Genomic DNA, 1,153,433 nt, shown 5'->3' on the forward strand with positions numbered 1-1,153,433 from the left:
ATTGTATGGACCTACAGAGCTGAAATATTCTAAAAATCTTTGTGCTCAGATGAAAGAAAGTCATACACATCTGAGATGGCATGTAAACTAACTCTTACTACCTCAATTTATTTCCATACTATTAGGTTCCAAGTGTACCTACGTTATTATTAATCAAGTTATAGTTAATAAAGTTCAAGTGCCTGTGCTTGACCACAGCATATCTGTTACAGAGTTTCAAAGGTCAACACATCATGGACCGTGTAAGTTCATGATATACACACTAGATGGCGCAATCGGATAATTCAGACTAGTGGATGTTAACCTACTCAATCTCTCCAACCAAAACTGCACTGATGTTTCTGCAAGTATTGTTGCTTATTTCAATATGAACTAACTGAATAAAGTAATAACTGGATTTCTGCCACTGACACACATTTATATAGTCCCATTTCAATAGCAAATGCTCATTACTTTGATGTCATACTGTTTAAAGAGCCTTCAACAAATAACACTTTTTTTTTTCTTCTTCTTCTTTTTTTTTTTTTTTTTTTTTTTTACTGCCGATGCGTGTTTCGCAATTTATTAACTCCAGTTTGGCTTGATGCGGCTCGGGTCGACGAAAGCATCAAATTGTCAGACCAATCACGACAGAGTGGGAGCATTTGCGCGATCCGCGAGAAGAAATGATGCGCTCGTGCGCTCTGCGTGCCTCTCTCGCGCGCTGTCACTCCCAGCAGCATCAAAGCAGCAGCAGCGATCAGTGCGCGAACAAACTGGAAAAGGAGCGCGAGCTCAGCCACCTGCAGGTATGCATGCTTTCAGTGTTATTTCTTTATGTTTGCTAAAGCAATGCAGTCAGCTGTGCTATTCTGAAATATTGTGTTTCATAATTGTTTAATTGTTGCAATGAAATTTTTGTATGGAACAGTATGCTCCTTGAATGTTTCGAATGGATGCTGGTGCTGTTTTTAAACTGAATGCAAAGCAATTTCACGAGTAGTAGAGAGAAGAAAAACAGTCTGGACGCTTTTTTGTCAGTTAAAATATTTTAAAGTTCCATGCAGTACCAACAGTATGTGCAAAGCAATTTCTTCATCTCTATAGAGGGACACTGACAATGATCTCTACTCTGATGCGTTTTTATGAGTAGCTACTTATGCAGCAGTCTAAGAATATTCATTTTTTTCCCCTGTTCGTTCACATTATTAGTTATAATAAAAAGAAACAAAGCCCTATCTGATGTGGCTCAATATATTGCTTTAATTTTTATTCATTTTAACAATCCTCAGTACTACTTTGTAATATTGAGGTGTTCTATATTATTCTTATTCAACTGAAGGAATCAGCATATAAACATTTTATTTTGACATTCAAGTTGAACTTATTCTGTTGTGTTTGTTTTCTTTGCTGCATTACTGTTTCTTTTACTGTGCTGTATCGACTCCATTGATTCCAGTCAGCACTGAAAGAGGCGATCTATGCAAGTACATATGCATAAGAGGAAATTGTAAAGCAGCATGGAAGAAGGAAATAAAGAAGAAGAAGAAGAGTTGATTAGCAACATACTAAACTTGTTGTGCATGCATATTGTATGTGTGTGTGTGTGTGTGTGTGTGTATGTGTGTATGTATGTGTGTGTATCCCCACCTCTGCCCCGTGTCAAGAAATTACTTATTTCATAAAGCTATTCAAAACTGAAGTAAAATACAGACAAGTTTTAGATACATATACTGTATATACATACAGTATATATTGTATGTAGAGATTTATGCAGAAACTGCAGGCCTATGCATGTTTTAAATGTAGATTGTCAGGTGTGTTTTTAGCAAGTACACAACTGCAGTGATTGCTTGAAGTGAAAGCAACATTTTTCACACTAAGCGGTTCCCTGCTGTTCTATGCATATGTGTGTTCTGATAAATAATGTGCTTGTTCTTTGCTGATGAAGGCATATTCCTCTGCTGTTCTCTCACACAGGGTTCTAATGGGCTGTGACCTTGGTACTTCAGGAGCTAGCAACTATGTGATTGCCTCATACTCCCACATCTCTGTTTTTGCAGTCCCCTTTCTCATTTAGCCCCCCAAATTTTCGACATCTCCTAGCCCCAACCCTACAAATCCAATGTTCTCCTTGGTGGATTCCAAAATTTGGTGTACAGTTCCTCCAGCAAGGGGCACCGATGACCCTCTTGAGATATTGCAGCTTTTCCCAACTGGATTCCCATCACTGTAATTGTACCACAAACTGCTGCTTGTACATTTGGTTCCATCCATAGCTTTATGCCGCCATGGTGAAGGCCTTAGAATGGTATGGTTGTCTTCTTATGCTGACGTGGGTGATCAGCTCAGTCAGCCAGCGCACTGATCCATTGTTACCCCCTGCCCCCGAGTATGCCCATTCCATAAGACTGGACGGTGACATCATCCTAGGCGGTCTGTTCCCTGTGCATGCACGGGGAGAGCGTGGCGCCCCCTGTGGCGAACTTAAGAAAGAGAAAGGAATTCATCGATTAGAGGCCATGCTCTTCGCCATTGACCTCATCAATAAAGACCCCGACTTGCTGCCCAACGTAACATTGGGGGCGCGCATTTTGGACACCTGTTCGCGTGACACGTACGCCCTGGAACAGTCACTTACCTTTGTACAAGCACTCATTGAGCGTGATTCTACTGATGTACGATGCACCAGTGGTGAGCAGCCCATCTTTGCCAAGCCAGACAAGATTGTTGGTGTGATAGGTGCAGCAGCAAGCTCTGTCTCCATTATGGTGGCCAATATACTACGCCTGTTTAAGGTAATTGCTGTCTATATTACACTATAGACATTAATGCAGTGAATGCATGCTCATGGGAAAACTTTGCAATCTCATAGAGATATTGCACTTAACCCTCATGTTCTGTTTGCGGTCAAAAAGGCCCAGGGAACCATACTTAAAGAGACTATTTACCCTAAAATCCCAAAAAATGAAAACTGTATCATGTTGTTTTTCATGACTTTCATGACTTTCTTTCTTCTGTGGAACACTAAAGGAGATGTTAGGCAGAATATTAGGTACTGACAGTGCAGTCACCATTCACTTTCATTGAATATGTTTTTCCGTACAATGAAAGTGAATAGTGACTGAGGCTAACATTCTGCCTAACATCTCTTTTTGGGTTCCATGGAAGAGAGAAAGTAATACGTTTTTGAAACAACATGAGGGTGAAATGATGACAGAATTTTCATTGTTGTGTGAACTACCCCAGAAAAGTATTGGGTTGATATTTTGTGTCATTTTTTAATAATAATAATAATAATAATAATAAAAAGATTATAGACAAAAGCAAATGAACATTTTTACTTTACGTATATTTTGGGTGTCAGAGAACCCATGTATAAAACATGAATAAATGCAATCCATTTTTCATATGATAAGATTTTCAGACTGGTGTACACACAAGTTCAGTGTGCTTTTGTAGGGGTCAGTATGACCCAAAACAATATAAGATATTTGTCAAATTTCTGAAAAGTGCATGTTTACTTTGTTATACATCCTCATGTCATCCCAGATGTGTATGAATTTCTTTCTTCTGCAGAACACAAAGGAATTTTTTTTAGAAAGATATCTCAGTTCTGTAGGTCCATACAATGCAAGTGAATAGTGACCAGAATTTTGAAGCTCCAAAAAGCATATAAACGCAGCAAAGAAGTAATCCATATGACTCCAGTGGTTAAATCCATATCTTCAGAAGTGACGTTATAGGTGTGGGTGAGAAAGACATCAGTATTTAAGTCCTTTTTTACTATAAATTCTCCTCCCTGCCTAGTAGGTGGCGATATGCACGAAGAATGCGAATTGCCAAAAACAAAAGAAGAATGTGGAAGTGAAAGTGAAAGTGGAGATTTAGAATAAAAAAAGGACTTAAATATTGATGTCTTTCTCACTCACACCTATTATATTGCTTCTGAAGACATTGACTGAACTACTAGAGTCATATGGATTTTTTTATGATGCCTTTATGCGCTTTTTTGGAGCTTAAAAGTTCTGGTCACCATTCACTTACATTGTATGGACCAGCAGAGCTGAGATATTCTTCTAAACATTTTCATTTGTGTTCAGTAGAAGAAAGAAAGTCATTCAAATCTGGGATGGCATGAGGGTAAGTAAATAATTAGAGAATTTAAATTTTAGGGTGAACGAACCCTTTAAGCTTTAATAATACCAGCCTCATATTACATATTGAAACATATGAAGGAACTTTAGGGGAAAATAAATGTTAATTTTGAAATTGCTACAATTATTTTTACACATACTATATCATTGGGGTCTCTGGGATCACCAATTGACAATAAAATGATTCACAACTAGAGGTCGACCGATATTGGATTTTGCCGATATTGATAACTATGGTTGAAAAGGCCAATAACCAATCAATTGACTGATAGTTTTTTAAATTAATTTATTGAATGAAAAAAAATAAATAAATCACAGGCATAGACACAGTGGCTAAAAGAGTCCAAAATAAATGAGATCCCAGACAAAGTTTACTGTGCAACCAAGATCCAAATTATAACCAGAAAAAATGTAAGATCTTGTGCATAACACAAGACTTTTAACCATAAACGTCCCCGAAATACACCTGGGACTTTTATTTTGAAATGTGTGTGCTCCCAGCTCACACAAACACAAAAGGAAAACAAAATCTATTTGCTAACTTTCGTTATTGATTTTTACAGATAACAATAGCTCCAAGAGCAGCTGTCTGTGCCAATTAATCTGCAAAACCCCTAGTCACAATACAACATGAGGGTTAAGCTCTATTGACTTAAACGCATCATCACAGAAAAAATCACTTAAAAACCAATACTCACACTTGTTTTTTGGCAGCAGGGTCTTGACTTTAGTGGATGTAGTTTTAGCCTGTAATATAATCTGTTTTGAAGGCTAATCAATAATCATTTGAGTCTATGAGCAGTAAACAGGGACTACTTACGATTATAAATAAATTGAAATGTGTCCTACTTTTAAAAAGCATCTCAAATAGCATTGAATCACTGAATCTGAAGATGCATTTTTTTTTTTACGGATTCTCCTAAACTGATTAATTTGCTGTTATCTGCTGGTTAGGCTGTGCAAAAATTCTCTGTTTTTGGGTCTCCAAAATACTTCCACTGGGTTATCTTATGTTTCATGTCTCATTAATAATTGAGTGTCTGTTGCATTTACTAAATATAGCCGGCTTGTAATTGGATCAAAGAAAGGGTGTTGTATTTATCTGAAAAAGACATTCACGTTTTCAACTGCAAAGCAAATCAAACACACCATGACTTCATCTGTAGGAGAGATTTTGAAAATAGAACCTGTTTTTGAGAGAGAACGATATGCCTTTTTTTCACTATTCATGGATTTTAATTTACTGTTAATCAGATCAGCAGGTTGTGTTTATCAGATGGTAGAAGTTCTTTTAGAAAGAAAATGCTTAAAACATTTATCTATTCTGAAGTGTAATCTTCAGGGTTTGAGGCCATTGCATGTATCTTTGAAGCACTAGCCATGCGGCTGAAGAGACATTCCTCTGCATCTGTATTGTTCTTCACCTTCAAATCTATCATTTAATTCAGATATTGATTGTTTTTCACATAGTCACAAGTGTTCACAGATCAATTTAAGCTGAGGCTGTAGATGTTTGATTCACTTTGCTGCACATAATGCAGACATGGTTTGTTTCTGAAACTTTAGAGTGTACCTGATAGTGTAGAAAATGTGTAATTAGATGACTTTCCCCCAAAATTCTACCTTTGCATCTTCTCTGTTTTCTCTGCTCCTTGCTTTCATTGATCGGAGACTGCACGTTTGAAAGTGATACTCGACTGAAAGTCTCAAACTCTTGATGGGAGGAGTCATTGAGTTTGTTTCTGCTGTGGATTTATGTAGCTCAAGTTTGGTAAGAGCCTAATAAGAGAAAGTGGAGAAGAAATAACATGTATCATCATAAATACGACATTGCCAAAATGTGCAGGTTAATGGGGACACATTATGGAAAACAGAATATTCCTTGCTATTTTCTAATAAAATTCTACAATTATTTGTATTTGCCATAACAAAACAGACCTAGGGGTGGGGGGGCGTTGCCCCTCTGGCCGTGCCTTCCGGCAGGCTTTCCCCGCCTTTCGAGACCTAGGCAGGAGACAAGGGGAGGGAAAAAAGGAGAGGGAAAGGGCAAGGCGGAGCGACACTGAGAGAGAGAGAGGAGAGAGAGAAAAAAAATTGCTCGCCGGTTCCCAGACACGCCGTCGCCTGGACCTCGACCACTCCTTCACCCTCTGGTGGCGATATGCATGAAGAATGGGAATCACCAAAAAACAAAAAAGAAGAATGTGGAAGTGAAAGTGAAAGTGGAGATTTATAGAATTTTTTTTTTTTTTTGGATGAACTATCCCTTTCATATCACATTTAAATTAAATATAAAATTTTAGTCATATGTCATCAACAATTTAAAACAAATCCAAGTTAAGATGGACTTTTTAACAGTTGTCCAAACAGCAATTGAGTTCAGCAATGGAGCACTTTATCACAGACGGGTTAAGGGGAAGTCAAGTATAATTCAAGCTGTCACACTGACTGCATGTATATTTTAGCAGCTTATCTGCTCAGATGTGTGAAATATTTCATGAATATTTCATGAAGGGGAAGAATAAAAGAGACATCACAACCCCTTTCAGATAATGACTTTGCATTGGTCACCGTAGCGACAGACTGTGTCGGGCCAAAGGTAATACCTGGCTAATTCATCTAGCTTATAACTCAGTCAAGTGAGGCTAAAGACACTGCAACCGTTTCAGACATGAGATCACAGCCAGACCTTGAGTACTGACAAAAGGTGATGTTGAGGACAACAGGGACACGTGTTAAATAGAAATTGAACAACCTGGGGTTAAAGGGATAGTTCAGCCAAAAATGAAAATTCTGTCATCATTTACTCACTCTCATGTTGTACTAAATCCAACCTGGTCTCATAGTAAAAACTTTACTATAACTACATTTTTGCAAAATGACTTTTACATGCCTCGTTCTATGTATCTCTGCAGTTTTCTAGTTAAATAATTGGGGCGTAACGATCCATCGATCTGGATCGATGTATTGATCCAATAGCCAACGATCCAATGTTATTGATAGGCCTACAACACGTAAATATAAGATGCACCCTTATTTGGGGGGCCTGGGTAGCTCAGCAAGTAAAGACACTGACTACCACACCTGGAGTCACAAGTTTGAATCCAGGGTGTTCTGAGTGACTCCAGTTAGGTTTCCTAAGCAACCAATTGGCCCGGTTGCTAGGGCAGGTAGAGTCACGTTGGGGTAACCTCCTTGTGGTCACTATAATGTGGTTTTCGCTCTCGGTGGGGTATGTGGTGAGTTGTGCGTGGATGCCGCAGAGAACAGCGTGAGCCTCCACATGCACTACATCTCTGTGGTAATGCGCTCAACAAGCCACGTGATAAGATGCGCGGATTGACGGTCTCAGATGCGGAGGCGACTGAGATTCGTCCTCCGCCACCCGGATTGAGGCGAGTCACTACACCACCATGAGGACATAGAGTGCATTGGGAATTGGGCATTCCAAATTGGGGAGAAAAGGAAAAAAAAAAAGAAAAAAAAAAGATGCATCTTTATTTTAATACTCTCATGTCAGCCACGTCGATGAAGCAACCTCATTCATTTACTTTATGAGCACTAAATATGCTTTTCAGGTGGACAAGGATGTGCGCAGGGTCTGTGAAGCCAAATTGAATCTGCTATTCATGTGCGCGCGTCAACTGAGCTTCCCGTGAAAGGTCTGACTCCGGACCAGTGACAGGATCAGTGCACGCGCATCAACCGGGTGCTCCTTAAAATGCGAGCTCTCATGACAAACGCAGAGCGGCTCAGATGCGCGATTAATTCGGGCTTCCATCTATATATTGTTGCACACGTGACCCATTTGAATTTTACAAGAGAATCTGCTATTTAAAAGTACCATGGAGCAGTTCAACCATATAAATATATATATATATATATATATATATATATATATATATATATATATATATATATATATATTTTCTGTGGAAGGGACAGGACTAAAAAATGATCAACCAATCATTGCATTCGGTCCGAATGTAATGATAGGATGGCCTTCCTGTCTGTCAATCTATATTTGTATACCGCCGCGCAACTTGTTCGTGCAGACAATCACACGTCATCAGCGTGGGTTCCTTGACGCTGTGCAGAGCGAGCACGAGAATGGAAGGCGAACCGCAGCTACCTTATGTTCCTCCTGAACCACCAGTAAAAGGAAACCGTTGCGATCGATTCCACCAACACGTCTCTCCTCCTGGCGCTTAGACTCTGTTCTGTGTGTGTGTGTTCATGTGTGATAGAGAAGGCGTGGCTTTGGAGACACCTTTGAAGCGAGGGCGGGCTCTATGCTTTCAAAGCTAGCTTGCTAACTGCTAGCCTCTCTGGATTACACACCCTAGCTTTATACTTGCTTTTAGTGTTACAGTGAGGCACTTACAATGGAACTGAATGGGGCCAATCCGTAAACATTAAAGTACTAAAAAGTTTAAAAAGTATAGTCACAAAACATAAACAATATGCATTTTAACATGATATTAGTGTGATAAAATCACTTACTAAAGTTTTCTGTGTTTCGTTATATGCAGTTTTACAACTTAGTTGCCATGATGACAGAATGTCAGCAAACCCTAAAATGACTGTTAAAATGAAGGTTTAACCAACTTTACAATTTAAATAATACATGAGTTTTAATAGAAAAATGATTGTAAGTGCTTTTATAAAATTAGAATCTTCATATTTCTGCCTATAAACCCCCCAAAATCAGCCCCATTCACTTCCATTGTAAGTGCCTCACTGTAACCCAGATTTTTGCTTTTTTTTAAAGTAAAGAAGGGTCGAGTCTAAATAAATGTTTGTGGTAATCAACATTATGCCACAAATGCTGTCGATTGAGCTTAACTTGTATTGAACCCAAAATATTCCTTTAGTTGAGAGAAAACTCAAACACTTTTAAGTGTTGAGCTACGAAATACTAGCAACCGCTGACCAATAAAATTTTCAGATCATAAACAACATAACAGAATATAAAAACATATAGATATGCCTACTAGTGAGACAAAACAAATACACATTTTAAATATACTATTTTATATATGCTACCTACAGTAAGTTCTATATAATACTACAGTTGTGGTCCACAAATGAAACCCCAGTCAGTGTCATAATGATGTTCTGTTACACCTTTGAATGGCTCTGGGATTTTCACAGAAAGGCAACACAATTATTCATCTACATTATTTTGGTATGTCAGTTGTCTCACTGGCATATTAAAGTCATGCCAGATGTCAGATCATTGCAGCACATTATAAACAGTATATGCAAGAATAAATCTAATAAAAACAGTCTGCCCAGCCCAGTTTTCTTGTGTTGTTTAGAAATAACAAACACACAAGTAGTTGTTTCAAACCATAGAGATCTGAATGAATGCATAATGCAGTGAATACATCAACCACTTTCTCACAGATAAAATTAGCTGATAACAAACAAAAGTACATAACTAGGCATTTTTCACTCAGAAATTAAATTGATCTCAAAACAATCAAAACCTGAATAGACCTGTTGCATTCAAATGTAAACTGTGCACCTGTAAAATGAATCGCGAATAAAGTCTGAATGTGGATGTGCATGTGTGTAAATCAGCGTGATTTGTTTTGCATTCAAGCTATGATTGCCACCTCCAGGTCCCCATTATGACATTAGATTAGCTGAGGCGTTGCATTGCAGGCTTAATCAATAAACAGCCTCGGCTCATTGGAGAAACGGAGGAGGGCAGATATTCATTCTTTCCCATTGCCAAGGCTGTGAAAAAAGCATCTGTGTTTTCATGCCAGCCTCCTACTCCAACTCTCTTATACCGAGATAAAATGTGGTCAATGTACTGGTATGACTGTCACCATGTTTTGACTCAGTGGAGAGATATGAGAGAGGGGTCAGCCCACCTGAGGGTTGAGGGAGGAAATTAGGTTATTGAGGGTGAAGCTTTGAAAATTCTGTGCATGCTTCTTAAATATCCAGAAGAAAGAAAATTGTACTGGTTTGGAACAATATAAGGGGAAGTAAAATATGACCGAATTTTTGGTGAAATATTCCTTTTCAAGCTCAATTTCAAGTTCAATGCAAGTTAAACTCAATAGACAGCATTTGTGGCATAATGTTGATTGACCACAAAAAATAATTTCAATTTGTCCCGCCTTTTCTTTTAAAAAAAGGCAAAAGAAAATCTGGGTTTCACTGAGGCACTTACAGTGGAAGTGAATAGACCCAGTCTGTAAATGTTAAAATACTCACTGTTTCAGAAGTATAGCTACAAGACATAAACAATATATGTGTTAACATGATTTTACTTTGATAAATTAGATTACTAAGTTTTTCTGTGGAAAGTTATAGCCAATTTTACATCTTTGTTGCCATGACGACATAACACCGTAAACTCTAAAACAACTGTAAAAATTACGATTTAAACAACTTTACAGCTCAAATAATACATGCGTTTTAATAGAATTAATGTAAGTGCTTTTATAAAATTATAAGCTTCACATTTCTGCCTCTAAACCCTCCAAAAATTGGCCAGATACACTTCCATTGTAAGTGCCCCACTGTAACCTTGATTTTTGCTTTTTTAAAGAAAAAGTGGAACGAGTCTAAATAATTTTTTGTGTGGTAATCAATATTCTGCAACAAATGCAGTTAATTGAGCTTAACTTGTATTGAAACCTGAATATTCCTTTAAGAGCACTCCAAAATCAATAAAACAATTAAATGTTCGTGAGTTGTATGTTACTTGCAAATTAATTTAATTTAATCAGAATGCATAGCTACTTTTGAACAGCCGTCAAAGGAGAAAGATGCTCTTTATCCAAAGTGTAGGATATCTGTCACACCCACTCTAAGTAACACCCCTCTAGGATGATTCTATTGGCTGAAAGAACTTTTAAAATCTTCTGCAATTGCTGTATAATTAATGTTGTCTCAACTTTTAAATATGACAAAGAATAACTTCTAAATTATGTCACATATCATATTATTAAACAGAAGTTATAAATGTTAAAATTCATTTTCATCACATTTCTCCTCACTGTTGCCACCTAGTGATGGTTGTATTGAATAGAACTTTCAAGTTACTATCTTATTACATTGAAACACTTTTACTATAATGCATGATTTGAAACACAATACATTTTAATGCTTGTATTACATAACCAACTACATACAGTATATGTAAATATACAACTACAACCACGAAAATGTACACAAGCGCCACGAAATGATGTGGCTGCTTCAGCTATTGTGTTTTTCATCTCACATTTGATTTGATTACACTATCTGTAAGGTTTAGGTTTAGGGTGTGGACGTCGGTTTTGTTCATTAAAAAAAAAAAAAAAAAAAATCTCACATTTTCTTTCCTCACTATCGGTTGGGTTCCGGTTAAAGGTTTGAGTTAAGGAGGTACCTGTAGGTTTAAGTCATTTAAAAATACTTGTTCATACTTGTTTAAAATGGCAGTTTTTAACATTTTAAAATTCCACTCCTATTGCCCGTCATTCCACCCCTCTTCTGCCATTGTTCAGATAAGCAGGTAGTCCCGAACTCACTACATTTGTTGAGCCAATGCTTATGTATCAGACCACTCAAACAAACAGGGCAGTGATTTTGAAGTGCCACAGATCCACAGTGTTTACAGTAAGGCAACTGCTGTAGTTTTCTTTACACTATATATGGGATAGGTGGAATTATTATTATTTTTTTTTATTTTTATTTTTTTTGGCATTAAAACAATTACAGACTTCACTTTTAAAAGTTCACCCAAAAATGAAAATTCTCTCATCGTTTACTCATCCTCATGCCATCCCAGATATGTATGACTTTCTTTCTTCTGCAGAACACAAATTAAGATTTTTAATAGAATATTTCAGCTCTATAGGTCCATTCAATGCAAGTGAATGGTGACCAGAACTTTAAAGCTCCAAAACTTTAAAGCTCCATATGACTCCAGTGGTTTAATCCATGTCTGTGTGATATGATAGGTGTGGGTGAGAAACAATATTTAAGTCTGCACTAAGAATGTGAATCGCTAAAAACAAAAGATGAAGAATGTGAATGTAAAAAAAAAAAGGATATAAATATTGATCTGTTTCTCACCCAGACTTATCATATTACTTCTGAAGACATGGATTAAACCATTGGAGTCGTATGGATTATTTTACGCTGTTTTTATGTGCTTTTGGAGCTTCAAAATTCTGGCCACCATGCATTGAATGGACGAACAGAGCTGAGATATTCTTCAAAAAATCTTAATCATACACATCTGGGATGGCATGAGGGTGAGTAAGTGATGAGAGAATTTTCATTTTTGGGTGAACTAAGTAAAAGTTTCAGTATATTTGCTATCATGCTCATGCTTGATACATGACAGAATTAACTGTGTGTGAATAATTGCCACATAATGTAATGCTGCAAACTGGGGTACATTAAATATTTAGAAAACAGCAATAAAAGTGTCAATACAACAGCAAAAACTTCTGCAGTTGGACTTCTTCAGGTTGTTTACTTGTAGTACCAGCAATTTCACCTGTGGAATAGGCCGTGTTTCAGTTTGTGTACTGCAGTACTTGTCATACTTGCATCAATTGTTTTTTTCAATTGTCACAATTTCGTAGTATTATTGTTTAGATTTCATCATAGATGGATAGTGACTGTTGTCGTATACAAACTCAATCATTTATATATAATAACAGAGACAATGTTATAGAAATAACTTACAATTGGTCAACCAATATTGTTTCCTCAAGCGGACCTTGTTAGTTCAGGTCAGTATTAAAAATGTCTTGATAACTTAATAACAGTTCATTAGAGAAATAACAGTCTCAAGACTGTATACACTCTAGAGAATGAGTCATGCCATAAATCATGCCTTTTTGTCACCAAGTGATCCACAAACATTGTTTTCAGCCTCAGTGTTTCAGAGTTTTAACAAGAACCATTTCAAGGTTTTATTTGTATATATGTGTCATCTAATATTTAAGTTAGGTAGTTTTATCCTTGTGTGCTCTTTAGGCCAGTATTGCTACACCGCTACTTAGTAGCACTAATATACAGTATATAGTAGTATATAGACTTGGCAATGTGAAATAATATGAAGACAATGATTCAAGTCAACACAACTTTCTATTGCATTACTCATTGGACTGAGTCATAAACTGAATCAGTTAGACAAGACAAGCAAAGAACTGCTATGTGTTCTGTATGCTATTTGAAAGCTATATTAAAAAGTGTAAATGGTTGTGAATGTAAATGTTAGTGGAGTTTAAATCTGTCTAATTACTGACTAATTGTTCATATGACAATGTGTATTTAAATCGTCTCGGTTACTGTCCTAACCTCCGTTCCCTGATGGAGGGAATGAGACGTTGTGTCGATGAAGTGACACTAGGGGTCGCTCTTGAGAGCCCCGAACACCTCAGATCTTTGAAAAAAGGCCAATGAGAATTGGCGAGTGGAATTTGCATGCCACTCCCCCGGACATATGGGTATAAAAGGAGCTGGCTCGCAACCACTCATTCAGGTTTTGTGCTGAGGAGCCGAGACAGGGTCCCGGCCATTTCAGCGGGTAGTACAGCGTTGTGGCAGGGGGGACACAATGTCTCGTTCCCTCCATCAGGGAACGGAGGTTACGACAGTAACCGAGATGTTCCTCTTCTGTCACTCACTCGACGTTTTGCACATCAACAGGTTAATTGAACTTCTTTTCCTTTCATTTATTTGAACTTCCTTTCCTTTCCTTTACTTTCCTTTCCATGAATTTCCTTTCCTTTACCTTCCTTTCCATCTCTTTTCCTTTCCTTTCCTTTCATTGAACTTCCTTTCCCTTCCCACTCTTTATTTCCTTCCCCCTCTCATTTATCTTGTCTCAGTAATCTTAAACCCATCCATAAAGTGTTGTTACAATATAGATCTGATAATGCAATTTAGTGCTTCTGTAACCTGTCACCCCTCTTTAATGTAATATCTGGATTAGGATGCCAAATTAATTGCAATCCCACGGCGATCTCTCTCTGTCTGTACGGAATACATCCCCCGAGGCCCTGTTAATGAGAGCTCTTGCCTCAAATCGGTCAAGTGCACCCAAACATATGACAGCAGTTGAATAAAACTCAACCTTGATGACAGCGGCATGTGAGTCATCACCCCACCCCCCACCACATACACTCACAAACACACTAAAATCGATCATTCAGTTTGCAAAGCATGTGGTTGAGCATGCATATGTATGAAAAGGATCCCACAAGTGGATGCAGTCGATTGAACTTTTGTATCCTTGCAAGTGCTGCCATTTTTAGATAAGCCACTGCAGCCGGTACCAATATTTTTCAAGTTGTCAATAGAAATGTCAGTCCTTTAAAAAAAAAAAAAAAAAAAAAAAAAAAGCTTAAATAAGTTTATGCATTAGGTTAGCTTTACTGATAAATCGTTTTAATTTTAGCTGGGAAAGCAAAAACTGGTTGAATGAGTATTTCTTCACTTTTCTGTCACACATTGATTATGTGAAAAGAATGTCAAAAACGATGACCAAAACACTTTTTTTTTTTCACTAAAAAATCCACACACTTAATTCAGTTAGAATGATATTGCTACTTCAGTAAAAGGTGTGAATTAGCAATATGCTGTGTGGTCCAAATTTCTGAGACCACATTGGAAATCTGGTATGTAAAATCCTATTTAAACCTGAAAATAAACAGAAAGTTTTAGTATTTTGAAAAATAAATAAATAAAAATATAGCATCAAGCGGCAATTATCAGGGCCAAGCACTTATGGAAAAATGACAAAAATAATCAGATTTGACAAGAAAGATCCCGTGGAACCCTAACTCAAACTCAAACCCTAACCCTAAATCAAACTCTAACCCTAACTGCCTCAATCACAGTAGCAAAATTTTATTTTCTTAAGTTATAGTGCCCCCTAGCATAAAATATTTATGAAATTTTGCATGTGACCTCAGAATGTTCTCTTGTTTATGTTTTGTTAAGTTTGAATTTTTTGCTCTCAAGATACAGGCCAATAAGTAATTACAGGCCACACCCAAAAACATATTCTCTTATATCTTCCGAATGACTTAACGAATCAAAATTATTTTGATACATTTTTGTCAGGAGGGTCTGTAGATGATGTATGCTAAATTTTGTGTGAATAGAGGAAACTGCCTAGGACGAGTTCGAAAAAGTACGTTTTTTGAAAAATAAATAAAAGTGGTTGAAAAGTTTTCATGCGAAAATTGAAATCCATCTGCCATATGATTTGGGGCCACTGAAAGATTTGGAGAAGCTAAGAAAATTATTCTAGCCTATGCAGTTCCAGAGTTATAAGAAAAAACACAAATAATTATTGCTCATTATAGCACCACCATGTGGCTGATTCTCACAAAATTGTATATACTGCTTCACGTAGAGGCCCTTCTTGTGTATAATAATTTTCATGGCCATTCACAATTTAAGTTATAATGTGCTGAAATTTGATTGGCTGCTAGCAGCCATTTTGTTTATATTTTTCGAATCAATATGTTATGGATATGTTAGCACTTGAACCAAAGAAGGGCATATTTAATTTTTACTTTGTCAATCAAACGGCTGCAGAGTTATGATTTTTTTTTTTTGTAGTGCCCCCTATGGGCAGAATTCTACAAAAAGCAATTACAGGGCCAAGAAAACCGTCAGCATGTAAGGAAATATGATTGGACATTTCTGATAATTATTTTAAGAAAAGCTGTAAAAAATTAAATAAATAGAAATGGTCATAAAACAAAACATTTCATGATAACTTTTGACCAATAGTTGGCACTGTCACCGAATTTGCTGTCAGGGTTTGATGCTAATGAGCAGTAGCGGTTCTAGCTTGTATGGCGCCCTGGGCGAAACCCGCTTCAACACGGCCCCAAAGCTGTTGAAATGCTGTTCAAGAACCAATGCATAACAAAGATAACTCTTTGTTATGAATGTCCCTAGATGACACATGCCAAATTTCGAGCAAATTGGACTTTCAGCCTAGGAAGAGTTTGAAAAAGTAGGTTTTCAATGTAATTCAAAATGGCATACAGGAAGTATGGCTAGTTGTGGCAAATTGAGTATCAATGTACTTGGCATGACCCAAGGAATCTTAAGACAGCAGTCGCAGAAATATAGGCACAATTATTAAAAGATACCAATACCATGAACATTAGTTCGGAATTTAAGGAGAGGGTCTCTGATTAATGTGTTGCTTAAAGCGCAAGCAAAATGTATTAGAACAAATTAAAGCATGAAAAAATCAGTGCATCGTTTCTGTGCTCAACAGTCGCACAATAAAAATATTTTAAATTGTCTGTTTTGATAAATAGTCATGGATGTCAAATAAATAAAAAATAAGGGTAACAGATTATATCAAATAATGTTAATATTTATTGCACCAATAGATAAAAAATCAAGTGCAGGCTAAAAGATCCTTGATTAAATAGAGCAGAGTCATAGAATGACAAACAATCTTTTTGTAGCGTGTTAAGGCGGTATACGGAGGCACCTCTGCTAGTCATGCTCTTTCACGAGAACTGTTTTGTATCTATTGCGGAACACACTGCAAAAGTTAATTTAGTTATATTTTTGCGTGTGACTTTGGCTAAGTTCTGTTCATGGTTAAATGGTTTTATGGAGAAATAACACATTTTATGGGTATACTAAAGCAACATTAACATAATAAATTGTAATCGGGGAAGAAGTAACAACAATGAACTTACTGTGGTCAGATGGGTGCTAACAGTTTGGAATGACACTAAGCCAAACTCAGCAGCATCCGTCCGTATTTATCCATGGTTCATGGAGTGAACTCAGCAGCATTAAACAGTAAGCGTTATCTGAAGTTACATTTTCTATTGTTGACCAACATCGCTGACAGGTGCTGGTTTTACAGGCTTTTTTACCAGTGTGTCGGTTTCTTAAACACTATAACCAGGCTTTTGAACTAAAATTTCAAAACCATAATGCCATTTATCAAAAAGCACACCCATTTCCCTAAACTATAAACACTATTCCCCTGTTTTGACACATGAGTCAGATTTGTTGAACTGTCACTGCAAAACTCTACACACAAATCCCTTCAATTCTCATTGCCTACACCATGTGGTCATTTAGAAAGCACTAGCATTCAATATTGTTCACTCAAGTCAGCACAGCTTGAGCTCAATTAGCACACAATTACCCAGGTGGAAACACTAAGAGTCAAAATTTATCACATACCAATCAGAACCTTCAATAGATAGATAAAAGGGCCCGAGACAGTTAATTCAGTTTTGGAACAATGGATCCAGAGAGACATGAAGGAAGAGGCCAAGGACACCGGAGAGGAGGAGGAAGAGCAGTAGGGAGTGGAGGAAGAGGTGAAGGAAGAGGAAGAGTGGGAGGTGGAGGAGGAGTAGGGAGAGGAGGAGGAGGATGTGGAGGTGGTGGAGGAGGTGGAGGAAGAGAAGGAGGAAGAGGAGGATGATGAAGAGAAGGAAGAGGAAGGGGAAGGGTAAGGGCAAGGAGACAAGCAGTCTCGGATGAAATTCATGCCACTCTAGTTGACCATGTCCTTGTCCATGGTATGACTATGAGGGAGCCAGTGCAACCAGAGTAGCCTCGCTACGTTGTTGTTTGGGATAACGTCAGCTTCCATCGCGCTGCTCTGGTTTGTGACTGGTTTACCAATAACCCGAGGTTTTCCAACATCTTTCTGCCTGCATACTCTCCCTTTCTAAACCCGATTTTCGGCATGGCGGTGGAAAGTGTATGACCGAGAACCTCACATCTGTGTTCACCTCCTCCAGGCCATGGAAGAAGCCTGCCTAGACATTTCAGTTGATGCATGCCAGGGGTGGATCAGGTATGCAAGAGGATTTTACCCCCACTGACTGGCTAGGGCCAATATAGCCTGTGATGTTGACAAGATTCTCTGGCCTGTCCCAGACCAAAGACGTGATGCTGGGGCAGAATAATTTTTTTGTTGTTGTTTGGTGTATTGTACTGTACAGTACATTAAGGAATAAAAAATTTGCAAATGTATACATTTGTTGTGTTTTTTGTTGTGTTCATCATGTGAAAAGGTTTTTGAGGGGGAGAACCACAAGCAACATAAATTATTACCGATTTTTGTAGTATTGTTTTGAATTTATCTCACCAGTGTGTAAGACTATGTTGTTGTGTGTGTATTTTTGAGGGCTTATATATCATGTCTGAGGGCAAAGTTAGGTTTTTCAGCAAGATTTAATGGTTTTGAGTGGAGAGCTTCATTTTGACCTGAAAATAGGAAGTTTGGGGAATTGGGTGAGAAGTTATGGATTTGTGTTTAGAGTTTCGAGAAAAGGAGGCATAATTTCAAGAAATGTGTTTAAGCAATCGAGAAAAACTGTAATAGGTTAATTATTACAGGGCGGTTTATAGTAAGTAGATAAAACACTGCATTTTTTTGTAGATACTCTGCTTGTGTATAGTAATTTCTATAACCCTTGGTCATTCCCAATACGAGTTATAAGGTGCTGAAATTTGATTGGCCATTGCCAGACATTTTTGTTAATTGTCGAATCGATTTTTTAAGAATATGTTAGAATTTGAACCAAAGAAGATGCGTATTTAATTTGAACTTTGTCGCTCAAACCACTGCAAAGTTAACACAGATTTTTAGTTGTATGCCCCCTAGGGGTGGAATTGTACAAAACTTTGCTGACATCTTCTAAACGTCTTGTGGACTATGTGTTTAGTTTAGTTTAGTTATGTTTGGAGTTTGCGTTGAGTAGATATTGATCAATTACTCAAGTCGCATTAAACCAAAGGAATTGTATCGTTTATATCTTCACAACGATTTGACGTGTCAAAATTATTTGTATTACTTTTTGGCGGGGGGTCTGTAGATGATGTATACCAAATGTAGTGCCAGTCGGACGAACGGTCTAGGAGGAGTTAAAAAAAAATGTATTTTTTAAACATTCAAAATGGCTGAAAAAAATTGATGGAGATTTTGATTCTAGCACTTACGGTTGCAGAGATATGAGCCAAAACGTAAAAGTGTTTTGGGATTTGGGACCATCCTGCCAAGTTTAGTATCTCCATGGCTGACAGTCTCTGATGCCCAGACACTTTTAAGGCAGAAAAAAAAAGAATAAGAAAAAGAAGAAAATCACAAAATCCTGACAAACACAATAGGCTTTCAGCCCTTCAGGCTTGAACCCCTAATAAGAAAATCTTAACAAATACAATAGGGTTCCAGCACCTTCGGTGCTTGGCCCCCTAACTAAGTTGATGCAGAATTATTAAGGAATATTTAAGATATTGAAGACCAGCCAAGATTATCAATCAAATGTAAGAAAAATGGTGATGCTGACCATGGTAACTCCCTTGCACAAAAAATTTCAGATTTCCTTGCTTCCACTGATACACTTCAAGATGCTTTTTGGATTCCCAAATCATGCTGGGATAAAATCTGGTTTGGATCATCTGGTTTTGCACAAATATGTGGAGTTTATTTGCAGTGTTGTGATTCATCTCAAAGCAAGCTGGTTTGGTTCATGACATAGAATTAGCATATATAGAATAGAAAGTTTTTGAAATCCTATGGAGAAAGTGAATTGAAAAAATACATGGAACTAAGGCTACTGAACCTGTAATGTAATGGAGTCACAGAGAGCAAGGGTGTGGATCCAAAAGCAGTTTAATAAAGAAAGGTTATAATATAACACAAAGCAAAACTCAGATCAGACAAAAAACTAGAACTGAAAACTCATATTATGCACATCCATTGAAGGACAAGAACTGACAAAGACACAAGAAACATGAGGGCATTATATACACAAAACTTAACAAGGTTAACAAGACTAATTAACAAGACACATCTGGGAGCAATTATAGGAAACACAGAGACAAGAGCACTAATCAAGGATTTCAAAATAAGAGACATGCCAAAACAAAGTTAAAAATGAAAACTACAGAGTTTGTTACAGAGCCCCCCCCCCCCTTTAAAGAGTGGCTCCTGATGCTCCTGAACACATTCACACAAAAAATAGTCTCCACATAGTCTCCACAGAAGGAGAACAAGTGGAGCTGAAGACCATGGGGAAGCAGGACACCAAGGAGCTTAGATAAAATAGGGGATCCAGATGGATATGGAGACCATGGAGATTTAGGAGCGGACGCTGGAGACCACGGGGGACCAGGAGTGGATGCTGGAGACCACGGGGGATCAGGAGGACGACCAGGAGGCGAGGACCGACCAGGCGGATGGCCAAGAGATCAGGGCAGATGGCCAGGAGACCAGGGCAGACCAGACGGATGGCCAGGAGACCAGGGTGGACCAGGCGGACAGCCAGCAGACCAGGGTGGAGCAGGCGGATGGCCAGCAGACCAGGGCGGAGCAGGAGGAGGGCCAGTAGACCAGGGCGGATGGCCAGGAGACCAGGGCGGACTAGGCGGATGGCCAGTAGACCAGGGTGGACCAGGCGGATGGCCAGCAGGCCAGGGTGGACTAGGTAGATGGCCAGGAGACCAGGGCGGACCAGACGGATGGCCAAGAGAGGCTGGCAGGGCCCAGGCAACAGGAGATGTTGGCAGGGACCAGACAACAGGGGACTCAGAGGGCTCAGTGGTCAGGGCAGCTGGGGGCTCAGAGGTCAGGGCAGCTGGGGGCTCAGAGGTCAGGGCAGCTGGGGACTCAGAGGTAAGGGCAGCTGGGGACTCAGAAGTCAGGGCAGCTGGGGACTTAGAGCTCTGGCTCAGGCATGCACGGTGGCTTATTGTCCATGGCAGGCGTGGATGTTGGCTCGTGGTCTGTGGCAGGTGTGGTCAGCTGGACCCCCGAGGTGGGAACCACCGATGTTGAGTCCACCGAAGCTGGAATCACCTGAGACCATCGAGGTTGAAACCACCGGAACCACCGGAGCTGGGACCACGGAGGTTGAGACCACCGGAGCAGGGACCACTGGGGTTGAGACCACTGGGACCACCAGAGCTGGGACCACTCAGGTTGAGATCTCCGCTGTGACTGGGACCTCTGCCACCTCTGGGTGAGCAGCCACAAAGGGAGGAAAGGCCGCTTCTGGAAAATAGGGAGCTGCAGCAGCCTCTGGCGGCTCTAGGAAAAATACAACTTTTCTCCCTCTCTTCCTTCTTCTCTTCTTGGAGGTCGCAGGCAGAGGTAACTCAGGCATGGACTCAGGCATGGACTCAGGAATCTCACCAACTGTAAGATCCGATCCTTCTAAGTACGTGGCAACGCTAGTAAATTGTGCCAGAGATCGTCCCACTCTGCCATTTGGCATATCGGACTGGATGGGCTCTTCCAATCCATGCCTAAAAATGTCCTTCAATACTACCTCATCCCAGTTCAGCAGATTGGAGAGCTAACAAAAGTCAGACACATATTCCTCAATGGGGCGTGCTCCTTGATGGAGGCAAAGGCGCTCTACTGCTGGATCCATTGTTGGTCAGTTCTTCTATAATGTAATGGTGTCACAGAGAGCAAGGGTGTGGATCCAAACACAGTTTAATAAAAAATGTTATAAAATAACACAAAGCAAGACTCAGATCAGACAAAAAACTAGAACTGAAAACTCACACTACACACATCCATCGATATTTGTTCTTGGAATCTACTGTATGTTAACATGCATAATCATGTCCACGTATTCATGAAATGTTATGTTCATGTATTTAGTGTGAAAACACAAGCTCTATTAAAAACCTAGTGAACTGCCTACGTAGATAGCCTTTAAAGGCGTCATTTATTGCCAGCTTGTTTCGAATGTGAAGGCAGAAAATTATGCTGTCTTCTAATATACCTTGTTTTTGCCCACTTTAAAGGCAGCAACTCATGTATCTTTTTTGGAGAAAGCAGTCCAATATTGCATTGCAATAAGCTCAGTGAAATAATAAATCCAAGATGGCAAATGAGTTGATTGAAATACAGTATTGATTATAAATTTATTTCATTCAAAACCGAAAAATATATATACAAATTTCATCTAATTAAAAATGACATATTTAAGTGCTCAAACGGTCTTATTCATGAAGCACGAGCAACATTTTTTTTTGGTGTGAATTGTATGTAAAACTATTCAAACGTTATTTGTCGTGTTGAAGTGAATACAATAATTGACACAAATTCTGGAGAGATTTACAGAGAAATTAGTTCTGCTCATGTTTCATGAATAAGACCCAAAGTGTTTTTATGCTTATTAGGGTATCATGTCATTAGCTTAGCAACATGCTAACATCAAACACAATAAAAATCAATTGTAAGTCAAATCTCCTATGCGCCTCTAAGGAGCACTATTTGTGTGGTGCACAGATTTGCTGCCTATGTAGAATGTTAAACATCAGTCTCTTATTGGGTTCCTATTCAGTTAGCGTGCTACCTTAGGAGGAAGCTGCCTATGTTGGCAGCCAGTTACAACACGGAAGCTCACTTTGTTTTGCAATAGCTCATTCTGTCATATTTAACCTCATTAGCAATGTTTTATCATGATGCCATGCAAATAGAATCTTGTGATTTCCGCAGTGTGGAAAACACGGATGGAATCCAGATCATAAAGTGCGGAATATCATGGCAATATCAGTTTGACATTTAGGATTAAAATTCATGTTTGAATGCACAATTAGTTAAACTGAAATCACAATATGTCCTTGTCTGATTATTAAAACACAAAAGGCTGTGATTTAATTAAATATTTAGTGGGTATTTACACTTAGTCGGTGTGTTTTTGTTGATCGGATTGCCTTCCGATCATGAAAAGATCAAGTGTAAATGCAATCTAAGATGGATTCGAGACGGATATAAATTTGATCACTCAAACCACCTCCAGAGGTCTAGTGTAAATAAATGCATCTGGCTGTTCAAGACTCATATGGAAACTTTACTCCGCCAAAAGAGCGCTATGTCAGCAAAGGCATGTGAATAATAAAAGATGTTAATGATTACTTGCATATGCCTCATGTTGCACAATAAATGATAACAAAACGAAGTAAACAAAATAACAGGCAGAAATATCTCTAGCATATAAATATGTAATATTCACTGTAAAATAATAATAATAAATCAATAATATTATATTTAAGCAATATCTCACATTTTTAATGCTCTGTTGTGCAGCACTTTGTTACGACAATTTTTTAAGACAAAAATCACTCCAATGTTGTGTTTTGGATTGTGCTGTAAGGAGCTGTATAACGGCACTTCATTTGAAAAAAATAATGCAATGTTATGTTGAAAATGTATTTTTATTAATATATATATATATATATATATATATATATATATATATATATATATATATATATATATATATATATATATATCATTCATTTATACACCCTTTAGATGATAAAATGTAATTATAGAATTTAATATGAAAAAAAACACTCAAAGCATTGAAGTATTCGTCATTGTGCTTTTAAAACTGTGAGTCCAGTTTTTGTCTGCATTGGCAAAATCGTGACACTTTGTGAGGGATAGACCAGTTGTTCACTTTTTCTGTTTATGCAAATGTAAAGTTGTCCTTGCAGACTAATTTTGACTCAGGTGAATAGATCTGCATAATAAGTGTAATGAGGTAATAGGTCAGCATGTGTCTGAGACCTGTGGACCTACACATGACTACACATCTTAATTTTGTGAGGTTTATTTGTCATGCAAACATTCCTGCAAAATTAGGAGGTGAACCATAACACTGCTCTTTATCTAAGAATGAAACACTAATTTTAGTGGCTTACAGTATATTGGTATCCCTGTGCCTGCTTTAACGGAATAAAGGGTATGATGACAGAATTGAAAGTTTTGGGTGAACTATCCTTTTAACATTGTTTATGAGTGTGCATGCACAGAGGTCTTCGTTAGTTCAAAATATTGAATTCAAAGATGTTTCATCCCAATACTGTGACTTGCCCCCAAGACATATCACACTCAGCATGGAGCCTGCCATACCCACCACAAATTATACAGAAGAGTTATCAGAACTGTAGTGTGATTGTGTGTGCGTATGTGTGTTTTACACTGACCCTTTGAAAAATCCATGGGACACCTTTAGAATTTCATACATACCAAGATGGACATTGAGGTTTTTTTGGCTCTCTCCTCTCTTCTCTCTCTCCTTCATTTCGTGCTTTAAATGAGTAGATTGTTACTATGAAGAATAGTTTAAAGAATAGTTAAATGAAAATTCTATAATAATTTAGTTCATTTTGTTGAGAAAGAACCTGAAATGTAATTTCATTCTAAATCTCATCAGCCTCTCTTGACAATATGTCAGTTTAAAAAATAAAAAAAATTAGACTAAGTTTTAAGTTTTAAAGAATATGTGATATAATTTGAAAGAAAGCATATCAACTGAACTTTTAAGAAAATTCTGCATTTTTTATGATAGAACTTCTGATTTTTTATGATGAACTTTAATAATAAGAACTAAAATGTAGAAACAACGTATGAATGACGAATTCATGATGAATTTATGAATGAATACAAAATTTAATCTATACATAGAAACAAATTAAAAACAACAGAACAAAAAAATCTAATTAAGAAAACAATGCTTTTTCAGCTTTAAAAAAATTACAGGAGTACTATTAAGTATTCAAGTAAACATTCAGAATGAAATTTAATGTAACATAAAACTACTAGCTACTGGTCTTCACTGATTGGTTATATTCTATTAATACATTTAAATCTACTAAATTTATCGAGCCAAGAGCAGTGAGTGGTTTATTTGTTTTCTTGCTTAATTAATATTAACAACATACAGGTGCATCTCAATAAATTAGAATGTTGTGGAAAAGTTCATTTATTTCAGTAATTCAACTCAAATTGTGAAACTCGTGTATTAAATAAATTCAATGCACACAGACTGAAGTAGTTTAAGTCTCTGGTTCTTTTAATTGTGATGATTTTGGCTCACATTTTACAAAAACCCACCAATTCACTATCTCAAAAAATTAGAATATGGTGACATGCCAATCAGCTAATCAACTCAAAACACCTGCAAAGGTTTCCTGAGCCTTCAAAATGGTCTCTCAGTTTGGTTCACTAGGTTACACAATCATGGGGAAGACTGCTGATCTGACAGTTGTCCAGAAGACAATCATTGACACCCTTCACAAGGAGGGTAAGCCACAAACATTCATTGCCAAAGAAGCTGGCTGTTCACAGAGTGCTGTATCCAAGCATGTTAACAGAAAGTTGAGTGGAAGGAAAAAGTGTGGAAGAAAAAGATGCACAACCAACCGAGAGAACCGCAGCCTTATGAGAATTGTCAAGCAAAATCGTTACAAGAATTTGGGTGAACTTCACAAGGAATGGACTGAGGCTGGGGTCAAGGCATCAAGAGCCACCACACACAGACATGTCAAGGAATTTGGCTACAGTTGTTGTATTCCTCTTGTTAAGCCACTCCTGAACCACAGACAATGTCAGAGGCGTCTTACCTGGGCTAAGGAGAAGAAGAACTGGACTGTTGCCCAGTGGTCCAAAGTCCTCTTTTCAGATGAGAGCAAGTTTTGTATTTCATTTGGAAACCAAGGTCCTAGAGTCTGGAGGAAGGGTGGAGAAGCTCATAGCCCAAGTTGCTTGAAGTCCAGGGTTAAGTTTCCACAGTCAGTGATGATTTGGGGTGCAATGTCATCTGCTGGTGTTGGTCCATTGTATTTTTTGAAAACCAAAGTCACTGCACCCGTTTACCAAGAAATTTTGGAGCACTTCATGCTTCCTTCTGCTGACCAGCTTTTTAAAGATGCTGATTTCATTTTCCAGCAGGATTTGGCACCTGCCCACACTGCCAAAAGCACCAAAAGTTGGTTAAATGACCACGGTGTTGGTGTGCTTGACTGGCCAGCAAACTCACCAGACCTGAACCCCATAGAGAATCTATGGGGTATTGTCAAGAGGAAAATGAGAAACAAGAGACCAAAAAATGCAGATGAGCTGAAGGCCACTGTCAAAGAAACCTGGGCTTCCATACCACCTCAGCAGTGCCACAAACTGATCACCTCCAGGCCATGCCGAACTGAGGCAGTAATTAAAGCAAAAGGAGCCCCTACCAAGTATTGAGTACATACACAGTAAATGAACATACTTTCCAGAAGGCCAACAATTCACTAAAAATGTTTTTTTTTATTGGTCTTATGATGTATTCTAATTTTTTGAGATAGTGAATTGGTGGGTTTTTGTTAAATGTGAGCCAAAATTATCACAATTAAAAGAAACAAAGACTTAAACTACAGTCTGTGTGCATTGAATTTATTTAATACACGAGTTTCACAATTTGAGTTGAATTACTGAAATAAATGAACTTTTCCACGACATTCTAATTTATTGAGATGCACCTGTACTTATCAGTAGCAGGTCTATTAGGCTACATTTATACTTCAAGTCTGAAGTTTTGATACAAATCCGCTTTTTTGTCCCACTGTTAACGTTCACTTTAGACATTACTGACTGTATTTACATTAATACACCAAGACGGGCATTTTTGGCAGATTTCTTAAGTCTTTAAGTGCGTCTTAAGACCATTTAAGTGCGTATCTGCTTTACCATGAGCGCTCTCGGAGCACAAGCGCATGGAAACGAGGAAATAAACACCTTTTAGATAACGGGAAAAAAAGTCAATCTTTAATATTTTTGTTATTTGTTCTCTATCCACTTTCTCTTTTGACCTGTTATCAAGATCGACCAGTGGTCCTCTTGCGGTCAACGTAATGAGCACCCCTGATGTATACTATGACATAAGATTATTGTTGTCACACATGACTCTATGAAAGAAATCCCTTATGTCTGCCACCATCAGTTTTTTGGCTGAGGGTCAAAAAAGAGGGTCATTCAGTGTTTCAGTGAAAAAGACTAATAATAAAGAGAATTTAGTTATTTCTAAAAAGTGAGGGGGACATGTATATATAATGATATCAGATATAATGGTTCCTACGGCTCTGTTTGTGGATCTGTATTTACTGGGTAATCCATTATTTTGTAGAGGTGGGTTAAAATTAAAATTTTCTTATGTTTTGTTGGACAAGAAAAGCTAGCTTCAAATCATGAGACCCAAATTTGGTTTCCCAGCATTAAAAATGGTAAAATGTAACAATTTACAGATGTAGCCATGCAGGGCCATCTTTAGGGCGGTGCAACCAGTGCATTCGACCATGCCATGGGCCCCGCCCTTTGCTTGGGATGGCCCTAGAGCCACATCATGAGCCCCATATCTCTGTTATTTAATTGTATATAGGGTCTTGAAAATGAGGATATAAGTGTTTTCAGAATCTAAAAGTATATTAAGATATATTTAATATAAGGCTGTCAACTGATTAAAATTATTAATCGAATTAATTACATGGTATGCCGATTAATTAATCGAATTATTCACAGTTAATCACATATATAAATATTTGCTGAGAAAGCACCTCAAATAACCATCATTCAATATATAGTGATTAAATAATTATAAATAGTTATATTTAAATAATTATATACAGTACTATATATATATATATATATATATATATATATATATATATATACACTATATTGCCAAAAGTATTCGCTCACCCATCCAAACAATTGAATTCAGGTGTTCCAATCACTTCCATGGCCACAGGTGTATAAAATGAAGCACCTAGGCATGCAGACTGCTTCTACAAACATTTGTGAAAGAATGGGCCGCTCTCAGGAGCTCAGTGAATTCCAGCATGGTACTGTGATAGGATGCCACCTGTGCAACAAGTCCAGTCATGAAATTTCCTCGCTACTAAATATTCCACAGTCAACTGTCAGTGGTATTATAACAAAGTGGAAGCGATTGGGAATGACAGCAACTCAGCCACGAAGTGGTAGGCCACGTAAAATGACAGAGCGGGGTCAGCAGATGCTGAGGTGCATAGTGCACAGAGGTCGCCAACTTTCTGCAGAGTCAATCGCTACAGACCTCCAAAGTTCATGTGGCCTTCAGATTAGCTCAAGAACAGTGCGTAGAGAGCTTCATGGAATGGGTTTCCATTGCCGAGCAGCTGCATCCAAGCCATACATCACCAAGTGCAATGCAAAGCGTTGGATGCAGTGGTGTAATGCACGCCGCCACTGGACTCTAGAGCAGTGGAGACGCGTTCTCTGGAGTGACGAATCATGCTTCTCCATCTGGCAATCTGATGGACGAGTCTGGGTTTGGCGCTTGCCAGGAGAACGGTACTTGTCTGACTGCATTGTGCCAACTGTGAAGTTTGGTGGAGGGGGATTATGGTGTGGGGTTGTTTTTCAGGAGCTGGGCTTGGCCCCTTAGTTCCAGTGAAAGGAACTCTGAATGCTTCAGCATACCAAGAGATTTTGGACAATTCCATGCTCCCAACTTTGGGGGAACAGTTTGGGGATGACCCCTTCCTGTTCCAACATGACTGTGCACCAGTGCACAAAGCAAGGTCCATAAAGACATGGATGAGCGAGTTTGGTGTGGAAGAACTTGACTGGCCTGCACAGAGTCCTGACCTCAACCCGATAGAGCACCTTTGGGATGAATTAGAGCGAAGACTGCGAGCCAGGCCTTCTCGTCCAACATCAGTGTCTGACCTCACAAATGCGCTTCTGGAAGAATGGTCAAAAATTCCCATAAACACACTCCTAAACCTTGTGGAAAGCCTTCCCAGAAGAGTTGAAGCTGTTATAGCTGCAAAGGGTGGGCCGACGTCATATTAAACCCTATGGATTAAGAATGGGATGTCACTTAAGTTTATATGTGTCTAAAGGCAGATGAGCGAATACTTTTGGCAATATAGTGTATATATATATATACACTGGCAGCCAAAAGTTTGGAATAATGTACAGATTTAGCTTTTATGGAAAGAAATTGGTACTTTATTCAACAAAATGGCATTCAACTGATCACAATGCATAGTCAGAATATTAATAACGTGAAAAATTGCTATTACAATTTGAAAAAAAAAAAATGCAGAACTTCTTAAACTACTTCAAAGAGTTCTCATCAAAAAGTCCTCCACGTGCAGTAATGATAACTTTGCAGATCCTTGACATTCTAGCTGTGTTCATCCAGATACTCAGGTGACATTTCACCCCAAGCTTCCTGTAGCACTTGCCATAGATGTGGCTGTCTTGTTGGGCACTTCTCACGCACCTTACAGTCTAGCTGATCCCACAAAAGCTCAATGGGGTTAAGATCCATAAAACTCTTTTCCAATTATCTGTTGTCCAATGTCTGTGTTTCTTTGCCCACTCTAACCTTTTCTTTTTTCTTTTTCTTTTTCTGTTTCAAAAGTGGCTTTTTCTTTGCAGTTCTTCCCATAAGGCCTGCACCCCTGAGTCTTCTCTTTACTGTTGTACATGAAACTGGTGTTGAGCGGGTAGAATTCAATGAAGCTGTCAGTTGAGGACATGTGAGGCATCTATTTCTCAAACTAGAGACTCTGGTGTATTTATCCTCTTGTTTAGTTGTACATCTGGCCTTCCACATCTCTTTCTGTCATTGTTAGAGCCAGTTGTCCTTTGTCTTTGAAGACTGTAGTGTACACCTTTGTATGAAATCTTCAGTTTTTTTGACAATTTCAAGCATTGTATAGCCTTCATTCCTCAAAACAATGATTGTCTGATGAGTTTCTAGAGAAAGCTGTTTCTTTTTTTGCCATTTTTGACCTAATATTGACCTTAAGACATTCCAGTCTATTGCATACTGTGGCAACTCAAAAACAAATGCAAAGACAATGTTAAGCTTCATTTAACGAACCAAATAGCTTTCAACTGTGTTTGATATAATGGCAAGTGATTTTCTAGTAACAAATTAGCAATTTAGCATGATTACTGAAGGATAAGATGTTGGAGTGATGGCTGCTGGAAATGGGGCCTGTCTAGATTTGATCAAAAATGACTTTTTTCAAATATTGATGGTGCTGTTTTTTACATCAGTAATGTCCTGACTATACTTTGTGATCAGCTGAATGTCACTTTGGTGGATTAAAGTACCAATTTCCTTCCAAAACAGCAAAATCTGTACATTATTCCAAACCTTTGCCACCAGTATATATATATATATATATATATATATATATATATATATATATATATATATATATATATATACAGTATTTACACAGTGCATTCATAAAGCATTCAGACCCCTTCATTTTTTTCACATTTTGTTATGTTGCAGCCTTATGTTAAAATGCTTTAAATTATTTGTTTTTTTTTCACATCAATCTACACCATACCCCATAATGAAAAAGCAAAAAAAGATATTTGATAACTTTGCAAATTTATTAAAGGAGCAGTATGTAAGATTCAGAAACTCTTGTTATTAATGACACCTGTGGCCGTTAAGTGAACTGCAGTCTGTAGCTCGTGATCATGTGTACTCTATAGGGAACAAAACAAAGAGACTGAACGTGATTCACCGGCTTCATGGTGACAGATGAGGTAGCATAATTAAAATTACACAGTTATGATTGTTTTACTACAAATTTTGAGACTGCATATTATATTCGACTCTTCAGTGCTGGAACAGGGCTAAAACAAAGTGTGGATATAGGTCTGGCTATGCGAGACTGTAGTTTGAAGTAATCACTTTTCTTTGCATGATACATTGACTGCATTTATACGATAGCCTATGTTGGCATTAGTTAGCTAGCCAGCTTTATCAATAGCTGTTAGCTAAATTTGGTGGATGATGACAGTTGCTGTTTATAAAAGAGTATGTACATTATAAATATGTTGACACAATGCAGTATTGATGTGATTCCATCACAACTGTCATTTTGATATATCGATGCACTATTGTTTTATAATAATAGACTGTATATATTTTCTGTATAACCAAGTTACGTTACACTAATGAATGGAGCTTTTTGCATTATCTTGAACACTGTCTAGCATTCATTTCATGTATTATTGTAGTTTACCTTGCTGAATAATTACAGATTAACATTGTCAGTTACTGTGAATCAGCAAACCTGACTTTTAGTATAAAGAGAAGATTGTTGAAATTATTTGAAAGTTAGGAAGTTAGGTAGCTTGCAATTCGTCAGCGTTAGCAGGCAAGGTCAAGTTAGCTAAAATTACACAGATCAATCCTTATGGCACTATATTTCACATGCTTTGCAGTTATGTAAGCTTACCTGTCCAATAAGAAGAATGCCAATTCAGGGTCGGTTTTGATCCCCAAAACCGAACGAATGTCCCTCCAGGAATCAAATACCCTGCTGATGTTCACTCTAGTTTTCGCTCGACCACGATCACATTCCCGCTTAGCCAGATGGGAATGTTTTTTTATTTTGGCTTACTCAGAGTTTGTGTAGGAGTCGGTGTTGTGCTGGGAGCTGGACATTTGCTAGATTCCATCTCTAAGTTAACGTTACCTAGTGTTGCAGTTTGTTGTCGCTGTTGAATAGCGGAGCAAGCATAAACGTCACATCCTTTGGATTTTCCCGGCAAAAGCGATCCGCTCCCTTCACATGAAAATCAGTCTACAGGATTTAATAGGCAACCTAGGAAGTCCGGGAAGGGCTCATTTTTTAAGTTGCATTACAATCCGTTCACACATTGGCAAAAAAAAGGCGAATATTACATGAAAAAAGTTATATATTGCACCTTTAAACAGAAAAAACTGAAATATCACATTGACATAAGTATTCAGACCCTTTGCTTTGACACTTTAAATTTAACTCAGGTCCATCCCATTTCTCTGAATCATCTTTGAGATGTTTCTACACTTTGATTGGAGTCCACCTGTGGCAAATTCAATTGACTGCACATGATTTGGAAAGGCACACACCTGAAAATGCATATCAGAGCAAAAACCAAGCCATGAGGTCAAAGGAACTGCCTACATAGCTCAGAGACAGGATTGTGTTGAGGCACAGATCTGGGGAAGGCTACAAAAAAATTTCGTCTGCACTGAATGTTCCCAAGAGCAGAGTTGCCTCTATAATTCTTAAAGGTGTTGTAAGCGATTTTAGCATTCTAAAGCTTTGACTTGACTGAGCCGTTGAATTTGCCACGCCCCTCATTCCAAAACCCTGCCCTCCAAAGATAATTTTGAGACCAAAGCCTGGCATAAGAGCAGCACTGTTTGTTCCTGTGGCTGTTGAATATAACAGTGGCACAAAAGTGCCCTCAACTGACAAACATTAGGAATCATAGGCTCAATGATCTGCTTCAAATGAGAACGAGCATAATGACTGACAGGTGAAAAGCATCGATGTCCGCCATCCGCTGACACATATTTGTTTGCTGTTTACAAAGTAATACATTATATATATATATATATATATATATATATATATATATATATATATATATATATATATATATATATATATATATATATATATATATATATATAAATATAATATAAATATAAATGTATATATTATCTATCTATTTATCTATCTCTATATGTATATATATATATATATATATATATATATATATATATATATATACAGTTGTGCTCAAAAGTTTGCATACCCTGGCAGAAATTGTGAAATGTTTAAATCATAATGGTAACAGAAATCACCCAAATGGCCCTGATCAAATGTTTACATACCCACTGAATCAAAAATTGACATACCCATTACATTGAATGTTTGGCCTTGTTACAGACACACAAGGTGACACACACAGGTTTAAATGGCAATTAAAAGTTAATTTCCCCACACATTCAAAGGTATATAAACTTTTGATCAGGGCCATTTGGGGGATTTCTGTTACCATTATGATTCAAAAAGGAGCCAAACAACTATGTGATAATAAATGGCTTCATATGATCACTATCCTTAAATAAAAGACAGTTTTTTTGCATGATCAGTCCTATTTTCAAAATCAATGCCAAAATTTCACATTCCCCTTCTGTCACTCATTCGACGTTGTGTCGATGTAGTGACACTAGGGGTCGCTCTTGAGAGCCCCGAACACCTCTGATCTTTGAGAAAAGGCCAATGAGAATATATGGATATATGGCACATTTCCAGCTGCTTTCTCTCCTTCTGCGCGATGAGTGCAGATTTCGCCCCTGGGTGCTTCGACAGAGCTAAAAGAGTGTATATTCCTGCTAAAGAGTATATTTTCTCTATTAGAGCACACACATTGACATTGAATGTCTTTTTAAAGATGTGTCTTTATAAAGATGCCTTTCCGTCTTTGTGTGATTCCTGGATGCGGTCGCTATCTCTCTGCTTCCGATGGCCACGGGCACTGCCTCACGTGTCTGGGCATTGATCACACTGAGGCAGCGTTCGTGGATGGTTCATGTTCTCATTGCGAGAATATGACCATGGCAACGTTGTGGTCGTGGCTTTCCTTCTTCCAGGGGAAAGCCACTCTAGCCGCCCCCTATGCCTCGCCTTTTACCTCTGGGTATGAAGCCGGCCCGGCTGGTGCTGGAGGCGATTTGGGGGCTGATCCCGATGTGATGCAGGAGCTGCGCTCGGCGACCGACCTCGCCCTCCGGGTGACGAAGGTCACAGCACGAGCACTCGGGCAGGTGATGTCCACCCTCGTGGTCCAGGAACGCCACCTGTGGCTGAATCTGGTCAAGACGAGGGACGTGGACAAGGTTCACTTTCTCAATGCCCCCATCTCCCAGATCGGCCTATTCGGCGACACCATTGAGGACTTCGCCCAGCAGTTCTTGGCGGTGAGGAAGCAGACGGAGGCTATACAACACATCTTGCCCCGGCGCAGCTCAAGTTCCCGTATCCCGACTGCTCGCTGAGGGTGTCCCCCTGTGGCGGCAAAAGCCCAGGCGGATCCACCTAAGCCCAAGCCCAGTTCTCGGCCCCATCATAGAGCCCCCCACAGGAAGCTGACGCCCCCCGCCTCACGGGACCCGGAAGGCTCCTAAGTGCCCCGAGACGGACGACCCAGGGAGTGAGATGTCTGCTGCAAACCCGGAGCTGGTATCCAGACCACTCCATACCCCGGTGGAGGGCCAGGAGGTAAATCCTTTCCTTTTATATTATGTTCACCAAACCCCGAACGGGCTGTGGAACCCACATTCTCAAAAGAGCTGTTTCCTCACTCCCTGGGTCACATAGCCTTTGTTTACGACCGCCGTTATCACGGCAACCGGGCACTGAGCACCTGCGACTTATACATTGCAAACGCGGGCCCCCCGCCTTCACGCGTCCGGTCGCACCACACTCACACCCATGGCCAGGTGGTTGTGACAGACTACGAGGACGGTCAAAAAGTCCCTCCTCCCTGTCGCCGACCCCCCCTGGATGCCAGGTACATGGAGCAAGGTAAGTGCTTCGAGGGTCCCCTCAGCACAGCCACGAGTTCAAGACGAAGTGAGGCTCCTCGACGTGGCATCCCCTGCTCCCTCCCGCCGCGAGGCCCCACCCACAGGTACATTAAATGCGATCATCCCCTTAGTGCCCCTCGCCCGGAGCTTGGACATGTGGCTAGCGCTTTCCAACCTGTCGCGGTGGTTGGCCAGTACCATCCGACTTGGCTACGTGATTCAGTTCGCCAGGCGCCCGCCCCGGTTCAGTGGCGTCCGCTTCACTTTGGTGAGGGGCAAGAACGCTGCCACCTTGCGTGCGGAGATCGCGACCCTTCTGTGCAAGGGTGCGATAGAGCCTGTCCCTCCAGCCGAGATGAAGAAAGGGTTTTACAGCCCTTACTTCATTGTACCGAAGAAAGGCGGTGGGTTGCAGCCAATCTTGGACCTGCGAGTTCTGAACCTGGCCTTGCACAGACTCCCGTTCAAGATGCTGACATTTTGGCATGTGTCCGGCATCAAGATTAGTTTGCGGCGGTAGACCTGAAGGACACGTACTTTCACGTCTCGGTTCTACCTCGACACAGACCCTTCCTACGGTTTGCTTGCGATGGCTGGGCGTATGAGTACAAGGTCCTCCCCTTCGGCCTGTCCCTGTCCCCTCGCGTCTTCATGAAAGTCGCGGAGGCAGCTCTTGTCCCGTTACGGGAAGTGGGTGTCTGCATACTCAACTACCTCAATGACTGGCTGATTCTAGCTCACTCTCGAGAGTTGCTATGCACACACAGGGACCTCATGCTCAGGCACCTCAGCCGGCTAGGGCTTCAAGTCAACTGGGAAAAGAGTAAGCTCTCCCCAGTTCAGAGCATCTCTTTACTCGGCATGGAGTTAGACTCAGTCTCGATGATAGCGCGCATCACAAGTGAGTGTGCGTGCGTGGTGCTGAACTGCCTGAAGTCATTCAAGCAGAGAACAGCGGTTCCACTGAAACACTTTCAGAGGCATCCTCGACGCTGGACACGCCACTATGGTTGATGCATATGAGACCACTTCAGCACTGGCTTCAGACTCGAGTACCGAGATGGGCATGGAGCCGCGGCACACATCGCGTGGCCATCACGCCGATCTGCTGCCACTTGTTCTTGGACAGACCTTGCATTTCTACAGGCAGGAGTTCCCATACAGCAAAAGTCAAGGCGCGTCGTCATTATGACAGAGGCATCCAAGCAAGGCTGGGGCGCCATGTGCAACATGCACGCAGCCGCTGGCTCCTGGACAGGACCGCGACTGTGTTGGCACATCAACTGCCTCGAGTTGCTGGCAATATTGCTCGCCCTGCGGAGGCTTTTGCCATTGATCCGGGGCAAGCATGTGTTGATCCAGATGGACAACACAGCGACAGTAGCGTATATAAATCGCCAAGGCGGCTTACACTCACGTCGCATGTCGCAACTCGCCTGCCATCTCCTCCTATGGAGTCAGCGGCGACTGAGGTCGCTGCGGGCCATTCACATCCCGAGCAACCTCAATGCCACAGCGGACGTGCTGTCACAGCAGGTGACACTCAGGGGAGAGTGGAGACTCCACCCCTAGGTGTTCCAGCTGATTTGGAGTCGGTTTGGAAAAGCACAAGTAGACCTATTTGCCTCCTGAGAAACCTCCCACTTTCCGCATTGGTATTCTCCAACGGGGCCCCCCTTGGCCCAGACGCGCTGGCACACAGCTGGCCCCGGGGGCTGCGCAAGTATGCATTCCCCCCTGTGAGCCTACTTGCACAGACCCTGTGCAAGGTCAGGGAGGACGAGGAGCAGGTCACCCTTGTGGCCCCGTATTGGCCCACCAAGACTTGGTTCTCAGACCTCACGCTCCTCACGACAGCCCCTCCCTGGTGAATTCCCCTGAGGAAGGACCTTCTTTCTCAGGGACGGGACACCATCTGGCACCTGCGCCCAGACCTCTGGAACCTCCACGTCTGGCCCTTGGACGGGACGTGGAAGACCTAAGTGGCCTACCACCAGCAGTGGTAGACATGATCACTCAGGCCAGAGCTCCCTCCACGAGGCAGCTTTATACCCTGAAGTGGCGTCAGTTAACGAATTGGTGTTCTTCCCGAGCTGAAGATCCTCAGATATGCGCAGTCGGGTCAGTGCTTTCCTTCTTGCAGGAAAGGCTGGAGGAACGGCTGTCCCCCTCCACCTTGAAGGTGTATGTGACCGCCATAAAACCGCCATTATACTCTAATGATGATGCGTGAGAGCAGCACTGCAGTTTGTGCCTGACTGAGGAGAGGAAGAATTACACAGCTCACAGTCCAGATACACTCTAAACATTCCAAACAGCTTCAGGTGATGTAGATCGCAAAGTATGAGGGAATTATAATGCAAAAATACAAAATAAGTAAATACAGAAGCACTCTCATTGTGGAATAAGTGGAGCTGGAGCTGCCGCTCCACTGAAGCAAAACTTGCATGTCTAGCATCTTTAAAGGAAACACACTGGCGTTACATCTTTAATGTAGTTATATTAAATGCATTTAGATTTATTAAAGTTCAAATAATATGGAAGCAGATCATGTAAATAACTACAAACTCTGAAACTTTTTTCTGTGCAGTCAGCGCCTCTTCTATGAGTTGCGCGAAGTGGCGTGATCTAAAGGGGGAGAGACTGAAACTGCACCCGCTGAAGCACACTCTGTTGTGGGGACGCTCATCCCTCGAGCGCACACACTTAATGCAGCTAGATTATAATGTGATAGCTCACGACTTATTGAATCATAATATATGTGTCACTGTGCATTTCTTATCGTGAAGAAAATTGGCAGTATGCAGCTTTATTAATAAGAGTTTGTTTTTTTGTGAGTTAAAGATGGATTGAAGTGAACAGAAAGGTGAGAGAGGGTAGTCTTCGCACCATTATACACTGCAACAAAATAGGTTTTGATTTGTTCTTGTTTTGGCTTGTTTTCCTATATAAATATCTAAAACTCCTTTAAAACAATGTACATTTTCTTTAGCAGCTCTACTGCAGAAGAAAAAATTGTTATCTGAAAATGTTGAATATAATATTAAAAATACAAATATTTAAAAATATCTAAAAATCCTTTAAAAAAAGTTGCATTCACCTGAGAAGCAGCATATAAGATATATAGACTTGCTTTTAGAGAATAGATCTTGAATATAAGTATATTTTTCACAGACAAGGAGTATGAATGTCTGGGTCCTGACACAGACTGGAACCGAGCTAGACAGGAAGTCAGGAACCAGTCACCACACTCCAGACATAACCTGTCATTCGCAGAAGTATAACCAAGTGAAAAAATACACTTATATACAAAATACACTTATATTTAGATACATTCTCTTAAAGCAAGTCTAAATATCTTATATGTTGCTTCTCAAGTAAATGTATCTTGTTTTAAGGATTTTTAGACAATTTTAAATGGAAAACAAGACAAAAACACTTGATAACAATAGTGTTTTTTTTTTTGCAGTGAATTTTTTATTGAATTAAACTTAATAAAAAGTTTTTTTCCTTTAGTTCAGAGAATGTCATTTAGAGGTATTTTCTAAAAGATGATTTTGTCCTCTTTATTGTTAGCTAGCATGTTTAATACAACTTTTTATGTTGGGGCACAAGCCGAATAATCGGTTAAGAGCTAATGATTAATCATTGCAATAATCGCAGAATAGTCAAATAATCATTCTAATAATTGTTTGATTAATCGATTATCAAAATAATCATTAGTTGCAGCCCTAATATATTTATATATATATATATATATATATATATATATATATATATATATATATAATATTATAAATATAATAATTCAGATAATTAAAATGCATTACATTATTGTAGCAGACGAGTACAGCATTGATAAGATAATAAAAAAATTGGCTTTACATTTACATTTACATTTACATTTATTCATTTGGCAGACGCTTTTATCCAAAGCGACTTACAAGAGAGGAAAACATAAGCGAATCATCTTAGGAGACAGTGGTATAAAAAGTGCTGTATTACAAAGTATCACTAGCATCATAATAGTATTCAAAATAGAATAAAGTGCAACAGAAATTTTTTAGAATCCAATATAATGTTTATTCACATCATTTTGAACATAAGCCAAACATTAGCCTACAGTTCACAGCAATCCATTTTGCAATTGAATTAATCAATCTTTCAGGGAAATATTTATTATAATGGCTTGTCTAAGGACGCATCAGTGTACACCTGCATCAGACAGATAGTTTTGGAGCATCTCACTTTGGTTGCATTGCATCATAAACATGCCATTTTTAGGTCGCTGTGTCAAGTTTAACGAAGTTTGAAACTTAGAAAAACACACCTTGAGATACCTGCGTTTGGATTTGTGCTCCATCAAGCTGTGTTTTAACACTGAAACGAGAGTTATTTTTAACTGTCTGCTGTGGGTAAGTGTGGTTTGTTCTCTGTATAAGATGTTTATTGCCTAAACAGCTTGAGTTTCGCTTACTGAACCCTGGAGAAAACAGGTGGTACTTCAAACTTGAATTGATCCGATGGTAGGAATATTCCTTGTTACGGTCCGGGGACATGATTAATTGCATTAATTTCTTAACGTGTTATTTGTTATATAATTAATTGCATTGAATTAACACATTAAATCGACTGCCCTAATTGAATACTTCTGGAGTTACAGTAGATGCACTCCAATTTTAAAAAACAACAACACAAAAACTTGTTTTTCCCCATTTTTGGACTCGCACCATTGGCATACAATGCAACAGAGTGCTGAAGTCAAATTATTTTAGTAATAGACCCTCTGTATAAAAATAAAATAATGATGCTGCCATCTTTCTAAGGTTATTTTTTTGCTCCAAAATCATTGTCGAAAATGGTCATTTTGACCCCACTCTACAAAATCATGCATTACTCAATACATTTTGATCCATAGCATTTATTATTTTGGCTTTATAATCATGTATGTGTATCTTTTCAGAAAAAAGTTATGTGAAATAAAAGAATATATTATATAAAATAAAATAAACATTTCAGCTGGGGAAGTTTCTGAAATTTGGTTGATTTAACATGGAATAACTTAGTAGCAAAAACGTCTTGGTTACTGATGTAACCTCTGTTCCCTGATGGAGGGAACGAGACGTTCTGTCGATGTAGTGACACTAGGGGTTCGATCTTGAGAGCCTCAATCACCTTTGCTTAAAATAGAAAAGGTCAATGAAAATTGGTGAGTGGAATTTGCATGCCACTCTCCGTCCCGGACATACGGGTATAAAAGGAGATGGTGTGCATCACTCATTCAGATTTATGCTGAGGAGCCGATAGAGAGTCCTGGCCCTGTCAGCGGCCGGTTCAGCACCGCGACAAGAGGGACCCAATGTCTCGTTCCCTCCATCAGGGAACAGAGGTTACATTAGTAACCAAGATGTTCCCTGTCTGACACTCACTCGACGTTGTGTCGATGTAGTGAAACTAGGGGTTCCTATAGGAAATGCTGCAGGTGCTGAACCGTGTCACGAGGCACGGAAGAGTGGACACGGGCAAGCTTCTGCGTGCCTCGCAGCGAGCGCTCAACCATGTCGTGACCTTTATAGGGCTTTACTAGATCAGTGTTACTATCAGAAATAATTAATAATTATTTCTTTAGTTATTAATTAATATTTAAATTAAATAATAGAATCTAACTCATTAAAACCTCATATGGGGCTCCAGTAAATGTAGTGCGCTACGTTTAGGAGTGGGTTTGGTTATTAGCAATAATTAATAATTATCAAAGATAATTATTAATTATTAAAATCAATAGAACATTGATTTGAATCAATGTTAGCTTTTTTAATCAATTATCAAAGATAATCGTTAATTTTTAACATCGATGAAACATTAATTAAAATTAACACTAGCTTACTGATCCTTCAAATTCAACAATCATCAAAGATAATTATCAATTATCGAAAAAATCAATAGAATATTAATTAGGATTAAGATCGCCGGGGCACCACCCTGGAATCAGGGACTAATAACCAGATAGTATAACAGTCTCAATATTAGATTGTTCTCTTAGGAAAATCGACATCGATTTTCGAAAAAAAAACAATGAAGGCTTGAATCCGAGCACTGACATCCCATCAGCATTTGACACAGGTGTATGCAAAACAAACCAAAACACTTCTCTTTGAAATATAACAAAGTTTATTTATGCAGTAATATCAATTAATAATACAATGCAGTCAATAAACTTCCGACTTACAACTACAAAGTAAACAGTGATATGATTAGATATGGAAACCAAAATAATCCTATAACACATGAGGAATGTGTGTGCGTGTGTGAGAGAGAGAGTGTGTGTGTGTGTAAGGAGGGACGTGCACAAAATGGCGGATGTGACTCTCATGGAGAGTATGTCACACGAGATTTCCGGGCAGAGAATATGGCCGCAAATGTGGGCGGAGAGAAACCGGTCAATAGCGTCTACCAGTTTGCCGCGTGTCTCCGCTTGTACGATAATTTAGGGACAAAGCTGAGCTTTATCACGAAGTTATCTACTAGCCAAAAGTGTGTGCGAGAATGTTTGTGAGGGGTCGCGTGTGTGTGGTTAGTGTGAAAGAGAGAGAGAATAAAGTGACGGCCCCAAAGCCGGTTTCGCGATCGTGGGAGAGAAAGCAGCTGTTAGTTTATCACTTAGAGACACGGTGGACGGCTCGTAAACCATCCCGCGGTCTTTGATTCTTTAATGGATAAACTCAGTGTCGGCCTCACCCACAATGGCGGAAATACACAACAGTCCAATCTGGTTGGACTACAACACAGCAGATCTCATTCATGATAACCGTACATTAAAGTAATACCTTGAGTATTATAACAGCAATGAGAGGACTCGGCGGTCCATAAACTGCATAAGCAATAACCTTGATACACAAGAACAACACACTATAATATTCTATCTCTGCCCAGACGTAAACCTCTTACTTGAATCGCATGAGGATGCAGCTAGAATGTGTGTTCATCTGTCCTTTAACTCCGACTCAGTTCCTCGAGGCTCGGGTGATGATGGGAGGCCGTTTCCTCACTCTGTCAGTGGGCGGTACGGCTGCTAATTCTCGGTGGGCTGGCGGAGAAATCAGCGACGTCGACTTGATTGAAAATGGAAGAGAAATCTTTTCTCTTCACTTCTGCAGGCAAACAGATGAAGATGTGGATTGCTCAGCGGTCTCCTTCAGATCCATTAGAGTGTTCGGTGGAACACAGAGTAATCTCAACTCGTTCAGCGAGATGGAGATTGTATGGCCACAGTTTCAAGTCGGACATTACTTCCTTGTGCCACGAGGCTACACCTGAGAGCAGCGATAAGCTGCGTCTACGCACGGTGAGCAAAGTTGCTGGAAGCAAATCCTGGAAGCATTTCAGAGGTATTTCTACTCCTGATGATGTCATGGTTGAGGAGCGTTCTGTCGTGTGCCTCATCCAATAGGAGTTGAGAGTTCGATCCTTTAGTGAGCAAGGCTTCATGGGATTTGTAGTCTGTTTTGGACTCCCTGTTTGATTTTGGTGTGGTTTTTATCTGTAAGATTTATGACTGTGAGCCTCAGTCAGGTTTTATGACTGTTAGGCCTGCCTTTGTCTTCTATCTGAATACATGAGGCCCAACACCTTCCAGTGAGTTAGGTAAGGTGTCTCCCTAGTCCCGTTAAGGGGGGAGAAGGCACTTACCCGAGCAGGCTACCGGCGGTGCCTTTCTTAATTTGCTGTTAAGCAATCTGCTGCCGAGCACTTTCTAGAATAGCATTGGGAGCTCTTCCCACTCCAGGAAGGAGAGCACTACGGAGACCACATCCTGCCGGCGGGAGGTTAACATGTGGAGCATACCTCACATGGACTTACCAACGGGGAAGTACACATATGGAATGATACCACAGGAGGACCCTATCTACAGAGAGGGTATGCAGCACAGTGGCCAAGACAGAGAAAGCTCTGACGAGGGCAAACACAGGTTTCACCTAAGGGGGAAACTGAACAGTGGAAACTCATCATACGGGATTACCAAAGGGTAATCACCATGCATGGAGCCCTGAGCCCAAGCACATGGGCTCACCTAAAAAGGGGAATACCACGAGTACTGGGCCTGGTGGCGTTACTCCTCCGCCAAGTTCATCACCGGACAGTGATAAAGAATTAAAGAGGCATCCAGAGTTCACCGGTACGGGAACTGTTGTGGACAAAAAGCGCACATTATCACCTTTGAAAAAGGGGAAAGGCACAATGCAAGCGGTACACCCAGGCGGCCGCCTGGTCTACCTGCTGTTACCGCACTCGGGTCACACTCGGGTTGAAACCGGGTCTGTGTAGGTTATAAAACCTCGCAAAGGTATTGGGTGTAGCCCAACCCGCAGCTCTGCATATGTCTGCTAGAGAGGCCCCCCTTGCCAGTGCCCAGGAGGATGCAACATCTCTAGTGGGGTGCGCCCGGACCCCCAAGGGGCACAGCAAGTCCTGAGACTGGTATGCGAGAGAAACGGCACCCACAATCCAATGGGCCAACCTCTGCTTGGAGACAGCTTTCCCCTTCTGCTGTCCTCCAAAAGAGACAAGAGAGCTGCTTGGAGCATCTAAAGCTCTGAGTGCGGTCCAGATAGATGTGAAGGGTGCGAACTGGACACAGCAACGACAAGGCCAGGTCTTCCTCCTCTGAAGGGAGTGCTTGCAGGTTCACCACCTGGTCCCGAAAAGGAGTGGTGGGAACTTTGGGCACGTAACCGGGCTGGGGTCTTAAGATCATGTGACAGTGTGCCAGCCCGAACTCCAGGCATTCGCTGGTAACAGAGAGCGCTTGCAGGTCCCCCACCCTCTTGATGGAAGTGAGCGCCACCAGGAGGGCCATTTTCAGAGACAGAGTGCTGAGCTCGGCCTGCTCCAGGGGCTCAAACGGGGCTCTCTGTAAGGCAGGTAGGATCCCAAGTGGGGATCAGGCGCGGTATAGGAGGATTCAATCTCCTCGCGCTTTTGAGGAACCTGTTGATCAGGTTGCGCTATCGTGAGGGACTGCCGTCCAGTGTATCATGGTGAGCTGCTTTCCTTCCTGAAGAAAAGACAGCACAGACCCGACGGCGCATCTCTGTGGGTCTTCCCCACGGGAAGAACACCAGTTAGCGAAAAGATGCCACTTCAAGGCATACAGCCACCTCGAAGAGGGGGCCCTGGCCTGAGTGATCGTGTCTACCACTGCTGGGCCAGTGATACTGCCAGCAACTCTAAGCAGTTGATGTGCCATTGGAGTTGGGGCCCTGTCCAGAGCCCCGACACTGCCTGCCCGTTGCACACGGCGCACCAGCCCGAGTTCGAGGCATCCGTCGTGACCACAACGCGCCTTGAGACCTGCTCTAGGGGAACACCTGACTGTAGAAACGCCAGGTCTGACCAAGGGCTGAAAGTCTGACGGCACTGTGGCGTGATGGTCACACACCAGGTGCCGTGGCGCCATGCCCACCTTGGGACTCGAGTCTGTAACCAGTGCTGAAGCGGTCTCATATGCATCAACCCGAGGGGGAGAACCGCTGCACAGGATGCTATATGCCCCAGGAGCCTCTGAAATTGTTTCACTGGCACCGCTACCGCTGAAGGTCTTCAGGCAAGTCAGCACTGACTGAGCATGTTCAGTCATAAGTCGTGCCCTGAGAGTGACCGAGTCCAACTCCATACCAAGAAAAGAGGTGCTCTGCACAGGGGAGAGCTTGCTCTTCTCCCAGTTGACCTGAAGCTCGAGTCGGTCGAGGTGCTGAAGCACAAGATCCCTGTGTGCACACAATAGATCTCACGAGTGAGCTAGGATTAGCCAGTCGTCGAGGTAATTGAGAATGCGTATGCCCTTCTCACTTAGCAGGGCCAGGGCAGCCTCTGTGACCTTGGTAAAGACGCGAGGGGACAGGGACAGACCAAAGGGTAGGACCTTGTACTGGTATGCTCGTCCCTCAAAAGCAAACCGAAGAAAGGGTCTGTGTCGAGGAAGGATCGATACCTGAAAGTACGTGTCCTTCAGGTCGATTGCCGTGAACCAATCCTGATGTCGTACTAACGCCAGGATGCGCTTCTGTGTTAACATCCTGAACGGAAGCCTGTGTAAGGCCTTGTTCAGGGCACGCAGGTCCAAGATTGGGTGCAACCCTCCCCCTCTCTTGGACATGATAAAATAAGGGCTGTAGAAGCCCTTGCGCAACTCGCCTATGAGGACGGGCTCTATTGCTCCCTTCGCCAATGGTACTGGAGCCGGGGCCGGCACCGCAGGGGAACGGCTCTGGCGAGAAGCAGATGGGGTGCGGGACCTCGGTGGCCTGACCGTGGCAGGATGTGTTTAATTGCCTCGGTCTGCTTTCTCACCATTGAGAACTGATGGGCGAAATCCTCGACAGTGTCGCCAAAAAGCCCCCCTTGAGATATGGGTGCATCAAGAAAGCGGACTTTCTTGGCATCACGCATCTCCACAAGGTTGAGCCACAGGTGCCGCTCTTGGACCACAAGGGTGGAGGGCATGCGCCGTGACCTTCGTCGCGCATAAGGTGAGGTCGGTTGCAGTGCGCAGTTCCTGCATCAGCCCTGGGTCGGTCCTACCCTTGTGCAGGTCTTTTAGGGCCTTGGCCTGGTGGACCTGCAGGATGGCCATGGCATGCAGGGCGGAAGCGGCCTGACCCGCGGCCTTGTAAGCCTTCATCATTAAAGAGGAAGAGATCTTACAGGCCTTGGAAGGGAGCGCCAGGTGGCTGTGCCCTTTTTATACCCGTATGTCGGGGGGCGGAGAGTGGCATGCAAATTCCACTCGCCAATTTTCCTTGGCCTTTTCTATTTTAAGCAAAGGTGATTGGGGCTCTCAAGATCGAACCCCTAGTGTCACTACATCGACACAACGTCGAGTGAGTGACAGACAGGGAACAGCCATTTTAAGGGTGGAAAATAGGAAAACAGGCATATTAAATGTTTCATTGCATGAGCCCTTGACTAAGATTTTAAGTGGACTTTAGGGAGAGAGGAAAAATAAATAAAAGTGTAGAATGTGTTTCCTCTAAAGCACATTGTGTTCAAGTATCATATATAGTTTTTAAAGAGGTTTATTAACTGTCCTTGGGAGATCAAAATTCAAATGTGACTGAATACAGAGGATCAAATAAAAGATTCGAAAGTCTTTCATATCTCAATGCAGGCTTATTACAGACAACTTTTCACCACAAATTTCTAAAACTTTTGCTTTAAGTCGATAAGTAAGCCTTAAACTCTGCCTTTCACATCGGAGAACAGAAGCTGCTCTGTCCTATTTTATAGTGTTGGTCTGCTAAAAGAGAAATGCCCTGGCAAAGCAACGTCGCCAGCCACAAGTTAATATTTTTTGACCTATTGAGCAGTGTTTCAGCATGACTACATAGGTCACATGTCTATGAATCTCTCAGGATCATCCAAGCAAACACCTTTTTAAAAATGTGACAGCCAGAGCAACTCTAATTAATCAGTTTCTGACACAGAGTTTTAGTTACTCATTTACAGCACAGAGGCATCAGCATGGGTAATAATGCAGGTCATTGCTTGCAGCTCGCTCAGTATGGCATATATTCGGCTCGGCTTATGCGGTGGGATTCAGATCTTCGGGGAAGGAAAAACTCAGAGCCCCTTTCCTCATCATTAAGTTTTAAACAGTTCTGTGTTGTTCACCCAGCCTGTCCACTAGCTTAATCACTAGCTCAGGGTGAAACAAGGGATAGAGGGAGGACTTTCAGAAGAAAACAAAAGCACGTTTAACGAGTTTAACGAGTTAAAGAGGCCTTTTAAACTGTCACTACTACATACCCAACCACAAAGTGTTGGTTCCCAATCCAATTTCGCTTAATTTCCGGTTCCTCAAAGGTGCACTTAATATTTTTTTTTTCTCTTTTTTTTTTTTTTTTTTTTAAAACACTTAAATAATAATAATAATAATTTTCTCAAATATGTTTAAAATCATGTACACTCACATGAGATGAAGACTCCAGTTATATCAGTAGACTAACAAAAGCTGTTTTATTTTAGCTGGAGTGGGTTGCCGCATGGGGCTGCCATGTTGAGAATGCATGATTGAAAACTACTAATTTTATCTCTGTAACACTTTCGCTTATGGTTTAGTTTTTTTGTGAGATGCTGCAGCTGAGCCACTAGGTGTCCAAGATGACAGCTGCATTGACCAGCACAACATAAACAAAAAAATTCACCACTGAAAATTCCACAACATACTTTCATGACAACTTGAATTAATTTGTACGTGATGGTGAAATTGTAAGATATTTACAACTTGGCTCGTACAAAAAGCTACTTTTACACCAACCTATCAACAAACAGTACTTCAAATTGATACAATGAATACAGGCATAAAATTATCTATAGCCTCTTATCCAACACTTTTTTTTAAGAAAGGAAACTGTCATGGGTTTTGGGGAGAGATAAGGACCCAAACGCAGAGATCAAATACCAAAAATACATTACTAATAAAATAAACAAAATCCCACGAAGGGGAAAACATAAACTACCCCAAAGGGGACAAAGGAATCCAAACTGGGGCAGAGGGAAAGAGGACCAACTGGAACAGGAAGGTGACAGGATGACTGGATTGCAGAGGAACAATACACAGGACTGAACAGAGAACATTACAAGACGAACTGGCACTGGACAGCAAACACGAGGAGACTAAAATAGGGAGAGAAATTAAGAGGGTTAATCCGGGGCAGGTGTAAACAATGAAAAAATAATGAGCAAACAAGGAGGCGGGGTGTAACATCAGACCGAGAAGCACGCAACACTTTAGAAACAATAACAAAGCCCTCACAAGCTCTCACAAGCAGGCAAAACATCCGATTGGCATGAGCGCACATCGCCAAGACAATGAGGCTATATACACTCATGCCAATCGACAAACAAGATGAGAGCAACACTTGTGTGAGAGTTCGGCCACACGCACACCCGACACCTTACCGAAGCTCAGCACAAACAAGAAGACAGCTCGCGACCCAGGCACACGGTGCAAAGCAAGTGCAATGCGTGTCCGTGGATGCAAGAGACAGACAAGGAGTATGAATGTCACCATACTCCAGGCATGAAACACAACAGACAGAAGAGCATTCGGACGGAAATAAAACAGAGACCGTGTGCTCACACAAGACAGACAGAAGAGCGCATGGCCTGGGAATAAAACAGGAACCACCCGCTCACACGAAGACAGACATGTGCAGATAAGGCCACTGCCTATCAGACCAAAACCCAGACTGACAGAGAGACAGGACCGTGACAGGAAACATCAGTGAACAAATTTGGTTACTCATTCTATATTTATGTATGCAATACAAATAACAGATGTATGCCAAGAACCTGTCATTTTAATTTTTTTATTTGTATAGCGAATATATATATATATATATATATATATATATATATATATATATATATATATATATATATATATAAAATATAGGGAGGAAATTCTTCGCCACCGGAAGTCCATTGCGTGAAATTCACAATCACAATCTTATTGAGATGACTGTATTTCGCTTGTGGAATTTTTCCGTGTGAAAGTACAGTAAATGTGACCACGCCTTAAGGGGGTAGATTTATGGTTAGGTTTAGGTTTGGGTTAGGGATTAAACTTCGGAAAATGGTAACAAAATAATTTGTTGGTTCGTTTATTTTTCTATATGAGAGTAAAAGCAGTACGCTCATATGATTTCTCATACTATTACTAAGACTTGTCATTAGACTGGGTTGAAATTCCATTAACAATTATGATTTTAGTAATTTTTAGGAAACATCAAATAATCTATTAGGGCTACACGACATATCGCATTTATCGAAATTTCGCAAAAGTACATCTTGTAATATGCATATTGCAAGGGCCTGCGATAACAGAATAATTTTAATACTTAAAAAGTAACATTTATGGTGTTGCAGAAAGCAGAGTATAAACTGGGCACGTGATTGTCACTTGGTATTTGTTCGTGCAGTGTGCATACGCGCCAATCCTATGAGTGCTCTGGGGCTCGAGCTCAAATGGAAAGGTACTAAATATTCCACATTCATTTTCTTCAGTGTCATTTCAACATTAACGGATTGGGCAATTACATGAGAGATGACAAATTTCAGTAAATTCAGGGGCAGATCATCCAATGGGTTTTAGGGGTGTGTGCCCAGTGGGCCAGGCCACTAGAGGGCCCACGTGAGCAAAAAATAAAGTTGATGTAATGGTGCGCAACAGCGAAATGTGTCTGTATAACTCATGGTCATAGGGTAAGAACATAGGGCAAACATACTCAAAAGACTACTAATTTGGAAACATAGATCATTTTTAAAAGTAGCATTTATTGCAACAAAACTCTGCTCCAAATGTGTTTATATAACTACATGTTGTCTTCTGAACAAACAGTGAGTGATTCTCATGAACCAAGGGTAGTTCCTCCCAAAAATGAAAATTGTGTTATCATTTACTCATCCTCTTCTTTACACACATCTCCTTTTAGGAGGAAAGAATGTCAGGCAAGTTTGGAACAAGATAAGCATGTATAAATGGTGACAATTTATAAGTACTGTATACATCACAATAACAGTTTTTGGTTTATTTCAAGTCGGTAATGACCGAGTCATGACTCTTCTTCAGTGAGTTACTCAGATGTTAATTCAGTAACCATTCTGACTGATTCAGTGATTGAGTTAGCTGTTTTAGACTGATGCAGTTGATGACTAATTTGTGAGTTGTTTGGACTGATTCATTAAAAAGTATTTTATTGCTGAATCAGACTACAATGGTTGTACTGTATGTTGTTGCATCAAACGCAATAGAAATCTGTGTTGTCTATTTATTGTCTTGGTATTATTTTGCAGCACTGAGTCTTTCTGTCTTATTACATTCAATTTCAGACTGCAAGCTCACAACTCAGCTAAAACATAATTTATTTTGCTGTGGTGCTGTAGATTCAATAGTGCCACAGGTAAAACTGTCAGAGTATTTTAGGATGGTGTTCTGTTAGTCCATAACAAAGCAAGAACCGTTAGCTGAACCAATCATAATTCTTATTTTCTAAGTATTTTAAAGAATGCAACATAGCTGATTCTTGGTTCCCAACCCTAGTGCTGAGATTCTTTTTTGTCAAGTACATTACAGTATATTGCAATACATTTATTTTTGTACCAGAGGCCTTCTCACTAAAGCAACTTACAGTGAACAAATCACATTACTGGCAAAAACCAAGGCAGGCAGATGAGTAAATAGAAGGTAAAACAGACAGTGGCAGACAACTGCAGTGTGATGCCAGGGTTTTATGTATGGGGTTAAATCCATTAAATAAAGTGAAGAAAATGAATTTGGTTGAAACATTCTATAAAAGCCTATTTTTTAGTGCTTTCCCATTTTAAATGCATCACTGTGCTCTGACGTCTGTGAAGAAGACACAGTTATTAATAAGTACTTGACTAACACCTTCAGCAGTCTTTTGCTTTCTCATGCTGATATGTAGAAGAAATGTGTTTAAAAGGAAGTGCAGGTTTTGATTAAAGTGCATTGACTTTTCACGGCTGAGCTTTTTGATGTTAAAAATAACTGGTGAGATACAGAGGTGCAATATGCTGCCACGTGTGGTTTTTTTTTTGTTTTTTTTGTGACGCGTGTGAAGAGGAGCTGTTATTGCAAAGTGATAATTAATCGGATCTTCGAACTACCTGATTTAGAAATCCTAAGGCAAGACTACCCATAAAGCTAACACTTTCATTGATGAAACATTATCATATACATGATTTAAAGTGGAAGCTTTTTCATCTTGAATACAAGAGGTATACTATATGTACCCTTTGGTTAGGATTCATTGAAACATGTCAAGTAATGTAGTATGTAGTAATGTCTTTATTAATTGATGGATATTACAGAAATAGGTGTTTTGACCCTAGGCTAAGCAGAAAAGAAAAAAATTAATCAGGGAACTGCCTTGCCTTTTTTTTTAGCCAATCAGAAACGCTCTCTGCCTGTTAGTCAGTTTGTATGTTCGAGTTTGCCACCATCGGATTTACTGACAAGTCTTTGGAGGGTGACGGTTTTTTTGCACTGTTTATCTATTTAATCATTATTTCGTCATGTCATATTCATTAATTTTAGTCGATGGCATGTAATTTTAGTCAGAAAAATAATATTTTGGTTGACAGTAATATAAGAAGTTGTAACAGACAAATGTTAACCAGATATTTATACATTTTGACAACTTGATAAACATTTATTTATTGAAAGAGGACTCAAACATATCAAAGATTTATGAACATGAAATATACAACGTGAAAACTTTCCTTTTTTGAAAACCTTTTAATAAAAGCATATAATGAGTACTGTATACTGAAGTATTAGCTACAGTGTTGTTTGAAGTTACAGTGTTGTGAATTCTCCATGCTTTATTTCAATCATAATTTAAAACCAATCCTAAACGACCCTAAAGAGATCAAATAAGAATCAAATGAGGTTCTACTCATGAAACTGAAATTCCTACAGGGTTTTTGGATTCCTGTTTTATTCTCATTGTGTAATCTTTATCTGAACTCTACTTGTGTTATAATGGAATGGTATTTTAAACTGAACAGTCACTGGACAGCTATAGGAGCTTTTAAAATTCTAATTGATTTTATTTTATTTCCTTTTGATGATGTACTGGGACATTTTGTCCCATAGGTAATAATAGTCCTACTGGGAACTAAACTAGTGGTTCAACTGGTGGATTGTAACCCAAAAATAGGTTTCAGGTCTGTTCTGACCCTATATTGGCAAAAATGTATCTGTCACTTGGTAGTATGGCTAATACTAATACAATATTTGGACAAGTGTTTGTTCATGTGTTAGGCTGGTTGTTTTTTAAGCATTTACAAAACAGCCAATTCAGCCTGCCGAATTAATAATTTTGAATTTTGTTAATTGTATAATGCAGTTAATTTTTTTATATTTCAAAACAATATTTTTTATTTTATTTTAACTACATTTTTGTTTGCTTTAGTATGTTGATTTGGTACTGTGTTGGGCCGCCACTTGATGTCCAATGTAAAAAATGGGTCCTGTAGCAAAACCAGTTGAAAACCACTGTGTTGTGTTGTAATCTTCAGTAGAAGAAATTCCCATTAGCATCTGCTAGAAATGGTTTTAAAATATGGAAATCCAATAGCACTCCTCTACACATTACTCTAGGATTCCTTGATGCTACAAAAGTGTTGAACATGCCCCGTTTATAAAGGTTACGTTGTAGTAAAATAGGGTGTCACATTCAATTGCCATTAAATCATGGAAGTACAGTTGAGTAGTTTCCAAATTGAAGGCTGAATGGAAGTGGAAGTGGAAGTGGATGGCTGGCATTGTGCCTGCATGAGGGGAACCCTGAGTTTGGCACCTTGGCAGACCAGCTGTTTGCTGACTGGGCACAGGGCGTACTGTATTTTGGAAGCAAGTGAGAATTTACCACATATAACGTCACAGATTCTTTTGCGCAGGTTTAACCTTGCCTGGGGCCTTGTGGGTAATACCCTTACATTCATACGCACCGGTGCACTGTGGGTAGGGAACACTTACCCTGTCCTAAACCAGCAGTGTTGGCGAAGCAACATTGAAACTGTAGCTTGTCACACTGCAAGCTACTCATAATTTAAAGTGGTTCATCCAGTAGTTAAAGAAATAGTAGTTGTTCCAAAACCACATAACAGTTTATAGTAAAAGAAGTCTATACGGCTAGTGCATCATATTGAAAATGATCACATGGGAATCCTGAGTGTTTTCTGACTGTACTGTAAGAGTCAAACTTTTCCAACAGTTCTTAGTATTTACAATCCTCCATCTGTCACACATCATTTATTTCATAGAATAACATTGGTATTTTCTCATTTAATGGGATGAAAGCTTGACATACAGTTGACATTTTTGATGAAAGCACAGTAAATATCAGTGATTTAAAGTACTTTATGAATCCACTTTCTGGGTCTTCCATGTATGTGCTGACAATACACTGTCCACCACCAACTCCATTGTCAGAGCACAAGTAGTAACAAGCACTTCAATCGAAACAATAGCTGAGGCTAAGGTCCATGAAAAAATAAATATTGGTTTGAACGAGTGGAACAGTCACTTAGACAGAGTGGCCTACCTTATGTTGTTGAGTCATACAGCCTTAAGGTCATTTCCTTCTCTGTTTTCTTCAGGCAAGTGAAGTGTTACAAAGTATTTCTGATGGCTGTGCTAGAGCTGCCATTGCCCCTGGATGCTTTACAAGACCTATGAGAATTACTGTGAATGTGTCTTAGGATGCATAAAAATAATGCTAATTGGTGAAATGAAGACCTATAAGAGTTGAGATGTCACAATGCTTGTAGTACGATTACAGAATGGTGCCTACATGCTACAGTTGTTGCAATACCAACATTTCATTGGTCAATATCAATTTGATTTGATTTCCAAAGTAAAAAACTAATGGGTCATTCCAAGACAATTAAACCAGAGGTCCTCTGCTACAATTTTTACTGGTGAAGGAAATATATAAATGGTGATGAAAGCCAATTTATCAATATTTATTGAGTATTTCAATTTTTTCCCCAGTTAAACATTGGAAAAAACACTTTTTAAACATAGTTTTCCCCAAGTTTGAGTGCCTAAATCCAGAAGTATTAAAGATAGTTTAAAATCCTTTTAGACTCTGGTTCAGAACAAGCTTTTCTTTTTGTATCTTCCTTTTTAATGCCCTATGTGGTTACATTCAAGAGATACTGAGATCTCAATGTGGCTCAGTGTGTTATTATAAATTGTTAAATTTGAATTTAAATTTTCAATGGTCGAAAACCAAATGTGGGTCACATGGTATCAAGCTAGTTTTTCTTTTACAACAAAAACAATGTCTTAATGACAAACAATGTTAAAACTAGAAATGTATCTTTTATTTAATTTCACATAAAAACAATAATGTCCAAAATCAAGAGTTCAAAAGTACACTATTGTATAAAGGTGGTAGCTCCATATTACTGATACTTTAGAAAGATTGGTATTTTTTTATTTTTTATTGTAGTATGTGGTATTTTAATTAGTATGTTTTTTTTTTACATCCCTACTACATACAATTTATGCTGCTTTAAAGAATATAGCGAATCCATTGATTTTGATGGTGTGTCGCACGGGACCCAAAGTTGAGGACGTGTTCATTTTTAACTCTTATGTAGGTGTCCATTGAACAATGAGAATGGCAGAAAGGCATGTTCAGCTGTGCTTTCGGAAATTCAATTCACCGTACTATCACTTGATTTCAAAATGACTCTGCTCATTCCACACCCTCAAAATAAATCTTACTTATTTCATTCCAGCCTGATCTCATTAATATACGTAGCTATTTGTACGTTAATATTTGTAAAATTTAAACGTATGTTTGTATGTTTGGATGTTTCAAAGCATCTAAAACGTAAACATTTGTACGTATTTACAACTTTAGAAACGTAAAATATTGATGAATCCACATTACAAATATATTTGAATACATGAATCGATTATAAATATATTTGTACATTTTTACTGTTTAATAGATATTTTAGATCCCTTAACCCTACCCCAACCTCTAAATATGACCACATTTCAATAATATAAAAACATGTAAAAAGTAGATTAATGTACAGTAGCTATAAATTTTGATACAATATATTAATTTATATATGTTGTACAGCCACTAATCCCACACCTACTCCTAAACCTATCCATAACCATTTATTAAGAAAATAAAACACGTAAAAGGCAGATCAATTTAATCACAATAATTTGTTCTGATAAATGGCAAAATTCAGTACAAAAGTAGTCCAAAGGGCGATGTGGTGCATCCAGTGTGCTTCCTGATGGCATACAATGGCATTGTGTGAGGTGGAGAGTAGAATTTAAATTATTAATAGCAGTAAATCTTCTCCTGATGCACTCCATAACAGTGCTGTCATATCTCATTCAAACGTCATGGTTACTTGTGTAACCTCCATTCCCTGATGGAGGGAACGAGACGTTGTGTCGATGTAGTGACACTAGGGGTCACTCTTGGGAGCCTGAGACACCTCTGATCTTTGAAAAAAGGCCAATGAAAATTGGCGAGTGGTATTTGCATGCCATTCCCCTGGACATACGGGTATAAAAGGAGCTGGTATGCAACCACTCATTCAGGTTTTATGCTGAGGAGCCGATATAAGGTCCGGCCATTTCAGCGGGTAGTTCAGCGTTGTGGCAGGAGGGACAAAATGTCTCGTTCCCTCCATCAGGGAACGGAGGTTACACAAGTAACCATGACGTACCCTATCTGTCACTCACTCGACGTTGTGTTGATGTAGTGACACTAGGGGTCCCTATACGAAATGCCACAATTGGCTGAACTGTGTTACGTGAACTGGCGGTGTGTGGTGGGCAGACTACTGTGTGCCTCATAGCCAGCACACCAGGTCGACACGTAACCTCCCCCAACATAGTGATGAGTGTCGAACGGCCCTTTTTGGGGACAAGTCGACTACCCAAAGATAGAGACAGGCTTAACCCAGTCGTGGCCTCTTTTCCCCTTCTCTTTTTTCCACTCCCTAAAAAAGAAGGGAGATTATCCGGCTGGGCCTCCAGGTCTAGTCGGGGGGTGTCCCTCCCAAGGGGAAGACACAGCGGAGACCACACCTCGCTCAAAGTGAGGGGGGGGGATATTTAAGTGGAAGGATACGTCACATGGTCTTTCCAACCATGTGGAGAGTCTTCAAGGTAGATCCTGCCCAATGGGGAAGAAGCCCATTTTGGAGGCGTCTGTCGTGACCACGACACTCCTGGAGACCAGTTCTAGAGGAACACCTGCCCGTAGAAACGAGAGGTCGGTCCAAGGGCTGAAAAGACGGTGACAGACTGGCGTGATGACCACGCGATGTGTCCCGTGGTGCCATGCCCATCTTGGGACTCGAGTCTGAAGCCAGTGCTGAAGCGGCCTCATTTGCATCAACCCGAGCGGGATGGCCACCACCGAGGATGCCATATTCCCCAGGAGCCTCTGAAAAAGTTTCAGTGGAACCACTGTTTTCTGTTTGAACGCCTTCAAACAGGCCAGCACCGACTGGGCGTGCTCATTCGTAAGGCGCGCCGTCAAGGAGACTGAGTCCAACTCCAAACTGAGAAAAGAGATGCTCTGAACCGGGAGGAGCTTACTCTTTTCCCAGTTGACCCAAAGCCCTAGTTGGCTGAGGTGTGAGAGCACCAGGTCCCTTTGTGCGCACAACATGTCTCGAGAGTGAGCTAGGATTAGCCAGTCGTCGAGATAGTTGAGAATGTGAATGCCCACCTCCCTTAACGGGGCAAGGGGCAGCCTCTGCGACCTTCGTGAAGACGCGAGGAGACAGGGACAGGCCGAAAGGGAGGACTTTGTACTGATACGCCTGACCCTTGAATTCAAACCGCAGGAAGGGTCTGTGTCGAGAAAGGATTGAGAGGTGGAAGTACGCATCCTTCAGGTCTAACGCCGCGAACGAATCTTGATGCTGGACACTTGCCAGAATGCGTTTTTGCGCCAGCATCTTGAACGGGAGTCTGTGTAAGGCCCGGTTCAGAATCAAATCTGGGGCAGAACTACCCTCGTGCAGTTCTTTCAACGCCTTGGCTTGGTGGACCTGCAGGAGAGCCATGGCGTGCAAGGCAGAGGCGGCTTGTCCAGCAGCGCTGTAGGCTTTAGCCGTCAGGGACGACATGAGCCTACAGGGCTTGGACGGGAGCTTAGGGCATCCGTGCCAGGTGGCGGTGCTCTGCAAGCATAGGTGCACCGCGAGCGCCTTATCCACCGGGGAAATTGCTGTATAGCCCCTGGCCGCCCCGCCATCGAGGGTAGTGAGAGCGGGGGAACTTCGGAATCGGGGCCGGGTAGTAAAAGGTGCCTCCCACGATTTCGTCAGCTCCTTGTGCACTTCCGGGAAGAATGGCACTGGAGCGGGGCGTGGATGCTTTGAGCGGCACCGCAAGCCCAGGAACCAATCATCAAGCCGCGAGGGTTCAGGGGAGAGCGGAGGGTTCCACTTTAACCCGACGCTCGCGGCCGCCCGGGAAAGCATGTCCGTCATTTCGGCATCGGCCTGTGACTGGGCAATCGTCCCCAAAGGGGGAAGCCCAGCTAAGGCTTCTCCAATGCTGCGCTCGAGAGCGCATCATCTTCGTGGGCTCTGAACAAGAAGCCAGACTCACCGTGAGATGAGCCGGCGAACTCATCCGGAAGCCCGATTGGGGCAGACGAGCGTGCCTGGGAATGGGAGGTCTGCGGGGGGATACCTGGCGGATACGATCCCATTGGGGTCCCCAAATCGCCCCCAGTGCTAGCCGCGCTGGCCTCATACCTGTAGGTAGAAGGACCAAGGCGGGGATCCGCTGGGGATCGGTGCGCAAATGCAACGTTGCCATGGTCATGTTCTCGCAATGAGAACATGAACCATCCACAAACGCTGCCTCCATGTGGGTCGCGCCCAGACACGAAAGACAGCGATCGTGACCAGTTGAGAGATAACGACCGCAACCAGGATTAACACATAATCGGAAAGGCATCTTTAAAAGGACGCGTCTTTAAAAAGACGTTCCGTGTGTGCCGCTCTTTTAGAGAAATATATACTCTTTTAGAGGAAAAAAGCTCTTACAGGAAATATACTCTCTTGTTTTTCTGCCGAAGCGCCCAGGGGCGTTCTCTGCAGTGCACCAGTGCAGAGGAGGGAGAAGCCGCTGAAATGCGCCATCAGATCCAGCAGAGGTGAATGAACAATAGGATTCAGCTCAATGAGTATGACCGTTCGGCTCCGAAGAGAATTGCAAAGAGTGGTTGCATACCAGCTCCTTTTATACCCGTATGTCCGGGAGAGTGGCATGCAAATACCACTTTTTTGAAAGACCAGAGGTGTCTCGGGCTGCCAAGAGTGACCCCTAGTGTCACTACATCGACACAACGTCGAGTGAGTGACAGATAGGGAACATATACATCGCAGAATACGGCATGTCGCAAACGGTCACGAGACACTTGAGAGCCAATGAGCATTTGACATCACTTCCATAAAACTTGTCGTTATGCTTGAGGCAGCAATGTTTTAATTTTGAAAATGAAACCAACGCATGTTGACGGTTACAGCAGGTGCGACGACGCTGCGTGGGATGGAGCCGGATATCGTTGAATAAAAGGCTTGAATTTGGGTCTGTTCTTCACAGAAAGAAGTCTGAAGATTTGGATTATAGCTAACAAATTTCTGGATTAATTTTTATTATTGTTTTATGGTGCTTTTTGTGGTTTATTTTGTTTTTTGGCATATTCTGAAAACTCCTTTTGTGTGCCATGGCAAACAAAAATAAAATAAAATCTTAAATGATTAAATGATTACAGAGTTTTTATTCATTTTAACACTTTAACAATATGTCAATTTTGTATGTTTCAGTGTCTATGCAAACATAAGAGAATGCATGTTTGCTAGAACCAATAAAAAAAGAAAAGAATACATACATACTGTATGCACAGTGACTGTAGAAATGGACGTTATGTACAATTGATTATACATTGCATTCCTGTAGCTAGAGCTTGGCAGTAGAAATGCCAGAGTCATGGGTTCGATTCCCAGGGAATGTGTGAACTGATAAAATGTATGCCTTGAATGCATTGTAAGTCGCTTTGAATAAAGCATCTGCCAGTTGCATACATGTACAAGATTGCATATGGAAAGTACTGGGAAACTTGAAGTAAATAGTCCAGCTCTGTTCTGCTGTCTGAAAGCACTGTTGTCTTAAAGCACGGTTTGATAGTCTCAGCTGGGCACTAGTTGTGGCAGCTGCATTGGAGCGTTGGAGCACATGGCTTGGAAATTTGCGGCTAAAGTCCAGCAATTACCACACCAGGGGGCTCTATTACACCAGCAGCAGCCATGGCCAAAGATAATGAGCCGCAGCTACAACAAACAGAGCTTCTACTGTAGGACATTCAAACGTTCACGCAACTCTGCCAGCTGGGCCCATGGAAACTGTCTGATTAACTACAATAGTGCCAGAAAATCTGTAAAAGTTGAATGGGGAGAACTGTAAAAGCAATGAACATTGAGTCTGTTAGAGGCTTATAGGGCTTAAAAGATTATACAGTACCTCAATATTTTCAGCCTTCTGATTATATTCTATATTGTATCTTGATAGATATGTACAGTATTTGCTCTAAAATGATTTAGACTGTATTTGAAACAATGTAAAATTACATTTATGCTTTTGTCTAAAGCAACAGGACATTTTCAGTCAGAGGAACCATACAATTGTATCTAACTGCCATTGTTGCCAAGTAGATTCAGAATGTTTAATGTAAGAACTTAAACAGTAAAAATGTAAAAAATTATTAAGGCATGCTTTCCACTGTTTTTGTTTTGTTTTTTACTAAACACTTGGACCAATGTTTAATACTTTTCATTTGTATGCACCAATATGAGTACATAATAATAAACAAAAATATTTTCATTATTTTCTACAAAAACATTTTAATATTTGAAAAATGCCACATAGAGACTTCCATGAACATGTTTGAGTGAGGATGCAAATGAATAATTGAATCAGAGATTTTAATTGATTTCTTGAAATGGACAATAAGAACTGATTTATTCACATTTATTTTAATTTATTCTTTTATCCAAAGAAACTTACAAATGAGAAATGTTTCAGTCAGAGGAACAATACAATTTTACTAAACAGCCATTGTTGCCAAATAGATTCAAAATGGAAAAGAAGAACTTAAACAATAAAAATGTAGTATTTCTTTTTATATAAAGGCATGTATTCTACTCTGGTTTTTACTAAATGAACTCTTAGAAGAATATTTAATATTTTTTATTGACATTCACCAATATGAGCACATAAGTATAAACCACAATATGTACCTACATACTGTATATTTCTACTAAAACATTTTAAAATATAAAAAAATGCCACACAGAGACTTCCATGAACATGTTTGAGTGATGTCGCAATATGAATAGTTGAATCAGAGATTTGAATTAAATAATTAAAACTGACAATTGTAACTGATTCATGGAAATGAATAAAACTTAACAACTTTAATGCTGTTTTTGGTGCTGAAATTAGATGCAATTAAAACATCTTATACACCGATCAGCCACAACATTAAAACCACCTGCCTAATACTGTGTAGGTCCCACTTGTGCCACCAAAACAGCGACAACCCGCATTTCAGATTAGCATTCTGATATGATATTCTTCTCACCACAATTGTACAGAGCGGTTATCTTAGTTACCGTAGGCTTTGTCAGTTCGAACCTGTCTGGCCATTCTCTGTTGACCTCTCTCATTAACAAGGTATTTCCATCCATAGAACTGCCACTTACTGGATGTTTTTTTGTTTTTAGTACCATTTGGAGTAAATTCTAGAGACTGTTGTGTGTGAAAATCCCAGGAGATCAGCAGTTACAGAAATACTCAAACCAGCCCAACTGGCACTGGTGTAGTATACTCATAAGTCAAAGAAGGCTCGTGAAACTAGTCTAAAGTAGTCTAGTCTTTAGAAAACTTTATAGCCAAAAAAAAAGTTATATCACCAGCAAATGTATTGCAAATGTTCAATATATCGGCCAACCCTGGAGGGTTGTTCAACATCGTTTTTGGACCTGGACCAATTAAAGATCATTTGCACAGTCAGTTTTTAGTTTCAAGAGGGCTTTTATGCAACGTTTGGGTAGGTTAATGTAGCGAACCAGTTACTGAATGTTGTGGTATTTTTTTTGCAGTCAGCCCTTTTCCTTAAAAGACACTCTGCACGAGTATTTCAGGTGAACGTGTTGGAAGTTATGTCAAGCAACCACAAGACCCTCGGGTTTTGTGGTTTCTATATACATTAATATGTTGAGAGCACCTTCGAGGTTTTTAGATGGAGCTTTTAAGTAATGTGTTGAGGCAAAAATGCACTGCATCTGACTTGCGCTGCCTCGTTTTCCTCCTAACTTGGACATTCTCTTACTTCCTCTCTTGCTATGAGATGCTAAATCTGTGTATTTTTCTGTGGTTTTTATTGAACACAATTTGTTAAAGATGAGGCAATACACCCAGAAAGTCAATATCACTGACTCTCAGTGGCTGCTAATGATTATAGGACAAAATCTACTAGTGCCATATTATAAAATCACACAGTTGTTTATTCTAAGAAAGGTTAGTGTAATTTATTAAGCAGAATGTAACTATTAAAGCATTTTTGCACATATTTACAAAATATTTTTGAAAAAGGCTGGAGCATAACCAGGGTAAAAAATAACCAGGCACCAAGCACCACTTCATTCATACAGTTTCATACAGTTTCACCCTATTAATGACCAAATATGCAATTATTTATGGTCTGTCAATTTTCTCAATTCACTCGCCATTGTCCGGTGTGGCAAAAAGTTATTTTAGACCCACAGCATAATGCTTATAAATCAATGTCTGCTTTAGAAACATATCTAATTAAGAAGCATTATTAGCAGAATACAGCACAAAACATATAACAAGATTTTACAGACTGCTTGTGTGACATCTCTGCCTATCCCTTGAGGTGAACACATTTCACTCACACTTTAAAAATGCTGATTGGCTGTGGCAGTTTTCATCTTGTTCCTTTACTCCATCAATTTCATTACGGCAAACCGGTTGGAGCAACGTTCACATCCTTTGACAACTGCAGTTCTGATTGGCCCTGGATAAAATCTTAAATTCCTCCCAGGATGTTATATCTGGCCTCTGAGTATGTGTGTATGTGTGTTAGTGGTTCCATGCGCTTGTGCATTTGCAAGGGTGACGGATGCTCCCAAAGCCTGCGGGTGATTCATCTAAGGCCAACTGGAGGAAGATTGACAGGCTTCCTCTTGCCCATGACAGATGGGACTGGTTTAGCTATAGGAAATGAGGAGGCTCTGAATGCATATGGTGTTGAGCGAGCTAATTTTTTATTTTTATTTAACAGCTTTCATTTAACTATTTTTGTGTCAACCACCGTCAAGGTTCTTAAAAATATTTTTTTTCCGGATTTTATCTTAATTGGAAAGTATTGAGGGGTGAGAGGGGTGAGAGAAGAAGAATGGGATCAGGACATGACCAATTGGCTCCTGAGCATGTGCATGGCTTACATCACCAAAAATCTGACCTTATGATTTTTTGAAATCACTCTTCCTTGCTTCCCAATTTATTGACTTCAAAATTATATGTTTTTTCACCATTTGAGCATCAAGAGTACATCCACTGACTGCGTTTACATGCACAAGAACATTCCTATATTAATCAGAATTTGGTCATATTCCGATTATGAATGTGTCATGTAAACACATTAATCCTATTGCAAAAACCAGATAAAGCCCAAATTCCGGTTTATATATTATTTTATAAAACAGCTGGCAAATGCCTGTATTAACCAGAATTTTGGGTCATGTAAACACCATATTCGGATTATCCACTAAAATGGAATATTCCTTTACAGTATGCCTGTGTATGTAGTCATGTTTAAGAGATAATAGATACAGACAGTTGTGAAAAGTTAAGCTATAGAAGAAACTCATTTTTGGTGCAGCCGTGTTTTTTTTTTTTTTTTTTTTAAAGAAATGAACAATATACAGATGGCAAGAGCATTGTAACAGTCTCATGGACTACATTGCTACAAGCAATGTTTTGTTGAATTAAAGAGTTAATTAAATTAATGTGCATAATTACTAAAAATGCATTTTAATAAATGGCAAGAGGAAGCATCTCCAGTATATACAGAAAAGAATGGCTGGCAAAGAATATTCCAATAGCTATGAAGCATGTAATTCGTTTTTTTTTTTTTTTTTTTGTGAAGAATAAAGGCTTAGCCAGAATATGGGCTTTAATCAGAAAATGAAATGGAAAGTCATGTAAACATGGTCACTGTCTGTCCACATTAAAGCCTTTTTGATGGAATGTACTCGGATCACATTTAAACTCCAGACTTTATTCTCAAGTATTGTGTGAGGGATTTAACGTTGCTCATTTCAAGCACAGTCATAAAACATGGTGGTAATTTGCAGGTTGGTGATGGATGGGGCTGTCTCCCAACCTGTACCATTTACATAACCCAGTCTGTTTGGTATGGAGGCGGCAGAGTTGAGGCTTTCCTTTAATTACCACGTATTTCCTGCTTGCGCACACCAGCTTCTGTTTTTTGTACCTCAGCCAGAGGCTACATTTGTAAATGCCAGCCAAATACCACAGGTAGCTGTCTGACAGAGCTCGAACAACGTTCTGGCACATTTTGTGCGCTTGGCTAACAATAACGTATCTAGTTCATATCAGTCTCAGACTTGATTCCATGTTCTACAGAATCATCATCAGCTAGTTTCTCTGCCGAGCTCCAAAGGCCCGTGATCAAAGAGAACCAGGATGTTCTACACACTATTGCTAATCACATAGACAGTTTACCTCTCTCTGAGACTGGGGAATATGACTTTATTCAGTTACCTCTATCAGAGAGATCCAAGAGAATCTGAGGCATCCAAATTTGAGTCAGGGCTTCACATAAGAGGGTAATTGTATCTCTCTTTGCTGCCTCCATCTCATTCCAAGTCACAGTGGGCAACTTTGAATGCTGACCAGGGCCCTGTAGTCTTGCCTAGCTGGATCTTTGGCCATCTGACCGATACGTAAAGTGACCAACCACAGTGTGTCTATTTATATGCAGTTTAGGACCAGGGTTTCAGAATGGAAGCCAATTTCAGTCACCACTTCAAAGATAACGACTTTGAGTACTCGGGACTGCTTAATGATAACTTTTTCACTAATGTTATTTAAAAACATTACTTGTCTAGAGACAAAAAATTAAATGTTTTCAATTGTGGTGTAAATATAATTTATTCAGAAGCAATATTCTCATCAATATTCTCAATTAGTCACTCGTATCCCCAGAAGACATGAAACAATATTGTTGCTCTTGGCAAATACCTTTAACAAACACTAAAACAGGTAGTTAAAAGAATAGTTCACTCAAAAAATTTAATTCTGTCATGATTACCTGACCTCATGTTGTTCCAAGCCCATAGATGAGAGAAATTCAAATGGAACACAGTGTTAGGCAGAATGTTAGTCCCAGTCACCATTCACTTTCATTCATCTTTATCCCATACAATGAAAGTGAATGGTGACTGAGACTAACATTCTGCCTGATATCTCCTTTTGTGGAGACTGTTGTTCTATGAACATGCGCTTCACACACGCCTTTCGCTCTTGCACAACATCTCTGTGTTTACAACAGCTTCTCCCGCTTAAAGCATTCAAATGCGCTCCTCTCGCTAACGTCGACGGGAGAGATTGGGGTGAGAGGGTCCCCCTGGGAGTTGTGGGCCCCTGGGCCTCAGCCCGTGTAAGCCCATGCGTTAATGCGCCCCTGTATAGGAGGCTTTCTAAAATTTCATACCTGTACTGTATCGAGTTAAAATTATGTTTGTTGATTGTTTGGTTTATATGGGAATAAATGTCTGAACTTTTTGAACGAGCCATGTCGTAAGATATCTCACAATTTTGTAATCTTGTGCAAATTATTATCATGAGTCAACTTAGGTTGGATTTTGGTCATGCCGCCTACCCCAAGTACTCACTCTACCTTTTTCTCTGTGGTTTTCAGCCTAGCTACAGTACCTTGAGTCGCTAGTCTCTGAGGATCTGACGTCTGGGTTCATTAATGTGAAGGTAGCAGTTGAAGGCATGTCTTTTTAATAATTAGACAGCGAGGCAAGCCAGGAGAGGGGCATATTTCTTTCTAGTGTGCTGCCAGATACATTTCCAACAAAAAAAAAATGTGTTGTAGTTTTGGGCGCCATTGAGCAGCATGAAAAAATATTTGCACAGGACAAGAAGATGGCAGTAAATCTTCCTGTATTAGGTACCTAAAGTCCACACGGGGCATTAGATCACACTGAATAGGCCTCTAAGATGACAAAGAACATTTTTTATAATACTGTGAAAGTGTTGGGTAGACCTAATCCATGCAACTGCTAGAACCACATAAGAAATTGCTATAGACATGAGGGCCTAAGTGACTATACTCAAGTATTCATGAGTTTAAGTATGCTTTTTTTGTCTTCTATTGTTGTACTTTGATTGTAGGAATTATACAGCAGGCGCAGTAAAGATTAGAGCTCTTAGAGCAGAATCCGATGCCTTCAAATGCTCTGAGAATAGAACTAATGCAATGTAAATCTGTAGGTTGGAGTCAGAATAGGTGGTCATTACTAAAGATGCAATTAACACCTGAACCAAAGCAGTGATTCATCGCAGGTAGCTAATGCTACAATCATTATAAAGTACTTTGGTGTTCCATGGTTTATTTTACACTACATCAAAATATAGCTGTTTGTGAAGTCTAATTTGTCGTTGTTCAAATTCCTGGGTTACAGATCCAGTAGAATCTGTAAGGTTGAGGATGTGTCCTGTGTGATTCTCAGCAATAGTCTTTCTATCCATCAGAACTTTCTTTCTGGAATGACTGAGATGTTTGTCGTTCAGACATCATTGGGCTTTGCTGTGTGTGCTCACCAATTAAACCCAAATTCAAGCCTTTTATTCAACGGTCTCCGTCTCCATCTGCCGCAGCACCTACTCCTAAACCTAACCATAACCATTTATTAAGCATATGAAACATGTAAAAGTCAGATAAATGTAATCACAAAAATGTATTCAGAAAAATGGCAAAATTCAGTACAAAAGTAGTCCAAAGGGTGATTTCAATTTTCTGAAAAAAGCATTTCCTTATATGGTTCATTAGTTGAGACCTTTGCCAACAAAGATGTCCATTTCAAATTAATTTATTCATTAGTTTTTTTAAACTAAGATTTTGAATGTGTTTTGTCCCTTATCTCAACAATCAGTAATTTATTAAAATAAAAAATCATTTATTTTTTACAAAAAGAAGAAAAAATTAATACAAGTTAGTATATTAATATAAGCTGTAAATGAGCTATGCAACACGACCTAGGAAAGGGACGATGAGTTAAAAGTGCCACATCGCCACATCGTTCATTTCCAGTATAAACAGTTTTTTTGATTATAATAGAAATTATCCTGTTTCGTGCAATCTAGTTTTAGTTATTCTGTAGGTATAGTAAAGGCCAGTGTTGTAATACTCGAGGTCAGTCTCGAGACCACTTTTTGAAGGTCTCGGTCTCGTCTCGGAATCGACTGCATTTTTGCTCAGCCTTGTCTCAGACAAAGAGGACTCAGGATTTTATTTCAAGACTGGTCAAGTCCACAACTGTGGGGATATCACTAAATTGCCTGTGCATTGCCAGATTTATCTGTTAACATCACAATGTTTGTTTCCCAACTACTGTGCCCACTAGTGTGCTGTGAAAGATTGTCAGGTGTGCCATGGAAAATGATCAAATTCCTCAAAATAAATAAATACAGTATTTTGCCGGTATTTTAGTGAAGAGTTTTAAAGTTGCCAATTCAGTATATTTTCCATTACAAATTATTTTATGCAACCAGTTTAAATATTTTGTCCATCATAACATTATTGTTCTAACAAACTCTAGTCCGCTGTCAAACGCAACTCCTCACATGCCCACAAAATGATGCTTCATCATCACACTTGTAATAAAAACATTCAGTCAGTGAACCGAATGAATGAATAGAATACAACAGATGTATTGTTTTACTTAAAGACTAAAATCTGTTTATTTGTGCACAGCATAGAGTTACAGATGTTATGAACAGATGTGGCTTACTTGTCGCGTTTCTCTCATCAAACATAAAAAGAATATGAGAAACTGTTACATACGATTTATAAAAGCAAATTCTCCTGTTTTAAACAAGTCCTAAAACACAATGATTCAATGTGTAGATTCTGAGGTACTGTAATCTTCATGGAGCGCGTTTGACATCTGAACCAGTGAATGGAGGCTGGGCAGTTGCTCCCGGATCCTATAGTGCCTGCCAGATCCAACCTCTGTCAGCGCGACTTATGTGTTTTTTTTTCTTTCTATCAACAAAGCGATTTTGACCAAGTCAACAAAGCGACTTATAGTCAGGTGCAACTTTATTTCCGGAAAATACATAAAAGTAAATAAATAAATAATAACAAATATATTTGCTGTGCTGTTGCAAGAATTAATTTGCAAGAGCAAATCTACAATTTGGAAAAGACACAAATTTGTTGTTTTTCATTATCCAATTAGCACTCTTGGCATCTGTGACCTCATTATACAGCGTTACTTGTGTTTTTTGCATAGCCGAATTTCAAACATTACGAGTTCACGCTACTAAGACAGAAAACATGGAAATGTTCTTGAAAAGGAAAACTATCAACGATGGTTATGTTGGATAGTGGTGTGCCATGGGATTTTTAAATCGTAAAAAGTGTGCCGTGGCAGAAAAAAGGTTGGGAAACACTGAAAGAAACCACAAAGAGTTCATCTGCAAAAAAGCATCCAAAGAAAACACACAGCAGCATGTAAATTCTGCAATGCAATGCTTACCGAGACAGCTGGGACCACGTCAAACTTTTATCGGCACTTAGAAAGGAAGCATAAAGAAAGATAGGCTAAGTGTAAGGGATGCTAGCAAAGCTAGCTAGCTAACGTTAGCAATCTGCCTCTTGTTGCATTACATTCAACTCGGAAAGTTACTATATTGTTTAAGACAGAGAAAAGTGAAGACTTAAGTATTCAGTACTTAATGATGGTTTCTAGGGGAAGAGTCATCCAGAAAACCTGATGTGATGCTTGCACAAAAATGTTATTGTTTTAGGTGGATGGTAAAACTTGGAAAAGGAGTGTTGGATAAAGATGGTTAAGTTGATTTCAGCTCCGTAGTGTTTGTTTGTATTTGTTTGCTCATAGAATGCAAAGGAAAATTCACACACTTACAGCTCACCTCTACAATGACTTTTGATTATTTTATCAAGACATTTCTCATGGTATACTGATACGCACACACACACACATACATACAAACATACATACAAACATATATATATATATAAAAACAATTTTTTATTTTTTTTATTTTTTTTTTATACATTTGCAAAGATTTCAAACAAACTACTTTCACGTTGTCATTATGGGATATTGTTTTTAGAATTTTGAGGAAAATAATGAATTTAATCCATTTTGGAATAAGGCTGTAACATAACAAAATGTGGAAAAAGTGAAGCGCTGTGAATACTTTCCGGATGCACTGTATACTACCTGTCAAAAGTTTGAAACACTTGTTTGAAATGTTTCTCATGATCTTAAAAATCTTTTGATCTGAAGGGGTATGCTTAAATGTTTGAAATTAGCTTTGTAGACAAAAATATAATTGTGCCACCATATTAATTTATTTAATTATAAAACTAAAATTTAATAATAAAAAAAAAGTTTTTGAAATTGATGACTTGGACCAAATAACAAAGAAAAGCAGCCAATAAGTGCCCAACATAGATGGGAACTCCTTCAATACAGTTTAAAAAGCATCCCAGGGTGATACCTCAAGAAGTTGGTGGAGAAAATGTCAAGAGTACATGTCTGCAAATTCTAGGGCAAAGGGTGACTACTCTGAAGATGCTAAAATATAACACAGTGTTTATTTATTTTGGATTTTGTTTAGTCACAACATAATTCCCATAGTTCCATTTATGTTATTCCATAGTTTTGATGACTTTACTATTATTCTAAAATGTGATAAAAAAATTATAATAAAGAATGAGTAAGTGTTTTAAAACTTTTGACCGATAGTGTATATATATATATATATATATGGAAATAAAAGAGGTGAATGAAGAGGAATCTTCATTTGTTTTCTGTGGGTTTTTATTGGATGTGGATCTTTCAGTTCAATTTGAGGCGTGCCTATGGTTTGCATGTTCCACGTTTTATCGTAAGTGTGTCATGCAGTGTGGGACTCGCACTGGTCTAGTCTTGGTCTTGACTCGGTCTCGCCCTGCCTTGGTCTTGGTCTTGACTTGGTCTCGGTTTAGGTGGTCTTGACTACAACATTGGTAAAGGCACTGGAAATGATGGGGGAATGGAATTTGTGAAACAAACTTGATCTTGCGTCACACACAAGCTTTTGTGCTAATCGCAAAGTTATGGCTCTGATTTGAATAAAAATTTGCTAGAGTACAGTTCACTTAGCGCAGTTGATTACATTGTCTTACTTCTAAAGTGCCAGTAATAATTCAGCCTCACTCAAGTGTTTAAGATTACCAATTGAGAAGACTTTTCGAATGATTATAAAGCTATTCACATTACTGCCTTTAGCCAACCTGGCTGCATGCAATCTTTCCATCTCTCCTGAGGATGTTGCCATCCTGTGTATCTACATCTTTTACCATGGGCTAATTGCGGATATCTATTTCATTCAACCCAAAAAATAAAGTTTGACTATTGAAGCTCCAATCATATTTCTCTGTGTGCTCACCCAGAGGGTGACTTATGCTAATGTCATTGCTAAATTGACAGTGTTGCCTTTGAGAACGCAAATCCTGTTTGCTTCTTCATGCTGACAAAATCTGAGTATGATAAGCGCATCCTCAAGGCCTTTGGCTCATTATAATCCACTTAATGCAAATTCACTCATTTGGAGTATCAGAATTAGTATGAGCTCTGCTATCTTCATTAATTAAAGAATTGTATCATCATTTTTTGGTTGAGGTTATCTGCAGTGGCCCCATTTGATGCTGAAATCACATTTCAGGTGCACCAACATCTCCTCCTTTGGCAATACTGCGAAAATAACCATAATTATATAAGAGACTTAAAGGGTTAGTTTGAACAAAAATGAAAATTGTCATCATTAGGCTACTCATCCTCATGTTGTTCCAAAACCATATGACTGCCTTTCTTCCGTGGAAATCAAAAGGAGATGTTAGGCAGAATGACAGACAGAATTTAAAAGAACTTAAAGGATCAGTGTGAATATGGTGCCAAAACGTACACAATCCAGAAGGTGTGCTGGTCTCAGTGTCTGTTTCTGTTTGTTTCTGTCTCTTCTCTCTTTCTCTCTCTGTCATTGTCTCTTTTTTTGTCCTCTCTCGGGAATCCTGCTGGTCCTCACAGATGCCAGATACTTGAATGGTGGCACACCTGTGCTGTGCCAGAGGAGAGAACTACAAATTGAGAGGAGCATGGAGTCTCTGAGGAAAACATTGTGTGAACAAATTTACCAAATTTAACTCTGGTGTTATAACATTACCAATGGGGGGGAAACAAACATGCTGATAGTGGGACTGAACATTCGGTTCTCAGCCATCTCTTTGTTTCATCTTATCCTCCCCAAAGCAGGTTTTCACTTTCATTTACTTCAGATGTGTTCTGCCTAAGCAAACAGCATTTATCAGCTTGAAGGGCTGAGATATCTCTTCAAGCAGAACATTAGTGGATATATTTGTCCCATCTTATATACCAACATCTGTCACTTTCGGTCTCGCTGGTGTTAGCGTAACCGATTTAAAGATGACTGTAATACATCAATAGTGCCTAGTTACTCCGGGACAAATTCAATAAACAGTTCCACTCCACTTTTTAAAGCAGTATTTCTGCGCAAAACATTACATTTTGTTCACTAACCATCTGCAATCCAGTTTAAGCAGGCGTTAAATGTGCAGAAATAGTGCTGCAGGATGAGTATAAAAAAAAGTAATTATCATTCTTTTCAGCCCAAACATGCTTCCTTTCTATGTAAATTAGGCTCAGTATAGATTGAATTCATATTCAAATTTTAAAAACTCATCACTGTTTGCTTGGAGCAATTAACACTTGTGTTATCACTGCCCACAAAAAGTAGCTGTTAAACCGAATTTCATTTATAGTTCAATCAAGTTGTAGTTCACCCAAAAAGGAAAATTCTTTAAGAGTTTTCTCACCTTCATGGTGTTCCAAAAAGAAATGGAATATCCTGGTTCGTCTTCTCAATACAATAGCAGGGGGTAGTGATTCACTGTCAAGCTTAAAAAAGGAATCATGAAATTAATCAATGCAGCTCATGCATTCAAAGTCTTCTGAAAGCATATGAGAAACAACCTGAAATTGATGTCATTTTTCAGTAAAAATCTTGATGTCTGTCCATTGTGCATTATGCGGAAGCTCATTCACATTTTCTTGTGTTAAAAGCGGTACTGCTTAAAGCTGCATTTGTGCTAACAACAACACAAATTCTTGCACGAACAGTAAATTATGTCTGACTTTTTATTATTGGGTGAACTTTAAAAAAGATGTTGGTGTGCATTTTCTATTGATTATACCAGTAATAATGACAGCGGTGACAATAATGACAGTGATAATGACAGCGGTCATTATCACTGCTGTGTACATTCCCCCACAAGCCGACACAGACCGGGCACTCAAGGAACTGTATGGGAGTATAAGTGAGCAGGAAACCGCGCACCCTGAGGCCGCGTTCATTGTGACCGGGGACTTTAATAAAGCCAGTTTAAAATCAGTCGCACCAAAATATCACCAGCACATTAGTTTCAACACACGAGGGGACCGGGTTTTGGACCATTGCTACTCTCCGTTCCGGGATGGCTACAAATCCCTCCCCCGCCCACCATTTGGCAAATCGGACCACTCTTCCATTCTGCTTCTGCCCGCTTACAGGCAGAAACTGAAACAGGAAGCACCCACCCTCAGAACGATCCAGTGCTGGTCGGACCAATCAGACTCTACGCTACAAGACTGTTTTGATCGCACGGACTGGGAGATGTTCCGGTCCGCCTCTGATGACGACATCGAGCTTTACGCTGATAGCGTAATGTGTTTCATCAGAACGTGTGTAGAGGAAGTGATTCCGACCAGAACTGTGCGAATCTATCCGAATCAGAAGCCGTGGATCAACAGCGATGTTCGCGCGGCACTTAATGTGCGGACCTCCGCTTTTAATTCCGGGAACGCGGAGGAGCATAAACAAGCCAGTTATGCCCTCCGAAAAACTATCAAAACAGCAAAACGCCAGTACAGGAGTAAGATTGAAGGACAGTTTAACACCACCAACTCTAGAAGCATGTGGCAGGGAATTAACATCATCACGGACTTTAAAGGGAATAAAAACTCCGCCATGAACACCGCTGCCTCTCTACCGGATGAGCTAAATACTTTTTATGCTCGTTTCGAGGGAAATAACACCGCCCTCGCGGAGAGAGCTCTCACGGCCGAAGCTACAGAGGTTAGTTCACTCTCCGTCTCTGTGGCGGATGTAACCCGATCCTTCCGACGGGTGAATATCCGCAAAGCCGCGGGTCCAGACGGCATTCCGGGCCGCGTCATCAGAGCGTGCGCGAACCAGCTGGCTGGTGTTTTTACGGACATTTTCAACCTTTACCTCTCTTTGTCTGTAGTCCCCACATGCTTTAAAACATCCACCATTGTGCCTGTTCCAAAACAATCGAAAATAACTTGTTTAAATGACTGGCGTCCTGTTGCTCTGACCCCCATCATCAGCAAATGTTTTGAGAGACTAATCAGAGATTACATCTGCTCTGTATTACCACTCTATCTTGACCCGCTGCAGTTTGCTTACCGCAACAACCGCTCCACTGATGATGCCATTGCATCTACAATACACACTGCTCTCTCCCACCTGGAAAAAAAGAACACTTATGTGAGAATGCTGTTTGTAGACTACAGCTCAGCATTCAACACCATAGTGCCCTCCAAGCTAGATGAGAAACTCCGGGCTCTGGGCTTAAACAGCTCGCTGTGCAGCTGGATCCTGGACTTCCTGTCAAGCAGACGCCAGGTGGTTAGAATAGGCAGCAACATCTCCTCATCACTGACCCTCAACACTGGAGCCCCGCAGGGCTGTGTTCTCAGCCCACTCCTGTATTCCCTGTACACACATGACTGTGTGGCAACACAAAGCTCCAATGCCATCATTAAGTTTGCTGATGACACGACGGTGGTAGGTCTGATCACTGACAATGATGAAACAGCCTACAGAGAGGAGGTGCACACTCTGACACACTGGTGTCAGGAGCACAACCTCTCCCTCAATGTCAGTAAGACAAAGGAGCTTGTGGTGGACTTCAGGAGAAAAGACAGAGAACACAGTCCAATCACCATCAATGGAGCACCAGTGGAGAGAGTCAGCAGCTTCAAGTTCCTGGGTGTCCACATCACTGAGGAACTCACATGGTCCGTCCACACTGAAGTCGTTGTGAAGAAGGCTCATCGGCGCCTTTTCTTCCTGAGACGGCTGAGGAAGTTTGGAATGAACTGCCACATCCTCACACGGTTCTACACCTGCACTGTGGAGAGCATCCTGACTGGCTGTATCTCTGCCTGGTACGGCAATAGCACTGCCCACAACCGCAAAGCACTGCAAAGGGTGGTGCGAACTGCCAAACACATCATCGGAGGTGAGCTTCCCTCCCTCCAGGAAATATATACAAGGCGGTGTGTGAAAAAAGCTCGGAGGATCATCAGAGACTCCAGCCACCCGAGCCATGGGCTGTTCTCACTGCTACCATCAGACAGGCGGTATCGCAGCATCAGGACCCGCACCAGCCGACTCCATGATAGCTTCTTCCCCCAAGCAATCAGACTTCTGAACTCTTGATCTCCCACGATCAAAATACATCAGCCCTGCACTTTATTACTCTTTTATCTCACACCGGACTGTCATAAATTATATTACTGTCATTATATTATGTCTCTCTTAACAACTGATTATCAACCGACAGCCTGAATGTCAATACAGTACAATACTGTACATTCTATATATATACTTTTTTCATATATATTTTAATTTTTATTGAATAATGTGTATCTATATAGTATCTATATAGTAAAAAACAAAAAAACAGCATATTGTATACTGTACAGTGTATGTTATTATTTGTATATTGTTGAGTGTAATTGTGTATAACAGATGTTTAAATTGTGTTGTGTTAATTTGATGTTTTAAGTTGAGTGTAATTATGTATAACAGATGTTTAAATTGTGTTGTGTTAATTTGATGTTTTAAGTCGAGTTTAATTATGTATAACAGATGTTTAAATTGCGTTGTGTTAATTTGATGTTATTGTAAATTGGTATATGTCTCATCACTGTCACGACTGCTATGTTGATCGGAACTGCACCCAAGAATTTCACACACCATTGCACTTGTGTATATGGCTGTGTGACAATAAAGTGATTTGATTTTGATTTGATTTTGTAATGCATCAAAGATAAAGAAGAGCATTAAAACTAGGCTCATCTTGATGCACAGTGTTGACAAGCGCACTTTAAAGAGCCGATTTAGGTGTCTGGATTGCAGTGGTGGAGTGATGCTGTACAGTGAGTAAAGTATGCCAGATCGTAGTAGTCTACTGCATCCTCCACAACCAAGCTCTCAGAACTGTCCCAAAAAGATCCGAAATTGTGGCATGCAAATTGTGTTGTACTGATTTTTTTTTTTCTTTGTTTTTTTTGTGTTTTGCCATCATTTGAAAATTTCTTAGAGACAGTCAGGTGGTAAATTGGCACTAATTCAAATAAATAATGCTATCAGCCAGTGCAATGAATATATTTTAACATCTACATTCATTCACTGCATCAGCCTGGAGTCCTTTAAAAGATACAGTCATGTGTACAGCTGGTGCACACTTGCTTTTATGTGCTGAAGATGCGAGACGCAAGCAGTAGCGGAGCACGATTCCACACTTCCACTAAGACAGCAGTCTCTGGAGAGCGCTCTTTCAGGCAGAGGTGTGAGGCTGAAAATGGCACACAAATGGCAGTTCTCACATGATGCGTGTTTGAGTGCTGCAGAAGCAGGTTGTCTTTGCCTGAGTGAGAATTGCATTGCAAAAACCTGAGAAATAAGCAAAAATAGTTGTTGGTTTCTGGTGGATTCAGCCACACTGGAAGTGCTTGTGAGAACGATTTAACTTGTCCACAAAATCTGAGGCTCGCTCGGTTCAGGTTTATCTAAATCCATTGCGTTGTCTTCTTTAGAATGGACTAGAGATATGTTGTCATTATATTAACATAAATATGCTCTGCGTTAAGCAGCTAAACAGCGATAATTAAAGGGATAGTTCACCCAAAAATTTAAAATCTCTCATCATTTACTTACCCTCATGCCATCCCAGATGTGTATGACTTTCTTTATTCTACAGAACACAAACACAGATGTTTAGAAGCATATCTCAACTCTGTTGGTCCATACAATGCAAGTGAATGGTAACAAGACCTTTGAAGCTCCAAAAATCACATTAAGGCAGCATAAAAGTAATCCATAAGAAACTATATTTATAGGTGTGGGTGAGAAACAGATCAATAGTACATTTTTTACTATAAATCTCCACTTTCACTGTCACTTTTACATGCTTTCACATTCTGAAACGAAGGTGAAAGTGGAGATTTCGAGTAAAAATGACTTAAATCATGTTCTGTTTCTCACCCACACCTATTTATATAGTTTCAGAAGATATGGATTTAACCACTGGAGTTATATGGATTACTTTTATGCTTCCTTTATGTGATTTTTAGAGCTTCAAAGGTCTGGTCACCATTCACTTGCATTGTAAGGACCAACAGAGCTGAGATATTCTTCTAAAAATCTTTGTTTGTGTTCTGCAGAAGAAAGAAAGTCATACACATCTGTGATGGCATGAGGGTGAGTAAATGATGAGAGATTTTTCATTTTTGGCCGAACTAGCCCTTTACAGTAAGTACTATGTAATTTTTTTGCTCATACATGTAAAAGACAGAACAACTTCCTGACTTTCTCAAAAATGTATTTTCCAAGTCACAATTTTTTTTAATGCTTTTTATTTGTAGGCACAGTAGAGAATAGGGGTGATATATACGTTATAAAATTAATCATAGTATATTATATGATTGTTTTTATTCTGTGGTATTACAACAGTTTTATATTACTGTACAAGTGCATTTATATCATTGTACCAGTATGTACCACAATATAAAATTTTTTTGCTGGAAATTCTACACATTTTTTTTTTTATATTTGAATAACCATGTGGTAATACCTATTTTTAGATAATCCAGTGAATTAATAAATTTAATTAATGTATTAATGTTAATTCAATAATAATGTTTTTGTTAAGTTAATATGCAGTTTTTCTTTTTTAACCAAAATCACCTAAATGCACACATCACATTGTAATTACAACTTCTCAGGAATTCTCGTAAGTAGGAGCTTCCCAGGAGGACTGTAAAACAGCCAAACAAAACTTCTATGTCATAGCTTCAAGCTATAATGAATGGTTTGAATGTCACCTTGCAACCAATTAGGTACACTAAACATCAGAATGCAGAAATCTTTTGTACACATTTCGGACTTCATTATATCTTATTCACTTGGTCAGACTGTAGGAGAAAGTGAGAAGGTTGACATCTGTCTGTCAAAAAAATAACTCTGACATTTTCCCACCATCCTCTAGATACCCTAGATCAAACAGTAAACACAGTGCATGAAGCCAGCATGACAAAACATACTGATTGCTAAATAAATATCACCTCAGTAGACCAAACCTGCTCTCTAACACTCATGACATCTAGACCATGAACCTGATGCATATTTACATACAGCTTAGCAGCCACATCTGATCTAATTAATTATATCCTATTGGTTTGAATCAGCAGTGGCACAGGAAGTTCTGTCATGGGCTATCACAGGGAGGTCTATAATACCTCATCTCAATGGCAGTTGCTCTGCTGGCACATGCAACTCTGGAAGTATGCAACATGGATACAAGGTTATTATCCACCTGAACCCGGAAGTGTTCCATGCAAACTGCTAAATAGAAAATATGAGGTCCACACTGCTGATACATCACACAGTCATGACGACTGTCTTTTGACATTGCCTCACCGGTCAAAGTTTTAGTAGCTGGTAGATGATATGAAGTGATGGCCCATAGTTAGTTACGCTGACACAATTTATTACTTCAAGTTTTTAGCACAAGTTTTGCCTGAACTAATTTTTACTCTAACTGACACTTAAAATTGTTGTTGTTCTCTGTCTGGATCGCTAGCTCACATTGTTTCTTATGGAGGCCAGAACCAGAAAACAGCCTATCAGCAATCAGGATCATCATGGTGCTATCCAGTGCTTGGTCAGGAAAACTGTGGATTGGTTTTGAATTAGTCAAAACTATCATAGCAATTTAGTTTTCATTTGCCTTCCCTCTATGATTGTTGTTTTTTTTATATTGATTTTTATAAGATGGATCTTGAACTAAAATCAATATTAATCAATAGAGAGAGATGCTTTTTTCAAAATGGTGTCATTACAGTATGGCATCAACCAGTAGGTGCTAACTGCTGAAGCTAACTGGCTAAATCCTGACCCTTGTGACTATGGCAAATGGGACCATATTTTTTCTGTTCCTGGAAACATGTAGCTCTTCAGCATTATATGAAACTTCCTTTGAGGACTGCCACTGCATATTTATGGTGTGTGTGCACATTTGTATGTGTCGAATAAGGGCAAGGCATGAAAATGAAAGAGTGAGTGATTAAGCACAAGTATCTCTCACTCTGCAGCAATTTGTGTCCACTTCTCTTGGAGGGAGTGTTTTAAATAAAGGTCTTTGGAGAGGTTAATTAGTATTGTCTGAATGCAATCTATCAGCAGCCAAGCTTTTCTAGATTTGACAGCTCCATTATGGAGGCAAACACAGATAACTGTGTGCTTCGTTTCGATGAGATAAAAGAGATAACAACAGGTAAACAAAAGATTTAATTCTCAGATACAAGGCTTTAAAATTCTACAGTATTTTTTCTTTTTTTTCTTTTTTTCTCCCCTTTTTCTCCCCAATATGGAATGCCCAATTCCCAATGCATTCTAAGTCCTCGTGGTGGCATAGTAACTCACCTCAATCCGGGTGGCGGAGGACGAATCTCAGTTGCCTCCGCGTCTGAGACTGTCAACCTGTGCATCTTATCACGTGGCTTGTTGAGCGCGTTACCGCGGAGACATAGCGCGTGTGGAGGCTTCACGCCATCCACCGCTGCATCCACGCACAGCTCACCATGCGCCCCACAGAGAGGAAACCACATTATAGTGACCACGAGGAGGTTACCCCAGTGACTCTACCCTCCCTAGCAACTGGGCCAATTTGGTTGCTTAGGAGACCTGGCTGGAGTCACTCAGCACACCCTGGGATTCGAACTCGCGAACTCCAGGGGTGGTAGTCAGTGTCTTTACTCTACCCAGGCCCCCCAAAATTCTACAGTATTAATTTTTGTTGGTATGAAGATTGTAAAGTAATTCAAAGAACCAAGAACTTGATCACATGGTCTCTGCAGTGTGAGCTACTTTGAAACTGTAGCTTCCCAAGCTAAGTTAGTTAAGCTAGTTAAGCCACTGTACAGTCAAGCTACCTTTCTCTAGTAGTTAGCTATACCACAAGCTTTAACAAAGGCACAATATCTTTTTTAACTATAGAACTATCAGGTGAGATAATTTATTATTGAAATCAGAGCGTTATTAATCAAGGGCAAAAACAATGACGATTTTAGGATGATAGCTTTTAACCTGAACTGAATAAATTTTCACTAAAAAGAACTAATAACAAGGACAGCTCCAAATTTATATAGTTGAAATTATAGCAATGAACTTCAACATATGGAGCATTGAATGAACAAACTGAATCACTAAAATTAATTGGCCTTCCCAAAGATACTTGAGAGAGAGAAACGATGTTTATTTGTTGCCTCAGCTTGCTCGACTGTAAAGCTGTGTGGGTAAAACAATGTGATATAAAAAATATGCCAAACTGTTATAGATATCTGTAAGATAGTGTGACGTCTGTATGTTGTAGGCTATGTGATCAATTGGAGTGCCAGAGCAGTTTGTTGGCAATATGGAGTACAAACCACATGGTGCATCCCTTGAGAAATCATTGAAAATCAAGACTTTCTCGCTTTCAATTTCATTCCCTACCTCCTAGACAGAAGATGTCTGATGACCACAATAGCGTCTGGAATTAATGTATGATTTGTTCTTCATTCTCTTCTGTGGTCCTTGAAAAGCAAAATCACAGACAGTAAAATGATTCTGTCATCTGAAGCAGCCAGTTGAAGATGAGGCCACAATCATTTATTTCAACTGCTTAACCATATTTGCGTTCTTGAACTTTCTCAAAAATGTTGCTATACAGATAAGCCTGTTTTTTAGTTCCCATAGAGCTGATGCATGTCTTCTTTTTGATGATGAATTTATTTTTTCCATTAACATGCAAAATGAACCATATGTAAGCCATTTGTAGATTGATTTCACCTAAACGTGTAACACTGTTGCTCTGTGGTTCTATCAAAACATTCCTGTTTGTTTAAGCAGCCAATCCAGCCTGACATAGCACATTGGCTCAATTTAGGGTACAACTATCTGTTTGTACAAGCAATGGAAGATTTGGAGACTTTTATGGAATCTGTTTAAAAACATTGATTATTTTTGCAATTCCACTTGACGTTAGTCAAGCAGAAATTACTCTGTCCATCTTTGAGCTTTTCCTCATCAGGTGTCAAGTTTCTAGAACCGGAAATGGTCCCAATTTATATGTGTCCTTAACTACTATGGACTAACATACATACAAAACAATGTATTCATTGTGAAACTACATGTTGTTCTGCAAAATTCTCATAAGATTCACTTTTGCTACCTCTGAGGTTGAGGTACATGTAGATTTAAGAATAGGGGTAGGGTTAGTGTTAGGTTTAGGGGTAAGGTTAACAGTATAACTACAGATGTAATTAAATGCAGGAACTTTAAAGGTGAGTGCAATGCAACTACAAGCACATACAAATTATAAGTACATTGTATCAAATGCTTAATTACATAGAGTTAAATACATATAATATATAGTGGATCCCCGAAAATTATATGTACCGATACCACTTTTTCTCTTCCGATCTGATTCCGATATCGGAAATCTCAGTATCGGCCGATACTGATCCTGATCCGATACCAGTGTTGTTTTTTTTTTGCATAATCAGTTTAGAATATCTTTACATTACTGTGTGGAACTAATTGGGTGTACTCTTTAATATGTAAAGAAACAAAAACCTCTAACTACACATAGTATACTGGATAATATAGCAGTAAAATTAACAGTAATTCCAGTATAAGTCATCAGTAGAAAATAACCCATTATTTTTTTGTTTGTTTTTTTTTTTTTTGTGAAATTCTTTGTGACTTTTTTTCAACTTGTATCTGGACTTTAAAGGACTCAGATCTCTATTTTGTTCAATTTAGTTGTAAGATATCACTTAAATATTATTATAATTTGTAAACAAATGATAATAATAATAATATATTATAATAGTAATATATAGTAATATATCTCAATCGTGCACCTTTAACTTTTAAACCCTCACGCTTTTATCTTGACATTCTAAACTCTCCAGGATGTGTCTGTTTGTAGGCAAGTTCACAGTAGTTTAATTCGCTTCTTATTCAAATTCTGGTAAAAAAGCACCTCCAGTGCCATTCTAAATGCATATTATAAGTGAACCGAACTTTTGAGCATCTACATCTGAGATGTTGTTCGCGAGTAGTGCTCAAATGTTGCACAATGCGTGAAGGCTAAAAATAGCCGCGAGTGTGTGTGTAAACAGAGCAGCGCCATTCAATAGCGTGCTGGAGCTGCGCATGCATTTTATATATTTACTTATTAAACACAGCCTTTTGTGATTCACAGAGCATCTTCAAGTGGCTTTGAATAAAATGCACGAGTCATGTGAACTACTTTAATGGTGTTTTAATGGTTCTTTTTTGTCATTTCTGGAGCTTGACAGTAACGAACATGACTAACACACAGTATCGGATTTGGATTGGGCTCGGCGGGCCGATACCCGATCCATCTAAAAGCTTCAGTATCGGAGCCGATACCGATCCAGGTATCGGATTGGTGCATCCCTAGAAAATTATGAATCCAAAGAACTATAGGTTTTGAACTCAATGTAATTTGCAATAGAGACTGCAAATAAATTGTTTTGCATTTTTGAATAGTGTTATATAAAAAAATAATAATAAAAAAATGCATATTACAGTGCTGATGAAGGTAAATTTGCTTTTCCCCAATGGAAATATTATATTATTTTATGTAAAATCTGGAATTTGATTTCCTTTGTAGCTGCTTTGGGAACACTTTTTTTTGTCTGTTTTGCATCTCTTGTGGGTCTGTAATATTTTATAAATCTGAAAAACATGAGCGTTAAATTAAATTCTGCAGGCATTAATATGAGAGTCAAACCTTTAACATGCACCAAAATTCAAACACTGGGGGCAGTCAGAAAGTAGGCATTTGAAATGAGACACAGACATTTGAGCTCTTTAAAGTTTCTGTCATTCTCTTAAACGGCTGAATGAAGTGTTCCAGAGCCAGCTTTGAGGTTTTACACAGTCTGCATCATTTTAGTTAGGCCATGAACCATCTAAAATGCCTCAGATGAACAGAAAAACATGAATTTCACATGTTAATCTTATGTAATCACATGTAAATAGCATGATTAATAGCACATTGACATGTGAAATGTTCCAAAACCACACAAAAATCATGGGAAATTCATATGGTTTATCTGTAAGGGTGTGCCATACAGAAAATCGACATTTTATACAGAATGTTCTGGTACCCTAAAATCAACCCCATTCTTCCAATTTACTGACAAGTGCCATCTCCCATCAGATATATACTGTATTTACCTTTCCCTGTTGTGCAGCTTCAGAGACCCAGGTTCTCATCCCTTGGAAACCAGAAAATAATTGCGTTCACAATCAATGATGAGCACGATACTGAGGTTGCATTTTCCTTTTAAGATTTCATTTCTACTCTATTGATGGATAGATATCGGGTTGGGGTTTGGGTCAGAGTGTAGGTCTAAAAAATATTGATTCCTGTTGACTGTATTATATAATTTACAACTACTGTAAAAACAACTCTCTTTACAAATAGCTTTTGGTGCCTCTCTGTGGACATTTCAGCTGGAAACAGGAGCTCACACGTATACATTCAGCTGGGGGCAGTGGTTCTAATTTTGGCAACCACAGACTGATTTCAGCAGTAAAACTTTCAACCTGCTGTCAGTGAATTCACAGTGATATCAGTCTGGGGCATATGGATTGCTGATTACTGATTTGTAAATACAAACTTATTTGCAGTAATGCACTTACAATGGAAGATTGGGCGTTTTCACACCTAGTTCGTTTGAGCACTCCAAGCGCTCTCATAGTGTATAACTTGTATATGTGAACAACCCAAATGATCTTAATGTCCCCTAAAAGGACCCAAAAGCAAACTGTGCTCAGACATCTTCAAGAGGTGGTCTGAGTACGTTTCGTTTGTGGGTCCTTTTGTGGTTTGATTGATTTGTGCGATGTGAAAACGAAGAGGAATCAGTCTGCTTTGCATTTCGTTATGACATATGTACCTTGAGGCTTACTATACAAAGATGCATTACATAATCGCATGTCTGCAATTTATTTGATCTGTTATTGTGTTATTCATATTCCAATCACACACTGTCCAAATAAGATAATTTTAAGCGAATATAGAAATACCATGAATACCTTCCCAGCAAATACCCAACGTTCCCCTAACGTTAGCATATGGTTACCATTTGGTTATTTTTTTGGGAACCAATTCCTAACATTCTAAGAACGTTCTCTTTAGGTTCTTTATTTTATAACCATAAACTAACGTTCCCAGGACGTTCTGGGAACCAAAAATTGTTAGCTGAGATGACCGCGCTTTTATGTCTCATTTTCTGTTCTTGTAGTATAATGTGAGCATTCCAAATGAACTGTGGACCATCTTCACACATAGCAGAGCAGCGCGTAAAGAAGCCCTGATGCGCGCACTGTTTGAGGATGTTCACACCAAACTCCTGCAAAAATACAAGCGAGGATTCTGATAGAGGAGACGCTTGCTCCATTTCTGTGGAGATGATAGATGAAGAAAAATATTTTCGAATACACGCAGAATCTCAAATGTTTTCCTTCATGTGAAATAAGGGCTTGTGAGTTTTATCGGAGAGCCTTAACATAACGTGTGAAAGTGAAGAATGTAGGACAGAAATATATTGCTATTGCATAAAATAATATAATTGGCTGGGTTGTCTGAGTTTCATAGGCTAAATAACAGTGTAAATGTAAAGTTGACCAAAAAGAGACATATTTTAAGTATTTGGAAATGTTTTAACATTTAAAATAATACTTTTCATGTCATTCTATCCCCGTTCCATATTTCTATATAATAAAAAGTTCAATAATTATTTTTAAAACCTTAAAGAAATAATATAGCATAAATAATATTGAAATAATAATAAATTATTAAATGATTCCTAGTTAAATATGAATAAATTACTTCTTAATATGTATGTGTATTATGCATACATGCATACACCTTAAGAAGTATGACAATTTATCATCATAATCACAATTATAAGTTTACAAGTTATTGCTAGCCAAATTTCATAATCTTTACAGCAAGGAGGTCTGAGTTCTAAAGGAGTTGTGGTGTGAACAACAAGGGTTCTGAGACCACACAAATGCGAAATGGGCCATTTGTGAACACCAAAAGCACTGAGGTAATTTGCAGCCGGTTCCCTTTCTGGTTCACTTGAACTGAACTGAGTTTGGTTCATTTAAAATGTACTATATGTGAAACCACCCTATGGAACCAGGTATTCCTGAGGGTTTAAAAGAGATGAGAAGCTTGCATTTTTATACTAATTATTTTGTTAAATATGCTGTATTGATTGATCTATAAAGTTCTCTAAATTGTCCTTTTTGAGCTGGGACTACTTTTTTAGGGGGATGTTCTTTGTGGATAGTTACGACACATCCATTTCTTGCATCCATTCTGGTACACAAAATGAGAACATTTTATTTCAGCGTTTAAATGTTGCCTTATACACTAACAAAATGTTAACCTAAAAAATTTGCTTCATGTGCTATCATCTAAATTATCTGGTTTTATTCAAGAAATATTATTTAAAATATTATATTATCAATATAATATAAATATTTTTAAGCATCACTGAATCAACCTGAATACATTGGACTACACCAACATCACTAATTTTTACGGGTCAGATCAGGTAGAAAAACAGTAGCTTCTCAAGGTACAATGCAGATTACCATTTTTAATCAGAGTAGACTTGTGCATTATTGTACAGTATTTTTTTTTTTTTTATATTTTCTACAAGCGGTTTGAACTTGGCCTGTCACAGATGTTCCCCTTCTGTTACTCACTCGACATTGTGTCGATGTAGTGACACTAGGGGTCGCCCTTGGGAGCCCCAAACACCTCAGATCTTTGAGAAAAGGCCAATGAGAATTGGCGAGTGGAATTTGCATGCCACTCCCCCGGACATATGGGTATAAAAGTAGCTGGCTCGCAACCACTCATTCAGATTTTTTCTTCGGAGCCGAGCGGTTGTGTCAGCAAGCTGTCTTCCACTAACGGTCCATTCACCTCCCAAAAAGCGTTTGCTGTTGGATATACGCCGCATTCCAGCGGCTTTTCTCTCCTTCTGCACACATCTGTGCAGATTACGCCATTACTTCGACAGTGCTAAGAGAGTTTATATGCCTGCAAAGAGTATATTTTCTCTATTAGAGCAAACACATTGACGTCAACGTCTTTTTAAAGACGCGTCTTTTTCAAGATGCCTTTCCGTCTTTGTGTGATTCCTGGATGCGGTCGCTATCTCTCCGCTTCCGACGGCCACGGGCGCTGCCTCACATGTCTGGGTCATAATCACACTGAGGCAGCATTCGTGGATGGTTCATGTTCTCATTGCGAGAATATGACTATGGCAACGTTGCGGTCGCGGCTTTCGTCCCGTGTTCTGTCAGGTACGAACAGGTAAGTTTGGGAATACGGACAGCTGGCCGGGTGTATCACTTGCGTATAGCGCCTTTCCCCTCCAAATAGGCGAAGATATGCGCTTCTTTTCCCATGCGAGTTCATGAACCTGTGAACCCTGGATGTCCTTCCTCCCTAGCCCTGTGGCTCATGAATTCAGCAGAGGAATTCACAGCCGGAACCAGTATGTGTGCTAATATGCCCTTACTGAGGTAGGTGCTCCACAGGTGCCGGTTACTCCGGTAACCCCCTGTGATATATTTTCCGCAGTATAGTCTCCCTGTCGGCAGACCTGCATCTCCCTTCGACAGAGCCCTCTCTGTCCCGGTCGCCGTGTTTGTAGAGCTCCTCCCCTTTCAGGCAGGACCTACCTCCGCGCCTCTTCCATGTGCGGCTCTGAGCCCACATGACGTGCTTGCCACATGTTACCTCCCCTCCGGGCAGGATGTGGTCTCCGCTGGGCCTTTTCCCCCTGAAAGTATAGGATAGGAAAAGAACACCTTCCCCGGTGCTTATATTGAGCATTAAAATGGCCCCAGCCGAATAACTGAATACTCTGTGGAGAGAAAACATAGAGAGAAAAGGCAGCGGCTGGCATGGCCTGCTCCCATACTAGATACGTCTCCCCCCCCCCCAGGGATGTGGGGAACTATATGATGTGTTTTGGGGCATTTGGGGAGGCTACGTGCAGACCGATGCACCTGCTACTACGCACGCAGCAGTCCACGTAACATGGTTCAGCTAGTTGTGGCATTTCGTATAGGGACACCTAGTGTCACTACATCGACACAACGTCGAGTGAGTGACAGAAGGGGAATGTCTCGGTTACTGTCGTAACCTCCGTTCCCTGATGGAGGGAACGAGACATTGTGTCCCCCCTGCCACAGTGCTGTACTACCCACTGAAATGGCCGGGACCCTGTCTCGGCTCCTCAGCACAAAACCTGAATGAGTGGTTGCGAGCCAGCTCCTTTTATACCCGGATGTCCAGGGGAGTGGCATGCAAATTCCACTCGCCAATTCTCATCGGCCTTTTCTCAAAGATCTAAGGTGTTTGGGGCTCCCAAGGGCGACCCCTAGTGTCACTACATTGACACAACATCTTGTTCCCTCCATCAGGGAAAGGAGGTTACGACAGTAACCGAGACGTTGTTGATAGAGCTTAACTTGTATTGAACCTGGAACATTAATTTAACCAAATTTAGAAAATAATTTTATATGATCTTGCTATGTTTAACCTATTAATGAATCACATGAGACTAAATCAAACTAATTGCTTTATTTTTATGGTGCGAGTCAAGTCTAGTGTTGGCATATAGGATATAACGTGCTACATCTCCTATGTAACACACCATATAAATAACACATAACCCAACACCCTCTCTCACTCTCACACATGCACACACACACACATCTGTTTTTGCAGACATGTTCACTCATGTCAATACATCCATGACATTTGTATTTACAAGCCTGCAATCCAGGGTTGTGGATGAAAAAGTTCCGGTGCCTGATTCGCCTATGAGTGGCATTTGTATTGCGGTCTGGTTCTCTGCTGCACCATTGCGATGCATGCTGATGAGTCGAGCCTCTGGGGCTCTGGCTGACAGTCTGGCCTTTTGGCTGAGGAGAAATCAATCAGGCCGTCAATCGCCACCAGAAGCCATTACGCAACTTGCCTGCTGGCAGACTTCACCGCGGTTCTTTGTACCCCAACACAAGCTGATTTGTCTTTGTTACCTGGTCTTGTTTCACCTTTGCCTTCTCCTTGCAGGTTGGCAGTAGTTTGCATCAATAGCTTTGGACAAAAGATGTTTGGAAGCTGCATAGATATAGCTAAACCAGGGCTTGAATTGTTTGAAATGGTTCTTCATTATCCACTTAATGATTTTTAATTATTGCTTTATTTCTTCTTTTTTAACTCTAGCCTTTCCCTGGCTCTCAAGAGCAGATTACAGTCTTGGCTTTGGATAAGAGAAAATGGAATTTCTGAAATCTTTTCTGTGTTACAATTTACAATCTTCTCTCTTTCTCTCCTCCATAGATCCCTCAGATCAGCTATGCATCCACAGCACCGGAGCTGAGCGATAACACTCGGTACGACTTCTTTTCCCGAGTCGTGCCGCCTGACTCCTATCAGGCCCAGGCCATGTTGGACATCGTGACAGCTATGGGCTGGAACTACGTCTCCACACTGGCCTCTGAGGGGAATTATGGGGAGAGTGGTGTGGAAGCTTTCGTCCAGATCTCACGAGAAACCAGTAAGCTTCCAGAGAAGATTTTCAAATACAACAATGTTCTATATTATCTCTGAGTGTACTTCTCACTTCACTGATTTCAACTGATTGACTGACTGAGATACATTTTTTCAGGTGTGATGTTGCTTTGAGTAAAAGGGCCATATTTTACACTGTTGTAGCAAGTCCACTTACAATGTTAGGTCTCTGGCACAAAAAACAGTGTTAACTTAGGCTAGGTCTACGTTAATACTCTTTTTTCTTTTTTTTTTCTTTTTTTTTTTATAAACACATTGATTTCACTATGTTTACGCTTCTCATGCACACTGAAATGGTGTTGTCCTCCATGATCATGGAGACTTTCAAAAAAGTTTTTAGTACTGAAAATCTTTAGTACTGCATACTTTGGAAAACAATGTTGTTACGAAACAGAAAACTGATTACCCCTTTTTTACTCATAATAAAACAGGCTGTTTTTGGTACTGTACCTGTGTTCTATAGGCTTCTATATGTAAATTACCTCTGTTATGATTGGCTAAGATTGATATGCATATTTGATAAACGTGGGCATGATTATGTAAATATACTTATGATTGCGATTATCAGTGATATTATATTTTCTAAATAACCCCGTTTTTGCACCTTAGTTTGAATAAATAGCCAAAGTAGAGTGGGGAGGAAGTTTTCTGTTGTTTTTTAAAAAAATATTTTTATATAATATTATGTTTCATATATATATGAATATATATGAAACATAATATTATATAAAAATATTTAAAAAAAACAACACAAAACTTTCTATGTATACGTATGTATACGCATTTGGCAGGTCGCGACTCGCAGCAGGTGCTAATTTTAAACACTGGGCTACTATTTAATATTTTTGTCAACTTCCCAGCTCCTTGGTTTTGTCATTTCACGATATTGTTAAACATCATCTGTCAATGAACGTTATTATCAGCAGTGGGATATTTGTCAGATATCGTCGATATCCAATTACATCGTCCTGTCGCCCAGCCCTAATATATACATATACTGTATATATATATACATGTATATGTATATATTGAGCACTTTATAAGGAACACTATAGTAATACTGGTTAGGGCTTCCCTTTGCTCTCAAAACAGCCTCAATTCTTCGTGGCATGGATTCCACAAGATTTTAGAAACATTCCTTTGAGATTCTGGTCTATGTTGACATGATTGCATCACACAATTTCTGCAGATTTGTCAGCTGCACATTCATGCTGTGAATCTCCCATTCTACCACATCCCAAAGGTGTTCTATTGGATTCAGATCCGGTGACTGGGAAGGCCACTGAAGAACAGTGAACTCAATGTCTTGTTCATGAAACCAGTTTGAGATGACTTTTGCTTTGTGACTTTTGCTTTGTTGCCATTAGAAGATGGGTAAATTGTGGCCATGAAGGGATGCACATGGTCAGCAACAATACTCAAATAGGCTGTGGCATTCAAGTGATTATTTATTGGTTTTAATGGGCCCAGAGTGTGCCAAGAAATCATTCCCCACATCATTACACCACCACCACCAGCCTGGACTGTTGACACAAGGCAGGTTGGGTCCATGGATTCATGCTGTTGACGCCAAATTCTGACCCTACCATCTGTGTACCTCAGCAGAAATCAAGATTCATCAGAGCAGGCTACATTTTTCCAGTCTTCAACTGTCCAGTTTTGGTGAGCCTGTGCCCAATGCAGCCTCAGCTTTCAGTTCTTGGCTGACAGAAGTGGAACCTGATGTGGTCTTCTCAAACCAGCCCGTCTGGCACCAACAATCATGCCATGGTCAAAATCACTGAGATCAAATTTTTTCCCCATTCTGATGGTTGATTTGAACATTAACTGAAGCTCCTGACCCATATCTGCATGATTTTATGCATTACACTGCTGCCACATGTTGGCTGATTAGATAATCAAGTGCTCAGTGAGTATATATATATATATATATATATATATATATATATATATATATATATATACATACTTTTTCTGCATTTTTAGAGAAATAATATTATATAAAAATATATGTAAACGTACAGTATATATATATATGCATGTAACGATACACAAATTTCACAATACGATACAATGAAATAGCCTCACGATACAATACGATGCAATACGATACGAGCACCCACAAATGTTTCACTCAAACATTCAAGGATTCGACATAAATGTCTTTTAAATTATAAATGCCACAAAAGTGTCTGACATTGGCAAAAAAAGCAGAGCTCTAAGTAACTTAAACAGCAGCACTGCATTTATTTTGTTTGATTGTTGAGAAAAACTAATGTGAACTCACAATTGTCATGTTTATCTTGAGAAAATAAGTTTGTCTGCACTCTAGTCATTTATATTTGTATAGAACTTTTCACAATACACATAGTTTTATAGAAAAAAAGCAGCTTTATAGAAAATCATTCCTTGTTGTCTGAAAGCCCCCGTGAACAAGCTGAAGTGACTGTAGCAAGGAAAAAACTCTTTCAATGTTATTTAGTCGTGAAGAAAAAAAAAAACCTTGAGAAGAAGCTGACCTCTGGTTTATGATATATGTACATAGTCCAATATTATTTAGCGGCTTAAGCAAAAATCGATCAGTGCACGCAATTCTTTTTTCCTCCTTCCTCCTGTTTCACTTTGCATGTAAACTTTACCGCCGTTATTACCAGTGGATAACATGTGCACAAGTGTTGTTCTCAAAGCTGTTTACATTTCAAAGTCAAAAGTAGATAATTATAACTCTAATGTAATCGCGGGATTCTTATGTAGTCAGACTTTTGAATAAGCTGTTTTTTGATAGTTATTAATCATAACTTATTAGCGTCTTGCTGTGCATGTCACGCTCAGTGCTGGCTGGGAGTTGCAGCTGTTAAACTTACTGCTGCTGTTTCTCCTTCACAAATCCACCAGTTTGCACAGTGATGTCGGCGTAAATAAAAGGAAATGTATAATGTACTGTAGCACCGGGATATGAAATCATTGTTTGGCAAATTCTACAAGCTGTACCACTACAGTACAGTCTGCTTGGCGTTTGTCATCGATGTTCTCGCCTGTGTGTGTTGCTCTGTTTTCCCGTGAGCGTTCAGCACCGCCTCTTGTGGGAGGAGATTGTTCCGCAGCTCTCAATATTGAGCTGCTTGGTTTTAATTACACTATAATGTGTTTATTTATCGTATGATACATATGGTATTTTATAGTGAGCGTCGTATCGTACGATTCAGTACGATACAATATTTTTTTACACCCCTAATATATATGTATCATAAACCTTTTTTGCATATTTAGTAAATGTCTACATAGTATATCAAACTCTTTTATTTCAAATATGAAAGAAATTATAATTTTTTTTTTTTTTTTTTATCAGTGATACAGTATGTCCCCTTTAATATGTCTAGCTTTCAAAAAGAGGATTTTTTTGTAAAAAATTTTACAAAACCTCAAAAAGCACAAATTTAAAAATGAGGCAAGCATTAAATTTGTTATACTGATTTGTGGTGCAAAGCCTTTTTTGAGCTTGCTGACTGATGTTGCTGTACACAAAACATTCCAGACACTGAATTACATGCTATGACACAGAGATGGAGAATTCGCCATCTTGGAGAATTGAATTCTGGAGAATTTGCCGTCTCAACAGAAGAAAGGTCAGGCAGTTTTAAAAAATAAGGTTGTACAGCAAGGATACTTCTAAGAACTTCAGCCTCCATCTTGCATTCCTTCAGCTCGCATCCATCAAAGCAGAGCTGAGCTTACATTTTGCAGTGTTGACCATTATTCAGTGATTTTACAGAGAAATGAATAGCCAAGGTAAAGAAAGAGGTAAGAAAGTTGAGAAATAAAAGAAAATACAAAAAGTTTCAGCTTTTAGTATTCAGTTGTGACCTTGTGAAAGAAAAAAATGGAAAGAACTCACTCCAGAACTAAAAATCTGTATTCACACTCACTCCTCCACTCTTGAGTTCTTCTCTGCTTCAGATTCCTCCATTCACAGTAGTTATCCATAATTCACTTCACTTCACATCACATCACATGGATCTTAACAGCCCACAATTTCACTCCCACACAACCCTACAAGAACAAATACAAATACAGAGTATTAGCACTCATCCAGGGGTAGCCACAATTACAAAGAAAGAGTGTTAAAGGAAAAGAATGGACCTTAATGTAGCAGAGGGATGTACAGTAATTACAGGAACAGGTCCAGTAATGGACTCGCCGTGTCGTCCCAGAAGAGTATCGTAATGGCGTCATGGTTGTGCTGCATGATTGATTTATTATTGCAGCGTATCTTGCTTGTGCTCATGTAGACACAGACATGCTATATTAATTATGTTGTAATTATGGAAATACAATTAAAAGAAGGGACACGTGTGCGATTAACACACTCCATACCTCTGGGCTCATCAATTGTGTTTGTCCCTGTGTGCATGTGTGTGTGTGCATGTGTGTGTGTGCATGTGTGTGTGTGTGTGTGTGTTTGTGTACAGCTGTCTGAATTAGTGTTGATTCTTTCTTTCTTTCTGTATGTCTGTCTGTCTGTCTGTCTGTCTATCTATCTATAAGGACTAAAGATTTGTTTTTCTGGGGCATTTTTTTTACCTTTATGAGAGCATATATTTTCACTCTAACAAAAATCAACAAAATCTGTAACAAAATCAATTTGTTACAGTAATACACAATCTCAAACTGAGAATTTATTACATGACTTTTTACCCTGAAAAATTAAATAAACACAAACTCATAATTTATGCCATTATATGTATAACTAGAACTATATTGATAGAATAATAAAAAATAAAAATATAAAAACGAAAACATCAGAATTTATTACATCTGCATTTTTTTGCTCCCTCATTTCGAATTTCAAAAGTCATTTTTGGTGGCATTTTTGCCCTGAGCCCTCCTTAATTGTTGACCCTTTATTGTACCATGGTAATACCAGATCATAATACTGTATTATTTTGATATAACGTAGTGGTACAAAATAATTACCATATTCATAAACCATGGTATTTACATGGTACTCATGGGTACTTAAAAAAAAAAAAAACATTCCACAACCATCCACAATGTTCACTAAGCCTGTAGTGCCTAGTTGTTGATTTTGGCCAAAAGTGAATGACAGCATGAAGTCATAATAGCTTCATTGGAAGGCCACTGTTTAACCATATGTGGCGGAACAGCCTTTGTACTCCATATCAAAAAATCATATCAAATACAGCAGCAGTAACTAATAAAGTATTATGCAGACCCAGTTTGCAACTTATTTTCCTTCATAACAGCTAATAACAGAGGGGAAATAAAAACTAAGAATGTTTTTCCTCCTGATGGCACAACTTTATGCTGCAAAATTCATAATGAATGCCTCGCAAATGAGCCTTTGACACAATCCACTCCCTCTTGCTTTGAAATGTGCCCCTTATCTTGAGTTAAAAATCAAACAGTATCCAGAACGGTAATAACTGGCAGTTAATTATACTCTTGAATAAACAAGCAGTAACCAGATGCTATTAATTTTCATCTTTCTGGCTGATTGGCATGCAGTGGAGCCTTGCAGTGTGGCAAAGTGACCCACTCCATCATTTGAAAGCCCACTACATCATTACCGTAGTGTTTAGGAGGCTATACTCACTACCACTGCAATGCAATCTCTATGTAAATGGCACATAAGCAACAATAATCATGAAAAATTATGGCAATATACAATTTGCTGCTCCAGATAAAAAAGCAGTTTTATGGAAGGGGAAAACAAACAGTTGTTTTTCCTCGGGGAACAACCACGCACCCATTCATGTTCGGTTTGCCATTATGAGTTATTTAAAATGGTACAATCTGTCACTCCGAGATGTCTCATCAGCCTGAGTGATCTTGTTACATGATTGTAGAAATTGAAACTCTGTGTGTGACTCTTTCCTTCTGTTCATGTGTGATACAGTAAAATAAACATACTGCCTTTGTCCAGACTGACTTGCAGAATATTGCAATGGCACTGTTAAAAGTGTGAACCTGCAAATGGTACATAAAGGAGCTATTTCTACCTGATATAACCCTTAAAAGTTGTTTTATCGGTGTAACCTAATGTATTTAGGTTGGTTCAGTGACGTTAAAGGAATATTCCAGGTTCAATAAAAGTTAAGCTCAATCGACAGCATTTGTGGCATAATGTTGATTACCACAAAAATGTATTTCGACTCGTCCCTCCTTTTCTTTAAAAAAAAAAAAAAAAAAGCCAAAATGAATGTTACAATTTTGTCACACTAAAATCATATTAACATGCATAATGTTTACATCTTGTGGCTAAACTTTTGAAACAGTGAGTATTTTAACATAAAAAAAAATTGGCCCCATTCACTTCCATTGTAAGTGCCTCACTGTAACCCAGATTTTTGCTTTTTTTTTAAAGAAAAGGAGGGACGAGTCGAAATACATTTTTATGGTAATCAGTATTATGCTACAAATGCTGTCAATTAAGCTTAACTTGTATTGAACCCGGAACATTCCTTTAAATATTGTTTTTGACATGAAAAAAAAAACAGATAATTTAGATGCTACCCCATGAAGCACATTGTTTTCAGTGTTGGGACTGCAATAATGCAATAATGACCAGCTGACTGTAGATTAACCCATATTTATTCAAGCCAAGAATATTGTTTAATATAACAAAATCAGAATATTTAGTTAGACTTTGCATATTAAACTAAGATTGAATAAGTATTTTCTTCTCTAAAAATTTACTTAAATGGCATTTAAACCTACCCCATCAAAATTACATGGCAAAAGATTCATTGTTGGACCAAAAAAAGGTTGTTGACTTGGTTGTAACATGTCCTACTTGGATAAGTAACATTAAGCACTCTAAAATTGCTACAACACAGTTTCACTTTGAAATCTTAAAGTTAGGATGTAGCTCAGTCATCATTGCACAACCCAATTCACCTCAGACCAACAAAAGAATTTCAACATTTAAGAGACGGTTAAGTCTAAAAAAGTGGGATTTTAAGCCAGAAACTGAGAGAAATGTGCCCCGGGTTAAAGTCTTCTTCATAGCATTTCTCTCCCACTGCGCTGCTACACCTGAAGCAATGCACAATACTGTTCCCATTTAGCTTAGTCGGCTGTCCCATGATGATCTAAACAAAGCATAGCTGGATGTCCCGCTTCTTTTTTGCTGAGCTTGCTATTGTGAAAAGCCTGTCTCAGAATCAATTACCCACACTTGCAATTTTACCACAGATAATGTGACCGGAGTCTGTTATTCAACATCCTACCCTCACAGATTTTCCCTCATGTTAAAGATGCTTACTGAGCCCTAAATAACAGCAGGGAGCCCAAGTCCTGTTCAAGTAAATGCATAACCCCAATATAATGTTGACCATCTCTGCACGTCAGCTTTTATGACATAAATCTTCACCCAGGATGCAAAGTCACCTCATTGGCTGGGATAAGCCAATAATGTATTAAGAGGGACTTTGCATGATGTTAAAGTGAGATGAAATTCAGCCCTACCCAGAACCACCTCAGCTGAACCTTTCTCTCTAAATTTACAGAATTACTATGAGGCATTGAGGAAGGATCGGGTGATCTTATTAGTAGAGGTAGACCAAGTTATCAGTTTTACTGATTAATTGGTGCGGATAGTTACTTTTTGAAACTTTTCTGGAAAAAATAAATCTGTGCCGATAGTTGTGATTCTACAGTTAGAACGTTCTACAGTATAACAGTGGCCTCTAAAGGTGAAATAAAAACAATCACTGACATTTCGTAGGGATTTACTGAATCTTTAATCATTGACAATATTCACCCATATTTATCCTTACTTCAATGCATATTTTTTTATCTTAATTAGATAAATCGTCATGGTTACTTGCGTAACCTCTGTTCCCTGATGGAGGAAACGAGACGTTGTGTCGATGTAGTGACACTAGGGGTCACTCTTGGGAGCCCCAAACACCTCTGATCTTTTTTTAAAAGGCCAATGAGAATTGGCGAGTGGAATTTGCATGCCACTCCCCCGGACATACGGGTATAAAAGGAGCTGGTATGCAACCACTCATTCAGGTTTTGTGCTGAGGAGCCGAGATAAGTTCCCGGCCATTTCAGCAGGTAGTTCAGCGTTGTGGCAAGAGGGACACAACGTCTCGTTCCCTCTATCAGGGAACAGAGGTTACGAAAGTAACCATGAGGTTCCCTATCTGTCACTCACTCGACGTTGTGTCGTAACCCTGCAGGGGGTGGCACGTCCTGAGCCTGATATGCCATCGTGATGGTGTCAATGACTCAGTGGGTGATCCTCTGTTTGGAGACAGCGCTTCCTTTCCTCTGTCCACCAAAGCAGACAAAGAGCTGCTCGGAGCTTCTAAAGCTCTGCGTGCGATCCGAATAGATGTGTAAAGCTCGCACCGGACACAACAATGCCAAGGCTGAGTCTGCCTCCTCCTGGGGCAGCGCTTGCAGGTTCACCACCTGATCCCTAAAAGGGGTCGTGGGAACCTTGGGCACATAGCCCAGTCGGGGTCTCAGGATCATGTGAGAGTAACCCAGACCGAACTCCAGGCACGATTCGCTGACAGAGAACGCTTGTAGGTCCCCTACCCTCTTGATGGAAGTGAGCGCAGTCAGGAGGGCAGTCTTCAAAGAGAGTGCCTTAAGCTCAGCTGACTCCAAGGGCTCAAAGGCAGCTCCCCGTAGACCCTGAAGGACTACAGAGAGGTCCCATGGGGGGACGCGGCGTGGTCTAGAGGGGTTCAACCTCCTAGCGCCTCTCAGGAACCTGATGATCAAGTCGTGCTTCCCCAAGTACTTACCATCTACCGTATCGTGATTAGCCGAAATAGCGGCTACATACACCTTCAAGGTGGAGGGGGACAGCCGCCCCTCCAACCTCTCCTGCAGGAATGAAAGCACCGATCCAACTGCGCATCTCTGGGGGTCTTCGCATCGGGAAGAACGCCACTTAGTGAACAGACGCCACTTCAAGGCATACAGGCGCCTCATAGAGGGAGCCCTAGCCTGAGTGATCGTGTTTACCACTGCGGGTGGTAGGTCACTTAAGTCCTCCGCATCCCGTCCAAGGGCTAGACGTGGAGATTCCAGAGGTCTGGTTGCGGGTGCCAGATGGTGATAGAAGGTCCTTCCTCAGGGGAATTCGTCAGGGGGGGGGCTGTCACGAGGAGCGTGAGATCCAAGAACCATGTCTGGGTGGGCCAGTAGGGTGCTACTAGGATGACCTGCTCCCTGTCCTCCCTGACCTTGCACAGGGTCTGTGCAAGTAAGCTCACTGGGGGAAATGCATACTTGCGTAGTCCAGGGGGCCAGCTGTGTGCCAATGCGTCTATACCAAGAGGCGCCTTGGTCAGGGCGTACCAAAGCGGGCAGTGGGAGGATTCCCGGGAAGCAAACAGGTCTACCTGTGCTCGATCGAATCGACTCCAAATAAGCTGGACCACCTGAGGGTGGAGTCTCCACTCTCCCCTGAGGGTAACCTGACGTGACAGCGCGTCCGCTGCGGTGTTGAGGTCGCCCGGGATGTGAGTGGTTCTGGACTTGAGGTGCTGCTGACTCCAGAGGAGGAGACGGCGGGCGAGTTGTGACATGCAGTGGGAGTGTAGACCGCCTTGGCGGTTGATGTATGCTACCGTCTCTGTGTTGTCTGTCCGGACCAACACGTGCTTGCCCTGGATCAACAGCCAAAACCTCCGCAAGGCGAGCAATACTGCCAACAACTCTAGGCAGTTGATGTGCCAACGCAGCTGCGAGCCATTCCAGGAGCCGGCGGCTGTGTGCCCGTTGCATACGTGCCCCAGCCCGTCTTGGAGGCATCTGTTGTAACCACTATGCATCTGGAGACCTGCTCTAGGCGAACCCCTGCCCATAGAAATGCCAGGTCGGTCCAAGGGCTGAAGAGGCGGCGACAGACCGGCGTGATGGTCACGCGATGTGTCCCGCGGCGCCTTGCCCATCTCGGGACTTGAGTCCGAAGCCAGTGCTGAAGCGGTCTCATATGCATCAACCCGAGCTGTGTGGCCGCTGCTGAGGATGCCATATGCCCCAGGAGCCTCTGAAAGTGTTTCAGTGGAACCACTGTTCTCCGTCTGAATGCCTTCAGACAGTTCAGCACCGACTGTGCGCGCTCGTTCGTGAGGCGCACTGTCATCGAGACTAAGTCCAACTCCAAACCGAGAAAAGAGATGCTCTGAACCAGGCTCTTTTCCCAGTTGACCTGAAGCCCCAGTCAGCTGAGGTGCCGAAGCACGCAGTCCCTGTGTGCACACAGTAACTCTCGAGAATGAGCTAGGATCAGTCAGTCGTCGAGATATTTGAGGATGCGGATGCCCACTTCCCTTAGCAGGGCAAGGGCTGCCTCTGCGACCTTCGTGAAGACGCGAGGGGACAGGGACAGGCCTGAAGGGGAGGACCTTGTACTGGTATGCTTGGCCTTCGAAGGTGGTCCCATTGAGGTCCCCAAATTGCCCCCAGTGCTAACTGGCACAGCCTCATACCCATAGGTAGTAGGACCGAGGTGGGGAGCTGCTGGGGTGGCTTGCTTTCTTATGAATGCAAGCCGCGACCGCAATGTTGCCATGGTCATATTCTCGCAATGAGGACATGATCCATCCACGAACGATGTCTCCGTGTGGGCAGTGCCCAGACACGTATGACAGCAAACCATTTTACAAGAGGCATTAGCTGGACCAGCTTAAAATGTTGACTTTCCCATTCAAGTATATAGGAGCTGCCTACTAACTACATATAGAAAATAGCTACCTGGGTGGGTGACCAAGATGGCCATACAGTAAAATGACTTGTCTTAAAAGGACTTTAGTATTAAGAGAGTGGAAATGATACCACGTTAGCTGGATTGAAACCTGTATTTCCCAGATGAGCATCGGAAACACATACACTAACCACCTGGAGATGCTTAAGCTTTGCAAGTTTGCAATTCTGAATGCAAAATGATCTTGAATTGGTCTGTTTTAATAATACAGCTACACTTTTATATTCCTAATGGGCTAGATCTTCTTGGAATCCAATGATTTCTGAAAATGAATCAAGCCCTGGAACATTTTAACCATCGAGTATCCTGACCTTGGCTGTTGGATTAATTCAAATCAATTATATTGACTGTACGTTTTCTGTGCAAGACCGACAGATAGCACACTTCAGTGTAACAAATTTAAGATCTCAAAATTGCTACCCATGTCTGGGGAGCTTAAAGTAAAAGAGTTTCATGTTACATTCTTTTGAATGATTTATCTGTATTGATCAGTAAACTCAGGGGCAGAAATAATGAGATTTTGTGTCAGTACAGCTGTTTTTTGTCATTCATCTTGCTGCGTACTTGCAGTATGTGGAGACTTGTAGAAAACACTAAGGATCAAAAGTATAATATAAAAGTGCTGAGGTCAGTGAATATTTACTACTCAGTTTAGTTATTGTATATCTGAGGCAGTGTTTGGGAAGTTTCTTTGAAACAATAACTTTTCATGCATTATGCTTCAAGTAACTACTCAAGTAACTTAACTACTTAAGTAGTTAAACTACACTGAAGCTTAAGAAAGGACAATCTCTTTAAATTTAAATCTATCCGATTATATCATAACTTTTTATTTTAATCATAGCTGTATTTTTTGGGCACTAAACAAATTAAGGTTTTTGAATAAATTAACAATCTCTTTAGTAGATTGACATTATTCAAATTAAACAGATAAATATACACTTAATACAACTATTAAAACTACAAAACAGTAATACCATAATTTACATAACTGAGTCAAAAACAGTAATGAATTACATACTAAATATTTTGCTTAAAAATAAAGTCCTAAAATTCAGCAAACTTTTGCGCAGGAACTCGAATCAGTGATTTATTTATTTTTTTAATCAGTTCTTTTCACTTTATTCAGGGTTGCTGCAGAGTTTTTAAAATCAAATGTAAGACTTTTTAGGACCTTTTTCAAGACCTGAACAAACAAAATTAATACCGTATCCCCATACCAAAACAAATGGATTTGATTCGTAGCATGGATTTATTTTAACTTTAAAGGCACTTTAACTGAAATACACCGGGTACTCTTATTTTGAAATGTTTGTGCTTCACTGCTTCTAGCTGCTCATTCAAACAAATAAGGGATATAAAATGTGCCATTGTCATATTTCATCAACACTATGTCATCATCATCAACAGTTGATCATTAATGATCACTTATCATAAATTTCTGATATATCCTAATGATTGTGAACTGCTCTGCAACAGCTGAAAACAATCACAAGCCCCCACATGCTTGGAGAAAATACAACAGTGCTGCGTTTTCACTTTGAAGGATGCAGCGCATGCATTTATTTAATTAAATCAAATTATTTTTAAGTTTGATCATCACATTAGGTCATATCACGATTTCTGTCTTTCCGCCCCCAAATTTAAGACCTTTTTAAATGATAATTAAGACTTTTGTTGTATCATTTAAGATATTTAAGACTTTTTATGACCTTCAATTTTGGAAAGCTAAATTTAAGACATTTTAAGACTTTTTAAGGATCTGCGGGAACCCTGTTATTTAGATTGCATTTAGAAATAATGCCACATGTATGGAACAGCAAACACATTTTCTTCTTACTTTTGAGATTTGCAGATGGCATGCATGACTTCTTAGCAAAGTGATGTTTTGAAATCAGACACCAACAAAAAACTCCCATTAGCGTGTTTCCAGAAACAACTTGTTTGTCCCCCTGGATCCCAAAATTCATATTTAACAAACAAACTAAAAAGAAACACTACAAAACTCAAATTCACACTAAACAGACATTTGTCTGCACACAAGCATGAAGCAGATCCCCAGAGCTGCCGTTCCACTTCAGTGGCATTAGTTGTGCCAGACTGTAGAGGCCGAGAAGAAGTCTGAGAATGGGGTCAAAATGTCAAGGCTGAGGTAAATTGCAAAACAAAATGCAGGCTTTTCTGTGAGATAAGGGACTATGGTGAGTTTCACAGTTCTAGACTTCACTCACTCAAAGTTGAAGGAAATTAGTTCTTTATTCTCAAAAGAGAGAATCCATCTGTGTTTAGTCACTGTAGATTTCAAAGCACATTTTCATGGATAATGTTTTCAAATAACAAAACTGGTTGACTAGGAACCAGTGAACCTCCTTCATTTAGTGTTCTTCAGCTTTTAGTTAATTCCAGTTTTCATAAGTTTCAACAAATGTTTTTCTACTACAGGGCAATATTTCAAGGGCAACTTTTTACAATAAGGTTGTATTTGTTAACATTATTTATTAAACCGCTCTCTGGAATACTCAATTCTGATTGGTCAGTGTTGCCACCCAGTGGTCAGTTATTGCTCTGTTACAACCGCACATCCGGGGATTAAGGCGTATCAAATCACTCATCCGGGTTCTGCGAGCCATCTCTCCTGCTTCTTGGATCACTGTGCAATCTCCACAAGTAAACCGCTGCTCCCACGAGCACAGCTCTCACTGTAGTCACCAATAAACAGTGTTGGTGATGATTATGATCTGGCCGTTGGCACTCGTAAAGAAAAAAAAATTCTCATACTGTTGATGTGTTTTCGCCTTATTTAGCAGTGTAAATCTGGCAAACGTTTTTATGTTTTCAAATTTACAAACATGCAAAGTCAAGTTTTAGTCTAATAGTTTGGATATAGTTAATTCAATGTCAAGTTGATGGAGGAAAAGTGCATTAAGAAAGAGGGAGGGTAAGAAAGAGAAAAGGTATTGCAGTGGTATATAATGTAGTTCATAGTAGCCAGATTGTGTTTTTTATATAATGTGTTGTCAGATATTATTATTCACTCCTTTTTAGAAAGTTGGCACAACTGGGGGAAAGACACAACCACGGACACATTTTTGTTTGCTGTTTGCACAGTCTAGTGCTGTCACAGAGACTGATTAGGTATCTCAGGACACTTACTGTATTTCAGTGATATCTTTCAGGATGTAGGAATATTTTCTCCATGCCAGTCCATAAAAATAAAAATATTAATAATAAGGCTTACAGCACCTTTAAGAGAAAATCGATGTAAATGTGTGTCATTAAAGAGGGCCCCATTCCTGTACTTTGCCTAGGGCCCCCAAATCACTAAATCCAGCCCTGCATAAGAGCATCCTATGTGGAAGACTTTTTAGTCAAACCATCTGACACACATAAATTATCCACCCCCTTCACATCTGACACAACAGTTTTAATTCATGTTTCACCTTTGCGGTTTAAATAAACCATAATTGTCACATACTTCAACAGTGCATCTTGAATTATTAGGTTTATTATGAAAATATCAATCAATCAAGTTTCAACAACATAACGACAAGCGCTCTGATGTAATGCAGTTGGCAGAGACAGAGCTTTGAAGTCATGTTTGAGTGAGCAGGACATTTCATTTTACAAATCTGTCTTGTTTCGATTCCTCTGTCCTCGTTTTGTCCTTGTTTCCTTTCCTTCCATCCTTTCCTCGTTTTCTAAGAGGGTGGAGCAAGGAAATGAGGAAAGGAAGCAAGGAAACGAGGATGCACAATTTCAGAAATGAGAATCACCCCTAGATTTTCTGGGCCAATACTGATAACTATGGTTGTAACGTTGGGTAACAGGGAGAGGAAGAGAGGAGTCGCAGGAGTGACTTAAGATATTTAATAAATGACGCTGGAGTGGAAGATATCAAACAAGGAATCAATACAGCAAAACTACACAACTGCAATACAAGAACTGACAGGGAATGGACAAAACAGGAGGGTGTTTATACAAAGGCAGATGATGGAATGGAGGATAGGTGAGGATGATTGGAAACAGATGGAAGTGATGAGGGCATTGCACTATTGGAAATGAAGTCTGAGGGAAAACTTCAAAATAAGAGTCCTTGGGAAACATGAGGGAGACAGTCTGTGACAATGATGGCCCAGAGGTGCAGAACACAACACAATTTACAAAGCAAGCAAAAGTTCACTACAGAAAGAAATCAAGCCACAACACAGAAAAATCAAGCTACAACACACATAAATTAAGCAACATAATAAAAAAAATTCAGCCACAACACAATAAAAGTAAGCCACAACACAAATAATCCACAACACAAAGAAATTAAGTCACAACACAAAGACATTAAGCTACAACACAATGAAATTAAGCCACAACACAAAGATATTAAGCTACAACACATGAAATTAAGTCACAACACAAAGAAATTAAGCTACAACACAATGAAATTAAGTCACAACACAACAAAATTAAGCCACAACACAAAGCAAATAAGTCACAACACAAAGCAATTAAGCCACAACACAAAAAAATTAAGCCACAACACAACGGAAATGCACCCGACCACCAAGGGACAATGTTGAGAGTACAGGACACGATAAGACATTCCCACTGTGAGCAAAGGAAATTTAGATTTTAAGTTATTATTTTAATTTAACTAAATACATTTTGCTAAAGACATAAGTGCATTGTGAAGCTGAGGATTGTAAATAACACTCTATATTATGGCGTTCCCTCCAGGCAACATAAAAGAATGTGGCTTGCTGTGTCAAAATAAAACACCTGATTCATGAGTCCTTTCTTAATCTTTGTGTTGCAGCTTAATTTTGTTGTGTTGTGGTTTCATTTATTTGTGTTGTGGCTTGATTTATTTGTATTGTGGATTAATTTCATTGTGGTGTGGTTTAATTTATTTGTGTTGTGGCTTAATTCATTTGTGTTGTAATTTCTATGTGTTTTGGCTTAATTTATTTAGTAATTTATTTGTGTTGTGGCTTAATTTATTTGTGTTATGAACTTTTGTTTGCTTTATCAATTTCAATGTGTTGTGCACCTCTGGGCCACCATAGATTACCGATAATTCACTTGTCATTGTGGCCGATACGTTTATGTTTAAATTTTTTTATGTTTACATTTTTAATCTTTTAATAATATTTTAAGATGAAACAGCCAGCTAATGAAATAAAAGCTACTCGTTTAAAATTCAGGGTCATTTAAAAGGAGTACCGCTGCTCCCTATATGCATATTATGCAGTCTGCGTAGGGCACCAACTCCCTAGGGGGGCATCATCTTACCCTAGGGGGGCACAAGGAACTCTACTGGCTGCCCTTCCTCGCATGTATACTTAGGACCCAATAGCAGCCGTGGAACACAGAAGATGGTCTCACAGCTCGCACCATGACAAATTATCGCCTCCCTCCCCCCAAAACAATGTAACAAGGTTAAAATAGTCCTCACAGAGCGACATAAGCTTGTCTTGCAACACTAGCCTAGCTCTCACTGTCAGATATGATGTGTGTGCCGCTGTATGCTGCCCAAGACCCTGCCTGAAGTATAGAAGCTGCAGGCAGTCAGAGATTCTCAGCTGCAAGCAAATAAACCATAACAAATTGTCAGCAAATATATCTACGGTAATTCCACTATCTGCATGATAATATTATATTCTGTCATAAATTATATTCTCTTATCAACGCACTGGCAACTTACTATCAACCGACAGCCTGAATGTCAATACAGTACAATACAACCTACTGTATATTTTATATATACTATATATACTATTTTTATTGTATAATGTGTGTTCTATATTGTGTGTATTGTATACTGTACATTGTATGTTATTATTTGTATATTGTGTTGTGTGTAATTATGTGTATATTAGATTTTAAATTGTGTTGTGTAAATCTGATGTTTATTGTAAACTGGTATATGTCTCATCACTGTCACGACTACTATGTTGCTCGGAACTGCATTCAAGAATTTCACACACTATTGCACTTGTGTATATGGTTGTGTGACAATAAAAGTGATTTGATTTGATTTGATTTGATAATAATATATTTTTGTATCCGGTTATCAGCCAATAATATATCGGCTGCCGATATATCATGTATCCCTAATAGGTGGTCTGATGTGATCAAATGTGGTCTGATGTGATCTAATGTGGTCTGATTTTGTCTGCAGGAATCTGATGAGGTCTAATAGGGTCTGAAGAGGTATAATGGGGTATGATGTGGAGATGTGCGTAATGACTAATTTCACTGACGTTTAAACGAAAATTTTGGAGTCGACTAGTCTAAAAAGAAACCAACCTTCAGAAAACAGTCAAAGAAATTGTGTTTATGTGACCCATTTAAAATACTTAATCTATTCCAAATCTGAGGCCTTTATCTGTGATGTGCTCGCCTTGCATTATCATCATTATATAGGCTATAGAACATGACACGCATTCACCTTTAGCAAATACAGGTTTATTTATTGAAAACAATTGAATGAATAGTGCAGGACCAATAGTGCAACCCTAATTGCCTGTTCTAAATGGAATTCACCAAGTAAAAGTTACTTAACATATTAAAACAGTCAGGACATTGTTGAAAATAATTAACAGGTAAGCCAAATCTATAAGAGAGAAAAAATGTGCTGAATAGTTGCACGGATTTCATGACGTGCAGTCGTGCATTAGCCATTGATCTAATATGAGAGCTGTTCTGTAAAGAACATTAACCAATAACAGTTATGATGTAAAAAAATAAATAAAAAATAGCTATTGGATAGAAAAAATAGGCCTGTGATGTTGCCTACAATAAACCTAATGTATTCTAAACATGACATTATCACAGAATAAAAGATAGTTTAACCTGTTAATCAGTCGGCACCTCGTTGAAAATAGCCTCTTTAATCAACAGATGAAAAAAATGGCATTCCTTGCCTAAAACAGCCATTATCTAGGCCACTTACTCAAAAGCATAAATTTTTGACGAAAACAATTAACACGTCGACATGGTCCAGTTAAATATGGGACTTGATTCACCTGAGGTGGCTATCCTGCGCTGCGATGGGAAAATAACTAACAAGCACACACAGATTTGAAGAAGACTCAAATGTGAAAACATCCGACTTTCAAACCAACGTTTCGGAAATCTGCTTCCCGCGAGTTTTCTTGTCTTGAGAGAGGACTTTTTCCTGCGCGCTGCAAGTGAGATAGGGAAGAAGCACGCACAGCCTGCGGTGAAATGAAACTTGGTATCATGTATCTGCTCCAGATATCCTTTTTTTTAAATAATATTTGTATTATTAATTATATTTAAAATGTGTAACATTAATATGACAGTAATTTAAGTGTAGCCTCTGTAAAAATATAAAGCCAAACGTTAATGTGTAAAAATGTTGAACAGTTAAATGGCATAAAATATTAACCGACTAGTGATTCCAGTGTCGACTAGCAGCATCAGAATCAACTAGTTGACTAGTCTCACACATCCCTAGTCTGATGTTTTTTCTGTGGGTTTGCTGAGGTCTAGTGTGGTCTGATAAAGTTTCTATAAGGTCTGATGAGGGTCTAATGGGGTCTGATTTTGTCTCTAGGCAGAATGATGAGGTCTGGTGTGGCCTGATGAGGTATTATGATGTGATGTGATTAAGTAGCCTAACATTAACCAAGATTAATATGTGCTCTAAAAGTATTCTTTATTGTTAGTTTATGTTAACTAATGTAATTAAATAATGTTAATGAATACAGCCTTGTTGTAAAGTGTTTCCTTTTCAAGAGAATTATAGCTTCGTGATTAAAAGCAAGTGAATGCCCTATGTGCTCAGTGTGACCCCACTTTTTATATTGAAACAAGACCTAGATAAAGTAAGAATATTTGAATAGTTAAACATTTATTGTGATTTCTGTACCATTAGCAGTACCAAAAAGAATAGTAAAAACAGATAATAGCATCTTTCATTGGCAGGGAAATGCCTAAAATTCACACCATTTGTTGAGTCAATGTTGCTATGTTGGGCCACTCAAACAAAGCAGTGGTGGAATCAACCTACGAATGGCTTACTTATAGTTTCCTTTAAACAGGAATAGGAGAAAGTATTTTAACATCAAAAAATGTTATGCATTACCTTTTTAAATGGTCATTGAATTTATAGTACTCTAATTTTGTGTTTATAATCCCTTATAATCCCTACAAATAATATGTGAATATCTGCCACCTACCTTTCCTTCAAATGTGCAAATATGCAGATATACACTTAAATCAAGCCAGGCTTTCATTAGCTGAGTAGGCTGCCATACCATTGAGTACGTCAAAGGTGGTAATCCCTCCACAGACAGTAACTGTTTTAAGAAATTCAGAATTCTGAAGTCACAAGCTATATAGAAATGCATCTTAGTTAAAGAATTGAACTGTGATGATATAGTGTAGCAGCAAATACTGCTGGAGGTGACTAGGGATAAAATTGAATTCCATACTCCTACCTTTACCTTCTCTCTGCATTAAATCCCATGGATTGGGTGAGACAAAGTGACCAGATTTGCAGTCCTGCAGTTTTGTGGTTTTGATCCTACCAAATTTCAGACTTTGGATGAGGCTAAACCTGCAGTGCTTGTTATTGTGAGCCTTCAGGGCATTATTCGCAATTTTGCATTAGATACTCTATGAATCTGTGAGGCTCTTGGGTTTGTGGCAATTAATGCCAGCTGCTTGTTACAGTTTTTGGCTATGGCAAACATAATTGGATGTTTAGATCCAATCCACAGTATAGTTGCCTCTGTGGAACATTGTAGATGCATAATGCTGGGAAACAAGTAATTTTAAGGAAGCTGAGGAATACAGGGAAATTTGAAGTGGTTAGGAAGTGAGGGAAAGAGTGAAAGACCGAAAATGAAAAAGAGAGGAACAGGTTAAGAGACGAGAGAATCTGCCCTCATTAGCCCTCTCTAGCTCAACTGTATTCCAAAACGGATGCAGAGATTCTGAGCATCAGCACTGATTTTTCCGTTTGAAAGCCTCCCTTTCCTGCAGGATCTTGCTGTGTATTTTTAGCTTTTTTCAATACAGTACAAGGCGATGTTTAAATGATGCACCTCTGATACTTACAGTATCTTAATGGCCTCAGCAGACGTTGATTAAGCCCGTAAGCCTCTGCTCACTGTTCCCGGTACACCAAGGAATCTTATAATAAGCCACTCATGAGTTCTGTAGCCTCACAGTTCTGCTACAGCATTTCCCTAAGAAAACAAACAAACAAAAAATTCCCACATCAAATGAGCTGAGAGAGATTGCTCCTGTCCATTTAAAATATTAGAGGTTATTTCAAAAAACCCTCTCTTCGGGCTCTACATTCTCAACGTGGGTTTGCAATCGTTAAAAACTTTGAACCTTTTAAAAAACTTGTGTAAGTAGAGCAAAAACTTAGATGCCGTGACACATTATATTACTCATAACCTGGAGGAGTGGAACTTCTTATTTGCATGAAATAAAAAAAAAAAATAAAAAAAAAAAAACACTAAAAATGTTTGGTAGGTAACCTAGAAAATGTACTTCATGTGGAAACATCAAAATTAACTAGTTTTATTCAAGTCAAAGTTAACACAGGTGCTTCAGATGCATTGGTCCATAGTGTGGGAAACATGGGTTTGAATCCACTCCTGTTTTCACATCAATTTTTGTCATCTCACCACTTTCACTGTCAGTAAAAAAGGTAAGAAGCCTGAGAAAGAATAAATGGCTATATGAGTATGAGTAACTATATGAAGAATATTATACTAACTCAACAAAATGTCTTGGTTACTTTCGTAACCTCTGTTCCCTGATGGAGGGAACGAGATGTTGAAAGCTGTTGCGTTCCTTGTAGCCAGCACACCCAGCCGTCACGTAACCTCCCCCAATGTACCTACGAGTGTCGTACGGTCCCCCACACCCCGGGGACAAGTCGACTGCCCAAAAAAATGGGGACAGGCTGCCCCAGCCATGGCCTCTTCTCTTTTTTCTCCCCAAAAAAGAATGGAAATCTTGTTCAGCTAGGGGCCATAAGTGTCCGCATCAGGGAGGTGTCCCTTCCCAAGGGGAAGACACCGCGGAGACCACACCCTACCCGAAGGGAAGGTAATTGTGTGGAAATACATCACATGGTCTTACCGAGCTTGTTGGCAGTGTCGCACATGGAGAAGTCCCCGTGGTAGGTCCTACCCAGAGGGGAGGAGCTCTACAACACAGCAACCGGTGGCAGAGGGAAATCTGCCCAAGGAAGACTGGGTTTACCAACGGGGAAACCGTCTTGCAGAAGATACATCACACAGGGTTACATACAGGCAACCAGTGCATGTGGAGCACCTACCCCAGCACAGGGCCTATTAGCACACGTGCTGGGCCGGCATAGAGTTTCTCCACCAACTCGCCTGCCACAGGGCTAAGGAGGAAGGACATCCAGGGTCCACGACTTCATTGACAAGGCTGGGTCTGCCTCCTCCTGGGGCAGCGCTTGCAGGTTCACCACCTGATCCCTAAATGGGGTCGTGGGAACCTTGGGCACATAGCCCGGTCAGGGTCTCAGGACCACGTGTGAGTATTCTGGACCAAACTCCAGGCACGTGTCACTGACAGAGAATGCCTGCAAGTCCCCTACCCTCTTGATGGACGTGAGCGCAGTCAGGAGGGCTGTCTTTAAAGAGACTGCCTTTAGCTCAACTGACTCAAGGGCTCAAACGGTGCTCCCCGTAGGACCACGGAGAGATCCCATGAGGGAATGAGGTGTGGTCTGGGAGGATTCAACCTCCTTGTGCCTCTAAGGAACCTGATGATCAGGTTGTGCTTCCCTAAATACTTACCATCAACTGCATTGTGGTGCGCCGCCATAGCGGCCATGTACACCCTCAAGGTGGGGGGGACAGCCGCCCCACCAGCCTCTCCTGCAGGAAGGAAAGCACCAACCCGTCTGCGCATCTCTGGGGGTCTTCACGTCGGGAAGAACACCACTTAGCGAACAGACACCACTGCAAGGCATATAGGCGCCTCATAGAGGGAGCCCTAGCCTGAGTGATCGTGTCTACCTCCGCGGGTGGTAGGCCACTTAGGTCTTCTGCGTCCCATCCAAGGGCCAGACATGAACATTCAAGAGGTCTGGTCGTGGGTGCCAGATGGTGCCCCATCCCTGAGAGAGGAGAACCCTCCTCAGGGGAATTCACCAGGGAGGGGCTGTCATGAGGAGTGTGAGGTCCGAGACCCAAGTCTGGCTGGTCCAGTAGGGTGCCACTAGGATGACCAGCTCCTCGTCCTCCCTGACCTTGCACAGGGTCTGTGCAAGTAGGCTCACTGGGGGGAATGCATACTATTGCGGCCCCAGGGCCAGCTGTGTGCCAGCGCATCTGTTTCCCGAGGGAAGCTTCGGTCAGGGTGTACCAGAGGGGGTAGTGGGAGGATTCCCGGGAAGCGAACAGGCTTACCTGCGCTTGACCGAATCGACTCCTAACCAGCTGGACCACCTGGGGGTGGAGTCTTCATTCTCTCCTGAGTGTGACCAGCTGTCTGCCGCGCTGTCGAGGTCGTGCGGGATGTGATGGCTCGCAACGACTTGAGTCGCTGCTGACTCCAGAGGAGGCCACCTTGGTGGCTACTGTACGCTACCATCACACGTGCTTGCCATATTGCGAGCAACTCGAGGCAGTTGACATGCCAACGCAGTCGCGGCCCTGTCCCGGAGCCTGTGGCTGCGTACCCATTGCACACGGTGCCCCAGCCATGCTCGGAGGCGTCTGTCGTAACCACGACGCACCTGGGGTACTTGCACTAAGAGGACTTCTGCCCACAGGAATGCAAGGCCCGTCCAAGGGCTGAATAGGTAGCGGCAGATCGGCGTGATGACCACGCCATGTGTGCCATGGCTCCATGTCCACCTCACGACTCGAGTTTGATGCCAGTACTGAAGCAGTCTCATTTGCATCTACCCGAGCGACGTGACCACCATCGAGGACACCATATGCCCCAGGAGCCTCTGAAAATGCTTCAGTGGGACCGCCGTGCTCTGCCTGAACAACTTCAGGTAGTTCAGCACTGATTGCGTGCACTCGCTCGTGAGGCACGCCATCATAGAGACTGAGTCTAACTCCAACCCGAGAAAAGAGATGCTCTGTACTGGGGAGAGCTGCTCTTTCCCCAGTTGACCCGAAGCCAAAACCGGCTGAGATGCCTGAGCATCAGGTCCCTGTGCACACACAACAAGTCTCGAGAGTGAGCTAGAGCCAGTCAGTCGTCGAGACAGTTGAGGATGCAGACGCCCACTTCCCTTAGTGGGGCAAGGGCTGCCTCTGTGACTTCAGTGAAGATGCGAGGTGACAGGGACTGACCGAAGGGGAGGACCTTGTACTGGTGCGCCCGGCCCTCGAAGGCGAACCGAAGAAAGGGCCTGTGCCAAGGAGAAACCGAGACGTTGAGTATGCGTCCTTCAGGTCTACCGCCGCGAACCAATCTTGATGCTGGACGCTCGCTAAAATGCGTTTCTGCGTCAGCATATGAATGGGTGTCTGTGCAAGGCCCGGTTCAGAACTCGCAGGTCCAGGATTGGCCGTAACCTACCGCCTTTCCTGGATGGAAGTCTCGGGCGGTTGTGCCAGGATGCGGCGCCTTGCGGGCATAAGGGAAGAAAGGGAACTCTCCGTACCCAGGAACCAATCATCAAGCAGCGAGGGTTCAGGGCGGGGTGGAGGGGTCCACCATTAAGGCTGCAATAATGAGGTATGCCATGCAGCATGTAAAATTTAAAAGTCTTTGAGGTTGCTGCAATTTTCGGTCTTTACATTTGAGCAAAACGTGTTTACTTTGCAAAACAGGGTTCTGCAGTGTGAGCATTTCTCTCACATTTGAGAGGGCAAATATTTGTGGGTTCATTAAAAAGCCACGTTTTAATTCGTATGAGATGGCGAAATTGTAAGATATCGGACAACTTGGTTCATACAAAAAGGTACAACTTTTATAACCATACAAAAACCAACCAATCAACAAACAGAATTTCAAATCAATACAATACAGGCAATTTTACAGGTAATACAGTCATTTTTAGCTAGCCTCCTATCCAAAACTTTATTTTAAGTAGGAATGTCCCAGTACCGATACTGGTAATTGAATTGGGTCCGATACTGCACGCATGTACTTGTACCCATGTGCGTAAAAATGCTCAGACACCAATAACCACTAACATCTGATGTACGAATGTCATTGCGTAAATATTCAGCGCACAAATTAAATTTGTGATATGTCCTAGTGTGATTATTAAACCGCAAAGGCTGCAATTTAATGAAATAAATACAGTATACAGTCTGCACGTGCTGCATGCTTCAAAGTAATGTGTGAAGCTAGCTGCTCATACACTGAAAGCACTGTGTATTATTGGCTCTGTGTGACTGGTAGATGACAGAGAGCAGAGCACTCATTCATTCTACAGCATGCAGAACATACAGACTACAGTGGGTGTAAACATCTTATTATAGAGCACAAGCCCAAGCTGGTGTCTTGGATGAAATTCATCAAATGTATTACTGTGAGGTAGAGAGATTCCGCAATCCAATCTGTGTGAGTTATATACCTCCATGCCTCCCAGACACTAATAAGCCCATATCAAGAGGTAAATGGAGCATTTGGCTGGTCGCCCTCAGTCCAAATGTGTAATTTTGCTTCAGATTACAGCTCATCAGTGAGTGAGAATGACTCTCCCGACAAGTTTTACTGTGAACTCAGACCTTTTAAAATTCCCATTTTAAAGTGTCTACCTCAAGGCAAGACATGAGAGGGGAGCAAAACATCGCCTTACAAAAACTTCTGTGATGTGAGGCTGTATGGTCCAGAGACTATGTTAAATAAAACTAGTTCAAAGCGGTATGAACGTTGTAGCCAGCAGCAAACTCTCACTCTGACACGCGTCAGTTTATTTCCCGAAGAGTTTCTCAGTAACAAAAGCTTATCATACATTATATACAAGGCAAATTTCCAAAGACCCTGTGGATGGTGAATGCTCACCGAAATTACTCATGGACATTTTCTGTGCCAGGCAAGCAGCATCTTTTTTCCCTTCTTCAGGGAAGGCATGAATACTTGTGCAAGCCCCTGCATCTAAATGATAGATGGCCAGATATGGTATTAAATATTTATCACACAAAGGTGGTCAGATGGATTACTTTCTTCATCTCTCTTCCAGATAGAGGAAGTACCTCTGTTTTAAAAAAAAAAGGGGGTAGTTTGGTTGATTTAAGGGGAAAAAAATCTTTGGCATCAAGTATTGAAATCTACTTGATATAACCCTTAAACATGTGTAAGTTAGTTGTAACCGAATGTATTCAGGTTAAGTGAGGTTAAATAATATTTTTGATATGAATAAAACCAATTAATTTATATGTTAGCATATGAAGCACATTTTCAGGTTACCATAGTTCATATTAAAACTTTTTATTGCAGATTTGTACACACACACACACACACACACACACACACACACACACACACACACTAGTGAAAAATTATGAAGAAGTTGTGATAATTTTGTGACCAAAAATATCAAATTTCTTTGTACATTCATATTCATCTTCATTTATTTTTATATATTTCGCTTTTATCCAAAGTGACTTACAAAATGAGGAAGGATACAACATAATAATTTTAGCCTACAATCTTTCGGCAAAAAAACCCAAACAAACCCATTTACTGAGTCTACCATTGCCTGTACAGCTAGGACAGCTTTGAAAGTAGCTTTTATGTTAGTACATACATGTATCTCCTCAAATGTTTTCATGAAACCATCCTGTCTCAAAGTATTCCCATATGCCTCTGATTTCTTTTCATCTTCCGGTTTTCATTTGTTTAGTCAACATCAGAGAAAGGGAGGGAGACAGATAAGAAGAAGTTAGGAAAAGAGAGCAGACGAGAGAAAAATTCTCCATTGACGATGCCTGGTGTGATGAAAAACCAAGATGTTTCTCATAGTTTGATAATGTGTGCGGAGCTGGGCTGAAATTGACTTGCTCAGCGATCGGAACCTCCCACGCCTGCATTCTGTGTGACAGATTGCCTAGTGTTGATAAGACAGAGGCAGTGGTGGGATCCCTGCTCTGATTTTGGCAAAGCTTTCTCTGTAGCTATCACACGTAATATCTCTGAAGCTGCATGGGCACCAACACTGAGGGCTTGGAAGCTTTTATCTAAAGCTTTTTTAAAGGATTTTTAGCCATTTTATTCATGGGTCAATGATGTGACGCTCATTCTTTTCAATTCACACACACACACACACACACACACACACACACACACACACACACACACACACAAACACAAACAAAACAATTCACCAAATAAAATAAAACTCTCATTAAATGCTGAAATTCTAAATGTTGCAAAATGTTGGCTTAATTAGTTTGAAATAATATCTCGTTATTATTTCTTAATAAAAATAAGTAATGTAGCAATTTTGTTTTTTAAATATTATTAATATATTACCTTAACAACCCTTTGGTGTCACAGTCTGTCTCCCTCGTGTTTCCTATGACTCTTATTTTGAAGAGTTCCCCCAGACTATGTTATCCAGTATGCACTGCCCTCATCACTGCGATCTGTTCCTTATTGTTCTCACCTGTTTTCCATTCTCTCATTAGCTTTTGTTTGTATAAATACCCTTTAGTTCTTGCATTCATTGTTCAGTTCTTGTTTGTTGTTGTTTTGAGTTCCTGTTTGTTGTTTCACTGTCAGCAGTTTTATTAAAGCCTGCAAATAGATCCTACGTCTCCTGTCTCATCTCAGCAACGACTCATGACATTTGGATTAAAGCAGTGGCTAAATGAGAAAATGGTACTATTGATTTTCACTATTGATTAATATACTGCAGATTTTTTTTTTTTTAATTATATAAAAAATATTTAAATTATAAAAACAAGTTGTAGGTTTAACATTTGTAGTCAGTTCTCAATATTTGGACTAGAATTTGTAAAACAATTGCTCATGTTATAGAGACAACTGAAGGAAAATTAAGGAATAGTTCACCCAAAAATGAAAATTCACCTTTATGACTTTCCAAGCCTATATGACTTTCTTCCATGGAATATAAAAACAGGATTTTTAAAAAACTCTTCTTCAAAACTTAGAGAGCTGTTCTCTATACAATAACAGTTTATAGTAACCATGTATGTTAAGCTCCATAAAGGACCAAAAAAACAAAACAAAAAAAAAAACACCAGGAAAGCAGTGCATATGACATAAAATTACCTCCCCCCCCCACCTTTTTTAAGCCATACAATAGCTTTGTGTGATAAACAAACCTGAAACAGGACTGTTTTTACTATCCCGCTCCCACAAGTTTCTATCTTGCACATTAACACTCCAGCTGAATTGTACTCCATGTTCACCCGCTCTCTGCCCCCATTGATTTTCTTCCCGACTGCTCCCATTCCCACAACACTGGATTTGTTTTCCACATAGGGCAAAATCCATACAAATAGTATATAAAGAATGTTTTATTGTTCTGTTATTGCTATTATAAGATGACGAGTGATATGATGCCTGACTTGATGATCTGACTTGCCTGAAGTTGATTTCTTCAACCTTAATTAACAATTTTCCAGTCTGAGTTTCACATCCTTTGATAAATCACCCTCCGAAGGGCACTTTGAAGGGACAACAGTCATGATGGTCATGCTGTAAGATCGCTGTAAGAAATGACTTTTTATCTATCCTTAATTTTCTTTTTCATTTTTATGTAAAGCACTTTGAATTACCATTGTGTATGAAATGTCCTTTATAAATAAACTTGCCTTGCCTTGCTTCAAATTGAATTCCATTAAAAATTTCCATTAAAAGTGATTTCCGAATGACCCTTATTTTTGAGTCCCACACCTTTTAGCCCTCCTAAGCTCTCACAGTGGATTGTAAAGTCTTCTTAGGGAATAGGGCACCCAGTGTGCCAACACTTTGCTATACCATTCTTCTAAAGCCCCATTGACTACCTGCATAGCCTGCTTTAAATATTGGATAATTTGATGCACGTGCTGTGTGCACATGCATCCGTGGGAATGCAGACCTCTATTGGACGCCAATGACTTCAAACGTGTCTTGGGGTCAAACATCATTGACGTCGAACATGATGCGGCATATTTTACTTGTGAATACTTTTATGACGTTTTTATTGTGTTAAAAAAAGCTGTTTTAAGATTCTAACATTTTTCTTTTTGTTTTCCACTGAAAAATAATAACAGCATACAGGTTTGGAATGAAAAAAGGGTGAGTAAATAAAGACAAAATTGTCATTTTTGGGTGAATTTTTCCTTTAAAGCTTAATAAGGCTTTAAAGCGTTAATAGATCTGACATTTACAAAAAACAATTATCATTCCACATGGACACTATCCCGATTATTGGACATTTTCGTGTGTCTCACAATGTATATAATTATTCCACCTCAGTCAAGACATAAAAGCTTCTAGTAAATGCCAAAACATTGACTTTGCTGCAGTAATGTGCTTTAAAATGTTCCACTTGTTATGAATAGCATTTAATTCTCAAAATACACATGACATTAACATAAACAATTGCTATTAAATTATCCGTCACCCTCTTAACATCTTTTGCACAGTAGATATTATGTAGCCACTGGGAAATCCTGCTGATTTTGCCAACTTTATATGCTCGTCTCTTCTTCTATTGAACTGTAAGGCTTTAATTGGGAGACCATTGCAATTTAATCCTCTTCTCCACACTTCTCACCCTAAACCCCTTCATCCTGCTGCGCCTTTTCTCCCTGCTCAGTAGACTCTATGCTCCAGCTTTCTGTCAATAGAGTACAGTTTGATGGAGCGAGAGTTATCATGCAAAAGCGCTTCTTTTTTTTTAGTTGGTGGGGTGACAGCAGTGTTAGAGGACACCAGCGGTGACAGAATGGAAGAGAAGATCAGGCACATCATTGTGAGGCCAGCTGGCAGTGTTGGCTGGGGCAGAGATAAAGTATGGTAATTTAATATTACTGGTCTCTTGATATTATTTGGAACAGATATGGGGATATAGATATCAATTTCATGGAATACAGCTGTGGGAAGTAAGTAGAATGTGTTCCTGGATCAACATCCTTGTTGGTCTTGGAACAACATTCCAATTAATCAGTCAGATATTAGGGTTACAATAGAGGAAAACTGATAGTGGGATTTTGCTGATACCGATAACTAAGGTGGTGGAAAAGTCTGATAACCGATCAATTGACCGATAGTTTTTAAAATTGTTTTATAAAAAAATCTTAGTCTTTCCTTACTGTGACAGGCACAAATATTGAGGCTACAAAGAGTAAAAAATGAATACAACCTCAGATGCAGTTAATTGCCCTAGTGAAAAAGTAATATACCAAATTCGATTTAAAATACATTTATTTAATGATAAGTATGTTACTAATACGGTAACATATCTACGTATGTACTAATTTAAAGTAACATGTAATTGACTTATTTCATGCTTTCTTCAAATGCACACAGAGAAACTTTGATCTCAACAAATTAAGTGGAATAGTAGTATAGCTTTTACAAATGCAATTAGGGGAAGTATACATTAAGTTCAAATATAGTGTACTTTAAGAAAGTACACTTGTTAGGCACTTGTTTCCATCTTATGATTCTACAACTTGTTTGAACAGTGAAGCAATTGTCATAATGTTCTTCAAGCACACAATTTTTTTTAGTAATATGACTGAAATATTTTAATAATATATATACTCTATACTGTGTATTTTAAATTATGCCATGTCTGTTCTGAGAACTTTTAAAAGTGCATATATCATTTGCATTTCAACATACTGTACTGTTATCATACTAACAGAGAACAAACTCTTTATTTGTCTGTATTATAACTAGGATGTCTTATAACAAGAAGTTACTAACGCTATAAACTTATTAATTTAAAAATAATCATTAAAAAATTATTTTGAATATTTTTTTTTAATTGCACAATGCACATTCCTTAAAACACAAGAGTGATACTAATTTTACATGTGCAGCAGTCACCACACCAGAACCAGTTTTGAAGTGGTTGGCCCTCAAACAGCTGGTTGTGACATCATCACAACAACATTAAATAGTCAGTATGCAGAGTGTGTTGTACACCCAATTTATACCCACCAGCTTCCAAAATTGTCATAATCACTGTGATTAGTTATTTATCTACATAAATATTAGTCAAAAACTGTCCTCTTACACAATTCGAATGTTGACGCAATCAAACTAAAAAGATTCAAATCTGCTTCCGCAGAGAGCGACTGACTATGTGCTTGTCATTATCTTCAGTTTGCACAAATGCTGCTCAAATTTTTTTTCAACAACATGAAATGCTGTCTGTTAAACCATTGATGATGATACTACTGGAACACTGAATTGGTTCAACTGCGTGTTCTTGTGTATGGGTTTCTCCTCTTTATGTATCTATTAAAGTCTCAATCAGAGAGTTTTTGTTGTTTATGTATGCATTCAACAACATTACACAAGTACAGTATGCCCTGTGCTTTATTCCATTTTTAAAGCAGCATGTTGCATTCGACATTGTGTGACTTGAAGAGGTAAGGGTCAAAGTAATCTCCTCATCCCCAATAATAGGGTACAAAGCTATATTTGTTCATTAACAATCAAAGGGAATCTTGTCTTACATTGAATTAAGACATATTTCCCTCTTGAAAGAAGAAAAAACACAAAACCAACAGAGAATTTAAAACTGTAAATTTGCTTGTTAACATTGTGCAATCAGCATTCAGTTCTACAACTGTCACGCAAGTCATATCATATATGTTATAACTACCTACATAAACATCTTGACTGTGTATAATGGAGCATCTCCTTATGGTTCTACACGCGTCTACAAATAACACAGAATGGCAGTGACAGCTAGCCAGCGTGCCCTCATCCACTTTTATTTATTTCTAGCAACTAGTTGTAAGTTAGCCACTGTCAGCCAGGGGCCTTTGTAGATCAGTGATTAGATGGACCAATCACTTTTATTTGTGCAAAGGGCAAATTGGCACATTTACCTATTTAAATAAAATGTCAGGTGTTAAAACTACATAGAATTATAATCATTTCCAGGAATATACTGTAACATCTGTTGATGTTTCTGCTTGAGGACTTGCTATTGGCTGTTGTGTTTGCATAATTAATGAGGTATGTCTGTGTAGTTTTTAGGGACTGTTTGTGGGTTTTATTAACTAACATTGAAAAGTAATTGGGGTTATGTTTTGAGTTCAGCTTAATGTTAAATATGTTGTTTTATGTTATGAAAAGTGGTTGTTTTTTTAGTTACCCTGGGTGAGATAGGTGTGATCCTGTGAAAATCAGTGTTTTCATTGTTGTTTAACAATGGTTTAAGACTATGGGGGACTGGGTAGCTCAGTGGTAAAAGACGCTGGCTACCACCCCTGGAATTGCTAGTTCGAATACCAGGGCGTGCTGAATGACTCCAGCCAGGTCTCCTAAGGAACCAAATTGGCCCAGTTGTTAGGGAGGGTAGAGTCACATGGGGTAACCTCCTCGTGGTTGCTATAATGTGGTTCATTCTCGGTGGGGCACGTGGTGAGTTGAGCGTGGATGCCGCGGCGGATGGCGTGAAGCCTCCACATGTGCTATGTCTCCGTGGCAACGCGCTCAACAAGCTGCGTGATAAGATGTGTGGGTTGACGTTCTCAGACGCGGAGGCAGCTGGGATTCGTCCTCCGCCACCCAGATTGAGGCGAATCACAACATGACCACAACGACTTAAAAGCGCATTGGGAATTGGGCATACCAAATTGGGCATACATAATTGGGTGAAAAAGGGGAAAAAATCCACAAAAAAAAAAAAAAAAAAAAAAAAAAAAAAAAACAGTGGTTAAGACTCACAATGCTTGGTCCACCAACTTTCTTCCCAGTAATACCCATGCTATAATACTTCTAATACAAGTGTATGTCCAGCACTCTTACAGTGTAATGGATTTGCAATTTTAATGTCACCAAAGTAAATTATAGTCAGTTTTGTGTATTTCAGAAATTAAATGCAAGGGTAGATATTTAAAGTGTACACTTGTGTAAAGTGTAAAGTGTATACTTGAAATAGTTCAATTTTAGCACAACCAAGTATACTTAACACATCTTTAGTAGCACCACAGCACTGCTTTTGGCAAACTAAAGAGCATTAAGTACAAAATTAGTTGTTCCAATTTAGCAGACTTTAAGAATACCAATTTATAGCCTGCCAGCAATACGCTTTAGTATACTGAAGCACCCACAAATAAAGTGTGCTTAAGTATATTATTTTTTCACTAGGGTGTTCAACCAAAATCCCAACAATAACCAGAAAAAATGAAAACTTAGTGCATAATGCAGGACTTTTTACTATAAACAAGACCAGAACACGCAAGGGACTTTTATTTAGAAATGATGGAGACTTTACAAGCTCCATTACAATTACAAAATATGCACTGAAGTGAAGATAAAAATATGGATGAATATTGTCAATGATGAAAGATTTAAGTATAGCAAATCCCCACATGATTTTTATTTCACCTCTAGGCCGCTGTTAATTGGTAGAATCAAGCCGTTCTAACAGTAGAAGACAGTTAAAGACAAATAATGGCCTGTATGATCTCATTAAGGCTGCTTGGATTGTAGGTAGTCCAGAGGTAACAAATATGTCTCACCAAGTTCAGTTTAGCTCAGCAAAAAAAAAAAAAGGGTACGATATTTTTCCTTGGCACGACACCCTGGAAGAGAGAGCTTGTTCTTTTTAAATAATGTTACATTTTGCGTTTGCCTCTAATGAGGATGGGAACTGCTGATATGTCTGAAATACAATGACATTTCTCTGTTTTGGAATAGTCTGAGACATCAGTACTCTAAAAAGAGATCAAATATTCATTTATATGTATTTTATTCAGCAATGCTCTCTTAAGTGAGTGGGCTGAACTTGGTCACTAATGAGGGTGTGCAGAGGAAGTCAGTATGATATAATAGACTTGCCAAAAATGGCTATCCTGCAACAAGGCCTTTGATAATTAATAATCCACTTAAATGAAGAGATATTGTTATACTCAAAGCCTATTATGACTGCTAGGTGCTCATTGTTGCATTCTTTTCTTACTTAGTAGGTCCTCATGGTGGCGCGGTTACTCACCTCAATCCGGGTGGAGGTGGACAAGTCTCAGCTGCCTCCCCTTCTGAGACAGTCAATCCACGCATCTTATCACGTGGCTCGTTGTGCATGACACCGCGGAGACTCACAGCATGTGGAGGCTCATGCTACTCTCCGTGATCTATGCACAACTTACCACGCACCCCATTGAGAGCAAGAACCCCTAATTGTGACCGCGAGGAGGTTACCCCATATGACTGTACCCTCCATAGCAACCGGGCCAATTTGATTGCTTAGGAGACCTGGCTGGAGTCACTCAGCATGCCCTGGATTGAAACTTGTGACTCCAGGCGTGGTAGTCAACGTCAATACTCGCATGAATGCAGTCTTAACTTAAGCCACATTAGCATAAGTGCTCCTCACTATTTCTTAGACCAGTGATGTCTGTATTTTGGCTAACAACCCGCTAAAAAGAACAGCTTAAACCACCATGGCTGATTTGCTGGTTTTAGCTAGTTTAATCTGGTTTATCTGATCTCCCATCTTGGTGAAGCTTTTTTTAAGCTGCTTTTATGCTGGTCTAGCAGGTTGGCCAGCTGGTCTTCCAGCCAAACAGCTGACCAGTGCCCAAAATCACTTCTAAAATAACCAAAATGGACCAGCCTAATCAGCCCCACCAGGATTTTGCAGAAATTTTTCTTGATTATTGTGGCCCAAAATTACTGAATTTGCTGTGGCTTTTCAAAAAAATTGTGATGCCATTTGCAGCGTTTTTTTGTTTTGTTTTTTTGTGTGAAATGGCTAATGCGAGTTCAATTGAAGACCCCTAATTATTTTTGTGTCAGTAATTTCTGCCTCAGACAATGCAAGTAAACTTTGGTAAGGTTACTGTAGTAGACCTACAATAAAACTGTAAACTAAAAACACAAATGAGAATTTAAATTAGGCTTGTCGCAATCATTACATTGCCTGATCGCAATCATTTGATTTAACCACAATTATTTAAAATAACCATGATTATTGAGCACTTTAAATTCTAATCACATTATACTATGCACATAAGGGAATTTTAATAGATTAATAAAATGGCATGAATGATGCATTTTTGTGTCTCAATTTATAGTGCAACAGTGCATTATGTGAGCACTCCAAATTAACTCAGACTGTTACCCACATGCAACACGGACTGCACTCAGAGAAGCTACAAAAAAGAGCATATTAGTTACACGCACCATCTGTGGTCCCGCAAAAGTTAAAATAGGATTTTGATTGTGAATGCAAACCTCTTCAGTTTCACTTTAATTTAACCTTTGTGTAATGGCAAATGCTCTTGGATGTTGTGGGTTCAGACACACAGTTTTATTGACTGGCTCGTCTCATGGCGAGTTCGACCTCTTATTCGGAGCCCGCAAAAGTGATGAGCTTTCGAGCGCAGCATCGGAGAGCGGGCTCGTCCAGTCGGACGTGGAAGCCTCAGCTGGGCTCCTCCCTTCGGGGATGATTGCCCAGTCACAGGCTGATGCGGAGATGACGACATGCTTTCCCGGGCAGCCGCGAGCGTCGGCTAGAGTGGAACCCTCCGCTCTTCCCTGAACCCTCACGGCTTGATGATTGGTTCCTGAGCTCCTCTCGCCACTCAAAGCCACACCCCTCCCCCGTTCCTTTCTTCCCGGAAGTGCATGAAGAGCTGACAATGTCATGGGAGGCACTATTTTACTGACCGGTCCCGATCTTTTCAGCTTCCCCACCCTCACTACCCTCGATGGTAGGGCAGCCAAGGGCTATTCGGCAATCCCCCGGTGGATAAAGGTGCTCGCGGTGCATCTATGCCTGCAGAGTGCTGCCACCTGGCGCGGGTTCCCAAAGCCCCCATCCAAGGCCTGTAGGTTTACGTCATCTCTGACGGCCAAGGCCTACGGTGCTGCTGGACAAGTGGTCCAGGTGGTCCAGGAGCACCACCTTTGGCTCAACCTGGTCGAGTTGGGTGAGGCCGACAAGACACGGTTCCTTGCTGGCCTATTTGGCGACACCGTCAAGGACTTTGCCCAGCAGTTCTCGACGGTGGAGCAGTAGACGGAGGCTATCTGGCATATCCTGCCCCAGTGTGGCTCAAGATCCTGCACCCTGTCTGCTCGTCGCCAAGGGCGTCCCCCTGCGGTGACTGCACCGGCTCCGCTGCAGCCCGCCCCTTCGGCCCGACCCCGGCATGGAGCCCACCGCAGGAAGCAGACGCCACCCGTCTCGTGGCCGCCAAGAACCCGTGAAAGGCTTCAAAGAGCCCTTGAGACGGGCGACCCAGGGACGACGAAACCCGCTGCTCTGGATCTGGTAAGCAGACCTCTCGCAATAGCGGTTTCCTTGTTCCCTGGGTCACGTATCCGGTGTGCACAGTCGTCATCACAACCACTGTCCACCACTCTATTTGGCAGGTTTGGCGCTCCAGCGGCGGTCTCCCGCCCCTGAGTGCCCAGCTGTGGCACAAATCTGCCCCCGATGTGACAGTCTCCATGGGTCAGGAGGACAGGCCTCTTCCTCCCCCGTCCCAGGCTGTTCCGGGGGTGGTCACAAGGAGCCAGGTAAGTGCTTCAATGTCCCTAGACTCAGCACGGCCACGACATGGTGTGGCACCTCGAGCTCCGCCCCGCCACGAGGCCCCACCTGCCGGTACGTCCGACAACGTTGTCCCTTTGGTCCCCCTTGCACCGAACTTGGACGCGTGACTTGCGCTTTCCAATCCGTTGCGATGGCTGTCCGGACCGTCCGACTTGGCTACGCGATCCAGTTCGCCAGGTGTCCGCCCAGGTTCAGCGGTATCCACTTCACCTTGGTGAAGGACGAAAATGCTGCTACTTTGCGAGCGGAGATCGCTACCCTCCTACGGAAGGGCGCGATAGAACCTGTCCCTCTGGCCGAGATGAAGAAGGGGTTTTACAGCCCCTCCTTCATCGTACCTCTGGAATCTCCATGTCTGGCCCCTGGACGGGATGCGGAAGACCACCCGCAGTGGTAGACACGATCACTCAGGCTAGGGCCCCCTCTACGAGGTGCCTGTATGCCTTAAAGTGGCATCTGTTTGCCAAGTGGTGTTCTTCCCGACAGGAAGACCCCCAGAGATGCGCAGTCGGATCAGTGCTTTCCTTCCTGCAGGAGAGGTTGGAAGGGAGGCTGTCCCCTTCCACCTTGAAGGTGTACATTGCCGCCATAGCAGCACACCACGACGCAGTCGATGTTAAGTCCTTAGGGAAGCACGACCTGATCATCAAGTTCCTAAGAGCCTTTGCAGTCAGCCGAGCTTAAGGCACTCTCCTTGAAGACTGCCCTCCTGACTGCGCTCACTTCCATCAAGAGGGTAGGAGACCTACAAGTGTTCTCTGTCAGCGAAACGTGCCTGGAGTTCGGTCCGGGCTACTCTCACGTGATCCTGAGACCCCGACCGGGCTATGTGCACAAGGTTCCCACGACCCCTTTTAGGGACCAGGTGGTGAACCTACAATTGCTGCCCCAGGAGGAGGCAGACCCAGCCCTGTCATTGCTGTGTCCAGTGTGCTTTACGCATCTATTTGGATCGCACACAGAGCTTTAGGATCTCTGAGCAGCTCTTTGTCTACTTTGGTGCACAGCGGAAGGGAAGCGCTGTCTCCAAGCAGAGGATTGCCCACTGGCTCATTGATGCCATAACTATGGCATATCACGCCCAGGACATGCCGCCCCTGGTAGGGCTATGAGCCCATTCTACCAGGGGTGTAGCGGCCTCCTGGGCCCTGGCCAGGGGTGCCTCTCTAACAGACATTTGCAGAGCAGCAGGCTGGGCAACACCCAACACCTTTGCAAGGTTCTACAACCTCCAGGTGGAACCGGTTTCGTCCCAGGTAGTGGCACACAATACAAGCAGATAAGCCCGGGATAGCCGGCCGTGTGTATCGCTTGCACATAGCACCTTCCACCTCCTTTTGAGCTGAAGATGTACGCCATTAATTCCCATTAGTGTTCACTTTGTTCCCTGGTTGACTTCCTCCGAACCCTGTGGCAGTCGAGTTTTCGGAGAGACTCGCTGCCGGCCCAGTACACGTGCTAACTAAGAGTCCCGTTCTGGGGTAGGTGCTCCGCATGTGGCAGTTCCCTGTAAGGCTAACCCCATGTGATATATATCTTCCACTAATTCATTTCCCTGTTGGCAAACTGCGTCTTCCTTGGGCAAAGCCCCTCTGCCCCAGTCTCCATGTTTGTAGTAACTCCTCCCCCATTGGGTAGGATCTACCTTGAAGACTCTCCACATGGTCGGAAAGATCATGTGATGTATTTTTCCACTTAAATATCCCCCCCCTCTTTGGGCGAGGTGTGGTCTCCGCAGTGTCTTCCCCTTGGGAGGGACACCCCCTGACTAGACCTGGCAGCCCAGTCGGATAATCCCCCTTCTTTTTTAGGGAGTGGAAAAAGAGAAGGGGAAAAGAGGCCACGACTGGGTTAGCTTGTCTCAATCTTTTGGGTAGTCGACTTGTCCCCAAAGGGCCGTTTGACACTCATAACTATGTTGGGTGAGGTTACGTGACCATCGTCAAACCCCGAGATCATCATCTGTCGGCACAACCCTAATGTGCATTTCTCTCTATAAATTAGCAAAATGTTCAGACAGTCTCCTTGCTGGTTTTACCGACACATTCAGAATCATTACCACTTTTGCCGGTGTCGCTGCGGCTCGCTTCGTGCGTTCACTTGTAAAATGTATATTTTATATAATTATTAATTATTATTTTTACATTATTACAGTTTAATATTTCTCTGTAATGTACAGCAGTGTTAGCAATTTTACTTATAACATTCTTTCTCAGCCCTGGAACTCAAACCATTTTCTGATGCCCCCCAGTATATATATATATATATATATATATATATATATATATATATATATATATATATATATATATATTTAAGTAATTAAATTAATATCATAAACATGTGACAACTAGTCAACAAATGGCTTAAACTAACGCCCACTAGTTGACTAGGAAAATCTTTGGTTGGGAGCAGCCCTACAATTTAGTTTGTTTTTACAAACACAACCAAGAGGTGTACCAGCTCTGGGCATAAGAGAAGAAAAGATAAGCAAAAGAACTAATTGGGAGAGTACTGAAATAAACTGAATCCAAGGTGCACAGTACTCTTGCCTCATAGTGGTGTGGCTTCCTGAGAAAGGGAGATCTTTGATTTAGGTGTCTAGGTAACATGAAAACGGTGTTTGCAACCCATTTTACTCATGCAGTATGACATATTTTCAAGTGAAATAGAATTTTCAACAACAACAAAATTCTATGTAATATAATGTAATCTTTATAAGGAACTGCAACATAATATCTTACTTAAATAGCTCATGTCATGAGCTTTTCAAATCAAAGACATACAAACCTTTTAAAGTTACCAAGGCTAAGAACTTCATAATAAACTGCAACATAATACAGCAGTTGCTTTACGTCGAATTGTTACATTGAAATCTGTCGCTGATGACCCTGGCTTATGTAAGTGGCACAAGTGATTCAAATGAAAGACATTCAAACAGTCTAGATCATGGGTTTGACTTTACTTTGCTTAAATTAGTTCACATTTACTATATAGTCTAGTCAAAAAAGAGTTAATAATGCTGACAAATTATACAGATGTATAATTTGTCAACATTATGAACAATTTTGAACAGCACACTATATAGCAAATGTGAACTCATTTAAGCAAAGTAAAGTCAAACCCATGGGTGGGGTCAATGAGCATCAACAGTTTAAAGATCATGTTGTTAGTTGTAGGTCTTAAAACTTACCTCAGTGGAAAATGTATCATCGGAAGTTTATCTAGGTGCTAGGATGCTAGGATATCATCATTTAATTAATAAAAATAATGCAAAATACAGTAACATTTTATATGTGAAAATATTTTAAGACAGTGATCATTTGATTTGTAATTTTTATTTTCAAATATTTATGTATTTTTTATTTGTAATGTTCATTTAGTTTCTTAAATATTCAAGGTTCTTTTTAAAAGTTTTAAAAGTTAATTTCTTTATGATTTTTTTTTTTTAAAGGCCAATTTGGTGTATAAAAAGCAATACAACATGTTTATCTTTCAATCTGTTTGTAGACTAATGTGGGGGTTCACATTTTTTGGTCACACCCCTTTGAAACAAGAAAAATTTTCGCATCCCTCCACCCCATAATCTGATTGAAAACTATTTTATATATATATATATATATATATATATATATATATATAAATAAAAAAAGATAATGTTTCAAGTTTTTTATAAAAAAAAATGCTTTTCAAAGTCGATGTCACAAAAAAGTTACAAAGAAATACAATGAAATGCGTTTTTTTTTTGCTGAAAAATGAAGTTACACTCTTCATTGAAAAAAACGTTTGTCCCTAGGACTGCGTTGTTCTGTTTTCTTTCTTTATACTTTGTGTTACATAAATACATAAAACATTTTAATAATGCCAATACTGTATACTTGTAAAATGTCCAAAAATAGAATAATAAAAAGTAAGTGATACTACTGTAAGAGCAATGTTAATATAAAATAGCTCAGCCACAAATGTTAATTTCTGCCATCATTTACTCACCCTCCTCGTTCAAGATTTTTTAATCCGTGTAACACAAGATTGAGAGATGAGAGGATAATTATTGTGACTGTCAAGCTCCAAAAGCACAAACAAGCACCATCAAAGTTGTCCATATCACTCATGCAAAATATTTAAATTCTTCTGAAGCCATGCAATAGTGTTAAGTTGAAGTGTTAGTTCACCTCTTCACCTATTAGAATCTGGCTGCGCGAAAATGTCTTTGTTTACCTAAGTGCAGCCAGTTACGTCGAGAGGACATGTTGCAGTGCTTGGCAAAGTATAAACAAGGCTTAAGAAGAAAAGTGAATGAGATTTGAGAACAGGGCAGTCTTCTGCGCCCCTCCTTACAATACCTCACCCCACATTTTGAGAACCACTAGCCTAATGTATTACAATACCATGATAATACCGCTATTTATCCATCCAATTTATGATTGTATCCATTGGGGACTGATTGGAAAGTTGTCTCTGTATGACAGGCGGTTGGAAAGTGTTGAAATATAAGGCTTGGTGACTTCAGCCAGCAAGGGCAGTCGTTTCAGTGATTAAGCAAGATATTAAATTTTGATTAAAGAATACAAACAAAAACATAATTTTTCTTTGGGATAATGTGCACTTATGAATTGGGCACAGTAATGTTGGGCCTCATGTATTCAGATAGAAGACAAAGGCAGGCCTAACACAGTCATAAAAACCTAACTCAAGCCCCCACATTCCAAGTCGTAAATTATACTGATAAAAATCGCGCCAAAATCAAACAAAGGGAGTTCAAAAAAGACTACAAATCCCATGAAGACTTGCTCACTAAAGGATTAAACTCTCAACTCCTATTGGATGAGGCACACAACAGAACGCACCTCAAACCATGACATCATCAGGAGTTTAAATACCTCTGAAATGCTTTCGGGATTTGCTTCCAGCAACTTTGTTTGCAGCGTGTGGACGCAGCTCTTCGCTGCTCTCAGGTGCAACCTCGTGGCACAAGGAAGCAACGTCCGACTTGAAACTGCGGCCATACAATCTCCATCTCGCTGGACGAGTTGAGATTACTCTGTGTTCAACCGAACACTCTAACGGATCCGAAGGAGACCGCCGAGCAATTCGCATCTTCATCCGTTTGCCTACAGAAGTGAAGAGATTAAAGATTTCTCTTCCATCTTCAATCAAGTCGACATTTCTGAGTTCTCCGCCAGCCCGCCGAGAATCAACAGCTGTAGAGCCCGCCGACAGAGTGAGGAACCGGCCTCCTATCATCACCCGAGCCTCAAGGAAACGGGTCAGAGTTAAAGGACGGAGGAAAACACATTCTACCTGTGTCCTCATGCGATTCAAGTAAGAGGTTTACGTCTGGGCAGAGATAGAATATTATAGTATGCTATTCTTGAGTTTCAAGGTTTTTGCTTGTACAGTTTACGGACCGCCATGTCCGCTCATTATGAATACTCAGGGTATTAATTATCACGATTTTGTTTTGCTGTATTGTGGTCCAACCAAATTGGACTGTTGTGCAATTTCACCATTGCGGGTGAGACAGGTAAACTGAGTTCATCCATTAAATAGTCAAAGTACGCGGGACTGTTTACGAGCCGTCCACCACGTCTCTGAGCGATGAACTAACAGCTGCTTTCTCTCCCACGATCGCGAAATCGTCTTTAGGGCTGTCACTTCTCTCTCTCTCTCTCGTACTAACCACACACACACACATGCAGGCACACGACCCCTCACAAACATTCTGGCACACATTTTGGCTCGTAGAAAGCTTAAATGCTAAAGCCCAGCTTTGTCCCTAAGCTATCGTACAAGCGGATACACGCGGTAACTGGTAGACGCCAGTCACCATTGAATGGTTTCTCTCCGCCCCCATTCGTGGTCATATTCCCTGGCCGGAAGTCTCGCGTGACATACTCTCCATGAGAGTCACGTCCGCCATTTTGTGCACGTCCCTCCTTACACACACACACTGTCACACACACACCTTATGTGTTATAGTATTATTTTTATTTCCATATCTAATCATATCACTGTTTAGTTTGTAGTTGTAAGTCGGAAGTTTATTGACTGCATTGATTTAATTATTAATTGATATTACTGCATAAATAAACTTTGTTTATATTACAAAGAGAAGTGTTTTGGTTTGGTTTGCATACGCCTGTGTCATGCTGACAGGATGTCAGTGCTCGGATTCAAACCTTCATTCATTGTTTATTTTTCCGGAAAATCAATATTCTTCGGATGTCGATTTTCCTAAGAAAACAATCTAATATTGAGACTGTTTTACTATCTGGTTATTAGTCCCTGATTTCAGGGTGGTGCCCCGTCAATGTTAATCCTTATTAATATTCTGTTGATTTTTGATAATTGATAATTATCTTTGATGATTGTTGAATTTGAATGATCAATAAGCTAGTGTTAATTTTAATTAATGTTTCATCGATGTTAACAATTAATGATTATCTTTGATAATTGTTGATTTAAAGGATTAAAAAAGCTAACATTGATTCAAATCAATGTTCTATTGATTTTAATAATTAATAATTATCTTTGATAATTATTAATTATTGCTAATAACCAAACTTGCTCCTAAACGTAGCACACTACATTTACTGGAGCCCCATATGAGGTTTTAATGAGTTAGATTCAATTGATTAATTTAAATATGAATTAATAACTACAGAAATAATTATTAATTATTTCTGATAGTAACACTGATCTAAACAACCAGTAAAGCCCTACAGTAAGACAATTATTAAAATATTAAGAAATTAAATTAGGGCCAGTTTTGATTTCAAGTTGACTATAAGGTTGCTAATATGATTTTAGGGTGAGTGATATGGTTAATTCCCCTTAATTTGTGTTAGTGTAACATGTGCTGGTTGCTGGCAATAGCAATGATGAAGACGAAGATGTGAAGATGAGAACCAAGTGCAGCTTATTTACAAAAGTGAAATCCAAAACCCTAACTACACGTGAACTAAACATGACTTGACTAAAACTAGACAAAAACAAAACACATCCACATACATTCATTCAATACTTGACAAAAGACAATGGTGAACATGAGGGCTTAAATACAAGACATGGGAGAACAAACCAATGAACAGACAGAACTGATAACAAGCTAACAAGACAATTAACCAATAAACCAATGAAAACATGACACATGAACATGGAGGGAAAACATGAACAAGACAAGGGAACATGACAAGGGAACAGGAACTAAACTTTTCAAAATAAAAGACATGAATCAACAAAATACACATGACATATCCCCCCCACTAAAGGGTGGCTCCCGACGCCCCAACACATAAACAAAACATGTAAAACATGACATAAATTCAAAGTCCTGTAGGGAGCTGGGGGGGGGGGGCGGGGGGGTCTTGAGGCATGGGGCGTGGCGAGAAAGGGCAAGGGGCATGGGACCAGGGCAAAGTCCGTGGAGGGTGGAGCCATGAGAGGCTCGAGGGGCGGAGCCATGGAAGGCAGAGCCGTGAGTGGCTCGAGGGGCGGAGCCATGGAACTTGTTGCCTGGAGAGTAGCCGAAGACTCGAAGGGCCAGGGTGGAGCCGATGGCAGGGAGGACCAAGGCGGTGCTGGAGGCTCGGAGGAGCAAGGCGGAGCTGGAGGATCGGAAGACTGAGGTGGAGCCGGTGGGACTGAGAACCAAGGTGGAGCCACAGGGAAGGAGGTCCCCGGTGGAGCTGACAGATCGGAGGGACGAGGCGCAGCCAGAGGAGATCCAAAGCGGAGCCAGGTGACCGACAGACCAAGGAGGAGCCGGAGGGACGAGGGACCCCGGCAAAGCCGACAGGCTGAAGGACCGCAGTGGAGCCGAGGGAATGCAGAGCTGAGGCAATGTCAAGGGACTGACAGGCCAAGGCGAGGTCCAGGGCTTGGAGGGTCCAGGCGGGGTCAGAGGGCCGAAAGTTCCCCTTGCCTGCTCAGGAGAACTAAGGGTGGGTATAAGGGTGGGAACCATCTCCAGGACCAACCATATCGTGGAACTCTGGCTCGGTGGCGGCCATGTCGTGGAACTCTGGCTCGGCATCCGCCTCCCCCACAGTGAACGTGGAACCAATGATCTGCAGGGCAAGGTCGATATACTGAGCGAGGCTGAGGGAACTGCGACCGCCAGGCATCAAAATGGAGATTGGCTCACTCAGACCCGCCCGAAAAATGTCCTTGAGGGTGACCACATTAAAATCCACCTGGCTGGCCAGAGCGCAAAAGTCCTCTACGTAATCCTCCAGGGGACGATTCCCCTGACGTAGCCGTATGAGCTTAACTGCTGGGTTCAATATTCGGTCAAGTATTCTGTAGCGTGTGCTGGCTGCTGGCAATGGCAATGATGAAGACGAAGACGATGATGTGAAGATGAGAACCCAAGTGCAGTTTATTTACAAAAGTGAAATCCAAAACCCTAACTACACGTGAACTAAACTAAACTGAACATGACTTGACTTGACTTGACTTGACTTGACTTGACTTAAAACAAAACACATCCACATACATTCATTCAATACTTGACAAAAGACAATGGTGAACATGAGGGCTTAAATACAAGACATGGGAGAACATAAACCAATGAACAGACAGAACTGATAACAAGCTAACAAGACAATTAACCAATAAACCAATGAAAACATGACACATGAACATGGAGGGAAAACATGAAATCACATGACAAGGGAACAGGAACTAAACTTTTCAAAATAAAAGACACAAATCAACAAAATACACATGACAGTTAGGTTAGGTGTTAGGATTAAGGTTAAGGCTAGATGGTTTGATAAAAATGTTGTTCCTGACCAACAAAAAGACCACAAACTTGTTCTGCTTGGATAAATCAAGTCTTGTGACTTGCTGTTTCCTTAACGCTACATTTCAAAAGATGAATAACACTTTAATTTATTTCTACTGAAGGGTAGATACGTCTGGTTACAATGTCTTCCTGTCAAAAAGTAATTTAGAAGTTTTGAAACTTTTCTTATGTACTGGACATTAATTATTTAGAGGAAAAGTTTCAGTATTACTTTTTAAGGTAATGAATAGTAATTCAGATATGACAGACATGACAATCTTTCAAACTCTCTCCTTCTGTTTGTGGATTTGTGTTACTTTGAACGTGTACACAAGAATAAAAAAACAAACGGTTCCCCCAATATTCAGCAAAAGATACAATACCGCTCGACTCTAGAAGCAAACAAGTGCCTCATCTTTGTCACAAAACACAGCTCATGTTCCCTCCCTCTCTCATTGTAATAAAGCCTTTGCCAAGACTCCCAAGAATACTGCATTTCTGTCATTCCTCATGCATCCAAAATGAGATTGAGACAATGATGAGATTTATCATTAGCATTTTCATAAGGGGTAAAAGGTTGTACGTACCTCAGGGCTGTGCTGCACACGCAAAGGTACATCACCACCAACTCGACTGTGACAACCAGCATTTAAGGCTGTTGTTTCTATACATACACGTCACATGATCGCTCTGAGCAAAACTGCAGATAAATATGCAAATAAACCTGTTCTCTTTCAATCAGCTATGCCAAATTAGCATTTCTATCATATGTCCTCTGAAATATTTAGTGGCTCGAGAAGGTATAACAGGATTCAATGCATTCCCAAACTGAGTGGATATGATTTGTTTGCAGAGATGGTTTTCCATTACCAGAATCGTAGTACAAGGCACATGTAAGAGGGTTAATTAAGTCATTTTTTCCATACTAGTGAAGACTTCACTTATGCTAAGCAAAATTTGACAGGAAATTAGACTGGAATAACCAACTGGTGGTCTTGGCATTTTTTTTCAGCAGTACTTCTTTCAGGATTTCCCCAGTTATAGTACACCAGGAAATATAAGGACATTTGTGAATTGTGCCTTTAAAAGTCATGGAAATTTCTTTCTTTAGTGAATCTTTTTTTTATTATGCTCTGCTATAAAATAATTAATTGACCAAATTGCTCTTTGTGAGTGTGGTTTCTCACATACAGGATGATTTAAAAAAAAATATGTATCCACTAATCACGAACAACTGGACACCCCTTTTCTTTGTGAGAAAATTAAGGCTTAAAAAGAAACCAACATGATCACAGAAAATCACCAAATTAGTTCTAAATGTTTTGCCACCCATATTCGAGCCCGGACAAGCGCCACCATGCAGCAAATATTTATACCCCCGAAAATTGCTTACACTGTGCCGTTGACATCACATCCCACATAATACATTTGCAAAGAAGTTTTTGTCTCAGTGCTGTTATGGTTAGGGTTAGAGGACTGCTACTCGACTCAAGCCCGACCGGATGTGATAAAAAGTCGGGGCTGCATTAAGGTACCTTGGGGCCCTCACTGTTCTGACCCTCCCCCCCAATGGCAAGCCGTCTCCATGTTTATATCAGCGTCTCCAGTGAAAGCATTTAGTGTGCTGTGGGTCAGCCACACCCTGTTAAAACTGTGTATGTTAACTTTTATTATACTGTTCCGAATGTTGCCTACATTGCTTAAATGAAATGTAGCATATTACTACAACGATTTCAGGTCCGGGTGTAAAATTGGACGGTACTGGTCTGGTCTGGTCGGGTCACATGGTCTCAGGTACCAGTCCTGTTCGGGCTTTAACTTAAGGCCCTTGCAGACCTCTATTGTTAGGAGTATATTAATGTAATTACTACTAAAATCATTCTGAAACATCACATCCATTCAATATAAGTGCTCTATCTTCGGTCTCTGCTGCCAGTCTGTGCGTTGATCGGTGACACACAACAGCTGATCCAGCTTTGGCTTCATATGGGACTATTTTTATTAGTGGAGCAACAATAGACTAAATAACTGGCCGTATTGTGTATGAAATGTAATTTACTTTATATTGACTTCATGATTACAGTATAAAATTGTGATAGAACTAAACCAATATCACACTTGCAGTCTTGTTGTACTAAATATCAGCAGTCTACGGCCCAATCACAGATGTGTTATACTGCTTAGTTAATTATTAACTGCATCATGAAGGACTACAGAACTTTTTATGTACAACCAGATTAAGATCTACTTGAAATTTAGCTGTAAGGTTTATGCACTTAAAATGTTTAGGGCCACAATCAAATCATTTGTCATCAAGACTTTCCCGATTCCTAATCCGTGTTTGATTGCAGCTCTATTTGATTGGTAAGGTGGGCAAGGAGGAGGCGGGATCCGGCTGAACAGTCAACGTAACATACACATGCACACACGCACGCACGCACGCATGCACGCATGCACGCATGCACGCATGCACGCAATTTGAACAACTCCTTAACCCTAAGAATTAAACTTCAGCGTGTATCTTGTCCTGCACATTTTGTGCTCTGGAAGTAATTGGATAATTAACATTTTTGGGGCAAAAAAACAAGAACAAAAACCTTTAGTTCATTCCTCTGATTTTGGTTTGATTTGTTTTATAATCTAGAGAAAATCTGTAAAAAAAATAGAATAAATCCTGCTTGGATTATAATGTTCCATATGAAGGCTACAGTGAGTGTTTGTTCAAAACAACATTTAATAGACAGTTAAATTAGGCATTAAAGGAAACATTACTTGTTGTTTACACCCATGTAAACAATTGATTCTTCATGTTTATGTATTAACCGAGTATGTAATTAGAGAATTTGAAAGACATGCACAACTGTAATAGCCAGGTTCAGACTGACAAACAAGAGAATGCATTCCTATCAGGCAGCACATAAAATACTACCTCAGGTTACTGACATCCAGAGCTAATGTTCCCTGTCTGTATGAAATGTTCCACCATCCAGCTACACAAACCCCTTTCAGCAGCATATTACAGCTATTACAGTATGCATCATTGTTATTAAATGACAGTTTTAATCAAGGTGACAAGTCTTTGTGTGCTTTCATTAATGGCTGTCAGCCGCAGTGCTGTGGCAGATGAGGGAAAATGCATTGTGCTTCACGGGCTATTTCATCTACCCCAAAAGCAGAGCACCATCTGAGGATTACAACCTGTCACACAAAGACAATTACACTTCAAAAACACTTTATAAGCTCGACCGATAAAGACAAATGGAAAAACAGCACTTAAGGTGCTTGAAAACCACTGATACTGCCTGTGTGGTATAGCAGAGTGTTTAAGTTTTAGTGTTTGAAGTGTCTTTATAAGTGTTTGAAGGTGAAGTGTGTCATTTTTGTGCCTGTAGTAACATCAAACAGCTGAAAAAATAACTGTTTCAGACAGTTTCCCGATCACTTACAACTTGCCATTGCTTGGCAAACAGATAGACCTGCTCCAAAATCATGCAATTTCTTAAGCAAATGTTGTTGTCTTGGACTGATTCGGATGCTCAAACAAACCAACACGATCACAGGAAATCAAAATTTTGCTACCAAAATTTAATGAATCATGAAATCAACCCATTCGGCTGAATTAGTGACAAGCGCTATCCTCCATCAGATGTTTTTGTATCAATTCAAACATGAAGATTTGCCTCTAACACTACTGATAGCATGTTGTGTGAGCAACCTTTGAAACATGGGTTCTGATCATGCAGGAACCAGAAAGTAATCATTGTTCACATAAACAACCATGAGCATGATTCAAAGGTTGCATTTTCCCTTTAAAATAATATTTTTACTCCACTTCACCCTAGGTTTAGGGTTGGGGTTTGGGTTAGAGGCTAGAGTTAATAAAATATACATTATACACAAATTCACAAGTCGCTTTTGGCGCCACTCTGTGGACATTTCACACAAAAACTGGAGTTTAAACAAACTCATACATTCAAACAACACTTCCGGCTTCTGCCTCTAGGGGACAGTGGTTCAATTTTTGGTACACAGAGAGCAGTTTCAGCAGCAAAACCTTTGTCTGACTGTTGCCAAATTCCCAGATTTATCAATCTGAACAAACAGAACAATGTTTTGAATGTGTCACAATGTTTACACTTTTCATCTGAATCAGCCTACCAATGGCTTACTTATAGTTTTCTCTGCATGTTAAGTTTGGATAGGAAGTATTTTAACACAGGAAAAAAATGACTAACTTTACCTTTATGTTTAAAAGAAAAAAGTACATCTATAAGTCTACACCACAACTGGACCTCAGGGACAACCAGTGCACAGGTTGTATCAAGGTACAAGCTCAGCAAGGGGAGGGGAAGCTTAGCCTTGGAGGGCAAGGGTTGGTGATGTCAACCAAAAAGAAAACAAGGAGGCCTTTAATACCTGGAGAAAGTTATCCGTTAGCATTCCCATTTTGTTGTAGGGGTGCATTTTGCTGTAGTAATGGCATCTCCCTAACTAGCCCATGCTAACAAGCCAAACCTTAAAGTCATTTCAGACCTGGAACAAGTTATTACATTTTGATGAAAGATTATAAAGACAAAACATCCTTTGGAATAATGTGAATCACTCACAGAAGTGCTTCTCAATTAATTTTTTGGTCATACCCCTCTTTATAACTATAGAAAATGTTTTGCTCCCCCCATCCCATAATCTGTTTTTTATTAAAAAAAAAAAAAGCTTTAAAAACATTACCTACATTTTTTCAGCTTCATGCTACTATTTCTGATGAACAACAAAGCGTGTTATTTAAAAAAATACAAAGAAAACTGCATGCGTTCTTTCAGTTTTCACTGTTTTGCTAAATAATAAGAAAATGTGGATCTAAGCTGTTTGTCACTAGGATTCCATTGTTCAGTTATTATCCATATACATTCAATGTAACAATACGGAAGCTCTGAACAGCACGGTGGAAAAAAAAAATAATACGAGTTAAAAAAAAAAAAAAAAATCTAAATGAAGAAAATCTAAAAAAAAATCAAAATCTCTGTTCAAAATCTTTTCTTTTTTCTCTCTTAAAATGTTTTTATTTTTTCTCTCTTCAAAAAATTTTTTTTTCTCTCTTCAAAAAATTTGCTTTCTCCCAAAAAAAAAAATTTTCTCTCTTCAAATTTGTTTTCAGTAAACATGTATTTTTATGCTTTTAATGCTTTCTCTGTTGCTGTGGCATTCGTTGTCGTGTAACAACTGGAGTTATTTTTTTGTTTGAAATTGTTGGTCTTTCTAAACCATCTATGCCGTTTGCTCAGTGTTACATGGTGGAAGCGAAGGAATGTATTGAGGAAAACGGGAAACATGGGGAAATTATTATTATTATGTCTGTCCTTTTGAAGTGTTAGGGGTACATCTGGTAATGTTAATATTGTTGTAAGTAATCTAATTTCTAAACGAAAAGATCATTTATAAATTAAATCCTCGCGACTGTACGGGGAAATTTTGAAGAGAGAAAAAAAATTTTTTGGAAGAGAGAAAAAAAATATATTTCTGAAGAGAGAAACAAATATTTTTTGAAGAGAAAACAAATTTTTTTTTTAAAGAGAGAGAAAAAATTTTTTAAGAGAGAATTTTTTTTTTTTTTTTTAACAAAACAACATTTTGAAGCTCCAAAATCCACATAAAATAGGGTGACCATTTGTCCTCTTTTTCGGACCTTAAAAAAGCGTCCGGCCGGGATTTCTAGATTCAGCTTTAGTTGCATTATGATGTGCATCTGGTCTAATACTTCATTGTGTGTGCGCGCATATTTGCATTGCTTTAACCCCTCTTTGTAAGTCCCGCCTTCTCGCACACCAAATGGTCAATTATAAGAGGCTTGCAGCAACTATGGGCCAAATTCCTGCCTGTCAATCTCTCTGTGAACGCACGAAGCACCGTTGTGTTCGGCATCAAACCGTTGCTTGACAGTAGCAGCAAATGACAGCTGAGTGGAAACAATGCCCAAACGAAAGTGCAAATTTACAGAAGATTTACACAAAAAATTCCCATGCTTTTGTCCAGGTCGAGATCCGTGGAAAGCAGAATGAAAGACATGTAAAGCTGGCACTTACACTATATTGCCAAAAGTATTCGCTCATCTGCCTTTAGACGCATATGAATTTAAATGACATCCCATTCTTAATCCATAGGGTTTAATATGACGTCGGCCCACCCTTTGCAGCTATAACAGCTTCAACTCTTCTGGGAAGGCTTTCCACAAGGTTTAGGAGTGTGTTTATGGGAATTTTCGACCATTCTTCCAGAAGCGCATTTGTGAGGTCAGACACTGATGTTGGACGAGAAGGCCTGGCTCGCAGTCTTCGCTCTAATTCATCCCAAAGGTGCTCTATCGGGTTGAGGTCAGGACTCTGTGCAGGCCAGTCAAGTTCTTCCACACCAAACTCGCTCATCCATGTCTTTATGGACCTTGCTTTGTGCACTGGTGCGCAGTCATGTTGGAACAGGAAGGGGCCATCCCCAAACTGTTCCCACAAAGTTGGGAGCATGGAATTGTCCAAAATCTCTTGGTATGCTGAAGCATTCAGAGTTCCTTTCACTGGAACTAAGGGGCCAAGCCCAGCTCCTGAAAAACAACCCCACACCATAATCCCCCCTCCACCAAACTTCACAGCTGGCACAATGCAGTCAGACAAGTACCGTTCTCCTGGCAACCGCCAAACCCAGACTCATCCATCAGATTGCCAGATGGAGAAGCGTGATTCGTCACTCCAGAGAACGCGTCTCCACTGCTCTAGAGTCCAGTGGCGGCATGCTTTACACCACTGCATCCGACGCTTTGCATTGCACTTGGTGATGTATGGCTTGGATGCAGCTGCTCGGCCATGGAAACCCATTCCATGAAGCTCTCTACACACTGTTCTTGAGCTAATCTGAAGGCCACATGAACTTTGGAGGTCTGTAGCGATTGACTCTGCAGAAATTTGGCGACCTCTGCGCACTATGCACCTCAGCATCCGCTGACCCCACTCTGTCATTTTACATGGCCTTGGAGTTGCTGTCATTCCCAATCACTTCCACTTGGTTATAATACCACTGACAGTTGACTGTGGAATATTTAGTAGCGAGGACATTTCACGACTGGACTTGTTGCACAGGTGGCATCCTATCACAGTACCACGCTGGAATTCACTGAGCTCCTGAGAGCGGCCCATTCTTTCACAAATGTTTGTAGAAGCAGTCTGCATGCCTAGGTGCTTCATTTTATACACCTGTGGCCATGGAAGTGATTGGAACACCTGAATTCAATTATTTGGATGGGTGAGCGAATACTTTTGGCAATATAGTGTATGTGTCAGTTGCTAATAAAGGTGCAAGTGATTTAGAAGCAAAAGGTGGAAGTTCATCAGGTAAATTAACGGACTACTTTTTGCGACCAGGTAAAATTATCACATTGATTTTTTTTTCCATGGCCATTCAAAATAATAGTAATAGAAAATGAAGGTACACTTATGGCATCAAATATTTAATTTGAGTACATGGACATTCATACATTTATATTTATATATATTTATGTTATGCTAATGGAGTGTCTTTTTCACTGTATTAAAGTTTGCATTCATAGGAACACTCTTTTGAACCCTATTATTCCACCCTGACTATAAACGTGAACTAACAAAAACATGGACTTGACTTGTGACTTGTGACTTGTGACTTGTGACTTGTGACTTGTGACTTGTGACTTGTGACTTGTGACTTGTGACTTGACCAAAAACAACAGTTACATTCACAGTACCTCACAAGAGACAATGGCAAACATGAGGGCTTAAATACACAGACATGGGTAACAAGACAACCAATGAGCAGACAGAACTATAAACAAGATAACAAGACTAATAAACTAAAACCAATGACAAACTAGAACTGATGACAAAGTAATCAAACAATGAACCAATGAAAACAAGACACACGAACAAGGGATACACATGTCAAGATCACATGAGGGAACAGGAAATCACATGACAAGGAACAAACATGGCATGGAAACAGGAAATACTTTTCAAAATAAAAGACATGAACACAAAACTTGAACAAAAACACATCTAGATGTGACAGCTTCATTCATAGTGACTTTAACATGATTAATGTCACTAACGTTAACACGATTGTCATAAAATGTCATTATTAAAAAGTGGACCATGTTATTTGGTGGCTGGATGCTCCCTGGATGCCTGGAACTAACAGAAATTAAAGTGTTTAGATCTCTGAAAAAGCAACCACAAATGGACACGTGAACCGCTGCAGTGAAGCGAGGCAGTTGGATATGTGCAGTACTAACAGCTGTAGCACATCTTATCTCTGATACTGTAGATGAGTAAAATTTATGCCAACTAATTGTAAGTTTGAGGTAGAGCTTTAAAGAGCACCTATTATGGTTTTTCAAATATTATCTTTCATGTAGTGTGTTATATAGCTGTTTGTGAATGTAAAAAAGTCTGCAAAGTTTCAAAAATCAAAGTGCACGACAAATGGAGTTATTGACTCCCAAAAGAAAGAACCGATTCTGAACACCTGAAACTAGTCGTTAGTAATTCCAGACTTACTTCCTGTACTAACCTATGTAATTTGGTAACAAAAAACCCGCCTCTGGTCTTCATTGGTTGCTCGCAAACAGCTTTGACCTGTCCTCAAATACTACACTAAGTGGTAGACCAATCACAACAGACTGGGACATCTAACCAATCAGAGCAGAGTAGGCTCTCTGAAAGGAGGAGTTTAGAATGAATCCTTTAGAACGGATCATTGAACGAGTCATTTTTGACACTGGGAGAAAAAGGTAATGCTGCAATTTAAATTATGAGCAAATTAAAGTGTTTTGATCTTGGATGCATGTAAATCTATTGTATGAGACCTTTACAACAAAATTAGGCATGTTTAAAAACCATAATAGGTGCTCTTTAAAAGTGACAATAGATTGCTCCAATTATAATGAATGTAACTGCGCAAGTTATTTACTATCACATTTAGTCATTTAGCAGACGCTTTTATACAAAACGACATACAAATGAGGAATATAACAAGTGATTTATCAAACAAAAGTCAACAATATCTGCAGTATTGCACTGCTAAGTTCTCAGATTAGCTGGAGTAGCAGAAAGAGACAAGAAAAGTATTTTTATGATAAAAAAAAAAATCCTTACCTTGTCCGCAGGTCATGCACACAGCTTCATTAAACAGCTTCATTGATTATAATAGGAGTGATCCAATATTCTCAATCTTTCTGCTGAGGAAATAATTATAAGCATATAAGCTACAATACAGTTTCATAGCCTCTCTTGTCTAGATGCTCAGTATCAACAACACGTCTGGATAAGTCACTTAAGGTAAAAGTTTGATGTTCTTTGAGAAAATATGTTAACTCGGAGCCTTATTTAAAGGATCTGGAAATGCTTCAGGGACAGTAGCGTTCTAATTCCTTTATCATGTCAGGAACAGACTGAAATGTAAGTCTTAATTCACTGAAAATCTTCACCATTTAGAATCCAGCGCACAAACAAGAAAGTCTTTGTTTGCATCAGCGCAGCACAGTGAGCAGTCCTGACACCATATTATGAGAAGGTGTCAGAGAAGAAATTGTGCACAAACTTCATTGTTTTTTTTGTTTTGTTTTGTGTGTGTGTGTGTGTGTGTGTGTGTGTGTGTGTGTGTGTGTGTGTGTGTGTTTTGTCACCATGGCAAATTTAAATGTGTGAAAATGAACGAGATTTGAGAACTAATTCATCACATTATATTTTCATTAAGAAATTAACCTTTTAATTCTAAGCTTCACAGCACAATGCAATCAAACACAAATGATGCATACAAGGTTTATGGTCAAACTTTCCAGCGAATAGAGGAATATTTCTGATTTAGTTCAAGGCAGCCTCTCACTTCTGACCTTGGAGAAGCTGAATTTCTCATCAACACATGCCGTCCTTGCTTAAATGAAACTCAATGTCTCTTTTTTCTGTACTGTCAGAAAATGTTGTAGTTGTTATTTGAAAGAACCTCTACCACAGAACCGAAGATCTACAACAGTTTTTTTCTTCATTTTCTCTGCTGAAGCAGAGAAAGTTGAATGATTGAATGTTAAATTTATATAGCGCTTTTTCTCACACTACACTCAAAGCTCTTTACACAGTGAACAGGGGACTCTCCTCAACCACCACCAGTGTGCAGCATCCACCTGGATGATGCAACAGCAGCCATTGTGCACCAGTACGCTCACCACACATTGGTGGGGAGGAGAGAGTAGTTAAATAGCCAATTAATGGATGGGGACTATTAGTAGGCCATGATTTAGAAGGGCCAGTGGAGGGAATCTGACCAGGACACCAGGTTTTACACCCCTACTCTTTATGAGAAGTGTCCTGGGATTTTTAATGACCACAGAGTGTCAGGACCTCTGTTTAACATCTCATCCAAAGGACAGTGCTTTTTTACAGTATAGTGTCCCCGTCACTATACTGGGGCATTAGAACCCACACAGACCACAGGGTGAGCACCCACTGCTGGCCTCCCTAATACCTATTCCAGCAGCAAACTTAGTTCCCTATCTGTCACTCACTCTACGTTGTGTCGATGTAGTGACACTAGGGGTCACTCTTGGGAGCCCGAAACACCTCTGGTCTTTGATATAAGGCCAATGAAAATTGGCGAGTGGTATTTGCATGCCACTCCCCCGGACATACGGGTATAAAAGGAGCTGGTATGCAACCACTCATTCAGATATTCTCTTCGGAGCCGAATGGTCATGCTCATTGAGCTGAATTCTCACGACTGTTCATTCAACTCTGCTGGATCTGACGGTGTATTTCAGCAGCTACTCCCTCCTCTGCACTGGTGCACTGCAGAGAACGCCCCTGGGCGCTTCGGCAGAAAAAAGAGAGTATATTTTTCTGAAAGAGTATATTTCTCTAAAAGAGCGGCACACACGGAACATCTTTTTAAAGATGCATCTTTTTAAAGATGCCTTTCTGATTGTGTGTTATTCCTGGTTGCAGTCGTTCACTCTCAACTTCAGACGGTCACGATCGCTGTCTTTCGTGTCTGGGTGCGACCCACACGGAGGAAGCATTCATGGATGGTTCATGTTCTCACTGCGAGAACATGACCATGGTAATGTTGCGGTCGTGGCTTGCTTTCGTAAGAAAGCAAGCCACCCCAGCAGCTCCCTGCCTCGGTCCTTCTACCTACGGTTTGAGGCCAGCACGGCTAGCACTGGGGGCGATTTGGGGACTCCAATGGGATCGCCTCCGCCGGGTATCCCCCCGCGGACCTCCCATTCCCCAGCACGCTCGTCTGCCCCGATCGGGCTTCCGGATGAGTCTGCCGGCTCGTCTCATGGCGAGTTCGACTTCTTGTTCGGAGCCTGCGAAGCTGATGAGCTCTCAAGCGCAACATCGGAGAGCGGGATTGTCCAGTCGGATGTAGAAGCCTCAGCTGGTCTCCCCCCTTCAGGGTTGATTGCCCAGTCATAAGCTGATGCAGAGATGATGGACATGCTTTCCCGGGCGGCCACGAGTGTCGGGCTAGAGTGGAACCCTCTGCTCTCCCCTGAACCCTCATGGCTCGATGATTGGTTCCTGGGCACGCGGCGCTGCTCAAAGCAGCCACGCCCTGCTCCAGTGCCTTTCATCCCGGAAGTGCACGAGGAGCTGACAAAATCGTGGGAGGCACCATTTACTGCCCGGTCACGATTTCTCAGTCCCCCCGCCCTCACTACCCTCGATGGTGGGGCGGCCAGGGGCTATACGGCGATTCCCCCGGTGGATAAGGTGCTCGCAGTGCTCCTATGCCCGCAGAGCGCTGCCACCTGGCGTGGACGCCCAAAGCTCCCGTCCAAGCCCTGTAGGTTCACATCGTCCCTGACGTCCAAAGCCTACAGCGCTGCTGGACAAGCTGCCTCTGCCTTGCATGCCATGGCTCTCCTGCAGGTCCACCAAGCCAAGGCGCTAAAAGAACTGCACGAGGGTAGTTCCCCCCCAGATTTGATACAGGAACTGCACTTGGCGACTGACCTTGCTCTCCAAGCGACAAAGGTCACGGCGCGGTCTCTCGGGCGGACGATGTCCACATTAGTGGTCCAGGAGCTCCACCTTTGGCTCAACCTGGTCGAGATGGGTGAGGCCGACAAGACACGGTTCCTTGCTGCCCCCATCTCCCAGGCTGGCCTATTCGGCGACACCGTTGAGGACTTTGCCCAGCAGTTTTCGACGATGAAGCAGCAGATGGAGGCTCTCCGGCATATCCTGCCGGCTAGGTACGTCCTATCCTCCTATGGAAGGGTGCGATAGAACCTGTTCCTCCGGCCGAGATGAAGAAGGGGTTTCACAGCCCCTACTTCATCGTACCGAAAAAAGGCGGTGGGATGCGGCCAATCTTGGACCTGCGAGTACTGAACCGGGCTTTACACAGACTCCCGTTCAAGATGCTGACCCAAAAACGCATTCTGGCGAGCGTCCGGCATCAAGATTGGTTCATGGCGGTAGACCTGAAGGACGCATACTTTCATGTCTCGATTCTACCTCGACACAGACCCTTCCTGCGGTTTGCATTCGAGGGTCAGGCATATCAGTACAAGGTCCTCTCTTTCGGCCTGCAGTTGTCCCCTCGCATCTTCACGAAGGTCGCAGAGGCAGCCCTTGCCCCATTAAGGGAAGTGGGCATTCGCATTCTCAACTATCTCGACGATTGGCTAATCCTAGCTCACTCTCGGGACAAGTTGTGTGCACACAGGGACTTGGTGCTCTCTCACCTCAGCCGATTAGGGCTTCAGGTCAACTGGGAAAAGAGCAAGCTCCTCCCGGTTCAGAGCATCTCTTTCCTTGGCTTGGAGTTGGACTCAGTCTCTTTGACAGCGCGCCTCACGAACGAGCACGCACTGTCGGTGCTGAAAACAGCGGTTCTACTGAAACTCTTTCAGAGGCTCATGGGGCATATGGCATCCTCAGCAGTGGCCACACCGCTCGGATTGATGCATATGAGACCACTTCAGCACTGGCTTCAGACTCGAGTCCCGAGATGGGCATGGCGCCGCGGGACACATCGTGTGGTCATCATGCCGGTCTGTCACTGTCTTTTCAGCCCTTGGACCAACCTCTCGTTTCTACGGGTAGGTGTTCCCCTAGAGCAGGTCTCTAGGCACGTCGTGGTCATGACAGATGCCTCCAAAACGGGCTGGGGCGCTGTTTGCAATGGGCACGCAGCCGCCGGCTTATGGACAGGCCCGCGACTGCGTTGGCACATCAACTGCCTCGAATTGTTGGCAATTCTGCTCACCCTGCGGAGGTTCCAGCCATTGATCCAGGGCAAGCACGTGTTAGTTCAGACAGACAACACAGCAATGGTAGCATATGTCAACTGTGCTCTCGTTGTATGTCACAACTCGCCCGCTGTCTCCTCCTCTGGAGTCAGCAGCACTTCAAGTCGCTGCGAGCCACTCACATCCTGGGCGACCTCAACACTACAGTGGATGCGTTGTCACTGCAGGTTACCCTCAGGGGAGAGTGGAGACTCCACCCTCAGGTGGTCCAGCTGATTTGGAGTCGATTCGGACAGGCACAGGTAGACTTGTTCGCCTCCCAAGAATCCTCCCACTGCCCACTCTGGTACGCCCTGACCGAGACACTCCTCGGCATAGACATGCTGGCACACAGCTGGCCTCCTGGCCTATGCAAATATGCGTTTCCACCAGTGAGCCTACATGCACAGACTCTGTGCAAGGTCAGGGAGGATGAAGAGCAGGTCGTCCTAGGATATCTCGCCCAGGACATGCCGCCCCCGGTAGGGCTATGTGCCCATTCTACCAGGGGTGTAGCGGCTTCCTGGGCCCTGGTCAGAGGTGCCTCTATAACAGACATTTGCAGAGCAGTGGGCTGGGCAACACCCAACACCTTTGCAAGATTCTACAACCTCCAGGTTGAACCGGTTTCGTCCCAGGTAGTGGCACGCAACACAAGCGGATAAGCCCGGGATAGCCAGCCGGGTGTATTGCTTGCACAAAGTGCCTTCCATCTCCTTTTGAGCTGAAGACGTGTGCCATTAAATCCCAGTAGTGTTCACAAGTTTGTTCCCTGGTTGACTTCCTCCGAGCCCTGTGGCAGTCGAGTTTTCTGAGAGATTCGCTGCCAGCCCAGTACACGTGCTAACTAAGAGTCCTGTTCTGGGGTAGGTGCTCTGCATGTGGCAGTTCACTGTAAGGCTAAACCCATGTGATATATATCTTCCACTAATTCATTTCCCTGTTGGCAAACTGCGACTTCCTTGGGCAGAGCCCCTCTGCCCCAGTCTCCATGTTTGTAGTAACTCCTCCCCCATTGGGCAGGATCTACCTTGAAGACTCTCCACATGGTTGGAAAGACCATGTGACGTATCCTTCCACTTAAAAATCCCCCCCTCTCTTTGGGTGAGGTGTGGTCTCCGCTGTGTCTTCCCCTTGGGAGGGACACCCCCCGACTAGACCTGGTGGCCCAGTCGGATAATCCCCCTTCTTTTTTAGGGAGTGGAAAACAGAGAAGGGGAAAAGAGGCCACGACTGGGTTAAGCCTGTCTCTATCTCTTGGGTAGTTGACTTGTCCCCAAAAAGGGCCGTTCGACACTCATAACTATGTTGGGGGAGGTTACGTGTCGACCTGGTGTGCTGGCTATGAGGCACACAGTTGTCTGCCCACCACACACCACCAGTTCACGTAACACAGTTCAGCCAATTGTGGTGTTTCGTATAGGGACCCCTAGTGTCACTACATCGAAGCATCATCGAGGTTACTTGGTCCTGGTTACTTGTGTAACGTCCGTTCCCTGATGGAGGGAATGAGACGTTTTGTCCCTCCTGCCACAATGCTGAACTACCCGCTGAAATGGCCGGACCTTATATCGGCTCCTCAGCATAAAACCTGAATGAGTGGTTGCATACCAGCTCCTTTTATACCCATATGTCAGGGGGAGTGGCATGCATATACCACTCGCCAATTTTTATTGGCCTTTTATCAAAGACCAGAGGTGTCTCAGGCTCCCAAGAGTGACCCCTAGTGTCACTACATCGACACAACGTCTCGTTCCCTCCATCAAGGAATGGAGGTTACACAAGTAACCATGATGTTATTTACAGGGATTTAATTCTGTCTGCATTTAATCACCCTCATATCATTCAAAACCAGTATGACTTTGTTTGTTTTTTCTCTATGGAACATGAAAGCAGATGTTTGGCAGAATGACTGATTGTCCATTCCTAAACATTCTGCCTAACACCTTTTGTGTTTCACAGATGAAAGCAATTTGTATGGTTTTAGAACAACGTAAGGATGAGTAAATAATGACAACATTTCCATTTCTGGGTGCACTATCCCTTTAAAAATCTATCCATGGCATCTGTTTGAATTGTAACCATGAATTATATCAAATGCACTAGTTATGTATTCAAACTCTCAAAGCCTTCAAAAAAGACATTAACATGAGTCAAGAGCAGATCTCTGTGTATTATCCACATGAAAGCATTTTCTGTCATTCTAATGCTATGCAAACACCCTGTCCTGGGTGAAAATTGTCTCTGCGCCCACTCGTGTCCTTTGGGATGTAATGGGAATAAATTGTGTCCTCTTATTTTCTTTTCTGATGTAAAAAAAAAGTCATGCACGACTCTTAAAGGAGGGTGCCAAATGTGGTGAATGTGAAGACAAGCTGACATTAGGTGATTCTGAAGCTTTGATCCTCAGTATTAAGGTTTGTCTTCAGAACGCTGATACAAGCTGTATAATTCAGTAATACTTGCTTGTTAGAGGATGAATGTAAAACCTTGAAGACAGTACCGTTAATAAATTATTATCTGTGCAGTGTATGCATTACTGTAAAGTGCTATAAATATTAAACATATACCAATTTACATTTTACTATTTAATGTGTACTGTACGTAGTAGGGCTGCACTATTAATCAGAAAAGTAATCGAGAATACAATTACGGCTGCTACAATTAACTAATCGTGAAAAGGGTCAGTTACAGAATACAAATTAGATCTACTCCTGTTGAATTAAAGTTTTGCTTTTACATTCTTTTCCCCAGTGGTTGAGCATTGTAACCAATTGCAGACATGTTTGTTGAGTACATAGGCCTATCAGTAATTGTGCTGCAAAACTAGAACGCTCCCATAAGTGTTACAATATAATTGCAATAATTAAGGAACAAAGTTCTAAGCTTGTTTTTGGAGGTTTAGCTTACAGAAATAATTTGGCTTGTAATTTGCCACACACAAGAAAGGAATTTAATGTAAAATATTTTTATCTAAATTTAGATATTTTAAAATATCAATGAGTTGTTGCTAAAATTAAAAGTAAAGAAATACTATTCTTGATCAGTAATTCATAGAAATGTGATACATAAATGGTGATAAATCAACATTTTACTATATGATATATACTTTTGAAATGTAATCCACTACAGTTTACAGAATACATGCTGTAAAATGTAAAATGTAATTTGTAACGTATTTCATTAGATTACTCAATGTCAGTAATGTATTCTAAATACTTTGGATTACTTCTTCAGCACTGGTAGATTTTTTCACTTGTTTTGACTATAAATACTCTGCCAGTACAGTAAGACAAAATACACATGTTAAAAATACATTCTCTGAAAAACCTAAATATCTTATGCAGTGTTGTTTCTAAAACAAGATAAATCTAATTGATCTTGTTTTAAGGATTTTTATATATTTTTACAGGAAAACAATACAAAAATTATCATCAAGAATATGATTTTTGCCCTAATATCAAAGGTCTAGAAAAAATAAATTATGATCCAATGTGAATTTTCTTGATAAAATAATATGATCGTGCCTGGTAACATGTGCATGTAAAATGGCTAGAAATAGCATTTTAGCTTAGCGTAAAGCTCACAATTTATACAAGGATTATTTCTATTTCTTCTGCTCCAAACTTACTTCAAACTTACTTCTCTGTCTGCTCGTATGAATGTAACACATCATAAGAAAGTGTTTCACCGCTGTTCAAATGCACTTTGGATCGCATCATTTATATGTATAAATGTTTTCCATCTGAAAGGACTAAATATTAAATGAAACAATTTACAATAAAATGCAAAGTAATCTCTTCAGTAATCAAAATACTTTTTGAATGTAACTGTATTCTAATTACCAATTATTTAAATTGTAACTGTAGTGGAATACAGTTACTTATATTTTGTATTTTAAATACGTAATCACGTTACATGTATTCCGTTACTCCCCAACCCTGCATATATAGGTCCTTCCTCAGGGGAATATTTTAAAATCTCCATGAGTTGTCACTGATTTTAAAAGTACAGAAATACTTTTTTTAAATAGTAATTCACAGTAATATGCTGAATATTTTAATATTTAATAATGAGTATATATTTACAAATATTGTAACATGTAATTATGGAGGGCCAGATACACATTTAATAGTTAAATATGTATTTAAATAAATCATTAAATTAGGGCTGTCGATTTAACACGTTAATTCAGTCATTTAATTTTATAAAAAATTGCGTGTTGAGAAATTAACGCAATCAACCATGTCCCCGGACCGTAATAAGGAAGATTCCTGAGAAATTCAAGCTTGAAGTACCACCTGTTTTCTCCAGGGTTCAGTAAGTGAAACTTCAGCTGTATCAGCAATGCGCAACTTAAACAGAGAACAAAACAACCCTTCAGCAGACAGCATAACACAAAGATACGTTCTTGCTTTTAAACACAGCTTGATGGAGCACGAATCTCAAGATCTCAAGATGTGTTCTTATAAGTATTAAACTATGTTTAACTTGACACAGCGACCTAAAAATGATATGTTTATGAAGCGACGTAACCAAAGTGAGACACTCCAGAAGCATCTGTCTGACGCAGGTGTAAACTGATGGGTTCTTAAACAAGCCCTCATAATAAATCTTTGACTGATTGACAAATTCACTTGCAAAATGGATGCCAATGATTAACTTATGTTCAATAATATGCAAATAAACAATATATTGGATTCTAAAGTTGCTTTTTCCTCTGCCACAATAATGTAATGCATTTTAATTATCTGAATATTTTTAAATAATATTTTATGTATCGAATTAATTACATGATGTACTGATTAAATAATCGCAATTAATCGCATATTTAAATATTTGAATATTTAAAATAACAATAATTCAATATATAATAATAAAATAATTTATTTTATTTACGCACAACATTCAGCACACGCAGATTCGCGTCTATGCGAATGCCCCGCATGTATTCACAACAGTCCCAGGACAACCCACTGTGATGTTTGTGCAAGTCTTTCACGGCAATAATGACAGCATGGACTGGGATAAGGATACATTTTAGAGGTAATGACTTTTTAATTATTTCCAGAATTATTATTTTTACAAAGCAGGTTTGTATTTAAAGTACAAACAGTTTCTTTGCATTAATGTTCAGTTTTAGAAGGTTTATTTAAGCTAAAGATATCCAGCACAGAGCAGTGAGCATTTTTTTTCTTTTTCTGTCAATATTGTTGCTTGATTCTCTACTACTAATTGATGTAACCTCCAGTTTAATGAAATTAATAAATATTTTATGTTCTCAATTTTATATAACCCCAATAGTAATTAAAGCAGCATATAGTTTATTCTGGACTTACAGTGTTTCCTGCTCCGCTGATCTGCTTTGCTCCACCGCTTCACAACTAAAGAAATTAAGTTATGATTTTGCAGTCTAAATTGAATGAGGACATGAAATAACACCAAAACAGCATGCCTTTCTTTTGTGTTGTTTTTGCTGGCTGTGCTCAACAACAAACAGTGTGACTTGTGTAGTTTGATTCTCAATTTTAGTGCACAATAACTTTAGGCAGTTAGCAAAAAAACAAAAAAAAAACAAAAAAAAAAAACAATTACACACAAAAATACCATACATTTAGGTGAAACCTGTGGGTGTTGGAAGACCCTTCATTATTTTTGTGTTAAAATGTTCTGCCTCAGACAATGCAAGAAAACTTCTCTAAGTTTAAAATATACATGCAATAAATCTGTAAAAACACAAATGAGGATTCAATAATTGGGCCTGTTGCAATTATTACATCGTCTAATATTGAAATCTGATATACATATACAAACAAATACAATTAGAGTTCATATACTTGAGCATTTATGTACAAATTCTAATTCCACAAATGTTTCGGGGGAAAAAATATGAAAATGGCAATTTTTGTCATATTTTAAAATATATGTTGCATATATGTATATATGTGACCATTTTTATTTTAGTAAAAAACATTTATGAACATTTATTATCAGCATATAAGCATATTGCTCTTTTCAGATTCGTAGCCTACTATATTAAGCACTTCAAATTACATTTTACTACACAACTAATGGGGATTTGAAATGAATGTTTGGGATTCTTTGTATAAACGCGGGTTTTTGTGTCTCATTCGCAGCACGCAAGGTGACGATTAAATGCTAGCTGTGATGTATGTGTGCTATCTGTGATCCAGCAAAACATTTTGATAGTGAATGCACAATGTAGAGGAGTTACTATGGAGATGATTCAATAGCACTTGTGCATTTGGATATGTTGTGACTGGACTGCATCAAGCTATTCAAACATGTATTTTGCTGCTGTCAAACATTAAGGAATTTTTTTCTGTATACTGTATATATTAGGGGTGTAATGGTTAAAATTTCTCACAGTTCGGTTTGTATCACGGTTTTAGGGTCAGGGTTTCGGTACGGTTCTGTATTTGCAATGTTCAGAAAAAAGTACGAATACGCTATGTGGTAAACACTTCAATAGGTTTGCCCTTAATAAAAATTATGGTTTTACTACAGTAACCATAGTTTTTTCATGGTATTTGTAGTAAAATCATAGTGACCACAAAATCAACATGGTTACTGTCAGGGTTACTATATGGAAACAACAATATTACTGTAGTAAAGCCATGGTTAATTTTCATTAGGGACCTTAGCTAAAAAAAAACTTTTCTCTAATTACAAAATCAACATTTTAACATAATACCACTATTAAGCTACATGCATCAACATAAAGTGCATTTAAATCTCAACTTAACAAACTCAGCAAAAAAAAGGAATGTCCTCTAAATTTCAACTGCTTTTATTTTCAGCAAACTTAACATGTGTAAATATTTGTATGAACATAAAAAGATTCAACAACTAGGACATAAACTGAACAAGTTTCATAGACATGTGACTAACAGAAATGGAATAATGTGTCCCTGAAAGGGGGGGGGGGGTTGTCAAAAGTAACAGTCAGTATCAGTCAGTATATGGTGTGGCCACCAGCTGCATTAAGTACTGCAGTGCATCTCCTCCTCATGGACTGCACCACATTTGCAAGTTCTTGCTGTGAGATGTTAGCCCACTCTTCCACCAAGCCACTTGCAAGTTCCCAGACATTTCTGGGAGGAATGGCCCTAGCCCTCACCCTCACCCTCCGATCCAACAGGTCCCAGACGTGCTCAATGGGACTGAGATCCGGGCTCTTCGCTGGCCATGACAGAACACTGACATTCCTATCTTGCAGGAAATCAAGCACAGAACGAGCAGTATGGCTGGTGGCATTGTCATGCTGGAGGGTCATGTCTGGATGAGCCTGCAGGAAGGGTACCACATGAGGGAGGAGGATGTCTTCCCTGTAACACACAGTGTTGAGATTGCCTGCAATGACAACAAGCTCAGTCTGATGATGCTGTGACATACCACCCCAGACCATGACGGACCCTCCACCTCCAAATCGATCCTCCGTGTAATGCTCATTCCTTCGACAATAAATGCAAATCCGACCATCACCCCTGGTGAGACAAAACTGCGACTCATCAGTGAAGAGCACTTTTTGCCAGTCCTGTCTGGTGCAGCGAAGGTGGGTTTGTGCCCATAGACGACATTGTTGCCGGTGATGTCTGGTAATGACCTGCTAACAACAGGCCTATAAGCCCTCAGTCCAGCCTCTCTCAGCCTATAGCGGACAGTCTGAGCACTGATGGAGGGATTGTGCATTCCTGGTGTAACTCGGGCAGTTGTTGTTGCCATCCTGTACCTGTCCCGCAGGTGTGATATTCGGATGTACCGATCCTGTGCAGTTGTTGTTACTTGTGGTCTGCCACTGCGAGGATGATCAGCTGTCCTTCCTGTCTCCTTGTAGTGCTGTCTTAGGCATCTCACAGTACGGACATTGCAATTTATTGCCCAGGCCACATCTGCAGTCCTCATGTTTCCATGCAGCATGCCTAAGGCACGTTCACGCAGATGAGCAGGGACCCTGGGCATTTTCTTTTGGTGTTTTTCAAAGTCAGTAGAAAGGTCTCTTTAGTGTCCTACGTTTTTATAACTGTGACCTTAATTGCCTACCGTCTGTAAGCTGTAAGCTGAAAACACTGCATCTTTTTTGTTATTTTGACCAGTTGTCATTTTCTGCAAATAAATGTTCTGAATGACAATATTTGTATTTGGAATTTGGGAGAAATTTTGACAGTACTTCATAAAATAAAACAAGAATGTTCATTTTACTCAAACACATACCTATAAATAGTAAATCCAGAGAAACTAATTTTGCAGTGGTCTCTTAATTTTTTCCAGAGCTGTATATACAGTATATAGGCATGTATTAACAGTTCTGCCCGCATACAGTGCCTTTTAGTCCAATCCAGCCCTCAACCTAAAATGACTTTGACACCCCTGATTTAAAGCATTGAAGCCCCTCTCCTCCAGTCTGAATGTGTCTTTCTACAGCAATTACCTGTGAAAGGTTGATCTTAGACTAGAGCTGGCAGAGATATGTCTTTGTCTACGGTACTACCTTGCTGCTGTTACACTTCAAAGGCAGGAAACAGCCTCCCTCAGGCAACACTGCAAGTTAACGGTGGTATACTTTGTAACTTCCTACCTGCACCAGTGACTTTGATAGTTAGAAATGAGCTGCAGAAGACTCATTACCAAGCTTTCAATCCTAATGCCTGTAAAGACAGATTGAAAAGAGGAATCTTAAACCTTTTAGCATTCATTTTGAATTATTAAAGCACTGAATTTTGTTATCCTCAAAATGAATAAAAGAGTCATTAAGGAACCGGAATTGTTAAGTGGAATCAGAATCTGAACCACAGTTTTTTGCTTAGTCACAGATACTGCAATTTTCCATTGGCAGACATATTTAGTAATGTCTCTGTCACAGTGTCAATTTGGAAAACCTTGTTTCCTGACTTTGATATGCATTTAAAAAGAATGACTTTTTCTTCGTTTTGGATCTTGACTATGACTCTAGTGGTTTGGTGTAACGTACAGTGTTATGTAAAGATGGTAAGTGTATCTCAGCCCACAGATGCTTTTTGTTCTGGGTTTCAAACATTTTATTGCATTCACAGTGTAGTATGCATTTGTGTTACGCACACTGCACCGCTAATGGCTGCCACGGTTTGCATGAGAAACACAAAAGCCCCTGCTCCCACGCTTAGCACACTTTTGTGTGTAGATGGCTGCGCTTGTGTCGCAGGGAAATGGTGAGATTGTTCTACAATGTGTCTAGCAGAACATGGCTTACTTTTGCCAAAATATCGAAAGGCTGTGCAAAATGAACAGTAAAACAGTAGAAAGGAAATGTGGCTGGGACCACGGGGGGCTTCAATGTGGGATTTGTTTTTTTTTTTACATTTCCTTGGCTCTGATTGTATGAAGATTTTAAGGGCTGCCTAATGCTTCTTGAGTGCACACTGTGTAACACGAAAATTAATGGAAACTTTTACCCTTTAAAAAGTTTTCATTTGTGGCAGATTTGTCAATCTGAAAGTTGAACTGTATGAGAGTTTGCGTTTAGGGGATTCATTGTGCAAAACAAAAAAAATAATTGCATCAGTGTAGGAATTGAGATCATTAATGGCTTCAAGCAGTGAAAGAAATATCGTCCTGAGACCCGAGTGTGACTGCTGCCATGTCCATTTTCTATTCCCCTTTATGATTTGTAACTAGTTGCCCCTAACAAACATGCAAAATAATAATAATAATTTTTTAGAGCAAATAGTTTTCCTAAAAAATGATGTCCTCATATGGGGACAGCTGGACTAAGTTGTATTATAAATTTTAAATAATACCAGGCTATAGAAAGTCTTTTTTTTTTTTTATGTTTCCAAGAGTGTTGGTTATTCATGTTTTTAAAACATTACAGATACCACAGCTGATTTTCTGTAAAACTGCCTTTGAACAATGTATATTGGGAAAAGAACAAATAAAAACTATACAAATAAAAATTATTTGACTTAATTTGACTTTTATTTTACAATGTTTTGTATTCTACTCTGGCAACAAAATCTCAATGTTCTCTCTTTGCACTGTCAAACAAACAAGTGATCCCTAATGGAAAATCCAGCTTAAGATGGTAGCTGTGTTTTGGAACATAGTAGCTGATTTCTAGCTGGTCCAAGCTGGTCATAAGCTGGTCCAAGCTGGTCATTAGCTGGTCCAAGCTGGAAGACCAGCTTAGACCAACTACCAGCTTGTCATACCAGCTCAAGGTGTTCAAGCTTGCTTTTGGTAGTTAGTAACTGGTCGACCAACTTGGACCAGCTCATGACCAGCTTGGACCAGCTTAGGACCAGCTAAGGACCATCCTAAACCAGCTACCATGTTCCAAAACACAGCTACCAACTTAAGCTGGATTTTCCAGCAAGGATAGCCAGTGCTGAAGCATTTTACCAATCAGAAATTAACATAATTAATTTTGATGTAATGGCCAGCAACGTCCAATCAATGCCAACCATCTTAAAAAACAACTTTGCATTATAAATTCTGAATCTATGTACTGATTACCATTGTCCCATGTCTGCCAACCATGTTGAGTGGTGCAAACATTATCTGAAGCCTGAAACTGAACTTTTGGTCAGATGGTAGGAGTGAATGTACTTGGCTGCATAGGAAAGCTATAGAATGCTCTTTTGCTCCCTATTTAGTGAATGACTTAACCTCCAGTGTGCTGTCTGTCTGCACTGGTCTCAGAACAGTTTGAAATGCACCTTATTTCATCCCAACTCCATATAAAGCCTCTGAAAGCAAACAAATTTTCTCAATGTGAAAAAGCACAGTAAATAAAGATTTCTAAGGGAAAAAAGGACATCAACTGGGGTCATGGAGTTTAAAAGTTTGCTGTTTCATGATAAATCGCTCAAATTGTCAAAATAGCATATTGAATGAAACTAGAGACTCAAACAGTTTTTAATATAAAAACTTAATGAGGTTTCTTACCAGATGTAGTTTTGTCAGCGCTTTTCCCAAAGAAAACTCTGCTGTTATCGGCACCATATTGTTTTGTCACATGACTCGTTACATCAAAGTTTTAACCCTTTACTGACAGCCCAAAGTGTTCTGAACTGAAATCAGTCGATATAATCATTTTCATGCCTGGTTTGATGTCAATGGGTAGTGCACGTAAGCACTATCGTTTAAAGAAAACCTATCGACAGTCCTAGAATTTTAGCCAAATATGCCTATTTCAATCTGCATGCTAACCAACCTGGTCTCCTAGAATTTTGTTACTATATTTACATTTTGGCAAAATGATTTTAACGTGGCTCTTTGGTGAAACAACATCAGGTTATCACATATGAACTCATTAGTAGCACACTGCATTTTGTGTGTGCAAATGTACATTTGTACATTGTAACAACAAATGCTTACTTATGTATCCCTTAATGTACACATCTGTGATGAGGAGGAAGGCGGGGCTGGGCCGTGACTACGCATGCCCAGCCCCCAATCGGGCTAATCAGCCGAGGAGAGGGATAAGTGCAGCAGAATGCGGCACCCAGACAGCTGCTCCTCCCCGGACGGCCCGCCCCCACCCTCCTCCTCATCACAACATCCTTCCTTGCATATCCCTTCATACCTTCTGCACAAGGTATCTTGCTGTCTTAGTATTGAAGTACTTTTTGTAGTATGCACACTACAGCTGTTAAATTAGCTGTCAACACACAGTACACAGCTGGCACAATCTGAAAATGTATGATTTTTTTTTGTACGGTTGATGGGTAAATGATCCAACATTTTTAACATTAATCATTTGGAATGCTTCAGCTTCCCCCATTAAATGATGCACAATCATTTGCCTTCTTAATTACTGTGAACCATGGAACATTAAATCTACCATTAAGTTTCTGCATCTTTAAAGGGATAAGCTTAAAGGGATAGTTCATGCAAAAATAAAAAATTCTTGCATCATTTAGATCATGCACACTTATGTTGTTTCAAACCCACAAGACTTTCTTTCTTCTTTGGAACACAAAAGGAGATATTAGGCAGAATGTTAGCCTTAGTCACAATTCACTTTCATTGCATCTTTTTACCATACAATGAAAGTGAATGGTGACTGAGGCTAACATTCTCCCTAACACCTCCTTTTGTGTTTGGAACAACATAAGAGTCAGTGGTGACATATTTTTCATTTTCTGAAACACAGAAGTCATAGACCTGATACATTACCACTAGCATTACTGAATTGAGGGATTTGAGGTATCATGTTTCTACTCTGATCATTTTATTGGACAAGTGACATGCATACTTGCAAAGACAAGATGCCCCAGGCACTGATAAATAGTTTGAGATTGTCATGGCAGTACCTCTGTTGCACACGACAGTGTGACTAACACAACTGCAAACTTTTATTGCCTCTGGCAGATTTGACACCAAGAGCTCTAAATGAGCTTCCTCGCTATAGTCGAGGCCACCGACCCATTCAGAACACTCGGTTTTAGTCTCTGAATCTGATTTCGTGTCGTGCCCTGACTGAATATTTTATGAATGGCAGGAAGCCTGGACTGCAGTGGGTTTGATGGAGCTAAAGGATGAATGACATGCCAGTGAGAACGCAGGGTTTATAAACCTCAGATGCATCATACTCGATCGATTAACTACCGTCACAAAGTAATACGTTTCCTACTGCCTAAATAGGCTGCTACCTTCTAAAGCAGCGTTCTAATGTAGAATCGCATTAGTGACTTATTTTGAATGTGCTACATAGGTGACAACCACATTAATACTAACATGCATGCTATAAATACTTTAGCTCATCTATCGCAAGCCCATTCGACATTTAATCATATGCAACATTGCCACTAGTGAAAACCAAAGAGCAGATATAAAAAAATTAGCATTTTTACTATTTGAAATGTAATTATTGAAATCAGGAATAGACATTTGCACTAGCACTAATGTAATTATTGATATCGAAAATGATTATTTTTACTACTAAGTAGTACATTGCTGTTATTTGAAATAGGAATTTTAACTGGTAAGAAATTAATTATAGATATCTGTAATTGTGGTTTAAACAGGAAATTATACTAGTGAAAATGCAGCTCCAGATATAAAAAAAAAGTGTTCACTAGTTGATATTCCATTTTTTATATCAAGAATGAGTATTTCTGTGAGCATCAATGTTAATTTTTTATGTCAAGAATTTTCACTAGTGCAAACCTAATTGTACCCAATATACTGTATGTGATATCAAACATTTGCATTTTCGCTGGTACAGATCAGGACGTCGGCATGCTGTTTCCGAGAGTTCCGGTACCCTAGGATTGGCGACAGTATGCCGACTCACTGACATGAGGCATTTCCCACCAGACATTTTTGCATCGGTTTCAGTGTGTTTACCTTCTCACATGGCTCGACCGGCAGCGCGTTGCATCAGCAGCATAAGATACTCGTAACCACATTGAAACAAGGAAGTAATCCCGTTCGCTTAATCATTAACAAGCGTGATTTGGAGGTTGCACTTTTCCCCCCTAACATTTCATTGTTACTCCACTAATGGTTATGTTTAGGTTTGGGTTTGGTTTGGGGGATAGAGTCCATAAAATATGCATTCCTTTTCACTGTATTACATCTTGTACAGTTGAAAAGAACTTGCTTCACAAGTAGCTTTTGGCAACCTCTCCTGGACAAAAATGGAGCTCACACGTGTCTATACGCCCTACAGCACTCACTGCTTTGGCCACTGGGGGCAGTGTTTTAAATTTCGGTAAGCATATTCCGATTTTTGCTAAAGAAAAGTTGACCTACTCTTTCTGATTTCACTGAGATCAGGAGTAATTCCAAAGCTGATTTCAAGAATTAGCATTTTTGCTAGTAGAAGTTCAATTATAGATATCAAAAATTAGCATTTAAACTAGTGAAAACTGTAGTTTAGATATCTGTAATTTATATTCTTCATATAATTTATAATTAATTCATATAATTTATGATTAAATGTCGAAAGGTCTTGCGAAAGCTCCAGACGTGAAGTGTTCAAAAGACTCAAATGCTCACAGTTGACGATTTTGATGTTAGCATGTTGCTAAGCTAACAATGAAATTCTACTAATAAGCTCAAATAACACATAGGACACACCATTATTGGGTAAAAGTCAGTTTTTTTTATTTTTAATAAAGTAGCAATAATTGTAACATTTTTTCAAGCAGTGCCACATATTTGTGGCAAGCTTATCTATTCACATGCAAACAAGCCACATTTGCAACATACTGTATTAACAGCAAGTTTGTCTGAAATAAGCAGTTTTAGCTAGGGCAGAAGTGTTATTCCCTGCTGGAAATAAACCCCCATCTCAAATCTAAATCAAAGGTGGTTTGCTGGTCATATGTGGTTCGGGATGGTTTAGCTAGTCCTCCAGTCTGTCCAAGCTGGTCTCCCAGCCTGTCCAAGCTTGTGTTTAGCTGGCCTACTAGCCTGACAAGTGACAAAAACTCTCTAAAACCAAAACAAAAAACCCCCAGATTTACCAGGCTGGGAGACCAGTAAACAACCTCAGGCTTGTTTAAGCTGTTTTTTTTTCAACAGGGTTGTGGTTGTTTTTCATTTTCCCCTCACAAGTCGCACTCTCTCAAGCCAGACATGCCATTTTAAATGGTGCCCCATGAAGACACCCCACCAGCAGACATTATGACAGCACAGCTTCTCAATTACATAACGATGACTGAGGCGCCAACAAAGGAAAACAGCCACCATTAAGAAAAAACATGACGATGTGCAGATTGGCGCTTATCCTTGAAAGGACTTCCATTCAGCATAGTCACTGGGTGTCTTTGGGAGAATTGGGAATCCTGATGACTTTCTTGATGGAGAGGAAGCATTGAGCTGCTGTCAGGATGGGGCCCTCCACAGCTGTTCATTAAATGGACTGTAGTGGCAAGAGAGTGTATTTGGAGGGGTATTGGAGTGTTTAACTCAGGCCATGAAGAGCTAATGCTGTAATGGAGGGCTTTGAGTGAAGATGGAGGGTTATTAGAGCCACACTTTGAACACTGAGCAGAGGCCTGTTTCCATATCAAACGCTGCTTGCTCCAAATGACCTGTCAATGTGTCAGTGATGCGCCAAATCCTACCCATCTTCAGAATCCTACCCCCCTTGGACCCCAAAGTGAGAAAAGTACAAAATCACTTGTTTATATTTTACATATTGACAATAAAATTGTCACTTAATCTTTTAAATTACTGTATATATCACATATTACATTATATTACAGAAGTGACAATGGTCAAATTAATATTTTCTCATTATTTGTGTTCACAGTTAACTTGAAGTTAGCAAGCTAACCAATTACCCTGATGGCTTAGCATTAGTGCCTGACCGATATATCGGTGATATTAGCCTTTCACCGATATATCGGTATCAGCGTATATTTTACCGATATGCGGCGATATGAAAACTTTTTTTCAGAACATATAATGCAGAAAACAATGCATTAGAATTGGTGTCATTACGTAGTTTGTCCAGCAGAGCATGCTCTGACTCCATTGTTTACAGAGCTGAACTGACGGTGGCTCTGCAGACAGGGCGGAGTTCAGCGGTGTCATCATGGTAAGTTGTTAACTAGTCTGTTAAATACATACTGGAAACTTAATAAACAATGACCCCATCATTTTCCCTTTTCAGTATAACTAATATAACGTTAACCTTGTCCCTGACAACCATGTCACTCATGTCTGTTTGCTGTTAGCCAGCTATAGTTTGTCAGTGCAGTCAGTAATGCAGTAATCAGAGCATCTTTTTGCAGCCCAGCAGACAACGGTGCGGTGGTGGATTTTGTCTGTTGATTGTTCATTTCATGCTATGTTATTACCGATTTGGTGAGACACAATGCTGGAAAGTAAAATAAACAACGTCCGTCTTTTACTGTCAGTGACAACGAGCTTATAGCTAACTAGCTAATCATGTAGCTACTTTAATTGTTGTCAGCTGAGTGGAAGCTAATGTGTAAACATGTATTCACCAACTGTTTTGTTCAGGATTCACAGTTTGGTATCCCCTTCAACTGAACAATTCCAGTTGTTGCATTTATAAAATGTAATATTTAAAAGTCTTGTTTTCCACCATTGAATGTTTCCCCTGAACTTTCATAGCAGAATACGGTGTAACACCGCTGCTGCCGTTTATCTTGACTCAGCAGTATTAATATAGTCAGCATTTGACTGATACTAAACAGTAATACTGATGTTTATTTAGCTATTTATTTTATTTGTATTTATTCGTTATTTTAATGGTCAGCATTTGACTGATACTAAACAGTACTGATGTTTATTTAACTATTTGTTTTATTTTTATTTATTCTTTATTTTAATGGTCAGCATTTGAATGATACTAAACATACAGTACTGATGTTTATTTAGCTATTTATTTTATTTTTATTTATTCTTTATTTTAATGGTCAGCATTTGACTGATACTAAACATACAGTACTGATGTTTATTTAGCTATTTATTTTATTTGTATTTATTCTTTATTTAAATGGTCAGCATTTGACTGATACTAAACATACAGTACTGATGTTTATTTAGCTATTTATTGTATTTTTATTTATTCTTTATTTTCTCAGTGTTCATTTCTAGAATTTTTTGACAATGTATAATAATAATGTCAAAAATATTTGTTTAAGAAAGCAGCCTTTTGAGTACCTTTGCATAGTCATATCGGTGCGAAATCGGTGAAAAATACACATAGAAAAGGTCTGTTTTCATTCCAGCTCAAAAATTTTATATATCGGCCACCATATCGGTAATCGGTGAATTTTCCCTCTCTAAAATCGGCATCGGTCTTAAAGATCCCGTATCGGTCGGGCTCTACTTGGCATAGTGTTAACTGATTAGCTAGCTAATATATCAAACTCTATGCAATTTATATATGTACTGTAAGTTAATACATATTATACCTTTGTAGAGGGCTTTTTGAGCAGGCATTACAAAAGGCTATCCCTCATTTGGGGTCTTAACTCTTTTGGGGAGTCTGGTTCCCCAGTCCCCACTCAGTTTAAACAATGGGAAATATATAGACCTGAGAGTACTGTAGATAGTCTGTTTCTAGGTGAGAGAAAGCATGATTCCTTTATTTGTATGACTGTCATGTGAGTGCCTGAGCTGTACTGAAGACCTGATCTTGACAACATACTTCTCACAATTTTCTTTGCACATACTCTATATGTTCAAATATGGAAAAAACAGTATTGTTATTGTGTATGTTTTGGTGTATATGACACTATGGCCATAGGCTTTTATGTGTGGAGTCTTGCACAGTCTAAATTGCATTAGCCGAGTAAATAAGCAGAGGCGGGTTTGATATCACTTCGTGTTTCCACAGGCACCTTTGGCAAGGTGACACTATCAGATACCATTTCAATCTAAAAAGACTTTCCTCACTTCCCTGCGAAAAACACAGAATCTGTTTGTTGTTTTCTGGTCCCTGTGTATCTAATCTATGTGCGTCACTGTCCATTTTTTAATGACATACATTTCAGTTGCCGCCTGGTGTTTTCATTTGTTCTTCCATGCTTCCGACCTTCTCACTTCCCGTCTGTCTCTTTTCTCTCTCTCTCTCTCTCTCTCTCTCCTTGTCACTCTCTTATGTTTTTATCCTCAATTTCATTTTCAATACCATATTATCTTCTTTGCTGTTCTCCTACTTTTCCCTTTTCATCTTTCTTTTGTCTCTGTTGTCACATATTTGTATTACTTCATAATCATCTTTCAATTCTTTCTTTCTTTCTTTCTTTCCTCACTTACCATTGTTCCACCATCTTATTCATTCTTTATTCTCTCTCTTTCTCTCCTGTCACTCTTCTTCTTTCTCTCAGGTGGTGTGTGTATTGCTCAGTCACTGAAGATCCCCAGAGAGCCCAGACCTGGAGAGTTTGACAAGATCATCCTCCGCTTGCTGGAGACTCCCAATGCCAGAGCCATCGTCATGTTTGCAAATGAGGATGACATCAGGTGCCCTTATTAATTGCCATTTCCCCTATGCACTGATGTATTTATATACAAAAAAAATAATAATCTTTAGTGGAAATAAGTTGTAAAAAAAACCAAAAAAAACTATGGGCCTCATTAATAAAATGGGAGCAGAATAGTGGTGGTTTGTTTGTTGTAGCGGGGCGGCCAGGGGCTATACGGCGATTCCCCCGGGGCGATTCCCCAGGGGCTATACGGCGACTCAGCACGGCCACGATGTGGTGTGGCACCTCGAGCTCCGCCCTGCCACGAGGCCCCACCTGCCGGTACGTCCATCGACCTTGGTCCCCCTTGCATGGAACTTGGACGTGTGGCTTGCACTTTCCAATCCTTCATGATGGCTGATCCGGATCGTCCAACTCGGCTACGCAATTCAGTTCGCCAGGCGCCCGCTCAGGATCAGTGGTATTCACTTCACCTTGGTCAAGAACGAAGACGCTGCTACCTTGTGCACGGAGATCGCTACCCTCCTACGGAAGGGCGCGATAGAACCTGTCCCTCCAGCCGAGATGAAGAAGGGGTTTTACAGTCCCTACTTCATCGTACCAAAAAAAGGTGGTGGGTCGTTGCTGTGTCCGGTGCGCGCTTTAGGCATCTATTTGGATTGCACGCAGAGCTTTAGGATCTCTGAGCAGCTCTTTGTCTGCTTTGGTGCACAGCGGAAAGGAAGTGCTGTCTCCAAGCAGAGGATCACCCACTGGCTCGTTGATGCCATAACTATGGCATATCACGCCCAGGACACGCCGCCCCCAGTAGGGATACAAGCCCATTCTACCAGGGGTGTAGCGGCTTCCTAGGCCCTGGCCAGGGGTGCCTCTCTAACAGATATTTGCAGAGCAGCAGGCTGGGCAACACCCAACACCTTTGCAAGGTTCTACAACCTCTGGGTGGAACCGGTTTCATCCCAGGTAGTGGCATGCAATACAAGTGGATAAGCCCGGGATAGCCGGCCGAGTGTATCGCTTGCACATAGCACCTTCCACCTCCTTTTTGAGCTGAAGATGTGCGCCATTAATTCCCAGTGGTGTTCACAAGCTTTGTTCCCTGGTTGACTTCCTCCGAGCCCTGTGGCAGTCGAGTTTTCAGAGAGACTCGCTGCCGGCCCAGTACACGTGCTAACTAAGAGTCCTGTTCTGGGGTAGGTGCTCCGCATGTGGCAGTTCCCTCTAAGGCTAACCCAATGTGATGTATATCTTCCGCTAATTCGTTTCCCTGTTGGCAATCTGCATCTTCCTTGGGCAAAGCCCCTCTGCCCCAGTCTCCATGTTCATAGTAACTCCTCCCCGTTGGGTAGGATCTACCTTGAAGACTCTCCACATGGTTGGAAAGACCATGTGACGTATTCTTCCACTTAAATATCCCCCCCTCTCTTTGGGCGAGGTGTGGTCTCCGCAGTGTCTTCCCCTTGGGAGGGACACCCCCCAACTAGACCTGGTGGCCCAGTCGGATAATCCCCCTTCTTTTTTAGGGAGTGGAAAAAAGAGAAGGGGAAAAGACCCATGACTGGGTTTAGTCTGTCTCTATCTCTTGGGTAGTCGACTTGTCCCCAAAGGGCCGTTTGACACTCATAACTATGTTGGGAGAGGTTACGCGTCGACCTGGTGTGCTGGCTATGAGGCACACAGTAGTCTGCCTACCACACACCGCCAGTTCACATAACACAGTTCAGCCAATTGTGGCGTTTCGTATAGGGACCCCTAGTGTCACTACATCGACACAACGTTGAGTGAGTGACAGATAGGGAATGTCCTGGTTACTTGTGTAACCTCCGTTCCCTGATGGAGGGAACGAGATGTTGTGTCCCTCCTGCCACAACGCTGAACTACCCGCTGAAATGGCCGGACCTTATATCGGCTCCTCAGCATAAAACCTGAATGAGTGGTTGCATACCAGCTCCTTTTATACCCGTATGTCCGGGGGAGTGGCATGCAAATACCACTCGCCAATTTTCATTGGCCTTTTATCAAAGACCAGAGGTGTCTCGGGCTCCCAAGAGTGACCCCTAGTGTCACTACATCGACACAACGTCTCGTTCTCTCCATCAGGGAACGGAGGTTACACAAGTAACCATGACGATTTATGAAACACTCTGCTGAAGTCTCTTAGGTGACATGCAAATTTTAGTTGGTCTTGAACAACTCTGTGCTTTATCAATGGTTTAATGACTCACTTAAAACACATAAAAGACATTAATTTGTCACCAACTACTGCCATAAAGGTGTAATTTACAGAAATGGTGACTGAACGAATCAGTAAATGAGTCTGAGTGAATTATTGTGGTGAACGTATACAGAAGACTTCAGTCACTGGGATGAATAAAAATCCCCACTACTAGAACAGATGGTAAAATCATTCTTGTCATATTGAAAATAAAAATGGTTTTATGATTTACACATGGCATTTGTTCTTTTTAGTGGTTGAATGATTTAATTATTGGTTATTGGCCTTTAAAGACTACATGAAATGTGATGTGTGCTGTTTTATTCCCCTGTGTTTATGTATTTGGTATTGATGCAAAGATTGGGGAGGGCATATTGAAGGGCCCATCCCCTTTTGTTTAATAGCCAATGGGCTTAAGTTTATATTACAGACATGAACAACAATTTGATATTTGCTTTGCTAGTTGGTGGCATGGGGAGGGACATTTAAGTACAAGATGAGTTGTCAATATATTTGGTCCGTTTTCTGGTAAGAGAAACATTGTATTTTAAATTTACTACTTTTGTCAACTTTTAGGATATACCAGCATAAAGATTGTCTCACAGCTAATGGACAGGGACTAAAAGCCACAAAATCCTAATTTAAATTGTATGGGGTCTAGAAAGCAAATCTGTTTAAAAAATAAAGTTTTGGACAACCCACAGATATTTAACTGCATCTTTTACAGAGTTGGCTCCCTGATGATGCAGCCAAGCTGTAAGTATTGCTCTTGAAGGTAAAAAATCTCAAAAAATAGGGGAAGTCAGCTATTTTCTACAACATGCTGCCTAAGGCTAGGAAGAAACTCATTTTACCATATTCACTTTCCCATATTCCTGAAAGCCATTGCCCTTTAAAGCCTATTACATGATGTTCTTTGGGATCTAGTCCATTACACTGATGACTTAAGAGCCATTTCCAATTTTAAGTGTTGCTGAAAGAGAACATTGTTGACCTCAGAAAGCCAGAACGAATGAAGGCTCTTCTGTTTGAAGGACATATTAACTTACTTTGGTTTTATTATCACTGGCTTATACTGTATGAATGTGTTTTCTGTTTGCTGGTCCTTCAGGCGTGTCTTGCATGCTGCAAAACGAAACAACCAAACGGGTCACTTCCTTTGGGTGGGATCGGACAGCTGGGGTTCCAAGATATCTCCAGTGGTTCAACAGGAAAGTGTGGCAGAAGGTGCTATTACCATCCTTCCAAAAAGAGCATCCATTGAAGGTAACACCCCTTGAGACACAATTCTGATAAAATTGATAAAAATGTAAAATGTGCTCAGGGTTCCTACGGTCATGGAAAACTTTTTTCTTTTTCTTTGGGAATGTTATATTTGGGATTTCTAGGCCTAGAAAAGTCAAGGAAAACTTGGAAATGTCAGGAATTCTTTTAATTCTGATTTTCATACATGGAAATGTCTCAGATAGGCCTGGTATTATATTACCTAATCGCCTGATTGCAATTATTTCTGTTTGGTGAAAGTGAAGAATTTAGGACAGTAATATTTTGCTGTTGTGTAATATAAATTAATATAATTGCCTGGCTTGGCTGGCTTCCAAAAACAACAGTGTAAATGTAAAGTTGACCAAGAATGAAGTTGACCATTAAAAAAAGAGAGACCTATTTTAATATGTATGTGGGAAATTTGAATATTTAAAATACACCTTAAAGTAATATTCTGGGTTCAATACAAGTTAAGCTCACTTGACAGTATTAATGGCATACGTTGATTACCACATACATTTATTTTGTCTCGTCCCTCCTTTTCTTTTAAAAAAGCAAAAATTGAGGTTACAGTGAGGCACTTACAATGAAAGTGAATGTGGCCAATTTTTAAGGGGTTTAAAGGCAGAAATGTGAAGCTTATAATTTTATAAAAGTACTTTTTTTAGTTAATTAATTCTTCTGTTAAAACTCATATTATTTGAGCTGTAAAGTTGTTAAAATTTTAATTTTTACAGTCATTTTAGGGTTTTAGGGTTTGTTGACATTACATTGTCATGGCAACAAAGTTATAAAATTGGCAAAAACTTTGCACAGAAAAGGTTAGTAAGCGATTTTATCACACTAAAATCATGTTTACACACATATTGTTTGTCTTGTGGCTATCCTTTTGAAAAAGTGAGTATTTTAACATTCAAAAATTGTCCCCCATTCACTTCCATTGTAAGTGCCTCACTGCTACATCGTTTATTGCTTTTCTTTTTTTTTTAAAGAAAAGGAGGGACAAGTCAAAATGTTATTATTATAATTTTTTTTGGTAATCGATGTTATGCCACAAATGCTGTTGATTGATTGTATTGAACCTGAAATTGTACAGTAAATCATCATAATCACAATTATTTGAATGACAGTTAATGTAACAGTATCCAGCTGGTACGTGATAGCTGTGCAATGTGTAAACCTTTGAGTAGGAAGGCGACACTACCCACCCCACTAAACCTCACTCCCATCCGTGTCACGGCACCAGTGTCACCTGTCCTACTCGAACTGTCCCAAGCGGGATTCGAACTGGCGATTCCCGGCATGGGAGTTGGATGCGCTAGCAAGGAAGCAACAAAAGCCATGGCTCTATCCTCGGTCGCTAGAGCGTCTCTTAAGGCCAGGAGAGTGAGGTTTACACACTGCACAATTATCATGTACCAGCTGGCTCCCGTCAGCCAGATTTCAGAACTGTGACAGCCCTATAGTCTCAAAAAAATCTCAAAGGCATGGAAAAGTCTTAAAAAGTACTCCTAATCGAAATTTCTATAGTGAATTTCAATTTTTGTAGCTACAGTGCATCCGGAAAGTATTCACAGTGCTTCACTTTTTCCACATTTTGTTATGTTACAGCCTTATTCCAAAATGGATTAAATTCATTATTTTCCTCAAATGAATACTTATGTACATGTGATTTTCTTTTTTGTTTTTTATTTTTAATAAATTTGCAAAGATGTCAAACAAACTTCTTTCACGTTGTCATTATGGGGTATTGTTTGTAAAATTTTGAGGAAAATAATGAATTTAATCCATTTTGGAATAAGGCTGTAACATATCAAAATGTGGAAAAAGTGAAGCGCTGTGAATACTTTCCGGATGCACTTTATAAAATATTTTATCAGCTAGAAATTGGTCTTTGTGAGTGTAATGTCTATATAATCATTTAGTTATCACAAATCACTGGAAAATAAAAATATTTTAATGTACATTGGTTAAGATAGTTCAATATATTTAATATAATGTATTATATAATGATTTTTTAATGCTTTAGTACTGATTATAAATGTCTGTATAATCCTTTTGTAATCACAAACCACTGGAAAGGAAAATAAATTCTGCACCTAAAACAGTTGAAGTTTTTTTTAACTACTTAAAACCATGTACATTACAATGTTATTACCATATAATGACCTCTTTCCTTCTGTTAATAAGTGATCAATCAAGATAGTTAATGCAGTTTCAACAGCACTGCAAGGCACCAGTTACAGCTCACATGAATTTCCCAATGCTTTTTTCACTCCTTTTCAGCCTTTGACAGATACTTCAAAAGCCGCTCTTTGTCCAACAACCGACGCAACGTTTGGTTTGCAGAGTTCTGGGAGGAGAACTTTGGATGCAAGTTAGGGATGCACGGCAAACGCCCTGGCAGCCCCAAGAAATGCACTGGTACGATCAGGTTTTGCATTATTGTTTTCAAGCTGGCAGATAGCAGTGTGAGTTCCCTGCCTGGGTGGCAGGGCAGTCTATCATGTTGGCATCTGATTGGACCTCCTTGATGGTTTAGTGATTGAGAAGATCAGCGGGTAGATGAAGAACAAGTCTTTCTGTTTATACAGGAACTGATTAAACCTTAGAGTAACCAGGAGAGACTCAATTGCACACACATATGTACAAATACTAAAACACACAGACTGTTCCATCTTTACTATCTGAGTGTCCTTCTAAGCTCTGATTGATTTATCGAAAGGCTAGTTGGGTTGTTTAATCAGAAGCTTAGCCTTTATTTAATAAACTATATATTGTCAAGCTCTATGCTGGACATGCTCCATCCTTTACTGTGTAGCTTTGTTGAAAATCTTTAGCTTCTCTCCTCTCCTGTTTGTGCTTTAAGAGTACAGCTAGATAGAGCATATGGACTTTTGGGGTCCTTTAATGAAAGCACAGTTATTGTTCTGGCACGGTGATTTAACATAATGAGAATAATTACATAGCTGCGGATGCGAGACATCACTCTGTCCCTCTCTTTTTGAATGATCTGTAAGACGATGCTCAGTCTACACTTGACTGCAGAGGGATGCCTCTGTCAACAACACGCTGGCAGAAACGCTGATTATGATCATCTCTTTCTTAAGAAGTACGCAAGCAGAGAGCTATTAGGCCATGACAAAAAGAGGCTTATTTTGCACATAAAAAAAACAGATGCTGAGAGATCCCAGCTCTCAGGGGTTGTGCAGCGTTGGGGCCGAGAAAATTTTGATTTTAATAGATGCACTGAACAAACAAGGAAACGTGCCTGAAATCACATGCACATACAATTATAAGCACATAAATACACAATGATTTACCAAGTTTTCCAAATACCCACATTATGAATTTCAAATTGTAAGACAGCATGAAATAGTGTTAGCAGCGTATTTATTGTAACTTCTGAAATGTGAAGTATTTCTTAGTGAAACAGAATATTTATTGGGCCTGGACTTGATTTGTTTGGATTATGAAAAGTTTCAGGAGTGGTGTCTACAAAGAAAAGCATCACAATTACATATATTGCTTATTTTTTGGGGATTTCAGAATCAGAATCAGCTTTATTGCCAAGTATGCTTATACAAGGAATTTGTCTTGATGACAGGAGCTTCCAGTGTACAACAATACAAAAACAATACAAAATCAGCAGCAAGACATAGATAATAATAAAACATAAAAAATTGTTATACACATACGTACATACACACACAGAAACACACATACATACATACATACACATACGTAGTGCAATCTAATACAAATCTGTTATCTGTTATGTACAGGGCAAATACAAATCTGTTAAGTACAGTGCAAATGTTTATTTTTATTTTTTTTATTTTTTATTTTTTTTGTCCAGAGGAATGAAATGGCAGAAGAGGTTGGATGTGTTGGATAAATATAAAAAAAGACTAAACTGTGTATTGCACATAGTTATTGCTCAATGGGGAAAATTAACTGTTCATGAGATGGATAGCCTGAGGGAAAAAACTGTTCCTGTGCCTGACGGTTCTGGTGCTCAGAGCTCTGAAGCGTCGGCCAGAGGGCAACAGTTCAAAAAGGTAGTGGGCAGGGTGAGTGGGGTCCAGAGTGATTTTTCCAGCCTTTTTCCTCACTCTGGAAGTGTATAATTCTTGAAGCCCCCCTTCGTGAGAATGTGAGAACGATCAGGGGGGCAACCAATAATCCTCTCAGCAGTCAGAATTGACCTTTGTAGTCTTCTGATATCTGATTTCTTAGCTGAACCAAACCAGACAGTTATTGAAGTGCAGAGGACAGACTCAATGACGGCTGAGCTGGTGAAGGAAGTACAACCTCTGTTGGGCCTTTTTCACAATGGAGTCAATGTGTGTCTTTCACTTCAGGTCCTGTGAGATGGTAGTGCCCAGGAACCTGAATGACTCCACTGCTGCCACAGTGCTGTTTAGAATGGTGAGGGGGGTCAGTGTTGGGGTGTTTCTCCTAAAGTCCACAATTATCTCCACTGTTTTGTCTGCACCAGACAGCCAGCTGTTCAACCTCCCTTCTTTATGCAGACTCATCGTCATCTCGGATGAGGCTGATGACAGTGGTGTTGTCTGCAAACTTCAGGAGCTTGACAGAGGTGTCCTTGGCAATGCAGTCATTGGTGTAGAGGGAGAAGAGTAGTGGGGAGAGCACACATCCCTGGGGGGCACCAGTGCTGATTGTACAGGTGTTGGAAGTGAGTTTCCCCTGTCTCACAAGCTGCTGCCTGTCCGTCAAAAAGCTGGTAATCCACTGACAGATAGACATGGGAACAGAGAGTTGGTGTAATTTATTCTGGAGTATAGCTGGGATGATGGTGTTGAAAGCCGAACTGAAGTCCACAAAAAGGATCCTTGCATATGTCACTGGTCTGTCCAGATGTTGCAATCCCATGTTGACTGCATCATCCACAGACCTGTTTGCTCGATAAGCAAATTGAAGGGGATCTAGAAAGGGTCCAGTGATGTTCTTCAGGTGGGCCAACACCAGTTTCTCAAATGATTTCATGACCACTGACGTCAGGGCGACAGGTCTGTAGTCATTAAGTCCTGTGATTTTTGGTTTCTTTGGGACAGGAATAATGATTGAGCATTTGAAGCAGCATGGGACTTCACACTGCTCCAGTGATCTGTTGAAGATCTGTGTGAAGATGGGGGCCAGCTGGTTAGCACAGGATCGAAGACACGCTGGTGAGACGCCATCTGGGCCTGAAGCTTTCCTCGTCTTTTGTTTTCCGAAAGATGCGGCTCACATCATCTTCACAGATCTTAAGTGCAGGTTGAGTAGCAGGAGGGGCGAGGAGGGGGGTTGCAGGAGGTGCTGGTGTTTGTGTGAAGTGAAGGTCAGAGTGGGTGTGGGGTGTGAGATTGGGCCTTTCAAATCTGCAGTAGAACACATTCAGGTCGTCAGCCAGTTGTTGGTCCACCACAGGGTTGGGGATAGAAGTCCTGTGGGATTTGTGCGAAGGTCTAACACTAAGTTCCATTAAATAAATATTCCGGGTTCAATACAAGTTAAGCTCAATTGACAGCATTTGTTGTATAATGTTGTTTAGCCAGAGGGGAACTGGCCCCCACAGTGAGCCTGGTTTATCCCAAGGTTATTTTTCTCCATTAAACATCATCTTATGGAGTTTTGTGTTCCTTGCCACAGTCGCCTTCAGCTTGCTCACAGGGGTTCTAAATACAATTATTTTTAATTATATAATTTCTATACACATTTTACAATCATATTTAATAAAACTACACAATGATCACTGTTAGACATTATAGATATTACAGTTTCATTTTTTATTTATTTTTTGTTAATCCATGATTTCCAAGTAAAGCTGCTTTGAAACAATGTGTGTTGTGAAAAGCGCTATACAAATAAAAATGACTTGACTTGGCTTGTTTATCACAAAACTTTATCACAAAAAAATTTCGAATCGTCCTTGCTTTTCTTTAAAAAAAACAAAAAAAAAAAAGCAAAAATCGAGGTTACAGTAAGGCACTTGTTTCAAAAGTTGCCCCCAAAGCAGAGAAAATTATTACATTTTGATGAATGGTTATTAATTCTAGAATATCAGAGCATTTAGAGTAATTAAATTCAGTCATGTGAAAAAGAAAGTACACCCTCCTTGAATTCTATGGTTTTACGTATCAGGACATAATAAAAATCAAATGGTCCTTAGCAGGTCTTAAAATTAGATAAATACAACCTCAGATGAACAACAACACATGACATATTACACCATGTCATGATTTATTTAACAAAAATAAAGCCAAAATGGAGAAGCCATGTGTGAAAAGTACACCCTTACTGCTTCCATAGGAATTAAGAGGCTAAGTAGTAGCCAGGTGCTGCTAATCAAATGCCCTTGATTAACTGATCATCAGCAAGTGTGACCACCTCTATAAAAGCTGAAGTTTTAGCAGTTTGCTGGTCTGGAGCATTCGGGTGTGTGTTAACACAATGCCAAGGAGAAAAGACATCAGCAATGATCTTAGAGAAGCAATTGTTGCTGCCATCAATCTGGGAAGGGCTATAAGGCCATTTCCAAACAATTTAAAGTCCATCATTCTACAGTGAGAACGATTATTCACAAGTGGAAAACATTCAAGACAGTTGCCAATCTTCCCAGGAGTGGACGTCCCAGCAAATTCACCCCAAGGTCAGACCATGCAATGCTCAGAGAAATTGCAAGAAACCCAAGAGTTACATCTCAGACTCTACAGGCCTCAGTTAGCACGTTAAATGTTAAAGTTCATGACAGTACAATTAGAAAAAGACTGAACAAGTATGGTTTGTTTGGAAGGGTTGCCAGGAGAAAGCCTCTTCTCTCTAAAAAGAACATGGCAGCACGGTTTAGGTTTGCAAAGTTGCATCTGAACAAACCACAAGACTTCTGGAACACTGTCCTTTGGACAGACGAGACCAAAGTGGAGATGTTTGGCCATAATGCACAGTGCCACGTTTGGCGAAAACCAAACACAGCATATCAGCACAAAACCTCATACCAACTGTCAGCATGGTGGTGAAGGAGTGATGATTTGGGCTTGTTTTGGGAATGGTGACTAGAACTTTGAAGCTCCAAAAAGGAGATAAAGTCACCATAAAGGTAATCCATAAGACTCCAGTGGAGAAATCCATGTCTTCAGATGTGATCAAGTTGGTTTTGGGTGAGAACAGACCAAATATAACTCCTTTTTCACTGTACAGATTGCAAATTCAGTCTCCATGGCGGTCATGATTTCAAGCTCGATTACACTTCTAAGTGTTTGATGCATGCGCAGAACGCTTGATAGTGCTGTAGGAAGTGTAATTGAGCTTGAAGACATGACCGCCAAGGAGACTGCTATCAAGATTGTGACTCCTTTCTCACCCAAAACCAATTGGATCGCTTCAGAAGACATTGATTTAACCTCTGGAGTTGTATGGATTACTTTTTTGCTGCTTTTATGTGCTTTTTGGAGTGTGCAGTTCCAGTCTCATAATCTGTGATGGTCTGCTGGTTCTCTTCCAGTGCATCTCTAGGCAGTCTCATAGACAACCAATTGAGAATTGGAGCACTCAACACCACAGTGTTATATTTAGAAGAGCGGTGATGCTTCCCTGTCTGGGCTGTTAACAGAGGTAGCAAACCTTGAGAATGCATCACTTCACTTTGGGGGATCTCCGTCATGGCATTCACTTAAGCTATAGCCAGATTTAGACTTCATAGCCTCTCCATGCACTAAATTCAGATAGAAAATAGACTATGTTGAAAAAAGCTATCTGTTCTGGAAGCACAAGCATTAGAAGAAGTGTTAGACGCTGTATTGCACCAGAGGTGGCGCAAATGCAGAACATATGAAGATGTTTAACATAGCAGTTGTCACTTTTCATAAAATTTCAAAAAGGCAGGGCATTCTGCGCCAAGAGGGTTGCACGTATAATGTGGGACACGGCTAAATATTAAGTTTTTGGTAATTAAATAAAATTTCCAAAATAAGTTAATTTTATAGAACATGAGATTTGTGCCTTTATTGTTTTGTTTTTTGTTTGTTTGTTTGTTTGTTTGTTTTTTAAATAATGGGACATCAAATTGGGCTCAAGCATGATAAAATGAGCAAATAAATAAATAAAAATAATAATAATAACAATTAAAAAAATGACTTGGAATGAAGGAGGAACCCAAGCCATACAGTGCATCCGGAAAGTATTCACAGCGCTTCACTTTTTCCACATTTTGTTATGTTACAGCCTTATTCCAAAATGGATTAAATTCATTATTTTCCTCAAAATTCTACAAACAATACCCCATAATGACAACATGAAAGAAGTTTGTTTGAAATCTTTGCAAATTTATTAAAAAATAAAAATAAACGAAAAAAAAAATAAAATCACATGTACATAAGTATTCACAGCCTTTGCCATGACACTCAAAATTGAGCTCAGGTGCATCCTGTTTCCACTGATAATCCTTGAGATGTTTCTACAATTTGATTGGAGTCCACCTGTGGTAAATTCAGTTGATTGGACATGATTTGGAAAGGCACACACCTGTCTATATAAGGTCCCACAGTTAACAGTGCATGTCAGAGCACAAACCAAGCCATGAAGTCCAAGGAATTGTCTGTAGACCTCCGAGACAGGATTGTATCGAGGCACAGATCTGGGGAAGGGTACAGAAAAATTTCTGCAGAATTGAAGGTCCCAATGAGCACAGTGGCCTCCATCATCCGTAAATGGAAGAAGTTTGGAACCACCAGGAGTCTTCCTAGAGCTGGCCGCCCGGCCAAACTGAGCGATCGGGGGAGAAGGGCCTTAGTCAGGGAGGTGACCAAGAACCCGATGGTCACTCTGACAGAGCTCCAGCGTTTCTCTGTGGAGAGAGGAGAACATTCCAGAAAAACAACCATCTCTGCAGCACTCCACCAATCAGGCCTGTATGGTAGAGTGGCCAGACGGAAGCCACTCCTCAGTAAAAGGCACATGACTGCCCGCCTGGAGTTTGCCAAAAGGCACCTGAAGGACTCTCAGACCATGAGAAACAAAGATTGAACTCTTTGGCCTGAATGGCAAGCGTCATGTCTGGAGGAAACCAGGCACCGCTCATCACCTGGCCAATACCATCCCTACAGTTAAGCATGGTGGTGGCAGCATCATGCTGTGGGGATGTTTTTCAGCGGCAGGAACTGGGAGACTAGTCAGGATCGAGGGAAAGATGAATGCAGCATTGTACGGAGACATCCTTGATGAAAACCTGCTCCAAAGCACTCTGGACCTCAGACTGGGGCAAAGGTTCATCTTCCAACAGGACAACGACCCTAAGCACACAGCCAAGATAACAAAGGAGTAGCTACGGAACAACTCTGTGAATGTCCTTGAGTGGCCCAGCCAGAGCCCAGACTTGAACCCGATTGAACATCTCTGGAGAGATCTGAAAATGGCTGTGCACCGACGCTCCCCATCCAACCTGATGGAGCTTGAGAGGTTCTGCAAAGAAGAATGGGAGAAACTGCCCAAAAATAGGTGTGCCAAGTTTGTAGCATCATACTCAAAAAGACTTGAGGCTGTAATTGGTGCCAAAGGTGCTTCAACAAAGTATTGAGCAAAGGCTGTGAATACTTATGTACATGTGATTTTTGTTTTTTGTTTTTTATTTTTAATACATTTGCAAAGATGTCAAACAAACTTCTTTCATGTTGTCATTATGGGTTATTGTTTGTATAATTTTGAGGAAAATAATGAATTTAATCCATTTTGGAATAAGGCTGTAACATATCAAAATGTGAAAAAGTGAAGCGTTGTGAATACTTTCCGGATGCACTGTATCTAGGGACCAGAATATCATAGAGACCTCAGGGTGGTCTGTTTTAAATTGGGCCAGTTAGCACCCACAACCTAGCAACTACCTTGCAACACCGAAGCAGCCACCCAGAACACCCAAGCAACTGCATGGCAATGCATAAAAAAACAAATAAAACACCCAGAACACCCTAACAAATACATGGCAACCACTCAAAAGGCCCTAGCATTAATAAAAAAAAAAAAAAAAAATCAAGATTACAGTTACAGCTGATACAAATGACTAATCATGAAAGTGTCAAAAACAGCATTCCATTTAGGTCTATTCTCATAGTATCAAAATGTTCTACAATTGTTTGGAGTGATGTAGCATTAACGCAGGTTTTTTTTTTTTTTTTACTTTTTGATTTGGATTTTGAAACTACATAAGGAATATGGCATTCAGATGCCCTAAAAAAATAAGTGTTTTCATGTAAACTCCACTACTTACTAAATTCGATTACTTGCTAAATTAATCGCAATTACAATATCAAGGGAAATAATCGACAATTATGATTTTTGTCATAATCGTGCAGATTTAACATCATGACTGTTACTTTTGCATGCTGATGAGAATGAGAATACCCCTCCCCTTAAAAGTATTGGCAGCTGTAAAAAGGAAAGGGGTAGAGCCAAACCTATTGGTTCGATGTTGGATTCCAATTGAATGGCCCCTGAAGGTTACTGCATTGTTCTGTCTTTTCTGAGAGCTGAACCAAAAACACTTATTAATTTGCACTTTATCAACTGACTCCATTATTAATTTTATCTGACTCCAATTTTATATTAATCTGACTCCAATCTAAATTGAACCTCTAATTTAGATTTAAGCTCTAATTGATTTCTGATCATTCTTTTAGTGTAATCTTTTTAAGTTATTGATTACTCTGAATCGTCCTAACTTTCATTATCCTTTCATTCGGGTCCCGATTGTCGCTCAGAGTCATTTGCCGGCCGATTAATTGCATAGATCTCACGAACACAAAATCGCCAGTCCCGTTCATAGTCAGCGGTTGCAGGGTTTACTAATATCATCTGGTTCGGCCGCTTACTGCTTGCTCATAAACAGATGATAGTTTTATTTAGTCACGTTTCATTCAACTTGCTAAGACGGTGATAAGCAGTGACTGGCAGTCTTACGTGGTTTTCTCCTATTCATAAACTCCAGTAATGATCATTATCCTGGACATAAGTTTGCGGTAACAAAAGGCGTCCCTCGAATCTACCGGTGATAAATAATTTTGGAGGAATACAGAATAAATCAAAAAGTAACAATTTATTTGCCAGGTAGGATTTAAAACGTTAGGTACAAAATCAATCAAAGCCAATTTCACACATGATCAGAATAAACAAACATTCCTAAAAATAAAAGACAAGTCAAAGAAACATACATAGCAATGGAAAACTACACACAGCAACTGTGTGAATATCTGACTACAGACTCCTGGTAGAGAAAACTACACACAGCAATTGTGTGGGATATCTGACTACAGACTCCTGGTAGAGAAAACTACACACAGCAATTGTGTGGGATATCTGACTATAGACTCCTGGTAGAGAAAACTACACACAGCAGTTGTGTGGGATTTCTAACTACAGACTCCTCGAGCTCCTCTGCCATCTCTCCTTAAGTACCAAACAGAAAACATTGTGTACCAAATGGTCTTATCCTTTGAACAATGAGAACATGGGGGTGAATGGGTTCTTGATTTCCTGGGGCTTAACCTTATTAACATACAGGAGATCATTTCAGAGAGGGGGATAGACCTCCAGAAAGAGACCATTATACCAGTCGCACAGAGACCTCTTGAATGATACCAAACATGTATGATAAGAAAACCTTTTACATTACAGAACAGGATAAGTCATAACTTAGTTTTTGGTGGCCCAAAAGTGACCTGAGGTGAGAGAGGGGGAAGATGTGATTGAGATTTGTGTTTTATGGTCCTTGCTCAGTAGGGTGTGTTGTCTCAGGTGGAGTTGCTCTTCTGTGTGAGAGATTTATGACGTTGGTTCTCGCAGAGTTCTTTAACATTTACCGGAAATAGCGCCTTTTGGGTGTAGACATTCTGGTGCCAGCCTTACACAGCTGACTAGCAAGCAGCAAGAAATGGTTAATGGCTGTGACATAACTAAATGTTTTTTTTTTTTTTTTTTTTTTGAGTCAAGCCCTTCAATATGTCCTGGCCAAACCACCTGTTTCGATAGGAGATATATCAACAAAGGAAAGCTAACTGTGCTCAACAAGCCATTTCATGGGGTCTTTAAGGACAAAAACACACTTCTAGATACATTCCATCCCCTGATACCTGTTCCAATTGACTTGGACACTTCAATTAGCATTATACATCCAGCTTTTTCTCTTCTGAAATTTACATCTTGCTGACTGCAACATCTTTCACACGGAAAAGAGAAGTCAAGAACAGAACTATCTTCGCTTATTCTGTGGACTGCCCAGAAGACAAACGCTTTGGGGCTAAATCCCTGAGAGAGATGTCAGGCAAATAAAACTAGATTCGAACAAAATGTGCAGCGAAGGGTTTGCTAGAGGACAGTGAAAGCAAAAATATCTGGGAACATGGATTGCCTGCTGGAGAAGGCATAATTTGACTAGTAAGGAATGGGTTCTGAAAGCAGCATGTATGCATAAGACTTATCTAAGGTATTGAGGCAGGCAGCGGTGGTCTGAATTGATTTTTTTTGATCACGCTGAAATTGATGTTTGGTAGAGCTGGTAAGGCAGCCTTTATCAGAGCCTGTCTGTGAAGCAATCATACAATTTGACAAACCGCTGACTTAGCAACACCTGTGGTCAAAATTCACCTATGTGTGGTGTTGTGTGTTTGTGTGTGTGTGTGTGTGTGTGTGTGTGTGTGTGTGTGTGACAACCAAAAGAGTCCCATGAATATAAGATTAATCCTCTTAACACACTCTGCAAAAGTGCTGATATTGCAGTTTGCTTTTACATGTTGCAGCATGTCTGGAAGGCACGGGTGTCTCCATATATTGATGCCTGGGTTTGTGGGATGCACAGGATACACCTAATGTGTCCTACATTGTGCATCAGACTTGGCAGAAAAAGTAATGGAATTTTATTTTGTATTTTGTTATATGCACTGGACTTGCATTGATGTGCATGCAGTAAATCACACATTGTATGTGTTAACACAGCGAGAGCAATTGGATATTTCTGACTGGGATTCCTTCATAAGGACCAATCATATGGAATTGGCTCACTTTAAAGTTTTAAAAAGGATCCAAAAGTATCAAAAAAGTAAATAAATAAATGTTTCTGAAGGCATATGATTGAGTTGTTTGGTGAGAAACAACCCAAAGTTTAAGAGATTTTAAAGTGTAAATGTTGACGTCCGTTGCATGTTCATGATCGCTGAGAGAAGCTCATTCACACTAGCTCATGTGTTAATGTGAGAACTTGCATTTTTTTAGAACTAAAATCAACCCAAGTTCTCTTGTGAACATGAATGGACTACTTTTATGACACTTCTGGATCTTTTTTAAGCTTTAACCCTCTGGGGTCTGAGGGTGTTTTAGGCCCTGAAGAAGTTTTGACATGCCTTGACATTTGTGCTTTTTTCAGTTGCTTAAAAACATATTAATGGCTAAAGTCAGATAACACTGTATTCAGCACAAACTGGGCTACAATAATATGTGAACAACATGTATGTACATGTTTGTATTTTTGAGAAAATAACGTTTATGCATGGTTTTTGAAAAATACAAAAATTGTAAGTCACTGAAATAAGGCCAGATAACACATACTAAACATTTGTTCACAATACTTTTGAGAACTGGATCTTGTAGCCTAGAGTTTTGCTACAAAAATGATGTGAAACCATCCTGATCACTCATTCATACAAAACAATATAGTCATTTAACTTTTGTAAGACACTTTTAGTGTTAGAAAGGCCATATGCGAGGAGGCGTGGATGATCATGAATATTGATGTGATTCACACCTGAGGAGACAAAGACCCCTCCCCTCAGAGAGAATGAATGTTAGGAGACTTAATGATTGAATGTATTATCTGACTATACATTTTCTTTACATAAAGACTTTACTTAAAAACTTTAGACCTACACTACCGTTTAAAAGTTTATAGATCTGTAAGATTTTTTTAATGTTTTTAAAAGAAGTCTCTTCTGCTCATCAAAGCTGCATTTATTTGATCCAAAATACAGCAAAAACAGTGATATTGTGAAATATTTTTACAATTTAAAATAACTGTTTGTTCTATTTGAATATATTGTAAAATGCAATTTATTCCTGTGATCAAAGCTGAATTTTCAGCATCATTACTGCAGTCTTCAGTGTCACATGATCCTTCAGAAATCATTAATATGCTGATTTTCTAATATGGGGATATTTACAACACATTTACACCTGAACAGATATTTGCAAGCACAAGCTTCTTTGATGATAATGAGGCAGCATAAACACTAGTTAAAATATAATCTAAACATTCATATTATTTTTTATCATATTAAATATCATATTTATATCATACAGCATACAATTTAAATACCTGCTTTAGCCGAAACAACATTTAAATGTAACTAAAATGTGCCTATTGGGACATATTTCAAATGTCAATACCCTGAATACTGGCTGGCAAGTCTAGAAATAGTCCAGCTAGTAAAATATGTACATGTTTATATAAAATAGCATGTCAACTAATGTAAGTAAAACTAAATGACTTACTCATCCGGAATTGTATCCTTGGCTGGATCAATTCGCACTTCAAAATGTAAACATTCATCGTTGGAGTCCTGCTCTTCTTCTGAGCAAAATGTGAACTCTTCATCACTATCCAGGACCATCTGTAGAGCTTCCTCAACTGTGCAGCATGCCATCTTCCAAACGCGCAGGAAAGTGAATGAATCGGATGATGAACGATGTTTTTTTAAGGCACTGTTGGGGGCGTTTACCATTTGCATTGATCGTCTCAACACATTACCGTATGAATAGCGCGTTCTGCTGGTGGGTGTGATCTCATTAGGGATAATGAGCTGAGCCAGGAGAAACTGTACATTGCCTGTTTCATACAGATTAGATTGCAGGAGAATATTTGTTTTAAATTTGAATTGTTTTATTTAAAAGTAGACATTTTAAGCTTTCTTTAGACATGTGTTTCATGTTTGTCTGATAAGTATTCGCGGAGTTTCACTTCATTTTTGTGACATGTTTCAGAAAGATGCTCGCGGAGACAGAGACGGCTGAAAGTGCACCCTGTTTATTTTCTTTATTTTACAAAAGCACAAGGTTTTGTTGTTATTGTGAGTGTACACAAATAAAAGTAGATCCTTTATAGTTTCTAATGATGTCTTACACTAATCTGTATGCCAAAAAATTACGGAGTATTTTAAGTAGTTTCCGCTGTTATGCGGAAAAAGTCCAGCAGACCCCAGAGGGTTAAAGTGAGGCGCTCTTCACTGCCATGTATTGAAATGGAAGTCAACAATATGCATTAAAATGTCTCCTTTTGTTTTCCGCATACAAAAGAAAATAATTTGGGTTTGAAACAAAATGATGGTGAGTAAATTATGCCAGAAGTGTATTTATTTATTTTTTGGGGTGAACTATTACTTAAAGCTAAAAATAACCCAGAATATTAGTTTGATGGGGACTAAGGCACATTCGAAATTCAACTGCTACTCTCATCCTGAATTCAGCAAAGTCTGGTCAACTCTGCAAACTCTCTTGATTACTGTTTTCTCTATAGACCTACTGCAGCTTTTCCTGTATTGTATTTGGCAGGTGGGACTCCAAAGGGCATGTTGGTGCAAAGAGTTTGGATATTGGAGCATATACACCCACACTCTTTCCTTTTCAGGTACACCGATACTAAAAGCACAGCAGCTGTACAAGTAGCCTGAGGTTATCGGTAGAATAGATCCTTATAGGACCCTGAGTAGGCGCAGACTTATGTATGCGGGGCCCGAACTCGAAGTTAATAGCACTCAGGTCCTCTCACTGATACCCCTGCCAACTGAGAGCATGAAACAGGTGACTTGTTGTACGAACTTGGGCGGTAACATTGGAGTGATTATAAAGGAGGGTCGACAAAACATGTACAGTACATTCATTTTTGGATGAAGTGGGAACCTGCAGAAAAGGAACTTCTAAAAACAATTTGAAGGTCATCACAAGTTACAAACTTTGGGCAGAATGCTAATGTAAAAACTCCATGGGTGAAAAAGTCAATTGTCAGTCTTTTTATAGTGTTTAAAGGCTGGGCACATGGTGGGCAGTGGGTGGGTGTCCTTGATGCTAACATGGTCCTCCAATTCGGAATACCATGTAATTTGCCCACACTATCATTTAGGGTCATTGGCGAACTCGTTTTTGTATGTGTGTGTTCATATGTTGAGAGTACGCCATTGAGTTAAGAACTGCTCTGTGTCATAATTAGTGTTTAGTGCAAACTTCCACTTCAGCGAGGATAAGAGGAGACTGTGATCATTGTCAGACAATTCATTTCAGAGAATACTTTTGATAATGACTTTGAATTACATGTGTGCTCTCCTCATGAGTTGACTTTTGTGAAAATGGGGCCAAATTAAAATCAACTTAGACAAGTTTAGATCTATCTAACTGTCTATTGACACATCTACAGAGCGGTTATCTGAGTTACCGTACCGTACCGAGTAGCTGACATCAACTTGGGAGTTTCCATGTTTTCCTTAACGCACGGCTGACTTCCTATTCCTGTTGCTGCCGGCATGCTGCACAAGTGTTTGTAGCTTGCTAGCCTGCTTAGCATTGCTTATTCTTATACGTTCATTGTTTTATCCTTTGCCATTTTACCGCATGCCTCGGGTTTTTCCGCTTTTCTATTGTTTCAACTGCATGTATTTTACTGCGCGCACCCGTTTTCTCTTTTTTTTTTTCCGCTTGTCTACATCTCGCGAGTCGACTGTGTGCATTAGTTTTCTCCAGTGTTTTACATGGATTATTGCATCAGTTTTAAACATCTGCTGATTAGGAACCACATCAACCACATCGATCTCAAACCCTGCCATGCAAGAACAACCATAACAACAACAAACAATTGCGGTAAGTCATGGCATCCGCTCATGTTATTTCTTCCTGCACTGCATGCCACATGTTTACTGTAGCTTCTTCCGTCAGCACTGAGGGATTCACATGTGATAAATGTAAGCAATTAGTCAGGCTGATGGAGAAGGTTCATGAGTTAGAGGCACGCATTCTAATGCTAGTGGAGGTCAGTGAGAAAGAGAAGCCGGTAGATACTGTTTCGGATGTGGGTAGTACAGCGAGCAACACACACACTTTGGTTCTGGATGTCTCGGCGGCATACTCAGCAAAGCGACACCACTCTCCTGTTCCTGTTAGGGTTTCCAATCGATTCTCCCCACTCAGTGATGCACCCACTGAGAATCATGTTGAATGAGCCTTAATAATTGGTGATTCTATTGTAAGGAACGTGAAAATAGAGACTCCAGCCACCATTGTTAAATGCATTTCAGTGGCTCGAGCATCTGTCATCAGATCAAATTTACAAGTGCTGGCTAATGCTAAATGTAGATTTTCTAAAATTTTTATTCATGTCGCCACTAACAATGTCTGGCTTTGCGAGTCGGAGATCACTAAAGATAATGTTAAAGAGGTGTGTGAACTTGCAAAAATGATGTTAGACACTGTAATATGCTGTAGCCCCCTCCCTGCTCATCGTGGTGATGAGGTTTATAGTAGATTAGTGTCACTGAATGTCTGGATGTCTGAGTGGTGTCCAGAGAATAGCATAGGATTTATAGACAATTGGAAGAGTTTTTGGGGTAGACCTGACCTGCTAAAGAGAGACTGACTCAATCCCTGTGGGGAAGGTGCCGCTCTTCTCTCTAGTCATTTGGCTCATAGTCTTAATAGTGATAGTATTTGACTAACTGGGGCCCAGGTCAGGAAGCAGACAAACTGGTTAATCCTAACATCTGCTGAAAAAATTTGATCGGTCAAACTTGGAAAAAAAACTAAAAAAAATAAAAAAATAAATGTAAACATCATATAAAAGAAGGGCTACTAAACATTAGATCTCTTTCTTCCAAAACACTAATTGTAAATTAAATGAGTACAGATCATAGTTTGGATGTGCTCTGTTTGACTGAAACCTGACTTAAACCAGATTAATGTATTAGTTTAAATGAATCTACTCCCCCAGGTTATTGTAATAAACATGAGCCTCATCTGAAGGGTTGAGGAGGAGGTGTTGCTACAATTTACAGTGAAGTTTTTGGTGTTACTCTGAGGACAGGATATAAGTAAAAGTCTTTTGAACTAATAATGCTTAATGTGACACCGTCAGATGTAAATAAAAAATCTCTTGCCCTTGTTACAGTGTATAGATCACCTGGGCCATACTCTGGTTTCCTTGGTGAATTTGCAAATGTTCTATCAGATCTAGTAGTTAATGTAGACAGAGATTTAATTGTTGTTGACTTCAACATTCACATAGATAATAAAAATGACACATTGGGATTAATATTTATTGATATTCTAAACTCTCTTGGAATCAGACAAAATGTTACAGGACGATAATCATATGCTAGATTTAATTTTGTCATATGGAGTTGATGATACTATAGAAATTCTACTGCAATGACACCTCAGATCATTACCTCGTCTCTTGTTTGCTGCGATCAGCTAATGTCACTCAATCTACACCATGCTATTGTTCGGGTAGAACTATTCTTTCAACCACTAAAGATAGCTTCACTAATAATCTTCCAGAATTGTCTCACATACTCAGTAAGCCAAAAAGTCTAGAAGAACTTGATGTAATAACAGAAAATATAAATATAGTCTTCTCTAGCACTCTTGATAGTGTCACCCCCCTTTGATTAAAGAAAAAGCACGCACCATGGTACAATGATCACACTCATTCTCTCAAGAGAGCAGCTCGAAAAATGGAGCGCAAGTGGAAGAATACAAAATTAGAGGTATTTCGCAGTGCATGGAAGGATAGTGACTGTAGCTATAGACAGGCACTAAAAGCTGCCAGGTCAGCATATTTTAGCAAAGTCTTTGAAAATAACAACAACAATCCTAGGTGTTTATTCAGTACTGTAGTTAAATTGGTTAGGAATAAAGCATCGACTGAACCATAAATTCCATCGCAGTACAACAGTAATGACTTCATGAATACAGAGCATCCGGAAAGTATTCACAGCGCTTCACTTTTTCCACATTTTGTTATGTTACAGCCTTATTCCAAAATGGATTAAATTCATTATTTTCCTCAAAATTCTACAAACAATACCCCATAATGACAACATGAAAGAAGTTTGTTTGAAATCTTTGCAAATTTATTAAAAAATAAAAAAACAAAGAAAAAAAAATCACATGTACATAAGTATTCACAGCCTTTGCCATGACACTCAAAATTGAGCTCAGGTGCATCCTGTTTCCACTGATCATCCTTGAGATGTTTCTACAATTTGACTGGAGTCCACCTGTGGTAAATTCAGTTGATTGGACATGATTTGGAAAGGCACACACCTGTCTATATAAGGTCCCACAGTTAACAGTGCATGTCAGAGCACAAACCAAGCCATGAAGTCCAAGGAATTGTCTGTAGACCTCCGAGACAGGATTGTATCGAGGCACTGATCTGGGGAAGGGTACAGAAAAATTTCTGCAGCATTGAAGGTCCCAATGAGCACAGTGGCCTCCATCTTCCGTAAATGGAAGAAGTTTGGAACCACCAGGAGTCTTCCTAGAGCTGGCCGCCCGGCCAAACTGAGCGATCGGGGGAGAAGGGCCTTAGTCAAGGAGGTGACCAAGAACCCGATGGTCACTCTGACAGAGCTCCAGCGTTTCTCTGTGGAGAGAGGAGAACCTTCCAGAAGAACAACCATCTCTGCAGCACTCCACCAATCAGGCCTGTATGGTAGAGTGGCCAGACGGAAGCCACTCCTCAGTAAAAGGCACATGACAGCCTGCCTGGAGTTTGCCAAAAGGCACCTGAAGGACTCTCAGACCATGAGAAACAAAGATTGAACTCTTTGGCCTGAATGGCAAGCGTCATGTCTGGAGGAAACCAGGCACCGCTCATCACCTGGCCAATACCATCCCTACAGTTAAGCATGGTGGTGGCAGCATCATGCTGTGGAGATGTTTTTCAGTGGCAGGAACTGGGAGACTAGTCAGGATCGAGGGAAAGATGAATGTAGCAATGTATGGAGACATCTTTGATGAAAACCTGCTCCAGAGTACTCTGGACCTCAGACTGGGGCAAAGGTTCATCTTCCAACAGGACAACGACCCTAAGCACACAGCCAAGATAACAAAGGAGTGGCTACGGAACAACTCTGTGAATGTCCTTGAGTGGCCCAGCCAGAGCCCAGACTTGAACCCGATTGAACATCTCTGGAGAGATCTGAAAATGGCTGTGCATCGACGCTCCCCATCCAACCTGATGGAGCTTGAGAGGTTCTGCAAAGAAGAATGGGAGAAACTGCCCAAAAATAGGTGTGCCAAGTTTGTAGCATCATACTCAAAAAGACTTGAGGCTGTAATTGGTGCCAAAGGTGCTTCAACAAAGTATTGAGCAAAGGCTGTGAATACTTATGTACATGTGATTTTTATTTTTTTGTTTTTTTTTTTATTTTTATTTATTTATTTATTTTTTAATAAATTTGCAAAGATGTCAAACAAACTTCTTTCACGATGTCATTATGGGGTATTGTTTGTAGAATTTTGAGGAAAATAATGAATTTAATCCATTTTGGAATAAGGCTGTAACATATCAAAATGTGGAAAAAGTGAAGCGCTGTGAATACTTTCCGGATGCACTGTATCTTTACTGATAAAATTGAAATAATCAGAAGTAAAATTGGAACTATGCAATCAACTGTCACAGCACCTCAGAAAACAGTGTCTCATAATTTTCCTCACGAGCAACTTCAATCCTTCGCTGTCATAGGCCATGAAGAGCTAACCAAACTTATCAAAAAATCAAAAGCCACACCATGTATGTTAGATCCAGTACCAACTAAGCTCTTAAAAGAGGTATTCCCTGTAATCTCAGAACCTCTTATTTATATTATTATAATTATTATAATATTATTAACACCTCACTATCCTTAGGACATGCCCCAAGAAACTTTAAAATGGTAGTTATCAAACCGCTTATTAAGAAGCCATAGCTTTATCCTGGAGAACAGGCTAACTACAGACCGATTTCAAATCTACCATTTATGTCGAAAAATGGTATTTATACTAGAAAAGGTAGTGTCCTCCCAACTATGTTCATTTCTACAGAGAAATGGTGTATATATATAAACAATTTAAGTCAGGATTTAGGCCCCATCACAGTACAGAGACTGCACTTATCAAAGTTACAAATTGCTGCATTTCTCTACTAGTGCTTTTAGATCTTAGTGCAACCTTCAACATGATAGATCACGACATTCTTTTCAATAGGCCAGAGAATTATGTTGGCATTTGTGGACTTGAATTAGCATGGTTTAGGTCCTATTTATCAGACCACTACTACTTTGTATGTGTAAACGTGGAATTGTCAAATCAAACAAAAGTTAAGTATGGAGTGCCACAGGGATCAGTTTTAGGGCCTCTGCTTTTCTTCTTATAAATGCTTCCCCTGGGAGATATTATCAGGAATCATAGAATAAATTTCCACTGTTATGCTGTTGATACCCAACTTGATATTTCTTCTAAACCCAATGAAAATTCACAATTCCCCAAATTATCAGAGTGTATCAATGAAATCAAAGATTGGATGGCCAGAAATTTCCTTCTACTCAATTCCAGCAAAACAGAGGTACTAATTATTGGACCAAAATCCTCTAAAAATAAGCCACTAAAATATAATTTGACTCTCGATGGATGTACTGTTACATTGTCTTCTACAGCGAAGGACTTAGGTGTTACATTTTATACCAATCTGTCCTTTGAAAATCAAATTTCCAATGTTTGTAGAACAGCATTCTTCCACCTCAGAAATATTGCTAAGTTACAACACATGCTCACTGTTGCTGATGCCGAAAAACGTATTCATGCGTTCATGACCTCAAGACTAGATTATTGTAAAGCGTTACTGGGAGGATGTCCAGCAAATTCAATAAATAATCTTCAATTGGTTCAAAATGCAGCTGCCAGAGTGCTGATTAGAACCAAGAAATATGATCATAGTAGCCCCATTTTATCGTCGTTACATTGGCTACCTGTTAAATTTCATATTAATTTTTACAATTCTGTTAACTACATACAAAGCTTTGAATGGTCTAGCTCCACGATACTTAAGTGACCTTCTGACACACTATATTCCATCACATTCATTACATCACAAAATTCTGGCTTGTTAATAGTTCCTAGAATATCAAAATCCACAAAAGGAGGTAGGTCCTTTTCCTATTTGGCTCCTAAACTATGGAATAGTCTCCCTAACATTGTTCGGGATGCAGACACACTCACTCAGTTTAAGTCTAGACTAAAGACTCATCTATTTAGCCAGGCATACACCTAATTTATCCATCAACTCACAATTAGGCTGCTTAGTTAGGTCTGCCGGAACCAGAAACATCTATCATGATCTATAACTCTGCATAAAATTGAATGGCACCTACGCTAATATTATTCTATTTGTCTCATGGATTCATATCCCAAGATTACCAGAGCCGGCCATATTCAGCTCCATTCCTGCTTGGTGTCAGACTCCACTGCTATGTGTCGCTGAGTGATGACAACAAACTACAACCGGTGCTAGACAGACATCACTTCAGTCTTTTACGATGGACTTCAGAGGATGAACTGATGCCAACTCCAACTATAAGACATCGGATACTGCCTGATATATGCCACTGCCTGAACCTTGGACTTAAGATGGACCCCACCGAAACTCACCAAAATGACCTGCCGGTTGAAATGCGATGCACCTCATTGATCTCTGCCTGCATCACCTTTGTCTATTGACTATTTGACTTTATAGATATTACAGTTTCTTTTTTTTTGTTAATGCATGATTTTCTGTAAAGCTGCTTTGAAACGATGTGTTGTGAAAAGTGCTATACAAATAAAAATGACTATCTATCTGTCTGTCTGTCTGTCTGTTTCTTTTAAACATATTCAAGAATTTTCTTGGAGGTAGTTGCAAGTAAATGAGATATCCATCAAGATGGCACATTAAACAATGTCAGTCAGGCAACCCCTTTATATTGGAATTAACAATATGTTTGGAATTTCAGAATTTTGTACACTACAAACTTGATGCCGATTACCAAAGCTTTGGCTTTGATAAAAATCAGTAACAGGGTATTTTATTAGATTTGGTAACTTAATGCTTGAGTTTCATCTTTTTTGTAGTTTCAGAACTACAGGGAATCTAAACCCACAGAATGTAATGGTACATATTAAGAGTAGAAATAATAGCATTAAAAAACTCAAAGCCTGCATACATTGATACGTAAAGCACACATGAAGATTTTCTCTTAAATAATTGGTACAGGGATTAGAGGCAATTAAGGATAGCTATTAATTGTATGTACACAGGTGTAAATTAGAAGAACGATTTACAGATGATTCAGCACAGGACCATAAAACATGCATACTGCAATTTTTCTAATGATACTGTAGAGAAATTGCTTGTAAAAAGCAGAAACCATAGTCTTGTTCTGTGTCAACACCGTTTTTAAATAAGCATCAATGGAATAAAGGGGCCTTGCACTGAAAACATAATCATGTAATTTATTTTTACATTACATTTTCTATGCTCACTTTTTACCCTAAACTTAAACAGACTGTTTTCGTACTGTCCACATGTCTTGAAAAACTGGGCTGTAGGCAAGCAGTATGCTTGGCTTTAGTTTTACTAAATGGTTTGGGTGGATTAGGAAGGAGCTTTGAATGTTAGAATATTTCTACATAAACTCAGCAAAAAGAGAAACGTCCCTTTTTCAGGACACTGTATTTTGAAGATAATTTTGTAAAAATCCAAATAACTTTACAGATCTTTATTGTAAAGGGTTTAAACAAATTTTTCCATGCTTGTTCAGTGAACCATAAACAATTAATGAACATCCACCTGTGGAACGGTCGTTAAGACACTAACAGCTTACAGACGGTAGGCAATTAAGGTCACAGTTATAAAAACTTGAGACACTAAAGAGACCTTTCGACTGACTCTGAAAAACACCAAAAGAAAAATACCCAGGGTCCCTGCTCATCAGCGTGAATGTGCCTTAGGCATGCTGCATGGAGGCATGAGGACTGCAGATGTGGCCAGGGCAATAAATTGCAATGTCAGACACTTAAGACAGTGCTACAGGGAGACAGGAAGGACAGCTGATCATCCTCGCAGTGGCAGACCACATGTAACAACACCTGCACAGGATTGGTACATCCGAATATCACACCTGCGGGACAGGTACAGAATGGCAACAACAACTGCCCAAGTTACACCAGGAATGCACAATCCCTCCATCAGTGCTCAGACTGTCCGCAATAGGCTGAGAGAGGCTGGACTGAGGGCTTGTAGGCCTGTTGTAAGGCAGGTCCTTACCAGACATCACCAGCAACAACGTCACCTATGGGCACAAACCCACCTTTGCTGGACCAGACAGGACTGGCAAAAAGTGCTCTTCACTCGTGGTTCTGTCTCACCAGGGGTGATGGTCGGACTCGCGTTTATCATCGAAGGAATGAGCATTACACCAAGGCCTGTACTCTGGAACGGGATCGATTTGGAGGTGAAGGGTCCGTCATGGTCTGGGGTGGTGTGTCACAGCATCATCGGACTGAGTTTGTTGTCATTGCAGGCAATCTCAACACTGTGCGTTACAGGGAAGACATCCTCCTCCCTCATGTGGTACCCTTCCTGCAGGCTCATTCTGACATGACAATGCCACCAGCCGTACTGCTCATTCTGTGCATGATTTCCTGCAAGACAGGAATGTCAGTGTTTTGCCATGGCCAGCGAAGAGCCCGGATCTCAGTCCCATTGAGCACGTCTGGGACCTGTTGAATCGGAGGGTGAGGGCTAGGGCCATTCCCCCCAGAAATGTCCGGGAACTTGCAAGTACCTTGGTGGAAGAGTGGGGTGACATCTCACAGCAAGAACTGGCAAATTTGGTGCAGTCTATGAGGAGGAGATGCACTGAAGTACTTAATGCAGCTGGTGGCCACACCAGATACTGACTGTTACTTTTGATTTTGACCCCCCCTTTGTTCAGGGACACATTATTCCATTTCTATTAGTCACATACCTGTGAAACTTGTTCAGTTTATATCTTAGTTGTTGAATCTTTTTATGTTCATACAAATATTTACACATGTTAAGTTTGCTGAAAATAAAAGCAGTTGAAAGTGAGTGGACATTTCTTTTTTGCTGCATTTAGTAGCCTAAATCAACCCCATTTAAAGAACACAATTTGGATTGTGTGAAATTCAACCTCAACCTCTATTGCATTTAATTAGTTGGATCCACAAGGCTGAATTGTTTCTCAAATTTTCTATTTAAATCTTTTCCTATAATGAAAATCTATACTCTCCAGACCTCACTGAGGCTTCGTCAGCAGTACACGGCCTGATAATGTTTTTTCGTTTCAATGATTGCACCTCTGCCAAAATAATCATAGTGACTGTGCCTCATAAAACAATAAATTGTATCGACTATATCTAATTATTTCCAGAGGCCCGAGAAAGAATGCATTAATGGGGCATTCAGTAGTTCTCTAGCTAGCGTTAGCATTGCTCTTCTTCGTGTACTTTAAGTACTGATACAACAGTGGTGTTAGACTCTGTACTGCCATCTATTGATGTGGATAAGCATGATTGTCTCTGCTGCGCCCACCAGATTTGGAATATCATTTGCATCTGGAAAATGTCAAAGATTGAGGTCATTTCTAAAGTTATTTATTACTAGTATAATATAATTGCTTTGCCTAAAAACAAACGTAAGAATTCAAGCGAACAGACTTCAACAGTTAAGGACAGATTATTATTGTCCCTCATATCAATAATCTTTGGAGACTGTCTATGTTTCACGTTATTTCTAAAAACAGTTATTACCTTTATTAGAGAACTGCTTAGCATGAAATAAACCTCAGTTATCTAGCAATACAGAATGTCATGGTAAAGGATAGAGTAGAATTGTTTTTGATGATCAAATTTAGCATGTCCATGAATAATGTATTTGAAGAACATGTTGTGTTTCAAAGCAAACCAACATCATGGTTTACTCAAAATCCACAACATTTGCTGTGCCAAGCTACTAAACAAATGAAGACGTATGCCATTTGATAGAGGTGGAGGTAGGTGGGCCCCCCTTACTATAGCTGTGATAACAAAGAAATTAAAATTACACTTTGCTTTCCGGTTGCGTTTGTAAACACAGCTGAAAACTGTCCATTACTAACATATTGTAAGGGGGTTCAGTGGAAAGGAGGAGGCGAGAACCGGCTTGACAACTTAAATAATAATTTAATAAACAACTTAAAAAAACACACAACCAAAAATCACACAGTACAGCTGCCTGCAATTCTCTCTCTCTCGAACTGTCGTCCCCGGCCGCCTTTATCCCTCACGCACCCCATCAGGCTGACTGGGGACCGGGTGTGTCTCATTCCAGCCCAGCCCCGCCCTCCTCGGCTCTACACTCCTCCCGGCGTTGCCTCAGGCTGGGGAGCCCCCGGCATGACGTACATCCCCCACCCTTCCTCTCCGGGGGGGGGGGGGGGGGGGCGTGCCTTACGCCCCGACTTCCGGAGGGTCATCCCCGCCTTCCTCGACCTGGGAGGAGACAGGAGGGGAAAAACAACAAAACAAAATGGCGAGGGAAAGGCCACCACAGAGCGACAGAGAGAGAGAGAGAAGAGAGAGAAAAAGAAACTCACCGGTTCTCTGATGCGCCGTCGCGTGGTCCTTGATCACTACTCCACCCTCTCAGGTGGACTGCAGCCGCTCCTCCCCGGGTGGACCGGAGTCAGACCTCCGACCCCCAGTGGACAGAATGCCCCTCCGCGTTCCCGGCATCCCGTGGGGACACTCCTCCGCCCCTGGCAGCGGCCCTACCACTCCAGGCAGTTGGGGAGTCGCTTCCCTCCTCCCCCCGCGGACGGCGGTCTTCTCTTGACCCCTCCGTGTTCCCGGGGGATGGCAGGGCACTCCTCTGCTCCCGGCAGTGGCTCCCTCGCTCCAGGCGGACGGGGAGTCCGTCCCCACTCGCCTCATGGACGGCGGCCGTTCCCCGCGTCCGGGTGTTCGGGCTACTCCGTCCCCCATCGGATGGCAGCGGCGCTCCCCTGGGTGGACGGCAGTGTCGAGGACTCTGCGACAGGAATCCATCCTCCTTCCCGGGTTTCGGCACCAGTGTAAGGGGGTTCAGTGGAAAGGAGGAGGCGAGAACCGGCTTGACAACTTAAATAATAATTTAATAAACAACTTAAACACACAACCAAAAACCACACAGTACAGCTGGCTGCAATTCTCTCTCTCTCGAACTGTCGTCCCCGGCCGCCTTTATCCCTCGTGCGCCCCATCAGGCTGATTGGGGTCCGGGTGTGTCTCATTCCAGCCCGGCCCCGCCCTCCTCGGCTCTACACATATGTTGACTACACATGTCATTTAAAATGTTTTTTCTATTTTAGAGAGTGGTCTAAACAATTAAAAATATCTTACCTATCCAACAAAAAAGAAGCAACATCGGCATCACTACTCATGTTTTTCTCCATCATCAAATCTTTCCACGGTGTGTATGCCGTACCAATGTTTATTCTAGTTTTTGCCTTTGCCGGTCAGTACAACTACTGAATCTCCTGTTGTCTCTGCTTCTAAAGCATGATAATAAGTATGTTCCATTGTGTTCTTTTCGCTCTTCACGTCACCAAACAACACTGCGCTAAGCATAGCCAAGCGTATCTGCACAGGCGGCAGCCAGTGAGCGTGAGGATTTTCTTCTTTGACATTTAGTGAAACACAGTGGACCATGTCATTTCAACATGGCGAAACATATTGAAGGGGTGACCCGCACTATGTATAATAAAAACACTTTTTATAGAAATGAGTACAGTCTTCATCTCCTGTGAGTGTACACCTTTCAGATCACTCGTCACAAAAACACAATTCATTTGTTAATGTGTAAAACTTTTTAAATTAGCCCCAAATTACTGAATGCACCTTTAAGTTGGCCAATAACTCTACATTTTTTATTAAAGCCAGTGTTCCTTACTCCAAACCATTTGTCATTTCCTCTCCAAAAGCCATCAACATTCTCTTGTTTCACACTGAGTGTAATGGGTAAAAAAACTTGAGTAAATTCCCTGAAATGGTTGGGATTCAGTCGAAAGCATCTGTCATATGCAGCCTGTTTAATAGAGCGGTTTTTTTAGCCCTCTTGTGCACCTGCATCATGGCCTTTCAATATGAAAAAGCATCTAAACAAAACCCCGTCTGTGTTGGGTCTCGGCTCCACTCCTGGTACTTGTAACTTGCCTCGACTCTAATAGCTCCGCACCCTTTATGCTAGAGTGAATTGGGTGTCCGCGGAAAAACTGAAAGCAAGTCAAAGTTGTCAGTTAAGTGGAGGGCACTTGGAGACATTTCATAAAGTACACCTTTATCCTTTTTCTTGGAAGTATCAAAATTGCATGCTTTTTGCCAAATGTCTCTTGTGAGTCATCATGGGATTGAATGGCAAACTCATTCTTTGTTGCTCATGGTACAAGGGGAAGAAAAGTGAATCGTAATGTTGAAGTCAAAAGTAGTGAATTAGAAGAATGAAAGTACCAATTTCCTTCCGAAACAGCAAAATCTGTACATTATTCCAAACTTTTAGCCGCCAGTGTATATATATATATATACACTGATCTTATGCAGTCAAAGAGCCAATTAGATTCAGAATGTTTAATGCAAGTAAAATACATTACAGATGTTGTTAAAATTAATCAAGGCATGTTTTCTACACTGTTTTTCACTAAATGAACAAAAGGAAAAATTATATTTTATTATTTTAATTTACACTGCGTGCACAATTAATAGGCAAACTGATTTCCTCAGGATTAATTTTATTGTTGAACAAACACAATGCTCTCAGTCAATCCAAATGTTATTGAACCTCAAACTTGAATGTTTAACAAAGGAAAAGTGAGTTTTGTCTTTCTCAGGGGAATATATAAGTGTGCACAATTATTAGGCAACTAAATTACAAAAATAATTTCTCCCAACTCAATTGTTTATTCTCAATTTATAGAGTAAGCGCAACAAATAAGTAACACAAAATGACAATTAAATAACATTTTTGGCCTTTCAAAAATATTTAGTGACCAATATAGCCACCCTTCTTTCCAATAACTGCCATGAGCCTTCCATCCATGGAGTCTGTCAGTTTCTTGATCTGTTCACGATCAACTTTCACTGAAGCAGCAACCACAGCCTCCCAAATGCTGTTCAAAGAGGTGCATTGTCTTCCCTCAATGTAAATCTCAAGTTTGAGAAGGGCCCAAAGTTCTCAATAGGATTTAAGTCAGGTGAGGAAGGGGGCCAAGTCATTATTTGGGCATCTTTGAGGCCCTTACTGGCTAGCCAAGCAGTGGAGTACTTGGATGCATGTGATGGGGTATTGTCCTGCATAAAGATCATGGCCTTCTTGAATGCTGAGGACTTCTTCCTGTACCACTGCTTGAAGAAAGTAATTTCCAGAAACTGGCAGTAGGTTTGGGATTTGAGTTTCAGTCCATCTTCAACTAGAAAAGGTCCAACTACCTTATCCTTAATGATAGCAGCCCACACCAGTATCCCTCCTCCACCTTGCTGCCGCATGACTCAAAGTGGTGCCCTGTGTCCATTAGTGATCCAGCCACAGGCCCATCCATCAGGTCCATCAAGAGTCACTCTCATTTCATCTGTCCATTAAACCTTTGAAAAATCTGTCTTCAGGTATTTCTTTGCCCAATCTTGACGCTTCAGCTTGTGAATCTTATTCAGTAGTGGTCGTGTTTCAGCTTTCTTGACCTTGGCCATGTCTCTAAGCACTTGACACTTGTACTTCTGGACACTCCAGGTAGGTTGCAGTTCTGGAATATGGTGGCACTGGAGGATAATGGGTTCCTGGTAGCTTCACGTTTAATTCTTCTTAAGTCTTTTGTAGTTAATTTGCGCCTTTTCTTCTCCATGCATTTTCTGCGCCCCAGTTGACTATTCGCAACAAAACATTTGATTGTCCGGTGATCACGCATCAATAGTTTAGCTCTTTCAAGAGTGTTGCATCCGTCTGAAAGGCATTTTACAATTTTTATTTTTCAGTGCCAGTTAATTCTTTTTTTTGGTCCATTTTATTTTTGGTAATGAAGCTGCCTAATAATTATGCACACCTTTATATAAGGTGTTAGTCACTTTCGCTACACCCTCCCTCATTACACAAATATATATCACCTGAAAAGGATTGCATCCAATAACCATTCAAGTTAATATGGTTTGGAGTTGGAAAATTTGCATGGAAATAATGATAAGATCAGAATACTCACTTGACTAATAATTGTGAATGCAGTGTATATGCATTTTTTAACAAAAAACAGCAATTTTTACTGTACCTACTTGTAATGTATTCCTTGAATGTTTTTTAATAATGACAGAAACAAATAACTGAATCAGAGTTTTGAGTTGATTCTTTGAAACACAGTTTAAATTGATTCATGGAGATTATTTGAACTTAACTTACAATTGGTTTTACTGAAGTTTAAAGTTACTCTCAGTTATTTTTTGCTAATTGCTAAACTTAAAAAAGAAAGCAATATAAAGAGTAGAACAGTAATTAAAAACAAATTAAATTAAAATAAAAGTCAACCGATTAATCAGTTTTGCAGAATAATTGGCACTAACAGCTGTTTTTGCCATGAATGCATTTCCCCCATATATATCAGTTATCTGCAAAAACCAGTGTTGATAGTTCGACGATAGATTTTGTTACCCTTATGTGTTTATTTGAGCTGGGAGCACAGTCATTTCAAACTAAGAGTTCCCGGTGTATTTCTGTCTTGATTATAGTTAAAAGTTCTGCGTTATGTACCAAATCTTCTTTTTTTTTTTCTTCTGGTTATTATTGGAATTTTGGTTGCACAATAAATGCAACCAAAATCCCTGTGCAAAATATATGCCTATGCCCTTCACAGTAAGAAAACACTAAGATAAAAAATAAATAAATAAATAAATAAATTGTAAAACTACCATCTGTTGTAGGGCTTTACTGGTTGTTTAGATCAGTGTTACTATCAGAAATAATTAATAATTATTTCTTTAGATATTAATTAATATTTAAATTAATTAATTGAATCTAACTCATTAAATCCTCACACGGGGCTCCAGTAAATGTAGTGCGCTACGTTTAGGAGCGGGTTTGGTTATTAGCAATAATTAATAATTATCAAAGATAATTATTCATTATTAAAATCAATAGAACATTGATGAAAATCAATGTTAGCTTTTTTAATCCTTTAAATCAACAGTTATCACAGATAATCGTTAATTGTTAACATCGATGAAACATTAATTAAAATTAACACTAGCTTATTGATCATTCAAATTCAACAATCATCAAAGATAATTATCAATTATCAAAAATCAACAGAATATTAATAAGGATTAACATTGACAGGGCACCACACTGGAATCAGGGACTAATAACCAGATAGTAAAACAGTCTCAATATTAGATTGTTTTCTTAGGAAAATCGACATCCGAAGAATATCAATTTTCAGGAAAAAACAATGAATGAAGGCTTGAATCCGAGCACTGACATCCCGTCAGCATGACACAGGTGTATGCAAAACAAACCAAAACACTTCTCTTTGTAATATAAACAAAGTTTATTTATGCAGTAATATCAATTAATAATGAATACAATGCAGTCAATAAACTTCCGACTTACAACTACAAACTAAACAGTGATATGATTAGATATGGAAATCAAAATAATCCTATAACACATGAGGGTGTGTGTGTGTGTGTGTGTGTGTGAGTGAGAGCGAGTGTGTGTGTGTGTGTGTGTGTGTATGTGTGTGTGTGTAAGGAGGGACGAACACAAAATGGCAGACGTGAATCTCGTGGAGAGTATGTCACGCGAGACTTCCGGCCAGAGAATATGGCCGCGAATGTGGGTGGAGAGAAACCAGTCAATGGCGTCTACCAGTTACCGCGTGTATCCGTTTGTATGATAGCTTAGGGACAAAGCTGAGCTTTATCACGAAGCTATCTACGAGCCAAAAATGTTTGCCAGAATGTTTGTGAGGGGTTGCGTGTGTGTGTGTGTGTGTGTGTGTGGTTAGTACGAGAGAGAGAGAGAGAGAGAGAGAGAATTAAGTGATGGCCACAAATCCGATTTCACGATCGTGGGAGAGAAAGCAGCTGTTAGTTTATCACTCAGAGACGCGGTGGATGGCTCATAAACAGTCCCGCATTCTCTGATTCTTTAATGGATAAACTCAGTTTGCCGGTCTCACCTGCGATGGTGGAAATGCACAATAGTCCAATGAGGTTGGACCACAATACAGCAAATCAAATTCGTGATAATTAATACCCTGAGTATTAATAATGAGCGGACATGGCGGTCCGTAAACTGTACAAGCAAAAACCTTGAAACACAAGAATAACACACTATAATAACCTATCTCTGCCCAGACGTAAACCTCTTACTTGAATCGCATGAGGATGCAGGTGGAATGTGTGTTCATCCGTCCTTTAACTCAGACTCGGTTCCTCGAGGCTTGGGTGATGACGGGAGGCCATTTCCTCGCTCTGTTGGCGGGCGGTACGGCTGCTGATTCTCGGCGGGCTGGCAGAGAAATCAGAAACGTCGACTTGATTGAAGATGGAAGAGAAATCTTTAATCTCTTTACTTCTGCAGGCAAACGGATGAAGATGCAGATTGCTCGGCGGTTTCCTTCGGATCCGTTAGAGTGTTCAGTTGAACACAGAGTAATCTCAACTCGTCCAGCGAGATGGAGATTGTATAGCCACAGTTTCAAGTCGGACGTTACTTCCTTGTGCCACGAGACTGCACCTGAGAGCAGCGATGAGCTGCGTCTATACAGGGCGAGCAAAGTTGCTGGAAGCAAATCCCGGAAGCATTTCAGAGGTACACTATATTGCCAAAAGTATTCGCTCACCCATCCAAATAATTGAATTCAAGTGTTCCAATCACTTCCATGGCCACAGGTGTATAAAATGAAGCACCTAGGCATGCAGACTGCTTCTACAAACATTTGTGAAAGAATGGGCCACTCTCAGGAGCTCAGTGAATTCCAGCATGGTACTGTGATAGGATGCCACCTGTGTAACAAGTCCAGTCGTGAAATTTCCTCACTACTAAATATTCCACAGTCAACTGTCAGTGGTATTATAACAAAGTGGAAGCGATTGGGAATGACAGCAACTCGTAGACAGCCACGTAAAATGACAGAGCGGGGTCAGTGGATGCTGAGGTGCATAGTGCGCAGAGGTCGCCAACTTTCTGCAGAGTCAATTGCTACAGACCTCCAAAGTTCATGTGGCCTTCAGATTAGCTCAAGAACAGTGCGTAGAGAGCTTCATGGAATGGGTTTCCATGGCCGAGCAGCTGCATCCAAGCCATACATCACCAAGTGCAGTGCAAAGCGTCGGATGCAGTGGTGTAAAGCACGCCGCCACTGGACTCTAGAGCAGTGGAGACGCATTCTCTGGAGTGACGAATCACGCTTCTCCATCTGGCAATCTGATGGACGAGTCTGGGTTTGGGGGTTGCCAGGAGAGCGGTACTTGTCTGACTGCATTGTGCCAACTGTGAAGTTTGGTGGAGGGGGGATTATGGTGTGGGGTTGTTTTTCAGGAGCTGGGCTTGGCCCCTTAGTTCCAGTGAAAGGAACTCTGAATGCTTCAGCATACCAAGAGATTTTGGACAATTCCATGCTCCCAACTTTGTGGGAACAGTTTGGGGATGGCCCCTTCCTGTTCCAACATGACTGCGCACCAGTGCACAAAGCAAGGTCCATAAAGACATGGATGAGCGAGTTTGGTGTGGAAGAACTTGACTGGCCTGCACAGAGTCCTGACCTCAACCCGATAGAGCACCTTTGGGATGAATTAGAGCGAAGACTGCGAGCCAGGCCTTCTCGTCCAACATCAGTGTCTGACCTCACGAATGCGCTTCTGGAAGAATGGTCAAAAATTCCCATAAACACACTCCTAAACCTTGTGGAAAGCCTTCCCAGAAGAGTTGAAGCTGTTATAGCTGCAAAGGGTGGGCCGACGTCATATTAAACCCTATGGATTAAGAATGGGATGTCACTTAAGTTCATATGCGTCTAAAGGCAGATGAGCGAATACTTTTGGCAATATAGTGTATTTCTGCTCCTGATGATGTCATGGTTGAGGGACGTTCTGTTGGTGGGCAGTTCCAATAGCAGTTGAGAGTTCGATCCTTTAGTGAGCAAGGCTTCATGGGATTTGTAGTCTGTTTTGGACTCCCTTTGTTTGATTTTGCCGCGGTTTTTATAAGTAAGATTTACGACTTGGTATGTGGGGGCCTTAGTTAGGTTTTACAACTGTGTTAGGCCTGCCTTTGTCTTCTATCTGAATACATGAGGCCCAACACTGTTATCAGCCTTTTCCACTAACTTAGTTATGAGTTTGTTAAATTTTCATCGCCAACAAGATCATAGTAAAAACAGCATTAACATTTTATATATCACCCAGCCCTAGTAGAAACTGCAGGTATTTTGTCATAGAGACAACAAAATCAACAGTTGCACCATCTCATACAGTAGCACATGTTTTTTTGTTGTCATTTTTAACAAGGGAAATGAGAAGTAATTGATGGTAATGCAGTGGCTACAGGAAGCTATAGCTCCACTTCCTCATTAGCTACAGTGTGAATGTTTCATAGACATTGACAGGATAAAAAAAAAACACTGAAAGTGAATAGGATTGTAAATTAGACAATATCTATCACCCCATGCCCTCAGTGCAGTTAGGAGTTTCTTTTTCCTAATATCTTTGTCAGTTGTACAGATGCAGTGTCATCTATAATGACATTTTTGCTCATTCCTGTCCCTTCTCTTGCTCTAAAACTTTCTTATTCCTTCATTTCCTAAAGATTTATATTGCTCTGTTGACAACTGTTCGAATGAATTAGTGTTGACACCAGACAATTTAAAGTTGTATGACTGTATGTTTGATATAAAGATACTTTAATTAGCAGTTGATTTAATCACTGAACACTTGCCACATACATTGACTGACCAGAAAATTGGTTTTGCCTTCATAATGGATAATCATTCAAATGAAAAGAGACATATTATTATAAAGATGTCTGGAATGTAATACTAGCATACTGTTTGCTGCATACTGTGCACTATGTAGGCATACTGTACAATGTAAAAATGTTTTGGCAGGTAACATAATAAATATATTTCATGTGGTAACATCTAAATTAACTGGTCTAATTTAATCAAAATACTGTTTTATTTGACTAAATCAACTTGACTACATTTTATTACACCAATAAAAGTCATTTTTAAAGGTCAAATCAGGTAGAAACAGCTCCTTAAACAACTGCACATTTTCACTTTTTAGTTTATACAGTACTGCTGTAAAAAGTGGTAACATGCAATTTTACCTTAAAGATCTATTTCCAATTTATCTAACTCTTAAAAATTACTTTTGTTGGGTTGATTTAATCAGTTTAGATTTTAAGTAATATTTTTGACTTGAATTTGTTTTTATTAAACCAGGTCATTTAGATGTTAACACATGAAGCACACTTTACTACTTACCTAAAAAGTACATTTAAAGTGTACTGTTTTGTAAAATTATGCAACTTTTATAGTACCTGTAAACAACAAAAACATTCCAACCAGAAGTATGCTACAATTTACAGTTTTCATATGACCTCACTGAATTGAATGTTTAATTCAGCAAATGGCATTCAGATAACAGATTGCGAATAAATATGGTTATTTTGTATTTTTAATCAAATTTTGTGTTTTTTTAAAAAAACAAAAAATCTTAAATTTTGGCAGTCAAGAAGGATCCATAGTAGGTCATTCAGGTATTCTGTGGATACTGAAATATGCATACTGTGCACCACATATGCACTGCATCCTCCTTTAAAAAAATAAAAAATAAAAAATAGATAGTGTCCTCTTCTGAATACACCCAGTATAAAAGTCTCATGATTTCTGTGTTAGTCAAACATACAACTACTCTTAGGTAATATGTTGCATTCAGATCAATGGGACAATTTACGTACAAATGGATTAATCCACGATTTATACTTAAATTCGCCCAGCTTGTGTTTCATAAGTCATCACACTCGACAAAATCAGGCCAGGAGTTTCCGGTCAGTTTCTGCCATTGTATCACCATGGTAAGGAAAAAATGCACAAGCCTTTGAACTTATATGATAAACAGTTGCAGCATAGGAGTCCATTCTGTTAATGGAAATGTATTCAGGGCTGTCAGAGGCAAAATGTGCTCTGATGCTGTTCATGTTATTTTGCTTTATTAATCTCATCGTGAAAGAAAATCTACTTAATTAATTAGTCATTTATCTAATTATCTCATCTAATTGCGGCAGAGCGGCATTCATCTGCAGTAAAGCCAAAGTGAGACCGAGTAGGTTTGTGTTGGTCTCGTTGAGGGCAAATTGAATTAGCCCCTGTTAGTGATAGTTTAATTAAGATGCTGGTTTTAATGATTGGGCTCTATGTCCTCTGTATTGCCACTCATCACTCATATAGACAAAAGATCTCTTTCTCATGCCTCCAGACTTTCTCAGCCTTGAGAACTGGGGCTGTTTACTAAGACTAAGAATGTGTGTTTGGGATTGTGCTTTCTGCACAGAATGACTTGGCTTAACTTGATGCATCAAGATTTGACACTCTGCCCCTAAGCTTTAAGTTTCAGTGTTGAATGGGTTTTAAAAATGGAAAATTCAGCTAGATTTTTTACATTTCTGGAAGAAATCATGAGTGAGTTTTTTTCCCTTGCACAACGCGCTGCTACAATGCTAGGGCAATGGTACGTGGTTGCTATGGTTTTCTTATTGGTTTTTAGCATGTTGCTTTGTGGTTGCTACGGTGTTTTGGATTGTTGCTAGGGCATTGTTGAGTTGTTTTATGCAGTAATGCCATGTAGAAGCTCACAACTATAACTGTGTTCTCATGTCTTGGCTAAGCCTGGCTAGAGTGTTTTGGATGGTGGCTAGGCCATTGCTATGTGGTTGCTAGGTGTTGTAGCTGGTCAAAAGCACCCTGCCCTAAGTCTCCATGAAATTCTGGCTGCTAGATTTGACTTGGGTCCCTCCTTAAGTGCAAGCCTACTGTTTTTTGTTTTGTTTTTGTTTGTTTGTTTGTTTGTTTTTTGCACAATCTAATCTGCCAAGTTTATGTACATTTTGGAGATTTTATTCACAAGGTGTGCATAAAAATACATGGATGGAAACCCAGCATGTTACACTTTTAGTTAAAATTAACCTACAAATGGATTACTTATAGTTCATATTGAGCTGGGAAACCAGATAATAATTTTTACAGTAATTACAGAATTATCAGCATTGAACTTTAACATTCAGTGTTATCAGTATTACCCAATTATGTAATATGAAACCAACCCCTACGGTGACTCTTTGTAATATCTGAGGTTAATTGCAAAGTGTTGATACCTTAATTTCCCCATTTATGTTAAATTTAGCATGAAGCAAAAAAGGAGCGGTTTAAAAAATGGTCAGTAGCAATGACTAAATTAACAGGTCCAGCCAGAGTCATTAAACATGTCAGGCTAGAATTTATAGGGACTCATTTATAGTGAATGAAATACAATGCTTCTCTGTAGTGGATTGAAGTCTACAACTCAACTGAATGGGAAGTTTTTACCTTAGCAGGGGGAGCACTTACTCGTCTTGTTGGTGTAATGAATCACCCAGGTTCAGCCACATTAAGGTGCTCTCGGACATAGTACCTTGTGAGAACTCTGCGAACTAAGCTACTTAATTTCAAAGAAAGACTAGACTATGAGCTTGAAATAATGCTCCAAACTGTAGAAATTAAGCCAACATTGGCATGGGTTTTTAGACTTGAGGTTGTATAGTACCCTCAAATATTTCAGGATAGAAAAGCATTGAGACAAATATACTTATTTGTAACATTTGTGTACAAATAAGTACAAAAATGTGTCTTTAAATAATAAGTACAAATACCTGCAAATAATAATGAGATCCTGCTGGTTTAGACATGTACGTCACGGAAATCCACTACGTCATCACGCTACGGTCAGCAGCGGGGAGAGTTTCTAGAAAACTGCAGCCAAACATGATATACAGCACATAATTTTGATTTGCTAAAATATTGTCATGTTAACATAAATTTCATGAGACCAGGCACGCACTTCACTTCTACTGGTCGATTTTGATATTGAAAAATTAAATTCATTTATTGAAAAAATTAAACAAAGAATATTTCTAAATTCAAGTTACACTTCAAAATAAACAAAAATATAATACAAATAACAAGTGGTACATTTTTTTTTTTAAAACATTCTTAAAATCTAAACATATTACCCTCTCCACTTTCTTTCACCAGCACCTTTTGCAGTGACTCCATGACAACAGGTGGAAAAATACAGATACAAATGATATCATACATACAATTGTAAATATAAACATAATAATACAAATAATTTAAAAATAACCATGACCTATAGAGTTAAACACAAATCTCATACATTTTTGTTTCATAAAACGGCTACAACAGTTATTGTCAGGGACATAATATAGAGTTCCACTGTATTTTCTGATTTTGGACATGAACTTTATTACCACCTGCTGGTGGAATCTCCAAACTGCAAGCACAGGAACTGAATTTAAACTTTGCACTGAAACTTTGTGCCACTGTATTAATACACCCACAGTTTGTGCGCATACACCCACAGATAGCACAAACACTCCTACCCACGCCAGCGCTTTGCACTTGCACTTAGAATTAGTTTGCTCACAAAAATTGGTTAAGATGTTGCACACGGTGGTTGCGCTTAGCACTGCACTTTGGGCGCTCATGAAAATAAAGCCCAAGTTCTTTAGGAATTTTTGTCTGTTGTTCTAAACCGTGAGTATTTTATTAATAAAAGAGTCGCAATGGCTGTAATTTATCTGGAAGTGACGATTTTGTTTTTTTGAACACATGGGATGAAAACGCACTTTATTAACGCGCTTTATTCGCACATTGTTTTTGCGATGTTATGGTTTTTCGCAAAAACTAAATTCGTAACTTAGATGGAAACATAGCTTCTGTCGCTCTGTGGCACTATCAAAACTTTGCTCTGTTTGTTTGAGCGTCCCGTTCAACCCAACAAAGTAACACTGCCTTTAACCAACTGTGTGAGTTTGGGGGGGCGGGACTATTTTTCTGTACAACTAACAGAAGATGGCGGGAGTTTTCTGAAATTCCTTGGAAAACAGTAATCATTTTTTTAATTCCATCTGGTGAAGCTAGTGGTGCAAAACTAACACACTTCAGCTTAAAACAAGATTTAAAAAAAGTTAATTGAGCATTTTCGGATCAGGATTTTAGATCAAAGTTATAAAAGAGCTAGTGGAGTCACTTTGCAGTAGAGTCACACTTATATTGTTGTTGTTTGCTCATTGTTATTTTTTCTTAATAACCTCCATGGAAAGGTTAATCCAGTCAGCCCTAATAAACTAATTATCACAGCGCATGCCATGAATTCATCATTAGGCATTGAGGCATTGTGTGAATTAGTTTGGCATGCTTTTGAAAAAGAAAAACTGCATTACAAACCCTTGGAAATGCTTTCCAAAAAAATTAAGCTTGCATATATAAATTAATGCCTCCACGCAAAGCCAGTCAAAAGCTCAGGAGTCGCATGAGCTCTCAGCTCACCACCATGAAGGCAGTCACTTTATCTTGGTTCTTTCTTTTGTCTTTACACTGGTCAAACTTTTGGCATGTTTCAACGTTTCAAACAGTTCAAACATGCACAACACACACTGGTCACAAGATATGCTGGTCTTTTCATTTGTTGAGTGAAATGTATAAAAGCTTCAGATTTGATCCCTCATGTCATTGTCTTTGCAGGGTTGGAAAAGGTCGGCAGGGACTCCATCTATGAGCAAGAAGGGAAGGTGCAGTTTGTAATGGACGCTGTGTATGCTATGGCCCACGCCCTGCACCGTATGCATCGGGATCTCTGCTCAGGATATCTAGGCCTTTGTCCCCGCATGAGCAACATCGACGGCAAGGAGCTGCTGGGTTACATCAGAAATGTCAGCTTTAATGGTGAGAAAATTCTGCTACTGTAACACATTATTCTCCTCTTTAGTTTAAATCAGTTGTTGGAAAGTAAATTAAACCCTGATTGTTTCATTAACTTTTTTAAATATAAAAAAATGCCCCCTTAGTTTATCATCAGAAATGTTTGAACTTTAAATTGCACAACCACTTATTGTGTTGTCAAAAAGAATTGTTGGCCATTGGTCGGACAAATGAATAGTTCCGCCCAAAACACATTATTAATTGAGCAAGTGTTGCTGTGTCGCGCTGGTCGGGATGCTCAAACAAACAGAAAACTTATTTTTAAATGCGACACAAAGCCACAGTGTTACACCTTACAGGGAAATTTAACCTTGAAATGGTTAAATGTACTTATAGCTGTCTCTGAATATGAAGCTAAGACAGGAAGAAATATTTAAGCATCAAAAAAATGACACAACTTTCATGTTGCAAGTTCTTTGTACATTATTTTCATGACTACTGTTTAGGGTTATAAATCAAGAACAAATTCTTGTCTAAAAGAATAAAAACTATCAGAACCAACTGATTTTCATAACATCCAGCCCCATTAATGGTTCTGGAACAACTGCATTCTTTCTCTGATGTGGACAAATCAGTGTGATAAAATGTGCAATGTATTGTCATGACCAGTGTTGGATGTAATCTGATTGAAAAGTAATTATTACTGTAATCAAATTTCTTTTTAAGTAAAAAAAGTAGTGTAACATTTTAAATTCTTGTAATCAGAGTAGTTACTGACTTTCAATTAAGTTAATTACTTTTAAGTACATTACTTGGGTTACACAAATTTCTAAAATAATATTTTTTATATAGAATACATTTAAAATAGCAGGTATGCTCATATGTTCATCTGTTTGTATATTTTGTGACAGCTGAAGAGTCAGTAAGAGTCATTGTAAGGGAGGAACACGTGGTGCTGACTATATGACTCACGTGAGATAATGAACCAGAAGGAATACAGACATTATTTTGAATTCTTTGAGTGGGAAAAACAAAAACCTTTCTGTGAAAAGTGTTTTAGAAAGTAACTTAATTTAGAATTAATAAGTAATTACTTCCAGTAATTAGTAATTGGACCAATGATGTGACGTGCAATTTTGATGTCCAAACAACTTTATGGAGTAAAAATAAGGAAAATGTTTATAAAAACACATTTATTGAATCTATTAATCTCTGTTTATCAAATGATATGAACATGTTATGAGTGTTTTACAAAGTTTAAGAATTATTAGACATTATAGTCACACAATGTCATACCGGATAACTGTATGGACCTCATGGTGAAATGCAAAAAAGCTACAAAAAGTGTAAAAAAAAAACAACAACTAAAATCTCTGCCACAGGCATTATTGTATGAGTGTTGCCAACAATATATTGAAATATTTAAAAAAAAAATATGACATCCAGTTGATTGTTATGCTTTGGAGCATTCTGTCCCAAAACTGGCAGTCAGCCAATGTCATCCAGGATAACAAGCAATCTGGAGCAGTTTTATGGGGCATTTTATTTTGACACATTATCAGACAGGATGTTACACAATCAGGAAGACCCTGAAGGACCCCCAAACAATGGTGAAAGGTTAGTAAGACTCTCTTAAAATGTGTTTAATTTACCCTTTTCGCTCACTGGTACACTATGTAGTAAAATCCTGTGTCATTTGGGATAACGCTAAAAAACATATATCATGTTAATTTTATGCAAATGTTTTTATTTAATATGAATCTACATACTTGGAAGTTGAAGGTCAAGGTTTCAGATTTCTACAGGTAGCCAAAACAACTGCCTGATTAAGGTTCAAACTGAGTTTTGTCATTCCGGATAACAATTTTGTCATATAGGATTTTTTTCTGTAAGCCCATAATGTCATCCGTTATCCCGGATTTATATTTTTTATTATTTGTATAATTTCCATTCTTATTGTGATATACACATTAAAGAACATTGTTTAGTTAAATACTAACAAATAATATATTAATAATATTTAATTATTAAATTATAATTAAATTAAATGACTGTCCAACCTGTCATACTGGGGAATCTGCCCCTTTAAGAAAAGGCCATCCACTCTAGTGACATCACCATGCAGTTTTTTTCTCTCTTCAGTGGCAGGAAATTCAACTGGGTAGGGTTGCACCAGTTGTGCTTAAGTTCTTACGTAAGTTTGGACATAAAGTTCACACTAAGGGCTTAGTAACTACTAGTTAGTTTGTAACTAAATCAGAGCTTAATTTGGTTGCACCACCTGTTCTTAAGGCAAGACTTAACTAGTAGGTCGTAAACTCTCCGTAAAGTAATGCGTAGTCGCATAATATGATGTTTACCTGTACTGATCTAATAAACAGCCTTCAAATTTGTACACAGAAGTGTTAAAAAGCTGTGCATTTCAGTTTGATCTCATTACAGTTGATGTTCAAACCTTGTTTACTCACGTAACTGTCAGCTGCAATAAATTATATCCCCATTTTAAAAAAAAAAACGAGTTTTAATTAATGGTATATTTAGCCTATGTAAATAACAATATTTAATAACTGTATCTAAAATGACAAGGGGCAATAAATAAATAAATACTAATACAACAGATATTTATTCATTTTAATATCTATTTCGTGTATGTTGAAACTTGACACCAGGCGGCGTACACAGGAAAGTGCACCGTTAGATCGGTTTCATGCTGAAGTAGTAAGTTTTTTACATAATGTTTTCTCCTGTAAATATAAATGTGTAAATGTCAACATCATCATACAGGATATGTCGAAAGGACTGAAGCTTGTCAACCAAAACATGAGCTCATTGATGTCATTAAATAAGCCTGCTTTTTTATTCCATCAGTTGCTCCTGGTCTGAGGCTTCTGTAAATATTTAGTTTATACATAAGGTTACGTCCTACCTAAGTTTAATTTGAAATTTAAGTTGAAACTTACATATAGCTGGTGCAACCGGCCCCTGAGGTGAGTGAGTAGCTTACTCTCCTACTGACAAATGTTCCATAGGTTTGCTTACTTGCTTGCTCTGCCCAAGCTTAACATGTTGAACCTGTTGGCCAGAAGTGATTAGAATAAAATTTTTGCAAAATATGTAAGTTTAACTACACCAAATTCTCTTCAACAACCAGACTAGCTAGTTAGCTAGTTATCTAGTCCCAGTTTGTTGTAAGCTAATATGCTAACTGAAGCATACCCTCCAAACCCTTATTGCTGATTCATTGTTGGGTCACATTGTATTTTAAGTGTAGCGTCATTACACATTCATAAAGCCTTAATAAACTTGAAATAACTTTTCTTCTCTGTTAATAAAGCATGTTATTAAGCATACTTCACCATACACAGTGCGTTATTAGTTATTTCATGTTTAAACGTGTCAAAAGAGGATGCACCGTATTCATAAAAATTTTCATTTGCCTAGATGCTTAATATTTATATAATTCATTAACAGTTAATATGTATATGTACATTTTTCACATTTTTATGATTTTACTAGATGCCACTGTCAAACAAAGAGAGAGCAGCATGGTTTCTTTACAGCGTAGCCTAATTAATTTCCTTGAAAAAACTATTTTCAGTGTGACTACTTTTGCATAACATAAAAATTAATTATTTATGAACATCAATTGTGTGTAAGTTGTGTAAAAATTACAATTCATGTGTAAACTCATCAGAATCAGAATCAGAATCAGAATGAGCTTTATTACCAAGTATGCTTCCACATACAAGGAATTTGTCTTGGTGACAGGAGCTTCCAGTACACAACAATACAAAAAAACAGCAACAAGACTTTTAAAAAATAATTAAAATTGAATAAAAAATAGATAAATATTGAAAAGAAAAAAGTATATATATAATATACAATAGACATATATATATATATACACACACACACACACACACACACACACACACACACACACACACACATATATACACATATACATACATATACACATACATATACACATATATATACATACACACATGCATACATAAACATACATACACACACATACATACACACACATACATATACATATACACATATATTCACATATACACATATATGAATATATATACATACATATACATACATACATACATACACACACACACACATACACATACGTAGTGCATGACAATCCGTTGTGACATAAGGTGTCATACCGAGTAACAATTTCAGTCAGGTGGGATAATGCTGATTTTTTCCCTTAAAATGCATCATTTCATTTTATGGAGCTGAGAAAACAATAATAATATGATGCCAATTACTGTAAAACATTTTCAGACATTTTGCAGCTTAAATCACATTGCAGCTTTAAAATGTGGGTAAAGAACTTTAACAAGTAGGGTCACATTTAAAGCAAACACATTATAATGAGAAAAAAATAACTGTGCAAGTTTTATTTTCCGAGCTCTAAATATTGGTTACTGCCTCACTTTATATATTCATGAAGTATTATTGATTAAAACATTTTTAATATGATAATATTTTGAAACTTCATTAACATTATCCCGTATGACATTTTGACTGGTGTCGTCACATGATTCTCAATTAAAACACTTAAAAAACATTTTTGAAAATAAGATTTTAGTAATAAGGCAATAACATCCTCATAAAAGCAAAAACTACTTTGATGTGCAGTTTCAACCTATTTTAATTTTTGGTCAATTGAAAACCTTATTCGTCACTGGGCCAATTACCAGTTAGGAATCACTGCTTTAAGGAACTGAAATACTCTTAAAAAATGCTGGGTTATTTTTTCTACCCAAGTCTCTGGGTTGAGACTGTTGGATGAATAAATTGGGTTGATTTGACCTAATCTGGGTTGGTAAACGTTTTAAACTTGTAACCCAGAACTGCTGGGTTGGGAAAGCAGACGTGAGAGAAACAATATACGTTGTTACGCACAGTTTCAAATCTTTGTGAAGGCTACCAAATGAGAGAAAGAGTGCCAACGCTGGAAACTGGAAGATGTACGCTGTAAGTTGTTAATTTATTCATTTATTTAGTCATTTTTGAACATATGAAGGAATAATTAGAGACGGACTGTTGAATTACTGAAAATGAATGCGCATTCTGAAGTGATAATGCGAAGCGAAGTGGGCGTTACATCACAGATGTACATTAACTTTCAAAAACTTCAACGGTTTAGATACAGTTATTTCACTGATACCGCAGTTACCACGCATATAATACATAACAACCACATATACATTTGTTTGTCTCAGCATATTTTCAGGTTTTCAGTTTGGATTTATAACTATACACTGAATAACCTCTAACTGAGTGGTGCTGTGTTGTGGATGCCACGTGAAATTTCAAACCTCTGTGAAGACTGAAGAGAGTGAGAGACGATGCTGGAGACATGTAAGTCATTTTATAAACTTTTCTCTTTTTTTTTTTTTTAGTAAGCAATATTTTACAACAGACCAATGCACCACCGTTGTTGTGCATTCAACAGGAATCCATTATTCTGCTTATCCCATGATTATGACCATTTTTGGGGGTTGACAGACTGGTTACTATGGCCTGACATTGTATGGAAAATGGAATTGAAGAACATTCAAAAATGTTTTTTTTTGTGTTCAATAACAGCATTTGTGTTTGGTATGATATGAGGGTATTTAAAATAAATAATAAACAATCAAGAGTAGGATTCATACTAAGAGTAAATGATGACAGGATTTTCATTTGGGGGTGAGCTATTCCTTAATGATACATCACGCATCCAAATGTCACATCATTCAAATTTTTAAAGTCTTAAACTTTTTTGATTTACATTGAACAATTGTACATTTCCTTTTTATTTAAAACAAACAAGGTGACATCGCCTTTCTGGTCTCATCTGTGCTCTCAACATCGGTGTACACGATTGGAAGGAAAATATTCGGACCAAGCTTCACACGGAAGGCCTTCATTGACATGCAGCCTGTAAGTTAAAATTCAATTTTAAAATAATAGTATTAAGTATTTACATGTACACATTTGCAAGCACACATACTCACACTCAGCTGTATCTTGCCCCACCATCAAAACTGCCCTTAGATCTAGCAATATCCTAAAAAATGCATTAGCAGTAGTGCACAGTCTAAACTTTTTTTTTTTTTTGGTTAACTCTGAACGAGGGATGTCAGTCGATTAAAATGTTCAATTTGCTGATTAAACATTGATTAAGTTTCAGATTAATTAATAAAAAAAATCACATATACAGTATCAATATTTAATGACATCTCGCAAATAAAGATAATTTAATGATATTACTTTATTGTGGCTGACAAGTAAAGCCCTAAGTGACATTATAAAAAGTGGCTTTAGAAGTCAATATTTTAATATGCATGAAATGGACTTTGTGTCGGATCTCAATGGTTTCCACATCTCATGTATAGTTGATGTGTTTAAGATGCTTTGTCAAGTTAAATGTAGTTTGAAAAACACATCTGGAGACCGCTGCATTCTGATGTGCTCTTTCCGGCTGTCTCTGAATTCTAGAACACATCCTGTTTGAAAAAGTAAATTTTTGTGCTGCCATCAACAACCATACTTGAAATAATTGTAAATTAATAGTAGTAGTAGTAGTAGTGCATGGTCTTGGCACATCATCCTGTTCTTAACACAGGCATGAAAAAAGGGCCTTATATGTTTGCCATGGGCTGGTGTCATGGGAGGTGTTTGGTTAGGGTTGCCTTCAAAAGAAAATACAAGGCCTATTTGTTAACGTTAGTTTATGCATTACTTGTGCTTGACCCATGTGCAGAGCTCTGTACACGCTCTACTCAAGTACATACACTGTATAAATGATTAGAAAATTATAATTTTTTGGGTGAACGATTTTAACAACATTAGTGAACCTTAGTTAATGCATTATGAACTAACAATGACCAATTTTCATAAATTAACATTAACTCAAATTATTGTTCATTGCTACTTTAACTAATGTAGTTAACTAATGTTAACAAATACAATCTTATTGTAAGGTGTTACTGAAAATACCAAATACTTTAGAAGAAGCACTGATAAGTCATGAGACGCATAATGATTTTACTGCTGCTAAAGATGAATACTTAAAGGTTTAAACTTAGTCTTCTTCATGCATTGATGCACAGTCATTTCTGTTTTCACAGATTGGTACCAGTGGCTGATTACCTGCAGTTTCAAGATACCTTCAAATTTTTAAACACACTGATGCTTGGAGAAAACAATCAGCTTTGCACAGTGGACATTTACTTCAAAGCTTTCTACCTCTTAAATATGAATTATCCCAAGAAGCGTTCCCCAGTGTGTGAATTTCTACAGACTGGTAACTTGTTTATTGCAACAGACAATACATTTCTACCTTTTGATCGTTATTGGAATCTGCCTCTCTTATTTTGTGTGTGTGTGTGCATGTTTGGCTGGTTTACGAGGGTATTTTTTAGGTTACAAACTGGTAATTACAAGGGTATTATGCTATAAATGTGGTTTATGAGGACATTTCTAGTGTCCTCATAATTAAAATTGCTTTAAAAACATAATAAACAAATGCAGAAAGTTTTTTGTGAGGGTTAGGTTTAGGGGATAGAATCTATAGTTCGTACAGTATAAAAATCATTATGTCTATGGAGACTACTCATAAGGATAGCTGCACCAACATGTGCATGTGTGTGTGTGTATGTGTTTGGGGGTTGGGGAAGGTGGTGAAGTGATTTGATGACCAAGAATTCTAGTTTAAATTTTCAATCCAATTTGGGTATATTTTAACCCAGCAGTATAGTCATTTTTAACTGTTAGTTGGGTTAAAAACAAAACAAACAAAAAAACAGCATGCTGGGTCAAACTTTTAACCCAACCTTGCTGGGTCAAAACAAGCCAGTGTTGAGTTCGTCCATACTGGACCCAGTGCTGGGTTGCCAAAATTATCTAAACTGGGTAATTTTTAACCCAGCATTTTTTTAGAGTGCAGTTTCTTCCCTTCTGCTGTCTCTTCAACCATATTTGTCATTTGTGTCTTCCTTGCCATCTTATATTATGATTCCCCTTCCTTCCTGTCCCATTAATCCTCTTCACACACACATGAACACCTCACCTCGTCTACACACTCATATTTGTCACTTTTTAGAAAATTAATTCATGCCACTACGTTTTGTTGCTTCATGCAGTGCATCAAACATTCCTAAACACTTGATACAATCCCCTTTTCTTGCTGAATCATTTGGAGTGATCTTTTCCACACACACAAAAAAGAAGTCATATAATTCTAAAGAGAATTCAGCTTTGTTGTTCCCTATCTGTCACTCACTCGACGTTGGTGTCGATGTAGTGACACTAGGGGTCACTCTTGGGAGCCCGAGACACCTCTGGTCTTTGATAAAAGGCCAATGAAAATTGGCGAGTGGTATTTGCATGCCACTCCCCCGAACATACGGGTATAAAAGGAGCTGGTATGCAACCACTCATTCAGATTTTCTCTTCGGAGCCGAACGGTCATGCTCATCGAGCTAAATAGCACTGTTCATTCACCTCTGCTGGATCTGACGGCGCATTTCAGCGGCTTCTCCCTCCTCTGCACTGGTGCACTGCAGAGAACGCTCCTGGGCGCTTCGGCAGAAAAACTAGAGAGTATATTTTCTGAAAGAGCATTTTTCCCCTCTAAAAAGAGTATATATTTCTCTAAAAGAGCGCACACACGGAACGTCTTTTTAAAGACGCGTCTTTTTAAAGATGCCTTTCCGTTCGTGTGTTATTCCTGGTTGCGGTCGATTTCTCTCAACTTCGGATGGTCATGATCGCTGTCTTTCGTGTCTGGGCGCGACCCACACGGAGGCAGCGTTTATGAATGGCTCATGTTCTCACTGCGAGAACATGACCATGGCAACGTTGCGGTCGCGGCTTGCTTTTGTAAGAAAGCAAGCCACCCCAGCGGCTCCCCGCCTTGGTCCTCCTACCTACGGGTTTGAGGTCAGCGCGGCTGGCGCTGGGGGCGATTTGGGGACCTCAAAGGGATCGCCTCCGCCGGGTTCCCCCCCGCGGACCTCCCATTCCCCAGCACGCTCGTCTGCCCCAATCGGGCTTCCGGATGAGTTCACCGGCTCGTCGCACGGCGAGTCTGGCTTCTCGTTCGAGGCCCGCGAAGATGATGAGCTTTCGAGCGCAGCGTCGGAGAGCGGGCTTGTCCAGTCGGACGCAGAAGCCTCAGCTGGGCTTCCCCCTTCGGGGACGGTCGCCCAGTTACAGGCCGACGCCGAAATGATGGACATGCTTTCCCGGGCGGCCGCGAGCGTCGGGCTAGAGTGGAACCCTCCACTCTCCCCTGAACCCTCGCGGCTTGATGATTGGTTTCTGGGCTCGCGGCGCCGCTCAGACCGGCCGCGCCCCGCTCCAGTGCCATTCTTCCCGGAGGTGCATGAGGAGCTGACGAAGTCGTGGGAGGCACCTTTTACTGCCCGAACCCGGCTCCGCAGTTCCCCCGCTCTCACTACCCTCGATGGCGGGGCGGCCAGGGGCTATACGGCGATTCCCCCGGTGGATAAGGCGCTCGCAGTGCACTTATGCCCGCAGAGCGCCGCCACCTGGCGTGGACGCCCTAAGCTCCCCTCCAAGCCCTGTAGGCTCACGTTGTCCCTGACGGCCAAGGCCTACAGCGCTGCTGGACAAGCCGCCTCTGCCCTGCACGCCATGGCTCTCCTGCAGGTCCACCAAGCCAAGGCACTGAAAGAACTGCACGAGGGTAGTTCCGCCCCAGATTTGATGCAGGAACTGCGCTCGGCGACCGACCTCGCCCTCCGGGCGACAAAGGTCACAGCGCGGTCTCTTGGGCGGACGATGGCCACACTAGTGGTCCAGGAGCGCCACCTGTGGCTCAACCTGGTCGAGATGGGCGAGGCCGACAAGACACGGTTCATTGCTGCCCCCATTTCCCAGGCGGGCCTATTTGGCGACATCGTTGAGGACTTTGCCCAGCAGTTCTCGACGGTAAAGCAGCAGACGGAGGCAATCCGGCACATCCTGCCCCGGCGCGGCTCAAGACCCCGCACCCCGTCTGCTCGTCGCCAAGGGCGTCCCCCTGCGGTGACTGCACCGGCTCCGCCGCAGCCCGCCCCTCCGGCCCGGCCCCGGCGTGGAGCCCACCGCAGGAAGCCGACGCCACCCGTCTCTCAGCCGACACCGAAGAACCCACGGAGGTCTTCGAGGCGCCCCTGAGACGGACAACCCAGGGACGAGGGAACCCACTCACCTGGAGCTGGTAGAAAGACCACTCCATCCCCCGGTGGAGGGCCGGGTGGAAAATCTTTTGTTGCCTTTTCGTTTGATTTCGCCGTACGCCCAAGTGGCTGTGGTACCCAACAGTTCAACAAAAGAGCGGCTTCCTTCCTCCCTGGGTCACATACCCGTTGTGTACGGTCATCACCACGACTACCGTCCACGGGCTTTATCTTGCAGGATTGGCGCTCCAGCGGTGCCCTTTTCGCCCCTGAGCGCCCAGCTGTGGCACAAATCCACCCCCGATGTGACAGCCTCCACGGGTTGCGAGGACAGGCCTCTTCCTCCCCCGTCCCAGGCTGTTCCGGGGGTGGTCACAAGGAGCCAGGTAAGTGCTTCGATGTCCCTAGACTCAGCACGGCCACGACGTGCTGTGGCACCTCGCGCTCCGCCCCGCCGCGAGGCCCCACCTGCCGGTACGTCCGACGATGTTGTCCCCTTGGTTCCCCTCGCACGGTATTTGGATGCATGGCTTGCACTTCCCAATCCATCGCGGTGGTTGATCCGGACCGTCCGACTCGGCTACGCGATTCAGTTCGCCAGGCGCCCGCCCAGGTTCAGCGGTACTCACTTCACCTTCGTCAAGGGCGAAAACGCTGTTACTCTGCGTGCGGAAATCGCTACCCTCCTACGAAAGGGCGCGATAGAACCTGTCCCTCCAGCCGAGGTGAAGAAAGGGTTTTACAGCCCCTACTTCATCGTACCGAAGAAAGGCGGTGGGTTGCGGCCAATCTTGGACCTGCGAGTACTGAACCGGGCTTTACACAGACTCCCGTTCAAGATGCTGACGCAAAGACGCATTTTAGCGAGCGTCCGGCATCAGGATTGGTTCGCGGCGGTAGACCTGAAGGACGCGTACTTTCACGTCTCGATCCTTCCTCGACACAGACCCTTCCTGCGGTTCGCGTTCGAGGGTCGGGCGTATCAGTACAAAGTCCTCTCTTTCGGCCTGTCCCTGTCTCCTCGCGTCTTTACGAAGATCGCAGAGGCTGCCCTTGCCCCGTTAAGGGAGGTAGGCATTCGCATTCTCAATTATCTCGACGACTGGCTAATCTTAGCTCACTCTCGAGACGTGTTATGCGCACACAGGGACCTGGTGCTCTCGCACCTCAGCCGACTAGGGCTTCGGGTCAACTGGGAAAAGAGCAAGCTCCTCCCGGTTCAGAGCATCTCTTTTCTCGGTTTGGAGTTGGACTCAGTCTCTCTGACGGCGCGTCTTACGAACGAGCGCGCCCAGTCGGTGCTGGCCTGTTTGAAGGCGTTCAAACAGAAAGCAGCGGTTCCACTGAAACTTTTTCAGAGGCTCCTGGGGCATATGGCATCCTCGGCGGTGGCCACCCCGCTCGGGTTGATGCATATGAGGCCGCTTCAGCACTGGCTCCAGACTCGAGTCCCGAGACGGGCATGGCGCCACGGGACACACCGCGTGGCCATTACACCGGTCTGTCACCGTCTTTTCAGCCCTTGGACCGACCTCTCGTTTCTACGAGCAGGTGTTCCTCTAGAACTGGTCTCCAGGCGCATCGTGGTCACGACAGACGCCTCCAAGACGGGCTGGGGCGCTGTTTGCAACGGGCACGCAGCCACCGGCCTCTGGACGGGTCCGCGGCTGCGTTGGCACATCAACTGCCTCGAGTTACTGGCAATTCTGCTCGCCCTGCGGAGGTTCCGGCCGTTGATCCAGGGCAAGCACGTGCTAGTTCGGACAGACAGCACGGCAGCGGTGGCATATGTCAACCGCCAAGGCGGTCTGCGCTCCCGCTGTATGTCACAACTCGCCCGCCGTCTCCTCCTCCGGAGTCAGCAGCACCTCAAGTCGCTGCGAGCCACTCATATCCCGGGCAACCTCAACGTTACAGCGGACGCGCTGTCACAGCAGGTTCCCCGCAGGGGAGAGTGGAGACTCCACCCCCAGGTGGTCCAGCTGATTTGGAGTCGATTCGGTCGGGCTCAGGTGGACCTGTTCGCCTCCCAAGAATCCTCCCACTGCCCGCTCTGGTACGCCCTCACCGAGGCTCCTCTCGGCATAGACGCATTGGCACACAGCTGGCCCCCTGGCATTCGCAAATACGCATTTCCCCCAGTGAGCCTACTTGCACAGACACTGTGCAAAGTCAGGGAGGACGAAGAGCAGGTCATCCTGGTAGCGCCCTACTGGCCCACCCAGACATGGTTCTCGGACCTCACGCTCCTCGCGACAGCTCCCCCTGGCAAATTCCCCTGAGGAAGGACCTTCTTTCTCAGGGACGGGGCACCCTCTGGCACCCGCGCCCAGACCTCTGGAATCTCCATGTCTGGCCCCTGGACGGGACGCGGAAGATCTAGGTGGCCTACCACCCGCGGTGGTAGACACGATCACTCAGGCTAGGGCCCCCTCTACGAGGCGCCTGTATGCCTTGAAGTGGTCTCTGTTCGCTAAGTGGTGTTCTTCTCGACACGAAGACCCCCAGAGATGCGCAGTCGGATCAGTGCTTTCCTTCCTGCAGGAGAGGTTGGAAGGGAGGCTGTCCCCTTCCACCTTGAAGGTGTACGTTGCTGCCATAGCAGCACACCACGATGCAGTTGAGGGTAAGTCCTTAGGGAAGCACGATCTGATCATCAGGTTCCTAAGAGGCGCTAGGAGGCTGAATCCCTCCAGACCGCTCTTCGTTCCCTCATGGGACCTCTCCGTAGTTCTTCAGGGCCTACAGAGAGCCCCCTTTGAGCCTTTGCAGTCAGTCGAGCTGAAGGCACTCTCCCTGAAGACTGCCCTCCTGACTGCGCTCACTTCCATCAAGAGGGTAGGTGACCTGCAAGCGTTCTCTATCAGCGAAACGTGCCTAGAGTTCGGTCCGGGTTATTCTCACGTGATCCTGAGACCCCGACCGGGCTATGTGCCCAAGGTTCCCACCACTCCTTTTAGGGACCAGGTGGTGAACCTGCAAGCGCTGCCCCAGGAGGAGGCAGACCCAGCCCTGGCGTTGCTGTGTCCGGTGCGTGCTTTGCGCATCTATTTGGATCGCACGCAGAGCTTTAGGCTCTCTGAGCAGCTCTTTGTCTGCTTCGGTGCACAGCGGAAAGGAAGCGCTGTCTCCAAGCAGAGGATCGCCCACTGGCTTGTTGATGCCATATCTATGGCATATCTCGCCCAAGACATGCCGCCCCCGGTAGGGCTACGGGCCCATTCTACCAGGGGTGTAGCGGCTTCTTGGGCTCTGGCCAGAGGTGCCTCTCTAACAGACATTTGTAGAGCAGCGGGCTGGGCAACACCCAACACCTTTGCAAGGTTCTACAACCTCCGGGTGGAACCGGTTTCGTCCCAGGTAGTGGCACGCAACACAAGCGGATAAGCCCGGGATAGCCGGCCGGGTGTATCGCTTGCACATAGCGCCTCCCACCTCCTTTTGAGCTGAAGACGTGCGCTGTTAATTCCCAGTAGTGTTCACAAAGGTTGTTCCCTGGTTGATTTCCTCCGAGCCCTGTGGCAGTCGAGTCTTCGGAGAGACTCACTGCCGGCCCAGTACACGTGCTATCTAAGAGCCCGGTGCTGGGGTAGGTGCTCCGCATGTGGCGGTTCCCTGTAAGGCTAACCCCATGCGATCTATATCTTCCGCTAGCTCGTTTCCCTGCTGGCAAACGGCGTCTTCCTTGGGCAGAGCCCCTCTGCCCCAGTCTCCATGTTGTAGTACCTCCTCCCCCATTGGGCAGGATCTACCTTGAAGGCTCTCCACATGGTTGGAAAGACCATGTGATGTATTCTTCCACTTAAATATCCCCCCCTCTTGGGGCGAGGTGTGGTCTCCGCAGTGTCCTCCCCTTGGGAGGGACACCCCCCGACTAGACCTGGCGGCCCAGTAGGATAATCTCCCTTCTTTTTTAGGGAGTGGAAAAAGAGAAGGGGAAAAGAGGCCACGACTGGGTTAAGCCCGTCTCTATCTTTGGGTAGTCGACTTGTCCCCAAGTAGGGCCGTTCGACACTCATAACTGTGTTGGGGGAGGTTACGTGTCGACCTGGTGCGCTGGCTATGAGGCACACAGCAAGTCTGCCCACCACACACCGCCAGTTCACGTAACACAGTTCAGCCTTGTGGCGTTTTGTATAGGGACCCCTAGTGTCACTACATCGACACCAACGTCAAGTGAGTGACAGATAGGGAACGTCATGGTTACTGGTGTAACCTCCGTTCCCTGATGGAGGGAACGAGACGTTGGTCCCTCCTGCCACAACGCTGAACTACCCGCTGAAATGGCCGGACCTTATATCGGCTCCTCAGCGTAAAACCTGAATGAGTGGTTGCATACCAGCTCCTTTTATACCCGTATGTTCGGGGGAGTGGCATGCAAATACCACTCGCCAATTTTCATTGGCCTTTTATCAAAGACCAGAGGTGTCTCGGGCTCCCAAGAGTGACCCCTAGTGTCACTACATCGACACCAACGTCAAGTGAGTGACAGATAGGGAACGTCATGGTTACTGGTGTAACCTCCGTTCCCTGATGGAGGGAACGAGACGTTGGTCCCTCCTGCCACAACGCTGAACTACCCGCTGAAATGGCCGGACCTTATATCGGCTCCTCAGCGTAAAACCTGAATGAGTGGTTGCATACCAGCTCCTTTTATACCCGTATGTTCGGGGGAGTGGCATGCAAATACCACTCGCCAATTTTCATTGGCCTTTTATCAAAGACCAGAGGTGTCTCGGGCTCCCAAGAGTGACCCCTAGTGTCACTACATCGACACCAACGTCTCGTTCCCTCCATCAGGGAACGGAGGTTACACCAGTAACCATGACGTTTTACTGTTTTACATATTCCAGGCTTTTCTGTAGGTAGATCAGAGGGATTTATGCATAAATGCAGATGGCCACAAGTCTTTTTCAGAAACTATAACTGCTTTCTCATATCTTAAAGTAAAGCCTTGCTGTTACTTTTCAAAGCCTTCGGTTTATGAGATGATGTAATAATCTGATAATTGAATATTCCTTTGATTCTTCTGATTCCTTTTCATGCTTGACACTAAAACACTGCTGCTCATATTTACAATACATGTATTTTGCCAATGATCAACATTTAATTTGTAACATTAGTTAAAGTCAACATGAAGTCAAATTGGGACCTATTTAATTTTTTAAATACACGTCCCTTATTCTGCCAACCACCGGTCATATAAAAACAACTTTCCATGAGCCAATCAATTTCTGATGAATCCCTTAGCACTCTTGCTTGTGCGATATTGCTTAGATAGATACCAGTAATTGTAATGTTTTCAAGTCCTTTAAGATTAATTAATTGCATAAAATTGCACAGTGGTTCGAAGAAATAGCAAATACTGTAGGCCTCATACAGACAAGACATTGAACTGGTCTTAAATTGTGAGCTATTCACTTCAATTAGCTGTAAGACAGTTTAATAAGTCATTTTATAGATTTTTTTATTTTGATGTGCTTGAGTCATTTGGTCAAACATTTATGGATACTATGTCATTCTGCTTCATGGACATTTCATTAAGAGATCTGACTAAATAAACAGTGTAGTGTGGCCAGTTTCAAATTATTTTTTTTTCACTGTATGTTTGATGATGCCAGTGGAACGCATAAGATCTTTGACCTGCAGACATTTTACAAACTGGTTAGAAGTGAAATTTCACTTATTTACTTATTCACAGTACAGTATATATAAAATTATGTGATAAAAAAATTATGTAACAATGCAAAATGAATGCAAATTTATGCTCCTTGACCCGCTCGTAAATTCCTTAATGAATTTCCCTTCAATCGGAGCAACTCAAAACATACTTTTGCGAATCTCGTACTCATAACAGCCAAAGACATCCATCCTCCACGTTTACATAGAACAACACTTAAAAAACAGCACAGATGTAATGCGCAGATGCATCGTGTGTAAACAGCCCCTAAGTTTTCCTTGGACAGACTGAAAAACTCAATTTTAAAATGGATTGCTTTGGACTGTAGGCCAAACAACTGCGTTAGGGATGGACGTGACCACAAGCACATGCAGTTTTTGGCTGTGCTCAGTCATGTGACAGTAAATTGTTGATGTTTACATTCAGTCGAATTTGTGCTCTGTCACCAATGAGTCACAGAGTGATGTAATGTGTAATGTTTAATTAGTTAACAAAATGCATTTCAAATGCAGTTTTTGTGTTTTGCATTCATTAACTCTGTTGTGTGAATGTGGGCATGCATGGGTGTGAGTGTGTGTTTGTGCATATACAGTGGGATCCAAACGTCTGAGACTACATGAAAATCAGGGATGCAGAATCCAATTTAAATCTGAATGTACTCTACCCTTCAAAAGTTTGGAAACACTGAAATTGTGAAAATGTTTGCAAAAGAAAATGATAATGTCATTCACCAAGGATGCTTTAAAGTGATCAAAATTACAGTAAAGATAATTATAATTTTAAAATGACTGTTTCTATTTAAATAACTGCTGTATTTTTCAAACCTTCTGTTCAACAAAGAATCCTCCACTTGCAGCAATTACACCTTAAAGGGTTAGTTAACCCAAAAATGAAAATTCTCTCATGATTTACTTACCTTTAATTTATCCCAGATGTGTATGAATTACCTTCTTCGACAGAAACGAAGTGAAGATTTTTAATAAGCAGATTTCATCTCAGTTTGTCCACTGGTGCCATCAGGCTGCTGGCCGTTTGATGGTCCAAAAGGCATATTTAGGCAGCATAAAAGTAATCCACATGACTCCAATCGATCAGTTAATGTCTTCTGAAGCAAATCGATAGGTTTGTGTAAGAAACAAATTGATAATTAAAATGTTTTTAACTTTAAATTGTTGCTTCCTGCCAGTGCTGCATTGCTGTTTGAAATTGCTTAACTCTCGCATTAAATCTCGGGTGACATTCGTTCCTCTGTTGTAAACAAAGCGTGCGCTTCCGACTTCTCGCGTGAATGTGCCATTGCACTTACGTGACGCGATGGTAACATGATGTGTCGACTGCTGGCAGGAAGCTATTTTTAAAAGTTAATAAAGTTTTAATTAGCGATTTATTTTTACTCTAAATGTGTCGATTTAGTTCAGAAGACATTAACTGATCGACTGGAGTCGTGTGGATTACTTTTATGCTGCCTAAATATGCCTTTTGGACCATTAAACAGCCAGCAACCAGATGGCACCCATTTATTTGCATTGTATGTACAAACTGAGCTGAAATGTGCTTATAAAAATCTTCACTTTGGTTCTGCTGAAGAAGGAAAGTCATACACAGCTGGGATGGCTTAAAGGTAAGTAAATCATGAGAAGATTTTCATTTTTGGGTGAATTTACCCTTTAAGCATTCTAGCAGTCAGTTTATTCTAGAGCTTAAGGTAAAGTTTCATCTCATGCTTTTTTTGCAGATCTTCCCTAAGATGTCATTGGCTTTTAGGGCCAATTCCATCCAAGCTTTTCTAACAACAGCTGAAAACCTCAAACTTTGATTCATCCATCCATTACACTCATTGCTAATCATTTACCACTCATTTATTTTGCACATTTTGCCCTTTTGTTGTTATTTACCAGTTTCAGATGTGGCTTTTTTTTTTTGAAAGTCTGCCTAAAATGCAATCATCCCCTTCGCTTCACTGTTGCAGATGAAAACGGTGCTTGTTATGTACTGGTAATTGAAAGCTTATAGAATCAAAGTAAAGGAATGGATATTTTGCGTGTGTACCATACAGTTCGACAAGAAATGCAAGAGGACAATCTCTAATCAAGACACTGTTAAAAGCAGATCTGGAGAACCGAGCATCAAGCTCACAGCCTACCAGCTACCATCGCCAGCGGGCAATTACCAACTCAACTGCAGTCAGATGCACTTCAATGGCTTCATGCATATGCTTATTTTTAGATGTGTGTTGGGACACTAAAGGCAGAGCGGAGCTGCAAAATGAACATATGTCTTACACTCAGCAAATTTCCTGTGGTTATTCTGAATTTGAAGTGTCCTATGTGTCTTGCACAATTGTGCAGTAGTAGTCAACATAGGTAAAGGAATGGTTCACCCAATAAGGATGGATGTATGGATAAAAGGTGTAGTACTAATATATCTAGTAAGAAATATGCAGAAGAACTATCACAAGCCAATAAGAGTGTTTTAATAACAAGATCACAATTGATCACAGTGCTGACCTGGAAAGATTTAATTGTGTTTTCATCTGTGTTATCAATTCCTTCTCAGTTTCTCACCAGCTAAGTGAAAACAGATGTGACGAGGAGAAGGGCGGGGCCGGGCCGTGAGGACACACGGCCAGCCCTGAATCAGGCTAATCAGCCGGGAGGGGGATAAAGACGAGCCAGAGGCACCAGTTCGAGAGAGAGAGAGAGAGAGAGAGAGAGAGAGAGAGAGAGAGAGAGAGAGAGAGAGAGAGAGAGAGAGAGAGAGAGAGAGAGAGACGCACGTGGCCGCCTTGTGTGTGTGTGTGTGTGTCTGTGTATCTTTATGTTTTATGTTGTTTTAAGTTCATTTATATCATTAAACTTTACATTGACTGTTCAGCCAGTTCTCGCCTCCTGCTTGCCCATCCCTTACCCCGTTACAACAGATTATTAAGTAGCTGGATAATGGTTGAATAAATGGAGGACAGGGAAAGGACATTGTACACTTTTGCTGTGAGCATGTTGGCAGCTAATTGTCTTTATAAAGAGCGGGTAAATCAATAGGAGGAGAAGAGCTCAATAAACCAGGGATTTTGGCGAGCTGTAGTTTTTCTTTAATATGTGTCTTGGTCTCTGAGAAGGGCACTGACACATTACACCCCAGATGGCAATCACAGAATTAATTGGCGAATTAACCTCTTGGCAAGTCATGTGCTTCGTTCAGTTGTTTCTGACATGAAGATGTTTTGGCATCAGATCAAGAATATAATCTTTGGCCTGATTTGTGTGGCTACAGCTGAGACCAAGCACACCTGCTCTGTGTATTTGTGCTGCGTACAAATTTGTAATGATTAACCCAGTGTGCAACTTCTTAAAGGAATACTCCAGGTTAAATACAAGTTAAGCTCAATCAACAGCATTTGTGGCAAAATGTTGATTACCACAAAAAATAATTTCGACACGTCCCTCCTTTTCTTAAAAAAGCAAAACATTTAGGTTACAGTGAGGCACTTACAATGGAAGTGAATGGGGCCAATTTTTGGTGGGATTAAAGGCAAAAATATGAATCTTATAATTTTATAAAAGCACTTTTTTAATTCTTCTGTTAAAACTTGTGTTATATGAAATGTTGTATAAATCGCCATTCTTACTGTCGTTTTAGGGTTTACTGTGTTACGTCGTCATGGGAACGATGTTGTAAAATTGGATATAACTTTACACAGAAAGGATTAGCAAGCGATTTTATCACACTAAAATCATGCAATAATGTCCTGGTTACTTGCGTAACCTCCATTCCCTGATGGAGGGAATGAGACGTTGTGTCGATGTAGTGACACTAGGGGTCACTCTTGGGAGCCCAAAACACTTCTGGTCTTTGATAAAAGGCCAATGAAAATTGGCGAGTGGTATTTGCATGCCACTCCCCCGGACATACGGGTATAAAAGGAGCTGGTATGCAACCACTCATTAAGGTTTTATGTTGGGGAGCCGAGACAAGGAATGGACATTTCAGCAGGTAGTTCAGTGTTGTGGCAGGAGGAACACAACGTCTCATTCCCTCCATCAGGGAACGGAGGTTACGCAAGTAACCAGGACGTTCCCTATCTGTCACTCACTCAACGTTGTGTCGATGTAGTGACACTAGGGGTCCCTATACAAAACGCCGCAACTGGCTAAACTGTTACGTGAACTGGTGGTGTGTGACGGGCAGACCACTGTGTGCCTCGTAACCAGCGCACCAGGCCAACACGTAACCTCCCCCAACATAGTTATGAGTGTCGAACGGCCCTATGGGGACAAGTTGACTACCCAAAAGATAGAGACAGGTTAACTCAGTCGTGGCCTCTTTCCCCTTCTTTTTTTCCACTCCCTAAAAAAGAAGGGGGATTATCCGACTGGGCCACCAGGTCTAGTCGGGGGGTGTCCCTCCCAAGGGGACACCGCGGAGACCACACCTCGCCCAAAGAGAGGGGGGATATTTAAGTGGAAAATACTTCACATAGTCTTGCCGACCATGTGGAGAGTCTCATGGTAGATCCTACCCAACGGGGGAGGAGTTGCTACAAACATGGAGACTGTGGCAGAGGGGGCTTTGCCAAAGGAAGACGCAGTTTGCCAACAGGGAAACGAACTAGCAGAAGATATACATCGCATGGGGTTACCTTACAGGGAACCACCACATGCGGAGCACCTACCCCAGAACAGAGCTCTTAGATAGCACGTGTACTGGGCCAGCAGTGAGTCTCTCCGAAAACTCGACTGCCACAGGGCTCGGAGGAAGTCAACCAGGGAAAATAGTTTGTGAACACTACTGGGAATTAATGGCGCACGTCTTCAGCTCAGAGGAGGTGAAAGGCGCTATGTGCAAGCGATACACCCGGCCGGCTATCCCGGGCTTATCCGCTTGTATTGCGTGCCACTACCTGGGACGAAACCGGTTCCACCCGGAGGTTGTAGAACCTCGCAAAGGTGTTGGGTGTTGCCCAGCCTGCAGCTCTGCAAATGTCTGTTAGAGAGGCACCCCAGTAGGCCGCTACACCCCTGGTAGAATGGGCTCGTAGCCCTACCGGGGGCGGCACGTCCTGGGCGTGATATGCCATAGCTATGGCGTCAATGAGCCAGTGGGCGATCCTCTGCTTGGAGACAGCGCTTCCTTTCCGCTGTGCACCAAAGCAGACAAAGAGCTGCTCAGAGATCCTAAAGCTCTGTGTGTGATCCAAATAGATGCGTAAAGCACGCACCGGACACAGCAACGACAGGGCTGGGTCTGCCTCCTCCTGGGGCAGTGCTTGCAGGTTCACCACCTGGTCCCAAAAAGGGATCGTGGGAACCTTGGGCACATAGCCCGGTCGGGGTCTCAGGATCACGTGAGAGTAGCCTGGACCAAACTCCAGGCATGTTTTGCTGACAGAGAACGCTTGCAGGTCTCCTACCCTCTTGATGGAAGTGAGCGCAGTCAGGAGGGTAGTCTTCAAGGAGAGTGCCTTAAGCTTAGCTGACTGCAAAGGCTCAAAGGGGGCTCTCTGTAGACCCTGAAGAACTACAGAGAGGTCCCATGAAGAACGAGACGCAGTCTGGAGGGATTCAGCCTCCTGGCGCCTCTCAGGAATCTGATGATCAGGTCGTGCTTCCCTAAGGACATACCGTCCACTGTGTCGTTTTGTGCTGCTATAGCAGCAACGTACACCTTCAAGGTGGAAGGGGACAGCCGCCCTTCCAACCTCACTTGCAGGAATTAAAGCACCGATCCAACTGTGCATCTCTGGGGGTCTTCCCATTGGGAAGAACACCACTTAGCGAACAGACGCCACTTAAAGGCATACAGGCGCCTCGTAGAGGGGGCCCTAGCCTGAGTGATCGTGTCAGGATGCCAGCTGTGAGCCAGCGCGTCTATGCCGAGAGGTGCCTCGGTCAGGGCGTACCAGAACAGGCAGTGGGAGGATTCTTGGGAAGCGAACAGGTCTACCTGTGCCTGTCCGAATCGATTCCAGATCAGCTGGACCACCTGAGGGTGGAGTCTCCACTCTCCTCTGAGGGTAACCTGCCGTGACAGCGTGTCCGCTGCAGTGTTGAGGATATGAGTGGCTCGCAGTGACTTGAAGTGCTGCTGACTCCAGAGGAGGAGACGGCGGGCGAGTTGTGACATACAGTAAGAGCACAGAATGCCTTGATGGTTGACATATGCTATCATTGCCGTATTGTCTGTCCAAACTAACACGTGCTTGCCCTGGATCAATGGCTGGAACCTCCGCAGGGCGAGCAGAATTGCCAACAACTCGAGGCAGTTGATGTGCCAACGCAGCCACGGGCCCGTCCATAAGCTGGCGGCTGCGTGCCCATTGCAAACAGTGCCCCAGCCCGTTTTGGAGGCATCTGTCATGACCACCACGTGCCTGGAGACCTGCTCTAGGGGAACACCTGCCCGTAGAAACAAGAGGTCATCCAAGGGCTGAAAAGACGTTGACAGACCGGCGTGATGACCAAGCGATGTGTCCCGCGGCACCATGCCCATCTCGGGAATCGAGTCTGAAGCCAGTGCTGAAGCAGTCTCATATGCATCAACCTGAGCAGGGTGGCCACCGCTGAGGATGCCATATGCCCCAGGAGCATCTGAAAAATTTCAGTGGAACCGCTGTTTTCTGTTTGAACGCCTTCAAACAGGCCAGCACCAACTGTGCACGCTCGTTCGTGAGGCGCGCTGTCAAAGAGACTGAGTCCAACTCCAAACCAAGGAAAGAGATGCTCTGAATTGGGAGGAGCTTGCTCTTTTCCCAGTTGACCTGAAGCCCTCATTGGCTAAGGCGCGAGAGCACCAAGTCCCTGTGTGCACACAACATGTCCCGAGAGTGAGCTAGGATTAGCCAATCGTCGAGATAGTTGAGAATGCGAATGCCCACTTCCCTTAATGGGGTAAGGGCTGCCTCTGCGACCTTCGTGAAGACGTGAGGGGACAAGGACAGGCCGAAAAGGAGGACCTTGTACTGATATGCCTGACCCTCGAATGCAAACCGCAGGAAGGGTCTGTGTTGAGGTAGAATCGAGATGTGAATGTATGTGTCCTTCAGGTCTACAGCCGCGAACCAATATTGATGCCGGACACTCGCCAGAATGCGTTTTTGCGTCAGCATCTTGAACGGGAGTCTGGTTCAGTACTCGCAGGTCCAAGATTGGCCGCAACCCACTGCCTTTTTCCGGTACGATGAAGTAGGTGCTGTAAAACCCCTTCTTCATCTCGGCCAGAGGGACAGGTTCTATCGCACCCTTCCATAGGAGGGTAGCGATCTCCGCACGCAAGGTAGCAGCGTTTTTGTCCTTCACCAAGGTGAAGTGGATACCGCTGAACCTGGGCGGATGCCTGGTGAACTGAATCGCATAGCCAAGTCGGACAGTCCAGACCAGCCATCATGATGGATTGGAAAGCGCAAGCAACGCATCCAAGTTCCGCACAAGGAGGACCAAAGGGACAACGTTGTCGGACGTACTGGCAGGTGGGGCCTCGCGGCGGGGTGGAGCTCGAGGTGCCACACCATGTCGTGGCCGTGCTAAGTCTAGGGACATCGAAGCACTTACCTGGCTCCTTGTGACCACCCCCGGAACAGCCTGAGATGGGGGAGGAAGAGGCCTGTCCTCGCAACCCGTGGAGACTGTCACATCGGGGGCGGATGTGTGCCACAACTGGGCACACAGGGGCGGGGAGACCGCCGCTGGAGCGCCAATCCTGCAAGGAAAACCCATGGACGGTGGTCGTGATGACGACCGTGCACACTGGGTATGTGACCCAGGGAAGGAGGAAACTGCTCTTTTGCTGAACTGTTGGGTACCGCAGCCACTTGGGCATGCGGCAAAATCAAATAAAAAGGCAACAAAAGATTCTCCACCTGGCCCTCCACCAGGGGATGGAGAGGTCTTACTACCAGCTCTAATGCAGTGGGTTTCGTCGACCCTGGGTTGCCCGTCTCAGGGGTGCTTTGACAACCTTCGTGGGTTCTGAGCGGCCGGCCATGAGTCGGGTGGCGTCTGCTTCCTGCGGTGGGCTCCACGCCGGGGCCGGGCCGGAGGGGTGGGTTGCAGCGGAGCCGGTGCAGTCACCGCAGGGGGACGTCCTATGCGACGAGCAGACGGGGTGCGGGATCTTGAGCCACGCCGGGGCAGGATATGCTGGATAGCCTCCGTCTGCTACTTCACCATCGAAAACTGCTGGGCAAAGTCCTCGACGGTGTTGCCGAATAGGCCAGCCTGGGAGATGGGGGCAGCAAGGAATCGTGTCTTGTCGGCCTCACCCATCTCAACCATATTGAGCCAAATGTGGTGCTCCTGGACCACTAATGTGGACATCGTCTGCCCGAGAGACTGCTTCGTCGCTCAGAGAGCGAGGTCGGTCACTGAGCGCAGTTCCTGCATCAAATCTGGGACGGAACTACCCTCGTGCAGTTCTTTTAGCGCCTTGGCTTGGTGGACCTGCAGGAGAGCCATGGCGTGCAGGGCAGAGGCTGCTTGTCCAGCAGCACTGTAGGCTTTGGCCATCAGGGACGACATGAAGCTACAGGGCTTGGACGGGAGCTTTGGGCGTCCACACCAGGTGACGGCGCTCTGCGTAGGTACTCCGCAAACACCTTATCCATCGGGGGAATCGCCGTATAGCCCCTGGCCGCCCCGCCATCGAGGGTAGTGAGGGCGGGGGAACTGAGAAATCAGGACCGGGCAGTAAAAGGTGCCTCCCACGATTTTGTCAGCTCCTCATGCTCTTCCAGGAGGAAAGGCACTGGAGCGGGGCGTGGCTGCTTTGAGCGGCGCCATGAGCCCAGGAACCAATCATCAAGCCGCGAGGGTTCAGGGGAGAGCGGAGGGTTCTACTCTAGCCCGACGCTTGCGGCCGCCCGGGAAAGCATGTCCGTCATCTCTGCATCAGCCTGTGACTGGGCAATCGACCCCGAAGGGGAGAGCCCAGCTGAGGCTTCCGCGTCCGACTGGACAAGCCCGCTCTCCGATGCTGCGCCCGAGAGCTCATCAGCTTCACGGGCTCCGAACAAGAGGTCGAACTCGCCGTGACACGAGCCGGCGGATTCATCCGGAAGCCCGATCAGGGCAGACGAGCATGCTGGGGAATGGGAGGTCCGCGGGGGGATACCCGGCGGAGGCGATCCCATTGGAGTCCCCAAATCGCCGTGTGGGTCGCGACCAGACAAAAATAAAACAGTGATCATGACCGTCTGAAGTTGAGAGGTAACGACCGCAACCAGGAATAACACACAATCAGAAAGGCATCTTTAAAAAGACACGTCTTTAAAAAGATGTTCCGTGTGTGCCGCTCTTTTAGAGAAATATACTCTTTCAGAAAAATATACTCTCTTTTTTCTGCTGAAGCGCCCAGGGGCGTTCTCTGCAGTGCACCAGTGCAGAGGAGGGAGAAGCCGTTGAAATGCGCCATCAGATCCAGCAGAGGTGAATGAACAGTCGTGAGAATTCAGCTCAATGAGCATGACTGTTCGGCTGCGAAGAGAAAATCTGAATTAGTGGTTGCATACTAGCTCCTTTTATACCCGTATGTCCATGGGAGTGGCATGCAATTTTCATTGGCCTTTTATCAAATACCAGAGGTGTTTCGGGCTCCCAAGAGTGACCCTTAGTGTCACTACATCGACACAACGTCGAGTGAGTGACAGATAGGGAACACACATATTGTTTATGTCTTGTGGCTTTTGAAACAGTGAGGGGCAAATTCACTAAGCAGTTGCGGCACTTAAGCGTTTGGTATTTCAGCGCAAAAACCTGTGTCTTATTCACAAACCACCCCTAATTTAGTTTAAGTAGGAGCAGTCAGTGCTGAAATTGCGCTGCATCTTGAGTTTTTAAATTATTTTAATTGGTTTCCGCACAAACACGCCTCCTTTCTATGTAAATAATGCTTATTATAGATTGCGCTTCTTTCACAAAAATATGCCTGGCGCAATGTACATTGCGCTATTACCGCCAGATGAAAATGGGCAGTAAAATCAATTTTATACCATATAGATTTTTGTGTACAATTTCTATCAATCATATCAGAAGTAATCTCCGTTGCCTCCACGTCTGAGACAGTCAGTCCGCGGCTCTTATCACGTGGCTTGTTGAGCGCATTACCGTGGAGACCTAGCACGTGTGGAGGCTTCACGCTATTCTCCGCGGCATCCACATACAACTCACCACGTGTCCCACTGAGAGCGAGAACCACATTATAGTGACCACGAGGAGGTTAACCCAACGTGACTCTACCCTCCCTAGCAACCGGGCCAATTGGTTGCATAGGAAGCCTGACTGGAGTCACTCAGTGCTCCCTGGAATTGAACTTGCGACTCAAGGTGTGGTAGTCAGCGTCTTTACTTGCTGAGCTACCCAGGCCCCCGTCAGTTTCTTTCTTTAAAAAACAAGTTTCAAAACCTTTTTCATGATCTTGCGTGGATTCTTTTCACAAAATTAATCATAAAATACAATAACAGAGGGTAACCAATGCATATGGCCATGTATAGCATGTTAGCATTAGCATTAGCGCCATGAATGCAGAATGTTAACATGACAAATCACACATTGGCTGTTTCTCAATGTGGGTTCTAATGTTCACGTGAACTCATTCAGTGTCCTCATTCACTGCTGAAGTTCAATTTCAATACTCAAGAATGCAAGTACTAAGAACGCATAAAATCCCGGATGTATTCTTGATCAGGCCAAATATCGAGGATGCATCGGATGGTGACGTGTGCAAAGACCTGTTTGAAGTCCCAGAAGTCATAGCAGCACTACAGTGCAATGGCAGACAAAGGACATTTGTTGTGTTTTCCATCAAGACTTTCCAGCTGTAAGCTCTTGAAAGTCTGACAGCTCATGAGAGTCATCATACTTCGTCAACATTTGTTGTTTTGATGGCCATCATTTTAATGAAGTAATAAACACACTCAGGAAATGCGTGTTAACAGACTTTATTCTTTTAACATGTCAATAGTGCTGCAAAATGCTGTCACTAGTGTGATAATACCAGTAGTTCTCTCACTGGATTCAAATACTGGGACGGGCAATTGCACAACAGGAAGATCTCAGCACATCTCAAAGCTTGCAATAGATGTGCTCTATGTCCTCCTGTACTTCCGAGTTTGTTCTTCCAAGGTAGGTTGCCAAGACTGTTCTTAATAAGAATGCAAGTCCATTCTCTGCATTCTTAGCATTGAGAAATGCCCATTATCTACTGCATATACTGTACTGTATATTACTTAAAATAATCATGGAGTGGTTAAAACAGCTTCTTTTACTGATCTCCTGTGGATTCCATTCATAGACTGAGGCATGCAGTCATTGATAACACATTTTACTCTCACATTTTTCTATGTTTTACATGAAGTCTGTTGACAGGATGGCATGTCCAAATGTTCACAAACAGTATACCAATGCTTGACTGTTTCAACCTTCTTTCTAACTCTGAGTGAAGAACAAAGAAGAACTTCGCTCTGAGTGTGTTAGAGCCTTTAAATACTTTGACATTCTTAAACTCTTTCACATACCTTAGCCATGTTCTGGACACCCATCTCGACACCCCAGACTTTGGGCAATTTTGCGAGGTATAGAGTCTGTAGTTTTTGGATTGAATGCACGCACATTTTGAATGGCTGTTACTGGAGAAAGATAATTTTTGCCCTCAAAATGATGTTTTTACAGTATTCAACAACAGGGGACTAACCAGACCATGCTAACCAGCCAAACCTTGATCACTTGGTATAAACGTATGCATCTCAGAAGACAGAAAAAACACTAATCCAACTGAATGAACCATCTTAATACTCAGAAGTTTATCCACTTTTCGCAAAACCACAGTGCCAGTGGCAATGGTGTCTAGTGATGTGGTTACATACTTGGCTGCTGTCCATGCCTGGCGGATGGTATTGTAGAGATGCACCCTGCAGAGATGATCTTTCATGCTCTCTAGTCTACATGACTGAATGCCCTTCTTTGAGCCAAGACTGTCTTATTTACCATTTACTCAGGCTGTTTCAAATGTAGTGCGTGTCTTGAGCATTCAACTTCTCTTGATTAGGTTAGCTTTTACCGTAAGAGAGCTGCCAAGCACACCACTTAAGCATGAGCTCCATCAAATAGCTATTAGTATGAGTTTCCCTCGAGTCCACCAGGTTGTTAAAGGCGTTTCCCTTGTAGGAAATTACCTTAGATCTAGCAGTTCGAAAGTAGCACTTCTAACTCAAGGACATTGTGAATCTGGCCATATTAATCAGTGCTGGGACCTTGCTTGTGTCATATCCATGCATGCATCAACTCATTGACCACTCAGCATGCCACCTGTCAGCTTGTCCCAGCAAACCAACTTTTTCAATATGAAACAACACGGACAAAGATTCCAAGAAATGACCTCAAGTGTCATGCATCTGGCTGGCCACTTGCTTCTTTTGTTTATATAATAACATCACAAATGCCATTATGACTCGTGTTTGTGATTAGACACTACTATTGACACATTTAGGCTTTGTTCACACTCAGAAAAAGGTTTTAGTTAAGCCGTCAGTGGGTGGTAACCTTGTTTTGGGTACACACCCTTGAGAAAACAAAAGGTACTTTTTTTCCTCTCTCAGAGGAATAAAACATAAATGCACCTTTAAATGTACTGTTAAACCCAAAACGAGTTATAAAATGTAACTAGAAATATGGGCTACCATCCCAGTGATGGCCCATGTTCCTTAAACAGTACCTTTTTTCTGAGGGCAGACAGGCTGAATTTTTATTTATTTTATTTTTTTATTTATTTTTTGGCATATATGACAAATCAGTTTAGTTTTTTATAGTCTAAACTGCAAAAAAGAAAAAAGTAAACCCACATCAAATCCGATATTTCATTTATCAAAACCAATCCAAACCACAACCACATTAACAACATTTAAAATGTGATTTTTCTTATGCTTCTCAGTCTGAATGGTCAGATCACATTTTGTATTCAGAACACAACATGTAACGTCATACAAATTACAAAGTGCACAATACTGAGTAGAATAAAAAATGACCTTGAAAAACACTGAACAAACTTACAACCCCAATTCCAAAAATGTTGGATAATTAATTTCATTAAAAATTCCTATAGATTAACAGCCCTAGTTTTCTCTCTATGGCTGGAAGTTTACAACCCCAATTCCATAAAAAGTTGGAAAATGCTAATAAAAGCAAAAAGGAGTGATTTGTAAATTATATTCAGCCTTTGCTATATTGAAAGCACTACAACTACACATTATATGATGTTTTACATGGTGAATTTCATTTTTTTATTATTTATAATTTTTTTATTTTTATGTACAGTTATTTCAAATCAGATGATTGCAACAACTATATATATATATATATATATATATATATATATATATATATATATATATATATATATATATAATGATGAAATAATTATAGTTATATTTAAATACTTGTAAAAAAAAAAATACAAATTATAAGTATAATAGATCAGATATTTAAAATACATTGCATTCTTGTGGCAGACGAGTAAAGCACTGGTAAGACACATCTTGAGATCTCTGCATTCAAAATTGTGCTCCGTCCAGCTGTTTTTGAACGCATGAAAGTGTTCTCATCTTGCGCTGTCGCTAGTGTCAGCAAGTCTGAGTTTGGATTGTTGTCTGTACAGCTGCGTGTTGCTTATACAGCTGGAGATTTGCTTACTGCCCCCTGCTGAATACAGGTGGTACTTCAAGCTTGAATTGTTCTGATGGTAGAAATGTTCCTTAATACGGCCCAGGAACATGAATAATTCTGTTAATTTGTTAGCACATTATTAATTAATTAATTAATTAATTAATTAGTTAACGTGTTAAATCAACAACCCTTGTGGAAACTAACAAAAAATAAACTATATTTAATTATAAATTCTAAATAAAATAGAGAAACAAATTAATAAAACTTCTAAACTATAATAACCTTAGTGTGAAAGTGCCATACGTCGCTTCTTTTGGTCGCCAAGGAAATTACCTCACAAGTATCATGCACCTGGTCGGCCACTAACTATTTGCTGACCTTATGTCAATGCATCACATTGCATATGCATCATTATTCATGTTTTTGATCTTCTATCCCAGGCACTCAAATGAACTTGTCTCCTTTGCTTTTGTTCTCTTTACAGCATGCTTGAGCTGAATCATTGTTGAAGCTGAATTTTAGCTATGGTGTGTTATAATGAGGTACATCTTCAGGCAATGCACCGAAATGATTCACTCCACTACAGATGATTTGTAATGCATCGAAACTTGTGCCTACACGCTGCACATAAATTACAGTAGGAAGACTCGTTCATTACCAACACGTTGACTCTCCATGTTCAGTTTTTCCACAGGCCACTTTGAATTACGACTGTCTAATTGCAAGTCTCGAGGATGAGGTCTAACCTGTGATTAAACTGGGACTTGGCTTAATCAAAACATCTCCTTCAGCCTCTAATCATTCCCTCCATATTGTCGCAGTCTTTATACGAGGCGTTTGGATTGCATGAACAAGAGGCCGCAATCACGTAGTTGATTGGAGTTTGGTCAGTGTCCTGCATTAAGATGAAGAGGTTTCAGCCATGTCTGTGTTGGTCAAGACATGCTGCAGATTCTGGTTATTTTACAGCTAAAACAGAAGCATTGCATTAACTAGTGTTGTTAAAACCAAACTTTCCTTAGTCTGCATTACTACCAGTGAAATTTCACAAATCGTGATACCACAGAAAAAACTAATATTATAAAACAAAAGAGCCACCAGTCAGAGAATATCAGCCGCCTACTCCCATGACACACTGCAAATGACACAGGCATATACAGTATATCTGAATATTTTGCAATATACTTTAAATATACTGATTCTATAATTATAATCAAAAACATAAAGAGTTTTATGGTTTTCCATCATTTTTAATTTGATTATTTCATTCACAATGTTTCAAGTGATTATAGTTCATTCTCTCACAGGCAGTACCTTGCCTGTACTTAACGAACTTAAAAGACATTAAGTACACAGTCTTTGTTTAATACCTTTGTCTTTTTGTCTGATTTTCAAATACCATTTTGCTTCAAAATCAAAGTTTGTAATGTTGTGATTCACCTCGGAGCTGGTTTGTTAGAACACTTTTATATACTCTTTTTTTTAACATAAAAAAATTACATACTTCACCTTAAAATTTTGTGATTTTTTTTTTCTTTTTAAATATTATTATTTAATATATATATCTTTTTTTTACTTTTTTATATTTTGGTAGTATTTTGTTTTCTCCAAATAAACAAACCTTTTCTAGAAATTTCTGTAGACCTATTTAGTAGGGCTGGCACGGTACATGGATCCGCGGTAGGCTTTCAGTATGGTACACGCAGTCACACGAATGATTACATATTTTAGCATGCGTGAAACCAATATTAAAACAACATATAACGAACAACACAAACTGCTTAGAACTAAAATAAAAAAAGATAGTGGAGCAACACAGGAAAGTATGGAACCAAAACTTAACAGAACAGTGCGCCAGACGGTACACTAGAAATTGTGGATCAGATAAATGCATGTGAAGTTTATACTTGCTAGCTCTGTATTTTTCCCAACTGTGATGGAACTAAACAAAATATAAATATGTCGGACTTAAATAAGCCAGAGATTGAAGATCCACCGCTGTCGGCTCTTCAGTCTGTTGTTTGGGAGCATTATGGTTTTGCAGTAAACTACAGTAATACTGGGCAACATGTAGTGAACAGGACGAAGGCTGTGTGTCAGCTCTGTTTCACCGAAGTCAGGTATGTCTCAGGAAGCACATCTAATATGATGACTCATTTGCGGCGACATCATCCACATGTCTCTTGAGCTTATGGGAGCAAAGCATAAATAGCCTGTGCAAGATAGTCTCGCCACGGCATTCAAGCAGCCTCTCACTGCAAGCTCAGATAGAGCTAAAGCGATAACGAACACCATGCATAGGAGTAATAATATTTCAACAGCAGGGGACATTGTCAATGCTAACAGACCTGCCCTCTCCTCTGAAAATGTGGATATTCTGATTTTCCTGAAAAAAATAACTTGAAAATTGAGTGATAAGTACAAGTGGTGAGCTGAAAAGCAAAAGACAGAAATCTGCACTGCTAATGACTTATTTTGTTACAATTATTATAAATGCACTTTTATTTTTTACTTTTATTATTATTTATGTTTTTATACAATGTGCATTTAAGAGGCTCTTAAGTTTTGTATTGTAATTTTGTTGAATAAATATGCATAGTGCAGTCGTGTATAAATGAGCCTTTACAATAAACATTGTTGCCCATAAGCCACTGTGTTTTCAAAATAAATAACTTAAAGATATTTTGTTTTCCCTGCTGTACCGAAACCGTAGCAAAACTGTGATCCCAAAATCGAGGTGCACACCAAACAGTGAATTTTGTGTACTGTTGCAGCCCTACAATTTAGGGAAAACCTGTTTTTATTAGTCATTTACTATATTTTTGAGCCCTAACCTTCTAAATTATTTGGCTCTTTTGGCATTGCTGTCTGGCACGTGGTAATGTTACATCTGAAAGGATAATGTGTGTGCAGTGCATGAAACTCTGAATGGGTAATCTGATTATTACATGCCTTGATGTGTGTCATAGCAGCATGCTGTATTTCCTGTGGAGTCCTCCAGGCCCACTCCACTCTCTGTATGCAGGTGTTTTAATAATGCATGACCCCCATCTCGAGAGACACTCATTTGATACAAACTCTCCCCATGTATACCACTGATATTGTTCATCTCAGATAACTGCTGTAGGCCTGAGAAAACTCATCAGGGTTTCATAATAATAGAATGATTTTGTATAATAACTAGGGCTGTCAATTGCAAGTATAATCACAAATAATTGCATATCAATATTTGCTGAGAAAATCCCTTAAATGAAGATAATTCAAATAATTATATAATTTGGGAGACAAGTAAAGCAGTGAATAGACATTACAAAAAGTAACTTTAGAAGTCAAAATATTTTAATATACATGTTTTATTTCAATATCATTTAAACTATAAATGGCCTACAGTCCACAGCAATCCATGTCACAATATAGTTTGTCAGTCTGTCCAATGCAGACTGTTCACACTGGACAGATTCTTGCATTCAGTCTGCACTAGAAGAGATTGAACCTTTAGTTAAAAAAAATAACTTTAAAGTCAAAAAATGAAGCTTTAGCCATCGGAAAGGTTCAAAGTTGGACTAATAGGTGCTATAATGATCCCTTGGTTATTTAGCATATCGTTTTCAGTTCTTTTTAGAACTTTTTTGGGAAAAGGGTGCATTTTAGAAACTGGCATGTTGCCAAGGTTCATCAATTAACCTTTTCTAAGAGGCTTTTATTACTGTTTTGTTGTTGTTGCTGTTATTGTTGTTATTATTATCATTATTATACATTATCATACATATTATACTTTCATTAGTGCCATTACACATATAAATAGATTTGTAAAAATGTTTTTTGCATGCACAAACAATCTCACGGGGGAATTCACTAATATAAATTGCACCTGGTAAATGTGCTATTTTTTTAGCACGCAGTGTCTGCGCTGGTTTAGCGCCCCATTCACTAAAGGAATTATGCAGATCACACAGTGCAAACGCACCCTCAGTGATAATGACTGCTGTGAATTCTCTCGGTAGCCAGAATGGTCGACACAGAAGCATGAGAAATTCCAGATCAGGAGAGCAGAAAGACTTGTTAGAAAGTACGTTCCTCTGATCACACCAGGATTTGTTGATCATAAAACATACACCACCTCTGCTTTTACCTGAGAGGTCTTTTGCTCTGTCCGCTCGGTGCATGGAGAACCCCGCAGGTTCAATGGCTGAATCTGGAATCTCAGCAGACATCCAAGTTTCTGTTAGGCAGATAATGCAGCAATCCCTCGTCTCTTGTTGGAAAGAGATCCACGCTTTCAGCTCGCAGAGCTTGTTGTCCAGAGACTGAACATTTGCCAGTAGAATACTGGGTAGCGGGGGTCGATGTGCGCAACATCTTACTCTGATGAGAACGCCGGCTCTGTTTCCCCTTTTCATTTTGCGTTTCCGCGGCCGGGCAGCACAGACAAAGGGCTCCGCTGGTGTGTTTGTAAACAGCGGGTCGGCATTGAGGAATTTGAAGTCCGGTTTACGGTGTGTAATTGCAGAACCAATGTCCAAAAGTGTTTGTCTGTCGTAGACAATAAGGCAGACAACATCCAAAATCCAGAACTTGAGAATATCTACATTTCTTCTTTAATCAGACATTGGTTTATTGAAGAAGACCTTACCAACTACAACAATCTATTTCAGCCTTTGATTAAAGAAGTAACATGTCTTGAGACTGAAGGAGTGTCTGTCATGTGGTGGGGAAAGCAGAAGGTTCTTTGGTACAATAGTCACCATATCAGCAGACAATCTTTCAGCTCATTCTTTGATTGGGTTGAAAATATTTTTTTCTCACGAAAGAATATGTCGGTTCTGCATGGCCACAAAAGAAGACATCACTGCCAAATTCAGGGAAGATGACTTTACTCTAAGAGACAGTTCTAACTACAAATACCACCTGCAAGCTGTCTGTGAAAATCATGATCATGGGGCTGTTTATGGTGTGCTAAGAGAGTGCTGTTTCTCATCTCTTTACCATGCTCCTACATTGATAACTCACTTGTTTCCACCTGATGTGATGCATGACATTTTGGAAGGAGTCATCCCTAATGTTTTGAGGTGGATTCTTCATCGGCTTATCCAAGATAAACATTTCACCCTAGCTCAACTGAACTGAAATTGGAAATTTTTCATATTCTGTAAATGACAAAACATAAAAGCCCCAAATCTTGACTGAGAGAATGTTGCGAAGCAGAGGTCATCTCTCTGGATAGCTTCAGAAACCTGGACATTGTTTTAACTGCTACCACTGATGGATGGCTCTTATGTCCTTTTACAAGTATTGGAACTGCTACCTTTTACTGCAAGAAGTGGTAGATGTGATCATGGCCCCAGTTGTTAGAAGATCATGGATACCCTATCTGGAGGAGAATATTTCAGAATTTTTAACAACATTTCATTCAATCTTCCCTGATGGTGTCATTCCAAAAATGTATTTTTTAGTGCACTACCCCACTTATGCTGAAATATGGTCCATTAGTTAATTTGTCTTGTATGCGCTTTGAGGCAAAAGACCAGTATTTCAAGAAGGTGTCTAATGTTGTTTGCAACTTCAGGAACATCACCAAAACACTTGCTAAAAGGCATCAGCTGAGATAGTGCTGGGAGCAAGCTCAGGAGAAAAACATTGGGCATGAATTGTGCAATGCCTCAGGATCCTGTGAAGTCCCATCAAACAACCTGCCCTCTCTAGTTTTGGCCACATTGGGATCAAAGGTTGGCACATCTCCGTGCACCGAGCGGACAGAGCGAAAGACCTCTTAGGTAAAAGCAGAGGTGGTGGTGTATGTTTTATGATTAACAAATCCTGGTGTGATCAGAGGATCGTACATTCTATCAAGTCTTTCTGCTCTCCTGATCTGGAATTTCTCATGCTTCTGTGTCGACCATTCTGGCTACCGAGGGAATTCACAGCGGTCATTATCACTGCTTAAACAGCTCGCTGTGCAGCTGGATCCTGGACTTCCTGTCAAGCAGACGCCAGGTGGTTAGAATGGGCAGCAACATCTCCTCATCACTGACCCTCAACACTGGAGCCCCGCAGGGCTGTGTTCTCAGCCCACTCCTGTATTCCCTGTACACACATGACTGTGTGGCAACACAAAGCTCCAATGCCATCATTAAATTTGCGGATGGTACGACGGTGGTAGGTCTGATCATTGACAATGATGAAACAGCCTACAGAGAGGAGGTGCACACTCTGACACACTGGTGTCAGGAGCACAACCTCTCCCTCAACGTCAGTAAGACAAAGGAGCTTGTGGTGGACTTTAGGAGAAAAGACAGAGAACACAGTCCCATCACCATCAATGGAGCACCAGTGGAGAGAGTCAGCAGCTTCAAGTTCCTCGGTGTCCACATCACAGAGGAACTCACATGGTCCATCCACACTGAAGCCATTGTGAAGAAGGCTCATCAGCGCCTCTTCTTCCTGAGATGGCTGAGGAAGTTTGGAATGAACTGCCACATCCTCACACGGTTCTACACCTGCACTGTAGAGAGCATCCTGACTGGCTGCATCTCCACCTGGTACGGCAATAGCACCGCCCACAACTGCAAAGCACTGCAAAGGGTGGTGCGAACTGCCAGACACATCATTGGAGGTGAGCTTCCCTCCCTCCCTCCAGGACATACATACCAGGCAGTGTGTGAAAAAAGCTCGGAGGATCATCAGAGACTCCAGCCACCCAAGCCATGGGCCGTTCTCACTGTTACCATCAGGCAGGCGGTATCGCAGCATCAGGACCCGCACCAGCCAACTTCATGATAGCTTCTTCCCCCAAGCAATCAGACTTTTGAACTCCTGATCTCCCACAATCAAAATACATCAGCACTGCACTTTATTACTCTTACTCTTATATCTCACACCAGACTGTCATAAATTATATTATTATTATATTATATTCTCTCTTAACAACACACTGGCAACTTACTATCAACTGACAGCCTGAATGTCAATACAGTACAATACTACCTAGTGTATATTTTATATATATATATTTTATTGTATAATGTGTATTCTATATTGTGTGTATTGTATACTGTACATTGTATGTTATTATTTGTATATTGTTTTGTGTAATTATATGTATATTAGATTTTAAATTGTGTTGTAAATCTGATGTTTATTGTAAATTGGTATATGTCCCATCACTGTCACGACTACTATGTTGCTCTGAACTGCACCCAAGAATTTCACACACTTTTGCACTTGTGTATATGGTTGTGTGACAATAAAAGTGATTTGATTTGATTGATTTGATTTGATTTGTTTGGAAAAATACTCCATTCATATTTGACAGTCATCTACATGCATACAAAATAACTGAAACATCTCGGTGTGCCCTTGGAGTAGGGGAAGAGTTAACTTACCATGGACTGGACACGTATAAAGACCTAGACGGAAATTTTTTGATTTCCCTGTGACACAGCATTTCTAAACACTAGTATATATGTCTGTGCACCAATATACTATCCAGAAAGCAATTTTTTGGGCATGATCGTCTTTTACTCCTATTTACTCCTGTTGTTTTAACAGAGAATTAAATTGATGGGGACACTTTAATAAACATAACTGAAACAATGATTGCAAAAATATTCCCTAAAATGAAGGATCAAATAAAATTAATAAGATTACAGGAAAACCTAAAGACTGAGATGCCTACCAAGACCCACACATCAATCGTGAGTAAGTGTATTACATCTTGATATTACTATGTCTGAAAAACTTTACAATAACCAAAAGAATCATTGAAATGGTTTGGTGTTTGTAACATACAGATATAAACTTCTCTGTATTCTTTTCTGTAGGACTTCATTTGGTTTTTCACATGGGTCAATCGCAACACAATTGCTCAAACAGGGTGGCCAGCAAACTATCAGCTACCAAACTTTCCTATGGCAATACAAAAAGACTTGATGAGGAGAGTGGAGATTTATTTTCTTAAAATGAATAACAGCACTTTCTCAGGCTGCTGGTTTGCTAATATAGTTTGAACTACCCCATCTTTAAATAACAGCCTCTTTTCTAAACCAGTATTACATTGTGACAAGTTCATAAAACAATCTGCAGTTAAATGTGATCCACAAACAGTTAAGGTCCGACTGACGTGATCAAGGACCTTGATTAACAATACATTTCTGCCACTCATTTCTAATGCCGGGAGTAATAAACAACCCACCATTTGGTGAACTTTCAGCAGATCTTACTCTTATCATTAGTTAATTGCCAACTGTATTACTTTCTTCTTCTGGTGTTTAGGAAAAAGCATCTGTCATATTTCCTCCATATTACTAAACCATGACTAGTCAATCCATGTTGCTAAACACCAAATAAGCATTACTGATGTGTAAATCTGGGCAGCCATGTGTTAATGTAGGCTATACAGTATTCACCCATGTGATGTCACAAAGTCACAGATTTCTTAAAGACCTATTTTTGAATTGGGAAGTTTTGATTTTTGAAAGTTTAAAGGTGCTGTAAGCAATTTTTGTTATGGAAAAGTATGCAAAAAATGTTTTCCTACTTTAAAGATATTAATGAAATACGTTTCCTGAGATATCTCACTGGTCTCTGTAACAGCTGTAGACTTTGTAAACAGCAAACAAAAATGTGTCTGTGGGCCGTGGACATTGATGCTTTTCACCTGTCAATCATTTTGCTCGCTCTCATAGTGTTGTATTTGAAGCGGATCATTGAGGCTATGATTCATAATGTTTGTCAGTTGAAGGCGCTATTGTGCCACTGTTGTATTTGACATCCACAGGAACAAACAATGCTGCTCTTTTGCTCGGTTTTGGTCTCAAAATTATCTTTGGAGGGCGGGTTTTGGAATGAGGGGGCGTGGCTAATTCAACTGCTCAGTCACGTGAAAGCTTCAGAATGCTAAAATCACTTATAGCACCTTTAATATGAATTACATTTTATGAAGTTTAATTTCAAAAGGTATTTTATTTTTTGCAATATGACCACTTTGACCACTAAACATTAGCCTTTTATCACATTATCCTCTTCTTGTTTAGGAACCAAGTACACCCAACCCTTATATATAAAGGGAAGTCCCTTGGAGGCAGAGACTCTTTTAGAAATGTGAGAAGGTCTGCAAAGTAGAAGATATCACCATGGCTCTAGTGGTTCTAATGGCAATCTACTTCATCTTCAACAATGAATATGCTTCAAAGATGAGAAACACTCTGAAATGTATTGAAAAGTATTTAATGTACCATAATGCCAAAACGCCACCCACAGTAATTAAAATGGCCAATTTTTTGTTTAAATTAATGAATATGTATGGAGATACATGATGTGGAATGGGTTATCTTTTTATAAACATTATAAATATTCAGTTATGTTCTGTTAAATGTTGAGTTAAATTTATTAAAGTTTATGAAATGTATGAGTACATATAGAGATTTTTTTGTATTTTTATTAAAAAAGTATTTGTTGTATTTTCAGTGTGCCTCTGATTGTTCTCAGTGTTTTTTTCTCTGTGTCCTGTGCTTAGATTTTATATGTATGCAATAAACATTTCATGGAGAATCATGGTTCTGTGTCTGTGTTGTGAAATGGGATTGAGGTATGAATGTATAATAATAATGCCATACAGGATGTCTAGAAACGGGTTCAAAAAGGAACTCTGATGGATCTTTAATGCACCTGAGAGATGGTTCCAATTGAAACCTTTTTGAAAAGGTTCAAAAATGAACCTTTAAGGTTCCCCTTCAGTTGAAATCTCCAGGAACCTCAAAATGTTCATTTTTGAACCTTTTCTTCTTAGAGTATAGTTTCTTCTTAGAGTAAAACTATAGTTTTATTTTTTGGTCTATTTACATATGTAACAAAAGGACGTATTTGACTGTTGTGTTGTTTCTCACTGTTCTTTAGTGTCTCACAGCATGAGAGCCGTGTTTTTAAGATGTCATATTACAAGAGTTCAGTGTTTAAAAATACATCCCAAGACCTTCGCGTTCTGTTCCATCTAGCTGTTTTTGATCACAAGAATGTGTCCTGTGTAAACGGCTCTTTACTTATTTTGTTCTGCTTGACTTTTTTTTTATTAATTGTACTAAATTACGTGCTTAACTGTTAGCCCTAATAAAAACAGATAACAAATGAATCCACTCATGCCTTGTTGGTGGTTTCGTTAGAGTTATGTTTAGACAATGACCCTGACTTCATTTTTAGTTTATCATTGACTGTAATTTGTTCACTTTGTTGCTTGAATGGATCCTGAATATTATGCTTATTTTGTTTCGCAGAAACCCTGATGCTTTTTATGTCTCCAGTAATGTATTACAGATTCATCTCAGCCATGGGAGATTATGTTGCCAAGGGCGTCTGATTCAATATTGCGCACAATAGAGAAATGTTACAGTAATGTCAATCATAATTTTGTTTCCTCTCTTTGGACAGGAAGTGCCAAGACCCCTGTTGTGTTTAATGAGAATGGAGATGCCCCTGGACGTTATGACATCTATCAGTATCAGATAACCAATAGGTCAGCAGAGTACAGAATCATCGGCCACTGGACAGATCAGCTGCATTTAAATGTAAGGACTGACTTTGTTCCATCTTCGGTGTACAGAAATTTAAAGGTGACTTAATGTAGTATATTGTTATGATGATTACGGTGTAGACAATTGTCACAGTCATACTGATGATGGCAGTTATATTGTAAAATTGGTGGTGCTGAATGAACATCCATAGAGTTAATTTAAAGGGATTGTTCACCCAAAAATGAAAATTCTCTCATGATTTACTCACCCTCACACCACCCCAGATGTGTATGACTTTCTTTCTTCAGTAGAACACAAATTAAGATTTTTAGATGAATATTTCAGCTCTGTAGGTCCATACAATGCAAGTGAATGGGTGCCAACATTTTGAAGCTCCCACATAAAGGGAGCATAAAAGTAATCCATATGACTCCAGTGGTTAAATACATGTGTTCAGACATGATATTATAGGTATGTATGAGAAACAGATACATTTTTAAGTCATTTTTTGTCATAAATTTTCCTCCCTGCCCAGTAGGGGGTGATATGCACAAAGAATGTGAATCACCAAAAACAGAAGAAGGAGAAAGTGAAAGTGAAGTAAAAAGAATGTAATTATTGATCATATCACTTCTGAAGGTATGTATTTAACCACCAGAGTCATATGGATTACTTTTATGTTGCCCTTATGTGGATTTTGGAGCTTCAAAATGTTGGCACCTTGCACTGCACTGTATGGACTTACAGAGCTGAAATTGTCTTCTAAAAATGTTTATTTGAGTTCAGCAGAAGAAAGAAAGTCATACACGTCTGGCATGGCATGAGGGTGAGTAAATTATGAGAGAATTTTCATTTTTGGGTGAACTATCCCTTTAAGTAATTTTGGCTCCATCGAAGTTAACATGACCTCTGTAGGTGCTGACATACATGTCAGGGTTTGCTGATGAAGAACCAGAGAGTTTCAAACTGAAAAATTTGATTTAAGGAAAAACTCATAATACAAAAGGCCCAGGCAAAAACAGGGCAAAAACAAAACAACCCACAAGTGGGTAGAAAAAATGAAAAGCAAAACTGACAAAATACCTGAGAAAACAAGAACTAACCAGGACGACAGAAAAACAAGCTCAGACAAGAGGACACCACAAGGACTGAGCAAATACAGGACAAAGAACACACTACATTCACACCGCAGCTGAATGTGACCCAAATCTGATTTTCTGCTCAAATCTGTTTTTTTTTTTTTGTTTTTTTTTTTAAGGTTGTACACAGGATATTTTAAATATAGCCCATCTGAGATACTGGTCTGAACAACCGATGTTCTTTAACAGACCCACAAGTGTATAACACTCCCTGAGCATGCGTATTAAACTCTTTTATAGATTTTAAAATATGGATATTTTTATTAGGTTTAAAAAAAATATTTGGACACTTTCTGGTTGTCAAAAACCCCAAAATGAAAAATCAATCCTCAATATTCTTCCTCATGTTGTTCTATGACTTTTTATCCAATTACTTTGTTTCTTCCATGGAACATTAAATGATAAGTTTAGCAGAATATCTGAGCTGGGGACCATTGCTGTCAAGCTCCTGAAAGGACAAAAAAGCACAATAAAAGTATTCCATATGACTTATTCACTGTATTCCAAGTCTTCTGAAGCCATATGATAGCTATGTGTGAGGAACAGTCTGAAAAAGACTGAAAGTCATTGTTCTCTGCTTGACAGACATGGTCAACTTTCACTTTCATTGCATAGAAAAGAACAGCTTGGAATGTCTGCTATAAATAATTTCATACATATAGTATTATAAATATATAATAAATATAATCATTCAGATCATTAAAATTCATTAAATTTTTGTGTCAGACAAGTTAAACATTGATTAGGCAGTACAGAAAATGGCTTTAAGAGGAGATATATTGTTTATTTACATATCATTGAACATAAGCCTATCATTGGCCTACAGTCCACAACAATCCATTTTATAATTTAATTTGTCAATCTGTCCAATGTAGATTATCATAAGGGCTTTTCTAATGATGTGCACATGCATCTGACAGAAGCTCCTATAGGGTCTTACTTTGGTTGTGTCATATCATAAACCGTCTCAGTTACTGTTGTAACCTCCGTTCCCTGATGGAGGGAACGAGACGTTGTGTTGATGTAGTGACACTAGGGGTCGCTCTTGGGAGCCCCAAAACACCTCTGATCTTTGAGAAAAGTCGACTGCCCAAAATTAGGGACCGGCTGAACCAGCCGCAGCCTCTTCTCTTTTTTCTCCCCAAAAGGAACTAAATCGTTCAGCTGGGGGCAATATAAGGTCCGCATCAGGGGTGTCCCTCCCAAGGGAGGACAGAGGACACCACGGAGACCACACCCCGCCCGGGTTAGCACACGTACTGGGCTGGCAGCGAGTTTCTCCATAAACTCGCCTGCCACAGGGCTAAGGAGGAAGGACATCCAGGATCCACGACTTCGTGAACACGACTGGGGGTAAAAAGCGCACATCTTCACCTCAGCGGAGGGGAAAGGCATATGCGCAAGCGGTACACCTGGCCAGCTGTTCCGGAACTTACCTGTTCATACCTGACAACACACGGGACGAGACCGGCTCAACCGGAGATTATAGAATCTTGCAAAGGTGTTGAGTGTTGCCCAGCCCGCTGCTCTGCAGATGTCTGCTAAAGAGGCACCATTGGTCAGAGCCCAGGAGGTCACCACACTCCTAGTGGAATGGGCTCGTAGCCCCAAGGGGGGCAGCACGTCCTGGGCATGATATGCCATAGCGATGGCATCAATAACCCAGTGGGTGATCCTCTGTTTGGAGACAGCACTCCCTTTCCGCTGTCCACCAAAGCAGACAAAGTGCTGCTTAGAGCGTCTAGAGCTCTGCGTTGATCCAAATAGATGCGCAAAGCACGCATCGAATACAGCAACGATAAGGCTGGGTCTGCCTCCTCCTGGGGCAGCTTCGCTTGCAGGTTCACCACCTGATCCCTAAACAGGGTCATGGGAAACTTGGGCATATAGCTCGGTCGGGGTCTCAGGATTACGTTAGAGTCACCCGGACCGAACTCCAGGCATGTTTTTCGCTGACAGAGAACGCCTGCAGGTCCCCTACCCTCTTGATGGAGGTGAGCACTGTCAGGAGGGCAGTCTTCAAAGAGAGCACCTTTAGCTCAGCTGACTCTAGGGGCTCAAATGGAGCTCCCCGTAGGCCCGGAAGGACCACGGAGAGGTCCCAAGAGGGGATGAGACACGATCTAGGGGGATTTAACCTCCTTGCGCTTCTCAGGAACCTGATGGTCAAGTCATGCTTCCCTAAATACTTACTGTCTACTGCATTGTGATGTGCCGATATAGCGGCTACATACACCTTCAAGGTGGAGGAGGACAGCTGCCCCTCCAGCTTCTCCTGCAGGAAGGAAAGCACTGATCTGCATTTTTGGGGGTCTTCGCATTTGGAAGAACACCACTTAGCGAATAGATGTCACTTCAAGGCATTCAGGCTCACTGGGGGGAACACATACTTGCATAGCCCCAGGGGCCAGCTGTGTGCCAGCACATCTGTGCTGAGGGGAGCCTCGGTCAGGGAATACCAGAGCGAGCAGTTCTCTGAGCGCCTCAGCTTGGTGCACTTGCAGGAGAGCCGTGGCATGCAGGGCGGAGGCGGCCTGTCCAGTGGCACTGTAGGCCTTAGTCGCCAGTGATGACATAAACCTACAGGCCTTGGATGGGAGTCTTGGACGACTCCTCAAGGTGGAGGCGCTCTGCGGGCACAGGTGCACCGCAATCACCTTATCCACCTGGGGAATCGCCAAGTACCCCCTGGCAGCCCCACTGTCGAGGGTAGTGAGAGTGGAGAAGCTCAGAGACCGGGTCCGGGTAGTAAAAGGTGTCCGCCATGATCGTGTGAGCTCATCGTGCACTTCCAGGAAGAAAGGTACGGGGGCGTTGCATGGCCATGAGCGGTGCTCGGAGCCCCGGATCCAATCATCGAACCGCGAGGGTTCAGGGGGAGCAGAGGATTCCACTCCAGCCCGACGCTCGCAGTCGCCCGGGCAAGCATGGCCGTCAGCTGCGCATGGCGTCAGACTGAACCAGCCCGCTCTCCGATGCTGTAATCGAAAGCTCATCCGCTTCGCGAGGTGAATGGATTGGAGGAGGAATTCAGCTCGCTGAAACACAACTGCTTGGCTCCGAAGAAAAAATCTGAATGAGTGGTTGCATTCCAGCTCCTTTTATACCCGTATGTCCGGGGGAGTGGTATGCAAATTCCACTCGCCAATTCCCATTGGCCTTTTCTCAAAGATCAGAGGTGTTTTGGGGCTCCCAAGAGCGACCCCTAGTGTCACTACATCGAAACAACGTCGAGTGAGTGACAGAAGGGGAAACAGAGTTTTAGGAAGCTGTGTCAAGTTAAACGTAGTTTGAAATGTAGAATGTCTGGAGACTCCTGCATTCGGAGTTGCGCTCTGTCCAGCTGTGTTTGAAAGTAAGAATACTTCCTCATCTTGTGCTGTCTGCTGTCAGGGTGGTTTGTTGCCTGTACAGCTGCGCATTGCCTGTTTAGCTGGAGTGACTAGTAAAAACATGAAGGTGCTACTTCAAGCATGAATAGACCTTATTCACAGCATCACCATCTCTTCAATGGCATCCAGTGTATAAACCTATCAAAAAGCTCCTAGATCACATATTTTCCACAACTCATGTTTTCTGGAGTTTTTTTGTGTACTAAAATTAATGGAAATATATTTTCTAAATGTTTCATCAGTGGAAAAATCAAAATAATTTTTAAACAACTGTACAGCCCATTGAATAGACTGTACGTCTATCAATCCCTCACAGCCTCGTTGTCATTCCCGTCAAAAATTTAAGGTGGCACTGCTATGAATAAGGTATATTGCTCCGATGGTAGGAAAATTCTGTATTACATTCTGAGACATGTTATAAAATATAACGTGTTATACATATATTTTATATAATAAATAAATTCAGTTAAAATAAATTAAACTCAATTAAGCCCTAGTTAAAATATAAATAACTAGTTTTTGATTTTATTTTGAAATGTAATGTTTTTTAATGTAAATGCTTTTTGACAATTCCCAGAATAATATGATAATGCTGTCTCTCTTCAGATAGATGTCATGCAGTGGGCAAGTGGGGATTCATCCCTGCCCCCATCTGTATGCAGCCTGCCCTGTCAAACTGGTGAGCGAAAGAAGGTTGTGAAGGGAGTGCCCTGCTGCTGGCACTGCGAGCGTTGCGAGGGCTACCACTACCAGGCCAGCGAGTTCACATGCCAGCTCTGCCCGTACGAGCAAAGCCCAGATCAAAACCGCACTGGCTGCCAGCCCATTCCCATCATAAAGCTGGAGTGGCACTCACCCTGGGCCGTGGTACCCGTCTTCATTGCCATCCTTGGAATCCTTGCCACTACGTTCGTGGTGGCAACATTCGTACGCTACAACGACACACCTATCGTACGAGCCTCTGGAAGGGAGATGAGCTACATGCTGCTAACTGGAATTTTCCTATGCTACGTAATCACATTCCCAATGATTGCAGCACCCGGAGTCATTGTTTGCTCCTTCCGTAGGATCTTCTTGGGTCTGGGCATGTGTTTCAGCTACGCCGCTTTGCTAACCAAAACAAACCGCATCCATCGGATCTTTGAGCAGGGCAAGTGCTCGGTAGCGGCGCCACGTTTTATTAGCCCCGCCTCCCAGCTTGTCATCACCTTCAGTCTGATATCGGTTCAGTTAATGGGTGTGTTTGTTTGGTTTGTGGCCGACCCACCTCACACCATTGTGGATTATGGTGAGCAACGCACACAGCACCCAGAAAACGCCCGCGGAGTGCTTAAGTGCGATATCTCAGACCTGTCGCTTATCTGCTCACTGGGGTATAGTATCCTCTTGATGGTCACATGCACTGTTTATGCAATCAAGACCAGGGGAGTGCCGGAGACCTTCAATGAGGCCAAACCTATTGGATTTACCATGTACACTACATGTATCATCTGGCTAGCTTTCATTCCCATTTTCTTTGGGACAGCACAGTCTGCAGAGCGGGTGAGTCTATTATATCTTTCTGTAAAGATGCATTAAGATTAAAAAAAAAAAGTTTTAAAGAAAAGAGTAGTATTTTTGACAAATGTTTAAAATGTACAAATGAGCCAATCCCTCTTTTGATAGAGACATCGCCTGTCAGTTTTCATCGAGAACATGCATGAGCATTAGCTGGGCTAATTTATGATATAAATGTTATTTGCTTGTAATCTTGACCAGCCATTTTAGAGATTTCAGTCATTCGCAATTCAAGTAAATGTAGAGGTGTACTTGTATCCATTGAAAATAGTGTCCCGCAGGCTGCCCAGAGGCAGATTTCCTAAACGTAGGATGGCAAGGGCAGACTCATTAATATTTATGAGTAAAGCACTACCTGGTTGGTAAAGATTAGGTTTAAGGGCTAGGGTCAGAGTTAGGGTCAGGTTATAATTTCTCCGACTCCTCAAGAAGCTCATTCCTGATGAATATTACTGATTTGTCCAATCTTCATAAATATAAATGACTCTTCCCCTGCCATCCTACGTTTCGAAAATTTGCTGCCCGGAGGCATTACGAACATGGCCGCCGAGTGACCTGACTTGCCGTAAAGGGACTTCGATACTAATCACTTTATCTTGGTAAACCTCCTGTTATCAGACACTGTTAGATCCAGGATATATTAATCAAGGGTGTATAACCGAAAATACGATAAGCCATTATAAAAAATGATAAACGGGGTGCAGTGCCATCAGCCAATCAGCATTGGCATGATGTCATTTGCCTGCTGAAAAAAAGAGCAAATGAAATCCTCACTTACCATTAGAAAACAATTCTAATGAATCTCTAATAACCGTTCTAAATAAATTCTAATGGTTTTAATGGTTATAATGGGAATTGTATTGGTTTTAATAGAAACTATAATGGCCCCTGCGGCTCACTTTTGGTAATGAGTTGACATCTTTTGGTGGCGTGTTATGTCTAGTGAATACCAGAGTGATTAGTCACAATGTTCACAATTGGCTCAAAACTTTAAATGCAGTTTGCATAGTTCATGCATCAGCTGAGCAACTGCCATTGAGAATGAATGGGAATGCTAATAAATAGCTCTCTCCAGGTGTTATAGATGTCCTTGGGTGCCTCCAAAGTCTTTTTAGCAAGTCAGTCCAATCAGCAGCCATCTTTGGAACACACTTTGGTAGGCTTTGCAGTGATTTTTCTAAACAAGTGGCATACAAGTGCAGCTCCTATCTTCTTGAATGGAGAAATACCGAAATCTCCAAACGGTTGGTCAAGATTATGATCATGGAACATATTTCAAATCAGCAGTAAAATCTGATAACACTGGTATCATAAATTGTGCTTCTTTACCTCAGATTACTCTAAAAAAAATAAAGAAATAAAGCAATTTTCCCCGCTTATATTGCTAATGTGCATGCACGTACTCAAGTTAATTGACAGGTGATGTCTGTCTCTGAAAGGTGATTGGCTCTTTTACCTGTATGGTGGGACTTCATATTCTACATTTGTTGACCGTTGGGCATTACAATTTCTCCCATTAATTTTAAAAGAAGTGGCTAGTCTCTGCTAAATAGTCTCTGGTGCCTCCACCAGGCTTCTTAACAAGATTAGTTTCAAAAATGTCCTTTTTGTTCTGCTTCACTAACTAGGTTTTTACAGGTATGCTGGTCCACAAGATAAACCAGCACCAAACACCACCCTGGACAGAAAGAAGTTCATGCTGGTCTACAGTAAACTAGTCTTTTCAGCAGTGTTTTGCAATTATTTTTAAAGGCAGAACAAAATTGTGTTGTTTTTAATAATATCACATTCATTTCTGTCAGTAGGAGTCATTTGATTATGTCTATATATAAAGCAGAAAATGTTAAGTTAGCAAATGCCTAAATTAATATTTTAAAAGAAATGCCCCTAAAATAATTTAAGCATATACTGTATCTGCAAATTTTATGCTAATATATATTATTATGATTGTTATTATCTGTCTTGGTATAGGCTAACTGTTATTGTGGCAACAGAAAATTGCACACATCTCCTCACTGGCAACTCAGTCAGTATGCAGTCCTTGTTAGTCTGTTAAAAGGTCTTTGCATAAAACAAAGTACTCATATAAGTCGAATCGAATATATAGAGATGATCAAACATGATCCCAAAGCAATACTGTTGCTGTTATTGGTCCACAAATAGAGAATGCAGCCTCTGTCAGTCTGGGCCAATATGGGGGCTATGATGTTGATGACTTCAGTGGTGGTCTACGGACTGTAGACCCTAGTCTGGGTTCTTTCATATAGCAGGATATATATGTCCAGTGCTCATTAGTGCAACTGCCAAGAGAAGCCAGGATTTAAAAGAGAGTGCCTTACTGTACACATATTCTCTGCATGTCTTATGTCCATGGTGTGTGTTGAGTTTTCTGACTGCAAAGATTTGCTGTCAGATATTAATGTCAAGTTCTAAGTTTAAGGACAAGAGAAGGGGATAGTTAACCCAAAAATGAAAATCTTTTACTCAGAATGTTAGCCTCAGACATCATTCACTTTCACTGCAACTTCAAAGTGAATGGTGACTGAGGCTACCAGTCCCTAACATTCTAACCAGGGACTAAAAATGAAATGTTTTTCATTTCGGTTTGTTCTGAGCAGAAACTGTATTTTTTTCTTTCCAGTTCTGTTGTTCTGTGGCCTCCTTTCCAAATGGTAACCCGTAAGAATGAAAAAAAAAAACAAAACAAAAAAAAAACAGTAATAACATTCTTTTTTTATATTACAGTACTCTGTGCTAAGGGTGATATACCAGTTGCAGTGTTGCCAGATTTCGCAAGAGAAACAAGTGACCTGGTCTGAAAAAACAAGTCCAAATTAAGCGAATTGCCTTATCGAAATTTTTACCAATTTCTTTCTGTGTGGGGGAATTATCTGCATAGAAATCATAACAAGCATAGTATTTAAAATAATGTTTGTTTGGTTTTGTTTTTTTCCAATAATTTTATCTTAAACAATAGATGGGGATAGCGAGACAGCTGCAATTAGTGGTTAGATACAATGCACTGTGCTCTGGGAGCCAAGCACCAACAAGTCCAAATTCCGACTGTATTCTGAAAATAAACCCAAAAAACAGGACTGACAGTATTTATATATAATATTTATATGTGACTTTATGAAAGAAACAATCCGAAAGCCATTTTTAATAAGCGGACTTGACAACACCAGTAAGATGAATGCCCGCAAAGGAGGAAGCTTGTTAAAAAGTGTGGTATCCACATTGAAACAGGATAAGCGAGAAAATAACATCTGGATTAACCATGCATTAATATGTTATTATAGGCTATATAGTTGTCAGAAGGCTAGCTACATCCACAACATGCAATTTGGCAAATAAATGTGTGATGCAGCGGTTTCCTTCAGAATTTAAAGCACAAACTTTTAATTTTCAAGTAAAAGAGAAGCCTTATTTTTTTCAGGCAACAGGAAGTGGTGTAATTCCGTAAATTAACTATGATAAACTCCTTGGTCTTTGGTTTCATTGAAAATGTTTTGGAACAAAATAATGACATTATTAACCAGTTACCAGCCACAAGTTTTCTGGTTTCCTGTTACGTTCTGCAAAAAAAAATTGTTCATTTTCTTTCCTCGAATCGTTTTTAGTCCCTGGTTTTAACATTTCCTTTTGTGTTCCATGGAAGACAGAAAGTCATTCAGGTTTAGGATATCATGAGGGTGAGTAAATCATGTCAGAATTGTAATTTTTGGTTAAAAAACTACCCTTTTTTTACTACACGGAAACATTCGCCATTTAATAGCTGACAGAAGTGATGTTTCAAACGCACATGATGTGTTGCCGCTAGCTTTAGCACATTACCCAATCTCATTTCAACATTTACATCTCAAACAATGAACATATTCACACATGTAAAGCACAGTTATGGTAAAGAATTCAACGTACATTTGCAAGGTGCTGTCTTCACTGAAGTTTCGCCAGTTGCCACATTCTTCATTATTTACAATTGTTTCGTCAGACCAGCATTACATCCATGCTACTCTGTCCCTTCCGCAACAAACGGCAAACATTTCAAGACAAAGTGTCCAACATTGAAGAAATAACATCCAAGTTCTCATAGTACACTTCTTTTTGTTGCATTTTCCGTGTGTGGTTATGTGGGCGTGGCCGAGCGATGTCTGTAGAGAGCCAGGCCGGGAGAGGGAGAATGGTAATTTTTGACACCTGTGGGAATTTATCTCTAACAGCTGTTCTGTGTTACAGTAAGAGCTGGAGAGGGATAAAAAGGGTGTCCAGATCGCCGGAGGAGAGAGAGAGAGCTGCGCAAAGCTGACTGTGTGTGTGTGCGTGTGATCAGTGTGCTGAAAAGCCATTAGTGTGTGTGTTGACGCTGAAAAGTGTAAAAATTAAGACTCACATGGATTGTTCACCCGGCTCCTGCTTCCTACTTCAGAGAGAACTAAAGACCTGTTACACCATGCTACTACTTGCACTACTTACACTACAAAATGGTGTAGAATTATGTAGAAGTGTGCACTTTAACTGTTTAACTGTGCTAGCTACACACTGCTAAAGCATCTTCTACCAATAGTGTATACAACACTGCACAATATAAAATTTCTACTAATTGCTTTATCATCTGCTGAGTATGACATAGAAATGTTTGAAGGCAACACACCTGTAAGAAGCCTGTCACTGTATCCAATGCAGTTGCATGATACAGAATTAGGACATGGAGCAGTTCAATGCAGTAATTAGCTAAAGGATTTTAAATCATTCAAATTGATCAAATTGCCATTTTCTCTATTTACAATGTTCTCAGCATGTGACATGCCTAAGGCTCATTAAATTATCCCTTGGATAAAATCCCTTGCAGACAAAATGACTGCCAATCAATGTCCTGTAATCCATTGTGTTAACCTATTAAAAAAGATTTGGATTTTGGTTCAGTTTTGCATTTAAAACTTCACCTCAGCACTCTTTCTTTTGTAGAGTTTAGCTAATGCTAATGGGGAGATAAGTGTGCTTTCAGAGTAAATTTCATTTTTTAGGCTTTCACATCTTTATTCAGCCTGATCTCATAAAATACATTTAGCAAAATGAAATTGTGTGCTTTATTAAATGTTTCGCTGCATTTTCCCAGTGAAATGTCCAACGAGTGCCGCCAAAAGCAAGTGAAATGGTTTTTAAGGTGAATGTTAGATGGAGGTTTTAATAAGTAAAAGGTCCCTCCATAACATAAAACTTTAACCTAACCCTAACCAATTGTGCCCTAAAAGCAAATGAAAGGTGAATAAAACAGACATCCTTACCCTAAACCAAGACCTAAACCTAACCGATAGTGTCCTAAAAGATAAATGAGAAGAGAACAAAACAGACATCCTTACCCTAAACCTAACCGATAGTGTCCTAAAAGCAAATGTGACATGTAAAGGTCAATTTCTCAAGCAACCACATCATTTCATGTCACTTCTATGAAACTTTCGACTCACTTGTCAGCTTGCATGCTTGATTGGGCTCGATCCTTGGTCTCCCGAGCTCAAAGTCCAACACTCTATCAGTTTAGCTACTGTGGAAGATAATCACATTGGAAAAAGTGTGTAAATGTAGGTGAGTCTGTAATACAAGCTTTAAAATGTAGCATTTGATTTCTTTCTTGTTTTTATGGTAAAGAAATTGCATTTCAGTGTATGAAGACTGTATGCACATGGGACACATCTTATTTTGTGATTTGATTATCTTAACCCTTTGTAGTGTACGGCGCTATTATCATTTTTTATTTTTTTATTTTTTTTCTATTAAAGAGACTTTTTCATGGGCAGACCGTTAATTCTAAGCGGGGTAGTTTTTTGTTTGAAGTACATTGTATATTCGCCTACGGTGTGTAAGGGACCATCTGAAAAGTCCAACCACTGCACTAAAACATTGGTGGTTGAAATGTGGTCAAAGTGGGGGGAGGGGGCTGACACTGTTCAGGGGTGTTGCATCCATTATAATGGCATATACAGTACATATCATATATAATAGGTTTTTGACTCAAGCAAGAGTATTTTGAAACAGGATTTCTAGGGTGAAAATTCTACCTGTCAATCAACCACTGCAATAACACGTGATTGTTAAACTTTTCCGGAACTTTGCGATAACACATGATTGTTAAATTTTTTCAAAGTGTGGCTTGAAAAAGAAATAACCGTCTGGTCGGAAAATTCGAAAAGTGCAAACACTCATGTACAGACATAACGGAACTTCAATGTGCCTGATATCAAGCACTTTAGCTCAGTTAAAACAGGTTCTCCATTGAAATAATGGAAAATTCTGCTCTAAATGTCATGTTTGCACTAAGATTAAATGGAAGTATAATTGGCTAAATCGATAAGCCGTGTTTTCCGCGCTTTCTTATTGTTATTATACTTTTTTGCGCTTTTTTATCATGCAGTAACACATTGACATACTGTACTGTAATGATTAATGTATGCAGTCATGAAATCAGAGACACTCTGCTCGAAATCCAAACAGATGTGGTCAAAAGAGACGCAAATATAATCAGATGTAAATGGCGATGGTGCCTGTTCACTTTAGATTCGATCACCCTAAACACATCTAAATTCCAAACAATAAACAGGGGCAGGGCACACACACCACAGGAGTGAGAGAGAGAGTAAAATCAAAACTGATGCGCTAGGGTTAAGTGGTTTTCTTGTTTCATTTTATCTGTCAAAATGACAGAAAGCATTTGAAATTATCCGTCAATGTTTCCAGAAATCAGTAAATGACAGAATTTTCGGTTAAAGTAATCCCTGCTCATGAGCACCAAGGCTCAGTGTGTCTGGACCATGCGCACTAACCACTGCTAGTTCACCCAAAAATTTAATTATGTCATTATTTTATTACCCTTATGTCATTCCAAACCTTTATGACTTTCTTTTTTCTGCGGAATACAAAAGGAGATAGCGTAATTTAATTATAATTTAATCCAGTCCTGTTGGCTGAATTCAGCTCAATGGTAGAACATAAGGACTGACTTGAACGCTTTAGAAAGCACCCAGAATTGTCATAAAAGTAGTTTATGCGACTCATGCATCATAATCCGAGTCATCTGAAGGCAAACATCACTTTATATGATGAACAGTCCGCAATTTAACTTGTTTTTTACTCTCAATTTAAATAAAATAAATTATCAACTATGTACACAGTGCTGAATCCAAAATGGCAGCGATATCAATAACATCAAACCTCATTTGTTCTTGCATGTCTTCTGACCAAACGTGTGTGACATGCTAGAAGACAACATTGGGGTAATTGAGGACAGAATTTTCATTTTTGTGTGAACTATTCCTTTAAAATAAATTAAGCCATATTTTCAGATTTTCTCAGAATGTCAAAATTTGCCAGCATTTAATTATCATCTGCTAGATAGCATATCTCATTGACATTACCATAACTGTGTTATGATAGGCTTTTTTTTTTTACTCAGCGAGGTGGCTACACATGCACACGAGGGATTAGAAGTGCAGAATTGACCATAAAAGCTCTCCAGCATTCATTTTGAGAAACTATCACTACAAAAAACAAACAATGTACCGAACATCAGGCCCTCAGGGTGGTATTAAATTAAAAGATATGTCAAGGAGGAAATTGTTTCCCTCAAACCTATGACTGTTTTTACATTCTTCCGTCATGACAATAGACTGATTCAAAGAGGAAAGAAATCCGCAGGGCGTAATTCCCACTCTGTTATCTCTCCCAGGCTTATTTCTTGGGCCCTCACTGATGTTAAAAAGATTAAGCCACTGCAATATGAGGACACAGATATGAGGCATGTCTCTCTTATTCACATCACCCCGCTCTGTGCTCATTAAAACTTCCATTCTGTTTCTTACAGCTATGCATCGAGCATAATTTGAATCTGCTGTGCAGCTCCTCATTTCTGCTCATTTTCTGCATAAACTGTCTCATTTATTCAGTATACTCCCTTCATTTCATCAATTAAAGGATTAATTCACCCAAAAATGACTGTCATCATTTACTCACCTTCATGTCATTTCAAGCTCTTATGACTTTCTTCCATGGATCTCAAAAGGAGAAATTCTGAAGACTGTGCTGGTTGCTCTTTGCTATGTAATTAAAATGAATAGAGACTGAAGCTTTCAAGCTTCAAAAAGCATCATAAAACTTCCTAAAAGTGGTCCGTACAATATTGCAAGTCTTCTGAAGCAGTACGATAGCTTTGTGTGTGAAACAGACTGAAATCCACATTGTTATTCACTGAAAACCTTGACATCCACTCTTGCTCTCCTTGGCAATGAGTTTGCGAGAGAAGTAGTGATGTCCTGTTCATGAAAGAATCGTTCTTTTGAGTCAGATCTTTTCAATGATTTGGTTGATCCTGTTCACAAATTCTTTTTCTGAATGATTTTTTCATGGATCAAAATAATTGGTTCTTTTTGAGGCTCAAAAAAGTCCAGTCACCATTCATTGTAAATGCATGGAAAAGAACAACCAGTATGTTATTTATATTCTTTAGTATTCCACGGAAAAATTAAAGTCCTGGAGGTTTGGAACAAGATGAGGGTGAGTAAAAAATGACAGAAATTTAAATTTGGTATAATCCCATCATTTTCTCACTTAAGGGGGCTGATCCTTCATTTCGCACTGTGATCGCTTGAGTTGAAAATCATAGATTGAGGGAAGGAAAAATATCCTTTGTTTGTTCTGTCAGAGTTCTCTCACTTTGCATTTCATTACAGTTGAACAGAGGGAACAGATGAGAAAACGATGCCTGACGTTGACAGTTTTATGGACACTTTGAATGAATTCCAGTTTTTATATACTGTAGCTGGCTTGTGTTTATTCATTCATGGTCACATGCTGCGGTATTGATCTTTAAACCACTTAAGCTCCCAAAGATCTTTAGTTAAATGCAGTTTACTTCTTCCTGCAGCTTTTTGAAAATGTGTTTTCTTCTTTTACACCTGCTGTTGTTGTGCTACTGACTGACACTGTGAATTACAATGGGCGCATGCAAACGTACAAACACACAAACACACACACAGGAATTTGTACATTTGAATTGCATTTAAAGATACATTTTTTTATTTGTTTTTCTGTCATTCATATGACATGACATGGCTTGACTTGATATGATATATGATATAATAATATGTATAAAAGAAGCTGGCTCGCAACCACTCATTCAGATTTTTTCTTCGGAACCGAGTGGTTGTGTGTCAGTGAGCTGAATTCCACTGCCGGTCCATTCACCTCAGATAGAAGCGTATGCTGTTGGATATATGACACATTCCAGCGGCTTTCTCTCCTTCTGCACGCTTAGTGCAGACTACGCCCCTGGGCGTTTCGACAGCGGTACTAAATGAGTATATATCTCTGCAAAGAGTATATTTTCCTCTTCTGAACGTCTTTTTAAAGACGTGTCTTTTTAAAGACGTGTCTTTTTAAAGATGCCGTCCCGTCTTTGTGTAATTCCTGGATGCGGTCATTATCTATCTGCCTCCGATGGCCACGGGCGCTGCCTCACGTGTCTGGGCGCTGCTCACACTGAGGCAGTGTTTGTGGATGGTTCGTGTTCTCATTGCGAGAACATGACCATGGCAACGTTGTGGTCACGGCTTTCCTTCCTCGGAGGGAAAGCCATTCCAGCCACCCCCCACGCTGGGCCTTCTACCTCCAGGTATGAGGCTGGCCCGGCTGGCGCTGGAGGTGATTTGGGGACTCCAATAGGCACAGCCTCGCCAGGTAAATCCCCGCGGACCTCCCGTTCCACAGCATGCTCATTTGCCCCTGTCAAGTTACGAGGTGAGACCAGCTCGCCTCACAGCCAGCTTAACGTCTCTTTCGGGGCTTGTGAGCAGGATGAGTCCTCGATCGCTGCATCGGAGAGCGCGCTGGCAATGTCGGATGCCGAGGACTCGACTGGGTTGCCACCTTCGGGTGTGCCCGCCCAGTCTGAGTCTGAGACAGAGCTGACCGCTATGCTTGCCCAGGCCGCCGCGAGTGTCGGGTTGGACTGGAACCCTCCACCCTCCCCTGAGCCCTCGCGGCTAGATGATTGGTTCCTGGGTTTGGGGCGCCGCTCACAGCCACTTCAAGGGCCCCCTCAGCGCAGCCACGAGTTCAAGACGAAGCAAGGCTCCTCGATGTGGCGTTCACCAAATACGCATTCACCTCCATCAAGAGGGTTGGGGACCTGCAGGCATTCACTGTCAGCGATACCTGCCTGGAGTTCGGTCCGGTAGACTCTCACGTGGTCCTGAGACCCCGGCCGGGTTATGTGCCCAAAGTTCCCACGACCCCCTTCAGGGATCAGGTGGTAAGCCTGCAAGCGCTGCCCCGAGAGGAGGCAGACCCAGCCCTGTCGTTGCTGTGTCCGGTGCGTGCTTTGCGCATCTACTTGGATTGCACGCAGAGCTTTAGACGCTCTGAGCAGCTCTTTGTCTGCTTCAGCCCACTGGACCGTGGATGCCATCGCTCTGGCATACCAAGCCCAGGCCGTGCCCACCCCTTTGGGAATACGAGCACATTCTACAAGGAGTCTGGCATCCTCGTGGGCATCCTCGTAGCAGACATCTGCAGAGCAGAGGGTTGAGCAACACCCAATACCTTTGCGAGATTTTACAATCTCCGGGTTGAGCTGGTTTCGTCCTGTGTTTTGTCAGGTACGAACAGGTAAGTTTGGTAATACGGAACAGCTGGGGTGTATCGCTTGCGTATAGCGCCTTTCCCCTCCATGAATCGAAGACGTGCGCTTCTTCTCCCATGTGAGTTCACGAACTATGAACCTTGGATGTCCTTCCCCCCTAGCCCTGGGGCTCACGAATTCAGTGGAGGAATTTGCAGCCGGACCCACTACGGGTACTAATATGCCCTGTACTGGGATAGGTGTTCCACAGGCGCTGGTTACTCCGGTAACCCCCTATGATGTATTTTCCGCAGTACGGTCTCCCTGTCGGCAGACCTGCGTATCCCTTGGGCAGAGCCCTCTCTGCCCCGCTGTGTTTGTAGAGCTCCTCCACTTCCAGGCTGAACCTGGAAGTGGAGGAGCCCACGTGACGTATTGCCACATGTTACCTCCCCTCCGGGCAGGATGTGGTCTCCGCGGGGTCTTTTCCCTCTGAAAGAATAGGAAAGGAAAAGAACACCTTCCCCGGCACATGTAATAGCGTTAGATCTAAATCTAATACTCTGTGGAGAGAAAACATAGAGAGAAAAGGCCACGGCTGGTGCGGCCTGCTCCCATGCTAGTTACGTTGCTTCCCCCCCCTCTGGGATGTGGGGAACTACATGATGTCTTGTGGGGCATTGGGGGAAGTTACGTGCAGACTGATTCACCTGCTATTATGCACGCAGCAGCTTGCTTTCACCTGCATCGGCAGTTCATGTAACACGGTCCAGCTGTTGTGCTATTTTTCTATAGGGACCCCTAGTGTCACTACATCGACATAATGTTGAGTGAGTGACAAAAGGGGAACATCTTGGTTACTGTTGTAACCTCCGTTCCCTGATGGCGGGAACGAGACGTTGTGTGTGGTTGCGAGACAGCTCCTTTTATACCCGTATGTCCGGGGGAGTGGCATGCAAATTCCACTCGCCAATTCTCATTGGCCTTTTCTCAAAGATTAGAGGTGTTTGGGGCTCCCAAGGGCGACCCCTAGTGTCACTACATCGACACAACGTCTCATTCCCTCCATCAGGGAATGGAGGTTACAACAGTAACCGAGACATTATGCTGCATTCCATTCAAGTTGGATGTGGGATATTCCTACCTGATATCTCTGACAATAAATGCATTCCATTACTCGATATTTGGAAGATGACGTTTAAGGAAACAAAACTGCAACACTCCCGTTAGCTTAGCAGGTGTTTGACTCTCATTAGAGATGTCTCCTAGCAACCCAACTGATAAACAATGCTGCAGTGCTAGCATTTGTGCTTCAGGTGTACGATTATCAAAAGAGATTATAATGTTTTATACACCCGTTTCTGCAGGCATTTGTTAAACAAGCTTTAATATAATGTAATGTGGAAACAAACTCATTTAATTGATATTACTTAATAAAGTGAATGTTTATCACTTTGTATATCTCCCTGAGTGTCAACATGTTTGTGTGACATCATGCCCTTCCATCTCGGCTAAATTGGAGTTGTAATTCTGACTTCAAGAAGCATTCCATTGCAGTTTTCCTAGTAAGAAGTTGTAAAATCTGACTTTCCGAGTTGAATGGAACGCAGCACTACTTTTCAAAACTTGATTCGACACTGAATGCTCAAGCAGCCTAATTTACACTTAGAAAACTCCTGATGTTGCTATAACAATGCAAAAAGCACTTACCAAATTACTTGAAGTGAAAATCAGTCCTCCTTTCCTGTTTAATAAATTAAGCAATCACACAGTCATGCAGAACATCTCATGTTTTTAAATCCATAAGGATCTCTTAAAGAGAAAGAGATTCTCTTTCTCAGTGGCGATAGCGGCAGTGATGATGGTCTCATGCTCTTGGCTTTCAAATTACGTACATCACTTAAAGCATGATTGTGTCACTCAAGGCCAGCTAGAAGGCCTCGACCGGGACATATCCTAAAGATCACACCCACCAAAAACAAATAAATCAATCTGATTGGCTGATGAATCTGACAATCTGACTTTAGTTGCTCATTCATTTGCACTGTTGCGGGATTCTGTGGAAATTCTGAAGGCCTGAGGGGGTGGAGCTCAAACTCACGTGCTGCTTCTGCTTCTGGCTTTGGGCATGTGATTTGTGAAATAGCTGTCACACTGAAAACTCAAGATGGCGCTGAGTATGGCTGCTGCATTGCGAGCTCCGACACAACATGGTAGTGTTTTGTTTGTTTTGTTTACAATTCTTATGTTTTTTGTCTTGGATGTTGTCTGCCTTATTGTCTACGACAGACAAACACTTTTGGACATTGGTTCAGCAATTACACACCGTAAACCGGACTTCAAATTGCTCAATGCCGACCCGCTGTTTACAAACACGCAAGCGGAGCCCTTTGTCTGGGCTGCACAGCCATGGAAACACAGGAGGAAAAGGGGAAACAGAGCCGGCGTTCTCATCAGAGTAAGACGCCGCACAATTCGACCCCCGCTACCCAGTATTCTACTGGCAAATGTTCAGTCTCTGGATAACAAGCTCTGCGAGCTGAAAGCGTGGATCTCTTTCCAACAAGAGATGAGGGACTGCTGCATTATCTGCCTTACGGAAACTTGGATGTCTGTGGAGATTCCAGACTCAGCCATTGAACCAGGGGGGTTCTCCGTGCACCGAGCGGACAGAGCGAAAGACCTCTCAGGTAAAAGCAGAGGTGGTGGTGTATGTTTTATGATCAACAAATCATGGTGTGATCAGAGGAACATACATTCTATCAAGTCTTTCTGCTCTCCTGATCTGGAATTTCTCATGCTTCTGTGTCGACCATTCTGGCTACCGAGGGAATTCACAGCGGTCATTATCACTGCTGTGTACATCCCCCCACAAGCCGACACAGACTGGGCACTCAAGGAACTGTATGGGAGTATAAGCAAACAGGAAACCGCACACCCTGAGGCCGCGTTCATTGTGACCGGGGACTTTAATAAAGCCAGTTTCAAATCAGTCGCACCAAAATACCACCAGCACATTAGTTTCAACACACGAGGGGACCGGGTTTTGGACCATTGCTACTCTCCCTTCTGGGATGGCTACAAATTCCTCCCCCGCCCACCATTTGGCAAATCGGACCACTATTCCATTCTGCTTCTGCCCGCTTACAGGCAGAAACTGAAACAGGAAGCACCCACTCTCAGAAAGATCCAGTGCTGGTCGGACCAGTCAGACTCTACGCTACAAGACTGTTTTGATCACAAGGACTGGGAGATATTCCGGTCCGCCTCTGATGACGACATCGAGCTTTATGCTGATAGCGTAATGTGTTTCATCAGAAAGTGCGTAGAGGACGTTGTTCCGACCAGAACAACACGGATCTATCCGAACCAGAAGCCATGTTTTAATAGCGATGTTCGCGCGGCACTTAATGTGCGGACCTCCGCTATTAATTCCGGGAACGCGGAGGAGCATAAACAAGCCAGTTATGATCAGAACAGCAAAACGTCAGTACAGGAACAAGATTGAAGGACAGTTTAACACCACCAACTCTAGAAGCATGTGGCAGGGACTTAACATCATCACAGACTTTAAAGGGAATAAAAACTCCGCCATGAACACCGCTGCCTCTCTCCCGGATGAGCTAAAACCTTTTATGCTCGTTTTGAGGGAAATAACACCACCCTCGCGGAGAGAGCTCTCGCGGCCGAAGCTACAGAGGTTAGTTCACTCTCCGTCTCTGTAGCGGATGTAACCCGATCCTTCTGACGGGTGAATATCCGCAAAGCCGCGGGTCCAGACGGCATTCCGGGCCGCGTCATCAGGAGCACAACCTCTCCCTCAACGTCAGTAAGACAAATGAGCTTGTGGTGGACTTCAGAAGAAAAGACAGAGAACACAGTCCCATCACCATCAATGGAGCACCAGTGGAGAGAGTCAGCAGCTTCAAGTTCCTGGGTGTCCACATCACTGAGGAACTCACATGGTCCATCCACACTGAAGTCGTTGTGAAGAAGGCTCATCAGCGCCTCTTCTTCCTGAGAAGGCTGAGGAAGTTTGGAATGAACCGCCACATCCTCACACGGTTCTACACCTACACTGTAGAGAGCATCCTGACTGGCTGCATCTCCGCCTGGTACGGCAATAGCACAGCCCACAAACGCAAAGCACTGCAAAGGGTGGTGTGAACTGCCAGACACATCATCGGAGGTGAGCTTCCCTCCCTCCAGGACATATATACCAGGCGGTGTGTGAAAAAAGCTTGGAGGATCATCAGAGACTCCAGCCATCCGAGCCATGGGCTGTTCTCACTGCTACCATCAGGCAGGCGATATCGCAGCATCAGGAACCGCACTAGCCGACTTCATGATAGCTTCTTCCCCCAAGCAATCAGACTTTTGAACTCTTGATCTCCCACGATCAAAATACATCAGCACTGCACTTTATTACTCTTACTCTTATATCTCACACCGGACTGTCATAAATTATATTATTATTATATTATATTCTCTCTTAACAACTTACTATCAACCGACAGCCTGAATGTCAGTACAGTACAATACAACCTACTGTACATTCTATATATATTATATATACTTTTTTTTAATTATTGAATAATGTGTATCTATATTGTGTGTATTGTATACTGTACAGTGTATGTTATTATTTGTATATTGTGTTGTGTGTAATTATATGTATATTAGACTTTAAATTGTGTTTTGTTAATTTGATGTTATTGTAAATTGGTATATGTCTCATCACTGTCACGACTGCTATGTTGATCGGAACTGCACCCAAGAATTTCATACACCATTGCACTTGTGTACATGGCTGTGTGACAATAAAAGTGATTTGATTTGATTTGACTTCGCTTGTATGGATCAAGGAATACATTCTGACTGGATAAACTCCGTTTTTCTCTATTTGTTTCTAGATTAATTAATAGTGGAAAGCGATTAAAAATACATAGGCAAAAAGGTGATTGAGAATGAAAGGATGAAAAATATTTATTTATTTGGCATGTTAGGCCAGCATAGAAGGCTTTGCTGGCTCTGAGAATTCGCCACTGTATGTAAGGGATCATGTACAGTCAGCAGGTTGTTATTGCAAAATAAACCCCGACAGGGTAATCAGGACCCCAATGCAAAGCAAAGGGGACTTGTATGATCCTGAAGGGGTTTATTTTGCAATAACAACCTATAAATATTGATTCGCTTTGAAATTATATCAATATGTGAGAAGTAATAAATTGTTGAACAGCTGAAATCCACCTCTGACTTGCGTTCTGTTGGTGTTTAATTTGTAATTAATGACCATCTGATTGCTCATTATGCATCTTATTACCAGACTACTTGCCAAATAAATAAAATAAATGAACATGAAACACTGATTTGAGTTTAAATGATTTTATTAGCTTACTTGTAGAGATCGCACATTTATCCGAGAAGCAGGAAAGATGACTTGCAATACCCTGGTGAGCGGTCTGATATGTGGATGTGCGGTTGTTACTTAGAAATATTAGACTGCTAGATGGCGCCATTGACCAATCAGAATAGAATATTCCAGAGTGCCATGTAATAAGACATGATATTATATATGAAATAATATGGAAAACTGTTTGGTGAAGAATGAACAGTTTCAAAGTCTTTCTTCCAAACAAATTTTATAAAAGCGGTACTGTATAATAAAAAATTAAATAAAGTCCTACAGAAATTATAAGATAAATATTTGATTAACAAATTATAAATTCTGCTTCTTAAGTTCAAATCAGGCAAAAAAAAAACCAACAACAAAAAACCCACATCACGCTGCCCACATCAGTTTAAAGCAATACAGTTAATTTGATTTAATTCTCCACCCCTGACCTAAAAGCCTGTGCTCATTTTTCAGCTAACGCTCCATTTCTCATAATATAAATGTGAAGAGCTTTATCTTCTGCCTCAGCCACAGCAGTCATATATTATAAATTCCTGCTCATTAGCCTTTTGATCACTTGCACCATTGGTAAGGAGTACAGTCATATATTTGTTAGCCAGGTTAGCCATTTATCATACTATGAGACATGGGCCTGGTTGAAGATTTATTTTTAGAAATCAACCAATATTGTTTTTTAATGAATGATACAATATAGATTTTAAATATAGAACCACTGGTAAACTGCTTTACATAACTAATATTGCGCACAGTCTACAAAGAATTAATTTGACTAGTTTTAGTTGCAATTTACACTTGTTCAAAGCCCCTTAATAAATTAATATTTAAAATGTAAAGTCTTTTGTGCCCAACTTTATAGCAAAACCCGATATCAAAGAACCAATAACCGATTAAGTGGAAAAGTGTAAATATCGGTTAAAAATATCGGTCAAACCGATTATCTCTACTGAATTAGAGACAATTCTTGTTATCCTTGCTTCTGTTGTTCAAGTTGTGTTGATTCATAAATGATAGCATTTTTGAAATAGTCCTAAAGTTTGACCAAATTTGACATTATGTTGGATTGAATTTGATTAAATCAAGAAAAGTAGACGTTCTATTATGCCAACATGGAGCCAAACCTGAATACCAGTTTACATTCTTACTCAGTAATCCACTTCATTGCTACGGCAAGCATCACTATTACTATTGCTCATATTTAGGGTTAAGGATTTAAACAAACCCCTAATGCTAAAGTAGTACATGTTGGTATGAATCTTACCCCACACCATTTGTACTATGGACATGAATTATCCCTCAAATCATGTGGCTTGTTGAGTAGAGGTGTGCTATTACTTTTCTAAGCAAACAGACTGTAAATGTTCGCCTGGCAGATGATAAAACAGGCATAAAAATACCATAGATATACTGTACATTGAAGAAGGGACCCAAGAGATATATAGGGAACAGGATATACTGGAAGTGAGACTTGGGTGGGCTCTTTTGACTTTGGCCTGAAAGCAACCACCCAACTCACTCGAGCATCTAGCAATGCCCTAATAACTACCCAGAACACCCAAGCAACCACATAGTATGGTGCTTTAAATGACCCAGAACACCTTAGTGACCACATAGCAACACTACATACCACGGTGAAACTATAGTTACTGTAGTAAAACCATGGTTATTTTTTCTAAGGTAAGGTTTGGTTTAGCGGTAGGGGTTAATGCAGTGGGTCTGTGGGACTTCAAATAAACACAATAAACACATTGTGGTGATGCCCATATACTGTAAGTATTTAAATATGGTTGCAAATAGTATCTGGCACTATTTGCACCAGGGTGCAATTAGTATCTACCATTATTTGCACTGGCGTTGGGGAGCAAATAATATCTGCCACTATTTGCACTGGTGTGTAAATAGCATATGCTATTATTTGCACCTGGGTGAAAATAGCAAAAAAAAAAAAAAAAAAATCTAGTTAGTATTGGCGTGGGAGTGAATAGAGTGCGAAGTGTAGTGTGACGGCCCCTTAAAGGGATCGTTCACCCAAAAATGAAAATTCTCTCATCATTTACTCACCCTCATGCCATTCCAGATGTGGAACATCTAAAGAAAACAAATTAAGATTTGTAGAGGAATTTCACAGCTCTTTTGGTCCATACAATACAAGTGAACTGGTGCCAACATTTTGAAGATCAAAAAATAACAAAAGTCAGCATAAAAGTAATCCACAAAAAACATTGAAACAATTGCTCACTTTTAACCACTGTTATCACCATTTATTTTTAGCTGTACATTCAGACAGCCACACTGACCATCTCTCTGAGCCTGAGTGCGTCTGTGTCTCTGGGGATGCTCTACATGCCCAAAGTCTACATCATCATCCTGCACCCAGAGCAGAACGTCCCCAAACGCAAGCGCAGCTTCAAGGCCATCGTCACTGCCGCCACCATGACCAACAAGCTCAGCCACCTGGCCAGCGAGCGGCCCAACGGAGAGGTGAAAACCGAGCTCTGTGAGAGTGTGGACAATAGTAGTGAGTAAAGACATCTTCTCTCTCCAGCACAAACATAGTAGAGAACATTTTATTACATTTTTAATATGGCACTTGTATATTTAAGTCATGACAACTCTTAAGTTGGTAGGTTTGATCTTGGCAAACTAGATCTGCTTACGCTGTTGCTGCTGCTTAGCAAGTGCAAAGTCTTGCTACAACTAGAACATACACATGCTGCATCAAGCATGTAGGAAATGCTGCTGCTGCAGTATTAGATGTACATCCAATCCCTTTGAAGCAGATCTAGACCGGTGGTGCTAGGGAGGAGGAGGGTTTCAGAGAAAAAAAAATCATACGTAGTGTGCACTATCCGAGCTGACTGGCTTAACAAATTACATGTCAAAGGACCAATAAGCTTGCACTATGTAATGTTTCAGTTCACCCAAAAATGAAAATTCCTTTATATTTACTCACCTGTACTCTTTTGTAGTTTCAAACCCATATGCTGTTGTTTTTTCTTGGAACACAAAAGTTTAATATTTGTAAGAATTTTTACGTATCCCTTTCCAATAATTCAAAGTGATCACTTTCGTTAAGCTCCAAAAAGAACAAAAGCATCATAAAAGCACCATGTAAGTAGTCCATATGCCTTCTGCGCTATTTTACAAGTCTTCTGAAGTCATATGTTAGCTTTAAATTGTTAATTTAAGTCGTTATTCAATGATAGTCTTCCCCTCCGCCAAAGCTCACATCTAGCCCAGGTTTGTATCCAATTTAAAAAATGGCATGTCATGTTTGGTTATGAAACATGTGAGAACCAATGTGAGACCATGCAAGAACATTTTATTGACGATGATGTCAATTACGTAAATGCACCAGTTTTTTAATCTGGATGCAAACATTGGCTAGAGGTGAGCTCTGGCGGAGGGGAAGATTATCAGTGAATGACGTCTAACACTTCGGTCTGTTGCACACACAAAGCTATTGAATTTCTTCAGAAGATGTAGAATAAGGATTGTTGACTGCTTTTATGGTGCTTTTATGATATTTTGGAGCTTGATGATATTTTGAACTTTCACTATGAGCTTTCGTTGTATGGAAAAGATCTGCGTAAAGAATTTTCAAAATTGATACTTTTCTGTTCAACAGAACATGAAAGAAAATAACAGCATACACATCTGGAATGACATGAGGGTGAGTAAATAATGAATTAATTTTCATTCTTTTAGGAACAGTTCCTTTGATGTTGACTAAACTGTACATGCTAATGATCTGATAACCTCTATGGTTCTAAAACGTTTGCATTGGTTACAAAATTAGTCTCCCTTAAGTGCTTATCTTGTCATATGAAGCTTTTGAGTAAGAGGAAATGAAGCTGATATGAATGCATTCACTAGAGTATCATTGCTAATTCATTAGCTATGCTGCCTGCACTGTCTGACGCTAATACTAGATGGAACATTAAGGTTACAATCACATCTCATATAAAATTATGTCTCAGTGAATGTGAATTACTGACTGCCAGCTCATTTCCACAAACAAACTGAGGGCGAGGGGAAGTGGAATCTGTGCTAAATGTATTTCAGAAGTCAATGTTGTGTTACCTTACGTAAGGGAACCGAACATTAACCAAGGACGGCATGCACAGGTCCACAGCAGTGTGTTAAAGTTAATGCAAATGTTCAGACCCTCACTAATGTGCCATGACCCTTCTGCCGAAGGGCTCTAAGACCGGGGCCAGATCATAATGAGTGTCAAATGTGGCATGTAATGAATAGGCAGAGAATGCCATTTGGAGGGCAAACACATTTGGGGGAGTTTCTTAGTATGTTTAGTTAATATTCTGTAAATGCAAGTTTACTTTTTCATTTCAGTGAACAAAATAAAAATTTGCTAATCAGTCTTGTTTCATTAACTTCTGTGCAGGTATCATTTATAAACTGTGTGATAGACCAATATATACCGGTATAAATATATAAGGGCAGATCAATTGGCTGAGATGTGGCCATTATAACCCTCATGTCGTTCCAAACCCATCTGACTTTCTTTCTTCTGCGGGAACACTAAAAGATTTATTTTAAATAATGTCGCTCACTGATTTCCATCATAAAGCAGCTGATAGCAGCTGTTCTGCAGAAGAAATAAAGGGTGAGTAAATAATGAGAAACATTGGCAAAAATATAACTTATACTGTATATTAACATTATATTTTCTATTGGCCACTCTGCTCTCTAAAAAACACATACAGTACTTCATATCATTATTTTCTCAGTTGTTCCTTCCTACATTTAAATCAAAATGAGAGGCAAAATCATTTTCAATCTATGAAACAAAGTAAGAATTTCATCTTGATGGTCACAGAGCAATATTCGGAATCATAACTTCCCAGATACTTAAAACGAATTAACTCAATATACTACAATTCCCTTGCCTCTTGCAACAATATTGTGTTTTTTGCTTCCTGATACACAACTGTCTTCTTAAAACTGACTGTTTTCATTTTCAGCACCATCCACAAAAACAACCTACGTCAGCTACACCAATCATGCCATATGAGCACACAACCTGAAAAGAACATTCAGGAATTGTTTGGCATGACACTGTCTGGCTCAAAAACAAAGGGAACCAATGACTGAAACCCAAGCATGAGACATCAATGTTGTTTGTGGACAAAAGGATGGACTCGTGAACCAAGATTATTATTATTTATTTATTTTTCTGATATTTTGTAAGATCGGGAGACAAAAGCTGCCATTTACATTGGAAGCCAATGAAATGGGGACACTGGCATAAGGGTAAGAGAAAAAAAAAATGTAAAGGAATAGAACAAATATTGGAGTCAACCATGTTACATGTTATTCTAATTGTAAGTATTTTGTGGTCGTGAAGATTTTCTCATTCTTGTCCCACAGTGTCAGATCTGCATTTGAAAATGCATTTGTCTCTTTTGTATTGGCTACTCTGGTCTATAAAGTCAGGTTGTGAGTGTGCAAATGCCATGGTTGAAGCATGCCAATTAAATTTTTATACAAATAATTTATTTATAATAAAGGAATGTTTTTGAAATGTGGAGGGCTCTTGGCTGTTTGGACATTACATTATTTTGGGATGAAACACAGTCACTTTGGATAAAAGAGTCTGTCAAATGCATAAATGTATATGTAATTAATAATTAACAGCATCAGAGACATCAGGTAAGAATTTAAAGGGTCATGACATGAGGAATTACATTTCCCTTGATCTTCTCACATGTTAGAGTTCATTATATTATTAAAACCTGTTTCAGAACTCAAAACTTCCTCCTCACTGCAAAAAGTGCATTTGTTGAAACCAAGCTGCCAAAACGACTTGTTCTCTACTTCCTCCACATTGTGATGTCATACTGTGGCAGACATTTGCATCTGACTGCTTCCACAACAACACATCAACTCTTACTTTACCTTATCACTTCTGTAGCCCACCCAGTAGCGGTGAGCAGTGAGATGGCAAGGAGAAAGCAGGTCAGTCAAGAGCAGAGAGCCATTCAGAACAGTGGGCGTTTACTGTCAAGTTTTAAAGGAGAAGCAGCACCAAAACGAATGAGGGTGGAAAATGATCATGTTTTATAAATATATGACTGTTTTTTTGTGCAATAAACTTTACTAATAATATAAGTGGACCTCAAATAAGATATTACAATAATATGAAAAGGCACATCGTGAACCCTTTAAAGTCAAAAGAAATGACATTTGAAACCCATTTCCTTCCGTATTGTGACATTATTTGATTTTATCCATCATAAATTGATTGGATCATGAAAAGTGGGCATTCCATTAAAGAATTTGCAGTCAATCTAAAAGGAAATTCATTTAAGGGATAAGTTATTACTGTACGTTTTTATAAAAGATGAAGACCGGTGTTGGGCAAGTTACTCAAAAAGTGATCCACCACAAAATATTGTTTATGGCAATAAAATTGTAATCAGATTACTTTACTAATTATTTTGGTGCAAAAGTTATAATTTATAACTAATTACCTTAATTGAAAGGCAGCAACTGTAATCTGATTTCAAAAATTAAAAATGTAATGCATTACACTACTTTTTTTTTACTTAAAAAATCATGAACAACAAGACAAGCAATGTGTTGATTGCGGTTTTTATTTTATGTTGCATTGTAGCTATGCATTAATATTTTTCAGAATAAGGAGTGTTAAGTCGAAAAAAGATCCAAAATAACCTGGAGAATGTGTGTCATATAACAGCATTTTATATTCAGGTGAGTCTAGCACACAAAAACGCCAAGCCTGCAAGTTGGTATAATTTATGAGCTGAATCCAAGCAGGTGTACAGTGTTCCCAATATAGCAAATAGCCATTTTTTTCCAGGGCATTAAAAATGTGTTATTTATTGTCATGTTACGAGTACTTTCCAAGCAGCTCCAAGACTGTCTTTCCTGAACTTTCCTGAAAGAAGAAAAGAACTCAAAATAATGGTGAGTACTTTGGAACTGACTAAGAGTGACATGACTGCCATAATTTAATGATTTTGTGTGTGTGTGTGTGTGTGTGTTTGTTTTTTATTTTTGCACACAGCATTTTAAAAAGCCTTTACTGTCTATATACTCTTTATATTTTCGTACATGTCTGTCAAATATGACCTTTTACGTCCACCAGTGGATTATGAATGTCTTCCTTTACCTAACTTAAATATATTTTCAAACAAAAATGCAAATCGTTTACACACTGACTTCACGCTAGGTTTTACAAAGACATAATTTATAAAGGGTTGAAGATGTCTCGAATCCAGTCTGATGCAGTTAATTGGCTTTCTGACAGACATTAGATTCCTGCAACTAAGCTGCTTCCTTGTAACATGTTTCTGTGTGCACTCAACCCAATTATCTCTGCATAGAGCTGCTTCTCACTAATGACTGTCTCTCAGTCTCTACTTAGGACTCATGAGATATGAAAAAAGCATTGATATCAAAAATAAACAGGCCTCTAAATATTTCTGGCACTTCAGAGTTTTCTGCAGTGTACAGCTTGGCAGATGGCATCTTTCCCTTTGACAAACACAGTGGGACTGGCTTGAAAACTAAAATAATTGAGAAAATTGGCCACGTGCTGTCCCGATCGATATTTGCACTGTGGAGGAAGAATGCAGTAACAGACAACTTACACCTGTGGGAAGAATATCAATAATCCAGCACAGTGCTGTATATGGCAACTAAAATTGTTTATGGAAAACTCAAACGGTTGTTTTAGCACATAGCAGTTTCATTGACAACAATCTATGAGTGGTTCCCAACTGGTATTTTTTTTGGTCATGGAGAGCAGGGGAAGAAAAACAATGCTAAATTAAAAATAATAAAATGCAACTAAACATATGATAGCAATAGGCTTATCAATTTTAAAAACGTTGGAGAAAACACTTGTCTTATCATTTGTTGTTGATGTCAGTGGCTGTGTGTCTAATCCAACTGGTTCAAATCCATCTGTCACTTGGAAGAAGCTAGCCAGACTGCATAGATGCCAACAGGACAGGTTACATGACATGCCCTCATCCTTGAAAACATTGAACAAAACTATGAAAGTTGAAAGAAAATGCATCCCATAATAAATTGAATACGCATTCACTTGCAACAAGGATAAATGTGTTTTTTACCATCCACATTGTGTTTTTGCAGAGAATTATTGGCTTCTGGGAGCATGAAACAATCAGTAAACACATCATTGACATGTTAATGTATCTCATATAGCCTACTAGGGTGACCATATTGTGGCTATCCAAAAAGAGGACTCCATAACATAAAAAAAAGAAAAAAAGAAAAAGAAATGATCAGATGCCATACATTTATTTTCTCCCCTTTTCTCCCCAATTTGGTATGCCAAATTCCGCTCTAAGTCCTCGTGGTGGCGTAGTGACTCGCCTCAATCCGGGTGGCGGAGGACGAATCTCAGTTGCCTCCGCATCTGAGACCATCAATCCACACATCTTTTCACGTGGCTTGATGAGCGCGTTACCTCGGAGACATAGCGCGTGTGGAGGCTTCATGCTATTCTCTGTGGCATCCACGCACAACTCACCATGCACCCCACCGAGAGTGAGATCCACACATTATAGCGACCATGAGGAGGATAACCCATGTGACTCTACCCTCCCTAGCAACCGGGCTAATTTGGTTGCTTAGGAGACCTGGCTGTAGTCACTCAGAATGCTCTGGATTCAAACTCGCGACTCCAGGGGTGGTAGTCAGCGTCTTTACTCGTTGAAATTAAATACACAATTGCAAAAGCAACCACGTCATTTTTATTGGTGCTTCTATGACACTTTTCATAAAAGTCTTTACGTGATGACTTGCGTGCTCTTCAGGACTCATACCTGTGTCCTTCGCATTGCGCTCTATCAACTGAGCTACCGTGCAACTAGATCACACTCAAATAAGCTTGTAAATGTAGTTGTTATGTTATGCGAATGTTAAAATGTATCGCCTAACAAGTCATTCACTTTAATAAAAGTGTTTAGATGTCTTAAAATAGCATTATGTAAGAAACGGAGTGAAAAGTAAGTGTTTTACTCGTGATTTGTGTGAAAAGTAATTAATGTATTAGCACCAGGGGCGTGGCCACAAGGGTGGAAGGTGCCACCCTAGAAATGAACTTTGCCACCCCACTTGCCATACCAACTCGGACTGTTAAAATGTCACAGCTTGTATGCTGGAGATGCAGATATAAACACAGAGACGGTGCATAACAGCTTAACCCGTCCATGTCACGCATGGTCACAGAGTGACAACATTCTGCCCCCAACTCATTCGGTATTGATCCTGTGTTTTGGAATGAATTATGAAATTGTCTTAATTTGATATGCACTGAGTTTGCACTATGAATGTATTTCCAGGCCATTTAAAGAATGACAAACACCTTAGATTTCACTTTGTTGATAAGAGCAAGAATGCAGTTTATCAAACCAAGCATGCTCTTATCAATTACCACCCCCTATAGGCTTAGCACAATTGCCATCCTCATCTTATCCTTATAAATCTAATTTGCTGTCGTTAAATCTGCTATTTTATCTATGCCAGCCTTGATAGATTCACATGAGGCAAGAGGCTAATTGATCACAGGATTGGATTCTTTCAAGCCTGAGAGCAAAATGTAGACTTTCTCTGGGATCAATTTACCCAGCATTAACTTAGACGCAGCTGTCCCAGAATGCCTTTACATGCAGCAGAAACTGTAAGGGCGTTGCTCTGGTAAGGTTACCCTATTTGTAAAACTTTTCTTCCTTCCCTAAGCAACCTTGCCTTTTTAATTTATTCAGATCCATATTCTCCAAACAAGGATGGAAAAGGTACCTTATTCAGCATAATGAGCTACTGCTGTGCGATGTTATAGGTCCATACTTATATATCTATACACACAGTATACAGTAGGGGAGACCTGGGCTAGTTGTCACACTGTTTGATCCAGTCAAAATTTCTCAGTTTATTTTTTAAAGTCAATTTCTGTACAGGAATATACAGTGCTATGGAAAAGTATTTGTCCCCATCCTGATTTCTTCTGTTTTTATGTATTTTTCAAACTAAATAGTTTTAGATCTTTATACGAGATATAACAAAACAAAGGCAACCTGAGTAAACACAAAATACAGTTTTCAATTATTATTATTATTTGTTTATTTTTTATTATTGAAGCAAAAATATATCCAACACTTACATCACGCATGTGAAAAACTAACTGCCCCTTTAAACTTAATAGCTGGTTGTGCCACCTTTAGCAGCAACAACTGCAACCAAACGCTTCTGATAACTCTTTCTATGCTACTTTAGTTCAGCTACATTGGAGGGTTTTTGAATATGAACTGCCCGTTTAAGGTCCTGCCATAGCATCTCAGTCAGGTTCAAGTCAGGACTTTGACTAGGCCACTCCAAAACTTGAATTTAGCTTCTTTTGAGACATTCAGAGGTTGACTTACTCCTATGTTTTGGATCATTGTCTTGCTGCATAATCCAGTTGCACTTGAGCTTCAACTCACGGACTGATGACCGGACAATCTCCTTTAGGATTTTCTGGTAGAAAGCAGAATTCATGTTTCCCTCAATTATTGCAAGTCCCCTGGCCCTGAAGCAGCAAAACATCCCCACACGTCACACTACCACCACCAAGCTTGACCATAGGTATGAGGTTCTTTTTGTGGAATTGTGTGTTTGATTTACACCAGATGTAACGGGACCCCGTCTTCCAAACATTTCCACTTTCGACTCATCAGTCCACATAACATTCTCCCAAAAGGTTTGAGGATCATCAAGGTGCGTTTTAGCAAAATTCAGACCAGTCTTAATGTTCTTCTGGGTTAGCAGTGGTTTTCGCCTCGCCACTCTTCAATGGATGGCATTTTTGCCCAGTATCTTTCTGATAGTGGAGTCATGAACAGTGACCTTTATTGATGCAAGAGAGGTCTGCAGTTCCTTGAAAGTTGTCCTTGGCTTTTTTGTGACTTTCTGGATGAGTCGTTGCTGTGCTCTTGGAGGAATTTTGGAAGGTCGGCCACTTCTGGGAAGGTTCACTACTGTGCCAAGTGTTCTCCATTTGGAGATAATGGCTCTCACTGTGGTTCTTTGGAGTCCCGGAGCCTTTGACATGGCTTTGTAACCCTTCTCAGACTGATGTATTTCAGTCACCTTTTTCCTCATTTCTGGAATTTCTTTTGATCTTGGCATAGTGTGCTACTGGGTGAGACCTTTTATCCAACTTCATGCTGCTGAAAAAGTTATATTTAGGTGTTGATTTAATTGAACAGGGCTGCAGTAATCAGGCCTGGGTTTGTCTAGTCCAGCTGAACCCCATTATGAATGCAATTTCATAAATTTGGGGATTTAATAACAAAGGGGTAAATACTTTTTCACAAAGGCCCAGTTGGTATTGGATAACTTTCTTGCTTCAATAAATAACATTATCATTTAAAAACTGTATTTTGTGTTTACTCAGATTGCCTTTGTTTTATGTTAGACTTTGTTTGAATTTTTGAAACAATTTAGTATGAGATATACACAAAAACGTCTCAGGTTACTTGACTGTATCTCTTGTTCCCTGAAAAAGCGGAACGAGATGCTGCACTTGATTAAGCACTTATGGGAACGTCTTTAGAAGTGACCAGCTGTGAATATGTGTGCAACACGTCAATGAAATTGACTAGAACCTTTATAGCCTCTGTTGGTGACATCATCAGAATGCACCAATACCAGGGGCTATAAATAGATGTGCCACAGGTGCATCATCAGGTATATTTGTCTGAAGAGCAGTCCTGGGACATCCTCAGTGCGGCAATTAAGCGCAGCATCTCGTTCTGCTTTTTCAGGGAACAAGGGTTACAATCAAGTAACCTGAAACTTTCCCTGTTAAAAGCTACACTTAATGCTGCGCTTGATTAAGCGCTTATGGGAACGAGAATACCCACGCCGCCGCACTGTGGGTGTCTGGACCCCTTACGGTTGTGTAGTGTGTGCTCACAAGAACGTGAAAGGTCTCAGACATGAGCTTGTGACGTTGACTCAAGGACGTGAGAGCCCGGAGTGGCATGAACATCCAAACTATAAAATCTTATGAATGTGTGCGGAGAGGACCAGCCTGCCGCATTACAAACATGCTGCAGGGGGGCATCTGCCCGCCAAAGCTTTAGAGGAAGTGACCCCCCCGGTAGAATGAGCCCTGATGCCTACTGGCGAAGCTTGACCACGTGCCTCATAGGCAAGGGCAATAGCATCCCTCATCCAATGTGACACTGTCTGTTTTGTGGCGGCCGCCCCCCATTACGGCCCTCATGACAAACAAATAGTTGCTCTGGCTTACGCCACCAGCTAGTATGGTGGACGTAGGCCTGAAGAGCATGGACTGGACACAGTCTGTGAAGTCTCTCCTGATCCGGCATTGTGAACGATGGAGGACAGAAGGCCTCAAGAGTGACCGGATGTACGGTCGAGAAAGGAACCTTAGGCAGGTTGTCAGGATGAGGATGCAATATCTTTTTCGCCATTCCTGGGGCAAAGTCTAAACAGGATGGCAAGACAGACAGAGCCTGCAAATCCCCAATTCTTTTTAAAGAAGTGATAGTCATAAGAAAAACCATCTTTAGAGTCAGAAGCTTGTCAGACACTGACTCTAGAGGTTCAAAGGGGGTCTTAACCAGACCCTCAAGGACTATAGCTAAGTCCCATGAAGGGATCCTGGTTCTAATGGGAGGCCTCAGTCGCATGGCCCCACAGATGAAGCGAGCGAGCAAAGGATGTTTCCCCAGTGGCACCCCATCAATCAAGGTGTGGCAAGCCGACAGAGCGGCCACATAAACCCTGAGAGTGGCGGGGCATGTGCCTACTGATAATTTCTCCTGCAGGAAGTCCAGAACTGAAGCAATCTGGCAATTAACTGGATCTGTATTATGTGCGGTGCACCACCTTTCAAAGACACCCCATTTATAGGCATAACTTTTTCTTGTGGAATGAGCCCTAGCACTCAGAATGGTCTCAATAACTTCAGGTGAAAACCCAGTGTCCCTCAGTTGATACCCTTCAAGTGCCAAACATGAAGGTTCCACAGCTCAGGCCGGGGATGAAATATTGTCTCCTGCACCTGAGACAGAAGGTCCCTCCTCTCCGGTATCACCCAAGGCGAGCCGTCGAGGAGAGATATTATCTCCGAGAACCATACCTTGTTCGGCCAATGTGGTGCTATCAGTAAGAGGCAAGATCCTTGTTGATGAACTCTGGCTAGAACTCCCGGGAGCAGAGAAACCGGAGGAAATGCATACAGGTGCATTTTGGGCCATGTATGCGCCATCGCGTCCAGACCCAGGGGGGCTGGGTGACTCAGAGAGAAGTAGAGGGGACATTGTGCTGTCTGTTGGGAGGTGAAGAGGTCCACCTCTGCTTCGTAAAATCTTAACCAGATTTTTTTTCACTACCTCGGGGTGGAGTTTCCATTCTCCCGTCGGTATTTTCAGTCTGGAGAGTAAATCCGCTCCCACATTCAGGCATCCAGGGATATATACACTGCTTTGAGTAACAGGAGCTTGCCCTGGGCCCAAAGAAAAATCTGCCGCGCTAGTCTAGCTGGCGTGACCGCAAACCCCCTTGGTGAATTATGTAAGAGACTGCCGCTGTGTTGTCCACCCGCACCAGGACATGGCAGCCTCTCAGATGCTGGAGGAAGTACTTCAGGGCCAGAAATACCACCATCAACTTGAGACAGTTGATGTGCCAATCGAGCTGATGACCCTCCCATTCCCCTTGAGCTGGACAACCACTTAAGACCTCTCCCCAGCCCGACAGGGAGGCGTCTGTCGTTAACAATCTGCGACGGCAAGACGCACCTAGAGTGGGACCCAAGGCAAGGAACCGGGGTCTGAGCCACATAGAGAGGGTACGTAGCCCGCGGCACGTAACCCTTATCTGCCTTCGGGGATTGGCCCTTGGATGAAATCCCCTGGCTTTGAGCCACAACTGAAACGGTCTCATATGCAAAAGGCCCATAAGGATCACAGAGGACGCAGATGCCATGAGACCTAACATTCGTTGATACTGAAGAACAGTACAATCTTGGCCTAGCCTGACTTTGCTCAGGGTATTCCGAATGGTCTCAATTCGAGTGGGCGACAGCTGTGCCCGCATCATGATCGAATTCCATACGATCCCTAAATATGTCATTCTCTGGGCAGGAGAAATAACGCTTTTCTTGTCATTGAGTCTCAACCCCAGAGAAACTAGATTTTTCTGTGCTGTAATGCCAGTACTTGCGATTGTGCTAGTATCAGCCAGTCATCTATGTAATTCAAAATGCGGATGCCCTGGAGAAGCAATGGAGCCAGTGCTGCATCCATGCACTTTGTGAATGTGCGAGGTGATAAGGCTAGGCTGAATGGAAGAACCCGATATTGGTAAGCTTCACCCCCGAAAGCAAACCTCAGGAACTTCCTGTGTTGTGGCAGTGTTTCTATATGAAAGTATGCGTCCATGAGATCGATCGTGACTAACCAATCGCGATGTTAAATTTGTGACACGATCGTCTTGACAGTTAGCATCTTGAACTTGAGCACCTTGAATGAGCGGTTCAAGCCTCAAAGATCTAAAATCGGATGCAATCCCCCATCCTTCTTGGGAACCAGGAAGTATCTGCTGTAGTAATCTGACTCTCTCTCTGGAAGGGGAACATGTTCTATGGCCCCTTTGACCAGAAGAGATTGCAGCTCTTGTGACAGTAAATGTGCTTGTTCCGGTTTCACGGCAGTGGGGACCATGCCGTTGAAACACGGAGGATGGCGAACGGATTGAATTCTGTAGCCCTTTTCTACTGTCTTTAGGACCCACATAGAAATACCTGGCAGTAGCTTCCACGCTGCCAGGTTCTCTGAAATGGATACCAATTTTGATACTTCCTGTTGAGGGGATGTTGGATGTTCTGTGTCCTGGGCAACAACAGGAAGCATCGGAACATTCAACATTTCGCTAGAAACCGCTGCCTGAAACACCAGAGGCGGTGGGGATTCATGGAGGTGTCGGAAAGGAGGGGGTAGATGTTTTGCGCTCCCCGTCCCAAGGGGGGCTACCCCCCATAATGCTGGGCGCAAGACCATCAGGACTTCTTCTTTTTGGAAATAATGGTCCTGAGGTCTTGCTTTGGAGGCTGCTGAGGGCAACGAGCCGGTCCCCAATCTTTACAAGGGGGAGCACGATTCGCCACACTTTGTTTTTGAGCCTCCCTTCTAGAAGGACTGGGGCGAGGCTGGGTGGCTGGCAGCCCCTCCCCCTGAGTGCAGTGAGGAAGGAATTGCACAAAGGCTTTGTGTTTTTTCACCTCCCGAAACCTGGTAACAACTGTATTCACCGAATCGCCAAACAGGCCGGAAGGTGAGACTGGGGCATCAAGTAGGAATACTTTGTCCTTATCCTTGATGCCCGTGAGGTTTAGCCACAGATGCCTCACCGTGCTGACCAAAGCAGCCATTGAACGGCCAATAGCGCGAGCCATCTGCTTGGTTGCACGGAGAGATAAATCTGTGGCTCGACGAAGCTCTGAGAATGCTTCCTCATTGATTGTACTACCCGCACTCAGGTCCTTCAACAGATCAGCCTGATATGCCTGTAGCACCACCATGGTGTGTAGTGCAGCACCAGCCTGACCTGCTGCTTGATAAGCTTTCCCCACATGCGTTGAGGTGGTTCTACACGGCTTTGTGGGGAGAGTTGGTCTTTTTAATTATGATGTCGAACCAGGCGAGAGATAGCCCGCGAGCGTCTCTTCTACCTGTGGCATCATCGTATACCCCCATGCCTTATTCGACTATAGTGGGTGCTATGTCGACGTCGAAGGCACAAAGATATGGGAAGTATAACGTTTCCCCCATGAACGAGTCAACTCGTCATGGAGGTCTTCAAAGAAGAGGAGAGACTGATTTTGTTTTCCCTTCCCCTGGCCACCAGACAGAAATCTGTCTTCTAGTTTCGATCGTTTGGGGGTCTCTTGTTTGCGTGGCCAGTCTAGCTGTAATCTGGCCACTGCATGAGTAACCACCTCGAGTATTTCCTCAACCGCTTTGTTATCACATGAGGAACATTCAGAGGTAGGCAACTCAAAGTCCGCAGACCCAAGAGATTCATCGTCCCCCTCATGAACCGAAGAGGCGCCGGGGTGCGCTTAGAGATCACGCGAGGGACAAACTGGGTCTGGAGAGAGAGCGAGCGATAGGGACAGACCCGTCTCTCTCTCCTCAGCCAGATCCATACGCGAGCCCCACGATGGAATGGTGGGTGCTGACTTTTGGAAGTAAGCGAGACGAGCACACAGCGTCTTCACTGTGAACAGCTCACAATGCTCGCCTCGCTCCAACGCAAGAGCAGCGTGCTCTTCCCCCAAACAAACGAAACAAAACTGGTGTGTGTCCGATTCAGCCATGGGACATAAGCATGGAAACACACACCGTTTGCTTTGTTGATTGCTCATTTTTTCTTTCTTTCTTTTGTCTTTTCCACACTTGAATGACAGAGAAAGAGAAAGTTTTCTGCACACTGCCTGACAAATCTAACTCCTATCAGAAGAAAAATAGAGAGCTTGAGAAGCTGTAGAAGCACAAACACAACACAGAGTGGTCTGAAGACAAAAGACCTGATGATGCACCTGTGGCACATCTATTTAAGCCCTGGTACTGGCGCATTCTGATGATGTCACCAACAGAGGCTATAAAGGTTCTAGTCAATTTCATTGATGTGTTGCACACATATTCACAGCTGGTCACTTCTAAAGACGTTCCCATAAGCGCTTAATCAAGCGCAGCATTAAGTGTAGCTTTTGACAGGGAACAGAAGGAATCAGGATGGGGGCAAATACTTTTCCACAGCAGTGTACTTTGAAGTCTTGGCTACAAAAAAGCAATTGGACATTTTCATCATTATTGATGAGGAAAAAAGATACAGTTAATTGAATTTAGCCTTTTGAGCCAACATGTCTCAACAGCGAGCAGTGTTTAGGTAAATTACTCAACAAGTAATCCACTACAAATTACTAATTACTGCTCAGAAATTTCAAGCAGTTTTCTTGATTGAAAAGTAATCTCATTGCTAATTACTTTCTAATATAATTTACTTTCTAAAATACACAGAAACTTGCGTCCAGATAGAACTCGTACATCTCCGAAATCCCTGTTTAAGAGTGTTTTGTCTGAAAAGCATCACATTCTATTTAACATCTGCTAAGCATCTTAAAAAAGATCATATTTACAAACATTCTTAATCACAAACGTCACAAATACATCTGCTGACTGTATTATTGTTGTTGTTATTATTAGAGGAAACACCTTATAGACATATTGCAGATGAGCAAACAACCTAAAAAAATACATCTTCCAGATGTAAACACATTCATCAAATAGATGTTTGGGTGATATACATGTGCTATCAGGGTTTTTTTTATTTCTGTATTCCATTCAACTTGGAAAGCCAGAATACACACAATAGAAAGCCACTTGAAGTTGGACTTCCAGCTTAGAAACTATAGATATCTAGAATATCACACAAAAATGGCGGCACCCAGAGAGTTGTTAACACTTAATGATAAACATTCACTTTTAGGCAAAATGCATTAACAAGTCAATTTGCCACTCATTATTTTCACATGCAAATGAGTTTGTTATTCGCCACAAATGTTTAACAGAAGTTTGCAGCTCTTCACAGGTAGCAGTAAACCTGCAGCAAACCTTAAGTGACAATGAAGAGTTTGTCGCAAAGTTCTGCTGCATGTGAAAATTAATGAGTAGCGAATATGCGGCAAGTTTGCAGCAAGTTTGCTGCAACTCTAGATTTTTTGTTAGGGCAGACATTGGAAAAATCAAGTATGAATATCCAATTCAGTGTTAGGCTGATTAGCATGGTCCAGTTAGCCCTGCTGATTGTTGACATAACTACAGAAGGCAAAAAGGGCAAAAAGCATCTTTCTCCTTTTAAGGCCATTCAAAAGTAGCCATGCATTCTGATAAAATACATTTTTGCCAGCAAACCTAAAAAATTTAAATATATCATTTCATTAGAGTAGATGTTTTACCAGTGACAGAAATTTGTCTGTAAAAACAAATTAGTTGCAGAACGTGATTTCTCTAGAATGTTCAAAAAGTGACATATTTAGTTACGAGACACAGACCATTACTTTACATATGCAGAATGACTTCAGAAAGTTTTACATAAGTTTATATTGAGTAAATCATTTAAATCTATAATGAAATGTTTGTACAATCAAATTTCACAGGGCAAAAGTTGTGAGCCAAGGGAATCCTGCTCAACATTCACTGTATAGGCTTTCACCAAAACAAAACTTGGAGGGTGCATTTGTCTGTTTTGGTGACCTCACACTTAAAATATCTTTCATATGTTTCTGAACCATGTCTCTCTATATCACAGCATTGGAGTTCTCTCCTTCACTGACGCCATTAACAGATTCTGCATTGATTTTGAATGTGTCAACAGGTCTTTTCATGGTCAGATTTACACACTAAGATAAGCTAACAATGTTTTGAAACTTTTACATTTTAAAGTGCGTGAAGCAGATTTTTAACTAAATCTTCCAATTGCAGTTTAATGTCGTAAGGCAGAAGTGTGCATTTTTGTCCATGTAAAAATACTTATCCTTTCCCATCTTAATATGCAGAGACAACTGTAAGTATACTATAAGCCATTTGTAGGTTGACACTCCTGAAAAGTTTAGCTTTTTTCTCTAATTTCACAATGCAATCATTATGAGATCAAATCTGAAATGAACATTTTTGCCTTGGAGAGAGTAAGCTTCTTTTTTTCACAGAATAATGTCAGGAGTTCACTGACTTCTGTTACATTGGTTAGAACATTAAGTTTGATGTCTGAAGTACCAAACATGCCCTTAAGGTGTGTACACATAAACACAATAGAGTCTTTTGAAAAGTATTTCTTTAGGAAAAATGTGTCTCAATCTTTCAAAGGTTGCTAATACTTTTTGAGGACATTGCAATTAATTGTAATTTTGTTTCGTTCTGCAGACATGCCTTTTCTCCGTAATTTGTAATCAGCTAAAGGTTAAAGTGTGAACCACCATTATAAAATGGGGATTGGTGGTGCATAGTGTATTTTATATAGACAATACAGAGACATGCAAACTTCCACTTTACAGCATTAACTAGATTTTCCAAAGAAAATGTGAGTGATGCTTGTCTGTGCAAAAGTCGTGACCAAAATGCTAGGGGTTGTTGGAGGTTGTCAGGTCATTGATGTGTGGTTGCAAAGGTGTTCTGAGTGGTTTTATGTTGCTATTCATTGCTAGGATGTTCTAAGTGGTTTTTAGCATGTTGTTATGCGGTTGCTAGGGTGTTCTGAGTAGTTTTAGCATGTTGTTATGTGGTTACTAAGGTGTTCTGAGGAGTTTTAGCATGTTGTTATGTGGTTGCTAGGGTGTTCTGAGTGGTTTGAGCATGTTGTTATGTGGTTGCTAAGAGGAGCCCGACCTCCGATGCTGCGCTCGATAACTCATTGTCTTCCGGAGCTCCAAACGAGAAGTCGAACTCACGCTGAGACAAGCCGTCGGTCTCGTGCGAGAGCCAGATTGGGGCAAGTGAGCATGCTGGGGAATGGGAGGTCCGTGGGGGGATACCCGGTGGAGGTGGTCCCATTAATGTCCCCAAATCGCCCCCAGTGCTAACCGACACGGCCTCAAACCCGTAGGTAGAAGGACTGGTTTCTTACGAAAGCAAGCCGTGACCGCAACGTTGCCATGGTCAATTTTCTCGCAATGAGGACATGACTCATCCACGAACAATGACTCCGCATGGGCAGTGGCCGTCGGAAGCGGAGAGATAATAACCGCAACCAGAAATAACACACAAACGGAAAGGCATCTTTAAAAAGATGCGTCTTTAAAAAGACGTTCCATGTGTGCAGCTCTTTCAGAAAGAAAATATACTCTTTTAGAATATACTCTTTTAAATGTTCTGCCGAAGCACCCAGGGGCATTCTCTGTAAACCACAGATGCAGAGGGGGAGAAGCCACTGAAATGCGCCGTAAAATCCAGCAGAGAGAGGTGAATGAACTCGGCGGATGAATTCAGCTCAATGAATAGAACCGCTTGGCTCCAAAGAGAAAATCTGAATGAGTGGTTGCATACCAGCTCCTTTTATACCCGTATGTCCGGGTGAGTGGCATGCAAATTCCACTCGACAATTTTCATTGGCCTTTTTTAAAAAAAGCAGAGGTGTTTGGGGCTCCCAAGATTGACCCCTAGTGTCACTACATCGACACAACGTTGAGTGAGTGACAGATAGGGAACAACAATAATACAGTCAGCAGATGTATTTGTGACGTTTATGATTAAGAATGTTTGTAAATATGATATTTTTAAGATGCTTAGCAGATTTTAAATAGAATGTGATGCTTTTCAGACAAAACACTCTTAAACAGGCATTTCGGAGATGTACGTTTCAGTGTATTTTAGAAAGTAAATTAAATGAGAAAGTAATTAGCAATGAGATTACTTTTCAATCAAGTAACCTGCTTGAAATTTCTGAGCAGTAATTAGTAATTTGTAGTGGATTACTTGTTGAGTAACTTACTTAAATACTGCTTGCTGTTGGGATGTGTTGGCACAAAAGGCTAAATTCAATTAACTGTATCTTTTTTCCTCATCAATAACGGTGAAAATGTCCAATTGCTTTTTTGTAGCCAAGACTTCAAGGTACAGTGCTGTGGAAAAGTATTTGCCCCCATCCTGATTCCTACTACATAGGGACTACATTGGATAATTGCAGTCCTAACTCAAACGGGTAACAACAGACAATGGCCTGCGTGTGTTTGTGCAGGCTTTGTTTATGCCTAGTAGATGTTTGTGCATATGAGCTTATGATGCAGGCTTATCTATGTTATATTGCTATTCATTTGCACATGCATAAGTTTGAGTATGTGTGAATATGTGAATGTGAGTTTTGCAGACTGATCTCACAGTGAACTCGGAAACAGTAGTTTGACTTTTCTTTAGCTAAAATCAGTCTGTGCTTACTGAATTCGAAATACTGCCCCCAGTGCTCAAATCGGTAAGTGTTGTTGGGCATATGGGTACTTGTGAGCTCCATGTTCCAGGTGTTCCAAATCTGAAATGAAAATTTTTGCCTTGGAGACAGCAAGCTTCTTTTTTTCACAGAATAATGTCACGAGTTCACTGACTTCTGTTACATTGGTTAGAACATTAAGTTTGATGTCTGAAGTACCAAACATGCCCTTAAGGTGTGTACACATAAACACAACAGAGTCTTTTGAAAAGTATTGTGCTCTTTAGGAAAAACACATCTCAATCTTTTAAAGGTTGCTAATACTTTTTGAGGTCAGTGCAATTATTTGTAATTTTGTTTCGTTCTGCAGACATGCCTTCTCTCCGTAATTTGTAATCAGCTAAAGGTTAAAGTGTGAACCATCATTATAAAATGGGGTTTGGTGGTGCATAGTTAGTGTATTTTATGTAGACAATACAGAGACATGCAAGCTTCCACTTTACAACATTAACTAGATTTTCCAAAGAAAATGTGAGTGATGCTTGTCTGTGCAAAAGTCGTGACCAAAATGCTAGGGGGTTGTTGGAGGTTGCCAGGTTGTTGATGTGTGGGTGAAAGGTGTTCTGAGTGGTATTATGTTGCTATTCATTGCTAGGATAAGTGGTTTTTAGCATGTTGTTATGCGGTTGCTAGGGTGCTCTGAGGAGTTTTAGCATGTTGTTATGTGGTTACTAAGGTGTTCTGAGGAGTTTTAGCATGTTGTTATGTGGTTACTAAGGTGTTCTGAGGAGTTTTAGCATGTTGTTATGTTGTTGCTAGGGTGTTCTGAGTGGTTTGAGCATATTGTTATGGAGTTTGCTAAGGTGTTCTGAGGGGTTTTAGCATGTAACTATGCAGTTGCTAGGGTGTTCCGTTTGTTTTTATAGTATTTTGCTATGAAGTTGCTAGGGTATTCTGAATGTCTTTAGCATGTTGCTGTGAGGTTGCTTAGGTGCTCCAAGTGGTTTTAGCATGTTGCTATGTGGTTGCTAAGATGTTCTGAGTGATGTGAGCATGATGGTATTCGGTTGCTAAGGTGTTCTGATGGGTTTTTATGCCATGTTCCAGACGAAGTCGGAGGTGGGAATACCCGAGTTTAAATTTATTAATACTGACCTCAATGCGTTCCAGTCATTCACGTCACGATTACATGTCAAATGAAATAGCATGCATCCAGCTGCTAGCTAGCTATCTAGAAGCTATTTAACGAGCAAAATAGGTGAAAATGTAGGCATTGATTGGTACACAAACATTTCTTCTCAATATCCTCTTGTATGTTTCTTGTATATTGCATGTTCATGCATTTCATCCATTGAAAATACTTAGAAGTTTGTTTTCACATTTCACAAAACCCTGCTCCATGTTATGCTCATTGGCTGCTACCGATGTCTGACTTCAAGCACGTTCCAGTCATTATTTTCATGTAGGTGAGTTTAGAGTTGTCTGGAACATACTATTAGCATGTTGCTATGAGGTTGCTAAGGTGTTCTGAGTGGGTTTAGCATGTGGCTATGCAGCTGCAAGGGTGTTCCGGGTGGTTTTTAGCATGCTGCTATGTTTTTGCTAGGGTGTTCTGGGAGGTTGCTTTATGGCCCAAGTCAAAAGAGTCCATCCTTAATGTAAGTTTATGGGATTTTTTTTTTTTAATTATTGTCTGCCAGGTTAACATCATAAGTCTGACTGCATTGAAAATTAATAGCACACCTCTTCTCAACCAATCACAAGATTTAAGGTATATTCATGTCTGCAGCACAAATGGTGTGGAATGAGTTACATGCCGAAGTTCAGTACATTATAATCTAATACTTATATAGTAAAATTGTAGTTATGCTCGCCATAGCAAGCACTTTTAATTAAACTCTTCAGTACCTGCAGCCACAATCCATTTAGAATACATGCATACAAGGAATTTAATGATTGAATAAAATATTAAATGCATTAGCAAAATGCCACAGAGAATTAGACCGCAGAATGAAAACAAGTGGTGCTTTCTTAGTAAAATGTACTGTGATTGACATTAAATGCCTTATTGGAAAAAAGCACAAACGTATTGTGTTGGAGAGTGTAAGACCTAATACAATACAACCAAGTTCCCCTTATATTGTGATGTGACTGGATGCAGGTTTTACAATATACAAGAGACGTGACATTGTGTTTAATATGAGTGAAATATCACATTCATTTCTTCCCCACTGAGTGACTTACAATAGCCAGCCACACATCAACTGCTGGCAACGGTTTCTTGCCACAGTCCAGCTGTGTAATGTAATGCACAGAGACAGTCATCTCCTTTGAGGTTTTTGGATGCCAGACATATGGTGGTCCAATCTTGTCTGTCTGCCCTAGCTTTAGTACATTACAGGTCTTGCCATCCATTTAGAAGCTGCTTGCCTTTTATGTGCACATGTTTATGTGTTTGTCTTCACCTGCCTCTGATAGCCTTCACAAGATGGATTGTGCATGCGTGCTTGCCTTTTATGTGCACGTTTACGTGTTTGTATTCACACTTTCCGTAATCCTACATGTAAGGACACCCACCTACAGTGCTGACTAAATAACTTCCTGTGGTGGTGACTGCTTGTGCCAGTTCTTCTTTGTAGCTCAGTTACAAAACCTAGTGTGCTGCCTCCCTAAACATCCTTTAAGGCTTCATAGGAGCACTGCAGGCAAGGAGGCTGTTCCAAAAGGAAGGAAGCATTTTGCTGCCTTCCAAGATACCCCATTGTGGCCAAATTCTAAGGCAGCATTGCATGTATTCTTTGCAGATAAGGTAATCCAGATATATTGGGACAAATTCAGAAAAACAAAATCATCCATGGCGGACACAGCAGAATCAAGGGAATGCAGATTAAAAATATATTTACATTTTGTTCTATACTGAAAAGTATTGATTTCCAATTGTAAATATGTTATTTCACCCAGTATTAGTGTGTACTACATATTGTCTGTGATTATTAGAGTGTCATATCATTAGCTGAGCAACATCCATGCTAAAAACACAGCTTAAACCAGTTTAAGATGGTTTGCTGGTCTTATCTGGTTTAAGCTGGTTTGGATGGTCTTCCAGCTTTGCCAGGCTGGTGTTCACCTGGTCTAGCTTGTCTCCCAGACATAAGATGAGATGCATCACTGTATACTTATGAATGGGAGAAATTGTAATGCTCAAAATGGGGCCTGAAGGAGAAAACCCACCTTACAGTTGAAAGAGACAGTCTTCTTTTTGATAGAGGTATTGTCTGTCAGTTTACTTGAGAACATGTGTAACGGTAGCCAGCTGGTACATGATAGCTGTGCAGTGTGTAAACCTCACTCTACTGGCCTTAAGACACGCACTAGTGACCGAAGCAAGAAGGCCTAGCTTCTGGCTTTTTTAGCCTCCTTGCTGCGCATCCGGCTCCAATGCTGAATCTCGCTTTGGGTAGGTTGAGAAGGACTGGTGACACTGGTGCTGTGACCCGGATGGGAGTGAAGTTTTGGGGGGGGGGGGGGGGGTGAAAAATATAGTTTTTTTATGTATGATCTGAGCTAAAGAAGCACATTTATGACACCATTGTTGTCAGACTTTACAGACAATTTGTTTATGTTAACTTGTCGTAATCTTGACCAACCGTTTTGGAGATTTTGGTCTTTCCCCTATGGAGTAGATAGAAATGTTACTTGCATTGCGCTTGTATCTGATAGATAGAAGCTGCCCAGAACTGTTACAAATATGGCCTCTGAGTGCCCTGACTTACCCTGACAAACCAGACCAACCTGACTAGCTTGGTAGACAGTTAAGACTAGCAAGCCACCTTATGTTGGTTTAAGCAGTTTCCCTTCTTTTTTCAGTGGGGGTGCTAATGCCAAACACCAAAGAAATGAACTGTGAGGATTTGTTTGGTGCACTTGAGTCACTGCCTATGAAGTGTTTTCCACAATAGTCACTTATGAGGTTAAGTTTGGGCTTGATACTGCTCTAGAATGTAGCTGCCTGTGTAGGCAGTAAGGCAGCCAACTAGGTTTTGGTTGAGCTATACTGTCCAGTTGTGTATCTGAAGGATCCTTTGAGAGAAAGTGATACAATGATGGGCCGTCCTCTCAAGTACTCCCATCATGGGCAATATATCTTCATTATGTTGGAGCTGCAGAAAATGCAAATGTAACATTTGTTGTTCCAATGATTTTAAATTCTACAATGAATTATTGTTTTCTTGTTTTCTCAGATTTGGATTTATTAATAATTTGAATCATTTCCCTGTTGAAAAGACCAGGATATGTTGTGTTTTGGATTCATATCATGTAGTTGATCTCAAAGCTAACATACATCTTCTACTAACATGCTAACAAAGCTAACATGATCACATGGTTGTTTCCGAGTTCCGGAAGTCTACCCTAGGATCGGCCACATTATGCTGACTCACTGACAAGCACAAATCGCTTATCAGGCATTTTTGCATCAGCTCCAGTGTGTTTACCTTCCCCTGTTGCACAATCGGAACATTGTTGAGTCAGCAGCATCAGAGACCGGGTACGGATCTCGCGTTGAAACCAGGCAGTAATCGTGTTCACATAATTAGTGACGAGATCGATTAAAATATTTTTTCCTCTAACATTACATTTTTACTCCTCTGATGGTTAGGTTTAGGTTTTTGGTTTAGGTTGAGGTGTACTTTTTTTAAATAAAATATGCATTCCTCTTCACTGTATGACTGCCTCACAACTTGCTTTTGGCACCGCTCCGTGGATATTACACCTGGAACATGGAGCTCACAAGTGCCCATACGCCCAACAACACTTACCGATTTGAGCACTGGGGGCAGTGTTTCGAATTCAGTAAACACAGACCGATTTTAGCTAAAGAAAATTCAAACTACTGTTTCCGAGTTCACTGTGAGATCAGTCTGCAAACTCACGTTCACATATTCACACATACTCAAACTTATGCATGTGGAAATGAATAGCAATATAACATAGATAAGCCTGCATCATAAGCTCATATGCACAAACATCTACTAGGCATAAACAAAGCCTGCACAAACACACGCAGGCCATTGTCTGTTGTTACCCGTTTGAGTTAGGACTGCAATTGTCCAATGTAGTCCCTAGACTGACAGTAAAGGCAGCCTGCAGAGAACTGTCTATGCTTGAATTAATGATTCTCAATGTGGTGTCAGGGCTAGATCTGTTTTTACAGCATAATCTTTACAGTTCTAAAGAAATGTCCTTTAAATATCTCACTTTGGAATGCTGTATGTGTAGTGACTTTTAAAACTTTATTTTGGAGTCTGTTAGTTTTTAATGGTTTCAAATAATGCTGGGCTTTATTAGTTCCCAACACACACACACTCACTAATCTCAAATACCCATGGCAAAATTAACCTTGCAGTGTTTACAGTTTTAATTGCCACATGGCACACAATTAAGACCAGTGGAATTTGTTGCTACCAATTTCAAGACATTGCCATAGAACTGCCACAATTACGTTACAGATGCAGTCCCACTGGAGCACCCTGGGCATAAGTGCTTTGCTCAGCGGCACAATCAATGCTTAATTTGTAAATTATGATGTGGCAGGGGGAGGTCACGCAACATATATGAAAATGAGGTGTATTTGACAGTGTCAGTTGGACTATACATAATTGCCTGTTTGTATGTGTCATAGTAGGAAGTGACATAGTTATGATATGATTTTCTACAGGGATATACCAAGTCATAGACAACTTTATTATACTTGATTTTTCATTAAATAAATGTGCAGATTTTAGCATATGAAGGAGATCTGTCAAAATGTTAAAACACACACTGTTTTAAAAGTATAGCCACAAGAGGTAAACATAATACGTGTTTATATGATTTTAGTGCACATATTAACCTTACCGGTGTAAAGTTATATGCAATACTACAACAACCAAAAAGGCAGGTAAACATCCGATTTTATCACACTAAAATGTATAATGTTTAAATCTTGTGGCTATACTTCTGAAACACTGTGTATTTTAATGTTTATGGACTGGCCTCATTCACTTACATTGTACTTACATTTTTTTAATAAACAAGGGAAAAATCAAATCAACTTTCCTTTAACCATTTATCTTTGTGTTATCTGATAGCCAGGGTTGGGAGGGTTACTTTTGAAATGTATTCCACTACAGATTACAAAATAAATGCTGTAAAATGTCATTTGTAACGTATTCCGTTAAATTACTCAATGTCAGTAACGTATTCTAAATACTTTGGATTACTTCTTCAGCACTGGTAGTTTTTTTTCACTTGTTTTAACTATAAAACTCTGCCAGTACAGTAAGACAAAATACACGTTAAAAATACATTCTCTGAAAAACCTAAATATCTTATGCAGTGTTGTTTCTAAAACAAGATCAATCAAACTGATCTTGTTTTAAAGATTTTTAGATATTTTTACAGCAAAACAATAAAAAGATTATTATCAAGAATACGATTTTGGGGGGGCCTGGGTAGCTCATCGAGTAAAGACGCTGACTACCACCCCTGACTCCAGCCAGGTCTCCTAAGCAACCAAACTGGCCTGGTTGCTAGGGAGGGTAGAGTCACATGGTGTAACCTACTCATGGTCACTATAATGTGGTTCGCTCTCGGTGGGGCGTGTGGTGAGTTGTGCGTTGATACTGCGGAGAATAACGTGAAGCCTCCACACGCGCTATGTTTCAGAGGCAACGCACTCAGCAAGTCACATGATAAGATGCGCGGATTGATGGTCGCAGACGCGGAGGTAACTGAGATTCATCCTCCACCACCCAGATTATGGTGAGCCACTATGCCACCACGAGGATTTAGTGTGCATTGGGAATTGGGCATTCCAAATTGGGGAGAAAAAAAAAAAGAATACGATTTTTGCCCTAATATCAAAGGTCTTACTAGAAAAAATGAAATTATGATCCAACGAGAATTTTTTTTTCTCCCCAATTTGGAATGCCCAATTCCCAATTTGTTTTTATTTTTTAGTCAATATTGACCACCATGTCTCCTTGACAGACCAGGGGGACTATTCAGATACCTACTGTATAGTGAACAAGGCCAAAAGAACAATTTATTTATTTATTTGTTTGTTTGTTTGTTTGTTTATATATTTATTTATATTTTTCTTTCTTTTTATTATTATTTATTTATTGATTTATTTTATTTTTTATTTTTTAAATAAGCTCTTTCTGCATCACTGAGAATTTAATCTTTTCATAATCATGGAGAGCTGCTGTTTTTCTCCTGTGATTTCCCCCAGGAAAATCCATAGACTCCACCTGTTGGTGCACCTCTTGTGAGAAACATAAATAGCCTGAGTGCTGTCAGAATAGCTTGAGGTACACACTTAGCAGCCATGGGTTTTCTTTTATGTGTCCAAAATGCACAAAACAGCACAGGCCCTCCTGTCATGGTACTGTCCTTTAGGCTATTCAGTTTTAGCTATTGTTTTTGTCACTGTTTGAAATTTCCAATCAGCCAATTCTTTAAATCCTGGCCTAATGTATTACATTTTTGTGACATCAGGTTGTCGGGTTTACTGGTGACCTGTCAATTTCAGTGATGGAAAATGTCTATCACATGTGAATTGTTATTGATGTAAGTCCTTCAGTGGTCACAGTGTAAGCCTCTGTTTCAAATGTTCAATTCTAAAAAATGTGAAAACCAATTTTCCAATCTGACAGTTCTGAGGTTTTAGCAATTTTGTTGTTATAAAATAAATTTCAGGGCATTCTACAAATGCTAATTTAGAATCAAAACATCAATCAAACATAAAAAATTGCCAATCACAGCTGCAGTGTTGAACAGGTGGTGTGGTGGTACTTCATTGTTTTTATTTAAAAACGGATTGATTTCACTTCGTTTACAGCTCTCATCCACAACATAACAGCGTTTTCCTTTACAGAGACTTTTAAAAACACTATCCATATCTGCATACTTTGGAAAACAGTGATGTTAGGGAACTGGAAATTCAGTTTTCAGACTTAAAGGGATTACTGTGGATGTGGCCTTAAACAAATTCCATTGAGCAAATGATCAATGGAATACTCATGTGGCCGCAGTAAAGACAAAGGTGTTTGTGCCTATTTTAAAGGGACAAAATGAAAATTCTGTCATCATTTACTCATTGAAAAGGATAGATTTTGACCTTTAGTAACAGACCATTAGTGATCAAGAGATCATCTGGTCACTATTCTATTAGTCAATTGTTTTCATTTTAAAATTAGTCCCAGGGCACATTCAAGCAGTCTTTCCTGAATGCACACTGTTATCATCATTCAGCACATGCTGTGGTTATTTCAGCCCCTGGCTCAATTATCACTTAGGAGAAAGTAATTAACTTTAAGTCAGTTGTGCACCCTTTCTTTTCATGTGCTCACTATCTTCTGTGAATCTCTGGAAGGAAACTCCCCAGCTCTAATTGGATCGATATAGATGTGGCAAGTTTTGTAAAAACACATGCACTTTCAAGAGGCTGGGACCAAAGTCATCCTAATCAATTAATTATCTAGCCCTTCCCCAGGCATGATATTGAGAGAGCATTTTCCTTACAGACTTGTCAGAATCAAAGAAGGCCTGATCAGCAGCTTATGGATGTCACAGGCTTAGTCCTCTGGAAAGGTTGCATAAGCAATATGCGATCGGTTACTACAGACAGGGTTCCGGAAGTATAGACACCATTCATTTAACCTATTGAGAAATTTTAATTTAATGATAACATACTGTGTAAACCTAAAGACAGAACGATCAGCTCTGAGGCTGCTAAAACACCTGTTTTTGTCCAGACTGATCTCACGAAAAATTGGCGACAGGAGGTTGAATGTTTTGTCTGATAAAATCGGTATGTGCTTTATACCGAATGTTCAAACTGCCCCTACCAGTGGCCAAAGCTAGAACTACAGTTGCAAAGCATTACGCAACCACAAGAATTTCTTTGAATGGATGTGATATGAAACGCACAGCGCATCCGATTTTTGGTAACATTTTAGTTGTAATTACTAGAGCTGTCAATCGATTATTGTTTTATTTTTATTAAATGAATTACATGATATTCAGAAAATGCCACGTTTTTAGGATGCTGTGTCAAGTTAAATGTAGTTTGAAACTTTAAAAAAATGCATTTCAAGACCCCTGCACTCTGCTTCATCCAGCTGTTTTTGATCAGCTGTCGGTTTATTGTCTGTACTGCTGCGTGTTGTCTGTTCAGTCGGATCTGTGCTTACTGCACCCTGCTGACTAAGACTCGCAAATACATGGAGGTGGCATTTCAAGCTTGAATTGCTCCATAGGTTCGATAAATCGCGTTAATTGCTTAACAAATTTTTTGGTAACACAACAGTGTCCGTGTTACACATATTACATGTTACTATTTTTAATTACCATAGTAATAACAACAACAAAATCTAAGTACAAGCAGCTCTGTAAAACAATTACACAGCAATTACATGTAGTTCATTAGTATTACTCAGTAATTACCTATGCAATTACACAGTAACATGATCATTGTAAACTAAAGTGTGACCCATTTTTTCTTATATCGCACTCAATTAACGCATTCTACAGCCTTAGTAATTACATTAATATACTACCAACCATAATTTAAACCCTAAACCTAACAGTACTCATGAGACCACAACAGCATTATTTCACTTCTATCCAAATATAGTATCTGGGATGTGACGTCAAATTCACAGTGTGGGCAATTTTCGGGGCATGAACATTCACCTCATAATTGACGCTTGACCATAATTCAGCCCAATAGATCTAAATATGGGTGGCAAATATTCAGACCTAACATGTCTATTTCCTGTGTGGAAATGAGTTTTATTTTGCATTAAAGAAAGTGATATCGGTATATTTTGTATTACAGCAAAAGCTGTGTTTTTTTTATTTTTGTTTTTTACATTAGAGTAGGTGAATAACTAAAGTGATTTATGTCCACAGAAAATTCACATGCATGTCACTTAGAGCTGCAATCCTCATGTGGTGATGCCTGGAATCCAATATTTTGCATTACTGGCTAATATCACCATATTGACCTCTTTCCTTAAAAGCAGACACACTTTGTGTAGATGGTGTAAATGTGGAATTCTGGAAATCTGTCTTGTTAACGAATGCTTTGTTTTGTGCAGGCCCATCTGTGGCCATCACTGAGCACCTCAGGAGTTTTTAAGACATCTAAAGAGAAAGTAGAGGGCCAACACCACACTCACTTGGATGTGAATCACCTGAAGAGTCTACAAGTCCTATTGATCAGAACAGTCAGGGACAAAGTGTATAACCAAACCACTTCAGAGTGCTGGAGGTATCCACTGCCAGCTTACAGGGAGAGCTCTATAGTGTTCCTTGCAGAGTGGGACATGAGCCTGCAATCATAAGCACTTTATATTTACATTTATGCATTTGGCTGATGCTTTTATCCAAAGCGACTTACAATCCCCCTGGAGCAACCTGGAGTTAAGTGCCTTGCTCAAGGACACAATGGTGGCAGCTGTGGGGATTGAACCAACAACCTTCCGCTTATCAGTTCAGTGGTTTAGTCCACTACACCACCATCACTCCATATTGGCTTATATAGGCTTATAATAACACACAAGCCATATGAAGTACTTGTATTGTATTTTTATGGTGGTTTTGCATCCTTTTTGAAGCTCCAGTACCTATGCAACATCTGCAATTTCTTGTTTACTGTTTGTTCTCTCAGGCTTGATGTTACAGTGACAATATACAGTAATCTATCACTGCAAGACCAGTGTATAAAATGACTGCTGTTGCTAAAACAGTCTATTTGGCCTATCTATTTAAAATTGCCATGCTTCCCCAGCCAGAATCAGCCAAGCTGCCTGGATGCCAGATCAAAGCTAACTACATCACATGCATTCATTAATTACAGCTGAGGTCGCCATGAAATACAGTATGAATGAGCTGGTGTCATTGCCCCTCATATACATGCACTCAATTAACACTATAATTTGCACACTGAATAGCAATTATATGACATACACAGTCTTTTGCACTCAAATCTGATAAAATAAAAATATTTGTATTATAATTTTACTGCATAGTACTAGTTGCAAGTAAAAAATTAAATAAAACACTCTGATTTGCTCAATGTTATATTTTGTTTTAGTTTTTAAAATGTTAATTTTGTTACTTTTATATACTACATTTATTTAAAACATATCTTAAAATCTTTCTAAAGATGTCTTTAATAAAATACACTTAAAATGCGTGATGCCTGTATAGTCTGTCTTAATTCACAATTGCATTATTATTTTGATATATTATTTTTTGACTCAGTGGCAGACACTATTGCCTCACAGCAAGAAGGTCCAGGGTTCGAGTCCCGGCTCAACTGGGCCTTTCTGTCTGGAGTTTGCTTGTTCTCCCCGTGTTCGTGTGGGTTTCCTCCGGGTGCTCCGGTTTCCCCCACAGTACAAAAAGACATGCGGGTTAAGTTAATCGGAGACCCTAAATTGCATGTAGATGTGAGTGAGACTGGTAATGTGTATGTGTATGTGTATGTCTGTGTGTGTTGCCCTGTGATGGACTGGCCACCTGGCCAGGGTGTTTCCCTGTCTTCAGCCCAAGACAGCTGGGATAGGCTCCAGCACTAGCTGTGACCCTGCACAGTAAAAGAGGCTATAGAATATGGATGGATGGATGGATTTTTTCATAAAGCTTTGACTGTGCAATACAAATGATTTAAAAAGGAGAGTTCGTTTAATGTTCTTTAATATTATGAATAGTTCAATTTAGAATGATATCTACCTAAAGAACATTTTATTGATTAAATGGTTCGGTAACATTTTACAATAAGGTTCCATTTGTTAACAATAGTTAACAACATTAGTTTACATGAACTAACAATGAACAATACTTTTACAGCATTTATTAATCTTAATGTTAATTTAAACATATACTAATACATTTTTTAAATCAAAAGTTGTGTAAGATAACATTAATTAATGCACTATGAACTAACATAAACTTACATTGAACAAATGTATTTTTATTAAACTAACATTAACTAAGATTCATAAATGCTGTAAAAAAAAAAAAAATATTGTTTGTTCATGATACTTAATGCATTTACTAATGTTAACGAAAGGAACCTTATTGTAGTGTTACGAATGGTTCTTTATGATGGTGTTTTAGGTTTTGTACTCCTGCACTAAGCTAATGTGCTATGGGATCTATTAAGCATCAAAAGGTGTTCTGCTGTTGTTACAACCCAGAGAACACAAAATGGTCCTATTTAGAAAAACTTTTTTCTCAAGAGTTTAACTAATCAACAATATGTCAAAAAGCCACCACTACTGTAAGTCCCAATCAGCATGTTTGTATGTAGTTGCAGGCTCTCGATAGTGTTCTGAGAGTGGTGTGGATCAGTACAGTCCTTGTTCTTCTTTTAGTAATAGGGTATGCAGCCTCATGCACATACAAATTATTTATTTTTCTCAAACAGAATGGTTGTCCCTTGTGTCTGGCAGTAAACAAAGGTGTTATGAATAATAAAGTTATCTTTTTATGACCCCTTGTGTGATATAACCAACAAGGAGATCAGGATTATATTGTCACTAAGGGTCATTCCTGCTGAGTTTGCACAATAAACTTTAAGTCTCTTTGAGTTTATAACTACTGTCCACATTTTTAAAGTCATGGGGGGATTTCACTAAGAATTAATTGCGTGCACTGATAGCACTGTTGATTTTCATGCACTGTCTGCGTTCGTTTAGCTCCCAGTTGATTAAAGGACTTTTGCATCAAGCAATGGCGCAAATGTGGGCACAAATTAGTGTGCAATTTTTTTGCCAGGTCACAATGCTTCACCTTGCAGGCTGTTTCTGAGAATTGGTTGTGGAGGACATGGCAGAGTAACGCAATCTAGTGATCATTGCTGGGACTGTACGGCATCACTCCACCACTATGATCCAGACACCTGAATGGACTCTTCAAAATGCCGAAAGTGCTCTCGAATAAACTGTGTGGATATATTCCCCATTATCCCACTTCTCTCATTTTACCATAATTGTATTTTAAAAAGACGTTTGTATACATTTTCTATTGGTAGCAGTAATTCATCAAATAGTGTTTACTTTTATTCACATTCACACAGATTACAAAGAATTTACATTCCTCACACAATGCTATCTTAAGAAAAACAGAAAAACAGGCCTCACTGTTCATTCCTTAGCTCTTACAGAACATTAACTGAAGTATAGAGCAGCACTCAACATTGCACATTCAATGTACTTCTCCTCTATCATCCAAAAAGCAAGTTTGAAGCCTTGAGCCCTCTTTGCTACGGTGAACAAGCTAATTCACCCATCGGCTCAGGACTCACACAGCTCTGATGAACTTTGTGACTCATTTCTGCACTCTTTTAAGATAAAATTGTTTCCATTTACCAAACATTCACTTCAACCATTTCTGAAGATTCTCTGCACGAATGTCTGTCTGTCTATCCACCCTTTCTCCTCCTTCACTCCCACTAGCCCATCATCAGTCAGTGATCTAATTTTACATTCCAACTCATAATCCTGTCAGTTGGACCCTGCCCCAACCTCCCTTCTTAAACAATGTGAGTCAGTCATTTTGGCACCTATATCGCATATGATAAACACATCTCTTGCATCTGCCATTGTTCCTATTGATCTTAAAATTGCCACTGTTTCACCAGTCCTTAAAGGTCCTAACTTAGATCCATCTTCCCTCTGCAACTATCGTCCTATTTCTAACCTGCCTTTTATATCTAAACTTCTGGAAAAAGTTGTAGCCTTCCAGTTACAATCACATCTTGCAGCTAATAATCTCTATGACCCTTTCCAATCTGGTTTTTGCCTATTCCACAGCACTGAAACTGCTCTCTTGAAGGAAATTAATGTTCTCCTCCTCTCTGCTGACTCTGGATTTCTCAGTATTCTGATCTTTCTTGACCTGAGCTCTGCTTTTGACACTATATGCCACAAAACACTTCTTTCCCAACTTTCAGATATTGGTACTACTGGTACTGCTCTATCCTGGTTTTCTTCCTACCTCACTAACAGACAATATTTCATCTCAAAATCCCCTACTGCTCCTCTCACTCAGGGTATCCCCCAGGGTTCTGTACTGGGTCCACTACTGTTCATAATTTACGTTCTTCCACTAAGTCAGATCATCCGTCGTCATGGTCTCAGTTATCCCTGCTATGCTGATGACACCCAGATTTATATATCTGCACATTGTGATGAAACACATGCCATCAGCTCATTAACTGCCTGTATCAATGATGTAAAATTTTGGTTAAACAGTAATTTCCTTTAATTCAGTGCTGACAAAACTGAGATCATGATTTCTGGGCCACTTTTAAGAAATATTGACATTTGCATCAATATTGATGGAAATCTGACCATACCCTCTAAAACCATTAAGAATCTGGGTATCACTTTCGATCCATCTCTTACTTTTGAAGCCCACATCAGCACCATCACTAAAGCTGCTTTCTTCCATCTACGTCACATTGCATGACTTCGCCCCATTCTCAGTTTGAAGGGTGCAGAATCACTAGTTCATGCTTTCATGACATCACGTCTCGACTACTGTAACTGCCTCTTTACTGGCCTACCAGCTAAAACTATTGCCTGATTACAGTACATCCAAAATTCTGCAGCTAGAGTTCTCACTAACACCAAGCATTCTGCACACACTACTCACATCTTGTTTAGTCTTCACTGGCTGCCTGTCTCATGCCATATTAAGTTTAAAATTCTTCTCCTGACATACAAAGCTCTCAATGATCTGGCACCTCATTATATATGTGATCTGCTGCATCCAAACACACCAGCATGCACTCTTCGTTCTTCTGGTTCCAAATTGTTGTCTGTCCTTAGATTTCGTCTATCCACTTTTGGTGGGAGATCCTTCAGTGTAATTGCACCTAAATTGGGGAACTCTCTACCTCAGAGCCTCCGTGATATCTCCTCTATTTCTATCTTTAAATCTCAACTTAAAACAAATTTTTTCTCAGCGCATTATCTATCTGTTACTGATTGATATTTCTTTCCCCTTTGTAATTGAGATTGTAACTTCTGTTGAAATGCATATTAATGTACTTTGTCCTGTTAAATGTATATGGAGTGTAAAGTGTCCTTGAGCTTGTGGAAATGCGCTACATAAATAAAACTTATTATTATTATTATTATTATTATTATTATTATTAAGACATCTTAACACTTTTACTATAGTGCATGACTTGTAAGGCAATACATTTTAACATTTGTATTATATAAACTACATTTACAATCTTGTTCAAATTGCATGGTAGCTCAACTAATAGAGCGAGTTGACACATGAGCCGAAAGTTTAAATGAAGCACCACAAAATTATGTTTTTGCATCAGCAATTGCTTTTTTCATCTCACATTTGCTTTTATGACACTATCGGTTAGGTTTAAGGTTTAGGGTAGGGAGGTAAGTTTTGTTGATTTAAAACTTGATCTAGTATAACCTTAAAAACCTCATCTGTATAAATGGCTAGCGTTTTATGGTCCCTTTAAAAATTTACTTCAGGCATTTCAAGTGACAAACAAGTTGGAGAGTTATATGTGTGCGTGCATCTTATAAAATGAGTTTTCGCATTTAAACTCGCATCTACATGAGTTTATGGTAATTCTGTTCAAGTGAGTGAGCGCGTTTAGCATGTGCTCGTTTCATGCACGTTTGGTTCCACGTGAGTCGTTAGAACAGACGATTGCATTGATAATACTGTTTGCACATTATAATTTTGTTTGATTATTGTCTTATGTGTTAGATATCTGGTGTTAATTACCAGACTTGATGTGAGCTGGTGATGTTTAATGTTAAATGGCTTAGTCAGATGTCAGTATGGCAATTCAGATAGTCAAGACACTGATAACAGCAATATATTTGCTTATTGATAGTGTTATTCATTCTTGTATTGACACTTGAAGTCTGCATTGTTTTTTCCTTCGTTCAAATTGCATTATAACTATTATTTAATCTTTATTTTGTAAAGACCACACATCCCTATGTCATTGTTCATCCTACCTGTACTTCATCTGTACATCTAAGCCATCTAGAAGCGATTAAAGTCTCTAAAAGGAAGAACTGTGGTTGACTGAGTTATTGGGCTCTTACCAGCCTGCCAGGGCGAGTGCTTCCAATCTAACAGTCCTCAAAAAGTCACACCCAAATTTTCATTGTCCATCTCTGTTTGAGAGAAAATTTTACTTGCTTTAGTGCCACACAGTGGACATTTCACCTCAGAACAGCAGCGATATGTGTATTGAACCACGTAATATCATTTATCAAAAATGTTGCCACAGTTATGTACTTTTCCTCAGATCAGGCTGCAAATAGTGCTGAGTTTTGAGAATAAGGCGCATTATAATGAGCCTTATTTTCATAGAAAGGAGTGTTAGCGCAAAAAAGAAAGACAGTGACTTTTAATTAATCACGGCACAGTGCTACTTTAGTGCGTTTAGTAGAATGTCGAGACAGTAAGTAAAAAAAGACTAACGTTTTTGCTCTGAAATACAGTACCACATGCAAAAGTTAGGCAATTGTTTCATAAATTCACCCCTTTGTTCTGTTTCTTACTGTGCTGGCGAACGACTTGATTGGATCAAGTTTTCCATTTCAGTTCCACTTGAGTGCATACTTCTTGATTGCATTACCTCCATCTTGGTAGAACACATTTAATCAAAACACAAACAATGCATATTTTGGGGAGATTTTGAAATAAATATTGTTTGATGTAAAATGAGGATGAAATGAAGACTCAGGCTTTGAAGAACTGTAGCTATAATAACTAACTCTAACTCCATGCAACGATGAGATTCGGATTAAAAAATATTTGCATGTTTCCTTTTTTATCTCAGGTTCGTCTCGCTGACATAGTAGCCTCTTTAACACACCTGGGGTGTTTGTTTCTTGCTTTGATGTGTATAAACACACTACTGATCCAGAAATGGAAATGTAGGAGACTTTGGATATGCAATCTAGGTTATGCATAAGAAGCTGATGCAGCAACTGGACCTGTGATAGAACTAGGGCAGTTTCTCTTTCTTACATTTGGGATGTTTTTGTACAACTTCTATTTCAAATTTTTTGGATCTGGTGACCTCTTTTACTGTAGATTGAAACATTTGGAAGTTTTTTTTATTTTTTTTTATGGCAGATGCCATTATTTTACCAAAGTGTTGTACAAAGTGCCAACAATCATGTACTACTTGGAGAGGACATTTACATTTGGTGATTTTATCAGTTAGTTTGGCAAGATGTGTGATATAGTACTTTTTTTCCCAACAATAATCAAGAATCTTTAAAAAAAAATATATGGTTTGGGAGTTCAAAATGCGTGGTTTTAATAATGTGGAGAGAGGTTGACCTTCAACACTGCGAGCCATTCTAGTTAACTTTTCAAAGCAACAGGCTGTGATATCACAGGCAGAGGCAGAAGTGTAAAACTGAGGAACCCTAACAATTAAAATTATTTTAAGCGTATGGAAGTCTGAGGATAGTTCAAATCAAAACAAATCAAATCACTTTATTGTCACTCAACCATATACACAAGTGCAACAGTGGGTGAAAGTCTTGGGTGCAGTTCCGAGCAACATAGCAGTCATGACAGTGATGAGACATATAACAATTTACAATAAACATCAGATTTGCACAACACAATTTACATATCTAATATACACATAATTACACACAACACAATATACAAATAATAATATACAAAAAAGTGTTGTTCAATTTTTACTCCAGTGAATATTTCTCCCATTGGGTTACTGATACAGTTACTGAGATAAAGTCTTTGTGATAACTTGTGTACTTTCAGCAACATGTTACAACTGCTTTTAGCCTATATTTGCCATTGTTACATGCAACAGAATGAAGAATACAGAAAAATTAGAAACTAATCACTCTGTAATTGCCCTGGGCATACGCTGTCTCATACACCAATGACAGTGTGACAGCCTTTGTAATTGATAATACAGATTGTATTATGGATTGCAGCTGTATTGGTGTGGAGACAAGCTATTTGGATCTTGAATTTCTTTGGGGGGGGGAGTAAGGAGTGGATGCAACATGAAGGCTGGTGGAATGAGTAACTAACATCTTTGATTGGTGCATTTTCCTGGTCGTTGAACTCTTTAATTTTCCAACATTTTTTCCTTTTTGTTGGCTCATTTCCCACAGTGAATCTTTACCCACAGGAAAGAAAAATAAAATGAATTAATTTTAATGAATTTATTTAGTTATTTGGTTCTTTAGTTGTGACCAGCTGGAGCGACCTGGGTATGGGTCAGGATGGATGGATGGATGGATGGAGCGACCTGGGTATGTGTCAGAATGAATGGTTGGATGGATGGATGGAGCGACCTGGGTATGGGTCAGGATGGATGGAAATATGGAGCTTGAAAATTATAGGAGTAGCATTTGGAAATTTTGGTTTAGAAATTTTGTGTAGAACAATATGTTGGATTTTTCAGCACAACATATTTATCTTTCTGTAGCCCTAATTCTAGGACTACACCACCATGGCCTTATGGCCCAAAGCTCATTTAACTTTCCCCTTTTTTGATAAGACCTGTTACGAGACAGATAATCAACTAAAAAGTTGCCGATCCAGAAGTAGCCATCTAAAGCCTTGGAGATAAGCATTTTGTTGATTGAGGAATGCAGCCAGTGGGTTTGAAGACCTTAAGCAGTTAAAGGTTTTGTCACGTAAAAAAACGTACTATCTACTCTAATGGGCCATTGACATCAAACACATATTTGTGTCCATCTGCGCTGTTTTGTTTTTGTATTTAAACATGCGCTAGAAGGACGGTTTTGACCGTTGCGCCACGTCTTGCTGTTTTTTCAGCATCTCGCATTTTTTAAACACTGTGTCAAAGATTCAATCTGTTCTATTTGTTGCACTGTGTCTAGCTTTTACCACAAGAATGAGTTTGGATAGAACAATCCCTAACACTCTATAAGTTACATAGGTCACACTGACGTGCAATGCTAAATATGTGCACACAATTCAAAACATCTTCATAAAAATTGTTGCAAACTGTGAAGCATTTGTATGTGTTTGTGTATATATGCATGTTGCATCTGTATCCAAGGCTGTACCATGCAGTCTCTTTATACTCATTTACAACTACCTCTCCACCAAAACCTGAGCATCACACTTACACCGCAGACAGATAAGCAAGGTGTCATTTGAGCCACCACATGCCAACTCCTTGTCTTTAGAGGGCAATTTGTTATGCATCTGTACTATTCAGGAGAGAATTAATACTTCATGGAAGCAAAGCCCGATGATCAGGAGTGTGTTCAATGGTAAATAAACAAGCAAGGCGCGACTGCATACAAACGTGGCCATCTGTTGTTTGTGTCATGAGGGAGATGGCTTGCAAAACACAGCTTCTTGCAAATAATGCCTAACATCCACATGTGCTGTTCTGTTGCAACAATGTCAATGTACATTAATGCATCGAACAGCAGTATAGACAGAATGTCTCAAGGGAAATGTTTTGAATTATGATTTTAAATTCACAGAAGTTTCTTCATGCCAGTTTGCACTTGTGGTGTTATTGCATGCAATCACTGGTGATTGGACAGTAATGGATGCATTTATCAAGATACTTTATTATTTACTGTGTTAATTGGGAACATATTGTAAGGACAAGTCAGTCCTATCATGCCACATTCTTGTCTTATGATCTTTCACTGTCCATCAGTATTTAAAGCGTATAGTACATTTTCTAATTAGTGATGTTTGTTAAGACAGGATTCATTATTAATATTCTGCCTTGCAAAGGAGAAATGCAGTAACAACACATTTTGTCCTGTTACAGACAGTTTGGTTCAACTCAGATTAAGAGAAACAAGTGTGCAAATTTGATAATTCACATTTGGCTCAAAAACAAAATGTAAGCAATTTTTCTCAGTGAGATTGTTTCCGTAATTACTAAATTTTTCATTTGTAGACCAGTACAGTGCATTCATTATTATTTTTAAAACCATATTTTAAAAAGTAGTCGGACTTACATTTTCACCTGGCAGACAATAAAAATCCCACAGACTTCAACTGAAAAAGACCAGCGCCTACAGGGACCAGAATATTATGGAGACTTAGAGGTGACTTGAGTTAGTAAGTAACACCCTAGCAACCACCCAAAAACACTCTAGCTTCTGCATAACAACGAGCCAACAACCACACAGAACACTTCAACAACCACATAGTTACACCCTAGCAACTGCATAGCAACAAGGCAACAACCAATCAGAACAGTATAATAACACCATTGCAACCAACCAGAACACCCTAGCATCTGCATAGTAATGAGCCAACAACCACTTAGAACACTTTATCAACTACATAGTAACACCTTGGCAAACACCCAGAATACTCTAGCAACTGCATACAATGAGCCAACAACCACTCAGAACACTTTAACAACTGCATAGTAACACCCTAGCAACCACCCTAAACACCTTTGCATCTGCATAACAATGAGCCAACAACCACTCAGAACACTTTAACAACTGCAAAGTAACAACCTAGTAACTGCATAGTATCAAGCCAACAACCACTCAGAACACTTTAACAACTGCAAAGTAACAACCTAGTAACTGCATAGTATCCAGTCTCTAGTCTGGGGTCACCACCCAGGCCTCCTGACCCTGTTTCAGCCCTGTGGCCGTCAACCAGACCCCCTGATCCATTCTCTGCCCTGAGGTGGTCTTCTGGGTCTCCTGGCTGTCCACCTGATCTGCTCTGGTATTCTTGGTCCCATGACCATCCACCTGATCTGCTCTGGTCTTCTGGGTCTCCTGGCCATCCGCTTGATATACTCTGGTCTCCTGGGTCTTCTGGCTGTTCACCTGATCTGCTGTGGTCTTCTGAGTCTCCTGGCCATTTGCCTGATATACTCTGGTCTTCTGGGTCTTCTGGCCGTCCACCTGATCTGCTCTGGTCTTCTGAGTCTCCTGGCCATCCACCTGATCTGCTCTGGTCTCCCTGGTCTCAAGGCCGTCCACCTGATCTACTCTGGTCTTCTGAGTCTCTTGGTCATCCACCTGATCTGCTCTGGTCTCATGACTGTCCGTCTGATCTGCCCTGGTCTCCTTGGTCTCCTGGCCATTCGCCTGATCTGCCCTGGTCTCCTTGGTCTCTCGGCCATCTGCCTGATCTGCTCTGGTCTCCTTGGTCTATTGGCCGTCCACCTGATCTGCTCTGGTCTCCCTGGTCTTCCGGCCCTTCACCTGGTCAGCTCTGGTCTTTTTGGTCTCCGGCTTCATCTTGGCCCTGCCTCCCTTACCAGCCTTCCTTGGGTGTCAGGAGCCACCCATTAGAGGGGGGGGCTATATCACGATTCACTGTTGTTTACCTTGTGTTTTGCGCTGATCACTTCCAGCTGTTCCCTGTTGTTCTCACCTGTGTGTCATTTACCTCGTTTATCCCTGTATATATATATTGCCCTGATGTCTATGTAACCTTTGTCAGTTGTTATATGTATATGTGTTTTGACCTCCTGTTTATTGACCAGTTCCAATCGTTGATGTTTCCTTTGTTCCTGTGTTTTCTCCTCGTGGATGTTTTCTTTGTTCCTGTGTTTACCCGGTTATTTTGTACTTTGTTTATTTATTTATTATTAACGTTTGCCGCACTTAGATTCCGCTCTCGTGACCTCCTTCCTACGTTACACTAGCATCCGCATAACAACGAGCCAATAACCATTCAGAAAACTTTAAAGAGATAGTTCATCCAAAAATGAAAATTCTCTCATTATTTACTCATCCTCATGATATCCCAGGTGTGTATGACTTTCTTCTTCACCAGGACACATTTGAAGAAAATTAGAAAAATATCTCAGCTCAGCAGGTCCTTAAAATGCAAGTGGATGGTGATCCGATTTTTGAAGCTCCCAAAAACACAGAGAGTCAGCATAAATGTCATCCATACTGACTCCAGCGATTAAATTAATGTCTTCTAAATCAATACGATCACTTTTGGTGTGAAAAAAGATAAATATTTAAATACTTTTGAACTTTAAATCTTCGCATCGCACACATTCACTTGCATTGTATGGACCTAAAGAGCAGAGATATTCTTCTAAAAATCATAATTTGTGTTCTGCAAAGAAATTAAGTCATTCACATCTGGGAAATGCATGAGGGTGAAATGATGAGAGAATTTTCATTTTTGGGTGAACTATCCCTTTAAGAACCACATAAGAACACCCTGGCAAACACCCAGAACACCCTAGCAACTGTCCAGCAAAGAGCCAACAACCCATCTGAACACTTCAACAACAGTATAATAACACACTAGTAACCACCCAGAACTGCAGAACAACTGGTACGGTAGTGTACATTCTACATATCATTGCACAGCACCTCTGTTTATTTATTTATTTATTTATTTTGTTTTACTCTCTAATGGTTTCTTCTCTTGTAATTGGAGCTGGTCAAAAACTGCAGTCATGTTATTCATTCTTGTCATGTCAGTGATCACAGCAGGGTCTCAGGAACGGCATCAGGCAGGATAATCTTTCAGAGCTGAGCTCACTTCCCTGCCAGACAACAGGGTAACGATGCCCAAAACAGTGGCAGAGAGGTAGACAAATTGGACAAACAGCTGGGCTTTAGGAAAGTAGGCTGGAGGGACATGGGCTGACAGTGGTATGTGAAGTGGAGATGACAGCTGGGGGGATAGACATGAAAATTAGCAGTAGGCAATGCATGAACTAGAGTGATGATTTCTTCCTTTATGCCCCAACCTCCTCAAATTACACAGTTATCATACTACAAATATACACTATACCCCAAATTTTCTGTATAAATACCAATTTATATACAGATAAATCGTCAACCATTTTGAAATTATTACTGTTTATATCCACAGACTTGAATAAGTATATTGTGTCTGAATGTGTCCCCAAAGGGCAATTTTATTTCCTAGAAGTTGCTTTTATATTTTAGGATGTCATTGGTAATTTTTCAGTCATTATGGGGAAGAACACAGATTCTTAGGTGTTTTACAAATGGACATTCACAGAAACAAAATGATTTATTTAATTATTATATCAACATCTCATTGGGCAGGAGGTCTTTAATCACCAAAGACTCCAACCAAACACAAGACTCAATTAACATTTGGCCAATCACATTTGAGTATTAATTAAACTAACCCACCAGTTTATTATAAGTTCCAACAGCTCAGTACATAATGCAGCTTTTCCATATATATATATATATATATATATATATAATATCAAAATGTCACCATTAAGCACTAAACTAAAGTACGAGGTATTCTGAAACGTTTCACTGCCATATTTATGATGTCCCACATAGCATAAGGGCTCATTAACCAAAGTGTGAAAAATTCCTGAAGTGCAAGCTTCTGTCGCTTCATACTGGCCAGTGAGAGTCAGATGAGCAGTTAAGTATGATGCTAAAAGTAGTTTGTGGAGGAGAAAAAAGGAAACTGTTTATGTGAAGAACACTTTATCACTCATGTGAGAACCAGAGAATCTGTCTCTCACTTTCTCTCTCTCTCTCTCTCTCTCTCTCTCTCTCTCTCTCTCTCTCTCTCTCTCTCTCTCTCCCTTTATTAAAGGAATAGTTCACCCAAAAATGAAAATTTGCTGATAATTTACTCACCCTCAGGCCATCCAAGATGTATCGGTGTTTCTTTCTTCATCAAAACAGAATTTAAGATTTTTAGGATTTCATTTCAGGCCTCCTCCTTTAAACAATGCAAGTGAATGTACTCCAAAATGCATATTCTGCATCAAAATAATCCACACGACTTCAGTCGACAAATAAAGTTCTTCTGAGCCCAAACGATTGATTATTTTTAGAAACAAAACAATACTTATATACTTTTTAACTACAAATGTTCGCTTCCGTACATCTCTGTGACGCACGATCATGAGAGGGATGACGTAAGCTTGGTAAGGTCACGCGTCACGTGGAGGAGGAGACAGGAAGCGCGTCATTGTTTACAAGAGAAGGAGCGCTGTACAAAAGTTTAATTGTCTTTGCTGTAGATTTGTATTTGTATAAGTGTATTGTTCAAAATGGTCATTTGGCGTGTGTATCCTGGATGCTTCAATCTTCAGAAACCCAAAAGAAAATGCATGCCGGGAAAAATATGAACTTTTCATCAATAGTCTATACATGATCATGAGCGATTGAAGCTCTGGCTTATCGCGCTGAACCTGGATATCAGTACACCCCTACATTCTCTCAAATATTGGAGGGTGTGCAGTGAAAATTTGACACCTGAGGATTTCAGACCATCGAAAGAAACAAAGGGTCGATATCTGAATTCATCAGCTGTGCCCGTGCTGTTTTTCCAGCAAACTCAGGTATGTGTGAAAACTTTGTCATTGTCATGCCTTCCTAGGGCCCTGCACCTCCCTCAGCGCTCCACTCCTCACTCCTCATCACCCGATTTCTAATTCACCGCACCTGCACTCAATTCACTCGCTTATCACTGCCTGCATAAATAACTCACCTTCACACCACTAAACTGTCAAGTCTCGCACAAAGGACTCGCAGTGTTTATTTACCTGTCTGTATTTGCTCTTGATCTTCGTCGATATCTGTTTAGTGCTTACTCTGCTGTTTAGCCTGCTACCTCTTCTTCAGTTTGTGAAGCTTCTCTTCTGTGTGATATCACTGTACCATTGATCTCACTGTGTAAACCCTGTAAATCCTATGAATCTCAGTAAACGCTCTCGCACTTGGTTTCACTAACTACAACTTGTGTGGCTTGAATTCCTGATGGTCATATACACTATATATTTCTGCTATAGAAAAAGCACAAGTAGATAACGCAGTGGCATTGCTCTGAAATAAATGATGGTTATTTATTGCAGTAATGTTTTATTTTTTGTTTTGTTTTTTATTATTATTTGGAAATTATTATTTTGTTATTTTATATTGTTTTGAAATTGTTTTGGACTGTTTTGGTTTGTGAATGGCGCTTGGTCTGTGCAAGTTTCTCTTGTAAACATTGACACGCTTCCTGTCTCCTCCTCCACGTGACGTGTGACTTTACCAACGAGCTTGCGTCATCCCTCTCATGAGCGCGTGTCACAGAGATGTATGGAAGCAAACATTTGTAGTTAAAAAGTATATAAGTTTTGTTTTGTTTCTAAAAATAATCAATCGATTGGGTTCAGAAGAAATTTATTTGTCAAATGGAGTCTTGTGGATTATTTTGATGCACCCTAAACATGCATTTTGGCCTGTCAAAAAATGTAGTGCATTCACTTGCATTGTTCAAAGGAGGAGGCCTGAAATGAAATCCTAAAAGTCTTAAATTCTGTTTTGATGAAGAAAGAAACTCTTGGATGGCCTGAGGGTGAGTAAATTATCAGCAAATCTTCATTTTTGGGTGAACTATTCCTTTAAAAATGATCTTCCTAACCTTCATGGAATTTTCAGGCTAGCCGGCATAATTTAATCAATTTGCATCTATAATGGTGAGTATATGTTAGAAGGGGCTCAGGGAGTTACTGTGGCTTGACTTTAGTCTGGTCTAAAAACATTATATTCAAGATGCTGAGGCTTTTTAAAACCTTTTGCACCTGTTGTTGATGGGTATAACTGAAGTGTTAAAAATGGACCTTGATGCAAGTCACATTATTGTTGTACTCTCTATCTTTTCATTTTAATAATTTTAAGGCTCATTTGCTTTTATGACACTATCGGTTAGGTTTAAGGTTTAGGGTAGGGAGGTCGGTTTTGTTGATTTAAAACTTGATAAGGATTTAACCTTAAAAACCTCATTTGTTTGGGAGAAAATTTAATTCGCTTTTAGCACCACACAGTGGACATTATGTCTCGGAACATAAGGAATCAAGTAAATTTAATTTTGCAAAAATGTCGCCACAGTCACATAATTTTCTTGAGATCTGGCTGCACTCTAAGGCATTTTTTTTTTTTTTTTTTCAAAATGTATATCTAAAGCTTTGTAATCTGTATATAAGATATGACCTTTGACCTATTTAAAGTCATGTTTGTGGCATTTTTGGTATCAAATATGCACTAATAGTTACCAGTTTTCTAGGCAGCATCACAGAGTGTATATTCTTCAAAGTTGAAACAATTTCTGCAATCCAAAGTGACAAAGCAGACAAGATGTTGCAAGACACTGCAAGATGAATTTAAAAGAATTTAGATTTCATAGAGTGCTTTTATCCATCTTTTTTACATAACTGAGCTGGATTGGGGACTAAACTTATCACGTTTTTACTAAGTTTTAGTAAAAGCTTGCCAAACACCTGAAACTGTGTTTGTGATTTTGAAACATTGTCAGGTAAAATAATTCGGAATAAAAAGATCTCAAGAGATGTGTCATTACTACTGTCAGAGTTTTTGCTTTAATGTTATATTTTGGCCACTAGAGGTCCCTATGGTACTCATGTCTATCTTGTACCTCTTGTAATCAGTGCCATTGTTTTCACATGTGCCTCATTCTGGTCTGTGTATTTAAGCTGATCACTTCCTTTTGTTTCTTTGCTTTGTTACTGATGTTCCTAGCCAGTTGCTGCCGTAAGTCTGCTCTAGTTCTAAGTACTAAACTTTGAAAGCCTTTTGGATTGTTTTTTCCCTGTGTTTATTTTTGCTGTTTTTTGGTGTCTTTTTCCTGAGTTCTTTGGAGATTGTTTTTTCCTCCTTTTGGATCCTTTTTGGACTAAAGATTTTTCTGTTTTGTGGTTGTCAGTAAGAAATTGCTTTTTGTACCCTTTTTGCTTTTTTTGTTAATAAACTCTTCTGAGTTAATTTAAGAACACGTCTGACTATTGGGGTTCAACTCCCTTCTGTGGCTCAGTGGTGGAAATTAAGACTCTTGCACCAGAGACCCAAGTTTGAATCTCGAGTGCTCTCTCCTCTGATTGAACCTCGCCTACTTCCACCACAACATTTCTCAGGTGATCCCAGTGCATGTGATGGGTTCCTGACTCAATGCTCTCTCATATTTGAATTACAACCATTTTCCTTCCCCTCAGATTGGGCCAAGATCGCATATGTTATCACCCTCCTTTCTGGCAAGGCTCTTTCTTGGGCAGCAGTGGTCTGGAAGGCACAGGCACCCTTCTGTTCAAGTTATTCTGTGTTTGAAAAGGAGTTCAAGCGAGTCTTTGACCACCCCCTCAGTGGCCGGCAAGCCTCTAAGAGACTTCTCACCCTCCGACAAGGTAATGGCAGCGCGGCTGAATATGCCATACAGTTTCGGACAGTTGCAGCAGGGAGCGGCTGGAACGACGAGGCCCTCATGGTGTGTTTCCTGAATGGTCTGTCTGAGGCAATCAAGGATGATATGGCTACCAGAGAACCTGCTCGTGATCTCGAGACCCTCATGGATCAAGCAATCTGGCTGGATAATCGCCTGAGGGAGAGAAGACTGAACCGGCCATCTGTTCCCACATTGTCTGCCAGTCCAGCACTTGCTCAAATGCTACCAGTGCCCCACGAGTCCTTGGAACCCATGCAATTGGGAAGGACCAGGCTTTCCCCATCAGAACGAGACCGTCGCATGAGAGAGCGCTGTTGTCTATACTGTGGATTATATGGTCATTTTCGCTCCGCCTGCCCTGAGCTTTCGGGAAATGCCCAGTCCTGTACAGGCAAGGAAGGACTGTAACGGGAGTTACACGCACAGCTTCACCTTCCAACTCTGGATTGTTCCTTCCCATCACACTCACTTGGGGAGATCAAAAACACCAACTCCAGGCATTGATTGATTCTGGTGCTGCCGGGAATTTCATGGATATTTCCTTTGCCAAAAGTCTCCAGATTCCTATTAATTCCCTTCCTGCCCCCCTAACTGCGACAGCCTTGGATGGAAGACCGTTAGCTCCAGGGAAAATAACCCACCTCACCTCTCTCCTTTGTCTCGTCACTTACCAGCACCAGGAGAGAATGTGCTTTCACCTTATACAGACTCCAGAGTTCCCTATTATCCTCGGTCACCCCTGGCTCCTCCAGCATAACCCACACTTTGACTGGTCCACTGGTGCTGTTCTCAGTTGGGGTCCCACCTGTCAGACTGCATGCTTGGCCCAGAACTCCCCTGATCTTTTTCTCGAGTCCCAAGAAGCCCTAGATCTGTCTCAAGTCCCTGCTCAGTACCACCACCTCAAAGCAGTGTTCAGCAAAAGGAAGGCCACCTCCTTACCTCCTCATCACCCCTATGATTGTGCCATTGAGCTGCTCCCAGGAACCTGTCCCCCCAGAGGTCGTATATTCGCTTTGTCTCCCCCCGAACGAACTGCTATGGACAAATACATTAACGAATCCCTTGCGGCAGGTATCATCCAACCATCCACTTCCCCTGCTGGAGCTGGATTTTTTCGTTGGGAAGAAGGATGGCGGACTCCGGCCATGTATTGATTACAGGGGCCTTAATAAGATCACTATTTGAAACTGCCATCCCTTGCCGCTAATGGCCACTGCTTTCGAAATTCTGCAAGAAGCCTCCATCTTCACTAAGCTTGACTTGCGCAATGCCTAACATATCATGCGCATCAGACAAGGAGATGAATGGAAGACCGCCTTCAACACGCCCACTGGGCACTATGAATATTTAGTTATGCCCTTCGGTCTCACTAATGCTCCTGCAGTATTTCAAGCTCTCATCAGTGATGTTCTCAGAGACATGCTCAACCAATTTGTGTTTGTCTACTTAGACGATATCCTCATCTTCTCGAGTTCCCTCCAAGAGCATGTAAAACACGTCAGTAAGGTTCTCAGACGTCTTCTTGATAACCATCTTTATGTTAAACCTGAGAAATGTGAGTTCCATGTGACCAAAGTTCAGTTCCTGGGGTTCATTATCAAGCTTGGCCAGATACAAATGGACCCTCAAAAGGTTCAAGCAGTTGTGGATTGGCCCTCCCCCTCGTCGGTAAAGGAAGTACAGCGTTTCCTTGGCTTCGCCAATTTTTATCGCAAGTTCATCCGGAACTTCAGTACTGTGGCAGTTCCTTTATCTGCCCTCACCAAGGGGAACACAACCAGCTTTAATTGGGGACATGAAGCAGAGTTGGCCTTCAGCAAACTCAAAAGCCATTTTACCTCTGCACCTATTCTCATTCTCCCTAACCCAGATAAACCCTTCATCATTGAGGTCGATGCTTCGGACGTAGGGGTTGGAGCTGTGCTGTCCCAAAGGGGGGAGGACAACAAGTTGCATCCATGTGCATTCCTTTCCCACCGCCTTACACCGACTGAGATGAACTATCATGTAGGGGATCGAGAGTTACTGGCAGTTAAGCTAGCGCTTGAAGAGTGGAGGCATTGGCTTGAGGGGGCCAAACACCCATTCCAAGTATTCACGGACCACAAAAATCTGGAATACATTCAGCAGGCAAAGCGACTCAACCCCCGCCAGGCACGTTGGTCCTTATTCTTCAACTAATTCAAGTTCATCTTATCCTACCGCCCCGGCTCTAAGAACCTAAAACCTGATGCTTTGTCTATCTTCTGGGTTCCATCCGGAGTCCAATGGGCAAACGGGAGGCTTAACCAAGATCTTGAGACTACACTGAGGTGTATGGCAGCTAACAACCCATCCTCTTGGTCTTCCTTCATCTTGTGGGCAGAATACGCTCACAATACCCTTCGCTCCTCTGCTACAGGCATGTCCCCTTTCGAGTGCCAGTTGGGATACACCCCTCCACTATTCCCTGAGAAAGAAGCGGAGGTTGCAGTTCCCTCTGCTCAACAGTTCATTAAACGTTGCCGCCAGACATGGAAAAAAGCCCGACTCAAGCTCTTGAAGGTCTCTCAGCAGTATCAGCACCAGGCCAATCGCAGATGCAGACCTGCCCCCACTCTGCGCCCCGGCCAAAGAGTCTGGCTCTCCACTAAGAACATTCCCTTGCGGGTGGAATCCCGTAAACTTTCCCAGAGGTTCATTGGCCCCTTCAAAATTGCCAGGAAAGTAAACCCAGTTACTTATCGTCTATACTTGCCTAAGTCTTTGAAGATAAATCCCACTTTTCATGTCTCACTGTTAAAACCTGTTTTGTCTTCTCCTTTTCTTGCGACAGGTAAACCTCCCCCTCCTAGTATCATTGGTGGCCAGCCAGCTTACACAGTCCACAGAATACTGGATGCCCATCGAGTACGTGGGTCCCGGCAGTATCTTGTGGACTGGCAAGGCTATGGCCCTGAGGAGAGCTCCTGGGTTTCTGCCAAGGACATCTTGGACCCCAAACTAATTCAAGAATTTCATGCTCGCCAGTCCAGTCGTCTGGGAGGGAACGTCAGGAGCCGTTCCTAGAGGGAGGGGTCCTGTCAGAGTTTTTGCTTTAATGTTATATTTTGGCCACTAGAGGTCCCTATGGTACTCATGTCTATCTTGTGCCTCTTGTAATCAGTGCCTGACACATTTAGTGTTTAAATCCATGTCTTCAGAAGCAATATAATAGGTGTGGGTGAGAAACAGAACAATATTTAAGTTCTTTTTTTACTCTCAATACATGGATTTAACCACTGGAGTCGTATGGATTACTTATATGTTTTCTTTATGTGATTTTTGGAGGTCACCATTCACTTGCAATGTATGGACCTACAGAGCTGAAATATTCTCCTAAAAATCTTTGTTTGTATTCTGCTGATGACAGAAAGTCATACACATCTGAGATGGCCTAAGGGTGAGTAAATGATGAGAGAATTTTCATTTTTGGGTGATCTATCCCTTTAATAGCAGGGGTCCTGTATATATGGATCCAGTATATTCCATACACAACTCTGCGGCAATGGTGTTTTAAAATGCTAATGAATCTTAAAGTTTGTTTGAAATGTTTGCCTAATTTTGACTGGGTGAACATCATCCTGATATGACATCATTCAACTTTACAGCTGTTACTTTTGCTAATTTATAAGGCTTGCAAAAAATTTTTGAAATAATTATACTGTTTTATGTTAAGAAAATGAAATGGTTTCAGGCCAGATAAATCAAGCATAAATGTGCCTTTTGAGCTTTGCCTGTTGAGTTTTAGAGCTGATAAACATTCATTTTGCCATTTTCTTGCAAGATAGAGTATGATCACATACCTTGACACTTGAATTTATTTTTTGTCATTCTCTACCTGTCATTCAAACCTGTGCAACCTTTTACCACAAAGGACTCAGAAATACTGAAAAGAAATGAAGACATGGACCTGTCAAGCACCGAGCACTACAGACTACAGATGATCTGTACATTAAAAGGGTATTGAATGATCTCAGAGAGAAAGATATAGACAAAAGGGTAGAGGGGATGGGGAGGCCAATCCCTTATTGAGGCAAGACAAATAATACTCTCTTATATTCATTAACTCTTAAGCCCAGTTCCATGTGGAATTTTTAAGGGCATTGTTGGAAGCAGTTGTAACATTTATTTCTACATCATCTGGGTTTTTGTGTTAAAGGGTTGAAAAATTTAGATACAGAATTGAAAATATCTTTAAAAAAACTATCTTTATATAAAACTGATTTACTTATATCTGTCTCTGCATATTAAACTGGGATAAGAGAAAGTAATTTAGCATAAAAAATACACACACAGCTTTAATTTTAAAGGAGCTTTAAAGGAATATTGTCAGTTCTGAGTCGAGTGTCACCCTGCTGTTAGAACATTCTTGAAACATATGCTTGAGTCACTCACAAATTGAGACTCTGTTAATTACAAATGTGTCCTCAATAACCAGAGCATACTGTGTGATGTTCATTGTGTTGTTTGATGCAGCTGCTTCAAGGTTCCTCAGAGCTTCAACTCCCCTCTGAGAGAGCACCTGAGGTAAACCAAGTGGAGCAGTGCTATGAATGAAAAAGAGATGTGAGCTGTTAATCAGTCTTGCCTTTTTTGTCATTTCTACACCACTAGAGGCACCAAATGGAATTGTGCAAATGCATATTGAGCTACACATAATACATAAGCTATACATAAGTTACACATACTGTATGTATTTTCTCAGGCACTTCATGAGTGTAAACAGATATACAACTTACAGAATTTCAGTAGTACATCCAAATGTCAATAGACATATCATCTACTGTTAATATGTTAAACTTAAGCTATAGTTTACGTAATCCATGATGCTTCTTTGTCAAATAGCAGTGTCAAATATAAATCACGTCAATCACTGAAACATCAGCATCCACCTTGAGTACCAAATAGGTGTATCCATATACACCATATAATATGTATCCGTACGCACATATTAATTATCCCGTACATGTAGAGTTGGAGTTGTAAATGTATATTGTGACACTATTACACTAGTAAAGACCTTATTTTGGTAATTAAATAATTAGAAAATATATATACAATGGCGGCCAAAAGTTTGGAGTAATGTACAGATTTTGCTGTTTCGGAAGGAAATTGGTACTTTAATTCACCAAAGTGGCATTCAGCTGATCACAAAGTATAGTCAGGATATTACTGATGTAAAAAAACAGTACCATCACTATTTGAAAAAAGTTATTTTTGATCAAATCTAGACAGGCCCCATTTCCAGCAGCCATCACTCCAACACCTTATCCTTGAGTAATCATGCTAAATTGCTAATTTGGTACTAGAAAATCACTTGCCATTATATCAAACACAGTTGAAAGCTATTTGGTTCGTTAAATGAAGCTTAACATTGTCTTTGTGTTTGTTTTTGAGTTGCCACAGTATGCAATAGACTGGCATATCTTAAGGTCAATATTAGGTCAAAAATGGCAAAAAAGATACAGCTTTCTCTAGAAACTCATCAGTCAGTCATTGTTTTGAGGAATGAAGGATATACAATGCTTGAAATTGCCAAAAAACTGAAGATTTCATACAAAGGTGTACACTACAGTCTTCAAAGACAAAGGACAACTGGCTCTAACAAGGACAGAAAGAGATGTGGAAGTCCGGCTGTACAATTAAACAAGTGGATAGTACATCAGAGTCTCTAGTTTGAGAAATAGACACCTCACATCTACCCACTCAACCCCATTTTCATGTACAACAGTAAAGAGAAGACTCAGGGGTGCAGGCCTTATGGGAAGAATTGCAAAGAAAAAGACACTTTTGAAACAGAAAAACAAAAAGAAAAGGTTAGATTTTTTTTCAAATTGTAATAGTAATTTTTCAAGTTATTAATGTCCAGACTATACACTGTGATCAGTTGAATGTCACTTTGGTGAATAAAAGTACCACTTTCTTTCCATAAGGGCAAAATCTGTACATTATTCCAAACTTTTGGCTTCCAGTGTATATATATATATATATATATATATATATATATATATATATATATATATATATATATATATATAATGTATTTAATATAATTAATTTTTTTATTTTGTTATTTTGGCGTTTTTTTTTTTTTTGTTTTTGTTTTTTTGTGCAAAGTGCAAATAGCCCATCTTGTTGGCAGAGGCTTTTTACACTTACGCCGCCCACCACTGCTCAGACCAAACTCAAGACAGCCACGACAGATTTATTTGGGTCAACTGCTGATCAAATGAATGCGGGCATATTTTAATTTTTCATGATGGGGTAGAAACATTAAACTGGTTAACTGCTTAGACATTTGGTGGATTAAGAGATTGGATAAGTAAGTGACTATTTGCGCTCCAATAGTCTGGTGGAAACACAGGATTTTATGACAAACTACGCCACCATATGCAGCTGTAGTAGCTATGGGTGTAATGACGGTTGAAGATCTGGGGTTGAATCCCACCCCTTAACTTTTCCCATGCCTCTGCTCTTAATATTTCCTATAATACTACTTATAGTAATAAATAAAAAGAGATTCCTCACAGTTATTTGGTCACAGTGAATGTCAGAGGATTTGGTCTGGATAAAATTAACCATGGTTTTACTGTAATAATATTGTAGTAACCATGTGTTTTGGAGGAAACTATATAGTTCTGATGTACTAACCATGGTGTTACTACAGTAACATGTTGTTAATAGTAGTTAATAGTAACCATGTTTCATTTTGTGGTTATATGATTTTACTAGAAAAACACCACGGTGATACTATGGTTACTGTAGTAAAACCATGGTTCATTTTTGTAAGGTAGGGTTAAGGGTATGGGGTTGGTGTAGGGTGTCTGTGGGACTCCAAATAAACACAAAAAAAATGCTGCAGTGATCCCACTATACTGTATGTTAGTATTTATGTAAGTGTATCTGTCACTATTTGCACTAGAGTGCAAATACCATTTAATGCTCTTTGTACTTAGTGCAAAGAAGATGCTTTTTGTTGCTTTTTACACTTAGTGAAAATAGCATCTATCGCTATTTGCACTTAGTGCACTTAGTGCAAATAGCCTCTGCCTTTTTTTAAATTGTTAGATGATTCATTAGAGAAAGGTTGAAGAAAACTAAAGAAGTGGCAGCATAACACTGGGATGAGGAATGAGGTCCCAGGTCACTATAGACCCGAGGTATGCATAGGGTTAAAGTGAGGCACTACAAATTGCCATTGTATTAAATGACTGCCTGCGTTATGTTCCGCATAAGAAAGAAATTCATAAGGGTTTGGAACATTAGGGTGAGTAAATTATTACAGAATTTTCAATACACAAATTCCTTACAATTCACCTTTTTAAAAAAGTCATACGACAGTGATGCGTGCTAATATTAATTAGTGCAGCCTGCTTATTCAAGTTGCTGGGTTTTTGCATCAGTCATCACATTACCCAGAAATGCACGCCAGACTTTAGAAGATGATTAAAATAAATTACTCTTTGACTACGTTCTGTGTCTGTTCTTTTGTTATTGCGCGCTGGTACAGATATCTTGTGCTTGTCTGGCTTGTACTGCACCAAAGAACCATCTTTGTGTGCATGAGGAGAATATATTTGCATGAAATTAAACAATTGGAGGACATCTTTAGAGATCAAAACATATTGCACTGCAAGCGAATACTGTGAGGTAATTACATTCAAGACGTTTGGGGGGGGGGTTGATGGTTATGCTTTTAATTTGAATGAGATTGATTCATTTTTCATTATTTAAATGAAAAGCCTTGTTCATTCATTCACACAGAGGGAGCATATGATATATCAGTCATTGTCAATGCATATGTTATTCATACTTCACAGTAATAATTAATGAAGCTAAACTTAAAACAATCTCATGACCCTTCGCTTAAAGTCAACATGAAATAGGAAACACCTTAAAAGTAGTCCATAAAACTCGTCTGAAACCATATGATAGCTTTGTGTGAGGAACAGAACTGAAATTTACGTTTTTATTTACAATAATGTTCCCCTCTGCAGTCCAAGTCGAGTAGACCAAGGGGTGCTAGCTAGGGGGGTCAGTGGAAATTCCAAAAAATAAAAATGTAGGGGAGGTGCAAATGTATATTCTCTGTAAAACTGCTTAGGAACAATACTGTATATATTATGAAAGCACAATACAAATATTTGAATTTAATTGAATATATATATATATATATATATATATATATATATATATATATATATATATATATATATATATATATATATATATATATTTTTTTTTTTTTTTATTTTTTTTTTTTTTTTTTAGGTTTATGTACAAACATTAATAGTGGAAATAAGATGTTAAGAAAAAAGATTCACTAAATGAATAAACTATAGTTATTTTTGGAGTACTATTTTACAGATACTGACATAACATCTTTATAATATTACACTTACTATTTTTCTCACAAAGTAAATCTGGGTCTTTACACATGAAAATATAAAGCTGTCTTTAAATTTTAGTAAGGGTGTCACTCGCAAGGATATCATCGTATTTGGGGGTCCTTGGCATCGAAAAAATCCCTGCTGTGGACTACAAAAATGTTGCGTTCTCACATCAGCAACAGCTTTAATGTCATTAATGTTAAATGGCATTCATTCTTACGTGTCACGTGACCAAACATTGATTAATGATTACATGATTATGCTATGGAACGCCCACTTTTCACGATCCAGTCAATTCCTGGTGAATAATATCAAGTCCCGTTTTAAATTTTTTAAAGTAGTGAAGTGGCTTCTGAACAGTGAACTTTTAAGTAAAGTAACCCATTGAAGTTTAAATTAATCTAATTAGATTACAGTTACTGACTTTAGTGAGTTACTTTTAAGTATATTCCTTGGGTTACACATATTTCTAAAAAAATATTTCATAATATGAAATTCATATGTAGAGTTCATTAAAATATGAATTAAGCAACGTCTATTATAATTTCGGTTACAGCTGAAGGGTGTGCACCCCATAATGAGTCATTGTAAGAAAGAAACGTTTGGTTGAGTGAATGACTTTCGTACATCAAAGAGGATGGACGATAGACATTATTTTGAATTTGTTGAGCGGAAAAAAAAAAAACTTTTCTGTGAAAAGTGTTTTAGAATGTAACATAAAAAGTCATTATTAATGTGATTACTTTGCCCAACACTGGTTGCGAATGCTGTTTTATAAAGACTTTAAGATGCTTAAGAGACAATTATCAAGGTAGTACACTTTCTGGGTCTCTAAACACAACTCGCTAAAGATAGTATTCCTTGATTGGTGATAACTGGCATACCACAGCCCTCCTATACATGGTTACCATAATAAAATAATCTGATCTTTAATGGTATCTTGTAATAATACCATTACCATTCATAGACACAGCATGACATTTAATCACTACAGCCTGATCAAACAAACTTGCATTAGCTGAGAAAGCAAAGTGTGAGTAATTTTTCCTTGTAAAGTGCGAAATAATGAACTAGTCAGGGATCTCATGTTCCTGAGAGTGATGCTGCATATTGTGTCTGTCTAATGGGCTCCTGTTGCTGTGGAAACAACATCCATTTCATCAGGATGAATGGAATTCTCCTCATTTACTGTCCAGCAACACCTAGAAAAAAGTTACAAATACCAATAATAACAAAAGAGAGAAATGAAAAAAGGAACAGCAAGGTTGAATTATTTTCTGCATCCTCAGTTAAAGGTGAAGTGTGTAATTTCTGCGCTACTAGTGAATGAATGAATGTTGCATTTCTGATACTGCACACATAGCTCTTTACACAGAGAACAGGGGACTCTCTTCAACCACCATCAGTGTGCAGCATCCACCTGGATGATGTGACGGCAGCCATAGTGCGTCAGTAAGCTAACCACACACCAGCAATTGGTGGAGAGGAGAGAGTAGAGTTAAATAGCCAGTTAATGGATGGGGACTATTAGGAGGCCATGATTGAGAAGGGCCAATGGAGGGAATTTGGCCAGGACACCAGGGTTACACCCCTACTCTTTACAAGAAGTGCCCTAAGATTTTTAATGACCACTGAGAGTCAGGACCTCAGTTTAACGTCTCATCCGAAAGACAGTGCCTTTTTACAGTAGTGTCCCTGTCACTATACTGGGGCATAACAACCCACACAGACCACAGGGTGAGCAACCCCTGCTGGCCTTTTCCCAGGAAGTCCCCCATCCAGGTACTGACCAGGCTCAACCCTGCTTAGCTTCAGTGGGTAACCAGCCTAGAGCTACAGGGTGATAGTGGCACCAAACGGAATTACAGAATTAAAGTATGTTTTCAAACAACATTTGCCAACACCCCTCAGACTCATCACGCCCTTTCGCACTATCTGATTCCCTATGAACAAATAGGCCATTCTAAATAAAAGATGATAAACATTTAATGTTGTAATAAACAAGAGCATTATAACATAAACACACCGGACAGAAAGCATTGCAGAGGAATCGGCTTGTCCGATAACATTGCCGGTGTTACGGTTCAACTGGTTTTCATGTTAAAGGTGGAGTAAGCGATTTCTGAGAAAGACTGTTGATATTTGAACTCAACAGCCAAACAAACACACCCCTCCCTTCAGTGCTCCTTCAGAAGCTCCGCCCCCCCCCCCCCAAATTCATGCACGCCCATTAGCCTTTTTCACACTTCCGCATTTGTTGCTCTCAGGGGTGACCTCACAGGATAAACTTACTTCCGGGCAGACTTCCCATTAAATTATCTAATTTCCATAAACAGGTATTGCTATCGTGGATTATTATGTATAAGCACAACTTCTCCCCTCACAGATGTTTAATTTTGAACAATAAATACATTAAGCACAGAAAAAAAAAAAGAAACAAAATTGACAGTTGGTTTTAAAAAAGACATTTTATTGGTGACACAATTATTTAACAGCAATGGTAACTTACTTACATACTCAGAATTCTCTGAAAAGTATTCCTTCCCAGTATCCATTAAGGAGTTTGACTGTGATTGGTGCTATACCTTTGAACTTATTGAATTATTAAAATATAACATTGTTTCAAGACCTAATGTTGTTTTCAGTGTTAAGTTGGAAGGTATAATATAACAGATAAAAAAAACATTTAATAACAGCTATCTTAGGAAAAGTTTCATAGTTCCCTCAGCCAAAAGTTTTTGGAATTTACAATTTCAAAATATTAATTGGGAAGAAACTTTTTTTGTGTGTGTGTGTATGACCAATAAGATTCGTGAGGTCTCGTTTAAGATTATTCACATGATTTACCCTGTTAAACAAGTTATTGCAAGAGCACAAAAATGTGCTTTTTGTAAAATTGAATTTGAAAGCATTGTACACCTCTTTTTTGACTGTATCTATACAAAATTGTTCTGGTGTGATTTCAAATATTTTATTAGGATGAATATGGGTTTTGATATGCATTTAAATTATTTTATTTTGATAGTAAAACTGAACATAAAGCATGGTATATTATAAATTTATTGTTGATTTAATTGGAAAAACAATTATCCATAAATGTAATTTACAGAAACCAAATTCCACACACTTCAAAATAGAAATAAATTGTTATTTTAATACGTTAACAGGAGTTTAAAAAAAAAAAAAAAAAAAAAAAAAAACAGAAAAGCACAAAAGAGTAGTAACTTTTATAAAGCCTTGAATATCCTTTTTTGAATCTTCATTTTACATGTATTGTATACTGTATAATTTATAGCCTAAGTTCATTTTGACAACTTCAAGGAAGGCGTAATGCAACTGAATCCAGCATATTCACTGAGATAAACGAGCTGCTACTTGTCTCAGACAACACCGGTAATAAATAACTAGTGAATTTTCTGTCATCATTCTCCCGTGTCTGTTTGGGTCAGCTCTGCATTGTTGTCGCAAGTAAAACCAGCCTGTTGTCTTCAGAGAAAATCTTAATCTGCAGCTCTTCTCCCTCACACACCTGTACAGCTCCAGAATGAGAAGAAGGGCAGGGAAAATCACGTCTGATCGCTTGCACCATGGACACTTTCATAAGCAGAGACACTTCTGTCATCTCCCTCTCCGATATTTAATCTCATTCACGTTCTCCTGTTATCATCATAAAACCGAGTGCTGTAATGTTTCACATTCCTGATCAATTTCATTAAAACTCGTGTATTTTAGAGGACAGTGGTGGCTCAGCAGTTAAACCAGGTTAATGACCAGAAGGTCAGAGGTTCCAGCCCCAGCACTGCCAAGATGCCCTTGAGCAAGACCCTTGACCTTATCTGCTCCAGAGGCACCATATCATCTCTGACCCCAGCTTAGCTGGGATATGCAAAAAAATTATTTCGCCATATGTATAATGTGTGACAAAAAAATAAAGGCTTCTTCTAAAACTCATGTATTTTAGGTGAAGCCAAACCAACTCAAATACATATCTTTCTTTTACATAGCACACTGCTCAAATTTTAAAATAGTAATTTTTATTGTCCCTATAAAGAATATAATTAAACCTTGATTGTGAAATGAAATAAAAATAAAAAAAAATACTTTTTTTAAATCCCTGTCGTATTTTTACTAATTGTTGAGTAATGTTTGTAGTTAATGATCTTTCTCTGTTAATTGCTCTTATGGCTGCTCTTAAGATACAATGTAGTTGCTTATGCCACTTTGCACACGTTAATATTGTTAGATATAATGATACAAATGTTGTAATTAATCATTGCACAGTTCCTTACTGCTCTCTGGTTCTCTGTTCATTTAAAATTATTGTTAATTTATGAAAACATAAAATACATTTGAAACAGGACATGACTTGGTATCATTACTTAATTTGATTACACATTTAGAGCATTTAATTTTTTGGGACCTTGAAACAAGATGCCATTAGACATATTTAACTTTATTTGTATTTTTACATCAGTGCTGGGTGTATGTATAGCTTTTTAAAATTAATTTCTGGTGATATGGTGACGTGAGGTGGGAAACGGTTGAATTAATATTCCTGCTAATGAGACGCATCAGAGAAACCACAAAGAAACCACTTCAGTGCTGCATTTTAGCAAATAAACTCAAAAGAGGCTGCAGCCTGAGTAGCCAAAGCACTTGGGAAAAGATGCTGAATAATTTCTGTGTAAAAAGTATTAGAATCGTAATTCGACACAAATGTATATTCAAGTAATTTCTTGTCATTTCTTGGTAATTTAATTGTGAATGTGTATAGGCTTATGTCTTTTACAGATCTTAAATTTAAAAAAAATAGAACTTGTTTGTGAGCCATGCATGCATCACGATCACAATATTGCCACGTGTCAGAAAACATGTAGTAGCATGTCACTAACATTAACACGATTGTCATAAAATGTTATTATTAAAATGTGGACCATGTTGTTTCATGGCTGGATGCTCCCTGGATGCCTGGAACTAAGGAAAATTAAAGTGTTTAGATATTTAAAATGAATGAAGCTGCACAAGTTATATACCATTGCATTTAGTAATTTAGCAGACACTTTTATCCTACACAACTTATTAGAAACACAAAACAAGAAATCCTTACCTTGGCCGTAGGTCACGCAGACAACTTCATTAAACAGCTTCATTGATTACAGTATATTAGGAGCAATCCAACATTCCTGAGCTCTCCGCTGAGGAAATAATTGTGAGCATCTGAACTAAGATACAGTTTCATCGCCTTTCTCACATAGATGCTCAGTATCAACAACACGTCTGGATAAGTCACTTAAGGTAAACGTTTGATGTTCTCTGAGAAAATATGTTAACTCTGAAACTTATTTAAAGGAACCGTTAATGACACCGGAAGGGTTTCGGGAATTGTTGCATTCTAATTCCTTTGTTATTGGTTTACATACTTGAAATGGTCAAGTATGTGGTTAAATAGATGTAAGAAAGTAGACCAAAGATGTAAATATTACAATGATATCATCCCTGTTGGTTAAGGTACGGTCACACCAGACTGATCTCACAGTGAAATCGGATATAATAGGTTGACTTTGCTCTATCTAAAATCGGTCTGCACTCACCGAAATTCAAAACACTGCCCCCAGTGGCCAAAGCAGTAAGTGTTGTTGGGCATATGGGCTCGTGTGAGCTCCACTTTCTGGGTGAAATGTTTGGAGGGGCTCCAAAAGCAAGTTGTGAAGCAAGTTGTTTTTAGCAGTATAGTATTTACATGTGAAAATTATCAGTGGCGAATTTGCAGCAAGTTCGCGGCAAATTTGCCACGAACTCGGTTTTTAGGGAATAAATTATTTACTGCCCTACAAAGCAAAATGCTACATCAACACTGAAGTATTTACACTGAATGTTAAAACAGTCTTTTTTTCTCTGAATCTGAGCATAGTTGAGCCAACACATATTTTACAAGACATATAGGGACCCGATTTTGGTAATAACTTAAAATTGATGAAATACAAATGTTTTTTGCCTTTTGGAGGCTGTAAAATTAAGCTTAATTAAGCTTAAGCATACAGTGAATGAAATCTAAATCAAAAATGTAAAAAATTGTTTTCAATTATCAAAAACATGTTCTAATCTTTACATTTGCCTTTCATCACCATTCCATGTCTTTCTCAGGCCATGACATATATAAATATTGGGCAGAAATGCTTTGTAATGTTGTTTATATCATAAAAAAATAGGAATAGCCTACCATACCTGTTGTCTAAATGACTGTTGACAGCATTTATTTGACCTTATAATATTTTATTACTGAATGAGAACATTTCAGGTTCAGTTTCACATTGTGTAGTGCATTGTAATTTCAAATTATAGTATTTAGAATACAAGACTTTACAACAATGCTAACCATGTTAAGTCGAATCTTTCTACATACGATTGAAGAAATATGTTATAATTATTTTATAATATAGACTAACACTGAAAAAAACATCTGTTTACTGTTGTCATTCGTTACTCTGTAAGTTTAGCAATTGCTTGCTGTCACTGTTTGGATGCTAATATTGGCGACTGCCAGCAGCAGGCTCCTCCTACTCTTCCGACAGACATTTGCAGACACTTCCTGCTGCCAGCTGCCGTTCTTCCACTGAACCCCCTCTCATATACCATTTACTCCACTTCCTACAATACAGAAACCCTGCAGCTTTGAAGTTTTTGTTCTTTAAATTGGGCGAAGAGGTCAATCTTTGGTGTTTAGATCCTCCACTATTGGTCAAATATCTTTTGGCAAATTCGCAGTTCAAAGTTCAACCAAAACTTCGGTACGTAGCGGAAGAAAAAAGTTCTCGCATGAGCTTGTGTTTCTGCTGTACTGTGTTTTCATGTGAAGGAAAGGAAGTAACTGAAGCTTGAAGTGTAATGTGAACAAATCGATTTTGAATACGCAAGTCAATGAGAGATTTTCGAACTTTATTCTTACATTTCTTAAAACTATATATAAAGTTCATTTTAAAACATTTGGGCTGAATTGTTTTCAGAAGTTTAATACTGTATGTAGGGTTAGGGGTTTTAGAACAAACCCTAAACCATAATGTTTTTGGAATATCAGGGCAGTGCTGTCTTGCAAGCACTGTAATGATAAACGTCTGGTGGCTTTGTTCAAACACATAGTTAAAATTCAGACATATAGATTATAGTGTTCTTGAAAAAGCAGGTTATGTGAAAGAAATAACAACAGTCAGCTATACATTGTTCTCAAGACTTTTATCAAGGTCAGTGTATGTATAGTGTAGAGACAGTGTAGAGTATGTCTCTAGAGGCAAAAGTAACATTAATAATTCAGGTGAATGGGGTGGAGTTATATATTTTGCAGTGGTTAAACTTTTAGCTTCAATAAAATATAAATGAGGTTGTCTTTTAGAGGCCAGCTTATAAAGGATTTTTGGAAATCTCTCCAGTGCCACTTGAGGAAGGAGGCCTATCAATTACCCTTTTGGCAAAAAGATTGGAGAATCGCTAGGGAGCGTGGATAGATCTTGCTTCCAAAGCCTCTAGAACTTAATCTAAATCATTAACAAAAATTTTGATGATACTTAATAACTTCATAACGAAGTTCATCATGTGTATTACAATATAACTGGAGTAGGAGGCCTGTTGTAATGGATAGTGCACATGCTTGTGACATTTAAAAGCATTTGTTCTCATGGAGTGGTATTAGGGGGAGGGACATTCTCATTCTAGAGCTTTTGATTGAACAATTGTTTGCAGAAATCTGTTTAGTGCAAGATGAGCCATCAGTATATTTGGTCTGTTTTCCCAGAAGAGAAAGAGGAGACCCATTGTGCCTTGTATGATGTCAGTGATGCCAAGCACCATTGGTTTTGGTTTTCGATAACAATTTGCCAATTTTTAATATGTGCAAGCGTAAATGAGATTTGAGAGCTATGTTGGGAAGCATGATTTTCAGTGAACATCTTTTCAGACAACAAAAGTCTGTTCCCTACACAAAGCTGTCGTATGACTTTAAAAGACTTGGAAATTAGTGCATAAGTCATGGGGACTATATGCAACATGATCACACATGAAATCGACATGTTGATTCCGAAAGTTCATTTACCCTGTCCCTAAACTTGAAACCATCCTGACGAAATACTGATGAATTAAGCATCATCCCCATCAGACATTTTGGCATCAGTTCAAGTTTGAACATTCCCCTCTAGCGCTAGCAACCGCAAGCAACCTCCAAGTCACGGGTTCTAATCCCATGGGAACCAGCAAGTAATCTCGTTCACAAAATAATGGTGAGTGCAATTGCATTTTTTCAATATAAAAAAAAACAACACATTTCTGTTGACTGTATTACATCATTTACAACTAAAAATACAGCTCACTTTGGGCGGACATTTCTCCACTATGTGGACATTTCTCCTGGAAACTGGAGCTCATACATCCCCATATGTTCAAAAACACTTCCAGGTTCGGCCACTGGGGGCAGTGCTTTGAATTTCAGTAAGCACAGACCGATTTCAGCAGCAGAATTTTCGACCTTCTGTCGCTGAATTCACAGTGTGATCAGTCTCATATATGGTATTACATGGTGCTTTTTGTCTTATTTTTAAGCCTGACAGCCTCCAGTTGCTTCAACTATGCCTTTAAAGTTTGCATAATAGGCTATGGCAAGCCATTTGTCTCCAGCATGTCTGCCCAGCAGTCTGCCCTGGGAATCTTCCATGCTGACCATTGACAGATTGGAAATGAAAGATTGATCTGTAGAGAGTAGTGGTTACAGCCACTGATTTGAAAGCTTAAGATACAGAGTAGCAAGACTACTACTACTCTGAAACTTTACAGTATGAAGTAAAGTCAAAGTGAATTCACAAGGTAAATTTCTTTTGATTCACTTTACTGAATCAGTTGTGCTTGCTCATACAAACCCCTGTTGAACAAACCCCTTATCCTAAGTGCTAAAATTTGGCACTATTTGGCATTTCAGTGCATTTACCCTCTAGATTGCAGGTAATTAGTGAATAAGATGAAGGTTTTTTTGTGTGTGTGTGTGTGTGTGCTCAAAAACCACACACAAAAGTGGCGCAACTGTTTAGTGAATTCACCCTTCTTTTGTTCTCTCTTTCATATTTGTCACATACAAACACATAAGCATGGCACTGACTGATGCCTTGTTCTCCACGGCCTCATTATGACCCTGTCCACCACTGAGTTCCTACCCATAAAACATGTGGCATTTCATTTGGAAAGTGCTGGAAGCAGAGCCTCTGTCCAGGGCTTGCTCATAATGGGTCTCAGTGGCTCTAATGTTGATGCTGTAAGGAACCCCGAGACATGCCACGCCATGACCCCAAAATGACAAACTCTTCATGTGTACTGATTTAGAGGAAGACAAGGTTTAAAACTGAGGTCTGTCAGCTATATTAATGTAACTGCCAAGTTTTTATGTTTCCTAATTTGTATACTTCAGAGTTATTCTACAGAGAGATTCTAACTCAGGCCACATCCACACTAATCCATTGTGGTTTGAAAACTCTGTTTTCAGTTTCCTAACGTCTTCATCTCCAAAGTATGCGGTGCCAAAAATGGAAAGCGTCTTCAAAATGCTAAATTTTTGGTGGATGAAAATGCAGTTCCAGGTTGGATAAGAGATGTAAACGTAGCGAAAATAATGTGTTTTCAAATGAATAAGTATTACACCCTGTCTACACCGGATGCGAGTGTCGCATCGCGTCAAAAGTAAAAGAACCCCATTATAATCAACGATGCTGTCTACATTTGAAGCATTCGTTGCGGTGCTGGCGCTACTACACAAATTAAATGGTTTAGAACATTCGTGTCAATGCGTCCAGTGTAGTCATCCTCAAGCTGTTGTGGTGCGTTGCGTCAACAGATGTGCTCGGTGTAGAGAGGGTGTTAGTTTGGACATGGCCTCAGGTTGATTGTCAACTGGAGATGAAACAAATTGGAACAGCTGAAACACATTTATGTCTGGCTCCACAAATTCTCATTGGTTGATTCAGTCTCTTGGGAAGTTTCCATTTCTGTCCAATACATTTTTCAGCCATTTTTAATTTTCTGGAAAAACATACTTTTTCAAACTACACCCACATGTTGCAAATGCTTCTTCAGTTGAAGGGTCACCTGTACAAAAATTAATTTGAAAACAGATATCCACCAATTTTACTCTTGCTGAAGTCTAACCTTGAGCTCATAGCTGATAGATCCGTATTAGTGATAATCCACTAATAGTATAATAGATAATCATTTTTTATTTTCCAAACTATTTAACTATTTAACTGATTAACCAAAGGTGTACGCAGATCGTAGTGCTTAGCCGAAGCATTGCCGGTCCAGTTGAATATGCTTAACGTTCGGTCTTGCTTTACTGTGGTGGTAAGAAATCTCAGTATTCAAGGGGGTGAAAAAGCTAAGTTTAAAATCTATGCCATTAAACTGGATGTGTTATTATTCAGGTAAGTTGCTATATTTAAATTAACTTGACCTTACTTGCTCAGCAATACTTTTCTTCAGATTGTTGCTTCAACATGACAGTTGTTGACTTAAAAGGGAAAACTCACTATAGCAGCACACAGTTCACACTAATGTTCGCCATAACGCCCCTTGTGGCAACGTTGAGAATGCAACATGTACTTGCGTTGTGTTATATATTGCTGCCTGACACATTTTGGAATGCAACTAAATCCAGATTGTGTAGCTAGAAGCACCTATGTTCACATATATTTGTAATGTACTGTATGTTTCAGCCTTAACGATCCAACGAAGTTGACAGCAAGGATGCCGAACAGGAAGCGTGGCTGTCTACCTGCAACTATTTGTGCATTGAAACAAAACTTGGTAATGGTCACTGCCACAGTGCCCTGAGGGACAGCGCCACCTACTGTTTAAAAAACAAAAAACAAAACTTGCTATACAGTATATGCTTATAACTTTAGAATAATCTTGAAGTTGGCTAATGCAAAATAATAGCTCACCCCCTGGAGTAGTACATGGTTTTGGCCTAAGGTCTGTCAGGTACACTAACTGCCAAGGTTCAATCAGGCTGATTGCCAGCTGAAGACAGTGAAGCTAATTGCAGCACCTATATCACATTTATGTATGGCTCCACAAACAATGAACCCTCACTGCCCCATAATCAACATACACTGACAAACTGACTGCTAACAATTTTATATGAAATCAGTGTTGCAAAGAAATTGCTGGGTGTTCTTTGTTCAAGGATCCTTTCAGTGGTGCCTACATGTCTAACTTTAGAGCCTATGTAAGCCAGTGCTACCGAGATGGACTAATCTTCAAACTGTACACTGCGGACTAAAAGCCATGTGAAATGTTGACATCTGTCTTTGTAAGCAAAACCTGTTTCATGTGTATTTTAATGCTTCTGTCTTCGACTTGTGCCATTTACACCCAACATGATGTCAAAACTGACCATGTTTAGTATTTTGATATGTCAGTTTTTGTCATTCCATATGTCATTCATAGCACAATTCAAGAAGCTGTACTTAAAACAGTAACAAGCCCCTTTGCCTTTAGTCAACATGAAATCAAACCTAACTCTATTTATCTACTTAATAAATGTTCCTGGTCATCTGTGCACATTATTCAAAAATAAAAATAGTTTGATGTCTTATATTTGTCACCAAAATGTAATCAGTGTTGGGGAGTAGTTCGCTAAAATAGCGACGCTACTTACTAAACTACATTTTTCAGAAGTGTGACAGTACTGTAAGTCAGCTATTTTCACAATAGTGTAGCTTTACCAGTAAAAAGCTACATTTTCCAACAAGTAGTACTGTAGCTTCACAAAACGCTATATTTGTCACATTGTATTGCAAATGCAGCAATGCTAAATAAGGTCTGGTTAAAGTCAATGATAAGTACACAGTACACAAAGCTTCCAAATGCACTGATCTTTTTCCTGAATTTGAATTTGCACTAAAACGCTGTCTATAATGAGATGTAATGCATGTGTCTCATTTAAGGCATTTGGATTACGTTGTCATTCATGTTCTCTTGTGAATACCACTGCAAATAACCAATTTACATAGAGGAAAAAACTTGCATCCTTGATTTAACATGCACATGTCGGGTCATGAAAATGTGTTAATTATGACCACAGCTGAGCTATGAAAAAATAGATTAATACTTACATTGATGAAAAAGTGTCTGATTTACACATTTGTTGTGCTTTGTTAATGAAAGCCCCTTGTGTTCAACCATCTAACAAGATCTTGGTCTGACTGATCTTGGAGTCAGTCAAGCAAGAAGCCAAGAATCTTGTAGTGGTGGAATTTTACATAATATTTATTTAGTATTAAGCAGGCAGCCATCCTGGAGTACGATCTATGAAACAGGCAGGCTCACAGGCTATCTTTGCTCACAGGCAGGTGTCCTGTCATTCGATCCAAGGATCTTGATTCCAGTGTGGAGAGGCATGGCCCCTCAGGCACTTCCTTCTGTATCAGGTACTCCCTGGCTTATAAGATTTTAAAGCATCTTAATTGTGTTAGAATATCGACAAGCCACCCAGATAGCACATGCACATCTACGAGATGTCTGTTTTAGATCTTGTCATCTGGAAAGCATTGTATTTTAATTATCATCTGCTAAACATCTTAAAAAGATCAGATTTACAAATATTCTAAATCACAAACGTCTCAAAGACATCTGCTGAATGTCTTATTTACATCCCAGAGGAAACGTCTTATAAACGTAATGCAGAAAAGCAAACAACCTAAAAAAAAATACGTCTTCCACACAAATAGACGTCTGGGTGATCAGGGTTCATACTCTTTTCAATACACAATTTTCCAGGATGTTTCCAGGACATTTTGTGCCCAGCAGGTGTAATATTTAAGCAAAAACACACAAGCGGTCATGATGTCGTATACTGTGGATGTAGTATATTGTGGTTGTTAAATTCAAGAGTTTAATAAAAAAAAATTATCAAAATGGTGTCTAATAAAATTAATTAATTAAAACTTGAATAAAAAAAAAAAACTTACCCTATTATATTACTAAACATTAGTAATATATTGTTGTTTTTTCCCCATTTCATATGTCCATTTAAATCAAGCTTTAATTTGGCAATTTCTGTGTTTTTTGTCAGTAGTATTATGACCTTCAGATAAGCAGTTTGCTACATGGCCAAGTGTGATTATTAAGCCCCAAAAAGCTACACACACAGAGCATGCGTGATCACAATGAGGTGTTTTCAGTGTATGAGCAGCAAGCTTTACACATTCACTTTAAAGTGCACAGAACCTGAAGATTATATATTTACTGAATTAAATTGCATCCTTTTGCGGTGTGATAAACTAGGACATATTGCGATTTTAATGTAATTAATCAGAATCAGCTTTATTGCCAAGTATGCTTACACATACAAGGAATTTGTCTTGGTGACAGGAGCTTCCAGTGTACAACAATACAAAAACAATACAAAAACAGCAGCAAGACATAGATAATAATAAAAAATAAGAAAATAGTTATACACATAGGTACATACACACACACAGACACACACATACATACATACATACATACACATATGTAGTGCAATCTAATACAAATCTGTTATCTGTTATGTACAGTGCAAATACAAATCTGTTATGAACAGTGCAAATGTTTTTTTGTTGTTGTTTTTTTTTTCCAGAGGTATGAAATGGCAGAAGAGGTTGGATGTGTTGGATAAATATAAAAAAAGACTAAACTGTGTATTGCACATAGTTATTGCTCAATGGGGCAATTTAACTGTTCATGAGATGTATAGCCTGAGGGAAAAAACTGTTCCTGTGCCTGACGGTTCTGGTGCTCAGAGCTCTGAAGCATCGGCCAGAAGGCAACAGTTCAAAAAGGTAATGGGCAGGGTGAGTGGGGTCCAGAGTGATTTTTCCAGCCTTTTTCCTCACTCTGGAAGTGTATAGTTCTTGAAGGGGGGGCAGGGGGCAACCAATAATCCTCTCAGGAGTCCAAACTGTCCTTTGTAGTCTTCTGATGTCTGATTTCATAGCTGAACCAAACCAGACAGTTATTGAAGTGCAGAGGACAGACATAATGACTGCTGAGTAAAACCGTATCAGCAGCACCTGTGGCAGGTTGACTGTAGTCATTAAGTCCTGTGATTATTGGTTTCTTTGGGACAGGAATAATGATTGAGCGTTTGAAGCAGCATGGGACGTCACACTGCGCCAGTGATCTGTTGAAGATCTGTGTGAAGATGGGGGCCAGCTGGTTAGCACAGGATCAAAGACACGCTGGTGAGACGCCATCTGGGCCTGAAGCTTTCCTCGTCTTTTGTTTCCGAAAGACGCGGCTCACATCATCTTCACAGATCTTAAGTGCAGGTTGAGTAGCAGGAGGGGGGTTGCAGGAGGTGTTGGTGTTTGTGTGAAGTGAAGGTCAGAGTGGGTGTGGGGTGTGAGATTGGGCCTTTCAAATCTGCAGTAGACCACATTAAGGTCGTCAGCCAGTTGTTGGTTTCCTACAGGGCTGGGGGTAGGAGTCCTGTAATTTGTGAGTTGTTTCATGCCACTCCACACTGATGCATGTTCGTTTGCTGAAAACTTGTTTTTCAGTTTCTCAGAGTATCTTCTTTTAGCCACTCTGATTTCCTTGTTCAGTGTGTTTCTGGCCTGATTGTACAAGACTTTATCCCCACCCTGTAAGCATCCTCTTTGGTCTGACGAAGCTGCCTGAGTTCCACTCCAATCTGTGCAGTCAAAGCAAGCTTGTAGTTCCCGCTCTGTTTCATTGGTCCATCTCTTCACAGTCTTTACTACTGGCTTGGTTGATTTTAATTTCTGCCTGTAGGTTGGAAGAAGATGAACCAGACAGTGATCAGAGAGTCCCAAAGCTGCTCTAGGGACAGAGCGATATGCATCCTTTATTGTTGTGTAGCAGTGATCCAGTATGTTCCTGTTTCTGGTGGGGCATGTGATGTGCTGTTTGTATTTGGGCAGTTCACGTGTGAGATTTTCTTTGTTAAAATCCCCAAGAATAATAATAACTGAGTGAGTGATTTGATCAACCAGCTGTTGCAGCGCAGCATTCAAACACGCGTTTGGCGCGATGTAAACACTCACCAAAATAAAGGATGAAAACTCCGGCGGTGAGTAGAAAGGCTTACAGTTAATAAAGAGCGCTTCCAAATTAGGACAGCACATCTTCTTTAACGTTGTTACATCTGTACACCAACTTTCATTGATGTAAAAGCATGTTCCACCGCCTCTCGTTTTCCCCGTTAACTCCGCAATGCGATCCGCTCTGAACAGCTGAAAGCCCAGCAGATGTAACGCGCTGTCCGGAATGGTTTCACTCAGCCAGGTTTCTGTGAAGCACAAGGCAGCAGAGGTTGAAAAGTCCTTGTTTGTGCGGGTGAGGAGATGTAGTTTGTCCGTTTTGTTAGGAAGAGAGCAGAGATTCACAAGATGAATGCTCGGCAGGGCTGTTCGAAAGCCACGCCGACGGAGTTTGTCCAGCGCACCGGCTCGTCTCCCTCGCCTGCGTCTCTTGAACAACACAGCTGCACCTCCAACTAAAATGTCCAGCAAAACGTCTGAATATTCAAAAACCGGGAAAAGGTTGTCTGGTATAAGCTGTCGAATGTTCAGCAGTTCGTCTCTGGTAAAACTGACTGGAAAAAGATTACTAAACACAGGACAAACAAACAAAAACAACAAAACAATAGGAGCGCTCCACACCGCGGCGCCATCATGATGCTATACTTGTGCATTCAAACATTTATTTTCATCCCAAATATGTTTTATTCCATGACATTCGGCACTTTAGACCTAATGACATTTTTATGAATGACAAAGGTCCGAACAACGTCATTTTAAAAACTTTCTAAAATATTCTCCAGGACAAATTTTCCATTACTGGATAACTGCATTGCAAAATTCCAGGTTTTCCAGGACGCGTGGGAACCCTGGTGATGTACAGGTACTATCAGGGCAATAACTGTCTAATTTTGAGAAAACACAACACAATCTATATCACAAAACTCAATTGTCCACAATGCTGTGCCAATTAAATCTGTTGAAAGTTGAAAGGCATGATATTAATCATGCTTAAATATGGAAAGTGGTTCATATAAAGTTAAAATAATTGATAATTACTTTGACTCCTTACAGACAGCAGCTATGTTTATTTATAGGGGTGACCGGGGCTAGTTGCCACATGGGGAAATTGTCACAAGGGCTATATTGCTTATTTTCTGTAGATGTCTTTATTTTTGTTAGATTCAAACACCTAGTTTAAAACTGCCTTAAATTGTTCCCTTTTTGTGAATACTGCTCCAAACTAAAATTGTAGTATCATCAGTATCTATTTCATCTGTGTGTGTTTTGACTTTATGATAAGTGTTTTTTGTGGCTGTCATCAGTGTCATTTAGCATCAACAGTTTTGCCGCAGCTAGCGCTCTTTTACCTGTCCCCCTTTGTGATGGCCTTCTCGGCTGTATTGTTTGTGTGTTTGTAGTGTGTGTGTGTTGTCTTTTTCTCTTTCTCTCCCTCTCTCTTAATAGGGTGGCCAGACATCCCGTTTTCCCCAGGGCAGTCCCATATTTAAGCACTTTTTCTGGTGTCCCTTCTTATTCTGAATAAATCGTGTTTTGTCCCATATTTCCCCTCTCCAAAATGTCTCTATCGCCTATGTGGCTTTCTCAGTCACAGGCTTGCAAAACCAATAAAATTACATGTGTTATTTGAAGTACATGATTGGATTAAACTATCCAATCACAATCCCCTATCAATAGATGTCCAGTTAGTGAACTGATTGAAGAGTCAGTTTGAAAGAGCACACAGATGAAATTGTGACTGGAAAAATGTCAAGGAAGCGTGCATGTACATTTAAAGATCCCTTCAAAAAGAGTTTAAATTTCTAAAAAAGGAGTCACAGACAGAGCCTAGTAAAGTGAGTTGTGAGATTTTTGGAGCTGGCTTTTCCATCGCCCATGGAGGCCGCACCAACATTGTGCAGTATGTTCATACATAAAAGCATGTGGATGCTGCTAAAAGTAAGTGTGCCACACCATGTGTTAGCGATTTTTTTTGTGACAATCTGACAAGGTGCATGCAAGTGAAGGACTTTTTGTTTATCATTCTGTTGTGCACAGCCATAGCTTTGCACATTCATGACCTGAGAAAAGTCTTGCAGGCCAGGCTGGAGAATCATTCATACCCTCTGACATTAAAAAGCAGTTGGATGCCCTGGTTGAAGCTGGTGACATGTGAGCGGATGATTTCTTTTTTGCAGTGAGAAACTTTTATTTAGCATCAGTGGATTACCTCCAACTGGAGCCGCTCATTGGAGAACACAGAAAAACCTGAGTGGGCCCTACTGAGAGGCATCCCAGAGTGGAAAGACATTCAGAGCAGCCTTGAACACTTCTACTCCAGAAACCCCGCTCTCAGTTTAATTGACAAAACTACGCTCTTTGATGAGTGGGCTTGCGTGAAAAACATTGTCACTCATTGCATCACTGAGTGAACATGAACAAGATGGCTGTGTCTGAGAGATGGACAGACATTTTTCGTGAACTGGAGAGAAAGACCATCGACTTCTGAGTCTTGTTTTATGCCTGCCTGGGACATCTGCATCTGTGTTTTCTCATTAATGAACGCAGTATGGACAAATCTCGACTCAATGTAACAGTCATGAAGGCAATGCTTTTCATACGTCTTAATTTTGGACTGGACTGCTCCGCATTTTACGATAAACTCTTGAAAGACAAGCGCACACTGAGAAAAACTGCTGCCAGCAAAAAGTACAAGGTGACAACAGTTACAGATGCGGATGCACCCTCTACTTCGCATTGATCTGCGCCTAGGTAAGGATACGTCAATTTAATTTTTGTTGGGAGGGGGCTGTCCCGTTTTCAACAAACAGGAATGTAGTCACCCTAATCTTAATCACTCTCAGGTGTGTGGTAACCAAGTGAACTGATTGTTGATGGGGTGCACCGTTGCGCAGTGTTTCCTCCCTATATAAACTGAGTGTTTCATGGCTGGGTTGTGCTGTGGGAGAGGATTGTTCCTGAGCTGTCATCTTGTTCAAGGGTGCTCAGGTGCATATTGATTTTTTTTTTTTCTGGGTTCCTGTTGTTGAAGCAGAGAGTTTGTGGTTGTCGCTGTCTGAATTTCTGAATTTGCTTCCTTTTTTTCATATACAGAACTGTCAATAAATGTGTCTGTGTTTCTGCTACTCTCATCTCCCATTCTCATCTTTTATTGCATTTTTTTAAACACCCATCCACTGATGTACAGATGCAAACTTTTATTAAAATAAAAAGTTAAATTTGGGTGAATTAGAATCCAAAACCTCTTTTTGCCTAAAAACTAAAGGCAAAAGTTACCACTAGATCAATCAGTCATGTTCTTAATCATGATCTACTGTATGTATTCATCTACTTACTAACAAAATCCCAAGACTGATAGTGGCAGATGTAGAAATGAAATGACCATTTTATGTGAAATATTTATTTGGGTGGTTGAAACGGTCATTAAGAATGACTGTTGATCAAAACAGGTCATTTAAAATAATATTTTACTGTGTGTAACATAATTAATATTCATGAGTTTTGCAGCACTGCCCCCCACAGTACAATTTTCTGTACAGTTTATTTTTATTTAGAACTAACTTTGTGTTAATCTTCGCTTTCAAATGTATTATTCCAGCTGTTACAAAGGTGATAGGCCTACAGGACTTTATTAAAAGAATAACATGGGATATGCATGCATTTCCCATCCAGGGGTACACTAAACAATAGTAGTCAAGTTTAGTCCAGATTGCCTGTTCTAAATGTCAAGCTAAGGAACATTTAGGATTTGTTGACATGTTTTTTTCATGTTGGCAAATCAGTAGCAAAATGGTTACTATGTGATTCCTGTGGAAATGCAGTTGAATCACAAATTCATGGACATTTGTAATTTGATAGCGACTCCAGTTAATGAACTAGTACTTGTTGCAATGAAGCTTGGTACCTTAATCCATAAGAACTATGTTGGGTGCTTGCTTTGGTGTTGCCACCCCTCATAGTCTCCATGCCACCCCTTTAAATAAATTCTAGTTCTGCCCCCGAGTATCATTATATTTTTGTAATAGCTGTTGATTAACAAAATTAACGCAATGAAACCACACTGAACTGTGTTCTTAGACAAGGATATTTTTCATAAAGGTCCTTTTGGGGCAAGTTGTCACATTGATCTTGGGGCAAGATGGAATGTGGCACAATATAGGCTGTTGTGTCACATTGATATTGGGACAAAATGGAATGTGGCACAATATAGGCTATGTTGTAATATCATACAATTTATTAATTACAATTTCTGTAGGCCAAAACAATGGGTTGATGTTTTGCTGTTTCATAATTGTTTCACTGATCATATAATTCCTATGAATGTTAAAAAGATTTTTTATTTATTTATTTACAGAGTATTTCATCTGTCAAAAAAGTTACTTTTCTTCACTTCATTGTTAATAAACAGCAGGTTATTACTAGGAGTTTCCCGAACTTGCGCTCCGTGGCGATATGATTTCCGCGGGCTTTCTCAACTCTTCAGTGACGTAGTATCCGGTACAGAAAGCGCCCATTCAAACCTAGTAGCAGCAGGAAGTTGAAGCGCGCGGTGTATGTGAGCAGCACATAGAGCACAGTGAGTTTGTTGACGCTGATGAAGGCATTTGCTCGCTCGAATCACCGCTGTCAAATCAAACATATCAATATACATGAATGCAAATCTATATTTAGACTGAATACGCTGGGTAGCTTGCATTAAGTAAATTGGAAGTAGGAGGTTAGCTGAAGCAAAAGCTAACTTCGTTGTTTACCTCGGTTCTGTATGCCATGTGTTTTACCAGAGTTTTACACTGTTTTGTTGGTTTTTGTGAGTTTAATTGCACAGCTGCAGCGATAAATGTGGCATTTGCTTGTCATTAAGATCGTCTGAAATGCAAGATGCGTTGTCGCAAGCATTTACGGCTGCGTGAAAAGTCATTTCTAAAACATAAAGGTGCATTAAATACTAATGCAATGTCCGAAATCCTAATATATGTGTGCGAGATATCTAAACAGGTGTCAAACCCAGTAAGCACTCCAGGAGCGATGTAGGCTACTGTAATCTAAATATGTTGCTCTTATCTCCCTACAATTGACCGTAATGACAGCCAATGTTCTGCTTAAATGTCAATACATAATCTCGTTTACATAAAGGCCAACAGTCATTGTAGCTAAACAGTCTTTGTCTTGCCACAGTTTCTGAGAAAATAGTGGACCGCATCTCTCTCTCTCTCTCTCTCTCTCATTGTCATTATCATTAATTGTGTTCGTTGATCTTTTGCTAATATGCCTCAGGTGCTGTGTCCTCTTGCTGTAGCTGTTGTGATGTTGGAGTTATTAGTGAAGAGTTTTGTTAACAGGGTCACATTATTATCTTCCTGGAGCCTTTTTTTAGACTTGTTTCATACAGTCTTTTTAACGGAACAAGACGGTGGAAGATGACACAAATTACACCAGGTGTGAATGGTTTGTTTGTCCACTAATCTTAAAGTTTGCAATGGTCAGATCTGCACTATGTAATCTTTCTATTTTGCAATTTTATTTAAACTGTGATTAGTTGGAGTGCTCGCAAGTGTCCAAGTGCTTAAAGTTGTGGTAAAAAATTGAGTGGAAAACTTCAGCCTTTGGTTTGTTTTTTGTATATTTTGTTATGGTATTTTTCAGTTGACTGGAAAGAGTTAAAGGGTTATTCTGGGTTCAATACAAATTAAAGGAATCGTTCACCCCAAAACGAAAATTCTCTCAGTCATCATTTACTCACACTTATGCCATCCACCTTCAGAAAATGGTTTGAGTTCCTGGGCTGAGAAAGGATGTTATAAGTAACATTGCTAACACTGTGCTACATTACAGAGAAATATTAAACTGTAATAATGTAAAAATAATAATTAATAATTATATAAAATATACATTTTACAAGCGCACGCACAAACAAGCGGTAATGATTCTGAATGTGTCGGTAAAACCAGCAAGGAGACTGTCTGAACATTTTGCTAATTTATAGAGAGAAATGCACATTAGGGTTGTGCCGACAGATGATGATCTCGGGGATCGACGATGGTCAGAGTGATCGCCAATAGCTGATGATGTCAAGACGATATTTGGCTCGTTTTCCCATTAATGTATTCAATTATTATTATTAGGCTGCTATTATTATCATCAAATTAATATTACAAATAATTTGCCCGTAGACACACAGACACGCGCTTGTGAAACACACTTTATTATATTATTAAGAATAGATGACAGAAAAGCCGTCTATGCGCATGTATGACACGCTGTTTGTACGGAGGCGTGCAGTCTCGTGGAACACGCGTATGTAAACGGTTCTCAATCTTTCTTTGTTTCTGTCTTCTGAATTATTTTATTTGCAAGAACAGTATTGCCTATGAGTGTTGCAAATGACCTCAGACATCTCAGCTCAGGAGGTGCTTTGAGTTCAGTTCACTTTATTTCCACAGAGCAGTTCATTGTGACCACAACTCTGCAGCCTATACATCTGTGATTAAAACATAAAATAATACAAAAACACATTCACCTTGAACCATGATCTATATTTCAGTGATTATTATCATCATTATTATTATTATTTTTACATTTTATAATTGTTTTTATGTCTTCTTTTGTGTAAGTAATTTTCCGCCTGCATGTTTAAACGCATACTTGCCTGACGATAAATGGAAAAGTGGTTACTTATATATGTATGTATATAATTTTTTTGATCACTTCCTTATTTTAATTGATTTTTTGTTTCGTTTGGAGTGCAATTTGAATTTAGAAATGTATTTGATTTAAGTTTTTAATTTTTTTAAATAAATGTAATTTTCATGCAAATTCACTAAAGCAAGAATATACACCGATCCCTCAGCCCGGGTGTTGCCGATGTAATTGGATATTGCGAAAGATCTATCGATCGATCAATCATGAATGAGGGAACAAAACTCATTTATTCACACACATGATGTATTTTCCTGGACAACGAAATACCCATTCAGTAGAGAATGCACAGAAGTAGGTTCTTTGCAAACTGTTATAAAGCCATCTTTCAAAAAGTTGAACAACACACATTTTAATTGCACTTAATTTTTTTCCAGTTTCATTTGACATTTTAGTTAAAATAAATGAAAAATAAAGTTCAAAGTTTGAAATTAAGGTGTCTTGATTTATTGTGTAGGCTTAGCGCTAACCCTGCTTAATGAAAATTACCCCATAGTACCTAGCGTCCAACCAGCAGTAATACCAGTGTTCGTTGGTTTGGACGTGAATAATTAATTACCACATGGACCAGACATGTAAACGATCATGTCTGTCCGTCACTGACTGAATGACTTTGCCACTTCCTGTGGAGTTTTTTTTTCTGCAACCAAACAAAACTTGGTCGACCAAGACTCTTCTCATCCACTAACTTTTGGTCGACTATTAGGGGGCAGCCCTAAAAATTACAGACAGTCAGCATAAACGTCATCCATACGACACCAGCTGTTAAATCAATGTCTTCTATACTGACACGATTGCTTCTGGTGTGAAAAAGATAAATATTTAAGTACTTTTTTCAAACTCTAAATTAGGGATGGGCATTTCATCTACTCGAGTACTCAGAATAATTACTCGTAGTCGTTGATAGTGGTGCACCGATCAGGAAATTTGTGGCCGATACCAATGTGTTTTTTTTTTTTTTTTTTTTTTTTTAATTGCCCTTAGCTACACTTTTGCAAGTTATATTCTGCAGTTATGTTTATGCCCCACACTGTAAAATTACATTCATTGTGTATTGCTAACATTTATTTGTATTGAAAACAGTTATAAATAGTTCTGTTATCAATATCAAAGGTTATTGTGACATAATGGCAACCAGTAAAAAACCATGAGAGCATCACACACAGCAGAGATACGTTCAAAAATAAGAAAATTGTCTATTACTTGCTCCAAAACTGCTCCTGTGAGGAATCATTATTATTTATGATTTGTTTACTGCCTTTGGCATCTTGCCGTAACACAAATCACTAATTATAAGGAAATGCGTGAAGATGCGGTGCCGTTATTGAAGGTTAAACAGTTATATCTGTTATTAGTGGCACTGCGACCAACATCAATCTGATTTAAATTGGGATCCTCAATTAAATTGGGAATAGAGCTGAGATGAGTGACTGATGATGAGTTATTGAGAGCACCTGGAGAGTGCGCATGTTTGATTGACACTGAGAGTGCTCATGTTGAAGGGGGAGAAGCTGATAGCACTCATGATCGCTCAAACAGTCTCTATTGCTCCACACAACGTCTGATTGTCATGACTCACGTTACATCACGTGTACTCAGATTTGTATACGCATGTTTATTTGTTGTTTAATTCATTTTTATACCCATTTGCAGTGTCTTGATCCTCTTTGTGCTCACAGTGCAGAGAGTCAGAATAACTACTGTATTGAGCTTAATATTCACACACATATTCTTACACATTTTAAAACAAACCAGCATATTCATCTAAATTACAGCTTGTCTGAAAGTTTACATTCGTGAATGCTTAGAATTGCCACCAACTCATCCTCCAGTGGCCACACTGTCATGCTTCAAGGGCTGAGAAAGCACTCATTCATTACAGTAGCAGTGCATGTGTGATTTCCTGCATGCTGCAAAAAAGATTGGCCCTGAATCTAGGCATGATCGGCTGATTGCAAATCATGGATTTAAGACAAAAATCGGCCAATTTAGATTGGTGGCTGATCAATCGGTGCACCCCTACTTGTCGAGTACTCGAGGGGCAATGACATGTACATAAATGTGTACTGTATATAATAACATGTCTGACAAATGTCTTTGGCTGCTGCATTGCGTCTTGTTGTTCCAGTGTATTGTCTATTCATTATTATGGGCTGTTATAAAATAATCTGTTACAAAATGTTCAAAAGATTGCATAATCAAAATATAATGCATCATATTTTGTCATTATGTGAAGATTCTCTGCCCAACTCGATGAAAGAATGTGCACAACGGCGTCTGTCTGTTCTTCCTTCAGGTTACCATAGTAATCTTAGTAAGCGCACCAGTTTTTTTAGTGACTGTCTGAACTGTCTATTTTCAAATCGCAGGTGGCTTAACGGGAGATGCCACAACCATTGCTTTTTTAATATGCATGTTATGTTGAAGTTCAGTTTTGAAGACGCTGCATTCTTTTCCATTTAGCTGCGCTCTGTCTAGCTGTTTGAAACACTCGCCTGCTGTATATGCGCTGCTTCGGCACGTTGAGTCCACTGCCACACGCCTGGTGTGTTTGTGTGTGTGTGTGTCTCCCCAAGTGTTCGCTCCTGTGGGGAAAGCTGCGATACACTGTGTTGTTGTTGCTGTGATGATTAATGTAGATTCTGAGATTGCATGAGGGTGAGATAATTTTCATTATTGGGTGAACTATCCCTTTAAGTACAATCAACAGCATTTGTGGCGTAATGTTGATTACTACAAAAATAAATTGACTCGTCCCTCCTTTTCTTTAAAAAAAAAAAAAAAAAAAAAATCTGGGTTACAGTGAGGCACTTACAGTGGAAGTGAATGGATCCAATCCGTAAACGTTAAAATACTTTTTCAAAAGTATAGTTGTGAGACATAAACAAAATGTGTGTAAACATGATTTTAGTGTGATAAAGTTGCTTACTAACACAGCCTGAATGTCAATACAGTACAATACAACCTGCTATACATTCTATATATACTACTATATATACTTATAATTTTTTTTATTTTTTATTTTTATTGAATAATGTGTATCTATATTGTGTGTATTGTATACTGTACAGTGTATGTTATTATTTGTTTATTGTGTTGTGTGTGATTATGTATATTAGACTTTAAATTGTGTTGTTAATTTGATGTTATTGTAAATTGGTATACGTCTCATCACTGTCACGACTGCTATATTGATCAGAACTGCACCCGAGAATTTCACCCACTGCTGCACTTGTGTATGTGGCTGTGTGACAAAAGTGATTTGATTTGATTTTGATTAATCTAATCTGTGGAAAGGTCTATGCAATATTACAACTTTGCCATGACAACATAACGTTGTAAACCCTATAACGACCGTAAAAACGACGATTTAAGCTACTTTACAGCTAATAATACATGAGTTTTAACAGAGGAATTAATGTAAATGCTTTTTTAAAATTATAGGCTTCACATTTCTGCTTTTAAACCCTCCAAAAATTGGCCCGATTCACTTCCTTTGTAAGTGCCTAAAACTTAGGCCTTTTTATTTTTTAAGTAGCCTAAACTAAATAATGTTTTGTGGTAATCAACATTATGCCAAAAATGCTGTCGAATTAGCTTAACTTGCGGTGATCCAAGAAAATTCCTTTTTAAGACATTTTAACACAAGGAAAAAAAAAGATATTTCATTTATGATGTGATATCTGGACAGTGCTGAATTAAAGATTCATGTAATGAGGTCATGTGACAATGTAATCTACTTTGGAATGATTATTGTTGCATAATGCGTTTCAGATAAAATTTGTAACACGTAGTAAACTGTATTCGTGTATACTGCACAGTTTGCAGTAAGCAGTATGCTAGTATTTAATTCCAAACCTAACCATGGTTTATTAATTGGAAGTAAACTATAAGGGTCTCTTAATCAGTCATCATCAATCTATGTTGTTGAGGTGGATTAGGTCCTGTTTGTGGATTTCCCCTTTAAAACAGCACACTTTGAATGTGGGCATGAAGCTTTTGTTCTATTGATTTTGGAAAGGCAAAAAAAAAAAAAAAAAAATTATTGACTGGGTTAATTATTTTTTGGAGTTTAGAAATCCCTTCAGGAATTTATTAGACACATCATGTATTGATTTTTCTTTCTTTTCCTGAATTCTGTGTTTTTAACGGTAAAGCCTAATTCACTTTGGGAAGGCTTAGTTCCTTTCTGTTCCATGTCGGTGGTTTCATTTCCTTTTTGGAGTGCCTGGGAGCAATGCGTAGGAATATTCATAAACAATAACAACATCACTACGGTTTATCCTGATGCCCTGTGTAATGATGTCTTACATGTGTAGTCTGAAGCGAATAGTGCAACTAGATCAAAATGTTCAAAAAACAAAGTCTCTGTGGTGCCAAGACACCTCAAAAAACAAGAAAAATCTTTTTTTTTTTTTTTTCAGGGATTGGTTTGAAAACATCAAACAGAGAATGCAAACATCAGTCACCGTAGATTGTCATGGTTCTTTAGCTCTGAATGAAGGTGAGGAGACACATGACAGTGTTAATTTCAACCCTTTTAAACAACCCGGAGATTCATCGAACGTGCTGTCAGTGAAGTGTAAATTAAGTGTATCGTCTTGGATTTTTTGGCGGTTTGTCAAGATCAGAGGTCGGTTCGAAGCCTGTTCAGAGGTAGCCTTTTCATTCACCCTTGCTTTTCATTTTGGTTGTATTTTAAAATGCTCTTCAAGGTCAGTGCAGATGGAGATGCAAAATCTGTTCTCTTTGACACGATGACCCATAAGCCCACTGTTGTGCAGGCATAGCACACATAAGGCCAGCTCTGCTCAACACAGCCCTTAAAACATTTTTGGCCTTTACATGCACACCAATATGCTTGGGACAATGGACAAAAATCTATGTGTGTCTAGGGCTGGGCGATACATCGAATATCCACTATATAATTGAGAATTTTGCTGATGATATAAAATTCAACAATGGCGTGAATATTGCGATGATTTTAATGAGCCTTTTATTTGGCTATTAAGTTTCATAGAGTGCATCAGTAGACTAATTTCACAATCCTTCAGGGCTGTGTAATTAATCAAAACAACATCAAAATGGCGATATGATCATATGTGATTATTTAACTGCCAAAGGCTGTGACAGATAAACATGGTCTGTGTGCACTTCATAATAAACCGGCGACGCGCTGATCTGTGTTCATGCGCAGGGGCGGCGGCGCTCATGGACTAGTGTTTTTAGCGCAGTTCACCTGCATTGTGAAGTACTGCAGGTTAAAGCATTCGCGCAATTCCAAACATTAGTAACCACTATAAAATTATTATTAAAATCTTCAAACGCAGAACAGTAAAGAAGATGTTCGACAGCGGTTCACAAGATGCAAAACTCATAACTGTCAAACAAACATTGCACTTTCCGTTTAAGAATATAAGCTCCTGGTGAAGGTGAAATAAACACGACTGCACTTGCAGTGTCAAAATAAAAACCCCAGATTAGGATAAAGAAAATTGGACAGAAATATATTAATTTATCTTTAACAAATCTTATCCTGAAAATAATAATAATTCAGTATTATATTATAATAATAAACTTATAAATAAACCTAATAGACTGGGTTCCACAGTAATAATTTAGTACTATGCAATATTCATCTGGTTTCCAAAGAATAAGTGAAGTAGTTTTTGCACACCCTGTTCATTCACAAAGAAAAATATTTTAGTAAAAATATATGAAGGTAAATAAGATTTTTATTAAGCTTCCATATATGATTGCATGTTAAATATAAGCATAAACGTGCAAATCAATAAAAATTATTACATTTTACTCTCCCTTGTGTTAATTTAGTGAAAAACTGTGGGAAACATAATTTTTAAATATATTTTTATTTAATGCCTTTGAAATATTAATTCTACTTTGCTGCAATGGCTGTGTAGATGAAATGATGGTTTCTCTGATTTAAAAAAACAAATCCCTTTTATGCCATTTCAGAGCAAAAAGATAATTATTGAGATACAGTTGAATTCAGAAGTTTACATATACTTAGGTTGAAGTCATTAAAACTCATTTTTTAATCACTCCACAGATTTCATATTAGCAAACTATAGTTTTGGCAAGTCGTTTGGGACATCTACTTTGTGCATGACACGAGTCATTTGTTTACAGACAGATTGTTTCACTTTTAATTGACTATATCACAATTCCAGTGGGTCAGAAGGTTACATACACTAAGTTAACTGTGCCTTTAAGCAGCTTGGAAAATTCCAGAAAATGATGCCAAGCCTTTAGGCAATTAGCCAATTAGCTTCTGATAGGCTAATTGGAGTTAATTGGAGGTGTACCTGTGGATGTATTTTAAGGCCTACCTTCAAACTCAGTGCCTCTTGATTTTCCCATGATGTCAAGCAAAAAAAAATTGTGGACCTTCACAAGTCTGGTTCATCCTTGGGAGCAATTTCCAAATGCCTGAAGGTACCACGTTCATCTGTACAAACAATAGTACGTAAGTATAAACACCATGGGACCATGCAGCCATCATACCGCTCAGGAAGGAGACGCATTCTGTCTCCTAGCAGTGAATGTAGTTTGGTGCAAAAAGTGCAAATCAATCCCTGAACAACAGCAAAGGATCTTGTGAAGATGCTGGAGGAAACGGGTAGACAAGTATCTATATCCACAGTAAAACGAGTCCTATATCAACAAAACCTGAAAGGCTGCTCAGCAAGGAAGAAGCCAATGCTCCAAAACCATCATAAAAAAGCCAGACTACAGTTTGCAAGTGCACATGGGGACAAAAATCTTACTTTTTGGAGAAATGTCATCTGGTCTGATGAAATAAAAATTGAACTGTTTGGCCATAATGACCATCGTTATGTTTGGAGGAAAAAGGGTGTTGGTTGCAAGATGAAGAACACCATCCCAACTGTGAAGCATGGGGGTGGCAGCATCATGTTATGGGGTGCTTTGCTGCAGGATGGACTGGTGCACTTCACAAAATAGATGGGATCATGAGGAAGGAAAATTATGTGGATATATTGAAGCAACATCTCAAGACATCAGCCATGAAGTTAAAGCTCGGTCGCAGATGGGTCTTCCAAATGGACAATGACCCCAAGCATACCTCCAAAGTTGTGGCAAAATGGCTTAAGGACAACAAAGTCAAGGTATCGGAGTGGCCATCACAAAGCCCTGACCTCAAACCGAGGTTTGTGGGCAGAACTGAAAAAGCATGTGCGAGCAAGGAGGCCTACAAACCTGACTCAGTTACACCAGTTCTGTCTGGAGGAATGGGCCAAAATTCCAGCAAATTATTGTGAGAAGCTTGTGGAAGGCTACCCAAAACGTTTGACCCAAGTTAAATAATTTAAAGGCAATGCTACCAAATACTAGCAAAGTGTATGTAAACGTCTGACCCACTGGGAATGTGATGAAAGAAATAAAAGCTGAAATAAATCATTCTCTCTGCTATTATTCTGACATTTCACATTCTTAAAATAAAGAAGTGATCCTAACTGACCTAAGACAGGGAATGTTTTCTACGATTAAATGTCAGGAATTGTGAAAAACTGAGTTTAAATGTATTTGGCTAAGGTGTATGTACATTTCTGACTTCAACTGTACATTTAGGTTACACACTTTTGAAGCACTCTGGTTACATTGAAGCACATCACTGAGCTCGGGATGCACATTAGCGGGGTCATGCCCTAGATTGGAGCTTCTCTATATACCACCTATTTATTTTTTGTTTATTTATCAGGTTTCCTATTTTAGGGCTGCCATTAGCATCCACATATTCCTCATACGTCCAATAACACGTTTAATTGTAATATGATATTAGGGCTGCAACTAACGATTTTTTTGATAATCGACTAATCTAACGATTATTAGAAAGTTTATTCGACTATTCAGGCGATTATTGCAACGATTAATCATTAGCCCTTAACCGACTATTCAGCTTGTGCCTCGACTTAAACTGTTGTGTTAACTGTGCTTGCTAACAATAAAGTGGACAAAATCATCTTTTAAAAATACCTCTAAATGACACTATGACTTAAAGGAAAAAATACTTTGTATTAAGTTTAATTCAGTAAAAAATTCACTGCAAAAACTCCTATTGTTTTTATCTTGTTTTCCATTTAAAATGGTCTAAAAATACATTTACTTGGGAAGCAACATATAAGATATTTAGACTTGCTTTAAGAGACAAATATAAGTGTATTTTGTATAAGTGTATTTTTTCACTTGGTTATACTTCTGTGAGTGCAGTAAAGACAAAATATACTTATATTCAAGATCTATTTTCTAAAAGCAAATCTAAATATCTTATATACTGCTTCTCAGGTAGTCTCTTGATGTTCAGGCCTTGATGAGGTTCTTTGTGAGCCCAAATCCATTAGACGAAACTCCACTGAGTGGAACGATTGCATTCTTCATGACAAGCTGGAAAAAGCAGGATGAGATTTTGTACACGCTCATGTTCATATGGAGCCACTTGAGATCTTTTTCATGTCAGCTTATCATACGGTTTTGCTTGCATTGATTTGAAGGCGAGCTACACCGGCAGTCGCTTTCAGAATTAATTAGTATGATTTGTGATTCGCATCGTTTTCTTCCATTGCCTTTCTTTACACAAGATTGTGTGTTTAGGTATGGGGGGAGCTTAAATGCATGGACACACACACGTGTACACACCATTCTTCACTCTCAATTAGTCAACCGTATGAAACATCTATTTTTGTGGATCAATGCCACATGGGCTTAATCGTTTGTGAGAGGTTGGGCAATGTGACTTTGCCTCAAGCGTTGCTTTAGTCTCTGTATCGCTGCATTTTAATATGACACATTTCTTTGCATCAGAGCTTGCTTTTTTCTTTTGCTTGGCAACATTTGCGTTTATTTGTTGTTATTGTTACAGCCATTTGCAAAGGGACATGCCTGTCCATACAGACAACAGTTCATCTGACCTAGCCAAGGTCCCATCTCACCGTCAGCGCGTCTCTATAACAAGCCTTACCATCACCTCTGACCCCTCACACAGATGTTTAAAGGTTTGATGACACTCTGTCATTGGGTTCTTATCTTAAAACATCAAATCATTCTCTCCATTTAGGTCCTGCCTATTGAAGGCTTCTATAACAGACATCAAACATCCTTTGAACTATTTACGCTGAATTAAATCTGAATATTACTATTACTGATTAGAATTCAATTTCCCGCATATAAAGGTCTGAAGTCTTTTATCAGTGCTTTCAAAAAAATAAATAAAAATGACACAAGCATTAAAGGGAAAGTTCATCCAAAAATGAAAATTCTGTGATTGTTTACTCACCCTCATGTTGCTCCAAACTCATTTGATTTTTTTTTGTTTCTTTTTTCTTTTTTCTTTTTTTTTGTTGATTTTTTTTTTTTTTCTCCCTTTTTCTCCCAATTTTTGGAATGTCCAATTCCCAATGTGCTTTTAAGTCCTCGTGGTCACGTAGTGATTCACCTCAGTCCAGGTGGCGGAGGACGAATCCAAGTTGCCTCCTGCCGAAGAGACCATCAACCCGCACATCTTATTACGTGGCTTGTTGAGCGCATTGCCACGGAGACGGAGGCTTCACGCCATCCACCGTGGCAACCACGCTCAACTCGCCACACGCCCCACCGAGAACGAACCACATTATTGCGACCACGAGGAGGTTACCCCATGTGACTCTACCCTCCCTAGCAACCGGGCCAATTTGGTTAGGAGACCTGGCTGGAGTCACACAGCACGCCCTGGGATTCAAACTAGCGAACTCCAGGGGTGGTAGCCAGCGTATTTTACCACTGAGCCGATTTTGTTTTAGTAGAAGAACCAAATATCAAAACAATATCATACAATGAAAGTGAATGGGGACGGACACTGTCAAGTTTAAAAAATGACAAAAAAGCAGCATAAAAGTAGAATATATTACTCGTGCACTATATTTCAAGTATTCTTAAGTCATTCTATAATTTTGTTGATTCATTTGCATTCATGTAATTTTTTTTAAATGCGTCTTGGCAGATTTCCAAGGCAGTTAGCGAATGGATTTAGAAGTCTTGTAATATAGCACACAAGTCAATTGGACCGTTCTCATGGCACTTTCTTTGGTATTTTTTTTTTTTAAACTCAATGGCATCCACCTTCAGTCACTTTCCTTATGTTGAAAAGAGCCACATTAACAAAACATTTACTTTTGTGTTCCATGGAAGAAACGAAGTGATACACGTTTGGAATGACAGAATTTTCTCTTTACCTCTTTAATATTAATGGAAGCTAGACAACATTTGTAAGATGTTCTTTAACCATGACTGGAACTATAAAGCTCATTAACTCTCACAGGTCATCTATCAAATTCCAGTTGGTGCGGAACAGCCCGTCTGTAAGACTACATTGAAACTTTTGTCAACAGAATTGTGTCACTATTCTTGTATGTACAGTATATGACTTTAGGTGCTTAAAAGCATTAGTTCACCTAAAAATTATGTTCTAAATGTCATTCCAAACCCAAAATATTTTCTTCCGTGGTATACAAACATTTTGCCTAAAGGGCTGTTCACACCTAACATGTTTTTGTGTCTCTCCACTGTGTTTTTCGATTGTTAATTTCGTATTTAAACGTGCTCGCCAGACTTTTTTTTTCAGCGTCTCGCACAGGAGTACCACGATTTTCAGATGCTGTGTCAAGTTAAAAAGAACTTCAGCTGTAAAAACACATCCCAGGACAAATACATTCTGTTCTACGTGCTGCATCTAGCTTTTTTTTTAGCACAAGGACACGTTCCGTGTGAACGGCCCCTAAAACTCCCTGTTGTGTTCCTTGGAAGAAAGAAAGACACATATAGGTCTGGAACAACAAGAGGATGAGTAAATGATGATAGAATGGTAATTTTTTTCGAGAATTATTCCTTTTAAAGTGCTTATTTTTCTATGGATAGGCTTGATTGGTTCACAAGGTCCTGTGATATCCTGCATGCAGAAAGGTGGCATAGAAATGCTTAAGATAAGATCAGAGGTGAGTTTGCCCATTTGAATTTAAATGCAAAGACAAAGATCTTGAACAAACTGGCGCAGATCAAGCTGATCTGTTTTGTCAGCAATGACACTATCTGTCTGGCGTTCATGCCTTGCATCCTTTTTAAAGCAGCTCTGGTGCTTTGGGTTTTAAAAGATTTGTAGATTTTGTTGTCCAGGCAGCATTGCTAGTTCCATAGAACTTTAAACTTATAAATAGAGGTGGGAATCAGCAAGAACCTTCCGATGCAATATTTTCGAGATCGATATCTGGGTTGTGATATGGTAATAGTGCAATTCTTTATATTTAGTGTATTGTGATTCAAAACTTTGATACATTGCGATCTCTTTGCGAAAAATTTGTAGGCTGTGTCGTTCAGGCTACATGACTTTGGTCCATTAAACTTTTAATAAATACACTACTTTTTTTGTGCCTTAATATATATAGAGAAGAGAAGCACAATTTGGGGGGCAATATGACTGCCTGATGTGGCGCCATCAAAGCGTAAGAAAACTTACTCAAGTCTATGATTCTTATCTCTTAGTCCTGCAGCTTTTGAGTGTGTCTTCAAATGAAAGCTGTACTTTGCCACTCTTTCACTCTCTCCTGGCTGTTTTCTCTCTCTCTCTCTCTCTCTCTCTCTCAAAGGAGGACCCCACTCAGAGCACCACTGAACATACATCAATCAATGGTATTCTCTTTGGCACATTGGCCAAGGACTTCTACCAGCCTGTCAGGCAAGGGGTAAGCTTCTGTAATGCATAAAATATTTATATGAATATTTGGGAAAAATTCATGAATGTTTTTTTTAAACTTGAAATGTAAAGGTTTGGGTGGTGTGGCTTAGTGGTTAAAGGGCTGCAGTAACGTAGCCAGAGAAATAGTGTTCTGACTAGATGTGACGAGTGTTAGTCATTAGGGGGCAGTAAGCACAGCTCCAGGTGTACAGGCAACATGCAGCTTTACAGGCAGCAAATTACTATTTAATTGTTTTTTATTTGGGGGCCTTTCTTGGCAAGTATTTATATGCGAATAATTGTGATTAATTCGATTGAGTAATCGGCATATTATGTAATTAATTTGATTAAAATTATTTGGCTAATTGACAGCAACAATAAAAATGTTTTAGTAAAATTATGGGTACATTTATTGAAGGTAAATGTTGCTGTTTATTACTGTGTGTTGTATTGGTGCATATACAAGGAAGGAAAAAGCTAGCACACAATCTTTCAGAATATTTAAAAAGAGGCCAAAAAAGTGCAAAAAGTCCCCTAGTGCTCAGTGCAAGAACAAAACTTTTTTAATTTACATCATTATCAATATCCGGCTCTTTCACTGAGTATTTTGGCACTTTTTTGGCCTCTTAATAAATATCCTAGAATATTGTTTCTGTACAAATTGTGTGCAAGCTTTTTCTTTGCGTCTATTAGATTTTTTTTTTTGAGCCTATGCATGCACCGAAGCAAAATGGAAATAAAAGCTTTTCAGTGTTTGCTGTGGATGTTTCAGCTGTTTTCTGCCTACTTCTGTTGGTGCGTATAAGTACAAATGAAAACATATACTTTTTCTTGGTATGCATTCAGTGAAAACACACACACACACACACACACACACACACACATATATATATATATATATAGACTCGTCTGTTCTTTTCTTTTAAAAAAAGCCAAAATTGACGTTACAGTGAGGCACTTACAATGGAAGTGAATGGGGCCAATTTTTTGAGGGTTAAAGGCAGAAATGTGAAGCTTATAACTTTATAAAAGTACTTGCATAAATATTTCTGTTAAAACTAGTTTATTATTTGAGTTGCAAAGTTGTTTAAATCATCATTCTTACAGTGGTTTTAGGGTTTGTTGACATAGTCATGGCAACAAAGTTGTAATATTGGCTATAACTTTACACAGTAAAGGCTAGTAAGTGATTTTATCACACAAATCATTTTAACATTCATATTGTTTGTCCTGTGGCTATACTTTTGAATTTTTTTTAATGTTTACCAATTGGGCCCCATTCACTTCTATTGCCTTCACTGTAACCCAGATTTTTGCTTTTTTTTAAAGAAAAGGAGGAACGTGTTGACATGAATTTTTGTGGTAATCAACATTATAGCACAAATGCTGTCGATTGACCTTAATTGTATTGAACCCAGAACATTCCTTTTAAGGAAGCCCTTTATGATTAAACTGGTTTGGAGTTCACCTGACCCAGTTCGGATGCGTTTCTTAGGGGGTTTTACATCAGAATCAGCTTTATTGCCAAGTATGCTTGCACCTACAAGGAATTTGTCTTGGTGACAGGAGCTTCCAGTGTAAAACAATACAAAAACAATACAAAACAGCAGCAAGACAGATAATAATAAAAAATACAACTAATTATACACATACGTACAGACACACACATACATACATACATACATGCACACATACACATGGGTAGTGCAAATCTAATACAATCTGTTGTTATCTGTTATGTACAGTGCAAATGTTTTTTTGTTGTTGTTTTTTCCCAGAGGAACGAAATGGCAGAAGAGGTTGGATGTGTTGGATAAATATAAGAAAGACTAAACTGTGTATTGCACATAGTTATTGCTCAATGGGGCAATTTAACTGTTCATGAGATGTATAGCCTGAGGGAAAAAACTGTTCCTGTGCCTGACGGTTCTGGTGCTCAGAGCTCTGAAGCGTCGGCCAGAAGGCAACAGTTCAAGAAGGTAGTGGGCAGGGTGAGTGGGGTCCAGAGTGATTTTTCCAGCCTTTTTCCTCACTCTGGAAGTGTATAGTTCTTGTTAGTTTAGTTTAATGCACCGCAGCTGTTGCAGCGGTGCATTAAAACACGTGTTTGGCATGATATACACACAAGAATAAACGAGGAAAGCTCCCGTGGCGAGTAGAAAGGATTACGGTTAATAAAGAGCACTTCCAAATTAGGACAGCACATCCTCTTTAACGTTGTTACATCTGTAAACCAACTTTCATTGATGTAAAAGCATGTTCCACCGCCTCTCATTTTCCCCGTTAACTCCGTGATGCGATCTGCTCTGAACAGCTGGAAGCCCGGCAGATGTAATGCGCTGTCCGGAATGGCTTCGCTCAGCCAGGTTTCTGTGAAGCACAAGGCAGCAGAGGTTGAAAAGGCCTTGTTTGTGCGAGTGAGGAGATGTAGTTCGTCCGTTTTATTAGGAAGAGAGCGGAGATTCGCTAAGTGAATACTCGGCAGCGCTGTTCGAAATCCATGCAGACGGAGTTTGACCAGCGCACCGGCTCGTCTCCCTCGCCTGCGTCTCTTGTGCAGCAGAGCTGCGCCTCCAACTGAAATGTCTAGCAAAACATCTGAATATTCGAAAATCGGGAAAAGATTGTCTGGTTACATGCTGTTGAATGTTCAGCAGTTCATCTCTGTTAAAACTTACTGGAAAAAGATTACTAAACACAGGACAAACAAACAAAAACAACAAAAGAACTGAGGAGCTCCACACCAAGGCAGCCATCTGCGGCGCCATCATGATGATCATCATGACATGATGACATACGATGCATTTCTGAAAAAGCTTAAAAAAACAAACAAATTTATATAAAAAAACAAAAGCAGGAGTCTCGAGATTCCTCGAGATTCTTTTTTTCCAAGTTGGACTGTTTTTAGAATTTATGAGCCATCTCTTTCCTGTGTGCAAAATATCTCTTCCTTAGTTCACTAACTTTGAAATGGGTCTCCTGAAGTAGCCTCATTTATGTGAAGATGGTGCAAGAAGGTGAAAAGCATTGCGGTTTGGGGCCTGGGTAGCTCAGCGAGTAGAGACGCCGACTACCACCTCTGGAGTCGTGAGTTTGAATCCAGGACATGCTGAGTGACTCCAGCCAGATCTCCTAAGCAATCAAATTGGCCCGGTTGCTAGGGAGGGTAGAGTCACATGGGGTAACCTCCTCGTGGTCGCTATAATGTGGTTCGCTCTTGGTGGGGCTCGTGGTGAGTTGAGCGTGGATATCGTGGAGAATAGCATGGGCCTCCACACGCGCTATGTTTCTGTGGTAACGCGCTCAACAAGCCACATGATAAGATGCGAGGATTGACGGTCTCAGACGTGGAGGCAACTGAGATTCGTCCTCTGCCACCCGGATTGAGGCGAGTCACTACGCCACCATGAGGACTTAGAGCACATTGGTAATTGGTCATTCCAAATTGGGGAGAAGAAAAAATGAAAAGCACTGCAGTTGCACAGCCAGTATTTTACTGCCTTTCTCCTCCAGAAACACATTGGTCGCAGCTCAGAATGGCTCCCACAGACAGGCAAGATGTGCCTTCAGTCAAAACTCTGCCGTTTACTCTCTCAAATAGTGCCCAGAAAGACTCTTTCTCCCCAAGGATCCTCCTTTCTGTCACCCGGCAAGATTATCTGTTGCTTACAGGATGAAAACATCCCCCGTCACCACTCAAATTTCCGATAATGCACTAGACTTTGGCTCTGAATCTTCCTGTTCTCAGAGTTGAAGGTCAAACTTGGTGATATGCAATGGTCATAGTCATTATGAACGTTTCATTGTGCAACACAACAAAAAAGTTCTTTGTGAAGTGCAGCAAAACAACTTTTGTGACAAACAACCTCCACTATTCATGCTTGTTGTTGCCAGTAGCATTTTTGAAAGACAGATTATAAAACTGCCATTTGGTTTGGGCCGCAGCGATTGTTAACAGTGGCAGAAGATAAAGCTTTGTATTGGTGAGCTATCCTAACACTTGGCAGCTTCTGTATAATTTTAGTGTGAAACAATATCAGTTAAATCTCTGAATATCTGCAAGCTAGGATTAAACTCTTAGTCACTCTGCAAGTCCTCCGGTTTTATGCAGATGCAAACTTTTGAAAATAATTGCACATTTTTAGGTGTTTTTAAATATTAAAGGATGTGGTGCTGTTTGAATGATTATTCTTGAGGTCAATAATTATTGATGCTTACTAAGGCAGTAGAGTCGGTCTCCATGCACTCACAAAATTAGCATATTTCTGAATATTTTGCAATATACTACAACAGTGATTCTGTCCTTATAATCAACTACTTAGAATCGATAGTGTTATATTTTTCCATCATTTTTAATTTGATTACGTCATCTGCAGTGCTTCACGGGATTATAGTTCATTCCCTTATAAAACACATTAAATCCACAATTTTGTACCTTGGTTTTTTTTGTCCGAACTTCAAATACTTTTTTTTGCTTCAAATCAAAGTTTGTAATGTTGTGATTCATCTCAGAGCTGGCTGGTTTGTTTCATAGCCTCAGAACTCTTTTGTGAAGTACTTTATGAAATCCTTGTGGGAAAAATGAATTTAAATAATTCCGAGGGGGCCTGGGTAGCTCAGCAAGTAAAGACGCTGACTACCACACCTGGAGTCATGAGTTTGAATCCAGGGCGTGCTGAGTGACTCCAGCCAGGTCTCCTAAACAACCAAATTGGCCAGTTTGCTAGGGAGGGTAGAGTCACCTGGGGTAACCTCCTCATGGTTGCTATAATGTGGATCTTGCTCTTGGTGGGGCGCGTGGTGAGTTGTGCATGGATGCCGCGGAGAACTGCGTGAAGTCTCCACGTGCGCTACGTCTCCTCGGTAACGCACTCAACAAGCTACGTGATAAGATGTGCGGATTGACGGTCTCGGACGCAGAGGCAACTGAGATTCGTCCTCCGCCACCCGGATTGAGGCGAGTCACTACGCCACCATGAGGACTTAGAGCGCATTGGGAATTGGGCATTCTAAATTGGGTAGAAAAGGGGAGAAAAAAACAACTTCCGGATCCAATATGGCTTCAAAAGTTGGTGGGTACTGTTGCACTCGATTGCAAAATAATGTTTAACGAACACACTTCCCGTCTGCCGGTGGTCAATCAAATCAATAGCCTCACCCCTTACTCACGTCATTGGTTGAGCCAATGTCTCTCTGTCGGGATGCTGAAACAGAGCAGTACTTTAATAGAGACACTGTTTATACATTTTAGGGGAATCAAGCTACAAATGTCTTGCTTATATTTGTCTCTGCTTATCAACTTAAGGATCAAATAATTACTCATCACCTTTAATGTTTTCTCTTTTGGATGTTGTCCAGTTGGCAGGCTTCACAATCAGAAAGTCTCCGTCTTTTCTAAGGGACAAGCTGCAGCCCTGTCACCTGGAGATGGATGGCAAAGATGTCTTTGTAAGTGTTGGCTGCATGCATTTCAAAATCCTCACCATCCTTGTCTTGAGCTTAACTGGAAACAATATTTTGGATTCTATTTCTGTTTAGTTTTTTTTTTTTTCTTCATTTGATCTCATCGGGATGTGTTTGATAGGTATGTCCCTCAGCCACCTCCTCTCACAGGCCCACTGTCATCAGTTCTGAGGTGCAGTATGTGTTTTCTTTCATGTAGATATCAGAGACAAATCCCTTCCACTTTGTCCCAATACCATATCTGCCGTTTATCCTTCAGAGATCAAGCAGATTCTTTGTCTTAATTGGCTTCTTTCTGCTGATTTGTCTCTTTCTGTTTGTGTGATTGGTTGTGCCTTTGCTTGAGCGTGGCGTCCTTTTTTAATTTGTCACCCTCTTTTATATTTGCTTGAGCCAGATCAAGTGCTTTAAGACTAAATGTCCCCAGACACATTCAGTCCAGTTTACATGAAGTCAGGAAAAGTAGCCCAGTTATTTTGGGTCATGTTTTGCCCCAAAATCAAAAGAAACAAATAAGAATAAGAATAAAAAAAAATTATAAGGAAAATAAAGCCGCCTTTTCCTTAGAATAAGATTTTGTGCATTATTACAGCACAAATGCATGTAATGCAAAAAAGTCTCTCTTTGTTATTACTGTTTTGTGAAATATTTCTTGTTCTCGGTACTGCAATACAGAATTGTAAATCATCCTAAATGGACACAATGTTTTATTGTTTGTTGGTTTCTGTAATCAGAAAACATTAAATTCACTACAACAAATATTACCAAGCCTATTTTTAAAACCTAATAAAATGTTGTGCATTATAACAATTATGCATGTTTTCCATCCAAATTCTCACTGTATTGTAAAGAAGGCTCATTCTCATTACTGTAATTTGAAAATGTCATTATCATTACTGTAATACAGTAATGAAAATCATCCTGGTGGGGCACAATGTTTTTTTTTTTAATGTTATGTTCTATTTTTATGATTTTAAGAAAAATTTAAATCAGAATAAATTCAGTTAAACAAATATTACCATGATGTATACTTATAATTGTACTGTATAAATGTAATTTACAATTTAAATAATGCATCTTTTTTCTTTACAGTAATGAGAATATGACTAGTATTTTTTTGATATTGTAACATTAGGCTGTTCACAATTGGGGGAGGGGGTTAAATGTGCTTGATTGTCATAAATTATTTCAATGTAATGGGAAAACCTGGAAATATACACAATAAAAAAATAAAAAAATAAAAATTCCAGGACTGGAATTCCAGTCATGGAAATTATTATAGAAACCTTTATAGATGGTGTATATATATTTGTAGTTAAGTTCAGCTCTAAAATTTTTAATTGGATATAAATTGTTCTTTGTAAGTGCAATCTATATAAAATATTTTTCACACATCCTTATCTAGTAATCACAAAAAATGGAAAAGTCATGAAAAGGTTATTGAAAACTTAATAGATTCATAGGTCACCTGCCTGCATGGATTCCTTGACATTAATGGCAACATTCCTGCTCTATGCCTTTGTAGGGAAAGTACACATATTCTCCCCTAAACCAGCTGAATCCCAAAACAGTGGTGAACGTCTATGGTGTGGTGAACTTCTTCAAACAGCCATTCCCTTCCAAAGGCTCAGGTCAGTGATTCTTGCTCATCCCAGTGAGACTGTAATAGGCTTTCCTATTGTTATCTGAGCTCTCTGGAGACTGGGGCCAGAGGAAAGATGACTTTCTAAATGACTTTCAGGGCCACTTTTGAAATAACCATCAAATCGGAGAGAAACGATGATGGATCTCAGAATTGTTTAACTTTTTTCTCAGTAAAAAAAGAGACTTCCTAGAAGTCCTAGAGGCTTCCTAGAAGTTGCTTTTGTATAAAAGCGTCTGCCAAATGCATACATTTAAATGTAAAAATGGGTTCACTTGCATTAATTGATTTGTGACGACCAATAAATAGCTCCTGAGACCATGAATCCAGGAGACTAATTTCGTGCGATAAACCATGTTGCTACTGTTCTGGATCGCCACTTGATTTCCATTGTGAAATCTGGGTCCTGATGCAAAACCAACTGAAATGTTTTTTTTTTCTAATGTTCAACTGGTCAGCTCTCCTCTAATATTAGTTTTCACTGTTGATCATGAAAAATAAGGTTTGTTCTTTGCGACGGGGTCATTTATATCAAGTCACAGTATGCATCTTAGGAAAAGCGAACAAAAACCAATTAATGCCCAACCACTCTCTCACGGTGCATGACTGTGATAACTTCATGCAATTATCTTCCTGTTAATACATATAGTGTTCATCGATCATGCCTTAGATCTACACATGTTACGTCTGGAAAAAATGTCAAATAATCAATCCCTGTCACACTTAGGGCTTGTTGATGTATCAATATTTTGATAGTGGACAGAATGTAAGCACCCATTCAATCTAATCAGCGGAGGGAATTGTGCACGTGTCCAAATGGTGACTAATTGATCCTGGATCAATGCATAATGAGGCTGCAACTTGTATATACTGACCTATAGATACTGTCAGTCTTGAAATGCTAAATATGGTTTAGTTTAGTAAGCAAAATGAGAGGAACCAATATAATGTATGTTTGTCCAGGTAAAATCAACGTATGATCAACGTAAAGTATTGATTTTGGCAATTTCTCTTTGCTGATCTTTTTTCATTCTTTAATGAATTTGTAACACTCGAAACCCTTTGTAGTGTGATTACAAAATATTGATTAAAGTTAAAAGCGCATCTGTCATTAGCAGTGTAAACAGTGTTTTGTTAAACCTTGTCTATATTTGGCCAGTTGGTGTAGTCTCAGAGGAATCACACGTGCTTTAATATGTCTGTAAGCTCAAGTGAGCTTTTTAGTCAGTACCCTTATTATTTGTCACTAGATTACTGCTCCACACTAAAGATCACAGACCAGTCTGATGCTAAAGTGGGCTGCACCATCTTCTCCAAAAACCTGGAGGATCACCCAGTCATCTTCAGGGTCGGAGACATTATCCGACTGCACAGATTCAAGGTGAGGTCAGCTGAATTTGGCCTGATTATTGTTCATATAGATTTTGTTTGCTCAGTAATCATTCTTCAGAATATTGCAACTTGGCCTATATATCTTATTTGCTGAAAGTAATTAAGCAGCACCACCTGATGCAGTCCCAGTAAGCACACATACATGTGGAAGAGCATCTGGAAGGCATCCCAATCTATCTTAAGTCTACGTCCACACTAATACTGTTTCAGAAAATTTATTGATTTTGTTGCGTTTACACCTCTTATCCACAATGGAGTGGTGTTTTTCTCCACCGAAAACGAAAACTTTAGAAAATGCTCTCTAGTACCGTGTAGTTTGGAAAACAATGGTGTTTGGCCATATCCAAACCAATATGTTTTCAGTTTCGTAAGTCTTATTTGTATACGAACATTTGCCAATATTTCTTATGTTCACACTGACAGTGATTTGCAGCGACAAAGCAACCAAAGTCATTCATTGTCAACAAAGGTTGGCGATTCAAGACGCCATTTATGGTGGCGAGCATTGGCGAGCGGCAACTGCAAATAGGAGTGAAAACAGTGGAACTCACATGAGACACACTTCCTGCTTAAAGATAGTATAGTTGAGTAGGAACACCTTCTAGCGACCATCAGACTTCCCTACAAAGCCAAAACGAATTTAATATGGCAAAAATGAAACAGAAAAAAGTTTTTTTTTTTTTGATTGGCCATCCAAATGTGGATTATAAAATAGTCTCACTCCATTTTCTCCAAGTCTGTACATAGTTGAGTCAAACCCATATGTCAGGACAGATCATAGTCTAAAAGACCTGATTTTGGTGGTCATTTTGACAAAAATTGTCTTGCAGGGCAGAGTACATTGACTTGGCAAACTCCATTGTTTTATTTCAGTGTGTCAGTGTGAATCTTTTATCTTAAACATTGCAAAAACATTGGCTTAGTGTCTTTCATCTATCCATCAGGGACCCTTTAGCAACATGTTGCAGGTGAGCAAACGCTCAAGATTATATTGTCTATATGAAAATGCACACATCAAATGTGTCTTGTTGATGTACCTGTGCTATAGGGAGTGACTTTAAAATGTAAAGCTCTGTTTCTACTTAATTGTATCTTCTCCCATATCCTCCCAGGCAGATACATTCAATGACTCCATGACACTCGTGAACACTTTTGGTTGGTCTACAGTCACATTCGATGGAATAATTGACAGCCCAATAGTGCCTCGTACTTCCAGCAAGTCATTTCACTTTGGAGAATCCGATAAACGTGCGGTGCAGGAGCTTCGCCAATGGGCAGCCAATCAATCGCTGATGCCCAGTGGGCCCGCTGTCCCCCTGTCATCAGTACAGCCCAGGATGTACTTCGATTTGACCTGCCAGTTGCTGGCCAAGGCCGTCATGGATAGTCGCTGTATTCTGCTGAAGGTGCTTTCTGATTCAAGTTAAATTATATTAATCTCTACTGTTTAGGGTCGAAGGCCGGTTCCTTCCCAATATCTGGATTTGCTTTCATATACTTAACTATTACTTTTAATATCACCTTGTTAATTGTTTGAAGTTACATACAAAGAGAGTGAATACTTTGAAGTAAAGGCCTATTTACACAAGCCAAATTAATTGCTGACAAAAGGTCTATTCACACCAAGCATGAAGTGAAAAAGCCATCTGGTCATTGACATTCACATTCAAAAAAGTCAGACCAGATTATACAAATTGAATACATGTATACAATACATGATAAAAAAAAAAAAAAAACTTGCTTTGTGGTCAGACGAATTTAATCTCTGGTGTGAATGAATTCTTTTGATTGAAAGTCTTCACGGCAAGGGTTGGGAACCAAGAGTTGGTAATTTTTTTTTAAAACTACCCGAACCAAATTACTTTCATGACCTTCAGTTTTGTTAACGGTTCTCAAATATGCATTCTTCTGCCGATTTTAACGCATCACCATGCTCAAATATTCTTGTTTCCTGCTACCACTCAGCGGCACTGCAACACCGCTATTGAATTAGCAGTGCAAAACATACAGCGTGACCAGTGTAATATGATTCCCGACTGAATGACTCTTATGAGTTGGTTCTTTTAAATCTACACTGCAAAATGAACAGCGCTTCCTACTGAACCAATGCCTTATCAGTTTGTTCTGTTTAGGGAATTAAAAACTTACTGTACCTCAAGTCATTTGTTTCATCATGTCTGACTTGATTTGAACCAAGCATAAATTGAGCAATAACTGAATGGTTGATGATATGACGTGTAGTTAAAGATACACATTGAGCTTTGTTGTATTTGGTGGCATTTTATTATTCAAATTACTAAATGAATATATCTTAATTAAAAATTCTGTGCAAACACACCAAGAATCTTTTCTGTTGAAATATGAAATGATCTCATCATTTGTTAATGCAACTGTTAACACAGTCTTTTCATTCATACAATTCCTATATTCACGGCACATATTTACAGTGCATATTCACTTACTGCGTAAATAGGCCTTTAATGTATGGAAGCCGTGGAGTGCGATTAAAAAAGAATGAAGAAATAAATGTTCAGTCTATTAATTTGAAAATAAAAATGTGGATAAATAAACTGATTTAAAAGACACATTTAAAAGTGTTTATTTAATTTGTTTAAATTTTTTATTATATTGAACAATAAAATTGTGCATTAATAAATCATGTATATAATTCATGTTTAAAATGCAATTAAATGTAAAAATAAAATAGCACATTAATAAGTCATTTTTAAATGCACCTTTTAAATTGCATTTTAAAAAGCATTTATCATTTGCTTTTCTTCATTCATTTGCCAGTTGGTTTTATTCATCTATTTGTTCAATGGCTTTTCTTTTTTGTTTTAATTTGGCTTTTCTTTCTCCATTTGACAATCGAGTTAAAAATGTCATTGGACAGTTGACTCGTGGGAGCAACTAATGAACTTTCGACTATTTCAAAGTAAATGTAAGACGGGCTGTCATTGGACGGTTATAAACGTCCCTTTTTCAGGACACTGTATTTTAAAAATAATTTTGTTAAAATCCAAATAACTTTACCGATCTTTATTGTAAAGGGTGTAAACAATGTTTTCCATGCTTGTTCAGTGAACCATAAACAATTAATGAACATGCACCTGTGGAACAGTCATTAAGACACTAACAGCTTACAGACGGTAGGCAATTAAGGTCACAGTTATAAAAACTTAGGACACTAAAGAGACCTTTCTACTGACTCTGAAATACACCAAAAGAAAGATGCCCAGGGTCCCTGCTTATCTGCGTGAACGTGCCTTAGGCATGCTGCATGGAGGCATGAGGACTCCGAACAATAAATTGCAATGTCCGTACTGTGAGACTCCTAAGACAGCACTACAGGGAGTCAGAAAGGACAGCTGATCGTCCTTGCAGTGGCAGATCACGTGTAACATCACCTGCACATCCGAATATCACACCTGCAGGACGGGTACAGGATGGCAACAACAACTGCCCGAGTTACACCAGGAATGCACAATCCCTTCATCAGTGCTCAGACTGTCTGCAATAGGCTGAGAGAGGCTGGACTGAGGGCTTGTAGGCCTGTTGTAAGGCAGGTCCTTACCAGACATCACCGGCAACAACGTCACCTATGGGCACAAACCCACCATCGCTGGACCAGACAGGATTGGCAAAAAGTGCTTTTCACTGACGAGTCGTGGTTTTGTCTCACCAGGGGTGATGGTCGTACTCGCGTTTATCGTCGAAGGAATGAGTGATACACCGAGGCCTGTACTCTGGAGCGGGATCGATTTGGAGGTGGAGGGTCCATCATGGTCTGGGGCGGTGTGTCACAGCATCATCGGATGAGCTTGTTGTCATTGCAGGCAATCTCAATGCTATGCGTTACAGGGAAGACATCCTCCTCCACCATGCGGTACCCTTCCTGCAGGCTCATCCTGACATGACCCTCCAGCATGACAATGCCACCAGCCATACTGCTCATTCTGTGCTTGATTTCCTGCAAGACAGGAATGTCAGTGTTCTGTTATGGCCAGCGAAGAGCCCAGATCTCAATCCCATTGAGCACGTCTGGGACCTGTTGGATCGGAGTGTGAGGGCTAGGGCCATTCCCCACAGAACTTGTGCCCTGGTGGAAGAGTGGGGTAACATCTCACAGCAAGAACTGTCAAATCTGGTGCAGTCCATGAGGAAGAGTTGCACTGCAGTACTTAATGCAAACTTGTTCAGTTTATGTCTTAGTTGTTGAATCTTTATGTTCATACAAATATTTACACGTTAAGTTTGCTGAAAATAAAAGCAGTTGAAAGTGAGAGGACGTTTCTTTTTTTTACTGAGTTTATATAGAGGTATGAGCAGTTTACGTGCTCTTTGAAGGCCACACAAAAGAAACAGACGTGAAGAGTAACAGAAGTTAATGCTTTTGCTGGATGAATGCTAATGAATGCAAATAGCTCTTGCTTCAGGTAGGTTCAGTATGTGGCAGTGGCTGCAGCCTGGTGGTCCTCTAGCTTTCTCCAGCAGCTCGGTACCTTAAGCGGCAATGGAGAGGGAAACAAACTGCGGTCATGGTGCGTGCTTTCAGACAGAGTGACGGGTCGAGTGGCTCATTCTGTTGACTGCATTGCAGTGAACGGCTCCCTTCCATTGTGCATACTCGAGGAGGGCCGCGCTCGGAGTATAACAGCAGCGGTGACAAGTGACCATTAACTTCTGATACGCTTCGCATCTGTTTCTTTTGCACAGGCTTCACCGAGCAACTGCTCATACCTCTATAAATAACTATCCAGAGGGTGTCTTGAAACTGAGTTGAAAGTTCATTAGTTGCTCCCATGAGTCAACTGTCCAATGGCATTTTTAAACTCAGTTTTCAAATGGAGAAAAAAGCAATTGGCAAATGGAAAAAGAAAAGAAAATTAAATTAAAAAGAAAAGACATTGACAAATCAATGAAGAAAAGCAATTGCCAAATGGTTTTTAAAACGCATTTGTTACATTTAACTGCATTCTAAACTTGAATTAAATATGATTTATTAATGCACAATTTATTAAATATAATTACATTTTAAAAATGAATTAAATAAGCATATTTAAATGTGTCTATTTAATTGTCCATTATAAATTGGTTTATTCACTCTTATTTTCAGACTAATATATTGATCATGTTATTTATTCATTCTTTTTTTTTAATTGCCACTCCACAGCTTCCATATTCATGCAAATGTTGTTCATAGATCCTGACAAGAATCTCAAATCCATTTAGTAAAACTTATGATTACCCACTGTGATCAGGTGTGGGATGGGACCAAGGGTGAACATCCACTATTGAAGGTTGCTGTCACACCTGACACAATAGAAGGAGAATCCACTGTCGCTAAAGATCGGATGAACTTGACAGCCAACGTTTTGGTCTACGACAATCACGTGGAGGTAGCTCGATGCTTAAAGGTGAGTTTTACCTCAGTAGATCTATAGAGGTGACTGTGTTTTCACCAAGTAGCACATGTTCCAACATCCTTGTTGGTCCTGGAACAACATTTCAATCAACCAATCAGATTTTAGGGTTAGAGCTAATATTTAAGGTTAATGGTTAGGGTTAGGCTTTTGGGGGCTTGTACAACATTCTTAACAGTCTGTCATTTCCCTCAAATAATAGGGGTAGTTCATGCTTAGGGTAAGGGGTTGGGAAGTTTTGCAAAGAAAAATGTTGTTTAGCTTCAATAGAGCACAACAGTCTTCTGAAAGTAAAAACTGTATAAACTTTAAATACAGACATACCTTGAGCTCCAGGTTTCTTAATCAATGGTAAATGCTTCAGTTGAATCCATCAGTCTGCTTTTATGGGAATTCCTAGTGAATAACTACCTTACCCATGAATCCTGAAGGGAAAACATCCACTAATCAGCTAATCGCAGCAAACAAATCACGCCAAAAGAGCTCTGCAGCGACCGCCCACTCGCATGACGCACTGTGGATGATATAATCGAGTCAGCCTCTCTACACTCTTAAACTACTTAGATATATGTTTCGGAATATTTTGCAATAAACTTAAAACATATTGTTTCTGTACTCATAATCAACTACTTAAAATCAATAGTTTATCGTTTTCAAATCATTTTTATTTCGATTGACATTTGTAATGCTTCATGGGATTGTAGTTCATTCCAAAAGTACAGTCTTGTACCTTTTTTTTTTTTGGTCCCATCTTCAAATACTTCTCTGCTTCAAATCCAAGTTTGTAATGTGATTCATCATGGAGCTGGCTGGTTGGGTTCATGGCTTAGAAATCTTTTGAGGGATTTTGTGAAATCCCTATGAAAAAAAAAAATTAAAGGAAAAAATACTTCGTTACCGAGACGTCTGAAAAAGTGGGTGGGCTCTCTTGCACTCTAGGGGACCCATCTCCTGCAAGAAAACCTGTCCTGCAGGAGTAGTAATCTCATTTTATCAGCCTACAACCTCACCATATGAAACTATCAGCACCTATGTTTATTAAATTTAACTTGAGCAGCAATTTTTACGTTATGCTCTGTTACTGTAGCACCATTCAGTGCTGGAGACCCACGCATCCACCCCAGCACTTATAATGATGAATAAGGTGCCTGGTAAGATTGTGAGCACATCCTGTCCCGGCTTATTTGAGAGGCGCTCACTCCTCCTGAGTCGTTTGATTGTGTTTGTGGCTCTTAAAACCTCCCCTGTCTGTTTTCACTCATCAAAAATCTCCTCTCCAATTTGAACATCTTATAGCAGCTTTTGAAATGTATTATCTACATAACTACCAGCAACATTTCTGTCCTCTCTGCCATCATCCTTTCTATTAATATTTTAGCAGCAGCAGAGCTTTTATGCCTCTTTTTGAGAGTGTTTGTACTTTTTAGAAACCCCAGATTGTTTCTTTCTCTTCGCTTAATGTATAGTTGATCCCATGATAGGCGTGGAGCCCAAAAACGTGTCTTTGAATCCTTGAATACGCAATTAAAAGGGTGGTAAATCATTTACATTAAAGTACAACATCAGCATATATACACATTTTTTGTCTCTATTTCATTAGATTGCAGGGAAAGGTATATGTGAATATGCGGTGTGTGAAGTTTGAACCAAGGTGGGTGGAGTGAACTCAATGTTCAAAAGAGGAAACGGTGAGTTGCTGACTATTCAGGTTCTCTCTGTTAGCTTCTATTTGCCCCTGTTGAATTCCCACATGGTGTATTTATGTTTGTAATTATGAGAAATACAGGATTGTCATGGTCATGAAAAACCTGGAAAATCAGAAAGTGTTAAATTTGGTTTTCAGGCCTGGAAAATTAGTGGAAGTTAATAAAATCTTTAAAAGTCATGGACATTTCTGTAGTCAATATAATTTTTTTTTAGTTACTGTATGCTCAGCTCTAAAATATTTAATCAGCTTGAAATCGCTCCTCATTAGTGTGATCTCTGAAAAATTACTTTTAAAATCATCATTTTGAAATATTGATTGACTAGGAAAATCAAAGAAAAACCTGGGAAAGTCATGGAAAAATAATTCGTCAAAAGGTGTGGGAACCCTGTAAATATGAATTTGATTGGATTAAAAAGTTAGAAAGTCTGATTCATTAGCTATCTGTCTCGTTTGGACAGTTCAGGTAAATAAACAATTTACACATCAAATAAATTATTCACAATTCAAGCTATTTTTTAGTTATTTTTTTCTTAGAAATAGTTATTTAAATGCTTAAATTGTTTTTTGTAGTTTTAGTTTTATTAGTAATTTAGTATTTAGTGTAAATGTTGTGTTATGCTCATTGTTTTTGTGCCAGATAAACACTGCTCTGATTGCTAAATTAATCTGAAATAATAATAATAGAATAGAAAGTCTATTATATATTTATAAACATATTGTCTCTTTATTTATTTAGCTACTTTTTATTTGTAACTTGAAGTGTAGCTAACTTCCTTTTTAAAGGGGTCATGACATACCTTTTTGAATTATTTTTAAATGTTCTTTGAAGTTCACTAATAACATTAGTAAAGTGTTTTGCACACACACACACACACACACACACATAAAAAAAACAATTACATATTTGTAAAACATGATCATTTTCCACCCTCATTCTGACCCTCTGTCAGAAACGCTCCGTTTTGGTGCTGCTTCTTCTTTAAGACTTAAACGCCAACAGTTATGATTGGCCCTCTGCTCTTGACTGACCTGGGGCCTGTTCTTCGTACTTCACTTAATACATCTGAGATATGATGTATTCCAGATCTTCTAATCATGATAATTACTCTAATTCTGTTCTTAAAATGCATAAGCTATATGCTAAATGCATTAGAATATCTGGATTGAGTTGTCTGAGTTAATTGTGCACATGTATACATGTCAAAATCAAAATCACGATCAGGAATGCAGCGATTGGTTGCCGACATGACAGACCAATGTAATGACGTCATTCAAAATATTAATATAATATAAATTATGTAAGGGATAATGTACAGTCAGCTGGTTATCGCACAATAAACCCTGACGCGAAGTGGAGGGGTCTTGCATCAACCTGAAGGGGTTTATTTTATGATAACAGCCGGATGACTGTACATTATCCCACTTATTACATGGCTACTAATCAAATAAATAAATACATGAACATAAAATATTGATTTGCGTTGAAATTATGTAATTTGAGAAGAAAGAAATCACTGAACAGCTGAAATCAACCTCCGGTTTGCGTCGGAGTTCTGTTGATGTTTACTTGTAAAAAATGACCATCTGAATTCTCAATATTTAGCTTTTTACAAGACTACTTTCCAAATAAATAAGTACACATGAAACATTGATTTGAGTTTAAATTAATTTATTAGCTTACTTGTAGAGATCGCACAGTGAGCCGAGAAACAGGAGAGATGGCTCGCAGAACCCGGATGAGCAGTCTGATACATCTTAATCCCATGCGGTTGTTACAGAGCAATATCTGACCACTGGATGGCGCCATTGACCAATTAGAATTGAGTATTCCAGAGAGCTGTGCAATAAATGTATTGATTTATTGATATACACTTACAGTATATAATGGATTTGTTATTTGCATACATGTATATAACATTGTAAATATATACATAAAATATATAGGCTTATACTGAAGTAACATTTATACTACTAGATATTTCTGTATAAAATCAGAAATATCTAATAGTATAAATAATCTAGAGCTGTCAACATTAATGTTAACCCTGGCCAAACAGAAAGTTATCTTAAAAGGAAACGCAGCCAAAGGTGATGTGTTACTGTAACATAATTTTCAATTGCACTTATACTTTTGATTTGCATCAATTTAATTATTTTTTTATTGTATTATGTCCTGACATTTTTTTGTTATTATTTCAATGTACTTGAACTTTACAAATGCACAAGGGCATAAAAGCTCTCTTTAAATGCCTTGGTTCTTACATACACTGAGCTCTTAAGCATGTGCCATCGATTACAAACCTCGAAGCTCACTAGGTCTTTAGAGGTTTATAAATTATCATTAAAAATATAGAAAATGAATGGGATTTTTAATTTTGAAGCACGACTGTCGCGCTTAAGTGCCTGAACAAAACTGCATTTTTCAAAGGTTTGATGCTTTAAACATCACTGCGTTGATGTGGACACATCAGTGCACACCCTGCACTCTCATGTAAAATATAATGATACATTGATAGACAAATTAAACACTTAATGCATAACAAATGATTATTTGAAATGGTAACTTAATGGACTTTGATCAATTGTTCTATCAGAAATGCAATTTATCCACAGTATATTGTATTGAATTGGAATATTTCCCTACTATTATCAATATCCTGGGTGGTATAGCCTCTAATATTGTGTGAAATTGCTTGAGCTCAGTATTGAGGCAGAAAAGGAGAATAAAGCCAGCCATTGTGATTAAGTGGACTGAGAGAGATAGCTTTATGAGAGGGGAGAGAGAAGGCCAAATCGATACGGCTGTCACGGTTAATGGGGACCTTCATTGTGGGGAGCTACATGCGCACATACTATCTGACTTTGGCCTACACCATATATCACTCACCTTGTGAACATCAAATAGGCATAGCCTGGCACACATTGAAATAACACAGATTATTCTGTTTTATTACAGAAAGGCTGAGAAGTTCCACTTAAAACATTCAATTTTTACAAATCAACATAGCTTTAAGGCAGTGGTATACTTTGTTTTTCCGCATGCCATACTACAACTAGTACGGTCAACGGCAGGCGTATCAGCCAACAAAGCGAACATACCTGGGCTGTCCACATGTCCAGAAAAATTGGGTTGCTTGCGCACAATCCAAACATACTATGCTGAAGACAAAATTTGCATCAAACTCTTTGCGTGGGACACAGCAGCACTTAGAAAACGGAAGTATTCTTTGGCCTTTACTAGTTAGGGGCCAAGGACTGGAGGTGTGTTGGGTTCCTAGCTATCTTTTACCAGGTCACCCAAACACCTTTCTGCTATTTTGAATTGATTTGTGTACTTTTTTTTTTTTTACTAATTTAGTTTGTGCAATTTTCAACTAAATTGGCTCAGATCATTTTTATACCAAGCCTCACAAATGGAAGTATTTGAATGTTTGATTTTTTAAAAAACTTTTTAACTGTTAAAAAATTTCATGGTGAGGACACCAAACAGGAAGTTTTGTGCATTGAAATGAAACTTGGTTATAAAGCGCAACAGTGTCGAGCCACTTTTTCAAATGTCTTGGTTCCAGAAGTGTTTTCCCATTCATTATTAATTTCCCATTCATCCCATTAAATCCTTCCTGAAAGAGTTTTAAGCCACAAACAAAACCAACCAGCTTCCGAGGGGAATTACACATTACAAACTTTGATTTGATGCAAGCAAAAAAAAAAAAAAAATAAAAATAAAAAAAATCGGACAGAAAGACCAAGGCACAAGACAGTGTACTTAATGCTTCATGGGACAAGAGTTTGTGCCCTTATTAAAGACATTGTGAATGATGTAGACTGTAGACTAAACCAGACTGTTGCTCTCTATTGTCATTCGCACCATGCCCGTAGGGTACAGTATGTGCAAAGTTTTGTGCTGGCACCAACTACTGGTCAGAAATTATAAGTAGGCCCACAAGGATTCTGTGTGTGCAGAATTCTGACAAATTTAAACACTCAAGTCACAAAATTCTACACATCCTGCGGCCCGTGTGTTTGTTTTTTTTTTTTTTTGTGGTTACATTTTTTTTTATTATTCATACAGTAAACAAAGAAAAGCAAAACATATATATGTACACAGAATCAACATTTAACCCCCACTATTACCCCACCCTGACCCTCAACAAACATTCCTGTGGTCACACATGAGTATATACACACGCACAAAAAATATATATAATAATCACACACATTTATAACTATACCTCTCTCTCCACTTCCCCAAGAGCCCTCCAAGAACGACAGATAGTTGCCCCATTTCCCAACAAACAAATCCAAGTTCCCCAGTCTTCTAGATGACACTTCCTCGAAAGCCGACACCCTCCCCATTTCCATACACCACTCCTGAAATGGGGTCACTCCAGCTGACTTCCATCCCTTTAAAACAATTTGTCTGGCGATCATAACACTGGTTAGGACCCAATATTTTATGTGTTTATTCCCTATATTGATGACCGCCCCATCGCCTAAAATACAGAGTCTTGGGCAAAATGAAATTTGAGTGCCCAATACATCACACATAAAACTCTGAACCTTCAACCAAAATTCTTGGATCTTAACACACCACCAAAAAACATGGATTGTGTGTCCATCTTCTGATTGGCATTGCCAGCAGGTGGGTGTGTCTTTAAGACCAAGCCTATACAATCTAGAGGGGGTCCAATAGAATTGATGTAAAATCTTGAATTGCATAAGGCGCACACTTGCATCTCTAGATGCAGACTTGACGTTTTTTAGAATCCTAGCCCACACTCCCTCCTCCAATATCAAGTTTAAATGTTTCTCCCATAATTTTTTGATAGAAGTTAAAGCTCCATCCCCCAGACTCTGAATTAGCAGGGAGTAATACACTAATGCCTCATGACCTTTTCCAAAAGCAGTAATCACCACTGCCAGGGTACCTGCCACTTTAGGGGGGTGTATGCTACTCCCAAAAATAGTACAGAGCAGGTGGCGCAACTGTAAATACCTAAAGAACTGAGATCTGGGAATCCCAAAATGTTGAACCAAATTTTCAAAGGATCTCAACCTTCCACTCTCATATAGGTCACCGAGTGTAGTAACCCCCCTCACAATCCACTCTGACCATCAGAAAGGGTATTAATACATGATTTTGGGTTCAGCCATATGCTCGAGGCAACATTTAAATAAATGTCTGAATTAAACACTCTGGACACTTTTGTCCATACCGAGTGCAAATGCGAGATAACTGGGTGTAATTTAACTTCTCCGGTTAGTTTGATAGAATGGCTTTGCAATGGCGAAATAGGGGCAAGCACTTCCTGTTCAATACAAAACCAGATAGGGGCTCTATCAGGTGGAAGCGACCAATGAGCCAAATGTCTGAGACCGAATGCATAATAATAAAACAAAATCTTTGGTAGGCCTAGCCAACCTTTGTCAATCGGCCTATGCAACTTACTGAAATGTAATTTGGGACATTTACCATTCCAAATGAAGGACTTCGCTGTGCTATCAAACTGCTTGAAATAAGAGAGGGGGACATCTATAGGGAGAGACTGTAGCAGGTAGTTGAATTTTGGAATACAATTAATTTGAATAACATTAACCTTCCCAATCATAGATAAATGTAATGAAGCCCACCTGCCCACATCGCTCAAAAACTTTTTTATTAAAGGGTCAAAATTAACTCTAACTAAATCACACAAATTTGCTGGAAATAAAATACCCAAATACTTAATGCCCTGTTTGGGCCACTGGAAGGTACCCGTCTGAAAAGCCGTTACCGGGCAGTACGCTGTCAGAGCCAAAGCTTCGGATTTAGACCAATTAACTCTGTATCTCCAGAATTTAGAAAAGAAATTAATAATTCTGTGGAGGCAAGGCATAAATCTAGTAGGGTCGGAAACGAATAATAAAATATCATCTGTGTTAAGCAAAAGCTTATGAGCCACACCTCCCACCACTACCCCTGGAAAATCATCCTCATTTCTTATTGCGGCTGCTAATGGTTCCAGGGTAAGACAAAACAGTAATGGGGAAAGAGGGCAACCCTGCCGGGTGCCCTTATCCAGAGTAAAATAATCTAAAATTAATCCATACGTTTGTACCGCTGCTACCAGGTGTCTATAAAGTAACTTAATCCAACCAATAAAAGTATTCCAAAATCTTAAGAAAGATAATCTTAAATAAATCTTATTGACTGATGAAAAAAAAATGTATAGTCCCTACCAGATGGGGTCAAAAGTCTCAGAATCTGTAAGACCAAGATTCACACATCCTGTGAAGCATCAATGTTGCTCTAGGGGGCGTGCACACGTTTGCTTCACTATGATCAAGGACTGAGTCCATCAAAAGATTAAAGTCTCCTCCCAATATTATATCATGAGGGGTGCCAGCGGCTTGCAACATCCCTTCAAGATCTATAAAAATGCCCTGATCATCAGCATTAGGTGTGTAAATATTAGCCAAAATAAGACTTTGCCCCTGAATTTCTGCTAAACAATTATGACTCTTCCTAATTTATCTTTAATCTGTTTGAGACATTTGAATTGTAGATGCTAACTTAACAGTGTAATGACTCCCCTGCTCTTACTTGAGCCAGCACTAAAGAAAACATGTCCACCCCATATCTTCCCAAATTTTTCAGCTTCCTGCAGGGAAAGATGCGTTTCTTGAAGAAACACTATATCATATTTCTTATGCTTATGAAGAGAAATAACCTTCCTTCTTTTTATGGGGCGCCCCAAACCATTCGCATTCTATGTAGAGAGAGACAATCCTCTCATATTAACATATGACACATTAAAAATTAATTGACATATTAAAAAAAAAAAAAAATATAGATTGTGTATCAAAAACAAAATTATAAAGACCACATTCCAACATTAGTGCAACAATCAATCCCCGAACTTCCCCCCGAACCAAACAAACGGAAAAAAGAAAAATGTGCGCATTTACACCGCGCACGACAGCACCAACTGGCGTCCATCCCTCTAAACTCAAACAGTCCATGTATGCCTACAAGAGCCCCGCGACAACTTTGCAGTCGGATTGCTCAAGTCCGGTGTTTCTATAAAAATTTTGTGAGACAGAATTACACAACAAAAGATAATCTATAAACAAACTCCAGCCAATAGGAGGCATAAGCACAGAGAATGTGTAGATTCATCCACATAACTGTCCCGAAGGTGTGTTACTCCACAAAACAAACTCCAGCCGCTAGGCGGAACCAGCACAAAAAAAGAAAAAAAGAAAAGGCGCTCCGTTTCCTCGGACAGTCAAATGAATGTTCAGTGAGCCGGCCCATTCGGCTGCTACATGAGTGCAACAAATGACCTAATCACTCCAACGTCTTGCAAGAAATACTCCACAAAACAAACTCCAGCCAATAGGAGGCATAAGCACAAAGAACGTGCAAAAGAAATTCCTCCACAAAACTGTCCCGAAGGAGTGTTACTCCACAAAACAAACTCCAGCCGCTAGGCGGAACCAGCACAAAAAGAAACAAAAAAGGCACTCAGTTTCCTCGAACAGTCAAGTGAATGTTCAGTGAGTCAGTCCACTCGGCTGCGATGCGAGTACCACAAAATAACTCACTCCATTAACTTTATGAAGGACATCACTTGCTGGGGAGATGTGAATGTTTTACGACCATCCTTAGCATCTATTCTCAATTTGGCCGGGAACATCAGTGTAAAAGCGACCTTCTGTTGATGTAAAAGTTTCTTGCATTTCTTGAATCGATCACGTTTCTCTCGTCGAATGCGCAAAGTCTGAGAACAAGAAAATGCTGTGGTTCTTCCAAAAAAGCCTTTCTTTACTCCTCGCCTCACACAACACAAGATCTTTATCGGATGATCTCAGAAATTTGGCCTGAATTGATTGGGGCCTGTCTCCCTCTGCGGATCGCTGATATTATTAGGTAAACTGTTCCACAGTTTAGGGGCAGCTACCGTACTGTTATGTCAAGCAGATTCGGAAAGAGCCTGTCCAGGAATTTCACCATATCCTGACCCTCTTCGGCCTCAGGAATCCCGACGATTCGGACGTTATTCCGCCGGTTACGGTTCTCCATGTCCTCCAACTTCTCCCAGACATGCTCCAAATCCACCTTGGTCGCTAGCGGATTAGCAGATAATTTCCTCTCCGATGACTCCAGATAATCTGTCAGTTTCTCGACATCCCACACTCTTATAACCATCTTAGTGAATTTTGTCTCCATGGCAGTGATCGATCGACGTATTACAGCAAGATCCTCCAAGTCAGCAACGACCTTCATCAACATTGCCGACATGTTCAAAATCTCTCGCCGAATTTCCCTAATTTCTCTGACCAAATGGACTTCCGGGCTCGGGGCCTGTTCGGGGTGTCAGCATGTGCACGTTAAGTGTCTTTTAATGTCTCCAGAGCCCAAAGATTTTGAATTCTTGCATGACATCACTTGACTCCCTGTGTGTTTTGTTTATTAAATATTTGTGCTAATTGGATTATGCTTTTAACTACCAATAAGAGTGCAGTAATCTTAGCTCTGTTTAACACATTTTACCATATTTTAATCCATTCAACAGGTTTTCCCCTAAAATTAGCTCAGAAAATGTGAAAAAATAAGTCTGCAGATTCCATTTGGGCCTATTTATAAGCAATTATATATCAACTTAAAGCCTTTAAACCTGTGGTGCCACGACAACACAAATCTATGCTGCCCTTGACAGTATATTCCACAGATCTACTCAGCATTTACTCTGGGAAATTCCACTGTTGTGCTTTGCACCGACATTTCTGCCTGCCGCCATAGTTTCTTTATTTTGTTTATCATTGTTTGTGGCATTGAGCAAATAGGCCTATTTTAGTAATGGTTGATGTCTGTGTTAGTATTGCCTTTTTTGTTTTTGACCAGACCCTTTTGAGGGATCTCTGAGAACAGAGAGAGGGGAACCCAGAAATCTCACCTTTTTTCCCTGTCTGGATTGTGAAATTGTCTGCATGCTTTTTGTGTCATTTACATCATCTGAGTCCCAGGCCAGTTGCCACATTCACTTCTCAATCTGTCATCTCGCCTATAAATTGGGGAATGGATGCCTCATGCAATAATAATAGAGATCAATGTTGTGCTAGATGCGTGCACATGCACAGTGCAGAGGGTGTTAAATGGAAATATGTAATTTGACAAACAATATACAAGAGCTCTATTGTTATATCCATATGTATATAAAGTCAAGCATCACTATTACTGCTTCCTATACTGTAGGTTAGGGATTTTTCAAAAATTCAAACTGTAAGGAATAACTTTGGTGCATAACGTGTCTCACACACTTTGTACATGAATCATTCCTCAAATTGTGCATCTTGTTGAGGAGAGGTGTGCTGTTCCTTTTCAAAATCAGTTTTTTGCCTGGTTGACAATAAAATGTTGGAGAACATCTCAGACATACATGGAGATACTGTATCTAGGGAGCAGAATATCATAGTGACTTGGAAACCAACCACCTAGAACACCCTAGCAACTGCATAGTAACGCCTAGGTAACCACGCAGAACACCTTAGCTTTGTGGTATTGTGTTTTGCTGACAAACGCCACTCACATTTTCTTCAGAAAATTTAATTATCTTGTTACTTTAATTACAATGTTGCACACTTTGCGTTTTATACATCTATGGAAATTCTTGTGTAAAATTGCAGTTTGTGATGGCATATTACACAACCACGCAGAAAGCAGCACATAGATCTAGTTATACATCAGACACATTTTCCATTCTCCCTCTTTTGTCGGCAATTGTAAAGCGGTTTAAAAACATCCTAAATGCATATGAGCACTTGCAGTACAGCTAGAGCTGATGCAGTATACTGTGACATCCTCTATACACATGTGACTATCAATTATTCATAGAGCGAGAGAAAGCTAGCACCTGGGTTAACTTAACACCCAGACACAGCCCCTGCCTGTAATCGCCTCAGCCAGCAGATGACACTTATATTGGACTGTGTGTGTGTTTGTAGATGTGAATGTGATCCATAAGTGTCATAATGACTTTTTTGTTTGTTTTGTGGGTTCCCCCAGTCATCGAAACTGGGATTATGAGGATTAAAGGGATAGTTGACCCAAAAATGAAAATTCTTTCATGTTGTCAACCTCATATTGCGCCAAAACATATGAAGACTTTCTTTCTTGGATGGATACAAAAGGAGATATTAGAGAGAATGACAGCCTCAGTCATCATTCACTTGTATAGAAAAAAGATGCAATGAAAGTGAATGGTGAATGAGACTAGCCTACGGCCTAACTCATTTGAAGTTCCATGCAAGACATTAAATCATACAGATTTGGAATGAGACACGGGTTAGTAAATGGATAGAATTTTCATTTTTTAACAATTTTTTAATAAAATTTTATCACACAATGGTGATGTCCATTTTGTGAATGAATTGTTCTTTTGAGTGATTTTCTTTCAATGAATCAGTCAAACCAGCTCACAGATTGGTCTGAATGATTCTTTAGGGTTGGGAATCATAAGAAATTTAACGATTACAATTCCATTTCAGATTCCTCCTGAACAAGTCAGATTCCTTAACTGTTCCATTAATGATTCTTTCTTTTGAGGATGAGCTATTTGGAAGTGAATTAGATTTTCATTACATTTTCTGCCCACAGCAGCCTGTAACCAAATGATGAGATCATTTCAGATTGCAAGACAGCAGATATTACAAATCTGAGATAAATTTAATACAGTATTTGCAAAAGACATGTTTACAGATTTTTAATGACTTTTCAAAGATATATTTGAGGCATAAATGATATAATAATGATAAGAGTCATTTAGAGGGGGCCTGGGTAGCTCAGCGAGTATTGACGCTGACTACCACCCCTGTAGTCGCTAGTTTGAATCCAGGGTGTGCTGAGTGACTCCAGCCAGGTCTCCTAAGCAACCAAATTGGCCTGGTTGCTAGGGAGGGTAGAGTCACATGGGGTAACCTCCTTGTGGTCGCTATTAGTGGTTCTCGCTCTCAACGGGGCGCGTGGTAAGTTGTGCGTGGATCGCGGGGAATAGCTTGAGTCATTTATTCAGGAAAAGCATTACACTACTGGCCATGCTGTGTTTGGGCTGTAGATTCAAAAGATCCGGCTCATAAGATTCATTTGTTCGAGAATCGGATTACACTAGTGCTGTGTGTTTTGCGCTTTGGTTTAAAAAGAACCGGCTCATGAGAGGAATCAGAGTACACAGGTCGCACTGTGCGTTTCATGCTGTGTGTTCTATTAGAGAGGCTGCCACAGGAAACAGTATTTGTTTATTTATTTTTTTCATATATGAATTTTATTATTTTTCAATAGAATTTGTTAGCAGTAACTGAAACATGCTCATAAACAATTAACACATTTTCACCGCCACCCCCCCCCAAAAATAAAGATAATACATAACTCAATTAATAATAATTATAAATGATAACGGAACAGAAAGTTCTGAAAATGATATGGTTCCAGTATTTATTTTAAAATGGCACTGGTTCCCAACCCTATTGATATGTGAATCAGTCTGAAAATGTTTCTATATTAAAGGCAAACCACTGGAAATTTCATGGAAATTCATTGGTCAGACTTTGGTTTTGCATTAAAATGAAATATTTAAAATAAAGATATTCTCCTCACGCTCTTCCATGAATATTTTTCAAATCAAACAGTGTTACACCCAATCTCTTTTCTTACCGCTTTTATTAGATATGACTTGTGTAAGCACGTGGTGGACACATCAGGAATTGTCAGCTGTCAGATGATTTTGGATGGCCTGTCTTAAGCACAGTATTTGCTGACAAACGTAGTGTCTTTGAAAAGAGAAGCAGAGCAGGTGCAGAGAGAATAGCTGCCGAGTTAGACTCTTTCAGAAATCTGCACAGCTAGACTGTTTTTATGGGATTTGTGAGCCCATATTCCTCTGCCAAGACTAGAGAAATCATAAAAATAACTCAGTACAATAGTATAAGATAGAATGTATAGGCATAGTATAGTTTTAAAGAAATATTCGGGGTTAAAGTCAAGATCAAATCAAAATTGACCCTATTTGCTGTACTTGCATAATAAACAGCATGAGTAATCAGTGCGCATTATTCCAAAAAATGTCATCAACATATACAATTTTTTATTTTTTAACTAACCCTTATATTTTTCAACTCCAGCCCTACAACCACCTGTCACATAGAGACCACTTGACTTTTCACAGTCCAATCAATTACCGGTGGATAAAATAAAGTCCTGAATTACTGTACATATTTTTCTCAGTGAATACCCTGTTTCATTCAGAAATGTCACATTAAAGCTATACTATGTAACTTTTTTTTTTTTGTTGTTGTTGTTAAAATAACTAAATGTTATTAATGAGAGAGTGCAACAAAATTCCATCTTCCAAACCATGTCTTTACCCAAATACACTTTGATAAACCTATAATAATGATTTATATTTTAGAGCTGTTGGGACAGATTTCACGGGAAATTGCATACATATTTCATTCGCCTGTGCGTGTTCACGTCATATCCGTACACAGAAAAATATGATCCGGCTACTGTAGAGCGTGTGTGGGAGTATCTTGTAGCTGGACGTTTGCGGTCACTACGAACAATTAAAATTGACCATGGATCATTCAAAATGGCAAACCTCCGGGGAATCACCAGTTGTAAAAAATAAAACAAAATAATAAAAAAATAAAAATAAACCCCGAACAGAGCAGAGTCTACAAGCAAAAAGGGAAAGCGACAGAGTCCGTAATAAAACCCAAATCAACATCGGCTTGGCTTTTCAGAGGTGGCGACAATTCCGAGATCTGAAAGGATTTAAAAGCGACCCAGAGATATTATTTTTCTTACTCAACAGGTAAGATATTTTATTGATATGGTTTATGTATAGTTGTGTAATCAGTGTATCAGTGTAGTGAAATACAATAATTATACTGTAATTGGTGCAGAACATTTCATTTGCTAGCATGTGTGTTTATTTTACTTTATAACAGCAATAATTTATATAAATAAATCCTTTAGTCCTAGGCTTGCCATGGACATGTGAGTCTTGAAATGATGTTGACCACTGGTTGGTAACAATGACAATCTATAAATTAGTTACTATCATGGTCTATTTGGCAGGAATATCCTGCAGTTATAAAAACTTTACAACGTTTTTACAACCTTATCAGACTAGCAATCGTTATGTCTAATGTTAACGAACGTTGCCTAACTTTTGTAACATTTATTTCAAAACATCAGTGTTTCCAATAAGTCAAAACAAAAGCATAAGATATGGCACTTACCTGCTCAGATGACATGTTTTCAGATATCCATCTTTTCCTTTCTTTGGTTATTTATTTGTCCATTCGCTCTGATAAGATGTCCTGTATCCATGTGTACACCGGTGCCTTGAACCACATTCCTCCACGCAGAGCAGCAGAGCCGAAGCACAACTTATGTCATTACCAAAACAATTTTCTTCCGCAAGATGCATGCAGTTTTATTTTTTTAACCACTAGAGGGCTTACATAGTTACATAGTGTTGCTTTAAGTAAAATGGGTTGTGTACGCTGTTCGCGTTGACTTAAATACAAGTTAAGCTCTATTGACAGAATCTGTGGCTTGATATTGATAACTACAGAAAGTAATTTAAACAAGCATTAGAAAAGAATAGTTTCCATTGTAAGTGCATAACATGATTTTGCAGTGATTTTTGTTTATTTTTTTAGTTTCCTGTAATACATATGTTGTACTTAGGGCTTAACTGAAACATTCTTAATTTACTTCCTATTATATTGCTTTTCTTATTAGTTTTTTGTTGCATTGTACACATTATTGGTCAGTGTTAACATTGTCCATTTGTCCATGTTCATCTGGTCGTTAAACACTTCATTATGTCTGCTAAATGAAGCGTTTTCACCCATCTGGTCATTGCCATATGTTTTTCAGTGAGACCTTTAATAATGATTTATTTTTTATTTTTATTTTTTTATACACACAATATAGGCCAGTTTTTCTCAACTGGTTCTGCTTCAGTACTCACATTGGACATCAAGTGGCATCCCAAAACAGTACCAAAATTGTTCAGATGTGACCCAAAAAAAGTTCTTACTGTCAAGTTATTCATATTACAATGAGCTCCATAGGTCCAATAATATAAAAAATTATTAACATGACAGGCTGAATAGGGAAACTGACAATTTTGTAAATACCTAAACAACAGCAGAAGTGTTATTTACTAACAACTGGAACGAACACTGGGCCAAATACAGTATTTTATTTCTACTAGCCAGGTAATTAGTTTTTAATATTAAATATTTAGTTAAATATTAAACTAATTTTAATATAATAACCATAATTTAATATTATATAATGTAATATAGTAATTATATAATTAAACTTTTTATTAGTAGTTTTATTATTATATTATTGGTATTAGCCACAAAAATAGAATTGTGTTATTGGACAGACGAGACATCAACATCAAAATATCATTAAAAGCAGATAAACATATTTTACTATCCTATGCATGATTATATGGTTAATTGCATTCTACTATTTGCATTTAGCATTGTTTTTTTTGTTTTTTTTCCCTGCTGTTCATGACCCCATCAAAACAGATATATGACTCATTTTTAGATCACTATCCTCTAGGGTTTTGAGTTATTGTTCCATACCTTCACTGAACACATTTCCAAGCATACGCTTTGCCTGTATTTGATTGTTTTCAGCAGTACATGTGTTACGGGAATTGGTTTGTCTTTGTAAAAGGCAGCGTTGCTTGTTTACGCAGGGTGCTACCCCAGCCCTGTTTGTTTTTCCATATAGATGAGGGTCCGGACAAAGTCCATATTATTCAAACGTGTACATCAACAAAGCTTTGTCTAATGGAATTTTCCATGCAGGATGCTCTAGCAACATTATAGTTCTTCAGCTGCTCTCACTGGCACCATCAGAGGAGTTTCACACCAACTATTGCACACCTGCACCGAGCAGCCAGGCTCCTTCCCCTGCTGTGTGTAACCATCCGTGCAGTGAGCACGAGTAGGAGAATACCAAGTGTATGTAGATTCGCCTCTACTGGTGGCTTTATGTGCCGAGTCATTTCTCAAGGAAAATGTTGCAAGCTTGATGGGACATTGGATGAGTTTTGATGTTAACTTTTGAGTTTGTGAGAGATGATGGCGATGAGGGTAATGATCAGGATGAAAATGTAGCACAGTTCAGTTTTTTTGCCGTTCATTACTGTAGGAAGAATCATATCTCCGGGTTGTGAGATGAAACTAAAGTAGATGTTTTCATGAATGATGTTTATGGTGGAACTGATTAAATTTTTGTCTGAATCAGTGTTAGAAATTTAAAAAAAAAATAGTTGTTCCAAATCTGTATGACTTGCTTTTTCCTTGGAACACTAAAGGAGTTGTTAGGAATGTTAGGTACTGACAGCCTCCATCAACATTTTTGCTCTCTGCTGTTTTTTCCATAAAATAAAAGTGAATGGTGACAGGCAGAGGCATCTGTTTTCCACCAGACTGATCTCAGCGTGAAATCAGTAGGTCGACTTTTCTTTAGCTAAAATCGGTCTGTGCTTACAGAAATTCAAAATACTGCCCCCAGTGGCCAAAACGGTAAGTGTGACAACGTGTGAGCTTAATTTTCTGGGCAAATGTCCACGAAGGTGCGCCAAAAGCGAGTTGTAAAGCGAGCTGAAATTAAAGTAGAAGTTTTCATGAATGATGTTTATGGTGGAGGTGTCAAAAGTGAGTTTTGAAGCGAGGTATTTTCAGCTGTAGGGGCTGTAATACAGTAAAGAGGAATGCATATTACTGTAAATGCTGTACCCACAACACAAACCCTAAACCAAACCATCAGTTAAGTAATTGTGTAATGCAACCTCCAAATAGCACTCATCATTAATTTTGCAAACACGATTACTTCCTGGTTTCAACACGGGATCCGAACCCGGGTTTCCCACGCTGCTGCCGCAACGCGTTTCCGGTCGCACCACAAGGGAAGGCAAACACGCTACAGCCAATGCATAAATGTCTTATAGATGATGCCGATCTAATGGAATTCTCTGAAACAACATGCCAAATTCCCATGTGATTATGTTTCCACAGAGGAAAGAAAGTCATATGGGTTTGGAATGATATGAGGGTGAGTAAATGAAGACAGAATTTTCCATTTTGGGTGAACTGACCCTTTAGCTTTTCCATTTAAGGGATAATTTTTGCTCCTTTGACTTAATTTTCAGGGGCATTTTTACTTTTTATGAGTCCATGTTTTGTTTTTTCAGATGGTACCAGCAAAAAACAGAGGAACATGTGGAATTTTGGTGGGCATTTTTGTCACTTTTGGTGATTTTATTTTTATTTATTTTTTTTGCCCCGAAATATTCTTAAACTTTGCCCGTGGTCTGGTATGTTTATCCAGGCTCAGTAGATGGAAACTGCTGGGTGACGGTATGAAGGAAAGGTTTTGGCTGTTTCTGTGGATCAAACCATATTTTTTCAAGGCAGGGGTGGACCATCCTTCTCTGGCTGTTTCCTTTTTAACTCCAATCTCACACCGAAGTTTTCAGTTAACTCATTTTCAAGCAAGAATGTAATGAGCCTTGCTTGGTAGTCATGGTTTTCGCTTAACGTGATTACATATATTTGTTCTGTCTAAATCTGTTTTGGACCATAGAAAAAAATAGCACATTTTTCTATAGAATGAATGATGCCATCATTCATTATGTTGAAACCATTTTGGTTTGCTCCATAATGCTTTTTTTAGTCTGTTAAGGAGCACTGTCTTGGTGCTATATTGCATCCAACCAATGCCAGCCTTTAGGCTTTAACTCAAATCTCTGTACAAACAGAGACTTGGAGGTAAAACCAGGCCTGAAAACCCAGAAATGGCTCAAGCCTCAATCCCAGATATAGTGATGTCATCAGCATCCAGCTATGGGAGGGCTCCCAGTATTTGTGTAATAACCTGTTTATAAGTACAGAACAGAAATCTGTGACAGAGGTGTTGAATGTCAGTGTTTGGTATCACATGTCCTCCTTGGTTATTAATGTTCAGAAGTTGATGTAAATGTCTTCCAATGTAACCCAAGAAAGGACTCATTAAATGTTTGGAAGTCTCCTTTCCTCATGTCGCTCAGTTATCTCAACGAACCAGCAAAAAAAAAAAAAAAAAAAAGTTATTTTTTATCTTATGTTGAGACTCAGTGGTTCAACCCTGGCTTTATACTGCCCCCTGCTGGCCTGTTACTAGAACAGTCACATTTTAAAAATGAAGAGTCTGTCTAACCAAAGTAAAGCAACCAAAGTAAAGCAACCAAACTAAGTTTGTTTTTTTTTTATATACTGTTATATGGGTTTGGAGCGACATGTGGGTGAGTGAATAATTACAGAATTGTCATTTTTGGTTAAACTATCCCTTTAACTTGACTGCACTGGTCCAAGAAGGGAATCTTAAACCCCTGATCTGGATTCACTTGAAGCCTCATAATCTACAGTATAATTGCTGTTATCTGTTATTGCTGCTATTGTCTTTATTTTCAGCCTGGCACATTCCTTCGCATCTACAATCTCCATGCAGTCTCTCAGAGAGCCCCGGAGCAGCTGCCTGACCAACCCGAACACCTTGGCTTCCACCTCCATGGGGGAACGTCATATGGACGAGGACTGCGCTGCCTCCCTGCTGAGAGCCTTGAACTCCAGTCCCTCAAGAGGTGAGTCTACATATACAGTGTATATAATAAATATGCGCTGTCTGCTTATATATTCTCACTGGCAATTTGCTGAATTAATTGTGCCCACAGACACCATACTCAAATACAATCATACAAATTAATTTACATTGACAATGATCTCTGTGGCCCCTTAGCTGTCTAACTGACACTTTCATCCACTTCTCTCTCACCACACTGACCTGTATTCAGAGTGTTAGAGAATCATGTAGATCTAGATGACGATGAAGTAAATGACGGCACACTGTTGGAGATATGGTACACGCCGCCAGAGTCTGTAGGTTGGTGGCAATACTTTTGGTTTCTAGGTCATATTAAGTAAAGTTCTGTCTCTTGCTCATCTGGCCCTCATCTCTATGTGCTTTTGTTTCCTTTTAGTCATGCCAAATGATGAAGAACCAGGTATAGATAATTAAATTATATGATACTTGGTTTAAAGGGAAAGTTCACCCCCAAAAAATAAAGTTTTGTCATCATTTACTCACCCTCATGTTGGTTCAATCCCTTATTACTTTCTTTTGTGTGAAACACAAAAGTAAATGTTTTAATGAATACTCTGGTCCATCTTTTTAATACAAATGCAGTGGATAGTGCCTCACTTTAAGATTTAAAAAGGACCCTGAAATATCATAAAAGTAGTCCATGTGGCTTGTGTTATATTCCAAGTCCTCTGAAGGTATACAGTGTGAAACAACTTGATATGCAAGACCTTTTTAGTTAAAGGGGTCATGAAATGCTACTGTTTTATAATGTTATTATCTTCCCTGAGGTCCACTGATAATGTCAGAAAAGTTTTTTGCACCAAAACTGTCATAGTGTAATAATAAATGATCATTCTCCACCCTGTTTCTGGCCCTCTGTCTTAAAATGCTTGGTTTTGGCTACAGTGTCTTTAAACTTCAATTTAAACACCCACTGTTCTAATTGGCTAACATTGTGCAGCCCCTCAAATTCAGCCATATTTGAAACTCTATCGGAAGAGAATAAACAAACTCTCCACAACATTATAAATCTAAATTTCAGGTTTTACACACAATGCACATCCAGCACATTGCATGCAAATATATTAAAATGTTCACTCAAGCACATCAGCACCATAACTATCAAAGAATCATGTAATATGAAATTACTCATGATTTTGCAGTCAAGTCCAAGTGTTTTTAACTGCCCCATTCTTCAAAAACATTTCCTTTGCAACACTTGAATCGTATTATGACTGGTTCACAAGTAGTCCATGCTGATAATCGCACATACACAGTCCATGGCACGGTAAAACGTGACACACACACATAGTGCACTGAGGCGCAGAATACCGGAAACACATCCAAGCGGTCAAAGACGTCCAGCTAGTGCTTGTTTACATACACCAACAATTAAAAATAGCACAGGCACAAGAACAGCAAGATGCAGAGCAGTTGAATGAAACTGAATGGCATCTCCATTTCTGAATTTTAACTTGACACTGATTCTTTTAAAAGCGGCATGATAAACATAACAACAGTCAAAGACGTCTGTGTAATGCATGTTATGTGCACAAAAAAATTCAAAATAGTCCAGATGGGTCCCCTTTGGTGTTCAGGAATAGTTGGTCACACAAGCCCTCTCTCTCTGTTTACGAAACGAACTGAAGGCCAGTGGGCAGGGCCAAGGGTTCGATGACGCATGTTGTGAGGCATGTAAATACCACTGAGCAATGTCTTGTTATGTCACAAACACACAGTTTTGAAAACAAGACATTTCAAAAAGGTGGGTACTATAAATACTCCTTTTAGGCTGGGGAGGAAGTTTTGAGTTCTGAAAATTACAGTATGTTTTTATAGTAAAGTTATTTCTTATATGTCTAAATATCAAAGAAAATTTGATTTTCCATTTCATCATGACCCCTTTAGAATCTTGATCGTTGTGCTTTAAAGAGCGCTATGAGAACTTGCGTTGTTTAGCGGTAAAAGGTAAAAACAACACAAGTTCGCATATGAACACACATGCCACTGTGAATTAGCTTCTCTCATGCACTCATGACATGAACTTGCAACGGATGTCAAGATTTTCACTGAAAAATTACTTCAATTTCAGGTTATTTCTCACCAAAACCTATTGCATGCTTTCAGGAGACTTGGAATATGATGCATGTCATATGGACGACTTTTATTATACTTTTAGGTGAACTGTTCCTTTAAGATCTTTTCACAGTCTTTTCCACCATAGAATAAAACTGTATAAAGCTTTTATGATTGCATACTTTATTTCAGATGGAGAGGCAGATGTTGGACTTTCTCGAACAGGTAGAGAATAGTTTTAATTTTAATTAGATTTTCCTTCTGAATAACTTCAGTTCTACAGTCAAATTGGGTGAGAATGTTGCTTTGTTGTTGCTTTTTTTAGATTGTTTACCCAAAAGTAAAAATTCTGTCATTTACTCATCCTCATGCCATCCGAGATATCTGACTTACTTTCTTCAGCAGAACACAAACGAATATTCTTAGAAGAATATCTCTGCTCTGTAAGTCCATGCAATGCAAGTGAATGGTGGCCAGAACTTTGAAGCTCCAAAAAGCACATCAAGGCAGCATAAAAGTAATCTATATGACAGTGGTTTAATCCATGTCCTTTGAAACGATATGATAGGTGTGGGTGGAAACAGATTAATATTAAAGTCCTTTTTTACTATAAATTCTCCTCCATGCCCTGTAGGTGGAGATATGCAATAAGAATGCAAATCACCAATAACAAAAGAAGAAGAATGTAAAAGTGAAAGTGTAGATTTATAGTAAAAATAAAAAAAAGGAAGATATTGATCTGTTTTTTTACCCACACCTATCATATCGCTTCTGAAGACATTAACCAATGGAGTTGTATTGATTGCTTCTATGTTGCCTTTATGTCCTTCTTGGAGCTTCAAATTTCTGGTCACCATTCACTTGCATTGTATGTACCTACAGAGCTGAAATATTCTTCTAAAAATGTTCATTTGTGTTCTGCAGAAGAAAGTCAGTCATACATATCTGGGATGGCATGAGGGTGAATAAATGATGAGAGAATTTTAATTTTTAGGTGAACTATTCCTTTGAGATTCACCACGAATGTAGGGTGTTTTGTGTTATTTTGTGCAATGTGAAAGCATTGCTATGTGGTTTCTAAGGTGTTTTTAGTGTGTTATGCAGTTACTAGGTGCTCTGGGTGGTTGCTCAGGCAAACTGTCTTTTCATGAGTGAAAATACTGATATTTTAACATGTCTATAATGTTGTGTTCAGTTCTGACGTGTGAGCACAGCTTTCAACGAGTCACACTCGCCCAAGTGAAAAGCTCTACACCCCCGCTGGTGTGTCATGTTCGTGCCCAGGTGAAGAAATACCAGCCACAGCAGCTGTATCAGTGCTTAAAGCTCTTCTGCTCAAAGTGTAAAACTATGTAAGTGTGACACTTACTGCACCTTCTGTCACCTCGCATTAGATGGACAAAATTTTTTATATTTATATTCAGTACTAATATGATTTAGAGTTGTAATGTACTAATTCCATCTTAAATTGAAAATGGGTCTCAATGGGGCATTTCTGTGTAATGATGTCTGATGTCCTTGATGATCTAGATTTGTTTACATGTTTTGTTTGCCACCTTGTGGCTATTCAAGTAAACAAAGCTTGCAAAAAAGTAAAGGAATAGTTTGACCAAAAATGATAATTCTCTTCTAATGTACTCACCCTTATTACATCTCAAACTCATATGACTTCCATTCTTGAACACAAAGTTATTTTGATGGAGATATGATATAAATATATCTGTAAAATGCAAGTCAGTGGGGTCCTAACTTGCAAGCACCAAAAAGGACATAAACGCAGCACAAAGGTAATCCATAAGACTCATGGTTTAACCAGGGGTTCAGGAATTGGCTGGTTAGCAGGTCCCTGTTAGCACCTGCTGGTAGATGCTGGACTTACACCACCCAATGGCAAATAGCAGGTTTCTCCATAGACAGCCATTCAAAAGTAGCCGTGGTTATTAAACCACTGGAGTAGTATGGATTACTTTTATGCTACCTTTGTGCTTTTTATGAGCTAAGAAGTTTTGGACCCCATTGACTTGCATTGTATGAATATATTCACATTATATCTCCATCAAAATCTCATTGTTTGTGTTCTGCAGAAGAAAGTAAGTCATATGAGTTTGGAACAGCATATTGGTGAGTTAATGTTAAGAACATTTCCATTTTTGGGTGAGCTATCCCTTTGAAGGGATACTTCATGCAAAAATACATCTCCCTCATGTTATTCCAAACCCATATGACAGCTTCTGTCACCTTTCACTTTCAATGTATCTTTTTTTTTTCCATACAATAAAAGTGAATGGTGACTGATCCTTTTGTGTTCAACAGAAGAAAGCCATACAGGTTTGGAACAACATGAGGGTGAGTAAATGAACACAATTTTCATTTTTGGGTGAACTATTCATTTTTAGATCTGAATTTCATATCTGCCAATGATGAAGTCTCCTACTTAAGTTCTAATAAATAAATGAACCTGCATTTTTGTGTGTAATAGGAGAGAGGTCCCTGATGACAGCACGATTGGTAAGCTTTTCCAGGAATCTGCGAGAGATGACCAACCTTGCCATGAGTTTTGGGCTGCCACTTCTTTAAGATCTACTGAAGCAGGCAGAATCATCTCGATGCATATATCTAGAGATATGGTGGGGGAAAGCACTCACACCCAGCTCATTTTCATCCAGGGTTAGTCTGACTGCAAAGAGAAGCACTTTTGTGTTTTTTAGCCAGATAACATTAGTTCTAAAAATATTGCTCTGTATATTAGCAGGGTACACATGAAAACTTGGAAATATCTGGAATTTTTAAAATTGTGATTTCCAGGCCTGGAGTAGTCATGGAAATTAATAACGTAGTAGCTTGAAAAAGTTATTTAAAAAGTCTAATATATATTGCATTGTTATCATACATTATTATTTTAATGATCATATATTCAATTCTTTATTCTGGGCCCAAATATTGATATTTGTGACAAATTAATCAACCCATTCGATTAAAACTTTTAATTGATTGACAGCCCTAGTTTTTGGTCTTATTTGGAGACATATGTACACTAATAGGTATAGTAATTTAAATCTATTAATTCCAATGATTGGTATTTGACATATGAAAAAAACACCCCAGAAATCTCTATTAAATGTCGTATAAAGTCATATAAAATATCTTATGGACAAATAAATCGATTAATTTTGTCAAGATATGTGGGAACCCTGTATTCGACAATGATAATGATCCGCTTTGTGTCTGCAGGAATAACTCTGGATGAGGTTTGCTTGTTGTCACGTGATTACAAAAACCTGGTTCCCGTGAGATCAGGGAATGGCAGAATGAACCTAATGGATCTCACAGCTCCCTTTCTGTTCTGTGGAGACAAAAGATATTATGGGTAAGATGACAGGGCTAACTACTTCAACAAACCTCCAGAGACTTTGTCAAGTGTACACATCATGTATCTGCCATTTCCCCACAGAGAAATAATAAAATCAATTCTATATATAGTTCAAATCAAATCCCTTTATTGTCACTCAACCATATACACAAGTGCAACAGTGGATGAAAGTCTTGGGTGCAGTTCCAAGCAACATAGCAGTGACAATTACAATAAACATCTGATTTACACACAACACAGTTTACACATCTTGTTACAAAACACAACATACAATATACACCTAATAATATACAGTATACACAGAATAAGAAGACTGTATACAATAAAAATACACTGTACTGTACTGTTGACATACAGTATATTGTTTGTGTGTTTGTCTCAGGTGTAAACACTGCTCTGAGAACACATTCGAAAACCCTGTGTTTACTGGAGTGGAGAACTGGGATGAACAGAGAATTGCAGAAGGTACTATGTCACCAGTAGGTTACGGAGCTCATGGCTCATGTGACTGTACCCAAGCATCTTGGGTAGAATCACACACGCAGGTCAGATGGACAGGGTTTGGAATTTAGGGTTTTAGATCAGGCTGATTTTATATTCCATTTTATATTCCATCCATCCATCCACCACAACCACCACCATTGTGTCCTTGAGCAAGGCACTTAACTCCAGGTTGCTCCAGGGGGATTGTCCCTGTAATAAGGGCACTGTAAGTTGCTTTGGATAAAAGCGTCTGCCAAATGCATAAATGTAAATGTAAACTTCTGACTTCAACTGTATATAGATATTATATTAGGCTCGTCTGTGTCTCCGTTATACAGCTCTTGGAGTTCAGCTGATGCAGTACGGATTATTAGTCCAATTTGAACTAGAGGACCAGACTGACACTTTGGAGGCTCTGCTGTGGGAGAACTCAGTGAGTCAAAATACTATATTATAAGTGACATTTAAATTAAAGGGGCTTGAAAAACATTGTGATATTTGTGTCTCATGTATAAAATTAATTTTTGTCTTAGATAAACTGTTGTTAAATGATAGTGATTTTTATTAATATCATTATTATTATTTCTAATTAACATTTTAATACGGTGTGTGCTAGTTTGTCAAAAGGGTAATAACACCTGCCTGATCAGTAGATAGTGCTGTTTTCCCTTTTTTTTTTTTTTTTTTTTTTTTTTTTTTAATAGACTTTAGTGTCAGTCCCATGTTTGGCTCATTCTTTGTAGGAGAGATTTTTCCATGTTTCTGCTGTTGACACTTCAGCCAGTCAAGATTTGCAGGACAAGGTTCAGACCATCATGGACACACTTCAACCACCAGGAAGCCGTATGGGTAAACAGTTCACTTCCTTGAATTTTCTGTTTTTAGCAGTTGTATCTATACTTTTTCAACCCTTTTGTCAAATACTGTATGTTGCATATTGATAATGATGATAATGTTGAACCTTTTCTTCCTCTACTGTTTTTGTAGAAGAACGTCCATGGCTGGATCTTTGTCTGTCTGCCTACACTGTACAAGACAAAGTTTGCTACCAGATCACAAACACAGTAACAAGAGAAGACTGAGTTAACTTGTGTGGACATTTTACATTTAACGAAATCATAGAAGGACACCTACAATGGCACAGTGATATCTCTAACAAGAAAAAAAAAAAAAGGAGAGTTGCCAGAAATTTCAGAAATGTTTTGTGAAGAAATGTAAATACATGTTTTATGGTCAAAAACCTAATCCCTAAATTCATAGCAAAAGTGTATGTCTATTTATAAGATAGCTCTTCAGTATTTCCTCTCTTGTTCTTCAGAGTTCACACGGTGATGTTATACCTGGAAAAATCAGGGACTTTTACAATTGTGATTTCCAGGCCTGGGAAAGGTCATGGATATTAACAAAACCTTAAAAATGAATGGAAATGTCCATACATATTTATAGTTATGCAAAGCTCTAAATAAATTTAACAGCCAGAAATATCTCATTGTGAGTGCAGTCTAAAAATAGATTTATAAAAATCCTCATCTAGTGATCACAAATGTCTGGAAAACTCATGTAGGTTAATTGGTCAAAAAGTGTGGGAATCATGTTTTTAGCTTATAATTCAGGAAACTCTGAGCTTGGACCGAACCAGGGTCAGCAATTAATCAGGGCTCAGGGCAAAAATGACCCTTAAATAATAATAATAAATAAATAAAAAATAGGGGTATAAAAAGGCCCTCATATTATGGAATGTCCAGAATAAAGGAATTAATTTAGGGGGTCCCTAATGAATTACTCTATTTAGCTCTATATTGCATAAATTAGAGTTGATGTTGATTGTATTACTTCTTACCCATAAAATTCATTCTCAATCTAGTTATTCACTTAAAAAATATATGTTAGCCGACTGATTAAATATTTTACCTAAAAGGATGACACTTTTTTGGGGGGGGGAAAAAAAAAAAAAAAAAAAAAGATTGAGGTATAAATGCCCCTGAAAAATCCAATTTAAAATCAAATATTGCAAATAATATACTATACATCTGGTTTGATGCTCGAAACAAACTGCAGTTCTGTTTCAGTCCGCTAGGCGGCGCATTTCACTGTAATGAATCGTTCAGAGCGGCGCCTCCCTGTCACAGGTTCACAGGGCTGCATCAGGAGCTCGCGGGCGGACATGGACGGCACTCAAGGACTTTCACTGTATCGAGATGCTGGATACGCTTGGCCTTGACATGTTTTTTTATTTTTCCAGTGATACGAAGTGCTTGGAAATGTGTTCAAGGGCGGAAACTAGTTTTGTATTGTTATTTCAACTAATTCGGTTAAAACACCAAACATCTGTGTGAACAACTGTCAGCATTTACACATTCTGATTTTCTCACAATTCTGTTGTACAAATACTATTCCAGGGATTGTAAAATGGAAACAAAAAATCTAATATTAGCGACTGGGACGAAGCTTGACATTTTTTGTACAACTTTTCCCTAATATTATTGGATATACTGGATTTTGGATATTTTCGAGTATTTTCTGTGGGCAAAACACAATGGAAATACAACTTTTGAGCTTGTTTTGCTTGCTGGCGTGTTGCGAACTTTCAGTTTTTATAAATAGTCATAACAGGACTGAAATCTCGACAAAAAACAATTATTTTACGCAAAAAGTGCGGGAAATAAGCCGGGAGAGACGTGTACTTAATAATAACATTTATTACAAAACAGTTAAAGAGGAAAAACAATCTACAGGTGTGACTTCATCGCCCGGAACTACAACATTGATAAAAACGATTCATTTATTGACCCATTACGAGTCAGTGAACTTGAGCGATGCCAGAAGCGGACATAATCGACGACTATCGAGACAGAACGACAGATTTCGCAAAATTGACAAATATAGCCATTTTCAGTCAATATTGAGACAAACAGATAACGAAAGTTGTATAAAAGTTGGCCATCACAGACAGAGAAGAGAGGCTGTTAACAAGAACGAAAGGAATCAAACCAATGAGTCGTCAGTAGATGCACGTGAACTGGAATCATTACCGAAGCCTGAAGCGCAGATCCAGCCTACAGACATTCCCATTGATTCCTCAAGCATCCCTAAATGGGACACCTCGCCTGGAGAAGACTATGAGGAGCTCTTCACCTCGTTCATTCCCTTTAATGCCCGATCAAGAACCCCAGGGGTCAGGAATCCGTTTTACCCAGTGACGAGTGAATCTTACGGTGCATATGCTGTCACGTGCATCTCCATCATCCTTTTCACTGTGGGCATTATTGGGAATATAGCAATCATGTGCATAGTGTGCCACAATTACTACATGAGAAGCATTTCAAACTCCTTACTGGCCAATCTTGCCCTGTGGGATTTTGTCATCCTCTTTTTCTGCTTGCCACTTGTTATATTCCATGAACTCACTCAGGATTGGCTCCTTGGGGAATTCACCTGTAAAATCATTCCCTATATTGAGGTAAACATACTGGATTCAAAGAACTGTGGTTGGTTACATTGTTTGAAATATAGTGATTTTGATACTGCTGTCTGATATTCCTTTTCAAATATTAATACATGGCATATGTTCTAGACTACATATATCATATGTTATCCATTAACTAGTTCTTTACATAAACAACTAGAATTGAAAGTTTAAAGGAATAGCCACAATATGTCAAAAGCTAAAACAATTCTTGAATAATAGCCTATAGGAGATCTGTGAGGATAAGTCTGATATAATGTAACTTGACTTTAAAGGGATGGGTCACCCAAAAATGAAAATTCATCATCTTTTTATTATTATTATTATTATTTATTTATTTTTTAGAAGAAAATTTCAGCTCTGTAGGTCCATTCAAGGCGACTTAATGGTGACCAGAACTTTGAAGCTCCAAAAAGCAGATAAAGGCAGCCTAAAAGTAATTCATACTACTCCGGTTTTTAAATACATGCCTTCTGAAGCCGTAATGATAGGTCTGGGTGAGAAACAAATCAATATTGAAGTGCCTTTTTTTTTTCTTTTCTTTTTTTTTTTTTTTTACTATAAATTCTCCCTGCCAAGTAGGTGGCAATATGCACAAAGAATGCAAATCGCCAAAAACAAAAAAGAATGTGAAACTGGAAATTTATAGTAAAAAAGGACTTAAATATTGATCTGATTCTCACCCACACCTATCATATCACTTCAGAAGACATGGATTTAACCTCTGGAGTCTTATGGATTATTTTCTATGCTGCCTTCATATGCTTTTTGGAGCTTCAAAGTTCTGGCCTTCTTTCACTTGCTTTGAATGGACCTACTTAGATGAGACATTCTTTCAAAAATCTTCATTTGCGTTCTGCAGAAGAAAGGTCACACACATCTGGTATGTGAATAAATTGACAGAATTAAAAAAAATTGGGTGAACTATCCCTTTAATATAGCCTTTTTGAATGTATGCATCTTAGAGATATAGATAGCCAGGATTCCCACAATTCATGTTACAGTATTTGTGTAGGTCAGGTTACACACAGGTTACTCTACTCATAGACATTTTTTCTTGTTTTGTCTCCCTCACTTATATAATGTAAGGGGGAAGTGTCTCTGGAGAGACACAAAGAGATAGTGATGATGCCCTGGGGTAGAATTCAGATTGTATCATGTATTTCTGAGGAACTGTCCTGATTGGTGCCATAGCTGCGGCTTTAATCTTCTGACACTAGTGAGCCCCAGCCTACACTCTTGATTCAAAACAGCCCACTACCATGATGTTTCAACATGACAATGAAGTCTGTGGACTTAAATGGTTAGGCCATGCTGTTCATGTACAACCTAGTTCTGAAGATTGAATTTCATGGTTCTTTCACAGCAAAAAGGGATCTCTGGTAGGGAGCTTTAGAATACAGTTCCCTTGGATTTCTACAAGAGTTTGTGCACTTGTAGTCCCTGTTTAACAGAAACTTTGCTTTCCTAAAGTAGTATGACTTACTTTCTTCTGCCGAACACAAAGGAAGGGGAAAAAATAAAGAGGTGTTTTTTTTTTTTTCATATAATATAAGTCAATGGGATACAACATTTGCAAGCTCCAAAAAGGACATAAAGGCAGCATAAAAGTAATCCAGTTGACTCCAGTGGTTTAATTCACGTCTTCTGAAGGATATGATGGCTTTGAGTGAGAATCAAACCAAAAATTTAGTCCACGGTCTCCATGGTGAATTCATGAGAGAAGCTCGTTCACACACTTGACACATGCGCAGAGCGCTGTACACAGACTAGACAGTGCTGGCATGTTAGAGGTTTTCATTCCGAGTTGGGCTACTTTGAACATGCAGATGCGAGGAAAAATGAATAAGTTTGAGTTTTTTGTTGATAATTTTACAATTTAGAGCAGTCGCCTAAAGGTTAATGATAAACACTAGAAACTGAAAATGCAACATCTCGATGATGTATATACCAGGATTGAGTACCTGGCAACCACGTGCAGCATCAAAGCATTTAATTACTGAAGCATGCAGTTTGTTCCAACTGGCCTGGATGTGAAGATTAATAATGAATAAGGTCTTACATTTTGATTTGCTTCTCACCCAAAGCAATCGTATCTCTTTAGAAGACATGGATTAAACCACTAGTGTCATATGGATTACTTTTATGCTACCTTTATGTCCTTTTTGGGGCTTAACATTTTTGGATCTCATTAACTTGAATTGTATATTCAAAAACAGCTCATATATTCTACATAATGTCTTTGTTTGTGTTCCACAGAAGAAAGTAAGTCATACGAGTGGCATGAGGGTGAGTAAATGATGAGAGAATTATCATTTTGGGGTGAAATATCCTTCTAAGGCAAGGAAAGTAATTGATTTTTATTGTTTAATTTCTGACAGAATTTCTGAAATTAACTTAATCATTAAAATAATTTGCTGACAATTCTGACGTTTTATATTGATTTTGTTAGGCCACAATCAATATACTGTACATTGTCATCGTCATCAGTAGGCTTATATTTGCCATGACCGAATCACTTTAAGTAAATGTTCTAAAGACCCCATGAAATTAAAACTGGAGTTATGTGGCTTCAAGTCCATGTCTATTAGCTTTGAGGCCATATATATAGTTGTGTACTCTTGTAAGTTGGCAAAATAGATGCTTTTCCACCATCTGTACCAATCCAGGCTTCTTGACATGGGACTGACAGAACAAGTGACCAAGCGTGAGTCACCACATACAAAAGGCATTCCACCAGCATGATTTACAGTGGTACGGTAAACTGTGCTGAGAAATCTGGTCTGGGAACAGTTTGTAATCATAACGTACTGAACCGAACTCAAGTGGAAGTACTACTGGAATCGTTCGGCCTGATGGTGGAAAAGTGACCAATTAATTTTTAGCAGATATACACATTTAAAATGGCAGTCTCTCTCTTCTGGGAAAATGGACCAAAATAATTATGATCTCTCTTGTTTGCGGATGCACATAACATCTTTTTGTCTAATAAAATGCTCGCTAGAATCAGTGTGTCCCTCCTCAAAACCATCAGCTACCAATTATCAATAGCAAGCAGCACCTCAAAGTCCATGGCTGTGACATACACTAACAACAAGCTTTTCGATTTGCCTTACCCCAGCTTCCTGTTTCAAAAGGAAATGCATCAACACAGGAAAGCTGTTCTTGGCAAGCCATTTAATGGGCTCTTTAATCATTTTTCTACACTTTTTAATGACCAAACTTCTTTACATGCTTTTACTTCACAGGTGGCTTCTTTGGGAGTGACTACATTCACGCTTTGTGCATTGTGCATTGACCGTTTCCGTGCAGCGAGCAACATCCCGATGTACTACGAGATGATTGAGAACTGTGCTTCTACTGCAGCCAAGTTAACGGTGATCTGGCTCGGTGCTCTGCTCCTGGCCCTGCCCGAGCTCCTCATCCGGCAACTGGTGAAAGAGGAGCGTGAGCCTCCGGAGGCGACACCCTGCGAGCATTGTGTAGTCCAAATTTCCACGGCGCTCCCGGACACGCTCTACGTTCTTGGACTCACCTACAACAGTGCTCGCCTCTGGTGGTACTTTGGCTGCTACTTCTGCTTGCCCACCATCTTCACCATCATCAGCTCGGTGGTGACTGCTCACAAGATCCGCAAGGCCGAGCACGCCAGCATCCGTGGCAACCGCAAGCAGATCCAACTGGAGAGCCAAATGAACTGCATTGTTGTAGCTCTAGCCATCCTGTATGGCTTTTGCGTCATTCCGGAGAACATCAGCAACATCGTATCGGTGTACATGGCAACAGGTGTGCCACGTCGCACACTGGATATCCTGCATCTGGTAAGTCAGATGATGATGTTCTGCAAGTCGGCAGTTACACCTATGCTGCTTTTGGTACTTTGTCGTCCTTTTAGTAAAGCCTTCCTGGATTGTTGCTGCTGTTGCTTTGAAGAGTGCGGCCCACCAAAATCCTCCACGGCCACCAGCAATGACAACGATCAGGACGGCACCACTGACCTGGAGCTTTCACCCTACAGCACCATCCACAGGGAAACATCTACCTTCCCAAGAGCAGGAACGCACTGCTAAGGTTGCACCTTACCTAAGGGATACACATTACCCTTGCAGGGTACATTACCAAGGGCTCAGATTTACTGAATAAACCAATCGAGAAAAGTCATTTTTCTGGATGCACAATTTTTAGATTTATGCGCGGCCCTTGTTTTAATACTGCCTAATGTTAGGCTGTGTTTTGAAGATGATGTCGGAAACTGAGCATTTTACCTTGTGAAAATACAGTAGGGACAAAGAGCCACGTTTATTACAGGACAGATTGTCTTTGAGATGCAACTTCCATATTGCTGTTTACAATGAAAAAACGTGAGTATTGTGTACTGTAGTTTGTTGGAAGATTATAGGAAGTCTAGAAGGATTATGAATTAACTCGCATGCATATGTAATATTTGCACATTTTTCTTACCCCTATATTTTTCAGTCGTAAAGGAATAGTTCACCCAATAATATACAGTACTAGCCCTCATGATGGTTAAAACCTGTACTACTTTTTACTTCCGTAGAACATAAAAGGAGTGTCACAGAATGATTACCCAAGCTGCTCTTTTCCATACAACGAAGGTACAGTAGACAGTGATCAGTGGCTGTCAAGCTCCAAAAGCAACATATGTTTAATGAAAGTAGTACATGCAACTTATACGTTAGACTCCAAGTCTTTTCTAAAGCCATACGATAGCTATGAAATAGTTCTATTTTTATCCCATATGCACTTACACATTTTCAAAATTGTCAAACATCATTGGGGTTGGGTGGGGGTTGGGGTGGGGGGGGGGGCGTAGATTGATCTTTACGGGTTGTCTCTTCATCTGAACGGGATGGGGGGCTGTGGATGAGAAGGGGGCGTCCCTGTTGATCATCTTGCCAACGGACCGGGAGGTGGTCGGAAGTTTCTGCAGGGTAGACAGAAGGAAAACTAGGGGGTCAATGCCCCCCCCCAGTCCCCCCTTTAGTCCGAGCCATGGCGTGTTGTATGCACCATGCTTGAATCTGAAAAACAGCAGTTTGGACATTCTGCAATACATCCTACTCTAATGTTCAACGCAAGTAAGAAAATCCTATGGGTTTCTAATGACATGCATGAATAATGACGTAATGTTCATTTTTGGGTGACGTATTCCTTTTATTTGGCCATCTTTTAAGTATTTTTTCAAATCTGTTTCTGTGTATTATGGAAGGTAATATATAGAAAATGGATGTTCGTAGTTTGTTGCAGTGTTATAGAAACTGGCGATTCTTCTGAATCGGAATTTAAAAGTAAGCCCTGCTCCCTTGCTATGTAAGTCTTAAATTCCCTCTGTATTTGCTAGCTGAAAAAAACTTGTAAAATGGTCTTGAGCTGTTGTTTTATTCAAGATATGTCACATTAATAAAAAACGAAACCTGAAAGGTTAAAGCTTAACAGCATAAGATACATTTCTTGCAGACGTCTGGAGAATGTACCAAACATTTTTGGACAAAGAAAACTCTAGGGTCATCAACTGTAATTGGGGTTAGTGTTTTTAAATGTTGAGTTTTATTGGCATTTGACCTGATTATGTGATTTAGTAAATGGAAGAATCCACATTTTGATGCTTTGTGGTTTGTGCTAGAGACCTTTTTAGACCAAAACCAAACAGTTTTTTCCCCAATGGCAGTTTCAGTAACGGTGAAGGTGTTTGTTATCAGGCCTGCAAGTCATCAATGCCATACAGTACTCTCCTAGCACACAGAGGCTATTGTCTAAGGATGTGGTCAGTTCAATATAAGGCATTCAGCAGCAGGATCTATGACATCACGGACAGAAATGTGGAATGGCTTGGGAGTGTGGGGAAAGAAGTATGAAGCCAGTTTGGCTTAACAGGAAAGCTGTTGCTTATAGGCAGGTCCAGACTAAATCTGCAGATATTTTTTCTCTCATATTTTCTATGCTGATTTTGTATTATGTCTAGATATTATGGAACTCATTGCAATGGAAATCAAGTGTCCCAACATTTGACTCAATTAGTTTATGAAATGTTCATTGCCATTCAGGGAGGGAGATTTTGACCACGTGCCAAACCTGACATTGGTACTCAATGATTATAAAGCAAGCAACTTTTAATGACATTCACATCATTTTCTCCATCTTTGAATAGTTTCCATTTGTTTCTTGCTTGGCCTTGATGACCTAATTAAAATACATTCATATCATAAAAAGATTAGGTTGTATTTTATTTTAAGGCTCTCTGAGAGTGTTCACTAACATTCTCATACATATTTAAGTAGATTGCATCATTCAGACCCACACTTCTGTCTAATAAATGATTCATAGGAACCAATGAACAGTCACTCTTTTGAACACCATATTAATATTTCATGAATGATGAGATCTTCGTGCCAATCCACTACACAGTTCAGACATTGTTGGGATGCTGCAAGGACTTCATTCATTCATGTTTGTCTCTGATTATCGCTGGTGTTGGTTTTTCTCTTTTTCTCCTCTACCATTTTTGTTCATTTTTTATTACTTGCTTGGGTAATTTATTTCTTATGCCAAAAGCAAGATTTGCTTGTGGAGTTTGTTAATGTATTAGGGTGCAAAATTATGTAGCTCTTTAGAGGACAGGGAGGGAATATATTTTCTGAAATGTTTTGCGTTCATTTGCAATAGCTTAATCAACTATGGTATTTTTTAGTATAACCACCCTAACTACAAAATGTAGTATGATTTTACTACAGTAACCATATTTTACCATTGAATTTGTAGTAAAACCATAGGAAAGCCAAAAGAGTGGTAATAAAAATCATGGTTACAGTTATGTAGTATACAATGGCTATTCTGAAAAGAAACAGTTTTAGGTGTTTGGACAGCGATGGTACCCATACTTCTAATGGCTGTCTGCTTTTATTAATTGGATCCATCTGATTCAGTGGATGTCATCCATTGAAAAGAAAGGCTTTGTTGTCCTGTTTTTCCCTTTGTGAAATTGTTCCTCATTTCTAGGTCACTGCCTGTGATGGACACTTGAATGCATTAATGAGCACACTGTGAACACTTCCTTGTGTGTAAACGGGTCTTGTCTTTGTCACAGACTGTATACACTGTTTGTGCCCCCCTCCTAAAATGCACTATGATGTGGAATTATTGCTGGCAGTGCCAAATCAACCTTCAAGTTTGCTTAAACTTACTTCAAAGGTCTCCTGTTAAAGCCTATTTAAGGCATTCTGACATTCACATAGCAGAGCACCCCTCATTCCCTCCTACCCTTGGAATATGACCTTCACCCTTGGTGAAATAGTCACAATTCGTCTCTTATGTCAGCTTTACATTCTCTTATACATTATATAGGGACAGACCTTTTTAATGCCACTTAAATTTTTCTTCAGAGTCATAAAAATTTAAAATGAGCAAACTCCAAAGGAAATACATTTGATATACAAAATACATCTCTTATGGAGAGTAAAAATTGCAATGATAACCCTGAAGAACAATAATGCCCCAAACCTGTGGAATTGTGCCCTATCAACATGACAGTCAACAGAATGACCTTTTCTCACTAGATGTAAAAAAGAATGTCCCATTAATGGATTAATTTAATTCTCATTTTTGCAGTGATTTTAGCAAATGCTTTAATTAAAACACTCTTAATATTGAAAGGGACCAGTATTTTAAATATGCTCCTTAATGATTCTTAATGGATGTTTCTTAATATCTGTTCACATGCATCTACATTTAGAGTTATTTGGAAGGACCCAAAAACCAAAGATACTGTAATTACTGGTGTACTTTAATATTAATGTGCCAAATTTTAATAATCAAACATTACACAATTTTTCAGGAATACAATATTACAGGCGTGACATCAAAGGTAAAGCATTTATCCAAAACTTTGCATTTAAATTGTATTATCTAGCCAGAATCCCAGACTTGTGCAATTGAAATCCAAGCAATAGGAATGATTGTGTTCCTGTAGCTTTATTAAACCACTTCCACTACTAATGTAACAAGCATGGTGCTATCAATATCTAATAAATCACCCCTCCCACAAATTAAAGGAATAGTTTACCCAAAAATAAAAATTCTCTCATGATTTACTCACCCTCATGCCATCCCAAATGTGTATTACTTTCTTTTGCAGAACACAAAGATTTTAGAAGAATATTTCAGCTCTGGAGGTCCATTCAATGCAAGTGAATGGTGACCAGGCCTTTAAAGCTCCAAAAATGAGATGAAGTCAGCATGAAGGTAATCCATACAACTCCAGTGGTTTAATCAATGTCTTCTGAAGAGATCCAGTTGGTTTTGGGTGAGAACAGACTAAAATAAAACTCCTTTTTCACATCTTGCCGTTGCAGTCTTTAGGCATGATCATGATTTAAAGCTTGATTACACTTCCTAATGCTTGATGCATGTGCAGGGCGATTGATGGCGCTAGTAAGTTTAATCAAGCTTGAAATTATGATCGCCAAGGAGACTGCTTTCAAGATTTATAGTGAAAAAGGAGTTACATTTTGGTCTTATGGATACTGTTTATGCTGACTTTTTTGAGCTTCAAAGGCCTGATCACCATTCAGTTGCATTGTATGGATCTTCAGAGCTTTTGTGTTCTGCAGAAAAAAGAAAGTCATACACACCTTGGATGGCATGAGGGTGGGTAAATGAGAGAATTTTAATTTTTGGGTGAACTAACCCTTTAATTAATAATAAATCTCTCGTAAATTAATCTTTCACCTTAATGCATTTTGCCTAAAAATGAAGATTTTCCTCTCCTCATTTGCAGTTCAGCATCAAGCCCATAACTCAAGTCTTTTAAACCTAAATTGAATAAAGAATTTTCAAAGCATATATGATCTTATCGGAAAAAATAAGAGCACACTTCAAACTTGTGGCATATGCCTACATAAAAGGCTACGTTATGGCAAGTGTTACCTGCTAAAAGCATTGTGGCCCACAGGACTGAACATGCACCTTGAGTAGATGTTAATCAGTAGCCTATTATAATCAGAATTAGAATCAGAATGAGCTTTATTGCCAAGTATGCTTACACACACAAGGGATTTGTCATGGTGACAGAAGCTTCCAGTGCAAAGAGAATGCAGCGTATACATACAAATATATACATTGAAACTTACATACATATAGTGACAAAAAAATTATAAAAACAGAAAAAAAAAGAGAAATATACAATAGCACAACAATGTTGTTAGAATATGTTATATACAGATATACAGTTATGTGCAGGTGATGTAATGTATTGAAGAAGTAATTTTTTATAATAATTTTATAATTATATTTATTTATCACACATTATACATTTGCACATATACAGTGAAATTCTTTTTTTCACATATCCCAGCTAAGCTGGGGTCAGAGTGTAGGGTCAGCCATGATACGGTGCCCCTGGAGGAGATAGGGTCAAGGGCCTTGCTCAAGGGCCCAACAGTGGCATCTTGGCGGTGCTGGGGCTTGAACCCCCAACCTTCTGATCAGTAACCCAGAGCCTTAACCGCTGAGCCACCAAAAACTAAAGTATTTTTGTGCAGTTTTAACTGTTCATGAGATGAATGGCCTGAGGGGAAAAAACTGTTCCTGTGCCTGGCTGTTCTAGTGCTCTGTAGCGCCGGCCAGAGGGCAACAGTTAGAAGAGGAAGTGTGCTGGTTGAATGGGCTCAAGAGTGATTTTACCAGCTCTTTTCGTCACTCTGGATGTGTACAGTCCTAACAGGGTGGGTAGGGGAGCACCAATAATCCTCTCAGCAGTCCGAACTATCCTTTTGAAGTCTTCTGATTTCTGACTTGGTAGCTGAAGTACAATCTCTGCTGGGCCTTTTTCAAAATGGAGTCAATGTGGGTCTCCCACTTCAGGTCCTGTGAGATGGTAGTGCCCAGGAGCCTGAATGACTTCACTGCTGCCACAGTGCTGTTTAGAATGGCGAGCCGGTTTTAATGTTGGGGTGTTCCTCCTAAAGTCCACTATCATCTCCACTGTTTTAAGCGTGTTCAGCTCCAGGTTGTTTTGACTGCACCAGACGGCCAGCTGTTCAACAAAGTGGATGAGGCCAATGACTGTAATGTCATCTGCGAACTTCAGGAGCTTAACAGAGAGGTCCTTGGCAGTGCAGTCATTTGTGTAGAGGGAGAAAAGTAGTTGGGAGAGCACACATCCCTGGGGGCACCAGTGCTGATTGTACATATGCTGGAGGTGAAATTCACCATTCTCACTAGCTGCTGCCTGTCTGTCAGAAAGCTGGTGATCCACTGACAAATAGAGCTGGGAACAGAGAGCTGGGTTAATTTAGTCCACAGGAGAGTGGGGTTGATGGTGTTAAAAGCCGAACTGAAGTCAGCAAATAGTATCCTAGCAAAAGTCCCTGATCTGTCTAGATGTTGGAGTATGAAATGCAGTCCCATATTGACTGCATCATCCACAGACCTGTTTGCTCTATAAGGGTGTCCAAAAGTGATGTCCTTCAGGTGGGTCAACACCAGTCTCTCAAATTACTTAATGACTTCTGTTTCTTTTTGACTCGAACCGTTTTCATTTCCTCTCTCTATTCTTGTATGTGTCTCTTTAACCCCTTTGTTTGGCTAGCTTTCTCAAGAATGAACAATTCTGATGACTGGTCTTCAACATATCAAAACAGAAATTGACATGGACCTTTAAGCATAAAAGAAATGTGCACTGTTTGCGTCACTGTGACATTTGGGGTAAAAAGTAAAACAATCACAGGCCTGTATGGACATTTTATGGCATGTGGGAAAAAAGCCAAATGAGCATTATTGCCCTGCGACTCGAAGGCCACAAACAAAAGGACCGCAAGAGACTCCGAGGTGTTATAATTCATTTTTAATGTTTGAGGTCCATGAGTCCAAAAAACAGAAGTGGTTCACTTGGACATACATTGGCCAGACTGACCCTCTTTTTTTAAGGTGGAAATCATTCTAAATTTTGCAGATATCCAAGTTACCACTGCTTGCTAAGGCAAGCATCACTATTGATATTGCTCATACTTCAGTATCATGCAAGTAATACGTTTCGGTGAATTACTTGTCCCACACCGTTTGTGCTGTGAACATGAATGATACAATAAGGGTTCTTTTTGAGGAGAGGTTTGCTATTACTTTTCTAAGTGACCAGACAGGCAGACAATAAAACAGGTGAAGAAAATGTGACCCAAGCGATATAGAGGGATAAGAAACTTAAGGGTGGGCTCTTTTAACTTGGGCCAGTAAGCCACCACCTAGTAATGCCATAGCAACCACTCAAGACAGTCTAGCAACTGTATAACAACATACTGGCATCAAGTTTTGCATGATTTTTTGTAGAAAAAGTTTTAGCGCATCAAAATAAAGCTGATGGATAAAATTATCTCATTATTTACTCACCCTTATGCAATCTCAGATGTGTATGACATTCTTTCTTCTGCAGAACACAAAATAAGATTTTTAGAATCTGGTGTCGTCTGGATCGCTTTAATGCTGACTTGTGTGATTTTTGGAGCTTCAAAATTTTGGCACCCATTCACTTGCATTTTATAGACCAAAAGAGCTGAGAAATTCTTCTAAAAATCTTTATTTGTGTTCTACTGAAGAAAGAAAGTCACACACATCTGGGATGGCATAAAGGTGAGTAAATGATAAGAGAATTTTCTTTTTTGGGTGAACTATTCCTTTAATAAAAATGTGCATGGACATGCTATGTGTCAACTACCGGTTTCCTGTCAGAGCAGAGGCAGAATGTTAGCGACTGACAGTTTTCACTTTCATTCACCATTCACCATTCACTTTCATTGGAAAAATGTTCCATACAATGAAAGTGAATAGTCAACGAGACTTTTATTCTGCCTAATGTCTCCATTTGAGTTTCACAGAAGAAAGAAAATTATACAGGTTTGGAACAACATGAAGGTGAGTGAATGATGGCAAAATTTCAGTTTTTGGGTGAACTACCCCTTTATCTCCTTTCAAAACATTTTATGTTTCAAGTGGTAATTTATCACCTTCTCATGAGCTTTAATAGACCAAGCGAGGTTCTATGGAGATTCTCTGAAATATTTTGAGCCTGAAGGAGGAGAAGGAAAGCTGCTTCCTACTCCATCAACAGGAAGTCACAGGAGGCTGAAGAGGAGGAAAATAGGGCAAAAATGGGGAGAGAAGGATGTTGGATGTGGCCCATCTGTGCAAAGGAATGGGATAGCATTACTTCTGGGCCTGTGGCTGACAAGTGAATTGAGTAATCACAGATTGTGCCAAGCCTGTGCTAATGAGCTCTCATTGCTGAGCTCCAAGCCAATCTCCTCATGCATGATGGACTTCAATTATGTGTGTGTACAGAGATGAGTGAGACATTTACCAAGACATGTCTTGGGCATAATGTTGTCCTACAATGAATGTCTCATTCATTCATGCTGTTTGTGTTTTTAGGAAGTATGCCGATTTAGAACAAGACCCTCAAACTAAAGTACTTTCAGGCATATTCATAACTGCATGCATAATTTATTATGAAGCATTTAAAGATAATTCTTGCAGAAAGGGCAAACCACCACAGAGTTATTGAAGTTTACAGTGGGTGGGGTCCAAATGTCTGAAACCACAATGAAAATCAAGGATTTGAATTCTGGTGTAGAATTGCAAATAAGTTTTAGGATTTTGAAAAATGTAAAGCAATATGATGTAGCTGAATAGGAAATGTTAAGTAGCCTATTTAGTGCAGATAGTGCACTATTTTTAGGTCAAATGTATAGTAAGCAAATTCAACACAGTCTTATGATTATTCGTACTAATTTGCATGAGATGGAGAAACCATACTTTAAGTTGAATGAAAACATATGGCTTTTAGACCAACCAGTCACATACGATTCCCTCGTCTCTTTCTAAACCCTGATATTGCGTCTCTTTCATAGTAACCAAAACATGTTTTCTAATTAAAATGATGGTAAATGGTTTAACTTTATGGTTAGGCTTAGGTATGGGGTTTGGGTTAGGCATTAAAATTAGGAAAAATCTAATAAACGTGTTCAAAACACGGAAGTTTCTTTCTTCCAGGGTACACGAGGGTTTTCACATTACTATCATGGTTATGTTTAAAGGGTTAGTTCACCCAAAAATGAAAATTCTCTCATCATTTACTCACCTTCATGCCATCCCAGATATGTATGACTTTCTTTCTTCCGCAGAACACATTTGAAGTAAAATAGAAAAATATCTTAGCTCAGTAGGTCCTTAAAATGCAAGTGGATGGTGATCCGACTTTTGAAGCTCCAAAAATCACAGACAGTCAGCATAAACGTCATCCATACGACTCCAGCAGTTAAATTAATGTCTTTTAAAGTGACACATCGCTTTTGGTGTGAAAAAGATAAATATTTAAGTACTTTTTAACTCTAAATAATCACTTCCGGTCAGCAGCGGTATGTGCTTGTGACGTAATCATGTTGGCACATATGTGCGACACACCCGTAATAGCAGCGCTGTTTACAGCTGAGTAGAAGGAATGCTGTACAGAAGTTTAGTTGGTTTTGGTTTAGATCTTTATTTGTATCTGTTTGTTTACTCACAATGGTGCATTTGTGTGCTTTTCCTGGATGTCTCAACAGAGAGAAGAACGTGAGCTTACGTCTGTAACATGCCAATGCGAATATGCCACATGAGAGACCACTTGATCTCCATCCTCCACCGGAAGCGATGGATTATAGATAAAAAGTACTTAAATATTGATCTTTTTCACACCAAAAGCAATCATATCACATTAGAATACATTATTTTAACCATTGGAGTCATATTGATGACGTTTATTCTGATTCTGTAATTTTTGGAGCTTCAAAAGTCTGATCACCTTCCACTTGCATTTTAAGGACCTACTGAGCTAAGATATTTTTCTTCAAATGTGTTCTGCTGAAGAAAGTAAATCATACACACCAGGGATTTCATGAGGGTAAGTAAATGATGAGAGAATTTTCATTTCTGGGTGAAAAATGCCAATTTTTCAATTCAACATTTCATGCAAATTGTTATGCTAATAATATAATTTGTAATTGGGGTGATGGGGGCGTGGTTAAAGGCAGGTTTGTGAATGGAGAGCGAGATCAGGTGATGAGAACGGTAAGGATCTTCACCTGGCAATGATTGTCTCTAACAGCTGTTTGTCATTGCAGTGAGAGTGGAGACTGGCTTTTAAGAGCAAGCCTGACACCAGTAAGGGGAGAGAGAGCTACCCACAGACACACACTAAAGGAGCATGTGCTGAGTTGTGCTGAAAAGCGAACTGTGTGAATTTATTGTAAAGATAAATTATCTTTCGAGTTTAGTTTCGCTTTCTTCCACTTCCTCCTTGCACTCCATCCTAAGAACTTTGTTACAGTAATAAAACAGACTAATAGCACTGTGAATTTGGTGACAGGAGTTCGAACGTTTTGGTACTGAATTTGGTCTGTGCTTACTGAAATTTGAACCACTGGCCCCAGTGGCTGAAGCTGAAAGTGTTGTGGAGGTGAAATGTCCACAGAGAGATGCCAAAAGTGAATTGTATTTATAATTGTAAATTATGTAACAGTCCACAGGAATGCATATTTTTATTAACCCTACACCCAAAACCCAACTCTAAACCTAACCATCAGTAGAGTAAAAATGTCAGTCGGAGTGAAAATGCAACCTCCAAATCGCGCTGACCAGCGGCGTAGCTAGACCCTGGCTGATAGGGCTGAAGACCTGGATCTTTTGTTATAGCCCCGAATGTATTTTTGTGATTAAAAAAAAAAAAAAGTAAGGCTTAATGTTCAAATGTTACAAAAGCAACAAGGCAGGCTGCAATTCTGGCTTCAAATGTAAATTAATTCTGATCAGTGAGTGATACTTGCATTAACTGACAGTTCGCACTTTGACTTTTACCTGCTGTTCATGCTCAAATTCATCAGACACGTAACGAATGCCTCGAGTGGGAGCTTTCTATTTTCTCTCACGGGGGTGCAGCTTTTCTGTATCAGAGGCACTGAGGTTTTATTATGCAAGCCTTATTTCAAAATATATAATCTATGAATCTAATTTCTACTCTTCATTTGTTTTTTAACAATCCACACTTCAAGTCGATTTTAATGCATGCACCAGTCAACTTGTTCGGTTATTCGGGTTTAGTAGGGAGTCGGGACACGGGAATAAAGAATGTTTATTGCAATGGAATTTCTCAAACTCAAAATAGCAGCACAATACAAAGGTTTTAAAATGATAAAATATCACATTAAAGTGAAACAAATATGATCAAACTGTCACTGCCTGTATTTGTGCTCTGCCTGTGTTGGTTCACATTTCCATGTCATGTGCAAGGAGTTAAACTGCTGCGTTTAAAATGTCTCTTTGGGGTGCCTTGATTTTTAAATGGTTCAAAATCAAATGACATTGAACTTGTCAAATTATTGTACTTAAGTCTGTATACCAGAGCAAAAGGGGAAAAAAAACACTATCTTACTGTTTATCAAGCACTGAAACTGTGCTTTGTTAAAAACAACCTGGAATTATGTTTAATAGCAGTCCTGAAACCCGACGCAGGTGTTTCGAGATGCGCTTATAAAATTAAAGTTATTTTTAAATTTACTCGGTGATCCCACGATGATGTTTTATTGCCACGTTAAATTAAATGCAAAAAATTTAGATTTCTATAATAAAGTCGTAATATTTTGCAAATAAATTAAAAATTACGAGAAAAAAGTTGTAGCATTAAGATATTACATTTTGTATGAGAATAAAGTCAGAATTATTCGAATAAAGTCATTGCATTGTGAGAATAAAGTAGAAATATTAGAGAAAAAATCTCAAGATTAGGCTAAACTGAGCGTCATTATCACAACGATAGAACAGAGGCCGAGCCAGCAGCTTAATGCAAGAGATGAATGTGGAGGATGTAGTTAAATCATATTATAGTATAGGATTTAGCAATAAAGAAATCCTTGGTCTTTTGTCTCATCAGCACAGCGTTATTAATATCCGGACTCTGCAGTGGTTATGTAGGAAATGTAATTTATTCAGGAGAAAGAACCAGACAGATTCGCGCAGTTTCGATCGCCGTTGGGTTTTCCTCTCTAAACAATACTGTAACTGAGGGGATGTTACCACATCTTTATATGGACATATAATTCACAGCAGTTCCAATTATTTTTCGCTTCACTTGAGTGTGAGCCTATATCTCGCGCCTCCCTTGACAGGCGCCCACATGTTGAAAACTCCTGTGCTAACGCACACCTCATTCATGAACAGAGAGCTCCCAAAAACTTCCCACAAATTCAGCTCGGTTACATAACCAAGTTATCTCCCTGGTTAGTGATATTGTATGTAATTGTTGTATTGTAAGACACAGACGTTCCACTTTACTGTTGTACACCACATCACTTTCCTTTTGATTTATTCTCTAAATATTACGACTTTGAGCCTACAAGTTGTAATTCTCACTTTGATCTGCAATTTAAATTAAAACCTGTTTGATTTGTTTATTGTGCACCTGATGTTTGCTCATATACATTTCTGAACCGGTGACAGTGTTGCGCTTTAAAATTACCACCCTACCTGTCAAATGATAATTATATTAAGCCATGTCTGCTTGTCATTAATTTGCCAGAATGGTGTCGATTTCAAGGTACATGAACATTCAGAAGCAAAATGTTAATTTGCTGTGTGATTATGTTGAATGTATTTAAAAAGTATTTTTAAAAAATAGAAAAATTCAAAAAAGCATTTTCACTAGTGGTCTCAGACTATTGAATACAGCTGTACATCAGCTGTAAGAGCTCGGTGGGTTATTCTCAAAAAGTAATACTGCAAAAATGCATAAATAATGGCCTGCTGTTTGATAACCCATAAGGTTGTAGTTTGGGGGTGATTTTTGTGGTGTAACAAGATATATGAGTTAGTGAGTTCAGTCCAATAGCCACTTGCTGGTGCTGGCAAGCTCCTGGATAACCCCGTGATCACAGCCATTTACAGGGTCACAAAGAGCTGAATGAGTTGATCTATGGGATCATTGACAGTCTGTTAGTCCTTAGATGTCCCCTGTGGTTGACCTTTGCTATAGATCAAAAGAATAACAATAAAAGAGTTACTTAGACAAATAAGAATTCAGTAACATTTGACTATAATGTTCCAGTCAAGGAAACCCAAAGCATAAGCTGTGTCCCAAATTGCACACTTCTGCACTATCCTATACCTTTTTGTAGTGTGAGTAGTGTGTTCACACTGAATATGAAGTGAAAAGTAAGAGTACCCAGATGATATACTTCTTCAACTGAAATAACAGAGTTTGTAAGGTATTGTACTGTGCATTGTGAAATGTAAAATTGCAATCAATGGTAAATGTGGAAACTAGTGAAACTTCTGTGAAGACAGCACCTTGTAAGTTGAATGCTTTGCCAACAACAACAACCCACACTGTGTGAATGTGTACATTATTTGAGATAAAAGTGTTGGACTGAGGTTGGCTAATATGCTAAAGCTAGCGGCAAAACATTGCGTGTGTTTGAAATGTCACTTCACTAAATGTTTCTGTGTAGTAAATAAAAACTTGATTTGTTTTGATTCAATACTACACTTAAATTGCCAAGAGCATAGTGCACAGTGTACTGTGCATCATTTGGGTCACAGCAAAAGATTTGTAAATCTCTATTTGTAAATTCAGCTCTGACCAGTTGCTGATAGCCTAATTATTCTTTAAAGATGATACAAGCGTATTTTATTAGATATCTTAGGGTGAATGTACAGTGAGAGGTTTATGATTCTGGCTAGCTGACTGTATATTATCCCTTACTACATGGCTACTTACTAAATAAGAATACATTTTGAATCAAGTTTAAATTAATTTATTATGCGATAAGACAAAGTGCGGAGTGCTACGAGAGATGTGAAACTAGCCTAGTGGCAAGAGTTTGGTTGCCAGGGACAATGATCAAAACTACAGTTAAGTGGTCATTATACTGTACAAAAATATTTCATAACAGAGTGCTGAAAGTTTACCACTGAGAATCAATTTTTCCATATAGGCCTTTATATAGTTTTGAAGTGCCAGTTTGATCTTAGCTTCCTCTAAGAGAGGAAATGTTATATAATGAAATGATAAACAACAACAAAAATATTTAAAAAAAAAAAGGGATTTGAGAAGGAAAATCAAATGTACACTTTCGGAGGGAACCGAGAACGTCAGACTGGAACATCCCAAAAATAGGTCAACCTTAACAGAAGCCTTCAAACATTGGTTTACCATGCTTTATGAGTCACATGACTCAAGGGCATTACTCTGACTAGGTGTCTCTATTCATTTGTGTATCAGAGCATAGAGTAAAATGAATGTTACAGAAATTACTGTATATTGGGCCACCACAGACCAGTGCACACACACACACACATACTGTATCCAGTACATACATATATGACTACCCTCATACACCATAATCCTATCCCCACCCTTAACCTGGAAACAAATAAAAAGGCTGTATTTCTGTTGCATTTGTTGGCATGTTTTTGAGTTGCATTTCATTAAGGCCAGAGACACCCTTGAGGCAGCCTTAGGGGAAAGTCACCTATGATGCACTGTGTCTAAACACTTTGGTCCAGAAATAATTCACCTGCACAATATTCCAGTGTTACGGAGAGTTAAATTCAAAAGCAATTTAATTAATACAATTATATACTACTAAGTATTTTATCTATACATACCGAAGTATAAATGTGTCTTAACTGGGTAGTTCACCCGGCCATTCACCATTCACTTTCATAGTCTGGGAAAAAAAAATATAATGAAAGTTAATGGTGACTGAGGCTAACATTCTGCCTAATATCTCCTTGTGTGTTCCACTGAAGAAACAAAGACAAATGTGTTTGGAACAACACTAAAGTGAGTAAATGATAACAGAATTTTCATTTTTGGGTACACTACACCTTTAATGTAATAACACACATGCAGATTCATATTATGTGAGTTTACATGTGTTTTGGGGAGGTTTAAAGATAGGGTGATACTGACAGATGTTTCAGAATCTATGTCAGTAGGTCAATGTAAAGGGGAGCCACAACAAACCCCACGATAAATCCTCATTAAAGCAATAACAGCTCATAATGAGACCTGAAGCATCCCCATTTACACAGCATCAAAGCAAATTTACACCCCACAGTTTTTGATATATGGTCTCATATAGTAACAATGCTCAGATTGCAGTCACATTGCAGTGTAAAGAATTGTTCCATTTAGCAACCAGCATTATGAATGCATTAAAAGATTATTTGTCAGTTCAAAAGCTTTTTTTTTTTATTGTCATAATTCCTATCAATTGCTAGTCTTTGTAAAAATGCAGATGCATTTTATGCATGGATTAAAGTCACTTTTATTTCTTCAAAAGATGGTGTTTAGGTATTTAAAGGCATAGTTCACCCCAAAATAAAAATTCTGTCTTCATTTACCCACTCTCAAGTTGTTTCCAATCCGAATGTCTCATTCACCATTTACTTGCATTGTATGTAAAAAAGCAGCAATGAAAGTAAATGGTGACTGAGACTAACATACTACCTAACATCTCCTTTTGTGTTCCACAAAGGAAAAAAACACGGATTCAGAACGCAATGTGGGTGAGTAAATGATGACAGATTTACATTTATGAGTGAACTATGCCTTTAATGACAACCTTATAATACATTAATAGAAACATCTTTTAATTGTGACTTCATATGACAACTTGGAGTTTTTCCTTCATTTTATAGAGTCACTGTTGCAGACGGTCTCTGTTTGGTTACTCAATAGTAAAAGCTGGCTTTTGTCTGTGCAGGGACATTTGCATCATATCACCCTGTAGTAGCACGGACCAGCCCCCTCCTTCAGAGTCAGAACACTATGCCTGTCACAGGCGGTCACTGCAGGCTCTTTTGTTGGAGATAATGTTGATGTTGCAGTCTCAGCTGAAAACATGCGTCTGGTCTTACTTTACAGCAGAGTCATTAAGACATTTTGCATATTTCTTGGGATTTATTCTTCCCCTGTGGGCATCTCCCAAAATGATTGTTGACTTCAGTTTCTTTGATTCCTCTTCTTAAAGGGATAGTTTACCCTAACAATTTTTTCATGAAACACCAAGAGAGATGTTAGGCAGAATGTTAGCCTCAGTCAACATTCACTTTCATTGCATGCTTTTATCCATACAATAAAAGTGAAAGGGGACTGCACTCTTGTTGTACTAACAATGTTCAAGAGGACAGTGCTATTGTGAGGAATGTTATTTAATCTAAAGATTACTCTATGGAATTAATTGTTTACAGCTCCTTGTGTCCAGTAATAACTCAATTCCATTTTACTTAGATCAGATACGGAATGTGGAATTCCAGGATTGTATTAAAAACATATGCTGATTAGTTTCCATGTGAATTTTCTGAATGGGACAGCTGGAGTGCAGTCATGTGTTATGTAACTGATAGCACATAGTGTTTTGTTGCCATCTATAGTCAAAGAGAAAAGTAACCAAAATACATGTTTAAAAAAAAAAAAAAAGCAAAATAATAATAAAAAAATATGAATGCATTTGAATCTTAAACTATTACGATAACTTACATTACAGTACATTTATTAAAGTACAGCTGCTGTGTAGAAACAACAGTTTAAATATACTGTATATGTTTTGGGGTATAATATTTGTATTCTTTCTTTCGCTTACATTAAGCTGCTGTAATTCCCTTTAAAATATGTGTATATTCCCTTACAGAAATTAGTTTCTCAATATAATTAGATACAGACCAGTGATAGAATGCCTTATTATGTGAATGTGAAAACAGGCTTTAAAGCATGAAGTGCCTGCCACACGATCATAAGATCATTAATAACTTAAAACAACTCCAGTAGTCTCTTTCCAATTGAGTTGTTTGCCAACTCAAGCTGTGTATTCCACCAAAGACATCTAACCTTGGTGGAGGTTCAGTATTGGCACTGCTGGTCTTTAGGTTACACATATTAGACAGGATGATGACTGTACAAACAGCAAGGATAAAAATACCTAGACTACTTAGAGTAAACAGTGAACAGGTGACAAAGATCAAGTTAGGACAGACATTAGAAACAACACAAATGAAAATTCACCAGAATAAAACAAGGATTAGAGACAGCGCCCCCCAGTGGTTGCTAGAGAAGTTGATGGGATCTCTTGGGCATAAACCTTTACTGAAGGGTGGAAATACTGTAGCCTCAGTAGGGTAAATTCCGTTATGGCTCTCAGTGCTGTCGAGAATACATTGCTTACATGTGTAGGAGCATGTTTATGTGAGGTCTATAGGTTAACATTTACAATAAACAAGATTCTCATGTCAGCCCCAGGCAGAAATTACCTGCTCTTTCTGCACAACGTGGTGTTTTGAAACTCATTGAAACTCATTTGGAACATTTTCAGCATGTGTTATCTAAAATAGTGTATGACAATTTCTATTTCTTAGCTAATGTTCAGCTGTAGATGAAAAAGTATCAAAGCGAAATACATTTTGACCACAGCAATCTCTCCAATCCACACATATATTGCAGATGGAGGGTTAACATATTTACATTTTGTGTGTGTATATATATATATACCTAGATGTCACATTTTTTACCTCAGTTTCTGTGGCTGCAAAAAAAAAAAAAAAAAAAGGGGGAAACAAAACTATGAACATTTCCACCTTTATTACTCAAGGAGAATAGAAACAGTTTGTCAAACACATGTTGACCTTTTGTGACAGCATGGCCTGGTATTGTCACACTATATGGGGTAAGTTGTCACAATGGAACCAGGCATTAATCAGCCTATTATAAGCTGTTCAGCACAATTTACAGTATAACAGTATACTCTTAAAAATAAAGGTTCTTTATCAATCTTTAACATCCATGGAACCTTCCAATTGCACAACAGGTTATTTGTAGTGGATAACGGGACTATAAAAAGGTTTTCAAAAATGTTATTTTTTTTCAAGAAAGCTTCTTTTGGGGAACCAAAAATAGAACATTTGACAACACAATGAACAATTCATGAAACAGCTGAAAAAGTAAAAGGTAATGTAAAAAAAAAAAAAAAAAAACATTACTGAGATTATAGCCCTTGTGACACTTTACATGTGTGACAACTTGCCCCAGTGTTACAGTAATAATTATAGAAATGCTAATGTTTTGTGTTTATTTTTTGAGACATTATTTTCAGTTGTCATTGTTGTGCATTTGGAATGCCGAAAAAAATTATAACATCAGTAATCATAGATGAAAGTGTAATGATGCCTTATGTGTAAAACTGATCACATAAAATGGACTTTTGTTATTAACACAACAACAAGTGAAGGATTTTGCAGAACTTTCAAAACGAGTATTCTTCAGCACATTTAACAGATATGTGTTGAATAGTACATGTACAGACTTAAGTCACTCGAATAACTATTGGAATTCTGGGGAGGGAATCTGGCATTTTGGCAGAACACGATTGCCCTGCATAGCACTGACAGGCAAAGTTTTCCACAAAGTTGCTGATGTCACTAAGAGATGGTGTGCCAATTACAAGGTATTTTCCACGACTCCTCTGGATATGAAAGTGTTTTGGATTCAAGTGTAGGTAAGCATTTGATTGAGGGTTCTTGCGCAGGCAGCGGCCTTTGCCCTGACAGAGCATGCTGCTGCAGAGTTTAGCGGCTGCTGTCACATTAGTTATATAAGGGTTAAGGATGGAGGGCAAATAGGCAGCCAGCGCTTCACATGAGTCCTGCAATGAGGAAGATGGCCGTTAGTAACAAAGCAAATTAATTTGCAATTGGTAACTAGCTCAGACGAAGAGCAAGTACACCCAACATGAAGTTTAGTTATCTGCATTTGTATATTACAATTTAGAGCAAGATGAAAATAAATAAATAAAAATAAATAAATAAAAAAAAAGTGGCAAGAATGTATTAATGAGTGAACAGACCCTTAAACAGTATGGCACATGGCGACATTTTGTTAGCTGTGTACACAGTCTAGTGATGTCACAGAGACTGGCCAGTGAGAGATCTTACACTAAAAGCCCTAATGTTGTCATTACTTCAAATATCAAGTTGTCTTAATTATCACTTGAAATGTCAAGTTTTGGGCTCATAACTCAAATATTTATGTTCATTGAAATTATTTATATTAAATATCCATAGACTTAAGATAAAAAACAAAACAAAACAAAACAATGAGTACAAAATTGAGGCTATAGGGAATACCCACAATCCCTTGCACTTGAATTATTTAATTATGTTTTCTTGGTCAAAGGGAACATGTAGGAGCATTTAAACAGTTGTTATTTAGAATTCATAGAGGTTTCAGCTCTTTTGTAGTATTATTTATGTTGTTTTGTTGAAAATAGTTGTTTTGTGTGATGTCACCATTAGGTTGATCTGTGTCCCAGTTTGGAACCTGTTGACACTATCTCAGTCCTTATGATGCATTTCTGTGGAGAATTATGTAATAACTGACCTAGAATCAGTTGTCATCTCTATTTCAACTGTGCTATTTTTTGATCTAATATGGAATCATTTCAGTTAAAATTATTAGCAGCAGCAGAAGAATAACAGTAGAAAAACCATTTGAAAAGCAAATCTGAGTTAAGTCTACTTGCATCAAGTTAAAGCTACACTATGTAACCTTTTTTTGTTAAAAAATAAAATGTTATTATTGAGAGAGTGCAACAAAATCCATCTTCCAAACCATGTCTTTACCCAAATACACTTTGATAAACCTATAATAACGATTTATATTTTAGAGCTGTCGGGACAGATTTTGCGGGAAATTGCATACATCATTCGCCGTGCATGTTCGCATAATATCCGTACACAGAGAAAATAAGCTCCGGCTACTGTAGCGCATGTGTGGGAGTATCGTGAAGCTGAAAGTTTGTTGTCACAATGAATGAGAAAAATTGACCATGGATCATTCAAAACGGCAAACCTCTGGGGAATCACCGGTTCTAAAAACAATGAAACCCCGAACAGAGCAGAGTCTACAAGCAAAAAGGTAAAGCGACAGAGTTCGTAATAAAACCCAAATCAACATTGGCTTGGCTTTTCAGATATATACAACTCCGAGATCTGAAAGGATTTAAAAGCGACCCAGAGATGGCTTTTTTTTCTTACTTAACAGGTAAGATATTTTATTGAAATGTCTGTATGTGTGTAGTGAAATACAATAATTAAACTGTAATCGGTGCAGAACTTTTCACTTGCTAGCACGCATGTGTATTTTTCTTTATAACGGCAATAATTTATAGAAATAAATCCTTTAGTCCTAGGCTTGCCAAGGACATGTGAGTCTTGAAATGATGTTGACCACTGGTTGGTAACAATGAAACAACGTTTCAGTGTTTGAACTTATCAGACAAGAAATTGTTATGTCTAATGTAAACGAACATTGCCTAACTTTTGTAACGTCATTTATTTCAAAACATCAATGTGGAAACATTGACGTTTTGAAATAAATGACATTACAAAAGTTAGGCAACGTTCGTTAACATTAGACATAACGATTGCTAGTCTGATAAGGTCAAACGTTGTAAAGTTTTTATAACTGCAGGATATTCTGGCCAAATAGACCACGATAGTAACTAATTTATAGATTGTCATTGTTACCAACAAAGTCAAAACAACAGCATAAGATATGGCACTTGCCTGCTCAGATGACATGTTTTCAGATATCCGTCTTTTCCTTTCTTTGGTTATTTATTTGTCCATTTGCTCTGATAAGATGTCCTGTATCCTTGTGTACATGGTGCCTTGTACCACATTCGTCCGTGCAGAGGAGCAGAGCCGAAGCACAACCAAAACAATGTTCTTCCTCAAGACGCATGCAGTTTTATTTTTTAACCACTAGAGGGCCAAATGTTACATAGTGTAGCTTCAACTCAACTTATATAGTTAAGTTCATTCTATATGAAAACCAAGTTAACTGAACTCAAATACTCAAGTTTTGGGAGAGAGAATTGAGGGAACAAGTTTACTCAATCAAATGAGTGCAATAAACTTATTAGTGTTTTCAGTGTACAGCACCTTTTATATGTATCTTTATTTACAATATATCAGCAGGACTGGCATGCTATAACCACAGTAGAATTTAGAAGAAAACCATGTAGCCTATAGAACTGTCTCCAGAAGTAGAATGATTGTACTCTTGAATTTCACATTACCTTGGTGTTATAATCTGCACTGGCCCCCCACAGCACGGCTCCTGAGGCCCCTAAAGCAGCACTCTCTCCTATAGTACTGATCAGATCTGCCTGAGGAATACAAAAGCAGGGAACAACACTTTCCACAAGTGATTCTATACAATTCTATCTTAGATATTTTACTTATGTACTTATTATAGTTTTTCTCAATCGCTTTGTCTCTATTCTCAAATGAGAATTTTTTTTTTTTAAACATTAAGTTCAAATCTCTGAACAGTTAGTTTCTTGTTCACACCAGATTTGAATTTCTTATTCATTTAAGTAAATTGCACATGTTTTGGCACGTGTGCAAAAGAGTAAGTACAATTGTCTACAATTTGCACAATAACTAAATGCGCATGACTTGCTGATCAAAACTGATGAGTTGATTCTCAGTGAAATTGTCATGCTCTTCAAAAACATTCTTTCATCGTGTGAGCCATCACATGCAAAATGATTCATTCAGTTATCAAAATCTGTCAGACATACATGTATATTCCATAAATATTTATGACATGGAATGTTTTTTCATTGTTGCTGTTTTTATTTATTTATTTATTTATTTGCCTGGATGTCACTTTTTGGCAATTTTCTGTTCACTATATATGACTTTACATGTAAGAAATGTGTAAAAATGGACATGCAAATGTGAATTTTCAGTTTACATGTAACACATTGCTACAAAAATTAATTTACTGTATACATACAAATGTGCATATCCTTTTTCTATGTACTACAGTACTGTACAGTATTGACTATTCTCAGTAAACATTTACCTACTGTTGAAATTAGTATCTAAAAAGCTCTGTGTGATACACAATAGCACTCAGCTAGACAAAACTAACATTCTTGTATTGTACAGTAAGCAGTCAATGTCAACAAAAAAGTAGAACAAAAATTTCTAGGGTTGACTGCCATGGTGAAAAAACATCTAAACATATTGACCAGTACGGCTCACACGATGACAAAAAAAAAGTTTTAATTTTGGTGGCACTGGCCAATTTACTGACACAATAACTAGGTTTTGAAGCATGAATTAAATATTTTGGGTGAGTTTCTAAATTTTGCAGACATGCAATATGAGTTGTGATGTCCCATAAAACAGTTGTGACAATTGCACTTACAGTTTAGAGAATGTTAAGACTATTTCAAAAAATGAGCCAAAGCGATTGAAAAAAACTGTAATGGGGAAAGCTTAGTGTAGTATCTGCACCACTAGCAAAAATAAGTAGAGAGGTAAAGTTTGTCAAGAGATTTTAGAATACTTTTAAATGTTAGAATTTGAACGTTTTACAGGCCCACCAGTCAGTTAGACTGACAGACAGATGGATAGATAGTTAGACAGACAGACATACAGACATACAGATAGATAGATAGATAGATAGACAGAGAGACAGAGAGACAGAGAGACAGACAGACAGACAGACAGATAGATAGATAGATAGATATAGCAGCTTAAAGGTCTTGTGTGTGTTTACATTTGAACATTTTGACAACTGGAATTTGACAGCTGGAGTTTAAAATCATGAACATTCCGTGTCCCATTTGAACATTCTGAATAAGTAAGTCTATGGAATTTGTAAAATTTTTGATCATCTGTTACAGGAGACCTTAAGTCCGATCAGTTAGAAAAGTCATAGAACCCGAGTCGGAACAGTCTGAAGGTCTGTGCCGAGTTTGGTGAATGTAGCTGGAAAACTCTAAGAAGATTTACAGTCAGAAATTTTGGTCTTGGTTTAGGGATTCCGGAAAAACCCAACCCAAGTTTGAAGAATAACATGTTACCAACATAATGACTTTCTAGTATTTTAAAATAGATAAACGTACACACTTCACCTTTAAATTTGCCAGGAAATGCTAATTTTTATTTAGTTTTCATTAGGTATGAAGGCTTAGCAAGCCATAACCATAGGACCTCACCTCACTCAAGTATATTACTGACTGATCCCGAAACAGAGGGCGCAAGTATACGTAAATGGGAGCTGTGTAGGGATGCTTTGGCAGAGCAGATACCCTGATGGCTTCCTGGACTCGTCCCCTAACGAAGTAAGTTGCACTTTGGTTGTTGCGAAGAGCCAGCGGTAGGTATGCTGAAGGAAAGAGTGCCGTACTGGCATTCCACAGCCAATGGAGCTCACCATTCAAGATTATTTCTTTTTCTGGACACTCCCCAGTGTAACCAGGCTGATCCCACCCATAGTTATAGCAATCAGGGAACAAGTAGTAGCCCCAGAGATACTTAGGTCGCATTTTTATCGCCAACTTCACTGTTTGCTCCATGTAAGCCCTGGCAGCATTTTGAAACTGCTCTTTTGCCAAAGCTTCGGCCTGACTGGAGTTGAAAGATGGCCAGTTCTCCTGAACATACTGAATGGAAAGCTTTCGATAAATCTCTTTTGAACCCCAGTTCCTCGCCCACAGTGGGCGCCATGATTCCCAGTCAATCACAGCCAAACCAGGGGATAATTCAGGGATGTAGTATGTGACATCATGTACTTCTTTTAAAAGGCTTGCCGTTATGTTGCCCTTCTGGGGAATGCCGCCATTGAACTCCTCTTTGGTTTCATCATTTATATAGGGGTACAGGCCCAGACGATTAGAGTAGAAGAGAAAAAGAAATTGGTCAGGATCGCTAGCTGGCGTGGTAACTGCCTGGAACACCGAGGTGTCCAAACTGATATCAAGTCTCTTGCACACTTCAGTGGGGGCGTTCCAAATAACGGCAAAGGGTGTGTTCTTAAAGATTGGGGGGTTGGTGGGTGGAAGTAGAGCTAAAGAAATGTTGAGGAAGCCCCATAGTGAGAAGATCAAGGCAGCCCGATGGAGAGGAGATGTTCTCCTCAGCTGAATGGACAGGAACATTGTTGCAGCCCTTGACAATTGTGAACACTTTAGAATCATCTGTAGAAGTGCATTAGGTTAATTGTATAAGTAAATAAAGAAGATTTGATTTAAAAAGAAATTCTGGTAACACACAAAAATAAAAAGTTTTTTGCCTATTTTTTAGATTTTTGCATTTCAATTTTATTATAGATTGAATTGTGTAATTTTTAACAAACAAATTTAATAGAATTTAAAATATTTATATATTATTTTGCTACAGATTACTCAATTCAATTTGATGACATTTTGTTATTAAATTGAAATGCATAAATCTTAAAATTATGGTTAATAATGTTCTATTTGTTAACATTTGTGAATACATTAAGTATCATGAACTAACAATGAAGAATATATTTTTACAGCATTTATTAATCTTGGTTGTTGTTAATTTATGAAAATACAATTGTTCATGTTAGTTCATAATGCAAACGTTACTAATGTAAACGTGCACTTTTAATTAAAAAAAAATATTAGTATATGCAATCAACATTAACCAAGATTAATAAGTGTTGTAAAAGTATTGTTCATTGTTAGTTTATGTTAAATTATGTAGTTTATTAATACAACCTTATTGAAAAGTGTTACTAAAATACTTTTAAAGTCAATGAACATGACAATTATGTAATATATTATTCTGTTATTGTTGAAAACATTGGACAATATGTGTAACAAGTCATTTCAATCAGATATATTTAAAAAATGACATACTGTATATTCACGTAATTATTTGAATAGTTTACCATGATGTATGATGATAAACTGAAATTGGAAGAACTACTGTAGAATTAGAATAATATTGAAGGCAAACATTTAAGATGAACTATTATTTTTCCTTACCTCCCCAGCTCCAATGAACATCATTATGACACCAAAAACATGTGTATATATAGCAAAATCTTATCAAAACCTTCTTTTAATGATAAAATGTGTCCATTTTGAAATCTTGCCATATTTGTCTGCTGAAGTAGCTGTTCTGATACTGTATTTTCGACTTATCTGGTGAGCCGTTCTTAATCAGTGACAAACAGTTGATTAAAGAGGACAATTTATTTTCCTGTATGCATACACTGTATATTGTAGCAAGCCAAATTCATGTATTCCATAAATGACACCGGTTTAAAATATGCTGTGTCTATCAAAACTGTTACATGATCATGTTGTTCTTGGCCGCTATGACTCTGTGAAATCTGCAGCTGTTCTTTTCTTTTTTCACCACATTACATTGTACAGTGTCCCCATATTATTTGAACACTTTAGCAATATTTCAAAATGTATGAATGCCATTGCATTACATAACAAAAATAAAACACCAAGTGGCATTATTTAAAAAAAAAAAACAATAGGTGTATTGTTCAAAATATAAGTATTTTCTGGTTGTCAAATGTTAGTGGAACATATCCAAAGTTAATGGAATGAACTACACCTGTGGTTACTCTGCTAGGACACCTGTGTTGACTTCACATGTTCACTAAAAAAGACCTTGAGACCAGTTCATTAAAACCAACTGGATAAATGGCTCAGAAAAGTGAAGATAATTCTGAGAAAAGCTCTAGCAACTTATTTGCAACTTTCACTTGATTTGATATTTTGTTGTCTATTTCTGACACAGTTGTTTTCAATTCTGGTACTTGGAACCCACAGTACTGCACATTTTGGACGTCTCCCTTATTTAACACACCTTATTCAGCTCATTAGCTCATTAGCATAGGCTCCATGACCTGAAATGGGTGTGTTTAATAAGGGAGACATCCAAAATGTGCAGTGTTTGGGTCCCCAGGACACAATGATAGACAAATGTGATTTATTTGTCCAAACACTTTATACATCCACTCCAAATGAACATTTAACATTAGTGGTCATGTTGAGTTCAGGTTTTCTTGAGTTTCTGCCATCTAAATGTAAGGAGAAACCTACTTGTCATCAGATTTTGAGTAAAGATTAAAAAGCGTTATGCAATTTGCAGCTGATACTACTCTACAATAGAACACTCACACTTGTAAGGTCAAATATATTTATTTTTATTTCAGTCATGTTTAAGTGTTATTCATGATATCAAGCTGTACATGGTTTGTTTGCAACTGTCAACACATGTTAATGTCATATCTGCCAAGCAGTGTTGGGTAAGTTACTAAAACAAAAGTAATTTACAACAAATTACAAGCTACTTCTCTTAAATTTTAATCTGATAATTTACTGATTACTTCATCGAAAGAGTAATCACATTACTAATTAATTACTTTTAAGTTACTTTCTAAAACGCTTGTCAAACATTTTTTTTCCCGCTCAACAAATTCAAAATGCCTATTTTGTCCTTACTGTTGCACACCCTTCAGCTGTCACAGACACGCAAACAGATGTACATATGAACATATGTATTCACATTTTAATTGACTTACACATAAATAATATTTCTTTTAAATATTTGTAACCCAAGTGATGTACTTAAAAGTAATTACTTTCATTAAAAGTCAGTAACTGTAATCTGATGAAAATAAATCTAAAATGTAATGCGTTACACTACTTTTGTGTGCCTAAAAGTAATTAGATTACAGTAACTAACTAATTTGTAATCCAATTACACCCAACACTGCTGCCAAGTAATGTAGATATTATTAGTTGTATCAGGTGCTGCCATTGTGCATGTGTGTGTTTAAAACAGCAATGTTTCCACAATGAAATTTATCAGAGATGATTACTAGAATGTTCTTTACACAAATGTACCACCATTTTCTATTTGCTTTTTAAATATCATGACATTAGATGATCACCAAAGTCTTTTTAGCAAGTCAGTTCACTCGGTGGCCATCTTTGGAATGCACTTGGTCAGCTATTTTTCTATGGAAATTAGCGGCATACAAGTGCAGCTCCTAACTACTTGAATGGGAAAAGACCAAATTCTTCAAAACTGTTTGGTCAAGATTACGATCATGGAACATATTTCAAATCAGCAGTAAAAACTGAAAACACTGGTATAATAAATTATGCTTCTTTACCTCAGATTACACTAAAAAAACTAAATTTTCCCTGCTTGTATATCTAATACGCATGGGTGTTGTTGAGTTGATTGACAGGCGAGGTCTGTATAAGGTGATTGGCTGTTTTACCTGTAAGGCAGGACTTCCTTTTCTGTATCTGTTGACTATTGAGTGTTCCAATTTCTCCCATTCATTTTAATATAAGTGACCTGTCTCTGCTAAATAACCTCTGTTTTCACTCACTCCTCCTAAAATCAACTGTCCTCAGACCATAGCCTAATATTTATATACAGTAGATTCAAATATATTATAAAACCTAAGAAAAATGTAAATGTAAACTCATATCTTTAAAAGAAATATTACTACTACAGCATGGCAATGCAGATGGAAGAGGATAATCTTAAAAACATACCTATTTTATGCCAAGCACCTGTGTCCCAACTTTTTGTCAGCACTGTCAGATGTTTTTTTGAAAACATTCTAAAAATAAGGCAAAATCAAAGTCAGCCTTCATTCTGAAGGTCCTCTTTCCATATTGCACATGCAATGAGGTCAAAAAGGTCAAATAGGAAGTGGTGAGTTTATTTATTTATTTTACATAAATTGTAGTGCTATGTATGTATGTATATTTTAATTTTTAATTGTGCTTGTTTTTCTGTATCTCACCTATGATGCTAACTAAGTCACACAAATTGTAAATTAATTGAAATTGCGAATGGCTAATGCATTTAATGTGAAGAAGCAAGACATTGCACCCATGCATACGTGAATACCTCTAAACATGTTGAATAGATTAACCCAAAGTAATTCCTTGACACATAAACATCATTTCACTTTTGAATCCTTTTTTGTTCAATTACTTAGTGTTATTTTAAAATCAGTGACATTGTGTCTGACATCAAGTCGGTTTGGATTTATTCATGATTAGTTTAAAAAATGTTCCCTCATATTTTGTGATTACACATAATACAGTCATAAAGGTGCAAGTAACTTGTTTGCTAATTGCTAAGCTTTTAAACAGAAACAAAAAGTATTGGAAAAGTTCAATCAAAAAAATTATGTACACTTACATGAGATAAAAGATTCTAGTTAAATCAGTTTTAGAGAAAAAGATGCTTTATGCTACATATATGGTGCTGGGCACACATTCATGAGCGCTGCCATGTTGAGATCACATGACCAGTCAAATATTACTTCCTTGACCTCAATAATCAACTGTAAATGAACACTTTCACTTTGCGCAATTAACTCTTCATGGCTGAAAGAGAATAGTAAATTTTTACAATGACATCGGTATCTCAAAACATTCAGTTGCACGTTTAATGTGTAGAGTAGAACCAAATAAGCAGGAACTGTTTTAAAGGAAACTCTTATTTTGACGGGTTTTCCAAAGTTGCCTGTTCCACCTGGATTCATGAGAGTGTTGTAAAGTGTTTTCTAAAGACCCTATAGACCTTTTTCACACACCGGGTTTTGGAACGCGGAAGTAAACGTTTTCAGGGTAAACTTCGACAGTGGTGAATGGGAGTGAATGGGAGATCACAGCAAATATTATTTTCACTTACCCATTTGCTCCAAGACCAAAAGAAAAAATCCACTATTACATTTGAATGACTTTCCAGAAGAATAAAAAAATAAAGGGCGGTAGATTAAAACAGTCTGCTGGGAGAAGATGGCAAATTTACTGTCACTCTCTCAGCAGCTGTAATAGAAAAACCCTCACAGCTGTGGTAATCATTTTTTTTAAATTAATTCCAGGATAATATAACACAAAGCATTCTGTTATAAATTGACACTCAATATTTAAAAAATTGATAATATGAAAAAGTTTGCGAGATTTACGCTGCTAAATAAGGCGGAAACTCATCAGCACAGTCTGTGAAAAAGGTCTATTTTACCATGTAATGGCAGAATTGTAAGACATATTTATCCCTTTGGTAATAAGCAGCCAATGAAGTAAGTTTTCTGGTTTATTTCTTGATTTTTATTTATTTATTTATTTATTTATTATGCAATGTGCTTGTTAATGCTTGTTAAATAAGCTAATCCTGCTTTTGACAAATGAGTGAATGGTCACATTTTCAACAGAATATTAAATCTAAGCTCATAGTTTCCAATCACAATTTTGCTGCAAATATTTGTTTTCTCTAAATATTACTATTTGTCACTTATCAAAAATGTGAACTAGAACATTTAATATAGTGCTCCATGTTATCATCTAGTCCAACACATTGAACATCCTAGAGTTTCTTGGCAGAGCACTCCCTGTCTTCATAGCACTGACAGGTGAATTTGTTTGCCCAGAAGGTGAGATCACTCAGAGAGGGGGTCCCAGTGACCACATATTTCCCAGCATTCCTAGTGATATGGTGACTATCTGAACTGAGATGGAGGTAGTCGTCTGAGTTGTAGTTTTTGCGGACACAGCGTCCGTTGCCTTGACAGAGACTTTTGCTGCAGAAATAGGCTGCAGAGGTGACATTGACAATGTAGGGGTTTAAAGTATCAGATAGGTACTCAGACAAGGCTTCACATGAGGCCTGAAAAAACAACAACAAAAAAACATTCACTTTAATTCTATTGACAAGAGCAGCCAGGATATTCAGCAAAACATCTATTTTTGTGTCATATGGAAGAAAGAAATCACGCAGGTTTGCAAACATGAGGGTGAGTAAATGATGACAGTATTTTCATTTTTGGGAGACCTATCCCTTTAAGGGAAAAGTTACCTTGTCATTGTAATCAGCACTTGCTCCCCACAGCACAGATCCAGAGGCTCCCAAGGCTGCGCTCTCACCAATACTGCTGATCAAGTCAATCTACGTCCAGTCCAAAGAAATATACAGCATATTACTTAAAGAGACCTACTTGAGCAAGACTATGTTTTTGCTATGCTTTTGCTGTTTTTGATTTGTTATGGTTGCACTGTAGTTGTCAATAAGTTGCTATGTGGTGGTCTACAGTAGAGCTGTGGAAAAGAATTGGCATTTTTGAGCAATGGGTTTCCTTGGCAACTTCAAATGAGTTTTTAAAATGCCATTTTTTGATTTATGAGTGAAATAAGGTGGTTTTATTTACATTTTGTTCTACAACATAAAATTCCACACATGCCTCAAACGTGAATTTTGAAGCGTTGTGCTTTTTAAAATCTTAAGTTACTAACAAAGTGCTAAATAAAGACTACAACTACCACAGTTGTTAGTTGATTGATATTTGAGGTATGACTGTGCGGATTTTATGTTGTAGAGCAAAATGTAAAGTCTCTTCAATTAAAGGGCTTATTTTCTTAATCGAAATCACTGTACTAAAAACCTGTTGTAAATTCAAGAGAACCCATGATGAATTTGCCTCCCCTTGTCATGAAAAATTGAGTTTTCCCTTAAATTCGGTATTCATAGGACTCCAAATTGATTTTATTGGCTGAACATTGCTTTAGGTAATCTGTAGAGCTCAACAGTCGGCAGTTCCAGAAAATCCCATTCTTTTTTCAAAAGGCTAAATGATTTTTAAAGCTAACTTTTAAACTTTTAAAGACAGACCTATTATTAGCACTGAGGTTGTTAATCGATGCTTTATACTTCTTCTGAAGCCTTCAGTGCATGTTATTTCACCTTAACCTCCTGAGACCCGAGCGTGACTGCTGTGTGCATTTTCCATTTCCCTTTTTGATTTGTAACTAGTAGCACCTAATAAACATGCAAAAAAAAAAAAACAATTGTGAAATTTTAAATAGTAGCAATCTATGGATTAGAAAGTCTAATCATTTAAAAAAGTCAATTTTAAATCAAGTTGTTTATGTTTCCAGGAGTGTTGGTTATTCATATTTTTAAGACGTTACAGACATTACAGCTGATTTTCTGCTGCTGCTTAGTAACAATATATATTGGGAACACTACAAATAAAAAAAACTATACAAATAAAAATTATTTGACTTGATTTGACTTGTTACAATTTTATTTCTACTTTGGCAACTAAATCTCAATGTTCTCTCTTTGCACTGCCAAACAAACAAATGATAGCCAGTGCTGAAACATTTTTTGTTACAAGTAATGGCAAGGATCATCCAATCACTACCATCCAAAAAAAAAAAAAAAATTCTGAATCCATGTACTGATTACCATTGTCCCATGTCTGCCAACCATGTTAAGTGGTGCAAACATCATCTGCAGCCTGAAACTGAACTTTTGACTGGATGTTTGGAGTGTATGCACTTGGTTGCATAGTAAAGCTATAAGATGCTCCTTTGCTCCCTTGCTCCCTATTTAGTGATAGACTTAACCTCTGGGGTTGCACAAGGTTCATTTTAAAATTAAAAGTGTTTAATAGCAGAATTCCTGCTGAAGAACTTCACTATCCATGTTCCTGAAGAGAAAAAGTTCATTAGTCAGAAAATCGCAGCTAAAAAAGTCCACCAAATGAGCTCTGCAGCAACTGCTCACTCCCATGATGCACTGTGAATTATGCAATTGAGTCAGTCTCCTCTCAAATTACTAACTAGTACATTTTCAAAATCTGAATACTTTGCATTAAAATTAAAATATATTGTTTCTATACTTATAATCAACCACCTTTAATCAAGAGTTTTTAGTTTTTCCCTTATTTTTAATTTGATTACATAATTCGCAGTGCTTCATGGCATTATAGTACATGCCCTCAGAAAAGGTGTTAAGTACACAGTTTTGTAACTTTGTCTTTTTGTCCGATTTTTAAATATATTTTTACTTCAAATCAAAGTTTGTAATGTTGTGATCAGAGGTCTGGTTCCTGGACATAAGCCCTACTGAACCCAAAAAAACACCGGGTTTGGGTCAGTTTTTCAAGTATAACTTTGGGTTCAGCCTAACCCAGCTTACGTGAACAGACTGATTTGGGGCTGTTTTTTTTTATTTCGGCCAAAATACAGGAACTTCCTGCTAATACGTGACAGTTGGCAACCCTAATTCAGTGCAACAGATGTTTCTCTTTGTGTTTCCAGTTAGCATGCTAACCAATTAGCCTGCTATGCTAACATTTTATCATGCATTACAAACAACTACCCAAGGTGGATAGGATTTTGTTGGGGGACTCAATTCTGCATGACATCCGGTTGGCTAACAAATTGACTTCATGACCAAACAACTTTATAGCCTGTAGCTCTCTACTGTAGCACTAACAGCCCCAAACCTCATTCATGAAAAGCTCCTTTTGGTCCTGAAAGAAGAGACGTAGGTACACATAGATAGGTGCAGTGTAGTGATGTTTTGGCAGTGCTGCCACTCTATTTGCCTCCTGCACCTGGTGACGAACAAACAGTGCAGCGCTCTTGTTTCCACTCACAGAGACTGGCAAGTATGCTGATGGAAAAAGGGCTGTGCTAGCCTCCCACAGCCAGAGAAGATCAGTGTTCATCTGCTTTGTGGGCTCTGAGCAAACTCCTGTATAGTTTGACTCCTCAAAGTCATGGTTATAGCACTCTGGGAACAAGTAGTAGCCCCACAGATACTTGGGTCGAAGAGCAATTCCTGACTTAAGAGTTTCCTCCATGAAACTCCTGGCTTCCTTCTGGAATTGCTGTTTAGCTTTGCTGCTAGCCTGTTGCAGACTGAGAGAAGCATTTTCCGCACGGGTGTACTCGATGGACAGATTTTTGTAGATCATCTTCTCGTCCAAATTCCAATCAAACATCGGAAGCCACTCCTCCCAATCCATTACAGCAAGACCAGGGGAGGAGTCAGGAATATATTTAACAAACTCTTCCATAGCCCTCTGAAGGCTAGCACTCAGGTTCCCCCGTTGCGGAATGCCACCATTATACTCTTTCAAGGAGCTGAGGTCTATATAGGGAAAGAGTCCAATTCGATGTTTGTAGAACAGGGTCAGGGGTTGATTGCTTACCCTGGCTGGAGTGGTGACCACCTGGAACTGTGATAAATCTAAAGGAACTTTTAGTTGTTGACATTTGGAAATGGGAGCATTCCATAGCAGCACAAAAGGCCTTTCGTTGAAGAGAGGAGCTGCTGTTGGTGGAAAAGACGATGATGTACAATAGTGCATCATTATGGTGAAGAAAATGGCATTAAATGGTAACCGAGCATGTTCCCTGATAAAATGAGTGTGGTCTCCCATCTGTATAAATTAATTGAGAAAAAATGTTGTATGAGTTTTTAAGACTATATCTGGGTGAGTGAATTAAAGTTTACATTGTCTGATAGAACTTCTACTTTGTAAAATACTGGAAATAATAATAACATTGCAGAAATAATTATGTTATTCATACTTGTGCTCATCCTCACTGAAGTATTGCATTCAGTTCCATGCTAGAACATTGAAGTCAACCTAATGCAGCCTGTTTAAAATACTATTATTGGGCCAGAAACATACTTTACGCAAATACACAAGTGCAGACTTGAGCGCTTGGCCAACACATTGTCAATGCGCGGTCCTGTTAAACAAACTAATAGAGTTATCTTAAAAAGTTTGTGCCATAAAAGCGGATGTGTTGTTATTGAGGTAAGTTTCTACATTGGCAAGAAAAAGTATGTAAACCCTTTGGAAAACAAATTATTGTATTGTTCTTGTACATATTGAATACATCATTAAAACATTCACAATGTAGGTTGGATAAAGTATGTGAATCCCTAGGCTAATGATGTCAACAATGAATAATTAGAGTTAGGAGTTGGCAAACGTGGCATCCAATTAATTAAATGAGATTGGAGATGTGGATTAGAGCTATTTTGACTTTTAAAATGCACTCAAACATTTTGCTATTTAGAAGAAGCATCAGCTGACATGGACTGTGCCTTGTAAAAAAGAGATCTCAGAAGACCAATGATAAAGAATTGTTGCTTTGCATAAAGCTGGAAAGGATTACAAAGTTATCTCAAAGAGCTTATATATTCATCTGTCCACAGTTAGACAAATTGTCTACAAATGGAGACAATTTAGTACTGTGACTACTCTCCCTAGAGGTGGCTGTCCAGCCAAGATGTAGAATACTCAATGAGGTAAAAAAAAAAAAAGAAAAAAGAACCCTAGAGTGACAGCTAAAGACCTGAAGGATTCATTGGAACTGGTTAGCATCTCTGTTCATGAGTCTACTTTACGGAATTTATTAAACAGGCATGGTGTCCATGGCAAGACACCATGAAGGAAGCTGCTGCCACACATCCTAAGAATATGGCTGAGCTGAAGCAGTTCTGTAAGGAAGAATGGTCCAAAATGGTCCTTCTGAACGTTGTGCAGGTCTAATTCACAGCTACTTGAAATGCTTGGTAGAGGTTATTGCTGCCAAAGGAGGATCGACCAGTTTAAATCCAAGGGTTCACTTACTTTTCTCCACAGGACTGTGAATGTTTAATGGTTTGTGTTTTGTTAGCTTAAGCACATTTGTGTTCATCTATACTTTTGACTTTAAGATGAGATGAGATCACATTTTATGAACAATTAATGCAGACAGCCAGCTAATTTCAAAGGGTACACATACTTTTTCTCACCACTGTATATTGACTTCAACTTGCTCAACAATATTGTCTTCAAACTGCTGCTCTGCATTACAGTAGTTGACAAGAAAGTGAAAACTCACCGAAGAAGCGTTCAAACTAATGTCCGCTACAATGTCCCTTGTTGCGATGTTAAGAATGCAGTTAGTACTAGTGTTGTGTTATAAATTGTGGTCTGATATATTTTGGAATGCAACAATGCACAAAATCGAGCTTTTGAAGCTAGATGTGTCTGCTTTTAGGCTATGTACTTACATAAAGTAAGTTTCAGCCTTTGAATTTTGCCTTATGCATCCCTTTAGTGCAATATTAATTCCTGAAAAAAGTGAAAATGTGCTTATATTATATTATGATGTTTTAAATTGGGTTTAGTTTCATATTTTAAAATAATAAATTACTTACCGAGTCTAACAGGTGTCTCTTAACAATGAGAAAATATAGCTTGATCAATATCTTGTTAAATATTAGCAGGGGTCAATGTTTAAAAAAACACACAACTGTGCAGTGCATACATATGTGTACAACTGGAAAAAGACTCATGAATTTGATAGAAAATGTTCAATATTCTCAATGCTTTTACACTACATTTTAAAAATATTAAGTAAAAAATCAGATAATCTAACTCAAACTCATTGATTGTGATAATGTTACAGTTTTTAATGTAAAAATTAGTAATTGTGCAAAACATTTTAATACAAAATGATGTTAAAGGGTGTTTTGATGTAAAATATAGATATTCAGTGCCTTATACACCGATCGGCCACAACATTAGAACCACCTGCCTAATATTGTGTAGGTCCCCCTCGTGCCGCCAAAACAGCGCCAACCCGCATCTCAGAATAGCATTCTGAGATAATATTCTTCTCACCACAATCGTACAGAGCGATTATCTGAGTTACTGTAGACTTTGTCAGTTCGAACCAGTCTGGCAATTCTCTGTTGACCTCTCTCTTCAACAAGGCGTTACGTCCACAGAACTGCCGCTCACTGGAAGTTTCTTGTTTTTGGCACCATTCTGAGTAAACTCTAGAGACTGTTGTGTGTGAAAATCCCAGGAGATCAGCAGTTACAGAAATACTCAAACCAGCTTGTCTGGCACCAACAATCATCCATGTGATTATCTAATCAGCCAATCGTGTGGCAGTATTGCAGTGCATAATATCATGCAATATACGGGTCAGGAGCTTCAGTTAATGTTCATATCAACCATCAGAATGGGGAAACATTTGATCTCAGTGATTTGGACCGCAGCATGATTGTTGGTGCCAGATGGGCTGGTTTGAGTATTTCTGTATCTGCTGATCTCCTGGGATTTTCACACACAACAGTCTCTAGAATTTACTCCGAATGGTGCCAAAAACAAAAAACATCCAGTGAGGGGCAGTTCAGTGGATGGAAACGCCTTGTTGATGAGAAGTCAACAGAGAATGGCCAGACTGGTTCGAATTGACAAAGTCTACGGTAACTCAGATAACTGCTCTGTACAATTGTGGTGAGAAGAATATCATCTCAGAATGCTATTCTGAGATGCGGGTTGGCACTGTTTTGGCGGCACGAGGGCGACCTACACAATATTAGTCAGGTGGTTTTAATGTTGTGGCTGATCGGTGTATATATAAAAGAAATTCCTAAAAATTCTTAAAAAAGCAAAATCAAGTACAGGTTACAAACCTTTATTTGCAGTGCATCAAGAGTCAAGCAACATTTGTTGCACATTGCATTGTCTTTATTGAGTATTTGGTAGTATTGCTGAATGTAAAAAAAAAAAAAAAACAACAAAAAACATCAAGTATTTAATTACACATTGCATAAAATACATTTTGAGATGAATACAAAACATGTTTGTGGAAATATATTTGGAGACTGGCAACGTTTAGCACTGAGGTAATAAAGACACTGACAGACATTAAAGGCTCTGATAATATTGTCCCATATTGTCTAAATGCTACAAAATGCAATATTTTACAAAACAGCACATATGTGTCATTGAGTCAAAAGTAGGTAATAATATGCCAGAAAATATATTCTAGTCCAACTATCCTTCAACCTGAAACTGGACATATATGACAATTGGTAGAAAAATCTGTAACAATTTGCAGGTCTTACTCAAAGATAAAGTACTGAAAGAGTTTGAGGTACATCCTTCCTTTGTTGCTTTCCAATATCAATGGTTCTGGCTTGTTTCATAAAGATGAGCAAAAAAGACAGAAGCACAGTTTAACATGTACAATCATACATTTCCAGCATTGAGTAAACAAATGCAATCTATATAATCTTTGGTACAACAAACATTTTAGGAATAGATATTTTTGAAAAAATGACAATTATAATTACATTGTCATTTAATTTTTGTAATTTCTGTAAATTAGCTTTAACTCTGGTTGTGAGGTTTCTCTATTAGGAATCTGATCAGTACACTGATTTATCTTTTGTTCAGTAGACTACTGATAAAATATATTTAATAAGATAGAATGATGAATTTGTTCACCATACCTGTCATCTAGTTAATGTGTCTGTGTTTGTACTCTATTTGAAAAGCTTTCAAGTTATAGGCACCCGAACAGGATTTGGAACTATAAAGTACAGAAAATTCAACAACCAGCGCTGTGTAACAATATTCATAGTCTAATGTGCTTGTACAGTTGAAGTCAAAAGTTTACATATACTTAGGTTGAATTCATTAAAACTCATTTAACGATTCCACAGATTTTATATTAGCAAACTATAGTTTTGGCAAGTCGTTTAGGACATCTACTTTGTGCATGACACGAGTCATTTTTCCAACAACTGTTTACAGACAGATTGTTGCACTTTTAATTAACTATATCACAATTCCAGTGGGTCAGAAATTTACATCCACTAAGTTAACTGTGCCTTTAAGCAGCTTGGAAAATTCCAGAAAATGATGTCAAGCCTTTAGACAATTAGCCAGTTAGCTTCTGATAGGCTAATTGGAGTCAATTGGAGGTGCACCTGTGGATGTATTTTAAGGCCTACTTTCAAACTCACTGCTTCTTTGCTTGACATCATGGGAAAATCAAAAGAAATCAGCCAAGACCTCAGAAACAAAAATTGTGGACCTCCAAACATCTGAAGGTACCACGTTCATCTGTACAAACAATAGTACACAAGTATAAACATGCAGCCATCATACCGCTCAGGAAGGAGACGCATTCTGTCTCTTAGAGATGAATGCAGTTTGGTGCGAAAAGTGCAAATCAATCCTAGAACAGCAAAGGACCTTGTGAAGATGCTGGAGGAAACAGGTAGACAAGTATCTATATCCACAGTAAAATGAGTCCTATATCCACATAACCTGAAAGGCTGCTCAGCAAGGAAGAAGCCACTGCTCCAAAACTGCCATAAAAAAGCTACAGTTTGCAAGTGCACATGGGGACAAATATCTTAATTTTTGGAGAAATTTCCTCTGGTCTGATGAAACAAATATTTAACTTTTTAGCCATAATGACCATCGTTATGTTTGGAGGAAAAAGGGTAAGGCTTGCAAGCCGAAGAACACCATCCCAACTGTGAAGCATGGGGGTGGCAGCATCATGTTGTGGGGGTGCTTTGCTGCTATTCACAAAATAGATGGCATCATGAGTAAAGAAAATTATGTGGATATATTGAAGCAACATCTCAAGACATCAGCCATGAAGTTAAAGCTCGGTCGCAAATGGGTCTTCCAAATGGACAGTGACCCCAAGCATACCTCCAAAGTTGTGGCAAAATGGCTTAAGGACAACAAAGTCAAGGTATTGGAGTGGCCATCAAGGTATTAGCCCTGACCTCAGTCCGAAAGAAAATCTGTGGGCAGAACTGAAAAAGTGAGTGTGAGCAAGGAGGCCTATAAACCTGACTTAGTTACACCAGTTCTGTCTTGAGGAACGGGCCAAAATTCCAGCAACTTATTGTGAGAAGCTTGTGGAAGGCTACCCAAAACATTTGACCCAAGTTAAACAATTTAAAGGCAATGGTACTGGGACGAGGGCGGGGCTGGGCCGTGAATATGCACGGCCGGCCCCCAATCGGGCTAATCAGCTGAGGAGAGGGACAAAGCCGGATGCGGCAGTTTGGGAGAGAGAGAGAGAGCCACACGCAGCTGCCGTGTGTGTTTATGTTTGTGTCTTTTTGTTTCATTAATTATCACTTTGACTTTTCAGCCGGTTCCCGCTGCCTCCTTGCCCAAGGACAGGGAATGTTTTCTACGATTAAATGTCAGGACTTGTGAAAAACTAAATTTAAATGTATTTGGCTAAGGTGTATGTAAACTTCTGACTTCAACTGTATTGTGACTGTGCCCATACTTTTGTTTCATCTAAAATATGTATATCATAATTGAGGCTCGGAATATCTTTTTTTATATATCTGTATCTTATTATTGTTATTATTAAAGACAGTGGGCTATAGGTTTAATATATTTCACTAGTACCAATTAACTCAAATAATGATAATCCCAAGATTATATCTTAAGTGTATAATCCTCTTCTGAACGCAATAGGATGTCACGTGATCTGTAATTTTGTTTTTTAAAGTTTAAATTAGACTGTTTTGTCTGTTGCTATTTTGAAGTATCATATTTTGCTAGTTTTAAATGCATTCGATTACATTATAAAGCATTATTATTATTATTATTATTATTATTTTTTTTTTTTTTTTTTTCAATCACAGAAGGCTACATCTTCATGTTCCCCGTTTTAGGTAAGTTTGCTCCCTGACTTTAAAGTGCTCTGACAGCAAGCATTGTTTAAAGGGATAGGCTTTTATAGTCTTGGGTCGCAAGTTGCAGGAAAGCATCTTGATGTCAGTGCTTTGTTAAAAAAAAAAAAAAAAAAAACTGCATAGCTGAAACGTTTCCTATTAAAAACATTGACATATTAACAGGAATCCAGCATTCAATTCATATTTGATCATATAATGGTAGAGAACTAAGATTCAGAACAGTCATATGAATCTATTCAGACTCCAGTTTGTGCAAACAAGGCTTGGGTCTACATTACCATACATCATCGTTAATTGTAACAATAATCTTCAATAATGCAAATTCACTTAAATTGAAACCCAACTGAGTTATGATGTGCCATTGTGTGGCTTTGTGGCCACATTTCCATTAAGGAATAGTTCACACAAAAAAAGCATAATTATTTACTTACCCGTGTTATTTTTTCAGTGGAACACATTAGTAGACTTTTTTCAAGATTGACATGAGGGTGAGTAAATAATTACAGTTTTCATTTTTGAGTGAACAATCTCTTTAAATGCCACTGAAGTTCAACAAGAGAAGCAGAGCGGTCAGTACGAAGGCATTTTGTAAAGGCACAGCAGTATCCCTTGTCTCTTCATGTCTCTGCTGTTCCTCCTTTTTATCGTCCTCCACCTCCTCTTTTATCATGTTGTCCTCCTCTTTCTCTATTGGCTCTATGCTTTCGCAGCGATCCCCCTCGTAACCCAGGTAACAATGACAGCGGAATCTCTCGGCCAGCAGCTGCAGCTCGTGCTGGGAGTGCCAGCCCGTCACGGTGAAGGTGCCGTTGCGGTTGTTCAGGATGCGGTAGCTGGCGCGGCTCAGGTGCAGGTAGTGGGGTGCCTCTGGGTCTCGGCGGACGCAGCGTCCGTTCGACTGACATAGGAATTCGCTACAGACTTCTGCTGCCCGGGTAACGTTAGTGATGTACTGACCCAGCCTATGGGTTAGAAATGCCTTCACTTTGGAACAGTTGTGCTGAGAAGAAATTCAGAGGAAGTTAATATGTGTGACATAACTCTGCAGGGAAACTTTACATATAATTAGCTGGCAAGTATACAGGTTATTAGAGTAGTTGTTCAGCAAAAAATGAAATTTGGTGTTTTTTCATAACCGTACGACTGTCTTACTTATGTGTATTTTTCTTAATACAGTGGCAGTGGATAGTGCCTTACTTTAAAGCTTAATAAAAGCACCAACCCGGTCTCATGAGAATTTGTAATATAATAGTTTGAGATGGCAAAATCATTGTACAAGCTGAATCGTGCAAAAATGTACATAATTTTGTACCATAGAAAAAAATAAACTAACGAATGATGTTATTACAGTTTTTCCTAAGCCTAACCCCTAATTTAAACCAAAACCTATCCATAAAGTGTAACCCCTTACCCTAACCCTAAATCTAACCATGATTTTACTTTAGTGTACCACAGAGAAAACATCTGTGTTTGCAACAAGACCATAGAAGCATATTACAGGTTACAGAGATATGTCAGTCTTTTGTATTGCATAAATAAATATGGAACCAATTTTTTTTTACAGACTTGTCCTTACTTAAAATAAAGTGTTGGATAGGAGGCTCGCCAAAATTTGGTGCCTGTATCCACAGTTTTCCTGAGTAACCACTGGGCGGCGCCATGATAATTCTAATTGCTTGTTTTCTATTTCTGGTCTCGAGACGCCAAGTAAAAACTGCCAGAAAGAGCGATCCAGACAGAGAACAACAACCATTTAAGTGTTATTGGGAGTAAAAATAAATTTCAGGCTCAACTTGTGCAGTTGTTGCCTGTCATAACTCAGAATAATTAATGATATCAACATACTGTATCTAACCTCGGACCATCGCTTCATGTCATCTACACACACACAGGTGAGGCACTGTCTATAAAAAAAACAGTCATCTCGACTCTGTGAGGTGTCAGCATGTTTTTTTTTTTACAAATGTAATACTTTAAACATAACATTACCCGCTAAGAATATATGCCGATGCGAGTGAAAATACTGGAGACTGGAAATTGAAAACAGTGGAATCGTGGAACACTTCCACGTTCAGGAAAAAAAAAATGGATAGTATCGATTTGAAATTCTGTTTGTGGATTAGTTGGCATCTATGGGAATATAACTTTTTCATATGATCCAAGTCACAGGATGTCATGTGATTTCACCATCTCGTACTAATTATTACGAGTTGTCATAAGACTATGTTGAAAGCACCACAGAGTATCAAAAAAGTAGTAGTTAATGCTTGTGCATCATATTCCAAGTCTTTTGAGGACATATGATATATCATATAGGTTCATATACGGTATATCATCATATACAGTAAATACCAATAGGTTTTGATGAAAACAGGACAAAATTGAAGTCAATTTTCAGTGAAAATGTTGACGAATGTTGCACGTTCATGAGCGCTATGAGAGAAGCTTGTTCACAGTGGCACACGTTCACACTAGAACTTGACATTAAATATGACATAAGGTCTTGTTTAAGCTTTAAAGTGAGTCACTATCAACTGTGTGTGTGTGTGTGTGTGTGTGTGTGTGTGTAATGTGTAGGAAAGTCATATGGGTTAGAACAACATGATGGTAAGTAAATTGTGACAGAATTTTCATTTTTGAGTGGACTATTCCAGACCTGAAATCAATGTGAATTTTATATGATTGCATCTGAAATGATTAATCGTTTCAGTTGGTGGCTGCTACAAACATCCTCAAATCATTTAGAAGATATCTAAGAATGTATGGAATTTTCTCCTAACTTGTCTTGACCTGCACCAATTAATTAAGTGTCAACCTAGAAATAATATCTTATGTGAAGAGCAGAAACAGATGTTTAGAGATGTTTCAGGTGCGTAAATGAACAAGTGCTAAAAATCTCACCCTTGAAGAAGTGAGGTTAAGATCTCCCCATATTACAAATCCTGCAGCTCCCAAAGCAGCACTTTCTCCTATTGTGTGTATCAAGTCCTTCTGTAAAGTGAATTAATTAATAACATCATTAGGATACAGTTTTTTTATTATGACATCAATTTGTGATGCGTAAGCATCATTACATCAAATTCAGTGCCTCGGATTCTTAAAACATGAAATGGTTATACTGAGATTTTTCATTATACGTAAAGTTAAACCATTCATCAACTTTTTTGTGGTAGTCAATCCAGCCATTCAGAGATCCTGTCTTATATTGTAACTGTGCTATTGGACCACTAGAGGAAGCTCTTGATTTCAGATTGTATATATTGTGAATATGACTGTGGAATAGAAAAATAAGAGTTATGATCACCATTAGTTATAGGCTATTATTTTTAATGTATCTAATAATACCATCAGATAAAGACATTTATTATAGAATGTATCTTTAAGTTGACTGTCACAGCTTTTTGTTAAAATTAGGGACTATGACAAAAAAAAAAAATGTTTAGTTTATTTTTAGTTTATTATATTTTTTATAATTGGAATTAAATAGTCAGTAATATATGTGCAGGTTACTTACCTGAGTCAGAAATGCCATTGCCTCATCCCTATAGCCCAGTCGTGTGTAAACGTATGTAGGCAGGTCATAGGGCAGCGAGGTAAGGGAGGCCAGTCTCAGCGACTCCAGTACCCGATTCTTCGAAAAGTGCAGGTTGTGAATGCTGTCCGTGTGGTCCTTGCGTATTGCCAGGGCTGGGAAAAGGGCAGTGCTGCTGTTCCACAACCAAAACAGCTCATCGTTCCGAAGGGTCTCCAGTAGGGGGCATGTGCCACTGTAGTTATGTGCATGTACATTGTAATTATGACAGTCTGGGTACAGGTAGAAACCCCAGAGACCATGTGGGCGAGTTTGAGTTCCAAGCTGTAGAGTGCCCTGCATAAACTCCATGGCGGTCTTCTCGAATCGCAAACGCGCCAACTCCTCCACCTGCTCTTCGGTCACATTAATATACGCCTGTGTGATCAGATCACGTGAATTCTGTCGGTAAATTTCTTTCTTGTGCCAGTTCCGACTCCATTGCGGTCTCCAGAACTCCCAATCGATTACAGCCAAGCCACGGAAGTCTTCCGAAGGTATGAAGTGTGCTATGTCTTTTCTGGCTTTGTGAAGATGTGCTTCAAGGCTAGAATTCTGAGGTATGCCTCCGTTGATGGGAACTCCTTGCTCATTGTAGAAAGGGTAGTAGCCCAGGCGGTTAGCATAGAAGATGGTGACATTTTGGCCCGTGTGGACCGCTCGTGGACTGCCGCTGATGTGGAAAAGATCAAGACTGACATTGATATTGTACTTTAAGGTACACATGTCCAGTGGAGCATTCCAGGCTGCCAGGAAAGGCTTACGGCTCACTAGAGGCAGCTTAGCAGGTTTCTGGCAAAAGGCTGTGTGGACCATGATCAGCAGCCAGGAACAGATGATGGCACAGGCTACGGGCACAGTGTGGTGTTGCAAGGCCCCGCAGGGCACACCGGACATTCTGCTTTGTGACTCAGCACAGGCAACTGTCAATCATCCTGTAAGAAAAACACAAAAAACAGAAAGAAAATGTTGTCTACATGTAGCCAGTGGGTTGAAAATAATCACCACAGGATACAAAAATATCTTCTTGGGTTTTATTCTGACAGCTGTTTTATTAAAAAAAAAAAAAAAAAAAAAAAAATTGCATTCCAAAAAAATTAAAATAAAGAAAATACAAAACTGTGCCTTTGTGCTTATTTGAAAAATAAAAATTAGATTACAATCTATAAGTTTTCTGACAATTTGTATAAGTGACTAAAAAAGAACAATGTTCCGAATGAAGGCAAAAATTATTCGGTAAATTTCAGCACAATGAAACTCAGTAGAAAGAAGTACGTTACAATGAAATACGGTAGAGGCTAATGTCAAAAGAAAACACAAATAGGGCATTAGCCTAACCATATGCTCAGAATCAGAATGAGCTTTATTGCCAAGTATGCTTACACACACAAGGAATTTGTCAAGGTGACAGAAGCTTCCAGTGCAAAGAGATTGCAACCATATATACATACATACAAAAATATACATTTAAACATATATACATATAGTGACATAAGCTATAACAGATAAATAGAAAAATATACAATAGAGCAATAATGTTGTTAGAATATGTTATATACAGATATATAGTTATGCGCAGGTGATGAAATGTACTGAAGAAGAGGTAGGATATGTTAAAAAAATATATAAATGAAATATAGATATAAGTAGGAATGGATGGATTGAATATTACACATGGTTGACAAAAAGGAAAGTATTTGTGGGCAGTTTTAACTGTTCATGAGGTGGATGGCCTGAGGGAAAAAACTGTTCCTGTGCTTGGCTGTTCTGGTGCTCCATGCTCTGTAGTGCCGGCAAGAGGGCAACAGTTCGAAAAGGAAGTGTGCTGGGTGAATGGGGTCAAAAGTGATTTTACCAGCCCTTTTCATCACTCTGGATGTGTACAGTTCTTGCAGGGTGGGTAGGGGAGCGCCAATGATTCTCTCAGCAGTCCGAACTATCCTTTGAAGTCTTTTGATGTCTGACTTAGTAGCTGAACCAAACCAGACAGTTATAGAAGTGCAGAGGACAGACTCAGTGACTGCAGAGTAAAACTGTATCAGCAGCACCTGTGGCAGGTTGAACTCCCTCAGCTGGTGAAGGAAGTACAACCTCTGCTGGGCCTTTTTCAGAACTGAGTCTATGTGGGTCTCCCACTTCAGGTCCTGTGAGATGGTAGTTCCCAGGAGCCTGAATGACTCCATTTCAGCCACAGTGCTGAAGTGAAACTATATTCGCATCTTATTTTACTTACATAATGTGACGTACTTCAGAGTAAGAAAAATGTAGGCTGGGACTTTTTTTTCATTGGTAATTGATTGGATCATGAAAAGTGGGCATTCCATGCCAAAATGGACTCAGATCTGATGCGAGTTTGCTAAAACAATGCTTAAATTATGGTTAACATTATTTGGTTAACATTAATCAACAGCCTTTGAGGTTTAAGTGACATAAATAGAAAAGGAAAGTTGTTTAGAGGTGGAGCAAGTTATTACATTTTGATAAATGACTATGAAGACAAATTTTGTTTTACTTCGGAATAACATGCACTGATGAATTGTGCACAATAAGACCAGGAATGTATCTGTTAATAGTAAGTAGGGTCTATTTTGATTTCATACTGACTTCAAATGCTGTTCTAGCTGCATGATGATGCTAATGCTAATTACAATTAATGGATCAACCATTAACAATTACTAATGGTAATTCGGAAACATTTGTACAAATGACTGAAAACAAAATTAGATCTAGTTCAATTGAGCTAAAGTTCAGTAGCTTGCAAAACTGAAAAAATGTTCTGGAAAAATGTACAAATATATAAATGAACATAAACACAGAACATATGCAGAAATGCAACTCTGAGCACGTTGTAAATGATGTGTTGGTATGCAAAAGCACAGCTCTATATTTATATACATTTATATATTTAAAATTTGAACCAGAAACAAAAACACATATGCATGTTAGCTATTGACAAATGAGCTAACTGCTAAAAAAGGAAAGGTGGTCATTTGTAAGATAAATGTGACACCTTTTTTCCTAAGTCTTAAGCCAAGTTAAATGTGAAATGAATGGGAGAGGTCAACCGTAAACACAACATTTTGTGCTTCTGCCTGGTTTGATGATGAGTCAAATGGTACTTTGGGGGTTGCAGTCATCAGTTAAACCAGCAGTTAACCACAAGGGTAATGGCCAAATCTAGCCACATACTCTCACCAGTGTGGCGCCCACATAGCCATAATCATAGCTGTCCTCGCCAAATGCCCTATCAGCATGCTAAAGTGTTCAAAGACAAATTATCTGAGTTCACAACACATGTAAAGTTAAAAAATGTACAATGTTTTTCCAACACAGATCATAAGTGCAATTGTCCAAATTCATGCTGCTTCTGTGCCAACTACATATGCAAAGAACAGTAGTCCAAAATTTGAATCTGGGTTTCATTACACGGATAATGGAGACATATTTGAAAATCATGGCTAAATTGAGAGACTTATTCATGTCCAAGTTACTTTAAAAATGTCACAACGTCTTTTTAGAGCGGATAAGCAGGAGTTTCTGATTTCTCTCGGCTTCCGCAATAGAGTGAGGCATGGAATCAATCACTGGTAACCATGGCAGTAATAACACATGTATTTTGGTGTTATTAATGCCAGTCATGTGCTAAATCAGAGGTTGAAAAATGAGGTACAGGGTGGAATGTTGCGGATGAAAGCAAATTCTGTAGCCCCATGGTAGTTGTGTTATTGAGTGGAAAGAGCCTGGCTGAGAGTGCTAGCTTCTTTTTTCCCCTAGGACTGGCGCCCGGCCTGTGCCATGAGGGGGGAAGAATTTAACCACTTCATAATAAGACCTCTGCTTTGCAGTAAGCTTGACAGATACAGCTGACTCCTACCTTGTGTATGATATGGAGTTCATGTAATACCTTGATAACTTATAACTATGAAAGGTTTTACTCACTGTAAAGATCATTTTTCAGGTAATAAAAATGTGCTTAAATGTGGTAACGTTTAAATTAACTGGCTTTATACAAGTCAAAAATATTATTTAATTTGATTGCATCAACCTGAATACATTAGGTAACAAAAGTCAGTTTTAAAGGTTGCATCATTAAGTAGAAATTACTAGCTACTTGCTAGCCTAGCTAAAATGTGAAGTTTTTTTGTAAATGTTAAAACACTTTCTCCTATCCCAGCTTAATATCCAAATACAACCGTAAGCAATTTCTGGGTTAATTTCCCCGAAAAGTGTAAACAATGTGGTTCTGTCACTTTCAAATCATTGCTCTGTGTATTCAGACTGTTCACGCTGTGAATTCTGCGACAGGAGGTCGAAAGATTTGCTGCTGAAATCAGTCTGTGCTTACCAAAATTTGAACAATTGCTCAGTGGCCAAAGCTTGAAGTGTTGTTGGGTAAAATGTCACAAGGGTGGCACCAAAAGTGAGTTGTATTTTATTTATTTTTTCTCCCCTTTTCTCCCCAATTTGGAATGCCCAACTCCCAATGCGCTCTCAGTCCTTGTGGTGGCGTAGTGACTTGCCTCAATCCATTTGGCAGAGGACGAATCTCAGTTGCCTCCGCGTCTGAGACTGTCAATCCGCGCATCTTATCATGTGGCTTGTTGAGAGCGTTACCGCGGAGACATAGCACGTGTGGAGGCTTCACGCTATTCCCCGCGGCATCCATGCACAACTCACCACGTGCCCCACCGAGAGTGAGAACCACATTATAGTGACCACGAGGAGGTAACCCTATGTGACTCTACCCTTTCTAGCAACCGGGCCAATTTGGTTGCTTTGGAGATCTGGCTGGAGTCACTCAGCACATTTGAACTTGTGACTCTAGGGGTGATAGTCAGCGTCTTTACTCGCTGAGCTACCCAGGCCCCTGACAGTGAGTTGTATTTTTAGTTTTAAATGATGTAATACAATTAAGAGGAATATATACTCTACCCCATAACCCAATCCCCAATCCTAAATATGTAAATTTACAGTGAAAATACAACCTCCAAATTGTGCTTGCTAATGTTTGTGAACACGATTACTTCCTGGTTTCCATTGGGGTCAGAAACCATGTCTCTCGCCAAATGTGCTATCAGTAGCACCACAGGAAAAAGGTGAACACGTCCGAATTGATGCAAAAATGTCTGATGGCACTTATCATTAATTCGGCAGAATTAAGGGTACATGATCATTCGGAAGCAGCATGATGATTTTCTGTGTGATCATGGTGGCTTATCTGAGCATCCTGAACTTCCTGGGGCGGGACTGTCTGTTATCCGACCAATTAAAACTGGTAGAACGTTTTTTTTTTTAAAATAATAATTATTTTTGCAGTTCCATTTGGTGACACTAGAGGCATAGAAATTAACTTTAACACATTGATTTATTGACTTCATAAACTTTTGTTTATGAAAGGCTTTACTCAAGACATTTTAATCCAGAGCATATTTTCAAAGGGCTTAAGACAAAGGTTTTTTCCCCACGTATTTATGAGAATCATAGTCAGGGGGAATGAATAAAACTTTCCATGAAGTTTCTGGGTTAGCCGTCAATGAAAACACTGGGACATGAGAATTTACCAAACAGAATTGAAGAGATTATGCCTGTATGGTTTTCAGATAGATTTATTTATCTTCAAGCTTCCTCAAACCCTCAGCCCTCTCTGGCAATAATTTAGATACATGTGAGTTAGTGAGAGTGGTTTTTGCAGAAACCTTTCAGGCAGCGGCTTTAGAGAAACCACAAAAGACATGGAGTCAACCTGATGCAAACTTTTCAGTGCATCTTCATTCAGTTCCATCTAAATGTGAATTTGATCCAGATTGGAAACATACAGTAAATGAGACCAAACCAGAATTACAACAGGAGACAGAGAGGCTTCTTGAATAGCCATAAAGGCCTCAGAACTCCTTGGCAGAAGTGTGGCTCTGAGGACGGCGTGTGGCAAGCTCATTCAAGCATCTTTGCTTTTAATCTTTTGTTTGTCTCAAATGAAATTAGATAATATTCTTCAATTATATTAATCAATTTCATTATGGATATTTTCAGTTTGACCTTTCAGCTCTTCATGTAGTTGGAATCCAAAGATTACACAGTAAGATCACAGATAAGAGGTTTAATTTAGTTATTTATTGCTACGTTTGATGCTTAACTGGTAAACAACCCTGAAAAAGGGAATCTTAATCATGGTGTAATCCAAACATACTTTAACAAACTAAAACTGAGATTAACTTGTCAGGTTATTCTGAGGTTGTGTTTTTGTGTGGGGTAGATTGTTATCTCTAGATAGAAGGGGGACATTCACACCGAATGCATTTTCTGTCCATCTTGGGACTAATTGTTTTTCTTTGCAAACATAAGCTAAACACACATCTTTGACAGCTGCATTTTTTTAAGCGTCTTGCGCAGGAATACCAAGTTTTTAAGTCGCCGTGTCAAGTTAAAGTGCTTCAACTTGCCTTAAGACACTTTGTTGCAGTCATTGTACGTACATTATGTTTATTTTTTTTTTTATGCATGAACACGTTCATTCTGAACAGCCCTTAAGGGTGTTCTTGTAGCTCAGTTGGTGGAGTTTGGCACTAACAATGCTAAGATCATGGAATCCCCAGGTAAAATATATAGCTGTAATACACTGTAAATTGCTTTGGATAAAAGCAGCTGCCAGATGTGTAATTGTAAATTGTAGTAAAGCAAATGAGTGGATCATATTGGATGTTCTGGATGCAGCTGTCTAAAATTGATCTAAGATCTCCTTTTGATGTTACTTTTGAGTAACATGGACAATGAACTGTTATGATGACTCAAGTGCCTTGACCATACTGTATATTTCCTATCATGGGATATTTTTATAGACAAACACTGACTTTAATTGATGACAGTGGCATCCCACTTGGCTGTCACTTACTCATCTTCGGTGTGGGTGCATGTTGGCTGTGATCCCAGAGAAGCTCTTGATCCGGAAGTATGTAATCTCATCTCTAAACCCTTCCCTCTGATTAAGTCACTTCAAAATATTTACAGTGACACTGTTCAAAGAACTCAGTGGTGCCTCAGCAAATTTTCTTACAGTAAACTTTAAATTAAACTAAATCATTTGAGAAACGAATTAGGTTTTCTTTCATTTGATTTCCTTTTAAAACTCTTGTGGAAAGGTCTTGCCCTGCCACTTTCACATACATGTCACAACACACTCGAACATGCCCTTTACGCTATTATGGACACATTTAGAGTTGTTTGAAAGTACATGTAAACATTGCTGTCGCTTGAAATAACTTGAGAGCTTCCTCTTGAATGAGGGCAAACATTGCTCTTTGACAGTTACTGTGTCATACAAAGAAAATGTGGTTCTGACATTCAAAAAATGCAATAAAAACTAAATGTAAAAATGTTTTCATAATTATTTGGCAGCTTTATCTATGTTTCCATCCATTTAACTTGCCCCAAGAATTTCTGTCATCTTGAGTTTCAACTCAATATTCTTCTTGAGTAATTCAATTCAAAGTAGTTAAAAAAATAATTTGCCTTGATTTTACATAAGCAATTAAACTCACGTTTTTGGCTTTAATGGTTTGACATTTTTTACAGTGCATGCTTCAACAATATTAGTGGTTAAGTCTCAACAGAAAATGTATCTAGAAAAGAAAACCCTGTGGATTACAGTATACATTACAGTGTACAGTTAGCTGAGAAACAACACAGACAACTATTTTGGAATGGAATGTGACTTCAGTGCCTACTTTTATCATGCACATTGTTTTGAGAGCAGATGTCAACAGTACTATGTGAGCTCTGTATATATAATACTATACACACTATACTGTATATACTATATGTAATATAAAAATAATAATAGTGAATCAGGTTAAAGAGAGGTCACTCACCTGTAGATCGCACACTGCTGCCTCATTCTTCTGGCAATACACTATGCACACCTCTACTTCTACAGTACACAAGCATAGTTTTTAACTGTCTGCTCAACAGCCTACTCACCACTTTTTATATACACAGTGAAGTGAGAGAAAGGGAGAGAGACAGAGTGTTTCCAGAGAGGGAGGGAGAAAACAACCACGGAGCCTCGGCGAGAAGCCACAACACTGCGATTAGCATAGATACTGAGGGGAGGGAGAACTCCAGCCTAAATCCCATTGACTGAGTGTGAAAGTATACACGAATCTGTGCGTGTGTGTGCGTGTGCGCGTTCGTGTATGCATTTGAACCTCCTCGAGACACCGTACAGTGTCAGCGCCTTACGCTCATCCACATCCCTCAGCATTAGCTGGGTTGATCTAGTTTGTCATCCCTCAGTCACCTGGTTGTGAGTTCAAATGTGGTTTTTGTGCACTACAGACACAGCTAGGCAATCACTCTGGGAGCGTTTTTCCTACTCAAGTTACTGTCCCCTGTGGCCTATGATTGTCTTGTTTTTCTGTCTTTGTCACTGTCTTTTGTGGCATTGGAGTAGATGTTTGTTGAGATATACTGTATATCTAGAGGCTCTAAATAAACAAGAACATTATGGCACTTCTCAAGGTAATTTCCCAGTAATGTAGTTTTTGAATAATTTAGTATTATGATGTAGCTGGTCTTAACCTTGAGAGATACGCATTTATGGATATGGATGGACGGACAGACGGATGGATGGATGGATTGATTAGACAGACAGACAGACAAATAGATAGATAGACAGATAGACGGGCGGGCAGATTAGACAGACAGATAGATAGATGGACGGACGGGCGGGCGGACGGATTAGATAGACAGACAGACAGACAGACAGACAGACAAAGACAGATAGACGGACGGAGGGACGGATTAGACAGACAGACAGACAAATAGATAGATGGATGGATGGATGGATGGATGGGCTAGACAGACAGACAGATAGATGGACAGATGGATTGATTAGACAGACAGACAGATATAGATAGACGACGGTTAGACGGATGGATTAGATAGATGGATTAGATAGACAGACAGACAGACGGAGACAGATAGACAGACAGATGGATGAACGGATGGATTAGACAGACAGATAGAGGTAGATAGACAGACAGACAGACGGACGGCTGGACGGACGGACAGGTGGGTGGACAGACGGATTAGATAGACAGACAGACAGACAGACAGATAGATGGATGGACGGGTGGCTGGGTGGGCAGATGGATTAGACAGACAGACAGACAGACAAAAACAGATCGATGGACGGGCGCACGGACGGACGGATGGATGGATGGATTAAATAGACAAACAGAGATAGATAGATGGATGGATGGATGGTCTAGATAGATAGATAGAAGGATAGATGGATAGATAGAAGGATAGATACAAACAAACAAATTACACAATCCACAAAATATACAATAAATACACAAATTCAAAAGAGTAAACATTATATGACAGTTACACAATATGGACCTTAATCACAGTAATAGAATAACTGGAACATTTCTAAAAGCCATTTAAAATTTATGTTAACACATTCGAATTTCTCCATGCTTAAATACACAAATAATTCCTTGCTTTGGTTAGAAATGCATTGGATTGCAATAATCCATGGTGTGATTTCTGGAACCATTAGTTGGCCTCCCCGTTGCATTCCTATGGCAAACCGTGCTAAATTACCATGTGAAAGTTACATTTTTCTTGAAAGCACTCCCTCCGACTCTAATTTAAAGACAGCACATGAGTCCTGTGGTGCAGCTGTCTCTACATTTTATGGGGTTACTTTAGATGCCTGGCTTGCAATTGCGATAAACAGGGGATTGTGACTTTCAATCTCACATCCATCCTCCTCAAACAAAGAATGGATTATAATTTAAACAATTGCATCAGGTCCAGAATAGTACTTGTCTTTCTGAAAAGACTGTGACTTCATTTGGTATCTGGAAACATAGTAGAATCCTGTTAGATCTTGCAAAATTTTCATGTTGTTATTCAAGCATGACAAAGTTGAATGGAGTGTGTTGTTGACAGCCAACAGTCACCAAGTCATCTGCTATGTAAGGCTTATAGGATAATGATAGGGTCTAGGTCAATGTGTAGGGGTAGTGGAGGCCGGTTGTCTTTGTGTACACAATTTTCAAACAAAGCCATTGCAGAGAAGGCCTTACTCTTTCTTTCCCCTTGTGCAAGATCCCTTTGTTTTACACGAGTTAATAAACATAATATACCGGTCAGAAACCATAATAGGCCTTTAACAGTTAACAAAAGAGCTTTGGAGACCTTAAGGCCCGAAATACTTCATTTTTGTGCATTCCAGATCGCACCTGGTCGACTGCGTTGCCTTTCCAAGTATATTCTTCTGACTGCGAGCGAATACGACATATTTGACACCTGCCCCCTACAACGGCTTTGTGATACTCTTTTAGTACAGTCAAATAGCAGGCGCGTGCGGCGACGATGCGTACAGACGAGGACCGCATGTCGAGGAAATCTAGGCTGCATGAACTGTGCTGATGACAAAATGTGCTTTATGCATAATGTGCACAGAGTGATCAGCAATATGGACAATCAAAGTATAATTTGGCCTTTAGAAGTAGACATTTTATTTGATCATTAATTTTCAGAGTAAAATGCCAACTCAAAATGGACTGACCTGTTCATTTTCAGAGAAAAATAGTACAAGTTGTTTAAGAAAATGTCATCATGACTAACCAGGACCACCAGCGCACCAAGCATTAGGTGCAGGACATTGGATTCTAGATTAGGCTTCTTGCCACTGTCCCACCTCATCAAAGTGCAGTCAGAGTGGAAATGAATTTTTCAAGATGAGTTCATTCAACGGTGTGAGAGGAGATGAGGAATGTCCAAGTGGTTGAAGTGCTTCAATAGAAAACCACATTCCCACAGCTAAAGGATTGTGAAGGTTGTGTTGGCCCAGCATCATGGATCATTGGTTGAGATTTGCCTGACCTCTTGTATCCTCAGAGAAAAGGGCAAATCTATTCCTAGGATACAACTGGCAGGCTCTGGACAAACTCTTTCAGAGGAGAAAATAATTTGTTGGCACCAGACCTTCAGGGTGCATTGCAAGACTCAAGAACTTCAGACATTTGCTTTCCTGTTTTGATAGACTTGTTATTACACATCCACTCTCAAAAGTTTGGAATTAATTAACCATAGAATTCCATTTGACAAGAGCATTCAATTATGAGGAATGAGCAGTGTTGGTTCAAAGGTGTATGCCTGCAATCTGAGTTCAGACAGTGCGTCCAGCACAGCAACTTTTTTCATAGCTGTCCAGACTGAAGGAATCTAAAACGTAAACCCTTTTGTAACAGACATACAAATCTTTACGAATCCTTTGAAGTCAGAACTGGAATTGTCCGAATCTTTGCAAGAGTTCAATTGAGGCTAATTTATCAATTAAAAGAAAATCAACATATGACCAGGGGTAGTTCTAGGGATATCTGGGGCTCAGCACAGACCTTTGTGGATGTATGGGGCCATCTTTTGATGAAATAATACACTTTATAATAAGTTTAAATGTTACATCTGTGAGGTGTAATTTTTATAGCAAATCTTTAAATATTAGTGAAACTGAAACTAAAAGGGCCTACTAACTAGGGGGCAGTGGTGGCTTAGCAGTTAAGGCTCTGGGTTATTGATCAGAAGGTCAGGGGTTCAAGCCCCAGCACCACCAAGATGCCACTGTTGGGCCCTTGAGCAAGGCCCTTGACCCTATCTGCTCCAGGGGCACTGTATCATGGCTGACCCTGCACTCTGACCCCAGCCTAGCTGGGATATGTGAAAAGAAGAATTTCACTGTATATGTATAATGTGTGATAAATAAAGAAAATTATTATAATTAACTTTTGTCTCAGCCTCAGATATGCTCAAAGATTAGAAATTGCATTCTTTTAACACTGTGTACTTTAAATCGCGATTTATAAAACACTATTTAGTCTCTTTCACCTGTTTGTAGTTCAACGCACATTGTGTACAATTGAGAGTTGTATAGAATTATATTGATTCATCATGTGCTTTAAGTTAGTTTAGAAGATAACAGGCTGTAAATAGGCTGAAATACAGTAGGTGGTTATGAGGAAATATATTATTGTGTTATATCACTATAATTGTTTACTTCCAGCCGCTCTCCAGTGTGAGTCCATGAGGGGAAACAGTTAACGCAGCATGTTCAAATTAAAGTAAAACCAAAGAAGCTTCTGAACAGTGTTCTCTTGTATACAAATCAAGTTGCACTTTCGGTTGTATCGCGTCAGTTCTCACGTGAACATGCCAGCACGCTCACGTTACACGAGAGGCAGAGTGAACTGATTCCCCGTATGGACGCGCAACTGGAAATAAACAGTTATAGTAAAAAGGACTCAAATATTGATCTGTTTCTCACCCAATCATATTGCTTTAGAAGACATTAATTTAACCACTGGAGTCAAAAGGATTACTTTTACTACGACTGTCTGTGCTTTTTGGAGCTTTAAAGTGCTGATCACCATCCACTTGCATTGTATGGACCTACAGAGCTGAGATTTTCTCCTAAAAATCTTCATTTGTGTTCTTCAGAAGAAAGAAAATCATACACATCTGGGATGGCATGAGGGTGAGTAAATGATGAGATAATTATTATTTTTGGGTGAACTATCCCTTTAACTCTGAGAGACTGACTCAACATATGTGGCTATTAAATTAGCATGCCTGACTTGATCAAAATGTCTAGCTAATAAAAAGAAAATATTAATTTATGATTCAACAGAGAGGGGTGTTTGGGGTTGATGAGAACTTGAAAACAGGGTCAATACTGATGTTGATGGAGTGAAGACAAAGATCTGCAGAAATGTTAAGAAACCAATGAGGTCTATTCTAACAGAGTCATCAGATTCCAGACCTCAGGGAACTGTGCCAGACCAAGTGGTCAGCGAGATTTTTATTTTTCACTTTTATTCAGGAGCATACTTCTCAAGACTCCCCCACATCCTCATTTTATCTCCCCTCAGTAAATTGTTGTATATGCCTGCAATTGTTTCTCATTGTTTTTCCTAGACAGCAATGAGATTAAATGGAGATCAAATAGACACTTTGGCTGAAGTCTCTCCAGATTTGTCTCCAAAAATAGGCCCCTGTAATCCCACATGTGTCTTCTCCAAGAGCAAATTATCTGAGTTATGCACATTAATTTTGTAGTTCTGTGCTGGTATCATTCGTGCCTTTTTTATTTCAATGATACATAAATGACAATTCCATTAAGACTCCAAAGATATAAAAGAGCAAACTCTGAGCGATACAGTTTTAAAATGGAAGTACAACCTAAACAGTTTAAATGTTGATGTTAAATCTTTAGAAGATCATAGTGAGAGAATATACTGTAATTTCAGTATTAGTAGTAGTGGAACTGCAAATATTCATCTAACATTGACCTGTTGCATTGCAGATGTGGTGGCACCATGACAACAGTTGTGTTATAGCGTTCAATATTGGGCTGTGAAACATGTTAACAAATGGACACTGTAATGACAACAAGTGTTTGTTTGTTTTCTTTCTTTTTTTCTTTTCTTTTTTTTTTTTTCTTTTTTTTTTTTCCAAGCCTACCAGTTTTATTTGGACAGTAAATACAGACTTCCTGTCTCCTGGACAAATATAGCTACAATTAGCCACAAACGTGTGTGTATGTGACACACCCCACTATTCCAAGCCGAAATTACATTTAATCACATGCAGGTTATGATTAATAGATATCAACAATTCAGTTTTCACTAGTTAAAATGCTGGTTCTTGATATCAGGAATGGAATTACTACTAGTGAAAGTGCCATTAAAAAAAAAAAAAAAATAATAATAATTTTTGTAATTACATTTGCACTAATAAAAATGTTAATTCTTGATATAAAAATGACGCCATTACTCACAGATATACAGTACACATTCTTGATATTAAAAATAGAATTTCAGTTTTTTTTTCAGCTAAACAATTCTTTATCTCTGCATTTGATATTGTTATTGTATCAGTTCCAGTTTACCAGTAAAAACAATATATTTTTTAATATCAATAACTAAATTGTTACTAGTGTAAACGTCCATTCCTGACATCAACAATTGAATTACAACTTGTAGAAATACTAATTTTTGTTATGTGTAATTTGGTTTTCAATAGTGGCAATGCTAATTCCAGGTATCTGTAATGTGATTGTAAGTAGTAAGAATTTTTTTAAAGATATGTTTTAATTACTCTCCAATTTAACGATATTTAACATGTTGAGATGCATTTGCAGATTTACAGAAACATTTTATTTTCACTAATTTCAATTGTTCAAGTGTTGATATTCAATTGTTGATATCCGGAATGGATATTTGTTCTAGAAACAATGTCATTATATTTATCAAAAATGTTTAGTAGTAAGAAGTTCATTCATTAAAAATAAATTAATTATAGATATCTGTAACTGTGTTTGACAAAATTCTACTAGTGAAAATGCAATTACAGATATCAAGAATTATGTTTTTACTAGTTGGAATTACATTTTTGATATCAAGAATGTATTTTTAGTGAAAATGTAATTACTGATATAAAAAAAATTTGCACTTTCACTAGTAATTTCATTCCTGATATCAAGAATTAGCATTTTAACTAGTGAAAATGTAATTGTTTATCTTTAATTCACACTGTAAAAAAAATTTAGTGTGAGTTTAGAGTAAATTCTACTAGTTGCATGACTTTCACAGTATATTTTACAGTGGTTTTTCTACAATTTATTACAATTAAAAGACAACTGTATACTGTGACGTTTCAGTAAACAGGGCCAGGACATTTCTGTAATGTAGCAGTGCTGTATTGTAGAATCACAATTATCAAATATATATTTTTTAACCTGCAGTATTTGTTAATTGTCACCATTGTTGAGTTTTGCATGCTGAGTGTTGATATCTGTGCGTACCTGGTTGCTAGCTCTACTAAAATTTTATGGATAATAACAGATCAATCGTATCACAGCCTGACATTGCAAGAATCACTACATCAGTGTTTGTTTACAACTTTTTTTTTTCTTTCTTACAAATGCACCATTGTAGACTATACATCTTGATCAGACTTAGTCTCTAAAGTGAACAAATTTTCTCCCTGCAGCACAATGCAAGGTATAATCTTCTTAAAACAAAACTGCTTCAGCTAGGAAAAAAAATTCTGAACTTTAAACAAGTCAAAGTTCCCATTCAAAAGGAACACTAAACACCCTAATGGTAATTTAAAACAAAACACAGTCGTCTCACAAAGCTGTGTGATATTGCTATTTTATTTTATTATTATTATTATTTACTGTAATTTGTTGTGTTATAACAGAAAATGGCATAGCCTGCATTGATTTTACAGTAAAATTCAGTAAAGCAGTATTTTATTGTAAGAATTTACTGTAAACTTTAGTAAAATCCTGGCAGTTTTTTACAGTGGTCCTGCACGTGATTAAATGTCAATTCAGCTTTCCATAATCCCACACTTTTCAAGAGTTATATTAATGCAAGTAGCAGAAGTCTGTATGTGTTTAAAGGTGCACTCTGATGGTTTTGCTAATTGCTAAACTTAATTTAAACAGAAATAAATAGTACAATAGCATAAAAAAAAAAAAAATATTTAAATGACGTACACTCACATGAGATGAAGACTCTAGTCATATCAGTCTTAGAGAAAAATCTGTTTTATTCTACATATGGTGCTGCATGGGTGCACATTCATGAGCGCCGCCATGTTGAGATCATCTGACCAGCAGAATATTATCTATTAAGCTTTATCTCAATAATCCCCTGTAATTGGACTCAGTTTGTGAAATATTTTCCACATGGCTAACTGCAAATTGTGCATTTCTACATTGAGAGTTTTGTCAGAGCTCAGGCACAGTGGATGGTGCACATGCTGACGTGGTTCAGATTGGTATCTGGCCTGGATCATGTTCTAATTCCTTTCCCCCTCTAAACTATCCTTTAAGATAAAGGCAAAAAGCCTGAAAAAATTATAGAAGTGTGTTTTGTACCAACATTAACCATCCAATAACCAGCATATCATCATGGATGGTAAATTTAATGTTATTAGTCATTCCCACAACATAATATTGGCCCGCTATTGTGTAATATTATGATTGGAGTGTGATTTTGTGGACGTTGAACACCTTATGTCCTTTTGGATAAAACCACATCTCACCATACAGACTGGGAGGTCCTTTTTATTAAACCACAGCTTAGGAAATGCAGCCCTACTGCTGACTTAACAGTACTTTCAAGTTTGTTGTATCCCAAATCTAGTGTTTGGTTTGCATGTTCAGATGGGGCTTACCTCTACCATACAAACTTGCTGAGTATGAACTACTCTTTTAAACTGCCCGTCTTAAGGGCAAACAGGCTGGCATATGATCTGAACCTCTGCAATGAAAATAAAGATTCTTCCAGTACTCTGAATGTTCCTAGTTAAAGTAGCTTTTGGCACAAGGAATTATAGCACAATTGTATGGAAATACAAGCTTCTCCTACTTCAAAAAAGCACAGAAATGTAAACCAGGTTCAGAGTACAAGTGATGAATAATTCATGGAGCTGTCCTTTAAATGTACTCATGATGATCTATTGAAAACAATTACAAATAGTACAACATTTTTCTCTATACAAATAGGTGTTAAATATGTTGAGTTTTATAAAATGCTGTACAGGTGTTGCAAACAGGGCAAAGAATCCTGAGAAACACTGTGTACTTACTTGGAAAAAAATAATAAAAGCTTTTACATAACACACTTTTTGGGTATAAAACGGTATTGTCAGAGGTCTGTTTTGTGCCAGAGTGACTATATACACATGTATTTGATGCCATTACGATGTTCCAGACTGATCTCATGAAAGAATCAGCAACAGGAGATCGAATGCTTTGTCTGATAAAATCAGTCAATGCTTTTCGAATGTCGGAACTGCCCCCATGGCCAAAGTGGAACTACAGTCATGTGCATAGTATCTTGCTAGCCGGAGATCGTGAAGTCATGACTAGTGGAATTTGACTAATGGCCTCGCTAGTTCACTATTAAAATCAGAAGTCTTGATACATTTACCGCATGGAGGCACTAGTCCGGAATTAGACATTTTGGGTCCGACTTCAGGTGAAAAAACATTTGAAACTAACATGCCGATTTCCCATGTGATCATGTTGGATGGTTAGTGGAGCTGAACTTTGACAGTGGACTCCATTTGTTCTGCCCACATACTACACCACTGTGGTGAGTGAATGAGGCCCAGACAGTTATTTGAGTAAAATAATCATTTACCCCACAAGAGCTTATATTAGGTGCTCAAGGAAAGAGGTAGGCAGGGAGGTGGAAAGTACAGGTTCTTTGTTATTGTTTCTTGGTGTTGGGGTGATTGCAGAGTGCAGGTGCTGATGTATGTCTGTTGCATTGAGAGATGGGCATTTTGTATCCTCATGACGTGTGGTAATGGAATCAGGTGCATTTCATTAATCCATCCCAAACATTCATGCAATGCTGTGCAGACAGCTGCCAAGTAACTCTAATTCCTGCTAACACAATGTACCATTTACCTAATATACTCATCCTTTTTGGTAATTTCTTGACTTACTAACAGGCAAAGTAACTGCAACGTCACAGGCCCGTAATTTAATTACCATTATATTACCAATTCACAACACCATCTTTACGTCCTCCTAATGTTACAAGTTTACCCAGAATGGTCCAGTTACGTAATATATACATAATATTTAGGTAATTCCATGACTTACAATGTAACTGCAACATCATGGGCCCATAATTTAATTACCATTAAATTACTAATTCACAACATCATCTTTACATCCTCCTAATGTCCCAAGCTTACCCAGAATGGTCCAGTATGTAATGAGTAATGTACTCATAATATTTGGGTAATTCTGTGACTTATTGGCAACGTAACTGCAACGTCATAGGTCCGTAATATAATTACACCACTTCACCTTCCAATTCCAATTCCACTTTTTTATGTTCTCCTATGTGACTGCTGAGTCCAGTTGCAACTCAGGAAAATTGCGTTTCTATGACAGATTTGTAACAGTTTAATAATTGTAATTGTAACATGTAACTCAACGGATTCCAAAGGTTTGAACGGGGGGCTCGTGAGCGCCCTCAGCACCAGATTCAAATCCCATATTGGAACCGTAGCAGGGCGAGGGGGGTTCAAGTGCCTCTTTCCTCTAAGGAACTTTATGATTAGATTGTGTCTGCCTATAGAGGAGCCAGCCTCTGGGGCATGAAATGCAGAGATGGTTGCTACATAAACCTTAAGCACTGACATGTACTGAAGCACTGAAGACCTGTGTCCAACCACTCTTGAAGGAATGTTAGAATCTCTGTTACTGGGCAATTTACTGGGTCTTTGCTGCGTAAAAAGCACCAATCCACAAACACACGCCATTTTAGTGCATAGAGGTGTCTCGTAGACTGCGCTTTAGCCTGCAAAATGGTGTTTATTACAGACTGAGCCAATTCTGGATCGTTCGTTGTGCTCCGTTCAGGGGCCATATGTGTAGGTTCCACAGCTCTGGATGGAAATGCCAAATAGTGGCCTGCACTTGAGAGAGCAGATCCCTCCTCATCCCATGGAGGGCCGTCTAATATCTCCATCATTTCCGGAAATCATGGTTGGTTGGGCCATTTTGGCACAACCAACAGAACCGTTTCCTTGTCCTCTTGGACTTTGCTGAAGACAACATAATTTGGCTAGCTGGGATGGTGTCCATGAAGCTCCCTATAACATTGTCTTGACAGGTGTTGGCCAAATGTGACACGAGTTTATTTTTCCCTTTCAAAATAAAAGCATTATTTCACTCTTGTGTCCTTCTATATGACCTAGTTGAAACCTTTCTACAATAACGGAAATTCTAAAATTGTCTATGGTGTTTAAGCCCCACCCTTTTAGGTGCGAAGCTGTCCGGTATAAAAGCGGGCGTGCAAACACTATTCCTCAGAATATTCTTCCTTCAAGACAGCAATTCATCTCTTGCCTTGAAGCCTTCTACTTTGCTGTCGACATACACGAGTCAGCGGGCGGGATCTTCACAGCAATGAGAAGACCCTCCGCTCCCCTGCAGTGTTCCGGCGAACATTTACTCCATCTTGCCATTTGATGCTTCTCTGGTGAGCAGGCCGCTTCAGCATCCTGATTCCCAGCAGCACTTCAGTAGGAGTTTTGTATCCTTATAAGCTATTGTGAAATTGTGTGTGTAAGTATATATAAAAAGAGCCGCTTACATGCTCACATCTTTTAAAGATGACGTTTCGTAAGTGTACATTATGCGAGGGACACATCCTGCTATCAGATCAACATGAGAGCTGCATTCACTGTCTGGGCCGCCCCCACGTAGAGACAGCTCTCATAAAGACAGACTGCCCTCACTGTGAGGGCATGAGTCTCAAGACGCTTTGCTCGTAAATCACCCTCTTTCTGAGGGACGATTCAGCCTCCCGCACCCTCCCACCCACCTCTTCTGTGACTCCTGAGGGATCACACGAGGAGGCATGGCGGGGACACAAGTTTGAGCAGGATGAATTTGAGGTGGATCTCGTGCCGGTACATGGCCCAAAAGCCCCTCAATCTCCATATACTGCATCTATGCTGATACAGTATGTACGTGATGAGTTTCGGCCCTCTTCAGGAGCCCATGGCCTTGTCACGTTCGGCAGTTCTGATGCTGGGGATGATGATATGTCTCTCACTGTATCTGCCGAGTGGTCAATGTTGCCGCCTCTTCCCCAGCTTTGTGTCCTTTCAAGGGCAGTCGTAGAGCCCGGTCTCAAGTGGTCTCCTCCAGAAGAACCTGAAAAATCTCACTTTGATGAATGGTTCTTGCAGTCTGGATGCCGTCAAGCAACCGCGTTCCGCAGATCTGCCCCGTTCTTCCCAGAAGTTCATATGAACTGACAAAATCCAGGCATGCGCCCTATTCAGCTCACTCGCACAGTGATTCCACTCTCCTTACTAAAGTGGACCACGGGGAAGACAAAGGTTATGTCCAACTATCCCCTGTGGAAGAGGCAGTAGCGGCACATCTCTGCCTGGCGAGTAGCAGGCCGTGGAAAACACGCCACACTCCTCCTGCCAAGCCATGTCGACTGACATCCGCACTGGCAGGGGAAGCATTCTCAGCGGTGGGCCAAGCAGGTTCAGCACTCAACCCGATGGTGGTGCTCCAAGTTTTCCAAGCTAAGCTCCTCAAGCTAATGGACGAGCAAGGCTATGATCCAGAGACTTTCAAAGAGCTCCGCACTGCTACGGACTTAGTGCTGTGAGCTGCGAAAGTTACTGCACAGGCCAATGGCAAGTCAATGAGCAACCTGGTGGTTTTGGATCATCACATCTGGCTGACCCTCACGGAAATGCGTGACATGGAAAAAGCCGCTCTGTTTGATGCTCCGATGTCTCCAGCCGGCCTTTTCAGCGGCTCTGTGGATAGATTTGCTGAGCACTACATCACGACTCAGCAATACTCACAGGCTATGAGACATTTTATGCCAAAACGGAACAGTACTTCATCACAACTGGCTCACTCCCACTCTGTCTCGGGCCAGCGCTCAGTTAAATACCCCACACCTGCTGTCTCAGCGCTGCCAAATTTCACCTTGGCCCAAACGAAGGCAGCCCTCTCAGTGCAAGCCCCCGAGAGGAACAACACCCCCCCTCCCCCCCCACCCATGCACAGCAAAAGAATTCCTGACACACAATGCTGTTCCTCTCTTCCCCACTGCTGTTTGTCGGGAAAGGAATATTTATGTTCAAAATGTTGTTCAATATGCTGTATGTGTCACATTCCATCAAATGCAATAAATAATGCAAAAAAAGAGTACAGTGCTAGTTGCACATGCATGAGACACTCACACTTTTTCAATAAAGAGCTTTCCCACTTCAAAGCCCACACATTGTACACAACCACTTCCCAGTGGTGAACGGTGCATTATATCATTGTGACGACGAGGAGGGCATGGCCAGGCCGTAACAATGGCTACGCCCTCCTCCTCATCACAATCATACAATGAACAAACCAAATTGCCTTCTGTCCCGTTACGTGGACGCATGGCGAGCCCTTACAGGCATTTCCGACTGGGTGCTAAAAACGTTCGAACATGGTTATACAATCCAATTTGCTCGTCGGCCACCCCATTTCAACGGTGTTCTGTCCGATGAATTAACAAGCCTGCTGTCCTGCTGCGCAAATGTGTGGCAAGTCCTCACGGGCGTGTCAGACTGGGTGTTTAAAATGATCGAGCATGGTCATACGATTCAGTTTATACGCTGGCCACCTCACTTCACCGGTGCTTTGCAATTTGTGGTCTGACCAAAGGACGTGCCGGTGTTGCGCGTAGAGACTCACAGTCTCTGTGCAAAAAACGCGATTACAGGTGGCTTTTTAGATTCGTGTTCGAAGGAACTGCATATCAATTTAAAGTCCTTCATTTCAGTCTGTCTCTGGCTCCCCGCATGTTCACGAAATGTATCGATGCAGCACTTGCCCCATTGAAAATGAACGGTGTCCTTGTTTTGAATTACCTCAGCGTTTGGTTATTACTAACCAATCAGAGGCACTACTGAGCGAACACAGAGACTTGCTGCTTTGCCATATGGAAAATCTGGTCAATGTCAACTGGGCAAAAAGCACACTTTTCCCCAGCCAATAAATGTCCTTTTTAGGAGTTTGTCTCGACTCTGTGAGCATGCATGCGCACCTCACAAATGAACTCGTACAGACCATTTTTTGGTGTCTATCTCAGTTCAAATTGGAAAAACATTACCACTGAAGTCATTTCAGAGAATGCTGGGTTTTATGGCAGCAGTATCTGCCATCATACCGTTAGCTCTGTTACACACAAGACCTCTCCAGAACTGACTCAAGCAATGTTCCACAATTCATCTGGATCCTCAGGTACATGCCATCATGGTGACTCACTGTCTGGCTGCTCTAGCACCATGGACAGTGCCAGCCTTCTACCAACAGGGTGTTATGCTGGGTCAAATTTTCAGAAAGAAAGTGCTGACCACAGATGCGTCCAACACAGTTTGGGGCGCAGCGTGTGATGGATGTCCGACTTTCAACACCTGGACAGGTGCGAAACGGGCTAGGCATGTCAACCGCCTAGAACTATTGTTTGTCTTTCTAGCTGTAACAAAGGTTCAGGTTGGGCAGATAAAGGAGGAAGCGGGAGCCAGTTTCCACAGTTAACTTGAGTCCGTTTTATTCACAAATAACCAGCAAACGCTGTACAGCTTCACTCAAAACATGAGATGGCTTTTCAGCATCACACAAATTAACAGTCCGCTTTTCAGCGTCACTCAAATGAACAGTCCACTTTTCAGCTTCACACAACACAAGACTCTCCCTCAGGGAACAGACACGGAGACTCTGGTCTGCCTCTCTCTCTCCAATCTCTGTGAACTGGCCATCTTTTTATATCCCCCATCTCTCACTGTGAACATAGAGATGGTATTTAGTCACAATTCATCTCAGGTGGATGTCCTTACTGCTTTCTCTCTTCCCAGACGGGCGCTCCAACACGCCCTCAAATCCACACTAGCTTTGAGAGCTTTTCATTCTGACATCATGAATCACCACATTCTAATTCGTTTGGACAACACAACAGTAGTGGCGTATATAAGTCACCAGGAAGCGCTGGCCCACGTATGGCCGACGAAACGCAAGTATGTGTTTTTCCCGGTGCGCCTCCTTCATTCTGTCATCAGCAAAGTCAGAGTGGACATGAAAACAGTCCTGTTAATTGCACCGAAATGGCCCAATCAGTCCTGGTTTCTGGAGATGGTAGAAATACTGGATGGGCCTCCATGGAAAATACCGCTGAAGAGAGACCTTCTCTCTCAAATACAAGGCATGATTTGGCATCCCCAGCCAGAGCTGTGAAGCCTACATGTGTGGCCTTTGAACGGAGTACAGCGGAAGAGCCAGCATTGGCTCAGTCATTTATGAACACCATTGTACAGGCTAGAGCACCGTCTACGAGAAGCCTTTATGCACTGAAATGGAATGTGTTCACTAATTGGTGCTTTTCACATGGCAAAGACCCAGTGAACTGCCCCATACCTGAAATTAGTACATTTCTTTAAGAGCGATTGGACGCAGGGCTCACTCCATCAATAGTCAAAGTTTATGTAGCGACTATATCTGCGTATCACGCACCTGAAGCCGGCACCTCTATAGGCAAACATGATTTAATCATAATTCCTTAAGGGGGCAGAGCGGCTAAATCCCCCTCGCCCAGCTACAGTCCTGACTTGGGACCTAACTTTGGTTCTAAAAGTGCTCGTAGGGCCTCCCTTCAAGCCTCTGGACTATGTTGAATTGTGTGTGCCTTCTCTTAAGACCGCATTACTGCTGGCTTTGACCTCAGTAAAATGGATCGGTGTTTTGCAAGCACTGTCAGTTGACAATTCATGTCTGGAGTTTGGTCTGGGTCTTTCAACAACCACAGTCAAACCCAGAAAAGGCTATGTGCCTAAGGTTCTAACCACACCCTTCAGAGTGCAGGTGCTTCTCCTTCAAGCATTTTTCCCTTCTCCATTTAATTTGGATGAGGAACAGTCCTTGCATTTGTTATGCAACCTTGCGAGCGCTACACACATACGTTGAGCGCACCCGCCAATTCAGGCTGTCTGACCAGCTCTTTGTATGCTATGGAGGATGCACAAAAGGATTTCCATCTCCAAGCAAAGACTTTCTCACTGGATCATTGCTGGATCGCCCTGGCTTACGAGTTGCAGGGTGTGAATTGCCCAATTGGTGTTAAAGCACACTCAACTGGAAGTGTGACCTCTTCATGAGCATGGACAAACAGTGCGTCCTTACAAGATATATGTTTTGCAGTCGGATGGTCTTTTCAAAATACATTTGCAAGGTTTTACAACTTAGACGTAACGTCTCTCTCATAGCAAGTCATCTCTGTCTAGAGCGCTTGATATTTCATTGGCCAAACATATACTTATGCCCCTCTTTTTAAGTACAGGCTCCCTGACTTTTTACACAACCGCCTGCATTCTGACCGTTGTATTTCCCAAAAGTCACTGGCACTTTCATTACAAATAAACTTCCTTCCCGACTGGGTTTGTGAAGGAGTTAATTCATACTATATGACTATAGTTCATATATCCATTCTGAGTGTTCCCCTCCTGGCCCACCATGACATATCATTCACTTGCGACATACTCATGTCGGTCGCAGTCCCGTGGGACTGTGGCGTCATGTTTCCTTTCTGGAAGGTTATGTCGTGTAGTACGGTGTGATGAGACTCTGTTCCCCATAGCGTCAGCTTAGTGATGCAGTGTCAAGTGTACTGAGTTGTAAGTGAATGTCTCGGTTACGTATGTAAACAACGATATCTGATCGGAGATGAGGGGAACGACACTACAGACTCAGGGTTCTTTGAGGTGTGAGCGATGCGCTCTTGTCCCTCAGTCAGAAAATTCCGAGGAATGGTGTTTGTGTGCCCGCTTTTATACCGGACAGCTTCGTGCCTAAAAGGGCAGGGCTTAAACACCATAGCCAATTTTAGAATTGGTGTTATTGTAGAAAGGTTTCAACTAGGTCATATATATATATATATATATATATATATATATATATATATATATATATATATATATATATATATATATATATATATATATATACGATCTATACTAGCAGTGCTGTATATATATATATATATATATATATATATATATATATATATATATATATATATATATATATATACAGCGCTGCTAGTATGAATGGCCATCAATGAATTTGGCCACATACTGTAATTGTGTAGTTATGGCATCTACAAGCAGGGGCTAACTGCTAAAACTAACCATCTGAACCAAACTAAAATTCACCTAAAATAGAAAGTGTCATCAGCGAAATTTAAAATATTGCATTCTGTGAGTTGTCAGTCAAAATTGAAAACCCATCATAGAAGTACATTTTTATTGTATTGACAAAGGACCGTGTCAAAGCCGTACACACTCCCTTCTGAGGAACATGTGCAGACAATCATCTCGTATTTTTAACAATGGGTCATAACAAATGATCCTTTAATTGTGGCAAGGCAGTGTTTTAACAGATGCTGTACTTAATTAAAATATTTCACAGTGGCACTTTGCAGACTTTTTAGAAACCTTAACACTCTATACATGTAGACTGCTTTCATATTTGTTTACACATTTTTTTTTAACATTGTAACTGAATACTTGCCGAATCTAAAAGTAATCAGACTTTACATTACAGTGTGAATACATATCACATACATACTATGTAACATCATAATAAAGAACAACATGTACTTAATATTTACTGTAAAAATTTTGTGAAAAAGTATGTAGTTACTCATTGGCTTTGTTATTATAATTAAATGTATTAACATAATTAACTTATTGTATTAGCATTTGTGTTTTTCTAATGCGGTGATCAATTTATAAAACCTGGTCTTAACCTGATTTTACATTTTTAGATTTTATTTATCAGTTCAATAATTTGTATTTTCTTAAAAGCTTTAAAAAAATATTGAATAATATAAATTATATATATTTATTATTAATTTTATAATTGTTTTATAAGAACAATAAGAACCAACTATAGGAACTGCACAGATGAGTATGTGACAAAACTTTAACTTAAACTATAAACTTGACTTGATCATTTTAGGTAATACAATATGTGTAACATGGTGACTGTATAGCATTACATAACAATTACATTTAGAGTAATTTAATTACATTTTAGCCTATTTTACAATAAACTAAGACTTATGCAGAGGTAGTAATCAACCCAAATTTTATGTAATACCTGTGATTATGATACTGTCAATTATTGTGTAGTATATTTTAACGTCCCATAACCTGTGATTAGTGGTGAGCGAGTAGGGTAAAGTAAACTGGTAGTCTGTGGAAAAATTATGGAAAGGGGAAAGAAGACATCACCAATGAAGCCTTTCCTTTCTCCTCTCCAGTTTTCAGCCTAAAAACACCTGGTAATTACTGGACTTCAGACTATTTGCCCAGGAGATGTTGGTGTGTTTTGTTGTAAATGGAATTAAATGATCCATGGCTTAAGGGTAGAAAGAGGGTACACATTTTTTAATAGGATTTAGTACAGGACAAAGACTGATTATTGCAGAACCCCTAAAAATGTGAAACCCTTAAAAATCATTCTTTCACATCAAAGTCTGCACTACAAAAACACACAACTGATTACAAAATGCACAGAAATGCTTTCTTTCAAAATTATAGCATTTGTTAGCCTAGACTCCAAGTTGAGAATGCTTAAAGAATGCAGAGCTAAACAATGAGAATCTAAATCAAGGAAAATTTCACAAGGGTTCTGTGTACATAAATCTTAGAGCAGTGATTCTTAACTGGTGGATCATGACCCAAAACAAACTGATCTCACAGTGAAATCGGAAACAGTAGTTTGACTTTTCTTTACCTAAAATTGGTCTGTGCTTACCGAAATTCAAAACATTACCCCTAGTGGCCAAATTGGTAAGTGTTGTTGGGCATATGGGCATGTGTGAGCTCCATTTTCTGGGTGTAATGTCCACGGAGGGGTGCTAAAAGCGAGTTGTTTCCAGCTATGCAGGCTGTAATACATGAAGAGGAATGCATATTTTATTAACTGTACCCCCTAACTCAAACCCTAAACCTAACCATCAGTGGAGTAAAAATTTAATGTTAGAGAGAAAAATGCAACCTCTGAATTGCACTCGTCACTGATTATGTGAATGCAATTACTTTCTGGTTTTGACACGGGATCTGATCCCGGATCTATCACGTTGCTGCCGCAGCACGCTTCCGGTCACACCACAAGGTAAGGTAAATACACTGGAGCTGATGCAATGATGTCTGATAGGAGATGCCATTTGTTGGTTATTCAGCATAATGTGGATGAGCCTATAGGGTACTGGAACTCTCTGAAACAACATGCCGATTTCCGTGTGATCATGTTTCCCGAAATTGGGTCACTGGTCTGTTCTCATATGGTTGCGGACATCAGGTAAAAACAATGCTTAATGTAAATAGTTAAATACAACTAAATATATAATTTGCTGATTGATGGATTAGCATCTATCTGGATAGATGCTGAATTAGCTAGGCTTAGGAACTTTTAGAAGGGTGGCGAAAATGCTGTCCATATCTTTTGTTGTTGTCATAAAAGGCTGTGCTTCCAGTCTATGGTAGGTTGGTGTAAATTCATCTGCCACTTGGTAGAAGCTAGCCAAATTTGGCAGGTCAACATGGACAGGATGCGTGACATTCTCTCATCCTCGAAAAAAATATTACCCAGACTTAATTAAATATGGGATGGCATGAGGAAAAACATGGTTTGTGCCAACCATAATGTGTTTTGTTCTACAAATTAGCTGCAGAGAGCCAATGAAGTTCACTTGTTCGCCCTCCTGTGCAGCCGCGGCTTTTAATGGTAAACTGATTTGGCTTGCTATCTAGAGGGGCTCTAGATCGAGACTTGATTTGAGCTCTGGAAACAGCAACCCCCCCCCCCCCCACGACCCAAGGAATAAGGTACGGGAAGTCAATTGTAGGAGGCTGCTTATATATGCTAGTGGCATGATTGACAGGTTTGAATGATCAGGCTCCTCCCGAACTTTAGTTTAGAACTTCATATAAATGAGATAATGAGATTTGATGAAAATTGTAACCTTTCCTATTGTGTTCCACAGAAGAAAAAAACATTGTATGAGATTGGCAAAACATGATGGTGAGTAAATACTGACAGCTGCATTTTACAAAACAACCCCTTTAAAGATGGGACCTATCTGTTAATAGGTATACACTTATGACTCCTCGGTCCATTAGTATAACTGTATACATTTGTTTTGTTGTTGTTCTAGATAAAAATGTACTTCTGTATAGACTCTATTGCACAAGCAAATAAAGCAAATACCCACCAAAACACACATATACTGTACTGCCTTTGATGTGTTCCCCATGGAGCACAAACTATGTAAAGGCACTGAATGACCCCACTTTCCCTCATATATACAGGCGTTTTCTTCCTCTTAACTTACTGGCAAGGGGTCTTGAGGTGTTTGTGTTGGATATGTCTATCCCACCCAAAACTCCAGGAACTCCTCGATCTATAGATCAGGTTCCAAGTCTGTGTTTTTGACTGTATCCTGGGCTCAAACCAACAGCTGTGAGGTGTGTCTCTATTATGCACGACCTTGGTAGCCTAAAACCTTTCCTCGCATTCCCATTTGTACGTGTGCATTGATCCGCAATGTGCCAGATTAAACAAATAACATAAATGCAAATAAATATTCTAATCCAACTCCAGAGCTGTGTTTTATGTAAGAGGGAAAGGTCTTTGAGTTTGAGTGGGAGCATGTTTGTTTTCAGTAAATGTTGATCTAGGATCAAATTAAAGGGATAGTTCACCTACTGTAAAAAATAAAATTCTGTTATAATTTATATGTGATATATATGACATTCTTTCTTGTGCAGAACATAAAATTACATTAATGAATATCACAGCTTGTCTTTTCAATACAATGGCAGTTGATAGTGACTCACGTTAAAGCTTAAAACAGGACCCAAAAGTGTCACAAGAGTAGTCCATGTGACTCGTGCATTATATCTCAAGTCTTACGAAGGCATATGATCGAATAAATGTTTCGCAAAAATCTTGATGTCCAGAATTTTCATTTTTCTGTCAACTATTCCTTTAACACTCTGCAAAAACAGTCACTTCCTTCAAAAAATTACAAGCTCTGATAAAATAAAAATAAACATATCTTTTTGATTTGATTAATTTAAACTTTTCTGCAAAGCCAAACACACAAACACCCTCCACCTCTCCTTATGACTCACTTTAGCCTAGACACAGTCAACAATGAACTACATGCACCACATATTGTTTGCAAAAACCATAGTTTTGATGTAATGTCTTGGTCCAACATTAGACAGAATTTTTTTTTTTTTTTTCCAACAGAAGAGCCTCAAATGCCCTAACAGAAGCTGTTGTAATTTCACTGCAACAAAAAGAGATGGTATTTAATTTTAAATGAGCAGAAATCCCAGTTTTCCCAGGGTTCATAATTTATTGACAATTGTGTTCGGCAAGCGGAATCACAATCCATGGAGCCTCTGTCTACACTGAGACGTCTCGGTCAACCATTTTTGTCTTATTACACCACACTATTATATGTAATTTCTGTAGGAATAATTGGTGAAAACATCATTCTGTGTTCTTTAATGAATACAATGTTTTTGTTTATTCCAAACCCTGAAAATTAGGCATGAGACTATACAGTATACTGTTCAACCAGGTGACCAAATTAAAATATGGTTAAAGACATACAATATGCAAAACACTTTTCAATCTATTACTTTTACTGGATATTTTAAAAATGAACAATTTTATTTAAAACCTTGAAATTGTTACCTTAACGAGCTATTTCTACCTGACCTAACCCTTAAACTTCGGTGTAACCAGATGTATTCAGGTTGATTCAGTGATGCTAAACATTTTTATTGCATGAATAAAACCAGTTAATTTACCACACAAAGCACATTTTTAGTTTTTTTAGTGTGTATTCATGTATATTACATTTCTTCCCAGTTCTTTTTGTTTTACAAATACAGTCCAATGTCACATGTGCAATAAATCTATCTTACAGTATCAGACACTTAATTATGAGACAAAAACCCAGAAACATAATGACAGACAGACAGGAGAAATGCAGAGACAGGACGACCAGCAGCTCTCCCAGGACACTGTCCCTTGGGTTGTGGGGAAGAGGCTCTGCTACCTGGGGCATCTCACAATAGATGCCGGTCCAGCCCTGGTAACACTGACAGGTAAACTTTTGCTTCATGTCCAGGATATCGAGGTTATTGAGGTGTCCACTGACATGAAAGCGCGGTCCACGGATGGCTCGGTTGAGGCGAATGTTGAAGAATCGAGGGTTGAGGTGCAGATAAGCTCCAGAGTCCAGACTCTTACGGACACATTTACCGTTCTTCTTGCACAAAGCCTTGCTGCAGAGCTTAGCGGCTGAGGTCACATTGATCACATAATGCCCCAGTGGACCATCAATGTACTTCTTAACTGTCAAGCAGTTACTCTGCACAAAGTCAGATACATCAGTTACTGTAGTTCACAGACTGTATACTATCACAGAATCACATTGATCTGAATACATTGTGCTTTAACCACATTTCCCAAAGCCTTGGGATATATCTTTTAGTATTAGAGCTACCCAGAGTAAAATGTTTTTCTTTAAAGGTTGTTCTGTCATTACTCTGAATGGACATCTCACTTATCGACTTGTTGGAATACAAGTTAAGCTCAATTAACAGCATTTGTGGCATAATGTTATAATAATTTCAACTCGTCCCTCCTAAAAAAAAAAAAGGAAGCAAAAAGTTTGGTTACCGTAAGGCACTTACAGTGGAAGTTAATGGGGCCAGTCCATAGACCCTAAAATACACATTGTTTCAAAAGTGATGTAAATATTATACGTGTTAACATGATTTTAGTGTGATAAAATCACTTACTAAACTTCAAGATGTTTTATTCAGAAGGGAAAAAAAGTATAGCTATAAAGTTAGCATAGCTTAAATAATTTGGTCTTGGAAGAATTGATGAAAATTTTAAATAATTTAGAAATTTCTGATTTTGATTGCAGACTTGGGTGTGTTGGCAAATCTGGCCACAGTTCGTTACATTGTTGAGATTTCTTTTAAAAATTCTACAAGCTTGTAAGGTAATTGGGGCCTTTTTCTTAGGAGAAAAATATGAGAGGCCGAAAACTTAAGTCTCTGTTTCGCTCTCCATTTAATCTCATTGGTGTCTGGGAAAAAAACTGAGGCATTAAGAGATATCATTTGTGAATTTGCTATAGACAAGTGTGTTTTTGTGGACTTCCGTTAACAAGAACATGTTACAATGTTCAGAGCTAGTCAAAAATTTACCAATAGGTGGAATATATCAAAAATCTTAGCTCATTTACGTGTCAGACAAGTAAGCATTTAAAAATGTGATTATGTCATGCAATAGAAACTCTTTCCTTCTGGTTCTAATTACTCTCACCCCTCTGCTTTTTGTAAACAGGAAATGGGATGCACCCACAAAATGAGCATGTGTCCTTCAGAAGTACGTCGGCCTGTCATTGTGTGAAATAAATCACCAAATACAGAGACATCCTGACATCATCAGTTATAGTGACACCAGTATAATTCTATTTTAGGTTAAGACAAAAACGGCAGAAATAAGTTTTGAGATTAAGACATAAAACAGAGGGATAGATAGTTCTCTGTGCTTCTAACATGTTTTATATTGTTAATACTATAAACTCAAATTGAGTAGATACTGATCACAAAGTGGTTCCAAAATGCTTTTGGTTATGGATGCAAGTATTAGTAATTGATCTCATAAACAGCATCTTAAAGTCAAGATGGTTTAATTTAATATTTGTTTGGAGGATGTTTATAAGATTATAGATTTAGTAAATGTGCCTCATGTTTGATATAGACGATGAGTACCTGAGATCTTGCATATTCAGATGACCCCCACAGGACCACTCCAGCAGCCCCCAGTGCTGCACTCTCGCCTATGGTGTGCACCAGGTCACTCTGTATAGGGTGAGAATTTTTATATTTTAATGCAATACAAGCAGGGCTGGAAATTTGTTGGGGTCCAATTTAAACCACTGCTGGTCCAATTTAAACCAACATGATCACACAGGAAGTCAACATTTTGCTACCAAATTTTCTAGTACCCTGACATCAACCCCATTCTGCCGTATTACTGACAAGCGCCATCTCCCATCAGACATGTTTGCATGTCGTTTGTAAACATTCAAGTACATTTACCTTCTGTGGTCAGGGGCTGATCTAGAATTTTTTAATGGCAATCTAGACTAAACTTCACTTTTCAATGAGAAACTGCAGCCAATTGTGTAATAAGGCACATAATTTCGTTTTGAAAAATGTTGGCTAGTAAGTAACCTAACAGCAACCACCCTGAACACCCTGAAAACTGCATAGCAACATGCTAAAACCACTCAGAACACCTTAGCCACTGCATAGAACCACTCTAGCAAACACACACAACACTCTAACATCGTTGAAGCAACTTTTTCACAGTCAAGCACCACTTACATTTCTTCAGAATGTGTAAAATCTAGTTTGTAATCTTAGCAAAAAAGTTAAAGATTTCTTATGCTTTCTTATTTGCATCTAGATATTGCACAAAAGTGTAGTACAGGTAGTTAACTTATAACTTATGGTCTGGGATCTGTTTTATCACAATGAACATATGGAAGCTATTGGTTGTAACCCAGACGAGTCATAATAAGTGCGTTACCTTGATGTACCTCACTGTCTAGAAAGGCGGGTGGTCCCATCAAACTGAAAACATGGCTGTAGACCTACTGCATTGTTTGATTTGGAACATTCCACTCATAATTATGTGACAGATGAGTGTTTTAGCATATCTCAGGCACTTCAGATGCTGGGGAGGAGGGTGGTGCTGGGGAAGGGTCTGTCATTCAAGTATTTGATGAGTGATTAAAACAATGCATGTGTGATGGGTTCCTACAGTATAGAGAGCAAAGTTTTCTTCTTGTCTTGAAAGTATGCTTTTTAAGAATTGGGAAGTGCTAAAGTAATGTTAAAGAGTACACATTTCAATGTTTTAAATAATTGTTGAAGTTGATGTATTTTTTTTAAATCCCAGATTAATATGCAGAGACAACGATAAGTAAGCCATTCATAGGTTTTTTTCCCTCCGAAAAGTTAAAATACTGTGGCTCAACTTCGGCTCAGTTAATTGCGTGTGTTACTAACTGTGAATTCGGCGACAGTAGATTGAAAGTTCTGCTGCTGAAATCAATCAGTGCTTATGAAATTCAAAGCACTCCCCCAGTGGCTGAAGCTGGAAGTGTTGTTGAATGTATGAGCATGTGTGCACTCCAGTTTCCAGGTGAAATGTCCACAGAGTAGTGCCAAAAGCAAGTTATAAAGTGAATTGTTTTTAGTTGTAAATTATATAATACAGTTAACAGGAATGTCCTAACCCAAACCCAAACCCCGACCCTAAACCTAACCGTCAGTGGAGAAGACATTTCATTTTAAAGTGTAAAAAGCAGATGGGGCCAATTTCAGTATACTGGGACATTCAGTAGAAACATATAGAGTTCCTGTGTGATAATTTTAAAGGGAGTGTTTGTTTGGCGGGCCAGTTGCAGATTGGGGAGTGTTCAGGAAAACTGTGTTGTTTTAATTGTAGTCTTTGGTCATTTTTTACTGATATTCATAGAAGAGATATGACAGAAAATGATTGGAGTGTGATCGAAAAATCACAGCCAGTCCTAAATGTAGTCTTTCAGAGCACATTTGCTAACCACTAGGCCACAGCTCTAACATAATTGTTAACTTTTTACCAAAAATTTAACTGATTGTTCAAACTATTATCTGAACCGTACAATACTCTGCTCACCTCTGACAGTACGACAAATGTGTAGGCGTAGAAAGGTCTTGAGTAGACGAAAACGGGCAATGTGTAGTCATTCCGGGCGATTGAGGCAATCCGCATGGCCTCCTTCACACGGTAGTGCACAAATTTTACTGTGTTGTGTGAAGACATGAGCTCATAGTCAAGATAGATTGAAGGGTAGAGGGCTGTACTCTCTTTCCAAAGCCACATCAGGTGATCATTACGTACATGCTCTACATTAGGACACTCTCCAGTGTAACGGAATGGATGCTCCTTGTAACCGTAGTTGTAACAGTCAGGAAAGAGGTAAAAACCCCATAGACCATGCGGTCGCCGACTCTCTGCCAATAGAAGTGTTGAATTCATAAACGCTTGTCCAGCTCTCTCAAAAAGCTCTTTTGCTTCATTCTCTACCTTACTTTGTGGCCAGCCTGGATGCAACTTCCTTATAAGCTCTTTGGACTTGTTCCGGTAGATGTCTTTAAAGCCCCAGTTGCGCACCCACTGTGGTCGCCAGTTTTCCCAGTCGATGACGCCCAAACCGTGAAAGTCTTTGTAGGGTATAAACCTGTCAATGTCAGCTCGAGCTTTGCTTAGGTGTTTGCTCAGACTTTGGTTCTGAGGAAGACCACCGTTGATGGGAATTCCAGAACTGGTGTAGTAAGGGTAGTAACCCAGGTGGCTGTGATAAAAGATGGTCACGTTGGGGCCACTTAGGGTCTCGTTGTGGTTAGCAACAATGTCGAAGACACTAAGGTCCAAATCCACCTTGTAAAAGAGAAAGAAAATATGGTATTTCTATTATTTGGGCCACACAGATGTAGCATTTGCTAGATTATTGACACATGTTCAACTAGTGTTATTATCGTTAACAAAAAATAAAATGTAGGGAATTTATGGGGTTTAAATGGGTATAATGGTTGATTCTGTGCATGTATATTTTGCTTTATTCTGTATTGTGTTTGAGAATCAATCAATAAATAATGTTAATCTGAAAAAAAAAAAAACTAAAATGAGAACTAAAAGGAAAACTAAATTAAAACATTTTTGTTAAATGTGCACTTATTAAAATAAAATAAAAAGTATAGATAGAGCATTACGACTGTACTGATGTCAATGTAAAATTGAGCTATTCACATTCGATTAAATTATTCCGTGAGTACAGCATCCAATTTTAAAGGAACATCATTGCGATAAAGTTGGTCATGTGATCTCAACATGGCCGTACTCATAAAGGTGCATCTAGCGCCATATGTAGAATAAAGTTGCTTTATTTCTAAGACTGATATAGATAGCCTTCATCTCACGTGAGTGTACAATTTTTTTTAAACTAAAAAATAATCTGATATTTGCCAATATTTCTTTGTTTAAAAGTTTAGCAATTAGCAAAAAAGAACTGAGTGCACCTTTTAAGTGAAATAAAAATTAAAACTAAAACAAAACTGAAATACATTTTCATGGCTCCAAAACTAACTAACCATTGAAAACTAATTTGAAAGGGCAAATTGAATCTAAAATGGAAATAAAAACTAAATAAAAAATGTGTTCAACCTTGAATCGAAGACGGCAGGATTCAGTAGGCGCATTCCACACGACCACAAACGGCCGATGGGGTAGCAAAGGTGTGTGGGCCTGCTTCAGCTGATCGCCTTTGGCAACCACCAATCCACACACTGCCACAGCCAGAAAGCCAATCAGTGCCATTGCCCCAGCACCCTCGTAGACCACTCAACCCACATGCCACAACCTGAAGAGAACTTGGAAGAACAAATTATAAAGAATCACATCACTGCTGAGAAAATTATTACATTATGAGGGTCACTTGGCAAGGATAATCAAAGACGTTGTTGAAAGCCCAAGTTAGCAAGGGTCACCAAGTAGCAGTGCTCTAGATTCCACAGCACAATGCTCCTCTTTACTGCACCCAATTATACTGTCCTCTCATTTAAATAGTCAGCCAACATGTTGCTCATTACACATTTTTTGCAAACAGAGCATGGAAAGACAATCATAATCTCACCAGTGTATTATATATATATTTTAAAAGGATTGAAGTTTAACTGATTCATTATGTTCCAAATAAGGTGAATTCAAGTAAACTGGGCCACATTTTGACAGTCATCTCAAATGTAAAAATTGGCCCAATCTACCTGAATTTAAACTATGTATAGGCCTACATAAATTACTTTATTTTTATCATAGTTCTTCTGACCTCACTGTTGTTAGCAGTATGTCAAAATTTGTGCATAACAATATTGCAGCCCAAAGGCAAAACATATTAACTAACATGATCACATGGGAAATCGACATGTTGCTTCCAAATGTTCATGTACCCTGAAATCAAACCGATTCTGCCGAATAACTGTCAAGTGCCATCTCCTGTCAGATATTTATGCATCAGTTTAATTATATTCACCTTTATCTCTGGCGCCACGGACAGTGTATTGCACAAGCAATCCCAGAGACATGAGTTCTGGTCCCATAGGAAGCAGGAAGTAATCACATTCATGTAAAAAATGGCTAACACAATATGGAGGTTGCAATTTGCTCTAAAATTAAATTTTTACTCTGAAAGTTAGGTTTAGATTTTGGGTTTGGGCTTGGGTGGCTTTTGGCACCACATGTAGACATTTCACCCAGAAACTGAAGCTCACACATGCCCATACATTCAGCAATACTTCCAGCTTTGGCCACTGGGGGCAGTGCCTCGAATTTCAGTAAGTACAGACTTGTTTCAGCAGCAAAACTGTCTTTTGTCAAAATGTATATATTTAACAAGTATGGCCAAAATTTAATCTCTTGGTCTGGCTCAACTATGTTCAGATTAAAAGAAAACAGAGTGTGAAAATTGCAGTAACTACAAAATCCACATTTAAACCAAGTAATTTTGAAGCCATTTTTCTCAGTTTCAGTGTTGGCATAATTACTGTATTTTGCCTTTGTAGATTTCCCCAAACCAGCTATCTTACCTAATCACAAATCAACATTGTAGACAATACCAAGATTTATACCCCTGAATATTTGGAATCAGTTTTGCAATTTTGTTTGGTGTCATTGAATTACAAGTCTGAAGTTTTAATAGTTGTTTTAAACAGGAGCTTTGACATTCCCAGTTTTTATCTGTTTTTACCTCCTCTCTTGATTTGACACTTGAAAATTTACATGTGTATTACATTAAAATTCCTCGCTAATCTCTGTCAAATTCTTCTCACGTTATGAGTGTGATCGTGTACATGCCAGAAGCCTCATAAATGAAATCCACCCTGAACATGCCTGTCCTGCCTATTTGTTTTTCAGATAATTCTCTTGAATTAACATTTTTCTGAAAAGTTGTGCTAAAAGAAAGCAATTTAAAAAAAATAAATAACAAGGTGTTCTACCTCTTTCAGAAAGTTATTTGAAGGGGTTTTTTTTTTCTCAGATATTCTCAGATATTTTTAACAGATAATATTTCCTCATGGGGCTGTGAGGGTCTGTCAGATACAGTAAAGGGATGATGTAGCTTATTGTAGATGGAAAAAATCTGTGTTTACTCTTCCAATTGAAATGGCAGTGAAATTTTAAGCTCTGCCTAAGAGCAACATCGTGGTAAAGTCACTTCAAGTCCTTTCATAAACCACAACTATCCACAGTGCCTCACCACAAAAAAGACCCCCCAAAAGCCATGTCTGAGACAAACTGGTACAGGCGTTTTCCTCAAACAGAAAGAGGTTCTCAAGGGACATAAGAGCCAAGTCGTTTTTTTTTTTTTTTCTTTAAAGAAATTGATTAAATCCAGATGACTAAAAAGCTGAACATCTTGTTATAGATTTAACTTTTTGCTTTTCAGCATTTAAGTCACCTCTATAACAGTACAATGTATATGTAAAAAAAAAAAAAAAACTTGTGGACCACAAATCAATTTATCCTGTGCATTATATATTCATCAATTTCATACGATTTTTCCTTTCATTAAGACCTCAGAAATAATGTTATTACTTTTATCTATTTTATTACTCTAAAGTAACTAACTTGAATAAGAAAATGAACCGCAAGAAGTATTCTTATATTTTGTGACAAAACTAGAACATTTACTTGATATTGTAACCATTTGTGCACAACTGGAATAAATACAGTGGTCAGCAGCAGCAATCAAAAGCACTCATGTTGCATAACTACAAATCTTGTGTTCTCTAAGTGGTGTTCACTTATTTGCTTTTCTGAAAAGTAATTTGGAAAAAATGGAGACAGAGCAGAAATAAATGTAAACCTAATTTAAGCTTTTAAATACAGAAACAGCATGTTGAATCTGAGAGACTGAGAAAAGGTTTGTCATTTCTGAAGTAGTACATCGCGATTTTCCAACATTATCCTTGTAAATTTGTGACCTAATAGCTTTGACAGTAACAAATGCTGACGTTCCTCCAAACAAGAGATTTTGCATGAAATTCAATGATGCAGCTTCTTAATATTCTCCAAAAATAGATTTCATCATGCTCCTGTGCAGTGTTGGTGAAGCAACTTTGAAAGTGGAGCTTGCCTAGCTACAAACAACACATAATTAAACTACTGTCAAGCTAATCTTTTGAAAAAGTTGTTTGCTACGCTGCAGAATAATATATCCAAAGTTAGCTGACTACTTTGAAGCTAGTTAAGGGGCAGTATACTATATGTATTTGGGCACAAAAATATTTTTGAATGGATGAAGCTGGTCTGCTAGCCTGGCCATGCTAAACTTCAGCTGGTCTTGCTGGTCTTCTAGCTTGGCCAAGGTGGTTTTCAGCTGGTCTGTTTGGTCTCCTAGCTTGGATAAGCTGGTCTCCTAGCTTGGCCAAGCTGGTCTTCAGCTGGCCAAGCTGGTCTAACTGGTCTCCCTGCCTGGCCAAGCAGGTCTTCAGATGGTATATCTGGTCTTCAACTGGTCTAGTTGGTCTCCTAGCTTGGCCAAGCTGGTCTAGCTGGTCTCCTAGGCTGGCTAAACTAGTTTTCAGCTGGTCTTTAGCTGATCCAGCTGATCTTCTAGCCTGGCCAAGCTGGTCTTCAGCTGGTCTAGCTGTCTTTAGATGGTATAGCTGGTCTCCTAGCCTAGCTAAGCTGGTCTTCAGGGTGAGGACTCGTATAAAGTGAGATTATGGGCTTTATTTTAATTGAAAAAAAATAAATAAACAAAACAAACAGAAATAACCCCGAAGGGGAAAACTCCAAAGTCCAAGGCAGAACACTACAGGACAGACTGGGTTTGATGCTCCAGGCTGGAACCATCACACAGGGCAGGACAGAAACCGACACACAGGAGAACCTAACAGGAGGATAAACCACAATGAACTGGCACAAGACAAAAAACACAATGGGGATAAATAGGAAAGAAAACGAGGTGGGAAATCAGGAAAAACAGGTAAAGCAAATTAACTAATAATGAGGTAACAAGGGGGCATGATCAGGATGAGAGACAGGAGAGCACATAGCAAACAGCTTAACAATAACCATGTGCTCACAACAAACCGGAGAGAGAGAGCACATGGCAATGAAGCCATCATTGACCATGTGCTCAAACAAACACAAAGACAACTAATAGAGCACATGGCATTGAAGCCATCATTAGCCATGTGCTCAAACAAGAAGACAAGACATGGAGCATGAGTGTCCAAGTCCTAACTCAGAAACAAGACCAAACCAGACCGAAGAGTCAGGATCCAGACACCATGCTCTCTGAACATGAGAAACAGAATAGACAGAAGAGCACATGGCCAGGAAAACAATAAAAGCTGTGCGCTCACACAGAGACATAGAACATACGTGTCAGGATCCTGTCACCACAATAAACCTGACTGACTAAGGTGACAGGATCTTGACATTCAGCTGGTCAAGCTGGTCTCCCAGCCTGGCCAAGTTGGTCTTCAGCTGGTCTAGTGGACTTTAGATGGTATAGCTGGTCTTCGGCTGGCCTCCTAACTTGGCCTAGCTGGACTTTACCGGGTCTACAGCTGGTCTCCCTGTGTGGCCAAGCTGGTGTTCATCTGGTTTACCTGGTTGATAAGCTTGTCTCCTAACTGACAAGTTGCTAAAATTCCTCTAAAATCAGCAGACAGGCCTGGCTGACGAGGCTAGGTGGCCAGCTAAGACCAGCAAACTAGCAAAAGCTGGTTTAAGCTGTTTATCCAGCAGGGCTGTGGCATACAATAGTTGTTCCCTGTCAAGCCTTTGATTTTCACAACTTGTGTGAGCATAGTGTGTGTGTGATAATGTGTAAATTCTATAAAAACAATTTGCATATGGCTTTTGGCTGATGTGGGATACGTTTCATGAGGATAAGCATGTAAGTTAAGGATGTGAAAGCTTTTTTGTTTTGCCTCAACAAGGAACAGAAGAAATGAGTCAGCTGCCAAAGACTCTTTTGCCTGCTGGAGTCAGCATGTGGAAATACAGTATGTTTTTATAACTGCTGTTGGTCCCATATACCTTGTGGAAAAGGCATGTAGGCTTACAGTGTGTGCATTTTTCTGGGTGGTGTAAATATATTTGTTCCCATGGGTCATGTCTGAATGACCCGCTGTGCTCCACTGATTATTTACAGCCCTTTATGTGCTTCATCCGGACATACTGCATGCCAGTGGACATTTGTTTATGTGCTGTCACTCTACAGTTGGATGGTTCCCATGAAACAGGTTCCCTCAAAATGAATAAATGGGAACTGGTGCTATTGAAAGCCTGCCGTGTCAAGCCCTAGTGAGCTTGTCTCTAATCCCGTCCTAATTAGGAGGGACTTGGTCTCACTTGGTCTACACACATACACACACTTTGCTATCAGCAAACTCATCTGCTGCCTCGAACATGTTACTACATATAGTCAGCTTTTCACATTTTTAGCTCTCTAATGTAAAGGTAAAATATTAAATTTTTGGCACCACTAGTGGTACTAAACAGAATTGCTAAAGTAATGATTGTTTTTAAGTTTAACAAACACTCCTGCTGTCTGCCATTGTTCAGTGGAGAGAGTTAGGCCTGCCCCAAATGGCATTGTTTGAGCCAGAAGTTGACATGTTGGGCCATTCAAACAAAAAGAGCAATATATTGATAGCGCCACAGAGCCATAGCATTTACATTTTCCAGAGGAATTGACTGATGAATAGTATCTATACACAGGGGCAGACTTGGAAGAGAAACTTCCCAGTCGCTGTCCTTTTCTGCGTATCGCAGTGCTGTTTTGCAGCCCTCTTCAGCCAGTCGAGGCACGTTCGGCATAATGCGGCAGCCTGTTTCAGCTTATCGCCGCCCATTCGGCCCCGTTTCGTGGCCGGCACACTGAGAAAAGTCCCGGTTCTCCCCATGGCCAGTCCGCCCCTGTCTATACACATTAAGGTGCTACATAAATCCCCTTTAAGAGATTTCATTATAAACCACTGTTAGGTAATTTCCTATTTGGAGAAATCTTACCCAATAGCAATACTGAACTCAGTAGTTCTTCAGCAACAACACTGGCAATTTACTCTGGCAATCGGTGGTGTTTGAGGCGAACCCCCTGTTCACTATGTGAAGCGCTTTGTGTGTAGTGTCAGAAAAGCTCTATATAAGTGTAACATTCATACCCATAGATTTTGGTGCAAAATTTAAGAGATCATGCCGCATAAAACTAATGTCAACTTCAGTTTCTGTTTTGAGGCTTCAAACTGTGAGAAGGATATTTCAGAGGATATAGTTGAGTCAGCAATACTTTACATTAAACATTAAAAGCTGTAAAGATTTGTTAAGGTGGATACAACTCTTTGATTGGGATAAACACACTAAACTCACCTCTACAGCCTGTTTTCAAAGAGGAATCAGATTTTCAGATTTCTTCAGCAACCACTGTGTCCAGTGTCCCCCTCATCCAAACTAGGAGGCATCACATAACACGTCCAATGCAGTTATCTTGTCTTTGTATGGAATATCCAGTTTTGAAGTTCAGCTGTGCTATTTGTGCTCAAAGATTTCCCAGTTTATCAGAGTTTGCTGTACGTTTTGTTGTGTGGGTGCATGGCACCAGTATTGGCACTCTCTTCCATTGTTAATTGAATTGGCTCCTCCTCACTAAGCTTCCAGATAAAATCAATAGCAATTAGAGATCTCTGATGTGCCAAAGCAGTGTGCGTCGCTCCAGGATCACAATCATTTCTAAGTGTTTTTTTGCCTGATCACAATTAAATGCTCGTGCTACTTTGAGACTAACAGTGCTGGTTTTATGCAAGTTGCAGTCAAGGCCTGAATAGTTGGAGTTTAAAAAAGATTTGGAAAAAGACTGCTTATGAAAGGAGCATGTACTGAGAATGTGCTTAGACCAGCACCAAGAAATACACTTGATATTCTTGCATTTAAACAGTTGTAAAAACATGGCCCTCTTTTTTATGGTAATGTAGACAGTTTCTCCAATGTCAGGTGGATTACATTTTCAGACACAAACATTTAGACTGCATGACAGATTCTTCTTCTTCTTCTTCTTCTTTTTTTGGTTATAGACACAATCCTATAGATTTACTATTTCCTTTTTCATATATGACAAAAGTTAAATTATTCTTGTAGAGGATGTGTTTTGGCAGGACAGATTATTGAAAGCCTGCATTCTGCATACTGCATTCCTGTCAGTATTTATCTGATTTAGTTACCCACACGGGAGGACTAAAGACCAAAGGAAGTTCCCCCTCTCTGCTTGCAAAACATGAAAATTGCATACTTTAACACAGTTTGGCTCCACAGACAGATCAAGGACTATGGTTAGATTGCATATTTTTATGTAATAGCAGCACGAGGGGGGAGAGTTGGTCTCAGTGAACAATCAAGAGTGCAGCAAGGTGTACAGTATACATAGATGTCATGCACCGGTTTATTTAGTTATTTATTTTTTGTTTTTAAGGGGGCATCTGTGGAAGGTTTGTCTCACTTGGGACCCTAGGCATGACCAAAGGAAAAAAAAAAAAAAAACACCTTTTAACTAGGACTGGGTAAAAATACTGTATTGATTTTCTAATGCATCACGGTATTCATTTGAACAATCTCGATATTGATTTTTTAAATCCCAAGATTGATATTTTACTCTATGCACAACCCACTACTACAAAGAGAGGAAATCACTCGCATTTGTATTCAAATTTCATGCTTTGCGACACAAAATATCTGATTGGCCACTGGCTGGTATATGTTCAGATTTTGCTCACCAGTGATTGAGTAGTTTAGTGTTGAAGAAGTTCAGCAGTGAGATACTTTCACTGTGTTTTGAGAGTAAAAGTTTGGTTTGACTCGTTCTGTCTGTCCAAAGATGAGATCCATTCAATCCATTTGTCATTGAATAATGTCTCTTTTAATAACCTTTCTTTCTCTTTACAGCTGCAGTGGTCACAGGCTCACCAAAACCGGACAGTTAAAGACTGGAAAATCATAGCCTGGGCTGATGAATCTGGATTTCTGCTGATTTACACATATGGTAGGCCCACTGCAGCCTCAGTTTTCTGTTCTTGGCTGACAGAATTGGAACCCAATGTGGTCTTCTGTTGTTGTAGCCCATCTGCCTCAAGTTTTGATGTGTTGTGCATTCTGAGCTGCTATTCAGCTCTGTACAATTGTACAGAGGGGTTATCTGAGCTACCGTAGCCTCTCTGTCAGCTTGAACCAGTCTGGCCATTCTCCGTTGACCTCTGTCATCAAGGCGTTTCCATCTGCAAAACTGCCGCTCACTGGATGTTTTTTGTTTGTGGCACCATTCTGAGTAAACTCTAGAGACTGTTATGCGTGAAAATCCCTGGAGATCAGCAGTTACAGATATACTAAAACCAGCCCATCTGGCATCAAAAATCATGCCACTGTCAAAATCACTGAGATCAAATTTTTTCCCCATTCTGATGGTTGATGTGAACATTAACTGAACCTGAACTGAACAGGATTGGCTGATTAAATAATCGCATGAATAAGTAGGTGTATAGGTGTACCTAATAAAGTGGTCACTGAGTGTGTATATTACAGTATATATAATTCTTTTTTGATAGTTGCATTTAAAATCCATTGGACTCAAAAATCTGCATCAGTAAAAAAAAAAAAAAAAAAAGAAGAAATAAATAAGATATTAGAACCATTAGTTGGTTTGTGAGTGTGAGCTATGCTAGGGATAAATCCAAGTGAATCATAAACCAATATTCATTGAACATATAATACTGCTCTTTTTTAAATATATTAGTGTCTGGTGGGTTTAATCTGAGAACAAATCAGAGCGATGATTGTAGTGTTAGAATTGAATAAAAGGCAAAAAATATGATCTCAAAACTCCAATAATCCAAGCTCCAAAAATGACAAAAAGTACCATAAAAAATATGGTAATATCCATGAGACATGTGCAACTGTATATCCTTCCATAGCCATACAATAGGTTTGTGTGGAAAAACACAAACAAATTTAAGTTATTAACTTTAAAGCCTGCCTTCCACTCGTTCCAATCATGGTAGACTGTACATGAGAGATATTTGTATTTGCCATCTGAAAATACAGAAAGTGATTTCTATCTGATATCAATGCATTTTATAATAATAATTTGATCCTTAGAAGAAAGGTAATTTATCTTGTCTTTAAATCCTAAATATACTGTATTGATGCAGATAAATCGGTGTGAAATTCAATGAAAATGTTTCATTTAAGGAAAATGTTGACAATTGTGAAAAAAAATTAAATCAAACCATTTCTAGAATGCATGAACATACAAATCTCTTGTGCTTTGGCTGTTTTTGAGCATTGTGACATAGATTAATACAGAACAAGTGGAATAACAGCATCTCTGCAAAAATCATCAGTATACTACATATTCAGAGTAATCAAGATAAAGAACTTAGAATCCATGTCCTGACAATGCTATTGAGACTTGAATGGGAGGTGTCCTTATGTGAGGAGGAAACAGCATTGTACTTGTGTGGACTAAACTGATGCTTAAATTTGCTCCAAGATGCATTGTAAAGAGGTCTGGGTGTAAATAACATCCTGAACCAGAGTACAGCTAATATCCTGAGAACAAAGAGTCTCCTGGAATAAGCCTGTGAAGCCAGACCTGACACACATTTCATCACTCACTTTAATTCCCAGAGCTTTCAGTCCTATAATGTAGCACTTTATTGCAATCTAGTGGCCAGTTCATAGAATAACACTTCACTAGAGGTAAAAACATGTAAATAAATTGTGCTTATAATTTTAACAGATGACTCAATATAAAGTGCATTTAAAGTTGCCATTTACAATGACAGGTGCATTACTGAGCAAAGAATGAATGTCAAGTACACCCCAACACTGACACTGCTAAGAGCACTCACAATAACCTGGTTACTATGAATTGTCATTGTATGGAAAAGTGCACATTCCTCATTTTTTGTTTCTCACACACACACACACACACAAAACACATGAGCGAGTTTTCATTTTTGTATGGACTAGTCCATTAAAATTCATTTTCTTTACAGTTAATATTATCAGGGTAGTTAGACAACCACAATTAGCCACGATTCAACACATGAACATAAACATTGTGCTGAAGCTTTTGGTGTTCAAAGGGAAATTCATTTTTGTAGAAAAATACCAGGTAAGTGTGCACAATGCACATCCAAACCGAAGTTGGGTACAGGTGCAGGACAAAATATAATAAGAGTAGAAAAAAGGGAATAGATGTCCACACACTGATATTAAAGCTCCAAACCTTAAGTAAACTGGTGATTTTTGGTGAATAATATAATGGATTTTTAGATTACGAAGCACTGACAATAAGATAATTAAAAACTTAAATTTATTTGTAATTATTGAAATTGTCAATTGCCATCAGAGCCAACTGGTAAAAGCTGTTAAGTATTAAAACACACCACCAAACGTCTTTATTTCTGCATACATTTCTAAAGGATCTGAAAAAATTATAGAGCTTAAGTATTAGAAATCTGACAAAAAAGTGACATATTAAAAGTACATTGCATTATTATTGAATTAATGATGCATTTTCAATGCTTACAGTATGTGATCACAAAGTGTAACTTGTAAACATTTTTTATAGTTCATTGTATACAGTTTAAAAACGTACATAATAATCACTGTTTAAAAAAACACCAACATGGGCAATAGAAGCCATTAATAAATGCACATGCAAGAAGCTGATATTCACATCAGTATCCAGTTGAATTTGATTAGCTCTTTGCAAGACCAGTTTGGGGAAATTGCATGTTCTGAATTCAGTTTCTCCTGTGAGACTATGCAAAAAAAAAAAAAAAAAAAAAAAAAAAAAAAAAAAAAAAAGCATCTCTGCTGCTGTAAATACTGATGCTCTTAAGCCAAGACAGAAATGGATACATTTACTTGGCATACCAAACTGTAAAAAATGTATGTAGCTTGTCTGTAGCTGTATCTATATTATATCTAATTCACAACTGCATGATTTGTCCAACAAAAGCAAGCTCCCCAAATCTATAGCAAACATTAACTCTCCATCAGAAAACACTTATAGTTTACAGACAGTTTTTCTATTCTTTTTAAATTATGGCCTGACTGTTGGTTAACTAGTAACTAGTCCTTCGTCTGAGGAACTAGTTCTTGTATCAAGGACCATAAGCATGTGAAACAGGAGGAAATTCAAGGAAATGGTGAGAGGTTCAGTGCAGTGAATGGACCAAAAGGAAATTCTGGAAAACTCACATTGAAAATTAACAGAACCTCAGACTGCTCAATCAATGGAATTAAAGTGCATTGTGGGTAGATCTAAAATATTAGCTAAAATATATTTTCATTATTTTAGTCAGTTAGAAACTGAAATCTGTTGAGCTTGAGCTCTTCAAGCAGCTTCTTCTTTGCTCTTTCCCAATTGTCTTCCCAGGCTAAAAAAAAAAAAAAAATGAAACATGTAATATTTTATAATACAGTATTTTATTTTTTTGTTGTTGATTTTTTTCCCCATTTTTCTCCCAATTTGGCATGCCCAATTCCCAATGTGCTTTTAAGTCCTCGTGGTCACATAGTGATTTGCCTCAATCTGGGTGGTGGAGGATGAATCCCAGCTGCCTCTGCGTCTGAGACCGTCAACCCGCGCATCTTATCACGTGGCTTGTTGAGCGCGTTGCCACGGAGACATAGTGCGTGTGGAGGCTTCATGCCATCCACCGTGGCTTCCACGCTCAACTCACCATGCGACCCACCGAGAACAAACCACATTATGGTGACCACGAGGAGGTTACCCCATGTGATTCTACCCTCTCTAGCAACCGGGCCAATTTGGTTGCTTAGGAGACCTGGCTGGAGTCACTCAGCATGCCCTGGGATTCGAACTAGCGAACTCCAGGGGTGGTAGCCAGCGTCTTTACCACTGAGCTACCCAGGCCCCCATAATACAGTATTTTCAAACTTGAATATACTTTTATAACATCACTAGAACTATACAGTACTATTAGGATTGATAATGTGATTTGTGAGGGTATATGTCAGACTGTGTGAGCTCACCAGCATTGTGGCAGGTTAACTGAACAGAGAAAGTGGCTTTTGCTCCAAGTGCCTCTTCTGTGTCCTCAAACACTGGTTGTGGCAGATTCTTCTTTATAAACCATTCATCTAAAGAGTTCCTCAAAGATTAATTATCTGGGTCTATAAAAGGTTTAGAATGGAAGGAAAAGTGTTATCATGTTATCATCACCCCCCGCCCCAAATGAACATGATTCAAAAAACAATTTATCTAAGGTACACTTAGTTCACACAGAAAGCGTTATTGCTGTCAATCTATGCTATTTTCTAATTGTCTGTTTACACATCATCTTTGTCCATTGTCGTGCATCTCATGCTATATGCGGAACCTTTTCAATTCATTTAAAATTAAATATGGTGCTACTATGAGGGTCCACAGTGAATTACAAGCTCAGATGCCTTTGAATTATGACCGAAGTAAAAATGTGTCAGAGGTAGACTAAAGGTTATTAAGTTAATATACATTTTTCTGCCAAGGTGTTTGATTTTTTTTTAGATAATGACTGAAGATCTAGCCTCTGTATTTATTTGTGCTTGCGTTATTTCGGTGGAACTCTTGTTGGTTAGGCATCAGCGTGTCTTTTACATATTCCACAAAGCTTTTATGTATCACAATTTATTCTTGCTGGAGCTACACCCTTGCCACGTCTCCTTTTCTATTCGTTCTTCACTTCTGTGTTCATATTTTTTGCAATCCATTCAGTATCATGGCTAATGGTTATGTAGGCCTATACAGTAAAGCTTTCTATTAGTTTGCTGTTAAATGTGATTTTGTGAAAAAGATGCCTTGTTTTTTTTTCTGTGATATGACTTTTCACATGTTTTGTATAGATTAGTGCTTTCTAGTAAACGTGCTGCAGTTAGTGAGCTGTGAAACATTTTCCCACGCCACTAGATAGGGGGCATATATTATTGTACTAAATGAATGCATTAATTTTAGTACAGCCCTAGACAAATGAGGTGAAATTCTGCTGGCAATCCATTGCTCTCACCTGTCTTTACCCCCAGCAGGCCCAGAATACGTGAACTAAGATGATTACGAGCTGCTTTCTTGGAGCCTTTGCATGTGCACTTCACTGTGAAGTTATTGAAAGATAGCTGGACACAGGCTTTTTTCAAAGGGTCTTTCTGGGAAATAATGGGGTCTTTCTGCTCAGGCCTTTTCAGCATGGAGCTTAGCTGATTCTCCACCTCTTCAGCAGTATTAGCTCCAGTTAGAGAAGGATAATCAAATAGAGGTGACAGTGAGCTTAGAGCTTTCTGGAGAGCATGTAACTTCGCTTCACTCTCTGAGGACCCTAAAAAGACCATATCATATTAACACTGTGGCATGCATACAAGAATTTAATACACATATCTTTCTGTGCCCAACTGTAAGAATATATTTGTTAGAATATGTAAAGCTTTACAGTAATTTCAAGACGCAACTGTTACCAGCAGCATGTTGAAATTAGATTCTACTTCAGGGGTTGGCAACCTGAAACCTAATTTATACAATGGAAGAAGCTACACTTTTTTCTCCTGAACGAACTGAAGCACCCTAGGTGAACAAAGCCAGTGTTTATACTAAGCACTGCACTGTATTCAAATCAGAGTTACCACGATCATGATGGAAATATAATTTTAAAAATGTATTTCCAGGCCTGAAAAGGTTATGGAAATCAATAGAATCGGAACGGGAAAAAAATAGAATAGAAAAATATAGAAAAGTAATGGAAAATTATATAGTGAAAATACATTTTCCTAGCTCTGCTCTAAAATATAGATAGATGTCTGATTTCTGAGTGAATAATGTTTTTGAGTCTTTTTATTTTCTTCTTTTTTTTAAGTTAATTAGTCGAAATGGTTCACAAATTGTTTGGAGTGAATCAGTCTGAATCCAAATCATTTTTTAAAACAACTGGAAAAATAATGAAATTTAATTGGTCAAAAAGGGTGGGAACCCTGTCAAATTAGTTTAAGGAAAACAAAATAAAGAAAGAATTAGTTCTCCTAGGTCAAAAATTTGACCAATAAGAAATATCACCAAGCAAACACCTTAGCAGAACAAAGATGTCAATGCATTTCATAATTGTTAGGCGAACTAAAGCCTGTTCCCTCAGAAAGTATAACCTTAAAGGCCCCAACACACTTCCAAAGAAATCTGAGTTTCTGAGTTCCTTTTGGTGGTTCGTAACAGCTCGCCAGGGTGAACTTTTTGGAAAACTTCGTACCGGCTGCTAAACACCTTCTTACTGCCATTGGTCTGCGTAATTGGTAGGTGTGACCTGGAGCTTCACCTACTTTGAGGCCAACAGCTAATTCACGCTCAGTCAGTCAATATGAACACCCCGGTGTGCAGAGTTATTGGCGAGCTGGTGCAGATTTATCTACATCTGATCATTCATTTAGAGACATTTTCCAAGAACATGTAATGCACATTTTTTGTTTAATTAGTCTACAAAGGGAATCAAATCTATTCAAATACTCTTAACCATCCTGAGCTGTTCAAAAATGGTCAACACCTTGGCTGTTTGCAGTCATTTTGATGGGATACAATAAAGGTGTACCCTGCTTTTTTTTTTTTTTTATTAAATAACACTAACTTCCCTAAGTAGTAACAATAAAATGATGCACTTCTTTTGGGATTTTAGGTTATTTAGATCTTATTTACATGTAAAGTTTTCAGTTTCACAATCATTTGCATATGCAAATAAGCAACTTCACTATAGTAAAAATCTACACTTCTATAAGTTTAAACAAAAAGAAAATATGAGAAAATATGAGAATGTGTCATGTATTGGGGCAGATTGCTGCCATCTGGTGAGAAAAAGAAAAATAACATGACTTGAAAATCATGTTGTGACAATAATAGCCAGTAGTGCAGCTGCAGTGTTCATCACTGGAGTCAAGCAATTGTTCCAGGGTCTTCTGAACAGTATAGCATTTCGCCATGGTGCTGCCACAGAATGAAATGTGAGCAATGCCCAAGAGGCCGCATTTATAACTCGGAGCTGTGGGAAAGTTTCGTTTCCATAACAAAAAGGTGCAGTGTTTTGTCTGGAAGCCACCTAGCCACATATACTGGGGTCAGACTCAGACATTTTTGTTCTTTGATCCCTTTGATGAGTGCGCGTGTGCGTGTGTGACACCCATGTATTTCTCTCTCTCAATGTTTGTATGTTTGACACCCATTCTTTTCTGTGTGTGTGTGTGTGTGTGTATGGGTGGGTGGGTGTGAAGCTTTTGCACTCTGGATGTTTTATAGTCTCACCCCTTCATTTCATTGTGGCTGATATACAGGTTGTATTCAACACATATAAAAAAAATTGCTCCGTGTTAAGGTCTTTCCCATTCATTTCCTATGGTCAGTCAATTTTGACCACTAGCAGCCAAGGTGTCGCATTGTTTTTATGACCACTTAGACTCATCGAATGAAGTCCAATTTTAAATGTATTTTCTTTATTTTTTTCAGATTGCATATCTAAATAAAGTCACCAAGTTTTGAACCACTCGGATTAAGGAAACCATTTTTATTAAAAAAACAAAAACAAAATCTGTCAAAAATGACCGAACAGCCTAGTAGAGTTAAGTGCTCATTCACACTTTGGTTTGATGTGCTGCTTCACTCATGTGCCATCTGCAGCCAAAAGCCATTCACACATCTGCCAAAAGTAAAATATGCCTCTAATCATCTTTCTTTTGTCTGTATTCTACACATTTACACTATTTTATACACAAATCTTTGCAGTAATATCAGCGTTATTATAAATTACAATATTATGGCTGCGCATTAGTGCCATGAATGCAAAAAGTAAACATTACAAATGACATATTACCTTCTACATAGGGATGGGACGATATGGTTATCTCACGATTCGGTTCGATATACTATAGTAGGTTCACGATTCGATATAATCTCGATTCTATATAATAACACTTAAATTATCAAATATTACAGAACATTTTTAATTTTCTGAAAATTTTTTTGAACAAACTACACATGATAACTTCTCATCACAATAAAGTTCTTTAATACACAATATAAAAGCTCAAACTTTAAATAATAAGAGTTGCTCATATACCTTTCTCTATAAGAAAAGATCACAAACAAATAAGCCTTCAAAAATAGTGGGCTACATTCAGGCTGATCAGGTGAAGAACAAGCAATAGAACTGAACAAAACCTGTCCTGAAAAAAGTATGTGAAAGTGAATATTTTATTTTTTAATAAAAAAAAATTTGTTGTCATTATTATTATTATTATTATTATTAAAATTCTACATTTTATTAATTAACATTATATCATAAAATGGTATATATAATAATGATATGAGCTATCAATGTTTGAAATAATGTGTACAATTTACAAGTAAAAATATTGAGTTTACATTCATTTGTATAAGAAATGCTAAAAAGGTACCATCACTTTGAGAGTTTCAGTACGCATTTCACAGTGTTCCGGTTCAGCGAACATCAACGAGGTTTCTTTTAGCACATCCATGCAGTGTGAGATTAAAATGAATATTTCTTTTTACTTTTTTATCTGACTGTAAAGACCAGAAATCATGATAAGACACATTATTCGATGAAAGTGGAGTCGCCTCATCTTCAATGTACACACAGTACACGGAGGAAACGATCCATTTTATTCTCAAGCACTTTTCATCAAAACAAGGCGACTTTCCAGGTATTTCAGTACTTAAATTTCTTAAAGCTAAATTCAAGCACTTTAAGCACTTCGAGGACCTTGTGTGAACTCTGTAAACAGTGTCGAAAAAAGCACAGTAGTGGTAAAATCAGCGACAGAGAGATTATGATGTTCCACAGGTCATTTCATTTATGATCACATGGACAGAAAACAATGTTGCAAATTTTAAAATATCGAGTTATGCCACAAGATGGTTCGCAATTTTTTTGGTTCACGATCTTCACGTGAAATGTTTTTGGTTCATGAATTCGATATATCGTTCCATCCCTACTACTGCATATGTATTACTTTAAACAAATAATAGAGAGTACAAAGAAGTAATAGAGGATGAAGAAGCACTTCATCCTATAAAAGGTTCAGAATGGAAGGACAAGTGTTTTTTACACAGAAAGCCATGAGTGTGCTGGGGCCTTTAAGGCTTGCGTGCCACCATTGGGTGCAGAAGAGTAAATATTGCCACTCATTTTATTTATACCATTTTTTTTTTTTTCATTTAAAAAAAAATATATATTTTTTAAATTAGAAATCCTACTTTGTCTAGCCTCTCTTATTTAGCTATAAGCTGTAAAGGAAGCCAAGCTCTCCAAAACTGGGACGGAATGGCGCCATCCAGTCGCGCAATGCGCCCTACCATAAATCGGGAATCTGTTTACTTGCGCAACCAGAAACTGATATGCACTTCACTAAGTGAGTCGCACTCACTAAGGTGAGTCACATTGCACAGTGCATTTAGGTAGTACAGTATTATACTGCAAATAATACACATTAATAGGGGTAGGGGGCACTATGGCACAGTAATTACCCAAGAAAAATTTAAAATGTTACTAAGTGTCAAAAATGTTGTCAACCCTGTTCGACTTGATTCTACTGAGTACAACCACCCTGTTTCTTCACTTTCCACAGAACATCAAATGACATAACTACTAACCTTGTCCCTCATAGTCAACATTGTAAGTTATGTCCTTTAGTGAGCAATAGAATGGCTTTGTAGAGCCTTCAAAATCTTCCTGAGGAAGGGCAAGAGAGTTCTGAGAAAAGTGCTGTTTCACCTGCTCACTGGACTTCCTTTCATCTTAAAAAAAAACAAAAAGCACTGGTTAAGAAGCATAAATATAGATGTTGTATAAATAATGGAATATTTAGGCTAAAATAATGCAGGAGTTTGCATAGATGCACAACAAATTACCTGTGCTAGGATCAAAAATTGCCATTGCACAACCGAACAACAGGTAGGTTTTTCGAATGGCTTCTTTTTTAGAGTCATAGCCATTTTTGTTAGTAAAACTAAAATTTTTAAAGTTGATTCCCACAGTACATATGAAATTCTGATCACACTTTATGTCTTCCACTTTCACATGTGGTGGCTTCAGATTAAATACATTAAAGAGTTCATAGATTTCTGAAAAAAAAAAAAAAAAAACACACACACACAGAATGAAGCACAAGCAGATGAGAATACAGTTGCAAATTCCTTATTGTAAAGAGTCTTTTATCATTTTCATTCAATCATTTTGAAACACCTACATCACTACTTTTTAATCAAAGGAAACTTCTCTTACGATGTACCACTGGCACCCCCCACTGGCATCCCCTGCAATAGCATATCATCATTCTTCATGCAGACTGTTTTCTCCATTACCTGGGCAATCAATCCTGGCCCTTTTCCTGTGTGAGCCCGGAGAACTTGAGTCTTGAGGATCTGGTAATAGAAGAACATTATCACTGACTGACACCTGATGTGGTGAGAGCTCCATTGGTGTGGAGATGCTTTGAGACTCCAGCTCTGAATCCGGTTTCACTGTTGCCTGAGTGATAGATACTGCAGAAATAGTACTAGTCAGAAAGGTTTATTGCCAAGAGGGATAAACTGTGTGTGTAATATTGTGTTAGTTATGCACCACTTCATTATGTTTGACCAAAATACCTCATCACATTTTGCACAGTTTTATATGTCACAGATGCAAGAAAGATGCACGCACTTTCAAAGTCCAACTCACGGTTTGAAAGGTCTGGGCTGATGCCACAGTTCACTGACTCTTCGCTGGATCCATCTTTTTGTTCTGTTTCATACATGGGATTTTTAAAACCGTGGGCCTCTAGACGCTCCTTCAGAATACTTTTGAAGTTCTTCTCAGTATCTGATATCGGAGCACAGTTGAGGATCCCTGACAAATGCTGCAGAGCAACTTTAGCTGCCTGCTGCTCTGCTTGCTTCTTCTTGGTGGAGCCATCTAAGCAATTTAAGAAATAAAGAATAAAGATCAGTAGGAAATACCAATATAATTGAAACAAAAACATATTTTGTGAACTGAAGATACATTGTATTTAACTGATGAATAATCACCTCTGTCATAAAAAGTAAATGGCCTGCTGAGTTTGAGCTTGCAGACAGTTGTGTTGTCATCATTTGGAACAAAGTCCTCTGCTGGTTTTTGGAAACCAAGCTTCATAAAATATTCCATGATCGCTGAATTGTATGTCTGATCTGTTGCAACAGAAACAAAAACAAGGTTGATTTTGCTTTTCCAAAAATTATTTTAAAGCTGTATGTCTTTTTGCACAAACCAGAAATGGCTTTATTTCTAAAAAACATTTGAAATGCTGACATGTTTGGTTCACAATAATGGCTAAAGTATACTTCAGGTTTCCGTGTGCTAGTACGTCTCACACACAGAGTCCGTGACGCAAATTTTGACATTGGCAGAGATTGCGCAGACTGTCTGTTCAGCCTAGTTTTTTTTAGGCACGCAGACAGTACTAAAAGAGTATCCCAAAACAGTCATAGTGTGCATGCGTAAAAACAAAGTATTCCCTAGCATTAACACTGTGTCTCAACCAGACGTGACACGATAAAGCGACAAGCGATAAAGCTTCAGTGTAAATTAATTTTTGTCCAGCCTATCTGGATTTTTTCTTGTCCTAAGCGAAAAACACATTGTTGATCACTGGATTTCTATTTCTGTGGTGTTTGCCAGGAAACACTGCCTATTGTGAAATCTTATTGGTCCGAAATTCCACTCCACGTAACTGTACATTAAATATTACATAACTTCTTATTGACTAAGTTTTACGTGTTTTTGTTGCTGAAAAACATGTAGCATAGCACCTGTTATTATAGTACTTATGAATGCTCTTAACCCTTAAATGCATACCTCGGGTCTTTAGTGACCCGGAACCTCTTTTTTCCTCCTGTACCTCATCCATTTTTTGGAGTCCTCTTTAGTATTTCTCAATCTATCTCTTATAAAATGTGTAATACAAAACAAAATGCCAAAATTGCGACTTTTTCTTTAATAACGGTTTAAGTACCAAAAGTGTATAGGGTCATTAGAGACCCGAGGTACGGAGTGTGTTTTTTGTTTTTTTTGGACTTTCATTAATTATATTTTTATGATTAATTCACACCTACTGTATATAAGTTTACTATCACAGGATATCTATTTCTTTGTTTATTACAAGACAAATGAGTACTATATTCATACAAATAAATACTATATCATGTTGATTTTCTGTGCAACAATGAATTATCAACAGTGGTGAATTATCAGTATTTTATTTTCGTATACATACACACATGCATATTATACATGCTATTTGTTACTCAAGGTGGCGCTGATGTTTCAGTGATTGACTTTATTTACATTTGACATTGCTATTTGATGAAGACATATCACGGAAGTAAACTATACTGTAGCAAGAGTAACACATGGACAGTATTATGACTATTGTCATTTGGGTGTACTATTGAAATTATTTAAGTTGTGCATCTATTTAGTCTCAATAAGTGCCTGAGAAAATACATATGTGTAACCTATGTGTAGCTCAATATGTTTTTGACAGCCAGTTGCATCTCATGAAATTTCAGTGTGAAAGTATTAAATTCTGTTCTAGATTTGTCCTGATTTATTGCATTATCTCTTTTTTTTATTATGAAAAATAAAACATCAAAATATATCTAAATATATTCTATTCTATTATTTTCTAATTGTCTTGAAAATATTTTGAAAATGTTTCACTATCTGGACCTTTTGTAGATCTATTTGTGATAAATATAAGTGCCGGGTCTCTAAAGACCCGAATATGTACGAGTGTTTGGGAAAATTCCCATGCATTTATTAAAGCATTTTAAGTATTTTAAATATATATATATAAAAAAAGAAATTTTCTCCTCAAGAATAAATGGGAGGCACTTTAGACACGACAACAGACTAAGTACCTCGAAGTGTAGCTTTACATTGATATTAAATTACTTCTACATCTTTAAAGCCTGACTTAAGCATTTCATACATTACCTTGTATTGGGGCCATAACACCTTGTAAATGTTTCCATAAAACCTTATAAGCTGATTCATTTGCTTCTTCTTTGGTTGAATAGCATCCATCAGACTCAACTTCTTGATTAAGATCCACAATCACTTTACCAAAGAAAGTGATCCCTGAAATGTCAAAAGTTAGAAGTAGATGTTATCCTTTCATCTCAGTGAAGGACTGCACACCGTATTTTAGTACCGCAATTTTCCTTGTTTTATTACCCGTGGAAGATGTACTGGACATGTCTGTCTGAATGACTGATGAGGTTGAAGAGCTTGATGGTTCATTTGTGATTTCAACCTCTGATTGCAGTTGCTCGAGGGCAATTTGTGCTACCTCCTGATGGGCAGCCTTCCTGCTGTTCCATACCTGTTTACCGGTGAAAATTTGTCCATTCACTTCCACCCGACCCCTGTAACCTGTCCAGAGAATCGATGAAATTACTTAATGTTCTTCTAATCAAAAAACAACCAACCACAGTTGATGTTTTTCTTTTTTTCCATGTCTTTCAAGACTTTGTGAGTAAATCCAAAATATGCATGGTATGTTCCAAAAAGATAGCAAAATGAAGCAAATATCAGCAGAATTAGCAAGAAACAGCAGTTAAAATAAGTAGTTTGCCAAACTGTACATTTCGCATACCCAGAAAATATATTAATTGTTCACTGTAATAAGCATTGGATTAACATGATAAAAAAATTAAAATACCGAACATCCAGTATCTAGACTGGCTGGGTGTCTCATGCTCTAAACTGCATCAGTAAGTTGACTTTTACATTTGAAATCATTTTATGAAATTTCTTGGCAGACAAACAATAATAATGTATTTAGTTCTAAATTTACCAAGCACTTTAATTTTAAGAGCTGTACAAGAACCAGGATTTTCATCAAACGTCACCATTTTGCTTGTCCAAAATGTAGTGAACAAATATCTACCTACTTAACATAAATACTTTTTCTACACAAAAGCAACTGATCGGCTGTAAAAGGCTATTTTACTTCAGGTACTGTAAAAACATGGTGCATCTGTATACACAGTATTGACTTTAAAACATCCCTACTAATGTTAAAACCAAACATAATCTCTTGGACATTTGTTTTCTGGCGAACTGATTAAAACCTGTGCAATCTGACTCCTGGAAATTAAGCAGAAGCCAGCCAGCTGAGGCTGAGACATCCTCTGTCCCACTTTACCATGTCAAGCAGTGTGATTTTCTATCAGGACCCCAACCTGACCTGCTCTGTTCTTTTATGTGCGAGTATACGGTGTGATTAACTGCAGAATATAACCTGAATGAAAGAAACTGCATTTATGTTTTGTACCTCTCATCTACTTAAGTCATTCTATTACATTTCCTGGGTGTATTTATCTTACGTAAAACTACATGATCATTTTTTCTACAGGACCAATATGCATTTATATACAGTATGGACATATATAGTATGAATTAATAATGGATCTGTTACCTTGAGCTTCCCGGTCCTCAATACATTTCGGATCTAGCCATTTCTTTGCGCAAGAAAATTCTAAAAGATGATTCTTGTATCTTGGTGGCTTGTCAGAGCACATTGGATCTGTGAATGGCAAGAAATTTTCTTTGGGTATTTCAAGACCTGTATGGCATTATATTGTTATATTTCACAGTAAAACCACATGAATCACATGAAAACTAAACTAGTTGTTATCAAATTAATAAAAACTAAATGAAATAAAATATTAATGGCATGACAGTGATTAACTCTTTTTTTTTTTTTATAATGATGTCTTATTTTTATTTTTATTTTTTTAATAAATTTGTTTATTTCAATCGTAAGCAACAAAATTTGCCAGTAATTATCAAAATCATTATAGAGATATTTTTTATATAGTCACAATATTGCCTTAAGTTGCCTTATTTTTTCTCTCAATACACCTCAAAAGCATTCTACACATTTTTCTCTCTCATCAAAGCTATTTGTTTATGAGTGTACAACCAATTGTTCTTAAAAAATGGCTTTATTATTTTCTGACCCACCTTTTGTCACCTCCTCCAGTTGATCCACTCTGACAGTCAGGTTAGTGATCTGCTGATCATGTTGATCTACTTTGTCCTGCATCTCTTTAAGTTTAGTGACCTGAGGGCCCAAGTTCTCCAGGAGGTCTTTGTTTTGGTCCAGAAAGTCCAGGAGATTGTTCATACCCTGTGGTTCTTCCTTAAAATACAGAAACAAACACAGTTTTACAGAACATTACAGCTCACACTGGTGGGATGTATATTTAATGTTATTTTAGGGACTGTTCTCTATAGTTCATTTTCATACACAATGTTACCCATGGACTTACTTTGGTGGCTTCTTCTTGGTTCCCCTCAAAGCGCAAGAGAATGTCTTCAATCTTTTCCTTCATGGCTTCCTGCTCACGGTCCAGGACTTTCTGGATCTCTTTCATGCTGCGGATGTCTTCCAGTTTGCCATCTACTTCATTCTGTGTGGTGTGACTGAAATTCTTGTCCAAAATATTGTTAAACTACACAGAACAACATAAATAAATTATACTGATTATCTCAAAGATGATAACACCACTCACATCACATGCAACATGATGGTCATTTGACAGCAATATAGCATACTACTGTTTAAAACTTTTATTGTGGAGTAATGTCTACTGTGTCACTTACTATTTATACAGTGTATACAGTGCAGTATGCAGTAAGTAATAAACTTCATTCTAAACATACAGTAGCTTTATTTGTTTGTGTTAATTGTGCGATTCATTTGCCATCCACCTGCGTTATCTCCTCTCCCAAGTCTTTGAGTTCTGGGGCATAAGGTTCAAGGTCCTTGGCAAACTCCAAGACCTTGTGAAAATGGCTGGTCATGTCCTCATTGCTTATTTTCATGTCAGGTGAGTGCATTTATGCTGTTCCGCACATTTATGACCTTAACCGTTCAAAGAAAATAAGAGGAAAAATGTGTTCAAAATCCAGCACAATGTGATCTATTGTAATATCTTGTATACGGATGTAACAATACAGCACACAGTATTTGAGAAGTTTACTCAGATATAGAAAATCAGAAAGATATGTAACTTTAAATATGTATGTGTTGAGGGATAGAAGGGGAAAAAAATCAAGGATATGTGTACACTGTAAAAAACGTACACTGCACAGGTATTGTGTTGGAATGCCCTCGAAATGTTTGCAGAAATTCATAAAGTTAAGGATGGCGGAAACATCAAACTGGGCAAACTTGCAATGCTGCTTTTGCCCACGCGACATACAGGTGCATCTCAATAAATTAGAATGTCATGGAAAAGTTCATTTATTTCAGTAATTCAACTCAAATTGTGAAACTTGTGTATTAAATAAATTCAATGCACACAGAGTGAAGTAGTTTAAGTCTTTGGTTCTTTTAATTGTGATGATTTTGGCTCACATTTAACAAAAACCCACCAATTCACTATCTCAAAAAATTAGAATATGGTGACATGCCAATCAGCTAATCAACTCAAAACACCTGCAAAGGTTTCCTGAGCCTTTCAAAATGGTCTCTCAGTTTGGTTCACTAGGCTACACAATCATGGGGAAGACTGCTGATCTGACAGTTGTCCAGAAGACAATCATTGACACCCTTCACAAGGAGGGTAAGCCACAAACATTCATTGCCAAAGAAGCTGGCTGTTCACAGAGTGCTGTATCCAAGCATTTAACAGAAAGTTGAGTGGAAGGAAAAAGTGTGGAAGAAAAAGATGCACAACCAACCAAGAGAACCGCAGCCTTATGAGGATTGTCAAGCAAAATCGATCCAAGAATTTGGGTGAACTTCACAAGGAATGGACTGAGGCTAGGGTCAAGGCATCAAGAGCCACCACACACAGACATGTCAAGGAATTTGGCTACAGTTGTCGTTTCCTCTTGTTAAGCCACTCCTGAACCACAGACAATGTCAAAGGCGTTGTTGCCCAGTGGTCCAAAGTCCTCTTTTCAGATGAGAGCAAGTTTTGTATTTCATTTGGAAACCAAGGTCCTAGAGTCTGGAGGAAGGGTGGAGAAGCTCATAGCCCAAGTTGCTTGAAGTCCAGTGTTAAGTTTCCACAGTCTGTGATGATTTGGGGTGCAATGTCATCTGCTGATGTTGGTCCATTGTGTTTTTTGAAAACCAAAGTCACTGCACCCGTTTACCAAGAAATTTTGGAGCACTTCATGCTTCCTTCTGCTGACCAGCTTTTTAAAGATGCTGATTTCATTTTCCAGCAGGATTTGGCACCTGCACACACTGCCAAAAGCACCAAAAGTTGGTTAAATGACCATGGTGTTGGTGTGCTTGACTGGCCAGCAAACTCACCAGACTTGAACCCCATAGAGAATCTATGGGGTATTGTCAAGAGGAAAATGAGAAACAAGAGACCAAAAAATGCAGATGAGCTGAAGGCCACTGTCAAAGAAACCTGGGCTTCCATACCACCTCAGCAGTGCCACAAACTGATCACCTCCATGCCACGCCGAATTGAGGCAGTAATTAAAGCAAAAGGAGCCCCTACCAAGTATTGAGTACATATACAGTAAATGAACATACTTTCCAGAAGGCCAACAATTCACTAAAAATGTTTTTTTTATTGGTCTTATGATGTATTCTAATTTTTTGAGATAGTGAATTGGTGGGTTTTTGTTAAATGTGAGTCAAAATCATCACAATTAAAAGAACCAAAGACTTAAACTACTTCAGTCTGTGTGCATTGAATTTATTTAATACACGAGTTTCACAATTTGAGTTGAATTACTGAAATAAATGAACTTTTCCACGACATTCTAATTTATTGAGATGCACCTGTATATGCCTGCCATGAGAAATATGCAACACATATGCAATCAATACATTTTGATCTAACAGACATCTATTATAAAGACATGAATGATTGTTCTTGACACTATACTATACTATATATATATCAGGGTTCGTACAGATGTTTCAAAGTTAAATTCAAGGACTTTCAAGCACATTTTTAAATTTAAATAAAAATATTTTAACCATTCAGTTAATTTATTCTTATAAAACACCACTTATTAACAGTACAACAATGATCATCTTTAACTACATATTCTCACAGTAACAATTCTTGGTTCACTCATGATGAAATTGATGTTCAATTATAATGTGCTCCCTTAAAACACACTTCACTTTCCAAAAGAAGTGAATAACTGGGTCCGTAAACAGTAGTCCATATGACTCATGTGCAATGTTCCATGTTTTCTACAGTCACACATCAGATTTATGTGAGGAACTGACCCAAATTGCAAATGGGTCATTCTCAAAAATCTTTGACTTTCCAACTTACAAAATATTGAAATTTTCTATTTAGTTCAGTTTTTGGCTATAAACGCTGAGGGTAAACATTTTGTAACATGTTGACATTATTTTTTATTCATAAAGGACAACTTGGCTGTTGTTCTTTCTTTTATTATTTAATTTTGTTTCACGAACGAAGCAAGTTAACACTAAGTTAAAACTAACGAGGGTTAAATGGGTTACAACACCAAATTTTGAGGGTTCAATGGGGTACAATACCAAATATTTTTGTGTGAAAATATTATTTAAAATGTGAATAACTTTTTAACATGCTGGGAAAAATCACTATATGCATATTTAAGCAGCCTCTGAACTTAAACCTTAAAAATTATTTTCTACAACTTTTTGGATTTAAAAAAAAAAAAAAGTTAAAACATCTAAAAAAAAAATAAAAAAAATAAAAAAAAAAATATATATATATATATATATATATATATATATATATATATATATATATATATATATATATATATTAGCATTCAATAACATGAAATCAAGGGACAAACATTATTTTTAAATTATTAAAATTATTAATAATAATTTTGTTTTGCTTTTTTGCACTAATGCTTTTATTAAAAATAAGTACAAAATAAATACACAAATAACTTTACATGTCATAGAAGTGGTGTACCAGATGAAGGGAACAAGGATTTTTTTCAGGCAATTTCAAATATATTTTCTAAAAAAATTTCAAAACAGAGTCAAGCCATTTCATATCATTAAAGGTTATGTTATAAAATTATAAACAAATAAAAAATAAATAACAATAAAAATTCACTATTTGAAAGCTTTTTCATGACTAAAAAAGTCCAGGGACATGTTTGTCAACATATTTTGGTATTGACCCAAATGTTGTCAGAAATAACCTATTTTGTGAGACACAAAGCTTTCTTTACAGAAGGGGGCACTAGACGGCTCACAAAACTGAATCCTCCATTGATCTGCATTCAAATCATTCAAAACGTTTTACATCTCATATAATTTTTTCACTCTGGAGAGTAAATTGTAATTAAAACTGATAGTTGCAAGAATTCATACTTGTTAAATCCACAACAGCAGTATCTATAAAAAAAAAAATAATAAATGTAATCATCCAGTAACACTTGATTGTGATTGGCGAAAGTAACAGGTGCCAAGTGACAGCGCCGTCTATGTGCTGCTCGCTTCAGCAGTGGTCTACAGTAGTGGTCTGTTGTCGTGTTTTTCCGAAAATAACTAAATACATTTTATTTATTAAATAATTTAAGCAACATATTTTAAGTTTCTATAATTCAAGAACTTTTTAAGCACCTCTTGGTAAAAATTGCTATTTTCAAAGGTTTTCCAGGACTTAAATTTGAAAAAGCCAAATTTAAGTACTTCAAGCACTTCAAGCACCTTGTACGAACCCTGATATATACAGTATAGCTTAACCCCATCCAGATGCAACAGAGTTAAGAGAGAGCACTCAGTGGGATTACGCTACAGTGCAGCATATAAAGCACTCTAATAGTAACTAAGTAACTCTAAAAGTAACTTACCATGGCAACTTCCCACTTTTCTGCCGGCCATAGATGTGATCAGCAATTTTCCCAGTGTATATTCTTCGTCCTATGATTGGCCAAGATTTCATCCCTCCAGTTATATACACACATTGCAAAGACGAGACTATGGGTATCAGCAAAGCACAATTTGAGAGGTGCAGGTACTATTTCTAGACAATTAGACAATCTTGACTTTTTATTATGATAAAAAAAAAAAAAATAATAATAATTATTACACATTTTCTTTATGGCTCTACACATTTAACTCCTAGCCTTGTGCTATTCTGGTATCCTTTTAACATTTAAAAATGTGGCAGTGCTAATTTTGTTGGCTCCTTGTGATCAATTGCGTTGTATTTTCCACTTTGGATAAAAAGAGTCACTTTGGATACTGTCAGCTAACTGAATAAATTCAAATGCAACAGTTGTATATATTTGTTACAAAAGAAAAACCATTTATATTTTGTTTACTTAATATTTTCTTCTATGCCAAAACAACACATGGGTGGTGTGATGTAGGGGAGACCAGTGCTAGTTGTCACTCAGGGAAGTTGTCACAAGGGCTGTAACCCAGTAACGATAAGATTATAAAGTAATCTTTAATTATAAAATAATTATAAAAGTGCCTCGTATTTATGAAACATATGATTTTTTTTTCAAATGTAAACATGGTTAAAGGTGCAGTAATTATTTCCTCATCAAAAAAAAGTTTCCCTTCTAAAGAAAGTAACTGCAATTTTTAAATGTATATATGTATCTAATGATAACTCACATGAGATGAAGACTCCAGTAATATCAGTAACCTTATAAAATCTGCTTTATTCTACATGGAGTGGGTCCCCTCATGGAGGCTGCCATTTTGGGATCACATGACCAGCCGAAAATGAAATGCTTAATCTAAGTGACAGCCCTGTTATTATTGGACACTTTCACTCATGGATTAAATTATTCATGAGCGACTGTGAACAGTGAATTTCAACAAAGGCACCTTTAACTGAGAAATATTGCGTTTGAATGATGCTGCATACTTGCCTTTAGGTGTCAGTGTAAGTCCAAGACATTATGAACGAGTACTTACTGAGTGCACCTTTAAGCATTAAACATGAGAGGAGATCATGATGATGTTTGCTGTATTAACAGTATTTGAAACCTTTAAAATTAGTGGAAGTAAGAAAAGCTAGCTTTTTTACATTGGGGGTCTCTGGGTTGGCTGGGAGTCTAAATGGAGAGTCCCTGGTTCTGTAATGTTTAAACCACCCTTATCTACAACACAACTTACACAAGAATTATTGTCATATTCATCACTCGTTAAAAGTTCCCGAGTCTCACTGAGAACAGCCTGCTTTCCTCTCAACGTTATGCCAAACTTACTTAAATACTTAGAATTACATTGCAATGGGTTTCAATAGCCGCCTATGTTTACTGTTGATAAACTCAGCTCAGAGACTACAAAAGCCATGCATAACTTAGGTTGCAGGGGAATTCCTTTCTCTGATAAATAGTTGATATTTACCTTGTTATTCTTACTACCGCAATTGTCCGTACAGATCCGTCCACTGAGAACAGGTTTATTCTGAAGGGAGATGTGATAAGTTTCGGTTTCCTTTTCAACGTAGTCCTGAATACGACTCCTCAGTATGGACAGACTCTCGGCTGTTATTAACCAGTTTTTGTAGTTGTCATCACTGAAGCGCTTGCAAGATTGTATGCTGGTCATGATGGCTAATTAAAAATGAAACTGAGGTCACATCCAAAGTCTTGTCACTGTAATAATGTACAGATTTTGTGTTTCTAAAGGAAATTGGTACTTTTATTCATCAAAATGGGATTCAACTGATCACTAAGTATAGTCAGGACATTACTGATGTGAAAAACAGCAACATCACTACTTGAAAAAAGTCATTTTTGATCAAATCTAGACAGGCCCCATTTCCAGCAGCCATCACTCCAACACCTTATCCTTGAGTAATCATGCTAAATTGCTAATTTGGTACTAGAAAATCACTTGCCATTATATCAAACACAGTTGAAAGCTATTTGGTTAATTAAATGAAGCTTAACATTGTCTTTGTTTTTGTTTTTGAGTTGTCACATTATGCAATAGACTGGCATGTCTTAAGGTCAATATTAGGCCAAAAATGGCAAAAACGAAACAGCTTTCTCTAGAAACTCAGCAGTCAATCATTGTTTTTAGGAATGAAGGCTATATAATGCTTGAAATTGCCAAAAAACTGAAGATTTCATACAAAAGGTGTACACTACAGTCTTCAAAGACAAAGGACAACTGGCTCTAACAAGGACAGAAAGAGATGTGGAAGGCCAGAGGTACAACTAAACAAGAGGATAAGTACATCAGAGTCTCTAGTTTGAGAAATAAACGCCTCACATGTCCTCAGCTGACAGCTTCATTGAATTCTACCCGCTCAACACCAGTTTCATGTACAACAGTAAAGAGAAGACTCAGGGGTGCAGGCCTTATGGGAAGAACTGCAAAGAAAAAGCCACTTTTCAAACAGAAAAGCAAAAAGAAAAGGTTAGAGTGGGCAAAGAAACACAGACATTGGACAACAGATAATTGGAAAAGAGTTTTATGGATCTTAACCCCATTGAGCTTTTGTGGGATCAGCTAGACTGTAAGGTGCGTGAGAAGTGCCCAACAAGACAGCCACATCTATGGCAAGTGCTACAGGAAGCGTGGGGTGAAATGTCACCTGAGTATCTGGACAAACTGACAGCTAGAATGTCAAGGATCTACAAAGCTGTCATTGCTGCACATGGAGGATTTTTTTGATGAGAACTCTTTGAAGTAGTTTAAGAAATTCTGAAAAAAAATTTTCAAATTGTAATGGTAATTTTTCACGTTATTAATTTCCTGACTATACATTGTTATCAGTTGAATGCCACTTTGGTGAATTAAAGTACCAGTTTCTTTCCATAAGAGCAAAATCTGTACATTATTCCAAACTTTTGGCTGCCAGTATATATATATATAATTGTATAACCCTCCAAAAATTGGCCCCGTTCACTTCCATTGAAAGTGCCTTACTGTAACCTTGATTTTTTTTTTTTTTTTTAAAGAGGAAGGAGTCAAAATAATTTTGTGTGTTAATCAACATTACACTACAAATGCTGTCGATTAGCTCAACCTGGAATATTCCTTTAAATCAAACTCACAAGTCTTAACAGGTTTAAGATGGTCTCCCAGCCCTGCTGAAAAGTGCCCCAAACCACTTAAAACCAGAAAACAGACCAGCCTGATTTGGCAGATCAGCTAAGTTAACCCACAGCTAAGGCTGTTTTTTAAACATTCCTCTGACCTAAATAAAGAGAACAACATGACGAAAGTATGAGTAACATAATATTTAAGCTAGAGCACTGTTCATACCAGAACACATTATAATTTATGGAAGGACCCTAATGGACCGTCAGTTCATAATTTGAACATCTTTCACAGATTTGTTCTTGGAGAAATCCAGTAGGCCTTTATCGCCATCTAGTTGTGAGATGAGAGAACTGAAGTTCTCTACTTAAAAGGATAGTTCACCCAAAAATGAAAATTCTCTCATCATTTACTCATCCTCATACCATTCCAGATGTGTATGACTTTATCTAAGAATATATCATCTCTGTAGGTCCGTACAATGCAAGTGAATGGTGGCCAGGTCTTTGAAGCTCCAAAAATGATATAAAGTTAGCATAAAGGTAATCCATAAGACTCCAGTGGTTTAATCAATGTCTTCTAAAGCGATCTAGTTGGTTTTGGGTGAGAACAGATCAAAATGTAACTCCTTTTTGATGAGATGAACGAGAGAATGAGAGAATCTGAACTTTTGGGTCAGCTATCCTTTTAAAGGTGCAGTCAGTAAGTTTTCCCTCTGAAAAAAAGTTGTACTCCTTAAAAATGTATTGTAATTTTGAAACACGTATATAAAATCATGAACACTCACATGAGATGAAGACTCCTGTCATATCAGTAATCTTATAAAAGCTGTTTTATTCTTCATGAAGCGGGTTCCCTCATGGGGGCTGCCATGTTAGAATCACATGACCAGCTGAATATTTCTCACTTAATATCAGTAACTGTCCTGTTATTGGACACTTTCACTTGTGGATTAAATTAAACATGACAGACTGTGATTAGTACATTTTACAATTGAATCAGTAACTGAAAATTAAATAAAAGTAGAGTTAGTGTTTTTCATATGTGTCTTGAATTCTTAAGTCAGCTTGTTGTGTCAATAATAGTTGCTGAACATGCACCACAGTAACAGAGTTTAAAAGGAGGCCAGGTGGCCCCTGGCAGGGCTCTGTTTTCAAACAAGATCCTCCATCTGTCTCTTTTTCTCCTCTCCTTTCTTCATTTGTTTGTCAGTGGGGAAGAACAGGGGAAACTCTATCCCTGATGGTTGTTACATGCTGTAAGGTGGATGACTATTAATCAGGCATCAGCTGAGTGTAGCTATGAATAGCTTAAAAATAATAATTATCTGATTATAAGTCATTGAATGACAAAAGTGTAGTTTTAGGTGGGTTTTAGTTTCTGTACTATAATGATTTTAATCTCGCTAGCCCATTATCTTGCTTTCTTAGTAATTACTCAGAAATTACTAGGCTATCTCAAAGTCTCCTTTGCTCCATAATAATAGTGTAGACTGTGCTGATTCTGCATGAAAAACATAGGTCATCATTTCACATGAGAAAATACATATTTAAACATGCAGCAGTCCCACTGATATACCAATTGTTGAGGTCATTGTTAGTCAGCAAATAAAATAGGCAATAACCGGTGGTTTTGATTAGTGTCAAAGGTTTGTGTATAAAAATATGTTTATAGCTTGGCCTTTGGAAGGCCATACATTGACCTTATAAAACATCTTGTGTTGGCTCAACTTGCAGGATCTAGATTGTATTAGTTAGGTTAAGTATTTATTTCCTCTTGTATTTTAAAATGGCTAAAACCCACTTATGAATCTTGGATGAGATTTATATGATATGTTTTGTATTGAATATAAAAGACTCTTTAATAAAAAAAAGTTTATTCCTCTGATTGGACTGTTTGGATGAGCGGCATTCCAAAAGTGCTGATATTCAGTCCGACAATAATGACCATTTCTGGAGATTGCATATTTACACCAGTAGGTGTTGACAAATGAGCATCTTTAATGTTGCGAGTAGGGTTGGCAACCGAGAACTGGTTCTTGATAAAAAAATTATTGGAACCATTTGATTTTCATGACATTTTGTTCAGTTTCCTGAACGTATGACTCTAATGAGCGGTTCTTTTAAATCTACTGTGTGAAACACACAGTGCATCCAGAGTATTCTTATTCCCGAACGAATGACTCTAATGAGCGGTTCTTTTGAATGTACAGCGTGAAACACGCAGTGGGTCCAGAACATTCTTATTCCCGAATTAATGACTGTAATGAGCGGTTCTTTTGAATGTACAGCGTGAAACACACAGTGGGTCCAGAGTATTCTTATTCCAGAACGAATTACTCTAATGAGCGGTTCTTTTGAATGTACAGCATGAAACACACAGTGCGTCCAGAGCATTCTTATTCCCGAACGAATGACTCTAATGAGCGGTTCTTTTGAATCTGCAGCGTGAAACATGCAGTGGGTCCAGAGTATTCTTATTCCCGAACGAATGACTCAAATGAGCAGTTCTTTTGAATCTACAGCGTGAAACACACAATGTGTCCAGAGTATTCTTATTCCCGAACGCATGACTCTAATGAGCACTCTGCATCCAGGATGTGTGCCGCATTATGAAGCACACCTTACGGCAACAAAGACCCCATACAATTGTGCGGTTAAAGGATGAATGGGGGAAAATTCCACATTCTAAACTTAACAAACTTGTGTCTTCAGTGCCTAAATGCTTAATAAGTGTTATTAGAAGAAATGGTGATGTTTCACAGTGGTAAACACTCGACTGTCTCAAATTTTTTGGAGCGTGTTGCAATCATCTGATTTGAAATTACTGTACATTAAAAAAAGAAAACAATGAAATTCACAAGGTAAAACATCACATAATGTTTAGTTGTAGTGTTTTCAATATAGCAAAGGGTGAATATAATTTACAAATCACTCCTTTTTGTTTTTATTAGTATTATTCATGTCCCAACTTTTTCGGAATTGGGGTTGTATTATTAGGTTACATTTACACTTTCAAGTCCGACGTTTTCACACAAATCCACCTTTTTCCCACTGTTTACATTCACTTTAGACAGCTGTAGCCATTTATATTTTCATTATTTACATTTTAAATGTGTGTTTACATGAATACCTCACCAAGACGGGAATTTTGGTGGAATTCTTATGTGTATTTGACTGTTTAGGTGTATATCCACATTAGCGTGAGATCTCTCTGAGCACACGCGTATGTAAAGTCTGCATACACATAAGCCACCTGTCAGTCAAACAGTGTGCAGCAAGATCGCTAGCGAATGACAAAATTATGCACTCTGGATTATTTTCAACAGCAAAATAAGACTACGTATGAACTTTGTAATAAGTGACACAGGCCTAGGCACATATATAGCCATTTATATTTTCATTATTTACATTTTAATCAGGCTCGTAGTCTACCGGACATTGTTTTTGGAGAAGCCAGTATTTCAACTTAGCATGTTTCCAAAATCTCTGATAACATATTATGATAATTTTATGCTTTAGTACAGTAAATATATTACATATTGCTCCTTTAAAGTCTCATAAGCACAACGTACAACATTAGGCTACATTACACAATCTAAACTGTCTCTGGAACTGTTACTGTGTTTATTTAATGTTGTACTTCAGACCTGTCAGACAATCAGGCAGTGCAGTTTTTTAACTGGTTGTTCATAATATGACAATGTTCAGTTAAAAATACACATAAGTTTTGTTGTAATCAGTGGAATAATAATAATAATAATAATAATAATAATAATAATAATAATGGTATCACATTTCTTGTTTGTTTATATTTTTTCAATCAATTATTGAATTTCATTCATACCTCTAAAAAGTATGCAAACATGCCTTTTACAAGAATTACTTAATTCTGATTTGTTATATCTGCTCTGTAGAAATCTAAAATGATCTCATCATTTGAAAATAGGCTACTTAGACTGAGGGCAGTAAATGCAACAAGAATTGCATTATATATAAATATATATACATTGGCAGACAAAAGTTTGGAATAATGTACAGATTTTGCTCTTATGGAAAGAAATTGGTACTTTTATTCACCAAAGCGGCATTCAACTGATCACAATGTATAGTCAGGACAATAATAATGTAACTACTTCAAAGAGTTCTCATCAACAAATCCTTCATGTGCAGCAATGACAGCTTTGTAGATCCTTGACATTCTAGCTGTCAGTTTGTCCAGATACTCAGGTGACATTTCACCCCACGCTTCCTGTAGCACTTGCCATAGATGTGGCAGTCTTGTTGGGCACTTCTTACGCACCTTACAGTCTAGCTGATCCCACAAAAGCTCAATGGGGTTAAGATCCATAACACTCTTTTCCAATTATCTGTTATCCATTGTCTGTGTTTCTTTGCCCACTCTAACCTTTTCTTTTTGTTTTCTGTTTCAAAAGTGGCTTTTTCTTTGCAATTCTTCCCATAAGGCCTGCACCCCTGAGTCTTCTCTTTACTGTTGTACATGAAACTGGTGTTGAGTGGGTAGAATTCAATGAAGCTGTCAGCTGAGGACATGTGAGGCATCTATTTCTCAAACTAGAGACTCTGATGTTCTTATCCTCTTGTTTAGTTGTACATCTGGCCTTCCACATCTCTTTCCAGTTGTCCTTTATCTTTGAAGTCTGTAGTGTACACCTTTGTATGAAATCTTCAGTTTTTTGGCAATTTCAAGCACTGTATAGCCTTCATTCTTCAAAACAATTATTGAATGGTAAGTTTCTAGAGAATGCTGTTTCTTTTTTGCCATTTTTGACCTAATATTGACCTTAAGACATGCCAGTCTATTGCATACTGTGGCAACTCAAAAACAAACACAAAGACAATGTTAAGCTTCATTTCACGAACCAAATAGCTTTCAACTGTTTGAAATAATGTTAGAAAGTGATTTTCTAGTACCAAATTAGCAATTTAGCATGATTACTCAAGGATAAGATGTTGGAGTGATGGCTGCTGGAAATGGGGCCTGTATAGATTTGATCAAAAATGACTTTTTTCAAATAGTGATGGTGCTGTTTTTTACATCAGTAATGTCCTGACTATACTTTGTGATCAGTTGAATCCCACTTTGATGAATAAAAGTACCAATTTCCTTTAGAAACACAAAATCCGTACATTATTCCAAACTTTTGGCCACCAGTGTGTTTATATATATATATATATATATATATATATATATATATATATATATATTATAATTCTTCCTCGAAAGCACTAAGAGGAATCAGAATTGGAACCGTTAAATTCATTCAACCATTGTCTCAGAGTCAATTCACCACCAAAACAAAAGAAGTGAACAAAAATTATTTTCATTTAAAAGACTGGTTCAAAACTAATTCGTTTACAAACTAGTTAATAAACCAGAGTATGAGAGCAGTGCAGCAAAGTTGTGCTTGATGCTTTAGCTTATTTTGGAACTATTTTAGCTGGCAGAGAAGAAATGCAAAAAGTAACTGGCCAATTTTTGTCGGAAACATTATATAATATTATTTACTTGTTGGTTGAACTGTTAAAAGCAATATCACACAAGCAAGACTGTCGTTGTTTCGTAGCCTATAGTTAGCATGACTGGGATTACGGCTTGAGGACATTTTAAAATGAACTACTTAACAATACTTGCAGTCTGTCCATGGATACAAGTTACAACCAGTGCATATAGGCCTGCGCTCACCATTAATAATCGAGATTCATATTATTATTATTATTTGTACTTTAAATGTTCTATTTATAAGAGGATTTTTCTTCTTCTTCTTCTTCTTTGACGTTTTATGGCGGTTGGCAAACCAGCTTTTGGTGCATATTCCGCCACCTACTGGGATGGAGTGTGGAGCATTGATGTAGAGGGAAAACTACATAAAAATAATAATAATAATAATAATAATAATAATGACTGGTTAAGAGCAGAATGCCCAATTCTGAGATGTGATATTATACTGTCTTCCCTTCTGTTCCCAAAACTTCTCCTCTCGCTCCCAACTATTCTCTGAATATTATATAGATGTCGTCCTTTATTCTCACTGTCCCATTTTTTAAATTTTTTTTTTTGCCACATATCCTTTACAGCTCCTTTAATTAGCCCTTTTATTTCCAATTTACTCATTGGAACAATCAACTCTATGTCTGAGTGTTTTAATGCTTGTTTTGCTATTTGATCCACCACTTCATTTCCTTCTACCCCTATATGAGCGGGTACCCATACAAATGAGATAACTGTTCTTGTTTGATGTATTCTGAACAAACTTTGTAAAATATCTGATAAAATGTCTTGCCTAGTTGATGATTTTCCACTCTTTAGACTTAATAATGCTGCAAAAGAGTCCGAACATATGACCACTTCAGGTATTTTGATCACTTCCACCCACTGAAGAGCCAGTAATATTGCAAGCATTTCTGTTGTATAGACTGATATATGATTAGATGTTCTTTTTGCTGTTTTGTTCCTAAATCTTGGTATATACACTGCTGATGCTGTATGTCCTGTTTCAGGATCTTTAGATCCATCTGTATATAGCTGAATTACTGATACATATTTCAGATCCAAATATTTATGTACTATTGTTTCTTTAGGTTCTTGTCTGTTTTTATCATTTATACTCACTAGAAGTTGAAAGTCAACTACAGGCATTGGGAATAGCCATGGGGGTGTTGCTGGCAATACTACAGTAGGACAAACAGCACAGTTATTTATTCCAGTTTGATGAGCCTCTTCATTTGCTTTCCATCCAAAGCTATTCAGATTTATATATTCATGTTCCCAGCAATTTTCTAATACTTTTTTAACTGGATGTACTTCTGAATGCCCTTTCACAGCTGCCCAATATACCAATTTCAGTTTTAACCTGCGAAACTCCAGGATTTTTCTCATCGGTCGAATACAGTATTGGATCAGTCAAATAGGCGGTGTTATCCCTTTCTATCAATGACGGCGCGTTGCTCCACCAGAGCTCCACCCTCTCCGCCAGAGTCTCCGCCCCATCCCGTCCGCATTCTGCAAGAGGCACGGGAAAACAAGGACAGACCAACAGGAGAAAATATAGGAGGGATTTGTTATGTACATGTCATTATTGCACGTATAATCCAATGTGTTTAGATGTTAAATGAGCTATATGTGAACATATATCTATTTTTTTCAATTATTTAAAATAAGGGTGCATTTGTGGTAATGAAGCTAACAAATGAACCAACCAAAATGAATTCCCCCCTTCGCGAAGTGCACCATGAACTCTACCGTCCTGCTGCCATGTTGGATTGAACGGTTGTTATTGCTTTAGGAGTTAGGAATGAAAGTTTATATCATGCAGTCTGCTCAAAGTGGACGTGTTTAACAATAAATAATTCACGGGAGTTAACGGTTCGCTTCCGCACCGCTCGCGCATTGGGAACAAAACACTACCTCAGGTCTACTTGTGTGCGGAATTCCTTACGGGATGAGCCGCGCGCAGGCCATGTTGATCTCTGATTGCACACATTTCACATAGAATAATCTGAGACGAGACAAACGCTTCATTTCATCCGCCTGCCCTCCGGTCAACATGAGCGGCCACCCGCCCCAGAGGAGGGTGGCAAATGTCGGCTCTCTGCTTCTGACCCCGCAGGAAAACGACTGTCTCTTCAACTACCTGGGCAGGAAATGCATCGTAAGTTGTGTTTACTCTCACGGCCCCATCTGTAGTTCTTAAAACGCAAGTACAAATGCAAATAATGCAGCTTTGAAAATAACCCGTGATGTGGTGCAAATGAAAGGATTGGCGTTGGCTTTAACTTCTGGCATGGACAGTTGTCTTTTAACGCATTAACAATGTCCATAAGGGACTGTCAAGGGACTGAGACGCCCGTGTTTGAGGTGTGAAAAGAGATGCAATATGGGATATTATAGCTCTTCATGCTGTTTCAATGATTGTGAGATGGTAGTTGCACATTGCATGGGACATTCTTCAGTAATAGGCTGTCTATTTGACTATCGCAGTGGACTGTGTCTCAAAACATAGTGATCTGCCTACTTAGACAGCATTTTGGGGAATCATAAGCGCGTTCTGAGTCAGTTATAGTGTACACGTGCGTATGCTGTCTAGGTAGGCAGCTCACTAGATTTTGAGGCTGTCTAAAATGTGTCCTGCAGACTTCGCCGATTTATAACAGTGAGCATTTGATTTGTAAAAGTTCATCCAGGTGAAAGATAATATCTATCTATCTATCTATCTATCTATCTTCTTTAGAGGAGGTCAGTATGTAAAATTTAGGAAAGCAACAAACTGTCAATATTACCAATGATATTCTTGTCTGTTTGTCCCCCTTATGTTGAAATGAGATCTACACCCCCAGTTTATATTATATCCATTATCCTTTATCGTTAGAGGCAAACAGTTTTACAAGACCTAACTTTTCCAAGTTAACATAATTTTCTGTCTCATCAAGGACTCGTAGGTGTGTTTAAAGTGAGACTATTTCACAAACAAGAAAGTATTTTTCCCCCAAATGACTGTTGCAGCACTTACAGGTGAGATGTCACATGAATGATTTATTTCTCCATAACCAAATCCTTCGAGCCTTTCATATCAACCATTGACTTTTACTAGAGTTAGGTCATACCAACGAGATGCACAGGGTAATTTGATGATTTTATTGCTTTTAATATGATTGGATTGCTCAATTAAATGGTGTTCTTGTTAAATTGAGTGTGAATATAAGTTAAAATGGTGCTAAAACCAGAGATTGAAGACTATTACTGGTTAAGGAAAGTTTATCAGAAGCTTGCTGTTATTAAAGGGATAGTTCACCCAAAAATGAAAATCCCATCCCAGATATGTATGATTTTCTTTCTTTTGCAGAACACAAACAAAGATTTCTAGAAGAATATCTCAGCTCTGTAGGTCCATACAATGCAAGTGAATGGTGACCAGAACTTGAAGCTACATTAAGGACATAAAAGGCATCATAAAACTAATCCATACGACTCCAGTGGTTAAATCTATATCTTCTGAAGTGATATGATAGGTGTGGGTGAGAAATAAATCAATATTGTCATGTTTTACAGTAAATATTCACATTTGACCAGCCTCAACCAGTAGGAGGCGATAGGCATGCAGAATGCAAATCGCCAAAAAAACTAAAGAATGTGAAAGTGGAGATTTACAGTAAAAAAGGACTTAAATATTGATCTGTTTCTTACCCACACATATCGCTTCAGAAGACATGGATTTAACCACTGGAGTCTTATGGATTACTTTTATGCTGACTTTGTGATTTTTGGAGATTGAAAGTTCTTCACACCATTTGCTTGCATTGTATGGACCAACAGAGCTGAGATATTCTTCAAAACATCTTTGTGTTCTGCAGAAGAAAGTAAGTCATACACATCTGGGATGGCATGAGGGTGAGTAAATAATGAGAGAATTTTCCAAAAATGAGAATTCTGTCACTATTTACTCACCCTTGTGTTGTTCCAAACATTTGACTTTCTTCCGTGGAACACAAAAGGAGTTTGGCATGATGATAGCCTCAGTCACCATTCACTTTCATTGGAAAAAAGATACAATGAACGAGAATGGTGATTAAGGCTTACATTCTGCCTTTTATTTTGGGTGGACTATTCTTTTGAAAGGAAAAAAAAATCTTTGCATACCCTGTCTGAGAGTATACTTACATGTAGCTAAGCAAGCTTGGCATCAGGTATGTCCAAAATAGCTTTTCTTTTCCTTATTTTGTACTGTGAAATGCAGCTGTCTGCGTCTGATTCACAAGTATGGCATGCTTTCCCTTGAGATCTACTTAAGTTGCTTGTACATGACCAGGTTGAAGAGAAGATTGTCTGTTCGGGAGCACCGTCATCCCAGGAATGGCAGCCAAGAGGCCAGGCCGTAAAGTGGGTTTTCACAGGGAATTACTAAATATGAGACGCATTGTTTAGGGCCAAGATCCAGCAGTCATGGGTTCATTCATCAGTGTGTGTTCCAAACCAACACCAAAAACTGAGGGCAGAGTGTGGATGGAGTCCAAATCGCACAATAAAGAGAGAGTGGGAGAGAGAGATGGAGAGAAGGAGTAAGATGAAGAGGGGGGAGTTGTGCATGATCAGCAGTCTATGAGGACAGGAAGTGAACTGATCTGCCTTCTTTCCATGGAGCTTTAATGAATAGGGCTGCTGAGCCATTGCTTATCTAGAATCGGGTTTCTATGCAGACTAGGGCTGGCCGATATGTAAAAAATATATTAGCGATAATTACCTTAAAAAATATTGCGATATCCGATTATATCGTCAACCCCTGAGACAATTAGGCCTACCTGAGACAATGTCGCTCCTAGATAGAGCGTTTTGTCTGGGTTCTCTCAACTGCAAGTTATTCAAAACATTTGATAAAGAGCCATTTTTACAATGGAAAGTGTTTTTAATGATAAAACAATAGATATTCTGTTCAAAATTATCTGGGCACTTTCTGGTTGTCAGATTTAGTGGAACATGTCCATAGATAATGTGATAAACTGCACCTGTACTCTGCTAGCCTAGGACATCTGTGTGAACTTGATGGGGACTGACTTCATACATCCACTATATGTGACCTTGGGACCTGTTGGTTAAAAGTTACTGCAAAAATGGCTCACAAAAGTTAGTTCTGAGAAAAGCTCTAGCATCATTTGTATGCAGATGCCAATTGGTTTGAAGTTTTGTTTTCTAATGCAATGATATTTAGACATTAAGTGTGGCTTAAGCCAGTGCCACACTAGCAGACTCCAAACAATTCGATTTTTGCAGAGGGTGTCACACATGCAGACTGTTTTGCTGAGATCTCTGCCTCTTCAGTGGGAGGTTTGACACACTTGCCAATACATTATGGTGCAGCGGTGACAAACATACCAACTCACCCCAACACTCTCTGTCTGATTCCTTGTAACGTGGAGCTCACTGAAATAACAACAGGAGTACCACGTGAGGATAAACGATTGCAATAGAGTGATTTAGGGCATTTTTAGACCTGTACCTTGCTTGATTTGTTCCGAAAGAGGGGTGAAAATAGTTACAATGTTCCATTTTCTTCATTGATCAGTTTGCTTTCCCAAGGTTATACTTCAAAATGGAGCAAAACTGTCAAATTTCCATTGTGGTGGTTTTTATCTGTCATTAGCTTTTGCATTTTTTCTGCATTGGAAAGTAACTGTTCTCATGGACACAGAGCTCTCTCTTCCTCTTGTGCCAGCACACTTGCACACACACATACACCGAAAGGGTGAAGCCACATTTTTATCTGTCAAAAAGTTGCTAACACCATCCTATTTGTGTCTGTTCTGCCACTATCGAAAAGAGAGAAGTGATCGTGGAGATCGACCTATATCTAAAATAGCTGGCAAAACGCTATAGTATATCCATGTTTTGATGATGAATTATGGTGACGAGCTGACCTACAGATTTCTTCTCCATCCAGGTGGTCTTGGACCGATTGTTTTGGTGCAGATCCGAGTGCGATTGCCGTGTTCATATATTCCTATTCGAACCGAACCAAAAGAAGAAACGCACCAGGTTCCAAAACAAATGCTCCAAAGAGCAAGGTGTGTAAACCCCCTTGGAAAGTGATTTATGGAGTAACTTTACCTTTTGAAAGTGTGTGATTGTGAATTTATTCCCTCGTGGCTTGCCGTAGAACACGTATGTCCATATGCAGCTTTTTTCTCTCTCTCTCTCTCCCCTTTTTCTTCCCAATTTGGAATTCCCAATGTGCTTTAAGTCCTCGTGGTGGTGTAGTGATTCGCCTCAATCTGGGTGGCGGAGGACAAATCTCAGTTGCCTCCGCGTCTGAGATCGTTAATCCGCGCATCTTATCGCATGGCTTGTTGAGCGCGTTACCGTGGAGACATAGCGTGCGTGGAGGCTTCACGCTATTCTCCGCGGTATCCACGCACAACTCGCCACGTGCCCCACCAAGAGCGAGAACCATATTATAGTGACCACGAGGAGGTTACCCCATGTGACTCTACCCTCCTTAGCAACCGGGCCAATTTGGTTGCTTAGGAGACCTGGCTGGAGTCACTCAGCACACCCTGGATTCGAACACGCGACTTAAAGCTGCAGTCCATGTGCAGCTTTAAGTGAATAAAGAAATTAATTTCAATAAAAACCAACTGTTGTGGCTCTGCTTTCTGATGTCATTTTAGTGTAGGAAAAAAAACCACAGGAAAAATGCTTGGTGACAGAATCACTTTGGATTGCAATCAGTGTTTGTACAGATCAGCTTGACATATTGTCAGTTCTTCAGTAAAAGAAGCTCATTGGCCACTTGACAAGAAGACAAGAGCCCAAGGTTTCTGTCATGTTTGATCCTTTTTTCCCCCCATTTTTGGAACCATTAACTTAGCCGGGAGTCCTCTAAGTCAAGTGATTAACGACCTCCTGCTGAGAGACGCTATTGCGCACTTTGTCTACCTTCGCCTGGTCTGCTATTGTTAATGAAGCTCACACCTGAAAAATCGGGTAGTTTGGCACTGGCTTAAAGTGTCTAAACATTTTTGGGGACCACTGTATATCATATGGAAATTGTGCTTACTCTTGAATTCGATGAACTTTGGATGCATATTGCAGATGACTTCCTGTGGATATTTCTATGTATTCTTGAGTTTGCCGATGTCCTTGAATCACTTTGCTCACCATGACAGGATGAGTACTCATTTTCAGATGCTGAGTATTCACATTCTGAGCACGAGGAAGCAGTTTTTCATAACATGAAATGAAGGAAAGTTTTGTTTCATTGATACTGCTGTAACTGATGTGGCTGATTTTAATGAATGGACTAGTTATGGACTGCCTTTTGGTTGTATATTACATTTATTTATATATATATATATATATATATATATATATAGCTGCATATAATGTATGTGCTTGGGGTAATTTCTGATGGATACTGAAGCATGAAAAAGTATGTATGCTTTTCCAACAATACATGTGAAAAAAACAACACATTTAAAAAAATTATTGCTTCATTTATATTGATCAGAGACTTTTAAAGAGCACCTATTATGGTTTTTAAACATGCCTAATTTTGTTGTAAAGGTCTCATACAACAGATTTACATGCCTCCAAGGTCAAAAAACACTTTAATTTGCTCATAAAATAAATTGCAGCATTACCTTTTTTTCCCAGTGTCAAAAATGACTCGTTCAGTGATCCGTTCTAAAGGATTCATTCTAAACTCCTTTCAGAGAGCCTACTCTGCTCTGATTGGTCAGATGTCCCAGTCTGTTGTGATTGGTCTACCGCTTAGTGTAGTGTTTGAGGGCGGGTCAAAGCTGTTCGCGAGCAGCCAATGAAGACCAGAGACTGTTTTTTTTTTTTACCAAATTACATAGGTTAGTACAGTAATTAAGTCTGGAATTACTAATGACTCGTTTCAGGAGTTCAGAATCGGTTCTTTATTTGGGGGTCAATAACTCCATTTGTCGTGCACTTTGATTTTTGAAACTTTGCAGACCTTTTTACATTCACAAACAGCTATATAACATACTACATGAAAGGTAATATTTGAAAAACCATAATAGGTGCTCTTTAAATATGTTAAGTTTGATTTTGACAAGTTTTGTTGAATGATCTGCATTTGATATGGGTTATATCTAAAGAGTAAACAGGAGAAGAGTAAGCAGTTGTGTTTTTTGGACTTCCATAAGTTCTCAGCATTAGCCTGTGTGTGTTGCTTGTCCATGGAAAATATTTCATCTTCTCTGAAATCTTGGCTGTCCTCCTTACGACAGTATTGCCAAGATGCTGTCCTATTTTTCCCTTTGGTAACCTACATCCTTCAAAAATAAAAAGGGTGTTCACAATGCTACTTAAACTCATATGCATGGAATGCAGACACACTGAGAGTAAGAGACCCTGTAGAGAGAGAGAATAAAATGCCCCATCGAGTGTGACTGAGTTCTTGGCTGCAGTTTAAATTACAGCAGCATTTGATATGTACAGTGGGAAGTGTATGCCAAAGAACATCTTGCAGTATTTATCACAGTCATCCATGTGATTATCTAATCAGCCAATCGTGTGGCTGCAGTGCATAAAATCATGCAGATACAGGTCAGGAGCTTCAGTTAATGTTCACATCAACCATCAGAATGGGGAAAAAATGTGATCTCAGTGATTTGGACTGTGGCATGAAGGGCTGGTTTGAGTATTTCTGTATCTGCTGATCTCCTGGGATTTTCACACACAACAGTCTCTAGAGTTTACTCCGAATGGTGCCAAAAACAAAAAACATCCAGTGAGCGGCAGTTCTGAGGATGGAAATGCCTTGTTGATGAGAGAGGTCAACAGAGAATTGCCAGACTGGTTAGAACTAACAAAGTCTACGGTAACTCAGATACCCGCTCTGTACAATTGTGGTGAGAAGAATATTATCTAAGAATGCTATTCTAAGATGCGGGTTGGTGCTGTTTTGGCGGCATGAGGGAGACCTACACAATATTAGGCAGGTGGTTTTAATGTTGTGGCTGATCGGTGTACACAGAACCTTACAGCACAATCCAAAATTGGAGTTATATTTTGTCAAATAAATTGCTGCATAACAGAGCATCACAGATGTTTGATACTGCTTAAGTATAATACAATTATTAAAAATGTATTAGTAGTAGTAGTATTACAGTAGATATTACATAACTTTACAGTAGTGATATATTTCTGTCATATTTTTTCCCTATAAATGTAACTAATTTTGACTATTTTATTTTGAAGTGTTTCTGTGTTGTTTTGACCAAGGTGCTCTGATGTTCTGACGGCAGATTCCCACTCTGGAAAAGCCGATCGCTACGTGACTCAAAGCCTATTGTTTTTTGTGTCACCGTTTGCATACCATAGGTTTCCAGCAAAAGTATGTTTATTAATGTAGTTGTCATGGAGTTCAGAAAATATCCTTAATTTAATACAGCTTTTAAAAATGAAATCTTTAAATCTATTTATATACTTGTCTTTAGTAATTTGTTTGAATACTAGGGATGGGCATTTTGGTCATTTTGTCTACTCGAGTACTCCGACTAATTACTCGAGTACTCATCGAGTACTCGAGGGGCAATTACATGTTCATAACTGTATATATAATAACATGTCTGACAGATGTCTTTGGCTGCTGCATTGTGTCTTGTTGTTCCAGTGTATCGTCTATTCATTATTATAGGCTGTTATAAAATAGTATGTTACAAAAGATTGCATAATCAAAATATAATGCATCATATTTTGTCATTATGTGAAGATTCGCTGCCCAACTCTGAAAGAATATGCACAACGCGCGTCTGTCTGTTATTCCTTCAGGTTACCGTAGTAATCTTAGTTAGTGCGCACCAATTTTTTTAGTGAATGTCTGAACCGTCTGCAGATGCTGCATTGTGTTCCATTTAACTGTACTCTGTCTAGCTGTTTGAAACACTCGCCTGCTGTACACTGCCACACGTGCCTGGTGTGTGTGTGTGTGTGTGTGTCCCCAAATGTTCGCTCTTGTGAGGAAAGCCGTGATGCTCTGTATTGTTGTTGCTGTGATTCATGAAGCGTCCCATTCATCTCAGAGTCTGAATTTCCACCTTTCCCAGTTATCCATTAACGAGTCAAAGTTCTTACATTAAATGATAATAAAATGTATTTAGCAAACATTTTGCAGAGACAGGTGTTCAAAACATGGTTAATTATACTCTCTTTGTTTTGATTATTGCAATGATAGCATTGCAGCGTCGTATCAGTTTGTTTGCCATGAGAAGTCTCTGATAATCAATGTACACCTCAAAGTCACAACGTAATTAATCCCAAAATAAAAATAAGCTCCTTTGACATGTTTGTGTTTAGTTGTCAGGTAATTGTCACTGGATTTTGAATTGAGTGAGAAGTCACATCATGCGTGATCACTATCGATCATCGTTTTCATGATCGGTCATTGCTGTCATGTCCGAGTACCTGAGTCCTCGAGTACTCGTGCCCATCCCTATTGAATACTTTGATGCAGCAAATGTTAACTATATCTGAAAATAATCGATTTACATAAAAAAAAAAAAAAATGGTCCTTTCCATTAGAATACTCAGAAGAATCATAAAGTGACTGTATTTCTTAATGAAGTTCTAATTTGTCTCTTTGCAGACATTGTGCTCAGCGGTGGTCCAGGTGTATGGAGCAGACAGGGGCTCATCTTGGGCGAAGAGGTGCTGCGGTGTGGCGTGTTTGGTGAAAGACAACCCTCAGAGGTCCTATTTTATCCGTGTGTTTGATATCAAGGTGAGCTCTCTGAGCCAATGGACCAGTATGTTTAAATTAAACATTGACACTTTTGTCTATGCCCAAATTCTGCACTTGTGCAAATTAATTGTAAAAAAAAATAATTTCGCTCATTTTTACAGGATGGGAAAGCAAAGTTTGAGCAGGAGCTCTACAATAATTTCACGATCAATAGTTCGAGATCATACTTCATTACCTTTGCAGGAGATGTAAGCTCTTTTCCTTCGTATTTCACTATTGACCAAAGTTGAAAGCCAACAGAGGCTTTCTGTAGATATATTCCATAGAAAATTTGTTTTGGTAATTAATGGCTTGTCATTCTTGTAATACTGCTTTTTGATCAGCTGTAAGGATATAAAAATGCTTTATTTGTTATTCGATGTGTTGGTTTGGTTAAAAGGTGTGTTTTGCTCTTTAGTCATGTCAGATTGGTCTCAACTTCGCCAGTGAAGAGGAAGCCAAACGATTTCGGAGTGCACTCAATGAGCTACTCAACAGACGACAAAGGAAATCCGGTAAATGTGCCGTTATTTCCCAAATTTTATCCTTTCCCACACTCTCCCTCTGTCTTTTCCCTTTATTAAATCACTTTCTTTTAACACTCTCAGCTAAAATGCTTTACATTTAAAGGGATAGTTCACCCAAAAAATAACAATTCTGTCATTATTTACTAACCCTCATGTTGTTTCAATCCCATAAGGTTTAGGCAGAATAATAGCCTTAATTTCATTGTATGGGGAAAAAAAAGAGCAGCATGAACATTCTTCAAAAAAACCAGTACCATACGGGTTTGGATTTACATGAGTGACAGTTTCATTTTTGGGTGAACAATTCCTTTAGAAGCAAGTAAAGAGAGGATTTTTTTGTCATAAACCTGTTTCTGGTTCCACATTTAAATTTCTTTTTTATTTCAACCTGTCTTTCCTCTTCTTCTCAGTCTGTAGTTGTAATCAGTCGTAGCGAGTGTGCTGAAATTGTCTCTGTAGGGTGTGTCGTAAAACCTTCATAGTGGGCCTTTTCTCCTCTTGCCCCTCTTGTAAACGCAGCAGTCTCTCTCTTTGCTTCCTGGCTGGGTTCCAGTACTTCCTGCTCTGTTTTGCATGGTGGGCTTTGATGTTTATGCTTCTCTCCAGGCTGACTAGTTTTTAAAGAGGCCCCGGTGCCTTATACGTCCCTTGTGCCTGTCTAGTCTGCCCTCTCCTTACATTTTAGTGTGTAGAATGAAGACTAAACATGTCTATTAGCTTAAAATTATAGTTTACTCAAAATGAAAATTGTCATCATTTACTCACCATCATGTTGTTCCAAACCTTTATGACTTTCTTCTGTGGAACAAGAAAAGAGCTGTTAGGCCGAATGTAAGCCTCATTCACTTTCATTGCAGCTTTTTTCTATACAGTGAAAGTGAATGGTGCCTGAGATTGTCATTCTGCCTTATGCTGATTCTCAAAGAAAAAAGAATGTAAGAATAAAACCGTTAATTTGATTTGTGGGTCTTAGGACTTGAAAAAGTGTGCAGGAGTTCAGGGCATAGTGCACCTCTATTTACTGTCTTTTTTCTGTAACCTTTCCAAAACTAACACCATAAAACCTTCTCCCCTCTCCTTTGGGTGGCTTCCTGCTAGCTCTCTTCCTCTCTGTTGCTGACCTCACTAGTCATTTAAATTGGCCTCCACATTTTAACAATGTTAATTTTGTTTTTGCAGAGAAAAGGCGTGACCCACCAAATGGTATGTCTGCTGGTACTTACATTCACTCATGAATTTACTCCTAATGTTGTCAATGCTGATCATTTTCTGTTTTTGTTTATTTTTTTATTTATTTATAAAGAATTTTGCAGAAATTAACTTCATACACATATAAATAATGTGTCTTCCATGGAAAAATGTATTCTTGTGTGAGCGTTGTCAAACCGTGAGGGCATGTGAATGTGTTAGCGTTGTACCTGACCTAGTTGAGAGCAGTGTTGAAGCCGTCAATGGAAGCCTGGGGTTAATCTGTTTGATGGGAGGCCATATGTATGCCACATGGATCATTCCATACGACCGCACTGCTGCGGCACACACACTTTCAATCATATCAAAGAGACGGGGTTTCCTCCGTTTAAAGATTTTCTTATGGCCACATATCGGGGTTCTGGGTTTCGGATTGACATCATTTAGGAACCGTTCATACTAGTAGTTAAGAGGTAGACGATATATCGGTTTTACCGATTAATCGATGCCAATAGTTGCATTTTGGAACTAGCGGTTATCGGCAACTATCGGCATCCGATTTAACCGATTGTTCCAAAATGCTGTCGGCACTGATTAATCCGTTAAAACCTGATATTAATAGTAATATAGTAATAATATAATTATAGATAATAGTTTTATTATCATTATTATTATTATTATTTATCCATGTTACTTTTTGGCCAACACTGGATGATACTGCAGTTAGAATGGTTTGGTTCTACAGTATAACAACAACAACTGACACCTCGTGAGGATTTGCTGTATCTAAATCTTATAAAAGATTCTAAAATATTCATCTGTGTTTTTATCCTCACTTCAATGTATATTTTGATATTTTGATTAATCAATCTATTGTAGCATATAGAAATGTGCTCCATCAGCACATACATTGTGCTCCAACCTTTCTTGTTGCGTGTGTGTGTGTGTGTGTGTATGTGTGTATATATATATATATATATATATATATTAATATGCTATAGAAAGCTTGATTTGGTAAGTAAATACAGTACATATAAAGAATTGTAATGGAGCCAAGTTTCTGTCATTTCAAAATAAGAGTCCCAGGTGTAATTCAGACTTGTTTATATTTAAGGGTCCACGTTATGCACCAAATCTTAATTTTTTTCTGGTCATTATTGGGGTTTTGGTTGTACAATAAACTGTATTTGGGATTTTATTCATTTTGTACTCTTGTAGCCTCAATGCCTGTGCCCGTCATAGTAAGGGAAAAACTTTGAAAAAAAACTTTGTAACATTCTATAAATCGATTTTAAAAACTATCAGCTGATTAATCGGTTTTCAGACTTTTCCACCACCTTTGTTATCATAACGGCAAAATCCACTATCGGTCGACCTCTACTAGCAGTTACTAAGTTATATTCAGTTTGCCCTTTGACAATAGCTCTCTGGAGCAGCACAAGTGTGACACCAATTAAAGACCTAATAATGGCTCCTTTTCTACAAAAATGGCATCAATACTTTCGTCCAATTGCATTGTTATATGCATATAAAGGACACTATGCCTTAAGAGTAATAGTGATCGTTTTGTAGAGAATACACAGTATTAAACTTTAGTGAAAGTTTTTATTACAGCATTAGTAGACTTGTCGATATAATTTCCAGACTAAAAAGATATTTATTATCTTTGACATTCAGACCCATTACTAGAATACAAATCTGACAAGTCAACACATTTGCCCTAGATTAGCTACAGCAGCTCTGGAGGCCAGTTACTTTTATTTTTCCTTTTTTCTTTTCTGCAGTCTGTTCACATTACAAATTCACTTTCATAATTTATAGTTGTGGTTAGAATCATATACTGTGCCACTGCTTAACAATACTATGAATAGTGAAGTCATTCATAACAGATTTACACGATGTGTCTCGCTTATTTCAGCTGAAAAGAAAAAATAATAATGCTCTCCACCTGCTGATAAAAGCAAACGTAATCTTTCCTCAGCACACTTCCTTCTGCACTTCCTCGTTGCATAAATAGATTGGCAGTCAATATATCTGACTGAGCATGCCAAGTACGGTCGTTTTAATATGGTGATATAAAGGTATTTGCTGTATCAATAATTCACTGGAATGCTCCAATGAATGCTTGTTCACTCTTAAAATCAATGTTCTTTAAAGGTTCTTTGCAGCACTTTTCAGCTGAAAGAACCAGTTTTTGCTGCATAGTGTCTTGATGTTACATAATTGGTTCTTCAGATCAGCATATTGGTCCCTGGGTTCTTTATAACATCACATAAGTTTTCTCTACAGATGCTGGATAAAAAGTACTTTGAAGAACTTAAAAAGGTTCTCCTATGGCATCAGGCTGCAAAGTCCTTTTTGGTCCCAATTGGAACCTTTTATTTTTTTTTTAAGTGTGTATCATGACTGAAGACAGCAAAACATCTGTCAAGTGAAACACTCACACTTGTTTATAAGATATAATGTGTGGTCTTTCCTGCAGTTGCAGACTTGTAATGCTTACAGCAAATTTCAGAGATTAACCAGGATTAGCGGTGACTTCAGTTATTTATGTAATATTCTGTTCTGCGTTCGTACATTTTCAGGATTTCACTAGTGTGATTGGTTTGGTGGGTAGCCAGCTCATCAAAAAATAAATGTTCCCAATTGGTTTAAAGATCATCTCAGGGGACGACACAGGCATTTGAGTCAAACTCGTCTCGCTGGTTTGAGGCTACCAGGCTTGCTAGGTGACCTATCACGCAGGGTGGAATTGGGTAGCTTTCCTGTAGCTTCACGGTTCGATGCAGGGCCACAATGATGATGTTCTGCACGACCTTCCTGTCGGCCCCATCTGAGGAGTTTTTAGAGAGCGTATCGAAGCCAGATGGTAGCCTGGTGCCCCTGCCATGTCTAGTGTTGTCCGGGGATGAACTGAATGCTTCTTTACCTCGACCTTGTCTTTGTACGCTGTTGAAATGTAGCGACAGACCCTTCCTCTCGGCAGAAGATGTTCTCTCAGGTGCTCTGGGTGACGTTTTGAGGGATGGTAAAGGTCAGAGGAATTTCAAGGCTCTCGGTCGAGGTAGGTATCTGAGGAGGTCTCAGGTTATGAATGTATTTTGCAGGTTTTCATAGTGGGTGATGTGGCCTCTATCCTTTTTTGCTTTATAGCTATTGAGTAAAGTAAAAAAAAAAAAAAAAAAAAAGGTATATTTTGACATTTTTGGTGAAAACTTGGGGGAAAAAAGTATGTTTTAAATGAAACTTTTTTTGAAAAAAGTTGTGTACGTTCACGTTTATTCAAGATGCAAGGAAAGTATTTTAATAGCTCTTAATGGTAAAATAAAATTTTTGAAGTCACTTTTTTTGTAGAAAAGCTCAATATGTTTTAAAAAGTATGAGACACAGAGATTCCATTTCTTCAAACTTGAAACATGTTTTATACTAGATTTTTTAAGAGATTTCTCCTTTTTATCACCTCGGAAACCTTAGTTGTCAATGAGCTATAAGCTATTTTTTGTCAGTAACTTTTGGACGTAATGGAACAAAGAATTGGATAAATAGTGCCGTGTTTTTTTATTCAGTGAAATCGTAGTTAACTTGTCTGACTGTTTTGGGGCTGTTTTGCTGTTGTTTTCTTGACCATGGATTCTAGCAAATTCATTAATGGCTCTGTGTTCCAGTTGAACTCCATGGTAAAATTGAGAGTGACTACTAATTAATGCTTGTAAGTTTTGGAAAAAAGTCTTTTTTTTTTGTTTTTTTTTTTTTTGACACAAATCTTCTTGTTCCTACAACGGTCCTTGCTGCGAATGCTGCTTTTTATCCCATGAGGAGAATCATTATGACATCATGTCTGTCATGATTCACAAATTATTTTGCTTGTTGTGGTGATGTCACTGCCAATATCTGTTTAACGGGGTCATGTTAATATAAACAAAATGAATCATAATTAATGTAGTTGAAATGTTCATTTAGTTGGGGAAACATTGTGAACTTACGAGTTTTAACAATTCACTTTGAGAAGGTAAACAGCCTTTGCTAAAAATGTATGAACTTATTGTACCAGTCAAAAGTTTGGACACAACTGCTCATTCCTTAGCAATATAAATGTGGAAAATAGTCATAATGAAGTCTTAAAACTATGCAATAACTCAAATGGGAGTGTGGGAATTATGTAGTGACAAAAAAATGTCAAAAAACTATCTTATATTATTGCTTATTTAAAGGAGCCACCCTTTTTCTGGATTACAGCTCTGCAAACTCTGGACATTCTCTCAAATGAATTGAGATTCATTGTGGACAGTATTGAAAGAGTTGCTGTGTATTCTGGCCACTTTTTGGATGCTTTTCTTTCACTATCTGGTCCAAGTCATCCATTAAAAAAAAAGCACAGTTTTTATTTGTCAACAAAATCTATTTCAAGCATTTAAGCACAAGTCTTTAGATCAAAATGTTTCTAAGATCATGAGAAACATGCATTTGTCAAATGTGTCAATTTTTGACTAAATGTGGAGGTCCAGGTATCCAACCGTGTCTTATAGAATGAACGTTACTATAACTACATTTTTGCAAACTGACTTTTGCTTGCTGAATCCTACATTTAGTCACAGTTTCCTGGTGAAATTAACACTAGAGGTGCTACGACAACTGTGCATTTTATTCACTTTCACACAAATTACGACTATAATGGCTGATTTATTTTGCGCACTATTACTCGCACTCTGTTATGAGATGAAAACACTTTTACTATAACGCGTAATTTGAAAAACAATACATTTTAAAGCTTGTATTACAGACTCGCCTACATTTACACATTCCCAGGTGATTCGCTTACGTGGTAGCTCACCTGATAGAAAATGAAAGTGTCATAGAAGTGACACGAAATGATGTGATTGTTTCAGAAAATGTGCTTTTCATTTCACATTTTGTTTTTGGACACTATCGGTTAGGTTTAGGTGTTGGTTTAGGGTAAGGATGTCTGTTTTGTTCATCTTTCGTATGATTTTAGATCGCTATTGGTAAGGGTTAGGTTAAAGTTTTAGGTAAGGGAGGTACATTTTACTCATTAAAACCTCCATTTAAAGTTCACCTTAAAAACCTCATCTAATTACGACAGCATTACACTCGCTTTTGGCGCCCCCCCGCTGGACATTTCTCTGGGAAACTGCAGTGAAACGTATAATAAGGCACGTCATTTCATTTTGCATAAATGTTGCCATGGTCACGTAATCTTCAAGAGATCAGGCTGCAGTTACAGTATCTGTAATGGTGTATATCATAATGCCAAACAACAAGCATTATCTGAAGATTGACTGAATGGGACGTCAAACATAATTGTCAAGAATATGTGTGATTCAATCATGTGGATTGTGAAGAACACCAACTTTGTGTGACGCCCCCTCAGTGTTCAGTGCTTATGCATGGAGAGAATTAGCTGTTTTTGTCAACACAAGCTCTCAGAGCTCGACCAGCGAGGACTTCTGTCCTCCTCACATGGAAATGTATAACCGGTTCGGGATTGTCAGACTGTAGCTAATGACTGTTGTCATGTGCCCAGGACCTGCTCTCCCGATGGCGACGGTGGACATAAAAAATCCGGAGATAAACAACATGCGCTTCCACAACAATTCCCACATGAATAATATGGTGCACAGTGGCCTTAACAAGAAAGAAAAGAAGGTGAAGAGCAAGAGGAAGAAGCTCACAAAGGCTGATATTGGGACACCAAGCAACTTTCAGTGAGTCTTTGAGTCTTAACAATTTCAGTCAGCAAAAGGACATCCTGTGTTTGCAGGAAGTGATATCAGAATTGCATATTATAATAGGGTTGAGTATCGATACAGATTTCCCTATTTGATTCAGTTCTGATTTATAAGTGCTTCATTCAATGTGATTTTAATTCTGATTAATTTGGTTTAGGGCTGTTAATTTAATGCATTTATTTAGTGTGATTGTACCGTATAAAAAAACAACTCGTTACAAAAATATTCGCAATTTATCATGCCTCCTGGCACGCACGTAAATTGCGTAAAGTATTTTCCTACCATCGGAGCAATTCAAGCGTTAAGTAATTTAGTGTTTTTACGAGCCGCACCAGCAGGGGGCTGTCAGCGCACGTTAGCAGAATGAAAGCTGCTCACACAAACGAGTTCTTGACAGATCGACAATGCACAACAAAATGCAAGAATTTCAAGACTCTTTTCAAAGTTTCGATTACTTTTAGCTTGACACCGTGTTTTTAAAAAGGCAACGGTTATGACGCTGAATAGTGAAAACCAGTGAGATGCTCACAGCATTCATCTGACGCGTATGTACATAGACCAACAATTAAAAATAACACAACGCAAGAACGGGACAGATTGACAAACTCAATTGCAAAATGGATTGCTGTTGACTTTAGTCTTATGGTCAATGATCTGGGAATAAAACAAACAATATGTTGACTTGTGCTATTATGTCATCTGTCACAATAATGCAATATATTTCTATCTGAATAATCATATTTGATCATTATTTGAATTAATTTGTAATATAATTTATATTTAATTATACTTATTTGGAGGCCTTTCTCAGCAAATATGAATATGTGCCTTTAATTGCAAATATTTTGATTAATCTGCATGCCAAAATTAATTTTGTAAAAAATTTATGATAGCCCTACTTTAAACTAAAAGTGAAAGATCAATATCAGGATTTTAAGAATTGATGTTGGGATTGATCAAATGAAAATTGCAAATTATTAGAAAATCTGTATTTTAGCATGTAATGCATATAGTTTGGTAGAGCCTTTTTTTTTTTTTTTTTTTTTTTTTTAGTCCTCATGTTGCACGTCATGTTATAGTTTGTGCTTCTGTATTGGCACTGACCTGAGCTCTCTCGTGTTTAATGCAATGTTTTACAGGCACATCGGACATGTAGGCTGGGATCCGAACACAGGTTTCGATGTGAGTACACAATGACTCGCTGTCACCCCAACAAAACACTCTCTCTGTCTCATACAGGCTCTCACATGCATAATGCAGAATCTCTCATAGGAAAACAATGCTGACCTGTGTAGACATGGCATGATGAAATGCCTCAATAGCCTTGTGTTCATGCAAGCTGACGCATCTGATGTTTGAAAATGCAGCCTCTCGCCCACGACACAATCCACATTCTGAGTTTGTACACAGTATTGCAGTATACATTCATTCACAATTTGTATAATATTGATTTATGGCAAACCATTTTTTATGGAACTACTGCAGGTCCTGCCAACTATGTAATTGTGGGTAAAATAAAATATGTTCATTGTATTTTTTTTTTATTCATTGTATTTTTTTTTTTTATTTAAAGTTTGATGGTGTTACTCTTTAAGTCTCTGGAAAAATATGCAAATGCTGTCAAGAAGCCCTTGCATTTCAAGTGTTGCATTGTGCATGCCGGTGGAATGTCCTGCATGACATAATGGCTGGTTTTACTTAAACCCTCTGTGTTTACCATTAGCAGTTTCACCACAAGGTGGCAGGATTGCACTGGATTTGATAAAAGCATGGCGTTTAGCTGGGAAAATGGTTTATTACAGTGCTTGCAAGGCAGCACTGTAATATTTGCATTCTGAATTGCGATTGATCTTTCTTAAATCTGTTGGCATACTGAACTGGGATTGGTCTTTTCATTCTTGCTTACTGTTAATCTCTTTTTCTCACTCTCTTTCTCTCTCTTTCTCCCTCTTTCTATATTTAGTGGTGCTTGCTAAGGCAAGCATTACTATTGCTCTTACTTAAGGTAAGGGAATTAAGCAAACCCTTAACCCCAAGTATTACACTTCGGAATTTAGTTCGTAACTCGCACTTTTTGAGTTCCAAACATGAAAGATACCTGAAATCATGTGGCTTATTGATGAGAGTTGTGCTGTTTCTTTTGTAAGCGATCAGACGATTTTTGCAAACCATAAAACAAGCGAAAAAACCCTATTGACTTGCTTTGAAAGAGGGATCTGAGCCATATTTAGGAACCTTAATATCATAGAGAATTGGGCCAGCAAGCAACCAACCAGAACTCCCTAGCAACCATGTAGCAACACAGTAAAAACTACTCTGAACACCTTAGCAGCACTGTAGATACTAGACTGAAAATAGACTAGAGTGTCTTTTGCACAAATTCGCACTGTTCTATTGTCGCCTTGCAAGCACTATTATTTTCTTGAGAAAAATGAGAATCTTGATCAATGCACAGTTCCCTTGAATTTCAAAATGTTAATATTAGTTCAATGTGCAACGATGATGATTGTGAAAATGTGTTTTAATACTTGGTCTTACTTGTTATTGCAGTTAAATAACTTGGACCCAGAGCTAAAGAACCTTTTTGACATGTGTGGCATCTCAGAGGCCCAGCTGAAAGACAAGGAGACGTCTAAGGTCATCTATGACTTCATTGAGAAGAAGGGAGGTGTAGAGGCAGTGAAGAATGAGTTGAGGAGACAAGGTGAGACAGATCACTGTCAGATACTCACTGCACTGAACACCTGCGATTTTGTGGCCTCACATATTTATATCTCTGGGGTCTGTGCACCAACCATAATCGGTCAAAACAGTTGTTTGGCCTGTTGCAGGCCTTTATCAAGAATTTATTTTTCCCACGGTCATAGTAACACTTCATCCTAATTAGGCACAACATGACATGAAACATAATGCTCCACAGAAAATCTGTCAAACTTGTATTAAAAACATGTAATGGTTATTGCAAAAATAATGATCATTTCCAAATGGGTTTCACAAACATTCCAAATGCTTTTCTTCTCTACTCCCCAAATATATACCATTGAAGAAGTTCACATGTAGGACCACTTAAAAAAAAAAAATGAATGTTTTTCAAGTGTAGATGCAAAAATAACCACAAAAAAAGACCTTTTATTCAGCTTAATTTCTTTATCTACTACATCATTAGGATATCTCCAAGGTAACATTGAAGGGTTAATAAGCAGTGGCAAAACTTGCTTATAAATGAGGGAATGCAATGTTGCAGGAATTTGAAGTGTAATATTTTTCACCCCAAGAAGCAGCAAACAGAAGCATATTCTTATACTGTATATATTCAGTGTATGCTTTCATGTTCTATATTCTGTTAAAGCAAGAAATAATGTATTAGAAACACAGAACTTTAACAGAGGCTTTTACAAAAAAAGTTGGCTGCAGCTATGACATTACTATATTTGATCTGTCTATGTGGTTTGTCTTCAGATCCTCCCAGGTGGTGTGGTAGGTAGAACATGTGTGTTTCTGAGTGCACCTAGGCTCAGATTTGCATGAATAAGAGGTCTGAGTCTTTGCAAGCTGGTGTGGGTTGTTTTGATTGTTTATTTGATTAACACTTTAGATGACATGTCCAAGGTGTGAGAGTGCCTGTTGAATTTAATGTGACTTTATATGAGTCTAGTGAGTTATGCATGAGCATATTAGTAGACTTGAATTGAAAATATTAATGATTGTAACACATTTTGAGTAAAGGCCTGCCTCCTCTTCTTTGTGATTCTTTATGAGGCATTTATTTATTTACTTTTTGAAGTGTGAGATAACGTTTATAATGCTAATGTTGAGGTGGTTTTGTGGTGCAAAAAAAAAGGTTTAACCTGGTGGTGAAGTCTTACTCCAGCTATTTTCAAGTCAACATGAAATCAATTTACTTCAAATATACATATTCCTGGTCTTATTGTGCATGATTAATCTCTGCACATTTTCAGCTGACATCACCTAGACTGCGTGGGTGGGAAAAATTATCGTTCATGATAGTTCTCCCAGAAATGAAAATTCTCTCATCATTTACTCACCCTCATGCAATCCCAGATGTGTGACTTTATTTCTTCTGCAGAACACAAATGAAGATTTTTAGAAGAATATTACAGCTCTGTTGGTCCTCATAATGCAAGTAAATGTTGACCAGAACTTCAAAAAGCACATAAAGGAAACACAAAAGTAATCCATAAGACTCCAGTGGGTAAATCATGTCTTCTGAAGCAATATGATAGGTGTGGGTGAGAAACATATTAATATTTAAGTCACTTTTTTACTATAAATCTTCACCTTTGACCAGCCCCGACCAGTAGGTGGCTGAATGTGAAATTGAAAGTCATTTCCACACCAAAATGTGGAAGTGAAAGTGTAGATTTTCAGTAAAAAACTACTTTAATATGAATACATTTCTCACCCACAGCTATCATATCACTTCAGAAAATATTAATTAAAACACTTGGTCACTTGGATTACTTTCATGCTGCCTTTATGTCCCTTTTTGACCTTCAAAGGTCTGGTCACCATTCACTTGTATTGTGTGGACCAAAAGAGCTGAGATATTCTTCTAAAAATCTTTGTTTGTGTTCTGCAGAAGAAAGAAAATCATACACATCTGGGATTGCATGAGGGTGAATAAATGATGAGAAAAATGAACTCTCTCTTTAACCAATAGACAAACAGTTGTTTAGGCATTGTTTTAGGCTACTGATATTTGCCATCAAGGTTTATCCTGGATTTAAAATGTTTTGGTGGCTGACAAAGCGAAAGTTTGAGCCACAGAAGCCAAGTTAATGGTGTTCATTTCGCTCTCTACTCTTAAAATGCTTCTCATTTAAAACTTGCATTGCATGATGCATTTGAAGCTTGTTTCCACTGCAGCACTACTTGCACAAGTGCTCTGCTCTGCACCATCCTGTCTGGAGCACTCATATGCACAGGCGTATACAAGGCTTCCCTCGATATAAATGTTCCAGGGATAGTAGAGCGAAGAGCAGATCACTCTCACAAGTCAACCATACTTCCCTAGATCAGGGGTATTCAATTAAAGTTCCAAGAGGTCCGGTCTCTACATTTCCTTCCCAGCAAATGTCCGGATAATACATAGCTTACATGGTGTCAGTAGTCATGGCTATGAAATTATATAATATACAGTACTGTGCAAAGGTTTTAGGCATTTGTGAAAACTGTTGCATTGTGTGGATGTCTTAAAAAAAATAATGCCATACATAGTTTTCATTTATCACTTAATGTCATACAAGGTGCAGAAACATCAAACAAGCTAAATCAATATTTGGTGTGGCCACCTTTGCTTTCAAAACAGCACCAATTCTCCTAGGTACACCTGGACACAGTTTTTCTGTGTTGTTGGCAGATAGGATGTTCCAAGCATCTTGGAGACTTTGCCACATTTCTTCTATCTATTTAGGCTGTCTACATTTCTTCCATCTCTTCATGTAATCCCAGACTAACTCGATGTTCTGTTGGGGTCATGCCATCTGTTGCAGGGTTCCCTGTTCTTCTTTTCTGCTCTTTATTACTTATATTTGCAAAAGTAATGTTTGGGAGTCTAACATTTATATTTCCTATTGACACACTAAAGCTGAAGATATAAATAACCATCTGAAGACAAATGCTTTTGTGAAACATCTTATGTGCATAAGACTTTTGCATAGTACTGTATATTTTTTAATAGTCTTTATAACTTGCCACATTGGCAGCAATAGTAGCCTACTTTGTAAAGAAATAAAAAATAAATCCTAAACAGTCAAAATAGTCTCTTCAAAACTGGGCAGAGATGAGGACATTGGAGGCCCAGAGACAGCAAAAGTAGTAGAGTCTGAGAGATATTTTCTACACTCTTACATCCAGAATATATAGTATGTGTATGGGATATAGGAGGCCTTTTGAAGGATAAAACTACTGTATGGGGGGTTCAGAGGTGTACCCTGAGAGAAAATGTATAAAAATGTAAAAGTCTGAATTGACCATTTTTATATTTTCCATAAAGTGAGAATCTACTAACAAACAAACAATTTACATAACAACAGTGAAGCATTAAAATACTGTTTGCTTAAAGTATAAATAGGCTTTCCTTGCCATCCATGCCATAATGACATCTCTGGTTCATTTTCACACTATTAGAACAAAAATCATTTTTTTTATTATAAAAAAGGCTCCTAAAATGCAGATTAATGAAGCTAAATTTAGACAGAAAAAAACGTCCTGACACAGAGGTGGCTTAGCTGAAACATCAGATTAACATTTCAGACAGATGAAGATAGTTTCACTTTGCTTAATTTTTTTTCTACAGTGTGTTTAAGTGAAAGATGGCAGTATCTGTAGCAGGCTACTATTGTTAAAATAACCGCGCCTGCTACTACATACAGTAAATCAGGCTTTATGCGGCGCCTCATGTCTATAGCGGGGAGAGAGGCAATGCGTGGAGAGCAGGAATAATTGCGTAGTGCTGGACGCGCTTTATTCCCACTCTAGAGAGTGCGGAATGCGCTATTCGCGCTCTGTGCACGTATGCTTACACAATCACGTAGCCAGGTGTCAGATAATTAGCACAAAGATTTAGATCTCGCTCCGGATTGAAGTGTCCTTTTGGTCCGGATCCAGACCGGAGTCCGCCTATTGAGTGCCCCTGCCCTAGATATTGCGGCGAAGACCACAAAATGATAGTTCCACTTTCCAGATGCATTGATGATCAAAAATAACTCTTATAGAATATAAACATGAAGTGCAACTACATAATTATTTTAAAAATGCTGTTTGTCTTGAATAAGTAAAGTGGATTTCATACTGTTTTATGTTGACTTTGAACTATGATAAAAAAAATAAAATAAAAAAAAGGTGAGTGTTTATTTACCTTCATGCTGACAACTCTTCATTTTCTTGACTGGCAGCACCCCCACCGCCACCCTCCCGAGGTGGCCCACCTCCCCCACCCCCTCCTCACACTTCTGGGCCCCCACCTCCACCACCTCCAGTGCGGGGACGAGGAGCCCCACCACCCCCTCCACCTTCAAGGGCACCCACATCCGCCCCTCCTCCACCTCCTCCATCCCGGCCAACCATGGGAGCACCTCCACCACCACCTCCCAGTAGAGGACATCCACCTCCTCCTCCACCTGCCCCCGCCTCCATGCCACCACCCCCACCACCACCTCCAACATCTGGAGGAGCTGCCCCTCCTCCGCCTCCCCCTCCACCACCTCCACCTGGACCTCCACCTCCTTCGAAAATGGATGGGGGCCATAGTGAACCCACACCCTCGCCCATGGGTGGCAAGTCAGCTCTGCTGGAGCAAATCAGGGAGGGTGCCAGTCTGAAAAAAGTGGAGCAAAACAATAGGCCAGTATCATCCACAGGGCGAGACGCACTACTCGACCAGATCCGACAGGGCATCCAGCTTAAAACGGTGAGGATCACTACCTTTATCCAGAATATTTTTTTTACTTATTTATTATAGAACTTCTCAACTTTTATTAGATTTTACAGTAAAAAGTGGATTATTTAAGGGGAGTGAGTTGACAGAACTCTTATCTATTTTGACTGTACAGGTATCAGATAATGACTCAGGACCACCCACCCCTGCTCAGTCAGCAGGCATTGTTGGAGCTCTGATGGAGGTGATGCAAAAGAGAAGCAAAGCCATCCACTCCTCGGGTAAGTGCCTTTTCCACTCTCCCAAGTGTTTATTTATATTGGGTCATTAAAAAGAGCTTTTAAATAACAACTGACTGTACATTTAGTGCACTTATACACTAAAGAAAGCTCTGTAGCAGTGTTTGATGTATAGGAATGCCTAAGATTCGTAAAGGAGTAGAAAGTGCTGTGCCAGTTTGAAATCAAGCAGGAATACAGCAAATTGGATTTCCGAAAGCTAAACTGGACCCACCTCTCTGAAATTTTTTTTTAGTCATTGGATGCCTTGCTTAAGGTTAATTTATATTTACTGGGTGAACAGGCTTCTCTTAGTTCACCTACAAATGATGACGAAATGCAATGATGCTTTTGTTCTGCCAAGGTTTTCGTTTGGTGATATTTCTCCTATTTCTGAAATTCTTTTTTTATTTTATTTTATTTTATTTTTTATCCCCTTTTCTCCCAATTTGGAATGCCCAATTCCCACTACTTAGTAGGTCCTTGTGGTGGCGCGGTTACTCACCTCAATTCGGGTGGCGAAGTTGCCTCTGCTTCTGAGACAGTCAATCCACGCATCTTATCACGTGGCTGGTTGTGCATGACAACGTGGAGACTCAAAGCATGTGGAGGCTCATGCTACTCTCCGCGATCCACGCACAAATTACCACGCGCCCCATTGAGAGCGAAAACCACTAATCGCGACCACAAGGAGGTTACCCCATATGACTCTACCCTCCCTAGCTACCAGGCCAATTTGGTTGCTTAGGAGACCTGGCTGGAGTCACTCAGCACACCCTGGATTCGAACTCACGATTCCAGGGGTGGTAATCAGTGTCAATACTCGCTGAGCTACCCAGACCCCCCATTTCTGAAATTCTTGACCTAGGAAAACGTGGCAGGTCGAAGAGCATTGATGATTGGTTAAAACTAATTGTGGGTGTGGTTTGGACATGACGTTTTTTTTATTTATAATGCGCGTGCCAGCTTAGGAGTTGTTACCTAGGTTACTATCATTAAAATGGAAAACGTTGAAGCTCGTCTCTCAAAGATTGTGCAGAAGTATACTTTTTTTACATGATTTGCAACACAAATTCTACAAAGACAGCGTGGACACAACAAATGACTAGAGAGTAGAGAGAGATGGAGTTTTAACAAGTGACAAGTTTAATAAAGGAAAGAAGTGACACAGCGCTAAATGCAGCGGTCCACGGAGAGAAAAACCTGCATTATCAGCTTTACTTGCGGCTGGAACAGAACGTTAAACACCGTGACATCACCCTCAATGAACACATTTTAAAATGACGTTGTGCGTAGTATAAAAGCCGGCTTCTGTCGCCTAGGGTGCTGTAGTTCATCCAGGAGAAAAAAGTTTGCCTTCTTCTGTAGTATAAATCAGGCTTTAGAGTGCATTGTATCAGAAGTTTTCTTGCGATGCACAATCCCCTTTGAAATCGGTGGATTCACAGTGTTCTCTTACATCGCATAAACTCTAGTTTGTAAGTTCCTTAAAGAAATGGTTCCCCCAAAAATCAATGCTTTGTCATCATTTACTCACCCTCATTTTATTGCAACCCCTGATAGCTTGCTTGGAACTTTGAAAAATGTACTGTTTGCTCTTCCCAAGCAATAAAAATGAATGGGGACTGGAGATTTCAAGCTTCAAAAAGAACTGAAAAGCACCATAAAAGTATCATAAAATACTCTGTGAGAAATGGAAAGTTGTTAATATCATTTTTGGGTGGATTTTTCCACTGTACAAAGAAATGTCCTTTTAGATGACACATTGTTTAGATGAAATTCACTACCGTTTGTGAGTTAAAGTGAAATCCAGCATTAACTATTGAAATATTTACTGTGGTTTTGCAATATCTTTGGTCCCTCAGATGAAGATGAGGATGACGAAGATGACGAAGACTTTGAGGATGATGATGAATGGGATGATTAATCCCCCAACACTAATCCCACCCAGTAGAGTAAATGATACTAAATTATCACTTCCCCAAATTTTACTCAATTCTGTGTATTTTTTTTTTTTCTTTTTCAAATCGCTGTACATTTTTGTTGCCTTTTTTTTTTTTTTTTTTTTGGCTTTTTTTTAATAATCTGTGCAATACCTCATGTAATCTGTAAAGTATTGTCATTTATCCTCTGTAAAATAATCTCCTGGAATAACCATGTGAAGTTTTATGCCAGGATTCATGAATAATGACCTGAATGTTTTTTTTTTCCCTTTGAGAGGGGAAAGGGAGATAGACGGGACACGCAATGTCCTTATTAATTGTTAATTAATTATTTAGATAACACTATTTTCATACCCTACTTTTCTCTACCTTCGATTTTCTTATTCAAGTCCTAGTTTAGAATTCTTAGATTTGGTAAGAGGTTCTCCTATCAGATTTTGTCTCCTATCAATATGTCCCTGTATTGTTTCCCATGTAAATGCACACCAGGCTGATATATTGAGGCTATATATATTTTTGCACGAATAACGAAAGGAAATTCATTGCAGGATGAAAACACATTGGCTGAATACTTTAAGTATGATTTCTGTGGTAATCACGATCAACTTAAAACGTCACACTACATTGCACGTCACAGAATAGACAGTTTTGAGTTTTTGGTTTCACTTTATTAACAGAAAAAATATATACTGTAATTTTAAACTGGCAAAGTCGTGAGTATGTGAAAAGCCATCAATTCTCAAAGATAGAATTTCCAGTCATATCAAGAAAATAAAAACAAAGCACTTCACAACAAAATATTTAAACTTCCTTTTGTTAGAAGCTTTTTAAAAGTCAATGCTTGACTGACAACTACATTCAAGGTAATGAAAATACAAACAAACCTTTGTGAACAATGAATGCTGGTTTAACAGTATTGTTTGTCTGAATTGAAATTGCTGTCCTGTAAGGATAGTGCTGCAAAAAATGTTACATTGACATCAAATCTTACAAGTGGATTGGAATGTGGAATGAAAACTCTAAATTCTATTCTTAAATAAATGGTTATATTTACAAACCTGAGAGATGGTGCATTTGTTGGTAATCTACACTTGTATTACTTATACTGTAAGTTTAGCCTCTTAAGGAGAAAAATCTAAATGTTCACATGGTAAATTGGTTTGTTCAGAATGTTTTGCAACCCAAATTCTGACTCAGTTTTATTAATCTCGACAAACATTATGTGGCGAATATTCATGCCTCAAAAATAACCTACGCTGTGGCTACCGTGATGCTACATTTGCAAAGAAGTGAAAGAACACGGTTTTGGTCTCAGTACTGTTAGTGCAGAAAGACTCTACACAAATACTTGAATGCAGACGATTCTAGCTACACAAGCTCAAATTCAGAAAGTGTAGCAGGCAAAACATTCAACCTCCTTTCACCGATTTCCCATGATATCAGTCTGGAAAAAAAATCTGTTTTGCATCCATTCAATCTGCTGGTGTATTTTAAACCGTTCTTTTCACTATTGAGCTTCTTTGTAACTTACATCATATGAAAAAGATCAAATCCAAAAGAAAAACAGCAGTCTTAGACTAACTTGCATGGAGAGCTGGTCCCCTTAATTAAATTTCCATTGTTTTGATCCATCATGCAACTAGTTGAGGTTGATCCTGTTTTATGCTCGTAAGTTTAGCCATCATAGACAAAAGATGTACAGAAATAACACTTATCTTCTGTAACACTAGTTATGAAATGAGGATGCGTAATGGGGGTCAAAATGTTTGATTATATAATTTGAGTTATCATGGAGATTTCATTTTTTATTAGAGTGGTAATGTATAGTGATAATCACCTGCAAGGAAAACACTAGTCACTTTAAACATCCTTTACTCATTTTATCAAACCAGCTGTTCTGTAGGTGAGTGGATAGTACATTAAGGCTATCTGCCCTCTAAAAATTTGCATCGTAAGACTGCATTCTACCACTTGCTAGTTAAAGTGGCCTAGCCGCACTCGTATGGTCTTAGAATGGGTCACTTGGATTGTGCAATGACTCTAACAACCATTTGTTTGATGCCTTTTTTGCACTTTAAATTGACAGAATTTGCTCTAATATGTGTGGCAGATACTCTTAGCAAAGTTCACAAAGTTACAAATTCTTCTAATTTGTGACATTTTTCTTTCAAGCATAATTATCTTTAAAGGTTTGATATTTTAAAAGCCTCTGTCAAATGAGAGTGTGTTTGCTTCAGAACAGAGTAGAATGTACAAAGGAACTTTGGGGAATCATTGTTATCAAGGCTAAGTAAAAATGCTGATAGCAGGGGAATTTACATTACTCTAATGGTAGCATTTTTTTCTATTACCTAGTTAATGATTTATTTGTAACATATTGTCTTGATGAGGACAAACACTGAATGAATAATACATTTTTTGGTATAAGTTGTAAATAAATTTGCAAATCTAAAGAGACCTGGGCTGCGTTTCCCAAAAGCATTGCAAGCTTAAGTTGATCGTAGAGACCACTGGCGCCAATAGTTTCTACGATCTACTTAGGCTTACGATGCTTTTGGGAAACACAGCCCTGTATTGGTTGAGTTGATGTTGATCAAACTCAAAGTTTGGAGGTTCCTATCCTGTCCAGCAATGTTGCTTGAGGAAGTTGTCAATTTGAGGGCTGTATTTGAGGCTTGGCTTCTTGGATATGTCCAGGACAGGTAAAATTTCTTACCCTCCGAAGTGTACCACTGCTGTTTCCACAAATAGCTGCCAGTAGATCATCACGCACTGACCCCTGATCAACTTCAGGTCAATTTCTGTCATCTTTTCTCCTCTGAGATGCTGGTTTCTGGGCATATTTGAGGTCTTGAAGAATATTCTCGCCATGTTTGTCACCTGTGTGTTTGTTTCTTTTATTTGCATTAGCCTGGCTTTGGCCAATAAATCTGTCTGCTGTCTCTTCATGCTGCTTGATCATCTCAGCAATCCTCCTAGTTGGCAAATTCCTTGATCAATTGGGTTGACTGTGAAGTTGTTGTGGTAAAGAGGAAAAGACCAAATCATGCAGCTTTCTCTGCGTAGTGCTCTTGTCTGGTGACATTTCGAATTTTGATGACTGTCCAAAGTTTTTGCTTGTTCTTCAGTTCTTTCCAAATTGTCTTGCTCTCTACTTTTCTGTAGCCACCTTTGCCTCTGGCAGTCTTGTTTGCAGGATAAAATACTGGTTGCATTCATCCTTGGGTCAGATAAATCAAACTGGTTTTCCAGTTTAAAGAGGGTGATGTTGTCCCTCAGAAGTTTCACCATCTCCATCTCAACTTAGCCTCCACAAATGTGCCACTGGTTGTGAAACCGGAGCTCCACCAGTGTGTTGTTGTATTGAAGAGACCCAATCAAGGCCCGGATGCCTTTGCCTGAAATTAAGTTGGACTCTACATTAAGGTTGGTGATTTTGCAGTTCTACTTTAGCATTTTGGCCAAGGCCAAAGCTACTTGGTCATCTGCATGGGTGTTGACAAGGCTGAATATCTTAAGGTTAGTGTTGGAGATCAAGGCATCAGCAAAGCTCACCAAGACCCTTGGGAGATGTTTTCAATGTTTAGTTTGACAGAACTTATGGAGGGATCATTTGTCAAGATTTTGCCCAAGGTCTGATCAATATCAGTGGGGTTACCACTTGGCCTCTCTGGCTTAGCATTCAAGTTTGAGTCTACATGATGTAGGACAGCTTTACTGATGCCATTTGGTTTCCGATTGCTGTTAGTATTCCTCTTACAGTCTAACTGGGATAAGTCCTTAAAATTATGGTTGCTTGACCTTGCTGTTTTCTCCTTATCACCTCCCTTCCCAAGCCGTCTGATTTGTTGCACTCCCTTCTCTTTATTATCCTCAGGCTCTTCATCGCCACATTCCTCTTCACTCTTATCTGTCTGTCTCTCACCCATGCTGTCCTGTGAATCACCATAGAAAGGAAAACAAGGCTGAGTACTGGCATACCTCAGGCAGTGACTCTTAATTAAAAAAGACTACCACCAGCTGAGACAATTACACAAGCAGCGACTAAGTATAACTATGTTCTATGAAAGCAAGTTTGCTATTACAAAGTCTTTGGAACTCTCATTGAAGAAAGTGAAATTTAGAATGCTTTATGACACAATGTATTGTAGTTTTTATATCATGGTGGAGACTTTCAGATTGCTTCGACTGTTGTGATATTGAGTTATGTACCCTAACCCTTAACCCTACTTCTAAACCCTAAGCCTACTCCTACCTCTAACCCTTACTGAATCTTTTTTGAATTTTTAGATTTTAAGACTATTTAGTTCCTTTATTAAGGCATGGTCATTTACTTTTACATAGTAAAAATATGCATGGTGAAATAAGTGTATCAATGGGAATCCATGCAATCAAGAATTTCACCTGATGGACGGTGGCAAAGAAATTTCACAACACAAATGTCACGTGGAGTTCAAGTTTAGTAAACTTTGACGTGCAAATTCACAGCACTGACCAGTAGGAAGTTACTTGGTTTTGTGGTGACCTCTGTGTGGGCAGTGCTTCATGCATAGCTACACTGAATATTTACAATGGACAAGGACATCATTTTAGCGGTGCTAAACTTTAACTTTCTGAGTATAAAGGGCAGAATGAAGTTGTTAACTTCCACCCACGCATTCTTTGCCCGTGGAATTTTACTGTGCAAAGATAGATGTGACCGAGCCATGTAAGCCGTTTTCTTCACACTGTCAAGGGGTCTGCAGTGTAGGTTATTTCAAGTTTTACTGCCCTTGCAGGGTTTGGGCCCTAGAAACTTGACCCAAACACAAAACACACACACTTGTTTGTTTTTACATTATGGTAGGGATTTCCCATTGACATTAATTATTATAATTAACTCTAACCCTACACCTAAACACACTGCTTACAGACACCCTTTTTTTTAGTCAAGTCAACCTTTATTTATTGAGCACATTTAAAAACAACAGAAGTTGTCCCAAAGTGCTTTACAGATCAAAAAAATAAATATACAAAGACAGAGTGATACACATATATACACATATACATACACAAACATAAAATATAATTAAAAAAAATAAATAAATACCTTTAAATACAGCATCATGTATTCACCCAGTTCAAACTATTCAAGGACCTATTCAAAAGCTACAGAATAAAAATACATTTTCAAAGAAGATTTAAAAATAGCTAATGTAGAAGCTGACCTCACATGGAAAGGGAGACTGTTCCAGAGATTAGGACATATCACAGAAAAGGCATGATCGCCCCTTAGATCTATAGCGACAACGAGGAACCCTCAAAAGAAGCTGATCAGAAGACCTGAGTGCTCTGGTGTAGGAGTATGGGAGGAGAAGGTCACTGATATATAGTGCCTTGCAGACATAAAGCAGAATTTTTAAATCGACCTTGAATTTCACAGGAAGCCAATGTAGAGACGCTAAAAGAGGGGAAATGTGATCCCTCTTTCTTGACCCTGTTAAAAGCCTAGCTGCTGCGTTTTGAAACAGCTGTAGGCGGGATAATGCAGTTTGAGGGAGATCAATGTACAAAGAGTTACAATAGTCTAACCTTGATGAAATTAGTGAGTGGTCTTTATGGGAAAGAAAATGTTTTACTTTATAGCGATAGATCTCAGGTGGAAAAAGCTACCCTTGACAACAGCATTGATCTGCTTATTGTAAAGTAACGAGGAGTCTAAAATCACTCCAAGACTCCTATATGATCTTGTACATTTGACGACAGAGGACCTAACTGGGCAACCAGGCCAAGTAAGGAGGACAACCTAAAATCAGTACTTCGGTTTTGCTTTCATTTAATTGTAAAAAATTGTTTGCCAGCCAATGTTTAATATCTATGAAGCAATTTAGGGTGTTATCAAATTAACACTTCTTGTCTACACTCACTGGGAAATAAAACGGAGAATTGTCAACATAACAGTGATAAGATATGCTGTAATTCTGGAAAACTGGTTGAAAGTGTCAGGGAGCTGGACGGAGAAGGTGCTAGTGGTTGATCAAATTGTGAAGATATAGCACATTTAATCTGCTCAATTTTGTGAGTAAAAAATATCTCACAGGTCTCTTGAGTGGTGTCCAGAAAAGCATTTCTAGTAGGGTTTAAAACAGAATCGATTGTATTAAACAATACTTTTGGTCGATTTGCGTTATCAGAGATTACTTTAGAGAAAAACTTAGCTTTCGCTTCCTTTACTGCTCTTTGATAATTTGTTAAACACACCTTTAAAATGTCAAAAGAGACCTGAAGCTTGTCTTTTTTTCCACTTGCATTCTGCTTTTCTACACTCTTGTCTGAGAGCGTGGGTGACGTCATTTAGCCTAGGCTGTGAAACACCCTTAACTCTCCTTGGCTTAAGTGGTGTGACATTATCAAGAGTAAAAGTACAAGATTTATTGAAAGCTTCAACCACTGATTCAGTGTCGAGTCCAGCTGATACGTCAACTGTGAAATGCGATAGATAAAATTCTGAAAAAAGATTGGCAGTAGACAAGTGAATGGTCCGGGAGTGTCATAAGGGCTGAGAAATAGTAGGGAGAGGACAAGGACAGACAGACTCGAGCACTATTGTATAATGGTCAAAAATGCCAATGTCTAAGACATCTAAGTTAGATACCATAAAATAACACAAGATCTAATGTATGACCTATATTGTGAGTAGGACCAGTGACATGTTGTACAAATTTTAAAGACTCAGTGAGTTAAAGAAATTAATTTACCAGAGGTTTTGATGGACAGCATACATGAATATTAAAATCCCCAAGAATCAGGAGTCTATCACCATTAGACACCAGTCCAGAGATAAAGTCTGAAAATTGTTGGATGAAGTCCTTATTAAATCTGGGAGGTCTGTACACAAGTGCACAGAAAGCAGGACCCAAGATGTCAGTCTTTAATAATTGGACCTCAAAACTGGAATACATGTCCACAGGCAGCATTCTGCATTTAAAAGAGTTTCTAAAAACAGTGGCAATGCCTCCTCGCCCTGAAGTCCGTGGAGAATTAAAAAAGTCACAGTCTGGCGGTGTTAGATCCCCCAGGGCCATTTGTTCGCCAGGATTCAGCCAGGTCTCGGTGATGAATAAAAAGTCCAAAGAGCGAGATATAAAAAAAAGTCATTCAGAATAAAAGACTTGTTCGATATTGATGGTGCATTTATAAGGGCCATCTTAATAGTGGTAACATCTGCGTTTTGCGGTGAAATAAAAGATGTGTGTTTCAGCAAGCTTAGATTTTCGAAATTGACACCTCGCTTCACATCACCATCACTTTCACCATTTGGAGGGCGACAGCTTGAAGACCAGATGGCCGGTATGTGGTGGTTGTCAGGGGAATCAGCCGGTAATCTGCAGTGATGTTGGCGTGACCCTCGATGGACATACCGGGGGAGACGTGCAATTCCAAGAGCAGCGTAATTGTTGTAAACTCCAGCTGACAGGTGGGCTGAGGAATTCAAATGCCATAAAACCAGGGAGGAGTAGTATAAAACCATGTCGGAAGAAAGATAACAGCATGAGCCTGCAAACAAGCAAGGAGCTTCCCACTGAAACTGGCGAGGGTCAACAGCAAAACTCCAGTAGGCCAAGATGGGCAAAAGATTGCAGAACATCCTCGATGAATCCAACACGACCTGAATTCAAAGTCCACGCACTCCAGCACCACTGGATATGGACGATGGACAGGCAATCAAGCAGCCCATTCAAGATTGCACATAACAGTCCCTATGAAGACCATCGGTGAGTACAGCAGTGTTTATTTACTTTGAAGAAATCTAATCAAATGAGAGGATGACGTGGAGATAAAAGTGTAGAGAGAATGGCTTGAGTTGGTCTGGTGAAGGTGTAGCATAGATTCCAAACAAATTAAAAAAGTCAATAGTCCATAAGATTATCCATAAAAGAGAAGCATAAAACTTGATTTCCTGAGGTTGCTCCTTCAAAAGGCTACTAAACAAAAGCACCCAGAAACATCGAAAAGAAGCCGGAGAGCAGCGGTAGACAAACACGCCAGCGTTCACTCAACCGTTTTGTGAACACGTGTGTTTTTATTCGAGTTTAATAAAAAAAATTTTTAGTCGGGGGAACTTCTTAAGGCCTCAGAATATACTCTTTAAAATCGAATTAGTTGACATTACTTCGATTTTAAGACTATCAGTTTACATGATTTTCCTAAGTTAATGTTACTATACAAAAGTTATGTTGTGACTAAACAAAATCCAAAATAAATCAAAACTGTGTTATATTTTAGCATCTTCAAAGTAGTCACCCTTTGCCTAGAATTTGCAGAAATGTACTCGACATTTTCTCAACCAATTTCTTGAGGTATCACCCTGGGATGATTTTTAAATGGTATTGAATGAGTTTCAATCTATGTTGGGAACTTATTGGCTGCTTTTCTTTATTATTTGGTCCAAGTCATCCATTTTAAAAACTTTTTTTTTTTATTATAAATTTTTAGTTTTATAATGAAATAAATGAATATGGTGGCACAATTATATTTTTGTCTACAAAGCTAATTTCAAACATTTAAGCATGCGCCTTCAGATCAAAAGATTTTTATGATCATGAGAAACGTTCAGTCGAGTGTTTCAAAACTTTTGACCGGTAGTGTATATGTTAGATTAATAGCTTGCACAAGCGTGTGAGTGTTTGCAACCAGGTATATGTTGAAGCCTGAGAGAGAAACAGTTAATCTAATCTGGGAAGCTAGTGGAGGAACTTCAGGGGAGCAGGGATGCCCAACAAAGATACAGTGCATTCATGAAGTATTCAGACTCCTTCATATTTTTCACATTTTGTTATGTAGCAGCCTTATGCTAAAATGCTTTAAATTATATATATACAGGTGCATCTCAATAAATTAGAATGTCGTGGAAAAGTTCATTTATTTCAGTAATTCAACTCAAATTGTGAAACTCGTGTATTAAATAAATTCAATGCACACAGACTGAAGTAGTTTAAGTCTTTGGTTCTTTTAATTGTGATGATTTTGGCTCACATTTAACAAAAACCCACCAATTCACTATCTCAAAAAATTAGAATACATCATAAGACCAATAAAAAAACACTTTTAGTGAATTGTTGGCCTTCTGGAAAGTATGTTCATTTACTGTATATGTACTCAATACTTGGTAGGGGCTCCTTTTGCTTTAATTACTGCCTCAATTCGGCGTGGCATGGAGGTGATCGGTTTGTGGCACTGCTGAGGTGGTATGGAAGCCCAGGTTTCTTTGACAGTGGCCTTCAGCTCATTTGCATTTTTTTGTTCTCTTGTTTCTCATTTTCCTCTTGACAATACCCCATAGATTCAGGTCTGGTGAGTTTGCTGGCTAGTCAAGCACACCAACACCATGGTCATTTAACCAACTTTTGGTGCTTTTGGCAGTGTGGGCAGGTGCCAAATCCTGCTGGAAAATGAAATCAGCATCTTTAAAAAGCTGGTCAGCAGAAGGAAGCATGAAGTGCTCCAAAATTTCTTGGTAAACGGGTGCAGTGACTTTGGTTTTCAAAAAACACAATGGACCAACACCAGCAGATGACATTGCACCTCAAATCATCACAGACTGTGGAAACTTAACACTGGACTTCAAGCAACTTGGGCTATGAGCTTCTCCACCCTTCCTCCAGACTCTAGGACCTTGGTTTCCAAATGAAATACAAAACTTGCTCTCATCTGAAAAGAGGACTTTGGACCACTGGGCAACAGTCTAGTTCTTCTTCTCCTTAGCCCAGGTAAGACACCTCTGACGTTGTCTGTAGTTCAGGAGTGGCTTAACAAGAGGAATACGACAACTGTAGTGTCTGTGTGTGGTGGCTCTTGATGCCTTGACCCCAGCCTCAGTCCATTCCTTGTGAAGTTCACCCAAATTCTTGAATCGATTTTGCTTGACAATCATAAGGCTGCGGTTCTCTTGGTTGGTTGTGCATCTTTTTCTTCAACACTTTTTCCTTCCACTCAACTTTCTGTTAACATGCTTGGATACAGCACTCTGTGAACAGCCAGCTTCTTTGGCAATGAATGTTTGTGGCTTACCCTCCTTGTGAGGGGTGTCAATGATTGTCTTCTGGACAACTGTCAGATCAGCAGTCTTCCCCATGATTGTGTAGCCTAGTGAACCAAACAGAGAGACCATTTTGAAGGCTCAGGAAACCTTTGCAGGTGTTTTGAGTTGATTAGCTGATTGGCATGTCACCATATTCTAATTTTTTGAGATAGTGAATTGGTGGGTTTTTGTTAAATGTGAGCCAAAATCATCACAATTAAAAGAACCAAAGACTTAAACTACTTCAGTGTGTGTGCATTGAATTTATTTAATACACGAGTTTCACAGTTTGAGTTGGATTACTGAAATAAATGAACTTTTCCACGACATTCTAATTTATTGAGATGCACCTGTATATATATTCACATCAATCTACACTCTTTCTTTTTAATACATTTTCAAAGTTATCAAAAATCTGGTTTTTGCTTTGTCATTATGGGGTATGAAGTGTAGATTGATGTGATTTTTTTTTTATTTTTTATTTATTTATTTATTTATTTTTTTACATAAAATTCAGAATTTCTTTGTAAGTTCCCCTTTTGCTTTAATGACAGCATGTATTTGATGTTTGTGCAAAATCTGATGATCCTTGTTATCCAGCATGATCTGAGAATGTTCCAAAAGGCATCGTGTGTGCTTCAATGGAAGCAAGGAAATCTAACCTTCGTTACAAAGAAGTTAACATGCTCAATAACATAAATTTTCGTACCTTTGATTGGTGACTAGAAATAGTGCAGAATCTTACACATTTCATTTAACATTTTAACTTTATTTACATTTTTCAAAATTCTTAAAGCTGAAGTATGTAATTTCTACACCACCAAACAGAATTGCAAAAATAAACGTTGTTTTCAAAACAGCTTTCTGAATACACCCCCCATCAACCGTTGGTCAGACTAAGAGATAGTCCCGGGTCTATGCGGGTCGCTCTAAACAAACACAGGAATTTTCAAAGTGCCAGAGAGAAAGAATGCTTACAGTTTTTAAGACAATTAACCTATGAATGTCTTACTTATAATTGTCTCTGCATATTAAGATGGGATATAAAAAAGTATTTTAACACAGAAAAAATTATACATCAGCTTTAAATTTGAGTCATGGACTTTTGGACCTCACTGTATATCCATATTTATGTGCATTATATGAATGTGCATCTTCTATTTGTGGTGACAAATATGATTCACATCACAGTTGAATGTGGCCCGAATCTAATTTTGTCCTCCAAGGGTGAAAAAACAAAAAACAGATCCGTTTTTCAATACTACACTCTAATCTACAATCTAACTTGACATTCATTATAACTGCATGCTTGATTTATATAAATAATTAATGAATTGCACTTTATGAAGCGTTACAAAGAGTTTCAAAAACATGTTTGGTTTAAAATGCATATTGATGTTCATTTGGTCTCAAATGTTGTGAACAGAAAGTGATAATGTTAATGCTTATGCATACAGTAAATTTGAGACTATAAGTCCAAAGTTCTAATTTCATATAAAACTAAATATGATATCATATTACACAATATTATGAAAATATATGATGTTGTGATGTACATGCAAGGGATGGGTGTTTTATGCATGCAGATCAGGGGCCGTATTCACAAAACATCTTAAGGCTAAAAGTAGCTCCTAACGGATTTAGGAGAAACTCTTAAAAATAATGGCCGTCAGTCCTAATTTTAGGACTCCTAAATTTTTGCTCTAAGAGTATTTCACAAAGCGTTTTAGTGCTAAAACCAGCTCCTAAATCTGTGAAAAGTTAGGGGTAGTCAAGAGGACTCCTATGTCACTAAGACCAAATCACAAACAATCCTAAAATGGCTGTTGCCGGCAATCTGCCTTGGAACGTAAACATTTTAGAAACATTTCACGATAATGAGCTTTTAAAAAGGGTATTATGAGTGTAGTAGAGCTAGTCAGGGATGCAGTCACTTCACCAATAAATAGAAACAACCCAATAACACCGGAGATCAAGGTTCCCTTTAATTATGTCCTTCTTTTCATGTACAAGTTGGGCAAGAAGTAACAGCTGTTCTTGCATCCAGTTTGGTTTTCTTTTACGTTTGCACAACGTCTTACTATCAGCCATGATTATTCTATTCTTTATTTGAATATGGCAACATGATACCTCGTTCTACAATATTTCTATGATTAAATCACTGACAGACCCATCCCATATCAGCCAATCACTGTGGGCATAGTTAGTAAGCTTGTTGACATCATCCATAGCAATGGGGTCAACCCCGCCCTTTCTCTTAGCTTAAGATTTCTCCCCATTCCTTAGTAAAAGTTGGTCTCAGCAGCTTTGTGAATAGGTTTTAAGAGGAAACTCTTACCTAAGAACTTTTACTGCTATTTAGGAGAACTCTTAGTGGTAAGATAAAATGTTTTGTGAATACGGCCCCAGTTTTGGAGTGTTGCCAGTTTGGACAAATGTTTGATATGGGCAACATTTAAAAGGGCATGTGATCAGCTTCAAGCACCTTGACTTGCATTGTGAAAGTAGCCATACACCGATCAGCTACAACATTAAAACCACCTGCCTAATATTGTGTAGGTCCCCCTCATGCCGCCAAAACAGCGCCAACCAGCATCTCAGAATAGCATTCTGAAATTATATTCTTCTCACCACAATTGTACAGAGTGGTTATCTGAGTTACCGTAGACTTTGTTAGTTCTAACCAGTCTGGCCGTTCTCTGTTGACCTCTCTCAACAACAAGGCATTTCCATCCACAGAACTGCAGCTCAATGGATGTTTTTTGTTTTTGGCACCATTTGGAGTAAACTCTAGAGACTGTTGTGTGTGAAAATCCCAGGAGATCAGCAGTTACAGAAATACTCAAACCAGCCCATCTGGCACCAACAATCATCCATGTTATTATCTAATCAGCCAATCATGTGGCTGCAGTGCATAAAATCATGCAGATACAGGTCAGGAGCTTCAGTTAATGTTCACATCAAATATCAGAATGGGGAAAAAATGTGATCTCAGTGATTTGGACTGTGGCATGATTGTTGGTGCCAAATGGGTTGGTTTGAGAATTTCTGTAACTGCTGATCTCCTGGGATTTTCACACACAACAGTCTCTAGAATTTACTCAGAATGGTGCCAAAAACAAAAAACATTCAGTGGGCAATTCTGCAGATGGAAATGCCTTGTTGATGAGAGAGGTCAACAGAGAATGGCCAGACTGGTTCGAACTGACAAAGTCTAAAGTAACTCAGATAATCACTCTGTACGATTGTGGTGAGAAGAATAGCAAATGCTATTCTGAGATGTGGGTTGGTGCTGTTTTGGTGGCACAAGTGGGACCTACACAATATTAGGCAGGTGGTTTTAATGTTGTGGCTGATCAGTGTATATCATACTGTATGCTCATACCTTTAGTTTAATATTACCTTTAATGCTCAAGCCATTCTCCAAAGCAGTTTGCAGACAGTAGTAAAGACATCACAAGATCACCTCTGCATTAATTACATTTCACTGATTCTTTTCAAATTGAACTTTTCTTAATTAGTAACCAGTTATGACAAAGCAAACTCTCAACAGTTCATGACCACAAGAACCATGTAATGACACACAAACTTTTTTAATATACTGTATGTGTATTACATAACAGCACTCAAACATTGCACTGTCATCATATGCTTACTTGTGCATTTTCAGAAACATTTCTATCAGATACTTTTATCAGGACTACTTGAACAGGAACCAATAAAACGCCTTATCTCTACAATAAACTACAAATACATCTAATAACAGAGCTCTCTGTATTACAAGGTTAGTGGTTGTTAACATTGCGATAATGCATAAGTCAAAGGTTTCTCCTTGAAAAGTGAGCAAACATGCTTGTTGATATTAATGGCATATAAAGCTATAAATAGATATTGTATAACCTGCTTTTGTGATTTCCATTGTGATATTGCAGGTCAATCCAGTACCACAGTTTAGAGTAATCAGATGTCTAATGTCAGGCTGACTCAGACACAATAAAGCACACATAGTGTACTATGCTAAAATATAACACAAAATAAAATGGAACATCTTGAATGTACTCTAGTCTGTGGCACTCAGTGGAAAGCAGCCTTAATTCATGGAAAAGGCATTGAACTTTTTATATGTATCTGATACAAAAAGACCAAACATTGTTTTGTCAACATTCAGCTATTTTATTGCACAAATGGCATCAAGACATTGCTTCAGAGGCAAAGAAAATTCACCCTGACATTTTAAGTGATTGGAACCCAAATATTATGATGGGCGAATACTAGTGAAACCTCTGGTCATGTCAACCTCATGTTAATTTCTGAATAAAACAGAATAAAGTGGCTTTAAACAACTGTACCTTTTTTTCTCCTTAATTTTCATTTTAAGAAAACATCACGCCTCCTGACATATAATTCTTCCATACAAATCATACTCTTTGTACATCAGGTAGCCTTTCAGTCCTGGTGGGAAAGGACCTGATTTTATGAACTTTGGGTCACCCAGCCTGCATGAGGTCATCTCTCTTCTGATAACTAGCCTGCACAGGTGTTTCAGAGATCGAGGGTTTCCTGAAAAATGCATACATCCATGAGAAATCATGTTACAGCGACCTGGATTTCTGCCGAATATAGCAGGTTCATTTAAGATACAGTAACCCCAAAAGGTGTTTGTACTTGTGCTTTAATTCTTTCAAAGAAATGCCACTTGGTCTGATATTTTGTTATCTAATGCATTGATATTCATACATTTTAAACTGTGCCATAAGTGTCTAAATACTGTAGCCACTGTATTCATTAAGGTTCATCAACATCTAGAGAGAAATTCATGTGTCTGAATGCTGTAATTGTTTATGCTACTCACCCAATTTTTCTGAAATTTCAGGCCACACTTTATGCCTCTTCAATACCATTTTTAGCTTTGAACAGATGGGAACATGACTGACATAGTCCAAGAGAACCTGCACGGCTTTCCCTGAGAACAGCACAAGCCAAGAGACGCTGATGAAATCACAAAACTAAACAAAAGCAGGAGATAGAGATACGAGTAAGAAGTTATTAGCCATGTGACAAATGTCCTTCAGAGGTAAGTCAAACATTAACATTGTTCCAAAACCTGATGAGCTGCCTTGATGCCAACTGCCTACATAGGCAGCGTCCTTCTAAGGCAGGATCCTAACTGGAACTTTATAAGTGATTTGGGACGCTCTATATAGGCAACAACATCCAAACATCAAACATACAATTAGCACTCCTCAAATTGATTCATTTCAATTTTTTGATGTAAACATGTTGTTGTAAGCTATTGTCATTCGAAACATCCGCACATCATTCAAATAGCACTTCTCACATCATTGATTTCAATATTTTGATGTTAACATGTTGCTAAGCTATCACCATCATACTCTCATCTTTATCCACACATCATTCAAATAGCACTCCTAACGTGATTGATTTCAGTATTTTTACTCCTCACGTTATTGTTATCAATATTTTTATGTTAACATGTTAAGCTATTGACATCCGAAACGACATCCGCACATCATACAAATACCACTCCGATTGATTTCAATATTTTGACTTTAGCATCTTGCTAAGGGTCATACAAATAGCACTCCTCACGTGCATTTTGCTAAGCTATCACCGTGATATTCTAATATGAATAAAAATCCTTAAAAAATGTTTGCAGCAGACTTGCTGCAAATTCACCACTGAGTATTTTCACAAGCAAATGAGCTTTGCGCCAAACTTGCAGCAAATTTTCCATTGTTGCCAAAGGCTCATAGGCATGTGAAAATAATGAGTAGCAAATTTGCAGCAAATTTGTGTCAAGTTTGTGGCTAGTTTGCCAGAACTCTAGATTTTTTGTTTCTATGCAATCTAGGGAATGCATAGGCAACACCCGCACACCATACAAATAGCTCTCCTCACATGATTGATCTCAATATTTTCATGTTAACATGTTGTGAAGCTATCGCCATGTTACTCTAAAATGCATAAAAATGCACAGGCAACAACATCCACACATCATACAAATTACACTCCTAACGTGATTCATTTCAATATTTTGTGTTAGCATGTTGCTAAGCTATCAGAGTGATACTCTAATATGCATCCACACATCATGAAAACAGTACTCCTTACATTACTGATGTCAATATTTTGATGATAGCATGTTTCTTAGCTATTTTCATGATATTCTAATATGAATAAAAATGCAGAGGCAGCAACATCCGCACATCATACAAATAGAACTCCTCACTTGATTGATTTTAATATTTTCATGTTACCATGTTACTAAGCTATATATACACAAAAATATATAGCACACAACAATTTTGTAAAATAGCAAATTATTAATTAAATTGAACTATTTTATTTCTACTTTTCTGCATTGATTTAAATATAAGTATATTTGTAATCAATTTTTCTCTTGCTTTGTCTTGGTGTGAATTTTTTTAGGGTGCTAATCGCAATGCTTTCTGCTTAGGCTGGAACGCTGTCTTGTTTAAGAGGCATTTTTTGCACTTTTCAGCTGGTCAGGCTGGGAGACCATCTTAAGACCAGATTGGCTAGATTGGGAGACCAGCTAGTCCACCTTAAACCAACACACAGCATAGGCTGGTTTAAGCTGGTTTTATTAGCAGAGACCTTAAAATACTGTCTACATAGGTAGCTCACTAGGTTTTGGACCAAAACAATTATGTATGTGGTGAACTCACTGGGACCTTCTCACTGGTATGTTCTGAGTGGTGACCCCATGTTGAATCATGATGACAACTGAAGCATTTTTCAGCATTATAACCACTGTTTAACAACAGTCGCATCATCATTTCATCCTTCAGGCAGTATTGTAATGCAGTAGGGAACACTGTGTCATTGACCACTGTGAAGTAACAGTTCACATCTGCCTGTTTGGCCAGGAGGATCTTGACAATCTCGTACCTTCCAGCCCTCACTGCCACTAGGAGGCAGCGCAGAGGATCCAGCTCAGTTTGGGCTCCTGTGTTTAACAACATCTGGGTGCAGGTCACATCTCCATTGGAGACAGCAAAGTACAAGGCAGTCCGTCTCATGTCTCCATAGTTCTCAGAGATGTGGGTGTCTAGGAGTGCATTGACATCAAAGCCTTTGTCCACCAGGAGCTCCAGGCACTGTACATGGCCTCCATCTGCTGCTGAGTGAATGGGGCTCTGGCCCGAGAGATGGAGAGCTTTCCTTGTGGTTAAGGGGATTAGCATTCTCAGCGCCCTGAAAAAAGATTGTGTGAATTTGGATGTTGCTTATGGTGTAAATCCTGATTCTATTTTTGTGAACGGCATCCATTCAAATCTTGCAAAGCTAATCATGTCTCCAGTCAGCTTTGACTTGGAAATGATCCTAAATGAATGCAAATTCTTTTGATTTTACCAGAATTATAAATAAGATTGGGGGTGAGAAATTTAGCAATATAATATATAGAGGATTTGCATCTTTATTTAACCTACAGGTAATGCCCTTCGTAGGCTGCGCGGTGGATGGGAAGCTGTGATGAGAGATTAGCAATGTTGGGATTGGCCCCATGTTGAAGAAGAAGCTCAATGCAGTCAGGATTTCCAGAACCAGCAGCATCATACAGCACACTGTCTCCATTTGGTGCCTGAGCATTTACATCACCACCTATTGGCAGGGAGTACATAATTTTGATAGTTTGCTGGTTTGAACGGTTAGTTCACCCAAAAATGAAAATTCTGTCATCATTTACTCACCCAAATTGCTCCAAATCCATTTGACCATGGAACAAAGGAGATCATCATGTTGATCTCCTTTTGTGTTCCACTGAATAAAGTAAGTCATACGGGATTGGAACAATGAGAGTGAGTAAAGGCTAATTTATACTGTGCATTTGATGTTTTAGTTCTGCTAAGGTGTTTGTTTGATGATATTTCTCCTGTTCGTGCACATCTATTACAGTCTTGACCTTGCAGAACTCGACTAGTTGAAGAGCATTGATGACTGGCTAAAACTAATCATAGTTGTGGTTTGGATGCGATGTTCTTTATTTACAATTGCGCTTGCAAGCTGAGGAGATTGTAGCTAGGTGACCTTAATGATAAAAATTTATTACTTTAAAGCCCATCTCTATGAGGTTGTTCAAAAGTACACTATTATATGATGCTCTACTTCACAAAGACAACGTGGCCATGACAAATGCATGGACTGATTTTGGTGTTTATGGAATTAGATCAGGTAACTTGCTGGCAAAAGTGGTAAGGCCTACGTAGCAAATTCAAAAAGGCAAAGAAGCGTTACAGTGCTGAAAGCGGTAATCAACAGACAGAAAGATCTGCATTATTGCCATTACCTCTGTGACATCACCCTCAAAGAACTCATTTTAAAACAATGCTGTGCAGGCTTTGTTCGCCAAGAAGGCTTTTGTTCGTTCAGGAGAAAAAAGTTCAGCTTCTTCCATAAATTAGGCTTAAATGACAACAAAATTTTCTTTTTTGGGTGAACTATCCCTTAAATATAAAAAGTTTGCCAAGATGATCTGCATTTTCTCCTCTACATACTTCGTTTACCAGTGTCTAATGACATTTAACTTTGTTGTTGCTCTGGTCGACTAGTATTACCATAGTGAATCAGGATATCCAGTACTTCTGCTTGGGCGTACTCTGCAGCAATTGCCATGGGCGTCATTCCATTCTGGTCTCTCTCTGAGACGTTTCCTCCATGTTTTAACAGGAGCTGAAGGATGTCAATGCAGCCAACTTTGGCCGCCTCATGAATGGCTGTCCACTTTTTAAGGCAGGCTTGGTTCACCGACACTCCTCGTGATAAAAGTGTATAAGCAATTTCAAATGAGTCTGTTCTTACAGCTGCAACATATAGCATGTGAACTCATTTTAAAAGCCATGGTGATAATATAGGCCTTTGAGATTCTATTGAGTTTCTTTATCAGTAAAAAAAAAAAAAAAGCTTCTGATGAGAATTCTACAAATGAAAAATACCCAGCAATAGAGGAGACTCGTTCTTGCTATTCATCTTATTAGGTGAAGCTCCATGCTCTAGCAGAGTCCTAACAATCTCCACCAGCCCGGCTTGGATAGCCAAAATCAATGGTGTCTCTCCATCCGCAGTTTCCTCCTCTAAAGTTAACCTGTAAGAAGCTATTTTCAACCAAACTACTGAGAATAGGCTACAAATAATATAATTACCAATAAAGAACAATTTCAAAATAACGGTATGTAAAAGTTTTAAATAAGATTATTTAAATCTTTGATGCCAGTGATAATGTGTTATCTCACCATTTCTTTATGCCTGGAGAATTAAGGATACATGACCGAAACATCAATGATGAATGAATACAAGACATTTTGCAAGCTATGACAGCGGACTGCTACTCTATCTCACCATAAAGTACCATCTCCAACACCTGCACAGACTGCTGAACCGCAGCCCTATGCAATGGGTACCAGCCCCTGCTATCCACCTCAGTGAATGCAGCAGGATAATCAGCCAGGTCCTGAAGAGCAAAGAGGTCACCTGTGGAGCCAAATGAAAAGCACATATTTGCATAATATATTTAATTTGACCTATAATTCACATGCAAGAAATTATTTACTTTCAATTTACAGTGGGGTCCTAAAGTCTTACATGACAGTGAAAATCTGGTATACACAATTTCATTTAAACTTTGAAATAAACACATTTCCAGGATTTTGTTTCGATGAAATAAAGCAAAGTTATGACATTAAGATATATTTAAGATTCTGCACTATTGCTTCATCACTAATCAAAGGTAAGCAAATATGTGACGTTTACCATGTTAACTCATTTGTACAGATGGTCAGATTTCCTTGCTTCCTTTGAAGCACACAAGATACTCTTTGGAAAATTATCAAATCATGCTAGATAAAATGGATCAGCAATTTTGCACAAACTTGTGGAGTTCAATCCAGCTCAAGTGCATGCTGTCGCTTAAGCAAAAGGAGAAATTTACATTTGATATGCCGATAATGCAATGAAATATTTTGCAGTTGTCTTAGACTGTTGGACCTCACTGTATTTTGTGGCACATCAAACTATAATAAAATCATACATTTAGGAGAAAACTTTTGTATTTCACCTCTAAAAATTGCATCCAAGATCTTTTCATATTCCACACTGGATTTATTTGAAAGATAGAAAAAGTAGAGGCAGCATGACGGGTGATATCTTTTATTAATTTTCTATCTTGTGTTTGATATATTTCAAGATTCTGAAAGCATTATTCTGGGCATCACACCTTCCAGGGGAGGTAATATCTTTAAATGATTCTTGAATGCTCAGTTGGATAGCAGCGTCAAGAAGCTCATCATCTTTATCTAGGTCATCTGATGGATCCATTTTTTTCTGGGGGTAAATAAACAGATATATTCAAGACTTCATGTTATGTTCTGATTATGTTATAACAATCTTCTTTAAAAGTGTACACTATATTGAAAATCGCAGAAAGGTGCATTTCAATTGACCAGTCAATTTCCAGAAAGAGTATTCTGCAGCATTTAAGAGGAATTCTTATGTCTCATTCAAGGTAGTTGTTTTCACAGAAACAGGTTTTTACATTTTTACAGTTCTCACAGCAGAATAGAAAAATTTCAACCTTTACACTGCTAGTACTTGGACAAATTTGCATAAGTTTCAAGGAAATGCTGAACTAGGGCATGCGCATCAAACACCTTGCCTGCCACTTCCACTGAGTTGTTCACACTTCGCTGAACAGTAAACAAAGGCTTTTATCTCACCTTGTGAAATACAGTTCCTGTGAAATCACACGTCCTGTGCCAGTTTAGCTGCACCCAGTCTAGAGTGCTGCCTTCCCCTTGCCCAAAACAGCAACGCACATGTATCTAATTTTGGCGTTCACATGCTCTGGTTACTGCCATGCACACCGAGTCAAATGTACTGTAAGCTTTCTCAAACTTTACCCCATTTTCAAATGATAATGCTTATGATAATGATATGCAATAATATGAATTTTAGGCGGTGCAAATGAGCACCAGAATTTACTCTGATTTGATGTGATGGCTGAAATTACAAGGTCAGTTGATCCAAAAAAATAAATAAATAAATCCCAGCCAAATTCACAATTTACTTTTATTGTTTGAACGATATAAAAATAAAATAATAAATAGCTGCAGCAGAAGACACACAAGACCTGATTACACTGATTGTATCCTTCAGTCTTCAGGCAATGTTTATAGCCTTCTATAAATGTACTGTAATTGACCCCAGTTGAGTTCAGCTACTGATATACTGTATGTACAGTGCAAGCATGACTTTTCAACTGGGGAAAGCCCAGAGACACAGAAGCATAATCAGCATATGATAAATGAATAACTTGCAAGAGAGGAGGTCATAGAAACAAGGCTCACACTGACTTGAAAAAGCCTTGAATAAATACTTCAGTTGTCTTAAAAGTTCAATGTTTTACAGGTCTTGGGTGATGTGCTTGTTTTCAGTCTGCAAGATCAAATGGAAAGGACAAAAAAAAAAAAAAAAAAAATGGGACTTGGAATATGGAAGGATAGCTACTTGAAGAATGTGAGCACAAATATAAATCAGAGTTTACAAATTAACAGCCTAAAGATGCTTTTATAAATTAAAAGCCCAGAAATCACTTTAGTGGTTAAGACAATATTTATAGAAATGGAATTGTCAACATAATGAAAGGACAGGCAAAAATGCTAGTTTTGTAGTTCTGACTCTAAAGCCTCCATAAGGGCTTTGAGTTTAGAAGCTATAAAACATGGAATAAAAGACAGCACTCAGACTTCATAATTGCACTCTGGCTTTTTCAAACTGACTTAATGTAAAAGATTTGAAATATTTATTTATCCTGCCAGGCTCATACAAAATAATTAGCCATCGCTGAACACCAATTTGCAGAAACACAATTAGCAGAAAAGCTTGTTGTAGCACTTATTTGGTATTCAAAGTACGTGGTAATATACAAGTGAAATGTCCCATTTTCCAATTTTTTTTCAACTTATGACATTTCTAGTAAGAAATATGCACTGTAGTTTATAAAAACTTGTTTGGTTTTGATTTAAGCTCACTAGAAATAGTGGTAACACTTTTTGTAGCCCATATTTATAATGCATTGTAAAGGCATTATGATCTGATGCATTCATAACTTCTCAGAAATGATTGTAACATCAGTTAGAATACATAATACTTAACCTATTCAGAGTTACACCTTAAAGAGTATAATGCATTATACTATAACACAATCAACATTCAACATAAGCAGTTCTGTCGTTTTCATGTCTATGAATATTTTTTATCGAATAGTGGCCAGTATAGAATCAGTTTTATAAATTTTTTTTTATTCTGTGTGAGTGTGTTTTGTATAAGAAGTAACACAAATTTGTTTACATGTGTAATTGAAATGCATATTCTTTTTCTTGACTGAGAGCTACTGATTTCTTTAAACCTTGAAGCTTTACAAGTGTTTTAATGTCTCAAAATTTACATTTAGTGTTCATTTGTATTCTGTGCATTTGTGTAGAACTTCCATTTTACAAGCTTGACTTGTAATGTCTTGACTTAGCATACCTAACACACACACACACACACTATATATATATATATATATATATATATATATATATATATATATATATATATATATATATATGAGATCACATATTTCTTGTGATGAAGCTAATCAGAGTAGAGTGAAACAAAATTAGTCAAATTTGGAAGCAAAAAAACTTTTTCCATTATGCACAGCTGCAGGCTTATATGGCTAGGCTTATAAAGGATCTACACCATTGTGTGCTCTTCATTTCAGTTACACAGCCTATCACAGGCATGCCAGGTGACAGGATCATGTGGTAGGCTACTTAGCATTGGGAAGTTTGATTCATTTCAACAAAACAGTTCATTCAGATTATTTGTTTCAATTAAAAGGTTCAAAAAATGATTCACCGATAGAGTTACACTTATAACTTAAAACACATATATCACCAGCTGTCTATTTGTTGTGTGTGTGTTTACATCTGGAAGACGTATTTTTAAGATTGTTTGCTCATCTGCGATACATCTATAAAACATTTGCTCAGATGTCAGAAGAACATTCAACATATCCCAGATAGCACACGTATGTCTCTGAGATGTCCGTTTTAGATCTTTTCATCTGAAAAGCATTGCATTCTAATTGAACATCTTAAAAAGATCAGATTTACAAACATTCAAAATCATAAATGTCTAAAAGACATCCGATGAATGTCTTTTTGACACGTCTTCCAGTAAACACATCAAATAGACTTTTGGGTGATATATGGGTGCTTTCAGGGATGTCTTTGAGATGTAATGATTTAGAAAGTCCATAAATTTGCTCTTTAAGATTTTTATCAGATGTTAATTAGAATGCTTTGCTTTCCAGATGAAACACCCTTTTAAAAAGACATTTTGGAAATGTACAGTGCATCCGGAAAGTATTCACAACGCTTCACTTTTTCCACATTTTGTTATGTTACAGCCTTATTCCAAAATGGATTAAATTAATTATTTTCCTCAATTCTACAAACAATACCCCATAATGACAACGTGAAAGAAGTCTGTTTGCAATCTTTGCAAATTTATAAAAAATATAAACCGAAAAAATCACATGTACATAAGTATTCACAGCCTTTGCTCAATACTTTGTTGAAGCACCTTTGGCACCAATTACAGCCTCAAGTCTTTTTGAGTATGATGCTACAAGCTTGGCACACCTATTTTTGGGTAGTTTCTCCCATTCTTTGCAGGACCTCTCAAGCTCCATCAGGTTGGATGGGGAGTGTCGGTGCACAGCCATTTTCAGATCTCTCCAGAGATGTTCAATCGGGTTCAAGTCTGGGCTCTGGCTGGGTCACTCAAGGACATTCACAGAGTTGTCCCGGAGCCACTCCTTTGTTATCTTGACTGTGTGCTTAGGGTCGTTGTCCTGTTGGAAGATGAACCTTCGCCCCAGTCTGAGGTCCAAAGCGCTCTGCAGCAGGTTTTCATCAAGGATGTCTCTGTACATTGCTACATTCATCTTTCCCTCGATCCTGACTAGTCTCCCAGTTCCTGCCGCTGAAAAACATCCCCACAGCATGATGCTGCCACCACCATGCTTAACTGTAGGGATGGTATTGGCCAGGTGATGAGACATGACGCTTGCCATTCAGGCCAAAGAGTTCAATCTTTGTTTCTCATAGTCTGAGAGTCCTTCAGGTGCCTTTTGGCAAACTCCAGGCAGGCTGTCATGTGTCTTTTCCTGAAGAGTGGCTTCCGTCTGGCCACTCTACCATACAGACCTGATTGGTGGAGTGCTGCAGAGATGGTTGTTCTTCTGGAAGGTTCTCCTCTCTCCACAGAGAAATGCTGGAGCTCTGTCAGAGTGACCATCGGGTTCTTGGTCACCTCCCGGACTAAGGCCCTTCTCCCCCGATCGTTCAGATTGGCCAGGCGGCCAGCTCTAGGAAGAGTCCTGGTGGTTCCAAACTTCTTCCATTTACGGATGATGGAGGCCACTGTGCTCATTGGGACCTTCAATGCTGCAGAAATTTTTCTGTACCCTTCCCCAGATCTGTGCCTCGATACAATCCTGTCTCGGAGGTCTACAGACAATTCCTTGGACTTCATGGCTTGGTTTGTGCTCTGACATGCACTGTTAACTGTGGGACCTTATATAGACAGGTGTGTGCCTTTCCAAATCATGTCCAATCAACTGAATTTACCACAGGTGGACTCCAGTCAAATTGTAGAAACATCTCAAGGATGATCAGTGGAAACAGGATGCACCTGAGCTCAATTTTGAGTGTCATGGCAAAGGCTGTGAATACCTATGTACATGTGATTTTTTTTTTTTCGTTTTATTTTTTATTTTTTATTTTTTAATAAATTTGCAAATATTTCAAACAAACTTCTTTCATGTTGTCATTATGGGGTATTGTTTGTAGAATTTTGAGGAAAATAATGAATTTAATCCATTTTGGAATAAGGCTGTAACATAACAATGTGGAAAAAGTGAAGCACTGTGAATACTTTCCGGATGCACTATACGTGTTCTATCTGGGGAAAGGGTTCTCAGAAATCCCCAAGTAATTTTGTTTTTCATTTTTGTAGTATAATTTCTATTTTATCACTATGTTTTCGATTAGGTTATATAAATTAGATTATGTCAAATGTTGTCAAATACTATCCTTAACAACTTTAGTTACATAAATAAAGGCACCAAAATGTAGCTACTACCATGGTGTTTTCAGATTAGTAATGCCATATTTTGTAAACGAATCATGATAGCATCATGACATTCTTGAAGCTCCTTTATGTACCATGTAATACCATTGATATCAAGGTTATAAGGTACAACGGGGCTAAAGGCACCCCTTAAGAATACTTTGCTTTTTTCTAATCACAAAATGTATCAAGGTAAAAAAAGAAATATATATATATATATATATATATATATATATATATATATATATATATATATATATATAATTATTATTTATTTTTTTATTGATGGAGCAACATCATTTGTGTGAAAAGAAATAACAATGGAAGGTTGTTTTGATTACATTTCCATTTAAAAAAAAAAAAGGTGGTGAGGGAGCCTTTTACCCCACACTTGGTGTATAAGTCTCCCTCATGGGGTAAAAGGCCCCTAGGGGGTTTGATACTGGGGCCAATAGTTATAGGGCAAAATTTGTCAACAAATGCAAATAATTTTGAGACAGCAAGATACAAATTAAGATGACGCTTACTCAAAATGACCACTTCAGAAAAAGTCAACCATTTCCAAAGTCGAACAGATTTGGCACTTTATTACATCTGAAGTATTCTATGAACAAAATAATCTCTTATTGTGATTTTGTTTTACCCCAAATACTATTCTTTACTTATTGGACAGTTATTGAAAAATGTTTGATGACCTTAAACAAAACTGAAAATGATAAGTATGTTGTCTCAAAAGAAATGTGTTAATCTAAGGGATTTATTATTAGCTACACACATTTGCAACATTTTAAAAAATAATATAAATTAGAACAAATTGCCTCAGAATCAACCTATAGACAAAAAGGTCTCATGGAACAGGAATATTGTGCAGTGTATAGTGACAAACAGGTGTTTAGGAAAGTGCTGTGATAGTTTTTGTTGTTATTTAGTGTTTTGGGAGAAAATAAATTCATTGGAGCCTTTAGCCCCTTTGTACCCTAGCCCCGTTGTACCCTACATTGGTATATGAATATGCTAATACAGCTAAGATAGGCTATAGGATCAAAATATGATGGCATAACCATCTCATCCCATTTTCTGTAGCATGGTAAAACCACAGACCTTTCATGTCAGGGTAATTATCACTATGTTCTGAATATATTAACACTGTTTAATAATGTCAATTTGTTACAATATGAATATGTATGAGTGGTATTATGGTAACCATAGCAGAGGCCAAACACTTCAATGAACCAGTCAAGTTATTTTGAATAAACACCGTTCCACTCATTTCACCTCTATTTTATTGGTTTCGCCACTAAGTTTTCTGGAAAATAATAACAAAGTAGATCGTGTTATGGTGTGAGTGTTTTTCCATGTCAGAGCCGGAGACTGAATGTGTGAGCCCTGAACCCAGTTACATCGCGGTGCAGATCCTGACACAAGATGTGAATCAAACAGAGAATGAGGTTTGGGAAGATGCTGCTGATGATGAATCCAAGCAGGAGATCTAAGTTGAGATCTGTACATCCACAGACATGACTTTAAAAAGAGAAAACAGCAGAAATCTGGAACAGGAAATGCAAGACGACATAAACCATCTTGAAAGTGAAAGAAACAATATAATTTCATACAGAGATGTTGAAAACTCAACAGCAACAGGTGAAATAAAAGTTTTGCTTTACAACTTATTCTAGTTTATTCTTATACTTGATACCCATTTATACTTCCAATACTGTACTACATCCTTAAGGCAGTTTAATTGTTCATGTGGTAAATGGCCTGAGGGTAAAAACTGTTCTTGTGCCTGGTTGTCCTGGTGCTAATTGCTCTGTAGTGCCGGCAAGAGGGCAACAGTTCAAAAAGGGAGTGGGTAGGGTGTGTGGGGTCCAGAGTGATTCTACCTGCATGTTTCCTAACTCTGGAGATGTCCAGGTCTTGGAGGGTGGGCAGGGGTCACCAATAATCATCTCAGCAGTCCTGACTGTCCGTTGTAGTTTCCTTCTGTCTGATTTGGTGGCTGAACCAAACCAGATAGTTATAGATGTACACAGGGCAGACTCAATGATGGCCAAGCAGAACTGAGTCAGCAGCTCCTGTGGCAGGTTTAACTTCCTCAGCTGGTGAAGGAAGTACAACCTCTGCTGAGCCTTCTTCACAATGTGGGTGTCCCACTTCAGGTTCTCAGAGATGGTAGAGCCCAGGAACTTGAATGACTCTGGGGGAGGGCTACGAGTCATTTAGCACCAGGTTCTCCACAAATGTGCAGTGTGTGATGGGAGAGGGGCGGCACTCATCCGGCCGTGCCCTGGCCCCTTCTCGAATGGCTCTCCTCGCTGGGCCCTCTGGGCCGGCTATCCCAGGCCAATCGGGGTCCCGTGGCACTGCAGTATCGTTATGTTTAGGGGGGATTCTGATTTAGAGACATTTAGTCATAATCCCACAGATGGTAGCTTCGCAGCAGTGGCTCCTCAGCCAAGCACGCGCACCAAATGTCTGAACCTGCAGTTCCTCTCGTACTGAGCAGGATTACTATTGCAACAACACATCGTCAGTAGGGTAAAACTAACCTGTCTCAAAACAGTCTAATCCCAGCTCATGTTCCCTATTAGTGGGTGAACAATCCAACGCTTGGTGAATTCTGCTTCACAATGATAGGAAGAGCTGACATCAAAGGGTCAGAAAACGACATCACTATGAATGCTTGGCTGCCACAATCCAGTTATACCTGTGGTAACTTTTCTGACACCTCCTGCTTAAAACCCAAAAAGCCAGAAGGATCCTGAGACCCCGCTTTCACGGTCCGTATTCATACCGAAAATCAAGATCAAGCGAGCTTTTGCCCTCCACGGGAGGTTTCTGTCCTCCCTGAGCTCACCTTAGGACACCTGCGTTACCATTTGACAGGTGTACCGCCCCAGTCAAACTCCCCACCTGCCACTGTCCCTGGGTCAGGTCACGCTCATGCACAAGGGGCGCCGGGCACTTGATGCCAGAAGCGAGAGCCCACTGGGGGCTTGCCTCCCTGCCTCACCGGGTAAGTGAGGAAATGTTAAGAGTTTCTCCTGAAGTCCACTATCATCTCCACTGTTTTGAGCGTGTTCAGCTCAAGGTTATTGTGACCTCACCAGATAGCCAGCTGTTCAACCTCCCATCTATATGCAGACTCGTCACTGTCGCGGATGAGGCCAATGACCGTGGTGTCGTCTCCAAACTTCAGGAGCTTGACAGAGGGGTCCTTTGCAGTGCAGTCATTCATGTACAGGGAGAAGAGCAGTGGAGAGAGAATGCATCCCTGAGAAGCACCAGTGCTAATAGTGAGGGTCCTGAATGTAATTTTCCCCAGTCTCACTAGCTGCTGCCTATCTGTCAGAAAGCTGTTGATCCACCGATTGTGGTTGGCATGGAGAGCTGGGTCAGTTTGGTTGAGAGAAGATCAGGCATGTTGGTATTGAAGGCTGAACTGAAGTCCACAAATAGGATCCTTGCATAAGTCCCAGGTCTGTCGAGGTGTTGCAGGATATAATGCAGTTCCATGTTGACAGCATCATCCACAGACCTGTTTGCACGGTAAGCAAAATGAAGAGGATCTAGCAGGGGTCCAGTGATGTCCTTCAGGTAGGCCAAAACCAGTTTCTCAAATTACTTCATGACCACAGACGTGAGGTCTGTAGTCATTAAGTCCTGTAATTTTGTTTGTTTTTTGGGACCGGAATGATGGTGGAGCATTTGAAGCAGCAGGGAAATTCACACTGCTCCAGTGATCAATTGAAGATCTGTGTGAAGATGGTGGCCAGTTGGTCAGCGCAAGCTTTTCTAGTCTTTTGTTTCAAGAAGACCCGGCACACACCCTCCTCTCAGACCATAAGTGCAGGTTGAGAGCAGAAGGGGGAGGAGGGGGTTCCAGGAGGTTTTGGTGTGTGTGTGAAATGAAGTGAAGATCAGAGCAGGGGAGGGGTATGAGACTGGGCTCAAATCTGCAGTAAAACACATTCAGTTCATTCGCCATTTGTTGATTCTCTACAGAGCGAGGGGGTGGTGTCTTATACTTGGTAATGATTTTCAGGCCTTTCCACACAGATGCAGGATCGTTGGCTGAAAATGGGCTTTTCAGAGTAGCTTCTTTCAGCCACTCTGATTTCCTTAGTCAGTGTGTTTCTGGCCTGGTTGTACAAGATTTTATCCCCACTTCTGTAAGCATCCTCTTTGGCATGACAAAGCTGTCTGAGTTTTCCTGTAAACCATTGTTTATCATTACTGAATGATAAAATGTCCTAGTAGGGATGCACATATCCTCAAAGACACTGATATATGATGTCACAGTATCTGTGAGCTCGTCCAGGTCTGTGGCTGCAGCTTCAAAAACACTCCAATCAGTGCAGTCAAAGCAGGCTTGTAGTTCCAGCTCTGCTTCATTGGTCCATCTCTTTACAGTCCTTACTACAGGTTTAGTTGATTTTAGTTTTTGCTTGTAGGTCGGGAGAAGATGAACCAGACATTGATCAGAGAGTCCCAAAGCTGCTCATGGGACAGAGCAATATGCATCCTTTACAGTGGTGTAGCAGTGGTCCAGTATATTTCTTTCTCTGGTGGGGCATGTGATGTGTTGTTTGTATTTTGGCAGTTCACGGGTGAGGTTAGCTTTTTTAAAATCTCCCAGAATAATGATAAGAGAGTCCGGGTGTTGTTGCTCCATGTCTGTTATGTGATCATCCAGCTTTTGCATCGCTGCGCTCACACATGCTTGCGGCGGGATGTACACACTCACCAGAATAAATGGGGCAAACTCCCGCGGCAAGTTGAAAGGCTTACAGTTGATGAAGAGCACTTCTAAGTGCACAACACATCTTCTTCAATGCTGTTACATCTTGTAACAGTTAAAGGATGGGCAAGGAGGAGGCAGGAACCGGCTAAACAATCAACATAATGTTTAATGAGAAACTCAACTTACAACAACATAAAACAAACATGAAAACAGACACACACAACGTGGCTGCGTGCATCTCTCTCTCTCTCTCTCTCTGGAACTGGCATCTTCGGCTCCCCTTTATTTCACTCTCTCGCTGATCAGCTGATTCAGCGGCAGCCATGTACCCTCACGGTCCGGCCACGCCCTCCTCCTCGTCACATTCCTCCCCCACCCAATTCAGGCCCAGGCACGCCACCAAATGACTTACTCCCCCCATTTCTGGAGGGGAGACCCTGCCCTTCCTGCCGTTCCGTCAGCCGGTGGTCCACCCCGCCTCCTGGGAACCTGGGGATGAGGGGAGGCGTGTGGAGAGGGAATGGGCGAGCAGGAGACGCACAGAGAGAGAGAGAGAGAGAGAGAGAGAGAGAAAGAGAGAAAACTTGCCTGCCGGTTCCTGGACTCGCTTGGACCAACTTTTGTTGATGTACAGATGATATCGTAAAAGTACGTTCCACCGCCTCTCTTTTTCCCCGACGATTCTGCAACGTGATCCGTTCTGAACAGCCGGAAGCCCGGCAGATGTAGCACGCTGTCCGGGTTGACTTCAGTTCAGCCAGGTTTCCGTGAAACACAGAGCAGCGGAGTTAGAAAAGTCCTTATTTGTTTGAGTGAGCAGAAGCAGTGTGTCCGTTTTGTTTGCGAGGGAGCGGACATTCATCAGATGAATACTCGGCAGTGGAGTCCTAAAGCCGCATTGACGAAGCTTCACACACGCACCAGCTCGCTTCCCTCGCTTGTGTCTTTTGGAGTACTTGTAGAAAACCTCTGCGCCCCCAAATAAGATGTCTAATAAAACGTCCGAATGATCAAACACCGGCAAAAAATTATCAGGTATGCTCTGCCGAATATTCAGCAGTTCATCCCTGGTGAAACTGATCGGGAAAGAGTGACAAAAAACATGACAAACAAATAAAAGTAGCAAAAACGCTAGAGAGCTCCACACCAAAGCAGCCATCTGTGGCGGCATCTGATTAATTCTGCTGTATTGCATCGTTTTTTTGTTTGTTTTTTTTGTTTGTTTTTTACATGATAATACCATGTTGTTGCTGTTGTTGTTGTTGTTGTTGTTGTTGTTGTTTTTAAATTGTACCATGGTAATATGTTTTTTCCATGGTATCATGGCACTGTAATACTTTATAACAGGCATGACATGATAATATAGTGTGTTTGGACATTTGCTATAGTAAAATATAAATAGTAAATAATAATACATACTAATGTAAAATTATATGACATAATACATTACATTATATTACACACAAACACACATACTGTATACAGTATATATATATATATATATATATATATATATATATATATATATATATATATATATATATATATATATATATATAGTAAAGTATAGTAAAGTACTTTGGAGTACCATTTAAATACCACAGTATATGAATGTGGAAGTCATTCAGTACCATGCTATATGTCAAAGTACCATGGGAATATCATATGATAGTATCACCATACTGTGATACGCCACACTTTTTTTGTGAACATGCCTGCAAATGTTATAATGATAAAAAAATAGTATTTAAATATGAAGGACATAGCCTACCCTTTTTAATTCTTTAACGATTTATGAATATTCATTCAACATTTATATTTCTAAGGCATTTGTATTTCTTTCACTTTCAGTAAAGGTCCTGCTAATGCCAGAGAGCCACATGATAACAGTGGCCTTCACTATTGGCTTTACAATCCTGGATCTGAAAAAGCACTTTGCCTTTGAGCTAAGAGTACCTTCAGACATCATACAAATCACTCTAGATGGTAACACAAAAATGATAATTGAAAGTATGTGAAATGTAATGTGAGTCCTGTTAAATTCAGTCATATCAGGAGTATATAAGAACATTATATAACATATTATTTTTTTATATGATCTTTCAATCCTGATAGCACACGTACATCAACCAGACTTCTATTTGATGTATGTGTTTACATATGGAAGATTGCAATACATCTATAAGACGTTTCCTCTCGCATGTCAATAAGACATTCAGCAAATGTCTTTGAGACGACTATTATTTAGACTGTATGTAAATCTGCTCTTTTTAAGATGTTTATCAGATGTTAATTAGAATGCGGTGCTTTCCAGATGAAACAACTGAAACTTAAACCAGCATCTCGGAGATGTATGTGTGCTATCTGGGAATTTTCTCATTGAATATATTTGTATTTTATGAAGAGAAAAGTTTAGTTTACCACCAGACACTACTGGACATTGGCATACAGCCACATGGTATGGTCCAATTTAAGATGAGCTCATTAGACCTAGAGAATTACCCTATGAAACCAGTCAAACCCTAACAAGAGTGCAACATGCCGGATGTCATCATTGTCAGGGTGAAAGCAGGTACAGTCAAAATTAAAGCTTAGGAAGGACTCATGAAAATTGACACATATCAGGATGTGGTGGTTGAGATAGAAAGAGCCACTCGAGGAAAGGCGTTTCTTGGAGGATACTGTCATAAGGTCACCAAGGCGGAGTATCATCATGCTGCTGTCCAGATCATGCCTAAGAAGAGACCTGACAGGGGAATTAAGACATTCTGCATGGATACGTGTAGGTGAACGGACAGTATTAAATGGATAGATTCTGGATGCTGGTTGGTCAATGTGGTATGCCCCGCCACGCTAAAATACATCATAGTAACTGCTGTAAAATGACACAATTGTTTACATTGGTACTTTGTACTGTGTGTCACTGCACAGCACTCTTAGAGGCCAACTATTAACCTTAAATTACCGTACATGTCAGGGACTATATCTTCTAAATAAAATTACGTTTAATAATAATTTGAGCCCTTTCACAAATTCACCTTAAAGGATTTTTTTTGTTTTGCTGCTTTAATTTCGACTGTACCTGCTGAAATTGGTCTGTGCTTACTGAAATTCAAACCACTGCCCCCAGTGGCCGTAGCTGGAAGTGTTGTTGAGGCGATATGTCCACAGAGTAGCACCAAAAGCATGTCGTTTTTCAGTTTTAAATGATGTAATACAGACAACATGACAAAAAATAAATAAATAAAGGAATATTCCGGGTTCAATACAAGTTAAGCTCAATCGACAGCATATGTTTCATAATATTGATTACCACAAAAATGTATTTCAACTCATCCCTCCTTTTCATTAAAAAAAGTACAAAAATCTACAGTAGGTTACAGTGAGGCACTTACAATGGATTTGAATGGGGCCAATCCATAAACATACTCACTGTTCTAAAAGTATTGCCACAAGACATAAATAATATGTGTGTTAACATGCTTTTAGTTTGATCAAATCAGTTACTAACCTTTTCTGATTAAAGTTATAGCAAATTTTACAACTTCGTTGCCATGACCATGTAATGTCAACAAACACTAAAACCCTTAAACGACTGTAAAAATGACAATATAAACAAAATTACAGCTCAAATAATACACGAGTCTTGACAGAAGAATTAATGTAATAGCTTTTATAAAATTATTAGTTTACATTTTTGCTTTTAAACCCTCCAAAAATTGGCCCCATTCACTTCCATTGTAAGTGCTTCACTGTAGCCTCGATTTTTTCTCTTCTAAAAGAAAAGGAGGGACGAGTCGAAATAAATACTTGTGGGAATCAACATCCCACAAATGCTGTTGATTAAGCTTAACTTGTATTGAACCCAGCATAATCCTTTTATTCGGAGACAATTAGTCGAAATTTCTGTTGCTCAAATTGGTCTGTGCTTACTGAAATTTGAACCACTGCCCCCAGTGACCGTAGCTGGAAGTGTTGTTGAGGCGATATGTCCACAGAGTGGCACCAAAAGCGTGTGTTTTTTTTTTAGTTATAAATTATGTAATTCAGTCAACAGGAATGGGTATTGTATTAACATTTCCCCTCACCCAAATCCCAACCCTAATCCTAACAGACAATGGAGTAAAAATTTAATTTTAGAGTGAAAATGTCATTTTCAAATCTCGCTCACCATTGTTTATGTGAACATGATTACTTGTTTCCATGGGACCATATTGCTGAGGTTGGATCAGTAGTGGCACAGAGAAAGGTAAACACTTTTGAATTGATGCAAAAATGTCTGATGGGGGATGGTGCTTCTCAGTAATTTGGCAGACTGGGTTGATTTCAGAGTTCATGAAAATTCGGATCCAAGCGTGATCATGTTAAAATATACCTGTTTAAAAGCTAAAACCAACATAACCTTTAGATAACTAACCTTAATTTTTAGTTGCCATTTGGACTGCACTCTCACTTCCTTGGCCTTTGATATCTTTTGACACTCATTATGCTAATAACTCATCATTAGCACAGCTACAAAGAAGTTGTACTCTAAGGAAGTTTATATTTCAACTCTGTATAGTGGAATTTATGTCTTTCTTTGACTTTCAAACAGACTGTGGAGTTGAAGAACCAGGCTCAGCAGTGCTTCAAGAATGCCTCGACTCAGATGACCAAAATCATCTGTTATGTGTCCAACATGGAGGACAAGCTCATTACGCCAGGAACCTACATCACTGCTGAAGAAGATCACAGCAAGAGACTAAGTGCTTTATGTGGGTGGGGTGTTTCTATGCATGTCATTTGTTTCTGCATTTGCTTTTATGACAAATGATTATGTGTATATGTTTTTCTCAGGTCATTACACTGCAGACATATTTAAGGCGCTGGCTAGCCAAGCATTTCACAGACAGCTTGAGACAGGCTAAAGAGCTGTGTCTGGGTTGGCAAGAGAATGAAAAATGAAGGAAGAAAGAGAAGAAAGAGCAGCAGATCAGAGATGAGTATCAACACAGGATAAATCCAGAGAAAAAGGAAGACTTTGATCTGCTTTATAATGCCTTGAAAAGTGAGCAAGAGTGTGTATGCGTTTACTTAGTTATTACTTTGAGGATAAATTTGTCCACAGAAGTTTGCTTAATCTGACCAAACCTCCTTTTGGTTTCAGGTTTCAGGATCCAGGTACATCCTCAATTGAAAAAAAAAAAAAAAAGAAAAAGAAAATACATTGATATACACAGTGTTGGGTAGATTATTTCTAATGTAATCTGGTACTGATTACAGATTATACTCTAATCATTAACTAAATTGTAAACAGTAATGTAATCTTTTAGATTAGACATATAGGTAATCTGATTACTTTTGGACAGCTGTGGCCCATGCAATTTAAGTCTAGGCCTTCAGTGCGATTCATGCCATTAAGAAAACACAGTTTCACAATGAATAAGACGTTATGCCTATCATACATTACGTAGCAGTCAACTAATAATACCAACTGAAATTTTAAAAACACGTCCACACACAAAAGCCAGAACCAAGGAGGTCTAATACCAAGAAAAAGCTCTCTAATAATATTTGCGATTTAAATTTTGTTTCGTCAGGGTACACGGTTACTTTTCAAAACTTGATCCGACACCGAATGCTCAAGCAGCCTAATTTACATTTACAAAACTCCTGATGTTGCTATAACAATACAAAAAGCACTTTCAATTAGCTTGAAGTGAAAATCAGTCCTCCTTTCCTGTTTAATTAATCAATCGCACGAACATCTCAGATTTTTAAATCCATAAGGATCTCTTTCTCAACGGCAATACCAGCAGTGATGACAGCCATCTCGTCAGCAAGATCTCGCACTCTTCGCTTTCAAATTACGTCCATCACTTAAAGCGTGATTGTGTCACTCAAGGCCAGCTAGAAGGCCTGGACTGGGATGTATCTTAAAGACCACACCCATCAAGAACAAATAAATCAATCTGATTGGCTGACGAATCTGACAATCTGACTTTAGATGCCCATTCACTGTTGAGGGATTCTGTAGAAATTCTGAAGGCCTGAGGGGGTGGAGCTCAGACTCACGCACTGCTTCGGCTAAGGAGCATGGCTTCGGGCATGCGATTTGTGAAAAAAATATATATATATATAAAATATAATATATATATTATACTAAAAGTGCAAAAATTTTCTTTTGGTGTTTAGGTTAGGGTCAGTCAGTATATAATTATAATACTTGTTATAATATTTTTATAATTCCATTTAAATAAAAACAATGATATGTGAGGAACTGATATGTCCTGCTTTAGTCCATCTATAGTTTTGCACGTAATTATTTTATTATTATGCATGCAGCTTTTATTATCTCATATTAACTGAGTGATTGCATGGAATATTTGTTCTTTTAAAAATTAATTTGGCAGGACCATTCACATAAAACTAGTTAAGGCATTTAGCTTTATAAAATTGGGGCCTAAGAAATACACTTTCCCTTATACAATTATATAAATTTTAAGCTAAAATCCTGACATTGAAAAATAAAAAAGTCAATGGATACATTATGCATCAACTACCCATGTCCACATTTAGACAAGTAAATGTGTGTGTATGTGTGAACTGAGCTAAACAATTTATTTATTTTTTTTGTCTGGATGTTATGGAGCATCTGTTGGAGATAAAACATGACTGACTGTATGCATGTATTTATTTGAATGTGAATCTGCTTGTGAAAGTTCTATTGAGACAAAGTTTATTCATGTTGAATGTAATTGGACATTTATTGAGATGGAGATATAAGTTTGCAGCTTGTGCAATGATTTGGATATAAGTCAGTGGGATGGTCCTCATTCTCCATCTCTTTCGGCTTGTGTCAGAATGGAGGATCGAGGAGATGGAACACATTAATGGAACTTTATCTGGTGCTGAGAAGAGGCCAGCACTGTGTGCTCTACTGGAGCAAGAAACTCATTTCATCTCCTCCATAGAATGCCACAGAATAGCTGCAGGCGAGAGGAACCAGGATAAGGCTATCCAAGCCTTCCTCAACAAGGTGTCAATCTTTGACAATCGGTTGTCTCCTCACGAGCATGAATATATCGCTTTAAAGCAAAGCCATAGTTCATTCACAGCACTAGATGTACGATTGAATTATGACACGATCAAGTCTATACATTTAAGTTTTTTTAATTGGCGTTTGGGAGTATCTGGTAAATGACTTAAAACTAACTAATAACAAGCTAGATCAAAGGTCTGCACCTACACCTTACAAACAAACTTTATTATTTAATTTTTGTTCCATCTGACTAATGCAGTTTTTCATAATGTTGGATGAAGTGTCCCTTTTAAATGCAAGACAGAGAGAAATCTGCAAAGACTTTCTGACTCCTGATCTTCCATTTCATTTGACCCTCACTGTGCAGAGCCAAAAAGATGGTGTACATTTGATGGCAAGGTGACAGAGATGGACACACAGTTCACCATCAGAGCCAAGGAGCTGCAGGATCTGTACAGCAGCATCACCCAGGCTCAATTTACAAGGGATGAACGCCTGGATGTGCTGCTCACTCTCAAACACACTGTAAAGGTCAGTTCCAGAACTGTAACCCAAACTATGGAACTACTGTTAAAAATTAAAGTCTCTATTTAAAGTGGTAGTTAAGTATCATTGATTCACTTTCATTGTTTTTCCAAACCCACTCTTCCATGAAGCATAAAAGGAGATGTTAAGCAGGATATTAGGAACCGACAGCCTCAGTCGCCATTCTTGTTTTCCATACAATGAAAATTGATGGCATCTAAAAAAGTCATATGGGTTTGGAACAACATGAGGGATAAATAAATGATGGTAGAATTTACATTTTGCATTAACTATTACTTTAAAATTTAATTGTGTAATTTTGCAGCACAGTGCCACCAAACAGAATTGCAAAAATAATGAGAGTTTGGTTGAGCTAATATTGTTAAGCAAAAAGCAAAGCAAAGCTAAATGAAACAAAATGAAACAAAACAAAGCCATGCAAAATGAAACAAAATTAAATAAAACAAAATTAAATGAAACAAAACAAAATGTTTTGAAAGTGCCACTTGTGTTTACACTTTTTGGGAAAATTAACCTTCAAATATCTAGAACTGTCTTATAAAAAAAAAAAACACAAACACAATATAGCTTTAAATCAGTCTAAAAACCATCTAGTTTTTTCCTTTCTCCACAGGTGCCACAAGATCCTGCTGACCTTAGAAAGAACATATATTTGTGTCATGGCTGTAAAAAGTATCAGTCTTCCACTGAATTTGCCCTGAAGGCTAATGTGTCTGTGGTCGGCCTGCATCGCCACTGCACAGAGTTAGACAACATGGCCCGCCGTCAAGAAGATTTCACCCTCTACAAGAGCAGCCTCAAACATCTGCGTGAAACTGAGGCAGAGTGCAGCCCAAATGCCAAAATCACCTACCTGCTGCAGTTAGTTTATGCATACAGTTCTGCTTAGTTTACTACCACTTACCAAGTTTACCTACCACTTTTCTCATAAATATGCATCCCCCATGCAGAATCTGTGGGATGTGTAGCAGAAAAAATAAATAAAATAGTAATAAACTTGCAAACTTGAAAAAGTGATCAATAAAATTGCATTTTGTGGTTTGATTTACTATGGCCATGATAAATCTGCCTTACAGAATGCAAACTTGCTTATCATTCACATGCAGAATATGCATGGAAACCAAGGAACTTGCAGTACATTGAGGATTTTAGTCAAGAACAGCAGGTAGCTTTTCTGCCCTGGGCATACCAGGGTTTTTGCAATATTTATGCAAAAACTTTATTAGAAAATAAACAACTTGCAGACTCTGCAAAGGGGTATATAAAGTTACAATCAGAACTGTATATTTTTAGAGAGACCGATGAGGGTGCTCATGTATACAGTATGTGTGTATTAGGCTGGAGTAGCCACTTCATTCATAGACATATTCAATTTACTGAATTAAGCCCATTTTAGTCACACTAATCGCCACAGACTTTGTGGAGGAATGAGACCAATTAACAGGATTAGAAAAGGTTTAACAGAACTTAGAAGGCCTAGTTTACCTGTTTATGATCTCATAAGGAGCAAGACCTGCGGTATCTGGTGTATGTGCTGTGGGGAACTCAGTCTGCTCTGAGCGGCTGGAACGACCTGCATGAATCGCTGCTTGTAAGCTGGGAGAAGCATTTGGACTGGAACCCCTGGAACTTCATCCTCCTCATGAAGGACGAGGCGGCTGCGCACATCAAAGTGGAAAGAATCGATAAGGTACAATACTCCGACCACAATCTCTGGAGTCTTCTAGAATGTCTTTTCTGCACACTGAGGGACATCTTTGAATGTCCCATCACAAAAATAATCAGTTTTCAAACTGATTCCAGAAAGCTCCCCCTTCATCCATTGGTTGTACAAACAGACAGTTCTGTCCAAAACTCACACCATTGGTTGAGACAGCGTTGCTCTGTCAGGTGGACTGGCTACTTATTCAAAAGGAGCAGTGTTCCCAGGGGAATGCTGATCATGCCACTAATTAAATCAAATCAAATCACTTTTATTGTCACACAGCCATATACACAAGTGCAATGGTGTGTGAAATTCTTGGGTGCAGTTTCAATCAATATAGCAGTCGTGACAGTGATGAGACATATACCAATTTACAATAACATCAGATTAACACAGCACAATTTAAAGTCTAATATACACATAATTACACACAACACAATATACAAATAATAACATACACTGTACAGTATACAATACACACAATATAGATACACATTATTCAATAAAAAAAGTATATATAGTGTATATAGAATGTACAGTAGGTTGTATTGTACTGTATTGACATTCAGGCTGTCGGTTGATAGTAAGTTGTTAAGAGAGAATATAATATAATAATAATATAATTTATGACAGTCCGGTGTGAGATGTAAGAGTAAGAGTAATAAAGTGCAGTGCTGATGTATTTTGATCGTGGGAGATCAAGAGCTCAAAAGTCTGATTGCTTGGGGGAAGAAGCTATCGTGGAGTCGGCTGGTGCGGGTCCTGATACTGCGATACCGCCTGCCTGATGGTAGCAGTGAGAACAGCCCATGGCTCGGGTGGCTGGAGTTTCTGATGATCCTCCAAGCTTTTCTCACACACCGCCTGGTATATATGTCCTGGAGGGAGGGAAGCTCACCTCCGATGATGTGTCTGGCAGTTCGCACCAACCTTTGCAGTGCTTTGCGGTTGTGGGCTGTGCTATTGCCGTACCAGGCGGAGATGCAGCCAGTCAGGATGCTCTCTACAGTGCTGGTGTAGAACTGTGTGAGGATGTGGCGGTTCATTCCAAACTTCCTCAGCCGTCTCAGGAAGAAGAGGCGCTGATGAGCCTTCTTCACAACGGCTTCAGTGTGGATAGACCATGTGAGTTCCTCAGTGATGTGGACACCCAGGAACTTGAAGCTGCTGACTCTCTCCACTGGTGCTCCATTGATGGTGATGGGACTGTGTTCTCTGTCTTTTCTTCTGAAGTCCACCATAAGCTCCTTTGTTTTACAGACGTTGAGGGAGAGGTTGTGCTCCTGACACCAGTGTGTCAGAGTGTGCACCTCCTCTCTGTAGGCTGTTTCATCATTGTCAGTGATCAGACCTACCACTGTCGTGTCATCAGCAAACTTAATGATGGCATTGGAGCTATGTGTTGCCACACAGTCATGTGTGTACAAGGAATACAAGAGTGGGCTGAGAACACAGCCCTGTGGGGCTCCAGTGTTGAGGGTCAGTGATGAGGAGATGTTGCTGCCTAATCTAACCACCTGGCATCTGCTTGACAGGAAGTCCAGGATCCAGCTGCACAGCGAGCTGTTTAAGCCCAGAGCCCGGAGTTTCTCATCTAGCTTGTAGGGCACTATGGTGTTGAATGCTGAGCTGTAGTCTACAAACTGCATTCTCACATAAGTGTTCTTTTTTTCCAGGTGGGAGAGAGCAGTGTGTATTGTAGATGCAATGGCATCATCAGTGGAGCGGTTGTTGCGGTAAGCAAACTGCAATGGGTCTAGAGAGAGAGGCAGCACAGAGCAGATGTAATCTCTGATTAGTCTCTCAAAGCATTTGCTGATGATGGGGGTCAGAGCAACAGGACGCCAGTCATTTAAGCAAGTGATTTTTGATTGCCTTGGAACAGGCACAATGGTGGACGTTTTAAAGCATGTGGGGACTACAGACAAAGAGAGGGAAAGGTTGAAAATGTCCGTAAAAACACCAGCTAGCTGGTTCACGCACGTTCTGATGACGTGGCTCGGAATGCCGTCTGGGCCCGCGGCTTTGCGGATATTCACCCATCGGAAGGATTGGGTTACATCCACTACAGAGACGGAGAGTGAACTAACCTCTGTAGCTTTGGTCGCGAGAGCTCTCTCCACGAGGGCGGTGTTATTTCCCTCAAAACAAGCATAAAAAGTATTTAGCTCATCTGGGAGAGAGGCAGCGGTGTTCATGGTGGAGTTTTTATTCCCTTTAAAGTCCGTGATGATGTTAATTCCCTGCCACATGCTTCTAGAGTTGGTGGTGTTAAACTGTCCTTCAATCTTGTTCCTGTACCGGCGTTTTGCTGTTCTGAGTTTTTCGGAGGGCATAACTGGCTTGTTTATGCTCCTCCGCGTTCCCGGAATTAAAAGCGGAGGTCCGCACATTAAGTGCTGCGCAAACATCGCATTTAATCCATGGCTTCTGGTTCGGATAGATCCGTGTTGTTCTGGTCGGAACAACGTCCTCTACGCACTTTCTGATGAAACACATTACGCTATCAGCGTAAAGCTCGATGTCGTCATCAGAGGCGGAACGGAACATCTCCCAGTCCATGTGATCAAAACAGTCTTGTAGCGTAGAGTTTGATTGGTCTGACCAGCACTAGATCGTTCTGAGGGTGGGTGCTTCCTGTTTCAGATTCTGCCTGTAAGCGGGCAGAAGCAGAATGGAAGAGTGGGCTGATTTGCCAAATGGTGGGTGGGGGAGGGATTTGTAGCCATCCTGGAAGGGAGAGTAGCAATGGTCCAAAACCCGGTCCCCTCGTGTGTTGAAATTAATGTGCTGGTGGTATTTTGGAGCGACTGATTTGAAACTGGCTTTATTAAAGTCCCCGGTCGCAATGAACTCGGTCTCAGGGTGCGCGGTTTCCTGTTTGCTTATAATCCCATACAGTTCCTTGAGTGCCCGGTCTTGTGGGGGGATGTACACAGCAGTGATAATGACCGCTGTGAATTCCCTCGGTAGCCAGAATGGTCGACACAGAAGCATGAGAAATTCCAGATCAGGAGAGCAGAAAGACTTGATAGAATGTACGTTCCTCTGATCACACCAGGATTTGTTGATCATAAAACATACACCACCACCTCTGCTTTTACCTGAGAGGTCTTTCGCTCTGTCCTCTCGGTGCACCGAGAACTCCGCGGGTTCAATGGCTGAGTCTGGAATCTACGCAGACATCCAAGTTTCCGTAAGGCAGATAATGCAGCAGTCCCTCGTCTCTTGTTGGAAAGAGATCTGTGCTTTCAGCTCGCAGAGCTTGTTATCCAGAGACTGAACATTTGCTAGTAGAATACTGGGTAGCGGGGGTCGATTTGCGTGGCGTCTTACTCTGATGAGAACGCTGGCTCTGTTTCCCCTTTTCCTCCTGCGTTTCCGCGGCCATGCAGCCCAGACAAAGGGCTCCGCTTGCGTGTTTGTAAACAGCAGGTCGGCATTGAGGAATTTGAAGTCCGGTTTACGGTGTGTAATTGCTGAACCAATGTCCAAAAGTGTTGGTCTGTCGTAGACAATAAGGCAGACAACATCCAAGACAATAAAACATACGAATTGTAAACAAAACAAACAAAACACTACCATGTTGTGTCGTAGCTCGCAACGCAGCAGCCATACTCGGCGCCATCTTGATTTAGCGTGCTAGCAGCACCTGGTTCTCCGCTGATTCACTCCCTACTTAAACCCTTTGTGTTGTCAGTATCTTTGCTAGATTGTTGTTTGGTGTAAAGTAACTTACTCCCTGCCTAGTTGGTCCTGTCTCATGTATCTGTTTGGTTGCCCATCTTTGCCCATCTCTTTAGTATAATCAGGTTGCCCGTGTCGGGAGTGTGGTTGCCTTTCACTGTATATATTGCAGTCTATAGGCATCATGATTTCAAGCTAGATTACACTTCCTAGTGCTAGATGACACTAGGAAGTTTAATTGAGGCAAAAGGCAAAATCGAAGTTACAGTGAGGCACTAACAATGGACGTGAATGGGGCCAATTTTGAAAGGGTTTAAAAGCAGAAATGTGATACTTCAAATTTTATAACAGCACTTACATGAATTATTCTGGTAAAACGTTTTATTATTTGAGCTGTAAAGTTGTTTAAATTGTTTTTATAGACATTTTGGGGTTTTAGTGTTTACTGCGTTATTTTGCCATGGCAACAAAGTCGTAAAAATTGGATATAACTTTACACAGAAAAGGTTAGTAAGTGATTTTATCACACAAATATCATGTTAATGTGAATATTGTTTACATCATGTGTCTTTTGAAACAGTGATTATTTTTACATTTACGGATTGGCCCCATTCACATCCATTGTAAGTGCTTCACTGGAACCCAGTTTTTTGCGGGGGTTTTTTTAAGAAAAGGAGGAACGAGTCTAAATGAATTTTTGTGGTAATCAACATTATGCCACAAATGCTGTCGATTGAGCTTAACTTGTTTTGAACCCAGAATATTCCTTTAAGTCTCTCATTTAAGTGATGACTTGCAGTTCAGAGTCAGTCAAGAGCCACTCCAATCAAATTAGTGAGTCATCAAATTGATTCAAAGTTCCAGACTGATATGTGAGTCTTTTTGACTGATTCATAAGAAAGAACCAGCTCATAAGAGTCATTTGTGCTTGAATCTGATTACACTGCAGGGCCAGTACTAGGATGTGATCTTTTTTTTACCTTTAGGTTGGGCAACACGATCAAAATCATTGTTTTATTTATTTATTGTATTTGTATTATGTCAGATTTAAAACATAATTTCCAAAGACAAAAACATCTATGGTTTTTTGAATGTCATGCATAAACATTGTCTATGCCGCCAGCTGAAAGAGATCTCATTTGCTCACTGTTATTCCTTGCAGGCATACAATGTGGTAGTTATCCATAATGTCAAACAAAAACATGCACTGGCCAGGAAGTACTTCACCCAGATACCTTTCATGGCTGAATGTCTGCATGATGCTGAGATTCAGCCCACTGCCCTCGACAACCTGCTGGTCTCCAAGCCCATCACCAAGGCGACCAAGTAGAATCGCTAAGAGGCCACGCACAATCCTGCAGGTGCTCAGGGACTGAATCACTAGTTCCTCAGTTCTGAAATTGCATCTGTATTGTTTATGGCTTTGTGTTGCTTTTAGCATATGCTATTCATTAAAGGGATACTTCACCAAAAATTACAATTCTGTCAACATTTACTCTCCCTCATGTTGTTCGAAATCTGTTTGGCTTCTTTCTTTTATGTTATGCAAAATGTTAGCCTCTGTCACTATTTACTTTCATAGCATCTTTTGTCCATACAATGAAAGTGATTGGTGAATGAGGATGTCAGACCCTAACATGCTGTTTATCTTATTTGGGTTCCAGAGAAGAAATAAAGTCATACAAGTTTGGAATAACATGAGTGTAAGGAAATTATGACTGGATTTTCATTTTTTGATGAACTACCCCTTTAAGATAATTTATTGAATTTGAATATCTTATATGTTAATTAAAACCGTGGTTTACAAGCCATTTCTGTCTCCACTGTGCTGTGCAATTTGGACTGATCATTAAAATTTTACTTTGTTTTCTATTCATTAGGATCATTCATTAATGCTAATGAATTATCATTTGCCTGTAATGAGGAAACTGTTATCTAACAGTTATGCCATTTAGATTTTTCATTCCTATTTTGTTTTGCTGTCAACCTTATTGTTATTTTGTAAAAAAGAAAAAAAAAAAAAAGAAAAGAAAACTGATTGGTAACATGATGCCACACAAGAATCTTGAATTGCAATTTCCTGGAGCACTTATGTTGCCTAAAAAGCACAAGTTCGAGAGGTTCTAATTAGGCCCTTGCAAATTATATATAGCCCTAGTTCTAATCAGGAGGTGAGCTATGTAAGATAATTAGAGGTAAAGGTCAAGAACCTCCTCCTGCGGTTCCTTTTGAACAAATGTGATCGAAACCACAAGCACCGCAGGACTAATGGCTCAAAAGAAAGACTGTAGACACCTGATAGAGTGAAGAAAGAGGTTTGAGTTTTATATTATTTCACAGATTTTTATTAGATTTAGACTTTTATTGAGTCTAATGAATGGGTTAATTAGAGATGCTGCTTATCACATGTGTTATTTGGCACAAGCCCTATCTCTGTCATTCTCTGTGATCTTATAAAGAACCATCATCATGATTGTTACAAAAGTATCACAATCGCAAAGTGTGGTGACTGAGCAGGCAGAGTCAAATTGCAAAACTAGACAGAATGAGATCACAACAAGAAAACAAATAGGAGGGAAAATGTGAAAAACAAGTTTAACAGTCACGTTGAAACATAAATGTTGGGTCAGACAGGGCTAAATGATGCATTTGTTTGTTGTGTTGGATTGTTGTTATGATTTAGATGCAGTTTGTGAGTCTTCCTGAAAGGAATTCATGAACTTGAAATTATTTTAAATGAACAATTTATAATCTTTTTGTTGAAAACCAGAGGAACATAAGAGTTAATAAGAAACATCAAGAAACCATAAATCTTTAATTGCAGGTTCCTGTGTCTTTAAAATGGTAAATGCCACAGTAATCCTTCTTTAAATCTGTTAAAAGAAAAAATGAACCAGTTTAGTGAGGTGGAAAAATATTATGAAAACCTTGGCGGCCTCTGAAAGGGACTGACATTAGGTAATTGTTAGGTTATTGTTTGATCTTTTCTTAAAAGTTGTCTGTATGAAAATGTACAGTATAAAGGTAAGACTAGATTTTTAGCATTATTATCCTGCATTATTTCCCCCATGATATTATGCAATCTTTTGTTATCTTTGGACACTAGAAAATGCTTTGATCTTTATTATGCTGATATTGATAACTCATTTGTTTTATAGGTAACACTTTATAATAAGGTTTCATTTGTTAACATTAGTTAACATGAACTAACAACAAACAATACTTTTACAGCATTTATTAATCTCGGTTAATGTTAATTTCAGCAAATAACGCATTTGTTTTGTTTTTTTTAATCAAAAGTTGCATTTGTTATCATTAGTTAATGTACTAGGAACTAAAATGAATTAACAATGAACAGTTGTACTTTTATTAACTAACACTAACTAAGGTTAATAAATGCTGTAAAAAATATATTGTTCATTGTTCATGATACCTAATGCATTAATGTTAATGAAAGGAACCTTATTAAATGGTGTTACTGTTTTATGTTATAGAGCTGTTCTGTCTTTGACTGTCTTGAGAAAGCTTGAGAAGGGTGTTGATTGGGATTAATGTGTAATAGCACATACCATTCGAGAATAAAGTGAGGGTTCTGTAAAACCAATGAGTCAAGTTATCCAATGATATTTCAAAGAAACACCATTCTGAATTTCAAATCCATGGTAGTCCTGACTGTGAAATGACAATCGTAAAGCTAGGTCATGAAGACATAATGACTGAGTGAAGTGAACCAGCATCAACTAACCTCGACACCTTGAGAGAGATTTGATATTACAGCTGGCCATAGGCCAACTCCTGGTGACTTTTTTCCATTCAATCCTCACAGGTTGTCCATTGACTTTTATTTTACATTATACGCAAACTTATTTGAAAACTTGCATGCACCAATGTGAACTGAAATGAGTTTGAGTTTTAAGTATTTTTCATTTGAATCTATCTTTCTGGTTATTCTTTAAAGGTTCCATAAATATTTTTTTTGCAAACCAACTTCTCATTCTTTGGAAATAAATCCCAGTAAGAATTATCACCTGCTGTGCGATTTCTTAGAGTTTGTGTTTATGAAGTCTCACAGGTTGTTGTTTAACAGACCCCTGTGCAGTACCAGATTAGGGCCTAATAAGGGAAACAGTCAGTGACATTTGTTGTAAGGAGAAAAGGTGTGAATTCCAGGTCACTTTCTGTGGCTATGTCTCGTGTCAATTGGTTTATGTTTATAACAGTCTTGCTTTTATAACCTTATATGCGAATTTGTTGGTAATTTTGCTCATAAAATGTAAACATAAGTGGATCAAGTCGAGGGGGACTTACATGAGCTATGACTGGCGGGAGTCTAATCTTGAAGCTTAATCTCCATGGCCATAAGGCTTTATGACATGCCTGGAATGGACCAGTAACATTGGATGCTGATGGCACCAGGGCAAAGATTAATCAGCAGCAGATTATTTAAAGGCCATCATAAGGCAAAGTCCCTAAGTTGACTCTGTTTCGTCCACAGGATGAGGAGGCTAAGATGTTCTTGGAGCTGTGTGAAACCCCTAATCATCATTCTCACGCCACTGTCATTGTTACCGCTGCCATTGGTCATCAAGAGAAAGGTTAGACATGCTACAAACACATGTATACATAACATGACAAGCACATCCACTTGTGCAGATTTTTTTAAGTTAATTTAGTCCATCATGTCGGATTGGAATTAGAATAATGTGAATGTTAATTAATATTCATTGAGACTGGACCTTATAAGGCATAACTGTTCTTTAATGTCCTTTAACAGTTTTAAGATGCATTTAAAGAAGATAATTGATTTATGTGAAATTCCATGTTCTCTTAAATTAATTTCTTTAAAAAAGCACAGTTGTGTTATTTTATGTCTTTTAAATTATGGAGTTTGCCCTATAGATTGATTATGTAAAAGACAGAGGTTTTGATTTATTGAGCCCAAGTCTTAGTACTGATTATCTGTTTTGTCTTATCTGAATGAATGTCAAAACTGATTTCATGTCCATTAGGAAGCAGAATGTGCGTACATCCTGATATTAATGGCTGTGTACTGGATGACGGAGGTCTTGCCTTTATCCATAACGGCCTTACTCCCTGCACTGCTTTTCCCTCTGTTTGGAATCATGAAGTCCTCCCAGGTACACTTGCCTGACTTTGTCACTTTATTCTTGGAAAACTAATGTGGATTATACTTCGTATAAACAAAGGATTTCATTCAGCTATTATCCCTCTTTAGGTTGCATCCGTGTATTTTAAAGACTTCCATTTGTTGCTGCTTGGAGTCATCTGCCTTGCAACAGCCATTGAGAAGTGGGGTCTTCACAGAAGGATTGCTCTCAGATTGGTTACTGCGATTGGAGTCAACCCTGGCATGTAAGACCTGTAATTAATCATCAAACAGATATTAAGATATGCATTGTTTTGATGAATGATAGTAGGGGACATATTGCAGATCTTTTTCTTGTATTTGATGTACAGCTCTTTTTTTGTGAATTGTGCCTTCACAGGTTGATGTTGGGGTTCATGGTTGGCTGTGCTTTCCTGTCCATGTGGTTGAGCAATACTTCAACTGTGGCTATGGTGATGCCAATTGTGGAAGCTGTGATACAGCAGGTATTGGATGCAGGAGAAGAGTCCAGCAAAGACCACAAGGGGGCGTTAAATGGCATCGCCAACCCTGCCCTACAGCTTGACGGTAAGTTAGCACTGCTTCTTTAAACTACATAATTTTTCATCTTTAACCTTGTAAAATGTCAACCTTTAAATTGTTTTCACAGATATTGAGGTCCAGTATGAGCAAACTGAAAAGATAAAAAGGTGACCATGCATACAATTGCAAAAGAAAAATTTGCAAGGGAATATTGTGCAGTGTTTTAATGCAAAACTGAACAAGTTGTTTATATACTTATAGCATAGAAGCAGGCATTGTGGAGCCAATTCAAACAGTCCAGACTGAAGCTCCTGAGGAACCTGAAACTGTTAAGGTAAATAAAACACCTGAACATACTTTACACAGGGACGGATTATGACTTGCAAAGGCCCCAGGGCCAATTATCTCCAAGGGCCCCCCTCCCACCCTTTTTTTTTTTTTTTTTTTTTTTTTTACATAGCAACTGGCCCAAAAGTTGTTGAATGTCACCAAACTGGATCGCGCAACATTAAAGCCCAGTCAAGGGCCCCTGGTAGTCAAGGGCCCCTGGGCACTGGCCCCATTGGCCCGGTCGGTAATCCATCCCTGACTTTACAGGAAACATATACACAAAATCCTACTTCCTGCTCTAATTTATGTATACTCTTTATATAAATCCATGCTACTGGATGGTTGTTAGGCACCAACTCCACAGTCAAATGGAAAATACAGGACCCGTGAAGATCACATGATGTGCAAAGGCTTGTCACTTTGCATTGCCTACTCCTCATCCATTGGAGGGTTGACCACCCTGCCAGGGACCTCTACAAACCTCATCTTTTCTGAATATATTCATCAGTGAGTTCACTACACACATTATATTTATATTAATAAATCACATTATTTCTACCTTTTGCTAGTATCCGATTTGGTCAGTGTATCAATATATCTAAACTGTGCTTGTTGTGTTATCAGGTACTATCCAGAATGCAAGACCATTAATTTTGGGAACTGGTTTGTACTTTGTCTTCCCATCTGCATAATTATGCTGGTTTTGTCATGGATATTCCTGCACTGGATGTTCCTGGGAACCAAGTAAGTGACCATTATATCCTCTATTCCATAAGCCGTACCCTGACCCCTCTCTGTCTCTCATTTTCTACTCTACCTCTTAAGCTTTCATTTATATTCATCATTTCAAATCAGACTGTCATTTGCATATTTACGACCTTACCACTTCGGTTTCCTCTACCTGTCTTCAGTCTTCTTCCTCATGCTCACTCTCTCACTCACCATCTGTCTATCTTTCTCATATCTCCAGAATAATCATGTTTTATCAAGCAGAATTCTTCCTCTCACCACTATCAAGATTTCCTTCTTGCTCTGATGAAGAATCACTCGCAGAACATGCAAGTAATTTTTCTTCTCTATATTTCAGTCAATTCATCCACTCAACAGGAAAAATTAACTATACGAGTGCCCTGAAATGACACAGTAAATGAACTGAACAATAAGTGCATATATGCTTCTCTACTTATCCATAGCTTTCGTGCCAGTCTGTGCTCCAGAGAACAGTCAGAGGCAGAAAAAAACACTGCCAAATTGCTGAAGAATCAATACAAGTCACTGGGGCCCATAAGGTTGGATTTTTTTTTTTCTCTCTATAACACGCCAAATATTAGATGTGTGTCATTTTAATTGATTTGAATTAGGTTAAAGGTGCACTCAGTAATAATGCTGTTTAAGTTGCACTGAACCTAGTGGGGTACAGTAGATCACGCATAAAAGGAAGTTCTCGTTTAATGGTGGCATTGCGCCATTTGTTGTCATCCATGATTAATTTATTCTGCAAGTAAAAAATCCCCAATTACAGGGTAATATTGAGATATTTGGCTGGTCAGTTTTAACAGCAGTGCTCATAAATGTTGCCCAGAACTATTTAAAACAAGCAGCTTTTCTTTAAGACAGATATGACCAGTCTTCATCTCTTGTGAGTGTACATCATTTTAAATGTTTCATAAATCCTATTAATTTCTTTCTATTTCAAAAGCTTCATAATTAGTAACAAAATCACTGAGTGCACTTATATTTCAGTTTATTGTACAGAGAATAAATCATTCGTAAGTTGACTTCACAAAGAGTAAACATTATGGAGCTTTCAAATGATTGCTCTGTTTGTCTGAGCTGTCAGACATGTTGATTTTTCGCTCAACCAATGGTATGATATTGCGGCAGGGCTATCCGTTTTTGTAGCAGACAGGGGCGGGTGGGAGTGTATATGAAAATTTTTGAAAACACAGTTTTCCAGGGAGGGGTTGATGGGGTTGGTTTGCCACTGGAGACGTACACCTTTAAGTGCTAAACGTTTATGTATTTTATGCATATTATTTTATTTTGGCTCATGTTTGCAAAGATAGAATGATTTTGAGACCTGATTAAATAATAGATTTTATTTAGGGCAATGAAAAAAAAAGAATTCCTAAATTGTTGGCTGTTTCCCTATATCACCTACTGTTTCACTTCTGATACAGACCCCAGGAGATTATCATCTTGGTTATCTTCATTCTGATGGCCATTTTATGGTTTGTGCGAGAGCCAGGCTTCATGCCAGGCTGGTCATCACTGTTCGCTGAGTGAGTGTTATAAAATTAATTAAATATTGTGAATATATGGAGATCTAGTGTAACAAATACTGCAGTTCTGAAGAATTCATTGTTGTCTTCAATACCAGTGATCAGTGCCCAGTGACTTTAAAGGGATAGTTAACTTTAAAATGAAAATTCTGTCATTATTTACTCACCCTCATGTTTTTCTAAACCCATATGACTTTCTTTCTTTTTGGGTACACAAAGTTAGATTTTTTTAGAAATGTTCTGCTCACTCTTGTCATATGGCAGTGGAAGGTGATCACCTCCAGGATGCAAAAGTATAATTCAAAAGTCTAATAAATTATTCCATGCGACTCATGCCTTTTTTTAATAACATACGTTTAGTTTTGGTGAGGAACAAACTGAAATCAAATGTATTATTTAATAGAAATCTTTGATACTCGGAGTACTTGGAAATCGAACTGAGATAGATGGAGGAGGTTGAGGAGGCCGCACATACATAGTCAGATGTTACAGTCAAACAAAGAGTACAGTAGACTGCAGTGTTTTTGATGTTTTCATTTAACGAAAGAGGATGCCGGTATGTCTGTCACCTCTTGTCCATTCTGAACTGATGTGTGTGACAGACCTCCAACTGAGGAGAGCAAAACTTCAGCAGAACAGTCGGTAGGTGTGGCACCCTCAGCCAAAATCAAGTTGTTTTTTTACTGGCTAGTGAAAGGCTGTTTCAATATACTGTTATGAGAAAGACTTTGGATGACTTACAGTTCACAGTGGATGGGGCTACCCGGTGCGACGCAGAAATAGAAACCAAGCGATTGATAGAATGTCCTGTTGCTTGTTGCGGTTGATTAGGACAAACTCTGCGTAAAATAGAAAAGATACCTTTTATTGCGTGTCGTTTCATCTCTGGTTAGGACACAGTGTTACTGTAGCTGCCTTAAACTCTCCTGTCTCTCTCAGTCCAATTTTTGAGTATTCTGGTTCATACAAATAAGGCTGGGCATAGGAATGCCTCTCATCTTCGTCTTCAAACTCTTCAGACATGTTTTGTATGCTCGGTTCTCTGGTTTATGTGCAGCTGTGTTGTGTTCTTTGTTGTTAATATCGCTGTTGTGTTCTGTTTATAGCAACAACAAAGCAAGTTCTTGCTTGAACGCCCCATCTTGCGTGAACTTCTGCTCTCGTGCACTCACATAAATGAACGCACATAGAAGAGCAATGGTTAGTAAAGATTTTCACAAAATAATAAATTAGATTTCAGTTTGTTTCTCACAAAACGTTATTGTATGCCTTCAGAACAAGGCAAGAGTTGCATGGAATAATTTATTAGACTTCTGAATTATACTTTTGTGTCCATTTGAAGCTTAAATAGGTGGTCATCATCCACTGCCATTGAATGACATCAGTAAACAGATTTTTTTTTTTTTTTTTTAAATCTCCCTTTGAGTACCAAAAAAGAAATAAATTCAAATAGCTTGAGAACACAAGCGCAAATAAATAATGACTGAATTTTAATTTTCCCTTCAAATTACTTAAAAACTAAATTTACAAAAACAAAAGTTTTCATTTATACTTTTCTGTTGTTATCTGTCCAGTTACCGAGGCTATGCTACCGATGCCACTGTAGCGCTGTTGCTGGGTGTAATGTTTTTTATCATTCCCTCGCACAAACCAAATGCAGATCGCTACGGTAATTGCTCTTCATCTTTTATTTTCTGCATGTGCAAAAACATTTAAAATGATTCCTTAGACTCATAATCTGCACAGCAACTTTTCAAAGACATTTTCATTTGTCAGTTGGTGCTGTCATGCCGTTGATTAATGTTCTCAATTCCTGTGACAGATGCCTTGATAACATGGAAGGAATTTCAGGCCTGCATGCCATGGGAGATCTGTCTCCTTGTGGGTGGGGGTTTTGCTTTGGCTGAAGGCACAAAGGTAGGATCAAAAGGTCATTGTTTAATCTTAAACATTAATTTCCTTTTAAATTAAATAAAGATCACACCAAAGACTTCTTACAGCATGCAGCCCATTAACATTTTACAGAGAACAACAATTCCATGATGTCAGTCTCTGTCTGCTTTAACGTTCCATTCAAGCTAATTACATGCCTCCATTATAAGACTGGTACTGAGGGAAGGCAGGAAATCATTTTCAGTATAAAAAACGGCTCCTTCCTCATGTCAATTGCACAGACTAGAAACAAGAGCATTTGCTTCTTAAAATTCTTCTGGTGTAGATGGGCTGGGCTGGGGTCTTATCACCAAGGCTTCAGCTCTGTTTTGATCCAGACACCCAAATGTCATGGCAAGTCCGGTCTTTAAGATCTTCAAAGCAGAAAGGGTGACTGCCGTGCTGCATTCTCCATATTCAATATTAGGCTTTCGGGATGTCGTATCTTGACAAACTTCTAAATTAGGACTCCAGTCTCTGTCGACAAGCATACAAAGAGATCAACATCATTTATGAATGCGAGATCTTCCAATATTAATGGGAATATTGTGCTTGTGGGGCTTTTGTTTGAGTTCATAAATATCATACAGGCTCATGTTTGCAATGTTAGTTTGATATACGTTCACTCACCTTCTGTTTTTCAAAGATGATCTGATTTTTTCCATTTCTTTCATTTTTCCATCAGATTTCTGGTTTATCATCTTGGGTAGCTGAATTGCTGACCCCTTTGGGAAATCTCCCTCCTTTAGCCACCGTCACCATCGCCTGCCTTATTGTCACCTCTATCACAGAGGTGGCCAGCAATGCGGCCACAATCACAATCTTTATGCCTATATTGGCACCCTTGGTAAGTTAGAATCTACTTTCCGTAATGTTATGTAAAGGGGTCATGTCATGCATTTTTTTTTTTATACTTTAGGATTTTCCTTGAGGTTTACTGATGATGTTAGTAAATGTCGTAAATCGTAATGTAGTATTAAATTGTTTTTTTCCACCCTGTTTCTGGCCCCTCTCTCTGAAACGCTGTTTTCTGTGCTGTCCCCTTTAAGACTTCTATATACACGCCCACTGTGTTATGACTGGCTAACATCTTTGAAGCGCATATACCCTCCATCAACACTCGTGGAACTGTTTTTTCCAAGAATAAAAGAAAGAGAACATGCAAGCAATTTACAAAATCACCTGAAAGCACTCAGTCCAGGCTATCATTAATAGCTAAATGTTCCAATTTATGTGAAGCACCAAATCAAACTACTACAGTTGTAATAACATTTGAAAACTGTTGCACTGTTGCTCCCCAATACTTACATTATTAGGCATACAAGATTTGGTGATATAATAATGCTATATAAAGCTGAAAACGTGCTGAGAATGTGAAGGGTTAATAAATCTGTATCCAGCTGAAATAGACAGTCGACCAGGATGTTTGACTCCCATGTAATGGGAAAGAGGGCATGTTCGCCGGGAGGGGGATCACACCCCCGATCATTTGATCGGTCATCCGGGGGAGGCAATTGTCATCTACTGTTTCACTGCTTAAATATAGGATAATGGGCATCCCGATGCATGCATTTTGGCCAAAATACGGAGTGTCCTGGCTAATACGAGACAGATGAGAAGGCAGCCCATAGCATATAATTAACCATTGTCTTTCATTTTGTGAGTAAATATTTATTTCTTTGGTAAGTAACCATGTAATTACCCTGGAGTACGTTTTAAAAATCGAGTTACCACAGCTGCAATAAGGTTTCTAACACACCTGCTGAGGGAGTGACAGAAAACGTACCCTATATCTCTCTTCTTACTGCTCTTATCCAGCACTCAATATTTTTATCTTCCTTTGAAAAGCCTTGAAAGTATAATCACTGATATTTTCTTTTGCTGTTGGAGCAAACAGGTAAGCAAAAATTACATCTGTTGTGGTCTCCCATTCACAGCCATTCAAGTTTACCCAACTATTATTCTACTTCAGTTCTGCAAACCCGGATATGTGAAAAGGGTCCAAAGTTCTCAAAAGAATCCTTAGAGAAATGTGCCAAACAAAACATTTAATCCCACATTGATGCTATCAGGAACTTTGTTAAAAATAAACTTCAGTCACTCTTTCCTAACGTTGTAATCCTTCGGAAGACTATGCAGAAAAGCTGAATTTCCACAGCCAGGACCGACACGTTTTCGAATCTTCCACGACATCGCAATCTATTTGTTAGTTAAATAATAACTACAGCAATTGTCCCTCTAGGTGTGTAGGAATGGCTGTACCTCTGTTCATTCTGACTGCACACCAGTGGGCAGACTAAAGAGGTGATATTGTAAAAGGAGGTGTTGATCTCTTGCTGTAGAGGTGGCCATGCATTAATGAAGGCCCCCTAGGGACGTAGGCAAGTCGTGTAAGTAGAGAATAAACAGTTTTTTTCAGCTTAGTGTCAATAAATGCTTTTTTTGGAGGATGTTTTAAGTTTTGAAATTTACTGTATTATATGTCAAAAGATCAAGGGAAATTTGATTCCTCATGACATGACCCTTTTAAATCTTTTTTTTTTTTTTTTTTTACTTCTGTGAGCTATTCTCATCACAAATTATCTTTTCCAGGCTGAGGCAATTGGAGTGAACCCTCTGTACATGCTGATTCCCACAGCCCTCTGTGTTTCTTTTTCCTTTCTGCTTCCAGTTTCTAATCCTCCTAATGCCATTGTCTTCACTTATGGCCATCTTTCAAGCATGGACATGGTGAGACAGATTCAGTATGCTGTTTAAAAGTTAATTTATGAGTTATAATTCTGTTCAATAGACTTCCTCACAAGTCATTTTGCATTGCAATTTTGATAGATGAGGTAAGGTAAGTTTATATTGTACAGTGACTAAGCTAATATGGTTTGCTTCTCATTGTAGGTGAAGGCTGGGCTGGGTGTTAACGTTATAGGTGTTCTTACAGTCCTATTAGCTCTCACAACATGGGGAACACCTCTACTTAACCTGGACACCTACCCTGACTGGGCACCAGTGGCAAATGTCACTGGAGTATGACCATTATTGTAAACATGTTAGAAATATGATAATTTATTACTTAGTTTCTAAATTATATGGAATTCCCTGCTGTCAGCTGAATAGTTAAAAGTACAGCGCATTCTTTGGACATTCTGTCAGTTGACATCCTGGACTTCCTACAAAGAGGTATGGCCAGCTTGCCTCAAACAGTAAAACAGACAGCTGTACAGTTAAAGGAGCTCCAGGAGATGTTCTGTCTGAACATCACTATTTGTTTATGTATTATAAATACTTTTGTAATAATCTTTTAGATAACTGCCTTAAGGACACATTAAGTCCTATAGTTTTGTACAGCAGGGGCGTACTAGCCATAGGGAGAACCGGTCTTTTCCCGGTGGGCCGGTTGCGAAACTGGGCCGAACGGTGCCAAACGGGTGGCGGTAAGCTGAAACGAGCCGCAGCGTTAAGCCGAACACCTGACAACTTTTGGGCCAGCGGCCATGCTGTACAGCATCACTTACTCAACTATTTTGTGAAAGTTTGTTTAAAGAGACTTACATTTGAATTGGAGAGTGGTAAAAGCTGTTAAAGGATGCTTAAATGTACTTCCACTGATAAGTAGCTGACAATGCAATGTCCATACTAAATGTATTAGATTAGAGATGTTTGTTCAACCTTAAGGACAGTTTGTATGACAGGATTAGTCCTTTTGGTGACAAAATGCACAAATATCTAACATAGCACTTAACCTTTAATATTATTGTATATTTTTGTTATACTGTAGCATGCATATAAGTGAACTGATTTAGTAGAAGAATACTAAAAATTGCTTGTAAAGAAAGGAGACCAAAAGAGTTAATAGACAGAGCTGATAACAGACTAAATTTTCATGAAATTTGTAAGAGGACAGTGTTTATTTGCAACTTAAGATTCGGCACTGACTTTAAAAAACTGCCTTTGCATACAATACTCCCTCTAGTGGTCAGCAAATAAAAGCTCTTGCACAATATGGACAATATTATTTCGCTCCTCTTGAGTTGGTTTCAGGGGCATTAGTCAGAGTATCTCTGTTAGATTTGTAAATTGGATTCTTAGCACAAATAACAAATATGTTTCATTTTTATTTATGCTATTTATTGTGTTTATTTGTTTTATATTCTCACCAAATAATGTCTTGCTTAACTGCCTTTAAAAATCACCTGACAGAAGATGTCGGTGTTTATAAATGGAAACTTGATATCAATTTTGTCATGGATTGATGCATGATATCTCTTTGTTACTATTCTTTTTTTTTTTTTTTTTTTTTTTTTTTTTTGTCCCCCCGACCCAGAGTTTTTGTGAGGTGACATTAACACTTGGAGTTACCTATTTATCTTATCGACTTTAAGCCATGTGGCTACAATGCAAGTATAATGTAAGTCGTTCTAGACTGAACATGCGTTTCACTGTTTTTGCCAAAAAAAAAAAACAAACAAAAAAAAACCCATTCATAGCCATCATGTGCTGGCAGAGTTTGTGGTGATTTTAATAAACAATAGTTTGGAGAAACTGTCATCTGTATCAATGTGAATTGAGCTGTGTGCTGAGTGGATCTAATTATTGTAACCCAGAATTATATGTTTTGGCAAATCTAGTCTGGGTAGCAGACATATCAAAGAGATTCAAGAAAGACAGATTAGCTTTGAGGAAATGGGGTTACTAAGAAAAATGGTCTTATATATATATATATATATAATCTGTGGAGGTTGACAGGAAATGGCTCTGAAAGCACATTTATCTTATCAGCAATAATGAAATAAAAAAGTTTTCTCCCTTTTTCATTAGGGTTGGAGAGATTAACAATACACTTCAGAAATACACAATGTATAATAAGAAGAAAATATGTCACAGTCATTATTGTTAAAGTTTAAAATACAAGGTTATGCATATCAAAAGATGCTCTAACATACAGTCTAAATGGGCCTGGGGTTATATTTGTACTCAAAGTAATGAGAACTAATTCAGCAAACCACCCACTTTATTAAAATTCATGCATGCCATGCAACCTGCAGCCATTTCAATACAAGGTCACTGTTCAGTTGTGTCTGAGAAAATGACAGCCTGTCTGAAGGGTCTAATCTCATTACTTAATACATTCGTATTTATTTCTTGTAAACTAAAGTGCAAGGACTATTGAGTTAAACAATTAACAATAGCATTTCTCCAAGACATATTGTTAGTCATCAACATCATTTATAATTGTCCTGTGGATGCTAGAGATGCTCCGAACAGGATTTTTACAGCCAATCACCGATCTTCTTGTCACCGGATCGGCCGATCCTGATCATTTAACCTTTTATTCGGATCTCTGTCATAACTGGCTATATGTAAGCTTTCTGCACAATTTTCCTCTTCCCAGTAATATCAATTTGCCTAGTTTTTTGACAAAAAGAAGTTTAAAAAGTTTAAAAGGCTTATTAAAAAAAAAACTTTTAAAAAATAAGACTTTAAAATCAGAATAGGCTAATAAAATATTATCTATATTAAGATAGGTAGCCCTATAAAAAAAAATGAAGCTTAAACTGAAGACAAACTGATAACCCATTGGTGGAATTAAACTTAATGTGACATTTTTGGTTATTGATTAATTATTTCATATAATTATTATTATTCCTTATTTTAGTTCCATTTTATTTTTGCATTATATTTAATACATTATATTATGATAGCTTAATGTTGTTTGAAGAATTATTTTCATTTAGTTGGATGGTTGTATTAATAGTTTTCACTTGTTGCTACTTTCACTCTCTCATGAGGGCAAGAGATGTCTCTGGACTATTGTTAATGCCGTTCAGTTGGGAGATATTTCATAAAGATGTTTGAATTACACCACATCTTGTAACTTATGTTATTACTGAGATGTGTGAAACAACACATTAACAGTACAGTACACAAACTTTCCATATTCACCATACCTCTCCCACTGCATCGTTCTTATCTGCTGTATCAAGTTTGTCTTGCAACACTATGCCAGTATTCTCCACACTCTGTGATGCCATGACAGTGCAGCTGAAGCCTTAAAGGAGCCGAGCGTCTTTTGCGACATGAGCGATAGTTTATGCGATAGGCCAAATTACCAATCACCGATCGAGTCATAGGATGTGAATATCGGCCAATACTGATCGGTGGCCGATCCCTTGTGGATGCAAAATTAAGCAAAGTGAATATGAAAGGTTTTCGAAACATTGCTGCTCTGATCAGAGGCACAAAAACCATATATGAAATGTATGCAACCCATAGGGGCATTATATTAAGGGGGGCACGGCGGCACATTAAGGGGGCGGGGGGTGGGTTGCCCCTCTGTAAGGTGAAAGGGGGCACCAATGTAGGTATCGCATACATCTTCGAAAATGGGTAGTTGCACCCTGGCTCTGATGGACCCTTTTCACACTTCTGAGTTTTTGAAAACGCAAAAGTAAAGGATTTCAGGGTAAACCTTGATTGCGGTAAATGAGAGTAAATGGGAGACCATGACAAATATAATTTTTGCTTAACCATATGCTCCAACATCAAAAGAAAATGTCACTATTATGCTTCCACAACTTTCCTAATGAAGTAAAAATAGAGAGCGGTGGATTACGACAGTCAGAAGAGAGAAGATGGCAAATTTAATGTCACTCTCTCAGCAGCTGCATTAAAAACTTCATCCCATCTGCGGTAACTCGTTTTAAAAAACTTATTCCAGGGTAATATAATACAAAGTATAATGTTATAAATGTACACCAAATAAAAAAGTAATAAAAGCAAATATAAAAAATGTTTGCTAGATTTACGCAGCTAAATAAGTTGGAAAGGCGTCATCAAAGTCTGTGAAAACGATCCACTGTTTGCCTATTTACGCTGAAATTTTAACTGAAATCTACATAATTATTATAGTTTCCATGACCATGTTTACACCTGACCACAGCTTGTCCAACAAATGGCTTTGTACAGCACCACTTAATCCACTCTTTTGATGACTGCTGTCCAGTTTGTGAAAGTTGATGTTCAAAGAGACTGAAACATGAAAATAGGACACTATGCTTAAATGGACAATGCTTTGAGCTGAGTTGCATCAATAGGTAATGACAGTGCAATGTACATGCAAAATGTTATATTATATTAGAGATATGCCAGGGATAGTCCAATTGGTAACTGTGCACAATGCTATTTTTATGATTGTATAATTATTTTATTTTTTTGTTATACTGTAGCATGTATATACACATAAGTATGAGTATGTGTTAAAAATAATTAATAGACAGCAGTAGCAGTGTAAATCACTATGCAAACCACGCAATTGCATGGGGCACCGGATACCATCTCGGAGCAGTTCACGTGCATTGTGGAGGCAAAGTGCTGCAGGTACACCCATTCGTGCAATTCCAAACATTTGAAGTTGCTTAAAGGAATAGTTCACACAAATATGAAAATTTAAAAAATAATAGTTTGGGTTCAGAAGAAATGTATTTGTCAAATGGAGTCTTGTGGATTATTTTGATGCACCCTAAATATGCATTTTGGACCGTCAAAAAATGTAGTGCATTCACTTGCATTGTTTAAAGGAGGAGGCCTGAAATGAAATCCTAAAAATCTTAAATTCTGTTTTGATGAAGAAAGAAACTCAGATACATCTTGGATGGCCTGAGGGTGAGTAAATTATCAGCAAATTTTCATTTTTGGGTGAACTATTCCTTTAAAGTTATTATATAAATGTGACAGTACCACAGAAATAGAGGCGTGACAGCATTTCACCAGATATTGTAATAAGGAACTTGATAAACCATATATACACTGTACTTTCAGCTAGGGCTGGGTGAAATGCAAAAAATATTTTAGCGATAATTGCCTTAAAAAATATCGCGATATCTGATTACATCATCAACACACCCCCCAAATCCATGGTTTTGCCATTTCCCGATACTGTCGATCATCATCTGTTCGCCTGCTTTCAGCCATCAAAATAAAAGCTCCAGGTTAAGGTGAGGTACAGTATGATAGAAATATTTTACTGTCGAATAAAACAAATGATCAAAATATTGATAATAACAATTCAGTATTATATTATAATAATAAACTGAACAACAATAAATAATTGTTGGGTTATAAAAATAACTAGGATCCCAAAATGTTGTAGTTTTTGCACATCCTATTCATTTACAAAAAATGAATCTGAAAAATGATTTTTTTCAATACATGTAGGTAAATGTTGCTTTTTATTACTGTATTTGTGCATAAAAATTAATTCTATTTATTACAGTATATATATTAAATACCATTCTTCCATGGAAAAAATGTGGAAAACATGCATGTATATTTTAATTTCATTAAACACTTTGAATGTACTTGAACTACAATGGCTGTAAGGACGAATTAAAAGAAATTATGTAATATCTGATCAAATAGCACAAACTTGTCAACATTTATATTGCATTTCGTCAACAGACTAAAAGGCATTATATACACTGGAGGCCAAAAGTTTGGAATAATGTACAGATTTTGCTGTTTTGGAAGGAAATTGGTACTTTAATCCACCAAAGTGGCTTTCAATTTATCACAAAGTATAGTCAGGACATTACTGATGTAAAAAACAGTACCATCACTATTTGAAAACAGTCATTTTTGATCAAATCTAGACAGGCCCCATTTCCAGCAGCCATCACTCCAACACCTTATCCTTGAGTAATCATGCTAAATTGCTAATTTGGTACTAGAAAATCACTCGCCATTATATCAAACACAGTTGAAAGCTATTTGGTTCGTTAAATGAAGCTTAACATTGTCTTTGTGTTTGTTTTTGAGTTGCCACAGTATGCAATAGACTGGCATGTCTTAAGGTCAATATTAGGTCAAAAATGGCAAAAAAGAAACAGCTTTCTCTAGAAACTCATCAGTCAATCATTGTTTTGAGGAATGAAGGCTATACAATGCTTAAAATTGCCAAAAAAAAAAAATAAATAAAAAATAAATAAATAAAAAAAAAAGAAGAAGGTTAGAGTGGGCAAAGAAACACAGACATTGGACAACAGATAATTGGAAAAGAGTGTTATGGATCTTAACCTTAACCTTGAGCTTTTGTGGGATCAGCTAGACTGTAAGGTGCGTGAGAAGTGCCCGACAAGACTGCCACATCTATGGCAAGTGCTACAGGATGTGTGGGGTGAAATGTCACCTGAGTATCTGGACAAACTGACAGCTAGAATGTCAAAGATCTGCAAAGCTGTCATTGCTGCACGTGGACGATTTTTTGATGAGAACTTTTTGAAGTAGTTTAAGAAGTTCAGATTCTTTTTTTTTTTTTTTTTTTAAACTGTAATAGTAATTTTTCACATTATTAAAGTCCTGACAATAAATTGTGATCAGTTGAATGCCACTTTGGTGAATAAAAGTACCAATCTCTTTTCATAAGAACAAAATCTGTAAATTATTCCAAACTTCTGGCTGCCGGTGTGTGTGTGTGTGTGTGTGTGTATATATATATATATATAACACAATATAATTTTTGGAGCCATGTCACATCCAGCCCCCCAGTTGGACGGTTGCTTGGGGCCTCGAAAATCATAACTCTGCCCCTGAATGTTTAAAGTCTGAGTTAGTTTGCATTTCTTTGCCTATGGTTTATTTTGCTCTCTTGAACTATAATGCTGAGTTCCTGGATTTTTATACTAATACTAACTTTTAGTGAACATTATTTATCAAGAAGGAAGGCTATTTTATAATGAAAACTTGCATCGGTACCTACAGACTGCACCTTTAAGAAGGGAACCTCCCACGTGTTGCATGTTGTCCATGCCACAGGTTGCCTACCTGTCTCTGCACTATCCTCCTTGCGCTCACGAGAGAAAAGAATGAGCTTAAATTCAACCGTCAACGAATCGATCACGGTTTGACTCCGCCTTTAAAGTCTCGACTCTCGAGACTCACACATTTACATTCTCAGAAAGAAAAGAAAAAACAGAGGTCGTCAGACACCTCTCGGGGTTTTCTCGTGTTCCCACAGCTGTGAGGACTTATCGCCTCTTGAGTGTCGACTATGCTGGACCCGTCCTCCAGCGACGAATCTGAGGGGGAACTACCACCTGAGGACGAACCGCCCGTTAAAACTGGGAAACCCGTTAAAAAAAGTCCCAAACCCGAAAAGACGTCGGATGCCCCGCGAACCCAAACCAAGGAGCCGGTCCCCTCTCCCGCTGAGGTGGACAAAACTGAGCAGGAGAGACTTCAGAAAGATGAGGCGGAGAGGAAAACTAAACTACAGATTTACCTGTTTGTGTTGAGGTGTATCGCGTACCCGTTTAACGCCAAACAGCCCACAGATATGACTCGTCGTCAGCAGAAGGTGAGTCACCGTTAAATCGCCGCTTCGAATTTTTTCGCGCTTTAAAATCATGCGCGCGTGCTACACTCCTGTCAATCAATCAACTGAAGCTTCCAAACGCTTTTTTGAGATCCTGTAAACTTCTGTCTTTTCTCATTATGTACTTCCAGCACATTACTCGGGTTTACTAGGGCTCCCATGGCGAAAAACAGAGACATTTGAAATTGTGATTTCCAGGCAAGAGAAAGACAGACAAAAAAATGTAACATAAAATTCCTACGTTAGCATACCAGCATATGCTTCGCTCTAAAATATGTAATTGGCTAGAATTTGCGCTTCCTACAATCTATGTACAATTAAAAGAAAAAATCGTATTAAGTTATCATGAATGATTGGACGGTTAATGGAAATGTATTGTTCAAAGGGTGTTTGAAATTCTGGGATAGGTTCAGTAGTTAAAAAAAGTACTTTTACAGTATTAAAAGGAGATCTTTTTAAGATTGACCTGTTATTTATCATACATATAGAGAGAGTTTCATCTGTTTTGAATCTGAATGTTAATGTATTTTGCATTGATAATATGGTGCATGCCAATTTTTTTTATTTTAATTGTACACGAGTACATGATCTTCTATGTATACTATTGTTCAGTTGTGAATTGATATTATTACACTTCTCTTGGTCTAATGCGGAATCACTTGTGGAAACAAGTACAGCTTCTATTTTTACCAACACACACCCACTAGCTCTAACATATGCAGTTTTTGGACACAACCTATTAAGCCTTTTTAAGGTCTACTTAATGCATGTAATCACACATCTAAAAGTGGAAATTTCCTCAATGCAACTGTAATTTTATAAGACTCTACATGTGATAATATCTTATCAACTTTGCACAATGGGACCTGTACATTGCATTCCAGTTCCAGGTGTTTAAAATGGGGGGGCATTTCTCAAAGTTATGTTGTGTTATGGTGATTGTTTTGCTAAAGGCTCTGGTGGGTCACACCAACCGACACATTCTAGTTACGTATGATATCTGTTTTACCCTTTGTGTGGTTTTCAATGACAAGGTGTGAGCAATACAGAAATGGCAGTTTAGTATATCTTAAAGCCCCCTCACATTAAACATCTAGGCAATGATTCTTTCATTTTTTTATTTTTTTTTACTGTGCATTTAGAAAAAGTGTCACAAGCCTTACGTGTCTTTGTCTTACAAATATAAATCTATATGATCTTTCAGGTTGCAAGCTTTTTATATTGTATTAAGTCCTTAAAATGGTGCAGATGGACGCTAAATTAAGCTTATACAATAAACCTTATGACCTCTGAATTATTGCCTAGTGTTTGATGAGATGCTTGAGGGTGCAACAATAGCCTCCCTCTAAATGTCAGATTACACAAGTCTTGCCCTTATTTATATGTAAAATTGAAAAGAAATAAATCTATCCTTAGTCTTAGTGAATAAATATTCTCAGGTGGAGATCTTGAGAGTAGCCAGAGGCATATTATTGATTTTTCTGTCATGGTACATAGAAATAGCTTTGCCACCTAAATGAGAAGGTAACCTTCCTGGCTTTTCAGATCTGATCAGGTGATATTCAAGCATCCCTTGAGGCATTATTTTCCTCCTAGATGTGATCCAGGTAGTGAGGCAAACTCCTTTATTGCACTACATATGATCAGCCATCATTCCTTTCTGATATGCCACTCTAAATAATATAAGGGAGTCAGTGAAAGTGCTGCTTGTTAGCCTTTTACAGTCACTTGGGATTCGGATACAAATCTTGTGTCTTTTGAGATGTTCAGAGCATCAGGGTGACTTTGTACAAGATCGCTTGTGTGTGCATGCCGTGAATGCATTATTATGCATGATCTCAAATTGCTTCTTTAATCTCTGCTACACTGTCAATGTAACTTTGTTACTTTCAAAGTCTGTATGCATGCTATCAAAACTACAGTGCACTTACATTGTACGGTAGTTTAGTTTTAGCAAATCTGAGCCTGTGATAAAGGTTAGTGGGACCATTTTAGTTTTAGTTCCATTATATCCAATTATTTATTATTTATTAGATATTATTATTTACATTACATCCCTGATTATCCACTTTCTGGTCCTGAGCCTGAACAGACATTAAATAATCAGAAGTTGACAATCACAATTGGTGAAGTCAAATTAAAAATATCTACTTTGTTTACAACCTAGCAAAGCCTTGATTTCTTGTCTGGAACTCAGAGCATTTTGTTTCATTAGTTTGATTTGATGATGTAAGTTACACACAGTATGTAGGTACAATTTAAAAATATAGGCATGTCTACTTGTACAGTATGTTTGTTTACTGCTAGTAATTGTATTTCTTACTAGACATTCAAATGTCTGTTGAATTCAATCTAAATGTGAATATCTGCCCACTGGGAGACTAATCTTTGTTTATGAGCCAGATTCCCTGCAGATGAGAAGCAGCTACTGTGCTCACAAATTTTATGCTGACTGACAAGTGGGTTGAAGCATTCTCTCTTTCTCTGGTACTCTCCCTATATCTCTCATACCTATTCTCTTCCTCGCTTCCATCATTTTATTTTTATGTGTCCCTTTTTGTATCTTCATTTTCATCTGTCCATTGTTTTTCAGTTAACTGAAGAGCAGCCTCATAGCATTGCGCTTATGTGCTCCAGTTTTTGAAAGCAGCTGACAGAGAACAGCAGCCTGGAAACTAATGGATGTCCCACCCGTGCCTTTCACATGTCTAATCCCCTGGCACAAGAATCTTGTGTTTATTTTTTTGTCTTTTTTCCATTCCTAGTAGCTTTAAGATTTAGTTTATGCAAGTAGGCTTTCCTGTGTTTCTCCACGGGAGACAAGTCCTGACTTGGCGGGGGGATAGGCAGGCGGATGCCTCGCTGGAGGCAGATATTTCCCTTCCCTTGTCACTTTTGCTCTCCATGAAATGCATATCTCCACTCAGAGTTATGTAAGGCCACCTCTTTGCAGTGCAGCGATAGGAAGTCACAGCAAGGTTCAGTGGGTGCTACCCTCACTTTGCACTCTGCTCCATGAAGCTCGAGGCAAGATCAGTTGAAGTAAAGAAAGTGGATCCTCTTGCTAGGAATTGCATATTCAAACATTGTCTACTTGTGAGCAACACATTTGAAGTTCCCAAACTATAAAGTAGTAGAGTCTGCAGAGAAGTTATGACCTAAAGCAGGTGCCTTGCAGAAAAATCAACTTTGTGAAAATCTTTTGGGAACAGCAGGTGTGTAATGAGACTTTGGATCGGTGACGACTCCAAAATGCAATTGTTTTGCTTGCCGACATCTCTTGCATGGGATAATTCTATTATCCTCCTACCCATGTAATCTCTGCCTCCTCCTGAAAAGGTTTATGCTCCAGCACCAGAAGCCAAGCAGGAACTTTAGAGGCAAAAGTGGCATGGCGTAAGGCAGAGCAAATACAATCTAGCAGCTTTTCTGTCTTCTCTTTATTTAGCTGGACGCTGATAATTTGTTTGTCCAGTAGACAATGTTATCTGGATATGAGTCTGTCGTCATCCATCCCCAATCATACCGTGGTCCATTTAATTTCAGTCAGTGAGTTCTCTCACTAATGATGCCCATAGGGGTTTTTAGCACTCACCAAGCACTTGCGTGTTGTTTCTTATTTTGCCACAGCCTGGTGGGATTCCGTTTAACTTTTGCATTAAATGATTGTTTTATTTGGATTTGCAAAAATTTGGTTGAGTGATGGAATGCGATATGAACATGGGACCTGTTCAATCATCACAAGCATTTGTAGAGATTCTGTATTTCTGCATATAAAAGTTGGTCTCAGTTATTTCATAGTTGATGTGCTAAATAAAACAGAGCATTAACATCTGCTGTAAAGAAGCCAATGCTCGTTTAATTGGACAAACTGCTCCCAGAGCACCTGTTGTCTTAAAGCTATAGCTCTGTAACGAGCTATATTTCCAGTCCTGTTTTTGTACTGAAAAAATGACTCATGAAATAAATGTTTTTTTGTTGTATCTAAGGGAATATGAGAACATTGGATTTAACATTAAGATCTTACAGCATTAAAAGTCATTAACCAGCTTCCCAGTGTGAGTTTGTAAATGTGTGTGTGCTCGTGTGTTTCTGATTGAATAAACTCTGTGCCTGGTTAGGTAGATCCTTTTGTGTTAAATTGGGAATGACACTTTATATAAGCGATCTTTCTGACTTTCATGCCTCATCTGTCAGCTTGCTGCATTCTCGGATAGAATTTTGTGTTAGTGTGCATGTTACTGTGTATGTTTTGAACTGTTTCTTTATAAATGATTATGTTCAAGTAGATGCTGACAAATTTTGCCTCCCAATTTTGGAAATTGTTGACTAATGTGACTGTGACTGCTTTATAATTGCTGATCGACCAGTTTGGGTTTTTCAATGGCCAATGCTGATTTCTAGAGAGCAAGACAGACAATGCCCAATTCAATGCAACAAATAGGGGAGATTGGAGTAGGCTGCACCACTTTTTTACTAAAGTTGTCCTATAGGCATAGAGAAATTAGATGATGACTCGTGAGGTTATAATTCAGGATGCCGGCTATCAACTAAAATGAGAAGAAAGTGTCATATGGCCATACAAATATGTAGAAGGAAGTCATTGGGGAGTATGTGAACAAATTCAAAGTTTACAAAGGTACATTTCTTATGCCTTTCACCACTAAGGCATTATTCCACATTCCAAGTTTTAACAATAAACATTGCAGGACATATGATGTTGGTTCTTTCTTTGCAGTTTCTCCAACTCTCTGAGGCTGAGCTTCAGCTTTGCTTAGATTCTTCGAAGGAAGTTGGCCTCCATTTAAAAAAAAATGCTTACCTCTTTTCTTATGTGCATCTCTCAGTTACAGGTAACTGTATATGATGAGCCCTTTTCTTGCCCCCTTATGATGAAAAATGTGCCCCATTTATTAGATTAAGGGGGCGAGCCAGTTTGCCCACTGAAATTGCTTACCCTACTTTGCATATGATATACAGATTTTTTTATAATGCACATTAATGATTGCAAATGAACAATTATTTTACTCTTTTATATTTGTTTTGTACAGCTAAATGTCTAGTTTCTTGAATTTAGCTATATACGAGACTGAGAATAAATCTAAATAAATTTTTTCCTTAGTTTACCAAACTGCCTGTGATTTGAATTCTTTTTTTTTTTTTTTTTTTAACACATTTACACTATCTTTTTGGTAATTGTAGTGATGTGGAGTGGAGAGCTTTGAGTCTCTTGAGCTCTGATTAAGTGAAGACCTGGAGATTCAAGGCTTCAGAGAGGGCTTGAGATAGAGGAGAGTGCAGAACAGGAGATCGAGAGGTTGACTTGGCCACTTTGAAGAATGACAGAAGGTCTAGATAATGTGGAAGAAGAGGAGCTTGACAAGGGGCTTTGGTTGAAAGCATAATTGCAAGCCCCTTACCTGGGTAATGATTCTCTCACCCTTAAGGGTTTCCCTTTTTTGCCAGAGGATGTCAGAAGCCACCCCCTTCCCCCTAAAGTTTTGTGTGAATCAGAGAGGAAATCAAGGAGTGAAGAGTTTGAGAATGCGGATGCTGTTGAATGAGAGGATGTGAAAGTGAGCAATTGCCCGTAAAGGACATCTGTATGCAGATAAATGCACCTCAGTCACCCATATACATACCTTTACACGACAGCATGCCTTATTTACAGTATATTACTTCAAACAAGGGACAATCTCTTGTGCTGAGATGGTGGAAACCAATGAGCTGGGAGAGTTTCATTTGAGGCTGTCCACCCTGGAAGAGAAAGTAATGTACTGCATAGCTTCTCAACTACAGTAATTATGCAAGTCCCATTGGATTCCCCAAGTATGTAGACTTTAGAGGCAGAATAGATGCCATTTAATTTGATGCAAAAAAATAAGTCTGTGAGGGACAGTAGGACATTCTGTTAAATATGTTGTGCCGTCTTAACAATCCCATGAAATCTCTTGACCAGCACAGTTTTCTGTCCTTTATTGACTTGGTTCTAATAGAAACCAGAAGTTTGGCCTGGACATATTGTAGGGCTCAACCCCTTTTTTAACACTTTAATAAGCAGACTGATCTCACTGTGAATTCAGCGACAGTAGGTCAAAAGTTCTAAAGCTGAAATCGCGTTTTGCTTACCAAAATTCAAATCACTGCCTCCAGTGACTGAAGCTAGAAGTGTTGTTGAACACGTGAGCTCCAGTTCCCAGTTAAAATGTCCACAGAACGCTGCCAAAAGTGAGTTGTTCTTAGTTGTAAATGTTGTAACACAGGCATTAGGAATGCATATTTTACTAATCAGATGCCCTTACCAAAACCCCAACTCTGAGCCTAACTGTCAGTGGAGTAAAAATGCAATCTTTGAGGGAAAATGCAACTTCAAAATCGCACTCATCGTTGATTATTTTAACGCAATTACTTTCTGGTTTACATGGGACCAAAACCTGTGTCTCTGAGATTTCTTGTGCAAAGTGTCAAATATGGCATAAACAGAATCAAGGAATTTTCTTTCATCACCAACAAGTTTAAAAAAAGTACTAGGTTAAGGAAAAAGGCTCTTGCTCTCTGATGGGCTGTGTCTGATACTGTCATTGTGTTAATCAACATTGTTCCAGTGTTTCAGTCAAACAGACATGTGCAGAGCCTTCTGAGAACAAGTTATGATACATTCTGAAAGCAGCATAAGGGTTCAGAAATGAGCAGGAGCAGCTGAAAACATGGCGGGGGTGTGTAAACACGTACACAATCACACACAGCATGCAGCTCTTTATCAGCGGAGAGCAGAGAGGAGCTTTAGGGCAACAGGAGTCGTGACAGGCCTGTAGGACAGTGAGTTGCTGCATGGTACCTCTCTCTGCAGTTCTCTTGATGTTTACAGTGAATTCCCATGGGAAAGGACAAGCGAGATCCAAACATGACACGAGAAATTAGTGTTTTCTACTTGGCAGATGATGGAACGCAATGGGAAGAGATGACCATTTTGCAAAAAGACCAGACAATTGATAAAAAATGTAAACTTGGATATCAAATAGATGAAACTGGTTCGAATTAAGTCATTTAACAGACTTATTAGGATGACACCATTGGGATTTCCTCAGGAGTATTTGGCCAAGTTTCAGTGCAAGTCTGTCGAGACGTCATATCCTGTCCGCATTCATGATTCAAAGAGCTGACACGCTAGTGTTACAGTACTTGATTTGTCAAGATCATTTTCTATGATAAGGTGTGAGTACAGTCACTTCCAAATTCTCAGATATTAAACGTTTACTGCTTAACAAAATGTAATAATCTGTGAATGGATTTGTTTCTATACTTAATTTTCTTGGTTGTCCACCCACTCCATTCAAATGGTTGAGCTATTTTCAATCAGGCATTTGTGTGGGCTCCTATCATTTGTCTGGTTCTTATTGCTGGCCTGTAGTGCTATTCTTTTTCATGTAGTGTCTCCATTAATGGCAGCCTAATTGTGCCACAGCTTAGAAACCCTCCCATCTCTGAAAGAATAACTATGGGGAGATGTTTTCCTTTTTTTTTTTTTCTATCTTCAAAAGAAATGCCTAGTCTGAACATCTGATCTTCTTAGTCTTTGTTACCCGCTGTCTTCTTTCCTCCTAAAATATCTTTAACTTTCTTTTTGCAAGTCACTTCCTACCTCCTCTTCCGAGCTCTGTCCTTCATTTTCTTCTTGAAATTAAAATGGAATCAAAATGGTCCCCATTTACTTTCTAATGCTGCCTTCCATTCAACACAAAGTCAGATTCTCCAACTTCCTACTAGGAAAAGTGCAATGGATCGCCACTTGAAGTTGGAATTCCAACTGTGAAACACGTGCAGAAATGTTCAACTCTGGTTTCTCAGAGATGCAGGTGCGTGATGTCACCAAACATGTCAACACTCAGGGAGATGTACAAAGTAAATTATAAACATTCACTTTCATTAAGTAATATTGAAAAATTAGTCTAAGTTACTACATGATATTAAAGCTTGTTTAAATAATTTCTGCAGAAACGTGTATAACACATGGTATGTTATACTCTCTTTTCATAATTGTACACCTGTAGCACAAATGCTAGCATTGCAGCATTGTTTATCAGTTGGTTGCTAGAAGACGTCTCTGGTTACAGTCAAACACCTGCTAAGCTAATGGGAGCATTGCAGTTTTGTTTCCTTGCACGTCATCTTCCGAGCATCTGGCAATGGAATGCCTATATGGTCGGAGAACGGAGATATCGAGTAGGAATATCACACGTCCGAGTTGAATGGAATGCAGCATTAATGCCCATTCCTTGTCTTAAAATTTTTTTTTGCTCCACCTCTGAAGTGTAGCCTTTCTGAACTGCCTATAGTTCATGTGGTAAAGGTTACAGCAATAATGCAAATAATGATCAATTAAAAAAAAAAAAAAATAGAAACGTTACCAATGTCAAGATGTTCTAGATGGATGAACTTGACCATCAGCATCCACATACCGGTCAAAAAGCCTCCTCCAAAGAAGGTGCGTTTTGTGTTTCAATCGGGTAGTTGTCCAATCAGGTCTGATGCCCAGTTTTTGCAAACTGAATTAATTCCTGATTGATAATGTGCAGTCCTATTTTTTTCACATTGAATATTCCGTTTCACTTAAAAAAAAAAAAAAAAAAAAAAAAAAACATCAATACATTAATAAACAGGGTTGCGAATGTTTTTTCAGGTTGACGTAAAAATCAAGGCCTCAGTATTACAATAACCGGAAATGGCTGATTAAAGGCGGTCGCACACTGGACGAGAAGTGCCACGCCGTGTTGCGGCTAGGACACGGCACTGGTATCAAACACGGGTGTGCGTACCTTCATTGAAAACAGTTGTTTCGAATTTTAGAATGCGCCATGTCAGGTGTGCGACCCCCCCCCGCCCTTAAGCAATATGCAGCAGCAAGTCTGACTATTTCCTTCCTGGCTTTAGGTCTCTGACAGAAAGGGGCAATGATAGCTTTCACTTCAAAAATGAAAGTTCAGAGCTCTCAGAATGTGATTTTATTTATTTATTTATTTTTTTGTACAAATTTTATAAACCTGTGTGTACAGGCACGCTTGGGCTTGAGTGGCTATTTGATGGCGTATTGCATTGCATTTTCACTAATGGGCTTGAACAAAGGCTGGTGGCAAAGGCAGGAGCAGCCATCAGGGTTGTTGGCACTTCGTGTTGTTCTGTGATAAATGTCTGCAGCGTTTCTTCTCCATTAGCTTTCAATGGTGCCTTTGGGAATCACTGTCTTGTACACATACGCGCACTCTCTCCGTGCTTTCCTCTTTATTACTCTCATTTTTTGTTCTCTCTCTCGTATTAATCCATCCAGGATTTGCTAAGGTTTGTTTGTTTGGAAAAACACTCATAAATTACTGCCATGAGTGTATATGGTCACTTTAAAGAGTGATGGAATTGACCGCTTACTGTTGGGGTGAATCATATTTTAATGTCCCTAACAAGGTCAAATTGAACCCCCTGGTGAGTCTTTATCGATTGCTCAGATGATGGGGTTCTAAGTTTGAATTCTGAGCTATGTTCGAAATGGCATACTACAATACTCCAGTGTATATTGGGGATGTGCGGAACGAGTGATTTGACTGGCGTTTAACGTAAATTTGAGTCGACTAATCTAAACAGAAAGAAACCCTCTGGAGAAAAAAAAATGGGTTTATGTGACCCATTTAAAACCTAATGTATTGTTCTAAACATGATGTGCACACACAATAAAAGAGTTTAACCACTTAAGCAGTCGGCACCTCATTGAAAATAGCATTCTTGATCAGCAGGGTAAAAGTCATTTGATAAGAATTGGCATACCTATCCTCAAATAGTCTATTTACTCAGAGTATTCATTTTTGATGAGCAAAATTAACATGTCAACATGGTCCGGTGAAAGATGGGACCTGATTCACCTGAGACTATTATCCTGCACTCAAAAAAGCCCACTCGGCGGGAAAATAACTTGCGAGCACGCACAGAAGACTCAAATGTGAAAACATCCGTAGAAACTTTATCAAGCTAAAGTTTTGGAAATCTGCTTCCCACACCACCACGAAGTGATAGCTGCTCATCTTGAGAGAGGACATTTTCCTGCAGGTGCTGAGAGTGAGAAAGGGAAGAAGCACACGCAGCCTGAGATGAAATTAAATTTTGTGTTAACCTGTTTCAGTGATGTCACTTTTTCCCCTGCAGCCGCCATATTTGTGACCATCAGCGGGAGGAAATAATGGCGGTGAATGGAAAAACGCACATAAAACGATATCAAGAAAAACATCAAAAATAGGTTTTGATCCATGTCAAGTCTCAGGAAAGGTGTGTACAGGTCTGAAGACAGTATAAATATTGCCGAATTGGACTTTCACGGACATTTAAATATATTTTATCCTTGATTTATCTCCATACGCCAGTGAGTCTGTTGTGACCAGGGTACACATGCCTATCACCATAAACATCTCTCATTCAGAAGTTACATATTTTTGTGGTATTTTCTGCTCTTATTTGGTCACAATATTACAAAATGCCTCTGATCATCTGTATGAATGTAAGAGCTGCTTTTAGCTCATGAAGAATACACAGAAAGCAACTGAGGTATATTAGTGTATTTGACTAGTACTGTATATTAGGGCTGTGAATCAATTAAAACATTTTTACTTAATTATTTTCTGTATTTAATCACGTGGTACATGGTACAGTAAAGCAAACATTAATATAATCATAAATGTATTTACAGTTGAAGTTAGAAGTTTACATACACTTAGGTTGAAGTCATTAAAACTCATTTTTTAACCACTCCACATATTTCATATTAGCAAACTATAGTTTTGGCAAGTCGTTTAGGACATCTATTTTGTGCATGACACGAGTAATTTTTTCCAACAATTGTTCACAGACAGATTGTTTCACTTTTAATTAACTATATCACAGTTCCAGTGGCTCAGAAGTTTACATCCACTAAGTTAACTGTGCCTTTAAGCAGCATGGAAAATTCCAGAATTTATAAGCTAATTGGAGTCAATTGGAGGTGTACCTGTGGATGTATTTTAAGGCCTACCTTCAAACGCAGTGCCTCTTTGCTTGACAATGGGAAAATCAAAATAAATCAGCCAAGACCTCAGAAAAAAATTGTAGACCTCCACAAGTCTGGCAAATTTCCAAATGCCTGAAGGTACCACGTTCATCTGTACAAACAATAGTATGCAAGTATAAACGCCTTGGGGCCGTGCAACCATCATACCACTCAGGAAGGAGATGCATTCTGTCTCCTAGAGATGAACGTAGTTTGGCACGAAAAGTGCAAATCAATCCCAGAACAACAGCAAAGGACTTGCAAAGCCACTGCTCCAAAACTGCCATAAAAAAAGACAGACTACAGTTTGCAAGTGCACATGAGTACAAAGATCTTTTTGGAGAAATGTCCTCTGGTCTGATGAAACTAAAATCTTGACCATTGTTATGTTTGGAACTAAAGGGTGAGGCTTGCAAGCTGAAGAACACCATCCCAACCGTGAAGCATGGGGGTGGTAGCATCATGTTGTGGGGGTGCTTTTGCTGCAGGAGGGACTGGTGCACTTCACAAAGTAGATGGCATCATGAGGAAGGAAAATTTATGTGGATATATTGAAGTAACATCTCAAGACTTCAGCCAGGAAATTAAAGCTCGGTCGCAAATGGGTCTTCCAAATGGACAATGACCCCAAGCATACCTTCAAAGTTGTGGCAAAATGGCTTAAGGACAACAAAGTCAAGGTATTGGAGTGGCCATCACAAAGCCCTGACATCAGTCCGATAGAAAATTTGTGGGCAGAACTGAAAAAGCATGTGCAAGCAAGGAGGCCTACAAACCGGACTCAGTTACACCAGCTCTGTCTGGAGGAATGGGCCAAAATTCCAGCAACTTATTGTGAGAAGCTTGTGGAAGGCTACCCAAAACATTTGACTCAAATTAAACAATTTAAAGGCAATGCTACCAAATACTAACAAAGTGTTTGTAAACTTCTGACCCACTGGGAATGTGATGAAAGAAATAAAAGCTGAAATAAATAATTCTCTCTATTAATATTAGTTTAAATGTATTTGGCTAAGGTGTATGTGAACTTCTGACTTCAACTGTATTTATACTTTGTCTCAAAGTATAAAACTTTCAATCATCTATTTAAATTATTAAAAATCTTTTTTTTTTTTTTTTTGTGCAGATATAGTTAACTATACATTTTTACAGGTATAAATCTTTGATACAAATGTATGTATACATGCCATAAAAACAGAGGATATGCTGTAATGAAAAGTTGGGCAAAATCTTCTGCCAGTTTCCAGTGGACTTTTTAAAATAGGATCAAATGGCAGATTAAATTCATATCAAGCTTTATTGGCTTGATAAAACTAAAGTGTACATTACCAATGCATTATTAGATGCTTCATACAGGTATAAAACAATTTGAATGTGGTTGTTTAATTTGAAGTTTAAAATCTCAAAACTGTTATTTTCTCTTGGTACCGTTCAGTCTCTATCGCGTCTCACACTGGGACTATAAACATTTTAAAGTCCTGTGTTCTGTATTAATGAATTCTCTCAAGTATATAAATTGACAAATAAATTTAGAGAATCAGCTTTGTACCATACACAGCAAGGGTAAGTATACCTTATCCCTGTTTGGAAACATGAGTATAGCTTGTTGTTTGTAGTCCATCAGAAGAAACGCGCCACATCTGTTACGCAGAGTCCCTGTGCTTGTGTTGCTCTTTATCGTGGATGCAATCAACCGAGGAAATGCTTGTTCACATAATGCAGAAGTTTACCACATCTCTTACTTGGATGTGTTGGCTAATCAACAACCTCTTGAGCTCCCCCCCCCAACCACTAAAAAAACCCACTCATTGGATCTGTGCGAATCACGTACATTACATATTTTGGAATCAAAATGGCAAATTTCTGCGAGAGGCGCCTAGTTTGCAGTTATGGTATGTGGTATGTATATTGTACATAGTATGCACATTTTATGTACGCATAGGCTACCCGGATGACATTTGCCAAAATTTGCCAAAATCCAATGTGCCCAGCTTGACCTTCCATTTTTCCGAGGGAATTAACCTCAAAATCAAGTGTGATGTTTAATACTCAACCCAGTTTACATCTGTTATGAAGCTGCGTCTTGGGTGATCCGATCACGTGGTCAGGTGAGACACATTGCTGTTCAATCCTGGTCGCTTAAAGGTGCACTCGGTAACTTTTGTCTTTGTGTCATCTTGAACTTACATTGACACCTAGCGGCTTGGATATAGCATCATTTAAAATCAGTAGTTTTCAGATGCCATTGTAGAAATTCAGTATTCACAGTCAGCCATGATTAATCAATCAGTTACAGTGTCAAACAACAAGACGGTTACTGAGATTAAAGGAATAGTTCAACCAAAAATTTTAATTCGATCATTGTTTACTCACTCCTGTGTTGTTATAACCCAATATGTCTTTCTTTCTTAACACAAAGGGAGAAATTGTAAAAAATGTTGTGCTCAGTGATGTCATACAATGGCAGTTTATGGTGAAAACATCTTCAAGCTTCAAAAAGTTGCAAAAGTATAATTCAGAATTCTATTAAATTATATGAGACTCATGATTGTTATGAAAACATACGTTTTGGTGCGAAACAGTCTGAAACCTGATGTATTATTTAGTGAAACTGTTGACCGACCGTTGCTCTCCTCTGCATGTTCCTGAGACTGCACGAGACAGTAGTTCACTGCAGGGGCGGCACCAGCGAATTTTGATTGCTGGTGCTAAATCATTGATGGGGAGTTAAGCTTTGATCACTAAATATGTGCAAAACCCAGCATGGCCAAGCGATTTTATTAATATCAGTTTGCATGTGGTGACAACAGAAGTGAAATCGCTTCACTGCAGCCTTCTGCCACTCAGTAAAACAGGCAACACACTTTCAAGGGTGTTTTCAGCTTTGTGTCTGGAGCACAGGTCCAGCAAATCCGTGTACCCTTATTGGGGGTCTGGGGGCATGCTCCCCTGGGAGAAACTTTTTGCAAAAACTGAACTAAAGCATTTAATTCTGTTAACTTTAGGAGCAGCATTTTTACATTTTCACAAGTATATCTTGTGTAGCAGTTAATTTAACTACAGGTTACAAAGCTTTGCTAAAAGACTTTTTGATACCTGTTTGGTTGGAAAAATGGCTTTACCTTGAGTCGTTCAAAAGCTACACATGCAGGTGTTGAACTTATGGTGCATTCACGTCATGTTGGAATTACTATAATTACGAGATGGCAACTCAGAATTTCTACTCTGAGCCGTTCACATCCTCAGATCTCGTAAGTTATTCATTTCTATGGCAACACTTCTAACGTCAAAACGGCTTTGTTGTTGATAACAGTAAAATGTATCACTTCATTAACTCACCTCTATATGTTTTTGCAAAATGTTTAAGAACAAAAAGAAATGATCCAGGCATCAATGGTATAATAAAATAGCATATTAAAAACATATGCTGTATGTTTACTACTCTTGAGGCCGCTGCCATATTGGTTCTTTTCACGTGACACCATGACAGCCAAGTCGGAGCTTTCATAGAATTCCGAGTTTACAAGATCTACGAAGATGTGAATGCTTTTTACAAGTCTGAATCTCATAATTCCGACATGACGTGAACGCATCATTAATATAGACGTTATTCATCGCTGTCAAACGAAGGATGCACTTGCAAGTTTTGATTCAAAATATCACCGGGTGCGTCTCAATCAGCTCCCTAGTTCAGTAGTCAGGGCACTGATCAGTGAGTCAGACATTTCTAGGGCTGTCTCAATCGCAAAATCGTTCCAGTGCACTGAAACTTTCGCTCCCTAAAAAGTCCCACAATGCACCATAAAAACCAGGGAGCATCGTTGCTCACTCATTTCCCTTACCAGAAATGTTGTCATGTCTTTAGAAGTCTCTCAGGTCATTAGAAGATGAGCAAAGGTGAAAATATATGATGTCAGATTTTCTCTTTAAAAGAGATGTTGCTTGTAATGTCTTTCATCCATAATTACAATGAAAGGGAAACAATCTTTTTTTAATATTGGAGTTGTTAAAAGGTTTAAAATACACTCATTTATAATTGTATTTCTTTATCTGTTATAATAGCAATGTACGTTTGAATATCTTCAACGAAATTGAACGTTGAGTGTAATTTTTACAGCGATGGTGCTGATTAATAACAGCTGCGCTTCAGTGCGTGAGCTCATTATCGTGTCGCAAGTGATTGAGTCATAAGTGTCCCAATGATAAGTGGATGAACACCCTTGCCAGTGCCAGAATTCATGTTCACGATATATTGATTCACGACATAGGGAGCTTATTGAGACGCACCTACCATCACCGGGGAGAGACGCAAACTGACACCTATATGTCGTAAAATCGTCTGTGACTTCTCTTAAAAACAAAAAATCGAACATTTTAACCTCCATACATTGTTCACTCCAATAAGATTGTTTAGTGTAAAATATGTTGTAGATTAGCGAGATTGTTTAGTGTAAAACATGTTGTAGATTAGCGAGCTGGTGGTCAATTAATTAAGTGATGAGCTGTTTCCTTACAAAAGCAGATTATTCGGCACACTGAAGCATCTCCTCCATAGACATCCATTCAAAAAGAACAGCCTCTTGTCTCCTCACCAGTGAACCACCGAATGTCTATGGGACCGCTGCATTATGCTTTTTTTGCTAACTTTGTAGGCTCACTTTGGAAGAAGGGCTCTGGTTGTTATAAAGCGGGGTCCGGGCTGCGAGGTTATGGGGGCTGCTCCACCGTTACTGAGAGTGAGTTGTTGTGAGATATGCAGTTGCAGTGCGCTTAAAAGTTTCAACAGGTAATTTACCTCCTCGTCTGCTTTGTGTATCATGACAATACGCATTCCACTTCATTGTTTTCTGTTCTAGTAATTTCATTTCTTTTTTATGGAGTGAGAGACACTCCGAACGATACAATGCGTAAGCTGTCTGAATGATTCGGACCATTTTGCTTAACCGTTTGACTTATTCTTTGAAGGAATCGACTCAAATGAGTAATTCATTTGTAAATCGGGCATCACGAGTTCTGATGCTTAACAGGTGACAGAAATATGGGACACACAACATGATTGCTAAAATATTGTCATGGAAAATGTTTCTTCACACAATCTTCATACAGAGGATAATCTGCTGGGTGCTGTTACAAACTTGCAAATTTACAAATTTGCCAGGGGTGCTATGGACTTTCTTGGGGAGGCTGAAGCACATGCTAGCTCCTCCCTAGTGCCGCCTCTGGTTCACGCAGCCCGCTGGCGAAATGGGGCGTTCAAGTGAAAACATGTTTTGTTTATCTAAAAGCAGGTCCGGTACAGTGATACTAAAGAACAGAACACAGCTGTACACAAACCAGAGAACCAAACTAACATAACATGTCTGAAGAGTTTGTAGTCCAAGTATAGATGCATTTCTATGCCCGGCCTTATTTTTTTTAACCGGAGTATTCAATCAAACAGAGATAGAGTAGGCGGGAATGTCTGACACCTGTTCTCCATTCTGAACCTCCATCTGAAGAGAGCGATACCTCAGCGAAACATTCAGTAGGTGTAACACTCTGTCAAAATTAAGTAGTTTTTAACCAGCATGAAATTCTGAATTCAATATGCTGTTATGAGAACCTTTTTGGACCGGTGCCAGTTCACAGCGGGCGGGGTTACCCAGCGCGATGATGCTGAAAATAGAAATCATGCGAATGACAGAATGTACCGTCACTCATCGTGGCTAGTTAGTACAAAACTCTGATAATTAACATAAAAAATACCTTTTATCGTGTGTAGTTTGCCATCAGGTTAGGAAACGGTTTGACTGTGGCTGCCTTCAACCTCCTCTGTCTATGGCTGCATCCAAAAACTAGAAAATGCTGCCTTTGGAGGCTGTATACAGAGGTAGGATGAAAATAAGTTGCTCTTCAAACTGTCCTGAGACCAGTTCCCTTAAGTGTTCCATTCATTCATAAACGCTGTCATTTAAGCCATTATCTGATTAAGAAAAAAAAGGCTGGGCATAGAAATGCATCTATTCTTGGACTAAAAACTCTTCAGACATGTTTTATGAGTTTGATTCTGTGGTTTGTGTGCAGCAGTGTTGTGTTCTGTTCTTTAGTATCACTGTTGCGGACATGTTTTTAGATAAAACGTGCAGAACGCACCATTTCACAGTGGGCTGCGTGAACTACTGGTCTCGTGCAATCTCATGAACACGCAGAGGAGAGCAACGGTCCGTCAACAGTTTCACTAAATAACACATTAGATTTTGGTTTATTTCTAACAAAACCTCATCGGATGCTTTCATTACAATCATAAGTCTCATAGAATAATTTATTAGACTGCTGAATTATACTTTTGCATTTGAAGCTTGAAGAGGTGGTCACCATTAGGCCTGTCGCTATTATTAAATGATCGTCTGATTGCGGTTGTTTGATCTAACCGCATCGATTTTAAATAACCACGATTATTGTGCACATTAAATTCCAATCATATTTTAATGACCAAATAAGAGAATTGGAAGCAACTATACAGCATAAATGCCATGAACGGCGTGCGACATTTGTGTCATTCAGTTGAACTCTGAGCTGTACCGCTGACGTCAACCGGAGCAGCTCATGTCCGGAAGAGCACGTGTCGAAGTGCTTCTCAAGTGATCTGCTGCACGTGCCAGCAGAGACTTGTGCCAAACTCCCTGGAAAATATTAATGAACAAATATAAACTTTGATAGTGAATGCAGCGCTCCGGTTTCACTTTAACGATCGTGTGATGGAAAATAGTCCTGTTCATAACGCGTTCATACACGCCGGGTTAATGACACGCAGTGACACAGAGGAAGAGACGCACACTTACTCTATTTCTGTGGATTGATAAAATAATGAAATTAAATCTCAAAAGTTTTGCTTCATGAGAAAAAAGGGCTAGCTAGCGGGTTTAATCAAGGAGCATTAAAATAACGTGTGAAAGTGAAGAAATTAGAAAAGAAATATTTTACTATTGCATAATAATAATATATAAATATATTTTTATTTTATTTATAAAAAAAATAAAATAAAATAACAAATTGGTCCAAAAGCAACAGTGTTCATGTAAAATTGACCAAAACTAAAGTTGACCAAAATGAGAGACATATTTCAATATTTAGAAATATTTTGATATTTAAAACATTATTTATACACAATTTCTCCCTTTGTGTTAAGAAAAAGAAAGTAAAATGGGGTTATAACAACACAGGGGTGAATAAACAATGACTGAATTTTTATTTTTGGGTGAAGTAACCCTTTAAACGAGTAGTATTCGGCTGGTCATGTGATTCTAACATGGCAGCCCCCATGTGCAGACCCTCTCCATGTAGAATACAACAGCTTTTATAGGGTTATAACTGGAGTCTTCATTTTAATGTGAGTGGTCATGATTATCTATGTATATTTCAAAATTACAATTCATGTCTTTAGGAGTTAAAGTTTTTGCAACTTTAAAGTCATCTTACATGACCACTTGTGATCGGATTTGGAGGGGAGGGACTTTGATTCATGATGACATACAGTTCATCAATCACATTGTCAGTGTGTTACTGGATGATAATAAACCACAACAAAGTCAGAAAAGACAAAGAAAGTGCAAAAAAAAATGGCACGCTATGCATCTTAAATTTAGGTAGGACGAATCCTTATGTATAAACTAAATATTTACAGATGCCTCCGACCAGGAGTAACTGATGGAATAAAAAAGCAGACTTATTTAATGACATCAATGAGCTCATGTTTTGGTTGACAGGCATCAGTCCTTTCGACATATATGATGATGTTGGCGTTTACACTCGTTTACATTTATGAGAGAGGAAAATAAAACGTACTTTTAAGCAGCTCTTCAGCATGAAACTGATCTAACGGTGCCGTTTTTAGGGTGCGTCTCCTGGTGTCAAGTTTCAACACATTCAAAATATATATAGGATATTAAAATGAATAAATGTCTATTTTTCCAGCCTGCTGTATTAGTATTTATCACCCCTCATTTATTTTAGATACAGTTCCTATATATTATTATTTACACAGGGGCAAATATACTATTTATTAAATCTACTTTTATTACGTATCCTATTTTAATGTCTGGAAAACCAGACTTTTAAATATTACATTTTATAAATGCAACGACTGGAATTGTTCGGTTGAAGGGGTAGCAAACTGTGAATCCTGAACTAAACAGTTTGGTGAATACATGTTTACATGCTGACAAGCAATGAAAGTAGCTACGTTGTTAGCTAGTTAGCTGTAAGTTCATTGCCCCGGAGAGCAAAAGATGGACTTTATTTACTTTCCAGCATTGTCTCACATCAACTAGGTAACAGCAAAGCGTGAAATCAACACTCAACAGACACAATCCACCACCGCACCGTTGTCTGCTGAGCTGCAAAAAGATGCTCTGATGTTTACCTTTCAATCTGCTACATTACTAATTGCACTGACAAAATATAGCTGGCTAACAGCAAACAGAAATGAGTGACATGGTTGTCAGGGACAGGGTTAATGTTATATTAGTTATATAAAATGATGGGGTCATTTTTTTTATTAACTTTCCAGTATGTATTTGAGATTGTCTGTGTGCTTTCCCCATGCTTTTAGGTAGGTTACTGCAGTTGTGAAGAATGATTTAGATGTTTCGAGAAAAGACTCTTTAGAAATTGCTCCATTTTCCACAAGCTCTCTGAGTAGTCCTCTCACCAAAACAGGAATGAAGTTTTCATCACATCTTGCTCTCAGTTTTGCCTTAAAGTTCCTTAGAACTGCAGCAGACTCAACAGTTTAACGGTCCTGTCCTTCAAACATCTTAATTTTTTCATGGAATACAGTTAAGTTCCCATGTACAAAGGCCAGCCAAAGTTCAGTCAGTGGATCTTCAAAGATTGTTCGTAGGTACACAGGGCATTTGTCTTCTGAAAGAAAAAAAGATTTTAATGGTCATACATTTGCAGCACTCTTTCAATTGCAGGGAGCATGGACAGCCAGTGAACATTACTGTGACCAAGTATGTTATGGTATTCCTGACCAACAAACTCACAAAAGCACTTTAGTCTTTCAACTCCGACTGTGAAAAAATGAAAATATTCAAAAATCTTTGTGAGCAAATACTCAACATTCGGAGGAATCGTATCCAAAGCTGTTTTGGCTGTGTTATGAAATATGTGGGCAAGGCAACCTAAGCCAGTTACAGCCCTCTGCAGAGCATTTTTTTATTTTTGTATGGACATTGACCCTACCACGCCTATTCAGTCCTCCAAAGTTGGTGTTTGTGTTGTCTGCAGAGAATGCTACCACTTTGTTTTCAAGGTGAAATTTTTGAATAACCACCAAGAACTCAGCTGCAATTTCCTCTGCTGTTTCACCTTTCAGTTCAATAAAATCCGGCAGTTTTGTTTCCACAGATATGCTGCCATCATATATCTTGCAATATCTGACTACTACTGGCAACAGCTTTACGTGTCCATGGTTGGACACATCAATGGACAGGGACACATATTCAACCTGTTCTATGTCCTGTGTTACCAGAGAAGTTGCCCAGGGTGCAAACACGTTACTCGCAATGACTTCATATTTTGTCATAGCACACTTTGGCTCATAGAGCTTCCGTGTCAGCTGTGCTGTGCAGTCCATTGATCTGTAACTGTGATTGTGATGCATTGTGTGGTATGCAAAAACACCCTCCTTCACAGCTAAATCATATTCTTGTTGGGAGGGCTCTACCTTCTTGAAGAATGTGGTGACTGAGGGCACACCAGCACGGGCAGTCAGAGAGACTCTATGCTTTTTTTGTCTGCTGATGCTCTACCACTGCCATTCTCCCTCCACTGGCAACTGAAAACGAGGAATTGCAAATGGTGCAATGAACCGTTGTATCATCCTGACCTGGGCCAAGAAATCGAAATTCTCTCATCATGTTGTCATTAAAATGGCATTTCCGTTTGTTGGAAAGGGCCATAGTCCTTCCTCTGCCTGCTCTTGGTCAAAATATCTGCAACAATCTTCTTACTCTCTTCTAAACATGCTTCTTCTCTTACCTTTTCTCCTCACATGTCCTTTTCTTTATTTCACACCTTCATTCTCCTTCCTTAAGCTGACACATTCAAACTAAATGAGTTAACGTAACATTTCCTTCAGCATTCACTAAGTACTATATCAGGGCCCGTGGGGGTGAGGGAATACAGGGTGGTAACAAATATAAAAAAAATAGGGTGGTAGGGGCACAAAGTTATACAATATTGTACTTGTTAATATTAATGAGTATTATACTATTGTAATTAATAATTATTATTATGTTTCCAGGTCAAACTGCCCCTAACTGGTTTTAATCAAATTTACCAAAACTCACACTATGAAAAATAGTGAATAGTAACCATTGCAGATAGCAAAACGATCAAAACAGTATTACATTATGACAAAATTCAATAACAAAAAAATAAATAAAAAAATAACAAATATGAAAACATGACAAATAATACTGTATTTACCATATTTAACATTTTCTAATTGTATTTAATATTTTCATTTTAACAAACTGTGAACATACTATATACAGTCATTACAACCAGTAATTAAAACTTTTAAAATGTCTTTATGTTTGTGCTTTTGGAAATGGACCTTCACCATCCCTAATTAGGCTTATTATTTTACATTTTAGGCTCATTTGGAGCACAAATGTCTTTTCTGCAAATGTAATAGCTGCAAGTGTAATTGTTTAGATGAATATTATTTGTTCATATCTCTGTGTACTTTCACCCATGTGGTAGATGTGTGTGGGAATTCTGCGTTGTGATGACGGAACTTGCGGGAAAGTTTAAAATTGTGTGCAAAACAATCCTGCACCCTGTTCAGGCCCTGTTATATAGTACATACAAATAGTATTACTTTAACATGAGTAGTTAGTACCTTGAACTCGATAACTTTGTCTCTTTTGAGATTTGTTGATAACTTGATGATGCTGTCTCATGTCTCCTTGTAAATTCTTCATGGCTAAAGCAGTGGCGCGCGACCAAGTAATCAGTGTAACCCGCAGCCCCCTCTGTTGGTGAAAATAATCACTACATGATTGCTCTGGTACTCCACAGGCTATTTTGATCGGGCTTTTTGCTGTGTATTTGCGGGTTGTTTTGAATGTGCTGTAAAACGGGGACATTTCCAGGGACAACTCCAGTCGGGGACAGACCATCAAAAACCGGGACTGTCCCCGGAAAACATCAAATGTGATGCGGTTACATGCATTTTTGACCACATTCATATGTGGTTTTTGTGATCTGATCACAAAACGTTTTAGACCCCGTTTACACCTGTATTTAGCGCTAAACCACATGTGATTGGATCACTTAAAATGCATCTTAATACCAGGTGTAAATGTGGTCTCTATTTGATCAGACTGACAAACATTTTGTTACACAAATTTGGATTAAGGATGCAAAATAGCCATATTTATATATAATAAACTTATTTCTGAGATGAAAAATGGGTGCAACACACAGAATTAAACATAAACATTCTGTGGCCATGTGACGGTATAGCACTATACTGCCCGAAATGCTTAATCTTAAATCTGAATGTTTCACATACATTTTTAAAGGAAATACTAGGCTGTAGGATACAGTACAAACAGTGCAGTATGCAATAAACAATACACTTGTATTGCTTTCCGAACATAGCCAAAGTCGGAACAGTAATGGATGTCATGTCTGTATGTAGGACGGCTTTAGGGTCTGATTTCACAGTCAGATGTCCAACCGCTAATATTATGCCCTTAATCTGTCATTTATTCAGTATGTAGATTTTGTTATGGAATTGTGTGTTATCTAATATTACAAACTGGTGTTTCAGTGTAACGATGTGCTAAGAGATGTGTTTGTTGAAGGAGCGGTGAGTGTGTTCATGTGTGTTTGATTATTGGGAGGAGTGTGTGTTTTGTGAAGGCTTGGGAGTAGAGTGCCAGGTGACAGCTGTTCTCTGATGGCCAGCCCTGTGGTGTAATTCACTTAAGCCTCACAACACTTCATTTGTTGGAATGAAGATAAAACTATCACTTTCTACATCCAAGTCATCAGATTTAGTTCCTTGATGGCATAGGAAAGGAGTAGTTCACCCTAAACTATTCCTTTACTTGATTAGACATATTTCTAGTTGAATTTTAATAGAGCAGTTAGCTTATTTGGATGTCTTCAGCTCTTATCGAGGAACAGAGGCAGTTAGGATTTGTTTTATTATTAGCTTTAGCTTTTGACGCTTATACTGTAAAAAAAAATATACAGAAAGAAAGCTCAATACTTACTGCAGCTGAATTGCTGCAGCAGCCTGGCTGGTCCTTGGAAGCAGACTCTTTGCCACGCTGTGGATGATGTTGCCATGACGATGTGAAGTGGTTGTCATGCTCAGGGAGTGGCAAAGACAACACCATCAATGAAAGAATGCAAAAAGGATTAACAAAAGGAAATACATGTTAAGAATGAGAAACAAGAGACAACTTGAGAGAAAGGCTTGTGATACAAACAAAAAAAAGCTAAGTGCAAAAATGTTGATCAAATGCAGAAGTGCTCCACAAACCTGTGCTATTTGAGCAGATGAGGTGGTTCACCCCCTCAGACTCCCTTTAGAGCATTAATGATGTTTATCAAGTGCTTATGTCTTGTTTTCTGAGTGGGTGTGTGAACCAGAGCAAGCCTGTACCGAAAGGCTAAAATGCCTCCTCTCAGCACAGCAACCCATTGAGAGTTTTATGGGAGATTTTCCTTGAGCTGATTTTGTGGAACACTCATTTCTGTAATAATATTAGAGCCATGAGCCAATGAACTTCATTTGAATTACCCCTCCCACCAAACAAGCTGTTCTGGGCTGTTTTCACAATTTGTTCAATTGCTTCATCATAACTTGAGTTTGATTAGATAAAAAAAAACAATGGACATTATCATGAATTTTTCCTGAGTTTAACCCATAAACCAAACCCTAAACCTAACCATGATTTTAATAGGAAAATCACTTGCTGCGTTTACACGGATTTTTCCCCTATGCACTTTTAAGTCCTCGTGGTCGCGTAGTGATTCGCCTCAATCCGGGTGGCGGAGGACGAATCCCAGCTGCCTCTGCGTCTGAGACTGCCAACCCACTCATCTTATCACGTGGCTTGTTGAGCGTGTTGCCACGGAGACATAGCGCGTGAGGAGGCTTCACGGCATCCACGCTTAACTCACCACGCGCCCCACCGAGAACGAACCACATTATAGCGACCACGAGGAGGTTACCCCATGTGACTCTACCCTCCCTAGCAACCAGGCCAATTGGGTTGCTTAGGAGACCTGGCTGGAGTCACTCAGCACTCCCTGGGATTCGAACTAGCGAACTGCAGGGGTGGTAGCCAGCGTCTTTTACCACTGAGCTACCCAGACCCCCCCCACTTGGCCAAGTTTTTATTTTTTATTTTTTATCAGAATGAAATCAATCCGATCAATATTTCGAACGTACTGTTTACATGAATGCCAAAAAAAGTGATAGGGTTGATGTGCGTGTCTATATGTCAAAAGCATCAAATCTGAATTGATCTTTTGACATCCGTACACTGCACGATTATACAGCATTCCCTCGCTGTTTGATGGGGCACAGTTTAACAATGCATGAATGACCATGGACATTCGCCATTACACAGTTGTTAAATTTAAGTGAAACTGGAGTGCTTTGTTTTCACTATTAAAGTTTATATTTGATAAGTTTATACCTCATTTATATTTATGCAGGAGTTTGACATGTGCCTCTGTAGACTGCGTGCACATCAGAGCACTTGAGATGTGGTTCATCTTTAAGTGCTCTCAAGAGAGCCAAAGGGCTGGTCACACTAGACTTTGTGCATGTGAGATTATTTTGGACAATGCAACAAACGAAAAACTGTCACGTGAGGGCTTATGTTTTTAATAAGCAATACATCACAAAAAAATTAAATTATTCAAAATGTTCAAATAGACCATCTACTTACTGTCCAGCAACAATAAAAACATCTAGCTTTGAAATATTAGAGGTCATTAGTGTGTGACTGTGGCAGGGCGGAGGGCGGGGCCGTGTTGTGATTCCGCACACCCGGCCCCTGATAAGGCTGATTAAGCCCGAGAGGGATAAGGCCGAACGGAGACGGCAGTGCGACAGAGAGAGTGTTACGGTCAGCTGTTTATTTTTAAAGTTTATTAAAGTTACGGACAGCTGTCTGACACCTGTGTGTGTTTGTGTCTTTTAGTTTAAGTTTATTATTAAACTATTATTTATATTGTCAAGCCAGTTTTCGCTTCTCTGCCTTTCCATTGAGAGTGTTACAGTGATGTTTCGATCTTCTTTTGGTCATGCGTCTTCTCAGAGTTCAGGATTCCCTCATCGTCATTACTGCGTCAGTTATGGACATGCACACAACATCCCAGTTTCAGAAAGCAATCCGATCAAGCATTTACATGGCAAATATTTTCTTCTTGAAAGCATTATAAAAGGTTTACACCACCCCTTACAATCCGAATGAAGTTTACATCGGATTTGGCCAATTAATTCCGATTGACATGGTTACATGAGATTTTTTTATTCAGACTGTGCTACTAGTCTGATCACAAACTGATTACTAGAGTCCATATAAACGCACCTAATGTTGTGTACCACTGAAGAAAGAAAACATCTAGACGAGGGTAGTATATTACACGTTATTGACATAAGTAATTTGTGTTGCATAAATACAGATTTAGTAGCAACCAAGTTCAAAAAAAAAAAACTTTCGTACCAAACAAACTGAACTCTGACATCAAAAAGACTCAAGTCCACAACAAAAACATGTATCCTTATCCACATTTTTGATTTTCGTTTCTTTTCATAACATTGTTTTTATCACTCTCTCTCTCTTCTCTTCTTGCTGATATAAGGTATATTTAGAGCAAGACTGTCAACACCTTTGAGATGGCTGCATTCCCTTACAATTACGGAGGCTAGCAAGAGAGTGGTTATCTGAGTTACTTTAGGCTTTGTCAGTTCATGTCAGCAATCATCCATGCGATTTATCTCGTGTGGCAGCAGTGCAGTGCATAAAATCATGCAGATACGGGTCAGGAGCTTCAGTTAATGTTCATATAAACCATCAGAATAGGGAAAAAATGTGATCTCAGTGATTTGGACCATGGCATGATTGTTGGTGCCAGATGGGCTAGTTTGAGTATTTCTGTAACTGCTGATCTCTTGGGATTTTCACACACAACAGTCTCTAGAATTTACTCCAAATGGTACTAAAAACAAAAAGCATCCAGTGAGTGGATGGAAATGCCTTGTTGAAGAGAGAGGTCAACAGAGAATGGCCAGACTGGTTTAAACTGACAAAGTCTACGGTAACTCACATAACCACTCTGTACAATTGTGGTGAGAAGAATAGCAAATGCTATTCTGAGATGCGGGTTGGCACTGTTTTAGCAGCACGAGGGGGACCTACACAATATTAGGCAGGTGTTTTTAATGTTGTGGCTGATCGGTGTATATAGATATGAGAGATGTGTGGCCTGCTGTTGCTGGGAGCTAATGTCACAAATGAGTGTTCTATTGCACTCTTTAATTACAGCCTGTGGTTACAGTACTAATGTTTACAACCAGAGACCAGTTCTCAACAGCATAAACAGAGTAATGCCAGCCGCAGTCTTGAAATCTGGAACTCTTGTGTGGTAGAATGCAAATTCTAAGATTTCCTGAGGCATAACTTCAGATTTTAGACAGATTTATGCTTTCAAATCAAGCATCTCCTGTAGGTAGATGCTATTCGGCAGTAATATTTGAATTACAATGGCTATAACATTTGAGCAACAAATAGTCGTGCATGTTTTGTCTGTTACATTTGCCTAAGGGCTCTCTCCAACAGATTCTGTAAATTAAACCCAAAGGTTTGCTACAGAACTCCACTGCTTGCTATTCTGAGATGCGGGTTGGTGCTATTTTGGCAGCACAAGGGGGACCTACACAATATTAGGCAGGTGGTTTTAATGTTCGTGTTTTACTGCACAGCTACCCACTGTTTCCTTCTGTTTAAGAATGTCCAGCCCAACACATGGCCTCTGCCAATGCCTTTTTTTTTTTTTTTTTAAATGACTGTCCTGGATGTCAGTTTATGATGAGTCATAGCTATGATTATGACTAGGAAAAGCAGGTAATAGTCCTGATTACTGAAGCAAGCACCCCCGCCCCATCCCCTATTGGTAAATTGATCGGAAATAAACCTCCAAGGTAAACACCAAAGAGTATTTCTAATGTTTTTTTTTATTTTCCTCCAAAAGAAAGCAATTTTTAAAATGACTATTTAAAAAAAAATGTGTACCTCTAAAACATTAGGGATGAATTTTTCACGCTTCCTGTTGATTATGCATCTGCCTTGGAACCACATTAAAGGATGTAAAAATAATTTCATTTTTCACTCTTTTTTTTCATTTCCAAAGCACAAGTAACACTGAAAAGTAACATTTGTATATATTAGCAAGTAAACGAGGATAGTTTTATTCATGGAGAGACTTTTTTTACTTAGTGAATTTCAGGCTTCTAGCTCTCTGGTATTTTTCCATACGCAAATATGCTCAACAACATGGTTGATTTAGGCCTGAAATGTGCAAGCATGTGAACGCAAACAAATCTAGTCATGCAAGCTCAATTTCACATGGCGCATTCCGAAATGTGACTTAAGCGCAATTCATACTGTAGCGCAATTCAGCATTGAATTCTCAGTGTTGCCACAAGGGGCGCTATACTAGGCATTAGTGCTTACGTTAGTGAATGTCTTAGCGTTAACGTCTTTTTCTTTTTCAACTACTGTCATGGGAGAGAAAAAATTTGGAGACAATCTTGCTGCGCAGGTTAATTAAAGTTTGTTCAATTGTTGACATGTTTAAAGCTTGCTGCTTGCATAAAAACACATATTGGCACAGACATTCAATGGTAACTATGTCACCCCATTGAGCACTGAGTTTTGTTATCACCACAGTAATGCAAGAATGCACATTGAGTATAGACTTGCAATGCTTTGGGATTCGTGTCATCATACTTGCGTATGTTTCTGGCCATATTGTCACTAAAATGAGAAATGACACCGCAAATACACCTTCACAATTTTAGTTACACTTTGACTCTTTTCTTTCTCTGTTTCTTCAGCTGAACAAGCAGCAGTTACAGGTGGTGAAGGAACGTTTCCAGGCCTTCCTGAAAGGAGAGACACAGATTGTTGCTGATGAAGCTTTCTGCAATGCTGTACGCAGTTACTATGAGGCAAGACCCTGATCTTTCCCATCTTCATTACCGTAACGAATGCATGTCACCAAAATGCATATGACAGCAGTCCATGTAGTGACCTATGCATGTTGTCATTTTATGTTCCAAGATTTATTGTCTTTGTTCTTCAAGAGTGATTTATAGCCCTGTAACTCAGCCTCATGTTTTGTGCATACATCGGTGGGCACTTGCTTCACTTACACAGAGTTCAAACCCAGAGTTTGTGAGTGGAGTAACAGCAATTTCCCCTCACTACTCAAAGTATTCCGTAATCAATCCGCTCCAACTCTACTCAGGGTTTTGTAGAAAATTATTAAAAAGTAAATACGTTTATATTTATTATAAGTAGAGCTTTTGATTTAATGCATTAATTGTGATTTATTGTATATGTTTTTACGAGCTGCGTCAATAGGTGGTAGCGCACCTCAACAAACCTCACAAGCAGTGCAGCCACAGAATGAGAACTGCTCACTTAGGAAGCACAATAGGTGGGCGAAGCACAACAGAATAAATGAAGCGTTATGATGCTGAATACCAGTGGTCATGTACCAGTGTGTCCGTCAGAGGCACTTAAATGTGCATTGGCCACATACACACTACAAAGTTTCGGGAGTGACAACCACATTTAAATGGGGGTGTGAATCCCCTAAATTATCATTCCATGTGTGTACGGATTACAGGACTGTCTCCCTCAATTGCAATGATTGACACATTATTACCATAGCAACGCTTCAGTGTCTCGCGCCTGTGAACAAGGAACATGAATGCCACCAGCTTAACTTTTTTGTTCTCTCTGTTTTTGAGCAAAGAGATTATCCACCAGAGATGTATTATCATCCGGCAATGTTTAGTTAGCTGTCATCGACAGAACCACTGTGTTTTGTTTATACGCGTCTAAGCAGCTGTTGTTAAACAGCACGCGCACTCTCTGGACTTTGATGTACGGGTTACCCCGAGACCGCAGCGCTGATGAGAGAAACTACTGATGAGAGAGAGACTGAAATATATGAATGAATGAAGACACCTCTGTAAGTGTGATTTACACCGGGAGAAGACTGACACAACTCACATGCACCATTAATCACGTCATTAGCAACTAGTTATTCATTTCGGGTGTACACACCTGAAAATGTACACACTACATGTAATTTCTGGAAATGTGGTTGTCAATACCTGAATTTGTGGGAGTTAATAAGGTTGTAGATTGCGATTGTCACTCCCGTATTTTACCAAACTGTGTGTGTGAACAGAACAAGATTAAGCACTAAAAGGTGAACTGAGAGCCGAATTTAACTGCAGTGTGCATGTGGCCAAAGAGCAACAATTAAAAATTGCGCAGACGGAACGCAAGACAAACTCGATGCAAAAAGGATTGCTGTCATCTGTGGGCTTGTTCAATGATATGAGAATAAAACAAACATTGTATTGAGTTCTTAAGCCACTTTTTGTATTGTCTAATCAATGCTTTATTCATCTCCCACAATAATGCAATTTATTACAATCTGAATTTCATATATATGATTCTTCTAAATTAACTGAAGAATTTTGTTCTTAACACCTGAGAGGAGGGCGTGACCCACTTTTAGTTTGTATTTCCATATGTGAAAGCAACACCATATTTTCCTGACATATCTTCTTTGATATTAAAATTTTTATTGATTCTTATGTGAAATATGGAATAGACTACACATATACACACAAAATCAACTTAACTCCCAGTATTTTCCCCTCCCCAACCCCACCATATCCCTCAACAAATTCTTTGTGATCAAAGCCTAAATTACACCATGCACACACATAAATAAATAAATAAATAAACAAACAAACAAACTAAAATATTTGAGAAAAGAAAATAAATATAAAAATCAACAAAGAGAAAAGAATTCCACAAAGAATAGAATTTACAATTACCACCACAATTCTGTTTCTCTCCACATGGTCCTCACTGAAAGCTGTCCAAAAAGACCAAATACCTGTCCCATTTCTTACCATATGCGTCTAATCTGCCAAGCTGTTCATATGACATCTTTTCAAATGCCACCACCTTTCCCAATTCGGTGAACCATTCTTGAAATGAGGGAGCGCCAATTGACTTCCATCCTCTAAGAATTATCTGTCTGCCAATTATTACACTAGTTTGGACCCAAATTGCTAGGTTATATTTTGAAATGATCTCAAAGCTCCGTTTTCATAAAGGTCACCAATTGTAGCAACAGCTCTCTCAATCCATTCTTTCAGGCAAAATGGGAACTTGTTATTACATAATTTGAGGTTCAGCCATATGCTTGAGGAAACATTTAGGTAAGTATCAAAATTGAATATACGGAACACCTTTGTCCATACTGCATATAAGTTTGAAATAATGGGATGCATTTTCACTTGTCTTGGAAATTTGATAGAATTGCAATGGTGAGATAGGGGTAAGGACAGCCCGTTCAATGTTGTACCAGGGAGGGGCTCGCTCAGGTGGAAGAGACCAATGGGCCAGGTGTCTGAGATTTAAAAGCATAGTAATAAGTTTTGGGGAGGCCTAAACCTCTTTTGTCAATTGGGCTATGTAACTTACTGAAATGCAACCGATGTCATTTACCATTCCAATTAAAAGACTTAGATATTCTATTAAATTGTTTAAAATAAGAAAGAGGAACTTCTAGAGGGAGAGACTGTAGTACATAATTTAATTTGGGGATACAATTCATTTTATAACACTGACCTTCCCTGCCATAGACAAACTTATCCACATCACATGAAAGCCTTTTCATTAATGGGTCAAAATGAACTCTTAACTAAATATCTCAAATTTACTGGAAATAAAATGTCTAAATACCTAATGCCTTGCTTAGGCCATTGGAAGGCGCCAGGTTGGAAAGCCATGGCAGGGCAGTATGCTGTCAGAGCAAGAGCTTCTGATTTAGACCACTTCACCCTATATCCTGAACATTTGGAAAAAGAATTAATAATTCTATGGAGGCTAGGCATAGATCTACTACGGTCGGAGACGGATAACAATATATCATCTGTGTAGAGTAGAAGTTTATGCACCACACCTCCTGCTACAATACCAGGAAAATCATCCTCTTATTGCAGCCTCTAGTGGTTCCAGGGCAAGACAGAACAATAAAGCGGAGAGAAGACAGCCTTGCCGGGTTCCCCTACCAAGAGAAAATAAAATCTAAAATAATCCATTAGTTTGCACTGTCGCTACCAGTTGTTTATAAAGTAACTTAATACACCCAATAAAAATGTTCCCGAACCCATGCATTTCCAAAATATTAAAAAGATAGTCCCGTTCCACCCTATGAAATGCCTTCTCTGCGTCAAGTGAGATGGCAGCGATCAGGGTCTGATCATTCGCTACTGACCACATAATATTTATAAAACGTCTAATATTATCAGAAGAACTATGACCAGGTATAAATCCCACTTCTATATGTATCTATATGTATAATAGATGTAATTACTCTGCTTAATCGATTAGCCAGAATTTTAGACAATATTTTAACATCTAACTGGATCAGGGAGATTGGACGATAACTTTTACATTCATTTGGGTCTTTATCTTTTTTATAAATGAGACTGATCAAGACTTGCGTCATGGTTGGTGGTAGTTCACCTTTCTTTAATAACTCCAACATAAGTGGAGGCAGTTCTGTGACATAAGGTTTTAATTACCTCAACAAGCTCCTCCAAAGTAATATCTGAGTCAAGAAAGTATTTTTGATCATTCGTCAATTTAGGAAGTTCTAATGGCTCTGTGAAGTTGTTAATATCCTTATTGGAAGACGTGGAAGTGGAACTATAAAGCTCAAAATAGAATTCTTTAACCTCCTACACTCAGAGGGTCCATGAGGAGGCTCTATATGGCAAGCCGTTTTAACACTTAACACCCTGAAGTCCCTGTGTGCATAAGTTAAGCATATGTGGTATCATTTGAAAGCTTTGAATCTGTACTTTTCAGAAAACCCCTTTTTATTTTATTTACATAAAACAACAAAATAAGGCCTGAAAACATTTGTGTCACAAATTGGCCGCACCTAGAGGTTACGTTGTAGAAATTTAAAAAATGAATATAAAAGTCCTTCACATAGCAATTAAGTAGACAAGTCATATATCAAATGAAAGCTATCATTCTCAGGAGGGTGACTGTACAGTTATATGATGTCAGGTAGAAAATGTATGAGAAACAAATCAGCACAATAGGTTCTCATCTATTGAACACATCATTGTAAATCTGGGATTCTCTGCTTTTCAATGATACCTATGTTGGGCCTCATGTATTCAGATAGAAGACAAAGGCAGGCCTAACACAGTCGTAAAACCTAACTCGGGCCCACATAACAAGTCATAAATCTTACTGGTAAAAACCACGCCAAAATCAAACAAAGGGAGTCCAAAAACGACTACAAATCCCATGAAGCCTTGCTCACTAAAGGATCAAACTCTCAACTCCTATTGGATGAGGCACACAACAGAACGCACCTCAACCATGACATCATCAGGAGTAGAAATACCTCTGAAATGCTTCCGGGATTTGCTTCCAGCAACTTTGCTCGCTGTGTGTAGACGCAGCTCATCGCTGCTCTCAGGTGTAGCCTCGTGGCACAAGGAAGTAACGTATGACTTGAAACTGTGGCCATACAATCTCCATCTCACTGGATGAGCTGAGATTACTCTGTGTTCCACCGAACACTAACAGATCCGAACCTTCATCCGTTTGCCTGCAGAAGTGAAGAGAGAAAAGATTTCTCTTCCATCTTCAGTCAAGTCGACATCACTGATTTCTCTGCCAGCCTGCCGAGAATCAGCAGTTGTACCGCCCGCCGACAGAGTGAGGAAACGGCCTCCCATCATCACACGATCCTTGAGGAACCGAGTCGGAGTTGAAGGACGGATGAACACACATTCTACCTGTGTCCTCACGCGATTCAAGTAAGAGGTTTACGTCTGGGCAGAGATAAAGTATTATAGTGTGTTATTCTTGTGTATCAACGTTATTGCTTGTACAGTTTATGGACCGCCGTGTCCGCTCATTGCTAATACTCAAGGTATTTAATTATCACGAATGAGATTTGCTGTATTGTAGTCCAACCACATTGGACTGTTGTGCATTTCCGCCATCGCGGGTGAGACCGGCACACTGAGTTTATCCATTAAAGAATCGAAGACCGCGGGACGGTTTACGAGCCGTCCACCGCTTCTCTGAGTGATAAACTAACAGCTGCTTTCTCTCCCATGATCGCGAAACCGGCTTTGGGGCCGTCACTTAATTCTCTCTCTCTCTCGTACTAACCGCACGCACGCACGCGACCCCTCAAAAACATTCTCGCACACATTTTTGGCTAGTAGATAGCTTCGTGATAAAGCTCAGCTTTGTTCCTAAGCTATCGTACAAGCAGATACACACGGTAAACTGGTAGACGCCATTGACTGGTTTCTCTCCACCCACATTCGTGGCCATATTCTCTGGTCGGAAGTCTCGCTTGACATACTCTCCACGAGAGTCACATCCGCCATTTTGTGTGTGTCCCTCCTTACACACACACACACCTTATGTGTTATAGGATTATTTTGGTTTCCATACCAATCATATCACTGTATAGTTTGTAGTTGTAAGTCGGAAATTTATTGACTGCATTGTATTAATTATTAATTGATATTACTGCATAAATAAACTGTTATATTACAAAGATAAGTGTTTTGGTTTGTTTTGCATACACCTGTGTCATGCTGACGGGATGTCAGTGCTTGGATTCAAGCCTTGATTCATTGTTTTTTTTTCCCGAAAATCGATATTCTTCGGATGTCGATTTTCCTAAGAAAACAATCTAATATTGAGACTGTTATACTATCTGGTTATTAGTCTCCGATTCTAGGGTGGTGCCCCAGCAATATTAATCCTTATTAATATTCTATTGATTTTTGATAATTGATAATTATTTTTGATGATTGTTGAATTTGAAGGATCAATAAGCTAGTGTTAATTTTAATTAATGTTTCATCGATGTTAATGATTAGTGATTATCTTTGATAATTGTTGATTTAAAGGATTAAAAAAGCTAACATTGATTCTCAATGTTCTATTGATTTTAATAATTAATAATTATCTTTTGATAATTATTAATTATTGCTAATAACCAAACCCGCTCCTAAACGTAGCACACTACATTTACTGGAGCCCCATATGAGGTTTTAATGAGTTGGATTCAATTAATTAATTTAAATATTAATTAATAACTAAAGAAATAATTACCAATTATTTCTGATAGTAACACTGATCTAAACAACCAGTAAAGCCCTACACCTAGATTGGGCTTCTAGTCAACTTGAAAGCCAAGATATTCAACACAACATTGTGGAAGCTCTCAGCACTTCAAAAAAAGACTTGTTGTCTATGGGTGAGTGCTAAAATTCATTAGAGCACCACCTACATTTCAGATCAGTATAATGTGGTGGAAGGTGATAGAGGAAAAATTCTTTTTTCTAGTACTTCCTGCCATCCAGTGGAATAAAATTAGAATTTTTGCTTGAAAATTGAGGACACAGAACTGAAATGGCATGCTTTTAAACTTAAGACATAAAAAAAAATGTATTTAAAAAAAAAAAAAAAAAAAAAAGGCTATCATAAAATTGTAAACATATACAATGTTATTTATTAATACAATTTCTTAAAATTTAGGGGGGTATCTGTAAAATAAGACAATTTTTTGGAAATTAGTACACTGTATGTGTGAACAGGGAGCTTTTAAATTTGAGTGTGAAAAATTTCAGGAGGTAGCCCAAAAACTCTGCAGAACGTAAGAGGTTAAAGGCATTATTAACATCTGTGGAAGAAGTAAATATATTGCCTCCAGAAGACTTCACTGAAGGAGTGATGGAAAAAAGCTCTCTATTTTATGTATCTGGCAAGAAGTCTCCCTGCATAGTCCCCTGACTCAAAATATGACTGTCTTGCCCTGAATAACCAAAGCTTTACCTTCTGTGACAAAATAGTATTGTACCTATACTTTAGCTGAGTCAACTCTCTAAGACCATTGGATGACATTTGGAGCTTCAGCTCTGTTTCAGCACTTTTAATACTCTTTTTCCAATTCTATTAATTCCTGTGCTTTGATCTTTTTAATGAATGAGGCATATTGTATGATTCGCCCCCTAAGAACTGCCTTAAGCGCCTCCCATGCACACCCACAGAAGACACTGAAGACCAATTGGTTTCTAAATAAGAATTAACTTCTATCTTTAACATTTGTTGAAATACTGGGTCCTGTAGAAGGGATGCATTAAAGTGCCATCTATATGATTTTCTTTTCTCTATATGTGGCAACATCTCTAAACACCAAAGCAAGATCTGAAACTAAAATGTTCCCAATTGAGCAGTCAGTGGCAGATGGAATAAGTGACTTAGATTTTTTTTTAAATAAATAAAAATCTATTCTAGAGTAAATCTTATGAACTGATGAAAAAAACGTTTAGTCCCTCCCAGATGGAATCAGAAGTCTCCAAATATCTGTAAGACCCAGATTTTTACACGTACAGTGCATCCAGAAAGTATTCACAGCGCTTCACTTTTTCCACATTTTGTTATGTTACAGCCTTATTCCAAAATGGATTCAATTCATTATTTTCCTCAAAATTCTACAAACAATACCCCATAATGACAACGTGAAAGAAGTTTGTTTGAAATCTTTGCAAATTTATAAAAAAAATAAAATGAAAAAAATAAATAAAATACATCACATGTACATAAGTATTCACAGCCTTTGCTCAATACTTTGTTGAAGCACCTTTGGCACCAATTACAGCCTCAAGTCTTTTTGAGTATGATGCTACAAGCTTGGCACACCTATTTTTGGGCAGTTTCTCCCATTCTTCTTTGAAGGACCTCTCAAGCTCCATCAAGTTGGATGGGGAACGTCAGTGCACAGCCATTTTCAGATCTCTCCAGAGATGTTCAGTCGGGTTCAAGTCTGGGCTCTGGCTGGGCCACTCAAGGACATTCACAGAGTTGTCCCGTAGCCACTCCTTTGTTATCTTGGCTGTGTGCTTAGGGTCGTTGTCCTGTTGGAAGATGAACCTTTGCCCCAGTCTGAGGTCCAGAGCACTCTGGAGCAGGTTTTCATCAAGGATGTCTCTGTACATTGCAGCATTCATCTTTCCCTCGATCCTGACTAGTCTTCCAGTTCCTGCCACTGAAAAACATCCCCACAGCATGATGCTGCCACCACCATGCTTCACTGTAGGGATGGTATTGGCTAGGTAATGAGCGGTGCCTGGTTTCCTCCAGACATGACGCTTGCCATGCAGGCCAAAGAGTTCAATCTTTGTTTCATCAGACCAGAGAATTTTGTTTCTCATGGTCTGAGAGTCCTTCAGGTGCCTTTTGGCAAACTCCAGGCAGGCTGTCATGTGCCTATTACTGAGGAGAGACTTCCGTCTGGCCACTCTACCATACAGGCCTGATTGGTGGAGTGCTGAGGGATGGTTGTTCTTCTGGAAGGTTCTCCTCTCTCCACAGAGAAATGCTGGAGCTCTGTCAGAGTGACCATCGGGTTCTTGGTCACCTCCCTGACTAAGGCCCTTCTCCCCCGATCACTCAGTTTGGCTGAGCGGCCAGCTCTAGGAAGAGTCCTGGTGGTTCCAAACTTCTTCCATTTATGGATGATGGAGGCCACTGTGCTCATTGGGACCTTCAATGCTGCAGAAATTTTTCTGTACCCTTCCCCAGATCTGTGCCTCGATACAGTCCTGTCTCGGAGGTCTACAGACAATTCCTTGGACTTCATGGCTTGGTTTGTGCTCTGACATGCACTGTTAACTGTGGGACCTTATATAGACAGGCGTGTGCCTTCCCAAATCATGTCCAATCAACTGAATTTACCACAGGTGACTCCAATGAAGTTGTAGAAACATCTCAAGGATGATCAGTGGAAACAGGATGCACCTGAGCTCAATTTTGAGTGTCATGGCAAAGGCTGTGAATACTTATGTACGTGTGATTTTATTTTATTTTTTTATTCTTTTATTATTTTTTTTTTTTTTTTTTTTTTTTTTATTTTTAATACATTTGCAAAGATTTCAAACAAACTTCTTTCACGTTGTCATTATGGGGTATTGTTTGTAGAATTTTGAGGAAAATAATGAATTTAATCCATTTTGGAATAAGGCTGTAACATAACAAAATGTGGAAAAAGTGAAGCGCTGTGAATACTTTCCAGATGCACTGTACTCCTTAGTGTCAACATTGCTCTAAAGCAGGGGTCGGCAACATCTGGCACGTGTGCCGGAGGGATAATCACTGGCACGCTAGCAACGGCAACTATTTTATTTATACAAATTCCTCACCTGCATTCCAATCTACATCTTGATGTAATCCTTCCTCGTGATCACGTTGTTTTTCCTCATGTTTTTTTGAGCTGAATGGGAGGCTAAACAAAAAGTTAAAATGTGACGACACTGCAGTATACTCAACAGACTCGTGCAGCATGTGCAAGCCATTTGCGCATCACAAGCAGGTAGCGCTTCACTTTCTGTTAATCGCATGAGTAAACGCGCCGGCTTTGCTTTGGTCAGCTGCGCATTGACAGCCTACATTCCGTGTTTCATTTTGTTTCTTTTTGCTTTCAGAACAACACAAATTGCAATAAGAAAAACACCACTATTAATCCTTGAGATTTCCAACCCAGCATGCAGGTACACCCTCATTAAACCATGGACATTCAAAATGGCACAGCCATTGACCAGGAAAATAAAAAATGGCACTATTGCTCTAAAGGGTCTACACCAGTGTTTCCTACAGAATCCAGCTCTTGCAGCGTGAGGAAATGCTCCGCCAACCCCCCAAATTGTTTTAATAATAAAACATCTGGAATTTTACAGCAAGCTCACCTAAATATCACAGGGGGCTACTTTCTCAATGCTTCCCTCTAGTTTTATTCAGATCCATACAGTCTACATTATGGCCCTTCAGTCACTTGTTTCCCAACAAGATGTAATGCAGTCATGTGTTTACTTAAATTTGTTGTTGTTGTTCTTGGCAGATACCTTAAACGAATACTTTAACAAAGAATTAAAGGGCAGTTCACCCAAAAAATGAAATTTCTCTCATTATTCACCCTCATATCTGTATGAATTTGCCTCTTTCGTAGAACACAAAAGGAGATGTTTGGCAGTATGTCTCCGTCACCATTCACTGTACCTGCATCTTACTTTCCATGCAATAAATGTGAATGGTGACTGAAACTAACATTATCCCTAACATCTCCTTTTAAGTTCCATGGAAGAGAGAAATTCATACAGGTTTGCAACAACATGAAAGTAAGTGATTACAGAAATTTCATTTTTGAGTGAAATATCACTTTAAGAGTACATGTCAATACTCAACAGTTACATTAAAAATTACAATTTTAACAAATGAAATCCTGAGAGAACCTTGCTTATGTATATTAAAGATAGACTGATAATAATATTTTAATTTTATGTATATTAATATTATAGTATCAATAGTACTATCATTATTGTTAATGTATATTACATATTTATTACAACTGCTCTAGGGAGATAAGATGTAGCTGTTTTAAGTGTTTCTTTTCACCCTGCAGCTGAGCAGTTCTGTTTGCACACAAGGCAGTTATATTTTTTTGCTATTTCTGCCTTTCTTGGTGCTGTATTTTTATGATGGAGCACCACAGTATGAAAGGCGGCAAAATTAGATAGCTCCAGCGTTGTGCGCTTGCAATGTTGACAACTTTGTAGATTATAAAGAAGAGCAATAATTTTAATGCATCGCTCGCTTACAGAGACGCGGTACAACGCCATTCGCATGTCGAATTAACAGGTTTATAGATCTGTAACATTTTAATTCAGTAAATATGTGGGGCCTGGGTAGCTCCGCAAGTAAAGACGTGGACTCCAGTCAGGCATGCTGAGTAACTCCAGTCAGGCTTCCTAAGCAACCAGTTGGCCCACTTGCTAGGGTGGGTTGAGTCACGTTGGGTTAACCTCCTCGTAGTCGCTATAATGTGGTTTGCTTTCGGTGGGGCGCATGGTGAGTTGTGCGTGGATGCTGCGTTGAATAGCGTGAAGCTTATGTGCTAGGTCTCTGCGGTAACGCGCTCAACAAGCCACATGATAAGATGTGCGGATTGACTGTCTCAGACGTGGAGGCAACTAAGATTCGTCCTCCGCCACCCGGATTGAGGCGAGTCAATACGCCACCAAGAGGACCTAGAGCATTGGGCATGCCAAATTGGGGAGAAAAGAGGAGAAAATCCCAAAAAGTGTGTGTGTGTGTGTGTGTGTATGTGTGTGTATATATATATATATATATATATATATATATATATATATATATATATATATATATATATATATATATATATATACACACATACATATATGTGTATGTATATATATATATATATATATATATATATATATATATATATACACACACATACATACATATATATATATATATATATATATATATATATATATATATATATATATATATACACACACACATACATACATATATATATATATATATATATATATATATATATATAATGTATGTATATATGTGTATATGTGTATATATATATATATATATGTATATGTGTATATATGTGTGTGTGTGTGTGTGTGTGTGTGCGTATATATATATATATATATATACACACACACACACACACACACACACACACACACACACACACACACACACACACACACACACACATATATATATATATATATATATATATATATATATATATATATATATATATATATATATATATATATAAAATATACAATTAAATAAACATAAAATAAAATTCTGTAAATATGTGCATCCTCACTGCACATGCTCACACTGAACAGCAAGCATTTAATGAGCAGCTGAAATTTGTACAAGGGAGCGAGAGATGCGGAAGAGATGATTTAGTCGTGCAGATTATGGAACTGCAGTTTGATACAATGACAAGATTATTGATTTGATTTGTTCATCTGTATGGATTGGTTTACCAGTTCTCAGCTACATGTTAAAACGAATAAAATAGTGGAACATGCGGGATTTATTAAATTTGCACGCTATGTATGCACCCACACCGAATTTCATGCCCTGATAATAATAATAGTAGTAATAATAATAATAATAATAATAATAATGGTTATTATTACTACATTAAAAAATTACAGTTATATTAGGCTTACAGTTGTTTTATAATAACTAATAATAACTATATTAATATTATTATTATTATACCCAAGTAATACTTTATAATTTAATAAACTTGTATGCAGCATTTCTATGAGATCTGGTTAAACCTTTGAGATGATCTCACCTCCTCTTCTGTCCTGGTGACATAGGGTTTTGTTAAATTTATATAGGTTCTTGTAGTGAACAATTAAAGTGAATTTGGAGTGCTATATGATACGGTCAGCGCACGTTACCAAACTAAAACCAATTAAACACATCTTTTATTCTATGCACGAGAGAAAATTTGTGGAGCGAAAACAGAACCGCCTCCCGTGTGCTCACTCAGAACAGAGCTGTGCACATGCATCGCGTGCAGACTCTTTGATTAAATCACATCATAGCAAGGTCATATCTTGATTTTGATTTTATTTTGATGGATCGTTCAGCCCTTCACAATGCAATTGAAAGATGTGTTGTTTTTGCGTTATTTCACAGCACACGCTAACTTTATCTCATTACATTCAATTCAGACTGCAAGCTCACAACTTGAGTTTCTTCTTTTGCTGTGGCTCTGGAGATTCAGTAGTGGCGGAGTGCCGCTGCTGAACAGCGGTGCAGGAAACACTGGTCTACACACCTTTGCATCACTATGATCAAGGACCAGATCCATTAAAAGATTGAAGTCTCCACTCAAAACCATATCATGAAGGATTCCAGCTGCTTACAGCTTTTCCTCAAGATCTATAAACAATTCTGATCATCAGCGTTGGGTGCATAAATATTAGCAAAAATCAGATTTTGCTCCTTTATTTCAGCCAAAACAATAATGATTCTTTCTAAATTTATCTTTAATCTGTTTGAGACATTTCAATTGTAAATGCTTACTTATCAGTGTGATGACTCCCCTGCTCTTACTTGAACCAGCACTACAAAATTCATGCCCACCCCATGCCCTGCCAGGTTTTTCAGCTTCCTGTGAAGAAAGGTGCGTTTTTTTTGAAGGAACACTATATCAAATTTTTTACGCTTAAGGAAAGATACAACCTTCCTTCTATTTATAGGGTACCTCACCCCATTAACATTCCACATGGAGAGAAACATTTTAGCTATATTAAAGTGTGACATACTGACATGCAAATAAAAATTGTGTATCCAAGGCTAAATTATTTAGACCACTATCCAACATTAATGTTACAATAACATCCTTAATAACCCACAGAACAGGAAAAAAAATGAACTTCAACCTCGCACATAACAGTCCTAACTGGTGTCCATCACTCGGAAATCCGACGGTCCATGCACGCTAACGAGGCTTTCCGCGACACTATTGCTACCCTTTTTACATATGTATATAAACTCAGCAAAAAAAGAAACGTCCTCTCACTTTCAACTGCTTTTATTTTCAGCAAACTTTGTATGAACTATTTGTATGAACATAAAAAGATTCAACAACTAAGACATAAACTGAACAAGTTTCACAGACATATGACTAACAGAAATGGAATAATGTGTCACTGAACAAAGGGGACACTCTTCCACCAAGGCACTTGAAAGTTCCCGGACATTTCTGGGGGGAATGGCCCTAGCCCTCACCCTCCGATCCAACAGGTCCCAGACGTGCTCAATGGGATTGAGATCTGGGCTCTTCGCTGGCCATGGCAGAACACTGACTTTTTTTTTTTTGCTGAGTCTATATTATTATTATTTTTTTCTTTTTTCCTTACCTTTTAATTACCTTTAATCTTTATAAACCGTGCCATAAAAGTGTTCATAAATATATTAAATAAAATAAAAAATAAAAATAAAATAGGCCCCAGCAATCAATCGAACCCACAACATGAGCAAATTAGCTCAAAAGCAAGTTAACAAAGGGAGAGAAAATAGAGGAAAATAAAAGTGAGTCAGGCAGGATCCAGTGGGCAGACAACTGAACAACAAACCCTATCAGGCTGCATCAGCAAAATGCACGATGTGTAGACTGTATTGTTGATTGAGTGCAGGCAAAGTTACCCACTCACTCCATTGATTTAATGAAGGCCATAGCTTGTCATGGGCATGTAAAAGGTCTTGCATCCGACCTTGGCATCAGTTTTAAGATTAGCAGCTTACAGCAATGCAAAGCTACCTTCTGATGGTGCAATAATGTTTTACACTCCTCGAATACATCCCGTTTCATTTGTGTAGCTCTTGCAAAGTCTGGAAAAATTATGTTGTGGTCATCCCAGCACAACTTGCCTTTATTGCTCACCGCTCGCAGAACAAAGTCTTTGTCAGCCGACTGCAACAATCTTGCCAGGATAGATCGGGGTCTTTCGCCCACCCGGAAGCTGACCGAAATCTCTGTGGGCACGCTCAATTTCGACCTGCAGTGTTGAACAAATTCGGAATAAACCCATCCAAAAACCTCACCATATATTGACCTTCCTTTCCTTCAGGGATTCCAACGAAACGCACATTATTACGTCTGCTCAGGTCTCCATATCCGCTAGTTTTTCCCCACACATGTCCCACATCAGATTTGGTGGAAGGTGGGTTAGCCTGCAGCTCTCTTTCGGCCGACTCCAGAGACTCAACTCGCTTCTTAACCTCGCTGTTATTATCAACTGGACCCCTGCCATCTTGATCCTGCGAGGCGTCCGCCATGTGAGAACGTAAGTGCTGTTTAATGTCCCCACAGGCTGACGATTTCAAATGTTTCTATATCCTGCACTCCCAGCATAGTTTAACAAACAAAACTATTACAGTTCTCACCAGTTAATATTGATTAAATGGATAATTGTAGCAAAGCGATCAACCCTTGCATAGCGTCACATGACTTCCCTGACATTTTTTCTTAAATTCCTCAGCGAATCATTGGTCATCTCCACACTTGGGTTCACGCGTCACACTTTCACATGTTTTACAAGATTCACAGCTTCATTTCATGCTGATGGCTTATTAACACTGTTTAACTGTTTAAGTTGGATTTTTGTGGCACTATGGGGTGTTAACATTTGTCTGAGTGATCTTTGAGTAAGAGAGAAGGTAAATGTTGTCAAAATCAAAAAACCCTTCGTCAACAAACATTTTTGTCAGAAATTTTGTTAACGAGATTTAACACTGTCTCTGCCAATTCCCTGCAGGGTTAAAAGAACATGCTTTTATTAATTGCCAACTTGAGATTTTTTTAGCTCTTTGATGTCCAAAATTTCTCGGATCTCATCCATTTGAAAGTTTACTTCGGGTCTTTTTGGAGACTGATGCCATGCCATGAGACCATCCTGCTGTCATCAGTTGAACTAAACTACTAAAGACCCAGATCCAAGAACTGTATCTTTCTTCACACCTGCACGAAAAACGCTTGGAGCATTTTGTGCTTTGGTCAGCTGATAATTGATTGGAAATTGACTGGCTGTTCTTTGAGTGGAGTGCTGCTTGAGTGGGCTTTCTTGAATTGCTTTACCTGCTTCTCTTTGCCGTCTCTCCATTTTCTTTCATGCACACACACAATTTTTTTTTATCTTTATTCATGTCTTTCATGTTCATTTAATGGTAGAGTAAGGCATGCAACATTTTCAAAGAATAATGAATAGGAAAAACAGATGGTCTGCTGAATCAGACCAGTGTGATCAGCAACTGTACAGTCAACAGACAACCATTTCAAATCAGTATTTTTACCTTTCACGTAATTTTTTGTCAAGCACCCTCTTTTTCCCTTGCTTTCACTTTTTTTTTTCTCTGTCACTCTCTCTCTCTCTCTTAATTTATTTTTCTTTTACAACAGTATATGCCTATCATGTCCTAATAGGATCATCATATCATATCAGTTGATTCTCTGGTCTTTTAATTGCACTGGATGGGAAGCAACTCTTTGAAGTTAGTACAGATAGTCACTCATGCAGATGTGGATGTCTCTGGGTGCGCTGATCAAAGTTCCAAATTTTCATTCACTGGCTATCTTGTTCATCAAAGCACCGTCTCAGATTTATTTATTTTTTTTAAGCATATGTGACATTATGCCACTAGGGACATATGTCCAGCTGTAGGGGTTATGATTATGATCCTACAATTTGGGGGTTTTGTTTATTGCAAAGTTTTTGACTGGGTTTCTAAACACACTGCATCACAAAGGAGTACTAAATTGGGGTCGGAATTTTCTTTTTTGGGTGAACTGTCCCTGCGTTTCTGGCAATGAAAGCAATTATTTACATAAATGGATCCTAAAGGAGAATCTAGGACACATTTTTTTTCACTTCAGCTTCATGCAAGATGTTTGCAATACAAACCAAATTTGTGGTTTCAAAATGGGTCTCATGAGAAACACACAAACAAATCAGGCGTTATCTTGCAGTCCTATTGCCACTCATTATTTAGATGCTTTCTTGCATTCTAGACAGCTTTATTGATTTTTAAGAGAGTACTAGTTTGTCACATTGAGTTGCTCGTAGTGTATACACAGTGTCAGTTGCATAGGACATACTCTCTGGGTAGCTGTCAATGCCGTTTTTGATTTGCCAGAAAAAGCAAAAACTGCTGGTGATTCATGGTGTATGGCAAGACATTTACATTAAGGTAAAAATGGAGTCTTCAACTTCTCAGCTACAGTTGAAGTCAGAAGTTTACATACACCTTAGCCAAATACATTTAAACTCTGTTTTTCACAATTCCGGACATTTAATCATAGAAAACATTCCCTGTCTTTGGTCAGTTAGGATCACTACTTTATTTTAAGAATGTGAAATGTCAGAATAATAGTAGAGAGAATGATTTATATCAGCACATTCCCAGTGGGTCAGAAGTTTACATGCACTTTGTTAGTATTTGGTAGCATTGCCTTTAAATTGTTTGACTTTGGTCAAATATTTTGGGTAGCCTTTCACAAGCTTCCCACAATAAGTTGCTGGAATTTTGGCCCATTCCTCCAGACAGAACTGGTGTAACTGAGTCAGGTTTTAGGCCTCCTTGGTCGTACATGCTTTTTCAGTTCTGCCCATAAATGTTCTATCAGATTGAGGTCACTCCAATACCTTGACTTTGTCCTTAAGCCATTTAACTTTATAAGTATGCTTGGGGTCATTGTCCATTTGGAAGACCCATTTGCGACCGAGCTTTAACATCAAATCAAATCACTTTTATTATCACACAACCATATGCACAAGTGCAGCAGTGGGTGAAAGTCTTGGGTGGAGTTCCGAGCAACATAGCAGTCATGACAGTGATGAGACATATACCAATTTACAATAAACATCAGATTTACACAACACAATTTACATATCTAATATACACAATTACACAACACAATAATAATATACAATGTACAGTATACAATACACACAATATGAATACACATACACATAATATAGAATACACATCCAATAAAAATAGTATATATAAAATATACAGTAGGTTGTATTGTACTGTATTGACATTCAGGCTGTCTGTTGATAGTCAGTTGCCAGTGTGTTGTTAAGAGAGAATATAATTTATGACAGTCCGGTGTGAGATAATACGATTAATAAAGTGCAGTGCTGATGTATATTGATCATGAGAGATCAAGAGTTCAACAGTCTGATTGCTTGGGGGAAGAAGCTGTCATGGAGTTGACTGGTGCGGGTCCTGATGCTGCGATACCACCTGCCTGTTTTGATACCATCAAAACAGTCTTGTAGTGTAAAACCTGATTGTTCCAACCAGCACTGGATCATTCTGAGGGTGGGTGCTTCCTGTTTCAGTTTCTGCCTGTAAGCGGGCAGAAGGAGAACGGAAGAGTGGTCTGATTTGCCAGATGGTGGGCGGGGGAGGGATTTGTTGCCATCCCGGAAGGGAGAGTAGCAATGGTCCAAAACCCGGTCCCCTTGTGTGTTGAAACTGATATGTTGGTGGTATTTTGGTGTGCTTGATTTGAGATTGGCTTTGTTGAAGTCCCCGGTCACAATGAATGTGGCCTCAGGGTGCGCGGTTTCCTGCCCACTTATACTCTCATACAGTTCCTTGAGTGCCCGGTCTGTGTCGGCTTGTGGCGGGATGTACACAGCAGTGATGATGACCGCTGTGATTTCCCTCGGTAGCCAGAATGGTTGACACAGAAGCATGAGAAATTCCAGATCAGGAGAGCAGAAAGACTTGATAGAATGTACGTTCCTCTGATCACACCAGGATTTGTTGACCATAAAACATACACCACCACCTGTGCTTTTACCTGAGAGGTCTTTCGCTCTGTCCACTCGGTACACGGAGAACCCAGTGGGTTCGATGGCTGAATCTGGAATCTCAGCAGACATCCAAGTTTCTGGAAGGCAGATAATGCAGCAGTCCCTCATCTCTCATTGGAAAGAGATCCACGCTCTCAGCTCATAGAGCTTGTTGTCCAGAGAATGAACATTTGCCAGTGGAATACTGGGTAGTGGGGGTCGATTTGCATGAGGTCTTACTCTGATGAGAACGCTGGCTCTATTTCCCCTTTTCCATCTGCGTTTCAGCGGCTGGGCTGCCCAGACAATGGGCTCCGCTGGCGTGTTTGTAAACAGCGGGTCGGCATTGAGAAATTGGAAGTCCGGTTTTTGGTGTGCAGTTGCAGAACCAATGTCCAAAAGTGTTTGTCTGTCATATACAATAAGACAAAAAAACATAAGAATTGTAAACAAAACAAACAAAAAACTGCAATGTTGTGTCGGAGCTCGCAATGCCATCTTGAGTCCATTCATGACTGATGTCTTGATGTTGCTTCAAAATATCCACATAATTTTCCATCCTCATGATGCCATCTATTTTGTGAAGTGCACCAGTCCCTTCTGCAGCAAAGCACCCCCGCAACATGAAGCTGCCACCCCCATGCGTCACGGTTGGGATGGTGTTCTTCGGCTTGCAAGCCTTACTCTTTTCCCTCCAAACATAACGATGGTCATTATGGCCAAAAAGTTCAATTTTTGTTTCATCAGACCAGAGGAAATTTCTCCAAATAGTAAGATCTTTGTCCCCATGTACACTTGCAAACTGTAGTCTGGCTTTTTTATGACAGTTTTGGAGCATTGGCTTCTTCCTTGATGAGCAGCCTTTCAGGTTATGTCGATATAGGACTCGTTTTACTGTGGATATAGATACTTGTCTACCTGTTTCCTCCAGCATCTTCACAAGGTCCTTGTTCTGGGATTGATTTGCACTTTTTGCTCCAAACTATGTTCATCTCTAGGATGAGTGGTATGATGGCTGCGTGGTCCCATGGTGTTTGTACTTGCATACTATTGTTTGTACAGATGAACGTGGTACCTTCAGGCATTTGGAAATTGCTCCCAAGGACGAACCAGACTTGTGGAGGTCCACAATTTTTTTTTTTCTGAGGTCTTGGCTGATTTCTTTTTATTTTCTCATGATGTCAAGCAAAGAGGCACTAAGTTTGAAGGTAGGCCTTAAAATACATCCATAGGTACACCTCCAATTTAGTACACCTCCTATCAGAAGCTAATTGGCTAATTGTCTAAAGGCTTGTCGTCATTTTCTGGAATTTTCCAAGCTGCTTAAAGGCACAGTTAACTAGTGTATGTGAACTTCTGACCCACTGGAATTGTGATATAGTCATTTAAAAGTGAAACAATCTGTCTCTAAACAATTGTTGGAAAAATTACTCATCATGCACAAAGTAGATGTCATAAATGACTTGCCAAATCTATAGTTTGCTAATATTAAATCTGTGGAGTGGTTAAATGAGTTTTAATGACTTCAACCTAAGTGTATGTAAATTTCTGACTTCAACTGTACTTTTCTGGATTACTATTTGATTAGTAAGAATAAGTAGTCATGCAACCCCTAATGTATAATACACTTATGTACCATAACTTTCAGCAGTAGTGGTAATGCCTTGTTTCGGTACCTGCGCAATGTCTGACTAATTGGACTGTTTTTATTTTTGCTCAGAGCGCTCGCGGTAACGCGAATAAATGCCTGATTGGTCTTGCCAAGGTATTGACGTAAACACAAACACAGTGATGATATGTCTAAGGCCACGTCCACACTAATATGTTATTGTTTGAAAATGCATTGATTTGTCTAAATGTACAATTTATAATAAATTATAAATAGTGTTTTCCCCTCCAAAAACAGTGTTTTGAAAACGCTCTCCATTACCGCAAAATACTGGACCTACCTAGAAAACTTCAAACACCATCTAAATTTGTATCTTTGTTCTATTGTTTTTATTTGTACTATTGCTTGTAATGTGTAATTTTATTACTGACTGTTTTCTTGTCTTTTACTTGAGAACTTGAAACAATGATTTCTTAACAAATTAGTTGGTATTAGGTTTAGCTGTAGTATTGAAATTGGGATCGAGAACTAACTACTGAAATTTTTGCATCGTGCCAATCCTAATCCGTTCCGATTATTCAAATCTGAATGTAAAGAACAGAGACACAAAAAGTGTTTATCCCAGTTCAGGTTAATAAATAATTTCTGATCTAATTCCATGCTATTCCATACCTCCCAAAAGACCTTTTAGAGTTTTAAGTAGTGCATTTGCAAATATTTTATTCAATAAGAGAAAATAGTAAACTCTATATGTTTCTTGTGCTTTTTAATATAAGCCTGCAAAGCCATCAAATACACTGTATGTGCTATTGATTCATTTCTTGTTCCTCATTTAAGATTTTGACATCCAGGATGTTGGCAGTTTCATAAATTAAAGATTAATTTTGAACTAATTAACATTTTGCCAATGCTTGTCACATAAATTTCACACCTAGTCAGAAATGTTTTTTTATCCTTCCGAAACACAGCTATGCATCCAGACTGATTTAAAGAGTGCTTTAAATATAAAGTCAGATATTTAAATTTAAGAGCACGTTATGTATTTATTTATTCAAACAGCTCAGAGATATTTTGCTAATGGATGCAGTGATATTCTGTGCTTAGCAACAATGATTGGACGTTTACTGAAAAACAACTCATGATAGAGGAGTGTTTACATTAAGTTGTTTGTCCTTCATCTAACATATTGATAACACCTCCTCCTCCATGTCTTCCTTCTTCCCAAACAAGGGCATCTCACACTTTTTCCAGTGATACTTTCTCTTGGAAAATCTCTCTCTCTCTCTCTTTCTCTCTCTCTCTCAATATATCTCAGTATAAATGTCTTCCACAGTATTAACAGTGGGTATGAAGCATGTATTTAAAGGTAACTGTGTGGGAAAGTGTTTAATTTACCGGTCCAATCTTCCATTGTGTTCCTATGACCTCGCCAGCTGAGTTGTGCACTAAGCTCACATCAGCACTTGTCTTGCACCTCTTACTTAAACAAGTCTTGCGTATTTTTTTGTCCAGAATGTTTTTTTTCTGGCAGGCTTTTTTTAATTCTTCCCCAGATGTAATCCTTTAAATTGTTTAATAATATTTAATAGTTAATAGAATAATTGATGAGCAATCAGATCAGATATATCATGCATGGATGCTAGACTAACATAGAGTGGTGGCACTAGTACCACCAAGTTCTACAGATAGTGGCACCAGCACCTGATTTGGTAGCACTGATGGGAGGTGGGGCTCTGGAGGATTTAAATTAAAAAAGATAAGGACTGAAAACAAAGTTAGTGGGGAGATTGTTATTGTATTGCACCAATAAGTGCAATTACCATTGATATTGCATATTTTGTCCCATTGAAATGCACATTTGACAGTAAAGCATTGATTTTGAGTTTGGATGCAAATGTGCTATTAACACGGCCTCTCTGGGTGCTGTAGTAATAGCTAGGTGAACAGGTGTCATTAGCTGTTACTGTGTTGTATTTACCAATCATTATCCAGGACCAGACCAGTTCATTTTATAATATTTAATATGTTCCTTTACTAGTCCTTTCAGGGATTGTCCCTTTAATATTCCTTTTATACAGGATTCAGTTGAACATTTAATCTCATAATGATAACATATCTGGTGTCATTCAAATGTTTGGCCATTGCATCAGGCATTAATGTTAGTAGCTAATGATATAGTGAATTGAGTAATTTGTTGTTTTCCTTAATTCAATAATTTAATATTCTGGTTATGCTGTACATAAAATTGATGAAAGAATACTCTGATCAAATAAGACTTTTTAAAATCGTGCTCTATTTTCCTTAGAATTCGCTATTTGGTATTGGCTTAAAATAAGCATCCTCCAAAATGATCATATGGTCAATATTTAATCAAGATGTCTGGACTACTGGATATACAAATGCATAATAATGCAATTTGTTTAAAAATAGCAATAGTAGATACGAAAGTACTGTAACCTCGTTCAGTTTCATCCTGCTTTCTCTCAACTTTTTGAACTTTTTGTGTTTAATGCCTTAATAGTCTGTACTTCAGTATGAGTGGACTAGACTCAAATTGAAGTATTTATTTATTCTTTAACTCATCTCTCTGGAGCCCTTTTTGAACTTTACTGAGACAACAGAATTCTGCACTCATTCGCAGTCAATTAGCGTAACCCCTGACTATTGCCAAGCAAGACTGAGGTCATCTCAGAAGATTTCATATTCCACACACACACACACACACACACACACACACACACACACACACACACACACACACACACACAGATTACAGCTCATTTTTTATGAGGACAGGCCAGGTTACTTAGCAACCTGTTGTATCTGAGAGTTAGGGACTGAGACATTGTCTCTAATGCACACTAGTTTTATTTTTATAAGGCTTGGTTTACATAATTGAGAATTTCACAAATCACAGACATAATGGTCAACTTGCATTGTGAGACAGCCCATCAAATAAAATCCAAATAAAACACTTAAAAGAGTTTTCATTTTCTTAAGAGTGCACACCCTCCATCCACCAAATGAGATAATAACACCACTGTTGACACAAAGAAAATGGCTCTAATCTCCTCTAGTGTAATCGTAACTCTCATTAACGTGTGAGTCAAATGGGAGCTGCCTGCCACCACAGCTCTCACTGATTACGACGGAATGTGTTGTGAATTAGAGATGGAGGATTAGTCCCCACAGAAATCCTCCCCTCCGCAGAGATATTTTTAGTGGGTTTGCAGGACGTGGGTGAGATTGGAGGGCTCTTGCATCCCTGTGTTACTGAAAGTGCCAGAACCAGAGCAACCAGAGGCCTGAGGTGGTTCAGAATGTTAGGTGGTGAGATTGCTCAAAGCTTAGGGGTTGGGGAAGAGGTCAATATCTTAAAAAAATTCTAAATTCAAATAAACTTTATGGTCAACCCTGGTTTTATTTTGCAGTTTACCAGTGTATGTTATTCTAAAGATTTTTTTATTATTATTAAATTCATCACAATGCAACTTTCTCTACCTTTTGAAGTAACTTTTCTTTATGCTAATTTAATCAAGGCCTGGCACTAGGAGATCTTTATATTTAACAATAATATCATAGCCATAAACTTGTTGCAAATGCGAATTGTTGCAAGTCCACTGATTTAGTTTGCCTGCTTCAAAACAAACAAGCAAACAAAATATTTACATTAAAAAATTACATTACATAAGACCAGTTACAATTATAGACAGAAAACAGAACTATTATCAACTTTTATTATAAAAGCAATAATAAAAATAATAAAAAATAAATAAAATGCATAAAATCAGAAATGAAAATAAAAGCATCAAAAATCACTAAAATTAAACATTGCTATTTTTTTATCCTCTCATTTAAGAAAGGATTTATAAAGGTATATTAGTTATTCCGATAAACTGCACTTTCAAAATTTTTCAAGGATTTCTGTTGTAATTATGACAATAATTAGGCCACATACACACTAATCTGTTTGTAGGTTTGGAAACTCATTTTTCAGTTTCCTTACCTCATTAGTTTTCAAAGTATGTGGTTATGGTGGAGAGCGTTTTCGAAAGTCTATTTTTGGTGGAGAAAAAACATTGCAGTGTTGATGAGTGGCGTAAACGTAGCAAAATCAATGTGTTGTCAAACAAAAGCGGATTACAGGCTATATCCACATTTATATGTTTAAGTTTGGAACCCCTGTTTTCAGTTTCCTATTGTCATCGTTTTCTAAAGTATGCATTTTGGAGAACGTTTTCAAACGCTCTGTTTTCAAATCAAAATCAAATCAAATCTCATTTGTCACACAGCCATATACACAAGTGCAATGGTGTGTGAAATTCTTGGGTGCAGTTCCGATCAATCTAGCAGTCGTGACAGTGATGAGACATATACCAATTTACAATAACATCAAATTAACACAGCACAATTTAAAGTCTAATATACACATAATTACACACAATATACAAATAATAACATACCCTGTACAGTATACAATACACACAATATAGATACACATTATTCAATAAAAAGTATATATAGTATATATAAAATGTACAGTAGGTTGTATTGTACTGTATTGACATTCAGGCTGTCGGTTGATAGTAAGTTGTTAAGAGAGAATATAATATAATAATATAATTTATGACAGTCCGGTGTGAGATGTAAGAGTAATAAAGTGCAGTGCTGATGTATTTTGATCATGGGAGATCAAGAGTTCAGAAGTCTGATTGCTTGGGGAAAAAGCTATCATGAAGTCGGCTAGTGTGGTTCCTGGTGCTGCGATACCGCCTGCCTGATGGTAGCAGTGAGAACAGCCCATGGCTCGAATGGCTGGAGTCTCTGATGATCCTCCGAGCTTTTTTCACACACCACCTGGTATATATGTCCTGGAGGAAGGGAAGCTCACCTCCGATGATGTGTCTGGCAGTTCGCACCACCCTTTGCAGTGCTTTGCGGTTGTGGGCTGTGTTATTGCCGTACCAGGCGGAGATGCAGCCAGTCAGGATGCTCTCTACAGTGCAGGTGTAGAACCGTGTGAGGATGTGGCGGTTCATTCCAAACTTCCTCGGCCGTCTCAGGAGGAAGAGGCGCTGATGAGCCTTCTTCACAACGACTTCAGTGTGGACGGACCATGTGAGTTCCTCCGTGATGTGGACACCCAGGAACTTGAAGCTGCTGACTCTCTCCACTGGTGCTCCATTGATGGTGATGGGACTGTGTTCTCTGTCTTTTCTTCTGAAGTCCACCACAAGCTCCTATGTCTTACTGACGTTGAGGGAGAGGTTGTGCTCCTGACACCAGTGTGTCAGAGTGTACACCTCCTCTCTGTAGGCTGTTTCATCATTGTCAGTGATCAGACCTACCACCGTCATGTCATCAGCAAACTTAATGGCATTGGAGCTATGTGTTGCCACACAGTCATGTGTGTACAGGGAATACAAGAGTGGGCTGAGAACACAGCCCTGCCCTGCGGGGCTCCAGTGTTGAGGGTCAGTGATGAGATGTTGCTGCCTATTCTAACCACCTGGCGTCTGCTTGACAGGAAGTCCAGGATCCAGCTGCACAGCGAGCTGTTTAAGCCCAGAGCCCGGAGTTTCTCATCTAGCTTGGAGGGCACTATGGTGTTGAATGCTGAGCTGTAGTCTACAAACAGCATTCTCACATAAGTGTTCCTTTTTTCCAGGTGGGAGAGAGCAGTGTATTGTAGATGCAATGGCATCGTTTTTGGAGTAAACCCACATTGCTGTGTGGATGAGAAGCAAAAATGTAGCTAAATGCTTTTCAAACAGAAATGTATTAGTGTGGACGTGGCCTCAGAATATGTGAAAATTCTGATGCTTCTATTTTATTTATATATATATATATATTGTTGATGCTGTACATTATTTGTGCTGTATAATGGACAGATAAGGAGCTGTTTGGTGCTTGCTATTTGCAATTTAAGCCGCTGTGTACAGACTCTAAGCTTAGAAACGCAGTGATTCAAGACACATTTTCTTTTATTAAACTCTGAGGACCTGTCAAATAATTTTCAATTATTACAATAGAGCTGTTGTGTATCAGTAGAAAAGCTGCCATTTTCCTTCTCTGTCCTCTGCCTTTTCCATATATCGACTACGCCTGTGTCTCATTGTGCATACCATCAATATGTTGCCACAGAACCATTTTGATCAGTTATGACATCAACCTTTCCATTATGACCTAACCTAATTTTAAGAATCGTGATTCTGTACTGTTTGGGTAGTGGTAGCCTGATGGTTAAAGATCAGGGTTGCTCAAAATAAAGTTGTAGGTGAGATTTCAGGCATTGGTGACCCATTAATTGGACCATTAATGAGATCTTATGTTTGCCCTTTTACTAAAGACTAAGGCAAGCATCACTGTTAGTATTGCTCATTCCTAGGGTTAGGGATTTGAACAAGCCCCTAACCCAAGATATTAAACTGGTGTACAACATGTGGTTTGTAGGGGAGAGGTGTGCTATTACTTTTCTTAACCACTGGATGTAAGATGTTTGCCTGGTGGATGATAAAACGAGTGAAAATATCCCATAGACTTACATTGAAGTAAGGACCTGAGCTATATCTTGGGAACAGAATATCATATAGAGACTTGAGGGAGGGCTCGGAGTAGTGCTTAAAGCAGTAAGCAACCACCCAGAACACCCTAATAACTGCCCAGAGCACCCTTGCAATCGCTTAGCAGTGTGTTTCTTCAACTTGACAATTTCAGCCCTGTGAATTTCTAGAAAGTAAAATCCTGTTAAAACAGTCCAGTGTAATGTGTCAGTTTAATGTGACCTTTATGTAACAAAAAGTTGAAATCTGTAAGTCTTAATAAATATCAACCCCTGTAACATGAAAGATGACGACAATTCCCTGGCAACCACCCTTAACAACCTAGCATTGTGGCGGCAAGTTTAGAACGGGTAGACATCGCTCACGTTTCTTGTTTGAAAGTATAGAAGTCTTGTTTCACTGATTGCTAAATGCTGAGTTACTAAGTTCTAGTCACTGATGATGATGATATTGCTCCCCTCAGAAATTATTTAAGCAAAAATAGTCCTTGTGTCTTGATAGCAGAGGTTTATATAATGTAAAATGGCATTGAATTGGCATCTTCAGCTTACAAACACAGTTCAGTCCAAATGGAGTTCAGTCCAAACTGCATTCTCAGTGCTTAGAGTGTCAAGAGGCTAAACCACGATTACTCTGGCTACATCTAGTGTAAAGAACTCAAAATAGATTCTAGGGACTTCTAGTGGTGTGCGCAGCAACTCATTTCACTGATGTTGGAAATAAATCTTTGTAATCTCAGAGTCGACTAGTCTAAATGTAAAAAACATCAGAAAACAGTTAAAAAAAAAAAAAAAGTTTATATGTGCGATCCATTTGAAATACCTAATTGATGACAGGCATTCACTGAATCAACCTTAACTAATATAGACAAATTAATTTAAAATATTTCATTGAATTGGCACTGCAGGACCAAAAAGAGCAAACTTAATAACCGGTTCTTAACGAAATTCTCCAAGTAGAAGTTACCCAAAACATTGTAAGGCAGCACATTGTTGAAAATAATTAAAAGGTAAGCCAAGTGTATGAAAACATATACAGTTGAAGTCAGAAGTTTACATACTCTTAGGTTGAAGTCATTAAAACTCATTTTTTAACCGCTCCACAGATTTAATATTAGCAAACTATAGTTTTGGCAAGTCGTTTTGGACATCTACTTTGTGCATGACACTAGTAATTTTTCCAACAATTGTTTACAGACAGATTGTTTCACTTTTAACTGACTATATCACAATTCCAGTGGGTTGGAAGTTTACATGAATTAAGTTAACTGTGCTTTTAAGCAGCTTGGAAAATTCCAGAAAATGATGTCAAGCCTTTAGACAATTAGCCAATTAGCTTCTGATAAGAGGTGTACTGAATTAGAGGTGTACCTGTGGATGTATTTTAAGGCCTACCTTCAAACTTAGTGCCTCTTTGCTTGACATCATGGGAAAATCAAAAGAAATCAGCCAAGACCTCAGAAAAAAAATTGTGGACCTCCACAAGTCTGGTTTATCCTAGGGAGCAATTTCCAAATGCCTGAAGGTACCACTTTCATCTTTACAAACAATAGTATGCAAGTATAAACGCCATGGGACCTCACAGCCATCATACCGCTCAGGAAGGAGACGCATTCTGTCTCCTAGAGATGAACGTAGCTTGGTGCGAAAAGTGTAAATCAATACCAGAACAACAGCAAAGGACCTTGTGAAGATGCTGGAGGAAACAGGTAGACAAGTATCTATATCCACAGTAAAACGAGTCCTGTATCAACATAACCTGAAAGGCAGCTCAGCAAGGAAGAAGCCACTGTTCCAAATCTGCCATAAAAAAGCCAGACTATAGTTTGCAAGTGCACATGGGGAAAAAGATCTTACTTTTTGGAGAAATGTCCTCTGGTCTAATGAAACAAAAATTGAACTGTTTGGCCATAATGACCATTGTTATGTTTGGAGGGAAAAGGGTGAGGCTTGCAAGCCGAAGAACACCATCCCAACTGTGAAGCATGGGGGTGGCAGCATCATGTTGTGGGTGTGATTGCTGCTGGATGGACTGGTGCACCTCACAAAATACAGTTGTGTTCAAACGTTTGCATATCCTGGCAGAAATTGTAAAATTTTGGCATTGATTTTGAAAATATGACTGATCATGTAAAAAAAACCCTGATCAAAAGTTTACATACCCTTGAATGTTTGGCCTTGTTGCTGACACACAAGGTGACACACGCAGGTTTAAATGGCAATTAAAGGGTAATTTCCCACACCTGTGGATTTTAAATTGCAATTAGTGTCTGTGTATAAATAGTCAATGAGTTTGTTAGCTCTCATGTGGATGCACTGAGCAGGCTAGATACTGAGCCATGGGGAGCAGAAAAGAACTGTCAAAAGACCTGCGTAACAAGGTAATGGAACTTTATAAAGATGGAAAAGGATATAAAAAGATATCCAAAGCCTTGAAAATGCCAGTCAGTACTGTTCAGTCACTTATTAAGAAGTGGAAAATTCGGGGATCTCTTGATACCAAGCCAAGGTCAGGTAGACCAAGAAAGATTTCAGCCACAACTGCCAGAAGAATTGTTCGGGATACAAAGAAAAACCCACAGGTAACCTCAGGAGAAATATAGGCTGCTCTGGAAAAAGACGGTGTGGTTGTTTCAAGGAGCACAATACGACGATACTTGAACGAAAATGAGCTGCATGGTCGAGTTGCCAGAAAGAAGCCTTTACTGCGCCAATGCCACAAAAAAGCCCGGTTACAATGTACAACCCCTTGACATGCCTCACAGCTTCTGGCACACTAATTTGGAGTGACGAGACCAAAATAGAGCTTTATGGTCACAACCATAAGCACTATGTTTGGAGAGGGGTCAACAAGGCCTATAGTGAAAAGAATACCATCCCCACTGTGAAGCATGGTGGTGGCTCACTGATGTTTTGGGGGTGTGTGAGCTCTAAATGCACGGGGAATCTTGTGAAAATTGATGATAAGATGAATGCAGTATGTTATCAGAAAACACTGGCAGACAATTTGCATTCTTCTGCACGAAAGCTGTGCATGGGACGCTCTTGGACTATCCAGCACAACAATGACCCTAAGCACAAGGCCAAGTTGACCCTCCAGTGGTTACAGCAGAAAAAGGTGAAGATTCTGGAGTGGCCATCACAGTCTCCTGACCTTAATATCATCGAGCCACTCTGGGGAGATCTCAGACGTGCGGTTCATGCAAAATGACCAAAGACTTTTCATGACCTGGAGGCATTTTGCCAAGACGAATGGGCAGCTATATCACCTGCAAGAATTTGGGACCTCATAGACAACTATTACAAAAGACTGCACACTGTCATTGATGCTAAAGGGGGCAATACACAGTATTAAGAACTAAGGGTATGCAGACTTTTGAACAGGGGTCATTTCATTTTTTTCCCATTGTTGCCATGTTTTGTTTTATGATTGTGCCATTCTGTTATAACCTACAGTTGAATATGAATCCCATAAGAAATAAAAGAAATGTGTTTTGCCTGCTCACTCATGTTTTCTTTAAAAATGTTACATATTACCAATTCTCCAAGGGTATGTAAACTTTTGAGCACAACTGTAGATGGCATCATGAGGAAGGAAACTTATATGGATATATTGAAGCAACATCTCAAGACATCAGCCAGGAAGTTAAAGCTCAGTCGCAAATGAGTCTTCCAAATGGACAATGACCCCGAGCATACCTCCAAAGTTGTGGCAAAATGGCTTAAGGACAGCAAAGTCAAGGTATTTGAGTGGCCATCACAAAGCCCTGACCTCAGTCCGATAGAAAATTTGTGGACAGAACTGAAAAAGTGTGTGCGAGCAAGGAGGCCTACAACCCTGACTCTGTTACACCAGTTCTTCCTAGAGGAATGGGCCAAAATTCCAGCAACTTATTGTGAAAAGCTTGTGGAAGGCTACCCAAATCATTTGACCCAAGTTAAACAATTTAAAGGCACTACTACCAAATACTAACAAAGTGTATGTGAACTTCTGACCCACTGGAAATGTGATGAAAGAAATAAAAGCTGAAATAAATAATTCTCTCTATTATTATTCTGAAATTTCACATTCTTAAAATAAAATAGTGACCTTAACTGACCTAAGACAGGGAATGTTTTCTACGATGAAATGCCAGGAACTGTGAAAAACTGAGTTTGTTATTGGCTAAGGTGTATGTAAAATTCTGACTTTACAATTATTATATTTACAAAATATAATAATAATAACGGAGTGTCTGTTTGCACCCTGGTGCAAATAGCATCTGCCACACAGTGCTATTTGCACCCCAATAGTCTGATGGAACCACAGAAATATACAACAAACTAAACAATAGATGTTGCTGCAGTGGCATGGGTTGTAAAGACAATGTGTGATTTGTGTTCTGTTGTCCTAGCGATTCGAATCCGCATTTTATCCCACTCTTTTTTTTTCGTCCGATTTCCTATTTCCTCTCTTAGTATTTCCTTTAATACTACTTAAAATAATGGATAAAAATGAACGTAAATGTTGATTTCATCACAGTGATTTGGTCACAGTGAATGTCGGGGAGTGCAGAGAAGGGTTTGATCCGGAAGCGGGGTCTGTCGAATGCATTATTTCCCGTGGCTCGGCAACACTTGTGTGTAGACTGTATCATACTATAGTAATATTGTAGTAACCATGTTTTTTGGCAGAAACCATAGTTTTAATGCAATTAACCATGGTGTTAATACAGTAATATGGTGGTAAAATAGTAACCACTGTACATTTTCAAAAAATACCATGGTGAAACCATGGTTACTATAATAAAACCAAGGTTATTTTTTCTAAGGCAAGATTAAGGTTAGGGGTAGGGGTTAATATATTTATCTAAATAAGCACAATAAACACACTGTAGTGATGCCCATACTCTATGTTAGTATTTAAAGAGCACCTATTATGGTTTTTGAAATTACCTTTCATGTAGTATGTTATATAGCTGTTTGTGAATGTAAAAAAAGTCTGCAAAGTTTCAAAAATCAAAGTGCACGAAATATGGAGTTATTGACACCCAAAAGAAAGAACCGATTCTGAACATCTGAAATGAGTCGTTAGTAATTCCAGACTTACTTACTGTACTAACCTACGTAATTTGGTAACAAAAAACCCGCCTCTGGTCTGTTTACATGAACAGCCAGTGCAGGCTGTTAGCCTCTGTTAACTGGCTAACTCATGTTATTGTCAAACTACATATAAACTTACCACAGAGAAACATCCTGTTCTCGTCGTGCTTGCGATGGTGGTTAGGGTTGATCTTCTGATGTATCACTATCGGACTCGGGATCAAATTGGTAAGGTAAAAAAAATGTTTCAGACGGAGCTGAAACTCGGATATGGTAGTGGCCATTTCCTTTCCGACACGTGCTGTAAGCGGTAGACCAATCACAACAGACTGGGACATCTGACCAATCAGAGCAGAGTAGGCTCTCTGAAAGGAGGAGTTTAGAATGAATCCTTTAGAACGGATCATAGGAGTCGTTTTTTACACTGGGAAAAAAAGGTAATGCTGCAATTTATATTATGAGCAAATGAAAGTGTTTTTTGACATTGGATGCATGTAAATCTATTGTATGAGACCTTTAAAACAAAATTAGGCATGTTTAAAAATCATAATAGGTGCACTTTAAATATGGGTGCAAATAGTATCTGACACTATTTGCACCAAGGTGCAATTAGTATCTACCATTATTTGCACAGGAGTTGGGGTGCAAATAATATCTGCCACTATTTGCACTGGGGTGTACATAGCATATACCATTATTTGCACCAGGGTGCACATACAGTAGCATCTGGACAATAATATTAACATTATGTATCATTTATTGTATTTTAAAAAAGTAATATTAACATGATATCAATTTGAGCATAGCCTTAAAATAAAAGCAAATTGTAATTGTGTAAAAAGGTTGAAAAGTTTAATGGGTAAAAATAATTAATCGACTAGTATTTCCAGTGTCGACTAGCAGCAGCAGTAAAGACTAGTGGACTAGTCTTGCACATCCCTATGGACTTAATGGTGGATATTTAAACAGTGGAGGAATAAATGGACCATAAAGCATTTCAAAGCATCTTTTGTGGCATTGGGCAATGAGAAAGCCATTGTGGAATTAGTGTGTAAGGGTATCTGAAAGGTCAGGAGAAACTGGGGGCCAGAAATGGATAGAGAAGTGGGAATAAAATCGATTCTGGGATACATAACTCACCGTATGACCTTTTACATCAGAGTTTTAAAGTTTTGCATAACTTAAGTTGTCCATATTCTTCAGGCAACCTACCGATGCTTAACTGGCATTCCTAAATAGTTTTTTTTAAATTGCGTTTTCTCTAATTTTGCTCCTGAAGCAGTGATTTTAAATTGGATGTGGTAATCACATCAATTAATTTTTTTTACTTGGAATCACTGTGACCTTAAAAAAAATGAAATTGTGTTAAATAAATTTAAATCTTGTTGTTGGAAACTGAAAATCACTTCTTCGAAGAGGAAAGGTCCCTGCAGTTCACCCTGTACTTATCTAAAGCTTTACACTCTTTTATGGCTTTCAGGTCTTTCTTTCCTTTCTTTTGACCCAGCCAGCCAAGCCTGTCCACTTCAGAGCCCAACTCCAACAGTAATAAAATGTCTTTACAATTTCAACCCTTAGCCTTCGTCTATTGTTGTGGGGAAAAATAGGCAATCATTCCTCGGTGAGAGCTGTATTCGGGTCCCTGCAGGTTAGATCACTTATTTTCTCTATGCTGTTTATGAAAATTATTTCAGTCGTGTTCAACAGGGCAGACAGGGCAGGAAATTAGTGTTGAGCGGCTGTACCATTTGCTTCATTGTAGTGATTAGGTAATGAAGTAAGCCCTTTTGCTGTTTAGACTGGCTATCTGAGTCATCTCTGGTAGTTATGAGTTGTTATTATGAAATAAGTCAAATATATGGATGGCTGATTGTGTAATGTGCCAGAGTGGTCTGCCATTTTTTTCTGTCCGAGTGGTGCTGGTGTTATGCAAAATACTATGCCACTTGAGCCCCAGGGGTAGTAGAGGTTGTAATTCCAGACTAGAAATGTGTCTCACATCATAAAGTTTAATAATAAATGCAGTCATAAATAATACTTTAAAGCAGATAATACATTTAGTGTGCATGTAATGTAACCTACAATAGATATTATATTGAATGTTACATAATTTGTGTTGCCTAAAGTAATAAACATATTCCTTTTCAGTGCCTGAAATACGACACGGGATTGTGGGTATTTTGCACAATTTTAATTATACCTGCAAGTTCCACGTTTATAATGTGGAAAATTCCCGCACTTTTTTTTTAGTAAACCAATAGATACAGATGATCTAATCAATAAACTGCAAGTAAATTTGCTCTATTTCTCCTCCTCCTCTTACGTACAGCATCATTTTGGTGTTGTGCTCCCGCACTAAATTACCTGACCGTTAGCTCCTTTAATTCAAAATATACTATCCTCGTAAGTAGCAGTGTCTCTCCCTGTGCTATAGCCTACTTCCCTGCCCACTGGCTCATCTCACTTATGCATCTGTCTGTTTGAAAAGCCTCCTCACCAACTTGAAGCCAAAAATGCGGGAGGGATGTTTGTTAGGCTATATATTTAGTAAGTTAATCAGGTCTGAGAAAACACAAAATGTAATGTAACCAAATGCTACAATGTAGTTAATAATATATATATATATAACTCAGCAAAAAAAAAAAAAAAAAAGAGAGACATCCTCTCACTTTCAACTGCTTTTATTTTCAGCAAACTTAACATGTGTAAATATTTGTATGAACATAAAAACATTCAACAACTAAGACATAAACTGAACAAGTTTCACAGACATGTAACTGACAGAAATGGAATAATGTGTCCCTGAACAAAGTGGGGGGTCAAAATCAAAAGTAACAGACAGTATCTGGTGTGGCCACCAGCTGCATTAAGTACTGCAGTGCATCTCCTCTTCATGGACTGCACCAGATTTGCCAGTTCTTGTTGTGAGATGTCACCCCACTCTTCCACCTAGGCACTTGCAAGTTCCCGGACATTTCTGTGGGGAATGGCCCTAGCCCTCACCCTCCGATCCAACAGGTCCCAGACGTGCTCATTGGGATTGAGATCCGGGCTCTTTGCTGGCCATGACAGAACACTGACATTCCGGTCTTGCAGGAAATCAAGCACAGAACGAGCAGTATGGCTGGTGGCATTTTCCTGCTGGAGGGTCTTGTCAGGATGAGCCTGCAGGAAGGGTACCACATGAGGGAGGAGGATGTCTTCCCTGTAACACACAGCATTGAGATTGTCTGCAATGACAACAAGCTCAGTCTGATGATGCTGTGACACACCGCCCCAGACCATGATGGACCCTCCACCTCCAAATCGATCCCGTTCCAGAGTACAGCCCTCGGTGTAATGCTCATTCCTTCGATGATAAACGTGAGTCTGACCATCACCCCTGCTGAGACAAAACCACGACTCGTCAGTGAAGAGCACTTTTTGCCAGTCCTGTCTGGTCCAGTGAAGGTGGGTTTGTGCCCATAGGCGACGTTGTTGCCGGTGATGTCTGGTAAGGACCTGCCTTACAACAGGCCTACAAGCCCTCAGTCCACCCTCTCTCAGCCTATTGCGGACAGTCTGAGCACTGATGGAGGGATTGTGCATTCCTGGTGTAACTCGGGCAGTTGTTGTTGCCATTCTGTACCTGTCCCGCAGGTGTGATATTCAGATGTATCGATCCTGTGCAGGTGTTGTTACACGTGGTCTGCCACTGTGAGGACAATCAGCTGTCCTTCCTGTCTTAGGTGTCTCACAGTATGGACATTGCAGTTTATTGCCCTGGCCACATCTACAGTCCTCATGCCTCCATGCAGCATGCCTAAGGCACATTCACGCGGATGAGCAGGGACCCTGGGCATCTTTCTTTTGGTGTTTTTCAGAGTCAGTAGAAAGGTCTCTTTAGTGTCCTAAGTTTTTATAACTGTGACCTTAATTGCCTACCGTCTGTAAGCTGTTAGTGTCTTAACGACCGTTCCACAGGTGCACGTTCATTAATTGTTTATGGTTTTTTACTGAGTTTTATTTATATATATATATATATATATATATATATATATATATATATATATATATATATCAAGATACAGTATGTTAAATAGCCTTGATGTTAAATAACATTTTATTAATAATACAAATAATTTTACAGAACATTAACCACTTTTTGTGTATGAATTACAGTATGTCCCTGACTAATGTTCATTGTGAAATGTTTGTTTTTGCATTGTTTTATTTGAAGCTTCTTATTCCAAATCTGGAGAAATTTAGTCATCTCCTCTGTGTCAGTACATTAGTTTTGTAGACTATGTTAATTTAATAGACAAAATATGTGAATGAAGGAAAAAGTTTTGTTTCAGTAACAATGCACATTATGCAATGTAGAGATTGTGCAATATTGTTGTTACTGAAACATTTTTCAAATTGAATTGTTTCAAATAAAGTATTTGACATAAAAGGATGTTATTTTATAAGGTTAAAAAAATTGCCCTTGTAAAGGAAATCAATTCCTTGATGGAAAAGTTCATTTCTGACCCTGGTTCCATCTGACCTATACTGAAATTGAAAAAAGTAGCATCCCCATATTCTGTAGGATTCTACGTGAAAATATGGTAGTACTATGAAATATATATATATATATATATTACACACAAATATATTTAATTTAGACTGTAATTACAGGTAATAACTTGTGTAAGTGTTGTTACCTTAGCAGGCTAATTATTTAGGATGCTAACTGTAAACTTAAAAGAAGAGGTTTATTTGATCATTTTTGCTTTGGAAATAGCATGTGATGTGTGAATTGTGGTTTAGAAGACATAACACAGCTTTCTGGACTGTGTTGAAATTTCTCTCATTATTTTCTCCCCCTCATGCCATCTAAGATGTGTATAACTTTCTTCTGCAGAACACAAAGTTTTTTAGAAGAATTTTTCCTTACAGTGTAAGTGAATTGTAGCTCCAAAAAAATCACAAAGCAGACATAAAAGTAATCCATAAGACTCCACTGTTTAAATCTTTATTTTCAGAATCAATATAATAGGTGTGGGTGAGAAACAGATCAATATTTAAGTCCCTGTTTACTCTAAATCTCCACTTTCACATTCACTTTCAGATGTGAAAGTTAAACTAAACAGGCACCACATGTAACTTTCAGATGTAAAAGTGAAGTGGAGATCTAGAGTGAAAAATTGACCTGTTTCTCACCTACACATATTATATCGCTTCTGAAGATATAGCTTTAACCACTGGAGTCATATGAATTACATTTATGTTTCCTTTATGTGATGGTCTGATCACCATTCACTTGCATTCAATGGACCTGAGATATTCTAAAAATCTTAATTTGTGTTCTGCCGAAGAAAGAAAGTCATACACATCTGGAATGGCTTGAGGGTGAGTAAATGATTGGAGAATTTAGATTTTTGGGTGAACTATCTCGTTAAGTAGATTATTTTTAGACAGGGCAGAATCATTTCTTTACACCATCAGCCCGAGGTTGTCATGATCTGTTATGTTTTGTGTTCTCTTGTCCCTCTTGCTTAGCTTTTTCTCCCTTTTTCTCTCACTCTTGTTTTTTGCCCTTTTCCCATATGTATTTACCACCTAGAGGTTCTCAATTGGATTACTGTTTGACAGCATTGCAAACAGAATAGCTGCAGGCATAGACTTTGAAGGCTGTCAGAGCTATAAGTAAAGTTTCTTTTGCTCTTCATCATCTCTTTCTCTCTATCACATTCTGTTTTCCCTTCTCTCGTTCACTCATACTGTTGCACTCTTGCGGCCTTCTTTGCTTTTCTTCAGAACTTCAGTACTTTCTTCGGAATTTTCTTCTGAAATCCAGCTTCATAAAATTAATAAATGGGCCATGATGGTCGATTAGTCATCCAACAACTGGCTTGTCGATTGTTGAGGTTGACTAGTTTATCTAGATTACAAAATGTATGAATTAATTAGTGTACTTACTTAGGGTGTAAATCGGACATTTAATCAGGATACGATCTTTAATCGATTCTCTTGGCCTGCGATCCGATATTTGCCGATACTTCAAAGTCTGCCGTGATATGATTCGATTCAGTGGCCTGCGATCAATATTCCGACATTATGTGCCTATTTTACACAATCAATAATTTTTTTTTTTTTTGCCCAGTTGTCTTCAACTGTAAATGACTGTTGATGTTTGAAATGAGAATAAATATAATTTAGTTAATTTATTACAGCTGTGTGGAACATAACCAAAATCATATTCCTGCATGGGGTTGTAGAAGCAACACTAGTCACAGGAAGAAACGCACACATTAATATAATTTTGTCAATATGTAATCATGTTGCCCATAAAAAGTAATTGTACAATCTGATTACACACATTAGTACTTGAAGTACTTTATTTTTTTTTTATTTATTTTTTTTTATCTGATTGTGTAATTACAGGCAATCCATTACTACCCAACACTGTTTCTGGAATACTTGATTCTGATGAAACACTAAAATGAATATAATTCTGGGACTGTCCATAGAACATATCTCTGACATAAGCCTCTAAAATACTGTACTCCAAATCCCTAAATGCTTATTACTGCGCAGTGGTCAAAAACATTCCGAAATGATTTCTTGATCAGTTTGAAGACACAGAGATGTTGATTCAGATGGGAATTAAATTACTGCACGACCATGGAGTTTGTCAAAATATAGTCGTTTGGCCAGGAATTTTCTCTAGGCTGTTTTTAAAAAAAACAACAACAAAAAAACGCATTTCATATTTCCGATTCAGACGGCAATAAAATCACAGATAAAATCATCTTTAAATGCTGAAATTACCCCACGTCCCCATGTAAAACAATTACTGTCCAAATAGGCCTAAAGAAACTTGTCCAATCAGAGCCAGGTGAGCCCGAAAACAGCCTATTTATACAAGACTTTCTTAAGACTGATTAGTCGAGAAGCCTTTCAGGTTTCGCACATTCCTAATACATTTCGTAATTAGTTTTTGTCATTCGGTGTCACTCAATACACTGTAAAGAAGACCCACTCAACCTCACTGTAGGCCAGATTAGTATTATGGTGAAGGGAGTATCCAATCATAAAGGAGTTCCTCCAGCATTTATTCCCTGACTTGTTGTGTTGTGTTCATGTACTGCTCATTACCTCCCTCTCATTTGGTCACTTGTTTCACTCCTTTTACTCTAAATTTTCATAGTGGTATTGTTTCTTGCACAGTTTTTGCCAAGCAGTTTGTCATTAAGTCCCTTTCTGTTGCTATGGCATTATGAGTTTTAATGGAAACTTGCACTGTATGCCTTAAAGACACAGAGTCAAGCAGAACAGGAGGCGATAACTGCAAAAGGCTGCACAGCAAGTCAGCTGTTCAAATTGAAAGTCTGTGATTATCCTGTCAGCCGACCGAAAACTATGCCTGTGCACAACATAATAAGCAAAATGTCCTTCGCTTGTGTGCACCTTTTTTTTTTTTTTTTTTTTTCTCTCCCCAATTTGGAATGCCCAATTCCCAATGCGCTCTTAAGTCCTCATGGTGGCGTAGTGACTCGCCTCAATCCGGGTGGTGGAGGACAAATCTCAGTTGCCTCCGCATCTGAGACGTCAATCTGCGTTTTTTTTCAAGTGGCTTGTTGAGCACGTTACCACGGTGACCTAGCGCGTGTGGACGCTTCACGCTATTCTCCATGGCATCCACGCACAACTCGCCACGCGCCCCACCGAGAGTGAGAACCACATTATAGCGACTACAAGGAGGTTACCCCATGTGACTGTATCCTCCCTAGCAACCGGGCCAATTTGGTTGCTTAGGAGACCTGACTGGAGTCACTCAGTACTCCCTGGATTCGAACTCACAACTCCAGGGTTGGTAGTCAGTGTCAATACTCGCTGAGCTACCCAGGCCCCCACTAGTGTGCACCTTGTCAGATTCTGAACTTTGCTTCACAAAAAAAATCGCTAACACTTGGTGTGTCACACTTTTAGCAGCATCCACATGCTTTTTTGTATGAACATGCTGTGCGATGTCAGTGTGGCCTCCATGGGCGATGGAAAAGCGATCTCCACAAATCTTACACCTCACATTTCTAGGCTCTGTCTGTGACTCCTTTTTAGAAATTTTTGAAGATCCTCAAATGTACATGCACGCCTCGACATTTTTCCAGCCACAATTTCATCTGTGTGCTCTTTTTAACTGACTCTTCAATCAGTTCACTAACTGGACATCTATCGATAGGGGATTGTGATTGGATAGTTTAATCCAATCATGTACTTCAAATAACATGGTGTGATTTTATTGGTTTTACAAGCCGTATCCTTGGCTACCTTTGATTAGAATACTCATGTGACTGTGAAAGACGCAAAGGCGAAATTTTAGGGCAGGAAATATGGGATAAAATATTTTTTCAGAATAAGTTGTGACACTACAAAAAGTGCTTAAATACGGGACTGTCCTGGGAAAAATGGAACGTCTGGCCACACTACTGATAAGATAAAATGCTTGTGTGAATTTGTGAAAAAGGACAAACACAAAAGAGATATAAATGGAGCAGGTTTTTGATATTGCTGAAGTAACTCAACATTCATATTTCAAGTAAATACACATGTAAGGGAATTGCTTATTGTTAGAATTCAAACAAAATCGCTTGAATCAGTGCTGTGAAAGCAGGCTCATTCTGATGGCATCTGCTGTTTTGAGTCTTTCTGTTTTCTCTTCTCAAGCTCTCAAACAATGCACCATTCTATAGCTGTTGGTTGAGTCATTCCATCTAGACTTCAAAAGAGGAAAAAAGGGGTGAGAAGGAGATGGAGAGAGGAAGAGAGTGAGAGTAGTGAAGATTTAAATGTTTTAAATGTTTCATGCTGCCCAGTGTGAATAACAGGTATGTTTTATTCATGAGGAAGCATATAATACAGTCCGCCCCACACACACACAGTCTTTTCCAGACCTTATGAGACAGCTTTCATATTATAAACAATCTTTAACTTTTGACTGTTGAAGGCTCTGGTATATCAGTATACAGTCACAGTCCTCAGGCTAAGGTTTTCTTTATGAGGGCATTTGTTAAAATTTGATAGAATATGAACCATTTCACTTCACCGTACTGTACACTCCAAACATAGCTGCTAATTAATTTTAATTAACCACAGTTAAAATCACTTCTTGAAACAAAAATATTTTTCAACGCTTAACCTCTGTTCTGTTAATTAATCACCAGCCTCCAACCGTCTCCCTCTGACATGCTCATAATCTCTCACCCACTCTTGTTCATCACAGTCATGCCACCTCACATGAAATCCAATATACTATAATCTCGTAGACAGTCTCTCTTCAGAACCTGCCCCCTACTATCAGTGAGGCACCTCGACCACACCTGCGCTAATCTACAATCTTTCTTCCGACGTTCTCTTCATTTTTCTGCTGAGATTAATTCCTCATATTAGCTTTAATTACAAAAAAGCAGCAAATGGCTCTGTATCTTATTCATCTCTTTGCTGCAGACTGAGCGCAGCTCCGCACACCATCACTTATAAATAATTGAATGAGATTTTAAACCGCCAATTAAGTTGAGCAGCAGGGAGAGAGGAAATCCCTTGGTGGCCGATTCATTAGTAATAACGTTTGACATTTGCACCGCCACAAAATGGAGGCATTAGTCACCAGTGTTTAGAGACTGTTTTAGTTGCTGGAAATGCATAAACTTTATAAGCTTTGAGTATATATTTGAGTTTTAAACTTATTTGATCACTGCGGTGCTCGTAAATGGCAAATCAAAGTGGTGTGATGCAGTTTGGTCAGATGCAGAGTGTTGAGGTGCAGCCCTGCAAACTAAATTTTTTTTGTTGTTTATAGAGGAGCTCCATTGAAAAACATTCAAAGACATGTTAAGTGCCCTCTGTTTATGGAGAACTTGCTATATTCCCATGGTCCAGTTATTTAGACCTTTTCATCGTTTTTGCTGAATTAATTACTTGGGTTAGCATGTGGACATGAAATTGTACTACCGGTGTGTCATTTTGAGACACTGAGACATGTACATACTGTACATCTTGCATTTTATCAAATTCATTTCTACACCTCTGTGACCACATTTATTGGCAGCACTGAAGAAAAAGACTAGAGTTGATGAAAACTATAATAAATACATAAAGAATTGCATAAATTAACACTTACAAGGGCTCTTCTTTTCATATCAGAGTGGCTTTATATTTGGAAGCCCGGAAAGATAAGGAAAAAAAAATGCTTTTGAGTATTTGTCTCTCATAACAACATAATGCTTTTTCCATGAATTCAATTTTTAAATGTTACAGAGGAAATGAGCAGGCCTCTCTGCATGCTAGCCTGTCTGTCACCTCACCTCTGCGCCCTTTTTGAAAGGGAGGGAGGAAAGGATACATTTTCTCTACAGGAAAGTAAGCCACTAACTTACTGACTCATTCACTTTCTTAGAAGCACTGCAAGATATCCAATGTCTGTGTTTCTTGCCAATTTCTCACAAATGCACCCCTGTGCCGGGCCTTTGAATGGGACAAATTAACTGTTCGTGGACAACAAATGGGCAAATAAAGTAATTTTAAATTTCTAAGGTCTTGTTTTTCTTTTGCACAAGCAAGCCTTTTATATGACACCAATATTGCTTTATGATCTGAGACACAGAGATAGACCAAACAATGTCCAAACCCCAATACAAGACAACTCAGTCAGTAGTTATAATCAAAACAGCCCAAGTTTTATAATGAAACATCTCATAACACCAATACACCATACAAACAAAATATTTCAGCCAACAACAGTTGCGATTAAAGTAATAAATTACACCACAGCCTATTAGAATTTATATAACATATAAGCTTTACACTTAGTACACATGCATCGACATATCAAAAGCTCCTCAATTCTGACTACCACACCTGGAGTCGCAAGTTCAAATCCAGGGCATGCTAAGTGACTCCAGTCAGTCTTCCTAATCAACCAGTTGACCCAGTTGCTAGGGTGGGTAGAGTCACGTTGGGTTAACCTCCTCGTGGTTGCTATAATGTGGTCCTCTCTCTCGGTGGGGCGTGTGGTGAGTTTTGTGTGGATGCCGCGGAGAATAGCGTGAAGACTCCACACACGCTCAACAAGCCACGTGATAAGATGCGCTGATTGACAGTCTCAGACGCGGAGGCAACTGAGATTCATCCTCCGCCACCCAGATTGAGGCGAGTAACTACACTACCACGAGGACCTAGAGCGTATTGTGAATTGGGCATGCCAAATTGGGGAGAAAATGGGAGAAAATCCCAAAAGCACCTCAATTCCAATAATAAAACAATCCAAACCATGAAACGCCAATAAAAACAACACCAATTACAGCACCACTTTTGTTAGTTATAGCGAGCATGCCCACCTTCTGCTCTGTCAGTGACGATGCTGATGCCTGTGTCTTGCTAAGTCCATTCCCTCCACCTACCACCGCACTCTGTTGATGTTGGTCAAAGTTGATGATAACTCTCGCTGCTACTACTCAATCACAGCACTGCCAAAATTAGATTTTGAAACTGCAGGCAGCACGCACAGGAATAACGTGTTATGTAAGGTTACGAATGCTGTTGTTGATTATGCTTCGGGACTGTATTCAAATAATTAATGAGAGAGGTCTGTACAAGGTTTGGGGACTATTTGTGGATGAAATGCCCACTTGACAGTAAAGCATTGATTTTGAAATTTAGTAAATTTACTGATATTACAAAAGTAATCTTTAAAATATTAACACCTTTTTTATGTTGGGCTAAATTAAAGTATGGTTTAAAGTATGAGTTAGAAATTATTTTATGGTTTCCTTTCATCAGGATCTTACTGATTAAAATAGTTATATGAAGACAAACAAAGCCTTTTTTAAACTAGTTTAATCACCGACACATTAGGAGTTTTCACAGAGGTTTTAAACAAATAATCAATGCCTAATCCGTGACCCAGCCCATGCTTCTCACAGCACTGTTTATGATGATCTGCACGGCTGAGAGCTTGAAACCGGTCCACGTGTAAACACACGTGCTCTGTGCTGATCTGTCCATTGAGCCACAGTGACTGATCCAGGTAGAGCTGTATCATTTCACTTTTGGAACGTTTGATAATTCTCATAAACAACAAAAAATGACAGCGCACAATCGGAGAGCCGGCCAACTTTGTAGTCGCACCAGTGCGACATCTTGTAAAGTTTAATCGCACTGTAAGGAAAAATGGTCACAAAATGCAACCATTTAGATGCAGTCTAGAGCCCTGCTGCCCCCCAGTGCCCGCCCTTGGTGACTGGTCTGTAAGTATCCCATCTGTTACCTAAGGTGCATAACATTGGAACAGTCATTTCTAGACACTACGTAGATGCATAGATCTGATTAGGGCTAGTAAAAAATAAAATGTGATAAAAATGTGTCAAAAATGGCTGTAATTTTAATGTTAGAATGTAAAAATGCTACGATAAAAAAAATCAATTGGTTAACGGGTAGTAACCGTAACATATACAGTAAAAAATTATAATATATTTAAATGTAACTTTTGGCCCTCAAATGGTTAAAAAATAAAACTGCATGCATCTTGCGGAAGAACATTGTTTTTTTAATGACATAAGTTGTGCTTCGGCTCTGCTGCTCTGCGTGGATGAATGTGGTTCGAGGCACCGGTGTACACATGGATACAGGACATCTTATTGGAGCGAATGGACAAATAAATAACCAAAGAAAGGAAAAGATGGATATCTGAAAAAATGTAATCCGAGCAGGTAAGTGCCATATCTTATGCTGTTGTTTTGACATATTGGAAACATTGATGTTTTGAAATAAATTATGTTACAAAAGTTAGGCAACGTTCGTTAACGTTGATAAGGTCAAACGTTGTAAAGTTTTTATAACTGCAGGATATTCTGGCCAAATAGACCACGATAGTAACTAATTTATAGATTGTCATTGTTACCAACCAGTGGTCAACATAATTTCAAGACTCACATGTCCATGGCAAGCCTAGGACTAAAGGATTTATTTATATAATTATTTCCGTTTTAAAGAAAAATACACGTGTGCTAGCAAGTGCAAAGTTCTGCACCGATTACAGTATAATTATTGTACAGGTGTGTGTGTGTGTGTGTGTGTGTGATTACACAACTATACATAAACCATATCAATAAAATATCTTACCTGTTACGTAAGAAAAAAGACATCTCTGGGTCGCTTTTAAATCCTTTCAGATCTCGGAGTTGTATATATCTGAAAAGCCAAGTCAATGTTGATTCGGGTTTTATTACGAACTCTGTCGCTTTACCTTTTTGCTTGTAGACTCTGCTCTGTTCATGGTTTCATTGTTTTCACAACCGGTAATTCCCCGGAGGTTTGCCGTTTTGAATGATCCATGGTCAGTTTTTCTCGTTCGTTGTGACAACAAACTTTCAGCTTCACGATACTCCCACACCATACACGCTACAGTAGCCGGAGCTTATTTTCTCTGTGTACGGATATGATGCGAACACGCACGGGTGAATGACGTATGCATGCAATTTCCCGTGAAATCTGTCCCAACAGCTCTAAAATATAAATCATTATTATAGGTTTATCAAAGTGTATTTGGGTAAAGACATGGTTTGGAAGATGGATTTTTGTTGCACTCTCTCATTAATAACATTTTGTTATTTTTTTTTAACAAAAAAAGTTACATAGTGTAGCTTTAACAAGTCAACACATGTAATTTTATGGTAAAATATTGTAAAAATGTTGTACTTCAGATGCTAAAATGTATGATTTTACCATATAATTAACAAATGTTTATGTTTAACAAAATAATTAATGTGTGGTGAACTACTGTTAAAAGTACAGTAAAAACAATAATCGGGCATCCCCAGAAGTCCCTGTATGACCCATCACATTTCAATATATTTAATGGGAGGTTATTTTTAATATCAGTTATGTACATTGGGGCATTCTGTGTTATTTCATGTAGTTTATTTTATGTGTATTGCATTATTTTAGTGTCACATGTTAAACTGATGGATATTTGTGTTTGGGTGAGTGACTCACTCTAAATTAATGTGTATTAATTATTCCTCCTGAAAGGGTAAGTCTTGATGAACTAAGTCATCATGTGGCCTTTTGTAGTTATGGTGTTTAACAATATATTTAAAGTGAAAAACTGACTTTTATAGATCCAGAAGGTTAGTATATTAAGTTTATATAATTTAATAATATAAACAGCTGTGAACTGTAAAATATACAGGCATCAAATTTACATACCGTAAAGCCTGAAACATGGTCACCGTATTTTTTGTGGAAATTTCTGGCAACCACATCTGCCAGTGTTTTACTATTAATTTAACTTACTGTAATTGTTTTTATAGTGTTGCTATGCAGTTCATACCATGGTAGATAAGTGGGCAGGACTGCTTTGTGTTATTTACATGCGACAAAGAAACATTAATTAATGCAAAAATACAGAGTGGAATGTGTCCCAAACAAGTTAAGATGTGGAGCTTGTCTTGTTGTGCACTATAATTGTGCAACTGGTGGCATTAATGTAGAATTTTACTAATGTGTGGTCAGAGGTGTGCATATATCGGTCATTTTACAACACCTTCAAATGTGGCTCATACTTTTTAGTTGCAATTACATTTTTCTAGTCAGAACTATTTTTTAAAATCAAGTTTCAAATGTGCCTGAAATAAATTATTTTAATTTGAAATCTCTACTGGTGTCCACGTAAAGGCAATTTGAGTAGAATTTCCCTCTATACAGGATCTAATGTGTTCCCTCCTGTTGTGTTCTGTTCTCTCTCTCTCTCGCCTTGCAAGTTATTGGTGCTTTCGACACAGACATAATCCTCCACCTCCTTGAGAGTAGGCAGCTGAATTGTCTTTGTTCTGCTCCATATACTTGCGGTAAGGGCCTGCGATTCGCCTCTATCTGCTGCTTATGTCGTGCCTCACCAACTTCAGTTTCCCCTGACACTGCGTCACCAAATATAAAAATAAATGAAATAACTGAAAAGTGGTGAAGTGTTTTCATGGTCTTCTGGGCAGATTTGTTCTCTCTTAGTGGGACCTTTCCTCTTTCATATGGATCACAATCTTCTCTAAAACTAAGATGTTGCTCCCCTGCTTTGAGGCTCTACTTGCTTGCTACTTTTATGCTTTCCTTGGGTACTATATCTTTGTCTCTATCAGGGTGTGTATGCAACCACCTTTTGACCGAGAGCCCCTTTGCAAGGTAGTCCCGTCCATATAAATACTCCAGATACAGAAAACAAGTACAGTCTGCTGTAGTTTTGGATCGATACCAACATTTTTGACCCAGTACAATTTCAGGTTCTAGTGCATCTATATTAATTAAGACTGCATGAACACACACAGGAAATACTGCAAAAACTGAACTGCACTGACACTGAATGCAAATCCTATTATAATAAATAATAAAACTTTCTTTTACACTTAAATATTTTTCGGATGTTTGTGCTGCTGTCATCAGATGGTCTTCTCATTATCTTTTGTACAATGTATTTTGTACTTTAGCTTCTACATTGAAGCAAAACTTTTGTTTAGCTTCGATGATAATTAAATTCTGCATTACAAAGCATGAAATTGTGGTAATGGGCAAAAATCTAGATGTGCCTGTCAGTTTACAATATGTCCTTTTATGACATTACCCGAAAAAGGAAAACCATTTTAGACGTTGACATGATTCTTATAAATTTTCTGCTTATAAAGCATAATCGTGTAAGAACTTGCATGTAAACACGCTTATTGTTGTCCATGTCAGATACCAAAATTTGCTAAATGATAAAGTTTTACTGTTGTAATTTTTGATATAAATTTTTTAGCACCAGTATACCACACAATCCTAGTAAGCTGTATTAAAACTCTTTTCCTTTTATCGTTTTTCAATGGATTGAATCCATCCATGCTTCTTTTGGCAGGGCTTCCTGAAGAGTGAGCGAGTGGCTCGTATGGTGCAAAGTGGAGGCTGCTCTGCCAGTGACTTCCGTGAGGTCTTCAAGAAGAATATTGAGCGTCGAGTGCGTAGCCTACCCGAGATCGACGGCTTGAGCAAAGAGACTGTACTCAGCTCTTGGATCACTAAGTACGACGCCATCTACAAAGGAGAAGAGGACCAGCGGAGGCCACAGGGACGCATGCCCTTCGCTACTGTGTCCGAGCTCATTCTCAGCAAAGAGCAGCTCTATGAGATGTTCCAGCAGATACTGGGAATCAAGAAGTTTGAACATCAGCTACTTTACAATGCCTTGCAGGTCAGTGGTTGCTAACCCTAAAGGCTAATTTATATTAACTAGATGAGCAGGCTTCGATTTAGTTTGCCTGAAAATGACAAAATGTGTGTGACAAAGCAAAAAAGGTGTTCCTTTGGTGATATTTGTCCTGTTTGCGCATATTCCTGAAATTCTTTACCTAGGAGAACTCGGATAGTCTAATGGGGCTTTTCCACTGCACGGTACAGCTCGACACTGCTCGCTTTTTGGGGGTTTTCCAATGTGGATAGTACCTGGTACCTGATACTTTTTTAGTACCACCTCGGTCGAGGTTCCAAGTGAGCCGAGCCGATACTAAATGTGACGTCAAAACCCTGCAGATCACTGATTGGTCAGAGAGAATCGTCACAGGACATCAACCCGCTAGTTTTAAAGTTAGCAACAGCGACAGCAATATAATTTGTTCATGCGACTTTCTAATTGTTAAAAGAAATGGCTGTGTGCAAAACCATGCCGTGGTCAATAAACGAGGTGCAGACGTTCCTCTCGTTAGCAACGAACGAAACGACATGAAAAAGTCTTTCAAGAAGTGTCAGCTGTTGACTGCACCGGTCCTACCAACAGTGTAGGGAAAAGTTAAAAAAAAAAACTTGTGAAGTGACTACAGAGCCATCAAGGACCAGCCGGAGTGGTTCAAACAGAAGAAAGTGGAAGTGGTTCGACCAAATGTACGCTATCTATGGCAGTAGACCGGCGAGCAATGGGAGGGAGAGTGCCCTGGACTCGCCGTTGGTGGAGTCCAAGATGGAGGATGGTACGTTTTGTTACGTTAACTCTATATTCTGCTTGAAAGCTTCACTATATTTAGTTGACCAGCTACTGGAAAGCTTGCTTCTAAAACAACCAGGCCAATTTAACTGTTACACTTGTGTAAAATCACCATGCAACAACTGATTTATGCAGCACAATGAGCTTGTAGCTAAAAGCTAGCGGTCGTGTTATTGTTTATGGTCAGCAATGTTTGTGTCATGTTTAAGATGATGTCACGGCAGTAGAAGCGGCGCAACTATGACGATCAGCCTATAATCCCACCCACGTTGAGGCGGCACTAAACTGTAGTGGAAAAGCAAGCTCAGAAAAGTAAAGCGAGCAGAGTCAAGTCGAACCAAAACGTGCAGTGGAAAAGTGCCATAAGAGAGTTGGTGATCGGTTTAAACTAATTGTGTGTAGTTTAGACATGACGTTCTTTATTTACATTCGCGTATGCCTACTATGGAGATTGTAGCTAGCTAGGTTACCTTCTAAAATGTTCAAATGGATAACTTTGAAGGCTGTCTCTCTGAGGCTGTTGTAAAAACAATGTTATAACAGAGACAGCTTACTTATCTTCTAATGTGTCATCTGCCCAAGTGTTGACAACCTTCCGTCACACCACCCTTAACATCCTAATTTTAAAATGATGCCGCACGTATTATAAATGCAAGCTTTGTTTGCCAAGGGTGCTATAGTTCGTTCAGGAGGAAAAAAATGCACCTACTTTTTACATTTTACAAATTATTTTATTTTTTCTGAAGGTTACTGAGGGTACAATAGAAGGGACAGTTCCCCTTGACCACCATTGGGATTAAAATCACAGCGGAATAAAATACATCTTAAATTTACATTGATTTATTTAGCAGGCACTGTCATCCAAATCTTCTGATTTGCATAGAAGAGAAAACTAAGGATAATAAGAGAAAACTTTCTATTTGTAAAACTGTTTGGAAATTGGAAATGTAATGATTTCTAATTTTATTTAATTTATTACATTGTTATTCAATGATGCCAAAGAAAACCATTTAAAACTGAGTTGGTTAACATCAAAGTTTTTAAAGGGATAGTTCACCCAAAAATGTAAATTCTCTCATCACCTGTGTATTGTTCAAGACTAATGAGGTGCAGTTGCACTTTGGGTCCAGTCAAATCAAGCTTGAAGTACTGGTGCTAATCCGTCCCACTGTTGATAGGAATTTAAGCATCTGAGTGCATTGTATGGATCCATTTCAGCTGGCATTTAAAAGTTTGTTTGCTGCTTTGCATGTTAGATTCGCCATTAACTGGTAGCACTGCGTTCGATGAATAAGTCATAAACAAGTGTCTAAAGGGCAAGGAGGTGTAAATTCACGAGTGAATAATGAAATCTGTGAAATACATTAAATCAAAGCAGATCAATTGGGAAACAATGACGAGGTCCAAACTAGGGATGCACAAAACTACTATTTTTAAAACGCTGAATATTTTTAAAATCAACTAGGTGGGTTTGAACGAATAGTCAACTAGTTAGTCTTGAAAATGAAAACTCTCTCATTTACTTACCCTCATGCTATCCCAGGAGTGTATGACTTTCTTTCTTCAGCAGAACACATTTGAAGAAAAATAGGAAAATATCTCAGCTCTGTAGGTCCTTAAAATGCAAGTGGATGGTTCCAAAAATCATATACAGTCAGAATAAATGGCTCCAAAAATCAGACAGTCAGCATAAACGGCTCCAAAAATCACAGACAGTCAGCATAAACGGCTCCAAAAATCACAGACAGTCAGCATAAATGTCATCCATATGACTCCAGTGGTTAAATTAATGTCTTCTAAACCGATACGATCGCTTTAGGTGTGAAAAAGATCAATATTTAAGTACTTCTTAACTATCACAAATGTATTGTGTCCCTTTAGAAGACATTAAATTAACAGCTGGTGTCGATTGGATGACATTTATGCTGACTGTCTGTTCTTTTTGTAGCTTCAAGTATCTGATCACCATCCACTTGCATTTTAAAGACCTACTGAGCTAAGATATTTTTCTATTTTTCTTCAAATGTGTTCTGGTGAAGAAAGAAAGTCATACACACCTGGGATATCATGAGTGTGAGTAAATGATGAGAGAATTTTCATTTTTGGGTGAACTAACCCTTTAATGAAGAAAGTATTGTCAATATTTTCAGATGGTCTTTGAATATTGGCAGTGAAGTTGTAGGGATGGGGAAAAACAACTCAAAAAATAAGACTTGCTTATTGACAGGCAAAGTTTATGTAGCTTTATTGTGGCATTTCATTTACACAGAAAAGAAAAAATAGAGATGCATTGACCACTGATTGCCAGTCCCTGAAAAGAAATTAAACAGAATCATGAAGATCCTAAAGATTCTCATCCTTATGATGATGTTGCCTGAAATTAGGACCTAGAGAGTAGTCATGGTAGCCTAGATATCAAAGATCTAATAATCAGTCTAGGGGTGACTAATAAATCTCGTATCACCAGGGTTTGATTTGGATTTTGGGGGTTGGGAAACCCTAAGATCATGTTAAGATCGTGGTCCCCAAACACTTCAGCACACAAAAACTGGAACATGCAAAAACTGAACATACATACAAAATGGAATTTATTAATAAACTCGAGGGTACCTGAACAACATTCCAAGTCATACTGGCCTAATTTAACCCCTGCCTATTGCTGTGCCCTTGAGTAAAGCTCTAATTGGCAGGATATTGCAGAATGTAACTGTCCCTGCAGTTTGTATGCCATAAGTCACTTTGGATATATGCCTATTAAATGCTATGCAAATGACAAGTAACCAAGGCCTAACTGATTTTTCTTTTGAATATTCATTGAAGGAGACTTGTATCCATACATTTAATCCTACATTTTATTGTGATTGTTTGAAACTCGCCCCTAATTACTTTAAGCAGTTGAGTACATTTTAATCCCTTGCCCTTTACCTTAATCACCTGAGCACAGGTGGCATTTATCCCATCATCAGCCTCTTTGAAGACATCTCAGAAAGGTCAGGAGGTTAATAGGAAAGGGTCCAACTGGCTTGCCCTCAAGTGTAATCTGTCACTAGCCTTCCCCCAGGGGAGAGGTTGAGATGTGGTGGGTGGTCTTCTCTGATGTCCCTTTTCATTGCATTTACAGTTACCAGATTAGTGCAATTAGGTTTGTTGAGTCCAACATTAATTGGCACATTTGGAATCTAACTGAGATATTCATTGAGTTCAAGCAGGGAACCTCACATTATGTTTCATATATTGTTTTAGGATTATCTTCCTCTTCTCACCAGGTGAGATCTTAGATGGGATTTGTTTTAGGGATTTGCAATTTGGTTATTTTGACTGCGCAAGTAATTGAGAGACGGAACAGTTTCAATGGAGCATTTTTCGTCTGCACAATTTAAGTGTTGGTCTAGGTAAGTATGCGTCAGACAAATGTCTTTGGCTGTTGCATTTTGTCTTGCTGCTTTTTGTGTTTTTAAGTTAAAAATACTTAATGTCACCAAGATAAAATTATTTAACTGGCAAACATACTGTAGATGAGGTTTGGTGAATCTGAGGCCACATCCACACTAATCTGTTTTTGTTTGAAAAGGCAGTGATTTTGCTACCTTGGCTTTTTTGTGACTTCCTGGATGAGTCGTCGCTGTGCTCTTGAAGGAATTTTGGAAGGTCGGCCACTTCTGGGGAGGTTCACTACTGTGCCAAGTGTTCTGCATTTGGAGATAATGGCTCTCACTGTGGTTCTTTAGAGTCCCAGAGCCTTTCAAATAGCTTTGTAACCCTTCCCAGACTGATGTATTTCAATCACCTTTTTCCTCATCATTTCCGGAATTTCTTTCAATCTGGGTGAGACATTTTAGCCACATCATGCTGCTGAAAAAGTTCCATTTAGGTGTTGATTTGAACAGGGCTGACAGTAATCAGGCCTGGGCATGTGTAGTCCAGTTGTCCAGATGAATGCAGTTTCATAGATTATTTATAGGGATTTAGTAACTAAGGGTACGTTTAAATGACAACGATGTACTAAAAACGGGAAAGTTTTTCCTTTGCGTTTTTGAAAAGTTTCGTGTACAGATGACAACGTTGTCAAAACGATCCCCGATCACACGGATCCGCGAAAACAACTAAAAACACTGTATTATGCATGCCAGGCCAGTAGTTGGCAATGTCACTTTGTAAAGAAATACTACGTGCCTGCGCACATATGCATTCTTCCACAGAGCGGTGAATACAAACAAAGAAGATGGCGAAAGCATCGAGCAATTTTGTCTGGATGGACGATGAGGTTGCTTTATTACTACAATTACTTTGCTGGAGAAGCGTCAATAAACTCAATCTTGAGCAGCACAAACACAGTCCTGTAGTCCGCCATTGTAGTTTTGAATGTCTCGCGCATTGTTTTGAAGTATTGGCGCGCATGCCTATAGACTGAACACGTAATACACATGCGCATGACATCATCGTTATTGTACCTTTTCAAAAACTTGCACTTTGAAACGCGTTTTATCAAGTTTGCATTTTCAGGCCCCAAAATGCCATTGTCGTGTAAACGAACAGCCAAAACTCATAAAAAGTTTTCAGTTTTTAGTTGAAAACGTTGTCGGGTAAAAGGCCCCCAAGGGCAAATACTTTCTCACACAGGCCCAGTTGGTATTGGATAACTTTTTTCCTTCAGTAATTAACATTATCATTTAAAAACTGTATTTTGTGTTTCCTCAGATTGCCTTCGTTTTATGTTAGCTTTTGTTTGAATTTTTGAAACAATTTAGTATGAGATATACACAAAAAAACAGAAGAAATCAGGATGGGGGCAAATACTTTTTCACAGCACTGCAAATTACATATCACCAAGTTCATTTGTTTTTTACAAGGTTTATTTCATCTACATATGTCAGATCTGTTGCCATTAAGCACCAGGTTGCACAAGCATTGCTTATTATAATGGCACATTTACATTCCAGAAGACAGCATGTGATTTTCAGAAGACTTGAATCTTTTGTATTATGGTTTACCGACATCCACAGAAATCTGCATGAATTTTCTGAAGTGTTTTTGTCCTTTATACCTGTGTATTGTTCAAGAATATTGAGGTGCAGTTGCACCGTGGGTCCAAACATATCAAGCTTGAAGTACTGGTGCTTATCCACCCCACTGTTAATAAGAATTTAAGCATCTGAGTGCATTGTATGGCTCCATTTCAGCCGACATTTAAAAGTTTGTTTGCTGCTTTGCATGTTAGATTGGCCATTAACTGGTAGCTCTGCATTAGATGAATCAGTCATACATAAGTGTCTAAAGGGCAAGAAAGTGTAAAGTCATCAGTGAAAAATAAAATCTGTGAAATACAGTAAATCAAAGCAGATCAATTAGGAAAAAATGATGAGGTCCAAACAAGGGATGTACAAAACTATTTAAAAAAAAATTAGTATTATTTTTTTAAATCAACTAGTAGGTGGGTTGTTTGAACAAATATTCAACTAGTTAGTTTTAAAGGAATAGTTCACCCAAAATAGAAAACACACTCATCATGTACTCACCCTCATGCCATCCCTGATGTGTATGACTTTCTACTGCAGAAAAGAAATTAAGATTTTTTTGAAGAATATCTCTGCTCTGGAGGTCCATACAATGCAAGTGAATGTGTACCAAAAACTTGAAGCTCCAAAAGCACAAAAAGGAAGCATCCATATGATTCCAGTGGTAAAATCATGTCATCAGAAGTCTGGTGTTGGTGAGGAACAGATCAATATTTAAGTCCTTTTTTACTATAAATTCTTCTCCCTGCCAGTAGGTGGCAATATGTGTGAAAATGCGAATTACCAAAAACACAAGAAGAATGTGAAAGTGAAGGTTTAATAGTAACAAAGGATTTAAATATTTATCTGTTTCCCACCCATACTTATCACTTCTGAAGACATGGATTTAACCACTAAAGATGAATGGATTACTTTTATGCTGCCTTTGTGTGCTTTTGTAACTTAAAAATGTTGGTACACTTTCACTTGCATTATATGGACCAACAGAGCTGAACTATTCTTCTAAAAAAAATCTTTGTTTGTGTTCATCAGAAGAAAGTACATTATTCACATTTGGGATGGCATAATGGTGAGTGAATGATGAGAGAATTTTCATTTTTTGGTGAGAAAGCCCTGTATAGACCGTATTCACGCTAGCACCATCTTTGATTTTTAATGGGAATGACAATGGACTTACTTCAATGGTACGAATGGTATAAATCTGTATAAAGCTCCTAGATCACATCTGATTTTCCACAAATCATGTTGTCTGGAGTTCTTTGTATAATGAATGTCCTTGGACAGATATTTTATCAATATTTTGTCTGCAGAATAATCCAAAAACTATTTAAACTGCAGTACAGCTCACTGAAGAGATGGTAAGTCTATCCCTCGCAGCCTCATTGTCATTAACATTAAAAATCAAAGATGGCGCTAGTGTGAATAAGGTCTATAATTAGTCTGGTTTAGGGCTTACACAATTATTCATTTCTACTAGTCAACCAGCCGTACAGAAAAGTACAGACTCTTGCATTAACCTAACTTTTTCTTATGTTTTCCACATTTTAAAAACATTGGGCCTTATTCATGAAACATGGGCAGAACAAATTTGTGTGTAAATCGTTAGTAAACCGATTAAATTGTCCTATTCAATCCAATGGGACAATTTACATAAGAATGCAATTACACACTGTTACAACATTCAGGAAAGGAGTGAGCAGGAGCCGAATCCACATTCAACAAACTTTAATTACAACACAACATCAAACTGAAAACACAACAACATAAACACACAGCGGCTGCGTGTGTCTCTCTCTCTCTCTCTCTCTCTCTCTCTCTCTCTCTCTCTCTCTCTCTGGTGTCCCCCACTCTTCCCTTATCTCCCTCCCGCTGATTAGTCAACTCAGTGCCAGGTGTGCATCCTCATGGTCTGGCCACGCCCTCCTCCTCATCACACACAAATTTGTTCTGCTCATGTTTCATGAATAAGGCTTATTGACGGATATTTACATCTTTCATCTTGACAGAGGAAGAAAGAATACAAGGAAGAAAATAATTTAAACCATAGCTTGTCCATTTTCATTTAACCATCTTTAGTGTATGTGGTATGTGTGGCTTCATACGTAGTAATGGGCAGGCAAGGGGTGCAGATGACTTTGAAATGTAAAAAGGTAAGAGAAACGAGAGGAGATGGGAAAAAAGGGGAGGGAGAACACTGAGCTATTTTTGGATCTTTCTATTCTTGGCCATTTCCCTCACTGATTATTATCTTACGCTTCTGCATATTGACTCAGTAGCTTGCCGTTAACTGTGTGCCTTCACGCTTGCTTGCATATGCATGTGTGTAACCATGTATATTTTGAGAAGGATGAAGTGTATTTGGGTACCTTATTAATTTTCAAGCAAGCTATTTAAGACCCCATTAAATCAAAATCAGTTTGGTGGCTTTTAGTCCATGTCTATTAGCTTTGAAGCCATTTATATGCTAGTGCACTCCTAAAAGTTAACTAAGTTGACCTTTTAGAAGATAAAGTAATTTCCTGGAGGTCACGTGATGCCATGCAAGAAGCAGACGTGTGAACGACAAGCTCTGCGCACTTTGCAAAATTTTTTATTATTCTCATGTTATAATCTGGTGAAATTCGATACACCCAGTTAAACATTTGCTCTTTTGAGGTAAAACATGGCAAAGAAGTCAATCATCGGGCTCTGGAGACATTAAAAGACACTTAACGTGTTCAGGATGAAAGCCCCGACAGGCCTACAGACCGGGGACTCGATTTGGATGGTGCGGCGGGAGAGGAGATCCAGCGTCAGTTGTCAAACATATCGGTGATGATGACGAAGGTTTTTGCTGACTTGGAGGATCTCGCTGTAAAACGTCGATTGATTATGGCGATGGAAATAAAATTGTCTGAGTTAGTTACAAGAGTGTCAGATGCTGAGAAATGAATCGATTATTTGGAGTCTTCGGAGAGGGAATTATCCACTAATCTGCCTGCGACCAAAGTTGATCTGGAACGTATTCTTGAAAAGCTTGAAGATCTTGAGAATAGAAGCCGCAGGAATAACATCAGAATTGTTGGAATTCCTGAGCAAGAGGAGGGCAGAGATATGGTGAAATTCCTAGACGAGCTCTTCCCGAGTCTGCTCGACATAACGGGCCACAAGCTGGAAATCGAGCGAGCTCACAGAGTCCCTGCTCGGAGATCTGCTGAGGGAGATGGGCTCCGATCGATTCTGGCCAAATTTCTGAGGTCATCCGATAAAGATCTCGTGTTGTGCCAGGCGAGGAGCAAAGGGAAGCTTTCTTGGAGGAATCATAATATTTTCTTGTTCCCGGACTTTGCAATTGGATGTTTCTCATGTTTTTGAGGAAGCTGGGTGTCATTTTGGTTTCTTTTTGCGTTGGCTCCGTGTAGCGGCTGGAGTTTGTTTTGTGAATAATACTTTCCTTAAAGAAGCTTTTGCATTGACGGAAGATTACTTTTGCATGGAAGTTCCCGGCCAGTTTGAGAGTGGACACTACGTATGACCGCAAAATATCTACCTGCTCACACAAAGGATGTCTTTTATAAAGTTGACGGATTGAGTAAGTCATGGTATATACATTTATGCGGCCTCCGAGTGAATTGACTTGACCATCCGGGGAACCGGGATGTCTGTTTTGTTTCTTTTTGTGTTGGCTCCACCTAGTGGCTGGAGCTTGTTTCGTTTACGGGACACTGGAATGATTACGTCATCCGCTGTACTCATAAAAGCTGGCTCAATGAACATTCGTTTGTCTATCCGTGAAACTGAACGGTTTTATATCAGTTGAAATTAATTTTGTGGAGGATCACACCTTTAAAACAGTTCTGTGAATTAATCTACATGTTCTTTGTGTTCATTCTTCCTTTTGGCTGGGGGTTATTTTACAAAGTATTTTCTGTTATGTAATTTTGCTTCACAAATTTGTGATGCAAAATTGTGCAATCCGATGGCAAAGTTGTCGTGGGGGCTCGTGGGCGTTCATGGACCTTTTGAGTTTAGAGGGATTGTCGCCAGTTGGCGCTCTCATGCGCGGGGTTTATGCACGGGTTTTTTCTGTTTGTTTTGTTCGGGGGGAAGTTCGGGGTTTGATTGTTTCACTAATGGGGAATGTGGTCTGTATAATTTTGTTTTTGACACAGTTTATTTTTTTTAATTATATCAATATGTCAGTTGTTAATATGAGTGTACATTCTCTCTCCACATCAAATGTAAATGGGTTGGGGCATCCCATAAAAAGAAGGAAGGTTATTTCTTTTATTAAACGTAAGAAATATTATATAGTGTTTCTTCAAGAAACACACCTTTCTCCGCAGGAAGCGGAAAAATTTGGGAAGATATGAGGTGGGCATGTTTTCTTTTAGTGTTGGCTCAAGTAAGAGCAAGGGAGTCATTATATTGGTAAATAAACATCTACAATTCAAATGTCTGAAACAAATTAAAGATAAATTAGGAAGAGTCATTATTGTTTTAGCTGAAATTCAGGGGCAAAGGTTGATTTTGGCTAATATTTATGTGCCTAACGCTGATGATCAGGGCTTTTTTATAGATCTTGAAGGGATGTTGCAAGCTGCTGGCACCCATCATGATATAATATTGGGAGGAGACTTTAATCTATTGATTGACTCAGTCCTTGATCATAGTGAAGCAAAATGTGTAAGCCCCCTAGAGCAACATTGACAATTCACAGGATGTGTAAAAATCTTGGTCTGACAGATATTTGGAGACTTTTGAACCCATCTGGTAGAGACTATACATTTTTTTTCATCAGTCCATAAGATTTATTCTAGAATAGATTTTGTTTTTTATATCCAAGTCACTCATTTCATCTGTTGTGGATTGCTCAATTGGAAATATCTTAGTCTCAGATCATGCCCTGGTGAATTTAGAGGTGTTGCCACATACAGAGAAAAAATAAATCATATAGTTGGTGCCTTAATGTGTCCCTTTTGCAAAATCCTGAATTCCAACAAATGTTAAAGACTGAAATCAGTGTTTATATGGAGACCAACTGGTCCTCGGTATCCTCTATGGGCGTGGCTTGGGAGGCACTTAAGGCAGTTCTTAGGGGTCGGATCATACAGTATGCCTCATTCACCAAAAAATCCAAAGCACGAGAACTCGTGGAGTTGGAAGGAAATATTAAAAATGCCGAAGCAGAGCTGAAGCAACGTTTGTCATCCTATGGCCTCAGAGAACTGACTCGATTGGAATATAGATATAATACTATTTTGTCGTGGAAAGTGGAGTTTTGGTTATTCAGGGCAAGACAGTCATACTTTGAGTCAGGGGACAAAGCAGGAAAACTTTTGGCTAGATATATAAAGCAGAGGGAGTCTTTTTCTACCATTACCTCAGTGAAATCTGCTGGTGGTGAAATATTTACCACGGCCATTGATATTAATAATGCTTTTAAAGAATTCTACTTTGATCTCTATAGTTCCACATCTTCGTCTACTGATGAAGATATTAGAAACTTTGTGGAACCATTAGATCTCTCTAAACTAACGACTGAGCAAAAAAATTCTCTTGATTCTGAGATAACCTTGGAGGAGCTTGGCAAGGTTATTAAGGCCTTACCTACAGGCAAGGCTTCGGGGCCTGACGGCTTTGCTGCTGAGTTTTTAAAATCTTATGCTACAGAACTGGCTCCGCTTTTGCTAGAAGTCTATACTGAATCATTAAAGAATGGAAAGCTTCCGCCAACCATGACACAAGCCCGGATCAGTCTGATTCTTAAAAAGGACAAAGATCCAAGCAAGTGTGAAAGTTACCGTCCAGTTTCCCTGATCCAAAAATGTTGTCAAAAATTCTGGCTAATCGATTAAGTAAAGTTATGACATCTCTTATACATATAGATCAGGTGGGGTTTATTCGGAGGTCGCAGCTCTTCTGATAACATTAGATGTTTCATCAATATTATGTGGTCAGTGGCTAATGATCAGACTCCGGACGCTGCCATCTCACTTGACGGTGAAAAGGCATTTGATTTGGTAGAATGGGATTATCTTTTTAAGGTTTTGGAAATATACGTGTTCAGGAGTACGTTGGATGGATTGTTGTTACTTTATAGACACCCAGTAGCGGCGGTACAAACAAATGGACTAATTTCAGATTATTTTACTCTGGATAGGGGCACCCGGCAGGGTTGCCCTCTTTCCCCATTATTGTTCTGTCTTGCCCTGGAACCATTAGCAACCTTCATAAGAAAGGAGGATGATTTTCCAGGGGTGGTGGCGGGAGGTATGGCGCATAAACTCTTGCTTTACGCAGATGATATTTTATTATTTGTCTCTGACCCCAGTAGATCTATGCCTTGCCTGCACAGAATTATTAATTCCTTTTCTAAGTTTTCAGAATATAGAGTCAATTGGTCCAAATCCGAAGCTTTGGCTCTGACAGCGTACTGCACAGATATGGCTTTCCAGCTGGGTGCTTTCCAGTGGCCCAAACAGAGCATTAACTATTTGGGTATTTTATTTCCAGCACATTTGTGTGATTTAGTGTGACCCCTTAATAAAACTGTTTGAGCAATGTGGGCAGGTGGGCTTCATTACATTTATCTATGATTGGGAAGGTTAATGTTATTAAAATGAATTGATTTCCAAAATTCAATTACTTACTGCAGTCTCTTCCTGTAGATGTCCCCCTCTCTTACTTCAAGCAATTTGATAGCATAGCAAAGTCCTTCATTTGGAATGATAAGCATCCCAAATTACATTTCAATAAGTTACATAGGCTGATTGACAAAGGTGGGCTAGGCCTACCCAAGATTTTATTTTTTATTATGCATTCGGGGGTTGGTTACCCTAACCCTTATTATGCATTATAGTGGGGGTTGGATATTGATTCTGTATATGTGTGTTCTGCTATTTATATTTAATGGTTGAATCAATAAAAAATGTTAATAAAAATAAAATAAAAAATCATTTCCTTTTGGGAAAATTGACCTAAAATATTGATGATTCATCTTGCACTACACAGATTTTGTCCAGTCAAATGCTCTCTTAATAATGAGACTGTCCTTCCCCCTTATACCACCTGCAACTGACTAGCAAGTTGCAAATCCTGGTTCATGGCTGTGATGTAATCTAAGAGCTATTGGCTATTTTTAAAAAAGTGTCCGATATGTTCTGACAGACTTTCGTTTTTATAGGAAATACACCAACACAGGAAAGAAAACTGCACTAGTCAAGTGATTTCATGGATTCTTTAACATCCATAAGGCTGAAAATCACACTGACAATCAGGATTAGCTGACCATCAGTCATATGTTATCAATATAGACTATTTAAATGAAAGAACAGAGACTTTCCTATATGACGTACCTTAACTTAAAGTTGTATTCCCTAGAGAAATCAAGCATGTTATTTTCCTTGTTAAATACTGATTTTAGTGCATTGTTCTTTTTAATTCTCCGACTCAATCCATCTTACTTTAACCATATGTGTCTCTTTCTCTGATAACCACTCCACCAACTGTCAAGTTCTCTTACGGAGTGAATGCTGAGGAAAAAGAAACAACAAAACAGCAAAGAGATCGAAAGCATGACAATTGAAATGTCAGTAAGTGGAGGGTGTAACACAAGGAAGAGGAAGATCTATGAACAGGTCTGCGAGGCTTTGGCAGACAACCGCAGAGTGAGAGAGAGAGATAGAGGAGAGGCTGCTTTACTAACTGACAGACTGAAAGAGAGAGACAGATGTGCAAAATGATTGAGTAGAGGTGCAGAAGAATAAAGAGGAGATCCAAGAAACACAACAAAAACAATAACAAAGAGGCAGTCAACATAAAAAGCGAGATGGACTGGATACTGTAGATACAGGCTGAGAGAAACTGAGGGGAATGTGAAGACAGAACTGATGGAGTGTGACACAACAGCAGCAGTTTGGTGGGGTTTATTTTGTCATAATGATTGGATGACTGTACACTATCCCTCTTAATACACAGCTGCTTGACAAATAAATCAATAATTGGACATGAAATGTTGATTTGAATTTATATTTTATGAAAAGAAAGAGACCGTGGACTAAAACGAGAGATGTAAAACTAGTGTAGTTATGTAGATAATCGGTTACCAGGGACAACGTTACAAACATGATTCGCTCTAGAATGCGGCAATTGACCAATCAGACTTAAGTATTCCAGAGGGCCATATTATAAAGAGAGGAAAATAATTAAAGTTGATTAATATTCTGAGTTAACTATACTGTAAGTTAGGCCTCTACCTGTGGCATGCTGTCGATTACCATAGAAAATAATGTTTGCATGTCACTGGTCGGTGATTAAATTACTTGGTTACCAACCTTGTGGGTTTTTCAATATCATTTCCTGGATAAATGGATCAAATCCTGCCCTACAGTTTTCTTAAAAATACATCACATTACGCATGTGAAATGGGTTGCGAATGATGTTATGCTTATTTTTTTGTCCGCATCTAAGTTACTTAAAAATGCAATTCGCACAAAACAATTACTTGAATACACCTCTTCTGTGATGAACATTTTTTTCAATTACTGAGTTCAAAGTCATTTTTATATTTTTTTTCTGTAGCCTGAAGTAAAAAGTGTGTTGTAACCTTCTGAAGACATACGTTTATTAAATGTTGTCATGAATAGTTTAGAATAATCTATTATTAATATTTATTTAAAAAAAATAAGAATTTAATTTTTTTTTTTTTTTTTAAGAAAATTGGAAATGCTTTTGTCCACCAAATCAAAGTCATTTCATGTAGGTTGCCATTTTGTTGTCATGTAAAAAATTTTTTTAGGTAATATCAGATATTTGTACATTTTTATGATAAGGCGAGTAACCCTGAGAAAACTTCTTGATAATCTTGACTCAAAAATTGATGATATTTGTAAACAGTATTTTTTTTTTTATTTGTACCTTTATTAAGTTGTGTACACTGTCATGTATTCAAGTTGCAAGGCAAGTATTTTAGTACCTTTTACTTGTTGGTTACACCACAAGTCATTAAACCTTTTTTTTTTTTTTTTTTTTTATTATTTTTTTTTTTTATTATATAAAAGTTTTAAAAAAATGTATAAAACCAAATTGGAGACAGAGTAAATTTCTACAAACTTGGCACATTATTTTATATATTTTAAATTAGGTTTTTAAAAGATTTCTCAATTTTATCACCTCGGACAAGCTTATTTGTCATTGAGCCGAATGCCATTTCATGCTGACTTTAACAAGCTTCACAAGCTTTTAATTCAGCTTCAAAACAAGAATACTGCTTCTAAACCCTCTGCCTGTTTGGCTTCAGTTGTATTTAACCAGTATATTCTTTTAACTAACCTTAGTGAAAGAGAGAGACAGGAAATCACGAGAAACTAATCTTGTAAATAACATTATTACTGTTAAAAACGCGCTGAGTCAGTCAGACATGAATTGCATAAAAGTTGATAAATAATGTAAAGAGGTCTTTGAGGTGTGTGACATCTGGTTGGGCAGGCAGTGAGGTGGGTTGTGGCTGAGCTGGACACTGAGAAAATACAGCTGTGCCCTCATGATTAGAAAGGCCAGTTGCCCTGCCACATGTCTACACCTCAGCCCTCCCTCACCTCCACTCAGCACCTGTCATCCTCTCCCTAATGAACACATTCAGCCTCGCCTTGTGCTCTCGCCACCCTGTCATCTCTCATTAGCACACCGCACCTGAGGCCGGAGGAAGCGGCAGGCAGGTGAGCCACCGGGAAGCAGTAATGAATTAACCACGTCAGATGGACCAGCATTACTCATATCTCTCTGACAGGATCAGGGCGGCCATCAAAAACAAAGGTTGTTTGTCATCGTGACCCCCCTCTGTGGACACAGCCAAACAATCTCTCATTCTGACTTAAAGAATTAGTTAATCCAAAAAAATACAAATTATGTAATAATTTGATCACCCACATGTTTTTACTTGAAACAGGAGCTTTAAAGCTTTAAAAAGGATCCAAAAGAACCATAAATGTGTCATAAAAGTGGTTTAACGCGACTTCTACGTGATATTCCGAATCTTCTGAAGTCATACGATAGCTTTGGCTGAGAAACTGACCCTCCAGAGAGAATTTTACCCTCCTGTGTGCTGTTACCTCGAACCTCTGCAGTGTCAGTGAGTTGAACGTTGAGAACCAGATCTGTCTGATTCAGTACCAAATCATTCAGTCTGGTTTTGTTAACAAAAAGTTTTTGTTAATCAAGTCATTGTAAAAATCTCGCTCAAAGAATGATTCATTAACATATCGGACATGAATTAATGAATTCTCATGAACATGCTAAGGAGAGTTAAAGGGGAAGTCAAACATTTTTTGTGACTAGTCTTACATTTCAGTCTGTTCTCACACAAAGCTATATGGCTTTAAAAGCAACCTAGTCTCATAGAATGAACGCTACTATAACTACATTTTTGCAAACTGACTTTTACGAGCCGAATTCTACATTTAGTCACAGTTTCCTGGTGAAATTAACACGAGGCGCAACAACAACTGTGCGTTTTATTTATTTGAACTCAAATCATGCAAAGGCCGATTATGACTTTACAAACACTTGGAGGTGCTATTACTCACACATTGCTATGTGATGATATCAAAACAATTTAACGAATCATTTGGAAAAACTATACATTTTAACACTTGTCTTACAGACTCACCTACATTGACTCTCTTATTTCACTGTGTATAGCTTCCGCGGTTACTCACCTGAGTTTTGGACTGGGGAATCGTAAGACAGCGGTTCGAGAATAGTCAAGCATGCAAGCTGATACGTGAGACGCGAGTGTCAGCGATACAAAATGGTGTGGTTGCTTCAGAAAATGTGACTTTTTTTAATTAATTTTTTTACTTATTTTGTTTTTGGACACTATCGGTTAGGTTTAGGTTAAAGTTTTAGGTTAGGGAGGTACATTTTACTCATTCAAATCTCCATCTAACATTCACCTTAACCTCGTCTGATTACCACACCATTTCACTTGCTTTTGGCGCCCCCCTGCTGGACATTTCACTGGGAAACTGCAGCGAAATGCGTAATAAGGCACATAATTTAGTTCTGAAAACCTTTTGTCATGTAATCTTCATGAGACCAGATGCTTTAAAAGACTTAGAATGTAGCACATGAGTCATATGGACCACTTTTATAACACATTTATGATGCTTTTGCATTTTGCATTTACTTTTTAAATTTAATCCAGTCTGCACTGATTGCAATTGCATGAAAAAGAGCAACCGGCTACATTCTTCAAAATTTCCTATATTGTGTTTTATGCAAGCAAGACTTACGGTTTTGGAATGACCATTGAAACAGAATTTTTCAATTTCTGGTGAATTATTCATTTCAAGTTGAAAGGGCACAGAAAGAAATACAATCTGGACTCTTCAGTTTTTTGCAAGAAAGTAGCTGGGTAACTGGAGGCAGCTGCCTTTAAATGGTTTGCTAATTTAGACAAGGGGGGTAAAAAGAGCTTGGGGAAGATCAGAGCGTGACAGCCGCATGCTTCTCTCCATGTTGGTGATGTCGTTCATTAGGGTGTTCCTAAGTCTTGTTGTCATAGTAATTGTTACCAAACTAAACAAAATAGAGCAGCTAAAGAAAAGCGAACAACTCTGTAACACGGCAACTGAAAAGAATGTGTTTAAAGAAAGGTATGTATATATGTGTGACTCTGGGGAGGTTTTAGAGTATGTTCTCCACAAAGAAAGCCACAGTGAAGCAATTGTAATGCTTTATGAGCACAAACCTGCTGTGCTGTACCACTGTTATATATCAGCTTGATATCCATGCTGCTGTCCATGTTTTGGCAGTTTTATTATTATTATTTTTTTAGCTAGTGTTGGCGTCATTGTGCTGGGAAATGGCTGACATGGCCATTCTGGCTGTCAAAACCAGCAATTCATGGCAGAATTATCAGTCCAGCTGGGGACATTTCAAAGTTTCTAACTGTCAGTCATAACTGACTTCCAAAGCTTGCTATGTGAAAGCAAGGAAAGTGTCAATTTGTCAATACTCGGACATGAGACTGCCCTTGAGCCAGAAAAGGTTGAATATGTTAAGCTTCAGTTCCCGAGTTAAAAATACACTGTTGAAGCAATTGAAAGTAAAATCGCAAGCAGAGTAAGATTTTAGGAGATGTCAAAGAGTCAGTTGTGGACCATTAAGTTGAATGGACATCAAGTAGAAGCCCAAACCTAACCCATTAATGAGACCCCACCACCCCCAGCTGGTTTGATACAATTTTAAGACCTTGCCCATTCTCACTTTATTTCCACTTCAAGCTAGTAGACTCTTTTAGTAGACAGATTTTAAAAGGTTCTGAGTCTGATGGGGTTTGTATGTGTATGTGCAAATATAGTATATATAATCTCAGCTTTTGCGGCCAAAAGCTGAGACACTTCCTGAAATACTTTTTCGTTTCTCGTCGTTTTGTTCGTCGCTAATGAGAGGAACGTCTGCACCTTGTTTATTGACCACAGCGTGGTTTTGCGCACAGACATTTCTTTTTACAATTCGAAAGTCACATGAACAAATGATACTGCTGTCGCTGTTGCTAACTTTAAAACTAGCGGGTTGATGTCCCGTGTCGCAAATCCAGTGACGCTAGTAGTGACGATTCTCTCTGACCAATCAGTGATCTGCAGGGTTTTGACGTCACATTTAGTATCGGCTCGGCTCGCTTGGAACCTCGACCGAGGTGGTACTAAAAAAAGTACCAGGTACCAGGTACTATCCACAGTGGAAAACCCCCAAAAAGCGAGCAGAGTCGAGTCGAGCTGTACCGTGCAGTGGAAAAGCCCCATAAGATATATATGAAAGAATGATCTAAAATGACTTTGTTCAGCTAGTGGACCTCTTCTGCAAAGTTCAGAGTAGCTCAAATTAATGTTCCTGCACATCCATTAAGAGCAAATCATTAAAAATAAATGAGATTACCAGACCTTAGAGATTATTAGGATCTTAAATGCTGCTTGTAGTCTACTCTGGGAATAGCAATGTGTCCACATGGGTCATTTCAGTGGAACGTTTTGTAATTCATAGAGTGCAACAAGTGAAGCTGAAGTAATATCTGCTGTGATCAAGTCATCAGGTCCAACATAATCTTAATTAAATGACACATTTTTGCTGTGTAAATAACATTCTGAGAGCAAACACAGGAGTTATTAGATACCAATTAGTTATAAATAAGCTATGAATGTTGCAAATTGTTTGTTTTTTTTCACAGGCCTTAATTACCTGTCAGAAATGTAATGTTTCATTTGGTTCCCTTGGAATGCTTTTTTAAAATATCATCTATTTCGACATATATTGCATGGAAAATGAAAGTAACCACAATTATCTACAGTATATCTCTTGAAATATTCTTCAAACTCGACATATGTGAAGACCACTGCTTTTTGAAACAAACATTTAATCAAACCCATGGAGGTATGTTTATGTGTAGTCGTTACAGTGATACTGCGAATGTTTTTCATAATTCCAAAGAGAAGCATTTCTTAGAAGAAAAACCATAACCATTAACACATGATTATTTGATCATTTCCCAACCTAACCTTAACCTTGTTGTTGATAGGGTCGTTAGGTATGCTATTAGTGGATTTTAACAGCGGTTTTCTTTGTGTTCATCAGCCCTACAGTGCTCTCATTACTTCCTGTGGAGTCTTTCATGGCAGCAGCGTTTCAGAGGTGCACTTCCTTGAATACCGATTGTCCATTTCCCTCTGCGAGACGCTGCTAAGCACATCATTAAGACCTTATGCCAGTCCTCCCACATAAGACTGGACTAGTGCTGGGCCAATACAGGCCTTCATCTTGTCTGCTATCTCCCACACATTTCTTCAGTGAGATTTAGAGGCGGTTTTTGGATATGCATATGTTAATAGACTGAGTCGATAATGAATGTTGATGTGTAACGGGAGCAGTTGATCGACTCGGAGGCATGAGGCAGTAAAGCATGGCAGACATTATCCGGCCTCATTACGAAGACTGACGAAGCTTCTTCACTGATGGAGCTCTGCTTCACTGAAACGATATCATTAGAAAACTAGATATGTACATTTTCTAAGGAAAATGTGATTTGTGTTTGCCAGCGCAAAATTGGGTGATTGCTAATGTGTTTTAAGTCGTTTCTAAGTGGATTTCAAGTCAAAAGAGCCCACCCTAAAAGGGGTTGCACACTGGAAGGTCTGGCGGACGACACGTCCTAAAATTCTAAATGTGTTTTTTATGAACGTAGACACAACGGCGGTGATGACGGATAATTTAAAATTTCTGTTGAAACTGTATTACATTAAATTCTACCTAAATTGGTATCAAAGGACATACATTATTGACATAAGCCATTCTTACCGGCTTATCCAATGTGAGCAAGTGTTGTGTACATGGCCGTTTGCTTTTTGATGTCAAAATCAAAGGATAATCTGCCAATTTAAAATCTCACGTAAACACGTTTTTCTTGCGACTTTGCACATTACTTTGCACATTACTTGCTGTAACCTGCAATTTGTATAATTTCTATCATTTTTCCAGCATAAAACTGAGCTAATGTGATCACTTCGCTCCATGTTTGACCGTCAAAACGCTCCAGAAGCTTTAGTCATTTCCAGCTGCAGAGCTATGACACTGCTATTTAATGCACTGTATAAATACACTGACATCAGCACCAGGCGAGCAGTCTTACTAGGACAGACGTTTATGGCAGGGATCAACTAATATGTGAAGTTGTATACTTGTTCGTTTAATGTTTTTGAATTCTATATTGATTATCATGCTTTATTGATTCAAGCATTTCTTGGGGTATGTTGTGTTTACCATTCGGTTTGGCGAAGTAGGGCTTTTCCTTAGCAGCCTCCATATGCAGAATGCATGTAAGCAAATACAATTTAAAACTTTCTGAGAGAACCAGTACAGTGGACTTGGTGCAGTAATAGTGCAGCGTAAAATCGGAGCGGAGTCCACCCTACTGCCGCCACAGGGAAAAGAGCTTATCAAGTGGAAACAGTGCTAGGATGGGGGTGGTGTGTGTGTTTCTGTGTGTGCAAGAGAGATTTCCCACTCATATAGAGGAAACCCTGTCTTTTCAACATGCCAGCACTGCTGTGTGGGTGTGTTTGCATGAGCAATCACACTCTAAAAAAGCTTCATTTGAGGACATGCCAGACCTGCTCAATAAACAGAAAAAGATATTAAACGTCTTAATGATCTTATATCGCCACAGTATGGCTGTCCATTGACCAAGTATCACCTTTGCTTCTTGAGGCTCAAAAGAGAGAACACAACTATTCATGGTAGTCATTAAGCCAAGTCTTTTTACTGCAGTAAGCTTTGATCTCTCAAGATCATGGATAATGGGTTTAGTAAACCGTGTCAAATAGATAAGCTGTGTCTTCTGTTTCTGTGCAGCTGGACAATGTGGATGAGCAAGCGGCACAGATCCGCAGAGAGTTGGACGGGAGACTGCAGCTTGCCGAGAAAATAGCCCGCGTAAGACACCATCCTCTGTCACTGTGATCTCAGTGTTAGTGTTCATTTTTACAGTGTCTTACTGTGAGAATGGATCTCTGCCATAACACCTGCAGATTACTGCCAAAAGAATTTTTTTTCCTCTCTCTTTAAAGCTGAAGTGTAATTTTTCAGAAATGTCATGTCATCAACTTTTTCAGGCCACTGATATTATTGTACTCATGTGAGTGTTTATCATTTTACACATATTTGTCAAATACGTATTACTTTTCTATATACAATTCTTGTACTATTCAGTTTTTAGGAGTAAAACTTTTTATAGTCGGAAAAGTTTCTTGGTAAAGCTTTAATCACATTAGCCTAAAAATTATCAAGATTATAATAACTTCTTTAGACTTATTTTCTGTTTTGACCCCACAAGAAAGAAAAAATAAATTGTTGTTACATTATTTTTCAGCATCAAAATGAACAGTAGAATTGTATTTAAAATTCTTGTCATTCATTCCAACTGTTCAGTGTTTTCCACTGCGTTCAATAGGAAAGAAAGTTCCCAAAGTTTATATCCAAAGACATGGAGATGATGTACGTGGAGGAGCTCAGGTCTTCAGTTAACCTTCTGATGGCTAACCTGGAGAGCCAGCCTGTGGCCAAAGACTTCAAGCCCAAGATCAAGCCAAAACTCACTCCCATGAACAGTTTCCTGGACATCGGCGATGAGAACGACTTGCCTCTCTCCAAATCTGACGTAGTGCTGTCATTTACTCTGGAGGTAGAGATATTACTGTATTACGATGCCATATGTGCTTAATAATCAAGATCTAAGGCTAAAGTTTTCATTTTTCTATGTACATATATCGCATTACATATATAACACTGCTCATTTGGATGGATGATTGAGCAAATAATCTAAAACAGCAGTCACATTGATTTCACTTGAATGAAGCATACATTTTCATATCTGTGCTTCTATTTATCTGCATTCGTCTGCAACCATTGATTTTGTTTTTTAAATAGTTTGTCCCAGTGGCGTTGTCAGAAACAAGACTTTGGGTGTGCCAAGAGAAAACTGGGTGTGCAAGAATTAAAGCACAATTAAGTGAAATAAACTCAGCAAAAAAAGAAACTTCCCTTTTTCAGGACACTGCATTTTAAAGATAATTTTGTAAAAATCCAAATAACTTTACCGATCTTTATTGTAAAGGGTTTAAACAATGTTTTCCATGCTTGTTCAATGAACCATAAACAATTAATGAACATGCACCTGTGGAACGGTCATTAAAACATTAACAGCTTACAGACCGTAGGCAATTAAGGTCACAGTTATAAAAACTTAGGACACTATAGAGACCTTTCGACTGACTCTGAAAAACACCAAAAGAAAGACGCCCAGGGTCCCTGCTCATTTGCGTGAACGTGCCTTTGGCATGCTGCATGGAGGCATGAGGACTGCAGATGTGGCCAGGGCAATAAATTGCAATGTCCGTACTGTGAGACGCCTAAGACAGCACTACAGGGAGACAGGAAGGACAGCTGATCATCCTCTCAGTGGCAGACCACATGTAACAACACCTGCACAGGATCGGTACATCCAAATATCACACCTGCGGGACAGGTACAGGATGGCAACAACAACTGCCCGAGTTACACAAGGAACGCACAATCCCTCCATCAGTGCTCAGACTATCCGGCTGAGAGAGGCTGGACTGAGGGCTTGTAGGCCTGTTGTAAGGCAGGTCCTTACCAGACATCACCAGCAACAACGTCGCCTATGAGCACAAACCCACCTTCTCTGGACCAGACAGGACTGGCAAAAATTGCTCTTCACTGACGAGTCGTGGTTTTGTCTCAGCAGGGGTGATGGTCGGACTCGATGGCGTTTATCATCGAAGGAATGAGCGTTACACCGAGGCTTGTATTCTGGAGCGGGATAGATTTGGAGGTGGAGGGTCCGTCATGGTCTGGGGTGGTATGTCACAGCATCATCGGACTGAGCTTGTTGTCATTGCAGACAATCTCAATGCTGTGCGTTACAGGAAAGACATCCTCCTCCCTCATGTGTTACCCTTCCTGCAGGCTCATCCTGACATGATAATGCCACCAGCCATACTGCTCGTTCTGTGCTTGATTTCCTGCAAGATAGGAATGTCAGTGTTCTGTCATGGCCAGCGAAGAGTCCGGATCTCAATCCCATTGAGCACGTCTGGGACCTGTTGGATCGGAGGGTGAGGGCTAGGGCCATTTCCCACAGAAATGTCCGGGAACTTGCAAGTACCTTGGTGGAAGAGTGGGGTGACATCTCACAACAAGAACTGGCAAATCTGGTGCAGTCCATGAAGAGGAGATGCACTGCAGTACTTAATGCAGCTGGTGGCCACACCAGATACTGACTGTTACTTTTGATTTTGACCCCCCACTTTGTTCAGGGACACATTATTCCATTTCTGTCAGTTACATGTCTGTGAAACTTGTTCAGTTTATGTCTTAGTTGTTGAATGTTTTTATGTTCATACAAATATTTACACATGTTAAGTTTGCTGAAAATAAAAGCAGAGGATGTTTCTTTTTTTGGTGAGTTTATAATAAAATGACCATTTATAACCATTGCATCAATTTCTTTTTGGCTATCATTTTACTCTGTGTAGTTTAAATAACTGGAGAAGAAAATTTCAATGGAGTAAGTTGCCCTGTTAATATATACAATATGAGGCTTAATATATACATTTTGGAATGATTCATCATTATTTTCCAAAATATGCTAAAGACACAAATATAAATAATGGTACAGTTTACACAATACAGAAAACAAAAATTATAAAAATACACCAGGTTTTAGTAACATTAATTGGTTTATAAGCTTAATTCTGGAAAATAAATAAATCAGTAATGCATTGTGTTGAACAGAAGAATGCACAACTGTAAGAAGATTCAAAACCTTTTTTGAATATTGTTTGTATTTATGGAGTACAGGGAGGTTTGGTACATAATAAAAAAGAGAAATAACACTGTTGTTATGGTGATTATTAAGCCAAAATAAATAAAGGATAATACCATGTTTGACATGATGCAAACAGTAAAGCGTAAAAAAAAAAAAGCCATTTCATTTACACTGATCAGCCACAGCATTAAAACCACTGACAGGTGAAGTGAATAACATTTATTATCTTGTTACAAAGGCACCTGTCAAGGGTTGGGATATATTAGACAGCAAGTGAAGAGTCAGTTCTTGAATTTCATATGTTAGAAGTAGGAAAAATGGGAAAGCGTAAGGATCTGAGCGACTTGACAAGGGCCAAATTGTGAAGGCTGGACGACTGGATCAGAGCATCTCCAAAACAGCAGCAACCACCGAAAGCACCTGCAATGGGCATGTGAGCATTAGAACTGGACCATGGAGCAATGGAAGAAGGTGGCCTGGTCTGATGAATCACGATTTATTTTAGATCATATGGACGGCCGGGTCCTATGCATCTATGGGATGTGCTGGACCAACAAGTCCGATCCATGGAGGCCCCACCTCGCAACTTACATGACTTAAAGGATCTGCTGCTAACGTCTCGGTGCCAGATACCACATGACACCTTCAGAGGTCTTGTGGAGTCCATGCTTTGATGGATCAGTGCTGTTTTGGGGCACAAATGGGACCTACATGATATTAGGCAGGTGGTTTTAATGTTGTGGCTGATCGGTGTAGGTGTGCAAGCTTACATTTTGGGTGGCAGTTGCACACTCTGGCACACCCGTGGCTACGCCATTGGTTTGTCCTATCACGATACCACCTAATAAATGTCTGCATGAAGCAGAACACAACTTCCCTAAATGTCATCTGAAGCCTGATCATGTTATTTTGTGCCTGCTGCTCAGATCGTAATCATAGAAGTGCAAGGGCTGAAATCAGTTGCTCCTAACCGGATTGTGTACTGCACGATGGAGGTGGAGGGAGGAGAGAAGCTGCAGACGGATCAGGCTGAGGCCTCCAGACCACAGTGAGTATAGAATACACAAATATAAAGAAAAAAGCTCTAAACATGATATATTTGTATCATACATTCATATATAGTGTATATGTAATAAAATGTAAATATAGTTATACCGTGAATCTGTTGAATGCTTGATTCTGATTGGTTGACAGATGTTATAAAGTAATGATTAGTTTTCTGTAGCTGCATGACTATGAAGAAGTTCCAAATCTGTTGACTGCATTACTGTTCCATATTACTTCACCAAATTATTTCAGTTATTTCAAACAGCCTACCATAGCAAAAGAACACAAATGAGACAGACTTTGGCAAAGGATTTCGATTTTTCCATAAAGGACTTGTAGTGTTTATGGAATGCACACTTACACTCTCTCTCTCTCTTTCTGTCACACACATACACACACAGACTTGAAAAAACATAATGTTGTCGGTTGTGCATTAATTTTTATATTCAAAATTTATCAGTCAGTCATCAATTATTCCTTGCTTAGTTTTTAATGTTGGAGTCATGTTTTATAGCATAGTTTGGGTAATCTGCATAGGTTGAGGAAAAAGGGTTATTTATTTATAACAGGTTAACAAATCCAAGGGGCAATCCCCAAACAGGGTCAGACGAGTCAAAAATCCAATATCATCCAATTTTATAATGTAAAAAGAAAGCAAAGTATAAGGTCAAAAATAAGGACATCTAGCACAGCTAACCTCATAAAGATGGACTGCATGAACTTTTCTATTTACAGGTAAGTTTGAAATGGAAACCAGTGTAATCAAACAGGCTGAAAGCATTAGAGTCAAGCTAGTAATCTGGTAAGGGCTCCCCCTAGTGGCTGATCAGCTACAAATGGATTGCTTGGGACATAACAGGCAGGGTCGGACTGGCCAAAGGAAGAACCGGGTCTTTTCAGGGTGGACCGGCCACGAAACGGGGCGAACGGGCGGCAATAATCTGAAACAGGCTGCTGTGTTATGCCGTAGGGGCCGCGATATGCAGAAAAGGTCAGAGACAGCCCCCACCCTCACTGCTCAACAGCTTTTGGGCAGGTTTCTATGTAAAATCCAGGTCTGATTTCTCCTCCCAGTCCACCCCTGATAACAGGCATATTAAATAGATTACTTGGATATTTATATATAGTATAAACTTTTATAAATATATTTTATTTTATTTTATACTATTTATAGTATAAATAGCTATATGCTATTTGTGTATCCTTAACAGATATTCTTTTACTTTTAGAATGGCTCTGCTATACACACACACACACACACACACACACACACACACACACACACACAGTGTGCCTGTCTCAAAATCCTTTTTACAGACAGGTCACTGCTCGTGTTTTTCTAAGTACTCCTATATAATGCTTAGCTACAGATTTGTTTAAAATATCTCAGACTTGCTTTTTATCTTTAAAACTTGAGCATGAAATCCCTTTTATCTCATCAGTTCCCCATTAGCGTATTGACTTATGACACAGCGGACAAATTGAAAACATGCCAACTGAGCAGCTCTGAAATGCAAATGTGTCTCCGTCACATTTGATCTGATACCGCCAGTTTTTGTGTTGGAGACAGTGACTGGTCGCTTAAATACAGAGCGGGCATCATCAGGCTTTATTTACTGCTTATTAAAGGCTGCGGTGTGTTGCGTAATGCTATGATCCTAAATTAATCTCTGGCTCCTTTCCAATTCATATGATATCTGCACAAATGATGCAATTAACCTGAATTGAGCAGCATGTCAAAATCACACTATTGGGTAAATGGTGACTCAGACTGGGCAATAATTGGATCACATAGTCTGGAATCGCTTTTGTCGTTTGTTTGTTTGTTTGTTTTTTTATAATGTTGGAGGAGGAACTGGATTGTAATTTACTGAGGAGCATGGGCAGTAATTGCAATCAATATCTCTGAGTTTTGGATTTCTTATTGTTTGTTTGTGTGTGTGTGTGTGTGTATTGGGTTGTACATTAGTTGTTTCTCAATACATTTTTGTGGTTATGGCAGCGTTTCACTGAAGCATAAATTAGAGTGATTCAACCGGAAAACTTTGGAAGTCTTTTGACTGATTCATCTACATTTTTTTTTTCTTAGTTGTGGCACTGCAGCTTCAGGAGCGGTGCCAGTGAATAGTGTTGTAGAAAACACCAAGTTGTGAATGTCAGCATGTCTGTTGATGTCCATGTGGAAGTTATTGTGATTGTGCATTTGAAGAAACCGCTACCTAATAGCAACCTTAAAGTTGGGAAATAGTTTTCAGACCAATTTAGTGCAGTTTGATTGCTTAACTGACCTGAACTGATTGCTTCTGTGACCAGGTAAGTGCATGAATAAGGTTGAAGAGCATTTTAGATTATTTTCTTCTGAGAGTTCTTGAATCACTTCTGCCTCCTGGAGCTTGAGAATAGGAATGACCTGACAAGGAGGAGGAATTCATCAAGCCTAGACAAGCTTGTTCACTCTTGGTGAAGGGCGGGTGGCCTTTAAGAGTGTCATGTGGAGCTCTGAGTAGATAGATGAATCAGGACACACTAATTTACCCAGCCATTTAGCAATATATGCAGAGCGGATGCAAGGAATATAGAGTCTGGAAGTAATGGCCCATTAGCAGTGGATTGTTAGAATGTAAACAGCATGGGTTGGATGCCTCTCCTAACTTTAAGTTTAATAAGAAATTGTGAATTTAAAGTGGGATGTCCTGAATAGAGTCTTCAATATATATATATATATATATATATATATATATATATATATATATATATATATATATATATATATATATAGAGAGAGAGAGAGAGAGAGAGAGAGAGAGAGAGAGAGAGAGAGAGAGAGAGAGAGAGAGAGAGAGAGAGAGAGAGAGAGAGAGAGAGAGAGAGAGAGAGAGAAGTGTACTGTATTGAAATATTGAATATTTTAATGAGTTAATTTAGTTCGGTTTACTTTTATTGAAAGTACAATGATGTGATAAAAATATTCACTTAATAATGCTTTGATTTAATTAATTGACCTGTACATTAAATCTGTAATAAGAGATTTTCCTACCATTCGAACAAATCAAGCTAGAAGCACCACTCATGTTTTACACGTCAGCAGTCGGCACAACCCCTTTACATACACTGCGCTTCACCAAACCACACTTGCAGAGAGCAGGAAGCACAGAATGAATAAGGAACTGTTCACATAGGATGCAATCTTTCTTTAAAAACAGCGTAATGATGTGCAAGAGAATAGAACAGAACGCACAGCTCTCAAGACTCATTTTTTCAAATTTAAACTTGTTTTTGAAGAGAAGTAGTCACTCATTTCGTGAGATGCAAAGAATACAGCATGATGCAGCAGCCAAATATATCTGTATTGTATGTGTTTCTAAAGCCACCTTTTGTAATATGTATTCACTGTTTACTTACTCATCTGCCACAATAATGCATTATTTGGGGGAGTTTGATATGCGATAAATTGTGATTAATTCAATTAATTATTTGGTTTGTCCTGTAATTTGGTTAAAAAAAAATTGATTGATTTTGACAGTCCTAATAATATGTAAAACTTTTTTCAAATTTTTGTACAGAACTAAAAAACAGCACAGAATTCATGTTTTATTTACTGCCTATACTACGAATGCAGACTACTTTTTAAATATCTTTATTATATTTCTAAGATTCACACTTATTTTCCTCCAGTGTGCGCACAAATTAAAATATAACTTTTAGTCTACTCATCAAGGTGAATCAGTGGCGTGTGAGATAATTTCAGTGTGTTTATTATGCCATCACATGCTGGAGTCATGTGGTTATATCAGATAACTCTCACGTGACCTCGCAGTATGCCATTAATTAGCACAGAGGAATCGGTTCTTGCTGATCCCAGTAACCATGCATGTGGCGCCTTTTTTCTTAAAGGGTTCATACCATAAAAAATAACATTTTCATTTATCTTTTGAAATAACAGTTTGATGAACGGTGCAGACATGCTGTACGTTTTAATACTGAAAACATCCTCCTCAGTTGAAAAAGCCATCTGTTAAAATTAGGAATTTGGATAGATACTGTTCCTAAATGCCAGAAGAAAATGCTGTTTTTGTGGTACATTTTAGCACAGATTGTATTGTCAACATGTTACAATGTGGCAGCGGCTGACAGCAAACCCGCAACCCATAAGTAAGCATTGTTTCTCCTTTTATATGCAAAGAGGTTAGGTAGCTATAAAAGAAAGCCTAATAAAAAATATTTTCTTCAAAAATGTTCCCCTTTTTTCATTTTTGTCTATTTTATTTTTATTTATTTGCCTTTGCTGTTTTTTTAAGCATAGTTTAAACAACTGTAGTTCTAAGACGCGCTTCATAGCAGCTCTCCAGAGACCTTTTAAAAGAGCTCTTAACATTATTAATAATTTCACAATGAGCATTTTGCAAACAAAACAATACAAACATTTTTTACTGTGATTTAAATATCAAGCATAACTGTACTGATTTTTTTGTTAGTTGCTGATGCTAACTTTTGCTTGGTTTCCTTGGCAACAATTAACTTAAGAAATCGTTCAACCTCCTTCCTTTGGGTATTCGGACAGCCTCTGGGAAGTGCGAGGTCAGCTTGAGACCAATAACACCAACAGGCCTCCCAAAATATCCTACCACTGATGGAGCTTCCCAAGGCTGTTTGGGGCTCTAGACAATGTCAGTCAAATTGAAGTAGACAGGATCTCTCATCTGTCTCTGGCACCAGCTGTAGCCAAAATTCACTCTAGGAAAAGAAAAGTTAACAACGTGTGGGTGTTAGACACCCAGGCAGGAATCACACAGAAGCCCAGACTGGTGATGTCCAAAAGTACATATTTTCAAAATTGACTAGACAGTGGGTTGTCCAAGGAAATCCTGCGTAATCAGGCTGGTTTCGTGTTACTCTGACCCCATTTGCACACAAGGGCAAAATATGTCCCACTAAATGTGTATGGTTTTAAGATACATTTCCTAGAGGGTTTTACCATGCAAACTAAAGCACCTCTGCTAAAAATATTAAACTCTTTCTCTCTTTTCCTCTCTCTCTTTCCCTCTCTCGCTCTCTTTCCCTCTCTCGCTCTCGCTCTTTCTCTCGCTCTCGCTCTCTCTCTCTCTATCTATTGTATCTTTCTAGCCAAATGTTATATGGAATAATGTACAGATTTTGCTCTTATGGAAAGAAATTGTTACTTCTATTCACCAAAGTGGCATTCAACTGATCACAATGTATAGTCAGGACATTAATAACGTGAAAAATTACTATTACAATTTGAAAAATTTTTTTTTCGGAACTTCTTAAACTACTTCAAAGAGTTCTCATCAAAAAATCCTCCATGTGCAGCAATGACAGCTTTGCAGATCCTTGACATTCTAGCTGTCAGTTTGTCAAGTCATTTTTATTTGTATATCGCCTTTCACAACACACATCATTTCAAAGCAGCTTTACAGAAGATTATGCATTAGCAGAAAATAAAACCGTAATTTCTATAATGCCTTAGAGTCATCATTGTGTAGTTTGATAAAATATGATTGTGATTTGTGTTTAAAAATATGTAATTAAATAATAATTGTATTTATAACCCCAGTGAGCAAGTCGAAGGTGACTGTGGCAAGGAACACAAAACTCCATAAGATGTTGTTTAATGGAGAAAAATAACCTTGGGAGAAACCAGACTCACTGTGGGGGCCAGTTCCCCTCTGGCTAACAGCATGAATATAATGCCAATATTACTTACTTATGTGCAGTGCAAGTCATGGTTTAAAATTATTAAACTAAGTAAGTGTTAAGGGCCAGTGTTTAAACAAAGATTTAGTAAGAACTGTAAGATTAATGACTAATGTCTTTGAAGTCCATCCTGGATTTACTGCAGAAGTTCACATAGATGCATTGTCCTTTGTTAGTTGGCAGATGAAGGGTTTTGTTGGCAATTAATTGATAGTCTATATATTCCATTTCAAGAGTGTAGTCCATCATTAGGCTGAGGTGATGCAGGCAGAAATCAGTTAGGTGCATCGCAGTTCAACCTGGCCGGTAATTTAGGTGAGGTCTATCCTAAGTCCAAGGTTCAGGCAATGGCATATGAAGTATCCCATGTCTTTTGGTTGGAGTTGGCATCAGTTCATCCTCTGAAGTCCATCATAATACACTGAAGTGACGTCTGGCTGGCACCGGCTGCTATTAGTCATCACACAGCGACACGTAGCAGTGGAGTCCAATACCAAGCAGGAATGGAGCTGGATCCAGCCGGTTCTGGTGACCTCAGGATAGGAGTCCCGAGGTTGAGACACGGAAACAAATAGAATAATATTAGCATAGATGCCATTCAATTTATTGCAGAGTTACAGTTTGTCCAGATACTCAGTTGACATTTCACTCCACGCTTCCTGTAGCACTTGCCATAGATGTGGCTGTCTTGTCGGGCACTTACAGTCTAGCTGATCCCAAAAAAGCTCAATGGGGTTAAGACCCATAACATGCTTTTCCAATTATCTGTTGTACAATGTCTGTTTCTTTGCCCACACTAACCTTTTCTTTTTGTTTTCTGTTTCAGTTGTGGCTTTTTCTTTGCAATTCTTCCTATAAGGCCTGCACCCCTGAGTCTTCTCTTTAATGTTGTACATGAAACTGGTGTTGAGCGGGTAGAATTCAATGAAGCTGTCAGCTGAGGACATGAGGCGTCTCTTTCTCAAACTAGAGCCTCTGATGTACTTATCCTTGTGTTTAGTTGTACATCTGGGCCTTCCACATCTCTTTCTGTCCTTGTTAGAGCCAGTTGTCTTTTGTCTTTGAAGACTGTAGTGTACACCTTTGTATGAAATCTTCAGTTTTCTTTTTTTTTTTTCTTCTTTTTTTTTTTTTTTTTGGGAATTTCAAGCGTTGTATAGCCTTCATTCCTCAAAACAATGATTGACTGACGAGTTTCTAGAGAAAGCTGTTTCTTTTTTGCCATTTTTGAACTAATATTGACCTGAAGATATGCCATTCTATTGCATACTGTGGCAGCTCAAAAACAAACACAAAGACAATGTTAAGCTTCATTTAATAGCTTTCAACTGTATTTGATATAATGGAAAGTGATTTTCTACTACCAAATTAGCAATTTAGCATGATTACTCAAGGATAAGGTGTTGGAGTGATGGCTGCTGGAAATGGGGCCTGTCTAGATTTGACTTTTTTCAGATAGTGATTGTGCTGTTTTCAGATCACAAAGTATGTCCTGACTATACTTTGTGATTAGTAGAATGCCACTTTGGTGAATTAAAGTACCAATTTCCTTCTGAGACAGCAAAATCTGTACATTATTCCAAACATTTGGCCTCCTGTGTGTGTGTGTGTGTGTATATATATATATATATACACACACACACACACATATACACTATATTGCCAAAAGTATTCGCTCATCTGCGTTTAGACGCATATGAACTTAAGTGACATCCCATTCTTAATCCATAGGGTTTAATGTGACGTCGGCCCACCCTTTGCAGCTATAACAGCTTCAACTCTTCTGGGAAGGCTTTCCACAAGGTTTAGGAGTGTGTTTATGGGAATTTTTGACCATTCTTCCAGAAGCGCATTTGTGAGGTCAGACACTGATGTTGGACGAGAAGGCCTGGCTCGCAGTCTTCGCTCTAATTCATCCCAAAGGTGCTCTGTCGGGTTGAGGTCAGGACTCTGTGCAGGCCAGTCAAGTTCTTCCACACCAAACTCGCTCATCCATGTCTTTATGGACCTTGCTTTGTGCACTGGTGCACAGTCATGTTGGAACAGGAAGGGGCCATCCCCAAACTGTTCCCACAAAGTTGGGAGCATGGAATTGTCCAAAATCTCTTGGTATGCTGAAGCATTCAGAGTTCCTTTCACTGGAACTAAGGGGCCAAGCCCAGCTCCTGAAAAACAACCCCACACCATAATCCCCCTTCCACCAAACTTCACAGTTGGCACAATGCAGTCAGACAAGTACCGTTCTCCTGGCAACCGCCAAACCCAGACTCGTCCATCAGATTGCCAGATGGAGAAGCCTGATTCGTCACTCCAGAGAACGCGTCTCCACTGCTCTAGAGTCCAGTGGCGGCGTGCTTTACACCACTGCATCCGACGCTTTGCATTGCACTTGGTGATGTATGGCTTGGATGCAGCTGCTCGGCCATGGAAACCCATTCCATGAAGCTCTCTACGCACTGTTCTTGAGCTAATGTGAAGGCCACATGAACTTTGGAGGTCTGTAGTGATTGACTCTGCAGAAAGTTGGCGACCTCTGCGCACTATGCGCCTCAGCATCCGCTGACCCCGCTCTGTCATTTTACGTGGCCTTGGAGTTGCTGTCATTCCCAATCGCTTCCACTTTGTTATAATACCACTGACAGTTGACTGTGGAATATTTAATAGCGAGGAAATTTCACGACTGGACTTGTTGCACAGGTGGCATCCTATCACAGTACCACGCTGGAATTCACTGAGCTCCTGAGAGCGGCCCATTCTTTCACAAATGTTTGTAGAAGCAGTCTGCATGCCTAGGTGCTTCATTTTATACACCTGTGGCCATGGAAGTGATTGGAACACCTGAATTCAATTATTTGGATGGGTGAGCGAATACTTTTGGCAATATAGTGTATATATACATATATATATATATATATACACACACACACACACACACACACACACACACACTATATTGCCAAAAGTATTTGCTCACCCATCCAAATAATTGAATTCAGGTGTTCCAATCACTTCCATGGCCACAGGTGTATAAAATGAAGCACCTAGGCATGCAGACTGCTTCTACAAACACTTGTGAAAGAATGGGCCGCTCTCAGGAGCTCAGTGAATTCCAGCGTGGTACTGTGATTGGATGCCACCTGTGCAACAAGTCCAGTCGTGAAATTTCCTCGCTACTAAATATTCCACAGTCAACTGTCAGTGGTATTATAACAAAGTGGAAGCGATTGGGAATGACAGCAACTCAGCCACGAAGTGGTAGGCCACGTAAAATGACAGAGCGGGGCCAGCGGATGCTGAGGCGCATAGTGCGCAGAGGTCGCCAACTTTCTGCAGAGTCAATCGCTACAGACCTCCAAAGTTCATGTGGCCTTCAGATTAGCTCAAGAACAGTGTATAGAGAGCTTCATGGAATGGGTTTCCATGGCCGAGCAGCTGCATCCAAGCCATACATCACCAAGTGCAATGCAAAGCGTCGGATGCAGTGGTGTAAAGCACGCCGCCACTGGACTCTAGAGCAGTGGAGACGCGTTCTCTGGAGTGACGAATCAAGCTTCTCCATCTGGCAATCTGATGGACGAGTCTGGGTTTGGCGGTTGTCAGGAGAACGGTACTTGTCTGACTGCATTGTGCCAACTGTGAAGTTTGGTGGAAGGGGGATTATGGTGTGGGGTTGTTTTTCAGGAGCTGGGCTTGGCCCCTTAGTTCCAGTGAAAGGAACTCTGAATGCTTCAGCATACCAAGAGATTTTGGACAATTCCATGCTCCCAACTTTGTGGGAACAGTTTGGGAAGTGGCCCCTTCCTGTTCCAACATGACTGCGCACCAGTGCACAAAGCAAGGTCCATAAAGACATGGATGAGCGAGTTTGGTGTGGAAGAACTTGACTGGCCTGCACAGAGTCCTGACCTCAACCCGATAGAGCACCTTTGGGATGAATTAGAGCGAAGACTGCGAGCCAGGCCTTCTCATCCAACATCAGTGTCTGACCTCACAAATGCGCTTCTGGAAGAATGGTCAAAAATTCCCATAAACACACTCCTAAACCTTGTGGAAAGCCTTCCCAGAAGAGTTGATGCTGTTATAGCTGCAAAGGGTGGGCCAACGTCATATTAAACCCTATGGATTAAGAATGGAATGTCACTTAAGTTCATATGCGTCTAAAGGCAGATGAGCGAATACTTTTGGTAATATAGTGTATATATATATATATATATATATATATATATATATATATATATACACACACACATGTCTTTGATCTCAGTTATTTAGACCGTGGCATGATTGTTGGTGCTAGATGGGCTGGTTTGAGTATTTCTCTAACTGCTGGGATTTTCACATGCAACAGTCTCTAGGAGTGTATAGAGAATGGTGCGAGAAACAAAAAACAACCAGTGAGCAGCAGTTCAGTGAACGAATGCGCCTTGTTGATGAGAGAGGTCAATGGAGAATGGCCCGACTGGTTCGAGCTGGCAGAAATGCTACAGCAACTCAGACAACCCCTCTGTACAATTGTAGTGAGCAAAATACCATCTCAGAATGCACAATATGTCGAACCTTGAGGCGGATGGTCTACAACCAGACCATGTTGGGTTCTACTTCTGTCAGCCAAGAACAGAAAACTGAGCCTACCATTTGTGTACCTCAGCAGAAATCCAGATTTGTCAGACCAGGCGATGTTTTTCCAATCGTCTACTAACCAGTTTTTGTGAGCCTGTGCCCACTGCAGCCTCAGTTTCCTGTTCTAAGCTGACAGTAGTGGTACCCGGAGGGGTCTTCTGCTGCTGTAGCCCATCCACCTCAATGTTCGACGTGTTGTATTTTCAGAAATTATTTTCTGCATAGAACTGCTGTAACGTGTGGTTATTTGGGTTACTGTCACCTTCCTGTCAGATTGGACCAGTCTGGCCATTCTCCTCTGACCTCTATCATTAACAAGCCATTTTTGCCCACAGAACTGCCGCTCACTGGATGGGACTTTTTTTTTTGCACCATTCTCTTTACACTCTAGAGACTGTTGTGCATGAAAATCCCAGGAGATCAGCAGTTGCAGACATACTCAAACCAGCCCATCTGGCACAAACAATCATGCCATGGTCTAAATCACTGAGATCACATTTTTCCCTATTCTGATGTTTGATGTGAACATTAACTGAAGCTCCTGACTCATATCTGCATAATTTTATACATTACACTGCTGCCACACATTTGGCTAATTAGATAATCGCATGAATAAGATGATGTACAGGGGCACCTAATAAAGTGGCCGGTAAGTGTATATATACTGTATATACAGTGCATTTAGAAAGTATTCAGACCCCTTCATTTTTTCACATTTTGTTTTGTTGCAGCCTTATGCTAAAATGCTTAAAATTATTTTTTTCACATCAATCTACACTCCATACCCCATAATGACAAAGCAAAAACCAGATTTTTGATATTTGCAAATTTATTAAAAATAAAAAACTTAAATATCACATTGACATAAGTATTCAGGCCCTTTGCTATGACACTTGAAATTTAGCTCAGGTGCATCCCATTTCTCTGGATCATCTTTGAGGTGTTTCTACACTTTGATTGGAGTCCACCTGTGGCAAATGTATTTGATTGGACATGATTTGGAAAGGCATACACCTGAAAATGCATATCAGAGCAAAAACCAAACCATGAGGTCAAAGGAACTGCCTGCAGAGCTCAGAGACAGGATTGTGTCAAGGCACAGATCTGGGGAAGGCTACAAAAAAAATGTCGGCTGCATTGAAGGTTCCCAAGAGCACAGAGGCCTCCATAATTCTTAAATGGAAGAAGTTTGGAACCAGGACTCTTCCTAGAGCTGGCCACCTGGCCAAACTGAGCAATCGGTGGAGAAGGGCCTTGGGAGAAACTTGAGGAAATACAACCATTACTGCAACACTCCACCAATCTGGGATTCATGGCAGAGTGGCCAGACAGAAGCCTCTCCTCAGTGCAAGACACAAAAAAGCACCTAAAGTACTCTCAGTGAGAAACAAGATTCTCTGGTCTGATGAAACGAAGATTGAACTGTTTGGTGTCATCCCAACGGTGAAGCATGGTGGTGGTAGCATCATGCTGTGGGGGTGTTTTTCAGCGGCAGGGACTGGGGGACTGGTCAGGGTTGAAGGAAAGCTGAACGCAAAAAATACAGAGATATCCTTAATGAAAACCTGGTCCAGAGCACTCAGACTGGGCCGAAGGTTCACCTTCCAACAGGACAACGACCCTAAGCACACAGCCAAGACAACACAAGAGTGGCTTAGGGACAACTCTGTGAATCTCCTTAAGAGGCCCAGCCAGAGCCCGGACTTGAACCCAATCGGACATCTCTGGAGAGACCTGAAAATGGCTGTCCACTGACGATCCCCATCCAACCTGAGAGCTTGAGAGGATCTGCAGAGAAGAATGGCAGAAAATCCCCAAATCAAGGTGTGCAAAGCTTGTCGCATCATACCCAAAAAGTCTTGAGGCTGTAATCCCTGCCAAATGTGCTTTAACTAAGTACTGAGTTATGGGTCTGAATACTTATGTTAATGTCATATTTCAGTTTTTCTTTTTAATAAATTTGCAAAGTTATCAAAAATCTGTTTTTTGCTTTGTTATTATGGGGTATGGAGTGTAGATTGAAAATAATTTAAAGCATTTTAGCATTAGGCTGCAACAACAAAATGTGAAAAAAATGAAAGTGTCTGAATACTTTCTGAATGCACTGTAGAGTACTGTGCAAAAGTCTTAGGCACAATATATTTTTCACAAAAACCTTTGTCTAGACAAGCTGTGAACGGTGTGTGTCTCTGTTTGTTTGTGTGATAAATCATAATTAAAGGAATATATTGGTTAAATTGATTTGTGATTAATTCGTTCCATCTGTTGGTCTGCTGAACCATATACATTGCATTTGATAATTTCATCATCATATACCGATCTCATATCTTATAAACTCAGCTTATAAAACAGTTTATTTGCATTACAGGCCTAGTTTTATTGCTTATCAAATTGAGAAATCATGGTTGGCTTGCCATTGGACAGTTCAAAACACATTTTAGGGGTTTATTGCTTTAGAAAACAGAATACTAAATGTTCCATGCAGAAGAACTTGAATAAATGTGGATGCAGACTCCTACATTCCAAAAAAGTACATTGGCCTCAAGCAACTGTTAGCTTAACTGATGTGTGTGTGTGTGCGTGTGTGTGTGTTTGTGTGTGTGTGTGTGTGTGTGTGTTACAGGTTTGGACTGCGTGTTAGTTGGGTGTGTGGTGCAAAAGGCTTTTATCAGCTTCACAGAGCTATATGGTATTTCTGCAATTTCTTTAGTGATCATTTCTCAGAATCTCGCACATAGACACACACTTACAAAATTATGTGCACACATTTCATAACTGAAGGCGGCTTTTAGTCATGTTCTTTCAACTTCTCTCATCTGTGACAGTGTGATAGGGCCTTGCGTTTTGAGCCAAGTCTTGCTTTTGGAGTTAAGTCATGCTTTTAGGTTTGCTTGGTGTCACGTTTTGATTTTAAGCCTTGCTCGTAAAGTTTAGCCTTGCCTGTAGAGTCAGGCCTTGCTGGTAGAGTTGGGTCTTGCCGGTAGGGTCATGCCTTGCCTTTAAGGTCAGGAGCGAGCCTTGCATGTAGAGTCGAGCGAGCCTTGCATGCAGAGTCAAACCTAGTTTGTGGAGTCAAGACTTGACTGTAGAATCAAATCTAGCTTGAAGAGTCGGGGCCTTGCCGGTAGAGTCGGGGCCTTGCCGGTAGAGTCGGGGCCTTGCCGGTAGAGTCGGGGCCTTGCTGGTAGAGTCTTTCTTGTAAATTTGAGCCTTCATTGTTGAGTCGGACCTTGCCGGTTCTCGTCAGGCCTTGCTTGCAGAGTCTTTCTTGTAGAGTTGATCCTTGCTGGTAGAGTCGATCCTTGCTGGTAGAGTCGAACCTACTTTGTGGAGTCGAGACTTGACTGTAGAATCAAGTTTAGCTTTAAGAGTCGGGCCTTGCCGGTGGAGTCGGGCCTTGCCGGTGGAGTCGGGCCTTGCCGGTGGAGTCGGGCCTTGCTTGCAGAGTCTTTCTTGTAAAACCAGGCCTTGCTGGTAGAGTCGATCCTTGCTGGTAGAGTCAAACCTAGTTTGTGGAGTTGAGACTTGACTGTAGAATCAAGTCTAGCTTTAAGAGTCGGGCCTTGCCGGTGTAGTCGGGCCTAGCTAGTATATTTGAGCCTTGCCGGTAAAGTCGAGCCTAGCTTGTAAAATTGAGCCTTCATTGTAGCGTCAGGCCTTTCCAGTTGAGTCGGGCCTTGCTTGCAGAGTCTTTCTTGTAAAGCCAGGCCTTGCTGGTAGTCGATCCTTGCTGGCAGAGTCAAACCTAGTTTGTGGAGTCGAGACTTGACTGTAGAATCAAGTCTAGCTTGAAGAATCGGGCCTTGCCAGTGGAGTCGGGCCTTTCCGGTGGAGTCGGGCCTAGCTAGTATATTTGAGCCTTCATTGTAGAGTCGGGCCTTGCCGCTTGAGTCGGGCCTTGCTTGCAGAGTCTTTCTTGTAAAGCCAGGCCTTGCTGGTAGAGTCAAGCCTAGCTTGTTGAGTCAAGGTTATATTTTGATTATAGACTATAAGAATATACTGTATATGTTTTATTGTAGGACATTTCAGTATAGCAAACTAGAACAGATTATCTTTGCCACAGATTCATCGTCAACTAAATTGAATTGTTTTTCATTATATATTTAAGCTCACTACATAGCAAAAAAAGTATAGGCACTGGATTGAAAAATATCACAACTGATGTACTATCTTACAAATGCTGATAAATGTAAACACTTGATTGTGCCACATATTTATTTGACCAAGTAAGATCAATAAATATTTGGTAGAGATTAATTTATTTGCAAATCTAGAGAAGAGAAGGATACAAATGTATGTCCCCCGTTGTGGCTGCTGATTTTTTTCTTCTCACACAGGTGGGGCACACAAGGAGACTTCACCACCTCACACCCCCTTCCTGCAGTCAAAGTCAAACTCTTCACTGAAAGTACAGGAGTACTGGCTCTGGAGGACAAAGAGCTGGGCAGGGTAAGAAATACAAGGTTTACTTAAAGCTGCCATTGTGTTTGAACTGAACAATGTGCTTAATTGTTGGCTGATATTGGGGGACAGATGTTTTTCTGCAGATGGTATGTGAACTGTTATGTGTGTGCACATATGTATATGTGCATGCTATTGGAAGTGAGCTCCAAGCAAGGAAATCTCTAGTCATTAGGACTCACGCTCCCAGAGTAACAGATGGAGACTCGCCATTAGAGACTCTCACCAAACAGACTGTTCCTCCTCCATCGATTACCTCCTGTCTTTAACTGCCTTCTCTCTCTCTTTCTCTCTCTCTCTCGTTCTCTCCTTTTCTGTCTCTGTTTTTCAGTCTAATGCTAAATGCACACTACAAGACTAGCACACATTTAAAGGCTCACAGTTTCTTGCCTTATGTGGTTACTTAACAGAACTATTTGCATTGACCAGGTGTGTCACTTGCAAAGTCATTCTCCTCCCCAACTGTAGTTACCATCCGGAAATTTGTTCTCACACAAATCCATGCACAATGGGAGTGACAGCAGTGTTTATTCTTTACAATGACAACAAACAACATGGCGAAAGAATTGCTGTATTTTAAATTTATGAGACTGGCTGATTGGCTGTTGGCAGCTCCGCTCTCGCTAGTTGGGACATTGTGCATACCTGATGATTAGTCGGCCAGATTTCAGACCACTTTGAAGTCAGCATGGCATAAAATGACTGAAAATAATCCTTCCTTGTTAAACATATTCGGCGGAACATCGCTCTTCTCTCGCACTCTTCGGTCTTAAATTACATACATACAGCACTAAATATGTGATTGCATAACTCAAGGCCCATTAGAAGGCCTCGGCAGGGACATATCTAAAAGACGAAGCTTGACGAAGCCCTAAAGAAGTCTGCAAATGGACAAAATCGAGAGAGGAATGTGATAAAAAATATAGGCAAATAAAAAGAATAATTATCTTTCTTTTTTTTTTTTTTTTGGCATTTACACAAACAGAGAAAGCTTTGCTGGCCCTGAGAGTTCACCACTGCTAGAACTACGAGTATGGCTAAAGTTTTCATATTAAAAAATAAAATTTGAAGCTATACTGTATATTCAACTGAATGAAAAATCAGCAGTTGAAAATGTATCCTTTGAGTTTTTGCATGTATAATTCAATTTAGACTAGGGATGCCATTATTATATGGTTTTTAACCATGATTATAAATGTCACTGATAATTTAAGAATAAGAATTTAGAATCCACGGTTAAAACCATGAAATGCTTTATTTACACATGGCAAAATATTATATAATGCATAAATAATATATAATATAAAATAGTTTTTCGTAACATTTTGTAAACCTACAGTAAAAGTGAAAAACTCTTGTGCATGTGTGGGTACTGGAGCTGTTACTATGGTTACGGACGTGTCCGAGTGGTGCTTGGCCAGATGTTCCAGACTGAACGTGAACTTTTCAATTCACGCGAAACTGGGGCTACTACATACAGACTCCAAAATATAACAGAGGAATTCGATCCAGACTCATATCCACCAAAAAAGCATTTTTAATTGGCTGTTTGGTAGCATTTAAATGACTGACTGAAGACGACGGATGTGAAACATGCAGACAGATGTCAAAGCAAGATGTACATCCTACTAATGGTACAGGATGCACCACTAGTCATCCAACAACAAACTAGTAAGTTTAATATTTTAGCTCTGGTGATAATGTTTATTCGTGCTGACAGCATGCAGTGCATTTGCGTGCAGTTACTATCAGCGAGTAAACTTTGAAAAATTGCATCTTAAATCATTATTTAAAGCATTGCTTGTGTACAAATTCACTGCATTTAACAATAAATGTCAATTTTAGTCATTACAGAACTTTAAATTGTCTGCTGTAAGCAATGATCTCGTTATTATGCATAGTCCAAAGGTTTATTTGTGAGGTGTTGTGGACAGTATTTGTATTAAGTCTGTTGCTGATTCTTTATGTTGGGGTGTCTGACAGACAACGAACTGCTTTAGTAAGCTGTTAGTAAACAGAAGAACCCACAATAATCTTACATTTAGGCTACGCACTTTTGAAGCACTCTGGTTACATTGAAGCACATCGCTGAGCTCGGGATGCACATTAGCGGTGTTGTGTCCTAGACTGAAGTGTCTCTATATACCACCTATATAATTTTTGTGTATTTATTAGTTTTTCTTTTGTAGGGCTGCCCTTAGCGTTCATATATCCCTCAGAAATACGTGCATTAACACGTTTGTGATATATGCATTTTTTGCCTCAGTGCTGTTGCATATTAAGCAAATTTGCAAATAATCCTAAAACCAGTTAACTGCATTCTCGTTCTCATTCTCAGATGATAATCTAAACATCACAAACTCACACCGCAGCAACCCTAGTTTAGACAGTGGGCTAGATTGTTTTGTGTCCACTGTGTGTGAAAGAGTCGTTAATGAGGATGCAGGTGCAGCCCCTTCCACCCAATACTTTGCATCGTCTGTACTTAAACTGACTGTAATCAAAAAGACGAACATAGACATTGGGCAGATTAATGCTGGCAGCACACCGCATACTGTAAAATAAAAACACTGATCATCATTATCTGTAGGTAAAGTTCCAAAAACAGTAGCACACTACCAGGGATGTGCACATAGGGGTGACTGCCCCTTTTCCCTCCTGTGCTGCACCTTGCCCCTCTGAATTTATTTGCATATATTCATTTTGCTAATGCTTGTTATCCACAGTCAAAGCGATTTATGACTATTGCAACATGGTGTCTGTGATTATTTATTTATTTATATATATATATATATATATATATATATATATATATATATATATATATATATATATATATATATATATATACACACACACACACAGTTGTGCTCAAAAGTTTGCATATCCTTGCAGAAATTGTGAAATTTTGGCATTGATTTTGAAAATATAACTAATCATGCAAAAAAACTGTCTTTTATTTAAGGATAGTGATCATATGAAGCCATTTTATATCACTTAGTTGTTTGGCTCCTTTTTAAGTCATAATGATAACAGAAATCACCCAAATGGCCCTGATCAAAAGTTTACATACCCTTGAATGTTTGGCCTTGTTACAGACACACAAGGTGACACACGCAGGTTTAAATGGCAATTAAAGGTTAATTTCCCACACCTGTGGCTTTTTAAATTGCACTTAGAGTCTGTGTATAAATAGTCAATGAGTTTGTTAGCTCTCACGTGGATGCACTGAGCAGGCTAGATACTGAGCCATAGGGAGCAGAAAAGAACTGTCAAAAGACCTGTGTAACAAGGTAATGGAACTTTATAAAGATGGAAAAGGATATAAAAAGATATCCAAAGCCTTGAAAATGCCAGTCAGTACTGTTCAATGGAAAATTCGGGGATCTCTTGATACCAAGCCAAGGTCAGGTAGACCAAGAAAGATTTCAGCCACAACTGCCAGAAGAATTGTTCGGGATACTAAGGAAAACTAATATTAATATTAGTTTAAAGAATAAAAAACAAATACAGATATATTGTCAAATTAATAACAAAATGACTTTGAAAAGTTTGTACCACCCTGGACCCCAGACCTCAATAGTTTTTAAACCGTGGTTACGGCCCTGCCTCTCTCTCTCTTGTACATCATCTCCCATCTCCCTCCTTCACACCCATTTCTCCAGATGCTCATCCAGGTGTATCAGTACTAATCATGTGTTTCCCTTTTTTTTCCTCCGTCATATTTCTCATTCTCTCCAGGTGGTTCTTCATCCCACCACAAATGGACCCAAAACAGCAGAGTTGCACAAGATGGTGGTTCCTAAGAACAGCCAAGATGTAGACCTGAAAATTAAACTGGCGGTCCGCATGGACAAGCCTCCCAACATGAAGCATAGTGGGTACGTCTGTAATGATGCTCATTCCATTTATCTCCATGATTTAGAATGATCAATATATACTCGCTGGCCACTTTATTAGGTACACCTGTACATCTACTTATTCATGCGATTATCTAATCAGTCAATCATGTGGCAGCAGTGTAATGTACAAAATCATTCTGATATGGGTCAAGAGCTTCATTTAATGTTCACATCAACCATCAGAATGGGGAAAAAAAATGTGATCTTAGTGATTTGGACCGTGGCATGTTTGTTGGTGTCAGATGGGCTGGTTTGAGTATTTCTGTAACTGCTGATCTCCTGGGATTTTCATGCACAACAGTCTCTAGAGTGTAAAGAATGGTGCCAAGAACAAAAAACTTCCAGCGAGCGGCAGTTCTGTGGACGGAAATGTCTTGTTGATGTGAGAGGTCAACGGAGAATGGCCAGATTTGTTTGAGCAGACAGAAAGGCTACGGTAACTCAGATAACTCCTCTGTACAATTGTAGTGAGCAGAATATGATCTCAGAATGCACAACACTTCGAAACCTGAGGCGGATGGGCTACAACAGCAGAAGACCACGTTGAGTTCCTCTTCTGTCAGCCAAGAACAGAAAACTGAGGCTGCAGTGGGCCTACCTTTTGTGTACCTCAGCAGAAATCCAGATTTGTCAGACCAGGCGACATTTTTCCAATCGTCTACTGTCCAGTTTTGGTGAGCCTGTGCCCACTGCAGCCTCAGTTTCCTGTTCTAAGCTGACAGTAGTGGTACCCGGAGGGGTCTTCTGCTGCTGTAGCCCATCCGCCTCAATGTTCGACATGTTGTATTTTCAGAAATGCTTTTCTGCATAGAACTGTTGTAACGTGTGGTTATTTGGGGAACTGTCACCTTCCTGTCAGATTGGACCAGTCTGGCCATTCTCCTCTGACCTCTATCATTAACAAGCCGTTTTCACCCACAGAACAGCTGCTCACTGGATGTTTTTTGTTCTTGGCACCATTCTCTTTACACTAGGGACTGTTGTGTATGAAAATCCCAAGAGATCAGCAGTTACAGAAATACTCAAACCAGCCCATCTGACACCAACAATCATGACACGGTCCAAATCACTGAGATCACATTTTTCCCCATTCTGATGATTGACGTGAATATTAACTGAAGCTCCTGACCCTTATCTGCATGATTTTATACATTACACTGCTGCCATACGATTGGCTGATTAGATAATCGCATGAATAAGTAGATGTACATGTGTACCTAATAAAGCGGCTGGTGAATGTATATCCTAATGTGCGTTTAAAGGTACACAATGGAGGATTTCTTATTAAATTGTTCATTAGAAATGAACAAAATACAACTATTAAGCCAGTACATAAAAAAAATCAAAACCACATTCCAGCCTTGCTCCATGTCACTGTGGTAAGCCTACAGTAAGGATTTTAAATTCGGAGCTGTCGAGAATATTTTAGACTTTCATCATTCGTGAATCTGCGTTTACATCACTTCTGCAAACAAGTGTAAGTTGTCAAATGTTTTATTTAATGTAGTTTTGTGTTTATTTGTAAAGGTAAGTGTGGTATTCTTTCATATAGGTGCCACAAATAGTGTCAAAATCTATTGTATCAGCAGATGTTTTAGGATGTTCTCTTACTGTTGTTGCTCAGAAATATTGAGACAGCTAAGTGAATTTTTTATCTTTATAGTTTCCTGATGTTAGCTTCTGTCTGGATTTTTTTTTTTTTTTATATAATAATAATAATTATTATTATTATTATTTCTTAGTATGACAGTAATTGAAAAAAAAATAAATAAATAAAAATAATCAAAACCCATTTAACTGGCAGCAAGTTTAGAGGAATAAAGGAACATTTGGAAAAGTGTGCTTACAGTGTCACCAAGTGTCTGATGATGGTATTTGTCTTGTAAAACTTGTTCCCTTAGAATGCAATTCCATTCTTTTAACAAACTCCAAGTCTACCAGAACCTCCTGGAGTCTCCATCATACTCTCCAGTTGATCCATAATTTCCCAGGAAATTTTTCTTGTCTATCTGAAAAGTCAAGCATTTATATGAAACGAGTATTTACATAATTTTTCTACTTCTTTTCTGTGAACTTCCCAAACTTTTTTTTAACCTTATTTCATAATAAGTACAGATGAATGTAAAATATTGGTGCCATTCTTTCATTTTTCTAGTCTAGTCTTCACAAATCCAACGGATCCTTCTACTGTATGTCAGTAAATACCATAGTTCTCAAAAGCGAGTAGCACCAGTGAAGATGTGCGGGACCAGCTGCTGGGGTCTCAACTTCAGTGGTGCGGGGTCAAGGGTTATATCAGTGCCATCAGCCTGCTAATTGCACTGAGGCCCTGCATGATTCCTCTATAAAGAGGCTCACTGAGAGCACTGCACTAATTGGCAGAAGCCTCTTCAGCCTGGAATTATTGACCACAGTCCCCACAAGAAGTTCTGAAAGAGACAGAGGCATTCACAAATGCACACTTATGAGCACAGACACTAGTTTACTCAGAATTCTCACACGTAACAGATTATGCATGTATGTTTATGCAGAGATATATTGATAAGCACCAAAAGATCATTTATACAATAAATCATGATATTAATTTAAAAACATGACCCTAAAATGACCATTGACATGTCAGGGTGGGATGTATTTTCCCCGGTAAGCAACTTAAACAATTAGTTCACCCTAAAATGAAAATACATTTTAGGGTGATCTTTTACTCACCCTCATGTCATACATTATGATTTTTATTTCTTTCGTGGAACACAAAAGGCAAGATTTTCAGTCTTTACACAAAGCTGTCAAAGGGCTTCAGAAGTCTTGGAAGTCTTTTGTGTTCTACTGAAGAAAATCAATCAAAACAGGTTTGGAATGACATGCTGGCGAGTAAATTACTGGATTTTTTTTTTTGTTTTTTTTTTTTTTTTTTGGGGTGAACACATTTAAAGGGATTGTTCACCCAAGAAACTCATCTACTCACCCTCATGCCATCTCAGATGTGTATGACTTTCTTCTGCAGAACACAAATGAAGATCTTTAGAAGAATATGTCAGCTCTGTTGATCCTCACAATCCTAATGAATAGTGACCAGAACTCAGAAGGTCCAAAATGCACATAAATGCAGCATAATAGTTATCCATAAGACTCCAGTGGTTAATTCCATGTCTTCTGAAGCGGTAAGATAGGTGTGGGTGAGAAACAGATCAATATTAAGTCATTTTTTACTGTAAATATACACTTTCACATTCAGCCACCTACTTGTTGGGGCTAGTCAAAAGTGGAGATTTATAAAGAAAGTCATACACATCTGGGATGGCATGACGTTTAGTAGATAATGAGAGAATCTTTATTTTAGTGTGAACTATTCCTTTAATATAGTCACTTTTAGTGAAAAAGTTAGGCACTAATTCCTGCGGATTCAAACCAAAGAAATTGTAGACTGTATTATATGGTAAAGATATAATTATACAGGCTTCTAATGCAAAAGTGCAATAGCTTTGATATTGTGAACTGATACACAGAAGTGCAAAAGATACAGTTGAAGATGGAAAATATTGGCAATTTCTTGGTTGGTTTCACCAATACAGGAGGACGGTAAACTTTGGGGAAGATAACTAGTATATCCATACTGAAAAAGTTATACCAGCTTTTGAGACATTCACAAGAACAGAATCAGATAATTTCAGTATTAAGTTTAGTCCGATTATACACACACACACACACACACACACACACACACACACGCGCGCGCATATTAAACACAAAAACAAACACCTGATGACTGTCCCAGTGTATGGGAAAGACAGGGATTTGTGGGGAGTTTTTCAGGTTGAGTGCACTCCATTAAAAGAAGCCATCTGTTTATCAGTGGAGTGACTGCAGAATTGGGAGCAACTCAGTTTTGTGGAGTGACCCTCTTTGGCCCTGAAAGAGAGAGCTGCCAGCTCCAGTCTGATCAGTTTCTTTCTCTCTCTCTCTCTCTCTCTCTCTCTCTCTCTCTCTCTCTCATGTGTGGCTCTTTCTTTCTCCCCCATTTTCCTTTCAACTTCTTTTTGTATCCCTGTAAAACCAGCTCTGCCCTTTTTCGTTTCAGGGTCAAGGCACACATTAAAGGCTTGTACATGTTAAGGTTTTATCTCATAAAATCTCCCTTAACCTCACCTTTCAGTTACAGCCACACATTGCATTTCTGACTCATCGATTTGTCTTATCATGCAATATTTTCTCACTACCAGTGCTGAAAGTGAAATACACAATGTTGTAGATTGTAGAGAAAAATGTACTTGACTGTTCCATGTATAGCTACTATCTATTAAAAGGTTCAGTGTGATTTCAATATAATTATTAATGTATTATACATGATATTTTTTTTTTTTAATTGGGTAAAAGATCAGATGATTACTGTATACAATGTTGAAGAAAAACTAAAGCTGTAGGATCTGCAATGCTGCCATTCAACCACATGGGGGCACTGCCACCCTTGTAATAACATCCACCTGCACCGTATCTCCAATGACATTAAGTCTTGTCGAATAAACTTTTAGAATAAACTACATTTTCTGAAAATTCAGTAGACAAAAACCCCAGAAAACGCGAGTTGTGAAAATTATTTGTGATTTAGGACAGGGGTTTTCAAACTTCCGCCAAGGGGTGCTAGGGTCCCGCGGGATATTTCAGAGAACTAAATGGAGTAATACAATATTTTTTAATAATGGCGTAATAATAATATTATATATATATATATATATATATATATATATATATATATATATATATATATATATATATATATATATAATATTATTATTACGCCATTATTACGGCATTCTCTTGCGACGCGACAAAACTACTGTACAACACTCCCATTAGGCCTATATAATGAACGAAGTTGTCCTGTTTAGCCCATTGTCGGGAGCGTTTTGGTTTTGTCATATTGCATAGAGTGTATCTTTAGAAGTTTACTATTATTTCCTCAGCGCCCAGTGAGCCGAAATCGGCTGGATAGCCCGCCATTGTTGCCGTCTAAATGGGATCATGTGTATCAGAAAGGTGTCGGACAGTGAGCCGAAATCACTTTCACAAATGGATGATCACCTCCGTCACGTTAACCCAGATTGGCCCTGGTCCATGCACTCATTGCTCCCTCAACCTTGACTAGAGTTTTTTTTTTTTCCACCACAGTCGCTATAATATCCATTTATGAGGAATTGATTTCACCTCACCCATATTTCTGCACACATCTTTCTGTTGGTCAGACTTCCGAGAATGTGAGATTAATCAATAGCTTTCTAGATGCTTTTTTTTTTTTCCTCCGTCAGTGAGTGAACATGATAGAAATCTGTCTTTTATGAATTAATAAAACAGTTTATAAAAGCAGACAGCAACTAAACTTTAGCCTACTATTAGGCTGCAATCCCGCCTTGATGAATAGAGTCTGGTATTTTGTAATTATAATTTATCATGACTTATCCTCATGCCAGTAAACTTGTTAAAGCACTTAAATATCTAGGTGATTCGATTAGACCATGTCACTCTTTTCACCATCACTTCTTTTTCTATCAAGGTATCTTTACGCCTTAGGCCAGAGAGTTTGGAAACGGTGGAAGAGGAGATATTTTGTACTTGTTCAGGTAGGCCAATGGTCTAATTGTAACCCTCCATTCGAATTTAATGGTAATGGGGTGGGGGTGGGGGTGAGGGGGGGGTCACGTTTGTGCGTAGCCTGTGTAACAATTATTTAAGAAATTGCTGGGAATTCAAACGCTTTTATATCCTCCTTTTGGGCTTCAAATAATGTCTGAGTGAAATCTCTGTAATTTTGTTATAGGCCAATTTATGTGTGTTTTGTCGCAGGTGAGTCAGTACACATTTGCCATGTGCAGTTACCGGGAGAAGAAGTCAGAGCCGCATGAACTGATGCAGCTGGACGGATACACGGTAGATTACTCTGATCCGCAGCCAGGTACACTCACGCTCCATCGGTAATAGATTATTTAGTTACTCAGTCGAATGTTTCCCTGTACATTTAGATTTAAAAAAAAAAATAATAATAATTAAAAAAAAGCACCACGCAAATTTGGGAAATTCAGTCTGATTAAAAAGAAAATTCAAAGGGCGAGCTATTTACAAATAAATACTTCAAAATTCAGCAAATTACCGTTTGAACAGTCTGAATTTTCACCCACATTAGCGCGAAAGACGCGATACGAATTATCGATCAAAAACAGATTTTAAATAAAAAAATGTAAACACGTAGAAAATTATGTATTATTAGCTCAGCTCTGACTAGTAATTAAAATAATGCATGTTTGCTAATATTAAACGGTGACATATATAGTATAAATGGGATTAAACGTTTTTTTTTTTTTTTTTGGTTGGGTTCAACAACTATAATTCTATGATCAAGTCTGTATTTACCTCACCAGCAGAGCACTCTTTTTTTTTTTTTTCATAAAATGGCTTTGTCAATGAATAGCTAACAATCAATTGGCCATTCTGGCCAACATAATTTAAATGTATCACATGGTAAACAACACTTCTCTTTGTATAAGGACAACAGTTTTGTGTTTACATTTCTTGTTCAGAAATATATGGAATTTGTATTAATGTTCAGCAGCCTTCTGTTTGCAATGCATTTAATGCTCTGTTAGATGCACTCACATTAAACAACTAAATAAAAGTGCATTTATAAAAACATGAATATCCTACATGAAAACCAAGTGTCAAAATTATAAGCCTGACACTGTCTTTATGAGTGAAGTTTTCTTGAATGAATTGTAGTTGTGTTTTAATATGCAACCAAAACTTCAGGTCTTCAGGGAGGTCGAGCCTTTTTCAGTGCTGTCAGAGAAGGCGATCTGGTTGTATTCGCCAGCAACGATGATCAGGACCGTGCCCTGTGGGTCCAGGCCATGTACCGTGCCACAGGACAGTCCTACAAACCAGTAGCACCTGCCCAGAACCAGCAGAACTGCAGAGGAGGGAATGCCCAGAAGGATGCACCTGTCTCCTTGCTCAGTAGGTTATCTTTCTATAAAAAATATTTGTTCTGTTATTAAAATTACAATTAGACTTTTAAACATATCAGAGGATGTAATAACTTCCTAAGGTTGTAATAATTAAGCTTCTTGGAGAATATATCCTTCTATCAACTACTCCCAATTTGTTCTCCTTGAATAGTCTTTTCAAAGCTGGTGCTTTAAACCAAAAATATGTTTTTTCTGCGGTAATAAAATGGTTGCCAAATGAATTCCGAAAGGATTGGAGAAGGTAGGCTCTTTTTCTGCCACCTCCTGAATGGACTCTCAATTGAAGGTTGTGGTGGCCAGCCATCGATCCATTGGGCTGCAGCACAGACAGAGTCTAAGCAAATGTCAGCATGGGGCTTACATAACCCAAACACTGCTGCTGAGTGAAAGAAGGAACCTTTACAAAACTGAAACGCTACAATTTGCTCACTTTCAAACAAACAGAAAGTGAGACGAATTAGGTTTATATCATTATTCTTTGTGAACAGTACCTCTGCAGCCAATAGAGAGCTAGGGAACATTTTTAATAAAACTTGTAGTCCTTATAATTGTAATAATGTAGATACAAATTATTGGTAGTGTGAAATGGTATTTCAAGGGTCGGACACAGATTATGTGCATTGTCAAAACAAATTTTGTTTCTAGGAAAATACATTATAACTCGCATTAGATTACTTAGAAATACACCCTCACTTTGTCTTCTTTATAAAGTCATTATAATGCATCTCTGTAAAGGAACATTTCACTGATCCTAGTGCTTTTTGTGAGCACTAAGGGCATTTGTAAAAATAAAAGCTGGCCTTTGTAAGTTCACAATGTGCCTTCCTAAAGCCTCAGACATGCACAATCTTCCCAGCTGTGTGCAAATGCACACTCCACTTCACTCACGGTCTCCATGCTTACACGCTCTGCCGTTGACTTTTCTTAACAGATACCCAGAATATATATGTCATAGAATATATATATTCTATCACTATCAAGGTTTCTTTTCTCTTGTCTTCCTGGAATTGTTTTATTTATTTATTTTTCTCATGCTGTACAATAATTTTTCAATGCATCTTTTCATGCATCTGGAATTTGAAGCAAAATGCACATCTCTTAAGTTGTTCAGAGATCAAAAATTAAGTTGTTGTCACACCTACCAATGGTGAGGAGTGATTTGATAAAATGTGTACAGTAAATATATATATTATTCAGTAATTGCATTATTTTGATTAAATATATTTTTGTCCCTTTAACAATGAAATTATATAGCTGCTTATGTGACAATGCAGGTCATTGTGTCCGTTGCTGCACCACAGTCTCCCATCTCTCTGTTAAACTGCACCTGGCACAAAAAAAAGCCAAGATTTTAGAATGATTTGTGACTTTTCCCCTAATAGTTGCATTTTGGTGACTTAATGCAAGGTACATCCCACATTTGTGTCGGCACATGGAGTTCTGGCAAAAAAAAAAAATAACAATCAGGCAACATATGATTTTTCCACCAAGGTAAAAGTTGTTTGAACCCACGCAAGTTATGACATGTTTTACTGTTTAATTATGTCAAGAACTATTGCTCTTAACCATGTAATGTTGCAGTTCCTTATTAATTTACAGGCCAACTGCTGAGTAACTTTTTGTTTTTTTTTTTTACCCTGCAAAGCCCATTTTCATTCAAACCACTTGTGAAGTGTTGACTTCGGACACTGTTTATATTTAATTAAGGCGAGTTTTATGACAAGAAACATGAAAAGAACACGAAAAGTTGACTCATTGCATTTCTGTAGGATATGAAGTACCTGTTTGATCATTAAAACGGAGCCAAGCCTTCATCATCTCCTTACTGTCCTTCACAGTCTCCTTACTGTGCAAATCAGAATCAGCTTTATTGCTAAGTATGTTTACACATACAAGGAATTTATCTAGGTGACAGGAGCTTTCAGTGCACAAACAATACAGCAACAAGACAGAGATAATAATAAAAAATAATTAAAAAAATAAAAATAGAATAGTAAATAAAATATATATAGAAATACACAATAGGACAATATATACATTTATATATACAAATCTGTTATATACAGAAGCAAGGGAAAAATATCATTGCAGTTACTAGTAACTTGGGTATTTGTCCAATTAAAAGGTATTGCATTCTTTTAGAAATCTTTTTTGCATTGGATTTTTATCATGAAATAAAAATGAATTTTCAAAAATGTCATTAAATTACAAAAATTATTTCACTTAAACCTCAAAATGTCCAGATCTGTTGGATGCAGCTTAACTAAATCCAACACGTTTTGGTGAGTCAATGGAGTTATCAACTCAGCCTGACATTGAACTTGCTGTCATTGATTGAATCACACGGATCTTGACGTACATGCATGAGACCTTCTGCAAGCTTGAATCCTTCACACACACCCTCAGCTGTCTTACTGCTTTACCCTCAACAGTGACTGCAGTCATCTTATAGCCTGATCACTGTTTTTGTCAAAGGGTTGAGTTTCATATTGAAGCACGTGTGGCATGTATCCCGATGGATCGCCGATCCCCTGTCCTGGCTCATTAGTCTTTCATAGTCCGGCTGGTTTCACTTGAAACGACCCGCTGGGCTGTACCTGTGATATCGCCCCTGACGTTGTGTTGATACCTGTCATAAAGCTCCCATCCACCTTGGCAGGGGATGTCAGATGGATGTGACTGCTGCCATGAAGACTGAAATGAGAGATGGCCTGGCTGCCTGTCCCAGACCGGGAAGCACAAGGCGTGTTCCTGGCCTCTTCAGCTGGGATTAAAGACAACACCCCCTCCCCTCCACACTGACATCCACTTGTCCATGGATAATGGCTGTAACTTAAAGTTGACATGGATCAATGTTCTGCTTCTGTCAAACCCAATCTGTCAGACTTGCACCCCTTGGATCAATACCACGCCTCACTCCTCTTTATTACCGCAGTTAATCTATATCTCCTATTGTCTCTTTTCTATGATCTCGCCATCTTTGCCAGAAAGATAGCTGATGCTTCTGTGGTAATAAATGTAAAATGACCTACATCAAATTAAAGGGACAGACAATGGATAGTCTAGGCTGGGCACTTTTGTTTGGCCCGAAAGAAAAGTGAGTGTTTCTCGAGTCGATTGGTGGACTGTACTTCTGCTCACCTAACATGCGATGGTTTGGGGGAACTAACAAATGCCCACACTGCTTCCAGGCACACATAGGGCTTTTCTCCGTCAATACAAGCCGACCACAAAGTCATTGGCATGCCAGAAATGGCAGTGTTAATAAAAGCAATCACTAATGCTCGTCTCAAGAAGGTGCCGCTGGCCATGGAGGCGTCAGGAGATGTGTCTCAAAAGCCTTGGTCTTTTGTGGTCCTTGTGACGTGAAGGCCCTCGCTCCGCATATGTGGGCTCTCAACACGCCGCCAGCAAGTGTTAGGCTTTTCATGGACCTCCCCATTAGCCCATTTTGAGGACATTTGCGAGAACCGTGGTGAAAGGACTGGAAATGAACTTGGGCACACTTTTAGTGCTTTCTCCTGCTTTTTCTGCCTAGCGTCTTTCTTTCTTTCCCTCTTTCTCTGACTCGCCCTGACCCTGCGCCCTCTTCGCATCATGCCAAACATGTTTGTGTATGTTTTTTTTGTTTGTTTTTTTTCTGTATTCATTTACCCCATCCTCTCCACCCAGCTGTGTGGTCTTCATGTCAAAAGACTGAATGCATTTGGGAGAGACCGATGGCGAACATGCATCCTCAACCACGCGCACACATCAGTCCTAATTACAGCGCTTTCGCTGAGGTGTGCTCCTTTTTATCCAAGGTCGAGACTCAATCAACAAATGACATCAATTTTGTCTGATACAACTGTCTTCTCAAGTCACAGAAAAATTGCTTAAAGTGCTTCGAAGTCACACATTATTGTTTAAATTCTTTTTCCACACATTTTATTTGATCTCCCGGATGGCATTTTGCACATTAATGGGGTAAAGATCAGAGCATTCACACAGTAGTATCTAAGTGAGGGGCAACCATGGTTTTTGGCTGATTCTGCCCTTTTATTTTAAAAGGCTGAATGCAAGTTTGAATGCAGCTGGTGCTCAACTGACAAATTAAATTACATTTGAGTAAATTTGTGTGGACTTCTGTGCTTATATTTATGGGAGTGTGTTTGTGTGTACAGGACAAAGTGCTAATGTTTTACAGCAGTTTACAGCCATAATGTTTGAGAATAGCTGCCAGTTTGAAGTGTTTGCAGCTGAAATATGGAAAACTGAGTTTCACAGTGTATCTTTGGCCAAAAGAGGTGAAATACAAACACTAGAGCTCTGTATGAAGATAGAGCCTGTGTAACCAAACACAGATTTCTGTCTTTTGCAGCACGTCTCAAGGTGTGAACCACGCTTCTCCGCCTCCTTTTTGTAACAGTTAGCATAATTTAAATATTAGGTGATATGAAATGAATGTTCAGAATTTGGCTTTGTACTTTTATTTTAAGCAAGACACTCTGGGCGTTCTATCAGCTATCAATTTAGAAATGATTGATTATTGGTATAATTATGTATTTATAGTATACACGATGTATGTTAATGAGTATGTGTGTGTGTGTGTGTGTATATATATATATATATATATATATATATATATATATATATATATATATATATATATATATATATATATATATATATATATATATTAGTATACGTGCGTATAATAATTTTCATCTTTGGGTGAACTATCCCTTTAACTGGCTATCTCACATGGTAGGAATGGGATTCAAAGCACAAAAACAGTCCAGAATGCCAGTGTGAGCCAGACGTCTAACTGAGTGTTTTTCTGGCTTAGGTCTGGAGAAGACTCAGAGACAGGGAGTGGAGGAGCTCATCTCTGCCGTGCCCTGCAACTTCGACCATGCCAGCTTGTTCCGTATCCTGCAGAAACACACGCTCACACACCGCATGAATGACTCCTTTTCCTGCCTGGTAAGCCGAGTGTGAGCAGAAATGTCTGTGATGGAATGGGGAATAATACTATACAGAATCAAGCAATTCAAAATTCAAGCAGTTTATGACATTCTAATCAATCAAACAATCAATCACCAAGTCACAATAGACATTAGTCTAATGCTGCGTTCACGTTGTGTCAGAATTTCAGAACTTTTTTTACTCTGTGTTGTACACATCCTCAGACGTAAAAAGTACACTCGCTGAGCACTTTATTAGGAACACTATGGTCCTAATATAGTGCCCAATGTGGTCTTCTGCTGTTGTAGCCTATCCGCCTCAAGGTTCGACGTGTTGTGCATTCTGAGATGATATTCTGCTCACTACAATTGTATAGAGTTGTTATCTGAGGTACCATAACCTTTCTGTCAGCTCTAACCAGTCTCGCCATTCTTCTTGACCTCTCTCATCAACAAGGCATTTCCATCCGCAGAACTGCCGCCCACTGCAAGTTTTTTTGTTTTTGGCACCATTTGGAGTAAGTTCTAGAGACTTGTGTGTGAAAATCCCGGGAGATCAGCAGTTACTGAAATACTCAAACCAACCCGTCTGACACCAACAATCATTCCACGGTCAAAATCACTGAGATCAAATGTTTCCCTATTCTGATGGTTGATGTGAACATTTACTGAAGCTCCTGACCTGTATCTGCATGATTTTATGCATTGCACTGCTGCCACACTATTGGCTGATTAGATAATCACATGAATAAGTAGGTGTACAGGTGTACCTAATAAAATGCTCAGTGAGTGTATTTGTTTCTATGGCAACTCTTTTGTGTTTTTGTTTTTTTTTTAAAGCTAAATATTACATGCCATATTGGAACTTATATTATATGCATTATATTATTATAGGCATTGTTATATGCCATATTGGTACTTTTTTTTACGTTACGTCATGACGGGTAAGTCAGAGCTTTCATAGAATTCTAAGTTTACAACTTGTATTTACAAGTTCTTTTAAGACATGAACACTTTTTGCTTGTTGGAATCTTGTAATTACGATAATTTCGACATGACGTGAACGCACCATAACACCAGTTTCTGACCAGATGTGACTTGATACATTTCCAGCGATATACAATTTGTCTGTCCACATTAAAATTTTAAATGCTGTTTGACGACACAATAACAGCCAATTAGAACTTCTTTGATTCATAAAAGTTTAATATACGGTTATGTAGAGTGGGATTTTGGGCTAATTTCACCATGAGCGGGGGCTACTCAACATGACCGACAAAATGTCTTGTTGCTTGTTGTGGTTGCAGCTGGTTGGGACAAAAACTCATGAATTTATCTGGAATAGTGAGGTTTTATCACATGTTGGAATAGTTGTAAAGCCCGAAACACAGAGAATGCTTGGCCAGCGCACGGTCCTGCTATTGTACATAACTAACATACTTTCTTGCATACTGAGTACTCAAGGCAAGTAAGTAGTCAGGGTACAACAGGGCTAAAGGCACCCCTTAAGGACATTTTGCTGCTTTTTTTTCTGGTCACAACATGCATCAAGGTAAAAAAAAAAAATTTTTTGTTTTTTATTGAATATTGATAGAGCAACATAATTTGTGTGAAAAGATATAATAACGGAAGGTTGTTTCGATTAAAATTCAGTTTTAAAAAAGGTGCCCCACACTTGGGGTAAAAGGCCCCTATGGGTTTTAAAGAGATATCGTGCAGATATAGGGGCAAGAGTTATAGTACCAAATTTGTCAACTAATGCAATTTATTTTGAGACACCAAGATGCTTTTTTGAGTAACAAATTAAGATGATGCTTACTCAAAATAACTACTTCAGAAAAGTCAACCATTTCCTGTTAATTTCAAACACATTTGGCATTTTATTACATCTCAAGTATTCTATTAACAAACTAATCTCTATTATGATTGGATGAGTCATTGTGAGCTCAATTTGAACATTTTTCATTAAAAATCTATTCACCCCACAAGTATTTGCCCCATCCTGATTTCTTCCGTTTTTGTGTATATCGCATACTAAATTGTTTAAAATATTCAAACAAAATCTAACATAAAACAAAGGCAATCTGAGTAAACACAACATTTTTTAAAATTGTAATGTTATTTATTGGAGCAAAAAAGTTATCCAATACCAACTGGGCCTGTGTGAAAAAGTATTTACCCCTTAGTTACTAAATCCCTAAATCTATGAAACTGCATTCATAATGGGGTTCAGCTGGACTAGACAGACCCAGACCTGATTACTGCTAGCCCTGTTCAATCAAATCAACACCTAAATGGAACTTTTTCAGCAGCATGAAGTTGGCTAAAAGGTCTCACCCGGTAACACACTATGCCAAGGGCAAAATAAATTCCAGAAATGATGAGGAAAAAGGTGACTGAAATACATCAATCTGGGAAGGGTTACAAAGCTATTTGAAAGGCTCTGGGACTCCAAAGAACCACAGTGAGAGCCATTATCTCCAAATGGAGAACATTTGGCACAGTAGTGGACCTTCCCAGAAGTGTCCAACCTTCCAAAATTCCTCCAAGAGCAAAGCGACGACTCATCCAGGAAGTCACAAAAAAGCCAAGGACAACATCCAAGGAACTGCAGGCCTCTCTCGCATCAGTAAAGGTCACTGTTCATGACTCCACTATCAGAAAGATACTGGGCAAAAATGCCATCCATGGAAGAGTGGCAAGGTGAAAACCACTGCTAACCCAGAAGAACATTAAGGCTCGTCTAAATTTTGCCAAAACACAACTTGATGATCCTCAAACCTCAAAAAGTCGAAAGTGCATCTTTTTGGAAGACAGGGGTCCTGTTACATCTGGTATAATTCAAACACAGAATACAACAAAAAGAACATCATACCTACAGTCAAGCATGGTGGTGGTAGTGTGACGTTTGGGGATGCTTTGCTGCTTCAGGGTCAGGGCGACTTGCAATAATTGAGGAAAATATGAATTCTGGTCTCTACCAGAAAATCATAAAGGAGAACGTCCGGTCATCAGTCCGTGAGTTGAAGCTCAAGCGCAACTGGATTATGCAGCAAGACAGTGATACAAAGCATAGGAGTAGGTCCACCTCTGAAGATGCAAAAAAGATGCAAAATTCAAGTTTTGGAGTGGCCTAGTCAAAGTTCTGACTTAAACCCAATTGAGATGCTGTGGCAGGACCATAAATGGGCAATTCATGCTCAAACCCTCCAGTGTGGCTGAACTAAAGCAGTTCTGCAAAGAAGAGTGGGCCAAAATTCCACCACAGCATTGTGAAAGACTGATCTCCAGTTATCAGAAGCGTTTGGCTGCAGTTGTTGCTTTAAAGGTGGCATAGCCAGTTAAGTTTAAGGGGGCAGTTAGTTTTTCACATGGGTGATATAGGTGTTGGATAACTTTTTTGCTTCAATAAAAAAATATACACTACCGTTCAAAAGTTTAGGGTCACTTACTTCATTCAGCAGGTCCCAGACGTGCTCAATGGGATTGAGATCCGGGCTCTTTGCTGGCCTGTCTTGCAGGAAATCATGCACAGAATGAGCAGTATGGCTGGTGGCATTTTCCTGCTGGAGAGTCATGTCAGGATGAGCCTGCAGGAAGGGTATCACATGAGGGAGGAGGATGTCTTCCCTGTAACACACAGCGTTGAGATTGCCTGCAGTGACAACAAGCTCAGTCCGATGATGCTGTGACACACCGCCCCAGATCATGATGGACCCTCCACCTCCAAATCGATCCCGCTCCAGAGTACAGGCCTCGGTGTAATGCTCATTCCTTCGATAAACGCGAGTCCGACCATCACCCCTGGTGAGACAAAACCACGACTCGTCAGTGAAGAGCACTTTTTGCCAGTCCTGTCTGATCCAGCGAAGGTGGGTTTGTGCCCATAGGCATCGTTGTTGCCGGTGATGTCTGGTAAGGACCTGCCTTACAACAGGCCTACAAGCCCTCAGTCCAGCCTCTCTCAGCCTATTGCGGACAGTCTGAGCACTGATGGAGGGATTGTGCGTTCCTGGTGTAACTTGGGCAGTTGTTGTTGTCATCCTGTACCTGTCCCGCAGGTGTGATATTCGGATGTACCGCTCCTGTGCAGGTGTTGTTACATGTGGTCTGCCACTGCGAGGACGATCAGCTGTCCTTCCTGTCTCCCTGTAGCGTTGTCTTAGGTGTCTCACAGTACGGACATTGTAGTTTATTGCCCTGGCCACATCTGCAGTCCTCATGCCTCCATGCAGCATGCCTAAGGCACGTTCACACAGATAAGCAGGGACCCTGGGCATCTTTCTTTTGGTGTATTTCAGAGTCAGTAGAAAGGTCTCTTTAGTGTCCTAAGTTTTTATAACTGTGACCTTAATTGCCTACCGTCTGTAAGCTGTTAGTGTCTTAACGACTGTTCCACAGGTGCATGTTCATTAATTGTTTATGGTTCATTGAACAAGCATGGAAAACATAGTTTAAACCCTTTACAATAAAGATCTGTAAAGTTATTTGGATGTTTACAAAATTATCTTTATAGTTTATATGCTGGGCACTTATTGGCTGCTTTTCTTAATTATTTGGTCCAAGTCATCCATTTCAAAACTTTTTTTTTTTAAATAAAATTTTAGTTTTATAATGAAATAAATTGAATATGTTGGCACAGTTATATTTTTGTCTACAAAACTAATTTCAAACATTTAAGCATATGCCTTCAGATCAAAAGATTTTTAAGATCATGAGAAACATTTCAGGCAAGTGACCCCAAACTTTTGAATGGTAGTGTGTGTGTGTGTGTGTGTGTATGTATATGTATATATATGTGTATATATATATATATATATATATATATATATATATATATATATATATATATATATATATATATATATATATATTTGAAAACTGTATTTTGTGTTTACTCAGGTTGCCTTTGTTTTATGTTATATCTCATTTGAAGTTCTAAAACAATTCTGTATGAAAAATACATAAAAACAGAAGAAATCAGGATGGGGGCAAATACATTTTCACAGCAATTAAATTTGCAACATTTTAAAATATATAAAAAATTTGATTAAATTGCCTCAATCAACCTTTAGACACCACACACAATGATCTCATGGAACAGGAAAATGTTGCAGTGCATAGTTTTAAACAGGTGTTTAGGAAAGTACTGTGGTAGTTTTTGTTGCTATTTAGTGTTTTGGGAGAAAATAAAATCAGTGGAGACTTTAGACCCATTGTACCCTAACTCGACAGAGAAAACTAGCTTAAGAAGAAAATTTAAGCGAAAGCCCGCTATAGCGCCGCTTTTGATAATGCTGAAAATACAACACATTGCTATTACACATTATGAACTAGATAGTTAGTTAGTTTTTCAAGACACACTTTTGGTGGATTTTGGCAAAGCCTGTCCTCACAGTTTAAAAAAGTTTTAAAAACTTCATGTTTGAAGGCTTTACAGAGAAAAGATGGATGGGTGGATGAGTGGTGGATGGATGGATAGATAATTCTCTTTTGAAAAATGTTATACGTTGGAGTTTGAAGAGTCCCGTTTGAACATTACTTGAATGTAAGTCTGTTGGATTTTGAGGGTTGGATTGCCTGCTATGGGAAAACCGTAAGTCAAATCAGTTAGAAAAGACATAGCACACTATGTAAGAAAAGTCTCAAGGTCTGTACTAAGTTTGGTGGATGAAAGCTTGAAAGCTGTTGTAGAGTTGCTTTTTTCATGCCAACATTACTACGTTACACATTTTGTGTATGAAATCACTCACTTTCATACAAGTACTTGTATAATGTATGTTTTGGGCCTAATGTTGCTAAATAGCCAAATCTCCAGTACTTCCAGCCCAATTCATTGTAGCCGGCCAGTGCTTTGCTGATTAGTGAGTGTGGGATGTATTCGTGAGAGTGTTAAATTGGGGAGGGGTTCATTTGACCAGAGGGGAGGGATGTGGCCCTCAGGCTGAGGGAGGTCTCACGGTTAAGACAGGGATAAACGCTTCCAATCAATACAACCCAAATAGGAAAACCATCCGCTTGCACCCTGTCTCCTCCATTTAGTGCAGTGAATAAAAGATCCCTGCTGGGAACTGAGTTAGTATGTTTATGTCTGTGTGCGTGCGATGAAATTGGAACAGTCATGAGCATGATGTGGGTAAATAGTCCTTGATGGACCGTGAGTGGGGTGAAGAGACCAAACACCGTGTTTGCAGTTAATAGTGCAAATTCAAATATATGGTAGATATACTGGCTAATACTTCGCCATTTGCTGTTAACACCCCCACTTGCATTTTTTTTCCATCCCCATTGTCCTTCTGTACCTGCTCTAAGGGAGCACCTTCTGTCATCCATTCATGTGCTGAATGACTCTGTCTGCAATTGGCTCTTTGTGAAGGCACCCCTGCCTTTGTTCAAACTTCTGTGGATAGCGAAAAGGGAGCCACAAAAGCCACCTGAATGTGGTGCTTTTCCCATGCTTTCTGGGATGAGGACATCTGTGGGGGAGTGAGCCCGTTTTCCAAGAAACAAACGGAGGGGGATTGGGAGTTTTCAGACGACAGAAGTACAATATGGATTTACTGCAAAATGATATACTGTAGAATGTTATACACTATACATTATAGATACATTTTATACATGCAAAACATTTGAATCTTGTTCAAAGGAGTTGAAATGTCATAACAGAGACTTCTCAAATCTTCATAGTCAATCCAAAAACTTGCAATCAATAAATGCAGCCTTGGGGAAAATCAATAAGCGGTGCTGTTGTGTGCACATAGAGCCGCATAAAGCACAACTTTTTGCATCAGCTGTCGTGTGATACAGGGATTAGGCTCAGTGAGGTGTTGGTGATTCAAAGACCAATATTTTGATTATTTCATGACTACAGGGAATGTGGTTGTGCACTGGATTCATTGGATTGTATGTGTGTGTGTGTGCGCCTTTTAAAGGCGCAATTATGACTCACAAAATACATATATATTTTTGCTATTAAAAATTGAAGGCTTCAGGCTGCTGTTAGCGCATCCTCAAATTAGAGGCAGTGGTGACCAGTCATGCTCCAACCTTAATATAATTACTCGCATCCCCTTCACCCTCCATCCCATAATCACACTCGCTACCCGCAACACACAATCTCCCTGTGACACACTCCTCCACATTTGCTTTGCAATTAAGCCCTCATTAACGAGCCATAGTGGCCTCTAACTGGGCCATAAAAAGCTTTCTATTACTCTGTTACTGGTGGAAATAGGCCTTGGCCACATAAGAGGTATGAAACTAGCAGCCTGTTGGAAAGTGCCTGTTGTTGTTGTTGTTTTCTTTTTTTTTTTTTTACTTCAGCAATCATTAGCTCAGTTTGTCACATATATATGAGCATTTTTGGAAGAGCCCATTTCATTCCAGTAAATTAAGTAGTTGTGCATAGGGCTATTAATTAAATTTGGCTGATGATTAATTGACAAACAAATAATTGCGATTATGACAATTAATTGTCTGGTTTAGAGCTGTGACGATTAATTGTCTCTGACATTTCCTTTTTCTTTTTTGGGGGGGATTTTCGCTCTAAGTCCTCGTGGTGGTGTAGTGACTTGCCTCAATCCGGGTGGCGGAGGACGAATCTCAGTTACCTCCGCGTCTGAGATCTTATTGCATCTTATCACGTGGCTTGTTGAGCGTGTTACCATGGAGACCTAGTGCGTGTGGAGGCTTCACACTATTCTCCGTGGCATCCATGCACAACTCGCCACGCGCCCCACCTAGAGCGAACCACATTATAGTGACCACGAGGAGGTTACCCCATGTGACTCTACCCTCCCTAGCAACCGGGCCAATTTGGTTGCTTAGGAGACCTGGCTGGAGTCACTCAGCACGCCCTGGATTCGAACTCGCGACTCCAGGGGCGGTAGTCAGCATCTTTACTTGCTGAGCTACCCAGGCCCCCGACATTTCCTTTCTTTAAATAAAGTGTCAGATAGGAGGCTAGCTTAAATTTGAAATAATTCGCAAAATGCTGTTTAAAATAGTTTTTAATGGCCTTATGGCATGTTGCATTCCAGGACGTGTCAAGTTTCTGCAACTTTAATACATATATTAAGCCAAAAAAATAAAATTGCCATAATCAAGACTTGTTCTGTGTGTGTGTGAATTTTCCTGACATGGAGAGCCAGACTGAGCCGTGTTCGTTAGGATGCTGCTGCTGCCGTCTCAGTCGGTCGTTAGCGGATAATTGTGTGGTAAGAGCCAAGACACGAGCAGGCCATCTGTTTGCCAGAGTGGAACATCTTGTGGCACTCAGCTCGGCGCTGGGCCACCGTGTCTCAGCCCCGAATGCTGCAGTATTAATAGATCTGACTAAGATGGGAAGAGACGGACTGTGACTTGAGCTCTGTTCGGACAGGATTCGTTTTCGTAAGAATTAACATACAGTAGGACATCTGTGATTTCTTGCACTGATTTGGATGGGATTGGGATCTGTGTTGTTATTAGTAAGATTGGAGTGTCTATTGTCTGGATGTTATTGTTACGGAAGGTGATGCATGCATATCTCATTGAAATAAACAAGACTTATACGATACTACTTTATTTATCCATGGAGGAAATTGAGGCATTACAGCAGCAGAGACATAGATACTACAAAACAGAACAATAACAATACAGTAAATGCAACATAAAACAATAATAAATATAAAATAAAAATATTTTTTTTGTTGTTGTAATATATCATTGTAAAAGGATGTATATAAATAAGGGAAGGAACTAATTAAAGTGAGGATCACAACTGATGCTGCTACAACAGTTGTGACCCATTAATGGATTTTTTTTTTTAAAACTGGATGCGATGCCAGCAGTATTTGATTCACCAACTGGTATTTTACTCAAATATTTGGCAAAAAAGGTCTAAATCCATAATGAAACTGCACCAGGCAGTGCAATTAAAAATTCAGCTAACTTATGTAGGAGGGGCACTGTGAAAAAAATAATATACCACAAAGACATTATTATCTGGACAGGATTAGATTTCTCAGAGTACCCCCAAGTTCAGTCATTTTTGTGTAATTTTGACATATTTTTTTTTTTTTACCAAGGTATGAGATAAACACAGACATGTTTGACACAGACATTCAGATGTGATTAAAATCACAAAGTACTTCTGTGCAACATAAATTCATCTTACTAGTCTCATCCAAATAACGCAAAAGAAGGGAGTAAAAAAGGTATTGAGATGGACGCAGAAATTCAAAGGGAAAAAGTTAGAAAGAAGACAATGTGAGAACAGTGACGAACTGGATTTTAAGCTACAATGTTGGATGCTCTTTCTGTAGCACATCATGTGTTTATATGCATACAGTATCTGTAAATATTGAAGTGCTTGACAGGTGTCTGCAATACAAGTAATAAAAGTAAAAAACAAAAAATTATATAAACAGCAATAGAACAGGTTTACTTGGGTCAGACAGACCTTTTGATGAAGAAACAGATGCATGGCAAAGAAATAACAACTAGCCAAGAAGGACAGGGCATAGATAAAGGTGACAGAGAGGCAGAGATATACATCACATATTGGCTTTGTTCAAATCATGTGTCGTTTCGACTTCGTGCATCAGTTAGTGTTTAATGAAGACTTCAGTCTGTAGTCCTGTATGGGGGAGTCAGAGGGTACCAATATCTCCACTGAGTGCCATACACAGCAGTCCCAAGTGACTGCCGGTCTCCCCCGAACGTCTGAGACACATCGCAGCTCTCTTGACTCGTGGCCCTCCGCACCGTCGTGGGCGAGCAGCCCCCTCAAAGTGTTAATTTGCTAATGTTCCTTTGGAGAAGTCATCTTAATTAAGTTTGTAAGATTCATGCCTAATTTAGTTATTATGTGAGGGATGAGTGAGCTAATGAATGCAACAGGAGCCTCACGGCGATCTCCACCCGCCCGCGTTATGTGTGACTTTTCTGCCTAAGAATTAATTGTCTGCACTTAACCTTGCACTCGTTTGAGTGTTTTTAACAATATTTTTTTTGGAAGAGCTCGTCTTTCACACTGCAGTTTTGTTTTTTCCATATGTGTCTTGCCGTGAGAAGGCGTGCTGAAATTAGAGCCTTCACGTTCAATTAGTGTAGTAATGTTTTTGAGGAGAAACTAGGTACAGCACAAGATTTTCAAATGTCGTAACTTCACACGCTGAGCTGGAGGTGCAGTAGGGGTCAGTGAAAAAGGCAACGCCATTTGAAAAACGTTTTCTTCCGTGTTTATTGTGGTACTTGATGTTTTAGCCATCAGAGACAGAACATCTTTTTCTGTCTTTCTATCTGGGGATGTGTAAAACCATTTTCAAAATTGATGAGTTGCCTAAAATGAATAGTTGACTAATGGATCTTAAGAAAGCCCTGTGTAATTAAAGGTGCACTCAGTAATTTTTGTGTTTGTCATCTTGGACTTACACTAACCCCTAGGGGCATGGGTGCAGCATAATTCAAAATCAAGTGTTTTCAGTTACAGATGCCATTGTAGAAATTCACTATTCATCGTCAGCCAAGATTAATTTAATCCAAGAGTGAAGGTGTCCAATAACAAGAAGGTTACTGAGATTAAGCGAGTAGTATTCGACACGTCATGTGATTCTAATATGGCAGACCCATGAGGGGACCCTGCCCCATGTAGAATAAAACATCTTTTATAAGGTTACTGATGTGACTGGAGTCTTCATCTCACTTGCATGGTCATGATTTAATACATATGTTTCAAAATTACAATTCATTTCTTTAGGAGTAAAACTTTTTAATTGAAGAATTTGCACCTTTAAGGCCAAAGTATAATTTGGTACATTTTGCAAAATTCATCATTAGCACAGTACGTGCAGACTGTCTGCATGCAGCTCAGAATTTCTAGACGTGCGAACAGTCACAACTTTGTGCGTCTTTGGCAAATGTGCCTGCCATTGACTGCGCTAAAAGAATATCGCTAAGTAGTCATTTGTGCATAGTGTGTATTTGTCGAACACGTCCATGTGGGCTTGCGGTCAAAAGAGTATACTTTTGGGGGGGCCTGGGTAACTCGGTGAGTATTGATGCTGACTACCACCCCTGGAGTCGCAAGTTTGAATCCAGGGCATACTGAGTGACTCCAGTCAGGTCTCCAAAGCTACCAAATTGGCCCGGTTGCTAGGGAGGGTAGAGTCACATGGGGTAACCTCCTCGTGGTCGCTATAATGTGGTTCTCGCTCTCGGTGGGGCACGTGGTGAGTTGTACGTGGATGCCGCGGAGAATAGCGTGAAGCCTCCACTCGTGCTACGTCTCCGCGGTAATGCACTCAACAAGCCACGTGATTAGATGTGTGGATTGACGGTCTCGGACGCAGAGGCAACTTAGATTTGTCCTCCGCCACCCGGATTGAGGCAAGTCTCTATGCCACCATGAGGACTTGGAGCGCATTGGGAATTGGGCATTCCAAATTGGGGAGAAAAAAAAAAAAAAAAAAAAGAGAATACTTGGAAAGGCTGAGCACTCGACTGTGTGCTCGAGTGAACGGCACGTGGAAAAAACAAAGTATACCCTAGCCTTTAGGTTGGGTCTGGGTTCACTTGATCCCGATTGGACGCATTTCTTAGGGACCGTTTACATAAGATGCGTTACTGCATTAAAAACAAAAATGTTTAGACAGAGCTCAACGGAATGGAGCAAAATTGAGTCTCGAGACAAGTTTCTAAAAAAAAATGCCATCTTAAAAATGCAACGCTCATGACAGAATGCTAAACAAACACCAAAGATGTCCGTTTGAATGTGTATGGCTGTAGAGGTGGTGCTTTAAATTGATGAATTTAAAGATGCAACTTTTTTTCAGAGCGTTTAATTGTGCAAACTGTCTAACAGCTTAAAGTGCCCAATGCAACACTTAGCATGCAAATTAAAGCACTTAGCATGCAAAATTAAAAGGTAACACTTCACAATAAGGTTCCATTCGTTAACATTAGTTAATGCATTGGGTATCATGAACAAACAATTAACAATACATTTTTACAGCATTTATTAATCTTAGTTAATGTTAGTTAATTAAAATACAATTGTTCAATGTTAGTTCATGTTAGTTCATTGTGCTTTAACTAATGTTAACAAATTAAAATCAAAACTTTGTTTTAAGTTAATTAATTAACTTAATTAAATTATGTTTTAATATGTTTTAATTAAACTAAGATGTTAACAAATGGAAGATTGTAGTGTGTTACCAATTAAAATTTTATATATATATATATATATATATATATATATATATATATATATATATATATAATATATACACACACACACTCACACACAAATAAAATCAGATACATTTCCCAGCATTACTATGGGTCATGATGGTCATCCCACAAATGACCAGTAATCATGACCCATTCATAAAGGTGCGGTCACACTAGACTTGGCAGAAAATGCACACTAAACCAGAAACGCAAGCTAGATTTATATTGTTCCTGTACATGGTCATAATTATAGTTATTGTGTCTGCACAGGGTTGGTTCAGCCCGGGCCAGGTGTTTGTTCTAGATGAGTATTGTGCTCGATACGGGGTGAGGGGCTGTCATCGCCATCTCTGCTACCTAATAGACCTGATGGATTTCTCAGATAACAACGCTCTGGTGGATCCCACCCTCCTACACTACAGCTACGCCTTCTGTGCCTCGCATGTTCACGGAAACAGGTATACTTTCAGAAACTCAAAAAATGTTGCGATGTTCATTTTTTTAATTCAGTTTAGAATTTTGCATTGTTTTGGAATTAGTAAAATTTCAATATCTGGAAGACCTCTAAGATTTCGGTGAGATTTTGTTCAAAGAAATAGTTGATAATTCTCTAATCATTTACTCACCATTTTGTTGTCTTAAATTCATATGAATTTCTTTCTTCTGTGGAACACAAAGATATTTTGATGGAGATATGATGTAAATATATCCATACAGCGCAAGTCAATGGGGTCCAAACTTTCAAGCTCCAAAAAGGACAGGAAGCCAGCATGAAGGTAATTGATGTGCTAGAATGTGCAGTGAACTTCAAATCATGACCGCCAAGCAGACTGCTGATGTCAAGATTTATATTGAATAAGGAGTTACACTTTGGTCTGTTCTCACTCAAAACTGACCGTATTGCTTCAGAAGACATGGATTAAAACACTGGATTCCCTTTATGCTACCTTTATGGCCTTTTTGGTGCTTGAAAGTTTGGACCCCATTGATTTGCATTGTATGGATATAATCACATCATATCTCCATCAAAAAATCCTTGTTTGTGTTCAGCCAAAGAAAGAAAGTCATACAAGTTTGAGATGGCATCTCGGTGAGTAAATGGTGAGAATTTTTATTTCTGGGTGAACTATTCCTTTAAGCAATAAAGTACTAAAGGCTGTGCTAGATTTTGAATATTGCCATGACTAAAGTATGTCATACAGCACAATGTTAGGACACAAATTTGATTAAAACATCATTTTATTACACAATTTCATTAAGTGCCATCCATCTGTTATAGCATATAGTCCCTGTCATGTAAGCTAAGTTTAATAGTTGGCGTCGAATATGGGTGTCAAACATGGGTTTCGGATCATAGCTGTTCCTATATGTATTTTAGCATGGCTGAAATGCTATATTGACCAATTTGCATGAAGGACCAGAGACCAGCATCCATATTCTGTTTAATAGATAGCTTTAAAGAAACAAGCATTTTAATAATGTCGTAATGTCCTTTCAAAAATGCAGGGAAACATTTGCTTTCCCTGGAGGTTGTGCATTTTGAAATCTCACTTAAGTGTTTAAAATCAAGGATTTCATTTGTGTTGGGCAGATGAGAAGTCCCACATGTTTGATAGATCACAAAAAGAGGAAAAACACACTCAGAAGGGCTTTTGTGTGAGCATAATGGGTGGCCATACAAAAGGGACAGCAAAGACACAAGAAATTCTTTAATCACATGGGAGGCACGCTCAGCATGGCAGCCATGTTTACAGCATCAGTCGAACAGAGTGAGTGTGTCTGCTTAGCAAATTAATTAATGGCTCCCTATTATCTCAAAATGCAAAGCAATTAAACCACAATTACAACATCCATTTGTGCTTCTTTTACATTTTAATAACTTATATTCAAAAGAGTCTCTGAGGATATATTCTGAAATTAATTATGTGAATAATTGATGAATTTGTGTTACTTAAATGGATGGGTTACCTAAAAATAAACATTGTCATCATTTACTCACCCTCATGTCATTCCAAACCACATGGCGCATAAAAGAAGAAAGTCACATGGGTTTGGAACAACATGAGGGTGAATAAATAATGGCAGATTTGTTTTTTGTTTTTTTTTTTGTTTTTTTTTTTGGGTGTATTTTCCCTTTAAATACGCAGCATTAGCAGTGAGACAGCTGAATGAAGCTCAGGGTATGAGCAATGTCCCTTGTCCACTTGTTGAAGTCCTTTGTGTTCTGCATACACACAGTTCTCTTAAAAGCTGTTCGTTTTCCACTTACCTCGAATCACCCGTCAATTGACTTATTTTATGTTAAATACACATGGATGTGCTCTGTCGCTTTGATGGCTCATTTAGTCTATTAGGAACAGTAATGATTAGCCTCTCTCGCTAATCACTAGTTACAAATCATTCTTTATTGCCGGGGGTTTCATTTGAATAATGACTGTTCAGGGGCGTGGATTCCATAGAGACTGTTCATGGGAATATATAGTGGATGATATTGAGATATTGAGGGGAAAAGAGTTAACAAAAAGCAAAACAAATATACATACATTTATAAAAAAGATAGATTGTTTTTTTTTTGTTTTTTTTTTTTGTTAATTAGCACAAATATATTTATGCATTTCGATCCCTGTTTGCCATTGAATGCTAGATCAAAGTGTGAATTCCAAAAACAATAACAGCTTCTAGTTATCAATGGAAAGCAAGTAAATGATTTAAAATTATTGTAAAGAACTTCAAGGATTTTTTCAATTCTTTGTGTGCCTGGCTAGAATATAACAACAGCCCCAACACTGGTCAAGACAGCCTCGACTCCTTCAGTTTAGAAGACAACACATCTGCTAAGTTGTGTAACTAAACTGATCTAACACATCAGTCAATAAGAGCTTGGCAAATAGTGAGTGACTGGTGACAATGGAGCCTAATGTGAGTGTGCACTGTAAGACCAGGTTTGGGGAGTAACGGAATACATGTAACGTGATTACGTATTTAAAATACAAAATATAATTAACTGTATTCCACTACAGTTACAATTTAAATAATTGGTAATTAGAATACAGTTACATTCAAAAAGTATTTTGATTACCGAAGAGATTACTTTGCATTTTATTGTCATTTGTTTCATTTAATATTTAGTCCTTTCAGATGGAAAACATTCATACATATAAATGATGCGATCCAAAGTGCATTTGAACAGCGGTGAAACACTTTCTTATGATGTGTCACATTCATACGAGCAGACAGAGAAGTAAGTTTAAAGTTTGGTGCAGAAGAAATAAAAATAAACCTTGTGTAAATTGTCTAAATGCTATTTCTAGCCATTTTACATGCACGTTACCAGGCACAATCATATTTTTTTATCAAGAAAATTCACGTTGGATCATAATTTCTTTCTTTCTAGTAAGACCTTTGATATTAGGGCAAAAATCATATTCTTGATGATAATTTTTTTATTGTTTTCCTGTAAAAATATCTAAAAATCCTTAAAACAAGATCAATTAGATTTATCTTGTTTTAGAAACAACACTGCATAAGATATTTAGGTTTTTCAGAGAATGTATTTTTAACGTGTATTTTGTCTTATTGTACTGGCAGAGTTTTTATAGTCAAAACAAGTGAAAAAATCTACCAGTGCTGCAGAAGTAATCCAAAGTATTTAGAATACGTTACTGACATTGAGTAATCTAAAGGAATACGTTACAAATGACATTTTACAGCATTTATTTTGTAATCTGTAGTGGAATACATTTCAAAAGTAACCCTCCCAACCCTGTGTAAGACGGATCTTTTTGTCATTGTCATCCTGATATCTTCATTTATTGACATTCATTTATGATTTTTTCTAATCAGTTCTGAGTTCCAAAAGACCACAACAGTGACCGCCCACTTTTTCAGCAGACTTTGTTTCAGAAGTATTTTTCCCATGTATTTTCTCCATCGGCATTTAAAACAAATCTGAGTTCTAAGCCATGAACCAAATCAACCTACTTCGAGATGGATCACAACATATTTACATATACAGTATATTCACTGTAAAAAAAAAAAAAAAAAAATCCTGTTATATGTATTATTAAATTAATCAAAAAATGTTAAATTACAACAAAAAATTAAAGTGTGGGTGTGTAATAAATAAATAAATAAATATATATATACACATACACACTACCGGTCATAAGTTTTGAAACACTTGACTGAAATGTTTCTCATGATCTTAAAAATCTTTTGATCTGAAGGGGTATGCTTAAATGTTTGAAATTAGTTTTGTAGACAAAAATATAATTGTGCCAACATATTAATTTATTTCATTATAAAACTAAAATTTAATTAATAAAAAAAAGTTTTTGAAATTGATGACTTGGACCAAATAATAATGAAAAGCAGCCAATAAGTGCCCAACATAGATGGGAACTCCTTCAATACTGTTTAAAAAGCATCCCAGGGTGATACCTCAAGAAGTTGGTTGAGAAAATGTCAAGAGTACATGTCTGCAAATTCCAGCCAAAGGGTGACTACTTTGAAGATGCCAAAATATAACACAGTTTTGATTTATTTTTAATTTTGTTTAGTTACAACATAATTCCCATAGTTCCATTTATGTTATTCCATAGTTTTGATGACTTTACTATTATTATGTATTATTATATAATGTAGAAAGAAAAAAAAAATGATAATAAAGAGTAAGTGTTTCAAAACTTTTGACCGGTAGTGTATATTACGTCTCTGGACGTATTTTAAGTATATTTTTATTATTAATCATTTGTTAATTACAACCATGGATGTATGGCTTTGGCTTTGTTGCAGTTCTGGAGTTTTTCTTTGTTTTTGTTCCTGCTTTCTCGTCTCTCTCCCTCTTGCAGGCTAATCAACACCAGGTGTATGCAATAATCAGTCCTTTTGTTCTGATTAGTTGGTGGGGAGAGGGAAGCAGAATAAAGCCCAGGCAGATCTCCACTGCAGGAGCTTCCCTTCCCTCATTCCAGACGGTTATTGGTGTGCATGTGTTGCTGCACATTGTTGTAGTAGTTTATAGTTGTAGTTGCAAGTTACTGTGTTGTTGGTAACTTGTTTTTCTTGATAACTGAGGGAGATCTCATTCATTTAAACTCAATTTGTGACTTTTTATATATTGTAAATAGTAAAGAAGTTGTAGGGAGGTGGGTGCCATTTCCTTTAGTCTTGTATTTTCTCCTGTGTTTATTAACTAGTGAGGGAGTTAGGGTACATTTTCTTTGTTAGCTAAGTTAGTTCTGACTTCCCTCTAGTAATTGTACTTTTGTTTGTTGTTTTTGCCTTGCCCCCTCCTGAAGCCTTTGGTACTCTCTATTTCTGTTTCTTTAATAAAAGTGGTATTTGATTTTTTTTTTTAAATACTTGACTTATTTTTGAGTGCTGGGATGGGAGAAGGGATCCCAAAACCTTTTTGTTACTCCTCCCAACCCTAAAATGGGGTGGGTCGCATTTCTCTCTTTCTTTCTCTCTCTCTATGTGTATGTATGTATGTATGTGTGTGTGTGTGTGTGTGTGTGTGTGTGTGTGTGTGTGTGTGTGTCTATATATATATATATATATATATATATATATATATATATATATAGTGTAAATGTATATGTGTGTGTGTGTGTGTGTATACTGTATAAACTCAGCAAAAAAAAGAAACATCCCTTTTTCAGGACACAGTATTTTAAAGATAATTTTGTAAAAATCCAAATAACTTTACAGATCTTTATTGTAAAGGGTTTAAACAAAGTTTTCCATGCTTGTTCAGTGAACCATAAACAATTAATGAACATGCACCTGTGGAACGGTCATTAAGACACTAACAGCTTACAGACGGTAGGCAATTAAGGTCACAGTTATAAAAACGTAGGACACTAAAGAGACCTTTCAACTGACTCTGAAAAACACCAAAAGAAAGACGCCCAGGGTCCCTGCTCATCTGCGTGAACATGCGTTAGGCATGCTGCATGGAGGCATGAGGACTGCAGATGTGGCCAGGGCAATAAATTGCAATGTCCGTACTGTGAGACGCCTAAGACAGCGCTACAGGGAGACAGGAAGGACAGCTGATCGTCCTCGCAGTGGCAGATCACGTGTAACAACACCTGCACAGGATCGGTACATCCGAATATCACGCCTGCGGGACAGGTACAGGATGACAACAACAACTGCCCGAGTTGCACCAGGAACGCACAATCCCTTCATTAGTGCTCAGACTGTCTGCAATAGGCTGAGAGAGGCTGGACTGAGGGCTTGTAGGCCTGTTGTAAGGCAGGTCCTTAGCAGACATCACCGGCAACAATGTTGCCTATGGGCACAAACCCACCTTCTCTGGACCAGACAGGACTGGCAAAAAGTGCTCTTCACTGATGAGTCGTGGTTTTGTCTCACCAGGGGTGATGGTCAGATTTGCATTTATCGTCGAAGGAATGAGCATTACACCGAGGCCTGTACTCTGGAGCGGGATCGATTTGGAGGTGGAGGGTCCATCATGATCTGGGGTGGTGTGTCACAGCATCATCAGATGAGCTTGTCATCGCAGGCAATCACAACGCTGTGCATTACAGGGAAGACATCCTCCTCCCTCATGTGATACCCTTCCTGCAGGCTCATCCTAACATGACCCTCCAGCATGACAATGCAACCAGCCATACTGCTCGTTCTGTGCATGATTTCCTGCAAGACAGGAATGTCAGTGTTCTGCCATGGCCAGCGAAGGCCCAGATCTCAATCCCACTGAGCAGGAATGCATATTCTTCCTGAGCGGTATGATGGCTGCATGGTCCCATGGTGTTTATACTTGCATACTGTTGTTTGTACAGATGAATGTAGTACCTTCAGGCTTTTGGAAATTGCTCCCAAGGATGAAACAGACTTGTGGAGGTCCACAATTTGTTTTCTTAGGTCTTGGCTGATTTCTTTTGATTTTCCCATGATGTCAAGCAAAGAGGCACCGAGTTTGAAGGTAGGCTTTAAAGTACATCCACAGGTACACCTCCAATTGACTCTAATTAGCCTATCAGAAGCTAATTGTCTAATTGCCTAAAGGCTTGACATCATTTTCTGGAATATTCCAAGCTGCTTTAAAGTACAGTTAACTTAGTGAATGTAATCTTCTGACCCACTGGAATTGTGATGTAGTCATTTAAAAGTGAAACAATCTGTCTGAAAACAATTGTTGGAAAAATTACTCGTCATGCACAAGTCTTCAACGACTTGCCAAAACAATAGTTTGCTAATGTGAAATCTGTAGAGTGGTTAAAAAATTCGTTTTAATGACTTCAACCTAAGTGTATGTAAACTTCTGACTTCAACTGTATATATACACTCAGTGACCACTTTATTAGGTACACCTGTACACCTACTTATTCATGTGATTTTTTTTCTAATCAGCCAATCATGTGGCAGCAGTGCAGTGCATGAAATAATGCAGATACGGGTCAGGAGCTTCAGTTAATATTTGCATCAACCATTAGAATGGGCAAAAAAATATGTGATCTCAGTGATTTTTACCGTGGCATGATTTTCAGTGCCAAGACAGGCTAGTATGAGTATTTCTGTAAATGTTGATCTCCTGAGATTTTACTCAGAAGGGTGCCAAAAACAAAAAAACATCAAGTGAGTGGCAGTTCTATGGACGGAAACGCCTTTGTGACGAGGAGGAGGGCGGGGCCAGGCCGTGATTCCGCACGCCTCGCCCCCAATCAGGCTAATCAGCCGAGGAGAGGGATAAGTGCAGCAAATGCGGCAGTTCGGGAGAGTGAGAGCCACATGTAGCTGTGGTGTGTGCATTTGTGTTCTGTGTGTCTTTTTGTTCAAGTTCTTATTATTTTCACTGTTCAGCCGGTACCCACCTCCTCCTTTCCCATCCTTGACGTTGTTACAGCCTTGTTGATGAGAGAGGTCAACGGAGAATGGCCAGAATGGTTTGAGCTGACAGAAAGGCTATGGTAACTCGGATAACCTTTGTACAATTGTAGTGATCAGAATAGCATCTCAGAATGCACAAGATGTCAAACCTTGAGGCGAATGGGCTATAACAGTAGAAGACCACGTCGGGTTTTACTTCCGCCAGCCAAGAACAGAAAGCTGAGGCTGCATTGGGCACAGACTCACCCATACTAAACATTTAAAGACTGGAAAAACATAGCCTGGTCTGATGAACCTCAATTTCTGCTGAGGCACACAGATGGTATGCGCACTGCAGCCTCAAATTTCTGTTCTTGGCTGACAGAAGTGGAACTCGATGTGGTCTTCTGCTGTTGTTTCCATCTGCAGAACTGCCGCTCACTGGATGTTTTTTGTTCTTGGCACCATTCTGAGTAAACTGTTGTGTGTGAAAATCCCAGGAGATCAGCAGTTACAGAAATACTCAAACCAGCCCTTCTGGCACCAACAATCATACCACGGTCAAAATCACTGAGATCACATTTTCTCCCCATTCTGATGGTTGATGTGAACATTAACTGAAGCTCCTGACCCGTATCTGCATGATTTTATGCACTGCACTGCTGCCAAACAGTTGTTGCTGTTGAATTTGTGCTGACACACAGAAGTGTGTTTCCTTATGTGCCCCAGGCCAAAAATCCATCTTGGGTTGTTGAAAGTCCAGATAGAAAAACATCTCAAGTTTTCTTGCGGTCTGCCAAAAATGAGGTGTAATCTGAAAGCGGTCTTAAGTCTGGTTCCAAATGTGCAGGGGACAGGTAAGTTTGTTTCTACTGCTTTGATGCTGGCCTGATTACTGATTGCAAAGCCTGGAAGCAGAAAACCTATGCTGGGAAACCTTAAAGTGTAGCTTTTGCTCAGAGAGTTTCTGTTGCTGATCCTCCTCGTTTGCAGTCCAAACCCTCTGTGTATGAACCCTTTCTTTTGACTGGTTCTGTGTCTCTCTCTCTCTCTAACAATTCTGAGTGATCGGTGAGTGTATATATATATGTAAAAATAGAATGTAGGGAGACCTTGAAATGTTTAAATATTATCACCAAATTAAGTTTCACTATGGAGAAAATGAATGGAATTTTTACCTTACCCGACTGTTGCACTCTGTAAAGAAAATTAAACCATCTTTGAAACTCTGGAAATATCATCCCAACAGGCAACAGACATACTGTACATTAAGCACCTCCTTGTCAAAAGCTCTGGTTAGATTTTAACTGACGGTGATGTGGCTTATGAGCGATCAAGGGTGTGTTAACTGCAACACGTTTGTCAGCACAGACATCCTTGTGGCACATTTCATTTGGTGTCACCTGCGTTTGACTGACAGATGCACCCTGGGCTCAACGAGGCTTAAGACTTATGCGAGAGGAAATTGACAGGTGCGGCTTTGTGTGTGAGATGAACTCGTGAGTGCGTACTGACAGCGACGAGCCCTCGCTCAGGGTGACAGCCAGGACGATAATCACAAGCTAACCTCTTCCTCACCTGTCACTCTTACCCAACCCCTCTCTCGCCTGTCCATCATGCTTGGCTGCCCTATGTGACAAGAGTATTTACCAGTCTATACACTCACTTACTCGAACTGTAAACATGACACACATCCAGGGTGTCATCCTTTGGATTGTCGCTTCTGTCTTGTTCGTGAGCTCTTGATATGATCGTACACATACCAACCCGTGTCATTGGCATCCTTAGTCTCCACTGACCCTTTTCAGATTTCCAGGTTTTTAACGCAGAATTTAAATAGATGGGTACAGTAAAGTACTGAGGTAAGTGTGAGATCATAGCAAATACCAAATATCATTCAACAGCAAAACAAACGAGCAAAATAAATACACTTACGTTTCCACAACTTTCCAAAAAAAATATGATAGATTGATTATGGCAGTCACAATAGAGAAAGATGTCAAATTTATTGTCATCTGTCAGCTTTATTTGAAACATTGTTTCAGCAGTGACTAGTTTGCTGATTTTATAATTATGCATACATACAGTATAATGTAAATCTACTAAATACAGAGAAATAGATTTCGGAGCACTACTTGCTGGAAGGACATCATTCTTTAGTCCCAGAAGGTGCTCTTTAGTTGGGTTTCATGTATTGCATATAAAAAAATTATACCGGTAGGCATTTCTATTGGTACAAATGTTAAAAAGCCTGTATTTTACTTTGGTTTTTTAACAAATGAATATATAAAAAAAAAAATACTAATAATAATATAAAAAAATACATGCAATGACAAATATACATAAAATAATTTGTGACTTTTTTTGGTATTGTTTTTTGGAAAAATATTTTGCTATATTTACCCTGCTAATTATAGGAAGAAATGAGCCATAAATGTCTGTGAAAAGGGTCCATTTGTAACCACAACTCTTGCAGTTTGCTGCAAACACATTTTTGTATCGATGCCCTGTATCAACAAGCTTTGAACTTACTGGATAGGTTGGCACGGCCTGACTTTCCCAAGACTCTCCCTCCGTTTAACCCTCGTTGACTGGCCATGGACAGGTTCCGCGTTTCACTCATCTAAACACACTCGCTTCATCAGACACGAACAATAAGTCAACCCCCCAGATAGGCCGGCACACTGCACCCCACTCCCACCAAAGCAGCCAAGCTTAAGGAAGCAATATGTGAGCTTCGATGGCACGGATGAGAGTGACCGCATTGATGGAAGACGTCCACTCTCCGTGCATATTTGAGTTCCTTTGATCTCAATTAAAGCATTGTGGAGCTTGTTGTGATTGTATAACGCAATTTGTATGTCACATTTCAGGTTTGGAAATGTAACTAAAGTATCTTACAATAAAGTGCACAACTAGATTTTTGCTTTTTCTGAAGAAAGTGCGAGCATTGCATGCCCATGTAAAAGTCACTGCAATGATGATAGGGTGTTGCGAATGGTTGCCTGGGCATTGCCATGCAGGATTGTTGCCCAATTCCAAATGCGCTCTAGGTCCTCGTGGTGGCGTAGTGACTCAATCCTGGTGGCGGATGACGAATCTCAGTTGCCTCCACGTCTGAGACCATCAGTCTGCGCATCTTATCACGTAGCTTGTTGAGCATGTTACCACGGAGACATAGCGTGTGTGGAGGCTTCACGCTATTCTCCGCGGCATCCACGCACAACTTACCACGTGCCCCACCGAGAGCAAGAACCACATTATAGCGATCACGAGGACGTTACACCATGTGATTACCCTCCCTAGCAACTGGGCCAATTTTGTTACTTAAGGGACCTGGCTGGAGTCACTCAGCACGCCCTGGATTCAAACTCGCGACTCCAGGGGAGGTAGTCAGCGTCAGTACTCGCTGAGCTACCCAGGCCCCCCATTGTTGTTGTTGTTGTTGTTTTTGTTTTATAATAATACCAACTATAAAACAGTGATATTAATACTAGTAGTAATAATACCATCAATAAAAATAAATACCGAGTGAATATTTATCATGAATGTAATTGAATTCATCCTGAATTTAATTGAATTTATCCATCTGTTCTACAGAGAAGGTTTGTTTGGTAACAAACAACCATAACCAACAACCTTTAAAATTCTAATTTTTTGATCTTCCTATATGTCTTAAATGACTGGGATCATTGTGATTCGTGAGTGCCTTCTCCATTGCGAGCAAACTGAACGTTCATCACTATTGCAACTAGGAGGCAAATTGCATTAGTCACATGATGCGAATGTCGGAAACAGAGAAAAGGAGGCTTAATTCTAGGTACGTTTTTCCCTGTTTTATTGTACGGTAGGTTAAAAGCTCAAGTCAGATTGCATAGCACACCTGTCCTCGACAAACCGCATTATTGGAAGTATCATTCGTGTCAATAGCCCCAACAGTGCGGGCCGAATTACAGTAAGTTTATTACTTGGCTTTAGAGGGTTGTTCAGATCCCTAGCTCTTTAAGTATGGGCATCGGTAATAGTGATGCTTGCCTTAGTAGAAGTGTTTCAATGGAATTGGATGTGTTTCAAGGTTTGAAGGATTTTTCATCAGTCAAGTCACTGAAAATGTGTGAATTGTGTTAGACTTAATTACTAGCTAAATTCGTAAGGCTAATGTAGGTTTGGCGATGTACCGTGAGCCAAGCGTGAACTGCTGATGAGGATGGACTCACAAAGAGATACAAACCAGAGTGATTCTCTGTGTACTAACGGTTCAATTCCCAGGCGTCTTGTTAGAAGCAGTTAAACCAAGAGGCCTTCCTTCAGAACTAATGAGCCTACACAGTATGACAGATAAAGAGGCAGAGATTAAAGGGTCGATGTTGAGTTTATACACTCCATAGCCTTTACCATACTGCAGAAAAGAGATTTTTCTTTTCATTTGTAAGCACTGATCTCTCTCTCTCTCTCTCTCTCTCTCTCTCTCTCTCTCTCTCTCTCTCTCTCTCTCTCTCTCTCTCTCTCTCTCTCTCTCTCTCTCTCACCCCCCATTTGCACACACACATCTTCTACCACTCTTCACACCCCCTCTTTGTTCTCTTGGGATTAGCTGGCTCTTGTCAAAAAGAAAAGACGGATTTCATTTAATGGAGAGAGGGATTTGAAGAACAGACAGGTTTACAAGTTGTCTTTACCTCTGTGTGTAAGGAAAGAGCTTTCTCTACAGTGCTAAGCTGATCCATTCATAAACTGTGGAGGGTTTGGATAGCTGGACACAAAGCCTTCTGAACTGATGGTTTAAAAAACAAAGTTTAAAATTGATTACTTTAGTTCTAAAAGTACAAATGTGTCTTGCTCAGTGGGTGAACTATAATTGTTGTAATTATGTGGCACTGAAAAAGCAAACTTTAAGTATATTTTCTTTGTTGTTTTTGTTCGGTTTTGTATGTTTTCATTTTTATTTTTTCAGCATGTTCACATACACCTTTATGTGATTTGCTATGGAAAAACAGTTAAAGCAGTGTTAAAATATTTGAAATAGTAACAGCTATGACAAAAAAAACTAGCTACTGTCACTTTGCAGCACCCGTAGAGAACACACACTTTTATTAGTTATTATTACTTGTCAGCTGTATCTTCTAGTAGAAGGATGGCAATTAATGGATTTGCTGATTTTTTGCTGATTTATTTTGAGTCCTTAATATTTTTTATTATCTATTAACTGTTTTATAAAAGTAATAATGCACTCGAGGCCAAGAAGAGAGGTCTGCAACCCAACCATGCCTAACGGGAACCGTGAAACCTTCGGGTTTCGGGCTGTGTTCTGGTCAGTTTTTTAAGAATGACGTCGGGTTCAGGTCAGGTTCGAGTGTGTAATTAATGAAAAAAAAAAACAGAAAAAACAGGCCTACCTAACTTGTTTCGCGCACACATTCTCACAGACAGATGAGTAAGGGGCCGTTCACACCGAATGTGTTTTTGCATGCATCTGCTCTGTTTTTCCATTATTTTCCTATGTAAACTCATGCTAGACAGATGTCTTTGACTGTTGCTCCACGTGATGCTGATTCTTCAGTGTCTTGTGCTGGACCTGCCTATTTTTTAGACATTGTGTCAAGTTTAAAAGTACTTTACATTTCAACAACGCATGTCAAGACAGTTTCATTCGTTGAGCTGCTTCCTAGTTTTTAGCGCAGAAGATTCAACATTCTGAACAAGTTCAGGCTGCAAAGAGGACTTTATGCGACTGTTACACAGTTTCACATTATTCCAAATTGTTCTGCGCCAAGCAAAGTTTTGGCACTTTATAAACGGAAAGCCAATGTTTTTTTTCCTTCTACTCTGTTGTGCTGACGGGACGCCATGCCTTGTATGTTTACTGTTACAATACTGTACAGTACAAAATGTATGTTGCCTTCGATGCTTAAATAAAATACAGTAAAATACAGAAGGTTGAAGCATTGTTCGGTTCCATTAGATTAGAATATTTGTGAAACTAATTTTGAAAAATACTTTGAATGAGGTTGAGGTTGATAAAGATGAAGCACATTTTAAGGGCAGTCAGTTAATAAACAGGTGCTGTTAAGAATACAATTCATGAGCATTTTCTCTTTGTTTTGGCAGACCGGATGGCATGGGCACAGTTACAGAACAAGAGAAGGAGGAGTTTGAGGAGGTCAGGTGCAGATTGTTGACTTTACTGGAGAAGCAGATCACTCATTTCAGGTGAGTAAAGGTCCCACAGCAGCTATACGCTTCTGTTCAAAAATCAGGCACAACAGAGGATAACGTACATTTACTGTATAGTTTGTATTTGGTTGTTTCTTTAACTACTGGCATTTTTACATCCCAGGGGCTGATTTTTATTAAAACTAACATTTTATATTTTTCTTTGTTATATGAAGGTGACATGAAAAATGAAAACTTTGTAATATGCCTACATCATTCATTTTTGCTTCTTTTCAAATGCCTTTTATGTAGATTTTATAATTTTACCCTTTTGCAAGACCCAAACTTTCAATCTTAAAATACGATAATCCGTCATACAAACATTTATTATATTTTTAAAACTATAACAATCTAAACAGATAATTAAATAATCAATTGTGTGAAAATTATTTCAATCTCAATTTTTACACTAATTGCAACCATCCCTTAGTTGTGGCGTCATTTCCACCATGACCAACAATTTTATCACTAATACAGTTTTACCTAAGTCCACAGTGCCAAATGTGCCCCTAGATGAAAAAAACAACAACAACAACAGTTTATTAAAATTTTGGTGTGTAGAATGTATAACATCTCCTCAGTTTACCGTTTACACATTTACCACACCCCCTCCTGATGGGTCATTGTTTTTAGCTGACCTCCTGCTGGGTGCTGGACCCCCTGTAGAGCACTAGAAACACCAGTAAAGAGGGTTAGAGTCTTGCGGTTACAGCAGCACCTAATAACAAGCTAAAACCACTCAAACAAAAGCTACAAACAACGTCTGGGATTATGTAAATAAGCGCCAGACAGAGGCAAGACTGGAGCGGGGCGTGCTGGGGATTAAGCCTGGTGCCCAGCCCAAGCTGATTAAAGCTTGTTGAGGCACTTGGTAAGTGTGCCTCTTGCCCAACAGGCATGAAAACGGGTGAGGGCTGTTCGGGGGTCACTCTCACACCTGTGGTGTGAGACCTCCATAAGAACTACTTCCCATTCGCCTGCATTCATCCTCATTGGCATTGTCCATATGCGCGCTGACACCTGTCCCTCCTTCACTGCCTTTGGAAAACATCTCTATTTAAAAGACGTCATTATTGTCCCATGATAGTTGAAAAACAGCAGTTTGCGACTGACTCCGTCAGCTTGTACGCAGTCTTAACCATTACTCTTTCTTCTAAGCCTTCAGTTAATTACTACTCAAGTTTGTTTAGTTGTTCTACCCTCTTCTCTTTGCCGTAGGTATTGTTTCCCCTTCGGGCGACCGGAGGGGGCCCTTAAAGCCACGCTCTCTCTTCTAGAAAGGGTGAGTGTCTGCCAATTAACTGTGCATGCATTGCACCTGAAACGCCTTATATAAAGCATGTCTTATGGGTCGTTTCTGTGAGTTTATTCAGGGTGAGGTGGGTTTTCTGCATTGAATCTCTTTGCCCAACAATCTTGTTAAAGGGATAGTTTGACTAAAAATGAAAATTTGGTCATTTACTCACCCTTTTGTCATTCCAAACACATGCTGCCTGATTTTCTGTCCAAAGTGCTCTTTTCGTACAATGAAAATAAATGGGGTTTGGGGCTGTCAAGAAATGACAAAAGTGACAAAAATTAGTATCATAAAAGTAGTCCATACCACTTGTGTTTTATATTTCAAGTCTTCTGAAGGCGGACAGTAGCTTTTTGTAAGGAAAAGACTGAAATTGTAATCATTATTTGCTCAATCTCAAATTTTTGAGGATTGCATATATTCGCACTTGCGTACATTTAAATATAGACCATCAAGACACGTCACACCAAGTTTGACGCCATGATGTCAAATTACATTGCTTCTCGCATGTCTCAACATTGACATCAAACCTGGCGTGACTGTCTTGTTGTACCATATTTGAATGGAATGATGGGAGTATTTTCTACTAATTACTTTTACTTACTCAAAGCAATCATATGACTTCATAAAACTTGTAATATAGCACACAAGTTGTATGGACTAATATATTGTGATTTTTTTTTTTTTTTTTTTTTTCCATTTAAGGAGCTTGACAGCTCAGTCCCCATTACAGAAAAGACCACTCTGCACATTCAGCAATATTTCTTCTTTTCTGTTCCACTTGAGAAATTCATATGGGTTTGGAACAACATGAGGGCAATATGCAAATGAAGACAGATTTTTTTTTTCTTTTTTTTTGGGGGGGGGGGGTGAACTGTTCCTTTAATTACTTTAGAAAAGGCTCTAGAAATGCTCTCTGTGTACCAGCATTTGCTAAATAGCATAAAGTGTAATAAATAAGTTAAAGTGTATTAACCTACAGTATCTTTCCATAGGCCCTCATGAAAGACATTACCACACCAGTCCCACCTGAAGAAATGCAGAAGATAGTTCAGAAGTGCCTTGAGAAAGCTGCTCTCATCAATTACTCCCAACTGACTGAATACGCCCAGATCGAAGGTTTCGCACAAAATACCTACTTTTACCACCACAGACTATATTATTTGAGATGTTGCTCTTGTGAAAACTGTGGAAATGTACAGATATCGAAAAGTACGGTGTTAGGAGACATTTAATGTGAACATTTTGACATCTTTTTGTCATCAGAAAGCAGCCAGGCACCCCCAGAGAAAAGGTTGGAGGACATGATCAGACTAGGAGAGCTGTGTATGGAGGTGTTACAACAGAATGAAGAGCATCACTCTGAGGTAAGACCTGCTTCAAGCCCATGACGTAAGATCAAATGTCTCAACGTCCCCAATCAAGCATTAGGAACTCCTACAATGACAAGTTACTCAGCATCAGTGGCCTTACCAGGATATATGTTTGGGCAGGCATTTTGGTCTTTAGGGTGGGCAACGTTCTGGGGTGGGGAGATACATGGAGTGTATGACATGCAACAAAGTGGTAACTCATTAAAAAAAAAAAAAAAAAGATTCAACGCCATAAACGTTGGATGCTTTGGCAAATCTAATCAAAAAGTGTTGGACTGGTTCAGTCTCAGAGGTGCTCATTGTAGCAGCCTTGTAACTTCTAAACCAAACTTTCTTTTCCTTAAGACTTACTTGTCTTAGTGGTAATGTTTAGTGTTTTACAAGTATAGCAACTCTAACAAACAGGAGAGAAAAATAATCACCTTTTAATTAAACCTGTAACACATTTTGATATAATTACATATTTTGTGTATGTATTTATTTATTTGTCAGAGACAATGCACATTAATCAAACACCTCATTGGTTTAAATGTGCAAGATTTAGCCAAACTGGCTAATTTTCATCTGCTGTCCCTGATCAGGTTGATGTCAAAGTACAAAATTACACTAAAATACAGTCTATGCACACTATACATAATTTAAAAAAATCCCAATAACAATCAAAAACAATAACCAACAAATCCTAAGAACATTTTGTTTAAAAACAGTATATAAGATCCATAAGACAATACCGCTAGCATTCAAGGGATAGATCACCCAAAAATGAAAATTCTCTCATCATTTACTCACCCTCATGATATCCCAGGTATGTATGACTTTCTTTCTTCAGAACACATTTGAAGAAAAATAGAAAAATATCTCAGCTCAGTAGGTCCTTAAAATGCAAGTGAATGGTGATCAGAGTCTTGAAGCTCCAAAAATCAAAGACAGCCAGCATAAACACAAAAATAAATAATGTTATGCATTAACTGCGTCCTTGATGATTGTCGGGCATATTTCTATGACAGTGACACGCTCCTTTCATACGCATGGACAATTTGATTCTTGTCAGAATTTGGATGTATGCTCCGTTAAATTACAGAGAATTTAAGTAATATTAATCATCTACTGACACAAACCATGGCTAATATTAACAGTGATTGTAACGGCACGCACTTCACTGATACCGGTCGATTTTGATAAATGAAATTAATTTATTGAAACACGATAAAAATAAACCAAAAAATATTTCTAAAGTGAAATTACACTTCAAACAAAAAGAAAATATAATCAAAATAAAGAAGTGGTCAAAAAATCATGGCCAAGCAATTCCAAACATTTCACTCCACCGGCCTGTTTTGCAGTGACTTAAAAATCACTCTACGACATCAGATGTAAAAATACATTTAGGCCTACAAATTAGACCATAAATACAATTGTACATTTAAATATAATAATAATAATAATAACTGAAAAATAAACCATGACCTATAGATAGTTTAACACAAAATCTCATCCATTTTTGTTTCATATAAGACGGCTACAACAACTCTGATTGTGAGGGACTTAATTTGATGTTCCACTATATTTCAGAGTTTGGACATGAACTTTATTACCACCTGCTGGTGGAATCTCCAAACTGCAAATGCAGGAACTGAATTTAAACTTCGCGCTGATTTAAGACATGGCTTACAAATGTCTTAGTGCAACGACCTGTTTCTCAGGAAAATAGCAAATTGCGCTTTACGGCACTTCATTAACATACAATGCACCCAGAATTTGTGCGCATACACCCACAATAGCGCAAACACTCCCACCCACGCCCACTTGCGCTTTGCGCTGGCACGAAAATTGTGATTAGAATTAGCGCTCTCACGAAAGTTGTATAAGACGTTGCGGTCGTTGAGCATAGCTCTGCGTTTTGCGCACTCATGAAAATAGAGTGCTTAGAGTTAAAAAATACTTATATATATATATATATTTTTTTTTTCACACCAAAAGCGATCGTATCCATACGACTCCAGTAGTTAAAGTGTGGGTGAGAAACAGATCAATATTTAAGTCTAAATATTTTATATCCACATTTGGCCAGCCCCAACCAGTAGGTGGCTGAATGCGAAAATGAAAGTCACTTCCACACTAGAATGTGGAAGTGAAAGTGAAAATGTAGAATTACAGTTAAATAAATTACTTTAATATTGATCTGTTTCTTACTTACACCTATCATATTTCTTCAGAAGACATGGATTTAACTACTGGAGATTACTTTTATCCAGCCTTTTGGACCTTTAAAGTTCTGGTCACCATTCACTTGTATTGTATGGAACTACAGAGCTGAGATATTTTTCAAAAAAATCTTCATGTGTGTTCTGCAGAAGAAAGAAAGTCATACATATCCGAGATGGCATGAGGGTGAGTAAAGGATGAGAGAATTTTCATTTTTGGGTGAACTAAACCTTTAATGGCCTGAAAAAAAAAGGCATCGTTATCTATATGTAAAATTGTATTTCTTCTTTGGTTTTTTGTTTGTTTGTTTTTTGTTTTATTTAGGAGCAAAATAGGACCAGGACATTTTCTATACAGGTTTCGTGAGAATCACCCAACATATCAAGTGAAACATTTTTACATTAATTTCCTGGTATTGCGCTTGAGTTGGCATGGACTCCTCAAGTTTGTGCAAAACCTGATGATCCATAATATCCCAGCATTGTGAATATTTCAAAGATCATCTTGTGTACTTCAATGGTAGTAAGGAAATCTGAGCTTTTGTACAAAGTAGTTAACTTGGTCAATGCCACAAATATGCTTACATTTGATAAGTGAATCAGAAATAGTGCAGAATCTTAAATATTTCTGCCATTTATGGTTTAAAAATTTTCAAATCCTAAAATTGAGGTCTTACACTTTTGGACTCCACTGAATATGTCGGCATTGAAGAAGTCTTAGACCACTCTGCTCTTAAGATACCGGCATTTGCCATTGAAAAATAACAATCAACCACTAGCTGATTCTCTAGAAGTCTAATAGGTTACAGAACACAGTAGCTACTGCTGTGGAAGACCATGCACCACTCTTGGAAAACCTTCATTTGTTTTCATTACATCACAATGATTTTTTTCCCTTTCTTTGTTCTCATTTTCAACACAATAATCCTCACCAGCAGCAAAGATTCCCTACTGCTTTGTACTTAGAGGCACAACAAGATGAACTCACCATCGATCATGTGTTCCCCTACATGTCTCTTACAGTCCTTTTTCAACATATGTTCAAAGAAGCCCACAGCCACACAGACAGAGAATCAATCTTTGTTTATCATCAGGCTTTTTGGCGTTGCATGATGCTCCAGAAGATATTGTATGACCATTTTAGAGCGGACTCGTGATCATTTGCCATCTTGCTGTCCATTTCCTTCGCCACGTTGCCACAACAGTTGTTAGCAAGTGACAGCTTACTTGTCCAGTGCCAGTTCATAGTGGCGGCAGAGGAAAACAACGCCCACGGCCCATCTGCACAAGGACAGCGCTCACAAATGCTCTCACATCAACATTTTTCAAATATCAAAGAAAACCAATTAATCCTAGGTGTTTAAGCTTCATTGATAGAGACAACGCTAGTTTTCCAGAACAAAAGTGTAGCTGAAGACATCTGTTTGCAAGGTGCAGGGCTATATTTAGGCCTCAAGCTTCCAACAGCTGTCACACGTGACAGAGACAATGATGCCAAAACGCTTGTACCTAACAAGACAAATGTCCCAGATGCTGTCACTAAGGAAACTTCAAGGTGTGGGTGCGTGGTGTTCTCAGATCTACATTAGTGAAATTATTTTAGCACTCATTTTGAATTTGTACAGTAAATTCAAAAAGAAGTGACATTTTCACTGAATGTATTTGTCACACCAACAGCTAATAAAATATGTTTTACATGGACAGTAGGTCTTAAAGGAATAGTTCACCCAAAAATGAAAATTCATAATTCACCCATCCTTATGTTGTTTTAAACCCGTATGACTTCCTTTTTTATTTGGAACAAAAGGAGAATTTTTAATTAATATAATGGCAGTTGATAGTGACTAACTTTAAAGCTTAAAAAGGATCGAAAAGTATCATAAAAGTGGTTCATGCCACTTGTGCGTCATATTCCAAGTCTTCTGAAGGCATACGATAGTTTTGCTGAGGAACAACCCGAAATTTAAGCGGCTCATGCGAAAACTTGCATTGTTTTTCAAGCCTGAGTGTGGTTTGTTGTCTGTACAGCTGTGCGTTGCTTCTAAATTTGCTTCTGCCCCTTTGCAAAATAAGAATGGAAAAGTAAATATGGGAAACATTTTATTCAGTGTACACAGAGCCAAGACTTTTTGACATACATTTTTGTCATACTGTACAATACATGCAATAGCTTAATTAATTATTAGCTCTTAACCGATTATTCAGCTTGTGCCTTGACTTAAAAGGTTCTCAAAATCATCTTTTAAAAATACCTCTAAATGACATTCACTGAATTAAAGGGAAAAAATACTTTTTATTAAGTTTAATTCAGTAAAAAAATTCACTGCAGAAAATCCTATTGTTATCCAGTGTTTTTGTCTTGTTTTCCATTTAAAATTGTCTAAAAATCCTTAAAACAAGACACATTTACTTGAGAAGCAACATATAAGATATTTAGACTTGCTTTAAGATTTTGTATACAAGTGTATTTTTCACTTGGTTATACTTCTGCAAGTGCAGTAAAGACAAAATATACTTATTTTCAAGATCTGTTCTCTAAAAGCAAGTCTAAGTATCTTATATGCTGCTTCTCAGGTGAATGCATTTTTTTTTTTTTTTTAAGGATTTTTAGATATTTTAAAATATTTGTATTTTTAATATTATATTCAACATTTTCAGATAACAATTTTTTCTTCTGCAGTAGAGCTGCTAAAGTTAAATGTACATCGTTTTAAATGAGTTTTAGATATTATTTTTGGAAAACAAGCCAAACAAAAACCTATTTTGTTGCAGTGTATAATGGTGCGAAGACTACCCTCTCTCACCTTTCTGTTCACTTCAATCCATCTTCAACTCACAAAAAAACAAACTCTTTCTTATTAATAAAGCTGCATACTGCCAATTTTCTTCACCATAAGAAATGCACAGTGACACATATATTATGATTCAATAAGTCACGAGCCATCACGTTATAATCTAGCTGCGGCAAGCACGTGCTCGAGGGATGAGCGTCCCTGCGACAGAGTGTGTATCAGCCGGATGAAGTTTCAATCTCTCACCCTTAGATTGGGATATTCGCGCAACTCATAGAAGAGGCGCTGACCACACAGAGAAATGCCAGTTTCAGAGTTTGTAGTTATTTACATGATCTGCTTCCATATTATTTGAACTTTTAATAAAGCTATAACTCATTATATATAACTGCATTTAAGATGTAACGCCAGTGTGTTTCCTTTAAAAACACTCAGCACGCAAGTTTTGCTTCAGTGGAGCAGCAGCTCCACTTATTCCAAAACGAGAGTGCTTCTGTATTTACTTATTTTGTATTTTTGTATAATTTCCTCATACTTTGTGATGTACATCACCTGAAGCTCTTTGGAAAGTTTAGAGTGCATCTGGACTGTGAGCTGTGTAATTCTTCCTCTCCTCAGTCAGGCACGAACTACAGTGCTGTTCTCGCACGTCATCATTAGAGTTTAATGTTACGTTGAATGAGATCAAACGACTATTCGACAACAAAAAGTTGCATAGGCCAATTGACAAAGGTGGGTTTAGTTGGGACTTAGGCCTACCCAAGATTTAATTTTATTATTATGCGTTCAGTCTCAGGCATTTGGCTCATTGGCTCATGTTGTTTTTTCTATGTTATATGTTTATGAGTCAATAAAAAATGTTAATTGAAACAAATAATAATATGGGTTTGGAACGACATGAGGGTGAGTAAATTATGACATTTTCATAATTCATTTTTGGATGACCAATTCCTTTAATTGTCAAACTATAGTGCTTAAAATTTTAATCATTTGTTCACAATATTTATGAATTTTGATTTTTCAGTGTTATTTCTGTCTGTCTCTCTCCAACAATCTTGCGTTTGTAATTGCATTAGGGAAGAGAGGTAAGTATGTCTTATATTCCACTCATGTTGTGTTGTCTAGTATTTTCAAGAACAGTTGTTGTAGACTGGACCAAACCATTTTTTATAATTCATGCATTTAGTTTAATTGTTGTTTTTTTTTTTGTTTTTCTCATTTATTGTTGAAAGCCTAAAACATTTTTAAAGCTATCTAAAGCCAAGATTGTTTTTGCACTCGTTATATTTTCAATGTTAATATAGAAAAAGAAGAAAGAAAGCAACGAATGAACAAGAGGTGTTTAAAATCAGCTAGTTGCAGGCTGTCTGAACGACTAACTAGTCTTAAGGAAACCCTGTATAATTAGGCTGGTGTAGCGTAATGTTCACTTGACAACCATCAGATCTGTAGCGATTTGTGGCAATATACTGTATAAAACTATAACTTTTTAAGTCCTCATGGAAAATGGAGATGTACAGGTGCATAATAATGGTAAAACTGTTCACAGTAGGTGATTTAAAGTCTGACAGCAAGCCAAACCCTCTCCTAGAAGTTGCATCACTAAATTTATTTATTTTGAATTGACTAACTCACTAATCGACTTGTCAGTTGTTATTTGACTATCCTGACCCATTGCTGGAAGGTGCTAAAGAGAGCACAATCTAGTTGGTGAGATATGTTAAATCTTGTTGTGGTGGAATTTTTGAGCACATTGTTTCTATGTTTGTAAGCCCCACACTGTTCAAACCCTGCTTCTGAAAACCCAGAAGACAAGCTCCCTCAAGGCCAGCAACTGTACAACATCAAGTCAGACAAGAGTGACATTCGCCCCCTCCCCATACACAACCATACACACACTCTGACACACACACAGATATCCCGACTCAATAGGATCCTTCAGTAAGTCAGCATTCTCCTCTTCACCACGTATTTTTCACTGTGACTGATTGCACTTTTATCCCTATTGCTTGACGCCGACCGCATTGGAAAGCTCTTGGCTCGCACGTCAGCATAAAGAGAACAAGAGAATATGGTCTGGCTTTCTTTTTAACGCTCTCAATTAAGTGGACTGCAGCCATACCCAAGAATCAGCGTGTGGAAGAATGCAAAGAGAGAAATGCATTGATGGACTTGGCTCTTTTCAGAAGGGCCTTCAATGCATACTGGCAAACAATAAATAGGTGAACACAATGAAGGAAGACAGCACCAAGATTTTCCCCTTTTCTCAGGAGAATTCAGGAGGATGGATGTGCTCTGATCTGCTGCAGTCAACCACAAAAGACATATGGATGACTAATTGTAATTTTTTTTATTGATCTTTAGCCTTTTTAAATAGTAATATCTTCTAAATTCTTAAAAATATAAATTGTTATAAATATAAAATGTGCATCTGATTGTTACCTTTGACGTGGTAATTAATTGGCACTCAAGATTATAAATTGTTGACAGTTCAGTTTATTTAACTCGTAGATTAAAATATTGATTAAAATGTTATTTCTGGCCATTTAAAGGAGAATTCAAGGGATAGTTCACCCCAAAATTAAAATTCACTCATTATTTACTCATCCTCATGATATCCCAGGTGTGTATGACTTTCTTCACCAGAATACATTTGAAGAAAAATAGAAAAATATCTCCACTCAGTAGGTCCTTTAAATGCAAGTGGATGGTGATTAGATTTTTGAAGCTCCAAAAATCACAGACAGTCAGCATAAACATCATCCATACTGACTGCAGCAGTTAAATTAATGTCTTCTAAAGTGATACGATCGCTTTTGGTGCAAAAAAAAAAAAAAAAAAGATTTACTTTCTTTTTTGTTTTTTTTTCCACTCTCTAAATTATCGCTTCCGGTAAGCTTCACGAGAGGGTAGAGATCACGCTGTCTCTCTTGTGATGTATTCGCGTTGCCATGTTATGGACGTATTCGTTATTGAAACATCCAGGATAAGCACACAAATGCACCATTGTGAGTAAAGAAACAGATAAGAACAGATCTAAACAAAACCAGCAAAGCTTCTCATTAAATAACACTGCTTTTCCGGCTGTGACTCACGTGCGTCAGTTCTCACGTGTTTCATGTGCCAGCGCAATTGTCACATGCGCATGCCGCTTCTACATAATATTCCATAGACAGATTATATAATATAGTTTGTGAGCACTGACATTTCCTTCTGGAAATGCAAACCTAGTTGCAATACTGTAGTAATTAATGATATTTACAATGTAATTGTTTAAGGAATAGTTCAACCAAAATTGAAAATTCTCTCATCATTTACTGACCCTCATGACATCTCAGATGTGTATGACTTTCTGTCTTCTGCTGAACACAAATGAAGATTTTTAGAAGAATATCTCAGCTCTGTAGGTCCATAAAATACAAGTGAATGGTGGCCAGAACTTTGAAGCTCTAAAAAAGCACATAAAGGAATCATATAAATGTGATCCATATGACTCCAGTGGTTAAATTAATGTCTTCAGAAGTGATATGACAGGTGTGTTAATAAATCTCCACCTTTGACCAGACCCGACCAGTAGGTGACGATATGCATATAGAATGTGAATCGCCAAAAGCAAAAGAAAAATGTGGAAGTGAAAGTGAAAAATTCAGATTTAAAGTATAAAATGATTTAAATATTCATCTGTTTCTCACCCACACCTATCATATCGCTTCTGAAGACATGGATAAAACTACTGGAGTCCTGTGGGTTACTTTTATGCTGCCTTTATGTGATTTTTGGAGCTTCAAAGTTCTGGTCACCATTCACTTGCATTGTATGGACCTACAGAGCTGAGATATTCTTCTAAAGAAAGAAAGAAGAAAGAAAGTGATACACATCTGGGATGGCATGAGGGTGAGTAAAATATGAGAGAATTTTCATTTTTGGGTGAAATATCCCTTAATATGTTATGTGTTTTGTAATAATTAAAAACACACTATGGTCAGATATTAGTACACATGATGTTTGAAACTTCAGAATTAAAGCTTTACAAAACTAAGCTGCGGGCATAGAGGAAACGTTCCATTCTCATATCCATCTCCATCTTTGAGGACAGTGTAGTACCTTTCAAGGTCTCGTCATTGTGTTTCTTGTCATCTACTGGACTGACTAGCGTTTTTTCATGTTTTTGTTGTGTTGTGTTGTCAGTTACCAAGTATAACATGGTTAGACCTCAGTATTGTTCTGTTTTTTTGTTTTTTTGTTTGTTTTTTGTGACGCTTTGCCTTTTGGCATTATTGTTTGTGATTCTGTGCATGTGTAATGTGTGGAGTATTTCTTGCTTTTAAAATGAAATTTATCTCAATATATACTCCCCTCGTTCTAATGCCATGCTAAACCCGTAAGAGTTTATTTTTTACGTGGAACACAAAAGGAGATATTTTTGAAGAATTGTACTGGTCACTCGATGTCCAATTTGGGATATGTAAGAGCAGCGTAGTTCTAGCGGGAAGACTAGCAGCTGTACATCATCGCACCATTAGCTAGGTAACTCCTAGCCAATCACATGTAAGGCATTTCTTTATAAGTCTGCTCACAATCTATCACATTGCTGTTTCAGTGTGCCAACACGGCAACCTCCACCACCCCACCACAGGATCTGATGGTTCCGAGTACAACAACTTCGGACTGCCAGACAGGGCTTACGCCAAAGAGAGACATTACATTCCTGTTTTATATTCATCAAATAAATTACTCAAATCTGCGAGTCTTCCTGATAGAACTAATTGTTTTGAGTCGGATGTTTTGAATGCATTTCTGATCAAGTCTGATTGATTTGTTTACATATTGGGCTAATCGGTTCTTGAATTCAATTCATTTTGGACTTGTTCCGGTTAACAGCTCATTGAGGGGGAAGATTATCAGTAAATTACAATTGAAATTCAGTCTGTCCCTCAAAAAAAAAAAAATCTATTGTATGACTTTAGAAGACTTGAAAATAGTGCAAAAGTCATATGAACCACTTTAATGATCCCTTTTGATGCTTTTGCTTCCTTTTTGAAACTTGAAAGCTTGTAATTACATGGACAACAGTGACCAGCACAGCCTTCAGAATTTCTCTTTAGGTGTTCCATGAAAGAAAGAAAGCCATATGGGTTTAGTAGTAATGACAGAACTTTCCTATTTGGGTGAACTATTCCTTAAATTTGACAGCGCTTGTTCATCTGCATGCTTGTCTGTGTTTTACAGGCCTTCTCCTGGTGGCCAGAGGTGATGGCTGAGCACGCCGAGACCTTCCTGTCGCTTTACACGGTGGACATGGACACAGCACTGGCTGTCCAGCAGCAAGACTCCTGGGACAGTTTCCCTCTCTTTCAGCTGCTCAACAATTTCCTGCGAACTGACCGTGTGTAGAATGTGTTTTTAGCCCCCTTTTACTCCTGATATTAAGACCCGTCTTGGGTAACTTGATCATAAGTGGACAGCGCTAAATATAGTTGTGAACAGTCCAAAACGTTTTGTAAATTGGATCACAAGACCAGTAGCAAATAGGGCCTTTCTCTCTATTTTCTCTCTCTCTCTCTCTCTCTCTCTCTCTCTCTCTCTCTCTCTCTCTGTCATTCTTTCCTCCCTTCAGCCCCCTCCAAAGCTGTCTTCCATTTGTCCAAAGTTTTGTTCATATGTTCTCACTGCTATGAGCACTAATTAACACCAGTGTTGCTTTGGAAAACAATCCTTGTTTGGGAAGGAGGTTAACATGCTGTGCTTTGTTATTGTCAACACACTAATTAGATATACAGTGTGATCAGTTAGAGGCAATGGAGGGTAAATTATCTCCACTCGTTTTAAATTCGCCAGGGCAAATACCTGAATCCTGCAGAGGAGGGCAATTTTGTGAGACCCCTGAGAGTTTGACATATCTGGATCGTCAGTGTCCCGTTACCACTCTCATAATCAACCAGAAATGATCCTGTAATAACCAATAGCATGATGAATGTGTTTGAATGGATTTTACATTAGGAAGTTAATTTAGTGAAGAGCTCTAAGTTAATTGATATGACAACAATCACAACCAACCAAGCTGAATTTAAAAAGATTGTTGCTTGACTGCAAGTTTTGAAATGATGATGCTGATTTGTTTGACTGTCTCTTGCCTTGTTAAAACTCAGTTTTAGTTGGAGAGATGATATCGAGAGCGAATGACAATGAAAATAGCAACCTCTAATAACACAGACAGTTGGCGGAATGAAATATGAAATCATAACAAACTTAAGGGAAATTGATCTCACTGCATCTTGTCACACAGGTTGGAATCTAATTAGAAAAACCTGGTGGAAAACATGCAGGAATGTGGAAACAAATAAAAAAATTTTAGTTAAAGGTGTAAATTAGTTATGGGCCTGATGAAGCCTCATGAGTTAAAAGTAAATAGTTTACCCTCAAATTATGGCTGCTGGAAATGGGGCATGTCTAGATTTGATCATAAATTACTTTTTTCAAATAGTGATGGTGCTGTTTTTTACATCAGTAATGTCCTGACTATACTTAGTGATCAGTTGAATCCCACTTTGGTGAATTAAAGTACCAGTTTCCTTCCGAAACAGCAAAATCTGTCCATATTCCAAACTTTTGGCCACCAGTGTACATTTCAATCCATATTTATAGATCAAGGAGAGGAAGTTGTCATGGCCAAACTCTCAAACATTTGGTATTTCTGAAAAGCCCAGGAAGTCCACCCTAGAATTTATGCACTAAGAAAAACTTAAATAACAAATGTCCTATACAAAAATGAATTGCTGGACCTTAGGAGGATAATGACTTTTAAAGCCTTATGTATCAAATATGAAAAGATAAAAAAAGTGTGCAAAAACTTTTTATAGTTTGTCTAGTGGTACTAAAAACAGTGCAATGTAAAAAAAGATATATATATATATTTTCTGACAATTCTTTCATATGTCAGGCTTTACAGGGTTAATTGTTATTAACGGATAATCTTCCCCACCACTGTAGCTCTGAAATCTCATTTACAATCACTGAAGATAGCACTGGGGGTCTATCGTTATTTCACAAGACACCCGAGAAGCAATGGCGTTGAGTGTCATCGCTGTCAAACCAAGACGCATCTTGACATGCCAACTTTGAATGCACACATGCACAAATGGAGGGAAAGATTTTTCATAAATAACTTATATTTCGGTCTGTTTTCTTACAAAGCTTTAGTTCCTATGAAAGAACCTTTAAAAGTTCATGATGACAAAAAGTGAAGATCAGGAGAAACTCCAACTGTTCGTGATCTTCCCACACACATGAAATGCACACGAATGTTTAAAAGTGCTCTCATTGTATAGAGCCACTTAATTAGGATCTCAAAATCATCAGATGTTATTTTAAGGTCTTAGAACGACCAAATGAGGGATTTGTTTCAGAAGTTGTGCGTGCTCATGTGCTGGTTTGCACATGACCAAAAATGATGTGTTGTGACATTGACGCTAAATGCTCAAATGAGTTTCATCATTGTTAAATGGTTGGGAAATGAGCTCACACGCCCATGAGAGTAAAAAGGCTAGTGTTAATGATGAAGAATAGAGAGAGGGGAATTACACTTAATGATGCCTGAGGAGACATGCAACTCTCTCTCTCTCTCTCTCTCTCTCTCTCTCTCTCTCTCTCTCTCTCTCTCTCTCTCTCTCACTCTCACACTCACTCTCAGACCACCCCCATTCTTTATGGTGGTCACAAAACCATTTCACAGCAGTCACTTGCTGTATCCTTCAAAGTGGTTTAATTACAGGTACATTGAGAGCTTTTCATGTACAACAAAACTGATAACTAAATCAGCCCATTTTATATATATATATATATATATATATATATATATATATATATATATATTTAAAAAACGGTTTTAACAGAATAGTTTACCCAAACATTTGAATAATTTGGTCATAATTTACTCACGTTCATGTCATTCCAAACCTGTACATAAAAGGAGATGTTTTAATGAATATTGCTGTCCAGCTTCAAAACAATGACAGTTGATAGTGCCTAAAAAAAGGACCCAAAAGTGTCATAAAAGTAGTCCATGTGACTCATGCAACATATTTCAAGTCTTTTAAAGGCAAACTATGTGTTTTAGGGAGAAACAAGTCATTTATCAGTGAAAATCTTGACGTCTGTTGCACGTTCATGAGTGCTTCGAAAGAAGCTCAGTCACAGTAGCTCACGTTGGAGTTCAGCACTAAAAACAAAGTTTGCACATGAACATGCATATTCATTTAAAGGAATAGTTCACCCAAAAATGAAAATCCATGCCATCCCAGATGTGTATGACTTTCTTCTGCTGAAAACAAATGAAGATTTTTAGAAGAGTATTTCAGCTCTGTAGGTCCATACAATGCAAGTGAATGGTGGCCAGAACTTTGAAGCTCCAAAAGCACATAAAGGCAGCATAAAAGTAATCCATAAGACTTAAGTGGTTTAATCCATGTCATCTGAAGTGATATCATAGGTGTGGGTAAAAACAAATCAATATTTAAGTCCTTTTTTTACTATAAATGTACACTTTAACTTTCACAGTCATCTTTTTGGCTGTTTGCATTCTTCATGCATATTGCCACCTACAGGGCAGAGAGTAGAACATATGGTAAAAAAGCACTTAGGTGTGGGTGAGAAACAGATCAATATTTAAGTGCTTTTTTCCTATAAATTCTCCGCCCTGCCCAGTAGGTGGTGATATGCACGAATAATGCGAATTGCTAAAAACAAAAGAAGACTGTGAAAGTCAAAGTGTAGATTTATGGTAAAAAAAAAAAAAAAAGGAACTATTCCTTTAAGTTTAATTCAGTTAATCCAGTGCATTATTGCATTGTGGGTCTTTCGTTATTTCACAATATTTTGCCCAGTGATATTGGTTGCACAGCAGCCAGTCTGTCCAAAGCATTCATTCATCTTTCTGCCTCGCCAGCTCACCTGTGCAATGGAACCTTCCACAAGCATCTGCAGGATCTGTACATCCCTCTGGTGGTGCGATACATCGACCTGATGGAGTCGTCAATAGCTCAGTCCATCCACCGTGGCTTTGAGCAGGAGACCTGGCAGTCTGTGAAGTAAGAAGACCCCATTTAACCCAGTCGATCTAACAGTGTTTGTTACTGTTACTTCATCGATTGATTCTCTTTGCATTCTGTAGAACACAGTGACCTGTTTTGGCTGTTTCTACCAAACCAAAAACTTCCAAGTTGCAAAGAATGGAAGGATGATTAAGCAGAAAAAGAATGAACCGTAAAGATTATCCTCTTCCATAATGCTTTCTTTTTTTACAAATGTACTTTACGGTTTTCTGTTTGTTTTAAATAGTCATAATGCACTCCATTGTACGCATTGGACGTGAATGAAAACAAGGCTGTGCAGTATAAAAAGCACAGTCCATTCAGTATGTTTTACTGTGTACATGGGTGTCGATCGTTTACTCAACCAAACATTAAGTGTGATTACATGCACATCTGTATGATGATAACAACCGAAAATCAGCTTATTCAAAAAGTCAGATAACACAAGAAACGTAGTTAATTGTGTTTGGAAATCATCAGCTTTTTCTTTGCTTTTGACGTTGATGTAACCCATATGACGTTGTAAAGACAGAAAGATCATGTTAAGGTGTTTTACAAGCAGAGCACAATCGGGGGTAATGGGCAAAAATCTATGTGTGCCAGTTGGTTTATGCTTAAACCATTTATGATCTTACCCCATAAAATTATACCGATTAATGCTTAAGCCAACAACGTATCAGGTCATTTAAACACCTTAAACGGATTTCCTTTATCGCTGTAAGGTCATAAACGGTATAAGCACAAACCGATCGACACAGGTATTTTTTCACTTATCCCGATTTCACTTTGCATGTAAACATCTTTGCTGGCGTGTTTACGGCTCATCCAATGTGCGCAAGTGTTGTGCGCATGGCAGTTTACGTTTTGCCGTCAAAAGCAGAGAACAATCTGATGATTTCAAGTCTTGTGTAAATGTGGTTTACTTACGTCAGATTGGTTGAATAAACTAATTTCTGGTAGTTATCAACATATTGGTGTACAATTACAGTAAAAACACAGTTGAAAACTGATCAGGCCTCAATAATAAGGATTTTTTTTTTTCCTGCTCACCCAGCCGGGTTTAGTAGTTCAGATTTGTCTTTGCCCCGCTGGCAGCTTGTTACCCTTAAAGGTGCACTCAGTAATTTTTTTCCCCATTAAAAAGTTTTACTCCTAAAGAAATGTATTGTAGTTTTGAAAAAAGTATAAAATCATGAGCACTCACATGAGATGTGGACTCTAGTCATATCAGTAACCTTATAAAAACTGTTTTATTCTACATGGGGAGGGGCGCCCTCATGGGGGCTGCCATTTTAGAATCACATGACCAACTGAATGCTTGCTTAATCTCAGTAACTGTTCTGTTATTGGACACTTTAACTCTTGGATTAAATTAATCATGGCTGCTTGTGAATAGTGAATTTCTACAATGGCATTTATAATTGAAAACTATTGATTTTGAATGATGCTGCATCCAATCCACTAGGTGTCACTGGAAGTCCAAGATGAGACTAGCAAAAAGTTACTGAGTGCACCTTTAAGACAGCACAACATATTGAACAGATTGTATCTCTATCCCTCAAAGCCACATTTTCATTCGTCAAATTAAATTTAGTGTCTACTCTGATAAAGGTCAGTTTCTTTACCATTTCTTCTTTCTGTTTTGCTGTCAAAAATCTTTTTTCTCCTTTCTGCCACAGAATGATCTGCCAGTCTCATTTCCTTTCTTGCTTTTAATCTGATATCAATGCACCTTCTTATACTCCATTTCCTCTCATCTCTTTTCTACTCTTTTCTACTTTCTGATCTCTGGCAGGACCATAACGAACAATCTACCAAGCGTTCCTCTGCCCAGAGTTCCCAACCTGCCTCTTAACCTCCCTCAGATGCCCAGCTTCTCAGCCCCTTCTTGGATGGGGCCACTGTGTGACAGCACGTGTGTATGGGCCAGCTGGGTCACTGCTTACAATTCTTGACATATGCTTATTATAGCTGCAAAGGGTATGCTCGACTATTTAAAAGGAGTCTTCGGCCTTTAAAACAGCTAAAATGACTAAAATCACGGTTATATGGGAAAGAGATGGCAAATGCATTTCGAATGCAGATTTATCCCTAATGGTAAAGATATTACTTTTTAGTTTGATATGCAACTTAAACTCTGATATTGCTATAATAAGCATGTTTATGGTAGACATAATAAAGCACAAGAGAAACTTGCTTTTGTTCACATTGAATTCAGCTTACAAGATGTATTATTACAGGAAGAGTTCACCCAAAAATGAAAATTCTGTCATCATATATTTACCCTCATGTTGTTGCATCCAAATCCATATGACTTCCTTTCTTCTGTGAAGCACAAGAGGATGCTATGAATGTTAAGGACTGACAGCCTCAGTCACTATTCCCTTTCATTTAATCTTTTTTCCCTACAATGAAAGTGAATGGTGACTGAGACTAAAACATATTTTTGTGCCCCAAAGAAGAAATAGGCTGAGTAAATAATGACGCTATTAATAAATAATAATATTTCATTTTTGGGTGAACTTATCCCTTTAATACCCGTAAAGTGCATCCTAGATCGCATGATTGGTTGAGTATTATAATGGTAGTTTTAATAGATTTGAGCTTTATAGTTCCTGTGTGTCGGCAGAGTTGTGTAATGATCCTGTTTGAATGAGATTGGTTGTATCGTTGTATTTGCATATGTTGATATTGTGTGGTGGTGTTTGTCTTATTTGCTTTGTGTCAAAGTTTGGTAACTGTTATTTTAGTTTTTGGCTTCCCAGGGCTCCAGACTGCAACTAAAATTGTAACAAATGTGACAAAAAAGAAACATTTGATAGGTTTTGAATCATTTTATATAAAATTTACTTTAAAAAGAACATAATGACACTTTTGAGGATTGACTCAGAGGGGGATGTCCGTGTGTATTAACCCAAATAAAAGGGCAAGAACAGAAAGATACCTCAGAAAATGTATTTATTGACATTTTCCAACACCCATTAAACTAAAAAAAAAAATCTTTTTAGATTTCCACATTTCAATTTCGTAAAATGTTTTCAAATTCAATTGTTTAAACTTTTATAAAATAAACGAAATATCTTAAGTTTCATTAAATTAATTTTATTAAACTTTACACAATTCAATTTGATATAATTTTGTTATGAAATTGGCATGGGTAAATATTAAAAATAGGCAAAAGTTTTTTTTTTTTTTTGTTTTGAGTATTAGGGCCCAAATATTACAATTCCATGTTTTTCTTCAAAATTTTGCTTTTTCATTTTACCATCCTGTATTTCTCATTAAAATAACATGTAAAAGATAGGAACATTTACTTTAATTAGATTTTTATACAAAGTTATAAATTCTAATAATAAATTACAAAGTACATTTTTTATACAAAGTCATATGACCTCAAAATTTGCAGGGACACCCTTTTCAATATTTTTTTTTTTCAGACATTTGCCCCACTCACTCATTGTTTCTTGCCCCATCCTCTCAAATATTTATTTCCCCCAAGATAGGGTTTGTATAGGATTTACATCCCTCTTTTTAGGGTTAACAGAATCTGGTAGGAAACCCTGGTGCATTTATTTATGTCCCTTCATCACAGACCATGACAGTGACCGTTGGTTAAAGACAGCAAAATAAGAAGCTGTGCACTCTATGAAGTGTATTTTCAATTCCTGTGTACACACTAGTACTACATCTTCTTACAGTGACATAGCCCACAATTACAGAGTTTTATGCATCCCCATGTTAAATCAACCACTTCATTAGATCCTTAAAATTCATTCACATTGCTGAACAAAAGCCTAGAAAACAGTGCTTCTATAATAAGCAACTAAAAAATAATTTAATTTCAGGAGCCTGTAGCTCCTTAGTATGTTTTTAAGTCTGAAGTCCTGGAGTTTGTGGCTGTAATCCTGTGTTTTTCTTTTCAATGGTTAAATTTAAGTTTAACACAGTTATGCATTTGATTTTACAGCGGACAAGGAAATAATTTGCCAGAAATTTTGTGAGTACCACTCATTTCAGGATTGCACGTGCTTGTGTTTAGACTGCTTGGTTTTTGATGTCTGTCTTGTGTCGGTATCTGTTTTGGTATGGAAGACATCAAATTCTGCTTTCACTGCAAACTGTTTAAAAGATAATTCATATGGATGTGTGAGTCTCCATAAACATTCATTTCTCTTCTGATATGTGGAAAGGCGCCCAGGTATCAGCAGTTCAATCTGCAGAGCGAGAGAGCGTTTAAACCCGCTGCGAGCGTGCGATGTGGTGTGTGTCTCACGATATAATAAATAGCAACACTATTCTCTCTGCTGTTGGGGGTTATTTGGGTAACACTATATTATAGTGACCTGGTACGCTCCTTCAAATACACAATACAGATCAGATCAAAATACAGGTGAGGAATTTTTTCATTGTCAGGGACATCGCATGCTACTTTCACAGAGCAACACCACAAATTTATCCTGTAACAATTGCCTGCTCACTCTTAAGGCAGTTTTGTGCAAATTATTCAACATTAGTGTCTTTTGTCATAGTGATGTTGCTGCCATTTTATAAAAGTTATAAGACACTTTAGTCCACTAGTAAGCCACTTCAAAACTAAAATGAAATAAAAATGACTACAAAATAATTTTAGATTTTGGTACTCTGTATATTAAAAAATGTGAATCCTTTACCAATCGAAAACATAAAAAAAAAAAATTTACTGATTTCATTCAGATCACACTTGTTATTTTCATTTTCTTTTGAAACATGAGAGGGGAATTCTGAAATCATCGTAAGCAGTATAATCAAGACATATCATAACGTTTTTCCACATTTTTGAAACATTTTCTCGAGCATGTTAAGAACATTCTGATTACCGCAACACAAAACCCTGGCCAAAAATGAAGGGAAGAATTTTGAAAAATATTTACAATTATTTTGAACATTATATGTCAACATTAAGAGGCTTTAAAAAAATAAATCAATACTTGCCAAATTGTCTTAAAAATAAGCATTTTATCTTATTACTGAAAACACAACCAAATTCACACCTTGCTGTTTTATATTTTTAAGATTAATCCAAATAAGTAAGGGATAATGTACAGTCAGCCGGTTACTATTGCAAAATAAACCACCACAGGGTCAGCTATATCTTAATCCCCAGATGTGCGGTTGTTACTCAGAGAAATCAGACTGCTAGATGGCGCCATTGACCAATCAGAACTGAGTATTCCTGAGCACCATGTAATAATGACTATACTGAATGTCTTATGGTTGACCTTAGGATAAAAAAATCTGATTTTGCATTTTCTAACTTAACATTTTCTTGTATGAATAAATTCTTAAAGTTTTGGTACATGTTTTAGTAATGATAAGCAAGTTAGACTATTGGATATTGGGTACAACATTTCTTAATGTTTATTTTGTGTATACTACAATTAATGGTCCTAATTACAAAGCTAGACATGTTTCAATAATCAGAAATTACCTATAAAATTCATACAAATCTGAAATTAAACATGAAATCCTTTGTTATATTTATGTGCACAATGAAGCAACTCTAAAACTAACCATCATGGAGTGAAACTACAGATAAACTGAACCAAATTGAAAAGGGCATATTGAAAACAAAACAGAAATAAAAACTAACTAAAAACCATAAAAGCCCTGCTTCACAAGAGAACTTCTGACAGCTGAGAGAGCTTAAATAACGTCTGAAAGTTAAATTAGATCCTTCTCAATTAGCGCAAAGAGTGTGAACTGCAAAAGCACACCAGCTTTCAGGCATAAAACAGTGTCTGTAGTGGGTGTAGTCCTGTGGGTGTCTGTCAGAGGGGACTCTGTGGTTAGTTGGTTGTTAGATTCAGTGAGAACTTTGTGTTCCCCCTCGGGGAGTCCCTTCGTCAGGCAAGAAACTCGTCCATTTGTTCATCCCGCCTCTTTTCTCTGCTTATACGAGCTCGAGGCGGAGGCGCAGACCCCCGAGGGGGCCCTTACGGACCGTACTGCCACTAATTAATCGAGTGGGAGCTTGTGCTCACCCCTTTTAATTGCACAGTGGACTTTGCCAAATGATTTATTTTCCCGGACCGGCACTTGTGAAGGTAACAGTCTTTTAACAGCGAGCAGAATGAGTGGCCTTTTTTCATTGCCAGGCATTTGGCTCTGTACACTTGAACTGCCCTTGTATGAGCCTCGACTGCATGTTGCCATGTTAACTGCGGTTGACACGGCGATGTCGCTCCATCTGTCTCGCTTGCCATCGATCTCTTGAGCCTCATGAAACCCTGTGGAGTCTGCACACAACATCAGTTGATATCGCTCTTATTCTAGACTCCCTGCAGCTTGTAGAACAAATACTGTAAAACAGACTACCAGTGCTGTCTACTACAGTGTAGTTAAGTTGGTCTGTTTTATCTCTGTAGCCTGTTTAGTCATTTAAATGTGCATTTTGCTCTGTGCTTTTAATCATTTATTAATGGATTCACAATGCAAGGGTGTTTTCACACTTATTTCACTTTCACACTCATTGAAATAAAGAAACTCAATCCCTTTTAAGTGGACCAAAAATGAGTGACAAAATTAACCCACTGAGTATTCACACTGTTCCTGGCCCGAAAAGTGTGTTTCGACATCATTTTGGTCCATTTTAGTCTTTACCAGGTCTCAATCCACATTCCATTGTTTGTTTTTTTCAACTGGGACCACTGCAATGTTACATTATTATTTTTATAATCAGTGTTGGGGCGTATCCTATTTTCATAATAGTTTAGCTTTTCCAGTAACGAGCCACATTTCCTGGTATAGCATCACAAAACGCTACATTTGTCACATTATATAGAGCTTTTCAGGTTGTAGTCCACAAACCCGGAAGATAATCCCAAAGGGTTCCCCTTTGGGATTTTCCTATGGGGTTTTATAACAGGAGTTTTGTATAAGGTCTGTGGTAAACATTACTTGACGATACGTAGATGTTTTGTTCTATAACATATATTACACACTTTCATAACTCAAACAAGAATTTTGAAGCTGTATTGAATTGCATACTTTTTTTTTTTATCACTCTGCAGCTTCAAAATTCACGTTTGAGGTATGAAATGGTGTAATAATATACAGTTGAAGTCATTAAAACTCATTTTTTAACCACTCCACAGATTTAATATTAGTAAACTATAGTTTTGGCAAGTCATTTTGGATATCTACTTTGTGCATGACACTAGTAATTTTTCCAACAATTGTTTACAGACAGATTGTTTCACTTTTAATTGACTATATCACAATTCCAGTGGGTCAGAAGTTTACATGCACTAAGTTAACTGTGCCTTTAAGCAGCTTGAAAAATTCCAGAAAATGATGTCAAGCCTTTAGACAATTAGCCAATTAGCTTCTGATAGGAGGTGTACTAAATTGAAGGTGTATCTGTGGATGTATTTTAAGGCCTAACTTCAAACTCAGTGCCTCTGCTTGACATCATAGGAAAATCAAAAGAAATCAGCCAAGACCTTAGAAAAAAAAAATTGGACTTCAACAAGTCTGGTTCATCCTTGGGAGCAATTTCCAAATGCTGAAGGTACCACGTTCATCTGTACAAACAATAGAATTTAAGTATATACACCATGGGACCATGCAGCCATCATACCGCTCAGGAAGGAGAGGCATTCTGTCTCCTAGAAATGAACATAGTTTGGTGCGAAAAGTGCAAATCAATCCCAAAACAAGGACCTTGTGAAGATGCTGGAGGAAACAGGTAGACAAGTATGTATATCCACAGTAAAACGAGTCCTATATCGACATAACCTGAAAGGCTGCTCAGCAAGGAAGAAGTCACTGCTCTGATACCACCATAAAACAAAACAGACTACAGTTTGCAAGTGCATATGGGGACAAAGATCTTAATTTTTGGAGGAATGTCCTCTGGTGTGATGAAACAAAAATGGAACTGTTTGGCCATAATGACCATCGTTATGTTTGGAGGAAAAAGGGTGAGGCTTGCAAGCCGAAGAACACCATCCCAACCGTGAAGCATGGGGGTGGCAGCATCATGTTGTGGGGGTGCTTTGCTGCAGGAGGGACTGGTGCACATCTCAAAATAGATGGCATCATGAGGAAGGAAAACTGTGTATAAATTGAAGCAACATCTCAAGACATCAGCCAGGAAGTTAAAGCTTGGTTGCAAATGGGTCTTCCAAATGGACAATGACCCCAAGCATTCCTCCAAAGTTGTGGCAAAATGGCTTAAGGACAACAAAGTCAAGGTATTGGAGTAGCCATCACAAAGCCCTGACCTCAGTCCGAGGTTTGTGGGCAGAACTGAAAAAGCATGTGCAAGCAAGGAGGCCTACAAACCTGTCTCAGTTACATCAGTTCTGTCTGGAGGAATGGGCCAAAATTCCAGAAACTTATTGTGAGAAGCTTGTGGAAGGCTACCCAAAACATTTGACTCAAATTAAACAATTTAAAGGCAATGCTACCAAATACTAACAAAGTGTATGTAAACTTCTGACCCACTGGGAATGTGATGAAAGAAATAAAAGCTGAAATAAATCATACTCTCTACAATTATTCTGACATTTCACATTCTTAAAATAAAGTGGTGATCCTAACTGACCTAAGACAGGGAATGTTTTCTACGATTAAATGTCAGGAATTGTGAAAAACTGAGTTTAAATGTATTTGGCTAAGGTGTATGTAAACTTCTGACTTCAGCTGTATGTTGTAGAACAAAACGTCTATGTATCTTGAAGTAATGTTTACCACAGATCTTATTTTATTCATAAACACAAAATTTCCATTATAAAATCCCATAGGAAAATCCAGAGGGAACCCATGGCGAATTAGACTTCTGGGTTCGCCTACAAATTGACGTCATGGCTGAATGGCTCTATTGTGAAGGCGGCAACGGAATCGAGCACGCTCACCTAACAATCCTCTCTCTCAAATGTAGGAAATGGCTGGGAAATCTAAATCATTTAAGTGAATCGGTTCTTTCAGACAGCTCATGTAATAGAACCGGTGACAATAAACTGTTCACTTATATTTAGCTTTAGGAACTCCAGTTCATTTTAGTGAGTTGGTTTGTTCAGATGCTTCCTGTAAAAGAATTAGTTCACATAAATGATTCACTGATTCACTTGAGCCCCTGTGTTGCCTTAAAGGGACTTTTCTGCCTTTTTTTGAAGAATAATATTTTTTTAATTGCCACTGTTTATCACTATATTTTGACTTGGTTATATAAAATAGGGTTTTCAAATTTTATTAGTTTATATTTAGTTCAATTTTTATGATTTCACCCTAATTGTTTAATGTCATCCTAATAAAATAGTATCATCTAATTGTTATACCTATTTAAAAATATTTTCTTCTTTAAATACAGTAACTTCAATGTAGTTAGCTACTATTTTTAGGAACTTATGTAGCTAACTACTTTTTAAGAATAGTTTGACTATAGTTTAACTACTTTGACTTCCTAAGCTACAAGCTACTCATAACTTACCGTTTCAAAGTACCTTCCCCAGCACTGCTTCTGATAATAATAATAATTATAATTCAGTAATTGGAAACACCCTTCTCAGTCCTGAGATGATCTGGTTCCGGTTCACTCTAAAGGGGTCTGAGTTTGTTTGGAGTGTTTACATAGGACATAAATCTTGTGAACTGTGAAAACACCTTAGGATTTATGTTACAGCTTTATTCATTACTCTTTGTCTCTCTGTCATCATCATACATTTTTGGGTAGCACTTCATAATAATTTAAATTATTAAACTTTATTACATTAATGCCAACAGATCATTAGTTAATGGGCATTTAAGTAGTTAAAGGAATATTCCGGTTTGAATACAAGTTAAGCTCAATCAACCGCATTTGGGGGCATAATGTTGATTACCACAAAAAATGAGTTTAACTCGTTTCTCCTTTTCTTTAAAAAAAGCAGAAATCGAGGTCACAGTAAGGTACTTACAATGAAACTGAATGGGGGCCAATTTTTGAACATTAAAATACACAGTTTCAAAAGTTTAGCCACAAGACGTAAAGGGTATGTGTGTAAACATGACATTAGTGTGATAAAATTACTTACAAACCTTTTCTGTGTAAAGTTATAACCAATTTTACAACTTCGTTACCATGATGATGTAATGTCAACAAACCCTAAAATAACTGTAAAAACAACGATTTAAACAACTTTACAACTCAAATAATACATGAGTTTTAACAGAAGAATTAATCAACTACTGATCCGTTAATGTCTGATAATAACTAATGAAAGTTATTAAAAAGTTTTTTTTTTTTTTGAGAAATTAGCACTAAATCAAAACACTGCCTTCCAAATGCAGAGCTGCTGTAAGATCATTAATGTGCTGACATTTCACTTTTCATTTTGTGTCTTCCTCAGTAATGGCTCGGCCACATCAGAAGATCTGTTCTGGAAGCTGGATGCTCTTCAAATATTTGTGATGGACCTTCACTGGCCAGAGCCGGAGTTCGCCAAACATCTGGAGCAGAGGCTCAAACTCATGGCCAGTGATATGATGGAGGCTTGTGTTAAAAGGTTGGCTGTTTAACAACTAATAAATAGCGGTGCTTTTAAAGGAATAGTTTATGCAAAAATGAAAATTCTAGCCTCATGTCATGGCAAACCCATATGACTTTCTTCATGGAACACAAAAGGAGAAATCTTTAAGGATGTACTGGTCACTCATTTCAGTGCAGTTATAAATAAATGGGGCCTGGAGCTTTCAAGCTTAAAAAAATATGCAAAAAGCAACATAAAATCTCCAAAAGCTTACATTTTTGATCTGTTTCTCGTACAAAGCTGTCGTATGAGTTTGGAAGACTTATGTGTATGTATAATGCACAACTTTCATTGTAATTGTCTGGGAATAAAACAACCAGTGCATTTCTTCTTTTGTGGTTCACGGACGAAAGAAAATCATACAGGTTTGGAACAACATGATCATGAGTAAATATGACCTCATCTCTTATATCCAGGACCAAAGCTGCCTTTGACTCTAAGATGCAGAAGTCCAGCAAATCCACCGATTACCGCGTCCCCTTGTCAGTGTGCACTATGTTTAATGTTCTTATGGACGCCAAGAAGCAGTGCTCCAAGCTGTGTGTTCTCGATCAAGGTCAGGAGGTACGCAACAATCATACCTGGTCTATTTGAGCATTTTTCTTTACCTTGATGTCTTATGGACACCATATGTCTGATGAAACATACTGTCCTCTGCCTTGAGAGAAGTCTTGATGACAAAGGCCTCCTGCTTCAGAGGCCTTGGACAAACCACAGTCAAACTCCCACAGACTCCTTCTGTATCCAGAACTGCCATTTTAATAAAAATAAATAAAGCCACAACCAATTCAGACCAATAGCAGCATAGTGAATAATTTCATGTACAATTAGACTCTATTGTAAAGTTCTACTTTCTATTTTTCTATCTTTCATATAGGGACTATTTTATTCCCTTTTCTCAATGTGAGCAATTGACTAAAGTTCACAGAGTAGTTCATTAAAGGTGATATGTGTAAAAATGATCTTAAAATGCTTGATCAAATCACTGCTTAATTCCTTAGTTCCGCCTTGTTGTTTTTGCAACGTCTCGCAAAGGAGCATCATGTTTTTTAGACACTGTGTTAAAAAGAAAAAGTAAAGTATGTCAACTATTGGGGGGCCTGGGTAGCTCAGTGGTAAAGATGCTGGCTATCACCCCTGGAGCTCGCTAGTTCGAATCTCAGGGCATGCTGAGTGACTCCAGCCAGGTCTCCTAAGCAACCAAATTGGCCCTGTTGCTAGGGAGGGTAGAGTCACATGGGGTAACCTCCTCGTGGTCACTATAATGTGATTCGTTCTCGGTGGGGCACGTGGTGAGTTGAGTGTGGTTGCCGCGGTGGATGGCGTGAAGCCTCCACACGTGCTATGTCTCCGTGGCAACGCGCTCAACAAGCCACGTGATAAGATGCGCGGGTTGACAGTCTCAGACGCGGAGGCAACTGAGATTCGTCCTCGGCCACCCAGATTGAGGTGAATCACTACGCGACCACGAGGACTTAAAAGCACATTGGGAATTAGACATTCCAAATGTCTAAAAAAAAAAAAGTATGTCAGCTATTACAATTGCATCTTTAGACACCTGCGTTCTGTTATATTTGTTGTGCTACGTCAAACTTTTTTATTGCAAGAACGCATTTGGTATGAGCGGCTATTTACCCCTCCCACACTAGTTGTGCTACGAACATGAATGATACCTCAAATCATGCAGCCTCTGGAGGAGAGTTGTATGATTTATTTTTTAAATGATCAGAATTCAGATTTTCACATTTGCAAATATATCCCATAAACTTAAATTGAGAAGGCACTTGGACCAAATCTAGAGACCAGAATATCATTCTGACTTGACATGGGCTCTTTTGACTTGGACCAGTAAGCAACCACCTAAAGCACCCTAGAAACCACCTAGAACACCCTAGCAACCATTAGTAACAGGCCAACAACCATTCAGAAGACCTTAGCCACCACACAGCAGTGCCCAAGCAACCATCCATAACACTGTGACAGCGAGTTCTGCACAGGCATTTACTGTAGAAAATGTTAAAAAAATATTTACAGTTCATTTTGGTGCCGCTGGGGGTGCAGAAATTACACACTTTTTATTTCTTCTCAGTTAGCAATTTTTAATTTATTGTTTAGGTGCAAGGTGAGTATTAGGTTTAGGTTTTCAATTAGTCCTCAGAATTTGTGCTTCAGAAATTAAAGTGGAAGTCTTGCTTCATTTTTGATGCAGTAAATTCCTGTAAATCTCATTTCATATTTCTCTTTCCCTCTCAAATGAGCAAGTTTGCTAGATTTTGTATTGTGTTTTTGTTTTTTTTACATTTTACATATTGATCCAAATTTTACGTTTCATTTTACTTTAGGCTGTCATCAACATGATTCAACTCACCTCTAAGATTATTTTTCATTCTCTGTTTTTCTTTGTTCGTTGTCTTTCTTTGACTCATTCTCTCATGCCGTGCACGTTATTGCATGAACCCAAGGTTGACCAACAGTGGGTAAGTGTTCAGTCTAACAGTTTGATGTGCAAATAAGCAGAGAAAATAATACACTATGTGCAATTCACATTTAAGTGGAATCTGTGTGTAATAGCCAAGCTCTTATAAACATACATAAAGGGTTAGTTCACCCAAAAATGAAACTATTCCCATCATTTACTTACCCTCATGATATCCCAGGTGTGTATGACTTTCTTCAGTAGAATGCATTTGAAGAAAAAAAAAAATATCTCAGCTAAGTACGTCCTTAAAATGTAAGTGGATGGTGATCCGACTTATGAAGCTCCAAAAATCACAGACAGTCAGCATAAACATCATCCATTCAACTCCAGCAGTTAAATTAATGTCTTCTAAAGTTATATGATTGCTTTCAGTGTGAAAAAGATCAATATATAAGTATTTTTAACTATAAACAATCGCTTCTGGTCAGCGGCAGTACGCACGTGTGGTGTAATTGCGTTGGCACATTCAAGCGAGAACTAAAGCATGTGCGACACACCCGAAAGAGCAGTGCTGTTTACAGGTGAGGAGGAGGAACGCTGTACCGAAGGTTCGCTGGTTTAGGTTTAGATCTGTATTTGTATCTGTTTCTTTACTCACAATGGTGTGTTTGTGTGCTTATCCTGGATGTCTCAACCGAGAGAAAAACATGAGATTACGTCCCTAACATGCCAATGCGAATATGTCACATGAGAGACCGCGTGAACTAGCGATGGATTATAGTTAAAAAATACTTAAATATTTATCTTTTTCACACCAAAAGTGATTAACCGCTGAGTCGTATGGATGACATTTATGCTGACTGTGATTTTTGGAGCTTCAAAAGTCAGATCACCATACACTTTAAAGGACCTACAGAGCTAAGATATTTTTCTATTTTTCTTCAAATGTGTTCTGGTGAAGAAAGAAAGTAATTCACATCTGGGATGTCATGAGGGTGAGTAAATGATGAGAGAATGTTCATTTTTGGGTGAACTATCCTTTTAAGTTTTAGTTCAATTTAATAAAAGTAGAATAATGGTATACAAAAGAAATGCCTCTACTGGGTACTGATTTATACTGGAATTTTATATTACACCCACAAATCTGATCACCCTTATCACCTCAGTTAATGACCTTATTTCTTTCTATATTTATATTAGTGCACATATAGATTTAGTAATCCTTATAGAATGAAGTTCTTTCTTTTTTCTTTCTTTCTCCTCCTCTCTACATAAAATGAAATCTGCCATCATAGTTTAAATGCTACTCTTTTCCAGTCCTAACCAAAAAACAGCTGCTAACTTTTACAGAAAAATGCATTTTCTCCTATAGCGACGATTAAATTCTGTGGCCTTGCATGGCGAGATAGTTCCAGCACTGTGAGAAACTGCCACCTTTATTTCCACCTACTACTTAATGTAGGGTTAAAAGACATTTTTCAGCACTCAGACTAATGGTTTTTTTTCACACGGAATTGAATGTAATGGCCATCAATACATGCTGTCGCGTTAGTGAAAGACTTTATTTAAAAACAAAGAAAAGATTATTTTCCCCGAGTTTGCCTTCCGCTTTATTTCAAAATACAAGGTTACGCTTTATAAACCGCCATCACACTGAAGTGACTCTAAAGTGGATGACTACCAGATAAATGTTTTCAAAAGACATTATTGTTCTTTTGGTTTTTACACACACAGACCTCCCTATTTAATCTGCTCTAATGCAAAAAAGAGCCCTCACAGTTTAGCCATAAAAAAAAGCAAACAAATTACCTGTTAATTGAGGTAAAAAGTCCTCAAGATTCTCCTATAATGCCATTTATGAAAAAAATTGCCATTTCTTGCGCAGGCAAAAAAGGGTGAAAAGAAAATTAGGGCTGCTGACAGTGACCCCTTGGCACCCTCAATTTGTCACCAATCTGCCCGCATTGTTGATTGAAATTTTTAATTTGGGTGTCCTTAGATTCACTGTGAATGGGTATTGTTGGCAGAGATGAACTCCTGCTTGCCTTGCATGCAGCAAAGGCACCTATTCAGCGCTACCAAATGGATGCTCTCTCTCTCTCTCCGTCTTTTTCTCCCTCACCTACCCCCCCCCCCCCCCCATCCTTTGCTTTCTCCTTCTCCCTTTTCCTCTTGCCTTTTTTCCACCGTCGTATTTGGCAAAATCAGTGAATAAGACTTATTTGACATGAAATGGCGGATTAATTGAATGTAGTGTGAGCCTTTGGTTGCAGCAGCTGGACGGGTTCTTTAGAAAAACACAAGGCTGCCCTAATTGTGGCCCACACAAAAAGTATCCTTCAAATTCCTTTGCCCTAAACGAGAGCAGGAATTCCATTCATTGTCATAATGGGCCTAATAGCTGCTTAACTCAGCCCTATTACACGGGAGGATTTTTCTCTCTCCTGGAATATGTCTTTGTGAGAGGTTGTTCTTTTAGGATGGTTTGCGATCCATTTAGCTGTTTCTCTCGCCACTCGAGCCAAGGTTTCCATCAATCGCCATTGTTTTTGTTTCTCGTTGAGAGCCTGTCATATTTGTTTACGTTTCTCCTCCCTGTCCCCCTCTTCTGTGTCTACAGCAACAGTACCACTCAAAAATCGATGTCCTGATTGATGAGGCCTTTAAGGAAATGATCTCTTCACTGGTCTCAAAGGTACTCCCTTCAGTCATTGTCTCGTCCTCTTTGAGATTTGGCTTTTCCCATTCTTTTCATCTGGCCTTCACCGTGTGCCATTGACTCAAACACTTCAGAGTAAAGGAGTATTTCAGGAAACGATATATGGCATTTTCTGTTTAAATGTGCTCAGTTAAATGGACAGTTCACCCAAAAATGGAGATTCTGTCATTTGCGCACTGTCATTTCTTTCAAAACCTATATTACTCTCTGTCTTCCGTGGAAACCAAAAGGAAATTTGAACAGCCCCTTTGTGTTCTGTACAAGAAAGAAAGTCATACAGGTTTGGAATATGACGGTGAGTAAATGATCATTTTGGGCAAACTATCCCTTTAAGGAGTTAGCATTTGAGTTGGATTCAGAGTGGTTTATCTGTATTGAACCTTTTCAGCATGTTGTTGCCTGTTGTCACGCAAACATTTCTTCTCTTTCACAGTTTGCAGCTGTTTTGGACGGGGTGTTGTCCAAACTCTCACGATATGATGAGGGAACATTATTTTCCTCCATCCTCTCTTTCACGGTAACTTTTTTTCCGCATTTGTCTCCCCCACCCCTTTCCGACATCTTATTTTGGACTGATCTCTTATCAACCCATAGATATTCATCAGTATTACTTTTTTTTATTGCCTCAAAGGTAAAAGCAGCAGCCAAATATGTGGATGTCCCTGTAAGTTTTGTTGCATTTGGAAATATAAATAACTATCTGCATGCCTTGTGTGAATATTGACCGTGCATGCATTCTGTATGTGTGTTGTATTATTTACTTAGGGAAACAGATTCTCTATTCAGCTCTGCCAAACTTTTCCATCTTGCTTTGTTTGGTGTTTAAAAAAAAGGCCTATTGTGTATTATTTCACAATCACTTAACATTATATGTTTTTGTATAATTTGGGATTCGATGCCAATTGAAAGAGGCATTGGAGTGTCTATGAGAGCTGGCTGAGCAAGACTAATTAGCAACCCGATTGGCTTCAAATCAGTCTTATGGTCTGCCACAGTGTTGACAATGGGCCGTCACAAGCAGAGCAAGATGCTAATGAATCACCAGGAATCGGGGCCATGATCAAGCAGAAAGAAACTAGAATACGGATGAGGGAAAGACTGAGTAAGCACATGTCCTCGTGAACTGAGGCAATAGCAGTGTTTTGGAAGGGTTTTTTGAATAAAGATATGCAAAAGTTAACTCAACAAGCATTTCAGTCCACTTAGTATCACCTTTTGCCAGACTGTGTGTGATTGTGTACAATATTTATAATTGATGATGTATTTACTCATCAGAAAGTTTTTAAATACTTGAGCTTAAATAAAAATGTTTGAATGCATTACATTAAATATCACACCAAGTGGAAGAACTTACCTCACTTTTTCATTAATTCATAATGGAACATAAAGACTTTTCTGTGCTGATTTTGGAGGAAAATATGTGAAGTTCTGAGGAATGGTTTTAAATATGAGAAAATATGAGAGTACTGAACTCTTATTGGCAGCTGAAAGCATTGTCAAATTAGCCAAGTTTTTTAATATTCAAAGAAACAAGGCATGGTGGATGTGTAGTGCTCCAAATCTACAGAAATCTGCTAAACTTCCTGTGAGCTCAGACTCCATGTGTGCCCACTTTTACTTCACTGGTCTAAGGTCATTTTCCATGGAAGCCAGTTCCCCTCAAGTTCACACAGGTGTCAGAGCAGTGTAACCAACATGCGTAGTTTATCACATTAACTATGGACATGTTCTAGTAACGTCTGACAAACCAGAAGCTGTTCAAATGCCATCATAATTTTAACAGTCAGTCTATTTTTTATAATATAAAACCTTACAAGCTTATTTTTATGAAATTATTTGATTGAAAAGTGTGTTTGTGCTATCGTTCTTTAAAATAAATGCCACTTGGTTTGTTATTTTGTTATATGATGCAAAGACATTCATACATTTTTAATTGTGGCTAAGTGCCCAAAGAGGATTTTGGGCCACTGTACGTTCAAGGAATATTCCGGGCTCAGTACAAGTTAAGCTCAATGAACAGCATTTGTGGCATAATGTTGATTACCACAAAAAATTATTTCGACTCGTCCATTCTTTAAAAAAAGCAAAAATCGAGGTTACAGTGAGGCATTTACAATAGAAGTCAATGGGGCCAATTTTTGGATAAAACACTTAAATTATTTATTCTGTTAAAACTTGTGTAGTATTTGAGCTGTTAAGTTGTTTTAGTTGTTTTTTGCAGTGTTATGTTGTCATGTCAACTGAGTTGTAAAATTGACTATAACTTTACATAGAAAAGGTTAGTAAGTGATTTTATCACACTAAAATCATGTTAACAAACACACATTGTTTACATCTTGTGGCTATACTTTTAAAATATTGAGTATTTAAACATTTACGGATTAGCCCCATTCACTTCAATTGTAAGATTTTTGCTTCTTTCTTTTTTTTTAAGAAAAGGAGGCACAAGTCGAAGTTAATCAATATTATGGCACAAATGGTGTCAATTGAGCTTAAAGGTATAGTTCACCCAAAAATGAAAATTCTCTCATCATTTACTCACCCTCATGACATTCCAGATGTGTATAACTTTCTTTCTTCTGCAGAACACAAATGAAGATTTCTAGAAGAATATCTCAGCTCTGCAGGTCCATACAATGCAAGTGAGTGGTGACCAGAACTTTGAAACTCCAAAAGCACATAAAGGCAGCATAAAAGTAATTCATATGACTCCAGGGGTTAAATCCATGTCTTCAGAAGTGATATGATAGGTTTAGGTGAGAAACAGATCAATATTTAAGTCAATTTTTACTGTAAATCTACACTTTCACTTTGTGGAAGTGAATTTCACATTCAGCCACATACTGGTTGGGGCTGGTCAAAGGTGGAGATTTATTGTAGAAAAGGACTTAAATATTGATAGTCATGTGGATTACTTTTTAACTGCCTTTATGTCCTTTTTGGACCTTCTGAGTTCTGGTCACCATTCACTTGCATTGTATGGACCTACAGAGCTGAGATATTCTTCTAAAAATCTTCATTTGTGTTCTGCAGAAGAAAGAAAGTCATACACATCTGGGATGGCATGAGGGTGAGTAAATGATGAGAGAATTTTCATCTTTGGGTGAACTGTCCCTTTAACTTGTGTTGAACCCTTAATATTCCTTTAAGCTTAATTGACAGCCTTTGTGGCAAAATGTTGATTACCACAGAAATTAACTTTGACTTGTCCCTCGTTTATTAAAAAATAAAATAAAAATAATTTTCAAAGGCACAAAAGATAGAGTAAGGCACTTACAATGGAAGTTAATGGGGGCCAGTCCATAAACATTAAAATACTGTTACGTTACTACACCTGGAGTTCACTAGTTCGAATCCCAGGGCTTGCTGAGTGACTCCAGCCAGGTCTCCTAAGCAACCAAATTGGCCCGGTTGCTAGGGAGGGTAGAGTCACATGGGGTAACCTCCTCGTGGTCGCTATAATGTGGTTCGTTCTCAGTGGGGCGCGTGGTGAGTTGAGAGCGGATGCCGTGGTGGATGACGTGAAGCCTCTCCGTGGCAACGCGCTCAACAAGCCACGTGATAAGATGCGCGGGTTGATGGTCTCAGACGCGGAGGCAACTGGGATTCATCCTCCGCCACCCGGATTGAGGCGATTCACTACGTGACCACGAGGACTTAAAAGCGCACTGGGAATTGGGCATTCCAAATTGGGTGAAAAAGTGGAAAAAAAAATAATAATAATAAAATACTGTTACGTTAAAAAAACGTAAACATTATGTGTTAACATGATTGTTGTGTCTCTGTTCTAGAAGATTTTAGTGTGATAAAATCGCTTGCAGGGTTTACCAGCATTATGTTGTCATGAAAACAAAGTTATAATATAACTTTTATCACACTTATATTGTTTCTTTTTTCTTTTTTTCTTTTCTCCCCAATTTGGAATTCCCAATACGCTCTAAGTCCTCGTGGTGGCGAAGTGACTCGCCTCAATCCAGGTGGCGGAGGACGAATCTCAGTTGCCTCCGTGTCTGAGACCGTAAGTCAACGCATTTTATCACGTGGCTTGTTGAGTGCGTTACCGCGGAGACATAGCGCGTGTGGAGGCTTCACGCTATTCTCCGCAACATCCATGCACAACTCACCACGTGCCCCACCGAGAGCGAGAACCACATTATAGCGACCACGAGGAGGTTACCCCATGTGACTCTACCCTCCCTAGCAACCGGGCCAATTTGATTGCTTAGGAGACCTGGCTGGAGACACTCAGCACACCCTGGATTTGAACTCGTGACTCCAGAGGTGGTAGTCAGCGTCAGTACTCACTGAGCTACCTAGGCCCCCCACACTTGTATTGTTAACATCTCGTGACTATACTTTTGAGACTGCGTATTGAAGAGTTTATGGATTGTCTCTATTTACTTCCATTGTGCCTTACTGTAACAGCAATTTTAGCTTATTTTTATATAAATGAGGGGCAAGATGAAATTTATTTTGAGGTTATGAACATTGTGCCACATATGCTCTTGATTGAGGTTCATTTGTACTTAACCCAAAACATTCCTTTAAAGTAACCAACAATGTTTACAACAGCAAAGTCACCTAAACCCTAAATGTCCCTGTGATTTTAAGATCCCATCGTCCCATCCAGGCTCTTGGTTTTGGCTCCCTGAGGTGTACCCCCCATCCTGCCCTCAAATTATAACGTAACCTCCACCTTGCGCTTTTGTGCAGAAGGAATGCTGCTCCGTGTAAGTGCTTTTCACAGCTCCCACTGAAGCCGGAGAGGGAGGGAGAACCTGGCTGTGGTCTGGCCTTCGGCTCTGAACATTTCTGGGCTCTTGTCACGAAAGGTTAAGCTCCCCTTCTCCTTTGTGAAGGCTGCCATTCAAGAGCCGGGCCATTTTGGCGAGACGCCCTCCCGATAGCGCTCTGTTAACACACTCGTTCACACATTCACACCCATGCTAACACACAACTTGAATCTCCCTGCACGTTAACACCACCACAACAAAGTATTTACTCCAAACTTACAGATTGTCCAATGTGCTATTCAAACACACTACACACGCACTTCACTCCAGTACCGCACACACACACACAAACACATAGACTCACACCTGCACCTGGACAGTGAATAAGGCAATGGCAGGAAGCCAGGCTAGCAGTTCTGTGTAATTACTGTGCATTTTGTCTCTCCTTCCCTTTCTCCTCTGTTTCCCATCCACACCATTTATCCGCTCGGCTTAACCAGTCATTAACCTGACCTTAATCGCACCATCCCACACCTCTCCATTTATTCATTCATACACTCACACCCCGGCCCACACCCAACTGCCATTGCATTGTCAGACCTGACGGATCGGTCCTGTGGCTGAGTCCTCCCTCGACGGCTTGGTTGGCGTTTACAGGACTGTTTCGTGCGAGTAAGAAGATCATGTTTTGGTCATGTTTGTCACACGGCTTTGTCATCCTGTCAGAGAGGTGGAAGGAAAGGAAGTGCTTTGGGTTTTGTCCAAATTCCGTACTTTGATAGTATGTACTGAATTCAGTGAAGAACATACTTCTTGTGCATTGATGAAGAATGTTCTGTAGTTATGCAGCTGTGTTGTATAAAAGCTTTCCCGGCAGCCTGATCTCATGAAAATTACATGACTGGTGGCATTTTCTACAAAGTGACGTTACATTGTTCATTGCATGTTTTGCTACAGTTCCAACGTGAAATGTCCTCTGTCTGGCACGAAAAGTTAGTTAAATGTTCTCCAAAACAAATGAAGTTTTTAAGGTTAATGCTCTATTGAGTTTTACATCAACAAAATGGACCTCGTGGGGCCTGGGTAGCTCAGCGAGTATTGACACTGACTATCACCCCTCGAGTCTTGAGTTTGAATCCAGGGTGTGCTGAGTGACTCCAGCCAGGTCTCCTAAGAAACCAAATTGGCCCAGTTGCTAGGGAGGATAGAGTCACATGGGGTAACCTCCTTGTGGTCGCGATTTAAGTGGTTCTCGCTCTCAATGGGGCACGTGGTAAGTTGTGTGTGGATTGCGGAGAGTAGCATGAGCCTCCACATGCTGGGAGTCTCCGCAGTGTCATGCACAACGAGCCACGTGTTAAAATGCGCGGATTGACGGTCTCAGATGCAAAGGCAACTGAGACTTGTCCCCAGCCACCCAGATTGAGGTGAGTAACCGCGCCACCACGAGGACCTAGTAAGTAGTGGGAATTGGGCATTCCAAAAAATTTGGGAGAAAAGGGGATAAAAAAAAAAAAAATAAAAATAAAAAAAATGGACCTCCGTACCCTAAACCTAACCCTAACCGATAGTTTCATGTGACATGAAAAACACAATTGCTGAATCAACCACGTCATTTTGTGGTGCTTCTTTGATGCTTTTGTCTGATGTGTTGACTCTCTTGCTCTTCAGGACTCTTGTCCTTTCTGTTGCAAGTTCAACACTTATATCAGTTGAGCTACTGCGCAACTTGATCGCACTTGAATAAGCTTGTAAATGTAATGCGAACGTTAAAATGCATTGCCTTACAAGTCATGCACTATAGTAAAAGTGTTTAGATGTTGTAAGATATCATTATATGAGGAACAGGTTGAAAAGTGTTTATGAACTGATAATCTGCTGTTTTACCTGTAATTTGTGTAATAGAGAATTAGTCATTTTTGTTTTAGTACCTCTATTGCTCATCTGTTGAGACCAGGTTGCATTTAATGTGCTTTTTACATACTGTGTAGCAGGAAAGTGCGCATATTCGGTGGGGCCACAGGTGACAACCATGATAACAATACAGTATTTCAATTATTATTTCACTATGCATGTACTAAGTCATTCTTGGTCCTGCTCAGTGAAGTGGCAGTTTCTTCCTTTGCAGTCAGACCTCCACCAATGGTAACTTCGGCAGATTATAAGATAATATGTTTTGGCCAATGCCATGCATGAAGCATGCATGTCGTGCCCCTCTTACTCAACACAGTAAGTCCTTGTGAAGTTAACAGCCTGTCCTTGTGAAGTTAACAGCCTGATCCCAGTCATACTTGATCAACTGCTGTCAGTTTCAACTACCTGTATGTAGGGCCAACTGTGTATGCAGTCAGGAGGTTATAAATTCCAGCGAGTGTTGAATAAAAGCTTTGAATGTCAAGTGATGCTTGATTAACATGTCACATAAACAGATTTGAGCTACTACAGTAGTTCAGCTGTTTTCAAAACAGCTATTCAAGTAACAAGCTGTACATGCAGCAGTGAAGTGTGACAAAATGCAACATTGCTGTTTTTTTGTCACATTGTACCGTACGCACAGCTTTACCGCCGAGCAAACTTGGGTAATATTCTATCATGTTCACGTAAAATGTCCTCTCTCATACAGTATGTAGCATTGGGAAGTCGCATTCATTTGGTAGATTGGTTTGTTCAGACAGCTTGTTTAAATGAACCAGTTTAAAAAAGAAAAGACTGAGTTCCTGTGCAGAAGCCCATGCATGACATTTAAGATTGCTCCTTCAGCTTCAAAGTAGCTTCTTCAACACTGCTACTGTCACACCGTTGTAGGACTGAATATCGATACAGATTCCGCGATTTAATTAGATTTTGATTCATGAGCTCTTAATTCGATTCTGATTCGTTTGGGTATATTTTGGTTATAATGTCCCTTTTGCTTACAAATGAAAGAAATTCACAGTCATTTGATGATGTAAATTTTAAAGGGATCCTTCTAACTTGGTACATTAGGAAAATCTTAATAAAATCAAAAAATAACAACAGGGCCTGAACTATGCAGTTCAGATACCACTGTATTTATTTAACAGCTATAAGAATCAAAATGACCAACACTGAAATAAACTTTAAATTGCATTTCTTTAGTAAAACCGCTTTTGTGTAATGTGTAATATTATAAAATTATAAATGAAAACTCATGAAAACTTCACTTCAGAGGGGGCGCTTTCACCATTGTTTTTGCATTGAGTAGTTTTAAATACAAATACACTGCTATTACTTATTTCTGATTTTCAACAGATACATTTTTCATAAAGCCACTGTAAATAGTCATAGAGTAAAATCCTGGTATTTTAATAATCAATATCAATCGTTCAAATAAAGATCATTGTGTCATTTGACCAGTACACAAACTCACAAGAGCTCAGCTGTGAAAAGCCTAGACAATAACAGGAAGCTGATGTTCAGGTGTCTCTCTTTTAAAAAAGGGAGGTTTTCCAGTTTCCAAGCCCTCAAGCTACATCAGCCCGTAAGTCATGGGTGGGAATTGTGTCACAGCAATTACAGCACTATTTGGACATTTTTCGTGTCTTAACACCGCCAGCGTGAATAGAAATGTTTTCCACAGGTAAAAGGATTGCTTTTAGCAGGGTTTAAGTGTCACTGGTGCTTTTTTGATATGTTTGTTTTTTTTTTTTTTTTTTTTTTTTTTTTTTTTATATAAATAAGTTCACACCTGATTTCTTCTTAAACATTTTCTTATAACACTCTTCCAGTAGGCAAAGGCGGTGGTCGTGGCAAACAGTCAGTGTGTTGGTGTTTGTATTTGATTTGCTCGACATAATAAAGAAGGAAGGTAATGGTTGCATTAAAGGTGCACTAAGTAATTTTTGTTTGTTTTTGGGATTTTTTGTCGCTGGATGTTTCTTACGACAGTGATCTTGGACTTCATACTGAGACCTATTATCATCATGCAAAAGCAATCATGCAGAAGCAAAGGTTTTCTGCAATTAATTTGCAATTGTAGAAATACCCTATTTGTAGGTGTTCTTGTCACCCCTGATTAATTTATTTTGCAAACACAAGTGTCCGATAATAGAGAGCTTATAATGAGATACTCAAATAAATCAGAATCAAATTGTATCGGAATTGAATCGAATCTGAAAATCTGTATCGATATGCAGCCCTAACTAATGTGACTTCTTATGTCTTCATCTAATTTTTGTCAAAAGTACTATCCATTTCTTTTGGTTTTAAACTTTTTTGGTGGAAAAAGTGAGTGTACCTTAAAGAATGTAAAAAGGATAAAGTAACTCTGTATGAATTATCTGCATGTTTGTTGGTCATATTTGCTTTGCAATCCTAAAACTGTTAAAATAAAGGCTCAGAATTAATGAAGCTGACAAACTTATTGTCATTAAGTCTCTCACTCACTTCCAATGACAGAAACCAGGTATGGATCTAGCAGATACCTACATTACCTTCCTCAGGCAGAACCAGGACATTCTGCGAGACCGTGTGAGCGATGAGATGTACACCGAGAAAATCTTTGACGTAAGTTCCTGCCGAGATCCATTCATGTGCTCCCACACGACTGCATTCAGATGCAGCAGTTTATTGCTAATATAGAAAATGTGCCATAATTCCTGATCTCCAAAGGTACACACATCTGAATTACTCTCTAAAGCTCATACAATTCAATTCAATACAGTTCCTGCAAACATATTACAACTACTTCAACTGCTAAATGCAGCTCTGTGTGTTAAAAAGGCATCCAAAGAACGACGCAGGCGTAGTCTTCCATATGACCACCATGGCTCAACATGTCTAAATCACATGCGCTAATTGCTAAGCCGTGATTCCAACCATTTGGAATATTTTACTTTTATTTTAAGTAAATTTATAAACTTAAATAAATAAAAACCTACCAAGTAGGCAATAATGTGCAGTTGGTTATTATTGCAAAATAAATCAGGACAGGGTGATTTTGTATCGTTTATTTTTCGTCAATGACCGGCTGACTGTACATTATCCCACTTATATTGGCTACTCACGAAAAAAAAAATGGTCATAAAATATTGATTTAAGATGATTTTATTATAGCCAGTGGGTTGTAAATAATCACAACACAGGATACAAAAATATCTTTTGGGGTTTTATTCTGACTGCTGTCTCATTAAAAGGACAGCGGTCGATGGGGCCGTATTGAAAAAGGGAATTAAAAAATATTTTTAAAAATGTAAACTGTGAAGAACAATATCTCAAATGAGAACAAAAATGATTCACTGATTTTCAGCACAATTAAAAATCAGTAGAAAGAAATACGGTGCTCATGTAAAATAAAAATACAAACAGGGCATTAGCCTACCCATATGCTTCAACACATGCTTAATACATGCTTAAACACTCACAGTATTTTATGCATTTAAGTACTTGCTTAAATCACTCAAAGCATTTAATACATTTTTAACCAGGCTATAAGGACATGTATAAGTTTAAATCAATAGAATTCTCATATTTTCACATATAACATGTATTACACTTATTCACTAAACTGGAAAACACTCTGGGCTATAAATCATTACATAAGACATGATTAATTTTAAATTTACATACCCAGTCCTTGCATGTGCACCAAATGTGGTCAAACTCCTCACATGCAATCCATATGCAGCCATCAAAAATGATCAATAACAAACACTCAATTTTAACATACGACTCTTGTGAACACATATTTAATTCAATTTATAAGCATTTTGTGTAAAATTTGATATTTACCCAAAGAATTCTCAACCGATGAACAAAACCGGGAGCTCTCTTGCACAATGCATGTTCTCACGTTTCTAATATGAGAGAGTGCTGGAAAGCAGGTGTCGCAAAACTTCGGTTTTGCAAAACTCTGGTTCTTAAAGTGGCCACATCCAATTTATGACGAGTTAAATTACATGAAATTTCTCCACTTGGCTACATTATTATGTGATGGGTAACTCAAAAAAAAGTACTCAACTACAAATGACTAATTACTACTTCAGATTACTTGTGACATTCTAAAACACTTTTCCACTCAAGTTCAAAGTAAGTCTACATTTCATTTCATTTTTCATTGTTGCACACAAATCATTCACTCAGCACCACATATATCAGCTGTCACAGAAACACGAACAAACATGTATATAAATATAATTCATGTTTTAAATGTATTCTACATAAATAATATTATTTCAGAAATATGTTTAACCCTAGTTATGTGTTTAAAAGTTGTTAAATTAATTGAAAGTTTTGGACATGTTTCTAGCCCCTCTCCTCATCTGTGGGTATTGTGAGCTGTAAAAGGGGGTGGTGAAAGTTTTTGTAGAAACAAGCAATGAGGCCTCACCAAGAGCACTCATCAGCACACTGTGACCCCTTCCAGTGCCCGAGCACTCAACCAGGGCTCCTGTTGACCTGTTTACTTTCAAACAATGCTGGAGCGAAAGTGTGTGTGTGCCGCAGGTGTATTTGCCTCCTTAAAGGGACAGTTCTCCCAAAAATTTAACTTCTTTCATAATTTACTCACCATCATGTCATTCCTAACCCGTATAATGTGTGTCCTTCCGTGGAACACGAGATAAACTTTTGAAGAATATTAAAGCAAATGGTACTGAGGTGGTCAGTTCCTAAACATTCTGCCTAACATTCTGTGTTCCACGGAAGATAGAAAGTCATAGGGGTTTGTAATAAATAACAGAATTTTCATTTTAGGGTGAACTGTCCCTTTAATTTAGTTTAGAACAAGCTGCTTATTGTTTCAAGGAACGCAATTTCAGAGACAGTAGGTCCATAGTATGACATAAACACTTTGCAGAAGTACACACACACACATGCTCACACAACCCTCCCACCCTAGTAACTCCTGACCAGATTGTCTTTGAAAACGTTCTATTCTGAGCCAGATTGGAGAGATGTAGTGTTTGATACCTCCTCTTGATTTATTACACCTTTGGCGATGGTGCCGTATGGAAACAGGCGAGCGGAATAGATGTGCCCCACACACCAGCAGCCCCTAATGTGTGTCACACACACACTGTCATGCACCAGGAGAGAGCACCGAGAGTGAGGTCACTGCATGTCACCACAAAAGCTTCCTCATCAAACAGCCTTTGCGTGTGTGTGTTTGTGTGCACATTTGTGGTGTTGCACGTCACTTTATAAGTTTGCAAATTCATCAATCTGTTTCGAAACACCTAATCTGTTCTCACTCAAATTATTGAATCTCATGGAGGTTAGCTATTCGGTCAATTATGATTTTGCCACACTATATGGGGTAAGCTGTCTTAAAGGAACTTGCCATTAAACCAGTGTTATAGGGGAATGTGTCTCCACCATCATCTAAAACAAAATCTAAACCTCCCTTCAAATCTACGCCGGCAGTAAAAAGCCTATTATAGGCTTTCAGCAAAACTTAAAAAGAAAGACCATTATGAAGCACAAAACGATTCGTTAAAGGGATAGTTTACCCAAAAAAGAAACTTCTCTAATAATTTGCTCACCCTCATGCCATCCCAGATGTGTATGACTTTTTTTCATCTGCTGAACACAAATTAAGATTTTTAGAAGTATATTTCAGCTGTGTAGGTCTATACATTGCAAGCAAATGGTGACCAGAACTTTGAAGTTAAAAAAGCTTATAAAGGCAGCATAGAAGTAATCCATAAAACTCCAGTGGTTCAATCCATGTCTTCAGAAGCAATATGACAGGTGTGGGTGAAAAACAGATCAATATTTAAATCCTTTTTTACTATCAATCTCCACCTTTGAACAGCCCCAACCAGTAGTTGGCTGGATATGGAAGTGAAAGTGAAATTGTAGATTTTCAGAAAAAAAGAACTTAAATATTGATCTGTTTCTTACCCACACCTATCATATAACTTTTAAGACATGGATTAAACCACTGGAGTCTTATGGATTACTTACTGCCTTAATATGCTTTTTGTACCTTCTGAGTTCTGGTCACCATTCACTTGCATTGTTTGGACCTACAGAGCTGAGATATTTTTCTAGAAATCTTCGTTTGAAGGGTGAGTAAATTATGAGAGAATTTTCCTTTTGGGGTGAACTAACCCTTAAAACATTAAAAACTGAAAAGGTAACATACAAAAATATAAAAACTTTGTTTTGGCCAAGAAATATTGTAAATGATAAATTGTATAAATCTATACTTGCATTCTAAAAGGCACAACTGATGCCTTCGTGGGGCACTTCAAAGGGAGAACAGTCATCATAGCCATGCTGTAAGGTCGTTCCGGTCAGCATTTCCAATAAGAACGATTTAAAAAATGAGTTCATTTGAATATTTATTGTTAATAAATTCTTTTATTTTTGAGCACCACACTTTTCAGCCCTCCAAAGCTCTCACACTGAATGCTGAAGTCTTCGAAGGGAATAGGGCTTAGGGGTGATCGCTGCTGAATGGAGTGCACCCTATGACATTAAAAATAAAAAAATCATGACCTTCATGCAAAATACCTTTGTCCTAAGAACATATTTAAAACTTAGTTAAATTCTGCCTTTGTAATATAGTTGACTCTTGCCCTAATGTATGCCAGTGTAGTATGATAATATCCGCTTTTTCACCAAAGGTCTATAACAAAAATATCATGATAGTGAAAATTGACTTTTTTGTTCTAATTTAAGAGGGTTTAAGGTTAGGGTTAGCATACAAATCCTCTGCTAGAGAAAACACACATTTGCGCAACTGGACTTTTGCCTCCAAATCTTATTGTTACTGTGAAATAGCCCTTGTGACAACTTCCCCATGTGGCAACTAGCCTCGGTCTCCCCTATATTTCCGTCTACCTTTGCGTCTAATCGCACACTCTTCCGGCTCTTTCTTAATGGATCTAGGAGTTTGTGTACACCAAGCCAACAATTGTTGTGTACCACTGCAATCGAGTGATGATGCATTAAGGAAATAAGAAAATCAGTTGCCGCATGCCCTTGCAGGCTGCAGTCTGTTTGTCTGAGCCCGTAAATCACAGTGATTAAGGAAGTGATGAGGACTGCACAGCGAGTGGCCATGGCCCTCGGCCTGGTCACAGGTGCTGAGCCTGCCCTCCCCTTCCTCCCTAATGAACCAGACAAGTGGACACTTACGCGTGTGATTGCTGACATGCGGGACGGAGATTCGTCTGGCCACCGCTGATATGGAGAAATGCATCGCCGTTCCTTCACCTTCCACAATTAGGCCACCGTCATCTGTTTCCCCAGCCAGCCTAAGTGCTTCAATTAAGTGACATCTCATCTTTCAGTTTTGCCCATTTTCCGTTAACGAGCGGAGATGTGGATTTTGTTGATTACTCTTGCACTGTTTGGAATCATTTATGCGGCCATTGCAAATTTGAAAGCAAATGTGCTTTAAGTAAAGCTTTATGGCAAATAAGGTTCAAATTACAAGAAGATACAAGGGAGGTTCAATGAAAGCAGGCCTGGCGATGCAACTAAGTGATATTTTAAAAAGTAATGGATGATGCTGTGGCCTTATACAATGTAGTCTTGCTTGTGTGTGCATCCAGACAAATGCATAAAATCATACTCTAACTGTTGAGTGAATATCAATTCTCCGTCCTTTAACTTTCAACAACTTGAGATAATGATTTCCACATGATATTAGCGATCTAAATGTCTGTCAATCTGTTATGATTGTCTTCTCCATTTAGCGTTTCGATGAAACTGCGTAATGTCATATCACGGAAAGGCCGGACTTCTGAATTGCTAATTATACAAGGTGTCCTTGGATGTGCACAATTACGAAGACCTTTTAGTGCACATTATTGAGTGCACATAGTGACCTCCTTCACACACAGATTCAAGAGTTAGACCTCTAATTAGTAGGTTCAGTATCTTTAGCTGTAATCATTTTATTATAATGTGTGAAATTGACCTCATGATACTTGGGGCAAGAGAAGATACTTACAGCAAGTTCGGGAATGAGCAATAAATTAGACTCTTAATGTAGGTAATTAAATAGGTAATCATCCTTTTCTTGCAACAGCTTTGATAAAAAGGTTGTTATTTAGCAGACTGAACTGTATAATAAGTGAAGCTTTGGGTATTATAAAAGTAATTGATTTAATGGAACATGTTTCTAGAAATAACATTGCCTGCTAAATGTATTCATTCAGTGTGTGGATTTGAAAATTTTCAAGGCACAATTGTGGGAGGAACACATAAACGGAACTTTTGACATTTACCAAAGGGAGCTTTTTTTTATACCCTGTATAGGTCACTTCTTATTATTTTGTTGAAGGGCAGAGAGGGTTTTTTTTTTTTTTGCATCATGTTTTAATGTCCCCTTTAGGTCAAGGCTTGTCTTTTTTCTTCATGTTCGCAGCAATGGTACAACTCTTTCATGAAGGCAGTTTGTGTCTGGCTGACGGACAGGCCTGACCAGCAGCTGCATGTTTACCAACTCAAAACTCTCATCAAGATTGTCAAGGTAAAAAAAGAGAGAATACAGAGTGAAGAAGTTTACTGTTAGAAATTCTATTGATGCTAATTGACCATGACAAGAGTGTCAAGTTCAACTTGGCTGCACAAGGAATTCCATTACCCCGAGAATAAGAGATTTATAGGTACACGAGTGCCGTTTCAGACAAATCCCTGATGTACGATTTTGAACAGAAGTCAAAAGTGATTTTAACTTGGAAAATTAACCTTAAGCTATTTCATTGCTTACTAGTTTTTCATTCTAAGGGTGTACTATGAGGTTTTTTAATGTGTGTTTGCTTGTTTTTTTTTTCCCCTCTATTTTCGTTGTGCAGAAGTCATACCGTGACTTTCGTCTACAGGGCGTGCTGGACGGCACTTTGAACAACAAGAGCTATGAGACCGTTTACAACCGCCTCACTATCGAGGAAGCCACGGCGGCAGTGTCTGCCTCCGACGGACTACAGGGCATCACCATGCGGGACAGTGATGAAGAGGAGGGTTAATATCCCACCTACACGGGTAGTCATTATCTCAAAGTCGATACGAAGAGGCCAAATTCCAGCTCTCCTGATTGGAGTTTACGCTTTATGCTCCCCAGCCAGTGCTAAAGTGCCCTCTTGTCTAAGCTGCGGTATACCGATGTCACCATGCTTGTATAAAACTCTCATTGGCCACTTAAAGACAGATCCAGTGTCTGTGTCTCTGTCGTTCTGTAGTTGATGTGTGGTGATATGGTGGCCCATCGCGTAATGAGGCAGGTTCGAACCGTGATTGTCCGAAACGATAGCAGGAAGCACTTGTAGGCACAGTTTTACTAATGTTTACACAAAAGACCAACCAATGATATGGGTTTGTATGTGTATCGTAGAAATTGTGTGAAAGCTAGAAATACAGACTGTGAGGGAAATAGTGTTCGCTTGTTTGCTGTGTTTTGCATCAGCTTGGGATCCTCAGGCCAAAACCCCTTATATGATGGATGAATTGCTAGTTGTTCACTGTTTATTCAATGAAATTGTGACATTGTTCCATACAATAGCTATGAGTTCAAGTTCAGATCCTTCTGTAGAAGTAACAGTTGAGTGTATCCTGTATAGTATGTTGTCAGTGTCCAACTATGTTGCAGATGAAAGAATATGTCTTTGATTTAAAAAAAAAAAAAAAAGAGTTGTATATTTCTATTGTCTTTGTGCACCTGAGTTTGCCCAGGTGTCTTTTAAGTGTTAGAATTAAAGTGTTTTTAATGTCACTCTCTGGTCTGTTATTTATATGTGTTCTTCTGTTTACATGTACGACATTATCTGACACGCATGAACAATAATAATGAACAAAAAATAAATAAATAGATTTGTTGAAGGGATGCATGAAACAGTTCATGGACAATTATGTCTACTATGTTGAAACTGATCCTTAGAAAAAATGGAAAAATAACTTTAAAGACATCTCTTTGAGACTCAATTCAAAAGACAGCTCCCTGTAAGTTTTTTTTTTTTTTAATATATTTATATTTTTTTATACTTGATGTTTATCATATATACTTGTACTAACTCATAACATATTAGGCCATAAATAAAAAAAATAAAAAAATGTATGTGTAGAGTAAAATAAATGTAAAAGTAACATTGGGAGTGATGCACAACAATATGCATAAAGTGGTTGTATATTATTATGAAATTTTAACATGTCAAAACTTGTCAGGGTTGCATTGTTTTAATGCTCTAAAATCTGAAGGCTAGATATATTTTCTGTAGAAACTACCAAATGTATTAACATAACCTATTTTAAACAAAGAATAAGAAACGCGAAATGATATTATAAATGTCCAAAATATAACCTCCTTAGACAATCTGTATTTTTCAAATGTTTTATTTATTTATTTATGCTTTAACTTGGTTTTAATCAATGGTAAAAATATAGGAAATTATTGGTTTTCGTATTAAACCTGCTTGTGCAGTTTTATGTTCTGATCTGTTCCTCGGTTATTATTGCACGTTAAATTGCCTTCATCTTTACTGTGCATTAAATAAAACAAATTATAAATACATAAATGGGGCCATGCATAAGAATAGAAAAGCTCACTAGAAGAATACTATTACTATAAATGCACCATTATAGTCTGTTATTTCCAAACTTTTACACAAAATAAGACGACAATATTAATTGTAAGAAAAGTTTAAATAAGATGGAGAAAATGTATTTTGTATTATAATATATACACAGTATTATATACATGGTATCGTGCTTCAAAGAGTAATACCTTTTTTATTTTTGTATTTATTTTTTATTTTTATTTTATTTTTTTACCGCTAATTGTCATAAAAGCTAATATTATTTTAAAATGCACAATTTAAAAGCATTTGCGTTTTGGGGTTTACTATGGCAATTTCGATTGAACCTTGTCGTTTTCACCAGAGACATTATTTAAAATACCATTGTGGGGGGAAAAAAAGAAAAAACAATTCATGAAAAAGCTGAGGCAAAAATGTTAATGGCTTAATTGCAGATGTCAAACCCCATCTCTATGTAGGCTAAATCATATTAATTGCATTACTTTCATCGGGATTTTGAAGTGAAAATACTGGCTAATTTGAAATCGCCTATTTTTCGATTCACATTTAATAGGGTAACTGAAAACGGAACAGAAAAAAAAAAAAAATTACACAAATATCAGCAGAATATTTCTCACATTTTGTCCGCACGACACAAAATATTTTAACTCTTCAAAATCCCCGTGAAAACACGTCAGGCTTATAACATCATAGCGGAAAAGAAACAAATATTAAAACGCATTTGTGCCGTGATATCGTCACGGTGGACTTATTTTCTCGTTTTGCATCAACGCAGCTGAAGGAATCTGAGAAGCGGCATATGACAACAGAGAGGCGACTGCTTATTATCTGAAAAAGCTCTAAATTGCTGGTTATTTGACACCCATCTGTTCCCAGTTGAACAGCTGTCAAAATTAGCCATGTTCTAAAGTCGTTCTGAAAACACAAACATTATCATTTTATCGCTTTCTTTTTTTTTTTTTTTTTTTTTTTGTCATTATGAAAAACAAACAAACAAATCAATATGACCAAATAATGTAAATTTCAGAACAAGTAAGCTAAACATAAAAATATTTAAAGAATATATGTCCTCAACGCCCTAATTGTCTATAGCCTATGTGTTACCTTTTTTTTACCGAATAATCCTTCAAGAAAGATTTCTTCGCATCGAATTAGTGTCAGCAGTATTTTTCATTTCCGCTTTTGCTCGCGGATTGACTGTACAGCGCGTGACTCTCTCTCTCAGTCTCTCCTCGTGGCATGATCCCAGCTCCTTGGAGGCGTTTTGCTGTAAATACCTCTCGTTTGGCGCACAATTCCCAGTTGAAATGTCCTCATGGGATTGTGTTTGGAAACGAAGGTCATAGATCTGATGCGAAATAAAGCCTAGCTTTTCATATTTTCATGTGCGCGTTAAGTGGCGCGTGAAAGAAATCATCCAGTCCATGATTATTTCCAAAATATTTTTTACAATAAATATACATTAAAAATACAAATACATAATACATTTGAATAAAATAGCATGTCAAATAAAATGTAAACATGCATTACAAGACAAGATTGCAAAAAAAAAAAAAATAAATAAATAAAATTAAAATAAATAAAAATCATGGCTACTGGTCGCGTGAAGTTTCTCTAATGACTAATGAATGCTTTTTTAAAATAATTATCCTGTACAATTTATATGTGTATTTGAATTTTATGCTTAGGCCTACATAATATAATACAAAAATAATACAATTTAAGGTTTATGTCATATCGAGTGCAGTTGGCCTTGACCGCTTGCATGTCCATAATATACAAGTCAATTCGGTGTTATTCAGTCTTTATAGGCTTCACGCACTCTTCAGGTTTCACTCATAATGATGAAAACGCAGTAAAAAGTCGACATCCTAACTAAAGTATGTTATTATTCAAATCCACTAGCGCATGCACCAAAATGCTGCAATAGTTCGAGTTTGAAATAGCTTAGAATCGAGTTAAATAAGGTAAGATGTAGTTTTCATATGTCAAATGTTGACAAACATGATGCATGCAGTGACCCCAGCAGCAGAGCGCGCGCCTGTCATCTTGCGCGAAGTAAAATGATGTCACATCGAGTCGCAAGGGAACCGGAGATTTGCCAAACGCTTTAGCTGAACAAGAAGACGCGCTTGGTAATAAAGAGCACCTTCTTGAGTTAGTCACCCACGGCAGTGTGTAGGACAAGTGCAGAGAGAGAGAGAGAGAGAGAGAGAGAGAGAGACTAGTGATTCATGCAACTAAGTCGAGCATCTGGCTGCTTTTTACTTGTCTTTGACGCGCGCGCGTAGTGAGCCCCGAGTTGCGCTATTGACAAAACACGCTTTATTGAGCAATCCGGGGCGCACATAAGTGCCGATTGTCAGCGGAGCAGCCGAGGGGGCCCGAGTAGAGAAAGCCTGCGCTTGATGATGTCTTTTCTTGCGGGTCACTGAGAGGGAATCAAACTTATCTACAAAAAGGAGTCACGCGCTCAAAGGTCTTGCGCTCAAAGTCATGGACAGCGCGCTGTACCACTCAGCGGGAATATTCTGCGCCCCTTCGGCTTCGGGAAATTTAACGACTGGAGGAAGCATGACCGCCAGCTCCAAGCCTCTCGCTTTTTCGATCGAAAGGATTATGGCCAGGACGCCCGAGCCAAAGTCGATACCTTTCCCGAACTTGTTTCACGCTCCCGGGGGGAAAGCGGACCCCAAGCAGCTTCCCGCCCCGCTGCACTGCATGATCCCCCTCATGCCGCTCGGCTACGAGCCGCCTCATAAACTTCACGTCAATGGATTAGACGCCAGTCACGCCGATGCTTTTTCTTACAGTACGAACGAACTGGTGGGCATCGGCTTGAATGATAGAAACGAGCAGCAAGATGCGACGCCCGCCATCGGACAATACAAACTCTTTCGTCCACGCGTGGTGAACCAGTCCTCGTTCCACACGATGGGCGCCGCTGTGTGTTACCTGAACTGCGGGGAAAGTGCGTGCCCGCCTCACGCGGGTCTGGTCAACCTTCACCCCATGGCTTCGTATCTTCTCAACAACCCTCTGCACGCGCGGCAAAGGAGCCTGTTTTCCGCAGAGAAATGTAAAGCGGGCAACGCTGCGGACAGGTTTCCTCCGAACGTGTCTTTCAAGGACCTTTCTCAGACTCACTTGCACCATTACATGAAGGAGAGTGCGCAGATCCTGTCCAATAAATTGTTCAAGAACTCCGCAAAATTAAACAGCGGCTCTCCTCAATCCAAACCAAAGGTGTTCACATGTGAAGTTTGTGGCAAGGTGAGCAGAGCGACATCAATCGAGGCTATCTTCTGTTTTTAACATAGATTGCATTTGCCTTTTCTTTTTTCTTTTTCTTTTTTTTCCTTTCTTTTTTTTTTTTTTTTTTTTTTTAACACAAAGCTCATTTCAAATTTGCAGGTATTCAACGCACACTATAATTTAACGCGGCACATGCCGGTTCACACGGGCGCCAGGCCGTTTGTGTGCAAAGTTTGCGGCAAAGGATTCAGACAAGCGAGTACTCTCTGTCGCCATAAAATCATCCACACTCAGGTAATACAGCGCACAATATTACAAATAACTGTAATTAAATGACATTATTGCTGCTGCTGAGTTAACCGAGTGTGATTTTCAGAAAATTAAACATAATCACTACACAATTGCTATTTGTATGATTTATAAGAAGGCTATATAATTGCTAGGGTATCTTATCAGTAGACAAAATATTGTCTTAAAATAAATTAGCATACAGGAATCCGATAGATGGACATACATGAACATATATATGTGTACAATTATAGTTCATAAAGAACACATGTAGCCTATTGAAATATATTTAAATTCCACTAGTATTTGGGAAAATATAGGCTATACATAAGAAAACAGCCTTTTTTGAAGTATTTTAAAAAGTATGTTCCATATATGCACAAGTAATGACTTATGTCAGTAAAATTCTACATCAGTAAATCAGTAAAATCTTTATATATATATATATATATATATATATATATATATATATATATATATATATATATATATATATATATAATGCGTTTTATTGAGATATATATATATATATATATATATATATATATATATATATATATATGCATAAAACGCATTTTATATACGTGTTTTACATATATTGCCATGCATCAGTTTTCTGTATATATCGGTGATATATTTATGCGTAATAAATAAATAAATAAAAATGTAGGCAATAATTTTCCTAAATGATTTTTTTCCCCCCCTGTGGTAAAAAAAATAAATAAAAAATAAAAAATGGAATAAATTTGTAAAAAGCCCTAGCATTTTGCTTTTGTTTTCAAAGTGCCTGGCTTTTTGATTATTTTTTTTTTTTTTTACAATGTATACATTTATAATAAACTAATAATAATATATTATAATCTTTGAAAAGTTTTGTATTGTCTCGTGACGAGAGATTCGTTTTAATAATAATGTTATTATACAGTCATAACGAATAACACAACAGTATAATAATGCTGATAATAATATTAAGTGTTTTAATGGTTGTTATTCATTTTTCGTCTTTCTTATTTTAGTTGATCAGTGTGATGCACCCGTATATCATTCAGATTAACGTTTTAATTAATGTCAATTAAAACATTTTGATTCAATGACAACCCAAGCTTTGTTGTGTATATTAACGTTTCCTCTTTTCCTCTCTAGGAAAAACCGCATAAATGCAACCAATGTGGCAAAGCTTTCAACCGAAGTTCAACTCTCAACACCCATACACGAATTCATGCGGGATACAAACCTTTTATTTGTGAATTCTGCGGCAAAGGATTTCACCAGAAAGGTAGGGCAAGCCTAATTGGGTTTTATAATATTTAATTGTAATATTCAGCTAATAATAATACAAATTAAACAGTTAGAGAGAGAGTTGTAATTTTTATTTTTGCATAAAATGTTTATTTGTTTTGGAGCCTCACGTTTGTGTGTGTGTGTGTGTTTTCTTTCAAGGTAACTACAAGAACCACAAACTGACTCACAGCGGAGAAAAACAGTTCAAGTGCAATATATGCAACAAAGCCTTCCACCAGGTGTACAACCTCACATTTCACATGCACACGCACAATGACAAGAAACCTTTCACCTGCCCAACATGCGGCAAGGGTTTCTGCAGAAACTTTGACCTTAAAAAACATATTAGGAAACTGCACGACATTTCCCCAGGACCCCACTCACCATCAACGCCCAATGGAAATCTGGAGGGTCCGTAAAATTCCTCTGCATCCCGGGTGTTATGTTAATCAAAAATAATAATGAAAAAAATCTAATCGCGCATGCAACGTTTTTATTATTTTAGATTGATTTTTTATTATTATTTTGATGATTTTGAGCAACTGAATATTTTGGTCCACCATCATTGTTGAAGCTTGTCTGTTAATGGTAGATTATATAATTCTTATTTACTCTCAGGGTAACCACAGTCTTATTTATTTGACACGGTCCTGTTGTCATTAACTAAAAGAGAGTAATTGAAAACCGTATATGGAACATTAATTCTTGTGACCACTGTGTATTTTACCTCCCATTTTATACGTTTATTATTTATACAGTTCTTATTATCTATATACTGTTTGCCATCTGTAAACGTTTTGTTAAATCAATGTGAATATATATGCAACGTTTTGTTGAATTTTTCCAATGACATCTGGTCTGTCAAAAAATAATAAAACATACGATAAAATAAATCAAACATATCTTATGCTATATTTTTTTCTGTGTTAAATACATGCATATTGCTTTTGTACAGCTCTTTAAGTGGCTCTTTTGGAAATAATTGATCATATCTGAGCGATTACGATAGTATAAATATAGTAAGGGGATATTCTTTCTCCCGAACTTTTGAATAGCATAATTAAGAAAGATTTGAAAGCCCCTGCGATGTTGATTAAGGTCTATGCACAGATCATAGACAATAAAATCAATAAAATGTAAACGCATTATTCAGTATAGAATTCAGTATCATCATGGTACATATTATTGTCATCAGTAGCACACATGATCTGTCGAGTTATTGTGTTACGGGTGGGTCCATCATCAGGAAAAAAGGCGACCTCTGGTGGACAGAGCTAAAAATACAGATAGTCTGTTGAAAAGCTTCCTTCAGAAAGATTTAGAAGATTTACAGACTTGTAAATATAAACTTAGCTGCAGGTCCTGAGACCTGTTTATCACGTATTGATGTGTAGATTGTAGATAAAGCTATGATAAAATAGATCAGAGGCACCAAAGTTGATTTAAGTTATTGGATCAATAATGTCAATGATTTGGTCCAAATCTTTAAATGTATAGTTTCCAAATGGCATTTTTGCACCCTTGAAGGGCACTTCGGGAGGGGATGCCACTTGAAAGGTCGTTCCAAACAAAAGTAAGTAAGAACATATTTTCATAAAGGGCCCTTTCACAAGACTTTTAGTGAAGACTACATTAAAACTGTAATGCCATTTTCCCTTCAGAGTGCCCACATCAAGAGCTCTGTCTTTCGTAGTGAGTAGGGCATAGGGATGATCACTTTCGATTGGAATTCGCCCATTGTATGAGTGGGGTGGGGCCCTCGCTGTATGATTCCAGGAATATACAATTAAGCCTATTTCAGCACCACAAGACTGAACAGCTCCGAAGATTACTAAAAAATTCTTGAAAATGCTTCCATTGTCCTTATGATTATCAATAATGTGAAGTGTGCACTTATTACACTGTAAAAAAAATCCTGTTAAATTTACAGTAAAAAAAAAAAACTGGCAGCTGTGGTTGCCAGAAATTCACTGTAAAAAATACGGTAACAACGCTTCAGGCTTTAAGGGGTGTAATTTTGATGCCTGTATATTTTACGGTGCTTTACCGTTTATATTATTAAATGATATCAACTTAATACTTTAACCTTATGAATCTGTAAAAATCTGCTTTTCACTTTATAATGTATTGTTACTCACCATAGTATTTATAGAAATGCACATGATGACATGAAGTTCATCAGTAGTGGCCTTTCCAGGAGCAATGACCAATAAACATGCAGAGACAGTGTTCAGTGTCACTCATACAAACACTAAACACTATCAGGGTAACACATGTGAAATTAAAATAATGCAGTAAACATTAACTAAACTACATCAAATATAACAAAGAACACCCCAATGTAGATAAGTGATATTAAAAATAAGAAGAAACAACTATTCACATAAAATATAATGAAATGTGATGGATAACACAGGGAATTCAGGGAACGCCCGATTATTGTGTTTTTTTTTTTTTTACCGTAATTTTAATAATCATTTACTACAAAAAGTGCATGTACTCTCTTGTTAAACATAATGTACTTTTTTTTTATCATTAATTATAAGGTAAAATCATACCTTTCTTTGTGTGAGAAACTGATATCTACATTGTTTTCATTCTTGGGTGAACTGCTCCTTCAACTGTCTCATTTTGTCAGTAGACTCCCTTCATTTTCACATAAGCCAACAATATAAAAATAATTTCTGCAAATAATGAAGCTCAAACCATACATTGTTTTGTATACAGTTTAATTCTGAGGTGTGTTATCTACTTTTCCAAGTTCTGGAGAGTGCACTGTACTGCTAAGTTTTCATTAACTTTAGGCTTTATTTTATACTCCCATTGACTTACAATGTCCACAGGTCTAGCCGATAGATATGACTTCATTGTAATAGGCCTATTTGCATACTAAATTGTGTTTGATATTTTTCTAGCATTTATTTGCATACTGAATTGTGATTTCCCTTTTTGTTTTCTATTTAACCATCTGCAAAGGCAGCACAGAAGCTGCGTTATGTGTTGGTTACTTTTCATAGCCCACAGTGCTGAGTGTAATGAATGTAGCCTGATGTTTAAAGTGTTTAATTCATGCAGAATCAAAATCTAGAACCCAAGCTTGCTTGAAACTTCAACACTATTCTTTTGTTACCTTGCAAGCACTGGTGTTTCCTTCAGGAAAATGTCAATTATGTTGGCTTGAAAAAGCCACCATACTTTTCTACACTTTAGGCAAATTAGAGTTTTTCCAAAATCCCTAAACCAAGCCCAAAATTTCTGATTGTAACTCCTATAGCTTTCAAGCTATATCCACCAAACTCAGCACAGACCTTCAGACTGTTCTGACTCGGGTTGCTATGACTTTTCTAACTGATCGGAGTTATGGGTTTCGCATAGTGGACGATCAAATGTCTGAAATATCCCATAGATTTAGGCCACATCCACACTAATCAGTTTAAGTTTGAAACCTCAGTTATCTGTTTCCTAACGTCATTATTTTCCAAAGTCTGTGATTATGGAGAGCGTTTTTCAAAACTTTCCTTTTTCGGTGTAGGAAAACACTATTCCAGTGTGGACGAGAGGCGGAAACACACCTTACCAAACATACATTTAAGCAGATACAAAATCTGCAGCTCAACCAAAGGAGAGTGTGTAATGGTCAGTTTGGATCACGTGAGTCTTCTAAGCCAATTAAATTATGGCCGTGACATCAAAAAAACGCGTCCAATGTTATGACAGTAAATCACAGTTTGGGGATACCATACAAATGAATGGGGAGAGTTGTAAACTGACATCTACCTGTTGCAAAATTGTCCCTGACTTCCCTAATAAAACAGCAATTTTATTATTGTAACTCTACACAGTTCACTCCAAAAGAATTGTTTAGTGTAAAACATGCTTAAAGGAATAGTTCACCCAAAAATGAAGATTCTCTCATCATTTACTCACCCTCATGCCATCCCAGATGTGTATGATTTTCTGTCTTCAGTTGAACACAAATGAAGATCTTTAGAAGAATATCTCAGCTCTGTTGGTCCTCACAATGCAAGTGAATCATGGCCAGATCTCTGAAGGTCCAAATATCACATAAAGGCAGCATAAAAATAATCTATATGACTCTAGTGGTTTAATCAATGTCTTCTGAAGTGATCCAATCAGTTTTCGGTGAGAACAGACCAAAATATAACTCCTTTTTCACTTTACATCTTGCCATTGCAGTCTCTAGACATGATCATGATTTCAAGATTGATTACACTTCCTAGTGCTTGATGCATATGCAGAGTGCTACATGGCGCTATAGGAAGTGTAATTGAGCTTGAAATCATGATCGCCAAGGAGACTGATGTCAAGATGAATAGTGAAAAGGAGTTACATTTTGGTCTGTTCTCACCCAAAATCGATTGGATCACTTCTGAAGACATGGATTAGCCTATACCACTGGAGTCATACTGATTATTTTTTATTATGTCTTTATGTGATATTTGGACCTTCAGATTTCTGGCCACCATTCACTTGCATTGTGAGGACCTACAGAGCTGAGATATTCTTCTAAAAATCTTCATTTGTGTTCAGCAGAAGAAAGTCATACACATCTGGGATGACATTAGGGTGAGTAAATGATGAGAGAATTTGCATTTTTCGGTAAACTATCCCTTTAAGATTAGTGGACAGGTGGTCAGTTCATCGAGAGCCCTGACCCAGATAGCACACTGAGATGTCTGTTTTATATCTTTTGATCTGGAAAGCATCACAATCTAATAAACATCTTAAAAAAATCAGATTAACGAACATTCTAAATCATAAACGTCTCAAAGACATCTGCTGAATGTCTAATAAGCATCTGAGAGGAAATGGATACAATATGTCTAATAGAGAATAGAGAATTGCAGATGAGAAAACAATGTAAAATAGATGTCTTCCAGATCCAAACACACACATCTAATAGACGTCTGGGAGATGTACGTCATCAGGGGATAGCACACCTACATCACCCAAATGTCTATTTGATGTGTGTGTTTACATCTGAAAGACATAATTTTTAAGTTGTTTGCTCATCTGCAATACATCTATAAGACATTTCCTCTCGGATGTCAATAAGACATTCAGCAGATGTCTTTGATAAGACTATTATTTAGATTGTGTGTAAATCTGCTCTTTTTAAGATGTTTAGCAGATGTTTAATAAAAATCAGATGCTTTCAAGATTAAACGCGATGTGCATTGTTTCCTCACAAAAGCAGATGGTTTGTCTGACTTCCCAAATAGCACACGTACATAGCCAAGATGTCTGTTTGAGATCTTTTCATCTAGAAAGCATCTCATTTTACATAGCATCTGCTAAACATCTTAAAAAGATCAGACTTACAAGCATTCTTAATCATAAACATCTCAAAGGCATCTGCTGAATGTCTTATTGACATCCGAGAGGAAACGTCTCATAGATGTATTGCATATGAGCAAACAACCTACAAAATATGCCTTCACACATCAAATAGACATATGGGTACGTGTGCCATCAAGGTACTCAGATAGCACACGCATGTCTCTGAGATGTCTGTTTGAGATCTTTTCATCTAGAAAGCATCGCATTCAAATTAACATCTGTTGAACGTCTTAAAAAGTTCAGATTTACAAACATTCAAAATCATAAATGTCTAAAAGACATCTGCTTAATGTCTTATTGGCATCCGAAAGGAAACGTCTTATAGATGTATTGCAGATGAGCAAACAACCTAAAAACATAACGTCTTCCAGATGTAAACACACACATGAAACAGAAGTCTGGCTGATGGATGAGTGCTTTCAGGAGGCGGTTTCTTCTCGCCACTTCGGTCATAAACCTGCGACGCTACGTCAAGGGCACGCGAAGAGGCCGATCCTCATGCTGCAGTCGGGACTAACCCAGGGCTCGGATTATTTCACTCAAGCAGGGACGCATTCCAGGCAGAAACAAATGTTTGTGCTGTAATCTATACCACATGGATAGGTGCAGTAGGCATGTTCTAGCACGTTTATCTGCATGAAGTCAGGCCAGTCCCGTAGCGTTAGTCATCTGCCATGCACATGACACAGTCACTCACACGATCTATAGTCAAGAGTTTATATATAAACCGTCCGTGCATGCGAATCCACGTTGATGCTATTACAAGTGCGGCCGGTGCCGCGTTGTAGCTGCTAGGAAACTGATTCTTAAATCTAACGGGTAAGGTAGGTTTTGCATGAAAAAAAAAAAAAAAAAAAAAAAAAACACAAAACTTGCTGTCAAACACTTGTTGCTGTCAAGCAGAGGGATCAACTATAGCACGCATGCTTCATACTAAAATAGCACGCGCTTCCTCATTTGCAGCTTGATTATTAGTCATGAAGAATAATATCCGCATGACCCATTCATGCATACCAATGTCCTGCTCAGATAAGCGCGACCTATTGTATACATAGCATTGGAGACCGGGGCTAGTTGTCACTTGGGAAGTGTCACAAAGGTTGTCTCAACAGGCTTACTGTAATGTTTTAAGTAGAAGTTTAATTGCATAAATGCTTGTTTTCTCTAAGTATGATTCAAAGACCTAGTTCAAAACTGTTTCATTAAAACAATGTTTCTGAATTCTATGCTTCAAAATAAAATTCCAGTATTGTATTATTTTTGTAATAGCGGTTGGGTAATCATTAACACCCACATTGGCATATATTAAGACAAGTGTCAAATATATAATAGAGGTAGATTTTTACTGAAAGCTTTAAGTGTGTTCTCAGGACCAGGGTACTTCTCAGAAATGGCAGGTTGGAGCAAGCTGTCTCGTTTGTTTTATTTGTTGATCCAAAATAATGTGATCCAAAATAATGGTTTTGATGTTTTTTACATTGCCTTTTCCATTTTTACTGTCTTAAGAAGTGTTTTGTGTTTCATAATTGTTTTACTCTTAAATGTTGCACAAAAAGGACATTAAATGGCCTACTAACACTTAACAACTGTTTGTTACATGATAACTAATAATATGTTTTAGATGCATGTTTTGCACATTGTGGAATAATGCTTTTTAAATTGTATATAGTATTTTATATATAATAAGGTATTCTTCCTTTCATATCAGTGTCAATAAACAACAGGTATTCATAATGACAAAATGCCCCACTGTAACTGTTTTTTTTTTCTTGGCACATAATGGTAGAAATGTAAAAAAAAAAAAAAAATATATATATATATATATATATTTTTTTTTTTTTTTTTTTTTTTTTTCATAGTTAAGACTCCAAGGTCTGTGTATAGACAGAAATAGATTTTCAAAACAACCTTGCCCTGAGAAATATTCACTGAGTAAAAAGTGTGACAAGTGTGCCCTGGTCTCCTATAATGTATTTTTCACAATATATGTGCAATGTTCTGTGAAATACTAACACTGAAATGATCAAACACTTTTTACTGATAGCTCAGTGTGCATTGCATTGCTGTATATTTGTTTTCCTCAAGAATGTGACTGACATTTCAGGTGCTGCTAGTTCACTTTTATTTGCAGCGTGGTTTCATGTGATCATATAGAATTTGAATCTAGCTGCTATTTCAATATCAAAATAATGACAGCAAAATGTACAAAAATGGTGCTTGAATGGTTTTTGGTTTTGTGAACAGCAGAAAAGTTGTTTCTAAAGACATGTCATGTGTCTTTATGAATTGTCTGAAGGCATTTGATGAGTTTAGTCCTCATAATTAAACATCTGGTAGTGCCTGGTAGTCGTTTTTTTTTTTTTTAGTAACTGACACTTGCACTCTTTAAACAGTATTTTCTTGGTTCAAATGCAGTCCTGTCCTTTGCAAACCACAGACTGGGTGTTTTGTGTAAAATAAATGTCTTACTACGTCACGCTCAACGTTCATCGAGTATGATTTTCAGATGTGTGTAGTTGTAATCTTGTGTGGTCAGCTATGCTTCGTCTGATGAGGAGCCAGGGTAGAGGGTTTAGGGTCTGTGTGTTCTGTCAATGGAGGTGTAACCATCATCAGCAGCTTCACAAGAGTGTCGTAGCCATCCGACGAGAGGATGTGACTGTGTGGGAAAGGCGCGCACCTCTCGCACCGCATCACGTGAGGGAGATCACAGCAGCTGGACACAAAGTGCTGGTGCAGCCCTCCAACAAACGAGCCATTCACGACAGAGTGAGTCACTCTTCACTTAAATGTGGTCAAATTGCTTTCTAAAGATGGTTAAATTGGTGTTATGGATGCATCGATAAAAAAATGTGTGTGCCGATATTGATATAACCGATTATTTAGAACAACTGCCAATACCGATAATTTGACGCTTCTGCTTTTTTATGCTAAGTTGTGACAAATCACTGTTAATTAATTAGACAACTATGAAAGAAAATTTATAACTTTATTCTCTATGTCTTTACATGTATTTCATTTTTCAGAGTGCCTGTTCTCAGTTCTTTTTATTTTGTAAAAATATATTTTATTAACAATTTTTCATTAATTCACGTAATGAACACAGAAAAACAAAACATATATACACAGAATCAACAATTAACCCCCACTATTACCCCTTCCAATCCCCAATCCCATCCTGGCCCCCAACAACATCCCAGTGGTCGATTATAGACACACACACAAAATAAAATAAAATAAAAAATAATAATCACACATCCAGCAACGTCAGATATCCGCCCCATTTCTCCACAAACAAGTTCAATTTCCACAGTCTTCTAAATGGCCCTTCTTCAAAGGCAACCACCCTCCCCATCTCTGAGCACCACTCCTGAAATGAGGGCGCTCCAGCCAACCTCCATCCCCTTAAAAATATCTGTCTGGCGATCATGACACTGGTTAGGACCCAACTCTTTATGTGTCTATTCTCAATATCGATGACCGCCCCATCGCCCAAAATACAGAGTCTGGGGCAAAATGAAACCCGAGTGCCCAAAACATCACACAAAAAACTCTGAACCTTCAACCAAAACTCCTGGATCTTAACACACCCCCAAAAGACATGGGTTATGTCTCCATCCTCTTATTGGCATCCCCAGCAGGTGGGTGTGTCTTTAAGACCAAGCCTATACAATCTAGAGAGGGTTCAATAGAATCAATGTAAAATCTTGAATTGCATAAGGCGCACCCTTGCGTCTCTAGATGCAGACTTGATGTTTTTTAGAATCCTAGCCCATGCTCCCTCCTCCAATACCAAGTTTAAATCTTTCTCCCATAATCTCTTGACAGAAGTTAAAGCTCCATCCCCCAGACTCTGAATTAGCAGGGAGTAATACACTGATGCCTCATGACCTTTTCCAAAAGCAGTAATCACCACTCCCAGAGGATCTGCCACTTTAGGAGGGTGTATATTACTCCCAAAAATAGTACAGAGCAGGTGGTGCAGCTGTAAATATCTAAAGAACTGAGATCTGGGAATCCCAAAATGTTGAGCCAAATTTTCAAAAGATCTCAACACTCCACTCTCATATAGGTCACCAAGTGTAGTAACCCCCCTCACAATCCACTCTGACCATCAGAAAGGGGACTTATTAATACATGATTTTGCGAGATAATGGGGTGTAATTTAACTTCTCTGGTTAGTTTGATAGAAAGGCTTTGCAGTGGCGAAATAGGGTCAAGAACTTCCTGTTCAGTACAAAACCAGGGAGGGGCTCTCTCAGATGGAAGCGACCAATGAGCCAAATGTCTGAGACTGAACGCATAATAATAAAACAAAATCTTGGGTAGGCCTAGCCCACCTTTGCCAATCGGCCTATGCAACTTACTGAAATGTAATCTTGGACGTTTACCATTCCAAATGAAGGACTTCGCAATGCTATCAAATTGCTTGAAATAAGAGAGGGGTCATCTATAGGGAGAGACTGTAGCAGGTAGTTGAATTTTGGAATCCAATTAATTTTAATAACATTAACCTTCCCAATCATCGATAAATGTAATGAAGCCCGCCTGCCCACATCGCTCAAAAACCTTTTTATTAAAGGTTCAAAATTAACTCTAACTAAATCTCACAAATTTGCTGGGAATAAAATACCCAAATACTTAATGCCCTGTTTGGGCCACTGGAAGGTACCCGTCTGAAAAGCCGTTATCAGGCAGTACGCTGTCAGAGCCAAAGCTTTGGATTTAGACCAGTTATCTCTGTATCCCGAGAACTCAGAGAAGTAATGAATAATTCTTTGGGGGAGGCAAGGCATAGATCTAGAAGGGTCGGAGACAAATAATAAAATATCATGTTTGGCCGATATATCGGTGCATCTCTAATTGGTGTTAGTTCAACATTTCAAAAGTTTAACATTGCATTTTTTGCTGTTTTTTATGTTTTGTTGTTGTTATATAAATTATAAATTTATGCCAATGATTGCAAATAGTTTTTAATATAAATGTGTTCCTCTGTGGCTGGCAGTTGTGAACAGCTTGGTTTTACATAACAGCGGCCTCTAAAGGTGAAATAAAAACAATACTAACTACGTTTCCATCCAAGGATTTTTTGCAAAAAAAAAATAAAGCTGATGGAAACGCAAATTATCGCTAAAATTTCACAAGTGTCGACATAATATTTTTCCGTTTAACTCTAGCGCATAAACTCTATGTCGTTACTTCAAATGTTGTGAAAAACTTGTTTGCAAACACTTTTTGTCGAGATTATTGGCATTAGCGCAAAAATATTGTGTCACATGACAGAATTTACCCCAATCGTTAGCCTGTGTTAATCATGACGACAGTATACATCCTTGAAAGCCAATTTATTGTACGTGATTATGGATTGATCTTAATGGCATATAGATCTAATGCTGCAATCATGACACTTCCAGGAGTGCCAACACAAATATCTCGTATCATGCACATGGACAAGTGCACGGAAAACAAATGAATGGCCACTGTTTGTGATTAATGTAATCGCGGTAGCCATCCATTTATTTATTAAAGTTGCTTTTCCACACCATTCAAAATAATACACGGCAGTCACAGAATTAGCCAACAATACAAAAAACATATCATTTCTGGTACAAAGATATTTTAAATTAAAAATAAATACACAATACTAGGAGAAAAGCATCAGTGTGCTTTTTTGGAACATGAACATATAGCCCAATTCTATAAAATTATTGTTTATACTTTTGAAAAATTGCTGGCAAAATGCCCTGTAATAAATTAAATAAATTACCAAATGAATAAAGCATTAACTAAAATAATTAATTACCAAATGAAAAAAATAAAATTTTTAGACCTATATATATATATATATATATATATATATATATATATATATATTTATGCCTTTTCTTTACACAAACTTAAATTAGCCTTACCCTGTTCTGTAGATTGAAAAAGTCAGCTGAATGACATTCTCAGAATGTTCTACACTTTTTTCAAGACTATAAACGATCAGAACTATTTGACCAATGCTGAGTTCACTTTCAGAAAACAAGCTTTTGAACATTTTAAAACATTTAAATATTTTAAATCGAACCCTCTTTACCTCGGATCGCATTTGCTGAGCTTCAGAAAATGTAAAGTTTCTAAAAAAAAAAGTGGGAACGCTGTGTGCGTCTGGCTGCCGCTCCACACTGGGATGACTGTTTGTGATCAGTTGTGTTATTTGTTTTCTGTTTCTTTTGTTATGTTTCGTTCTGTTATCATCTGGCTGCTGTTCTACGACAGCTATTGTGTTTTCTGCTACCCCTCTGGTTTCTCGGATGCCACTCTGCAACTTGGATCTACCTCCTCTGCTTCAGCTTGCTGTGTTTTTCTGTTGCCGCTGTGAACTCTCGGTGGCTGGCTTGCTGCGAGCTCTCTCCCTTCTCGATCCTCCATCTATCAGACTGACTGTGGGGTGAGTTAACACTCTCCTTATCAATCACTCTATTTGCTTACTGTCAGGTCGGGTTGCTTTCCTCTCTGTGAGCTATTTATAGATGTTTTGATCTTCTTCAGAATGTCAATTTCCCAACACACACTCATGGTCATATGTTTGATTTGGTCTGTACATCTGGTTTGAATAATGTTTCCATCTGTGGTCTGGCTATTCCTATCTCTGACTATAAACTTATTACTTTTGATTTTATATTATCCTGTCCAACAAAATGTATTGATACCACTACCATATCATATCGTAACATCAATGCTGTCGATCCCAATTCATTTTCTGCCTCAACTGCTTCCTCTGCTATTTCTGATGTCTTCAATCTCACCTGTCCGTCTATGATACTGGATGAGTACCATTCTCTTATTGCTAATGCCTTAGATGAGTATGCTCCTATTAGGACCAGGTCTGTTCCCTCTTCCCACTCCTCTCCTTGGTATAATGCAGAGCTTCATGTTCTAAAAGCAAAAGGCCGACAACTTGAACGACTTTTTAGGAAGTCGGGCCTAACTGTACATTTCTTAGCATTCTCGGAACATGTTAGACATTATAAAACTGCCCTGAATGCAGCCCGCTCTACTTATATCTCCAACATCATTAATAAAGCTAACAAGAGGCCTAAAGTACTGCTTAGCATGTTAAACAAACTAGTGCAAGCACCCAGCCACAGTATTTGCCAATTTGATGACACTTGTTGTTCCTTTTTGCACCACTTTCAGGGAAAGCTGGACACTTTATGTGAGACCTTTGGTGATGAACTGACCATTTCTACTTGTGAGCTTGATCAGTCTATCCAACCCTTGACTAACTTTACCCCGACGAACCCCTCCCTCATTAGTGACATAATACAGAAATCCAATTCCTCTTCATGCCGGCTAGATCCTGCACCCACATTTCCTCTAAAACACTGTACCTCTGTTATTTCTGCTCCTATCTCACACCTTGTGAACATGTCTCTTATCTCTGCCACTGTCCCAATATCACTCAAGACTGCTGCTGTTACTCCTATTCTCAAAAAATCAAATCTGGATCCAGCAGTCTTTTCAAATTATCGTCCAATTTCTAATTTACCGTTTGTCTCTAAAATCATGGAAAAGGTTGTCGCCATTCAGCTGCAATCATTTCTAGCTCACAACAATCTGTTTGATATATTTCAATCTGGTTTCTGCTTACATCACAGTACTGAAACTACTCTAGTAAAGGTTGTCAATTACTTTTTACTCTCTGGTGACTCGGGCAATCTCTCCATTCTCTTATTACTTGACCTCAGCTCAGCTTTTGACACTGTCTGTCACAAACTACTACTTTCTCGCCTTTCAGAGATTGGTATCTCAGGCGTTGCGTTATCCTGGTTCTCTTCATATCTCATGGATAGGCAATACTACATCTCTATGCACAATTACAAATCCCCCACTGTCCCACTCAAAGGTGTTCCTCAGGGCTCAGTTCTTGGTCCATTACTATTCATTACCTACATTATGCCTCTTGGACAAATTATTCGACGTCATGGTTTTAACTATCACTGCTACGCCGATGATATACAAATATATACAGCTTGCCAGCCAGATTCTATTCACCAGACTTTGTTATCCTCATGTGTCAATGAATTGAAGGGCTGGCTTAACTCCAACCTTCTCAAATTAAACTTGAGTAAAACTGAGATCATAATTATTGGTCCATCAATACTAACAAAAAATCTAACTAATGTCCCTAGCTGTGACATTGATGCTACTCTAATTTTCCCATCTGCCACAGTTAAAAACTTAGGTATCATTCTTGACCCTTCATTGACCCTAGATGCCTATATTAACAAACTCTCTAAAGCAGCATTTTTCAAACTATGCCGTATCGCCCAAATTCGTCCCTACGTTAGCCTGAATGATGCTGAATCATTAGTCCATGCATTTATTACATCTCGCCTTGACTACTGTAACGCCCTTTTTTCTGGACTACCAGCACACTCTATCTCCCGCTTGCAATATATTCAAAATTCTGCTGCGAGAGTACTAACTTACACTAAACGATCTGCACATATTACTCCCATCCTATTTAACCTTCACTGGTTACCTGTCGCATCCCGTATTGCATTCAAAATTCTACTGCTTACACTTAAGTCACTCCACAGTCTAGCTCCTTCTTACCTTTCTGATTTACCTTCTCCCTATATTCCTATTCGCTCACTCTGATCTTCTGGGTGCGAACTTCTTCTTGTTCCTAGATTCCACCTTTCGTCAATGGGCGGCAGGTCTTTTTCTGTTGTGGCACCTAAGATATGGAACTCAATTCCCCTGGCACTCCAAACTACTACCTCTATCTCTGAATTCAAAACTCAGCTCAATTTGTTCTCTCAATATTATCAGTCATAATGTGTATATGCTTCATGTACTGCTCATTGTATTTGTATGCTTACTTGTACTGGATTGAAATGTCAAATTGTTTGCACGATCTGATATCTGCTATGTGCAACTGCATTTGTTTTTTGTTCCAGACTGGGCAACTGTCCACTGTCCATATGATTGTCTATATGTTTGTTATGTTACTGTTCTTTATTGTGAAGCGTCCTTGAGCCCTGGAAAGGCGATATATAAATTAAACGTATTATTATTATTATTATTATTATTAAATTGCATTATGACGCTAAAATTAATTTTAGATGACAATTAAGTTCAGTTGGTCTTTAAAAGTTGCTGGACATATATGCGGGACATAATGCAGTGTGATGGCAATGCTTTAGATTAGATGATTGTTTAAAATAGCCTATTGAATATCAGGAATGTATCATATGTAAAAACTGATATTACGCCGCATCAATTATTCTTTAATAGCTGTGCACACAGAATATATACATCAATGGATGGTCCTTATACTAAAACCGAAATTTTCCCCCACTACTTGGTGCAGGTTGCCAGCTTGAACAGGGCCGTGACGATTTGCTTTAAGGTCAGAACCGGTGGCAACATGTGATAGGCGCAACATTAGGACCAGTATTACAGTCCTATCAGAAGGGCAACTGCTCCCTTTTGATTGCAATTCCATCTTCTGATTGCATTTATTTGTGAAATTAAAATGACAGTAAGCTGGCTAATTTCAATGAATTGTCTCAATACTCTCCCCATTTTACCAAAACTTCAGAGGATAAAAATTAGGGACAGCTGGGAGGCACACACATTTACACACATTTCTGTATGGAGACGGCTTAAGGGCAGATTTCTTTTGCGATTAACCAAAACTTATGCGACATTGTTTTTTTTTTTTTTAAAGCATGACGTCATCACGCACACCATTTTTATCGATAAAAGGCAATTTGAATGGAAACAGGCAGAAGACGGCAAATTTCCCAAACTTTTTTTTACGTATTTTCACTTTGTTGATAACAAAATAGTGCGAAAAGTGGATGGAAACTAGGCTAGACACCTTGTGTGGATTTGCATTATCTAAATCTTTCAACATTGACCATATTAATCCATATTTTTGTCCTCACCTCAATAAATATTTTGTTATTTTGATTAGATAAATCAAGTGTTTTAAATTGAAGCGAGGGCATGCAAAGAAAAATTTAAGTATATGGAAATGTGCTCCGTCAGCACATACACGATGTGAACCGATTATTTCCAGCTTCATATCTTGTGAATAATAATAAACCTTAATCCTCATTAAACCTCATCAAGTCTCTGTCATTACAAAAGAAGAGTCCCCGGTGTGTTTCGGGCTTCTTTATAGATAAAAGTCCCACATTATGCACCAAAACATTGTTAGTGGTATTTTGGTTGAACAATAAACTGCATCTGGGATTTTATTTATTTTGGACTCTTGTAGCCTCTGTGTCTGTGCCCGTAATAGTAAGGAAAACCTTTTTCTAAACATTCTATTAATTGATTTTAAAAATTACCGATCTCTACTGTTCTATGTTATATGCATGGGTTTTTAATTAATTAAAACATTTAATTTAATATTGGGTAAATAAATACTAGGAAATTAAAAAAATACATTAATATTGTTATTAATAAATAATTATTCCGGAAAACCTTTTACAAATTATTCCCTCAACGTTTTGGGCCTTAATATGTGTCCCCCTCTCTTTTCCAGTCATTTGAACCCGATCTCATGAAAAGTCATACATAATTTACGAGTTGGCTATTTCGTATGGGCTTGCATGATGTTGGTCACATAAACTCGTACGACTTCATCATGTGCAAATTCCTGGATGTCTAATGCAGAAGTAAACCCGAGTTCCGTGCATGAGGCATTAAGGACATACTTACCTAGGACATACTTAACCCCTTATCTAAACTTAACCAATCAGTAGAGTGTGTAAACATGATAGGAAGCTGTTGTGTGTGACAGAAGCAAGTAATTGTTGCATATTAGATGGAAACGATGTCCAGCGACGTCATTGGCTGTAGTGAAAGTCGTTGGAATTCAAACGAGTGCAGTCGCACGATATCATACGAATTAGCCAAATTTTGAAAAGTCGTACGAATCCTGACGATTTCGCCGTGAGAGTGTGTTGGTCATTTTTATGCTCCTGAGAGCAGCATGTGTATGTTGCATGAATGGAAATGGTATACAAATGAGCAGAATCATGACTATACAAATATATAGGTAGATTGTGTATATTTGCTGTTCTCAGTTTTATGAAAAAGCAGGTGCTGTTATCCAGGAGGGTATCTCAGAGGCGTCCCTCATCATTGGTGTGAAAAGGCCCCCAGAGGAGAAGGTCTACCCCCACATGACATATGCCTTCTTCTCACACACAATTAAAGCACAAGAGGCAAATATGGGGCTGCTTGATGACCTTCTTAAAAAGGTGAAATCTCCAAAGTCTAAAAGGGACTGCTTTTTGAATGAGGAAGAGTCAAGGACATTGATTTGATAAGCTAAAATATAGGCCGACTGCAATATGTTATCTAGCGTCCTAAGTATTTTGAAATATTTTATCTGGCGAATCATGGCTTGCACAAGATTCTCAGGTTTCATCATTTCCTTTCCATTTTAGGAAGTACGCCTCATTGATTATGAGAAAATGGTGGATCCCATTGGTTTCAGAATTGTGGCATTTGGACAGTGGGCTGGTGTTGCCGGTATGGGACTTTGTGACTGTGACATTATGATGTACAAAGCAAACAGTGTTTGTCACTTCAGTTAAACTTTACAGGGTTGTTGTCTGTGCTATTACAGGAATGATTAACATTTTACATGGTCTGGGCCTGCGTTTCCTTGCTCTTGGACACCACACCCCCTTTATGGTATTAATTTTTGTTTTGCACTTATACAATGATGATGTCTATTACCTTGACCTTGTCACACTTAAGGCTACTTGGTTATTGATTGGCACCACTGTTAATTCCAGAGTTTAATTGCAGGTATTTAACCTCTAAGCCTTGAACATCCACATCTGGAATACCTTTCTCTCATTTATTCTCATTTGCATAACCAATTTATTTGATTCGGGTCACTACATTTGAATGTTTTCTATTTTTCTATGCTGTGATAGCATATTGGCATGGCACACAACTACAGAAACATCAGCCAGGCCATCCAGGCAGTGAGGGATTGTGGGTATGAAATTTCCTTAGGTCTGATGCCCAGGTCCATAGGTCCTCTGATATTTGTGTTCACTGGCACTGGCAATGTGTCTAAGGTAAGTGAGAAGTCCAAACACTGCTATAATATTTAACCAAAGTGAGGGTTTATTATTGTGTAAATTTCTTCATGAGATGAGCACACATTGCAACCCATAAAGCGTTAGACAAAATGTATTTTTAGACTGAAAATACTTAAATGTCCTCTACATTTTTATTTCTGTAGGGCGCCCAAGACATTTTCAATGAGCTCCTCTGTGACTATGTGGAACCACTTGAACTGAAAGAAGTCTCAGAGTCTGGAGGTACTGCTCCTCTTTTTTTTTCTTTTTTTTTTTTTGCAAGTACCCTAAATTGATCTGAAATGTGTGCACTGGAACAAACCAAACTGGAGCATACATATTTAAATTGGAATGGACTGGTAGTCACACACACACATATAACATTAGTTAATGCATTAGGTTTCATGAACAAACAATTAACAATATATATACAGCATTTATTAATCTTTGTTAATACAATTGTTCATTGTTAGCTCATGTTAGTTCATAGTGCATTAACTAGTGTTAACAAGTTAAAAGTATTGTTCATAGTTAGTTCAAGTTAACTAATGTTGTTAACTAATGTTAACAAATGAACAACCTTTTTGTAAAGTGTTATATATATACACACTGGCGGGCAAAAATTTAGAATAATGTACAGATTTTGCTCTTATGGAAAGAAATTGGTACTTTTATTCACCAAAGTGGCATTCAACTGATCACAATGTATAGTCAGGACATTAATAACGTGAAAATGTACTATTACAATTTGAAAAAAATATTCAGAACTTCTTAAACTACTTCAAAGAGTTCATATAAAAAAATCCTCCATGTGTAGCAATGACAGCTTTGCAGATCCTTGACATTCTAGCTGTCAGTTTATCCAAATTCTCAGGTGACATTTCACCCCACACTTCCTGTAGCACTTGCCATAGATGTGGCTGTCTTGTCGGGCACTTCTCACGCACCTTACAGTCTAGCTGATCCCACAAAAGCTCAATGGGGTTAAGATCCATAACACTCTTTTCCAATTATCTGTTGTCCAATGACTGTGTTTCTTTGCCCACTCGAACATTTTCTTTTCTTTTTGTTTTTCTGTTTCAAAAGTGGCTTTTTCTTTGCAATTCTTCCCATAAGGCCTGCACCCCTGAGTTTTCTCTTTACTGTTGTACATGAAACTGGTGTTGAGCGGGTAGAATTCAATGAAGCTGTCAGCTGAGAACATGTGAGGCGTCTCTTTCTCAAACTAGAGACTCTGATGTACTTATCCTCTTGTTTAGTTGTACATCTGGCCTTCCACATCTCTTTCTGTCCTTGTTAGAGCCAGTTGTCCTTTGTCTTTGAAGACTGTAGTGTACACCTTTGTATGAACACTTTTGGCAGTTTCAAGCATGTATAGCCTTCATTCCTCAAAACAATGATTGACTGACGAGTTTCTAGAGAAAGCTGTTAATTGTTTTGCCATTTTTGACCTAATATTGACCTTAAGACATGCCAGTCTATTGCATACTGTGGCAACTCAAAAACAAACACAAAGACAATGTTAAGCTTCATTTAATAGCTTTCAACAGTGTTTGAAATAATGGTAAGTGATTTTCTAGTACCAAATTAGCATTTTAGCATGATTACTCAAGGATAAGGTGTTGGAGTGATGGCTGCTGGAAATGGGGCCTGTCTAGATTTGATCATAAATTACTTTTTTCAAGTAGTGATGGTGCTGTTTTTTTTTACTTCAGTAATGTTCTGACTATACTTTGTGATCAGCTGAATCCCACTTTGGTGAATTAAAGTACCGATTTTCTTCTGAAACAGCAAAATCTGTACATTATTCCAAACTTTTGGCCACCAGTGTATATTTATATATATTTTATAATATAAAACAAAATAAAATAAAACAATAAATGTTCCAGTAAGGTTAATACAAATAGTAATGATATACAGTATAAAATTAAATAGAAAAATACGATTCCAGTAATTTTAATTAAATTAATTACAATATACAATATGAAACTGCGTAAATTAAAACAGTAAGGTGCCAGTTACGTTATTAAATATATATATATATGTATATATATATATATATATATATATATATATATATATATATATATAATATTTAATATTTAATATATATATATATATATATATATATATATATATATATATATATAAAACAAAATAAAATAAAACAACTAGGTGCCAGGAATTTTAAAGTGATAGTTCACCCAAAAATGAAAATTCTCTCATCATTTACTCACCCTCATGCCATCCCAGATGTGTATGACTTTCTTTCTTCTGCTGAACACAAACAAAGATTTTTAGAAGAATATTTCAGCTCTGTTGGTCCTCACAATGCAAATGAATAGGTACCAACATTTAAGAGCTCCAGAATGCATAGAAAGGCAGCATAAAAGCAATCCATACGATTCCAGTGGTTAAATCTATATCTGCAGAAATTATATGATAGGTGTGGGTGAGAAACAGATCAATGTTTAAGTGCTTTTTTTACTATAAATTCTCCTCCATGCCCAGTAGGTGGCGATATGCATGAAAATTGCGAATCACCAAAAACAAAAGATTAAGAATGTGAAAGTGAAAATGAAAATGTAGATTTACAGTAAAAAAGGATTTAAATATTGATCTGTTTCTCACCCACACATCATATCACATTTGATTTAACCACTGGAGTCATATGGATTACTTTTATGCTGTCTTTATTTGCTTTTTGGAGTTTCAAAGTTCTGGCCTCCATTGCCTTGCATTGTGAGGACCAACAGAGCTGAAATATTCTTCTAATCTTTGTTCTGATCTTTGTTTGTGTTCAGCAGAGGAAAGAAAGTCATGCACATATGGGATGGCATGAGGGTGAGTAAATGATAAGAGAATTTTGTTTTTTGGTGAACTATCCCTTTAATAAATATAATAAATAATAACAATATACAATATTAAGCACAATAAAATACAATTAAAACAAAATAGTAAAATAAGATAAAATAATCTTCTGATATCCTCTATATTTCCGTGTCTGTCTCCCTGCAGTGTGGAAGGTAATGGCATTATAATGTGCTCCATTGATAACCTGCCAGCCCAGCTGCCGATTGAAGCCACTGAGTATTTTGGGGACTGACTGTTCCCTTATATCTGGGAGATGGTAAATGATGTACAGGGTAGTGAGTAATAATCCTGTCTCTTGTGTTGTTGTAAAACCTCTGGATGTTGGTTTGCATTGGAGAGGATTGCTCTTAACACGTGCAGGTCTGTTTCTGATTTAGAGACTTTAGCCTCTTTTTGTCTTGGCTGGTTAAAATGTGATGCATACTGATGTTAATGATTAGAGCAGACTTGTGATGTTAGGCTTTGTCCTACAGCTGCCGCCAGACGCCACCAGACCGCTAGAGGAAAAAGGCTTCTCTCCGCAAGTCAGAGACATAAGTTTATTAAGAGACTGTTTACTTTATAGACCTTGAAATATTCAAAGAACACCTTTTCTTTATTACACTACTCTCTGGAATACTTGATTCTGATTGGTCGATTGCACATTCTGCTGTTACATATTTTTGTATATTGACTGCTAATCCATGTAATTGACTGCTGTCCCATGCAGCCAATTTTTTTTTTTTACATAGCTATGCTAGTTTTATGTCTCTCATATCACTCCGTGGGCTCTTTCTGCTCACATAATAAAGTAATTTCAAATCAAATCAGTATTTCATGCCCATTATGTACTGGTATTTGTTTTGCGATAAAGACAAACTGACTACATGATCCCCTACGTAGTCCATACAGACTGTTCTGAGTGCAGTTTTTACAACCTTTCTTGTGTTTACTAGAATTTAAACTTGATATACTGTATGTACTTTGATATATATTAAATGATTCTTAATAATTACCATATTTATGTACCATTAAATTGTATTTACATGGCACTGCGAGGTACTTCAAAATATGCCATAATATTACCATGGTACTCTGTACATTTGGTAATTTTTTTTGTTAGTGTGAATTTTCTTGAGACATTGTGTTTGGATAAAATGTTAAAATTATTTGTTGCAAAATGCAGGAATATAATTTATGCTGTTGTTTATCATCATCCAGGCTGTAATTACATCCAACGGGAAGTTGACACCTAAGTTTGAATACATTCAGAAACTCAGAGAAAGAAGGTAAAGGAATCTTTCGTTCTTTTTTTTTTTAATAAATAACGAGTGCATTTGGGGTTCTTTTATTCATTCTGAAAGGGCTCTGATCAGTTTTGTTGGAATGTTAAGTAAATAATGGGCAGTGGCCATGATGCATTTTATAAGACACAGAAATGCTTGTAAAATTGCTTTGTCTAATATGCTAACACGCTGAGGATGTTGGCCTCATTCAAAGGTTGAAAGACAGGTAAAACCATTGCCTCCATATCAATGCTCATATCGTCACTCGAAACAGGATTTAGCCTTGATATGCCCCAGCTTTTATAAATATAGACGAAATTGCTTTTGGTTAGCCAGTGCTTTTCTTTATGCCTGAATGTAGATACACTGATATTTTGCATACAGATAGCTTCCTAATTGAAGTATTGCCAAAGTAGCTAGACAAACCACACAAACACGCAACCAAGGAAGGCCTAGGCCTGCAGGTTAAACTTTTCTGTGGCTTTGGGCTCACTTTTTTCCATGTAATGAAAGTGAATTGTGACTGAGGCTAACACTCTGCATTCTAACATTCTGAGCTACTCTCGAAAAAACACTCTTTGGCTTAACTTGATTTGATCATAGACAGTGGTTCCATGTGTTTAAAATGAGTTTTCTTAAATTAAAAATACCATGTAATCTCAACTTAAATACTTCAAGTAGAGGGAACCTAATTGAATTTAGTAAACCCAACTAAATAAGATGTTACATTAACTAAAATGAATTTCTTTCAGTTATAAACTAGCTAGTACAGTAAATGCTATTATGCTAAACGCATGCTAATGGGAAACACTATGCTATGATTAGCATAGCAATTGCTCAGTGAATAAAGAAATACAGAGCATTCTCAACATGCACCATTCCTTAAAATAAGATCAATCTCCACTATTTACCATAATAACCCCCAAAACTCCAACGTAACATAAACACAACAAAGCATAAAAATACTAACTAAAGTCCCCCTTTATATTCATCTTGCACAAAGACATATTATATAACTCTTAATTTTAATATTTACTCACTCTATCGAGTGCCATGCAAAGCTTGCTGTGAATTAGAAATCCCATGCCCAGTTTAAGGTAACCAAACTCAAAATGTTGTCCCAACACAAATAGATTAAGTAAAGCTTGAAAGCATTTAAACTTGTTCAAGTTCAAATTCAAGTTCACTTGGTTACATGCATTTTTGAGTAATATGAACAAGGGAAGATTGACAATAGGGAACAACATTTTTTTGTGTGTGTATTCCTTTAAATACTGCAAAATGAGAAAATAATGAGTCTCTGTCTGGGTTAATGGCGTTCTGAAGGGAGTTTGTGTTTCTGGGTGCTCCAGATGCCAGTGGATCCTCCATTAATTTAAAGCTGTATTTGTTTTGTTCAGACTCAGGGAGCTCACTGAGTTGTTGCTGTACCTTCTGCACTGCCTTAACACCTTGCATGGCTAGAGTACACGTGCACAGAGAGCATTCTTTCATGGGTAGTCCATTTCATTCTCTCACCATAGTAACTATCTCTCTCACTCGCTCTTTTACTTGGAATTTTTAGCATGCCCCAAAAGAATCCAATGCGTCAATTCCTTTTCAGTTTCTTAAGTTCAGTTATTCTCCAAGGTAAGCTTCACTTTTTATAAGTTAAATGTCTTTTCAAACTCATTATTTGATTATATCACGTCTTATGAATCATTTTCACGAAATGAAATTACTGCACAATCCTTTAATTTTTTCAAGCCATCTCATTCAAGCCACAATCAACCCTTCCTTTGCGTCCTACAGTCAACAGTTCTTTCTCAAAACACTCAGATAGAGCTCTTTCATGCCGCCTCTGTCTCATTCAAAGGTGAAGAAAGAACCAGGCTGACAAAACACTAAACTGCATTTGCAAGTCTGTTTGCATGCATTGTGGTCTATACTTAATGGAGCGGCTCACAAGCCTACGTTGACCTCCGTTTAATCAGTGGAAAGCTTTGAAGACCCTCCATTTGACTTCCTTCTGCATTTATTTGCTCTTATCCTGGAAAACATTTTAAGAGGTCCATTCCCTCCAATCTATGATTATCAAATTTTGAAACATTTTGTGCAGTGAAGGCACACATATAGGTTATATTGGTGATATAAACATTTATATAAGAAAGTTTATATTAAAGCATGTCTTAACAATTGTGATTCTGAAATCTGATTGGATCAACCACATTCAAAACTGTTGTAAAATACCTCATGCACACCTATGACTGCACATCTAATGAATACTATATTAATGCACCGATATAACCGCTTTATAATGAACTATATTACTTGGCAGAAGAATAATTTATTAGAACACTGGTTACTTTTGTTGTACTACTTTGCATGTACTAAAAGGTACGACTTTCATTCCCATCGATACCAACCAATCAACAAACAGAATTTCAGATCGAAATAATACAGGCATAAAATTTTCGCAAGCCCCTATTAAACTTTGTTTTAAGAGAGGCAACGTCTGTGAACAAATTTTTCTACCCATTCCGTGTTTATTTATGCTAAACAAATGGCGGTTGTATGCTTCCCTCGTCTCGTTCCAACACCTTGATGTTTCTTTTTCTTCTGTGATACAAAACAGTGATTTTCCCATTAAACCCTTGATTTAGGTTTAGGGTTTGTGTAAGTAGTTAGACTATGGCTGCTAATAAGATGCGATCTTTGGGGGGCATTTTGATCTTTAGGGTGGGTAAGTGGTTGTCTCTTCATCGGACCAGGAGGGGGATGTCAGAAGTTTCTGGAGGGGCACAAGGAAAAAATCTTTTTAAAAAGTTTTAAAAAGAACTTATGGAAAATAATAATAAAAATTTTTTGGTTAATTTATTTTTCTCTATGGGAGTCAAAGTACAATTTCTTACAATTTCACAATCTCGTACTATTATTGCGACTTGTCATTAGATCGAGTTGCTTTTGATCACTGCTGACGCTGCCATTTTTTTAATAAAAGCTGTTTATAAAGCCTGTGTTTACAGTGATTTTTACCACAGATAACTGTGTTTGCATCATTCCCTTAACTGTAAAATCAGTCCTCTTATGGCTTATTGCTTTTATACAAATGGCAGCAACAGCAATAAAAGACTCCAGTGTTCAATAAATTAAGAGCTTTATTATCTTTTTCATCATTAAACCATCTTTCCCATTTAATATGAAACAAGTTCAGTTTAATAGCTAATGCAACTAATTATTAGAGCTTTTAAAAGTAATACTTCATCCAGTTGTATCTAAAAAATATATTTAGTGCTTATGAATTTCTAGTTTAAAGGTTTTTTGAGAAAGGTATGCAGGTGGTTGTGGGTTAAGTGTTACATTTTTGCACATGTGCAGCATCAGATCCAATTAGGCTGAGCGACAGGGGGTGTTGGATCACATGTGTCTCTCAGGGGACTGCCGGAGCAAAATGTTGATTTAACAGCCTCTTAACTGAACTGTGTGGATTTTATTCTGAATGGAAAACAAGATGATCTAGAATCCGATCCTTTCTTTCCTATAGTCAGTTTCCTCTGTCTGATCTTTTAGACAAAAAAATAAATAAAATAATAATAATAATTATATATATATATATATATATATATATATATATATATATATATATATATATATATTATTATTATTATTATTATTATTATTTTATTTTGTTTTGTGGGTGTGTGTGTACCAGTAGAAAAATATCCTTCATGTCCTAAATATCCTTAATTTAAAGACACATTTTCAAGTAAAATTTTGTAGGATATTAATGCTTGTTTTCAGAGAATACAGCTTAAATTAAGTTAACTTTTCTTACCTGATTGGCAGATTGTTTTTTAAATCATAAACCTCACTATGTTTATTTTTTTAGATTTATGCTTAAAACAAGAAGAAAAAATTCAATGGGCCAAAGACAATAAACCATATTCAAGATATATTCTCTGGAAACATGACTTAATCTTTAATTTATACATCTTAAATTTATCTATTTTTCTGGATGTTTAGATATTATTTACAAACAAAAAATGATTAAGAAATGTTTTTTTATGTTTTTTTTTTTTGTTTTTTTTTTGCACTGTGCTCTGGAAGTGCCATTCATGATATGTGTTTGTTTGTTATATGTCTCCTCTGCATTAAATGAAACTGAATCTTTGGTCGGTCTTTTAATTTGCTTGATTTTTGATTTTTGAATACTGTGATCTTCTGGACCATTTTGAGATGATCTTGCATCCATTCTTCATCTCGGTTATTTGTGGATTCACTTCTGTTTCAATCAGTTTAAAATCATTATCCAGCAGGATATGTTTTGTGATTTCACAGATTGCTGAGCAAGTGTGTGTATGTGTGTTATAGTAGTAATGGCTGTACCATCTGGCACACAGGGAGTCGGAGCAGATCCTAAAGAAAGGCAGAATGAAGCGGGTGCTTTTGCTGGGCTCAGGCTATGTGTCAGGGCCAGTTATTGAGTATCTCACGAGGGACACTGGCACTCAGGTCACAGTGGGTATGTTCCATCAACAAATCCGTCTGGGATGCAGATTTACTATGATACAAAAATTAGAATCACAGTCCTGTAAAGCTGAAATGTGTCATTTCTGTCCCACTAAAATCACCAAATGGAATTGCAAAACAATGATTGTTTCCTCAACACTCCCCCTGTCTTCAATTGGTCGGGAAACTGATAATCCCACTACAAACTCACGCCATTGCTTGGGCCAGTGTTGCTGTGTCAGGCTGGTCAGGATGCTCAAACAAACAGAGCAATATTTTCATAGTGCCACAGTGATTATACTTTTCAGGCCGTACTTATAGTTGTCTCTGCATATTAAGCTGGGATAGGAGAAAATATTTTAACATTAGAAAAATGACACACTTCAGCTTTAATTTTTAAGTAACTGAAGAAGACTTAAAATTAGTGTCTGGTTTGATCTGCTTTGCATCGCAGCATCAAATTTGTTGCATCAGGCTGAGGACATGGCAGTCAAGTACCCCAACACCATACCAGTTATGGTGGACATCACCAGCCAAGAGGGCCATCTCGAGTCTCTGATCAAAGACCATGACATCGTCATCAGGCATGATCATGATCTTCTTAGTTTTGCTATTCTAAATTCCACTTTAATGTACACCAGGGGTCTTCAACCTTTTTTTTTTTTTTTAAAGGGTGTTGCATTTAAAATCTGGCCTTTAATAACACGTGTACCATTGTTAGTATTTATGTACAGTAGTACATTATTTATCATTACATATGTTGTTATGGTGCTTGGCAAAGCCTGTAAAATATTAATTATTGATAGACAAAGTGATATACTTGGACGTTACAATTGAAATTTATTTTATGCATTTTAACGTGGGAAGGGCTATGAAACATTTCTTTAACATTTTGATTAATTTTGAATTTTAATAGTTTAATTTTTTTAATATATATTAACCACTTTAAAATAAGGTTCTATTGGTTTACATTGGTTAATGCATTAGATTTTATGTATTATTATTATTTTTTAAAGCATTTATTAATTCCAGTTAATGTTGAATTATCAAAATACTATTGTTCATTGTAATTTAATGTTAGTTCCTAATGTATGATCTAATGTCAACATATACAGTACTGTGCAAATGTTTTAGGCACTTGTGAAAAATGTTGCATAGTGAGGATGTCTTCAAAAATAATGACAAATAGTTTTCATTTATCAATTAATGTCATACAAAGTCCAGTAAACATAAAAAAGCTAAATCAATATTCGGTTTGACCACCTTTGCCTTTTAAACAGCACCAATTATCATAGGTACACCTGGACACAGTTTTTCTTGGTTGTTGGCAGATAGGATGATCCAAGCTTCTTGGAGAATTCGCCACAGTTCTTCTATCTATTTCGGCTGTCTCAATGGCTTCTGTCTCTTTATGTAATCTCAGACTGACATGATGTTCAGTTGGGGGCTTTGTGGGGGCCATGACATCTGTTGCAGGGCTCCCTATTCTTCTAATCTTTTCTATTTGCAAAAGTAATGTTTGGGAGTCTAACATTTATATTTCCTATTGACACATTAAAGCTGAAGATATAAATAACCATCTGAAGACAAATGCTTTTGTGAAACATCTTATGTGCATAAGACTTTTGCACAGTACTGTAGTTAACTTTTATGTGATAACACAACTTTTAATTCGAAAAAATGTATATGTAGAAAATAAATAAATTCTGTAAAAAGTGTTGTGCATTGTAAGTACTGCTTATATTTATTCATATTAATTAAACATTAATAAATATAAGCAGTTAACTAATGTTAAGAAAAACAACCGTATTATAAAGAGTTTGAGATAATAATATATCAAAGTAAAAAAAATATTGATGGACCCTTTGCTAAAAAACCCTGATGTACACTTTAAAAATCCATAAACTAATTAGCTAATTTGCATCTTAATTTTTGGTTTCATTTACTATCTAGCATGCTGCCGTATGCGTTTCATCCACAAGTAGCCAAACACTGTATTAAAATGAAGGTGAACTTGGTAACAGCCAGTTACTTGAGTCCCGCCATGAAGGAACTTCAGAGGAGGTAGACAATTTATGCTTTCTGAGAGAATTTATTGCTAATAAATTCCTTAAATTGTTCTGGATTATCACAAATATATTTTAAAGACCCTCAAGTAACATATAAGTGAGGTATTTTCGATATGCGTGTTGCCTCCCCAATGACTGGCTGTTGTTTCCCCAGTGCCGAGGAGGCTGGCATCACCATCATCAATGAGATGGGTCTGGACCCTGGCATTGATCACATGTTGGCCATGGAGTGCATCGACCAGGCCAAGGCAGACGGTTGCACTGTAGGTATTGCGCGCATGCACTCGTGTTTGTTTACCAGTTGGATGTGTTTATGGGTATTTGCGATAGAGTGACATGCTGTCGCACCATTGGTGGACTCATCTCCATGACTGAAAGACATATTGACAGACCTCAAGAAACGTTCACGGAATGAATGCTCATTTTCACTTTTTTAATGGTTGTGCAGAGGGTGACTAAAATAGTCAAATAGTCTCAATTAGTCAAGTCACATTGTATTTTCTTGAAACTTAAAGGAGCATTCAGTAGTTCTCTAGCTAGCATTAGCATTGCTCTTCTTCGTGTACTTTAAGTACCGATACGACAGTGGTGTTAGATGCTGTACTGCCATCTATCGATGTGGATCATCATGATCGCCTCTGCTGCCTCCACCAGCTTTGGAATATCATTTGCATCTGGAAAATGTCGGAGTTTGAGGTAATTTCTAAAGTTCCCTATCTGTCACTCACTCGACGTTGTGTCGATGTAGTGACACTAGGGGTCACTCTTGGGAGCCCGAGACACCTCTGGTTTTTGGTAAAAAGCCAATGAAAATTGCCGAGTGGTATTTGCATGCCACTGCCCCGGACATACGGGTATAAAAGGAGCTGGTATACAACCACTCATTCAGATTTTCTCTTCGGAGACGAACGGTCATGCTCATTGAGCTGAATACTACTGTTCATTCACCTCTGCTGGATCTGACGGCGCATTTCTGTGGCTTCTCCCTCCTCTGCACTGGTGCACTGCAGAGAACGCCCCTGGGCGCTTCGGCAGAAAAACAAGAGAGTATATTTTCTGAAAGAGGTTTTCTCCTCTAAAAGAGTATATATTTCTCTAAAAGAGCAGCACACACGGAACGTCTTTTTAAAGATGCATCTTTTTAAAGATGCCTTTCCGATTGTGTGTTATTCCTGGTTGCGGTCGTTATCTCTCAACTTCGGATGGTCATGATCGCTGTCTTTCGTGTCTGGGCGCGACCCACACGGAGGCAGCGTTTGTGGATTGTTCATGTTCTCACTGCGAGAACATGACCATGGCAACGTTGCGGTTGCAGCTTGCTTTCGTAACTTCCCGGAAGTGCACGAGGAGCTGACGAAGTCATGGGAGGCACCTTTTACTGTCCGGCCCCGATTCTGCAGTTCCCCCGCTCTCACTACCCTCGATGGCGGGGCAGCCAGGGGCTATACGGCGATTCCCCCAGTGGATAAGGCGCTCGTGGTGCACCTATGCCTGCAGAGCACTGCCACCTGGCGCGGATGCCCTAAGCTCCTGTCCAAGCCCTGTAGGCTCACATCGTCCCTTATGGCTAAAGCCTACAGCGCTGCTGGACAAGCCACTTCTGCCCTGCACGCCATGGCTCTCCTGCAGGTCCACCAAGCCAAGGTGTTGAAAGAACTGCACGAGGGTAGTTCCGCCCCAGATTTGATGCAGGAACTGCGCTCAGCGACCGACCTCGCTCTCTGAGCGACGAAGGTCACGGCGCGGTCTCTCGGGCGGACGATGGCCACACTAGTGGTCCAGGAACACCACCTTTAGCTCAACCTGGTCGAGATGGGCGAGGCCGACAAGACTCGGTTCCTTGCTGCCCCATTTCCCAGGCGGGCCTATTCGGTGACACTGTCGAGGACTTTGCCCAGCAGTTCTCGGCAGTGAAGCAGCAGATGGAGGCAATCCGGCACATCCTGCCCCGGCTCGGCTCAAGATCCCACACCCTGTCTGCTCATCGCCAAAGGCGTCCCCCTGCGGTGACTGCACCGGCTCCGCCGCAGCCCACCCCTTCGGCCCGGTCCCGGCGTGGAGCCCACCGCAGGAAGCAGACGCCACCAGTCCCACAGCCGGCACCTAAGAACCCAAGGAGGTCCTCAAAGCGCCCCTGAGACAGGCGACTCAGGGACGAAGGAACCCACTCACTCGGAGCTGGTAAAAAGACCATTCCATCCCCCGATGGAGGGCCGGGCGGAAAATCTTTTGTTGCCTTTTTGTTTGATTTCGCCACATACCCAAGTGGCTGCGGTACCCAACAGTTCAGCAAAAGAGCGGCTTCCTTCCTCCCCGGGTCACATACCCAGTGTGCACGGTCATCACCACGACTACCGTCCATGGGTTTTTTTCTTGCAGGATTGGCACTCCAGCGGTGGCCTTTCCGCCGCTGAGTGCCCAGCTGTGGCACACAGCCGCCCCCGATGTGGCAGTCTCCACGGGTTACGAGGACAGGCCTCTTCCTCCACCGTCCCAGGCTGTTCCGGGGGTGGTCACAAGGAGCCAGGTAAGTGCTTCGATGTCCTTAGACTTAGCACGGCCACGACGTGGTGTGGCACCTCGTGCTCCACCCCGCCACGAGGCCCCACCTGCCGGTACGTCCGACGACGTTGTCCCCTTGGTCCCCCTTGCGCGGAGCTTGGACGCGTGGCTCGTGCTTTCCAATCTGTCGCTATGGCTGATCTGGACCGTCCAACTCGGCTACACAATTCAGTTCGCCAGGCCTCCACCCAGGTTCAGCGGTATTCACTTCACCTTGGTCAAGACCGAAAACACTGCTACCTTGCGCGTGGAGATCGCTACCCTCCTACGGAAGGGCGTGATAGAACCTGTCCCTCCAGGTTTTACAGCACCTACTTCATCGTACCGAAAAAAGGAGGTGGGCTGCGGCCAATCTTGGACCTGTGAGTACTGAACCGGGCCCTACACAGACTCCCGTTCAAGATGCTGATGCAGAAACGCATTCTGGCGAGCGTCCGGCATCAAGATTGGTTAGCGGCGGTAGACCTGAAGGATGCGTACTTCCACGTCTCAATTCTTCCTCGACACAGACCCTTCCTGCGGTTTGCATTTGAGGGTCAGGCGTATCAGTACAAAGTCCTCCCTTTTGGCCTGTCCCTGTCTCCTCGCGTCTTTACGAAGGTCGCAGAGGCTGCCTTTGCCCCGTTAAGGGAGGTGGGCATTCGCATTCTCAATGCGAACTGGCTAATCCTAGCTCACTCTCGAGACATGTTGTGCACACACAGGGATCTGGTGCTCTCACACCTCAGCCTACTAGGGCTTCGGGTCAACTGGGAAAAGAGCAAGCTCCTCCCGGTTCAGAGCATCTCTTTTCTCAGTTTGGAGTTGGACTCAGTCTCCTTGACGGCGCGCCTTACGAACGAGCGTGCCCAGTCGGTGCTGGCCTGTTTGAAGACGTTCAAACAGAAAACAGCAGTCCCACTGAAACTTTTTCAGAGGCTTCTGGGGCATATGGCATCCTCGGCGGTGGCCACCCCGCTCGGGTTGATGCATACGAGGCCGCTTCAGCACTGGCTCCAGACTCGAGTCCCGAGATGGGCATGGCGCCACGGGACACATCGCGTGGTCATCACAGATGCCTCCAAAATGGGCTGGGGCACTGTTTGCAATGGGCACGCTGCCGCCGGCCTCTGAATGGGTCCGCGACTGCATTGTTACATCAACTGCCTTGAGTTCTTGGCAATTCTGCTCGCCCTGCAGAGGTTCCGACCTTTGATCCTGGCAAGCACGTGTTAGTTCGGACAGACAACACAGCAACAGTAGCATATATCAACCGCCTGCGCTCTCGTTGTATGTCACAACTCGCCTGCTGTCTCCTCCTCTGGAGTCAGCAGCACTTCAAGTCGCTGCGAGCCACTCACATCCCGGGCAACCTCAACACTACAGCAGATGCACTGTCACGGCAGGTTACCCTCAGGGGAGAGTGGAGACTCCACCCTCAGGTGGTCCAGCTGATTTGGAGTCGATTCGGACGGGCACAGGTGGACCTGTTCACCTCCCAAGAATCCTCCTACTGCCCGCTCTGGTACGCCCTCACCGAGGCTCCCCTCGGCATAGACGCGCTGGCACACAGCTGGCCCCCTGGCCTACACCCTCTGGCACCTGCGACCAGACATCTGGAATCTCCATGTCTGGCCCCTGGACGGGACACGGAAGACCTGCGGTGGTAGACACGATCACTCAGGCTAGGGCCCCCTCTACGAGGCGCCTGTATGCCTTTAAGTGGTGTCTGTTCGCTAAGTGGTGTTCTTCCCGATGCGAAGACCCCCAGAGATGCGCAGTCGGATCAGTGCTTTCCTTCCTGCAGGAAAGGTTGGAAGGGAGGCTGTCCCCTTCCACCTTGAAGGTGTACGTTGCCGCCATAGCAGCACACCACGACACAGTCGACGGTAAGTCCTTAGGGAAGCATGACCTGATCATCAGGTTCCTAAGAGGCGCCAGGAGGCTGAATCCCTCCAGACCGCGCCTCGTTCCCTCATGGGACCTCTCTGTAGTTCTTCAGGGTCTACAGAGAGCCCCCTTTGAGCCTTTGCAGTCAGCCGAGCTTAAGGCACTCTCCTTGAAGACTGCCCTTCTGACTGCGCTCACTTCCATCAAGAGGGTAGGTGACTTGCAAGCGTTCTCTGTCAGCAAAATGTGCCTGGAGTTTGGTCCGGGCTACTCTCACGTGATCCTGAGACCCGACCGGGCTATGTGCCCAAGGTTCCCACCACCCCTTTAGGGACCAGGTGGTGAACCTGCAAGTGCTGCCTCAGGAGGAGGCAGACCCAGTCCTGTCATTGCTGTGTCCAGTGCGTGCTTTACGCATCTATTTGGATCGCACGCAGAGCTTTAGAATCTCTGAGCAGCTCTTTGTCTGCTTTGGTGCACAGTGGAAAGGAAGCGCTGTCTCCAAGCAGAGGATCGCCCACTGGCTCATTGACGCCATAACTATGGCATATCTTGCCCAGGACATGCCGCCCCCGGTAGGGCTACGAGCCCATTCTACCAGGGGTGTAGCGGCTTCCTGGGCTCTGGCCAGAGGTTCCTCTCTAACAGACATTTGCAGAGCAGAGGGCTGGGCAACACCCAACACCTTTGCAAGGTTCTACAACCTCTGGGTGGAACCGGTTTCATCCCAGGTAGTGGCACGCAACACAAGCGGATAAGCCTGGGATAGCCGGCCAGGTGTATCGCTTGCACATAGTGCCTTCCACCTCCTTTGAAGACATGCGCCATTAATTCCCAGTAGTGTTCACAAGTTTGTTCCCTGGTTGACTTCCTCCGAGCCCTGTGGCAGTCGAGTTTTCAGAGAGATTCGCTCCCAGCCCAGTACACATGCTAACTAAGAGTGCTGTTCTGGGGTAGGTGCTCCGCATGTGGCGGTTCCCTGTAAGGCTAACCCCATGATATATATATCTTCCGCTAATTCGTTTCCCTGTCGGCAAACTGCGTCTTCCTTGGGCAGAGCCCCTCTGCCCCAGTCTCCATGTTTGTAGTAACTCTTCCCCCATTGGGCAGGATCTACCTTGAAGACTCTCCACATGGTTGGAAAGACCATGTGACGTAACCTTCCACTTAAATATCCCCCCCTCTCTTTGGGCGAGGTGTGGTCTCCGCTGTGTCTTCCCCTTGGGAGGGACACCCCCCGACTAGACCTGGCAGCCCAGTCGGATAATCCCCCTTCTTTTTTAGGGAGTGGAAAAAAGAGAAGGGGAAAAGAGGCCACGACTGGGTTAAGCCTGTCTCTATCTCTTGGGTAGTCGACTTGTCCCCAAAAAGGGCCGTTCGACACTCATAACTATGTTGGGGGAGGTTACGTGTCGACCTGGTGTGCTGGCTATGAGGCACACAGTAGTCTGCCCACCACACACCGCCAGTTCATGTAACACAGTTCAGCCAATTGTGGCGTTTCGTATAGGGACCCCTAGTGTCACTACATCGGCAAAACGTCGAGTGAGTGACAGATAGGGAACGTCATGGTTACTTGTGTAATCTCCGTTCCCTGATGGAGGGAACGAGATTTGTGTCCCTCCTGCCACAACGCTGAACTACCCGCTGAAATGGCCGGACCTTATATCGGCTCCTCAGCATAAAACCTGAATGAGTGGTTGCATACCAGCTCCTTTTATACCCGTATGTCCGGGGGAATGGCATGCAAATACCACTCGGCAATTTTCATTGGCCTTTTATCAAAGACCAGAGGTGTCTCGGTCTCCCAAGAGTGACCCCTAGTGTCACTACATCGACACAACGTCTTGTTCCCTCCATCAGGGAACGGAGGTTACACAAGTAACCATGACGTTATTTATTATTTAAAGTTTTTTGCCTTTGCTGGTCAGTAAAGCTACTGAATGTCCTGTTGTCTCTGCTTCTAAAGCACAATAATAAGTATGTTCCATTGATTTCTTTTCACTCTTCGCATCACCAAACAACACTGCGCTAAGCATAGCCAAGCGTATCTACATAGGTGGCAGCCAGTGAGCGTGAGGATTTTCTTCTTAATCGTTTAGTGAAACATAGCGGACCATGTCATTTCAACATGGCGAAATACACTGAAGGGGTGACCCGCACCATGTTTAATAAAAACACTTTTTATAGAAAACTATTATGAGTACAGTCTTCATCTCATCTCACTCTTCACAAAAACACAATTCATTTGTTAATGTGTAAAACTTTTTAAATTAGCCCCAAATTACTGAATGCACCTTTAAAGCTGAAGTGTGTAATTTCAGCTCCACTAGCGTCACTAAACAAAATTGCAAAAATAATGTCACACTTCATCCCATCTTCCATTGGTTGAGCAAACAGATGGTCGGGACATGCAAACAAGTAGAGCAATGTTTTGATAGTGCCATAGAGTCACATTGATTACACTTTTTGGGGAATAAAGCTACAAATGTCTTACTTAAAATTGTCTCTGCATATTAAGCTAAGACTGTAGCATGATTTTAACATTGGAAAAATTACACACTTCAGGTTTAATTGTCTGTTTCTTGTATTTGTGTGCTTTAACAGGTGGAGTCCTACAGCTCTTTTTGTGGAGGTCTTCCTGCTCCAGAGTGCTCAGACAACCCACTGCGTTACAAGTTTAGCTGGAGTCCATACGGTGTCCTGCTCAACACCATCAGCCCTGCCATCTATCTGAAAGACAACCAGGTAATATAAACTCACTGAAGAATAAAAAACACCACCACAATTCTATTATATGTAACCTTGATGTTGACATATAACATAGTCAGAAATTAACTTTTTTTTTTACGGGGCAATTTCAGGGCAATATTTTTTCAATTAATGATGGGGGCATTTTTGTCACTTTCAGTGGCATTTTTGTCCCGAGTCCCCCTTAATTTCTGACTGCAATATAACATTGACCATGCACTTTTTTAACAAACATAAATATTTTAGGTTACAGTTATATGAATGTATAATGGAATGTGTATATTGTATGTGCTGTAACTGGTCACCATCTCTCTTAAAGGACTAGTTCACCCAAAAAAGCTAATTCTCTCATCATTAACTCAAAATGCATGAAGAATGTGAATCAGCAAAAACAAAAAAATAAAGTGAAAGTGGAGATTTACGGTAAAAAGACCTTGGTCTGTTTCTTACCCACAACTATTATATCACTTCAGAAGACTTGGATTAAACCACTGGAGTCATATAGATTACTTTTATGATGCCTTTATGTGCTTTTTTCAAAGTTCTGTATTCTCTCAATTAATATGAAGTCATTAAAAGTTCACGCATAGTAATAATTAAAATAATTTGCAAAATGCTGTTTAAAATAGCTTTAGATGGAGCATAGCATGTCACACTACAGGACATGTAAAATTTCCAAAAGGATTTCATGTCAGCTACCTGTCTGCATTATAAACTAACAGTAAATCACTATTTATAAAGCTGTCCATCCTTCTTCGCTGAACAGGTTATTAGTGTTCCACCTGGTGGTGCTCTCTTGGACGTCACAAAGCCTATGGACTTCTTGCCTGGATTCAACCTGGAGGGCTTCCCCAACAGAGACAGCACCCAGTATGCCCAGCCGTACGGCATTGAGTCCGCACACACCCTGATCAGAGGAGCTCTACGCTTCAAGGTATTCAGCCTAATTTTGTAGAGATTAGTCGAACATCAAAATAAGAGATTACCAGTGCACTCTGAATAACACTTTAAACTGTTAATTTGATAATTTGTTACTAACGTTGATGTCAAGTCAACTTTATTTGTATAGCACATCTCACAAAACATATTGTTTCAAAGCAGTATTGCAGAAAATCATGCCTTAAAGTCTTCAAGCCCCCAAAGAGTCTTCAAGCCAAAGGTGACTGTGGCAAAGAAAAAACTAAATTAATATGTTTAAAAGAAAAAACCTTGAGAGGACTCTGTGACTGTGAGAGCCAGTCAGTCCAAAAATCATCTAGTTACATAATATGTGTGATAATATTCGTGTTGTTACATTTTCAAGATGTAAATAAGGCAGTATTCAAACAGTAATGATAAAGATTACATTGAAATTATGTGCTGTAATGTTACTGTAAATGCCAATATTTCAAAGTGTTTTAGTACAAGAAGAGTAATATAACTTGGGATTATTACATAAAGAATCTTGTGTTATGAGATGCTGGTTATACTGATTTTGATATTCATGTCACCATTGTGACTAGATTATCATTCCAATGATATGATTGTTGCCCCCAAATTTTGGCCAAAATATGGGATTTTATTTGTACATCCATATTTGTGTCCACAGGGCTTCTCCTCTGCAGCGAGTGGCTTTGTAAAACTGGGACTGATCAACACTGAGCCGTGTCCTCTGTTGGGTCATACAGCTTCTCCCATCTCATGGGTACTGCTTATACTTATATTACATTACATATTTTTTAATGTTCTAAAAATGTATTAAAATGTTATATTGTACCATTGTACATCATATTTGCAGCCGCGGCCCGTGCATTTTAAGTCTAGACCTTCAGTGCGATTCATGCCATTAAGAAAACGTCCTGGTTACTTGCGTAACCTCCGTTCCCTAATGGAGAGAACGAGATGTTGTGTCGATGTAGTGACACTAGGGGTCACTCTTGGGAGCCCGAGACATCTCTGGTCTTTGATAAAAGGCCAAAGAAAATTGGCGAGTGGTATTTGCATACCACTCCCCTGGATATACGGGTATAAAAGGAGCTGGTATGCAACCACTCATTCAGGTTTTATGCTGAGGAGCTGAGACAAGGTCCCGGCCATTTCAGCGGGTAGTTCAGCGTTGTGGCAGGAGGGACAAAGCATCTTGTTTCCTCCATCAGGGAACGGAGGTTACGCAAGTAACCAGGACATTCCCTATCTGTCACTCACTCAACGTTGTGTCGATGTAGTGACACTAGGGGTCCCCATCCAAAAACACCACAACTGGCTGAACTGTGTTACGTGAACTGGCGGTGTGTGACAGGCAGACCACTGTGTGCCTCGTAGCCAGCGCACCAGGCCGACACATAACCTCCCCCAACACTGTTATGAGTGTCGAACGGCCCTTTGGGACAAGTCGACTACCCAAAAGATAGAGACGGGCTAGCCCAGTCGTTGCCAGAACCAAGGAGGTCTAATACCAAGAAAAAGCTCTCTAATAATATTTGTGATTTAAATTTTGTTTCGTCAGGGTACACGGTTACTTTTCAAAACTTGATCCGACACCGAATGCTCAAGCAGCCTAATTTACACTTACAAAACTCCTGATGTTGCTATAACAATACAAAAAGCACTTAACCAATTTACTTGAAGTGAAAATCAGTCCGCCTTTCCTGTTTAATAAATTAAGCAATCACACGGTCATGCAGAACATCTTAGGTTTTTAAATCCATAAGGATCTCTTTCTCAATGGCAATACCAGCAGTGATGACAGCTGACTCCTCAACAATATCTCGTGCTCTTCGCTTTCAAATTACATACATCACTTAAAGTGTGATTGTGTCACTCAAGACCTGGACTGGGACATATCCTAAAGACCACACCCACAAGAACAAATAAATCAATCTGATTGGCTGATGAATCTGACAATCTGACTTTAGATGCCTATTCACTTACACTTTTGAGGGATTCTGTGGAATTCTGAAGGCCTGACAGGGTGGAGCTCAGACTCACACACTACTTCAGCTAAGGAGCATGGCTTCGGGCATGCGATTTGTGAAACAGTTGTCACACTTTGCTTGTAAGCATCGAGGAATAAATTCTGATTGGATACATTTTTTTGTTTTCTGCTATTCGTTTGTAGATTAATTAGGAGTGGAAAGCGATTGAAAATACATAGGCAAAAAGGTCAATGAAAGGAAGGATGAAAAAATATTTATTTATTAGGCATGTTACGCCAGCAGAGAAGGCTTTGCTGGCCCTGAGAAATCGCCACTGCATATTTGGTAGTTAAATCAGGAAAACTACCTTGGTAGGTTGTTTTGAAATTCTGGTCTTATTTTTTAACTGCATGTTCAAATTGAGCTTATTTTCAGGATTTAATAATTCTTATAAAAATGGAAGGCACCTTAATTCAGTGAATATTGGATGTTTATTCATTTCTGGTTATAATAAATGTATTACTTTGTTATAAATGCCTTTTTATCGCAGTAATTACACAATGTGTTTTTCTGTGAAATCAAAATGTTTCCATCTTATTTGTGTGTGAGTTGTGGCTGTACGTCACTGGTTATGTGTTTAGAACTAGGGATGCACCGATACCATTTTTTGTCCAATACCAATCCCGATCCGATACCAATGTTGTTGTTTTTTCTTAATGAGTTTAGAATATCTATAACTCACTGTGTGGAACTGATTGGGAGGACTCTTTGTGTGTAAAGAAACAAAAACATATAACTACAGAAAACAATTATATAACAACATGCCTATTAAGAAAAACTTGTTTTTGGTAACCAGTCTGCTAGAGGCAGCAGCAAAATTAACAGCTATTCCAATGTAAGTCTTCAGTAGAAAAGAAGCCATTTCTCTTCTACACATTTTTTGTTTCAACTTCAATCTGGACATGGAAAATGGTTACAGATCTCTTTTTTTTTTTTTCATCTTCAGCTGTAATAAGATATCAGTCCACATTTCTATCACATAGTATTTTTTGAAACCCAGTCAACTTAAATATATATATTTTTTAATTTGTTATTATAGTAATTTGTAAAATAATAATAAAAATAATAAAATTTAATTTTACAGTAGTGATACCTTTCCGTTTTTTTCCCGCATTTCTTAGGGCTTTTATTTTGACTCTGGCTTTTATTTTGACAGACAGCTCCAGGAAGACTCCACAAGGGTATTTGTTTGTAGGCTAGTTCACAGTAGTTTAATTCGCTTCTCATTCAACATCTGGTGAAATGCGCATCCGGTGCTATACTCAATGCAAGTTATAAGCAAACCAAACTATTGAGCATCTACATCTGAGATGAAGTTTGTGTGCTTCGCACACATATTGCGTGTCGATCTGAGCAGCGCATCACAAGCCCATGTGCATGCTTATGTGTGTGTGTCAACAGAGCGGCACTCATTTAGGGAAGCTTGCTATCGCAAAATAAACCCTGACAGGGTGATCAGGATCCCGACATAAAGGGGTTTATATTGCGATACAACTAGCTGACTGTACATTATCCCTTACATGTTTTCATACATTACATTTAATTATATGGCTATTAAGCAAATAAATATATAAATGGACAAAATATATTAATCTGCATTGAAAATAATTTGAGTATGTGAAAAGAAAGAAATTGCTGAACTGCTGAAATTTATCTCAGGTTTTTATTGGAGTTCTGTTGGTGATTATTTTGTGAAACTGACCATCTGACTGCTCATTATCCAGCTTTTTACAAGACTACTTACCAAATAAATAAATAAATGGACATGAAACATTGATTTGAGTTGAAATTATGTTATTATCTCACTTGTAGAAATCTCACAGTGATCCGTGAAGCAGGAAAAATGACTCGGATGAGCGGTCTGATATGTCTTAATCCCTGGATGTGCAGTTGTTCCTCAAGAGATATCAGACCGCTAGATGGAGCAATTGACCATTCAGAATCGAGTATTCCAGAGCGCCATGCAATAATATTTTATAAAGGATAGATAATACAAGACATCATGGTCATATGATTAGCTCTAATCACTTTAACCTATCACTTTAACATCATTTTTCTTTTTAAGTCTGGTTTGGGAATGAAAACATAATTTTCTCTCTCACAGAAAGAGCTGCTGTGTAAGCTGATTGGATTGCCCACAACTGTTAGCAGCAGTGCTTTTGAGGATGCTGTTTATGAGCGGATAGGCAAAGATGACTTCAGAATGCAGAGTCTTAGATGGTGGGTAGAAACAATTCTTTCTTTGGAGCTTAATAGATAAACAGTGTACATGTACAGTTTAATTGCCAGTTCTTGTAATATGCAGGTTGTGTATTAAGCACGTCCCATACCGTTTTTTCTATGGACATGAATGAAAGCTCAAATCATGCAGCTTGTTGAGGAGATGTGTGCTATTCTTTTTCTAAGTGACTCAAACTTACGATTGTTGCCTGTCTGATGACAAAACTGGCCAAAGAATTCCATAAGAGGGACTTGAGTCATATCTAAAGACTAGAATATCATAGAGACTTAGGGTGGGCCAGGAAGTAGAGGTCGACCGATAGTGGGTTTTGCCGATACCGATAATTAAGACCGATAGCCGATTAATCAGCCGATAGTTTTTAAAATGTACAATATGAATGAAAACTTTCCACTTAATGTAAAATAGTGCTGAACTTTAGTAAGTAGCCTGTTACTTTCCATGGAGATACTTTAATACATTTCTCCCACACTGGCACACTGGAAAATATTAATTAAAATGTTACAGGTCAAATTAAATAAAATTAGGAAGTTTGGACAGAAGTTCATTTTGTCAGAACAGAGAAAAGTTTGGGAAACTTAATAGTCAAAAACCTATAAAAAGGAAAACTATAAAACTGTTCCTGTTTGCGTGCATTCTTATAATGAACCGTGCTCGTGTTTTGTCTTCTGAAGCAAATGAATGACCGAGCAAAAACTCTGGCAGCATATTCATAAAAGGTTGCCATTAATGATTGATTTACTACTGACAATAACCATATAAATCCACTTAGAAACAAAACCTCTTAGAAGTGCTCATGTTTATAATCTGAATGGAACAAATTGGACGCCCCTCAACCCCGAAAAAAACAAAAAAAACAACGGATCTTCACAAATTCATATGTGACTTTTTTTTTTTATTCAAATCAGTGTATTAAGAGGAAAGGTATGCAGTTTCCATCCTTGACTTAACATTGTTCTAACTGACCATGTCGACAATGCAGATCTCCAGTGCAGAGATTAGTTATAATAAAATGAATTATCAAACCACCTTTAGTTGTCTTAAATGACTGATTTATTGTACAATGACAATAATAATAACATGTATTGTATACATACCTCGGCTTTTCTCTGTTGATGTTTTAAACCCGCGTTTGAAGAGCCCGTCTCTATAAATAGCCTAGTCACACTGCACAACAAACTCCATGCAGAGTCAGTGATTGTTTTTTATTTAACCTCTAGAGGGCGCCATTATATTGTTGACCCAAGGAGTTCAGACTGTAGAACCCTCCGGCCACGGAGAAATAAAACCAAAAATAACTATCGGAAACTATCCGAGTAGATTTTTTCTGATAGCCGATAGTTAAACGCAACTATCGGCCCCGATTAATCTGTAAATCCGAAATATCGGTCGACCTCTACCAGGAAGCAACCAACTAGCAACCACACAGAACACCCTAGTAGCCACACAGTAATGTAAAAAGCTTACCAACACTCTGGAAACCACCACCATCTTATTGAAAAGTGTTGCTTAAAAATAAATAAATTAAAATTGGACAGCATTGTGTAGAGATGATTGATTGATTAATTCTATCAGGCTCGGGATGCTCAGTGAGGAGCCGGTACCCCACTCTGACACCATCCTAGCAGCAGTTGCCAAGCACCTGGAGACAAAACTATCCTTTGGTAAAGACCCAGTTCCACTCTCTTCACTCTTTCATTCTTTTTCAACATTCTAGCATTGGAATCTCTTAAGAAAAGTGACAAAGAGCTTTGAAAATTCTTAATATTTTTGTGAAAGTCAGTCGTCCAGGTCATCATAGAATGTCAAGTCCATTGAACATCCATTCAATTGTAACTTTCATTAACTGAAGATGTTTCTCCACTCATCTGAGTGGCTTCTGCAGTTCTTTGACCTGGAGGTTAAACGCTGTGGTGAAATGTCTTCTACTAATAAAAAAAAAGTCGAGTGAGAAATAAATGAACTTTGTCAGGCATGTATTTGCATTCATAATAGGGTCATTCTCTTTTATGCACTGTAGCTAAAGGTGAGCGGGATTTGGTTATCATGAGGAACGATGTCGGGATAAGACACCCTACAGGCGAACTGGAGACCAAACACATCAGCCTGGTGGTCTATGGGGATCCCAATGGATATTCAGCTATGGCCAAAACTGTGGGTTACACAGCAGCGATTGCAGCCCGTATGGTACTCAACGGTGAGTGCTGGTCCATACTTAGTATACTGAACAAGGCATATTGGGATGTTCCTTGAACTATGAATACTTAATAGGAATTGTTCTAAAAATAATTATTAATATATCATTTTTGTACCATTATACATCAAATTTGGTAACTACATCAGGAAAACTACCTTGGTAGGTTGTGTTTTGATTCTGGTGTTATTTTTTAATTGCATGTTTAAATTTAGCTTGTTTTCATGATTTAATTATGCTTATAACAGCAGTAGACATATTTATTTAGTGAAAAATTGGATGTTTATTAATTTCTGGTTATTATACATTTAATTATCATAGTAACAACTTACAATGTGTTTTTCCATTGAATCAAAATGGGACTTAAGTGGCTTTTAGTCTTTTTATGTTAGCTTTGAGGCCATCTAGGTGCTAGTGTACACCTACAAGTTGACAAAATTTAGCAGAACTTTTTGCAGATATACAGTAGGTACTTGTTTAAAATGTCTTTGTCTTCTGGGCTAATAGACCCAAAATATAGATATCTCATCTCACATTCACAGATGTATCCACCTTTTTGTCTTATAAAAATGCTATCTAGAATGAGAATTTCCTTGTCCATAATACCAACTGCCTTCGACAACAATAGCAAGTAGTCATAGTCAATCATGGTTAACTACAGGGCCCTTCAATGTCTTTCCCCATGTAAATAGGAAATAGATCAACATAGGAAATAAAACTGCACTCATAAAGCCATTTCATAGGATCTTTAATCCACTTTTACTTAATGTGAATGTGTAATGTGCCCCACCACAGGTGAACTGACCACTAAAGGACTTGTGGTTCCAATGACAAAGAACATTTACAGTCCAGTACTGAAGAAACTGCAGGAAGAGGGTCTTCAGTATATCACCAAGAGCACTGTATCAGAATAACCCAGCATCTGGTATCTACTTGTATTACACAAAGATCTCATAAAGCTGTCTGATACCAAGAAAACTTGCTAATATTTGTGCCACAGATGGTAATGATCTATCATTTGATTTTGTAATGAACGGTTTTGAATAATTTTTCTTTCTGGAGGCAGGAAGATTAAGGATGGTGGAGTTAAATAATCCAATGGGTAATGGTTCTCTTTTGTTTTCTAACTTGAAACTAAAAGTAGACTTGGATACACTGAGAAGGTGGGAGCTTTGTAGACTATTGTGTTGATGACAATGATCATTCATTTTTCAATGTCATCACAAATGGGAGTATTATACTGAGTTGCAGGGGTGTAAATAAATTCTACAATGCAGTTTGGCTTTGTCTGGATGGAGAACTGTCCAGTTTGCTGCAATTTTTATCTTTCTTGTTTTACTGTTTAACCCTTGTTTAAATCAGTCTGTGTTTGAGTTCAAAATAAGCAGTAGCATCACAAGACCAGTTGCATTTAAGTTGTTCATCTTTAAATTAGCAAAATATGTTTGCTAAATATTACACTGATGTTCTACAGAGTGTTAAAAGAATAGTTCACCCAAAAATGAAAATTCTCTAGGATCAGTATACATCCCAGATGTGTGACTTTTTTTCTTCTGCTGAACACAAATGAAGATTTTTAGAAGAATATCTCTGCTCTGTTGGTCCACACAATGCAAGTGGATGGTGGCCAGAACTTTGAAGGTCCAAATATCACATAAATGCATCCATAAGACTCCAGAGGTTTAATCAGTGTCTTCTGAAGCGACCCAATTGGTTTTGGCTGAGAACAGACCAACATGTATTTTCACTATAAATCTTGACAGCAGTTTCTTTGGTGATCATGTTTTCAAGCTTGATTACACTTCCTACAGCGCCATCTAGCTCTGCACATGCGTCAAGCACTAAGAAGTGTAATCAAGCTTGAAATCACAATCGTGTCTAGAGACTGCAATGGCAAGATGTACAGTGAAAAAGTGTTTTTTTTTCTGTCCTCACCCAAAACCAATTGGATCGCTTCAAAAAACATCGAGTTAACCACTGGAGTCCTATGGATTACTTTTATTCACAATTCTCTTGCATTGTGAGGACCAACAGAGCTGAGATATTCTTCTAAAAATCTTCATTTGTGTTCTGCAGAAGAAAGAAAGTCATAGATATCTGGGATGGCATGAGGGTGAGTAAATGATGAGAATTGTCATTTTTAGTTGAACTATTCCTTTAAGTTATCTTAAAGTGCTTGTGTTGAATACAACTGGTTAAAATCCTTTTTCCCCCCTTTTGTTTAGGGTTGGAAGTTTCTCATTAAGCACAATCTATACCATCTAGACAAATTAATATTTATTTCTTGTATGAAACCTACTGTACTGGAATAATTTTTAATCAGTTGTCTCAGGTCTTTTTAGACATTAATAAAAACCTCCACTGTGATGCATAACTCCTTTTTGGACACCTTTCGTCACATTTTAAGCATAGCATGTCCAGAGAGGTTTATTTTTAAAAGTAGTTTTTGTCAAACATTTGCATTTTCTTGAGGTTTTCTTGTATTGTTTCATATGCTGCGTTTTTCTTCAATAAAGATGTGAAATGTTGTTTTTCATCTTGATTTTACAATGACGACACAAATTAGCGGAAATTAATTATCATGCGCCTTGTGTTGACTGCCCAGTGGAGGCCATGAAAGCAATCTGCATTGTCCCTGGTGTGGGCCAGTCAGACTGCTGGTCACTATAAAGTAGGCCACCAAGCGCAGGATAATTTGGTCTGTAATTAATAGAAGTAAAAAATGCAAATTAACGTAACAATGTACTTGCTGCTCAAGACAGTGTCTGGCTATTTGACCCATATTTTGCAACAAATGAGTGTAACCTTTTGCTCTTAAGACTGGATTAGAATTTGGGAATAATTACAAGACAGCAATTCTTCAAAGGGATTATTCCATAACTCTGTGTAGCTGTCATCTTTGTCACCAAAACCTAAGCCACAGACTTATTGTAATCAGCATCTTGAAGATGCTTCCTCCAGATTTTAAGCGTGATCTGAGCAATGGCTTAGAGCCCCATAAGAAGCGATCTGATCATTACAAGAGACATCATCTCATTGGGTTAAGCCATGACGAATTTGAGAAGGGCCGTGGAGGAGTTAATTGAAAAACAACAGCCTTGTTTGCCAAATGTCTTTAAGGAAAACTTTCTTTGTTCCCACTTACTGTCCTTCTGAGCCAGATGGAGAATAAATAACTATTACTCATAAAGACCGACTTGCTTAATAGGAATCAAGTTACTGAGGTAAATAGCAACTTCAGAATTAGCAGCCCACACGTGCCATTGAATGGGGACTGTAATCAAGATGAGTCTGTCCCTTAGGGCAGATGAAAAGCAAGAATATTAGAGAAGAACAACTATTGTCAACACGATACCATGAGGCTTTAAATGATCTGGACCTAGACTGGTACAGAAAAGGCAGAGGCTCTTAAGAGTAAAGGAAGGTAGATGCTATTTACTGTAAATATTGACATACTATATTTGCATTTTGTCTAGTAATATGTACTATTATAAAATCGTATGTAATACATTATACACAATATGTGGGAGTTTCATTAACTTCAGGCAATTTCATCAACCTGGGTTTATTTTTATTAAAACAAACAGATTTCAACTTTTTTCTTTTGTGATAAGGTCACATTAAAATTGACTTGGAAACTTTTTGCCAGGCCTTCAGCATTTATTATTGGTACTTTTCAAATGTCTTTTATGTCCCAGATCCAGACTTTCAATATTAAACTGAGAAAATACATTAGAATGAACTAATTAACTAAGAGTGAAATAAACCATTTCAAAATTTATTTTAAAATATTATTTCTATCAATTGTTTCAAAACATGGCTGTCCCCACAGTTGTGGCATTATTTCCACCACACCAAACAATTTTGCTCATAGAATAGTTTTTGCTTGAGATGACATGAGACAAGCAATGTTTGAGGATCAATGATAACTATCACTTATGCACAGAATATTTTTATTCTGCGTCATTTACAATTCAGCTGCATTTTTGCCAAATTATGAAAAAGTGTAAAAATATTTCATTGTGTGTATTTAAGATATATGCTATAAAATAAGCCTAAGCAAGACAAAAGAGTCTGCTTTTTTTTTCTTTTTTTTTTTTTTTTTACGTAAAAAATTACATTTTCATCACTGTCATTTCCACCACAGAGCTCTATTATGCACAATACAGAATTTTTCATCGCTGACATTCCCACCACAGACCTCTACTAAACACAATACAGAATTTGAGGAGTTATGACAAAACACCTTGCTGTGTTGATGCATCTCTAAACAGAAGAAGTACCCCAGCATAAATAGATCACTCTATTTGTGTGCTTTCTTCTTTCGTTTAATCCTATGAATAGAAATAAACATCTTGTACAGCTAAACAGTGTCAGTATGCTTCTTACACAAGGAACAATACAAAACATTGAGACATCAGCAATATTAAAACATTATTTCAAATGTGTTGACTAAATTAATGCAGCCATATCTTAAAGCACTAGTGCCTCGATGGTAAATTATAAAATTCTAGACATAAATAGAAATTTGGTCAATCGATGGGTTGCTGTAATATTATTTACATTAGAATATTATTTCCTGCCCTTATCCATGACTGCTGAAAATTTTTTGCCACTTTCTTTGTATTTATATTTGTATGAAAAAAGGCGTGGCTAACATTCTTGGCTACTACAAAAAAATAGAAAAAAATCAAAAAACGGTCTTATTAAAAAAGGTTTGTTTTCCCTTTAAACAAGCTTTTAAGCAAATAAATATAAGACTCTATGAGAAGACATTAGTAAGACGTTAGCACAAGGTTATGGTTTAAGAAAGACACAATTAGTTAAAGGGATAGTTCACCAGAATTGGATTTTTTTTTTTATTCTGTCACAATTTACTTGAAAGCATGTTTTTCCAAACCCATATGACTTTCTTTCTTCTGTGGAATGCAAAGGAGATGTTTGGCAAAATGTTCAATCTCATTCACTTTCATTTTATGGAATAAAATATGCAATGAAAGTGAATGGTGACCGAGGCTAACATTTTCCCATACATATCCTTTGTGTTCCATGGAAGGAAGAAAGTCATGTTTAAAACAACATGAGGGTGAGTAAATTATGACAGAATTTTCCTTTTTGGGTAAACTATACTTTTAAGCATAAAAATTTAGAGTGATTTACAAAGGCACACATTTAATGGTTGCACTGCATCCAGCAGAGTGCTATCAGTTCAAAGATGGGATTGGGGGAAAACAGAAGAGCATTCTTTGATAGAAATTTTTTTTTTTTTTTTTTTTCCTGTGCAGTCTCATCACTATGGTTACATCAAGGATTCCAGACTCTCGGCTGTGCTCGAGACGTCTCCTGGGGCTGTGCCGTTGTTGTTGCTGGACTGAAGAGCTTGCTCATCTTCTTGGGTGCCGACCAAGCTCAGGATAGCTTTATAGAGGAACTGATACTGATCCTATCCAAAAAAAACAACAAAAAAAACAAAAACAAAACAAGAAAATCCTTTTAATTTGACCACAACACTCTCAAAATAATCCTTTGTGGGTTGTGAATTCCATCTCAGGGCAGGATTATTAATGACTGACTTTTTCTCATCTGCACTTGCTGCCACCTCTAGCTAGAACTTGCTACAATAAAAAATGTACCTATCTAAATATCCTTTAAAATTTTACTACAGAGACTAAACGTCAAATATGTGTGCAAAACACTTAAGTTGGACTGAATCCTTAGTGTCAGGAACACCCAATAGACAAAAGTGGATTCAAGTCAAACTCAGTATTGGTGAAAGGCACTCCTGGTGGAAATTATTTCATTTTCATTTCTGTTGAACACAAATGCATTTTTCTCAATCTAGTGGCAAAAAATAAATATTTTAATTTGTTTAAAGGAATATCACAGGGTAAAGTTGCAGCCTGATCTCATCAAAATAATGTGACTGTAGCAACAAAGATGTTGCCACAGTCACGTTATTTTTACTAGACAATATGTGGTTCCTTACTTGTATTGTGACAGTTCTGAGGTAAAATGACCACTCTATGGTGCTAAAAGTGAGAATTTTCTCCCAAACAGATAAACCTAAATCTAACCGACAGTGTCATAAAAAGCAAATGTGACATGAAAAACGCAATCGCTGAAGCAACCACGTAATTTTGTGGTGCTTCTATGACACTTTCGACTCGTGTCGCCTCATGTGCTCTTCAGGACTCGTACAGGGTGAAAAATAAGTGTTAATGAATGGACAATCTGCCATTTTCCTTGCAATTTGTGTGAAAGGATGTAAGAGTCGTTATTTTAGCAGCTCTAGTGTTTATTTCACAAGGAACCTGCTGCGATACGTACACTGAGCAATGTAAAAACCATTTAGCAAAAATGTAGGTATACAGATGTGATTCTATGAGACCAGGTACTAAACGTGCTATTTTTTATCAGATATGTACAGCTTTTTTGATTATGTTGGTCCTATAATTTAATACTTTTTTTTTCATGCTGGTCTATTGTTATAGTATCATTTATTTCAGATAATCCCAGCCCTAAACACCTATTAAAAAACAAAATGAACCATGCTTGGTTGATTTACATTTCAGTCAGAAAGTCTCTTCCTGTCTAAGAGGGCGGTTCTTGGCCAGAATAATCTTCAAAGTGGACCAGAGCTTACAGTACTGTATGACGTTAGTCAAAGGTCTGGATGTGAGAACTTGTTTATGCTACATACAGTAATAATAATAATAATAATAAAAAACTAGGGCTTAGAATTTAAGCTGTTAATTTAGTACAATTCATTTTATTAAAAATAGCACCTAAAAAATTATTGCAATTTTGCATTCTGCCATTCTCTGCATAAACTGGTACAGTATATACAATTAATTGAGACTGATCAGTACATCATGTAATTGATTTAGTAAAAAATTTTAATCGACTGACATCTCTAGAAACCACACTGAAATCAATATTGAATGAAAGCATCCAGATAAACCCTCACAATGTCAGTGAAGACACCAGGTCTCATGAGGTTGATCATCTTGGCCACCATGTAGACGTCTACCACACTCTCAGCCTCAAGCTGTTGCACTAGTGTGGACAGTGCACAGAACGTTCCAGCAGTCACACCACCATATCTGCAGATTTACAGGGAAAATGCAACTGAAAACATGAGGAATCTGTGTGCAAGATATATCATAAGAACACATAACAAATATTGTGCTTTGAAATGACATAGCATGTCAAGTTCTAAATAGTTAAAAGACATTTGCTAAACAATTAGACGACATTTGCTCTGTTCCAAACCCTAGAAAGATGCCTAACATTTATAGGCCTCATAGGCACATTCCAGATGCAAAGGCTGCAAACAATAGGCTGCCCCAGATACAGTTCCTCATTTTGACCCAAACTATGGCAGAATCACATGTATCCTTCACGGATAAATCAACGCATAGCGATGGGCTCCATCAATAATGTTGAGAAAAATGTCAGTTAAAAATATACTAGTTCTTTGTATCTGTTTGTGTAAACTAAACTTGCATAAATTAAACACAAGTATGGAGTGCCACAAGGCTCTGTATTAGGTCCTCTGTTGTTCTCCTTGTATATTCTTCCTTGAATAATTTGGAGACATTATCAGGAAATATGGAATTAGTTTTCACTGTTTTGCCAGTGTTACTTGGATTTATATTTCCTCCAGACCTAATTAAAGTTCCCATTACTCAATGTTAGCAGAGTGTTTAAAGGGGTCATGTCATGAGGAATCAAATGTTCCTTGATAATTTGACATATAAGAGGTCTTTCTACTATTAAAACATACTGTAAATTTCAGAACTCAAAACTTAATCCCCAATGCAATAAAAGCATTTATTGAAACCAAGATGCCAAAACGCCTCCTCTACATCCGTAAATTATTGATGTCACAAAGGTTACTCATTAATTCATGACCACCTCTACAGCAAAAACATCAGCGCCTATTTTACATCATCGCACCCTTGGCCCCATACACCCTTGGTGTATGTAAACACACACTAGATCAAGGGTATTCAATTAAAGTTTCAAGAGGTCCAGTCTCTACATTTCCTTCCCAGCAAAGGTCCGGAAAATAATAACTTGCATGGTGTCAGTAGTCAGTATGGCTTTGAAATTATGTGTTTTTTTTTTTGTGTTTTTTTTTTTGTTTTGTTTTTTGTGGAATAGTTATTATAAATTTCCACACTGGCAGCAAAAGTACTTTGAAAAAGAAAAAAAATTCAACAGTGAAAATAGTCCCTTTAAAGCAGAGATGAGGACACTGGCCCAGAGACAAAGCCAAAGCAGTGTGAGGGATCTTTTCTACCAAAAGATTAGACTAATATATTTCATAAAGTTCATTAGTCGAGGGCACTTAGATATTAATATTACAAATTAAGATCAACATTTGTTTTCAAGCTGGGTGACAGCTTTTTTTCCTACAGTTTTTGTGTTTGAATTTTTTTACATTCTGAATATTTATTTTTTTAATTATTTTTACATTCAGATACTTATGTATGGGACATAGGAGTACTTTTGACTGAGAAAATATAGGTTACTGTATGGGGGTTCAGGGGTAACCCCTGAGAGAAAATTTTGAAAATATAAAAGCCTGAATGGACCATTTTTATATTTTCCTAAAGTGAGAATCTAATAACAATAAACTGACAATTTACATCTTAAAAATACTGTTTGCTTAAGTTAAGTATAAATGGGCTGACTCTGAAATAATGGGAATGTTCTCATCAGAAGCAGAAATCTCTACTAGCCAGGCTAACTAATAATTTCTATTAATTATAACTAATAATCAGAGATGATGACATCTTAATGATCAGATAATTATCTGTCTCTCAATGAATGTACTGTTGTCATATTCTACACTTAAGTGCCTGGGTGTTACACTGGATAGAAATTAATTGATAGAAAATCAATTTTCCTATGTTTCTAGAACAGCATTCTTCCACCTTAGAAATATTGCTAAGCTACGACACATAATGGCTTAATTTATACTTATTGGGCGAAAATACTTCTTTAAGTTTGCCTAAACATTTTGACGAAATGCACTAACGTTTTTCTTCTGCTAACCTTTAAGTTTGGTGATATTCCTCCTGTTCGTGCACATCACTGGAATTTTTCACCTAGGAGAACTCAGCTAGTCGAAGAGTGTTGATGATTGGTTAAAATTATTCTTGGGTGTGGTTTGGACATGACATTCTTTAATTATTTTCCTCAACAAACATTTTAAATGACACAGCATACAGCATAAACACAGGCTTCATTCGCCTAGGATGCTTAGGTTCATCTAGGAGAAAAATGTTTGGCTTTTTCCATTGTATAAATTAGGCTTTAGAGTATTACATTGTTAGCTTAGCAACATGCTATGGTAAAATAGCATTATCATTGAACTCTACTGAAATCAACTGTGAGTGTTAGTCAAGTGCTTAAGAAAGTTGCTGCCTATATAGAGCATTTATGAGGCATTCCAAGGAGGCTGCCTATATTTACAATAGACAGCATGAAGTTCACAAAGTTTTGGAACAGAGCCAATGTGTCTATCCTTGTCTCCTCCCAGGCAAAGATTTAAGGTGAACTCACTCGTCGTGTATGACCATGGGTCCGTCTTTAGAGCCAGACTCTTTTTGGATGATGTTGATCAGCTCAAAGACATTACTGATAGGACTGTCTGGATTGGGCCAGCGTGGAGCCCGGTAATGCTTCACTTCTAAAACGTAGTCATCCTGAAAACAGAGAATGGAGATTAATTAAATGTGTGTGTGTGTGTGTGTGTGTGTGTGTGTGTGTGTCGGGGCAGGGCAGGGCGATACACTTAAAAAAATATTTATCTCAATATTTCAGCCTTATCTCTATATTTACGTATTTGCTCTGTTTTGTTTTTGTTTAGTTTTCTAACCTTCATTTCAACAAAACAGCAGTTGTTCCCAAGTGAGTAATTCACACAAGACTGTCAAAAAAATTCCTATTTTACTCCAAAAAAATCTTTTACATTTAAATAATAACGCTTATTTTTACACTGTGACCATTTTTTCAAGTTTACCCTTGCTATTGCCTTTGATTCTTTGCTAATTTTAAATAAAAACATTGCATATCAGTATATTTTTTACTATAATACAGTAAATAAAAGTGCTTCGGTAATGACAATCATCACTGAAAACAATAGGAATAGTAAATGTAAAACATCTGGACACGCAGAGGCGCAACTACCCATTCACAGGGATATGCAACATCAACACTGGCGTGCAATGTTTTGTTGTCCGACTGCCCCCTTGGGATTGATTCAGCACCCCTTTACGTCATTGCAAATGACTGGCCAGCAAATATTGGTTTGGTAGCTGTTACCTGTGTAGCCTCTAAAATGTAATCCTGCACTGTCAACAAATCTTCATTGGATAGGCACACGTGGCCCTCCCCTCTTAACGATACTGAGAAGGTTTCATAGCTGATTGGCTGATCTCTCCCGGGCCAGAATGTGACTGGCTCGCTATCTTCTGTCTGAAAATGGAGTAAAGAGAGATAGGGAGTGACAGAGAGAGATGTGGAGATAAGAGGAGGGTCTGTTTCATTCAGCACTAAAAGATTAAGGTGAAACACATTAAATGTCTGTCTTATCTGTAAACCAGTGTTTTCTAACCTTTTTTGTCTTAGGTACCCACAGATCCCCATTAGTAAGGCTAAAGTATTCCTTCTTCAACACCAAACCAGATATGTTCCTTTGAACTCATATTATACTGAAAATCAATTCGCATTTTAATAAAATTCCCATTACAAGGATTCAATTTTAAATTCTTTAGGGGAAAAAAAATACTTTAAAAAATAAATACATTCTGTGGGTGAAAATCCAACAAGTAAGCTTTCTCTCCTTGCAAAATAACTGAATGTGTTAGGTCGTTAATTACAAGAAATAAAATAACAAGATTGTTTTTAATTATTTAATCTGTTTATACATATCTTTAAACAGTCATATTACTTTTTAAGTCATAATTTCTGTTTAATATGTTTAGCGAAGATTAATAAATAAATGATAGTTTAAACTGATTAATAAATCATTTTTGGAAAAAGTAGAAAATATAACAAAAACAAAAAGCAACTGACCGTGCTACTCGTCTCTGGTAATGAAACAATGACCTGCGTGTTGTGATCCCACACCATCCTCCAGAAGTCCTTCACTGTGCTGACCAGAGGATTCTGGGTAATGATGAACTCTTTGCTCTGTCGGTAGCCCTGGTAAAAATGCAATATCAAGCTTTAATATTAATCAAAGCGGCGTTTGAATAAACTGACTGTGTTTAAGTTGAATGTACAGGGATTTCACCATGACATAGGAGGCGTTGATGTACTCTGACATTTCTTCTGTTGATGTGGACAGACACACTCTGGATTTCTCCACTGCAAAACAGACAGAAGAATCATTCTTGTTCTTAAACATCAGATGTTCAGGAACAATGATGAACAAATGATAAAGAATAATTAACAATAAAAGCAGATGCTCTGTGAACTCACCAGGTATCAAGGTGCAGCTTCTGTTCTTTGTTCTGTTGCATTCTTTCAGAGCACTGCTAAAATCATTCTGTTTGATATTTGTCTGGCACACCAACTGCAATGACAAGGCATTGTCAGTTGATGTTGTGTTATACCATTCTAACTAAATCATTTTCACTGATACAAACACTAACAAAGCACAAACATTGTCACGATTGATTTGTCTTACTTTGAACTGTTTTTCCAGGCGTGTCTTGCACGAGGCCCCCGGTGTCAGGAGGTCATTCACATATCTGTGAACATGACTTGATGGCACCTCTGTCTCTTGACTCAAAATGGCCTGTACTAGAGCATCATGGGTAAATATGTACTGCTCCTGAAAGGGGACCAGATCATTTGAAGAAAATCAGAGATGCTTAACTGATTTTGAAAAGGAAACTTGATCATAAACAACATTTCACGTTTTAGGTTATTAAAGAATAAGGTACAAAACGCAAAACAAAAAATGAAACAATATGAAAACTAAACACAAAAAACAAAACAAAAAACAACATGTTACATGACAAAAATGTAACTGCTAGTTTCAAATATATCAAGAATAATTCTGTTCACTCACCTCTGTTTGAACTAGATAGTTGCGTTGTGTACGTATATGTTTGAGGAAGCCCATAATGTCAACTGTCCCCTGTTCTTTAATCTGTTTTAACATGCTATCCAGCACTATGTAGGTCCCTGTTCTGCCCACACCAGCACTAAACACACAAACACACATAAGAAGTGTAAAATATATCATATAACACTAGCTACAATCAGTTAAGCCTTAATGAGACCTTGATAAAAAAGCAGAATGAGAGTTAGCCCACCTGCAGTGTACGATCATTGGACCCATGTCATCTGTACTGGCTCTTGAGGACTTGTAGACAAATGAAAGTACAGGCAGGACGTATTCAGGTACGCCCATGTCCGGCCACTGTGTGTAGTGGTACTGTATTACTGTCCTCTCGTTACTACGACCTTTCTGGGAACCCTAAAAGAGGGACAAGTAAAGGTTCTTCTTGCATAAATGGCAAGTATGCATGTGATCTTTTAACAAGCAATAGTTAATGCAAGATTCTGAGCCATTTAACAAACAAAGACTTCTAAAAACATCGAAAAGTTGGTGCCACGTGTCGTTATTATAGTATACCTTCTTTAAGCTGGTGTTTCTGATGGTAAAGGTTCTCTGAGTGTAGTAAGCGAGGACTTTAGTGCTTTTTACAGTAACCAAAATACTGCTGTACTCTTCCTGATGCTCCAGGGGCCAGTATTGATCACACTTTCTCTGAGAGACGGACAGACAAATCAATCATCTCTGATGTCCGCATACTCATCAAACAGTGCTCAACTTGTATTAACTGATGTTTCTGTCATCATTTACTCAACTACATGTCATTTCAAACCTAAATGACTTTTTCATCGTCCATGGAATACAAAAAGATATTTAGTAAAATGTCCAAGCTACTTTTTTCCATGCAATGAAATTAAATGGGGACTGGGGCTGTCAAGCTCCACAAAGGACAAAAAAGTACCATAAAACTAGTCCCTATGACTTGTACGCTATATTTCAAATATATTCCGCTATATACAAGTGTTCTGAAGTCATATGATAGATTTGTGTGAGAAAGAGACCAAAATGCCAGTCATTATTAATAAAAAATGAGGGTGAGTAGATGATGAACTATCTCTTTAAGAGGTTGCCCAATGCCTACTTTAACTATATTTTGCTATGAAATGGCTCACCCTTCCTTTCTCCACCAGGTTTGTGATCATGACGATCACTCCCACATTTTGCTCCCAGACCATCCTCCAGAAATCCACTGTGCTGGACTTCAGAGGCCCCTGTGCAGCGATGTAGGCTTTCTGCTTGTTAAAACCCTTGAGTGAAACAAGAATTGACACAGAAAGAGAAAAGAGGAAGGAGAGTACATGTATTTAATTTAAACTTAAGAAGGAAAAATATTTCAAGTGATAGAGGATTAAAAAAAAAAAAAACACTGCACCACTAAATTTTACAAAAAGGCCCAGATTTTCTAACACTAGAGATGGCACCATAGCTGGACCTTTCAAGGTTTAAATCAATAGCAAATCAGCAGTCCTTTTTAAGGGTTTTAATTATTTCTCATGCTAGCTAAATGGTTACGCTTTGCGGTAGTCATGCCTCACTGATTAAATAATGCTAAAATTATCATGATTTGCCTGGCAACACTTCAGCGAGAATCCTGATCTAAAAAAAAGTGTCTCACATCCACGTAGTTGGCATTTATGTAGTCCCCTCCACTCTTTCCATCTTTGTCTGTCAAGGGTGCAAGTCGCACTCTACTATGGTCATCTAGAAGACATAACAGATTAGTCAATAAATATGGTTACACCATTTTATATTAATTAACAATCTAACATTTATATATTATGTTTAATTTGAAACAGACTAAGGGCTCAGAGTTTTTGTATGAGCTTTATGAAAATATGATCTGAAGTGTGTCTCACAGGCTAAAATGTTGACGTATCGGTTCTTATTCTTGTTGTCCGGATGGCTAGAGATGTCCGTTGTTGTTCCAAGATCCACGGTGCAAGTCTGAACCTCCTACGAAAAAACAAACCAAACAAACCATCTTTCTAACATTCTGACATAAAACAAAGTTTCACAAAATATTCAATTTACTGACAACACCAAAGACACAGTCAATGACTTTTCACAACAAATGCAGACTGCTAAGCACAACAAATACATGCTAAAGCTATCAAATGCAATCAAAATAAGGCATTAAAAAGGAGACGTGGCTTACCTCAAAATATTCTTTCAATATCTAATGTGGGGGGGTGAGAATGCAGAAAGCACAGCGATGAAATACAATAACAAACGGTGCACCAGCAATGTGGAAAAATAACACAGCACAAAGCATGTCATAGGTTGGATTCTGTTCATTTTAAGTGATATTAACCATATTGATGATTAAAGTAAATTTCCAGCCTGATCTAATGAAATTTATGTAAACATGACAACATTTTTTTAAATTCAAAATGTACATGCTGTATAACAGTGGTTCTCAACCTTTTTGACTCTGAGGCCCCCCACTGTCCAAGACAATGTTTGAAGACCCCCTCACCCGAAACTAGACGTGTCTGATTAAAATGCTTAATCATGGATAATTTTTTTATTCTAGAAGTTTCAGAAAGAGTCTGTTTCTAATTTGTAGGTATACATCTTAAAGTATTTTTTTAGCATTTTGATTAAGTTTAATTATTTCAATTATTTTAATATTTCTTATTTTAAATTAATTTTAAGTCAACTTAAGGCCCCCTTGGAAGTGTACTGAGGCCCCCTAGTGGGTCCTGGCCCCCTATTTGAGAACTACAGTTGTATAAGACATTTGGCTGCAGGTTTCCAGTGAAATGTCCATCTGGAGGCGCCAAAAGCGAGTAAAATGGTGTCGTATTCAGACCGTCTCGGTTACTGTCGTAACCTCCATTCCCTGATGGAGGGAACGAGATGTTGTGTCGATGTAGTGACACTAGGGGTCGCCCTTGGGAGCCCCAAACACCTCTGATCTTTGAGAAAAGGCCAGTGGGAATTGGCGAGTGGAATTTGCATGCCACTCCCCCGGACATACGGGTATAAAAGGAGCTGGCTTGCAACCACTCTTTCAGGTTTTGTGCTGAGGAGCCGAGACAAGGTCTCGGACATTTCAGCGGGAAGTTCAGTGTTGTGGCAGGAGGGACACAAATCTTGTTCCCTCCATCAGGGAACGGAGATTACACAAGTAATCATGACGTTCCCTATCTGTCACTCACTTGACGTTTTGCCGATGTAGTGACACTAGGGGTCCCTATACAATACGCCATAATTGGCTGAACTGTGTTACGTGGACTGGCGGTGCGAGATGGGCAGACCTCTGCATGCCTCGTAGCCACCGCACCCGGCCATCACGTAACCTCCCCCAATGCTCTTACAGGTGTCAAACGGTCCCCTGCACCTCGGGGACAAGTTGACTGCTCAAAATTAGGGACCGGCTGACCCAGCTGCGGCCTCTTCTCTTTTTTCTCCCCAAAAGGAACGAAATCGTTCAGCTGGGGGCCATATAGGGTCCGTTCATCTGGGGGTGTCCCTCCTAAAGGGAGGACACCGCGGAGACCACGGTGTCCTCCCATGTCACATGGTCTTACCGAGTCTTGTCGGAAGCATCTCATGTGGAGAAGTCCCGTGGTAGGTCCTACCCGAGAGGGAAGGAGTTCCACAAACACGGTGACCAGGGGCAGAGAGACCTCTGCCCAAGGAAGACGCAGTTTACCAACTGGGAAACTCTTTTTGTGGAAGTTACATCACACAGGGTTACGTATAGGTAACCAGCGCCTAAACCAGTACAGGGTGTAGTTAGCACACGTACTCGGCCGGCAGCGAGTTTCTCCATAAACTGACCTGCCACAGGGCTCGGAGGAAGGACATTCAGGGTCCACGACTTTGTGAACACGACTGGGGGTAAAAAGCGCACGTCTTCACCTCAGGGGAGGGGAAAGGCACTATGCGCAAATGGTCGCGAGGAGCGTGAGGTCTGAGAACCAAGTCTGGGTGGGCCAGTAAGGTTCTACTATGAAGACCTGCTCCTTGTCCTCCCTGACCTTGCACAACTTCTGTGCAAGTAGGCTCACTGGGGGGAATGCATACTTGCATAGCCCCAGGGGCCAGCTGTGTGCCAGTGCGTCTGTGCCGAGGGGAGCCTCGGTCAGGGCATACAAGAGCGGGCAGTGGGAGGATTCCCGGGAAGCAAACAGGTCCACCTGTGCTTGACCGAATCGACTCCAAATTAGCTGGACCACCTGGGGGTGGAGTCTCCACTCTCCCCTGAGCTGTGCTATTGAGGTTGCCCGGGATGTGAGTGTTTCACAACGACTTGAGTCGCTGCTGACTCCAGAGGAGGAGAAGGCGGGCGAGTTGCAACATGCAACGAGAGCACACACCGCCTTGGCAGTTGATGTACGCTACTGTTGCCGTGTTGTCCGTCCGGACCAACACGTGCTTGCCCTGGATCAATGGCAAAAACCTCCGCAGGGTGAGCAATAATGCCAGTAACTTGAGGCAGTTGATGTGCCAACGCAGTCGCGGACCAGTCCAAGGACCAGCGGCTGCGCACCCATTGCACATGGCACCCCAGCCATGCTTGGAGGCATCCGGCGTAACCATGACGCACCTGGAGACCTGCACTAGGGGAACCCCTGCCCGTAGAAATGCCAGGTCTGTCCAAGGGTTGAACAGATGGTGGCAGGCCGGCGTGAAAAGCACACAGCGTGTGCCATGGCGCCACGCCCATCTCGGGACTCGAGTCTGAAGCCAGTGCTGAAGCGTTCTCATATGCATCAACACGAGCACCGTGACCGCTGCTGAGGACACCATATACCCCAGGAGCCTCTGAAATAATTTCAGTGGGACCGCCGTTTTCCACCTGAATGCTCTCAGACAGTTCAGCACCGACTGCGCATGCTCGCTCATGAGGCGCGCCATCATTGAGACTCTGAACCGGGGAGAGCTTGCTCTTTTCCCAGTTGACCCGAAGCCCCAACCGGCTGAGGTGCCTGAGCACCAGGTCCCTGTGCGCACACAACAAGTCCCACAAGTGAGCTAGAATCAGCCAGTCGTCGAGATAGTTGAGGATGCGAACGCCCACTTCCCTTAACAGGGCAAGGGCTACCTCTGCGACCTTCGTGAAGGCGCGAGGTGACAGGGACAGACCAAAGGGGAGGACCTTGTACTGGTATGCCCAGCCCTCGAAAGCAAACCGCAGGAAGGGTCTGTGTCGAGGTAGAACCGAGACGTGGAAGTACGCGTCCTTCAGGTCTACCGCCGCGAACCAATCTTGATGCCGGACACTCGCCAAAATGCATTTTTGCGTCAGCATCTTGAACGGGAGTCTGTGCAGGGCCCGGTTCAGAACTCGCAGGTCCAAGATTGGCCGCAACCCACCGCCTTTTTTGGGTACGATGAAGTAGGGGCTGTAAAACCCCTTCCTCATCTCGGCTGGAGGAACAGGCTCTATCGCATCCTTCCATAGAAGGGACACAATCTCCGCGCGCAAGGCAGCGCCGTTCTCACCTTTCATCGAAGTGAAGCGGATGCCGTTGAAAAAATGGCAAAAAAAAGGGGGTCTAGAAACGCCTATAGTCAAAAGCATAAAGAAAACCACGGTATTTCCCAAAATCTTCTTTACTATGGTATGGATCAAAATAACCAATGATATCAATTATCTGCAGGCCAAATGGACAGAATCCAAGGCCGTGCTGTCACGGATTGGAAAGAACATGCATTCAAACACCAGCGTGCCACATGACAAAAATATTGGGTTTGTGGAGAATACTCAACTTTACATATAGCAAAAACACTCAACAAGAACACCACAACACAAAAAAAAAATAATAATAATAACATGACTGTGTATTAAAAGAAACTTAAGAAATAATTCTGTTACTTTTTCATAGATAGCTCTTAAGGCCAGAACTCATAATTAAGATTTACTGCCTCATTTGTGTCCAATTAAAGCCTGCTTGATTTATTTTCAATTTTCTAATCAAGCGTGAATAATTTTATGGTGAGAAGGTTATGATTTGACATTGACTGATGTTAATTAAGCTGTAATTGGGTCTTTGTGTATCTTTTTTTTTTGTGCATCTAACTGGAATATTGCCTCTGCACTGAGCTGAGTACATGTTCATTATCAATACATTATCAACAACCCACATTCATGTATAAATGCATATAGACTGTGTGCACATGCCTGAATGAAGCACACAATTAATTTTTATCAGATGCCTTAATGACATGTTGATTTGCTACATCAAACTTGTGTTATATAGCTGTCCCTTAAAGAGTGTCTAAAGAGAGGGGGGTGATAGGATACAAACCTCAAACTCTCGGTAAAATGAGTTGGTGTTGTGAAGCTCAGCAACGTGTTTCACAAATTGTTTCACTGACTGGGGTTCATGGGCACCTGGAAAGATTGAAGACAGTCACTGATTTGACATAAAAAAGCAGTGACAGCTTTCACAGGTTGATATTCTAATTTAATACTAAATGTTGCATTACATACTGTACAATCTTATAAGCTTAAGTGTTTGAATGAAAAGTAGTGTTGAAAAAAATATATATATATAAATTTAAGAATTTCTTAGTATTTGTTATGTCCCCCTTTTGCTTTAATGACACGCACCTGAGCTGACATGAACTCCACAAGTTTGCGCAAAACCTGATGATCAATGTTATCTTAGCATGATTTGAGTATGTTCCAAAGAGCATCTTGTGTGCTTCAATGGAAGCAAATAAATCTGACCTTTTGTACAAAGTAGCTAACATCAATGTCACAAATTTGCTTATTTAATTAGTGACTTGAAAACAGTGCTAAATATTAAATATTACTTCATATTATTATTCACATGTCAACTTTTCTTCATTTTGAAGTGTTCAAAATCCTAAAAGTTTGTTTATCTCTAGGGTTATCATTCAAGAACTGTACGCTTCCAGAGTGAGGAAAAGGGCTCTGACTCCACTCATCCAGCCCACTACCTTTTTGAACAGTTGCCTTCTGGAAGGCGCTACAGAGCACTGAGCACCAGAGCCATCAGAGTGTTATTGCACTCTATATGCCCAAAACCAAATTGTCTCTTGAAAATGAATAAAGTTGTACTGAAAAAAAGTCCAGATTTTTTATGTGGTCACAGACTTTTGGAACCCACTGTAGTTTTGACGTACTGAAAATCGTATTGATCTTATTGGCGAATGATATGTAAAACAACCTATTTATCACCATATTAAGTTGTTACTGTATGTGTGTGTGTGTGTGTGTGTGTGTGTGTGGGAGTGTGTGTGTGTGTGTGTGTGTGTGTGTGTGTGTGCATAACTATACTGTGGGGACAAATTTGTCTGAATAAGTGAGCTAAATCTGACAAAAATGATCATTGGGGACATTTAAGACATTCTTATCTGTCAAACAATATTTAAATTTAGTATATAATGTTTTTCAAAAATTCTACAAATGCAAAAAGTTTTCTTTTAGGCATAGCATTAGGGTTAGACCAGTAGCGGCCATCAGAGGAGGCAAAGGAGGCTCAGCCTCCGCAAAAATATTATTCAAAATGAATGTTATTTTAATCAGTTTACTTACTAACATACACAACTCAAATGCCTTTAATGCAAAAATATATGTTTTTCTATTTATTTGTCTTTCATGCACGGTAGACAGGTGAGTTTAAATTATCGTATGAATCATCATGAATGCCAGGAGGCTGACGGCATAATGCCTCCTCTCATTAGTAAACTGACCAATCAAAATGGATATTAAAATGACGCAACATCGCCTGCTTCCGTGTAAAAAGCCAAACAGAGGCAAAATTAAATTTGCCTCCTTCCGCGCTCATAACCAATCATTATCAGAGGTAACCATTCAAGCCAATCAGCTTTCAGTACCATGTTTATGCTTCATCGAGCCTGCTTGTGGACAACACGACAGAGTTATAACACATCTGTAGTTATAAAGACTATTTTAAGATATCAGGGAGGGGACATCATCTGCATGTGTACGGGAGCATAATTACCAGCAAAAAAACATATCATAATGTTTTATTCTTATATATACCTGCAGGGCTCAGCATTGGTGAGGAGGAGATCACCCTGGGTGATGTACTGTCTTCTATGTAGAAATGAGCAGTCTGGAAACATTTCCTGTAAAGGGTATTAAAACAGTTTTTCTCTACCAGCATTTTATGTAACATAAGTACTGTCAACTGAACAGCATGCAAGGATAATTGCACTGCGCAAATCTCCTTCACAAAACAAGTTAATAAAAACACATGAAAAATTATTCATCGTATCTCTCAGAGAAGCTTCCATTATTTGTGTTTGTGTGTTGTTATTTCTTATCCACACATGGCAACTTCTTGGGAGGGATTAGTGGTGACAACAAAACACAGTGATGTCCCCCACAGATTAAATACAAACATTTCAAAACGTCCCATCAAGTGCGCATCTGTCTGCAATCCAAATGAGCACCATGTATCTACAGATGGACAAGTGGTCGTACACGTCCTGTGTTCTGCCGAGATTGAACCACCCACGGTTGCGCTAACAAGACATGAACATGACTTGGTCATGTTGAACATAATCATGTGGAGGTTCTTTCTGCAGCCTGACAGCGTTGTGCTCCCTGCAGCCCCACAAACAACATATCAGAGTATTGGAGATTTAATCACCGGCTCCAAGATTACGATTTAATCTCGCCGCAATCTTCACGGTGTAACAACAAAAAGTCAAACATGAGCAATATGTTTAAGAGCCAAGGGGTACATCGGAATGAGAAATGTACAATGTTGTGCTGCTAAACTGTTTACAAATCAGAGACATGTTTTTCATGGGATTGCCAGAGTTGCTTATTTCATGGTTGGGAATATCTGAACAAAAAATGGATTGCATATATATCGGTATAGAATAACTATATAGAAAAGGGACATGAAATTCTAATTGGGCGAGCTGTGTTTGAAGACCTTTCAAAATGATAATAAACTTGTGACCATAAATCCTATTAATGCTCCAAACTGCTATGCTGCTTGGCAACCGCAAACAGCGTACATTAGGGAAAATGAACTATATTACTTGTGATTAATGAATTACTGTATACTGCTATAAATAATACATTTAACTGTTTATTGAACATTTCTGTCTTTTATCAAGAAATAAAATAATCCACGAGAGGATGTGCATGGTAAAATCACTGCTCTTATGGCTAATTGCTTTATTTTACCACCCTGGTGTGAATACTGTTGTTTCTCTCACACACAGAGCACCACATCATGGGCTGTTGATCATGTTTCCCCTTGAGGTGGTCCCTTGTGGGTGTGAGATTGGGTCTGTGCCCAAGATTAGACCGCCATCACAGACAGACAACACGCTCCTCATGTGGCCACAGCACTCCCCCTTCTCCTTCTTTTCAACGATTGTTATGATTATGGATTAGTAACAATATGATGGAAATCATGCACAGCTGTCTCAGGGGAAATGTATTTTTGTTTTCCATGCATAATGACAAGAGTCAACTATGCATGACAAATGCCAACAAAAGAGTTAACATCTTAAAGTGGACTACTTGGACCCTTGATCCATGACCCCAAATACAGAGAGGGTCCACAGACCCTGGATTGTGACCCCTTTAGATTAAATATAACTAAATATAATACATATAGCTATAGAAAATAGCCATTAAAATCAAGAATTCACTAAAATAATTCAACTTAAAACAGTGCCTCTTAAAAGTCCAAAGCTCACTCAAACACAATTGTTCCCTTTAGGAGCTATTTAATATCAGTGATATTAAATATGTTTATGCTATATTATATTACATTACACATAATGCTTGTAAACTACACATACTTAATGTATAATTATTTTGTGCAACTGCTTGTAATTACTTGTTGTTATTATCACTATACTAACTAATTATAGCAAAAGGTAATATGTGTAAAATGGACACTTGTGTGAGGTCCTGCCATCAATACAAACCTCCAGTAGATAAAAATGCCGATCAGAAAGATGAGACCCAGGAAGGTGAGAGTGGAGACCACAGCCAGAGAAACCACAGCTTTCTTCTGCTGCTCAATGCTGCTCGACAGGCCCACTCGTGACTCATGACTGCTGTTATTGGCATCTATGGGTAAAAGAACGTACTTCTCAGATCAGAGCTACAGACATCAATACTCTTTCAGCAACAGGAAATACAGTATCCTATCAAAGTCCCAAATTAATTTGCTTAATGAGCCGATTGAACAATTACTGTAAATATGACATTCACTGCAAACAAACTCACCAAATAAAATCTGCTTTTTTCACACCTGCGGAAAACTAATGCAGACTTCACATGACTTATAACATGAATACAGTTAAACAAGGCACATAAGCCAACATTTTGAACACAAAGTACAGTCAAATAATTTTAAGTTTCTATTGTATTCTTATGGTTTATGTTGACCTTAGTACAGTAACATTATTTGCAAACCAGCAGTAACTGATGAAAAACAAATGACTTGCATATTTATAAATGTACAAAATGCAAATATGGCCTTGTACTTAAATCTATACAAATAACTAATCAATGAATTAATGTTATGTAGACACAATAAAGAAATTATCAATGTGCAATACATTGGAGAAGTGTTATTTTGATGTTGCATTACACCTTAAACCTTCTATAAGTTTGTTTTTTGACTTTGACTTGAGTTCAAGCTCATTTTTAATATTACCACAGGCTATTGACTCAGTTTCTCTTTGACCTCAGAAGAAACGCCTAATGGTGCCTATAATCAGTATGTCATCCATAAGGATTGGCATTGCCATATAGCACTACTTAATCTATTCCATCAGAAATGTGTTTTGAGCTGGTTTGACACTAAGAGGCTAAAGAGTTCGCAGGTCACAATTCATTGCAGACAGACACATTTGAGAGATTAAAACCTGGCCTAGGACTGTCTGAGATGACCTCGCCATTGCAGCCAAAACACAATGCTCCACTGCCAGCTGTCACTTACTGGTGAGTAAAAATCAGAGTTCTGCTTCCCTCTGCTGGACAGGAACTGCCATGACCTGTACTGTTGAATTATCCTGTGAAGGATTTTTGTGATTTTTTTTATTTATTTTTTTTTTATTTTTTTTTTATTGTGAAACAAAAATAATGATAAAACACAGCATAATAAAACTAAGCTAGTGCTTGGTCCTTAAGGTTTGTGTTTTGTTCTTTTGTCTGCTGAGTAAAAAAGCTAATGTGGCTAAATGTGATCTAAGATCAAATTATAAATCTCCATGCAGGTTCGTTTGAGATTCTATTATATAACTTTTGATAAATACACAAATTAAACAAGCTCCACAGTAATCCTTAATGTGTAATCAGTTATCTTGGATTCAATTTGAGATGAAAACATGCTGCTGTTCTGTTTCTGATGTGATGTAAGCATGCTAGTGGACATTTAAGCAGCAAATTATGGGGAAAACATGCAACACAACACAGAACACAAACACATATTATGATGATAGGATTTTGATATGATTTTCTGGTTAAGATGATGGTACTTTGGTAGCACATTTTATGGCTCATGTTGTTCCAAACCTGTATGACTTTCTTTCTTCCATGGAGCACAAAAGGAGATGGTAGGCAGTATGTTAGTCTAAGTCACCATTCAGCTTCATTGCATAATTTTTCCAGACAATGAAAGTGAATGGTGACTGAGGCTGTCATTCTGCCTAATTTTTCCTTTTTTTCTTTTCTTTTCTTTTTTTTTTTTTTTGCTCCACAGAAGAAAGAAAGTCATTCATTTTTGGGGATAAATATCCCTAAAACTTGTCTAAAGCCTTAAGCTTTTTATGTGTGTTAATAAAGAATGCTGTAGTGAGCTCCAGAGAATCTTACATTCCCCATGATTCAATAACTTCTACAGAGCACTTTCTGGGTGATATTTTAGTTGTTTAGTTGACATTTATGGTGGGTTATTATGGCATTCAGAATTTAGCATGGATTAGTTATTCTTTTACCAAGAGCTTTCAGATACTTTAAGAATCCTAGATGGCGATAAACAAGTTGCTGAAATGGGCCACCAAGCTTTATTGAGCACGGCTAGACCAAGGAGAATCTTCAGGTACTGACGTCAGCAATCGAGAGCTTTACCTTCCACTGGTTCCTTCTCTGAATCCCTCTCAGTGCGCTCTGGGATACTGAAGTCTGAAGATGTCTCATTATCTGTGAGGCTTTCACCTGATCCGCTCTCCTCTTCCCCACCTCTTCCTAGAGTCCAGGACGGGCTAGGGAGCATGGTAACCCTTGACTCAATGGCTTCACTTTCTGTACCATTTTCACCCTCAAAATAGAAGGAAGATGAGTGTTCCTCGCCCCCATCATCTGTCTCATCAGGAGGTCCATCTGTAGGAGAGGCCATAGGGACGTATTGGGCGTTACTCTCTTCTCCTGATGCCGAGCTCTGACTCCAGTCTAAATCTAAAGCCGAGCCCGAGGCACTGCTCTCCAGCTGTCCATCTGCAGAGTGTGTAGGTATGGAAAAGCCACCATCTTGGCTAAAAGTAGGAGCTACCAGAGAGGAATCTACCCACTCAGCTAACAAGTTGGAGTCCCCAATGCTACCTGAGAGAGAAGCGGTTGAGTCAAGGGTCGTCGTCATCAGAGAGTAGTCGCTAGAGACAGGAACCGAAGGCTGGAGATATGTAAGAATTTCCAGTGAAGAGACAGTACTGGGGGTCTCAGAGAAGTGTGGAAGGTCGTGTTCAGAGCTAGGATGCACCGAGATAACAGAACCAGTTGCTTCCGGTAATGTTTGAGGGGGAAAAGTACTTCCACATTGGGGGTCAATCGAGATAGACCCAGACAAAACATCATAATCACCATCATCATCATCATTACAACCAGCACTAGAGACAGGCTCCATGTCCAAATAGGACACAGAACTGGTGAGGAATAGGGTAGGGTAGGACGGGGAGGGGCTGACAGACTGTTCACCACCAGACACTAGCATGGAAACAGTGTACAGGACGTCTCGGTCAGGGATGGGCTCAGACAACAGACTGTTGAAGGAATGAGGGGACACAGGACTTGCATGCACGTAGGACAGGGTGTCAGATACAGAGGGGGCGCTCTCACCATTCAACACTGGCTGGGTGGTCTGCGACAGAACAGTGCTGAAAGCGGCAGTGGTTGGGAAAGGCAAGTTAGGCCGCAGAGGCACCTCCGAGGGAAAAGGAGAGGAAGTTGATTCCATTGGGGTTTCAGATAGTGGGGCTACAGTCACCGAGTCAGTTACAGGTTGAGACACTCCTTCAACCCCCAAAATGCCTATTGATGCTGATGTTACTGTTATTTCAGGGGTGACAGTAGTTGTTGGAGAATCTGTGAAGGTACTACTTCTACTGTCAGACTCTGAGTACACTCCTGATACAACTCTGGAACTAGTATCTGGTCTATCTGTGTGTACATCTACAACAAAAGAGGCGTTTATGGGTGTGGGGGTGGTGGGTTGCTCTGTGTATTTCACTGTAGGTTTATCTGTATATGTCACTGGAACATAATGATCTTGAATTCTCTGGGAGTCATCTACCGGGAGTCTTCTTTCATGAGTCTTTGGTGTTGTTGTCTGAATGCCAAAGACTGGATGGACCGGTTGCTCTGTTGTAGTAACTCTTGAGCGGGCTGTTGTGGTTCGTACAGGATATAGTGGCTGATTCGAGTCCGGTCTGACCAAAAAGGGATTGATGTGATAATCTTCCTAAAGTAGAATGAGGGAGAGAGAAGCAAGGGGTTTACAGTCCATTATTTCTATTGCAAAATGATTATAAAATAACTGAACATACAAAAGTAGGACAGTCATAGTTACCTCGTCATACTCAAATGATTCTGTCTCAGGGTCTGTTTCGGAAAATAAATAAAACATAAAAGACTGTATGAATAACATATTCACATCTTAGCATATTTATGGCTTTATATACTGTAGAAGCATTGCTAATTACAACAACAGTGTCAATCTCTTATATTTAATAAACAATTGGTGAACAGAGTCAGAGGTTACACAACATTCTTTTCATAATTAAAGAATTTAAAATTTACAGCATTTCATTAGACAAAGTACACAGTACACACAAACATATTGTTGATACACTTGAAAACCAATCAATGTTTATAATTCCATCCTTAATGGCCAAAAAACTCTACAGTAATGTTTGAGGGATGAAACTTGTAACTTCACAAACTGGTTTTTAATGTGTACTATCACAAACCACATGCCATGTTGAGATATTTTTAACAAAATGTTGGATGTTCTTTGTGAATATGTTGCTGTTTTAAACATCAGGTAAAAAACAGAGACGAAGGTTGAGAAGGAAGGAAAAGTAAACCACACCACTAAACTGGACATTTGATTAGTTCACTCTTTAATAGAGTGCAAAAAGAAACAATCTTTGGGTCAGTGGGTCAGTTTTTGACCACATACATTAAGAAACATTTCTAAAACACAAAAGGAGAGGCCGGACATCTTCATGCAATTTAATGGCTTCCAGCACACAAAAATAGAGAGAGCTTACAATATCTTGCAGGCTCTTACCTGTTGCATGGGATCAAACTCAGTGGCATAATGATGGAAAAGACCTCAGAGATTTCATGATATGGGGTCAAGATCAGTTTGTGAAGCATGGGAACATTAAAAGTAGAAAATGTATAATTTTATCAGATGGGTTCATTTTTATTGCTTCAAATAATTTCACTGGTGTACACCAAATCTATCCTCAAATACTGCATATTTTGATTTACTTATGGCATTAAAAATGTCTTGGGACATAAATGTTTGACAATTGTAAAATGACAACACACTTATCTACAGTATAGACACTGAATGGGATGCCAGCAATTTTCAGCAAGACAGGTTAGTTTATTATAAATCAGTAAGCAAAATACAAATATGCCAACATTCCAGTGAATTAACAAGCCAAGAAATCTGCTTTGATAAATCACATCATCTTTGGAACAGAAAAGCACAAATGGTCCACTGAAAACATTAGTGTGAAAGAGACAATACAGAGCGCATTGCAAAATTTGGTAAACGTGCACTTGAAACAAAGATTCTTGGTATAGAAGAAGGAAATTTAAAATACAGAAAGAACACAAACAATGAGTGTAAGATGGAAAGACAGAGAGAAAAAAGACAAGTATGTTTAACACCCAAAGAACTTTGACAAAGAAACAAGGTCAAAAACCAGAGGCTCTGTGGTCAAATATACTGTAGGCCAGTTTTTTATTTATTTATTTTTTTTTTTTTTTTCAAAAAGAATAAAGAGATCCAAAGAAACTAAATAATTAAACACTGCAGGACTGTTTTAAAGTGCCTTTTCAAGTTTATTCAAGTTCATTCAAGAGTTAGTTTTCCCCAAAAAATTTAATTATGTCATAATTTACTCACCTTGTGTTATGTTATTTAAAACTCCAATTAGTTTCTTTCTTACATGGAACACAGAAGATGTTGGCAGAATGACACCCTCAGTCACTATTCAATTTCATGTTTCATGTTTCATTTTTTTTTTTTTTTTTTCATACAATGAAAGTGAATGATGACAGAGACTAACATCTCTTTTTGTGTTTCTGGAAGCAAGAGTCATACAGGTTGGGAAAAAAATTAGCATGAACTATCCCTTTAACTAAAATATTAAATAAATGATAAATGATAATAAATAGTTAATTACAACATACATATTAAATTAGAAAATTCTACTAAAAGTGCCTGCAATTTATTCAAATTAATTGTGTTAGCCTGCTAAGTGCTGGGATTCGGTCTGAAACTAAAGCAATAAACCACTCAAGGACAGTATTACAGTGCAACACAGTGGACGTCGCTACAGTAAAAGCATTAATTATAAATTTCCTCATTTCTGACACGCCTTCTTCCACACCACACATTTTCTAGACAAGCTAATTGGTCTGCAAAGGATCAGTCTGAAGTCTGAAATATTTGGCTTTAATCTAATATTGGCAGAAAAACTACAAGAGGAATGAAAGTTATTAACTCATTCTCCACGAATGCGAGGGCGGCGGGCGCGATTGGTCTTACCAGGATCATCCAGGGGCATGTCCACCGTCAGCTGGTCACTCACTCTGCCATATAGTCCATTGGTGCACACGGCAACCACCTGCACCTTGTAACTGGTGTTGGCCACCAGGTCCTGAATGATCGCCCCCTGGTGTTAAAAAATCAAAGCAAATGCATCATAATTGATAATGCCTAAAATACCAGGAAGGGTATTTTTTAAGTGAATAACGCCACTGAAATATCTTAAATACTTTCTGTTCCGCAAACAAAGCTATTATATGACTTCAGAAGACTTGGACTACAGCACACAAGTCATATGGACTTCTTTTGTGATACCAGAGTGTAACAACCTCTGGTCACCATTCACTTTTATTGTATGGAAAACATCCTGCTTAATATCTCTTTTTTTGTGGCATACGGGTTTAGAACAGGTAAGGGAGATTGAATGATTAATTTTTTTTTTTGGCTGGAAAATTCCATTAGTAACTGAACAGTACATCAATGTTTGGCAGTTCTTATGAAAAGCAGAATGCATGAAAACAGAATACAGAAAAAAATGTTTCACAAACTGTTTTAAAAATCAATCATCATTAATTACCACATCCTGGTCACCATCAGTCAAGTATTCTAAGGCAGATTCATCATCTCCCTGGATCGGGCGGTAGGTGACGGAATATCTCTCTATGTTTGCGTCATAAACGGCCCGCGGTCTCTCCCAAATCACAAGCATACTGGTGTAATTATGAGGGCTGACTTGCACATTCTCCGGCTCTGAACTGCAAACTACAACAGCAAAAACACAAACAAATACAGTTGAAAACAAGCACTTAGACAGGAGCTTTGCTTACAGTGAAAAAACAACACCAAATGCCACTTGATGAAAAGACAGAATAACATGGAATCCACACGTTTCTGTAACAAATATGTGGTTGATTACAGATCTGTAGCACATTCATTTGATATTTAACACCCATAGAGGTGCAAATAACACAAAACAGGCACTAGTTTCTAACACAAGAGGGCAGGAAACACCCACTGAATTAATGATCTGTGTAAAGAAAAATAGAGGTCTTTATGACATCTGTTAAGACTCATTAACAAATGTGAACACAGACCACTTTTAAATATGAAAACAAACTAAATCATCAAATAAAAATAAAATAAATGTCTAGCTATCTCTATATATCAGCATCGCATTTTTGATATGTTAAGATGTGAATATAAATTCGTTAAAACAGATCCGATTTACATTGGCAGATGCTTTTATCCAAAGCAACTTATTACAGGAACAATCCCCCAGGAGCAACCTGGAGTTAAGTGCCTTGCTCAAGGACACAATGGTGGTGGCTGTGGGGACTGAACCAACAACCTTTTGCTTACTAGTTCAGTGCTTTAGTCCACTACGCCACCACCACTGATTCACACTATCATCAATTTTTGGTTAATTTAATGGGAATAGTTTTGAACTGAAATCAACCTGTGCAAGTGAGGGGCCATCCAGAGAAAGACAGTTTCCAAGCAACATAAAAGTGTTTTGATATGTGAGCCGAGAGAGAGAGAGAGAGAAAGATGGATGTGACCCAACAGTGGTTAATACTGTGTGCACAGTGAAGGGGAGGTTAAGTAACTAGCTGGTTTGTTTGGCTGCTTTTGGATTTATGTTCTCTGTGATTTCAACATGACAAGAACACGCATCAAAATGACAAACACACATGGCTCTCTCTCTCTCAAACTGCCGCATCCGGCTCGGCTTTATCCCTCTCCTCGGCTGATTAGCCCGATTGGAGTCCGGCCGTGCGCACTCACAGCCCATCCCCGCCCTCCTCCTCGTCACACGTAAATCTTGCAACTGAAATCTGTGTTTGAGAAAGGGCCAATTTTAAAATTCAAGTTTCCTCACGCTTAAAAACTAAGTTTTAAATAATCTGTCAGTCTTCTTTACAAAGTAAAAATGCAGCATAGGGAAGGTTCATTTAAGCTAAGACACAGATTGGAGTGCATCTGTGTTTGAATCACCACAAATGGGACATTTTTCATTGCCGATGGCCTCTGTAAAAATGGCAACGCCCACGTGCCATACGCGCCAGTATGCCCTGCAGCATAGAAAAGTAAAATGGGGCATCGACATTCCACCAACGATCTGCTTAATGGCAAACCAGTTCAGAGGTTGTCGGCTATGATATTCTTCTGTTAGCACCACTTCAAACAAGTCATATTTGTGAAACACAAATGAGACAACTACTTTCCTTTAATCCTATTACAATCCTCACATTTTAGGCATCATGCTCCTATATTTTTTGAGGGGGCACCAGCAGCGGTCCTGACTAGATTTTTTTTGCTTGGTTTATTTAAAAAAATATAATAGGTCACTTTTATTTTCACTTTATGTCAATAAAACAAGCAAAATCAGAACAGAACTTGACAGCCAGTGATTACCATGCACTTTTATTGTATGGAAAATAAGTTGTTTTGAAAAACTATGAATAGTTTTTAATGAACTATGCATTTAAAGCAAATCAGTGGAGGGTTCAACATATTTGGACTGATTTTAATATGTGACTGGGTGATATCTGTTACAGCATTTTAGACATTTTTCAACTTACAATAATCTTGCAATGCAATTATCTTCATTATAAAGACATATATTATTAATATTTGTTTTTGGGATGTTGCATGCACCTAAAATCCACTTGGCTCACAAAATCAAGTTTAAATGATTTTACCCATATTAAACATGAAATGAGAAAGAATCATCCGTAAAGAGTCATAAAAGCATTGCGTATGTCTAAAAATGGGACAAATGGCTGTCTATATTTATAAATAGTAAGTAGGAAAATGCCTGGAGGGCATCAGCGCATATAAAAATAGAAACCTTGTTTAATTGAGAAGCAGTTGTTTGGGATTACAATCATGTTGAAGACTAATTGGATCCATGACCCTCAAAACTGCCTGGCTGCTTTAAAACCCTCAAAAATGTGCAATTCCAGACGCATGCTGGTGCAACCCCTGTCCTCGTGCATGTGTGTTTGTGCTTGTGAAGTACGCACTAGGAGTGTGGACTTTCTCAACGCCAGTGTAGGATGAGAAGACCTGTCCCATAAACTGCTCCTGCTGCTCTCTGTAGTTATTCTGCAAGTAGTCCATGAGCATGACGTATCCAGCTTGTTGCATGGTCATCACCTCACAGAACATCTCCAACTGCACACACAAAGAGTTTAAACAAAAAAACTTCATCCTTTCCATTTCACAGATCAGGGTTGAAGTTTACTTACAAAAGCAACTTAAGTCATGTCCATACTAATATTTTTTTGTTTGAAAACACATTGATGTTGCTACGTTAACACCTCTAACCCACACTGGACCGGCATTGTCCTACACCGGAAATGTTTGAAAAGGCTCTCTAGTGCAGCATACTTTGGAAAACGATGATATTGAGAAACTGAAAATGGAGATTTTCAAACGAAAATGGATTAATGTGGACATGGTCTTGAAGGAATATTCCGGATTCAACACATTTAATGACAACATGCATGTTATAATGCATAGTTTTCGAAGGTATAGCAACAGAATGATGAGACTAGTGTACTCACTAGTGCATGATGTCAAAAACACAAGCTGCCCATTTCTACTTTTAAAATGTCCAGAATACCTTGCCCCATAGACATTGTAAGTGCATTCCTGTACATGCAATTTTTGTTTATTTTTGCTAACTTTAGAAGAGTAAAGTGTCTATTTATATTGGGTTCATTATATTACTGTTTTTGCAGATAACCAAGAAACAAATATTCTGGCTGCTGGGGAAAATATAATTCATACATTACTAGCTATAATATAAGCGATCGGTTAGGGCTGAAAAATTTATAGAATAAATAGTCTAGATTACAAGTATAGATGCCACAATTAACCAATCATGAAAAGTGTCAATTCTAACATTACATTTTGGTCTAATCCTGTTGCATCAAAAAATTATATTCATTATTTTAATGTCATTATTTGAATAACAGTTTTGTCTTTCATGCTGCTTGACCATTTATGCATTTACGTCTTGATTTATTGATGTTTAGAACTGCCTACATGAAGCCTGCATAAAGTATAGTGCCATAAATTATAGTACACAAAGTGCAACTATATAGTAAATTCTATTATTTAAAATGAATCGGAATTACAATATCAAGAGAAATAATCAACAATTAGAACAATTAGGGGGCCTGGGTAGCTCAGCAAGTAAAAAGTTCGCAAGTTCTAATCCAGGGCGTCCTGAGTGACTCCAGTCAGTCTTCCATAGCAACCAATTAGCTTGGTTGCTAGGGTGGGTAGAGTCACGTTGGGTTAACCTCCTTGTGGTCGCTATAATGTGGTTCTCGCTTTTGGTTGGGCACGTGGTGAGTTGTGCATGGATGCCGCAGAGAATAGCGTGAAGACTCCACACACGCAAGGTCTCCACAGTAACGCGCTCAACAAACCACGTGATAAGATGCGTGGATTGACTGTCTCAGACGCGGAGGCAACTGAGATTCGTCCTCCGCCACCCGGATTGAGGCAAGTCACTACACCACCACGAGGACTTAAGAGCACATTGGGAATTCCAAATTGAAAAAAAAAAAAAAAAAAAAAAAAAAAATTACAACAATTATTTAGACTCATCCCTCATTTTCTTTTAAAAATGCGAAAATTTAGGTTTCAGTGAAGCACTTACAATGGAGGTGAATGGGGGCCAATTTTTGGAAGATATAAAGGCAAAAATGTGAATGTTTATAATTTTATAAAAACATTTACTTAAATTCTTCTGTTAAAACTTGTGTATTATTTGAGCTGTAAAGTTGTTTAAATCATTGTTTTATGGTCATTTTATGGTTTACAGTGTTACATCATCATGTCAACAAAGTTTTACAATTTACAACTTTACAAAGAAAGGATTAGTAAGTGATTTTATCACACTAACATGCATATTGCTTACGTCTTGTGGCTCTACTTTTGAAACAGTGAGTATTTTAACATTTACGGATTGGCCCCAATCACTGCTATTGTAAGTGCCTCAATGTAACCCAGATTTTTGCTTTTTTTAAAGAAAAGGAAGGACGGGTCAAAATATTTTTGGTGGAAATCAGCATTAAGCCACAAATGCTGTCAATTGAGCTTAACTTGTATTCAACTCAGAATATTCCTTTAATATTCATTTCAATGTATACTAGTACAATTTTAACATTAAAAACTGTATAGTAACATTAGTTAATGCATTAGGAACAAACATGAACTAACAACGACCAATTGTATTTTCATAAATTAATATTAACCAAGATTAATAAATGCTGTAAAAAAAATATTGTTCATTGTTATGTCATGGTCCCTAATGCCTCTACTAATGTTAACAAATAGAACCTTATTGTAAAGTGTTACCAAGTGATCTATTCAACCTAGTGTTATTTTTAGCAAGCAGAATAGAAGGCTATAAAAACTGCTATGGTCCCTTTTACAGTCTTATAGTTTTACCTTTTCAGCCGTAGACTGACTTTCCTGACTTTCCATTACTACTGAATCAAAATGGTCAATGAGGTTTTTTGGTAACTTTACACAATACAATTTTTATTTAACTTCAAATACAAAAACACATGAGACGTTCCCCATTGTGTTCAAACATCAAAGTCATCTGTAATATGTGCGAGTCATTGTCAGTCCCATTGTGACATCATCAGGTGTGGGTTTGTTACTCCTGCTTTCACCATATGTTTCACATGCAGCCTGTATCGACTTGCTAATCACTTGAGGGCAATAGCCCCAGACTGAATGACACACACTACAAAGGGAGTATTTAAGCATTTACAGTCTTTTGTGATGTGTAACATTACGCTCACGCTCTCTAATTCTCTTTAATCACAGCTTGCTTTTGAATGTTTGGCATCTAATATCACAATAATCAAAAATTGTTGTTGGATTTCTCATGTGGAGGAAGAGGCTTCATGTTTTGTGTGACTTTAGTATTTGGTCTCCAAAGCTTGACTTACATAGTTATTATTTGATACGGTTTAATAGAGTGCTCGGAAATGAAATGTCAAATCAAATGTAAAGGTAATACAAAAGGCACAGGAAATAAGATGGATATATCAACAAACTAAAAGAACACTTTGGAATTCATGTTTGGGCATGTGTCTGTCATTTGTAGCTAACTGTTTTCAGTTCCTGAGTGTGTGTGCCACACAGAGTTCTGTTATGCAACAGAGGCCGAACGACAAATAGACGCTACTGTTGTAAGATAAGTCCAGGTGAAAATGCCCTTAGGGTTGCTGTGGCATTTCAAGTAGGAAAACAGCTGAACTCCTTTTTGGTCTTCCAAAACAACAAGTTCACCTATTGGCAATATTTGCAATTATACAACAGTTAGTTTCAATCCTTTAATTTTATTGGACAAGCAGCATATTGGTTGTCCTACTATGGCTTTTTATGGAACTATTTTTTCTGGCAGAGCAAACATAAATGAGATAGCTGGCCATATTGTCTCTAAAATGTAAGTTACTCAATGACTTCTTATTCATAGAACACTTGTCTAAAAGCAATAGCACTCTTGCGACAGTGTTTTTATAGTGAATATTTAGTTCAAATGCACTCTTGCTCATTGCTTAAATTACAAAGTACAAAAAATGCAGCACAGAGGTGGTTTTGAATTATTTACTGAACTTAGACCAGACAAAACAAGGTAATTTTCATTATTTATGGGTGAAATGTTTTTGTGGATATATAAGGCACTGTTGTGCACACAAGGCATTGTTGTCAGCTGTCTTTTTTTGTCTCATTTTGACCTCATCTGTCAATCTGTCTGCACATGCAGCTTAATTACAGGTTTTAAGATTGGGATGCACTGATGAAAAGACTTTTGCGTGTGTTGTCTGCTGTGTCAAAGCCTTAGTGGAGCGCATTAAAGGGATAGTTCACCCAAAAATAAAAATGCTCTCATTATTTACTCACCCTCATGATATCCCAGATGTGTATGACATTCTTTCTTCACCAGAACACATTTGAAGAAACAAAAAACATATCTCCACTCAGTAGATCTTTAAAATGCAAGTGGATGGAGCTCCAAAAATCACAGACAGTCAGCATAAATGTCATCGATACGACTCCAGCAGTTAAATTAATGTCTTCTAAAGTGATACGATCCATTTTGGTGCGAAAAAATATCAAGATTTCCTTTTTAACTATAAACCATTGCTTTCGTTAGGTTTCACGAGAGGGTGGAGATCACGCTGTATCTCGAGTGACGTATTCGCGTTGCCATGATACCGACATAATCTCATGTTCTCAACACAGTTCAGACATCCAGGATAAGCATATAAATGCACCATTGTGAGTAAATAAACAGATAAATACAGATCTAAACCAAAACCAACCAAGATACTGTACAGTATTCCTCCTACTCACTTGTAAACAGCGCTGCTCTTCCGGCTATGACGCACTTGCGTTAGTTTTGGCGTGTTTCAAATGCCAATATGATTACATCACACGCACGTACTGCAGCAGAATGGAAACATGATTTAGAGTAAAAAAAAAGTACTGAAATATTCATCTTTTTCGCACCAAAAGCGATCGTTTTAGAAGACATTGATTTAACCGCTGGAGTCGTATCGATGACATTTATGCTGACTGTCTGTGATTTTTGGAGCTTCAAAATTTTTTGCACTTTTTGGCCTCTCCATAAACTAAAAAATTGTATTACTTTTTCTACAGATTGTGTGTGAGCTTCCTCTCTCTTTTGGACCTTAGTATGATTTTTTTGAGCTTATGCACCAAAGCTACTTGGAAATATAAGCCCTTTCAGTATTTGGCACTGACGTCTACAGCTTTTGTTCTGCTGTTGGAGCTTCAAAAGAGAAATCTCCATTCACTTGCATTTTAAGGACATACTGTTCTGAGATATTTTTCTAATTTTCTTCAAATGTGTTCTGGTGAAGAAAGAAAGTCATACACATCTGGGATATCATGAGGGTGTGTAAATAATGAGAGGATTTTCAATTTGGGGTGAACTAACCCTTTAAGACAATGTTTGTTTTTTGTTTGGGATAACGTGCATTGATAAATCGTTCACAATAACACCAGAAACTTGAATTAAGAAAGTACATAATAGGGACAAATTTGACTTTAAAACCTGAATATAATGCATGTCATTCCAGAAATCTGTGGAACACCGCACTGACCTGAACGTCTGAGATAGCGACTGTGTTCTTGAAGACGATCCACTCCACAGTCTCAGAGCAGGGAGGGGTGGTGAGAGAGCCGTTATAGATGAAATACTTCTCTGTGGAGTTGGGGAGGAGACCCTGAAGGGTGAAGGGAGAGATGGGGCCACTCTTTCCTGACCAGAAAAAAGTTAGTTGAATAGATCATGATAACAGTAACTCAGAGACCATACACACTTTAGTGAAAGATGAAATTTAAATTTTAAAGACATTTGGACATGGAAAGGTTTAAAGGGGCCATGAGGAAAACAGGATGTTCCTTGCTCTATTAAGATAAAAGTACTTTTCAGTTTTCAGCAACTTGGAGGGGACGCTGTTACTCATTTCATATGTGAGGGGGTTTGCCATTCATAACAGAGATCATTTAGATATAGTAAATATGCCAGTTTAATTCTAATGGTGGGAGAGATGGTAGACAATGGTCAAAAAGTAAAAAATAAAACTTAGCTGTTTTTGGTGCAAGAAACCTTGACTAACATTATAATGGAAAATATGGCCCTTTTTAAATAAAATATTAAGATTATCCATACCGTAACGGCTGACACTGTTGACTGCGTCAATGATGTCCAAATAGTTTTCATTATCCTCAATCCTTGTCTGTGAAGAGAAAAGTTAAAGGAATATTCCAGGTTCAATACAAGTTAAGCTGAATTCGAAAACATTTGTAACATAATGTTGATTACCACAAAATAATTTTGACTCGTCCCTCGTTTATTTAAAAAAAACAAAAAACAATAATGGTAAGAGTAAGGTACTTTCAATGGAAGTGAATAGGGTCAGTCCATAAACATTAAAATACGCACAGTTTCAAATGTATAGCAACAAGACATAAGCATTATACATGTTAACATGACTTCAGTGTGATAAAATCACTTACTGTCCTTGTCTGTGTTATCACTGATTCTTCAGATAAGGGACAAAACATACAAAAGTCTTCCATACAAAAGTCATCTTTATGTTCAAAATCAAGAAATTCATAATAATAAAAATACTGGTAAAGTTAAAGCTAAAGGAAATGTGTATACTCAAGGCATTTATTACTTATATTTTTAAACAATTTCATTAGATTTTTGTTTAACGCATGGTCTATACTTGGAAACACATGTAACTTATAAATATCAAAAGTAGGGATCTGAAAGATATCAAACAACATATAAAGTAAACTTTAAATTAGATTTTCCATAAAATACTGTCTATCAAAGTTGTGTCCTTACTTTGCATAAACTCTGAATAAATCAGACAATGTCATGGCCAGCTATAACTCTGAGTACCTCTTTCCCACTTCCTGTTCATGTTGGATGCAACAGTAGGACACGTGGTCTGGTAACTTTGATATTTTTTCATATTTTAAACAAACAATGTTTAAGTCTCTGCGATCACGGCTTCAACATGTCAACTTTCCCAATATGATCATTTCTGTTAGAATTATGGAATAATTTGGTATTTTATTTAGGTTATCGAGGCAGCTTTAACTGAGGAAAAAAGTAAATGTTCAACACATGGTTAAGATGGAAAAATATTCAATATTGTCAACACCATCAGAATTTTCAGAATAGTGTGAAAACTGAAAAAAAGAAAATATGTAGAATGTATTTTATCACTTAACTCCTTTACTGAACACTATTATTAGATTGCTTTAGAATTAAAGACTTAACACCCTTGTTGGATGGATCAAATTAAAATAGCATGTTTTTAGTGTGTCTGAGGGAATTGACACAAATGACAGTTAGATGTAAATTATGAAGTGAATAAATGTCAATTTTCAGAAAAAAAAGTGTTTTTATAAAAACCTGTTCCCTTACATGGTTCGTTAGCTGACACCTTTGTCTACAAATATAACCATTTCTAATTAATTTAGTATAAAAATAAAAAACTTTTAAACATGTTTTGTCCCTTATCTCAATAATTATATCAAATATTACATTTGAAATCACTCATTCTGGGTTATAAGTAGGAAAAGACCAGGCTTGTTTTGGAGCTACGGTAATCGACAGACCAGGAAGTGAGGGCAGGTCAAGTCCAAGTCAGAACAGGCAGAACTTGGAAGGCAGAGGAGGTCGTAAACCAGGCAGTTTCAAGACTGAGGCATCAAGAGATTGTTGGAAGAACACAGTCAGGAAGAACAGGCCTTGGATGGGGGGTGGCTCCCAAACTGTGGTCAGCAGCCTCCCGAAAACAGAGGAAATCAATGGTAGTTACGGAAGTAACTAGGATGGAAGAGGAAGGGTATAAGGTTAGGGCAGTCAGCCAGCAGCAGCAAGTGCCCTGGACCATATGGAAGGGGACATCTGACAAAGTGTTAGGATGGGCTGACCTGTGGTAGATACCCCAGGCCAGGCTAAGTTTTCTAATAAGATCCACCTACGATACCCTACCAAGCCCTGGGAATTTGTGTCTGTGGTATGACAAAGAGGAGAGTTGCCCCCTCTGTGAGGCCCCAAGAGCAAACTTGCAGCATATATTGACTGAGTGCAAGACTGCCCTGGCACAAGGACGGTACAGGTAGTGTCATGATCAGGTCCTGCGGAAGCTGGCAGAGATCCTAGAGGTGCATAAAGGCAAACAAAGGCAACCATACTCCCCAGAGACAGGGTGTTGATTTTGTTAAAAGAGGGAGGTGCCGCACAAGACACAGCACGGAGGGAAACCAGATCAATCTTGGCACCTGGAAGTGATTGGTCAATGATGGTCAACCTTAGCCAGCAGCTAAAATTTCCTAACGAGGTTGCCATTACCTCCTTGAGGGCGGATGCAGGACTGCCACCTACCCTGTGGGTGCCGAGGATTTATGGGAACATCAATGCAGCATCTATTTAGAGACACTGGCATTGTAGGAGCAGCTTTAAAAAAGTATCTGAAAGAATTGGCAGAGGAAGCTGAGAAAGGGAGTTTCTGGCTATGGTTAAGAAGGAAGGACAAAAAGTGGGGGGTTCAGAAGTAGGAAACTGAGGAATAGGGAACCTGGGTGATATGTGGTGAGGGCTTGTGCTGAGATAGTATGCCATACGGAACCGGTGGCACTGAGTTACTGAGAGATACGGTGCCAGTGCTAGTAGGGCACTGAGTATGCATCTCGGTGCCATTTGACCAACGGGCTGACGCGTATGGTCGTGTCGTGGTATTATGACATATAGAACCCTGGTTGCAAGTAATTTTGAAGGAAGGATGTCTGGATGGGAAGGAATGGATGAGAGGCGTTGGAGGGGATTTGGTGTCCAGCTGCGGTGGGTGGCAGGGAGACGTCCATGACCACTGCCCCACCACCAGGAGATGATCCGGGATTAATGGGGTGAAACATTGAAGATAGGTAGCTCCCAGCTGATGACCCCACAGCTGGGTTGAAGGCACTGGTGGTGGTGCGGCAGGTAATAATTCCCAGCAGGTTATTACAGCAACCTGTGCATCTGTTTTGAATAATATTGTTTTTCCTTATTATTTATTTATTTATTTTTATTATTTTTGGTGGTAATCAACATTATGCTACAAATGCTGTTGATTGAGCTTAACTTGTACTGAACCTGGAACATTTCTTTAAAATCATTTAAATGTTCAGAAGTTGCAGCATAACAATTAATATTAATGGCACTGTAACTAAATATCTAATATTTTTCCTTTAATACTCGACACTTGTAATAATATACAGTATGTCCCTGTAAGGCACATACTGTACACCCCTTTTACCCCTAATCCATGTCTATCTTCCCTATAATCCCACTGTTTGCTGGACAGTTATGTGCTTAAAATAGACTTAAAAGATTTTGAGGACAGACCTGAGCTGAGAAACATCTATGAAGTGCATTTTAGCAGAAACATAACCACACTCACACAAAGCAAACATAAACTCAAACACATCTGATTTGCATTCAAAACTGTCCAATTTCTCCACTATGAGAACGTTTAAACATGCATCCCTCTCATCTAAGCACTGACAAAACAAACAACATAAAAACACAACTTCATGTTATTGTGCATAACGTAGACCAGAATATCCTTAGGCAATAAAACGTACAGTATACCTAAAAACACATCTTTAAGTGAGACAATGTGGTTGAATCCTGTCTTTCTACAGCATCACAACAACCGTGCGAAGATGAGTATTCTTGAAATTGATTGTGTACCTCAGGCTAAATGTTGGGCAGGGGTGTGGTGAGATTTTGCACAGTGCCTAAGCCTGTCTGAGATTATAGAATTTGATGGGGTGAGGCTGTTCAATACGTAAAGGGAGCAAGTATGAAAGTGAGAAAACAGCAAGATTGCAAAGAGGGCACTCTGGTGACCTATTGAAATGAGTGCTTCAGCACACAGATTTTCTTTCTCAGCAGCTGTCACTCACACCTACCTCAAACAACACAGCCAATGCGGTGATCTTTCCTCCTTCTCTGAGGGCCTCATCGAGGTCACTGAAAACATCTGCCTCATAACAATATATCTGCATCTGTGCCATAAACAAACAATATCTAATCAACATGAATTATTCTATGAATTATAATGCATTGATAATGTACAGCTGGTCATAACTGCAAAACAATCTCGGAGAGATAAAGCAGAGAGCGTCTTGTGTCACCTTGAATGTGCTTGTTTATTTTGTGATAGTAATGAATTGGCTGTGCATAATAAATTAAATGGACATGAAATGTTGAATTATTTTGTGATTCGAGAGACATGAAACTAGCACAGCTATGTAGGAAATGGGCTGCTTGACAACAAGCAATTACATAAGCAATCATTATACAAATCATTATACAAAATGACAAAATTTGACCACATTAAACCACATTTGACATTATACAAAATTTGACCACAGGATGCTGGAACTAACCAATCAGAATCAAGTACTCTACAGAGCCGTGTAATCAGGTCTGAGAACAGAACATACTGATTGTTCTGACAAAAACGTCTTACCTCCAAGGGGAATTTCTCTCCATTGATGCCGTGTTCGGAGCCGTCAGAGGAGGCGTTGCATAGGCCCCAGTGGAAAGTGATGCGTCCCACCTTAAACTTGGACCTGAGCCCCCCTCCACTCACGTAGAACTCTCCTCCCACATCGATGGCCACTGGAGACAAACAACAAAATATAAAAATGAAGGTGTTGGAGCCACCTTGCATATTTTGCAATTATTGCATGTATTTGTATATACTGTATTATATTTATCATCTTGGTTTATTTACACTACATTTGATGTTCAGATGTTTTGTTTAGAAATTTATGGAGATAAATTTATTTGGTTTTAAAAAGACTTTTAAGTTGACACCCAGAATCGCCAGGAAGCATGGGGTCATGACTTATTTAGGGGTGTGGTTTTGGACAAGGGAGGAAGTTGGGCAAAGAAAGCCGAGGGGTGCTTCTCATTTTCTAAATTGTGCATCCTCATTTCCTCGCTCCTTCGTCCTCAAGCCCGTGATCCGGAAACCAATCAGTCCGCCATCTTGAAGGATGTATCAATTCTCTAAACGCACCACGAGGAGGCGAGGATCGAGGACGGAGGATGCTTGAGCAAGGACACACAAGAGCATCCTATGCGGAAGACTTTTTGGTCGAAGCACCTGACGCACGCATACATTTTCCTCCCCTTTTACATCTGGTACAATTGTTTTAATTCAAGTTTCACCTTCACAGTTTAAATAAACCATAATTGTCACATACTCAACAGTGTATCTTTTTTTTTTGGGGGGGGGGGGGGGAGGGGGATTTTTCCCCTTTTTCACCCAATTTGGAATGCCCAATTCCTAGTGCGCTTTTAAGTCCTCATGGTTGCATAGTGATTCGCCTCAATCCGGGTGGCGGAGGATGAATCCCAGTTGCCTCCGCGTCTGAGACCATCAACCTGCGCATTTTATCACATGGCTTGTTGAACGTGTTGCCATGGAGACATAGCACATGTGGAGGCTTCACGCTACCCACCGCAGCATCCGCGCTCATCTCATCATGCGCCCCACCAAGAACGAACTACATTATAGTGACCACAAGGAGGTTATCCCATGTGACTCTACCCTCCCTAGCAACCGGGCCAATTTGGTTGCTTAGGAGACCTGGCTGGAGTCACTCAGCACGCCCTGGGATTCAAACTAGCAAGCTAGCAAACTCCAGGGGTGATAGCCAGCATCTTTTACCACTGAGCTACCCAGGCCCCCTACTCAACAGTGTATCTTGAAATATTTGGATTTATTATGAATCCATGAATAAATACATTTCAATGACACAAAGGCAAGCACGCAAGGTACTGCAGCTGTGCAAAAACGTGCTCCGAAGTCACGCTTGAGTGAGCAAGACATTTAGTTTTACAAATACATCTTGTTTCGATTCCTCTGTCCTCGTTTCCTTTACTTCCATCCTGTCCTCGCTTCCTAAGAGGGTGGAGTTAGGAAACAAGGAAAGGAAACGAGTCTCACAATTTCAGAAATGAGAAGCACCCAACAAGTTTTTCAACCATGCTCAAACTTGGAAATGGATTACTTTTTTTTTTTTTGGGGGATGGATTATGGAATAAACTGCATTCTTTTTCAGCATTTAAGTTTTTATTTTTTGTTATATGGACATGTGTTGGAAATAGCCACTACAGAAGGATTAATATGTATTCACATCAAGTTTGGAATTCTGGCACAAAAACATGCACAACAAGATTATAATATTGCATCTCGATGCAAATTATGCATTTCTACAAACCTTTCACACTGAAATATCATACTGCACTGATTCATTCAGGTATCCAAATGAATATTTTTACTGCAATTTGTTTTGTATTTATAGTTTTGTGTCATTTAGTTGCATTGGTCTTGGTGTGAACAAGCCTTTACAGCTGCATAAAGTGGATATGAATGCAAGATTCATGAAACACCATGACAACAAAATCTACAACGAAAGGCAGTGAGACCTTGTGCAATACATTATGTTTTAAAAGTACGTTTTTCTCACCAGTTTTGCCATCATTCTTGACTGTAGTGTAGTCTGACGTCTTTTCCTCCCAGCCCTCTAATCTCAGCTTCTGAAATTGAACTTTGACCTGCGTCAGGCTCTCCTCAATGTTTATAGGTGACTGTTTGGCATTGTTGCATGATGGGTATTTCTTGGCCCAGTTGTTTTGGTTTAGAGTTCCTGAGGAGAATAGACTTTTATTGGGCATGTAAACCTCTTAAACACATTATACAAACATTATAGGATGATTTTCTGCAATCCTAACTGAGGCTTCAGTACTATGAACACACTCAAACACATACACTCACAGCTATACAGGTGCATCGATAGATATGTAAACAGTGGTTAACTGGTGAGTTAATCCAAGCCTTCGCTATGGAGGTCCCAACAGCTCAAAAACAAAGCAGATAAACCAGGTCACCAGCAGTTCTAGGTCAATGCCATTAGCATGTCAATAGCTGTATTACACCCCCAGCAGAGGCATAAACACTGGTAGAATACAGTACAGTTGAGTTAAATACAGTACAACATAGTCAAACACAATAAACACAGTGTTATTAGGCATAATGTGATTTGGAAGGCCTACAACCCCCTTAACCGTAATAAACCCGGTTAACAGACAGCCTCATGTGGCTTAATGCTAATTTAAAACAGCCATATGAAAATAGGCTCCCAAGTTCAATAAATAGTTGCATTTTTTAATAATAAAAATAATAATGGTCACAATAAATGGTTCTTCAGCTTAATAATATAGGTCATTAGCCCAAACTGTATGCGGTTTACAAATAGTGACTTGGTGCTACTAGAACACAGGTGTGCGGATACCGACTATTGTACAACTGCTTTAAACTTGGCTAATCCAATCAGTTTTTAGAGACTTAAATATACATTTTACAATATCTGATAGTTTACAGGAATAATATAGAGACAAATTTTATGACAGCTGTACAGGATGCAGAATCAAGATTTTCAGAATCGCGTGCACCTGCGATATCGCCACCTCTTGCGAACATTTCATTTTAACCGCATTTAACAACACACAAACTTAAATAGTTTTTATGACCATTATTATATTTAATAGAGTAATAACAGAGTTCATGCTGATGTTGTGATCTGTCACTCCGATGAACAAGGACAATTGGACACCTGACAAGATGCAGCAAGTGTTAATTCCCTCAATCTGTCAGAGGGGGGAAACGGTAGTTAAATGTTTTCATTCCTCTATCATTAACACCACCACTTCCCTCTTTTCTTTGCGAAGAACTTTAGAGAGAACCGAGAACAAACATAGCATGTTTTATTTTAATGTGTTGGTATTCGTTTACTAGTGTGTTTTCATTCAGTCTCTTTCTCTGACCGAACATGAAAGCAAACAGTCTTTTAAGAGGGTTTTGTGTATTTGGAAAGGATGAAAGGTTAGAAAAAAGAATGGAAACTCATTTAAAACAATTGTTTATTGGTATTTGCCTAAATAAACACTCACATGCAGTAAATACTTGTTTATTAGTGGTGCTTACTAATGCTATTGCCCATGCTGTAGGTTAGGGATGTGCGCAAACCCCTAACCCTAATTATTAAACTTTAGCACATAATTCATCCCACACAATTTGTGGACAAAAGCAACCACCTAGCAATGCCCTAACAACCACAGAACAGCACACTTACAACCTCTCAGAACATTTTAGTGACCCCATAGCAACACCCTGACAACCACCCACAACACCCTAGCAGCATGTAATTCACATGGACAAGCTTGCACATTTTCTTCAGAAAATATACAAATCTAGTTTTTTATTTGTTAGGGATGGGCATCGAAAGAAATTTAATGATTCCAGTTCCGATTCCGCTTCCTTTTAACTATTCCAATTCCTTTACGGTTCCATTAACAATTGTTACTTTTGAGGAAGAAATATTTGGAAATAAATGCGATTTTATTGAATTTACTGTCCTCAGTAGCTTTTTGCCAAATGATGAGATCATTTCAGATTTCAACAGAGCAGATATAACAAATCAGAAATAAATTTAATACAATTCATACAAATCGGACAACACTGGTCGCGCTGTTTTTTACGCTGTAGATTCAAAAGAACCAGCTCATAAGAGTCATTTGTTTGGGAACCGCACTACACTGGTCGCGGTGTTTCTTTCGTGTTGCAGATAAAAAACAACCGCTCATAAGAGTCATCCATTCGGTAATCAGACAACACTGGATGCGCTGTGTTTTACGCTGCAGATTCAAAAGAACCGGCTCATAAGAATCATTTGTTTGGGAACCGCACTACACTGGTCGCATGTATGTTTCGTGTTGTAGATAAAAACAATGGCTCATAAAAGTCATCCATTCGGTAATCGGGCAACACTGGTCGCACAGTGTGTCATGCTATGGATTCAAAAGAACCGGCTCATAAGGGTCATTTGTTTGGGAACCGCACTACACCGGTCGCGCTTAATGTTTTGCGTTGTAAATAAAAAACAACGGCTCATAAAAGTCATTCATTCGGGAATCGGACAACACTGGTCACGCTGTGTTTCACGCTGTAGATTCAAAAGAACCGGTTCATGAGAGTCATTTGTTTGGGAACCGCACTACACTGGTCGCTGTGTTTGTTTTGTGTTGCAGATAAAAAACAACCGCTCATAAGAGTCATCCATTCGGTAATCGGACAACACTGGATGCGCTGTGTTTTACGCTGCAGATTCAAAAGAACCGGTTCATGAGAGTCATTTGTTTGGGAACCGCACTACACTGGTCGCGGTGTTTGTTTCGTGTTGCAGATAAAAAACAACCGCTCATAAGGGTCATCCATTCGGTAATTGGGCAACACTGGTCGCACAGTGTGTCTTGCTATGGATTCAAAAGAACCGGCTCATAAGGGTCATTTATTTGGGAACCGCACTACACTGGTCACACTGTATGTATCGCATCGTAGATAAAAAACAATGGCTTATAAGAGTCATTCATTTGGGAATTGGACAACACTGGTTGCTCTGTGTTTCGCGCAAAACAGCAGCTCATAAGAGTAATTAATTCGGGAATCGGACAACACTGGTCACGCAGTATGTCGCGCTATAGATTCAAAAGAACCGGCTCATAAGGGTCATTTGTTTGGGAACCACACTACACTGGTTCGTGTTGTAGATAAAAAACAATGGCTTATGAAAGTCACCCATTCGGTAATCGGGCAACTCTGGTTGCACAGTGTGTCATGCTATAGATTCAAAAGAACTGGCTCATTTATTTGGGAACCGCACTACACTGGTCACGCTGTATGTTTCACATTGTAAATAAAAAACAACAGCTCATACGAGCCATTCATTCAGGAATTGGACAACACTGGTCATGCTGTGTTTTCCGCTGTAGATTCAAAAGAGCCGGCTCATAAAAGTCATTTGTTTGAGAACCACACTACACTAGCATGCTGTTTGTTTTGCTGTTTGTTTTAAAAAAAAAAAAAAAGGCTCATAAGTGTCTTTTTTTTTTCTTAGATTCAGTAGAGAGGCAGTGCTGCTGATGAATAGCGCAGCAGGAAACACTGTCAATGTGTTTTACAACAGTGTTCTATCTACACTGGCAGAAAAACACGTTCAAGAACTGTTAAAAGCCCGTTCACACCAAGAACAATAAAAAATAATTCTTACTGTAAGAGAATAGCGGAGTCCACACCACAACAATAATGAAAACGACACCATGGAACGATATTGATAAAAACACTGACAGCCAATCAAAATTCATCCAACTTTATAGGGCTGGAGCCACAATGTGCACTCATCTTAAAATAACACATTCCAGTACCTGATCGCATTTATTACACAGACAAACAAAATGGAAACTCCTGCTCAAGAACCAGCATTTCGGCAATGGTTTTCTGCATTTTTCTTCATTATTAACGGAGATGAGATAATGAAAAGCTAACACAAGCTGGTAGCCCAGTATCCAGTGCTAATGTCGACAACAAGTCTTGTTTCCTTTGAAGTTGTATCCGTCTGTTTTTCTTTAAATGTAGAGCAGTAGCAGGTCATCTACATCCATTTTCTTGACTATGAACATAACTGCAGCACGCGCTTAGAATAAACAGAACATTATCATCCATTGGTGTGGACGCTAATATAGTTATCTTTATAGTTATCGTTATAGTTATCATTCTTGGTGTGAACGGGCCTTAACGGAACCGAAAGTCATGAAAATCATCCAGTTCTGGTGTTTAAAAAAAAATGGAACCTGTTCCGAATAAGAACCGGTTCTCATTTGCCACCCCTATTAGTTGTTGTGTTCTTTTAAACTGAAACTGAAATTACTATTTTTTAACACAACATTATTTTCTAACAAAAAAGCATCTGTTACAGTCATTATGATGTTGTCACACATAATAGACATGAAAAAAGTGTTTCAAACACACATATACACACACACAGTTCAACCAGTTACCCATACACACACACAACCCAATACACATTTCCGTTACACCTTCCAGCTTTCAAGAGAAATGCAGTTAATTGCCTGCCAAAAGAGTTTAATTTTGTGGCTTTACAATGAAATGCTTTTGTCTAAATGATCATCAGTTTATAATGATGTTCTCTCACTTAAGAATTGATTTGATCATTTTTTTGGACTGAAAATGGATAAATGACTGTCATTTGTACCAGAAGCATTATAGTGAATGTTGTGAATGGCTGTGTAATGTTGGTCTAGAATGCTAATGCATGAGGTGTCATACAAGGACAGCAGCCAAGAGCCTCTTAAGGTTTACAGCAGACTGCTGAGCCAACCTCTCTCTCAACATCATCATCTATAGTCTATTAAATCTGGGTCATTCTCAGGAAAAGGTGCCATTTGCAGTGAGAACAAATTTTTTATACAGTACAAAAGTTTTTGGCAAAATAGCACAAGCATGCTGACTGTAAACAATGTGGTTTGGTGCAATGATATTTGCTAGTTAGGACCATTATACAAGCTGTTATTTTTGCACTGATATTCAACTCTGTGACATTCAACCCCCAAACACTTAATGTAATTGGGTTAGCACAAAACATCTTTTAAGAGAAAAATGTCATCATAGGTAAGTTTTAATTTTTATTTTATTTTTTTATAATGTCTAATTGATTACAATGTCCACTGAAACGTAATGATACTACCGGAATTTACTCAGTTACCTATTCACAATTTATGTGTATAAATTCCAAATGTACTATTGTGGGATTGACAGCGCTTAAGGGTTAGAAACAATAAATAACTATAGGTACTCTGCAAGGCTGGAACCAAATTTTAGTATTGGGGGTAAAAGATTATGAAACAGCTGTTGAAAAACCCAATAGCAATAGGTGGTCTCCCAATGTATTTGGCTGTCACAACCCATGAGATGGGACGATATGAGATTTTCCCCCAAAACTGGCACCATTTCCTGAGAATGACAAATGTACCTCTTGAGGAGAGAAAGCATATCATGCTTTAAATGAGGCAAAGCAACTTATATCGGCCACTATAGCGCACAAAGTACATTGCAATTATCCATACTTCTCCAGGTTAGCTCTGCTCTGACTTCTCTGCTTCTTTATGTCAAAATTAGCTCACAGAGATTGATTATTCTTGTAGCGGTAACATTTAGATGTTATGAGCGATATGAAAAAGGGGTCAATGAGGAGGAGGGGCTATGGCATTCTGGGTAATGCTGATGAACAATGTCCCATCTGCATGCAGCCCGGACGCTATAATACCCCCTTTGTTGTGCCTACCTCCAATAACACCCAGATCTGGTTTGTTGTGACGGGTCAAAGACAAGAGAGCCAACGAGGCCAAGGAGAGAAAGAGGGAGAGACAGAGAGAGAGATAAACTAAAAATTAGAGAATAATTATGAACAGTAAGTATATAACATCATGCCCTGGACTAAACAACTTTGCTCTAAAACTTAGTGCCTTAGACCTAAATGAATTAGTTGAAGTACGCCTTGATATTTTAAGTAATGCTTTCCTTTCAAAATATAATTAATTTGTTAATTTTTTGTTTTTTTCTTTTAATATTTATACATTTTATTTTATTTTATTTACCACTGGCACTTCAGAGATTGCACTACAGTCACAGTGGTAAAATTGACAAAAATAACTAAATAAATAAATGGTCTATTTGTACCTGTCATTTCTGTTTTCATTTCCCTAAAAATATTATAAACACGTTATTCCATTTGTGTATGTACATTTGATGTCTTGATAATATATAGCCAATATTTATATTTTCAATAATAAAAAATGTCTTTTTTTAAGTAACAAAGAAAGCCAGAGCTGTAGCAACCATTATAATCTGGGGTGGGGGTCATGTCCCCCTTCTAGAAAAATGTTATGAAATGAAACATTATATTTACATTCTTTACAAAATTATACATTAGCCTATATTTTAAGTTTCGGCAGCCATGCAAGGAAATAGTAGGCATCCGCCTAAATCAACTGGTCGGTTCGCCAGTGAACAGAACCAGCGCACAAGCAGTACAGGCCAAGGAGGTACAGGCATCACCTACTGCTTTTCAGGAATACAGGGCAAACAATGTCAGGTAATGAAGGTTACTTTTACAACATGATTGTGTTGCTGATCATGAAAGTAATTATGTTACGTTTAACCGTTTAATGAAGAGTAGGCAAGGCAAGGCAAGATTATTTATAAAGCACATTTCATAAACAATGGCAATTCAAAGTGCTTTACATAAAAATTAAAAAGAAAATACAAGATATATATATTTCTAAAAAAGTAGCGCGTAATTTACTTTTGCATTAAAAGTCATTCAGTTGCGTGAGAGCACACACTCTCGCTCTCTCACACACACACGATATGCAACACGTGCAGGGAGACAGAGAGGGTGCGTGCGATCATGCAACTGACGGTGAGAAAATGACACTGACTCAAGCTTGGTTAAAAGAAAAATTGTCATGCTTGGTTTAAGTTGTGTTCTTTCTTGGTTTTTTTTGTTTTTTTTTGTGTGTTTTTTTATGTTCCGTCAATGTTTTTAAAAATCGGTGAATGACGGGAATATTTTTGTACGCAATCTCTCTCACGAACCCCCAGGGGGTTACAATCTCCGGGTTGAGCTGGTTTCGTCCCGTGTTCTTTCAGGTACGAACAAGTAGGCTCACTGGGGGGAATGCGTATTTGCGCAGCCCCCAGGGCCAGCTGTGTGCCAGCGCGTTTGTACAGAGGGGAGCTCCCGTCAGGGCATACCAGAGCGAGCAGTGGGAGGATTCCCGGAAGGCGAACAGGTCTACCTGTGCCTTGCCGAATCTACTCCAAATCAGCTGGACCACCTGGGGGTGGAGTTTCCACTCTCCCCTGAGTGTCACCTGCCGCGACAGAGCATCTGCTGTGGCGTTGAGGTCCCTCGAAGCACTTACCTTGCTCCGTGCGCCCGGCGTAAGGCGGGACGGCGACTTAGGAGGAGGGCCTCTCGGGCCGTCCTCGAGACTCGTCACCACCGGCCAGCCAGGGGTGTGGTTTGTGTGATGCAGTGGGGCACGCGAAGGTGAGGGGGCGTGTTCATGAGGCCCAAGTTCATGAGGCCCAGGGCCGTGGGGTCGGCAACCGTGAGCACTGGCGGTGTGACCCGAGGAGAGAGGAAACTGGTCTTTTTTTGACAATGGTGCGGCGAACAGAAAAGAAAAAGGGAACAAAAGATTTTCCTCCCGTCCCTCCACCGGGGGATGGAGTGGTCTGGCTACCAGCATCGGAGTTCCCGCAGACGTCTCGATCCTCGGGTGTCCCATCTCAGGGGCGCTTGGGAGCCCTCCTGGGAGTCTTCGCGGCCGGCCGAGGGGTGTCCCTCTCCTGCAGGGGGCTCTACGCCAGGGCCGAGGGCTGGGCTCGTGCTGGGGCGGAGCCGGTTGAGTTTGTGTCGCCGCAGGGGGACGCCCTCAGTGAACAGATAGGGTGTGCACTCTTGAGCCGCATTGGGACAAGATGTGCTGAATGGCCTCCATCTGTTGCTTCACCGCCGAGAACTTCTGGTCGAAGTCCTCGACGGTGTCGCCAAAGAGGCCAATCTGGTAGAAGGGCGCATTAAGGAACCGCGCCTTGTCCGCGTCCATCATCTCAACCAGGTTCAGCCACAGGTGGCACTCCTGGACCACAAGTGTGGACATCATCTGCCCGAGTGCACGCACTGTGACCTTAGTCGCATGGAGGGCGAGATCGGTCACTGAGCACAGCTCTTTTAGCACACCGGGATCAGAACTACCCTCGTGTAGCTCTTTCAAAACCTTGGCCTGATGGACCTGTAAGATGGCCATGGCGTGCAGGGCAGAGGCGGCCTGACCGGCCGCACTGTAGGCTTTAGTCGCCAGAGACGACGTCATCCTACAGGCTTGGGAAGGGAGTGCCGGGCGACTCTGCCAGGTGGTGGCGCTCAGCGGGCACAGGTGTGCCGCGATCGCCTTATCCACCTGGGGAATCATGGCATAACCCTCGGCCACCCCACCGTCGAGGGTAGTGAGAGCAGATGAACTGAAGGATCAGGTTCAGGCAGCGAAAGGTGCCCTCCACGATCGCGTCAGCTCGTCATGCACTTCCGGGAAGAAGGGGACTGGAGGGGGGCGTGGCCACGAGCGGCACGCCGAACCCAGAAACCAGTCGTCAAGCAGTCGCAGCGGCCCAGGCAAGCATGGCGGTCAGCTCCATGCCGGCCTCAGACTGGGCTGCCACACCCGAAGGCGGCAGCCCAGTCGAGTACTCAGCGTCCGACATCACCAAGGCGCTCTCCGATGCAGCGATCGACATCTCATCTGGCTCACGAGCTCCAAAAGAGACATTAGGCTGGCACTGAGGCGAGCTGCCTGTCTCATCCCAGAACTGGACGGGCACAAACGAGTGTACCGGGGAGTGGGCGATCCATGGGGGTTTACCCGGCGGAACCGTACCCATTAAAGCCCCCGAATCGCCTTCAGCGTCAACCAGGGCGGCCTAATACCCGTGGGTAGAAGGACCAGCAGGGGGGACAGCTGAAGTGGCTTTCCCTCGAAAGAAGGAAAGCCGCGACCACAACGTTGCCATGGTCATGTTCTCATAATGAGAACATGAACCATCCGCGAACGCCTCCTCAACATGATTTGGGCCCATGAGGCAGTGATCATGGCCATCAGAGGCGGAGAGGTAACGACCGCATCCAGGAACTGCACAGAGATGGAAGGGCATCTTTAAAAAGATGTTCAACGTCACTGTGCCTGCTCTAATAGAGGAAATATACTCTTTAGAGGAAATCAACTCTTTTAAAGCGCTGTTGAAGCGCCCAGGGGCGTAGCCTGCAGTGGAGTGCAGAGTGGAGAGAAAGCCGCTGGAATGTGCCGTATATCCAACAGCACACGCTTCTGAAGTAATGAAATACAACCGCTCGGCTCCGAAGAAAAAATCTGAATGAATCCGCATTCCAGCCTCCCTTTTGTACCCGTATGTCGGGGGGAGTGGCAAGCAAATTCTACTCGCCAATTCTCATTGGCCTTTTCTCAAAGATCTGAAGGTGTCTCGGGCTCTCAAGATCGACCCCCTAGTGTCACTACATCGACACAACGTCGAGTGAGTGACAGAAGGGGAACAAAATAATTTTTTGCGAAATGTAACCGAAAGTCCCTTACATTCCTTTTAAATGCTTGTAACTGGTTAATAGCATTATTATTTTGTTCCAATAATTTTTTCATGAAACTAAAGAACAATTTTTTATTAGAGTATTTTTTTCAGAAATAACATCACTTCCTGTTGCCTGAAAAAATTAGGCTTCTCTTTTTAGTTGAACATGATAAGCATGTGTTTTGATTCTGAAGGAAACCGCAGCATCACGCATTTCTTTGCCTACTTTCACGTTGTGGATGTAACTTTCTGTGCCATGCTGAAGACCTTTTTGACAACTATATAGCCTATAATTACACCATATAAATGCATGGAGGTTTATCAACTGATTTTAGATGGCCAGTTGTAAATTTGAAATGTTTCAATTATTTTTGTGGGTATATTTAATATGAAGGACACTTTTATTGAAAAGACATTCTTTGTATAGGCAACTATAATACTATACTTGTTATGATTTCTATGCTGATCCCCCCACATGGGAAATATTTTTCAGATTTAATTTTATTATTTTAAAAAGAACATTATCAACCATTCTTTTATTTCATTCTAACCAGTTATTTGGAAAGGAGGCAGCGGAACAGCGAATCCAGAATAAAAAATACTATTTCTGCTTAAAAATGCAGAATCCCTGGTTATGTCATACATTAATCTTCAAGATGTAATGCTCTAACCCAAGATGTTTAGCGTTGTTTAGTGATTTCCAAAATGAGGTATCGAAGGAGGCAGTATACTGTAAATAAGATGCCTATACCTCTCTGTACAGCTTTTGTGTTATAACTAAACAAATAGACTAACTAAACAAAAATAAGAACCCAAACACACCCTTAAAAACTTTTAAATGCACTGTTTGGGCAGGATCAGAAAGGACCCATTATTTAGGACATGTTAACCCTGAAAGCCCATTTAGGGGATAAGGATGAGTTTAATCTGTGACTTTAAGCCCTGCATGCTTAGACAAGATCATCCCTAAACTGGCATGAGGGAAGATGCCACCAGTGTTTCAGTTTCAAATGTGAATCTTTCTAAATTCTGACTGGCCTTTATACAGGCTGAATTCTAACCTCTGATAGAATCATTAAGAAAAGATAATAGTGAGTAGTGGTCGACCGATATGGTTTTTTTTAATGGCCGATGCCGATATCCAGAGAGCAGGGTGGCCGATAGACCGATACAATGCAGATATATCACACAATTTAATATAGTAAATAACAAACATTAAATTGCTAAAAAAATAAAATAATAATAAACTCTTATTTAGCACTATATTTACTCAATTTCACAAATAATATAATATTATTATAATTAATAATATTGTATTTTAAATGGTAGATAGCAGTTTCTTCTGATTTCTGTTTAGTCATCAAATTTTAGTCAGCTATTTGCACTTGAAGAAATTGTTAATATATTAGGAAGAAGGAAATAACAGTACACACAGTAGTCCACCAACCATGGTTGGCATGTGCGCATTAACAGTCACATTTACTCAAAAAATACAGAATCAAACCAATTGTACATACAGAGATATTGAATAAGATATTTACTTATAGCACACATGATGTGCTTTTACCTTGAGCTGCATCCGAAAACATAGGCAGCTGACTTGCTACCTTGCTGCCTAATCGGTTAATGGCTTAACTGACAGCTGTTTTGAATGAATAGAACTCTTAAGGAAACTGATCTCCAAACAGTTTGAAAAGCACCTTATTTTCATCCTACCTCTGTATACAGCCTCCGGAGGCAGGCTGATATTTATTGATATTTGCCTTTTATCATTAGAAAAGTTACAGGGAACTGTTGAGGAGGGACTGTTAGAATACGTGCTTCAGAGGAAGATTTATGAGCATTCCACAGGATGCTGGATCTGCTGAAGTTGTGTGAGGTTGGTTTATTACACCTGTTTAAATGAGACATGCACATATTTGCAGATGGTATATGATTCTAGTTTTATTGATATTTGCCTTTTTATCATTAGACAAGACAGTTAAAAGCTAGAGGGAACTATTGAGGAGAGAGAGGGAGAATGATACAGGCGAGCACTTTAACATTATGAGCTCAAACGCGTCTACGGCTCTGATATGCGGACCGTTTAAATGAGACTATGTTGCACACTGGTCTATTATTGTAGTAACATGATGGCATATAACAACAAAACAAACTGTGACTGGTCGTTTACATGTCTCAGAGGCTTCACATGCAAGCAGGCGTTTTTCGGCACCCTAAAGAAAAAAAAACGGCAAACGAGAACATTTATCAGCCAATGCGATAATGAAAAAATTCTGAATTTATCGCCTCGGCGATATATCGGTCGACCACTAATAGCGAGCACCACGTTTTCGATAATAACACCACTGAAGTATGCAACACAACAAAATATTGTTCAAATACTCACCCGCATACGACCAGTCTATATTCTCAGAGAGCTTCTTCTGTGATCTGAATCCATATGCTTCTGATATATCCGCTGAAAAAATAACAGAAAACATCCGTCAGTTTATTTCATCTTGATCAAATAACAAAATATTTACTCTGTAACTGTGTAAATATGTAGCTATGCATTGAATAAGGAATATACAGTACTCGCTGATTTGATGAAAAAGTAAAACTGAGGAACTGAGAGAGGCAGTCTTTCTTACAGATAATATATTATGCAACTATATTTTAAACATTGAAGGCTTATGTTCAGGGTTTCCACACTCTTTGACTTTTCTGTGACCTTTCCAGCTGTTTGTAATAAGGATTTTTAAATATCATTCAAATTCAAAATGACATGCTAATGAATCATTCAGAATGATTTGTGAACCGGATAGACCAAAAAGAACAGACTCAACAGAATGATTCGCTCACAAATCGAACGTCACTAGCTTTCAAGGAAGTTTTATTTCACCCAACACTGTAAACCCTAATGCTCAAAAATTTTTTAACACATTTACATTTTCCCTACTCAATGCAATTAATTATTTTGAGTCTAAATAATGAATTACATTGAGTAGGGAAAATTTTAATCATACAATTTATTTCAAATAAATTAACCTTGATGGGTATTTAGAACGTTCTTTTTCTTTTGAGTTTACTTTTTTCAATTTGCAATGCCCAATTCCCAATGCGCTTTAAGTCCTAGTGGTGGTGTAGTGACTCAATCCGGGTGGTGGAGGACGAATCTCAGTTGGCTCTGCATCTGAGAGTGTCAATCTGCGCATCTTATCACGTGGCTTGTTGAGCGCGTTACCGCTGAGACATAACGCGTGTGGAGGCTTCATGCTATTCTCTGCAGCATCCACGTACAACTCACCACGCGTCCCACCGAGAGCAAACCACATTATAGCGACCACGAGGAGGTTACACCATATGACTCTACCCTCCCTAGCAACCGGGCCAATTTGGTTGCTTAGGAGACCTGGCTGGAGTCACTCAGCACACCCTGGATTCGAACTCGCGACTCCAGGGGTGGTAGTCAGCATCAATACTTGCTGAGCAACCCAGGCCCCGAGTTTACATCTTTTAAGAAACCTGAATTGTTTTATTATTTTGAGTTTAATGAACTTGTCTCTTAAATTTACAGGAAATTAAACAGTCGAATTGAACTTAAAGATGTCCAGCCTCTACATCTGCACAGAGTTGGTGAAACTATACAAATTTCTCAAAAACTTCGATTTGCTATAAAAATGATGTAGGCTCTTGGGCATTGCTTGTTCCTCCTTTTTTTCAGGCTTTATATAATCTATTTGCGTTGGGACAAAAAGCACAGGGCATTTCTAATTCCCAGCATACTTTGCACGGCACTCTACAGGAAAAGTAAATGTCAAAATTAAGTCTTATAATATTTTTGTGCAAGATGAATATAAATGTTTCGTTGTATTATTAAGAAGAGTTTCTGTTATTTTGGAGTTTTGGGGTTTACCAATATTACCATTCTATTGTCTTTATTCTGCACATTTACACTTTTATACACTCATCTTAGTATAAGTGTCATCATAAATCACAATAACAGAGTGTAATTGCCGCATATTAAGGCCGCATGTAGCGTGTTAGCGCATTAGCATCATTAATTCAGAATTTAAACTAGAGAAATTAAACTACTGCATCTATATTACTTTAAATTAGAGCTGGGCGATATGTCTTAAAAATTATATCTTGATATTTTTCAGCCTGTTGACGATATTCGATATATATCTCGATAATTATGTATTTGCTCTGATATGGCTCAAATGTGTTTTGTTTTTTTAATCAGAGGAACCATCATTTCATCCTCACAGCCATTGTAGCCAAATAGATTCAATATTTTAAAGACATTAAATAAAAATCTATTTAAAAAATCATTTGTTTTTCATTAAATAAACACAAGGGAGAATGAAATTCAATCATTTCATCCAAGTAACAAATCACATATCTCTGCACCAGAACATCGTAGAGATTTCCGGTTCCATTAATTTGACTCAGGGTAGCAAGGAGCCTTTTGAGTATCACCTTGGTAACTGCCTAGCAGCCAGATGGGGTTGTCCTAGCATCCAAGTAACAAATCACATATCTCTGCACCAGAAAAACTTAGAAACTTCTGGTTTAATTCACTGGACTCAGGGTAGCAAGGAGCCTTTTGAGTATCACCTTTGTAACTGCCTAGCAACCAGATGGTGTTACCCTAGCAACCAAGTAACAAATCACATATCTCTGCACCAGAACATCATAGAAACTTCTGGTTTCATTCATTTGACTAAGGGTAGCAAGGAGCCTTTTGAGTATCACCTCGGTAACTGCCTACCAACCAAATGAGCTCACCCTAGCAACCAAGTAGAAAAACACATCTTTCTATCTATCTATCTGTCAATCTATCTATCTATCTGTCTGTCTGTCTGTCTGTCTATCTATCTATCTCTGTCTGTCTGTCTGTCTATAAAATTTCAGACTAGGCTTTTTCGAGCCAACCTAAAGTTTGTCCACAAACTTTTCAATCTAGTTCAATTTGGTTTTCTCTACTTTAAGTGTTTAAGTGTAATAACTGTTTTCAATACAAATAAATGTTAGCAATTCACAATTAATGTAATTTTAATGTAATTTTGGTAACTTTATAAAAAGGTTCCATTCGTTAACATTAATTAATGCATTAGGTATCATGAACATACAATGAACAATATATTTTTACAGCCTTTATTAGTTAGTTAATAAAATTACAATTGTTCATTGTTAGTTCATGTTAGTTCATAGTGCATTAACTAATGTTAATTAATCCAACTTTTGATTTTAAAAATGTAATAGTATGTGTTGTAACTAAAATTAAGTTCATTAGTTCATGTTAACTACAGTAATGTTGTTAAATAATGTTAACAAATGGAACATTTTTGTAAAGTGTTACCGTAATTTTACTGTGTGGGGCATAAACATATAACTGCACAATATAACTTGCAAAAGTGTGGCAAAAGGCACTTTAAAAAAAATCAGTATCGGTATCGGCCGATCGTAGTGTTAAAAAATCGGAGATCAAATTTCCTGTTCGGTGTACCACTACTTTCTTTCAACAACAAAAAAAAGAAGCTGAATCATGCTGTGACCTGATGTCAAGTGAGCTCTACCATTTAAGGATGCTTTCCTATGAAAGACATTCCTTTGGATTTTATCCAATATTATTTGAAACACAGCAATCAAGTTATAATCCTTCACAGAATCCGGTTAGGTAAGAGGCAATGCCAATATCAAATGGCATAATCATTTTATGAAAACAATTATGTGTCTGATTTTAAGCACAATATGGAAATCACATAGAATGTTAGTTTAGGAGGAGTTTAACAGAAAGTTCACCACAAAATCTCTATTATTCCCTTTGGTCTTTTGCCTGGTGGTTTCATTCACATGTTCTTTCTCATAGTCACTCTTTGCTTTTAGAAAAGTTAGGTCCCCTGCTGGTCAGCAAGCATTTCAGTCAATAGTTTTTGCCCTTTTAACTTCTAAACTTACTTCCTCCAATCACATGCTACATAGGAGACAATACAACAAATCAATCCTTGTCAAAATGCTGTTTGGTCAAAATTTCCTCTTTTACTACATGAATCCCATTTGATTTTTAAAATAATGACTTTATTCCCCACTAAATATTTAACATCATAGGATTTATAAATTGTTAAAAAAAACTACTCTCTAACAATAAGTCTATTGTTTTTGCATTAAAATGACAGAATTTTCATACAATTCTGTCATAATTTACTCTAAAAAACTAAAATGGCTTCTTGTTATGCAGAACACAAAAGCAGTAACTTTAATGAATACTGCAGTCCGTCTATTCAAGACAATGGCAGTGGATAGTCTCACTTTAAAGCTTAAAAATGGCCCAAAAGTATCATAAAAGCAGTCCAAGTGACTCATGTGTCTTATTCCAAGTCTTCTGATGGCATCTGATTGGTGAGAAAAACACGAAATTGAACTCATTTTTTAGTGAAAATCTTAACGTCAGTTGCACGTTCATGAGCGCTATGAGAGAAGCTCATTCATTTTACAGAAATAAACTGTAAAAGGCTTCCAGGCGATGCTCTAATTACCACATAATTAGCCTGCAAGCCTACTGCACTGTTTCCATGTGGGTCAGACCTCTGATCCATAACTGTCAACTCCGCCACTCTATCTGTGCCATTTCAGCCTCACCACTTTAACCGTAAATCGAGAAACAAAAATAGAACTGATCTGAAGACAGAGAGACAGTCCTAGGAAAGCAGTGATCTGTTACATTGTGATGTTATAAAATTACAGTAAATTAAATTTTATAAAAAGTTAAAGACTCAAAGACACTTCTGTGACAATTCTTTCTTCAATGCTCTCTGTATGTTTATAGGACTGATAAGAAACCCTATTAAGCTGTCAACAGGTTAAACTAAATGGAACAATGCCGCCATTCCTTTTAAGCCAACTTTGTCTCATGAACCAGCAGACAACTGCCAAACCACACCATGGTAATGCTTTTAAAAGATAAAAGAAACCTCCCTAAAGAGGGCCCCTGTCCCTTGGGTAAAAGAACACAATATAAGCAACAATGGCTTTGACATGAAACACCTTTACACCTTTAGCTAGGATGCCTTACACTGAACGGGTTTGCTAATAGAAACTGCCTGCCTATTCACTATAGCAATAGAATTATGGTCTTGGGTCATCTTTCTGTTCGCTTTGTGTGTCTGCCTACACATCGGGTTTGGGTCCTTTTAAGACCGCCTGTGCACCTGGTCATACATGCTAATTATAGCTCTACCACCCAGGGTTTAGCTTTCCCGAGCAAATTTGCCACGCTTTTGAAAAATTCAGAACAATAAAGTGTATTTTGTTTCCATAGATTACACTTCCTAAAATTACCATGGAAACCATATGTAGTTTCTGACAAAACTCCATAGTTACCACTGTTACGACTGCAAAACAACACAAGCCTTCAGAATATTTTTAGCTATCTCTCAAATACAGTAGCTAAAAAAATCTCTCAAACACAATGCACTCAGCTATCTAGTGTATGCATTTTCAAAGTGCAGTATCATCTCAGATGGAATGCTAAATGTTTTTTACTACACAGAAGCATTTGCTGTATTTCAGTTGAAGAAAGTGATGTTCCAAACAGATGCCATGTGCTGTCGCTAGCTTTAGCACATTAGCCAACCCCAGTTCAACACTTATAACTCAAATAATGTCCATATTCATACAGCATGGTGTGATGATAAAGCTTTCAACGCACAGGTTCTGTCTTACCAGAAGTTTAATTCTGTGAATGAGGGTGGGTGATTGCCGGGGCATTGTGTTCCATTTGCAAAGGTTTACTGAGTTGTTTTTAGCATGTTGTTATGGGGTTTCTAGATGGTTCTGAGTGGTTGCTAGGTGGTTGCTTACTAGCCCAAGTAAAAAAGACCCTACCCTGAAGTCTCTATGACATTTTGGTCCATATACATGGCTTGTGTACCTCCATCAATGTACAGGTGCATCTCAATAAATTAGAATGTCGTGGAAAAGTTCATTTATTTCAGTAATTCAACTCAAATTGTGAAACTCGTGTATTAAATAAATTCAGTGCACACAGACTGAAGTAGTTTAAGTCTTTGGTTCTTTTAATTGTGATGATTTTGGCTCACATTTAACAAAAACCCACCAATTCACTTCTCAAAAAATACATAAGACCAATAAAAAAAAAACATTTTTAGTGAATTGTTGGCATTCTGGAAAGTATGTTCATTTACTGTATATGTACTCAATACTTGGTAGGGGCTCCTTTTGCTTTAATTACTGCCTCAATTCGGCGTGGCATGGAGGTGATCAGTTTGTGGCACTGCTGAGGTGGTATGGAAGCCCAGGTTTCTTTGACAGTGGCCTTCAGCTCATCTGCATTTTTTGGTCTCTTGTTTCTCATTTTCCTCTTGACAATACCCCATAGATTCTCTATGGGGTTCAGGTCTGGTGAATTTGCTGGCCAGTCAAGCACACCAACACCATGGTCATTTAACCAACTTTTGGTGCTTTTGGCAGTGTGGGCATTTGCCAAATCCTGCTGGAAAATGAAATCAGCATCTTTAAAAAGCTGGTCAGCAGAAGGAAGCATGAAGTACTCCAAAATTTCTTGGTAAACGGGTGCAGTGACTTTGGTTTTCAAAAAACACAATGGACCAACACCAGCAGATGACATTGCACCCCAAATCATCACAGACTGTGGAAACTTAACATTGGACTTCAAGCAACTTGGGCTATGAGCTTCTCCACCCTTCCTCCAGACTCTAGGACCTTGGTTTCCAAATGAAATACAAAACTTGCTCTCATCTGAAAAGAGGACTTTGGAACACTGGGCAACAGTCCAGTTCTTCTTCTCCTTAGCCCAGGTAAGACGCCTCTGACGTTGTCTGTGGTTCAGGAGTGGCTTAACAAGAGGAATACGACAACTGTAGCCAAATTCCTTGACATGTCTCTGTGTGGTGGCTCTTGATGCCTTGACCCCAGCCTCAGTCCATTCCTTGTGAAGTTCACCCAAATTCTTGAATCGATTTTGCTTGACAATCGTAAGGCTGCGGTTCTCTCGGTTGGTTGTGCATCTTTTTCTTCCACACTTTTTCCTTCCACTCAACTTTCTGTTACCATGCTTGGATACAGCACTCTGTGAACAGCCAGCTTCTTTGGCAATGAATATTTGTGGCTTACCCTCCTTGTGAAGGGTGTCAATGATTGTCTTCTGGACAACTGTCAGATCAGCAGTCTTCCCCATGATTGTGTAGCCTAGTGAACCAAACTGAGAGACCATTTTGAAGGCTCAGGAAACCTTTGCAGGTGTTTTGAGTTGATTAGCTGATTGGCATGTCACCATATTCTAATTTTTTGAGATAGTGAATTGGTGGGTTTTTGTTAAATGTGAGCCAAAATCATCACAATTAAAAGAACCAAAGACTTAAACTACTTCAGTCTGTGTGCATTGAATTTATTTAATACACGAGTTTCACAATTTGAGTTGAATTACTGAAATAAATGAACTTTCCCACGACATTCTAATTTATTGAGATGCACCTGTAAGTCTATTAGGTTTTTATTTTTTACAATATTTTTTTAAAGTCTGATACTGCTTAAAAAAAGTAAGAACACATCTCTTCTCAATAAGATACATGATTTGAGGTATAATTCATATCTATAGCACAAACAGTATGATGAGTTAAACATGTTGAAGATTAATACTTTGGTGTTTTAAAAATCCTACCCTAAATTTCAACAATAGTAATAGTGATACTTGCCTTGGCAAATGTATCTAATAACTAGCTATGTATTTTAATTATGGTTATCATGGTAATTCTTTGTAAGGATAGATTTTGAAGTGAAAGCAAAAGTTAAAGGTGCACTCAGTAACTTTTTGCTTGTGTCATCTTGGACTTACAGTGACACCTAGTGGTGAGGATGCAGCATCATTCAAAATCAATAATTTTCAGTTATAGATGCCATTGTAGGAATTCACTATTCAAAGTCAGCCATGATTAATTTAATCCAAGAGTTAAAGTGTCCAATAACAGAACAGTTACTGAGATTGAGTTGTATTCAGTTGGTCATGTGATTCTAAAATGGCAGGCACCCCTCCCCATGTAGAATAAAATGATATGACAAGGGTCCACATCTCATGTGAGTGCTCATTTTTTTATACATATGTTTCAAAATGACAATACATTTCTTTAGGAGTAAAACTTTTTTAATGGGGAAAAAATTACTGAGTGCACCTATAAATATATTCTATATGCTTTAAGTATTGCTGAAGGAAATATAACTGCATCATCTGCAAGAAGAAAAACCATTAAAGGAATGTTCCAGGTTCAATAAAAGCTAAGCTCAATTGACAGATTTGTGGCATAATGTTGATTACCACACAAAATAATTTGGACTCATCCTTTGTTCATTAAAAACAAAAAAGCAAAGTGTTACATGTTGGTACTTGGAAACATTACAATACACACTGTTTCAAAAGTATAGCCATAAGATGTAAACACTAGGCTATACAGTATGTGTCAAAATGATTCTGGGCTCCAGACTGCAACTGAATGGTTACTAACTTGCCTTCTATCTCCGTTCATGCGCTGCCATTTTCTGTTAAGCAAATGGCAAATGCATCAAAAGCGAAACGATGCAGCGCTATCCACTACCCGGATCCATGAATGAACAGAGCAACGCGAGCACAGAGCAGGTAGGTTTACTCCTGGACTGGTCTTAAGTACTCAACTGTGCAGCGTAAATCATTATAGCACTGCAAGAACCAGTGAGAAGCACGGCGTGAGTCACGAAACCATGTGAATTCGGCACAGAATTTTCTGGTGCAAACCTCTATGAAAACCATCTGTGACTAAACTACTTTAAAACCACATTAAATGGCTCGACATTCTAAACATACAAAACACTGTGACATGCACAGACATAAATTAGCAGATTTTCACACATCACCACCCTTTCAAAAAATTAACATGATTTTTTTTTTTTTTGTGGTTATCAATATTATGCCGCAAATGCTATTGACTGAGCTTAACTTGTATTGAACCCAGAACATTCCTTTAACTGAGCAAGTTATGACCTAATATTACAAGATAGGTGCTAAAATGTTATAACGTAGAGTTAATATATGACTCTGTCAGAATAACAAAGTAAAATGAAAAGGACTCTGAGGTCAGTGGATAGGCGGGCATTCACTCGCTCTTTCCCAACTGAACTGCTACCATGTCCTGTACTTTATTTTTTATTTATTTTAACTAAAAATTCAAATGCAACTGAAAAAAAAAATATGCAATTAAAATGTATATTGTTAAACTTTTTGAAAGATGGCTTTTCAACAGTTGTGAAGGGCAACATCCCTTTGGCAACAAACCTACTTCATCCGTGCATTCTCTCCATCATGGGTTAATGGTCGGGTATTTCGTTGTCCAGGCAAATTCATCAGTTATTGTGTGTTGTTGCGGGTTTAATGTTGGTGTTTCATTACTATCATAATCACTTAAATATAAATCATGGTTCGAGGTGAACGTGTTTTTGTATTATTTTATTATTTAATCACAGATGTATAAGCTATATATAAAGTGACCCTGCAGAGTTGCACTCACAACGAAGTGCTCTGTGGAAATAAAAGCGAACTGAACTCAGAGAACTTCCTGAGCTGAGATGGTCTGAGGTCATTTGCAGCATTCTCATAGACAATACTATTCTTGCAAAAAAATTTCAGAAGACTGAAACAAAGAAAGAGTGAGAACCCTTTACATATGCATGTTCCACGAGACTGCACGCCTCCGAACAAACAGCGTGTCAGACATGCGCATAGATGGCTTTTCTGTCATCTGTTCTTAAAAATATAATAAAGTGTGTTTCTTCAAGCGCGTGTCTGTGTGTCTAACAGCATTTCTTGTGTCATTCTGAATCTGAGACGTCTTGCGGCTACCCACCGTGCACATTATATTCTCTACCTGCAATTAAACGTCTTCATTCAGTGCACACACTTTGCTGCCTGTGTAATTTGATACGTTGGTATCTGGATTTCAATGCGTTATTTAGGTTAATTTATCATGGGTTGCAAACTCTTCATTAGGAAACTATTCTTTATTTAAGGCTATTCTTTTCGTCAGGCTATTGTATCGATATTGGAATTTCCATTCATAATATTTCCCCCTTTTACCAGGTATAAAATTTCACACCGGTGTTGTCCCTTGTACCAAGTAAAACCGGTAACACCATACACCATGGCAACCCTAAGGTCCACGCATTGTAACGCCTTGCTGCCTGCCTGATTGCTTTTGACTGAAAGGACCCATATTCCCTTTCACCCAATCAACAGCTCTCGTTTGAGCCAAGAGCTTTACAGAGGGCTTGATTTCCTGGTACATGGTATAACAGAGAGTGAATGAAAGGTAACAAAGACCTGTTGCATTCTAGAGAACAAGACAAGGAGGTTGCAGATTTGGTTACTGTATACAGTAGAATGAGAAGAACATGCAACATGGTGGTTCAAACCACTGGATATTCAAATATAAGTCTTTCATTTTTACATTTGAAATGCTAACAGACATGGTCTAAAAGCCACAAATCTGTTTTCTTTTGATAGCTCATTTCCTCTCGTTTACGCTCTGCATACTTAAAGTTACATCATATGGCTCCAGGTCCTCAGTAATCTTATACAAACAGGCAACGCATCTTGACTCAACACTTTTAGCTTATAAAGGGTAATACCAATTTGTGAAATTTAGATTGCTCCTTCCAAAGCAGCGGCAAATTGGGTAAGATATGAAGGATATGAAATGACAGACATAATGGACTTGAAAGAGAAACAGTGGAAGAATAATATAGTGTATAGGTGACCCTTTGTTCCTCACCACTCTAATGCATTAGGAACCAGACACAAGCACTCCTTGAAGGCATGTGCCAGAGGAGGACACTTCCAACCTCAGCTGTCATTAGTGAAATTAAAGGTGCGCAGGCACACAGCAGTATATACAACAGAGTCATCTTGAAAGATGAGACAGCAGAGAGACAGCAGCAATCAAGATAAAACCGTGTAAAAAGACCATATCAATTTGAGGTCAGAACAAGGGATCAAAGACCAGCAGGTGATTTTGTTAAGACACTGTTTCTCAAGTATGAAGGCAGAATCACCCCAAAATGAATGAATGAATAAATACATTATATCTTTTTTACTAAAAATACCTATTTTGCAAAATGAACAAAAGCCCAAATGTTCACAGCAAGCACTTTAAACTGGCAAATAATACAGAAATTAGTGATAGATCAATATATCTGTACTTTTTGAGTTGGCTTACTGTTCAAATTTTCTGCATCTGAATATCCATACTTCCCTACTATATACAGTAGTATGCCAAAAAAAAAAAAAAAAAAACAGTATGCCAATGGAGTAGTATGTCAGTATCCTCAGTATTCATGAAGCAATAAGTGAGAAATACCAGGATGACCTTCTATTTCTGGCCAGATTCTGAAGTGCGCACAAATTGGAATCTCACTTAAGATGGCTGAATACCATGTGAGGTCCACTTTGAAGGGCATTTCTGGTCGATTGGAATGTACCTATAATCTCTGTTTGAGTGTGTGATGTGATGTTCTGAAGTGTGTGTGGGTAGTAGATGTGCTTTTAATTGCAATTGAATCTCTCTCCAGTCCTTTCCAGCATCAGACCCACTGTGTTAGCATGATAAGAGTAGTTTCTGGGTTCATCTAGGACAGATACTGCATGGTTGTATGTGTGATTTATATCCCACAAACCTATAGTCCACTAGCACTGCGGTCCCTGTTTAGTAGCATTATAGGAGCATGGCACAAGATTGATAGTAAATGTAAAATTGAACACATAGTATATGTTTGAAATATCATACAACCATAATATTCTTACTATTTCTATTATATGAGGTAATGTGACAACAATGTAGCATATAACGGTTTGAAATGTTTATTGTTAAATACTGTAAGTTGTTTCACATACTATTTCCAAAATGTTATGTACTGTAGAATATAGTATTGCATAGTATGCAGTTAGCAGTATGCTAGTATTAAATTCTGATCATCGCCATGGACAGAAATCTGTAACAACTACAACAATCCTAATCCTAATAAATACACATCATCTTGGCCAAAGAGTTGTTGTGGCCAGTCAGCATGCAGGAAACATTTTGTTTCTACCCTGGACAAACAAACTAACCTCGGGCCACCGTAACTCCCCCTTCGCACCCATCGCCATGGACACAGTTTCAGTCCAGTCTCTTTCAGTACGACTCGGCTTAAGTTTAGAGTTTTATGAGTTTATTTTTTAGTTTATTTTTTTACTTTGATTGAACTCTTACGTGACACTGCAAACAATTCGTGTTTTGTTAAAAGTGCAGTATGTAAGATTCAGAAACCCTTGTTATTAATGACACCTGTGGCTGTTAAGTGAACTGCAGCCAGCTACCTGTTGCTCATGCTCGTGCTTGTGCACACACTCCATAGGGACATGAGTAAGCGAGCATCGGCCAAAACAATGACGTAACGTACAAAGAGACTGAACATGATTCACAGGCATCATGCTGACAGATGAGGTAGCATAATTAAAATTACACAGTTATGTTTTACTACAAACTTTGAGACTAAACTAAAACTACTTATCAACTAACATAGCATACTGATACACACATACAGCTACATACTACAGAACTATACCAGACAGTTTACTGTTGCACTGTACTGTTATGTTGCACTATTGTATGTTTTGTATGTCATATGTTGTACTACGATCAAGAAACCAGCGTATTTGCTTAAATATATCCTGTATACCTGACTTTTAGTATAAAGAGAAGATAGTTGAAATAATTTGAAAGTTATGAAGTAAGGTAGCTTGCAATTCGTCAACGTTAGCAGGCAAGATCAAGTTAGCTAAAATTACACAGATCAATCCTTATGGCACTATATTTCACATGCTTTGCAGTTATGTAAGCTTACCTGTTCAATAAGAAGAATGCCAATTCAGGGTCGGTTTTGATCCCCAAAACCGAACGAAGGTCCCTCCAGGAATCAAATGCACTGCCGATGTTCACTCTAGTTTTCGCTCCACCACGATCACGTTCCCGCTTAGCCAGATGGGATTCAGTAGATAAATGTTTTTTTGTTTTTTTGTTGTTTTTTTGGCTTACTCTGAGTTTGTGTAGGAGTCGGTGTTGTGCTGGGAACCGGATGTTTGCTGGATTCCATCTCTAAGATAATGTTACCTAGTGTTGCAGTTTGTTGTCGCTGTTGAATAGCGGAAGAGAAGCTATTACTGTCTGAGGCAAGGCTCTCGGAAGCGCGCATAAACGTCACATCCTTTGGATTTTCCTGGCAAAACCGACCCGCTCCCTTTGCATGAAAATCAGTCTACAGGCTTAAATAGGCAACCTAGGAAGTCCGGGAAGGGCTCATTTTTTAAGTTGCATTACAAGCCATTCACACATTGGCAAAAAAAAAAATATTACATGAAAATTGTTACATATTGCACCTTTAATGAATGCAATAATAATGTCCTTTGCAATTATCTCGTTTTTATGACAACTTCATAAATCGAAAAAAGCAAAGCAAAGGCACTCGATTCACAAAACATCACCACTTCCTAAGCAAAACATCTGTAAACATTTACAGTTGGATTGGCAGTGTTTTATATCTGGAGTCCATTTAAGCATTGTGTTTATAGTGTGAGAGTACTTTAAAGGAGACAGAGGGGACAGTTTTATTTGGAACGTTTATTTAGTCAAAATCCCACACAGTCATAAAAGTCTCATAGGCAAACCTTAATAGCAAGAAGAAAAGAAAAACAATACAGTGAGAGAGAGCACAGCAATAAACTGGAATAAAACCAAATGAGGATGCTGTGCTCTGGCAAATCATTTCCACCAACTATTTACAACATGATCACATGGGAAGTTGGCATGTGTTTCCGAGAGTTTTTTTTTAAAGACTGTTAGGTGACGGGTGTAAGAAGGAAAAGAATTTGAAGGATATTCATTTAATCTTATGAAAAAAAAGTCCTTACAGGTAGGGCTGCGCAATAAATCGTGTTTTAATCACTATCACGATTTCTGCCTCTCAAGATTAGTTAAGCATAACTGTCTGCGATATTAGTGAGCTAGCAAACAGAAATTATCAGCCAGGTAAAGTTGCAAATTGTTGTTCACTTACATAATAGGCAGATAATACTGTTACTACAGATGATAGACCAAATCACAAGCGCTTTGGAAGTCTATTCTCACCTTACCTGAACAATCACGTTCTCTTTAGAAGTTTGCCACTGACCAATCACTTATTCTCTTTCGAGCACGCGCTGACATTCAGAGAAGCAGATGTTTATGAGCAATCAAATCAAATCACTTTTATTGTCACACAACCATATACACACGTGCAATAGTGTGTGAAATTTTTGGGTGCAGTTCCGAGCAACATAGCAGTCATGACAGTGATGAGACATATACCAGTTTACAATAAACATCAGATTTACACAACACAATTTAAAATCTAATATACACATAATTACACACAACACAATATACAAATAATAACATACAATGTACAGTATACAATACACACAATATAGAATACACATTATACAATAAAAAAATAGTATATATAGTATATATAAAATGTACAGTAGGTTGTATTGTACTGTATTGACATTCAGGCTGTCAGGTGATAGTCAGTTGCCAGTGTGTTGTTAAGAGAGAATATAATTTATGACAGTCCAGTGTGAGGTATAAGATTAATAAAGTGCAGTGCTGATGTATATTGATTGTGAGAGATCAAGAGTTCAGAAGTCTGATTGCTTGGGGGAAGAAGCTGTCATGAAGTCGGCTGGTGCGGGTCCTGATGCTGCGATACCGCCTGCCTGATGGTAGCAGTGAGAGCAGCCCATGGCTCGGGTGGCTGGAGTCTCTGATGATCCTCCGAGCTTTTTTCACACACCGCCTGGTATATATGTCCTGGAGGGAGGGAAGCTCACCCCCGATGATGTGTCTGGCAGTTCGCACCACCCTTTGCAGGGCTTTGCGGTTGTGGGAAGTGCTATTGCCGTACCAGGCAGAGATGCAGCCAGTCAGGATGCTCTCTACAGTGCAGGTGTAGAACCGTGTGAGGATGTGGTGGTTCATTCCAAAATTCCTCAGCCGTATCAGGAAGAAGAGGCGCTGATGAGCCTTCTTCACAATGGCCTCAGTGTGGACAGACCATGTGAGTTCCTCAGTGATGTGGACACTGAGGAACTTGAAGCTGCTGACTCTCTCCACTGGTGCTCCATTGATGGTGATGGGGCTGTGTTCTCTTTCTCTTCTCCTGAAGTCCACCACCAGCTACTTTGTCTTGCTGACGTTGAGGGACAGGTTGTGCTCCTGACACCAGTTTCATCATTGTCAGTGATCAGACTTACCACCGTCGTATCATCAGCAAACTTAATGGCATTGGAGCTATGTGTTGCCACACAGTCATGTGTGTACAGGGAATGCAGGAGTGGGCTGAGAACACAGCCCTGTGGGGCTCCAGTGTTGAGGGTCAGTGATGAGGAGATTTTACTGCCCATTCTAACCGCCTGGCGTCTGCTTGACAGTAAGTCCAGGATCCAGCTGCACAGCGAGCTGTTTAAGCCCAGAGCCTGGAGTTTCACATCAAGCTTGGAGGGCACTATGATGTTGAATACTGAGCTGTAGTCTACAAACAGCATTCTCACAAAGGTGTTCCTTTTTTCCAGGTGGGAGAGAGCAGTGTGTAGCGTAGATGCAATGGCATCATCAGTGGAGCGGTTGTTGCGGTAAGCAAACTGCAATGGGTCCAGTGAAGGAGGCACCACAGAGCAGATGTAATCTCTGATTAGTCTCTCAAAGCATTTGCTGATGATGGGGTTCAGAGCAACAGGACGCCAGTCATTTAAGCAAGTGATTTTGGTTTGCTTTGGTACAGGCACAATGGTGGACATTTTGAAGCATGTGGGGACCACAGACAAGGAGAGGGAAAGGTTGAAAATGTCCATAAAAACACCAGCCAGTTGGTTCGTGTACGCTGTCATGAAGCGGCCCGGAATGCCGTCTGGACCCACGGCTTTACGGATATTCACCCGTCGGAAGGATCGGGTTACATCCGCTACAGAGACAGAGAGTGAACTAACCTCTGTAGTTTCGGCCGCTAGAGCTCTCTCCACGAGGGCGGTGTTATTTCCCTCAAAACGAGCATAAAAATTATTTAGCTCATCTGGGAGAGAGGCAGTGGTGTTCACGGCAGAGTTTTTATTCCTTTTAAAGTCCATGATGATATTAATTCCCTGCCACATGCTTCTAGAGTTGGTGGTGTTAAACTGTCCTTCAATCTTGGTCCTGTACTGGCATTTTGCTGCTCTGATAGTTTTGCGGAGGGCATAACTGGCTTGTTTATGCTCCTCCGCGTTCCCGGAATTAAAATCGGAGGTCCGCGCATCAAGTGCTGCGCGAACATCGCTATTAATCCAAGGTTTCTGGTTAGGGTAGATTCATATTGTTTTGATCAGAACAACATCCTCTACGCACTTTCTGATGAAACACGTTACGCTATCAGCGTAAAGCTCTATGTCGTCATCAGAGGCGGACCGGAACATCTCCCAGTCTGCGTGATCAAAACAGTCTTGTAGCATAGAGTCTGATTGGTCCGACCAGCACTGGATCGTTCTGAGGATGGGTGCTTCCTGTTTCAGTTTCTGCCTGTAAGTTGGCAGAAGCAGAACAGAGGAGTGGTCCGATTTGCCAAATGATGGGCGGGGGAGGGATTTGTAGCCATCCCGGAAGGGAGAGTAGCAATGGTCCAAAAACCGGTCCCCTCGTGTGTTGAAACTGAAGTGTTGGTGGTATTTTGGTGCGATTGATTTGAGATTGGCTTTGTTAAAGCTCCTGGTCACAATGAACGCTGCCTCAGGGTGCGCGGTTTCCTGCTTGCTTATAATCCCATACAGTTCCTTGAGTGCCCGGTCTGTGTCGGCTTGTGGCGGGATGAACACAGCTGTGATAATGATCGCTGTGATTTCCCTCGGTAGCTAGAATGGTCGACACAGAAGCATGAGAAATTCCAGATCAGGAGAGCAGAAAGACTTGATAGAATGTACGTTCCTCTGATCACACCAGGATTTGTTGATCATAAAACATACATCACCACCTCTGCTTTTACCGCTCTGTCCACTTGGTGCACGGAGAACCCCCCGGGTTAGATGGCTGAGTCTGGAATCTCCGCAGACATCCAAGTTTCTGTAAGGCAGATAACGCAGCAGTCCCTCGTCTCTCGTTGGAAAGAGATCTGTGCTCTCAGCTTGCAGAGCTTGTTGTCCAGAGACTAAACATTTGCCAGTAGAATACTGGGTAGTGGGGGTCGATTTGCACAAAGTCTTACTCTGATGAGAACGCCGGCTCTTTTTCCCCTTTTCCTTCTGCGTTTCCGCGGCCAGGCTGCCCAGACAAAGGGCTCTGTTGCCGTGTTTGTAAACAGCGTGTCGGCATTGAGGAATTTGAAGTCCGGTTTACGGTGTGTAATTGCAGAACCAATGTCCAAAAGTGTTTGTCTGTCATAGACAATAAGGCAGACAACATCCAAGACAAAAAACATAAGAATTGTAAACAAAACAAACAAAAAACTACAATGTTGTGTCGGAGCTCGCAATGCAGCAGACATACTCAGCGCCATCTAGAGTATGTTTCATATGTGCGTCGCTTTGATTGATTTACATGAGGCTTGCATCAGAATGCTGGAACATGCTGCCTTTGGAGACTGTATATGGAGGTAGGATGAAAATCAGGTGCCTTTCAAACTGTTCTGAGACCACTCATTCAATAACTCTGTCTGTTCAGCCATTAACTGATTACGCAGCAAATCAGCTGAAAAAACTTTGGTTGCAGTGGGGTGTTATAGCAGTTTTAGAGCGGTTCTGTGCTCAATAGCCATGAATTTCATCTCATGCTCTCATTATTATACACAGAACAGCTGTGCTCGGAGTTTGGTTCAGCTCGTGCGCATTGCTAATGTGTGTTGAACGCGCTCAAAAGCACTCCAGATTTAACTCATTGCACATTTGCGTAATTTCAGGTATGTTTGGCCATTACAAATGTCTACAAAATCTAAAGTAAACCCATGGCACCAGGGTTTTGTGGGTTGAGGAGGAGATAAGATAATTTCACCATGTTTGGATGGAGCAACAGACCCTGTCAAAACTGTTGTCAACAGAAACAACATACACACTCCCTTTAGATTTTTTTACAACAAAATAAATGCTTGAGACCGTTTAGCATTGCTGCCTGCTAAATTATTTCAGAAATATAGTAAGTATGGTTTATTGCAATGATAATAATAAAAGTAAATAATTTAAGTGTGAAAACCCTTATATTGGAAGTAAAGCATAGGCAAAACATCACTTAATTATGGTCAAAAGGAATCATTTACTAGTTTGTAGTTTTAACAACATGAGAGCTGCTGTTTAATGTAATTTTATTTGCTGTGGCAAGAGATTTTTTTGTCCAAATTGTGCAGCCCTCAAATTTTTTATAAATAAATAAAACATCAAAGGGCCGAATAATCGTGATTAATAATCGTGATTCAAATTTTAAGCAAAATAATCGTGATTATCATTTTAACCATTATCGTGCAGCCCTACTTACAGGTGAAGTATACTACTTTTAATACTTTCTGTTATTCCAACTTTATATGCAGAGACAACTACAAGTAAACCATTTGTAGGTTGACATGGAAAGCTGTTTTAAAAACACAGTCATTACCTGGTGACAATAGAGGCAGAGTAGTGGCTGAAAATCCCACTTCACCTTCAAATCACAGACATCAATTATTTTTGTCCATAGTGATTTAATATCTATATTGAAGCTTGCTTTGTCAGAGAAGACAGTTGTACATATATACCAGGCGGTGTGTGAAAAAAGCTCGGAGGATCATCAGAGACTCCAGCCACCCGAGCCATGGGCTGCTCTCGCTGCTACCATCAGGCAGGCGGCATCGTAGCATCAGGACCCGCACCAGCCGACTTCATGACAGCTTCTTCCCCCAAGCAATCAGACTTCTGAACTCTTGATCTCTCACGATCAATATACATCAGCACTGCACTTTATTAATCTTATATCTCACAATGGTTGATCATTGAAAAATAGTGCCCTAACTGTGGATTTTTCTACCACATAAAATAACTTCCAATTAATAATTACAAGTTAAGGTAAAAAGAAAATTAGATCTTTGATCCACATCCACAATTATATGTATAACACAAATATATCCACAGTTTGTTTTAAAAGCAATGTAGCAGTAGAATGTGCACAGCTGAAAATGTGCCAAGTCAAATTCAAGTAATCAAAATAATTTTGGAAGCTGATTAACCCAAAGTGTTGTTGAGATGCCATGAAGACAGTGCCAGTTAAAAACATCTAAGCAACACAAACATCCTGACAAGAATCAACACAGATGAGGAGTTTGTTTACAGAGTCTTTCTCTCAATAAAGAAAGAGCTATCGACATCTAAGGCAAATCATTTTAACCAGATTTCCACATGCACAGAGGATTCATTCTGACCATAAAGCGTCTCTGATTTGGCATGAGCCTAGTAATTTTAAGTCTAGATTAAAAAAAAATTAATTAAGGGCCCACCAGTAATCAAGAGCCAAAAAAGAGAAGAAACAATTAAACCACATTTAAGATGCTTGTGATACTGGGGTTAGATAGCAAAGTCAAGTCTAGTCATCTAACCCATTTTCTGCTCAATGTGATCTTGAGTGTAATCGACGTGTTGGTTCTGAACTTTTATGCCACCAAATTCAGCCCCACTGTGTCTTTGACTTCACATTCTTTTGATTTGCAGCCAGCAAGCTTGTACATTTGCAAATGTGTTTAGGTTTCAGTAATGTTAGGGTAAGGATAGGTTTAGGGTTACTGTTAGGGTTATTATATTAATGCAATTACTACTCAAATGTTTTGTTTGGATAATGTTTAGTCATGTCTTGCACTCGTGCAGTGCGCAATGCAAATTCGCTTATATGTTCAACTGTAGTTCTAGCTCCGGAAATTCAACCTCATGATGTTGATTTCCCATGAGATCAGTCTGTACTGCCACTATCTCTAGTTATCAGTTGTTGCATTGAAGGAAATAAATAGAAAGCCATAGTGGTCATCTGGTCTTAATTTGAAGGTGCTTATACTTATAGTTATCGCTCCTTAGCAAATGAGCCATGACTTGGAGAACTAAAGATGAGTTAAGTTGTCAAAGCAGCCTGATGTTTTTCTTAAGGCCCCAGCACACTTACGGAGAAGTGTGTCTTTGTTCTTTATTCAGAGCCAAAAAGAAGTTCAAAACAGCTGGGCAACGACACACTATTTGCAAACATTCACACACTGTACACACTACTGTGGGAGGCATTTAGAGGTACATTTAAATATGAGGATGCTCAAGACTAAATGAAAAACATGTGCAAATTGTTTTGTTTACATACGCGGCCATAATATGTGCCGATTACTCAGAGTAGAATACAGACAAACGAATGATGATTAGAGGCATATCTTACTTTGGGCTGATGTGAGAATGGCTTTTGCTCATGAAAGTTAGCCCTACCGAGCTATTACGATTCCGAACCACCAAAACAAAATCAAAAACACCTTACTTTTGGACAGATTTTGTTCTTAATGACATCACACCCTTAAATTTTTCGAATTCGTATGAAGTGTGCAGGGGCCTTTAACTTGCACCTGTCATTACAACCAAAAACTTTACATGAATATGAACATAACTGCACTGAACTGCACATAAACTTGATTATACTTGCAGTTTGGCCACATGTTGCTTATTCTCAGCTTTCAAGTAATACAAAAAGATTTTGTAACAAAACATAATGTATTTCTTCTAATTTGATCGTATTTTCTGTCTTCTGTCTATCCTATTTTCTATCTGATGAATCTTAGTTAATTGGCAATGTAAAGCAAACGGAATTCCAAGAAATGTGAGAGGCACTCTGATCATGGCAAACCATCTTCTCTCCTTTCCTCTCACCCTCTCCTCCTCTTCTCTCATTCAAAGCCAGAGATTACTCACTCAACCTAGTACCAGTAGATATGAAACAGTATTACTAGAAAGATGGCAAGACTGAATGAAAAAGCATAAGGGGTTAGGAATTTCTAATTGTTTTTCACCTGCATCAAGCCACCGAAGTCGTCCCCAGAACATACGGTGCAGGCAGGGTGAACTGGATTAATGAGAATCTGCCCTAATTAAGAGACTCTAAAGATCTCCCATTATTTCTTTGATAGCCTGGAGGACCCATGCGAATAGCTATTTGGAGTGGTATCCTAATTGAAAAGGATGAGGATTCTCAGATGGGGAAGAAGACTATGAGAGTTTCTGCAAGGACTGTTAACCTTTCTGAGCCATGCCGTTCCCTTAACTGATCCTGAAAAGTTTTCATGTGAAATCTTTTCAAATTCTAACAGCCAAGTCATCGCCTGATTGAGAGGGTGTTTATAAGTTTTATTTACATGTGTTATCTCAAAATATCCTGAGTTATTGGCAATGTTTGTCTATTTTTTAGTATGTTAAACAGTATGCACTATACAACGCTTAAAACGTTGCAGACTTGTTGTATGCTACATTGGTCACATCACATTGGGTTTTTAACTCGGCGAGGGGTGTCCAGTTATAATATCAGAAATAAATATAGTTATATTGTATTTTTAAACCAAGTTTGTGTAAAAATTTTGTATCTTTTTGGGTGATTCTCATGAAACCTCTCAAGAAAATGTCCTGGTTATATTAAACCGCAAATCTATAAATAAAAAAATAAAAAAATTATATATATATATATACACTTATAGGAAATTATATTTCGCATAAAGAAAATTAAGCATTTTACTTTTACTGTTCCCATTGTTTTCAATGGGTATTCTCATTACCATATCACAGTCATTATTTTACTGTTTTACAATTAAAAAGATGCTGTTGCACAATGATTTTCTTAATTAAAATGAGTAAAAATGAAAGACAGTACTAAGGGAGAACTTTCATGATGTATAAATACTTCACTGTTTAAATAATATGTCATTTTTTTTTCTTGTTGCGGTACTGAGAATATCATAATGACCATATTTCTTTGCATTGCTGTAATGAGAATTGGGGGCTGGCACTGTAACTGCCATGAAAATAATGTTGTAACATAAAAAAAGGAATATTCTGGGTTCAATACACAGTTAAGCTTGATTGAGCTTAACTGTGTATTGAACCCAGAATATTCCTTTTTTTTATGTTACAACATTATTTGTGGCATAATAATGATTAACACAAAAAATATTTCGACATGTCCCTCCTTTTCTTTAATAAAAGTAAAAAATCGAGGTTACAGTGAGACACTTACAATGGAAGTGAATGTGGCCAATTTTTTGGAGGGTTTATAGGCAGAAATGTGAAGCTTATGACTTTATAAAAGCACTTACATTAGCTGTAAAGTTAAATCATAGGTTTTAAGGTTTTAGGATTTGCAGCGTAACGTCGCCATGGCAACGAATTTGTTAAATTGGATATAACTTTACACAGAACATTTTTGTAAGCGATTTTATTACACTAAAATAATTTGATCATGCATTTTGTTTAGTGAGTATTTTAATGTTTATCGATTGGCCCCATTCACTTCCATTGTAAATACCTCACTCTAACCTCGATTTTTGCATTACGGCAAAAATTCTGTCAATTAAACTTTACTTGTATTGAACCTGGAATATTTTTTTAATGTCCCTAAAATAGCCTTAATTTCTATATGCAAAATATAATTTATTTTTGTTTCTTTTGATTTTAAGAGTAAAATAGACCAGGACATTTCTTAAAAGGTTTCGTGAGAATCACTCTTTGGCAGTCTTATCAGATATTGAGTCAAGAAAGGATGTTAAAAGTTGCAGTTGATATTACTTCATTCATCACACTGGAAATAGAAAATCACCTTGCATTATGGGATGCAGTACTCAGTGTAGTAAGCTCTATTGTATACTGCACATTTTGACAAATGTAAAAGGTTATTTGGGCATTCTATACAAACAGAAAATCTACATACTTTGCACAGTATACAGACTATATAATGCACAAGTAGTAAGAGTAGTACAGAGTATAAAGCTATAGTGCTCTGTTACCGCCAGAGATGTTATCTTAAAAGAAAAGTAACTAATGACTGTCAAATACACTTGGAATATCTTATAAGTGCCTTGTGGGTTGACACAGGCTCTTGCCCTGGTCATTACCACACAAAATTAATCAGAGACACTGATTACCATCTGGGACAGATCAACAAACCACCCACAGATCATCCACCAGCTGTCTCTTTCTTACCAAGAGGTGAATCTGTGTCTGCTTAGGAGACAAGGAGATCGTCATTGTTTATGTGGTCAACAGTTTATATATTCCATAAAAACTATAAACTTCCTACCATCAAATTCAACATGTTCAATCGATTGCCTACAGCACTAAAGCAAAAAATCTCAATTGTGTTTTTTTTTCTGGGTCATGATAAAATAAGTGAAACAGGTTCAATAGGGTAAGCAGTAATAGATGTTTTTGTGTTCTTGTGATCAGCTTAGTCTGCAATTAAGAACAGACACTTTCATTACAGGAAATAGTGAGCAACACACCTGGAGAGCTTTAGTTAAACCAAAAAAAGGGACTAGCAACCCCTTAACTCCAATTGCTAAACCTTGACAGAAGATATCACGTAAGGTATAGTGTAACCCATGCTCCACAGGACAGTATATGATCTGACCTTTTGTAGTCCTATACATTCTATGAATTAAGATTTCATACTCACACATTATATACAAATGGAAATTACTTAAGCGATTAAAGTAGAATACACAAGCTGCTTTGATTGTCCTCTCTGTTGGTGTCCATAACTATCCCAGACTTATAATCACACCCCCACAGTCTAAGACACCAAGTGACTATGTAGACATCCACAAACTAAATTGTAGTGTCCAAACTTTACTTTGATTTGTATTCAGCCATCATGGGGTCCAAGGACCATTGAATGATGCAGATCCAGACCACACACACCTCTAGAAAGAAACAGAAAGAGATCTCAAAGCATCTCAGGCTTGCACTCAACAGACCTGTTTTGTATTCGCCAATGGCAGACAGGAGCAGCTCTTTCAGTAGTATGACAGCAAACCCTAGTCTTCTGTCATTAATTTAGTGGCAAGTTAGGAATGCTGACCCAACTGGCAAGGAGCCTTAGGGTGCTTTCACACTGGCAGTTTAGTTCGAAACACAGCACGGTTCGCATGAAAAATTGGTAATGTGAAAGCTGTCATGCGGACCGGGGAGCGCACCGCGGTACCGAACCCGAGACTACCTGTAGGAGGTGGTCTGAGTTCGGTTGCAATGGAACTGTAGCGCGATTTGCACGAATGTGAAAGCAATTCGAACTCGGGTGCACACTCGTTCAGGAAGTCAAGTAACCTGCACCTGCATTTTAGCCGATGGCGACATCTATCTATTTTTCTATACACCTTATAAATACTATATATGAATACTATAATAGGTTATAAATATAGGGTATAATAGGAGATGACAGTGGCGATAACTTCACCTTGGACACGAGCGTGAGTAAGCGTGCAGTGTAAACAAAGATGCAAAGGAATTCCTTGCAATCAGCTGTCTCCTCAAAAAACGCAGTTTGCGAGCAGCAGCAAGCCGCCTTCCCCTGAATATCTGATGAGTTACCCCATGAAGTGCACATATATGCAGTTGTCGTTCACTCTGCTGTGCATAATGGCACCAAAATAACAAAAAAACAAAAAGTATGATGAGTCGCGTTGTGTTCTCCATGCGTGTTTGTGATGACGTAAGATGAACGCAAATGGACTGGGGTTCGATAGAATCAAGTGAGTGTGAAACCAGACCAAAGCTGCGGGGGGCACCGGTGCCCAGTGTGAAAGCCCCCTTAGCCGCCCCAATGGAGCCTGTCAATCTGCACACACCATGATGAAAATGCTGATATTCCAAAGTGAAAGAGATAGAGAAGGGCGTTCAATTATAAATAGCATTTTTAATTACTACGCATTGCTGAATTGGTGCATATGAAAATGGTTAAAGGGGTCCTGTAATGAGGAATAACATTTTCTTTAATCTTTTGACATGTCACTGTACTCTAGAAAAGTTTCAGTACTTAAACCTTCCTCTTTAGCCAAAAAAGAGCATTTATTGTTTCCACTCCACAAAAACAACTCATTCTGAAATTGGCCACATTGTGATGTCAGCATGTGGTGTTCATTTGAACTGGCCCACCTCCACCAAATACGTAATTGTCACAGCTTAGGTACTCCAACATTGAAAGTGGTACAATTCCTGTAGTTTGCTTTTAACAGAGGAAAAGATTGAGATGTCGAGTAAGGTCCGACAGTTGTCCGGTCAGATGTTGTTGTCTTCCTGGTTGTGTAAAAACTGCATCTCTGCATAGCCTTTTGAAGGAAAAATGCATGTCAGGACCCCTTTAAATATCATACTTTATTGTGTTCATATAGTTTAAAAATTGTGTGGTAAACAAGCCTTCATTATTTTTAACAAGATTTTTACTTCTTGCATGAATCTACTTGGCTAGAATGGCTGATTGGTTGAAATGGTTTCTGTGATTGAAAAAAAAAATCCCTCTTTTAAGCCATTTCAGAGCAAATACAGTACATAAATACCAAGATAGATTTCAAATATTGCTAATAAGCTGAAAAATATTTATATATATATATATATATATATATATATATATATATATATATATATATATATATATATATATATATATATATATATATATATATATATATATATTATTTTTTTTTTTTTAGCCATATCAACCAGCTCAATTTCTGGCCCAAGTCAAAAGGGCCCACCACCAAGTCTCTTTAATATTCTTTTCTCTTGATATTGCTCAGGTCCCTCCTTCAATTTAAAGGCCCGGGTATATTTTGGTTGAACGCGTTCCGTATCGGATCGTGCCTGGTTGACCACATTGCTTTCCTGAGTATACTCCATTGACTCGCTCAACGCATGTGTACTATGACAGATTTGTGATACTTTTTTAGTGGAGTCAATGGCCTGCGCATGCGCTGGCGATGCGCACAGACGACGACCGCATCCACGGGTCGAGAAAATCTGGGCGGTGCGCAGTCCGGATGCATGTACTGGCATATGACGAAATTTACGTCACGTGTACTATGTGCGGAGCGATCAGCAATGCGGACAACCGAAGTATACTCAGGCCTTAAATCTAAAATGAGGTCTAAATCTAAAATGAAGACAAAGTAGTTTTGGACAAAGTTTTTCCAACAGTCTCTCAGGTTGGTAGGAATGGTAGAATTAGTGTACAATTTGCACAGACTGGAAGATAAAATGCCACCCTTAAACCCCACTGAATCCTCTCCATCATGCCCAACAAGATATGCACCCAGTGGTGCTCTCCATAGGTACTCGCAATAAAAGATTGCAGGATGACAAGCCCACGAGCCTCCGACGTTCTCAGTTCAAGTTCAAGTCTCTCTCTCACACAGACACACAAAAGTCCCTCAACTTGCTCATCCATCCTTTGTGAAATGGGAGCACCACCACTGGGACGAATTAGGGGCCCTCCTGAATGTCACACTCACATGCCATATACAATAAGTCCCCCCTCCCAGCCCAGACTCCCTATGTTGTTGCATGTCCACGAGCACCGGCCGCCTTTTGCCAGCCAGGCACAAAACAAATCGAGCAGCTGACTGCATAATTCACTAAGAGGGACTGGCTCAAGGCCATGGGCAGGAGAGTGTAGAGATTTGGCTCTCCAACCGGAGCCTCCAAATCACCCCACCTCATCCCGTTTCATTCAGCCACGGCATCCACTGTCCCGGGAAGGAGAGCAAGACACGAATCAGAGACTAAGAATGTGTCCCCTCCGCATGCCTGAGTGAATGCGCTTGAGCCTAATACCGACTAATCTGTTGATCAAATGCCCCCACTGCCACGGAGTTGAAATCTGCTCCTGTTTTCACAAGCAGATTCGGACAGGGGGTCTGGATGCCAAGCTGCCCCAAGTGCCCCCACCATAGGACAAGAAGGAGAGACAGAAACAGAGAGACAGAAACTGTTGAAAAGTTGAAAACAGAATGACAAACATACAGATTTTAAAAGGTCCACTCTTGAAACAAGATCAAAACATGCTTGAAACGAGATCATAGGTGGCCGTTTATTCATCTAAATTTCTTGACTTATGAGTTTATTTTATTAGCTAAAACAAACAGATTTCCACTTTTTTCTTTAGTTATACCAGGGCCTGAAATTCGGGATTGCAGGCTTGCGGGAATTGCGCACAATTTTAATCATTCCCGAATGTTGCATATTCATAATGCAGGGACTTCATTATTTTATTCACTTTAACATGTTCCTGAAAATTGGTAAACCTCTCTCTCTCTCTCTCTCTTCCAGTGGTTTCAGCAGTTCTTTAAATGCTTGCTAAGTTCAGTTTGAGGGCTCACAGTGAAGAAGCACATATTACAGATCTAAAAATCTGTTAATTTGACATGTGAATGGCGTTGCAGTCCAATTCAGTGACTTTATTATCCAAGATGTGGAAATTACTCTTCAGCTTCACTATAGACAGTATTAACACCAAAACATCAACATAAAACAGCATAGAAAATACATGATAATTTAAGTATTAAAGTATACCTTATACAGGCATATTCACATACCCACACACATACTGTATATACAAACATATATAGCTATGCATTTAATATTCTGTCAGCATTTGGCCCAAATGACATCTGAAACACATACTTCATGGCCTGTGGTTGCACCTCTAAAACACCTTCCTGAGGTTAACAACTGAACATGACATTGTAGAGGAACAAAGCTTTTTGTTTTACTTTTGATATATATATATACAGTTGAAGTCAGAAGTTTACATACACCTTAGTCAAATACATTTAAAGTTTTTCACAATTTCTGACATTTAATCATAGAAAACATTCCCTGTCTTAGGTCTGTTAGGATCAATTCATTTTAAGAATGTAAAATGTCAGAATAATAATAGAGAATTATTTATTTCAGCTTTTATTTCTTTCATCACATTTCCAGTGGGTCAGAAGTTTACATACACTTATTTGGTATTTGATAGCATTGCCTTTAAATTGTTTAATTTGGGTCTTCCACAAGCTTCTCACAAAAAGTTGCTGGAATTTTAGCCCATTCCTCCAGACAGAACTGGTGTAACTGAGTCAGGTTTGTAGGCCTCCTTGCTCGCACACCCTTTTTTCAGTTCTGCCCACAAATTTTCTATCGTATTGAGGTCAGGGCTTTGTGATGGCCACTCCAATACCTTGACTTTGTTGTCCTTACGCCATTTTGCCACAACTTTGGAGGTATGCTTGGGGTCATTGTCCATTTGGAAGACCCATTTGCGACTGAGCTTTAACTTCCTGGCTGATGTCTTGAGATGTTACTTCAATATATCCACATAATTTTCCTTCCTCATGATGCCATCTATTTTGTGAAGTGCACCAGTCCCTCCTGCAGCAAAGCACCCCCACACCATGATGCTGCCACCCCCATGCTTCACGGCTGGGATGGTGTTCTTCGGCTTGAAAACCTCACCCTTTTTCCTCCAAACATAACGATGGTCATTATGGCCAAAGAGTTAAAATTCTGTTTTATTAGACCAGAGGACATTTCTCCAAAAAGTAAGATCTTTGTCCCTATATGCACTTGCTATCTGTAGTCTGGCTTTTTATGGTGGTTTTGGAGCAGTGGCATCTTCCTTGAGCAGCCTTTCAAGTTTTGTCTATGTAGGACTCGTTTTACTGTGGATATAGATACTTGTCTACCTGTTTCATCTTGACAAGGTCCTTTGCTGTTGTTCTGGGATTGATTTGCACTTTTCGCATCAAACTACATTCAGAATGCGTCTCCTTCCTGAGCGGTATGATGGCTGCATGGTCCCATGGTGTTTATACTTGCGTACTATTGTTTGTACAGATGAATGTAGTACCTTCAGGCGTTTGGAAATTGCTCCCAAGGATGAACCAGACTTGTCGAGGTCCACAATTTTTTTTCTGAGATCTTGTCTGATTTCTTTTGATTTTCCCATGATGTCAAGCAAAGAGGCACTGAGTTTGAAGGTAGGCAATTATTGGAAAAATGACTCATGTCATGCACAAAGTAGATGTCCTAAACAACTTGCCAAAACTATAGTTTTCTAATATTAAACCTGTGGAGTGGTTAAAAAATGAGTTTTAATGACTTCAACCTAAGAGTATGTAAACTTCTGACTTCAACTGTATACTGTGTATATATATATATATATATATATATATATATATATATATATTTATAATTTCACATTTAGAATAATAGTAAAGTCATCAAAACTATGGAATAACATAAATGGAACTATGGGAATTATGTTGTGACTAAATAAAATCCAAAATAAATCAAAACTGTGTTATATTTTAGCATCTTCAAAGTAGTCACCCTTTGCCTAGATTTTGCAGAAATGTACTCTTGACATTTTCTCAACCAACTTCTTGAGGTATCACCCTGGGATGCTTTTTAAACAGTATTGAAGGAGTTCCCATCTATGTTGGGAACTTATTGGCTGCTTTTCTTTATTATTTGGTCCAAGTCATCAATTTCAAAAACTTTTTTTTTAATATTAAATATTAGTTTTATAATGAAAAAAATTTATATGGTGGCACAATTATATTTTTGTCTACAAAACTAATTTAAAACATTTAAGCATACACTTCAGATCAAAATATTTTTAAGATCATGAGAAACATTTCAGTCAAGTGTTTCAAAACCTTTGACCGGTAGTGTGTATATATATATATATATATATATATATATATATATATATATATATATATATATATATATATATATATATATATACATACACACTGGCGGCCAAAAGTTTGGAATAATGTACAGATTTTGCTCTTATGGAAAGAAACTGGCATTCAACTGATCACAATGTATAGTCATGACATTAATAATATGAAAAATTACTATTACAATTTGAAAAAAAAAAAATTAAACTACTTCAAAGAGTTCTCATCAACAAATCCTCCACGTGCAGCAATGACAGCTTTGCATATCCTTGGCATTCTAGCTGTCAGTTTGTCCAGATACTCAGGTGACATTTCACCCCACGCTTCCTGTAGCACTTGCCATAGATGTGACTGTCTGTGTAGCTGATCCCACAAAAGCTCAATGGGGTTAAGATCCATAAAACTCTTTTCCAATTATCTGTTGTCCAATGTCTGTGTTTCTTTGCCCACTCTAACCTTTTCTTTTGATTACGATTTGTTTCAAAAGTGGCTTTTCTTTGCAATTCTTCCCTTAAGGCCTGCACCCCTGAGTCATCTCTTTACTGTTGTACATGAAACTGGTGTTGTGTGGAGTGGTGGTGGCATAGTGGGCTAAAGCACTGAACTGGTAAGCAGAAGGTTCGATCCCCAGAGCCACCACCATTGTGTCCTTGAGCAAGGCATTTAACTCCAGGTTGCTCCAGGGGGATTGTCCCTGCAATAAGTGCACTGTAAAATCTGGCAAATGCATAAATGTAAATGTGTTGAGTGTGTAGAATTCAATGAAGCTGTCAGCTGAGGACATGTGAGGCATCTATTTCTCAAATTAGAGACTCTGGTGTATTTATCCTCTTGTATAGTTGTACATCTGGCCTTCCGCATCTCTTTCTGTCCTTGTTAGTGCCAGTTGTCCTTTGTCTTTGAAGACTGTAGTGTACACCTTTGTATGAAATCTTCAGTTTTTGGCAATTTCAAGCATTGTATCACCTTCATTCCTCAAAACAATGATTGACTGATGAGTTTCTAGAGAAAGCTTTTTCTTTTTTGCCATTTTTGACCTAATATTGACCTTAAGACATGCCAGTCTATTGCATACTGTGGCAACTCAAAAACAAACACAAAGACAATGTTAAGCGAACCAAATAGCTTTCAATTGTGTTTGATATAATGGCGAGTGATTTTCTAGTACCAAATTAGCAATTTAGCATGATTACTCAAGGATAAGTTGTGGAAATGGGGCCTGTTTAGATTTGATCATAAATTACTTTTTTCAAATAGTGATGGTGCTGTTTTTTACATCAGTAATGTCCTGACTATACTTTGTGATCAGTTGAATGCCACTTTGGTGAATTAAAGTACCAATTTCCTTCCAAAACAGCAAAATCTGTACATTATTCCAAACCTTTGGCCACTAGTGTATATAAAGTATATACATTATACTGTATATGTATGTACAGTATGTATATATATATATATATATATATATATATATATTTTTTTTTTTTTTACAGTTTACTGTATATACACCAATCAGCCACAACAATAAAACCACCTGCCTAATATTGTGTAGGTCCCCCTCATGCCACCAAAACAGCACCAAGCCGCATCTCAGAATAGCATTCTGAGATTATATTCTTCTCACCACAATTGTACAGAGCGGTTATCTGAGTTACCGTAGACTTTGTCAGTTCGAACCAGTCTGGCCATTCTCTGTTGACCTCTCTCATCAGCAAGGTGTTTCTGTCCACAGAACTGCCACTCACTGGATGTTTTTTGTTTTTGGCACCATTCTGAGTAAACTCTAGAGATTGTTGTGCGTGAAAATCCCAGGAGATCAGCAGTTACAGATATACTCAAACCAGCCCGTCTGGCACCAACAATCATCCATGCGATTATCTAATCAGCCAATCATGTAGCAGCAGTGCATAAAATCATGCAGATACGAGTCAGGAGAAAAAATTTTCAGAATGGGGAAAAAAAATGTGATCTCAGTGATTTGGACCGTGGCATGATTGTTGGTGCCAGATGGGCTGGTATGAGTTATCTGTAACTGCTGATCTCCTATATAGTTAATAATGAATAGAAGCGAAATGGCGTGATTTGCCCGTAGGAGCATTTTTTTTCTTTCTTTCTGAAAGTCAGAGCATCAGGATTTCCATTGCTCCAATACTACTCCATCACCTGTCAAATATGCCTTTAATAAGACATCCTGATCACAAATATAAAAAATTACAGATGTTGAGAATGAACACCAGTGGGGGAGGTAGCCTTCAGTAATAATTAGCTACCACAAGCAAAGATTCATTGTGGAAAAAAGAAGACTTGTGGACTGAAAAATGACAAAGTTCTGCATTCACATAGGGAAAACAAAAAAGGTGGGTTATAGTACATATTTCTCCTCTTTTAGGTTAGTAACGGACATGCAAAATTTCAAAAATTCATGTAGGCTAATAAAATATTGCACTTGCAAATTCCCTATGGATAATGCATAAACATGACATAGATTTCTATAATTGTATCCAGTTGTATCTGCTGATTTGGATTCAAACATCCCATAAATACTTGAATTGTTACACTTTTTTCCAAGTATTTTCTGCTTATTTATTTATTAAAACTTTTTATATAAAATTAAAAGAAGAAAAAACATTGAAAAAGCTTGAGTAGAGTGATAACTGGGTACAAATGTTGCTATGGTGCAGACAACAGGTTTCCTTCCAAGGAGCGTATCAGCGGGTTTCTCTAAAAACAGTGAATTGGGGTGTGAGAGAGTAATAGCATTCACACTATACGAATGCGATACTAAATTTCTGACACTGCCAGAACTTCGTCGGAGGCTAAAGATCATCGCAAAGGCTATTAATCTTAAGACGAATATCGCCCGATTTCGATCAGCGGCTGATCGATTGGTGCACCCTTAGCATAAATCCCCCAATATGAGCCATGTAAGGGGGAATTCATTTTCAGAAATGAATTTCAGGCCCTGTACATGAAGGTCACATTAAAAGGTCTTTATTTACTTTTGCTACTTTTCAAATGCCTTTAATGTATATTATTTTAGTCTTGGCTCAGACCCATACTTTCATGATTTCTATCAAATTTTCTAAATTTACGACTGTTCCATAGTCTCAGCGTCATTTCCACTACACCAATAATATAAAGTTTTTACAAAAGTGAGTGTATGTGACAACCAAGTCAACAAAAGTGTCAGAGAAGAGCATGCCTAAGATGAAATATGAGACTACAAGTGATGTGTGCAGAAAACCAACACCGTCATTTCCACCACAAAATTCTAACAAACACAATACAGAATTTGAGATGTGATGGAAATAACACCATGGTGGGAATTTTCACTACTTAAAAAAATTTAATGAAATAGAAAATAAGAAGAATGTAAATCTCCTGTGATGCATGTACTTACACTGTTGGACATTGTTAGTAGACAAAAAAAAAAAATGCAGAATGTTTATTTGTTTTTTTTTACGAGACTTTCAAAACGTCCACAGTGTTAAAAGTGTGCGAAGTTGTAGAAACACTCAGGTGCTTCACTAAAATGTATTTTAGGCCCCATTAAATGGCTCGACGAGCAAGTTATTTTATCCGGTATGTCCTGTTGAAACATCGAAGGCTCAAACTAGATTTTGTATTTGTTTTTTTAAATATCCAATGGCCTTTAGTTCACATGAACATGATTTGCTATTTGCTATTCATAAACAGGTGGTATGAAGGTGGAGAGACATTCGCATTCTAATGAGCATTTGATTGGACAAAATGAGTGCAGGATACGTCATCAATATCTTTGGTCCATTTTCCTGGCACAAAAAGTCTGTAAGTTATGTGTTTATCTGCTAAAGTTGAATTTTGTCAACGCTTATGCAAGCATACAATAGATCAGAGCTAAAATACATAAAACATACTAAAAATGTAGTCTTTAAAGGTGAAGTGTGATATATCTGCACCACTAGTGCTAAATTGCAAAAATAATGATGTTTAGAAGAACAAGAAGAAAGTTTTTCGGAATCTGTTAGAGAGCAGTGACTGTTTTTTCAAATCCGTTTGGTGACAGGGCCTGGGTAGCTCAGCGAGTAAAGACGTTGATTACCACCCCTGGAGTTACGAGTTCGAATCCAGGGCTTGCTGAGTGACTCCAGCCAGGCCTCCTAAGCAACCAAATTGGCCCGGTTGCTAGGGAGGTTAGAGTCACATGGGGGAACTTCCTCGTGGTCGCTATAATGTGGTTCTCGCTCTCGGTGGGTGTGTGGTGAGTTGTGCGTGGATGCCGCGGAGAATAGCGTGAAGCCTCCACGCGTGCTATGTCTCCGCGGTAACGAGCTCAACAAGCCACATAATAAGATGCGCAGATTGGCAGTCTCAGGCACGGAGGCAACTGAGATTCGTCCTCCACCACACGGATTGAGGCGAGTCACTACGCCACCATGAGGACTTAGAGCGCATTGGGAATTGGACATTCCAAATTGGGGAGAAAAGGGGAGAAACAAATCACAATTAATTAGAGCATGTATAGACACACACTGCCACACGTCCCACACAGGTGGACACACACAAGGCATATGGCAGGGGTGGGGCCACATGAACCCTATCCACTTCCATGGCCTGACAGCTTTACAGTCCCCAACTACCATCTGTCACAAACCCAAGACCCGACAAACAAAACGGGGACTTTCTCAGTGGAATAACAGAGCAGTGCCAAAAAGAGTGTAGAAGAAAAAAAACTTAGCTATAGTACAGAACTTGGGAAGACAGATGGTGAGAGAGTGATTTCATTCACTACTAGCTTGCATCTCAAACATTCAGCCCTTCCTCTGTGGCACATATTTCATCACAACATCATTTAGAGAACCAAACTAAAAAGAAAAGCGAGACCAGGGAGAGGGAAGCAGCTGAGCCGGTCTTTTTTGTACAGGTACTGATTTGCTATCCCGGTTCACTTGCTGACTTACAAAAGGACTTTTTCCATCTCCAAAGTAAAATGGCTTTTGCCAGCTTTCAGGGGCTTGACAACATTAATCCAGGCATATCAGTCGCCTTCTTGGCACTTCGGAACACAACGTGGGCAAAATAATGAGCCTGAGTTTGTGAACTGTGCAAGGGGGTTCTCTGATCAACACTGGCATATGTTAACTTTGAACCAAGTTCGTCTTTCACAGGGTACTGGCACTGTTTTACAAACTAAATCTAAAATCGTACACACTGAAATTCAATGTGTGTGGCTCGGCAACATACTACTTAGCCTCGATTAAACTGTAAAAATGCATTGTCTGGTAACCTAAAAATGTGCTTCATGTGATAACATCTGAACAAACTGGTAAAATATTATTTAATATGACTGAAATCACTGAAACAACCTGTCTACATTGGGTTACGCCAACAAAAGTTATTTTTAATGAGATGTAGAAAGAGCTCCATAAGGTAACAACAGCACATTTTCACTTTTTACAGTGTACATTATAGGTATATGAAATACTACAGCCAAAGAATTGATATCTGACAGAGACATACGGGGATCTAGCCTCCAATTGTTCTCAGTTTCTCAAATACAAACCTTTCACCAGAATAAACAACTGAGCAAATAAGAGAGCCCAACAAGATAATAACATTCAAAGAAGAAAAGAAGCCAAGAGATCAGATAAATGCACCACTGGATCAAATTACGATATTCTTACAGGCTGTGAATGAACACAAGGCATAAGGTCAGACAGTTTATGTAGGCTACAACACAGTATATTTTGATCAGCACTGTGTGACTCTTTGCTCAAAACACTACTGACCATAAAAAGCTTTGCTCGTAAATATGATCAGGTTGTTGGAAATAAAGTGGAAAGTTTGAAGCTCAAGTTCATTATTGAAAAGCTTGGCGGGGAAACCATAAACACACAATACTTTGCGCATCTAAAAAGCATTGCATTTTGATTTCAGTTGTACATAAGCTCCAGAGTGAGGGATTTGATAAACACAGATAAAATGCTTTCCATACCTGTGTTACAGAGAAGTGCGATCTGCGCGAGGAAGAGTGCGCATCTAGTCGCGGGCGCTTTCATTATTCTCTGAATGTGGAGAAATATTGCTGGAGAGAGCAAATGAGGTGAGCACGAGCGCGACGATAGAGGAACTCCTCTCCAGAAGAACCGGTGGGTATTACATTGGATGGGTAACGGGAGAAAATGTCCTCTTCTGCGGTTAGATCCACTCACCGCTGCATTGAAGTGAACGCGTGCGGATGAAGCGCATCGCTTTGCGCGAGGTGCGTTCGGCTAGGAGTGCGCGCGCCGCCCACAGACCGCCATACAAAAAAGTTTAGTATCGCTGCATTACAGTGCATTAAAATACTTATTCTTTTCATAAACAGTTCTTACCACAGTTATAATAGATTAACACTTTACTATTAACTATGGTTACACATTTAAAGACTATAATGCATTATAATCATGAATAGGTATTTGGATGTGAAAAAGTCTATAATGCATTACAAATGTAGGCTATTCTTAATGCATTATAATACACTTTGTCATTCATTATCTTTTGTAACCACAGTTTCAAGGTGGCACCTTTTAAGAGCATAATACATGACATGACATGACATTAAATTAGGTGTTGATCATATGTTTAAATGCCTTTTTAAAGGAGTAACTATGAATGTGTAAGCAATATAATATATTACAATTTTGTTTGTCACAATTTGTCACTGAATAATGAATAATCCATTATATCTGCAGGCTTCCAGAGTTCTTTACATAAAAATTGTTGATCATTACACTGTTGCAACAGCATAGACTGAGCCTGTGAAACCATCTAAATAGGCAAAAATTATTAATTTCTTTAAATGGTCCATTTTCCTTTCACTTATTTTAAATAAGGATCAAATAAAGAACTAGAAATGGTGTGTTTATTACATGCATGGGCAAGTGTGTTTAGAAAGCGTTTGGCATTATTAGTACCATATGGAAATGTGGTGAGTGTAGTGACCTCTTGGCCTCAGGGAATGAGAAGTTAAGTAAAATAGTAGCTCATGCATCATCAGTGACCATGTTATATACATGTTTGCAAGCTTTTATGCATATGTACATCCCCTGGGATGAACACATTCATGTTCTGGTTTGAAAATAATCCTCAAAGGAATGCTGTTGCAAAGCAACTTAAGAATTGTTTCTTGCAAATTTCCAGTGCATACAGACAATATGGGAAGTGTAATGATCTGATTTCAATAGGTTAGGTGTGGTACATGTTTGAGTTGAGAAAGAGATTCTTAAATAGGTTTGAACTGTTTGGATGAGGCATATTATGCATACTTTTAAGGGAACAGCCTGTTCTTTGGTTCACTTGAATGAACAGGGTTAGATTAGTACATTAAATTGAAAGGTAAAGAGTGAGTCATGGCGATTCTCTTTGGCAGAAACTAGGCTGAACAGTCTCTTGCTAGTTTGTATGAGAGCACCCACAAATATAAAGAATGTTTTCAATTGTACAGTATATTAAATATTAATACAAAAGTTAGTTCTTGTCCACTAACTTTATTGGACAAGCAGGATTCGGAGACTGCTGATATTTTGATTTTTGAATGGACTAAATATGCTATATATTCAAGAGGTGCCAAATATGTTCTTTCCACCAATGACACGTGTTCAACAAAGTCACCATGGCTTGTAACACTAGGCCAAACACTCCTATAGAATTAGGTTACATTTGAAGGCTGCTGAGGGACCTTGGCTCAATTTAATAAGAAGCACAACTCATTAGGCACAATGAGCTCAGACTGTTTAAGCAGACACTAAGCAAGCAAACCAAGACTGGCATCAAAAAAAAAAAAAAAAACAGCTGCTGAGAAATTACCAGATAGATAAGTTTCAAAAGTATCGTCAATGATTTCATATAAATAATGATGGACAATATGAAATATGTAATGCTTTTTCAATATGATGTAAATATTATGTTTCAAGTATGTTTAAAATGGCACATATGGTTAGGGTTTTGCCAGCCATCAACTCACTCAATGCAAAAAAGAGTGTCCCAAAACTTCAGTAATATACTAACCATGTTATGCATACAAAGGCCATGTGAATATATTAACATAATTTACCAAGGATTATCTTTAATTTATGCAGAATCTGTTCTTCACTTGCAACACTGCATGTTTCAAGGGGGCCCGCTAAAACTGTGTTTACATCCCTGGAACAGGCATTGTTTTGTGTGTGTGTGTGTGTGTGTGTGTGTGTGTGTGTGTGTGTGTGTGTGTGTTTGTGTGTGTGTGTCCTTGTCTCATACATTTTATGAAACTACAATTTTACCTAAATTAAAGGTAAATTAATAAAAAATAAAAAAAATATATATATATATATATATATATATATATATATATATATATATATATATATATATATATATATATATATATATATATGTCCTTAAATGGCCTTATAAGGAAACATAAATGTTTCTAAAAGTTTCCTTAATACATAACCCATCCCAGGACCAGTCATGTCATTCAATATTGTAGTTCAAGCCATGCAGTACAGAATTTACCATTTGGATTACAGAGTACAAATAATGAGTGCTGTTTACTTTTTTGTACATGAATTTAGAATGAAAACATTTGCCGCAGTGCAAGGTGTCCAGTAAATTGCTGCAGGGCAAATATTCATTTCAGGCTAAACATGTAATCTTCCAAAGTAAACAGGATTCAACATTCCAGATGGCTCAATACTCCATAGTAACAACACCGCAAACATCTTTGAAAGCAATAGGTAATTCAAAGCATTGAATGCACCCCTGCTGAACTGCATGCAGTTCTGCAGTTTCAATAGATGCATTGGGAGCATCAGAAATCAAAATAATTCTAATGACAGTTTTTCATTAACATTGGTGAATAAATAATTGATTAGAATTATTTTGGAAAACTATGTGTATTTTAAGAAGATGCATCAAGGATAAATTTGAAATAGTTAAAAGAAATAGCTTCCAATGGATTTTGAATAAGTTTTAAGCATTTTACAGGCCTTTTTGTCACAAACAAACAAGATTTTTTCTATTCTGTTCTGTTTCTGACTATACTAAAAGAGCATTACAAAGCAGCTGTAGTAGGTATGCGTCGAATGATTTCGTATTCACTTGCGGTCAGAGGAGTATCCACAGAAAGGCAATGCAGGGCACGATCCAATCCATAACGCAGAAAAACTAAGTATACCTGGGCCTTTAGGTTTAATTACTACTCAAATGTTTCATTCGTACACTGTAAAAAAAGAATTGTTGAGCAAACTTAAAAAATCAAAGGCAACATGATGCAGTAAGGTTTTTGAGTTCCCTATCTGTCACTCACTCGACGTTGTGTCGATGTAGTGCCACTAGGGGTCACTCTTGGGAGCCCCAAACACCTCTGCTTTTTGAAAAAAGGCCAATGGGAATTGGCGAGTGGAATTTGCATGCCCCTCCCCCAGATATACGGGTATTAAAGGAGCTGGTATGCAACCACTCATTCAGATTTTCTCTTCGGAGCCGAGCGGTTGCATTCAGTGCACTGAATACAATTCCTCCAATTCACCTCGTAAAACTGCAGGATTTACGGCGTGTTTCAGCGGCTTCTTCCCCTCTGTGCCCGAGGAGTGCAGAGAATGCCCCTGGGTGCTTCAGCAGAGCGAAAAAAGAGGGTATATTCTAAAAGAGTATATTTTCATTCACAAAAAGAGTGGCACACACAGAACGTCTTTTTAAAGATGCCTTTCTGTTTGTGTGTTATTCCTGGTTGCGGTCATTATCTCTCCGCTTCTGACGGCCACGATCGCTGTCTTACGTGTCTGGGCACTGCCCACGCGGAGACATCGTTCGTGGATGGGTCATGTCCTCATTGCGAGAACATGACCATGGCAATGTTGCAGTCGCGGCTTGCACCGGTCCTTCTACCTACGGGTTTGAGGCCGCGTCGGTTAGCACTGGGGGCGATTTGCGGACATCAATGGAACCACCTCCGCCGGGTATACCCCCACGGACCTCCCATTCCCCAGCACGCTCGCTTGCCCCGGTTGGGTGCTCGGACGAGACCGCCGGCTCGTCTCAGGGTGAGTTCGACCTCTTGTTCGGATCCCAGGAAGACGATGAGTTATCGAGCGCAGCATCGGAGAGCGGGCTCATCCAGTCAGATGCAGAGGCTTCGGCTGGGCTTCCTTCTTCGGGAATGGTCGCCCAGTCTCAGACCGATGTGAAAATGATGGACATGCTTTCCCGGGTGGCCCTCCACTCTCCCCTGAACCCTCGCGGCTCGACGATTGGTTCCTGTACTCAGGGTGGCACCCACAGCCACGCCCCGCCCCGCCCCGGTTCCTTTCTTTCCGGAAGTGCATGAGGAGCTGACAAGATCATGGGAGGCACCTTTTATTGCCTGGTCCCAGTCTTTCAGCTCCCCCGCTCTCACTACCCTCGATGGTGGAGCGGCCAGGGGGTATTCGGTGATCCCCCAGGTGGATAAGGCACTCGCGGTGCACTTGTGTCCGCAGAGCGCCGCCACCTGGCATGGGCGCCCGAAGCTCCCATTCAGGGCCTGTAGGTTTACGTCGTCCCTGATGACTAAGGCCTACAGTGCCACTGGACAAGCCTCCTCCGCCCTGAATGCCATGGCTCTCCTGCAAGTACACCAAGCCAAGGTGCTAAAAGAGCTGCACGAGGGTAGTTCTGACCTGGGATTGTTGCAGGAACTGCGCTCGGCGACCGACCTCGCACTCTGGGTGACGAAGGTCACGGCGTGATCTCTCAGGCAGGCGATGTCCACCCTGGTGGTCCAGGAGCGCCACCTTTGGCTCAACTTGGTTGAGATGCGAGAGGCTGACAAGGCACAGTTCCTTGATGCACCCATCTCCCAGGTTGGCATGTTCGGCGACACCGTCAAGGACTTTGCCCAGCAGTTCTCGGCAGTGAAGAAGCAGACGGAGGCCATACAACACATCCTGCCCCGGCGCAGCTCAAGACCCCGCAACCCGTTTACTCGTCGCCAAGGCCGTCCTCCTGCAGCAACAACACCGGCTCCGCCGCAGCCCGCCCCCGTGGCCCGGCCCCGGCGTGGAGCCCAACGCAGGAAGCAGACGCCACCCGTCTCACGGCCGGCTGCTAAGAACCCGAGGAAGGCTTCGAAGCGCCACTGAGACAGGCGACCCAAGGGCGAGGAGAACTGCTTCTCTGGAGCTGATGAACAGACCGTTCTATCCCCCGGTGTAGTGCCAAGAGGAGAATCCTTTGTTTCATTTTTTAACGCATGCCCAAAGACTGCGTTACCCAAAAGTTCGACAAAAGAGTGGTTTTCTCGTTTCCTGGGTCACATGTCCTGTGCGCATGGCTGTTGTCACGACCACCATCCACCATCCCTTTTTTGCAGGTATGGCGCTCCAGTGGCAGACCCCCCGCCCCTGTGCGCCCAGCTGTGGCTCAAACACGCCCACACGGGATTGGTTCCGGTGGACTACGGAGACGAGATTCCTCCTCCCCCCTCCTCGGCCAATCTTCTTATGGGCGGCAGGAGCCAGGTAAATGCTTCGATGTCCCTGGACTCAGCACGGCCACGGGGCTCAAGTCCCCTCGAAGTGGCACCTCGAGCTCCGCCCCCACCGCGAGGCCCCACCCACCAGTACGTCTGACGTGATCATTCCCTCGCCCGGAGTTTTGGCACGTGGCTCATGCTTTCCAACCCGTCACGATGGCTGACCCGGACCGTCCGACTCGGCTATGCGATTCAGTTCGTCAGGCGCCCACCCAGGTTCAGTGGCATCCGCTTCACCTTGGTGAAGGGCGAGAATGCCGCTACCTTGCGTGCGGAGATCGCAAACCTTGTGATAGAGCCTGTCCCTCCAGCCGAGATGAAGAAAGAGTTCTACAGCCCTTACTTCATCGTACCGAAGAAAGGTGGTGGGTTGCGACCAATCCTGGACCTGCAAGTACTGAACCGGGCTTTGCACAGACTCCCGTTCAAGATGCTGATGTAAAAACAAATTCTAGCGAGCGTCCAGCATCAAGATTGGTTCGCAGCGGTAGACCTGAAGGACGCATACTTCCATGTCTCGGTCTTACCTCGACACAGACCCTTCCTGCAGTTTGCCTTCAGAGGCCAGGTGTACCAGTACAAGGTCCTCCCCTTCGGCCTGTCCTTGTCCCCTCACGTCTTCATGAAGGTCGCAGAGGCAGCCCTTGCCCCGCTAAGGGAAGTGGGCATCTGCATCCTCAACTATCTCGACGACTGGCTAATCCTAGCTCACTCTCGAGAGTTGCTGTGCGCACACAGAGACCTCGTGCTCCAGCACCTCAGCTGACTGGGGCTTCCGGTCAACTGGTAAAAGACCAAGCTCTGCCCGGTTCAGAGCATCTCTTTTCTCAGTTTGGAGTTGGACTCAGTCTCGATGAAGGCACGCCTCACGAACGAGCGTTCACAATAGGTGGTGAACTGTCTGAAGGCGTTCAGATGGAGGACAGCAGTTCCACTGAAACTTTTTCAGAGGCTCCTGTGGCATATGGCATCCTCAGCAGCGGCCACACTGCTCGGGTTGATGCATATGAGACCGCTTCAGCACTGGCTTCAGACTCGAGTCCCGAGATGGGCATGGCGCTGCGGGACACATCACATGGCCATCACGCCGATCTGTCGCCGCATCTTCAGTCCTTGGACCGACCTTGCATTTCTATGGGCAGGGGTTCCCCTAGAGCAGGTCTCCAGGCATGTTGTGGTTACAACAGACGGCTCCAAGACGGGCTGGGGTGCCGCATGCAATGCTCCTGGACTGGCCCACGGCTGCGTTGGCACATCAGCTGCCTAGAGTTGTTATCAGTACTGCTCGCCCTGTGGAGATTCTTGCCGTTGATACAGGGCAAGCACGTGTTGGTCCGGACGGACAACCATCAAGGCGGTCTATGCTCCCGTTGCATGTCTCAACTCACCCGCCGTCTCCCCCTCTGGAGTCAGCAGCGCCTCAAGCCGCTACAAGCCACTCACATCCCGGTCGACCTCAACACTGCAGTTGACGCACTGTCACGACAGGTTACGCTCAGGGGAGAGTGGAGACTCCACCCCCAGGTGGTCCAGCTGATTTGGAGTCGATTCGGTCAAGCACAGGTAGACCTGTTTGGTTCCCGGGAATCCTCCCACTGCCCGCTTTGGTACGCCCTGACCGAGGCACCCCTCGGTAAAGATGCACTGGCACACAGCTGGCCCCCTGGACTATGTAAATAAGTGTTTCCCCCAGTGAGCCTACTTGCACAGACCCTGTGCAAGGTCAGGGAGGACGAGGAGCAGATCATCCTAGTAGAACCCTACTGGCCCACCCAGACGTGGTTCTCGGATCTCACGCTCCTCGCAACAGCCCCCCCCCCAGTGAATTCCCCTGAGGAAGGACCTTCTTTCTCAGGGACGGGCACCATCTGGCACCCACTACCAGACCTCTGGAATCTCCACGTCTGGCCCTTGGACGGGATGTGGAAGACCTAAGCGCGGTGGTAGGCATGATCACTCAGGCTAGGGCTCCCTCTACAAGGCACCTGTATGCCTTGAAGTGGCATCCGCGAAGACCCCCAGAGATGCGCAGTCGGATCGGTGCTTTCCTTCCTGCAGGAGAGGCTGGAGGAGCGGCTGTCCCCCTCCACCTTGAAGGTGTATGTAGCCGCTATTTCGGCTCATCATGATGCAGTAGATGGTAAGTACATGGGGAAGCACGACTTGATCATCAGGTTCCTGAGAGGCACTAGGAGGTTGAATCCCTCCAGACGGCACCTCGTCCCCTCATGGGACCTCTCTGTAGTCCTTCAGGGTCTATGGGGAGCTCCCTTCGAGCCCTTGGAGTCAGCTGAGCTTATGGCACTTTCTTTGAAGACTGCCCTCCTGACTGCGCTCACTTCCATCAAGAGGGTAGAGGACCTGCAGGCGTTCTCTGTCAGTGAATCATGCCTGGAGTTCGGTCTGGGTTACTCTCACGTGATCCTGAGACCCCGACCGGGCTATGTGCCCAAGGTTCCCAAGACCCCTTTTAGGGATCAGGTGGTGAACCTGCAAGTGCTGCACCAGGATGAGGCAGACCCAGCCTTGGCGTTGCTGTGTCCGGTGCGAGCTTTACACATCTATTTGGATCGCACGCAAAGCTTTAGAAGCTCCGAGCAGCTCTTTTTGTGCTTTGGTGGACAGCGGAAAGGAAGCACTGTCTCCAAACAGAGGATCACCCACTGGGTCATTGACGCCATCGCTATGGCATATCAGGCTCAGGACGTGCCACCCCCTGCGGGGTTACAAGCCCACTCTACCAGGAGTGTGGCAGCCTCCTGGGCCCTTGCCAGCCTCTTTGGCAGACATCTGCAGAGCAGCGGGCTGGGCAGCACCCAACACCTTTGCGAGGTTCTACAATCTCCGGGTTGAGCAGGTAAGTTCCAGGACAGCTGGCTGGGTGTACCATTTGCGCATAGCACCTTTCCCCTCCTTTGAGATGAAGACGTGTGCTCTTGACTCCCAGTCATGTTCACAGACTGTGATCCCTGGATGACTTTCCTCCTTAGCCCTGTGGCAGTTGAGTTTGCGGAAAAACTCGCTGCCGGCCCAGTACATGCGCTAATGAGCCCCTGTACTGAGGTAGGTGCTCCACATGTGCTGGTTCCCTGAAGGCAACCCCATGTGATATCTTCCGGAAAATCGTTTCCCTGTCGGTAAACTGCGTCTTCCTTGGACAGAGGCCCCTCCACCACCGGTCACCATGCTTTGTAGAAACTACTCCCCCTTTGGGTAGGACCTACCATGGGACCTTTCCACATGACATACTTCCGACAAGACTCGGTAAGACCATGTGATGTATTTTCACTCAAAATACCCCCCCCCCCACCCCACCCCGGGGTGTGGTCTCTGCGGTGTCTTCCCCTTGGGAGTGATACCCCCCCGACGTAGACATTTATGGCCCTAGTTGGTTAACAAGTTCCACTCTTTTATGGGGGGGGGGGGGGGAGAGGAAAAGAGGCCAAGGCTGGGCTAGCCTGTCCCTATTTTTTGGGCAGTCGCCTTGTTCCTGAAGGACCATTCGACGCTCACAGCGGTGTTGGGGGAGGTTATGTGACGGCCTGGTGCGCTGGCTACGAGGCACACAGCAGTCTGCTCGTCTCGCACCACCAGTCCACGTAACACAGTTCAGCTAGTTGTGGCATTTTGTATAGGGACCACTAGTGTCACTACAAAGACACAACGTCGACCTTGTCTTGGCTCCTCAGCACAAAACCTGAATGAGTGATTGCATACCAGCTCCTTTTATACCCATATGTCCGGGGGAGTGGCATGCAAATTCCACTCGCCAATTCCCATTGGCCTTTTTTCAAAAAACAGAGGTGTTTGGGGCTCCCAAGTGTGATCCCTAGTGTCACTACATCGAAACAGTGTCTCGCTCCCTCCATCAGGGAATGGAGGTTACGAAAGTAACCAGGATGTTCTCTCAACAACTGTCTTTATAATTTTCCTCAGTAACTTTGTTTTGTTTAGTCAATGTGAATTTGTATGTTTGCTAAATGCAAACATTTTTGTTGAGAGAACTACAAATTTCTTGTTCAGCCAACTATCAATTCGCAATATGAGAACTTTTATTCTCCAGTTCAATTACTTTTACATGTTAACTGCAATCTTTACCTCTGAAGAGGCAAGGCAGTACTGTACGTACAACTGTTTGACATAAAATAGACCTCAACCCTTTAACACACAGTGACACAGTGACAATCAACAAACCTTAAACCTCATAAACCAACAAACATTAAAGCAATATTCCGTGTTCAATATAAAAGTTAAGCTGAATTGACAGAATTTGTGGCATAATGTTGATACCACAAAAATTCATTTTGACTTGCCCCTCATTTTCTTTAAAAAAAAATAAAAAAGCAAAAATCTGGGTTACAGTGAGGCACCTACAATGGATGTGAATGGGGCCAATTTCTTTATGTTAAAATACTCAGTTTTCAGAAGTATTGATAAATATGCGTGTAAACATGATTTTAGTGTGTTAAAATCGCTTACTAACCTTTTCTGTGTAAAGTTATAGCCAATTTCACAACTTCGTTGCCATGACAATGTAATGTCAACAAACCATAAACCCTAAAATGACTGTAAAAATGACCATTTAAACAACTTTACAGCTCAAATAATACATGCGTTTTAACAGAAGAATTTATGTAAGTGCTTTTTTAAATTATAAGCTTCACAATTCTGCCTTTAAACCCTCTGAAAATTGGCCCCATTCACTTCCATTGTAAGTGCCTCACTGTGACTCGACTTTTGCTGCTTTTTTTTTTAAAGAAAAGGAGGGAAATCGAAACATTATGCCACAAATGCTGTCGATTGAGCTTAACTTGTATTGAACCCGGAATATTCCTTTAAGTTAAAAGATGAGCTAACATCACCACGCACAACACAACTGACTAACAGTGGCAACAAGAAACAACATAAATACTTAACACAGCATAAATAAAGTCAGCAAACAGCGAAATATAAGCCTATAATACTAACCGCATAATTTATTCATGTTGCAATGCATGCTGGGAACTCACAAATCAGCAACATTGTTCAATATGAAATTGTTCATTCAGACAATTCTGTTCTGGCTAGTTGGGACAACATTTAGGGGAATACTGTTGGTCTAACATGTGTTTTTATGTAGATGCAAAGTAAACTACAGTAGTATCCATAGTATTCCGTAATATCTGTGACTCAAAAAGCCTTATAAGCTGGATAAAATGCTATTTCACTTTTTACAGTGATAATGTTTGCTTATGGCTTACGTTTGCCCTGTGTTGCACCAAGGCATGACTGGAGTTCCAGTTTTGACCACTGGGGTTTGAAAATTAAGAAATCATAGACCAGTTTTAGCAGACAAAGCCTAGTGTGTTGGATATGGAAATTTGGTCTGCCTTGGATAAAATACATTAGTTTCATCACATCTAATGTAGCCTATAGTGGTACTTTCAGTTTTTGGATTGTGCAGATGTACATTTACTAAGAATATAAATGCATTTTACTCATTCTCCATAAAAATCATGCATTCATCAAATGCACTGTACCACACAATGAAGGACTAAATATACATGTAAAAATACCTGAGCCATAACAATTATCAATTTTAGGTTGGTAAATTTAGGACCTAAAAAAATATATATATAATATATATATATATATATATAATTATTAGAATAGACATGATTTAAAGTTTACAATGCTTTTAACTCTCTGTCTGTCTAACTGTCGCCAAATCCAAATGTATGCCCACAGTTTCGGTAATAAAGTTAACAAAATCAATGGTCGCTACATTGTACTGAAAGTACAACAAATGGTGTCTTGACCTGCCTTTGTGGACTCTCACAGCACTCTAAGTTGTCAACAACTAGAGTCAGTATGCATGTTAATGGAGTAACTTGCATAATAGCAAGTTCGATATGAAGGGCAACAGTGTTTTGTCAGTGAGCCAAAGTGTGAATGCTGAGAAAGTTGCTGATTAGTAAGCCCTGTCTAGGGGGTTGTACCGGGCTCTTCAAAGGCCGCAATACCTAATATGTTTTGTACACAGTTATTAAGTTTCCTCCTCCACAGATCACCGTTTTCCCTAAACCGTCATTGCTTTCTCCACAATAATTTGGAACTTTCTTGGGTACTAATCCAGCATCCAAGCATTCAGACTTTTTGATGTTGCATCAGCATTTAAAATCTCAGAGATCCATTGTCAAAGCCAACAGTTTGCAGGCCATGGATACTATTCACACTTTATTAAGATTAACTGTCATTGTGGGGACCAGAATGCAAAAACGCCTGTGTGAGCCTTATTTCCCAAACTCATTTTCACCAGGTCCAGAGTTGTGTCCACTACAGCGTGGAGCTCTCTACATACCAGCACCAGAACAAAACACTCCTTCACAGACTCGAACAGAGGCTTTAAATCAAAGTGCTTCCAAATGACATCAGGTTCCTGGAGCCCTGAGAGAGAAAAGAGGAGAGAGGGGACTGAGAGTGCCTTTCATCTGAGCTTCAGTGGCAGAGCCAAAGCTAGACTCACATCTCAACCTCTCGATGGGGGACAGATGACACAGACACGCATACACACAAATTCGGAACTCACCAATATGGGGAGAAAGAAAGCAGAAGCAGGACACAGACTCTTTGACTCCATGCCTACCTCACTTTAATCTGTCTCTCTTTCTATCTTTGCTGTCTTTGTGTCTCTCAGTTTCTCAGTATATTTTCTTTTCTCTTTAGATTCAAAGCTTTACTTTCACTGGTGTTCAAAACACACTACAAAGAGAATAGAATAAAATGCAATCATATTTTCAAATAAAGCATTGAAAATACAAATTAAATATGTCTACATTTCAAATCTCTAAAGAATCCACCTGCATTCTTAACATTAAATGTTCCAAAAAGGGTTTTACAGTCAGATGCCAAAGGAGAGCCTTTTAAAGTTTTTATTATGTCATTGGAGAAATTTTTAAAGTGTCTATGAAGATAATAGAGAAATGTTTTCTATTATGTCATAGGAGAAATCAAGCATAGCGTCACAAAAAAAAGTAAATGCTCACAATCAGCTGACGCTCATCTACCAAAAGAATTGAGACTCTCATCAGAGCAGTCCTATTTAAGTCCTCCATTTCAAACTGCAAGCTGCAAGCTGCAAGCTGCAGTTAACACCTTCCTCCATCCCCAGCTTCACATCTTGTTTGTCAGCTCTGGTTTTTAATTTTCTCTACATCTGTCTTGTGTTCTGTGCTCTAAGACTACAATTGTTTGGCAGTTTGGAATTCCTATCTTAAATGTGTTATTGCGCCTTGTTCTTGATTTATCAAATTGATAAACAGCATTTGAAGTTCTTTTACGTGTCCATTTAATCTGTTATGCAATGAAGGACTGTACCACGTTGCACTGTCAGAATGTTTAAAAATGGAACAATTTTGTTATAATTCTGCTAGATCCGTTCTGTTACTCCTGCAGGGTATAATATGCTGCATTACCTGCTAAACAATCCAGCATTGCTGGTCACAAGCTTAAGTTGTGTTTTGTGTGCTGGTCCCCCAGCATGGCATGCTGGTGTGCAGGTGGCCCTACCAGGCTTTTTAATTAGCTAAACCAGCTTCACCCGAAAGACCATGCTGGTCAACCAACTTCGCCAGTTGGGTTATGCTAGTCCACCAGCTAGACCAGCACCAAACCAGCACTAACCAGCATTAAACAGCTCAGACCAGCATGGGAATTGCATGCTGGTTAAACTGGATTTTTTAGTAGGGCTGTACCGCCAACACCAGCAAATTGCTTTAATTGTCTATAAGTGAATAAAAGTATTCAAGTCATGTATTCGTTTGACAGAAGTGGTCCTAACTGAACCATTTTTAGTTCCAAATGGTGTTAAGGAATATTCTGGGTTCAATACAAGTTAAGCTCAGTCAACAGCATTTGTGGCATAATGTTGATTACTAGAAAAATGTATTTAGACTCATCCCTCCTTTTTTTTTTTCCTCTTTCTCCCCTTTCTCTCCCCAATTTGGAATGCCCAATTCCCAATGTGCTCTAAGCCCTCGTGGTGGTGTAGTGACTCGCCTCAGTCCGGGTGGTGGAGGATGAACCTCAGTTGCCTCCACATCTGAGACCGTTAACCCACGCATCTCATCATGTGGCTTGTTGAGAGAGTTACCACGGAGACCTAGTGCGTGTGGAGGCTTCACACTATTCTCTGCGGTATACACGCACAACTCACCACGTGCCCCACCGAGAGCGAGAACCACATTATGGCAACCACGAGGAGGTTACCCCATGTGACTCTACCCTCCCCAGCAACCAGGCCAATTTGGTTGCTTAGGAGACCTGGCTGGAGTCACTCAGCACGCCCTGGATTCGAACTCGCGACTCCAGGGGTGGTAGTCATCGTATTTATTCGCTGAGCTACCCAGGCTTCCTGTCCCTCCTTTTCTTAAAAAAACAGCAGAAATGTGGGTTACAGTGAGGCACTTACAATGGAAGTGAATGGGGCCAGTCTGGAAACATTAAAATACTCTCTGTTTCCAAAGTATAGCCACAAGATGTAAACAATATATGTGTTAACATGATTTTAGTGTGATAAAATTGATTACTAACCTTTTCTGTATAAAGTTATATCCAATTTTTTGCCATGACAATGTAATGCTGTAAACCCTTAAACAACCGCAAAAACTACAATATAAACAATTTTACAGTTCAAATAATACAGACGTTTTAATAGAAGAATTAATATAAGTGCTTTTATAAAATTACAAGCTTCACATTTCTGCCTTTAAACCCTCCAGAAATTGGTCCCATTCACTTTCATTGTAAGTTCCTCACTGTAACCCTGATTTTTGCTTTAAAAAAAAAATCTTTTTTTTTTCTTTTTTTTTTCTTTTTTTTTTGTGATAATAAACATTATGTCACAAATGCTGTTGATAAGGATTAACTTGTATTTAACCTGGAATATTCCTGTAAAAGAGAATTTTGTAATTTTTTATGTTCCTATATATGTGTTCATTGAACCTTTATCATGTTCCTATGATGCCACATGACAAACTTTCTGATAAAGTTCTGATGATGTCAGAAACACTTTTTAAGCTCTTTTTATCTCATAAGAGAACATTTTTAAGTTCATATGATGTCATAGTGGAACCCTTATGATTTCATATGCTGCCCTATATGAGAGGTATGGTTATTTATAATATAATATAATAATAATAAAAAAAAAAAAAAAAAAAAAAAGCATCTATGCACTGTTGCTTCAAAGAATGCAGAAGGGCTTCAATTTTCCTCTGCTAACAGATTATACCTAGAACCAATCCTCTCATCTGAGGGACTTATAATGCGACATCAAGAACACTGATATTTTTAATCTGTAATGGTTCTTGATAAGAAGGGAGTTCCTTGCTGAACCCAGCAAAGAACCACTGAAGAAAAGTCAGCTTTTAGTTTAATTAAACTGTACACTGAGTGGTAATTTTAAACCAGTGACTCCCACAACATGAGTGTGACCAATGGCAGAGAAAGACCTGAAATGTCCATCAAAACTGAAAGGCTACAAAGTCATTTAAGTGAGAAAACAACCCCCCAAAACCGGTATGCAAGTCAATGTTGTTTGGCACTGAAAAAGTTTACACGTACCGCTCTTGCCGATGTGATGTGCCCTGAGCATTTCAGTGCTTCACTGAAATGCACTTAGCAGCTCAAATGAGATGTTGACTTTGTTCTTATTTCACAACAGAGTTACAAGACTGGCGAGGTGGTGAGCAGAATGACCCTGACAAACAGCAAACAAAGTATTCAAAGCGCTAATTGTTTTCCTCTCATATGTAAGCTGTCTTCAATTAAAGTAAAATGTGGTGAATGGAGTAGACCTTAAAAGAAAAAGGAACTCAAGTGGTGTTCGAAAGGTTTCCTAGCAACAGGAGAGCAGCAAGGTAAAGGCCAGTTATTGTGCAACTTTGATTTTGCACTGGAGGACAGGAAACGTGTTCAAGCTTTAAAGCAGCGAATCAGGAGAGTTTCACCTTTGGAATGTTACAAGAATCCCTGTTAAAGTGTTTTGGGAGGATCTGGGCCCCTCAGCATTGGACACTTATGGACAGTTAAGTCAACCTTAAAATGTCTGAATGTCATTGAATCAGATACAAAATATCAAACCAAGTGGCATCTGCGGACAAATGATGCTAGAGCTTTTTATCAGTACTATCTTCAGTTTTCTTCGCCTTTTGGTCTCAACATAATTTTTGTTTATGTATGAAGACACTTCCTCCAAAGTTTGACAATTAGAAAGTGTCTAAATACATTTAGTCTTAATTTTGAACAATATATCAATTGTTGTTTAATTTTAAAACTAACAAACTTTTAGTAAAATGTTCTGCTTTATCAAGTGGCATTAAAATAATTGCCACTTGTTTGGATACTTTGTTGTATAATGCATAGCTTAAATGTCTAGCTTAAATGTCCAAATACTTTTGGGGCCACTGTTGTACATTTCAAATACTCAAACATCAAGCTGTACACACTGTACCAAAATGAAAGAAAAGAAAAATGCTAGACGTCTGGTAGATTCTTATCATCTCACCTCTGTCCTGCAAGTTCCCAACAAATGGCCCCAAGAATACAACTCACACACAAACATATGCATAACCAATACAATGAAACATTTTTAATTATGCCCCTGTCTCCCCATCCCTAATTTCTTAATCTTCAAAGCTGCCCAGTGGCATTGTCTTGCCTGGGTATGGCTATTTCCGACGCTATTCATCCCATTCAGCTCAATGGGGCCGAGCAGAAGCATCAGCAGACAACGGCTCTGAGCGCTCTTTCTCAGGGTGTCCAGCTGCACAATGGATTTTTTCAGCTAGTGCACAAAAGAGTCTTGCGCTGAAAAAAGTTCTAATTCAATGGCATTCCTCTTCACAATCAGGCCTGGCATATGCACTAAACTAACTCTCACATACTCGTTTACTCAGAGATGGGTGATATTTTATGGTAAGCAAGACCCATACCCTGAAACAATTGTAAGTTAGTATGAAAAGTAATGAAACTTCACAAAAGTCTCCAGGGGTTTGGAATGTTGCAATAACGAGAAGGTGGGGGCCATTGTAACTACATGAATGGCCACACTGCAAAGCTGACAAAATATATAAATATATAAACTATATTTTTAAATTTTCTGAAGAAAATGTGAGTGGTGCTTGCCCTTGTAAAAGTTGCTGCCAGGGTCTTTTGGGTGGTTTCCAAGCATTGCTATGCGGTTGCTAAGGTGTTGTAAGTGGTTGTTTGTGTTTTGCTACGTGGTTGCTAGGGCATGGCTAGGTGTTTGGTAGTGTGTTCTGGGTGGGCTCATACTGGCCCAGGTCCAAAGAGCTCACCCTTTAGTAATATTCTGGTCCTTAGATCACTCAGGTCCCTCCTTCATTTTGAGATTTTGTCACCAATTTTATCATCTGCCCGCAAAAAAATGTAAGGACACTCTCTTAGAAAAGTAATAGCACACCAGACCTCAAAAAGCAAAACAACTTCATGCATCATTTATTGCCTTAACAGACAGGTACAAGTTATACGTGTAAGTCAAAAGTTCTTCAGCTGAAATTGGTCTGTGATTTCCAAAATTTTAACTACTGCCCCCAGTGGCCAAAGCTGGAAGTGTTGTTGAACGTATGGGCACATGTGAGCTCCAGTTTCTGGGTGAAATGTCCACAGAGTGGCATCAAAAGCCTAACCCTAACCCAGACCCCAACTCTAAACTTAACTGTCAGTGGAGTAAAAATGTCATTTTAGAGGAAAATTGCAACCTCCAAATCACGCTCATCATTGATTATGTGAACAAGATTACTTCCTGGTTTCTACAGGACCAAAAGTTGTGTAACCGAGGCTGCTTGCACAACATGCTAACAGTCATGCAACATGAAAAAGTAAACCATTTAAATTGATGCAAAAATGTCCGATGGGAGATGGTATTAATCAGTAAATCGGCAGAATGGGGTCAATGTCAGGGTACCGGAACATTCTGTAGCAATGTCGATTTCCTGTATAATCATGTTGCAAGTAATGTGACAAAGTGTAATATGGGGTAAGGGTTTGTTCATGTAATGTAGTCGGAGAGACAATAATGTGTGATGAACCCAAGTGCAGTTTTAATAACAAACATGAACAAAACAAAAACATGATCTTGACTAAACTTGACTTGAACAAAACATAAACTTGACATGACTTGACTATGAACTTGGCATAAACAATAACACAACATTACACAAACAATACCTGACGATGGACAATGGCAAACGTGAGTCTTAAATACATGGACAAGGGAGAAACATGACAATGATAACCAATGACAAGATCACATGACAAGGAACAAACATGGCACGGAACAGAACACATACAACCCTGACACCCCCCCCCCCCCCCCCCAGGGGCGGCTCCCGAAGCCCCAAAACAAAAACACAAAGTTCAAGCGGGAGCTGGGGGGGCGGGGGCCGTGGTGACTTGATGTGGTTACGTGGCAGGACATGGAAACATGGTGAAACAAGGTGCGGGGCGTGGTCTGGTGAAAACATGCCGTGGAACATGAGACCAGGGCGGAGCCCATGGGGGGTGGAGCCGTGAGAGGCTCAAGGGGTGAAACCATGGAGAACTGGATACCCGGAGAGTAGCGCAGCTGTGACATGGCATGGAGCAGGCTCAGGTGCGGCTGTGACATGGCATGGAGCAGGCTCAGGCGTGGCTGTGACATGGCATGGAGCAGGTTCACGCGCGGCTGTGACATGGCATGAAGCAGGCTCAGGATCTGGGGCAAAAGATGGCACTAGCTCAGCAACCATGATGTGGGACTCTGGCTTGGTGGCCATGACGTGGGACTCTGGCTTGGTGGCCATAACGTGGGACTCCGGCTTGTTGGCCATAATGTGGGACTCCGGCCTGGCGGCCATGACGTGGGACTCCGGCTTGGCGGCCATGACGTGGGACTCCGGCTCGACATCCGCCTCCCCCACAGTGACCATAGAACCAATTATCTGCAGGGCAAGGTCGATATACTGAGCCAGATTGAGGGGACTGCGACCGCCAGGCATCAGGGAAGAGATTGGCTCATACAATCCCACCTGGAAACTGTCCTTGATGGCGACTTCATTAAAGTCCACCCGGCAGGCCAGAGCGCAGAAGTCCTCCACATAATTTTCCAGGGATCGATTCCCCTGGTGAAGATGCAGAAGCTGGATTGCAGGGTTCATTTTGGTCGGTCAGGTATTCTGTAACGTAGTCGAAGAGACGATGATGTGTGATGAACCCAAGTGCAGTTATATTTACAAACGTGATATCTAAAAAACCATAACTCCAAACATAACAAGACCACTGAAAACAAGATACATGAACATGGAGGGAAACATGAAATCACATGACCAGGGGACCACATGACAAGATCACATGACAAGGAACAAACATGGCATGGAACAAAACACATACAACCCTGACAGTTCAAATCCCTAATCCTAAGTATAAGCAAAAGTAATAGTCTTAGCAAGCACCAATAATAAGCATATATATATATATATATATATATATATATATATATATATATATATATATATATATATATATATATGTCAGAATAGTTAAATAATTAAAACACAATTTCAAAGCATCAGAATGAAAAAAAAAAAAAAAAAATTTGTCACACCTCTACAATGATGTTAAGGTAACTGGATAGAAGGTGATTCTGCAAGTTATTACATTTACCTGTAAATTCATTACCCATTATGCGCTGAAATGGAGTGCAGTATGTACCCAACAACCAGCCTCCAGCACTTCTCCACTTGCACCAAAGGCCTTATCCAAGAGGATGCATTAGCTCCCATATCACATGCTCGGTCTGGGCCCAGGGATCCCTATTGTCACCCCATACAACAGCCCATTTGGCACCCTGGCAGCTTAACACCCCAAGGCTCCTCAGTCTCAAAGGCCGGGCTTCCAGCAGGCAAAAAAGAGCCTGGACGTACGTCACCCAGCAATCTGCCTAATCTACTTGCCCTGTGCATTTGAGCAGGCCATTCTGTGGCCTGAATCAAAAGCCACCTTGCTAATTAGAGCCCTCCATCCTTTTACTGTTATTCCACCATTGAGAAGTAATCTGTGTTGCTTAATGTATAGAAATAAAGGCAATAAAATGCATGTGGCCCCTAGGCTGCATTGGAAAGCTGGTCTTTAGCTTGCGCCATGTGACAAAAGTCTCAGAGCCTATTTATAAGTAAAAAATAAAGGCACTTGTGAGAGCGCATCAGAGGGAATGGCGTGGAATTTATGCATGTTATTTAAAGCTGTGTTGTGTGACTCTTGGCATGGAGGACCTACATCTGTGGATTATTCTGCAGTTGAGATGATTAGAAACATTTGGATATACAAGTAGGTCTAAAACAACCATTGACACTTGATTGTTTTGCAAAGCAGTGATTTTCTCGGAGAGTGGCATAAGTGTTGTGGCCATCTTCTAAATAAATAAAAATGTTCATTGTGTGGTCTGAGGTGGAGCTAAATCCTTTTCACAGACTGTGATGATGCATTTTTGCCATGCATCATCACAATGAAAATCTAGCAAACATTTTTAGATTTAAAATTTTGTGATTATTGAATGTACATTTTTTAACATTATTCTTTGTGTTATATTACTTTGGCATTAATTTAAAAAAAAAAAAAGCAAAAAAGTAAAAACTGCTGTGGCTGCCATGGGGTTTCAAACACGGATGCTGAGGGAGTGACAGTAAAATGCTTTTGACTGATGTAATCGTCTGCGCTCTGTTTTTTTTTTTTTTTACTCTTTTGGAAAGTCGTGGAACCATGGATTTTTCATTTATTTATTTATTTTTAACTGTTAGAGCAAATTATAATGCAAAAATAATATTTGCTGTTGTCTCCCACACGCCTCTATAGAAGTTTACCCCACTGTGGTTTATGTTTGCATTCCAAACCTGGAAAAGGTTCATTGTGGTTTAATCACATACACTATACTATTGTACATATTTAATTCACAAAATATGTAATATTTCCAAATTTCCTGCCATTTAAATAAAATAAAATAAAACATTTGTCATTTTTGTGCAGTTGTAGACTATTGTATTTTAACTACAACAACGTTTTCAAATACTGGCTTTGGTTGGTTTATGTCACTAAGACAGATTATATCAAGCTCTGCATAGGTTTTCAAAATATATCTCAACAAATATTATATTTAAAGCCAGAGAGCCAGAGTAAAAAAAAATAAATAAAAAAAATAAAAAATAAAAAAGAATAATAATAATAATAATAATAATAATAAATATATATATACACACACACACACACACACACACACACACACACTATATGTATATATATCATATTTAGACAAATATTTTAACTTGTGCATGCCACAATCCATTATAACAAGAAAGTGTACACCTCAAAATAGTATTGAAGTTGCAATCTGTAAATATATCACGAGGGAGATATACCATAATTGTACATGTTGACTTTGTTGACTCTACACTTGCTTTTTGTAATGAATTTGCATTGTCTTGCCAACTCAAATAGTGCCCTCTAGAGGTATAATTGCTATATTACAAACTAGAACTCAAACATTTGAGAGGGTATCAGAGTCCTGAATAAATAAATAAATTAAAGTAACAAAAGCCACAATAATGAATACAGCTGATATTTATAATCTCATATATTGGTTGAGTATGTTAAAACAACCAGGAAACCGTTTTATTTAACAAAAATAATATAATTTAAAATTTAAATTAAATAAAAAAAAAAAAAACAGAAAATGGTTGGTTTAGGTTCATTTTGCTTGTATGTATAAAGTCAATCACAAAGCTCAGGGTTAGATCCATGGCAACCTAACTGTGGCCTCATTCATTGATGCGCCACACAGAGTCGGTATTCTCTCTGCTTACCGGTTTCCTTTCTCTTTTGAGCATAGCTTTGCTAGCTTTGAGCACCATTCACGCCCAGTCTGCACCACAAGTGTGGTCCTTTATCCACTCAGATAATTGGTGAGCTCAGGCAGAAATATTCAAGCCCAGCTCTCCGTAGACAACCAGAACAGAAGAGCCTGTGATCCTGTATGGTCACACGCCAAAGACCACTAGTAGATTCAATTAATGGGATAATTCACCCAAAGATAAAAATTCTGCAATTTATTTCCCTCATGTTATTTCAAACCCGTATTACTTTCTTTCTTCTGTGGAACATAAAAGGAGATGTTCACTTTCATTGCATGGAAATTAGATACAGTGAAAGTGACTGAGGCTAACATTCTGCCAAACATCTCCTTTTGTGTTCCACAGAAGAAAGAAAGTCATACAAGTTCGAAATAACATGAGGGAAATAAATGATGACAGATTTTTAATTTTTGGGTGAACTACCCCTTTAATAAATACTTTCACTTACAATAATAATACAAATAATAATAAATAAAAAACATTGTGACAATTATATGATTTAAATAAATTCAAATGATTCAATTCAAATCTAAAGGAATAGTTCACCCAAAAATGAAAATTCTCTCATCATTTACTCACCCTCATGCCATCCCAGATGTGTATGACTTTTTTCTTCTGCAGAACACAAATTAAGATTTTTAGAAGAGTTCAGCTCTGTAGGTCCATACAATGCAAGTGAATGGGTGCCAACATTTTGACACTCCAAAAATCACATAAAGGCAGCATAAACGTAATCCATATGACTACAGTGTTTTAATCCATCTCTTCAGAAGTGATTTAATTGGTGTGGGTGAGAAACAGATCAAAATTTAAGTAAATTTCTTCCTGCCCAGTAGGGGGCGTGTGCATTAAGTATGTGAATCACCAAAAACACAAGAAGAAGAAAGTGAAAGTGAAAGTGCAGTCAGACTGAGCAGGGATGAGAATTTATAGTTAAAATAGACAAATATTGTTCTGTTTCTCACCCATGCCTATTATATCGCTTATGGGGAAACTGATTTAACCACTTGAGTTTTCTGGATTACTTTTATGCTGACTTGTGTGATTTATGGAGCTTCACAATTTTGGCATTCATTCACTTGCATTGGATGGACCTACAGAGCTGAGAAATTCTTCTAATGTATAAATATGTCATGTACATATGTAAATTCACTCATATTTAATTCAATAACTGTACATACCTCTACCTTGCACATATATTACCACTTGCACATGTACATACGCCATTCTATGTTATATGTCCTATTGTTTGTATGTCTATTTACTCTTACCTTGTTTTATATTCTGTGTCTCACTGTAATGTTCTGTGTGCACTTGCTTGTTAATCCTATCACCAAAAACAATTCCTTGAGTATGTGAGCACACTTGGCAATAAAGCTCATTCTGATTCTGATTATAAAAATCTTCATTTGTGTTCTGATGAAGTTAAAAAAAAAGTCACACACATCTGGGATGGCATGAGGGTGAGTAAATGATGAGAGAATTTTCATTTTTGGGTGAACTATTCCTTTAAGTAATTAAGAAAATCATCATCATTATCAATATCATATTACTATTTATAACTGTAAAAAATTCAGCATATTATAATAGTTATATATTCTCTAATATTTCAATATTTTTATTATAATAAACTTCAAAAGACACAGCAGCACGACTGGGGTCTCACGTGCTTTCTATTTTTGGCACTGCCCCATGGTCACCTTTCACAGTGGGGTGTTATATACTAGCAGCATCTTGTGTTTTTAAAAGATTAATTATCTTTAATTTGCTGGCACCATGTTGATACATGCTTATGAAAGGAATTTGTAAGAAATGTCATCAGGTGCATCAGCTTCACACCATTTTAATAAATAAATTAGCTGAAATTACAGACCTGGTTCCACATGGGCAGTCTGTATTACCCTATCATGGCCTTGGCCCACATTATCAAGAACATCAACAACATGGCATAACTGTTATCCTTCTGGTTTCATTTGTTTTGTTCATCATGTTCATTGTAGCTGCTAAAAAGTATAGTGTTGTAATGAAATATTCACTTGTTTCAGACTGATTTCACTGTTAAATCAGAAACAGTAGGTTGATTTTATTTAGCTAAAATTGGTCTGTGTTTACCGTAATTCAATACACTGCCCCCAGTGCCCAAAGAGTTAAGTGTTGTTTAGCATATGGGCACATGCAAGCTCCATTTTCCAGGTGTATTGTCCATGGAAGGGTGCCAAAATTCCAGTTGTGAAGCGAGTTGTTTACAGCTGTACGTACACCCCAACCCAAACCCCAAACCTAACAATCAGGGGAGTAAAAATGTAATGGTAGAGGGAAAAATGCAACCTCCGAATTGTGCTTGTCACTGATTATGCGAATGCGATTACTTCCTGGTTTTCCATGCTGCTAACGGAATGTGTTTCAGGTCATGCCACAAGGGAAGGTAAACAGGCTTGAACCGATGCAAACATGTCTGATAGTCAGCATAATGTGGGCGATCCTAGAACACTAGAACTCTCGGAAACAACCATATGATCACGTTGCTTGTTCTACATTTCTCACGACTTAAGAAACACAATATTTCCAGTGATTTTGAGTGTTGAGACACTCCCCTTGTTTATCTGACTGTCCTCCAAACAACAGCCATCCAAAACCACCAAGAAACTCATTACAGAATTATGTCTCACACTTCTGTAATTGCTTTCATCATCAGTGCTCCTGCAGGCACATTGCCGCCATATCAGCTTTCTTAATAAGACCGAACAATCACAAAGTACAACAGACTGAGAAGTTCAATACATTTGTGAGGAGAAAATATTACTTAGAAACTTCAGTGAGGAGACATAACCTGAGCCAGCTCACAGTTGCTGAGGCTCTGTTGTTAGGTATCCACAAGATTTCACAGGTTTGTGGGATTGCCACTCTCGGTCTCTAGTAATGGAGACAGGGTCTCTGCATTTGAACATCAGATCTTCAGGAAGATCTCTAGAAGCCGTAGATGCCTTCGATATTCATGTTGGCCACTTACCTCAGAGGTCTCTCAGTCTTGATATCCCAGTGGAATGGTCACCAAGCCCCACAAGGCATGCAAGAAGTTGCAGGTGATTGTCTGTGTACATTTCGTGGAGCTTTGCGAGAGGTTCACCTTCTTCGGTGTTGTTTGCAACATGATCCTCTTCTGCACCATCAATCTGGGATACAGCAATTACCAAGCAGCCATGGTGAATACTTGATTTGTGGGATCCAGCAACTCAACACTGTTCTTCTGGGATTGTTTGCTGAGACCTGTCTGGGAAGGATAAAGTTCTGTTTTTACACTCTCCTTCATTTATTTGGTTAGTGGTTGGCACTGCAATGACTTTAAATTGAGAGTGAAACCTTTGTAAACTTGAATATCCACTTGCTTTAAGCTCTACTTTATTTTATTTTTAGATCCCCTACTCAGAATTTGCCTACTCCAATGAATGTTTCATCTAGCTAAATCATCTTAGCCATTTGTTTTGTTTAAAATTTAGCCTAATGAAATAGACTGTGACACATTCATTTTGAGTCGCACGAAACCTGTCAAGAAAATTTCCTGGTCACATTTAACCGCAAATAAGTACAAAACAACAACAACAACAACAACAACAACAAAATCTTATATTTTGCATAATGAAAATTAAGCCTACATTGAGGACCATTATTATTATTATTATTATTATTATTATTTATTATTATTATTATTTGCATTGCAATATTAGTTTCAGGACACTTGAGCACATAACACATGCGGGCATTTTTCTTTTACTAATCCCATTGTTTACAATGATGATTCTAATTCTAGCAATGTTTTTTTATTATTATTATTAAAATCAGCAAAAAATTAAAGGTAGTTCCAAGCGAGTACTACTATTATATATAAAATGACCATACAATTTAAAGCTGAAGTGTGTAATTTCTGCGACACTAGCACCACCGAACAGAAATGCAAAAATAAACAATGTTTTAAAAACAGCTTTCCAGATACACCCCCATCTGCTGTTGATCAAGCAAAGGGCCGGTTGAAAATGTGGCACCACCAACTGATTTGGTAGCACCCATGGAATTATCAATAATACTGCATATATTTGTGCATGAAGTTGACAGTAACACTGATTTTGAATTTGGGATGCAGATGTAAATAACATTCTCCTAACGAAACAAGTTACACTTTCCTACAGTGAGAGGGCATTAGAAGAGAACAGAATTTACACAGAAAAAAAAAAATTGCTTGGTCCAAATTAATTATAAAACATTGTACCATAGTTCCTCTGTAGTATCCATAGTTTTAACAATGGTATTTGTAATAAGACCATGGTGACCACATGTAAAACCACACATGATTCCTCACTACCATGGTAAGAAACTGTGGTTTTTATATATATATATATATATATATATATATATATATATAAAAAAAAAAAAACAACAATACCTTTTTTTAAATGAAAAACAGTAGTCTAAATACATGTAAAAACATTTTCTGTCAAAATAGTTAATACAGTTAGTGTTACTACAGTAAATCCATGGTACATTTTTGTAAGTTTTGTGATTGAAAAGCCTTCTAATTTGTGTCATGGCACAGTGTTTTCTCCTGTTTTCTTTGTCAGTGCTGTTAAGATTGTGAGGGCTGTTTAATATGATTTTAAACTAGTTTAATCACCGAGACATTTGGAGTTCTGCAACAGAGAACTCTGTGCCACATTCAAACGGGTTTCACAATCTGCACCGCGCTTCTCAGAGATAAGCTTCTTGCTGCTGCGGTGTCGAGGCCAGTCCGCGAATAAACGCATCTTCTTTGTTATCGTGCACCTCTATCCATTCTGTTGTGCTGATGGCTATCGCTGTGCTGCGCGGTTGAGACCGCTCCATGAGGAAACGCACCTGCTTTGCGCTCGCGCTGCTCTATCCATTGAGCCATGCTGCTAATTGGTGCGAATATCGCTGTTTCGTTCCACTTTTGGTGCGAGCAAAATGCTCTCCTAAAAATAAGGTAGGATAACAAGGGAAGGCCCATTAATATTCACAAGAAAAACACTAGCTGATTAGTCAGTGACACATTCTGTTCACCTGCTATCCATTTCTGAAATTAGCTCGTGGGCCACATGAAATGAGGTGGCAGGCCAGATTCGGTCCACGGGCCTCGAGTTTGACACCTGTGTCCTAGAACCTCCAAGTGTTTTCTAAGCTTTTACAATTGAAGCATTTCAGCTATCCATTTGAAAAGAGATCTTGTTGAGTTGTATAATAATGTGGCATGTAACAAACTTGTTGAAACAACCAGCTGGACCAGCAGAGATTTACATGATGGTCCAGACAGGTTTATGCTGGTTATAGCTTGTTTGGTCTAGGTGGTGGACCATCATAACCATGCTGGTCGACTTCCATGGGCTTTCTGGTGAAGCTAGTAGACAAGAACAAGGGGTCTTGCTGGTTAAGCTAGTGGAGCCTGGGTCAACCAATTTTTGCTAAGTAGGACGTGTTCCTGTATAAACATCTTTTGTTCATCCCGGAACAACATTTCTGTCAAAGAAACATAGTTCTAACTCTAACAGTAACCCTTACCCTAATCCTAACCTCAATGTCTAAACCCTAATTCCACAACCTTAAACCTAAACCTAAACCTACCCTCACCCTAACCAACCCTTAAAATTAAAGGAAATGATAGGCTGATAAAAATGGTGTAAAAGCCTGTAACCCCAGCCCTAAGCCTGACCCATCATTAACCCTAAATCTACTTGTAAAATCTGATGAAATGTTGTTCCAGGACCAACAAGGATGTTGATCCAGGAACATGTGCAACTTATGCCAGCTATGCAGGTATTTTCAGAAGGGAATGTGCTTGGAATAACTCTTGCAAAGAAACTGTCATCAATTGTCAGTGAAAACTGGATAACTGATTTCCTGTCACTCTTTATAGGCACTACCATGCTTCCTGACGTTGCATTCCCTTTTGAGGATTTCTACATAAACACAAATAATATAATGCATCATCTTGAGCCTCATGAGCAACACATCCTCTTCTACACAGGGCTTGTAGCCGTGGCCCTTGGCATAGGTGGCATCTGTGCCATCCTATGCCCACTGGCAGCTTATCACCTTCAAGGTTGTGATCGACCCCAACTCTTGTCCTTCTTCAACTGGTAAGGTGCTATTGACCATTACAAAAAATGTGGACACATATAATTCTATTAAATTCTATTAAAAATCGATTTTGCTTGGTCTGCAATTATTGCTGAATATGTCAGTACAGCATGCAAAACAGATGATGAATGCTGCAGCTATCTTCTATCCACAGGTTTTACTGGCTGGTCAATCTGAACTCAACAGTTGTTTTTTGTACCTCTGTTCTCCTGGCCCTCATCGCCATACACATGGTGCGGAACAACCTCACCTTCCATCCTAAAAATGGTAGCAAGCTACAGATTAGCACAATATATGTATCTAACTGTGACTAATGCTGTATTCAAGTCCTCCTTGGAAGTTCGTTCATACAAGCATGAAAGTCATAATCGTGGCATGATGTGCTTTTGTGTTCATGTGATTTTGCATTGGACAATTTTGTATTTCTGTCTCTTTTACTTACTAACAAACATAGTAACATTTTTAGTTCTTCTGAAAAGAAATAAAGCACAAATTGTGTATCTATTTTATGCTGTCGCACAGAATGACAATAAATGTAGTTTTGTCTCACAGGACTGTCTATTCATAAACCGACTAAATGAGTACTGGTTTCTAAAAACATTTATCTTGCTTTTCATCAACACCTTTGCAATCTAAAGCAAAACTTTTGTATCATTTATTGTCTCAGAAAGAGATTTTTCATTTGGAACAGCAATGGTTTTATGTTTTGTTCTTTTCTAGAGATTTGTGGTACCTTAACAACTTCAAAATTTGCTTTGATTATTGATCAGGCAGTTCCTTGCTGACAACACTAGGGGTGCTCCTAAATGCCCTGAAAATGTGTTGCCTCCAGTACTGTCATTTGAGTAGAGATGTAGCCAGCTGGCTAGATCGTGCCAAAGAAAACAATGGGGGTCGTTACAGTGAGACCATTGTGGAAAATGTCAAGATCCTGTTCAAACTGTTTCCTCTCTTTGGACTACAGCTTCTATATCGGGCTTGCATTACTCAGGTAATTATGATAGACAAATTTGAGTTAGGCAGTTAGTTAAAAGCTTTTCCTATTCCTCTGTCTCTGTGCCTGTCAACAGATTCCGTCAGGCTATTATCTGCAGACGATGCATTCTAACTTAAATCTCAATGGATTTCTCTTGCCAGTAGCAGTAATGAAGGTGATCAGTATTCTTCCTGTGTTGTTCTTAACACCACTGCCGGAGCTTGTGAACACATGCTACCAGTCTTCAAAGATAATACTTCCCTCACCAGCCACATTTATAAGTGAGCATCCAAACTGCAATTGAATGAACTTAACTTAGTCAACTTTCTATCAATATACATGTGGCAGCAGGGGCGTGGTCAAGTGTCCGTCCGGAGAGAGAGAAAGCAGTAAGGGCGCTTGCACCTGAGCTAGATTATGTGTAACACCTGTCTCTAATTCCAGTGAGCATGGGGAGAGCGGCATATACGTAAGCAGCCACGCCAGCAGAGAGAGAGAGAGAGTGTGAGAGTGAGAGTGAGAGTGAGTGAGTGAGTGAGTGAGTGAGTGTCTGGCACAAGGAAGGCCACAGTGCTCCTGAAGCTGCTACATTTAATCTGTTATGTTTGTGAAGCTGATGTGTTTAAGTTACTACGTGTTTGTGAAGCTAATGAGTGTAAGTCTACATGCCTGTGTAGCTGACAAGTTTGTGAAGTTGTAAAGCACTGAAGTGGCCGATTAAAAGTCCTACCTGCGCCTGTAAAAACCTGCTTCCCTGTGTTCTCCTTCCCTTCTGTTTGTGAGCTGTTACAATACATATCAATAGCCCACTGTAAAAATGAAAATATATTTGAGGCACCATTTGAGGTTGCAACTTGCCACACACTAGCAGACTCAAAACAACTCGATTTTGGTCGAGGGTGTGTATTTATACCATCGAGGCTTGCTGTAGAACTCGTATGTCCATACGCAGCTTTCAGTGAATAAAGAAATTACGTTAAATAAAAACAGACTTTTGTGCCTCCGCTTTTTGATTTCATGATAATTTTAGTGTTGGAGAAAAATGCAGGAAAAACACTTGGTTACAGAATCACTATGGATTACAATCAGTGATGATATGCAGCACAGTGTGATGAAAACATTCAGATCAGCTCGACGTCTTGTCAGTTCTTCAGTAAAAGAAGAAGCTCATTGGTCACTTGAAGAGAACACAAGAGCCTGCCCCGGCAACAGGACAGTTTATTCTGTCATGTTGGATCCTTTTTCCCGTGCTAGAATTATTAACTGAGCAGGGAGTCCCAACGGTCAAGTGATTAACGACCTCCCGTTGAGAGACGCTAATGCGCACTTCATCTCACTCCGCCTGGCCGATGATTATGTAAATGAAGCTCACACCTGAAAATCACTGGAAAAATTGGCTAGTGTGGTGCCAGTTTAACGGAATTATCTGGAGAACTTCTAAATTCCTTTTGAAGGTGTCTAAAATATCCTATTTTTTTCCTCAGATCCTGCTGGAAGGCAGTGACAGCAGAGAGAGGAGCTCACCCCTTACAGCAGGACGGGACCTAAACTGGTGGTGTTGGGGTGGTGGGGGGTGAAAACAACATAGCACAACGAGCAATGGGAGACAGCCCTGCGGAGATTATAAGGCGTAGGCTTGATCATGATTGGATCAGATGCCTGAATTGAATGAATTAATGACATAAGGCTTACTACAAGTCCTCTGCAGAAACACTGAATATGCTTCCACTTCCCTTGGGGTTACAGGAAGAACTGTTGGTAGTCTTCGGATTTCTTGCAGGAACTTTTGGGTTACATCTTGAAGAAACTTTTTGAAAAGGTGCCTAGAAGTACCCCAAATTTTCCAGTAATGTGGCAATCTGAGAAATCCCAAATTGTACCGCAAGTATCTTTTTATATTTAATTTACAGTGTGTGCATTTTAAATTTATTTCCCCACAGCTATGGGCCATGCTTGTGCAGCCCTTTCTACACCACTGGCAGGGATCTCAGAGATTCACAGAAAGGATTACCCACAGGTTGAGCAGACGCTATCGGGTAAGTCCTGCAGGTGTCCTCAATGAGCCTCATGAGCTTACACCCCAGTTCCTCTTACTGGGTGTGGCAGAAGCCTTTGTGATGCCAGCATCTAAGAATTTCCAATTAACTTTGGAAAAATATTTCCATGATACAGACGTTCTACCAGCCAGTTACACCAACTAATAAAACATGGAGACATGTCAATCCATGATTCTTGTCATTATATCATTGGTTAAATCCCAATGGAATGAACAGCACATTTTAAGTGTTAAGGAAGTTCCATTTTGCTTTATAAAGACCAGATAACCAACTCCTTTCAGTTGTTAGTGATAAAACTCCTGTGTCAGAAACATCACAATGTTCACACAATTCACTCCTCTCTCTTATTCCTCTGCTCAGGCTCTCTCATCTCTTTCTCTCTGACACCCAGCAACATTATAGGCGTCTCCCTGCATTTCCTGATCCTCTCGTATGGAGTTGGCTGCTTCCTAGGGGCTTTTCTTATTCACTTCCTTTATTGTGTCGGGAGGTAAACATCCTTCACATAGACTATTCAATTCTGGTGCTAAAAGTGCAACGTTTTTTGTCATTTACCTGACAAAGTAGGCCAGAATGAGGTTATGTGAAGTGTCAAAGAATGAATTGACATTTCATATGAAAATATTCTATTTTATGATTGCAGGAAACTTTTATCCAAATCCACAATTACACTGGCCACATTAATGGCCATAAACACACTGGTGTTTTAGAGGATATCATAGAGGTACAGTTCAGTCTCGGAATATACAATTACATATTTATGCATGCGGATGTATTGACAAAGTGTTTAAGCTATTGACAGGTAAATAACTGACTTTTAACTGAACTTTGAATTTCCTTGCTTGGAAATAGAGCAATAGCTGTAAATAATGCCTTAATGTATTAGAGAATTCTGTTGTCAAAACCAAACACAGAGCTGACAAAATTAAGTTATTTTATGATATGGCTTATACTGTTTGTTAATAACTCATTATCATAGAAATTATGATGTTGAATATTTGTTGTTGATGATGATGATATTTCAAAAAATGCCATGGTACTATATATATATATATATATATATATATATATATATATATATATATTAGCTCTATTAAAGTTCTGTAAAGTACTGAAGTGCCTTATGTTATTTATACCAACAAATTTAGCCTTTTTATTATATTTTGTACGTGATCTGGGTAAAATAAATAAATAAAAAAATTGTCTGAGACACTTATTTAAGAGGAAACAGTACCGGTACTCACTTTAACGTTGTTAAACAAGAAATCATCTTATATATTGATGCTGCATTTAACAAAATAACAAATATCATTCAATTCCACACAGAAAAAATAAATATATTGTGATGAGGAGGAGGGTGTTGCCGGGCCGTGAGGATGCACACCTGCCACTGAGTTGCCCCAATCAATGGGAGAGAGAGATAAGGAGGAGCCGGAGATGCCAGAGAGAGAAAGAGAGAGACGCACACAGACTTTCTGACGAACAAGAGGCTTGTCTGCCACACTGGTGCTGAAACCGGGGATTGGAAGAAGACGCGCCATCAGAGAGCCCTCGTCGCTGACGGAGGATAGCGATGCTGAGGATACACAATGCTGTGGTACTGGAGCAGTTGCCAGGAGGCGGAGGAGCCCACTGCCGTCCGCCAGGAGGCGAAAGTTTGGAATAATATACATATTTTGCTCTTATGGAAAGAAATTGGTACTTTTATTCAACAAAGTGGCATTCAACTCATCACAATGTATAGTCAGGAAATTAATAATGTGAAAAATTACTATTACAATTTGAAAAAAAAAATTCTTCAAAAATTAACTACTTCAAAATATCCTCCACATGCAGCAATGACAGCTTTGCAGATACTATGTGTGTATGTGTGTATGTATATGTGCATATATATATATATATATATATATATATATATATATATATATATATACACAGTTGTGCTCAAAAGTTTGCATACCCTGGCAGAAATTGTGAAATTTGGCATTGATTTTGAAAATATGACTGATCATGCAAAACATCTTTTATTTAAGGATAGTGATCATATGAAGCCATTTATCATCACATAGTTGTTCTTTTTAAATCATAATGATAACAGAAATCACCCAAATGGCCCTGATCAAAAGTTTACATACCCTTGAATGTTTGGCCTTGTTACAGACACACAAAGTGACACACACAGGTTTAAATGGCAATTAAAGGTTAATTTCCCACACCTGTGGCTTTTTAAAATGCAATTAGTGCCTGTGTATAAATAGTCAATGAGTTTGTTAGCTCTCACATGGATGCACTGAGCAGGCTAGATACTGAGCCATAGGGAGCAGAAAAGAACTGTCAAAAGACCTGCGTAACAAGGTAATGGAACTTTATAAAGATGGAAAAGGATATAAAAAGATATCCAAAGCCTTGAAAATGCCAGTCAGTACTGTTCAATCACTTATTAAGAAGTGGAAAATTTGGGGATCTCTTGATACCAAGCCAAGGTCAGGTAGACCAAGAAAGATTTCAGAAACAACTGCCAGAAGAATTGTTCGGGATACAAAGAAAAACCCACAGGTAACCTCAGGAGAAATACAGGCTGCTCTTGAAAAAAAGACGGTGTGGTGGTTTCAAGGAGCACAATATGACGATACTTGAACAAAAATGAGCTGCATGGTCGAGTTGCCAGAAAGAAGACTTTACTGTGCCAATGCCACAAAAAAAGCCCGGTTACAATATGCCCAACAACACCTTGACACGCCTCACACACAACAACACACTGTAATTTGGAGTGACGAGACCAAAATAGCACTATGTTTGAAGAGGGGTCAACAAGGCCTATAGTGAAAAGAATACCATCCGCACTGTGAAGCATGGTGGTGGCTCACTGATGTTTTGAGGGGGTGTGAGCTCTAAATGCATGGGGAATCTTGTGAAAATTGATGGCAAGATGAATGCAGCATGTTATCAGAAAATACTGGCAGACAATTTGCATTCTTCTGCACGAAAGCTGCGCATGGGACGCTCTTGGACTTTCCAACAATGACCCTAAGCACAAGGCCAAGTTGACCCTCCAGTGGTTACAGCAGAAAAAGGTGAAGGTTCTGGAGTGGCCATCACAGTTTCCTGACCTTAGTATCATCGTGCCACTCTGGCGAGATCTCAAACTTGCGGCTCATGCAAGACGACCAAAGACTTTGCATGACCTGGAGGCATTTTGCCAAGACGAATGGGCAGCTATACCACCTGCAAGAATTTGGGGCTTCATAGACAACTATTACAAAAGACTGCACGCTGTCATTGATGCTAAAGGGGGCAATACACAGTATTAAGAACTAAGGGTATGCAGACTTTTGAACAGGGGTCATTTTTTTCTTTGTTGCCATGTTTTGTTTTATGATTTAACCATTCTGTTATAACCTACAGTTGAATATGAATCCCATAAGAAATAAAATAAATGTGTTTTGCCTGCTCACTCATGTTTTCTTTAAAAATGGTACATATATTACCAATTCTCCAAGGGTATGCAAAATTTTGAGCACAACTGTGTATACCAACTGTAAACCCAACATTTTCGTTTGCTGTTGTAGCCCATCTGCCTCAAGGTTCGACATATTGTGTATTCTGGAATGCTATTCTGGTCACTACAGTTGTACACAGGGTTTATCTGAGTTACCTTAGTCTTTCAGTCAGCTCGAACCAGTCTGGCCATTCTCTGTTGACCTCTGTCATCAACAAGGCATTTTCGGGGAGCCTGGGTAGCTCAGCGAGTATTGATGCTGACTACTACCACTGGAGTTGCAAGTTCGAATCCAGGGTGTGCTGAGTGGCTCCAGCCAGGTCTCCTAAGCAACCAAATTGGCCCGGTTGCTAGGGAGGGTAGAATCACAAGGAGTAACCTCCTTGTGGTCACGATTAGGGGTTCTCGCTCTCGATGGGGCACGTGGTAAGTTGTGCGTGGATCGCGGAGAGTAACATGAGCCTCCACATGCTTTGAGTCTCCATGGAGCCATGCACAGTGAGCCACGTGATAAGATGCGCGGATTGACTGTCTCAGAAGTGTAGGCGACTGAGACTTTTCCTCCGCCACCCGGATTGAGGCGAGTAACCGCGCCACCACGAGGACCTACTAAGTAGTGAGAATTGGGCATTCCAAATTGGGAGAAAAGGGGATAAAAAAACAAAAACAAGGCATTTTCATCCACATAAGTGCTGCTCATTGGTTGTTTTTGTTTTTTTTCGCACCATTCTCTATACACTCCAGAGACTGTTGCGTGTGAAAATCCCAGGTGATCAGCAGTTACATAAATACTCAAACCAACCCTTCTGGCACCAACAATCATGCCACGGTCTAAATCACTGAGATCACATTCTGATGGTTGATGTGAAAATTAACTGAAGCTCCTGATCCATATCTGCCTAATTTCATGCACTACACTGCTGCCACAAGATTGGCTGATTAGATTTGTTGGTGCCAGACAGGCTGGTCTGAGTATTTCTGTAACTGCTGATCTCCTGGGATTTTCACACACAACAGTCTCTAGAATTTACTCAGAATGGTGCCAAAAACAAAAAACATCAAGTGAGCAGCAGTTCTGTGGATGGAAATGCCTTGTTGATGAGAGAGGTCAGCAGAGAATGGCCAGACTGGCTCGAACTGACAAAATCTATGGTAACTCAGATAACCGCTCTGTACGATTGTGGTGAGAAGAATATCATCTAAGAATTCTACTCTAAGATGCAGGTTGGTGCTGTTTTGGTGGCACGAGGGGGACCTACACAATAGGCAGGTGGTTTTAATGTTGTGGCTGATTGGTGTATACTGTATATATATCACACATGGCAACTTCAAATGGTAGAGCCATTTTATTTCTTCAACAGAATGATGGCTTATTAACAAGACTGTAAGCAGTGCACAGTATTACCTTTTTTATACAAAATGGCAATAAATAAAATAATTATAAAGGTCTCTATGTTTTCCATGTCTTTTATTAAATGCATAAAACAGAAGACAATAGTTCAGGATTGCAAGATTAAAACTAAGAAAATGACTATACTTAGACATCGAGAAATTGATTCAGGCACTTGATATCACAATATTTTAATAAAGAGATGTTAAACAGGCAGTCCTTGTCATCTTTCTCAGGTCCTTTTGGCCAGTTTGTGTTTGTCTGACTTGACTGACTTCTCCTGAGACAGCTGTGTGTGAAACCTGTGAGGCAAAACATTTGTTGACTCGTCCGCTTGTATAGGCTCTTGAGGCACCCTTAGATGGAACCATATGAAAGACATTACCTAATGAGTTCACAAAGTTTTATAAAATGCAAGCATTTCAAAAGTTTGTTTTAAAAGATTTAGAAAAGTTTATTTTAAAACTTTATATACGTAGCAATGGTCTGATTAATTAAAAGACAAGTTTGAAATAAGGAACATCACAAATATTGTCCCCAACAGAGTGCAAATGTGTAAAATGTGTAAATGCTCGTTTTGCTACATACCTTTCCTCACTGCTCAGGCTCTTTGTGGAAGCAGCATCCCTTCCAGTGATCTGCTGTATTTTGTTTGCTTTGGGCAGCCTTCCTAACCTCAACCCTCCTGTTGCAGCCTGGTTACCAAATAACCGTGTGTGGCTACAGAGGAACAGAAGAGAAACATTTTGGTATTATGACAGCACTAAGAACGATGACATACCGCAATTATCAACATGGAAAGTGTATTGTAAATTATGGTGGAAATGAGTTAAACCTGTGTAGATCAGGGAGGAAAAAGGATCCATTTCTTGTGTGTTGTTCATTGCTTTGGTTGGCTTCCCTGCACAGCTCAGTATTTGGTGATGATGCAAGACCAGCCACAGCACCTAGTAACACAGTTAGCTGTATTCTAGTCACTGGAAATGACTCAGGTTGTTAAAATCATCTTAAATTGAGTAATGAAGAAAGCGATGTGCTTGTTGGTCTGGCTTTTAATTCACTTTTTCAACATGCAAATTCAAAAATAAATAATGTATTTTTTGCTAGACCTTTTTTCTAGTCTGAATCTCTATTCAATATGCAGATTGCATTTTTTTAAGTCATGTAAAATTATAAATATGTAATGCACATCAATTTTAACAAGATAGGTAAAGTCTGTCAAGACTAGTTGTTGAAACTAGTTTTAAAAGTTTGATGGATAAACAGGCATTACAGTAAGACAAGCAAACCTCTAGCTAAATAGTCAGACCGACTGTCACACAGATAGTCAGATTAACTTCAGTTCAGATAGACAGATAGAGCACAACTAAAGTCTTTTTAGCAAGACAGTTCACTTGGCGGCCATCTTTGGAACGCTCCCGGGCAGCTATTTTCTTTGTAAACAAGCAGCATACAAGTGCAGCTCCTATCTACTTAAATGGGGAAAGACCAAAATCTCCAAAACGGTTGGTCAAGATTACGATCAAGGAACATATTTCAAATCAGCAGTAAAATATGACAACACTGGTATAATAAATTGTGCTACTTTCCCTCAGATTACGCAAAAAAAAGCAATTTTCCCAGCTTGTATAGCCAATGTGCATTTTCGAGTTGATTGACAGGCAATGTCTGTATCTAAAAGGTGATTAGCTCTTTTACTTGTAAGGTGGGAGTTCCTTTTCTACATCTGCTGACCGTTGGGCTTTCCGATTTCTTCCATTCATTTTAATAGAAATGGTCCATCTCTGCTAAATAGTCTCTGATAGTCTCTGATTCCGTTGGCCCATTTGAACATGTACATCTATGGGATTTTTCCCATTTTTGAACATCCGCTGTATGAAAATCACTAGTCTGATCAGTTAGAAAAGACATACTATTTCAGAACAGTCTGAAGGTCTATGCGGATTCTGGTGGAAAGCTTGAAATATCTAGGAGTTAGTTTTAGAAATGTTGGTCTCTGATGAGGGATTTAAAAAAAAAATAAAAAATTTTTTTGTAGAATAACAGTTTGTTGGATTCGTCAAGCCAACATAAATATTTTTAACCCTGCACACCAGCCATGTCAATTTTAAAAGAAATAGCAAATCTTTACCTTGTGCATCTTTCTTGTGACTGATTCTGAGTGTTCCCATGTCATCTAATGGCATGAAGTATTTGACAGGAACATGGGATTCTTGTGTCTGTTTTTCCTGCCTGCGTTTCTGTTGGCTGTGGGAAAAGAGCCTTTAATTTCTGTCCAAATTTATCACCCTCTGTTGTTCCAAAACCCATATAACTAAAACCCATATAACTTTCTTTTTATGTGGAACACAAATTAGATTATTTTAAGAATATTCTAGTTTGTCTTTTCAATACAGTGCCAAACAACACAAGTTCTCATGTGAATGCAAACCATTGAGAACAAACTTCTCTCACAGTGTTCATGAACGTGCAATGGATGTCGAGATTTTCACAGAAAAATTACTTACCATATTTTCCGGAAATAAAGTTGCACCGGACAATAAGTCGCACCGGGTCAAAATAGCGTTGTTGAGAGAGAAAAAACAAACAAACATAAGTCGCACTGACAGAGGTTGGATCCGGCAGGCACTATAGGACCTGGGAGCAGCCGCCCGGCCTCCATTCACCGGTTCAGATGTCAAATGCGCTCCATGAAGATTACAGTACCTCAGAATCTACACATTGTATCACGGTGTTTTAGGGCTTGTTTTAAACGGGAGAATTTGTTTTAAGTAATCACGTGTATCCGTTTCTCATATTCTTTTTATGTTTCAAGAAAGAAACGTGACAAGTAAGCCACAAACATTTGTAACTCTATGCTGTGCACAAATAAACAGCTTTTAGTCTTTGAGTAAAACAATACACCTGTTGTATTCTATTCATTCATTAACGTCAGCGACGGTGAATATTTCTGATATTTGCACCATGTTAATGATCCGGTTCACTGAGTGAATATTTTTAATACGTGTGATGAACCATCATTTTGTGGGCATGTGAGGAGATGTTTGACAGCAGATTAGAGTTTGTTAGAACAATAATGTTATGATGGACAAAATATTTAAACTGGTTGCATAAAGTACTTTGTAAAGGCAAAATATTCTGAACTGGCATCTTAAAAAGGCTTCTACCATCTCTATGACTTATGTTTCATCTGTTTTGGTGCACGTGTGTTTGACCAGCCGGCATTGGTTAGGAATAAATTATGTATATACAGTAAGTCACTCCGGACTATAAGTCGCAGGAACTTTCAGATGATGAAAAAAATGTGACTTATATTCCTGAAAATACTGTAAATTTAGAGTTGTTTCTCACCAAAACTATCATATGCCTTCAGAAAATTACGCACGAGTCAGATGGACTATTTTTATGGTATTTTGGGGTCTTTTTTACGAAAGTGAGTCCCGGTCAACTTCCACTGTATTGAAAAGACGGGAGAGGGGGTAAAATCTTTCCACCTGTCACTCACGCGGTCACAGTCATAAGTCTCCCTTGTGATCCGTCACTATATGTATATATATATATAAAATATATATGTATACATACACACATACACACCGATCAGCCAAAACATTAAAACCACCTGCCTAATATTGTGTAGGTCCCCCTCATGCCACCAAAACAGCGCCATCTCACATCTCAGAATAGCATTCTGATTTGATATTCTTCTCACCACAATTGTACAGAGCGGTTATCTGAGTTACCGTAGACTTTGTCAGTTTGAACCAGTCTGACCATTCTCTGTTGACCTCTCTCATCAACAAGGCATTTCTGTCCACAGAACTGCCACTCACTGGATGTTTTTGGAACCATTCTGAGTAAATTCTAGAGACTGTTGTGTGTGTGAAAATCCCAGGAGATCAGCAGTTACAGAAATCCTCAAACCAGCCCGTCTGGCACCAACAATCATCCATGTGATTATCTAATCAGCCAATCGTGTGGCAGCAGTGCAGTGTATAAAATCACGCAGATATGGGCCAGGAGCTTCAGTTAATGTTCACATCAACCATCAGTATGGGGAAAAAATGTCATCTCAGTGATTTGGACCGTGGCATGATTGTTGGTGCCAGATGGGCTGGTTTGAGTATTTCTGTAACCCCTCCACCACGGTGCTTGACAGTTGGTATGAGGTGTTTGTGCTGATATGCTGTGTTTGGTTTTTGCCAAACGTGGCGCTGTGCATTATGGTCAAACATCTTCACTTTGGTCTCGTCTGTCCAAAAGACATTGTCCCAGAAGTCTTGTGGTTTGTTCAGATGCAACTTTGCAAACCTAAGCCGTGCTGCCATGTTCTTTTTAGAGAGAAGGCTTTCTCCTGGCAACCCTTCCAAACAAACCATACTTGTTCAGTCTTTTTCTAATTGTACTGTCATGAACTTTAACATTTAACATGCTAACTGAGGCCTGTAGAGTCTGAGATGTAACTCTTGGGTTTCTTGCAATTTCTCTGAGCATTGCATGGTCTGACCTTGGGGTGAATTTGCTGGGCGTCCACTCCTGGGAAGATTGGCAACTGTCTTGAATGTTTTCCACTTGTGAATAATCTTTCTCACTGTAGAATGATGGACTTTAAATTGTTTGGAATTGACCTTATAACCCTTCCAAGATTGATGGGCAGCAACAATTGCTTCTCTAAGATCACTGCTGATGTCTTTCCTCCTTGGCATTTTGTTAACACACACTTGAATGCTCCAGACCAGCAAACTGCTAAAACTTCAGCTTTTATAGAGGTGGTCACACTTGCTGATGATCAATTAATCAAGGGCATTTGATTAGCAGCACCTGGCTACTACTTAGCCTCTTAATTCCTATGGAAGCAGTAAGGGTGTACTTAGTTTTTCACACATGGCTTCTCCATTTTGGCTTTATTTTTGTTAAATAAATCATGACATGGTGTAATATGTCATGTGTTGTTGTTCATCTGAGGTTGTATTTATCTAATTTTAAGACCTGCTAAGGACCAGATGATTTTTATTATGTCCTGATACATAAAACCATAGAATTCAAGGAGGGTGTACTTTCTTTTTCACATGACTATATATATATATATATATATATATATATATATATATATGTATACACACACACACACACACACACACACACACACAGAATTATATATATACAATTTCAGAATATTTCCAAATGCGCATGTGTATACTGTCTATAAACTGCTTAATACATATATACTGTATGCACTTCTTTATATGCACTTCTCTTGCCTCTAAAATCCATATGTATTCTGCCTGTCTTTTCCACAAGACAACTTGCTGCAACCTCACAAAGTAAAGCCTGCATCACTGCAATATTTGCACAACTTGCACAACTAAGAGTAAGATGTGGGTACCACTTTCCCATTTGTCTAGCTCACTGTAAATTACCCTTAATTGTAAATGTTCTGTATTTATTGATTGTATTATTGTTTTTCTGTTAAGAGTTCTATTGTTATATGTAGTAATACATGGGTCTACTGGTCATGTATGTCATCTGTGCCATGTGTTAGTCTTGTAAGATATGTCATTTGTTTGTTACTTTTGGTTCAGGAGACACTGTGTTATGTTTATCCCCTGCCATACAGGAGAGAAATAACCAATCCCTCCAGGATTTTCCAATCTTGCGATCGTAAGAATTCTTGCAAATTCAACCAATCTCCACATTATTTACAGTAGCTTGCAATTTTTGATAATTTCTGCAAATTTTCTACAAAAAAAACTTAAATCTGAGGAATCGCTTTCCTTCACGTTTGACAGCGGTAAAACAAATGCTTGAAATGCCTGAAGCAGTCACAACATATCCAAATGCACAGCTGTCATTGTATTATCTCCATAGTTACAATGTAAGCGTCTCCCTTGTCTCCTCCATGTTTTGCGTTCACTATCAAAATCCTTGTCTAAACTTTAGCGGGACCGCAGACAGCACACATACATCACAGCTAGCATTTAATCTTCACCCTGTGTGCTGCGAATGAGAAAAAAACCCTGCATTTATACACAGAAACCCTAACATTCATTTAAAATCCCCATTAGTTGTGTAGTAAAATGTGATTAGAATTTGAAGTGCTTAATACAGTAGGCTATGAATCTGAAAATAGCAATATATGCTGAACAATTATGCTGAAAATAAATGTTCATAAATGTTTTTTACTGATATAAAAAAGGTCACATACAGTATATACATACAGCATATGCAACATGTTTCAAAATATGACAAAAATTGCCACTTTCATATATGTATCATATTTTTTCAAAACACTTGTGGAATTTAAATTTGTACATAAATGCTCAAATATGTTAACTCTAATTGTATTTGTTTGTATATGGCCATATACAGTTGAAGTCAGAAGTTTACATACACCTTAGACAAATACAGTTAAACTGAGTTTTTCACAATTCCTGACATTTAATCGTAGAAAACATTCCCTGTCTTAGGTCAGCTAGGATCACCACTTTATTTTAAGAATGTGAAATGTCAGAATAATAGTAGAGAGAATGATTTATTTCAGCTTTTATTTATTTCATCACATTCCCAGTGAGTCAGAAGTTTACATACACTTATTTGGTATTTGGTAGCATTGCTTTTAAATTGTTTAAGTTGGGTTTTCCACAAGCTTCTCACAATAAGTTGCTGAAATTTTGGCCCATTCCTCCACACAGAACTGGTGTAACTGAGTCAGGTTTGTAGACCTCCTTGCTCGCACACGCTTTTTCAGTTCTGCCCACAAATTTTCTATCATACTGGGGTCAGGGCTTTGTGATGGCCACTCCAATACCTTGACTTTGCTGTCCTTAAGCCATTTTGCCACAACTTTGGAGGTATGCTTGGGGTCATTGTCCATTTGGAAGATCCATTTATGACCAAGCTTTAACTTCCTGACTGATGTCTTGAGATATTGCTTCAATATATCCACATAATTTACCTTCCTCAAGATGCCATCTATTTTGTGAAGTGCACCAGTCTCTCCTGCAGCAAAGCATCCCCACAACATGATGCTGCCACCCCCATGCTTCATGGTTGGGATGGTGTTCTTCGGCTTGCAAGCCTCACCCTTTTTCCTCCATACATAACGATGGTCATTATGGCCAAACAGTTAAATTTTTGTTTCATTAGACCAGAGGGCATTTCTCCAAAAAGTAAGATCTTTGTCCCCATGTGCACTTGCAAACTTTAGTCCAGCTTTTTTTATGGTGGTTTTGGAGCAGTGGCTTCTTCCTTGCTGAGCAGCCTTTCAGGTTATGTTAAAATAGGACTCGTTTTACTGTGGATATAGATACTTGTCTACCTGTTTCCTCCAGCATCTTCACAAGGTCCTTTGCTGTTGTTCTGGGATTGATTTGCACTTTTCGCACCAAACTGCGTTCATCTCTAGGAGACAAAATACGTCTCCTTCCTGAGCGGTATGATGGCTGCATGGTCCCATGATGTTTATACTTGCGTACTATTGTTTGTACAGATGAACGTGGTACCTTCAGGCATTTAGAAATTGCTCCCAAGGATGAACCAGACTTGTGGAGGTCCACAATTTGTTTTCTGAGGTCTTGGCTGATTTCTTTTGATTTTCCCATGATGTCAAGCAAAGAGGCACTGAGTTTGAAGGTAGGCCTTAAAATACATCCACAGGTACACCTCCAATTCAGTACACCTCCTATCAGAAGCTAATTGGCTAATTGTCTAAAGGCTTGACATCATTTTCTGGAATTTTCCAAGCTGCTTAAAGGCACAGTTAACTTAGTGTATGCAAACTTCTGACCCACTGGAATTGTGATATAGTCAGTTAAAAGTTAAACAATCTGTCTGTAAACTAATGTTGGAAAAATTACTTAAGTCATGCTCAAAGTAGATTTCTTAAATGACTTGCCAAAACTATAGTTTGCTAATATTAAATCTGTGGAGTGATTTAAAAATTAGTTTTAATCTTCTGACTCCAACTGTATCAGATATCAATATCAGACAATGTAATAATTCCAACAGGCCTAATGAATCCTCATTTGTGTTTTTAGTTTACAGATTTATTGCACGTCTATTTTAAACTTAGAGAAGTTTTCTTGCATTGTCTGAGGCAGAACATTTTTATACAAAAATAATTAAGGCTTTTCCAACACCCACAGGTTTCACCTAAATGTATGGTAGCCTATTTTAGTGTAATTTATTTTCCTGCTAACTGCATATACATTTATTGTGCACTAAAATGTTTACATGTAATTGCATTTACAATGTAATTAACACAAATACAGAGGTATATAATGATGATTTTTTAGTTTTCACTGCAAAACAACCCAAAAAAATGCCACAAATTGCATCGCAAAATTTCAGAAAAGCCACAGCAAATTGTCATTTGGGCCGGAAAATCAGGAAAAAGTGCTGCGAAATCCTGGTGGGACTGAATAACAATAAATTGACTTGCACTTGAACTAAAGATTCAAACTGAGGCTGCTGAAGAGTAAAATGTTAACGGGCAAAGAGTAAAGCCTAATTTTTTACACTTAAGCCCCACCCATTCCAGCGAAAAAGCTGTGTGTCCGCATCGAGAGGGAGACGCAAAGAACAGTGATTTATTGAGAGGGAAATGCAAAAAATGGTGACACATCCAGAGGGAGACGCAACTAACTATGAGTCATCGTGAGGGAGACGCAAAGAATGGTGACGCATCGAGAGGGAGATGCAAAGAATGGTGACGCATCGAGAGGGAGACGCAAAGAATGGTGACGCATCGAGAGGGAGACGCAAAGAATGGTGACGCATCGAGAGGGAGACGCAAAGAATGGTGACGCTTCCAGAGGGGGATGCAACTGACTGTGACGCATCAAGAGGGAGACGTAAAAACCGGTGAAGCATCGAAAGGGAGACACAACTAACTGTGACGCATCGAGAGGGAGACCCAAAGAAAGGTGATGCATCGAGAGGAAGACCCAAAGAAAGGTGATGCATCAAGAGGGAGACGCAAAGAATGGTGATGCATCAACAGGGAGATGCAAAGTACGGTGACACATCCAGAGGGAGATGCAACTAACTATGCAACTGACTGTGACGCATCAAGAGGGAGACGAAAAGACCGGTGAAGCATCGAAAGGGAGACACAACTAACTGTGACGCATCGAGAGGGAGACCCAAAGAAAGGTGATGCATCGAGAGGAAGACCCAAAGGATGGTGACGCATCAACAAGGAGATGCAACTAATTGTGATGCGTCAACACTGGTGAAATTGCTGCAAGTTGCATTGCAACATTTTTGAAAAGCCTCAGCAAATTGTCATTTTGGGCCAGAAAATCAGGAAAAAGTGCTGCGAAATCCTGGTGGGACTGAATAACAATAAAACGACTTCCACTTGAACTAAAGACTCAAACTGAGGCTGCTGAAGAGTACAATTTTAATGGGCAGAGAGTAAAGACTAATTTTTTACACTCCAGCGAAAAAGCTGTGTGTCCGGATCGAGAGGGAGATGCAAAGAACGGTGACGGATTGATAGTGAGACACAAATAACTGTGACGCATTAAAAAGGAGACGCAAAGAACGGCGACGGATCGAGAGGGAGACGCAAAGAAAAGTGACACATCGAGAGAGAGACGCAAAGAAAGGTGGCGGGTCATGGGAGAGCTGCCTGTGGCAGTGACAGGTCGAGTGAGAGCTGCCTGCAGACGGTGACAGGTCGAGTGAGAGCTGCCTGTGGTGGTGGCAGGTTGAGTGAGAGCTATCTGTGGCGGTGATAGGTCTCCGTGATGGCTCTCCCTGTCACGGAAAGATTTTGCCCCTACTGAAAGATGGAGCGGAATATTCATTAAATGTTTTAACTTTTGTGTTCCACATAAAAAGGAAAGTCTTATGGGTTTAGAACAGTGTCAGAAATTAACTTTTCCAATAACCGACAATATTTGCTCCCTGGATTTGATTTTCAGGGGCATTTTTTACCTTTATGAGGGCATATGTTTTCTAATCATCTAAATAAAAAAATTGTCAAATACTTCACTTCGTTAACATATATTCTGAATAATTATATCTTATGTTTTCAGCAACAATATGTATACCTAGGCCTAGAAATAATATGAAGACACATATCAGATAGAAAACACATTTTTGCCCCCACATATTTTACTCCGGGGGTTTTTTCGTCACTTTCAGTGGCATTCTTTCTCCAAGCCTCTGTTAATTTCTGACTTTAATACTTTGGGATAAGGGTTTTGAAAACTCTACATAGAAGCAATAGTAATGGCAAGCATCACTACTGAACATACAGTGCACTTGGTTTGATTAGCTCCACTTCCACTGTGCGATTTTCCATCATGTAATGCAGTTGGCCAACTTACCTGTGGTGTGACGTGTTTGAAACAGGAAGTCTTCCTAAGAGATAAAGCAAAATGATAAATATGGCATCATCACAATTAGAAAGTTGGTGAAAAGCTGCCCATAAGAAAGAAAAAAAGACATACCTTTAATTTCTGGTTGTGGTCTGAAATCAGGGTAAAAAGGTATAGTGTACGGCTGGACTGGTATAGGCAGGGTCCTTTCTCTGGATGATGGAACAGATGGACATCTCTTGGATATGTCTCCAGTGACTAAGAGTGTCTGCCGTTGTAATTGCCCATGAGGAGCAGATGAGGTAGTTTGCTGATACGTTCTGCATCCAGGTTCATCTGCAAAGTAAGACACAGTACTTTAAACTGTCTCTATTATTACTCCAAGCACATTACAGTGGCGTAACTACAACATGATGATACATTTTTACCACATTTTCCTGAGACAGAGTGGCGACAAGATGAATAACTGTTGTGCATATTGGTGGTAGGCGTAACCTGCAATAAATAGTAGATTTTTTTAGATTGTGTGGTAAGATGGTATAATTAATAATATGTACAAGTGTTTTCTGCAAAATACATGACGATGTCCAACAGATCTGTTATTTTACCTTGTCTGGCTGGTTCTCCCAAAGAGTCACATGATCTACAACACCTATGTGAGAAGTGGGATGAGGTATCCAAGTTCTCACAGTCTGATTCGCCCTAGCAACACATGGCACCTACACACCAAAAAGAAATAAAACCTTTTTCAATGTCCATTTCAGAGTCATCCTATTTGTTTGGTTTTGATGTTGTATTTAACGTCTTTGTTCTGAGAAACCAAGATGTTTTTTTTGTTGGTCAACTGGCGAAGACAAAGGTCTGTTTTATTGTGGTTCATACACTGAATGTGGCTTCATTACCTTTTGTTTCTTAGAGTCTTTCATGATACACATCGTTTTCTCTTGGATTCTCACTTTGACCATATCTTCATTTGAAGCCACAGGATCCTTCAGAAAATACATAATGGATTAAAGATGATATGACCTAAACATGATACAAAGTAGATTCTTAAAGGAATATTCCGGGTTCAATACAAGTTAAGCTCAATCGACAGCATTTGTGGCATAATGTTGATTACCACAAAAATTAATTTTGACTCGTCCCTCCTTTTCTTAAAAAAAAGCAAAACTCTGGGTTACAGTGAGGCATTTACAATGGAAGTGAATGAGGGCTAATTTTTGAATGTTAAAATACTAACTTTTTCAAAAATATGAAAAGTTTTTCTTTGTTCTTTTGAGAATTATTCAGGAACATGTTACTTGTTTATTGTTTAAAATAAAACATTGATCACAAAAACGAAAATACAAAATGGATAAGTATTACTATAGCCCCTAAATTAAGCTTTGCAATCAATTCTAAATCCATTTAAGATGTATTGTGAGTCATGACCAACAAGGAATATACTTCTAAAATCCACATTCAAACCTACCAAATTTTTGACATTCCTTTGAACAATTTTAGGCCTTGCACTTCGGATTCGTTCTTGCCTGAGTTGATTTCTTTCTTTACGGCTTTTCAGGTGTTTCTTCTTGCCCTGTATTTGCTACAGAAACCACAACATTACTGACAGTTAGAGAGAATAAACATTAAAGGAACAGTTCACCCAAAAAATGAAAATTCTGTTACTAAGTCTTTCTAAGGATGGCACTGAATGGATGCCTGTTTTATGAATACAGTACCTGGTTTGTGCCATTTAAAAGATGAACAGGGAGGCCATCCGATTCTGTACTGTTTGATCCACTTGTGCTGTGAAGAATCAATAATTGGAAATAATAGTTAGACTTAGTTCTCATTCAGTTATCATCTGTTTACAAGCTTCCGTTTAATTTATTTTACAGATAAATGTTTGAAATAGTTATCATTTGGCTGTACATACACATAATGTTTCTTGTGCATTTTACAAAACAATAAACCCAAAAAGAATCTTTTTTTTGGTTTTGTTTTTTTTACCTAGACTCAATGTCAATGTCTGAGAGGTCATCTAAAGAGTCCACCTCTCTCCCCAGCTTCCGTCTGACCTCTTGTCTCAATGACACCCCCAACTCCTCCAAACAATGTGTAGTCTGAACAAAATGTACTTAATGTAATAGTCAATAAATTATTCAGAGTCGCAAAGCTGAAGTACTGTACTAAAAACCTTTCAATCTTTAAAATCTTTCAAAGCTTAAAGCTAGGCCACCTTGGCTGGGTCAGGGTCACAAAAGTCAAGTAGAGTGTCACAAAAGCAGTAGCCCATTGACTTCAGGTCCCGCATGCTGAAGTGTGTTCCTTTCCTGTCCCCTACAAATGAACACAGTGAAAAACAGCCATGACACACAGCAGAATTTGATTTCTGGACTGCTTAAGAAGGGATAGTTCACCCAAAAATAAAAATTCTCACATAATTTACACACCCTCATGCCATCCCAGATATGGATGACTTTTCAGCAATCCATACGACTCCAGTGGTTCAAACCATATCTTCAGAAGCGATGTGATAGGTGTTGGTGATAAACAGATCAATATTTAGGTCATTTTTTTTACTATAAATTCTCTTCCCTGCCCAGTATGTGGCGATATGTACGAAGAGTATGAATCTGCAAAAACAAAAGTAGAATGTAAAAGTAGAGATTTATAGTAAATAAAAGGACTTAAATATGGATCTGTTTCTCACCCACACCTATCATATCGCTTCTGAAGATATAGATTTAACTATAGAGTCTTATGGATTTCTTTTATGCTGCCTTTATATGCTTTTTGGACCTTCAAAGTTCTGGCCACCATTAATTTGCATTGTATGGACCTACAGAGCCGAAATACTCTTCTAAAAATCTTCATTTGTGTTCAGCAGAAGAAAGTCATACACATCTGGGATGGCAATGATGAGAAAATTTATATTTTTGGGTGAACTATCCCTTTAAGAGTGTGAATGGTGCCATTACAAGTACCTAGCGTTGAGCCTCCAAAAGTAGACTCCATCGTGTAGCTGTTCCTAATGCCAAGTCTCCACATGACAATGCGCCCAGTACCCTCTTTGCTCTTGTGCATTTTGAACTTGCAACTCCTAAAAGAAAACTAACAAACACAAAAGCATGAGTTCAAAAATGGGACACTGCATGAAAGATAAGACTAAGATGACTGTTCTACTAATCCTAATGACAGCTAAAAAAAAAACAAAGGCGTGCATAAACATCATGCCAACACCTTGTCTTTAGCATTCTTGCTCATCATCAGTGGGAAGATGCGCTGCTGAAGACACTGTGAGGCATCCTTACGATCATTACAGCCATACATGAACACATTATTTTTCCTGCTGTGGCCATGAAAGTCACAGTAGACCACCACCTCTTTCTCAGCAAGCAACCTGTGGAATAAGACCAAAGCGAATTTTCATTTTAAAGGGTTAAATCACCCAAAAATGAAAATTCTCTCATCATTTACTCACCCTATTGCCATCCCAGATGTGTATGACTTTCTTTCTTTGCAGAACACAAATGAAGATTTTTAGAAGAACATTTTCAGTTCTGTTGGTCCTCACAATGCAAATGAATGGTGACCAGAATTCAGAAGGTCCAAAATTTACATAAAGGAGGCATAAAAGTAATCCATAAGACTCCAGTGGTTAAATCCATATCTTCAGAAGTGATATAATAGGTGTGGGTGAGAAACAGATCAATATTGAAGTCCTTTTTTGTTATCAATTTCCACCTTTAGGTGGCTGAATGTAAAAGTGAATCTTACTTCCAAACTAGAATGTGAAAGTGAAAGTGTATATTTACAGTCAAAAAAGGACTTAAATAATTATCTGTTTCTTACCCACACCTATCATATCGCTTCAGAAGGTATGGATTTAACCACAGGAGTCTTATGGTTTACTTTTATACTGCCTTTTGGCCTTCAAAGTTCTGGTCACCATTCACTTGCATTGTGAGGACCAACAGAGCTGAAATATTCTTTTAAAATCTTTGTGTTTTGTAGAAGAAAGAAAGTCATACACATATGGGATGGCATAATATTCATATGCGGATATTATCCACATATGTTGATATTAATAATGATGATCATCACCTTTTAACCATGCTGCGAGTGTACCAAATGCAGGGGAAAGAGTCTCGCAGTAGAGTGCGGTAGTTTCGGTTCAGATCGCGGCCTGCCAATGAGCAGCGGTAGTTTCCCACCACCACACCGTCAGGGTTCAGCATCGGTATAACCTGTAGCCAGACCACGGCATTACTACGGTAATCACTGTATTCTGATAGATCTGGTGATACAACCAATGATCTTAGATCTTTGTCATACAACATGCAGCCTTTGGCCTGAAACATACTCTACACAAATAATGTATGTGAATGCAAATGCTTCTTCGCAATATTGGTTACATGTGTTGTTGATTTCTAAAATTCTATGCATTGCCACTAGTGGTGCTATAGCAGGTATTAGCATAAACTGTCTTTTGCTGTAGTTTTCTCTTTCAGGTCAACTACTGTCATGGTGTTGCAACAGTTTCAAGAGAATCTTGCTGAGCAAGTTAGCTAAAAGTAAACTGTCGAGATGTTTGTTGGAAGCTAACGAAATAATAACGCATCTAGTTTTATTGCACAAACATCCTAAAGTATCTCTATTGCCCCACAGATTATGGGGATTACTTACCACTACATTAATGTAAGAGTGCATGTTTAGTATGTACTACAGGTCTATATGCTTCTAATCCATGGCCAAGCATTCCCATCTGTATTTGCATACTACGCAAAGAGTATGTTTCTGTCTTTTTATTTCAATAGATTTAATAAAAATGCCCAAAAATGTTATATGAGGTACTTGGCTTGAGGTAAGAGCCCACTTGTTAGAAATATACAGACACTTTCACCCAAACCCATTCACCATCCACTCCCTGCCATTCTTCACTCACCTTAAAGACAAACATTTCCCTCAAAAGGCGAGCATCAGGCAAGTCACTCAGTATGAACTCCAAAAATCCCTGCATCATCCAGGAACCATTGGTTTCTCCTGGGTGCACCCGTGCTGTCACTACTACTGCCCGCTTGGCCTTGCGTTCCACAAAGCTGGTGGATGGTGAGGTTATAGTCAACACATACACCGCATTGCCTGCCAGGCTACGACAGAGCACCCTCAGTTTACAATGAGCGGCACAGACAGGGTCTGAGATGACTTCACGGAGGTAGCGCTGAAGATCTGAATATGTGTATGGGTAGCAATGGGCTAGGTAGCAGGTGTCACTGTCATATGGGAACTCAAGAGTCCAGGTGAGGGAGTACAGTGCTTTACCATCTTGTTCTGTGTTGTTTCGGTAGTACCTAAAAGACAGGTGAGACAGTAGTAAAAATCACGAGCCACACCCGAACTCAAAGACTGAGTCTTTGTTTTAAATTCAATATGAAATGACATTCACAACCCATTTTACTACCGTAATGTGACATATTTCTGAATAAAACAGGATATTCAAAAGGGCGGGACAAGATTTTATTTATCAGGATTTTGGATTGTAAAAAGCAGGGAACAAAAATTGGGCCAAAAGGTTCGACAGCATTTCGAGCATCTCCCAATGGTCAACAATTTTTTTAAGCATTAAATTACAGTGTTAACTATTGGCATGGTTTTAGAAAGGCTGCATTACCTAAAACCGTAGCCTACCAACAGTTCAATGTTTAAATAGCTATTTGGCTATTGGTTAACATTAAAAGTGGGCCTGTGTGGTCTTGGAAATGTCAAAAAGTGGTTTCATAAGTGGAGCAAGTTAACATATTGATAAAAGATTACATAGACAAACTTTTTTTTTTTTTGAATAATCCAAGTCCAGCAATGTGTATTAAGAAAGTCAATTGAGTACTTCTTTATTTCATGTACACTTTTAAAGCATTACCATAACTGGGTAACTCAGCAAGTAAAGACGCTGACTACTACCACTGGTGTCACGAGTTCGAATCCAGGGCGTGCTGAGTGACTCCAGCCAGGTCTCCTAAGCAACAAAATTGGCCCGGTTGCTAGGGAGGGTGGAGTCACATGGGGGAACCTCCTCGTGGTCACCATAATGTGATTCTCGCATTCGGTGGGGCGCGTGATGATTTGTGCGTGGATGCCGCGGAGAATAGCGTGAAGCCTCCACACGCACTATGTCTCCGCGGTAATGCGCTCAACAAGCCAAGTGATAAGATGCGCGGATTGACGGTCTCAGATGTGAAGGCAACTGAAATTTGTCCTCCGCCACCCGGATTGAGGCGAGTCACTACGCCACCACAAGGACTTAGAGTGCATTGGGAATTGGGCATTCCAAATTGGGGAGAAAAGCGGAGAAAAAAAAAACCATTACCATGACTAAACAGAGAAATGTCACAGTTTGTTACCTTATATTGGTTCCTGCTCGTTTCCAACCCTCCCCCTTTACCCAGGCATCATGCTCAGAGTAAAGCAGGGGGCGCATACCAGCGCTGTACAGACTGCTGGCCTTCATCAGATTGATTATAGTGAAGCGGTAGGTAATTCCGGCCCTCATGTTCCTCACCCGGAAGTAGAACCACTGCGTGTGCTTAGTGGTGTATAAGTCAGTCCGCAAAGTCAGCTCGTAGTCATACTGACCACTGAAAGGCCCAAAATGCAGAGTGGTTTATATTTCATGAAGATATAAAGGCTTAATATACTCTCCAAAGAGAAATAACTATTTGTGTGAATATTGAATATGGGCAAATAAATTAATGAAGCCTTGCACAATATATAAATATATATATATATATATATTCTGAATAAGTGTTTTTGTCTTGTTTTCCAGTGAAAATATCTGAAACATAATCAAAACAACATGTCTTGTTTTCTTGGGAAATCTAGCAAAATTCTGTGAGGTTTATGCTTAAAATGAAAATGGCAAGTTTATTTTCCTTACCCTTTTGGTAAATAGCTTTTAGCTGTTCTAGAGCCCGTTCAGACTGAACGTGATCTTGTGCTAAAAAGCTAGGAACAGGACAAAACACGGGTATCTCGAGACGTGTTTTTAAAAGTTAAAGTTCTGTTTACGCTAACTTGACACGGTGTTGTGACGCTCTAGCGCGAGAACATTACAAAAAATCTAACCTAGCCGCAAACTTGCCGCTCATTACTTTCACATAAAAATGAGCTTGTTATTCGCCGCAAATATTTGCCAGAAGTTTGCAGCTCTTCACTGGTAGTGATGAACCTCTGGCAAACCTTTGGCAACAATTGACAACTGCTGCAAGTTTGCTGCAAATCTCATTTGCATGTGAAAATTATCAGTGTAAATTTGCCATGAACTCTCAACTTTTGAAAGGGAAGCTGAAACAAAAAAGCGAGATTTGGCGCAATGGTCAAAGGCGCATATTTACAGAGGAAAACAACTGAAAAACAGTGACGACAGTGCATTCAGTATGAATGGCCCCTAAAGTATAATATTCTTGTTTTTAGCATTTTTTACTGGAAAATAGCACAAAAATACTGATTAAGAAAATTATTTTTTGCTGTGTATTGTTGAATGCAGCATATGACTCACACTTGCACTGCCTTTTGTAGGTTTCCACTCTCGAAACGAGATTCAAATGCTAGCTTAGGCTCGTTCTGATGGTTGGCACAGGATGTGGCACATTTAATGGGCCCTCTGCTGCCACCCACATGAGAGTAGGTGAAGTAGGATGTTTTTGTGGCTAAATGGTATTGTCAAAATGACAGATGAGGTTATAAATTAAAACTAACCATAGTACTAGATTGTAGCTGAAGATTAACAGGCAGCGAATATAGAACTTTGGAAGGGGCTGCTAAAAACATTGTGCAAAATTATTACCTGAGTCTATGCAGTAGACTGTGTTTCTTCTCTCATCTCCTACTGGTATGGGAGCCTGTTCATCACCTGTCAGCTGGTAGAATGGCTCTGGCTCAGGGGGGTCCCATTCTGTAATTTATAAAAAATGAGGAGGAAATGGGGGTTTACAGGCTTAATTTTCCAACTAAGAGGGAGAAAGAACTTCACAACTTCAAGAGATGGGTAACACTCACAACAGGGTAACACTAGGATTGTAATTTTTTTAAAGGGGTCATGACATTCCTTTTTATTATTTCAATATGTTCCTTGAGGTTCACTTATGATATTAGTAAAGTTTTTTGCATAAAAAAAAAAGTAATATTGTTAATATATAGTAAAACACAACAATTTTCCACCCTCATTCGGACCCTCTGTCAGAAACTCTCAGTTTCGGTGCTGCTTCTCCTTTAAGACCTGACAGTAAATGCCCACTGTTCTGATTGGCTCTCTGCTCTTGTCTCTTCTCACCGCTGCTGGGCGGGGCTACAGACGTGATAAGGTCAAGTAGGCATTGATGTGTTGTTGTGGAGGCTGTCAAATGCAAATATCTACCACAGTGTGACATCACAATGTGGAAGAAGTAGTGAACGAGTTGTTTTGGTAGCTTGGTTTCAACAAATGCTCTCTTTGCAATGAGGAAGTTTTGAGTTCTGAAATTTACAGAATGTTTTTATAGTACAATGAACTCTTATATGTCAAAAGATCAAGGACAATTTAATTCCTCATGCCATGACCGCTTTAAAGAAAATGTCAATGGTCAAAGTTGTCCGACGAGCGCTGTGGATGTTTACATAGAAAAACAATTGAAAAACTGCACGGATGAACACAACAACGCTTTTGGTTTAAATAGCCCCTAAGATATAAGGCATGTGAACAAGCAAGGCACTGATACTTATATGCTGGATTTTGTCACGGATCACTTCACACTCTATGGGCCAGCGGACACCCTGGAATGGACAGGAGGTAGATGGGATTGTGAAGAGGTCCAATGGGTCTCTTAGGCGTGGAATGGGCCGCTCCCCATTAAAGTCGAATAGAAGCTGCCGGGTTCTGAGAACTTTGTCTAAGTTGAAAAGGTCTTGAGAAGAAATGGAACACACAAAAACACATTTATTAAAGCAAAATCAGTGGCTCAATAGACATGCCATGCTGCTAACTACAGTACACAGACACCTGAGAAAGGGTGTCAGCATTCTTTACCAGTGGTGATTATCGAAATTACCCATGTAACCGAGACACAAAGTTAATTCCTTGGTAAATGTTCTCTAAAACAATTATGTTCTTAGTGTCTGAATCTTTTATAAAGGCAATGAATTTCAAATGGGAACTAGCAGGTTAGACTCAAGTGTTCCGTATTGTGTGACAACTCAAAAGCGCTACGTCTAAAGAAATGCAAATAGCCACAAATTAGGCAGAATTGTTGATGATTTGTCTTTCCATCAAATGTATTGCATCATTACTTGAAACCGAGTCTCCTTGGTCTTGAAAGCCACAATATTTTAATCATTTTAATCAATGTCCTTCTTGCATTACACTACTGGATATTAATGTGCCAATGGCCAAAATGGAGGCAAAGTCCGTCACCCCCAAGACCAAGACCTAGACCAATACCAGACCCTCTAAGACCCATATCTAACCCCAAGTCTTTTTCGACCTTCTACGCACCCTTAATTGAATAATGGTGGTGCTATTTCATATTCTCTTTAACTACTAGAGCACCTCAATTAAATTCGTAAGCAACATCAGATATTTTGATCTGCAACCGGGCCTGTGTTCATGTCCATAAGATTAGGACTCCCAACTCTGGTAGAACAGATGGGATGTCCTTTGTGGGATGGTAGTAGGGGGTTTTTCTCTACAGGAAATTTCATATTCACTCTCACATGGCTTTGTTTCCTCCAAGTTGGAATCATTGCTCTCAGTTGGTGAGTTAATAATGTCTGAGGCTGTAGAGTCATCGTTGCCCTCCCATTCTCTTTTGATTGGGGCACCTGAATGCACAGATGAAGAGCCATTATCTATATATATAGAAACAAAAATGAGTTCGAAATGTGAGTTTTGCAATGCTATATTGGAGGAAAAAATATCTAAATCTAATTCCATTGTCTTGTACATAAACTAGTTACATTTGTAAATAAAAACAAACCTATTGAATGGACTAATATGGCTTACCTGAGAAGAATCCATAATGCTGAAGGTGTAGCGAAATGAATCTTTCGCAGGGATCAACTGATTTCTTTAGTTTAGACGATGGAAGGTCAAAAAAGTGAGTTTGAATACAAGAAAAGGGGCAGAAGGTAAATCGGCATTGAGTATCAGTGAGTTGGCATGTAAACCAACAACTGGGTAATATTAGACTGTAACTGTAGAGTGCAAACAGCAGTACATTTTGTGCGATCACTCACCTGCATGGAGTCACGGAGCTAGCTAGAAGCGATCAGCGTGGTTCATTAAAGCATCGCGAGGCACGAAAACAGCAACTGACCCGAATGGAACGCAAAACAAGTTTGTACGCGGCTTGCAAAGATATCAAATAACACGGCGGCTTAGTTGAGGAAGCTTTGCTTTACTGATGCGTAAAATGGAATAAATTATCTTAATTGGTATTTTAAAATAGTAGCGTATTGTTAGAAAGGTAATAAAGGTAACAATCCATGAAAATCTCTTACCAATTCTTGAGGTGCAACTGACGTCATTTGTGACACGGTTGCCATGGACACGTTGCGTGTTTGTTGTGTGAAGCACACTTCAATAACACAGGGGCAATTATAACTTGGGGTAAAAAAAAAAAAAAAAAAATCTTTGTCACATTTTTTTTTATCCCTTTTTCTTTTAACATTTTGCTCCAAGTATGCTTTAAAAGGTAAAACACCTAAGGGTTCTTACTTATAGAAGAAAACGTCCTTTTTTGGGATCATAGCCAACAAATCATTTTTGTGTGTGTGTGTGTATATATAACACATTCATACAGGCAAAACGTGTTAAATTACGTCTAAACTTTTATTATTATTTTATTTTTTTACAAAACGTAGATAGTTTTCTAGCAATGTAGAAAAAAAAAGTTTCGGTTTAAAAATGAGACAAGAACAAGTATATATGCTGTAAAACATACAGACCAACGTCCTTTAATATTAAAGAGAAAAAAGAAAGCGGTTGACACATTTGTAAAGGTGACCTTTTATCACAATATCAGTGAAAATAAAACGATACACAGTCCACATATGAAGCATAATTTAAAGTGCAATGGAGTTGCCAACAATAAAATACTTTGAAAGCATTAGTGAAACTGTTAAATGAGTTTACAACAAGTGTTGTTAATATAAAACTTTCTATAGCTATAAAATATAAATGGATGGTGGAACTTGATTTAAGCTTGAAACAGCAAAAATCTATTTTACATTTAGATGGATTTTTCCAAATGTTACAATTTTACAAAAGGTAAACCTGGAAACAGCTTTTAAGACAAGTCTGAGATATTTGAGAAATGGGACAGTCCTTTAATTTTGATATTTGTTTCATTTCATTAATAAATTGTGCCACAAGTTTCATGGTTGGGAGTAAAAACAAAAACATTTAAGTATAGAAAAAAAAACTTTCTAAATGTCTTCATTAACTGTACATGTTGGGCCTGGTTTCAAGATCACTGCATCTTTATAACAAATCTGCACATTAAAGGCCGTTAACATTGTCATTTTACATCAACCCATAACCTTAATATACATTTACTCATGAGATGATGCATTTGAATTTAACAGACACCATTTACCCAAGAAAAACAGCGACAGCCAATGTGCACATGTATAAAAAGAAACATTCATTCAAATTTGTCCACATAAGTCCATACTGAAGCTTAGTAACTTGGACACCAAGACACAGTTCAGTCCACCCCTTATGAAGGCTCTTATTCAAAGTTTCCAAATCTGGTGTTATGAACTCTGCATCGTCTTCCTTTTCTTTAGAAGTCTTTCCCTCCAGTCATCAGGCAATACTTCGAAGTTAGCGTTCTTTCCTGCTTTCCCTCTGTAAAGGAAGACAAATCACATATAGATTGTTCTTAACTTACTGCTTGGATATTAAAAGTATTCTAAACAACATTCATGGGAGTGGTCAAGAAAATTAAGTGACAAAGAATGAGAAAATGAATCACGTGTTATTTGTTTTTATGCTTTAAACTCACGAAGCAAGTTGCTGGTGTTTCCATTCTTCTATGCGTCTGTTGTTCAGTTGTTCTCGATCTTCATCGCTGGAGCTCGACTTCTCTTCTTCATCTAGCTCTTTCTGGATGCTCTGCCACTTCTTCACTAGGGATGGCATTTTCGTTTTGCTCTTCTTGGTCTTTCCAAAAATAAGACGGCATTTCTCAATCATTTCCAATTAAAATTTAAATAATTGATATTTAGAAAAATATGTCAGACAGAAGAAAAATAATATGAAAAAAGAAGCAACACTGGAAATAAATTTTTAACAGAGATGAAAAAGTTAAAAGAAAACAATTGGGCAAAATGCTGAAATGGAGGACAGACAAAAAAAAAAAAAAAAAAAAAAAAAAAAAGTTCAAACCTAATCTTCATCTACACCCACCTTCTCTTTCTTCAGTTTTTTTGTTTTATCCATAAGGATTTTGCTTGGTTCCAGGGTGCTGGGAGGAAGAGAAGCAGGAGGTGGTGGTTGGGCAGGTAAGGCCGGCATTGGTGGAGTTATGCTCTCTACAGGCAAAGGAGGTACTACTGCAGCAGTCATTCCCCAGTAAGTGTTTCCAACCAGAACTGGGGCTGTAAATACATGACAGAAACATGAGTGCATTCATTAAAACAAGGTAATGAAGAAATGTTTTAAAGCAGGATTGTGTATTACTCTTACCAGCTGTGGCAGTGGACTGAGTATATAGAATGGGGCTGCTGCCGATGGTGACTGCTTTGGTGAGCGGCCCTGATCCTGGTGCCTTGCGTTTCTGACATTTAGCCACAACTCCCAAAGAAGCTGCTGCCTCAGCTGCCTGTGGAATAGTACAGGCGTCAAAACATGCTCCAGTGCAAAGCAAGTAAAAATTCCCCAAGAGATTTTTTTTTACCTTGAACTCTTCTGTTCCAGGAGCTGGAGGCTCGGACTCCTCATCCTCCATCTCCACTTCCTCGATCTCTCCGTCATCACTGAGTGGTGGTGGAGGGGGTGGAGGAGGGGATTCAGGGGGTGGAGGAGGTGGTGGGGGTTGCTCCATAGGTGGAGGCGGCGGGTCCTCTGGAGGAAGTGGAGGCAGGGGTGGTTGCGGAGGCAAGGGAACCGACCAAAATGATTGCATGTCTCCCATGGAAGTTCCTGTGCGGGGAAAAAGAGATTCTTTAACTTAATAGTAATGTATTGTAATACCTTATATATTGCAGTTTTTAATTGGAACCTTTTATATCAACTCAGCACCTCAAGATCATGGCAGATTTGATATCATACAGCACTGATGTCAAATCTGGCATGACACGTCTTGAAGCAAGTTTAAATGTTTGTATACGAGTATGAGATTAGAGAGCTACAACTAAAGGGGAAGATTTTCAGTGAGAAAAGGCTACAATATACTCATGGCGAAGTTCTCTTTCATTCTTTGCTAAGAGCTAGAAAGAAGTTCAAAACAGTCATGCAACGGTATACTGTTTGCGGACATTCAGACACGGCTATGCTGCTGGGGGAGGCATCTACTGAAGCATTTAAACATGGGGACACACAAGGCTACATTTAAACATTATGCTGTTTTAATCACTCGATGATTTAAATTAATATACTGTATATGCAGTAGATGATGTGTAATTTGTCATGTTTCCATGCTACATTCATGGCGCGAGCACTGAACTCGCGTAGCCCAATTTTTCTAACCATGTGTATTTGAATGTGCAGAATGCGACTGGATTTATTTGCACTAATTAGTTGGTCCACAAGGTGGCAAAATTCACATTTGAGCCATTGCTGTCACGAAGAAGCACTATAAGAAGATGCAATTTCTGGTAAGAGACGAAGGTAAAAACAACAGTGGATGTGCACGTCAAGAGCGCTTGTGTGAGGGGGTCAGGAGATACCTGCAAATGTATAACTCGAGTCTGAAGGACTATAAAGACATCTTTATGGGTATAAACTCCTGAAGAGAAATTGTCCGGTGTCTTATAGCAGTCATTGCATGTATGCGCCAACCTCCTGCATATGCATGCACAGTCAGATGGAGTATACTTTGAAAGGTTTGCGTTCGACTGTATGCAGATGCTGAACGTTGGTGTCAAAATCAAAACATACTTTGGGCTTTAACCTGTTTTTTATTTTATGATGACACTGATACTACTGCAAAAATGGGTGTATACCATAGTGCCAGACTGGTGTAAATGAGCAGAATACAGACAAAAGAATTATGATTAGTGGCATATCTTAATTTGGGCAGATGTATGAATGGCTTTTGGCTGCAGACGGCATAAGAATGAAGCAGCATCTTAAACAACAGAGTGAATGGGCAATTAATAGTTTGAGTAGATTTGGTTACATTTTTAAACTAATAAAAACACAACATAGTCTTGGAAAATATCTCTACGCAAACAATCGACGGTAAGCAAGCACCAGCTCGGTAACTCTGCACGCCGGTTAGTTCATGTTTACTGATCTAGATTGAATCCGACAGCTTATGCCTGTTAAGTCCCTCACTCAAAGTAGGTGGAGCACCATGACACACTCACTGATGAAGTGGACCAACAGGAGTACGAAGGCGTTTAGCAGCCTGTGCGAAGTTTTCCTAAAAGTTCACGCTGGCAAGCCGTTTTGGACCACCGTAATGAACTCAAAAACCTTTTTTCGCTAGAAGTATATTGGAACCTTAACGACTTAACATTTTGTTCTTTTCATGGCAAAGTCATCGTATGGCTTCAGAAGATTTGGAATATAGTGCACATGTCGTACGGACCACATTTATGGTACTTTTCTGGTGCTTGTTTGGAGCACAACAGTGTGCATTAGAGGTCGCCCGATAGTGGGTTTTGCCATTACCGATAACTAAGATGGTGAAAAAGGCAGATAACTATTCATCAGCCGATAGTTTTTTTTTAAAACTAATTTATAGAATGTTAAAAAACAATCTTAATCTTTCCTTACCATGATGGGGACAGACATCGAGGCTAAAAGAGTCCAAAATTAAATAAAATCCCCAAAACAGATCATTGTGCAAACAAAATCCCAATAATAACTAGAAAAATTATGATTTGGTCCATAACATGGGACTTTTAACAAGCCCAAAATACTCCAAGGACTCTTATTTTGAAATGACACAGACTTGGCTTCATTACAATGCTCTATATGTAAATATTTACCAAATTAAGCTTTTTATAGCCTATACATTCATCAAATGAAAAGTTTTGTATATGTATATTTACTGATAAGGAATAAAAAAGTGAGGTGAAAAAAAAAATATTGGTAACTATCAGCATAGATTTTTCCCTTTCGGGTGAACTATTCCCGAACTACGCATCAAAACACCGACCTGTTATACCACCAGCAGCATCTGCGGATGGATGGCTGGTGTCTCCAATGCCAGCTGTGGGCAGCAGGGGTGGCTTGGCTTCCTCTTCCTCCTCCACGACTGGAAAATCCCACTGGGAGGCATTGGTCCGCTCGTTCACATAGAAGTACCGCCTGTGCTCTCTAGAGGTGGAGAAACAAACACAGGGAGACGTCTTACTAACCATTCTCTCGACTATTTTAAAGGTCATGAGACCCTTGGAGAGTCAAAGGGAAAGGGGCTCTAGTTCCCTAATGAGGGAATGTTGAACTGGGCTTCATTTGGAGCCCAGAGGAAGAGCCAGATTATAAGGGGTGCACTGATAAAGAACCCACCTTATCTTCTACAAAACAATGCAAAACCAAAAAAATCTCCAAGCCAATCCTGAAAAGTTTAGCAGCATTAACAAATCAGTTTCAGTTGCCATGGCAATACTCACACTGACAGTGACAAAAAACCCCTCCATTAGATGCCTTAAGGGAGGCATCTTCAACAGAGGGTGAAAGACTACAGTTTTATTCAACAATCATCAATAGTGCATGGAAAATCCAGTAAAAACAAACAATGAAATAGATTGGTCTGACCTTCAGGCTCCAAGGGCAAGGCATCGTCTTCCTTTATTGATGCTTGTGACATGTTGCTTCCACGTGGTCACTCTGTGTCACTCATTTCTCCCATCATTTTGGGGCAGTCCTGTAAAGTTCAAAGTTCTCGCACGCGCAAACCACCTTCCTAAGAGCTAGTAAACCCTTTTTGACTGATTTTGAGGGGAGGAGATGAGACTCAGGCCCAATTCTTTAGAATTCGGTTTGGTGGTCAGGCTGGCTCTTTAGAGACGCTCCCTTATCAGGTTTACCAAAACCTTGTCTTTATCCATACTCGTAAACACTCCCCAGTAATACAACCAAGTGCAAATCAGTCGCGCGTTTGTCATGTAGCGGAGGCAGTGTGGTCAATCATCACATGAGGAGGGTAAGTTTTAGGGAGGGGGAGTGATAAGGATATGAAAGGTAAGGAGCGCGTACCTGTCCCAGTGGCAGGACCAGCCTTTGGGAGTGGCGTTAAGTTCGTAATGTTTTATGTGCTCGGCGGCTTCCTGCAGCCTGCGGCGGAGATAGCTTCCATTAAGAGCGCCCTCTCGCCAGTCTGCGATCCGTGTCTGAAGGAGAGAGAAGACATCAAAAAGCGATTTCAATAAAGAGATCAGCCACATTAACATTCAGAAAGTTTTTTTTATTTACTTTATAACACTTTCCCATCCAGAATGCTTATTTACAGCAGCAAGTAAACTGATTTCTTATCAAATTGGATAATGTAACAGAAATTGTTGACATTGTGAGTTTAATTCATACATTAATAGATTGCTTGTCTTGTTCATGATACAGTATGATGCATTGAGCACAGCTGTAGTTCATATACAGTAAAAACACCCTCCCCTGCAGGATGTTCATTATTAGAGGAAAAACAAATTATTCCTTTTCAAATAAGAATGATATATCTGTTTTACTGGCAATATACCTCATCTGTGATCAGATTTTCTAAAGCTATGGCCAGTTGTGCAGCCAACCAATAACGTTAGAGCAACAGCAGTAAGAACGCCCACTAGTGACACAGTCTACAGAGACAAGCGACATCTAGCAACAAAATCGCTGACAATGTGAACTTTAGACGGCTTAAATTTCATGGTCTGATCTTACCTCCGTTTGCAGCAATAGCAGTTGAAAGTTTGAGATAGCTTTTTTGTCGATTCCCAAGAACTCCATTTTGCTGGTTAGTGTGTTGGCAAGTTCTCCGATCTGAAACTAAAGGCATTGCAACATGAGGATCTGTTAATGGAAACTTTTCCTGTCATAAAACAAGTTAAATTACCTTTAACTATAATCTGTAGGTCATTTCCTTTAATCCTTACGTTGTGTTCCGGTCATTTTGACCCGGATCACTTTTGCTTAAGATTTTTTTTTTTTTACTTAATCCAACTGGAATAAAATTCCTTGACTTTGTTCACAAATTACCTGAAAACACACACATACACAAAAAAATAGGACCATGTGCTTTAAATTTTTTTGGTTTTATTTTAATTTGTTACCCTTGTGATCCCAGTCAAAAATGACCAGCCACTGGCAATTAATGGATTAGACTACAAAATACATAAATATTAAGTGTTCAGGAGCATCCCAATCCTTTAGATGAGCACACAAGTCCTCGGAAATGTAAACACACAGAACACAATGTGTGCTGAGGGCCCTTTTGTGCATTATCCCTCCATGTACACTCTTTGAGGAATATTTCAAGATCTACTTATCATATTATGTTGTGTTTGGGCTCATTTGAATTGGGATAGTCTGCTGTATGTTACGATATGTCAATGTCTATGTTAAATGTATATACAGTTGAAGTCAGAAGTTTATATACACCTTAGCCACATACATTTAAACTCAGTTTTTCACAATTCCTGACATTTAATCGTAAAAACTTTCCCTGTCTTAGGTCAGTTAGGATCACCACTTTATTTTAAGAATGTGAAATGTCAGAATAACAGTAGAGAGAATGATTTATATCAGCACATTCCCAGTGGGTCAGAAATTTAGATACACTTTGTTAGTATTTGGTAGCATTGCCTTTAAATTGATTAACTTAGGTCAAATGTTTTGGGTAGCCTTCCACAAGCTTCTCATAATAATTTGCTATAATTTTGGCCCATTCCTCCAGACAGAACTGGAGTAACTGAGTCAGGTATTTAGGCCTCCTTGCTCGCACATGCTTTTTCAGTTATGCCCACAAATCTTCTATCGAACTGAGGTCAGGGCTTTGTGATGGCCACTCCAATACCTAGACTTTGTTGTCCTTAAGCCACAACATTGGAGGTATGCTTGGGTTCATTGTCCATTTGGAAGACACATTTGCGACCAAGCTTTAACTTCCTGGCTGATGTCTTGAGATGTTGCTTTAATATGTCCACATAATTTTCCTTCATGATGCCATCCATTTTGTGAACTGCACCAGTCCCTCCTCAGCAAAGCAAACTGTAGTCTGGCTTTTTTTTTGGTGGTTTTGGAGCAGTGGCTTCTTCCTTGCTGAGCAGCCTTTCAGGTTATGTCAATGTAGGACTTGTTTTAGTGTGAATATAGATACTTGTCTACCTGTTTCCTCCAGCATCTTCAAAAGGTCCTTTGCTGTTGTTCTGGGATTGATTTGCTCTTTTCGCACCAAAAACTACGTTAATCTCTAGGAGACAGAATGCGTCTCCTTCCTGAGCGGTATGATGGCTGCATGGTCCCATGGTGTTTATACTTGCGTACAATTGTTTGTACAGATGAACGTGGTACCTTCAGGCGTTTGGAAATTGCTCCCAAGAATGACCCAGACTTGTGGAGGTCCACAATTTTTTTTTTTTCTGAGGTCTTGGCTGATTCAAGTAATCCTTCTATCAATAAAATATATATTTTTTAAATTATGTTCAAAAAAGGAGTACAAAACCTGTCATAATTATGAAAACAATTGTTGTTAAAAAGATCTAATGCAATACCTTGTGATAATATATGCAATATGAGAGATTTATAAACAATCTTAGTGAGCCGGTCATTTTTGACCGGGAACACAAAATGTACAAAAGACTAGGAATGCGTATTAAGAAGAAAGTAAACATGTCAATTTTGACTCCATGTTGACTTTAATTCCTTTCAAATACCTTGAGGTCCTCCTCTTCCTTTTGAAGAGCTTTGGACACAATTTTCTCCTTTTCATCTTCTTCCCCTTGCTTGTCCACCATTTTGGAATGCACTTGAAACACAAGAGGCTCTGTAAGTTTCTGATTCATGTTCTACACTACTCTAGAAAACATCCAGTAAGCAAAGACTGTTCATCATTTTGAAGTAAACAGAGTTACTTTAATTTCTAAGCACTTAAGATATAAAATGACAATCTTTACCATTGTCTGAGCACTCAGGAGTGCCCCATCCTGCCTTGTCTGAGCCCCGACTGCTCGAGTCAGGGCTTGGTGCGCGGAGAAAAGATGTCTTCCATTTGCTGTTCTTCAAAAGTAAGTTGCGAGGCCCCTCCTGACTGGCTTCAGAACAGGGGCTGGAACCACCGGCACTGCCATCTCCTTCCTCCAAGGCTCGAAGCTCAGCCTACAGAACAATGTACCCTTAGCATTTTGATAAAGAACATTATTTTTTTAATCTAATGAGATATTCAATGGCCACATTTAAATGCACATCATTTTCCAATTAAGGTCCATATTCTGGTTAAGCCTTCATTCAGAATAAGACTTTTTACATACTTAACAGTATTGGAATTTTCCTGCATAAGTGGTTACAAGTACATTCTAAATATTCAAAGACATTCTATTCCTGCTACCCCCTTCTGGAAATACTCCAGGGTTGCTGCAGAATATTGGGGGGGGGTGTTGATTCATAGCCCGGAACTTTGAAATATATCGGAGACTCTTATTTTGAAATGTTTGCGCTTCACTGTTTCCTGCTGCTCATTCAAACAAATAAGGGATATAAAATGTGCACTCCTACAATAATCTAAAACATATTACAATATAAATTTAAAAGTAAACACTGTCATATTTCATCAACACTACATCATCATCAGTTGATCATTAGTGATAGTTTGTCATAAATTTCCGATATAGCCTAATGATTGTGAACTGCTCTGCAACAGCTGAAAACATATCACAATTCCCATCTTTCCACCCCCAAATTTAAGATTAATTAAGACTTTTGTTGTATCATTTAAGATATTAAGGCTTTATATGACCTTAAATTTTGGAAAACTGAATTTAAGACATTTTAAGAATCCGCGGGAACCCTGTACTCGCTAATACTGTATTCCATTTCCAGAAATAGTTCACCCAACAATGAGTACTCCCTCATAATTTATTTAGCCTCATGTCCTTCCAAACCTGTATGACTTTGTGGAATAGAAAAGTTGGAAATGATTATGAATATCCTGGTGTCTATTTAATACATGACAGTGGATTTTACCTCACTTTAAAGCTTAAAAAAGGACCAAAGGTTTAATAAAGTAGTCCATGCGGCTCATGTGAAATATATACAAGTCTTCTGGTGGCATACGTAGGATTTGGTGATAAACAGCCTGAAATGGAAGTTATTTTTTAGTGAAATCTTAATACGGTTTAAGCACAAAAATTTTAATTTTTGCATGAATTACTTACATGACCCTAAATTTCAATGAATGCATGCATATACTAGCTGTCTTGTTCAGATTTCTAGGAACCAGAATATTGGCTTAATCAAGTTCAAACTGTTACATGACGCATACATAAATCAAAATATGACCAAATTTTGATTACTATAAAAATTGAGCATATGCACACAGTCTTTAAAACAAAACAAAAAAAAAAAGTTTTCTAAAGATGCAACTCACTTTTTTCCTCTCTAATGCTAATTCTAGTTCCATGGTGTCCTCTTCTGCCGCCGCCTCCTCCTTGTCAGTAGATTCTGCAGAGTGGTTCCTGCTGCGCTGGTTAGTCTGGCTGTCCGTGTCCCGAAGAGCCGGGGAGTCCAAAGGTGGAGTCCCTTCCCCCTCCAGATCCTGGGCTGTTTCCGCTGTTTCCTCCATGGCCATTACCTTCTTTCTCCACTTCTCTTCTGCTTCCTTAACCTCCTCTGGGATAAGAGGAGCTAGGAGTGTAGCTGCAACACCTCTCCTCTCCTCCTCCTCGCTGGTCAAGGCTACAACACTCTCCATTACATCCTGTGTGGATAGAGGATGCAGAATTACACATTACTGCAACTGACTAAACGCTAAGTGAAGAAGTAGAACAATAGGTATTCCAATCAGGTGTGATTGAGGGGTTGTTGCAAAAATCTTGCCTTCTTTTTGGTTTCCCTCTTGGATGTGGGGGCAGCTGCAACAGACGGCTGTTCAGTATAAACAATGCTATGCTGAGCCACACCATTGCCGTTTACAGATGAACTGTGAAAAGTAATGTGAAATTAGATGAATGTGTGAATAATTCCAAAACATACAAAGTGCACATTTCTATTCTACAAAATCATCACTCTTTTATAATTTGTGCATAGCTACAGTGGCCCCAAAAAACATTTGACACATAAGCCACTTAAAAATGTACAAGTGTATTTGCATTAAATAACAAAATATCAAACCACGTGGCATCTGTAAGATTTTTCTAAAAAATAAACAAACTTTACATTTGAGCAATTTTTTTTATTTTTAATAGTTGCATGAAGTCAGCCACCAGTCAAGATCACAAAACTGTAGTTCATCACATTAACTATGCTACACATTAAAATAAATGACATTTGTGTATCTTTAGTATGGCTCAAGTTTACAAATACTTTCTAGGACCACTGAATATTCATTTCTTCAAGAAAATCTTTATTATAATTTCAAAAGATCTGCGGCCAGATTCACAAAACATTCTTAAGAAAATTCTTCATTTATAACTTAAGAAAAAAGTTAAGAATATTCTGTATTCCCGAATCATGCTTATTGAAACGGATGTGCTGGATATAGTGCTCTCTTTCCGCGATCTTTAGTTCATAGAAACATAATAATTATAACATTAGAAAGCTGAGACTTTCTTTTTTACCCCCCCACCCCACCCCCCATATCCACATCCCTAATGGAGTTGGGCACAGCGGAGACAGCCTCCACCACTCTTTCCCATTTACCCGCCTCTTAATTTCCAACATTATCAAGCTTCTCAAGGAGAACTTTTTCCTTGCAGTTATTTCCTCAACAAGAACCTCTTGTCTACTAAAGTTTTTGTTTCTTATCTTTTCCTCCAGGTCAAATTAAAATGTATCAAATTGTTAGCAGCAAGTAAATTCTCCTATGACGGTTAATGCCGTTAAACTAACACAACTCACGCACTTTATATAAAAAAATTTTTTTAAAAATTATGACAGTCAAAACTAGTCTTTTTATTCTTAAGAAAATATTTGAGAACTTAAGAATTTTTCAAGAATTGCACTTAGGAACGTTCTTACGAACTTCTTATAATTTATCCTAAGAACTTTTTTGTGAATCCGGCCCCAGATCATCAAGACGACTGGCAAAATATTTGCAATATGCAAGTTTCTTTCAAAGGCGAGATCTCACGTTCTAAACTCACCTGCTTGCATAATGAAGACTCTGCATTTGGTCTGCCAGATAATGTGGGAGCTCCCAAGCAACCTCATTGGTCTGAGTATTCCAATAGTAGTAACAGCCGGTGTTTTCATCCCACACCTCCTGCCAGTCACCCATTTCCAACCCAGCTATAACACCCCCAAACATAACAAAACAAGCATTAAAGGTGCACTCAGTAATTCTAATCCAATACACTTTGTCAAATTCTGCAAATATCTCCTCACAGTCTGCAAGCTGTCCGTTCTGTGGGTGGGCTGAAAAAAAATCTAGTATTTGTACACAGCCCTAGCTCTGTAAATGAGACAAAAACAAATGGATCAGACCGATCCACACAACACTACTCCCACCAATCAGCAACAGGTGGTGGTTCTTGCGCGTGCACAGGACGGGGGGTGGGGTCAGAGCAAGAGGGAAATTCATTAGAAGAGCGACGGCAAATTTGTTTCACAGAACCCATATATGCTGTTGTTGTGATGTTAGATTTTGTAGCAGGAGCGTTGTGAGTGTCTGGAGCTGGTGTGCGTAAAACAGTCTCGTCTTCTCTGCAAGTTATCTTAGCAGCAGCAACTTACTACATTTGGGGGGCGGGGCTTCCAAAGGAGCACTGAAGGGAAGGGTGTGTTTGTTTTGGCAGTTGAGTTCAAATATCATCAGTGTTTCTCAGGAATCACTGAGTGCACATTTAACTTATACAATTCATGTCTATGTAATAGGGCTGGACGATAGGGCAATGTTATCAGATATCGGCGATATCTAACAAAGATCCCTATGCCGATCGCAACACTCAATTGACAAAATCGGGAAATGGCAAAACCATGGATCTGGGAAGTCATCAAATATAGGTGGCCAGGGTGTGAAACTAGCACCCACTAAACGTGACAAGGCTGAATCCAGTTCGCAGGCTCCTCGTCCAAATGTATTTCATGTGCGGGTAATTTTGCTCATGTACCCGCAACAGGCGGGCAGCTGTAAGACGTCTCGCAGTGACACATGACAAGAAATCCTGTTAGTCACAAAGACACGCTTTAAGAAACGCACTTTATTATATTTTTAAGAACAGACAAAAGAAAAGTCATCAATGCTCATGTCTGATTCGCTGTTTGTTCAGAGGCGTGCGGCACGAGCCTGTCTTGTGGAACACACGCATGTAAGGAGTTCTCACTCTTTTTTTTCTCAGTTTCATTTATCTGAAAACTGTTTGCAAGAATAATGTCGTCTATGAGAATGCTGCAAATGATCTCCGAACATCTCAGGAGGTGCTTTGAGTTTAGTTTGCTTTATTTTCACGGACCAATTTGCGGTTAACATGGATTGTGAACGCAACTCTGCAGGTTCGGTAATATATATCTTTGTATTAAAGAAAGACGAAAGTGGATAAATCATAAAGTAATATAAGACTCGTTCACCTTGAACCTAAAATTGAGTTTTATTTTATTTTCTTTTGGCAGTATTAACTGTATTACCAAAACACAATACAAACACAAATTCGATAAGAACACACATTTGGCACAATTATTTTGGGAACACAAGGGAATTTATTAGGCTTATTTATTTTGATTATCATTATCTTTACATTTATAATTGTCTTTAGTTCTTAATCTGCAGGCTATTAGTAATTTTCCACCTGTTCTCGTTGACGGATGCTTGCGTGATGGCAAATGGAGTCGTTGGAGATGGTAAATGTTTGGATTTGGGGAGGTGGTTAAATAAGATTTTTTTGTTTAAAGTGCAATTTGAATTTAGAAATGTCTTTTGTTTATGTTTTGTGTGTTTCAATAAATGAATTTAATTTTTAAAGCAAAATCAATAAAGCAAAAATAATCAACAACACTCAGCGGGGGGGTTGATGATATAATCGTATATCGTGATAAATTTTAAGGCGATTATCGATAAAATATTTTTTACACATCACCCAGCTTTACAATGTAATAGTAGACGTCATCTTATGGGACCATAAATACTAAAGTTAATGCAAGCTAGGGTTATTATAGTTTTAAAAAATGTAATTCGTTTTTATTTTTACTTCATTTGTGTTTTGGTTTTCAATATCAGTTTCAGTTTCGTTTTAGTTAGATTAAATGGTGCATAAATAGTTTTTATTTTGTTTTAGTGTAGTTTTAGTTTTCATCCATTATAACACCACAAAATATATGTAACACTTTAAAATAAGGTTGCATTTGTTAAAATTGGTTAACTATATTGGTTAATGTGAACTAACAGTGAACAACATTATCAGCACATATTTACCTTAGTTAGTTCATTCCAACATATACTAGAAGATTTTTAACAATAAAAACTATGTTATGGTAATAAATTGTATATGTAAATATTAGTTCATACATTTATGAACTAAAATGAACTAGAATGATTTATAAATTACTGTACCATTGACCAAGATTAATAAATGCTATAAAAAAATGTTTTGAACACTTTACAATAAATTTCCATTTGTTTACATTGGTTAACTACATTAGTTAACATGAACTAACAATGAACAATACTTTTACAGCATTTATTAATCTTGGCTAGTGCTCATTTCAACATATACTAATATAGTGTTGTCACGGTACCAACATTTCAGTAGTCGGTACTGATACAAGTGAAATTTCACGGTTCTCAATCCCAATTTCAATACCACAGCAAAAATATGCTAATATTATAATGTGCTATTGAACACACCAGTTTAGTTATTTTTATTTAACAATTATTTTATAATTATTATTATTTTCCAGATCTATACATAAAAATGTTTAAAGTTTAATTTAATTTCGTCATCAAAATGGTGTCTAATCAATAAATTCTTAAAACTTTTAACAAGTGAAAATAGAACTTTTCAACATGTAATTGCATTTTTTTTTTTTTTTGCCAAACATTTAACAGAGGTCTTGCTTGTGATATATTCCTTAATTTTTATTATTGTTATTATTATTATCATCATTACAGTGAATATCACATTTTACTACACAGTTGTAATATATTTTATTCAATTTCAGGCATCTAGCTTATATTTTGAAACATGCTTTTATTATGACGTGTATATTTTTGACTGAATCTTCACTTTCTGGATAAAGAGTTTGCAACACTTTTAAGTCACGTCTGAAATCTCATCTCTTTACACTGGCCTTTGAATCTGACAAATTAAATGTAGGACACAGATTTGTAGTGTTTGTATTTTATACTTCTGGTGTTTGTATGTGGAAATTTTTAAATGTTATGTTTTCAATTGTATTACTGTGAAGCACTTTGGTCAACTGTTGTTTTAAATGCTATATAAATAAAGCTGAGCTGAGATTAAAGCGCAAATGCTGTGATTTAATTATATAAATATATAGTTTACATGTGCTGCGTGTTTCACAGAAGATTAGTGCTCTGCTCTGTCATCTCATACAACGTGAATGATTCTCAATATCTGTGGAGTTTCTAGTGGATGAGCGGTCAATTTATACAATACTCAGCTCATCCACAGTAAGATTGCAGCCTTTAGCAGTTTAATAAATCACACTAGGACATATCACAATTTTAATATGATTAATTGTCTATTTCAGTGTAAAAGGAGTTTAACATTAGTTAATGCACGATGAACTAACATGAACAAATAAAACATTTATTTTTATAAATTAACATTACCTAAGATTAATAAATGCTGTAAAAAAAAAAAACTGTTCACTGTTAGTTCATGCTACCTAATGCATTAATCAATGTTAACGAATGGAATCTTACTGTAAAATGTTACCAAAGATATTGTTTTTTGTTTGTTCATGATGCATTTACTAATGTTAACAAGTACAAACTTATTGTAATGTGTTAGCCTGCATGTAGTAACACTTGACCAGAAGCTACTCATACTCAAAATAATACCATCAAAGTTAAAAATTATTTGTAAAATTCACAACACAGCACTTGCTGGCATGAAGGAAATGTGCTATAAATGTAACCTATATTCTATATTGCTGATGCATATAAGCTACATTTAGCAGTAACTACTCAAACATCTCCGCAGCATTTATCAGCAGCATGGACTGGAATCACAAAAGTTGTGTGTCAGACAGCCCACACCAGAAAACAAGTAGTCGCTTATTTGACAAAGTTTCCAAAGTTCATGGAATGAAATATATTCAGAAGTTTTGTTTGAGGTAAACTAAATGAGATCCCAATTTATTTTGTGAATTCTTTGCTATGTTCCAAAGGGCGTCCTTATTTGCAGTCAGCCTTTTGTCGCATGCTGGTTTATTTTGGTGTTCAGAGCCCCTCACCTAGATTTACGTGCCTCTTAACATCATGTATGGGTGTTTTCACAAGTCAATCAGTCTACAGCTCACTGGTTCATTTTGAGGAAAACACCAAGACATCAGGCTTGAGAGATTATTGAAATCAGGTCATCCACCAATGACTGAAAATACGAAAACTAAAGTTATTCTCTCCATGATTCTATTTAGTTTTCATTTGTATTGTAGTGGGCATTTTTAGTTTCAGATTAATTTGTTATTTTTGAAAACTTCCATTTTTATTATTAATTTTATTAATGAAAATATTTTTTCACTGTTTTTCATTTACGATAATAACCTTGATGCAACCCAACCGATTATTCTAATGCACATAACCCAGCTATTGGAGAACTCACCTCCTGCAAGGGAGTACTGCGTGTTGTATTGAAATTCTTGTGTGGGGTGGTTCTGATCATGAGCCTGCTGGTCCATTTTGGGTTCAGGGCGAGGAGGGGTTGGGGCTGGAGCACTGGACTCAGTCCCTGATTCATTTGACTGGGTCGGCTGGGTGGTTATTGCATCAATTTCCTGTTGGAAACATAAACAAAAGTCATGTCATGCCAATATATTTTTTTTTTTTTTTTTTTTTTAGAGATAACAGAAAAGTGTAAAAAGTTTTAAAAATACTCTTGTTTTGTCTTATTTAGAAGGTGTACAAATATACACTGTTGGATATTCTGTAGCGTTACTCACCGCCATAAAATTGGCAAGTGTGCTGTCAATGTCTCCAGATTGGTTATGTTTTGCCTTAGTGGCAGGTGTGGGGTTCTCCGCCGCATCTTCTTCTTCGCTGTCTTCATACGCTCCGAGTAAAGACAGGCCCTCTGCAAAACAAACACACAATGCATTAATCATCACCACAGTTCTTTCATTATGATATCTGTATTATATTTGACTCCATTTTACATTATTTATTTTTATCCCCTTTTCTCACAATTTGAATGCCCAATTCCCACTACTTAGTACGTCCTCGTGGTGACGCGGTTACTCACCTCAATCCGGGTGGCGGAGGACAAGTCTCAGTTGCCTATGCTTCTGAGACCGTCAATCCGCGCGTCTTATCACGTGGCACATTGTACATGACACCGCGGAGACTCCGCATGTGGAGGCTCATGCTACCCTCCGCGATCCACGTACAACTTACCACACGCCCCATTGAGAGTGAGAACCACTAATCGCGACCACGAGGTGGTTACCCCATGTGACTCTACCCTCCCTAGCAACCGGGCCAATTTGGTTGCTTAGGAGATCTGGCTGGAGTCACTCAGCACACCCTGGATTCGAACTCGCGACTCCAGGGGTGGTAGTCAGCGTCAATACTCGCTGAGCTACCCAGCCCCCCCTTTATATTATTAAAAATAAAGATTATATATTAAAAGAAGCACTCAATACTTTTTTGAATATGTCATCTTGGACTTGACACCTAATGGCGTGAATGCAGCACCATTCAAATGCAGTAGTCTTAAGTTACTATTGCCAATGTTAAAGTTCACCATTCACAGTAAAACAGGATTAGTTTAATCAATAAGTCAAACTGTCCAATAACAGGGCGGTTACTGAGATTATGCAAATAGTATTCGGCGGGTCATGTGATTCTAGCATGGCAGCCCCGATGAGGGGACCCTCTCCATGTAAAACAGCTTGTATAAGGTAACTAATTAAACTGGAGTCTTCATCTCATGTGAGTGGTCTTGACACTATACACATGTTTCAAAATTACAATTAATTTCTTTAGAAATAAAATATTTTAAATTAGGAAAACCATACTGAGTACCTCTTTAAATAATTATATATAAAAATACAAAAATATCATAGAAATATAATATAACATATATCTAGTAAATATATAAACGTCTATTATACAACTATTCCCACTAAAGATTATTTATTGTCAACAAGCAGGTGTAACTTACGTGTGGCCTTCATAGCCGGGGTCTTCATTAATATGTTCACTTCTCTGGGGATTCCCTGTCCATCTGTGTTACCCTCAGGTTCGTCTACAACAGGAGTCAGACAGGTTGTACCGTTATAAAAACGTTTTTAATTACCCAATTGAACCAGTACTACGTGTTTATCAGAAGTGTGTGAGTTAGCATGCAAGCTAGCGCTTTGTCTCGAGCCCTGCGGCGGCTGTGTTGCGAACTCTGAATATGGCTCAAAACTGATTTAAAATTATCTTTAATGTATCAATTTAAACCCAGTTAGATTGTTAAGCATGTTATTCCTTTGATATTAAAACCGTAAATAGCCTGACAAGCTCTGACATCACACATATCGGTTCATCGGTACCGGTTGCTAACGCTAAACATAACCGGAAACGGAGTTTAAAAACCAATGAACCCAACCACGCTATATATTTACGACTATTAAAAGCAACTTAATTTATATCAGAGCAACACACCTCTCGCAGTTACAATATAAGCAGCCAAATGTAACAATTGGCTATCAGCTTACTGTCAGTTAGCCAGCTCGTTTATGAAAAGACTCGTTTTCCACTCGCTTCAGAAGCGTATGATTCTCTCGCAACGATTCGCCTTGCTCTAGTATACTTTGTTTATCTAGTACTGCACTACCGACGTGTGACAAATCAAATATGTTCTGATCTATTTTTCGCTTACCTTCGGATCCAGAGCCGACTCCGTCCTCTCTTGCTGCTCCCGTGGCGCTGCGGTTCGGTGCTGGCGGTGAGAGCTGTAATATGGTTCTCCTGCCTGTGCCTGTGCGAGTCTTCTTCCCCATCACTGCCGCTTCTGCTGCTGGTAATAATGGAGCTGCTCTCGCGATTAGAGCTCTGTGTGCTACTGAGCTGTCCGTTCTTCTTTAGGTTTTATGGCGGGTTGCGAACCAACTTAATAGGTGCATACCGCCACCTTCTGTGATGCAGTGTGAAGATAATGAAATCTATATTTCTCCCTATTCCCTATATCCTATATTTTAATCCACCGCTCCTAATAAATCTCATTATTGCATTCATTTGTTTCCTCGCATTTGGACTATCATTTAAGATATTGCTTATTATGAATTCTTGACTTCCTAAGGTTTGTTATTCTTCCTTAAGACTCCTCCTTTCTCTTTTATATTTAAGATATACCATCAGCACATGCTCTACTGTCTCCTCTATTGCACAAACCTCACATAAACCTGTATTATGATGTGTAATGTATAGTTAAGATTTGAATGTCCTGAATATAACTTGTTCCAATCTACTTATGTTGTGAATGATTTGACTTTTTTTAATGCTCCTTTGTACCTTACGATAATGTCTTCCTGCTTGACATGAATCCCAATAAGTCGGGCATTTCCTATTGCATGCTTCCAATACCAAATGTTTCCCTACTGATCTGCTAAGTGAAATACTTGTACTTGGTTCATCCATCCTTAATGATTCTTTAGCCATTCTGTCTGCTTTTTCATTGCCTTGAATTTCCACATGTGCTGGTACCCACATGAAATGAATTATTATTCCTATCAGTTTTAGACTGTATAATTTAATCATGATTTCTATTAAAATGTCAATTCTATTTGTTTGATTTGATTGTAAACTCATAAGAACTGCCACTGAGTCAGAACATATTATTACTTTATCTATTATTACTTTTACTTCATAAATCCAACCTAGTGCCATTAAGATTGCTATCATCTCTGCAGTGTATACAGATGTATCATCTGTTAAAAAAATGTGTCATATATTCTCGTATCTAATTACGATCCATAAAAGGAGGACTTTGAATTTGTCGTGTTGAGCAGATATGCTTTGTGACAATAAAATATTACAATTAATTTGACAAATTGAAATTTGTGTGATAGCTAAAACTATTCCCACGTCTGGTAAACAAATCATGATATTTATAACTATTTTATATGTATTTGTAATTGTATTATATGGGGTTATTATTGATATATATTTACACTAATAATTTGCAGTAAAAAATAAAAGAAAAATACAAATAGCCTAAATAAAAACTACATAAGTTATGTACCATTAATTGCAAATTATTTATTTGTAGTGAGCAAGACTTATACTGAGATTATGTTTAATTCACTTATCATAAATGCATAATCAAAGATGTAGATTTAGGTATAGGGATGATAGGGACATGTCCTTATCAACTTTCAGAAAATCTGAAATGTCCCCACCAACATTTGGGCAATTTTACCACAACAGAAAATAATTTCACTTTAAAATAGGCTTTACATTTAATTTTAACAACTGTTAAAGGTACTTCATATTTTTATGAATGTGTTAATTATTGGCCTACCTTCTTCTGAAGCAGCGCTCAAACTGTGTTTTACGTGGCACCTATTACTTTTCTCTGCACTGTTCAGGATCCACCAATCACAGTGGTTTGTAGGATTTAAAAAAAATCATTTTCTGGTGGGGTGGGGGCTGGGTAGCTCAGCAAGTAAAGATGCTGACTACCACCCATGGAGTCGCGAGTTTGAATCCAGGGTGTGCTGAGTGACTCCAGCCAGGTCTCCTAAGCAACCAAATTGGCCCGGTTGCTAGGGAGGGTAGATACACATGGGGTAACCTCCTCGTGGTCGCTATAATGTGGTTCTCGCTGTCGGTGGGCCATGTGGTGAGCTGTGCATGGACGCCGTGGAGAGTAGCTGCCACTGGCTGCGTCTCATTTGGAAGGATGCGTACTCCGGAGGTCGCATTTGACGGCCGCATACCTCATCAAGGCTGTCTCATTTCAGAAAAGCGAGTAGGACACTCCGAATGCAGCCTTCAAATGCGACCTTCTTTCATGGGAATTTGGAGAATGCATGAGGTGTATGCTTCATGGGCACTCACAACCCACAATTCTTTGCTTTAACGGAAATGTCAATAAGTAAATAAAAAAATGACGCCAGTTTGCCCGTAAATATGATGTTCAAATGCAAGTAATGTTAATTCCCAAGTTGAAGTACCTCAGTAGATGGGTGCAGAGTATATAATATAATATATTAATATATAATTCAAATAAAGTATTAGACTAAAAGTACACCTGTAAAATATATTTTATTTTCTCTTTACATCATCACTCTCCTAAATTTTACCTCATGCATTCCCTTCCAGAGGGACTTTGTTCCCTTCTCACTCAAAGCGCTTGCGCTTGTTAAAGAGTGTCGTGCAGTCATAGCAACCATGTTACATTCTATTTCTGTTTGTCCTACGAAGGCCGTCTCGTTTAAACGAGACTAGTTTAAAGGAGAACACTCGGTATACTGCAGCCTTCAAAGGATGCGTTCTACCTATCATGCAGCCTTCAAAACGAGACACAGTCACTGATAAGATGCGGATTGATGGTCTCAGACCTGGAGGCAACTGAGATTCATCCTCCAACACCCGGACTGAGGCAAGTCACTACGCCACCAGAGTACACTGGGAATTGGGCATTCCAAATTGGGGAGAAAAAGGGGAGAAAAAAATACAATAATAATAATAATTTTCTGGAGATTACACAGGCAAATTACCATTGGTATTTTACGTCCTATCCTTGAAATTAATAGATTTTAACAAGTATACTTTACGTGTACAAAGTTATTATTTTCAGTGTTTCCTGTCAAAAAATCAAAAACTATCCTGAGTTTTGCATGCAGCAAAGGCTTGTGTTTTTTCGGCCGGGTGAGCGCCCTCTTGAGGAAAACACCTTAAAATTGGCAGAATTTTGGCAGTGGTGCAGAATTTTAAGATGACAGTATAACTTCCAGTTAATGTTTTATTTTCCTCATTGGAGAAGAACATCAGGATAGATTGAAAAATAATATTTTTTTTTTCAATAAGGCATTTGTGATAAAAATAAAATAAAAAAGTCATTAGTTGTATGCTAAGCCTAAAGCCTACTTCGTTCACAAACATGGACAAAATCAAGATGGCTGCAAACTGGAAATGACAGAATTCAGTACACTGTATTTCAGGGAGGTTTTAATTCCACTAGAGTGCACATTTGTAAAGCTATATTGGTTCATATTTGAGGCTCGTTGAGGACAAACATAAGAAACACTAAATAGATCCTAAATAGATTAAACACATGACCATTGCACAATACAGATTATTATGGAGGGCCAAATAATAAATCAGTAAATCAATCTTTAAGTACATAATGGAACTGTTGAAAAACTATAAAATCATTAAAATAATCTTTAAATCACTAGGCCTAAATAAATCAATAAAGGTCCTTTGTGTTTCATTTTAGCACTAGTTTGCCTCATTTTGTTTTTAGCATTATCTTTGTATTTATTTTTTATTTAAACATGAGCTTCCTGTCTTTTCATTTTCAGGGTTACGGTTATTGGCACGTCACTCAATGACAATGGGCATCACCTTTCAAAGTTGGATGTCCTCTTCCATGATGAGCTCCTCCATGACTTTGGCTCCTCTCACAGAATCAACAAAATATTGTGCATTTTCTGGTAATGATAACTGTAACCCTTAAAAGAATAGTTCACCCAAAAATTACAATTCTCTCATCATTTACTCACCCTCATGCCATCTCAGGTGTGTACAAATTTCTTTCTTCTGCTGAACACAAATGAAGATTTTTAGAAGAATATCTCAGCTCTGTAGGTCCATACAGTGCAAGTGAATGGGTGCCAACATTTTGAAGCTCCAAAATCCACATAAGGGCAACATAAAAGTACTCCAGATGACTCCAATGGTTAAATCAATATGATAGGTGTTGGTGAGTGACAAAGTAATATTTAAGTCCTTTTTTACTATAAATTCTCCTCCCTGCTCAGTCATCTCCACTTCAGATTTCCTTTCCGCGATGGGAGAAAGGTGCCATCTGTTGTTCCTGGCAGGCTTCTCAGCCTTACAGGCTCCAAATGGTTAGGATTATGGTGGGAGCGGGGTTAGGGTATCTGCTGCCTACCAGGAACAAACCGTGGCCCCTGTGTGCTTCTCATATCTGAAATTGTGCATCCTCGTTTCCTTTCCTCGCTTCCTAACTCCACCCTCTTTGGAAGTGAGGAAAGGATGGAAGGAAAGGAAACAAGGACAGAGGAATCGAAGCAAGACAAATTTGTAAAATTAAATGTCCTTCAGAGCCGTTTTTGCGCAGCTGCAATACCTCAACGCGCTTGCCTTTATGTCATTGAAACTTTATTAATATATTCATAATAAATCTAAATAATTCAAGATACACTGTTGAGTATGTGACAATTATGGTTTATTTAAACTGTAAAGGTGAAACTTGAATTAAAACAATTGGACCAGATGTAAAAGGGGAGGAGAATTTATGCATGCGTCAGGTGCTTTGACCAAAAATTCTTCCGCATAGGATGCGCCTGTGTTTCCTTACTCAAGCTTCCTCGATATGCTTCTTCCATCCTTGATCCTCATGGTGCGTTTAGAGAATTGGTACGTCCTTAATGATGGCGGACTTCGATTGGTTTCCGGGTCAAGGCTTGAGGACGGAGGAGTGAGAAAAAAAGGATGCACAATTTAGGAATTGAGAAGCACCCCTATGTACAATGGGCTTCGCTTTCTCATTTTTCTTCTTCTGTTTTTGGTGATTCACGGTCTGCATATCACCCCCTACTGGGAATATTGATCTGTTTCTCACCCAACCCTATCATATCATGTCTGAACACATGGATTAAAACAATGGAGTTTTAAGGATTACATTTATGCTCCCTTTATGTGGATTTTGGAGCTTCAAAATGTTGGCACCCATTCACTTGCATAGTGCTGAGATATTCTTTTAAAAAATTTAATTTGTGTTTTTTGTAGTACAAAAGAAAGTCATTCACATCTGGAATGCCAGGAGGGTGAGTAAATCAAGAGAGAATTTTCATTTTTGGGTGAACTATCCCTTTAAAATGAAAATGAGAAGACATGAAGCTTGTGCTTAAATTAAAACAAATCCAAGTATAATGCTAAAATAACAATGGACATAAAATAGTGCTAAAATGGAATACAAGGGCATTTATTGATTTATTTAGTAATTTAATGATTAAATAATGATTTATTTTTATTTTTATTATTTCTTAAATATTTAATGAGCTATTTAAATATGTATTTAATTATTTTATTTTGAGTGTCTATGCAACGTGTAGAAAATACAATGTGCCATTTCATTTGGGACTTTAGCATTGATGGATTTATTCCCTATATACTATAAAAATATATTAATATTACATTTTCATAAATTAATTGTTTATAATATTTTTTTCTCTTTTGTTGACCTGTTCATATATCTTTGAAAATGTGATCATGTTTTGTTGCAAATTAAGAGTGTGGGTAAATTCTTTGTTTATAAAAAATATAAAATATAACACTAAATACACAATGGATTATTAATTAAATCAGAACAGTGCCATATCAGCTGTATTTTTAATCTCTGAATCCAAAGAACGGTGACCTGCTTCACTACATATTACAGAGCAGGAGCGTTATAGGATGATTAAAACCTATTAAGAGTCTTACATCAAAATGGAGACCCAAACCTGCATTATTTATGAGCAGGGGTATATTGTTAGAATTTAACCATTTATCATTGACATGGCCAACCTCACTGAACAGATTTAATGAAAAGCAGTAAAGTTATGTTTAGATACAGTACATTGCCAAACTAAAATTAATTGATGAAGGATTGAAGTACCAACAAATAATGATATAAAAAAAATTATAAGTTATAAAAGTTTCTTAGTTCCCTTTAATTAACATATACATATGTGTTACAAACCATGTCTTATGTATAAATATCTCTTTTCCTATTGATTTACTTAAATGATCTTTGTTCTACATCAGAAATCAACTATAAAAGACACTATGTTTGTAGAAAAATCATTATCACTTCATTTCCAAGATTTTCACAAACATCATATTAATTAATTGACCAGTCCTCCTCTGCAGTATCAAAAACTCCATATTTGTAAACACCTCAGTTCAGTCAGTGTCATGGTGAGCTCAAGCATCAAAGTTGTCTATGCTTTGGTTCCTCACTGAGATGGCATTCCACTTTTAAGTAATATTCCAGGTTCAATACAAGTTAAGCTTAATCGACAGCATTGTGGCATTATGTTGATTACCACAAAAAATAACTTAGACTTGTCCCTCGTTTTATTTTTTATATTTTTTAAAAAGAAGTACAAATCGAGGGTATGGTAAGGCACTTCCAATAGAGGTGAAGGGGGGCCAATTTTTGGAGGGTTTAAAGGCAGAAATGTGAAGCTTATAATTTTATAAACGCACTTACATTAATTGTTCTGTTAAAATTTGTGTATTATTTAAGCTGTAAAGTTGTTTGTCGTTTTTATGGTCGTTTTAGGGTTTAAAGCAGTGCTTGAAGTGGAAGAAAAATGTGCAGGCACTCTCCTTGTTAGTATTACACTTTTTTGGGGGGTGGGGAGTGGTGGGGGGGTGGGGGGTGGTAGAGAGAGAGAAAATATACTCTGAGACTGTTTTTGTTTGCATCATGTTTATTTAAAAATAAGTAAATAATCTTGGGGATTTATAAAAAGAACTGGGGCCATACTTTTTAATCCGTATTTATGTTACATAACACTTTTATTGTAACTAACAAAACGTTTAATAATGTGTTTATTTACATTAAAATGGTATTTAATTACATTAAAAGAGGTATTTAAATAACTCTTTCAAGGTCTGGCCATAAATTAATTCTTAAGATCTGGCTGAAGAACAAATATGACTTTACATCCTCACTAACAGATATGTTTTGATTAGCTTTACTTTGAAAATACAAACATACAAAGTAGGGTTTTTTTTTTTATGAAAACTGAGAAAAAATATTTAGATCTGCCAAAGTCTGTATCTTTGTCAATATCAACACACATAAGAGAACAATGGCAATCTAATGTAGAAATGTCTTTTTACACAAAATAAATGTAGCCTGAAACTGAAAAAGAGCATTATGTCTGGTTTTCCAATGTTTTTTTTTTTTTCTCCCCTTTTCTCCACAATTTGGAATGCCCAATTCCCAATGTGCTCTAAGTCCTCGTGGTGGAGTAGTGACTCGCCTCAATCCGGGTGGCGGAGGACAAATCTCAGTTGCCTCCGCTTCTGAGACGTCAATCCGCGCATCTTATCACGTGGCTTGTTGAGCACGTTACCGCGGAGACCTAGCGCATGTGGAGGCTTCACGCTATTCTCTGCGGCATCCATGCACAACTCACCACGCGCCCCACCGAGAGCGAGAACCACATTATGGCGACCACGAGGAGGTTAACCCAACGTGACTCTACCCACCCTAGCAACCGGGCCAATTGGTTGCTTAGGAAGCCTGACTGGAGTCACTCAGGACGCCCTGGATTTCAACTTGCGACTCCAGGTGTGATAGTCAGATTCTTTACTTGCTGAGATACCCAGGCCTCTGGTTTTCCTATTTAACATTTTTATTATCCTCCCATTCAATGAGGGCAAAATTTGCCTTCCTTATCCTGCATACGTTAATTTGCATACAGGAGCCAGATACTTGTGCAGATAATAATCTTTAGAAACAGTGAACAAACTGATTTGATGATGTTCAGGATTGAGAATGATGTAGAAACAAACACTGTCAGGATATATGCATAGGCAAGTTCAATGACAATTCACATAATCTTTTTACGAGCACTACAGAAAAGAATGGAGAATAAAACAAATTTTCCTATGTATTTTCTTTGATGGTTTGGTTTTCATGATCGTTTTGCCTCTTGTGAAAAAAGGTTGTGCATATGAGCTGACATCACTTCTGTAACAGCTTTTTTTTCAAGGCTAGTTTTAAATGCACCCAGCAGCTAAGCAATTTGCATAAATACATTTAAGTAAATAACACGCAATAAAATGGGTTCACCCAAAAGTTGCTGGTTCATGTTTTGGAGAATTAACTATGTCCAGACAAGCTTAAACATGCATGCTCCTCCGGAACTGGACACAGATCGCTTGACGAGCACTGATGCTGTTGCACGGTTTTTTTGTTTTTTGTTTTTTGTTTTTAATTTTCTCACCTTTTTCTCCCCAATTTGAAATGCCCAATTCCCAATGCGCTCTAAGTCCTTGTGGTGGAGTAGTGACTCACCTCAATCTGGGTGGCGGAGGATGAATCTCAGTTGCCTCCGCGTCTGAGACCGTCAGTCCGCGCATCTTATCACGTGGCTTGTTGAGCACATTACCGCGGAGACATACCGCGTGTGGAGGCTTCACGCTATTCTCTGCGGCATCCACGCACAATTCACCACATGCCCCACTGAGAGCGAACCACATTATAGCGACCACGAGGAGGTTACCCCATGTGACTCTACCCTCCCTAGCAACCGGGCCAATTTGGTTGCTTAGGAGACCTGGCTGGAGTCTTTACTCACTGAGCTACCCAGGTCCCCCGTGTTGTTTTGCTCAGAGAGTGCTCGGATGTTTACCACGATTTTATCAAAATTATTTGGAAGGTCAGATAAAAGTGATTGGCGGGCCGCATCAAATCACTGTCTTACATTAAATAAAGACATTACATCATACCGGGAGACTATGAGAAATGGTGGTACACAAGAAAAACTCTCTAGAGTAAATTATAGAAGTGCAGGTACCACATACCGCCCCACTTCAAGCACTGGTTTAAAGCATTACGTCATCATTGCAACAAAGTTGTAAAATTGGACATAAGTTTACACAGAAAAGGTTAGAAAGGGAATGTAAACATGCGTATTGTTTACATCTTGTGGCTATACTTTTATAACAATGTGTATTTTAACGTTTACAGACTGGCCCCATTCACTTTCATTGTAAGTGCCTTTCTGTAACCCAGATTTTTTTTTTTTTTTTTTTTTATAAATATATTTGTGGTAATAAACATTATGCCACAATTTCTGAGCTTTGCTTGTATTTAACCCAGAATATTCCTTCAAGTAAATGCTTTTGCACTGTTGCTTTCTTCACTCATTTTCTTCCAGCAACCCCTGCATTTTCATGCCTACTTTGGCCACCTTTCCTTCAGTCTCATCTTCTTCATCGTCAGAGCTATCTGCCCAGTGGCCTACCCTTCACACCCATCACCCACCAAGGGTGCATTAACACAAGGATTGTGGTCGTAGATTACATGCTTTAGCCCTCTTAAATGGGCGAGTGACGGAAAATGGCAAATATGATTTCGGTCCACATCAATCACTTCCAAGTAATGCATCTTCAGTAGCACAGAAGGGAACTCATTTAAAATGTTCCCTGCTAGCCAGATGCTACGGAGCTCCTCAAGTCGACCGAGCTCTGCGGGTAAGCTATGTAGCTGATTGTAGCCCAAATGGAGGGTCTTGATATTGGGAAGCTCACATACTATTTGAGGGAATTTGGTGAAGCAGTTGGTCTCTAGCCACAACGTTTTAAGCTCGGTGAGTTGGCATAGCTCCTTAGGCAGCCCATAAAGTTGGTTATTGCCGAGGTAGAGGATGTTAAGCTGTATGAGGCTGCAGACTACCAGAGGCAGCTCCTCAAAACAGTTGAAGTCCAGGGCTAGGAGCTGTAGCTTTTGCAGGTTTCGCAGCTCTGATGGTAAATTGCTCAGGTGGTTGTCACTCAGGTAGAGTTTGACTAGCTCATTGAAGGCAGAAGCTCTGATGGGAAGGTGACGTAACTGATGGCTGCTCAGGTCAAGTGTACGATCAAGGGGCATCTCTTTCAAGTCCCCTACTAAAAATCGTTGACATCGCTCTGAGGGGACGAAGGCCACAGTACTTCGCACAACATTTCCCATCCTTCTGATCCACATTCATGGTCTCTTCATGTAAACACTAAAGAGAGATGGAGTGGACTGTTACAGTGAATCAATTCGTTCCAAACCCATATGACTTTCTTTCTTCCATGGAACACCAAAGGAAGATGTTTAGGAGAATGTCTGGGCTGCTCTCTTCAAGGACAAAAAGGCAGCAGAAAAGCCTTCTGAAGCCATTTGTTAGCTTTGTGTGAAATTAAACAGCATGAAATTTGAGACGTTATTCGCTGAAAATCTTGCCTTGAAAATCTTGCTGAAGAGCCACCATTCACTTTCATTGTATGAAAAAGAGCAGCTTGGAAATTATATTTTAAATATCTCCTTTTGTGTTCCACTGAAGTAAGAAACTCAAACAGTTTAGAAAGTTTCGATAGCATGCCTGTTTGAACAGAATAATATGAATGATACAATCAGTTTTTAGTTTCAGTAAGGCAGAAATGAAAATACAAAATAAAAATTTGAATATTCAACCCTACTTACCAGGGTGCAGAAAACATGAACCTTCATTTAGAATCGAGCTATATGCTGGGAGATTTTTTGAGGAATGAGAGTGCGAAATGGAGGAATGAAAGTGCGAGTATGTGGTGTTTCATACTCCTATGTTCTGCTGGCACATCTGCCCTGCCAGTTGCTGAGAGCACCAGAGATGACATCCATGCCCCTCCCCATTTCAGCTAAATGATTTCTCCATCTCTGGGAGGTGGAGCTGACCAGGGGCAGTGATAAGCCTAAAGGTGTCCTATGATTAAGGAATTTGAGGGTCATTGGAGACCTTCTATTTGGGTGCTTATCTTAGCCAGGACCCTCTACATAACTGTGACCACTTGAGTGCACCACCCCATAGATAAGACTCACCCAGTTATAGACAACCACCAGAGGCTGTCAACATCACATAGCATACCACAGCATTTCAATAGGAAAGTTTAAGGGTTGGAATGGAAAATCAAGGTTAAAGGTTCACTCAGTAATTTTTTATTTAAATTTTTAAACTGATTAAAATCAGATACATCTAAATTGTGGATTCAGTGTGAATAACAATCTTGTACAAGTTTGAAAAGGCTTGCACCAATAAAATCAAACCAAACTTGCTCAGAATATTTGTGCATTTGCGATACTTAAGACAGCATTTTGCTCCCTGTCTAAACTGTTGATTTATGTAAATGTAACTGTATAAAAGCAACATTGGATGATATTGCATTTCCAGTTATCCTTCACATAATTAAAGCTTTAGCTGTTTAGAAGCCTCAAGTAGTATCTGAAAGGCATGAGTACCACTTCAAACTGGAGGGTACAGACAGAAACTATGCAATCAACTCATTTAAAGGATAATTAATGTATGTGATTTAGCCATTTTGATCACAAACTTTTACAAGAACTATTTAACCAACCACTTATGTGCTGTGCTTAGAGAGTGAAAAGCAAAATTCATAGGTTTATATATTGCAAGAACTGCACAGCCAACATTAGCCTGTCTCAAAACAACACAAATAGTTTTTTTTTTGTTTTTTTCTAACTAAACCTACTTGCTATATGACTGGCTACAATTACAGCTACACTGATTTACTGTTCAAATTTTCTGTAGCTCAGCATTACTACCTGCCCATGTGTACCTTCTTACCCAGCAGATATTAGTAAGTTCCATGTAAGCATTCTTGCTCCTCGGTACAGATTTTCACCTGCATTTCTCTGTAGATGTGAAATATACAATGTAAGTGTTTTCGATCTACATGTTTTGCCTGCCTCATCACATAATAGTGATATTTTGCGATCTCAGCAGAGCACCTGTTCAGGGAACATCCAATAAAGGAATTTGGTCCATTGAATTTAATTTTTCAAGCAGAGTGAATACAGGTGAAGTTGGAAACTTTCTAATAATTTATCAATAGTGTTGATTTAAATATAATGACAAATTGTTTAGCCCTCATATAATACTATTTTAAAGAGCTAAAGATCCCCACTAAACTATACAGAGAAAAAGGAAGAAATCATAAACACATAAAGATCATTTACTCACCCTCATGCCATTCCAGATGTGTATGACTTTCTTTCTTCTGCAGAACACAAATTATTTTTAAAAGAATATTTCAGCTTTGTAGGTCCATACAATGCAAATGAATGGTGACCAAAACTTTGAAACTCAAAAAAACACATAAAGCCAGCTTAAAAGTAATCCATTCGACTCCAGTGATTAAATCCATGTCTTCAAAAGCGATATGACAGTGTGGGTGAGAAACAGATCAATAATAAAGTCCTTTTTTTACTATAAATCTCCACTTTCAATTTCACATTCTTCTTCGTTTGTTTTTTGGCTATTTGCATTCTTCTTGCATATCGCCACCTACTGGGCTGGTCAAAGGTGGAGATTTATAGTAGTAGATGTTCTTCTAAAAATCTTTGTTTGTGTTCTCCTGAAGAAAGAAAGTCATACACATCTGGGATGGATGAGGGTGAGTAAACATTGTAAGAATTTTCATTTTTGGGTGAACTGTTCCTTTAAGTGTCCCATTTACCAGATATCCCGCTTTACCGGTATATTCTCTCTTTGCTCGTTTTGCTGTCAGACTTGGGGTGCACAAGGACCCCCCCCACCCCCCAGCCCCAGCCCCAGCCCCAGCCCCAGCCCCAGCCATGGTATGCACCCTATTATAGATATATCCGCAAATAGAGAATTGATAGATTGCAACTGTTGCATCCTAATATAAAATAATACAAATCTCTCATGTAGTTTTTAGTTTGACAAATGATGAATTCTTGCATAAAGGTCACATCTGGCTGCATAATATGTGAAATATACAATGCATGTTTATGTTTCATATCTATCGGATTCATCAGCAGGACTTGTAACAGAAGAGATTACAAAATATGATTAATACAAAATATGAATATGCTTGGAAAAAATGAAAGAGTGTGCCAATGATGTATTTTACACATATAGTATTTGCATAAAAAGAGTGAATACACAGTAACTGTTTCATCCTATTTAGAATATCATAAAATACATCCTCATGTCCAGTACAGTGTCTAGTATGAAACAGACTTTATCAAGCACAGTTTTCAATCCAGTGTGAATTAAACAGAAGGTCAGGGGGTCAGAGGGTAAAGGCTATTCCCCCAGCATTCTCGACTGGTAGGATACACAGCCATCTTGGATCTGCGAGGAGAGGGTAAATTAATGCGGTTAGTCAAGTCCTTTTCCACAAAAAAAAAAAAAAATACATTACACCACACGCTTTACATCGCATATACGGGGCCAAATGAACAATTGCAGCTTTATGCGTATATCCAAGCATATATGTAGTAGCGGAATGAATGCAGTGACACGTTTGCACGGCTTTAGTGCTTTCTGTTTTTGTTCTAAGGCCAGAGCTAGCCGACTAGCGCTGAGCGCTAACAAAAACACAGAGCCGAAACACAGGCCTAAAACATTTAAACAGACAAATACTTGCATTGTTTAAGCTCAGACAGCTACTATAAAACTAAAACAGTCATAACAATGAAGCTGAAATTGCCAAACGTGTTTTGGTTTGCATTAAGACCCGTGTCTGTGTTGTAAATGGTCATATTTGTAATTAGCAGCTACTCGGCTAACGTGCAAAGCTACCTAGCTAATGTAAATAATAACATTTCGCGACATGCCATTATTTAGTTTACTTATTTCATTCCGAAAGTATGTTCATAACGTGTAGGGCACCGTTTAAATATTTATAATAAGGCTATGTAACAAAATGTGGAATATGTTGAAGTAGCTGGCTAGTAATTGATGTTCCTTCAGGATTTAGCTGGTGTAGTAACCTGCTTTTGTATTTGTTGTCAGCTGTCAGTTTAGAAAGAGATGTTTATTTGTTTTCCAGCCAGATAGCAAATATGTGCTTGTTTTGAATAGATTAATAAATTATATAGTTAATAACGTATCGCTACTGCAGGACGAGGTTTGGCTACGTGTTCTGAAGTAGCATAAGACTTGATTCTAAAACTAACATTAACAAGTTTAACATGTAGATGTAATGGTTTGGGTGTATAGAAATTGGGTTGAAATAATAGTATTTTTACCATTTCATAATGCACTTTAAAGTAGCATATAGCCTTGGCTCTTGTTCTGCAGTGGAAATTCATTATTTATTACAGGTTTTCACAGATGCTGTATGGAAACTGCTTTAGATGTGTGCATGGAAAATGCTGTATAATTTTAAAATAGAACAATGAGTTTATCTGTGGGTGGGTTGGGTGTGTTCATATAAATCTGGATTAAGCTTGGTTTTAATCAACACCTCTCTTTTTGCGTAGGTGACAAACGGAATGTTCAGTGCAACAAGAAAGAAGTTTGTTGAGGGGGTCGAAAGTGACTACCCTGATGAGAGCCTGTACTATGGCCAGCCATCAATGTTCCAGCATCGATCGGAGAAAGACGTAAGAATCATCATTAGTTGATTGCTAAAATTACGTTAATTGCATTCAAAAGAACCTCACAAAATGATACACATCTTATAAATTGCAATGCGTCTCAACATCACATTTGAATTGCGATTGAAACTGCGGGAAATGCACGAGACATTGCGTATCTGCAGGATCAGTTTCATCACAAGAGTCATGTGATTTCATTTTTTTCCTGTATGGTGGTTTCAGTTTACACTTAGACACCCTGCATTTTCATTCATTTAACTGTAAGAAATGATGTTTATGCGCTATATAAAGAATGAAGATAAATGATTGTATAGGCACCGCTGCCAAATTCCGTAGCTGACTAGAGGTGATAGACCAAAACAATGGTTTAGGAGTATGCAAGAATACTACATAAATTGTCTTGTTGATAAATTATATGCAAATCAGAGAAAATGTTGTAATAACGAATGTTCTAATATTTATGAATTCCAGATGCTGCCATCTCCCTCGCCTTCATCGTCAGGTCAATTGTCACAACTTGGTGCGAGTTTGTATGGTCCGCAAAGTGAGTACAAGTCCACGCTGATGTGGTCTGTTTTGTCACTCGTTAAACAAATTGCAAACTAATTCTTAACTGTGTAGAAAAGCATGCATCTTTCATGTATCTTTCTCTATCTGTCTTCATTTTGTGGTTGTTTTCTGCCTAACTTGCACTCCTCCCTTATCATATTCTGTGTAGGTACACTAGGTTTCTCAATAAGGGGCATGAGCAACAACAACCCTCAACTGAACCGGAGTTTAACACAAGGCACTCAGCTACCGAGCCATAGCACCCCAACAACAGGCGTCCCAACAATGTCCCTCCACACGCCACCTTCGCCGAACAGGTACGCAATCTCCTTGCTCGGCTGTAATGGAGAGAGTGACTTCATGCTTCAGTGTGCTAAATCACGGCTCTTGCTGTTGTTCCGCAGGGGCATCCTGCCCATGAACTCCAGGAACATGATGAGCTCGCAGGTAGGGCAGGGCATGGGTATTAGCGGCAGGACCAACAGCATGGGCAGTTCGGGGCTGGGCAGCCCTAATCGAAGCTCCCCTAGCATTATTTGCATGCCCAAGCAACAGCCAGCACGCCAACCGTTCACCATCAACAGGTAAGTGTGTCCACAGGAGAGAGAGCAAATAATTAAAGATAATTTGTAAGATTTGTTTTGTTAACAGTAGGGCTGGATATGGCCAACTACTCTGCAGTGTGCATTGCAGTACATACAGTCTTGTGCAAAAGTTTTAGGCACTTGTATTGTAAGGATGTTTTCAAAAATAATTCCATGAATATTTTTTATCAATTATCTTCATACAAAATGCAGTAAACATAAAAAAACTAAATCAGTATTTTTGTATGACCACCCTATGCCTAAAAAGCACCAGTTCTCCAAGGTAAACTTGCACACAGTTTTTCTTGATTGTTGGCAGACAGGATGTTCCAGATTCTTGAAGAACTTGCCACAGTTCTTCTATCCATTTAGGCTGTCTCAGTTGTCTCTTCATGTAATTCCAGACTGACTCAATGATGTTGAGATCCAGGCTCTGTGTGGGCCATACCATCTGTTGCAGGACTCTTTGTTCTAGTTCTGTTTGCAAAAGGAATGTTTGGAAATCAGAAATTGATATTTCCTATAGACACACTAAAGCAGAAGATGCAACCCAAATTCTGAAAAGGTTGGGACAGTATGGAAAATGCTAATAAAAAGAATAAGGAGTGATTTTTAAATTCTATTCACCTTGTGCCGTATTGAAAGTAGAGGTCTGCAGCCTTTGCCTTGGCATGAAGGGACCTGAGAACCCGGTGGGTTTCGGGCCAGGTTCAGGTCAGTTTTTCCAAGTAGGACTTCTGGTTCGGTTCGGGTTTGTAATTAATGAAAAAATAAACTGGCTACTGAACTTGTTTTGCGCACGTGCTCTTCACTCACAGACACGAGTGAACGGACGAGTTAGGGGACTTTCACACGGAATGTGTTATTATGTGCGTCTGTTCTGTTTTCCCATTGTTTTCTTATGTAAATACATGCTGGACGAATGTCTTTGACTATTGCACCACGTCTCACTGTTTCTTCAGCGTCTCGTGAAGGACCGGCACATTTTAAACAACGTGTCAAGTTAAAAAGAATTTCAAATTTTCAAAAATGCATGTCGAGACACCTGCTCTCCATTTCATTCGTTGCTCTGTGTCTAGATTGTGTTTAGCGCAGGTGTCAAAAAGATTAAACGTTCTAAACAAGATCAGGCTACATAGAGGGAACTGTTGCATTGTTTAACAATATTTCAGATTGTTCTGCACCAAGCAAAATTTCAGCACATAAACGGTAAGGCAGTGTTTTTTTCCCTTCTGCTCTAGTGTACTGAGGGGCTGCTGTGCCTTGTTAAAACTGTGGTTTCAGTACTGTTACAAATGTTGCCTATATGCTTTCATAAAATACAGCCTATTGCAACAGTACTTGCTAGGAGAAGAAATTATAAAGATTGTGAGCGATTTTGGGTGGGGTTCGGGCTTAAAATCTGATGGTATCATTCGGGCCAGGTGGGGTCGAGCCACATGGTCTTGGGTACGGGTCGGGTTTGGGTTTCATTTTGAGGCCTGTGCAGACCTCTTATTGAAAGCACTACAACAACACATTATTTGATGTTTTCCCATGTGAATTTAATTGTTTTTTTAAATATACACCCATTTCAAATCAGATGATTGCAACATGCTCCAAAAAGTTGGAACAGTCAACTGTTTACCACTGTGTAACATCGCCATTTCTTCTAATAACACACCCAAAATTAAGCGTTTGGGCACTGATGACACAAGTTTAAGTTTAGCAAGCAGAATTATCCCTCATTTATCCATTATACAGGTCTTCAGCTGCGCAACGGTATGGAGCCTTCATTGCCATATTTTGCGCTTCATAGTGTGCCACACATTTTCAGTTGGAGACAGGTCAGGACTGCAGGCAGGCCAGTCGAGCACCCACACTCACTGCTTACACAGCCATGCACTTGTATTCCAGGCAGTATGTGGTTTGCCATTGTCCTATTGGAAAATGCAGGGATGTCCCTGGAAAAGACGGCATCTGGACGGCAGTATATGTTGCTCTAAAATTTTTACATATCTTTCTCCATTAAAGGTGCCCTCACATATGTGCAAGTTACCCATGACATGGGCACTGACACACCCCCATTCCATGACAGACACTGGCTTTTGGACCTAATGCTGATAACAGCTTGGATGTTCATTTTCTCTTTGGCCCAGAGAATACGACGGCTGTTTTTTCCAAAAACTATATGAAATGTGAACTCGAAGCACAAAACACAGTTCCACTGTTCTGCTTTCCATCTCAGATGAGACTGAGCTCAGAGAAGTTGGCAGCGCTTCTGGAAAGTGTTTTACTCTGGCTTCTGCTTTTCAATTTATTCTTCTGCCTTAACTTGCATCTGTGGATGCAGCGGCGAATGGTGTTGCCTGATAAAGGTTTACAGAAGTATTCCCGAGCCCATATCATGATATCCATTACAAGCGTAGACTGTTTTTAACACTGTGACGTCTGAGAAATCGGAGATCACGCAAATTCAGAAGTGGTTTTCAAGCAGGACAACACCAAACCACATCCTGCCCGGATTATAAGTGCATGGCTGCGTAAGAAGAGAGTGCCGGTGATGGATTGTCCTGCCTGCCGTCATGACCTGTCTACAATTGAGAATGTGTCGTGCATTATGATTCGCACGACACGGTGACGAAGGCCCCGTACAATTGCACAGCTGAAGACCTGCATAATGGATGAGTGGGGGAAAATTCTGCTTGCTAAACTCAACAAATTTCTTCAGTGCTTAAATGTTAAATGGTAAGCACAGTGGTAAAACTTTTTTGGAAAGTGTTGCAATCATCTGATTTGAAATGAGTGTATATTTAAAAAAACAAGTCTTTTCAATATAGCACAGGGTGAATAGAAATTAAAAATCACTCCTTTTTATTTTTATTTGCATTTTCCATACTGTCTCAACTTTTTCAAAATTGGGGATGTTTAAATTAACCATCTGTTATCTAATGTGCCGAAGACTTTTGCACAGTACTGAATGTCACGGTTCAATACGTTGTGATGCATCACAATATCGTAATTGGATTATGAGTGAAACTGGGGCAAATGCGCAATAGAGACCCAGCATGTCCGTGTGAGAGAGTGAAATCTGCAGGATCAGTTTAGATCTCTCTTGCTCGAATAGCTTCAACTTTGTCCAGTTTGGCACCTCATAGAAGCAGCAAGAACCTCAGTTTTTGAGCGCAAATGCCCAAAAAGTTTGCTTGCTTAGATAATCTGCTTGTGTGGATGCACACATAAACTAGAAAGTGTTGATACAAGGATCTAAAGTATTGATACATTATTGTGAGAAAAATAATCGCACTATAATTTTGGCACAGCCCTATTGAACCTTACTTCATCAATTATGGTTAAATGGCGCACATGGCTTGTGTTAGAATCTTCTGTCTCAATTTATTATTACTGAAATCAAGGCTGGTATATGTGTTTAAAAAAAGTGGCTTCTCCTAATCTTAAATACATAAAATGTATTTTAATTAACTTTCACCTTAGGCCAAGATAAGGCCGATTAAGACTGACCTTAACAAAGGGGTCAAATCCTCTATGTGTCGTTGTAGTATGTCAGGATTTGGAATGGGCCGGAGCCAGGGGTTTGGAATGAACTCCTTATCCAATAACATCTTCAACGGAACAGGTGAGTTTATTGTGAAGTATGCTCTGTGAAAGGCTCTCTGTCTGTTATGGCACAAAGAGATTTATTTACAGTGGCCCCAAAACCTATTTGGACACTTAAAGGAATCGTTTGCCCAAAAATGAAAATTCTCTCATTTACTCACCCTCATGCCATCCCTGATATGTAGGACTGACTTTCTTCTGCTGAACACAGTTAAAGATTTTTAGATGAATATTTCAGCTCTGTAGGTCCATACAATGGAAGTTAAAACTGACCAAAACGCACATAAAGGTAGCAACAACAACAAAAAAAAGAAAAAATTCTAATAATAATCCATAAAACTCCAGTGGTTTAGTCCATGTCTTCTGAAATGATCCGATTAGTTTTTGTTGAGAACATACCAAAATATAACTCCCTTTTCAATTTAAATTTTGACATCTGCCATCTAGGCGTGATCATGATTTCAAGCTCAATTTCTAATCCTAGTGCTTGAAGCATTTGCAGAGTGCTAGATGGTGCTAGGAAGTGTAATTGAGTTGAAATCATGATTGCCAAGGAGACTGCAGCATGCTGTCAAGATTTATAGTGAAAAAGGAGTTATATTGTGGTCTGTTCTCACCCAAAACCAATTAGATCGCTTCAGAAAACATGGATTAAACCACTGGAGTCATATGGATTACTTCTATGCTGCCTTTGTGTGCTTTTTGGAACTTCAGAGTTCTGGTCACCATTAACTTGCATTGTATGGACCTACAGAGCTGAGATATTCTTCTAAAAATCTTTGTTTGAGTTCTGCAGAAGAAAAAGTCATACACTTTACTATATGGGATGACCTAAGGGTGAGTAAATTATGAGAGAATTCAAATTTTTGGGTGAACTATCCCTTTAAGTCACACTTGTATGACTTATGAATGTATGAATGTCTTTGCATTGTGTAACAATATACTAAACCAAGTGGCATTTATTTTAAAGAAAGATTGTACAAACACACTTTCCAAGCAGAGCATTTAACAAAGAAAGTTTTTTTAGGTTTCAAATGATAATAAATAAAAATTTTCAAAATTAAGGCCAAGTGTTTGGACACCTTATGGTGGACAAATGTTAGTGGATCATTTAATAAATTACTAGTACACCTGTGGTTACTCTGCTAGGCCATCTGTGTGAGCTTGAGGGAACCAACTTCATAAATCTACAAAAAACAAAAAAGAGAATTTGAAGATAGTTGAATGAAGTTAGTTAGTTTGAAAAAAGGTCTAGAAAAGGTCTAGCATCATTTGTTTTTATATGCCTCTTGGTGTCATATTTCATATGTAATGCAATGATATTCAAAAATTTTAAGTGTGACTTATGTGTCCACCGTATTAAGTGATGACAAAGAGAGACAGGAAAATTGCCTTAATTGTGTTTTGAAGGAGAGAAATCTCCCTAAAGAGTCTATTCTTGTCTTTAATTCTTTCTGCTTTTATCTGTGTGGCAGATGGGAGTGAAAATGTGACAGGAATAGACCTTTCAGAATTCCCAGCACTTGCAGACAGAAGTCGGAGGGAGGGAAATGGCAACCCAACACCATTGCATAATCCGCTGGCTGGAAGGGCACCCTATGGTAAGAGTTCATTTTACACCATCCCATTACTTGGCTGAAACAGACACCCTCTTAGTATTTATGACTAAGCACACCTCTCTTTGAATGTATGACATGTCATCCATGCATGATAAGGTCAGTGTTTTTTTATTTTTTTTATTTAATCCCAATAACCATCAGACCTTTTGTTAAAATGTAACTTTCTGTAGTTGGGATGGTCACGAAGCCATCGAATGAACAGTCGCAGGACTTCTCCATTCACAACGAAGACTTCCCAGCACTGCCCGGCCCCAACTACAAGGACCCAACATTGAGCACGGATGAAAGCAAATCAGTCAGTATTGCCTGAATTTGATCTTTCATAAGCTACAGGGAGAGAATGCATAAATAACATGTGTGATTGTTTTTCAGTATGGGTAAGGATGCTCTCCTATTAAAATTTAAGTGATAGCGTGCTCTGATGTGAATGCCGTGAGGATTGCTTGATCTTAACAACTTTGTTTTGTGTCAACAGAGCTTGAACTCATCAGGCAAGGGCAGCTCAAGTGCAGATGGACCCAAGTTCCCTGGCGACAAGACATCATCAGCACAGAATAATAATCAGCAAAAGAAAGGGATTCAGGTGTTGCCTGATGGTGAGGCTCTATTGCTACATGCACTACTGAATGTCAAGCATCTCTCAATGCATGATATCTTGAAGAATCTAATTTTCCTTGGTCTTTTGAGAGAAGAGCTTGATGTATTATGAGGACATACTGTAACTTTCAGAACTCATCCTTCCTCCCCAGTCCAAAAAGAGCATGTATATGCAAATATAACTTGTTCTACAAATGAATGACCGTCCACGTGTACACGTCAGTAGCTGTTTCCATCAATGTTTTTATGCGCATTTTGGGATATCACATAAAAATTGCTGGATGGAAACACCAAGATGCGAATAAATCTCCAAAAATGCACATACAAAATGTATACGCTCGCTTGAGGTGGATACATTTTTTTATTCAATAAGAAATGCACATAAACTATGATGGAAACATATTTACTGAATAAACTCCTACTGAATTTAAGAATGAGAAAAGATGCTCATCAAAAAGGTCATGTGACTGAATAACTCATTCATTACTGGACTAACCAGCGGGTCAATCATCACATCCAAAATGTTGCTCCGGTCATCCTGAAATAACAATGTCTAGAAAATCCAAAGCCGACAATGAGTTTGCAGAGCAAATAAATCAAAAACAAACTTGAACTGCACGGAAAAGGTTTATTGACACTTTTGAAAAATATTTGATAGATCTGCTTGGTATAGTCATAAGAATGAATGATATATAGTGCTCAGAAGTGTGACGCGCTGTCGCTCCCAAACATGAGACAGATTTCTTTACAGTGTTTTGTCTGCCAGTATTTTATTTTATTTTTTATTGTTATTTTTATGTAAATTTCTTTTTTTTTTATCCCCAATTTGGAATGCCCAATTCCCACTACTTAGTAGGTCCTCGTGGTGACGCGGTTACTCACCTCAGTCCAGGTGGCGGAGGACAAGTCTCAGTCGCCTCCGCTTCTGAGACTGTCAATCCGCACATCTTATCACGTGGCACGCTGTGCATGACACCGCGGAGACTCCCAGCACCTGGAGGCTCATGCTACTCTCCGCAATCCACGCACAACTTACCATGCACCCCATAGAGAGCGAGAACCACTAATTGCGACCACAAGGAGGTTACTCCATGTGACTCTACCCTCCCTAGCAATTGGGCCAATTTGGTTGCTTAGGAGACCTGGCTGGAGTCACTCGGCACGCCCTGGATTTGAACTCGTGACTCCAGTGGTGGTAGTCAGCATCAATACTCGCTGAGCTACCCATGCCCCCCCGCCAGTATTTTATTAATAAAACACTCACAGTGACCATTTCATCCTCATCCACATTGTTTTTGCGATAATATGGTTTTTCGCATAGATTAAATTCGCAACTTGGATAGAAACATAGCTACTGACACCTATTGTAAAAACATGCTTGCGTTTTGAATTATGGTGGACACTGGTCCAGAAGGAATTCATTGTGCCATTATTTTCTGTATAACCAATTAATTTAGCATATTCTTCTGTTATAGGCAAGGTAACAAACATTCCCTCAGGAATGGTGACGGATCAGTTTGGAATGATCGGACTCCTGACATTCATACGGGCAGCTGAGACAGACCCTGGGATGGTTCACCTAGCTTTAGGAAGTGACCTAACAACACTAGGGCTCAACCTAAATTCTCCAGAGTAAGATGTTTTCTATTCTTGTCAGATTTGTGCGTTCCTTAGGTTCTTTACAGTGCTTTTTTTTTTTTTTGTCCGTACTTTCATTTCTCCATACTGGCTCCATACATGACTTTATTTGTGCTAATTCTTCTTTCATAGAAATCTGTATCCTAAGTTTGCATCTCCCTGGGCTTCAGCTCCATGTCGACCACAAGACATTGGTAAGAGTTGATTCTCTTGGAATCTAACTAAAGTTGAGATGACAGCTATTTTTGGTAATTTATGTACTGCTTTCTTTACATGTAATGCTTTCATTTCAGACTTCCATGTTCCTTCAGAGTACTTAACCAACATTCACATAAGGGACAAGGTGAGGCCTAAAGATACACTTAGATAACCACTCTTTATGCTCTTGAGTCATTCTGATCCAATTATAAACTAGATGGGTGTCAATCTCAGAACATTCCTTGTCCAGTGTAAATACAAAAGCATTGAAATCATTTTGGTAGATCCAGCTAACCTCACAAATGTCCTCTTTACAGCTGGCTGCAATAAAACTAGGAAGATATGGAGAAGACCTGCTGTTCTACCTCTACTACATGAACGGAGGAGACCTCTTACAACTGCTTGCTGCCGTGGAGCTGTGCGTACTGTTAAACGACTAAACTGACTGAATAATTATATGCTAGAACTTGTGTTTATCTTTCTGACTGACATTTGTGGGTGACATAGAGGTTGAAATGGAACATTTATAGATGGGGTTGTCTGTATTCCAGCTTCAACCGGGACTGGCGGTACCATAAAGAAGAAAGGGTTTGGATCACAAGAGCACCTGGCATGGAGCCAACGCTAAAGACGAACACCTACGAGAGAGGAACTTACTACTTCTTTGATTGTCATAACTGGAGGAAGGTTGCTAAGGTAAAGCCACTGAATTGGGTGTCCTCATCCATAACCTTCTTGAGTGCCTGCAAATTTGTAAGAGAATAACCGTTGAACCTAGCAACATCTGTTTTGTGCATGTTTTGGGGGGAAACATCTAAGTGGCAAACACAAAGATATTGTATTGAACAGGGCTCGTCCCCAAAAGCATTGCACGCTTAAGTTGATCGTAGAGACCATTGGCGCCAATGGTTTCTACGATCTACTTAGGCTTACGATGCTTTTGGGAAATGTAGCCCTGGTGGTTTGTTAATGTGGCTTTTTATTAGGTGGTGTCAATATCTAAAGAGCAGAATAAGTAGTAGCACCTTGTCAGTAATGTTGGTGGACCAATAAGAGTTCTTTAATGGCCAGTACTGATTAAGTTGAAGCACGAACCCGGTCCATACCTGAGACCGTGTGACCCAACTTGACTGATACCTTCAAATTTTAAGCCTGAACCCAAAATCGCTCACTCTCATAAAAATGTATTCTCCAAGCAAGTAGGTTGCAGCATCCTGTATTTTGTTTCGTAGGAAACATTCATGACAGTATTGTAACAGAAAACATACACAATTTTAATAAGGCCCTTCAGCACAACAGAATAAAAGAGAAAAACATTGGCTTACCGTTTATCAAGTGCAGAAACTTTGTTCAGTGAAAAATTATCTGGAATCATGTGTAACAGTCACATGGAGTCCTATTTGCAACCTGAACTTCTTGAGAATGTTGAATATTTGTGGCACCAGATGCATTTTATAAAAAGTGAAGTTCTTTTTACATCAATCTACACTCTATACCCCCAGCAACAAACAGATTTTTGATAACTTTGCAAATTTATTAAATAGAAAAAACTGAAATATCACATTGACATAAGTATTCAGACCCTTTGCTATGACACTTGAAATTTAGCTCAGGTGCATCCTATTTCTCTGGATCATCTTTGAGATGTTTCTACACTTCGATTGGAGTCCACTGTGGAAAATTCAATTGATTGGACATGATTTGGAAGGGCACACACCTGTCTATATTACGTCTCACAGCTGAAAATGAATATCAGAGCAAAATCTAAGCCATGAGGTCAAAGGAACTGCCTACAGAGCTCAGAGACAGGATTGTGTCGAGGCACAGATCTGGGGAAGGCTACAGAAAAATTTCAGCTGCATTGAAGGTTCCCAAGAGCACAGTGGCCTCCATAATTCTTAAATGGAAGAAGTTTGGAACAACCAGGACTCTTCCTAGAGCTGGCCGCCCGGCCAAACTGAGCAATCGGGGGAGAAGGGCCTTGGTAAGAGAGGTGACCAAGATCACGATGGTCACACTGGTTGAGCTCCAGAGATCATTTCTTTCAAGTTCTTTTTAACTTGATACTGTCAGCGGCCTATGCGAGATGCAGAGAAAAAACACAAGTGCAAAGTGGTCAAAAACGTCTGGCCAACGTGTGTTTACATAGAAAACACATTCTGTGGGAACAACCCTTAACTCTGCTCATGCGCATCATTATTCATTAAAACAAACCCGAACCTGAAGTTGTGCTTGGAAAAACTGACTCGAAACCCAACGGTCGGTCAAGTCCTGTCTTGCTCGGGTTGTGAAGCAGAGCTCTATAGCAAATGAGATTTACCGGTACACAAATTGTTAAAAGAAAGGTGTTTATCAGCCAAGCAGACACAGTTATTGGCAGGCCCATGCAGAATTGCAGCCTCTGTCCTTCACTAAATTTGTACACATTTCCCACCCCTTGCATGTTTGTTGACTAAATATTTTGGCTAATTTGGGTATGCTTTCAGCAACCAATAAGAGTGTAGTACTAACAGCTCCAACACATTTAGTATATTTAAATCCATTCTGCAGAATTTCCCTCAAAATCAGCACAGAAAATGATCCCAAAATGGACAAATATCAGACTTTAAATTGGCTAGGCAATTTTATCAGTCCATCACTACTCAAAAATATTGGAATATTACTTTTAATTGACCAAGCAGGTACAGTAAACAGTTGATACAATAACTATATAGACTATATACACTCACCGTCCACTTTATTAGGAACGCCTGTACACCTACTATTTCATGCGATTATCTAATTGCCAATCTTGTGGTAGCAGTGCAATGCTTAAAAATCATGCAGATATGGGTGAGGAGCTTCAGTTAATGTTCACATTAACCATCAGAATTGGAAAAGAATGTGATCTCAGTGATTTCTACCATGGCATGATTGTTGCTGCCTGACGGGCTGGTTTGAGTATTTCTGTAACTGCTGATTTCCTGGGATTTTCACGCACAACAGTCTCTAAAGTTTACTCAGAATGGTGCCAAAAACAAAAAACATCCAGTGAGTGGCAGTTCTGTGGACGGAACGTTGACAACTGCCATGGTGTCCTGAGTTGTCTCTCCACTAACAGCAGGACGATGTCTCAGCACACCGTCTATGATCTTGAACCATGGAAAGTTCTTCCTTTGGGCACCACTTTGTCCATTGTGCATCTTTACGGATTTGTAATGTGTCCGCAATTTCTTTTGCTGAGATGAAGGTGCGTGATGTCACAGATGTCGGCACCCAGAGATGTACAAAGTTAGTGATAAACATTCACTTTTATTAAATGATATCAATCAATGAGTCAAAGTTCCTACATTACAAGATATTAAAACTTGTTTAACAAACATTTGCAGAGACTGGTGTACAAAACACAGTAAATTAAACTCTCTTTTGATTATTGTACACCAGTAGCACAAATGCTAGTGTAGCAGCACTGTTTATTAGTTGGGTTGCTAGGATAAAGTCAAACCCCTGTTATGCTAACGGGAGTGTTGCACTTTTGGTTGTTTAAACATCATATTCCAAGCATCTGGAAATGGAGTTTGGAGAATTCAAGTAGGAATATCCCACATCCGCCTGGAATGAAACGCAGCACGAGTGTCTCGCTAAACTCTGCCTTTGACTTAGACCATGCCTCAATCCCCAGGTGGCCTTCTTTGACCCAAGGGTAATCGGCCCTTGGCCCCGAATAAGCCCCGAGGAGGCACGATTGAGCCCCAGAAGTGACAGTGGGAATGCGGCTACTGAGATCACATTTTTTCCCCATTCTGATGGTTGATGTGAACATTTAATTGAAGCTCCTGACCTGTATCTGTTGCTACCACATGAATAAGTACAGTGTATTCAGACCCCTTAAATTTTTTCACATTTTGTTATGTTGCAGCCTTATGCTAAAATGCTTTAAAATATATTTTTTTCACATCAATCTACACTCTATACCCCATAATGACAGCAACAAACAGATTTTTGATAACTTTGCAAATTTATTAAATAGAAAAAACTGAAATATCACATTGACATAAGTATTCAGACCCTTTGCTATGACACTTGAAATTTAGCTCAGGTGCATCCCATTTCTCTGGATCATCTTTGAGATGTTTCTACACTTTGACTGGAGTCCACTGTGGAAAATTCAATTGATTGGACATGATTTGGAAGGGCACACACCTGTCTATATAACGTCTCACAGCTGAAAATTATTATCAGAGCAAAATCTAAGCCATGAGGTCAAAGGAACTGCCTACAGAGCTCAGAGACAGGATTGTGTTGAGGCACAGATCTGGGGATGGCTACAAAAAAATTTCAGCTGCATTGAAGGTTCCCAAGAGCACAGTGGCCTCCATAATTCTTAAATGGAAGAAGTTTGGAACAACCAGGACTCTTCCTAGAGCTGGCCGCCCGGCCAAACTGAGCAATCGGGGGAGAAGGGCCTTGGTAAGAGAGGTAACCAAGATCCCTATGGTCACTCTGGTTGAGCTCCAGAGATCATGTGTGGAGATGGGAGAAACTTGCAGAAGGACAACCATCACTGCAACACTCCACCGATCTGGGCTTTATGGCAGAGTGGCCAGACGGAAGCCTCTCCTCAGTGCAAGACACCGTTTGGATTTTGCAAAAAAGCACCTAAAAGACTCTCAGACTGTGAGAAACAAGATTCTCTGGTCTGATGAAATGAAGATTGAACTGTTTAGCCTCAGTTTCAAGCATCGTGTCTGGAGGAAACAAGTCACTGCTCATCACCTGCGCAATACCATCCCAGCGGTGAAGTATGGTGGTGTTAGCATCAAGCTTTGGGGTTGTTTTTCAGCGGCAGGGACTGGGGGACTGGTCAGTGTTGAAGAAAAGCTGAATGCAAAATACAGAGATATCCTTAATGAAAACCTGGTCCAGAGTGCTCAGGACCTCAAAGGTTCACCTTCCAACAGGACAATGACCTTAAGCACACAGACAAGACAACGCAAGAGTGGCTTAGAGGGGCCTGGGTAGCTCAGCGAGTATTGACGCTGACTACCACCCCTGAAGTCACAAGTTCGAATCCAGGGCGTACTGAGTGACTCCAGCCAGGTCTCCTAAGCAACCAAATTGGCCCAGCTGCTATGGAGGGTAGAGTCACATGGGGTAACCTCCTCGTAGTCGCGATTAGGGGTTCTTGCTCTCAGTGGGGCGCGTGGTAAGTTGTGCGTGGATCGCGGAGAGTAGTATGAGTCTCCACATGCTGCGAGTCTCCACGGTGTCATGCACAGCGAGCAATCTGATAATATGTGCGGTTTGACTGTCTTAGAAGTGGAGGCAACCACCCGGATTGAGGCGAGTAACCACGCCACCATGAGGACCTACTAATTAGTGGGAATTGGGCATTCCAAATTGGGAGAAAAAGGGGATAAAATTTACAAAAATAAAGAGTGGCTTAGAGACAACTCTGTGAATGTCCTTGAGTGGCCCAGCCAGAGCCTTGACTAGAACCCAATTGAACATCTTTGGAGAGACCTGAAAATGGCTGTCCACCAATGGTCCCCATCCAACCTGACAGAGCTTGAGAGGATTTGCAGAGAAGAATGGCCCAAAGAAAATCCCCAAATCCAGGTGTGCAATGCTTGTCGCATCATACCTAAAAAGACTTGAGGCTGTAATCACTGCCAAAGGTGCTTTAACTAAGCACTGAGTTACGGGTCTGAATACTGATGTCAATGTGATATTTCAGTTTTTTCTTTTTAATAAATTTGCAAAGTTATCAAAAATCTGTTTTTTACTTTGTCGTTATGGGGTATGGAGTGTAGATTGATGTGAAAAAAAAATATATTTTAAAGCATTTTAGCATAAAACTGCAACATAACAAAATGTGAAAAAACGAAGGGGTCTGAATGCTTTCTGAATGCACTGTAGGTGTACAGGTGTTCCTTATAAAGTGGTCGTTGAGTGTATATCAGTCAGTATACACACTGTGCATTCAAGTGAAGCTTTACATGTCTATGCTTGTTGGTGGCCATTATGTATGAGCTTTCCTGTCATTTCTTAGGAGTTTCACCTTGAATACGACAAACTAGAGGAGCGGCCTCACGTTCCAACCACCTTTAACTACAATCCGGCCCAGCAGGCCTTCTGAAGCCGAGTCCCTCAGCACCCGTGAGCTCTAGGAGCAATCGGCAGAGACAGCCAGCCGACCACAGAACTGGTGGGGGGGTGGGGGAGGGTAGGGGTCTCCACCTTGAAAACTGGGGGGAGGGGCCCTGCCGTACAAATTATGTGCTGCCCAAAACAAAACTTCTTTATATTTTCATTCTGTTTTTAATTCCCCTCTTACGTTTCCCCCCCCCTCCATTTCATTTTGAGCAGGGTCAATATTTTGTTTACTCCTCTGATGGAAAAGCCCCTTTTGGTGTTTGCCTGGAGTCTTTGCAGTTGCAGTACAGCACACACAAACACTCATTGGTATACAAAGCAGTTTGCGCTTTGTTTTCTGAAGCGTGCTGTGATGCGAAACAGGACAGACACAAAGACAAATCCAATACATGTGAATACACAAGGGCAAAAGAAATGCAATGTTCATTGTTGCACTATTTAGTAATAAAAGAACACAAAAATTGTTTTCTGCTTTTTTTTTTATCTGGGAAAATGCTCTACTCCTCGTCATTGTCTTGACGGATACACATCCTGTCATTTACATCATGGAGGTTCTGCTTTCGTTTTTGTTTTTTATTTCTTTAGTTTGGCTTTCCCCCAAAACATTCCGTTGATCCATCACCTGCGTTCCTCATCGAGGTGATTTCTGCTTAGCTTCAATACGAATACAAATCAGACTGTTTTCAGCGAGATGGGAACAACCTGCGGACCAGGCGGTTGTGAGATTACAGAGAAACATTGTTGCAGAATGAATACAAACCCTTTTCAGTCTTTGTTACGATTTTGTAATAAACGTGTACATTTTTTTAATTTTTTGACATCACATGAATAAAGATATGTATGAATGTGTATATATATCTATATAGATAGATAGATAGATGTATGTATCTATATATATCTATATAGCTAGATAGATGTATCTATAAATATCTATATAGATAGATGTATCTATATATATAGATAGATAGATAGATGTATCTATATATATATATATATATATATATATATAGATGTATCTATATATATCTATATATAATGACATCTATTTTGGAAGAAGTAACTATGCTTGACCTCATTTTTAGGAGGTGAACAGAAATGGCATTATGTGGTAGAAGCAAAAACACAAAAGACAAAAAAAAATAAAATAAAAACAATTAGTGAACAGTATGTTGAGCTGCCAGACAGAGAATCACATTTGTTACCCTGTGCACTTAGACCAATTCAACTAAATGAATAAAGGTGACACGGAAGGCCTGACTTTCACGAACCAAGGACCACTGTATTCCGAAAACAAAGAGGGTGGAGACATTTCAGCTGCAGCTATTTGAATAGAAGCATTTCATAGGAAAGGGAAAACCCGACAGTACAAAAACAGACCAATCTTGTATTTTCTGACCACCTTTAAAGCTCCCTTTCTTTGTAATAAAGCAGAACACCTTTCCTGAACCAGTGTTTTGACTCTGAATGGGACGGGTGTGAAGGGGTATATGTGAAACCACACTAATCTTGGCTTTCTTTGGTGTATATGGGAAGCATTGACTTGAATTCCCAAGCATGCTGTATATTATTGCTCTGTAAATGAAGGATGTGACTAATCCTAATGGTGTGATGTTTCTTTGAAACAACATTGCTTTATTTGATGCGAGCAGATGGTTTACAGACGAGTTTTTCAAATGTCTTTTAATATAAGATGGCATTAGGTTAATGGTTAATATGCACAACTCTTTTACAAAAGGTAAAAATACACAAGAAATCAACAGATGGAATGTCATGGAAATAAAGAAACTGCTGTGTAGTATGCTTAAACACCACTTTGAATACTAGAACAGCAGCAACTAAGGCAAGTGCAATTAACCTTCCTCTCCATCACAGTGCTTTACATTTTCTTCCCAGTATTCATGATTTGTACAGAATCATGAGAATCATCATGATCATCAGAATTTTTTTTTTTTTCTCCTGTTGGCCACATTGTAATGTAGCTTAGGCAGCACAAAGCACATAACCATTAGCTTTACCAGAATTGGTGGTAATGCTTTTTTCTTTTGACAATGTGATTGACAAATTATTTTTTATATAAGGCAGACTAAAATCATTAGTACAAAGTAAATTAGTACTCAGGCATGAGAATAACAAACTCTAGTTTACATGCATGATATTGACATTTTCATTAATCAGATCGTTCAATTATCATTGAATTTCTGGATCCTAAATGTCAGCTTCATCATATAAAAATATTATTGCCTAATATTCAAAAGAATGTTAAGAAAAATCTGCCAATCATTAGCTTCCCATTTCTATAGCCAAATGTCCTTTTACTCTGTGAAAAACATTCTGATTGAAACAACTGCTGCACATGGCATGTAAGACACCTAAAACAATAACAATCAGTGTCTAAAAACAAACAAGCATTAGTCAATGTCCACAGTCAGTTTCAGTTGCATGAGTGCAGCTGGCATAAAGCCACAATGAAAAAATAATAAAATAAGATACTATACAGGTTCCAACAGAAATTAAGAGTGTGGTGGGTCATTGTCTAAATCCTCAGGAGTGAAGTGACTGAATCAATTCTCTCCATTAAAGAATCAGCATTCTATTCAAGAACATATTGATATTATTCACTCTTTTTGGCAGTCGTTCATGTCTTTCATAAGCTGCTCCTCAGTCTCACTTGACACTTAGTTCACTGGGAGAACCTTCAACAGCTGAAGAAGCAGCACCACTTTTAGCAACTTCCTCTGAAACGGAGAAAGATAAGAGATATATATATGTGGGTCAATGATGTAACGCTCTTTTTTTTTTTTTGGTCCAGATCTATTAAGTTATTAAATACTTTTAAAATGCAATAATAATAAAAAAAACAAATACATGTTTTTGGCATAAGTAGTTTGGAATAAACTTTTTGTATTATTTCTTAAGAACAACAGTTTGTGGGGGGAGTCACGTGACGCCACGCGAGGATCGGATTTGTGAACGGCGAGCTCTGAGCACTTTGCTAGTTTTAACACTATTAATGACATAAACCGGTGAGATTCGATACACTCTGTTCCATAACTGTTCAAGGAGGACAATATGTCAAAGAATTCAAAATCCTTGGGCTCTGAAGACATTGAAAGACACATGCTCAAGCTGACACCCCCGAGAAGGCCCCGAGTCGATTTGGTCGGAGAGATGAGGGAAATTCGGCGAGAGATTTTGAACATGTCGGCAATGCTGATGACGGTCGTTGCTGACTTGGAGGATCTTGCTGTAATACGTCAATTGATCACGGCCATGGAGGCGAAATTTACTGATGTGGTCACAAGAGTGGGGGATGTCGAGAAATGGATCGATTATCTGGTGTCATCGGAGAGGGAATTATCTGCTTATCCGCTAGCGACCAAGGTGGATCTGGAGCATGTCTGGGAGAAGTTGGAGGACATGGAGAACCGTAACCAGTGGAATAATGTCTGTATTGTCGGAATTCCTGAGACCGAAGAGGGTCAGGATATGGTGAAATTCCTGGACGGGCTCTTTCCGAATCTGCTTGACATAACAGGCCATACGCTGGAAATCGAGCGAGCTCACAGGGTTCCGGCTCGGCGATCCGCTGAGGGAGACAGGCCCCGAACAATTCTGGACAAATTTCTGAGATCATCCGATAAAGATCTTGTGTTACGCGAGGAGTACAGGAAGACTTTCTTGGAAAAATCCCAGCATTTTCTTGTTCCCAGACTTTGCGAATTCGGCAAGAGAGAAATGTGATCGATTCAAGGAATGCAAGAAACTTTTACATCAACAGAAGGTCGCTTTTGCACTGATATTCCCGGCCAAATTGAGAATAGATGCTAAGGATGGCCGTAAAACATTCATATGCCCACAGCAAGCGATGTCCTTCATAAAGTCAATGGAGTAAGTTATTTTGTGGTACTCACGTCGCAGCCGAGTGGACCGACTCACTGAACATTTACTTGACTGTTTGAGGAAACGGAGCGCCTTTTTTGTTTCTTTTTGTGCTGGTTCTGCCTAGCGGCTGGAGATTGTTTTGTGGAGTAACACTCCTTCGGGACAGTTTTGTGGGTGAATCTGCACACTCTGTTTATTCCGCCTTTTGGCTGGAGTATGTTTTATAGATTATCTTTTGTTGTGTAATTCTCTCTCACAAAATTTTTATAATACCGGACTTAAGCAATTCGATGGCAAAGTTAACGTGGGGGCTCTCGTAGGCGTACATGGACTGTTTGAGTTTAGAGGGATGGACGCCAGTTGGCGCTGTCATGCGCAGGGTTAATGCGCATGTTTTTCTTTTTCTGTTTGTTTGGTTCTGGGGGAAGTTCGGGGTTGCACTAATGTTGGAATGTGGTCTTTATAATTTTGTTTTTGATACACAATCTATTTTTTTTTTCATGTCAAAATTTCAAATGTTAATATAAGTAGATTGTCTCTCTCCACGTGGAATGTGAATGGATTGGGGCACCCCATAAAAAGGAAGGTTATTTCTCTTCTTAAGTGTAAGAAATATGATATAGTGTTTCTTCAAGAAATGCATCTTTCCCCACAGGAAGCTGAAAAATTTGGTAAAATATGGGGTGGATGTGTTTTCTTTAGTGCTGACTCAAGTAAGAGCAGGGGAGTCATTACACTGATAAGTAAGCATCTACAATTCAAATGTCACAAACAGATTAAATATAAATTAGGAAGAGTCATTATTGTTTTAGCAGAAATTCAGGGGCAAAGTCTTACTTTGGCTAATATTTACGCACCTAACATTGATGATCAGGGTTTTTTTTATAGTTCTTGAAGGGATGTTGCAAGCCGCTGGCACCCCTCATGATATAATACTGGGAGGAGACTTTAATCTTTTGATGGACTCAGTCCTTGATCATAGTGAAGCAAAAGTGTGCAAGCCCCCTAGAGCAACACTGAAGTTTCACAGGATGTGTAAAAATCTTGGTCTTACAGATATTTGGAGACTTCTGAACCCATCTGGTAGGGACTATAAATTTTTTTTTCATCAGTCCATAAGATTTACTCTAGAATATAAGTATATAAGTCCCTCATTTCATCGGTTGTTGATTGCTCAACTGGAAACATTTTAGTCTCAGATCATGCCCTGGTGTGTTTAGAGGTGTTGCCACATATGGAGAAAAGGAAATCATATAGTTGCCGCTTTAATGTATCCCTTTTGCAAAATCCTGAATTCCAACAAATGTTAAAGGCTGAAATCAATGTTTATATGGAGACCAACTGGTATCCTCTGTGGGCTTGGCTTGGGAGGCACTTAAGGCGGTTATTAGGGGTCAGATCATGCAGTATGCCTCATTCACCAAAAAATCCAAAGCACAAGAACTCGTAGAATTGGAAGAGAATATTAAAAGTGCCAAGGCAGAGCTGAAGCGCTAAATTGTCATCTGATGGCCTCAGAGAATTTACCCGATTGAAATACATACATATTTTGTCACGGAAGGTGGAGTTTTGGCTATTTGGCTTTGAGTCAGGGGGACAAGGCTGGAAAACCTCTGGCTAGATATATAAAACAGAGTCTTTTTCTACCATTCCCTCAGTGAAATCTGCTGGTGGTGAAATATTTACCTCAGCCATTGATATTAATAATGCTTTTAAAGAATTCTATCTTGATCTCTATAGTTTCACGTCTTCGTCTACTGATGAGGATATTAGAAACTTTGTGGAACCATTAGAACTTCCTAAACTGATGGCTGAGCAAAAACAATCTCTTGATTCTGAGATAACCTTGGAGGAGCTTGGCGAGGTAATTAAGGCCTTGCCTACAGGCGAGGTAATTAAGGCCTTGCCTACAGGCAAGACTTCGGGGCCAGATGGCTTTGCCGCTGATTTTTTTTCTTATGCTACAGAATTGGCTCCACTTTTGCTAGAAGTTTATACGGAATCATTAAAGAATCGAAAGCTTCCGGCAACCATGATGCAAGCCCAGATCAGTCTGATTCTTAAAAAGGACAAAGATCCAAGTGAGTGTAAGAGTTACAATCCAATTTCCCTGATCCAGCTAGACATTAAAATATTGTCAAAAATTTTGGCTAACCGATTATGACATCTCTTATACACTATATTGCCAAAAGTATTCGCTCACCCATCCAAATAATTGAATTCAGGTGTTCCAATCACTTCCATGGGCACAGGTGTATAAAATGAAGCACCTAGGCATGCAGACTGCTTTTACAAACATTTGTGAAAGAATGGGCCACTCTCAGGAGCTCAGTGAATTCCAGCATGGTACTGTGATAGGATGCCACCTGTGCAACAAGTCCAGTCGTGAAATTTCCTCGCTACTAAATATTCCACAGTCAACTGTCAGTGGTATTATAACAAAGTGGAAGTGAATGGGAATGACAGCAACTCAGCCACGAAGTGGTAGGCCACGTAAAATGGATGCTGATGCTGAGGCGCATAGTGCGCAGAGGTCGCCAACTTTCTGCAGAGTCAATTGCTACAGACCTCCAAAGTTCATGTGGCCTTCAGATTAGCTCAAGAACAGTGCGTAGAGAGCTTCATGGAATGGGTTTCAATGGCCGAGCAGCTGCATCCAAGCCATACATCACCAAGTGCAATGCAAAGCGTCGGATGCAGTGGTGTAAAGCACGCCGCCACTGGACTCTAGAGCAGTGGAGACGCGTTCTCTGGAGTGACGAATCACGCTTCTCCATCTGGCAATCTGATGAACGAGTCTGGGTTTGGTGGTTGCCAGGAGAACGGTACTTGTCTGACTGCATTGTGCCAACTGTGAAGTTTGGTGGAGGGAGGATTATGTTGTGGGGTTGTTTTTCAGGAGCTGGGCTTGGCCCCTTAGTTCCAGTGAAAGGAACTCTGAATGCTTCAGCATACCAAGAGATTTTGGACAATTCCATGCTCCCAACTTTGTGGGAACAGTTTGGGGATGGCCCCTTCCTGTTCCAACATGACTGCGCACCAGTGCACAAAGCAAGGTCCATAAAGACATGGATGAGCGAGTTTGGTGTGGAAGAACTTGACTGGCCTGCACAGAGTCCTGACCTCAACCCGATAGAGAACCTTTGGGATGAATTAGAGCGAAGACTGCGAGCCAGGCCTTCTCGTCCAACATCAGTGTCTGACCTCACAAATGCGCTTCTGGAAGAATGGTCAAAAATTCCCATAAACACACTCCTAAACCTTGTGGAAAGCCTTCCCAGAAGAGTTGAAGCTGTTATAGCTGCAAAGGGTGGGCCAACGTCATATTAAACCCTATGGATTAAGAATGGGATGTCACTTAAGTTCATATGCGTCTAAAGGCAGATGAGCGAATACTTTTGGCAATATAGTGTACATATAGATCAGGTGGGGTTTATTCGGGGCTGTAGCTCTAATGATAACATTAGGCGTTTCATCAATATCATGTGGTCAGTGGCGAATGATCAGACAGCCACTGCCATCTCACTTGACACCAAAAAGGCATTTGATATGGTAGAATGGGATTATCTTTTTAAGTTTTTGGAAATGTACAGGTTCGGGAATACTTTTATTGGTTGGATTAAGTTACTTTATAGACACCCGGCAGTGTCGGTACAAAAGAAAGGATTAATTTCAGATTATTTTACTCTGGATAAGTTTCCCCATTATTGTTCTGTCTTGCCCTGGAACCATCAGCAGCCGTGATAAGAAAGGAGGATGATTTTCCAGGGGTGGTGGCGGGAGGTGTGGCACATAAGCTTTTGCTTTACACAGATGATATTTTATTATTCGTCTCTGACCCTACTAGATATATGCCTTGCCTCCACAGAATTATTAATTCCTTTTCTAAGTTCTCGGGATACAGAGTTAATTAGTCTAAATCCAAAGATCTGCTCTGACAGTGTACTGCCCGGTAATGGCTTTTCAGCCAGGTGCCTTCCAGTGGCCCAAACAGGGCATTAAGTATTTGGATATTTTGTTCCCAGCAAATTTGTGTGATTTAGTTAGAGTTAATTTTGACCCTTTAATAAAAAGGTTTTTGAGTGATGTGGGCAGGTGGGCTTCATTACATTTATCTATGACTGGGAAGGTTAATGTTATTAAAATGAATTGTATTCCAAAATTCAACTACCTGCTACAGTCTCTCCCTGTAGATGTCCCCCTCTCTTATTTCAAGCAATTTGATAGCATAGCGAAGTCCTTCGTTTGGAATGGTAAACGTCCAAGATTAAATTTCAATATGTTGCACAGGCCGATTGACAAAGGTGGGCTAGGCCTACCCAAGATTTTGTTTGATTATTATGCATTCGGTCTCAGACATTTGGCTCATTGGTCACTTCCACCTGAGAGAGCCCCTCCCTGGTTTTGTATTGAACAGGAATTTCTTGCCCCTTATTCACCACTGCAAAGCGTTTCTATCAAACTAATCAGAGAAGCTACATTTTCAAACAGTATGGACAAAAGTGTCCAGATTGTTTAATTCGGACATTTATTTAAATGTTGCCTCGAGCATATGGCTGAACCTAAAATTATGTATTAATAAGTCTCCTTTCTGCTGGTCAGAGTGGATTGTGAGGGAGGTTAATACATTCGGTGACCTATATGAGAGTGGAGTGTTGAGATCCTTTGAAAATATGGTTCAACATTTTGGGATTCGCAGATCTCAGTTCTTAAGGTATTCATAGCTGCACCACCTGCTCTGTACTATATTTGGGAGTAGCATACACCCCCCTAAAGGGGCAGATATTCTGGGAGTGGTGATTACTGCTTTTGGAAAAGGTGATGAGGCATCAGTGTATTACTCCCTGCTAATTCAGAGTCTGGGGGATGGAGCTTTTACTTCTATCAAGAGATTATGGGAGAAAGATTTAAACTTGGTATTGGAGGGAGTGTGGGCTAGGATTCTAAAAAATGTCAAGTCTACATCTAGAGATGCAAGGGTGCATCTTATGCAATTTAAAGATTTTACATCGATTCTATTGGACCCCCTCTAGATTGTATAGGCTTGGTCTGAAAGACACAAGATGGAGACACAACCCATGTTTTTTGGTTGAAGAGTTTTATGTGTGATATATTGGGCACTTACATTTAATTTTGCCCCAGACTCTGTATTTTAGGCAAAGGGGCGGTCAATAATATAGGGGATAAACGCATAAAAAAATTGGGTCCTAACCAGTGTTATGATAGGCAGACAGATTGTTCTAAGGGGATGGAAGTCGGCTGGAGCACACTCGTTTCAAGAGTGGTGCACAGAGATGGGGAGGGTGGTGGCATTCGAGGAAATGTAGAAGGCTGGGGAACTTAGATTCATTTGATAGGAAATAGGGCAGCTATTTGGCCTTCTTGGAGGGCTCTCAGGGAGGGGCAGTGGAGAGAGAAGTATAGTTTTAAATGTGTGTGATATATATATATATATATACACACACACACACACACACACACACAGTTGCAATCGAAATTATTCAACCCCCCCCCTTGTATTTTTTAAAAATACAGCCATGTCATAATTATTCAACCCCTATTGCATGTAGCTGTTTCTTAAATATGTAAGGCTACACAAGTAATTGTTTTAAAACAAAATTAAGTCATCAATCTACAATGGCACTTATTTAAGTTTAAGTTCAGCATTGTAAGCAAAAATGTATTTCTATGCAAAAAATGCAATTAAAAATAAGCTGTCTCAAAAGCTAATAGAGGAGATTATTTCATTACAATAGAAAGGTCATGGCTAAAAGTACATTTCCAAGGCACTTCAGTTTCCAATAGACAAAGTTGGCAGCACCATTCATACAGTGCATCCGGAAAGTATTCACAGTGCTTCACTTTTTCCACATTGTTATGTTACAGCCTTATTCCAAAATGGATTAAATTCATTATTTTCCTCAAAATTCTATAAACAATAGCCCATAATGACAATGTGAAAGAAGTTTGTTTGAAATCTTTGCAAATTTATTAAAAATAAAAAACAAAATAAAAATCTCATGTACATAAGTATTCACAGCCTTTGCCATGACACTCAAAATTGAGCTCAGGTGCATCCTGTTTCCACTGATCATCCTTGAGATGTTTCTACATCTTGATTTGAGTCCACCTGTGGCAAATTCAGTTGATTGGACATGATTTGGAAAGGCACACACCTGTCTATATAAGGTCCCACTGTTAACAATGCATATCAGAGCACAAACCAAGCCATGAAGTCCAAGGAATTGTCTGTAGACCTCCGAGACAGGATTGCATCGAGGCACAGATCTGGGGAAGGGTACAGAAACGTTTCTGCAGCATTGAAGGTCCCAATGAGCACAGTGGCCTCCATCATCTGTAAATGGAAGAAGTTTGGAACCACCAGGACTCTTCCTAGAGCTGGCTGCCCGGCCAAACTGAGCGATCGGGGGAGAAGGGCCTTAGTCAGGGAGGTGACCAAGAACCCGATGGTCACTGACAGAGCTCCAGCGTTTCTCTGTGGAGAGAGGAGAACCTTCTAGAAGAACAACCATCTCTGCAGCACTCCACCAATCAGCCCTGTATGGTAGAGTGGCCAGACGGAAGCCACTCCTCAGTAAAAGGCACATGACAGCCTGCCTGGAGTTTGCCAAAAGGCACCTGAAGGACTCTCAGACCATGAGAAACAAAGATTGAACTCTTTGGCCTGAATGGCAAGCATCATGTCTGGAGGAAACCAGGCACCGCTCATCAACTGGCCAATACCATCCCTACGGTGAAGCATGGTGGTGGCAGCATCATGCTGTGGGGATGTTTTTCAGCGGCAGGAACTGGGAGACTAGTCAGGATCGAGGGAAAGATGAATGCAGCAATGTACAGAGACATCCTTGATGAAAACCTGCTCCAGAGCGCTCTGGACCTCAGACTGGGGCGAAGGTTCATCTTCCAACAGGACAATGACCCTAAGCACACAGCCAAGATAACAAAGGAGTGGCTACGGGACAACTCTGTGAATGTCCTTGAGTGACCCAGCCAGAGCACAGACTTGAACCCGATTGAACATCTCTGGAGAGATCTGAAAATGGCTGTGCACCGACGCTCCCCATCCAACCTGATGGCGCTTGAGAGGTCCTGCAAAGAAGAATGGGAGAAACTGCCCAAAAATAGGTGTGCCAAGCTTGTAGCATCATACTGAAAAAGACTTGAGGCTGTAATTGGTGCCAAAGGTGCTTCAACAAAGTATTGAGCAAAGGCTGTGAATACTTATGTACATGTGATTTTTTTTTGTTCCCGTATTTTATTTTTAATAAATTTGCAAAGATTTCAAACTTCTTTCACGTTGCCATTATGGGCTATTGTTTGTAGAATTTTGAGGAAAATAATGAATTTAATCCATTTTGGAATAAGGCTGTAACATAACAAAATGTGGAAAAAGTGAAACGCTGTGAATACTTTCCGGATGCACTGTACATTTTTTTAAATATGGTACAACAGCAAACTTCTTGGGGTGTGGAAGATAGCAAAACTTCACCAAGGGAAATGTTGACTGCAGTTGAATAAATATTCAAGAAGTAATTAGGAGAGACCTGTGGAGTCCTGGAAGAAGGTTTTATAGACGTATGACACTAAACTGAAAATGAGTTTTAGACCCATGTGTCAGCAGTACGTCTGGAGTAGAGCCCGACCGATATGGGAATTTTGAGACTGAGACCGTTTAGAGAGAGAAAATTCACCGATTACCGATATGGTGGCCGATTTGTTTAATTTTTGAGCTGGAATGAAAACAGACCTTTTCTATGTGGATTTTTCACAGATTTTGCACCGATATGACTATGCAAAGGTACTCAGAAGGCTGATTTCTTAAATGTTTTTTATCAAAGAATATTTGACATTATTATTATACATTGTGAACAAATTCTAGAAATGAACACTGAGAAAATAAAGAATAAATAAAAATACAATAAATAACTAAAACATCAGTACTGTATGTTTAGTATCAGTCAAATGCTGACCATTAAAATAAAGAATAAATAAAAATAAAATAAATAGCTAAATAAACATAAGTATTGCTGTTTAGTATCAGTCAAATGTTGACTATATTAATACTGCTGAGACAAGAGAAAAACTGCGGCAGCGGTGTTACACCGTATTCTGCTATACAAGTTCAGGGGAAACTTTCAACGGTGGAAAACCAGACTTTTAAATATTACATTTTATAAATGACACGGCTGGAATTGTTCGGTTGAAGGGGGTACCAAACATTAACTACGTTTCCGTCCAAGGATTTTTTGTGAAAAATTTTTAGCGCATCAAAATAAAGCTGATGGAAATGCAAATTAGCGCTAAAATTAAAAAGTGTTGACATAATATTTTTCCGTTTAAATTTAGCGCATAAACTCTCTGTTGATACATCAAATGTCGCAAAAAACTGGTTTGGAAACACTTTTTGTCGAGAAAATTGGCATTAACGCAAACATGTACCAACACAAATATCTCGTATCAAGACATGAACATGGACAAGTGCATGGAGAACAAATGAGTGGCCACTCTTTGCGATTACTTTAATCGTGGTAGACATCCGTTTATTTATTAAAGTTGCTTTTTCACACCATTTAAAATAATAGACAGCAGTCAAGGAATTAGCCCACAATAAAATAAATAAATATATATATATATTTACACTTTTTCACAGTGGTGTGAAAAAGTGTTTGCCCCCTTCCTGATTTCTTATTTTTTTGCATGTTTGTCACACTTAAATGTTTCAGATCATCAAACAAGTTTAAATATTAGTCAAAGATAACACAAGTAAACACAAAATGCAGTTTTTAAATGAAGGTTGTTATTATTAAAGGAAAACAAAATCCAAACCTACATGGCCCTGTGTGAAAAAGTGATTGCCCCCTAAACCTAATAACTGGTTGGGCCACCCTTAGCAGCAACAACTGCAATCAAGTGTTTGCGATAACTTGCAATGAGTCTTTTACAGCGCTGTGGAGGAATTTTGGCCCACTCATCTTTTCAGAATTGTTGTAATTCAGCCACATTGGAGGGTTTTCGAGCATGAACTGCCTTTTTAAGGTCATGCCACAGCATCTCAATAGGATTCAGGTCAGGACTTTGACTAGGCCACTCCAAAGTCTTTTTTGTTTTTCTTCAGCCATTCAGAGGTGGACTTGCTGGTGTGTTTTGGATCATTGTCCTGCTGCAGAACCCAAGTTCGCTTCAGCTTGAGGTCACGAACAGATGGCCGGACATTCTCCTTCAGGATTTTTTGGTAGACAGCAGAATTCATGGTTCCATTTATCACAGCAAGTCTTCCAGGTCCTGAAGCAGCAAAACAGCCCCAGACCATCACACTACCACCACCATATTTTACTGTTGGTATGATGTTCTTTTTCTGAAATGCGGTGTTACTTTTACGCCAGATGTAATGGGACACACACCTTCCAAAAAGTTCAACTTTTGTCTCGTCAGTCCACAGAGTATTTTCCCAAAAGTCTTGGGGATCATCAAGATGTTTTCTGGCAAAAATGAGACGAGACTTAATGTTCTTTTTGCTCAGCAGTGGTTTTTGTCTTGGAACTCTGCCATGCAGGCCATTTTTGCCCAGTCTCTTTCTTATGGTGGAGTCATGAACACTGACCTTAACTGAGGCAAGTGAGGCCTGCAGTTCTTTGGATGTTGTTGTGGGGTCTTTTGTGACCTCTTGGATGAGTCGTCGCTGCGCTCTTGGGGTAATTTTGGTCGGCTGGCCACTCCTGGGAAGGTTCACCACTGTTCCATGTTTTCGCCATTTGTGGATAATGGCTCTCACTGTGGTTCTCTGGAGTCCCAAAGCTTTAGAAATGGCTTTATAACCTTTTCCAGACTGATAGATCTCAATTACTTTTTCTCATTTGTTCCTGAATTTCTTTGGATCTCGGCATGATGTCTAGCTTTTGAAGATCTTTTGGTCTACTTCACTTTGTCAGGCAGGTCCTATTTAAGTGATTTCTTGATTGAGAACAGGTGTGGCAGTAATCAGGCCTGGGTGTGTCTAGAGAAATTGAGCTCAGGTGTGATAAACCACAGTTATGTTTTAACAGGTGGGGCAAACACTTTTTCACACAGGGCCATGTAGGTTTGGATTTTGTTAATAATAACAACCTTCATTTAAAAACTGCATTTTGTGTTTACTTGTGTTATCTTTGACTAATATTTAAACTTGTTTGATGATCTGAAACATTTAAGTGTGACAAACATGCAAAAAAATAAGAAATCAGGAAGGGGGCAAATACTTTTTCACACCACTGTGTGTGTGTATATATATATATATATGTATTTTCTGTGCACATAGATGTTTTAAATGAAAAATAAATACACAATACTTGGAGAAAAGCTTCAGTGTGCTTTTTTGGAACACGAACATATAGACCAATTCTATTAAATTATTGTTTATACTTTTGAAAAAATGCTGGCAAAATTCCCTATATTAAATTAAATAAATTATCAAACGAAAAACACATTAAATTAAAATTAATTACCAAACAAAAAATATATATATTTTTAGACCTAAATATGCCTTTTCTTTACACAAACTTAAATTAGCTTTACCCTGTTCTGTAGACGAATAAAGTCAGCTGAATGACATTTTCTACACTTCAAGACTATAAACTATCAGAACTATTTGTCCAATGAGTTCACTTTCAGAAAACCAGCTTTTGAACATTTTAAAACGTTTAAATATTTTAAATCTAACCCTCATTACCTTGGATCGCATTTGCTGAGCTTCTTCAGAAAATATAAATTGCATTATGACATTAAATTAATTTTAGATGACAATCAAGTTCAGTTGGTCATTAAAAGTTGCTGGACAAATATGCGGGACATAATGCAGTGTGATGGCAATGCTTTACATTAGATGATTATTTAAAATAGCCTATTGAATATCAGGAATGTATCATATGTAAAAACTGATATTACACCGCATCAGTTTTACTTTAATAGCTGTGCACACAGCATATAGACATATATTGATGGTCCTTATACTAAAACCGAAAGTTCCCCCACTACTTGGTCCAGGTTGCCAGCTTGAACAGGGCCATGACGATTCGCTTTCGGGTTGGAACCGGTGGCAACCTGTGATAGGCACAACATCAGCACCAATATTACAGTCCTATCGGAAGGGCAACTGCTCACTTTTGATTGCAATTCCTCATCTTCTGATTGCTTTTATTTGTGAAATTAAAATGAATCGTCATGTTTTTTGTATTGTGGGCTAATTCCGTGACTGCCGTCTATTATTTTGAATGGTGTGGAAAAGCAACTTTAATAAATAAATGGATGGCTACCGCGATTAAATTAATCACAAACAGTGGCCATTAATTTGTTCTTCATGCACTTGTCCATGTGCATGATAGGAGATATTTGTGTTGGTACTCCTGGAAGAGTCATGTTTGCAGTGATCGGATCTTTATGCCGTTCAGATCAATCCATAATCACGTACAATAAATTGGCTTTCAAGAATGTATACTGTCATCATGATTAACACAGGCTAACGATTGGGGAAAATTCTGTCATGTGACACTACATTTTTGCGTTAATGCCAATTTTCTCGACAAAAAGTGTTTCCAACTAGTTTTTCACGACATTTGACATATTGACAGAGTTTATGCGCTAGAGTTAAACGGGAAAATATTATGTCGACACTTGTGAAATTTTAGCGATAATTTGCGTTTCCATCAGCTTTATTTTGATGCGCTAAAACTTTTTCCGCAAAAAATCCTTGGATGGAAACATAGTTACTGAAAGTAGCTACGTGATTAGCTAGATAGCTACAAGCTCAGTGTCACGGAGAGTAAAAGACGGACGTTTATTTTACTTTCCAGCATTGTGTCTCACCAACTACTTAACAACATAGTGTGAAATCAACACTCACCACACACAATCCACCACCGCACCATTTTCTGCTGAGCTGCAAAAAGATGCTCTGATGTTTACCTTTCAATCTGCTACATTACTGACTGCCCTGACAAACTATAGCTGGCTAACAGCAAACTGACATGAGTGACATGGTTGTCAGGGACAAAGTTAACTTTATATTAGTTATATTAAAAAGGGAAAATGATGGGGTCGTTGTTTATTAAGTTTCCAGTATGTATTTCACAAACTAGTTAACTTACCGAGACACCGCTTAACTCTGCCCTGTCTGCAGTACCACCATCAGTTCAGCTCTGTAAACAATGGAGATGGAGCGCACTCTGCTGGACAAACTACGCTATGACACCAATTCTGAAGAATTGTTTTCTGCATTATATGTTCTGAAAAAAAGTTTTCATATCTGCGCATATCGGTATACTATACGCCGATGCCGATATATCAGTGAAAGGCTAATATCCGGCCGATATATCGATCGGGCACTAGTCTGGAGTAAGATGACAAGGTGATGACGACACCATCCCCAGAGTCAAGCATGGAGGTGGGTCAGTCCTGTTATGGGGGTGTTTTGCGGCTGCAGGAAACGGCTATCCTGATGTGACTGACACCATGGATTCTTTCAGGTATCAGGCCATTTTGGCATGAAAAATGTGATGCTTCAGTGTGTAAATTGAAGCTCGGTGATCACTGGACTTTCCAGCAAGACAATAACACCAAGGATACATCCAAGTTGTACAAAATCTGGTTCAGGGATAAGTCGTGGAATGTCCTTAAATGGCCCTTTCAGTCCATCATTAAAATCCCATTGCAAAGCTTTGTTGGGATTTCAAGGAAGCAGTGGCAGCACAGAAACCAAAGAATGTCAATGAGCTGGAAGCTTTTGCTCATGAGAAATGTGTAAAAATTCTAATAGAGAGGTGTCCAAAGCCTGAGAACACTTACCTGAATCATTTATTTGCTGTTATTAAGGATAAAGGATGCTCCACTAATAATTGACTTTGGGGGTTGAATATTTTTGACTTGACATTTGTGGAGAGAATTAGTTATTTTTTATTTTACAATTTGGGTAAACTGAACTCTTTGTTCTCAAAATCACTCAAATGTGTATTAAAAACTTACTTTGACTGTTTACTGAGGTTTTAGTTGATGTGTTTTAATTCACATCACCAGAATGTATTGCTGGTCAGGGGGGGGGTTGAATAATTTTGATTGCAACTGTATAATATAATATATATAAGTGTGTGTACTCATGTGACCACAGGGATGTTTGTTGAGGGTCAGGGTGGGGTTGGGGATTGGGAGGGGAGGGGAGGGGTAATAGTGGGGTTAAATGTTGATTCTGTCAATATATGTTTTGCTTTTCTTTGTTAAATGTATGAATCAATAAAAAATGTTAATCAGAAAAAAAGAACAACAGTTTGTTTTAAAATATATTTGAAAAACTTTTGTCCACCAAATAAGTCAGGTGGTGTAACATGCAGATAATTGTCGTCATGTGACACACAAAAGAGAGGACCCCTGTATAGACACCTTTAATTAAAAATATCAGATATTTTGAAATTTTTTATGGATAGACACATTTTGTTCAATGCAAATGGAGTAACTAAGAAAATGTATTGATATTAGTGACAAAAAAAAATAAATAAATAAAGGTTTATATATATATATATATATATAAGATTTTGAAAATATGACTGATCATGCAAAATAACAGTCTTTTATTTAAGGATAGTGATCATATGAAGCCATTTATGATCACATAGTTGTTTGGCTCCTTTTTATATAATGATAACAAAAAGCCACAGGTGTGGGAAATTAACCTTTAATTGCCATTTAAACCTGTGTGTCACCTTGTGTGTCTGTAACAAGGCCAAACATTCAAGGGTATGTAAACTTTTCATCAGGGCCATTTTTGGGTGATTTCTGTTACCATTATGATTTTAAAAGGAACCAAAGAACTATGTGATAATAAATGGCTTCATATGATCACTATCCTTAAATAATAATCCTTAAATTTTTTTGCACGATCAGTCATATTTTCAAAATCAATGCCAAAATTTCTGCCAGGGTATGCAAACTTTTGAGCACAACTGTGTGTGTGTGTGTGTGTGTGTATTTTATATATATATTTATATATATGTTTTGTCAAAAACATTGAAAAGAATGTCTGAAAATAAAGTTTAAATGATTAAGTTGTGCACACACGTGTATTCAACAAGCAAGGAAAGTATTTCAGTTCCTTGTACTTGATGGTTACACCACTTGACATTTGTTGGGTATGCTTCTAATTTTTTTTATTTTTATTTTTTTTTGTAGAAAGTGCAACACTGAAAACCTTAAGTTGACTCCACTCAATGAATTAAGTAAACGTATTCCCTCAACTGAATTGAGTAATGGCATTTCCAAAACTTGTGTAATTAAGTTCAGTTAGCAACTAGATGCAAGTAGACTCAACTCAGATTCAACTTAATCAATCATTTTAATTGAATGGACTCAAATTTAGGTCATACAGTAACAGCTTAAATAATGAAGATTCTAACTGATTCTAGGTCAATCATTAAATAAACTTATCTCTCCACTGAAATGCATATAAACCTGTACTTCAGTTGCACATGTACAAGGAGAACTGAGATAGTGTTAAGGTCCAACATGACCAAAGGGGACACAGATCACTCTAATGGTATCATCACATGAAACAACTATTTGCAAAAAAACAACATAAATAATACTACAAAAGAGCTGAAACCTCTATAAATTCTTAATAACAACTATTTATATGCCCCCATATGTTCCCTTTGACCAAGGAAGCATAATTCAATAATTCAAGCGCAAGAGATTATGGGTATTCCCCATATCAATTCTGTATAGTTTGCGTTAAAAGTCTATGGATTTTTATGAAAATTTAGTTCAATGAACTTAAGTATTTTAATTATTAGCCCAAAACTTGATATTTCCAGTAATAAAAACATTAGGGTTTACGGTGTATAAACGTTATTCAAAAATGTATGAAACCAATAAAATAAAAGACACAAATATTACATTTCTACAAATTGCTACATGTGTTTTAAACTAGATTTTTTTTTTTTTTTTTTTAAGATTTCATTATTTTGGACAATCTTCAATGACCCACATGTATGTGGTCCAGCAATCAGAAAAAAATAAATCTAGAAAATCATTAAAAGGCCCAGACGGAAGCTGTAGGCACATTTTCTGTACTGATTTGCACTGGAGGGTAATTTGTGGAATGAATTTCAACATGGTAAACCATTATCAAATTAGCCAAAGTATTTAATAAACAAACATGAAAAGAGCAGGGGATGTGCAAAACGTTAGGAATGACAGGCGTTCCAATTCTCCAGAATTCTGCAGTTTCCGTGTGGGCCTGATCAATAACCATAAAATATTCAATGGAGATCAGAGATCCATCAACAAACCTCTGTCCTTCTTCTCCTGAGTCTCCTCTGCTGCTGTTTTATCAGCCCTGAAGAAGATCCGAGCACTGCTCAGAGAGAAATACAGCAGCTCAAACTCCTACAAACAGAAGATATGAGTCAAGCAAAATCAAATGTGTCTTTTATTTCCATCAATCTGAAAGCCTATTCTAAGTTAATCAAAAATGTCTCTGGTTACTCTTGTAACCTCGGTTCCCTGAGATGAAGGGAACGAGACATTACTGAATGCTTTGGGGAATTCCTGTTCCATGACCTAGTTGAAGCCTTTGTATCATAACGCCAGTCTTATGATTGGCAATGGTGTTTGAGCCACGTCCTTTTAGGCGTGCATTTGTCCTATAAAAGCGGGCGCTCACATACAATTTCTTCAGAATTTTCTGACTGAGGACAAGAACGCATCACTCGTACCTCGAAACTCTGAAGTAGTAGTGTGGCCAAGTTTGCAGTGTCTCATTCCTTTCATCTCAGGGAACCGAGGTTACAAGTGTATCCAGAGATGTTCCCTATCGATTCAGTTCACGAGACATTGCTGAACGCTTTGGGGAATGGAGTCCCATCACGCCACACTACGTAACATAATACCCGTGGAAGCATCAGGGTATAAAACGTGGTGACTTAATATAATATAATATCTCTTTAGTGTGTATGAAAATGAATAACCCCACATAGTGAAAACCAGATGGGAAGTAAATCTTAGTCTGAGGATGTGTATATCATATAATGTGTAGAGTCATATAATACACACAGTATAATTTAACCCCTTCGTAACAGAGGTAGGGAGGGAGGTTTTATTATTTTTATTGGAAGTGCTTGTGACTTCTAATGGGAGTAAATTGGGTAGCGGCCTACACAGGCGACTGTATTAATAATATATAACAGGTAAGGGGCTCAGGCTCTGACTCGTTCAGTTCTGTGGATGGAAATGCCTTGTTGATGAGATAGGTTGACAGAGAATGACCGGACTGGTTCGAACTGACAAAGTCTACAGTAACTCAGATAACCGCTCTGTACAATTGTGAGAAGAATAGCATCTCAGAATGCTATTCTGTGATGCAGGTTGGTGCTGTTTTGGCATCACGAGGGGGACCTACACTATATTAGGCAGGTGGTTTTAATGTTGTGGCTGATCGGTGTATATCCTGTAGGGATATACTATTTGTCCATGCCCATGAAGAGGCCATACCTCAAGTTGAATGCGCTTTCACGCCAATAGGGCATCTTACGTGAGGGTGATCGCATCAACGATCCAGTGAGATAGCCTTTGTTTGGAGACAGACATGCCTTTTGTGAATCCTCCATAACAAACCAAGAGCTGATCTGACAGTCTAAACTGGCAATGCCCGCACGGGGCATAATAAATGCGCTAACAGCTCCTCATCCGAATTAGACAGTGGAAAAGAGAAAGCTTGTAGGTGCACTATCTGAGCACTAAAGGGTATGGAAAGCACCTTAAGCACATAGCCTATTTTGGGTTTGATGGTGGCTTTTGAAAGCCCAGGACCGAATTCCAGGAAATTCACTGGGTTTTGCTGCGTAAAGAGCACCAATCTGCAAACACCTTCCATTTTAGTGCATGGAGGCATCTCATAGATGGCGCTCTAGACTGCAAAATGGTGTTTATTACAGACTGAGCCAATTCTGACTTATTCATTGCGCTCCATTCAGGGGCCATACATGTAGGTTCCACAGCTCCGGCTGGGGATGCCAAATCGTGCCCTGCACTTGAGAGAGCAGACCCCTCTCCGCAGTATTTCCCATGGAGGGCCACCTAATATCTCCATTTTCGGAAACCATGGTTGGGCTATTTCGGCAGTCTCTGCGGAGGCAAATAGGTTGACTTCCGCTTCGCCGAACAGTTCCCAAATCCTCATAACCGTTTTAGGATAAAGTCTCCATTCCCCTGCCATCGGCCCCTGGCGCGACAGCATGTCCACTCCACAGTTCAAATGGCCTGGGACATATGTCGCGCGCAGGGAGAGGAGATGGCGTGCACTCCACATGACGAGGAGTTGCGCCAGGCTCAACATCGGTAGCGATCGAGTACCGCCCTGGTGATTTATGTATGCTACCACTGACATATTGTCTGAACGAATCAGAATGTGACGATTCACTATGTCGGAATGGAAAGCTTTCACCGCTAAGAAGACGGCTAGCATTTCCAAGCAGTTGATGTGCCACGCTCATTTTAACACACTGAGAAATGCATCAGTGACAGCTAAGCAGGGGAGCTGCCGTTTATAAGACGGAAGCATTTTGTGTGGAGTGTGGGTTGATTTTTCTCTGAGTTGCCCAGAAGCACGTCACGCGATCGTGAAACATGCGAGCGGGTATGGATTACGGTCACACTTATCAGACGGGAGCTTCTCACTCAGAGCACATCATGCATCCGTGTACAGCGCTAACAGTGTAAAGGTTCGAGCGAGCGAACAATAGACACCAATCACCCGTGGTTATCATGGCGAGTGAGTTTGGTTGGAGAGGAAAAAAGCTATTTCAGCCTTCAGCACATGTCGAGCAGCCGCTACGAGGTACGTGCGCTATTCAAGTAATGCATAGGAAGCATTGCAATAAAAACTGACTCGTTCCCGGCGAGAATAGTGTGGAAGAGCGAGTCAAAACATAATAGAAAAGGCATGAGCTCTAGATTCCTATAAACGCTATACTTCCAGGGGGATTCTTCCCGCTGGGGACTGACAGCGCTATTTGCGTCACAGTACAAAGACGCTGAAATATGCCTGATGACGGCAGACGCGCTGAGTAGGGCACGCGCCAGGTTTCAGTAAGCTCCGTGTGAACCTCAGGGAAGAACGACACTTTCTGAACCATGGTCTTTTGACGGTGGACGGTGTGCAGGAATCATTCATTCAGATGAGAATTTACCAGCTCGACAGGAGGCTACCACTCAAGACCGAGCTCCTTGACCGCCCGCGCAATGACGCAGAGTAACTCATATCAATGGCCAATGCACGCTCCTCACCCTCGCTTGGGGGAGGGGCTGCAGAACCATTCTTCCGATGCTGCGAGGGACACACATCATTATCATCGTCAAATTCGCTGAATACGACAACATCTTGCTCATTCACAGAGGGCCGGAGGTCGTCACGTGCGTACTGCACTGGCGAAGACGATTCGTGGGAAAATCGATGGGCTCGTGGGGCTTGCGCCAGCGCGAGATCCTCTTCGGTATCTTCCAGCTCTACCTCGCGGCCCCGCCGTGCTTCCTCATGTGGTCCCTCGAGACTTAACACAGAGGAAGCGGTCGGGAGGGCGCATGAGATGGAATCGTCCCTCAGAATCCTAGAGCGGAGCATCTTGAGACTCATGTCCTCACCGTGAGGGCAGTCTGTCCCCATGAGAGCTGCTTCGGCATGAGCGGCCCAGACAGTGAACGCAGCTCTCATGTTGGTCTGACAAAGCAATGTGTTGCTCACAGGAACACTTGCGATATGATCTTTAAAAAGACACGTACACAAGCGGCTCTTTTATGAGTTTTTTTACATCACTTGGGCGGAATATTACTATATATATATATATATATAAGGATACAGCTCCTGCCTGGATGCTGTGGGAAGCGTGTAGATGTCTCGCTGTGCGAAGAACCCGATCCGGCTGCGAGGTGGAGAGACTTCTTCACCGGAACACTAGAGGGGGTGGGTGATCCTCGCTGCAGACGCTGAGAGTCAGGTGAAGAACGTCCTGATGGGTCTGTAGGGAATCCTGTCCGCTGATGGGTGTCTGTCGAAGAGAGGGCTGATCCAGGTGCGTAGTCAAGACGAGATGATGTCGGTCTTGAAGGAATACAATTCTGAGGAAATGTTGTGTGAGCGCCTGCTTATATAGGGCAAATGCGCGCCTAAAAGGGCGGGGCTCAAACACCATTGCCAATCATAAGATTGCCGTTATGATACAAAGGCTTCAACTAGGTCGTGGAAAAGGAATTCCCCAAAGCGTTCAGAAATGTCTCATGAACTGAATCGATAGGGAACTGTAAATGCATCAAGGCCCAATGCATAAGGATGCTCTCGACGTATGTTGAAAATGACTGAGCACACCTGCAGATATAGATCCAATCTCTTCTGGGTCAGATTCATGGTCTGCATGAGCTTCTCATCTTGGCTGGTAGACTGAACGTTCTGCTCTTTTACCACCGCATTCATTTCCTTCACATACTTCTCTCTGACAGCCTGGAACCAATGCAGGGAGTCAAACTCCTGATACTGGTCCAGAAGCTTCAAGATGTAGGCAACCCCTGGAAAACAAAGTGTCTTATATGTTTTCCACTGAAGAATAACTTTAATAAAGCGATATTGAGAGCAGTTTTGGTTGGTTGGCAAATGTTTAATGGCACAAACCCATGGCAAAACCATCGTCTGTAAAAGCTGCTCCCACTTTGTTCTTCTTGTTCAGTTTTTCTTTGCAACTGATGGAGTGTTCCACAAAATTTACAGTCTGGGTGGGAGATACAAGGTGCAAATTATGCAAGTTGCAGCTAAGAACAGACACTGCAATCTTCAAAAGAGATTTGCAAACTTACCAGAGGAGGAACAATCATGTAGAAGTTCCTCAAGTGCATGTTCTTGATGCTGCGAAACTCTGGTGCGAAAACGCCCACTAGCATCTTGAAGTACTCGGTTCCTTCAGCAGAGTTGCTGGTCAGGTCACTCAGCACATAGTCCAGTTGGCTGAAATAAAATTCATGATCTTCCATGAATTTTCTTAAACACTTAAAACAGTTTTTGGACATTCAAGATGTTCCAAAATATGTCAATAGAAAAGGTCTAGTTCTAAGCTCTTATATAAGGTGGCTTGTGGTGGAGATGGTACAGTTATATTACAATGTCACTTAGAGGTACCTGGCAGCTTTCTGCGTCTCTTCAGAGAGGTCTTCCTCTTTCACAAGCTCCTCGAAGTTCACAATGTCCTCTAAATCAGGAACAAACCTGGAACACATTTCAGTGTGAATACCTCTGAAATGTCCTTATGAATTCAAAAGAAAACACTGAAAGTTTCAAATAATAATAATGTTTGACTTTTCTGGTTAGGTCAATGGTTTTCGACTGGTTTTGCTTCAAGACCCCGATTTTGGACATCAAGTAGCGACCCAACACAGTACCAAAATTGTTTATCATACAAAAAGTAAACAAAATTAATAAATAAAAAATGGGACCCACTTTATATTGGGTGGCCTTAGCTACTATGTACTTAACCATTTGATACAAATTTACTTATTATGTACATACGTACATGTTTTTGCATTGTAATTACATTTGTAGTTACACTGTTAACTTTACCCCTAACCCAACCCTTACCCCAAAACCTAACTCTGACCCCTAATCCTAACCATAACCCACCCTTACTCCTAAACCTAACTGTACCTCAACCTCAGTAGCAGCAAATGTGGGAATTTTGCAGAACATGTATTTACACAGTAAATACATAGTCTTGTATTTAATGTTAGTACATAGTAGTTAAGGCCACCTAATATAAAATGTGACCAAAAATGTCCTTAATCAAGCACTGAACTTTATTATTGCACAGACCCAACAATTTGCAAAATGATTAACATGACATAGGCTGAATAGGAACATTTACAATTTTACAACTGCATAAATAACAACAGGAGTGTGATTTACCAGCCTAATCCAATGGAACAAACAATGGGTTAGATATTGTTTTAGCATTATCCTTACCAAGAGACAGATGAATCGGAGACAAAATAAGTAGAGTTGGATTGAACACACATCCTTTAATGTCAACAACAAAACATATGGGAAGCGTATTCTCCCTTTTGAAAGTTGATAAGCCTATATTTATTTTAATATCCTTAATAATCATTATATAGTTGGTTTCATTTTAATATTAGCATTTAGCATTGTTTAGCCTTGTTTAGCATTTAGCATTATTTAGCCTGCTGACCACGACCCTCTCAGAAAAGCCATGCGACCCATTTTTGGGTAGCAACCCAACAGCTAAGAACCTCTGGTTTAGGTGCCATTCGCTCAAACACATTTTTGTTTATACGAGAATTGTAAACCAACGTGTTTTCAAACGAAAACCTTTTAGTGTGGGTGTGGCCTTAAAAGAATGTCAACTTTTAAAAGTGCATTGAGACACCTGCATTCTGTTCTATTAATTGCACTGCATCTAGCTTTATAAGCGCAATAATATGTTTAGTTTGAACTGCTACTTAATCTACTCAAGTCAAAAGCAGCATTATTGCTATTAGCTGAACTTCTCAGTCAAATAATCATTGTGTAGTAGTAGTAGTAGTAAAAAGCAATACTCAACCTAATAGCACTACTGCAGCAATGAAGCCCTCCAGAGCGAATCATCCGCACATAGCCCATTGCATTGCCTATAGGGAAGAGGGGAAAAAAAAAAAAAAAAGTTACAAAACTAGCAATACATGGAAGCATTTACTGTATTCAACAATGCAGCAAATTGCCTGGTAAGGTTCCAGCTATTGATGACAAACAGCCATTTCTACCTTGAAAAGTACTTGAAATGTAGGCTGTAAACTTATTTTTTGCAGGGATTTTTATCAGTAATATTATTACACAACAGTTAGTTGGTACAACTAACAATGGAAGTGAACCAGTGTTAATCTTGTCAACAATTTCTCTATTTGTTTTCAGAAATTTAAGTTAATCAGTATTATTTAATTGTTTGTTAAACTGCAATATCACACAGATTACCTGCAGCTGAATCACAGCCGTGCTGATATCCAGATCAACAGCACTCATTTGACATTGCTTTATAATAGATATTATCATAATCCGAAAACATTCCGCTTCTGGTCTCCAGATCTGCATCATAAAAACCTTTACCATTTGTAAAGATAAAACTTTACCGATCTGACTGATGAGCTGTCTGAACTGGTCCAGGTAGCTCTGACCATCTGGAGTAAGACCCAACTTCCTGATGCCACGGTTGAACTTCTCTGCTCTATCAAAGGGGTACTACATATAGGAGAAATGAACAAAGCAACAAAGATTCATATAAAAGCATTGCTATAAAATGAATACATGGAAATATTGTAGAAAAAGCACTTACCTTTTGGTCTGTCTGATCTTTAGTTTCCCTGAAGAAACGGATGTCTTTGATGAGTCTGGATTTGATGTGCTCGTCATACATGAACTGACTGAAAATATAGAACTTCTTGCGGAGGAACTGATAAGTAAAGTTAACCTGCCGAGAGAAAATTGCCCAAGTTATTACTGTTCACATACTATTGTGAATGTGCATCACTGAATGTTTACCCAAGCCATATAGATCCCTTCAGATGAGATCTCTACATACCGTTGTGTTCATGATCCCAGTGCCATGTGTTCGAATAGAGTTGGCAATGTGTCGGATGTTAATGGTATTCAAGTGCTTGTTGTTGCTGGTCTTCTCAATGAAAATCTACAAATCATTTGGAGCAGATGTACCTAAGTGATTTACATAAAGACAGACATTTATGGACCAATCAATTCAAAGATAAATGCTTACCTGGTTGTTAAGGTTGTAGAGGTAGCGGGAGACAAATACGTGGATGTTCCTCATGATCTCAAGGACATCAAGCCCCTAAAAGACACCAGGTTTCACAGTAATGTCAGGCTGAATCTAACAGTATAATATAAACAGTTTAAGAAGTACAGTACACACCTGTTCCAGAGTTTGGCTGGGAAGATGGGCTTCAGTCATGACCAAACCGTAGCGCTGTGTGGCGAGGTTCCTCATCTCACTGTAAGTGGCCCAGTCATGGAGAGCCACAGTCGTCAAGTTGTAAAATGTCTTGTCTAGATAGTGGGTCACATAGGCTGCAAGGAACAAAAACTTCTATATTAATATTTGACCACTAAAGTATTGAAGGCAGAGGTAAAATGCATCGTTTTACAAAACGATTTTTAAACGTATAACCTCGTGCAACCCTGCGTTCAAATGTTTGGACATTGTATTTTAGCTTCGCTATACGCAACACATACTTTTAATTAATTTAAACTGACTGATCTCAGATCAGAAGAGTCTGGGCTGTCAGTAAAGGTTAACCGAATTCAGTTTTTACATTGAAACCAGTTTGAGTCAAAAGATTTGTGTCTCTAGTTTCATTCGGTATGCCATTTTTTAAATTTGATTGGTTTATCGCGAAACGCCATGCTGCTAAACACAATGTACACTATTTCTTAGAAGTCTTATATTTACTGTGCATTATCATATTGAGGATCAATGGGCTAATCCAAAAGTTGAAAATTTTTGCTTTCAGAGGCTTTATATGGAGTCAGGATGAAAATAAGGTGCATTTCTAACTTTTCTGAGACTAATGCAGACAGACAGCACACTGGAGGTTAAGTCATTCGCTAAACAGGGAGCAAGGGAGCATCCTATTGCTTTCCTATGCAGCCAAGTGCATTCACTCCTACCATCTGACCAAAAGTTCAGTTTCAGGCTGCGGATGATGTTTGGACCACTCTATGTGTTTGGCAGACATGGGACAATGGTAATCAGTACATAGATTCAGAATTTATAAAGCTAAATTTTATTTTAACATGGTTAGCAGTGATTGGACAATGCTGGCCATCAATTTAAATCAGAATTATTTATGCTAATTTCTGATTGGTAAAATGCTTCAGCACTGGCTATCACTTATTTGTTTGACTGTGCAAAGAGAGAACACTGAGATTCTTGAGAACATGAAAGTCAAATGAAATCAAATAATCAGAATCAGAATGAGCTTTATTGCCAAGTATGCTTACACATACAAGGAATTTGTCTTGGTGACAGAAGCTTTCAGTGCACAACAATACAACAACAAGACAAATAGAATAAAAATAAAAAGTGAATAGAAAATAGTTTGTATTTATATCGGTTTTTTTTTATTTGCAATGCACATTGTTCCAAAGCAGCTTCACAGAATATCAGCTGTAATATCTGTAACATCTCAAAAACATGAGTAACCAACACTCCTGGAAACATAAAATCTGACTTTCCATTGCTTGGTATTATTTAAAAATTCACAACTTAGTCCCACTGTCCACACATGTGGACATCAATTTTTAGGAAAACTATTTGCTCTAGAATTTATTTATTTATTTTTTTTTTTTTTTGCATGTTTATTAGGTGCTACTAGTTACAAATCAAAAAGGGAAATGGAAAATGTGCACAGCAGTCGCGCAGTGAAATAAACAATTCATATCCATATGAAGCAAAATAAAAAGAGATTGCAAAGATCATTCCACTGACACTCAGCTTTTACTGAACTCTTCACTGTGTGACTTTCACACAGTGCAAATAACGTGAAAGTCATGAAAGCCTAAGAGTTCAGATAGAGGGCAGAAAACTAATTTATGAATGTTTTTAAATGTAAGAAACTTTGCTGCTTCAATAGTGTAGGAAACGGGACCTTTAACTTATTATGTAGTGTAATCTGCCCTACCTTTGATGTCGATAAACCGGTTGAAGAAACGAATGGGCTTGAGAGAGAAAAAGTGAGCCAGATCCTTCATGCCCACTTTGAAAGGGTTTCGGTCATCCAGTTTGAGGTGTGTGTGCACAGACAAACGCAGGTCTTTCTCGATCTCCTTACACAGCTTGTCTAGCAAGTGCTAATGAATGAAGAACATTTGAATACATTTCTATGCAATGATATCATATCATTATATATAAAATTCAATTGAAAGAAAAAGACAGGTTATTCAGTAAAGAGCAAATTCTTCAGCTCTGCTTACCTCATTGAGGATTTCCATGATCTCAGTGTCGTAACACTCCAGTAGCTGATCACATGACTCCATGTGTTTGGCATGTAACATTGTGGGCACACAGTCTCTAAGCGCACTGAACATGTACTATTGAAAACAAGAACATGCACGTGGCATTAATGGCTTTCATGTAACATTTACGATGTATACGTTTACTTAACACAAATTAAAATGTGCAGAAATGTACACTACCAATCAAAAGTTTGGATACACCAACTGATTCTTTATTATGACTATTTTCCATATTTAAAAATAACAGAAAAGTCATCAAATGTATTAAATATTACAAATGAAAGTATGGGAATCATGCAGTGAGTTGAAAGAGTTCCCTTGTGTGCTTGGTACCTGGCTGCTTTTTCCTTTACTATTAAATGGTCCAACTCACCCATTTCAAATTAGTTATTCATTTATGTACTCATCTGGTCCCACTTTGTAAAGTTAAAAAGTCTTTATCTACAATGCACTTGAGCAGTTGACACAATGTACTTATTATATACATAGGTGTTGTTGCATTGTACTTACATTTAAAGTACATGCTTTTAATTACTTTGGTAGTTACACTGTTAAACTTACCCCTAACCCTACCCCAACCCTCAACCTAAACTTACCAACTTACAGTACCTCAACCTCAGTAGCACCAAATGTGAATCTTGTGAGAATTTTGCAGAACATCATGTAGTTACACAGAAAGTACATTGTGTTATATGTATTTTAATGTTAGTACATAGTAGTTAAACACACCTAATATGAAGTGTGACCTTTTATTCTTTTTATTAAGATCAAAGAAATTCATATAAAAAGGTCCAATTTTGTCTATAAACTAAATTCAAGCATTTAAAGGCATAAGCCTTTAGATCACAAGGTATTTAAGATCAGGGAAAAACATTTCAGTCAAGTGTGTTTAAACTTTTACAGTAACTGGTAATGTAGAAGTTTATAATGTTAAAAATATTTTACGTGTATTCTGGCCGCATCAACAGCGTTTTCATACACGTCGTCCAGGTAGATGGGGAACACTGTACGATGCCAGTAGAGGAAACTACAGTCACATTGTACTTTGACACTGAGAAGAGAGGATATCAAGTTACATACTGGCCACAAAGGTAACAGAACCAAAACCTATTATTGCTAATCAATAATGGTTACATGAATTCAGTTCTCACCGTTCTCGGAGTTCACTGATTAAGTCCAGTTTCTTAAGCACAAGCTGTAGAGGCAGGAGCTCCTCATCCTTAAAGGTTTTCTGTGAAAAACAATATAATAAAATAAAAATACAAAAACAAATAAACTCTACAGTCATTTGAAACCATATAAAATGGCCTGGAAGTGCAATAACACTTATATACATGTACAAATTTCCTTTGGCTTGTTTAAAGAGCCAGAGGTTTCAAAATTGGACAATCTTGTAATCATCTGAATGCAAATGTCATGAAATAACTTCAAATGTTTATATTGATCCATTTCACTCACCATCTGAGTGCCAACACTGAGAGCCAGAGATACTACGAGTCTCCTCTCCTTAGTGCTGGGCCCGTTCAGAGTGTTTTCAGCCAGAACCAGAGCAGACAGCACGTCCAGCCTCTGCTCACTGTACTTTTTATCAGAAATCACCCTTTTCTGAGGACAATCAATCCATTATTCATTGAGTATGAAGACAGACAGACAGATATCACATGCAATAGGAAATTTGAGGCTACTGTTGTAAAAGTCTGTCTGGTCTACAATGCTGGTGTTTGGGTGTGTGGTGTTGGGTCAGTACCTTAGCAATAGAAATGGAAGCCAAAGCTTGAGACTGCAGCTGCTGCGTGATGTGAGATACAGAATCAGCCACAACCAATGAGCGCCGGTGGAAAGTGTGCTCCACAGCCTGTGCATAATAAACAGAGGTAGACCAATATATAGTTTTTACCATAAAATTTGTACCAATAGTTGCAATCACCTCATGGGGATTTGCTGTTTCTTAATCCGTCATTAAATACTTTGTCATCTTTCCGTCAACAAATTTAAGACTTCAGTGGATGATATTTAAGACCTTCTCTATGTTATAAGATATTAAGACTTTTTAAGGCCTAACATTTTGAAAACTGAATTTAAGACTTAAGGATCCACGGACACCCTGTAAATACACTAGTGTATACTTTAGTGAATGCACACTACCTAGTACAGCCTGTGCATAATAAGCACTACTTACTAGAGGTAGACCAATATATCGGTTTTACCGATTAATCGTGCAGATAGTTGCCTTTTGGAACTCTGTTATGGGGGATAAAAAACTATTTAAAAATATAAATAAAACAAAATTCCTCTATGGCTGGCGCTGGAGGATTCTACAGTTAGAACAACTTGGGTTTACAGTATACTGTAACTGAAATGAAAACAATCATTGACTGACAATATTCACCCATATTTCTATCTTCATTTCAATGCTAATTTTGTTATTTGGATTAGATAAATCAAGTATTCTAAATTGAAATAAATTGTGACTATATGGAAACATGCCCCATCAGCACATACATTGTGTCTCCAACTTCATATCTTGTGAATGATAATCAAAAATCTCATCTGGTGAAATATAATAAATCCTTAATCTGGTGAATATGGTCTTATATGGGAATATAGGCTTTAACAAGCTTAGTTTGGTAAAATATTCAGGGTTCAGTACAAGTCAAGCTTAAGAGAAGTTGAAGCTCCATCACCCAGACTCTGTATTAGCAGGGAGTAATACACTGATGCCTCATGGCCTTTTCCAAAAGCAGTAATCATCACTCCCAGAGTGTATGTCGCTTTAGGGGGGTGTATGCAACTCCCAAAAATAGTACAAATCAGGTGGCGCAGTTCTTTATTACCTAAAGAATTGAGACCTGGGAATCCCAAAATGTTGAACCATATTTTCAAAGGATCTCAACACTCCACTCTCATATAGGTCAACGAGTGTATTAACCTCCATCACAATCCACTCTGGCCAGCAGAAAGGAGACTTATTAATACATAATTTTGGGTTCAGCCATATGCTCGAGGCAACATTTAAATAAATGTCCGAATTAAACAATCTGGACACTTTTGTCCATACCACGTGCAAATGCAAGATAATGGGGTGTAACTTAACTTCTCCGATTAGTTTGATAGAAAGGCTTTGCAATGGCAAAATAGGGGTAAGAACTTCCTGTTCAACACAAAATCAGGGAGGGGCTCTCTCAGGTGGAAGCGACCAATAAGCCAAATGTCTGAGACCGAATACATAATAATAAAACTAAATCTTGTGTAGGCCTAGCCCACCTTTGTCAATCGGCCTATGTAACTTACTAAAGTGTAACCTGAGACATTTACCAAATGAAGGACTTCGCTATGCTAACAAATTGCTTGAAATAAGAGAGGGGGACATCTATAGGGAGAGATTGTAGCAGGTAGTTGAATTTTGGAATACAATTCATTTTAATAACATTAACCTTCCCAATCATAGATAAATGTAATGAAGCCCACCTGCCCACATCGCTCGAAAACCTTTTTATTAAGGGGTCAAAATTAACTAAATAAATCACACAAATTTGCTGGGAATAAAATATCCAAATACTTAATGCCCTGTTTGGGCCACTGTAAGGCGCCCAGCTGAAAAGCCATTATCGGGCAGTACACTGTCAGAGACAAAGCTCCGGATTTAGACCAATTCACATTGTATCCTGAGAATTTAGAAAAGAAATTAATAGGGCCTGGGTAGCTCAGTGGTAAAGACGCTGGCTACCACCCCTGGAGTTTGCTAGTTCGAATCCCAGGGCGTGCTGAGTGACTCCAGCCAGGTCTCCTAAGCAACCAAATTGGCCTGGTTGCTAGGGAGGATAGAGTCACACGGGATAACCTCCTCGTGATCGCTATAATGTGGTTCGCTCTCAGTGGGGCGCGTGGTGAGCTGATGCTTCGGTGGATGGCGTGAAGCCTCTACACACGCTATATCTCCGCGGTAACGCGCTCAAAAATTGGGCATTCCAAATTAGGAGAAAATCCCAAAAAAAGAAAAAAAAAAAAAAGGAATTAATAATTCTGTAGTAGGCTTGGAGACAAATAATAAAATATAATCTGCGTAAAGCAAAAGTTTATGCGACACACCTCCTGCCATCACCCCTGGAAAATCATCCTCCTTTCTTATCGCAGCTGCTAATGGTTCCAGGGCAAGACAGAACAATAAGGGGCAAAGAGGGTAACCCTGCCAGGTGCCCCTATCCAGAGTAAAATAATCTGAAATTAATCCATTCATTTGAACCGCCACTACCAGGTGTCCATAAAGTAACTTATCTACCCAATAAAAGTATTCCCATACATTTCCAAAATCTTAAAAAGATAATCCCATTCTACCATATCAAATGCTTTTTCGGCGTCAAGCAAGATGGCAGCGACCGGAGTCTGATTGTTTGCCACTGACCAAATTATATTGATGAAACACCTAATGTTATCAGAAGAGTTACAGTCCCGAATAAACTCCACCTGATCTATATGTACTATTCATTAAAAAAAAAAGAGAGCAAAAATCGAGGTCACAGTGAGCCACTTACAATGGAAGTGAATGGGGGCCAATTATTAAACGTAAAACAAAACTCACTATTTCAAAAGTATAGGCACAAGATGTAAACAATATGCATGTTAACATGATTTTAGTGTGATAAAATCACTTAACCTTTTCTGTGTAAAGTTATATCCAATTTTACAACTTCGTTGCCATGACAATGTAATGTCATCAAACCCTAAATCCACTGTAAATAATGACGATTTAAACAACTTTACAGCTCAAATAATACATGAGCTTTAACAAAGAAATAATGTAAGTGCTTTCATACAATTTTTAGCTTCACAATTCTTCCTTTAATCCTCCAAAAATTGGCCCCATTCATTTCCACTGTAAGTGCCTCACTGTAACCTCAAATAGCTTTTTTTAAAGAAAAAATAATTAAATTATTTTTGTGGTAATCAACATGATGCCACAAATGCTGTCGATTGAGCTTAACTTGTTTTGAACCAGGAATATTCCTTTAAATATGGAGCGTTGTTATGGAGCCAAGTTTCTGTCATTTCAAAATAAGAGTCCTGAAGCGTATTTCAGGCTTGTTCATAGTCACGTTATGCTGCAAATCTTCATTTTTTTTTTCCTGCTTATTATTGGGATTTTTGTTGCACAAGTAACTGCATCCGCATAGGATTTTTTTTCTTTTCATTTTAGGCTCTCATATCCTGTGTACTGCCTGTTATAGTAAAGAAGGCTAAGAAAGTTTTTTAACATTACATAAATCGTAAATAACATAACTTTAAAAACTATCACTCGATTAATCAGTTATCTGCCTTTTCCACCACCATAGTTATCGGAATCCGCAACATCTACTATCGGTCAGTACAGAATGAACAGTGTGTGCTCAAGTTATCTGCATTTACCACTGGTTGTATTTTCAGTTAAATGTGTTAAAACTACTAATCAACCCACTTTTAACAGCTCCATCAGTCTGCAGAGGGCTTTCACAGAGGTCTTGGTCATGGGCCGCTGCATGGACATGTACATATTCATGGTGGTCTTGACGATGATGCTGATGCTGTAAGCGTACAGCACTCCCTGCAGAAACAATAATGAGGAATTTACTTCAATCAAGCTCTATTAGTGTGCACATTTATGATTTTTTTCTCTCAAAAACGACAGTCTCCCAAGACAGAAATATGATAATACCAGTCTCTACCTGCACAAAGATATTACATCTGTTGCTCAAATCTTCAGACAGTTTTTCTGGTCTTGGTTCTTTTGATAATATGGACTCCATCTTCATCATCCAAGAGGTTACAAATATGTAGTAAGACTGCATGTCCCTGAACACAGAGACACAGAGCGTTCTTACTATGATGGGTTTAGAACGCAGCCAATATTTGGTATCCTAAGCAAAAGTGTTGCACTGACATGAAATAAATGTCAGCACCAAAACATATACACTATATTGCCAAAAGTATTCGCTCATCTGCCTTTAGACGCATATGAACTTAAGTGACATCCCATTCTTAATCCATAGGGTTTAATATGACGTCGACCCACCCTTTGCAGCTATAACAGCTTCAACTCTTCTGGGAAGGCTTTCCACAAGGTTTAGAGTGTGTTTATGGGAATTTTTGACCATTCTTCCAGAAGCGCATTTGTGAGGTCAGACACTGATGTTGGACGAGAAGGCCTGGCTCGCAGTATTCGCTCTAATTCATCCCAAAGGTGCTCTGTCGGGTTGAGGTCAGGACTCTGTGCAGGCCAGTCAAGTTCTTCCACACCAAACTCGCTCATCCATGACTTTATGGACCTTGCTTTGTGCACTGGTGCGCAGTCATGTTGGAACAGGAAGGGGCCATCCCCAAACTGTTCCCACAAAGTTGGGAGCATGGAATTGTCCAAAATCTCTTGGTATGCTGAAGCATTCAGAGTTCCTTTCACTGGAACTAAAGGGCCAAGCCCAGCTCCTGAAAAACAACCCCACACCATAATCCCTCCTCCACCAAACTTCACAGTTGGCACAATGCAGTCAGACAAGTACCGTTCTCCTGGCAACCACCAAACCCAGACTCGTCCATCAGATTGCCAGATGGAGAAGCGTGATTCGTCACTCCAGAGAACGCGTCTCCACTGCACTCGAGTCCAGTGGCGGCGTGCTTTACACCACTGCATCCGACGCTTTGCATTGCACTTGGTGATGTATGGCTTGGATGCAGCTGCTCGGCCATGGAAACCCATTCCATGAAGCTCTCTACGCACTGTTCTTGAGCTAATCTGAAGGCCACATGAACTTTGGAGGTCTGTAGCGATTGACTCTGCAGAAAGTTGGCGACCTCTGTGCACTATGCGCCTCAGCATCCGCTGACCCCGCTCTGTCATTTTACGTGGCCTACCACTTCGTGGCTGAGTTGCTGTCATTCCCAATCACTTCCACTTTGTTATAATACCACTGACAGTTGACTGTGGAATATTTAGTAGCGAGGAAATTTCACGACTGGACTTGTTGCACAGGTGGCATCCTATCACAGTACCACGCTGGAATTCACTGAGCTCCTGAGAGCGGCCCATTCTTTCACAAATGTTTGTAGAAGCAGTCTGCATGCCTAGGTGCTTCATTTTATACACCTGTGGCCATGGAAGGGATTGGAACACCTGAATTCAATTATTTGGATGGGTGAGCGAATACTTTTGGCAATACAGTGTATATATATATATACTATGACCATGAATGTTATCCGTCCTAACATTGTTGGAGTGAAATTATAATTTTTTATCATTTCTGAAGCATGTAGCTCATACTTCATTAGTGTCTGTGACTTTTGTTGCAGGAATGTATCTCTGTTGCTGCGGATGCTCTGAATACTCTTCTTGTCCATCAGTTTAGCTGCTGCTTGGACTTTGTTTAGCAGAAACGTGTCAGGAAACCAAATTATATTAGCTGCTAGTGTCACTGCAGGGACCTAGAGAAGAGAGAGGGATTTAATAAAGACTGAATGGGCACAGCAGATTCTTTACACAGAGTGTTCAGTCCCACAAGTGAGCACACTCACCTTTTTACACACATCCAACAGAGATTTGTAGATCTTCTTGTCGACAGCCCTGAAGATATGGAAGTGCAGTACGAAGAGACCACAGACGCCTGCGTACTTATCTCTCTGATCAATCTCCGATGGCTCACCTGCATGTTAAATATGGATCATAATTGTCAATTATCATAGTAATAATATTAGATGTCTAAGGCCAAAGTAAACAAATGATGAAGGTCTAAAGTTCTGCATTTTACATGATAAAATTTGATTAATTAAAATTATGAGCACAAACCAAGCTTTGACTCAACGTTGGCAAAAATGGTTCTGATATTGTTGGCAAACTCCTCAGCAAAGGCACTGTTTTTTGAGACCGATACGCCTTCTCCAGGGTCATCAAACCTCTGCTCCACACAAGCCTGCATGAACAAAACAGAGAAAGCCATTAATATTATAAGGCTACTTTTTATATTATTAACTTTTATACAACACTTAGTGCCGGTCATTGAATCTGATTGGACAAGCAACATTCTAAGAATGCTGATATTTTAGTATAACATCACTGGGATGTTTCACTATTAGTATCACTCCGCTTATCTGTGTTCACAGCTTTGGACTTTGATTTTGAATTTGTTCACTTATTTGTTCAGTGACCGTTTCTGTAGATTACATCTTTACTCCAGCAGGTGGCGACAAATTCGTGTTTTTTTCTGTTATGAGAGAGTCATTGAATCGTTGACTCAACTGAACAATAGAAGTTGACCAATATATCGGTTTTACCGATTCATTGTGCCGATTAATTGTTGCTTTTTGGAACTATCGATTATCGGCAAAAATCTGCACCGATAGTTGATGATAGTTTATTATTATTATTATTATTATTATTAGTGTTCCTCTGTGGTCAGCGCTGGAAGATTTTACATTTAGAAGAACGGCTTGATACTACAATAAAACAGCGGCCTCTAGAGGCAAAATAAAAACAATCAGTGACACCGAGTCGTGAATTTGCTGAATTTTAATCTGTTATCATTGATGACATTTATCCACATTTTTATCCTCATTTCAATGCATATTTTATTTTGATTTGATTTTTTTAATTTTGATTAGCATATGACATTTTCAATATGATTTTACTTTTTTCAGGTTTCTTTAAGCTCTTGCTAGCTGAATAATGACTAAATGACAAAAACTGAATGAGAAAATTAAGGTCTGGGAATGGTGTCAACCTGAAAGATCATGCTGTCCAACAGCTGCCCCTCCAGCTTCAGTAAGAGCTTTTCAAAGGGCTTCAGCTTCTCCTCTGGGATCGCAAACTTAGCTGGGTTATGATGGACTGATTTCAGTAACCTTAGAAAAAAAGAACACATGGTTCTGATCAGAAAGCAGGGTCTCTTCATTAAGAACCACAAGCTAAACCTTTATAAAACTCTTCATTTGGTGTCTTCAAGTTTTAGTGACTGCAATTGGCTCATCTGGCTACAAAGATGAGCCAAAAGTATCAATCAAGAAGGTAACTACAGCTAGTTAACGTCCTGCCACACCTTTTATACATCTTCCAGTGCTCCCTCAGCGTGGCATGGTTCTCCATGATCTCATCCAGTGTGATAAGGACCACCAGCAGTTCACCTAGATGCTCGTAAACAGTCTGAACAGAGACAGATGACAGAGAAACCGTGAATACAAGAAAATAGGGAACAATTAAGAACGACATGAAGAAAGCTAAGAAAACGAGAGTTACCTGAAAGTGTACTCCAGTGGACTCGATGATTTTTGTTGCACTCCTAGAGGTGAAAGTAAATAATTAAGCAACATTGCATGAACATAATATTCAACATTTTGTTACTCTTTTTTGACATCTCACTTGTTACTGTTGTACAAAGCAGCCAGCTGGTGAACCATATTGACCACCACCTCAAAGCAGCGTGCCACAAAGCAAGACAGCTCCTGTAAGAGTTCAAACAACAATTGATAAAAACTATTTTATATTTGAGGGTTCCAAAAAATTCATTTGTTTAGAATTTAATAAAAAAAGCTCATGCTATCAAACCTGCAGAAAGGAAATGAAGCGGCCCATTTGAATTTGAGACTCTCCCTCCACCACACTAGTGTCTGAAACTGCAGCCCAACAAAAACAGAAAAGTTTTACGCATGCAATAATCCTTTAATGCAAACCTCGAGTCCTAAGTGACCCGGGACCTCATTCCACCACCTGTACCTCATCTATTTTTTGGAGTTATCCCCACAAATCTTTGATATTCCTCAACCTTTCTCTTCTGAATAGTGTAACACCAAAAAACACCAAAGGCAATATATTTTTTACGACTACTTAATTACCAAAAGTGTATAAGGTCATTAAAGACCCGAGATATGTAGTGTCGCTTTTTTTTTTTTTGCCCTTCCAAATATCATATTTTTATGATTATTTCATATCTATATACATTTACTATCACAGGACATATATTTATTTGTTTATTACAAGACAAATGAGTACTATGTTCAAACAAACAACTACTATATCATGTCGATTTTCTGTGACAATGGTCAATTTTCAAGTATCCCATATGCTTGTGCACATACATATTATACATGCTATTTCAAGGTGGCGCTGATGTTTCAGTGACTGACTTGATTTACATTTGACATTGTTATTTGATGAAGAAACATCATGGAAGTAAACTATAGCAAGTGTAACACGTGAACAGTATGATATGACTATTGACATTCGGGTATAGTACTGAAACTATGCAAGTTTTGCATCTATTTAGACTCACTAAGTACCTGAGAAAATACATATGAGTATCTTGTGTTATGTGGTGCACAATATGTGTTTGATAGCCAGTTGCGTCACATGAAATTTCAGTAGCTATGTTTCCATCCAAGTTGCGAATCTAATCTATGTGAAAATTGATAATATCACAAAAATGTGTGAATAAAGCAGCATTTCCATCCCATATGTTAAAAAAAAAAACAAAATCGTCACTTCCGGATAAATTTTAACCACTGTGACTTTTTTATTAATAAAATACTCGCAGTTTAGAACACGCAGACAAAATACTGTAAGGAACTTTGTCTCATGTCTACAAGCGACAGCGAGTTACACAGTTCTGGGAGCACTATGTGTGTGTTCCTTCATCCTTATGTCTTTGCTGTGCAGATATATATTTTTCAAAAGTGTCAATAAACTGCTCTTCGGCACAATTTAAGTTTGTATTCTATTTATTTGCTCTACAAACTCTTTGCAGGCTTTGGACTTTCTAGACACTAGATAGTTCTTTCAGGATGACCAGAGCAACATTTCAGATGCAGCGATTGGTCTGCTGGTTAGATTATTCAGTCACGAGACTTTTTTTGATGCACATCTTGTATTCCTAATAAATTCAATAGGATTTTATTCGGTAAATGTGTCCACATCATAGTTTATATGCATTTCTTCTTAACGAACCTCAAGTGAGCGTATCCATTTTTTATGTGCATTTTGGAGATTTTATTAGCATCTTAGTGTTTCCATCCAGCAGTTTTTGTGCGATATCCCAAAATGTGCATTAAAAAAAAAAAAAAACGTGGATTGAAAAGCTTTCCATCTTGATATATGAAAAAAATCTAAATATATCAGAATATATTCTATTCTATTATTTTCTAATTGTCTTGAAACTGTTTTAAAATTTGACACTATCTGGGTATTTTGTAGATCTATTTGTGATAGATATACGTGCTGGGACGCTTAAGCCCCGAATGGAATAATGTTTGTCGAAACACCCATGCATTTAAGGGTTAATATGCATTTGTGGTCTTTTTCAACCCCTTCTAACAACCTAAAATATAGTGACAATAGTTCTAGTTGAATATGCAGTTTCACTCAGATATACACCACATAACAGAAGTAAAGTGGGTGGGGAATACTGTCTGTATATAAGAACACAGACTGTGTTGCAAAAACTAAAACAGTAATTATTACCTCCTTCCCCATAATACAACAAGCCATTGTAGAACTTGGTTTCAGCCTAAAAGTAGAAAGCGTTAAACACAAATTACAACATAATTAACACTTTCACTCATAATTTACTTTAATTATTATAAAAGCATAATAACTCTCCACTTATAGTCAAGTCTCCAATTTACCTCATACTTCAGCTTTTTGACCTCACAGCAAAGAGCTGCATACACTGTGATGACTTTATTAAGCACCTGATTAAAAAAAACAAACAGGTGTACTTTACACATAATACACTATAATTACCCTTTAGTATTTGCCATGTCGATATTACTGGATCAGACATGCAATATAAACTCAAATCTCATACCTTATTTTCTGTCTTGATAAGCTCCAACAGTGAGGACTGTTCATAAGGGAGAAGCTGGACATAAATCAAAGCAGAGTTATATTACATTTCAAAGCTAAATAGAAGATGAATGCAATTTAAAAGAAAATAAATGCAAGTAAGAATCTATAATCATTAACCCAATACCTTCAAAGCAATGGGGTCCAGAGTGAAGTCCCAAACATCTCCGACAGAGTCATCCAACGCTTCTTCAATCCCCCGGAGCTGAGCAGTATACTCCTCTAAAAACTTCTCATAGTTTTTAAGCTGCACTTCCGTGTGAATTTCTGCACAGGAAGGAACCAGTTGCAATACTTAAAGAGTCAACACAAAACCTATAAAGCACTATACGCCTTCCATAGTTCACTGAATTTTTCCCAAGATGCGAATATCTGCATTATTTTCTCCCATAGGAAGACATATGTACAGTGGGGTCATAAAGTATTCTGAATTATTTTTTCTTCTAATATAAGCATATTTTTGACATTTTTGTTTTGTTAATTCATTTGAACAAATGTCAAATTGCATCTGATGCTGTTATCTAAAAGGTAATATTCATAAGATATAATATATAACACATTACATAATAAACTAAGATAATTACCAAGGATTCATATATTAAGCAGTTTTTGAGCACTGAATGAAATGGCCAATTAATGCTCTTCAGCAATTTGATTTACTATTTTAGCACATATAAGAGCTCCAGTGCAACAGTGCCATGGTGTTTACACTTTAAAACGAAAGAAAACGCTTCCTCACCATTCAGATGTTTGTCAATTTTTGGCCAACACAATCTAATCAAAGTGTCTGAACTTGGTCACTTTCCCTGATCATCTGACAGCTAGCTAACATTACTCAGCTAGCAGCAGGCTTAATGAAGCTTTTCCGTTTTAAAAGAATCCCAAAATCATCTCTGATCAGACTTACTTTGTGATCCGTCGTCAAATCGATCAAACTCCCAATCTGGAGATAATGATTCCACAGCCATCCTGAAATAAACAACACAGATGCAATCAGTTTCAGACAGCTGCCATTAGCTCACTGTTTGGGATTCTACATCAGAGAGGGGAGGGACTGCGCACAACGTCACATGATTTGCACCATGGAGCTCGAACTTCCGGTACGTCGCCTGAGTAAAATACATAATAAAAGCCCTTCAATGAAAATTATCTATTAGTTTTTACGCAGCTTAAACGTAAAAGATGTCAACCTAATTATATAATATTAATGGCGAATTCATTATCTATAAGATAATGAATTCGCCATTGTTTATATATCATACACATTATATATCAAACATATCATACTTGTTCAATACATGTTAAGCCGGTTAAGCTCAATCGATAGCATTAAAAATAATAATAATAATTAAACATCGAGGTTACAGTGAAACACTTAAAATGGAAGTGAATGGGGCCAGTTTTTGGAGGGTTTAAAGGCAGAAATGTGAAGCTTAAATTTGATAAAAGCACTTTAATACATTCTTCTGTTAAAACTTGTGTATTATTTGAGCTGTAAAGTTGTTTAAATCTTACTTTTTACCATCGTTGCGAGTGTATCTGTTCCCAGGGTCCTATGTTCCCCAGTTCAATATTCTGTTAACACATATTAACCCTCCTATTGTGTTCCGGTCAAATATGACCCATTTCTAGTTAAAATATTTCATAAATATTATCCATATAATATTTATTTCATAAATATTTATTTCATAAATATTAACCCTAATCTAACCCTAACCCTATAAATCTGGGGAACATGGGACCCTGGGAACATAGGACCCTATAGTACCCTGGGAACTGTTTAACTTTGGACCCTGGGAACGTAGTACCCTATAAATCTGGGGAACATAGAACCCTATAAACCTGGGGAACATAGGACCCTGGGAACATAGGACCCTATAAATCTGGGGAACATAGGACCCAGGAACATAAACCCTATAAATCTGGGGAACATAGGACCCTGGGAACATAGAACCCTATAAACCTGGGGAACATAGGACCCTGAGAACATAGGACCCTGGGAACATAGAACCCTATAAACCTGGGGAACATAGGACCCTGGGAACATAGGACCCTATAAATATGGGGAACAGAGGACCCGGGAACATAGAACCCTATAAATCTGGGGAACATAGGACCCTGGGAACATAGGACCCTATAAATCTGGGGAACATAGGACCCTGGGAACATAGGAATGACCCCCACATTTTAGGGCCGGGTTACATCATCATTGCAACAAAGTTGTAAATTTAGTTATAACTGTACACAGAAAAGGTTACACGATTTGATCAATCTAAAATCATGTTAACATACATATTGTTTACGCCTTATTGTGTTTATAGTTTTGAAACAGTAAGTATTTTTACGTTTACGGATTGGACCCATTCACTTCCATTGTAAGTGCTTCACTGTAACATATGTTTTTTTTTTTTAAGAAAAGGAGGGACGAGTCGAAATGAAAAAAAAATTTGGTAATCAACATTGTGTCACAAATGCTGTTAATTGAGCTTAACTTGTTTTGAACTGGGAATAGTACTTTAAAGGTAAGCTTAAATATTACTTAGGCCTAATTGTAGAAAGTTTGTAATTTAGGATGAAATATACAGAAATCTCAGAGTATTATGTTTATTTGAGTCATAAAAATATTCGCTATCACTTGTGACTTGCAGTGCTCACTCTGTCCAGTGGGCAGAAACATAGTACAACACAACAAACATACGTATGGAACAATGTACATTTATTAATAAAGATACCATTATTTGCCAGTCCATTGATCCACAGAGGTCTTGGGGGCAAATGTATAACCATATACCATCGCAAACATATTTTTGTCTTTGCTTTTATTTCTTTTTTCTTTTCTTTTTTCCTGATGGAAATGTGTGTCAAATGAGTTGGTGGGTTGTAGAGGCGTCAGTTCAGACACAGAGGTGCTTCAGTGCTGGTCTGCTGATTGACTTCACAACTGTCACACTGTCAGAGGACTTCAGCTGCAGTGTGGACTGAGGGCTGAATGGCAGAGAGAAGAGGAAATTATGCTTAACCCTTGGCCACATGTACAACTTGTTGATTTTAAGGCTGTGCTTCATTGGGGTAAGGGTTTGTAAACAGTGGCTTTAGAGCAAAGTGCTGCTTCATTGACGGAAAGCTTATTTCTCTCTCTCTCTCTCTCTCTCTCTCTCTCTCTCTCTGTGTGTGTGTGTGTCGTGTGTGTTTTAAATAGTTGTGAATTATGTCAGCACAAATATCTTTAAAATGTACTTATTTTTGAGTTTATATTTATGCTTGATTTTGATATGTAATGTTACACCAATAGAAAACTACATACTACACACTGAATAATAATTCTGTTGCACGAATGTGTCTGGATGGAGAACATGCACTGCGCTGTTTCTTCTAAATTTAGGCTACCAGTTATCTACTCATTAATGCTACTGTAGTCTCAAAGTCCAGAGACATTCAGTGTAAAACTTCATAAACCTGTTATGCATGCAAGCACAATCACATTCACATTTTGGAAAACATTATTCTTGAATGGGTTCTCCTATTCCTCAATATTGCTCACATTGTAATATATGTAATTTATTATTTTCTAATTGAAAGTGTTTTCTAATTTATAAGTACTGTTGTATGTTGTACTGTTATATATTTGAACAAATAAAAACCTTTATTTTGAACTTGGAACTTAGTTTCTACAGTTCTTCTGTAACTAGTTGCTCTTTTTACCATATGTTAATGAAGAGATTGATACAGTGCTGTGAATATTTTACAGTGAAGCAACGATTTGCTGACAGTTTTATCTGATGGCTTATATCTGATGGAGTATGAAGAAATTCTAACATATCATGTTTTAGTCTCTAATAATTTCTCTTAGTTTATTTTTTTGCTATTTTTCCCTAAGTGTTCATTGTTTTTCAGATGAGATGTCCAGCAACTACATCATCAAAATTCAGCATTGAATAAACAACCAAGCTACATCATACAAGAACAGATCTGAGAATGATATTACCCATACTAGTTAATAGTGATCTCATCTTTACTCTGAATAGCCAACAAGTGAAACACAACATCTAAGCTAAATTATTTGTACATGTTTATGTTTCACACAAAGCAAACTCTGTGTGATACTTTGAAATCAGACCTCTCACATTTGTGGAATACATATTTGACAAGGCTGTGTGATGATAATGGGATCCGTCGCTGAAGCAAAACAACAGGGATGGCAGCTGAGCTCAGCTAACCTGCCTTCCAGAGAAAATGGGCATCCATTTGTGCCCAATCTGGAGACAGGAGGACCTGACAAAACATCAAGCCTCACTCGCTGTATCTGCAGTAACATAGACAAAGAGTATTCTGAGTCAGATCCCTTGCTTCCCAGTGCATTTTACGGGACATCAACAGCCTCTGGGACCATATTACAGGATGAACCGCAGAATATTCATAGCCAGGAGATGCCAAGAGAGTCTCTCCGAGCCATGGTGATACAGATTTTGGTTCCGTTCCTCCTGGCAGGCTTTGGAACAGTGCTGGCAGGGATGTTATTGGACATAGTGCAGGTGAGTTTGGGAGATAATGGGGTTATGGGAGATTCTGTATGAGTTAATTGCGAATGTCTGCAAATAATCTTTTTTTGTCTTGTGTGACAGCACTGGGACGTGTTTCGGAATGTGACTGAGATCTTCATCCTTGTCCCACCTCTTCTTGGCCTAAAGGGGAACCTGGAGATGACACTGGCATCACGACTCTCAACAGCAGTAATAACTCTATGTTAACTATTTAGCAATCAAGACCCATTTGGACTAGGACCCAGAAATGAAAATTCTCTCATAATTTACTCACCCTCATGCCATCCCAGATGTGTATGACTTTCTTTCATCTGCTGAACACAAACAAAGTTTTGTATGATAATATTTCAGCTCTGGATTACTTTTATGCTGCCTAAAAATCTTCATTTGTGTTCAGCAGAAGAAAGAAACTCATAGACATGAGGGTGAGTAAATGATGAATTTTCTTTTTTTTAGGTGAACTAACCCTTTAAGCTAGTTAAGAAAAATAGCGGAGGCACCAGTTTTCAAATATTCAACACATTCTGGTGACCTGTAGTTTTGCTCCAGAATCATGTATTGAACTAAATGTATTGTCATGGAAGATCTGAAAATATCACATAATTTTAAATTTTTCCAAAATCTGTCCCACCACAGTTGACATACCTCCTCCTAGTCTTCTGTGCATTTGTGTTTTGTTCTTCTCCCTTCGTCACATGCTGTTTGTCATGGTGTGGATCTTAACACTCTGCTGTTAAAAAAACAGCCCCATGGTTATGCTTGATTGTCTCTTAGCAGTTTGAGTGTAACCATGAAAAACGTTATGGTTTAAACACGAACAAAGGTTCAGAATAGAGTAAAGCTTTAGAAGAACCAATGAGTATGATAAGATACAGCATGGTTTGTTTGGAATGTTTTATACACAATAAACAATAAATCTCCTTAAAGACAGTAACTATTGAATATCTGTTTATATATACTGAATATTGCAGGTGAATGTTGGCAGAATGAACTCCACAAGTGAGAGGTGGAACCTGATCATTGGAAATCTTGCCCTCAAGCAGGTTTGTGGTTCTTTACTCATTAGATGTGTGTCTGGTTAAGTTCTGTTCCCATGCAATGATATCTTCTTTTCTTTTTTTTTCTTGCAGGTCCAAGCTACTGTTCTGGGATTCTTGGCTGCGCTGGTAGCCTCAGCTCTTGGATGGATCCTAGAGGAGGAGCTCATTGTGAACCATGTAGCTCTGCTTTGCTGTTGCAGTGTAGTGACCGCATTCATGGCATCCCTGTTACAGGGTTTGCATCTGTGCATTTCTTAAGAATTCTCATCTGCTTAGATGGATCACTTATTATCTGTGGAAATCTTTGAATACTTTGAGGTGTTTTCTTTAACATCAGTGTGGCTACACTAAAAAGGGTGCTAATCATGGCTGGTACCAGGATGCATCTTTGGTTTTTCCACCAAAGATGCAAAATGATCAAGGGGCACTGTGCCCCTCCTTAGATCCTAACATGGTGCTGATCATAAGATTATTCTCAATTGAATGACTCGTGGCTTGTGATCTTGGGCGTACAAACCCATTTTCCATGTGTGAAAATACATGACCTGAATATAGACTCAATATCCTGAGGCCAAATAGCTTGCATTATCACCATTTAGCATTGAATGCAATGAAATTGCAATGAAATTGTCAGTATGATCTAGCTGAACATAAGAATTGAATTACAATTGTATAAAGTATATTTAAATGTTTTGAAAGGTTTTGATATACTCAGAACCTGCTCTTTCTAGGGATCATAATGGTTGGTGTGATTGTTGGATCAAAGAAGGTAGGCGTCAACCCAGACAACATAGCCACGCCCATCGCTGCCAGCTTTGGTGACCTCATCACACTGGGACTGCTTGCCATCATCAGCCAAGGCTTCTTTTACTACATGGGTGAGAAGGGAATAAGTAAACATCCAAATCTTGTCAAAGACTAGTTTGGTGTTCCTTTTGTCAAGATTTGAGATAATGAGTGGTCTACAATCAAACTGAGTCGATGAGTTAGGGGGTTGTTTTTTCCACTTTATTTAAAACAGTGCTAAAGAGAATTTAAACTAAAATGTTTAAATGAAAAGCAGTGCTTTCTGTTTCTGAGCATATGTGGGCCCTAAGCTGTCCTACTTGGAGGCCCCCCCTCCCCCGGATCCAGGCCCACCCAGCTAGCTAACTAACTGAAACAAAGATAGCATTGAGTCTGTGAGCTAATCTTGGCTAGCTACACTATGTCTATTGTGACAATAGTACTGTCTACACTTTTGTTATATAGCTAGCAGAAATGTCTGAAAACATGTAGGGTACAACAGGGCTAAAGGCACACCTTAAGGAAATTGTGCTTTTTTATGGTCACAAAATGTATCAAGATCAGATTTGGAACGGATCAGATAGATATATATATATATATATACACTGGCGGCCAAAAGTTTGGAATAATGTACAGATTTTGCTCTTATGGAAAGAAATTGGTACATTTATTCACCAAAGTGGCATTCAACTGATCACAATGTATAGTCAGGACATTAATAACACGAAACAATACTATTACAATTTGAAAAAAAATTTCAGAACTTCTTAAAAACTTCAAAGTGTTCTCATCAAAAAATCCTCCACGTGCAGCAATGACAGCTTTGCATATCCTTGACATTCTAGCAGTCAGTTTGTCCAGATACTCAGGTGACATTTCACTCCACGCTTCCTGTAGCACTTGCCATAGATGTGACTGTCTTGTCGGGCACTTCTCACGCACCTTACAGTCTAGCTGATCCCACAAAAGCTCAATGGTGTTAAGATCCATAACACTCTTTTCCAATTATCTGTTGTCCAATGTCTGTGTTTCTTTGCCCACTCTAACCTTTTCTTTTTGATTTTCTGTTTCAAAAGTGGCTTTTTCTTTGCAATTCTTCCCATAAGGCCTGCACCCCTGAGTCTTCTCTTTACTGTTGTACATGAAACTGGTGTTGAGCGGGTAGAATTCAATGAAGCTGTCAGCTGAGGACATATGAGTTGTCTATTTCTCAAACTAGAGACTCTGATGTACTTATCCTCTTGTTTAGTTGTACATCTGGCCTTCCACATCTCTTTCTGTCCTTGATAGAGCCAGTTGTCCTTTGTCTTTGAAGACTGTAGTGTACACCTTTGTATGAACACTTTTGGCAGTTTCAAGCATGTATAGCCTTCGTTCCTCAAAACAATGATTGACTGACGAGTTTCTAGAGAAAGCTGTTTCTTTTTTTGCCATTTTTGACCTAATATTGACCTTAAGACATGCCAGTCTATTGCATACTGTGGCAACTCAAAAACAAACACAAAGACAATGTTAAGCTTCATTTAACGAACCAAATAGCTTTCAGCTGTGTTTGATATAATGGTAAGTGATTTTCTACTACCAAATTAGCAATTTAGCATGATTACGCAAGGATAAGGTGTTGGAGTGATGGCTGCTGGAAATGGGGCCTGTCTAGATTTGATCAAAAATGACTTTTTTCAAATAGTGATGGTGCTGTTTTTTTACATCAGTAATGTCCTGACTATACTTTGTGATCAGTTGAATGCCACTTTGGTGAATTAAAGTACCAATTTCCTTCCGAAACAGCAAAATCTGTACATTTTTCCAAATCTTTGGCCGCCAGTGTATATATATCTTTTTATTGAACACTTGGGGTTTATAGTGATATTGTGTAGATATAGGGACAATAGTTATAGTGCAAAATTTGTGAACTTATGCTAATAAATTTGAGACAGCAAGATGTTTTTTTAAGTAACAAATTGACATAATGCTTATACAAAATAACTACTTCAAAAAAGGGTGCACCATTTACTGTTTGATTCAGTCACATTTGGCATTTCATAACATCTTCAGTATTCAATAAACAAATGAACTGGGGGGCCTGAGTAGCTCAGTGAGTAAAGATGCTGACTACCACCCCTGGAGTCGTGAGTTTGAATCCAGGGCATGCTGAGTGACTCCAGCCAGGTCTCCTAAGCAACCAAATTGGCCCGGTTGCTAGGGAGGATAGTGTCACATGGGGTAACCTCCTCGTGGTCGCTATAATGTGGTTTGCTCTCGGTGGGGCGCATGGTCAGTTGTGCATGGGTGCCACGGGGGAATAGCATGAAGCCTCCACAAGCGCTACGTCTCCGCGGTAACAGCTCAATGGGCCACGTGATAAGATGCATGGGTTGACGTCTCAGACGGGGAGGCAACTGAGATTCGTCCTCCGCCACCCAGATTGAGGCACGTCACTACGCCACCACAAGGACTTAGAGCACATTGGGAATTGGGCTTTCCAAATTGGGGAGGAAAAAATAAAATAAATAAATAAACAACCTTGGCTTGCAGGGCCCCCTGGATACTGCTTATACACAAAAAATGCTGGGTTAAAAATAACCCAAATTGGGCTGTTTTTAGCCCAGCCGCTGTTTAAATATGGGAGAGAACACACGTTGGGCTAAACTAACCCAACATGTTGGGTTGTTCATTTTAACCCAGCAAATGGATTATTTATTCAACCCAAATGCAGGTTCATTTGTACAGGAATGCTGGGTTAATTTGATCTCATAAGTGGGTTAATATTTTCAGATTGTTTTATCCTTAAAAAATACTGTAAAATAAACCACACCCTAAACAAATGTGTAGACATGGTAGCTCCTTTATTTTTGGATGAATATAAATACATTCAGTAAGTACATTTAAACTATTTTACAAATGTTTTAATAAACAGCATGTAGAACAATAAAGTAACATTTATAATTTATGTTAAATACACTAGGCATTAAAAACATTGAACACCCATTGTATTATTAAAAGGAAAGTTCACCCAAAAATGAAAAATCTCTCATTTACTCTCCTTCATCCCAGATGTGTATGGCTTTCTTCTGCTTCTAAAATTATTTGTTTTTGTTCAGAATATCTCAAGTGCAAGTGAATAGTGGCCAGAACTTTGAAGCTCTAAAAAGTACATAAGAACAGCATGAAAGTAATCCATAAGACTCCAGTTTTTAAATCCATGTCTTGGGGGGGGTGGACTTAAATACTGATGTGTTTCTCATTTTTTCTCACTTTCACTGTCATTTAACCACTGGAACCATATGGATTACTTTTATGCTGCATTTATGTACTGTTTGGTGCTTCAAAGTTTTGATCACCATTCAGTTGCATTGTAAGGACCTACAGAGCTGAAATATTCTACTAAAAATCTTCATTTGTGTTCTGCAGAAGAAAGTAAGTCGTACACATCTGGGATGGCATGAGAGCGAGTAAATTATGGGTGAACTAGCCCTTTAAATGTCTATTACTAGAACACTATTTATGTAAGGAATGAATAAAATCCATAAAATTAATTAAATTAAAATAAGTATTCAAATTTTCTATGTCCAGGCCTGTTTTGCCAAGTGTAGGATTTAGGGGAATAAGGCCTTGACATCTAAGCCTACTGGAGGTACTCCACCATATTTGTTCCAACTTACAAAAAGACAATAAGAAAGAAAAGCAAAAAGGTTAAAGAAAGATATCAACCTATAATGTTACAAATCTAACAGTCATCAGAATACTGGAAGCATGGTTAATAAATGTAAACTTTTCTGTGCAATGACAGGTCGAAGTTTGCGATTATTCACACAAGGGTTTGCCTCACTGGTGATTGTTTTAAAGTACAAAGAAAAACTCAGTCTTTGATTCTAATATTCGATGACTCATATTTATTTATTCATTAATAGTTACCTTATTTTTGTCCCTGACTTTTTTCTACTCTAAACTCAAATACGTTTTCAATGTTTACCGTGCACAACCAACGCTTTTCATGTGTTGGACAAAGCTCCGCATGATGCTTGCATAGAGCGGTGTGTTGCAGCCATAATAAAATGACCCAACAGGCCCAACCCAGTGTTTGGGTTGAAAAAATAACCCAGCTTTTAGTGTAGCTAGAAACGGCCCAGTTATTATTGTGTGCATACCTCGGTTTATAGATTTGAAAAAAACCCTAACCCCAAGTAATGAATTTTTAGCATATAACTCGTCCTGCACAGTTTGTTGACATGAACAGTATCTCAATTTATAAAGCTTGTTGAGCAGAGGTGTTCTGTTACTTATGGGCAAAATAATCTTTCAGACTTGCATTGAAAAGTGGGTTGGAGCCATGTAAGGACCAGAATATCTTGAGGCTGGGCTATTCTGACTTGTGCCAGTAAGGAACCATACAGGACACCATAGAAACAGCATATCAATGCACTAAAAAACATTCAGAACAATTTAGCAACCACATAGCAGTGCCCTGGTAACTACCTTCGCATCATGGCAGCAATTTTTATATGGACAAGCACCACTCACATTTCACAAATCAAGTTATCTTAAGACATGTACTTTGTCAAAAATAAAAAAAACTGAATTCTAAATCAGAACTATTTCTTTTATTCTCAATCTTGCTGTTTGTAGATCCTTACCCTTACATTGCCTACTTGGTGTGTATTCTATTTGTGTGCCTGATCCCAGTGTGGGTAATTATTTCATTTCGGCACCCTGCGAGCCGCAACCTGCTGTATTCCAGTTGGGAGCCAATAGTAACTGCTATGGTGATCAGCAGGTAAATTAATCCAAACTGTAAAAAAAATACAATAAAAAATATTCCCTGCTTGCTACATCAATAACCATAAACAGTTTACCATGTTGCAACTATTCAGACCAGTTCTGTCTACTTCCAGTTTAGTCATTACAATAGAGAAACAGACCCTGTTGCTATAGGCAACTACTACAGTATATAACTACTTGTTCTTTGCTTCATATCTCCAGTCTTGGAGGACTAATTCTGGACAGAACCGTCTCGGATCCAAACCTTGAGGGAATTGTAGTTTACACACCTGTTATAAATGGTGGGTCAAACAAAACACTTGAAAACTCACTTGCTGGGCTCTAATCCACTGTGACTTATTGTTTCAAATTTGATACCTTCCAATGTTAATGTCCCCTTAAGGTGTTGGTGGTAATCTGGTTTCCATCCAGGCTAGTCGTATAGCTACATATCTTCATTTTCACTGTCCTCTGGGGGAGCTTCCAGACGATGCTAAAAGATGTTACTGCCCCTGTCGCATCTTTTGTGCCAGAGGTAAAAATGTATATCTGCATAGAAGTGCATTGAAAAACTAAGCGACTCTGAGCTTGTAATGTCTGCATCTCGGTACAAAGATACTTTGTGATCATCATCTAATCACTGTTGCTTTCAATTTGCTTCTGGCAGGACCAAATGGCAGATCAGCGCAGGTGCTGCTCGCATTGGCCATCCCAGGTCATCTGGTCTTCATCTACACTATTTACCTAATACAAGGCAGCCCCACCCCACCCACTCCTGTCTTCATTTCCTTCTATTTGGCAGCAGCTTTTACACAGGCAAGTAACCAAGGTCCGTTACTGGTGCTTTCTAAGGCAAGCATCTCTTATACTATTGCTCATACTTAGGGTTATGGTTTGTTACATATGTTTTTTTTTTTTTTTGGTCACATTGCCCATAATGAGCGAAACGCCTATATTCTTAAACATCTCCTAATCTTATTCCATGCAGGTTTTTCTACTGCTTTGCACTGCTGACGTGATGGTTCATTGCTTGTGGAGGTACGGCAGGGATCCTGATAGTTTCTCAATCCCCTATCTGACAGCTCTGGGGGATCTGCTGGGCATTGCCTTTCTGGCACTTTGTTTTCATCTCATGTCATTGGTGACATAAAAAATGTAGAAGGCAGTAACCTCCCAAAACATATGATATGTAATCTATGACTTCCTGATGTGCTGGGATGTGTTGTTGGTCTACATTTAGGCATTTGTTAGCACAGTTCCTCTAATTGAACATCTGTACTAGAAATATTTGTAGTGAACAAGGAATTTTTTTTCAAGCTCTTCATGCATTCCAGTCAAATCACTGTGTGAGATTCAATGAATTGCACAAATGCTGCCTATGCCATGTGTGACAATAGTTTTTGTTCATTTCCAAGTCATGTAACCACCTCTATTGAGTCAAGAACTCCTGTTCTCTGCTTCCGTTATTATGTTAAATACTGTATATGTGGCACAAGCAGCAGTTCTTACATTGACACATTGAACAGTGCTCCACGGCAATGAAGCAACCTGGATCTTGCTGGCTGATAGAAATACAATCTGGTCTCATAGATTTATGCTACTACATTTTTGCATTTTGATAAAAATATGTGAATACGTTTTATGTGTAAATGTGTTTCAAATGAAATCAAGATGTTGCAGCCCTCAAACATAGATATTCTAATGATTGCATTGGGCAGACTTATAAAATTGTACAGAATTAAGGAAAGCACTTAGATATTGACTTTTTAAAATTAATTTCAAAGTAATAGTTCACCCAAAAATTAAAATTCTCACCATTTACTGATGAGAGAATCAGTATACATCCCAGATCCCATCCCCAGCTGAACACAAATTAAGATTTTTTAGAAGAACATTTCAGCTCTGTAGGTCCATACAATGCAAGCAAATAGTGGCCAGACCTTTGAAGTTTCAAAAAGCACATAAAGGCAGTATAAAAGTTATCCATAAGACTCCAGTGGTTAAATCCATCTCTTCTGAAATGATCCAATTGGTTTTGGGTGAGAACAGACCAAAGTATAACTCCGTTTTCACTATAAATCTCGACAGCAGTCTCCTTGGTGATCATGATTTCAAGCTTGATTATACATCCTAGCGCCATCTAGCACTCAGCACATGCGTCAAGCACTAGGAATTGTAATCGAGCTTGAAATCATGATGGTACCTAGAGATTGCAGTGGCAAGATGTACAGTAAAAAAGGAGTTATATTTTGGTCTGTTCCTACCCAAAACAGATTGGATCGCTTCAGAAGACATGGATTAAAACACTGGAGTCATATGGATTATTTTTATGATGCCTTTATGTGTTTTTCAGAGCCTCAAATTTCTGGCTATTATTCACTTGCATTGTTTGGACCTAGAGAGCTGAAATATTCTTTTAAAAATCTTCATTTGTGCTCTTCATAAGAAAGAAAGTTATACACATCTGGGATGGCATGTGGGTGAGTAAATGATGAGAGAATTTTCATTTTTGGATGAACTATCCCTTTGATACTAGTCCAAATGGGTCTTTATTGCTAAATAGGTAACATGGTATTATTACAGCTGTTGAGAGTAGTGATGCCAGTGTCATCTCCAGGTTCCCCTTTAGGCCAAGAAGAGGTGGGACTGGGACTAAGAAAACATTAAATGATGAATGTAGATTTTAAAAGTTTACACTACCCTGTTGAGAAAAAAATTAAACCATCAAGGCTGGTCTTAGCTGGTCTCTCCAGTCTGGTCTGGTTTGCTGATTTTAGAGGGGTTTTGGGAATTCCTCAGCTGGTCAGGTTGGGAAAACTGCTAGCCGACCAACTACAAAATTTTAAATGACTAAAAATCTATATTTAAAAAATTTATAATATAAATATTTGCGAGTTTTACGGTGATCAATAAGGCGGAAACGCGACTTTGATGACGCGTTTCCGCCTTATATAGCAGCGTAAATCTAGCCAACTTTTTTATATGATCTTTATATATATATATATATATATATATATATATATATATATATATATATATATATATATATATATATATATATATATATAGTGTAAATTTACAGCATTATTATTTGTGTTATATTACCCTGGAATTAATTTAAAAAAAATATATTTTCTATTACAGACTGTCTTAATCTACCGCCCTCTATTTTTTATTCTTCTGGAAAGTCATTCAAATATAATAGTGGATTTTTTCTCTTTGCTCTTGGAGCAAATGGGTAAGTGAAAATAATATTTGCTGTGATCTCCCATTCACCGCTGTCGAAGTTTACCCTGCAATCGTTTACTTCCGCGTTCCAACCCGGTGTGTGTAAAAGGTCTATAATTCTAGTAGCCATGCCATTTTGGCGGGAACTATGTTAACTATGGTAATATTTTTAAGGGAACCTAATACACGGTTTTATATCGGGGCCTAGCGGGGCTCCGTAATAAAGTGATGCTTATCAAGCCAAATACTCAGTATTACAAAGCTGTGTACCAACCAACACCAAGAGAGGGCAGATCGTGCGTGTGTGTATGTGTGAAGAACTAAATACTGCCACCTGGTGTCCAAGTGAGAGTTCTCCCCAGGACTGTTCAGCCCTGCGCAGGGACTGGCTCTCCCGCAGCCATTTTCTGTCCAACCAAACGGCCGAACTGAGACGAGAACCAACCAGGGCTTCATCGCAGGTTAGTGTGCGGCTTCGGCCAATGATTGCTAACCCATATTTCGTTACATCGAATGGAAATCTCCTCACGCGACTCTTTTATTATTAGTCGGCGGGGAGAATGAGAAATTAAGCGCGGGAAATGAAAAACAGCTCGCAGTTGTGGGAATAATTGCAAAAAGCTTGTCATGGTCTGCGGCCCCTTTGTTTACTACGACCAGTTTTTAGCTGATTAACTTTTGCGTTGACTAATCTTCTGCATTGGCTGCTGTGTTTGTGCCATTTAAAACATTTACCAATTATAATAATTCGTTTGAGTTCTTTCATTTAATTTTATCGGAATAATCCAGCAAATGAATGTTTGTCTTAATTTAACGTGTTAACCTTATCTGTTCTTTTCTAGCACCCGCTACACTCAATGTGGTCAAGTATCAATAATATTGATAAAATCTGTCTCCTTGTTCATAATATTTAGATTTTTATTTATTTAATGACCTATTGGCCTAAACTGCCTTTCTACAATAAATAATAAACAATAGAATATATGAGTGTGTATAATAAACCTTTTATGATCAGTGAACGGATTTTGTTTTAGTCCTTAAAGGGATAGTTCACCCCAAAAAGAAAACTCTCATTATTTACTCACGCTAATGCCATCCCATTTGTGTATGACTTTCTTTCTTCTGCTGAACACAGATGAAGATTTTTAGAAGAATATTTCAGCTCTGTAGGTCCATACAATGCAAGTAAATGTTGACTAGAACTTTGAAGCTCCAAAAAGCATATAAAGGCAGCATAAAAGTAATCCATAAGACTCCAGTGGTTTAATCCATGTCCTCAGAAGTGACATTTTTTACTATAAATATCCACTTTCACATAAATTTTCTTCTTCCCCCTACTGGTCGGGACTGGTAAATATTGATCTGTTTCTCACCCACCCCTATTATATAGCTTCTGAAGACATGGATTTAACCACTGGAGTTGTATGGATTACTTTTGTGATGCCTTTATGTACTTTTTGGAGCTTCAAAGTTTTGGTAACAATTTACTTGCATTGTATGGACTTACAGAACTGAAAGAATTCTTCTAAAAAATTTAATTTATGTTCAATAGAAGATCTGGGATGGCATGAGGGTGATTAAATTATGACATTTTTTATTTTGGGGGTGAACTATTCCTTTAATAAAAATGTGATTAGTTCTTTTGAACTAAAGTGATATAAGCAACTGACACTTATGAATAAATGTCCATTACTGCAATAAATTATAAGTACTATGCTAGCCACACTCCCTGCGTCTCAGCAACTAGTGAGCTGCCTACTGACAGTATCTTTGGGCATTACAAGCCTATGGTGCCCAAAAATACTGTCTAGATAGGTGGCTCACTAGGTTTTGAGACAGCCGTTTTGTAAACCATTGATGTGCAGTTGTGCAGATTACTAAACCATCCAACGTTCAAATGTGCCTATGAATCCCAAAAATGCTGTCTAGGTAGGCACACTAGGTTTTGAGACACCCAATATCTCCCTGTTAATCTACCTTTAGCTTGTAGAGTTTTATATAATTTCATTTATGTTTTAGATGGACGGAGACAGTTCAACCACTGATGCCTCCCAGCTTGGGATAGCAGGAGAATATATGGCTGGTAGTCACTTTGTGCTCCAAGCTCAGGATGGTACGTGAGCCCAAAACCCATTGAATTGTTGTATAAAGATATCGAGCTGGATTTATGAACATGGATTAATGTATTCATATTGATGTGATTTTGAAGATGAAGGTGATGAGGAACTCAATGACCATGAAGATGGCAATGGAAGCAAAGACAACTTAAGGGAACAAGATATCTATCTCCCCATTGCCAATGTGGCCCGAATCATGAAGACTGCAATCCCCCAAACTGGAAAAGTAAGTCATTTTCAAGGCAGTTTCGTTTGGAAAAGGACGAAACTGCACTATATATTATTTATTTTAACTTTTGCATTAACATTACAAGATGCAATTTTGCTCAATTTTATATTCATGACATATGGCCTTTAAAAGTAAATAAGTTAAAAGTAAAAAATATTAATACATTTTTCAGATCTCCTTGTTTTAAAAAAATAGTTCACCCCAAAATAAAAAACAGATGTAATTATTTACTCACCCTAATGTCATTCCAAAGCTGTATGCTGTTTTTTTCATACAACAACTGTTAATAGTGACCATGTCAGTTAAACATAAAAAGTTCAATAAGCAGTAATTAATTTTCGTTTGTAAAAACTGATAGTACGTTTACAGTAGGTTTGTGTGTAGTCGAGCTAAACAAGGCATATTCTATTATTTGAAGGCACACCAGACGCCTTCAACGTTTTAAATAAAAACAACGGATTCCTATGAATGTTCTAGGAGCGAACTTTTGCATGCCGACAAAGCAAGGTGTTTTTATGGTGAGTGTGTCAGCTTTTTTTTTCTTTGCCCGGCGATGAATAAAATATGATGAAATGTCAATAAAATATGAGCTTTGGATCACATGTCAGGAGCCACTAGAGTTACCAAAACCAGCGCAATTGGTGGCACTAAAGCACAGAAAGCTAACTCTAACCAGAAGTGAGGATGTGTATTTCATTTGCATCAAATACCTTAAAAACGCAAACGTCTTTTTTTGTATGGGTTCTCCTAACATGTAAATGATACTGCTGCATCACTGCCTTGCATCCCCTTTAAAAAAACTCTGATCTCATGTGGTTTGTCTTCATAATGTATTCTATATTGCTGCATTTTTTGCCTGCATTTAATCTAACTTGAGTTCTCTAATATCTCTAATATAATATATACAGTATTGCTGCATCTTTGCCTCTGCATCACTTTTTTTAAATAAACAACTTCACTGATCTTAAGTGTTTTTCTTCACCAAATATGAATAAATATACAATTGCTGTAACTTGCAGTGCCTTCTGCATATGTCTTTGTATTAAAGTGCTTGTATACTAAAATTGTGGTGATTGCCACACAAAAAAAATGTGTTAATGCTGTGCTATCGTTAAAGGAATAGTTCACCTAAAAATGAAAATTCTCTCATCATTGACTCTCATGCCATCCCAGATGTGTATGACTTTCTTTCTCCTGCAGAACACAAACAAAGATTTTTGGAAGAATATTTCTGCTCTGTAAGTCAGTAGTAGTTGACAGATGTATATGTCTATCAACGAATGACAGTATGTTTCTGACTGGATGTGTGTTTTTGTCTGACAATGGATGTCCGTTGTTTTAACTACTAAAAGTTTTGACCACTGTGTCATGTGAGTGGTTTAAAAGGTGTGTGTTTTCCTGAGTCTGAATAAGTCTCCACATTAAGAAACTATTCTGAAGGTTGATGACCATGGCTGTTTCTCCGGTGAGAGTGCAGTTTGAATTACTTGAAAGGTTGGCTTTAGCCCCAAAGCGAAAGAATGGATCAAGTGTGGCTGAGTTAATGTCGAACATTGTGAAGCGTGAGTTTACCATATCTGGTAACCATTTTGCCGGATTCAGGTTTAATAAATCAGCACGTACTGTCAAGATCTACACTAGGGAAGTTGATGATGACTCGTTCGACAATCCACACTTGTTTTTCATTGAAAAAGATTGGTATTATTTCTATACTTGTGTCTGGAAGAGTGTGACAGCTGTCAGAGAGATACCTCTGTCCATTATTGTCTTGAATGGCATAACCCCAAATATCCGAAACAGAGTGGTCGGTGATTTTATGAACAAGAAGCTGGATGGTCATGTTTTTGTAGCCACTTCAAGGGTTAATTAGGAAGATTCTAATGACGACTCTTCAGGAGACAGTTACACCGATTCAGGTTATAATAAAGACTCTGAAGATGACGACTATGACCACGTTTTGGACATGTCGGTCTCCGTGTCTTGATCCTGTGTTGGTCAGGTTGCATGAGGTTTTTGAATCAAACTTTATTTTGATTATCACACTCAGACAGACAGGCCACGCTCTGACACAAATATTTTGGTTTACAGATCTGATGTTAACAGATTTTGTTTTACAGAACTGCAAGAGCGGTTTTAGATTCATTGTACTTGTGTGCTGAAACCCACCATGAGACAACTTGTGGGCACTTGGTTATATCAATGCTGTAGTAAGACCGGTATTATTTCTAATACATATTAAGTAAAATTAAAATATATAAATATGTTTACATTGAACTACGGTAAGTGTGTTTTAAATAATGTTAATATTTTAAAATATATTTTATATGAAGGAGACCTCACAGATATAAACTTTTATTATAAAGTGTATATTACTGTTTTTTCATAAATAAAAGCAACTAAATTCAACAGTTTATGTTGTTGCATTTGTCTTTTGACCTGCACTATAGAAAGTCTTAAGATGGATGTAACTACATAAAAAAAAAAAAAAAAAAAGTGTAACGCAGTTTCATGTGATATTTCACATATTCATAGTTTCTCTATTTTAAATAATAATATTGTCTAACTGATGCATTCAAAGAGATATTTTTATTTATTAATCACAACTACGATTAGTCTCATCCACTGAATGAATGAGATGGACAAAGTACAAAACATACAAACCACCTTCAAATCGTGAACCACAGCAGATCAGTATGCATACTTTCTGTATGCTCAACATAAATTGGTGTGTTGTTTGCTAACATCCATTTTCTTACTAATTTATGACATTGAATTTAGTTTATTGAGTTTTATGATCACTAAATCTAAAACTTGTTTGAATTAAAACAGTTTATATATCTGTTGTTTATTTCACATTTGGCCTGTTACAGAGGTTGGTCCTCAGACACTCAGTCACTGATTCAGTGTGGTTGTTGTTGCTAGATTGAACATTTATGGCCAAATAAATAATGTCTTTGGTTGGGTTCTACATCTACTTGTACTCTCTAAAGTATTTTATATACATTTACAATGGTAAAAGAATATGGTGAGTGCTTACCTTAAAATATGATGATGATTATTATCATTTATTTTCATCATAAACTATGAAACATACTTGACAACATGTATACCTCTCTTATAATACCAAACTAAATATCTCTGCCATTTGTAATAATAAAAATACAACAGTGATTAATAACTTATTCAATGTTATCACTGTTGTGCTAAAATCATATTTAGTTGTGTTAATTGTATTTTTGATAATTTTAAAGAGTGAGATTAAGAAATATCTGTAATTATTTTATATATTTCATTGTATTGCTGCATGACTACCCTCCTGGTATTGCAGCTTTGTCATTCTAATAAAATTGTCCATGCACAACATTTAAAAACAAAACTCTGTGTATTGTTTGCAACCGTAGGTGAAAATTGGAAAGGTGAAAAAGTCTGTAGGATGAAAATATTTACTTTGACATCAATACCCTGTTAGAAGAGGACAACGATTATACATCAGTTGGCCTTTCTATATGTTTTTTCTCCAGGATAAGGCTTATGTTTTACTGTGTGCTGTCCAGAAAGAGTGAGTGTTGATGGTGTTAAACCTGTGGGCTGGTCAGCCTTATCTTTATTTTTCACAGTCATATGGTCTTCCAGGAAATCCACGGAAAATGCTTGGTACGTTAACATGTCGGTAGAGAGAATATACATTTAAAAATATGTAATAATTAAAAATAATATACTTGAAATTATTTTAATCAAATTTCATCAAACTGAATCAGTCATTTTAAATAGGGTACATGTTATGATTTAGAATAAAATATTGGTTCTCAATGGGGGGGAGATGTCTGAAGGGTGGGCGTGAATATTTTTCAAGTTTGAATTTTTGATTGACTTCAAATAGGCTTCAGTACTGAGCAAGTATACATGAGCCTAATGTTAACTGAAAACATAATTAGAAAATGTAACATCAATATACTTCATCTCCTTTAGAAAATATGAATAAAGGTCGTTCACAATTGCCTTCTATCTCCATGATGATAACCTCTGCATAAAAAAAAAAAAAAAAAATGCGTTCCCTATCCCTCTGCTTTTTCTTTTTGATAGGGAGAGGCAGAGCTTAGCCTTAGAGTGAGGACCGCCCACTTGATGGCCAAGCACTCCTCTATGGAGAGGGAGGAGCACCTGGCACTCCTCCCTCTCCACCTCTTGGGACAGTACAGCACCCAGCCCCCTGTCCGATGCGTCCGTCTGCAAAACAAAAGAAGTCAGGGGAATGCAGAAGCGGCCCACCACAAAGTGCAGCTTTTACCTTCGTGAATGCTTGTTGGCACGGCTCCACCCACTGGACCGGGTCTGGAGTTCCCCGTGGAGGCTTGCGGGACCTCTCCCACTGCAAATAACGGGTTTGAGCCACTTATCCCAATTCCGCGCATCTTTGTGCACAAACTTACAAATCATATTCTTTAAGGTCTTATTAAATCATTCGACAAAGCCGTCCATTTGTGAATGGTACACGCTTGTGCGAATCGATATAATACCCAATAATTCATACAGCTCACGTAGTGTACGTGACATAAAAGCCATGCCCTGATCAGTGAGATTTCTTTCGAAATCCCCACTCGGGAGATAATTTTGAAGAGTGCCTCCACAACACTGCGTGCTGAGATATTGCGCAGAGGCACTGCTTCTGGATATCGCGTTGTGTAATCCACCAGGACTAACGCAAAGTGTTGCCCATGTGCTGTCCGTTCTAACAGCCAGATGAGATCCATGACAATTCGTTTGAAAGGAACCTCAATCAATGGAAGGGGGCGCAATGGCGCTTTGAGCGGCTGGCAGATTCACCAGCTCATTCACGGCATGCCACACACCACCGGCAAACATCCCCGTGAATGCCCGGCCAATAGAAACGGGCCATGAGACGGCTTAGTGTTTTCCCCTGTCCTAAGTGACCTGCCATCGGATTATGATGAGCCGCCTGGAATAACATATCCCGACGGCTCTTTGATATCAACAACTGGGTTGTATTTTCGTTTTTCTGAGTGTCCTGTGTCACTCTATACAACCGATCTTTTATAATTGAAAAATATGGATATGTAGGTAGCTACAAGATAATCATGAATATCCCCATGCACACACCTCACCTTCACCCGATTATTTGGTTCCAAGTGACCTGCCATCAGATTATGATGAGCCACCTGGAATAACATTTCCCAACGGCTCTTTGGTATCAACAACTGGGTTGTATTTTCAATTGTCCGAGTGTCTTGTGTCACTCTATACAACCGATCTTTTATAATTGAAAAATATGGATATGTGGGTTGCTATAGGATAATCATGAATATCCCCGTGCACACATCTCACCTTCACCTGATTATTTGCCTCCAATGCCCCGTTTTGAACCAAGCATTGATGAATGGATGTTTGATTAAAATCTGAATCCACCAAGGCTTGGTATGTACCCTCCTCAATACTCACGGGTATTTGGTACATCCCTGCTCGCTCAGGGGCGGTCTGTGGGGTGTTGGGGATCCGAATCAAGGCCCCCACCTCCATTACCGGGCACTGCTCTTGAACATGACACGGCTCCCCGCAACTCCAGCAGAGGGAACAGGACAGAATGGAAGGGGGGGAGGGGGGAGAGAGAACAGGGGAGGAGACATTAGAGGGGGGAAGGGCGTGAGGCGCGCCGGCTCCTGGATACGCTGTTAGATGGTCTTCCGCAAGATGGATCATTTTATCCAGTGATGCCGGTCAGTGGCACTGGACTCACTCGGCCGTCCCCTTCGGCAACCAGGAGATGAACTGCTCCAGCACCAGCAGGTTAATGACCTCCTCATTGTCGCTGTCCTCCTTGACCAGCACCCACCGCTGGCAGGCGTCACGGAGGTGCTGGGTGAAGACAAACGGGTGGCTGACCTCGCTCAGCATCAAGGAGCAGAAATACTGGCAGTGTTCTTCTGGGCTGTGGCCGACCCATGCAAGATGGACTTCTTCAGCACTGAGTTGTCCAGGAGGTTGGTGACCGGAAGCTGTTGTGCCACAATCTGGGCTTCCCCAGTCAGCAGCGGTAGAAGATGGACCAACCACTGTTCCGGTGGCCATTTCAGAGCTTCGGCTGTGTGTGCAAAGAGCTCAAGGTAGGCCTCCGGGGGGGCCTGGGTAGCTCAGCAAGTAAAGACGCTGACTGCCACCCCTGGAGAATCCAGGGCATTCTGAGTGACTCCAGCCAGGTCTCCTAAGCAACCAAATTGGCCCAGTTGCTAGGGAGGGTAGAGTCACGTTGGGTTAACCTCCTCATGGTTGCTATAATGGGGTTCTCGCTCTCGGTGGGGCGCGTGGTGAGTTGTGCGTGAACGTGCTCAACAAGCCACGTAATAAGATGCACGTATTGATGGTCTCAGACGCGGAGGCAACTGAGATTCTTCCTCCATCACCCGGATTGAGGCGAGTCACTACGCCACCACAAGGACTTAGTGCGCATTTGGAATTGGGCATTCCAAATTGGGAAAAAAAAAAAAAAACGTAGGCCTCCGGATCATCTTGAGGCCCCATCTTGGTGAGCAACATGTGGGGGTGTGCTGCTGCTGGGGATGGGGAGGCTGCCCCTTCCTGGGGCATTAAGCTCCGCAGCACCCGCCGGTCCTTCTCCTGGGCCCGAAGGAGCACCTCAAAGCGCTGTTGGTGTTCTCTCCGAAGCTCTATGAGGGCCTGGTGTTGGCCCTGGTGGATGCTGGCAAGGGACCTGAAGACTTGCTCCAGCGGCGACGACTTCATGACAGCGTATCCTTCCTCTATTCCCGGGTTTTGGCACCAGTGTAACATGGTTCGAGGAATGAGGAAGCGGGAGATGGCAATTCCAACTCAAAGGTAAATTTATTACACACAGACACATTCGCTTTACTTCGTAACAGTGAAGCTTCAGACATACACTCAAACTTAAAATGATGGCTGCACTGACACACACACGTGCAGGCTCGACTCTCTCTTCCTCACTCTGAGGTCTGGTCCCTTTTTATTTCCCCCGTCTCTCACTGCGAACATGGAAACAGCAATTATCAGCAATTCATCTCAGGTGAAAACCCTTACCACTTCCTCTCTCCCCAGATGAACGCTCGACCATGCCCTCGCCTCCACATCAAGTATTATTTACGACTGCTCAGACTTATCTGAAAACTACATGACCAGAAGGCCTCTGCTAGGTATTAAGAGGAAAAGGGTGCTTATTCATGTTTAGAGAGTTACTAGCCTTTTAAAAGTTGTTGTTTTATTACCAGAGGACATTGTTCAAGGTTTTGTGGAATAGCAAGAACTATTATAAGAAGTAAATTAGTGTGTTTTTAGCATAATGTTAAAAGTAATATATGATTACCATTTTGTTAAACTGTCATCAACATTGTACAATTTACAAATAATTTTAAAATAAAATATTCTAAATTACTTTGAAATAGTTCTCTGTATTTCAATTGTTGAATTGATAAGCATGTTTAAATGGTGTACATGTTAGGATTCAGAATAGGACAATAACTGAAATAATAAATGTCTTAAACATTAATAATCATAATGTGGAGTTTACACTTTAAAAACATATAAAACATAAATTCACAAGTTTTAAATATGATAATTTGTTATGTTCAATGTAAGTATATTTGTTTTAACATTCATTTTATACATAGAATTAAACTTATTTAAATTGTATTAAATATTTGTTTAAATCTTACTTTGTATTTCTTGATTCTGTGTGATACCGATTGTTGTGTTTAGTAGCCTACTCCTGTGAAGTGTATATGCTTTAAAAACTTTGTAAATAAAAAGTTTAAACATGATAGTTTGTTAAATAAGGGCATTTTGTTTTAGCATTCATTTATACAGAAGACCATTGGTGGATTCTGAAAACTGCTTACTAAGAGTTAGTTGAAGAGTAGACCCTGTTGTTAAAACCAAATGTTGTTTAATCGTCTTTAACATTTTAAGTTAGTTGTACAACTTACTAAAAACAAGTAAATATAAACATTGCACTTAAATGCATAAATTTCTTAAAAACATATACTTCTTGTAATTCATAAATCAATAAAACACTTGTTTGCTTATTTGAAAACATTTGGTCTATTATTGCAAAAACTTATTTATCATATCGCACCAGTTGAAAATAAAGTTTGATTCATAAACCTCACGCAACCTCACGCAACCTGACCATGGAGATTGACATGTCCAAAACATTAGAATCTTCCTAATTTACCCTTGAAGTGGCTACAAAAACATGACCGTCCAGCTTCTTGTTCATAAAATCACCGACCACTCTGTTTTGGATATTTGGGGTTATGCCATTCAAGACGATAATGGACAGAGGTATCTCTCTGATGGCTGTCACACTCTTCCAGATGCAAGTATAGAAATAATACCAATCTTTTTCCATGAAAAACAAGGGTGGATTGTCGAACGAGTCATCAACTTCCCTAGTGTAGATCTTGATGGTACGTGCTGATTATTATACCAGAATCCGGCAAAATAGTTACCAGATATGGGAAACTACACTCGATCCATTCTTTCACTTTGGGGCTAAAGCCAACCTTCCAGGTAATTCAAATTGCACTCTCACCGGAGAAACAGCCATGGTCATCAACCTTCAGAATAGTTTCTGAATGTGGAGACTTATTCAGACTCAGGAAAACACACACATTTTATACCACTCGCTTGACAAAGTGGTCAAAACTTTTATCAGTTAAAACATCTGTCAGTGGTCAAACATTGGTCATCCATTGTCAGTTAAAACATCTGTCAATGGTCAAACTTATCAGACTAACACACATCTGGTAACCACAAACTTTTATCAGTTAAAACCTCTGTCAACCACAAATCAGAGGTCAAACAATGGACATCCATTGACAGACAAAAACATCTGCCAACCACATCTGGTCATTCATCCACTGTCAGACACAAACACACATCCGGTCATTCATCCATTGTCTGACACAAACACATCTGGTCATTCATCCATTGTCTGACACAAACACACATCCGGTCAGACACATCCAGTAATTCCTTATCAGACATACACATCTGTCAACTACTTCTGGCTCCTCATCAATCAAATTTAGACAGTTGGTACCCTATATGAACTAATTATATCTACTAATTAGAAGACTTTTTTTAAAATGTTTGTTGGGTCGTTCGAAGACTCATTACGAAAAGAGTGTTATGATGCAAAGCTTATTTAGTATAAGAGCAGCAACCTCATGTGCAGTTAGAGATGTTCCTTTCTATCCATACAATCTCTTCATAACATAAAACAAAGAATTAACACTCCATGGCAGCAAGTCCTTATCAGCTAACCTGACACAATAGAAGATAAACTTTCCTTGGTGCCAGAAGAAATGTGCTTATTACATACATTTAAGCGTATAGTATGACAAAAACAAGATATATTTAATGTGATTACAATTAGAAATGTATTTTAATAAATGTCAAATAAATTTAAAGAATAGGTTAAATGATATGAGAAAAAAATATGAATATGACTACATTATATGGATAGCATGTATGGGAAAACAAGTACACCAAAATATCAATCAAATAATGAAAAGATTTTAAAGAAAAACAACAATGAACAGAACACAGTTGTATATTAGCCATCTGGAAGCAAGGCCAAATTAACAATGCTTACAGTTCTCTCTTGGTATGAGTGAGCACCCCTCAGATAAGATATACACACACAGGTGGCAAGCCACTTATTAGAGAATCCTTGAAAACTTTCCCTTTCCAACAACAGAGCTTAACTATAACTATAATCCATGATGATGTAAACAGTACTTCAGACATTCAACTGTTCAAGGAAGAGCCCCCATATCTGAAAACAATTACTGTGACTGCCAATTCTGAGTACAGTAAACCAATTCTTTCAAGAGAGATGATTTGCTTTGTATGGGAATTTAACACAATGTTGCATGTTTCTTTCCCTCTCCACAGATAGCCAAGGATGCTAAGGAGTGTGTGCAGGAGTGCGTAAGTGAGTTCATCAGCTTCATCACTTCAGAAGCCAGTGAGAGGTGCCATCAGGAGAAACGCAAGACGATAAATGGAGAAGACATCCTGTTTGCAATGTCCACGTTGGGTTTCGACATGTATGTGGAGCCTCTTAAGCTCTACCTGCAGAAGTTCAGAGAGGTAATGTTAGCAAGGACTCAAGATGGCGCCGAGTATGGCTACTGCGTTGCGAGCTCCGACACATGGTAGTGTTTTGTTTGTTTTGTTCACAATTCTTATGTTTTTTGTCTTGGATGTTGTCTGCCTTATTGTCTACGACAGACAAACACTTTTGGACATTGGTACAGCAATTTCACACCGTAAACCGGACTTCAGATTCCTCAATGCCGACCCGCTGTTTACAAACACGCAAGCGGAGCCCTTTGTCTGGGCAGTCCGGATGCGGAAACGCAGGAGCAAAAGGGGAAACAGAGCCGGCGCTCTCATCAGAGTTAGACGCCACGCAAATCGACCCCTGCTACCCAGTATTCTACTGGCAAATGTTCAGTCTCTGGATAACAAGCTCTGCGAGCTGAAAGCGCGGATCTCTTTCCAACGAGAGATGAGGGACTGCTGCATTATCTGCCTAACAGAAACTTGGATGTCTGCGGAGATTCCAGACTCAGCCATTGAACCCGCGGGGTTCTCCGTGCACCAAGCGGACAGAGCGAAAGACCTCTCAGGTAAAAGCAGAGGTGGTGGTGTATGTTTTATGATCAACAAATCCTGGTGTGATCAGAGGAACATTCTATCAAGTCTTTCTGCTCTCCTGATCTGGAATTTCTCATGCTTCTGTATCGACCATTCTGGCTACCGAGGGAATTCACAGCGGTCATTATCACAGCTGTGTACATCCCCCCACAAGCCGACACAGACCGGGCACTCAAGGAACTGTATGGGATTATAAGCAAGCAGGAAACCACGCACCCTGAGGCCGCGTTCATTGTGACCGAGGACTTTAATAAAGCCAGTTTCAAATCAGTCGCACCAAAATACCACCAGCACATTAGTTTCAACACACGAGGGGACCGGGTTTTGGACCATTGCTACTCTCCCTTCCGGGATGGCTACAAATCCCTCCCCCGCCCACCATTTGGCAAATCGGACCACTCTTCCATTCTGCCTCTGCCCGCTTACAGGCAGAAACTGAAACAGGAAGCATCCACCCTCAGAACGATCCAGTGCTGGTCGGACCAATCAGACTCTACGCTACAGGACTGTTTTGATCACACGGACTGGGAGATGTTCCGGTCTGCCTCTGATGACGACATTGAGCTTTACGCTGATAGCGTAATATGTTTCATCAAAAAGTGCGTGGAGGATGTCGTTCTGACCAGAACGACACGGATCTATCCGAACCAGAAGCCATGGATAAATAGCGATGTTCACACGGCACTTAATGTGCGGACCTCCGCTTTCAGTTCCGGGAACGCGGATGAGCATAAACAAGCCAGTTATCAGAACAGCAAAACGCCAGTACAGGAACAAGATTGAAAGACAGTTTAACACCACCAACTCTAGAAGCATGTGGCAGGGAATTAACATCATCACGGACTTTAAAGGGAATAAAAACTCCGCCATGAACACCGCTGCCTCTCTCCCGGATGAGCTAAATACTTTTTATGCTCGTTTTGAGGGAAATAACACCGCCCTTGCGGAGAGAGCTCTCGCGGCCGAAGCTACAGAGGTTAGTTCACTCTCCGTCTCTGTAGCGGATGTAACCCGATCCTTCCGACGGGTGAATATCCGCAAAGCCGCGGGCCCAGACGGCATTCCGGGCCGCATTATCGGAGCGTGTGCGAACCAGCTGGCTGGTGTTTTTACAGACATTTTCAACCTTTCCCTCTCTTTGTCTTTAGTCCCCACATGCTTTAAAACATCCACCATTGTGCCTGTTCCAAAGCAATCAAAAATCACTTGCTTAAATGACTGGCGTCCTGTTGCTCTGACCCCCATCATCAGCAAATGCTTTGAGAGACTAATCAGAGATTACATCTTCTCTGTGCTGCCTCTCTCTCTAGACCCATTGCAGTTTGCTTACCGCAACAACCGCTCCACTGATGATGCCATTGCATCTACAATACACACTGCTTCCTCCCACCTGGAAAAAAAGAACACTTATGTGAGAATGCTGTTTGTGGACTACAGCTCAGCATTCAACACCATAGTGCCCTCCAAGCTAAATGAGAAACTCCGGGCTCTGGGCTTAAACAACTCGCTATGCAGCTGGATCCTGGACTTCCTGTCAAGCAGACGCCAGGTGGTCAGAATAGGCAGCAACATCTCATCACTGACCCTCAACACTGGAGCCCCACAGGGCTGTGTTCTCAGCCCACTCTTGTATTCCTTGTACACACATGACTGTGTGGCAACACATAGCTCCAATGCCATCATTAAGTTTGCTGATGACACGACGGTGGTAGGTCTGATAACTGAGAATGATGAAACAGCCTACAGAGAGGAGGTGCACACTCTGACACACTGGTGTCAGGAGCACAACCTCTCCCTCAACGTCAGTAAGACAAAGGAGCTTGTGGTGGACTTTAGAAGAAAAGACAGAGAACACAGTCCCATCACCATCAATGGAGCACCAGTGGAGAGAGTCAGCGGCTTCAAGTTCCTGGGTGTCCACATCACTGAGGAACTCACATGGTCCATCCACACTGAAGTCGTTGTGAAGAAGGCTCATCAGCGCCTCTTCTTCCTGAGATGGCTGAGGAAGTTTGGAATGAACCGCCACATCCTCACACGGTTCTACACCTGCACTGTAGAGAGGATCCTGACTGGCTGCATCTCCGCCTGGTACGGCAATAGCACAGCCCACAACCGCAAAGCACTGCAAAGGGTGGTGTGAACTGCCAGACACATCATCGGAGGTGAGCTTCCCTCCCTCCAGGACATATATTCCAGGCGGTGTGTGAAAAAAGCTCGGAGGATCATCAGAGACTCCAGCCACCCGAGCCATGGGCTGTTCTCACTGCTACCATCAGGCAGGCGGTATCACAGCATCAGCACCCGCACCAGCCGACTCCATGATAGCTTCTTCCCCCAAGCAATCAGACTTTTGAACTCTTGATCTCCCACGATCAAAATACATCAGCACTGCACTTTATTGCTCTTACTCATATCTCACACCGGACTGTCATAAATTATATTATTATTATATTATATTCTCTCTTATCAACTTACTATCAACCGACAGCCTGAATGTCAATACAGTACAATACAACCTACTGTACATTCTATATATACTACAATATATACTTTTTTTTATTTTTTTTTATTGAATAATGTGTATCTATATTGTGTGTATTGTATACTGTACATTGTATGTTATTATTTGTATATTGTGTTGTGTAATTGAGTATATTAGACTTTAAATTTTGCTGTGTTAATTTGATGTTATTGTAAATTGGTATATGTCTCATCAATGTCACGACTGCTATGTTGATCAAAACTGCACCCAAGAATTTCACACACAATTGCACTTGTGTATATGGCTGTGTGACAAAAGTGATTTTGATTTTTTATTATTTATTTTTTTTTTATCTGTTCTCATGGCATCAAATCACATTGTTAAAGGAATCATCCACCCCAAAATTATTATCATTTACTTACTCTTAAATGTCACACCTAACCTGTTGGATTTCACACAACTTGTTGCTTTAGTTAATAGAGACAAACAAACAAAAAAAACACCATAAAGTAAAAGTAGTCCATACGACTTGTGCACTTAGTTCTCAGTCTCCTTAATCCGTTCAGTCACTTTGTGGTCGCATTTTATTTTTGGGTGCACTATTCATTTAAGTCAACATTACAGGGCTCCCACAGTCATGGAAAACCTGGAAATATAAGATAATTAATTATTATTTTTTTTTTAATTTCTATAGAGTGAAATTTACGTCTAAAGCTCAAAGTATACATAGATTTTCACGTGAACGATCAGTGTCTGCGTACAGTCAAATGAGAGCGTGTCAAAGTAAACTCCATATGACGTGCATAAACAGGCGGTTGGCCCATGGGTGCTACGACTGTACGAGACACTGGACTATTTATCTTCAGGAGTTTAGACCCATAAAGATGTCTTTGTAGTTCTTTAGACTCGAGTTATACAAATACAGAGATCTCCTGACCTCCTCACACGCTCTTGACGTGCATATCCACTGTTGACATTTTTACCTTTGGCTCCTGTAATTTACCGGTGATTACATTTTGTTCTATCGCATCTTCGTGACAACAGTGGCTCTCTAATGTGAGTGTTGCCACCTTTTGGACCCACTATTTAGTGCAAATAATTCCAGGCACATGCGCATTCTGTTAGAAAAATCTGGCTGCACGCATTCAGTGCTCGAGCACTCTGCTGATGACGAGAATTGTGTCACACGTCCTGCATGCAGATGCTCAGCTTAATTTTTTTATTTGAAATTAAGTCAAATTATAACACTGTGTGAATACAGTAAAAATGTACCTCTACACTGGTGACAGTGAATGTACCTGCATGCATGTACCTGTATGTTCCTGGTGAAATTGTAGGTGTGGATGATACAGGGAGACCACGGGATCAACAATGCTTGTTGCAAGCACGTGGTGTGGGCATTGAGACTGGGCAAGCATCAAAGATTTTTAAAACACATTATTAAACGCTGAGCCCAAAACATGTTATACGGGCGAGTGTAATGTCACGGAAATGTTATTGACGTAAATTGTTGCCTTAGAACCCACCAGTCAATGGAAAAAACTGTCACAGTGGTAACTTCATGACCAAATTGTTTTAAATTCAGGACAGTAACATTGTTCATATCACACAAATTAAAGATTGTAATATATTGAGTCGAGCATGTTTATGTCCATTAAATCATACATAACCATAGTACCAGAAGAGCTTGTTTTGACATACAACAAAATGAAAAAGAAAAGATTGCCAGTTAATACAGTGGTTTCAACATCATAGGCCTCACACGTCACTCTTCCCACAGTTTAGAACCATTGGAATGGACAGCAGCAATGAACTAATCTGAACACAAAAGACAACAATCTTAACCTGAATGCACAAGGTTTTTTTTAAAACAGACACTGCACCCTAACGTTAGATCTATAAAACAGACATAACACAAGAAGGACATGATTGCCAGATCAATACTTCATAGCCTCAGACTAACCAGAAACAATGACCTAGGTATCTATCACCTAGTATCAGAAACAAAGATTTTTAATAAATACATTAACTTACCTTTACTTGAACACAAAATCATGCATCTCTCCTTGCGAATGAACATCTCCATCACTTTGTTGTTGAAGTTTCCATAGCCTCTTTTTCTCGATTTTTAATTGAAATGAACTTTAACACTGCAGATATCCATTTAAGCACTTAATATCACATTAGTTACGTGAACTTGAACGTGTTGACACAAAACTAAAATCTATCGGTTAGCGTGACTGAAGGAAGGAGCTTCTGATTGGCTTACTCATTTTGGTAAGCATGCTTACCTTGGCCATTTGTAGTAGCGGGCGTGATTCAATTTGAATGAAAGTACAGTGTTGAATGAAAGGGCAGTAAACAATGAAAGCAGAGAAAGCATAACATACTTATACCTGAGGGTGTCACCAAAGTGAATAAATTAATAACTGTCTGTGCTGCTCAAGTGAGAGTAAAGATGACGAATTTGAATGAAAATAGTAGTTTATATTAACAATTATATTTAAATATTTCATATTGTCATTTTTCTTTTCACCCTTCTGTTAGGTAAGCACTGCATACCTTGCATATATGGATGGCACGTCCCTGGCTTGTTGTCATTGTAACGGATTCACATGATGGGCAAGGAGGAAGCTGGGACCGGCTTGACAAACACGTAGACATTTATTTCTTAAACATAACATAAAACAACTTCACGTGCTGCTTCCCCACAGACACGCCGAACACATACACAGCTCCGTGTGTCTCTCTCTCTCTCGTCTGCCGCTGTCTCCTCTCCTTAAATACTCCCGCCGCCCCACACTGGAACGTGAGACCGGTGTGGCACACAGGTGGAACTCATTCACCACTTATCTTCACGGCCTCGTTCTGCCCAGATGCCGCTTGGTTATACTTTACCATGTTATACTTTAACACGCTATCACGGTCTATGCTGTAAACGTAATGTTCATCTACAGAGAAACGCTACATGATTACACTGACCCCCGCTTCATCTTTACAAGCTGTGTTTCATTCTGTTGCTGACAGGACGTGATGTGCAGCACGCAAGCGGCAGATAACTGTATAGACAGTCTTTTTTCTATCTGCTGGCAGTATTACCGGAAGCATTTGTGATTAATTAAATTAATCCACCAACAATATGCTTAATGGGTCAAATTATTTACGAAGAATAATCAATCATAGATTATTCATTAACATCCCTAGTTAAAATCTATTCATTAAAAATCTGCCCAGCAATCCTATCCAAGGAAACACAAGCAACTGGAAAGGTCATGGAAAAGTCATAAAAACTGATTGGCCAAAAGGGTGTGGGAACCCTGGCACGTGATGTGCCTGATGGTCATGTGTTTTCCATTCACTGAAACGTCACAGAAATTTCTGTAGTGAAGAAAGTTTTTTGTAGTTATGCTATGCTTTTCATCGGCTAGATATTGCTTGTGTGTAGAGCACAACTTACGAGCCATAGTGAAGTTCAAATTGGTCAAAGTGGTTCACAAATCAAAATCTTTTTGATTAAATCTGTATCTTAATCCTTATTTAGTAATCAAAAATGACTTGAAAGGTCATGAAAAAGTGTGGGACAACTGTTTATACCTAATATGAGTGGCTGTTTACAATTGGAAAAACGATATTTAGCTGTCCTCCTGTTCATTGGTCCAGCACTTTTGATTGGCATTATGTTGGTTTGTTTGTTCTCAGGCTATGAAAGGAGAAAAAGGCATAAGCGCTGTAACTGTAACCGAAGGCATGGGAGAGGAGCTTAGCGATGACACTTTCAGTAAGTGACTCATTATTAGTACAGATGGTGAAGAAGTTTATTACTGGAAGTACAACTCTGTACATTGTTGTTGTATGTGAATTACAACAACTGCTTTTACAGTATTTCTCAAAACTTCACACTCTGGGTTAAGACAAGTGGACATTGCTATATCAAAGGATTTAGTTAACCAAAGTACCATAATATATGTTTCCTTTCTTAGCAAATCCACTACCTGCAGGGATTATAACTGCTGATGGACAGCAACAAAGTGTGATGGTCTACACCACCTCATATCAACAGGTACAATTTTATTGGATAATGGTCTTTGCAAAAATAAATAAATAAATGGTCAATTTTAGCTTTCTTATTCAAACCAAGTGCCATTTATTTTTAGGAAAAATAGCACAAACACAAAACATTGCACAATAAGACATTTGATAGGTTATATATGCTGTTTAAAAGTAAGACAAAGTATTTGAACACTTTATGGTTAGTAGAACATAGTTAATAGTTAATGCCAATATTTAATGTTATAAACTACACCTGTAGTTCCTCTGCTTGGACACCTGTGTGAATTTGAGTGGAACTAGCTTCATACATCCACTAAAAATCAACTTGATTGGTTAAAAGTAATTGTAACAGTGGCTAAAATAAGATAAGCTGTTAATTTGTAGATAACACTTTCTTTGATATTCTTAATCTAATTCAATGACATGAATACATTTTTAAGTGTGGCTTATTGGTGCATTCCATTCAACTTGGAAAGTCGGGATTTCCAACTTCCTACTAGAAAAAGTGTGATGGAATGTCTTTTGAAGTTGGACCTCCAATTTGGAAACTCGTACCTGAAGTCTTCAACTATGATTTAGCTGAAATGCAGGTGCATAGTCACTAAAACATGTCAGCACTCAAGGAGATTTACGGAGTTAATAATAAACATTCACTTTTATTACATAATATCCATTAATGAGTTATCCATAAGATCCATTAAAACCTGTTTAACAAACATTCACAGAGACAGATGTGTAAAACACAGTAAATGATACTGTCTTTTGACAGTCGCACACCTATACAACAAAAGCTAGCATTGTGGTATCGTTTATAAACTTGGTTGCTAGTAAACGTATCTGCTGACAGCAGAACACATGCTAAGCCAATGGGAACATTGCATTTTTGTTTTAATTTATACGTCATCTTCTGCACATCTGGCAATGGAATACCTTTATGTTTGGAGATTGGAGGTATGAAGTCGGAATATCCCGCATCCGACTTTGAATGGAACCCAGGATAAGTGTCCAACTTTACTACAAAAGTTCTTTATGATAATTTGAGAAATTCTTCTATTCAGTTACATTTAATTCATGTTGCAGATCCCAGGTGTGCAACAACTACAGTTCTCCTGAAGTGGTGCTGCATTGTCACATCCAGAAATCCACACCTAACCTTCACAAATGTAACCTCCACACACATGTGAAGGTTATGAATTAGTTGGGTCTGTTGTGGGGGATCTTCTGTGAACTCATTTCATGTGCTCTCAGAGATGATGGATGGGGGGCTTGGGGCTGGACTTCTAAGTTTCACTTTAAGTTTGTTGTTTGTTTTTTTTTGTGTGTGTGTGGTCTGTCCACATATTTTGATTTTATATGAACTAGACTATAGGGTGTTACTTTTGTTTTTTGTCACACATTTGTAGTTTTTTATATATTTAAAAGGTTTGGGGGAAAAAGGTTGTTGAGGGATTATAGAACTAATTCACCCTCTATTAAAGCAATACAAACAGAACAAATTACAAATGTGAATCTTCCAGCGACTTAGTGGAATGAGTGGTTTCCTTCTTATTTTTTTATAGATAAAAAAATCATGTTGCATGTCTAATTTCAGTTTAATGAGATGTTAACAGTTCAAATAAAACGTGGTTGTGATTTTTGTAAATAATGCACTTTTTCTTTTTTTTTTTTCTGAAGAGTTTTTTCAGTGTTTGACATATGATTTGTTTTAAAACAATCTGGTTTATTGATCAAAAGGTAATGTATAGAGGAGTGCGTGTCCAAAATTACATTAGCAACATGAACTTCACATCACTTCTGCAGGCATAGGATCACATCTGGTCAAATAATCTCAAAATCATGAAGCAGTTGTTAGACAGTCTAGAGCAGGGGTTTTCAAACTGGGGTCCAGGGTCTGAAAGGGGTGCTGGGGGGTCCTCAGAAAATGTCTGAGAAAATGTAAGAAACGTATTATTAAAAAAAAAAAATCTAAGTTTTACATTGACATTGTTTTCATTCTTCTTTCTTAAGACTGTTCAGAAATCATGAGATTAATTGCAATAATTGTATTCTCTTGACAGCCATAGTTTATCTCATAGTTTTAACCTCACTACTTACATTTTGCATGCTCACTGGGGGTTGTTAAAAAATGTTGCTTTACAAAATGTATAAAGCACCATACAAATGGATTTGAATTGAGTTGACAAGGTTTCTCTTTAGGTTTACAAATCTAACATTACAGTCAACTTAAAAAGTAAACATTTTACAGTAATATTCTAATAATTTATTCTGGCTTGAATATAATGACCATATAAACACCAAATAATTTTGTAAACAGCATGTCTTTATACTTTAAAATGTCACGATTACTGTTTTAGCCTTTATATTTTAGGACAGTGGTTGCTCACAAGAGTATCATCATATTCGGGGGTCCCTGGCATCAGTTTGAAATCCCCCATGTCTAGTGGTTATATTTTCCATAAATTTAAGGAAAACATTTTTAATTTTAAGAACAATCTGATGCATTTGAACTTGTGTGTTATTCACTGGACATTTTATTTGTGACTGAGACGTGGCTCAACCCCGGGGATTTAACGTCACCCGTGCTCTCAGACAAGAGTGTAGAAAAGCGGAGTGAAAGTGGAAAAGGGACAAGCTTCAGGTCTCATATGTTATTCTAAAGGCAATACTTTAAGACAATTGATTCTGTTTTAAACCCTATTACTAATGTCTTTACCGATGCTTCCACAGAGACCTGTGAATATTTTTTATATTTTTTTATTCACAAAATAATTCTACTATTGTACCTTCTAAGTTGGCATTTCCACAATTACCTCCACGTGCCAGCTGTCTGTCTCACTTTCAACCAGTTTCCCAATCCCAGCTAGCTGATGTAATTTCAACAATGATTTGTTCAGGTTCGAGTTTCATGTTATTCCTGCCTGCCTTTTCTAAGATGTTTTTAAGGCAATTGGTCTAAGCGTGACAGCTATAATTAAGCTCCCAAGCTAATGGACTAGTTCCAGCTAGTTTTAAACATGCAGTTGTGCAACCTTTGTTTTAAAAAAAAAAACATCTTGATTCAACAATACAAAGTAATTACAGTCCAATTTCTAAATTGCCCTTTATTTCCAAGCTTCTGTAGAGAGTCGTTTATTCACAGCTTCACTCTTACCTGAACACTTTTAACATTTTAGATGCATTTCAGTCTGGTTTCAGATCCTTGCACAGTACCGAGTCTGATTTGTTGAAGGTCACAAATGATATTATGCTTGTTATGGACTCAGGCTCATACGCCGTTTTAGTTTTGTCAGATCTCAGTGCTGCGTTTGACACTATTGACCACAACATCCTTCTCAAATGCCTTGAGTGTATGGTTGGCATCCAGGGTCTGGCCTTGCAGTGGTTTGCTTCCTATCTGAAAGATAGGACCTTTTCTGTAAATGTAGGTACGTTTTCCTCTTCATCAGCTCCCAAATCTTGTGGTGTCCCTCTAGGATCCATTTTAGGTCCGTTGTTGTTTTCCATTTATATGCTTCCACTGGGTTAAATTTTTCAGGAATATAATATCGCTTATCACTGCTATGCTGATGACTCCCAGTTTTACCTTTCAGTTTTACCTTCCACTAACTGCCCATTTGAGAATCTGCTGAAGTGCCTTGAAGACATTAAAAGTTGGATGGCGAATAATTTTTTGCAGTAAAATGAAGGTTAAACTAAAGTGTTGATTTTAGGCTGTCCCATGTTGTCTTCTCCTGTCTTGGAAGCCAAGTCAGGTCCACTTTCTTCCAGTGTACAAAAGAAAGTTTGATCTTGGAATCATTTTTGACTCTTCACTTCTTTTTGATAAACAGATTAGTGCTGTTATTTAGGGAAGCTTCTTTCATCTCTTGCAATGCTAAAACATTTCCTTTCTAGTAAAGATCTGGAAATTGTGATCCATGCTCTTATTACAGCACAGCTGGACTATTGTAATTCACTGTACATTGGCATTCCTCAATCTGCTTGATCTCGTTTACAAATTGTTCAAAATGCGGCAGTGAGGTTTTTTAACAAGGTCAAATAAGAGGGATCACATTTCCCTTGTATTGGCATCTCTTCACTGGCGTCCTCTTAAGTTCAAGGATGATTTTTCTTTTTGTTTATAAAGCATTGTTTGGTCTTGCACCAAAATACATTTGTGACCTTCTCCACCTTTACTCTCCAATCAGAGCGCTCAGATCTTCAAATCAATTATTTTTGTCTGTCCCCTGTTGTCAATGTAAATCTAAGGGTGATCGGGCCTTTTCTGTGGCCGGACCCAAACTTTGGAATAGTCTCCCCATCACATGAGTCTGCTTCATCGTTAGCTATTTTTAAATATTCCCTTAAATCATATTTTTATTCTTTAGATTTAGAAAATGTTTAAATTATGGATGTTTATTGATTGTGATTTTTATGTATATGCTGTTTTATTGTTTTTATTCTTTATATTTTCCCTCTTTCTTATTGTGTTTCATTTTCTCTATTGTACAGCACTTTGGAACAACTTATGTTGTGTTTAAACATGCTTTATAAATAAATATTGATTGATTGATTGATTGATTGATTGATGACTTTAAATGCTTTATGCAAAGCATAAACTATTAAGTCTGTATTTTCTACTTTAAGACATTTTCCTGTTTGACAGAGGAATTATTAATTAAAAACAGGAAAGAGTAATTCAGTTGAAAGACTAACTGAATTATTTTAATTCAGTTACTTTCAATAACAGTTTTTATTTTTGTGAAATTTAGTTTAATTCTTTGCAAAATATTTTGCATTTTTAAATTAAGTTCAGTTTTTAAATGAACAGTTTTCATCTTAGTTTTAGTATATGATAACTCTAACATGTAATTTGCCGATGGTATTGTATATTCGAGCATTGCATTTGTTCATTGGGTTGAAGGGGTGGTCCTTTAATCCAGCCCTGTCTTAAGAATTATGTTCGTTCTTAAAGGGATAGTTCACCCAAAAATTCTCATGATTTACTCACCCTCATGCCATCCCGGATGTGTATGACTTTCTTCTACAGAACAGAAACTAAGATTTTTAGAAGAATATTTAAGGCCTGTTGGTCCTCGCAATTGAAGTTGTGAATGGTGACCAGAACTCAGAATGTCCAAAAAGCACATAAATGTAATCCATATGACTCCAGTGGTTAAATCCATGTCTTCTGAACTGATATGATCGGTGTGGGTGAGAAACAGATACATATTTAAGTGCTTTTTTACTATCTCCACCTTTGTCCAGCCCAACCCAGTTGGTGACTGAATGTGAAAGTGAATGTGTAGTTTTAAGACATGGATTTAACCACTGTAGTCTTATGGATTACTTTTATGCTGCATTTATGTCCTTTTTGGACCTTCTGAGTTCTGGTCACCATTCACTTGTATTGTATGGACCTACAGAGCTGAAATATTCTTCTGAAGATCTTCATTTGTGTTCTGCAGAAGAAATAAAGTCACACACATCTGGGATGGCGTGAGGGTGAGTAAATGATGAGAGAATTTTCATTTTTGGGTGAACTATCCCTTTAAACCATTCCAACAATAGAACGTGCAGGTTGCAACAGAGTTTGAGCATATGCAATTTCAAACCATCTCAACTGATTCATCCTAAAATTCTGTTTAAAACATAGAAGAGGATTAGAACAATTTCCAAATAGTTTCTAATGGTTATGTGCTCATAAATTGCAACTAAACAACTGAGTAGCACAGAATCGTGTTAATATCGTGTTTTTTTTTTTTTTGTTTTTTTTAATAATGCTCTGGTTCAGCAATAAAAACAAAATTACACTTTGGATCAGAGTTTGGTTTTGTCTAAAGGATAACATAGTAGACCAGGGTAACATCCAAACAGGATAAGGCCTGGCATACAAGGTGCGAGTTCTGACACTAGGGAGGTTGTGTATAAATATAGATTTTCAGCAGATAGTGTTGTATTTTATTATAGCCATAACAAACATATTTTTGAAAATATAAACATAATATATTAGGCAATCTATAAAACCTTACCTGCAAACAAATTATCATTTTTAAAATATTAAAAGCTCAAGATTGCTATGGAAAGGGGTGAATGCCACCCAAACCCCTTATTTCTTTCATGGACTCGTGATGAACATACAGTATTTTACTTGAAGTTATAATAATATAAGCAATATAAGAAGTACACAAAATACGTCTTTTATAAAAAAAAATAAAAAAACAATATATATCTTATTATTGCAAACCAATTTTTTTCAAACAGTATTCTAAGTGCTCACTTTTTAATCAATAGTAGCCTTTTTTATGCTTTTTATTTTTTGCTTTTTTATTTATTTTTACTAAAGACAATGTACAAATTGTTCATCAAGAAAGAGAAAATAAAAAAATAAAAAAACAATGTTATTTTGAATAACCATTCACAACATATTTGATAAATAACATGTGTAATTCATTCATTTACATGTTATATTTTATTTCAAATAAAGTGGAAAGATAGTTAAGGCATCACCTCCTTTTTTTATATTAAATGAGATAGGACATCATACCTAGTATTTTAACTAATTTTGTTCAAAAATCAAGAATCTCAAGGAAACAATCTAAATTAATTTATAATATTTTTAAGCAAATCCAATTTATGTTCACATTCCAGACTTTTATTATTAATTATAAATTTATTTGGTATATTTCCAAAATCATTTCTCTCCATCTTTGAAATTGTGGGGGTTCTGGTTTAAACCATTTTTTTGTAATCTGTTTCAAAGCTGCTATTCTGATTACCCTAAATATATTTTGTTCAGTTTTATTTCTTAAGAACAATGGCATTTGACCCAAAATAAGGTTTTCTGGATGTACTTCTATTGTGCAGTTAAATAATAAATTAACCTGTCTAATCACTTCCAATAAGTTGTCAATTTAGAGCACTCATATAGAATTTAGCTGTAATGAGCATTTTTTTTTCTCTCCACAATTTCTCCAACAATCCCCTTTTACCATGCTATTGTATTTACTTTGAATAACAGGTGTTATAAAAAATAAAAAAAAAAAAATCTCATTTTTACCTTCCAAGCATATTCCATCCAAACACTGGATTGAGTAGTATGGAATGTATTATATGATATTTCTTCCACAATCTTGCTGACTAAATTGTATTTTTAATTCATCCTTCCACCTACATATAATTTTATTCAGTGTCCTGTGTATCTCTTTCAAGTGCACTCTTTAAAATTCCTAACATTTTTATTGGATTAGTTGTATTGTATATATCAAATATATAATTTATTTAATGGACTTTTTTATTTCTTTTACTTTAAATGTAAGCTTTTAAAATTAATAAGCCTGTGTTGTGGGCCTAGATGAATTCACTTATATTGATATACTAGCTGTTTTATTTTTATTTTTTTAATCACATTAAGAATTTGTTTGCAGCAGTCCTCTTGAGCTCTCGTAGCAGCCGCTGTTTCTTGTTGTGTAAATGTCTTTAATTGCTTCATAATTTTACAGTTATCCCATGCACTGTGTAAATCATGTGTTTTAAGTCTTTATGATTACATGCTGAACTCTTGAGCAGTGTAAATGCATTTATAGATAGATAGATATTTTTAAAACAATATCTTGTGCAGAATGAATTTAAATTCTTATTTTCATAATCATCAGCTTTCAGCAGAGAGGTAAATCCCGCTGAATCTCTCGCGAGAATTGAATCGCGTTCTCTCACACGATTGGTTGTGCGCTGCAAACGTCATTCATTCATGTGCACGAGCGCGTGATCTAATCTTAAAGTCAGGATGGAAGTCTGAGTTGACAGAAAGTTGATGAGCTGCATCATGGTACCAATTAAGCCTGATTGGATTGGTTTGAATTTGTCAACCTGAAACTAATCCTGAAACCCTGAGTTCGTTCAGCAACCTTCATGGTACAGGCCTCTGGAGACATCCTAACATTGGAATCCTGTGTTATCTGCTTTGTTACCATGGCAATTTCAGTTAGGATCTCATTTAGGAAAAAAAAAATATATAACAGAACAACATTTCATAAGTACATTATCTGATCTTAAAGGTGCTATATGTAATATTTGTACTATACTAAATCATAAAATGACCATAATATGTTATTGGAGAATTAAGAAAACATGCTAAGTTGAAATACTGGCTTCTCCGATAACAATGCTACAGCCAGTATATTCGACATTGAAGTTTCCATTCCGGGCCGGAATTTCTGTTCATGTTTTGGCCTGTGTGATCCCACCCACTGCCCACTCACCAATATTATTTCGACACCGCCGGGTTGCCAGATTTGAAACAAGTTAGTGGGCAAACAACACTGCGTGCTGCAGCCATGGAAGCCAGCAAACGAACTGGATCAGAGATAACAGATTCCACCTGACCTAAAAAGCTTCGTCATCCGTCTAAAAACTGATCAACTTACAGTGTAAAGCTCGTCGCTTGACATTTTCAGTTCGCTCGTTCCTGTTGCACGTCCTTACTCTGGCAACCCGCACGAGCTTCGAGTCTGGGGTGGGGCAGACAACTCTCCAATATTTAAAATTTGGACTGCAGTACCCATTTCAAACGCTTGTTGTCAATGTTACATATAGCACCTTTAACTACAGATGGGGAAAAAAAAAAAAAAAAAAAACCGAAGCATCGTATCCTATCAAAATCTTAAGTGTTCTAACTTTAGGACAACCCCATTGGTGTCCTAACTGAAAACATATTTGAAAGCCTACAGTTAGTCACATTACAGTACTTTGGTAACTGTAGCACTGTCAGAGAATGGCACTACATTTTAGTTATACAAAACGAAGGACAGTGATGTTTAATAGCGTTTAGGATTTTGGCGTTTCATTTTCGTAATATTTTCTCAGTTTTTGCGCATTGTTGATTGCTTAGTAACCGACGTGACAATTGTTTACCGAACTCAATGAAGCGGTAGGATTTCCTAACTGGAGATTAGATAAGCTTGGGCCAGTTGCATAAAACCGTTTTAGACTAGTCTTACAAGTCAGTTGTCTAAAACTTTGGTCTTTTCAGTCAGTTGCTTTAAAAACTTAAATTGGCCAAACTTAAGACAAAAAAAAAAAAAAAACCCTGTACCTTTTAGGGTACAAGTGCCTGTCACTGGGGCGGTACCTTTAAGGGGACCTTTTTTGTACCTTATAACATTGTACCATTTAAGAGGCAATTTTGTACCCTACAATCATGCACTCTACGTAGAAGGTACAAAAATGGACCTTATTAAAAGAACAACTTTGTATCTTTATGGTACCACCCCAGTGAAAGAGCCATTTTGATCCTTTAGGTGGCAAAAAAAGTACCTTATTGACACAGGTTTACAGATATTCAACTTCATTAATAAATCTCTTTTTACAAAAAGAACTACATTAAGTTCATATCTTTGCACATCTCTCAACAGCAGGTGGGATCAATAAGTTTTATAACATACATTAAACAGCAAATACACTACATACAGGTGCATCTCAAATTAGAATGTCGTGGAAAAGTTCACTTATTTCAGTAATTCAACTCAAATTGTGAAACTCGTGTATTAAATAAATTCAATGCACACAGACTGAAGTAGTTTAAGTCTTTGGTTCTTTTAATTGTGATAATTTTGGCTCACATTTAACAAAAACCCACCAATTCACCATCTCAAAATTAGAATATGGTGACATGCCAATCAGCTAATCAACTCAAAACACCTGCAAAGGTTTCCTGAGCCTTCAAAATTGTCTCTCAGTTTGGTTCACTAGGCTACACAATCATGGGGAAGACTGCTGATCTGACAGTTGTCCAGAAGACAATCATTGACACCCTTCACAAGAAGGGTAAGCCACAAACATTCATTGCCAAAGAAGCTGGCTGTTCACAGAGTGCTGTATCCAAGCATGTTAACAGAAAGTTGAGTGGAAGGAAAAAGTGTGGAAGAAAAAGATGCACAACCAACCGAGAGAACCGCAGCCTTGTGAGGATTGTCAAGCAAAATCGATTCAAGAATTTGGGTGAACTTCAAGGAATGGACTGAGGCTGGGGTCAAGGCATCAAGAGCCACCACACACAGACGTGTCAAGGAATTTGGCTACAGTTGTCGTATTCCTCTTGTTAAGCCACTCCTGAACCACAGACAACGTCAGAGGCGTCTTACCTGGGCTAAGGAGAAGAAGAATTGGACTGTTGCCCAGTGTTCCAAAGTCCTCTTTTCAGATGAGAGCAAGTTTTGTATTTCATTTGGAAACCAAGGTCCTAGAGTCTGGAGGAAGGGTGGAGAAGCTCATAGCCCAAGTTGCTTGAAGTCCAGTGTTAAGTTTCCACAGTCTGTGATGATTTGGGGTGCAATGTCATCTGCTGGTGTTGGTCCATTGTGTTTTTTGAAAACCAAAGTCACTGCACCCGTTTACCAAGAAATTTTGGAGCACTTCATGCTTCCTTCTGCTGACCAGCTTTTTAAAGATGCTGATTTCATTTTCCAGCAGGATTTGGCACCTGCCCACACTGCCAAAAGCACCAAAAGTTGGTTAAATGACCATGGTGTTGGTGTGCTTGACTGGCCAGCAAATTCACCAGACCTGAACCCCATAGAGAATCTATGGGGTATTGTCAAGAGGAAAATGAGAAACAAGAGACCAAAAAATGCAGATGAGCTGAAGGCCACTGTCAAAGAAACCTGGGCTTCCATACCACCTCAGCAGTGCCACAAACTGATCACCTCCATGCCACGCCGAATTGAGGCAGTAATTAAAGCAAAAGGAGCCCCTACCAAGTATTGAGTACATATACAGTAAATGAACATACTTTCCAGAAGGCCAACAATTCACTAAAAATGTTTTTTATTGGTCTTATGATGTATTCTAATTTTGAGAGAGTGAATTGGTGGGTTTTTGTTAAATGTGAGCCAAAATCACCACAATTAAAAGAACCAAAGACTTAAACTACTTCAGTCTGTGTGCATTGAATTTATTTAATACACGAGTTTCACAATTTGAGTTGAATTACTGAAATAAATGAACTTTTCCACGACATTCTAATTTATTGAGATGCACCTGTACAATACAATATAAAGCAGTCATTTAAAATGGGCATTAAATGACAAACATTAAAACATTGTAAAGTTAAGAGTTGAAGTGTGAAGAACAAACATTAATATAATTCATCCAAGTCCATTAAGTCAAATTCAATTTCAAACATACAGAAAATAAAAACCAATGTTTAACATTGGCATACATACAGCGTATTGAAAAGGCTACACTGGGGGCCTGGGTAGCTCAGCAAGTAAATCAATGACTACCACACCTGGAGTCGCAAGTTAGAATCCAGGGCTTTGAGTGACTCAAGTCAGGCTTCCTAAGCAACCAATTGGTCTGGTTGCTAAGGTGGGTAGTCATGTTGGGTTAACCTCCTCGTGGTCGCTATAATGTGGTTCTCGGTGGGGTGTGTGGCGAGTTGTGCGTGAATGCCACGGAGAATAGCGTGGGCCTCCACATGCGCCATGTCTCCGCGGTAACGCGCTCAACAAACCATGTGATGGGGGGCCTGGGTAGCTCAGTGGTAAAAGATGCTGGCTATCACCCCTGCAGTTCGCTAGTTCGAATCCCAGGGCTGCTGAGTGACTCCAGCCAGGTCTCCTAAGCAACCAAATTGGCCCGGATGCTAGGGAGAGTAGAGTCACATGGGGTAACCTCCTCATGGTCGCTATAATGTGGTTCGTTCTCAGTGGGGCGCGTGGCGAGTTGAGCGCAGATGCCGCGGTGGATGGCGTGAAGCCTCCACACGCGCTATGTCTCTGTTGCAATGCGCTCAACAAGCCACATGATAAGATATGCGGATTGATGGTCTCAGACATGGAGGCAACTGGGATTCGTCCTCCGCCACCCGGATTGAGGCGAATTACTACACGACCACAAGGATTTAGAGCACATTGGGAATTGGGCACTCCAAATTGGGTGAAAAAGGGGAACATTTAAAAAAAAAAAAATAATAATTAAAACGTGGTAAGATGCGCGGATTGACGGTCTCAGACGCACAACTCGAGGCAACTGAGATTTGTCCTCTGCCAACCGGATTGAGGCGAGTCACTATGCCACCACAAGGATTTAGAGCACATTGGGAATTGGGCATTCCAAATTGAAAAAAAAAAAAAAAAAGCTACATTAAAACATGTACTGCACCTTTTTAGAGTTACAGTATAGTGCCGTTTTTTTCTTCAGCAGGAATACCAAATGCTAACAAACAATTTGTCATCAACAACATATGTATCTAGTGCCTGGTAATCAGTCTCCTCACCTGGTGAGAGGGCAGTCCAGTCTTCAGAATGTGCGAGGGATTTTTGGTAGATGTTATTATAAGTGGTAGGCAGTGGCTTGTCACCATCCACAGTGAGTTTCAGAACATACCGCTGAAGAAATATCAGAGTATTCTTTAAGTGAGATGGATATGCCAGGTTGAAGACAAAATAAGAACAAAATGCAGCAAGAGCCCCTTCATCCACACCATCAGCTCTGACTACTGCAGTGACTCTTCTTGTAAACACAGACTTCCAGTCAGTGACCTCTGGTAGCTGAACAGTTGGATATGGCGATGATGGTTCATTCTAAATTACAGAACACACATAAGAATTTCTTTGTCAATTTTTTTGTTTTTTTTAACTTAAGGTTACTTAAATTATGGACAGACACAATAATTATGCTTGAATAGTAAATTATATTCACCTTGTATAAATGTGGCACAACTCTAAATGCAGTTTTTAATTATCACATACATACAATTAATAAACAAACAGAGGACCATATACGCACCTCCCTAAGCACGATGACATTTTCAAGTTTCTCCCTGAACAAGGATGGCAACATCAGGAGAGCTGCTTTGAAATCAATAACTGAAACATAAGACACATATAAACATGTATGTATCCATCTAAAGAAAGACTAGGATTAATTAAGAGGATAAAGACTGAGGTCAATAGCCAATTACCGGAATCAATTATCAATAATCAGAATCAATTACCAGAATGATCTTCAGTGAGAGATTCTTTCATCAAACACTTAATGTTTTTTTAAAAAAAAATTTTTAAGAATGGCCTTTAATCAGTTGTCCACTATAATGTATAGTTATAAAGTAGGAACCATGCGAGGTTCAATTGTCTTATTAATATTCAGTACATTATTCATTCATTCATTTAGAGATCGAGTCTGAAACACAAAATGATAATCTAATTGCATTCAATCATGCACCTCTATCAGTCACGCACCAGATCCTCTCGCTAGTTACGAAAATTTGAATCAATTCGATTGGATCAACTGTGGCAAACCTCTCCTTAAATGTGACTCAATGTGACTTTTTTGTTATGATAAATATTAAGACCCCGTAAAAATATATCAAAAACAACAACAAAACCCTTCATCAACAAAATAACAGCAATGCCTGATTCTTTACAAGAAAAAAATAAAAAATAAAAAGAAATTAAAAAAAGAAACAAAAAACACCTGGCCACTCGGGCTGTATCTTTCCCGCCCACCTCTAATGCAGATCAATGATTGATAAAATCCCTCAGCTGTGTCGCGTGAAGCTTATAGATAACCACTGAATGAAAGTCGTTAGTGACAAAGTGAAGTGAAGAGCAGAGCGAACAATCAGTAAGTAATTCAATTTTTATACGTTGTGTTTGTTTGTTTGTTTGTTTGTTTTTTGTGTTTGACCCGGTGGTGATGTCTTTGCAGTTGAGGAACAGGCTTTCTTGGTTTTTAGGTGTTGGTTGTTGTGTATTCGCATTGAAATCTTTGGTTTCAGCTTCTTTTCATTGAAGACCATCACTAGAAAGCGTTTAAAATACGCCTTGCGCATTTAACTTTATTCCTCTTTATACTACATATAGAAATTGGTTGCTTGAAAATTAGTGTGTCACTTCAGTCGAAGCGTTATGATTTTTCTTTTAAAGGAATATTTCGGGTATAATACAAGTTAAGCTCAATCAACAGCATTTGTAGTAGAACATTGATTACCACAAAAATAAATGTTTTTTTCTTAAAAAAAAAAAAAAAAAAAGCAAAAATCAAGGTTACAGTGAGGCACTTACAATGGAAGTGAATGGGGCCAATTTTTGGAGAGTTTGAACAGACATATGATGCTTATTTGATAAAAGCATTTACACTAATTCTTCTGTTAAAACTAGTGTATTTCAGCTGTGAATTTCTGTAAATCGTGGTTTTTCTGGTCGTTTTAGTGTTTACCATGTTACTCTGTGGTAATGAAGTTGTAAAATTGGATATAACTTTACACTGGAAAGGTTAGTAAGCTCTTATCACTAAAATCACGCAAATTATTTGCGTCTTGTGGCTATACTTTTGAAACTGAGTATTTTAACATTTACGGATTGGCCCCCATTCACTTCCTTTTTTTTTTTTTTTTTTTTTTTTATTTTTAAAAGAATAAGAGGGACGTCCATTCAGGCTTCCTAAGCAACCAAGTGGCCCGGTTGCTAGGGAGGGTAGAGTCACATGGGGTAACCTCCTCGTGGTCGCTATAATGTGGTTCTCACTCCCGGTGGGGCGCGTGGTGAGTTGTGCGTGGATGCTATGGAGAATAGCGGATTGACTGCCTCACGCTGAGGAAACTGAGATTCGTCCTCTGTCACCCGGATTGAGGCAAGTCACTATGCCACCACGAGGATCTTGAGCGCATTGGGAATTGGGCATGCAAATTGGGGCGAAAATCCCCCCCCCCCCCCCCCCAAAAAAAAGAATAAGAGGAACAAGTCTAATTTCTGTGGTAATCACCGTTATGAAACAAATGCTGTCGATCAACTTGTATTGAACCTGGAATATTCCTTTAAGTCAAATTGTAATGCGCTGCGTAAACGCAGTGCATCACATAACGTACAGATTCTCTCATGCTGGTGAGATTCTCGTAATTGTAGGTTGGGATGAAACAAGGAAACCAACATATCAACAGTGCTTGTTGTCATGTTGTATTTTAACACACTATCATGGTGAATACAGAAAACAAGGAGCATTTCTCTGTAAATGAACAAACACTGATTACGGAGAAGACGTGACATGCGGCACGCAAGCGGCAGATGACTATATAGACAGTCTTATCAATTTCTTCTGTATGATTGCTGAACGCATTTGTTTCATCAATCGACAATCGATGAGCTTAATCGATCAAATTATTGACAATTGATTATAGATTAATCATTAACATTGCCTATCTTCCTCATTTTGTAAGTCATTTCGGATAAAAGCCTCTGCTAAATAAATAAATGTAAATGACTGAAGAGATCTGCAGATATGGATAGTTGATTAGCACAGTTCCTAAAGGCATATTTACACAGATCCCACTGTCCTATCTAATAAACACAGTTGAAGTCAGAAGTTTACATACACCTTAGCCAAATACATTTCAACTCAGTTTTTCACAATTCCTGACATATAATCGTAGAAAACATTCCCTGTCTTAGGTCAGTTAGGATCACTACTTTATTTTAAGAATGTGAATGTCAGAATAATAGTAGAGAGAATGATTTATTTCAGCTTCTATTTCTTTCATCACGTTCCCAGTGGGTCAGAATTTTACATACACTTTGTTGAGGAGCGGATGTGTGAGCGACGAGCTCTGCGCCCTTTGATAGTTTTTAATTATATTTTGTATCATAAACCGGTGAGATTCGATACACCCTGCTGTATATCTGTTCTTTGAAGTCAACATGTCAAAGAATTCAAAATCCTCGTGCTCAGGAGATATTAAAAGACACTTATGTGCTCAAGCTGAAACCTCAGATAGGCCTGCAGACCAGGGACTCCGTTTGGACAGTGCGGCAGAAATTCAGCATCAGCTGTCCAACACGTTTGTGATGGTGACAAAAGTTGTTGCGGACTTAGAGGATCTTGCTGTAATACGTCGGTTGATTACTGTGATGGTAGTTGGTTACAAGAATCAGGGATGTTGAGGGACTGGTTGATTATCTGGAGTCATCAGAGAGGGAATTAGCCGCTAACCCGCTAGCGACCAAAGTTGATTTGGAATGCATTTTTGGAGAACCGCAACAGGCGAAACAACGTCCGAATTGTTGGAATTCCTGAGCATGAAGAATGCAGAGATATGGTGAAATTCCTAGATGAGCTCTTCCCGAGTCTGCTCAACATAACCGGCCATAAGTTGGAAATCGAGTGAGCACACAGAGTCCCGGCTTGGAGATCGGCTGAGGGAGACAGGCCCTGATAAATTCTGGCCAAATTTCTGAGATCATCCGATAAATATCTCATGTTACGCGAGGAAATTGTAAACGCACCCCTGGTTTTTACAGATGAACGTGTTACTTTCAGGCATTTTGAAATTGCTCCCAAGGATGAACCAGACTTGTGGAAACCCACACATTTTTTTTTCTGAGGTCTTGGCTGATTTCTGGGATTTGGTATGCTTTGTTGTTTTGCTCTGTAAATAAGTGTTAAGTGGCGCTTGTGAGACACCGTTAGGGCAAGGTGCCATCTTTGTTTTTTAAATGCATTGTACTCCGTTCATAGAAGGTGATGAGGTATAGATTGCTGATAGTGAAGGAGTGTGAATTGGTGGGAGGTATAGGCAAAGGAGGGGGTAGGGGGAAGTCCTTTCAATCTTCATACACTATATTGCCAAAAGTGTTTGCTCACCCATCCAAATTGAATTCAGGTGTTCCAATCACTTCCATGGCCACAGGTGTATAAAATGAAGCACCTAGGCATGCAGACTGATTCTGCAAACATTTGTGAAAGAATGGGCCGCTCTCAGGAGCTCAGTGAATTCCAGCGTGGTACTGTGATAGGATGCCACCTGTGCAACAAGTCCAGTTATGAAATTTCCTCGCTACTAAATATTCCACAGTCAACTGTCAGTGGTATTATAACAAAGTGGAAGTGATTGGGAATGACAGCAACTCAGCCACGAAGTGGTAGGCCATGTAAAATGACAGAGCGGGGTCAGTGGCTGCTGAGGCGCATAGTGCGCAGAGGTCGCCAACTTTCTGCATAGTCAATCACTACAGACCTCACAAGTTCATGTGGCCTTCAGATTAGCTCAAGAACAGTGTGTAGAGAGCTTCATGGAATGGGTTTCCATGGCCGAGCAGCTGCATCCAAGCCATACATCACCAAGTGCAATGCAAAGCGTCGGATGCAGTGGTGTAAAGCACGCCGCCACTGGACTCTAGAGCAGTGGAGACGCGTTCTCTGGCGTGACGAATCACGCTTCTCCATCTGGCAATCTGATGGACGAGTCTGGGTTTGGCGGTTGCCAGGAGAACGGTACTTGTCTGACTGCATTGTGCCAACTGTGAAGTTTGGTGGAGGGAGGATTATGGTGTGGGGTTGTTTTTCAGGAGCTGGGCTTGACCCCTTAGTTCCAGTGAAAGGAACTCTGAATGCTTCAGCATACCAAGAGATTTTGGACAATTCCATGCTCCCAACTTTGTGGGAACAGTTTGGGGATGGCCCCTTCCTGTTCCAACATGACTGCGCACCAGTGCACAAAGCAAGGTCCATAAAGACATGGATGAGCGAGTTTGGTGTGGAAGAACTTGACTGGCCTGCACAGAGTCCTGACCTCAACCCGATAGAGCACCTTTGGGATGAATTGGAGCGAAGACTGCGAGCCAGG

The 1,153,433-nt window shown here is 39.0% G+C and overlaps 21 protein-coding genes, 1 long non-coding RNA gene and 4 pseudogenes across 37 annotated transcripts; 13 read left to right on the forward strand and 13 right to left on the reverse strand.

Annotated features, from left to right (window-relative positions):
• Positions 1-656: 656 nt before the first annotated feature.
• Positions 657-273,150, forward strand: LOC127437735 (metabotropic glutamate receptor 8-like). Of its 2 annotated transcripts, XM_051692852.1 has the most exons (12): positions 657-788; positions 1,960-2,777; positions 86,197-86,413; positions 161,797-161,932; positions 165,222-165,376; positions 167,663-167,800; positions 205,303-205,503; positions 245,433-245,569; positions 250,653-251,588; positions 269,897-270,143; positions 271,254-271,298; positions 272,611-273,150. In XM_051692852.1, exons 2-11 carry the CDS (start codon positions 2,271-2,273, stop codon positions 271,268-271,270), a joined length of 2,691 nt encoding a protein of 896 aa, XP_051548812.1. In that variant the 5' UTR covers positions 657-788; positions 1,960-2,270; the 3' UTR covers positions 271,271-271,298; positions 272,611-273,150. The 2 variants fall into 2 exon arrangements, with proteins under 2 accessions (XP_051548812.1, XP_051548811.1); XM_051692851.1 differs by lacking the exon at positions 271,254-271,298.
• On the forward strand, positions 207,064-212,821 carry LOC127437754 (uncharacterized). 3 transcript variants are annotated; one of them, XR_007896598.1, is made up of 4 exons: positions 207,064-207,096; positions 210,735-210,873; positions 211,328-211,437; positions 212,628-212,821. It is a non-coding gene; the product is annotated as an uncharacterized LOC127437754 (long non-coding RNA). The 3 variants fall into 3 exon arrangements; XR_007896597.1 differs by lacking the exon at positions 207,064-207,096 and adding an exon at positions 208,883-210,486; XR_007896596.1 differs by lacking the exon at positions 207,064-207,096 and having other exon boundaries at positions 208,889-210,873.
• A 64,890-nt stretch (positions 273,151-338,040) lies between the features above and the next one.
• On the forward strand, positions 338,041-398,565 carry LOC127437737 (protection of telomeres protein 1-like). 6 transcript variants are annotated; one of them, XM_051692863.1, is made up of 19 exons: positions 343,922-343,971; positions 357,746-357,841; positions 363,193-363,282; positions 363,419-363,469; positions 364,823-364,928; positions 366,190-366,320; positions 367,444-367,737; positions 371,593-371,748; positions 390,995-391,164; positions 391,375-391,463; positions 391,561-391,584; positions 393,432-393,464; positions 394,435-394,591; positions 395,719-395,906; positions 396,471-396,606; positions 396,992-397,074; positions 397,431-397,525; positions 397,836-397,941; positions 398,080-398,565. In XM_051692863.1, the coding sequence occupies exons 3-19, from the start codon at positions 363,262-363,264 to the stop codon at positions 398,172-398,174; spliced, it is 1,935 nt and encodes a 644-aa protein (XP_051548823.1). In that variant the 5' UTR covers positions 343,922-343,971; positions 357,746-357,841; positions 363,193-363,261; the 3' UTR covers positions 398,175-398,565. The 6 variants fall into 6 exon arrangements, with proteins under 6 accessions (XP_051548819.1, XP_051548822.1, XP_051548823.1 ...); XM_051692858.1 differs by lacking the exon at positions 343,922-343,971 and adding an exon at positions 357,425-357,601; XM_051692859.1 differs by lacking the exons at positions 343,922-343,971; positions 357,746-357,841 and adding an exon at positions 338,041-338,171.
• Positions 398,566-399,246: 681 nt separating this feature from the next.
• LOC127437740 (prosaposin receptor GPR37-like) lies at positions 399,247-405,352 on the forward strand. The gene is made up of 2 exons (XM_051692866.1): positions 399,247-400,552; positions 403,807-405,352. Exons 1-2 carry the CDS (start codon positions 399,629-399,631, stop codon positions 404,626-404,628), a joined length of 1,746 nt encoding a protein of 581 aa, XP_051548826.1. The 5' UTR covers positions 399,247-399,628; the 3' UTR covers positions 404,629-405,352.
• Positions 405,353-422,227: 16,875 nt separating this feature from the next.
• Positions 422,228-428,648, reverse strand: LOC127437746 (hyaluronidase PH-20-like). Its single transcript, XM_051692884.1, has 3 exons — positions 427,672-428,648; positions 425,734-425,823; positions 422,228-423,297 (listed from the first exon to the last, which is right to left on the reverse strand). Exons 1-3 carry the CDS (start codon positions 428,611-428,613, stop codon positions 422,959-422,961), a joined length of 1,371 nt encoding a protein of 456 aa, XP_051548844.1. The 5' UTR covers positions 428,614-428,648; the 3' UTR covers positions 422,228-422,958.
• A 4,918-nt stretch (positions 428,649-433,566) lies between these two features.
• Positions 433,567-439,541, reverse strand: LOC127437747 (hyaluronidase PH-20-like). The gene is made up of 4 exons (XM_051692885.1): positions 439,493-439,541; positions 436,773-437,714; positions 434,339-434,428; positions 433,567-434,149 (listed from the first exon to the last, which is right to left on the reverse strand). Exons 2-4 carry the CDS (start codon positions 437,712-437,714, stop codon positions 433,850-433,852), a joined length of 1,332 nt encoding a protein of 443 aa, XP_051548845.1. The 5' UTR covers positions 439,493-439,541; the 3' UTR covers positions 433,567-433,849.
• Positions 439,542-440,781: 1,240 nt separating this feature from the next.
• On the reverse strand, positions 440,782-455,351 carry LOC127437743 (hyaluronidase-4-like). Its single transcript, XM_051692880.1, has 4 exons — positions 455,249-455,351; positions 447,327-448,318; positions 446,714-446,803; positions 440,782-444,812 (listed from the first exon to the last, which is right to left on the reverse strand). Exons 2-4 carry the CDS (start codon positions 448,278-448,280, stop codon positions 444,345-444,347), a joined length of 1,512 nt encoding a protein of 503 aa, XP_051548840.1. The 5' UTR covers positions 448,281-448,318; positions 455,249-455,351; the 3' UTR covers positions 440,782-444,344.
• A 21,128-nt stretch (positions 455,352-476,479) lies between these two features.
• Positions 476,480-488,789, reverse strand: LOC127437745 (hyaluronidase-like). Its single transcript, XM_051692883.1, has 5 exons — positions 488,602-488,789; positions 482,383-482,588; positions 480,835-481,599; positions 478,878-478,967; positions 476,480-477,457 (listed from the first exon to the last, which is right to left on the reverse strand). Exons 2-5 carry the CDS (start codon positions 482,533-482,535, stop codon positions 477,005-477,007), a joined length of 1,461 nt encoding a protein of 486 aa, XP_051548843.1. The 5' UTR covers positions 482,536-482,588; positions 488,602-488,789; the 3' UTR covers positions 476,480-477,004.
• A 4,795-nt stretch (positions 488,790-493,584) lies between these two features.
• Positions 493,585-510,247, reverse strand: LOC127437325 (uncharacterized). The gene is made up of 13 exons (XM_051692168.1): positions 510,150-510,247; positions 506,070-506,223; positions 505,628-505,810; positions 505,320-505,497; positions 504,772-504,879; positions 503,526-503,723; positions 503,286-503,429; positions 501,338-501,478; positions 500,973-501,224; positions 500,633-500,812; positions 499,922-500,065; positions 495,297-495,602; positions 493,585-493,667 (listed from the first exon to the last, which is right to left on the reverse strand). The coding sequence occupies exons 2-13, from the start codon at positions 506,196-506,198 to the stop codon at positions 493,585-493,587; spliced, it is 2,046 nt and encodes a 681-aa protein (XP_051548128.1). The 5' UTR covers positions 506,199-506,223; positions 510,150-510,247.
• An 8,663-nt stretch (positions 510,248-518,910) lies between these two features.
• LOC127437749 (uncharacterized) lies at positions 518,911-520,652 on the reverse strand. The gene is made up of 2 exons (XM_051692889.1): positions 520,533-520,652; positions 518,911-520,335 (listed from the first exon to the last, which is right to left on the reverse strand). Exon 2 carries the CDS (start codon positions 520,210-520,212, stop codon positions 519,157-519,159), a length of 1,056 nt encoding a protein of 351 aa, XP_051548849.1. The 5' UTR covers positions 520,213-520,335; positions 520,533-520,652; the 3' UTR covers positions 518,911-519,156.
• Positions 520,579-547,732, forward strand: wasla (WASP like actin nucleation promoting factor a). 2 transcript variants are annotated; one of them, XM_051692881.1, is made up of 11 exons: positions 520,580-520,984; positions 529,442-529,576; positions 529,699-529,785; positions 529,995-530,091; positions 531,283-531,306; positions 536,834-537,014; positions 538,178-538,220; positions 539,589-539,742; positions 543,956-544,470; positions 544,613-544,718; positions 546,581-547,732. In XM_051692881.1, exons 1-11 carry the CDS (start codon positions 520,880-520,882, stop codon positions 546,640-546,642), a joined length of 1,509 nt encoding a protein of 502 aa, XP_051548841.1. In that variant the 5' UTR covers positions 520,580-520,879; the 3' UTR covers positions 546,643-547,732. The 2 variants fall into 2 exon arrangements, with proteins under 2 accessions (XP_051548842.1, XP_051548841.1); XM_051692882.1 differs by lacking the exon at positions 531,283-531,306 and having other exon boundaries at positions 520,579-520,984.
• A 1,576-nt stretch (positions 547,733-549,308) lies between these two features.
• On the reverse strand, positions 549,309-554,056 carry LOC127437326 (leiomodin-2-like; annotated as a pseudogene).
• A 6,079-nt stretch (positions 554,057-560,135) lies between these two features.
• LOC127437752 (ankyrin repeat and SOCS box protein 15-like) lies at positions 560,136-566,322 on the reverse strand. Its single transcript, XM_051692894.1, has 7 exons — positions 566,100-566,322; positions 565,697-565,855; positions 565,319-565,564; positions 564,194-564,365; positions 563,429-563,957; positions 561,571-561,724; positions 560,136-561,278 (listed from the first exon to the last, which is right to left on the reverse strand). The coding sequence occupies exons 1-7, from the start codon at positions 566,254-566,256 to the stop codon at positions 561,103-561,105; spliced, it is 1,593 nt and encodes a 530-aa protein (XP_051548854.1). The 5' UTR covers positions 566,257-566,322; the 3' UTR covers positions 560,136-561,102.
• Positions 566,323-573,457: 7,135 nt separating this feature from the next.
• LOC127437327 (IQ and ubiquitin-like domain-containing protein) lies at positions 573,458-590,934 on the forward strand (annotated as a pseudogene).
• Positions 590,935-590,967: 33 nt separating this feature from the next.
• LOC127437329 (solute carrier family 13 member 1-like) lies at positions 590,968-602,864 on the forward strand. The gene is made up of 16 exons (XM_051692169.1): positions 590,968-591,004; positions 594,139-594,238; positions 594,653-594,781; positions 594,880-595,016; positions 595,151-595,338; positions 595,421-595,460; positions 595,555-595,627; positions 595,973-596,130; positions 596,248-596,367; positions 596,817-596,912; positions 597,804-597,905; positions 599,480-599,574; positions 599,728-599,822; positions 600,523-600,684; positions 602,430-602,567; positions 602,730-602,864. The coding sequence occupies exons 2-16, from the start codon at positions 594,140-594,142 to the stop codon at positions 602,862-602,864; spliced, it is 1,767 nt and encodes a 588-aa protein (XP_051548129.1). The 5' UTR covers positions 590,968-591,004; position 594,139.
• Positions 602,865-609,866: 7,002 nt separating this feature from the next.
• Positions 609,867-822,973, forward strand: LOC127437733 (calcium-dependent secretion activator 2-like). Of its 2 annotated transcripts, XM_051692847.1 has the most exons (30): positions 609,867-610,182; positions 638,403-638,516; positions 686,046-686,378; positions 707,567-707,647; positions 708,165-708,395; positions 711,488-711,609; positions 726,281-726,392; positions 730,146-730,285; positions 735,855-735,921; positions 736,145-736,253; positions 737,102-737,308; positions 742,148-742,284; positions 754,749-754,936; positions 768,426-768,527; positions 769,749-769,812; positions 770,823-770,946; positions 771,094-771,194; positions 781,426-781,582; positions 785,141-785,282; positions 787,081-787,200; positions 789,253-789,282; positions 795,656-795,811; positions 796,252-796,399; positions 800,875-800,949; positions 801,407-801,490; positions 801,605-801,637; positions 810,123-810,230; positions 816,046-816,150; positions 816,476-816,662; positions 822,896-822,973. In XM_051692847.1, exons 1-29 carry the CDS (start codon positions 609,877-609,879, stop codon positions 816,644-816,646), a joined length of 3,867 nt encoding a protein of 1,288 aa, XP_051548807.1. In that variant the 5' UTR covers positions 609,867-609,876; the 3' UTR covers positions 816,647-816,662; positions 822,896-822,973. The 2 variants fall into 2 exon arrangements, with proteins under 2 accessions (XP_051548807.1, XP_051548808.1); XM_051692848.1 differs by lacking the exons at positions 787,081-787,200; positions 789,253-789,282; positions 822,896-822,973 and having other exon boundaries at positions 816,476-817,379.
• Positions 820,706-823,452, forward strand: LOC127437330 (fez family zinc finger protein 1). Its single transcript, XM_051692170.1, has 4 exons — positions 820,706-821,482; positions 821,624-821,758; positions 822,896-823,028; positions 823,193-823,452. The coding sequence occupies exons 1-4, from the start codon at positions 820,706-820,708 to the stop codon at positions 823,450-823,452; spliced, it is 1,305 nt and encodes a 434-aa protein (XP_051548130.1).
• Positions 823,453-830,272: 6,820 nt separating this feature from the next.
• Positions 830,273-868,291, forward strand: LOC127437331 (alpha-aminoadipic semialdehyde synthase, mitochondrial-like; annotated as a pseudogene).
• Positions 868,292-869,294: 1,003 nt separating this feature from the next.
• On the reverse strand, positions 869,295-956,644 carry LOC127437732 (receptor-type tyrosine-protein phosphatase zeta-like). 5 transcript variants are annotated; one of them, XM_051692841.1, is made up of 31 exons: positions 956,421-956,644; positions 921,003-921,074; positions 914,751-914,768; positions 909,021-909,200; positions 907,010-907,161; positions 906,447-906,542; positions 902,638-902,704; positions 902,066-902,223; positions 896,927-897,077; positions 894,478-894,662; positions 893,901-894,027; positions 891,681-891,712; positions 889,967-891,572; positions 887,815-887,959; positions 885,899-885,984; positions 884,172-884,257; positions 880,067-880,087; positions 879,768-879,864; positions 879,527-879,612; positions 879,024-879,158; positions 878,431-878,565; positions 878,108-878,271; positions 877,861-877,996; positions 877,474-877,620; positions 877,266-877,359; positions 877,078-877,151; positions 876,858-876,986; positions 876,105-876,257; positions 875,343-875,485; positions 872,737-872,872; positions 869,295-871,212 (listed from the first exon to the last, which is right to left on the reverse strand). In XM_051692841.1, exons 1-31 carry the CDS (start codon positions 956,482-956,484, stop codon positions 871,069-871,071), a joined length of 5,019 nt encoding a protein of 1,672 aa, XP_051548801.1. In that variant the 5' UTR covers positions 956,485-956,644; the 3' UTR covers positions 869,295-871,068. The 5 variants fall into 5 exon arrangements, with proteins under 5 accessions (XP_051548801.1, XP_051548802.1, XP_051548803.1 ...); XM_051692845.1 differs by having other exon boundaries at positions 869,300-871,212; positions 890,951-891,572; XM_051692842.1 differs by lacking the exon at positions 914,751-914,768.
• A 24,302-nt stretch (positions 956,645-980,946) lies between these two features.
• On the forward strand, positions 980,947-987,576 carry LOC127437332 (solute carrier family 15 member 5-like; annotated as a pseudogene).
• Positions 987,577-991,912: 4,336 nt separating this feature from the next.
• On the reverse strand, positions 991,913-1,012,656 carry LOC127437539 (cytosolic carboxypeptidase 2-like). Its single transcript, XM_051692526.1, has 24 exons — positions 1,012,545-1,012,656; positions 1,012,312-1,012,375; positions 1,012,023-1,012,157; positions 1,011,032-1,011,217; positions 1,010,122-1,010,229; positions 1,009,834-1,009,984; positions 1,008,680-1,008,913; positions 1,007,227-1,007,632; positions 1,006,386-1,006,528; positions 1,005,522-1,005,681; positions 1,005,266-1,005,392; positions 1,004,518-1,004,618; positions 1,004,289-1,004,401; positions 1,004,018-1,004,084; positions 1,003,768-1,003,881; positions 1,003,199-1,003,285; positions 1,002,905-1,003,015; positions 1,002,725-1,002,791; positions 1,002,429-1,002,632; positions 1,002,306-1,002,339; positions 994,103-994,218; positions 992,807-992,918; positions 992,560-992,691; positions 991,913-992,327 (listed from the first exon to the last, which is right to left on the reverse strand). Exons 1-24 carry the CDS (start codon positions 1,012,548-1,012,550, stop codon positions 992,204-992,206), a joined length of 3,102 nt encoding a protein of 1,033 aa, XP_051548486.1. The 5' UTR covers positions 1,012,551-1,012,656; the 3' UTR covers positions 991,913-992,203.
• Positions 1,012,657-1,013,234: 578 nt separating this feature from the next.
• LOC127437509 (formin-binding protein 4-like) lies at positions 1,013,235-1,031,883 on the reverse strand. Its single transcript, XM_051692480.1, has 17 exons — positions 1,031,670-1,031,883; positions 1,030,965-1,031,048; positions 1,029,745-1,029,875; positions 1,029,408-1,029,579; positions 1,024,770-1,024,914; positions 1,023,505-1,023,607; positions 1,023,056-1,023,385; positions 1,021,587-1,021,788; positions 1,021,347-1,021,438; positions 1,019,356-1,019,460; positions 1,018,684-1,018,817; positions 1,017,641-1,017,801; positions 1,015,211-1,015,455; positions 1,015,000-1,015,135; positions 1,014,721-1,014,911; positions 1,014,317-1,014,474; positions 1,013,235-1,014,159 (listed from the first exon to the last, which is right to left on the reverse strand). The coding sequence occupies exons 1-17, from the start codon at positions 1,031,788-1,031,790 to the stop codon at positions 1,014,066-1,014,068; spliced, it is 2,604 nt and encodes an 867-aa protein (XP_051548440.1). The 5' UTR covers positions 1,031,791-1,031,883; the 3' UTR covers positions 1,013,235-1,014,065.
• Positions 1,031,884-1,040,897: 9,014 nt separating this feature from the next.
• Positions 1,040,898-1,042,379, reverse strand: LOC127437510 (leucine-rich repeat-containing protein 10-like). Its single transcript, XM_051692481.1, has 2 exons — positions 1,042,218-1,042,379; positions 1,040,898-1,041,756 (listed from the first exon to the last, which is right to left on the reverse strand). The coding sequence occupies exon 2, from the start codon at positions 1,041,732-1,041,734 to the stop codon at positions 1,041,009-1,041,011; it is 726 nt and encodes a 241-aa protein (XP_051548441.1). The 5' UTR covers positions 1,041,735-1,041,756; positions 1,042,218-1,042,379; the 3' UTR covers positions 1,040,898-1,041,008.
• A 2,452-nt stretch (positions 1,042,380-1,044,831) lies between these two features.
• Positions 1,044,832-1,062,504, forward strand: LOC127437396 (CCR4-NOT transcription complex subunit 2). 2 transcript variants are annotated; one of them, XM_051692236.1, is made up of 15 exons: positions 1,044,832-1,044,914; positions 1,046,022-1,046,144; positions 1,046,610-1,046,682; positions 1,046,857-1,047,004; positions 1,047,092-1,047,271; positions 1,050,811-1,050,887; positions 1,052,344-1,052,469; positions 1,052,658-1,052,782; positions 1,052,963-1,053,083; positions 1,054,560-1,054,716; positions 1,054,855-1,054,916; positions 1,055,016-1,055,065; positions 1,055,238-1,055,338; positions 1,055,472-1,055,616; positions 1,060,952-1,062,504. In XM_051692236.1, the coding sequence occupies exons 2-15, from the start codon at positions 1,046,034-1,046,036 to the stop codon at positions 1,061,036-1,061,038; spliced, it is 1,563 nt and encodes a 520-aa protein (XP_051548196.1). In that variant the 5' UTR covers positions 1,044,832-1,044,914; positions 1,046,022-1,046,033; the 3' UTR covers positions 1,061,039-1,062,504. The 2 variants fall into 2 exon arrangements, with proteins under 2 accessions (XP_051548196.1, XP_051548197.1); XM_051692237.1 differs by having other exon boundaries at positions 1,044,888-1,044,901.
• A 152-nt stretch (positions 1,062,505-1,062,656) lies between these two features.
• LOC127437395 (WASH complex subunit 4) lies at positions 1,062,657-1,102,927 on the reverse strand. Its single transcript, XM_051692235.1, has 33 exons — positions 1,102,795-1,102,927; positions 1,102,015-1,102,154; positions 1,101,850-1,101,903; positions 1,101,668-1,101,733; positions 1,101,504-1,101,549; positions 1,099,596-1,099,663; positions 1,099,410-1,099,492; positions 1,099,287-1,099,329; positions 1,099,090-1,099,193; positions 1,098,775-1,098,895; positions 1,097,844-1,097,967; positions 1,097,573-1,097,700; positions 1,097,322-1,097,482; positions 1,095,733-1,095,859; positions 1,095,486-1,095,611; positions 1,091,781-1,091,888; positions 1,091,492-1,091,638; positions 1,091,185-1,091,264; positions 1,090,979-1,091,084; positions 1,089,992-1,090,108; positions 1,089,700-1,089,868; positions 1,087,932-1,088,086; positions 1,087,776-1,087,850; positions 1,087,584-1,087,688; positions 1,087,338-1,087,472; positions 1,087,135-1,087,243; positions 1,086,573-1,086,639; positions 1,085,138-1,085,224; positions 1,084,819-1,084,966; positions 1,084,637-1,084,733; positions 1,084,337-1,084,533; positions 1,080,267-1,080,363; positions 1,062,657-1,063,790 (listed from the first exon to the last, which is right to left on the reverse strand). The coding sequence occupies exons 1-33, from the start codon at positions 1,102,853-1,102,855 to the stop codon at positions 1,063,720-1,063,722; spliced, it is 3,522 nt and encodes a 1,173-aa protein (XP_051548195.1). The 5' UTR covers positions 1,102,856-1,102,927; the 3' UTR covers positions 1,062,657-1,063,719.
• Positions 1,102,281-1,114,610, forward strand: LOC127437397 (solute carrier family 41 member 2-like). The gene is made up of 11 exons (XM_051692238.1): positions 1,102,281-1,102,415; positions 1,105,782-1,106,419; positions 1,106,510-1,106,617; positions 1,107,400-1,107,471; positions 1,107,559-1,107,703; positions 1,108,200-1,108,346; positions 1,112,881-1,113,028; positions 1,113,235-1,113,314; positions 1,113,416-1,113,547; positions 1,113,680-1,113,828; positions 1,114,001-1,114,610. The coding sequence occupies exons 2-11, from the start codon at positions 1,106,045-1,106,047 to the stop codon at positions 1,114,160-1,114,162; spliced, it is 1,518 nt and encodes a 505-aa protein (XP_051548198.1). The 5' UTR covers positions 1,102,281-1,102,415; positions 1,105,782-1,106,044; the 3' UTR covers positions 1,114,163-1,114,610.
• The last annotated feature ends 38,823 nt before the right edge of the window (positions 1,114,611-1,153,433 follow it).

Source organism: Myxocyprinus asiaticus, chromosome 48 (genome assembly GCF_019703515.2).
Source record: "Myxocyprinus asiaticus isolate MX2 ecotype Aquarium Trade chromosome 48, UBuf_Myxa_2, whole genome shotgun sequence".
Lineage (NCBI taxonomy): Eukaryota > Metazoa > Chordata > Actinopteri > Cypriniformes > Catostomidae > Myxocyprinus > Myxocyprinus asiaticus.

Bases quoted from the DNA above. Each gene is read 5' to 3' on its own strand.
- LOC127437735 (XM_051692851.1), top strand. From the start codon at position 2,271: ATGGTGAAGGCCTTAGAATGGTATGGTTGTCTTCTTATGCTGACGTGG. The intron at 86,414-161,796 runs GTAAGCTTCCAG...TCTTTCTCTCAG, and splicing joins CCAGATCTCACGAGAAACCA to GTGGTGTGTGTATTGCTCAG. The intron at 245,570-250,652 runs GTAAGGACTGAC...GTCTCTCTTCAG, and splicing joins CAGATCAGCTGCATTTAAAT to ATAGATGTCATGCAGTGGGC.
- LOC127437737 (XM_051692858.1), top strand. The intron at 363,283-363,418 runs GTAAGTGTTGGC...TGTGTTTGATAG, and splicing joins TGGATGGCAAAGATGTCTTT to GTATGTCCCTCAGCCACCTC. The intron at 363,470-364,822 runs GTGCAGTATGTG...ATGCCTTTGTAG, and splicing joins CCACTGTCATCAGTTCTGAG to GGAAAGTACACATATTCTCC.
- LOC127437740 (XM_051692866.1), top strand. From the start codon at position 399,629: ATGGAAATACAACTTTTGAGCTTGTTTTGCTTGCTGGCGTGTTGCGAA. The intron at 400,553-403,806 runs GTAAACATACTG...TTTACTTCACAG, and splicing joins AAATCATTCCCTATATTGAG to GTGGCTTCTTTGGGAGTGAC.
- LOC127437746 (XM_051692884.1), bottom strand. From the start codon at position 428,613: ATGTTCCTGTCCATTCAGCTGAGGAGAACATCTCCTCTCCATCGGGCT. The intron at 425,824-427,671 runs GTGAGGTCCTAT...TGTATTCCTCAG, and splicing joins CAGTAATATACTTGAGTGAG to GCAGATCTGATCAGTACTAT. The intron at 423,298-425,733 runs GTAATGTGAAAT...TCCTCATTGCAG, and splicing joins GTGCAGATTATAACACCAAG to GACTCATGTGAAGCGCTGGC.
- LOC127437747 (XM_051692885.1), bottom strand. From the start codon at position 437,714: ATGGGAGACCACACTCATTTTATCAGGGAACATGCTCGGTTACCATTT. The intron at 434,429-436,772 runs GTTTGGGGCTGT...GACTGGACGTAG, and splicing joins AGGAGCTTTTCATGAATGAG to ATTGACTTGATCAGCAGTAT. The intron at 434,150-434,338 runs GTAACTTTTCCC...TTGTTTTTTCAG, and splicing joins GTGCTGATTACAATGACAAG to GCCTCATGTGAAGCCTTGTC.
- LOC127437743 (XM_051692880.1), bottom strand. From the start codon at position 448,280: ATGTCCGGTGTGCCCTGCGGGGCCTTGCAACACCACACTGTGCCCGTA. The intron at 446,804-447,326 runs GTAAGTAACCTG...TTCACTTTACAG, and splicing joins CAATGGCATTTCTGACTCAG to AAGGACTTGATACACACAAT. The intron at 444,813-446,713 runs GTGAGATTTTTA...ATTTCTTCTCAG, and splicing joins TTAACCTCACTTCTTCAAGG to CACAACTGTTCCAAAGTGAA.
- LOC127437745 (XM_051692883.1), bottom strand. From the start codon at position 482,535: ATGGCACTGATTGGCTTTCTGGCTGTGGCAGTGTGTGGATTGGTGGTT. The intron at 478,968-480,834 runs GTGAGCAGAGTA...CACCCTATACAG, and splicing joins CATTTGTCGTACTGTCAGAG to AGTGACCTGGTGCACACCAT. The intron at 477,458-478,877 runs GTACTCATCGTC...GACTTTGTGCAG, and splicing joins CTGAATATGCAAGATCTCAG to AGTAACTGCTTGACAGTTAA.
- LOC127437325 (XM_051692168.1), bottom strand. From the start codon at position 506,198: ATGCACTCACCTGACATGAAAATAAGCAATGAGGACATGACCAGCCAT. The intron at 505,498-505,627 runs GTAAGTCCATGG...CTGTATTTTAAG, and splicing joins ACCAAGAAGAAGCCACCAAA to GAAGAACCACAGGGTATGAA. The intron at 495,603-499,921 runs GTTAGTAGTTAT...TGGTCTTTTTAG, and splicing joins TGTTGACTATGAGGGACAAG to GGTCCTCAGAGAGTGAAGCG.
- LOC127437749 (XM_051692889.1), bottom strand. From the start codon at position 520,212: ATGAGAAAAATCCTGGAGTTTCGCAGGTTAAAACTGAAATTGGTATAT.
- wasla (XM_051692881.1), top strand. From the start codon at position 520,880: ATGAGCGGCCACCCGCCCCAGAGGAGGGTGGCAAATGTCGGCTCTCTG. The intron at 531,307-536,833 runs GTATGTCTGCTG...TCATGTGCCCAG, and splicing joins AAGGCGTGACCCACCAAATG to GACCTGCTCTCCCGATGGCG. The intron at 537,015-538,177 runs GTGAGTCTTTGA...AATGTTTTACAG, and splicing joins GGGACACCAAGCAACTTTCA to GCACATCGGACATGTAGGCT.
- LOC127437752 (XM_051692894.1), bottom strand. From the start codon at position 566,256: ATGTGCTTTTCATTTGGCTCCACAGGTGACCTCTTTGCTCTTCAGGAC. The intron at 563,958-564,193 runs GTAGGTTAAATA...ATCTTTTTTCAG, and splicing joins GCCTACGAAGGGCATTACCT to GGCGCTGAGAATGCTAATCC. The intron at 561,279-561,570 runs GTGAGTAGCATA...TGCATTTTTCAG, and splicing joins TGAAATTTCAGAAAAATTGG to GAAACCCTCGATCTCTGAAA.
- LOC127437329 (XM_051692169.1), top strand. From the start codon at position 594,140: ATGAGGAGGCTAAGATGTTCTTGGAGCTGTGTGAAACCCCTAATCATC. The intron at 595,339-595,420 runs GTAAGTTAGCAC...TTGTTTTCACAG, and splicing joins CCCTGCCCTACAGCTTGACG to ATATTGAGGTCCAGTATGAG. The intron at 597,906-599,479 runs GTGAGTGTTATA...TTATCTGTCCAG, and splicing joins TGGTCATCACTGTTCGCTGA to TTACCGAGGCTATGCTACCG.
- LOC127437733 (XM_051692847.1), top strand. From the start codon at position 609,877: ATGCTGGACCCGTCCTCCAGCGACGAATCTGAGGGGGAACTACCACCT. The intron at 785,283-787,080 runs GTAAGAAGACCC...GATCTCTGGCAG, and splicing joins GAGACCTGGCAGTCTGTGAA to GACCATAACGAACAATCTAC. The intron at 787,201-789,252 runs GTGTGTATGGGC...TTGATTTTACAG, and splicing joins GGGCCACTGTGTGACAGCAC to CGGACAAGGAAATAATTTGC.
- LOC127437330 (XM_051692170.1), top strand. From the start codon at position 820,706: ATGGACAGCGCGCTGTACCACTCAGCGGGAATATTCTGCGCCCCTTCG. The intron at 821,483-821,623 runs GTGAGCAGAGCG...TCAAATTTGCAG, and splicing joins CATGTGAAGTTTGTGGCAAG to GTATTCAACGCACACTATAA. The intron at 821,759-822,895 runs GTAATACAGCGC...TTTCCTCTCTAG, and splicing joins ATAAAATCATCCACACTCAG to GAAAAACCGCATAAATGCAA.
- LOC127437732 (XM_051692841.1), bottom strand. From the start codon at position 956,484: ATGAAAGCGCCCGCGACTAGATGCGCACTCTTCCTCGCGCAGATCGCA. The intron at 894,663-896,926 runs GTGCGTACTTCA...TTGCTGTTGTAG, and splicing joins TGAGAAAGTCCACACTCCTA to TTTGCAGTTCAGAGCCGGAG. The intron at 894,028-894,477 runs GTAATTAATGAT...TTTTAACACCAG, and splicing joins CTGATGGTGACCAGGATGTG to GGGGCGATCATTCAGGACCT.
- LOC127437539 (XM_051692526.1), bottom strand. The intron at 1,012,158-1,012,311 runs GTAAGCCATATT...CTATATATATAG, and splicing joins GCATTATGGATTCTTCTCAG to ATAATGGCTCTTCATCTGTG. The intron at 1,007,633-1,008,679 runs GTAACAAACTGT...CCTGTCTTTTAG, and splicing joins CGAGCAGGAACCAATATAAG to GTACTACCGAAACAACACAG.
- LOC127437509 (XM_051692480.1), bottom strand. From the start codon at position 1,031,790: ATGGGGAAGAAGACTCGCACAGGCACAGGCAGGAGAACCATATTACAG. The intron at 1,029,876-1,030,964 runs GTAAGTTACACC...TTTGTTTTGCAG, and splicing joins CCCGGCTATGAAGGCCACAC to AGGGCCTGTCTTTACTCGGA. The intron at 1,018,818-1,019,355 runs GTAAGATCAGAC...TCTCTCCTTCAG, and splicing joins TGCTATTGCTGCAAACGGAG to ACACGGATCGCAGACTGGCG.
- LOC127437510 (XM_051692481.1), bottom strand. From the start codon at position 1,041,734: ATGTGGATCAGAAGGATGGGAAATGTTGTGCGAAGTACTGTGGCCTTC.
- LOC127437396 (XM_051692236.1), top strand. From the start codon at position 1,046,034: ATGTTCAGTGCAACAAGAAAGAAGTTTGTTGAGGGGGTCGAAAGTGAC. The intron at 1,054,717-1,054,854 runs GTAAGATGTTTT...CTTCTTTCATAG, and splicing joins CTCAACCTAAATTCTCCAGA to AAATCTGTATCCTAAGTTTG. The intron at 1,054,917-1,055,015 runs GTAAGAGTTGAT...CTTTCATTTCAG, and splicing joins ATGTCGACCACAAGACATTG to ACTTCCATGTTCCTTCAGAG.
- LOC127437395 (XM_051692235.1), bottom strand. From the start codon at position 1,102,855: ATGGCTGTGGAATCATTATCTCCAGATTGGGAGTTTGATCGATTTGAC. The intron at 1,099,194-1,099,286 runs GTAACTCTCGTT...GTCTCTGTTCAG, and splicing joins CCACTGGAGTACACTTTCAG to ACTGTTTACGAGCATCTAGG. The intron at 1,063,791-1,080,266 runs GTTTGTTGATGG...TCTCCGTTTCAG, and splicing joins TCAGGAGAAGAAGGACAGAG to AGGAAGTTGCTAAAAGTGGT.
- LOC127437397 (XM_051692238.1), top strand. From the start codon at position 1,106,045: ATGATAATGGGATCCGTCGCTGAAGCAAAACAACAGGGATGGCAGCTG. The intron at 1,107,704-1,108,199 runs GTTTGCATCTGT...TGCTCTTTCTAG, and splicing joins CATGGCATCCCTGTTACAGG to GGATCATAATGGTTGGTGTG. The intron at 1,113,029-1,113,234 runs GTAAATTAATCC...TCATATCTCCAG, and splicing joins ACTGCTATGGTGATCAGCAG to TCTTGGAGGACTAATTCTGG.